Below are 1,080,527 nucleotides of genomic sequence, written 5' to 3' on the forward strand. Positions count from 1 at the left end.
AGTATATGGAAGGAAATCAAGACTCCCACAGAACCCAGGCTCTGGCAGCAGTCTTTGCAGGTTTAGAAAAAACTGTTCTTTGGTTACACAGATAGGTAGTAGAGGAAGTTGGTGTGAACAACCACCTCATTATCTCGCTAGGTTACTGAGGAGAAATCAAACAGGATTTAATCCTCAGGTGTTTGCTGACTGAATGATGTAACAACTTTTGTGCTCTTTCTGTTGCAGCAACTGCTAGGGAGGTTGCTGTACTGGTGTACACCACACAATGGACTGGTGCTCTGAGGCAATGCACGTACAACTTAGTCTTTCAGCAAAATAAACAAAATAAGTGTCATTACGTTGTAGAAATGAGTAGTTAAACACATGTTTATTGAAAAAGCCACTTTTTCCAGCCCTTCAAATGTAGCTATTGTCAATAACTGAACACAAGTACTTTTCAGAAGTAGATTTTAGTACTTCAGTCTTTAGAAATGTAATAGGTAACAGAACATTGACTCTGAATTACAAAGTATATGAATTTAATGCGGTGGAAGTTATTATTAGAGCACTGAAGGCTTCTAAATATTTCTTAAATCATAAATATATTAACTCTTCCCTTTGAATCATGTAGCATTAATTTAAAAAGAACACCAACAACAACAACAAAAAACAAACCAAAAAAACAACAGCAAAAAAAACTCAACTTGGAGCCAGACTTTTGTGCTTCAAAACTATTCAACCCAGTGTGGTAATAGCAAAAGTAGAGGCTTGTTTGTTGTTTGTGTTTGAGTCAATTGCTAAAGGGCATATATGTTTTTGCTTCCACTGCTACTAGATGCAAGGCTTCTATGTCTACGTAGACATGTAAACATTCACACAAAATATAAGGCAAAACCTAAAATCTTGTGTTGCATATCTCAGACATTAACAGATGGCAAATGGAAGCTGTAGTAGCAGGTGAAATCATAAATAATGCAGTTAAATATTTCAGGAATTAGACTTAAATGCCTTCACATAGAAGGATTAAGATAACTCAGTGCACACTGTAGCTAACATAGGGGAAGACTTATACAGAAGATTTCTTTCTGACACCTGTTCTATGATATATGATTGCTTTAAAACAGTGTGCCATGTCAGATGAAAAATATAGATTTACAGGGAACTTCTTTCATTTAAGAAAGCAAAAAAATTCTCAGTTGTGGGCTGAACATGCAGGAGTCTCCTGTGAAGATAGGAAAATATCACCAGGAGGCAATTAAAATACTGATGGGATTATTAAAGGCAATAGGAAGGATTCCTTTTGGTTCAGTGTTCCATTGAATGCCCTGGATGTGTAATCTGGGAGGTACAGCCACTTAGTAGTTCATTTCTAAGGAAAGTGAGCACTCAAAGTATGCCCCACATAATTTTGTCTTTTAAGTCTTGCCTGCTGAAGGAAGGGAAATAGTTCTCTAGTCAATGTGCGTTACCAGCAATAAATAGCTGGTGGAAATAGGATCAGAGCAGCTGCAAATATCCAAGCGTTGGATGCTGAAGACTATTCCTAGTATTTCAGTGTTTTTGTACACATGCTCCTGTTGCCATGAGGAATCACTTCAAGATGTGGTGGACTGAGGTGTTTTAAGCCTGTGTAGATCTAACAAAGATAAAGCTACATCAGACTTTCATAGAACTAGCATCCAGTATTAGGTTGCTCAGCTTGTCTGTACTCTTCTTTAAAGAGTCAGGATATGAGATAATTATGGTCTTTAATATTAGAGATGTTAATGCTCGGTAAACTTTGTGCTAGAGTGCGGAAGATATGAAATGCTTAAAATTAAGTTTACAAAACTGTATGCAAACACGCATGATTGAATTCTTACCCTTGGCTTGGCAAGGCTTGGATTGTACAGGCATAGCTATAAACAGAATTTAACTCATAGCTCCCAACAGAAATATTCAAGTGATACCACAGTAACAGAGGACTGATTTACATTTCAGATATAAACCATGATGTAACTGTCTCAGATGACTTTCATTTCTCATTCCAGAAAAGGTTTTCTGCAGTCTGAAGTACCTTTTTTGAGGATGCTTTCTTGTACAAACCGTATCAAAATTTCATGCAGAAGAAGAGAGGTGAGGTTCGTGAGCGTAAGGGAAGATGGTGTTTGTGCTGTGCTGTGGTATGTATGTATCCTTGTAATCTCAATCCCAATGGGTGGAAAGCAAAGGCCGCTCTTAACAAAGTTGCACCCATCTATGACTGCCACGCTCACCTACTTGGCAGAGCTTCCACTGTGAGCATGTCCCTGTTGCCTCTGTTTTTGTGAGCTGATGTTTCAATATTTCTGAGGGCATCACTGGACTGAAGTTTTGCATAATGTAGCAGCAGCTAGGGTATCACAGTTCTGTGAGGTCTCAGTAGTATTGGCATCTACAGCTGATGAGCTCTGCTGGTCCCTGGAAGAGCTAGAGGCCTTCACATGACCTTTGTATAAACTAGGAGATTTTGCCCAAAGAGGAAGATTTGACATGAAGCTGGCAGAACTCTTCCCCTCAACTGTCAGAACCACCGGCTGTTTATCTGCCACAGCTGGAGCATACACAGCATTTTGCTCTGAGAGATGATCTCCACATTGACTAAGATGTTCTGCTAGGACCAGAGGCTGCTGATCATCGCCTTCTTCAGAAATAACAAAAACCGGTTTGTTTTTATCTGTTTCTACCACAAGCTCTTTTGTTTTCGAACAATTGACCAAGTTGATTTTCAGTGGGTTGGAGCTCTCTAGAAGATTTTGGGGGCTTTGGCTGTTAACTGGAGATGCTCCCCCTAGATGTCTTGAGGGATCCAAGGACCTCACATGTTTGCTGTCAGGGGAACTGGCTAAAAATCCAAAATAAGGGTTCCCAAACCTAGATTTCTTCAAATTGCAGGAGCTTAACTTCCGCTGCCTTTGTGCAGACAGAGTGAGGGGGTATGAGGCGTTACTGGCAGATGAATCAGAGTAAACAGTCTCAGATGCTCCCTCTATCTCAGTAGCTGAGATCACCTTTCTGGTTGGGACACCTTGGGATCTTGCAGCTGTAGGAACACCCTGCACAAAGTAATAATAAATTAGTAGACATGCCATGAAAATCAGCTTTCTTAAGAAAGTTTGATCCCAAGAGAACTACAAGTTAAAATTCCTGGTTATGTTAGAGATGAGATGCATTCTTTAGCAAAAGCCTGTGGTGTTACCTTAAAAAGAAGAAACATCCTCTATTAGCTTTGTAATAAGCTGTTGGTTTGATGACTACAGTCAGTGAGACCTAGATATCCCTCTCATACCTACGGATTTCTCACAGTGCAATAGTAATAATTCAGTTAAATTTAAGGCATAACCAGGGGAAAAAAGGTACATGTCAGAACATTCAATGAGATAATCTAGCCTGAAGGCATTTTTAAATGTTTTTCTGGACTGGGAATCATTTCTTAAGCAGGTGCTAACTTATGGGAAATACAGCTTCTTAACACTACAGGAAAGCCTGAATACATTACAATATAGTTAAGCAAAAGAGTTTCCCATACACCAAGCAAGAAGGACTGAAATGTGGATGGTATTGCAGGTTGGAGAGGCAAAGCAGTAGTCCAAGGGGAAAATATGTCCCATCAGCAAGTAGATGGGGGTACTGGGGCACAGACCTCATCCACTATGTCCTCCCCTCCTTGCAAGACTTACACTGCTGTCAACCAGCTTTGTGAAGGGACTGTTGGTGGTCCAGCTACACCATTTTTTCTGTAGCTGTGGTATTGGGGCCAGGAAATCATGGAAAGTGCGGGCACTCCACGTGCGTTGTCTGGGACAGTGATTTTCCAACTGGGTGTTCCCCTTCTCAACAGCATCTGCTCCTGCAGCTGTGTGATTAGAAGTCAGCCAGTCTGATACAGAGGCTGGGCTTGTGACACTTCTTTTTAGGTTTTTGTCCTGAAAAGAGTAAATAAAAATCGTTTACAGCATCTTTCAGCAAAAAATACGCTGTTAATGCAAGAGACTAATTTCTTCAGTGGTTCTCAGGACAAGACACAGGAATGAAACTTCTCATTGCTCTTCCAGCATGCTACCTGAAGTTCACTGGCTTCCCTGGATGAAAGTTTTACTTTACTTCCCCTGTTTCAGGTTTAACACTGAATTGAAAAATTTCAATTACGTAAGAAATAAAGTCCTAACACTCTCACTAACCAAATACATCAAATATCTACAGATTTATTTTACTGGAGATATCTGACAGATCAGAGTGGTAAACTTCAACTGTGTAAAACATAATTATTCCACTCTGCTTGGCTCTTGGAATACTCCAGATGTGTCTGTCTGGAGAAACAAAACTTCAAGGAGGATTGGGCCCACTGAAAGAAATCCAGAAGCAAGCAACAAGAGAATCAGAAGTCTCAAAAATGCATGATTCAAGAGAGAAAACTGAAGTGGTGCTCTTTATCCTATGTTAGAGAAGAACTAAGAAAGTAAAAATAATTAAAACCAAAAAGGGAATAATCTGTTCTCAGTGTCTGTGGTGAATAGAACAAGAAGCACGAGACCCAGACTGCAGCCAAGGACATTTTCATTTCACATAAGACATGCTTTTCAGGTGGAAAAGATGCTTTAGCAGTAGAACAAGACAGCCAGACAGGAGTAAAATTGGCATCGTCAGAAGGTGAGAGCACATTAAACCATTGTCACCAGCTCTGTGTATAAGCAGAATTGATCTGACATGGGAATGAACTATGACTGACATGGGAATGAAAGACATGGGAATTCTAAAGATCTCTTTCATACTTAATTTATATGTTCTGATGTTGCATTTAAAATCACAAATTTTGTCCTTCATATTTATCTGGGTTTAGAGCCAGAAAAGTTAAAGAATCTCTGACTGTCCTATGAATCTTCTTTCATTCTTACTAATACTTCACCTGTTATTTATATAAGCCTCCTGTTCCACAACTATATACGTACGTTTAATTTTCAGCTGTGCAAATATGGTTGTCATGAGAAGAATGCAAAATCCACATTCCCAAAGTTTACATAGTCCTTAAAGAAGGTCCGAAATAAATCCCACAGTGTCCTGGATTTAACAGTCCCGAGAAACCAGAAATGTGTCATTTGTTATTTCTGAGAAACTGAATCTCTCAAGTTTCTGCAAATCAAAGGAACTTTTCAGTTAAAATATCATATTGGAAATTGATGGGCAGAGAGGCAAGAAATTAGCTACTACAACAGAAAATAAAAATCTCAGTAGGAAGCTGGGAAAGGTTTCAGGCTCTGGTTAAGTTTTTTTCAATATTAAGCTCTTAGACTAAGATTTCAATAAAATGACAATCTTCATTTATAAATTTATGAGCCAGCTGTCTTCTCCTCAGAAGCCTCTTCAGGCTGTTTTAGGATTTATTATTCTAATATTATTATAAGTACCTCCAAACTGGTGTAAAAGCTAGCCACTGGTTTTGAGATAGTTGTACTGGAAGTAACTACAAAGATGAATAATGTATTTTCTAGATTTTTTAAGATGTTTTAGCAAAAAATTTTTCTTAAACCTCCATGATAATACTTTTTACTCAAACCTTTGCATCTGAAACTTGTAATGTCTGAATAGAAGACAAGGGTCATAGTTATAAGTTAGCCAAAGGCTGAATGGTGACTTAAACCAAATGGAACTTAGAAAGCCATGACCCTTCTGCAGGACACCTCAGAAGCCATCTGAAAGACATCCTGCCTTCTCTTTCCTCACACTAGTCCATGTTTGCTCCCCCAGCTCTTGCCTCCTGACGGGGGATTGATTTCTTCAAATGTGAAGCTAAAAAGCAAAAGCCATTTTATTACTGGCTCCTGCCCAGCAGAACTGAGACTCATACTTACTGGAGGGGCACAAGGCCAAGTGGACAGCCACAATTTCTTAGTAAAAAGATCCAGATAATTTTTTTAATGAAAGCTCCTTATAGCTTGCTTTGTCTAGTCAAGCATTTTGGATGAGGTGAGTCTGATGGTGTTATTTACTGTACTGTAAAGGCTCGGGATTTCACATGTCTTTTCACATGATGATAACTTCTTAGTTCCTGCCAAGGAAGTGGGTGCACTCCAGTGGATAACTCATCCTACTTGCCTAGTGCTGGTCCACAAAAGCCATGCACCATACCCTCTGTGGGGCTCAGAGGCTAAAGTCAGGAGCTGGCTGGCCAGCTGCATTTTACACCCTAAAAATACATATTTAGAAATTAAACTGTAAACATGTTTATTTCTAACATCCAGTAACCCTGAGTAACTCGAGTGGCCTGAAGAGATCCCATTCGAGTACAGGTTTGTAATTAGCCTGCTGTGCGTAATTTCCACCTCCCCTTGCAGAGAATAGTCTTCAGCTGTGGGGAAAGGCCCCATTCTTTTAAAGAGGCCCTTTCACCCCTCCTGGCTAGTTTTTCTGCTCCTTAAGGGATTTAGTTGAGAGCATTGACTCACATGTGTGCAGTACAGACATCACTGAGAAGGAGATGCATCCTGAGTTAATCATGTGGTAAATCACTTTAATTCTTTGGGTTGCCTTCACTTAGAACTGTTTTAACATGAAGTATTTTATATATATACATATATATGTATATATCTTATCTGATAGGTTTCTTGCAGAAGAGATGAAAGAATAGAAATGTTTTTCTTTAAGTGTATTTGTTCATTCTGACTAGACTGGGGAAAAGAGGAAGGAAAAGGGGTTTCCCTCCTGTCTAGAAGCTGTATTTGTATGTGACTGCCACCAGGTGAAGCTCTCTCTACTGGAAAGAAGGACCAAGGAGTGCAGGTGTTCAAGGATGCCCAGTTTGGGCACCAAAACAGCTCCCAGCGCCTTGCTCCACAAAAGGTAGTGTATTTGGGTAAGGGAAGGCACCAGAGCTGTTTTCTCTTCTTTCCCTCTTTCTGTTAATCAGTGTGGCTGACTGGAGGAGAAGCTTGGCACATGTCTTACGCTAGCAGAGGAAAATCCTGACCAGCCTGGCCTCCTGGCTATTTTTCTAATCAAGTGGAGGGATACAGAAAGCTTTTGTTTTGTAAACTGTGGCAGAAATATTACACAGGCTGTCCTGGGGCATGTGAGTTCCTTGTGCTGGTTGTTTCTTCTCTTGTGGGGAAAAAAGATAGAGGGTATTGAAGAGGAGAGTATTGACCTGGGAAAGGCTTTAATACAGATTTGTAATGGATGGGATCTGTCAGGCACTATGCTTAAAGTTGAGGAGGTGGCAGCCACACCTGAGACTTATGAGCTATCATCTGTTTCTAATCAAATAATTGACCGGGAGTGCAGGGGAAAGAGCTAAAAAGAAGAGAACTTACTGAACTGATTCAGGTTTCTGTGTGTGTATTTGAAAGGACCCCAGTGCTTTCACTAGAAGTGCTTAATTTTTTGGAGCGTACATTGTTAACTTTCACATCAGCCTGATGAGACAGTTAAATAGCTTTCTGACAAGCTGAGGAGCTGAGTAACTTCTCTGACCACTTAGTAGCAGCGGGCAGGAGCAGGTCTGACTCTCAGGTCCTTCAGTTGCTACAAATGATTTTTTTAATGGAATATCATCTTTGCCAATTAACATATTTCTGAGGGTAATCCTTCTGGCAAGTCTGTACATTATCACCAATCATATCCAAGGCAGATTTCTGCACTTGCTCTTATCAAAGCTGGGAAGATACTGGCTCAGGAAATCACAGTCCACATCATTTGATGGCAGCTCAGCCCAAGGGTTAGGAGAACTGCCTGGTTCAGTCACTATCTTTCTTGCAAAGTGGGCAGTAAGCATAAATGGAGAGATATGACAAGTTCTGACCAAGAGGGACATCCCATGGCTTGCTAGAGATGACAAAAAGCATTCCTACCTGTATTTTGTAGGTGGTAAAGCTCAGCCCACTGGCCCCAGGTCCAGCAGAAATAATAAACACTTCATCACTCCCAGTCTCAGTGGTCACTGCGGATATGGAGGAGGGCACATCTGGGTCAGTGTCCTGAGGAGACTGTTCTGTGCTGCCTCTGCAGGAAGTGACTGAGTAAAGAAGAAAATCAATAAAGACTGCTTGTGAGAGTCCGAAACATCTGTTCCCAACTCCTCCATGACAAACCCTCCTCCTTCTCTCCCCAGACAATCTAGAACAGGCTTTGGCTGTCTGTCACACCAGCCAGAACAAAATTCAAGCCAAGCGTTTGCTCTCATGAAACTGAAAGCTTTTAAAAACAAAAGGGAAGGGAAGGGGAGGGGAGGAACACCCTTAGGTCTGCTTTCTAATAAAGACAGACCCAAACTGAAATCCCTCATACTAAACACACAAGGTTGTGCTGCAGATCAGAATTTTGCAGATTTGCTCAACTAATTTTTTATTTGTATTTACTCATCTCCGTTAATATTGGGAGCTGTGCTTTTGATAAAACCCTAGCAATGCTGCTCCTACAGGCAGCATGTGCTCTAGGGACTGCCACATAGGGGTGTGTGTGTGCATGTGTCCCCAAAGCCTGTCCATCTGGTCTAGGCCAGGAGAGCTCTGGCCACAACCTCCTTGATGACTTTTCCAAAGAAGGAAATGGGAAACTGTCATAGCTGGGAGAACAGAAATGGCTTTTTAGGAAGATCTGCTTGTGAGAGCTGTGTGTAATGGCTGATGGTTTAGTGGGAAAACAATGGTGTGTAACAACACAACATGAAGTAGCTCCCTGTTGGCCTTCACCAACCAGAAGGGGCATCGATACAATTCATGTGTTGTGACTCAAAATTGCGGCAAGTGACATCATCTGCAGCTCAGCTGAGGTTCTCTTGATCTTGAAACATAAGCATCCTGTAAAGCAGTCTCATCCATAAAGCTCTTCAGAAAAAGTTAGCTCCAGGGGTCAAAGCTGTCCAAAGCCAATGTAAGCATTTTAAAACTCATCCTTTCCAGACAATGTTAGACACAGGGCAGGTGAAACTCTTCCACAATTTATGGATCTCTCTAAGTTGTTTGTAGCAGCCTGAACCTGACACATTTGCTCTGCTAACCCAGTGTCTCTGCAATGCCATGTGCTATGACAGCTTTTGTTGGCAGTGTCCTGGAGCTGTACTTGTGTGTGCTCCTTGCCAGGGGAATTACCCTACCATCAAGGCGGGAGAGAAGCAAGGAATAGTTCCCACAACAAAGGCTTTCTACTGTGAAGTGGCTCTCCAGCTGTGCATGGGTGAGACAACAAGGAGGACTGCAAGGAAGAAACAATCTGATTAACTGGCCGGGGGCTACGGGGTGCCCTGACCTGCTCCGGCCGCTGTCCCACGCTTACCCGCCTGCTCCCGGCTGACAGAGTGGTTGTTGTTTTCATTCTCCCGACTTGGCACCACCAGCTGGAGCTCATTGATATCAACAGCGGAGTTCTGGATCCCGTTCTACAACTCAGAACATGCCCCAGTAAACATCATCAGATAAACAGTGCAACAGCCAATATGAAAGAGAGAAACAGAAATTGCTGAAGCCATTAGCACTAACCTCCTGGTCACTGCATGCGTTGGATGAGCTCCTTTTGGGGCACGTTCTCTGCCTGAAAAGGAGAGACAGCAACAGCAACAACAACCCCACAAGTGAGTTAAAAATCCACAGAAGGGAAGGTCTCAGCTGTGTTCATCCTGCGAGTGGGACCCAGCAGGTTATGAGCTCTCCTGCCTACAGGAGCATCCAGAATACTTGCCAAGACTCAGGGCAACAAGGCCTGTAGGCCAGAGGAGAAAATGATATGCTCATGTAGTGGAAAGTCAGCTAAAGAAGAGAAGGACCTGTCATCTTCTTGTCATGATCACTACAAAAGCAGGAACAGAATTCAGATCTCTGCCAAGTCCCACCAGGCTCCCACCCCTCCGGCTGTGCTTTCACGTCAGTAGACTGAAATCCTGCCTTTAGTCTGGGCAGTGACATCGTTCTCATCCTGTTAGAATATTTCATCTGCATAGTCAATATTGCATGCTGGGTTATATTTAGCAAGCAGAGAGCATCAGATGTTGTTCATTTGTGTGAACATTTTATTAAAAGACAGCGCTATGGCAGATGATTACTGGGTAAACATGCCTCTTGGCTAAAGGGAGAAAAAAGCACTATTTTTTCACATTTTTACTAAAACTGAGCTTATGAAACAACTAGTGTTATTTACTTTTGGATGAATAAGACTTAAAGATGTCACAAAGAAAGGCTGGCAGTAATGAATGTGATAATGACTGAAGGAAGTGTATTTTATCTTTGTGCACAGCAGTTCTCCACGGGACAGTGCAAAGACACATGGGAGCACTAAGGCACTGACCAGATAGGATGTGACCTGGGTTTCCCTACTATCTTTGCTGTTGGCTGGCATTTTTCCTCATCTTATTGGAGGGGTTGGTTTGTTCTAAGGCACTTATTCTGCTCCATGCAAGTTTGGGGTTTTTTTGTTAGTGATGTGTTGAAGCTAAGATTTCAAGTTTTCAGTCACCATTTCATCACTGTTTTTAAGAATGGGGGCTCAGACACCACCTGATGAGGCCCCCAGGAGCCGGCGTCTGCTCTGTCTCAGGCATGGTGGGTTTCATTCCTTCACTGTATCATTGGATCTCTTAAAAAATGCTTATTGACTGGCAAGTGAATTGAGGGAGAAAAAAAAACATGATGTCCCCTCAGCACTATTCTTACTGAATACAGAGAAGACTACAGAAAAATTGGAGAGCAAATTGGCACTTGATAATTTAATCCAGAAAAGGCCTGGACAAATAGCTGTTACTCCAGGAGTCACAATGGCATTGGCCACCACTTGGGCTTATTGGGAGAACTCAGGGCTGAAGCAGGGAATGCTCTTCCTTAATGCACTGATTCAGGAAGGGGGAACAGGGAAAGGCTTCCTAGTAGGAGTGGTGTTGTCTTATCAAGCAAGATCAAACCAAGTAGGAAGTACTGCAGAGCGGAAAATGTGTATGTAAATATTCCCCCCACACTCACACCAGAAATTCTTATTGGGCACTAGAACCATTTCAGCAGGAGTGACCTGGCAAAACCCCAAATAATGAATTAGTGTAATGGCCAAGGCATTCAGGTAGATGGTGGGAGAACTATGTGTAGTTCCAAGTTTTCTCCACATTGTGTTTATTTCTTTAATCTCTTCCCCTTCTCTTAGATCCTGCCTGACAAAACCTATGACAAAAATGTAATCAAATCTGATATATTCCTATAAAATATTCTTGTTTCAAATAACTGGCATGTTACAAGCAAATTTGTTAAAATATTCCCGCCCAGGGATTAAAGAACACAAAGGAAATGTTCTCCTCTAAGAAAACATAACTTAGCACATATTTCTTCCATGCTGAACACCAGGCAACCCAGATTTTGTAGTTATCTGGATGGTCTCACTTTTGGGTTTGTTATTCGAACTTTTAGCATGACTTAACAAACAAAATGTTCAAGTTCTCAGAAACACAAATAAAAATGTGTTCCTCAGATTCTTGTATACAGCTGCCTATTTATAAAATATTCATACTCTCTGGGACAAAGATGAAAAGATGAAGTATCCATTTTAAAAGTCTCAGTAACTGACAGCTATGATAAACTATGGATAGACAAGGCAAGTTCTGCATTAAGAAACTGAAATAACTTACATGCATTTGGCACCTTTCCTCACCATTCTTTATAAATGTTGTGTTCTGCAATATTTAGCAGGCACTGTAACTACCTTGAAATCCACACTGCAGTTTGGCAGCATGAAAGAGAGAGTAAGGTGCCCCCAGCAAAGAGGCCTTCTGTGTGAGTATGGTAGAATAAGTGGGAACAAGAGAAGGAAGAGTCCTGTTCTTCCCAAAATTTAGATTATGATTGAAAAATGATAACTGGCTGAAATGTCCCCATTTTAACATTTTCTTCCCTCATCACACTTTGGGCATTGAGCGTCTGATTTCCACTGAACAATTTGTGTTACTCTTAAAAAACAGTACACATAAAGGGTAAGAGTTTCTAGATTCGGCCAACAATTTGGGTGGAAACTTGAAATTTTTTCTTTTTCTTCTATTCAGAGCTGTTGACACAGTGCCTGGAGATATGCAGTAGTTTGCAGGACTGGCAATCTTAGTCCTGCTTTAGCTCATTCTCCAGTTAGACTACCTCTACCTTACCACCAAGGAGACCAGCAATTTAGATCAGTGCACAGCTCACGGATATAAAACAGCCAATGTGCAAATACACCAGTTTCTGTCATTTAAAAGAAGTCATAATTTTTTTATAAAGAAGATGCTTCAAAGTCTGTTGGAATCTCTGTGAAGATTGTCCTCTTCTTCCCATCAGGCAGCTCCAGCTAAGTCTAGCTGTCTTAGGTCTCTAACTAAACCAGCCTGATGTGTAGAGGAACAGAAATGGAGGACGTAGCTACAACAGTCAGGGAGTGGTTTCTGGGCTGTGCCTAACACAAGGATAGCAGAGGAAAGGTCTGGTTTCAGCCCAGAAGTGACAAGGATTCTCAAGGAGACCATTATATGACAAAGTTTCACCCCCATGTGACAGTCAGGCTGCAGGCAGTGACTGGCAGGGCAGCTTGCATGAAGAGAGGTGGCAGCACATGATGATTTGATGAAATATCTGTACACGTAGGGGGTTGTAATTGGAAACAGGTCATTGGCAGGCTATACAGATGTAAAATGCAGTTGCAGTCCATGGGTTGCAACCATCGAGCAAAAGTCTGACTGCACTGGACAGGATTAAAATTAAGGAAGGTGGACATGTCTGCTGTTCTTGGGGCTTGGGAAAGAAAATAAAAAATACCCCATTACTCGAGCCAGGCCTCATGGCCAAAAGTAATTAGAATTATTGGCCAACTAACAACTGAAGCTTTCATTCCCTCCCCAAACAGCAAACAAAAGCTGCAGTGTGGCAGAGACTTGGAGTTTCCCCAGAGAGCTTTGCCCTGGCTCAGTGTAATGAGCCCGAACAGACACTGCTGACGACTTGGTGCATTGGAGTGGCAGTAGGTGCCAAGCCCATCCCGGGCCATTTCTACTCCTGGCAAGGCAGAATCTGCTACTTTTAGCTGAGCAAGAGCAGCAGATAGCTGTATTTTTTTCCCCATTTCTAAACCCGGTACTAGAGGAACAAGTAAAGTACAAAGAGAAAATATAGTGGAAGGCATGTTTATGAGGCCAAGAGCTTGAAGGTTACTATTAGCATCCTTTGCAATGGCATGCTCCAGCCAGGACAAGTATTACCATGCCCCAGAGAGCTGGTACCATTCCTGAGCGTGATGCGTTGTTAAGGCATCTTCATTTCTCCCCTCAGCCCACCCCTTGCCACCCTGACATTTTCTGCAGTGAGGACAGGCTGTGGCTAATGAGCATTTGACACCTGAATTCAAGTGCCTATTTAGGTCAAGAAGCATAAAGTAGAGCTTGGTGGGCTCAAACTAGAAGAAGTTTAGATGTGCCTAATAGCCTCTGCAGTCTTATTCTGAGCTGCATGAAAAACCCACAGAAGGGAAGTGTAGGCGAGCTCCAACCAGCGCCAGCAGTTCTGGCCCCAGAGACCAATATCCTCGAAACAGCCCAGTAAAGAGGGAAAAAAAGACTGTTCCAGTACAATACAAGAGAGGTTACTCAGCAGAGGTCATGGCATCACTTCTACATGTGTTAGATCTCACTTAAACACTTTAAGTCTGACAAGAAATAAAGTATTGTAATCAAGGCCTCCCTGGAATAGCATGTAGGGAATATAGGCAGCTGGGATAGTAAATGGCCTTTCAAGAGGCTAAAGGACATGGGATAGTCTCTATTTATATACAGTCAATAGATAACAGGTATATCTTCATTTAAAAAAAGTGAAAGGCATAAATGACAGTGTTTAAAAGAAGTGAGTCTAATTCTGCTCCTGTGCCATAGGACCCCTGGTTGGATGTATTTGCAGTGACCAGAACATACAAATATTTGTGTGAGGGGGGAAAATGCATTCAGTTTTTTCTCTGTTGGTCAGCAAGAGCAGAATATTACTTTATTTTGTAAATTTCCACAAGAAAAAGGCCAAATTATGCATGTGAGCAGCATGGCCTGACTTTCTAAACAGGCTACACAGGGTAAACGTCAGCCAGTGAAATCTTAGATTGCCAGTGTACTTTTTGGTTTGAATAATACTCTGCTTCATGGATAGTTACAGTGAAATTAAATAGGGGTAACGGAGCAAAAACAGCCTACTCAACACGTGTATCAGCACAGACTGCTGCCATCGTGAAGGGAGCATGTTTCTGCCTCTTTTGAAGATTGGCAAGGGTATAAAAATAAAGTATTTGGTATCTGGAAGACATTTTCCACCAGACGTTTTCCTTTAGAGCTAGCAAAAAATTGTGGTCTAAATTAGTGTTCTGCGAGCTCTTTAAAAGGGAAAAAGGTCAGTTAGATGTAACACATGCAAGTTTAACTCTTACAACTATGAACAGCTCAGGCCCTGAAAGCAGGAATTTCTAGAATCAGCAAGAGAGATTATATTTAAGCTTCACCACCTTGCCCACGTTCTCTTATACTCAGTATGATATTTTGTATTTATTCAGCAAAAGCTAGAAATGCAGCCTCCAAAGGGACAAGGAAAACAAAGTTCCTCTATCAAACTAACCTCAGTGACTAGAAATGGCTGGGGAATCCTGAAAGTTTTTGGGTTGGAGGATGCACAATAGATGAGTCAGGAGATGAGGGAAGAAAGAAGACAGACGAGTTACATGCTGCCACTGGGAAATTAATGTTATTCCTAACACTCAGTCACCACAGTGGAGCCCAGCAAGGGACAGTATTTGTTTCAGTTTACCTGATGTTTCCATTGAGGTCAAAACATTTGAAAAATACTATGTTTTGACAAAAACCTAGGGAGCTTGGGCTCTGTTGAATTTGTTGGAAGGAGAAAAAAAATATTAGTGTTCCTACAAAAATGTTTCCACTAGGGAGTTAGAAAAATGCAAACATATGCTGAGGGGTGGAGAAGCTTTCTACTGATAGATATAGAGAAAATAAATAGATTAAATAAAAACAGTTGACTGGAGAGATAAGCTTTTGTCACTGACTGGTTTGAGCCATTTAACTAGTTAGCACCAGGACCTTAAAATCAGCAATCCAGCCTGACCATCAGCTCACTTGACCATGTCATTTCAGATCACATTTGGGGACAATCACAGGTACTGCAACATGGCTCTCAGCTCTTCCCTCACAGTCAAAGGGATGTGTAGGTGACTGCTTAACGCATAAGGTGTGTTGGAATTAAAATGTCTGCACAGTCTCTTGGATAAAACATGCTGCAGGCTGGAAAATATTGTTTAATCTTAATTCTAAGTGGTAATACTCTTGTTATTATTTATTTCTCTGCAGAGCATTAGTAATGGTTAGAGCCAAATTGTGGAATTACTGTGAAAAGACACAGTAGCTGTCAGTTTAGCCTGCTCAGGAGACTCAGAAAAGGATGATCTTTCTGTTCTGCATTTGTCTGTTGGCCAGTTAGTGTCCCAAAACTGAGGTTCAAAGGCACCACTGCCACTGAAATAAAATAATGCCCAAGAAAGTCCTCGCCCTTCATGTATTTCTGCAAAATAAGGAAAATAAATTGGAGGCACAGAAGCTGTAGAAGTAGGAAAGAAACTTGAGGACCCTAGGGCAGGAGTAGTGACTGGCATTGATCTCCTCTGTATCCACACACTTTACTATATTTAAAGGACAGGAAGCATTAGCAGAGCAAAGGAAACGTAACCTTGTTTTCTGGTCTTTTTCCTGTATGGTTAATATCTCAGGCTTCAAAGGCTCAGATATGCATTATCTTACCTGCAAGCTATGCAGAGGGCAGAGAGCAAAGCAAGTGCAAAGAAGACGATCCCTGTTACAATTGCCAGCATCATCACGTTTTCCTTTCTCTCCTGCGTCACAGCATCTACAGTGTTAGGTTCAGTGATGTTCTTGTATTCGAAGAGCATTGCAAAGCCTCGGCCCCGGTCTGTGGTGGTGATCAGTTCCATGATAACTTCAACCATTTCCAGAGATGAACCAAAGATCATGGTCTTGTTTAAAGGTGAATTTGGTCCACAGAAGCGAGAAGAAAATGTGATGAGATCGGAAACATATAGTACATCATGGGGACAGACATCCACTGCTGACTGCGGGCTGGAAGAGATTTCCACAGGCAATACTGTTGTGGGAAGACTCCAGCTCTCTACCATAACTTCATCTCTCTCACTAGCAGCTAGGTGGGCAAGTACAACTTTCCCTTTCGAATCTCCTCTTTCCATGCCACTGGTATTTTGCCTCCACATTGTGGCACTACCAGACACAGGGAATGGCTGTTCTGGTTGAGCCTTGGTAATCACTTTGGGTTCCTTTATCTGCTTCGATTGGTTTTCTTCAAATGCTTGTTTGGCTTCATCTTTTTTTGAGGCAGTTCCTGGAAGTTCATCCAGGTGACTAGCAAGGTCCTTTGACTGATCTCCTGTGCTCAGATTCTGAGCCACCTTCGACATCCAGGTCTGGACAGAAGGTTTTGTAGTATGGAGAACAAAGTCCAGGTTATCCTCAAGAGAAGGCATGTCCTTATTTCCTGTTTTAGTGGAGGCAGAAAGGCCATCCCAGGGGGTTGGAGTTTCACTAGAGCTCTCAAAAATGTCGAAGTCAAAAATTTCCAAGATAAGATGCGTTCTTATGGGAATGAAAAATTGCCAAACACAGTGTGTCCCTGGGTAGTAGTTGTTTGGAAAACCTGGTGATAAAATCAGGCCTCTTTCCATTGATTCCACCACTGCACCACAGGAATAATACACCTGGGAAATAAAAGAAATAAGTTTATATCTTGCCAGAGATTATATACAAGATGCAGTCTCCTAGACCTACTGAAGATCCTACTCTTCTTTCCCTTCAGGGACTGGTATAAAATGGCCTCAAGAAAAGGGAATTTGTTAATCTTGTACAAGTCTATCTTCTAAATTCCCATTTGGAGCATTAATCTAATCTGTCTAATATGGAAAGCCACTCTTAGAGTCTATGGAACTGTATACTGAATGATCAACCTTCACAGAAATATAATCCAGATGAGTAATTCACATAATCTTCACTTTCTACTACTGATCATAATAGCATCCATTGCTACTGTTGGCTAACATACAACTTTTTGACCGCACGAATGTGTTGTTCTAAACAGCTGGTTATGCGATAAAAACCTTAAGAAGCTGAAGGAAAACTCTGTCACCGCAGCATCTTGAACTCCGTGTTATTTTCAATACAAAAACATTTTTTTAATGTAAAAAAAAACCCCTTTGCATTAATGATTACCCATGATTTATCCATCCAACTCATCTTCTGTTTCAAAGACATTCAGCCTTATTTACTTCAATAAGTAGTAAAATCTAGGTGGTTTTGATTGGGTAAATTTTCTCTTCTTCAAATGCAAAGCCTCTCAAACTAGTGATAGCAGATACCAGATCTCACTAGTAAAATAGCAATCAACATGCATTTTACATAACACAGCGATAGTCCCATGTGAAATTTTCTATTTCTTCTTCCTCCATAAATAGCCTTCAGACTGCAAAGAGGAAGGAAGTCCATAAACAGTAGCACTAAGTACCATGCTGCTTCTTCTCTAAAGGTACATGAAATTGCTTTCACACATCATATTTAAAACTACCTCCTCCCAAAGACACTCTCAAAGCCCTTTTTCAAGATTCTTTCATAAATGTGGAGAGCATGGAGCCCTGTCTATGCCTTGGACAATTGCTTTTGAAAAGGGGAAAAAATAAGTCAGAAGTACTTAAATCACAAGCCCGCTCTAGGAGCATGGGTTTACAAGCATTAATTTAAAAAGAAAGGGAATGCCTTGGGTTTGGTGTTTTTGTTTTTGTTTTTTTTTTTATTGGAAATGGTTAGTTATCTTGATCTGTTATCTATTTAAACACAAAGGAAGCTTGGCAGCAGAACAAACAAAGCTTATAAAGTCCATATAAAGCCACAAAGATCAAAATACTCCAGATTTTTTTTCACTTAGTCCCTCTCCTTGGCTCATATTAAAATGGAAAGAAAAAATATGCAATGCCAAATGTTAAAGCCCTTAAATAAAAACGAAAATCCAGACCTGTTCTGCAAGGCATAACCTTTGTCTTCCAGCAGGTGCTGTTCACATTCTGAGTGATTTCAGGGTGGATGGCAGGCTACCGGTAGAAAAGGACCAAAACAGCAACGTGGGTGGAAATTGTATTCTGTATTCAACTTAAAATCCAATCTTTGACTTTTCAAAGTGTCATTTAAATCAAAGCTTATGTTAATTATAGTGGAATAAATGACAGGTTTCTCATTTAAGGCACCTGGGCTGGACTATGTCTTGAAGTCTCAAGTGGAAAAGAAACAACGCTCATGTGCCAAATACATAATATTCTCTGTCTAATGCCTTAGGAGTCCCACAGCATGTAATACCAAAACAAACTCATAGAAATTTACTGATCTTTTCTCTAGGAGGTAAAGTTTTGGAGTTCAGTCTGAATTATCTAGTTCATGGTAAAAACCCAGGTGAAAAAAACAGAACTTTATGTCAGTTTAAGAGGCTACAGATCCTAATGTTTAGATCCATTTGCTAATTCACATCAGAATTACAGATACATTTGTTGTCACTTGAATTTTACTAGCTGTCTTCCAGTGAATATGTTCCTCTTTCCTCAAGGAGAGGATTGTTCCTACAATTAGAAAAAGGAAAGAGGGTTGTTCTGTGACTTCTTTTGTATTCCTTCCCTCTGTCCTGGAATATTGGTGCAGACTTGTCTTTGTCCCATGCTAGTCTTTTGAGCTCACTTTTAAATAAAATATTTGCATAGCAAGAAACAGTAAATAATGCCTGACTTTTCAACCAAAATATGTACCCAGTTTTGGAGCCAGAATGTGCACCAGAACTGCTGCTATTGCAGGGTGGTACTCCTGGATGTGGGAGGATTACAAATTGGCTCAAACTTCCTTAAATTAGCAATGATTGAGGGTTGAGAATATTTTGAGGAGTATGTGAACTGATCTAGTTGCCTTTTTTCAGACACTGAGAAGGCGCTTGGTGAGGCGTTCACAGCCCCACCTCTACTACCAGAAGATTTTGTTAATACCCAAAAGCAGCAGCCATCAGTTCAGTGGATCTTGCAGGATTAATCACCAAAGTGCTGAATGGGTAAGTGCAACCCCCCATAAATCCCTCACCCCCACTCTCAGGATAGGCTCGCTTTCCTGCCTTCATTTTCACTTGAATCTGTCACATTTGGAGAGAAATATCTTGCACACTCTGTGTACATCCAGTGAGTCTTGGATTCAGACTCAAATACCTCTTGGTCCCCTACAAGCCATGTAGCCACCAGCTGGCTGCATTATCTAGCTGAATCCCAACAGGTACCCTGCATCCCTAAGCCTGGGCCAGGGGATTTGTGCAACATGTGCATTGCAGAAATATGGCTGAAAGGTCATGGCAGTGGGGGAATTGCTCATTTATTATGGCTTGGGAGACCAAAAAGATTCAAGACTTGCTCTGAGACCAGGAAAAAAAACAAAACACAAGGAACAGGAAATGCAAGACAGATCCAAGGCAGGGGGGTAGGATTTCTGATTAATTTATAATCCACAACTGAATGACTGACAAAACTGTTTAGTTCATTTGAATCATCCATTATGAAGGCTGTGTTTCATCAATTAGACACAGATGTTCTCTTCTGCAGCAAGTTAGAGACTCGTGGGCTTTTGACAGAGACATGCAAAAAAATTAGCACATTTTTAATCTTTGCAAATGATATATGCCCACACCAATTAGGTCAATTATGACCAGGAAGAACCATATTACCAGTCCCATTCATCTGCTTTTCAGTAATTCCCACTCTGGTTAAGAGTCCTAAATGTTTAAAACTGAACCTCCAGCCTGCTGTGGTCAGACACATACCCTACCTACCTTCTGAGTTAGGATAACTAGGGAACAGCATTTAGTAGGTTGCAGAGAAGTAACTCAAATCTAAGCTATTTCTTCTTGGCCAGAAACACAATGGTTGGGTATTTCAGAATGTGCCAAGATGTTGCATTTCCCCTTTTCACACTACACAGCCCACTCAGATGCATAAATCTACACCCATTACCAAAAAATGCTTCATTGTCACATACTTACTTACCTCCTCCTGTGATGACATTTGGACTCTCTAGAAATGACTAGTTAATATTGGCATCAGCTTTGAGCTATTTAATTAAAATACACATATGTCAGGAGTTATAAGGCCTCTGCACCAGGAAACACAGGGCTAAGAAGTACAAGGAGGACCTTGGGCTAGTCCCTTGTAGATGATTCTGGCAGTGGTGCCCCAATGGTGGGTTGAATGCTCTGCTGCCCTCTGAAGTGGAGGTTTGTGAAAAACCCATGGGCAACGAAGTTGTAGAGATCCTGGGAGTTTTTATTAAGCCTAAAGCTATTCTGGGTTGGAACAGATGTGGCCACAAGTGACAGCAAGCCACTGTTCAGAAATTTCACTCCAGACACACCACCAGCATCTGCTTCCTGAGGAGCACCACCTCTCACAGAAAGAGCAAGCCCTTGATTTGTAGGGGTGCAGCACAAAGCCAGTATGTGATTTCTTCAAACTGGACACTATATATCAAAGAGCTCTTGAGAAGCAGGTGGCACTGACAAAAAGCAGAATTGCCATGCAGGAAAGGGGTAAAATAATTGTTTTGGCCAGATGAGAGTTTATAATAAGGCCCAACCAAGTATACAAGAAAGAGTAGCTATCATCTGTGTAATATAACCCTCAACTCTGCTTCTCCACTTGCACAACACCTACAAATGTAGCCCTGGAGCCTCTACATTATTCCAGTAAGAGCCTACAGGAGGGTCTTGCAAAAATCCATGAATGGCAAGCTGTGGCAACCTCTATCTGGGCCACTAACACCCTTCAATGATGGATACCAGCCTCTGCCTGAATCACTGGAAGCAGGCAGGGATCAGTTTCTCAAGCTTCTCCCTCCTGCCTCCAAGAGAGAAATGCTTCTTGCATGAGGTGATGCTGGGTGCCCAGAGGGAGTATGGGGAGAATGCTGTGGCACGTATGTAGCTGGTAAGAGAAGGTGATATGGCCACATTGTTTACCTTGTAAGCACGTAAGCCCTGCTGAAGAGAAGTGGAAACAAAGTGATGCAAGGTCCTGACTAGGGAAATCTTCAGCCCATTTATGCTCATAGTTTTTGCTGAAACTCAAAAGGGTGAAGTAGTGATAAATTTTCTTCATTCATGTTAATGCTGGTTACAAGGAGCTGATGTTTGCAGCATCCTGGAGGACACTGTCTTGTTTTGCATCCCAAAGACTGTTTATTTTTAAAGTATATTTATTTCAAAGAAGAGGAAGGAAGACATCTTGTCTTGATGTTTGTCATTCCTCTGTGAGCACAATCTCAGATTCTCTGGCTTGGGACCTGCCCAATGTAGTTTGTTTTCTTTTATAACATACTCACCCAAGAAATAACAAGTTATCTTCGTGCATACCCAGAGTCAGAATGAAAGCATCAGCAGAGGAAACTGGAGACACACAGCTGACCTGCTAATTTTCCAGGACATCCTCATAGGCCAAACTACACACTTAATAGAGATACGGAGTTGCAGGCTTGCAAGGAAATGATGTGCAAAGATCATAACCCACTTTGACCTCATTAATTCCTTATGCACATTTCAGCTTCTGTGCATTTCTCACATGTATTTTCCATTTCAGACAAACTTAAAGATGTCACTTCCACCTCTTTTTAGAAATGACAGAGAAGGAATAATCCACTATATTTCAAACTGACTGAAAGTTTAAGAGGTGTTGCATTTATTAGTCCTTTCAGGAACAGATGTGTATTATCTCCTTATCCAAGTTAAAGGTCTTTTTCGTCTTTGCTTGAAGACTACTAGAAAGATTTATCACTAGAGTAACAAGTGAAGGTGAAGATAGAAGCTATTTGTGCAGACCTTAGGCCCTTGAGAAAAATTACTCTGAAGTCAAAATACTCAATTATGATCCTGTGCTTTTGACTGAAAAATTCTTTTATGTTTTATCCCTTCCTGTAAAATAGCCCCACTACATAAACGATCCTTTCCTGACTTTTTTTTTTTTTTTTTTAGAGTAGGAAAGAGAGAGCCCCTCCACAGGTAGATTTTTTTGTTTCATTTAAAAAACAAAATCCACTGCAGCTGCCTGGTGCCAAAACAGAACTGCAGGCAGTATATGGCAGTTATATAGTAGCCTTATCTTGCTAGCCTACAGCTGTTTCAACAGCAGCCACAGAGGTATGCGATTAGTTTCTGGACAGAGATGGATGCTGTTTTAGAATACAAGATCATTCAGTCTGGAAGACTAAATTTAGCCATCTGAGCTCACTGTAGTATCAGTGGTGTGAAAATCCAACAAGCTTTATTTAGGATCCCTCACTCCTTCAAAATTAAAAATATCTTATTTGCACACATGCACACACATGTGTGTTTCTTTCAAAGAGCTGGCAAAGCTTTGAGTCTACCTCACCAGCTCCTTCACATTTTATTCTGCCCCAGGGACCTCTTTAAAACTCTGGCTCCACCAACGTCTTTACAATTGCTCAAAACATGCAGGGTGAGGTATGGTATCTCGGTTACTTCCCAATTCTCCAAACATAGGAGGTTCATTCTAAGTTAAAGATCACTTGGACTCACAAGGACATTTGAACAGAGCCAACCAGCTGGGATGAAATATGAAGTGCTCCAAACTTTCTGCCACAGCAGAAAGCAAATGCTAAACTTAGGGTTTTAAAAAGAAAACAAGAAGGAAAAAAGGAAAGTGGTCATTCCACAATCCCAGCTTAAGGGGGAAAAATACAGACAAGTCTTTACTGGCTGATGTGGCTGGGACTAGCTGCAAAGCTACCAGAAATACATTTCTTGTGGTTCCTAGCAAAAGACTCAAGTTCTCCTTGCACAGTATTTCCAAGTTAAGGAAGTCTGAGCTTTTTGGATGCTCATCAAATACAGAATCTGAGGCAACACTGTCCCAAGAGTAAGATATAAAATTCCAGTCTGTTAGTTTAAGGAGTGACCACATTTACTTCACTAGCTGACTGATCTAGAGATCAAAGCTGGTAGGACTTTTTCCAAGTGGAGGACAAAGTTAATCAGAGGCTTTATAAAATTATCATTCTACTTAATTTTGCATTTTCAGCTCATCTTTGCATGCAAGGTTTATTTTCTTTCATTAGCATGAACTAGATACATCAGCAGCACATCTAACCTATTTTTCCACCTAGCAGTACAAGAATTCCTAGAAGTGCCTTGGAATCACCATTCCCCCTCTGTCAAATTGCCTTTGCTGTTTAAAGCATGAGGCAACAGCAAAAGGAGAGTCTCTTGTTCCGTATTAGGGCAACTCTTCAAGTATCTCTAGATGCTTGAAAGTAGCAGACCTGGCAGAAGTAGATCAGGACATGGGATTGACAGAGTATAACAAAAATTGCTGATACTTTGCTTAGTTATTAGGAGAGAGTTTTCCCTGTCTCCTTTTTCCAGTCCTTAACTGTGATTTTTTTTTTCCAGATTGATCTCCAAAACAGTTCTCAACACTTAAGAGAGTATCCTGTTTGCTAAGGTGTCTCCCTCACCCTCCCAATAACCCTGTCCCAACACAACCCCCTATACCTGCACACATACATCATATTCTCTCCTTGGTCCCTGAGTAAATTCACATAAACAAGCACTGAACAGGGTTCAGTTATGGGACTCTGAAACTGGGCCGAACATACATTTGCTTTTAATACATTTATGGTATCAGAGTAGTTGCATTCATGTTTTTAAACAAGGATCTGATATTTCTTGAAGTGAGTGCAACGTGCTGGATTTAAGCAAAACCAAAACTGCATTTTTTAACAGATGGTCTCATTTCAGTGGTGGGTAGCAGCCATCCCACCACATAAAAGTGATTATGGATGTGACATTTCCACCCTGCAAGTCCCATTGTCAGGAAAGAACCCAACTTGTCTTATAGTCCTTCTTGGTACACATCAGACAGCTTCACAGGGCCCTGTTTTCACACCTATCACCAAGTTTTCTATTATTTTTAATGGTTTACAGAACATTAGAAGAGAACAAGTATGCAGGTAAGAAGGGAAGGGGACTATGAAAGCCTGTTGCTGCAGCAGACAATGAAAATTAAAATATTGTTAGAGGAGTAGAGGAGGGAGTAGGAATGCAGCACAGCAATTAGAGCAAAGAATGCAAAACCTGAACGAGACTTCAGGACTTGGAGGCCCAAAAATGCCTCAGACTGTAGGCATGCTATTTTCTCTTATTCTTCCCATATGTGACTTTGCTGCAGCTGAGATCTGAGCTCAAGCGTCACAACAAGATTGCTTGGAAGGCACTGATTTATTTCACCAGAGAACAGACAACCTCCCCACTTCTCAGGAAAAAAAATTAGTCGGGGAGGATGGTAATGTTTGCATACCCTTGGACAAAGGCATGTAGGCTCTGTCAGGATGGAAGGAGGCTGGCAGGGCTCAGAGTACCCTCACCTGCCCTGGGTCTCTGAGGCCAGCTCCTAGCAGCTGCCTGTAGATGCAGCATTTCCTACGGCAGCTTGCCAAACTGTGAGGCAGGCCATTGCCACAACAAATCTCTGTGAATCACAGCAGCTGCAGAAGAAGTGGCAGGAGAAGGTCAGTGATCTCATTAGAACCAGGAGGCCCAGGCCCCTCAGCCACCACAAGGTCCCAGCTTCACAGCTACAGTGTATTTTGATACCTGGCCTCAAGCAGATTGCATAATTTCACCATGAGGTCACCAGCCCTCCTCCTTGATCCTCTCTGAGAACAGGAGGTGGGAAAAAGAAAAATCTCAAAAAAACAAACATGGGTATTCCAACAACCACCAGGCACAGCAACGCACTCCAGTTTCTGTGGAGAACAACAGACCTCCTCATTTAACTCCAGAGATGCAATGCCTTTTTCTCCTTACAAAAAAATGCTTGTTCCCAGAGACACAAACGGCGGCTGTTTTCCGAACAATCACCCTTGGAACAGCACAGCTTTCCTTAGCATGATCAGCGGTATATACAGTCTGGGCATACATTGTAACTTGACATTTTGTACTTGCCTTCAGAGCAACCAGAGGAAAGGCAGCCTAATGCTCTGCTGCTTTTGGGAGATTCAGGTGAGAAGCAAAACCAGTTTATCCTTATTGGGCCAGAGATACCAACCTACACCAGAGTTATGAGCAAAGGTCAGAATTTTCTGCAGTAGACCCAGATATCTTCAGTACCTGATGCAAGACTCTGCTATGTAAGGGCACTCAGCTCTAGGTGTGGGGCTTTGCTAGTTAATTTAGCTTGCCTCCCTCTGCAGACAAAAGCCAGAGTTGTTTTCTGCAGAGGGAAATTCAGATCAGGAGTTAGAGATGGTCTTAACAGCCTTCTGAAAGAATATTTCCCCCCCGCTCAGTGAAGGTGGGACTTTAGGAGCCTTACTGGCTAACTCAGCTACCTAAAGGTTCAGAGGTGAAATCTCAGGATATTGAAAAGACAAAAAAACCATTCTTTCTCTTTTTCCCCATATCATAAATAGGCAGAAGTTTTAGTTCTCTCCTTTCAGTTCTTTAATTAAGATTGAGTTGGATTCACCTATAAGACATCTCGCAAGTTACAGCTATGTAAGTTTGGCTAAGCAGAGTTCTGTCTCCTTACCCAAATCTTTCTTTGATTTAGATTTTTAAGGCTAGAAATTCTTATGATGAAAAGTTTTTCTCTGGGCTTGGCAGCAGCCTGGCAATGTATGGGTACATTTGCTACCTGACAGTTTTGCAGGTTAAAGTTACCACCACAGGAGTAACCCTGGTATTCACTGATTACTCAGTAATTGTTGTATGCCAAGATGTAGACATGCTCATGAAGTGGTTAAAATATTGGTAGGAGAGTGAAATACAGATAGAAATGCTCTGGAAGAGATCTAGGCCAAGGCATAGGACATTTCCAGTTTTTTCTTTAATTTCATTGATACATTAACATTCAGGTGCTTTTACTAGAAACTAAGTGCCAGGTTATTCTGAACTCTTCTTCATCCTTCACTGCAGCCTCACATTGCAATATTAATTTCCTTCTCATCTTGGTCTGAAAGGGACAAAAGCCAGATTGTTTTTCTATTAAATGGTTTGAAAAATCTATTAGAAGTATGCAATTCCAGTGCTTGGAAAGACCCACTTGACTAGGCAGTGTTCCCTTGGGGAACATAACTATTACACTCATAAAATAGAACTATTTTAAGCAGAAACCTGTCATTAGTATCTCATAAATTTATTGTGCTGTGTTCATGCAACAAATGCAAGTGGGACATGTCATTATGAGAGCAGTCTGAACATTGGTTTTCCCCTTTCATCCCGACATTAGCTTTTATGGCCAAGGAAGCGTACAACATATCTAAGATAACATCCACCAGGGAGTGCTAGAAGTCACATCAACAACCAGCTTTTTACTGTGGACTTTTCAGATTAATCCTTGCAGGAGGAAAAAAAATGAGCTAACTCTTGTGACTGGACACTCAATGGAAAAATAAAGATTCTCCAACAAAGATGCAAGATGCCATATCAAATAAGATCCTACATCTATACAAAGCTGCTGTCCCTGTTCTAGTTTTGGATTGGTTTTTTGGTTGGTTTGGTTTTTGTTTGTTTGTTTGTTTGTTTTTTTCCAGAAAATACCCTCATTCAAACTCAAACATACAAAAAAATGTAAAGCTTTAGAAAGAGAAACAAAGGCATCATTTAGAGTGTCTCCTCAGGCAAATAATCATGAATATGATGGGACCATCGTAAAAAAATGTAAGGCAGTGTAATGAAGAGTTCAAGATGCCATGGCCATTTTCTTCAGGGTTTTAATAGGTCAGCATAGGTCTTTTTTCTACTAGAGCAAGTTCTCATTAACAAAGTGTACACAACACACCATAGAAAAAATTAACAGTAAACGATAGGGTTGGTGGGAACTAACAGGGGTGAGGAGTGAGTTTCCAGAAGATCAATCTGGTTTTCATTTTCTATAAATTGAACAGGCCTGAGCAGCTCAAATTAAAGGGTAGAAAACATGGTTGGACTGTTTGAACTGCTTGGTAACCAGATGAAATATATACCAAAACAAAGGCTATAGCACTGCAGTAAAAGTTTCCTTGTAGAGTTCGGTATAAAATTCCATTCAGCAAGTCATGTATGTTCATAGGAATCTGTAAAACTGGTGTTCCCAAACTAACTTTATATATATATAACTTCCAAAATAGGTGGGGGAAATTTAAATAATGAAATCCATATGCAGCTTAGGTGCCCAAAAATGCTTCATTTTGTTTTGAAAGTACCAGAAGCAGGAGAAAAAGGAACTGCAAGGCAATTCCATGCTAATTTTTCTGGCCACTTCCCAGGAAATAAATTTGGATCTTTAAAAGCACACATATATGTGTAAACTGGCCTTGCAAAAAAAAAAAAAAAAAAAAAAGGAGCTCTTTTTGCTTGGATTTTACAGCTGCATGACCCTATTGTTTCATCCAGACACTTCAGACGTTTCACATGTTGGAAGTCTATTGTACAAACATATGGAGAAGGAAGCGTTCCACATGTGAAAGCCAAAACTTGCAAATATTCTGTATTGACACTAGCATGCTACAGAGTTGTCACTGCAGCTCTTTGGGAACCGGATCTAAATGTCACTAGCAGGCAAGTGGGGTTATGCAGAAGACATGGCCAGTGATTCTTAAAAATCAAACAAAGAAAAACCCTATCCCTTTCACACAATATTTTTAACCAAGCTTCTGAATGAGCCATTGCTACAGCTGAGGCTGGCCATTTAGAGGTCTGTTATGGTCTGAACGCACATCCTTAGTTTTGGATGGTATACAAACAGCAACACTTTTCCCCACCTCGTTGTTCCAGGATTAGTCTCCTCTTGTGCACTCTGCAAAGGGAAATTTCCAAGACTCCACCTTTGCCAGGATTTCAGAGAGCAGGATGCTTGTAAATTTTACTTTACTGCCTACACATAAGGAGAGACCATGAGGGCACAGCAGGGAGGGTATGGGAGAAAGCAGAAAAAAGTATCACAGATACTGTAGCCAGAGACAAAACTAAGCACTGGGTTTGTTGTCACAGGGTCCCAACCAGTGGGCAGTTTATTTTTCCAAATAAATCTGCTTTGCAGACATCCTTTCTTCTTCCCCATTCAAGTTTCACCGAGGAAACCTGGAATAAGTTACTGTTGATTTTAGAGGCAAATCAAAGTGTTCAGCCTGCTAAGCTTGCATTTAAAGTTAGTCCTGATGAGCAACTCCTTGGGGCCCTTGTATTCAAATAGTGAGGTCTCAGATTCACCTGAACTGCCCACACATGCAGATCTATAAAAGAGGCAGAAAGACAAGAGGATGGGCAGCCTGGGCTCCAAGCCTCAATCCTAACAGTAAAGGCTCCACATTTCAAGTCAAATCCAGAAAAAAAATAATCCCTTTAATAGAAACTTAAATAGTCATTCAAAACAGTGGATATTGACTAACTAATACCAGGAGAGGGCTGGATTTAGGTAGAACAAGTGGATTAGATCTCTCGTTGCTTATCCCAAATTAAGTACAGTACAGAGCAGGCACACGCCTCTTGGAAAGACTGAGCAACCAACTTTCTGGGATTTGAATCAGGTTGGACTTTTGGAGGCATTTCATCCCAGATTTCCTGTATTCAGGAAGCTGTCCTTATCAGCATCTTTGGCACCTGACCCTTGCTACAGCCCTGCTACTCCTTAACAGAATGATGAAAATCAAACACTACAGAAACAGATCAGTAAGAGGTCAGTGAACTTCCAAAAGTCTCTTCTTCAGAGCAGACAGCAGTTCTGAATGGAGGCTTGTACCAGCCCATTTTGTTTAGCTGGTTTGATGTTGCAACCTGGCTGCTAGTATAAAGAAATGAGAAGAATAAAATACTGGATGAAAATGAGATAACGCAGCAGGTTATGGCTTGCATGTGAAAAATTTGCTTTTGTTTTGCCACTTTGAACACCACCCACCCCTGCTTTATATCGAAGCATAATGGTGCTGCCTGTACTCCCCCAGGACCAAGGATTTCACATAATTTAATAGTTTCTGTAATTAGATATTTGTGAAACTCTGAAATCCTCTGATGAAAGGTGCTGCAAAAGTATTACCAACTCTTCTACCATGAAAGGACTCCACCCAAACCCAAATACAGATGTTGTCCTCAGTGTACATCATTACTAATCCAAGACAGCCATACTTGTGGCCTGATTTAAATCCTCCTGAAGTTGTAGATGACTTCTGTGAGCTCCAGTAGGGCCCCAAGAATTCTAGAAAGGAAATATAGGCAAATTAGCCTTTTCTCCTCTCAAAATTGGAACCTCCTTTTAATTGGCAGTGACCTGAGTAAGGATATTCAAAATGAAACATAAGGCCATTTACTGCTGAGATCTTGTAAGAGGAATTACAATGTTCTCACACTGAGTTCAAGAACTAAGGCTGCCAGTAGGGCTTTTTCCTACTGCTGTATAATTATTCTACATATTAATGCAAGACCCTATACTACCCTGTCCCTACTTGACCCTCCTCCTGCCATGGATTTGTACAACTGGAAGAGGATTATTTTTCTATTTAGCACTTCCCGTACTCAAGGAAGTACCTGAACACCAAGTTGAATATTTATTATTTATAGACCTGAGATATCAGTGCATAGACTGAGCTTGTAATAATAATAGTGTGTGATGGGAAGAGTTGTTATATCAGACCCGGTCTAGTTACACTACTGCTTGGGTAGCCACTCTCTGGTACCAAACATGCCATGGGTTGGTTTTTTTTCAAGAAGAAAGAGAGGCAGGAAGAAAGATACTTGAACATTTTACCACCATTCTTGGTCTCTCATGCAAAGAAGTGGATGGGGAGAATAGTAATTGTTTGTTGGTTACCACAGGAAAGTTTGTTTGCTGGGTCTTTTTAAACCAGTGCAACAGGATTGTTCGCTTCAGCCTACTTAGATAGTATAGAAACAAAAATTACTTCAGTATTTTCATCCCAAGGATGGTTGGCATCTCTAGAGGTACTGCACTCTTTTAGTTCCTTCTGCATAAAGATTACCCACATTGTTCCAGAAATCTGCCATTGGCTTACTTCTCTTACCTTGGCTGCTGCTTCCATTGCTGCTGACCTTGGCAAATGAGAGAATTATGGTTCAGCTCTACAAAGAGAGAGTCCCATGTGCTGTGCAGGACTTGAGGCCAGCCTCGTCCATCTTCTCAGCTTTCAGCTTCTTCAGTGCCTCAGTAATTAGAATTATCAGGACTAAAACACTGCGGACATTATTGCTGCTTAGTGTGAAGCTAACAAGAGAGCGCCAGATTTACAACATTCTGGCCAGACAGAGAATTAAAAAAAAAGTTACAAATCATTGCCCAGTTCCAGGGATATGTACTCCAGGATCTTATTTCACCAGAGACTCCACATGAACTTTAGCCTCTAGGAGAAATCCGCCTGCATTTTTCTAATTGAAATACCAGTCAGACCAGTGGCGGGATGCAAACTAACATGCATGAAAAATAAAGGTTCAATGACCCAAATCAATTATGTTTTAAGGGCACTGCACTGGACTCAGTAGGAAATATTTTAAACAGGAAAAAGAAATAAATAGGATCATTCATTGAACTGACCTGGAAATGAGACAGAAATTTGGTAAGTAAGAAGTTCAGTACAAGCCATTTTTATGTACCAACTGTAGTAGATTAAAAAAAAAAAAAAAAGGAACAACAAAACAAAACCAACAAACCCACAAAAAAAAAAAAATAAAAAAAAAAAAAAAAACAAGCCCAGATATTTCTTAGGCTCAAAAAAAGTTTCAGACTTCTGGGTATTAAAGTGAACAGCACAATAAAACAAAGCAATTCTCATTACTTCCTTGAGCACAGGCAGTGTAACACAGTTTACTTCCAGACATAAAAAAAAAAAAGCAGTTTATAGAAATCCTGAAACCGCACCTCTATTAAAATAGGGCAACCTGCAGGTCTTCTGTATAAAACAAAACTAATAATTTAAAGCCAAAGCAACTTCTGAAGATCAGAACCAGCTACTCTGGCTGGATTTTTAAAGCATATACACACAAACTAGGGAGAAACAGCTCTACTGCTTCAGAATATATGAATATAGCTGCTCCCCAAACTGGCCAAACATCCAAACTCTCAACACAGTAAACATCTTCCAAGGTACATTGTAAACACAACAGGATGCAGCTGTGGCAATTAATCAAGACATAGAGAAAATAGGAAAAACCTATCATTTCTCTACTTCTAAAGCACAGAGTACTTTCACAAACAGTGAAGAGATTAATAGATATTAATCTCATTGCCAACAAAGTTTTCAAATTTTTTGAAGGTGCCTTATTTGTTTTGACTGCCTTCATTCCTTGAGACAGAAAGACAGCCTGGTGTGCATATACAGTGCTTTACAGTGACGTATAAAGCCAGATCTACCTGGACCTAAAAATCCCATTAAAGTGTTACTAAAATAACCTCCACACCTGGCAGCAGCTGAGATTGGAACCAGATGTGCAGTACATCTGGTAAAGAACAGGGCTGCTGTTAGCAGACACTGAGCCATTTGAGGGACATACTTTTCCAGCCCAGCAATTGTCTGGAAAGACTTGGTAAAAGTTATACAATTTGCTTCCTCTTTTCTTAAGGCAGAGGTTGACCACTAACAAACCTATTGTGCGTCAATTTAAAACAATTGAGAATTTCCATGTCCTTCCCCCCCCCCCCCCCCCCCAATCAGAAGTGCATATTTTGCTGCTCCAGTTGCATAATTTACTGATTCAGCTGCATGCTTGGTTGATCTGGCAGGAGCCTAGTACAGTAGTTGAGATTCTGGATACACTGCCAATTGTGCAGCGTGCTTTGTTGATCAGGGCCATAGAATTTAATAGCTGAAATTTCATACACTTTACTAATCAGGCCACATTCTTTGCTAATTGAGATGCATATTTTAGAAGTCGATTTTTTTTTTTTAATCCTTAACTGATCTTGGGAAGGATCCTGCTCCCTCTGAAACCAGCGGGAATTTTGCCATAGTCCTTACTGGGAGCAAGACTAAGATTTTCACTAGAGGATATAGGACTGCTAAGATTTCTTTTCTTAAATAGAACAAGAAAGGCTTGATTTTTTTCTTTAAGCCAGCAAGTGAACAGAAGCATACCAGATGAAGGATGGCACTGGCATAGAGACCTCCTCTACAGGGATTTGATTAAACAGATAATATTTTATGGACATACAGAGACATCATTTTGACTATGTTATCTTTCATCAGGCTTACATTCTTCCTTCAGGATAAACAAGCCACTTATCTGCACATCTTGTTCCATCTGATACAGACATGCAGGAGGAAACATCATACACCTTATCTTCAAATTTTCTTTCATTTGATCTAACTCGTATTTTTATATTGCTGTAGTACTCAGTGAAGGATTCCAGAGAGAGCTCGACTTTGCCACAAAACATGTTTGAAACATCCACACTACCTCACAGCATCCCAAAGTTCCTCAACTCTGAGCAGCAGAGACCACCTCTCCGGATGAAAAGAACGATTCAGTTTCCTATACCTCATGCAGACTTTGCCCTTGCAAAGGGAGTTTCTGTTACGGTTTTATATTGTTAAGTCTAAGCCAGAAGACAATTCATTTCTCATAAACCTTTTAATAAGTTTTTTCAGCTGCTAATATGAACTACATTTGAACCACCAACTTAGAGTGGGATGTGTATTTTTTTACTAGCATAGCAACACAATCAGAATGTAGCCAACAAAGATAAAAATAATGAAGCCTACACAGCATAGTGCAGCCCTTGATGAGTGAAGAGCAAGTGCAGCTTATTCAAAAAAATAACAAAAACTGGGAGCAGGAGATATACACGCACATCTGTTTGCACACACAGATTCCACTGTCACATTTAGTAAGATAAGCAGTAGAAAATGCCTAAGTTCCATTCTGCAAAAGAAACTGTCCAGTATGTTAAGAGACTATAGACAACATGTGATCAAAAGAATAATTGACACAGCAAGAAGTCAAGTCTGGGAAAGTATGCAGGAGGCTGTTGCTTCTTCATTAAGGAGGCAGTTTCTTTCCTATAGTGCTGTTGGTCAATACTTTAGTTCAGATACTGCCTGGTGGGAAATCACACAGTCCTGATTTCAGAGAACAACAGAAGATGGTTAGGAAACATAGAAAAAGAAAAATCAAGCAAAAATATACAGCTTGCTGATGCGTTCAGTGTCCCACCATTGCTGCTCACACGCAAAGGCACACCACACAGCTAATACTTGCTCCATCTCGTGACAGTACAGGCAAAGTTAGAACAAAACTAGCACAGGAAAGATGTAATAACTTGGCCAGCAAGCAAGTTATATAGTTAATAAGAGAAGTATGCAGCTGGATGAGGGTAAGCTTGCAGGTTCCGTGATGCAATTCTGAGTTAAAAGAGAAACAAAAGACAAAACCTCACAACTGTACAATTCAATAGATTTAAGCGTGCACCTTTGTAAAGTTAATCCTTAGTACTTCTGTGCCAGAAATGTGGCTTAATTAAGAAGTTCTCACTGTAGCTATCTTCACTAGGATACCAGAGTGAGATAAAACACCTTTGTTTCAACCACAAAGTCATTGCTGTGTTCATATGTGCTGTGGCAGGGAGTTGGTGTATCAGGCAGAATTACAATGCTGTTTTCCACCAGGGAAAGCAACCCCCCAGCTTTTTCTTTATGCATATATATATATATATGTAACAAAAGACATAGGTGTATGGAATATTGTTTCCTTAAACTTTAGCGTCTCGTGTTTTATAGCTCTGAGAATCTCTACCAGAAGTGTCAAATCTTGCTCCAGTCAAGGTCAATAGGAAAAGTCCCACTCACTTCAGTGGGACCAGGACTGCTTACTCTTTCCAAAGCACAGAGCAACTGTTTGCTCTGAGGCTGCTCCTAGTTTTGGGGTACTCTGTGCTTCCTCATCTGCCTTTCCATCCCCACCCTGCTTCCCCCAGTGCTCACCCAGTGGCTCCCAGCCTTTGCCAAGATCCCTGTCCTGAGAGCTGTAGCTGTCATTTGCACTGTTTACCTGCTCTCCGTACTACAGACGAGGTGCACAAGACCGGAGAGCATGAGGACAGTAATACAGCACGAGGGGGTAGGTTTGGGCTCCTTTCGGCAGACTACCCTACTTGTTAGGGACGCCTGTCGTGGTCTAACCCCAGCCTTTGGGCAAGTGCTCTCAGGTGCTGGAAACGCTGTTCTATCGGTTTCCACGGCTCTTGCACCGGATTTCGGGGCTGGCTGTATCGAAGGGGGATCCCGAGACAGGCTCCCGCAGCATCGTGCCTCCCGGTGCCTTTCGGGCTCCGAGGCGGGCCACCGGCCAGCCCCAAAGCGGCGCACCCGGACCCCGCCGCCGGCTGGGCCGGGGCCGCGGGCAGCCCCGCTGCATCCCTCCCCCCGGGACCCGCGGCGCATCCTTCCTCCCGGGAGCGCCGCTGCACCCCTCGGCCCGGGACTGCCGGCAGCTCTGCCGCATCCCGCGTCCCGGGACTCCCGGTGCCTCCCCCTCCTCCCCACGCACGCCGAAGCCCCCGGGGCACCCCCTCCCCGCCGGGTTTGCCGGTGCCGGCGGGGGCGGGCGGGGGCCGCCCGGTGCCGCAGGGGGTTACCTTGCCTCCCGCCCCGCCGAGGCAGAACGCCGCGGCCGCCGCCAGGACGAGCCCCGCGCCGGGGAAGCTCCGGCCCATGGCGCGAAGCGCTGCGCCGTGCCGAGCCGTGCCGCGCCGAGCCGAGCGGAGCTTTGCGCTGCCGAGCCGTGCCCCGAGCGGGCGCCGCTGACAGCGACCCCCCGAGTCCGGCCTCCCCGCCCCTCGCCCCCTCCCCCGGCCGCTCCCGGCCCCTGCCCTCCCCCGGGGGGTCACCTGCGGCGCGGAGCTCGGCGGGGAGCGGGCCGGGCGCCGCGGGGGTGCCCGGCCCGAGCCCCCCCCTCCCCGCCGCAAGCAGGGGCAGAGCGGGGTGCCCCGGGTCTGTAGCCTCTCCGGGCTCGGGAACCGCCGCGGTCGGAGGCAGCTCAGCACCTCCGGGCCGCCCGCTTGAGCGGAAAAAGTTTCTCCTGCTGTGAGGTGGGGAGATGGAGGGGCTGGTGTCCTGGCACTGGCGAGGGCAGCGTACCCGGCCGGTGCTCTGGTCTCCTGCCAGAGCCTGGATCCCGGGGGGGGGGGGGGGAGGGGGGGGAGTGAATTATCAGAGAAATGGGAAACAGGAAAAGGGCTCTGGTCTTTTCTAGGAGGAAAAATCACCCCAGCTTCATCAGAGCACGAAGCAAAGGACAGGAGAGGAATATTCCCAGGCATCCTGGGGAGCCCAAAGAGAAGGAGCTGCACAAAAACTAGCAGTCAGGGTACAACAGCCATTTAACCTTTCTGGAGGCCACTGGAGGGCAGGGGACGCTCCTTGTTTCTGAGGCAGCTTTCTGGTTTTCCAGGTGAGACCCTCTCCTGTACCCCATCAAGTCACATCACACACTGCAAGGAGTGTCGGGCAGCCTCACAGTCACCAACAACCAAAAATTACTCTGTCCTTGCAGGTGGCCACAAGCATAAATTGCTAGCTGCAGTAAATTCTTCTATTCTGTAAGAAGAGTTGCAATAATCTATTTTTAAAGGAAAAGTATTTGATAAAATACTGCAGTTTTATACTTGGATCTGCTTTTTTTGTACCCCCTCACAGTAAGTAGTACAAGGAGCCCTCACAGATCCAGCTCCGTCTGGCGTGGGAGCGGGATCTGCCAAGCGACAGGTTGTTGTGGGGTTTCTTACACCTTTCCCAAAAAATTCTTGCGCTGGCCACTACTGGAAAAGGGACAATGGACTAGCCAGGCTGTTGTGCTGCGCTGGCATCCCAGTTCCTGAATTCCTCTCTCTCAAAGAGCAGAGATTAACCTGGTTTTCAGAGAACAATGTAATCAATGGAAAAAACCTGGGTTAATACCTTCAGCTGGTGTCCAAGTGTGTGCATATAATAAGCATGAAGTTGGAGAACTACTGTCAAAGAAAACCATTTTTTTTTCCATAAATGCATGAATGTACTTTGTATTTGACTTTCTATATTGTCATTTAATTGTATAAATCAGAAGTAATATCTTGAATTTACACTTTGTAATGAAAGAGGGAGAGGCTGGGCACAAGCACTAAGGCAGCAGTCTCACATTGAATCCGTGCTGATACTGAGCTTGTGTAAGCCAGGGCTATTCACCTACGCTCTGGGTTTGATGTCCTGTCTATAGAAAATAATGCTTGACTCCCAAAGGGCTGACACAGATACCCATGTAATCCTTGCAGTGCTTGTGAGATGAAGCTGTCTGTTATTCTTTATTGTACAAACTGGGGACACCTAGAAAAAGTAACAACATGATTAGCCCAAGGCTGAGAGGAAATCAGGGACAGGACTCCGACTGCTCGCTGCCCTCTTGGACCATACTGCCTCCCTGGGGAATTTGCATTTGCTAATGCAGAAATAGACCTTTGATGGAAGGGCACATAAGGAATATCTTGATAGCTTAATTGGCTTGTTTATATTTCTTGCACTGAAGGCAGAAGATGTAAATAATTCTTTGTGTGGGCAATTCTTATTTCACTGTTCTCTTTTCAGGGCAAAATCTGTGTAAATGGTGTTCGTAGGCTATGACCTTGTCACTTATTCACTGTGATTGCTCATGTTCAAATTTACATTTTGCTCCTGCTGGGTAATACTCCTCTGAGTTACCTGTCAAATTAAAAAGTATATATAAGTACATTATATCTATTCTGAATAAACACATAACCCAGGACGCTTGGCATCACTGGCAGGAGAGTTTTTTGAGAAGGAAGGGATTTTTCCAAGCAGAACACTTCTGCCTGAAGGGCAGTCTGGTCTCTGTAGCATAGCGCTGTGGTGCATTGTTTTTCTTAACACTCACAGTTAAATCTCAGGGCGATATCACCATAAATATATGTCAAGCTTTGAAAAATCCCTGAAACAAGAAATCTACCTTTTTTTTTTTTTTTTTTCTACACAAGGCTCAGTGTGACAGAAGTAGATACAGAGATTCCATCTGCTGTTTCCTTACGTTAATGCACAGTTGTTGAGGACCTAAGTCAAGGACTAGCTGGCAGAAAAGGGTATTTAAAAAGTGATTTTTTTCTTCACTGGGACAGGGCTGGATTAATAATACAAAAATATCTAAATGAAAGAGAGAGAACATGCCCGAGTCTAGCAATGCAGCTCTCTTTTTAAGGATCTTACATCCCTGTTACTTGGATTCCTTTCCAAGGGTCATCTGAGTGCAGGCACCCGTAATCCTTTCGAGGCAAAGCGGCTGCAGTGAGGGCTATGCTGCTGTTCCAAGCTGTAGACCCTGAGCATGTAGCACAGACACAAATGTATACGGATTTCTTATGTTTGCATTTACTCCATTCTTGGCCTAGCAAATTCTGTCAATACGTCTTTTTTCCCTTATCTCAGCATCCCTCTGCTAGCAGGACCTGTCCACACAACACTTCATCACTATGGCTTAGCAATGATTTAACATCTAGAATTAAGGATCAAACTTACAGCAGTCTGCTCTGAAGTATTTCCAGCTCAGATTGGTGACCTTTTCAAACTGTAGTTTTTATGAATATTATGAGTTCCCTCTGTGAGCAGGCAGTGTGACTTCATCTGGGAATGGACAACTTCCCATGCCAGGCAGCATGGAAGATGAGGTCCAAAAGTTGTCTAACTGCCCACTGAGGGTAAAAGCCATGAAGCCAGGCTTGCAAGTGGTGCACTGAGCCTGAAACAGGGCTTCTAATGCCCCTCCCAGGGACCATCTTGCTGCTGAGCTGGCTTCCCACGGTGTCTGGCCCAGCTGACCATTAGACAGCCATGCAAGGCAGCTGGGGGTAGACCAGTCATAGATTTACTGGAAGGATCAAGAAAGGACAGAAGGGTAAAAGGGACTTTGCTTCCTGCCTACTCTTTATGTCCTGTCTGACAATCTGTACAGCTCCATGTCTCACACAGTTGCCACACAGCCCACATCCGTGTTGTGCCCCATCCCCACCATGCATTGGGAAGGGGAGATGGAGGTGCAACAATGCACATCCTTGAACAGACAAGGCCAAGCCTCTTCCAACATCTTTAAGAAAGTAAATGTTCTGTTTTCTGCATTGAGAACATGCAGTTGCAATTTCCCTGTTGAAAAAGTCAAGATTTCCACGCTCTCTTAGCAAGTCCTTCTGAGGATTGGCCCATCTTACCTTCTGTACCGTGCCATTTTGAGGGCTGTTGAAATGCTGAAGCAAGCACTACATTTCAGTGAAATGGTGACATTTATGAAGTTAGTGGGTAGGACTTGTGTGTGTAATGGCAGCACTTTCTTAACCAGTAGCCCCAGGCTGCTAAAGTCATTTCCAGGGAAAAAAAAAAAAAAAAAAAGAAAAGAAAAAAGTAGAAACTTACTGCTTCCAGGCTGGCAGCAAAATCATTTATTGTGGGAAAGCTAAACTTAAAACCACCAAACCCCACTAATTTCCATCCACTCTCTCACACACACTGATACATGGAAAGAGGCCTTCCTGAATGAATTTCCTTAAATATTTAAGCAATTTTGATACCAAAACTAACATTTCTCACCCAGGGAGACTATAGTGGAATGTCCCACAGAAATTAATGCAACTCTTAGCAGTTTCTGTTTTTCAAAACAGCTGGTGTGACCAAACTGAATCCAGCTTTAAACAGGAGGAGGGCATTGGCAAGATACTTTCCGCAACAAGGCCTTAAATATTAGTATATTCTCTGTACTCAAGGGTTCTCATCTGCAAACCTTCTGGTTATACAACATGGCTTTTTATGCTTTCCCAGCCTTCACTTATGTAGAGTAGAGGTTGATTAAATCCATTCTGAGCTACGTTGTTACATCAGACATGCCACAGTTAGATCTGAGTGTCTCCCCTGTTTATAGAAATGGGACAGGAAAGTAACACTTTAAATACCTACCTATGCTAAAAAAGACAGGCTAAAAATTGCTTAGGTAGAATGCTGAATAAATGTTTCATATATATAAATAAAATTTATAAGTAAACAAAATATATAAAGAAAATATTAAGGCAATCTTTAACAAACCACATTTCTGAAGACCTGAATTATAGTTCCACAGTCTGTATTTAATACAATATTATTTTTTTGCTCAGTGGCTGTGAGGGAAGAGCTGGATGCCTGAGCCTGATTGCAGTCTGCCAGTAATAAGAGCTATTTATATGTGGTTAGTACAGGTTTCTTTTTTAATGAAGTTTTTGCAGACTGAGTGACACCAAATAATAGAAATATGTAAGCAAAAAAACATGCAATAAGCACAGAGAATTGGAACATAGTGTTGTCAATGGTTAGAGAACAAGATCTTTGCTAAGGAAATATTTAGGAAAACATGTCTGTACCCATAATAGCTGTAACTGGAAAGCAGCATGCATGGGCTTTGTGCTGTGCAGAGAGTGCCACCCTCTGCTTTTGCAGAGTATGGAGCCTTTCTCTCCCTGAATCTCCCTCTTTCACTAGTGCAATTCCCAGACACAGAGCAAGTTTCAAAAATCCTCTGGTGGATAGGTAACTCTGCAAATGGTCTGTCATTCTCTGTTAATTTTAATTGTTAGCTCAGCTCTAATTTGGCATTATATGCCTTTTTATTTTGGTCAGAGCAAAGATGAATAAATTTGCCTTCCCCTTCTAGGGGCAAGGCTCTGTGGGTTCCCAAAAAAGACAATTCCTATTAAGGTCTGAGAGAGCTTACTTGGAGGGAAGGCGGCAGGACAGCTCCTGCATGCAGCCTTGTTGAAGCATGAAAGAATGCTGCGGCTGGCTGCGGTTAAGGGACTCGTTGTTGTACCTTCTGATTTTTATATTGGAAGAATAAAAGAGTGCTCTGCAAGAAGAACTTGAATAGACTTCTGGATAAGCCATGGGCTCTTTCTCTGCTGAAGACAGGCTTCAGTTTACACAAAAAAGTCTTCTGCAAATTTACAGGAATCCCTGCACCTAAAGGTCTTGTTTGTGTTAGTGCCTGACAATTTTTCTGGCTTTTTAAACAAATACCACGACATTCCCCTGTTGTGCTAAAACCTATGTTACTGATGATAGTTATCTTTCAGAATGAAGGATTCTCTTTCTCGTTCAGGCAGCCTGTTGAAGCCTGCGGCACCTTTGTGCCACGCTTGGGCAGCAGTCTCTAAACAAGTGGTTATTCTTGTAGCTGAAGGCCTTGGTGCCATGTGGCAGACTAATAAGTAAAAAAGAGATACTTTGGAGCTTTACCCAAGTAATAAATTGTCCCAGAGTGATGAGATCAAAGTCAAGAAGCGAACATAGACAAATACTCCAACTGAACAGCTACATTAGTGACTCTACAGTTCTTAATTTGAATTCTCTGTGGGAAGTAAAAGGACAACTTTTTACATTTTGAAAAAAAAAATCAAAGCAACAGATTGAACAAAGATTAGGCAGAGTCTTCCTCACCATATTGTCTTTGACATCTTCTGTGGAAGAGTATCCAACAAAGGTCACTACTAAATCATTTGAAACACTCATTCATACATGCAAGTTCTGGGGGATTCCTCTCAAATCTCAGCAAAGGCTCATTCTGTTAATGTCCCTTTCACCCAGCTCTCCTTCACCCATACAAACCCCACATATGGTTTACAAGCTCAGTGCTGATCATGTGAAACCAGCCAAAAAGGCCAAACTTCAGTTCACATTGGTACTGAGCCATAGCCCGGGACTGCCTGCTTGTACAGGCAGCTGGCACAGGCAGCAAAACAGCAGGAGGCTGCTGTTCTCTGCATCCAGATATGGTTCTTTGACATAATTGGTGCAAATCCCTCACTGAGACTGCGTTTGTGAATTTGTGAGCAGTAAAAGGCGTTTCATTCCGTAGAGTCTCTAAGAAGATTGGGCTGAGGCACACACTAGCAGTCCTTCTTGATCAAGCTCATTTAGTCCTTATCTCTAATTATCGGGCTTGTTAGCCTCTCTCAGATCCATGCATGCCTGCATTTCCACTTGCAAACAGTCCTCTTCCTGAATTAGTTTGTAAACTTATATTCTCTTCCAAATCATGCCTCGAGGGCTACCTCTGCATAATGTGCACAAGAAAACACCCAGTCACTGTCATTAGCAATCCTTCAGGAGCTTGGTTAGCAGGTTTGCAATTTAAACAATTTAGACTCAATGATGGTTTGGGCTTAACTATCTTCCTGACTCATTAAACAGTCTCACGTCTCCCCAGAGAAACAGCTCTGTGGGTTCATGTTCATATTAAGGATAATTTGGACAGACTGGTGAAAGAAAGGAGGAATGCCTGGAAAAGCTGACTAAGTATGTTTACCTGGCAATTATATTTAGGGTGACAATATGATGTTAGAAGGTGTTTTTATTATGAACATAAAAATGTTCAGCGTTTTCTGAACAGGGAGGGAGGCGGGCAGTGATGTGACCTTTCAGAGAGGTGTCTGGTTTTCCATACCCATTTACTAAACAACACTCCAGTCCACACAGACACTCTAGCGAGGTTAGGAGTAAAATCTACCCAACCAATAAACCCTCCAGAAACCCCCAGGTAATTCTGATGTAACGAGAAAAGCTGCTATACTAATGGAAAAAACCTTGAAAAGCAAAAACCACCAACATAACTGTAGGAGGGAAGAGTTTTGTGAAATACCACCCTGATGCACCAGTTTGCAGTACCCCAGAGGATTTCTGGGATGCCCAATGCCAGAAAGGTGCTGAAAACTTTAAGGATTGATTCATGTGAAAAGGGCCATCAGGAATGCTGGATACATGACATTAACAGGACATGTTATTGAACTCCCGATTCCAGTCCAGTAAACAGTGACACTGATGCAGGAACGGGAATGATCCAGATAACGAAGGCTGCGAGGGGCGCATTGCTTTTATACAGAGATTTAATTTGAATTTATGTAAGTCGTTTGCCGGTCTCGGGGCCGTGCACCGTAAGACCCCCCCGGCTGGCCCGGCCCTGCCCCGCTGCGGGCTCCCCTCGAGGAGACAAGGCCTCGCCGCTCCTGCCGGCCCCCGCGGCAGGGCCCCGGGCTGGCGCGGAGGGCAGCCCGCTCCCGGCGGCGGGGGCCGCGGCCAGGAGAGCCGCTCCCCCTTCCCCCGCTCCCGGAAGAGTCCGGCTGGAAAAGCCGCCGCCCCTCCAGCCGGCCCGGGGGTCTCAGCCGCCCCAGGCTACGGCGGCTGCCGGCCTTGAGGCGCGAGGGCGGAGGGGGCCGCGCCGGGCCGAGCCCGGCCCTCAGCGGCGGCGGCGGCGGCGCCCGGCTGGCGGGGGAGGGCGGACGGCGTCGCACCGCTGCGCCCGCCCCTTCCCGGAGGAGGCAGCGCCACGTCTCGGGTAGGAGCCGGGCGTCGGGCGGGCGGCTCCAGGTCTGTGGGGGGCTTGCCGGGCAGGGTGGCGGCGGGGGCGGCTGAGGCGCGGCGCCCGCCGCGGGGGGATGGCTGGGGGCGGCCGGGCGCTGCTTCGAGCCGGGGGACCGCGCTCGGGGCTGCCCGCCCTCCCTGCGGCCTGCCGGGGTGCGGGGAGCCGCCCGGCTCGGCCCGGCCCGGCCCGGCTCCGCGGGCTGCGGCCCCGGGGCTCCGGCTGCCTCTGCCGGCGCCACGCAGAGGGCCCCCGGACCCTGCCCGGGACCCCGCGGCCGTGTCTCGCCGGGCGGCGCCCCCAGCCTGGGGCCGGGCTCCGTTGCCCTCCTGGTTATCAGTGTTTGAAGCAAAATCGGTTGTTTTGGTACAGCTCCTCTCCCTGTGAGGTTACTGCTGGGTTCCCGTGGCGTGCTCGCGTCTGCGTGTGTGTTTGCCTGTGCTCAACACAAAAGGCACGGGATGCTCTCAAGCCAAAATACACTTAACCTCTAATATTTGGGCGTGGGTTGTACAGGAGAAAGCCGTTTGTCGTCACTTTCTCACTAAAAGCTCTTTTACGACGAGCATAACAAACCATCTAACGTTGGCTGGATTTTGCCACGGTGTAAGCAGTATAAATTGTGCTTGCCTTTTGTCTGCAATTCTTCTTTGTGGCTTGTGATGCAGTATCTATTTGCCACACAACGGCTGTTCTTCCAGAAGTTTTATTATAAGCTATATTAGACAGAAAAGCTTTCAAAATCAGTAACAAATCACAGTGAAGGTATTAATCTCTCTGTTTGGTAGAGGTTTTTCTTTTAGAAATGCACTCCAGGTTTATGGCTCCTTCACAGCTCACCTACTAAAGGGTCACCTACATAATTGTCTAGTCCTGTGTATCCTGAGCAGTTAGCAGCTTCAGTAACATTTTGGAGATGACTGGCTGTGTTGCTGGGTGACCAGGGCAGTTTGGTAGAGTAAGTTACACAAGTACTCTGGAGATATGGAAGGAATGCTGCTCAAAATGCTTGTGTTCATGTAAAAATGCAATTAAAATATTCTTGACATTCTCCCTACAACACCCCCTTTTTTTCTAACTGGGGATTTCTTATGTTTCTTTAGTAAATAGGAACCATAACATGTTGTAATCTGCATTGAGCTGTCAGTTACTATTTGAACAAAATTTAAATACTTGAAGTGACTGTACAACAGCTTCTGTCAGATTGGCTGGGTCAGTACCCAAAGGTAAGATATGAGTGTCTGGAGAATTGTTTGCGAATTCTATAAACAGTGTCTGGAAAGCCTTCTCTTGACTCGCCACAGGAGAAGGCAGTGTTGAACTGCAGCCCAGGCCACGTTCTGACTGCCAATGTGTGCTGTAATTAGTAGTTCAGGCTCTGTACAGTGATACATACTTGTTTCTCTGCAGACAAGTGTACAGTAATGATGTAATTTAATTTAAAAAGAATTAAATCTGAATTCCATACTGCATTCTAACTAAAGTTTTTGAAACTTAAATGTGAGTAGGTTCTTGAAATGAAACATGGTATGAAAGTCCAGATTGTAATTTACAGAGCAAAATGCTACTGTGAATACTGGCTCCCTTACTAAAGCAGAGGTCAGAGAGGCATTTCCATTAAAAGGGATGGTGATCTTAAATCAGTTGTCTTGTTTAATATTATCTTATTGCATCATTATGCTGGTCCATCTGTGTTACTAAAAAAAAAAAAAAAAGGTGATTATAAAAAAAGCTGTTAAACAGATCACTTCGTAATCACGAAAGCTGGATACTTGGTTGAACTTCATTGTCTCTGTTGTTACCCCCATGTCCTGGCTCTGTGTGTGAAGTTGGGATGGTGGGTAATCTGTGAACACTACTTTCTTTTTAACTCGTGTTTTCAAAGCTCTAAGAAATGTTTGTAAATTTACCACATTTTGTTTCTAGAGGATGCAGCTTCTTGGTGATTACAACTTCAGCTGTGAGCTGTTTTCATGATCTCCTGGAATTATCAGCTGCCTGCTGCATACCAACAGCTGTAAAGCAGAGAACTGCGCTCCTATGTAACATCTTGATGCTGTTGTTGCTGATGGAGAGAAACAGGACTTGGTAGTTCACTTGTTGGAAAATTATTCAGAATAAAAAGTTTCCACGGATCTGGATTGTTTTTACCATGAACTCCTCGTCAGTCCAGCAGGGCGTTTACTTGGAGAACAGAAGCAGTAATGGGGCTCCTAGCAGCTCTGAAGATCTTTCGGATTGTAAAACCAAGTCAGATTTGCCAGTAACAACAGATGAAATTAACAGTAAGTTACTTCATATGCACCAAATAATCTCTTAGTTTTACCCAGGCTTCTCTATAACTATCTGTTTTGTTGTTCAGGTGGTGCTGAAGGACTTTATTCCTTGAGGTCAGGAATTTCTTGTACAGCAGTTTTAAGCAAGTTTGGTGAAGGCTATGGCTCTATGTATGGGAAAACCGTATTTTGTTTTAAAACTTACTCTTTCAAGACAAAACCAAACTATTAATTTAAGTACTATTGGCAGTCAGTTGAGTATGTATTATTCAGGGTGTTACTCTGTCTTCTGATAGTGTTTCCAAGAGGATATATCTGAAATTCTCTAGAAGTTCTGAGTTATTGTTATGGAGTAAGTTCATGACTGGAGTACTTTATTTTCCTAATAAATTGGTTAGACAAATACCAAAATGTATTTAAAATATCTCTCTAAACTTCCATTCATGTAAGAGAGGTGCTGGCATGTACTCTCCAAATTATCTCGAAATAACTTTTATATGTAGACAAGCTCTATAATAAAATAATCATACAGCTATTTACAAGAAAAGAGAACACTGATCTGGACAGATTATTGAATCAGACTTAACTTGAAAGGGACCTCTGTGGGTCATCTAGTCCAACCCCATGCACAGAGCAGACCTAGTTTTGAAGCTAGATCGGGTTGCTCAGGGCCTAGTCCTTTTGAATTCTGAAAATCTCCAGCAAGTGAAGTTCAACAGCCTCTCTACCCATTCCAGTATTTAACTGCTTTCATTGGGAAAATCTTCCTTGTATTGAATGGAAATCTCCATATTTCCACTACACGTATCTGAATATATGTTGGTATATAAGGATATGTTGGTAAATGGGTGGAGGGGGGGTGTATATGCTCCAGCTGCGTAGATACACAAAAGTACAGAGGTTCCTTATGTAAAATCACGTGATCATGTGATGAAGTTGTTAGCCCTTCCACCCTCCTCTCCTACCACAGATTTGTCATCTTGTCATGGGCAGGAAGGTGGAGGCCCGAGACTTTATTTGCATTTCTTACACTGCCCGTTAGCAGACTGGCGGAGTGTAGTTATATGATGATTCATTCATCTTTTATGAAGTTAGAGATCACACGTTCCTGTCTTCTCCTGTGTTGGACATAGTCCAAACAATCGAATTGTGGCTTACAAATAGGTTGTGTGTCTTTCTACTGTTTTCAATGTAATTGTATCTCCTCCCCCACTGTTCTAAAAAGACCACTGTTGAATTGACAGTACTGCTATCAAATTACTTTAGTTCAAGGCAGCGTTTAGATTCTGAATGTCTCATGACCTCAGGAAGTTGCCAGGAAACCATTCCTCCAGAATTTTGCTCCAGCATCTGTTTTGTATATGTATGCCACTCACAGTTGTGAAGATGAAAATGTAAATAAAGTATAAACCCGATGAGGTAATAGCTGCAATTTCTGAAAGATGGGCAGAAACAATATTTCTGAATATGCAAGGTATCTTCTTTTGGCTTTTTGTGGCTATCCTTAGCACTGACATCTATTTTAAATTTGGTTTTGACAATCTTTCAGTTTTAAAGTGCCTTAAACTCTGACTTTGGTTAGCCATTAAAAAGGCAGTCCTGTCCTCTTGTCTTCCTTTGCATCCTTGTTACACTCGTTCCTTCCATTGTGCCTGCAAGTGTCTTTGTGACCACATGGTGGACTAAATCAGAGAACTGATTCAGATTAAAATGGCCTGAAAATGTTCTCTACGTGACAAATAAGATACTCAAAAGTGTTTTAATTCAAATGTTAGAGAGCTGATAGGTTTTGGCAACCTGCAGCTGAAAACTTTTTATTTTTACCCACATTCAGTTTCCTTATTCAGTTTCCTCTGAGCTGGTTCACTGTACAAATATCTGTGCTGGTTTAAGAGAGGATGCGCTGCAGAGGTGCGAACAAATGATTAGAGGTGGAAATTTATCTTTTCCTCTTTAAATTACTCTGAAGTGAAATTTGACTGCACTTAAAAGGAAACCTTTTTCTTTCTTCAGTAACAATAAGGGAAAAAAATTAAGATTATCTGTAATGTTTTCCCATATGGCTTATTTAATTTCAGGGTGCACTTCAATGTTCTCCACATACATGAATGATAATAGCATTATTTTTGAATTATTTTGCTTTCAGAATTTTGTAGTGATTCATTATATGGGGAGGAAAAGTTTAATAGCGATATGTTAATAGACTGGTCGAAATCAATAATGAAAGTTTTATTGACTCACTGTAATCAGCTTCCTGGCTATAGAGTTATTTCTGCATATAAATCTTAGAAACACTTAGTTTTGGGAGGATCTGTTTCTCAGTTCTGGTTTGTTTGATTTTTTTTTTTTTTTTTTTCCTTTACCCTCACATATTTGAGCAGATTTTTAAAAAAACCAAACCACTTATTCAAGTCTGTAGCTCTGAGAAGAGGCAGAAATAGAAAGAGGAAGCTTGATTTTTCCGCTTTCAAATATTTTTGATCATAAATGTTAAATATTTTGAAATATTTTGATGAAAAAATTATGAAATCTCCCATATTATTCCAATGACATCCATTTATTCCAGTGATACTTGGTATGGGAATGAACAGAAAGAGAGTGGCTATTTCAGTACCTTGCTCATTTGAGTTCTATAATAATGCATTTAAAGTTACATACATAGTTTTGTTGCAACAGTAGTTTCATAAATGTAAGTAGTCCCCAACTGAGTGAAGTAGAAATGTGTAAGAAGTTCTGTGAAGTTTTAAACTGGTTTTGAAGATGCATTTTTCCTAATGGAGAAGGAAAATCCCATATTAGTAAGTGGGGATAAAATTGGTATTAAAATGGTTCTTGAATTGCCTTTTAATTGATATATTTATTATTTTGATACATGTGAGCTTAGCTACTGTACTTTTGATGAAGACATTCTGTTTGCAAAAATTTAAACTCCGTTTAAAATGGAGAAGCTGCTTGTCCCAGGCTGGAAGTCAGGATGGTGGAAGCTTTCTCCCCAGCGCCCAGCAGCATACCAAATAGCTGAATCATTCAGCGGTTGCTGAGCCTTATTTGCAGTCGGTTGCCACTCAGTGTGACACAGATCATGTTACTTACACTTGGTGTTTCATGCTTCTAAACCTAACAAGATTTAAAAACCTGTGTGAGGTTCTGATTTTATGATCACTTTGGAGGTCCTGCTTGAAGGCAACGTAGTAAAGCAAATGAAAGGTACTTGTTCAGATCTTTTTAAATGAAGGATCAACAGTCCTTTATAAAAGACCTCTGGGTGGTTGCTGTCATTAGCAATTTCCATATTCTTACAGTCTAAAGGCAATAATGGTAGCATTGGATTTGTGGAGAGGTGTGAAGATAAATGGGGTGGCTTAAAGTATAGCTCAGCAAAACTTTCTTTTCCAGCTACCAGTATTAAGATCAATGAAGTGCCAAATGAAGATGGAAGTCTGGAGATAAACAGCACAGTGGATGCCTGCCAGAATGGGCCAGAGTCGCTCTTCCCTGACTCTCCTGAATCTTTTGACCCCACCAGCAGTATGCAGAGTCAAGAGTCGTCCCCAGGTGTGACTGGTTTCCATGACAGCCTAAAGAAGTCTCAGGGAACTAGTGCTGAGGGCATAGTTCTTAGAAAAGAAGCTTTGCAGTCTCTCAAACTAAGTCTTCCCATGCAAGAAACTGAATTGTGTAAGCATCTGTTTACGGTGGCGCCCCTGCTTTCTCTTGCTGCATAAAGCTTTTAACTCTGAGCCTGGCTCTAGAATCCTATAACATGATTTTAAGCTTGGACTAAACTTCGTTTTTGCAGTAAACTTTTACTTTGAACTACAATTCATTTTCTTTCCGTAAATCACCCTCTGCCGCAGCTAAGGCACATGCCTTACCACTTAAAAATTGTTCTTATGCTGGAGGGGAATTTATGCTTTCTGGGGCTGAAGCTATTCTAATCTTTTTGACTATTAGGAGTAACAAGTGACATTAAAAAAGAAAAAAAAGAACAGCTGAACAAGGTGATTTTAAGCTAAGTAATGAAGGGGGGAGTGAAGGGGGAAGCATTTATGTTAAGGTGTCTGATGCTGCAGAAGTTTTCTGAAATAATGTTTTAAAAAGCCTTATTATTATTGGAAAGATTTAATGTGAGTTAACAAAACGAAAGAAAATGTGTCTAGGAAATATCTTTCTCTGACCTGTTGGGAATGCGTGGACTGAGTAGGTCTTGCTTAGTTTTATAATTTTAGTATTGTCAGAAGTGCAAGACAGGTGAGATTAAATGACAACAGTAGTTTTGTTTGTGCTGTATAATCTCTTGTCATATATATGTGGAGGATCTACATTAGGAACTACTAGCATTTGCAAACAGAGCAATGGAAATACACAGGCTTTATCAGTGCTTATATAAGGGTATATTAGAAGAGGTATTCTGACTTGCATGCCAATGGGCTTTCCTTGCGTTCCTTGCTTAAGCATGAAGCATGTTGCTGATGGTAGAAGGGGCTTTTTCCTCTTGCATCAGATTTACCAGTGTTGGTGTTTTCTCTTTGACTGTAAAGCTACCTTTCACTTACAGGCTCAGTAGAGTCTTCACTCCCATTGGAGAAAGAAGAACAAATAAGACTTCAAGCAAGAAGACGGCTAGAAGAACAGCTCAAACAGTACCGAGTGAAGAGACATCAAGAAAGAGTGAGTACCACACAACAGCTCGGGATTCAGTGTGTTCTTGAGAAGCTTGAAAATTTTATCCTTTCTGTGCTCTACATTACTGTTTTCTGTTTTAAATGATCCATGTTTTTTCAAATGTGATAAGGCTTTTTTTTTTCTTTTCTACTGGACATGCAAAATTCAGGTTTCTGTTACCTCATTGGTAATGTTCCATTTTGTTCTAGTTGAAATAGGAGGGAAAACCCAAAACCTACGATTACTTAAGCCTAAATGTTCCATTTTTCCTATATTTTTCAGTTAGTTTTTGGAGTCTACCTTGATCATTTTCTACATGCATATACATGCATGATAGGGTTGATTGCTGGTGTCATTTATCTTGTTTATGAAATGATGCATATACTTAAATATTAATGTAAGAGTAGAGCTTTACATATTGAGTTCTGCAGAAAATAAGTCTTTGATACTAGTTCAAAGGTAACATTCTGGAATTTACCATTGATTCTTTGCTTCTTTTAGTCAAATCAGTCTACATCCAAAAACCGGCCCTCCAGCACCCTAGATCCTGAGCTGATGTTAAATCCAGAAATCTTGCCAAGAGCTAGCACTGTAGCGATGACAAAAGAATACTCCTTTTTGCGGACCAGTGTCCCCAGGGGGCCAAAACTGGGTAGCTTGGGACTTCCAGCATCCTCAAAAGAAAGAAGAAGTTCAAAACCTAAGACCAGTAAGATCCGGTCCTTGGCTGACTACAGAACTGAATATTCGGGCTCTAGAAACACTACTGGGAGTTTTGTGACTACTGATTTATCTGGTGGGACTCTGAAGCAAAGCAGAAGCGGTCCAGCATCAGTTGTTTCTGAGATTAGTCTACTATCTGACACAGATGAACGAATAGAAAATTCTTCCTTGGCAGGAGATAGCATTTCAGAGATTGATGGGAGTGAAGTAGGAACGAGGCTGGATGGAAATGAGAGTGACAGCTCTACCTACAGCAGCGTGTCAGGAAAAGGGCTGTATAACAGTTTACAGAATGCAGAAGGCAAACAGAGTATTCCATATACAATAAATGGTCAGAAGGTACATCCTGATGCAATGGGGCAATTTCCTTCCATCAGTGAGGTGTTACAGGCTGCAGCAGCGGAGCATCAAGCGCAAGAGCAAGAAGTTAATGGGGAAGTACGGAGTAGGAGAGACAGTATTTCTAGCAGGTAAGAAAGATCACTGTACAGTGAGGCCATTATTAGGCATTATACTTTCTTGGAATAGGCAGCCCATTACTCTTATCTTCTACCAACTTTGGATCCAGTTTTAACTTATATTTATTGTGATCAAATCTGTTGTTGACTTACAGATTCTAAAAGAAACTGAAAGGTCACCTCACTTAAGAACCTATTTACTAAGTGTATCTTTAAAGAAAGATATTTTTGCCACTGACAGTGTGTTTTAAATGTACTGCTAGCATTTGTTTCTATCTGTACTGATTTGTGAAGCGGGCATTCATTCACTGAATCACTGGTGTGCCATTGGTCTTTAATGTCTGAAAGTGTTGACTTAACTGACTCAGTGATATTTATTATTATCCTTTTCCTGATCTATGCATGTACCTTTCAGTCCTCAGTGTTATGAAACGCCAAGAGTCTTGTCCTAGATACTCTTATCCTCTTCAGCCCTTTAGGATGAGATTTACTTAGTCACAGAAGCTTATGTGTGTATAGTAGGTATTAAACTGTGATTCAGCAAGCAGGTGGATGACTGGTGAAGCCCTTAACAATGTGGCTGTGTTTTTTATCAGTTGTCTGCAGATGCGTGTTTTATACATGCTAATTTTGAAAATACCTTTGTTTTTTTTTTCCTGTATTGGAATAAAATGTAGTGCCCCAAGATCTTAAGGTAAAATTAGTTGTCGACAATTAGTCCCGCTTAGACTTAATTCTTACAGAAACGAGAGGTCTTTTTCTCTAGACTCCTTGGCTCTACATCTGTGAAGGAGCATAAGGAATCCTTTGTACCAAATACCTGTTCTTCCTTTCTTTGCAGCAGCTGTTGGTATTTCTCAGGCACTTTCACATTAAAGCAGACAATTGCAGACAATAGTTGTGGAGGTTTTGTGCTGCTATTATGTCCAGTTGTCTGTTTATAATGGGATATGGAGGTACAGAATATAATGAAGTCAACCATTGCACTTCTGTAAAATAACAAATATATAGGTGCCCCACTAGATTCTAGTCGTTGCAAATATAGGAAACAAATTTATAAAACCTTAGCGTGCATATAATTTCTTTATGTCTTTGGATGGTAGCAAGGGTTGGTTCATTGTGTTCTGGTTCCACCATAAAGCCAGAGGAAAAATGTCCTAATTTTTAGGTCACACATGTAGTCTGAGTACCTCTTAATTTCAGTGTCACTTTTCTTCATTTAGATGAGTGTTGTATTCTAACCTTTTTACTGTGTACATGCTGTCTTTGTCTCCAGTGTTTCTATGGAAAGCTCTATCGCAGGAACTCATGACGAAATGTTGCAGGTTCTGAAGGAGAAGATGAGACTTGAAGGGCAACTAGAAGCACTCTCACTAGAAGCTAATCAGGTAGAAAATGGATTTGAATTTCTGTATTTAGCAAATTATATTAATATGTTAATTAATTTTCAAAAGCTTCCTACTCATTACTTGTGGGAATTGTGTTTTGTAAAAACATTGTTGAATAAGGTACTTTACAAGTATGCTGTGTTTGGTTGACCCTGGCTGGATGCCAGCCACCAAAGCTGCTCTATAACTCCCTTCCTGAGCTGGACAGGGGAGAGAAAATAGAACAAAAGGCTCATGGGTCGAGATAAGGACAGGGAGATCATCATCACGGAAAAAACAGACCCGACTTGGGGAAATTAGTTTATTGCAAATCAAATCAGTAGGATAATGAAAAATAAAACCAAATCTTAAAACACCTTCCCTTTACCCCTCCCTTCTTCCTGGGTTTAATGTCCCAATTTTTCTCTACCTCTTCCCCCACAGATGTGCAGGGGGATGAGGGAATGGGGGTTGCAGTCAGTTCATCACCTGCTGTTTCTACTGCTCCTTCCTCCTCAGCAGGAGGACTCCTCACACTCCTCCCCTGCTCCAGCGTGGGGTCCCTCACATGGGAGACAGTCCTCCACAAACTTCTCCAATGTGAGTCCTTCCCATGGGCTGCAGTTCTTCACGAACTGCTCCAGTGGGTCCCTTCCACAGGGTGCAGTCCTTCAGGAACAGACTGTTCCAGTGTGGGTTCCTTGCAGGGTCACAAGTCCTGCCAGCAAACCTGCTCCAGCGTGGGCTCCTCTACATGGGTCCACAGGTCCTGCCAGGAGCCTGTTCCTGCGTGGGCTTCCCACGGGGTCCCAGCCTCCTTTGGGCATCCCCCTGCCCCGTGTGGGGTCCTCCATGGGCTTCAGGTGGAGATCTGCTCTACTGTGGACCTCCGTGGGCTGTAGGGCACAGCCTGCCTCACTGTGGTATTCACCACAGGCTGCAGGAGAATCTCTTCTGCTCCACCACCTGGAGCTCCTCCTCCTCCTCCTTCACTGACCTTGGTGTCTGCAGAGTTGTTTCTCTCTCATACTCTCACTCCTCTCTCCAGCTGCAGTTGCTGCTGTGCAGATTTTTTTTCCCCTTCTCAAATACCTTATCCCAGAGGTGCTACCACCATCACTTCTGTGCTTGGCCTTGGCTAACGGTGGGTCCATCCCGGAGCTGGCTGGCATGAGCTCCATCAGACTTAGGGGAAGCTTCTAGGAACTTCTCACAGAATCCACCCCTGTAGCCCCCCTGCTACCAAAACCTTGCCAGGCAAACCCAATACAGATGCTTAAGAGGATAAATACAAGGTTAGTAAAGTCTTCAAAGGCTTTAAAAAAAAAAAGTTGTTTGATTTTTTTGTTTTGTTTTGTTTTTTTTTGTTTTGTTTTTTAAAGAAGTCAAATTAAAGGAGAGTAATGCTATATAGCTTTATTTTCTCTTTGTATTGATTGATGGTATAACACATATAATAGAAAGCATTCTTCCTTAAAGTGTGGGAGCACATGTCTTAGTAAACATGTCAGGATTTTTAATGACATATAAAGTTATACGTCTTGTCTGTGCTTCCCTCTGTATTTTTCTTTGACTATTTGAAATACCTGCTAGGTGAGATGTCACTTCAAAAAAGATTTTTTTACAAGCAAGTGGTCTTCACCTTAGCAAAGCCATTTTTCTGGGCATCTACTTCAGTCAACCATTAATGCATTTTCTCATAAGACTTCTGTATTTTGATTTTCTGGATACACTCAGGCTCTCAAAGAGAAGACTGAGCTACAAGCCCAACTTGCAGCTTTGAACATGAAGCTTCAGGCACAGGTGGAGGACAGCCAAAACAGCCAGCAGAAACAGGAATCTCTGAGCTCCGAAGTGGCCACATTAAAGCAGTCATGCTGGGATCTGGAACGAGCAATGGCTGACCTGCAAAATACCTTGGAAGCAAAGAACGCTAGTTTGGCTTCTTCGAATAATGATTTGCAGTTGGCAGAGGAGCAGTACCAAAGACTCCTGCTGAAGGTTGAAGATATGCAAAAAAATGTTCTTACCAGAGACAGCACAGGTGGGATGATGTAAATGTCAATCTTTAAAATTTGTTATTCCATAAATCATTTTATTTCAACATAATTCTGAAATCCAGGAGGAAGGAGGAATTCTAATTTGTGTTTCATTGATGTCATACTAATAAAATGGTCTGAATTTTAAGATGAATGGGGTTTTTTGTGTGTGTCACAGAAGTGTCACAATTTGCAAGCTGTCACTGCCAGCTTGGAGAGGGAAGCATAAATATTTAGTCTAGTAACCGTTTGACAGTGGACTAATGGTTTTTAGAAAATTGTGCAACTACTGGTTTGTAATGATGATTCTACATGTCAGGATACCTGCTTCCTGATTTTTAATTAGTTCATATTTTCTGCCTCTAAGGAACTATTAATGTTTATAGAAGTGATTAATTTATTTTAATACTATTCTGTTATGACCTGATACTTTGGATTTTAGCACTTCCCCTCACTTTTGCAGGAAGAGCCAATCTTTATATAATTAGGCATATATGTTTTTGTTCAAAAAGAAAGAAAAAAGCAAGCTATGAATATAGCAATAGTCCTTGAAAATGTGTGCATAAAAATAGAACAATGGAGTACGCTAGTCCATGTTCTTTATTTTTCTTATTCTAGTTCATGATCTGCGACAGCAGTTGGCTTCCTTACAGAATCAGCTTCAGAAGGTGCAGTTGGAACGGACCACACTGACCAACAAGCTAAAGGCATCTGAAACAGAAATCACATCGCTCCAAAATGTGCGGCAGTGGTACCAGCAGCAGCTTGTGCTAGCACAGGAGGCCCGTGTCAGGCTGCAGAGTGAGATGGCCAATATACAGGTATTATGATTTACTTGCATATAGGAAGACTGAGAATCTATTCTTTTTTATTGTTTATGAGCTTGGACAAGGGAGCTGGTTTCACTTGTGTGTTCTTCAGGTGGAGGGCAGGGGAGGATGGTGGTTTGGTTTTAGTCGTGAGGTATTCCTGTTAGTGCTGAGGCACAAATTTAACCAAAGCACTTGCCTTCTGGTGATGAAGATCTACAGTGCCATGAAAGTAGTGACTGAGATAAGGCACAGATAGATTCAATGTGATTTTTTTGTTTGTTTGGTTGTTTTTTTTTTCTGAAAATCTTAAATTTGTTGGCCAAATTTTGAATGTTGGTATCAATCTTTGATTTATTTATTTTCCCTTCCTTTAGGCTGGGCAAATGACTCAAGCAGGTATGTTGGAACATCTCAAACTAGAGAATGTGGCACTGTCTCAGCAGCTGACTGAAACCCAGCACAGATCCATTAAAGAAAAGGAACGTATTGCAGCACAGCTGCAAAATATTGAGGTACGGTTGTAGGTGGTCTTCATGAGTTATGTTCTGCCTAAGTTGTGTATTTAGGTTTTGTAAACTCAAGGCTGTTCTGGCAAAGTAGCATAAAATTCTTATGAATTGATTCAAATGCTGCATTATAAAAAACAGTAAATATTTTGGAGCAAATAAATTTGCATGACATTATAAACAGTAAGAGGGAGCAAGGCTGTATGTTTCCCATTCCAAGGTGATACTTGCATTTTCAGCCTTGGTGTTTGTTTTTAATTGAATTTTAAAGGTGGAGGTACATGTTTTCCTTTGCCCGTTCATGAACTTTTTCAAGAGAATACTTAATTGGAAGTTAAACTAAGTCAGTAAACTGCTTCTTAAGTGTGTGAAATTGCTCAGTACTCAGGTTTGTCCTTCCTGCCCTCCAGTAAGAAAAGATGAGTAAAACCTGAAGTGCAGTACGCTCATTTTCAAAGTACTTTGAATTCTCATTTGAAGTCACATTGAATTTCAGTGACATTCCTGCTTCTGAGTCTCAAAGGGCAGTAAAGCAGCAGGTTAATGGAAGCACCTTATCTCTGGTGTTAGTAATAGTGGTTGTATAAATGACAGGAGTTGATATTTCATGAAATAGCTACAGCATCCAAGGAATCTCTTGTTTCAGAATTTTTCCAAACAGCTTAATTTTAATAAAGATTCTTTTTCTTTACATCTTTTTTTCATCAATTTAAAAAGAACATGGTATTATTTAAGAGGAATTCAGATTGTCACAAGTAGACAAGACGTTGACTGTTATTCTAAAGTGTCTTAAGTATATGAATGGGTGACTTTGGTAAAGACATACAGGTGTGTAAGACAGACATCGGAATTTTTTTTTTTTTTTTTTTTCTTTTCTTTTTACCACCCTTCCACCTTTGTGGAAATTGTAAAAGTTGATTCCTTGCTTTTTCTGTGCAGGCTGACATGTTAGATCAAGAAGCTGCTTTCATGCAGATCCAGGAGGCTAAAACCATGGTGGAAGAAGACTTGCAGAGAAAACTAGAAGAGTTTGAGGATGAGAAAGAACAACTTCAGAAAATGGCTGATTCTGCAGCAACATTGGAGCAAGAATTGGAACAGGTAGACTGTTGTTAGGTAACTTCCCAAGGGTTTCAAGGGAAATATTTACTTGGCTGCAAAGACAATAGTAAATAGAACCTGAGCTATAAAGTTTTTTAAAACCTGAAAGATTGATGCAAAAATGAAGTTCATATCAAAGACACTCTGTCCCAGGTGAAAAGGCTCAATTTTTTTTAACCATCTCAGTAACTACTTTTTTGAAATTTCAGAATTACTGTCTTATGGATGTTGAGGTTTTTTAGTGAGTTCAGTATGTGATTATTTTGAAGAGAGACAAGAAACGCAGATCCATGTTCAAAGTTGTTAGGCAGTCAGGATATCATTGTATACACTTACAGTGTAATAAATCTTCATTTCTCTACAGAGTCTTGCGTTAACCATGTAACATTACGAAGGCAGCAAATCAAGGGCTGGAATGAGATGAAGTATGTGATAGCTCAGTGTTATAGTCCATGTAATTATATGGCATTACCATTAATAACACTGAATTTATCTGGTACGTCTACCGTGGACACATTTTTAAAATAAAAATGTAGAATACTGTAAATCTTACTTAAGAATATTTTAGGTTTGTCATTCTGGTTGTTACTTAGCCTATAAGATTGCAGATGCTGCAGAAGGCAATCAATGCAATTAATAGAGCAAATAGAATTAGTGGCCTAGGAAAGTTAAAAAGTATTTTCACCTTCTGCTATTTTTCCTACGAGCTAAATATCAGTTAAAACATTTTATTTTGATTGGAGTGCTTTTGCAAAGATATCATTCATTTTATATGAACTTAATCTTAAAATAATTCTTCTTAGGTCAAGTTGACTTTGCATCAGCGAGATCTGCAGCTTGAATCTTTACAACAAGAACACCTAGACCTAATGAAGCAATTCACTCTGACCCAAGAGACGTTGCACACCAAAGAGCAGTCTCTGGATGACCTGCAAACACAGTATGATGAACTGAAGGCCAGGTTAGAAGAGTTCCAAAGCGACTCTACTTCTAAAGATGACACAATCCAGTATTTGCAGAATGAGAAGATTGTCTTGGAAGTTGCCCTGCAAGCAGCAAAAGCAAGCAAGGAGCAACTTGACGAAGGAGCAATGCGCCTGGGAGAAGATACAGAAGTAGCATCAGAAATCTTAGAACAACTGAGGCAAGAAATGGCAATCAAGTCAAGCCAGGTAACAAATCCCTAAAAGTATCTTGTTTAAAGTAGCTGTTGCAGGCAAGTATTGCCACAGGCAGTTGATAGAGCCAGTTACATGAGAGGAGATCAGTACATGCAAGTTTGTGTATGTGTATAGTTGTGAGATCCAGCTAGTGGGAATATTCAGTTCTGTCATTTTTTACTGCTGGTAGACTGTATGGCACTTTACATCCTGTTACATCATCAGTGAGCTTACAGTTTAATATCCCTTGGTATCTATATATGTTTATGCATTTGTGTGGAATGGGATGCGAAGCTGAGGTTAATTGAGCTTGTTCTGTCTGTTTTCAAGAGCCACCATCTTTCACAAATCTAGTAGTCTTAAAACACAATAATTTTGAGTGCAGATCACGGTTTGGGAAGTAATTTTTTAGTGTGCTCCTTTCCTGTGGGTCAAACATCTTCCTTATGTAGTAATTTGGTCACCTTTAATTTGCCTTTTCTCTTGAAACAATATACCAGGGTTTGCTTTTGCATAGTGCTGTATACCTACCATACTGAACTATTTTTACTTTTTTTGTGTTTGCTTTAAATTACGGTGAGTCTTCCTTTCACACCTTAGTTTGATAGTCATGTATGCTCTGTACCTTTTAGAGCATCCAAGCTCAGCAAGAGCTTTCTTATTTGAATACTGGTAGTGATGAGTTCAAAAGAAATCTCTAAAGATTACCAGGAAGATATTAATGGGAATTGACAGCATTACAAATAGAAGTATTGAAGAACTATGGAGGTATATTTAAGATAAAGGTTGGGGTTTTTTTCCATCAAAGAGCCAGCTGGTTTCTTCATTTGATGATCATATATGCATGGAGAGGTGCCATCCAGATACAACGTATGTGCACTAACAATGCATACTAACACCTCAATGGCAGGATAAGGGAACTTCATGCATTCCTGAGGGCTGACAAGGCTATGTGACCTGTGTGAATGTGTTTCGGTATATAACGTTGTGTTATCTAACAGTGCCACTGAGTTGCCTAGTCAGAAACAGGATCCTCATTAGATTAGGCAATTGGTACAGGCATAACAGAAGATACTGTCACTGCTTGAAATAACATAGAATATGACATTTGGCATGTAAAGCAATGTGTTTGCTTTTTTTTTGCCCTCTGTCAGGTAGAAAATCTGCAACAAGAAAATGCCAGCCTTAAAAAACAGGTTCAAAAAGTGAAGGAACAGTTTCTGCAGCAGAAGGTAAGCAAGAGCAAACTGTTGCAAAGGAATAAATCCAAGGAATATACTTTTCTTTTTACAGTGAAGGCATGTACTTCTGATGGGTTTGTGAGGACACTTGAATCAATTTTCTGTATCAAAGAACTTTGTGACATAAATACACAGTTTCTGTATTTCATACAGTTGAATTTTTATCTCTAATGTAAAAGCAGATCCACCAACTAATTCATGCTTTCATTGGACCTCAGCGAGTTTGCCAGATGATCTACCATACAAAACCTTTCTCTGGTTTGTTGATACTAGGTTTGCTTTTGCTAAAGCACTCATGAAATTCTTCAAGTGTTGTAATTTTCCTGGAGCTTTGGAAAACCATAGTTGCTTTGGTAATTAGATTGAAAATAAGTGCTTTACTGCAAATTTTATTTGGAGTTTACACAGTTTTGAAATATTAATTAGAAATTGAGATGCTGTTAGTGTTGCATGTATATGTGTCTTACATATAGGGTGGTATATAAGCCCACTTGCTATGGCAAAAGTTATTAATTGTGTGCCTGGGATGATTAATTTTTTACAATTAGTTTAGTTTAAAAAGATGGGATGTAATTACTGCAGTTCCATAAAGAATGTGAAGAAGAGTATACCATACTGCTATAAACACTCTTACTCAGAGATTTTTATGAACTACTGATACATAGTCTTATTTGATATCTGAGCTTACATAAAAGTCTTTGAACCAGAGTAAATATGTTACAGAAGATGATGCTGGTTTGTATTCTTTGACACAAGCCCCATCTCCTCTCAAACTAAGATAATACCAATAAATACTTTATAGTAAATTATTCTTAAGTTCAGAAAGTTGGAGCAGAGGTGACATTGTCCTCTTGAAACTCTTTTGTCCAAGGTAATGGTGGAAGCTTATCGAAGAGATGCAAGTTCTAAGGACCAGCTGATTAGCGAACTGAAAGCTACCAAGAAGCGGCTGGACTCAGAAGTGAAAGAGTTAAAACGAGAGCTACTGAAAATTGAAGTTGAAAAACAGTCACTCGAATCTGAACATTCAAAATTACAGAAGGAAGTATCTCAGGTTCACCAGCAGATGGTGGAAATAGAAAATCATCTTCAGTCAGTGCAGAAAGAACGAGATGATATAGAAACACGCCTACAGGTATGGAAGGTGTTAAGCTTTGGACTTTGAGTGTTGCATCCAGGATATGTTACTGTTTCTATTAACTTTGGAAATAAACAGGATGACCACCTGAAAGTTAAGATTCTTGTTACATATTTAATATTGTCTATACATTTGAGCATATACCGGCCAAGATTCTGTAAATACTTGAATGCTTATTAGCATCTCCTGTACGTAAGTGGGGGAGCAGTAGAGGTGTGATGTGGCAGCTGTTTCCTTGGTCCCAGAATGAACTCCATCTGAGAACAAAGACCGACCCAGAACTCTGTTCATACATGTTATGGTGGTGGCCACAGAGGGAAGAGTTAAAGAAGAAATAAAAGGGAAAGGAGATGGAGAACCCTGGAACAGTTTATGTTTAGAGGTGGAAGTAATTTTGAAATTTCATGCTTATTCTTTTATAATCCAACATACAGCAAATGTGCTTTTGCTCTTACTGTCATGGGTGCTTTTTTTCTTCCTGTTAAGTCTTTGCAGTTCGATAAGGAACAAATGGCATCTCTTGCTGAGGCAAATCAGGCATTAAAACAACAAGTAGAACAAATGCAAGAAGAAGCAAAAAAGTAAGTGTTCTTTTAGCACAGATATAAGAACTGCAGCATTTGTTTTTCATATTCACCTTTTTAGCAATTACTCTTTTCCTATTCCCTAGTCTTTCATTTGGGAAATTTAAATAGTCAGAGAATCATAGAGGGTTATTGAGTCATATCCATGGCAAAGTGTTGGTTGCATGCTACACAGGAGTTGCAGCTTACCCTCTGATTCATTTACGCTTTTAACCAACAGTATGTGCCATACAGTGTACATATTGGAGGTAATCCTAATTACCATTTACTAAATTTTAGCCTTGACTGGCTAGAATATTGGCATTAGTGCGAAAGATTATTTCCTCCCCCCCACTGGTGATCTCAGGGTTTTATGATACCTGACATATCCACCAAGGATCACAAATTAGATTGCATTCTTACTTTAAATTCTGAGAAAGTAGTATAAATTCTCTCATATTGGAGTTTTAATAATTCTGACAAAGACCTCTTAATTACTCTAAGTATTTTCTTAGAATGTTATCAGGAGTCTTTAAGGTATTGTCTTGCAAAGGGCCAACTGTACCTTACCAACCTGATGGCTTTCTCTGTTGAGGTGGGTTACTGTGGGACAAGGGGAGAGAAATTTTTTGTTGATCCATGTGAAAAATTAATCTTTTAGCACTGTTTCCAGGCAGTTTCTGTTTTTTACCTGATGTTTCATTTTCCCTTTCACTCCAGGGCCATTACTGAGCAGAAACAGAAAATGAAGCGCCTGGGGTCAGATCTGACAAGTGCTCAGAAAGAGATGAAAGCAAAACATAAAGCCTATGAGAATGCAGTCGGCATTCTTAGTCGTCGGTTACAGGAATCTCTCACTGCAAAGGAATCTGCTGAAGCAGAGTTGAGCAAACTAAAAGCACAAATCACTGATGGTGGAAACAACCAGATTGCTCAAGTATGCAGATGGTTTTAACATTGTTAATACAAAGATAGAGCTATCTTGTTGTTCAATATAAGTCTTGAAATATTTCTTTACACTGAGGTGATGAAAATATTTGAATATAAAGCTAGATAAGAACATGGTATCAGTGTTCTGAGTACTGAGAATTTCCTTAACTACATTTAAGAGAGGTGATTTGGCAGGCTTTGGTTTGGTTGGTGCTTTTTATTTTAATTTTACTTGTATGTTTCAGATTACCAATTGTAATGCAAGCTCAGGGGGGGGATGATCAGCTTTAGTGCTAAATTTCCTGATTAATTTTTATTGTTAGCTTTTTGGTGGTGGTAGTGGTTTGTTTTTTGGGGGTGGTTTTTGTTTTTGGGTTTTTTTGAAAGGCTCAGTATCTGAAGATTTTCCAAAATTCTAACTCTTACCAGTTTTTTTTCTCATTGACAGTGAAAAGTTCTTCAGTAGCCATAACTTACTCATATATGTTATACCTGTAATAAGAAAATTAATTTAATGGGGAAAGCTCCACTTTCTTGGACCAATGGAGCAAGGTATCAAATATACTAACAGCAGTAGCTGGATGCAAGAGTGGAAAGCTCTAAGCAAGACCTTCACATTAAGCACTATCCTCACTTAGTATCTGCTAGAGAAGTAGGCATTTTAACAGAAACAAAATTACTTCTGTAAATGGGTGATACATTAATCACACTTGTGATCCCTTTGTCTTCAGGAAAGGATTCAAGCTCTGGAGACAGAATTGCAAGCTGTTAGCAGCAGTAAATTGATGCTGGAAAAAGAGTTGCAAGAAGTGATTTCACTTACCAGCCAGGAGCTTGAAGAATACAGAGAGAAAGTGCTGGAACTTGAGGATGAGGTGATACCTTGAATTTGCTTGTTAGATGGAAAGGTGACAGTAAAAAGTGCCTGAGAGGCAGGGAGAAATTCCAGTACCGTAGTTTTATGCCAACAGTGCAGGAAATCAGAATCTTACATAGGAAACATCATGTCAGTGACACTTGCTAATTTTGCTGCCCTGTGCTGGTTCTTCCTGGTTTCATGAATCATTGTCGTGTATGGGAAAAGAAGATGAGAGAGAAAAGTAGTTCCTGTATTAGATACCAGCTGTGTCTGGTCAGGAGATGGTGAGGATGCATGAATCATTATCTTTTGAAACTATCTGGAGTCACAGATGCTCAGTGATTTTTGAGGGTACGGTGGTGGTGTTCAGTTATGGAGTTGGACAAAGAAATTATATGTATCAACTACTTTTGATGGGCACCTGAACAGTAGTCCTGGATTTTGCTTTCTTAGTCTTCCAAAAGGAAAAAATACCTCCCTGAACTTATTTTGAAGTGTTCATTTAAAAAAGAAAGGAAAAAAAAATCCCACTCTGGGAAAGCAAGCTGTTTAATGAGTTTAGTTCACAACTTTTTTGTGGTAGTAATCTGGAGTTGTTTGGGTTTTGTTTGTTTGACTTCATTTTTTTCTTTGGCTTATAGCTTCAGGAATCTAGAGGCTTCAGGAGGAAGATAAAACGTTTAGAAGAAATTAATAAGAAGCTGGCCCTTGAACTGGAGCACGAACGTGGAAAACTTACAGGTCTTAGTCAGTCCAATGCTGCTTTGCGGGAGCATAACAATATCCTTGAAACAGCATTAGCAAAAAGAGAGGCGGACTTGGTACAACTGAATCTACAGGTATTTGATCTTTTGATATAATAACTTAAGAAAGGAATTAGCTCATATTTCTGATAACAGGATGTAGACATCTTCACTCATATGCTACAAAGTTGGTGCATTTTCTCCAGATCTGGGTTTCCAGTGTGTTGTGTAACAGCAGCAATATAGGAGGTTAAACTAGAGATCAGAAATGATTGTTTGCACTAAACAGGGCTGTTTCTTTTGGAAAGAAAACCAAATCACACTAAAATATTGACAATAGTGAAAGTGTGTCTCAAGTTATTTAGAACATACAAACTGTGTTACATATCAATTCATTGAGGTGAATGACTTTTATGTCACTAGTAATATATTTGTGGGGTAGAAGCAAATGGGAATACAGGCAATGAGCTACCATTTAACCAGAGCTACTCCGAAGGTTGAGGAAGGAGTTACCAGTGAACAGCAGAGAGAAGTTTTGCAATCCCTGCATTGCCTTGTGTTTTTATTTCCTATACTGGCATTTCTGTTCTTCCAATGAGCCCGTACAAACTGTCTGATTGTTTTTATGATATGATACAGGTTCAGGCAGTCCTAAAGCGGAAAGAGGAAGAGGATCAGCAAATGCAACAACTTATTCAAGCTTTACAGGCTTCCTTAGAGAAAGAAAAGTCAAAAGTTAAAGACCTTAAGAAGCAGGTAATGGCTTATCTTACAATGTAAAGTATTTGAAGAATATCTTGAAACAAAATCTATGCTTTATAACATACTGCTTCCAGCAGCATCTCTGACATGATGGCCAGTGGCTGAAAGATAAGTTGATGTCTTTTCTTTTGTGCTCTGTGTTAAGCATACTCATTGACTACCAGGAAAGTTCCATTATGACTTATAAAGCATGAGATATATCCTGAAGTGATGATACTTCATTGAAAAATACACAATGAAGAAGCAGTCTGGCACATTGGGCTTCTTCCATTATATATAGTTATTAACCACCATAAGAATAACAACACTAGTAAGTTTTTTTAGACAAAAAGAGAAGTGTTAACAGCTGCACAACTTCTTTCTTGATTTGTTTTGTACCCGTTTAGTCTCACTCCCTTTGATTCACCTACAGTGATAAAGAAAAACTTAATCCTTTTTTTTTTTTTTCCTTATAGGAAACAGCAGCTAAAGCAGATGCAGCACATAACCGCCGTCATTACAGAGCTGCTGTACTTGAACTCAGTGAAATCAAGAAAGAGCTACATGCCAAAGATCTGCTCGTCCAAGCCCTTCAGGTTGAAGTGGACAAGCTGCAGTAAGTAAATGTCCACATTCTTAGAGAATAGTAAATAAAACAAATCCTCTGAAAAAGCCATACATTAGTGAATTTTTGGGTTTGCCACTCTGGAGTGGATTTTGTTGAAATGTACCCCAGCTGAGCCTGACCATAAGATGCATGTTTGGACTCTAGGCAAATACTTGCATTTTTTTTGTCTCTTCATAATTCAGTTAGATCTGAAGTGCACTGTATTTAGACTTCCATCAGCTATTTTTACCGTTTCAACAGAGATTTCTACTATTTCATGTTACTGGTAAGGATTAACACATCACAAACATATCCTATTATTTTTCTCTCTTCCACATCCCTGAGGAACTATGTAGAGGATGAATTTGATTGTTGAATATATTCCACAATATATTTAAATTAATTTTGTTTTCTTGTACAGAACATGTTTTCTTAAATGACAAGAAATTATCAGACCTACATAAGAATGGATATAAGATTAACTCTATTCCTCATAAAACAAAAACAAAACTGCTGACAGGGTTTTGGGGTTTCTTTTTACTGCATAATCTATTGTTTGTAACTGGACTAATAGCAGTGCTCAGGGAAATTTTTTTTCCCCAATATTTAATTATATATTCATGCGTCTGTTTCATACAAAGTCTTTTTTGTGATTTAACTTTTGCTGTGAATGTGTCAAAGCTATAACTAACCAGATTCCATGCACTGTCATGTTATTTATGGTTACATAGCTAATCCAGTGGAGTTTTAAAGGATAGATTGAATAACTGCTGTGTCTGTTAATCTTGCTGTGCAGGGTAGAGGATGAAAAACATTCCCAGGAGGTATCACAGTTTCAGCAAGAACTGGCAGAAGCCAGGTCTCAGCTCCAACTTCTGCAGAAAAAGCTGGATGACAAGCTTACTGAACAGCCTGTAGTAAGCCAAGAGGTAAAAACTGCACATTTACTGTGTTTATCCTTATTTATGATGCATTGTATGACTTAATTTGTCTTTAATTCAGCATTTTTTAATGAAGTTTTGCTAGGTTTTCTTAGAACCAGGAAGGGCTCATGAAACATAATAATATATTTCAGATTTTGCAGTTGATTGTACCTATAGATAATCCTAAAGATAATTTGTTTGGGTTTTTTTCCTCCTCCTGGTAGGTGGAAGATCTCAAGTGGGAAGTAGAACGAAAAGAAAGAGAAATAGAAACACTTAAGCAGCAACTGGATATGAGTGAACAGCGCAGCCACAAGGAGTTAGAAGGGGTACAAGTTGTCTTGCAGGTATTTAATCTAGCCAGTGGAGATTCTGATGGATAACTGGTATTGCTGTAGGGGGATAATTAAAACAATATTTTAATTGTTTAAAAGCATACTTATACTGGTACTTTTTTGATACTCTCTATTAATAATATTCTATTTACAAACACCGATTCTCTATATGTTTTACTTTGACTGTTCTGTTAGCTGCTTATTTCCCTAACCATACACCATTAAAATAGGCTACTGATTTTTTTTTTTTTTTAAATCTGATTTCTGGTTTTGTGCCTGGGCAAATTGGTTTCAAATAGCAGTTATGTGTTGTTTCTTTTTTAGTTTTCCCTGGAAACTGAAAAAAAAAATTATTTGGTTGGAATCTTTATACCATTTCCCCATGCCACATTGATTCCCCTGTTTTCCCATTTAGAATATCAAGACTGAGTTGGAAATGGTGAGGGAAGACCTGTCAGTGACTCAGAAAGATAAGTTTATGCTGCAGGCTAAAGTAACTGAACTGAAGAACAGCATGAAGTCACTCCTGCAGCAGAACCAGCAACTGAAGTTGGACCTGAAGCATGGCAAGATGAAGAAGGTATTTAAATAGGAAGATGACATATAGTAGGGAACTGGAAAAAACTCCGCTATTGCTCTTTAATTTAAACTATGGGAAAATACTCTGCTGAAGAAGACCTGGTGAAAACTCTGAACTGAAATGCCTGCCTGTGATACAGACTTACTGATGTTCTGATATTGAAGTGATAAATATAGGAAGATGTGCAGGCAAATGTAACTGTACTGATCTTGACTTCCCACCTTTTACTTCAAAAATCTTTGTGTTTAGTGTATTATTGTACATTTACATTTTTACTTACAATAATAAAGCAGAAAAGGTAACAGATAATGACTCATGACCAAATATGGAGGTAATACCTTCTTATAGTTAATACCTTCTTAATGTTCATGTTTCTGTCCTCTCCATACTGTCTAGTTTTTCATCCTTACACAATTTCAAAACGTAACTATTAGTGGGTTCTTTGATTGTTCTGATTTGCTACTAATCCACAGATAATGCAGTAATAGTAGAACTGTTGCTTTTTCTGTCCCTGGAGTACTTCTCTTGCTTAGCAAGACAGAATTTTGTATGGAAGCCTCCATTTCATTCTTTTAGATATTGGTTCTGATAGCTCATCCTGCAGGTTCCAAAATTTCCAGAAGGATTTATTTGATTGTACTTAACTGATTGCATTTTTTTCCTGAATTGTTCTTAATTATACTGGAAGAATGTTACTAAAAATTATTGTGAAGATTCAAGTCATTTGCTTTAAATTCTTCCTAGTTTATTTCTTGAGTAGGTCCTTCTAGATGCTCTTTGTTTACTTATGAGCATGGCTAGCAGATGACATTAGGTTAGGAACTTTTGTTTGTGACCCGCGAGATTTAACATGGATGTGCTTCTGATTCCTGGTCTATAATGCAGATATGTACCAGTAGTGTGATGTGAGACTCTAAATGACATTGATGAAATAACTTAATTTTATTTCTGGTTCCTCTTTTTTTCCTTTATCCAGAGGAAGGAACTGAAAGGAGAGAATAACTCTTCAAATCCTGTGACTCCAGTCAAGATTCCTGATTGTCCAGTGCCTGCTGCCTTGCTGGAAGAACTGTTGAAACCATCGACAGCTGTGAGCAAGGAGCCTTTAAAAAATCTGAACAGTTGTCTTCGGCAATTAAAGTATGACTTGTTATTTTCAACCATATTAAATAATCTTAAAAATGTTCCCAGGAAACCAGCTGCCAGCCTAAGGAAAAAAAGATTTGCAAAATGAATTCTTTTCCTCTTATTTGGACTATGTTTAGGACAGTAGGATGTTCTGTCATTGTAACTGCTTGCTTACATGGTAATGAAATAGAGAAAGAAGCCTTTACAATAAACTAGACAAAATGTCCGTCCTAAATCGTACACAGCAGAACAAACCAGAAACAGCTATTTCTAGTTGTTCTTGCTGGTGGAAAAGCTGGTGTTTCTCTCTTCACAGCATCAGAAAGGCTGCTTGTGATAGGAGCCCAGGCAGTGTGTTAATAAGAAATCTCTACAGAGGAAGTTCATTCTGCCAAAAATATGTTTTCAGATATTCCCTTACAAGGTTGCAGATGGAATTCTGAGCAGGAAAGCTACAACTTCAGGAAGACAGAGAGTTTGGGTTAGTAGGAGAACTGAGCTGCTATTGCCACCTCAGTTGATATTTGCGGGGAGTGAGCCTGTACTACCAGACTACTCACTTTGCTAAGTTAGTATCTGACTAAAGTCATAATGTGTTTATCTGGTTATTTTCCTGTGCTGCTTTCCTCACCTCTACCTCCTATGTTGTCTTTTATACCTGCAAGAGTACCACACTCATCAGGTTGCAGTCACTAAGTGCTTTTACGGAGGAAACAGTGTTGCATCATCCCTGCTAATGAGTATGTGCAGCAAAGGAGCTGCTGCATTGTTGGCCCTTATTTTTTAATTAAGCATATTGTATTTGTTTTGCTCATAAATTAAAAAAAGACAATTCCTAAGCTTCCTGTAGACTTCTTTCTCTTATATACAGCTATAGCTCAGATTGTCTTGGATCTTGCATTTAGCAGTTAGCTTTCTGCTTGTTAATTTTTGCATTTTGTTCTCAATACTTTCAAAAGGCAAGAAATGGACAGCCTTCAGCGTCAGATGGAAGAACACACCATTACAGTACATGAATCAATGTCTTCGTGGACTCAGATTGAGGGGCAGCTAATGGACCTTAAATCTACCAGTCCTGCAACTGCATCAGACCAACAGGAGATTCCTACTATAGATGAAAAGAAACAGAACTGTAGTGCTAGTGACAAGGAAGCTTTGACACTATAACCTCCTTATCAGTTGTCTTTATTGCTTTACGTATGTAAACAAATCTTTATCAAAATTATTTATTTCATTTTTTAAAATGGTGTTCAGAGTTGTGCTTTTGCCTGTAGAAGCAAAGGGCATGATTTTGAGAAACTGGTGTAATATTAAATACAGAATATGCTATTTCAAAGGTTTCTTTGAAACCTTACCATAACGATTCTGTCATGTTGGGGACTGCCAGGTGGTCAATCTAGCTCATTTGGGGGTTTAGTAAGAGATTCAGATGAAGGTTTAGAACGAGGTCAAGAGGAGCCTCTGATTCCAGGTCTGTATTTGTTCAACCTGGATGAGTTTGTTAACTCACTGTTAATGACTGTTAATTATATAACATCTGGGGCTTGGTGTTTTCTTTAATTGGGAGGGAGGGGCAGTGTGGTGTTTTTCCCCATCTTGGGTTGTATCCAAGTCACAGGGAATAATAAATTCTGCTCATGTTCAGCATTAGCAGTGGTTGAGAACTGAATGTTCTGAGCATGCTCTCCTCCCTCCTGTAATCTCTTATTCTTGAAATTGAGATTACAGATATCTGTATTTAAAGAAAAAATTTTCGTTTGAAGCCATTTCTAGTTATGAAGATGACCTCTGACCTATAGCAAAAGAAACAAGATTGTAAAGACAAGCAATGCAGACCACTGTGTATCTTTGGCAGATTTGCCTGGGATGTTTTCTGAAGTTATCAGTTTTTTTCTTACAGTCGCAGGCCAGTAGGGAGCTTTGCTTCACTGCACAAACACTTCTTGCACCTTTTTAGTTCAACTTTTGAAGTAGACACCCTTGAAAAAGGTATGAGTGTAATATATATATATATAAGAAAAAAAATCATAATTTTCTGACTTTGAATATCTGTTTTAATATGCTTATATATTGTAAGTTAAGGCTGACATGAGGGTTTTTGTTACTGTCATCGTTTTAATGTTACATTTAAGTTTGCTGGTTTTTGACATACTGTACAAATGGCTTAGGGAAATTAGCCCCTAAAGCCAGAGCTTTTAGAAATGTAATTATTTTTACTTTAAAAGACAAAATTATAATGCCTATAAAGTTACTATTTTTATTAGCTTTATCTTGTTACACACGCTTCGCCTACTTTTTGCACCCTCTATTACAAGGTGTCCACTGTGAATGGAAATGTTGGTACTGTGGCAGCCCCTCTGCAGAGCACCTTGACTAGATTATTATTATTACAGCAGCCCAATTTAGATACCTTTATCTCTGGTCCTGTTGCTCCATGAGGCTTGTAGTGCAGCGATAAGCCCGCCCTCTCATTCAAAAATTCAGTGTGGAAGTACTGCTTTGCCTAACAAGCTTAGTGCTAAAGCACAGATCAAAATATATGTGACAGATTATTTGGAAGATTTAGTGGCCACTCATGTACTAGCATGTTTTTGTCTTTAAAACATAAAGAAAACAGGTCAAATACATCCACTATATTTAGGCATTTAAAAAAAAAAAAAAACAAAAAGAAAAAAAAAAACAGTCTAATAAGTACAAGTAGATTAACTGGCTGAGGAAAAAAATGAAAGTTCTTGTTCATGTATTTTTTCCAAAGAGATTGTTGCTGCTTTTGTGTGGGTTTGGTTGTTTAGGGGGGAAAATGATTGTAGCTTGCTTAGCAGTAAGGCAAAAAATAAGCAAACAAACAAAAAACCTAAACCCGCCCATATTTATCCAAAGTCTTATTTCTCATATTTACCAATTCAAGCTCTAGTCCAGTTGAATATTTTGCACTTAGAGTGTCTATACTGACTGATTTCATGCCCCTCAGCTGCTGGATTTTACCTTAGATTTTATTGGGATCAAAGTCAAGTGATGCTAAAAGTCAAGGCTTTGAAACTGGTGAAGGAAGAAATGCATTGGCATGGCATTAGGTGCCCATCATACAAAATTACCAAATAATTCAAAGAAGAGCCAAAAGCTTTACAGACTAGCTTAGACATGTTAATGCCTGCATACTGCTGCAGTCTATTTTGCGGAGTAAATGGTACTGACTATCTCGCTGCTGTCCTGTTCTTGAAGTTGCCTGTGTATATCAAACGTTCAGGATTTTAATAACACGTGTGCAGCATTAAACAGTGTTGCTGTTCATTTTAGTAAATACACTGACTACGGTTAAGAATCTGTTATGTTTTAATCTCTTAAATTTGGCAACAGTTATATGGATAAAGTCTTTATCTGGTATCAGAGAAGTCAGGATTGTTAGAAACCTTCATAGTTCTTCAGAATGTCTGCTCTCCTTTTTATATCCGTAATCATACTGCAGTCTGTTTTCAGTGCAGTGCTGCCTTTTTTCTCACTAGCTCCTTATAAAGACATCTGAGCTTATACAATCAAGTAGTCTTAGATGCATGTTTTTTCTTTTAAAGATGAGGGAGCTGTTGTGAAGTGCTCAGATAAGATTTCTGTATTGACCCACCTGTGTCTCTGAAAGTACCTGGACACAAGGTATTTTCATTTTTATATTCACCATGTGTTTTTTCTATAACTAGAAGTACCATGCCACTTACTGAAATGAAGAACAGACAGTGAGACTTGAGGGACTAAATCTGGCGAGGCCTTAAATCAATTAAGTTAACAGAAGTCACTGGGAAGCTTTCTAGAAGGAGCACACAGCATGTGATAAAATCAAGGCCTTTTCTTTGAAGCTCATCAGCTATGTTTCTTAATTATCCAGCGAAATAGTTACTGTTTTATGAAAAAGCCTCACCCTGAGGCTGAGCATGCTCGCTCTACAAAGCTTCAGGTCTCTGCTATCTAGGCAATAAAACAAACTAGTTGTAGGAATGAAAACTGCCTCCCCTCTGCCTCTCACAGCACTGCCAAACACATCAGAGGAAAACCTGAAGAATAATCCCTTAGTTTTTTTTCTTTTCCTTTTTCAAGCACTGCAATAGAATATATTTCCTTGTCTGTTCCTTCAGTGGTTGCTATGTACTAAACCAAGTCTTGTTGATGGAAAGAGAAATGTCACTGTAGTATGAGAATGTTTCTCAAGTGATGAAAGTTGGTAAATGCTGCAGCATTACTTTTTCAGATGCTGTTGGGTTTTTGAGGACTTTTAAATAATTGTGCATTTGAAAAAAAACAAACAAAATCCACAACAAAAAAACAGCAAACCCTACGGTGGAAAAAAAATGTTAGTTACTGAGTCTCTGGTGTTGCTGAATATTGCATAATGCTCCATTCTATTGTCTTCCAGATTTCTTGGAAATATCTGTGCACTGTATTGGGATCAGCTGAGCCCCTTATGCACTCAGGCAATGGGAGGATCTGATCCCATACTGTTCAGGCAATATCCTAGCTGAAATCTATGAGAATTTCATGTATGTGGAGTAATATCCAGAATGGAAGTTCTAGTGCTTATATTTTCATGGATTACTATTCCTCCTTAGGGGAGTGAACTACAGTGGCATGGGTGTTTTAATGTTAGCTATGACAACATTAAAGGTGTACTGGGGACAGATAGTATTATCAGTATAAATTTAATTTAAAGATGACAAGTTCACTACTGGTGATGCAAAACTTGTATGTTGTATTAACTTTGCCAGGAAAGTGTGAATAGTCGCATGTGTCTTGCTGTAACCAGAGCCTTTAATTATTTTCATGTGAAAGCAGTTACAGTCCAAAGTAATTACTAATGCTCATCAGCTGTCCTCTGATCTATCTTGTCTCCTACTGATGTGTAACACTTCAGTCTTGGGCAGTAGGGCAGCCTAATTTCCAATAACGATGCACAGATTTCTAGGGGAGGGGAAAGATGTTCTGGCTATTATAAATGAAACATTGTTATGTTTTCTACATGACATTTGGTAATGTCTGCTTAGGCTGTATTTGTAAAGATAGAAGTTAATTATTTCATGTTCTTGAGTGGGTAACCCAGGGGATGAAGGAGTTACACTATGTACAATTAATGTTTATGATCATACAAAGCATGTCGATTATAAAAATAATGTGCATAGGAATTCCTTTAAAAGTTTTGTGCAATAAACTATTTTTGGTAAAGGGCTCCATGTTGTTTCTACTTTTAAAGAGGAATTAATACCACCTTTTTGACTTTAGACGGTAATTATGTTTAGGATTCGGAACATGATGTATAGCCACCTTTAAGAAAAAAAACACTTTATTTTGAAAGACTACGATATTAGATATTGTTTTTTTCACTCTTCTTTTCACAGATTTAAAGTTGATTGTGCTTTTATTTCCATTATATTTTTTTTTTCAGTTTGCTGAACATGTCAGGAAAGAAACGCAATGACTGTATCTCTCTTGGCCTGAATTTGCCAACATCTAAAGTTTGAGTGTATAAAATGGAACAATGCAGAAATGTCATCCCTATTCTAAATTAGCCAAGTGCAAGGCTGAGGAAAGAAATGACTGCACCATGCTCGTAATATTAAACAGTGTGAGCTAAAGGGATGTTGTCTACTTCTTGAAGGCCTTCCATTTTGTCTCATCATTTAAACCAGTAACTGATGGTTTTGCTGATAGGACGAGTATCTGTACCCGACAAATGCTGATGATGTGACTAAGGGGAGGGCCAGGTTAGATCTGTGAGCAGACTCCTTTCGTCCCGACACAGCAGGGCCGTCCTCCGTCACGGTTCGCCATCTTAACTACCGCAGCGGTTTGAGTTTGAGCTTTCTGAAGTACCGTGCTCACAGCACCTACCCTTTTCCTGCCTTGAGACTAGAAGCTGTGAATCTCGATGAAGACTGTAAGTTGTACACAGACGTCGCTGCACGTTTTTGCGTCCCCTGGGTGCAGCCTCAGCCGCGAGGCCTGACCCCCCACCTCCCACCGCTGCTTTTTTCCGTCAGGCGGCCGCGCGGGCAGCCCCGGCGTCTCGCGGGAAGGGGGCCGGGCGGGGCGGGGCGGGAGAGGCGGAAGCCGCCGCGGCGCTGAGGTACCGTCCCCGCAGGGCGGGCGGGCCGCGGGCCGGGCATGGAGCGCTGGGTCGGGGAGGCCGGGGACTGGGGCTCCCTCGGGGGAGCCGGCTGGGGCCGTTGGCTGGGCTGGGAGCTCTTGGCCGCCTGCGCGGTCATCGGCGCCGTGGGCTGGCTGCTGCGGCTGCTGGAGAGGAGGCCGGGCGGCCGCGGGGCGCCGGCGGCGGCCATCTCCTCCTCCCCGGCGCCGCTCTCCGCGCGGAGCCGGCGCTGCAGCGGGAGCCGCCCAGGTGAGAGACTCGGGGAGTGGGGGGGGGGCGGCCACCGCCTCTCACCCTGCGGGAGGGCCGGCCGGGCAGCGGGCACCGCCCGGGAAGGCCTGCGGCCGCCCGGCCCCCCGCCCGCCTGCCCGCGCGGCCTCTGGGCTCCTGGCCCGCGAGCGGAGCTCGGCGGCGCCCCGGTCCCCCGCGTGTGCCCCCCCACCCCGGTTCTGCCCCGCGGGTGGCCGCCGCCCGCTCCGCCCTCCTCACGGGTCCCCGCTCTTGCCTTCTGCTGCCCGAACCCGCTCCCGCACCCAGCCTGCCGTCCCTTTCTGCGGCTGGCAGTACACGGTCATTTCTCCTTCCTGAGAAATCCTTTTCCCCCTCCCCTCTTCCACTCCGGGCTTACCCCTACCTCATTCCAAGTTTGTTTTGCAGTTCTTTTGCTGCCATGTAGTTTGTTAGCTAATTTGGCAACAGGCAGTATAAACTAAATACCTGATTGCACAGCCACAGTTATTTTGCCGTGTGCAAATCCTAGCAGCCAGAATATAGCCAAAGACAGGATATGTCTCTCACTTAATTTTTGCCACGAAAAAAAAAAAAGTCTGTTTTTTTGCATTGCTTATTTACTGATGCGTGTAATGAACAGCGGACTAAAATAATATTGCTGTCCTTAAAAGTCATTCATTTGTTCTGTCTTCGTACTAGTCTTCATTTTTTTGGAAATAGTTTCTGCTGTTTCATACTGATGCAGTAAGACAAGGTAAAATAGAACTCTTATTCTGGATTTTGTTTGTTTTGCAAGAAGCCTTGAACGTTTATTTGCTGTTGCTACAGTAGTTGTTCATACTTATAAAGCCATTAGAATTAACTTGCAAGACCTTGTTTGCTAAACTAGAAAAAGTAGCTGTGTTAGTGCAGGCTGTACTCTCGATCATTTGAAGTAACATAAAATGCATTTTAAGGTTCTAATAATTACCTTTTGCACCTGCACGTAGCAGATGATTGAAGGATTATCTTAAAACAGGCAGTTGCTATTTCTCAGGTTTGCAAGTCACACCTATTGTTCTGGACAGATCAAAATAGGTGATTCTGTTAACAAATAGTAAACGCTTATCCATGTTAGCTGAAAGCTTAATGTCAGAACACAAACGTATTTCATGGAAGTTCTACATTGTCAAACCTATGTTTTTCCTGTTTCTACAGCGAGTTTATTGTAGAAAACTATTTGTGGTAACAGTTGGTCTTAAACCAAAGATTAGGTTCTTCACCATTGGTCTGCTTTGTCATTTCATTCTCATTTAGTTGTGTCTGAGTTGTAATAGACACATTAAATAAATACTTACATAGATGAGGAAGAAAATTTTAGGCATTGAGTTCTATCAGAACATGAGATACGAGAGAAATCACTCCTTTGTGACATTTTGTACTTAACCACACACCAAGAAGAAAGATTTTGTGTGTGCCTGCATACTCCACGTACATGAATTGCACGTGTCAGGGTCTGCTCTTCTGCAGAATGATTGTGCTTATTCCAACCCTAAAAATAGGAGCATTTTCTGAGTTCATTCTTTAAGGCATTATAATACATTGACTCTTAAAGAATTTTCATTGAGTTGTTTCTGCAATAAATGTTCTGACCTTTGGTTTTCCATATTGTATTTTTTCAGTTATGCAATCTCAAAAAGAAAATCTTTAGAATAGCAAGTTTTGATATTCTTATAATTGACCTCAGTACCACATTTTATCCCTTGATTAAAACATAATGGCACCAGTTTTATTTTTAAAAAGTAGAGGATTAAGAATCAAAAATAAGTGAGAGGATCCTTCACATTTGTCTTTACTGTCTTGTGGGCAAGTCATGTAATTGTAACGGTGAGATTGCTTGGTGGTTTGGGAATCAGAACTAGAATACTTTGGGGAGGTAGCTCATCAGCACCAACTGTGGCTTTGCCAGTTTGTTTTGGGGCTTTTTTTAAGCTGAAATACTCATTTCCCATCATTTCAGTGAGGTTCTAGTTAATATTTGTGAAATAGTCAGGGACTGAGGTATGTTCTCTAACCACATGATATTTAAAATCAGACATCAAAAAAAAACCAAACCAAAACAAACAAATTCTTAAAGGAAATGGCCCTCCAAGCAAACAATCCTCAAACTTATGTAACTTTCAAGTTGTAATAATACTTGAAAACCTACTTAAAGTTTGGCATTAACATCTTTTCAAGTTCCAGTGAAAATTTTACTTGGCTATATTGACTGTTGCTAAAAGTTACAAAAACTTCTGCGTGCATTTGGGGTTTTTTAATACATGAAAAGTTTGGTTCTTTACCATCTTAATCCTTGAGTAATTGAAGAAGCAAAATTGTCATGGTGATTTTGTTGATGTTTTTTGTGGTGCTACTGTTGGCAATACAGGTGGAAAGTAGAAAAATAAGGGAGTTTGATTATGCTTCAAGTCTAGGATGAGGATGCAATTTTGGAATTACTTGTGAGTTTGTACACTGACAAAATGGGTAATTAGCTTGTGAGGATCCACTATTTAGAACATTGCATCCCTGCTGTATTAGGGTGCGGCCACTCACGGTTCAAGCCTCATATTGCTTTCCCAGACAAAGGTTCTTGCCTAGCAGAGTGGATGTTCTGACTAATTTTAAGGGCTGCTTGTGCACCCTGTTCATAAAGTTAGAGAGCTCATAAAGCAAGAGAGCTCATAAATTGTGGACATGTCTCATACTGCTATGTGTGTCCACAAATGCACTTTTGAGGAGACTTACCTTAAAATTACAGATGATACTGATTTCATACCTGGCATATTGCTTTGTCTCTAAGGGAGTAAGATTAGGAGTTGTTATTTCAAATATAACATGATTTTAAAAATATAAATCAATTCACGTGGAACAGCTGCAAATGTCTGTTCCGGTAGTCTTAAGTTTCACAAACTGAGGATGAAGCCTGGATTTGAAAATAAAAGTGCAAAAAATGCCATACACACCTATGCAAACCAGTATAACCCATAAAATGGCTAGGTGGCAAAGAAAGGGTCAATTTAAGGAGGTAGTGAAAGCAGCTGAAGGAATACACCACCTGATCATTTCTATCCTAAAGCTGTTCTTTCTGACTAGTGTACAGCAGGAAAAAGTCACAACCTTTGAGAAGATACATGGATGCAGTATCTGATGAAATAATTGTAAAGCTTCTTGTATTCTTAAGCTGCCCAAATCCTGTGGTTTTCACAGCAAGAAATTTGTATTGGCATCGTGTTGGTTTTAGTATCTGACCAGTGCAGAAGCTGTAAGTGTGTGGATTACATGGAGGAAAGTGATCTAGGGGACTTGCAGTGTCATATCAGAGAGAAGGATTTTCCTTTGGAAATGGAGAAATTCTTCCAGCTCACGCTCTTTGTCAAAGACGGAAATCTGAAAAGATCAGCTGTTCTTGTCTTCTGGCTGTTTGCTCTCAAAACGGGGGCTGGGAAACAACATGTGTAAATAGTTCCAGCCTTGTGTCATGGCCAGAGATAGCCTCCCCCAGTTGCTGCATCATACTTAATGCCTTATACTTTTGTCAGCTAGAAATTCTTATGGAAATAATAGAAATTAGCTTTTAGCTGTAGGTGCTGCCTAACCAGAAACTCTTACTGGGTTTTAACTAGTCATCGTGTTCTTGTATTCCATTGCATACACAGATTATGCCTTGGCAGTAAACAAATATTTCTCAGCCTGTCATAAATTTTCATTCATAAATATTGTGGATTGAATTTTCACTCCAAAAGAAATTTGAAAAGGGCAAACAAAAATAAAATGTAAAGCTGTAAATACTCTTTCAAGTAGTTGTGAGAGAAGAGGAATAAACTCTTGATATAAGTCTCATAGCTTAAAAATGTTTTAAACATTTTTAGTTGAAAAATACTTTGTCTTCTCTGGAACTGCGATAATCCCTTCAGAATTTGAATATTTGTTACGAGACACTCTTTTCCTTGGCTTTAATACAGCGTTTATGTAGCAGAAAAAAGAAGTGGTGTTCTTTTACAGTTTATCTCCTTTCTTTTTTGTCTTTCCTATAGGTGAAATAACAATGGATGCAATATTATCCCGATTGAAGCAGCTCACCCCTGATGAGCTTAGAGAAGAAATTATAAGAGCAGGATTGAAATGTGGTCCCATTACGTCAACTACAAGGTTTATTTTTGAAAAAAAATTGGCTCAGGCGCTGTTGGAGCAGCAAGGAGCACTGGAGGAAAAAGGATCTGCTCTGTCAGGGGAGGCTGCTGGAAATGTCCAGTCTAATAGCAGCCAGGCAGAAGCACAAAAGGCTTTGAAAACTGTTGCAGTGAATCACAACGGTCACGGAAGTGTTTCAGAAGAGGTAGACTTTGGGTACTGTGTAGGTCTGAACCCTCCAGAAGAAGATGTCGTGATGCACATGAACTGTTCAGCTCCAGTCTGTGGAGCAGGATGTGTTGATTCACAAATTAGTACCCAGACGCGGTCCAGAGATCCTCCACTGTTCTATGGTGTTTGTCCAGTTTATGATGACATATTGGCAAGGAATGGTAAATATTCATTTCCTTTCCTTCTGATGCTAAGCATTTTACAATTGTGTCTAAATAGGCCTTTTTCTACATAGCAGGTCATACAAACATTACTGTATTAGAACCTTAAGAATTGCTTGAAGTATTTTTTTGTTTCTGTAAATAGTATTTACTGGATCTTCAGAGGAATAGAAACACAGTTATAAGACCTCTCAGGTGTTTCCTACTGCTACTCTCATACCCATCCTGTCCCTTTAATCCCTCTCAAGAATAAAAAGTAATCCTACAAATAAACAATCAAAAAACTGTTTATACTGCCATCAGTTGAAGCTTAAATGATCTCTTCTAACAGATTTCATATTTTCCTTTCTATCTTAATGCCAAATGGTATCTAGATGCATCAGTCATTCTTTGCATTTTATTGAATACTGCAATAAGGAATTACTAAATTACCTAGTGGCAAGATTATAGTAGTGCATAAATGATTGTTTACTCTGAGACAGTAGTAAGTATTCTTTCTCATAAAAAGGATATTCACATATTTTAATTTGAACAAATTAACGTTAATGCAAAAGGAGAGGAAGGTGAAGGATTCGGTTAATATCTAAGGTTCTGTGTCACAGTCTTAAAATTGACAGTGGATTGTTTATATAGTTGATCTTTCTGAACAAGAGAACATGGAAAGTAATGCAGGATGAGTAAGCCCTGAGTTTGCTTTTCAGTCTGGATGTGAAATACTTGCTTGTTGAAGCTGGCCTGTCTGTTAAAACAGATGTTCAGGTACTGATTGGTAGGAATGACCAAACACTGTACACATATCGCCTGATGTTAGCTGGAGCATGTCAAATTCTTCTACTCCATTTCTGAGAGAGAAAATTTAAAAGGACTTTTGATTCTTATGCCATGTTTGGAAGATAAATGGTTTGAAACTAAAACTGGAAGGATAGTGTGAGAATTTTGTAACCTGTTTCTGGGAACAAATCTGAGAATATTAAAGTAACTTAACTTTGATTGTACTTTGTTGCAGAGAGAATACATGTTTATGAAGATAAAAAGGAAGCTCTCCAAGCTGTTAAGATGATTAAGGGTTCCCGTTTTAAAGCTTTTTCAAACAGAGAAGATGCTGAGAAATTTGCTAAGGGAATCTGTGATTATTTCCCATCTCCAAGCAAGTCCTCTTTATGTTTGTCTCCAGTGAAAATGGGATCATTTAACAGAGGTAAGTAAAGGTGTTCATCTGTGTACAGTAAATGCAATATACAGTTTGTTAATTTTTTATGAGAGAAGTAGCAACAACTTCATAACCAATATACTAATAACAGAAAAAATTTCAAAGGGTGAAGTATCTTAATAAATTGAACTCCCTTTAGAGTGGTGGTGTTTAAGATAAACGGTAAACAAATGTTAGATCACAGCTTCAGACCTTGCTTACCAAATAAAATTACTGTATAAATAGATAAGTCAACTAGTATTTAATTACATTTTTCTGTGGAATAAATTAGAAATGGGCAATGAAAAGCATATTTTATTTTTTTAATTCAAATCTGGTTTTACTTCTGTATAAAATGATACTGCCACTGGAGAAAGTCATCCTTAATTGATGTTTTTCCAAGAAAGGGCCACCAAAGTTTACGTACAGAAATAAAAATGAAGTAGGCTATGTTGGAATCCTGTCATTTCTTTTGTAAAGAACTATCACAGAAGTAAATTAGAGCTCCAGGAATCTGTGGAAAGACTGCTTTTTGTGTTTTAAAGCACAAAGGTTTGGCCTTCAATATATGGTTTCTATGGTCTGTGCTATGATAAAGTAAACTGGTGACTTTTAAAAGCAACTCTTGTTCTGGTTTGCATGAATGTTATACCAGAAAATGCTGCTATTCTAAAGCTGAAATGCTGATAATAGCCTGCATAGATATGGTGCTTAGTAGTCCGTAGTTATATCTGGTAGGATTTGATTTTACTCATGGATTTCAGGATTTTCAGGTTTAATAAGATGCTAATAAAATTGCACAGTATATTAAAACTGTACTTAGTTGTTAAGTATGTTTGGAAGTTCGGAAATAAACTGGTAAACTCTGATTACATTTCAGAGTTCCCAGTTGCTAGGTTAAAGGGACTCAGTAGTCACAGAACTGCAAAAGCAGAAGAAAATTCTTTCTTGTTGAATTTTGGTTTTAAGTTTGGATGGAAGCAGATTGGTAATTATGACATTTACCAGTCCCTCTTAAAGTCTGAAACAGTTTCACGAGATGATTAAGTCATAGTTCTCCCTCCCTATTACTAACTACTAGTATTTTTAAATGTCTTGTCATTGACCTCAGTTCTTTTACTCCTGTACATTAAAGATGCAAAGTCAATATGTATTTTTGCTTAAAAGCTTATTTTCATGGTCTGGTGTGAAAATAGTGGTCACTGGAAAGAATGCATCTAGAAAGATGTTACTTGTGTTTTGATAGATGGCTTATGCTCCCCTGAGAACGAAACTGCTAATAAGGAGAGAGCCAACAGTTATAAAAGTCCGCGTACTCAAGATCTTACTGCTAAACTTCGAAAAGCTGTCGAGAAAGGAGATACAGCAACATTTTCAGAACTCATTTGGAGTAACCCTCGCTATCTGATTGGATCGGGAGACAATCCAACAGTTGTACAGGTGAAAAAAAAAAAAAAAAAAAATCATCCAAGTTCTAGTTTGTTAATTTAGCTTTGACACCTGGTAAGCAGAATTGGAAGGAGTGTTGTTTCCTATTCTTCCTTCAAATTATCTTCTTTCCACCAGTGCAGTGTTTCTCAGTGTTTATTGATATTAGCTGAAAGGAAAGAGAAACGTGGCAGTCATCTGTCATGTGTAAGTCACCCATCATAACTGAGAGTTTGCTTTGCTGCAGAAGAGCTGCAGTAAAGTAAGTGAGTATGCCGTTCTTTAGGGAAAGAATAATTTTATCCAGTAATGAAAGAATAGTCTTGTCTTCATACAGTATTGATCTCCTCCAAATTATTCCAATCATTTTAAAATAAAATTATTTTAAAGAACGGGATAGTGCCTCGGCTGTACCTAGGTGTGCCTAAGCACTGCTTACCTAGGCACCACCATTAAATTTCAAAACACGCACGGCATCCAAAATCCACGCGTAAGGTACCGTTTAGTAGACACTGACAATCTTACTTTAACAAATGACTTCTTTCAGACCAGCTGTGTGAAGTTGTTGAAATTTTGTATGTAATGCATTATAGCAAACTGATTTTCCAGCTCTTTTCATACAATGAACTTCCTATCTTCTTTTAGTATGTAATATCTTAATATACCTTCTTTGCCACATTTTTGATCTTTTTGTAAAAAAAGACTATAGCTGAGTATAGGAAGAATGTTGTTAATGGTAAGAATAATGTGGGTATAAAGTTGCATAAGTCTTTTTACTATATCATACAATTTAATGCACTTTTGAATGCTTATGTACTGTTTCGTAAACGTCTTTTCCTAAAAATATTACGAAACACATAAATAAAAGACTCTTTATTTTCACTATTAAATCAATTTAGTGTATGGATGTAAGAAAGCTGTTTAGATTTCAGTTCATTCTAATGTTTGCCTTTTTTTTCAGGAAGGGTGTAGGTACAATGTCATGCATGTTGCTGCCAAGGAGAACCAACCTGGTATTTGTCAGTTATTACTGGACACTTTGGAAAATCCTGAATTTATGCGCCTTATGTATCCAGACGATAATGATACAATGTTGAAGAATCGCATCCAATATATTGTTGACCTTTACCTTAATACACCAGATAAAATGGTAAGATTTGAATGTTTGCCAGCTTATTATTATTATTATTATGGAAACAATTGGAAGGCGCTAAGGATATATAAGGGGGAATAAAAGAGAACAGAAGGGGACACTTCTAGCAGTTCATCAGTTTAGTGGGTTTTAATAATCATCATTCTACAGTATGGTGGGAAAAGATCTATTAAGAGCCCTGATAATTAGTCATGACACTTACTAACTTTTCCCATTCTCAGAATAAACTATGTGCAATTGACTTTATCATGTTTCCAAATGCATGCAAATTTTGCCTTTTTCACACTGCAGGGATTTGATACTCCATTGCATTTTGCCTGCAAGTTTGGGAATTTGGATGTTGTTAATGTGCTTACCTCACACCCAGCTATTGTAAAAAATCCAAGAAACAAATATGATCAAACTCCAGCAGAAGTAAGTCTCTCCACATCCACAACAAAACCAAAAATGTATGCCTAATAAGTATTTTTCAAGTTCAAGCATTTGCTAACTACTGTAGATAGAAGGCTAGTAAGTTACTAGTGTCATGATTAGAGTGTAAATCTTTGGTAACATCAAAAATATCTTATGTTGATTGTATCTGGGGAAAAGTTCTAGATTTTATGATTAACTGCATTTTCTTTAGAGCATCCATTTTACGGATGTGTATGTATCCTAGTGGTCTGCTCTGCTATGAATTAAAAGTACTGGATGAGCTGTGTAGGGGCCAATAATGTAACTATTCAAAAAGAACACACATTGCAGTTGATTTGAGATTGATATCTTATGCTTTACTAACAAACGACTAAAATTATATTAACAGGTAGTTTGTGAAAGAAGCAAGAATAAATCTGCAGAATTGAAAGAAAAACTAAGAGAGTACTTGAAAGGTCTGTATTCAGAGTTTTGTACAACAGCAGGCATGTATTTTGGGTCTTTGCTTCCATTCTGTTGGCTTTCTGTAGCATTCCTGTTCATAAGTGATGCTACTGTACAGTGCTGTGAAAACCAAATAGAAACTCTAAAACTGGCAAGGAACAGAAAACTTTTTGTGTTTTAAATTACATGGTCAGAACTCTTACTGTTTGGATCACAAGGTTATCCTTATAGCTCTGTTACGTAGGCATGGCCCTTATTTTATTTAGAGCCTGAAACAGAAGGTTTAATCTGAAAGCAAACAAAAGAGCTTTACAGAGCAAGAGATTTATTTGTCACGCTGGGGAGTCATGCAATTTCTTTGACATAGAACTTTTCACTGTTTCGTCACGTGGGTTTAGGCATGTGCAAAAGAAGGTTTAGAAATTTGTTGAAGATTCTTAGGGAAGGAATATATGTATCAATGCAGGTATTTTTACATTTGAGAGAGAAGGGAGCCTGTACTAAAATATAATCTGTAAGCAGGCAATAAATATTGAAACAGTGAGTTTTGAATTACAAGTAGTTTTACTAATGAAATAAAGTCAGATGGTGAAGTATGTGGGTGTATTGATATTCTAGGAAGCAGCAGCAGGCTAATGTAACATAAACTTCTTAAGAAAGCTTTGTATTATTTATTTTAGGTCGATACTATGTACCACTCTTGAGAGCAGAAGACAATTCCTCAGCTCCTGTAATTGGTGCACCGTGGTCACCCGATCAGACAGATGATAGCCCCCAAAGAAGTTTATCTAAATACGCTGGCAACCCCAAAGATCCGGTGTTGTCGATAAGAGCTTTTGCAGGCCCCATGAGCCCCTCAAAGGTAAGGAGAGAACTTCCTATGACTCTAATGCCTACTTTTTTACATTTTTTTTTTTTTTTTTTCTTTTTAAGTAAAGAACCATTAGAAGATCCACCCACAGTTCATTGTGTGTTGTAGCTCGCTCCTCTTACAGATTGTGGCTCACTCTTTATTGAAGAGATGGATCTTCCTCCATAGAGAAGAAGCACAGAAACTTGTAAATATTTTTTACTGCTGAAAACGTAGAAATGTGTGGTGTAAATAAGAGGAGTGGAAGTTCAATCAAAAGAAGTTGTTCTTTTATTTTTCCTATTGGAATCTATTTAAAGAGCACTCTTGGCAAACCTTTCATCATCTTGCAGATAATTGCTCTAACTTTCCGAGCTGAAACAAAGCCTTTCCATGTGGCTTTGAATCAGTTTTTTAAAAATCTTATCTATATCTACTTTCTAGAAATTGACACTGGATATTAGAAGCACTTTATGACTTCTGCTTGTTGAATTAACAATTTTTTTTTTTTAAATGGAAAAACCGACAACCAAGCAGTAGGTGTTGGGATAGTTTTGGAAAAAGTATTGATTGTACAGTAGAAAAGTGAAGCCTTTAGTTTTCAGAGAGAATACTTAGAAATAAGGTAAATATATTGTAAGTTTATAGGCATTTATTTTACTCATTTGTTCAGTATGAACATGCTGGAACTATGACGGCTTTAGAAATAGTAAATAAATACAGTTGACAGCTTTCTGTCATCTAGTGCTTGAATTCTTCCAGGACTAAGTTTTACCAAAATGCTTAATGCTCTTCTAAATGCTCATGTTGGTCATTTTTCTGTTCACCTGACAGAAATGTAAATTTATTTTATACTCTGAAAAATTTTACCTAGGGTGTAAACAATGCATTGTTTTGATTGCTGACAGATACTTTTAATGTCTGATTGTAATTCTTAGTTATTGTTGCTGATTTTTGTTATATAAAGGCATAAAGTTTGGGATTTTACAAAAATACATTAGTTTATTTCCTTTAGAAGTTAAAATTCAACCTTCAAAATAAACAGCAAGAATATATTCTAATAATTGTATTGAGTTTTTGGAATTACATATATATGTTTTAAAAAAATACAAAAATATCACCTGGAATAAAAATACTCTAGAAACCAGTGACCAAGATAGCATGTGTCATTAAATAAAATTGTGACATGGCAAAATGATGAAACATACCTGTTTCCTGCTGCACACAATTTTAAACCAGGCAGACTTAGTATCTATACAGTTTACTTTAAAGTGGTTATACATTATGGTCCTTATTCTTTTAATAAGCAGTTATGAGATCAAAGTAAAGTAATAAACCAGTAATACTCAGAGGAGTAACTTTAGATCCAATATAAGATTCTTCATAGCTAGACTTGAGCAACACTTGTGGCAGAACTTGCATTGATTACATGTAGAGAGCAAACAGCTAAATGTCTTCTAGACCTATAGGTAGATATTTAGCCAGCACTGAGTTAGCTTCATACTGTGGGGGGTAGGTTTTTAAAATTATTTCTGTTTTTTAAAGGCTGAAGAATTTCGCAAGCTTTGGAAGACTCCACCTCGTGAGAGAGCTGGCTTCTTTCACAATGTCAGGAAATCTGATCTAGAGAGAGGTGTTGAAAGAGTTGGAAGGTATCTGAAAGAGTATAAGTATAAAAATTTAGCAATAGACAGAGCAATTAAAAGCAAAAGACTTGTGCTGAGAGTACGGTTATTACTTACTGAACAGTTTCTTAGGGCAAAATACTGGCAGGTATGTTTAAGTTGTATATTATGATTGGATTTTTACTGTATTTTTGTGTAAACAAAATAGCGAAAAATGTGAGACCTAGCTTACTTAGCTTTGGAAATAAAGAAAAATGTTTTAACTATTATTGGTGGTATGTATAGAACGCTTTTCTCAAACGCTTACTTGCCTAATTTGTCAGATCTAAAATTACACATAGCCTGTATGCATTATTTTTCTGTAAGATTGTTAAAAAGGTAGCAGATCGAAAATATTCTAACACAAATGTTCTGCTTTATAAAATATGTGTGGTGTGATATGTGTCTTTTCTGTTAAAATACCTTGTATCAGCAACATAGGGAAAAACATATGTTGTTAAAAGCTGATGAGATTTCTTTCTTTGAAGTAACTCCCTTGCTTCCTTCTACCTTCTCCCATTCCCAAATAGAAAAAGCTGTTGAATGGTGTGTATCATTCAAATTATGCCTACATCAGTGGGGATTCATCTCTATCTGATGTCTAGACACAGTCAGCTTACAAATAGCAATCTTTATGGTGCTAACTGTAAGAATAGTAGATTAAGTTTGAAAAATATTCTAGAAAAAATTAGATTGCACTCTTTGCTAAGGATGTGTATGTTGCTTTTGCAGACTGTTGATTGTTGTGGAACTGTGTTGCCTAGTTGCACGTTTATACTCCTATTAATAGCTGATAAAATGTGTTCAGAAAGTTATTGTCAAACTAATATTTATGTCTTCACAAATGATTCGTTTTATTTTATTTATTGCAGGGAGTTAGCTCATGAACTGGGGTTCCCGTGGGTTGAATACTGGGAATTTCTGGGCTGTTTTGTTGATCTGTCTTCCCAGGAGGGGTTGCGAAAATTAGAAGAGTACCTGAGTCATTGGGAAATGAGCGAAAAGGCTCAGCAAGAAACAGGGGAAAATGAAACCTGCAATAGATATAAAACTCCACATCCTTCTGGTAAGAAAAGGGAAAATGCTACAAACAACAGGTTGTACCTAGGGACAAGAGGGAGAGAAAAAGCTTGGGGCCCAAGGGAAGTAGTGTTCACCTGTTGTGGTTGCTATTACTAATCTGTTATCCAAATTAAAACATTGAAAAAGTAGCTAACAGCACTGTGAATGTAGGAGAATTAGAACAGACCTCATTAGATGTTCGTTATCTTTCATATGAAGTACTTTATTTGATTGTAGCCCCCAAATGAAATTCCTGTAAGAAATCTTCTATCTTCAGTAAATCTCTATCTTCAGTATGTTTTTACTCATAGCATTTGGGAATTCATCTTTGGGTACAGAACTTTGTAATCCACAGATACAGAATAAATAACTTCTTCAAATAGAGGAATAATTCTTTACAGTTGAGGGTGAAATACAAACTGAACAAAACCCAGGAAAGCTTTTATACCTTATTAGACCTCTGCTTGCCATGTGCCTATGGAAGGCATACACCAGTCCCAAGTCCCTGTGCTCATTCCTCCTTCTTTCCTGTGTGATTACAGACCTGGAGGGGCTCTGGGACTGGGATAAACCCGGCCTGACATGACCCTGAAGGATAGTCCATGGTCTAGTCATAAGCCTTTGTGCTGTGGAAGAGATGAAAACTTAAACTATTCTATATTAGTAATGTTTTCCTACCCTATTCTGCTTTATCCTGACTTTATCCTTTGTTGCTGGTTAATGATTGATGTGAGGAGTGTGAGAAATACAGTTTTCAAATTACTAGGATATGAAAAATGATATGCCAAAAAAAAAGGTACAGCTGTAGTGCTGTCGTTTTGCATTTGTGGCTTTAGTTAGGTTAGTTCATGTTGTTGCATAAATAAAATTAGAGAGGACTTCAATAAATAAAATAAAGCATAAAGAGTGTGTATTTGTTCCTAGTGTATTTGATTGGCATTCTCTTGAAAGTCTTTTTATGTGTTGCTCTTATTAAAATTGTTTACAGGCAAGAGTAAAAAGTGCTGCAATTCTATTTCTGTTGGAGCATTTTTGGATGAGGATGATGATGACATGAGCTTAGAAGAAATTAAAAACAGACAAAATGCAGCACGGAATATCAGCCAACCTCTTGTGTCCAAAGAACCTAGCATTGACGCTATTGGAGATGTGGAGTGTGATATCTTGTCAATGGAACGTGCAGTAAACATTCTAGAGGCATCAGCTCACCCCAGGCACTATGAGAAGGCGGCTTCTTCCAGCAAAAATGGATTTTGTAATCCTGTGTCCAGTGAAAGGATAATTAGTGACAGAAAGCATTTGCACGATGGAGAAGAATGCCTTGTATCGCCTGTTTCCAATCTAATGTCAGAATTTGAAAGCCTGTCATTCCAAGAACAAGAGGTTGCAGGAGAATCAAATAAAATCACTGAAAAAACTGAGAAGGAGAGAATTCTGGCTGAAGGAACAAGTCAGGCGAGAATATCCAAGGACTATCTGGATAGGACCTGTTACGCAGTTTCACTGGCAAGTTCTTCTGACCCAAGCGTTACAGGTAAACCCGGAGAGATCAAGTTAAGGACAGAACACAAAATACCATCAGAAAAGGAGAGAGTGTCCAAGCAGTCTGGAACTCAGACGAAAGAGGTGCAGCAACATCCAGAATTTTTTTCCCAGAAATTTCCGTTGAAGGCTTCACCCACAAATGACAATTCTAAGACGCTATTCCTGCTTGGGTAAGAATTGTCTTTTTAGCACTTACTTGTCCTTTGGTTTATATTTGCAAAACAAAATGCTTTTTATAATATCACTGACATCAAGGTTGAGATTATGTGATACTAAGCAACACTAGATGCAGTCAGCCTTGAATGACCATCTTAAAGTGCTTCAGTGCTTGTAGAGTAGCCAGCCATACAGTTCTCTCACACCTGATTACCGAAAACAGAAGAAGATTCCAAACCAGTTTCTGTTAACTTTGCTGTTCACCATTCATCTGACAAGACTGTGACTTCGTGATGAGCCTGGCGTAGATTAACAAAGTGTTTACTACTCTTTTGGGATGTCCTCAAATTAAAATTTCAAACCTTTTATTTTAGGAGATTACTGTGTAATGCTGGACAGTCATTTATGTATGGGCCTTCTGGAAAAAGTTCATAGAGAAACTGTGTTTATAGAGGAGCATGGGCAGTTTGCTTATATGAAAAGTGAATGGTTTGGAATTGGGATGTTTTATTGCCTGAACAAATACATAGTTCTCTTTTCTTCATCTAGTTCTGTTTGTTTTTTAGGGAGCAGCCCTCGAAGCTGGATAGTGATGTCTTAGCAGCTATAGAAGCAGTAGAGATTGATCCCCAGAAATACCCGATGATTTACAAATGGAAACATGCGGTGCAGTTGTACTCTTCATCTGACAGGCAAAGGTATTTCTGCAAATTCAGTCAAATGACTTGAAATAAATTTTTAGCAGGTGAGCTGCAGAACAGCTTGAATAACTAGAATTTCAGGTCTTGTTGCTCACAAAACCCTTGTTTTAAATATTCAACTGTATTAACTATTAGTGTGTTTCTGCAGTTATTTGCCAAGCCTTTTTGGCTGGTGTCTATTAACAAGGAAAGTTTACTGGTGTTGCAGTCAAATGCCTTCCATTACCCTGCAGTTCCAAGTAACTTCTACATATCTATAGAGACAAATCAGCAGATGAAGGTCTGGAGAGCAGGAGTGTTTTCCAGTTGGCAAATGGCTCAGTTTGCTGATGTACAACTTAGTACTTGGATCCTTCATTGGTCTTAATGGTCGTTGTGATGTCAGCTGGCAATTCATCCCTCTTGTGGATGCAGTGCAAAAACATTGTATTGCTTTGAGGTACTTGGGTTGTGCAGAGTGATTTTTAAAGTGTATTTAGTATCTTCAGACATCTTTTTATTACTACTTTTATTTTTACCCTCTATTACCACAGTCCAAAGAAATTGTTAGTGTGAATGATGGGGTGCGTTCAGTTTTCAGAGAGACTGTGATATTTTGTTACACAGATAACGGAAGCAGACTGCATTTGTTGGGACACCTGAATACGTTATGTCATTTATATTTCGAATGCTGCTGCTTTTGGGGACCCAAAGCAACAGTTTTCATACAAGTGTCTTCTGGTAATTGTATTAACATGAAGATTTATTTCCATTGTGACAGACACTGATCAGGACACTGAAGAGTCCCTTGCTTAGGCAGCCTACAGCTTCTATATAGTCATGATAAAGTTCTCAGAAAAGAAGCACATGACCCAGTGCCACACAACAGATTGGGAAGGGGACAGGAACAGAAAGCCATCAAATGACCTGTACCAACTTATGTTTTTCTCTTGTTTCTTCTAACTTTCTTAAATGCGTGAAATTTCACTTATGAGAACTATTTTCACTAAGAAGTTCTCAACAGGGGCATTAAACATAAATTTTTCAAAACATGCTTTAAAGACAGAACCTTTAAAGCTGTCAGAGCTTGTGAGAATTTTAAAAATATAATCGACTGGCTTCGTTGGCTACAAAATTCAGAGTAGGAGTTTGGAAGCAGCAGCTGAGAAGTGCAGCTGTGTTAAGTTAGTAGAGATTGCAGCAGGAGGAATGTTGTGGAAAGAGTTGAAACAACATGTGGCAGGGCTGAAAGAAGTGCAGATGATAATTGGAAGGAGAGATGCTGCCCAGTGCTAAGCACTGGGAGAGAAAGCAGCTTGCTTTTGTCTCTGTATTTCAAGTAGCACACTGAAATAGGGCCATCACATACACTGGTAGGAAAAACGTGAAGCTCTCTAAGATTCTTCTGTGATTTAAAGTGGAGTAGAAACAGGGAAATATTTTCATATACCTGGTTGATATGGTGTCCTTGTACCACCTTACTTTTAAAAGTCAAATTCTCTCATCTCTTGATTTCTGTGTTTATTTTTTTGAAAGAAATACACTGTGTCAGGCTTTTCTCATTCTTACTTCACTGTCTGTAAGGTCCAAGGTGTTCTTCTAAAGTGCTAAAATTTAACGCAAGATTTTTACGTGTAATCACTGTTCTGTCACATAAGTAAAAATGATTACTGTAACTATTTGACAATGCCAAGGCTTGCTCTGTCAGCACCCTTAATTTTGCAGCGCTACCTCTGGCGAAAGCAAAGCAACAACACACTTGATCACTTTGTGTTTAGGTAGGTCGGATTTTGGCTGCAAAAATCAGACCTAACGATACAGATACCAGTAGGTCTATCAGAATAAAATTATTTTCAGAGGGTTTTAAATAAGCTGTGTGAATGCATCTTTCATTGTTGGGAGGTGGGTGGGTTGGGTTTTATTTATCAAAACCTCATCAAATATCTTTAGCTTACAGCATGTTTTATGTAGTGGCTCATACTAAGAAATTTGCCTCACATATAAAAGAAAGAACAGATGCTGGAATCAACCTTTGGTCATTCTGCCTTGCTTAAGATAAAATCTAGAGAAAAAGGAAAAGCTTTTACAGAAAAGGGTTTTTAATTTAACAAAGGAAATATTTTGCTTCCGTGGTATCCACAAAAATTATTTTTAAAAAGGAGTGGGGAAGTCACGCTCAGCAATAGCTGCGGCAGTAACCAAGATCAGGTCAGCTTTGATCTTGGTGCCCTTTCCCAGTGGGGGCAGTGGACCAGAACCGCCCAGGCACTTCCCAAGCACCCGTTTCTTTTCCTAACGGCCGTTCTGGAGCCGGTGACACCTTACTGATGGGACCACATGCCTACATGTCATACTGTGTGCTGGCGCTGATTCTGCTCAGACCTGTCACTTACCAGTTACAATTTTTCTCTGCTGGTGCATTATTTCTAAGATGTATGAGTGATACTGAGTAAAAGTAGTGCTCTCCTTATTGCAGTTTTCTTAACAAAATGCAGAATGACACTTTGTTTCTTTCAGTTGGCCAAGTCCAGGACTGAAGGCAAGATTCAAGTCCCAGACCATCGCCGCTGGCCTTCCAAATTCCAGTTCGGGAAGAAAGAGTCCCATAACAGGAAGTCCAGGAAAATACAGCAGTGCCACCTCGTTTTCTCCAGACCCTGGGAGTCCCGGGCGCTACAGTCCAGCGTGTGTCAACCACGCTCTGTTAAAACTGCGTTATTTTTCAGAGCCTCCAGCCCACTAAAATATGATTCATCTTCCTGGGACTCCAATTCTATTTTCATTGTTAGAGTGGAGGAAAAAACTACAATGTTACGTGAGTGACATGAGGTTTGTACTTGGCTATTTATTTTTCCTCAATTGAGGATAACTGTATGTTAAAAAAAAATGGAATATATGTCTTTATGCCATATACGAGATAGATTACTGGTGATATGCAAGAAGTTAGTGCCAGTCAGTGCAGTTGTCCGGTAGCTATGAATTAATTCTTGTTGCCAGTAAAGCAGTGAGCTGAACCTTTACTTAGAAACGGTGGTATTTTACTATCACCAGTTGTCATTATTGTAAGGAACCCATTAGCCCTCAACTGCATTTCGTTAGTTTGGGTAGTCTGGAGGAGGCACATCATCAGTAAACAGAAATCTTAGGAGAGGAAATTGATGGCAAGAAGCAAAATGTTCTTCGACTCGCAGGGGGAATGCTAAAAGTGAAAAGCCTAAAACAAAGGCTGGGAAGTGGCAGCTTGCCAGTGCTGAGTTTGAATATGAAACCCTGTGCATAAAGAGAAAGTGAGTTTATAGCCAGCAGTTTGGTCCAGACAGCTGAATACACACACACACGCACGCACTTTTACATATATGTGTGTAGGTATGCACGTGTTTACACAGAAAACCTTGAGTCTTTGCTTGTTCTGAGGCTGTTAAAAACACCGTGATGTACTGAGTGCTTTAGTAAAGGGGCACTATAGCAATCACCGGTATTCCTTTAAATGTTAGTTTGAAGATTAAAAGAAAAGAATATCTAAAAACTAGCTGTTTTTTTCCCCGCAGAAGCTTTTAACATTAGCAGATTTTAATAGTTATAACACAAAAGCACATCAGCAATAATTTCAGCAAATTTACCAGCAACATACCGTAATGGTCTAGTTTGTAATATATTAGAGTGGTAGCCAGTGACCCATGATGTGGCTCCTTATTTCCCAACTGCAAACAGAGAGGAATAAGGACTAAAAATATTTTTATTGAAATCTAAGCTTTTACTATGTCTCTAGTCTTGACGTGGTAATGAGTTTTTGTTACTGCAGTCAATAATTTTATTCTTTAGCCTTCTATAAGAATGACTTGTTTCGACAGTACAATGCTGAGATCAAAGAATGCTTTTCAAAACCTGACAGTTTCCCATATCGAGCTTAATGGTTGTAATGTTGGTTGAAAAAAGGCTCCCAGAAACAGTTCTCTAGTTAAAAAAAAAAAGGAAAAAAAAGAAAGAAAAACCTATCTATCATTGCAATGTAAATCTGATCAGAAAATGAAAATCTGCCGAGGCTGTGCTGGTAAAAGGGATGGCCCGGGGTTCCCCGAAGGCGCGGCCCGGGCGCGGCGCGTGCCTGGCTGAGGAACCGGGGGGCGCAGGCGGCGGCAGCGGCTGCAGGAGCCGGAGCCCCAGCCCCCCCATTGCCCCCGCTGTGCCCGCCAGGGCACGGAGCTGCACCCCCAGGCCCTGCGCCCTGCCCCAGGGTCCTCATTTGGTACAGACCTAAAAACTGCACTTAATGCTTTTGCGAGCTTAATAGTGCCTTTTGTAACATATTTTTTTAATTAAATTCTTGTTCTTTTAGAAGTTTTAAAAAAAAAAGTGGCATCCACTTACTATGGGCACATAAAATACAGTTTTTCTTCTGGGCTTTCTGAGCAGAACGTATTTTAATGTCTCTTTCTAAGTTTATTTGGTGCGATAGCTCTCTGCCGTGGGAGAGCATTCTTCCTTTAGAACTTATTCTTAAGAAAAGGCTTATTTAGCTCTTTCTTTATAACTAAGCCTATTGCCAATGAGCTGGACATTAGAAAGAGCTACTTTACACAAACGACTCATTCAGCGATGCTCAACAACTAGCTGGGGGTTGGGGGGTGTCATTCTTTAAGAAAGAAATGTTTTTTAAAAAAACCCATAACCTACTATGTTACCAAGTATATTAACTGAACTGACTTTTTCATGAAGTTTTTGATGCAGCAGTCTCTGTGGTCTCAAACAACTTTTTTAGGTCCCAAATTCCTACAGTTTTATGTTAAAGGGCTTGGGGGGGGCGGGGGTGTATGGGAGAGGGTGGTGTTTTGGGTTTTGTTTCTGGTTTGGTTTTTTTTTGGTTTGGGGTTTGTTTTTTTTGTTGTTGTTTTGTGGGTTGTTTTTTTCAGTTGTTTTTTTTTTTTTTTAATAATTTAATGTAAATTATGTCTTTGTCATGCTGGAGAAATTATTCAAGTGATGAGTAAATGCCCAATACCATATCAAAGCCAAATTCAGGGGGTAAGTTGCTGTGCATGCAGCTGTTGTTCTCCACCCTGGCCTGTCCTGGGCTGGCCCAGGGTGACATCACCCTTTTATTAAGATTTTGTTGTAAAGCCAGGAGACTGATACTAACACTCTAGTACTTTTTCCTTTTTACATTTGTTACGCTTTGCTCTCTTTTTTTAGTATTTAAATGTGTATTACTGGTATGTACATGTAGACACACCCCCACACACACCTCCTCCCCCCCCTCCCACCACCCCACCCTTGCCTTTCACCTAGTTTCGGTTCACTCAGCAAAACGGGTTTTTTTAACTGTGTTACATTATGTGCATTAGTCCAGTTGTACTGCATCTTTAGAGGTCATTTTTCTAACAATGTATTTACTTCAGCTATTAAAAAAAAAGCAATTTATGTAGCGATTTGATCGTTCATGATTGTGAAGAAAGCTCTTCCATGCTAAGCCTGTGGAGACACTTTAAATCAGATTGATATTGCTTGAAATGTGTTTTCTTGGCTAAAAGTTCACTTTTAAAGGTGCAAAAGATTAGTTGTGGGTGTTTTTTTAAATTAGCCAAGCGTCATGTAAAAAATAGTTACCCTGCTTTCTATTAAAAAATAAATGAGTAGCTAAAAGCGTCACACTGTGTTTAGTGTACGGGCACGGTGCTAAGTACCTGGATAATACTATGATGTGGCAAATCTTACTAATAAATCTAACTCGGCCTTCCTAATACAACTCCGTGCATCTTTTGCTTGTGTGTATACAATGCCCCTGGATTAGGTCACTGAAGACTTGAATAGTCTCAAAATGTTTAAGAGACAGGAAGTCAGAATACTGTAAAAATTAGGTACTTAAATTTTAAATTTCATTCTTCCCTCACGTCAACTTAAGTGCCACTGAAAATGTTAATTCCTGTACATGTGCAAAGAGGTGGGGTGTGGGCTCTGGCTGCCCACCAGGAGCCTGTTCACTGGTGGGGGGAGTAGAAAGCTATGGATGTGAGTATGTATGCACACAAATAAAACTGCACAGAATCTTCAGCTCCCTGGCTCTGGTGCTCCTGTTCCTTGTGGTGGGAAGTGACACAGCCCCGCACCTCCCAAAGCACCAAGATCCACAGGACTCTGCCTAGAGCTGTGCAGTCCCCTTGCATAGAGCAGTGCTTGCACCCGGTCCTGGGGGTGACGATAATGAACTCTGCGCTAGCTCCTCTCCCAAGTTTACATTGCAGCTACGGGAAGGGAAAAGGACAAAGGTGGTAAATGAGTTGTTACCACAGGCACGGTGGGATACAAAGGCTGCTCGGCCAGCAGAAACACACCCAAGTCACTGCACAGCACTTCAGCCACATCTACAGCTACTCAACTGAAGAGACAAGAAAGAAAGACAGACCAGTTATTTTATTCAAAACTTTTAAAAAGTTAATAGACAAAAACTGATAAATTATTCTCATTATCAATGAGAGGTAAGTCATGATGGTTTCCTCTTGCCCCCACAACTTGCACTACACAACGATCATGTTTTGTTCCCTACTAACCCCACTTTCCTTGAAAGCCTCCTGCTGTAGCAGTCCTGTATCAAAGCGGCCTTTAAACCCTGTCTCACTCGGCTGTGTGCTGTGATTATGCTGCACACAGCTCTGACAGGAGCTCAGCGTCTCATCAACATTCTCAGTGATAAGAGGACCTGTTAAACTAGTTAGTTCTGATTGCTGTCCTACAGTCTGTGCTCTATCCATCACCAAGGCAGACTCTGCATTTGGTGACATTTTTTTCATTGCAGGCATTAAGTGAGCCAACCTCCTGGAGCCGTTCAGGTGCCTAGCAAACATCCTCAGGCTGAAATGCTGCTGAGCCCTACCCTCAGAAACGAAACCCCCTTCGCAGCCACCTGCATTCTGCCCAGCAGTGTCAGGGCTGTACAGAGCAGCCACTCTCAAAGCATTCTGCCCGCCCCCCTCCCACAGACAGTTCCTCACCATTCAGGCCGCAGTGGTTTTAAGCAGCAGTTTGCTTCAATACTGCAGAACTATGCTCAACTCGGGGGTGGTACGCCTCTACTCAGAAAGCAAGGTATCAACAGGTACAAATCAATGGGAGAAAGCACTCAAAAACATAAGAGTCAGTAACTGGAAGCACTTTCAGAAGATTGCTGCTTTCCTTTCCTTCCATCTTACTGCTACAGACTCATCCCTGTGTCCGTCTACAGACCAAGTGTTAGTTAAAAGGCTTTACAAGACTGAAAAACATTGTTCAGCCTAGCTTAAAGAACTTCCTGAGGATGGAGGAACACGTAGGATACGCAGCAGTTAATTCTAGCACCACAGCTCTGAGGCAAATGGGTTTTTTACCCTCTCTGCTTTAGGCTTGCAACCTCCAGGCACAGTTTACATGAGCTTTTGGGGGACAGAGGGGAACAATGACAAAACAGAAACACACATCCTCAACAGCTTACACAAACTGAAGCCTTAATCCCGCGTCCTTTGAACAGCAGAATACCCTGTTTGTCACTTCTGCAGGAGCTGAAACAAGCTGGCTTGTCTTCAGTTTTAGCTGCAGTGTGATACAAGGCTATTCCTTCCTGTTCCCACACCACTTGCTGTCCTGCACAAGAGAAACATCCACAGGCACAAGCTTTGGTTCTAGAAATTCACGGTGGGGTGGGGGAAAGTCAGTGCTCTTACAACTGCTGAGCACACAGACATTCGATCTCTTTGTGTTCCACAGCTCAGCTTTGCATTTTGGGGAATACTTGAGGACTGGACAGCTTCAGGCTTACAGAGATTTCTTCTTTCCCAGACTGAAAGGCAGATATGAATATGTATGAAGGAGGCAAGGGGCTAAAAGACATTTCAAGACAGCGTCACACCCCAACATAACAGATAAAAATCGAACGGTACCATAGCTGAATGTACTAGTGCAAAGAGCCTAGAGGCAGCTGCTGGACAGCCATCACTTTTGCTCAGGTGCGCGTGATTTTATCTGGAGGCATGAAACCCGTGTCACCCAGTGTTCGAAGTGCCACTCTTCCATTTGGACGTATCACCAAGTGAGTTATACTGCCATTGTTAAGAGACATTCGCAGCCAGCCTTCTGGGGGGAACTGCAACGCTCTATTAAAAAACAAAACAAAAAAAAAACCAACACATTATTCATTCATAACTAGTTATATTAACATGCCCTCACAGCATCACGTTCTGTTCCAGATAAGAAAAAAAAAAAAAAAAAAAAAAAAAACAACACACAACAACATTGTTGGTCATTCTGCAGCTTGCAGGCAAAGGCTCCCACAGTCAGCCTGGGAAAAAATATTTTCTTGTGCAACTGATACGAAAATGCAACTGGTAACTGGACCGGTGCCAATAATGCACTTGCATCAGCAGAGTCCAGGAGATGGGTATGATTACTGTAGGCAGGATTACTTCACACTGACAGAAGGCAGAAGCTCTAACGTAGTCAGGTTGCTGGGAGCGCTCTGAGCAACCTCGTAACAGAGAGGACAAAAGCCAGCACAGGCTGGAGTTGGTCCCTGAGCCTCTGAGCACCCCCGGCCCCGCGCTGCTCAGGGCAGGTACGGAAGGTGGCCCAGCGCCCCAGCGGCCTCCGCAGGCCAAAGGTGTGAGTGTCCAATGGCACACTTTTCCACACTATTTTAGCCTTATCAGCACATGTAGGTATGGAGCAACAGCAGAGAAGAGGTAGCGAGACAGGATTCATTCCACTTGCCTGGATGTGCCTAGAGAAGAAATTCACCACAACTACTTTCCGTCAGCTACACTGTTCCCCAGAAGCAGCAAGAAAAAGTACCTTGTGCTTTTTGTAGAAACAGTGCCACAGTCAGTTTCCAGTTATTCTAAAATTCCTAACTGAACAGCCTCAGGACTGCAATCAGTTGTAGTAAACAGCTGAAGAAAATATGAAATTGCCTCAGACATCTTCTGTCTCAGATCCTGAGGGATATCTTGGTTTTGGCTCTTATGACAGTCTTTTAGAAAAGCTAATTAAGTAACAGCTACAGTCAAGCTAGATTCAAAGGGAATGCTATATGGATTGTGTTCAACTGTGATACCAGATAGCCTGGAAGGGAAGGCACAGAAGAGACATTAAAAAGAAGAAGGAAGAAACAGCAAAAAGTATACAAGTATTTCAGAAAAAGCCTAGGTAGCAGCAAGATGATCTCTTTTGGCACAGGAAAGAATATTCTGTTTACCTGATCAATAATTTTAAGTATAGCAATTTTGAAGAGCTCTAAAGCAGTCCACAGAGCAGACAGGCTAGCATTTAACTAGCTCAGCTAAATAAAGCTACCTGAAATTGTTGTAGGTATTGATCAGATTAAAGTTTAATCACATCTGTCTTGCTCAAGACAAATTGTCTTAGAGACAGTGCTCTGTTGATAGGGAAGAGGAATAAAACAGACACAGCTGACTAGATACAGACAGGCAAAGATCCAGAACTGTTTTCTCCTTCATGAACCACCTTGATGTTAGAGGAAGCATCCACTCTCCTCTCTAAACCAATACTGGATGTCACTGCAAGAACACACTAATACAACTTGTATTATGTTCAAAAATTTCCATTAGTAAAGAATTCCCAAAACTAAAACAATCTTTCATTATGTAAGATCAAATTCACGTCACCTCAAAAAGACGCAGCCAGTCAGATGCTCTATTTGGTGTCTTTTTCAACAGTCCACCCAGGCATTGTCTCCAGGTTTGCAGGAGGCAGAAGCTTATGTTATTAAAGAGATGTACGATATGTTTTGAGTCTCACCAATTTAGCTGTTTTCACTTTAGAATTAGAATGAAAGTGTTCTCATTTTCAAATTTGTCCTCTCAGCAAATTAACCCTGTGATGAAGTTGCAGAAGCAGCTGCTCGCAACACAGGCACTGATCTCCAACCACTTCAAACAAGCCAAATCACAACTTCTCCCAGCTCAGCAGTGCCATGTAACAACGCCACTTCAGTAAAACTATCACCTTTTAAAGAACACAGATGAACATGCAATCCAACACGTACCTGCACACAATATAGCGGATCACATTGGCATGGCAGACAAAGATCTCATAGCTGTCCTCTTCCTGCTTCACATCAGCTCTATGAATGAAGTTGCGAAAAGCAGCCTCGATTCGAGCTCCATCTTCATAATACTGCTAACGGCACAGAGTTCAGAATTAAACCCAGCTCAGAGCAGCACGTGCCCTGGCCTACGTTTGCTGATGGGCTGCGTCGTCTAAAGAGTTCTTCTTTAGAGGGATGCATACTTAAGGTTGAACAAGTATTTAAGAATTGTAAGTTAACTGTTCTATACACTTATTGGGGAAAAAATTATCCAACTATCTCAGGTCTGTGATGAAAAGCATCATCTCAGACACCGCAAGTTATCACTAGTCGGTATGAAGCATATTTAAAACAAAAACAACAAAAAAACTCCCACCCCTCCCCCCCCAAAAAACAAGAACATAAATACAGAAAAAAAAACAAAACCAAAAACAAAAAACAACCCAAAACTTTAAGAAAGAAGTTACCACAGCTTCTGGTTTCCAGTGAGAGACTGGGGGGTCTGGTTCTATAGGTGCTCCCTCTCTCAGCAGATCAGTGCTAATTTTTTTGACTCCTGAAATATTAAATACACATTCAGAAAGGAGTTGTTACTTCACATGCTACTGCAAACAGGCCCACCACAACTCTACAACTGATACATTTTTCATATTCTTTCTTTAAGGAAGTCTTCTTCCTCTCCATCCTAAAGGCCGTTTTGGTCTACACACTTCCTATCAAGGTATGTGAATGTCTCCAACACAGTTTCTCCATGAGCAAGGTGAAGCTTATTCCAACTGAAAACAGCCAGACCAGCCTGGCACAGGAAATTGAGTCAAAGTGCAGCAGACTGGGAAGAAGAAATTCATTTACAAGGATGTTAATCTAAAGCTGTATGTCAGTTAATGCTTACTGCTAATTAATGCAAGTTAATGTTAATACACTTTTTATATTTAATATTTATATTACTGTATTAATATCTTACTCTGAGGAAGGAAAGATGGCTTAGGTGGGGTTTTCCGGTTTGGTTTGGGGGGTGTTTGGGGGGATTTTTTGTGTTGTTGGTTTTGGGGTTTTTTTGAAGCAGCATATTTAAGAAAACACACATAGATTGGTTAAGAGAACTGACTTTCAGCTTGTCATACCTGATTATCTGCTAAAATACCAACAGAACTTTCTATAGTCAAATAGTTTAGAAGCTGGTATGTCTGAACAGCAGGAATGCAAACCAAAAACCACCCCAAACCAACACCACCACCCCTACCCCACCAAAAACCACCCCAAACACAACAACCCAATAACCCACATAAACAAAGCGGCCACCCACCCACGCCAAGAAATCCCGACACCTCTGTGAGTGTGCCACATCTTCCCCTGCACAAACGACAGCACAGCGCACAAGAAGAGCCTGTTAACTAACCCAAGCATCACCACAAAAACTGGAATTTATGTTCCTCTTCCCTCCTGCGCTATTGCTCCGTGAGACTAAGGACTGAGCCAATCCTGATGACCCGTAACAGCCTTTGCTTTTCAAAACAGGTAAGTGAAGAACAACCATCAGTTCTCCTGCAAAGCAGCACATACAGGCAGCAGCTTCACTCAGAGGGGCTGATCCCTCTTGTATTTTCAAAGATGAACAGGAAAAAAGCAGAATTAGGGTTGTTAGTTTCTTTATAAATATATATATTCACACAAGGCTGGAAGCTGCCTAAGTAACATCTCAACCTTACAGAGAAGCTTAGAATTCTACTGGAAGGAGTTTTACATATCAGAAGACAATGAAAAATTAAGGGAAGTCACTTACCTGGGAGATGCTTGCTTATAATTTCAGTTGTTTCAGTTGCTCTAGTCATGGAGGAGTGGATAATCTGATCAAATTTTAATCCCAAACTTGCCAGCCTGTGTCCAGTCAGTTCAGCCTGCTCTCGACCTTAAAAATTATATTCATTATATAAATTGGGGACATTCAGGTAAACAACTCACACAAACTACCAAAAAAGTTATCCAGTAGTCGTCAACGGTCTCCATCGATGTCAGGTTTTTTTCTTTCAAAAAGTAATTGGAAAACATTTTTATCAAAGTCACTACTTATTCAGATCAAGCTTATTGGCTGGACAATTTCAAGTCATATTTCCCTTGGCAGAAAAAATTAGTTATTGTGTTTTTTTTTTCATTAAAATAAAAAATTAACAAAAATGCAAACTTATTCAGAGACTTTCACTAAAGTATTCAATATCCCTGCCAGCCCCATCCCAAGGGAGCCACTTACAATAAAAGTTAGTGCTGACCCAAGCCATCTGCCATCTCTGTGTTCAGGGAGCACAGAAGGGGAGACTCTGTCAAACAGATCCACTCAGAGCTGACAGTGCATTTTTCATAAAGACAGCATCATCTCGGAAAGTTAAGAACCACAGCACTTGCTAGGGATGGCTTTATTCCATCTTTTAGGTAGGTAGGTGAAAAGACAACAGAGAGTTTAAGTAATTTACCCAAGGCACAGGATGAGACAGGATTAAGATGATACTTTCTTACCATTTTAAGATAGCACCTTACTTCTGAAATTAGCATTTCACTCCTGCTGGCACACTAGTGATTAAGACTTGGGCGGAAATAAAGGTGTTTATACTAAACATTTGGCACTAGACTTTCAAAACCTCAAGCAGTGCTTCACAGTAGTAATTCTTCTCCCCTCAAAACAGCCTTGGCAGACATATAATCAAGAAAACGTCCACTACTTTTAAAGGACACTATTGAAAAATAATACTAATTAACACCTGAGACCTAGTCACAGGATCAATGAATTAAGATTAACACAGACAGAGGTTATCTTCATTTCATGTAACTGATTAGCAGTATTCCCAGAAACAGTGCTTAGTAGCAAAAGTTAAATGTATTTAATTATAAACACTCCAACGGAAAGTGAGGGGTAATTTTTTCATATATATATATATATATATATACAAATCAGCAAATTAACTAACAGAAACACAGGCCACCTTTTAAGAGAAATCTATCCCAAAGTTAGTCATAGAGCTAAGCCTTGGCCCTGGGGAATTATGTCCGCTAGCATGAAAACTTTACCAAGCAACCTTAAGATAACTGGAAGTTTCCTTTGTGAAATTTCTTTACAACTAAGTGTGTTTTGAACTCTGTAAAGCACATTTTAATGTTTGGATTTAGAAGATCAAAAATGGAAAATACAAACTTATTTGTGACATCTTTCTGCCACAAAGGATCCAGAAAGCGGAGTAAGGTTTGGCAGCGAGACCCAGAACAGAGCTGAGTTACTGACCTGTACTCATCAGGACAGCAGCACATGAAAAAACATTTTCTCCAAATGCCAAGTATGATGCTTCTAATAATACATACCAAGTGGGGTCAGAGTTCTGTCTTTATCAGCCCGTCCATCCAAATTATACTGAGAATGACGGATAAGGAATATGTGCCTGGTGGCTTTTGCTTTGCAGTGATCTAAGCGTGAGGCAAGTTCTTCTTCCCCAGTTTCTTCATTTTTCTTTTTGAGGTTGATAAGAGCCAGTGGTTCACGTCTAAACACACACATTTAAAACACAGTTTTTACATAGCAGAGTCTAAAAGGCAGAGGAATTTCACAGAGGGGTAGTCTTGCCTTATTTCTAGATATAGCTGAAGTATTAAAATTTACTATTTAGCTATTTATATCAAAAAACGGATTCACACCATTGTGCAAAAGCTATAAATAAAAGCCTGCCTTAAAAAAAAAGTTAATGCCATAGGTTAAAAGGTGTAACTGACACAGATAAATCCGCTGTTTAGCAACAGGCACCTCTCAACTAAATCTCAGGGAAAAAAAAAAAAGCAACAAACGCAACACCAAAAGTTAAATCCCAGTGCAAACAGATGGTGTACACTAAAAGATATGGAAGGTAGAGTCTGTCTGGACAAGAAGATTATAAACCCTAGCAGAGACTTTATACTTGAACTTCTGTTGATTCAATAGTTGTTCCTGGGATTTTCACTCATTTGTAGTCACAGGTATAACGGTAAGCTTTTTGACAAGATAAAGCTAACCATGAATGACACCCAGGAAAAGAAGAAGAGGTGTTGACTGATCATAAAGGAAGGAAAAAGTTCCATATCTAAAAGGCCCTGTGATAACACCTACAAAACTTGCACTTTATCAACCACGTTTACATTAAATGACTAAACCACACCCCCCCCAACAACTCCTAGAAAGACTCCAACTTTCTGCAGTCCACGTTGAGAATTATTCTGTGCTTTAAACTAGGTCACATCAGGCCTCTCCAGTCACACTTTTTATTTTTCAGCCCAGAGTGTTTATTTATCCTTTCCTCTTTTTCATCACTCTCTCCCCTCATGCCATTTTAATCTTTCTTCCATTTTGTCACACTGCACACGAGTCTCTCCTTCAGCATACCAGCCCCTCCTCTCCTGCATATCAACCAGTTGACCTGGTTCCTCAGGACACCAGGCACAGAGGATCTTCCCCTCCCTCCCTCAGTATCACAGATTAGTGCCACTGATTTCCTGCTGCTGACAACAACTCTGAGCTATCATCAATCCTGTCCACATCTTCCACAGATGAGTCTTCTGGTCCCCCCTCTGCACTGATCCTCTACCCCATTAACACAAATCATTTTGCTATTTCTCTCCATATCTGAGCATAAATCCTTTCCTTTGATCTCATGCCTAAAGAACAGTTAATTTATTTAATTCATACCAGACCTCACTTCTTCCATTATAAAAATTAAACTTGCGTATAGATTTTTTTAAATCAAGAATATAATTTTTATTCACTTTGAGACAAAGTAATTTGGTCATAGAAAATTGCTGCTTCACATGCCTATTTCTACAGTTCACAACAAGATTGGCTTTACAAAGCCCTGCATCCATGTTGCTTTAGTATAAACGTTATTTCTATCAAAAAAATGAGGCTCGATACATTCCTTAAACTATTAAAGTTTAGCAAGGTATTAGAAATTAAACAATAGTTCAATAACAAGGCAGTCCATTGCTATTTCATAGAATATTTCTTTTGATTCACTAAAAACTGTATTGCTGAAAAGATACATTAGGAAAACAGATGTCTGAAAAATTCAAGCACATTTGTAAAGTAACACAGGGACTAATTAATCCTATGCCAGAAACACGTAACAAGAAATGCCTGAGTGAAAGTCTTGCCCTCTCCCCCCCCAGCATCTCTGAAGTTACTTGATGGTAACATGTGCTTTCAAAACATCAGATGCTTGAACAAGCCATGAGTGTATAAACAAGTTTAACAATATTTTTAGCATAAGCTAGTTTTTAAAAGTTTATAAGCAGGAAAACTTTTAATACTAAGACTTGTCAGTCTCACCTCTGTGCCCAGCAAGATCTGGGAGCAGATCCTCCTGGAAGCTATGCCGGGGCACATGGAAAATAAGGAGGTAATTGGTGACAGCCAACATGGCTTCACTAAGGGCAAGTTGTGCCTGACAAAGCTGGTGGCCCTCTTCAGTGGGGTCACAGCAATGGTGGATAAGGGCAGAGCAGCTGATGTCATCTACCTGGACCTGTGCAAAGCATTTGACACTGTCCTGCATGACATCCTTGTCTCTGAACTGGAGAGACATGGATTTGATTGATGGACCACTCGGTGGATAGGGAACTGGCTGGGTGGTCACACTCAGAGTTGCAGTCGATGGCTCAATGTCCAAGCAGAGAGCAGTGACAAGTGGCGTTCCTCAGGGGTCGGTGTTGGGACCACTGCTGTTTAACATCTTTGTTGGCATCATGGACAGTGGCATTGAGTGCACCCTCAGCAAGGGCAGTGATGACACCGAGCTGTGCGGTGTGGTGACACGCTGGAGGGCAGGGATGCCATCCCGAGGGACCTGGACAGGCTGGAGAGGTGGGGCCATGTGAACCTCATGAAGTCCAACAGGGCCAAGTGCAAGGTCCTGCACATGGGTCAGGGCAATCCCAAGCACAAATCCAGGCTGGGTGACTAGTGGATTGAGAATAGCCCTGCAGAGAAGGACCTGGGGGTATCTGTGGATGAAAAACTGTGAGCCAGCAATGTGCACTCACAGCCCAGAAAGCCACCCGTGTCCTGGGCTGCATCAAGAGAAGTGTAGCCAGCAGACCAAGGGAGGGGATTCTCCCCCTCTACTCTTGCTCTGGTGAAACCCTATCCAAAGTCCTGTGTTCAGCTCTGGGACCATCAGTGTAAAAAGGACATGGATCTGCTTGAGCAGGCCCGGAGGAGGCCACGAAGATGCTCGGGGGGGACTGGAGCACCTCCCTTGGGAGGCCAGGCTGAGAGAGTTGGGGGGGTTCAGCCTGGAGAAGAGAAGGCTCCAGGGAGACCCGAGGGCGGCCTCCCAGGGCTTAAAGGGGGGACAGGGAAGGTGGGGAGGGACTCTTGATCAGGGGGTGGGGGTAGGACGAGGGGGAACGGTTTTAAACTGGAAGAGGGGAGATTTAGATTAGACATAAGGAAGAAATTCTTCCCTGTGCGGGGGGTGAGGCGCTGGCCCAGGGTGCCCAGAGCAGCTGTGGCTGCCCCCTCCCTGGAAGGGTTCAAGGCCAGGTTGGACGGGGCTGGGAGCACCCTGGGCTGGGGGAAGGGGGCCCTGCCCATGGCAGGGGTTTGGAACTAGATGGTCTTGAAGGTCCCTTCCAACCCAAACCAGTCTGTGATTCTATGACTTTACTTAAGCAGGTTTTTTTATGCCGCTGAAACTCAGAAGCTGACAAATGCAGTTTTCTGCATTCCCTTTTTTAAAAAAATCACCCAAGATCGTAGCTGGACAGAACTTTGCTAAAAAGCAACAGCAATACCAGGGACCGTCTTTAAGCTTAATTATAAAAAAAGTATCACCTAATCTATAACAATGTCCTTCTCACTTTTCTTCCAGGTACTATTTTACCTGAATGAAACTATATCTAGTCTTATCCAAGAACTGAGCTGTACAATTCCAGTGCAAGTGGCATAGACCAATGCAACATGCGAGGTGTAGCTTCTTCAGGAAGCACAGGATCAACAGGAAGTCTGAGACCATGGTACTTGCATTCCTTTGTTTTAAACTTTAAAAGCCATCAGTTGTTAAGAATATTGTATAGTCTGGTTATTTGCTCACAACGTGACTTTATAAATCATTCCCCACACTCCCCCCCCCCCGCCCCCCAAGAGAAGTGGTAAGATTCTTTGTGTAAGTCATTTAACAGCTTTACATGTTAAGTGTTTCTGCTAATGTCATCCAAAAATCAAAATTAAAGACTTCAACCAGGTATAGCCAAAGCCATACCACACCAACTGGTAGACACCAAGTAGCAGAAAACTAAAATTGATCTGTGACAATGTAGTTACATAGTATACTTCCACTATTTGCACACTATGACAAATGGTGATATAATACACTATCCTTAACTGGTATTAAGTGTTACCTGCCATATTTGTTCAACCAATTGTGACAGCTACCTCAGTTACAGCACAATCTCTACTTCCTGAATTGGTAAAAAAAGTTACACAAGTCTGAAAGTACTTTAGAACCCCTGAAGAAAATCAACCATTGAACAGAACCAGAAAGGCCAGGATCTGCAGTTAAGCAAGCAGCTTTACTACCTCCCCCAATGGAATTGTGTAACCAGGTATAACCTCATTTAAATAAAGTTTTATTTTTATAAATTGGGTGTACATAGCCCTATTTATAGGACCATTTGATTCTGTAGCATGTCAAAAATCAAAACAGCATGCATTATACAATAAAAATCTGTTAGTGCTTAAGTTCGGATTTACTATGATTAAACTGGAGCCTGACATAAGTCTCCCTGGGGAGATAATTCTACCAGACAGAAGCTAAATGAGCCAAAGCTCACTACAGGTATTTGCACATTCTAATTAAAAAAATCAGAAAAAAAGTAGTTAATCCCTGGGTGAATGTCTTTCAACACTATGAAGAACACAACTAAGCAACATTGCCTTTACAAGGATTTAAGAACACTGACTTCCAGCTTCATGATCAACACATGGAGCAGGCCTAACACATGCCCATCACGTGTAAGCGTTCTTCGTCCACAAGGCCACCGCTACTGAACAGCAAAATCTCGGCGTAACAGAAAGCAATACTGAGGTATGGTTAATACAGCGTTAAAAAAAAAACAGGCACCTCTTCTACACAGCGCTCACACTTATCACAAACCTAAGGCTTTGCAATCTCAGTGGATGAAGGCGTTAGAATAAAGGGATCTGTGCCTCTTTACGGCAGGGAAAGTCTCTGAACTAAAATAAGACACAGGGAAGGCATCCTTTCAGTGTACCCAGGTGCTCCAGAATGTCAAGCGTTTTCAAGAATTTCAACTATATTCTGCTTCGAGCAGTTCACGATCTAAAATTTCACGTGGAAGCGAGTCCTGCGGGCTCCCGACAGGGCTCCGGGGGCCGGCGCTGCCGCCCAGGGCTCCGCACCCGCCGCCGGCCGGTCCCAGGGCTCCCGCGGCCGGGCCCGGGGCCTCCCCTGCGCCCCTTCTCGTCAGAGGGGCACTCACCCCCGAGCCCGAGCCCGCAAGCGCCGGTCTCTCCGCACCGGGTTCCGACGGGGGGGATTTACGAGCTGCTCCCGCCGCCTCCCCCGGGTCCCGCCATCTCCCTCACCGCAGACGCCGCCCGGGAGCAGGGTCCGTAGCGAGGCGAGGGTGGTCGACCCCGCTACCACCGCACCTACCTGTCCCAGTTACTGTCCCAGTAGCCGCCGGTACCGGCGGGTCTCTCGATCCAGCCGGGGGCCGGCGGGCAGGAGGCTGCGGCGGCGGCGGGCGGCGGCAGCAGCAGCAAACCCGGCGGCGCCGCAGCAGCGGGAGGAACGGCGGCGGCAGAGCCCCCCGGCCGCAGCTCGGCGTCGCCGCCGCGGGCCGGCTGCTTGCCCACGGCAACGGCGGAGAAGAGGACGGAGCCGCCGGCCAGCCCGCAGGCGGCCAGCGCCAAGGCGCGGCGGAACGACATGGCGCGGGCGGCGGGCCGCGTGCCCCCTCAGCCCCCAGCACCGCCCGCCGATCGCGCCGCCCCGCCCCGGACGGAGCGCGGCGTGGGGCAAGATTCCTCCGCGAAGCCTCGCTGGACGCCGCGGGGGGGCTCAGCCGCGGGCAGCGCCTCTGGGCCGGCCGGGCTCGGCTCCCCGCGGCCGCGGAGTCGCGGCGGAGGGCTGGGCCGCGGGCTGAGGCAGCTCGCCCTGCCCGGCCGGCCGGTCGGAAACCGGTTTCTGCACCGGTCGGGTCACTGGGAGCCTGGTAGGGGCTGGGCAGGGCGATGATCGCCAGCCCTGCCTGGATGAATTAACCACCTAGCGCGGGTGCCAGCGTGAGCGCTCGCCGGCACAAAGGAGAGGTTGCAACCGCCGTGGGTAAAGAGTGCAGCACGTTTAGTTGTAAGCCGTGAGCTGGCTTAGGTAGGAATCGATCGTACAGCCAGCATCGGAAACCGGGAATTTACAGTCAGCATCGAGTTCCCGGCGTTGGAAGGCGGGAGCCGCGCTGTGGGGGGTGCAGGTGGCCACCGGGCAGCCGGGCTGGGCCTTCCCGGCCCCGCCTGCTCCCACCCAGCCGCCTTTGCCCTCTCTTCCCTGAACGCGGCTCCTCCCGTCACCAGGAGACTTCTTTCAGAAGCAAGATCTCGGGTTAGCTCCACCAGCACTGTTGTGCAGAAGAAACTACGTGGTCAAACTGGAACGCTGAGTATCTGTAGATCAGCAATGGTATTGTCCTAATAACCTCACAACAGAAGCCTTTGGGGAAAGGGAAGCCCCCTTTTTGTCTGAGTTGACATCCAAAACTCAGCAGTGATTTCTACCTGTTAAATTCAGCAGTTTGCAAATGGCGACAGAAATGCTACTGAATGTGGGTCTTGGGATGCTGGCAGATTTTACAGATTCCATTATTCGGCCTTTGCATATTTAATTATGCATTCTTATCATTCCAGTCCACCTGTTCAAGCTTTGTCTCCATAGTCACATTCCCCATAATACAAATTGCACTACTCATGTTATTCCACTAATATGCCAGCTGGGTAGACAGTTCCCAACAGCCAGATTTCCATCGGTATGGGTTACTCCAGAGCAAGTGAAAATAGAGTCTGTTCCCTCCCAGAGATCTGTTCTGCTTCATCATGGTGCTAACAGGCTCCTCCGTTCTGCGGGACTTGCAGCACAACTACAGCTTTTGTGCCTGTCCCAAACAACGGTCTTTCTGCTCAAGAAGTTAAACCACTTACCAGCTTTCCCAGCTGAGTGTCTTTCCTCTGTCCACCACTTTGTGTCTCTGTCTCACACCTACATGGTGCAGATGGAGAAAGAGATCTGACTGTAGTACAGGTTCTTCGGCTCTTGGACGTTTTACAGATCAAGTGGCCCTCGGGTCAGAAAAGTGAAGCAGAGACCCTGATGAAAATTTGCTGCAGACCAGATGTTTTTTTCCCCTCCTTTATACTTCTTGCCTGCCTCATTCTCTATATTTAAGGCACTCAGCTTTCTATTTCTTCTTATATATCTCTAAAATTTTAATTTTATTATTTTTCTTCAGTTTATCTTGGAAGTATTAGCACTTATCGTAGATGCAGGTGTGTATCTTTACACTGTGTATGTTCTTTTTTAACAAGAGCCTAGAGTTTGTTTTCAAAACTTCACATCCAGAACCTCATAAATAGCACAGTTCTTTTTCCCCAGTTCTTGTCTCCTAGCTTCCTGAAAGTGACTTCTAAATCTTTTCACCCCATAATGCCTTTTCTCTTTTATCCCTCGTAACACTCATTCTCCATTAACTGTCCCACTTCTATACTACCTCTTCCCCTGCAGCCTGCCCTCTAACCTGCATCCCAGTTGCCACACTTGACCTCCAAGGACTCACAAAAGGAAAAAAACTGCACCACATGCGATCATCTGCTTGGGAACAGGGACAGGCTGAAGCTGGATGGGACAAATAGTGCAATTCCTGATAAATCTCTCGATTGTTTGAGCTGAATTATGAAATCACATGGTTCAATTCAAAACTTCAGTGCTATTAAAGGTGCAACAATTGCACAAATAGCCAACACTTGAGGTCAAAATCCCAGTATAGACGGAGGCAAGTTTGCCAAGTGCATGACAGTGGCACCAACTTACACCAGGGCTGAACTCAGTCTACCACCAGAAAAGTTTGAGACTGTTTTTAAGCAATAATAAAAACTGTTTCCTCAGCAAAAATGTATTTCTGAACATCTGTGCAATCTCATTGTGCTAGAAAATTAAAATGGATAATATTGATTGTTTGCCTCAGTGCTGCATTCTGGATGTCATTCTTCTGCGATAACACTTCACTATCAGAAATCTCCTGTGCATATGCTCGCATTCTGCAGTTTATTTTTGCTTGCTTTAGGTACTAATGTACTTATACACTTTATGTGCAAAAGTCTTTCAAGAGTATCTTAGGTTTTACTCAGTAAGGCCAAAAATGTTATTTCTAGTTAGATCATGTTTACCATTTTGTAAAACTTGCAATTCAATTAGATTAAAAAAAAACCCTAAGAATAATTTGTTAAAGTGTTACCGGTAGCTTGAATACACAATCCTGCATTACATTAATAACTACTTAACTTCTTGCTCTTTGTTTTTTTATATAGATACATATTGCTACTATTCTAATCCAGTTTTATTGTGTTGTATTTCATCTGTGAGAAGAAAATCCAACTAAGAGGGTAACAACCTACTGATGGTACCCACTAATGCAATTATTCTGTTAGCTAGAAGAGTAAATGCTTGTGTTATGATGCCGTAGGCTGAATACTCGGGGATGATTCCCAGGGGGGTATCCCATTTCTGTGGCTAGATGCAGAAATACCTTCAAGCAAGGTGCCCAAAGTTAGGGTGGTCTCTTAACTATGTTGTGATCAGAACAAAGCAAAACAGAAGTCAGGAAGCCAGTACAGTTGGCAGAAAAGTCAGTACAGACCTGGCCTGGCAAACGGTATTGCTTTTCCCTGGCTGGCAGAAAAACCTTGTGGCAAGGAACAGCAGCTGCCCTCAGGGTTCCTTCACTACAGGAGGAATATGAAGAACTTCTGTGCAGGATTCTGATTCCTATATGGGACCTGGATCACTACAGGGATGAGTAAGTGTTTGGATGTTTTACCATTACGTACAGGGAGAGCAAGGGCAGGTCTCTAGCCTACAACTGGCAAGCAAAATTTATGAACTTTCAGGCATGTTTTTTTAAACAAAACAACTGGAATAGTAAAAAGTAATTTGAAATTAGGAAAACGTGGTTTTGAAAAGCCATTTCCGTGATGCCAAGTGCATTTACTCACAGTGTATCACCTTCCCAATGTAAAGAAAAAAATCTGTAAATTTATTCTCAAAAGAGACAGAGAGAAAAAAAGGAAACATTATGTCATTTGATCCAAATGTATTCAGACATATATTGTGGACTTACTGCTGGCCCTCTTAAAGGAAATATTGATGTCATCCTGGCTTGCTTCAGACCCAGCAAAATTTAAATGATACAATGGTTTAAACTTTTGGGTTATAAAATGATGCTACCTAAGCTCAGTTGATACATTTTTTTTTTATATATAGAGAGCAAGAGAGAATACTGCTTTTAAGCAACTCGTATTTGTATGACTTGACTAGTTAAAAAAAAATAATATTTTAAAGCACATACTGTCTTCCTGACCATATCTGACCTCATCACTGAAGGGTAAGAACAACCACGCAAGTACTGTGTTGGTTAAATACAGCACAAAATTTAGGGAGATTTTGGCATGAAAGTGTGTGTGTGTGTGTGTGTGTGTGATGAAAGTGTGCGTGTGTGTGTGTGTGTGTGTGTGATTTTGGCATGAAAGTGTGTGTGTGTGTGTGTGTGATTTTGGCATGAAAGTGTGTGTGTGTGTGTCTGTGTCTGTGTGTGTGTGTCTGTGTGTGTGTCTGTGTATGTTAGCAGTGATTCAGATCTTGAATATTTTCTAGGTGTTGTGAATCACCCACGATAGGATCCTTCAGATCTCTTTTGACCAGAAAAAAATGAGATAAAAGCTCATTTATGATGAAAGCCTGTCCTCTGCTCCAGACACACTCTCTATAAGCACATTTAAAACCAGGCTTCGTCTTATGTATAGAAAGTCTTTATATCATGAAAGATTAATCTATTTCTTAATTTTACACTCGCAGTCACCATCTTTCTAACTGAAGTAGATTGAAATAAATTTCTTCAGTAACGCTGAGTATCACTGGTTAACAGGAATATCTCAAATACAGCTGTAAAGAACTGCTCTTCTTTCCTGTGACGGAATCTCTTTCCTTACTCCTTTAGTAAGGAGAAAATCTCTTTACTGCACTGGGAGTAAAGTCTCATTAACACTGAGAATTTTTTACAATTCTCCTTGCAAGGTCTTGTACTTCTTAAATTGTCCTTAAAGTGGTTGAGAATGCAATGAGAGCATAGCTCTAGGATAAAAGTCTCTCTTCTGCATATCGGTGTTACAAAGCTTTGCCTCTGACAGAAAGCATGAAAAGAGTTGCTACAGAGGGTAAGAATGAAAACTTTTAGAAAACTCCTTCGGGGTGGGGTGTGTTATCTGCCAGATCTTCAGTTGCTCTCAAATCACAGGGGTGTGTGCCTTGAATGCTATAGGGCATTGCAGATTTATGAAAATGGATGCCACCCCATCATGCATAGGGTATTGTGTTTTCAGATTTAGGTGTCTAACAGTTTATTATCAACAAGTCCTTCTCAGTATCTTAGCTTTCTGTCATTTAAAACCATAAGGTTTCACTCCACCGAACACGAACATTAAGAGTTACGAAACAAAAGACACACCAAAAATATATTTGAGAAAAGAAAGACCTAAAAAAAAAGTACTTTCTGAACTGGTAAACTAGTTTTATTAACACAGTCTCTAGTCCTTTCATTAAGTAAACACATCTAGTTCTGCCCCTGAAGTCATACTCATGAAACTAAGGGTTTATAACAGCAATACTAACACTACATTATCTAATGTAATGCTCTAATAAATAATGATGTATCATGCCAGAAGGGTTTAATTTGAAACAGATGGTCTAAGGAATGGAAACATAAGCAGAGTATTTTACTGTAATCACTAGCCAGGAAACAAAAGGGGATTTGATATTATTGTCTCAAGGACCACACTCCTCTCCCCTCCCCTCCCCCCATGTTTTTGTCTTAGATAACAGTAAACTTTTATTTTGCTAATGAAACACAGGTGCTGCTGATAGTTCACAACACTGAAACAGAACTCAGGCATTTTTCATAATCCTGATTAGCAAGTGAGAATTTGCTTTTGCAATAGCATTTGTTGCTTTTGCAAAGTTCAGTTGGTCTCTCTTTACATCATTTTCTTTTTTTTTTTTCTGTTTTAGAAAGGAAAATAAATCTGTAGTTATGGTTTCAACAGTGTTGGCTTCCATTGCATTGGACACTAACAGTCACTACTAAGTGCTTAATGTTTAGGCACCACAGTCTATGTCCTAAACCCAGCTCTGCTTTTAGGTATCAAACCATTAAAAGACTTGATCTGCAAAATTTACTTAGCAGGACAAAAGCACTATGCTTGCAAAATCATTTGAGGTACCATAACGTACATAATTACACAGTTTAGGAGATTTCTAGTTTTAATGAGTCATTTAATGCTTTACAAGAAACTTAAAGGCAAAATTCTAGCTCCACCAAACTGGAGACCCTTTCCTCTCTCTCTGTGAGGAGCTGCTTCAGATATTCCCTGCTTTACTTCAGAAAAATCACCCTAGGGATGATCTTGGCACAGGTTGTCTAAGCCACACTGTTTCTTTTTGGGGGGGGAAAACCAAAACAAAAAAAAAAAAAACAAAACAACATTTAAATGCAATACTTTCACATACAAGCTGCATTGAGGCTGTGTAGCCAAAGCCCTGGGGTGAAATACTTCTTGGGAAGCGATGCTATCTACAGGTCTGGAGAACCTGTGAGATAGTCAGCCACATATGTGACATTCTCTGCTGGCGACAGGGCAGAAATAGCAGCTGCAGCCCAGATTTAGCTAGAGGAGCTTTCTGAACACCACCCCCGTTTCAGAAAGACTAAGGCCCAGACCAAGCAAAGCACTTGCTTAGATTGCACCTACCTTTACAGACATGAATAATCTTCCTGAAGTCAGTGGGCCTTGTCCATATTGTGCCACTGTTTAAAAAACCCACACTTTTCAGGAGAAATAAGGAGCTTGACACTTACTTTTCTCATGTTTGGGGGGTTTTGGAGAGGTTGCATTTTTGTATTTCAAGCTTTTCTCTGCAATGCTGAAGACACTTTTTTTTCCCCACCTCTAGCAAAAAACTCAGAAACTTCAGTAAGTAAGTCTTTACTTGCGACTTAAGGAGCTTGGGGCCTTAAAAATCCCAAGCATTGTGAGATCAGTCCAAATAGCTTGAGAAGTGAGAAAAGTTAATGGGATATTCAACTGTTTAAACACAAAAGTGTGCTCAAGTGTCTTACTAGACATTAGTCACACTATCTAGTAAGCTTGGTATAAAGCCAGGAGCTAAGAATTCTTTAATATTAATTGCTATTCTTTTGACTTACTGTGTGACAAACGCTTTTGTAAGCAATGGCCTGACAGCATTGTCCTGGGTGCTCTACAGAGACTGTGTGAGCACAGGCTCCTTTCAGACCCTGTGTGGATGAATTTCACACTGCGTTCACTGGGCTTATACCTCTACGGAGAATACCAGTGGAAAGATTAATTTGTCCCTGGGACAGTATTTCTCAAGAAAAAAGGGCTGTATCGTACATCTACATGACTGATGAGACACAGAAATAGCCTTGCCTCTGCTGACAGAGATGATGAGCAGAGAATCAGACTGAGCAGTACTGTCTCCTGACAGCATGATCAAGAGCCATTGCTTCCAACTAAGAGGAGTTAGTACAGTTCCTATGTCTGTTCAGGGTTTATTTTTGCCTGAACACAAAATGCAAAGATCAGGACTGAGGAAACAGAGTCTAACCTCAGTTACAACAATCAGCACCTGGATCCTGTGGAAGTATTCCAAACTTCCATTAATATAACTGAGACCTGTCCTACAGCATAACACACACACTCCCACAGTCTGAATCTCGTAGCTGGGAGCAGCACATAATGATGTTATTTCACCTGAGACTATTTTTTTGTTTCCATCAACAAGTAGAAAATCATGGAGAGCATCTTCTCATATTACAATACTCATTACTACACATGTCGTCTTTTTGTCTCATTCCCAACACTAATAACCACAGGACCTAATTATCCCCATTTATAAATAACATTCTTCATCCTATATCTGTCCAACAACATTCTGGCAGGCATCCTCAGCAGAAGATTTGAAATTATGTCCCTGCCAAAAACTATTGCTGCTGATGAATCACAGCACACACAATTGAAAGGCTGTGGTTGCTTTTATAAATATCTGCGCTCATACATATATATGTAAAAGTATGTATATATATATGTGTGTGTGTGTGTATAGCAACTTGGAAATTGCTATACATATAGATCAGGCAAAATGGCATGGTGGCTTTTTTTGTTTTCCAAAGGATGTTACTGAGCTCATTCAATCAAATTTCTGCTAATGTACTCATATGCATGTACTCATCAATATCATAGGGAAATTTTAAGGACCCTCAGATGAAAATCGGCCTTCTGCATTGAGCTAGTCTGACCACCACGTTAGTTTAATTTATCAAAGTCACCAGTTATAGGACTCAAGTGAGTAATATATTCTTGAGCATAGAATTAGGCAGTCATAGAGCATCCAAGGAACTAGGCTTCAAAAATCAACTAATGTCAACTTGGACTAAAGAGAGCATTGCTTTCACATCCCCATGCAGGGGACTGCTACTAACAGTAGCAGAGTTAATGCTGTGCTAAAGGATACCTTTGTTGCTTTTCTCTTGGTCTAGTGATATGGTTTTCATGACATCCTGTGGGCAATTTATTGAGCTTTCTTGAAAAAGTTCTGCCTTATGTTTTCATTCTGCTTTTTGGCAATTTCATTTAATGCTCACTGTTTCTTGTACTATGGGAAACAGAGATACTCATTCCTTGTTTGCTTCCTCCATGGTATTAATTATGTAATATATCAGCTTTAAACCATTTGGGTTCAAGAGATAGTTCTTGATCGGAGATGCTCCACAGTGAAGCTCTCTGAAGACAATTGTTTTTCTGTCCTAACTGATTTGCCACTAGCACTTTATTATTACAACCTGGTGTGACTAACCAGTGACTTTGCTTCAAAAAGAAGGAATGTATGAAAATTACTTAGCTGAAATGAACTACAGGTTCATTAGCTAAAATAATTGTTGCTATTAGTAGGAACCTATGCAGAATTCTGTTTAAAATATGAGCAAAACCCACACTCAGCAGCTATTGCTGTAGCAATAGCTGAAATACACAGTATACATTTTATGCAAGTTCTTTTAATCTGTTTCAGATCTTTTGTAACATTTTATATCTGCAAAATGAAGAGTACTAAGCAATTCACTGTTGCTCCAGATTGAATTTGCTTTGTAATTAACTTAATATGTCATATAAAATACAACAGTGAACTGTAAACTGGCTTGGAAAAAGAATTACAAATGTTTTCTTCTTGCCAACTTCAACAATCTGGGGAGGGGAATTACTTTTATAATGCTTCACTCTGGATTTTTTACAGTTCATTTGACAGACACATGGCATTGAAAGACTGGTTGCTGCTTAAAATTAAAAAATAAGTTTTATACTAAAAGTGTCTGTCCAAGATAAGTGCAGAGCAGTGTGGAATTACCAAAACCTAATGGCTATCCTGTGAGGACAGAGATCCATTTGAACTTTTCCCTGCTAACCTGTTTTCAGTCCCCAGCCAAACTTGTCATAAGTCTCTGAAGATTTGTTATTACTCTGACTTATACCTCTGCCCTCGTCAAGGCCCTGCCTACATTATAACCTTCTACCTTTCTGCAAAACAGTGATGGAAATCCATCTGGAGCAGGAAGAAGAGATCTTCTATGTACTTAACATCGTGCTGCCTAACCTAGCCAATCAATCCTTCATGCTGATAGAAACTGAAGAAAATTTTTCTTGCCAGCAATAAACCCAACTGCCCTTTGCTCTCTTTTGACACCGCCTATTCCCTTTCGTGTCAGAAGATACTTGTTTTCCCTTTTCATTACCTCTGTTTTCTCTTTGTCCTGAGCTAGGGACTGTAAGAATGCCCTCTGAAGTCCCACACCTCTGCCACAAGGCATAGTGCCCATATGGTCATCATACAGCTTCTACCAAGCAATGCCCTATTGCCAACAGATTTCAGATCTGGCCCCAAGGAATGGCCACATGACCCAACACTGCAAGTCACTTAGCAATTTAAATCCAGAGGACCTCAGTTTCTGTGTCATACTGGAATAACAGCTGCCAAGCACGACATGACTTTTGCAAGGTCACAGAGTAAGTCAGTGACACAGCTGCAAACACAAACCATGTCACCGTTGCTCAGGTCTGTGCCTCACCCGCACTGGGTGGCAGGTAACACATCCTGATCGCTGAAGAGAAAGACCACAGAAGAGCTCACTTCTTAAAACTGCCCAGTGTTTGAGCTAAGAGGGAGCACAGGCACACTGTACCTAGAAAGACACTTCACAGCTCTCCACTTCAAGCAGGCAAAGCATTTCTGGGTGCAGGGGTTGTGTAATGACTCCATCCAGCAGCAGGATGCTCAGATGCCTTCTGGTGATCAATCTGTGTGGGTATATATATATTAAAAACAAGACAAAACAAAACAAGGATAGCACAACCCAAGACTCTTGTACCCAAAAAGGACTCTCTCCATCATTTGTGACACAGTATTGAAATTCAATTCTGCAGCATCCAGGGCTTTAGATATATAGGAAGAGAGTCTGTATAGATATCTCTAGAATTTGTGTACATATAATTCAAGAAAAACATTATTTTCAAAAATAAATGAAAAAACTCATAAAGAATGACATTATAAATTCTGTAAAAAATGAGGGAGAAATACAGTAAATTACTATGATATATTTTCTTATGAATGTTTTACAGGTTTTGCAAAATGTAGCTATTCTGTGCTTCAATATGAGTGGGAATAAATATATTTATTTTGCATTTACAGTTAAATAAACTCATGCAACTTCTGTTTACACATACACACACCTAATCCTCCTATCCCTTAAAGCAGGATGTGCTATCCTGTGTTCAAAATCCCAATGATTATTAATTTATAGCTCTTTCCTGCTCCTTTATTAGAAATGGAGTATTGAGTAAAAGACCATACTAGAAAAGGAATTATTTTGTGCACTAATAGACAACATTATTCTTTCTTTGATAATATTAATGTGCTATGAATACAGTATTGTAGATAGATATGTATTTCTGTACAACATTAAAACAGACACAAAAGACAGAAATTAGTAACAGTTTTCTCAGGGCACCATAGCAGCTTAGTCCTTGCTCTCAAGAAAAAAAGTAAAAGGCTGTATTTCCTTAGCAGCCCACAACATGTCAATGGCTGCAAAACTCAGCTCTCGCTGTGTTCTGCACCGCGATAGCATATTGCAGTGTCCCTCCTTTTTTGAGTTCTCTCCCAACCTACAGCTATTTCTTTTACTGCAATTCTGCTCAGTAATTTTAGTTATTATTATATATATGTACAACTATTCCAATAAGCAGGAAGAGCGGAATTGCTTAAGGCAATGAAGCATATGGTCTCTTGGAATGAGGATTGTGCTGTGTGGGTATTATGCAGAGGGTTTGGATTGTAAAGAAATATGCAGGAGGTCAAGAGAAGGATCAAGCCCAAAATGTCTTTCATGTATTTACTAAAACAGCTTTCCAAAGTCAGTGTGAAAGACCAAGACTACTGTCAGCAACACCCGTCACACAAACACCCAGAAACTTCCTCCCCAAGAACATGACCTGGAGCGATGCTTTCATCTGATGGTAAATATGCCCCGAATCTGCCCTATTGCTCCTGGATACCTATGGCATGCATTCGCTTGGCTCCAGCTGTACAGCTGATTGCAAAATGATAGGGTTTGAGCCTCTCACAACACATCTGTGAGGTCAGGAAGTCGCAACCCCATCTGACATGGAGTGAAGACACATGGAAAGATGTACGAGTCAGCAGTAATTTGTAGTGGAGCCGGGAACTCGTGCCAAAATGCCTGAAGCCCATTCCTGGGCCTTAAGTGCAGACTGAATTTCCAGGTGAACATCTAACTGGTACACCTCTTACTGCGAATCGCAGCTTAACACCGAGAAACTGCCAACAAGATAGCAGTGCAAAGCACGTGCATTTTGATATAGATGATTGTGGCCAACAACAGAGCAGTTTGTCTGCATTATGTCAGTATGTCTGAAAAATTAGTCATAACCAAGTACCATCTATTTATAACTACTTCTCTGTTTTTAAGTCTTATATTTTAGATATCTGTCAATAAGAAAATAAGGGCTGATCCCAAGGCCAGATGGATTCATAATATTCAGGTTGCAAAAATAGGATCATGCTGTTACTCACTGAATTTACTCAGACACTGCAGTTTCTACAAGGTGAGTTTTTCCTAAGAAAAAGTAGTATTGGTTTGTATTTATAAAAAACCACACACCATCTGTTCAAATGACTGTACAAGAGCAAAGCTGACAGTAAAGCTGTATTTCACTAAACCACCTGTGCCCTGGACTAAAACCAGATTATAATGCCATTTTATGAGCTTTCAACGTCATCTTTGATCCAAAAATCCCCATGTGCTCTGCACCTACATAACTGAAAGAGGTTTTCAACACATGTGCTCCATGGCAGGGAGGTGTGCTCTGCAACTGGCACACACGGGAGCCACCTACCGCCTGTCCACTGATGCAGTGAAAGCAGGAAGAAACCACTGCCCAGGAGCCACTTACCTGCACGCTGCCCGAAAGCACAAGCCAGAAAGCAGAAAAGCACCATGTTGCTGCTTCACTAGTAAACCCAAATCCCCCCTTGCTGCCTACCACTCAAAAACGCCTACATGAAGACTTTTTATCCAAGTTCTCTGTAGTAGGGACAGAAGCTCCATTAAAAATAGAGTGGGTCCAAAAATGGAATGTGTTTATGGAATTCCACCTTCCCCTTTGTCCCGTTATGGGAAAAAAGATGACAAATATTTGATTTGCTCCAAGTTAGAGGCTTGAAGAAGTCTTAATGCCAGTGAACTATAGCAGTGAGCCAATTTCTGTGGGTGCCACTCCCAATGGCATGTCGAGTATAATGAGGCCCCATTAATTTGTATGGAAGACTACTTTTTCCCTTAAAGGCATTGCCAGCTAATGAGATGTATTCTCCCCATCATTTCTTCGTTACCACTAAGTTCAGTGGGAGGGTTTCACACACACAGACAATGCTCAAATACATCCTTGAAAATCCTGTTCATACCCCATATGAAAGAAATAGATGGACAGTACAAGCCTCACATGGAGGCTAGCAGTTTAAAGGTGTGAAATAAACTTTAGGAGGTAGGATATGGCCCCCATGGTGTTTACATGGCAGATACTTCACAGTCTGCTGAAAGGAAGGGGTTTGAATGACTTATATTTGTAAAATTGTTTTAATTCAGAAAGGGGCTATTTAAAACAAACAAACAAACAAGACTTATCCATGGTACCTCTATTATTCTAAAATGCAACTGACCTCTTAGAAAATCTCATGAACTGGCAGAATCTGTTGCATAAGTTATGCTGTGCACTTCTGCCACATAGTCTGATCAAACTGGCCTATGCCCAAAAATGCAGAAATTATTTTGATTAATGAAGAGTGTATAGAGAGAAAATGAAATATTGGTAAACCTCAGCATTGCCCACAGTGCTCACATAGCCTTGTATGCTGTCCATCTCGGGCCAGACATACTATAGATCTAATACCATATGGATAAGCTATGTCAGTGCTTTATATTCCTTGCAAATAAATGGCAAAATTACTATATGAAAAATCCACACAAGGGATGCATGTGTAAAAGGTGGATAGGATGGCAACATAGCATGAAATAATTTCTAAGGGAAAGGAATCATGAATAATATTCCTTACAGTCAGGAGATGAGTCTCTTCCACAGAAGCCACTTCTCTCTCTCGAGCAAAGATCCACTGTCTGAAGCTTTGCTAAAGTCCCTCTTCCATATCTAGCTAGAGACATGAGTCATACACCCCTGTTGGAAGAAAAAAAGAAGCAACACTTGGGGGAAGGAATCAGTTTGCCTGTTTGAAAGAATTAGTGAAATACTGTCAAGGCCAGCGGGGTTGAAAGATTCTTCTTGTCATGGCCAAGAACCAGTTTTGTCATGGCACTTGTTTGAGATTTCTGATGATTCGTCTAAGATCTCAGCTTCCTCTGAAGGACAACCCGTCCCCTCCTCCTGCACCTCTCATTTATAGGTCGGAGCACTGGGGTGCTCTCAGGCATCCCTCGTGCTTTTACATATTCTCCACATTTTCCAAGCTTCCATCACTGCTTTCCCTTGCCTCTGAATCCCCCTTAAGATGGTTTTTCTACCTACCAGTCTTCCATGGCCTGGAACATAACCACTGGCAGAAATGCTGTTTCCAGTCTATTTTATTTGCTTACATTTTAGTAAGTATTTTTGGTTTTGTATTTTGCTGCTGATACAACCATTATTATTTTTTTTTTTCTATCAACACAGATCAGTTCCATTTAAAGTACATCAGATAGGGACACCTGTAACTAGTTTTACTTGAATATATGTACACAGTTATGTATACATTATATACATATAGGCATTATATATATACATATATATATACACATATATATAAGGCACTGTAAAATGTACCATCACTTCTCTAGGACTGTTTTTAATCTGTAAAAGTAGATCATCTTTCTTCATATAATCTGAAATGTCTAACCAAGACATTTTTAAAATGTTTCAGGGTTACAGAGATATCAGCTGTGAAATAAGCCTTACTTTAAAATTCAAGTTATTGTGACAAGATGAACAAAACCTATTTTGACAGTAATTCTAATCTATTTATTATGTAACTATTCCTCTCTTAAAAGACACATTCACCTGTATAAATAGTTTCTTTTGTCTCTCCTTATTATGTTCCAAAATGTGAACTGAAACTTGTCCTGCAGAATAAAAAATAACAATAATGGAGAAATTAATACACAGTTGGATAATTTATCCATTACTTAAAGAAAGGAAAGCCAAGATCGCTGTAAGCCAAGATGTCTTTAAATAAAATGTACTAAAACAGATCAGGAGCTTATATAATTCTGTTTGATGCAGCCAACATCAATGGAGCCTGGTAATTATGTTTTTGGCCATTTTATATATAAGGGAATCTCTGCCATGTGAAGACATGACAGCACACAAATATGCCTGGCATTTACAATGAATGTGCTTGAATGGGTTCTTGCTTAATGCAATTAGCCTATATATGCAAATTATGGCATCAGAAATCCTGCAGCAGCTGCTGTTAGGAGGGCTTGGCAACTGTATGTGTTACAAGCCAGTCTTACAGATCAAACAGACATATATTCAAAGACTAGAAATGGATAGATAGATGAAGATAGATTAAAAATTGCACATCTTTGGGATGTATAAGTCCCAATACCCTGGATAGAACATTTCAACAAATACCAATATAACATTTTTCCACAGTTACTCTGTAGCAATGAGTCATAATTGTGCCAGACCACAGGATCCCTATTAACCTCTCAACTTTAATAAAAAGCAGTACAGAAAACTTCATTTAGTGTTGTTTCATGGACCACTTACTGTGGCCTCATAGGCATGATCCATGTTGGCCACAACCAGGAAACGCTCTTTTAGAGACTTGGCATATTTTCTACTTTACCATAAGCACCTTGAAAGTACAACTTAACCTGCAATCACTTCTTTTAACATTTTGTCACCTGCAGATTTTGCACTGGAACTGGCCTTTCCAGTTCTACTGTTTCAGTTCACGTTTTGCACAAGTAGAAGTAAAAATGGGCAGCACACCTGAACCATCTCAGCAAATGAATGCATCTGAGGCGTAACTCATTGGGGAAAATCAGACACTTGAAAATACTGAAGTGACTCAAAGGTTTAAAAAATATATATGTATTACGAGAGCCACAAAAAAGGTTACAGACAGAGCTCCACAAAGCCTGCACGGATACATTCCAACAATTCAAGGTGGCAGAACAGGTGAAATACAGACCATAAAAACGGTTTGACATCAACTTTCCAGACTGTCAGAGACAGCAACCTTGACCCCATCTTTCCCACACCAAAAAAAAAAAAAAATTGAATATATATATCTCTATCTATATATATATCTATCTATCTATATTTCTAGTCTGGACCACAGATATAGTCCAAAGAAAACCACATTGCAATTTCCACAATAGGCTTGTAGGAGAATAGGCATCATCTGAAGAACAACCATTATAACACCCATGAGGTGATTATCTTAGGCCAAGTTGACATAACATTATGCTTCGTTAGCAATTTAGAACAGCAACACAACACAGTTCATTTGATGCACATGGCTACCAACACATAGCTCTGTGCAACCCTTAGAGCTAACTTTAACCAAACTAAGTAATTACACTTGTTTTGTTTAATTTAAAAAGAAAATGCAAATGTAAGATATTAGGGCAGTTCCTGCTATCACCTTTCTTAAAAATTCAAGACTTGAAGATTTCTTTAATGTACTTGCTTACAGACACATTTTGAGACTGCATTAATGATGTTCAGGAAAATATGCCACCCTGAGCCTTTTTCCCTTGTTCAGGTTATGTCTGTATCCAGTTTTGACATAAGGGGCCAAATGCTGGTTGTGTATCAGTGCAGTATTTGGCCCAGAGTTTCAAAGTCTTTGCTATTCAGACTTTCCTATGAGGTCAACAGATAAAGTAGTAAAAAAAGAAAATATTAAGGCTTCAAGTAAAAATATTTCCTTTCTCTCCCACCCATGTAGTAAGATACATTTAATTTCATAATACTCAACATATGATACAATTAAAGATACAGAGATCCAACTTCTCAAGGCAGATTGTACTACAATGAAAACCTAGAGGCTAAATGGGAGTGTATGAACAGGGAACAAACGGCTAATAAAATGCAAATATGCAATGAAAATTGATGCATAAAATAAACAAAAACTATTGCTGTTTTTTAAATAAGTAATACAATCCACAGCTAAAAATAAAAACATGTTGAGAAGATTTAAGACTTCTGAAACATGAAATAAACATGACAAGAATAAAGAAGCTACTTTACAAGATCCAATAATTTGTGCTAGATTTTCATGGCTGATCCCCACCTACTGTAAATTAGCATCACTTAGATGAGCTTTGATGGAGCCACACCAATTTACACCAGCTGAAGATTTGGCCTGAAGTGTCTGTAAAAACTGAGACTATCTGGGCAGAAGAACCTTACTACTAATCTGTAAACTGCTTGAAGAACTATACTTTAATATTGGCTGGATTCTGCTCCAAAATTAGACTTAATAAGTAGGTCCCCAGTCCCACAACAGGAGCTATGAAAACAGACACTTACATTTATGAGAAAAAAGCTGCAGGTTCAGTGCCTGGGATGGAAATGAGGCTGGATTTGCTGCATGCAATCTCCTGTTAACTGTTCTGCTTAGAATATTCTTTCAGAGGATTTGAATAATTTACTCCAGGCTATGTGCACTGAATTATATGCAAACCTCAAAAGGAAAAAAAAAAAATACTTTGGTACCATTGTAAACCTATTAAAAAGTCGAATGTCTCTCAACTGTGGGCAACAACTACTCACAAAATATATAATCCTTACATCTAAATCTGTAATGATACAGCACATTCATTCTTTCCTCCCTTACCCCTTGTGAACTACGTCAAAATAACCCTGGATATTAGTGCTTTATACACACAATACTGTGTTTAGTCTTACTGAGAAATTCTCTCATGAACTAATGTAGTTAACTTCAAAGGCTCTTTGGCCCTTCAAGTTCCTCAGTAGGTTTTTTGTTTATAAATGCAGGAGAAAGAACAATCAAAGTGGAGCATCACTGGGATGCAAATCTCAAATATTACATTGGTGCAAAATTTCAGCCTTGCCTGCATGAATTTCATGTACGTATTCAAAGATACATGGTAAAATGTGCCCTTGTCTAGTTCCCTAGCCCAAATTCAGTGTGTCACATACCCCTCTTTTTCAGGGCTTACATATGGCATACATGGTACTTTAAAAACAAGTAAGTCTTGTGATACTCTATGCACCAGAGTGAATTCCAGTCCTTGAGGAAGTACTGCATCTTCCTGAGGAGTTTACATCATGGTAGAGTTGCAGATTAATAACAGTTAAAGATGGAAGAAATCTATAAGGCCATCTGGTCTAGCCCCTTGCCCCTGCAGGTTCACCTCCTACAGAAATTTTTTGAATGACTTGTCCTAATATAGTTTGACAGTTCTAAATAGTTAGTCTCCAATACTCTGACTTGGAAGACTATTCCACTGCTCCTTCCCCTCCATCTTTTCTGCCTCCTTCTAAATGTAGACCATTGGTTACCAGTGACAACCCTTTGATTTACCTTTGGTTTTACATCTTTTAACTAATGTATTTGTAAAATTATGATACTCAATTTCCACTTCATTGCTTAGCCAGTGACATGTTTTTAGCCCTTTAAATTTCCTCATCAGCCAGCCTGTCCTGTCTTTTAATATATATTGCTCCTTCTGTACCTGGTCCAGTTTGCCAGCATCTTTCTGGTACCACGGTGCCTCCAACTACTCTACATGCCAGTGAGCAAATCTGCATAGAAAGACTATTGCTTCTCTGCTCTGCAGTGTCCCTAGAGCAGGCATTTAAAACATCACCAAGGCAATATAATGCATACTGATTTCTAGTTCACTCTCTCATAACTTTGGCCGATATCACAGCTTCATTGCTTTCCAGGTTTCTCCCTTCAGGCAACATAGATAGAGCATTACATAGAGAGATGATTAACTTTCTTATGTTCTCTTCAACCTTCTTCTCCAACAAATGATGTGATATACAGGGGACATAATAAGCATATATTTCAGCAGATGTCAAGATTTACCAAATCAAAACATAAATTTTAACCAGGCAAAATGGATGTCAATATTTGCCTTCTGGAATAATTAATCTCAACATACATGGAAACAAGTAGGATGTTATCAACACATTCTGAATTGCTACCAAATACCTGGAGAGCTCTCCATTATAGTAAAGGACTGAAAAGGATTCAATCCTTTAAAACAAATACCTTGAAAAATTATTAATTCACCTCTCTAGTCAAAACTATTCACCAGAATAACCAGGTGGAAAGTTGAGGTTTCGTTTGCTGACTGGCTCAGTGATAAATAATAATTTTTAGTGACTTTGGCAAGTCACTCAGGATATTCTTAATTGAAGACATGATCTGGCTAGTTAGCATTGGTCCAGATCTCAGTACTTTTGTGTTCTGAGGTGGTAAGTGAATGGGAAGGAAAACAAGATAAGGAATGGAGAAAATAAACAAAAAATTCCATTTGTCCCAAAATTAGCTTTGCCAGAGTCCTCATATTTGTGACAAAAGTAATGCACCCCTTTCTTGTTTTTTATAGTAAAGTTGTCTTTAAATCCAACAAAGTAAATGTAGTTTTCTGGAGACAGGAAAAGGCAACCTCAGAATGTTAAATAGATTTGATTGACATTATTTTAAAAAGTTGTTCCCCAGGGGGAAAAAACCCAAATGGAAAATCCTTTGTCTAACAGTATTGAAGACCAGAGGGAATGTGCTAGTAATTAGGCAGACAGAAAATTTATATCCTTTAGATGTATGCTTGGCTCAGTTACACACATTGTAAATTCAACAGATCACGATAACCTTGCTGCAGGATTACACAGATGGCACCAGGGCAAGGCAGTAAACCATGTTATTGCCTAAATCCAACAGGTAATAAGGAGGGTGCAGAGAAAGCAGCTGACAGCTGTTTAAAATATGTTCCCATCCAAACATTTCCTTTCTTATTGGCTTGATTTTGTTTCTGAGTCAGAGAAGCCTTTAAAAACCAGAGGGAGCAAGAAGTCAGAGTGGAAGATCATTACTGGTGTTGTGGTCCTTTTCCACGAGAGACGAATATGCGCGCACACACACACACACACACACGCACAATTTCACACGCAGGGAGGCGAATGGCAGACAGTGAGAAGCTGTTGCTCTCCTTTCTCCTGCTCCCATCGGAGACCAGGGAGGCTTTTAAAGACGACATAGCGTTCGTGGCCTAAGTGCCCTTGCCTTGCTTCTTCCCAGGAGGAGGAACCCAACCCACAGTGTCTGGGGGCCACAAAGCAGTTCTTGCACATCCAGATACCCAGAGTAGGAAGCCTGCTTTCCATGTCGGTAGGAAAACAGCAGTTGGGCCTCTGACTCCTGCTGGACACATTGCTGGCCAGAAGAACTGGGCAGGGTCATGGGAAAAACTGCATGATCCTGGACTGACCATACCTTTTTCACAGCACAACTGGTACACAACAGGTTTGTTGGACAGACACACGCACAATGGCTTTAGCGCTCTCTTGCATGAAAGAAATCCATTCTGTGGTTGTGGTGTTAGGTCATAGCCAGTTCCCGCCTGTCAGTTCAGGAAGAGTCTGATGGACTGTACAATTTTATTCTCTCGAGAATAAGGCTGCAGCTGGTTTTTGGCCAAAAGAGAAAGATGAAATGATGAAAACAGAACAAACCCAAAACAAGAAAAGGAGAGTGGCCAGCTGTTGCTGCTCCTTCTTTGTTGTTATTTGAGTCTTCACAGTGCTCCTAGCTTCATGGCTGGCTGAGTGGATGGCTCTTTATTGTTAATTAATTTTATTTTACACTGAAATTTCGTAGGTTGTTCCACCAACTCCAGACACCTTCTTAACGTTTGAGTGTCTAGCAGGGCTGACAGGTGTCCCCTGGGAACTTGATGTTGAACCCAACCTGGATATTCCTTTTGGCTGTCCATTTATTTTACTGTGAGGTGTCTTCAACTGCATGTCATCCCTGCATCAAAAGAAATATCAAAAGATGGAATGTTGTGACCGGTGTGATAACAGAATGGTTTCATTCAGGATAAACAATTATCCCTGTTACCCCGAGTCGCAGTGTTGCAAAATATTCAAGCGTGGGAGCAACCTGGTTGAAGCCAATATACTTCATGAAAAGCCACTGAAAAGAGAAAATTCATTTGGCCATTAGGTTAGTGGATCAGATCCCAGTAGTATTTGTTCACTTAGTTATCTGCTTAAATGTTTTGTTGAACTAAACTAATTGCATAAGCATTTGTAGGTCGCAGGAGGGTTTAACTGTCACCACTGTTGACCTTAAGCCAAACTGTGTCTTACAATCAGAAATAAAATACTCAGAAAAAACACTTCCCAGTTAAATATCCAGTTAAACAAAATTATGTTGCCCATCTCTGAAAGACACAGGTAAAGTGCAAGACTTCTTTGTGACAGAAGACACAAACTGAATCAAGTCAGGAAGCACTCTAGGATGCCTGTAATTCTGTAATTAAAAACCATACTCTGGATGGGCTCTTTTAAATAATTTCCTTTCTTACGATCTACTGCCAAGGAGCATGGACAACAGGCTTTCCTCAAAAGATCTTTTAAATCTGGGCCACTACACACTAAACCTTAATCTGCCTTGTCCCCATGACTCAAAAAGTAATTAGATAAAAGCCTACCAAAGAACTGTGTGTGTTGTGGAAGTGCCAGCACATCTGGGGTGTGCTGTATTCTCGCATCTTACTCCTACACAGTAGATGTCTGCTTGGGTTTGCCTCAGTCTGAAGTTTAAGACTGGCCCGCAAACCGAGGCAGCCTGAGCTATTTCAGACCACTATGACTTTTTCTGGAGGCCAGAAGGTTTGATGGATTAACTGTATTCAAAAGGCAATTTCATTCTTTACATGTAGCAAGTTGAAGGAGGTGATTCTCCCCCTCTGCTCCGCTCTGGGGAGACCCCCCTGCAGTGCTGGGTCCAGCTCTGGGGCCCCCAACAGCAGAAGGACACAGACCTGCTCGAGTGGGGCCAGAGGAGACCACGAAGATGCTGGGGGGGCTGGAGCAGCTCCCCTGGGAGGCCGGGCTGAGAGAGTTGGGGGGGTTCAGCCTGGAGAAGAGAAGGCTCCGGGGAGACCCGAGGGCGGCCTCCCAGGGCTTAAAGGGGGGACAGGGAAGGTGGGGAGGGACTCTTGATCAGGGGGTGGGGGTAGGACAAGGGGGAACAGTTTTAAACTGGAAGAGGGGAGATTTAGATTAGATGTAAGGAAGAAATTCTTCCCTGTGCGGGGGGTGAGGCGCTGGCCCAGGGTGCCCAGAGCAGCTGTGGCTGCCCCCTCCCTGGAAGGGTTCAAGGCCAGGTTGGACGGGGCTTGAAGCAACCTGGTCTGGGGGAAGGTGTCCCTGCCTGTGGCAGGGGGATTGGGACTAGATGGTCTTTAAGTTCCCTTCCAACACAAACCATTCTATGATTCTATGTGTCTGCAAAACAAACAAAGCTATCCTGGACTTTTACACAGCTCTTGATAGGCTCAGAATAGCTCCAAAACTAAATGCACTTTTTCTGTGGCAACCTGGTCTGACAGCTGTACCCTGGCGCTGGTGCAACAGGACCATCAGCTCACTCCAGCCCACCTTCTGCTACACGTTTAAGCTGTGTTTGCACTAGAGAATGAAATTGTGGCTATCTGAACCAGCAAAACACACATACATAAATATAAAAAAAAATATTGAGTGGTTTTGTAAAATGCTGCTGTATCCCTAAACAACTGAAATATACAGGGACCAAATTCTACATTTGCCTTACTGAAGTATTATAAAAGCCCTAATTCAGTGCTGAAATTCTCCCAAAGAACAGTCTGCCTCCTGAAACAAGGCAGAAAGGAGCTAGCAAGGAGCTAGGGGAAAGGGGAGAAGGGAAAGTAATTTGTGGTGCTACTGACAGAGAAAATGTGCTAGATTTACAAAGCACAGAGTACCTGTGGGAGGTTCATATCACTAGGTAAAAAACTTCATGTTTATAAAGCTATTTATTTATTAATCTAGGTATTTGACTTGACCTTAGGAACTTCAGTAAGAAAGATCCTCTGCAACAGTATCATATGTCTGAATTTCTTTAGCATCTGATAGGATCTGTAGCTATTTTAATAGCTAGACCACTTTTGCCAGACACTGTGTTTTTCATTACTTCAAAGAGCTGAATTGACGTGAATTTACAGGCTCTACATTTTAAACAAGCACAGTGTAAAAGCAGTGGGACTAGCAGGCTGACATCATAACCAAGAACCAGAAACTAAGAAAAGGCAAACAGCTTTTCATATATTATCATCTTTCCTACAGCAGCAGCTGACACATCCGGGTCTCAAACAGGGGGCAGAGAGGCAAAAGAAAGTTCACAGGTCTTCTTTCACTGGAACAGACTCGTTTTTTTAACACATATGAAGAGTTAAAAATGGCTGGCTACATCCTGAAAGGAAGATCTTCAACCAGTATATAAATCATCTTAACAACCAGAATTGACTAGAAAACATCGAGGGAAAAACTTGCTGGCACTAAACTTCAGGAGACCCACAATAATGGCTCTCCCACATTTCAGTAACTTTCCCCAAAATGTTGTATAGTACTGGAGTGAGAAACTTGGGACCTTAACCAGAGCACAGCATAGTGCAGTAAGTGCCAGATGCAAAGAAAAAACCTAGATATTTTTGATGAGCCCTTCAGGTCCCAACTTGGCTGAAATACTCCACCCTTGGTGGGATCATGTAGCTCTTTTCAGACTTTCCAAGCCCTACAGTCTTCAGAAGGAAGAGAAAGAAAGATAAGCGTCTGCACAAGCTGCAGCTAAAGATCTTGCTCAGATACCACTTACTCAGGCTCTCAGCACAGGAAACCCTCCCTCTCCCCATGCTTTCTCACAGAAAGGAAGGAAGCAGCAGAGCTCTAAGGCAATGCCAAGATGATCTCTGCTTTTATTACCAGTTCTGTACTACGGGACACTCAATACAGCAAAATACACAACTCTCTATGCCAAGCACAATTTCCAGGACCGGTCTCAGCCCGTTTCCCTTAGTGCAGGGTATGCTTGCACGTGCTGTGATGCCAGCTTTGTCTCTATGTCCAAGCAGCGGCTGGATCCAGCCTCCGTTTAGGCCACAAACTAAAACAGCTCCACCCATCTGTGCACAATGGGAGGGATAATCTGCCTCTTATCTTGCAAATAATTATCTAATACACCTAAAACACTAAATCACTATGACTTTTACAAGTTAAGTGATTGCCTGCAGTTCAAGTTACAGCAAATGTGCAAACATTCTGTCATGATGAGGTTGCAATGAGGGTGCCACAGAATTGGGAGAGCACCCACAAACCTCCCACTCTGCCTGGCCTACAGCAAACACTTAATCTGGGTCATGCCTTCAGCCAGGTGCTCTGCACTTGCTTGCAAACAGATTCACATTGCTAAGCAGCACCTAAAGCAGTACATACCTTTGTGCTCCCACTGATTGCACCTCTGTAATTTCCACAGTGTTTACAAATGAGACAGCCTTTGGGCCTCCATAAGAGGGTGACCTAGGCATCCCTGTGGGGGATGACGGGACCTGGTGGCCTGGGGATTTGTAGGAGCCATTGCTCACCCTGCCCTGTAGTGTTTGATGGGACTGGACATTATTATTGGCTAAATCAGCTTGCAGAGAGGTTGTGGAAGTCCTTGGTGCTCTTGTCATTGCACTTGAGAGTGAGGACACTGAGGACTGCAGTATAGGGTTCCTTGTGCTAAAACTGGTAGCAGCCATCAGATTGTCTCTAGATCCATATCTCATTGCCATGCTGCGTGGGTCTTCAGAGAGTGTGCTGACTTGCTGAAGGCTGTAAGAGCTAGGGGTGTCGTAGACACCTGAGTCTGCAAATACTGAATCAGGGTGCGAGTGGAGGAGCTTCTCCCTCTCTTCCATCTCTTTCCTCTCCTGGATCGATGCCATAATGGTTTTGGAAAGGTTATCATAGCGGACTGGGGAGGGGTCTCGCTGATGTGGAGCTGGGTCCCCCAGCACTGGGCTGAAGCTCTGCGGTGGTTGGCGTTGCAGCTCACTCCCCCGTAGGTGGCACATTTTGGCTGATAAATACGGGGAGTGGTACCCAACTGAGCTGACCGCAGAATGGGCGATGCACTTCCTCCCCGAGGGCGACATGGGGTTTAGCAAACTGTCATATGAAAGACTCCCATTTCTGTTTGACAGGGAATTGGGAGAAAAGATGCTTTTGTAAGGGGTGGAAGCCACCCCTTCGGACTTTATTGGATGAAGGGGCACTTTGTCTGTCCCTCTCCTGCCAGCAGATTTCAGGCTCAGGGATCGTGAATTGATGGCAAAAGAATCTATCTGGAGTGGGGAAGACTGATAGGTCTTATGGAGGGAGCTCTTCCGGTAGCTGGGGATGTCCAAGCTGGGTTCAGACTGGTAATCAAGGCTCCTGCCATCCTCTTCTAGCAGAGCCCCTTGACTGTGTCCCTCCTGCATGGAGATCTAAAACAGAGGTGAATATGAGAAGCAGAAGTCAATGACATGTAAGTACAGGTTTGCTCTCTATGGTGAGTGCACGGGAAGAAACAAGCTGGAGGTCTTCTCTCAGACCCTCAGCCCAACTATGACAAAGGTTCATTATAAAGAATCTCCTAACTCCTGTTCAGCATATAGGTAAGCACCTTAGAAACAAGGAGGAGTTACTTATAAGTGCTAAATAATATTGATGGTAATAGATCTGTCAATACATGGACACTGAAAACACAGAATGAGACCTTCTAAACTGAGACTCAAGTCTCAGTCGAGGTAAATCAGATTGTAATCTGATAATAATGCCCTTGGAAAAAGCACTTCCAGTTTTCTACAAATAGCTCTTGAGTTGAGAGATGTCTGGTATTGCATGCCAAGTCAGAAATATTTTAGGCTTCATTTAAACACACTGGTGACCAGCACACTGTTATCCACTTTACTCAGAGCTATGAATATTCAGTAATTCTGAACTTCTGGTCATAGGTCTTCACAATTAAGCACCTAAGCTTAATTAAGTAAGAGAGGCTCCTTCTCACCATTTAGACAACAAAATGAAGCAACTTCGTCTTTTTTATTGCCTGTGTAGGAGAGAGTGGCCACATCAGAGAAGGAAACATAGGCCATAATTTATTTATGTGCATTGAAAACAGACAGGATTTTGCTTTAGTTTACTCTATGACAGATTGCTTACAGTTCTGTTCACTTAAAATACCATTCTGTGCTGAGCAAATAATTTCTGCTGTTACTTTTAAGGAAGAGTTTGTCATAATGCACAATAAATTGGATACACTGGCTCTGCAAACAAAGTATTATTATCAGTCACATATTTAATCAGAAATGCAGTCAATGCAGTTTGTTCTGTATCTAGTTTATTTTAAAGGAAAATTATCCAAAAAACCCTAACCAGTAAAAATCTGTTCTATTCTGAGTTTTTCTTGAAGTTTTTTTCTTTGAGCTAGAAGATACGGAAATATGCAGAACAGCTCACTGTCTTCTAGAGCATGGTGCTAAATTTGGCCTTCTCTGGAAAAAGGAGACCAAGAGAAAGCCTCTAAAGGAGGAGGAAAGAACAATGATGTAGCTTATATTTGTGCTACTTTTCCCTGTGCTCTGATCTCTCTCCCCTAACAGCTTTCACTGCTCAAAAGCAGAATTATATTGACAGGCTGAAGAACTGATACAGATGAGACAACATGATATTCCTTACACCAGCTTGTCTCTTTCCCTCCATACCTTATACTTAGACGTGGTTTGGCAGACAAAAACGTGCTATCCCATCAACTTGCCAAGTGAACTAATTTTTATAATATTCCCACTTGACTACTAGAAAGCTGTGACTACTCTAAAACTGAACAAGTCCAAAAAGCTGATTGTATGCACACCAGTCAGACTATAGTAACATATTTTTAGGTTAGGATTGACACAGCAACTCTCAGAGTGAAGATGCTGTACCCTGTTATCATTTCATAGCACTGCCCAGTCTCCCAGCCTAACCAGAACCTATCCTGTATCTATACTGCATCTATGGCTACGTACTGAATGAATACAACAAGCTTGCCTTCCATGGCGCTCTGACTTTAGGCATCATGACCCAAAATACTGTTGCTAGCTGATGCCTGTAAATAGAATATTTTGAATTGGATGTCAAGCCATTTTTCATGTAATAAAGTGAAGATGATTACACTTTTTGGATGCAGTGAACACAGTGTTGTTCTTATGTTCCCTTTCACAACCCAATTTTTTCTTCATTAAGTGGACAAATTCAGATAATAACATTTACAATTATTGCAGTAAGACTAAAACCTGAACTTGGTGATAGCTAGAATTTCACCATCTATTACCATCTTTCTTTTCAAAATGAGAAGGATACTAGAAAAATTTTCTTCACCATTTAAGTAACATTCTGTCTTATTCCACTGTTGCTGCAGTCAATTATATGTCTCCACTGTGTTTTCCTTTCTTTACCTACATCATCCCCTTCTTGTTATTGCAGGGGTGACACTGGAGGACCCAATGAAATTAACTGTAAGAAAACTGCATTGTGTGTGGTATGTGTGTTTTAAAAGTATCTCCACTGGTGTGTGAAGACTTGGATACATATTGCAAATATACAAGTTAGATTGGTGATTTTCAAACTGATGTTCTCAAGTCCTGGGGGGGACAAGGAATATTTACAACAAATCCACAAATCCATGAGAAATGAGTGAGAAAAATAAGCTTATTAGCAGTGGGCTTAGTTTTGCACTCTGCTTCCAAAGGGAACAGTGTAAACTGTTTCAAAACTCCTAAGCAAAAGAGAAAGCAGTCAAATTTCCAGAGCAAGTCTCTAATTGTTTGGACCTCAGTTCTCTTGATAGGAAGAAATTATGCCAAATATTAGGAAGGTTTTTTTCCCATATAACCCAAACATGCTGAGAAGGTGCTAAGAAAGGTCAAACATGAGGAATCTTCCATTACTTTTAACTAAAATATCTCTTGGGCTGCTTTAAAAGTTCTTTCTGTTTTGCAAGCTGACATCTTAAGGAATCACTGAGCATTTGTCTGTTGGCTAAAAGATCTGATCCAGAAAAGCGCTAAGCATGCCCAGCTCCCTCTGAAGTGAATGTGAGTTGGCACCTATGGCAGGAGAAGCCAATGGGAGGTGACACTTCTCAGCATCTCAGGATCAGGCTGAGACGCTGGTAAAGCAGCAGCCCATGCCTGTCAGCAGGACAGACATGTCAAGCTCAACAGAGGACAGCTGCGAAAGCAGACATGTTTTCATAAGGAGCATGGTGAAAATATACACTATTGCACAACAGTGGCAAGTGTTGTTATTTACTTTTACACTCTGACATTCACTACAGCCCTGCAGTGAATTTATCCTCAGCTCCATGTTGCCCAGTGTTAGCTGGGAGCAGATTCTTTTCTCCCAGGCTCGCTCACCTGCTCAGCTGTAGCATGGTAGTGGACTTTGGGATTGTTGCTGAAAGCTGGTCGATACTTGTACATGGCAGGTGTAGGAGGACTGATAAGTTTGGGTGAAAGGCCACCTTCTGTAAAATAGAAGAACAAAAAAGGACTTTCTACTAAAATGTGTGGACAGAAAGCTATTATTCCTAATTCCTTGCTACCCATGGTCCTCTGCAAACAGATCTGTTCTGGAAAGAATAAAAATTGCAGTACTTTTGTGCAGAATTCCACCAAAATCAATGGGTCCCCTGTGGAAGTAACAGTACACTGCTGCCAGATCAGCAATCTAAAGAGAAGAAGAAATAATGTATAATATATTAAGTGGGGTGACATATTTTGGTGAGTAGTAATTTGAAATACCAGATATTTGGGTTGAATTCTGCTACTAGTTTTGTCAGGAAAAAAATAGATGTTTTTTAATAGTATCAAAGCTTTAATTTCACATTTTCATAAATGAAATAATTCAGTTTGTAATGCCTAAGCAATTCATGCTAATATTTCTGATTCCTCAGTTCAAAATGAAATTTTTCATTTTAAAATTGATCAAGAATTTAAGATGGGGTTTAAAAGGGTTTAAAAACTCTACAAAACTGATATGAAATATTCAACCTAGGCTTGAATGAACCAATTCAAGCTGACTTTTCTCTCTCTTTTCTGCTGTTTACTCCCCTAGCTCAGAACTCTTATAAATAGAAAAAAATCCCTTCACTCAGATCGCATTACTGTTTTGAAAGAATACCAGAAGCCTTTTAAAGAGGCTGAAATATTTTCTTACTAATAAAAAATAAAACACTGATCATGCAACTATACCTTCACTGGTCCCTAGCTGCCCTTTTAGCTCAGAGTACTTGCTTGGATCTCCTTTGGGTGGGAGAGGTGGTTGCACATCCATACTTTTATCTTCCAGACCTTCCAGGCTAATTTTAGACTGAAAACAACCAAAGAATCAATCATTACCCACAACTTGGTTAAATAACAGCATGTGTCAAGAGTGCTGGATGTACCACAGAACAAGAACTACCTATACTTATAATGACAAACATGATTTAGCATCCACTTCAGACAAAGACTGTCATGTGTAAAGTTAGCATTGTCATAACAAACCAGTGTAATTTTAAATGCACTGTCCTAGTCTACTTGGCATGCTAAATAACATTATTGTCATGCTAGTTAATATGTAGTAGAAGACAATGGTATTTTCTAGCATTTTTCAGCAACTTTCCAGGCAGCTCTCAAGAAGTAACTTTCCAAAGAGTATAACAAAGTAACTATCCACAAAAATCTTGCAAGGAGGCTTCTTTTGAATCCACTGCTTTTTATATGACTAAACAAATCCTTCTCTCCGATTCAGGCCAGGAGAAACTGAAAAAAGAAGAGGAGAGAAGAGAACTCATCTTCTGAGCCAATATTCCTTTCACTGGAACACAAGCCTTCCTGCAGTCTGGAAGCTAAAATCCTTCCTTGAAGTAGAACAAGTGACCTGGTGGTACAAGGGTTCCCACAGTGTTAAGTTTGTTAAAATTAATTTGAACACCAAGAGGAGGCACTCTTGGAACAGAAAGTAACTACCACAAAGAACAGCCACCTCTTCCAAAAGATGCCCAGAGGCATTCTTTTCTAGAGCTGCAAAAATGGATGTTACTGGACCAAGAGCTGTTGTTGCCGAACCTGGGCTATTTTGAGATGATGAAGTATACAACAAGGACTCCATCTCTATCATTTTCTCAAAAAAATGCATCATCTCAATAAGATTTTCAATTACAAACTCATTCCCAGGCTTGATAACATCCAATCCATGCTCTTCAGAAGCAGTGTTTGAAAGCTGCCTTACCTTGCTCCGGTTGAGGTTGGCTTGGATCCCGTTGTCACTGATCTTCACTGTGATCTGTCGCTCAGATAAATCAGGTCTGAGGAAAGGAGGCTTCACACTCACAGCTTGCTTTTTCTTGGGCTCAACTACGTACCTGATTAATTGTTCAACAGTCATCATTAAAATAAACAATAACCTAAGAACAAGGCATAGAGACAAGAAAATCTTCCTGCTTCCAGGGTATGATTTAAGAATGTGTCAAAATCTATGTCAGCAAACTCAATTTATTTCAATGGATGTAATAATTAAAAAGCAATACAAAGATCAATTTTTTTTTTAGTGAGCAAAAGGAGAGGATGCATTAAAAAGCCCAAGCAGCTTTGAAGCACTGATGGAGAAGAGCACAGTTCACATGAAGAAAGAGAGGCCTACCACCAATGGAAGTGATTTACTAGATCTTACCTAGTTAGCATGGAACAGCTTCCCTGCAGTGGAAGACGGTGACTGGGGGAATAAGACCCAGCACGTGGGGAGTTAACATGGAGAAGATGATATGCTGTCAGTTCTAGCTTACCACATGGTGACTTGTGTCTGTAGCATACTTAGAGTGTTCAAATAAACGGAGGTAAAAGAAACAGACAGGTCTATAGGAAACAACAAACCTAAAGGGAAATGGCTGACTTTAGATACCTGATTTCTTTCCAGTGGACTAGAATTCTGTAAGTGCCATTGGGCAGTGTCTGTACAATGCATAAATATCAATACACACACAAGCTTTCTCTGTTTTATCCAGTGAATAGGACATTCTACTAGTGATGGCTCAGTGACTTTCAATATACAGGACAATTTGAACAGGTCTTCACCAAATACAAACATTCTGCTTGCTGAAAGTCAGAATAGCCAGCACGATAATACTCACAACCCTCTCAACAGGAGTGTCTCCCAACTGCTAATATCTGACTCTTAAAGTATCTTGACCTGGTTTTCATGTTTTGGTAAGTTTTAGAAGCAGCTATTCTAGTGCCTTCACTTTAACGCATGTGACAGTCTTTTAGGACTTATATGTTGCATAGTGAAGGGGAAAAAAAAAAAGGGCAGATAATAGTGTCAGGGTCTGGAATTGCTCAACACCCTGAAAAGGCTCAAATAAGTCTTATTATAGTACAATTATTAACATGTTTGTAGGCTGGACAGCTCAGCACCTAGGATATTTATACTCCATCTGATCTATTGCATTAAAATCCTGATTTCAAAATGTGAAACGATAAATCCATTTCCCCCAAAATAGAAAGCCATAAATAAAATCCCAAGTTCCATGAGGTAGACCTCATTGAAAATCTGTTTTATGATAATGAAAGTGCCAGTGAGATTGAAAACCACAGCAGCCTTAAATTGGATTTAAGTCTTAAGGAGAAAGGCTGATTTTAGATTCCTTCCTTTTCTCCAGCAGACTGGCATACCTGGACATTGACTGTACAGTGTAAAAAGTCATGCTGGGAATATGATAACATATGGAAACTTACCTTGTTAATGAAATCCACTGGATAAACAAGTTGGTGAAGACAAGGGTATCAGCTCTTGATATAATTTGACATGCTCATTCCAATAAACATTTCTGGGATTAGGGTTATGAATTATGTGAAGAAAGCAACTGCTTGAACAGGTTATAGCCATGCAACAGTGAAGCAACTATCACAGAGCTCTGCCTTCAGGAGAGTTTTGCTTTAAGTCCCTGTTATTTCATCAGTGGTTTTTCACTTGTGAGCCCAACCAAGCACATTTCCTTCCTCTGTCCCAACAACTACTCCACCTCCCTCATTCCCAGTTGAGAGCATTTCTCTTACCTGGGAGCCAAGGGACTGCAGAGCACATGTTCCACGTTTCCGCAGCACCCTCGGGTAAAAGGATTCACTCCCCCACGGAATTTACCTGTCACCTGGAAACATATTCAGGACAGTGCTGAAACCTCTGGTTACATAAAAGTCATCATCCAACCCCAAGAAAGCCAAAACCAAGTATGCCTTGCTCTGACTCTACTGTCCTTCCCAAACAGATTGTTTTTCTTTGAATGCTGCACTTCCTCTCCCCTGCCACTCACCACCTCCATCAGCTACTTCTAGCTAGGAGGCACACCAGCTAATGATCCCTTCCCAAAAGGGCAGTGAGCTCAATGTGACTGGGTTTCAAAGTGGCCTGGTTCACCTCTCCATGATGCTCCTGCATTACATTTGTGCCTGCTGTCAGCCAGACATCCTGGTTTGGTCCCTTTTATTCCCCTGTCACTTCCATCCTCTGCCTTGGCAAGTCCCCTCCAAACAAACAGGAATGTCAGTTCAACATTTGCAATGTTGGATGAGAGCACTGTTTCTTCTCTATCAGCAACCAATCCTTAGCAGCAACCAGTATGAACCACTGCCTTATGTGGGAGGGTGCCAGAAACTCCCTGGTGATTACAATGTTTGCTTGGAAATGAGCTAATTTATTAAAAGCCAAGCCTCATTAGACTGGTGGGATCCATTCAAAGCTTCATAAGCATTATAAAGGGTTTGTACTCTACAGGAAGATACTTGAAAGTAACCATATGGGGATAAATATCAATAAAGCCAGAGAGATTAATAGTAGTTTCCATCAAAAGCATTACTGTTGCTATTTGCAAGTAATGCATTTTAATCAACTCATAGTTCTGATCTAGCAACAAGTTTACAGTGTACCAGAAATACTTTAATTATTTGCACATAAAATAACAACGATTAAATGATTTTGCAGTATATTATGCTGGCCTCTTTCATATAACATACAATTCTTTGAAAGGCCAAGAGAGCAGTGTTGGAAGTTCTAAGTGTTGGAAGAGTAACCTGATGACTAAAACATGGGCCTGGGACATTTGGCACATCTGCATTCAATCCTGGGCTTAAGCTGACTTGTGCCAGATGCTGGAAAAGCACTTCATATCTCTGTGCCTATTTTCTCAAACACAATATGAAAATAAAATTTCTCTAACTCACAGATTATATTACTAATTATCAGTTTGGTTTCTAAAGTAGTTTGAAATCCACTGATAGAAAGCAGTCTCAGAAGGAAGGATATTTATTTATTTTATTCAGCAACTAAAAATATCAGGATATGAGCAGATTTTGGGTTATGGGTTATTCTGATTCCATAAAGACTTTCAGAGTCATTCAGAAAGCTCACAAACATCTAAACTCAGCCACTATGCATGCCTAAATCAGTCTGCCTACTATGAATGTTCAAAACCTATGAACTCCAGAATGAACAAATACCAAAAATTTACAGTAAAACACCAAAAATGTCTGTACCACTGGCCTACAAAATATACTGGGATAAGCAGACAAGTGTAGCTGAGCATACTGCAACTGGAAAGCTGACAGCAGATAATTAACAATGTGAGAAAAGAGAATCAATACTGAGACTGCAGGAGAAAAGTGAATGTTTTAAAACAGTGACAAAGCCAGGAGCAGATTTCATATCCATCAATCCTGATCTGGTGCCCTAATTACTTAGACATGCTTCCTTTGAAGGGGACCTGAAGGCTGAGAACATCCATCCTTCAGTTACAGATAGGCAGCACATATGACTAAGCAGAAATTAAGACCAGATCGTAATTAATTTTCAGAAAATGGCATGGGACAATGGATTAATCTCAAGTGGTTTGGTAGTTCAGGAAACCAAACCAAGCTAGGATACATTTTCCAATAGTTATTTCAATCAAATTAAATGCATAATTCTCAACCTTCCTAAACGTTAGCGTAGCCACAAACACAAGAAGTTAAATTTTACTTTTTATAAATTTGATTTAAATTTTTCCTTCCTCCTCAGCTTAAAATTTTCATAGACAGTTTTCATCACTGCAGAAAGACAAGCCTAAGGCAGATCATGATTTGGGCTATGAGACCAAAATGTCCTGGGTTTCATGCTACTATTGTTAGCACTATCAAACCTAATACTTGGCCAAATCAATTTTAAAATGAAGAGCAGCCGATTCCAAGCAGGACAGAGAAAAGCATTGAAAGATTTACAGCTATGGTAAGCCTGCTTTGTTTAAAGACCATGTTAGGCAACAATACAGGATGACCTCAGATTCTTTGCTTATGTAAACCTCCCACACTATTCTGGATAAAAGTTTGTATTGTCTCATGTGGGACAGGAGACAATCTCATCCCACTTTACAAAGGCCTGACCTCAGACGGATGTCTTCAGCTCTTACAGTCTGCACAGCAGTCATATAAACTCCATAAGCATGAAACCATCAGCCTGCAGGACAGCCAGAACAGCACACTGCTCAGCATGAGATAGAGAGTGCCCATAGATGCCAGAGCAGCAAAAAATGCATTTTGAAAAACAAACAAACAAACAAACAAACAAAAAAAAAAACGTGAAAAAGAAGTGTGATGTGGAAAAAGAAGTGAGAAAAATCCAGATGTGTGAGGGGTGCTTCGGAGCCAGATCTGTGAAAAGGTAAAGCACTGGAATGCACACAATTAATTAGCCTTGGGAAGAAAGATGAAAATGCTGTGTGCAGCTGACTGGCATGCTGTGTGACCCAGTGACAAGCTTCCTAACTGAGCTAACCCTTACAAATGGCAGGGGCATACTATTGATCCCATGACTAGATCTCTATCACACGTATCATGCTAACGATATGCATATGCATATAGGTCTGGATCACCCAGATAGGGCTGTGGATTATACACATTTGAGTAACTGCAGGTGAACTAAAGTTTTACAGGCTTGCTTTTGGCAGAAGATGTCATGTTGACACTTGGTTTGGAGAAGCAAAACAACTTAGGTCCAATAGCCTCTCTGTGTGCGTGTGCACATACGCATGAGAACAAGAGAGAGACAAAGAGCTAGCTCAAACCTTATTACGTGCAGTGTGGGTTAGCTGAGGGAGTTCGAAATATCAGGAGACAGGGCAAAAGCATGATTTAATCTTTCCTTTCTTTCTTTCAATCTCGTAGTTTGTTCAGTCTGACTCATAAAGTTTGAACTTTTGGGCTTAATGGTACTCACCACATAAAACCTATTTCAAGGCCATGAGTAAATTTTCAATGGTAAATAAGCCTCGGATGATCCTTTGTGGTTAAAAGGGGGAAATCTTTGCTTGTAGTGCGTTCAAGAAAAAAATCTGAAAATAAAAATCTAGGCAGTCTTCCTAGATTTCACAAAAGCTTGTAAGACTGTTACTAAGATTTGGATCATTTTTTGATTTACCAAAGCTGACTTGTTGACTTTCCTTCCTAACTCAACATCTTAGCCACAAACACAGAGAAGGGATTGCTTCTTACCTGTTCATTCGTTGTGCGCCCTCGGGCCACTAGAACAATATGAAAGCCAGTGAGACCAATGACTGGAATAAAGAATAACCCAGCCACACACATGACAGCCATTCTGTATCCAGGAGTTAAAGAAACTGGGATGAATGAAGGGGGAAAGGGGCTATGAATGAGAGGCAGATGAAAAGCATATTAAAAAAAAAAATATCTTGGAAACAGGTAGGGTGTCCTTCACCTTTAATTAGGTCTAAATAAGTTTTATCGCAAAGTTAAGTCCATCTGCTCTTAGCCTGGGTCATTACCCTTGAGATGGTTAAAAAATAATGTCATTCATTCTAGTTCTAACCACCTTGTAAAGATCGCTCTGCACTAATCTATCAACAGGGGTAGCACCCCTCAGAGCCAGAGGTTTGTGTATTACACCACGATAATTGCTTCCAGGGAAAACTCTGCTTTAAAATACAGTAACAGAGTTTTAAATACAATAAATAGTACCCAGAAATTTAGAGTCACACCCAATTGGAAGTAAAATTTGGGGAGGCAGCATATCTTTCTGCTGAGTTTTCATGGCAAAGATTGTGAAAGATGCAAGGTCAGCTATAGTTTTGGGGGTAATTGACTGTTATACAGGTCAGATGGGTACAGAGGAAAAACTGCACTAAGCATTTACAGGGGAAGAGCAATGGGAGATCAGGAGAGGAGTAGATCTTCACCACTTCCAGGAACACAAATATTCAGGTTCATTCTTTCACATTTTCCTCAAGGCCACCTTGAGTCTTGAAAGACCAAAAAGGATACGTAATGGTAGTATGAGCTGCTCCCAGCCTTTCCATATGGTTTAATACGAAGATGAGCCCAAAGGTGAATACTCCAACCATATGTGTACTTAAGGACAGCAAGAAGAGAAAAAAATAGCGGTAGTTCCTCCGTCCTATGCAATTGTTGACCCATGGGCAGTGATGGTCAAAATCCTTGTAAAGAAATGGAGAGACAGGGAATATCCAAACGGTGAAAGGAAATACATTGTCTTAGATATAAATGTGAACCATCATAATGTAAAATTAGATCAGGCTAGTTCTGCACCTTTACAACATGCTACACTCTTTAGAAAGTTCTTCTTAGGAGCAAGTGGTTTCTGTATCTATTCATGGAGAGCTACTTGACTGTTTATAGGGTTTGAAGAGAGGATATAAACAAATAAAAGACAGTCTATTTATCTCACAGCAGCAGAAGCACTAATTTTTTATCGTCCTTAGCACCAAGAGTCAATTACAACTAAGTTCTCATAACCCAGAATGTTTTGAAGATGCAATACTGCTGCAGAATTCTCTGCCTCACATTTCTGTATTTACACAAAGCTGAATTAATAATGGACCTCACAAGAGATACTTTTTTACCAAGCAGGTCCTCAGAGAAAAGCAACATCTAGACAAGACACAGGCAAAGTTCTACACAAGTTTATTAACAGTTATGAACCCAAACCTACCTATTTCTCTCAGTCAAAAGTTCAAAGTCCCTCATAAAGTCAGATCCCTTTTAACAGGAGATTTAATAATGAGGGCAAGCCACAGACACCTTTCAAGTCTTCACACAGCTTGATAAGCATGTAAATCCATTGTTTCCAATAGGATTATTCTTGATATGAAGACAAGATCAGGTGCAATAAATAAACCCTTTTGGTTCTGCATTCTTCAGAACAGATATTACACACTTATTACATCAACAAATGAATCTTTTATTCTTTGTTTTGTGGTAATGCTATTTTCAAATGTTCCTCAATGATGACAAAGGGGGCTTTGTATTTGTAAGTTTTGCACAATGTATTTACCAAAAATTTACAAAATACAAGAAAATGCATTAGAACTTTCTCAAAGCACATTAGAAAATGACACGGGCAATTTAATAAAGATAATTTCGGGCTATATCTGAAACATTGACATAGCATATGTCTATCATGCAAATCTGGTTGTACGCAGCCCCAAATATCTATCCATTATGAAACTATGTAAGCACCCACTGCAAACACTTCAGTAAAGAAAACAAAAATCTGACTACTTTTGTCACAGATTCATGTTTGGGTCCCTCTGGTCACAGCAGGCTTTAGGTGTTAACTGATTTTATTTCTGCAAGCGTTGTTGGTTTTTGTTGTTTGTTCATTTTTATCAAATTATCTCAAAAGTTTTATATTTTATAATTTTTACTGCACATTCTAGAGTGAAAGTGAAAAGATGTGAATTACAACTCTGAATGGGTTGCACACAAAGGAGCCAGTAGAGTCACTCCTATCATTGTCTCCAACTTTTTCTAGAATAGACAGGTGAGTGGGAATTAAGTATCACAAGAATCAATAAAGCATGCTGTTTAAGACCATGATTTATTGATTCAGAAATCATTAATGCTTTTTACCTATATTCCTCCGCAGCAGTCATAATTTAATTATACAAGCAGAGCTTCTTACTTGCCCACAAGAATAGTAAGGAACATTCAACTGATCTAACCATCAATAAAATTTCTGGAGAGCTAGGCAGAGTCACCTTGCATTCTGCTATTTTATTTAGGCTACTTTTGGATGCTCTCCCATTTTATTTTCTGCTGCAGAACTGACTCTCATGGAGGCCTTATGGCAGCATGAAGTTGCAAGTGTTTATACCAGTGAGTTTTGAGTAATCTTTTTCTGAGAAAACTTAATTTGCTGAAAATTAATTTTCATCCTGAGCCACTAGGGAGGGCAGAATAAAGAAATTTTACGGGACAACTGAGAATTTACCATCATCTAAACAATCCTCAGGGTCTAGAATTAGTGAAAACATTTATGTTTTTAAACTAGGAATATATGACTCAGGTTTTCTACAAAAAATCCAGCTCTATTCAACAATTCACAGCAGTCTAAGGAAATCGTGTGACACAATTTATGAATAGCTGTGTCTACTCCCCTCTACTGAGGGACCTTGGCAGCTCCTTATTCTCCATCCTCTCAAATCCTACATCCTTCTAAGGCCTTCCACAACAGGATAGCCTTGTCCTATATATTGATGGTTACTAGGCACAGCACTGCTTCCAGATAGTTATAACTTAGATATATACTGCCCTGAAGAAGAAAATGACTGACACAAGATAAACCCTGCCTGTGCTGCTTTCTTTGGAACTATTTCCTTGCTTATGGCAAAGAGGATTAGGACAAAGACGGTGTATACAGCATTCCAGCTGACTCTGGTATTTTTTCTAATTAGTAATTCCTTTCATTTTAATGGCACAGATGAATATATTTTAGACATACTAAAGATTTCATTTTTCTATTGAAAAAAAAAATAGACCTTTCAGCAGAAATGTTCCTTAAGAAGTGGAATTTTTAGCTCAGCAATAAAAAATTCCCCATGGCAATACACTGCTGTGGATATAGCACTCTGTACTTACAGATCTGAGAAATGTTTATAGCCCAAAAGCACATCTTACTGTTTGGGGTGTTTTTTAGAAAAATCCTGTGTGCCTCACCAAGACTGTAGGGCTGTCCAGAAACACAAAAATCCCATAATTCAGAGTGACCAATATTAGAAACATGAATGAGTTCATGCTCTGAGCTGGGGTGTTGAAACAAACACGGGGTCCTTCCACTGACAGGAGAACCACTCACTGAATTCTGAGTTTGGTTTTCCTGAAGCTCACACACTGTTCTAGCATCTCTGCTTGTCCACTAATGTAGGCACCAGTTTGTTCCAAATTAAATGGTGAGCCCTAAACTCACACATGACAATCTACAATGGTTCACTCTGAATTTCCTGCTCACCTGAACTCTGCTTCTGCATCAACTCTTCAATTCATCCTTTTTTTACACTCGGCTTTTAGCTGATCTCTCAGCTACTTCAAGGAAGACATAGCCAGCATTATAATTTTTTATTCTAATTATCACTGGCAACAAGGCTGACATCAAACTTTATTGCATATGTAACACATACCATAACTGAGGGCTATGTTTCAATTGGTACTAATTAGTAGGAATCCATCAACAAGACTACAGCTGGGAACTTCCAAGGACTGAAATACCAGGGAAGAACCCAGCTGCATGTTTCCAGAGTATGTGCAACCCATCACTGAGGGAGATCACATAATCAACAGAACTGTTACCTCAACACAGTTGTCACAGACGCTGCAGTGAGAGCAGCGTGGAGGACGGTAGAAGTGGCAGGTGGCACACCATTTCATCCGTACTTGGATTCCTTTAATCTCCACATTCTTGTAGAGTGGAGCTCGGAAGTCATCGTCTTTATCTTCATCTTCATCTGCTGCTCAATGCAAAATTAAAAGTTAGTGGAGGTAACAGAGGGAAAAGACAACAGAGCTAATCCACTCAGTGCCTTGGATACAGGGACACTGTGTGTGCTCTTGGGCTTGTCAGAGAAATAAGAGAGTGATGGAAGTGATGGACTGTCAGAACAGGTTGTCTGGGCTGCAGAACACTTCAGTGATCAGGGCTCATTTTAACATCTCCCATATGAGTGCTGTGCAGCCTTACTGGCCCCTGGACAAAGAGAGGTGTTTGAGTCTTAGCCAGCATTTACAACCAGGATGAATAAAATGAGCTGCAAACTACAGTCAAAGAGGGGATGGAAATCACAAGCCTTTTTTGTGAAAATTTCTGCTGCATGCATTTGGGATTAATTCAATGCTAGCCTACCAGCACATAAAGTCAAATAAATTACATCAACAGATAGAAGGAGGTTGTACTAGCTCAAACCCCAGAAATCAACCCAGATGACCATGAGTGACAATTTGTTCAGCGCTCTAGTGTGAGCTCACAATCATCCCATAGACCTGTTGCCCCAGGGAGTCTGATGCCACGGTGAGATATACCATTCTGAAGCAATTTGTATGCCCCCACAAGCCCTTGAACCAGTTCTTACTTCTTTATAGTACATCCCGTGCTCACCTCTTCATACCCAGAACACTCTTGCTCTAGTAACAGTACATAACTGGGAAGATCTCACCTCTCTCAAAGGCAGCATGGTCTACTGATCTGAGCACAGGACTGGGTGTCAGGAAGTCCTGTATTCTAATTTTCTCACTCTGTGGCCTTGAGCTAGTCACTTAGCCTCTCTTTGCCATTAGTAAGATGAGGATGACAATATCGCAGTCATCTTATTAGGGACAACGCGGAGGGCAGATGGCTTATCATCTCAGCTAAGCGCTTCCCTGTTTAAGAAAAGAGGCCATTTAAAAATAAGTGCACAAAATAAAAGTCAGTCTATAATAGACAAATATATATCGGGAAGAAGAGGAAAATAATGAGAATGACGTTCATAGAAGTTCATCTTTTACTCTAGATTCCTGTCATTTTTATTTATTTCCTTTTGACAGAGAAAATCTAAGAAGTTCACATCTATTTAACACCTGGTTAAACATTATAGTGCAGCTGGCACTGCTTGACTGGCTCCAAATTAGGTGAAATTTGATAATATTGTCCCAGCGGAGCATCAATCACTGTCATTTAGTTCTATATTAAATCTTTTCTAAATATGTTATCATGATCCAATTTCCATTGACTTCAGAGGGAGTTTCTCCCTTTACTTAGATGAGTTTGGGATCTGGCTCAGCTACAGTATTTACCTTGCAAGAGTATTCTCTGGATTAACATTTCTGTGTGGAAGTAGAGTGCTGTACTGGTACAATTCTCTATAATTTTCCTTCATAACTAGTCAGTGGGACTCTTAGTGAAAGCTAGACTCTAAATCCCTTAGGCACTTCTATAAATACAATTGGTAGGTTCTTCAATACTATTATAAACTAACACATGCAGTATAATACATGTGGGCATATGAAAACAAGACACTAGAACAGTCAAACCATTTAAGCTATTGTAAAAAAAATTACTATGCAGACAAAAAGTCTGTACACTATATATACCTACTTGCATATAAACACATTAGTCTTGCAGAATTGACACACACTTGAAGAGCTTGTATAAAATAGATTCACATCAAAAATACTGAATGCCAGTTACTAGTTGGTATCTATAATTAGCTAGCAACGAACATTGCTAGTCTCAACCCAGGCTGTAAATCAGATTTGCCAGGGTAGCCCAAATTTCAGTGACTTAATACTTGCTTTCCTTCTCATTCATTTTATTGTATTACTGGCAACTCACTCACACAGAGCCAATACTGATTCATACCAGAAACATTCAGAGAGCCAACAAAATAAGAAATTAATAAAAAATGAGTAATTCAACAATATAAGAGTGAACTGGGTTTACTCCCCCCATAGCCCATGTCGTCTCTGCCAGAGAACCTGTAAACTCATATGATACAGCTAGAAATGTGATTATTTCCAGCTTTCAGTGATCTGAGCAGAACAATACATTGGCAGATGAATGTATCTTACTACACAGATTCTCCTACTCTGATCCACTGACACAGGGCAGCCAACTCTTGTGTTTTTGTAACATATCTTATGATTTTTGCTGGCTTCCTTACAGAAATCATGTGATTTCATTAGAATCTCAGCTTTTGTACTGCTTTTGTTGTTTTGGTTTTGAAGTAAATTCATAACTATCAGAAATGTGTTTAAGAAGCTTGAAAACCAAGAAGATTAAACCAAATTTCAATAACAGAAAGCAAATAGATCTACTGTATATTCATTTTAAAGCACTCCTACAATTTTTGAACTCCTTGCGCTGGCAGCTCTGCAGGCAGCGTGGGGTGGTGATAGCTTTTTTCACATGCACTTGTGATCTGAAATCAGATCTGCTCCTCTTTCCTCCCAGCACTGGTATTTATAGTCTTTTCCACCTTTTCTTTCCCTTATCATTTGCTTCCTTCATATATCTGAACTCCTACTCCATCACTTTCTTCCAGGATGACTTCCATCCCTTTTCTCATCCTTTCCCCACTCCCCTTGCTCCCAGCCCCTTCCAGATCAAGCACATGCACAGCATAGAGACATAAGGCCACAAATTAATAGAAAGAGACAGAGACAGAAGAAAGGTGAGTTGTAGAAACTCCTCTTCTTCCTGATTTGCTCCTGACTCCCTTGTGATAAGGGAGATGGGAAGGGAGAGAAGGTGATGAGAAAGTTTCAAAGTTTCTATTTGATCTCCCTGTGTGTTTCTCCTTTAAGTGCAAAGTCCAAAATAAAAAAACTGGTTTGCAAAAGGAAGCTAAAGAAGTGCAGAGGTATGAATTTACAACACACTCGGTACTGATCACTGACAGGGCACAGTGAGTGCCCAGTTGCAGGCTCCAATCTGAGGGAACTATGTTGCACAAAGGTATTAGATTCCCAGACTGAGATTTTCAAAACTGAACAACTTATTCCAGCTCTCCTCGTACCAAAAACAAAGATCATGGATGCTTTTGACAACCTCAGACCCAAAGCATGTTTAACCACTGCTATCTCTGCTGAGATGGAGGAACTAAAAAGTCCATGAAAGCTCTTTTGAAAATCTCACTAGCACCTATTTGTACCTTTAAGCACCTAAACACTGCATCACTTCATCTTGCACAAATGACTGAATCTTGCCTTTGCGTTATTTTTGCCTTTACATACAAGTATTTCCTTAACTGGAGCACTGCAACACTTAATCAGGGGTTCAAAATCTTCAGCTGAAAGGAACGGCAGACAGATGCTCATCATTAGATGCTGCTACCTGGAGAAACCTGGCACTTGCTATTCAGGGAAGCCAGCAGGACAGGTACGTTGTTCTCATCAGGTAGCAATTCAAAATAGATATTGAATTCAGTGAATAGAAGTGAGAAAGCACAGCTTGCAGAGAGCACAAATCCACTGGTTTAGCAAGACTGCCTAGAGCAGTCTCTGCTGCAAACTGCATGTGAATAATTATTGGAAGACAGATAAAATGAGGTGATAATTCTCTCATTAGGATGTGTTAAAAGAGATAGCTGCACTGTGGTTCCCATTACAAAAGCTGAGTGATCTTTATCCTATTTAATCAGCTGTGAATCAGTACTAATTTAAGCAGGCATATCTTTTTAAATGTATACATTTTTAGACAGGATAAGGCAAGCCTTAATCATTATCTTTCTTAGAGTTCAATCATTTTGCATTTGTTTTAAGGCTTTTTGGAAGGTCTGCTTTGATGAAGCTGTTTCAGAAAGCTTAGCCTCTCCCCTCCACCATGCTCTGCTACCTATTGTGAAGACAGTGACTTAAATCCAATGTGCCAGCATGACACAGGGCATGGCAATCGCAATAACATCAGTCAGGAGAGCTACTCAAGGAGAACTATTCTGTGCAACCCTGTGCCCTCAACTGCCAGTCTGAGCAAGTGCAAGGACAACAGACCCCTCCTAGCTCAGAAGAGAGATGGAGGGTATCCAGCATTTCACTACCATCCCACCTCTACTGACAGCTGAGTATAATGAATAAATAAAGTCTACAAGAAAGAATACCAGAAAAAAGGGGATTAGTCAGCAAACAGTGTATTTGGATACCTGACACCTCCTTTGGCTTGGGTTTTCAAATCCCCCCCTCAACAGTCCCATTCTCTGTTACCTCGTGGGAAAACTCCAGGGTCCATGAAAGTTGCCATGCTGAAGTTTGCCAGTACGAACAAAAACACGAGCCCATTGTACACTGGGATGGCTGGGGAGATGGCTTTTGTCAACCAGGGGCACCTGTGGAGAAGAGAAGTTATAGGTAAGGGCTCTTTTGGCTGCTAACACGTAGTTTCTTCCCATTCACCACCATCACATAGAGAAGTAGTCTTGTCCTCTCCCCACCAGCCATGCAGCCAGGCTGAATTTACAATTTAACAACAGAAATTTCCATAGAGCCAGTTTCAGTGATTTAAAGTACACTGCAGACACCCTCTGTAAAGCTGCTTTATTCCATAGCACAGAAAGCACCAATTGTTCACATGGCTCATAGGGCTTTGCAACCCTACTGCCTTATTTGCAACCTGGCACTTTGCTTCTCTGTGTAAAAGCTTCATCCCATTGTTGCATTTCTGCTTACCTTCTATATAGCCTTGTTACAGCTGGTGATACTTTCAATTTTCGCTGGTGTAAAGCAGAATAGGATTCTTAAACCACTGATCTCCACAGCAGGTACAAAGAGAAGCACTCTCACTTCTCATTACACTTCCCTGAGTGGTTTTTGACTCCAAATAATACTCAGAACCAACACTACAAATCTCACCTTGAGGGAAAGTTTAGTCAGACCAAGCATAGGCTCTGCAGGTGTCAGCAGAATATGAATGCAATGTCTAGAAGAAAGCAGATGGCTTCTGCCATGTGAACACTTTTCAGAAACACCAGAAAAGCTTGCTGTCCATCTGGCAAAGGTAACTGAGAGGAACTGAAGATAAAGAGTAAAGGAGAAAAAAGGAGGAGACTTTGGAAAAAAGATGGAGAAATGCCTGTTAGCTATATGAAAATTGTTATAGCTACAAGCTACAAAGATCACTTCCTATCAGCAGAGGAAGGCAGGACCAAGGCAGAAAACAGCCTGCCTTACCGGCAACTTAACCCAATAAAAAGTATTGTTTATACACTCAGCTATTTACAGCCTCTCTAAAGCTTCTCTCTAAACACTAAACCAAATCTACTTCTCTGTTCTGCATAAAGAGGTTTGGTGCTACAGGGTTGATGATGGGAAAAATCTGACCAATCTCATGAATCTTGCAAATATAAATAAGGAAAAATGTGGGACAAATAATCTCTTTGAAAAAAAGTAAGACACCTGACTGAGTGGCTCCTTAGATCATGCATCCACCCACATTTTCTGGATTGTATTTTGCCTGAATTACATCTATGGTTGAATCCGATTGTCTGCCAGGCTGAAGCCTGCAGAGAAAAAGAAAAAAAACAACAAAAACCCAGCCTTCTCCCAAATCTAATTCACACTGGTTTTGCTACCAATATGCTGGTTTGAACAGCTGAGAATGGTGTCACTGACCTTGAAGGGACACTGTTAAACACACTCTTGGGGCTAGCATTAGAAGGCACCACATTTTCTCCTCCCATTTCTTTGTGAGCTGGCAGGGAGAGATTGTTTTGCCCTCTCCTCTTCACAGCTTGGCTTTTAACATGGCATTGCTGCAAACCACTTTTAAAAGGACCTTTCCTTGTCTGTTCTTCAATCAGACTGGACTGGAGCAAGTAAAAAATGCGCAAATCCTACCAATGTGAACTGTAAAGCTGAGAGCAAGATATATCTATGGCCAGGGACAAACGCCCAGGCTGACTACCGGAGAAGGAAAAAATAATTCTCACTTGAGTAAGGATTGTTTGCTATAGCCTGCAGAGGGGAAGCAGAAGCATGAGGTTTCTCCTGGGACTGGTCTTAGCAGGGAAAGGCCCAGGAAATTACCACCTATTAAGAGAGGTGGAGGAGAGCCGAATTTGTCTGTGTTTCTCCTGCATTTGGGATCTCATCCATGTGGTTGTGGAGCTCAGGTAAAAGAACAGGTCTTAGAGAAGAGAAAGCTGATGGAGATGAACTAGCTCAGTCAGACCCAGCTAAAGACAGCTTGACTCCATGAGGTACCTTAAGACCCTTACATGTCCCAGGAGCTGGAATTTCAATATGTAGCAAGGTCATACTGACTTGCTGCTGTGCTCCGTTTTCCTCAAAGCAGCTGCCGATGACTGAAAACCAAGGCAAGGCAGAAGTTTCTCACTTGCCACTAAATGTGCTGCAGTGACCTTGCCAAGCAAGCTGCAGGTCTGTCACTAACAACAGTTTCTGCCAGATCCTTTGGAAGAAAGCAAAAGAAATCCTGAAATAAGCAGTTATAGAATGAATTCTACCCAGGGGAGGGTTCTTCCCTCCAAATTATAGTAAAATTAGATTCAGTAATGGGCATGACTGACTTAATTTCTTCCCGTGAAAAAACTGCCTACACAGAGAAAATTATGAAGTTACCCATTGCTTTTCAAGCATGGAGGAGAGATTTTCTTGGCAGTAAAGTCAAGTAAGTTGGCAAATCAAGGGACAGGAAACCCTTTCTTACAGATAACTAGTTATTCAGAACAAGATTATAATGAAAGAGACTGTCTCAGATGATTAATATAAGCTTTCGTTAACATTCTCATTTGTGATTTACTTTGTCATGTTCCCAACAAATACATCAAATTACTAGGAAAATCTTTAGCCATAAGCTAAACTGAACAGCTCATTTAATGGGTAAATAGTGTATCTGAAAATATTTCACAGAAGTTGGAATAAAGGACAGAGTGAGTCATTGTACATATTAGCTAGAAGGTCTGTTCACAATCCTTACATTTTTCCCTCCCAGAATCTTTATGCAGCATCACAGATTACATAAAATTAGATGGGACAAAAGGGCCCTCATTTGTAAACTAGACTGACCGACAGAAATAGATGTGGAGATCAAGTCCTGGCTCGTAACTGTAAAAATGTCTAAAAAAGAAAATTAAATTGCTACAAGGATTCTCCAAAATTATGCATCCTCCCTGTCCCTCTCCCATAATGCACAGATAATTTTAGGCAAAGTAACAGAAATTCTAATCAAAATCTGGCAGGTTGTTTTATCACTAATCCATCATGCAAAAGTCTGACTTCTGACCCTCTGCACTCTCTGCCTCAAGAAGGAAGCTGCAGAAATGTCTGAGCAGGACCTACAGTGAGTTTCTTTTTACTTTGTGCATATCCTTTCTCCAGGAGATCTGCTTCCAGCAGCAACAATGCCCATCCATGGGACAAATCTTGCTGAACTTTTCAGCTGCTTTTTCTAACAGAAGTTGTTATGAATCTAGATAAACAACACATGGATTCAAAGCTGTCTTTGGTGAACCCAAAATTTCAAGAGTCTTGTGTCTTCAACTCATCTCAGTAAAATTATATAGCATGAAGGGTAGCGCAAATTTTATAGGGTCATATAAAATAAGTAGAGCCAAGAACAGTGTATAATGGAGCACCACCACCAGGTTTTTCTGATGTGCACTGACATCGAGGAGCAAAGGCACCAAATCCTAATCCAGAGCTTTTCCTATTACAGCTCAATTATTGTCAAAGCAAGCTGCACCCTTTGTGTTTGCTGGAGCACCTGCAGAAGTCAAAGGCGATATCCTTGGAAAACCAAAAAGTTAAGTGATGGAATACAGCACCAGATGTGCTATGACTTGCTTTTTGCATAATCAGCTAGACATGCCTCACCTGGCATATCTAAAGCTCAGAACACTCTCTGTTCCCCATGGCTGTTATTCTTCACTGCACAATCAACATTTCGGTTCAAGATAGATGTGAAAATAAATGTACAATGGGTGTTCTATTGATCCCTTACTTGAACGAGGACATCCGAAGGATAATATTGCTACTGTTGTGGGTACCAGCCATGCTACATCAAGAACTACTCAGGAGAGAAACCTTCAATGGTTTTGTTTACTGTAGAAATTAAGAGCTAGCACATGCCACCGTGGCATACTAGAGATAATTATGGATCTCAAATTCTTCTGAACGAAGCACACAATTACACAGGCAGCATTTTCCTCATAATTATACTTCTCCGACTTAGAGTGATTCTGCTCATAACTCAGAAGAGAGTAATTCAGGGTGACAGATTTAATCTCATTTATCCTATTTACTCTTGAAACCCTATCCTAATAAAATGAAAAGTTAAAAAGATTAACAAATAGGATCACACAACTTGCTAGATGTCTGATAGATTTATGCATCAGCTGCCTTCCTCTGCTAAACTAAACATCAAATAATCCTTTCTGCTTTTTAGCTTGGTAGCAAGACATGTTTGTATCTTATAATTATAGTTTACCTATAATTAAGTAATTGAATAGGACACTTTTCTTGAATCCTGCTCTAAATTAAGATTTGGTGGTTTTCATTAAAATCTTATATATGCTTAAGGAGGCAGCAAGCCACAAAGGATGGAGCCTGGGATTTCAAGAACCGAGTTGTAGTCTTGGATCTGACACTAGCTTGCAGTGTGACCAAAAGCCATCTGCTTCCCTCCTCTGCCCCGGTGAGGCCTTCTGCAAATGAGACACAAACTGCTGACAGACCATGCTTCCCACTGCAGGACAGGGAAGGGATCACCTTTCATTTTGCAAATTTCAGAGCATCTCTTTTAGGGTCAGGCTGGTGGCCCTGGTGTTCTCTAACCTGGAGCCCAGCTCTGGGCACCCACCACCCTCTCCTGAACTGGGCAGGGGTGAGGCACACCACTCCTGCTGACAGGCTGCTGCGTGAGGATGTGTCTGTGATTTACCTAGGAAACAAGGCCAATGGTTCATTTTACACTTTGCTTGGAGCACAACAAGCACGTGTGTGCACAGGCTCCCTCAGGGTGCTGGGTGCCTGAAGGCCAGAGACAAGTAGCAGAACATGGAGCAGGAGGCTACAACCTTTCTAACAGGAAGACTGTGAAATTTACTGGTGTAGTACACAGAAAAAACATGGGAACCTCAAGAGTACTGACAGACACCCAAACTTTGGATACTTACCCACACCTAATAAGAAGGCCCTGAGGATTGTCTGTTTGGCTGCTCAGCTGCTCCTAATATTTGATCTGAGATTACCACACATCCTTCCCCTCAGTCTCAAACAGATGGCTGATACACAATAAAACAATTTATTTCTGCACAAATCACAAGGCATTGGTTTATAAGACAGAAAAGAAAGCATGTCTTAACTTGAATCAACTTCGTCCACCATTAGAGTGTTAAAACAGTAATATGAAGTAGCTGATTCAGTGCATGCAAGTAGAAGCAGCTCAGTGAAGTAGGGACTAATTAGATAAGAGGAGTCAACAAGGAAACATAATTTGACTAAGCACTGGTACAAATTTCACTGGAAGCATTGAAACTGTGTCCATAAGTCTATAGCAGCCTATCCTGGTTTGATTCCTCTCCAAGAGTTTTTAGCCAAACCCTGACTGTTAAGAATATGTACCAATTTGGGTACCGTAAAATCCATGTAAGCAATTTCTAATCATCACCAGATCTGACCAAAGAGTTAACATTTCTAACATTACCCTGATATCTAGCAACCCTGGGAGCTGGATCCAATGTCCTGGGCTGCCCAAAAGCTGCCCTGCTCTGAAAAGCACAACAGTCTGGATGGCTGAGCTGATACATCAGAGGAGAGACAGATACACAGAGGTAAAAGTCCTCTGAATCCAGCACTGTATCAACTAGACTATAAATGAAAGGGCTATCAACTGACTGATTCTGAACACCCACATTTTAGAAGAATTTGGAATTAGGTAAACATGGTACCTTAAAGCTCATTCCACCAACGTGTACATAGGACAGAGAAAGTGCAAAACAGCACCCTAAAGTCTGTACATCTCCCAGTCTGCACCACAGAGCAGAGAAGGGCAGAGTTCTCTTAGTCTTTAGCAGTCAAAATCTAACACATTTCTCACATATCCCAGTCTGCATGATATTTTTCCATTTATATGTTCTTTCCTACCCTGAAATCACAGAAAAGTACCTTTCTGGAATAGTAACAGAAGAAAAAAGAGAAAGCTCATTTTCCATTTTTTGTCACTACCAAAGATAGCTTGGAGATTATTGTACATCTAAAAATGTTTTCCGAGGTGCTAAGACATCTGCAGGTTTAACAAGGCATCACTGGAAACAGTCAGGAGAGAATGTATCTGAGTGTCATAACCAACATGAAACAAAGCGGCAGATATTATGAAAATAGCAGAAGGTTCAGGATAGCCACATCCTTTGCTCAGCTCTGCCACATCAGATTTTGATAAATGAACTAATTTCTGCACCATAACTTACTCACTGGCAAGACTGCAGATAATATATTGTTGCCATAGCACTACACCCTCACTGTGAGTACAGCAGTTGTACTGATAAAAAGTGATATCAAAGTAAAGGATAACAAATCCAAGTGTTACATAAAAATGGGAAAAGGAGAAGTAAATACTGGAGAATTTACTACTGAAAAACAGAAACTGATGAGAGCTGAGTGCCACATGGAAGAGCTCATGCTGGTGATAAGTGGGAGATACCAAAACATCTACTCTGGGTTTCCAGGTGCAGTTACTCATCACAAGAGGCAAAAAATCCCCCCAGCATCCCCCACCAAAACCTTCATGAATTGCATGAGCCCTCTCCTAATTGAAAAATAGCTGAACAGTAGAGGCAGAGGTTCAACTCCATCACCTGCTTAACTGTGTTTAATTATGCACAAGAAATGTGCTGGGCTGAAATTCACTCAGGTTTAACAAGAGCTGATGGGGTTTCAGTGAACCTTCCATTACACCCTGGACTCTGTCCAAAGCCTCATGGTTCATGTCTGGCAACGTACAGATCAGAGGAGCTAAATCAATTAAAAAGTCAACTTGAGATATAATGGTCCTTGGTGAAAAATCTTATCTGGGCTATATATCACCCCTCAAAGTAAAATACACTCTACCCTTTTCACAGAGCTGCTTGAAAGCTCTGGAGCATGTTCCCTTCCTCCCTCTTTAAACAATCTCCAAGTATCTAAGAAAAGACACTATTGTCATGTGAATTGACATTGGAGAAATACAGAGAAGGAATATCAATAACTAATTCTAAGTGAGACAACCACAGGGGTAAACATATCCATCATCATCCTCAAGTTCAGTAGCCACCCAGCCATCCCAGACCTACTGCACAGGCACAGATTGACCCTGCAGCCAGAGAGCAGGACATACTCTTGTGAGCTAAACACACAATGAGACTTTACATCACGTGCATGGTGAGTAGACAGGACTGGATCCTGCTGGAGTCAACACATACGCTTTGCAAAGATGCTCTGGGCATGCTCAGTAGCTGCTGGGAGCCCAGAAACCTGGTAGAACACCCATACAAGTAGAAAAGACATCAGTTACTGCTGGGAGCAACTGCATTCAGTTGCTCACAACAGCAGGCCTCGGGTGGGCAGGCATCAGGATCATTTGCAAATCCGGATGAATCCTGCAAAATCCTTCTCTACAGAGTGTTTTGAAATTTGCATCGTCCTGCAGGAAATTAAGAACCTATACAGAGCTGGTTAGCACTTCCTGAAATATAAGAAAGCCCAGGACAGAGTTTTTGTTTTGATATACTTGTAGAGGAATATTCAGTAACAGCATAGCATCACTTGAAGTGCCCAGATTTTTATTTGCACATCAAATTGAAGGCATTCATTGCACATTGATTCTAGGGTATACATAGGCTGGATTTCAGAGTCCACAATAACATTTTTATATTATGAGAAGGATAATGCTCACATCAAAGCGAGACAGTAGATTTTCACAGCACTTCAGGCATCTAATGGGCTGCAAGCAGAGTCACCCTGAGCAGCAATAAACCCTCTGATGCCTCATGGAAAGGAGTCGATTGCCAGTGCATGGGCAAATCTGAGTGGACTCTTAGTGCAGGTTACAGTGAGCGCATAGATCCAGAGACAAACCTCCTTATGGGAAGCTCCTGGGTTTGCTTTCTCAGCCCTGGACTTTGCAAAGCCTAAAAGGCCACACAAGCTGGAAGAGGCAAGGACAAGTGTAATCCAGGGCTTCTCAAACATGCACCAACCTTGATCAGTACCATGCTGAGCAGCTGGAACCGAACCCTATTTTTTCCGACAGCTAATAAGAGAGCTGAGTGTATGGGTGGTCTTTGGGTCATGACAGAAGAGGAAGGCAGTAAGAAGTCACTGAAAAATAACCACAGCAGGAGAGGCACCAGTTGCCCTGACACACTGAAAATTTTAAATCCATTTGGTTAGAAAAAGAAGGAATGACTGCCCAGCAACATTCCTTTGCAGTTCTGTCTGTATATGGTTGGCCACCAGCATCTCTGTACTGCAACAGCTGAATGGCTTCCAGCCCATTCCAAAATTCACATAAGGGAATTACCAAGCCACAGAAACCTTGCTAAATGGGAAATCAGAGAATTACCTCCAAAAGATGCTGTATGAACCAGTAACTCATAACACAGTTGAGTTCTCAATGCATGTGGCTGCACTGCCCTTAGTCTGTGTTCCTGCGTGCACCACTTCCAGCAACAATCACAGTCCAGCTACCCAGCACAGTATCCAGGGAGGTCGCAAGATACTTCAGTGTCTGAAAGGTGCACACATGCTACACAAGTTGAGTTTTTCTGCACATTTTTGAAGACGCCATGTGGAATGCAAACTTGTGCTTCTAATTTGTAAACATCAGGATTATTAAATTAATGCCACATCTACTATAGCAGTGCTAAAATGAGATGGCCCCTCATCTTGAGTCCATCAGTCCCATTTCCTTTAGTAATGAAGAACACAGTTTGTTTTATACCACTAGTGACCATCATGATCTTCCAGATCTCTCAGAAATCTGTAACCCAAGTTTTTCTTTGATAGTTACAATTGCACTTCCCAGATCCCATGCCTCTCTGATGGAAAAAATGCACAGGATAGCTCTTTCTCTCCCTGACTGAAGGCTGTTCTCCAGTGCTTACCGTATTGTCCTCACCCTTGTCAATACACACATGAATTCACCAGTAACGCAGAAAGGTGAGGTGAGCTGCTCCTACAGCGTTGCCTTTTAAAATAAATTCTAATTATCAGCAGCCTAATTCAGACACACTTGAGGTGATCCCAACTACTGGCACAGAAGGATTTGTGCAGGTTCTGCCCACTGTATTCCCCAACCACATACTGGCAAAACACATCCAGTACACATTCAGTGTTTGAATTCATGAGATAGTGGTGTAGTGGAAGCAAGGTAGCTCATAAGTATGCTGTGATGTGAGAGAAAAACAGGTAAAGAAATACTATCAGATAAGGAGGGGGGTGGTGACATCAGTGAAGAGATACAGTCTATATTACCCTTGTTGAAAAGTTAATTTGACTTTTAAGATACTCCTTTTCCACATGAGCTCAGTAGAAAGAAATTAAATTTCACAAGATACCATCCCTTTACAGCTACTGGAGAAATTACTCAACTAAAAGACAGCATCTATTAGATTAAAGTATGTGCCACTTAAATTAACAATGAGCCAATATGCATAAGAAATGTTCAATATGAGCTCTGAACTCTGTGATTATGTCTTCAGTGGATTAGCAGAGAGTGGGTAACATAATGTGCTTTCCAAGATGCAGGGGAAAAGAAGAAAAGCAGCAGACACCAGCAGAGACAGCCCAAGTGTCTGAGCTTCATCCTGGACAGCCTGGGTGTCAGGGTGCCCATCACAGGTCTGCATCAGAGAACCAGTTGCCTTGTTAAAACTGCGCTGAAAAGAGCTGCATGGGGTAGTGGATACTAGTAGGGAATATCTTATTGGAGGACCTTATCTCTATCACATGTGCCATTTCCTTCATGAACAGCCAGTGAGTTGCTAGCCTGCCCTGTCAGGGATGTTGCATGGACATGAAGGACCATCCAGCTGTAGGTGAGGTCTGATAGTGCTGCCACAATTCAGGTATCTGGGGAGGGCATACATCCTGATATCCAGCTGGCTCTGACAAATCTGCCAGACGCTTTTTGCAGTGCTGGGGCAGCTAGAGAGACTTGTGCAAAGGAGGGAAATGAAAATCCTGTGAAGCTGGTAATAGCAGTTAAATTTCTTCCATGACTTGAGAGAGTTGTTCAGGAAATTTACAACTAATTTAGACCAGAGGTTCTTGCAGACTTGTCTGGATCATGTACTGCCTTTGAAATCCGGAAACAATACCTGTCCATGACCTGAATAACACACTTCAGAGCTGCTACACAAGTTCTTTTATCTATGCAATAGCTTGCTTATGCAGGGAAAGGAAGCCAGTCCTTATCTGAACTCTCGTTTGAAGATTTCTAGACATTTATGCAGCAAAATTACTGCAGTTACTCCAAAGTTTCCCTGTATGAACCAGAAAGATTAGTGATTTCATATTTTAAAGAAGCGATGCACAATACAAAGAGATAGAGGTACCTCTATTGCAAATAGATACAGAAGATAGGGTAGAAAGAATAAACATTGTCATATATTAAGTACTGTGCAAATATATAATAATAAAATAAAAGCCTCTCTTAGAATCCCATCTTTAATTTCTCTTTGGAATATCTTCCCGAGGGGTTTTTATGGAAACCTAAACTGGGAGTGTGACATTTATATACCTTATTTTCACTATACTGAAAAAGAACATTTGCATACCTGGTATAAGGGGGCCCTAATATATTAAGATGGGGGGGGGGGGAAACAGAGGGGGTAAGAAATAAAAATTACTTTAGCTGAGATTTAAGAGAAGAAAAATTAAGGAGACCTTCATGCTTCAACCTATAAAACAAACTGCATTTGGGAAGAACATGCCCCTGTGGCCACCTGCTTAGGGACTTTTTACCCCTTCTCAAGCCACCAGCTGTTACCAGCCACCTCTCAATACAGGACATCAGAGGAGAATCATCAGTGATTCAGTCTTTTTTGGCAACACCTCTACTCATAAACTAGAAAAGACCTAACAACTATGGCCAAGGCAATAAAACAGAATAGGGCACGTTCTCCAATTCAGCACCCTGCTATCACAGACCCCATGTGTACCATCTCGCCTGGCCACGCACTGTTCTGAAACCAAGCAACACTTTATACAGCAGGTCTTTTCTCTGCAGGATGGATGCCAGCAACAGCAGGGCAGAACTGGGGTCCCCTCAAACCAGTTCACAGCCTGTTTCTGCTATAGGACTGGGACTGTTTTGGGGCACAAGGACACAGCTGAAAAATCCTCATTTCTTCCAGTAGAGGGTAGTGGGACACACAAGCCAGAAAGAAAAAGTGTAAGATTATATTGCAAGCAAGAGATGTATGCCCCTCAAAACAAAACCAAGGGTGCAATAATAATAATAAAACAAAATTACATTGCTTAGCCCAGTGGAAATGTTACAAAACTAAATGCATTAATCAAATGCAGAAATGCATTGAACTTCAGCTTGTTCTCATTATCTCCACCTTCCCCCAGTAATATCATCATCTTCATTCCCCTTTCTAGTTTTGGGAAGGGACACCCCTAGGCAGCAGCACGGTCAGAACAGCCTTTTTCTGAACATCTCTACAAGAAATCTGTCTTCTCTTTCCCTCTGTGGAGCTATTCTCCTTTCCTTGAGTCTCCCAGAGAAATCACTGAATAACTTTCAGGCTCTGTTTCCTCTTTTCTCCCTTCCATCATCCTGCTACTAAATTAAATGACTGAGCAGTGACATACACGTCCTCATGCAGCAGAGGAACACGGTGATATTGCTGCTTTCATGTGGGTCTGTGGCACCACAAAGGCATTCTCAGGTGCCTCCACGGGTCTTGCAGCCCATGGGCAGATCTGCAGATCAATGTCCCAGGCTCAGAGGCAAAGGTGACACATGCAGGAAATTCACAGCTGTTCCCATGTGCTCAACAGGTTCCAGAAAGACCCACTAAGGTAGAAGCACAGCCACAGTCTTCTCAAACTATTAAATGAGTGTGACTGCCTGGCTTAGATTAAGCATTTCCAATTTTAACAGCACAAACCAAGCCTAAATCCCGAGCCTCCTGTGCCTGCACATCAACAACTGCAACATCTCTGCTTACCATCTAACAGGATTAGGGCAGGCTTCTGGAGGCAGCTACTCCTGCAGGTAAAATCTTATTACAGGACCTATCAAAAACAAAAATGCTTTTGGGGACCAATAAAAACTTGAAACAATCCACAGTAACTGTCACATTAACAGTCATTTTTTTATTTAACTGATGAAACATAGCATCACCATCTCAGGTCTAAATGTTTCTGTCAGCTTGGACAAAACATAAAGGGAGTCTTCCAGTATTTGTTTTGGTGAACAGGTATTCAATTCAGGTTGACAGAAAACAATATTACTTTGCTTAGAAAACATCCTAAGAGACTATAGCATCTTAATTACAGAGACAGGGAAATGGGATTCAGTCTGGTATATAGATTTGTTTCTTGCCAATTCCACTCTGAAGTGCAACAAGGCGGGGATCTCACCAGCAGCCATGATGGCAGCGGAAGTGTCATTGCTTTACTTGTATATTATTTGCTCTACCCCAAAATCCATCATTTTTAAAGACAGAAGAGTAGCTTGCTCACATACCACAGTGGACATAGGGTAGCTCTTTTCCCTACTAATACCTCAATATTCACTAAAAGCCTATGAGTTTTGTGATTTTGGGGGTTTTTTGGAAGAACCACAAAGTTATCAGAAAAGGTACGGTATGCTCTGGGCCTGATGAACTAAAAATCTTCCAACTCCATTGCCATAATTCAGGAATATAAATCAGGATTACAATTAACAAAGCTTAATGTGCTCCTGAGTCAATATGGGACAATTAGCAGCTCCTGTACCAAAATAGAAGACTATGGAAATGGCATATGTGTCACCATCTGCTAACGATATGCAGTAGGCAAACCAATTCAGGGGAAAAAAAAAAGAAAAAAAAAACCAGTTTCTTGATGAAATTTATTCCCATTTCCAAGAATCAAAGTGAATATTCAGTTTAAGCATTACACTTTCCAGATTCCCAGCTGGGATCAGAATGAGAAGCGTCAAGTGTCTTATGATTTAACTGTTGAGAAATTTCCAGGCCAAACTTTCAAGCAAGAGGTTTGGCTACAGATCTGAACTGTGGGATGTTTTGTCTGTGGAGTTCTTCCATTGCTTCCAATAGCAATAGTCAGCATTAGTATGCGTACTTTTTAAATACCCATTTGCTCCTGAACTTTGTTGAAGTTCATAATTCATGTTTTTTTCCCTTGACTTATTTTAAAGAGATGGACCATCATTCTGCTTTTCAGAAAAATATGAACATTTACTTCTTGCTGAACAGTTGTCACAGTGTAATGAAAATAATTTACTGTTCAGTCTTTCTGAATGAACCCCTTATCCCTCCTGCCCTTCCTCCCTCGAATATTTCCTGAAAATCATATGCCACAAGCAAGCTAGCTTTGGCTTACACTAGAAAAAGTCTTAAACTCTGGGATACCTTACTTTCCTTTCCATTCCTCTTCAACAGCAGACAGCCTGCCACAGTGGTTAGGGGAAGTGTGGAACTGCACATCACAGGAGAACAGCCAGAGACATAAAGCTTGCAAAGTTAGAACTGTGTTTTTGTGTCCTTTGATTTGAGGGGGGAAAAATAAATAATAAAACCAAAACCAGAGTATCCCAGTCACTACAGTGCTTTTCTGAAGGTTGTTATATAAATTTGTTACATAATACAAACAGCTCAAATCTTCCTTTCTCTGTCACTCTCAAAACTTTTGATAGGAATTTTTTCTTTTTTTTTTTTTTTTTTTTTAACATGACTACTGGAAAATCTAGACACAGAGCTACAATTCATATTCTGAAGAAAACTTCGAAGGAAACTTGTAACTTCTGAAAATGTAGCACACTGTACCTGACTCCAAAGGGCAATAACACAGTAAAAATGAACCTTGTTCTGGGAAGTGAAATCCCTGAAGTACCCTTTGGTGAATATGAAAAGCAATTTATTTTTCAGAGCCAAAAAAGTCCCTTTTTCACATCTTAATTTCAGGATGCACATTTGAATCCTACAGAAGAAAATATTTTTTCACTTATTTACTGGACTAAAAAAAGGTTCTTTTTAATTTACCTGAAGAAATATAGTCAAGTAGCTAGAGTAAGTGACCCAGTTGAGAGTTATTTTTTTCACCAGTTTGCCTATATATTTCACAATTCAGCAAGTTTTCTACCCTGGGAACACCTCACCTTTAACATTAACTGCCCTTTCTCAGCAGTACTGGGAAGTTTTCCTTTTAAAAGAATACAAAGATATGTAAATAAAAATTAATTAGAAACTGCTATAGCTGGTCTCAAGAGAAGTTCACCAATTAGGGACAGACACAGACTTACTGAAAGAATGGCTAAAATCAGGGATTATCAGCAACAGACTAGTAAACCCTTAAATGAAGAGATTTACACTGCTGCAGGTCAGGCATGGAGATACAGATGTGGAGTGGGGCCCATCCTCTTCCTCGTCTTCTGTCACAGCAGCCCTCCTAAAGCTTCTTATTTGTGATATTTATACCTATTTTTCTGACATGTTTACAGGCCTGTTTCCACACACTACAGTTAGAAAAAGAGCCTTTTACACTGTCTATTCCTCAGGCATGAGCGACACACTCATTTTACCAGCTCTTCAACATTTGCTGTTCAACATTAACCACAGATATCAGCAGGGTATTTTTTTTTTTTTTTAACAGTACCAGATCAATCAAATAATTGATAAGTTAACAAATCTGTTTGCTTTTCATGGTGCTTTGCTTTCATTTTTTGTAATTAAACAAAAGACTGTTTGGATCCTGCTTTTTCTCTCAAAATGGAGCATTGCCCATACAGGCACTTTAACTCTGTATTTACTTTCTAAAGCATTATATTCTCTCTTCTCCCTCTCCATGACAGCTCAAGGAAAACCACAGTCCCTGGGACATCTGGAGGTTAAGGTTTGAATTAATCCCTTCCAGCCACGAAAAAAAGTAATCATCTTTGCCGAATTAATAAATACTTAAGCCTTGTTAGTATTTCTGAACTGCAAAACTCCATGCTTGCAAAGGCTATACTAGTCCTCCAAAAAGTTATTAAAAAGAAAAGCAAAAGCTCCATGTTAATTAACTGTGCAAGATGAGAAAATGCATCTGCCTTGTGTCTTTAGTAACTGATACACAGCAGCTCCTTTAGTATTCCTTGCTTCTGTTGAATTCACATAACCATGGCTTTAGTTTGCCACGGACTTTTTGTGAATGTTGTGGAAAAAAAGACTAAAGAAAATCCTATGGTAACGCTAAAGATACAGTGAACACAGGCAGCAAGAAAATACAAGTATCCTCATTCTGCATAGTAACAGATGCCAAGACAGCAGAACCCAGCTTTGAACTGTAAATGTTTTAAATTATTCACAATTTGTGCTAGCGAGACAAGGAAGGGGTTAAAGTGAATCCAGGACATTCTAATAGACTTAGAAAAATGAAAGAGTCTATCCAGAGAGTGTGCTACCACTGCAGCCTCTGTACCAACCCTGCGTATGGGGTGAGGGACAACTCGGCATCGGTGTAGTTAAAACATTTCAACAAAGCTGCACCCGTCTGAAAAGTCAATCTGAGTGTGCACATCTGGCAGAAAGGCTGCCCGGGCAGCAGAGGCGAGGAGCAGGCAAGGAGAAACAGATTCACTTTCTACCAGGATTTTGTTTCCTACATGTTAGACTCAACTCTGAACGCTCGCCTTCATAAACACACAGGCATTGAATTGTTCAAATTACATAATTTTGTGTTGCTCATTTACGTCAGCACAACCAGCACCAAAGAAACAAACTTCAAGTCCTCAGCTCCCTTCAAACAGGAAGAAAGCCCGTGGTGAGAGGCTAGAGAATGTGTGACTTGTTTTTCCACCACCCCACGTGCACATGTACCACACTGAGTTTGGAAAACTCCAGAGAAACTCTGCATGCAGGCTCTGAGCAGTTGTCTGGAAGAGTTAAATCTCCAGCTCCCCCTCCTCGAGTTAGGAGGGCAAATCACAGAAAGCAAGAACCTGTCTGGAACATCTCTCTTGCAAATTGTTGTAATCTCCCATCTGTCTTCAGCTTGGATGACTTTGCTGGGTCCACAGGGGACGATTTACAGCATTCGTTTTGGATTAAGGGTTCCTAAACTGTGACTCAGGAGGCAGAGTAAATGATCTGCAGCTGCCTCACAGAGCCATGTTAGATGGTGAAAGTGCCAATCCCATGTGGCTGTGCTAATGCGTCCCAAATGAGTTTGCGTCCAGTAGTTACCACCTGATCTAAAATTTTAGGAATCAATGACTGTGTCAAGTAGATTTGCAGACTGATAAAAATGTGAAAGATGTGTTGGATAACCTCTATTGAAAAGGACATGGTTTGTTCAGGCATTTTTTTTTTTTGAACTAGTAACTGAACTAGTTGGCTGAACAAACCAACATAACATTTTTTTGCATTAGTGAAATCTATTGTTTGTCATTTGCTTTTGTGTTCAAAACTACTTCTAACATCACACCTTGCTTTGTGTGCAAATAATAGTACAAACAGCACAAAAGAGTACAAACAGGCTTGACATCTAATGTAACTGCAGCGTGATTCTGCAGAAGCTAGAGAAGGCAAACAGGCAAAATAAGAACTCCATCCTCTGGATCAAAAAGATTTTCAGAAAGGACATGTTCATTTGCTCATTATTTCTTGGACAATTTCTGAATTTTGGAAATTTCTGGATTTTTCAGTAGGCACAGTCCTTTTTCTAGTAAATAGGAGAGGCATGTTGTATGTTTGTCTTCTATGATAGCATTTTCTGTATATTCAGTGAAAGGCAACCATGCAGCACCATTATAATGTGTTACTTTACTTTCCTCTTAATTTTCGGTTTCCATACTGCCACAGTTTAGTCAATCAGTTGTTGCTAAATTGTCTCCAGTGCTATATATACCTACCTGTATTATATCACTCACAAATGAAGGCTAGACTGTGACAGTCAGCTTGAAATGTTTTGCTCCTTAACCATCCACTTTCTGCAGAGTGGATACAACCTTACAGGTGGCTGCTGCTGGCCAGTTAACTGCAGTCCAGAAGAAAAATTGCATTAGCGTAGCCAAGCCCAACACCGATCTACTAGATCAGTGCAAATCTGCAATGCAGATGCAGGAGTCTATTTAACCAGTTCACTTAAGGATTTTAAGTTCAATAACTGAAGCAACTCTACCAGTTAGTTGCTCAGCACCTTCCACTCTCTGGAAGACTATGAAGATCTACCACAATTCTTGGTCACCAGGTGTTCTGCGTGTTGAAACACCGTAAAACAATGAAAGTGATCATGCGCACACTGTTCGCAGATTGCTGAGATACTCACAACACAGGAACTAAACAAATACAAAGAAACACAGTGTTGTCGGTATTATAATAACTTAGTGCAACCTCATCTCCTGCATCACAGATGTGTGAGAGGAAAATGGCTCAAGTGAAGATATGTGCTTAGCTTCCAGATACTTCCAGTTATGCTCTGTCTTAATGCGGCTGCGAACTCCGGCCCTTCAAAGCTTTTGCAACCAGTAGCTGCAACTCCACTGTGTCAGGCTCCAGGTCCATATTTACATTTAAGCCAAATCACAACATCTACAATGTGGACTTTGAAATTCATTGATAATATAAACCAGACTATTAGACCAACACTTCTACCTAAGCACAGAGGAAGAAGTTTTTCCTGTGTCTTAGTGCATTCCTTCCTTCTGGACAAAGATCTGACATGAACAGGATCGTAGTACCAATTGCAGGGAATCAAAAAAATACCTGCCAGCAGAGCTGGCACTGAGCACCAGCTGGAACCAGCCTGACCCTGGTCAAAAGGGGAGAGAGCAGCCTCAAATCTTTTGCCTTCTACAGAAGACAGCCAGAAACACTGCCACCAGCATCTTGCTGTACCAGATGGCCCCTCCTACAGAGCAGCACATGGAAAGTCAAGCAGGACTTTTACAGCTTTTCCTATAATGTCTAATTGCACCAAGACTGAACTAGTTAAATCACTCTTCCATGCCAGCTGATAAATTCTGCTCAGAAATCAAGTAAGCATTTTGAAAAAGGTTTGATTAGAGCTGCCTGGGGGCCTGGCGAGATGCAGGAAACTTACGTGACCCACTTATACTGCTGATCAGAAGCCTTTTCCCAGCAGATGGTGGGATGGTACATGAGAACAGCCAGTGAAATTTCAGGGGAGAGCACTCCACAGAAATATTCTGTAGTTCATTTTCTCCAACCTTCATTACTGTCACCATCTAGTATATCAAAAATTTGGGGGGCTTTTGTCTACCAAGAATACTAAAGCTTCCTCAGGTAATTCCTCTAACTTTTGCTTTCAACTTGTTTCCTTCATTGGAGCCTTTTTGTAACTCCAAAAGACTTTGTATACTATTAATGTGTCAGGAACACTCCCTGTGAAGAAAGAATTTGCATGCTATGCAGAAGGAATCTTTAAAAATTGTTCACCTTTGACCAGAAAGAAGCTCCTGATAGAGCATAAGCGGCAATGATAGTAATGTAGGAGTAAAGTGCTGCAGCCATGAAAGAGAAAAATTAGTTGGATTGTGAAGTAGATGCTTGGAACATATGTCAAGGCCAGATCAAAACAGCCAATTGTTGCTGTTATCTACTTAATCTTCTGCTGTGTGTGGAAAAGGGAGTTAGGAAATTCTTTTCAGCCAATCGGATTGTCTAAGCCAATGCCCAAGGCAAATAATGCTCTAAACAATAAGCCATGTTGTTTAACTCTGCAATAAATACTAAGTTTGCAGAGACAGCTGTTTGGTTGCAGTCTCCTCCTGCAATTTACAGTCAATACTTTGCATTTGTACAAATGGCATAACCATACCTAATCTCCCCACCCTCAAGTCTCAGCTCCTTGAGAGAGCTGGCATGAGGTTGGAAATGGAGGCTTAAAAGTTTAATTCTTGAAACAAAAAATTAGGCCATTTCCTTAAGAGCTGCCACATGATGCCTGTGTGAAAAAGTGACATTCAATTGGGGTACCATAGCACATGAGATTCATTTGTGGATTTTTACTTTTGAGTTACTGAAATATTTTCAGAATATTATCAATCATAGAACAGTTTCATTGCAGAAGGATTTCTAGCAGAAGAAAGAATTGACAGAAGCAGCTCCTGTAAAATGGGCATTAAGAACAACTGCAAGTCAAAGCAGCAATCTGAAACCTTTGCTTTCAAAGGAACCCAGCCTTGACAAGCTAGCACCAGCATCTGACAGTACCATGCAGTGGTCTTCAATCTTTCAGGAGCTGTATTATTCAAACAGTAGATTAACTGATTATTGTTTGCCCTACCTATTGATTGCGAAAAGCTAATAAAATGCAAATTTGGTTGAAAATGGTACACGCAAATCTGTGCCTTTTTGCTGAAGATATCAGTAAAACGAGTCAAATCCACAAAGAGAAATCTTAATTTAAAGAGATGTTACCCTGAAGGCACACTCATCTCCCTGTATATACAGTAAAGTTCGATTATTTGTTTTTGGCTGCACAGTCTATTAGGAGCATAATATTCACAGGTTACAGTACAGACTGTACCCAGACACTGCTGAAGACTCTTGAGGATAAAAAAGTTTTAAATCTAGCACCATCCCTCTGAAAAAAAAAAGTATTTTTTCCCTACATGATTCAATACAAGGCCTAACTTCTTGCAGTTGCTGTGTTCAGTTGGATGAGTACAAATCTTTAACTTGATCTGGATCTACTATCATACCCTTTTAAAAACTAACTTGCATATGGCCAGTCTAAGGCTAAAACAAATACATCCTAATGTAACCACAGACCATTAATGGATTGGCTCTACAGCTTGAAAACTCAGGTATGTGACATGCTGTTGAAACTGCAGATGCCTGAAATGTGTAAGAAAAAAAAGAATGTGAGCCCCAGCATAGCTCTTATACCCAGGTGCATCTTTCTTCCTCTTTTCTAATTCTTCACCAGGCACATGGCCCATTCATTAACAAGTGTGTTTTCCCAGTTTGGTTTCCTGGGAGTCTACTGGCTGCATATCAAGCCAAATGTTCATTTTGCTATCAACATAGCCAGGGGGCTTAGAGCTGCTAGCCAACCCTTGTTCAACTAGTGTTACTGTTTTACAACATGTCATGCTTGGTGATATTGAAAGGAGAAGCCAATAAAAGGAAAAATTAATCTTGTGATTAAACACAACACTTTGGATTGCTGGCTGCTGACACTGGCACCGTGCCACCCTCTCCTAGGACAGAACAGAACCTGTCTGCTGTCTTCACCAACAAAAGGATTTTTACAAAATAAGGGTCTCTTGCTATGAATGATCAAAATGAGCAGCTCGGGAAAGAGACCTGGACAATCACCAATACAGCTTTGTTCTATCCCAACTTAAAGCTGATATTGTCCAGTTCCAGACTGAGATGATCAAAGTCCTGCTCTTATAAAATTTCTGTATGCCATGTAAGTTATAGCTAAATTCACAACATACAGAATATATAGAAAATTTATAAGAGAATAAGAGTTTAAAATTTTGTTTTTAATATATTTGCATGTCAACCCAGAGTACAAATTGTTTTGAAATCTGAATCCTCAGGGCTTGCTAAGCACCTGCTCCCTCAAAAGCAGGCTTCTGTGCCATTGAAAGATTTGTGCTGGTACTTTGGAAAGGGATTAAATCCTTTTCAACTATGAATATTTGCACAGGATACTGTGTTAGTTATGCCAAAGTCCTCCTTGATTCTTGCACTCGAGCATAAACTGTAGTTTTTGTGATCAGTTATACAATGTTCATTTTTATTCTGGCAAATGTTAAAGTTTAAATTAAACTCTGCTTAGGTGTCCCTTAGGGAAATTTAGATATGCAAATAAACTTAGTGAAAACAAGAAAGCTTATAAGCATGGTCAAATCAGAACACACTTCTGAATGACTTCTCACCATCACTGTGTTAGAGGAACACGACAGAAACTTCATACTGTAAACAGCAGAGTCTGGCCTCTATCTTACTTGCAAATGGAATCCCCCTTCCTCCAGTCCTGCTCTCCCCCTTTCCACACATTCTGTAGCTGACCACAAAATCTCATCACTTCATACATAAAATATTTTCTTAAAGTTTAACAGCATAAGCACTGATTCCTGGTCCAAAAAGCTATCATGTATGGCAAATCACGTGAATGACCAATATAACCACCATCACCACCAAAACCATCAAGACCTTCACACAAAAACATTTTAAATATGAAGAAATCCAAACCAAAAAGATTCTAATGCCTCTAATTTCTTATTTCAATATGCTTGCATACTGGCAGCATCAAGGCCTCTCAGTGGATTGATGTGATCAATGATGCTTCTTATAAAACAATTTTCTAAATATCAGTTCTATCCAGCAGCTGTATAGGGCAGTCTCCCAACAAGTGTGATGACATAGCTGACTTCTAGTAATAAGTGGTAAAGATACCACTGCTTCCCCAAAAAAATGGCATCTTTTTGAAAACCTCTCCATTTGTATATTTATTACTTTCAGTCATTCCTAAACTGCATCAAAGGGGACACTGAGAAGTCTCACTAAAAGGGTTGTGAAGGCAAAGGTATTTTGATCCGAAGAAACCTTTGACCAAACCCTTTATGATGAATAACAGTATAACAGTTTCTGGAATCACAAATGGTTGTGGCAGACAAAAATGGTTCACATAATCTGAAACGGAGTACAGTCTGCTTGTTTCTGTGCTTCCCCTACTGAAGTAACCATAAGAAGCTGTTCTTCAGCTCACCAGGCAGGAAAAAACATGTTTTGATAGAAAAGTTGTGTTACCTAATGCTATGAATCTATAAAAGTGATGAATACCCCTAATGTTGATGCAGCTGGTGAGAAGATGCTGTCAGATCATTAAGCATAGCCAGGTGATATGTCAGTGTTCAAAGACATTGAATTTTCTATCTTCCACTTCCTCCCTCAGGTTCCTTACACATGCACATGTCCTCCAAAGGCATCTTTCATTACAGCCTGAAAATCATATTTTTCATCCTCTTCTCCCTATTCATCTTATAAATCCCCCAGGTTTCCAGGGATGATTTTCAGCTCAGTCTCTCCTTTCTCAGAGAGGCTGGGTTTGTGCACAAACATTTATTAGCAAGTCTAGGCTAACACACTGGACTGTGATTATCATATTCAGTGTTCTTAGGAAGTCCTTGCTGCTGCAGTAGCTGAATGCAGCCATACTATATGTGGGCTTTTTTTTTTTTCTCCTCTTGTGGCTATGGACAATAAATATTGCTTATTTATGCTTTTTACAGAGCAGCAGATTGGTGCTAGATTTTATCAGATTAGTTTGATTACCTCAGATTTGTTCTGTAAGATATGCTAAAATCCTCTCTCTAGTTTAAGTTCTGGGAGAAAAATTCTCAAATGTATCATAATAGAGAAACAAAACTCCTACTAAAAAAAACCACCCAGAAGTGAGAGGCACCAAGGCCATGACAAATGGAAATAGTAAAAGCACAAAGAAGCATAAGAAAAGCTCCTCCAGTAATACTCTACCATGACCAATGTGCCTGTGACTTTGGTACGTAGCACTGCAAGATCACACAGTTTTTTTACCTATGTAGGTAACTCTGCTTGGGCCAGAATGACTGTGTATATGAGCAACCTGCCACGGATGTTTTCAGCTAGAGTTCATGGTCTAATCCCACAGTTACAGGTAAGAAGGTAATTGGAGCATTCTTCATGTTGTTCACAGGATGAACGCTCTTCTGACTTAATCATAATGCTTGAACTGAAACATCTCATAGGAGACAAGTGGAACAGACACAAAGATTATAGTGTGAGAAAAGGATCTTCAAAACCACAATATAGAGAAAGCATTTTTCACACTTGTGCAACTAAGATTTCTCCTGGAAAAATCCACTCCTGCTGTAGGCTAATATTTTGCATAGAGTGAATGTACACCTAAACAAGGAGATCTCAAGTATGACACACAGAAAAGCAGATACCTTTACATTCTCAAGCAAAGCGAGCTTTTGACCTGCTAGGGGAGGGGTGGAAACACAGCAAGCTCATTTTTGTCTTAAGGGACTGCTTTCCTGTAATTTATCAGCATTAATCTTACTTTGCAAATACTCCACAACATGGACTGGCTGGGCTTCAGGACAGCTAAAAAAAATGCAAGTGAAAACTGCCTATGTTTGCTCGACATCTCATTTTCAAGCCACTTGTCATTAACAATGCAATGGCAGTTCTACTGTGGAACAAATTCTTATAAATATGGATTTACGAAACTGAAATGCCTAGGTAATAAAGACAGCCGAGAGACACAAACCCACAAATAGGATTCTATTTAAGACTGGTTGCAAAATGTAACCAGACTGACAGCATACAACTCTTCTTAACATCTTTACAAATCTCAAATATGAGAAAAACACATTTAAACAATACAGCAAAGGACAAAAGTAGCATTTGAAGACTCAAATGAATGCGAGTCACAGATATGTATATATAGTATTTTATTATTGCACTGCATTTTCAGGCTGCATAAATAATTGTACATATATTCTGTGGCTGTACTAAGCCACTGTGACAACTACGACTTTATTGTGGCAACAAAATGCCAAGAAATCCCCTGAGACTTAGCAATATTTTCTGACACCATAATCCTGCAGCTATCTCCATAAGCAATTAAACGAAAATGCTGCACTGCCTCCTGCTACATTCCAGAGAGCTGTATCAGGCAATTCAGCCTTCCTAAGAAAAACATTGAAGATGTATAACCAGTGACTGACAACTGCCAGTCAGCTCTAACGTACTCACTGCAACTTCCTGAAGTGGTTCAGATAGGTTTGCAAGAGAAATACTACACTGTATTCCCCCAAAGATGTGAAAAGTATCTTCCAAACAGGTTAATCTTCCTGAAAAGGAAATTTATGTTCTTCATGGGGGAAAAAATTGCAGTTGTGGAAGGTGTCAGACTGCTTTGCATTTTCAATGCCAACCTTTCCTGCCATCCCCACCACAGAGAGAGAAATTGGGCCATGCTGCATTGGGAATAGCAGCAGCCACCAAAAATATCCCCAAGGGGAGATACTCAGCTGAGTCTAGTCAGGTACCCAGCCTGTTGCTAGCAACTACTTGCTTGGTGGGAGGAGCAGAGAGGCTTGCAGCTGGCTAACAGATGCCAGTGCTGGCATACAGAAAGCCCAGAAAGGGAAGAGAAAGGATGTAGATGTTTCCCAGGGAGTAAAGGCAAAAAACCCCAGTTAGAACTGACTGCCTTGGATTAAGTGTGTGAAGGCATAGTAAGTGAAATTGGAGGGAGATACTGAATGTAGAAGAGACCAGCAAGGAAAAAGTAGAGGACATAAAGGAAAACAAGAATAAAGGAGGTGGCAGAAAGTGTTGCAGGAATACAGTTAGTCTGTTTTCCATGGTGCTACAGTAGTGACATACTGAAGACAGTGGGGATATTTTTTGTTCCAGCAATGGCTTCACAGGAGACAATTTTTACACCTTCATTCCTTCTAATGTAATTCCCACTCAATCAGTCCATAGTAAAAATTGCTGTCTCAGAAGGACTACTGACAGCCAACTAAGCTTGCCCTTAGAAAAAAGCAGGGTGCTGAACATGGAAAGGCTTGGAATCACACAAGACTGGTCACCAAATGCTGCCAGGAAGAAACCTAGTACATCCTCGAGCTCAAAGCTACCGAGGGCACTTCCACAGTAAACTTACCAGCATTTCAGTGGTCAAGGTCAGAATTACAGATGAGTCTCTGAATCATCAATACAGTCTTTAGCTCTTAGAGGTTATTCATACAAAAAAAGGCAATGAGTAGTTGCAAATTTTGGCTTTTCTTTTTTTTTTTTTTGGGGGGGAGGGTTTCTTGTCTAGTTTTGGCTCTTTGTCCACTATGAGCTGAGCTAAACTTAAATAGTAGATAGCTATGCTTTGTCATTCCTGAGCTGGAACACAGAGAGATGCAGCCTCTATGCAGCATCTGTGTGACAGCTTCTTCCTCAGCTTGTTCAGACAACTACAGTGTCCACCAAAGGACACATTATGCAGAAATCTGATACACAGGAATTGGTTTTAACACATTATTCAGGATTTTGCCTGTTTTCATCATGCTTTTCTATTACAAGCAAAATCACTTTTTGAAACTATTAAAGGACCTGGCATCAAATAAAGCAGAGGTTCAAATTCCTGCCTTGAGGGTCTATGCTACAGCATTTGTAGACTCAATCAAAAGGCAAAGTTTGCTGATAGACAGCCAGACTTTTAAACTTCATTTGCTCAGGCTGTAACAGAAGCATCCAGCACTAATACAATTCTAGCAAACATAGCAATCATTTGTTCTGCTTGACAAAGGTCACCAGACATCAGCTTGAATCTCCCACTGAAGTCTGTTTACTGAATTCTGCTTTCAGTAGCAGGACCAAAGACTTACTTCACAATGAGCTGGGCCTCATTTTTTATAATGAGCAGTCAGGATCATTATACCTTTCTTATACTCTGCGATTTTAAATTTGCAAGACATAATCCTGAAAACCAGGATTAAATTTAATATGCTTTGAATTCACATGATCTCATTACAGGATGAGATGATTCTAGACTGACTATGCACAACTGTATGCTAAATGTGCTCAGAGGCCCAGTATGTGACAACTGTGCACATAACAATTCTGCCTGGAAAGGAAGGTTTGTATAATTTTAGTCAAAGAACCTTTTGATTTTAGTCTTAGTCAAAATCCAAACCAAGTGGCAAATTCCGAACACTGAAGTAGCCTGCTACTCAGTGGCAACTCCCCATAAAACTATTAGATTTTATTCTGGGGCACAATAAAGTTACACAGTTTTAAAGAACCTTAAACTGGTCTCCTTATAGCAAGATATCAACTTGGTCTTACCTTGCTGTAGGATTTGCAAGGTAACAAGCTAACAGCAAGTTGATACCTTGTCTAATTCCACAAGTGCAGAGGTATGTGCCTTGTGTGTCTAATTTATACATAGACATTTCCAACTTTCAAAGGGAAAATGTGATTTAAGTACAAGATCGTCTGCCAAATTCCTCAAACAATTACAGATGTTTCTTATGTGTCTGACCTAAGAGGGCTGACTAGACTTATCCAAACCACTACAATTTCCTCTACAAGCCATTTGTCTAGAATGAAAGGACAAGAGGAGATCTAGATTTATGGATCATGACACAAACTTACAAATCTTTGATCTTAGTTTACGATTTAAAAAACATTTAAGAATGGAGTTTGTCAGCTGAAGTAGCTTTTGGTCCTTCAATCATGTGTTCCAGTTTAATGGAGCAGAAGCAGCACTTGTGTTTCCCTGCCTTAATGTACACTTACTGGCTTTGTTCAATGCCAGTATCCACAGCAAGAAAGCACGTAACCAAAACTTGCAGAATCCTGGAAATGCAGCTGCTAACTCCACAGTGGGGAACAGACCAGATGAGGTACCTTTTCCTCCCAGCTTTTTCAAGTCTGCAGAGTTCCAGGCACACCAGAAAGCACTGCTGCCAGAACACCAGCTATTGCTTCTCCATAGAGAGATTGCCTGGCATGGCATGGCAGGAATGGAACAGCTATTTACAGCCCACCTGGCCAACACACAGGGTCTGTAGTGTGTATCAGTGTCGCTTCCAATGGAGGATGGGTTTTGATTTGTCAAATAGCTTGTCTTGATAGGTGTAAAGCAACCCCAAAACTGCTCTAATGTTCAGTTTCTTATTCTGGATCAAGTCACCCCCAAACTACTGTTTCTTGACAATTCCAAGATAAAGAACCTGTCCTCAGAGTCATACAATTTGCCAAACTTTAACCATTTGGGGTGACTACTCTGCACATAAATTTTCAATCTCTGTCAGATGATTTTTTCAGTTATTTTTTTAAACAAGCAAAAGAAAAACTCTTCTTGCCCAATTAAATTCCAGTAACTTAATCACTGTGATACTAATGGTGACGATGTTTTGGGCCTAAAATTTGGCAGGGTGTTGCCACTGACATTTCTTCAAACCAAAACTTTTAATCATATATTATCCCAATTTTTTAAACAGCTTTAGCTGGTTCAAAACACCATTTTTTCAGTGAATGAGCTATTCAAGAATCCTAATCAGGGACCCATTTTACTAGGAGCTGTATAAACACAGCTGCTAGGAAGGGTCTGGTACAGATTGTAACATAATGGTTTGAATTCTGTTTGGAGAGGAACCTCACAGTGGCAACTTAAACACGCCAAACATGCTTCTGTGACCCTAAAAAGAAATGTGATGTCATTTTACTAAAAATAAAGTGAAATTTAATACTCAAATACAAAGAGCAGAAGGTGGAACCAGAGCAACTGTGATTTAAGTTATGTGTATTTGCACAGAAGAGCAACACCACGTGAGTAAGAGAGGAAGGAGAGTAGCTGAGGAGGAAAGACAGCTCTGAGGACAGAGGAGTGAAAACAACCTGAGGCAAAACCAGGGCCAAGGAGGCCACCTGAGACCTGTTCTGCCAACCAGAGCACTGCTAACCCTGGCCATAGAAGCAACTAAGGAACCACTAATCCTCAGGGGAAGTTTCCAGGATTTAGCAGTAACATTGTGAAGGGCTCTTCAAATCGTATTCTGCTTCAGTCAGGTCATTTTCCTTCAAAACTATTCACTGCTTCCAGAGTCCAGGAGAAATCCAGCGTGGAGCCAAAAACAGATGGGAAAATGTTTAACAACAAGCAAACTGCCTCAGTGCCAGAAGAAAGCCCAAAGGTAGTGATTCGGAGATAAGGCACATGCGGCTATACGTGGAAAGCACTGAGAAGACTGTTTCAGATGGTTGCTTCCACAGGCTCCTCAGGATGCTGCAGAAAAAGATCAAATACTGGTTATACACACTTTCCAGTGGTTTTAGTGAGGGGGGTGGAGAACAGGAAGGTTGGTTGGTTTATTTGCTCAGTGCTGAAATATCTCTTAATTCCAGCTACAGACAAGTTATAATCCTATCAATAATTTTATTGTGTCACAGAAACATATATTTGAGATAGTTTGGCTTTGATTGATTCAGTATATATAACAGTGGCAAGGAGTTTTCAAAAAGGGTTTGAGATTGGATTGATGGACATGTAACCATTTTGGAAGGTAAGATGAATCACTCAAACTAGTGAGGTAAAGAAAAAATAGACACTGAATTCTCCTTTGCCAAGGAAACAAAAGAATAAATTATCACATTCTACATGTACTTTAAGGTATTAAAAAAAAAATAAAAATTACCACAAAATTTTGTAAGAGAACTGCCTTCAAAGAATATTTGAATTTCAGATTGAAACGATTTTTAAGAAAAATCTGCATGGAATGGATGTGGAATTTTTTATAACTAACCATGTAGCTTACCTTCTTGCTGAATCTTGAATTCTCATTCCTAGGAGAGAAGAAGAACGCATCAGTGTTGTATTGTCAGGCTGAAGCTGAGGGATGCTGTTAAGAGAATTTATAAAAATATCTACTTACCTAACTCTGCGCCTCTCAAGTGAAGAAGGTCCCTATAATTTTGATTCATTTGATCATCTTCCAAAAAAAAAAAAAATAGAAAAAAAACAGAAAAAAGGGGGCTGCTTCTCAGATTGCAAATGGCAAATGCTGGTGTCACCCAACTTGAACAATCAGTGTTCGCTGCTGCAGCTGAAATTGGCTATGGCAAAGTAAATCACTTTGCCATAGATGACTTAAACCTATAGTCAGTCCCACCTATACTACAGAAAAATAGGGCAACATTCATTCAATTATCAGGTTAGGTTACTTGAGTTTTGAGTTTTTCTTTGGGTATTTCTGTTTGTTTCTTAAACTACCAGTTCTGAGACTGGACAATTTTGTACAGAATAAATAGTTCCTTTCAAAAATCCCATTATGGACTATAGATTTTCCCCCCAAAATTCTACTTCCACTAAAATTTGCAGTCTTCTCTTGGACTTACCCTACTGGCAAGGCAACACATCATTGCCTATTCTTTGGATCATTCTTGCCCGCTTGTTTATAAGAAGCAATCTGGCCTTTCTAATAGATTGCACCTGTGAGAGATTTGCCCAAGCAACAAAATCACTCCCTGGGAAATAGTTTTTAACCACACTCCTTAATAATGATCTCTGGGATGTACTGCCTGGACTTTAGATTTTAGCATGCTGCTGACTGACAAAATCTTTCCATGAAATGGAGCCTTTAGTCTCATTAGGAGGATCCTTCTTGCTGGGATTGATCTTGATGCTAATTTTCTTTATGCAGATAGCTAATTTGGAGAGGGAGATTAGGATAGCGGAGGAGAACACCAGAGGTCAAATCAAGGACAGGAGACAGGCCACTTGGTAGGGTAACTACAGATTGCTGTATTTTGCTGCAGTATATGATTTGTACATCATGCATTGCATTAATAAATAAGACACAAAAGCCACAAACTGTGTATGGTGTTCATTTCTTGCAACCAAAGTGGGTTACAAAGTCCAAGCCCATTAAGAAACTTGTTTGACTTATGTTTGTTCTTATACAGCCTCTCCTTGCAATTTTACTCATACACTCCAATGTTTGACTATATGGCTCACTTTTTGAGTTCAGTTTTGGAAGGTATTAACAATCCTGACAGAAGATATCTTATTTCTATCAAAACAGTTACCTAGATTCTCTGACAGGACACAGGACAAGTTCATTCCAGGCATAAACTGACTACACAAAAATTCAAGGAGTTTATTTTGCAGCTTTACTATGAAACTATGGATGGATTTCTGATGCCTTATCACATCTCTTCCACTGCTATGTGGCTGACATTACTTTGGACCTTTAAGCAAAAATTAGTAAGTATGAACCAAGAAATTATTTTTAGTGACCTTAGAGGATCTCTTATATGTCAACTAAATGTCTATAAATACTGATAAATTCTTACCATAGGTTGAACTTAATTAAGGTTTCTGTTGATGATCCAATGCCCTGGAGACTTCTTAACTTTGCACAATGTGTCTATTACAGCTACTGACATAAATTGATTTTCTTGAGCCTATAAGGAAATTCTTCTAGGATAGGTGTTGAGTTGGTCAGAAGTGTTTGTTTGCAGTTCTGGAAGCTGAGGACTTTTGCTTTCCCCAGTCCAGTAAAATACAGATCTAAGTTAAAGTTTCTGTACTTGTTGTGACCATGGATGCTTGTCATTTCTATGTAATTTTCCATGCTAGAAGGGTCTTTGCATGCATTCTCTATCTCTGCTGAGATTAAGCTGCTACCTAGCTTAACAGACAACAATACAAGCAAAATTCAAGGCAGTATCTTAGATATGATGAGACTACTTTGGTAACAGGATTTTTCAGGAGGATAATGAAGATGTTTGTTCCAGTCTCCACCAGTTAAGAGTAAGTTAATAGCTTGGGAGCTTCTCTCAGCCACTGACAGCAAACCCAAAAGTATTAGGGGTGTACGGGCCTTCACATAATGATACTAGAAGTGGAAAAGATAAGACTCTGTGGCCACAGTCAAGTACCTTCCCATTTTCATAAACTGGACAGAATCTAGCTTGATTCTTTAAAGAAGTGACCTAAGGAATTACCTAAAAGACTAAGTTATATTATCTTCTGTAATACAAGAACGACATTACAGTTGTGACGCAGACTGCATGAAGTTTTGATTTTTCATTAAATTCTTTTGTCAAATTTTAATCAAACATGGTTTAGGTTGCACTAATCTTTTTTTTTTTCATAATAGCAGAAAACAAAAATAAATGTAAATCACCTCATAGATCTTAAAATTATGTTAAACTGGAGCTTAAATACTTCTTTCTAATGTAGACTATATGACTAATCTTATATTTTGATTATTAACAGGAAAGTTATTTTTGGGGAAGTAAATGTTAATTTCCAAATTAAGGAGAAGAAAAAACTTGCTACAAACAATCTGCTCTTCTCGGTAATTAAATTTTCCCCATCAAACTAAAGAATGACTCTTGGATGAATGACACCATACATCAAGACTCCAGCAATAACCAGAGATAAACTGACCATTGTCACAACACAGAATATGGCAAGTCTCAAGACTTGTCAGATCTCAGTTCTGTAAAGTGCCTCTGCTGCCCCCATTTCCCATGAACAACTTATTCACCACCCCACTTCACAAAGAAAGAAGGGGTGCAGTGAGGATTCACTATTAAAAAAGTTATCAAGTATCAAGGTAAGAGGAACACATCTACCTTAAAATAGTTGTTGGCCAGCTCCCATAGCTGGGATTTATACTTTTATGCTGAAAGACCTTGGTTCAAACCCACAAACTCTTCTGGGGTCACTGCATAAGTGTTTTAAGTTTTCAAAGAGAAAGACAAGTAAAAGATTAGGTTCAATGGTCTGTTCTCCTTAATAAATAACAATAATAAAAATCTATGTATCATTCTCTTCTTCCTGAGTCAAAGCTTCCCAGAATCATTCCAAATTTTTCTCCCTCCAGCCTTATTCTAAAAGAAATCCCTAGTAAAGTAAAATGAGGAAACTCAGTGTTTGATTGTAAGTATTCCCTCCCACACAGCAAGTGTTTTTCCACCCTTGGAAAAACACTACTTTATTCCCCTAAATGGGGCACTGCATTAGATAACCCTCTATCTGAATAGGCAGAGGCATGAATTCCTCTTGTTTCCTGGGAGGAAGGCAGCCTCCTAGCGTGATAACAGAGCCTGACACACCAGGTGGAGAACGCTGTCTATTCACAACTAATGATTACCCCAGGTATTTAGTGACAGAAGTGCTGGAGCTGTGCAGCACTCAGCAAGGTAATTGTGCAGGCCAATACCCCGCTAAGTCTGTTCCATGCAAGCACACACAGTCGATCTCCTGGGAAACCTTTTTCTGCTTCAGTTCTGATAGCATCTGAAACTCTTAATAAAGTATTTGACCCAGCCTTAACATAATCAGATAAATCAGGTGAAAATGTAGAGAATAGTTACCAGAAAATTAATAATTTCAGTCTTCTCTCTGGCAGAAGACTAAGCAGAAACAAAAATAAGCTTTAATATGACTGAAGATGTCAGGAAAAAACATCCCCAAAGGATGAGAGAGAAAATGGAGTCATAAAGGCAAACACATGGTAGAGAATCAGAAAATCCCCCACTGGGTTCCAACTCCTAAATTAACAGTATATTCTGACGCACGCTGCAGAGAGACAGCATTGAGACAATCTGGTTGTTCCCTTTACAAGATGGAAACAATCTTTTACCCTTGCTCAACCTTTTACAGTAATCACATGAGGAATTACTTCAGTCTGTCACACAAGGAGTCAGGACAGCCACCCAGCTAGGTTGCAGATGAAATGTTTTCCCCACCACTGGTCTCCCTTTTCTCTGCCCAAAAGAGTGTCCTTAAAAGTACAGCTCACTACCGAGCTCTTCTAGGGACTGCAGTGGATTTATAAGGCATGTACTGTCATACCTCTAAAACCACCTGCAGGATTCTGTGACTTATGGGAAGAGGAGGGGAGAAAGGTTATCTTTTGACAGTTGAGAAGAAATGCAAACTTTAATTACCATATAGCTAGTGCCTTGCACATGTGAGCAGTGAAGATAAGGAAAATACCTATAGCATTTCAAATTGGGTTTTAAAGAGAAAGAGCTTAATCCATTTCTAATTAAGTCACCAGAAGTAGTGAATTGACACTCTGGCTAAATGCATGTATGCAAAAACAGCTGAGAAGCAGGGTAACTCACCTCAGCACAGGGTAGATTACTTCTGAGATCTATAACTAATCTTTGGGCAACACTAACTGTGCCAAAACTCCACGTGGCCACTTTAAACTGGAAAAGAAGCCAAAACCTGAGGACGGCTATCCAACGGGAACACAAAAGCAGATTCCAGCAGCTTTGCTTACAGGCTCTATTCACATTGCTTAACTGTACACAATGCAGCCTGGCAGCACTTGCCTGATCAAATTAACATCATGTCCCTAATGAGCCTGCCTGACAGTTCAGTATGTTGCCATTAACCAAGCAGTCGATGAGACTTCAGAGTCCTCTCCCCACTGACTGCCCAGATGACAGACTTGCCCCTCTCACTCACTGCCATTTCCTTAAGGACAGATTAGTGAGCTCTCAAAGAGGCTTGTGATTTCTTTTTCTTTTAAATGGCATTTTCTGTTTTCAGATGAACTACAGCCTTAAGCCAAGGGGCAGGGAAGGGAAAAGTTCTCAAATCCTCCTAGATTTACTAAAATTAATTCTGTCCAAAGAATTGTGCCTAATAAAAAGGTACAGAAAGGGGAATACCACAGCATTGATCTTGACTCAGACACTGCTCATCCAGCAGCTGTACAGGACTCTGTGGAGCTATATATCATCATGTCCTGATTCAGAGGTGGAACAACACTGTCACTTGGTCTGATATTGTTTGCAAGGACCTCCATCCCTCCACCCAATCTGGTTCCCATCTCCAATATCAGATACTAAAAATAAGAGCCATTTTACAAGCATTCCCAACAGAAAAGGAAGTTGATGGGTAGTTTTGGGCCCTCTTGACCATGAATTTTTTGATGGGCACATGATTCGAGATGAGCTAGGACCACAATATCAAACTTCAAATTTGAACTGTGAAGGCACTTGGACAGAGTTGCTCAGTACATTTAATTACAAAGTTTAGTGTCTTGATATACGGTGCAATGTGGGTTCAGAATTCTGTGGTTTCCTTAAATTCACTTCTTTCCTTACTGGTGTGTGTTTAAGGACTCTTACAGGCAAAATTTTCATGAAAAAGCCTAAATGATACTTCAAGATCAACTCTTCCAAATCTCCCTAAATGTGTACAGTACAAGAGCAGCATGGGAAGCTTTCTTCCATAAGTCAGGATTCAGCTCGAAAGCAGTTCAGATACAGAGTGTAACCCTAAGGTTTTTACTAGGCTTCACCCTAAAGTTGGCTCTTCCACTGAAAGACGAAGTGTTACAATATTGCACTGCAAATTCAAAAGCACAATACAGGGTATAAGATACACATTCAAAGTGCCTGCAAGAATCAGACATAAAAGATACTAAGCACATTGCTGCTTTCAAAGATATGAAAGATGATGATAATTGTTTTGTGTTAGATTAAAATCTTCCACTATCAAGTCAGCAACCGTAAGACTTGTGAATACTGTAATGACACTTTACCCAGCCTCGACACTTGGGTAGGCAATTGCCATAGTAAGGAGATGCTCAGCTATTCCAACCTTCAACCTCTTTAATCTGGATTAGTTTAGCCGCTTTCCAGCCTGTGGTTCTTTCATGATTTTTCAAGCACAGACAGGAGGAAGGTGCATGCTTTCAAGTAGGAGGGAAATTGGAATAGCTCACTGAAATACAGAGTGATCCTTGATCATCAAAATCTTTCAAAACAGGGCCTGCACATCTGCCTGAAACACAGGCTTCAATACTTCAAACCAAGTTGCCAGCTCTGTGGTCTTAGTTTTCCAAGAAACGAAGTTCACTGATAACAATTGATCTTCCAAACCACAACTGTCTGTCATTTTCAAATCCTTGTTTTGTCTCACTAAGAAAGCAAATGTTAGTTAAGGAGCCTAGAGGATATAATGTATAGATAGTTAAGTAGTCTTATGGAGCTATTTTACATTTTAAAAGGCAGTTATATTCTTATACGTTTAAATGTTATGACTTTCATTTAAAAAATGAGTCACTCAACATTTTTCTCTGTTAATGCTATCAAAACAAATTTTTAATTTTCACATTGGATATTTTTTGTTAATTTCTCTTCAGCAGCAAGTTTCAAAATTAATTTGCAGTCCAATTCTGGGTGAATAAAATTCTCAACAGAAGACATTTCCTAATTTGCCCCAACACTGACAAAACAATAACAGCAACAAAGCATGCTACTTGCTTTGTCCAAATGATCCTTCTTTTCAGCTTCTTTGCACACTTATTTAAGATGATGTAAGGAAACCTGTATAGAAAAAAAAATCTAATACACAAATCATAACTAATACCAGAAACAAGAAAATATTCCTTCAACATAGAGCTCTTAAAAAAAACCTGAAACAAACCCTTTCAGTTTCACTCATACAGGAGCTTTCTGAAAAGAAAATACTACTAAAGAATCTTGTCCTTTATAAGTTTATCTGCAATTAAAGCAGAACAATTAAAAAAAAAAAAAACACAAGCAAAACACCACAACAAAAAAAAATCTCTAAAACACTTTTGTGACCCTCTTGCACTGATGGTTCTCCACAGGTAGGACTGAAAGCTAAGGAAGTCCATGAAGGCAGAAGTATGCATTAGTTTCAACTGGTTTTGAAGTTTTAACTGCTTTTCCAGAAAACAAAAAAACATTTTGCTTAAGCCAACTAAACAATAGGTTGTTTTCACACAAGCTCAGACAACTTACAATAATGTTAATTTGAGTTTAATTTTTAAAAGTTAATTTCTCATCCCTATTGTTTGGGGAAAAAAAAAAAAGTAAAAAAAGGTAAAAGAAACCTCTAAACCATAATATTAGTAACAAAGATATTTGGATTCAGGTTCTCTGAGATTGGTAAAAGTGTATCTGAGGCAACAACCTAATCTCATTCTTGCTGGTTTAAATACATTGCTCAGTCCTGTTTTCTTCATCTTGCAGAGGAAGATGATATAGGAGGAGAGGGAGGTTTATATCCCACAGTCTGCTACTGTAGACTTTAGACCAGAAAGAAGTTCTATGGGGGAGAGAGCGAGAAGATATACCCCATTCAACACATCCCAACACCACACAAAATAAAATCTTATTTAAGTTGGAAATTCAGATAAAAAGAAGACTTATTTAGATCATCTGGTTTGTGTTCAAAGCAAAGCTAGCTTAATTCCTGTCCATTTTACTAATTATTCCAAAGTGTATGTCTGTGCTCAGTGTTAGTAATCAATGTGCAAAAAACAATACTCTCTCTGCAGTTAGAGCCAAATTTAGAGGTATGCTGTCCAGTTCATAAAGTTTAGTGTTTCTATGAATAAGCATAATTAAGCCCTGGAGAATATCCAGGCTTTAGGACATAATTCCCACACAGAGACTTTGAAGCAAGACTTTCAGCATCTTTCCTCCAGGAGACAAACAAATTCCAGTGACATGGCATCGTATTTTTCTTCCCTTTAACCTGAGACAGCTTAAAATGGAACATTGTTATTGAGCAGGAACCAGCTCTTCCTCTAGGTATTTTGTATATAATATCCTGGAATTTATCCAGATCCAACATAAGATAGCATCCAGAAATAAAACTAGGAAAAGAGAATATGAGCAGCCCCAGGCAAAAATGAATAGTACCTTATCCTTGTTTTTTAAAATTCATCCCATGTACCACCAAACTGCTGGAAAATCTCTTCCTTCCCAAGCCCCAACTTCTCCCTGTCTCATCACAGGTTGCCATTCAAGGCCCATGACTCAACACCTCAACAAGCAAAACAGTCCAGGCTGAAATTTATACCCAACAGGATGAGAGAATGTTAAGCTCATTGCAAGGGGGAAGGAAGGAAAACCCATTAGTAGTCAGAAAGGAAGCACATTTCAATAAGGCTCTTTTGTCTTTAGAAAAGGGCAAGCAAGCAGAGAAACATATTCTCCCTGCTACACTGTTGTGCTTACAGAGGCTTCTTGCTTAGAAAATCTTTAATTTCTGCAAAAACTATGTGAAAGAAGAAAAATTACTAAACTGCATAATAAAAGAAACCTCCTAAATGATAGCACAGATCTGTTCTGTAAGAGATCTAAATATTTGCACCTTTCTAGTAAATAGGAGGAGTCAAGGACTGTAGGTGCCAGATAAACAGTATGTACTGACCAATTTTTGAAGTGTAGCATTTCAGCAATGATTGAACATCAGACTGGCTCTGCATGAGTGGATGGGTGCAGACCGGGGACCCTGCTTGGCTGCTGGTGCCTCTTTTCTCTTCTGTTTCAAGAACATAAGAAACACTACCACATGGCACCTCAGAGGTTTCTCTGGCTGCCTCTGAGACCCCACCAAATTACAAGACCTCTTCATCACACAATTGTCCAGTCTGAAATGGAGAATTAGAGCAGGGAGACAAGGCAATGAAGTGCTTCTGGAAAGGACAGAAGTGTAAGATCACCAGGGCAGCATCCACAGCGTACTTCTGAAATGTAAGACTAAGGAACATAATGAGTCTTTGATACATTTTTCTTCTACTACAGCGAGCAGATCCTGGGAACAGGCAAGTGTACATCACTGGAAGCTGGGAGTAATGCCAGACAGGTTCTTCTCCAAAATGGCATCTCCATGAGCAGCCTGGTCTGTGAGACCCTCCATTCACTGGCACCGAGCAGCGGCCCTGCGCAGAACAGCAGCGCTGTGCTGACGTCCCTGCTTGCAGCAGATGCCTGGATAGTTTCTCCAGAGAAGTCACAGCACCTTCTGCAGCTGTGCCCGTCCATCTGTTTCCTGCTTTTGATGAAAACTCAGCAGCTTGGCTAGACTGGATTTGAGCCTTAACAGGGATTTTTTTTTTCCTCCAACCCTCTCCACTGGAAATCAGATGCTTAAGCACAGATATCTCTCAAGACCACAGAAGACAAAGTATTATAGGTTATCATATTAACTCCCTTCCATCTGACAACTCCAGGAATAGAAGCATTATGTACCTATCACTGCCTGTCCCCACTGAACAAAAGCCACAGTACTTTTATGCTTTCATTCACAAGATTAAGCCAAGAAGAACAAGTCCAAAGCACCACTGAGTCAGGCAGTCCTACACCACCCAAGGGCAGGCAGCACCAGCTCAAGACCAGAGCACCTTTGCGTGCACTGCAGATATGGCCTGGCCACCATTCATGCCACCACACATAATGTGCTCTTCAGAAAAGGGCCAAACAATAGAAGATTTGTGGGATAATGTAGTGGGATAGAGCTGAATACTTAACATTTTGAAAAATGCAAGGACCCGACGAGCCAAGCAGAGGCACACACTGAACAAAACCTTTTCAGAGGCAGACTGACGCCTGCCCACATGTTACCAGCCACCGGCCTCCATGACAAGTGTGAACTGAGGCTCGATTGTGTAACACAGATCAGAGGCTTTTACCAGAAGTCTGGCAAAATGAAAAGCTCTCTAAGTTTCCGGCAGTGGGGCTGTTAGTGGGAAGCACAGTTCATATGACCTCCTGCACCCTCTTCAGGAACAATGATCTTCAGGAAGAAAAGCAACAGCTTAAAAATGCAATGGAGTGTGAGGATCAACACTCCTGTGATAGCAAAACAGCTCCTAAAAACATCTGGTGTCCCTTTGCTTTTCTGGAAGAGGCTTCTTCTGTACATGTTTCAGCTCTCCACTTTAGCTGAATAGTTTTTGGCTACAGGTGATGTTAACTTATTTAGCTTTATTAAAAAAATTATTTACATTACAGTCCATTCTCCTTCAATTATGCCCAAACCCTCTTATTGCTTGAGCTCAGAAAAGCAAATTCTCTTCGCAGACCTGCTCCAAGTAGCCAGCTCTGGTGTGGGACCGCTGCCCAGGATCTGCTGATGATGAAGGAGCCACAAGCTCGTCTGAGCAGACTATTCCTCCCAACCTGGTAACCAGCACAGCTTCTCCATGGAGACATTTGGGGCTGGATCTCCTGGCTTCAACATACAAGAAGCCCAAAGCCAGCAGACCTAGCCCTGGCACCAGCCACACTGCCGGGATGCTCTCTACAACATACTCCATGATCCTTGCTTGACACTGCAAAAAACCCACCACTGCTGATTTAAGAGCACTCTGGACTGCAGATGTAGGAAGCAGGGAGAGTATTTTGGCCAAGTATCTCATCTGGCTTGTTCCAACACTCCTCTTCAGGCAACTGCAACTGGCTACAGTCAAAGACAGGATATTGGGCTAGATGGACCCAGTACAGCTGAAGTAATAGTTGCAAGAAAAGCTCTGTAAGAGGAAGTACAAATCAACACAGATTAATTTTTTTAGGTGTCATACTGGGAATAATTTGGCCTGTAGAACTTTGGCAAGAAGGGTAGAGGCTGAGCATGCTGCGACTTTCAGATCTGCACGCCTGACAGAACTACTCAGTTGAAAAGCAATTCTCATCAAGAGCCCCATGAGACTACAGGTTTCTCTCTGGTCATTCAGTATAAAATAGTCTGCTCAGAAGTAAAACTATTTTCAAGTTAAAGCAGGGGTTTTTAACTGAATATTATTTTTAAACCTAATGCTTTTTGGTTTGAAGCCGTAAGTACACAAAGTTCCATTTATATCTATACAAATTGGATTACCTCCTCACCATTCACATGTCCATCTCTTTAAAAGGTGCACTTTTCATTTATACCTTCTTAGGAAAAAAACCCAACAAAATGAACCCCAAACCTTTTAATTTTTCCAAACCCTTTCAATGACTATAACTGAAATTAACAGCAACCACTTGTGTATGACTTAATTTCATTGCTATTTGGCATATAAGCCTCCATTCTGTGATCACATTAACTTAGATGACAGCAAGAAGTAAAGAATTAAACAGAAACCTGAAGAAATATGACTAAACCTGAGGTGGGTATGGGCCATCTGATTCTGAATGGATTGGAAACTGAGCTCATGCCTGCAGCCGCTACCTGCCAACACGCCATCTGTGTGCATGCTTCCCACGCTCCCACAGCTCCTCTTCTGCCATGGGTTAACACCACATCACAGGTTGTAAAATCCAAATTAGGAAACAAGGAACAGGCCAACACACTGCTTTACAACAAATAGTCCCTTTTAACAAACATTAGCTTGGATATAGCTACATGGGCGAGTTTTAAGTTTGCGGGTTTTTTTTTAAGTAAAAGCTTGTCATCTGGATATACCCTCAGAAACAGATATGTAACACAAAAAATGTTTGGATAGTTCTCTATCCAGGTGTAATCACAAACAAGAATAGTCTATTAGTATCTCTTCTCACAATTCTTCCCCTTTGCAGTCATCTCAAAATAGCTAATCTGGAGAAATTAAAACTTTAATATCTGCTGCTATAATAAGCAAGAAGGAATCATGTCTGAAATGGAAATGTTGATATTCAAAACCATTCATGCTTTGGCCCAGATTTTGGAAATGCCAGTATAAATGCTGACCCAAATGTCCCCCTGCTGCCCGTGTTTCAGCCCTGGTACATCCACACTGAGCAGAATGGCTGTGTGCCAAATACACAAGAGAAAGTTCTCTACTAAAATTCTTCCTAGAGCTACTGTTGTTCTCCTTTACCCAGTCAGATGAAAAAATAACAACACTATTATAAAGAAAAATATTTACTTAATGCTGTAATCTTCTCAACAATGGTTGTTTTGGGAAGACAAGTAACATCAATGCATTGATCACGGCAAGCAAATGACTGTTTTCCAAAGACAGCCTTGGAAACCACACCTGCAGCTCTCAGCACACCTGCCAGCAGGCTGCAGATGCTTAGTCACCTCTTCAACAGAGCAAACAAACCAGCAGCCACGTCTATGCCTGCAAGTGATTTCATTTGCAAAGTTACAGATGTGCCTACTCAGAAGCACACTATATAGAACATTAAACCCCTTTACACCTTCTAAATAATTCCAGCTGCCAGTACAGCAGGGATGTTATTTGTTATCCCATCCTTAGGGATTACAGTTGAATTACTTTGCTGTGTATTATCCTCCACCCAAATATTCAAAAAATCACACTGACTGCTTGTCTGTGCAGGAAGTAAGAGTTTCAGCTGTATCAAAGGGGAAGAAAAGTCCAAGCTGTGTCTACAGTGAACCTCATCTAACATCCCTCCCCCCACACGGTGCTGCATGATTTCAATGTCAGCACTATTACAGTTCAGCCAGACGGACAAAGCCTACCTAAAACTGAGCACAGAGATTAGAGATGGAGTGGCTCAAAAATGAAGCAAAACCTTTATGCATTTATCGTAAAAGGACAGGCTTCACAGTCCATGAGGATATTATTTGGAAAACAATCTGCAACTGTGATGAATCTCCTTAAGCTTCTGCAAGCACAGGTCTGTACAAAATGGGATTAATTCAAAACCTTATCAGCAAAAATTCATATGGCCCAATTTATGGATCCTGCACTACAGGGTTAAAATTTAAGATATCTGGTGTACCATAAAGGAAGAAAATTGTTTTTACAACCACACAATTCTCAGAGCACAATTCTGCCCTTGAGCAAGTTTGCTATTTCATTGTTAATAATGAAACCCTGAAGGAAAACCTCAAAGGAACTAAAAGGAAGAAAAAGAAATCTCAAACTATTTTTTGTATCTATCTTTTCTGCTGTTATTCCCATTTCCCCAAAATAAATATTTATTACACACCTTAAGCAAAAGGGGATTTAATCCATCGTTCAATTTTGAGATAATATTGAGCATACTACAGATTTTAGTTCCATCCTCCCTTTCTAGCAGTACAAACTGTAGTGTTTATTTTGTTGCTGGTATAGAAAATAAAAGCTCGGGCATCTTGTGGGAATTTTTTCAAGTGCAGTGGGCCACACACCTAACTCTACAGTGATGTGACAGCAACTGCCTCTCCCATCACTCACAGGCAGATACATGAAGAAGCAGCATGCTCATGGGCCATCAATTGGATTAATTCCGCTGTGAGCAGATGGCTCTTCCTCACCCTTATAGCATGGCTACTTTGATAAAGACATCAGTAACAGATAATTCAAGTTATCAGAAGCTCCATCAGAAGCATGTAAAGGGTGCTGGCTGCATACCAGCTGGCTTCAGGAAGTGATTTTTGACATGAGTTTGCACTATTTTGATTTCAGAACAGACAGATTAAGATTAGTAAGGATGGATTCATGCAAAACTGAAACAAATCTGATTTTAAACTCCATGCAGACCTTCCCTCAGCATAACAGATTTTTCTTGTGAAATTCCAATTCAGTGATATAAATTTGAAAAGAGGCAAGCCCTTGAATATTCTGAAGCCTCTTTAGTATTAACTTCCAAGCAGAAAAAGCCAACTCATTTAATTAATTCTGCTTCTCCCAAATCCTCAAAGTGTGTGATGTTAACAGTGAGGTCCCCTTCCCAAGATACTGGGTCCTGGGAAGCTGCTGCAACAGGTGCTAAACTTGAGAATCTAAAGCAAGAGAAGAAGCTGAAATCAGCAGTAGTCCCAGTTTAATTTTTGACTAGGAGGTCAGGCCAGTTTCTCCACTTGTCAGCGAGTTCAAAGATTTAAGAAATGCATGTTAATTTTAGCTAAGGTGTGATAAGCTTTCCTGTCTGGGAACATTTATTAATACCTCTTTCCACTGAAGAAAACACAAGAAGAAACTAGACTTGTGAATCAAAGTATAAACAATGACATCAAGTACAAACACTGTCTTTACCAGAGATGCTGACCTCTGACTGGCACTTGGAAGACAGAAGCACATTACAAGAGTCACTGATGTCTTGATGGAAGCCAGCAGTCTGTGATCTATTTGAAACATTTTCCTCACACAACACACATTGTATTGTCTCCATATTTTCCAGTCTGATAACAGTTTTTAATAGCATCAACAGATACTCAGCCTGCAACGAGTTCATTTTTAAATGTAAATTTCACAGCGCAGGATAACTGGATGCAATTCTCTATGGTGACACAGAAGAAATGGCTGCTAACTTCATGCTAATACTTGAAGTAGAACAGCCTTGGCAACTGTAGCCTTGTTTGTCCAAGATCAATGCCAGACTGAAACTGAAAAATTTGCATAGGTTTCTATTAAAGGATAGGAATGCAACTACTGGCAATCTCAACAGGTTTATGATACTGATGTTCAAACAAACCTTATTTCAGATTTTGAAATCACTGGTTTGGGTGGTAGAGTTAGATGAATAGTTAAGATTTACAAGGCCTATGACTTATACTACATAACATTCTGACTAAAAAGTTGGCTCATGTGTCAATAAAGCACATGTTAAACGAATTAAGAGTTGGCCGACTGACAGATCTCCAAGTAGTTGACAGCATAAAGTCACTGGGGAATGGAATTGCTTTAGTTTGGTTTTGCATTAATCAGAGCTAGCCAAATACTCATCCAGATCCATAAAAATGCTGAAATCTAGATACAACAAATTCCTTGAAAAAAATATTCTGCTAACACATAGATTGGCAGAATGAAATGAAAAATGAAAAGGCAAAGAAGAACAAAAGTGTGCATACATTCAGTTGACATCAGTTGAAGTAGGCGAAGCCAGAGGCAGAGTCACATCTCTGATAACACAGAGCACAGGCAATAGCTACAGAATAGAGGATGAGTCTTGAAGAACTTCAGCATCCTGTCAGGTAAGTGACTCGAGTAGCTTGCTTTGTCACTGCCACAACAAAATGAATAAATGACTAACACAGCCTTCAGCTATCTGAAACAAGGGACCAGGAAGTCATCAGGTGATTCTGTGGCACCACTGCTATATTAAATTCAAAACTGGGTATCTACATTTTTATATTTGTATTGGAAAACTGAAGGTGGCAGAAAAGAAGACACCATGAAAAGAATCTGAGGGTTAAACAAAAAGTTTCTGTAAGAAAATTTACAAACTCTATCTGTTGAGAAGACACAATTATAAACACCAATAAGTAACCCCTACAGAGATCCTAAAGGACTCTCTACCTAGAAGGGAAGGCACAATGGGGCTCAATCCCAGAAGCCTTTGCACAGTTTAAGCAAGACAAAATAGGAAAAAGTTTAGTGGTGAGGCCAACCAGTTACTGGAGCAAAACTGAAGAAATGAGACAGCAAATCCTTCATTTGATGTCAAATCAAAACTATAAGCTTTTCAGAAAAAAGTACTTTAATCAACAAGATACTGAGTTCCTTGCAAGGATAAGGGTAATGCCTATGGGTTATTGATGGTGAAACAAGATGATTACCGGCTCCTTCTAGCTGTAACATTTCTGCAGTCAAGCCTCATGCTACAAATACTTTCAGGTGTACTTACGGACATGCAGACCTCTATCATTCTACTAAGGGTATGGAGATGATGAAAACATTAAATTGAGTTACCTTAAAGTTGAGAGCGGAGATTAAAAAGAAAGTCAGTCAAGAGTAAGATGATGAGATAGGCAGGAGAAACATTAAATAATTAAATTAATATTGACACTTTCTAGCCAAAATTATCACTTGGGAATCATGGAATCAATATTATAATCTCCCCTGAATATTACAGTAAAAAAAAAAGGATAAAAGCTAGATTGGTATTATGTACATATTTACATAATCTTGCAGTCATTCCCTTAAACCCTTATCACACTGAACATTTAAACATGAAGTTAAATAGCTACATGTTTTCCAAATTTTACACGCATTTGAAAAGCTTCCTGTACCATAGCCTCTTAATTATGATTTTGCTCTTTGCTCTATTCATTGTATGCCTACAAATGGGTACTAAAACAAGTAAGAATGAAACAGGAAGGTAAGCAAAATCCACACAGAAGAAAAACAGCAGAACTACCTGTATTCAGTCAAATAACACAGCAAGGCAACTTTTATGTTTAGACTACTTGGTCTCAAATTTCCGTTATGACGTTTCAATTCATAATTCAAAAGTCAATGCAAGTAGTCAGGTTTTGTTTGCGATAAGCTAATTCCTAACCTTTTCTTGGATTAGATCCAAACTCTAAAAAGGGCAGAGAGGCCACCTCCAGGAAGAGCAAAAAGACATTTATTCTATTCAGGAGCTTTCCAGACCTGTCAATATCAGAGACTATCACATATTCCTTGTGCAAGGTCCATCCAAGATGATCCCTTATGAAGTAATAGAAAAGTTTAAGGCTCAAGCCTACTAAATTGGAACCTTTACAAAGGATAAAAAAAAAAAAAAATGAAAGTTTAATTGAGAGATTATTCCACTCATATCTGCCATGAATATTCAGATACAAAACATTGTTTCCCTCCATTTCCTTGTTAAATCAAAAGTGGACTCATCATCCAGTTAAAAACAGATACAGTAAGATTATTTCAATTTTTGTAAAGTTCATGAAGCTTTAATGTCAAAAGCTGAAGTGACCCTGTATGTATGTCTGTGCAAGCATTTGTAGGATCGAGTTTTTTAAATTCACAGATGTTAAAGCCAGGAAACTTCAGGAATTCTAATTAAACAAGGAGGGAGGAGGGGCAGTGAACCAATAAAACAGCAAACTAAGAAACAATTTACTAGTGAAAACATTATTATATATAGAACTAAGCTTAACGTCTATATTTGCAATTTTAGATATTCAAAATGGTCACGTTTGCACAAGTGAAATCTAGAGCCCCCCTTAGAAACTTAGATATTAGGTAAATGCTAGATTTAATAATTTACAGTCTTAAGCTTTGTATATATCAGTCCTGATCCAGCCTTTTCCACATCCAGTTATGATTTCCAAATGAAAACCAATCTCTGGCTGAGACACAGATTGTTTTGCAAAGTTAAAGATAAGAACAAACATTTTGTTTCAAAGGTGGTGTGTTATGAACCTCTGACCATTTCTCTGCAGAGTTTCTAGTTTTCATTCAAAATACGAGTGTGATTGATTAGCCTCTCTTTTCCACAGATATTGTTTGATATGTGAACATGATAGAGAAAGAAAACATTTGCCAAAGCTGCTTGCCTGAACAAGTACAAGGGTAAATGGTGTGTAGCAAACAAGAACGATGTTTAACCATCAGTCCTTTTGTAACGGGAGGCAATGCTTTGCTTAGAAATTGCAGTCCTTCTCCTTGGCCCATGTAGGATGCATTACAGCAGTCCAGTCATGCAGGACTCCCCTTCCTCCTCTCCTCTGCTTCAAAGGCAGAGGATTTGAAAAATTCTTAAAAAAATAGCATTTGTATCACATAAGAGCAAAAGTTCAGAAGGCTCAGCCTCCTGTCTCTGACAGTGGTCAACAGCAGACGCTTAGGGGAAAAAAACGTAAGAACTACTCATTCATCATATCTTATCTATTCTAGCACTCTTGTGTCACTGATGGTAAAGCTCAGTGCAGACAGAGCTAGCAAGATCATAATATAGCACCAACAATAAAATCTTCCATTTACATTCAAAGCAAGACATCTAAACTATCAGAAATTTGAAGCAGTTTAAGACACAAGATGAAGGGCAGGTACATCTATCAACCGTGCTTTTGGTTAAATGCACTTTTCTCATAGGGCTGGATTTGATGACCCATGCAGTTCCTCCCTGCAATAATATCAAATCACACAGCACTCTGTTTTCTTTGACTTCAAGCAGTCAGATGAGCCCCAAAGAAAAACAGCCCAAGGATCATAGCTATATTTTAGAGGAAATTTGTCTCAGGTTTGAGGTAGTCTCTTCTCTCTATCATTTAGTCCCATTTGACATTCTCAAGTATTTCTTACAGCTCTTCCCATACATTGTTTTAGAAATATAAGTGTATAGTTGATATAAAAAGAGAAAATATAAGTAAAGGCCAAGCATTTAAGGGAAAAGATACTGTATGTCCTACAGTGTGCTAAGGCTGTATGAACTAGAAGAAGATACTGCTAATGAACCAATGATCAATCACACAGAGATTAGTCTATTCATGGGTGGACAGAAGCAAGCTCCCTAAAAGCTGGTGTTGAAAGAAATGTGAAACAACTACTGACTCAAAAATTATGTGTAGATGAAAAAATGAAAAGTCTTTCCATGTGCATGAGAAGAGAAAATAAGTGGGTTCTGCTAGCAACTTCATTTCATAATCACACTCTATTAGATTGCACAGTACAAAACTGAATTATTTGCTCAGGTAATAGAGAAAACAAAACAAAACCCACAAATTACTTCACAGGCACAGAAGTGAAGAAGCTTAATTTCCTATTTGCAACCTTTGTTCTCTCACCAATTTACCCCTTCCTTCCAATAACCCCACACATCTCTACAGTAATTCCAGCAGGCAGAAGATAGTATATGCTACAAGCAATCAGGAGCTCTGTGGATGCGGACTGACCCCCAGTCCACGCTGGCCAATTCACTGGTCAGCTGCTGTCAAATGATGTGCAATAGCTGAATGCTGCCTGCATGCTGCTTTCTCCTAGCAGAAACATTAAGCTGTGTCACCCTTCTATTTCAGAGAGAGCAATGCTTTTCCAGGCTTCTAGCTCTCTTTTCAAATGTGGTTAAAGCTGACCAATGAATTCAGAAGTTATTCAGCTGACAGGGCAATCGCAGAAGCCTGGCATTTCCTTAGGAAGCAGTCTAAAAAGAGTAAATAGCCTTATATAGTATTCACATTCAATCTGGACATCTTTGGTTTGAACACCGAAAATAGTAAAGACAGATAAGAAGTTGCTCAATATAAATGTATTTTTAAAAGCAACAACTAGGAGTTTAACATTTGCAGATATCTGGGAAGTTGGGAAATACTAACTTCTGAATCATTCAAGCAGCATCCTAGCACTGACCATAACATTTAGTGGTTTTTACCGTTAGACCTCTGGCAGGCTAGTCCTTGTTGTCAAATGGTATCTAACTGGACACAGCTTGCCCTAACTCAGTAAGCTATTTCAAACTCAGTCTAACATAATACCGATTTCAATCTTCTTTTAAGGTGAACTTTGGTTCAAACTCTTCTGCAGTGTCAGATGATTAGAACTTGCTCAAGAAACATTTTTCAGGTTTCTTAGGCTTACTGACATTATACATAAAGCACATGAAAAAACATAAATCAAAACTAGGCTTTCTAAAATAACACCACACAGCATGCCCAGGTATTCACATCTGTAGTTTTCAATTCTTATGAAATTATATAGTTTACTTTTCATGTTACTAATTAGGCAACTTTATCATTCTATTGCATTTTATGTAAGGGCCATTTATATAAGGTCTAATCTCCCTAAGCATCAGAAATAAAAGCTTGTTATTCTCAGGCAGGAAGGCAATAAAAAGATCATAGCAGACAAGGCAAAGCCCTCCAATGTCAATTGCTAGAGGCCACTAACCAAGTGCCTCTGCTGCTCTCCACACACCTGAAACAATGCGCAGTGTGCTCCAGGCATGGCTCTCCTCATGAAGGAAACTATGCAATGAGTTCTCAAACTGATGGCTGCTGCAGGACCTCAGTTTATCACTTCAGCAGATGCTATTTCTATTCTTTTCACTGAAATGAAAGCGATTGATGGAGTCACTGATTAAGCTTAGAAACATTTTGTACTGCACAGTTACTATCACAGGTCGCCATTCTAAGATTTATGGCACATAAGCAATAATACAGATACATTGACAAGCTATATCAAAGAAGCAAAAATCATTCTTAGTGAAGCCCATGATGAAGCAGCACCAATCATTTGTTTAGGAATGCCAATTAAAAGAAATAAAGCTTGGGTTTTTCTTGCCATGGATTAGGATATTTTAAACAATACCGAGTATTTCCACCTTTTTACTTCACAAAGATGCATGTTCAGGAAAGAAGTAACGTAGGAAGGTATCAGGCACTCAGATTCTACTTTAGCTTACAGCTCAGCAAGTTGGATATAGGTATGGAGGGAATTTTGAACCCAGATCTTTATTTGTTTAGATACCTCACTGTAATCTACATTTTGGCATTCTTAGAGAATTCTCAGAGGTCTCAAATACCCACAGACCCCAAGCACTCAATCTTGCCTTTTGCTGCCTTCTTGCCAACAGACAAAGCACACCAGATGTGACCTCCAGAGCTGCTGTTTATCATAGCAGTTTTTGCATAGTGGAAGTAAGAAGCAGGTGTAAATAGTTTCATATTTTGACTGCCATTATCAAAAGTGGAGGCACACCCTCCATCCCCTTTGAGCATCCCTAGTGACAATGACCTTGGAGGACAATGTCATTTTGCAGAGTCAACTGGGAAATAAAATAATTGCCATGTGATGAGACTTCGCATTAAGAATCTTTCCCACCTCCAAATCTACATCTCAAGCACCAACACCAAACATATTTCAGAGCACACATCAGCTGTTGTACAGAGAATTCAGGCTCAGTCTCCTAGCAGCATCACTATTAATAGAATCCGTTTAGAATAATCTTCAATTTCAACCTCACTGAACTCCACGGACTGAACTTCAAAAGCCAGTACTTTATAGTTATCTGTAACAGATATTTCCTCCTTAGTGTTCTGCGATTGGTATATTTAATGTCAGAATTAGTCCAAAGAACAACATCCTCATCAAGAAGTTGATCAGTCCAAAAGAAGGGAATAAGAACATTTTACCTTGATTACAAATTAAGTGGCCAAAAGGAGTTTGTGTTTTTGCCAATGTGCTTGTGTTATGGTAGAGATGTTCAGGGATTGTCTAGTTCTACAGATCCGTTCCTAGAATTAAAGCAACTCTCTAACGCTAGCACGATGCCTTTGAAATTAAAAATATACACATGCTGACATGTTTTCAAACTTGTCAGTTCCCATCTGGAGCAGCATTCACTCATCTCTGCCTTCAGCTTTAAAAAGAGTGCTGTTCCTGGAATCACAAATAGAGAAACACTATGTGCACAACCCTGGGCCACAGAGTCCAGGGATGGGATGCATTTGAAAAGTGCAGCAGAGACAGCAATTGCATCTGTATCACATTGAGAGGGACTAAGAGAAGTTTGACCTTCTCCTCCTCCTTTTGCCCAGGCTCCCATACAAAACTTTCTTCCAACTGCTCTCAGATGCTTCCAACTCCCAGAAGAACACATGCTCCAAAGTACGTGGGTTTTAGGTTTCTGGGAGGCAGACTACCATTGAGGGGTACTAATTGCAAACACCTAGTTTCTACTTAAGCAATTACAACAGATATACACAGCTGTTTCTTTCCCCCCTAGGTTTTAAAGAACTCAAGCCACTACAAAATCTTTGTTTCTTACAGCCTCCTAAGTGTCTTTCCCACATTCTTAACCATCTACATATTGCTCAAAATCATCTGTAACATCCCTTCATGTCAGTTCCTTTCCCTTCAGTTCTACCACACTTGAAGACCATTTATGGCAGCTAAAAATACACAAAGATCTTGCTGTTCTCTGAAGCAACCTCTGAGCTGCCTTCTACCTGTAGTCAAGCATGCAGGAGACAATAATGAATCTTGGTTTGGCAGCTTTTCTGCCTATTAAGCTATTTTTACTCCTCAAAGAAGGGGTTTCTTTCTTCCATTCCTCTTGTATCTTGAACCTTGAAATACAGGTAGCCTCTGTGTCAGTGTCACCACTACTCTGGAGCCTCTAAACTAGTGTTCTCAGGGAGAGGCATACTGCTTTCACTGCATCGCTTCTTATGCAAATGGATTTTTCATGCTATCTACAGTGCTTTGAACATCTTCAAAACCCACCTATATCACATATTATATCAATAATGACATTCTCATGTCTTTCTCTGGTGTTTTACATCCATTAGCATTGGACAATTCTTCAGGGCAAGGATTATGTATTGCTTAGCATATTTTACCTGTTGTAAAGTGCAGGATAAATAATGCCTATATTTAAAAAGGGACATTGTCAAGTTCAGGCCACCAAAAGTTTAGTCTATTTTTAAAATTTTCATGTGCTTTTGAAGTCTTTCACTGTTTTCCCTCTCAATATTCAACTGCAGCAAGCATACACTTGCACATTAAAGATCCTCTCCTGTAAACCATCCACTGGGATATCTAGCTCCTGTGATGTAGCAAGTCAAGCTCGATGAAAATCTTACATTCTTTTAGTTGGCCACTGGATCACAAATATAGAACTCTATTAGATATTTTATAGACATCCTTTAATGTAGAAGACAAGCCTTTCTATAAGTCACTATTTATGTGCATCATTAAACAAGCTCCTTAAAGACTTCTGACAGGTCCTTTTAGCTTTTTTGGTCGACTTACATAGTCAATATACGACAAATATAAGTTGTTAAATATAAGTTGATATATATAGCACCTGCATTTTAGGAGGGAAAATGTTTAGTTCTATGAGACTGAAACTGTAATTTGACACTAAAATAAAGGTATTTCTGATCACCCCTCAGCTAAAAGCCTCGACACTGAGAATTTCAGTTTAAGTGAGGACAACAAATCACTGGTAGGTTTAAGCACTATTTACTTGGCTGCCCTATGCCCTACGGAATCTCAGAAGTTGCATTCTATGAACCACTCACATGCCTGGTTGCACTGCACAGGCATAAAGGAAAGATTATAGAGCAGAAAAACACCCCATTACAATCAATTCACCATGCACTTCCTATCCATTTAAATTTGCAGGGCACCACTTGGCTCTAAAGAGGAGGTAAAATAAATCACTAGCCACCTATACAGAATCCTCCTGCTTCTGAGTTCTGTTTGAAGCCGAGGAAATCCAGAGAAGAACAGTTGTATTTAAGCTGAAGAGTGAATCTCACTCTAGATAAAACTAATCCACCCCAGCAGGTCTGACTTTTATCCATAGTTGAAAAGATACTTTGAAGAGAGAATGTTTTGTATTTCAAATGCATCTGTTTTGTGTTTCAAGTGCATCTCAATTCTTATGAAAGACCATGCAAGGCAGGATGTCTCCCAAACCTCTCTATAAGAGACTGCTTCTCTTTACAAATCAAAATGTACTGAGCCCTGGGATCTGGGTAAATCTTCTGTCCAGATAGTTTTGGGTTTTTTTGCTCATGTACTCATGTACAAAAATCACCTCCTGGAAAATCAGGGTAATGGTGCTTCCTATTTGCTATACTTTCACCAATAAGGGGTTGGGGTTTTTTTCCTGTAGCGGAGGGAAGAAGGGAAGAAAAAAGACCAAAACCAGGTGGCAAGTAGTAAGAACTGTTCTTACTACTTATCTGTGCTTAGTAACACAATTTGCAAGCATCTACTGGACCCAAGTAAATCACCTGAAGAGCTTTCAGGTGTTTGCCTCTCACATTTGCTTCAATTTACAGTATCTATCTTGGAAATTCTGCCCACCTGACTGAGCACTGCCTCCTTTTCTGGACCTTTCACTCCTGTGCTTTAGGAGGAGTAAAAGCAGAAGAATGTTTCAGAACATCAACAGTGAATTACCAGAAGCATTTCCTTCAAAAGTGACATGCTTGCTAATAGGTAAACTTATATTGAGCATAACCTGCCTTATTAATAGAACTACAAAGTTTAGCTTTCTCCTAGTAAGCAAATTAATTATTATTTTAAGAATCTTGGGTTTTAAAGGTTCACTAAATTTCCAATTTTTACCTTTACATTTAGACATTGCTGTTATGGCAAGAGACTTGGTACTGATCACCTAAGACTGAAAGTTTTATAGTTTGGAGTCATGCTTCTTGGGAATGAGGGATTAGGTCCACCATTGTCTTCATCATACTGTCCCTGAAAGGAAACAGGTGAGGTAAACTGAAGCTAGGCAGACTGAATCTGATCACAGTTTAAAGTAGATGTTCTTTAAAAACTCAAAATACTGCATTATTTTGTGATTAAGGAAATAAGGCCTGCATCTTCAAAACGTAGGCTGAGTTTTCAATAATTGAGCACTAAATTAAGGCAGTCTGTTCTATATTGGTTCAGGTATAGACTCCAAAAGTAGAATATTCAATTATGTGTACAATCGATATTTAGTGTAAAAGAAAGCCCATCGGGTTTTTTGTGGGTTTTAGAAACAGATTTACCGTTATTTAGAAATAAAGTACAGAGGAACAGATCCTCTCTGGAGAAACTGATGAATGCTCTGAGTACTCCACACAACTGAAGCACAGTGTTTGGGACGAAGTTTCAGAGTATCTGAGATGTTAAAGAGGATTTATTTAGCTCTTTTCCAGATTTCAAGTCCATTGACTAGGGAGAGAAAGTAAGAAAACAGAAGTTTTTCATTTGTCATCTTCACTCAAATGCATGTACAATATAGACTAGACTAGACTAGACTAGACTAGACTAGACTAGAATAGAATAGAATAGAATCTTGCCCAGCCATTCTGGTGAGTATCACTGGAAAATGGCCTAAAAAATCACTCTGATCTGCTTTCAAAGTTTAAATCTCTTTATTTACATATATGACTAGCTGAATAAGTGATAATTTTGAAGTTATGACTCCAAATGTATCACCTATTCAGCTCTGCAGCACCTGGATCTCTTACCTTATGGTCTATGTCTCTGCAGTCAAACAGCAAAGTCAGAAGAGCCTCTGGTCTGAACACACTGGCTGTGGCTGATAGCAATTTACTGTCTGATCAGCTTTTCCCATATCTAAACTGATAATTTCCATTTAAGGAATAGGTTTAAGTCTGTACTGTTTGAGATGGTTTGCAAAAAGACAAAATAACAGCTGAGCTCTCAGGGAAGCAGAATTACTACAGAGACTCAGAAGCCTATGTAAGATCTTATTTTGTTCAACTGCATTGTAAATCCACCCACTATCCCACAAAAATAACAGATTGCACTATTCTGTTTCTTGGATGAGATTTTCAAATGCTTTCTAGATGGCCAAAATATGCTCCAAGAGTTTTACTAGCAACTTTAACAGCAGAAAAACTGACACGCCTCTGGTAGCATTGAGACCAGTCCCAGTACAAGATGTATAATAAAGTACTCGGCTTTGCAGCCATCCAGGCAGTTAAAACTAAACATTGCCAAATAACCATCTTGAATGTGTTAGCTAAAAACCCCCTGGCCAGCAAATAATCTACATAGTAAAACTGGACGTTAGCATGAAGCTTGCAGATTTAAAAAGTATCCACGAGTATGTTTCTGTCGTGGTTTGGGCCTGGTTGGCAGCCAACCACAATGCAGCACCTCTCTCTCCCTTCCCCTCCGGCAATGAGAAGGGACAGAGAGCCAGGCTTGGGGTTCAAGATAGGACTGGGATGGGGAAAAATCCCCCTTTATGATCACGAGCAAAAGGCAGACTCGTTAGGGGAAGGAAAAAAAGAACATACATTTATTACAGACACTAACAACACATAACTGAGTAGGACAGTGAGAAGCATTACCACATCTTGAGAACACCTTCCCCCCACCCCTCCCTTCTTCCCGGGCTCAGCTCTGCTCCCGATATCTCTACCTCCTCCCCCAGTGGCGCAGGGGCAGGGAATGGGGGGTGCAGTCAGCGCTGCCACTTCCTTCATCTTCGGTGAGGGGAGTGTCCGGAACTTGTTCCTCCTGCTCCATCGTGGTCCCCCTCTCACAGGAGACAGTCCTCCACAAACTTTCTCCGACATGAGTTCCTCCCATGGGCCACAGCGTTCCCCACACTGCTCCGTCATGGGTCACTTACTTCCTCCGACTGGATTCCCTCCCATGGCTGCAGCCCTTCCCGAGCTGCTCCGGCGTGGGACTCCCCCGCATGCTGCAATCCTCCCAGCGCTGAATTACAGCAGCAGGGCTACCTTTTCCCATGAGACCCCGGCCTTCTTCGGGCACAGAACCTTGATCATCCGAGCAGGAGCCACAGGCTACAAATCAACATCTGCTCCACTGTAGATCTTCATGGGTGGCAGGGGGGGGCCGCCCTGCCGTTTCACCACAGGATACAGGGGGGTCTCTGCTCCGGCACACCTCCCCCCTCCTTTCTTCCTCCGTTCCTCCACTGACCTTGGTGTTCATGCAGCTGCAGCAACTCCTCCTCACAAGTCCCACTGCCCGTCACCACGTCCCTTCTTAAATACGTTATCACAGAGGCACAGCTGATTGGCTCAATTTCCCAAACAGAAGTGGAGCTGACTTGGAGCTGGGGGAGCTTCGAGAAGCTTCTCACAGGGGGCCGCCCCGATAGCCCCCTCCCCTGCCACCAAAAAACTCCACCACTCACTCAACCCAGGACAGTTTCAAAGTACTAAATTGCACTAAAAGCCCTCAGTTTAAGTATAGCACTCCCTGTAGATAAAAGCTCCCATTCCTCTATTACATGGTGTATTGTAAAATGAATATACAAATTCTATTGTGTTAAATCATAAAGCATACATTTGATTTCCTGAACACTAAGGTCTGAAACATTGGAAACTGGTCAGCAGTCCTAAACCAAACCCTTCCCACTAGTACACCTTCCTGTGCTCTTCTGAAGAACTTTGTCACCAAAATGAAGACACACTTTCAAAACAGCTCTTTTATAAAAATATCATCTGGAGTGCTAGCCTCCAGGATAGAGCTGTCTGCAAATACAGGAGTGTTCTCCCCTAATGTAGTCCTTCAGTACTATGCAGTGTAAACTGCAAACTTCTACAGAAATCTGTTGAAGAAATAACATTTCATGGTACCTAATCAGAACATGCATTTCCTGCTATTGAGTCAATTAAGTCATGTTTCTCCTGATCAAAAGACAGCAGCTAGTTATGATGATCTATTGGCTGAGATTTGTTTCAAGCTTTGTACACTGCAGCCTCCTCAGCCCAACACCTACCTATGTTTCATTCCACAATCAGAAGACTAACATAGCATGCAGTATCTCTGCTAGGTTAGGAAGCTAGAGTAATTTACTGCTAATGTCTATACAAACTCTCTGGGTACTCTGCAAACTGTCAGAAAAGGTATTAATTCAACTCTTGCTTCTTTGCTAACCAGAGGACAGCATGCCTGCCCTGTTACAGTGAAGAGCCTGCTTAAATCCCACTAAAATTGATGTGCCTAATGCATGTCAAAGAGTTAAGCAAACTGAAGCCAGAGTTTACAAGAAACACAGGTATTGCAGAGGCCTTCCTTTAATGCTGTTTTTTCTCAGGATGTCATCAGCCTTCCAGGGCAATCTAAAAAGCTGACTACAGAACAAGACCTCTAGAATAACTCCCACCTCTTCAGATCAAGACTTGAGCTCAAAGCCTCGACTCTATCAGGGATATACAGGAAAGAATACATGAGGTTTTTGAGCCATTTCCCACTCTATCTGCCTTTTGTCCCAACAGATCCTGAGAAGTTAAAATTTGTTCAATACTGTTTCAGATATTGCTTGAATAAAAACACTCTTGCCAAGGCAAAAAAAAATAAATCAGTTTTGTGGAAGATTTTTCTCTAGCTGTAACTTTGCCTAGTATAAACATTTTCATTGCAGTTCTACCTAAAATTACCACTCGTGAAGCAAGACCCTTTTGAGAAATGAACTGTACAAGCATATACAGTCTTGAAGTGTTTCAGGACTCACTGCAAACAATTCGAATCATAGCCAAGAGTGATCCTTTTAAAAATTCCATTGCTTACTTGTCCTGTAGCATCTCGCATGCATGGACTCTCCTTACAACCACCAGGGGAATTTTATCAGCAACAGAATACTGAATATAAGCATAAAGCTGACTACAGCCTGTGAAATAGCCTGAAAGCAACAGCAAACTATCCACTGGAAACTGTTAAGGCTAGTTAGCTAGAGAAGAGGAAGAAGAAACTGAAGCTTTTTTGTGCTGCATACAAAATGCAGTTCATCTGGGTCTACTTTGCTGCCAAGATTTTACCATGGCTGAGTTTGGGTTTTGTTTTTCTCTTCAAAAGATTAGTGTCCAAGCATATGAATACATGGTATTTGTTTTGCTGTCAAAACACAAATACCATGTGTTTCATCCAGCAACACAGTACACTCCAAAGATTAATCAGAAATGGAAGACATACTATAGGCTAAGCCATTTGTCAAGTAGGCAGCAGAGTCTGGGGCAAAATTTCTGACTTCCAGCTCAATCTCTAAAGACTAGATATTTTATACTCCACGAGAAAGGACTGATACCTTCTTTGCTCCACTGTTCTTTGAGTTCCACTCAAAGTCTCCTAATGCATGTGTTTTCTTTAAAATTTCATCCCCATCCCTAACTACTTTCTCAAAGGGAAATGTCAATGTGAAGAGGCCCTTATATTTGCTCAATTTATGGCTTTTTATTAGCTCTCCGTGCATGTGATGCCAAAGGCTGTTTTTTTGCCAAGTCTTTTCAGTCCCTGCTCAAAGCAGAAGCAGATGCTGTACATTATCAGCACTGAAATACATGTTCTGATTTAAACCACCCGATCCCATCATTTATAGGTAATTTCAATTCTTGCAGAAGCTTGAATATCACTTTCTCATGGATAGGGCAAGAATCGTTTAGGAGTTTAAACAGTCTTGTTCCCAGGCCCCCATCTCACTGTGAAATATTCCCCCCATGCCTACTAGCAGCCCCAAACCAAGCCCTCCCATTTCAGAGTAGAGCTGGGCAAATTCTTCATTGCAGCAGGAGAGGATTTCCCCTAGCAGCACAGCCCAGACCATTGTCCCTCTTCCTACGCTTCTGCTGAATGTTTGGCCAAAGCCCTGTCTTTGCATCAAGTACCGCACAACTAAATCACAAGACCACTGCACATTCTGATAGATTAGAGAGTATTAAGAGTTACCTGACAAAGAATACCACTAAGATGTGTTCCAGGTGCACTTTCCTCTACTCTTTCTTTCACATTTGCAGTACATGTTCACATCTGCTAAAATTTTTCTCCTTCAGAAGTGATTTCTCAGTCTTTGTACAGCACAGCCATGATAAACAGCATGTGTCACTCCTCAAGGACACAAGAAGAGTGAGTCCCATCCTTGTCCAAATGCTTCAAAAACCCTGTTGCCAAGTAAAGCCTGCAGCTTTAGAGCCAGCAGCATGCAGCTCCTGGATTAGCAGTTAACCAGCTCCCAGCCACTTGTAGACAGCTTTGTGCACATACATCCCTTGATCCTTTCCTCAGCCAGACAGCAAATTCATAGCACGTGCCAACTTGTGTATTATTAATTATTCCTCCATCCTCCCTACATCCTTGTCATTCCATGGTCCAATTACCTCAGCTCTTAAAGAATGAGTAATTTGCAGCATGATCCAAAATAAAAATATTAAAACCAGTTACGGGCTATGTCCAGTAACATCACGGCCCGGATAGAGCTTTCTTAGCTGAGTTTTCTATCCTGCATATTGTTCAGACATCTACATCTTTTTGTAGTCCTTTGGACCAAAGTCAAATGGTACAGTACAAAACATAAGCCCCTGAACACACCTGTAACACTCTGGCATGGCCTCACTTAAAGATTTTCTACAGGATCTGTCACAGTAGTTCCAGTTGCTGTGGCATAAATCTCAGGTACACATGCTTGATACTTAAATTCAGAAAAACAAGACCTCAGCCATCAAAATTCATCACAGATATTACTGAGAGAAAAAGAATACCATTTCATTTTCCAAATAAAACAGAATTCTGAAGTAGTTTCAATACTCTAGTCAAACACCTGAGAAGTTCAAAACACTATCTCCTGTTTGGACATGGCTTTCACTCACACATCCCTCATATGCAAATTATTTAAAAGATCATTTAGGTGCAGCAGGAGGAGGGAACAATAAACTGTGCTGGGTCAACTACAGTAATGGTGAAACAGAAATAAAGTAGAGTGAAATGCAGGTCCCTGCTTGATGGGTTTATAACCGCACGTGAGATGAGCTAAAAATTAAACTGTTGGCTCTTCTGAACAAAGTATAATTGTCTTACTTCTGTTATGGGTTTTCTGGGTGTTGGTATCTATAAATACATATATAAGTACATGTGTTTGTGGTGTGTGTGTGTATATATATATATGTATGTTAGTTCTGCATAAGCCATTGAAAACACCATAGAGAGGAGTTGATTTTCCTGCTTTCCTACCCAATCATCTTAAACACTTACTGAAGTGTCTTACAAGCCCCAGGAAACCAAAAAGCACCCAAAATTACATTTTCTTAAGTGATCTGATTCCAGAAATGTTAACACAAGAAACTGGGTCCTACTCATAGCCCATGAACCAATGAATCTAGCAATCATTTTTAAGAGGTTCAATGAACCTCAACCAATGAATCTAGCAATCATTTTTAAGTGACAAATGCCACAATGAGAAACAGGATCAGTCCTCATTTCTTAGTAATACTGAGGCTGTCTGGAATTGAGCTCTGCAGCAATGTATTTCAACTGATGTTTTATTGGCACAGCAAGCTATTTAAAGGTTTTGACAGTTACAACTTTTGCAGTAATTTTTCCCTGCAGTGTTTTCTGATATTTTCTGCATTCTTTCCCCTTCCCACCTGCCTCCTCTGAACATCCCAGCAGCTGAACAGCAAACATATCACAAAGCCACATTCATCTTAAACCTATCTAATAGACTCACGTGCAAGTTACTAAGAATGAGTGGCTCAAAGGCGGTAACCTTCAGCAATGTAAAGTACTGCTGTTTATGCAACAGTTCCCCCCTCTAAGAGCATTATATAAATACAGTGTTCACAAGCCCTATGCATTCAGTTCCTGTCAGAAGAGTGAGCCATCAGCGCCTCTTAACTCCCCAACCCAACACATCTATAAGCTAATTTTACACCCGAGACTGTTTAAATCAAGAGTTATGACACGTATGACAACACACACTAGTGTTCCAGCACCGCCTCTGATACAACTCAAACATCACAAAATTCTAATTTTCAGATGCACTTTGAAGATGAGCACTAATTCAGACTCAAACCTACTTGATTGCAAAGAAACTAACAGGAGTATGAAATTGGCTTGGTTAATCAGGCCTACACAGATAAGAAAACATTTTCCTAAAGCATGTGTCCTAAAAACATACTCCCATTTACAGGATACTTGCAAAACAATCTGATATGAAGCAAAAGGATAAATCATTCCCTTAATGTCCTAACTGGGCAGACTGTTTCATAGTTTTTTTCCAGCAAGGGAGTAAATTGCCAGTTTTGTAGATACATCTGTGCTGTTCTTTGTTAGAAATGCTCCTCCAGTATGTCAGAAAAACAGCAAGTATGTGAGAGACACAGGAGGCAGATGTTGGCAAAAACAAATTTAAGAAAAACACACAAAGAAATCCAAAACATGCAAAGTCTGGCAGATCTTATGTTATATACACCGGTACTTTGTCATGTTTGCTTAATGATGGTTGTTCAAGAAGAGAGGAAGGATAGGAGTATGAAAAACAATAGAAGCCTGGCCCACAGGGAGCAGGACTGAAGTCAAAAATAAAGGAGAAGCAAGCTACAAGAGAATCCAGATGTGGCCTTGCTAGAAAGAACTGACAGATGCTTAACTAGCACCCTTCATTATCTATTTGCTAAAAGTATGGGCCAGATCCAGAACTCTCCTAAAATGACTGGAATCACTCCAAACAAATTCAATAGGCTCTGGATCTGATCTTTAATTGGGCCAAAATCAAGCTCACCATTCATTGCTCAAAACCAAAGCTCAAGAAGAGCTTTCAAAATATGTACTTTTCTTGGTAAGGACAGACAATTTCTAATTCTCTTTGGAGTTCCTGCTGAAAAAGCAACAACCAAAGCATATTGTTGCTTGATTCACTGGTGTCCCCTAACTATAGCTTGAGAACACACAAAAACCTCTTGCGTATCTTTTATTTAAGGGTATTTACTGTACCATTGTCATTAAATTGAACCAATAAATAAGAACTTATTAATACAAATAAAATTTCTGAAAACCTAGAATTGTAAAGATCCTTTTAAATTAGTCATATATTTTGTTTATCCCAAAGAAACATTTCTCCAAGTAGTAACTTGGGACAAAAGGCTCCACTTATATATAGTGGTTTTCTTTTTATTTGTTTAGAAAGCTTTAAAACTATGGTCTGTTAGAGATCTTGAAAAAACAACCTCCCCACAATGCACCTATTCACTCAATTTACAGTGCTACTAAAGCAGGGCGTTTTTTCGCAAACACATTCTTTGTGCTCTCGTATCTAAATAATAGGGTATTACTGTAAATCATGCATGCCCTGGGAAGCAACTGTTATATTTCCAACACAAAGTGAAGTGCCAAAGACTAGACAAAATATCCTCCCAAAAATGAAAATACTGTTTAACTTCCATAAGAACACACAGTGAATTTTGCGCAATGCACTGGCTGGCACGGAGGTGTATGGTCTCAGTGATACTAACACAACATTTTTAGTATGAAAGTAAGGCTATTTCTCCCACTGGATATTAAACAGCAAAGTATTGCACCACCTCTAATCCTTCCCCTAGAGGAACATAAATAAATGTTGATGAGAAGTTTCCCTCCAGATTTTTTTTTTTTTAACTATACTTAAAAAAAAGTGCAGTTAAGCTGTCTTATTTCCACAGTTCTGCATGAAAAACAACTCTTGGTATAGGGCTCTTGTTCCCATGGAGAAAATATTCAGACTTAGCTTCAAAAAGTGGGAGAGCTGCTTACCTGCACAATTTGTGCAGCTTTTAAAACCAGTGCAAAGCTCTCCCATAGACAGATGCAAGGTGAAATAGACTGGCAACTTGATTTGTCGTCTATATGAAGCATATCCAGTAGCAGAAAGTATCTTCAAAAGGATCATCAAGCCCAAATGGGAGATTGCTGCCAAATTTTGGGGGGGACCATTTCACTAAAACCAGAATCAAACCCTTTCCAGACTTACACTGTTGAACAGCAATGCAAAATCAGACATCATTCCCTGGCCTATGATCAAGCCCTTTATTAGGGATACACTGTAAAGAAGAAAACAGCATGACATTCCTTTTTGTGACTAAGGAATTCTTTTGTTCTTCCTCTAGACAAAAGGGTTACAAAACCGGGTCCAAAGTTTGTCACGCACTTCCATAAAATTGTCCGACTGCCTCCTAACAAGGCAAATTCACAGAGAAAAGATGAGTTCTCTTTGGTCCAACAATGCTTTCAGTAACTTAAGGGGAAAAAAAGTTGCATCAGTTAACCTACAGAGCAGAAACAAGCTAGAGAAGGGGCAGGGGACTGTAGGGTCTGTAAAGCAACGCTGCCAAGTTTAGCTTTTCCTCGGTTCCAAAATATTCCAGTACTCCAGGGTTTTCACTAGAGTAACTCGTTTCAAATGAATAATAGCATTCTAGCATTTTTATGGTCACACCTGCATATGCATTTTGGAGGTCCATTTCCTGCCTTACTGTATACAAGCACAGTGAGGCTCCTAATTTTTTTATTTCTCTCCAGACAATATTTTTACACTGACGGAGAAATAAGATGTACAAAATGATTAGAGAAAGAAAAGAAACAAAAGTACTGAAAGTTATAAATTACCCTAAATGCTGGTAAATTAGGAAATGTCTACGATTTACAGTTAGGTAGCACAGACACTTAATGTGAAGGGAGCCATCTTTGCCAAGAGTTAATTTTATAACCAAACTGCCTGAAGCTTAGGCATTACAGGACCTGCAGCATTAAAATAGCAGCAGTCATCCAAAATACTATACAGCACCCAACAGATCTTATCTTCCAGATGTATGCAAGGATCTTTTGCTTAATTCCTCCAGCCACTGAAGATTCCTGAAAAGAAAACTGGCCAGGGGAAATGCTGGTTGGGATCCTCTGCTGTGCTCCACTGCAGACTCTGCCTGGCAGGCTCACACATGGAGAAAGAGCCTGCCGCCTTCTGATGGAAGTGCAGTAGAAGAGCTGAACTTCGCCTTATGGCTGGAAGAAAGAGGAGGAGATCTTGGCTTCCTTTACATTCTCTTCATAGGAAAAGGGATTTCCCACGGATAGAGACACATGAAACAGCTTGGCAGCTGGGAACAACAGACTGCAAGGAAAAGGGAGGCTTTAGAGTGGTAGAGACCACTCCCTTTATCACGATGTAGATATACTTTAAATGCAGAGAAATCAACATCATACAAATGCTACTACTTAGCCTCAAAGCAGTTCCACTGTTGCTGCCTCTATATTTTCAACCATGATTTCTTAATGCTCCTTCACTCATAACAAAAATAGCCTTTTGAATACGTCAAACGTGCATGGCAAACATATTTGGATTCTACATTTCATTTCATAAGCCAAAAATGAGGAAATGGGACTGATCTGTGACAAACAGCAAGACGGTCCGTATTAGCATGCTCTCCTTCCTGTGTAAAATTTTTTGGGAAAGGATATTATAGATGTAAGGACTTGAGAAAGGTTATTCAGCATAGTGTCAACAGAAGCAGATTTTTGACAACAGCAATAAATGAAATAAAAGATCATCAAAGCTGTCAGCCCATTCTGAAGAATAAAATTATTACAAAGATACAGAAAATTTCATAGGAAGACCAGCATCATAGCTCAGCTTTCTGTATCACTCCCTTTTCATTCCTCTTCTACAAACACAGGGCTATCATATTGATAGAATTCTACTAAGTGTGCCTCTAGCCCCAACGACCTGCTTTAAATTCAGTTAGGGTAGAGAGCTAGTAAGTTTTCTTTAGGAGGATTCAGCCTCTTGCTCCTCGGATACCCTGCACTCTTCTGGAATCTCAGTATTGGCTTATCAGCAAGATGGGATGAAGCCCAGAGTAAAAGATAAAGGAAAATATCCTTTGTGGCCACATAATTGACATGAACATCTCTCAACTTCTTGAAATTCTATGATTTGTCTCATCTTGTTTTCCTCAAGTTCACAAGTCAGCTTTAAATGGAATTTTATGTCCTTTCCTGATTATGCAGTAAATATACACCTCCATCTGGTTAGTATTAACTAATTTCCCTAGTTATAACCAAAGAAAATAATTTCAGTAATGTGGCTGCATTCACAAGAAACTAGTATGTCTTAATATAGTTCATCCCCTTGTACTGTTCTAAAAAGGTCTTTCCTCCTGACTTAATTACTTGGAAGTGACTCTAAGTCCAGCTCCCTCCAGCAAGCCTGAATTTAAAAATACTTCAGTCTGGTCATTCATTAGCTGCATTTCTGGTGCTCTGCAAGACACAACAGCTTTTTTTACAATTTCTGATTAAGTTAAAGGCTTCTTTTAACAGGAGGCAAAAAAGTTTTGTAAATCAGACTGATGTTCAAGACCCAATTACTACAGACATTCAGCAGAAATACACGTGAACTCTATTTATTCTTACCCTCCAATGTTTTTCTGTGCCATGAACAACCTCCCAGCCAAAAAGTAAAATACTTCCAAAGTTCAACAGTTCGCCCTCTGGATTGCCCACAAAGAAGTTCACACAATAAAATGAGCCTTTCTGTATGCCAGAGGAAGAAGAGAAATGTGAGCCCTCCCTTCAGTTGTTCTACACAAGATTTGATGAAAATTCAGAACCTTACAAACCAAGATAATTATTTTAAAATACTGAGGCACACTGTTACTCGGTGGAAAAAGCCATGCAATTCTTTGTATATTTGGTACAAGCTCAATGATTATTCCAGGACATGAAATTTTTACACTACACGTTCCTGGAGTGAGTTCTTTTAGAAGTAGAAAGTTACCATTTTTTCCTGTAGAAAAATTATGTTTCCTTTAGCTGAACCACTTTATGATTGCAATAAAACACTCCAGGGTGTGGTGACAAACTGTCTAATAATCACCAAACCTACAAATGAATGAAGTCAGTGTGTCCCAGCACAGATTAGGTGTGGCCAGATTGGACAACATCATCATATCCTGTTGTGAATTATTACTTAATAAAAAAAAGCATAAAAGGGGGCGGGGAGGGTTAAGCAGTGCTGAACTTTAAAACAACTCTACATGTACAGTACACAACATAGAAAGATAAGGAAGCAGACAGACGGATCCATCCGCATGTTTGCATTTGCTTGAGAGTATAAAAAGTTTTTCAAAAAATCCCTTCCTAAATGTAGAATATGCAGACTTTTTCTTCTGTTTTTCTCCTCTTGCCCTGTCAGAAGTGATTAGAATAACTCTTCTTTGATGAGATGATTCAACACTTACTGGGCTATTACATTTCAACAAACAAATTACATTAGAGGGAGGAGAACAAGCAATAAACATGAGAAACTGTTATAAAACCTCCTCAAGTCAAGACAATGCTTCACTTAGTTCAGTTTAGTATTGAAGATCATGACATTGACCAAATCTAGTTCTGCTTTTTTGCTGAAGCAAAAACAGATTTTAAGTTTGTATGAAATTTGTATCAAGACCAAGCTCCAGACGTGCAGGAGTCTAACTGAAAAATCCCATGACTATCAAAAGTGAGGCTTGGCATTTTACAGAATGTTGTGCTTCATTCTGAAAGTTTTCTTTCCAAGAAAACAAAAGCAAATGTTGAAACCTTCAAAGTTGTCCCATGGTAGAACTATCCTTCCCTGACTGTTCAGCTCGCTAGAGTTTAAGCAATCAAAATTTGAGCTCTTTACCCATGTAAATATAGAAAAAAGAAACAGGACTCTTACAAGAGCAAGCACGACTTAAAATCCATGACTGTTCTACAACATTCTTAGTCTAAATGTTCTTTTTCAATATCATAACATTTTTCATATGTTTACACTCAAATCAATGTAATAGTGTCAATTTTAAGTGTCATCTTTGAGGAGTTGCTTAGAGCAATAACTGTATTTCAAAATAAATGGTCCAAACATTGCCTTCTGTCCTCTGGGGAATTAACAAGCTTCAAGCACATGGTCTGTTGCTCATGCAACTAGGAGACATAGGGGTGACAGCTGTCATACAGACAGAAACCTACAATTCTTGTAATGCAAACCAAGAGACGTTAGGATATACAGAAGTCCAAATATCAAACAATTTAGTTTCTTGTCTTCCCAAGCTCTTTACTGCAACAGAATAAAGAAATTTTGATTTCTTTCCCAGCAGCATGTCCTTCCATTCCGCTCCTGTCCACCCTTCCCAGTGCTGCCACCAACCCCAATTTGATTCCTGCAGGAAGAAAGTACCTATCTTAGCCATTTTTAAAACTCAGAATTTCATCAAAACAAAAATTTTACCAAATTTTTAGCCCATTTAGCCTTTTCACACACACTATGTATTTTCCTCTAAAAATCTTTCTGAAGTTGTTTGTAAAACATGGGGAATTACATCTAGGGAAGAAATTCTTTATCCTTACCTCACAGCCTGAGACACATACAGTTTGGCCTTCTTGTTTTTTTTCTTTGCTAATCCTTGGTTAAAAATACCAGAGGAAAAAAAAGATCTCTTAAATCTGTGCAGTAGGACTTTTAGGACATAGTATCCCCCTTGTTTTATTGTGCCACAAAAGCATGGTGATTACTCCTTCCCCCCCTTCCATCAGGGACTGATTTATTTAGTTGATGAATAGCTTTGCATGCAGGAATTTGAAATCTCAGTTATTTCTGTCTCAAATAGCTGCTATGCTTGTAATTATTTCAAAGAATAATAATTACTTTCACCCAACCTATTTGAAGTCATTAAAAAAAAAAAATCAATTTTGAACTCAAATCCATAAACCCACAACTTAAAAAGTCATAAAGGATTGCAAAAGAGTCAAGCTTGTGAAATATTAAACATTTATGGAGAATGCAAGGAGGCCTAATGTTTTGTTCTTAAAATATAATACTTAAATTTATGATACTGCTTACTGATTAATACATCATACGATCCCCTTTTTTAGAAGTGAGAGATGGAACCATTCAACTTAGTCTTGCAGAAATGTGACCACAACAAACTGAAACCCATAATTCTATTGGTAAAAATAGTCTGTGTCCTAAGATTAATAGACTTTACTGCAATTTCTGGGGAAGCAAGCATTTTTCCTAATATTTCTGCATGCAGTAACATCTCTTACTCACTCTGAGATCAGCTGTGATGATTTCGACAACAAAGAGGAAAAATGCACCAAAACACCGCAGATTGATCCAAGCCAACCCAAATTGCTTAATAACCCTTGTGTTTTTCCACTTTATAGATACAATATTGGATTTCTTACCTTCCTCAAGCTAATAATTGGCTGAGAAAAAAACAGCCCCAAGCCCAGCTCTTGTTTTTCCAACTTGACACTGAAAGTTCATATTCATCATCATATTTTTAAAATATATTAAAGTGACAACCCTGGAATAAAGGCAAGTGCTCAGAAAATTGACCTGCTGGAATAAAACTGTCCATGAATCTTTAAAGTCACTTGCATGTAACAAGAGGTCCAAATTCAATCTCTTTATTGCCTGTATTCCCTAAAGGGCTGCTGCTACTTTCAGCATGCTCATTGAGCAGGTAGCTGTTAAGTACTTCTTTTCATTGTACCCAGTCAATGTGTGGCCTCAAGCCATATTTGCTGCATGCTATGCACATTCTGTACTCAATATAGAATTGTTCTCGTTCTGGGATGTTCTGTTATAATTAACTTCATATGAATGCTTTGCTAACATTAGCATTTATCATTATAACACCCTAGGAGTTATAATCTCTCCATCTTGGTCTGATTTTACAGTTGGGAATGCAAAATGTTGTGTGTCCCCCAGAATCTAACTTTTCAGGGACCTTGGCATTTTGCAGTCAGTGAAAGCTGCAATGCAAACATAACATGAAGCTGATAGTGCTCAGAACTAAAAGTCCCAAGTATATTACATTGCTCTTCAAAAAAACAAGACTGCAATCTGTTGATCTGAAAACACCTTACCCAGATACTTTCAGGCTCTCTGCCTACCCCTGCCCCACCTTACTCCCTGACTGCCCACTGTAGAAGCACTGAGAAAACACATGAGGAAATGTTTCTGCTCTCATTTCTGACAGCAGCGAGATCTAAAGCCTGTGTGAAGAGGCACATATGAGAAATGCCCGCCCTGCCCCATGTCTCCTCCTTGGGACAGGGCAGCTCTGCAGAGCTCCCCAGCCAGCAGACCATGCTCTGTGAGGGCAAAGCATTAAGAGACTGTAGTGGTAAGCCACTGAACAGAACCACACTGCTCTTTGTAGAGATTTAAAAACTTGGCCAAGTTAGGGAAGATCTTCATGAGGACAGAAAAAAGCCTAGCACAAAAGCCAACCTGTTGTCCCATTTCAAGTCCCTGTGGTTTACTGTCCCTGAAGTTTCCAACAAGCAAAACTGTTTTTCTTAACATCATTCTGGTTTAGCCTAAGCACACACAAAATCCCTCAGCGTGAAGCACAGCTCTTGACCCAAATGGCTAGTTTCACAGAATTCAAAACTAAGGCTTTATAATGGAAGTGTTTGGGATAATTATGATTAAGGTAGCTTGTCACTGCAACCTGTAATTTAAATGACAAAACAATAATTTCATGCACAGGGGAGGTTCAGGGTATAGTTTCACAAAAACTTTATGTCAACACCAGTGGCAACAGCAGAGAGAGCAGTCCAACCCTCTTTGCTACTGGTTACACAGCAGACTGAATCGGGGAAACACATTTGGATGAAAACCAGCATCACTTTGTCCCAGGAAGACTAGTGCCGGCACACAAAGGGCGTAAAGGGGCACAATAGGGCAGAAGGTATGGTACCTTTTTCAGAAGCAGCACAGGGTATGCCAGCTTCTGACAATCATCCTGACAATCATCAGAACATCTGACAACTGCTACAGTTTTTAGTAGTTTCAGTCCTTGCTTCTGTCTTCAACACCCCCAGGTCGGTATCCATTTTACTGCTTCAAGTGCTTTGACATGTTTTTCCTCCTATTCACATAGTATCCAAGGTGGCCAGGAAAGTTTAGAAGAATAGTCTATATTGTATTTGTTCAGTTTCCCTACTTCTGGAAGCTTTTCACATGGAAGCAAGGAAAACAAGTTTAAGGGACAGGAAAGACTGACTGGACTTGAGAAGCATCTAAAGTACTTGTTTTTAACAGGACTATATTACAACTATTTTTTTATTCCAGCAGTCCAAAGCTGGGCAGCTTTCTAGTTCTAATGCAAGCCTTGGTATCAACATAGAAAGCTCCAATTTGGACAGGTGATCTTCTCGACTTGGACAGAGCAAAATAAACAGAGACACTAAAAACAGTAAAAAGAGATGTTAAATCAGACCTTGGAGCTCTGGTCTCCCAGGCTTCTCATGAGTTATGAATGTCAGAGGGAAGGGTTCCCCGTCTGAAAGTAGCTATTTAAAAAGCAGTATGGAGAACAAACAGTGGCTTCCTACAGCTTTAGTCATCAATTTCCAGACAAGCTTGCTACTCAAATGGGGGAATGAACAGCAGAAAATTAGTGTCACTTCATGCCACTGTTGTTCTGTGGGCCCCACCCGGAGGTCTGTGTTCTGCTCCCCTGTGCCTGTGTGCCAGCCCCAGGCGTCGCAGTCTGAGGACCTGCCAGACAAAGCTGCTTTCTAGGGCACATGGGCAACTGGTGAAGTCCTACCCAAACCAGGGAGTGAGAAGCCAAGGTTTTACAAAAATTGCAAGCTCTTTATTTTAATTAAAAACGTGCAGATCAATAGTCACTCTTCTAGATGTACATGGCATTGGCTTAAATAAACCAGTTGGTTCTTTTTTTTTTTTCCACAGCAATCAGTGAAAACCATTTTCATTGATTAACTCAACAGCATCCTGGCTCTTAAGATTTTAGTATAACACTGAAGTACTGAGCAAGCATGGCAGTATACATGGGAGAAGAAAAAGCACATGTTTTCCATCTGTGAAGAGCAATTATTTAATTTAAAGTCCTATTTGCTTTCCAAACAAGGCCCTGCTGAAAATAACAATGGACCATAATACATTCTTTTTTGTTTTCGAAAGAACACTTGGCACAAGAGCTTATCATGGCCAAGTACTTACTCCCTTTCACCACAAAGCAGATACAGGAGTGGAAAAACTTCCAGCCAAGTAAATTGAATTTTTCATTAAGAACATAACTTTTTGAGGATGTGCATTTTCAAATTTTGTAACTAGAATATAAAAATCACACAGTACACATTAGTGATTGAAGAAGCTGCAAATTACAACACAGAAATTCCCAGTCCTGGTCTCCATCCATACTAGCACCCACTTAAGAAGATTCGTTGTTCACACAGAAAAATGAGACTGTTAATCACTGTAGTGCAGTTTATTATTTAAGTTTTCTTTGTTGTATTATAGATGCAAGAAAACAGGCCCGATATTTTAAAAAATTTCATTTGTTCTGTACGCATTTGCTGTTCAGTGACAGACCGGATATGCAAAAAAGCCATATTGTAACTAGATCTCTTCTTTGTATTAAACATCATGACAACTTCCATCCTTTTCATTATTTGTTCATTCAAGACTTCATAATTCTTTCAGGATGACACAAAGACACACATCAGTTCCACTAAAATTCAAAATAATCCTTTGCTCTACTTTAAATCAATAAAATTGCTTGTATAGAGAACTGAAGTCAGCAACTGATGCATGAAAGTCACTGAATTTTTTTAATGGGTTTTAAAATAGCTAATACAAGACAGGCTTTTTATATAGCTTGGCACATGTGTAAAATGTGTTTAAGCCTTAGGATCTGAATTTTGATTAGCCTCTTCTTTTGGACCTCTGACACAGCCCACCTGTCTCTGGTCACTCTGGATCATATTTCTCCCCAGAAACAAAACAGGATGCAACAGGATAGGCTCTCTCTCTTGCTGCCCAAGGACTTCAAAGAAAGGTCTCTCAGGCACCATTTTGGGGAGCAAAGTCTCCCCGAGCACCTATCTGAAATTGCCAATGCCAAATGAAGACCCCGAACAGTGACCAAAGCACTCAGATTCACCTCACCTCTCACTCCTCCTCCCCCCTACGCAGGTTTGTCCTATAAGCCATCAAAAACAACTGGTGTGAGGAATAGCACTGCTTGATAGTTCATTAAAAGAACACAGATTGAATATGCAGTGGTTCCCAGTCACTTTTTCCCCCAAAAAAGTGTTCATTAGGGCCTCACCAGCTTAAGCAAAAACCACTTAAGTGAACAGCAGGGATAGTCCAGCGCGCCCCAGAATGAGACAACAGCCTTGTGCATTGCCAGGAGGTCAGAAAAAGCCAGAAGCCTGAAGTGGAACTTGGTACACAAGGGTCATGTTTGGCTGCTTCAGGAAGCTGCCATTTCTGCTTATAACAGGCTAAGTTTAAGGTGTCTACGAGTCATCTCTATGCAATACTACCCTCCTATCCACCCTAGCAGGTGATGCAGGGTGCCCAGCCATCTGGCTGTGCCTTGGAGAAGCTGCTGCTCTCCAATTTCAGCATGTAAAAAGGGAAGTAAGGGGTATAGCAGGGATGACAAGCCTATTGCACCATACATCTAATCATTGTAAAGCCTCAACCAGACAGTGGTCTATTAAAGGCAGCCAGCAGGCACACACAAGGACATTCCTGCCCCAAAAACCAAAACTGGTTAAACAATCTTCAACCTGTTAAAGAAGAACAGGAATGTTCTTTGAAAGCAAAGGATGAGTTTGCTCCAGTAAGATTTTTGCTAACAAGTTACTGAATGAGCCAGCTAGACTCACTACATCCAATTTGGGCTTCAAATATTCAATATATTCCTGGCAACAACTCTCCTACATACTGAAAGAGCTACTACTCCAGCAGATATTAGTTCCAGTTGTAATTCGAAAAAGTAGTTCATTAAAGTGCTGTCATGGTATGATAGTAGTTTTTTCAAAAACCTGTAAATCATTTAAAATGCCTACATTCTGCTGAAATTCAGGAGGATTTAACTACCACTCATATTAGGCAGGGCTGGCCTAAACAGTGACAGAAAAGTTATTCTATACCCCAAATCAACTCTCTTCTCCAGACAGCCTTTAGAGTTCATTACTAATATTAGCTTTTTGACTAGGTGAGATTTAAAAGTGAACATAAGATAGGCACTTTTCAGAGGCACACTGGAAAACATTGCCATTCGGTTCCTTCCAACGTGCACTGAAGTAAAATTCTCTGTATCTATGCTAGCCCCACCAACGGCAAACTATCAGTTGCAATAAAACTTTTGCAGTGGGTTTTTAGATTTGGGAAAGCAAGGGAAGAGTATAACCCGATTTCAGGGAGAAAGAGCTGACAAGCCCAATGGTCTGAGCCTGGAGAGAAAAGGAGGCGTGAGTACCAACCCCTTGTGAGCCATGAGTAACTGGGGAATGGGATATTCACATGAACGAGGAGAGCACATGTGGCAAACTGGCTTTTTAAACCATTTGTGAACTGACTCAGACTTCAAGCAGCAAGTTTGACCCAAACAACTCCAGGTTTGCACTATCAAGATTATCTGTTCAATGTTTAGCATAATGTTTGTGTTTCAAAACAAACTTCTATTTTATTTTAGGCTTCAATATCTTTCTCCCTGCTGTAGAAGGTATTTCTATCAAAAAATGCAGTTTCCAAAACTGTCTTCTGGTTAAGGGAGTCATTGTGCATCAGGCAAAATGCACATCCTTTTGGAAAAGGAGAAGTGTGAAGAATAAGAGATTAAAACCACTGCATTAAAGTGGGTAGGAAGCCTGTCAGCATGCTAAAGAGCAGCTTATACCTCACTTAAATTTGCTCCAGGCATTCACAGCAGAGTTATACCTCCAGTCCAATGTAAATAACAGTATTTTCATATACTTGAGTTTCTTCCATTTAAAACATTAACCAGATTTCAAAGTGGACCTGGAATTAGTCCTTTACAGGTAGACAGCAAATTTCCCATGGTTTCCCATGAAGTCATCAAACTTAAATACAGATGACTTAATATAATTAGTGATATTCATAACACAGACCCAGGTGTTGATAAATCTACTGCAGAAGTAAATGAATGCTGCAGTAACTAGGATTACAATGTATCATATGCTGAGGAACAATTGCTGTTCAAGCTTTGCTTAGGTGGCATTAAATAGGCAGTTTCTCATGGCATTAACTGTTAGTGCAAACCAGAGTCTGACATAAATACATATTTAGAGAGCATCAGCTTCTTCTATCCAGCCATGAGGCACTGGAATCTTAGAGAGGAGCCTCAGCTCATTAGACTGTGCTATAAACATATTTCCAGCAGTCTGGACACTGTACCAAAATAAACAGAGGCATTAAAAGCAGTTCTCCTGTATTTTTAAAGGCGCCCCGGAAGGACAGTCAATTGGGTATATACCCAATGTGGTTTTTTTAATTATACAAGGAGATGATCTGAGAACTCCTCTATATTAAGATGAAACAACAGATTTCATGCGCAAATGAACAAATGCCTCCCTTGGATATGCATCCTGTGTCCTTGTGCAACATTAACCCCACCCTAGCAATCGCTGCTCACACTTTATGACTTTTCCCTTTGTATACTGCCTCTTCGTACATATATATAAAAGTCTCCTCTACGTTCTCTTTCTGAAAATTGTCTTATAATCCTGAAGAAACTCTTCTTCCAATTTCAAATTCATGTTCCCCTAGCAAGCAAACAAGGGAAATCATACCTGAGATCTGGCTGAACAGTTTTCCAGTGAAGACAGCAAACTTGGAGATCTGTCCAGATGGAACTGTTGAGTTTATGTGAAAGCTATTCCCTCAACAAGGGTTTCTTTCTCATACTCAGGCACCGTATTTCTTTTATCATCTTAAAGGTTTCAGTGCCCTCACAGAACTTGATAGAAATGAGTAATGGATTTAGAAGTTCATAATGGAAAGAATGAACAACGAACAAACATAATGAAGTCTCATTTCTTTAGGAAGCCAGGCTAAAAACAGTAAAAGTGTTCCAAAAAATCCAAATTGCTGTAACAAACTGCCTCTAGTTTCCTAAGTGTTTGTGAAGAAGCAGGTATATTTCAGCAGGTGTTTATGCACACAGGTGAATCTGGCCATATGCACTAGTCAGGCTTAGAAATGTACTAGTGAGTGAAGGCAAACCCTGCAGGGCTTAGGAGCAATAGGTAATATATACTTATTTCTACATACCTTTGACACTGAAAAACAGCTGAATAGTTATCACTAAACAGATGTTCAGAACAAGCCTGGCAACTACTTTCTCTGTCCAATGCTTGGTCTTCATACCACAGTGAGCTCATCACAAGCAAGGATCAGCTGTTCACACTGAACATTCAGCCTGTGCTTACATGCATATGATAGCTTTTACAGCCAGATTTCTCTTAATGATACCTAACCCTGCCCAGGATGTTCAGATCAGATGGCTCTGGGGAATCCCACCAGATCTCTTGGCATCAGGCAAAAACAGTGCCAAGAAGACATGCTTGTACATCTGTACAAGGAACACAGAAATCATTTACACCTACATTATTGAGATTAGCCAAAGGAGAAACAGTTAAAATATTACTGTTTGGCATTATCTCTAGATTAGGGAAAAATAAAAAGCTAGCAGACCAGGGCAAGTACTAAAAGATGGACATGTGCCACCTCCATTCTGGCAGTGCGAAACATACACTCACACCTACAGAGTTTAGTGCCTAACAGCGTCATCTCTTGATAAGTGTAGTATGAGTGTATGGGGTTTGCATGGCAAGGTTTTGGTAGTGGGGGAACTACAGGAGTGGCTTCTTTGAGAAGTTGCTAAAAGCTTCCCCTATGTCCAGCAGATCCAATGCCAGCTGACTCTAAGACAGACCTGCTGCTGGCCAAGGCTGAGCCCATCAGCGACAGTGGTAGCACCTCTATGATAACATGTTTAAGAAGGGCACAAAAAAAGCTGCACAGCAGCAATTGCAGCTGGAGAGAGGAGTAAGAATATGTGAAGGAAACAACACTGCAGCCACCAAGTTCAGTGAAGAAAGAGAGAGAGGTGCTCCAGATGCTGGAGCAGAGATTTCCCTGCAGTCCATGGCGAAGACCACGGTGAGGCAGGCTGTGCCCTACAGCCCATGGAGGTTAACAGTGGAACAGATATCCACCTGCAGTCCAGGGAAGACCCCATGCTGAAGTGGGTGGATGCTTGAAGGAGGCTGGGACCCCACAGAGAGCCCATGCAGGAACAGGCTCCTGGCAGGGCCTGTAGACCCATGGAGAGGAGCCCATGCTGGAGCAGGTTTGCTGGCAGGACCTGTGACCTCACGTGGAACCCACACCGGAACACTCTGTTCCTGAAGGACTGCAGCCCATGGGAGGGACCCACGCTGGAGCAGTTCATGATGAACTGTAACCTGTGGGAAGGACTTATGTTGGAGAAGTTTGTGGAGGACTGTCTCTCATGGAAGGAACCCCACGCTGGAGCAGGGGAAGACTGTGAGGAGTCCTCTCCCTGAGGAGGAAGGAGCAGTAGAAACAGCAGGTGATTAACTGACTGCAACCCCCATTCCCTCCCTGCAGGGAGGGGAAATAGAGAAAATTGGGAATAAAGTTAAGCCTGGGAAGAAAGGAGGGGTGGGGGGAAGGTGTTTTAAGACTTGGTTATATTTCTCATTATCTTACTCTGATTGATAATAAATTAAACTCATTTCCCAAAGTCGAGTCTGTTGTGCCTGTGACGGTAATTGGTAAGTGATCTCCCTGTCCTTATCTCAACCCATAAGCCTTTCGTTGTATTTTCTCTCCCTTGTCCAGTTGAGGAAAGAAGTGATAGAGTGGCTTTGGAGGGCACCTGGCATCCAGCCAGGGTCAGCCCACCACAATGAGCAAAGGCAAGTATGATGGAGTGCTTCAGGGTAGGAAAAGAAAAAACTGAACTAGGCTGAAGCTTTAGTATTTCTGCTCTGGAAACTCCATTTTTTCACAGAGCTTTTGACCTAGTCATTTCTACTGACATTGATAGAAGATCATTATTCCTGCTTGTCTACTCCTGTGTAATCTCCTCTCCAGTAATAGGGTACAGCTGCCAAAGTTATCCAAACATATCCCTAGAAACCTGGGGTGAATGTTTCATATTTGGTCCATCTACTATATTGATGATAGTATATGCAGTCTCCACATCTTTAAACCTTTTATTGTCTCCAGAGGAGAGGCAGATATTCTGTGAAAAGTTTGCACTAAAAATCTCAGCCCTGTAACCAAAAACCAGCATTCAACAGGCATTAAAACCAAAAGCAAACATTGAGTTTTCTACGAGGTTAGCAAGTGACAAGGCTTTTAAACAGCCAGTCAGAATTAAGGTAGTTGACTTGTCAGGTTTAGTAGTAATACCTGTAGCCAGCCCTTATGGGGGGAGCAGTTTACAGCCAGTGCAGCAGCAACCCTTCCATCAGCAAGCTTGTCTTCAGCAGCAGCTTGTAGATGTGCAAGAACTGATACGTTTGTGTTTTGCACCTGAATGAAACTCCTACCTTGGACTCTGGCAACCCCCAAACTGACAGAGACACTATTAAGGAAACCATGCAAATGGATGATATGTTTGAGTCACATATGAAGAAACCCCATTAACATGACTCACAGAATCACAATGGAAATTCTGAGGAATTTCATAAATCAGAGTGAGCCATCACTGTACTCTCACATTAGATAATTTTCCTGAAGAGTGTTTGTTAAGCGCTACTAAAACCAAAGTAGTTCATATGCAGAAAAAAAAATAACAAAATGCATATTCCTCCCAACTTGTTTGACTGACCTTGGTTGTGCAGCTGGGGATGATGAAGGTCAAAAGGGCTTTTTTTGCTGTTGTCACTATCATTGCTGTGTCACTGTCTCGTTCGCCTGTGTGTAAAGATTCACATAAACGTAGAATCGCTGGAACATCTACGTAGAAATTTTAATTTTTGAGGGCTTTGGGTTTCCATGCCAAGGTACTGGCAGTGGGACTGACTCTGTGAGGAGAGGGCGGGGCTGCCCCAAACCGGACACAGCCGGTTCCAGCCAGCTCCAACAGCCCAGCCCCTCATCGAGGCTGGTGGCACCTCTGGGAAAGCACACATAAGAAATGGCAAAAGGCTGCACCTAACAAGTAAAAAAGTGTGAGAAACAGCCCTGTGAACACCGGGGGGGAGAGACTGCCTCATAGCCTGTTGGAGGGGGCTATGCTGGAGCAGAGCTCCACAGTGGAGGCTGTGGAGGAACCCACGCTGCAGCAGGTGGGTATTTCCTGAAGGAACTGCAGCCAGTGGAGAGGAGCCCGTGTGGAACAGGTCTCCTGACAGGAACTGCAGCCCATGGAGAGCCCACACTGAAGCAAAAGTGAGAGGAAGAAGCAGCAACAGAGAGGGACTGTCACAGCCTGACAACCACCCTCCATTCCCTATCCCCTCTGTGCTGCTGCGGGTGGCAGGGAGTAGAATAGTTGGGAATAAATGAAACTGAGCTTGCAAAAACAGGGGTATGGGGGAAGGTGTTTAGTTTTTGTCTTTATTTCTCACTATGCAAATCTATGTTAATTGGCAATAAACTAAATTAATTTTCCCCAAGTTGAACCTGTTTCGTCTGTGACAGTAATTGGTAAGTGATCTCCCTGTCTATCTCAACCCACAAGGTTTTTCATCTTATTTTCTCCCCCGTCCTGTTGAGGGTGAGGAGTGCAAGAGTGGCTGGGTGGGAGTCAGGTAGTGACCAAGGTCAACCCTGTAGGGTTAGGAAAAAGGGAGAGTCTTGAAAGGGAATTTGCCCAACCTGCTCTCTGCAGAGCTATAAATGGTATGAGGACCTAACACAGAGAGACAGCTTTGTATTGATGGCTCCAGCACATGACACAATCTATCTGCACAGAATATTTACAAAATTTGAGGCCATAAGCTGGCAACTCTATAGGAAACATTACAACATGAAACATAAGCATGGGTGCAGTTAAAAATGCTGTCATCACAAGCTCTGACCTTTCAAGCTTTGGTCCTGTCATTCACTACCCTTGCAACGCAACACTGAAGGAATGGATGGAGTAGTGACAGGTCTCACACAAAGCACTGAGGAAGCAGCAGTATTTTTTTTTTTTAAATACGATGCTTAAAAACAAAAAAAACAAAATAAGACGATTTCACCAAAAAACAAACAGCCATATTTTGTTAATCATGACTGTATTTGCAGGACCTACAAAGGACTATGGACTATTGTACTTCGTTATTGTTGCAAATCACCTCTTTAAGCTAAAGATAGCACATAGAAAGAGGTTTTGCAGAAAGAGTTTTTAGAAAGGGGGAAAAAAATTCAACATGTTGGCCTTAAATTCATTAAAATGCTGCACCTGAAGGGAATTCAGGTAAAGTATAAGGATTTGAGGAGGGAAGCAAAAAGAAAAAAGGGCAAAACGCCTGAATTTGTTTTGAAGACTAATTAGAGTATTTAAAATTGTTGACCACCATAAAATGAACAAAAGTAACAGAAAAAAAATATTGACCTATTTCAGTGCCATGTTCCCATGATAATATGAATCTGCATCATATGCTGCAATAAAATGTTTAGGCTTATCATTTCTTGTCTTTTTGGCATTCTGCTGACACGCTTCTTCAAGTGTTAATTAAAAAAAGAATCAAATCAACACTACAAATTGGATAGACTTGTGCCCTACAGTCTCTTCTGACCACTAATTTGTGGAGCTGGGGCTCCGCCAACTTCCAATGAATCTGTGGAGAGTTTCCAGCAAACTGTCATCACAGCAGGATGCAGTTCTTGATAGGGTGATCATACATGGCAAGTGAAGCGATGCTGAACTGTCACTAAACAAGTCTGTTTCATTGTGCCTGCATCTTCCTTTAAGGATCATTCAAAAATGGAGATGCGCAGTTTATTTCCAGATGCACATAAAACCTCGTAGTATCCACATGGAAACATGGGTTTTGGATTTTTGTCACACTGTGGGAGAATGACAAAGAACACTGGACTAGCTGTAGCTCTAGAACACAAATAGTTTTAACATTTTTTTATATTTATAAATCAAATAGGCTGTGACAAGAGACCTGAACGTGCAGCAATTTCCCCTTAGGGATTCTGATTTTGTTTGCTTTATTCAGTTTGAAAAAAAGAATTTTAGATTTCAAATATGTGACTGCATTTTAAGTATGCCTAGTGCACATTTACTAATTATATTTTTAGAAGGCTATTTCCAAGATATAGTTAAGTAAGCACAAAAAGAAAGCTAATCTGCATGTAGAATACTACTAATAATTTGGAAATTCAGTGTAGATCTATTGACTTTTGACAGGTTTCTGCCTTCTGGATCTGCACACACAACAAGGCAACTACAGCACAGAGTGAAAATCAGCAGAGAGTTAGTCAAGGTCTCCTTTGATGTACCTTCCCTCTAACAGCCTTCAAAATATCATAGGTAAAGTCAGGGAAGTGATAGTCAAGTGTTTTTATATTCTTGGAGAAAACAAAATCCCTTCTGTGTTACTGCCATGGAAAATCAGAACATCCCTTACCATACTGCAATTTCTTCCTTAAATACAGTTCCTTATTCTAAACATTAAGATGGGGGGGAAAATGAAAGAAATCTCTGACTATTGCATGATTAATTCCAAATAGCAGTATCTTATGCTCTTCTGTCTTTCCATCCTGAACCATATCAGTTAAATGAGGGCAGACTGGTAACTTGTCTGAAGTGTCTTCTAAAAGAAATGTAGTTTGAATCACTGTTCTCTGAACTCAACAAATCAAAGAGTAAACAAGACCTTTTTAATACCATCACCCTATAGAAAAAGTAGATTTAAGAGGACTGACTTTCAGAGGTATACTCAGTATTTCTTAAAAATTAGACAGTCCAACTTGAAAACTAAGGAGTAAAGAGAAGCATCTAAAGACTAGCAGCCACTGGAAAATTTTATCAAGTGTGTTCAGAGATCTGTTGATGCCACTGAAAGTGCACAGGTATATAGCAATGTTGCAGGATATTTTCCATCCTAAATCACTTTGCCACATTAATTGTCAGACTGCAGTCTTCCTGCTAGCTCTCCCCTTCAATCAAAGTATTTGTCCCACTTTAAGGCTTTAACCAAAATGATTCAGTCATTTCCAAGAGGAAGTTGAAGAAATATTCTTTTTTCTGTTGAAAAGCTTATCACTTCTACGTTATGAAACAGGATCTTGTCCCTGGGCAGCAGGCAGTCCTCTTTCAGGAGGATATGGACCAGGACATGCAGGATGATAGAGAGGCAGCTGAAGTAATACCATCAGCCAGGAGGACCAATAGCTCGCCAAGGGATTTAAAACAAGCATGCACTCACTTGAATGTCTAGGAATAATCACTTTGCAGTGAAACTTTAATTGGCATGTCAGGAGATCAGAATCAAGTTCTAGCTTTAGATGGGCTCCATCCCATCTGTGTAATTCTTATACAGCTTCATCAAGTTATTTAAGCAGGCATGGTAAGAGGGATTGAGAAGGGAACTTAGGGGAGAAGTCTGAATTAGAGGCAGACTGTTTAATTAACTATCTCAATATAAGTATAAACTTTTTTATTAAAAAAAAAAAAAACAAAACAAAACAAACAAAACAACCCACAACACTGTACATCATTCCTTGCACCAAAGAAGAGGCCAAACTGGAACTAAAAGACAGAATGTATATTAAAACCTTAAGTTTTCTAACTGAAGAGTTGGCAGGACTTGCATGCCCAGGGGTATCAATCCCTCATCAGACATGCAGGCATCCACCCATCATGCATACATAGTATGCTGTTTTGGAGACATATCACAACATACACAATGGCAGAAGCAGCCCAACAGAAAAGTCTTTCTAGGGGAACCAAGAAGAAAACTGGCAAGAAAAAACACTTGTTCAGTGCCAAGTGGACATTACACTCAAAATAGCATTTCCTCATTTCCAAAGCAGTTGAAGCAACAAAAATAATTAACACCACTCTGAAAGATGCAAACAAAAGTATAGAGCATAGTCAAGACAAAAAAAAAAAAAGCAGGATCAAATACATCACTGCATTAAACAGGGTTCTCTTGTGTTGCAGAAGAGGGCAACGTAACTGGCAAATTGTTAGACTTCTCTTCACTGGTTGACCAAAGCCAACTCTGCTTACCTTTCCGGATCAAGTAAATTCACAAACTAATACAGAACATGTCAGTGGAAATGAAGGTAGAAATGTTGGTCAGCCTCTTTGGAGAGGATACCAAGTGTGTATAAATCACAATACAGTGACTCACTGAGAGCACTACAGTCTCCATACAGACAAATTGTTGCATCAACCTATAAATGTCACCCCAGCTCAACAGATGGGATTAGATTTTTAATTGCACCTCATAACCCTGAATCTCTTCTCTGTACTCTGGCAGTTCAGAAGAAAATAAACAGGCAGTTGATCACCCTATGTGTGTGTATTGGGCAAAAAGCCTTATCCACCTGAACAGACTGGTCTGTAGGTCACCTGTCAAGAGAGACAGAGAACAGCAAAAAAAAAAAAAAAAAAACAAAAAACCAAAACCAAACCAAAACCAACAAACCAAAAACCCAGCATAAGAGCCAGACAGCCCAGGAAGACCCAGAGTGACTGTTAAGACCACTCAGAAGTTACATAGGAAGCAAGGGATATATTGTGTAAAGGGGTTAGTGCTTAGTCCTTGAGATGGAGAGTGGCTGTAAGAAGTTGCTTATGCCACTTTAAAAACCCTGTACTACTCCATTTTCTTCTGCCGTCAAGTACCTCTGAAAGGTTAAACCACACACTCAGGTTATGCTAAAAAGTCATGGCAGTGGTCTGCTACAGCAGCTATGCAGTTTGGGGCCAACGCAAATCCTGGGGTGAGATACTACAAAGGATAAAGAGTCTGAAGGAAACGGTAGGTGAAGAAAGTGTGGGTCTGGCAACCACCTTCCTCAGGAGCACTCTAGGGCCCAAAACTCACAAATTCTCAATATTCACCCATAGAAGAATTAAAACACCCACCTAGATAGTAAATGGAGAGACGATAGCTGGCTCAGAAGTGCATTTCTATTTCATCAGGTATGAATTATAAATCAAACATAGCAGGCCAGATAAGGAATCATTAATTTTTCAGTTCTCGAACCACAAATACCATGTTTAGCTCTATCCCACTAGCCTTTGTAATAGAATGCAAGAAAAACTGTTTGGCAAAAGTAATTAGCCATTGTAGAATGGCATACAAATGAAAGTTTAAAGACTACAGTGTTACCATTAAACTTTTAAAGACAGACAAGAAAGCTTTAGTACATGTATCTCCATATTCATACAGGCATGCAGATTTAAGTGTTAAATAGTCTTGCTGCATGACATTCCCCTTGCACTTGAGGAAGGCCCAAACTGACATTAGATAGAAAAGAACCTCTAGAATAAACCGTATCTTCAGAAGCCCTCTCTGAAAGAAGGATCTCTGTTGAGTCTTGGGCTCACAGGGCATTAGCTTGGTGTTGTCACATACATGCAAAACTTCCTAAACACCAATACTGCAGTTTTACTGTGCCTCTCTGTTTCCCTCTTCAAGGAACAAGGATGGTAGCACCAACAACCTAATTCTTCAGTTACAGTGATGGAGACCAGAAGGGACAGACACTTCAACATGGAGTGGCACAGTTTTGCCCCAACTAACTACCCGTATAAGAAACCACGACAAACAAAATGTTGCACTTAATGCAGAGGGATTAAGCAACTTGCCAGAAAGAGTACAGAAAGCTTTTTGCAGGATTAAGACCTGAGCCCTAATAATAGTCCTACAACAAAATCATTTTTACATACATATACATATATATACACACCTGAGCATTTTCCCAGGTCTGTGTATTTTACAGCCTTGCTCTCTGACTAATTAACGGTGTCTCCTGGACAACTCCCAAATGGGAATCACACATAGTACTACATAAGTCAGAAAGGGTCCCATGAAGGTTTATGACTATGCTCAAAGCTTCCTAACAGAAAGGGCCCAAATATGAAACAAAAGATCACTGTGCTGTGTTCTACCTAGTCTTCTTCAGATCAAACATTAGAGAAGGAAAGCAGATGTTTCTTAATCAGTTGAAAACACTGTTTATTATCATCAGCAGGACCAAATTCAATGTCCACATGTAAGGCCTTATATCTTATTATCATTGTAATCTATCTGTCAAATGCTATTTTCTGAAAATACACAAAGATGGCACGACTAGAACCATGTCATTTCAAGGAACCAATCCTTTTATTATTATAAACAGAACTGTCTCTGCCTGTCCTCCTCCACTATCCTCCAGATACTTGAGAGCATTGCTCATACAGGCAGGCTTTATTTAAAAATTTAACTTTCAAAATGGATATATTCCATTAGATGAGTGTACATTCTCAGCAGAGCTCTGCTGAGAGGAGCTGAGATGGTCCTCGCAGTATATTTTCTGATACAGTTCTACATCTGGACATGGACTAGAAGTTTTGTTCCACAATTTTAAAACAAATGGCCACACCCAATAAATCCTGCTATTTTAATCTTGCATTGTCTTTGCACTTTGAAATTTACGTGGCAAATATTAATCCCCTTTGCTGCTGCAGATACTACAGGTTCTGTACATGAATTAGAAGTTTCCTCATCAGATTCAGTGGTTTCATATCTCCTGTTTGACTCATACTATGTATGAGAAAGCAGCCATTTTACATACCTTTTCCTGCAGAATTATCAAAACTTGGTCATTTGAAAAAAAAAAAAAAATTCTACTGCCTGTTGATGCTTTTATTGTTGTAACCTAGAGTTACTGGTCAGTCACAGGTTTGACAACATGAAGATGATCATACCGACATCCCCAAGTCCCTGTTCCACTCTTGTGCCTTGGGATGTTGGAGGAGAAGCCAAATTAACAGTGTGGTATCAGGGGGAAGTCTGGGCAATGGCTCCCAAGTCCAATGCCAGACAAACCCCATGGAGGGAGAGCGTGCCCACCTACACAACTAATGGCTCCTGCTGCTTGCAGCCAAAAAAAGACGTAATCAAATGCTGGGAGGTGGTTCAGCAAGCTGCTGACAGCACACGAGGGTTAACCACTGGTGCTCAGCGTTATTAGATCATAACACATCTGGAGAGTCTTATTGCTAGGGCAAACATTAATCTTCAGAGAAAGCTAAACATGCAAAATGAGATCTCACTCATGAGAAAAAACTGAAAGGGAGGTTATACACAATGAAAATAATCCCAAATAACTTTTGAAAACTGAACTGGCTGAAAAGGGGGAGAGGAAGTGTTTTTCTGTAAGAAAATACCTGCCTCTCCCAGCCGACTGGGATCAGAGTAGGCAGAAAAGTTTTAAGCTGAACCTTTCCATTTTGAAGCATTTCAGTGATTGACCCAAGTTTAAATTAAAATGATGCTTGTTTATAGAAATGTCCAAGCTTTCCTTATTCCCAGCACTGTACTTAAATTGTGTTAATACAGATATTATATTGGATTATTTCCCTGAAGACATGAAAGAGAGCTAATGTAAATGCCAATTTAGTTTTAAGAATCCTGGGAGAGTAAGGCATTGTCTGACTTTATTTATGAAAGCCCATATATATTTAAGCAGTTTCAAGTTTGCTTTGTTAGGCTCCAACTTAAAAAGTAGTTTGTTAATTTAAGAATATTCCATGATTAGTTTAGTCTGAGTGTGTATAGGGGTTTTCTGGAGAGCAGTCATTTCAAAGTGGCACATACAAAACTTATTTCCATGGGAATTAGTGAGTAGTCAGCCTCTATGAACGCCTCCCTTCATCAAAAAATAATGACATCATTTTATATGTGGCTTGACAACAATCTGTATTTTATGTATTCCCATCTTCATATTGCCTGCCTTGCTCCACAGAGCTTGCTGTCCTCTTGCACAAAGGACAGCATTTCCTAACTATGTGACTTCACACAATATTAAAGTACATAACAAAATGGTGCATATGTACACTGGAAACAGCTTCTTTGGTGTTTAGATCTAAAATTCAAGAGGTTGTTTTTCTGTACCTGGTGCCACTGTCCTTTGTTACTGGATGATCGCAACACACAGCAGTCGAGTGCAGATATTTCATAAGGATTTCACGTTTGAAGTCCACAAATTCTGCGTTTACACTTTCACAAACAGAAAACCATGGTAACCACTGCAATATCTAAGTATGGGTTACTGTACAGTTTATTCCATAATAGCCATCCTGAAAAAAACAGAGTCAAGTATCCACTAATGTCTGCATAATAGGTTTAGAACTCAGAATTTTAGGCACTTCGGACAGAAGAACAAACAGGGACTAATTAAATCCTCTTTTTAGATACAGATTACTGGCTGAAGATTTATGTACTGTACGCTATGCTGTGGTGTACTCATTCGAATTAATTATCGCAATCACCAAGCAAGGATCCCCAAAACCACCTCTCCTACAGTAAAATAAGATCTAGGCAGACTACAGTTTTCCAATCTATGGTATTCCTTGCAAAAGAATAATACAGAATTTCTGTTAAGGACTGCAGCATTACTGTTTCAACCCCCATGCCTCCTCCTTTCAATTTCAATAGTAGCTTCCACTGACAAATGATCAGCTAATAGTAGCTCTGTAACAGTGCAGCCAAATTGAACATTTCTCTTGGATTAGTGAGAAAGACTTCTATCTACTGGCTCAAATCAAAGGACAGTAAATCAATGTACCACTTTTGCACTGGTTACACAAGTGTAGCACTGATTCAACTTTTAAGATATTTCTCCCCACTTCAGTATGCATCTATTTCATTTTCTAAATTGGCTTATACCACCTTATTACAGTATTCCAGACATCCTCCAACGCAAGCTAAACAAAACTCACAGTTTCCCTTTGTAGGCCTTGCAAAGTTTCCTTGTAGCTTATATACTAAGAACAGAAAACCTGTCCCAGGTCATCTTTCACAGGCCCCACATAGATCCCCACACCACAGAGTCCTACAGCTGATTTCAGCTAAGAAGCACCTAGTAACAGAGTAAGTTGTTTACACAAAAATATTAAGTGTATAATTAACAGCTGTCCCAGGTAATGAACCTCAAAAATCAGACCTCCAAGGTCACCACATGTATCTGTCTCAACTGAAGTTCTATTTGTGTTTTGCACAGTAGCATCCCTTAGTTTACATTACTAACAAACCGAGTTCCCACGTCGTTTGAACAATTTTGTAGAGATTGCTTCTGTTTATAAAAAGGATACACATACTTGGACAAACATGGCACAGCCAGTATTTAAATTAGCATCTTGAAAAGGACTTTAAACAAAAATAGAAAAATTGCTTGTATATTCATGTTCAAAGGCTGAAAGGCCCACCCTGATTAATTGAGGCACTCTCTCATTCCTATTTCCATACATCCTTAATCTCCTGCTCATTAGGAAGAATAGAAAGGAGGTTGCTATTGGCATAAATCACACACCAACTACAGCTGTGAATGGCCCATGTACAGGAATAACTTCCATTGCATTAGCTCTTCTGCCTTTAAACTAGATCTTCAGTGAGCACTGAAATGCTACTGTGATGGCTGCATGCATATAGCTGTGCATCCCACAGCTAAAGATGTCTGTCTATTTACTACCATCAACAAAGATGTTTCTCCTTTTCCCTTTCCCAAACTACAGGAAGAAAAAATATTCCCATTGATAATAAACACTGAGTTTTTTTCTAAAGGAATTAATTTTAATAGCTTTCAGAAGTGTCCTGTATTGCCAACTTTGCTGATCCCCCTGGAAGCAAACATAGAATCAACTACTTAAAAGCAGTAGAACTGAGTTCTTTTCCAGCGTGTAAAAAAAAAAAAAAAAAAAAGACTTTTCACACTTCAGTTAAATGGATTTTCCTGTTGAGATTGCCTGTCTTTTTATCTTGCATGACAAGTTCGTCTAGATTCTCTTTACAAAAATTATATACCAAGATGAAATTGCCACAGTTTAAAAGGACATTTCTTTGTCATAACAAGAATAAATATTTTTCAGAAGCTGACAGACATGACAACTGAGATGACTCAGGTCAACCCAGCAAGCCTTACCTTTTCTGGATCACAAGTAGAGTGGACATGGAAAACCTGCCATTAAAAATGCATTTAAGATGGAAAATGTCAAGATACCTCAGGGGGCTAAACTGCACTACTTGAAATCAGTGTTTGTTTGAGAAGTCAGTTTTGAAATTCACCTGATTAAACTAATGCACACTTTTTTGCACACCTTTTTTCCTCTGTGTAGTATTATCTGCGTGGCTGTCAGTGAATGTATACTTTGTGAAGCTGCTCCCTACCAGTTCCAGCAATTTCTTGATTTTGGCATGTGGTAAGAGGAAAAATTTTTTTAAAATCAGAAATATGTTAATACCCCAAGTAGTGAAGGATGGTTTGGAAGGAAAGTTCAAGAAGGATGAATTTGTTCTTTTTCACAGTTAGCATTACCAATATCAAATGAACCCCTAGCATGGCTAGAAACAGACAAGGAGAATAAACTTTGTGTTGCAAAAGTTTCAGAATTACAGGAATATCTGGTATGACCGTTTAGTTAGTACGAGAAGTGGATAAGCAGAGTGGCAATGTTTCCATGTGCTTTCATACCCACCACAGTAAACCTTCAACTTCTGGCCTCATATGTCACAAGCAACTGCCACCAGAGTTACACCCCAATCCACAGGCAGCTTTCAGCAAGATTTTATGCAGAGGCCAAACCATAACAGGGATGTAAGACCATGCTCCAAGGCACAATTCATACTGTCCAGGGCATACAGAGATGAAAGATAAAACTGTAGCTCAGATTGTTTAGTTTCTTTTTTGTGTATCTTTTATCTTTATCAGCATCCAGTTCTGTTTCCTCTAGGTTGGTATAAAATGCACCTGTGTTACAGATGAAGCTCCATAACATCTGTAATATACATTTTAAACCACATTTTATCATTTGTTCTAACTGAAATCAGAACACTGAACTGGCAGAAGTAAACATCTGAACATCTGGAACTGGAGTTCACTGAAGCCCTTAAAATACTTTAGGTAAGAAAAACATCTTTGGATACAACTCAAATTCACTAAAGCAAAGATGATCTTCTATTAGCTTGACCTTTCCGAGTGACTAAATAAACCCAAGTCAAAAAGCAGATGATGCTTTCCCCTTTTTTGATCTATGAACATATACAAGTCATGGGAGGATGAGATCTAATAGATAATTAAAGAATTTTCAGTACACATGTAATTATGTTTTCATTAACAACCATCCAGAATGCTCACTATAGTTTTGAACTTTAAAATGCTATTACATATGTATTTTCGGGCTATTCTAGTGCAAAATCAGATAATTGCAGGGGGTGGTGTGAGTGTGGATGTGTGTGGTGGTAGAAGAAATGCTTATGGTTTAAGAAGCACATTTATCATAATATAAGTGTATCTGAACTCATATACGGCTAACCTGTATGTTTAAACCATTGCAGAATTGATGAGTCTTTCTAGTTCATGAAATACGGTAACATGATATACAAATGTACATGATATACAAATGTGGGGGGAATACCAAAAAAATTTTTTTTAAGCATTCATGAATGAAGCTGAGCTTTCCTTCTTGCTAATGTAAATCCACCAGCCCTGCTATTCAGTATAGTTTACCAGCCATTCTTCCTCCTTCTACCATCTGAATGGCAAGGGTAGAGGCTATTTCTCTAGTTTCTTTCCATCCCTACTGTGATTTCAACTTCAGTTGCTCTTCTACACAGATTTATCACTCCTCAGTTGTTTCCTGAAGGTTACTGATATTAAATTCCCTTGTGTCACAGGCTGCATTGAAGTGGCAATTGCATATGTCTGTAGCATATACCTATGATTACCTCCCATTATGACTTCTTAGAACAAAGTTGAAGTCTCATTTTCAGTATTGACTGAATGAATTTTCACCTGACTTGTGCTTTCAATTCACCCAGAAAATTACCCATTTTATTATCCCATTTAAGGGAATAATACACAGCAGAGTTACTACCATTTTATCAAAGAAGTAGCGGCACCTGGATCTTTGTTATGAATTATGTGTTTCTGCCATACCTCAAATATACTCAAGTGACTGCATGATACGGAAAACACAATCTGAAAATGGGTGTTTTACCAGAAGTTTCTAGTCTACAGTATTCAGTGAACAAAGAGCTTGCTTTCTCCATACTAAAATGAGCCACAGTTTTTCCCTAAAGCCTTATGCTTTTCACGTGCTGTGTAATCTATAGATACGGGCACTGCAACTACTAAACTAACTTAGAGGTTCTCAGCGCTAAAGACTACAGTAAGTAGCACAATTTAAACAGGTGAAGAGAACTATTAGCTCCAGAATAATCATAGAATCATTTAGGTTGGAAAAGGCCTTCAAGATCAAGTCCAACCATAACAGTTCATTGGGTGACATTATGCTTTACTGACAATTAAGCTGCATTCTTGACTAATACTGAAGTTACACAACCTAAAATAAGGTTGGAAGTTCTCAAAACTCAGGTTCTTTGAACAAACACATGAAGGTTTACATCACAGCAGTCAGTAGTCCAAGGCATAAGACCCCAGACTTCACTGAAACAGATGAAATTGTTGTCTCTAACAAAAAGCCTTATGAGAAATATGGCGGGGGGGTTGGGGTGGGGAAGATTTTGGTAGAAATAAAGTTCAAGTCTGCTGCAACTGAATCACTCTGTATTCTCGCAACGTTAGGAAGAATTGGTTCTTCCTTCATTATGTCATTTGATTTGTTCATATAAGTAAATTAACCTAGTCATTATATATAACATTATTGATACGTTCCTTCATAATCCTAAGAGTTAATGCTTGTTTACTCTCCTACTGTGACAAATTAGACCACCTACTCATATGCTTGTATTTATTATTAAAGAAACACACATAGAGAGCTAAATGTCTGTGATAATACAAATATTATGCAATATTTAGTTGCCTTTCCAGGCAATAATCTTGAGAGTTAAATAGTTTAGTTCCCCCTCATAAAACCAGAAGGAATACAACAGCTATACAGAGAATCCTAAATAGCTGAGGAAAAAGAATAAAGGAGAATCTATAATGGAATTTTCCCAAATTAAAGTATAAGAGTACCACTGATCAACACCACCGTGAACTAATAGCAGATACTGTGTATTTCAAACATTTTACGTGGTGCCGTTTAGCAAAGGTGTTTGGACAAAAGTTAAAAATAAAGACTACACTGCTAAAAAGCTAACCCTGGCCTTCAAGTTCAAAGAGCTTTTCATCTAGTAGACGACACTCATAACATGTGGTTTGGGCCCACAAACACATCTTGGGAGAATGCCAAGTCAAAGCCTCTGTTTTTCACACATGTTACTCAGAAATGTTTGCAGTGCCCTAAAAGGATTATTTTTTTTCTATTCAGTAAGTCGTTTAAAAAAAGTAATTATTCAATTTTTCCACATATATTAACCCCCATTATTCAGTTCCACCACACTGAAGCTGCTCAAGTCTCTGATATTCCACTAAACTGATCTGCACCCAGAATTTGATATCTAAGTCCTATCCATCATCAGCTTCATGTATTTATGCACAGATTAGTTCATTATTAGATACAGTAGCCTTAGAGCTTAATGACACAAATAAGGAATTAATAAACACACATGTAAATCTTCATCTGATAAAGTTCTATGACAAGCAAGCATGGATTGTATCACCAACATAGCTTAAAACAATTTTAGGCCAGTGCCTAAACTGCTGCATATCAGAAATCTACTTAACATCAGAAGAGCTGTGCAAATCAACACCCCTGAAAATTCAGGTCTACCTCAACCTTTAATAACATTCACAACAAAAAAAAAAATCTCCAGGACACAAAGCACTGCCTGTGGAAAAAGATAAAAAATGGAGATGCTCAGGAAATGGGAAAAAAACAACCACCATACAAATGACACTAATCTCATGCATACTACTTGCTTTGATTCCAAGACAAAGATAGATTTTACTAAAACTGCTCAGGATAAAAAGCAACAGCAATTCCATACAAATTTATCTGAGTATTTTTGAATGGACAGGACTTCAGATACTGCCTGACAACAGTTGCTCAATTATGTGTTACTTTTATTACACATAGGATTTGGCAGCAGCAGAGAACGTATGTTTGGGACAGTCCTCAAAAAATTTACTAACACTTCAAGATGCGCAGGCCAAGTTACAATATGGAGAGATCCTAAAAATACTTCATTTTGCATGTAATTATTCACTGATAACAGAGGGAGCAGAGTTAAGTTTGAGATTTGGTAATAGACTAAAAAGACAGTTGCTTCTTCTGTACAGTAACAAATTCTAAAACAAACATCTCTGTTGATGTCCTGCTACCAAAGGATGTTTCAACAACAACTGTGTTACCAGGAAAGTCTTAGATCACTAAACAATCTGTAGCTCTACACTGGAAGTATCATGTGAAAACAAACATACAGCTTCCAGAACAACCTTAGCATACATCCATTTCTCAAGATGCAGGAAGAAAAAAAAGCCAGCATTAAGACCCCTTTTTTTTTTTTTTACTATGAAACAATTTAAAAAAAACATTCACAACACCAGTGTCAGCCAAGTTCATCATAGAAGCCAACTTCTGTCTTGTGTTTGCCCACAAGCGCCGAACTATAATTAGATGCCCAAATGATGAATGATAGGCTTATACCTGTACCAGTTCCTAGGGCTTGTACCAGTTCTTGCAACACTATAATATCCTGAAAGGATTTACCAGTACTTCATATTAAATGCATTAAAAACAGGCAACAAGAAATCAAGTCACATTCAGTCAAGAGCATAACTCAGTGTCAAAACCTGTTCCGATTTAGAAAACTGTTAGACGAAACAACATTTGCATTCTATTCTGAAATCCCACATTAAGATTACTATACCAGTAACAAGCATTTTGAAACATCGAGAATCGTATCACAGCCAAACCAAAAAGGATAAAGACATAGACATATATTCCAACTGTTATATAGCCCTTCTGCTTCTAACAGCTTCACTGAGCTCACTTAAAAAAAAAAAAAAAAAACAAAAAAACAATGGCAAAACAAGGAAAACAGTTTCAAAATAAGTGAAGCAGTAAATCTTAATATCCAATAGTAATCTTGTCACCTTCTCAAAAAGCAGCTTAGTCAAAGCTCATTTCAGAGCACAGTTTTGTGGCATCTCTCTTGAAATACCAACAACGCCTCTGCAGGGAAGCTGCCGTTACCCCAGCATAGAAGGGTTAGCAATATACGTAACTCAAGTTTATATAAAGGGAGAAAAACCAGAAAGCTAAAGCACCACACCACTCACATATTAATATAACTACAGGAGACCTCCAAGCCGACCACCAGAGCTCAGTTTTGCATTTAAGGGAGAAAGGAATGAGAGAAAGAAGAAACAGGGGAGGGGGAGTTTCCTCCTTCCTCCTTCAAGCAAATCTAAATTTGCTCATTAGATCCTCTGGCTTTTAGGGACAGTTACATAAAAATATGTAGAACCCATAACGCTTAGAATAGGATTCCTTCCACTTCAAAAGGCTCTGCTGGACAAACCCTGAAACACACCAGAGATTCAGGGAAAAGGCCAGCTCTCCCTCCTGAAGCAGAAGAGACTCTGGCCAGTTGAAGCACAGGGTGGATTCACGGCTGTGGCTCTAGGGGCATTTCTCTCCCATACACCAGCCCTGCTCGCACGGTCGGGGGAGCGGCGGGCTGCGGTTCACTGGCATCTCTGATGCACCCGGCCGGCAGCTGCGGGAGTCCGGGAGCGTTGACGTGCCGTGAAATGGTGGATCTGACTGTCAGGCACATTTTACAATACGGAGAGATAATAAGCCTCTGCAAACCAAAGCTGGGAAGGGATAGCAGGAGGCAGGCAGGGAGCGGGACCAGCAGGGCAAGGCCTGGAGGAGCTGTCAAGCCCAGCCGCCTCCCCCCGCCGCGCCGGGCGGCCCCAGCCCGGGCCCCCCTCCGCCAGAGCGGTACTTACGTGAAAACAAAAAATAAAGTAGTCGAACCCACTAATAAGGCAGCTGCTGTGGAGACAGGGATGTATTTAGTAGGTTTAAACCTCTTTCCAGTGCTGCTGGGCATCCTGTAGTTTACACATCACTATGTAAATCCGAGCCGGGAGGATGCGGGGACCCTACGGCGCGGGGAGAGCGGGACCCGGACGGCGGGGAGGGACGGGGAGCAGCTGACCTCCAGCACAGGAAATCCCACCCACACCGCCCGGCCCACTCGGCTGATGTCAACCAGCCCCTTAAGGTAGCGCTGCGGGGAGAGGGGCGCGCAGGCAGCGCGGCCCCGCGGAGCCCCGCGGCGCTGCGGGCGGCCGGGCCGGAGCGGCTGCTCGGGCGGCCGGAGCGGGCCCCTCCCGCAGCAGCGCTGGCGGCTGGGTGGGTCTGTCTCTCCCTCTTACAAGAAAAAAAAAAAAAAAAAACCAAACAATTTATTGAGCTCTACAAGGCGCTCTGGGGGACACAAGAGCTATTCTAACAGCTCGCACTACAGCAGTGCTCTAGAGCCGCGTTGCAAAATCCCTCGGTCGTGCGCGCTGCTCCAGCACCCGCGGAACCCGGCGGGGCTGTGCGCCCAGGAGAGGGTCCGCTCAGGGGAAGCGTATTGCGGGACCAGGGCCTGCAGTAAATTCAGTCTAGTCAAGCTGGACGTAAATTGTGCAGTTAGCTCAGGGAAAAAGCCCTACATTTTTTTCAACTAAATCCAGTTTCATAGTATTAAGAGAACTGCTGCACTCTGCCAAATTTACTTGTAAGAATAATAATTGAGTGCAAACATAACCGAAATTACACTATATGCTGTCCTTTTTAAATCTAGCCATTACCATCAAGAGGCAGAAATGAGGTAATTTAAGGTAACATCTGAAAGTTCACCAAATCTGCTTTCTAAAGCGCAGTGTGTGAATAGCTCCTCTGTTCCCATTCAGGGGGCACCACCCAGAAGCTCTCCTTAGTCAGAAGTAAGCCCCAGACGGGAGGAAGGGTTCGAGGACACTTGGCAGTTTAGAAATCAAGAACAGGAGCTGCAGCTTGCTCCTGCCCTCCTGCTTTCTTCCTCAGCTAATCACTTATTTGCAGCTGCCAACATGTAGATAAAGTAACCACTGCATAAGACAATAAAAGCCACATTTCCAGTTTCTGTTGGGTGTTCTTAAAAGTAAGCTTGCTCAAGAAGGTATATACTGCACTTCTGTTCTGAAAAGACATTAACATTTCCCATTTTAAGACCAAATGAGCTCCACAGTCCTAGAGGTATTAAGAACAGAACAAGTGAAAGTCAACAAAAAATCAAGTAAGGGTCCTCAGCTTTGCAGGTTGCAGCAAAAAAAAAAAAAAAAAAAAAAAAAAAAAAGGTGAGCATCAGCTTTAATATAAGCAAATCCAGCAAGTTCCAGCCTGAAGGCATATGGTTATGTGAAATCTCAGCTTTTGCTAACAACTGCCCCCCTCAAAAAAAAATAAAAGTATTCTCTAGCTCTCTGAGAACAACTTTAAAAATGTCAAATTTTATCCAAAAGGGACTAAAGCCAGAATACAACTTAAAATGAAGTCTGAAAAGGAGGGGCAATACCTACTTAAGTTATTTTTGAATGCTTGGGGGACACTGAATATTTCCTATGCTTCACTACTGATGCTTATCATGCCACCTTATTGAAATAAATGATTCCTAAAATGCTTTTAACCAACCAAATGGTCAACAACTTTACACAGAACCAAACTCTGTACACTAATCTGAAAGCCTTCAGGTACATCTACACTAGCATTTTAAATTGGATCAAAAGTGTATTTTGGAAGCAAATCTCTCAGTCACTGTCACTTACCACAGTTTGATGCATATTGCTGAGTGGTTGGTCTTAAAGTCTCAGCCAGAAGATACATTTCAGAAGCACACCTAACATACTCAGGTTATGAGTTAGTTTAGCACAACTTGCATGACAAAAGCAGAGACTTGATCACTTTTATCAGATCAAACCCCTTCCTCTTCCCCACTCACACCGAATTCTTGAAGAATTTCAGTTGCAAACAGAACCCTGAATATTTTTCCACTGATATTTTTATTTTAAACTGGAAAATGTTATCATAAAAAGCATTGTAGACCATTTATGAAGTCTGGTTAACATTCGGTAATGGACAGTAAGACACTCAAATGCACTTCTAAGGGCTTGAAAAGTAGTAAGGAAGTTATCTTCCAAGTGACAGTCAGACCTTCATTTTTAGCATGGACATGCAAGTTTCCTTTCTAGGTGAGCAACAGATGCATCCTGACAAGTGTGTAGCAGGAGTAGGGACATAAGCACAAGTTTATTAAGATACATATTTGGAGGCTGGTGATTTACTTAAATTTAATTCTTCTTAAGGACAAAGCCTTTCTGGGACAGTAACATTCCTAGATACGAATACAGGAGTTATTTTTGCAGAGACTATTCCTACTCTGTTCTCTGGACCTCATTACTGACGATTGCATTTTCCTATAAGGATTCTCACCTCTCTAGAAAGTCTGCTTGTCAAAGGCAGTTTTGCAAGTGGGGAGGATTAAGTGCTCCTGCTCCTTCCATCCTTCAGAATGTACTTCCCTTTATCATTCTGACACAGTAATGCTTCTCCACAGCCTCACTGTAACAGCCCCAATTTAGAGAGCCAATTTTTCAAGCCATTCCTATTCTGAAGGGAGGTATGGGAGGTATTTGGCAACAAGCAACTGTGCTTTTTTCTTTTTTTTAATTTCTCAGTCATACAACAATTTTATAGAGAAGGACACTAAAGATAACAGTTCGAGTATGTGGTATCAGGGCACAAAGAACTGTAGCTTTCACAGCAGCAAAAGGCACATCTCCAAATCTCAACTGATCTTAAAGATCACTGTGCAAGCCCAGTCTGGGCTGCAGTCATCCTGTGGATCAAGATGCTTTTCCTGTGCAACAGTGCAGTCTTGCAGAACCAGCAATTCTAAAAGAGGGGCGAGACATTCCATGTTACAAGGCTACAGTGTTATGCTGAACTGTATTTTGAGACTTTTTTTTTCTGCTGCACGTTGTAGATTACCTATCAGAAAGCAATACATTTCTGTAATTTGGTGTCCAGTAATTCCCACAGTTAACCTCATTTCCTTCCCACTAACGTTCCAGTTCTTGAGAATGGTTTCTTTTCAAGATGCCATAAAGCACTGCTGAGAAATGCTGAATCTCACTATTAAAAGGCAAGTATATTAAAAGCCATGAGATGACTTTACCATTCAAACAGTAAGGATGTGTGAGAAGGAGCTGACTAAAGCAGGATAGGCATGTCTCAGAGTTGATCTCCTAGAACACATTTCAAGGACTGTAGTTTCTGGATTCACATTACCTTACTAGCATGCCACACGGTTTTGGCAGTGCTGATGTAAACAGCAATGGCAGCATAAGTTAGGAAAAGATTTAATGACTACCTAAAGAACTAATATAGCTACAAAGAAGAATCTAAAAATAATCTGGCAGAGTCTGGCTAGCAATTGCATGTCTTTTTGCAAGATTCTACTCTGAGGTTTTACCCCAAAAGAGAAAGGACCAACCACAGAAGCTGTGTTGGAGCCACATGCAAGGATACCATGGTCAAAGCCGGCAAGATGAAGGGAAGATCATGGCAGAGCAAGCATCAAGAAATCTTGACTGCTGTGCAATTTTCATATCAGATCATGGCACTAATGTTAGCTGGAAGTCTTAGCTACATGGTTAAGAAAGTTCTTTTGTTCTACACACTTGGAAGCACTGAAAATCCCTGGAATCTTTTATCGATCATTGGATAATTTAGCTCCTAGCTTGTATTAGCAGCTGTCATTAAACAATTACCAGAATAAATAATTCTACTTTTCTTACTGGATTTGCTTACTGAAATAAATGTATTTGCCAGCCCATGTAATACTGGTGAAATAGGTGTTTAGTAAAAGCTGCCTCTCCCCTCAAACTCGCAGTGCTCAAGACAGAAGACATCTGGATCATCACGTGCAGCACGGTGCTAGCAAAATGCCCAAGCAAGGCTAGACGGTTCTGGGTACAAGCCAGGCCTCTTAAGTTACCTACTGCAACTTTAACATGACAATTTTCATTTAGTTGTTCAAGTTTATTTCTTACTAGATATATCAAGAAATTATTGCCTAATAATGACTTTTCAGTAGCCTAAACCAGTATCCCACATAATTTTCAGATTTGTCTAATAGATACTTTCCATGGAATAGCATTTGCTTAAAATGGAACCCATGTAACATGTGTTTCCTAACTGCAGTGATGGTGCAAGTCAAGTTGCATTTATTATGAGACTTTGATTACTTTGTTTGCAGACTGATTCCTCAAATCATCCCAAGGAACTACTTACATTAGAATAATGTAGGCCTCTGAATAGTTCTGAAGATTCACCAACCATCCTGTTTAAAACCATTAATAAAGTGTAGTTCTCTGCTAGGACGGCATATCACTCTAAATGATGCTGCTGAAACTCAGAAAGGCAACAGTGGTTCATGTACCAGCAAACAAATTAAGATATTAAAACTGATAAGCACTATTTATATGAAGCAGTGTAACTTTAATTATACCTAGCAGAATAGTCTTGAGAAATACTCTCCAAAGAAGGCAAAATATTTAGTCATTTTAATGTCCAGTCAATCTTTGTTGACGTTTACATCGCTATAATTGCTTGTATGGAAAAACAGCATTAGAAAACTGTGGAGTTCTAGCTACTTGAAATGGTGACAGCCAGCACAACATGAATAGGCAAGAACTTGTGACACCATTAGCTTCTCTGTTAACTCATAAGTAAATTGCACATCTTGATAGAACAGTTAATACCTACAATACAGTGAACCAGTAAATTTGTAGTCAAGACTGGTAACAACAACAAAAAGCTAGAATTCTCCAGCTTGAAAGTTGATAATAAATTTAAGACTAAAGTTCATTAAACACTTGCAGTAGTCAGACTTCTACAAAATGTTTGCTGTATGTAACATCTAATCCAGAATTGTGCTAGCACCTTGTTTGTACTTAAAACATTTGTCATTATATTGGTTAAAAGCATAGCAGACTACACCCCACAAACCCTAACTTCACCATTCATACTTTAAAAAAGTATTTCTACAAATGTAATTTATTTGTGGATCTAACATAGGTTGCATTTTCACTAGGAGACTATAGCAAACCACACAAACAAGTCTTTCTATTATGAACAGGCCTTAAGCAAGTGGTTAATGTCTAATCAGAAAGAAGTGGACAAAGATATTCCATGCTTAAATTTGCATATTGGAAAAATACACAGGTGGTCATAAACCTGATGCATAACTGTAGATACTTATAACAATTCAACTATTAAATATAAGGGGTTTTTTGCTCCTGTGCTTGTCAACTTTTACAACTTCAAGAATTACTTATAATTGCACAAGCTGCTTACTTGAAAGGACCCTGTTTTCACATGAACTATTATCTGAGAAATCACTTACATGTACAATCCACTCTACAGCTGATTACTTCAAACTTTTCTTCATCAAGAAAAATAATTCTGATCTGTTGCAGTTAGTTTTCATTATCTCCTGACTCTGAAAATGATACATTGTAAAACATTTAGTTAAGGTTAGTGAAAGACTGGCAATTCCTCTTGCTTCTATTTTAAAGAGTAATTCTAGCTAAATATGAGGAGGACCTTTAAAGTAAATCATAAACCATCACAGAAGTAAAAATAATGAAAAAAAATTCTTTGTACACACCGCACTTCATTAAACGAGCACAAGTTTACATATAGACAAGTCACTAGCTTGCCATGGACACCTTAGAAAATACAGCTTGCTAGAAACAAGCTGGACCAGCCAGAACAGATAGGTGTTACTGGGATGAGAAGGGCATAAATGAAGACGGATACAAAGACTTAATTGGAGAGAGGTTTGGTTTGTTTTAAATAACCACACCACTGTTTAAACACTCAGCACTGAAAACTGATGGCAATCTGTACTGGAGATCAAAAAACAATAAGGCAGTTCATAATGTTATCTCCCACACAATCTCCATTTCTACACATATAGTTGCAATTCAGTATTAATAAAGTATCAAGAAGAGTTTCCTGAACTCTGAATCAGATAGTCTTGTCTTTAGAGAAGTTTCTAGTAACATAAAACTTTTTCATTAAGTTATTCAAAGGAACACATTAAGAAAAGAAGCAGCATAAGGCATAGCATTTCTGTTTTGGGAAGTCAAGAGTTCAGCATGACTCATCTTTAGCCATAAGGCACAGCATTCACCTTATGGACCTGACAAGATTCTCAAACTGGGAAATCCATACTCCTAACTGGTACAGTTGATCTGGGCTGCAGGTGCTCCTTCGGAGGCAGGGAAGTACTGTTCAGGCTGTAGAGGCTTTCTGAACCAAACACCTCCCCACACATCTACACAGAGCATCAAGTGAGAAAAGAGATGGTATACATGCACACCTCAGCCCTCCTCTGCACAGCCCTATCACAGGTCTTTCCATGATAAAGGTATATTACAAATGAATCTAGTTTTTCAGTTAAATCCTTCAAATTTTTAAATTAAACAAGTACCAAGACATTTAGTAACAAAACTGAAAGAACTATTCACTCATATTTTTGCCCTTTACATACAGGTATTTCTTGAGCATGTTGCATCAAAAATAATAAAGACTGACAATATTCTCGTGTCTGCATAGTGTTGAGAATAATTTTAATTTTCTGAGCTTTTGGTATCACAGAGAACTTCTGTTTGATACAAGCTATCTCATTACACAAGAAAAAAAAATCATCATTTACAACATTAAAATACAGCAAATTGGAGTGTTTGCAATTTGTGAATGAGACATGTAGTATCACTAATACAAGCTTATTCCTGGAGAAAAAAAACCCTACCTGTTAGTGTAGTCTTCAGAAGAATTAACACGAGATTTAGAGAGAACTATTTTGAATTAATTTTTATAATAAAAACCTTAAGTCTATTTTTTTTTTTTAAGATCTTACCTACCTGTTAAGAAGATACTATTTTGATGGTCATCAAAATTTAACTATTTCTAAGTTAAATTAATTATTCAGCTGTCATCACTCATCCATCCATTCAATTTTATGCACACACAAAACATTAGTACCAACAAAGGCTGTGTTAAGCCTAGCTATATAGCATCTTTCTGCACTTGAAGCAAGCAGAATTTGTACATTGCAGACTTTAGCACCTGACAATGCTTTACTCATTACATTGTAGTTTCCATTTTTACCAAAAATGGATTAAAACATCTCGAAGTCCTTCACTTGTACCTTCTGTGAGATTCAGCCATATTCTCAGTAACTGTTACTGAAGTTACAAGTGCTTAAAAAAAAACTTTATTCTCTATCCAGCTGCATTGACAAAACTGTACTCCCTATTATTTTAGCCTACATTTAAACATGCTAGGAGTTTCCTGGCCTCACTGAGAGTAAAAATAGCCACTATTCAACTGCAGGTGTTAAAAGAGCCTAGAATCCAATTTGTCTCTAGAATCTTCAGGCAAATTAAGGCTCAACACACCCCTATAAAGTACAGAAGATAAAGACTCAGTGAATCTCTTCTGTACTGTGTCTGAACAATTATTTAGAAAAGTTTCTGTATGATCCATTTTTACTGTAACACAACACCTTCAAACAGGGTCAGACATTTAAATCACACTGAAGTTATTGCCATTTCAGAAACAAATATAAGACAACTGACATTTCAGTAGTTGCCCACAAATTCAGGAATGAACTTCTGTATTACAAGCCCACCTTTTTGTCAAAGGACTACTAAAATTTTTAACCTAAGTTATTATTTTAAGACTCTGTATTGCCTGACAATACAGGTCAGGTTCTATCACCTCAATAACCCTCTTAACTGTGAAGATGCTGGGAAAGCAAGAATAGCTGGTGATGGGGGAGGGGACAAGACACTACACCAGCTGGAACTCTAGAATACTCAATATACAGTAAGCTACAAAAACATTTAAAGGACATCACTTGGTAATCTATGTTACATATGGTCAAGTTTATCATTAGAACGACTTACACAAAAGCAGCCTTATTTCACCGAGATCAATTTTAAAAATACTTACTGCTTTTTAATTTGTAGAACAGCACACTTATGGCTTCTAAAGTGACCAGAACATTGACTAATCATCCTCTAGTTTAGAAGACTAAGACATTCTTCAGCCAAATGCTATCCAGATAAATTATTTTACTTAGTGGTCCCTCATAACTTGGCTCTTTTGAGACTGCAGATTTGCATTAAGGATGGTTGTAATCCATTAACAGTAAACATGGATCAGTTAACCTAAACAAGAGTGGAAATGTCTTGAGATCATTTAAGCATGCATGAATAAGTAATGAGGGGAAGACAGAGTAGTAAAATTAAGCAGTCGCCAATATCTAAGACAAATTAAGTCATTCAAGTGTTTCCTCCCCTTCTCTGTACAACGTTTGACAATGAAATCAAACTCACCCATTTTGCTGCCTTCATCACTTCGCCCCTGCAGGCTAAAAATGCATTCCCAGTAAGAGTTTTTTAAATAAAAAGCAAATCCTTTAAATGAAAATTTAAATTTATTTTGAAATTTTAAAATGTAATTTCTATCAATTTAGACACTGTTTGACATCATCAGATCAGAGAATTTACAGTGACTCATGGATAAAGATTTGGCTTTTACATTCAAATATTAAGAACTTCAAAATAGCTTTGTCTTATTTCCAAACCAGAAACACTGAAGAGTATTTTATTTTGCCTTTCAACCATCTTTATTAATTAACAGACTTCTGATATTGGCTGTACTTGAAGTGGAACATGCACAACAACAGACTTTGTTTGAATCGAGTACCTTAACTGCAGTTCCAGATTTAAGACTAATTCATTGTAGCATCAAAAGGCAGTGTTAAGTAGAAAGACAAGATTATTAAAAAAAAAAGTATTTTCCTCAGTAGACTGAAGAGCCTGAACTACTTGGAAAGCCTCTATGAGGATAAAAAGGTCTTACTATTCAATGTTAACATCATACAGTCTTAAGGTTTAGCAAGTTTTGTCCAGTTTTCATAATTATTTTGGAAACAATATTACAGATTTCCATCTCTATCCCAACAATATCCTTGTATTAGTCATTAACAACAAAAATTAATCCGAGACTTAAAATTTGCATTGATTTTATTGCTTACTATATTTTATTTTCCTACTCTCTAGCACTAACTTGAAACTGGGTAAATAGAAAACATCTGCAGGGAAAAGACTTGATCAATTTGCCCATTCTGACAAGGAAAGTGCCCTTCAAGTGTGTACAACATACTTAACTGTTCCGAAGTGAATGTCAGACCGCCACTCCCCAAGAGGGACAGCCTCCCACCATGCATCTTAAAAGTTCAGAACCCTTCCACTTTGTAAAAAACAATGCAAGCTCCAAAGTCCTGAAAAAAAGCTTACAAACTTTAGAGTATAACTTTTATGATACACTGACACAAGGAATCTCATAGTAAGGTACTCAAACAACTAAGATTCCTTTGTATACACCTTAGTATTATAACATGTTGCTGCTGCCTTCAGCCAGCAAGTAGTACATCAAGGAAGATCTAGGACCACAGGAAAAACTTTGTGCTAGAGGCAAGCATTTGTAATATTAACAAATTGGGGGTGAGGGGAGAGAGTAACGGAGATTTTGTTTTGCAAGAGGAAAATACTTCTCAAGTCTAATGTAATACATTTTCTCCCCCACCTTTATTTTCACTGTCCGATGGAACATCATTAATAGTGTGCCAGGAATGCTCTATGACCTGATTCCAGAAGTCTGCTGCATTTCAAGAATCACAGGCACATTCCCTGCTCAGGAACACACAGCAGAAGTGTGAAAGGTCTGTTATATTACAGTTTTAGAAGCCACATAAAAAAATGTATATAATCTTAACCTTCCCTGCTGGTAAGTCTGTTAACCTAGTTAATCCACAGGTATGATGATATGCATCTCAACACCCAACGAAACAAGTGTGTTCATAAGCCTCTGAAGTATATAGAAAACTCAGTTCTGTCCTCTGATGCTGTTTTCAAGTTTGTTTTATTCACTCTTTTGGATGTCTATAAATAAGTGTTTCCACTATGGAAAAGAAAGTTAGCACAGTACATTTTCATGACTGGGGAATGGTTTTTCTGAAGACATCCTCAAAAGGGCAAAAGCTTAGAAAAAACAACCTGAATGTTGAATTCAGTTCCTTAAAGTCCCTTGTAAAAATTAATAAAAACCAAAAAAAAAAAAAAAAAGAAAAAAAGAAAAAAAGAAAAAAGTAAAGGAAAAACTGCAAGGCCCAAGATGATTTATTGCTTTTCTTCAGTTTTTTCCTTGGTTTCTTTCTTCTCAGATTCTTTGCTCTCTTCCTTTACAGAAAGCTCTTCTAGCTTTTCAGCAACTTTATCAGCACTATCATTTTTGTCTGTGCCTGCTAAGAGATTGATTAGAAAAGAAGTTACATACAGGCAGTAATGGATTTTCCTGTTACAGGGGAAGAAAGAGTTGAGAAGTGGAGGGTGAGGAGAGACAGCTGATATTCAGAATAAGAACAAAAGTAAAGGAGTTCTTCACTGAGCACTGAAGTGATTCATTCCATTCCTTTTCCTTTGGTAATTACCTCAGATGCCATAATTCAAGAAACGCCACTTGCATATTTTAATCACTAAATGAGAGCCTAATCATAGTGACTGAGAAACATCTAACATTTGGTCAGCTTTGCTGCTACCAGTAACAGACTCCATACAGTGTCCAGTCAAGTAAATGTCTCGAGTCCCTAGCTTTTTGCCTGTCTTAAAAAAAGACCCAAACCAAACCAAAACACAAAAGTTTCCCAGTTTGAAACAGGGGAATAGGAAGCTCTTAAGACTGAAAATTATCTTGAAGAGCACCGAGTGCAGACTACTAGTAATCTGTACTTTAGAAAGACGGAAGTGTGTATTTTACATGGCAAGATATCTTGTCACACAGGCAATTTTACAAGGCAGTGGATTAATCTATTAAACAGAGAGACCTGTGAAGAAATGCTACAACTTCAGACATGCTAACAACTATAAAAATTAAGTATTCCACTTGCATGCTTTTGTATTTGTGAAATTTGGGAAGGGGAACTGGAAGGAGGAAATATCAGTGTGGTTGCAGTGTTCACAGTTCATTTGTGTACTATAAACCAGAAATGCTTCCTTAGTAGCCTTTCCAAAAAGCAATGTCCCAACAGCAATTGTAACAGCCTTCTACAAGAAAGAAGGCAATTGTCACTCCTGTGAACTATTACTCTTGCAGACAGAAAAAGCACCTGAACTGAAGGTTGCAGTTCAGTACAGAGTGAGTCTGCTAAAACACAATGATACTCCAGGGGGCTATAACCACTGCAACAGCTAGAAGAAGTGGCATGGTACTACACTTAGACTTTTAACCTTACCTTTCTTTGCTCTCTTGTCTACTTCATTCCTGCATTCTTCAAATTTTGCCTTGAATTTCTGTGCATCTGTTTCCATAAAGACAGAATATTTTTTCATTAGTTTTGCCTCCTTGCAACATTAAATACTTCCAATCTCAAGGAAAAATTCCTGTAAGTTTTGTGTAAACAAAACTTGTAGGTACTTATGAAGTAATCTAGTAAAATCATACAAGACACTATGCAAAATTCTTGAATCACATCTTTGTGCAGAAGCAGTTTATTTTCTTTAGCAAGTCTATTAAAACAGCTTATTTTGCAAAGTATTTAAAACATAATGCCAGAAGGAGCTGTTTTGTAGTTACTACAACTCCCAGCTGTCCCTAGCCCACAGGCGTAAGTGTATGATGTCAGTAACTGCTAATATGACTGTCTGTGTGCAAGAGACAGAAGATTAGCTTTGAACTACTATGCTTGTCTGCTACACCATACACTAAAAGACCTCCACATCCTTACTATGTTAAGAACCTTAAGTTATAAAGAATGAAAGATAAAGCCTGTTACATTAGTACATCATTTAGATTCAATACCCAAAGGCCCAGACTCAAGCTATTCCTGACCACAATAGCTAAGGAAGCATAACTATCATTTGGTCTAAACTACCACTTGATTTAGCAGTCATTCCAAGCTACAATAATGACCAAGTTACAATAATGTTTCTACACAAGTAATACAAGCAACAAGATGCAACAGTGGATCAGGCAAGGTACTTTCTAACACCAGAACTATAAAGAAGGTAATTTGGTATGCCAGCTTGGTCTGACTGGCCACATGAGGTCACTGTTGCCCCATAGGAATTGAGAAGCTACTATGAAACTAGTCCAGGAAGTAGTTGTAATTGATTCCTTTTCAAGCATCTCATAAAGGAAAGATACTTGAAGGGCATACTTATGTGTGTCCACCTGTCATCTGCATCAGTACTCCAGTGGGTAAACTGGCAGAGAGGACTACTCCCTCAAAACAAAACACTCAGTAAGCTGAACAACCTCTACCAGAGACATTTTTCAAAGATACGCAAATAATTACCAAAACCCTTTAATTTAATATTTGATTAAGAAGGCAGCAAGCACTAAGCAGGTGGATCAGAAAGATTTATTTGGCTAAGCAATATGTTGTTGGAGACTTGAGGAAAAGGAAGCAAACAAGATATACTAAGTTCTTCCCAGATGTAGGCAAATTCATCTAGCTTTAAAATATACAGCCACTTTACTGGTCATCTAGCATGTAGGGAGAAGAGGTAGCTAACACACCGAATTTGTGTGGTAAATGGTAAAGCAACAAACACAACATTTTTTCTCTTTCATTTTGCTTTTTTTAAGAAAAACACCCCCACTTTCATTCAATCCTAAGGAGCTATTACTCAAAACAAAGAAGATACTACATACTTCATTAAAAAAAAAAAAAAAAAAAAATCAGATGTTCTGCTAACACAGGTGGACCAGAAATGTCAGATCAGTATTTCCTTGCTTCTAATGCTAAAATGTAATCTTAAGTACAATTGAGCACCTGAGATATACATGTAGCTTGCTTTCATTTTAATCTCTACCCCATAGTACTACTGCTTTTAGTTTTAGTCTAACTGGCATTACATTTGCATGAAATGGTTTAAGTTTAAAAAGTGCCAAAGGCAGAAAGCTCTATAAATACTACTGGAGACCTAATTATTACACTGTTGGTCAACACATATTGTTAAGTGATTAACTGACTTCTCTTAGTTAAAGCAGTAATTAGCCAACACAACCATGCAGTGGTAAGACATAGCGTATCTACATAGCGGTTTATAGCAGCATTTAAACATGTAGCATAATATAACAGTATACAACCAGTGGAAGTTCAGTGCCAGTCCACTCACTCTCTGCATTTAAAAATCGGATTGCCAGAAGTTCAGGCTTGGGGCTTTCATCTGCAAAGTCAGCATGTGTGTTCCAGACCCATGCCCTGTCACTCCCTGCGTTAGGCTTCAGCTCCATTAGGGGTGTGACTGAAAAGAAAGCATTAAAAGCATCTTACTGACAACTAACTGTGATGATTATGAAAGCACTTTATGCAGAATTACTTTTGAATAAATAGAAGGCAATGGTGCCCATACGTTTTTTTTTCCTTGCATAGTCAAATAAAATGATGCAAGCCAATTACTGTACAAAAGAATGCTAGATTCCCTATTGTTAAGAAACTGAGAGTTTGATTAAATTCTTGTTTATAACAAGACTGTGATACTGAGAAATGCAGTTGCTAAGCACAACTCTGAAGTATGGTCAAATGGTTTAGGAGGAAAAGGTGTCCAGACAGACAAACAGCATTCATTCTTCTTTTGCACGCTGAAAATACTACTACAAAAAAAATATTTTAGAAAAGCATTATTCCTACAGTTAGTCATCAAACCGGGTTAATTTATCTCCTATCACTTTAAAAGCTCTACTACAAAATATTGTAGAATTCTGCAGTGATGCAAGATGTGCACAGCAGATTTTCAATCCATTTGTTCCTTCTCAGTAAATAGAGCCCTTTCCCTCCAAAACACTATAATTACTTCACCTGACCGATTGGAGAAGTTGGAATGTTACTTCTCACAAGACTTTTTACATTACACACATGCAAAGTTTAAGTAGAGCTTTTTTAAGCCTCCGATGCCTGGGTACTTTGCTTAGTTCGCGAGAAATCTGAAGAGTCAACTCACTTCCTTGCATTTTTTAGATTTAGATATCAGTTTATATTTTGTTTCAATTAATGTTTCGCAAAAATTAAGTCTTTTTGTCTGCCTGTGAGTCAGCATAAATTCAATAAAGAAATCTATACTGAAAGCAGTTTTTTCCACGAGCAAAATCTTTGATATGAACACTGTAAGTTGATCAATTCTGTTTTGCATATATGCAACATTTTCCTAAACAAAAGGTTTATTCTTACTGGTTGGTCTGAAGAGATCTACCCAGAGAAAACAAGCGTTATTGCTTCTGACTTCAGATTTGTATTAAGCTACTTCAAACAAGTCATTTCAGGTTAATCTAAATCTAACTAAACTCCACAAAATACTATATACTCTTCATATAAAAAAAATGATGTATCACCAAAGCAAGCAACAAAGTATCAACAAATTAGTCTACTTGTTGCTAGTTATATTGATTTTCAAGTCTGTCTGGCCCTTTCATGTTTATTTTTATTCAAAAAGGATCAAAAGAACAAACCTCTCCTGCTCCAACAGCTCTCAATACACATTCTTTTTGAATGAGTTAGCTGAATATACCATGCTAATTTCAGTTTATTTCACAAGAAAAGGCAGCCACAGATTAATTTAGCACCTTGCTATCTGTTTTCTGATGGTTAAGAAATTGCTTCTACCAATTCAAACATTTAGCTCAAAGTAGTAAATTATTACATGATCACTTATTTCTCATTCTTTTATGAAAACAATACAGTGTATGTAATTTCTTACTCTAAACAGTATTAATGCCTATATCTTCTGCACTCTATTATAGAAAAGCCACACATACACACATTGGGAGTAATCACGTAATGTCTGTCTATCCCAGCTAAATTTTAAAGTGTCTTTAGAGCAGTATCAGAGTCTGAAGAAAAACAACTTTAAGACTCAGCCTTGCTGGCAATCACCAAAACCAACTACAGCTTCTTTCCATTAATAAAAATAAGCCCTCATTGGTTTTGATGCTTGTAGCCTTGTGTGCAGAGCAAGAGACATCTATACCTATAGTCTAATATAAATTTGATGCCTGCTTAAAGACATACAGCAATTCTCTAGCTGCTACTACAATGCCACTGAGCTCAATTAACAATGTACAATTCTACAAGCTTATTTTTTAAAACAAAACCAAGGAGTATAGCAATGTATAACATACTATAATGGTTTGCACAGATTTTCAGGGTTTTATCCCTCCTCATGAGGAGGCGAATTGTTCCCTTCTCCTTGTGTTTCAGGAGTTTTACATCACCAGTTCCGCGTTCTTTCCATTCTGGAAGGTCATTCTCAGACGCAAATCGGAATAGCTTTGCTCGCCTTGAAGAGAAAATTTAAGAAGTTAGCCTGCATGTAGAAACATTTATTGAAGCAGCATACTCAACTGAAGTTTTTTTTTTTTAAAAGCCACACACAGGAAAAGAAACATTCCTTTTGTAAGGTTCCCTGTTTTACTTCAGCATATATATATTCAGAAAGTGCTATGATAAATTCAAATTTAATAACAAGCTATTAGGAATTATGTAATAGCTATACTAAAATTCAACAGGTTCTAGACATACTTTTGGGGGATGATAAACACATTTGGTGTAGGCAACCTTTTAAATTAAGGTAGCTAATTAACAGGGTTTGCTATAGCTAGAGTTCTTACCTAGATGATGGACACAACCGCACATCTAACCAGCAGTATTTATTAATTCAAGAAATTGAGCAGCTTGAGGCTAAGTAAAGAATCTTATTTAATTCCAAGCCCAATATTTGATCAACTGTTAACAAAGTGCCTCACCCTTCAGAGTCACTCATTTCCTTTTAACTCCAAAAAGCTAGTAGTTGTTATTCTTACTTCAGAAATAAAGGAAGCTTAGTGCTGCACTGCAGTGCAAGATACCTGCCTCAGAACATCACTGTTTAATCTTCAAAGATGCCAATGTGACAAAAGAGAAACAGAAGTAGCTTGGGACATTAGTTAAAACTGACACAAGAGACAGCCCGAGCTCTGTTAGAAGTTTAAGATACTGCTACAGGAAAGGAAGCACCTGTTCACACTACAGGATATATATAAAAATGCACTTTTCTATAAAAGAGCAATGGATAGGGACTTGTAATAAGCTAGGTCCTTCAAGAGAAGGTGCCAGATGTTGAAGCACGCTACTGTAACATATGGTCTGATGCAGATATTCCACAAGCCTTGTTCCAAAGAAGGTTCTTTCTTCCAAGTCCAACCTGGCATTCAGTAGGTGATTCCCCAAAGTTTACCTACCAGAACAACCAGCACTCAAAAGAGGATTCTTCTCCTCCTTAACCGTTTTGTAGACATAAAAATGAACCTACAGAGCACTAGAATTTACAGTATTATTCCCTACACCAGCACTCCTCATTTAAAATAAAATAAAAAAAAAATTATTTCCATCTGATACTACACATCACATGTGCAGAGGGCTAACGGTCAAAGATCTCACTCTAACAGAGATCTCATGCTACTTGTCAGAAACTAACCATCGCTTTAATTTTCACCACAATCTGGATAAGAACTCAAATCTCTCTTCCGGATAAACAATGTCCTTCTGCAACTAAGTAAAAGCAGTAAGCCTACTTAAAGCAAACATATAATGGATCACATTAAAAACACTTCTTAAGCCTTTAGCCTACATGTTTTTTCAGGAAGGTCATACATATTAAGCAAGCTATCCTGATTTGAGAATAATCCCAATCTAAGGGCAAAATTATGTTTAAGACAACAAAAAGGTACTGCCACAAATGCCCCAATATTGTACTGCATCTGTTGCTTTTATTGTTTCAGTATATCGTACATCACCCTTTACAACTGAGGAGGCACAGCAGCAACACTATGTATGTCTCATTTCCCTGCCCCGATACTGGTTTTATACTGTGATCACACAATTTCAAACCTGTAATTATTATCCCAATTAATGCCTTCTTTTAGGCTAAACAATACTAAAGTCAGATTTGTAATATCAGCTCCCTTCTATTGTTCCAGACTTCCATTTCCTGGGGCATTATTACCAATCATCCCCCCACTCAATCTCTACCACCACAGTAAATACCAAACAATTTAGACTACCACTTCACACACAGATTCCTATCTAGCTTTTTATAAATACATTCAAGTTTAAGCCTAATACACCTTTAAATAATATAGAGAAATATATTACTTACATCTTAAAGAGTTCTTCCTCATCCTCTTCCAGAGTTTTTATCTCTTGCTCAGGAAGGGAAACTATGGGCTCAAACTGAGGATCATGGTTAGAATCATCTGCATTTTCAGTAGAGGTATCATGCTCCTCGTGTGTTTCCTGGAGAGACAAAAAAAAAAAAAGAGAAAGAACAAACACAACACTTGCTATGTACTTAAAATCTAAAGTAATCATATCTGTCTTTAAAATTAAAACATTTATGACTATTCAGTAATTAGTCTTCGTAATCACAATACCCTGAAAACAAATGGCTTTAAAGTCAATGTACAGCTAATACTAAAAAGAAAAAAAAAAACAGTAGTACTCTTATTAACTGTGCAGATGTCTGACCTTGGAGCAATTGTTGGCGCTTATGGAAAAATAAATTTCTTCAACTATTTTTCCTATATACTGTGTTTTATGCTGCTAAAGCACTACTATTTCTTAGTGGCTAATGACCTATATTAACAGGAAAAAAGAAAAAGACGTAACATCAAAGCAACCACCTAAGCCAGTTTAAGGAACACATTACATCCAGAAGTTAATTTCTCTAGTCTTATGTATTAGAATCACTCACAAGCAAATATATTTTTCAAGCACAGTTGCAATACTCCTGAAATAAGTTTTTTGCTTTAAAACTCTTCCAGCAACTTTAGGTTATGGGTAAATGGCCAAAATACTACTTCCTATTTATTTAGGCATCTGTCATTAAGCTGAAGAATTGTTTTTAGTATGTGTCCAGTAAGCGAGTGATACGCATCTCTAATACTTCATACATATGCACTAACAAGCATTGTGCAGAGAAGCCTAGAAGGGAGATTCATCTGCAAGTTTAATGAGGCCACAAACGGTTACCTCGGGTCAAGGGAACTGATTTGGGCGTTTTTGTTGTTGTTTTAATAACAGAGAAATGAAAAAACAGCCTATACATCAAAGACACTTAAATCTTATTCTCACTTTACAGATGGAAGAGTCCCCTCTTACAGGCTTTATTTACAACCTCCTTTACATATCAGGTACACACCACACATGCATAAAGCAACTAAAATGAAGTAGTCTATTTTTATTAAATACAAAAAAAAAAAAGGGAGGGCAAAGGGGAATTAGGTAAGAAATGTTGCAAAATAAATTTTGGTTATGTCAACAACATCCATCACACCAGCTATCATTAGTTTAATGTCCCCAGTCCCAGTATGTAAGAAAAAAAGCGAGAAAGACATTAATTCACATCTGTTTTCAAGAAGCAGGAAATGAAACATTGGCCAAACTTTTACATATTGTCTCCTCCAGTAGTAAGTAGCACATGCCGTATCGTAATCATAATCACTTCTCGCGCCTGACCAATTAATTACAGAAGTCATGATAAATGCATAATTAACAATAGTCAGATGTGTGAGAAACTAGATCCAGTTATCACGATAAGATCAGGCCCTGCCGCGACATCAAGCACGTCGGGGGCTGCTCCTCTCGCCAGGCCGCGGCACGAAGGTTCAGCCAGCCGGGCTGGGGGGAGGGGCGGAGCAGGGGGAGGAGGAGAAGAAAGGAGGGAAACGGGGAGAGGGACCGCTCCGGACCGCCCGCAGGGCAGACGAAGCCGCGGCGCCTACGAGAGGCTCCGGCCTGCTCACGCTGGGGAGGGGAGGCGGCCGGCGCGGGCCGGGCGGAGCGGGAGCGGACCGCCCCGGCCTCCCACGCTCAGCCCCGCCAAGGAACAGGCCTCAGGAGACACGCGTGCCCGAGCCGCCCGCGGCGGCTGAGCCCCCAGCCCGGCTCCGACGCGCGAAGCGGGCACGAGGAGGCGCAGCCGCTTCCTGCTCTCCGACAAGGCCCGGAGCTCGTCCTTCCCGGCCCCACGCCTTGCTCGCCCTCGGGCCCCCCGCCCGCCTGATCGCTGCGGCGCCGGGGGGACGCGGCCCGGCAGGCCATCACCCCCCCCGCCCCGCCGGGCCCCACCTGCTTCCGTTATTCTCCCGCCCCCATCTGCCACCCCAGCTCGCGCTGCCTCCTCTATCTCCCCGCCGCCTCTCACCTTCGTGTCCGCCATGGGGCCGGGCTCGCTACGCTCCGCTCGCCGTTACCGCCCGCCAAGCTTCCTGCGCGCGCCCCCGCCCCTCCCGCCTTTACCTCATTCCCGCAGCCCGCGCCGCGGCGGCCGCAAAGCCCGATGGGAAACACCCCCTTTCCCTCAGCCCCGCGCTCCCGCCCCGCCCAGCCCCCGCCGCAGCCGACCGGGGGCCCGGCGGGGAAAACAGCGCCCGCCGCCACCGGCCCATGTGGCCCCCGACCCCGGCCCGTCTGCTCGGCGAAGCTTTTTTTTTTCTTTTTTTTTGTGTTGCCCCGCTCCCGAGGCGCTTCCCATCAGCCCTCGCGGCATGGCCGCGGCCACCCCACGTCTCGACCCAAAATGGCGCCCACGTGCGTGACGGGGGGGGGGGGGGGGCGGCAACATTGTGGTCGCTTTTATTCTTATTTTTAAGAGGCGCGGCTGACCCCAGACGTGGGGAGCGGCTGCAGTGAGAGTCAGATATTAAAAAAAAAAAAAAAATAATTCCTCCCCACCCCGGTTGCTTTTGCAAGGGTCTGTCGGTGACGCCACAGCCCCGCCCCCAGGAGCCCGGCACGAGGAAGCTCGAGGTGTGCGCGGGGCCGGGGGGGCGCAGGAGGGGTGGGGGTTGACGTGTTGTCCAGGCTGAGGGGGGCTGGCGAGAGCATGGCGGAGGGCAGCGAGCGGGGCGGCCCCAGTCCCGCACGTCTGCTGGGGCCTGAAGATGGGGCTGAGCTGGGGAGCAAGGCCGAGGGAGGCGGGGGTGACCCCGCGGAGAGCCCCACAGCCAGCCCGGACGTGTACAGATACATTAAGGGAGACTTGTTTACCTCTGAGATCTATAAAGTAGAAATACAAAACCTTCCTAAGTACATCGGGTTCAACGATGTGAAAAAGTTCCTTGCCAAATACGGACTCAATCCTCACAAGATAAAACTTTTTGGGAGGCAGACGTTTGCATTCGTGACATTTAAGAGCGAGGAGGAGAGGGACAAGGCCATGAAAGTCCTCCATGGGGTTTTGTGGAAGAGCCGGCACCTGAGCGTTAGGCTTGCCAAGCCAAAGGCTGACCCGATTGCAAAAAAAAGGAAGAAGGAAGAGGAGATGGAGCAGGGAGAGGTGAAGCGGCCGGCTCCCTCCAAAGCCGGCGGAGAGGAGCCTCTGAGCAAGCAAATAGCAGATGTCGTGACCCCGCTGTGGAACATGCCTTACGAGGAGCAGCTGGCCAAAAAGAAGCAGGAATGTGAACAAGTGCTGCAGAAGCTGACAAAGTAATTCCTGTTTGTAAAGCTACTGTGATGTTTACAAGACTTGACCTTATGTTGGGATATAGCTTAATTTGCACAGATTCCTATCTCTAACATAGTAAGCTAGAGGTAGGTCAAAACCCAGATACCCTGACAAAGTAATAAAAGATAATCTGTGATGCTAGGACTTAAAAACTGCTCCAGCTGACAAAACTTGCTATTGCTGTTCTTGGTCAGCCTCGAAAGATTGCTGAATGAAGGGGCATTGTTTAAAGTTCTGTTGTTCCATAGACCTAAGCAGAAGAATGTTTATGCCCATAAATTTAAAAAAAAAAAATAAATAGGCAGTGTCAAATGGTGAAAGAGATCACCTGTAGAGATGATAAATAACTATTAGGATTTTCTCTTTAAAAATTACCTCAAATTTTTATGCTTGATTTTTGTACATCAGAGTATCACTTCTATCTCTTGCCTTACTTACATAGATAAAATTGGTATTCTTTTCATGCATGGGTACATTTGTAAATCTAGTATGTTCCTTTATAACTACGTTTAACTTTATTTTTTCAGGTAACAGCTCGTACAAAGTTAAGGGGGGGTTTGCCTGTTAAAAAATTCTGGAAGAAATACTCTTTATCTGATAATCTGTTACTTTTTTATGCTCCATTAAAAAAAAAAAACAAAACAGTCTTGTGCAACTGTTAACCTCAGTTTTTCTAAATGTCTACTCTACAATTTTTGTTTCTGATTTGGGCAGGGAAATAGGAAGTAACAACAGAGCTTTATTACCTTGGTTGTTCCTGCAGAAGCAGAAGTATAATAAATTGTGTTGCCCAGTAGAGGGAGTGAAAGCATCACCATTACAGGTAAAGTAATCCTAGGTAAAGTATGGAGTGGGGTTAATGAGTTTAGGGTTAAATGAATCATTTGGGTTTAAGAGAGTGTGGGCAAACTGAGTATTTGACTTCATCTTGTAATGAATGATGAATTGTACACATTGCTTTTGATGTAATATTGCTCTTTAAATAACAGGATACTGCTCTTTAAGTAATGAGACTCACTGATACTTTTTCATTATTCATCGTATCAAAATCAATGAATATCTTCCATATGAACTGAATCACCTGCATCCATTTGCAAATGTATTTAAGCATATGAGGGTTGTTTCAGGAGAAACTTGGCATGTACAAATAAGTGCTATGTAAATATCTTACATAACTTTATTTTAAATCTAGACTGAATATCGCAACAAATGTGAGTTCTTGATTGGGATTGGTGTAAATCAAGAAGACAAAACTGTGGGTTGTCGTCTTGGCAAATATAAGGGTGGTACATGTGCTGTAGTGGAGCCATTTGATACTATTCACATTCCTGCTATTGCCAAAAAAGTAGTAAAAGCTTTCCAAGACTACATAAGGTGAGCATAAGTAAAATGAGTTATCTGTAAAGGTTTTGATGTCTTACTCAAAAATCTTCATAAAATTAAATATTAAAAGCTTAGTTCTTATTCCGAGCTTTAAGACCTCAGTCTCAATTTTTAGCAATTCTTTGCTGTTTACATCTTGTGCCTAGATCACTGGGTATTTTTCCTTTGCTCTTACTCAGCTGTTCTGAGATGGAGGAACAGGTACCAGATGAACACAGCTTTATTGCAAGCAATGAGATATATAAGTCTACAATATAAAGTGTCTGTTATTTGAGAGCTTCTTCCACTAACTGTAAAGAAATACTCAGAAAAAGGCCTTTTAAAAGAGGAATTTGAATAACAAAGGTCTGTTGCTTCCTTGGGTGAGGAGAAGAATCATCCTACAATAAGGAATAAAACAAAGGCTGTAAATTTAAGCACAATACTTTTTAGAAAAAGGAGTGGTTTCTTTAAAAAGCAATTAAATCCTCAAAAATTGAAACCTCAGAAGAATCATGAAGATGGAAAGTTTGAACTTGGTATGAAGCACAGAAGCCGATGAAGGCATTACAAAAAGTTGTGTCATTCTCTGATTGTGGTGGGAATCTGCCTGTATCCTGTCTGTAATTTTGGATGGGTTAAAATGGGTAACAGGACTGGGAGAAGTAGGGACAGATTATTTTGCATTAGGAGTTATCTACTCATCAGTCTCTTTTTTCTTAATGAAGATGTGGAAGTCATTCTTTTCTTTACAAATCAATGTAGCCTCTGTTTGTGCTTAACATTTTCCATCACTTTGCATGGTGAGCTTCTTTTCTTTCAATAAAGTTGAATGTTGTGCAAAAAAATAGTTCTCTGTTAAGTAACCAAGCTTCTGAAATTTTCAGGTCAACTCCTTACTCAGTTTACAGCCCAGAAACCTATGAAGGTCACTGGAAACAGCTCACAGTCCGTACCAGCAGGAATGGCCACATCATGGCAATTGTTTATTTTAATCCTCAGGTATTTAAGTTGATCTGTGATGTTCAGCCCAGACAGCTTTAAAATTACATGAATTTGATTTTATGTATAGTGCATGCAAAAGAGAAACAGAATGATTACCTGGTGCAGTTTACCTTGCATTACTACTCTTCTATTTAGACTAATCTGATTTATGGAAATGAACAAGTATTTAATATGCTTATAGAAGGCATACGCTAAATTATATCTCTAAGTCACTGATGATTATTCTTTCTTCTTTCCAATGAAACCTTTAGAAATTAAGTAAAGAAGAGCTGGCTGATCTGAAAATATCTCTGGCAAAATACTTCACAGAAGGGATGGGAAAGAGCAGTGGCATTACATCTTTGTACTTTGTGGAGGAAGGACAAAGGTGAGGAAGTTGGCTTTGCTTTGGGGGATTTTGGCAGTGTCTGGATTTTTGGCATTTGCGACAGAAAGGTAGGTAGCACTTCCACACCATTATTTGGTCAATTTCATAAAAGTAGCAGCAGTGCTACTAATTTGTTGAACAGTTATTTACCTTCTCCAGAAGAGACTCCAGAAATTTCTCATTCTCCTGTAGTATTCACTGGATAAAGGCAGGTAGAGTTTCAGTTGGGTGAACCCACTACTAGTTTCTGGTTGTCAAACTGTAGAAGTGTTTGCTACAGTAGATGGATATTTATTACTATCAACAAGTAACTTCTGCCTCCTTTCTTCCCTATTTTATGTGATTTTTTTTTAATCTCCCCATCCTCTTCCACAGAGCACAAGGCTCATACTGTCTTCATCTGGAGATAGTGTAGCTCCTACTGTTGACACCAGTGGAACAGTTGTACACCGTGAGAAAGAAATGGCCAACAGAGTCTCTAAAAGGATATGATAAATGTTAGCCCACTATAAATTACTGCTTAGTATGTAGTACTACAATTTTTAAGATGACTACAGCTTTGGTAAAAATTGTAACAAACATGTTTGACTTCTTTTTTTCCCTTCTTTGTCTCCCGTGCCTTGATCCCCACAGGAAATCTCCCAATCTAGAGGACTTACCGTTGGAGCATGTGGCTGGTGATAAGTACATATATGAAGAACTTCTTGGCCTAAAATTTAGAATTTCTCCTCATGCATTTTTTCAAGTAAGGTTGATAGGTAGTTGCTCATTTAACTGAATTTGCATTAATGCCATTAAGTTTGGCTAATATATACCTAGAGATTTAATCCTTTTTTATATTTGGTATTATTAAATACCTTTGAATATTATGTTTGGCGGTAAAAACAGTGAATGAGTGTAAACTTGATGGGGGCATGTTGCAGACAATTTTTTTTTTTTTCTTTTTACTAGTTCAGCATCATTTGCCTCCTGTTGAATGGCAGCCTTTATGTATCCCGAATATGCAGTATATAGTTCAGTAGTTCATAGTACTAACTTTGTTTGTTTTTTCCAAAACTTGTTTCTGCCCTTCCAACATTTCAAAGCCTCAGCAGGTAGCCTATATCGTTGAAATTAAAAGTATTGAAATAGGAAGAAAGTATATGATCGCTTGGCATTGTAAATACATTGATGCAAAACTGCATTTTCTATTATTTGCCATAGATTATAGGTGACTTTTTTTTTCTCCCACGGTGTGCTTTACTTGCTCTTTAAGAAGAGAATATGCTTGCTCTAGAGGCACTGGTTTAGAAAGCTTATTATACACTACTTCCTTAACCTTAATGTGTAATTACAGCATTTACTTTAAAGGAGTATTACAAACAAGGTTAAAATAAAGCTTGTCGAGTGTATTGTCATGGTTGTAGTCTCCTGGTTTTGAATCTTCACTGCTTTCTGTTCAAGGAGAGGAAGTATTTTTAAAGTCCGGACTTTATTGCTTAGAATTTTGCTTAATTATTTTGTCTGCTGTCTCCTCTAGTTTCCACACTTGCTTTTTAGGTACTGTAGAAAATGTCATGTTTTTACTAGAATATATATGACAAAACATTACTTTGCAGAGAGAACCAATCGGGACTTTTAACAAAGGAATGGCTGTCTCTTACTGTGTGCCAGTCTAGGTCAGTTACATGTGATTTTAACTTACATGTGAAGTTGTCTGGTTTCTTAGAACCAAGAAAAAGAAAACATGCTTTCCTAAGATTCATTAATAGGCACTGACTATTTATGAAGAAGTAGACCTATTTGAAATGTAATTTCACAGGTAAACACCCAGGCTGCAGAAGTTTTGTATACCGCTATTAGGGAGTGGGCGCAACTGAGCCAGGAGAGCACCGTGCTTGACATTTGCTGCGGTACAGGAACTATTGGGATTTCCTTAGCAAAGGTGAGCGAGTGATTTTTATCTCCTGGATATAAGCTACTTTTGACAGATGTAGACTGTTAGTTCTGTTTACAATGAAAGAAAATACTTGAGGTACTTGAAATGCAACATATATCTTTTTTTTTTTTTTTTCAATTATTTTCTAATTAAACTGCTTGCAGCTGTTTCACTGAATCATTATGAAAGCTCACCCTTGTGTTGAGCAGCCTAAATTATTTTGAAAATGATTCAAGTCAAAGGAGGCAGTAGTTCTGTAGGATAGCCAAAATTTACTCAAATCTATCCACTTAACTAGTTTGGGATTTCTCAGAAAGCTTTGGATATCAATAGCCAATGTTTCTATTATAATTTTTAGAGCGGAGCTTGTTAGACCGTGTAAGGAAGTCTGGCCCCCCCGAAAATGAAAGACACCAGCGTAACTGGAGTCTGTCATGTACAGGTTGGGATAAATGGTGTTCATCCCACAACTTCAGTCTAAGAAGTCCCTATTTATTTGCACAGGTCCCTTCTCAGCCTTTTTTCTGGCTGCAAGGCAACAATTCTCTGACCAGGTACTAGTCAACATTCATGTATAGTAGTTAACTGCAGATGCTGTGAATAATGTTGAAGTTTACATTTACATACCACAGACGGATCTTTTTCCCTTGATTCTATAGAAAGTGAAGAAGGTGATTGGAATTGAGCTCTGCCAAGAAGCTGTTCAGGATGCCAAAATGAATGCCCAGATTAACGGTTAGTTAAGCGAAAATGCCAAGATCTTTGTTAAGAAGTACAGTACTTGTATAGCTAGTTTCTCTTTACGTTATCTAAACAGCTTAGAATTACATGTTGTTGATAGTTATCTTGTCCATTTTAAACATTTAATCTCTCTGGAAAACAAATACCATGTTAGTCTGTGAGATCAATTTTCCTGTTAACTAACAGCTAGCTTTTTTTTTTTCTCCAAAAAGAAAACATTTCAGTGTGAAAGTGATATGAAGCCACAATTACCCTCATAAATAAAACATTAACAGTAGCTGTTTTTTGTGGGGTTTTGCTTTAGTCCAGATAATGGAAGATGCTCAGGTTAGTACTGCTTAAATGATCTGAAGTACCAGTGATTGCTTAAATTACAGATTTCAGGGTAGACTATGCAGTTTGTAGTTTCTAAGACATCCAAATTTAATAACTGATTTGAGTATACTGAAAGATGCTTTGACTAGCTCAGTGCTCTGATAATATCTTCTCTTTTTTTTTATAGAACTGAATAATATTGAATTTCATTGTGGGAAGGCTGAAGATCTTGTTCCTTCCCTGATTAACATATTAGCTCCTCAGAACCTGATTACTATTGTAGATCCACCACGAGCAGGGCTACGTAAGTTTACCTTCCCTTAAGTTTAAAGTCTGTTCTCCTTCTTGGGGTTTGGTGGTGAACCTCAGAAAATACCAATGGAGTAAATGAAGTGGGAGGCTTCTGGTACAGCTTGAGACAACTGGGTATTGCAAGAGTTTTGTTTGTGCTGGAGTATTATCTGGAATTTTTCTGAGAGCCTGTCACTGTGCACAGAACTGGTAAATGGCTGTCTTGGTTTTGATCATCTAGATTCCAAGGTAATTCTTGCCATTAGAAGAGCTGAACATCTGAAGAAACTTATCTATGTATCCTGCAATCCCAGAGCTGCAATGAATAACTTCGTGGAGTGAGTATTTCTTTAATTAAGTTGACCAAGTAAATGTGGTAAGAAGAAAAATACGTGCTTCTTGGGGAGGGGGACCATCAGTGGACTTTTATTTTTAAGCCCTATTCATTGAGGCTCACCTTCCACCAGAAACAGCTGAGAGCTGCTACTCAGCAAGCCTGCAATTCTGTTGCCCAATATGCAAGTAATAATGGAAATATTAGGGGTGGGAAATAACCCTGTTGAGGAATTGAGGCTTGGGGAAGAAAAACCTTTGTTGGAAGAGTAGCAGTGATGAACAGTGTACTGAAATGTTGATGCAGTTCTTCCTTCCCTTCCCCTCCAGCCTTTGCCGGGCCCCGTCCAACAGAGTGAAAGGAGCCTCTTTCCGGCCGGTTAAAGCAATGGCTGTGGATCTCTTCCCTCAGACCCCGCACTGTGAGTTACTGATATTCTTTGAAAGGGTCGAATATGCAAATGGGAGCTCTGCTGAAGCCACGCCTGATGCCCCTCCGGTCACGGCAGCCCGGTACGACGCGGAGTGCTTGGCTGGCACCAACCCATCCAGCGCTGATGCCAGCCAGGGCTCTGCTGCACACGTAGGTTCTGCACTTGAAGACAGGGAATCAACTTAACTCCCAAGAGACACTTCCCAGAAACTACTTTTGCTTGTTAACTGCTTCGATAACATTGTTTCTGTAACATCTAGGTAATAAATCTCTGTACAACAGAGTAATTGCGAGGCTTCCAAGTTATTTCATCATGCTAATTTGAATTAAATTTTGTTATGTACTATTAGGCCCAAGCCTGGTTTTCTTCTCCTGCCCTCAGGGGGAAATTCAGGTGGCTGAAGTAATATAGACGGTGGTCTCACTCTTTAACCAGTTGAAACAGCTTTAAATAAGCTGTTTTCAGATACGACTAGCTGAAACCTGGGCTGATTTTTAATGCAGCACCATCCCTTCCAGTGTGAGTATAATACACCACACTGAAGTAGCAGCTCTTGGCTAACACTTCATCGACAACAGCTGAGCATAAGGAGGACCCTGCAGACTGACTGCAGTAGCCAATTCCCAGGGCAGATGATCTTGTTACAGGGACCTGTGTGTGTCAGTACTAATTTCCCCCAGCTCTGCTAGCCTGTCAAAGCAGTGCTGTGTCTTTTGAATACGCTAGTAAAGATTTAGCAATCTTAAACCTTCTATAAATGATTCACTTGCTAAATCTTCAGTAGGAAGCAACGAACTCATATTTAATAAAAATGCTGCAACTTCCACAGTTGAAATCAGTTTTATTTTTGAGACTGTAGTGTCACTGACAATACAATAAAGCCTTTCTTAGATCATTTCCTACAATGTACAAGTAAAGCCGAAATGACTTCACCCCAGGCATGCCTGCAGCAGTGAAAGCTGACAGCCACAAATTAACTGTACAAAAATGATCTGAGCTGGAACAGGAATTGACCGCTCAGGGCCATCCATCTTGGCAGGAACTAAGAAGTTTTTCACTTTTGATAAAGAGGCTCATTTTCCTCTCAAATTGTTAGCAAGTCTGCTCAGTGGATACCTTCAGTCAGGTACTTCCTATGTCACTCTCACCTCTAGAAAGTTCTAGTAGCCCCACGGAGGCTTTCTGATCCTGGGGGAGCTCTGAAAAGGCTAATCCAGCCTCATTGAAAATGTATTTATGGAACAGTGAGGTGTAATTCAGGGATTGCTGAAGAGCGAGAAAGCAATAGGAATATTACCTCAGATTATTCTGTATCTGAGGTTATAACTGAAGTACTTTTGGACACCGTTTCTTTCTGCCAAGCCTCTGCCCTAGACTGGAAGGGATTTCATCTCCACCCTCTTCCCACCTGGTGTACTGGGAGCCCTGTGCAGCAAGAGAAAAAGGCGGTTGTATTTAGTGCAAAACCTTAACATAGTAACCACAGAGCGCAGAGGGGCAGGTCGGGACTGAGCGCTGCCTCCCTGGGGGGCGCAGCCCCGCCGGGCCCGGGCCACCCCCAGGCTGGCTCACAGCTCTGCTCAGGCTCAGCATCGCACTGTGCCAGTCTGTTCCGTAGGAGGCTCAGAGGGGGTGGTACAAGGCAGAACCGTCTTAAATCTCAAGTTACTGAGCATACTTCTAACGTACATGTATTACGGACAGAACAAAAGAAATAGCTACTGTTCTAGCGGACAGACGTGCCGATACCCGCTGCTTTCCAGGCAGGCGTGTGGCAATAGGTACCAACCCCAGCAACTCTGGATTGTCATTTCCAACCGTGACATCATTTAAGTAAAAATAAAAATTCCCACTCAAGAAAAAATTTTAATGTCATTTCATTCCAAGTAATGTCTAGCCACGTAAACATTAAATTCCTTACCAAAAAAGTGATAAGCAGTTCCATAACCAATGAGCCTGTGCCGATTAAATTTCTATTTCAAAATACCTACAGGAATCAAGGAAAATTTCCTTTTTCTAAAGCTATCGTAGTACTGATCACACTGGAGCATTTTATAATATCAAACTTTATTGCTCAAAACTAATTGTCTGAAAAATACACATGTAGTACTCAAAGACCAAACACATAGGATTATATGATTGTGCAGAAAAAAAGCAAGCAGAGGCTCAGTGAAAATGAGGCTTTATAGTTGTACCAATTTAGCACTGGCATCAAGCAACTGCACCCAACACAATTCATACAGCAACCATTGTTACCTACTTGGGCAATAAGAATTAATTTTCTTTTGTTTTTTCACTTTCTTAGATACACATCAGAATACTGTAACTGATCATTTTATTTGGTTAACAACAGCATGGCTTCTTGCACTTCACATTTCTTCCCATGGAAAGTTAGGAGGCTATCACTTCCTGAATTTTACTCCAGAACCAAAGTACAGTCTAGAGAATTAATAAGATAATCATGATGCTTTTAAATACTTGGATGTTACAAATATACTTGTATAAAGCCTAACAGCATCACAGGAAAGTGGAAGTTTACATACAACAGTTAAGTTTATGCATAATAGTCTTTCCAAACTTCTGAATACCCAACTACTTCATCAGTTTTGTTTAATAAATATGTAAGAAAAAGCTGGATGGCTGGTGTTTAAATAGGTAGCATCTGACTATTCACTGGAAGTCACAGTAAGTTTTCCATCAGTACCATAAAGATTTGAATGCACACTAATTTAATCCTTAAAGTCAATATACCACACTTTTGTCGAGAAGCACATAATATGCAAAGCAAAAACTGTCTAATTCCCAAAGGATGGAACAGTTCTTAAAAATACACTCCATCCCTACAAAAATACCCATCCTCCTCTGGATATAGAAGGGATAAATAACGAATATCAGTGACAAAAGCAGCAGTTGTTTTATGCATTCATACAATCAAGATCTAAACCTTTACAGCCGATTACCTAGAAAACACACAAGAGTTACAAGACAAGTTTAGGATACATCTTGAATCACACTGTAAGTGTTCATGCAGAAGCTGAAGTTAATGCAATGATCTATCCTCTATCACAGCAGCTCGTGCTTATGTGCAAATGCAAGACTGTTACACTCCAAACAATAGTAAACATTAAAACACAAGAATACTTCACAATGACATAAACAGCAGTTAAGTTGTTTGTTCCAGCAGTTATTGCGCTATTTTCTGGACATTTCTCCAGTTAAAGGCTGCAGCAAGGTCTAATACCATCTTTTTGTGTTTGTTTTTGTTTAGAATGCATAATACACGTTCTAGGCTTTGGTTCACAATGAAATCTCTGGATATTTTAATTAAGGGCAATGGTCACCTTGTGATTCTGATAGTGGCAGACTGAGGTAATACAGCAATCCTCTTAAAAATAATGAAAACAAATTTGTAAGCGAGGCATCTATGGATATTCTGCAGGTGACCTGCAAATGCATTGACATTCTGATTTCAGAAAAATAAAAAGCTCTACAAGGGTGATTTGTCTTTTACAGTGCCATCCAAGTACAGATTTTTCTGCTGAAAACGCCTAAGCTGAAGTAAAACCTACCTAAAAGAGTAATACATTTAGGCATAGAAGATAAGCCCTGTCTTTCTGAAAACCAAAGTAAAAAAAAAAAAGAAAGAAAAACAAAGAGAGAGACAAACAGTCATCACTGCTTGTCACTACTGCACCAATATTATATACCCTTCAAAAGATGGAGATTTATTAAAGCTATACAAAAAAAAGCAGAGGCAGTGTTTTTTGTGTTTTTTTTTGTTTGTTTTTGTTTTTTTTTTTGTTGTTTTTTTAGATAGGCCACTTGTTTAAGTAATAGTTTATGTATAGTCTTCCAACTACCCGTATCCTGTTACACGGTTACAGGATTACAACTTGTGGAACTGAAAAGCTAAATATAATAATGGGTGAATTTGTATTTGCAGAGACCTCTGAGCATATCACTCAAACACAGAAACAGGTAAAACTCCAAGCCTCCTCCTGTTTAACCTCAAACATATGCAACATATTAGAAAACATTAATTTGAGATATAAATTAAAATCCATATATTTCCACAATAATGGGTGATATTAAAAGGAGGTCTTACAATACTGATGCCAATATGGTTAGAATCCAGTAGGCACTAATTTCATTATACTGCAGCACTCTGTATGTAAAACATGGTAAAAAACCCCAACCACCAAATCAAACCAAACCCCCTCGAGCCCCCAGATCCCTGTCCAGGTAAGTACCAGGAGCTGCAGCAGTTCTAGAGAACTGACCTCTCTCACTCCTACAGGAACAGGAGGGTAAAACGTAGCAATACAACTCTTGGATAAATCACTGAAGCCCTACCACCAGCTTGGTTTTTACTCTCCTCTAAGAACAAACCGAAGAACCCACAGAAACGGTTCTAAGAGAAGCTTACTGCAATCACCCAGCGAAGAACCCCGTATGAAGAACAAACCCCACAAAGCAGTGCTTTCACTACAGCCAGAAGTATTTCTTCTGTGCTTAATGTAATAAAGCCTCAGATGACATAGTGAGTACTGCCTGTTTTCTAAGATTGTATTTTATGATAGTTGCATATTTGTGATTTTCTTGTTTGTCAGTATAGCCTGTTACGGTCTCGTTCTACTCATTACTCTATGTCATATTCCAAATCTACATTCTAATTTTCCTTGCAGAAGTTACACCTTTTCTTTAAAAACTAAAAATGTAATTAAAAAAGTAAAACCAAAAACTTCTTATAAAACCTATTTTGCTGCAGTTATTTCAAATTCCTTAGGGTTGTTGGTTTTAATTTTTGTTGTTGTTTTTTTTTTTTTTAATTTTTATTTAATTATTTTCTATTATGGTGCAAGTTAATTAAGACTTAATTGATCAAGTCAGATGTATTCTGACTCCAAACAAATCAGAAATTGTTTTATTGCTGGTAGAAGGGAGTGGAAGGTCTTTAAACACATCATTGGCAAAATATTTTCAGACTGTCAACCATCATCAGCTGCATTTTGGCTCCAAGCTTTGAAAACAGCCTTACAAATTACAGTTTTTATTTTAATCAAATAAATAGGGCCATATTTTCCCCTTTCAAATGATCTGTAAACATAGGCTCTTTTCAATTAAAATAAGACCCAATAATTTTGGATACCCAGCCTGTTGCTCTTAACACTACCAGGTATACTTGTTCTTTTCAAGTAATAATAAAATCTGCATACTGTGATCTTGAATAACTAAATCTGGCAGGAGACAAAAAAAAACAAAACAAAAAGAAACAGCATTACTGGCCTAATCCTATGGCATTAGGAACATTGCTCATCACTTCCATGTATTTGTCACCAAAGTGTCTTATCAGTGCATATTATTATGTGCTGAAATGCAACAAAACTTTTCACAAAAATAGTTTTAGGCATGTTCATACAAGAAGATGTACATATATTTCTTTTATATATACATATATATGAATGTGTATATATATATATCAGCTTCAACCTGTACATATTCTGTATTTCAACCTTAAAACACATCCATTTCAAACAACATGGATGGCTTTCCAGAAAAAAGTGCTTGATTGATTATCTCGTGTGAACATGCCTGTTCTCTGTGCATTTGCCCAAGTAGAGATCTTTATGATCAATCTGTTAAACGTACATATCTCAGAGGTATTAAAAAAAAAAAAAAAGAAAAAAAAGAAAATAGGAAAAAGTAATATTGCCCTGATGATGCAAAAAGAACAATGCATAACTGAAGCAGCTTGGATTTTAAAAGTTATCTTGCATTCTGCAGCAAACAATTTTTAAGTATTTGATGAAAATCTTGTTTCTCCATTTGTGTTATTGCTCCCCACTTGTGTATTTTCTCATTACACATCAACGGTACAGAGAGGTTCACTGCCAGGTTGAGCCGATTCCACTATTGTCATCTTGGGTTTCTTCCGTGTTTCCTCCTAAAAGAACATGAAACAAATCCCACCACACAGTCATACAGAGAATATAATAATAAAACACTATTTTAAAATTTTGACCGATTTTAGCCAAAGTTGTGTCAGCCATTGTGAAAGGCTAACTTGTTCTAATGTTACAAACACATCTAAGTGAAACAGGTAAAATTAAGTTATAAGCCAGTTTAAAAGAGAGGATGAAAATCTCTCTAAAAGAAGGCCCTTCCCCCAAAATCAAGTTTTGAACAGCTCTCCTTACATGAGTTACTGTATAAAACAAGCAAAAATTCTGAGCATTGGTAAGCCTGACCCATGGCATTCTTCCCATTTCTAAATACTAAAGAGCGTATACTCACTCTTTCTTGTGCCAGTTTTTTCATTTCTTCCTGTAACTTGTTCAGGATGTGCAGATTTGGCTTGTTCTTTTTGGCATACTGCTGAAGTTCTATCACACTTTTATCAGAGGTTTCCTATTCAACAGAACCGTAAGCAACAACAGATGAGCTCTTTTGATTAAAAAAAAATTAAAACACGTGGAGCAGAAGTTTAATCTGTGATAGTTGTACTTCCCTAAGTAATAACATATACTTCCACGAGTTAAATATTAAATAGGTTACATAATTTTGACCTGGAAGATATAAGATTATTATTGTCAATGAAAGCACTCATCTTATGTTCTGGCAATAGCAAGGTATGAGATTCCATTCAGAAGAACAGAACTGCTCATCAAATGCATACTGCCTTTACCATGACAGGGAAAACACTGCTATGCCAAAATAGATAATATTAAAGCTTTGTTGTCGCAAAATTTTAAAACCCAGAAAAATACAAAAGCAAAAATATAATCACAAGGTAGGTTGCAATCAAACAAAATCATGTTCACCTGTTTAACCATCTTGCTACTCTCTCTACCATACATACGCAAAAGAGAGCCCCAATTTTTCACATGTGGATGCAGTAGCTGTAGGATTTTCTGAGAAGCTAATTGTTTCCCCACTCTTTTATTTTTGCCTGTAAAAATAATCATAAAAATGTGTCAATGGCACATTATGTAATTAGATGAACACCAATATCTAGTAGTGTTATTCAAAAGTGAGATACCAGAGAAGAGCAAAATAAGCATGTAACAAGCTAGACAGCTCAACAAACACCTACAAAAAGGACAAATGAGAACAGGAAATAAGGAAGATATTATCAGAGGTCACACTAAGAACTGTACTTACACCAGCCTCGCACTGTGTGCTTGCCACAGGTCATGACATATTCGCTCTTCTGATTTTTACCAGGAATCACTTCAAACTTTATGGATGTATCACCCATTCCATGGTTTCTTAAGCACAAACAAAATCAATATCAGTATTACACACTAAGTAAAATTACAAACAACTGAAGTAGCTGCAGTTATCTTTGACAGTCATTGCAATGGAATTACGCACATTAATAAATTTTAAGCCATTAATTAATAGAGAGTTCTTTTTTAGATCAGTAACTTGACTTGAATGGAAAAACAAATATATTTATATTTCCCACAACTAAATCCTAATGTCAAAAGACAAGAGGCATAAACAGCATCTATCAATTAAAGGAAGATACAGCATTAACTACTTCAGTCCACATGAGGTCTCTTACAGCCCCAGTAAGGGCTTGGCCAGCCCACAAATATCCAAGTTACTGACAAACACTGTGGGTACCAGCGACCACGGAAACAATGTGCCCTGATCTGAATACCTGTACACAAGAGAATTTGCTCCGTATTCTGCAGCCTTACCTTTTAAGGCACTCATGGAGAATTTGATATGGAGACAAGAGTCCAGCTTTACTGGTGAGTTCATATACCCGTGAGTCCTCAATACTGATATGGTTAAAATACTACAAAGGAATTGAAAAGCGTTATTGAGCTTTTGCACAAATAAGACCTTAATATTGTTCTTAACCCTCATTTCTCCTTTGCAACATTAAACAAATTCTGTTATTCTGTGCTTAATACTTTAAAAGGTATTTTTAAATCCATAATGGAGGTATTTACCAACATTAGTAAGACTGCCACACTGAATCATGTATTTGCAGAAAGAAATTAAAATAATTCTTTTAACTCCAATTTTACATTATACAAAATGGATATAAAAATTAGAAACATGAATTCTTCATCACCCTTTCTCCCTCAGGACAAGGTTATTTTATTTAACTAATTATGAAATTCTGCTTATCAAAAAATTGACATTTAATAAAAGAAATGTTTTGTATTTTATTTTAAAAGCAATGGCAAAAATTCTCTGCACTTTCTTAATGACCATTTCCATAGTGTAGGACATACAATACAGTTCTAAGTTAAAGTAACTGTACTAGCACCTCATTCTGTATATTACATTTTTTAAAATTAAAATGTTCCTTTCAGGCTGATCACCAATTATTTCTTTACTCCTTACTGATGGTCTGTTACATGCTGAATTGAAAGTGAATATATCACTGATGAACCAGCTACTTAATATTTCTAGTACCTGAAAATATACCACACGCTCTCCACTTAAAGAAACTTTTCCTTTGATTTTCTCAAGTGTCACTGCTTAAAGTCTGAAATTTTAGCTGTCTGATCTGGCAATAAGTAGCTTTCATAGCTAAATGAAAACGTCTCAAAAGCCTGGGCACTTTTAGTTCTTGGTCTTCGAAGACGATCACACAAAACCAGCCAGCATCTAGCTCTCAACTTTTCAAGGCACCAACCAGAGGATTCTGGAAGCCAGGACAGTACAGGCAGTCTAGTGTCCTGAAACATTTAAACAAGAGAGTAGTTCTCTGCATCACAGTAAATTTTCTGATTGGTTCCAACACAACTGATTCAACAGATCTTGCTATAAATAAAGAACTTTGCATTTCCATCTGACTGAGAAAAAAAATGTTATGAATTTTCACTAATATTTCAAGGTGTAATGCTTTTTAAATCAGACTCCAAGAATGACAAGCCAGCAAGCAAGTGTTCGGTACCTCAAGTTCTTCACTGTCTTTGGGCTTCTCCTCAGAGGTCTGTTTAACAAAGTCGGGAATAAGGATTTCCAGTGTAGCTCGAGCTGCAGAAAATTATTAAACATCTTGATTACATTTATTTTAAACAACGATTCTGAAGAAAAACAGCAGAAAAGATCACTCTAAGCAAGCCACACATCTCCCCTACAGAATAACTTCACAAATAAGATGGACTCAGTAGACATCAATAGTTTACATGTAAGTTAACATCTGAAGTTCATTGGTTTTCTATCCCAGTACGCTGTTGAACCTAGGGTTGTCAGAAAAGTCTCTGCAACAGTACTTACCACTTTTACAAAAAAGACAGGAGTGCACCTTCCTTCACAATTAACAAAATGATTCCTACTTACTATTGCAAATATGTCATCTTCAAAGCAGAAATGAAAACAGATAAACAATTCAGCAGTTGGTATTAAGAAAGAAAAAATGTTACCAGCTTTATTCTTGGCAAGTTTTTTGCTGCTGGCAGTTCCTGCCCCATAAGTTACTCCATCAATAATCACTGAGGCTCCAAAAGGTTCACTTGGGTTCTCTGGAAATGGAAGCAGAAGGAAAAATAAAGCTTTTCAGAATTCCCAATGTAAAATACTCATCACGAACATGAAATACCACCACAAGATTTGTTTTCTTCTTCATTTCCATTTCAAGAAGGATAGAAATTGTTTACTCTTCAGAAAGACTGAAGGATTACTTACTCCAGTATATGAAAAACTAAGTTTTCCATTAACAGAGACTCACCAACATGTACTTCAATCTTCCAAATGGAGAACCTCTACATTTTAAGAGATAATTTGTAAACTGCTAGAATTCAAATGTTAATTCCGAAGTTTTTGCATCACTAACAGTGTAAATATAAGAGCTGCACACTCCAACATTGAAAATTCAGTTACACTATGTAATGCATATATAGGAATAAGATAATTCTGAATAATTATAGATTCCACACTAAAATAAGATGCCTGACTTGTAATTCCTTGGATGCTATATGCAGGACTTGATCCTTTCGAGCCTGCTGCTGAAAAAGATGTGATTTTTTTCTCCTCCATAAGGTACCCTCCCAAAAAAATCTGGTAGAAGCAAAAATGCATGGAATGTATGCCATACCACTTTGTAAAGCTATCTCAAATGCAGCTAGATAGGGCAATCTGGAAGAAATTTATAGAAAAAAAATTCCAACATTAATTTGATTCCACTTATATTTGCCATATATGCAACATTTTTAGATTCTTGAGTAAGCATCAAGCGCATTCCCCCCCCAGTATTTATCCAAAATAAAATTCTTGCTGAGTGTTTGTTGTCTGAGTGCTAGTGTCACTTACACAGTCTTGGTACAGCCTAAGTCAGGAACTACCAAACTACCTCCAAAACAGCATGTGGTCGATTAAAAAACTTAACAGACTTACCACATTCAAAGAAATTGTAAACAGGGCGAACCTTTAGGACTCGTTGCATATATTCATGCAGTATGCAAACTTCGGATTTCCCATTGGGATTAATGACAAATTCTATAAAAAAAGACAGGGGGAAGGGGGAGACAGCTAAGTAGCTCTAATCTTTAAAAGACAATTTTTACTACAAATAAATAAATTACAAGCTCCAAGGGGTAAGTGCCCACTCAAATCAAAAGCAATGCTGTTGAATCAGGTGGATATTTATGACCTCAAAGTCCATTTTCTCTGAAAAAGTATTGAGAAATAAGTCAGAAATTTCTATCAACAATTGGAAGTGCACTCATTATGAGCTAAGTCAAAATACTCTGTGTTCAATGTTTGCAGTCCCCTGGCCTCTGGACCTCTACACACAGTACTTCTGGCAGCTAACATCAGTTAGAAATCCTCTAATTTGCTCTTAAACACACTGTATCGTCCCGTCTAACAGCAGGCAGGCAGACTTCAAATCCACAAGATTGATTCACCCAGGTTTTTTTTTTTCCCCCCTCATGAAATCCTGTTTAGCAAGCCACAGATCAGGTTACTGTCCCCTTACCTTGAATGTGCTCTTTTTATTTGAAATGTCTTTTTTTTTTTTTTTTTTCCTGCAACACTATTGTTAGTCAAGAGCACAAACCCTGCCTCAGCAGGCACTACAGCAATATGGGAGAGCAAGTCAAGATTTCGACAGATAAAGTGCAAGCATGTCCTTAATTTAGGTAGTTTCAATGTGGCTCTAAGCCTAGAATTTAAGATAAAGTGTAGTAACTAAAAATTCAACTGCATGTCCCTGTAATAGAGAATAGTCAATACCCAACTTGCAAGCTTTAATTATGCTGAAAAGAAGAAACCCAGAAACATGACAATGTACAAAACAAGAATAAAACCCAAACCACAGGTCTATGGACATTTTAAATATCAGGCTGCAGTTAAACATATTATTATGGCTACACAGCTAAGAGCCAATTCCCCCAGCTTCTCATCAGACATGATACGCACTCCTCACACCACAGCACACAACTGCACACACAGTTCTTTAACTGTATCTGTCAAACTGCTTTAAATTTGTATTTTTAATTTTAGGTTTTAATCTGGATCAAACTGGCATTGGTAACCAGTCTCTAATTTGGGACCAATTAGAACTGAGAAGGCGGTAGCACTGAGTGACTATGCAAGAGGGTTTTCAGTAACAACCAACAGTAACAAGTAGCTGAAAGTACTAACCAGTTACCAGGACTGCAACCTTAAACAAAAAGCCTTTCGTTCAGGAATTATTTTTAATAGGAAGTATATTTTGACAGTATTTTTCCTTTACTATGTAACATGATGGATCCAAGAACCCACAATTCTAGAATAAGAAGAAAGTGGACTTATTACAGGATTTTTCTTTTTTTCAGTCAAGCTTAGAACTGTAATTAGCCTTTGATATAGAATATTTGAACTACACGTAGACAAACTAACCTTTCTTTGTAGGTGCATCCTGCACAGATAAGGTAATGAGTTTCTGATTGGCAGGCAGAATAGGCCGCTCGGATTCTGCCTGCTTCCGCTTCATTTCACGATTGAACTGCCGTCTCTCAGCCCAGGTTCTGAATTTTTTTACAGTAACTTGTTCAAAGTCAAAACGCTTTTCAAGATAGCGTCTAAAATCTTCCAGATCTAAGAAATACAAGCAAATTACTCTCTCTACTTTACCACTGAGCAAGCATTCAGTTCACTATTTCCAGTTTTAAAAATGTTTTTTTGGTGGTTTTGTGTTTTTTTGTTTGTTTGTTTGTCTGGGGTTTTGTGTTGTGGTTTGGTTTTTTTTGTTGTTTTTTTTTTTTTTTAAACTAGGAGCAAGAGTAACACAATCAAAGTTAAGATGCTATTTTATACTAACAGAGCTAATTACAAGTTTTCCTGTTACTGGGTCAAATCGAAAACATCTGTGTAAACTGGAAAACAAAACAAAACAAGAGCATTTTATTCTGTCACTTGAAGATTTTATTAAGCCCTAACCAGCATAATACCCAATACAATTTGTAACAGAATACCAATAATTGTTCTACTTCATCACCTAATCATCTTCTCATTACCCAAAGCAAGGTACACAGCGAGTAACAGGAGTTACACTATTAGCTTCAGTTTCCTGAAGCCATAACTGACTATTACTGCCTATCTATTAAACAGTGTAACATGAAATACTATATAATGATGCTCCGTGAACACCATGAATATTTGCTGGCCTTGAAATAAGATTTTAACACATTCATTTTCACATACAGAGTACTAAAAGACTGCCCCCCTTGAAGTACAGCTGCTTCTCCTTTATAGGATATTTCTGCAGATCTAATCAGCAAAAATAGAGTAGTATCCCAAGATGTAAACAAACAAAAGCAAGCTGCTGGTATTGTTTCCTTCCACAAGGAATTCCAAATGCAAGTCACGCTTATACTTGATCACTCAGTATTTTTTTCAGTAATACAGAACAGATCCTATTTAAAGAGAGAGATAGACAGGTGAACTTCACGTAGAAAATAAGTGCTTACTGGTTTTAGTTTTCCTGATAAATATTGATGATTTTTTTTTTTTTTAATCTTTTGGCATGGTTTTTCGACTGAACAGGACATATGTAATGACAAGTTTTATGTTTGAACACTACAAAGATGAGTGGTAGCCTACATTCAATATCAGTATTCTGAGCAGCAGTAATTTACATGGGCAGTACTCTCAGGTATGTAGTTTTGGTAACGCGCACATGAGCTTTCTCTCCAAGTTCCTCTAAGTTTGGCAGTGATTTTGGCATGACTTCTTTACGCAGCTGTTTCTGTAAAAGCTATCAGACTTGCATAAATAAAACAATGAAGCACCGCACCCCTTTGCATGAGTGCAATTTTATTTGCATGAATTATTCTGCTAGACTTGTGCAAATAAGCACATTAACTGCACCATTTATCTTATGAGATCATACTGAAAATAGATATAATTCAGTCAATATAGAGACTGTATAGAAAAGACTACTTAAAGAAGTCACACAAACACACTTGACAACAGCAATTCATATGTACACGTTGACAATTGTTTCAAACTGAGAAAAAGTCTAGCGGACTACATTTCCAAAATTTTCACATTTTTGTGTGTAAAACCTTTGTACACGGACTCTCAAACCTTCAGCAAGGATCTCCACTGTATGTTTCTCTTCCTGTTAAAATAAAAATTAATTTCTAATACTGGATCTATTCCTCCAGATCTCTGCATATGAAAAACCTTGCAGAAAAACAAGTGACCACTCGATCTCAAGCAAGATATTATTCAGTTGCCAAGTCTGGAATAAAGCATATGTATCCCAAATGCCACTGCCCCGACTCCATCCAAGAAAAGATTCCACTTCCCATACATACCTACAGATTCATCTTTACATACTTCAACTTTGGCCTTAACTTGTCCTAAGGCTCCTTGTGCTGCATCTCCCCCTGAAGGGTCTTTGTCATCTAAAGGCCCAGAATCAGCAGCAGTAGAATCTGGTTCTTCTGTTTGGCAGTCTAGTTCTGAAGATTTATCTAGGTGCTTTACAGGTGATACTTCCCCATTTGGAGTTATGTCATTGTTTTGTTCCCTTTCCTCATTTTCCTTCATTTTTTTGTAATGCAAGCAGGGAATGCTACTAAGGGGAGGATCATGTTTCTGCAAATATAAAATAATACAGAAGGTTTCAGTAACTCAAGATCACCAAATGCAAAACTCAAAAAAAAAGAAAAGATATAATCAAGATGGAAGTTACTTTTATTTAGTCTAAGCTCAAGTTTCTCTTTGGTCAGCAATCTTACTCTACTCAATATCTGAGTACGTCTACTCCTACGGTATCTTGGTACTGTATGACACTGATACTAACCTGCAAAGTGCATTCCCTGTTTTAGATCCAAACTATATTCTTTTTAATTACACGCAAATACTACATGCTTTCATAAAATCCATTGAGTTGTCTTGGGGTTTAAGCCCACGACGTTAAATCAAATTTCTGAAGATTCCTTGGGTTCATGAACATCACATGCTTACTTCTGTAAACGTGGACCATAAGCCACAGCTCAGGTTAGTTTATAGCGACAACTAAATGATCTAAATATATTTCATGGTGCAATAAACCCAAAATTTTGCAGATATATGCTGGAATGATGAAGTCACCAAACAAGACTATCTCACACGCTTTAACTGCCCACACTCATTGCAAAACCAGAAAAACAAAACTCCGCAAGAAAAAAAATGTATTTTCAGAAACAGAGGAGTTTATTTTTCAAGTACCTTAATTCTAACATTGGAAAGAAGCCTGCTAAAATAGCAAAATATTCAACTGTTTGCAAGAACGTATCTGTAAGTATTTCAGTAATTGACAGCTCTCACCCTTATGCTTCCTGTTCCCAAGAAATAAGGTCTAGACCAGGTAACAACTCTAGATTCTCTGTGCAGATATACAGGAATGCCCGAATTATGGAATGTCATGATCCATCCATCCGGCAATGGTTCTGTTGGAGGGCGGCCACGACCTTTAAAGCAAAGAATGGCTTTAGACTTGGATAGACCGCTTAGAAGAATAGAAAAAGAATCAAGGTTTTTATTTTTATTGTTTTTTCTGTCTCAAGAGTTAAAATGACAGTGAAACAAGACTAAAGACGTTTTGCAGAAAGATTTTGGTTTGCTTTAATAAAAAGCCATATGCTTCTAACCCACATTAAATCCTGAAAAATTACAGATTACATTATGTGTTCAACTGAAACCCACTAATTTTTATACAGTCTGATTTGTCCATTTCACCAGTGAATTTTCTCTTCTCTTTGGTCTTCTTTATGTGTTTATATCATCACAAGCACTACTATATTTAGTGGAAAAGTTGTATTTGCTTTTGAAACAACTGAGATTTCTATTAAAAATTTTTACACTTGACTCAGCGATAAATTTGCATTGAGGCACCACTAGACCCACCAAACTAAACAGGCAACAGTGAGTTAGACTGTAAGCTAAGGTTTTCTTATTATATTTTTCAGAATGAGCACAATACAAACCAACAAGTCGTCCACAAGCCTTTATAGTTAGGCATCTTAGTCATCAAGAATATTAATTCTTCCAGAAAACAAGACTGAAATTAGAGTCCAGTAAGCCAATATGGGGAAATCACACAGCAAAAGAAACAATATTGCAGTAAAATGCTTATGCTCACACTCAATATATGGCCTCACTCCTTTCTATTCCAGAAATCAGAGGATGGTCTCACTTCTCTCTACATCAGAAATTAGAGAACAACCTCACTTTAGCAGGGAGCTTCCTGGCAATCCTGTGTCAGTATAAAATTTTGGAGGGAAAAACTGTTTGGTTTTGTATTTCAGAATATAGTGAAGATGTAACATACCCCCTCTAGAGCAGGTTCAAATTTTAATTCTGACTACTGTCAGTTACATTATTCTGATTGGCTCACATTCTCAGCTCCTCTTTATTAGTAATTTGTAACATTTGCACAATGAAACTGGATAAATGTAAACCATTGACGTTCCTAATGCATTTTTTTTAGCCCAGTATTGCATGCATAAAGACTTCACATAGAGCAATCTCAACATCAGAAGTTACATATCTGAAGTAAGAAGTCCACAATGACCACAGTCTTCAGCTGTTTTATGGTGTTTTTTTTTTTTTGGTTTTATGTGTTTGGTTTTTTTTTTTTTTATATACTCATAACTGTGACACCTTCAATATACTGAGCTTGACATGTATTGTAGAATTACTAAGGAAAAAGACTCAATTTTGATACAAAAAGCCTGGATCATCCTTATTTACCTCCCCACCAATGAGGTAACATTCTTCAAAATTTTCACAAATCCACACAACAAAACATACTCTCATTACATACAACAGATGAAGATCAAATGCACTCCCAAAAATCAACTTCGCTGTTCAGGAACGTGAAAAATCATATCCCATACTAAGAAGCCTTCAAACAATAAAATTCTAGAACATATTAACTATTGTACATGAATTGCTCTCCTAAATTTTGCTCACAGATGTAAGCCACACCAAAAAAATTACAGGTATTTAATGAGAATTAACTTACTTTTAAGTACAGTTTTAATTTTGGTCATCATTGGCTGCACACTTGTTTCTCCATCAGACTGGTGATCACTTTCACCACCGTATTTCTCATTTTCTAGTCTTCTTGTTTTGGGTGCTCGAAGGCCCTCTTCCAGCAGAGCATCCACATCATTATCAAAGTCATCCTGAAAGAGACTTCATCAGACACTATCCTTCTGGGTCTACTAACCTCCCTTTCCCCTTGCAAAGAAAAAGTGTACATTTTCTCTATGTATTTCCATACAGAGAGAAACTAGAAATTTCCAATGATTCCAGTAAAAAGACTGAAAAATAAGAAGATAAGTTTTTGTAAGTGAAAACTGGTATTTTTCATGATAAAATGAGCTGCAATTGAGCAAGAAGCCTTTTAAATGTTATTTTGAACAAGACTATAGAAGCTGCCACACAACTCAGAAGTTTGACCAATATGATTTACAGAAGTTTTCAGCAAAGTTCTGTCTCTGAAAATTCTGCATTTTTGACTCAAGTACTGCACGTTTCTAGAAGAGACTGTTCCAGTTAGTATATTTTTTTTCCAACCACTTATTCCACTCTTGCCCACTAATATCCTGCGGATTTACTTACCTCATATGAGTAATTCAAGGTTTCTTCATCCACTTTATCTCTTTGAACGATTGCTTTAGATGTGAACCCTCCTCCTTCTTCATCTATTTCCATCAAATTGTCGGTAAAATCTTCTAGTTCATCCAGAACTGCATATTCCACTCTTTTTTCCTGATCAATATCATTTTCATCATCCTTCTTGTCATCATTTTCACCCCCTACTCCTACAGCTTTACCATTACTACCACCAAAAGGACAAACATGCAAATCCCCATTGACAGTATTAATACCAAAATCTGTATCTGCCTTATAATCCTGCTCAACTCCAGTGTACAGAACTTTCCTATCTTTGCTTTTGCAGCTTTCTGTAAAGCTAACACTAATCTTTACATCTTTAAGTAACTTAAGATCTGGGGTGAACTTTCGAACTGAAGGTGCATGACGAGCAGTTCTTGGGCTTTGGTCACTATTGTTAGGGTCTATTATAAGACGACTTTTGTAGCAGGCAGATCCCTTTGTGAGAAGCTGTGTTCTGCAGATACTGTGCGTGTCCCCAGCAGGGGTATCTGACTGTCCATCACCACCAGAGCCAACGTCCATTACCTCTGCGTCACTGGACGTTTGCAGGGGAGGTGGTGGAGGCTGTTCATTAGGCGGCAAAGGTGGGGGACAAGTATGATTCTCCACATTCATTTCTCTTGCAGGTTCTTTAGGGAGGGGTGGTACATTTTCATATTTCTCCATTTTTAAAACTACTGTTTTAAAAAAAACAATGCTTTAATAAATGTTTATATCTATATTCCTAACATGCATAAGTCCATCAAGATTGGTTTATCATGTTCTATTCAATATGCAACACTGATGATTCAGTTAAGCTGACTACATTGTTCTTTTCATTAATGTAGACAGCTTTCAGAATCACTGTCTCAATTATTGGAAATCACAATGCATTCAGCTTAAATAGCTGAAGACTAAGACTGCATCTTCACTGGACAAGCAGGTCTCCCTTTCTTCTTTCAACCTACAAGAAGAAATAAAAAGATCTTTGTCACAGAAAAAAAAAAAAAAATTGAAATAGTATCCCGGGCAAAATGTCACTCCTTCCAGCATATATTTCAAGTAGAATTAAAAGTGACATTTTTACAGTGAAAAAAGCAGGGCATCTTGATACCATTTTGAATGAGGCTGAAATGAGACTGTTTTTACTGCTTGATCTGTACACCGGCACAAGAATTTGCTAACACACAGTTGCCTATATAATTTGTTAACTATCTCTGCTTGGTTAGCAGGCAGGACATTAAGCATGGCATTTGTATGGACCAGTCTAAAAACTGTGCATTTTGATGGGATTCTCCCATTATCTAAAATAACCTGGCATTTAAGCTGTACTTACCCACACAGCAGAAATGATAATTAGTTTACAATTTAAGACAATCTGCAAAACCAACAAAATTTTAACAATTACGTTCTTCTAAATTTAATTCATTAGATATTTTTGAAATCTCGCTGGAAGTTTTAACAGGAAATCTCATAATTCACTAAAAACTCACAGGAAATGATTCTCCAGATCATCAGATATTCAACATTTGATCTTATATTCTATTATGGGACTATATATTTGCTATGCCCAAGGAATTCAGGTCCACATACATGGTGTTTAAACTCAAATTAATTCTCAAAGGCATTTAGAAGCCAGTGTTATAGGTAATTTAACCTGGCAAAAATATTAAATTGCTCTAGGAAATTTTACAGGGAGTAGGGGGGGTGTTTTGGTTTTGCTTGTTTTTTACATTAGGTGGGTTCTTTCTACCATGTCTGTGATGGCTTCTTCAATTATATTTGTCATCTGTGCAGGATTATAAGCACCTGAGGAAATGAAGCATAATTTCTTACCTGCTATTTTGGTTTCTCCAAGTCCCTCCATGCCACCCCAAACTGGGCTTAAATCTTCCTACCAGCCAGAAATAAAGCAGTGTTACTCTGCCCAGGACAGCCAGCTGGCTGAATCTGCTCTACTCCCAGGTAGCAGACAAAGTCTATCCAAGTATTCGAGAAAGATCAGCTCCAAGGCCTTAGTGACGCTGTATAATGTTTGAAGGCAACAGGGCAGAATGTCTGGGTTGTCATGAGGGACTTAGAGAAGCCAAATATAATTCTCTAATGTATCTCTACGCCAGCCCAGACAGAACAAATGAACAGCAATATCCAAACAACTGGGGCAAGGCAGGAAACTGGGAATCAGGAGTTATACTGGGATCAATTAAAATTCAACAGCATACAGAAGCTACCTACCTGGAAGCTGTAAGAAAGCAAAATATACAAACAGAGCAAACTTTTATTTTAGTGATCTGGCAATAAAGTAAGTTTTTATGTGGCAGCAGAACATACAGTTCATATTTTGTGGTTTTGTTGGTTTTTTTTTGTGTGTGTTTTTTTTTTTTTTATATATACTCATAACTGTGACACCTTCAATATACTGAGCTTGACATGTATTGTAGAATTACTAAGGAAAAAGACTCAATTTTGATACAAGCTCTAAAATGATCCCATCTTCTCTGGTACAAACATATTACTTTCCAGAATGAAAACCAGCTCATTCACCAGTAAATCAAGCAGTTCTGTATATTTAATTCCACTCCATGCTACGAGATGATCATACAATCACCCGAGCAGCGATCAATTCCTTCTTCTTTCAACTGGTTCTGGAACACCTAAGGTTACAGAGAACACCTCTAGAAAGTTATTTGTCTAATAACCTTTGCCCTTCCTCATCTTCAGATTACAAAAGGAGAAGGAAAAAAAAGTGAATGACAAATTATTAAGATCTTCACAATAAATCAGTTGTGTCTTCACTGTTCATTCTGAACAAAAGAATCAAAAGTCGCAGCACAAGTTCAGTAACTCCTGGAAACTAAATGCTTAAGTAATCTAATTCTTCCACCTTAGAGTCCTTTGAAGACTCTTGAAAAGAGCAAACAAGTAATTTACACAAAAATGAAATACTGAAACAGGTGTTCTGGAGTCTGAAAGAGCACTACCTTCCCATATGACCAAGGAGCTACCTGCTCCAACTAGGAAGACTGTTTTTGACAACTCATAAAATATAATTGTGAATGCAGTTTCCACATTCCTAATACACATCCTGCTCCTATGCTAGTGTTTTAACACCACCAATGTCAAAACACAAGAAATCAGTCTTTCCTGGCCTAGCTCTGGTAGTTCACCAATAGTACACCTCTGCTCTTCGCAGAAAAGATGTCTTGTTATTCTATTCAAGCACTATTAACAATGAAATTCTTGTTGTCTTCCCCTTCTGGCTGGCCTTGAAATAATGAATAGCCTACCAAATCATTGCCAGGGATTGTCTACTACTCAGTACACATACTGTGGCCAGAAAAAGTACTAGACCAAGATGAGTTTAAACTAGTTGTTGCATATCTAGCCATAAACCTGCCACATCTCTAGGGTAAAGTAACAGAGTCTGGCAGTTCTACAGTTACAGTGGGCTACAATACCTTCCTATAAGCTACAAACAGCCAGAGAGAAGCAGAGTAACACAGAACCAATTCACATCTATCTTCTTGCCAGCTGATGTTACGATATGCCCTTTATATCAGGGACTGGAAAAAAAAAAAAAAACAACCACAACAAAACCAATAAGGATTTTCCCTTAGATATCAGGTATTGTAAAAGTAAGACAGAAAGGCTGAAACCTAAAAGGACGAGTTAGATGAGCCTGTAGGTTAAAAACAGCCAAACAGAACTTAGATCAAGGGAACCCAACCATCACATATAAAAACAGCATACTAAGTTTTGCAATATTAGAATACAACATAAGTTAGTCTGCCTATTGCCATCCTTAATTAACTTGCCCTAAAAGAACAGTCTTTATTCTCCAAGACTTCACCAAGCTCCATTAGCAGTTTCCATACGGACTTCTTAAAAAGATATGGAACACCACTGACAGCTACAACCGCCAGTACCAAACTGAAGGAACTCTGGATCCACTGCTGAAAATATGAATGCACAGTCCATGTTCTGCAGATCACCAATACATGGAAATTTCATCTTTTTAATTGCTTGTTCTTATTTTAGCAGATCATTTGAAAAAGTTTCATGTCACAAAGTAAACTCAGAGAAACAAACACATGGTAGGCATCTAAATGTAAGGTAGCAAACTGCACAGGTCCCAACAAAAGCAGTGTCTTGTCTCAGCTGTCTTATTGATGCTCTTCGGGGGCAGAAATATATAAAAAAACCCAAACCTACTTCTTTGTTTAATAAGTACCACTGCCTATTCCTACAATCAGAACAGTGCGGGAGGACGTACAGGTATGCCTTTTCAAGATAGGAAAAAACCAGAATCTTAAAATTTGTAACCAGCATCACCCAAACTCAGATGAACTCCCTTCACTGCATGTATAGCATGTCTGCAGTCTTACAAGTGTGTTCAATAAAAAAATGTATTTTCTCATGAATACCTGTAGCTGCAGTCAGGAACAAGGAACAGCATACCACAGAATCTCTTCAGAAATCACTTTTAAAAAGAAACTGGATTCCTTGTCAGAAACTGTTTACTTCACAATCAGTGGACCTCAAAAGGAAAAGTGTCTCAGAGAAAACTCTCCTTATTTGCTATCCAAATACAAAGCCCTCCTCCGGCTCCAAATGGCAACTCTGCAGAGCAGAATTTATGAGATATTGATCATGCTTAAAGATCCATGCTTTATCCCTTATCAAAGTAACTCCTTGTTCACCATCGTCTACCTTTTTATTACATCTATACCTACTGGGTTTTTTTTTTGATACATGCAGTTCTAAAAATAAGTTAATCCTTTTTATTATCAACTGCTAAAAAAAAAAAACCAAAACCACAGAGACTGATTTTATTTTCTTTAAACCTGAACAGGAAGTCTCAAAAGAAAAACATTCTGTAAGTTAGCTACTGCATACAGGAACTTGTTTCTCTCCCCATCATCAGCTTTAGAATAAAAAGATTCTGAAAGAAACAACCAGTCTGTGTAGGTCAGCAAGGCAGTTTAAGAAAATGCAGTCAGGGCCCAACCCCAACAATATCAGTGGCAAATACAGACAAGGCTACAGAACTTCTCTAGTTCCTAAGACTTCATCCCATTTCAGAATGGAGTACATAATTTTGGAAAGGCACCCTCAGAGAGGGCAAAGCAATTGCTGCTTTTATAGCTTGACCAGTTTTCTGGCAGGGTTTAGATGATTTCAATTAATTATGTAAAACAGGAAACCATTTTTAACAAAAAAAAAAAATCTGAAAATCAGAGCCTAGAAAGGCTGCTTCTTCCTTTTACATCACAGGTAACTTCTTACTTGTAAAGAAAACAACAATCATAAGGAACCAAATTCCCCTCTCATTCTCTAAAAAAGCAAAATAATCCTGATAATCAAAAGGAGCTGCCCAAAAGAACTAGTGACTGAAATCCTCATCCAGAATTAGTAAGAACCCTGAAATTTTATTACCTAAACAGAAAGGAGAAGAGGTACACTTACAAAAGAAAAACTAGAGATGCTGGAATTAGATCTTTAACTCACAATTTAAGGGAGTAAATTGAAGGGGTTCACCCAGCATGCCCTCAATCCCAGTTGATAAGGGAGTGATGCCTGGATGTTACGGAGCCCACCCCGCCAGCGGGCAAACAGGCTTTACAGACACACAAGAGGTGCAAAAGAGAGAACTCTATTTTTCCAGACAAAAAAAAAAGGTGAAGAAAGTTAAGAGAATAAGCCGTTTAGAGACTGAACGAGATAATTTAAAGGAAGATATAACTGTACTTCACCATTAGTAGCAGGAACACATGAAAAAGAATCCTGAGTTACGGACAGACACACCACCTTATATTCACCGTCCCAATGTACCAGAACTAAAAGTGAATGGGCGTCTGCACACACGTTGGGGAAAACCTGCCTTTTCTTCCTAACTTTACACAGGAGACGAGACGTGCTTTTCTGCTCTGTATAAACGGATGCATCCAGCGTAAATCCTCCCTCTCACCCTCAGGCACACCCGCGTCCCATGAGACACGATGCGGGGTAGAAACTCACGCCAGAGTTGATACTCCCCATCACCCCGCTGACGAGGAGGTGCGCGGACGGCAAAAAGACATGGCGTTTCCCTTCCTCCTACTAACCTGAAAGCAATTCTACGGCGGGAGCGAGTAGAGAGGTAGCTGCGGGGGGGGGAACAAAAAACCACCACCCTCAAAAAAAAAAAAAAAATATCTAAACAGAACAAACCAGCAGCTCAGAAGGAAGGACGCTCCAGCCCGCGGCGGGGGGAAGCGCCGCGCGGCAACACTCGCCGGGGAGGGCAGCCCCCCACCCGCTAAGGGACAGACCGTGGGCGCATTCGCCTCCGCTGCGAGGGGGAACCGAGGGGAACGGCGCCTCGCGCCTCCCGACCCGCGGCGGGGGCCGAGCCACAGCGGCGGCAAGCGGCGCGGCCCCCGCGGCCTGTGGGGACGGAGGGGTTACTGCCCGCGCAGGCCCACTCCTGCACGCCCGCCCCGCAGACCCACGGGGCCAGCACCCACCTGAGCCATCCCCGGGATCCCCGGCGCTCCTCCGCGAGTGGGGCGGGGGGAGGGGGGGGTGTGAGGGGTGGGAAGAGCTCTGCCGCTTCACGAAAACCGTCCCCCACTCCGCACCGCTGCCGCCATCTTTAAACGCCTGCTCCGAGCCGCTCCAATCCCCGCAGGCGGGACTTCGCGCTCACCAAGCCAATGGCGTTCCCAGTCTCTCCTGTCACGAATTTGAAATGTCGGTAACCACTGGTGAAGCCTCTGGCATGTTAACTCGCTCTGCCACTAGAGACGCGGAAGGCATACGCCCTCACACTACCAGGCCACTGAGAGGCAGGCAGAGGCGGGATGGAGACGGCGGGAGGGCGCGGCCGGCCATGACGGGGGGAGCTGTGTCCGGCGGCGGCGGGCTCCTTTGTCTGGTGCCCAGGGCAGACCCGGAGCCGGTGCTGCCGGCGCGCTGGCTCCAGGGGAGCCCAGCCGGGGGAGGAACCCTCGGCAGCAGGGAGCGGTGCCGAAGGAGGCGGTTAAAGGCGGCCGCTGAGCCTGAGGGAAGCGGGGCAGGGCAGCCTCGGGGCCGCTGAGGGAGCGGCAGCGCCTTCCCCCCGCGCCCGCCCGGCCTGTGGGGCTCCACCCAGGCTGCTGCCCCGCGGGGGGAGCGCAGACCCGCCTCGGCCCTGCACCCGGGCTTGGAAAAACAACAACAAAAAAAAAAAAAAACCCAAAAAACCCAGTAGAAACAAGGGTTGTAGAAAGTTAATTGCCTTTTATCAGAGCAGATGGACTGCTCAAGCCTTTCCCCCCTACACTAACTAGCTTAAAAAAAAAAAAAAGCTACTTGTCCCCAGAAACTGCTTTACATCTTCAGCACAACTACAGCATGACCCCTTCAAAACTTAAAAAGGATAAACCAAAGACTGACCATCTTTGATGCCGTATGTACCAAGCAGTTCACAGAATAAGCCTCAAATCAGATGGCAGTGTTCTGACACAATTCCTAAATAATTACAGAAAACATGTAAAATTGCTTTTAAAAGGTTAATGAACAGTTGCTGTTCTAATTTGCTCTGATACTTTATAATTCACTTCTCCCCCAAAACAGAGAACTGTAGTAGCTTTTAGCTATACACTTAAATTACAGGGATGCCTCTCTCATCCTTCACTATCATACCTATTTGAAATCAATATTACCATAGTACATATTGGCTTAATCACTGACAGTATAATAGCATTCAACTACAACTGGTTTTGTTTGCTTCCACATGCAATTTTAGAACATGAGAATCTCTCCTTGATATTTCACTCATCTCACGTCTTTGAGGTCCCCAACTACTGTTATGAGAGGTAAAAGTAGTATTTTAATAATATTTTAAAATCATATTTTGAAGACCTCTATTAGGCCTTTCATCTTTGTGTTTGACTGGACCAACATATCTAATGATATGGTGGTAATTTATATGGACATAATGTCACAGTACTGTATCAACAGATAATGATAAGGTTACTGAAATTGGTCGAATCTTGCAAGCTGTCCTCAAAAACTGAAAGCAGTTTCTAATTTTTAAATCCTCGTAACAGGCTTCTGCACTCAAGCCATTAGAGTAGTTTTTAAATATGACTGCTTTTATTAATGTTAAACCACTTTGGAACATATATTTATTAAATATCCATGGTTTGCAAAACAGCCATTTACATCATGCTTCAACATTCAAAGCTGAGGGAAAAAAAAATCTCATAATTAAGTACAGAATTTGAGTTGATGTTGTCATTTGCTGTAAAGTAGCTGTATCACATCACCTCATAAATTGCTAACATTGTGACAGAAAATCGTCCCTTTCAAAGGATATATGAAAATACAGGTATCATGACTCATTTGCATTCAATTTATGTGACTGTACAACTGAAGTATTGCACTGAGTATTGCACACTTTACAAAATAGGTTAGATTTTTTGTATGTACATGAACAGCAACATTTCAGATAAGATCAGAAGAGGCAAAACAAAGGAGTTTTGCATAGAGTTGGAAGAATTAAAATGCCTGCAGTGTTTTCGAAGTGAAAAAATAACCAGCACAGTAGTTTCTTCATTGTCCATCTGTTTCCAGAGAATCATAATACCATGACTTAAAGCAGCAATGCAACAGCTGATTTCTTGAGACACTGTCACTAAAGGCAAATATACTTCTTTTTATAAACAAAATAACGATTCAGTAGCAAAACAGTGGTTTCATCAAAACAGTATTACAATCATGGTTAAATTTTTAACCCACAAGGCTGGCCTATGGAGAATTAAATGTGATCTGCTTATGTGTGACAAGTTGCAAATTCACCTGAAAATTTTGATCACCCAGACTTCTAAGCAAAGACTTGTCAAACATACACAAAAACCTTATCTTACATCCAGACTTTTGAACCAGAAGTGTGCAGGTCCACCTGCACAGTGCAATCAGCATTTACAATACTATCACGAACCATCATTATCATCAACAAAAAATCAGTTTCTAATGACAGGAAGATTTTAATATACAGGACATAGGCTGGACAGAAACATCTGCTGTCAACACAAAATACGGAAAACAAGCCTATACGGTAAACTAGGAGCTTTATAATAAAGTTTTCAGGCTGCATTAATCAGAATGAAAAATAGGTGGAGCCAGTGTCTTTTTCATATTCTTAGTTACAATGTCAGTAACTGCAGTGCGCTGTTCCAACACTGAGAGCTACTGGAAGACAAATTTTGCTCCGCGTTACTTTTACTTCAGTATAATAAGTTGTTTTGCAACTTTTTACTGGTTTGGTACTGGTAAACTGGTATTTGCTTGCATTATATATCTTTGTGTCTCACCTTTTGCTGAAATCTGCTCTCCTCAGCCTAACCTCTGTCAGTCATCACCTGACAGCTATGGAAAGATGTCAAAAGGACCCCATGAGCAAGCTCAGATGAGTCCTCTGGTGTCAGAAGAGGTTGTTGCTACATAGATAAACAAAGTAGATACATCCTTTGGCTCAATGGTACCAGGGAGCTACTATTAATCTTGCACTTGGCATCCATGAAGATTCAAGGCAAACTAAACTGTGTTGTCTACAGAAGCACATCTAACTTCTGATTTTTCTGTTGGAGAAACCTTCAGCCAGATGGTTGCTTCCCTGAAGTTTCAGATTGCTGCTAGCATTTTGTCCAGTAAGGCAGGCCTTTTTCTAAACACAATAGTACTTAAAGTGGGATATAATAAGAGGTCAAAAAAACAGTAAAAACTCCACCCTGTTGCAGCCCACAAGTCGTCATCTGTCCCAAGTTTTCTTCCCATCTGAATTAATCTACCATTGTATTAAAATATTTTACATATGGAATGCTCTTGTGATAAATGCTTCTGGGCACAACACTGGTGGTGCTATATACTTTGAGTGACCTTGCCAAGTCACTCTATCAAATCCACTACCACTTTGGTGGAAAATTTACAAGGTGGATGCAGCTGCAGTTTAAATACAGAACGCGTGCAACAGCAAGGCTCTTTCCCTCCCACCTATCCTGGAAGATGCATACTGTTCCATGCAGTTCTACCTGGCCAGCAAAGAGCACTTAACCCCACATTCAATAATCTGCCTTTGCCCAATTTGGCTTAATTAACCTTTTCTGTGTGGTGTTTTTTTTTGTTTTGTTTTTTTTTTTTTTTTTTTTTTTAAAAGATATTCCAAATTTGGATGAAAAAAATATGCCACTTTTTAAGTAGCTAGGTGACCTTCACATTAGAAAGTGGAGTGCACAAGTCACTCCTAACACTCGCTGCAATTGCCAATTGGACCTGGGTTAGTGCTATAGCCAAGTGACTGAGGCTGCCCCCACTTGTTCTTCGTACATAGAACAAGCTTGTTTTAGGGCTGAAAATCCAGCATTCTTAAATACATTCAATTTATCTATGGAGATATTAGAAAAAAAATTAAACAACATCCATATGGGACAGAATAGCAGTCTTCACATTTTGCTTTCTATAGATCCTTTCATCCAAATAATTCAGAGCACTTTTCTAGAACAGATATTTATCTGCTATTTGCAAACTTAAGCACAAAAGAAAGCAAAATCCTCTGAGCCAGCCTTGTGACTGCTTTCATGTCACTCATCTCTACCATGTGCTATTGTTCAGTTGTTAACTAACCCCGCAAATCAATTGTAGTTACTTTTCAAGAGCTATAGTAAGTAGTACTCCACTCACAACCACTACTTTAGACATTCTGGCTTCTCCCAAACTTCTCCAGCCAGTGACTTCTGTTGAGTGGCAGTTTTTATTGTGAGTCATTATACATCATGATGTTTTAAATTCAGAGCTGTGATAAAGCATACTTTGGTGTTCCATAGGACTGCTGTGAACTACAGCTAAGAATCTGTTGCTCCAATTCCTTAGCTTGGTCTACTATATATACAGCTGGTGGCATGCAGACATGAATCAGGAGCATAATCTTTGGCTGCCAAAAATCCACGTGTAGTTGCACTTATATGAACAAAACCATAAATGTCAGTACCTTTGTTTTCCCCAACAGAGGCAAAATAAGTTACGCTTCTGAAAGCACAATTGCGCTGGTATGGCTGTTTTTTATGTAACTGCCATTCTGGGATTGCTTTGCCAGTCTAAACACATGCATATTATACCAAGAGAGTACTCAGACCTGACTGGCAGAATATATTGCTAAAGAAAACAGGAAAATTTGCAGCTGTCACATTGCAAGGATACCGCTACAACACACATCTATCACATGCTACATCTGTAAGTAAAGTATACCAACATAAGGAGATTTATACAGCGAAACAACCGGTGCTGAGTACTTAATCTCTGTGCTATGTGCATTTCAGACAGTTTTGCTTCAGGCTAAACCTATTACCTGTTGGACTAGATGTGCATTTCTGAAGCACATCTACCAGTCCGGTTCTATTTGAAAACAGTCTAGTCCATGTGATGTGAGGTCACCCTGAAACGTAAGCCAAAGCACAGTAAATAGGGGCTATCAGAAGAAATCATCTAAGGGCACTACTAAACAAAATAAGGTACCAATGTAGACCCATCTGTAATTGAAAGGACAGTTAATTCCTCTCAAAATGCCAGCTATTCAAGTGAGATATCACAAACATGAGATGGATAAAAGCATTTGCCTAAGACCTTGGCTCCATGGCTATTTCCAGTAGCTATTCAGAGCAGAGCTAGCATGGGGAGTGAAAGAGCCCTGCTTCCCATTCATCTTTTTCATGGAAGAGCACATTCTTTCAAAAAGAGGCAAAAGCCTCAATTATTGAATAGTAGTTATAATGTTGTACCACAAGAAGAGACACTACTGGCTCCACATATTCTCCAGTTTATTATTTAAACTATTTTAATTAATGTCTGAAAAGCGTTTTCCTCCACCAAACAGAAGCAATCAATGTGTTTATGCAGTCTGGTAAGTTAGTGACCAGGGCTGCCCTGTGCCTGTCAGGGCTGGCACGTCAGATGAGATTCCCATTGAAAACACTTCCCCTGTCACCAGAAGCAAGTTTGTAAAGCACCTTATTGCATTACCAGGCACTGTCATTCTCAGAGGCCACAAAAAGAACAAGCTCATAAAATAAAGTTTCATAAAACCAGCCCAGTTCCAGAACATTCTACTGAAAATATTTAAGAACATAATGATTATCAAGAATGTGCTTAAGTCTCATTAATTCAGAGCAAGTCAAATGAGGACCAAATAGGCTTCTAAGTGCTCATGTAAAGGCCAGTTTATATATTTGTTTAAATTCTTTATTATTACAAAATTGTAACTGCAGAGACCACGCACACAGTAGCATAATTTCTGTAATTTTTTTATAGATAAAAATGTATTCTGCAGAAATTTTTGTAATTCTATACTACTCGAAGTAATTTAAAGAACTTTAAATCCCATACTTACGTAACAATCATAGCTACAGTGGAAGCTTTATAATCTGTGTGCTGGTGGTTGTTCTGGTTTGGGTTTGATTTTTTTTTTTTAATTTGTTTTGTTTGTTTTAAATCAAAAGACTACCTCACTGAACGCCATTTCCAGCTCAAACTCTTCAGGGGAGAGATTAGGACTTCACATGCATTTTCAGGACATTTTAAGAAAAATCTAGGTTTGACTGTTGAGACAAATATTTAAGAATGTAAATATTACAGTTTTAATAAGTGACATGGTATTTCCAGTTGATTTTTAGTAAAGACACGAAGAAAGAAGATAAATCACAGAATGACATGGAAGTGAAATGCATGATGACAAAGGTGCCATTGTAGCAAAGAGATTCAGAATATGAAGATTATTTTGTCTTCTGTTAAACCCAACGTGTCCACTGAAGTCACTATTCTTCAGTCTTGCGGAGTCCTACTTGCTGTTTAACCTTTGTGTTATAACCACTTTTAAAAACACACCCTCTAGCAATACATTACAGAACTCTAGGTAACCTTACCTTTTTGGCATGACTGAACCTAAGTTATATTAGAACAGATATTCCATTCTGACGATTCTGATTTCTCCACCAAATTCTTTATAAATATATTTTTATTTATGACCTTCAGCACATCTTTCAATGTAACGGATTTTCTTCACTGTATTTGTTCTCAGCTAAATGAAGTATGGCCTTCTTCATTCCTCCAACATCTCATCTTTTTTTTGTTTAGATTTGGTTTTCTCCATTTATCTTTCAAGTACAAACCCACAAAAATTTAATGTTAATCAGAAAAGAAATTGCCTTTTTCACATTCATTTTGTGTATGACAAATAGATTGTAATTCTTGCCTATCCTACCTAATATACAAATTTATATTATTATTTTTCTTCCTCATCTATGATCCTAAATTCAGTCTTATGTCTTCTGTTTGAAAAGATACAAGTTTGACTACTTTAATCTGATACTGCTTTTTCAATCAGTTCCTAAATTCTTGATACAGAATGTTCCAGAGATAGTTACTTTATATATTAATCTTATGTATTCAACATTTTCTTCACTCTGTTCACCTGAACTTCTATTTCACAGCATGAGTCATACTGATGGATTATGTAATTCTCAGTTTATTCTCTTGTCTTTCCAGTTGATTACAATACAAATTCTATTTTCACCAAGTCAAGGCCATTTCCTAAATCCTCAGAAGCTATCAACAAGACTTCTCTGCAGAAAAGAAATCAGAAGAACATCAACAATGTTCTCTTACATGAAACTGAATGATACAAAACTAATTCCTAGTAGCTAATATTCCATATAATTAGGGATGCTTGCTAAGCCATCGAAGTGTATTATTTAAGTTCTTCAAGCAAAATTTGAAATGTAAGATGCTTTAATTCTTGCCTTCTGATGGCTTCGCGTTTCTTCGACTCATTTTGAAATTACTTATTTCCTTATGATATTAAGGAAACAGTGTTCCAAGTCTTATCAATATTTTGTCTTAATACCTAGTTCGGTTTATTTAATTCGTAACTATAAATACCAGTTAAACTTTGAACATACTAAGGACCTCCAAAGGCCTAACTCATTCTCTGGTCTGTTAAGAGCGTATTTGTTAAAGCTACTGGTAACAGGGTGACAAGAAAGTTACATCTCCACCACAATATCCGCGTATGGCAGAACATTAATCTAGTCTCAACTTAGTTTAACAAGAGAGTCTCAGGTCTGTCCAGGATCCAGACTTCTTCCACAGTGAACCTCGATTCTTGCCCTCCAGTAGCATTTTGTGAGGCTCTGGCTTTTCACTAAGAAGGCATTGGCTTTGCTCTTTCCTTCCTATGATCTGTACTGTACTTCTGCTTTGATCACTTCAATATTTGGGGGAAACCTGAGCCCTTCAAAGTACTTTCAGCATATATTTAACATTACACTAATTTTCAAGGTACCTGATTATTAATAACTTCTCTTGGCACAAGCATTTGATGCTTTAGTGACCTAAATTCAAGACCAGTAATTTGGACCAAATATATCTCATTGCATAAGACAAGAATTGGCAGTGTCAACTTTAGAGACTTGTGAGTTAATAAAGGTTTTCTTTTTGCAGATTTTTGGAATTTCCCTAGCTTTCATTTAGGCTGCTATCTTAACAATGACAATACCAGCTCCCTGTCTTCTCAAAGCAACAGTTTGAAAAGGTTACTGCTTGTAAAACTAAAACCAGCTCTGAGATGGCTCCACCATTTTTTTTATAGCCAAGAATATGCCTGTCCCTCTTCCTTTAAGGGCTTGCTTGGCACATTCTGGTATTAAGATTTGAAAGATCCACTCCAGTCTGCAAAGGAGAAAGTAGATTCCAAGTACCCTGACGTCACAGAAGAAAGGGGGATGCTCCAGACATTTGTTTCAGACATTCAGTGTTTGAGAACCTTTGTGTTTTCTACCTATCTTTCTGTGCTTGGTGTTTAAAAATCCAGCCAGGGCAAGTAACAAGAGCACATCTGCTTTTGGGAGGGGATGTGGCGGGCACATATTATTTGTCAGAAGTTGGAGAGTATTTCAGAGAATTAATTACTGTGACACTTTGTCTGGGAACATTCCAGTCAATACATTCTGTTTACTAACCTGAAAAACAAAGCAAAATTCCCCAAAGCTGGATTATTAGCCTTAAAGAAATATTTTGCAATTTCTTACCTGGATAAGACAAGTATAAGAATAGAAATAATAGCAATAGAATAGAATTTTTTTAAAAAAACAAACCCCACACACAACACAACAACAAAACACAAACAAAACCCCCTGAAAACTACCGCACTTTTAGAAAGGATTTAAGTACCAGAAATGGACTTAACTTAAAGCTTTCATTGCTAATATCTCATGAAAAATTGTACTTCATCTTATCACATAAAGTTACAGGCAAATTAACATAAACATGTGTGAAAGTGCACAATCTATTAATGTTGACAAAGATTGGTCACCAGATTAGCTTTATTCATATTCTAGTTTTGAACATATATGTAAACAATTATGAAACCATTTTAAGCAAAAAAACCCTCAACTGTTACAGATATTTTAAAATTTCTTCTACTACCATTTTGATAGAAAAAAGACAGGAAGCAAATCTGTTGCAAATTTATGACTTTGCAAAGATGATACACATAAGCAAACTTAGTAAAATGCCATGCAATATCTTCCTATATACACTTTTTTCCTTTATATCCTTTAAAACTGATATTTAAAATTCCCTTTTATTCTTAAAAATCCTTTAATAAAAATATAATGCTTCCTTTGCTAACTTTAGCAACAGTTTACTTTTTCCACTGGATTCACTACAACTATAATTTGCACAGAGTATGTTATGCACTTCATGAATACCTGATAATTTCTATGGACAAGCACCTTTTGCTGGTATCTGCACTGAAGTCCTGATCCTGTTTCCACTGAAACCAATGACAAAACTCTCATAAGCTTCAAAAGAAGTTTAAAAAGCTAATTTTATTAACTATTCTGGCATAAAAAAAAAAATGACAGAGATTTTGGTTCTTTACTGTTTATTTTACTTGTCAGAAAAAGCAAATCTCAGATTTAGAATTGTGATTCAAACAACATTGGTTGTTTGAATCATCTGGTTTTACATCTAAGCACTGACTTGTTTTTCTTTTACCTATACGTAAAAAGAATAAATTTTCACTATTACAGGACTACTATAAAAAACTAAGGTTTATAAATGCGTCTACCATGAAGGAGCAAGTAAGCATTTTGCTTGCCATTTATGTAATGTCTTCAGTGAGACTATCTTGTTCAAATATACACTGGCTATTTTTTTCTTAAGATATAAAAAAGTTTGCTATGCAAACTCTCAGGAAGAGCAAGCCATTGAAGTAGAGCTTTGTTTTTAAATATGCATTTGTCAAATTCAAATTTAAGACAGGTATGGCTATTTCTTTGCATCTAAAAATAACTTTTTTTCATACAAATATATGGTTTAAACAGTCATCAAAAAAAAATAAAAAAAAAAGGGCTATTTCCTATAGCTGAGAAAGACCATCTGGAAGGCTCTGAGTTTGAAACCATGTATAACCCAACAAGACTCTATTGATTGTCTTGCAGTCAGGGTGGTCAAAAAGTCATTTAAATAGCAGTGAATCAAAAACCTATGACTAGGAAATGCAAGCAGTCCTCATACCTACAAGCTATTGAAATATGCAAATACAAAGGAAATAACTGACTGAAGCTTCTTCAGTATCTCCTGGCAATTAGAAATATGGGAATGGCCTTTCACAGTACTTCACCCCAATGGCAAATATAATTTACTGCTGCCTCCATTACAGATACACACACACACACTAGTGCAAATGCTTAAACACACAAACTGGAGTACAGAAGAATAGTTGCACATATTTGTGAAGAGTATCAGAAATCTTGTTACTCTGTAATAATTAATAATCAGAAGCTTGTCAAATGAACACATTCAGCATATATAGAGAAAAAAATAGCAGTGATCCATTATTAACTTAATACTCAGCATTCGAAATAAGCCAAAACAGAACACCAACAGCAACAAAATAAGAGTTTTAAAATAGCTTGTTATTAGCTAGAATCTTCTATCACCTACTCTGGCACTGAATAACTGAAAAAAGCATGCATTTAAATAGCTTTTTAATTCACAGATGTTAGAACATACGCAGTGCATCTTAATACCCAACTTTTTCAGCAATATAAGACTGCAATAATGTCACCTTACAACAAAAAGCTATTTTTACTAAAAATCTATGAGCAGTCACTCCAGGATTTAACATATTATACCAATAAAGAAATGAAGCCAAAATTGCACATGTACAAAACAGCTGATACACGTAAACTGCATATTTAGCTTCTGCTTGCAAACAGGTACCCGCTCCTTACCTGCCTGCTGGGGAAGAAAATTACAAACCCGATATTGCTAATCAGACTATTAGGAAACAAGATGTCATAATACAAATATTTTTATTCCAGTCAAAGATAAACAAGTCTGCTCTCATGAATTTTTTTCAGTAAAACTGAACAGAGATTGAACTACATTTCCTATCTACTCTCAAATCAAGTTTTAGAAATAAGATATATTGCTGTACTATCTATAGGAAAACAGATGTAAAGAAACCCTGCTGCTCTGCCCTCCCCAGGCAGAACATTGCACTATGGCATTGCTCAAAACTTTAAATGTTTCTAAAGCATTTAATGGTACAAAGATAACACACATTCATTCAATGCACGTTGGCATCAGCTATACCATCTTAAAAGCATATGTTGAAGGGAAAGCAAAGTTTGCTAAAATCTTCTGATAGAACAATGAAAGCAGCAAATGCTTTCCCCTCCTCAGAACTGAAAACATGTTTAGAAGTCTACTTAAAACATCTTAAAAAAACCCACAAAACCACCCACAGAAAAGCAATGACTTCATCTCGGGCAAAGACGGCCTTGCTCTGGAGGCAGGGTGATATTTAAAAATTTATTTCTGATTATAAGTTGCTACTTAATGCAAAATCAGTTTTTTATTTTCGTTTTATCCAAAGCATCTGTGAGCCTTATAGGGTATGCCACCAGCTTATTGAAACTTTTGCTTTCCTTGCTATTTTTAGCTTGTGGAGTCTCGAACAAAACATTTACTAGAGCTTAATGGCTTGTTCTTTCATTGCTATTATTACAAACCATTCAAATGGAAAGTTGTTAAGTGTGCAGTTTGAATTCATAGGTGCTTGTTTTCCACTGGTTGACATCCGCATTGATCATGTTGCGCTCTGTGAAAGTAACCCGTCCTTCTGAATCAATGAGAATGACTGTGTTAGTCCTGAAACAACATAAGTAGAAGGTTAAACCTTAGGTCTATTATATACATTTGCCAGGGTCTCATCCCCAAAGGTTTTAGCTCATTTTTAACTTGAGCTACATCACCACACTATGAGGGCAGAAATTGTCCTAGCAAGTTCAAATGAGCATTTTCAATTCCTTGTTCGGTCACTCCACTGCTCTGACTCCCTGTGCACTGGCAGCAGCTGCCATACAAAGCTGCTCATTTACAGGGATTATGATAAAATGTTAAACTTTTTTTTAGTGTCAAGTGTTTCATTCAGAAGTAGCATAAAACCAAGTTTTTCTTCACTGCCTACATGTACCCTGATGGATTACTCATATCAATAGCACTCTCATTCTTTCCTCTCAAATCAATTGCCCATTAATATTTAAACACCATTAATTATTATTATAAGACACTGATACATGATCACAGAAAAACTTCTCTCTCGAGGAACATTCCAAAGAGGAAAATTGTTTTCACATAAAGCAGATTCCATTCACGCATCTATGCCATGTTGTCATGTGTAAGCTGTCATCTCTCTATGGACACTGCAGTACCCTGCCAGAGAAAGATGACTGACCAAAGTAGGAATTTTCTACCGTCCTGATGTAGTGGCCTTCCCCAAGTCATTTCACAGTTGTTTACTCATATAAAAAAGTGCTTCATTTCCTCAAAAGAATATAATGAGACTTAATTAACAATCTCTATTTACTAAGGCATTTTGCTAAGGGAAAGGTAAGTGTGAGCATACAACTATAGTAGCAGGGAAGACTTGAAATATAGTATTAATTCACCAGAAAGGGGTTAGTATTACTACCGAGTTATCCCCGTTTCCTTTGAAATAGCAAGACTGCAACCTGTGAAGCAAGGGGAGGAAGATGCTTCTTTACAATTTTAACTCTTCATTATCCCATGTTTAAAATGTTCTCTGAATACAATCTAGAGAGACAGTTTTTGCAGTGCTTTCTCTCTCAGAATTCTGACTTAAAGTACTTAGAGAAGTGAGTGGTCTCTGCTTATTGATTTACATCTCTACAGTGGAAATACTATGGCTTACTATGCCAGAGAGACCAATCTGATAAAATCACTTATAGCAGGACCTACCAGCACCAACAGGGTTCACCTATAATTTTGTCCCATCAAGGATTAAATATCCAAGATGTATTCTTCTTGCAGCTTTGGTAGAACAGTCTAAGCAGAAAGTGATAATATCTCAGTAAGAACAGCAGCATCAGTTTGGGGAAAAGTGGAAATACTTGTTCTTTCCAACAAAAGTAATAGGTTTTTAGTGTTTGAAAATGGCAGCTACATATTACAATGACATGCCTAAAGAAACCTCTAACTTAGCTATGCAGATGACACTATTCTTGCTCTTGGAAGAGAAATGTCTTCTGCAGTTCCGCAAATACAGAAGATAATTGCATTTTGCTGCTAAAAATATGATTTCAAAGCTTTTCATGGTTTGGCAAGATCAAAAATTAGAGATGGTCATACCTACTACACTGGGCAACCAGGGAAACTATATTATCTTGCCTTGGACAAACTGAAATTATGTCACACTCCCCACTGCAGATGAACCATAATATGTGCTTAAAATGCTTATCAGTAGTAAATCTAAGACACCTCAACACTGAGCAAGGAAATATTTTACCAAATTATACTTGATGAATATCTGAACAAATTTAAAGCAGTCACTATAGAATTAAAACTTATGGCAACATAATTCTGATTTGAGATATGCTTTGATCCAGTATATATCTACTTCTGACTATGATTTGCTTACCTTGTTCCATAACCTGGGCAACGAACACATACAGCTGCATACTTGTTCAATATAGGACGTATATAATCCTTCCCTTGGTCTTCAATCGCAGGGTCTGGTAATTGACTGAAAAAAATAGTAAAGTAAGAAAAAAGTATCCAATATTAATACGTTCATCCCTTGAATGCAGCTGTATTGACTGAGTGGTTGATAAATGACAATCACTTTTCAAGTAGTACAAAGAAGTGTGAATTGTGTTCAAAACTGAAGTATGACGAAAACCAAAGACAAAACAGTTTGTAAGGTCCTTCCCAAAGAGATTCTTTCAAGCTCTCAAACTTCTGTCTCACTTTAAGAAATATTTTTCATATCTTGACAAGTTTTTCACTTTCTTTGTTATTTTTCATCTGTCTTTTGTATTTTAGTTTCAATTAATACATTAAGGGTTAGTAATTTGAGGCATATCATAAACCAGCATTTTTCCAGTTAGACTGCAGTTTTTTCTGCTGAAGGAAGACCCCTCTGCTTCTTTCAGTATTTATTTGGAATATGTGGAAAATACGTAGGACAATTCTTAAAATAAAATTTGTGAAGATGTAGGAGAGGGCAAGGTGAGCTTGGACCCAAATTTCTTGACATATATTCCTTTCAAGGCTTGAAAGATATTTAGAAACATAGTTTTGTTATAAAGCATATCAGGTTTTGTTTATTGTAATTAAACAAGCATCAGCATCCCACAGAAGAGATACTAAGGTCACAAAGGTTACTGCAGCAGCCCTACATGCCCGGCTTTCCATTCACATCACCAGAACATATTCTCAAATGCTAGCCATAAGTACAGCTTTCTATTTCAATAATTAAAGATTTTATTTAAAGATTTTATTTATCAAAATTCAATTTAACTATTACTATAGTAGGTTTTTGTATTTGATTTTTAAGCTTCTTCCATCTACAATAATCTCATTTCTGCCTCCTAGCACAAACCCAGTTACGCATATGAAAAAATTCAGCAGCCTACCAGCTGTACAGGGAAGAGGGCAGAACAAATCAGACTGATCAGTTCAACCCCCTTTTCAGAGCTCATCCTGACCTGTAGAGGAGACTGAAATTTGTTATACTGTAACTGACTTTTACAACTAACTGAGTTAATTTTCTTTGTTGATGTGGTACATAAGAGAACCTGGGGGTGTTTCAGAGAGAAGCAAGAATAGGTGCAATTCTTGTGTGAATAGAGCAGCTAAGCTCTCTGACTCTTGCATGGGACATACGGCTGGAGCGTGCCACGATGTATCACAGAAGACACATAGCAGGGCCCTTCAGCCCGTGAGAACCATCAGATCCTCTCTCACACTCCACCACTGGCAATTCTTGTATACTCTGCACAACAGGCTGCTTCCCAGCTTCATGACCACAAGTAGTTTTAAGGAGACTGGAAGGAGTTGCAGCACATCCCTGAGATCACAGTCCAAGGCAGGGCTGAAGCAGAAGAGAGGGCGTAAAGGACAAAAACCTCTGTCCAGCAGTGAAGAAGGGAATTCTAAGAGTAAGCTAACCATTGTACCTACTTAATTCCTGTTCCTCACACAAAGTGATCATAAATTATCTTACTGCAGGTTACTTGAAGAAATTTCAAAGTCAGTGCATATCCATGTGCCCATCTTTATTATGAAATGATCATTTTATCTTGAAGTGTGCTTTCAAAAGATTATAGAGTTAGTTTTAAATATTGCTTTTTGTACGTAAATATTTCCATTTTACAGTCAGATGATTTCAGATGAGCTCATACTGAATAACTGAACATTAAGGGAATTTGGACTGTATTATATCTTCTACCTTTGTCTTTTTACTAGTAAAAGGTACAGTATAACAGTTTTCTGAAAAATCACCTGATGTGGTATCAGATGAAAAAAGTAATTAAGACAGCTTAGTGGACTTCCCAATTACTATTTATTGCTCAGATGTCTGAGTTGTTATGTAAACACTTACTCTGAGCCACTGAAAAATGTCAAAAACAGGAATGTTGCCATTAAAATTGACTGAGAAAATTAGAAAACTGGGTCTATATACCAGAAACAGCTTTGCTTCAACACAAAGCACCCCCATGACAGGTAAAAGTCAGGGTAAAGATGGAAGTTACCGGACAGTCAGCAATAATATGATAGACCACAGCACCACCTTTACCGTACTCCATGTCTGGACATTGAAATGGTATCAGTTTCCTTTACTTCTAAACACCGAGCTTACAGGCTCACTGTGTAGCCAGTAGTGGGTGCAGGAACCTTACTTAGTTACTCAAACTTATCTCAGGAACTTCCTTGACCAGAGGCTTACAGCTGAACTGTGCAAATACTCCCTTTATCTCCTTCTCCCATTTAGCCTAAAACAATTGAACTTTTGAGGAAGGCACCTGGTTCTACTTTGAAAACGGCTTGCTTTCCCACCCTCTGTCTACACTCTGGGTAGCCATACAGAATAGCTAGCAGCTATTAACACAAACCTGCTCATGTAAGCAAGTGCTTACTCTGTGTGCAGGTAGAAACTGAACACTGCCCTACAGTGAGTCTCCACAAACCTTACAGCAAGCAACTTGTATGTCCCTTCTCCTGCACTCATTACCCTAAGAGAAGTGTAATCTTTAAAAGAAAAGGGCGCAGAAATCAGTGTACAGTCTGTGAGTCCTAAGACTGCAGTAGTAATGTTTACTGTGTCTGCTGCTTAAAAATCAAGTGTTGAAAGTCAGTCTCTGTGGAGAGGAAGAACACTACTTTTGCCCTTCATTAACCACCTTAGTCAACTAATATATGGCTAAAGTTTTTTTTTCTGTCAAAATAGTTTCTATGTGCAATTTTAAAATTAGTCATATCGCATTTTGAGTAAACTTTGGCTATCATGTTCTTACGGCTCTTGATTATTCATCACTGTAAGAAGCTCCTGCACCAAGTCTTCTTTGGTAAGGTCTTGACTTCTCTTGACCACTTCTGTGAAAAGCTGCTTCCCATACTGAAGCTTCTTCCATGGTGTATCCAACAAAGAATTGCTCAAACCATATATTCCTATACATACATACAGGGAAAAAAAAAATCAACCCAAACAAACAAAAAACCAAAAACCAAAACCAAACAACTTATTAAGCTCTGGAACAAAGAAAAATTAACTCATGTACTACACAAAAAATAACTTCATAATTATCTTATCCCACACAGTCTGAGGGACAAAAACAAATGCTACCAGCAAATTCACCACAAATCTCTTGTGATAATTTCCTTATTCATCCTATTGCCAGCTTTCATTTTGCCTCAGAAATAAGTGGTCATTAAGCTATGTATCAAAGATGTATATCATGTGATTAAATACAACAGCCCTTCAGATTGTAACAAGTCCCCTAGGTACGTAACTCAGAATATCGTAACCATTTCTTAACAACTCTTCTGGATCACTACTTCTGACTGTTTTATGAGGGGGAAGAAACCCCAAAAAACAACACACAACTACACCCCACACACCCACTTCAGAGCATCATTGCTTTACATTTACTAAAATTAGCTGAATTTGAGATTTTCAGCACTACTATTAACACAATGTACACTGTGGTATGAAATCAGGTGAAATATTAAAGTATTTTTTTTAAATCCAGAACATAACACTAGTAGAAACATTAGGGTATTACACAACCTACACACAAAATAACTCCTAATCCTTATACTGTTGAGTTTATTTCTGTAATGTAATTTTAACCCTTCAAGCTTTACATGTCATGAAATTAATGGAATCTGTAATAAAGAGGTTATGCAATAGGTTTAAAATTTAAAAGCAGTAACAATCAACTGTTTTACAGACCGGTCCCAGTGGACCACTTCTAGCTGCATAGTATCTATATACTTACTAAATAATGTTCAAGGAGAGAATACAATTTAATTGAAAAGGGTATTCTCGTGATTTGCAGTTGCCACTAAAAGTTTCACAAATTTTAATACAATTTAAGTGATTCCCCAGCTAATCTTTATCTGCAGGTATGCTATAAAACACACACCCCATTCCTCATTAGGAGACTACACAAGGCTGTGCTTAAGCACTCCTCTGTGCTAATATCCAGTACTTTGTTTCACAGTTTTACTCTAACCCATATTTTGCTCAACTATGAAAAAGGTGTAAGAGAATTATATAATTTTCACAGTCTAGTCTTTTCCAGTTTAGATATATTATTCGTAATTTATTTTTGCCTCCTAATTTACTCTTGAAAAACACTGCAAATCAACATTTGATGACAAGGAGCTTTCTCTTTAGAAGTACCCTATATTTCTCACTGCAATCCAAACAAATACACACAATGATTACTGAACTTGTCCCTCCCTAAAGACAGACACATACAAAGCAAAGGTATTTGTTCTTCAAGCATGCAGACCAGAACTACCTTTGCTACAGTTTGCAGATGCCTAAAATGTGTGATTCAGTTCTTCACTACAAGTGGCCATTTTTTTTTTTTAATGTTTGTATTAAAACTTTTGTGCTTGCAGCTGTACAAAAATCTAACAGCTGTTTCCAAGAATTTATGATGCAATTGCTACAGTAACTATTTGTCTCCTGGCAGCAACATTTTGACCATTACCCTAAGAAGGCAAAATAAGCCACTGTCATTAACTTATCAACCAGCTACACTGCTCAGAGCCTATGTGTCCTTGTCCATTTAAATTGGGTTTTCAGTGATGAATTCTGGAGTATTATTCTATGTGGTTGGCTAGCAAAGGACTAGATTTTGCATATTTTAAACCCATCCACAAGATAGAACAGATTTAAAAAAAAAAAAAATTAAGAGCCAACTCTGTCCCTAGAGGAGCTGGGCAAGGAAAGTTAGGGTCAAGTCCAAGAACCTTTTTAAATTCCATTCCTCAGGACAGACTTCTGTCCTTCACTCAGTTATCTAAGGAACATCCCACTGATTGCAGTGGCAGTGCAGGTGGGTACACTGACATGGATAAAAGCTTTTAATGAACTATTGATTCTTTACTGAAATTTGTTAGTAAATACTTAAATGAATTTAAGGGCATTTAGTTAATTTTTTTTTTATGAATACAAAGAAGAAGTTGGTGAAGACTATGCTTAAATGGCTGAATTACTAAAGGAATACAGCTACATTCTGATTCCTTTAAAATAACAAAAAGTAATACTCACTTTTTTCTGAAGAAAACCTACCCGGATTTAAGAAAACAGGTTCTGGTTCTCCTTTGTTTCCATAGTAGCAAACTACATCTCCTTTGGTTGTACTGAAAAATATAAATAAGAATTTCTTCTTGAAAAACCATCAGCTTCTCTATTTGATTATGCTCTAATTTCATGCAATGTTCAAACACAGCAAGATGTTTCTCCTACTGTTACTACTATGATACCACAGCCCAGAGATTAATTGGTGAGTTATATTACTCTCCTCTTGAAATACTGCATTAGCTGTACCACTGTCAAATAGTAATATTACAATTCTTTAAAATAACTGTAATAAAATTGAGCAAAACCCCAAAACTGCTACATGGAAAGCAGCCAGGCTTAATGACAAAAACTTGTATGGTTTCAAACAACTGGAGACTTAATTACTTGGGGGAAAGGGGCACATTAAAACAAACAGACAGTCCTTCACAGCAAGTAAAGTTTTCCCATCATCTCTTTTGAATTGCTACTGCATTCTATGAGGCTGATTCATATGGACCATTTTGTCTGGCTGAAGTAAAATTTTAAGCCCACTTACAGCAATGTCATAGGACACAGACTCTTTTGAGTGACCCACATACATTTTCAGGCAGTTTTCAGATAATTGTAGTTACTGTTTGTAAGCTGCCTCTCTAATTGTAGGCACTGCCTTCAGCACTTGCTCTCTCTTTTGCACAGTTTAACAAGGGGGCTCTCAAGTAATGCTCAAAGACAGCTTCCAACATTGCAAATAACTTTCACTTGGCACAGATGGTATCAGCACATCCGAACAGCATAGATTTTTAAGTAGTCATACGGATATTAACAACACAAAAAAAAAAAATCAACTGATAAGAAAAAAATAAAGGAAGTCATCAATAAGCTTTGTGTGTCTTACAGGAAATGGAGGGTGGGAAATGGATTGCCATTAGATGGGTCACTATCAACATCCCTCAGTCCCATCAGCTGTCATGGAATAGCGATTCCTCATTGATACCAGTTTGTGGTGTTTAGTGGATTCTGTTGTTTGGTTTCATGGTTTGAGGGTTTTTTTTTTTTTTCCTTTTTTTTTTTTTTTAAACTTCTCCTCCATTTTGCCAGGACACAGCCATGAGATCACACAAACCTGTATTTCACTCTAGTGATTTACTTATTCACAGTGGTAGAGAGTATTACGTCAGTTACCATCAAATATACATTTTGACTGTAGATCAGCTTTTAATTTGTCCCTCTGGCACCTTAGACAGCAGATAGACTTTTTGAATTTAAAAAACCAACAAAGCAAAAACAAAAACCAACAAAATCACACACAAAATTTACAGTTAAGATTGAATCTGTTTTGAGTAGCACAAAACAAAATACAGTAGAAAAGCCATTTTCAGCTCCTCATTTTTTCCTAAGATAAAAAGACATATCCGTGCCTTGATGCAAATAATAGTATATAGAACGCAATCTCATTAATGATGTATTGGAAGTTAAATTACTCTGCCTAAGTTGACATCCACTACTCAAACCTTAATAACAAGCAAAACAGTCTTGATTGAGCTGCTTATATTCTTCTTAAAAAGCCATTCTGAAAGACATTCTACAGCATCCTTTGCAAGACAGCCAAATTAAGAGGGAAATATCTTATTAATTATCCCAGTCAAAAGAGGCAAGAGGAATACAAAAAAACCCACATCTAAAGCAAAAATAAAACTGCTTTTCCTGCTCTGTGCACTACTCTCCCTCCTCCCAAACCCATAAGACTTTTCTGATTCCTTACAGAAAGTTGTCCAAGTTTTTCAGCATAGTTAGAAGACAGTCATAGCAGTGATATTTGTGTATTGTTTTTATTCTTAAATATCATACAATAAGCTCTCAGTTACTCAATTTACAATTTATCTACTGTTAAAAGAAATGCGGCATTTTCTGATCTTTCCTCTAATGGTTTAGAAACACATTTATTTTTCTAAGCTTTGTTTTTCTTTTTAATATTAAGATTCCTGTTCAAATTTACCTCATGCTCATCTCAAGACTCCTTCCTGACCACCCTAACTCTCCACAGACAACTGCCCACATCAGAATCATGACAACTAACATGCTTCAGTTTCAGCAGGGCACTGAAGATTTTTACTAGACTCTACTAGAGTTGTCATGTGAATGTTTTATCTGTGGTTCAGTAAAAATATTCTTATCCATTGACGAAAATAATTAAAGGTAGTGAAAAGACCATTTGTTTCTTTATCCCATTTGGAGTATTTGCACTGGGAATACCTAGATAGTCTATAACAAAAGCAGCTGAGACAAAATAGAAGGAAAACACAAGATATAACCAGAATGTTATTTCCTTTGTCTCTCAAGATGCAAATTTTTGTTCCACTACCACAAATTAAATTGTGTATGTGACCCATTTATGGAATCTGTTAAAAGAGTTATATTTTCTTAATCAGAGACAAAAGAGGTTTTGAAATTATTACTTTTAAACACACTAAGGCAGAAAAATACAGCATTTTCAATTAATATGAGAAAGTGCTGCTGAAAGTACAGGTGGAAGAAAAAACAAATTCTATTAGCAACAACCTAAACTTCCCTTCTATTTCTTGAGACTCCTTCATGTATAAACATGTTCTGAATTGTAAGTTACACAGAAAAAAAGGTACAGTTTGTTCATGAGCCGGTAAAGACATCAATCAAAACAACATCTGTTTCCACTGGACACATAACATTTTTGTTGTTGAATAAGCTGAAGTATTAGAAATAAATTATTGGAAGAGTGGAAAAAATCTCTAATGAAAGTCACCTATTATGCTGGTTCAGCAAACTTTATTGCCAGTATACTTGTCTGCAGAAATATTTGTATGATAAAAACAAGCAAAAGGTTTATTTCCTGAAATTACTTTGATAGTCATGCCATATACAATGATAAGTCTTTGACTCTTTTTCCTCCTTCAGTTAAATTACCATGATATTTTGCTTTTAAGATAGCTGTATGCTATTACAAAATTTTCTAAAATTTCAAATATGAGACTCCCATATGTTCTCATCTTAACTGGATTCTGCCAGGTCTTCAAGGAGACAGGAAAAACTTTAAGTAGTTGGAGAAGGTGAGCCATACTTTATTTGGCTGTGAATACTAAGCTACATATCTGAGATGTCTGGGACCTCACAGGAGGCAAAGAAAGAATGGAGTTGAAAGGATCAACACACCTTCTATGAGGAGAGCTGGGTGTATGAGTTCAGTTTTTCAAAGACCAAAAGCTTTGAAAACAGAATGATGTTCAGCATCTTGCTCAAAGCATGTTATGACCCTTACAAAGCCCTACATAAACAAAGTCTAGACCCAGGCTGAAAACTGAATGGAAGTTATACTTCACGTACTCCAGTCCTTGTTTATTAATGTTTGGTTAGGACCAGCTGGCCATTTTAGTGATCAGGTCTTTCTCTTCTTCAGAATTCTTTATATTACTTTTATGGCTAGTTAATGAATAGCATGAAGTGATGTTAACGTGTATGATGCATGTCTATCCCAGCTGGGGTTAGACACCTTCCTACAAGCCTGGTTCTGATCAGTACAGTTAAGAGCTGGCACACAGTACTAATACTAGAAAGAACCCCTTGGCAGCTAAAAAAAGGAGAGCATTGAGCTGAGCTGTCATTAATAGACCAGTCTGACATCTTGGTCCCAGTCACATGCTAGGATACAAGTCATATACTCGTAACAGTACACTGGCACACTGCATTTTCCATGAACAGGGACATAGAAAAAGCAATGTACAAGTATTTTAGGTTACCTGAAGTTGCTGAATCGGTGTGTTTCATGAAGCAAACTCTTTATTTTGTATCTCAAAAGCAAGAAATAGTACTTTGAAAAATATCCATAAATAAAATCTAGAGGAATTAATACAATACAGACAACGACTAAGCACAGGGAGAACAAATAAACCAAAGTTAAAAAACAGGGAAAATAAAAAAAGCAGTTGGCTGCTAATAGCCTATTTTAACATTAACACTTGGATCATTAAAAAAAATAAAACTACGGTAGCAATTATAATACATAAAATGCCTGTAATATATTTAAGCAAACAAAGCAAAGTCATTAAGGTCATTACAGGTTTTTTTTCAGTTAAGTCACCAGCAATTACACAAACTATTTTATTGGTACATTAAATACTCTCTCTTCAAATTGTTGAATCTGTAACTGCTGTAGAAGGTCTATGAAGAGAAAAGATCAGAGCAATTGTTATCACCTGAGGTCTCAAAAGACAGTTTTAGATAGAAAGGTAGGCAAATGGCCCAAGCAAACCCTTGAACACAGTTGTAAGACAAGTCCTGTCATAAATGAGACTGCATGCTGAATAAGTAGACACTACTGACTTCCTTTGGCAAAGGCTTTTTATGTGAAAGAACATTATCATCTAGCATCTGTTCTGAGATTCTCATGACTGACAAATTCAGTAACAAGATCCCCTGGAGTTCAACAAAAAGATGGAGAACACATACAAACTGTAGGGTCACTAATTCAGGACTTTTGTATCTTATTATTTCTATATTCCACATTCCCCCAGATGTGTGCTTTCTATTACACTTATCTCCACTGCAACAATGCTGCTGTCTTCTGTCAAAAAAAGACTGAAGCCTTCCAAGAGACTTCTGAAATGGGGATACTTCCAAAATTTAGTTCACTGTGCCAGTCAGCTACTACTTCTTTTATCTTTTGGCTCTGCCTATTCTTTTCCTACTGTTTGTGGATACTCAGTACTGAACATCAAGGCAGATGCCAAGACGAAAAAAAAATCACTCTAAGCTTGATCACAGCAATAGCCCCTGAATCCTGGCCTGGACTCAAATTATCTTCCCTCCCAGCTTTACAAGTATAGATACCAATTTCACTGGAGAAGTAATAAAGGCATAATTAAAGTGATGACAATAGGACCCAGTAGATATTTTTTTTATGCATCAGACAGTGCTGAGAGCAGAAAGAGAGGAAACAAACTACATAGAAATGACGCTTTTACATATATCATTCTGTCAAAAAAATGTAAGCTACAATAAATTTTCTAGAAAATATTTGAGGCAGCATAAATCTCAGTAGTATAGATGCATCACAGCAACAAAGCCATGCAGAGTTTGCCACAATTGCTTCTTAATGCTGATGAAATATAAGCAATGTCCTCCTGCACCCCTGCTTTGCTTCAATTTCAAGGTGGCTTCAAATCATGTTCAATAAAAATATAGACAGAAAGCAAAAGAAAAAAATAACGAGGCAGTAAAGCTCTATAGGGTGTGGTTACCACCAGGTGATCACTCCCCTGGGCACTGAGCTCTAAATCTTCTAAAAGGGTGAATATTTTAGGACACTGGATTGTTTTCTGAGTAACTTGTGCATGGCGAAATAATTAAACTGGCAGCTTGAAATGCTTAACAGTAGTTTAAACTGAATAGTATAGTTCATAGATGCATTTTCTTTTCTTCAGTGTTCAGCAGCTAACTGGAAAACTTGTTCTGTTCTGAAGCTAAAAAACAAACAAGCAAACACCAAACCACCAACTACAAAGCCCAAGCATTTTTGTACACGTATCACCTACAATCAAATGAAACTGTGAAAAGAACAGTGCAGGGTACTCACAGCATACAGCATCTGCTTTAAAGTACTACTCTGATTTTGTTGTCAATGTCTAAATATTTCTTTGGTGTTGTCCTAATTTTTTGAGCCAGGCAGAAGCTGATATCAGAGGGAAGAGATAAAATAAAAAAGATTTTCAGAAAGATTTTTTCCTTCTCTTGACATTAGACTGTCTGTATCATCAGACTTGCAAATGACTGAGGATCTACACAGAAATATTTCAAAGGTGGTAGTACAGAACACATTAGAGAAGTACCTGGACACCTCATTTTCATAAGAAAGTCACAAGGAGCAAGACAGATGTACTCTGCAGAAGGTGGTATTAGGACAGACAATGCATGAGAAGAAATGTAAGGGAGCTTACAGAGCATTCATGACAACTTGCCCATCTACATTCTTTCCACACGAACAAGTCTGACTATCTCACTTTTCACAGGAAAAGCTCCTAAATCTAATCTCTGGAGAGCAATCAAATCCCTCACATTTTCAGTACAGTTATCAAGACAAGGCTACCAGACAGCCCATGTTTCTAATACCTGATCACACTGTTCAGATGTTATAGTCTTATGAGGCCCTGCACTGTCAACAGTTCAGTTAACTCTTCCCAAACACCTTTTCTTCAGGTTGCCTTTTTTACCTCATCAAGAATGTTGCTATGCAACTAATGAACCACAGATTTCCATATTAAAAAATAATATACAGTCTCTCTCTAAATTATACATAAATACATAAACACTATTTAGCATCTATTTTATATATTTGTGTATCTATTCCCCTCTGTCCACACATGTTCTGACCCCACTAGCTTTGGAGATCTGCAGTTTCAACTGGAACTCAGTCCTATCCATCATCATATCAAGGATAAAACCTATTAACCAAATTTCACTCTCCAGATCAGAACATGAAGAATACATTCTAGTACATAATCTCTACTTTTCAATACATTACCAAATTAGTCAATACAATTGATGGTATAGGATACTACATTTCCCCTGAAGGGACTGAAAACTACCTGTCACAGCAGAGAGCAGAAAAGGTAACATGAAAGGCCTTTTTCTGCAGCTTCCTCCATCTGACTTGTTTTGTAAGGGACAATTAATCTATTCTTCATGTAGAAAGTGATCCACTCCTATTAGACAGGGATCTTATTGCATATAAATAATATTGGCTCTAACTGACAACCTGTCAGACACTCTAAACGTGCTGGGAGAGTGACAAGAAGCTGCCACTTCAGTTGGTCCTTCAGGGCAGTCTGTATTACACACTTGGCAGTATGGAACTCAAGTGAGATGCTGCCTCAACAGCCCTAATTCAAGTTTCAGATTCCCAGGAAAGTCTGAGCAACTGTAGCAATTAGATTTGTTGGACAAACACAGGTTTACCCAAGACAGAAATGCTGTCCTGATCAACAAAAGCAGCTCACAGTTACTTCAGGTATTATCACAAAGAAAGAAGAACTCCAAATCTTAAACATACATTTACTTAAAGACCAGTCCAGCCTCTGATAACCTTGTTCCTCTCTAATGAGACCTACAGACAGTCAGAATTGGAGGAGTATCAACACTGCCTTCTTAGAAGCTAATTTTGCAGCACACAAGACTCCAAATAGACATTGTTTGCCATATGCCATACATTCAACATAAAAGTACATTTAGCATAATGGGATAAGTATTCATGACTCTCATACTCAGCAGGTACATCAAGATGATAAACTGAAAAGATTAGAAAACTGAAGGTACCAAGTATTTTTTCCAATACAGTATTCTTATTAAAAAATGAATAGTGTTTAAATTGTCATCATGAGATGCCACAGAGCAAACAGATTACACTAAAAGTGTCAAAAGCCATGCACGTTTAAACTAAGTCACACAAAGCTGTGGAAATAAATGACATTTTACAACCTGTATGGTGGTTTCCAGCTCTTCTTCTCACATCATTGCACCTGTATCATCTAGCATACTGTCATCATAATACTACTGAGAGAAGATAAAAATTTCTTTTCCTGAAACGTGTACCTGAAAACTCAAACACTGTAAATCTCTCTAAATGTGCTACTTACAGTCAGCAATAATACATGCTCAGATATACCCCCACCCCAACAGGGCTTCATTTACACTTCCAATTCATGTTTCCTCTCCATTCCACACCACTTTAACAGAGCCACTCACTATTTGTTACAGAACAGAAGAACGTGTTAAGAATAGTCTTCAACCTTTACTTTGAACAGTAACATGGCCCAACAAAATAGCATCAACTACAGTAACATTTTCTATTTACATAGAGAAGTAGATTCCATGTATATACTACACTTCTCTCAGGAGTAGTTTTAATTTCCTAAAATGACAAGTTTACATATCTTACAGAAATTGCTCTGCATCATTAGCTTGCCAAGATTTTCATTTTATGAGAGTATCCAAGGCTAAGGACATGTCAAAATGGAGATGTTTATGAACACATACAGCTTTCTGAGTGATACTTAGCAAGGAATTATGACCTGCATCACCACAGAAAGACTAATTGAGCATACAATTCCCTATCACCCTAGTATGGAAGAATAAACAAATAGAAACACATGAACAATTGCCTTAAATAATATCAATCAAATCTACTTCAGTATCATCATACTAGCAGCCAGGGCGACTATTCTAAGTCAGAAGAAAGTCACACTTAATCATTGCTTATTAGGTCACAACTTGAATACAAAGTAAAACTTCTTCTGTTATCTTCTCAGTTCAGATACCCTTCCAATTTATGAAAGCTAGCCAGGCAACAAAATGCAGCAGAGAGCAGGAGAAGTCAAATCCTCTGACCGTGGTAAAAATTAATTTAAGCAACAGAAAAATTTTGGAAAGTCTCCAGTGGGATAAAGAACTTTGTAGAGAGTAAAAAATAACACAAGAGCAGCAAACCCTGTAATTGCCTAATGTGCTTCTGGAAACATAACCTATACGCTTATTTCTAAGCGGGCACACCAAACAATTACATTCCTGGTATCTTCTCAGGTGGCATGCATCTGGCTTTCCATATCCATCCTTTTAGACTTCAATCACATATATAAGTTTCATTTCACTTTCCCATCATATCATAGCAAATTAAAAAAATGAAAACTAATAGCCTAGCAGAGCTTGAAATAAAGATCTTTCTTATAAAAGAAGCCATGAAAAGAAAAACAAAACAAGACATGACAAAACACTGGGAGGGAAGTCAGAAACTAAGTAAGAAATGACTGTTAAGTCTGAACCACCAGTTGAAGGTGGTCTAATACAAAAATTGAAAAATGTAAATGCAAGGCCAGTTAGCAACAGGGTGCTAGAAATTCTCTTCACTGAAAACAGTAAACATTACGACCTTCTGCTTTAAGTGTATGTGGTTTCCCAGAAGCATGCAGAGAAGCTGAGTGGGAAAAGGCCCTGTGCCATCAGGTTGTCTAATAAGATTAACGCTTCTGCATAAAGTATGCCAAAGCAGTAGTGTGCTCTTGGCAATTTATACCTGCTTATGGTTATGAAGTATGCATCTAACTGAGAATTGATACATAGCCTGGAGATGACTTTGTCCTGGATTTTCATTCTTCTGAATCAGGCACAATGCAAAGAAAAATCAGCACATATACTTGTGTGCACACACTTGCATGTGCAGTGGAAAGGACTATGCCAAGCACGTGGATACTGGATGATAGTCAAAGGTCCTTTCTTCAGCTACAGAACCTGAAGTAGTTAAAAAAAAAAAAAAAAAAAATCAGCACCTAACCAGTATGTTAATGTTTCCACAAAGATTAATGATACAGCCACTCTGACAGGACTAACAGCTTGAAAGTTTTCAGCTGTTCTAATCCTGCCACAGTAGGCCACCTCTCAGGGGAAAAAAAAAAAAAAAAAAAAAAAAAAAAATCTGAGAATTTACAGAGCCAGGGTTTTGTTTTCAGGGTGAAGACTGATGATGGCCTTTTAGGGAAAGAATTGCAAGGAATTTTGCAGGAAGCAATAATTAGAATACAAGATAGCCCTCCAGTGTTTGGGAGATGAAAAATTAACAAAGGAAATTATGACTAGAGTAACATCAGGATCTTGCATGCCAACCAGCAAAAAAAAAAAAAAAAAAAGAGCTCTAGCTTTAGTTTGTGACAGGCTTCTGTACTGTTACACTTCTGTGCTAAGAAGTTTATGTACATCACTGTTACTATCTTTCTCCCTTTGACATTTGAACTGTGATGCTTTGTAGACTTACTTCAAGTCAGCTGCTAATAAATTAAATCCATTGTAAAGATGTCCTTCTACTGAAACTTTCTTCAAGTAAGAGTAGCTGTCCAGATCTGTAGTCAAGAAGTTTGTTACAAGAGCACCTAAGAAAGAGAAGTACATAGAGAAACTTGTATGTGTGAACTCACTATTATGACAGGCTTGGTAAAACAAACAGTAAGACACAAGATTCCTCTTACCAACAGGGTATAACAGTGTGGAAAAAAACATCCCAAAAAATCCAACAAACCAACTAGACTTTAAAAGTCTTACAGCACTGTATCATGTTCACATTAAGAGCTTGACTTTTACTCTGAAGAACTCAGTCAAAAGCTCTTGGTCAAAACTTCTACAGAATCCATATTTACTAACTGTTCTATACTGGAAGTGCCTTTCCTCTCCTTGCACCTTGCCAAACTCCTTATTGTCTTGCTCCATTTCCCTTATACAAGACCCTAAAATAAAATATAAATGACATAGTTCATTTGTTTCTTTGTATAACATGTATTGCCACTGCAATATATTCCCAATGCAGTACCACATGACAGTTACAAACAGACCTACTTTTACTTTAAAAAAAACACCCCATAGATGTACTCTTTTGGAAGTTTTTTTTCCTATTACTTCTGCTCCTCTGATTTATCAATGGGTAGGGGGAGAAAGGACTACAATGATCTTTTAGGCTAACCTCCAGCATAATCCAAGTTGTATTGTTTCCCTGACTTAGATGTTTGCACAAGAACATACACATTTTAAAAAGTCTACTGTAACCTAAATGTAGCTCAACGCTTATCTAGCTGTTCTGACTGTTAATTAAAATTACTTTCAAGAGAAGACAGTTGGTGCTGCATTTCTTGTCTGAATGTAACTTCAGGCTGTAGGCACTACATCTTGCTTTACTTCTGCCTGCTTGATTAGAATAGTATTATCCAAGTCAAGCTTCCCACAGAGGTACTCAAACTCATCAGTTCACAAATTCCATTTGCAGCACATAACCATTTTATTTGTCCATAAAGTGGTGTTAACAAAATTAATACTGTCAGAATCATTATTTTACTGGGACACCAGGGCTTGTTTGTCCACTTTCTTCTTTTTCTATTTCCACTCCTTCATACCTCTTCCTTTTGCATTTTTATCAATCTTTGGCTGCATATAATTTGTCAGGGCTGCCATCTTGCCTTTCTTACTGATTCCCAGCCATGTCCCACCTTCTTTTCCTTCCTCCATATCCAGACCTAACGGAGTAAGTAAAAGTTAGATTATTACATTAATCTTAAAAAAATCTCAAACTTAAATTAGAATTTCTTAACGCAAATCCTGAGTCTTGATCAGGCTGGATAAAATGCAGTAGGTACAAGACTGTTTTTCTGGACAAGTGAGGCAAGCCTACCTAAATCACCTGACTCCAATTCTGCACTTTCCATTATTTTCCAAGCTACTGCAAAAATAGATGAGAGATAATGAGAAAACTAAGAGCAAAATTATAAGCTTTGCCTATATGCTAAAACACATATAAAACTTTTAAGTAGGCTCAGAACGCTTGTTAGCTCAAAAGCAGACCTTAGAAGATTAATGTTATTTGCAAGTTTAAATCACAAGTAACCAGGAAAATTTCAAGTAAGCTAGGTAACTGATAAAAATCTTGGACCCTAGTAGCAGTAATTTACATGGAAGAGGGGGACCAACAGAAGTGAAGCCCACAACCAAACCTCTTGCAAGAGGAGAGTAAAAAAAAAAACCCACTACCTATTTGTAATGAGCTCATGTTAACCAACAAGCATTTAATAGAAAAACAAGAACTAGTTCAATATAACATGCACACTGTTAGAAACCTTTTAATTCTGAATTATCATGTCAAATAACTTTCATTACAAGATCAAAAGAACAGATTTTGAGTCCTTATTCAGAAACTTCTTTCTTTCTTCAGTATCCACAATTTCAGTGTCAAGTTTAGTCATATCACATCTTTACACAACACTTTTACTACTGTTCTTTACCTTAACTGAAAGGCACACAGAAGAAAAACATACAGCTTTGTTGACCAATGCTCACTGACTAACATATAGCAATCGCTGTTTTTCAAAACTGCTCTAAGTGCAAATATTTTCACATTTTTAAGTCACAAAGAATAAATTTTATTTATTTTGGTTCAACCTGCTGCTATCATTTGAGATAACATTATTAACTCAACAGCATATATTAATGAGATGATCACAGATACACCCCCTGGGTGGTAAATATACCAGCTTTTTATGCCAGATATGGACAGAGCTGACAAGGGTATAAAAGACAAATTCAGGACCCCTCAGTTTTCAGGGTAATTTTTTGCTTGTTTTGAACTGCTAAGTAGCAGGGCAAGCAGCATTCAGAATGCCTTACACGAAACAGAAACATCAGCCAGAACTTCAGAACCAAGGGAGTTGTAGCACAGTGAGAGTAATTTATCCTCACAGGCCTCCTTGCCAATGACAATAACACACGGCATCAACAAAGAGTATTTGCAAAGTCAAAATCTTGCATTTAAACAAAACTTTGTCTTCCACAGCTTCACTTTTGTTTCCAAGAAAAGGCAGAAGTATTGATTATAGTTAGAAATGTCTACAGATAGATTCCCTACAAAGGAGAACCAGACAGCTAAGTGACTGTACTATCAGTTTAGCAAAATGTAGAGATGAAAGCTAATAAACTGATGGATCAATAAATAAAATTATTCTGTCACCTATAAATTATTAACCAGTAAGAAACGAAAAAGTTTTCACTTTCTTGAGAATTGGTTTAATCATTTCAAGTCACTACTACAGACAATCAGTCTGTAAAATAACTAATTCCACATATTTTAACTATTTCAGTGTGTCTGACAAAGCTGAAGTAATTGTGATAGACAAATTAATCTGCACTGTTCAGACTGAAATCAAAGAATATAAAACTGGGACAAAACCCACAAGATATTAGAACACAAGTAAGATAATAATAGTGCAACTCATCTTTCAAATTGATGACAAGTTTTCCCCAGAAGTACAGGGAAGCACATTTCTTATTAGAAATGCAGCATCACCACTCCAGTAACAAAAATCCAGGCCATAACTCCCTTATAAATTGTATGAAAACCACTCAAAACAACAAGACACACATACCACTAAGGATCTCATTGCTGCTGTCCCAAAAATCTGCCGATTTGGATGGTCTGTGGTAAAATTCATCTCTATTAGCTGCTAGAATAAGCCTGTAAAGCACAAGAGGAAAGAGATACTATTACTTACAAATAGGAACTTCACAGTACAGGCAGGAACAGAACCCAAATCTTGCTACAGCATTATCTCATTTAAGTATGAAACCATCCTTTATCGTCCCATCCCACCTTTATCACTGAGTGTAAAGGCTGAATGACACCTGAGAGCAGCCTTATCTCTCATGCCTTAAAGACATTCATCAAGTCTGTTTTATATGAATGAGGCAGCTATTATTTTCAAAGAATAATCCTTGTAACACAAGATACTGAATTAAGATCACATAAGCCATTTTAGGATTGCTCAGTATGTGAAGTTACAGCTTAATTAAAGAAAATTTAGAGGTAACCCACAAATTCAGCGATAACTTACAAAAAAAAAAATCTGGAACATCAGAGTATGTCTTTACTGGATCATTACTTAGGATCATGTAGTCACATTTTTTTTCAGTCTATCTTCAACACCTAAAGCTTCATTTACGTGGTTCAAAGACAGAAGTCAGATGCTTTTGTCTGTAAGTACCCAGATAAATTTGTGATAGTCTCAAAGGTCCAGCCCCACTGAAATCTGTTTGAAGAAATGACAGCGTGCTCAAGGAGGCAGAGAAGTAAAGGGAGAAGACCTGGGTTTTTCTAACAATGGAGGTATTTTGGTGGGGCTTTTCCCCCTCTGTTTCCGTTGCGTTGTGGGTTTTTTTTGCATGTGTAGTTGCTTGCATAATCTGAGTTCTACCAGAACTGTAGGACTAAATAATTGAATTGTTAATGAGAGTCAGCCCTTGCAGGAGAGAAACTACAAACAGCCCTGGAGGCTACACAATCAGGAGACAGGAAGAAGTTATGAAAAATAATACGCAATTAAAAAACACTGCCAGATGAAATCCATTGTTTACATTTAGAAATAAACACATCACTCCACAAGACCAAGTGCTGTCCTGACAAAAAGCACGTGGCAGCTTTTCACGTGTCATCTAAAATTTGATAATTTTAGAAAACATATACTTTGTACTTTGATAGTTATCTCTGATAATTATCATACATGGCTCCTGCAGACTTGGAAGACCAAGTTCAACATGATATTTAAGAAGCAGTGGACACACAAGATAGGACAGGTCTTCTTCAAAAGTTCCAGGCTTGGCAGCAATGCAGATCAATCAAACTCAATGATAGCACCAGTTCAAGCCAGTCAGGCTGTGAATGTAAAGCAGGTAAGACTTAAAGAGTCAGCACAGACAGACAGGTTCAGAAGAAATTGGAACAGTCTCAGTTCTTGGCCTTTGAAAAGCAATAACTGTTTCTGTCCACTTCTTCCAGCAGAAGTTATTAACAAAAAGCAAATTACAGATCCTACAAATATCTTCCTGAACATACGCTACAGTCATTTCATTAGCAGTGTTAGTACTGGAACACTAGAAAGAAAAGTCTAGGCTAATCTGACTGTGCACATCCATCTTCTGAAAGTGAGAAAGTTAGCATTTTCTGTTAATTCCAAAGCAGTGGAAGACAGCATCAGAAAGTAAATTTAATGAATTACTGCAACATCAAATAAATGCAGGGTATCTATAAATAAAAGCTCGAGTTAAAAGTGTTACTGGGTTTCTGTGCTGATAATCATCATTCAGACACTGCAATTCTCAAACCTGTAGATGGGCTTTTATTTGATACTGCTTTTTCATCAGTCTTTTTTTCAATCATTATTTTAGAATTAAAAAAAAAAAAAACCACACAAGTTTTTTTCACTGGTAGAACATCCTCATGTGAAGAGCAGGTAATAGATTTGGCTGATCCAAGGAAAGGGCAAAAGGACAACTGTAACCCTAGTCAAGCCATATACTGGAGACTCAGGGCAACTGATGACTGCAAACATGCTTGTGCACAAGTCCACCACACCATACCATGATCCAACTGCTAGCACTTCCAAAGTCCTGCTCATTATTACCCATAACATGACTTGCCTTTATTTCAATGGAAAGACTGTGAGTGTTCCCCATTCCCTCCAGCTATGTTGCTTAATATTTGATTTTAATTAAATGTCATCTTTCAGAATCCTGCAGATTTTCTTAGCCAGTTTCCTATAACCTCAATATCTTCTTCACTGTCAGTGCCTCCTACCAGCCACACGCCAATTACATGCACACAGCAGAAGCCAAGTTTGCTGCTGTAAACTGAAGTCAGACCATACAATTCAATTTTCAATCTCATTTTTAAAGCCACAACACACAAGAAGCAATTCAGTGAAATCTCATTACTTTACTCAGCATTGAAATGTAATGACATTTTCTGCAGGTTTCTGGACTTTCCTGCAAATTCATCTCTTCATTAACACAATGTTTTAAAATACAATCATGAGATGCCAGTTGCACCTTAGAAATATTACAGATTTATAATCAGCTCTAGAGAAAATACAAAAAGGCTAAACTTCAGTGGCATGCTCCCTGTAAGCAAGATGCTTAGTATTTTGTCCAAAGCACAATGTATGTACTTTTTTATCTTTCCAATGACAAATAGTCATAATGTTGTTCCTCTCAGACTTGTCTTATTTCTCTTCTTATAGCTGATTATAGTCTTTAACCTACAGGCTTTCAGTTGGTTTACCAAATTTGTCATCTTGCTTGAATATCCTCCATTTACAGCATGCATCCTCATTTTACAGATTTTCATTCAAATAAACATCTCTACTGTTAAAAAATAGTTTGTCTGAAGTGCATTTCTCATTTCCTGCAGCTCCAATTATATTTTGCCTTCAATAACTCTTCACATGAAACTACCGTTTGTTTATAGTATCTAAACACTAAAAATAAGTGAAGTCTTTCTGGTGTGATTGATTCCCCATCTCAAGTTTAATACACAGACTCCTAAATTTAGCACAAGGCTAGTATACAGGATCGCTGTAATAAAAACATCTTTGTCTTTTATGAAACATAATCATACTGAAAAGGAGCAATATTAAGTGACCCTCATCTTCTAATAAATTGCAAAAAGCCTATTCAACTATTTTTATAGCTGAAATAATTCAACAGTATTGGAATTTACATATTAAGATTTATTTTAATGTTAAGACAGAGAGATGTAAACATGAGAAATCATTCCATTAAAGCAATTTCCTACAATGTAATTCAGTTCCATAAAAAAAAAGACTCTGTGATTATAGCTTTCAAGCTTGAAAGGTATTTATTTGTAAGATGCACACAGTATAGTTCAGAAAGCTGTAAAGCCAGCGTGTTACCTTTGACAATAATAATGGACTACAGTAAAGCATTTGCTACACTGCACTAAACTTTACTACAAATAGGCCAGCTGAGAGAACACAGAGGAAAAAGGGTAGAATGGCAAGTTGCAAGGGTACAGGAAGATAGATTCATTAGTGTATCACTAAGGTGAACTGTAAGCTTTTTACTTAATTAGGTGCTCATGAAAATTGGCTAATGTACTGCTCTAGAAACCAAAGTCTGCCTGGATGGAAAATTCTCCTAAGTGTTATGAAGAACACATCACAGTTTGAGAAATTTTATTGGCTACAATAAAATGGCCAACGAAAGGCAATTTGTCTTTTCAAGTTTTAACGCCTATTTTAGATTCTTTTAGTTAGAAATTAAAAGTAGAAGATGATAAGATAATTGTAGATGCCTGTTCTAACATGGACAGACAAATCATTGTCTACAGCTACAGAAATCCTCTTTTGGTTAGGAAAACTGCTCCAAGAACTCACCATGAAATAAACAGAGCCATAGCACAGTGTAACACACATGAGCTGTCAGGAAGAAAGAAAAAAAAAAAAAAAAAAAAAAAATCACACTTAGCAAGAGACTAGTATAGAGAGGTCTAACTTGGTCTAATATATAAATAAATATGTGTGTATAAAAACATATAAATATATAATATATATAAATATATATATATATGTGTATATATAAGTAAAAAATATTAAGATAATTAGGAGGGCTGGATACCATTCCCAGTTGGTACTCAGACCTATGTCCTTCAGAAAGCTGAGGGAAAGGTAAAAGAAAAAAAAGAAAACCTTTATGATCAATTTAAGAAGAAAGAACTTCAACATTCTTCTGAATAAAGAAAAGCAAAAAGATTTAGTTATGGTGTGTTAAGGAGAAAAAAAAAAAAAAAAAAAGAAGAGTAAACTTATGTATCTGATGTTAAAAATCTGACACCAAGAACACTATGGTCTGGCACTTATCACCAAAACAGATGGCTCAGAGTAATTTATCTCAGAAGTATAAAGCAAGATGTTACTTAAAAGGTAGCAAGGAAGGTAAAGACAAATAAACATTCCTGAATTTGGGCCAAGCCATCTCAAAAGTGTTTTCCTATTTTGACACCGATAGAAAACTGTTTTCTGCTATAAATCAGTAATTTCAATCATGATGCAAATTTTTGTAGCAAGCAAACTACTATAAGTTTTACTTTTAAATATTGATCATGGCAGAAAGTTCACTTGGCAAGCAACTACAGTTTACATGCAAAGGATCTTCCCAAGAGGCATCAAAATTATGAATCTGTCCTTTGCTAACTAGCAACAGAAAGTCAGACCAAATAAATGGATATATTAGTTCAGCACCAGTCACATCATAAACAAAAACCCTTTTTAGGCAGATTCCAGATGCAGAAAGGAATGCACTCTATGGACAACTGATGCTTTGGTTCTCATTTCCTTTCTTTCCATAGAATGGCATCTGCTTCTTAACACAAAAGGGCAGAAAAACAAGTCGATGAAAGACACAATGATTTACAGAGCATACTCTGAAGGTTTCTGGATGAACACCAATACTTGTACCCCACAAAGTGATATGGGACCTATACAGTACATGTAAATACAGAAAGCAATAGTCTACAGTCTTTTCACTGGCCTGAAGAGCTATCTTTCTATTACATACTGAATGTACTCAAAGATACTGACACTGGATATGACCTTTTAAAATGAAGGGCTGTAATGAGAGAGAAAATTACTACAGGACATTTAATTTGGGGGAAACTTACTGCATGACATCAACATATCAAGTAAAACTTACCTAGAAGTATGGATGCTTATTTTGTCTTAAGCTTTTGGCTAAAGATTTCATACACATGACTATTAGTTCATTGCAAGCAGATTTGGGGGAGCGGGAAGGCTAGGACACTTATTCTCCAGTTTACAGCACTACTTGCTTTACATTGATACAGGAGAATGAGTTTGAAAGCAGTGAGTTTTGATTTCCAGCATTTTCTGAAGGTCTAAGTACTTAATTTTAGGGCAAACAGCAACTGAAGATTTAAAAGTACACCTTGTCCCAAAAGCAAACTGATAGGCATAAGTAACTGTGAGAATACCTTGACCTCAGCTATCCATATCTTAAAAAGCAACTGCACCTATCCACAAGGTAGTCAGTTCTGTCAAAAACACAGTGGAAGAGCAAGCAGTGGTAGCCATGCTGTAATATGGAACAGAGCAGTGAACTACACAAAGGACAAGAAGGTGCTGTCCTTGGGAGGAAACAAGACAAAGTGGCAATTCAAAGTTAACAAGAAGCTACATAGGCAGTTAAATCTCAGTATTAGTACCTTTTGGATTCATAGGGTACTGCTCTCTTGGCTTACAAGACTGGACTAGTACATATTAACAGAGGAGAAATTAATACCCAGAGTGGTTAATAACTGCAACAGTTCTGCTCTATTTTCTGCCCATTATTTTCCAGGCTGAAGTTAAATTGTTGGTTTCAAACTGAAAGTCCTAAACATATCTACCCTACTGATATAAGGGTGCAGCTACAGCTGTGATGCCCCAACAAACACAATTTCCCTTAGTTTAATGATAAAGTAGAATGCAGGACTTCCAAACTCTGGATTACAATACTTAAAGGATTTATCCTACACCACATGATAGATTACCAATAAAAGGTCCATGATTACAAAGCCCAAGTCTTCTGACATGGTCTAAAACCAAAGGGTTCTCAAAAGGTTACAGTAAATCCTCCAATGGGGAAAGTCATGAAGTTAAGCATTACAGAAAAACGTAACTGAACACGTAATACTGACTAGAGTTTGTAATCCCAACATTAGCTGCAAAAATCAATTGTATAAAAAAATTGTATAAAGAAGTCTGTTTTAACTAGAACCATCTTTACCTGTATGCATTTTTTGAAACTGGTCGGGGGTCAAATTTGAATAGAAGGATGCACATTGAAGGATTAATGCTTCTATCTTGCTTATTCCACAAAGGCTCAGTTCAAAGTCATTCTGTAATAGCCTACAAAGGAAATAAAGATTATTATACTGCAAATGATGTAGAGATAACCTTGCTTCTATCCTGAAGGTTAAAGATTGCAATGTTCGCACTAGTAACTCACAACAAAAATAAAAAAATAAAACAGGACTTCCAAACCAGATTTGTTTCTATGAATGGCTTACTACCAAAATTCTTAGGGCAGTTGTTCAAAAATTTTGCTTGTCTAATTGAAATTTTTAGGAAGGAAACAAGCATCAGGAAAATACTGACAGAGTCTACACTGCTAGCAATACATGAAAGAAAAACTATTATGTAATTTTCTGCTCATTACCAATAAAGTACCACTACTCTTTTTCCCATCTTAAGTAAAGCAAAATGCTTCTGTTAGAATAAAAGGAGAAAATAGGACTCAGACTGTTGCAGAAGCTGGAAAAAGCCTGATCAAAGACACTCCCAAACCTATAAAATCAGTATACTTAAAGCCAAACTATTGTTAAAGTCCAGGAGAAAGTATTATTGTTTAACATCAGGGAAGACATCAGATACAAACAAAAATATACTGGACCAGAGTGTACATTTTGATAGATAGATTCCAGCACTTGTGGTATGTTTAAAATTCTGGCCATGCTCAGACTGCATGACAAATCTATTTTCTATTTCAAAACCACATAACAGCTTTCAAACATTTTGTGTTGTCCCAATGAAAATTTTTCTGGTAATAAAACTGCAGCCTGATCTTTACTTTTTGTGTCTGCTAAAATAATTATCAGAATGCTACTGACTAACCATACATAATCGTGTTTAACTGTTACTGAGAGGTTTTTCCATGCAGGAGTTCTCAAGGTAGGTGAAGAGGGGAAGAGGACAGGCACAATTCAATACCACAACTCTAAGGCCATCTGAGTAACCCAGTGACTGAAGCAACTTCTGTACGAAAAGCACAATTTTGAACCATACTTTCAGATATGTAAAAAGTGTCTCTCTTGCTCTTTAATTCCCATATCATTTACCTTAAGAAGCATCAGGAAATTGATGATCTTGACTACACCTTGTATTACCAGAAATAGAGCTACAGGTGCAGCATTTATACAGATTTTTTTTAATTAACAGCTTGCCAGTAGCTGCTGGCTCCTGTTAAGTCACAGTTCAACACTAAAACTAGCCTGCTGTTGCTGTCGTGGCACAAGTTCAGTCTTGCAATCTAATATTCTGCAAAGAAATTCTTCTGTTGCAGGAAATTAAATAACTCAGAGGTACAACACTCCTGACACTTGCCAAAGCACAATAGTGCAAGGGAGTGTGTGTGTATGTCCCAAAGTATTTTAAATTCTGTTCTGTGACAAAAGGAATTTCTTGCCCAAGATGACTTCAGTTTACTAGCTAAGAGCAGCAACAGCCCAGCTATCCCAACTATTCTGTTTAACATGCTACAAAATAATGCATTGGAGAAAACCAAATTCAATCACACCATAGGCTTTCTTTGCCTCTAACAAGTCAATCCCAAAATAACTGGTTTAGAAACTAATAATAAACTGAAGATGCAGACTTGAATTTTGGGTAACTGATAAACTAGCCAGGTGTTTTAGAAGATCCACCGTCAGCTTTATTTACAAAATCTAATCAGTTTCAAGGTGGTGTTATCACCCTTCTCAGACTCCTATTGCTTAATTTTCAATAGACTGCAATCATACTGGACTTCTACAACTGAACTACCAGTTCTGGAAGACTTCAATCTTCTACATACAGATCTTGTTAGCTTTTCACAAAGCTTGGGATCTCGTGCCCCAGCTGCTTTATGTCAGTAAGCTTAAGTAACACTGACCTGCTCAAACCTTCCACTCCAACTCTTAAAAAGAAACTGAAGCAAAACAAAATTACAGTCACAGTTCAAACCAGAGCACAAATTTCCTAGAGCAATGGACATTTTGTGAACTAGAGCACAATGCCATTTCCAGATAATATATTTAAAACATAACACAAACCATGTTATGGTATTTCTGAAACCTTTTATACTTCCTTTTTTTTTTTTTACCTTAAATTTCTGATTTTGTCCAGATATCCAGGCAGTATCTACATGCCATACCCTACCCCAGTTTATTTATTCAGGATACTATTTCTTCTACCAGAAGGGATTTAAATGGCAGATCTTCCTATTCATTATTTACTCCTCTGGAACATCGTGTCATTCCTTATTCTGTACCTGCTAGCTTTCATTTAAGCTTTTCTTCTCATAGTCCAGAATTTTCTTGTCTTGCCTTATGTCCTTCTCTCACCTCCAAACCTACTCTGCCTCTAGATACTTGCATGGTTATTGGACATTTATTTTTCTGTTTGGTAATTTTTCTGTCCCCAGAAGAACATGATGGGTTTCTTCATAACTCAGGTTCTTCAGCATGCTTATTGCACAGTCAAAACAGTCATGAAAATTATTCACTTCATTCCACAAGAAATTCCAAACAGGTCCCTACCATATACTTGTCAATCCAACCAGCCTAGTGGATAAACTACAGATTGTTTAACTGTAGGAACCTGGGGTATCATCAAATCTGGCAGATGTTTCCCATTAGAAGACAGGGATGCCAAATAATCCTCTCAGGGATGCACACAATTCTCCAACAAGGTTGGGTCAAATAACAGTCACCCCTCTTTCCCAAATGACCCAAATCTCACAGTGGGTATTGTTTCTCACTTAGTGAACAGGCTGCACAGAAGTCAAACAGGTTTTTTTTTCCTTCCACTTCAATAAGTGAATCTTTTGCTGACAACAACTTAACTGAACGTAAAACGGAACAGGAGGAATATCAACGAACAACTGAGCTGCACCAGGCTCAACGCTGGGTAAGACATCCTCCTTCCTGTTCCAAGTTTTATAGATGGGAAGTTCAGTAGACAACTGCTCCCCCCCTCTCCCCAGCCCCCAATATCTCAACAGGACTTGCAGGCTGTGTTGCTAAGTCACACTGCAAAGATGCAAATAAGCTGCTGCACCAAAAAGGAAAAGCAGCGAGTTTTCTATTAACAGACATATTTAACATTAGCAGTTTGGAAAGCTAAACCTGGTAACAGCATTTTAAAGCGGCCCCTGTCACATTTTTGAACATGCAAACTCTAACATATGTTACTGAATCTGCTACCGCTAGTTGTACTTTTACCAAAAAAACTCAAATTTATCACATTAGTAATTTTAATTATGCAGATTTCAATTTTACAGTTCAAATCTTTGTTTTATCTTATATTTTCCTTTTCTTCCCAATCTGCAGCCTACATGGGGAAGTAAACTTTTTGTCTCTGAACCAGAAACCAGAGCCAAGCATTAGCCAGTGACTCATGCAACACACTGATGATGATGCCAAAAAGATCTAAATTAATACTGGAAAAGTCTCCGCAAAACAGACAGCAGCACAAGACTGATCCTAACCATGGCTCTGAGAACTCACATTGCAAAATCTTCCTTGGAAGCCCACAAAAAAAACAGACTGATGATTTTTGCTGAGATAAGGGACAATTAATTTCAAAGAGCTTTAGTTTGTCTTTAAAATGTGTACCAAAATGCTATATTAAAAAATAAATCTAGATCGAGTGATTTCTTGCCTGTTTGTTGAGCAACTTGTTATAAAGATATTGACTAACAATTCAGTTTAATAAGCAGTTCCATTGTAATTACAATTTTGCATGTCTTTCAGAAGGTAAAGGGGCTACAGCTTCTATTGTCAAGGATATATTACTGTCTGCCCATCAGAAATTAACTTATGTCCATAAAGCACATTAAGTAAAATGCATTAACAGAGTGGTTCATGGAACAAGCAATACACTAGATTAATACTGTACAGTGCTGTTCACTGGTCCCTACTTAAGACAGACAGAAATATAATAGCTTCATTTTTTCACCTTTTCCTCAGTGTGAGCATCAAAATTGACATTTATAAATATTAAGCCATGCCCGACTATTTCAGAAATAACACTCATAGCTCAGAAGAGATCCCCTTCAAATCTACAGTTGAGGTACCCATTTACAGCATCAGCATGAAAATGGTAGATAATTAGGTAATTTTTCTTTTTTTCTTGCACAAAGTGCAAAAAAGCACACTTGGTGAAAGCAGGGATATAAAAGACAATTTTAGTGGGCAACTGTCACTCACTACTGTTGCCAACTATGGCAATACGGCTCCCAGAATTCATTAGGTATCCTGACAGACAATTAAAGGGATGACTCAATAAAAAACTGTTGACAATCACTCATAAAACTACTGTTTTAATAAAGAGGTTTCAGGCTCCATTAGCTGATTTATTGAGTTCCCTTCAAATAATCAATTCAGTCCAGCTGCTTGCGCAGTTACATAAAGTCAACATAAAGTTTACACAAAAACTGCCAGTCAGAAAACAGCCACAGAGTAAGTTTTTACACTCGCTACAATTATCTAGAGGGACAAATACTTTCAACACTTCGATGCCTTTCTAGACTCCATTATTACTGGGTACCACTGCTTTAACAGAATTATCTTTTTGTCACCCCATCAACCCTGCTTGATGTTATTACACTTCTTTAAGTTACATTTGTGCTTTTAATAACACATTATTCATCTTGGGCTCCACCTGCTGGCCTTGAAACAAGCATAAGTGTTTACAGGTCCTACATAAACAGTCCAGCCTTTTCTCCTTTTTTTTTTAACCCCCTTAGACAGAAGTGTTTAAGCCAGCTAAAACAGAGGTACCCCTTAAAATGTCACATACACTATCAATGCTATTTCCCTATGTACTCATTAGTATTTCAGTACCTTCTTTGACCAAAGCTGATGTTGCATTCATAACACCTGTTGTGTTTCTATACTCAGGGCTGGATGTTAGCCTTAAAATTTCTAAAGGAAAACATACTGTAAGTCAGACAATTAACAAATATTAAGAGGAAAAAAAAAAAAACCAAACTGAAGAGATTCTGTCATAGACTCAATAAGTACATACCTATTTAATCAAAAAAATCTTTATACAGGTGTAATTCTTTCAAGCTCACATTCACATAAAAGAGGGTGCTACAACTACAGGGATGAGATAAGCATATTCCACAGAGCTGCCATTACGAAGTAGATGTGCTCAACTCAGCTTTCTCGTCATTCACTTATAGTCTCTCACAGATCAAGGGGAGGACAAGATGAAAGATTAGGTCAGCACTGGCTTCTACACTTGCAACTTGATCCTACAGCAAGTCCAAAGCTTGATCAAAAGCTGGCTTTCTATCTGCATTTCAGCAGAAAATGTGTCTTCAGAACTATCCTTATAGATGAAGGAAGTGGCTTAGTTCAAAAAAAAAAAAAAGATAAAAGAAGGAGTTCAAATCAAAAAGGCTAAGTTGTGGCATAACACATGCCTTCTGGTTTTCTTTTTTGAAGACAATACAAGACAGAATATGCACATAGTCCAACATGACATGGTCTGCAGAATGGGGGAAAGAACCCCACCCTAAGGCGGAGACAGTGAAGACTTCTTGCTCTCTGGATAATGAGCTTTTAAAAATCTAGCTTGATTTTTCCTAGTCAATAAGACAACAGTTAACAAGGATGAAATGATAGCAACAATCTCCTATTTCTGTAATATGTTTCTAGTTTGCTGTGTAACTTACGCCTAATACACACAAACCAGCTTGACAAGAATTACAAACATCCTGTAATTAAGCATTCTGCTCCAAATGGCACTGCCGATTTGGAAATGACATTAAAGTAACTGCCATTCTTATTCTGTGTTACTGTACTCTGTTAGATAGTACAGCATGTTGTTTTGCTCATTTTAACAATCTGTTAAAAGCCTGAGTGGATATTTGCCAGCATAAGGTAGCCTTTACAGGGACTATCAAGAGACCAAAACATGATAGATTGTGTATGTTCTTTTCATAGGGTTCTACCATCATTTGGTTGATTAGAAGCAATCAGTTCACAATTTGGCATAAAACCATTTTACCCTTAAGAACTCCCAGCAGCAGCCTTTGAAAAATGAAGCCATTTGTTATGTATTTTGTTTTCACAAATGAAGCATCATAAATAACATCTGTCAGTTACCACAGTGATCTCAATTGCTTCTCAGCTGATCCAAAACTGTTGTTTAGGTGCAGTCTAAGAGACAGCTAAAGATCATTAGTCACTGAGCTCCGATAGTTTTATGTACCACAACAATAACTCATGGTCAGGAAAGTCTGAAACTATTTTACTGCTTATTTTGAATTTGTCCAAAGGAAACCGAGCATTACATTCCTCAAATGACCATAAAAGAATAAAATCACATGCATTATTTTCAGTAGTGGAATGAGATTTTTAAATATATATTCACTGAACTTTAAAAACATGGAAAACATGCTTGATTCATTTTTAAAAGTAACCTACCTTTCCCCCCCTCCCCAAAAAAGTGTCTCAGTTGCATTTTTTTAAAGCATTTTACCCATTTGCTTTTGCATTTCCCTTGTGTAGCACATGCTCCTGTGTAGTAATACTACTCATTAAAGATCAAGTGGAATAGATGGATCAATAACCTGATGCCTTTCAGGTTGCTCCATATAAAGACAATTTGTAACTAAACTAGGGTTTGTAACCAAGGTGAAGAGTCAGTCTTCACTGCAAGAGACAGCAATGCAAAGGAGAACACTTAGAAAAACACAGAGAACATGTAAGGTGCATGCCATTCCCAAGTTTAATGAGCTAATTTTACTTTCAGCTCCTTGATGTCTCTCTCTGGCGTTTTACTAGATTAAATCCACTGTACAGCTCCCAAAAGAAACTAAGGCCAGTAAACATCACCCTTCACCACACCATGTTTTAAAAACATTTGCAAGGGATGGAGTAAGAAAACTTTTCCTCCAGTTTCTCAAGAGCACTAGCTTCTCCTCTGCCACAGATCTAAAAACCCAGAGTCTTTTGCTAGACCTTTTCCTCCTTTTAGGCAAAGACTGTTATTTTTAGCTTTCACATCAGTTAGGTTTTCTTCAGTGAGCAACCAGCTCCAAGTCCTTTTTTTGGGGCAAGAAAATCTATTTTCCATTTCATATTCATAGCAAGTCCGTGCAACGTGTAGTTAGAGGAAATACTTAGTGAAAGAATCATATATACCTGCTCTGCTCTTATGCTCTTCCCTCAAGATGTTCCTCTAGACCCTCCCAGAAAAAGAATACCAGTCTGTATGGACCTTTGATGTGACCCAGTATGGCTGGTCTTATATTCTTAAACTTAATTTCCTCTGACACAAGGGCTGCATTCACCCCTTGTGTTTTTATTCCCACTTCATCTACAGTAAGTCTGGGCTTACTACCTACCCTGAACACAACTTAGGAGGGGCCACGGGCATGACAGACATCCTACAAACTTGGGGGGGAAGAAAGGACCAAGAGAAAACACAAACCCACAGCAGTTAAGTAGATAAAAGAAGTCCTGCAAGTATTCCTACTTAAGAAAAAACACATTCATTTCTTTCAAGATAGCAGATACGAAATCAACACTACAACACAAAAGCAGCTTCAAAGCTTATTGCTTTGAGTTCAAATAATCCTTCTACAGGATATTAGACAAGGACAACACCGTTTTGTTAGTTCTGCTGTCAACAAAGTCACTTATTTAATTGTAAATTTAATGTGTTCTTCAAAAAACATGCCCTTAAAAGTAATTTGGCTGATCACTGTTAGCATTCAGAAGGTCCACCTGGAATTGCTCTCAGAAGAGCGACACTAATGTCTAGGTCTACCTACTTCACTGAAGGCATATTATATATCTGGTTGTTTCCACTTTTAAGAATGTAGTTGCTGTGATGGCAGCCCTCCTCTGGTAGTCTAGAACAAGTGTAAGTAGCAGACAAGAGAGGTGCATAAATGTACTGAAGCACTGCCAAACATAGAAAAATACTAGCCCACCTTTTAGACACTTCACTTAAAAATATTAACTGAGTATTAGTAATAAAAATAGATAGCAAGTTGGCTTCGGTTAGAGCTGGGATACATAAATCTCTGTATAGCCATGACCAATTGAATCAAACTGCAAACTGCTGTTAAGAACTATGGGAAGCCTGAAAAAAACTCAACCAAAAAAATGTTCTTGAATTTAACTGAAAAAAATCAGTTTCTGTTTATTTTGACTTTTGAAAACTGCATAATTACACAGCTGAGAGTGAACTAGTAATCAAATGCACCTCAGAGCATCCTGGGTCCTGTTGGCCTCATATAATCAGAAATCTCCAAAAAACCCCCCCAGTGTTTTCAACACCTACTAACTGAAACAACAGTAGGTTTCAGTGTCTTTCAATAGCTATTTCTTGACAAAGTGCCATCAAAGGCCCACCATACGTTAGAACAATTATCTAACTCTTGTATGTGACAAAAGTTGCACTAGCCACCAGCAACATAAAAATTGTCATCACACAATCAAAGAAAACACGTGTTGGTTGACACTTTAAAACACCCCAATGGCTGCTGTTGGATAAGTTCAGAACTGTTAAGTTTCTTGACCAAAAGGCGCCCGCAGGACCGGCGTTTCCCTCCGCGCCACCGCCGGCCCGCCGCTCCCTTGCAGCGCACCACCCCCCCCCCCCCTCCCGCCCCGCCACCCGGAGCCCGTCAGCTCCCAGCCAGGCTGCGCCGCGGGCCCCGGCTTCCCACTCGTGAGAGATGAAAGAACTCGAAGCTCTTCCTGAGCCTGGCCCGCCGCCCCTTCCGCCCATGCACGAAGGTGAAGGGGCGCAGCCCGCGGGACCCGCGCCGGCCCGGCTGGGCACGGCAGTAACCCCCTCACAGCTGGGAGCCGCCGCACGCCGCACTCACCCAGCGCGCGCCGAGAACCCCCACACAACCCCACCACAACGTCTTCCGGGAACGCAGCCAGTACAAAGCAACGCCCGCCCCTATTGGCTCCGGGAGCCCCGCCCCCTCGCACGCTATTGGGGGGCAGATTCCCCGCCTCTGCTTCTCAAGAACACAGGTGCCCGGTGGGTGCCGCCTTCTCCCTTTCCCGCCCCCGCCCCGCGCTGTCCCGGGCGCCATGAGGGCGGCCGTGGCCGGCCCTGTCGCCACGGCGGGAGGACGACCTGGCCTTGGGGTGTTTCGCGGGAAAACAGTACTGGGGGCTAGAGGCACGTCACCTTCAACGCAGCCCTGTATTCATCTCTGCCATAGTGGACTGGAGAGATCCTCTGGTATTGTGCAGCAAGTGCATTGCTTCTTGGCCATCTCTGCCGGTTTGCAGTGTATTTTGTTTCAAAGTATGAAGTAATAACATCAAAGGGCTCATACCTCTTGAGGACTGATACACCCAACACTGGGCTGTTGTCAGTGGTAGTGAGTTTGGATGTAGGTACTTACCCCCTTCTCAAAGGTCAATGTGTGGGGTGCACATGAACGTGATGACCTTCAGGAGAGACTCCACTTCCAGAAACGCCCCAAAGTCATTGAGTCCCGCGCTTGCAATGGTATGAATTCAGGCCAGGACAGCTTTCCTGAGGATTGAGAAAAACACAAGTGACAAAGCCAAATTTGCTTTCAGTTTTTAAGCACAGCATGATCGGAACTGATAATTAAATGTTTAGTAATTTTACTTAGATCTGCAGATTTAGGCTGGGATTGGATCTGTGCCGCCCTGCTGTTCTTTCAGGCTGAAATATTAACTTGTCTTTTTTTCAAATATAATTTCAAACTTTATTTCTTTTTTTTACAGGTGGCAACAGAGGGTTTCACTGGAGCCTGTATATCAGAAATGTTTTCTGGTGAAGCCTATAAGGGAAGACCACAAAAGCCTTGACTGCTTTTCTAGGTTCTAACACTGATAAACACAGTACACACAACATACCAAACACTAATGAAAAAAACTGCCAGGGGTATAAGAGTGTGTAACGTGGCTTGTGAGGCAAAACCTTTTCCTCCTGGATGTAGAAAACCCGAAGTCATTGTCAGCTTTCCCCCTGGTGTGGCATATGACATTGAGCAAGTTCATCTCAATACTCGCCTTCTCCATCTTCAACAAGGGGATGATAGCACTGACCTTTGCAAGGTCTTTTGAGATCTACTGCTGAAAATTGTTGGGTGAGTGTATTACCATCATTATTTGTACTACTGCTTTTGAAACACAGTAATAGATTGTAGTTATTACCTACATTTATCAACCTTGACACATATAAATCTAAAATAATATTTATGTTTTCAGGTACAGAGTTGTTATTTAAAACAGCTATCTGATTAATAAATAGACAAATTATACAAACCTCTTAATCTCCATTACATTAAAATTGGTAAAATGCATGCACATTAAATGTAATTTGTTGTTCTTTGCTGTCACTCTGTTTCTCAAAGTATAGACTCATCACTGTGACCAAAGATTATTTCACTTCTATGCTTGATACCCATTAAAAATCTTCAGCATACCTTCAGTAGGAGTTAATGTCCAGGGGAAGAAGAAAAGGAAGTCTGTAGGTGTAGAACTTCATGGTGTTAGTTTTTTCTGATTTTTAATTATTTCATTATTTCTAATACATATAAGGTTAGAATAACTTCACAGTCATTTAAAAACGTTTTTAGGAGGCTTCACAAAAAAAGCCCACTGCAAGGATTTGTGAATGCCAGATGTGGTGGCCATTCAGACTCTTCGTATTTCTTCTGTTTACTTTTTGTTCTGCCTAAAACAGCTCAGATATTGTTGTCCCTTTTAGACCCTGTCCTAGGGGATCTGTGTATGGCTGCCATTGTTTGTCAAATTCAAATAGTTTGATCCCAAGTAGGCAGTGATTCTCTATCCACTTTAAGTATCTTCAATGAAGAGAGTGGTACTGGCTGTCAGCACAGAACCTCTATTGGAGAAAGCTAAAATACAAGCAGGAGCTTAGTGAAAAGCTTGTAGAATTGTCCTGAGTTAGTGTCAAAAACTAAAAGCGAAACAGTCCTGACATTTATTTTAAAACTTTGTTCTACCCTTTAAGTGCTGGAATGTATGTTGTTTGGAATGCATAAAGCACACCTTAAATGGATTAAGTATCTTTCCCCTGACAGCTCTCAAAAAGTAGTTGCTAAAGAGGATACATCAGTGACCCAGGCAGTTTTCTAGAATCAGTTCTTGCTCTGATCCTATTTGGTATCTCTATCAACTGTCTAAATGATGTAAGATCTTTAGTAACAAAATCTGTACCTTAGTAGATGTGTGGATAATTCACATGGCTAATTAGTTACAGTCATTTGATGTGAGCAATTAAATCACCCCAGACCAATAAAATGCATTTGAATGGTAGAAAATGTGAGCAAACACATCTGGAAATAACGAATGCAGGGATGGGGGCTAGCTTGCCAAAAAAGTACTTCAGAAAATAATTTAGCTGTTACTATATGCAAATGTTTCAACACGACCTCTCAGAGTAATATTGTGGTAAACTGGACTAATGTAATCCTTTAATGTATAAAATACAGAATATATAGAGGAGACGGAAGAGCAATAGTACCTTTGTCCACAGCACTAGTAACACTGGAACACTGCACCACTTCTGGAACCCACTGTTAGGGAGGAGAGGAAAACTCTAGAAATAATACAAAGGGGGAACCTAAAAATAATGAAGGGGGTAGATAACAAGGTATAAAACGGGGGTGTAGGAAGCTCAAGCTATTCAGCTTATCAACGAGAAGGCCGAGAGGTGTGACTCCATCACAGGCACCGACCACTGCAAATGGCGAAAAGGTCAAGTTAGACAAACCCACAGGGATCACGTGCCAGCATTACCTGGCTGCGCTCCGCCTGGCGAGCCCCCTGCCACCGCACGCATTTCCGACACCGGTCGGGGCCCCGAATCTCCCAGTCTACAGCCGTGAAAAGCACCGTTGAGTTTCCGATGAACAGAACACCTCTAGCTGCACTGCAAGTCGGCGGGCGTAGTGCCGCAGGCCGGTTAGTGCGGGGTACGCGCACCCATCCCGCGGGGTGACACAGCGGCGCCGACCGCACCGTGAGGGCGGCCCGCTCCCGCGCTGCCCGCGGCGCCTCCGCCCGGACGGACAGTCCCCTCGGCCAATGCCGCGCGGATCAGCCAGCCAGTGCGGGGAGGCGGGGCGGAAATGCATCCAATGAGGCTTTGGTTGCTGGGCGCGATCGCAAAGGGATTACCCAATAGGAAAATTCGCGGGGCGGGAGGCGCGGTCCGGTTTGCGTGCCGCCCGCAGGCAGGCAGCGTGAGGTGAGGGGTGGCGGCCGGCCTCGCTGCCCGCCGGCGGCTGAGCCGATGGGGCGGCGGGCGGCCAGGCTGCCTGTGACCTTCCGCTAGCACTTCTCCCCCTCCCCCCCCGCCGCTCCTCCGTGTGAATGTTGAGGAATGATAACGCCCTGCTTGGAAAAAAAAAAAAAAAAAAGAGTTGGAAAGACGGTGCTGATACGGGCTGATTGGGAAACGGGTTCTCCTCCCCGCTGGGCCTTTCCTGAGGGACGCTCGAGCGGGGCCGGCTTCGCAGGCAGTTATTTGCCGAAGTGCGGTTTCGGAAGAGCACGCGTTTTCCAGCGTTGCCCTCGGACCTTTTTTTTTGGAGCGGCCGTGGGGGCCGTCGGGAGAACCGTGCTCCCCCAGAGGTGGCCGCGGGAACGGGGACCCGGCGGGCCTGAGGGCAGCGAGCCTGCGGGCTTTGTAGAGAGGAGAAACCCCGTGTGCTGTAGAAGCGCAGCCAAAAATCGTAGTAGAAAAGGTAAATGCAAGAAAAGGGTTAATGACTGCTTCCACCTCCCCCTCCTCCCACCCGGTTGGGTAAAGATGGTCTTGGATACCCTTTGTAAATAGGAATGTGGAGGTGGGAGGGGAAATTCAGCCCGATTTGGTCTACTATGCCGTGTCGGCGGGTAAGAAGGCGGCAGAGAGGCTGATGCAGTCCGGGGGCTCTCCCGGGAGAAGGCGCGGGGGGACGGACGCGCCTCCCGCGGGAGCCGGGCACCGGCGGGGCGGGGCGGGGCGGGCGGGAGCTGCGGGCGGGGGCTCCGGCTCCCGGGGAGCGGGGGGCGAGGGAGCAGCACAAGGGGCTTTCGCTGATGTGCTGCCCAGCGGTTGCTGAGTATTTTATTGAAGAGTTGGGATTTTTTTTCTTTCTTTTTTTTTTTTTTTTTTTTTTTTTTTTTTGGTACACCCGCCTCCTTGAAGCCAGCACAAGCAAGGAAAATAAGCTGAGGACAGAGAAATAAGAGAAGACGGAGGAGATGGTGAGCAGATCATTGGGTTGGGGGGAGTGAATGAGGTTGCCGGGCTATTTTCTGTGCGAGGTTCATGTAGGGTGTAGTTTGGGATGATTTTGCATCACGGTTGCAGACTAGTCTTCTTTGTTTGCTAAAGGTTGCTGGTTAAGGTTTCAGAGCGTTCATCAGTTTATTGTGAGATTCGGAACGAGGAGTTGGTGTATACGAATGGCTAAAATTTCATATGCGAGCCACACACACAAGCAACCCCTAAACAAACCAACCTTGTATTAATCCTGCAATATGATGGGCAGCTCTTGTCATGGAGGGAAGTCATTGCTCAGGTTATTTGTGGCATGCATAGGAGATGAGTCTTTTTGTAGCAAAGACCAATCAAAACTAACCTATTTCTTCACAAAGGTGAAATCCATTACAGACTTAAAAGCCGAAGTTAGTTGCTTTTTTTTCTTTTAATTTTACTCGCAGTATTTCTGTACATTATTAAAATCTAATGTTTGCAAAACTTGATAAACTCTTTAAAATGTTCACTTCTATCATGCAAAGACTGTCTCCTCTGTTTTTTTTTTTTTGTTTTTTTTTTTTTTTTAAAATGTAGACACTTGTTTGTGTACGTAGAAGGGGGAATTCTTGTAACATGTACTTTGCTTTTTACAGTGTACTGTTATGCCTTAGGTAGGTCACAATACAAAAATGTGATTCTTAGCATCTTAAAAAAAAAAAAACACCGTAAGCAGATTTTTTTGTATCAAGTGAAGACCTGTTTTTATACCAGTAATATCTTAAACACTAGATACAAGTTTGTTGGGAAAAAAACCCTCTGTTTTGTATTAATGGGAATGCTTTATGGTAAAAATCATGATTGTAAATGGCAGAGTATTGACATTGGCCGATTGTATCTTCCTGTGGCTGAAGTGCTGCAGTCTGTATTAAGTACATTAAATTTATGGAAGCTTAAAGGGCTAAACATATTTTGTTTACAATATTGTGCAGGACTGCATGGTGCAGTAGTAAAATCTGAAATTTTAGTGGCTTTAGGAATGTTGCAAGGCACTGCAAAAGAGAAAAAAAATGCAGCCTCACATTAAATCTGCTGTGAAAAAAAAAGATTTGTTATAATAAAGTAGTACAGGTTATATATGGTGACTAAAGTAACAGAAAGGGCTGGGTAGTTTGGAGTTTCTACAGAAAAAAATAAGTTGTGAACTATGCTGTGATCTTCATCATGCAAGGTATTTGGATGGATGGCTGTTAAATTTATTTTAAGTAACATCTCTGTAAATGCCTGTCAGAAATATTTAAATTATATGCTTCATTAGGCAGATGGGTTTATCTTCCCATTGCTTGGCTAAAGGAATGTATTAGGGCAAGGTTTAGAAGAACAATACAGTTTGGCTGCATAGTTTCACTGCATAGTTGATCCTCACATATTGTTCAGAAATGCATAGAATGTATTTTATTTGACATTGGTGATCTTTATAAAGTTGACTTTGACTTTATTTTTATGTCATAATTGCCATCAACATAAATAACTGAATTTTGATTAATATAGTCCTAGATTAGACCTACTATTTAGTTAGAATGGATGAAAAATAGTTCCCTTGTTTGATTTTCATCTATTCATTCAAAATCTCTGTGATGGATTTCAGTCTCAACAATTCTTTAATATTGGAAGAACTGGTAAGAGCTACAAATATAGAGAGATTCCCTTTGTATTGAGTTAGGACACTGTGCTAAAAACAGCAAAATTCCTGCCTTTTACTTCAGATTTTGTACAAACTGCAGTTTAGAGAGATATCTTATACTGAAGACCATCTGCATGCATATTACAGTTATATAAAACTAGGCTTCTGCATTTGATTTTATGTAATGCAACACATTATTTCTGCAGTGCTTTTGGTGGATCTTGGTTAGTGTTAGAATTGATACACTGTGAGGAAAACTTGTTAGAATTCTTGTGCTACCAGATTTATGATTTGTTGCTCTTAATATTTTATTGTGTGAGTATAAATCATTGACACAAACATTGTAAACAAATACTGTAGCAGCTAGGTGCAAGATTACATTTAGTTTATGTCTTTACAGTTTATCCAGAGTGTGACAGTATCTTGTCTGGTGTGACTGCATTCTATTCCTTATAGCCATCATAGTGATCTTCAAAGCAGAAAGGTTAGGTCAATTTTTTTACTTTATCTCCTGTCTCTACAGAAGAAGGAAGAAAAAGGCCAACACTAGGGTTACATCAATATGGATAGGGAAAGAACTTATTGGATGTGTTGTGTTCAGTTACCTTATTCAGACTTTATATGAGTTACCTGGAAATTAGCATTGAGATTTCTGTTAAGATTAAAATCCACATATTTTTAGAAAAAGTGTTCTTTCCATAGTGCAAAACATTTAGACTATACATGTAACTTGGCAAAAATATTTTCTTTAGAAAAGGGCATTAGCAGTATGGGTTTAAGCTTTAAAATAAGAACAAGGAAATCTTGACGTATTCGCTTAAATTCCAAGTAGGATGTGGTCAACCTGTGTGCTGAAGCTAGAAGGTTAGGCACCTATCTCAACATCTGAAAAAAGTAACAAACATCTGAAAAAAGTAGCAACCATCTTACATAATTAAATGTTTTTTATTTCCCTCAGTTAACTTGTGTAAAACAAAGCCAAACCCAAAAAACTGCTGAGCAAGTTTTTTGTACCTTGTCTGTCCTTTTCATTCCTACCCTTGCATTTCACAGACAATTCAAAACAAGCTGTAAAGCTACTTCTGGTTCTACATGGTGAGGCTCTAGAGATCTAGGTCTGCTGCATTAGCTTAGGTCACATTAATTTTGTATATAAGACAAATAACTAATTCTAGTGATTCTAATTCTTTTTATGTGTCTGCTTTTCTGCAATAATGTAAGAACAGGTAGCTCAATTTAGTAGTATCCAATCTTTTGAAGGGCTGGCAGTCAGCTCTCTAGCAGTCTCATTTTCAGGAAGTAGCATTTTTGGTGTGTGATGTGTAAATGGCTAATCATTTAATAGTAATTGGACAGCTTCTATTATTCATCATTAATTTATACAGACTAAATCAAGCAAAATATCATTTTAGAGTCCTGTTGAGACTCACTTCTTGCCACTGTGTTTGAGGATGGTTTGACATGTTGACCAACCAAAATACATGCCTTTCTTGGAACATGAGTTAATCATGAGAATAAAAAAAACGTTCAAGAGACCCATGACATCCTGTAGGAATGTATATATGGGTGGCATTTTTAAATATTTTAATCTTTTGTGGAGAACACTTCAATTTAGTTAATGAAGCTCATATCTAGTCACTACTCATTCTTACGAAGAACATGACTGAATATATTTTCTTACAATATTTGTCATTACTGGGAGCATACCACTATCAGAACAAATGGCCTCTTTCTGAAAATAATTAATTTTAACTAAGGCACCATTATACCCCCGAAATGATTGGTTTTATTGATTTTTTTTTTTTAAACTGATTACTTTACTGAATTCTGTTAAAGTTGATACTGTGTTTATACCCTCATATTTTGCCATGTAGTTATATTGATGTCCAATCTAGATAAAATTGATGGAAATGACTCTGGTTCCAAGTAAGAGCTGTCAAAAGTTGGTTCTAAGAGACTGGTCACAAAAAAGTCAAGATATCTGTTTAATCATATCTTTAAAAATCAAGCCCTCTGAGGAGTTACCCTAGAAAAACAAAACCAGTGGGTACTTCTGTAGATATATAAATCTGAGTTTTCTCAAGTGTAGACTTCCTGCACAAGGTAGAAAATGTTTACTAGCAGTAGTACACTGAGGAGAGAACCTGTGAGCCTGAATATGTGCAGTTCTGCATCTCTCCAGATAACTCCTTTGTGAAGGATCTCTTGATCTGATTCTGCAGGTCTTAATCCTCTGTAATCAGCTGATATTAATTACTATGAGACAAGTAGAGTGATTTTGAATATAGAGAATATTTAGAAAGAGCAAAAATGTAGTATTTAGATCACAGATTCCAGGCTGAGTAGCCCAAGGAAGTATTTTTCATCCAACACTTGTCTGCTGGTGATACTGCTGGTGGCAGTATTACAAGGTACTAAGATCCATTAGGAACACATGCGTGGAATTGTGCTTCTCTGCTTCATCCACTAGTTTATATTGCACTGGACTTTTCTGTTTCTGAATTATGTTCAGTGTGCATTGTATCTACAGATATGATAGCTTTCTTAGACAATTTAGGATCTTTGTTCCATAAGGGCCTTGACTGCATTGTCAAAATCTCCTGTGCATGCTTCAGTTGATGTTGTTTATAATTATGGTTTTCTTGCATCTCAGAGCACATGCATTTTGTTTCAGAAGCTGCAACAGGGTTTCCGTGAGCTACTGTGCAGATATATGCCAGTGTACCACTAATCTATTAGTTTATGATTTGTAGGTCAGGGAGAAATTGAGATTTTGCTGCCTAAGCAGTATCATCTCTTTGTTGCTTCAGTGCTTACATGACATCTCAAGTTGGCTGAAGATTAAAAGGACACTGTCAAGGTATCTTTCACAATTTCATTTTTATTAGTTGTTTTGTTCGCCTTATTATTGCTGTCATAAGGCATTGGAAGCTTGAAGTCTACTGCCTTGCCAACAGGCCTTTGTCCTCCAGAACTGTAAGTGTTTAGCTGCTTATGGTTTATATAAGAGTTGTGAAGCATTTACTGTCTTATGAAATACATTACTGAAGAGTTACAGCTTAAACATTGCAAGCAAGGGAGAGGGAAGAAGTGAGTTAAATCAGTTTGGGGCCAGTCTTGACACTGTGTAGTTATGGCAAACTCAAAATATTTCTTCTTTTCCGTATTTGTTTGAGAATTTAATAATTTGGGAGTATAGAATTAGGCATCAGTGTTTCCTTTGCACAGTCATCCCTGAGACTAGAATTTCCAGGGGATTGGTATCAAGACTTACACTCTTAGTAGGATATATTTTGAATTATCTAATGAAGTCATCTGTGTAAGCATTCTTACAGGTGCAGTGGTATTGATTGACTTGGAAGTGTTTAACAGTAGCTTAGTTTGGGTTACTGGACAAAAAAAAATGTCTTTACAGGATCTGGGCTTTATATCATATGTGCCTTTTTTATTTTCTAAGCTTAACTTTGTTCCCCTCTTGTGTTATCATAAAAGGGGTGATCATGGTTTTTTTTTTTATACAGAAAAATGCTACCTTAACTTGTTGCTGTAAGAAAGTGTTTTCTTAATTGATCTACATTTGTTGCAATGTAAAGTTAGTGAAACTAGAGCTACTGTTTCCAGTAATTTAGTTGCATGTTCTTCATCTGCCGTGGCAGTGTAATTTCTACCCGTGAGTTGGAAGCCTATCAGCACAATTCTTCCATGGGATCTTTTCATTACACTAAATGTTCTCTATTTAATTTGGGTTATATAGTGATAAAATTTCAAGTAACTGCCATTCAGAACAGTGACAGAAGCGATCACGCAGACTTCTACTGGATTACTCCTATGGCTAAGAAACTGTATTGCAATGTTTAACTAATCAACAGTGTCCATGTTTACTGGATTCACAGCTTGATGGGAGCTGAATGTATGTGGTGATATTGGGTAGACTGACTTTTACACGTTAAATGAAAAAAATAATAATCTTTTTGGCAGTATGCAGAGTAGCAAAGGTTGCAGAGATTCCTCAGAGGAAAGTGAATTGCAGAATAACTTCAGATATGGTTCATGAAGCACAGACTATCTTGGGGAAGGAGCATGTGAGATGTGTCACTTACGTTGGGGTAGTTACAGTAACATCGAACATGCCAACTGGATGCCAGTTCTGGCTGCAAATAAAAATCGTGGACAGAGACAGACTTCTCTGGAGATTGACTCAGTCTATGAGTTTGAATCAAGTGTTTTAAATGGTACTTTAGAGGAGCCTCTGTGCAAAGTAGCAAATATGGATAGTATATTGAGACTAGCTTCCTAAATGAAGCCTGTATGTCACGTGCTAAAAGTAAGACAGTGTGAATATTATTCTTGTTATGTATACATCAAAACTTTGAAGAACTTTAACGTGATATGTATTTTAATCACTCATTAATGGGTTGAATTTTCTTTAGACAACTGTTTATGCACCTCATCAATGAGGTTAATGGTGCAAGGTTGAAGGGAAAAAAAATAATTTCTGTCATTTTGTGCAGTTGTCAGAACTTTGAAAGAATTCTGTTGATGGCTGGTTGAGTTCCTTGTGATGTGTATTGACATAACATCACCCATAGCAGTCTAGTAGAATCCATAAGCTTGCTACTGCAAGAGTTTCTATTTTGCTGTTCCTTGGAAAGAGAGGGAAGACTTAGACAAGTGCATATGGAGAGAAAAGTGGGCATGAGCATGACTTACAGTGTTATACTGGGTCTTGTCAAAGAGAATCCCTCATTGTGTATCAATAGGAGATACACAAGAAATGCAATTAAAGTGTCTCACAGAAACAGTGTTCCTTTAAAATGATATGGAGATTTTTTTTTTTGGCAGTGCTTCTCTAGAATGTCTACAGAACAGTGTTAATTATTGGCGTAGACATTTTTAACAATATTCTGCTCATTCCTTGTATAATATAATCCTAACATTTTGTTAATCTTCTACAGTAAGTTAAAATGGCATAAAGATCAGATTGCTGGATGTAGGATGTCTTTTGTCTCTCATGACTTGATCTGTTTCTCCATTTTGATAGGCCAGTGACAATGAGTGTTCTTCTGCAATGTGTCTACTTTGAAATATTTAAAAGAAAAATGCTTATATATGCTAACATTATTTAAGTGTTTCATACAATCGTGTTAATAACATTATCTATGCTTTTCAATACTTCACAAATCTTTGGCTTATGATTAGTATTCTGCTGTTTTATATTGCTGTCAAGTTTTGATTCAGAAATGAAAAAAGTGAAATATTTTAATGTTCCTTCTACAGTTCTTAATCTGATGCAAGGAAGATTCAGTAATGTTGATCAGTAAAATGACAATAACCATCCATAAAACTTTGATTCACTTTTGCATAACAGTAGGTGTATCCTAATAATGGTCTCAAGGTATTGAAAGCAAAGTTTTATTGTATACAGTAGCTATAAATTTAAGAGTTTTCCCATATGTTTAAGACAGAACCTCTTCGGACTGAATAAATATCACATTTGACTTCATTTTATCAATGTAATCTCAACCAAATTCTCAAGCATAAATCCTAACTTAAACTGGCAGTGTTCTGCTTCTTTGCACCACAGGCTGGGTCATGCCATGCTGGTATAACTTCTCCACATGTTTTTAGACTGGTTTGTCTTTAATTCAGTGTGACAATACAAGTAATGAGTTATTGACAACAGCAAAAGTGAGACCATTATGACTGTAATCAATAACGCACCTGCATAGAATAACAACTACTACTAGGGACATATTTTGTATTGATTCAGAAATTTATGCTGCCTCCACTATACCCAGTCTGCTACTTCCATAACTTATGTAATAAAATCTCTACTTTAGAGAAGCTGTTACTAAGTTAAATACCAAGAAATTATGACATATTAAGATGTAAATTACAAATTGAGGATTTTACTACAAGCAGAAATAGCACTTGCTAAATTCCTGTGGGCTCTGATTCAGGACCAAGGCACTTCCTTACTGCAGGCTGAAAGATAATGGAAGTGAAAAACGATGTTCCCTCTTCTGAGGCAGTATTTCAGAGGTGGAGGGAAAGGTGCTGTTTTTAATGTGATATGGCAGTGGAAGTTTATTGAATTGTATAATCCATGAGTTCAAAACCTTAGTAGACTTTCTTTATCAGTAGCAGTTACCCTTATTCCAGTTCTGTCCTTTAACTGGAATGTAATTTTCCCTTAATACTGGTACATCTCCTTATGGGTCCCTTCCAACTTGAGATATTGTATGATTCTATAATCTTTCTGTGTCTCTCTATTAGAGGAACACATTCTAAAAGATTGATGCTATCCTCTGATTTTCTTTTCCAAGCCCAAAGTCAGTGAAATTGAATAGAAGGTACAGATTATGACCAAGAATTTGGGAATACGATTGTTCCTTGAAAGTAATACCTAGCTTCCTGGAGATACGTTTATTCTTTTACTTACTAACTCTCTGTTTTGTTTATCAGATGATTAGACATGAGTCCAATGGAAAAATACTATGTATTTATACTGAATAGAATAAAATATTTTGGTGGGTTTTAAGCATGATGAGAAAATATAAACAATGTATCACAAATAACGTTGGCATGTGAACTCTGTATGAAGCTGCAAATTCAGCTGCTTGTACAGATTCATGTGCACTTTACTAATTCTTGATTTGAATGCCAGACAGAAAATACAAATTTGCAAGTGTTGCATGTACTGGCCTTCTGTTTCTGATGGTGTTACTGTCATTATATCCAAATATACCTACAATTTGTCAACAGGAGTAATCTCAGAGTAGTCTAGAGAAATATGTATGTCTTAAAATTTACGGTTCTTCAGATTATTAAATAAAATCCCGGTTCTTGGTTAACTTCCAGAACTTATTTGTTGCCTGTCTTCTGTTTAGTGGCATTATACCAAAACTCTATCAGCTGTAGGAGCAGTTATGGTATAAATTATAAGTATGGCCACTATCCATCATATTTCAGAAGCTGTGGCAGTCTGGTGAAGTTCCTGCTGACTGGAAAAGGGGAAACATAACTCCCATTTTTAAAAAGGGAAGAAAGGAAGACTCGGAGAACTACAGGCCAGTCAGTCTCACCTTTGTGCCTGGAAAGATCATGGAGCGGATACTCCAGGAAACCATGCTAGGGCACATGGAAAATAAGGAGGTGGTTGGTGACAGCCAACATGGCTTCACTAAGGGCAAATTGTGCCTGATAAATCTGGTGGCCTCCTATGATGGGGTTACAGCAATGATGGATAATAGAAGAGCAACTGATGTCATCTATCTGGACTTGTGCAAACATCCTTATCTTTCAATTGGAGAGACATGGATTTGATGGATGGACCACTTGGTGGATAAGGAACTGGCTGGGTGGTCACACTCAAAGAGTTGCAGTTGATGGCTCAATGTCCAAGCAGAGAGCAGTGACAAGTGGCGTTCCTGAGGGGTCAGTGTTGGGACCACTGCTGTTTAATATCTTTGTTAGTGACGTGGACAGTGGCATTGAGTGCACCCTCAGCAATTGCAGTGATGACACCGAGCTGTGCGGTGCAGTGACACGCTGGAGGGCAGGGATGCCATCCCGAGGGACCTGGACAGGCTGGAGAGGTGGGACTGTGCAAACCTCAAGAAGTTCAACAAGGCCAAGTGCAAGGTCCTGCACATGCGTCAGGGCAATCCCAAGCACAAATCCAACTGACTGTGAGCCAGCAATGTGTGCTCACAGCCCAGAAAGCCACCCGTGTCCTGGGCTGCATCCAGAGCAGGGGGGGCAGCAGGTCGAGGGAGGGGATTCTCCCCCTCTGCTCCGCTCTGGGGAGACCCCCCTGCAGTGCTGGGTCCAGCTCTGGAGCCCCCAACATCAGAAGGACACAGACCTGCTCGAGCAGGGCCAGAGGAGGCCACCAGGATGATTTGGGGTCTGGAGCACCTCCCCTGTGAAGCCAGGCTGAGGGAGTTGGGCGTGTTCGGCCTGGAGAAGAGAAGGCTCTGGAATAGACCTTATAAGGGCCCTCCACTACTTAAAGGGGGCCTGCAGGAAAGGTGGGGAGGGACTCTTTATCAGGGAGTGAAGGGATAGGACAAGGGGTAACAGTTTTAAACTGAAAGAGGGTAGATTTAGATTAGATATAAGGAAGAAAGTCTTTACTATGAAGGTGGTGAGACACTGGCACAGGTTGCCCAGAGAAGCTGTGGCTGCCCCCTCCCTGGAAGGGTTCAAGGCCAGGTTGGACGGGGCTGGGAGCACCCTGGGCTGGGGGAAGGTGTCCCTGCCCATGGCAGGGGAATTGGAACTGGGTGGTCTTTAAGGTCCCTTCCAACACAAACCATTCTATTCTAATAGAACTGGTTTGTGCTTCAAATGTTCAACCCAGTAGCAAGAAGTTCAGCATCAGGCCTGTTTACTGAAGCCCTTCCATACCAAGCTTGGACTAAATCTAATCAAATTGAAGTAGGATGTTATATTCTTTTTGATATAATAGTATATTACATGTTGTTTTGTTGCTTAATGCTGAGATAAAACTTACAAAGTATGACAAATAAGAATCCAGACTGAATGGTGTTCCCCAAGACAATTTTATTAGTGGGTTAACTCATGAATAGTATCCTGATTCTTGAGAAAAATGTTTTGTGATGATATTTTGCCCTGTAGAAAATGAGGATATTTTATTGGAAGAATATTTGCTACATTATCTTTTTTTTACCCACGTTTCATGTTGGTACGTTCCTGTAGGTGATAAGCAGAGTTTTTAGCTTCTGTGAACTAGTGTGTTTGATGGTGGGGCTTCTGAGTCCCAACCCATGCTCATCTATTTGTTGAAGGGAATAACCACCTCATTTTATTTATGTCTCCACAAACCACTTTTCACTGCTTTGAAGCAGAGAAGCAATATGACAACTCTGAGTTTCAGGAACTTTAGTTTTTAAGGGACCAAAGAACTCATGTTAAACAGAACTGAAGCTTGTTATATTCATTCAGCTCTCCAGGAAGATGTAGTGTAACTTGTCTAGTTATATACAGCCCAGTAACAAAATTCTAGTTTTGTATTGTGAATAGTGTTTTTTAAATTGAAAATTAACATAAACTCTAAATATCATTAATTGCATAATGGTTAATCTCTTCGCAATGCGAGGCAAGTATTTGCATTTAAATGATCAGGAGATATCACAGGATTGTGTTTTCCAGGGGATTTTTCTTTCCTGACTGTTTGAACACCATCTCTTCTCAATGCAAAATTTTGATTTTCTTGAACAGTTATCATTGTAGTTTTTCTAAACCTTACTGAGGGGATGGAAGATTCACTAAGGAATTTCGTGAGCTGTTGGACCTTCTGCGAACAGGTAACAGAGGTCTGATGATGTTTGCAGCCTGGCTTGCTCAGATTTCCTTTGAAGGAAGATCAGTGGTGCTTTGAATCCTGAGTAAAAGGAATATGTGAGAACCTCTCTGTGATTTATAAATAAGTGGATACCTTGGCTGAGACTTCTAGTGATCCCATAGGAATTTAGGCCCAAATTCTTAACGGGATTTAGGCACCCAGTGCCTGTTAAATTCCATTATATTTCTTTACAATATTGTCACCGAACCAAGGGAGTTAGTTTTAGAAATCCTTCCAAAGGTTTGGATCGCAGATAAAAACTCCTCTTGACTTGTTTCTCTTAGATTTTTTGTGGCTGTTTCAGCTTTATTTTCAAATAAAGTGGGATAAATTTGGCAAGATGTATTGACAGGTGTGTTTAAAGAATTAAGTTATTGCAATTAGTTTAAAAATGGACTTGTAGATCAATTTGAGAAAAAGTGTCAATTTCTTCAGACTACCAAACTAAGAGGAGCTTTTAGCATAAAACTTGATTTTTGATGTTGAAATATAGATGTATATTTGTATACATTGGGTTTGGAAAACTTGAGATCATACACTAAAAACAAGAATTCCGTGGCCTTTTTCATCATGCTTGTTTAAAACTGCATACAGTTTTGAAGGCATTTAGTACATTCTCAAACCTGAGTAAAAGAAGTTCAGAGGTACTTACAACTGTGAAGAGTTTCAAAATACAGTTTCCATTTATACTATTGTAAACTGTGTAATTAAGGCCCATCTCCAGTTGAGATTGTATAATTCAGAGATTATTGAACATCTACACTTGCCTCAGGCTGTCTAGTGGACTATATTGTCCACAATTAAACAGATGAATGCACAAATAAGGATAGGCATCCTTCCAAACAGTTCTGGCTATATTTAGCAAATTCTTCTCATTTCTCTCTCTGTAGGAGGGTAGTGATGGTAATCTTAACGTTGGCCAATAGAACTGTGAATGTCTTAAGCCCTGTCCTACAAGATGTTTTACTTTCCCATATTATTTTGACCTTGTATTCTCTCCCTTCCTTTTGGATTAAATCTTTTTATGTCCTAAATGAGAAATTTGCTTCACATTCTCCATCCGAATAGACAAGTAAGTAGAAACCAATTCTCTGTGCCACAAAAGGAACGGAAAGAACTTGAAAGTTTCAGAAGTTAAATGTTTTAAAATTTATGAGATATAACTGAGGTAGAGGGGCAATGCAAAGAAATCTCCTTTTTATAGAAACCAAAGATACACATTCTATAATTTTTAACATCATTTTATGTATCAATATTTGAAGGAATACAGTGCCTCTTGTTAAAATGCAGTAAGCTTTCTATGTAACATGACCTTTAGAAAATACTGAATTCACAGATTGTCTATTTTCTCAATTGATATTTGCATTTTTCTTTCATAAACTTTTGTATTATCCAAATATGTATTAAAGTTGATGCTGTAGTTGGCAGGCTTCAAAGATGCAGTTTTAATTCACAGTATAACCTGCATCATTTTCCTAAATAGGTGACTAAGTTAAGAAAACAGGAATAACTATTTAATCTTATACTTGCTACATGGAGGTGTTGTGTTTCAGTAGGGAGACCTTGTAACTGTTAGATTTGGAAAGTAACTGGTGTGAATGGTTTTTTATTTTTTTCCCCTCTTTTTTTTTTTTTCAATTGGGAAAGATAAGTATTCCAAACTCCCATCCACCTGAAGACAGAACTAGACTAGACACAGGTTTTCATTAAAGTGGTTTATTTCCTTCTGTGTATTCATCAGGAAATAAGTTTAACAATAATTTATAGAGAATAATCCTTAGTTGTTGAATTTACCATATCATTCAACTATGTCAAAATAAGATGCAAAAACTTATTGTTGCAATGAATCTTAAAGAAATAAAGTACTGAGTGAAAAAGCTTCGGAACTAGAGGGACAGAAAACAAGTCAGAGCAAGTTAAACCATAGAATAAAGACCTGTCAGATCATATGGTCCATGTTTTGCAATATTTCTCCATATGGCATACAAAATCTTTGCTTCAAACTGTCCTGTTGTATAGTAATTCAAAGAGGAGACACTGTATTTCATTCCTGTTCCCCTTCTGCTAAGTTTAGAAAAAGTTATTTCACTTGCTTCTATGCTGTTTTTACTTCCATGTACCCTGTTTCTCAATTCAAGTGTTTAAGGGCAGAGATACTGCCCCTGGGACCTCAGATGGTGAGTTGTATAATACTAATTTTTGTAGTAGAACAGTTACATTAGATATATCCTGTTTCCTGCATCAACTGCACCTCCGACTCTCGTAGGTCTGGGACAGTATTCTGAGTTTAGCACTTCCTTCCCTTTCTTATACTTAAGGAAAGCACTATTTACATGTCTTTCAAATACAAAGTTGTACAGATACCATAATCTCCATCTGCATTCCTACAGCCAAGTGCTTGGCTTTGGTATTTTAGGGGAATAAAGTAATGTATAGTAGTTACATCTAAAATGACATTTTCTGAACACCAGCATGTTGCATCATTCCTTTATCATCACAAAAACCTGAGCTGAAGAGTAAGCAAATGATTTTACATTGGAACTTCCACTGAAGTTTAGCTGTGTGGGCTTTCCTTTGAGTCTGGACAGCTCTGCTGTTCTTCTACCTTTAAGCATCTTCTACATAATGTCAGCTTCCCAAGAACCGATCATTCTGACAGCTGAAATTTTTTCCATACATCAGTTTATTTATTTATTTATTTACCTAGCTCATATTGCTTTTGTTTTGCATTTCAATATCTCCTGTCTCTTTTTCTCTCTCTGAGAATTACATACTTAGTGAGGACAGTTCTACCTCCTTTCAGCCTTTGTTTTGCTGGGCTAAATAATCGAGACTCGTTCTCTGTTCATAAAATGGGCAGTCCATTCCCAGGTAGGTTCAGTAGTTCATATTTATGCTGAGTCAGTCTCTAATATGGATCTCAGGAATATCATACTGAATCCCAGATGCAGTTCTATTGTCACATACACTGGTATTGGCAATTCTCCTGCTGAAAATATTTCACTTAGATCTTAGTATTACATTGTCCTTTCTCACATACAACTCTCCCAGTTCTTATGTAGTTGACTAATACTTTTTTCCCATCTCTTCTGAAGAAATCCAGGCTAAGTCTACAGCTTCTAAGCTTACTAAAAACATCTGCATTTTACAAAAGAAATCTTTCTGATTCACAGGTGTAATCTAATATAGTGTGTTTTGTTACTTTTTCCATCAGACTTGATGAAGAGACTTATATAAAGATCCAGGTATTAGAGATTAAACAGTAACTTAGATGAATAGGGAATATCCCAACTAACACTCAAACAAATTAACTAAGCTTTATGTAAGCGTATGTGTACTGCTCTGCTCCTTTTCTCAGTATTGTGATGTTTCTCTTTTAACATAGTTGGTTTGGGAGAGGATTCTAGTAAAACGAACCATTTCCAGACCCAATGTCTAGAAAAGAGGGAGAGCTGTGAACTAAGAGACTACTCATGGAGTGTTAGAAATGCTGGCATACTAGCCAGGGAACAGAGATTGAGGCTGGTTCCTCTCTCAGGAGATGGGCATTAGTTGGACTGAGAGGACTGCAATAATTGTCAGTACACATTTAAAGCATAAATAAGACTATGTATTGGCTTTTTATCGGTTTTATCTTTTTTTGCCACGGGATTACTACCTCTGTGATAATGAATAAGTACTGCTGCATTTTGAAAGTGCTGTGTTTTACTTTATTAAACAAATTGGTTACAGATCCCTGTGATGAAAGAACTTGCAGGTGCCAAATGCAGATGTGTTTGTGGCAATAATGCAGCTGGGAAAAGGAGACGGTAGGCTAGACTTTTAGTGTATATGTGATTGTGGTTCCACCAATGATGCACGAAGCAAGGCCTCTGAGGTGCATTTTAGCCCTTGAGACACCTAAAAAGAAATAGTCTAGTCTGTAGTTTGTTGTGGAACCACAAAAGAAGGGGAAGACTAATAAGAATTACAGAATAAACACAACTATTTCTTGTGAAAAGAGGTTGAAGTCTAGGGGAAAGCAGCTGATCTCACAAAGGAAAGAGTGCTATTTTTAAATTTTATTTTTGTTTTTAAAGCAGTAAACCAACATATTTTGGTATTGTAAAAGCTTCAAAAACAGTTATATAGGTATCTCGGTTAAAGAACAGAACTATTGGTTCAGAAGTTCAAAGAAACTTTGGAGCTGAAATCTATAGGAAAAGTCCCAATCTTTGGAGAGTTTTTGACTTTGGTTAGATTCAAAAGGTTAAGTGATATAGAGATGTTGGAAGTTTTACAGTCTGCATAGTAGCTAGGAATTAAGAAAACTAGAATTTCTCGTAGTGTCTGATTTAAATGAGTTTTCTACTGTCTGTAGATCTGTTAAGTATATCTGCTTGTACCCATGAGGCTGCTATGCAGAGAATATAATCATTTTGTTTACCACTTTGAGATTGATGTGAATGGAATCAATACCAGTTACTTTGCTTTTCATTACTGAAGGCATCTGAAACGTTGACCAACTTTATCTTACTTGTGTCAAACAGGTCACAAAGCCCTTATATACGCACCATTTGACCTTCTAGGACATTCTTCAAAGAACTGGCAGGCTTAACATATCACTTTTTTCTCACTTGAAGAAATTAAATCTAATTAGGAGGATCCTACTAATACAATATAGATACAGATTACAGGTGCACACAGTATGTGGAGAGTCCAGAATGAAAATAGCTGTAGTGAAGAGGTGGAGGAGACCTGATATAGATTTATTTTAGAGTATAAGATTGATAATTTAGTGACTATAGTAGCTGCACAGATGTAAAATATTTACAGCAAGTTTGAGAATTCTAATGGAGAAAAGAAATCTCTCAAGGCATTTTCTTCTAGAGAATATAAAATGAGAAAGGAATTATGCACAAATATAACAACTACACAATTTTAGTGTTACTGATTAACTGCCCAATATAAATTTATCTCTTCTTCACCCAAGTGTAGTTCGATTGAATACACCTGAATTACTACTTACGTGTTTTAAGAGGAGAATCATGAACAGAATTGACTTCTCCTTGGACAACCTTTGACATTTCACTGCCTGTTAACATTGTCTTTCTTAGAGCAAATGTCGTTTGAGACTTTTGTAATAATGAACAAAAAAATAGGCTTATGCATTCTTGTAATTTCACATGAAATCAAGTGACTGATTTCTGATAAAATCTCAGTAGCATTGAGTTTATACAGATTTCTCCCAGTTCCACCTCAGAATAACTGCTTGGATGTATTTTTGGAGGTAAGGAATGTTAATAGTAGATTTTTTTTTTTGTGAGAAACTAATTATTTAAAATGTTTTTGATGCTATGAAATTGAAATAATCTTATTGGGTATGTACAACAAACAACAAGACAAAAACCAACTGGTTTAAAATAGGTGTAATATCTGGGAGTAAAACATGTATGCCTGTTTTGTATGTCCTTGTGTGACTAGGGAATTTAGAGCAGTCATTGGAAGATGAAGGAATCCAGCTCTCTGCATTATTGGACCCAGAGGCCAGACTGTGTCATTACTAATGCATGCAGGCATGTTCAGTAAATTACATGGTTATACATCTCATTGTCATTTTCAGAGCACATTGATTTAAGCAGCTCCCACTGATCAAGAATGCTACAGCAGGCAGCACAGCCTAATATACTGAGAGGTACAAGGTGGAAAAGTCTTATTTCAATCAAAAACTGAGAAAAAAATTTACTGTAAGGGTGAACTAAACACTGGAGCAGGTTGCCCAGAGAGGTTGTGGAGATTACATTCCTGGAGGTGTTCAAAACCTGACTGGAAAACGTCCTGAGCAACCTGCTTATAATTGACTCAAAGCTGAGCAGGGGAATAGTATCAGATGATATACAGTGGTCCCTTCTAACCTCAACCATTCTGTGATTCTGTGAAAACAAGATGGTTAATAATTGAGTGTCCTTCAAATTAATCTGTCTTGTACAAGAAGCAGCAATGTTGTAAGGATCCTGATGGTGCAAAGGGCAGAAAGACCAGAAAGGAGTTTTGGGGATACAAAGCAATCTCCCCTTATGTTTCTCACCAGTGAGTGTAACCCATCAGTGAATCTCCCAGCATGGGCAAGGGGTGTAAAGGGAGAGCTGGATGGACAGAGCTGTGGGTCAGGCTGGGATGTGGCTGCAGTTCTGAGCATACCATTAGCAGCTGCATTTATGAAATTTCATTTTGTTTAGGTTTTTAAGCCAACTTTGTTGTATCTATTTAAATTAACAATGAAGGTCAAACTTCTGTCTTTAGTAAATAAACCTTTTAAAATTATTTATTTTAAATTTAAAAGCTTCCACTGTCACTTTATACAGCTGGCTTCAAAGCATACTGAATGTAATCTTCCAATGAGTTCTGTCTTTGCCAGTAGATACAGATTTCTTCCATTACCTTGTTTGTTTCTGTTTGGTAATTTGTGAGTAATATTTGCAATTACTTTTCTACAATACCATGTTAGTAACAGCAGCAGGAAGCCATCGTTAGCTCAGCTGGAACATTCTGGACTCTAGAGTTCTTCTTATTGCATTGAGAGTAAGAAATAGCTGCCTGCTTATCTTTGTGGTATTCCGATTCCCATCTTCCTCTCATCCCCTTTTTTTGTTCAGTAGTACTTTATCGGTTAGACTTAAGACAGATGGTATGAATAGTAAATCCAAATTGAGTGTAACAGATATTGTCTGACATTGGCGTGTCTGTAACTAGGAAGATGAAAACAATGAGCAGTAAATATTTTGGACAAGCTGAAAGAAGTTGCTAAAATAATTCATAATTGTCTTGCCTGTTAGACTGGGTAAACAAAGCAAAAATGATTTCCTTTTATTTATGCACATTTTTGAAAAGCCTCAGAATTGCTGTGATGGTCTATTGAGCTGTATTTCTGCTCTGTGCTCACTGCTTTTTGTTGACATATTTAATGTTACCCATAACTCTCCTGTTGAGAATGTGGTACTGTGGCACAGTTGTGGGACTGGACACCTGTGCTTGGTTTTCACCTTTACAGCTGGTCTGCATTAAAGTACCTTGAGGACATATTTGTAATATTAAAATAAAGGTGCTTAGCCTTTGTTTAAAATCCTGCCTCTCTGGAACTAGGTTACCTAATGAGCATGTTTTACTCATCTCATGGGGACAAGGCCTGAGCTGTTGAATCTGTGGTAGCAAAATGAAACAATTTTTGAACCAAGTCATCATTTTCAGCATCAATAAAAGGTCAAGCCCTTGTCAGCCAGCGTTGGTTCAACATAAGGTTCCAAATGGAATTGCCTGCATTATCCTTAGAGCTGTTCTTTAAGAGACTTTCACCCACCCTTTACTATGTTTGGAACTGTTAATATGTTGGGTTGTTTGAATATTTTTAAGAGACTTACTAAGATAGTCCTTACTGCAGTTATTTAGAGTCTGTATTCATTAGTTCTTGGTAACTGCTCTGGCAGAAAGAAGTTTGTTCAAGCTCATGATACAGCACTAAGTCTAGTGGTCTTTTTCCATCATTTTTTCTCTCCTTAGTGTTATGTGTTAAGCCATGATACTTATTTGGCAAGTTGAAAATACAACTCTGCTTGTAGTACTTCTGTAGTTTCAATGTTGGCTTGATTTCTGAGAAATTCAGACCTCCTGAGACCTGGAGTTTGGCAGGCTAAACTTTTTAAACAAGGTTATAAGTGAAGACTGCAAATCGTGTTCTTTACTGCTTGACATACTTAATGTTTTGCTCAGCTGTACTGTATAAAGATATCCAAAATCACATTACATCCACATCCCTTGTAATTTTAAGAGCATGGTATTGTAAAAACTTAGGGATATGTTTTAATAGCAGGTTATTGTTCTCATCAAGAATTGCTCGTCTGATCTTTTTACAGTGCATGTATGATATGCTTGAATTTCTCTTACCATGAGTCAGATAGCGAATAGTGGTTAGGTTTTGATCAAGGGAAAATTACCAGAATGTGGAATGTACTTTTTGAGCTGTGTTGCTCAAAAAAGAGAGAAAGTTGTAACATACATCAATGGAGGTTATAGATAATTATAATTTCTTACTGAAATCTTCCTGGGTGCTACAGACATGTATAGGTAGCAGAGTACCCAGATTTGTATCTCAAGTGACATCCTGATTTAAAGTGAAGACATAAATTAAAACAGCTTGCCATTCAGCCTTTGATTTTCCTAATTAGTGAGATTCTTAATGGTGATTTTTTTTTTTTTTAAATAGGCCATAATTTTCTACTTTTTTTTAAAGAGTAGAAGGTTTTAAAATGGCTCATACAGAATTACCATACTTATTTTAAAAATTTGGAAGGGTCAGTTTAGGATCTTTTGCAATGTTTTAAGACTTAATCAAGCTATTAGTGGAATTTTAAAATCTGTAATATTACCCCACTGTCTGTTTAATACCATTTCTGATTGTTATCACTGTTTGCATTTCTTTTTGGTTAGGGGAAATTGTGTGTTTATTTTATCTTTTGGAAAAAAGTTTTAATAGGGCAAGCAATGGCAAAAATGAAACTTCTGAGGAAAGTTCTTGGCTGAGGTTGGATTTGTACTGATTCAACACGTTTCTTATGATTCTACCATCTCCCTCACTGCTGCTTCTGGAACAACATGACCCCTTTAATGAAATTTTATTTTGTGACAAACTGAATTTCCGTGTACGTGCTCTTCTGCTAGTATGTTTTATGATTGTGATGAGGTTTCTCCTTTGTTCTGCAGTACTTAAAAGCATTTGCTCATTAGAGTTGAAGATAAATAAAGCATCCTGTTTACTAATTAAATAAATTTTCATCAAGTGTCATCCTAAAGTCACTGGAATTGCTGTATTAAGACATAGTGTTGCCTTATAACTGGTAAATTATGAAATGAAACATGAAAACGACCATGGAAGATGAAGGCACACATGGAGAATGGGTTTTGTAAGCAGCCAAATTCTGACTGGCTTATAAGAATGGGGGGAAAAAACCTCCAGTTTTCCTTCACAAAAGCTGTCTGCAGATAGCTTTTGTTCATATTTTTTAGGTCTCCTAAAAAAAAAAAATAATCAGTTTTTCTGATACAAAAAGCTGATTTTCCAACTGAGTGCACATACATCTTTTATGAGTGAGTGTTAGTCATATTTTACTGATGTTAGTGGGTTCAGGTTGGGCCTTGTGCGTGAGCATTCTTCATTGTGGAGTGTAAAAAAACCAAACCAACGAAACGCTAGATATTTGTGATATTGACTACTTAAATCACTGCTGTTAGGAGATGCCCTACATGTCAGTGTGACTGTCCTACAAATCCCATCTAGCCATCAGTAGAAGGATCAATGGCCAGCGGTGCTTTGCATTGTAGTGGTACAGCTACACTTGGGCATATATGTATTCCTCTGTGGCTTGCCCAACATGTAGTGGTAATCAAGAGTTCTATGGTACTACCACTCAATTATCTTGCTTCCTTTTTTTTTTTTTTTGTTTAACTTTAGAAATTCTGTTGAGGAATCGGGGATCTAAAGTTTTTTAGATTTTAAGGTCATAGTAAAATTTATCCTCTTCAGTCTTGTAACCGTAATGCTGCTAACTCTTAGTATTCTACATTAGATGAAGGTACAACTTCCAGCTTGCAGTGTACATATGGAATCAGATGTTTTTCTAGTTTGGAAACAAAGACAGGTAAAACAGTTGGAAATTTGTGATTTGCGGAGATAAAATAAACGCAAGGAACAGTTGATCAGGACTTGGCAAAATGTAGTCCAAGACAGTGTTTGCATTCCTAGGGAATTAACACGTTGTATTATTAACTTGATTTGAAAAATTCTCCAGTTTCCTTGTAACATCAAGGATGTATGTTTTCTGTGGAAAATATTCTTGTATGTATGTAACAAGTGTTGGGTCACTGAAACCAAGCATATGATCTAGAAAAAATGTATTTAAGCAAAATGATAACAAAGAGAAACATTTTGGATATTTTGCATCTTGTTACTGTACGCTTAAATGATTTTTTGGACTTTGTGATCCAGAGATTTCAGTAGAAACTCGTCTGCTTACTGGAGCATTCAAACCAGGTAAGAAATTTCAACCATGAACTTTGATTTCAGGAAGCAGGAACTCTAGAAGCTGATGGAAGTCTTGACTTAGCTGTTTTGAACTAGGGGTAGCAGAGTAGTTTCGGGAAGTGCTCGGGCTGTGAAGCTGTATACAGTTGTCCCATTATTCAGGCCAACAAGCCATTAGTTGGATTCATTACAGTGTTTCTATTCAGAGTTTCATCTGTCTCTTATGTTTTTCAGGGATATCCATAACTGACTTGTGCTTTATGAACAAGGAAAGGAGCCTAACAAGTCACCTGAAAGAGGGTGGTAAGAGTTGTCAACATTTTCTTACATATATTTTTCTTTTGTATATTAAATACATGTTTACGTCTATGAAATCTAGAAGGCAAAATTGTTGCTAGTTTAATCCTTCTTGCTATTTACTGTTCCAGACAGTCTTACAATTGTCATTCTTTAGCCAACAAGAAAGTGATGAAAGACTAAATTCATTTTATGGTAATAGTCTTTAGTGGTCTTTTTCTCAAACAGTAGGACTATTGAACTGAGTATGGCTAAAATATGCAAGAGTTTGAATTAGTCTACTTGGAATAGCAAACCATCATATGAAAACAAAAATCTGTAAAATCAAAATGTAGAATAATTAACTGCGTATAATTAACTAATAATCAAGCTTCCAAAACTTTGTAAATGGACATTTTCAAAATGTTTTGTTCTGCTTTTAGATAAGAGGTGAACTGGCATCCCACTTCCTAACTGCCTGCTCTCAGCAACTGTTTTGTGTTCAGTTGTGCCATCAGACTTCATTTGAGGTTGTTCCCTGAGCTCTCTGTGCAGGAATCTGTCACATGAATGTAACACATATAAATTCAGTGGTTATCTACTTGTATGATGGGATGTATGACTCCCTGCAGTGTTTGACCCTTCTGCTAACTTACTGATTTTAAGTGAAGGACCCTTGTCAGAACAGTACAGTCAGCATGGTCAAAGACCAAGCAATTTATCAATTCATATGACTTCCAATGACTTGGGAAGTAATTATTGAGATAACTGTACTGGCAGAAGTTTTCTTACATAAAGAAAAGCCATCTACTTTGGGATAAAGGTACATAATTTTAAAAAGTTGGTCTTTTAAATGACTAAAACCAGAAGACAGCTCTACTTGCTAAATGAATAAAATTGATTGAATAATTTGAATTTTTAAAAGCCTTAATTTTCTAGTTTAACTTATTTCAGTAGACTCTGATTTTGCTTTAGGGAAAGTAGAATTCTGGATGAAAGATGAGAGTACTGTTTACACAGTATGAGCAAAACTGAAAGTTACTGTTTCTTAATATCCTAAACACTATAGAAGAGGTGGGAGATTTCTTAGATTTTTCACTGTAACAGTCATCCTGAGGTGAAACTTGTAGTATTTAGAGCAGAGGAAAATAATTGTAGGGGTGAAAAGGAGTAAGGTGACAGGAACTAGAAGGAGTTTTCTCTTACCAAACAGCCTTGCTACTTGTTCAAAATTAGGAAAAAAGTGGTAGGGAATCAAATGAGATTGTGGATACATGAGCAACCTATTATTTTTCTGCAGCATAGGTATAAAGTAAAGTAATGTACAACTTTGAAAATGTTCCTGCTTCTTCCGTGCTGAAGGAACAGTAGTAATGGTGCTATCATTACCAAAGATATTTTTTACAGAGCTCATGACTAAGACTGATTTGCTTGTTTCAGAAGTGAGGTATGCTCTGTACTCATTTTAAAGAGTATGTCACCCTTAATCAGGAGTGCCATACATTTTTAGAATGATGGTGCTTTCAATTTATTGCTCATCAGCCCTGAAGAATGCTGGTTCGTTCCTTTACAAGTGCAATTCATTGGCTGAGACTTCTCACTTAAAAAACAGTTTTAGGTTTATTTTGATTGGTTATTGGTTTGTGGCTTTTAATGATAAAATAGAATTTCATTTTTTCGCAATAGAGGTCTTGGTGGAAAATCTGAAAAGTTGGAGCCATTTGAAATTGCTCTTACTCCCACTGAGGTCAGCAGTAGAATTTCTGTGGCTTTCAGTGGGAGTAACATTATACTGTCTGAATGTGAAGACTTTTCCTCTTCTTTCAAAAAAATGTTTATAATAGTCTGCTGTAACTAGGATTACATGAAAAGTAAGTAACTATTGTACTACTTGATTACAAAAGAAAGATATTTCCTAAGTAGGAGAAAGAAGTTTTAACCATTTCTGTTATGTCATCATATTGATTTTTTTTTTTTAATATCTACAGCTCTGAAAATCATTTCACCATAAAAATTGGTTATCTATAATTATTTTGCTTGTATCATCCAATGTGTTTTATTATATTGTATGCAGGAGTAAGTCTAAACTGACAGAATGCCTTCTCATAAGGCAAGAAGAACTGCAGGATGAATGCTTATTGGAGTAACAGTAGACATGGCCTAAATTCTACAGCCACATGTATTACTGGTCATCTAAACAGAGAATCTAGATTAGCGAGAAAACGTGCTAGTTCATTAATAGATGTAAAGTTTTCAAAACTGTGTATTAATTCTCTAGTCTTAATAAAAGCTTAATATAATATTATTAATGGCATTTTCGTGGATGTCATGTAAGAAAAAGATTAATTTTTTAATCAAAGTTGAACATTTAAAAAAGTAAGATACTGTATTTGCTATGCAGTAACTTTCATTTAGAATTTAAGAATTTCCTCCCCCCCCCCTCCCCCCCCCCCCCCCAGTGTCTAGGAAGGTGATATTACAAATGAATTTGGCATAAAAGCTTCTAGGCAGTTGTTGCCCAGAAATTATTTGTGAAACATTAAAAATAAGTGCCTTTTCAGAAATTGATACTAAATAGACAGAACTGTGTTTGTGTGATTTAAATGGTCAGTTTTGATTGTAATGTGCATAAAGGAGTTGACTTGATTTGAAACATCTTCCAGGCTGCCAGATTTCACACCTGAGCCATCCAGAACATATAGTTTTTGTGATATAAACTTTTTTTTTTTCTTCTAATTCATTGCTCATAGATTAATGTCTGCTTATTTGGGGTTTCTACCATCTTTTCTGGAACAATCAAGAACGATGAATTAGTCTTGTTTAATTGATGGATTGCTCTAGATTAATCAAACTTCTACTTAATATGCTTGATATTTCTTGCAAGTAAGCTATTTTTTTAAAAAAAGTTGTCTATAGTTAAGTTTATGATACAGTTAAGTCTTGGGCATGTCAGATTCTTTGTCACATTCAGGAATTGCAAAATGTGACCCAAATACTCAAATAACCCAAGGATAACATTTCGATTTATAAACACTTGCAGCATAAACAAGTCTGAGCTAAACAATTTTAGAAAGGAATTTTAGTTCCATGTAGTATATATTATATGTAGATGTTAATTAGTGATTTTTCATGTGTAGCTCTTAGAAATTATTTTTATCTGGTTTATCTGACACCAAGTTTATTTATCTTGAAGTGGAACTTTTATTATTGTCTCTGCATGACATGGTTTACAAACTAAGTCTGATGACTTAGTCCATGTTACATGTCTGAGAATTTACCTCTATGTGATTATCTTCAGTTAATGATCATACAAGCCTTCCAGAATTGCTGATCAGTCCAAATTTTGCCTTCATTATTATCCACACAATTCTAGTGTGATTTAAAAAGGAATGTTGGATTCTTATATACAATACGCATGGATTTAATTTCATGTATTCTGATCATCTCATTTGGGATCACTTTATAATTCCTAATTAAAAATAGCCATTTGTTTGAAAGAGTGGGGAATTTGTCTTGGTGCTGTTTACGAGTTGGCATGGTTTATTGATGGTCATGTGGTCCCGGCCGCTGAAGAGCTGAACCCCTTCCATTAAGCTGCACGAGGCCTGGGTTGCAAGTCACCATGATGTTGGAAGTTGCAGCCCTACAAGCTTAGGTCTCCTCCTAAGGATGGTGACAGTAACAGGAGCAAGCCTGGTACTCTGCAGCAGTGGCACAACAGGCAGCAGGCTGTGGCGCTTTTCTCTCCTCCTGTTCACTGTTTATGCAGCTACATATGCACGAACAGAAGATGGGTTGTATTACTACGAATAAGATCTTATGATTTGATCAGGTAGGGTTTACTAAATTACAATTCACTTGAGTGAGCATCTGAACTACTGGAATACTGATAATCAGAACAGGCAGGCTTTTTTTAGTAGGGTGTAGTTAATCAGTTACTTGACATGACACATAACCTGCTTATTAGCAAAATGTCCTGCAAAAGTATTTATCTGTCTGAAGTAGAATTTCACTGAATTGCCTGGATAAGGTTGGCCTTAAAAGCGGACTTTCGCGTGGCTGAAGTCTGTATGATAGTTAAGTATGTGCTTTCTTGCTTTCTACTTCATGGCTCAGAGAAAACTCGCTTCATCTGAAATGCATTAATATTCAAAATTTGTGTGCTTTTCTGGGCACAAAAGATTGATAATCTGTAGACAGTATATGAATCTAGAAACATGCTAATGTACACCTATCAAAAGGAGCTGTATATCTTTGAACACATTAGCATTGAAAACAAACATGTAACTTCTGATTATTAAGATCTAACTGTGAACGTTTCCGTTCTGGTTAAACATACAATATAACTCCTCTGTGATATCTTTGCTGGCATATTCCCTGAAACCATACTGAATTTCGCCATGTGGATCAAATTGGGAGATTAAAAGTTTAGGATTTAATCTGTACTTCCATAGCAAGAGTCATCATAGGCCTTCTTAGTATTCATTCAGTGTTCTTGGAGACATCTCTGGCAATACTGGAATACTATTGGCACGGTCTATTAAAACTACAGTGAATAAAATTTTAAGACCCGATCTCTGGATTTACATTTCTTACAGCAATATCTAATAGAATCAAGGCATAAATGTTAGACAAATTTTCTCCTTTTATTTAGGTCCATCAAAGCCCCTTCCAAGCAGATAACGGAAACTTAGATTATGAAAAGAATTAAACAGTAAATATAAAGCATTTTCTTAGAAATACCTTACAATACCTGTTCCTTAGTATGACCCACCCTCAGAAACATATCCTCTTCAATTAACTTTAAATTGCAGAACGGATGCAGGTGCAATTGAAATGCAGCCATTTTCAACAGCTGCACCATGCTATGGTGACATTTTAATTGTTGTTTCTTTCTTCAGGTGTTAAAAGTATACTTTATAAAAGAAGACAGGCAATTTTGTCTTTTGCTACTTTCTCTACTTTTTGTAATTCCAGTATTATTCTTCCATTGTAAACTTCTACATTATGCTTTAGAAAAAGCTTTATGGTAAGCATTGATTAAACAATGCTGTTTTTTTTTTTCCTGTATGGTTTTTTTTTTATTTCCTTAAAGTTATATTATATGTTGTGTAAATCAGTGCTATTGGCTTCAACAGGGATGTGCATGGAACAAGTCGTCCAAAACTGACTTGCCAACTGTGCAGTTGAAATGTGTTGAAAATTGTCAATAACAATTTTGCTAGTCTTTTTTCCTTGTACATCTTAAATAAAGGGTCTTCCAGTCCAAAATCCGGTGACTTTGTTACATTTTGAAATAGGACTTAGAATATCTACATAGTAATGTCAAGAGCATTAAGCTAATAAAACAATCATCTTTGCCTTTCAGATTTAAAACTGAATTTTCCCTACATCTGGAGGGTTCCGCCTTAACAATTTTGGAGATGCACTGTCCCATGAGAGTTCTGGCAGGGATTGTTTCGCTGAAACAGTGCATTCAGAAACAGAAGGGAAATATGCCCTGATATGTCTCGGAAACCAAAAGCATTGCTTGTTCCTCCTCTCTTTCCTGACTGGAATTCCAGTAATTGTTGCAGCTTTCACATCGCCCACATCAGTAGAAAGGGAGACTTTGTTTCTTGCAACAGCTACCCTAACATTGCCAAGATGGATCTCAGGCATTTTTGATTGGGGATGTGAGGGGATATTTATCTCATTAAAATGATAATTAGCATATTTTTCCGTTGACACTATCTTCAGCATGTTTATTCTTCTAATTAAATTGTAGCCTATTGTATGGTAATTCTTTTGCTTTCATGAAGTGTTTTTTCTCCTTAAGATACCTGTGGAGAATGAGAATCGCTAGTTACCTCAATGAGCTGCATGACAGAAGATTGAATTCATAATGTTGTAATGGATCGTGGCACTTCTTGTTTTGAGAATTCATTCTCCTGGCACTATGTATTTATGAAAATATCTGCTGATATTTTTTCAAGTTTTACTATATACATGTATAGGATGTTATTTTGGCACAAAGATGTAACACTCTATTTGGTGATAAAGATAAAATTTTCAGCATTCCTAGAGGAAGGTTGGATTTGGTTCAGTAGTTGCATGTCACTTTCTGGATATTTATAGATACAGGGGGCAGCACAAAGGCTAGATGCTTTCCAGCATGTGTTAATGCAGTAGTATATCTTTGAAGAAGTTTTTTTATGGAGCTGAGTTTGGAAATATGTTTGAAAACAGCCTTGTCACACATGTCATCAGGGTCAGAAGGGAGAGAAAGCAGAGATTTCAACATTTCAGCTAAAGTTCTGTGAAAGGAGCGTCGAGTGTTAGTGTTTGCTATCTAGTAAACTAGTCTCTTCGTGCCTCTTGAACAGTCCTGCAGTAAAGATGACTTAGTTTTTCCTGTTCCATGAGATGTTTAGCTCATTACTGTTTGGGACTTGAACGTTGAACTTGCAGGGAATATACTTGATAAAACCCACTGGTAATGGCTTATGAATGTGAAGTGTTAAAAGTGGTATCAGATGAAAGCCTGGAGTGTACAGTGCAGAAAAATCCCCGAGTGAGGTTGAGAGCGTGGTGGCTGTACTTGGAAATATTCTACTTGTTGATGCAAAGGAGAACAGTGATTAATTCGTCCTCTCTTTACAGACAATGGAGGCTTCTTTGACATAGCTGTAGTGCTTTGGAAAGGGCTTCTTCCAACTGTAGTATTGACTTTATCATGCATTGCTACTATCGGTTCTGAAGAAATGAGAACAGTTGATTTCATGGTGTAGCAATACAGTGATATGTGGTGAATACTAGTTCATTCCTTCGAGTCCTGCCTTAGAACACCTTTTAATTTCAAATAAACGTCAACTGAAAAATACTTATTTTGCTGAGCATTGGACCTGATTAACATCATCGTAACATGTTTCTGTGTTTAGTAATTTGAGCTTATTACTTATAGTTTGGGGAAACTGCCATGTGTGTTGGTAGCACTCAGTTGTTAATCAAGAAAAAATAAATCTACATCAGTTATACTAATAATAGGGCCCCAGATCTGGAGGTATGCAGCCTTATCAAAAGCAGACTTTCTATAATAATCTTTGTGTAGCAGTGACATTGTAGGATAAATGCTGAATTGTGTTCATTTTTTACTTAAGAAAAATTCCACTGATTTACTGGCTTTATTCCAGACTTAAACCACTGTAAAAGCATTCTACTGCTGTGTAAACATTTTTTGCCAGCAGGTGGAAATGTACTTACAACTCATCCACTGACTTATTTCTGTCTTTGGCTGGCTGAGGTCTCTCTCTCAATCACTGAGGCTGAAGGTCTCTAAAAATCCTATTTAAGATCTGCGACATAATGGATGTTGCTGTGCCAAAACTTGCAAGTTCAGCTTCTTTATGGATGCCTAACTGCTCTTGGACCTCTCAGGTGTTCCATCTCTGTGCTGTAGCATTATCACTGAACCTTCTTACATAGTTGTGTATTAAAAAAAAAGCCTTAATTGTTTCAAAATAACATGAGCAATAACTTCTATAGGAAAGAAAGTGGATAGATAATAACTTTTTAAGTATTGGAGACTGATATTTTCCTGTTCAAAATACTTACCAGCAGTAATGGTCCTCAACTGCATCAAAGAAATAAAATGGGAAAGAAAATTGTGCCGTCTAGAGCCAGAGGAGTAGATGATCATGGGAAGATGATTTCTCATCTGTGTGATGTCAGTATGTTTGAACTGTATATTGAGGCAGATTAGGAAATGATTTTACTTTGTAAAGCTGAGACTCATAGCTGCATGTATTCCTTCTTGTTTCTCCCCCTGTTGTCATTGCAGTTACTCTTCTAGGACTTACCTGTGAGTGTAAAGTAGATCCTGAAGGAGGTAGTGCCAAAACATTAAACTTATAAACTGTTTCTAGGTAGTTCTGTGGTCATGTGTAACTCTCCTGCAAAGAGCATGAGGACAAAGCATATTTTCCTAAGTAAAGACAATCATGATAAAGGGAAAGAAATATGTATAGCTCTGTCTATATGGCAAAGTTACTATGAAATAAACTAGGATGTGAATTTACAGTCTTTGACTGTTCACTGGACTTTCCATTCTTCTGTGAGAGGTAAAGATAAGGATACTTTTGAAAATTGAGAAGGCCAGCTTGTGCTTTTTTGGGGGTTAAGAACGTTGTGGGGGGGGAAACAAATTCACTGCCTTCTCTATGTAGAGAAGGTCATAGGTATTTGTAGAGTGTTTTTGTGAGGGGACATAGTCCACATTTAGTGTTAGGTTGCAGCAGTAATAGCGGAAAAAGTGTATGGCTACTTTGGAGGAACAAAAAGTTGCTACTGTTTAACAAAGGATAAAATTACTTTTTGCTGTAAGTTTTCATCTCTTTCCATGCCAATACTTCCTTAATTTTCAGGGACCAAAGAGTTTGATTCCTAAGCTTTTCAATTAGTTCAAGGGAGCAGAATTACTGCTGTCTGGTTGTTAAGTTCTGTTTTATTTGGTGTATGTGATAGCAGTGGATAATATTTGACCAAAACTACTTCCTTTTCTGTGACGCTATCATGCGAGTGCATGCAGTCAAGATAGAGAAAGGAAAAAACACTTTCCAGAGTGCTGAGTGTTCTGGGAATCTTTTCATCTTAGAAACATGATGGGAAGGGTGGTGTTGCCCTCACTTGTTAGTCCTTAATCTCTCCACTGAAATTTTACTCTTTTGGCAGTGATTTAGAAGAAACAAGGAGCTTTTACAAAGACAACTACAGGCAAAGCTATCTATAATATCATTATCACAAAACTTAACTTGTTTTGATTTACGGATCTTGAATTAACTGCTTATAGTAAATGCTATAATAAGTGCTATTGTTCTTTTGCTATTATCTTCAGAAATCATTTTCAGAAAATACATGGACTAGTAGTAGTTACATGTGATCTATTTAACAGAAACTGGAGAGTCCAGACCTTCTGAAAGATAGGAGTATCAGAATAATATGCTATAATACCCACTACATGTAATTGAAAGTTGTAAACTTTGACTAAGATGTCTGTTGTATGTTTCTAACATTATTTTCTGTGGTATGCATTTCTTTTTTTGGCCTTGAAACTGTTGTATTGCAGTAAATACACCTGTGTTACAGTACTAAGCACATATAAGGATGGTCTTTGCTAATGAGTCTGTAGTTAATGTAAAGCTTCTGTAGCTTTTTTGTGGCAATCTTAGCTATTTGGAATTCAGAACTAGTCATGCCATCTTGGCACAGTAGGAGTAGGACACATTTAATTGAAGATAACTTTGTGAAAGCAATTTTTACTTGTTAAAGCTTACATAAGATCAGAATCGGATGCTAGCTTTGTATTTGAGGTTGAAGTTTTCATACTATTTCCATGACTGTATAACTTCTATATAGTGAAGAGTTGCTATTATTTACTGTGGTATGATAGAAAGTCAGGTTTTCAGTTCCATCAGAGTTGCAGGATAATCAGTTTGACAGGCACTAGATGAGATAACTTGGATCCAGATCCAGTTCTTAAGTATTGAAAGCTTGGTTCGTCCCTGAGGAAAGCAGTATTTAAGTCAAGAGTGGGAGAAGACATTTTATGTGCATTGATACTTGATTTCAGGTGAAGGCAAACTCTAGAAAGACATTTATAAGACTGTTTTTTCAAGTGTGTGGTTGGATGATAGTGGAAGCAAGGGATGCATTAGTACACGTCTGGACTTACAAAATGGCTAGAAAAGCTGTTTATTTTCAGTTTGTATTAAAGCTATGTTGAGAGGAGCTAAATAAAGAAAACAGGTTGGATTTTGAAACTGACATGCTGTATTTATGTCTTGTCTTTAATCCCAGCAGATACTAAGGTGAATTCTCAAATTTGGGAGAGCTTGCTAGTAAATGTGTCATATTAGCCAACTTTCAGGCTGACCAAATTACTGACTGTACTCAACAGAGTGTATGTTTTTTTAGGGATGGAAGAAAAGTGTTACATACGAACTAGAGATAGTGGGAAAAAAGTCTTCACTCACATGGGATTTGTCAAGCAGACACATGTGCCAAAGAACTGTTCACACATCCTAATGGCTAATTGACCACCTTACAGCTCAGTTTAAGTATGAAATGTCTTGCATTCCTTTTTTCTGCATAAGGTAAGTAGAGGAGAGGGCATTACTGAATTACCTGGTGCATTTAGTGTGTGATGTTGAGAGCTGATCACACCCTGCCGGACTTGTGAGGACAGCTCAGAGCAGAACAGTATTATCTTCTTCTTTTTTTCTTTTCTGCTTGGTAAATATTAAATAGGGAAAGGTTAAATAGTCTTTCTGAGGAAACTCATTTAAAAAGAAAGAAATAAGAATATTTTCTTTCATTTTTCTGAATAATAATGTGCACAGATCACATTTTGCATCTTGGTCCAAAATCCAAGAAATAATTTTTATTTCTGCATATAAAGTAATTCCTTGTTTTTTTTGGAGAAGACAGCACTGGAAACCTGTGCATGTGGATTGTTTACATTTTTTTAAAGGAAGTTATTTTGGTGTAATGAATTAGGAGCCTGTCTTCAGTTAGAGACATTTGATCAAATGTGAAATAAATAACCAGACTGTATTAAAGCATGTGACTAAAATTGTAAATTTTAATATGATTCATCCAACACTGTAGGTGTAAAATACAGTAGAAAAAAAATTATCTTGGGCCACTACAGTGAAGTTAATTGGAAGAAGGGCAGTGCAGGAGACAGTGGCATTTTGTATTGTCATATTGTGACCACAGGGTATTTCAGAATAGCTTGAGTTTGTTAAAAGGCAAATTTGGCTGGGAGGGATAAATGCAGGGTTGTATTTGTCAATTTATAATAGGAGTGGAATTTCATTAGCACTACTATTCATTTGTGTTGTGGGAGGATGAGTAAAATAGATTCTCATTGACTTAAAATGTCACTGTCAATTCTAGCTGCTGGAGTTCTCTGCCATTTGTTGGCTGAATATATGAAATAAAATAGGGCTATAGGTCAGCCCTGTTCTCTCTAATTAGGATCTTTGGGATTTTGTGTGGGCTTATACATTTGGGTGTCTTTGTTGTAGTTGTGTAACATTGTGCTTTTGTCTTTTCTTCTAACACCCAGGTGCTCTTTGCTTTCTGATAGTACTTCATTTTTAGTTCTGTAATGCAAACTGTCCTCTCAGTTGTATAATTTGTTGTGCCTATACTTTGTATCTTTCTCTTTCTGATCTCTTGTAAAGTCCTTGACATTTCTTCGCTTGGTCATTTACATGATTTTCTTGTCCAACTTCTGACTGTCCTTTCTTCTCTCAAACTTCTGCTTATTCTCTCCTTCTAAGAGCTGTATGACAAATCTGTGTATACATTTTTCTCTCTTCACATTAATTCCATCTTCTGCTCCATCTTTCTAAGCTTTATTCCTTGTCACAAATTTCAGTATACCCCCTATGGGGCATAGTTTGAAATCAAAGTCTGCATACTGGCAGAAAGATAAATGTGATTAGTTTTTGCTTTGGCTTAAACAGAATTACCATCTCTGACAGTTCCAAACACAGAGAATTGCAAGCCAGCTACAATATCCTAAACTTTTTGGAATGAGGTTTTTTATCTTTTTCTTCTTTTTTTTTTTTTTTAATAGAAATACTTGGTAAAGATTACTGAAAATACTGTCCTCCCTGCTTAAAGTGGCAGATTATATTGGTCTTGGAATTTTCTCCTAGTATTTATGAACAGCCTTTGAGTTATGGCTGTCATGAAGTTCTGTATTAGTGTGCAGTGAAGTGATTTTAGAAAAAAGCAAATTAAATCAGAAATACCTGTTGTTAATCTCACCTTCAGAAATACCACATTAGCTGAAAATAACCGCAGCATCTTGTGGCTTTCTGCCCCTGTAACTTGTGAAGATAAAGTATCACTCTCCTGCCATAATTTTCTGTATCTTTAAGAAGAAAATTGTATAAGGAAGGCCTTTCATTTAGAGATGATCAGTCTTCCCATCAGACTTTGTCTGTAATAACTGAATTTTTTTTCTCCTGATTGTTTTTAAACTTGTGGAATAAATGTTTAAATTCCTTCTTCCAGTAACCCCAGAGGAAATTATATTGCCTGGAAAGGATTCATTGCTCGTTCTCTGTTATTTTTGAAGTCAATATTAATCACTGATATTTACCACAAGTATTGAAGACCACAGCTTTACAGGTCTTTGGGGAAAAATGAAGTGTCCCTTAAAACACTTGGGCATTAGTTCCTACTTGATCCAGAGTTTCAGGTCTTTATAGTAGCAGTTATTAATGGTAGTGTGTTAGACAGGAGGTTTTATTTCTTTAATCCCAAACCAGCATATGTTAGACACAAACAATTAAAAATACAAGTATTGTTAATCCCTTATGACTGTTTTATTGCAGATAAAGTCTAGCACTCCCTATTTTAAATATGGCTTTAGTTGAACTACTGCTTCTCAAAATATTTCCACTTATCTCTGAAGTCATAATTATGGCATTCATCATATTTGAATATAATTGCTGTACTTTGCATTCTGTTCAAGTCATGGGATTTAAGGAAGGAATTAATCTCAGCTATTGCTTTTCTTGCCTATTGGAACCTACATTTTGGACACCATCTCCCTCGTTTTTTATCAGTTATGGTGTAGTGTTTCTAATGAGATTCTCTCATATGTATAAGGTATTTCTCTAAAAGGGAGAGAGACATTTACAAATTAATAAGTACCATGTACATGGTTATAAGGCTTACCCTTATCAGGTGCACAGAGATTTCTGGATACAGAAACTGCAACAGGTCCATCTTAATTCTATTTTGGACAAACTCTCCTAGACTATTCCACCTCTTTAAGAAATTAAATGGCATGATCTACAAAATGAGAAAAATAATACTTCTACATAACAAAGCTTAATTGATACTTGTCAAGTGTTTGAGATGCTCTGCTTTACGGAAGGTGTTGCTGGGTAGTTACAAATATTTATTCTACTGAATGCAGTATCAGTGAGTAGAACAGACCAGTAAGAAATGCATGAATCTTTAACATGTCCTAAAAGAATAAAAACTCACTAAGAGGAAATTTGAATGTTTAAAGGTTTGTGCTCCTGGTAGATGAAGACCTTATGAAGCATTTTCAAAAGCCTGCTAAGTGCAGTGAACTACAGATGCATTAGCTTGTTCACTGTGTACTGCCTATCACACTGAAATGGGGACAAAGCTTTGAAGTAGTGTAGGACTGTATAATAATATTACTCTGTGTGCCTTTTTTGAATGTGTGACCTCTTGATGGAAAAGAGCTGCACATCTGCACTCTAAAATAGATATCCTCAGTTTGGAATTGTTGAGAAAAGAGTTGCTAAGCCCAGTCCTTTACTGTCACAACCATGATGCATTATATATTTAAATGTCTCAAACTTCGTCCTAAAAAAATAATTTGTGTTTTGCTCCTCTATATTTGATTTGGAGATGCCTTCAGGATGTGGTTCCTCTGATGGCTAGAATCATCCTGACTTCCACCAAAACAAAGCGCACAAATAGCTTCTTTTCAAAGCAATAGACTACTGACTCTGAAATAAGAACATTAGTGAGAACTTTAATGGAACCTGATGATGCCTGACCTTGTTGTCCCTCCCACCCTTCTCTTTTCCTCATCTCTGTTGAAGAAGAGAAATTGAGTTTTGGCAGAACTTGCTCACAACAGCTGCCTCTCCTGCTACTTCCCCACATGACCTGCAGTGTTGAAAACACTCCTTTGATTCCATCTCTCTGCTTTACTCCGCAGTGACATTCTTGATGCACACACTGAAGAGAAGAATATGCAAATCAAAGGCAGTGCAGCAGAGGATGGGGCCTGAGGCATTTGTGGAGCATTAGCAGTTCTCCCCACCAGCTAGCCCAGGGAGGAGACAGGCTCAAGACATCCTGAGCACAAAAAACTGAGGCTCCCTTCACATTTATCTCCACTTCTCTTAATCAGTCTTTTTACTGGGGTGCTCTGAATTTTCTTAGTTCTTGGGAATTATTTCCATCTACAGCCTTGCTACTGAGCAATTGTGATAGTACCAGAGTCCAATTTAGCAGTATTTCTTCAAGAGCTTGGGTCCTTGACTGATTTGTAGAGGACAAATTAAAAGAGCAATTGCAAATGGGTTTATGTGCTATTAGAGCTCCAAACAGCCTTCCCTCTTGGCTGTGTGTCAGATTATACCTCAGGGGGGGATGGGTGGGCTGTGAACCTTCAAAAGATTTAAATACTTAAATGCAGGGTCAAGTATTAGTATCAGTGGGTGTCTTAGCAAACTGGTCTCAGGGTGCTCAGCAATAATAATTTTCTTTAATATTTTTAGGTACCACTGAAAGTGGTAATTCAGTAGGAAGTGTTTTGAGTTCTTGCATTTTTTCATCAGCTTTCCCTACAATTTACTTATATGATAATTTCACTATAGAACCTCAGTTTTGGATTAGTTTTGTAAAGCATAGTGACAGTTTGTTGTGCTGTGGGGAAAACTTCTATCTAGTATAGCAATAACTGCACAAAGAACTGGTCAGTCAGGGAATGAACCAGGCCAGGAGAGGAAGAGGTTGTTACTGTTAAGGATTGCTAAAAGGATTTTTTCAAGGTGAGGCATGAAAACATACAACTTCTTTCCCGCTGTGGACTCTTTGTTTCCACCATTATTCAGCTATTTCAGGGTATTCCATCAGTGCATTACACCAACCAAGGAAAAGGGAATTACTAGCTTGTGTAGCCCTGTAGCTCCTTGAAGCTGTGCAGCCTCTCTTCCCCTACAAATAAGTAAAGTTCACCTCTTTTGGAGCCACCATTTCCAGCTGAGTGCCGCATTTGCCATTCTCCTCAATGACAGCTCCATAGCTCTTCAAGCATTTTCTTTATTCTTCTCAGGTGTGCAGAAAGTGGTAGGCTTAAATTGACTTTGGCAAGAAGCCGTAATAGATGGATGCAAGAACGCTGTCATATACGAGTACAGAGTACTGATTTCTAGATGTGAAATCTATACCCTGATCCTTCGCATTGCTTGCTATTTCAATGGCCCTGCTTCAGTTCAATATACCACTGAAGCATATTTGCTTTGTTGTTTACAGCTGGTTCTCCAATTCCAGAATATATATCTGAGGAAAATGATAGTATAACAAAGAATCCGTATGTTGCCATGGGAATCTGTGCCTTGGACTTACCAAGTAGTAGAACTGTGGCTGATTTATGACTCAGTGGGGGGATAACTGCCTGGTCTCTTAATTTTTCTAATATTTCACATATGAAAAGAAGTTATTGCCCACTATTAACGAAGTGGGCTCATCAAAGAGAAAAGGTAATTACAAATCAATATTAACATTCTTCTTTGAAGATAGCTAGTTGTGAGAAATTGGGAGGAACAGCAGAATGGAAAAGTTTAAGAATTAAGTGCGAGTATCTCTGACCTCCTGTTTGAGCATCAAGCCTGCCTTGTATAATAAAAGCTATTTATAAATTGCTGCTCTGTTAAACACGTACAGAATTTTGCGATGCGTAAATTGAGAAACAGAGCCAGCAAAGGGACTTAGCAGAGTGATGAATGGATGACAGGGTGCAAGACTGAAACTGTGTCTTATTCATGGATTGTGAGGTCAGGAAGAACTGCTGGGAAGGGCTGGAACTTGAAGGAGAAAGATATGGGACTCAAGAGTTAAAGAATCCAGTAATTGGAGTGTTATCAAGCTCCATTGTCATACTTCTTTTTGGCAGTTACAACTCCAGGTAGTAGCCTTCTATTCTTACTTTGCCACATTTTTCATAAGTGTTTTTAATCTTTCTCCCAGCTCCAATTCCAGCACTGTTGTCAGCCACTTCCAATGTCACAGCCCTAAACCTCCCAAATCTCAGTAATTTATTCCCTCAGATTTTAAGCAACAGGTAAGAAGAGTTGTGGGTTTTTTCCCCCTTTTGTTTTGACACACCCAGTTATACTGTGGAGGGTATGTGACCAAGCAACCCAAGATTGTAATGTTGATCTGGGGCCTAGCTAGAAGTTCATGAATCTGTTCAGTTGGTTGTCACTGCTCAAAAAGCTGTTTGAGACTGATAACTCATTAAACTGCCATTTAATTCTATTGGTCATGGAGATATTCCTCAGCAGAATGCAGTTAATGCAACTTAATTCCAAACAGATGAGTCAAGTTAAGGTCACTAGGCTGCAATTATTCTGTGTAGTATTGTCACAGAATATGTTCAACATGCAGGTGCATTTTATATTCTCAAATACTACAGAATAAAACAAATCAAAACAAGGCTAGAATAGAACTGGTTTGGACCAATGAATGCTATTTGATTTCCACTTGTTTTTTATTCCTTGTTGTAAGGTCTTCATGTATTTAATTTAAAATTGGCAGATAGATTGTTTAAAGATATATGGTTGCACTTCGGAATGCATGTTTTTCTCTCTTTTATGTGTTCTCTGTGTCTTGCATCTGTAAGGTTTTTATGTGTTCTCTGTGATGTGCATCTGTAAGTGTTTCTGCCAAAAAAAATTGAAAAGGAAATTAAAGAGGCACTCAAGATAATCATTACAAAGAGAAGAATTCCGTTACCTGGTGCAAATGAGAAAATTTATCCTGATTAATTTTACAATAGCAGTGGCCTTTAGTTTTCTTCTGGTACCTTGTGGGGTATTTTCTTAAATAGGTGGTGTAAAGGACTTTTATGTTTTGGGAGACTGCAGCACTTCTTTTTCATGCAGAAATCACAGGAGCTTCACTTTTGCAAGCCCCTGTATCTTGACATACCCTTGATATTGTGACCTCATACTGCTCTAACTTGATTCAAACCCCTCCCCTTCCCCCCCAAAAAAACAAACAAACAAACAAACAAAAAACCAGCAAGCAGTTTTCAATAAAAAAGGAAGAGTAGAAAATATTTGGTTGTGATTCTTTATAAATGAAATACATATGACTGTGCCTGCAGTACTGCTTTTGGTCTAATTTGTGTGTTGCAGACTAACAGTAAGTATTTATTGGGCAGAGTTCATCCTGCTTTTGGTCACCATGTTGCTGAAGGTCTCTTGAGAGTATGAAGGCAGTGGGTTGCAAGTGGATTCGTTCTTTTCACTAACATATTTTACAGTAGTGTGAGATTTTTCAGGGAATGGCCTATTGCTACCCAAGCTTGCAGTATATATCTGATGAGCCCTTGGGTTAGGAATGGGTGAGTGGGAGAGCCTTAGATCCACAGCAGTTATTCAGTACACTGCATGCTGGTAGCAGACCACTCAGACACTCCTGTTCTCTGGAATTACTTTGCATGCTGACTAGGAAAACTAGCCATGCTGTGTAAAATGCTTTTCTCAGCCCTACCTTTGTCCTTGCAGCTATCCAGCAACATAGCATGTATCTTAGTCTTCTAATTTTAGCTACATGTTGAGCCAAAATGTTATAGACTTATTTGGTGCATCCGTCCTCACTGGTTGAATTAAGGTCCTTCACTGTACAGTGATTATTTTTATTTTTATGCTATAGTAAATGTAATTTGAGGGGGATGTTAAAGCTTGTTTGCATTGATAATACCTTATGCTTGGAATAACATTAATGTCTGTTTTGCAAGTAATTGCAAGTAGAGCTTGCACACTAAGCAAGATGCAAGGGGAGCATGATGATTGTTTTGTAAATGATTCAGGGTCTTAAGTTTTAAGTTAAGAAACCATTTGTTCTATTACAAAATTAATGTCTCTGAAAGAGAAGATCTGTCAGGTTTTTTCTCAAAAGTAGTAACTTGATACTTGTCTTCTAAACTGTCAATGATGTTTCTATTAAGGAAGCACATTTTCTCTAGATATTTATTTTATATGGATATTTTATGGATAAAGATAATATATATATATATATGTATGAAAAACTTATTATAATAGTATATATGTCAAAAATGGTTTTGCCATAACTCTAGATGGAATTTGTTAAGTTACCTGTAAGAACGAGTCTTTTGGTTTGCAAATTAAGCAAATTTTGCTTTGGCAATGTTAAGCAGTAAACATGAAATCCCATGCAATTTTTAGACACTTTTCAGAGTAGGAAATCATTTTAAGATGTAATAGGACTGTGTTTAGAATAGTTAATATCAACATCTTTTGGAAATGCTACAAAGATGTCTTTGCTTGTTTCCACATATCACGGTTGGTGCTCTAAGTAGCATATTTTCTCTTCAGTGCCTTCCTTGATGTTATTTCCTCCCTAAAAGTAGAGTACTCATGTTAAGATAAGGACACACAAGAAAGAAGTTTAGTCTAATTACTGGTGTTGGTTTATACATTAGTTGGATTGACATACTGTAGTAGTGGTGCTGCACTATGACTGACCAAAATGATGCAATGAACATACTTTATTCCTTTAGTGTCTGTTACTTTGTGCTTTCTGCATATGGAATTTTTATGAAAATTAAAGGACCTGAAGGATTGCGTGTGTGTCTTGAAACGTGAAGTGGGAAGGATAGTACACGATGCTCTGGGAAGGAAGCAAATTACATACCTGCCTGGGGAAAAAAAAAAAAAAAAGGCTCACTAACATGGTGTTCAATGTGTTTTCCTAAGAAAGCAATTACATATTTTAATCTTGAAGTCTATGAAATATATGCATTACATGTGTCACTTTTGTGTACATTGATTTGCTTTTCTCTGGAATTGGCAAATGAGACTTGCTTTGGACCAAAGCCAAATAATATATGAAGCAATTTTATGCCTTGTGAATTATTGAAGGGAATGTTTGGTATGTAAAACTTGTTTTCAGTTTGCTGTCTCCCCTCCCATTTCCCTTAATCACTTTAGGAATCTTGGTTTAAACTATCTTCCAGAGGCTCAACAATTTCTAAACGCTGGGTAACTATTGCTGTGGAATGGTAGGAATTTTAAATATGATCTCCCTTTCCCCTGATGTTTGTCCCTTTCTAGGTTGCAGTCTCCTTTTTGCTAATTCTAGATATCAAGTATGCTACATTGAAAAATATGCTTTGATCATAATGGTCAACCCTGTCACAAAAATCGCTGTCTAAACTCAGGATCAAAGGATGCTCAAGACAATCATCTGATTTTTTTTGTCTGTATCTCTGCAATAAATTTATGAAAGATATCATGATCTGTTTTCTTACTAAACTGTGTGTTTCTCTTTTGTTTGTACAGTCTGATAAGTTACGGTTAGTTGTGGGGCTTGACTGCTCGTTTTCTGCTGTAACAGCAGCATGAGGAAGACAGACAAAAATGTAAACTTTCCTTATAATCATGTTGTTGGAATATAATATACCTCAGACGAATTTGGTCAAAAGTGAGCTTTTATAATAAGTTTGCACTGAATTTTGTTGGACACAAGTCCAATGAATTACATGAGTTTATTGTGAGAAGAGGAGTGATTTCTAAGAGCACTAAATAGGCCTAGAAAACTTACCTTAGAGGCTTTTTTGGTTTTTAATGGTCTGCTGCCTCTGCTTGTATTTCTATCACTTGACTTTGCCGAGGTCTGAAATAGCATAGATTTTAAATGGGAGGAGATACGCAAAGATGTACTGAAAACATAATTTGTGAGATTCTTTGGAATTCTCTGGGATAGAAGTATGAATACTGAAAATCTGTTAGAGCATCTTAAAGGCTGCAAAAAAAAAGTAATTTTAATAGGTAGAAATTATTCATGTTAATTTTCAGTGTTACTCATAGTTAAATTTTTTTCCCCTCTTTCCAGATACATATTATGTAACAAGTAGAATGTATTGATCATGTCGTAAGAAGTGAGGGTCTAGATTTTTCTCAATTTACACAGAATGCTGCATTGAAACACAATAAATGAGATACGCACTGTTTATTTAAAAGAACTACAGATTGTATTAAAATGCTTACCATCTTGAAAATTTGTAAAGCAATTTTTACTTTTCCTCCATATGAGATGACTGGTGTAATCCCTGTTACTGGTATGCTGTAGAAAGTTTAATAATAATACAATTTTATTACTGCATAAATGTCTGTTATGGCAACATAAATCTCTCATGGTAAACTTGAGACAAAAAACATATTAATTGTGTCCTTCTATTGACTTCAGCGGAGCCATGTCCAGATTCTTTGACAAAATTAAATATGAAGAAATGTAAAGAGGCTGCTTGTCAGTTATGTCTATGTAGACAAAGCTAAAATAACTTAAAATAGGGGGGTAACTGTGCTGACACTTCCTGGAGAGAAGTGTATAGATATTCATGAATTTGACTCTTTTTTTTGTGATTACAAAGTACTCAACCACACTTGTGTAACTAGCTTTAATGTAGAAATAAAAGTATCTAGTATAATATTAACCAGAGTAATTGAAATTACTATGTTGTAGCAGGCAATCCTTGCAAGATGACCTGGAAGATAGAGGAGAACCAGCATTTGTTCTGGTAGCATAAACTCATCAAGACAGATCTGGATCTCTTCTCAGTATAGGTTACAGTCTATGTGGAATGCCACCACACATTCCTCCTGATGCAAATGGAAGCCACCAATATGAAGTTTTGGATCAGTTGATTAATTTCTGCCTGCAGTTGCTTACCCATGCTGCACTATAATAAGCTTATTTTCCATAGTGATTGTATGTAGGTGGAAACAGTGTAGAGAGAAAAAAAAAACGGGAAGGATTATAAAGAAAGCAAGAGAGGTGGTTTAAAATCCTTCATGTGGAAAGAGAGGCTTAGAGATGGCTCTTTTTCCTCACTTTTTACATGGGCACTTTTCTTAATTTTACTAGCAACTCTAATTAACTAGCTCTGTTTCAGTGACCTTCAGTAGACATGCAGGGATTTGCATGAAAGTGAGAAATGTTATTCACAAAGATTAAAATTTGGCTTTGCTTCTGCTCAGTCTGGGTATTTTGTTTTTATTGTAATGATTTAGATTCTGAGGATAATTACCACAGTATCTGATATGGACTAAAAGCTCACAGGAGAGCTATTTTTAACCATGGTACTAAAAGTTACAGTAAATTATTAATAAATTCAATATCTAATTTGGCAAAACCTGATAGTACTTGCTTTAGCTGTTCATAAGCTACATACTAGGCTGTTGAAGGAATTTCTTTAAAAATTAAGCAAAAGTAGCAATTTATAGAGGAAAACTGCTTTCTTTATTGTCCTGAACACTGCTGTCAGGGTGCAGATAATCAACCTGAGCATCATGAATAAAAACCTGAAACAAATGTGGAACAGTTTTAGTTGTAATTTCATAGTGTTATTGCTCATCAGAAATAGCCTGTTTGTTTCCATATGCTGTACTGGAAAAAAAGATCTGTATTAATCACAAATTCTTCATAATTCTTAATTGTGTTTAAGGGATATGTCATGTGCTACAGAGCTTAGATCTGATGACAGGCAGTCAGTTTTTGAATGAAATGTGGCAGGGCTGGGATGTGGGACTCATGGCACCTTAAGGGAAGGGCGTTTAAAATGCTTCTGACTCCTAGCACCAGAGACCATCAGGAAACTACAATCTATATCTTGTCTCTTGGTAATGCTGAAGCTCCTAGTTCTGAGTTTCTACTGGCATGGTTCACCTTTAAATTTAGACATGGTAACTTTCACAAAGTATAATCTGATGTCAAGATAAATAGACTGTTTGTGACCTTGGGTGACTCACTTGGTTTTATGAGGAACAGAGAGACTATTTGACTAGTAAAGTTATTACCTCAGAAAGTTAGGAGCACTTTTTTTTTTTTTTTTTTCTAACAAGTCAATTCAGGAGTATGAGGTATACGAGGATTTAGGTATTTTTACAAAGTCCAGTGGGTATTCCACTCATAAGGTATGCGGCAATCCTTTTATGAAATGTGCTTTCTTTTTCTTCCATTTAATATTTTTATTCATTTAATGACAAAAATGTATTCAAGAAGTTGTGGGGGAATTTGAAAGCTCCATGAACAATTTTAAAAAAAAGAATTCTCATGTATTCTTCTAGATTTGGTGTTTGTCAGCTGCCCTGGCAGCTCTGAGCACTGTCACCTAGCTTAGCATCTGAGTAAAAGCATAAAGTTTTCAATTACTGTTCTGATGTTCCAGTTCTGTCCTTGTTCCTCCTTCCTCCTCCATATGAGAACTGGCGCTTCCTGTTTTGTCATTTCTTACTGAGAAGTGCAGCATGTCCTGAAAACGCAAGATCTCGGCTTCTAGCTCTCTTGTTCCTATTGATGTTGACATTTCATCCACAAATGAAATACTGGGCAGGAATGATGCTTAATATGCAGGATGTTACTACTACACAACAATTGAGGAAATGTCTTTGGCAAATAGGAAGATTTCTTAAAAAATGAAATTTCATAGGTTCAGAAGCTATTTGCAAAAAACGTTGAGTGGTTTCAGCTAAGAAAAATACTGAGTTTAGATTTACAGACCAGAGAAAATGAGACATCCTTTGCTTTTTATCCAAAAGCGTACTGATTAGAATACTGTTCAGGATGTAGGAAACATGATTCAGCACTGAAACTGTAAATCATACCTCTTCCATCTTGAGCAAATGCTTATTGGAAGCTTTCCTGGCCCAGGCTCTCTCAATTTCTTCTGTTGCACTTGTTCCAAGATAATTAAAATGTCCCAACTTGCTTCAGATTTTCTGTTCGAACTAACTGAAGGCTAGATTTGAGTGGCAGGAGGCTTGAGTTCAGAAAGATGTCTTACCTGCTTGCTTCTAAGGTAAGTCTCCATTTGGTCTCTTCATTAGGGAAGGTTCACTTTGGATGCAATACTTGATCATGGAGAGTTCAGTTTTGTGATAGATGTAAGGTAACCTAATTAATATTTGTGCTGCCAAAAAGGTCTCTCCCAGTTCCTTCACTGCTACTTGTGGTTCACAGTGGGAGCACAGAAAGTGGGGTCAGGGTGGCTCCTTTCACCACCATGTAGCAGTTGCTTTGGCTTAGTAGTCTTGGAGAGTCACAGGGACAAGGGAAGGTGGAGGCACATGGAGTTTTACTATAAAAGGGAACTCCTCTTTCTCCTCTCCATTTTGAGAATCTGGCCTTCATTTCACAGCTTTTGTTACAAGACTGAAATGGAACATGTCATGTCAAAATGAAATTTTGAGAGGGTTTGAGCAAGAGAAGGAGCTATTTCAAATTCAGTTCTATCTGCCAAACCAAGAAATCAGTTATTCACACAGCCTGAGTCAGGACATAAAATGAAATAGTGTATTATCTCCAGTTAACTTTTTTATCTGTAGTTTTAAGCAGGATATTTAGGCTTAGACATTGGGGGAGGAGGGGTATGTGTGTTTGTTGGTTGTAGTGTTACTTGGTTTTGTTGTTTGTTGTGTGTTGCCGCTTTGGGTGGGGTTTTCTGCTTGTTTGTTGTTTGTGCAGTGGGATCTTTGTCCACTAGAATGTGTGGAGAGTACACTGTCTGGAGTGCATGGCTGCTATGGACTAGATGGGGAGGATGACACCTGAATTCTCAGGGCAACTTAGTTCATGTTTGTCCACTTATGATGTGAAGCTGAAACCACTTAGACTGAGTTCTGATGAGGTCCCAGTCCAAGATGCAGTGGCTGCAGAGCCGACACAAGTGAGCAGAACTTAAGCACAAATGTGCTTTCAGGTATTGATAATCTGTTACACTATATGAAAATAGGTCATTGAATAGCAAGAAATGTAAAAATGTTAAACTATATATATTTCAACAATTTAGGCTTTTTTCAGTTCTAATCTTAGGCTCTTTTGATGTAATGTTGTAAAGTTCTGAATTTTTTTTTTTCAGCTCCTATCCTTTTGTACTATCTCTGAAACTATGCGCTGTGAATGGGTGGTTAATATTAAGACAGTGTATTCTGCATGCGTTGACTTGCATCAGGCAATCTATAACCTAAAGGAATATTTGACCTAAGGGAAAAATAATGCAGCAATTATTTGGAGGCAATACACTACTCTAATGGTTCCTTTTAGGGTGTTGGTGGATGCAAATATGCTTTAGCAAATCTTTGCAGTCAGCAAGAGGGTGACAAGTGACTGTCTGTCCTCCTGAAGACCCATCAATATAGAGATGGAATCACCTTTATCGTCTTCATTCAGTTACCCCAGGCCAACATGGATCTCAAGCTCTTGCTGGGATTTAGTGCTGTAGCTTCAAGCTATTTATATTAGGATAGGAGGGAGTAAGCTATTCATAGCTGGGCACAATTGGAGGGAGATACAGAGAGGCAGAAATGGCATATGGATTAGGATCCTTTTGGTAGGCAGTGATTTTATAGCTTTTCAGCTCAGAACTCTTGTTTGTAATGAACCTTCATTCCCCTGGTGTCATTTCTGCATCTTATCTAGGATTTGTCATTCCATCATCAGTCCCTTTTCTTCCTGAATCTGTGTTCCATTTTTACTTTTCTCTAAGAGTCTTTTCCCTGTCTGTTTCACTCCAGCTTCCTCATTAGTTTCTGGCTTGATGCCTGTCCTTGTGTTCCATCCCACAACATCATTCCGGGTTTTCTGGTCTAGGGCTTAAGTTTTTGACAGCACTTCACATGCCTTGTGCTCTTATATGTGCATTATATTCCTAGTCAGAGGACATGGGGTGTTTTTTGCTGTAGTGTGTTACTTTTTTTCAGAGAAGGGAGGCTTTAGGTGACAGGAAGCCATTGTTTTAAGTTTTCCAAGATCCAAATACTCTCTGGGTGATGATGCGTTTGTGCCATCTATCAGCCATTTCTAAGTTGTAGGGAAGGAAGTGTTACGCTTTCCCATGAAGTTCCCATACTATGATAAATGAGGGAGGTAACTTAATTTTATGCTTAGGCAATGATTCACGATTGTAAATGCTTCTGTATAAAGCTCTGACTTAACATTCCATATATAAAAATACCATACCTTTACAGATGCAACTGGGAGATGTAGCCAAATAAGAGAATTAGAAAGCTTTCTGTTCTGTTTATTTTATTTTTAGGATCGACTTAAAAATTCCACTAGAAAGATCTCACTTATTCACTAAACTGAGTAGGTGCTCTGAAACAATTTCAAACCTATTTACAGAACTTAATAGAGATTATATCTGTTTATACAATTTCACAGGTTTAATGGAAAAAGTCCACAAATGTGGTCTTATTCTTTCTTAAATTCTAAATAGTTTTTCCACAAGAGATATGTTGTTTTCTTTCCCCTTGGTTTTCTCTTGCTCTTTATTTTACTAGTCATTGGAATGTGCTAACATTCCTAGCATTGAAGAGATCTAAAAATTGAATCTAAAGCACTGGAAATGGTCTTCTGTCTTCCTTGTGCTTTATCTATTTACATGAAAAAGACTGGGTTATTGACACTGTATCATATTTATTGTATGTTCCTGGATCTTGTTGCCATAGTTACATCTGGTAGTCAGAAAGAGTTTTGCTGGGTTCAAAGTTATGCTAATCGACAGTTTCTTAGGGAGAATAATCCTTGAATTTCAGGGAACAATCATTCTTTCTTGCTTTAAAACTTAAGGAAACTCTTTAGTTTTCAACCACAACAACATTCCACCCAACCTAATACAATACCAAGGCTGTGTATATTAATTTTTCTCAGAGAATGTTTTTATTCTTGAATGCTTTTTGCTGTTTGATCAATCTTATTCTTGCTTTTCTCATCTTCCCCCATCTCAGGAAACAGCCTTTTTCTGATGCTAGTATAGATTTTTCTGGAGAAGTGGCAGTACTATAATGTCTGTCTTGAGTTTCAAGATTCTGATTTTTGTGGGTAATACAACCTATTATCCAAAGATAAGCAGTGTTAAGCACATGTAAAAGCAAAATATTATTACTGATGCACCATTAGTCTTTTACATGTTCTTAAAGTAAAATGACTTACTCTTTACAAAAGAAAGAAATAAAAAACAGACAAAAAAACCCCACCAGAACTCTAATGTTTGGTCCTGGGCTTTATCTCATGTTGTTATCAGGAAAAGAGAAGCCAGAGTGGTTTAATTGAGCAGAGACTTTATACTGAAGATTCATTCTTAACAACCCTTGGTATGTGTAAATGGTACCTAACAGGTAAGCTGCATCTACAAGATTATCACAAATGCACAAGGTGGGATAAGCTATACAATTTGTTAATTTAAATTGTTTGAAGATAACAATCAAGCTGCATCTACCTGGAGGTTACAGCTTACATTAGTGTAAACTGATTTGTAGCATGGGAGAGTTTTATCTAGTTTCAAGCAAGGACAAGCTGTGTCTCCTGCAATTTTTGCCACGTTATGTGAGTAGCTAAAATCCTTTTATAGAAAAAGCTGTATTGGAGAAGACATTTAGATTTTATAATGCCAGTGTGCAACAGTACTTGGGCCTTGTACTTTCATCCTGTAACAGGCTAAGGAGATAAGGATCCGCTGCTAGCCCAGCTTCCTTGTAATGTCCACTTAATGCTACATATTCAGGGTGTTTTAAACTGAGTCTTCTGGATGATGTCCAGTGGTTACCCAATTAAAATATAGAACCTCAGGCACTTTTAAGTCACCAAAGTAATCAGAAGAACTTCTGGAACTAGATAAACTTTAATTTGTCTCTCTCAATGAAGAAAGCAATTCAGGGGGACTTACTACATCTATTGCATGAAAAACCTCTGATAAAAGTCTGATTTAAGAGCATTTAAATGCTTTCTTTGAACTGGTGATAAATAAAAACTTTGCAAATGTGGAGTTTTTACTGAGGAGCAAGCCAGAGTCTTTTGAACATGCCTTCTTAACCAGCCTGTTCAGACCGCTTAGCTTTGTGAAGGGTTAGTAGCTTGTGGTTAGAGCCTAGCATATGATTTAGCAGTGACTGAGAACAATTGTAGATTCTGGCTAAGAATCTTGTGCCCCAGAAACTGCTGAGGATGTTGGTATGAGGAGCTCCCAGAGATACAGGGAGATAGATGAGTGAGAAGGTTTGAGATTGTGTATTTAGGAAGTGGGGGCTGGGCTGGATAAATCTGGCTTGGTATCTTTGTAAATATTAGCCTGGGCCTCTGGTGCAGAGGCAGGGGGGTGGTGTCTGTCTGCATTATACTGATGTGCATTCACTTGCCATGATTGAACTGCTGTCCAGGCATTTTGAGCTTTTGAATTGTGTCCTGTGTTCAGTCCACCCTTTAACTCCTGAGTGTGTGTCCAACCCGTTCAACTTCTGTTCCAAGAGTGTGCTTGTCAGACAATTCCTGGCAGCCTTGGAGTACACCATGGAGCATCCAGACTGCCCAGGGAATTTACAAATGTTTGGGATTTTCATTTAGTTCTATGACTAGCTAGGAGTATACAATGTAATTTGCTGAAATCAGAGACATAGTCTAGTGAGTGAGAGAAATGATTTAGAGCCAGGAGGTCTGCATTCTATCCCTAGCTCTTTGCAGCATCACACATTTCGTTTATGCTGTACGAGCCTTTAATGACACATATGAAGAGAGATAGCAGTGATGGCTAAATGGCTCCTTTAGTGATGTTTAAAAGATTTTATGTATTTAAGTTTGTAGAATACTGTCAGTCCTTGTCTATGGAAGTGGTATATGGGAAATATATTTTTAATATAATTCTCTGTTGGAACTGGATACGACAACAGTGGTGTTCAGCCTATTGAGATTGACCAGGTTCAAACTGTAGTTAACATGTTCTGAGTTTGAATTAAAAATATAGTCTCTGTATTCTGTCTTAAAGCTATAGCTCCTTTTTACTATTGTTTAGCAGCAATTGTATGCCTGACTCCCCTTATCACTAGCTCTGAAAGGCTGCTTTTCAAAAGTGAGTGAATATTCTTAAATTTAGTACCTGCGTTATTAATATAAATTTGTGGGGGTTTTTTCTTGGTAATAACTTATGATATATAAATGCATATCATGTTTTTGCCTTAGGTAGTTTAAACTGATTTCTGTTAGCATATGTTTGGAAGGCCACTTTTCCCTGATCTTTCAATGTATTATGCTGTCCATTTGCTTCAAAGAGTTTGTGATTTAGACTTTTATATAATAGACAAATTGAGCTACAGGGTGGAGTTAAAATTATCTTTCAGCGTACCAATCTTCCTCTAACTTAACTTGATTTCTAATGCTACCTTTTAGAGAGAATAGGACAATCAACAGGATCCTCACATCCTAAAATGTAAGGCATTTATTTGAATAAGTACAATTTATATTTAGCCACTGAGGTATTTAGAAAAATATACCGCCTATAATCAGTGCAAATTTACAATTAACATCCAATTGCTTTATTATTTTGCTTGTTGTACTCACCACCAACTAAAACTTGTAATCAGTTCTCTATTACATGCATTCTAAATTTTCCAGATTTAATTTAGTCTTTGCTCTTTTTTCCCATGTGTAGTCTAATGCTTGGTTTTCTTTGCAAATTTACAACTCTGAAGATTTTGAGAAAGGACTCTGCTAAGAATGTCGTGTTCCTGAATGCCTGCTTCTTAGGTCTTTTACTATTGTCACATAAAACTTCAGAGAAATTTCCTTATAGTATTGTTTTAATTACGTAACAGAAGCATGGTCATATTCCTTTTTTTGAACACTATTACATACTGACTTAAAAGTCTTTTGCCAGAGAAAACTTTTTTTTTTTTAAGTAGCATTAAATTATTGATTTTCTACTACTGTGAAGCTGTCTGTAGCTAAGCAGATATTAGGATTAAATCATGTTTAAATCATAAGGCCACTGACTATGTTAAAGTTGTGAGGATAGGACTGAAACTTTCCTGAAGTTTTAAGTGTTTGAATTGGGTATTTTAAGTCAAGCACATCTTTTGTTCCCAAGTTGGGCAGCAGCCAGATTGTGCTGTATCTATTTCTACTCCTTCAGTGAATTGCAGGCATTTGCAGCCTTATTTTATGCCTCACTTGAACATGCTATATTTTTTGGGTTGTGATAAGGGAAGAAAAGAACCACCCTCTGAATGCTCGGCCATGATACAATAAGCTATAGAACATTGCTAATGGAGAATTTTTACTGACTTCAAAGAGCTGCTCAATAGCTTCCTGATTTGAATCCTCTGTATCTGGTAGCTGCTTTGAAAAGGTGGATGGTTTTATATATGTATGTGTATATATATGTATGTGTGTGTGCATATATACATATATATCATAGTGTCAACAACAGAGAGATGTAAGCTTCTGCTATCAAGACTGTCGCCATTAGTGTAACAGTACATAGAATATTGTTTGAAAACAGGTTTGACTCTTCCATACAGCAATGCTCAGCTTAATTTCTGAAATTCCGTAGTTGTGTATAAATAATTGAATCTATCAACCTGCAGTTAACATGTTGCATTTTCCCCTTCCTGCTCTATAATTTTCTTTAAGAATGCATGTACTTGTGCATTATATTTCACAGGAAAAAACAGCAAATCAAAACAATAATTTATCCTATTGAATAAAAATTGTCAACCTAATGATGTTTTAAAGATAAAGTGTTTGTGCATAACTTACCATCTAGATTTACAGTGTTCTGTTCATAGTCACCTGCTTCAAAAATTATTTTTTGTGTCTGGCTGGTCATTTTCTAACCCTGTTATGAAGGTCATACTGTCTGCTGGTAGAGAGGACCGGCTGCAGTACTTAAGTTACGGGCAAAGTTGATATTGCATGATTTTGATGCATGACGATATGATTATGCAGTAAGCTACGGTGTGATTCATGAGAACCAATTTTGTAGTGCCTGTGGTGATGTTGAAGCTGGTGCTATGATTATGGCTTTGTATTATGACATTATTTTCAAAACCAATTTGTCTTCCTTTGAAAATATTGCCAGTGTATATTCTTATCCCAGCTGATATTGAGAATCTGGCCATGCGCTTAAATTGTCATTAAAGTTTACGTTTTGGGGTCAGAGTTTTGGATTCTGAAAAGAGAAGTCATAAGATGCAAAATGATACTGCTAGCTCAAGTTGAGTACAAACTCCTTGTTGAACAAATCGCACAAGGTTTTGGTGCATGGATGTTTCATACTAGTAAGACTCCCAGAAAGTAAGTGAACTAACACCATAAAAAAAAAATCAAGAACGCACCATCATAAAATACTCTATGGTCTATTTATTTTCACAAATGTAATTTAATCTTCATTATTTATGATTCTCCTTTTATGCTGTGGTATTCCATAAAAGTAATGAGGTCTCCATAATATAAGACCTTTCTACAGTTAAGTCATTAAATCTTTGCTGAGAAGTGTGGTAAGAATGCCAGATTATTAGTAGGAATTATTATTGTTAAATTTTGTTAACTGTAGGGCTCTATCATGCATTGTTTGTCTTGATTCTGTATACCTTTTGAACCAAAGACCAGTTCCACTTCTGTTTTGTAGTTGTCTGTCACTATGTGTAGTATGAATTAAAGTACATGTCCAACTTAAGGGGAGTGGGGTGTGTGGGGCCAAAACAGCTGGACTCTTAAAACAGATGTTGCCAGAGGAGAATGACCACATTTTGTCCTGCTCTGGATGATATGCCAATCTCTTTCCTGTCTAGGAAATAGATTTATACATCCCTGGAGATATTCTAAAAATGTGTAGCTGTGGCACTTAAGGACATGGTTTAGTGGTGGACTTGGCAGTGCTAGGTTTATGGTTGGACTCGATTATCTTAAAGGTCTTTTCCAACCTGAATGATTCTATGATTCTGTCTAGTTTACATGGCTCACTGCTGCAGAGTTCTGGTGAAACCTCGTGGTACAACTCTACTGGTTCATGATGTGTCTGTTGTTATGGTTGCTCTTAACATTAATTTAGCAGTCTTCTTTTAGAAAAAAAAATGCACAAGAATTATATGCAACTTTTTTTCATCTTAGACTTACATTGAGAACAGTGAAAGCTTAAAGAATGCGTACTTGCTATAAACCTGAGAATTATATTGCTACCAGCAATACATATTATAGTCTGTGATCACATAATGCAGTGAAAGTGCCACAAAAAAAGACTACGTCTTGTTCTGTTTAGTATGTGTGACAGATACAGACATGGGGAAGAACTAGAGGTGAAATGAATGAGGGAAGTTTGGGCAATTCTTTCCCGTTCTAGAAGCTATGGCTATGCAACATACGTATAAACCCCAAACCATTTTCTTCAGCAAATCTGGTGTATAATAAATGTATGTATATTCTGGAACTTTCTTATCTGTAAATGTAATGTTTTTATGAATGTGCTTACTTGCAGTCTGCACACCCTGAAGTCAAATTCAGCAACATTATATTAATTGGTGTTTAATGACCACCTTCCATTTGGCAGACGGCAATATGTTTTAGATGAACAGCATAAAAGGATGGGCTTCTTTGTACTCTTCATTTATAATGATATTTTTGCCATGGTGACAGTGTGTGTGTACATACATACAAATATATAATATGTAAAAATAAATGTGATTGGCTCACAGTGTTTCAGGAGATTCATAAATAATTTTATGCTAAAATTTTTTTTTTCATTATTTTCTCTAGAATACATTAATCACAGATACGTGTGAGTGTGTATATATGAATGTCATAAATGAGATGATCTACACAGCAGATTTAGAAACTAATTTAAATTAAGCATAACAAAAAATAGGGAGTGAGGAAACAGAAGTATATTTTTAAAAATTAATGATAAAGTGAATATTGAAAAGCAATATGTGTTTTTTAAATAAATAGGGATTTAAGATGAAAACTGTTCAGCCAGATTTTGCAAATGTTAGGTGTGCAGTTATGTGGAAAAAATATGCAAAGTATGTCACTAATGTGATTGGTATTCAGGGATTTGTTATGTAAGAGAATTCAGGGATTTGTTATGTAATAAATGCTTTGGATGTGCTCACAATTGCAATGGGGGTAAAATATTTTTTTGTGTAGATTTTTCCCAAACAAAATTGCTAACTAGCAATGAAGCTAAATAGTATAAAACTTCTTATAAAAACTAATTTCACATATTTCAGTTTTATAATAGTAACAACAACTTTGTTTAGAAATATCCATTTATGATTTTATGGCAAATTAATTTAAAAAATACTCTGTAATTATATAATTACACATTGTGCTTAAATTGAAGGAGAAGGTTATAAGGAAAAGTTGTTCAGAAATCCACTGGAAATTATTTGCCTTTAGTTCAAGTCTGTTATCTGTTTATGATTTAATCCATTTATGACTGGAGCAGACCTAACCCAAGAATGCCTGTGTCAACCTGCATGTATGCAGACTGTCTAATTAACACTTGTATTTGTTGTCTCATGGAGCAAGTTAGGGTCTAGAGCCAGGCTTACTTTATGTATTATGTTGAAGATGTAAAGCTACAAAAAAGGTCTTGGGTTGCTCTCATCTTAACAGGGTTTAGTATTCTTAGAAAAGTTCCTGACCCAGTAAAGATGAGGGCTCAGCCTTTTTGAAAACTTCTACCCTGCGCAGAGTCCAAATTCATTATTAGTGATATGATAGAATTGCACATGTCAAACTGTTCCTCAGTTTTCGAATCACCTGTAATCCAGTGCAGATAGGCATGTGTTCTGGGTTGAGTGAGTGGTGGAGTTTTTTGGTGGCAGGGGAGGGGGCTATAGGGGTGTTCCCCTGTGAGAAGCTTCTCAAAGCTCCCCCAGCTCCAAGTCAGCTCCACCTCTGCACCAAGGCTGAGCCCATCAGCTGCGCCTCTGCCATAATGTATTCAAGAAGGGACGTGGTGACGGGCAGGGGGACTTGTGAGGAGGAGTTGCTGCAGCTGCGTGAACACCAAGGTCAGTGAAGGAACGGAGGAAGAAAGGAGGGGGGAGGTGTGCCGGAGCAGACACCCCCCTGTATCCTGTGGGGAGACGGCAGGGCGGCCCCCCCCTGCCACCCATGAAGCAGACACTGATTTATGGCCTGTGAGGGGCCTTGCATCATCAACTAAGGTGTCTATGACCAAAGGAGGCCAGGAGCCTGTGGGAAGAAGCAGCCCCCTCTGTTGTAGTTCAGTGCTGGGAGGATTGCAGCATGCGGGGGAGTCCCACGCCGGAGCAGCTCGGGAAGGGCTGCAGCTGTGGGAGGGAATCCAGTCGGAGGAAGTTAGTGACCCATGACGGAGCAGTGTGGGGAACGCTGCGGCCTGTGGGAGGAACTCACGTTGGAGAAAGTTTGTGGAGGACTGTCTCCTGTGAGAGGGGGACCACGATGGAGCAGGGGGAACAAGTTCCGGACACTCCCCTTACCGAAGGGAAGGGAAGTGGCAGCGCTGCCTGCACCCCCCATTCCCTGCCCCTGCGCCCCTGGGGGAGGAGGTAGAGATATCGGGAGCAGAGCTGAGCCCGGGAAGAAGGGAGGGGTGGGGGGAAGGTGTTCTCAAGATGTGGCAATGCTTCTCACTGTCCTACTCTGTTATGTGTTGTTAGTGTCTGTAATAAATGTATGTTCTTTTTTTCCTTCCCCTAACGAGTCTGCCTTTTGCTCGTGATCATAAAGGGGGATTTTTCCCCATCCCAGTCCTATCTTGAACCCCAAGCCTGGCTCTCTGTCCCTTCTCATTGCCGGAGGGGAAGGGAGAGAGAGCTGCTGCATTGTGGTTGGCTGCCAACCAGGCCCAAACCACGACAGCATGTTTGAGTTGTTTTCTGTGAAACTTAGTTGAAATAAAATAAATTCCATTTGGCTTTTCTGTAACTATTTAAGGCAGAGTTTTCCATAATGCAGGAATCAAAAGCATCTTACCTTGGTTCGGTGACCCACATATTAGTTTATCTGGGCAATTCTTAATTGTGTCTAGCCAGACATAAGTGAAAATTTTCTATTATTTCTTTCTCTCAAACAAATATGGGAATATTGGGACTACTTCTCTACTCCCTGGAAGTAAGTGGAAGTTGGTGTTAATGAGGGAAGTACAGTGCACAACTGTGATGGAGTCCACTGTGGTTTCCCTTAGGGTATTAATTACTTGCTAGACAGGACTTGCTCTTGCTCACGGCAAGGTGCTAGGAACAAAGCCTTAGGGTGTGTTTGCACCAGCAATTAGGCCTTCTCTCCCCTGTCAACATGAGCTAAGCCATGCAAATAATTTCACCTTGACGGCACTTCTCTACCATCCATTCTGACTGTGCTGGGAAAGTCTATGGAAGCAAGATGTTGGAAGAGCCAGCCTCTAAGGGAACGTGTCCTTCCTCTGTGCTAATTAGTAGCTGGGAGATGCGTAGGTGCCTCTGTGACGCTGTGTTTCTGCTCCTGACTTGCAGAAAGTCGAGCAGGTTATTCTCCAGGAGCAACAGAGCTGGGAAGGAGCACTGATCTGGGCCATGGTGTTGCTGGGAGGCTATGCTGGTGCCTGCCAGTCCAGAACAGTGACTGGTCAGTCTTTCTTCCTATCTTCTCTTCAGGTTTAAAGTTCAGTGATGATCTGTTGGGAGGTAGCAATTAGAGAGAAATTATTCTGTCTCCTAACTGACATGCCTGTCTGTGTCCTAACCGGGTAACAGAAGTTGGCTGGTATGCTTGCTACTCTGAGGCTAGGGCCAGTTGTGCAATGCAGAGATACCTACGTGTGCACTTAGTTGTGCTTCATTCTACTGCTATTACCCCAGCTCTAGGCTTACTGGTTTCAGTTAATGTAGTAAGGACTGGCCAGCTGTGTAAAGGAATTGCTTTATTGAATAAGCAGAAAGGATAGTGACTTGGTTGTGTGTCCTAGTCAAGGGAGTGAAATCTCTGCTGGAAGTTACAATAGCAGCATGAAGATGTTTTGCCAGAGAAGTCATCCAACCATATGCTGCAAGAAGTCTTCTGGGAACACTTTTCATGTCTTGGTAAGATCTAAGAAACAAGTTCTGCTTTCCGATTTGTGCTTGTGTAAGTATGAGAAGTTGTATCAAAAATTTCAGGTGTAATTGTGTAATTCTGTGCCAGTTTACTCAATACAGATATTGGAAGAGACCCTATCAGAGGAGGGTATATATAGGGTATAGGTAAATATTTCGGGTTTGATACTCTTGTACTTGTGTTTGAATACCCTTTTTCAGTTAAAGCATGTGTCTAACTTCAGGCATGTACTCTAGTTCTACTGACACTAGATGGGATTTGGGTACACGATTAAGTATCCCACTGAAACTGTATCAGATCACCTAATTTCTCAATCTAAAACTGCATGTTGTTGAAACTTATGCATGAATTATTACATCAGAAAATCCTTTAATATTACATGGAATAAACTTTTTTTTTCATTCAAAGTAAGAATAACGGCACCACTTCTGTTCCTTTTAGCTAGAAAAAAGACAGGATGTGAAGTATTAATTTATTTTAAATTGTGCTTTTATAGGATAAGTGATAGAAAACAAGAGTTCTGATTTTACTAAAGAACTTGACTTTTCTAGTGCATAGTGGAAAATAGCTATAAGGTAGATACTTTTTTATAATAACTGCTCAAAAGTTACCCCAACCTTTAACTTAATAAATAGAATAATCTTTCTGTTATGCATTTTCTGTATGCAATTCTACTTTTTGGAAAGAGGCCCTCAGTCACTGAACAGTGAATTATTTTAAAATAAATTGAACATGTTTTTATTTAATATACAGAACATACTCGATACAATGTATTATTTTTGGAAAATGTAACTGAACATATAAATTTCAGTTCCCTTTCCAAATAAATCAAGGAATTTAAGGGTAAATAATACTACTCTGTAAATTGTCTTTCATTGTTGTCTACTGTGGTCATAATTAGTTAGATGTTTGTTCACCAGGAAGAGAAAAGTACACAATAGTATTACTAGAATAAAAATTTTAGCATGTTTTCCATTTTGGCTTGATGGCTGACAGACAACATGAAAGTGAAGTCATTAAACAGTGCTGAGGATGAACATTGTGTACCAGTGTTGTACTGACATGCCTTCATTTTGATTTGTATAAAGGGAGCAGTTGTGAGTGTGATAAGCTCTGATCCTCTGTGTTAGAACCTGTTCACTTATCTGTGTCTTCTGATCCTACAAAAGTAAATCAGCCACTTCTAACCTGAAAACACACAGAACGATCTGATAGCAAATTTCAATATGGTACTGCTGCAAGTTGCATGGATCTGTGGGTGGTCAGTCACAGGGTAATAATAGCAGTGCTGCTTTTCTTTCCAGCAGTGCTTTAGCTTGTTGAATAAACTTAATTTACATTTCAAATCTTCTGAATTGATTATCACTTTTGATCAAAAATAAAGATTGCAAATAAGTTTAAATTCTTTTACTAGAAATGAAGTATTTAGCCTCTTTTTAAACGATGTTCTGTTTGAGTTTTTCTGATATCAGTGGAACACTGATTCTCCAGTTGCAAGTTATTATTCTGAAAGTAAACATCATTGCTCAGATGCATTGTTTTAATAGCACTAGCAAAGATCTTTTGACACCTCTCTCTCTTTCTTTGGTATTGTAATGATAAAACAGTGTACCTAGCAGGCCATATAGCGTCAAGTTACTTGGTTGCTTGAGCAGATGGACAGTTATTCTTTTGAAATAGAGAGCTGACCTTAAATACCTGGCTGCATTTGACTTAGAATAGTTGTTAAGAAGCAGGTAGACAGTACAGACAGATTGTCAGAAGTAACCAGGGTACCAGGGAGGCACATCATATCCATCTGGCAGTCAGGTTTTTTCTCTCCTTAACACTTCACAACTAGGATCCTGGAGAGGGCTGTATAAGCATAAAATCATTAGAATTCTTCAGTAATATGTGTGGATTGTAGATGTGATAAGTTTACTCTCTGTGTATTCATAAGCCAGTCTAAATCTGATTGTATCCTGGAAGAGTCCCTTAGGTGTCTTGCTGCAGCTCCATCTTTTCTGGCACACTCATTAATCTGAAGGTGAATTATCTGAGATGAAACCCAGAAACTCTAGTTGTTTTTTTCAAAAGCACTTTCCACCCCTTAGCAGACATGCTTTACAGCTAGTTGTTCATTCTTCTGTGTAACTCTGCTTGAACGTTCCCAATCTGAAGTACAGCTTTATAATCTTTTTTAAAAATAAAAGTTAAATTTGTTTTATTACAGCTGTTGGTTTCCTGCTTTAAATACTAAAAAAAGAATGAGCAAGGGGTACTTCTTTTTTTTCCTTCAGCTTAAGATACAGATGCCCAAAGCCTTTAAGCACTGATATTGAGCGTCCATCTTTTTTACTTGATTTGCATCCTTCTTGCAAGTGCTGCTAAGCATGCATTTATTGAAGAATTATAACTGTGATTATATAACTTTGAAAATACACGTCTATTTATAATATGCAACTTGGTGAGACAGCTTGTTTCCTAGCACACTGTGTATGCCTCTATTATTTTCATCTTTCCGTTTCAGTGTTTCATTATATCAGGTGTCTAAAGTAATGCTCTGTACTTACAGCGAGCACACTTCTTGCTCTTCCAGAGGATGTCATTGAATTCAAAAGAACTAGTCACAGGAGTGAGCACTGTGCTGAGCTTTTCTTTGTACCCATAAACTATGAGATCTACAGCATCGGATCAACGTCTTCTCTGTAGGACATAGCATGTTGCTTTAGCACCACATATTAAGTAATGGTACTACCTTCTGCCTGCAGAGAAGATTTTATTCAAGATACCTATGTGTTTTACTTCATCTGCTTTCAAGGCAATACCACTGGAACATAAAAGTAAGGAATCACATGAATATTAAAGTACCAGCTCTTGATATGACAGGTATGATAGCTTATGTACATAGTATGGTACTTACAGGATCTGAAAGACATTTTAGATGAAAATTATTTTTGACTTTGTCTACTGCTGACAGATTAAGGATATTTAAAATGGAGTATTTTTCAGTTCTGTGGCTCTTTTCCAGAATAGTATTAACTCTTAATTTGCCACAGCAGATTAAAATACAAAAGTTTGTTCTGATGATAAGTTTCAGTGTGAGACTTTAACACATCCCTGCTAAAACCTGTTTACATGATGTTGATGAAACAGTCCACATCTTGTCATGAATATCACAATGGTCTACATTGCCAGAGGCGAGATGCTTTAATTTCACTGGTAGGATGATAGCGCTCTGTTGGAACCCATCCATTTAAGCACAGCTGAGAGCCAGCAATTTTGTTTAACTATGTCAATTTGCAAAAAGATAGTAAGCTTTGATAAGATCGCCTCACTAAGTCAGAATTCAAAGTTACTTTCTCAAGGTTTGTTGGCTACTTCACTGTAAACTTTCAAGATTCCAGACTATATCCTGTTATTCAAAAGGGAATTTTATGTTTGTTTTCCTTTTTCTTCCTTTTCTTCAATACATGTTAGATTCTTCTCATTTACTTGATGACAGCTATGATACATTAGGTCCTTTTTGTTCTTGACTGCTGAATGTAAATCTTGCCTGATGGTTTCAAGCAAGTCATGTAGCTGTACTCAGGTAAGTGACATCAGAAGATGGCTAATAATCCTTGCACCTAGTTTAGTGCTGTATTTATTGATATGACAAAGCTGTTGACATAAAGAAACTGATATGCAAATTCAGCTGTTAAGATTTATTTGGTCAGTCATTACAGAGAAGAATTACTTTTACATAGTAGTAATGTATATTCAGTAGCTGAATTGAAAATACAAGCTCATACTTCTCTTAAGAAAGCTGTAGAGTCATAAAAATCATGTATTAATTCCTTTAAGCAACTCAAATGAGAAAGCACTGTATGCTAGATATAAACACCATTTTTGTGTGTTTCCATATTGCGAAAGGAGAGGACTTGATTAAGCCAGATCATACATAGGCTTTAAAAATCTGCAATAGAAGATTTCACACTAAATTTAGACCAAAACCAGCCCTGTTTAGTTTTACTGGACCCTTGTCTGTGAAACCATTTTAAAATTATTTCAGTAGCAGTTTAAATGAAAAGTTCTATGAAGATAAGACAGTATTCTGCAAGAGATTGGAGAATTTGCAGTTGGTCTTTTGATCTAAACTTTAATATTTCACTATTCATTTTGGTGAAAAATTGTAGTCTGATTAAACCAAAACAAATATGTTTAACAACATAAACTGATTTATTACGAAGATGCATCTGCTTCGCTAAGAGAGGGCTGTATTGAACAGCAAGAAAAGTCTATGCCAAGTCCTTGCCTACTGTGAGGATGAAAACTTTGTAGAAATTGCCAAAGGTACAAGCAATGCCTGATGTTAATTTACTGAAAATTTAATTCTACACAATGTGTCCTTAGAAGAAATACTGTTTAGACATTTGAGTAACTGCTGTGGAGCACATTTGCCTGTTAGCTTGTGGAAGAAGAAGTCTGCCTTTTTCCTCTCAGCAATGTGTTTTGAACAAAACAGTTTACACAGTTGGACTCTCAGCAGGGAGAAAGCCAGAGGACTGACATGTTATTTTAATAATGGCAAGGTCAACAGTGATATCTCTGGTGTAACACAACTGAAAGTTTAATATCATACAAATCTATTTGTAGCATGAAGCATAAAATAATCTGTCTTTGTCTATAGAATGTGTTAGTAAAGATTGCAAAATTACAGGGCCTGGTTATCTGTTAAATTTCTAAGAGGGATCATATTTAATTGATAAAGAGATTGAGTTTTGCAGAAAATAGCCATCTTGTTTAATTGTGAAGATTTCAATTAGACTAAATGCTCTATATGAAAAAAACATTAAAACATTAGCTGTCCTTGTGCTTGGTTTTCTGTGCTCTATATTCAGGTAGAATAGTCTTAAATTTTTCCTAACTTACAAAAATATATCATGTCAAATGTACCTAGGTATGGACAGCCTGTCATTCTTGTACAGCTGACATTAGTATCTTTGTGAACATATATGCTGGATCTGCAAATGAAGCTACATTTTTACTCATGTAATTGAGATTTTTGTCATAAACCTATTAACTGTAAAGGAAACAGTAAACTCAAAATATCAGATCCATGGAAACAGTACATTTACTTAAAAATTTAAACTTTCCTTCAACACTACTCTTCCAAAGACCCATTGATTTAATTTTACAGGTTCATATTTCTTTTTTAAACCCCTGTTGATTTGTACTTAGTTGGGGCCAGGCTCTCTGGGAGCTTAATCAGTCTTTCAGGAATTCCAGGTTGGTCTTGTTTTTTCTCCGAGCTGAAAGTGTGTCATGACCTCAGACTGCATTTAGACTGAATTAGGCAAACCAGAACTGATTAATGTAGCTGTGCTCTATCATTTGGCAGCTCATCTAGAATACTGTTTTTGACATATATTCCAACAGTAGCATAGAGAAGTGCTAAACAGTGAGATGCAGAGCTTACCAGAAGTGGTTTTGAGGTAGAAATCCACGTCCATTCTTCAGTATTGAAAATTCTCCGACTTTCATGAAGACAACTGTTAAGACACTTAAGTCAATCTCAGTGCTTCTTTTAGCAGATTTTTAGTGCTCTGGGTGTATATCAGATTTTCCTTGATGATGAAAGCTGGCTCAGGAAGCTAGTTCCTGGCCTTCATTCCCGTGCCACCGCGACCTTGGCTGTATCACAGGGGCTGCACTAGATTATTAGACATGTTTGTGGTTAGACAAAACAGAAAAAGACAAAAACTCATAGTTGGCACAGAAAAGCTTGTGGGGAAGTTCTACCTGGAGAGGCATCTGTAAAGGTTAGTCATCTGAGTTAAGTAGAAGGGAATGACTGTCATAGACATCCTTATCCTTCTGCTGTTAACCACTGCAGCAGTAATATTCCAGCCACACACCTTCTTCTGAGTGTTAAAATAGCAAGTACATGTTGTTTGCACTTTGTATATGATAGTTTAAACTACAGCATGATTTAGTAGCTATCGTTGGGCTTGTTAAGTATTACACAAGAGATCAATTAATTTGTTTCCTTACTCCGCACGACTGTGCAGCTATTGGGTCTGTATCTCACACAGTTCTGATGCAATGCAACTGTCTTCTGATGATTCCTTATGTGCTGATGTAGATAACCAGCTAGACCCATGTCCTGTGACATATTGGGTTTGGAGTCATGCTAAACTGTGAAGTTCTACATACACAGACCTGATCCAGTTTAGTTTCACTGGTGTTTTAGAAACAAAGGCCATAGAAGTGTTTTGATATCTTGAGTAAGATGTCAGTTTGTTGTGTTCCTATTCCTTTTTTCCATGCCTCCAGAACACCAAAAACAAAAGAACTTACTTGAAAGAGGGGTTCTGCTTAGTATAAGTTTCTGTAGAGCCTTCCTCATGGTCCATGCCTTTCCCCATGTGATAACTAATTTTAAAAATTCAGTTTCGAGTTCTGCTAATGTAACTGTCTTTATTTGCTATGTCTCATTTTCTTAGCTATTACTAGAGATCAGATATAATTTGATGCCTTAAGTGGATCTTGAACTGGAGAGAGAAAAATTGGTAGTGGTCAGTACAGTGTTTGAATTTTTCTTTTGCTTAAACTTATCCTGAAGAATACAGAAGATGAGCAACTTCTGAGTTATTAATCCTGGCTTTGTTGTTTTTCTTCTGACTTGTTTAGTTTTATTTGTTTACAATTAAGGAACCACTTTCTCCAGCTGACAAATTCAATGTGCTCCTAGAAAAAGAGTATGGTTACACCTGCTGTGTCTTCCCCCTTCCTTTTTTATAGAAACTTCTCCAGTATTGGGAGCTGAGCTTAGCAGTTTATGAAATACTGGGAACTTATAAACTACTTGATAGAATCAACTGTTTAAAAAATAATAGAATCAACTATTAGAATGAAAAGAGACTATTTCCCTTTTAAATGTTATGTATACCAAATATACCAGGGGGAAGAAAAAAAAAGGCGATTTGAGGGGTGTCAAGAATATATGTGTATATTTTTTCTCATCTGTGTATAGAGGTATTGAAATTGATCATGAGTGTGAGTTCTTGTCATTCTTTGTTTTTTGACATAAAAAAAAAAAATACCAAAGACTTTCTTGCCCAGATTCCCACTTGAGGAAGTATATCTGAGAAATATCTTTGAATAATAGTTGGAGTGATTGACGTGAAATTAGATCAATTGCAATACTGCTGACATTGATTGAGAGGTGTTAAGCAGGGGATGGAAAAAACGTATTTGATCAAAATTAATACTTTTTTCACTAATGCTCCTGAGACTTATAAATAATTTGTTTCCTATAAAGCTGCTTACAGAATAGTGAAGAGTCATATCATAGCTTGCTGAAGTCCGTAGAAATTCTGGACACAAAAGTCTTTAAAGACCTTGAAAATTTTGTAGCTGTGCATCCTTAATTCAGCTGAAACATCACTACAGTTTAAGATGTTGAAACCGTTTATTATTATGGATGCATAGCTTTGTCTTAAAAATCCCCTTTTCTCATCCCCCTGGGAAGTGGAAAGTAAACTTGTAAATGCTTTGAAATGATCTGTGTTTGTAACTGGAAACCCAAACATGGTTTTCCCATAGCACAGGTCACTGAATCCTAGTGCTTCTCTTAAAGAGATGGGAGCTTCAAAAATTGCTGAAGATATGGTTGAAAATCTAAGTGGGAAATGAAGTTGCTTCCTGTGTTTGCTCAGTGCTGATGAAATTAAATCTGTTGTATTTGACACGTAGTCGAGGACTTCCAGATACAGTGCTAATGTTTGAATTATCCAGAGCAGATTTGGTTGCAGGGTTTTTCTGCAACAGCCAAGGAGTCAGTCACATGAGACTACTTATGTAATCTTGAATAACACATACCACCTCCAACTCCTGAAAAAATAAATATATTAAAAAAAAATCTTTGTAATCATATACTACCTTTTAATCATTTGATCTCAATGTTCCTGTTGCATATAGCAGAAAGTGTATATTAATCTTGATAATAAAATTTACCCGTATTTCTTTGTGCATTATGAAAATAGGACAATTTTTGCTGATACATGAAAATGCTCAAATCCTGCAGTTACTCAGCATTACTCACTTCGAACAAATATCTAATTAAAATTGGTGTAAGTTTCTTAAAGAGGATTTTGCATCTATACTTACGAACTTCCTGACATTTGGAAATCCTAAATATGTCCACTGTTCTTACATATGAGCTTCATCTTCTTTCCCAATACCCAATGATTTGTTAGAGCATATGGGATTTTCCACATGTATGTTGATATGAGCAGTATATGTACAGCAAATAAGCAAACACTGATGTTGATGGAAATGTTGGATCTGCTATATGTGTGGTTTAAAGTGCATGGGCCCCTTCTGTTAGGCAAATCGTGGACCACACAACTCTCTGATTTTTCAATATATTTCTCTGTTAAAGACATAACAGATCGAAGGAAAAGGCCTCTTCTGAGACTACTGGATTTCTACCATAAGAGACCATGTTCCTGGCTGATGCTGGCAGACAGATCATAGCAATAATATATCCTCAGAAGATAATGGTCCATTATAAACAGTGGGTTTTCTGAACCCTTGCTGTCAGAGAGTTATTCAACATTCAGTTCAAACCTGTTTGCTTCCACTTGAATTCTACAAGGGTTGGGACTGCTTGTCTGCTAAAACCAGACTCTCAGAACTATTTTGCTAGTTCCACAACTGCAATGTCAACAATGGGATAAATTAATTTTGTAATTAAAAATCAATGGTGACTTTAAAAGGGCCTTAGCCTAACTTATGGTTAGCATTAACCACCAATTTTACTGTGGCAATACTGTCAATCTGCACTATTAAACATTTCTTTTAACAGCCAGCTCACCTAAGTGGAATATTGGATTAAACAAGTTTGGGCATAAAGAGCAGTAATTGAAAGTAATCGAACATGGTTTCCTCCTTGCTGACAAATAGATTTGCATCCCTCTCCTAGTGTTTATGTCTAATATTATAAAATGAGCTGTCCAAATGAGCAATAAACTTGCATGTGATTCTTTACATTGGATGAACCAAATGAAAGCATTTAATCAAATTCAAGATGGGATGGAAACTCTTGGACATAAGTTACAAAGAATGTATGTGGATTATATTGCAGCAGTGACTGAAGGGTCCCTTCTGTTCTAGCTATCAGGAATTATCCTTCAATACTCTGAGGTCTTATACAGAAATGTAGTGATGTATGTTGCTTTACTAAAAGGCAAACTCTACACTCTGGAATCCAAACTGTTGGGTAATTAAGCTCAAACTCCTACCGGTGGAGTGAAATGGCCTATTATAATGCTATTTACTTCCAATCTTTGCTTGACTGTTCTCTGCTCTTTGTTTCTGACGGGATGGAACAGTTTTCACTATATTATTTTGTACTTCTGTATTATAAGATTGTACCCTGAATGTCAAAGATTGAACAAGTCTAAACTCATGTAGAAGATATATTAAGAACTTCTATTAAAAAAAAAAAAAAAAAAAAACAAAACTAAATACTGCTAAACTTGTAATTCAGATCAGTAAGTTGAATTTGTGGAGTGAGCTACATTGCTTCTATTAAAAGACACGGAAATTTCAGATTTAGATTTCTGAGTGTCATGCTGTAGACGTGCTCCATGATATGCTTATTCTGGACTTTCATAATGCCAGTGTAAATTATTGCTTGACATGTGTAAATCTGTTACTTTACAGCAATGGAATAATAGTTTTGGTAGTACTTTAAAGTTGAAGAAAAAGCTGTTCAGAAAAAAATATTTACTGCCCCTCTATTTCCAGTTAGAGAATTTTTATTTTGAGCTTGAATTGATGTATGCTTTGCTATTACCTACAATCAGATTTAAAGAAGCAAACAAATGTTCTTTTTCAAATATGTTTCTATTTTGTGTTAGAGAAAATGAGGGATGTGTCACTCTGAGAACAAAGAATGAGTGCATGTGCTTACTGGAATGGATAGAGCATTCTGTGTAACCTATGCTCTCTTTTATTCTTTTTCTGAAGTTATACTCATAGTATCTATAAACATTTACAAAGGTAGATTTAGATAAGAGTTACCGTACTTACAATTCAGGAGAAAGCAATGTCGGCAGTGTCTGTATTGTACTCATCTATGAACAGAAGCAGAATAATCAGAATTAGGGAAGAGCCTGTCATGAGAAGCCATTGTTTACACTTTAAAAACTTTTTTAGAAAATAGAATGCTTCTCTTTATTTTAACTCTTCTAAAATCTGTTATTTTGCTGTTAAGTGAGGTTTTTGTTAAGCTCAAATTCTGAGTTAGCACTGTTTTTGTTACTAGTTGACTTGCTTGTAATTCCTTTTTCTTCTGTGAATAAGGCCTCAAATTAAACACTGGCTTAAAGTAGTAATACTTAATTGTTAATTGACTTGACTTAGTCCCTTGCAGTGCAAAATTAATGTCTGTGCCATCTCTTTTTTGTAGTCTTAACTGTAGCACAGCGAAGTTTTAAAAAAAAAAAAAAAATTCCAAGAAAAAAAACCGGAGCAGCATTGTTCCCAGAAAGCAGCTGGAGAAAGTCTTTCAAGAGTGGGGTTCTGAGAAGGGTACTGCTAACCAAGGCGCAGGAGGACAGAGGGGCCCCTGGGAACAGGCAGGATAGCAAAAGCTGCGCTTCAGGGGTGGCTCCTGATGATGTACCAGTAGCTGTTATTCTCCCTGTGTGTTGTACTCATTAGTTCTGAAATAACCACTCTTTATGTTGTAAAAAGTGTGGTTGATATAAGCCAGGCTGTTTGCAGCAAGGAGGCCCAGTGGTGCAGCAGAGGCCAGTTGTCGCCCATCTAATGATTTTGGCTGCGGCCGCTGTTGGTTCTATGGAGCTTCAGCTGCTGCTCTGAAACACCCCTTCGATGGAGGGCAAAGACAAACTACCTTCTGCAGAAGGGGAATGCCTGAGCAAGACAGCTTCTCCTGGACTCCAGAACACAGATCAGATCAATGGCTTGTAAGAGTTGTGGGAACTGCTGGGTTTTGGTTTTCTTGGTGTAATGCTTTATGAGGAATATATGATTACACAGTATAACAAGGATACAACCCAGAGAATATTTTTATCAGTACTGACAAGGAATACTAACTTAAAGAAACATGTGGTTTATGTAACATGATCATAGTTAATGGTTACAAACCAAATTAAGTCTAAATATTTGAGGAAATTAACCTGCAAAACTAGAAGTGAAGGAAGGAACACATACTAAATTGTTCTGATGAACAGAAATTACCTTCTGAAGTAATATGAACTTGGGATGACTTCTTACTCTTTGTGTAATGAGGGGGAAATTGTTCATTTTTGCTTTTTAACAGATGCTGCCTTTGAATTGTAACAAGAAGGGGGGAAAACAGCTAATGATTTCCAGTGAAGTCTAATTTGTTAGAAGGCACAATTAAGCTTTGAGATAAATGATTTAGCTTTTAAAACACTGAAAGTAAAGGAATTAAACTCAGTTGTCACCCACTGCCTGTAGGGTAGCTTTTTGACTTCTCTAAAAGGGAGCATTGTGCATTCAAACAAATTTCATTTTTATGGTTGTGTTCTGTCTCTGAAGCTACACATGTGCAATGACAGCTATTTTGCATCTATTTTAGGGCAGGTTATCTTATTTGATTCTTCTGAGAAGCTAAGCACGTTGCTATAGCTACTGAGCTTGTGGCTCTGGTGAGGTTTTTTCATAATTTTCTAAATGTAATTGCTAAATAAGGCTAGTATAAGGGCTGTGACATTCTGCTGTCTATTTCACTTGAAGATTTTTTTTTTCATTTAATATCTTTATTTAATTCTAAGAGTACATTGAAACATGTATACACCGTTTTTATGTAAATATGTAGAGATGACAAATGAAAGTGCAGGTTTTCTAAATCAGTATTTGCTTCAGAAAGCTCTTGTGTTCTTCTTGTTCAGCATGTGATTGGTTATGGTCTTCTGGTCTCCAGTACATAGTACTACACTGTGAGATGCTGCTGAACGTGACGGCTGTGCAGACCATATGCTGAAATTCCATTCTTGAAAATGATCTTTTCTTTCTGGTATACTTCATCTAAAACAGATGCACTAGTAAAAGAACTATTGCTAACAGTATATTGCAGATATTAGCTACAGGTTTTTAACATGTATATAGAACCATTTTAAACAAGATTTAGATTGTCCTCTGATTCATAAAGGCTGCTAACCATTCCTGAACCTGCCTACAGCACTTGAGTAATTCTTTGTTCTCCACAGTTGTGGTCCAGTTGCTGCTCTGTCTTTAGTAATATCAGGCAACATTACTGAAAGTGTAGTATTGGATTTGTCATGGGTGGGTGTGATTTTGGGTTTTTTGTTTTTTTCATTCAAAGTCCACTAGAGGTTAAAGTCCTGTATGATCCTTATGACAGGGTCGATGCCTTACAGTGTGGAGTTTTTCACTCATTCTGGAGTACAGATATGGGTGAAGTTCATCTGCAGAAGCGAAAGCCTTAGTACTAACCTATTACAATGAGGGTAGGGTAGTGGATATTATATGTTATTGACTTCTTGACAGGCAGCAGTAATATGGGGTGGGGGGAGCATGCCCTGTAAAGTAGCACCATCACTGGAAAGCCAGGATATAAAAGAATGAGCTGGATTTGCAAGGATGTTTAGGGATCAAAAGATATAGGTAAATTTTCCAGTGAGATTTTTCAAGCCAGTGTTGTAAATTAAGTCTAATGCTCATTGACTTAAAGAATGGGGGGGCAGCTCTGTATTGGGTATTCTAGTAAATGACAGAACCTGCCTATTTGTAGCTTTAGGTACTTTATTACTATTGTACATTGTGAGTGCCTGACAAATTCTTCAGTAGCAATGGTGGATTCAGTGGCTACTTGCTGAACCTGAGTGTGTGGGATGCAGTGCTTCTCAGCCACTTGGGGCAGTGTAAATTTATTCTTTACACAGGTTTTATTCAATTAAGTTTAGTGTCCTATTTAGGCTGCAATAGCTAATTCTGTTACAGAATAATTTATTCCAGAGCTCAACTTTCAGAGAATGATCTCTATACAGACATTGGGATCCTGTTGGATAATACTAGGTATTCCAAGAACAGGAGGAAACTGTACAGAAGAGATTATAAGAGAATAAAAATACTGGAGGTTGATACTCCAAACTTCTTTAAAGATTGACTTAGACAGATTCATAATAATCAAATTGGTGTTACATTTTTAGCGTCATGAATCCACTCACTGTTGTGAAGAAAAATCCCTACTTCAGAAAAATCCCTTGGTTATGAAAACCCTTCCCTCTTAGGCAGTTGTCTGTGGAGTGGATGAGGTATAGGTCTGGTGGTTTGGGACCTCTGCCTGCAAAGTGCTGAGCTGGATGCATGACTTGTAGGTTTGGTGCCCTCTGTTACTGAAATAGTAACTTCATGTTTAGGGATCTACCAATTCTGTATACAGGCATACGGATGTAACCTATTAGGACATTATCATTGGCAGACACCTCTTAGGGTGAGCAGTGATCATCCCTTTAAAGGTTTGGACTACCTGCTTATTCCATTCAATTTTTTCTTGTTGCTTTCCTGTAGTTCTGTCTTTGTTTCATAGTAGTCTTCATTTCTTCTACTCATACAATCTAAAATATATTTTCAGAAATAATAAGAAATAATTATACATATAATCTGGGAAATAAACAAATTAATGCAAGTCCTAGTGACCCAAGAAATATTTGATAAATTATAATACTGAATATATTTCTTCTGGTAAACAGTCACGTATCTGATTTCTGACTGTAGCATTTGATTTAAAATGAGTAATCATGCAAAAATTTTAAAGGTTTATATCATGTCATAATCTTGATTTCATGTAAATACCTGTTTGTAAAATCATTTAGTAAAAAATGATATCACTTAAGAATGTCTCACTGGACTGTTTACGAATATGAGAAATACGTAGTGTCTATATTGTATGTAAATATATGCATACAGATTAAATGCCGTTACACAGACAAATCCCTGTCTCAAAACCTAAAATATTTCAGTCACTACATTTTACATTTTAAAGGGATTCAAATTATATTAGTCTGATTAATTGCACCAATATCTTCAAAAATAATATGGACATTTGCATGCATGCATAATCACTTAAAGTCCTTACCCTGTAATTTACTGAGTGACTGTGATCTGTGACGTGACAATTCTTGGCTTATAAAAATCCAACCTTTAATGACTACTGTAAAAAATAATTGTAACTAGAGCTTAATCAGCTTATGAAATACAGAAATGTTTTAAACCTTACTTTTGCTTTATGGCCATCCAGGTGGTGTAGGGTTTACTGGACTGCTGCTGGTAGTAAAACTGCAGGAAAGTAATCACTTCATAGTAAGCAGAATTAGATGGGGAAACATAAATTTTTATTGGCAAAATTTGACTAGGGTACTGAGTCAATTTCTGTAATTTTTTTCTTTTCTTTTTCTTTTTTTATTTTTCTTTTTTTTTTTAAAAAAAAAAAAAAAAAGTTCCTGTAACACATAAAACATGCAGAGCAATCATTGATTTGCAGCTGAAGTGCAACCAGCTTTGGGTGAAACATAAAAGCTGTTTAACAGCAGGATTGCTCTGTGGCTTAGGGCAGGAAACAAGGTTGCTCATTCCACTTGGAACTACTGGAGGTGTAACATGCTGGTGAAGCCTGTCTTCTGATTTCTCAGTTGGCTGATCTGACTAGCAAAGAAGAAACTGCTACCAGTCCCAGCTAAAAGAATTACTTATTTAACTCAAGTGAACTGGTGTTGGTGCTTTGATGCTAAAGATTAAGGTTTGGTATCTGCTGGCAGTGATTGGCGGTTGACTACCATTGAGTATATGGCGTAGCAGCTATATAATTATCTACGTTGGGATTTGTTTGCAGCATTGGGCTTGATATGTCTTCTGTTTCAAAATCTGCTGTAGGATCAGTGACTGTCAGACAGCTAGCTTTTCAGATGAATTGCTGATTACAGTCTTATCCTTCACTTGCATTTAGAAGCTGTTTCACAGAATGAGGAGTTACTTTTCTAGTACAAGTTAAATTTGTGGCTCCTATTCACCTTATTCATACAGAGAGATAAGAATGATTTCACTCAGTTAACATACTCACTTGAATATTAAAAACTGTGCTTACCTTGCTTACCTGCTCTTTTTTTTTTCCCCAAGTGGTTGAATACTATAGTTAGAAAGCAGATAAATGGACAGTGGTATATAATGTACCTCTGTTACTGTACTAACAGAAATAAACAGCCATTTCCTCAATAAAAAAGTGCATGTTATCTTTCTAGATTCTGATCTCTTCCTCTCTGTATATTTTATGCAGAAATACATAAGTCCTAGGCTGGTTTTAAACTTAGAGTATTGAAATGAGAGACAGGCGTGAATTCTGCAAAGGATCCTCACAGAGCTAATCTGCCAGTGTCCCTGATTCTTTTACAGAGGTGGGAAATCTCTTATTCAGTTGTCTCCTTGATACTATCGGTAATGGTGCCTGAAGTATTAGTTTGCTGCGATCACTTTAACAAGACAGTGTCTACAGTCTTGCTTTTTGCAGATCACAAGTTGTTTATATTTGGGTCCTGCAGAATATAAATTAATATAAATAAGTGTAAGAATATTATCATTCACTTAAGTTATATTACCTCCCATTATTTTTAACCCTCAAACTTTTCCTCCATACCATTTTGGACATAATTTTTGAGAAGGATTCTCCATGTGTTGTCACCTTAATCCCTTGTAGAATCCCTTGAAACATGCATATTCAGAATCTCTTTGGAGGGCCAAGCCTCCACTTTGTTCTGCTTGTCAGAAGGGCTTGTGATTTTCCTGCATTTCCAGTAGAGCTTGAAATTGGTCTTATACTGATGTTCTACTGAAACAAGCATGGGACTCTAAATTAACATGGCTTTTATTTGTAGCTTGTTTTGTGCATGGTCATAATCTATAGCATTAGTAGCACACTACTTGCTGCACAGACGTCTTAAGGCAAGTCTATGTTTTTTATGGCAAAGCCAGCTGGATGGCACTGGTTCCTATCTGGAATCTTTGCAGACATGTTTAGCAGGGCAGTGAGCCTTGCTAATGCAACTTCCTGAGCGCAGCCGAACCCAGGCGGTAGCATGGATTCATAGTTATGGCTGTATGGCTTCCAGGGGGCTTGAGCATGGGCAGAGACTGCCCTCCAGAAAACAGCATTGATGCGAGTGCAGAGGGAATGCAGGGGCTTCATATATATCTCTCTGTTCTTTAAAATTTCTTCTTATTTATTTCTTAGTGGTTAATGTAGACATGGGTTTTATGAGAAGAAAATATTTGGAAGAAGGTAAAATTTGGATCTTTTGATCAGAATTTCCTGTCAGTGTCTTTTTAAAAATTGAATGAAATACAAGTCCCCCATTTTTATTGCTGGAATCTGTCTATAGCCAACTCCTTCCTTCACTCTTCCTGGTAGCACACATACAACAGCTGTCAGTCTTTGCCATCAGAAGTGCTAGATCCTACTTGTGGGTCATTGGAATATTATGCCAATGCTTTCATTTTCATTGAATGTACCCCAAAATGCAATTGAAATTCTTCATATTGGCCTCGTTCCTCAGTGTTACAATATAATGGATGAGAGAGACCTATGAATATGGCAGTTGTACGTATTAGTGCTGCGTGAATAGGATGCTTGCAGTTAGTGACTGGGCAATAAGTGTATCATACTCTGAAAGGATCATCTGCTGGAGAGTTGTAGGGGTTCCACAGTGATATTTTCTTGGATTGAAAATCTAGAACTCGGGGGAAATTCAAGTGGATGTACTGAAAAATGGAGCGGGCTTAGAAAGAATAAAATAATCCCTATGAATCTGTGGTCTTTATTTTCCACTTTTGACCATAATTCTCTTCAAGTACCTAGTGCTTCACTGCTACTGATTGCAAAGTCCTACCTGTGTGCACAGCTACCTTCACTGTGTTTCAGGTAAAATATATATTCTGAAGATCACACATGAAAATGAGTGATTTCATAGAATTAAGTGTAAGCAGAACAATGACCACTGTGTTGACTACATATTGGGTTTAATAAGTACTGTTTTATTGTGTAATTGGTATGACACCTGCTGCCAGTGAAATCTGGTACTTCTTCTGACCTTAGCAGAGTTTCAATGACCCTTATTTATATGTTTGTTTCTTTTTTTTTTTTTTTTTTTCCCTTCCTCTAACTCAAGGTCTTGTTACAGTAAAAGCAGTTGTGTGACAAAGAAAAATATAGCTATAGATGCTTCTGGGACTCACAGACCAAGCACATAATTGTTTCTATGCCTCTTTGAAATAGTTGCCTATCTCCAGCTATAATGATACACCAGAGGAACAAATCAAAACCTGGTCAGCTCAGTACCAGAGTTTTGCTCTTAATCAAAAGAATATTTTCTTGCTGCAGAGACAGTTGCTAGCTCCAAGACAAACTGGAAAGTGCTGCCTGTCCTTCAGAAGCATTTCCCTGCAGGCATGGTTTTGATGGATGTATGAAGGGAATGCCATCTACCTTAGCAATGGTAGAGGGAGGTGGGCAACACAGGGCTCCCAGTAGGATACAAAGCTGTAGGACATTTTGAAGTGTCGAGGAGAGAGAATGGAAGGGCAAAGTCAGTCTCTTCTGCTGAAAAGCAGACTGTTGAAGCAAGACGTGGATGCAATTTGTCTTGTGGTTTTGGTATCACCTCAGTACATTTTGGCTATTACTTCTCAGGATTCTTACCAGGCTATCTTCTTCCTATCCCCATCAGTCATTAGTGACTCTGATACAGCATCCTTTGTAGCCTCTGCAGGCTTAGCTGTAATTTAGAGCACTGTATCAATACACTAACTGGCTGCTTCCTCCTATTGTCCTTTATGGACTCTGTAGGTGCCCTTGCCTTTCCTCCTTCAGGAGTTTCATGATTCTACAGTCTTAAAGGCAAATGGTTGAAAGGGCTCTAACATGAATGCCTTGGCTTAGAAATGCCACACATTTTCTTGATGAATTGATCTCTTGCATAGGTTGTAGAACTGGTCTATTGGCTGGGTCTACTGACCATTTAGATCTCATGGGATGTCTGTTAGGTTTCGTTGGTTTCCTCTGGAGTAGTTTGAAAAGGAATTTCAGCTGTTTGATGTACTTTTATTTCACCTGTCCTCGACCATCTGAAGCTTGAGGTGCCTCTCAGTTGAGCACAACTACCTGAGAACATAACATTATTCATGTCTGAAAGAAAATCAGATTTTAATGGAAAATTATATAACTGGAAAAGAATAAATCAGACAAAAAGATTATGTAGCTAATGTACACTGAAGCACAAATGCTGTGAAATAACTAACATTGTTAGTACTGGTAATTGTATTGTGGTATAACACAAACACTAAGCATGCTACATGTTGCATTATCTACTGATCAGAAGGTCACAAGCTATAATTCCCCCTATTTATATAGGTCTGAAATAGACAAGTGGAAATGGAAGTGATTGTGTTTGGGAGGATTAAAGAATTGCTTGTTTGAAAGCATGAAGTCACTAGAAGGGTGATCAAAGTTTGTCAAATAGTGAAGGATTCAGGGGGATGTTCTGCAGTGAGGTACTGTTAGAGCCTTTTCCTCCATCACTTCAGTATAAGCTGTCCGCATGGAAGTAGCATGAATTGATACAGGAGCTTAATAAACAAGTATTTTACATGTGGGTACATATCTATTGCATCAAGACTTAGAGTCAAATGAAAACAAGAACGGTATGTGTTCAGCCTTCACCTTTCATGCAGTAGTCGGTGACATCAACAGCAAGAACACACATTTTTATTTTACATCAGAGTTAAGGGTAATGTTTAATTCATGTTCACATCCTTCAACCTTTAAATTTTCTTGTTTCATTACAATACTTCTTAAGCAGACTTAATAAAAAACTCAATTCCCGTGATTATCCCTTCAGAGATGTCACAGTGTATTCCAGCTGCAGAGGAAGTTCTGCATAGCATTAATTATGCACTGAAAATACAAAGAAAGCACTTGACATTTCTTCCAGATCCATATTGTGGGGTTTTTTACTGTTTTATTTTGTTTTCATTTTTGTTTTATTTTGGGTTGAGATTTTTGTTTTGGTTTGGTTTTAGGTTTTTTTGTTTGTTTATTTTTGTTTTGCTTTGTTTTGTTTTTTTCCTTCATCATCTTTATTGATTCAGAAGCTGGGGTTTGGGGTTTGAAAACTTGCTCCAGAACTTGCTTCAAGTGTATAGGATCTTCCTCACTCATAGGTAATAAGCAAAAAAATTACTATTTACTGTCCCTGAAGATTGTTTAGGGCTATATCTGAAGGACTGTAACTTAATATGACTAATGAGATCATTGGCAATTACTTCCTATGCTTCCTTTCCTGAAAACAACACAAACAGCAACATTTTGTTTGTCCACTGATTGCATTATTATTAAATAAGTAAATCACACGTGATGTTAGAACATTACCATTTCACAGTATGGTCAGAAGACTGTTTGATTTTGTAATACATTCTGGAGCAACTTGTGTTTGAGGCCTGATGCATTCACAGAGCTTTAGCATCATTCATGGCTTTTTAGCTTCTTTACTTTTAATTCTTTCAGGAAAGTAGAAACTGCCGTATTTTGAAAAATAATTTGCTGCAATAGAAATCAAAGTAAATTTGGTTTCTAACTTCTTTTTACACAGTTGAGCTAGACCTCTAGGGGTGGTGTTCTCATTTTATAAATAAGAGATCTAAGGTACAGAAACAAAAATGAAGCCATAAAGGCAGTCAGTAACAGTGCTAGTGATAAAAACTCCCATTATCTCATACGAAGTCCATCCTTCTTCTGTGATGTAGAGGAATTTAGCTGCCAGAAGCTACACTGCATTTTTTTTCTGTCTGGCCTGGAATACTTACAGAAGCAGCAGCGGAATGGAACTTTGCAATTTAGTTTCAAAGTTCATTTCCTGTGTCACAACAGATGGAACAATTATAAGTAATGAATGAATGAAGTTGATCTGCTAAGTGTTTTGTAACAAATAAAGAACAAAATGTTTCAAAGAAATAAGGGGGAGCCACCCCCAGCTCCTCCTAAAGTGCAAGCTTGCTCACACTTGCCACATTAAGTACTGTTCTGAACAAATAAACAACCCCGAAGTGAGAGCCAGAGATTAACTACATTCTCTTGTGGAGTTTCCAAAGCAGCAACATCTTTCATGGGAGGAATTTGTCTGAGAAGATGGCAACATACTCTTTGTCTCAGTGATGTAAATCCTAGCAAGTCCATAGAGAGAGGATCCTTTTTTGCCGCTATTAATGCTAGAATTATTTTGAATAGACATCTCCCATCTCCCTGTTGGTCTTGATCTCCATCCCTTGCAGCTACATGTAGTAGTAATCGTGAAGGTATTGTGGTGTGGCCAGCATGGAGCAATATTCACTCTGGAGGGAATTTCCATGTTCCATACAGAAATCTGATATAAGATGGCAGTGGAAGTCAAACTAAAATGTGGTATTTGTGCACTGTAATTGCAAAAATACTTTGGAAACACATACTCTGCTTTGAGACTTGCAAAAATATTTCATGTAAGTTAATTACATATTGGCATATCAAAGATATCAGGAAGCACTCCTCTTGCTTGATGTGTTGTATTAACTATTGGATGCTGCTGTTGCAGTAAGTTAAGTTAATTTGGAATGCTCAGCTTGGACTTTATGCAGTTTAGGCATGGAATTAACAGTGCTGGAACTGCTAGTTATCTCATTTTGCCTTACCTATCTTCTTTAAAATAAAGCTTCACGACAGCAAGCGTAGTATATTGAAAAGCAGGGGGAGCTCTTTCTGTCTTTTAAATTTAAAGGGATTGGTATTTGTGCTAGTTCTGAGAAAAAATACTCACAGCCTCTTGATAAAACTGTAATTAGTAGGAGGTACTAGCTCTTTTCCATGAAGTTATGTAGCTTTGAGTTTATCCTATGATTAGTAACTCTTGGGTTTGTAGGTGAATAGGATCGTGGAGTGATGTCAGAGTAAGCTAGTCAGCCTTTCAGAGTGCTTGTCGTGTTTCTGTGCTCTGATTGTGCTGGTTAGTAGTAAAAGGAAGTGTTGTTTGTAAGGCAGATCAACAGGGTGAAAAAGCATGTCTGATGTGGTGATGGAGACTGTATTCATGGAATGCATGCTGGAATGGGAAGGACAGAGTAAAATAAGTTATACCAGAATTTTTACACCAACATCTGTCTTCGTGTTAGTTGACACACTAAAATCTCTTAAGCCAAACCCCACTGAAGGGGTGAGGGGCTGTAATTTTCATTAACTTCAAAGGAATTGCTAATGACTGATTTCTGTCAACATTTGACCTCCTGAAAATTCAGAGGAATAAAGCCTAAAGGTTTGGGTCCTTTCTGAAAGCTTTGGAAACCAGAGTGTGTTTTGTCTTAGAATCACTGAATAATTTATGTTGGAAAGGACTTTTGGAGGTCATCTGGTCTAACCCCTGCTCAAAGCAGTGTCTTTAAACCTTTTACGACATCCTTGTAAGACTGGGCATATGTGAGTAGTTCGAAGTTTTTTTAGGTTTGACTCAGTCATAAACTGTAACCCTTATAGTTTGAGCTAAACAGTGAGGAAAAAACCCACCTTCAAATACTGAGCTCTCACGCTCTCCATGACTAACATACAGTGCTAACTTAAATATGTTTCATCTTGAAACAGAACAGTAATAGCTAGTATGATAGTTACTATGGATGTAAATTGTGATTCTTACCATTGCAGATTGACCAGGCAGGGGGCTGTAGCTTTTGGGAACAGAATTTCCAGTGGAAAGGTTTCAGATCACTCACACACAAAAAGATAAATAGCAAGTAAAACCACTGCAAGCTGGTATGCTAAAACAGTTTGGAGTTTTCCATGGCATGCTAGCTAAAAAATATTATAAATGTTGAGTAGGTCATTTTTTAACTTTTAATTTGAAAATCTTTATGTTAGGGTCATTAGAAACAACATGCAAAAGTTTGAGAAGTAGAATCACTCTAAAAAATAATATGAATAATGATAGATGGAGATGCTAGGTACATTTAAAAGAAAGAATTGAGATCAGGTGCTGTTAAAGCTGATACATGCAGAACGCATGTAGCAAGATGAGATTTGCTATTTGGAAGAATCCTGTAGATCTACTTTATGCAGAACACCTGTTCGCATTTGCAGCTGCAGCTACTGCTAAAATTAGTGGTCTCTATTTCTAATCATATTATTAATATGTTTGATGGAAGATATGAACAGTAATAATTTCTGCTGTATAGGATAAAAAGAGTTGAAGTTTACTAGCTGGGTATAAGTTTTCTGAAAGCTATAAAATTTCATGTCTAAGTGTATAGAACATTATGAGGCAACACTGGTCTTTCACTGGTGAAGATACAGTAAATCCATGGTGACCTTATAGTTATATGAAATTAAGAATGGCAAATGTTGGACAGCTGTAGCTCGATATTTGCTTGATATCAATACTATAAATAGTTTGAAGCATATCAAAGGTGGGTCCAAATTTTTTTTTATACCACTTGAGGCAGCTGGATGAACAATGGAAGAGAATTTACCTGCATTTTTTACTGGCCTTGATTGAGGATACTGTGTTAGCTAGCAAAGATATTTTCTTTATTAGACCTCTTCGTGGGTTAAACACACCTCCACTGAGTAATTCTTATCTTACCTTTTTTTCATTCATCAGGGTTTATCTAAGCCGGCTGACTGGGGATATCCCAGTTGACCGGAGGTTAGCAAATGTGTTGCCCACCTACAAGAAGGGCTGGAAGGAGGATCCAGGGATGTACAGGTCTGTCAGCTTGAATCTAGTGAAGGGTCTAGAGAACAAGTCCTGTGAGGAGCAGCTGAGGGAATTTGTGTTGTTTAGTTTGGGGAAAAGGAGGCTGAGGGGAGACTTACTGCTCTTGACCTGAAAGGAGGTTATAGTGAGGTGGGTGCCGGTCCCTTCTCCCAAGTTACAAGTGATAGGATGAGAGGAAATGGCCTCAAGTTGTCACAGGGGAGGTTTAGATTGGATATTAGGAAAAATATCTTGTCAAGCACTGGAACAGGCTGCCTAGGGAAGTTGTTGAGTCACCATCCCTGGAGGTATTTAAAAGATGTGTTGCTTGAGATACGGTTTAGTGCTGGATTTGGCAGTGTTAGGTTTATGGTTGGACTAGATGACCTTAACAGTCTTTTCAAACCTAAATGATTCTGTGATCCTATGATTCTAATGTATTTTCACATGCCAGAGTTTTTGACTGTATGGCCAAGTGAAAGCATGTAAGCAGTTGTGTGCAAGCTGCCATTCTAAATCTGGCATGCTTTTATATGTATAGAATATTTGGGTCTGTGTCTCATGTAGTTGAAACATTTTGTAGTGAAGAAAAGAATATAAATAGAACACTTAATACTGATTTCCAAGTTATCTTACTTGCAAAAGATAACTTCGTCTGTCAGCTGCATAGTCTCCCAGTTCATTCATTTAGTTACCAGAAGTAGTAGTCACCTTTCTCTTTCACCATAGTAGGGAGACTAGATTAGAAATAATATTTGGAAAAAGTAGTGATTACAAAACTGCAAAGCAGGATGTGTTCCTTCTTATAGGATGTATTCCCTCTTACAGTCTATGGCCAACCTCATACCTTGAACATACCAATTTCAGTTTTTGGAAGATGTTCTGCTCTGCATTCATAGTGCCTGAGGTGTTTAAGTTAGGCATTTGATTGCCTCTGACCTCTTATATGCAGAGAGGTAGCCACCTCTTCTAAGGTATTCATAACTTAGGCAAACATAGAAAAGAAAACTAATGGTACTTTTAGATTATCTTTACTTAGCATTACTATCACTTTGTTGTTTATAGGCACAGGTCAGATAGATAGTCCTGTATACGCTCATTCAGGTTCTCTAACGGATAGATAATGCATCTGTTTCCTCTAAATTGGCATGCTAAGATGAGAATGTGAGTAGCTAAATAACTGGAGTCAAGAATAAGTGCTTAGCCCTTGCTTGGGTAATCAATCTCACAGACTCAATAAGAGGCATGCTATGGAAATAGCAGGAAAGAGAATCTGAAAAGATGTGGGAAGATTTCTTTGGCGTAAATGTGGTTTCATGTCACTTTTTTTCCATGACTCACCATATCTAATATAAACAGTAAGAGACAGAAGAGGACTGGCTTTCGGGGGGTGGAATCAAATATGAATAAATTTAACAGGGATTTAAGCTGCAGAGAGCTCTAGTGGAACTTTTTTGGGTTATGTCTGACACTTATACTGTCATTAGTGGATGAAAAATAAATGTTTCAGCCTTTTTATACAGTAATGCTAGCAAAAAAGAAAAAAAAAAAAAGAGAGAAAAAGGGTAATTTTAAAAGAATAATTTTAACTCTCTGTCCCACTGTATATAGTTCTTCTTTTATGCTATTCCTGAGGTAAGCTAAGCACCTTTTGGAACAAATAATAAATGTAAACTGTATCCCCAGATAGAGGTAGTAACAGAAGCAGGAGGAAGAATGGAGGAGTAAGCAGTAAAATGCAGGAGTAAGCAGCTTTATTTTAAAAGTACAATCAAGTAGTTTTTACCACTGTTGCAGTGCTTTAGCTTCGCATCTTTCAAGCTGCCTACTAAAACTGAGTAATTTTGCATTGAGCACATCAACTTGCTTGTCTGGTGACTATGTTGTGACTGACAGTGCCTGGAGGTCTCAGTTGGGACTAAGACCATACTGTGCTTGGCACAAAACAAATGAGGAAAATTAAGTCAGTCCTTTCTCACTAGAGAAAAATCTAGCTGTGATGACAGTTGTGGTTAGGCCTCTGTGGATGCATATTGAACTGAAAATACTCAGCTCCTGTTATAAAGAATATGAAGTACAAAATATTCCTATTTCTGCTTTGCTGTTTCCTTTATCTGTATCAGTGTGTGATAGAAGACAGCAGAGCAATCTACTACAGAATATCCACATACAGAGCATGCTTGTTTTATTTGTCTTGCATATTGATGGTGGTTGTATTTGGAATTTTTTTTTACTTATCTGGCACATACTACAGTCAATCCTGTGAACGTGTATTTTGTAGGTTTATCTGTCCATTATGGAAGGCCAGGCCTGTCTGTGGTTTTTCTTGTTTCTCTCATATCCACAGTGTTTGGCAAAAGAGGGCTTTGCAACTGGAGCATTTTCTGACTGCAGGACTCCATCATTGCAGGCTTTTTTTTCTAAGTAATTCCTCTCTACACTCTGCTCTGAAATCCCACTGGGTGCCTGCTCAGCAGTGCTTTAACTTCTGAATATTGAAACCAGCAGGTATGGTGAGAATGGAATATTTTAAACAGCAGAAGAGTTGCTTGGTATAGAGTATAATATCTGGCTCTATATGTTGCACTGGAGAGAAAAGCTGTTTGAGAGTCACATAGGGTACAACTGTTTATAGAGAAGTGACTAGGACTTCCAGGATATGTGAAAACTCTAAAACAGGAGAGTGGTGCCAGGTGCTGGAAAAAAAAAAAAAAAGAAAACTGAAAGACATGTCTGATTGGTAACTCTGCTTTTAAGACATGGTGGATGTAATTCTAAATAAAAACATGTTGCTTGGCAAGAGTGTAAGATGAGAGACATTTATCCAAAGGTAGACATTTATGCACAAAGCATCTTATTCTACTGCCAGTCTGCTGTACAATGTGGAGATCATTATGGTAAATGCTCATCCTTGTAGATTAAGTTGTTGGCTGTGATACGCTTAGTCTTTGTTATGTTCAAAGGTTTTTGTAACCAAATGTGACTTTCAGCAAAAAAAAGAAAATGCAGTAGAAATTGCATGAGCATATCAAATAGGTTTGTATAGGTCAAGGAGGCAGAAAGAGGGGTGAATCTGGGCTAAAACATAGTAACTTCATGTCAAGTCCCTGAATTAATGCTTTACTGGCAAGGAGACATGAGTGCGTGTGTAGAGGTGTATGGGAAATGAGTGAAATAGATTGCGGTCCAAAAATTGGATTCTTGAGCAAGGTGTTTTTCTTTTTCTTGGATGGGAGAAATAGCTGAGTAGTAACTTTTCTATGAAGTCAAGAGAGGCCACCTTTGACTTAAGGTGTCTATAGGGAACAGTACAGAATGTGACAGAGAAAATAGCAGGGTAATGTTTTTTAAGGGGTCTGTTTCTTTTTCTTAGGTGAACTATTGAAATAAATAGAAATTAATAGAAATAAATAGAAAAGCACCCTGAGCATAGCCAAAAGCAAATTCAACCTGTTACTAGTAAGCCTTTCTCAGTCATCTAACAAACAGGAAAATAAATGCTAATTCTGCCAGTAATATTGTTTCCTTACTATGCTTAATATCTTTGCATATTTATTTCACTCTGCAACTTAAAGTAGCTTCCTGGTGTTTGTCTTGGTGGCCTCTTGTTGCTTTATTCTCTTCCTCTCTGTCCTCTGCCACTTTGCTTCCTCTGCTTCCTCTCCAAAGCATGTATCATGCAACATCGAGCGCATCAGCTGGGGTTTTTAATACTCCAAATGGAGGAGTTCTGTAATGGGAGTAGGGAAGCAATACTGTACTACATTTGGCCTGTATGACTAATCAGATAAAGAATTCAGGCTGCAGAATAGCAGAGCCTTCATGCTTGATTGATGATAAATGCAGCCAACTGACTTACTGCCCTCGCTGCTAGCATCCCCCACACTATCAGAGAGGATTTCCAGCATAGTACAATAGATTTGTCCTAGTAAGCATAACGCTGGGGTTTGTAGCACATGACATCAAAAACAAAAGAAAAACAGGTCACAATGTGTGATTCCTGGAATATACTTAGAAAAGCAGGAGTGGAAGAGTCTGGTACTAATGCTTGCTTGTCCCCTACCTGCATACTTCCTACCGAAAGAAGTAGATTAGTCTCTCTACTCAGCACAGCATAGAGAATGTCTCTTATTCCTAATGACCTTTACCATGGAGCTTGTTTTTCTTTGGCAAATCTCCAAGAGCATACGCAGGGCTGATTTCTTTGGCTAGTAGAAGTTACTCTCTTGAGTCAGGGCTTATGGAACTGGCATTATACATAAGTATAGAATATGTGGAGTGAAATAAAATATCTTTTATGTAACCTATAAGAAAGAAGGAAAAGATACACTTGTTTAATACCAATGCATCTTAATTTCTTTTGTTTTACAAGCTGTAAATAGCTTTCAGAAAAATCTTATTTGCTGTGGTTTTGGGGTTTTTTGTGTGTCTAGTGATTTAAACTTACTTCACTATCCACAAAGCCATGAATCATACTGTTATATTGAAGGTGCAAAGAAGAACAGGTTGAGGTGGAAGAACTTTCTGTTGCAAAGAGGAAGATAGAGGATGAAACCAAAATCTGTTCATGAATCTCAGGAGAGCGATTCCACTCTTCTGTTTTATAGGAGAGTAAGGAGCCAAGAATATGGATGTTTCTAACACATACATGTAGTAATACATTTTATGGACACTGTGAATTTAACAGGTGTCAGGTGTTAGCAGATTGATTGCATTGTGTGTCATTGCAGGAACCTAGCTGTATTTTTTTTTTCTCATTTTAAATATCATTGTGACCACTATTCTCATTATGCATACTAAAACAGAAGCAAAAGGCACCTAAAATAATATCTACAAACCAGATACTTGATTTAAATTGATGTAGATGTTGTTTGGAGCAGAATTCCACTGAGTGCATAAGCTAATATTTAAGATACTTCTGTAATGAGACTTCAGTTGCTGGATTGAGAGATGTACTTCGATTTATTATCTGTACAAAGAAAATCTTAAATTGTAAATAGCTGGTGATGCTTTCAGTGCAGAATTTGAGCTTTGTGTTTGGCTTAGTACCTGAGAAAGAAGTATTAAGCTACAGTACTGATTTTGATTTGAAGTTAAATGCTGAAAATTCATTGTGAAGTTGTTAACAGCAGGGAGCTTCTTTTGTGAAGAACTAAATTAGAAGCTTTCAAATCTTTTAGTACTGACAGACTAAACGACCTTAGCAAATGATTACGTTTTTATTCGATCACTGATTCATCAATAGTTGTCCTTTCTTTCTGGGTCCATTATTCGTAACAAAAAAAATTTCAGTATGAAAGGGAACTTTACCTTTTACAATTAGCCTTCTCCCCCTGCTTGCTTCATTTCCTGTTGCCACAATCTAAGCCACAGAAATGCAATTACAATAGTGAATGACTGGAATTTATGAGACTATTTAGTTTTGGGAAGTGAATTTGTTGTTTGTGATGTAGGGACCTGACTGTGTGGCTGAAAGCTAGATACCTGTGGCATGAATGACAGACAACCCTTCCCAAGCGACTTTACTAATGGGAAGATTGCCATTTGTGCTGCGCTGCATGTTGTCTGACAATGGTTACTCATTCCTAACAGTTTACCTTTTGATCTACATGCCACATGAACTTAACATCCAATGTATCATAAAAATGAAAATCAGGCGCTGTGTGTTAACCTGCAGCTGAATCTAACAACTGTTTTGATGCTGTCATAAAACTGCAAATTCTTGTGTAGTTTAAAATACACCAGATTGCATCTCTTAAGCTATTATGTTAATGTTCTATATTTATGTTTGTGCATTACCTAAAAGATGCGAAGTTCTCAAATGGACAATAAAGAGTCTACAATATCTACTCTGAAATGCATCTGTACCATCTATTTATAAGTGAGGTTTGAACTGATGAACTTGCCTTATGCTGTGCCTCCCAAGCAGATGCTAGAGATAGTCAGTCCAGTTATAGAGATATCATAAATCAGGTACAGGTTGACATGCTGTATATTCAGTGTTCATCTAAGTCAGTAGTACTCAATGGTGTGGCATGGGGGGAAAAGAATCCTAGATTTAATGTTCTGAATATACAACCACTATAAAGATGGACTTTTAAGCCATTTTGTCCAACAGAAGTAATTACACAATCTACTTAATACTAATTTTTTATGGTTTTCAGGCAAGGCATGTCTGATAGACAGCTCTGAATGGCAAATTACTTTACTTTAGTCTTTTGTGATTGACTTGGTCTCCTGGGTCTACAAATCAAAACAATTGATGTTTAACTTATTTAAAGTTCAGTCATGCCCAAGCTTTTGGCTCTGATGAGCATTTTAGCTGTAGAGCTCTGCACCAGAGGCAAGAAACATTTTGTCATTTTCATTTTTCCTTGAGGAAAATAAGCTGGGGAAAGGATTGCAATCCTCCAGCAATCTGGTGCAATGGATGGGTGGTACAGAACCTGAGAACAGTCTGGAACAAGAAATCTCCTCTAACCAAAATGTTACTGACTTAGTTCTGGTGCTCTATAGAAAGTAAAGGGCAAGAAGAACAACAAGAATTGTGCTGGCTGGAAAAAGCAGTAATACTTTAAAAACTCATAATAAAGCATTAGTGTATGTTAACAGTGGTGCTTGCTGTGTGTCAAGTGAAGTGTTCCAGCATCCATCAGGAACCAGTCCTTGTCCTACTGACCTCAGAGCAACATGTCCCTCTGCAGGGTGGATTAATTTCTCATTTATGTTTACTTGCTGTAATTTCATATGGGCAAATGTGCATACACAGGCGATGTCCTTGGGAAAATACAGAAAGGATGCAGGAGAGGGGAAATAAGAGGGACTATAGTACTCTTGAGATTGTGTAAGACCGATTAAGGAGGTGTCATAGGTAGAAGTCATGCCTGTTTACTGTTCCTGCACCTAAAGAAAGAAAATATAGTCTTAAAATATTGCGGAGTGGTTCAACCAGTAGAGAAATAGATACATTTTTCTGTTGTACTTACAATGTGTGTTTCATATTTTACCCATTTCCATTGTTCTTCTGCTTGTACAGATCTTTAAAAATCTTTGCTTGGATCTCTTTGCTAAAGTCTCTGCTTTAATCTTCAGAGAAATCTTAGAAACCTCTAAGCCACTCCTTCCTGGTTAGTCCAGACCCAGGTTCTGCTCATGTCTTACTTCCTGACTGAAGCAAAGGTATCAGTTCTGGGTGTTAAGACTTCATTATCAGATTAGAGGGGATTTACACCATTTTTGTCTGAGGACTTTAATTCCTGTATTTCTCCTAAGAGGTGTCTTCATATTATTGTCTCAAAGTCCAGTATTTCAAAAGCCAGCTTGATCCCTTTGGCCGTAGATGTTTCTTAGCAGTGACAGGACTTTTAATATCAGGTAGCACTTATTTACCTGTATCAATTACTCTTTTCTTAACATCTCTCTATTTCTATTCCATGAACACAACCTATTTTTAATATTTGGAATTCAAGCTAGCCTGGACTTGATGAGATATGTGAACATCAACATTTATGCATCATATGTAATTCGTTAATGATTCAAAACTTGCCTTTCCAAATAGATTTTTAATTTTTACTCAGTGTTAGCATTTCTGTAAACGTTTTATTGGAAAAATTGTTTGCTTGAATACTTAAGGAAGCCAAAATAGCATGAAAACTACTGAGAACAATTAAATCGCATAGAGAGTCCTGTAAAATATTTTGAAGCAATTACTCTACACCTGCTGTGATTATAATGTTAAAAAGCACAATACAGGTTCTGCTGACACTCTGTAAGTCCATTTCTCAAAGGAGGATAGTTTCAAAGCAGCTCAACCCAGATTTACTGGGTTGCTCAGTGGAACCTACTTCAAGGCACTAATTGATTAAACCTATGATGTTTAATATTAAACAGCATCCTTTCCGTCCTAACCTTTTGCTTTTCTGTCTGCTCATGAATAGCAGAATTTTATATATATATATAGAGAGTAGCATGAATTTTATGTAGACAGTCCTTCAGCTGGGCTAAATGGATACTGAATGAAATAACAGAAAATCTTACCTTCCTTCCTCAGTGGGCTGGGGATATGAAACCTATACTGTAATGCCCATCATTAACTAAAAATATTAAGACAAGATTTTCTATTCTGGGTTTTTCTCCTTTATCTTGGTCCTCCAATGGACATTTTGATGACGAAGACTAGCATCTCCTAGCTGACCTGTGATTTTCCCGTATGTACTTTAAGGCCAGACCTATTTGAAAAATGCCAGGTTATTTGGAGTATATGTATTCAGTATATCTTCTGCAGCATTGAGAACAGTTCATCGTACATGAATGTTTACTAGAAAAGTAATAATAAAAGTCCTCTAGTAATGTGCATTGATATTTCTAGCAGAGGGACTAGTTTTCCATCATCCAGTCAGGCACCAGCTGTCCTACACTATTGCTTGGATCTGCCAGGAGAGGGCACGTGTGAGCCAGAGCAGGCAATGTCTCCCACTGCTGTCCTGCCTGCTGCCATACACCACTGGGTAACTCCAGAGCTGGAGCAATTTCTGGTACCAGCCCAAAGAAAGGCTTGACATTTTTCCAGTTTTGAAGTTAGGTTGCTTGCTTTTAGGGGCTGACATTCCTCATGGCAATTTGCCCCAAGAATGTTAAGTGACCACTATAAAAAAAAGCCTTAAAATTAGTTGCAGGAGTTATTAATTTTGATCCTACTCCATTTTACCAGGGTTCCTGGCAGATCTAATTTCGTTTGTGTTGTGTGGGGTTAATGGCTTGACAGGTAGAGGGATATTAATAAAGAATTCTTAATTATAAGGTGTATTGAGTTGCTAAAGAGGAGATAATATCTCTTTATGACAATATTCTGCATAACACAGCTAGTATAGCAAATGAGAAGGGATAAAATAATAATTTGCACAGTCAGATGTTTTGAAGCCACAGAGGCAGTTAACAAGATTTGAACATCATTGATTCATCTGTGAGCGGAACCAGAGTACAGGCAGTGAGATCAGCAAAATAACCTGCTGGTGTGTCAATTAAATCTCTCTAGTAAACAATCCAAACAAGTGAAATTCTGTTTTAGGCAATTGCTGCCTGTTTCTATAGTGGTAGCTTATTCACTACTAGACAATTCTCATGGTTAAACAGTATTTGAGGGGTTTTGTATCTTCAAACTACTTTCTGTCAAAGAAGATTTTGCAATGACTGTTGCATTAAATTTCTGAATTATCCCAGTTTTAAAGTTAGAATAAATAGTTAGCAAGCAAAGTTTTAAATGACAGGCAAAAATAGAACATGAGTTCATAGTTTTCAAACAATTACCTGCTTGGACCACTATATCTTGGACACTGCCAAAGATGGATGTATATTACATATGTTTAAAAACACATAAATCATGATGTGATTTTTTTTTTTTAATCTCCCTTCAGTCATTTTGTTTTTAAAAATAGATACAAAGATTTTAAATTGTTATTGAATGCCCCAAAAAGTGCTAGGTGAATTTTATGGGGTTTTTTTGTTTGTTTTATTTTGGCAGCACATCTGATGCCTAGTCATGGATCAGTACTGAATGTAGGTCTTAGAGAGAGGGATTTATAACCGACTGTTAGATATTTTGAAGTTACCATGAAGACTAGGAGTTGAGATGCAAACAATCTCTCTGTGTCAGCTTAATTAAAGTTGGTTCTTCTGTATTTACAGAAGCAGAAGGACTCCCTTAGTTCAATATAAAGACAAATTACAGGGAAGCACTTTAGATTAGTTTCATCCATGGTCAAGTGTTCAGCAGTCAGGAATATGTTTAGAACTTTGTTTCTGTTGCCTTATGAAAGTCTCAGGTGATGTCTGAGATTGCAGTGCACCAATTTATTTCATGTCCTGGAGAACATCCAGAACAAATTATCAAAAGTTGGTTGTAGGCAAAACAGACAGCTTTAGAAGACCCATCTGAAGTGCAAAATACTGTAAAGACTAGGACTGTCTCAGCTTGTAAAAAATAAATAAAAAGTAGTTTCAGATTACATCACATTAAAATGTAGCACCATATGGCTTAGCTCTGTTTAGCTTACTAAAAATACAGTATTCTCCAAAATGTGCCTCAAGTTTCTCTTTGAAAACGCTGTGCTTCTCAGGTTGTCATGGGAGCTTATGGCACAATACTGAGAAGATGAAGAAAAGAGGAAGCTCTGGGCTCAACTTCGTTGTGGTGGCATTCAGGAAGGATAAATCCAAAGTAAAGTCCTTTGCCAATTTCTCCATGAGAAAACTAGTATAATGCAGTAGAGGAAATTAATACCTTCCATACTCAAGTGTTCAGAAGCATCCCCCAAATTTGTAATTCGCAATCCATTGTGGATTGTATAATTACCTGCCCTTCCTTGCTGAAGAGATCTTTTGACTGAAAGATTCCACGTTTGGGGATCTAATGGCAAACCACTGTTTTGCACCATGTGGCAACGAGTTCAGAAAACTCTTCCTATGCAGTTCTGTATATTTGGGTTGTAGAATAGATGCTTCTGCTGTAGTAGAAGATCTAGATTCATTATCCAGGATGGCTGCCTACATTCCTTCTGTGTGTAACGTTATCCTGAGAAAGTACTACTGTAAGTTTGTCTCTGTACTTTTTCCTGGCATCAGCTATTGGCTACTGAGAGTAGGAGTGTGGAGTACTGGCATAGCTGAAATATTTAAGGCCAGTCTTACACTTCAGTAGACTTGCACTGACGTTGAATTTGTTCCAGCTTCTACATATTTTTAGATATTGTAGCATGAAATTTCATACCCCCAAACTATGGCTTCAGAACAGCAGCACTTATGTGGCCAGTTTTCCCAGCTCAGGTAGGACTAATGGTGTGAGTACAGGGTGCAATTCTGCATGCATTCTTTACTCATTATTTAATAAAACATGTTAACTGTCATAGCTTTGTTCTGCAAAGTAAATTTTGACAGAGTCTATACACTTATTTATAAATTTTAAGTACAAAGGGGAATAGTTCTCTGTGTAATGAGAATCTTCGCTAGTACCCATTGTCTTGGGCAGTATGTGTATTAATAAAGAGTGGAGAAATTTAACTCCAAGGGATGCTGATGGTGAGCGATTCTGAGTAAATTGGTATAATAAACTTGAGAGGAAAACACAGCACTTAAAATGACATTTTTAGTTTTGTTCATGTGTTTCTGGATAAAGAGGATTTTTTTAATGATCTGATTTCTTTCTCAATTGGACTCAGAAGAGCAGTTTTACATAGAGAAGGAATAATGTGAAGGTTACACAATTTTACAGGAGATGTAAAAACTTAGTAGAGCTATGGTGAGTTAATGAACTTTCAGGGTTATGACTGGGTAACTTATATTACTAGGTATGATTCAAGATGAACACTGTACCAGTTTACCTCACTTGATTTAACTTCATCCTCTTTAATGAAATGGAAACATAAAATGATCAGATATTCACTTGAGGATATTTTTCTCTAAATCATGAAAAAGTATTCCTCTACCCCCTAAAATTAGTTTAATTATTTTCATTTAACTGTTACTTTTAAAAGTTCCACATTTTCAGATACAGCTTGACAGTTTTGGTTGCTTTTATTTTACTCCAACTTTCCATTTCCGTAACTGAGAGAGTGACTGTATCTGATCCTACCTTTAGTAACAGCTGTCTTGATTATGCACGTGGGTAGCAGTTTATCACTACTGTTGTCTCCATCAAACCCTTAATGTGTACATTGGACACAGACACACAAAAAAGGGTTACTTCTATTGCTACTTACTGCAAATAGTTCTATAACATGAAGTACCAGTGGTATATCAACAGAGAGGAAATACTGTGGCTGACTTAATTGTGAATAGCAACACACCAGACTGTTCTTCATACATTCGCTCTATGGTGAGTTTTATTATTGCTTCAGTTTGCTTTCAGGATGAAAATGAAACTACTTTGTCACTTTTTTTTTAAAAAAAGTGACTGAATCATACTTCAGACCAAAAGAACCTGAAGGAACACTGCCCCCACACCCTACCATTCCCAAAACGAACCCCAACAAACAACACCTCACAACCCAACCCATGCCTGTTTCTGTACTGGATAAAGTATTTGATCTAGTTATATGCTCCTGCGTTACATTGTTCCTATAAACAAAACATTCATCCTTTTCTTCTATTCCCAGTTTTCCACATTTGGCTTGGATAGTTTCTGCAGTCTAATTCTTTTATAGCCAAATAAGGTTGTCTAATTTTACAGCGAAAGAGATGATGTGATCTTTTTAATTTGTGTGATATGAAAAATAATTTGAGTTAGTATATAAATTTAAAAGAATATTATATACATTGAAGTGAAGCAGCTGAGTTTAAGGATATGTAGAAACTGCATGAAAAAATCTGTTCCTCTTCTAAAATTACATGATATTTCAGGAGTACTGTTATAATTTGAAGCATACTCACTAATGTATGTAAGCTTGTATGTTTATCTGCCATAGTTACACTAAAAATCAAGAAATTAAAATCTTCAGACTCAGTTTCATTGTTCAGCCAGTGGATGCAGCAGGCCTAGTTACTGCTTCAGTCTCTCGGCATTCACATGCATTGAAACTACAGTTAATGATGACTATAGTTACTAAATTTTCACAGAGGCTCTGAAAATTACTTCAAAGATGTTTGAACACACCAGTTTGTGTGTGCAGGAAATCATAAATGCATGTGAAAATACGTACTGTTATCTACCGGTTTGAATTTTAATGGAATTTTTTCAGTTCCCTTTTGGGCTGTGCCATTCTTAGGAGTCAGCGTAGTGATCAAAGAATAGGAAAATGGATATGAAAGTAAAAAATTATTTCTAATCCCAGGTTTTGCTGTGTATTTTACCTTGGATACATTATGGTCTGTCTCCAATAGTACTTATAGCTGATAACTTCACTTCCCTTGGAAAATACACTGAAGTCTCAAGTTGAAAAATATCTACAAATGTAAAATATTTGCATTATGATGTTAATGGTGGTATTTCATTAAGATCTTACCAATGAGTGGGATTATAAAAATTTCTTCTGCTTTTTGTATATTCAGCATACTTGTTTTTTTGACATCAGACAGTATTTTGAGTTTTCGTAGGGATTTGAAACTTTAGAGTTGAAGTAGCCTGTGAAGAGGACTGTGACAAAGAATTCAGTGAGTTAATTATCTTTCCAAATTGTCAGGTTGGAATGTAGCAAGATGTCAAATCACTTCACTTTGTCTTTTTGCTTCTGGCATGACTGAGTGATAGATTTCAGAAAGGAGATAAAGGGACTAATGTTTTTCATGCTTTCAGTTCAGTAAAGCTGGAATCTGGAGATGCTGTTTGCCACTGTATAGTCTTCTCTATAATACAGTTTTCTTTCTTCTTTTCCTTAACATTTTGGGAGAGGGGTGGATGACACCCTTTTTGACATGTATGAATAAGTGTTACTGCTCATTATTCAAATTCCTCAGTCTTTCACAAGTACAGACTTAGGTGCAGCTGAGAAACAGAGATGTAAAAAGAAATGCTAGAATTCTGTGTTTGTGGTGTCTCCATTTTATCAAGATTGCTTATAAATTAATATATTTAATTATATATACTCATTACAACAGCCAGCTCCTGAAACTGAGCTCACAGTCAAAATCAGTCTAAAAAATTTCTTTTTGCATGATTATGCCATTACAGATATTAAAGACCAAGCATCCTCCTGACATTTGTACTTTGAATTACTTTGAAAAGTGTCAATAATTGCAGCCTATTAAAGGGGTGGGCTTTCATAGCAGACTGCTGCTTTTAGAGGTCTCTTTTCCAGGGGGCAAAACATTTATTTAGGGTTTGAAGGTGGCATTGCAGCTGACAGACACATACTCTGTGCAATCCATGTGCAGCAAGGAACATGTCTGGGTTTTTTTATGTGCTGCATGGTGAATGTGTATAAATAAGGAATATGGCTTTTTTAATTTCAGTTGCTGACTAGTATGTGCTCATCAGTTTCTAAACAGCACATTCTACTTCTGTAATTTATTCACAATATTAATGAAAAAATGGATAACACAATCAAGGTATGGATAGCAAAACAGGAGACATAACCTATGTGCATAGTTTTGTAGGAAAGGGAAGAATGTCTAGAGTTCAGGGCAGTAATTTAAGAACTGAAAGACCTAGAAAAAAGAAAATAGGAAGATCTGGGAAGACATGTAAGGAAACTTAGAGGCTTCCTGTAAGTTTTCTATGTTATCTGGTTTTCAGTTTTACTTTAGATGAGCTAGTCCTAACTCCTCAACAATCAGTGAGGATTTAGGTACCTAAAGAACTTGGTGAATTTGGTTCGGAGATTCAATTTGTTTCATCTCCCACTCTGCAAAACAATGCCAGTAGCATTGCATTGCCTCAGGAGCAACACGCATCCTGTTGTGAGGTTAGCCATAATGACAGATCACAAGGCAGATTTTTGAGAAATGGTAGCCACTTAAGTGGGTTTCTTGATTTGGAAAAGCAATTCTGACCTAACTATTGTGACTACTTTGAAAATCACCTGTCAGAGATACAGAGATATCACATTAATTGCTGTTATAAGACTCACATTAGTTACTTGTCAAAGCAGTATATTGAGCATGATATGCCTTGCTTATTCCTTAAATTCTTGATTGACTCAGTTAACCTAATTAGTCATATTTGAGAGTGGACAAACGCACAGGAGTCTTACAGAATTGACATATACCCTTTAACATCCTGCTAGCTTGAATACAATCAGAATAATGCATGTTTTCTACAAAGAATTTAAGTATCAAATCCATTTAAAGTCTTGGCAGAGCTCCTTGTCCAGCAGCATGGCCATTACTGTGATTCCATTCAGCTTAATATATGCAAACCAGACAGTTTCAGTAAATTGCAGCAATAAAACTTTTGTTCTAAGAGCCAAGTTAATCATTTGACTCTTCATTGGAATGACTGTGTGTTTCCATGACAATTGAACGGGTTTATGATTGACACACATACAATTAAAATCTGCCCTTCAAAACTGTAAATCACAGAGACCTAATGTAAAGCTCAGTCATCTTTTTAAACAGTTTTTCATTAAAAGAATGTTAGACTGTGACTTTCACCAGCAAAGGTATTACAATTTGTAGGTCTCAACAGCAGTGAACACAGAAGAGTAATATTAAGATTTATTGTGGCCTTACTTTTAGATTTTGATCCTACGTAAATGTGGACTTTTATTCTCTTATTGATTTAAATCTCCATGGGTTTAGTGTTTTCTTTTAATTAACATCTACAGGGAAATTATGTAGTTCTTGGACAATCTCATTTCCTATTGCCTTCATATAGAGCTGTGTATGGTTAACAGTTGGAGAGACTACTAGGTTTTTTAATAATAAGGTTATGCATATACTAAATCTAAGAAAATATATGCTATAGTTTTACCAAAATTTAAAAAAAAAATATGGACACTTTGGTGGACAATTATATTTTATTTAATAACATAAAATTTACTTTGTTATTAAAACTCTGATACTATTAATCAAAGTAAGTTAATAGCAGGGTTTCGGTGGAGAGTATATTTGCTTCTGTGCTTTCTTTTAGTGTCTAGGTGGCCTATGCACACACAGAAAAGTCTGTCTCCCTTTCTAAGGGACTAAAGAAGTAAGACTTAGATGAGGTCTAGAGGGAATGGCAGCTTGTTTTATTTTATCGTGGAGATGTATTAGCATTATATGAGCAGGTTAATATATAGAAGCTTTCCAAATTTGTTTTTTAGTCTACTCAGGGTGATTTTATTTTTTTGACATCAAGTGAAGTATTATTTGTTCATTCATTTCAATTATTGTAGCAAGTCGCAGACTAGTATATTTTTGTGCAATTTTGCAAGGCAGATAAGGTGTTATTGTATCTGATACTCTATACATAGGATCGATTTAATTTCTGTATGTTTTGAGATCTGAGAAGCACCTACAGCCTGTGGGACTGTTGTGACTGGAAATCAAAATATCTTGCTGGTTTCCAAGGTACATGCGTGAAATGTATTTTCTTTTTCTAATAAATAACTAGTCAAGCCGAGGTTTTTTGAGAACAGGATTTTTGGCCTCATCAATCTTTTGCTGCATTTTCAATACCACAGAAACCAGAGACATTACTGAATCATTCAGGAGGAATAATACAATGAGAGAGGAGAAAACTAGCATCTGAACATTTGTGGTCTACCATAGCCTTCTAATGATGGAGTGAGACTGGAAGCTGGCTTGCAAAGTCCCACGGAAGTGTAGTAATGGTAGTATTTGCAGTTTCTTAGCTGCTTACATTAAAAGGCATGCATTCAGATTAAAAGAACAGATGTGCAACCATATTCTGTCTCTTAAATCTGAAGATTATAAATATTTAAGATGCAAATAATACTTGTGTGTTAGAGTTATTGCTCCTGTATTTTTGAGGCTTAGGCCTGTTCATCAGTTTTATCACACTTGGTGCTTGTTAAGAGGACACCGTCCAGTCTGGCAGAACTAAAATTAGTTCTGTTAGCTTTTTTACTGCTTTGTTTCCTATGTTGTCTTACTCCCCATGCTGCCTGCTCCATTCCTGTGAGCTTGAACGGTAATGAGCAGTGTGCTTCGACAAAACGGTTCTGTAAGGCACAATACCTCAATTACACCTGAGACCAGAGAGATCAAGAATGCAGCATGGCGTACCCACACTTTCAAGAGCTATGCCACTGTTAGTTTCTCTGACCTCTTTTGTTCTCAGTTTATTTCTACTTGTTTTGGGAGCAAAAGGAGAAAGGTTATGTGGTACTGAAAAAAATTACTCAACACATCATACATGAAATGTACACTGATAAATGTATACATTTTAAAAGCAATGTGGTTTCAGACTTATTTATCATACCAGGAATGTCTGTTAATCCTCCTATCAACATGAATAGCAGGAATTATAGCATGGTGCAAATCTATGTGAATTACTTACCTGTTTATTTCTCTTCTATTAATTACCTGTTCCCTTTCCTAACCAAGTGGTAGCTCTGTAGGACAGACTCTGTGTGTGCTTTCTTTGTTGTTAACCTTATTTTCCTTGTTTCCCTTCTTGAGTGTATTTTTTTTCTGCTTGTTTGTCCTCTCTCTAGCCATGGAGAAAGTTCTCTGCAGTCATTAAATCAGGTATCAAAAATATTATTTAATATTAATTAGTCCATTGCTACTTCATACCTTCTAATATTTATCTAGGCAAGTTATCACAGAAGCCACATGAAATGCATCCACTGAGAGGGATAAATATGATTCAGGCACTACTGACAGTTCTCGGGTTTGAGTTCCAAATGCACTTTGGCACCCGCTTCCATTGCCAGTTCACACTTGGCACTACTGCTTCTGTTTACAGTGGAAATGTGAGTCTTTTGAGTGCCTTTCCTTGCCAGTGTTTCTGTGTTCTTCCCCCTCACAAATTTATTTGGTGTCAGCATGTTTCATTGCTGGGCTTTCTAGTATGTGCTGTACTCTTCAATAGTACCACTGCTGTGTTTAGTTGGTTAATTTGGCCTTTCAAAGACGTCTTTGGTTTCTTGTTTGTGTCTCCACTAGTAACAAAATGCAGTATTTGGGACTCCAGGGTCAAGTTGTCACTGAACTAGATTAACCAGTTTGCTGTAATTGCCAAATTTCTAGCTATTTGAGTCTGCAGGTTTTAAAAAACAGGGAACTATTGAAATATACTCCCATTTCTTTCTTTTTTTTTTTTTTTAAACTACTGGCTTGTTGTATTGCCTCAGAATCCTAATGTCCTTTCACGTTTAGGTTTTATGTAGCATAGCCCCCTCAATATTTCTTAAAAAAGGCAGCAAGAATTTGCTTGAAATTAGCAAGATACTGGTTTTAGGAATATGGTTTAATTTAATCTCCCTTCCTTGGCCTTAAAGATACATATAAAACCATGTAGGTCTAAGAAATTGTTTCAAATTCTTTACAGTAGGATTGTAATAAATTTCCTATATCAGAAGAGCTACAGTAAAAGCTACAAAAAAGAGATGCGAGCAGTCACCATAAAAAAGGAAACAGTATGGCAAAGCAAATAATTTTGCTTTAGAAGTGTCTTGATAACAAAATTCCTACTGTTTCCACATTTTAACCCTTTTAAAAGGAGAGGCCAAACTCTTTTTTAGTGTTTAAAGACCAGATTAAACCCACCAGACTGTTACAATTCTATGATCCTTAAATTTATGAACTGAAAGCACTAGGAAACAAGCTATATTGATAAATATATGTATTCACCATGCTTCAATTAACATGTGATTATAGGTACTTACATAATCTTTTTGCGAATGTGGAAACATATTTCTGGAAGCTAATACCTGCACAGTTTCGCTGCTCTTGTTTGTCCTGGGAATTGAAAAAACTGTAGCCAAGTATTTGAATAACCTGGTGTATCCTTAAATAGCCTAAGTAATATGACTGCCCAATAGCCTGAGTGTGTTAAAATGAAGCGTACAGCTTGTAAGAGTTCTGGGACTTGGAATGCAAATACTATTCATATTTCCTTCTTCAGTAAACTGCTTCCTTCTCTGCTTTGTGTGCAAATTTCCAGCTTGCCGGGAAATCTTACTAAGCTCTGATCTGTAACTACAAATAATTGATTTCTTCTATCCTTAAATATTCTTCTTAGCCATCTCTTTTACATTCATCGAGCAACAAGTTTAGATGCTATTTATATCTTTCCCTGGCAATTATATTTTGTTTTAGAGTGCTACATTACTTCACCTTTAATTTTCACTTTGCTTTATCAAAGCGATATATATTAGTAATCTTAATCTGTGCTAATGTAACACTTCTGTGTACATGACTGAGTAGAGATCCTACTTCTTCTCTTCATGTGAACTTCTCCCTTCAGGTCATCAATAATAAATAGAACTTTAAATTATTTTTCAACAAGGACAAATGGAAACATTGTTATGCAATTAATAGAATATACATAATTTTGTGTAAGTCAAACAGACATGCTACACTCTTTCACTGTCACACAGGTTCAGATTTCACATCCTTGCAATTTCTACAAGCCAAAACCTCATTAGTAAATTCAGTGCTTCTGTGGAACATAAAATATAATTTAAAAAATGCCAGCACATCTGAAATAATCTTGACCACTTGTACGTTTTGTTTTGCTAACCATTTGTAGGTAGTTTGTTAGTTTGGGAATGCTTGTTAGGTTTAGCTGCATACACATGCATCCACTTGATCAGTCGTCTGGAAGATGTGTGCATCACTGTCCACAAGAATGCTGTGAATTCTGCAAGTTTACTATGGGACTTCCAGTTGTTGCAAGCTAGTTTTCTTGTTTATATGAAGCAGGATTTTTTTTTTTTTTAATAACTGTAAATCTTGGAGATATGACTGAGGCCTCATTCAGTTGTCTCTTTCCTATGGATGAGAGGAAGGCATCACTTGTGTGTTAAGGATTAGTTTTGAAATCAGGAGATTGGCTTCTCACTCACGGCTGTGACCTTCAGCAAACTGTCATTCTCTGTGTGACTCCTCCAATCCTGCCTGTATTTTACCTACCTTTCTTTTAACTTTGTTAGCATGTAATGGTATTCTCTCTATCTTTGGTAGAAAGTCATGCCAGTTACAGGGTTCAGGTACCATTGTAACAGCAACTGCTTTAAGTATTCTCGCTGTCAGCATAGACTAGTAAAACTGTTCAGTACAAATGCAGATTTATGAAGAAAATATAGTTCTTAAATTAAACTAGGCTACCCTATAATTTTATTCACAAAATATTGTTAGTTAAGCTCTCTTTCAGTCTGGTTTTCTTCTTTCATTTGGGCACAGGGAGCGTGCTCAGAAAGAACTGGACATTTTTCAAGTACATGTTTTCGGTAAGAAATTTCCTAGCTTGACAAAGTATCTGGTAGCTGCCTTTTGTTCAGACTTGAGACCTTGCCAGCTTAATGCCATGCCAGTAGATGTTAGCCACTGGCAGTCAGCACAGCATAATTAACATGCTAGAATGATGTCAGATCAACACAGAAACATCCGACAATATTGAGTGCAGAGTGCTTCTGGTTATTGTAATCATAATTAAACTGCTACAGCATTGTGCTGTTTTATAGCAGCTAATCTGTGTTGTATGAGTACAGTAAGATATTAATTGTAAATTGCATTTTTTTAATTAAAATTGTCAACAAATATTATCTAATTATAGTTTACTTCTAGAAATTTCAGCTTGCTTTGGGAAGTATCCTTCATCCATGATGGAGTTATTTAAAGACTCTCTTAACTTTATAGTTTGACTGAGTTTAAAACCTGGTAAAGTAGCTATGACACATTTATTAAACTTCCCCTTTTTTTTTTTTTAGGCAAGACCTTTCTCCCCTTCGTCAAAACATTTTTAAATAGGGGCCAAATGGAAGATCTTAATTTCTCAGTTCTTTTCATCTACCACTTCAATTAAATATGACAGTGAATTGAATAGGTCACCTCAAGAAATTCAAATACAGACCTTTGGCTATATTCACAGCTGGAGTCTGCTGTACTTTGTGTCTTAGTATTGAACTTGGCTTTTCACTCACAAATTAAAAAATTTGCTTCTTTCTTCTTCTCTCCCTTACTTTTGAGATTCTTCCTTTCTTATTTTCTCTCCTGGTGCTCTTTGGTGTCTTCTGTCCTTCTGTGCTGTTTGGGCTGGAAGCTGCTGGTCCCCTGCACCAGGGCAATAACCTTGAATTAGGAAATCAAGCTTGGAAGCCATTTCTCACCTTTCAGACTGCTAACTGGACTTTTGATTGGTTAGGAAGCTGCGCAATGCTGAAGTTCAAAGTATTCTATAAGAAAAGATCTCTGGCTTTTCATGATTTTTATGGCTGGGAATGGCTGCATTGACCATTTTTAAAACAACTTTAATGGTATTTCTATAACTTGGAAATGTTGAAATTAAATTTCATCTTGTAAATTCACTGTATATTATAGTTATTAATTAACAGGAATACGATTACTAGTAGTAGTAACTAGAAACTGCTGTTTTATTCAGAAAACAGCTCTTCTGCAAAGCACATTTTTCAAATCTGAAATAAATCTTACACAAATTTATTAGTTTAATGTTAAGCTTACATTTGGAGTTGAACAAGTTTCTGTATAATGTTGGGAAAAAAATACTGTAAGCTGTAAGAAAATAAATGAATCCTATACTCGGCTCTTACATAATGGTAAATTACTCTTACTGATCAACTATGTCAAAATCTGTATTAAGTGCCACATTCTTCAGCAAATGTATTTGAAAGAGGAATGATTATTCACTGCCAGTCCTTGCTCAGTAAAATCGTTGTTTTGGGAGTTGTTACTTACTGAAATTTGTATATGGTGAGTGATTCAGGTGGGTGATTCAACCTAGATTAAAAAAAATAATCTGGAATTTTATTTACAATCAGGAACCTAAAGCTTTATCTTCAGCATAACTCTGTCACCAGCACTTGAGGCTCTAGAGGGCCCTACTCACACTATAAGCATATCATGGGCTAGTATCTCTCATTCTTGACAAGCAGGAGTTGAACTGAGGTGTATGCACCTAGCAGTAATTCAGCTAAAACCACTGAATCCTGCAGTGGCCCTTCAGAGCTCTGAAATGATGATAAAGATTTGATTTTTGGGTAATCATATAGTCACACATGTACAACTTCTACAAACAGGAAACAAAAGCATATTAAGAGACTCTTTGTGTTCAGTCAGTAACTTCAGTGCTGCTGTTACCTTGGGGATTTTAAGCCACAGATACAGGCCTAACTGAAATTTCTATCCAGGTTGAACAATCATGGAAGCGATTACAGAACTGGGTCTGGCTTGCTTTATGACAGGAATTTCTCCCCTAGAGAATATAACCAGTGGCAACCAGAGTTTCCTGCAGTTGTTGTGAACTTTACTGGCACTAATGTTGTATTATCACTAAAACCAGGATTTAATTATTTTTTCTCCTTTTTTTAAAGTTTAAACTTCATTATAAGTTTTTGGAAGGTCACCTTTGCCTCCCATTTAAAATGAATAAATTTATCTCTTTTCTGTAATACATATAAGGTGACTTTGCTTACCCCATGAAAAGCTATCATGTTCAATTGGGATATCCTTAGTATACTGGAAAACAAAATTAGATAATTCATCAGCTAAATTAAATGAAACTCCATATTAGCATATAAGATAACAAAATTCCTTTTCAAAATTTGCATAGAAGGTGGTCAGATGCTGTGTTTTAATTTAATTGGGTGTGATGAATTCTTACGCACATTAGGCTGTAAAATTTTACATTACATTTTTTAAAAAAGGTGTTCAGCTACAATTTTGTTGTTATGTAAATTCTTGAAACACTGTTGTTGGCAAAGTCTTACTTATTTGATATAAATGTAATATGTAGTGCACCTGTATGATTCTGTGTATACCTGCTTGGTTTTCCATTCCTAGATGTCTATGTTTATAATGAGAAATATTAGAAAAGTAGTACTAGGAGCTGTAAGCAGGCTCTTGATAGGAAGATTATTATGCATTAACTTTAAAGAATTATGAATGTATAATTCATGGCTACTTGGTGGATTTTGCAAATCTGTATGACATGATGGAAAACAAATCTTGGAAATACTGTCATTTAGGTTTGTGGCAATCAAGAAACTGCAGTTTTAATGCAACTTTTCTGTTTGATGTCTAGGAGAAAATCCTAGTCCTGTATTAAAAACACTAAACTATCTGGGCTTCTTATAAATATTAATTTACCAATCACACAAACATCTGTGATGTTTCCTTGAAAAGAAAGGATTAGCTTTAATTTTACTTGCTTGTATCATAGCACATTGAAGTGAATGACTGTATGTTGGCTTTTGTAGTTCTATATTCCATAAATTTTCTTTTAATATGCCATGTCTTTTTCAACACACTGAGTCGAGGAAATAGATGCATCTAGTTTGCCAAAGTTAGTTCAGCCGTCATTTCCTTAATAAATAATTTACATCACTGTTACCATGTAGTGACTTGAGCAACATTTTATAGGCTGTTGTACATTTTCAGTCCTGACATTTTAAAAAGTCACAGTTCTTATCTATGACATGTCTGTGTACTGATGCATGGGCTGCTTACTGCTTTTGTAATATTTATATAAAATTTATTGGCAGTAACTGCTATTACCAGGGCATCTATTATGAAAGGTCTGTGTTTCTATCCATGTTGACTGAGCTGTTCAGAGGGGTTTTGTAACTTTCTGGGCGTTTTGCCACTGCTTCTGTCCGAACTTTGTCCACATTTCTATCATCTGGTTTAGTTAATGGTTGCTTGCATGTTGTTAACATGCTGATTTACATTATAATTAAGAATGAGTAGGAGTTTATAAGGGAACTCAAAGCTCATAAGTAACACAAAAATAATGCTGCTTTAAATAAATTTGTAAAGATAATTGAGTGTAAATATTAGAATATCAAACAGCTTCTAGACTGCCTCTTTTGATGGAAAGTCTTAATAATGAGTGTACAATGTTGGTGTTGTTCAGTGTGTTGCGTGGTAGCTGTGTTTGTATCACATCTTTAACTGGAGAGACCTCACTTCTCATGACTGTTTCATATGTTTTGATGCAAGTTGTGACCAAGTATATAACCACATACTGAGTTGTAAAATGTAGATACTTCATGTTTGCCATCTGATATCTTATATAAAAGCAGAACTATTTTGTCAGTCAGGATATCCTACATTTCTTTGTGAGATAAAATAGCAGTTTAGCAAAGAAGGATATAAAGTGAAGAAAGAAGGAGCTTAGGGAAAAAATTCCTTTTCCTCATCTCCTTGTCTCTTGGTTAAGAAAAGTAAATCACAGCAGATGCAAAATACAGCTCAAAGAATACTATTCAGCTGTGCCTGTACTTCTGGTGATTTATCTGTGTCAAAGCCGCTGCTGAGGAAAACGTACAATTGGAGCGTATGAGCTTCTTGCAATCAATATGGACAAAACGTGGACAGACAAATTTAACTTGGGACCATGTGAGCTCTTTCCCACTGGTCTCTTTTCCATTGGTGTAACTCTTGTTAACTGAAGTTGTGCTGTCTGCGATACACTGATGTAATAGAGAGAAACAAAATTCCTTAAGGCTGATTTTGAGTTGTACGTATGCAGTGAGGGGCTGTAGTTATGAATCTACAGGTAGTTTTTCTGTTGCCAAATAAATTACATCATCCAAATTCTTTATTAGTTATTTTAGTGCCAGAATGCCAGAGAGAAGCTCATTTGAGTGACAGGAGGAGCCAAAGATACAGGCTTTCCATTCATGCCCTTGGCAAGATTTTGCAATACGTGCTTATAGTAGTATCACAGCTGAATTGAAAAGTACTCTGCTTGTCTATCCACACCATTTTATTGTCTCTCTCACTTATTTTGGACTTTACTACTTGCTTCACACTTGGTGGTTTTAATTGCACCTATTTCTATGCACAGGCAAGGAATCTGCTCAGTGTCACAGAATGCATTTCATTAGTGGTTTTGTGTAATGCTATCTCCACGTCACTAATAAGCAGGCTAGCGCCGTGTGAACCAAAGGCCAAGCAAGTCCCCTGAATTCAGTGGATTTACCCATGCTTTACCTATCTGAAGATCGCCACTCACACAACAGACTGCACAGTAATAGTTTTCAAGAACTGGGTGCATGTTCGGAAGCTTTTTGAGTAAGGGACCAAGAAAGTATGATGAGTGGATTACCAGCACAGTCTAAGATTAGTGGATGATGCAAAATAAGACATTAGGAAAAACGAATGGTAGGACAGATTGCTATATTACTTTCCATCATGCTGGTTTTGTAAAAATAGTGATCTGTCACTGCTGCATACACTTGTCATGGTGCAGCAGCAAAATTTGTCCCTGAGCTTTCCTGTAATCTAATAAATCACTCACACTCTCACCACGTCAGAAAGAAGTTTTAATATCTAATTGTGTTCACTGGAGTAGGAAAACCACAAAATGGTGGTTGGGAAGCAATTGTGGAACTCGCTGAATATCAAGAAATTGTTTGCTGATAGATGCTTCGCTTTCCCATGCATTTTGCAGTGTCAGTGTCTTGATGTTCTGCTAAATTCCTTATTCTGAAAATATTTATCTTAATTAGTTATTATAGCTAGAGACTAATTGTCTAATTTATTTTTTTTAGTCATTTGTTGGCGAGCAAAAGTATGACTGCTCAGAATCTCTAACAATGTGACTGCGGTAATTAGTTACAAGTGAGAGATAACAAGCAATTTGAAAAGGCATTACAGGTTTTTCTCCACCTTTCTCATCTGAGAGCTGTAAGATACTTGATTAAAATCAGCAATAAAAGCATAGCACTGGAATGAAGCAGCATTTTTGTAATGAAGTACAGGTGTTTTATTAAATGTCATGTGGTCCAAGCTGGTGGGTTTTTTCCTCTCTCCCTCTCCCCTGCAGTACAGGCCATGTTCTCAATTGGAAAGAAACCAAGGGCTGAAAAAGAGACTTTGCAATATAGCCATAAGCCTCAGCAGGCTCCAGGCTTCCCAGTATTTTGGGCTCAAGCTTTCAGCTGGCATCAGCCAATATAAATCAACACATGGTTCCCAATGTCAGTTAGTCTGCACCCATGTGAATACGATGAGAACCCCGTGGTCTGTCCTCATGAGCTGATCCAGTTGTTTGCCATAACCCAGGCAGCACATTAGGGACTGTCACCTACAAGACTAGGTAGAACAGTGCCTGGCTTACAAGAGGAGGTAGCCCATGTGGTTTTGAGTTAGTCACAACTCATGCTGACCCATCTCTTTGTTTTAGTCACAGTGTGGATGTGTTGTATTGGCAACACGGCCTCCTCCAGACTTGTTTTGATCATCTATTCTTATCTTATTGCTAAACTTTCTGGTTGCATGAGTTACCGAATGTTTTAACAAAAAAAATCTGCTTAAAGAATAAAATGAAACTATTAGATTTGTATTGAAAAGTCAAGTAGTTTTTTCTTGATAATCAGTACGAAATTTCAGACTATACAAAGGTGATTATCACTAGAAGACCATGGGTTATAGTGTGGGTGTTTCTGAAGTACCTGATACCTCAGGATATTTTTTATATATATATATTTTTTTTTTTTTTTATGAGATCTTGTGAAGTAGGAAAATGCAGTTTATTCCCACATTATATGATAAAAAAGGTGAAATAGCTCACAGCCATACATCAAGGCTATAGTGGATCTGGGTCTTACCCAGGATGTCCCAGGTCAAGTGAAATGCCTTAGGCTGCTTGTCTGCTTGACTCTGAATCAACTTGGGGGGGTGGGGGGGAGGTGGAAAAGGTCAAAGGAAAAATCAAGCAAGGTATTCTTTCAGTAGCTTTCGGCTGCTCCAGGTGACACTAAACATAAATAATGAATTATTTCTGGCTTAAAAACTGATAATATTTGAATAAAATACATAAAAATCAGTGTACATAGAGGAGGTAGTCATATTCTTGGTATGAGACAAAAGCTAAAAGAAATTAGGCTTTATAAAGAAGCCCTCATTTTACATCAGAGATGTATAATTTTGTTTTAACATCTGTTTGGTTACAGTGAGTCTGCAGAGTTGAAGTGCTTTTCCTTATTGACCATTGATATATTTATTTGGCCTTACTGTACCTTCCAGCCAAAAGAGGAGCAGAGGGTAAGGGTCTAATGATGAAGCCATGTTGCAGGCTGGAAATGGAAGGGTGGTAGCAAAGATGATCTGCAGGAATCACCTAACTGAAATGTGCTTGGTCTCAGAGAAGACTGGGAATCCAAGACAAAGGATCCTGTTTGTATGAAAAATTTCTAGGATGAGGAATGCTGTAATTAGAATACTAACTGAAGCTCAAACAAAAAATTAGATATTGAAAAATGTTGAGTTCTTTCTGGTGAATTTCAAAGGTGAATATCTTCCTGCCCTAATTTCTCTTCTTTCCAGCTCCTAGAAGAAAAATGTCAAATGGCATGAGGTGTATTTATGTAGCCACAGCTGACATTTTTAGAGTCACTAGATGGTATTTAGACCTGTATGACTGAAAATGCTATGGTGTATGATTATGAAGGAAGCATTTTTGGCTTTTAAATCTATGAATCAATAGGGAATTAAATATATATATTGGATTAAATTCTAAATTTGGAAATGTTTGATATATATACACATATGGCTGGCACTGGGACAGAAATCAAGAGGATTGGAATAGCTGGTTAGTCAAATAATCCCTTCCTATGCAGTTTACTTTCTATACTCCAGTTCTGTGGGATTTTCTTGGGGTTTCAGGTGATGGTGGAATTGATGTCAGAAGTAACGCTCTTTTTGTACACCAGCATGACTCAGGAAGGGAAGGGGTACTGAGGGGAGATACAACTAAGAGATTTCCACTGTATTATGTAAATGTTACCAATTATGTTAAAATAATCCCCTCTTTCTACTTCCCCTAGATGGAATAAAAATGTATTTTTTTGTTATGCTTCTTTGTTTTTCTGACAGAGTTATCATCGAGCCAACGGAGAATTTCTACCTTAAAGCCACTACAAGAAAGGAACACTATAAAAGGTATTGTGTTTCTGCAGTTGCTCACCAAGTCTTTTGAGTATTTTGCTGCTTTGTCAACATGTATATTCTTAAATCATTGTCCTTTTTTTTTTTTTTTAAGTTACCTTTACATCTCTAAGAAATTGATTAGTTTGTGTGTTATCGAAGGCCTACTAAAATTTGTTTTTAAATAGTGGTAGAATGGTTGAGGAGCAGAAAGAAGGAAATACCCATGATAAATCTTAAAACTGTGGAACTAGGACAGGAACCACTGTAATTCTCTGTGAGAGTTGAGGCAGTGGCAAGGGTAAAATTCAAGTGCTAGCTGAGGAAAACAGGGATGACAATTTTCTGTTTTGTGGCTTCACACCATCTCTGATCCATGTGTCACTTCTTCTACCATGGAAATCCCCATTTAGCTTCATTCTACCCCTGACAGAGCAAGGAATGTCTCTTACTGTGACTTCTTCCTATGGACACATTTACAGCAGGTGGACTCAAAGCAATCACTTCCTATCCTGCTCTCAGCTTGTGCCTGTGTTTTCCTAAGGTGGTTCTGTGTTTGAACGAGCTAGATTAAAGGCTATGGTTATGTCTTGCACCCCACCTCTTTCTGCAGTAAGGGCCATACTTTGAAGATGTGTCTTCCTCTCTCCATTCCTTCTGTGCCAACTATGTCTTAGCCTTTCTTGAGATCAAAAGGCCAGTTCTCTGGTTGCTTAGAGGATGACCACAAACATTTTCAGCTGCTGTAAATTCATCTCAGTACTTTGGTGTGCCTGTTTTAAATCTGGGGGCTTGGTGGTGAATAATGGGATTAAATATTCAAGTACTCTGTTGTTTGTTTTTGTGAAATATTACTCCTTCCTGTGTACTGCTTTATTTTTCTCAATGTAGGTGGATTATAGTTTTAGCCAAGCATTCTTCAAAAATAATCCTCTGAATAACAAGTATCATGTTACTGATTTTTATAAAGTTTTTTTCAATTTTCATTTGATTGTTTTTAGATTAAACATTGTCCCTTATATGTCCAAACTGAATGTGTATATAGCCCATTTAGAGTTTTAAAGATGTTTGTAGGAAGGATTCTCAACAGAGTTTACATAGCATTTACTGTCTGAATACTTACCTCTGTTTCTTATATAGTCTTAATGAAATGAGTTAAAAGTCTTTATTATACCTGGAATGCTTTCCTATTTATACAGTGCAGAATTTTCATTTTGATATAATAGAGGGAATTTATTTTAAACACTTGAAGTGGGTAGACAGTTAAAGCAAAACTATTATTTTTCCCACTCAGCACAGTTAACAGCAGAGCGGTTATTAAAAAGGGATGTTTGAATAGAAAGTTGGTTCTTGGAGCAGATCTTCAGTGATCTGGAAGAAATATTTCTGCTTCCAAATAACTGTAATTAGGCACCAGCAATAAGTGCATTCCAGGAAAGAAGAAATATTGATGAGCGATATGAGCTACAAAAAGTATTTTGTCAGAGACACAAAAGTAGGATAGCCTTGGAAAGGATGAGGTCAGTGTCTAACTACAGCCATGTGGAAGAAAATGATCTATTCAAAAGACAATTGATAGTGACCCCCTAAATCCAATACTTTCTGCAATTCCAACTGATTTTCAGACCAGGGTCAACCTTAGCACAGAAGACAAAGTTTAAATGTGGTCGTTGTCCAGATGAAATGGAGGCTTATGATAAGGTTAAATTCAGAACAGGTTTCATAAGCAGGAAACGAGGGGTAGGGAAAAGGGGGAATGCCTGGGGGTTCAGGACGGGTGTTGGTGTGTTGCCAGCTCCAAGGCTGTGGTGACCTCTGCCACCCTCCCAGCGGCATACAGAGCAGGAGGGAGACACCGTATCCCTGTGCTGTGCTGCCAGCCGTAGGGATGCTGACTGATAGCAAGCTGCTTGACCATGTCTTCAGACCCACTAATGGAAAAAACCTGCACAAAACTTTCCCTAACTGATAAAAGAAACAGTCAAATTATTCTAGCTGAAGTTTTCCTAAAAGAAAAATTCAACCTGAAGGACAGATCTACCAGGGAGAACTTCAGCCCAAATGTTTAGATTTTGATAGAGCTACAACCCAATGAAAAAAAAGCTCTTATAATAAAGACATGAATCTTCGTTGTGAAAACTGCTACTTGAAATGATGTAAAAAATATAATTTTAGATAAATGTATGCATGTAACACTTTGCAGACTAAGCACAGCACTGCATTTCTGTTTCATGCAAGTGAAAAACTAAATGAGTGAAGAACGCTTGAGTCTGGACTAATCAATGGGGTTACTATGGCATCTTGATTTACTCAATGATATGAACGAGACATGTCCTGAACATTATTCTCTGAAGGCTATTTTGACTGTCAGTTTAACCACAAAGAAGCCGATGTGCTTGGCTAATAGAATAGAAAATGCTTCTGAGTGATGAAGATTTCTGCTTTGAAGATTCAGCAATGTCTTGCAACTGAAAACAGAGAAGTTAAATTGGCAATTCTTGTGATACTGTTTCTGCCCGCAAACAGGCAGCAACATTCTGGAGCAGGATCGTTTTGCACTATGTAACCAAGAGTGTTCTGTTGAGGTGTTACGTGCCAAAATCCATCACACAGAACGATGACTCTTTCTGAGACTGTCATTAAAATGTATTTGGTTTTCCTGCCTTTATATGTTTATGCATGAATTGGATGATTATTCAAGACATCAGATGAGATAAATACTTTTATTTTGATCAGATATTATTTATTAGTTCTCAAATGCATGTTTGCCTTGTAACACTAAAAAGCTGTGGTGTTAATCAGCACAAACTTGGATTGCATCCTAAACTTAGAAGGGTAAAATGAACTTGGATTGCATCTTAAATTTACAGATGCTGAAACAGTGAAGGGTCTATCACTGCCATCTTTGAATCTGCACATACAATTGCAGAAAGCAGATGTATAGTTTTGATCTAACAGAGTAGGTTTACTTAGTGCCCCAGGCTTACAAATTTAGCTTGGTGAAAAAAATACTTAATTTAGAATGAGACAGATGTTACTGGAGAGAATTAGAGCTCGTGGGCCTCATTCTGTTTCTTTCCTCTTTTTTGTACTGCTTTAATCTCCTCTTCATTGATACTATTCCTGGTTTAAAGCAATGTAAGGTCGAAATCTCATTGTTTTTAATGAGGTTGAAATATGGGAGAGTAATGCAGTAGGATTGGTTGGTAAGCAGCTAATAAAATTCATTTGATTTAGTAGCTTCAAAAATTAAACATGAATATTGACATTTTTTCTTTCCTGTTTATACTAATGTTTTTAGTTCCCTGGTGGAACAACAGAGCAGCCACAAAACCCACTAGATATGACTGTGAGAGTTAAACAAGACACATGTTTAGAAAAACAGGAGAGGGTTTTCTGATTTGTTTTTTCATCTGAAAGCAGTAGGAAAACCACAGGGAAGATACTTGCTCTGAACACTTCAGAACTGGGATTTTCTTATTTTTTTTTTTCCCCTAGCAATGCCAGTTTCTTTGTTGACATAAAATGCTGTGGGAGATATTAAGTATTTGATTCAAATGGGTTAAAAGATCTATTTCATTTTGATGCATTTATCTGCATTAATCTTAAAAGTAGTAATTGGAAATGCTGTCATAAACCCTGAGATTGGAGCCCTAGAATTAAAAAACATTCGTTATTACCCAAGAATGTAGCTATGCAGTTTTATTAGCCTTTCTTCTACTGTAATCTACGGATCTCATTTAGCTGCATGCAGCCCTTTTCTTCTGAAACATAAAAGGAAGGAAATCTCTCAATAGCCTGAAATCAAATTATCTTTCTCTGTTAATCTACATGTAAAACACCCAAGCCCACTTTTTTAAAGGAAAATAGTTTTACTGATAAGCAAAGCTAGACTGTGTGCTTTGCATACAAGAATTAAGTGGATTTTTTTTTTTTTTTTGTCTGCAGAGTACTATTTATAGCATCAATTAACTCCTCATGGTTGAGATAAGTCATTTGACACATCTGTTGCTGAGATTAAACACTGACTGTGCTCTGGGGTCACAGCTGTTTTTTTTTTCCTTTCCTCTCAAACTATGTAGTGAAATGATGATTTTCTAACTAATGGCAGTTAGTTTAAATACACTGTCTACTGACACCACTATTACACATTTGGAATATATGAAGCAGGCTGTTGGTCTACCTAGCTGCATAGCTGACCTGATCTTTGTTGCCTGCCATTTTGTTATTTATCTGTTGGAAGATAGCACAATAGTATCTTTTATGAAAGAATTATTATGGCCATCTTGCAGGATTTTCCAGCCTTACTGTAATATCTCAGTTATTCCATTTTTGCCAATGAAAAACTGGTCTGACTATGGAAATTGCTGCCTACCCACTGACTCTCTTGTTCCTGTGTTTTGTGAAATGGAGATTTAATGCTTGTAATTATATGGCTGTTCTCAGCTGTAGTTCCCCACATACAGACAGTTTCAGGCTGTATTCCTGTCAGTAGCTTTTCTCTTAAAATGGAAGCCCTTTTACCAAAACTCAAATTATCTAGAAGACAAGAAAAATTAGGAGACTTGTATATTATTTAGAGAAGTCTTTTAAGTATTCCGTGGAAGTAATTGCATAAAGTTATAAGTTTTTTCATGTGATTGGCTTATTTGTGGCTAAATTGGATTGTATACTAATGAAGCCAAGCTTTAAAATACTAGGGAAAGAACTAGGAGTGAAGTTATGAACTATGCTGGTTTTGATCTTTACCTTTTTATCTTTCTCTCTCAAATAGCCCTGTTCTAAGAATAGACGTATTGATTTTTAGTGGCTCTGCTTCCAAGGTGGCCTCTACAGTAAGGAAGTATTTCTGTTGAAAATGGGATCAGACCCAGTCCATCCATACTATCCTATGCAGGCAATAATGCCTTGATAGTTAATTTAATGCCTGATACTGTCTAGCAGTCACATAAGCAGCTTGAGGCTTTTTTTCCTAGCTGCTTGGAAGACAGTATTCTAGTGAAATAGTTATAGTGGAATTTTCTACTCAATAAAAGTTGGCACAGATTGTCCATTTCGGCTCACAGTGGAAGCACAGAAGCTAAAGCCTGTATTGATGTCAGTGAGAATCAGATCGGGGTCAGAGGAAGTGGTGGAGCTTGGTACACATACCTTCTGCTAAAAGCAACTAGGAGAATACTTGGAAACTGAATATATATGAATCAGAGAGGGACCACAAAGTGCAATCCATTTTTAAGTAGAACTCCTTAATGATTTCAGTGGGGGAGACCTTTGAAAAATCAATGACATGCAGCAGTTTTAGGATGCAATGACATGTGTTCTACGGTGTTAGTGATCAGCCTATCAACTAATCAAGCTGGTAGCACTCATGTTTGGGAAGTTCCAAGGCAGAGGAAATGGTGTCAGAGGTTTGAGAAGCAGCAGATTTACTATTCATATTCCAAAAGAGATAGCAAAGTATGATCTTGTTCATTCTAGCTTTAACTTCCAAGTTGTATTTTATTTCTACATGAAAACAAAACAGATAAAGGAAAATATAAAAGTTTCTGGGGATATGTAAACATAGGCCTGTTCATTATAATGTACAGTATTAAGCAAGTAGAATTGCTGAAATCATATTCTGATTTTTTACACAAGATTTGTGCACATCATTCATATGGTTACTTCAGACTTGGCTTCTTATATGGGGAAGGGAGGGGATGTGCTGGCTTCCAAATGCTACCCAACTAAAGTAGATAAATAGAAATTAAATTCTGCAAAACAATGATTCTCTTCTGTAGGGAATGAAATATTAATGATGTTGATATTTTAATGGTCGTGGCTGAGTTGACAGAATTAACACTTACTGTGATAGAACAATAGCAAGGGATTCTAACTGTCACATTTGAATTCATCAGACACATACTAAAGTCAGAATTCAAACATCTTTATGTACTTTTGATATTTACAAGATTTAAAAAAAAAATATTCTGCCTAGACATTAATTTGAAAATGTATGGGGAGTGTTTGCTTATACAGAGAATTTACAGTGCACAGTGTGAATTTATAGACTATCACATACCCCATTAAACCTTAGTGTGGACACTTAGTAGGTGTGAGGTAACATGATGCCACTTTGCTGTGCTGTTTTATGCTTAATTAACGGAAACACTGATCTTTGCAGGAAGTGTGGCGTAACGAATTCTCTGTGATGGAAGACCAGCTTGCTCAATGTAGACAAGTTCTTAGGTCCTAGAGAGCAAGAGCTGTGCTTCAGAAAGGTGCTGTTAAGCTGTTCTGGTCTATAAATAATAAATTCCAAGGAGAAATGGAAATTTTTTACATTGGGTAAAAGTAATCATAGGCTAAAACATTTACTTTAAAAATTTCCCTTGTAAAAGTATTTAAATTTGAAGTTTAATGCATTACTGAATTATTTATGCTATTATATGTAGGCAGTTGTTAGAAAGGTGTTCTTTATTGCTCTAATTTATTTTCCTTTCCATTTGGGAGTACAGTATAGCAATTGAAATGTATCTTATTAGGGAAATACAGCTATGGTATAATTAAAGCTATGTAGGCACACTGTATCACCAAGCCCTGAAAACACTGTATGAAATTTTGGAAGGAAAACCTGAAAAATTCCTAGTAGCAAACTGTTGAAGTGAGGAATGGTTACTGAAGGGACGCTATAAAAAGATGACTAGTATCATTTAAAGACATACCGGTTAATCCACGAGAGAGATTGTGTTAGATACAAGAAAATTCTGTATTCTTTTTTTGCTGAGAACTGTGCCTTTTGTAAGTTAGTATAATATGATTTCAGTGGTTTTAATTAAGAGGTTAATTAAAATATTAATTATCAATTAACTAGGAACCATCAATGTAAGATTGGAGATGCTATGGTGCTACATACCAGAGCCAGTTCTGTAGTGAGTGAAGTGTTGGAACTGTATTGTGCTTACAAAGATGTATGTGTGTTTGAATTCTTTTGTTGGTGTTGCCAAACCCAGACCATAGTATGATAGTCTGCAAATTTATTTGCAGAATTTATTTATTTGTATGAAATGATTCCTCCTGGATGACTGGATGAAATTTCCTACTGATGTAAAGCCTTAAATATTAGACATTGACATTTTTTCTGTGGCAATAGGACTGGTGGGCTGCAGTGTTCATTGCTATGTCCTTAAGATCCAAAGTTCTTTCTGAAGGAGTTTTCCTGTTAGCATTTCCTCTGCCCTTGTTCCTTCCCTAGTTTAAGCCTTGTTTCACAGACTGCTTCTGTCCAAAGGAACAAAAAACCCCTGACCAGCTTTTTTTTTTTTGTTTCTTTTGACACCAACACAGTATGTCTGTCTGTGCCTATGAGAGAACTATATTGAAATAGCTTTCTTTGTGAATTCCTCATTGCTATTCATTGGTGGAGTTTGTCACGTAAGGGTCAAATTAGAACTCAGTCAACCAGAGCAGCGAGAGGGGCCAGGCTCAAGATAGATTTCACCATAAGGTCTGAGAAGCAGTTTATTTGGAATTTGTTACGTGTAAAATATATATATATATATAAATATATATGTAAAATGTACTTTTATCTATATAATATATAAATAATAAATATATATCTATATATAATATAATTTTTATATTGTATATAAATATATATAATGTATTTTATATATATATATATGTATTTTATTTTCCAAAGTGTTGCTCTTTAGTCTGTAGAAACTGAATTATGCTTAATTTATTTCCTGTAGTCATTTACTTGAGAATTAGTCTTTCTATCACTCTGCCTCCTGACTTTCATCTTTGGGCGTATCTTTGCATGGTTTTGTTATATCTACTAAGTTTTGAACATGAAATTTACTTCTGTTACTTTAAGAAAAACAGGTTTTCTGGCGTGATGGTTTTATGCCCTTTGAGATTGGATCCATGCAAAGAAAGGATTGTATTTCTGGTAATTTGGCTGAAACACAAGAAATTGTGTTTATGCTGGCTTCAGGAAGGCAGACAGTACCTGGTCAAGCATAAAATCTGTTGGGGCAAAACTGCTCTTCAAAAATGTTCTAAAACATTTGAACCAGCCAAGTGAGTTTGTACTGGCTCTGCATTTCATGCCCTGTGGTTGCAGCATTTTTGATGTGGTAGTGGCTTAAAACTGAATATACTGCTTCACAGAACCATGCCTTTGCAAAATGGATTCTGTTCTGTACGTTCTCCAGCAAAAACAGGTACAAAATTTGCAGTCACTGACCCAGAGAAATTTTGGTGCTAAATGTTTTAAGACAAAACAGATCAGAGGTTTACAGAGCTACACAGTCAACCTAATATCCCAAAACCTACTTTCGCTTGGGTTTCATATAGGATTAGATTACAGACAGGTAGAACAAACAAAGTGGCTGTAAACTATTGTGCAGTGTGCATCTATTAGAAATTAATGTACCCTCACTAACAGGTGTTTATGGAATGATCTTGAGGCATTTAGGGGCTCGTACAGCAGACATGGGGCCTAAAGTTGCATGCCTAAATAATTCTAATTTCTGAGAGCATCATGTTAGGTTTCTGTGTTTTAAAACATTGGACTACAATATCTGGTTTTGTAACATTCAAAATGCTCATTCCAGTCCCTGATTTAGGACATTACCAGTAAGTCTCAGAGGAACATACAAGAATTGATCACTGATAACAAATCAGATTAACTAGTTGGTTGGTTTTTTTCTTAGTATTATCAGGACTGGCTTCTCTGAATATTGGGGTTTTTTCCTCCAAGTTACGAGGAAAACAGTATAATAAATAATTTATACAACATATTGAGGAGAACAAGGGAGATGACTGTGTACAGAAGAAGCTGTAATACCTTATTAACTAACTCTGTTTTCTCTTTCCTCTCTCTTGCAGCTGGTTCTGCTTGAGGCTGCTCTCCTGCTTACTCTGTACTTCTCTAGGCTTAGTGGGTGATGTCAGAGCAGCTCTAACACTCAGAGCCCAGTAAGCCCCTAGGTGTGTATCGCTTGCTTTTCTCTGCATGCTTTCAGATACTGCATGGGGGATAACAGTCATTTTATGCTACTCATCTCTTGTGGCACTTCAGGGTGAAAATATAATTAGCATGCATTACGCTTCAGTTATGTAGATTATTTAAGCCCCATTTTTGCTTTTATTCTAATAGTTTTCTTCCTTGTAGAAGCACATAGCTACTGTTTCCATGCATGCTCACAGGCCTCCATGTTTGCTCCTACAGCTGCTGATTTGCTGTATGTACAAGCTTCTTGTTGCTCATCATTGTACAAGCTTCTTGTTGCTCATCATTGTACCAGCTCTTGTCAATAGGACCTAGCAGACTTGAATTGGACTGGGAGAGAGCAATAGTGGGACAGCTATGCTCAGTATTCAGGCTATTGGACCGGAGAAATCTCCTATGTGCCCCAAGAGCCTCTTCCCCTCCCACTGAGAGAAGCCTCTGCAATGCTCTGTAGCTGACTGGTGGACAGTGCTCTCCTCAAACACAGCTCACTCAATACCTGATGGCCTTAGGCAGGCAGAATACTTTGAAAAGTGCAAGGGATTTGAGGTTCTCCATGACTGTTAGGATTTAGGTGCCCAAATCTCACAGAACTAGACCCCTCTTATCTCAGGGGCTCTTTAAAATCTTTTGATGGTCAGCTACATCCTATATTAGCAAAATTGTTGTGCGGAGCTAACGCACTTTTTTTGCTGAGTACAGAGTAACCCTAGGTGTGTCGATGTTTCTAAGAGCCTTCAAACCTGTGCAGGAGCTGGGGTAGTGCATAGTAGTGCATAGGATGCCCTTTTCAGCTCTTTGCACAGAGGTGATTTTCATCCCTGTTGAGCACTTAAGCTGTATTGACTTATAGGAGGCCTTTTGATGCATTAGTTCTTCATATGAACAGTCAAAAAACCCCAGATCCTTTTACTTTGCTCTAACTCTAATGCAACACTAAAATATTTAGAGTCACGTAGGCAGGAGAGATTTGCTGCTGTCAGCGTAGCCTTTGACACTCTAGGCAAGTATTTGCTGTGTTTAGAAGTGCAGCCTAAGGAATAATCTTTACCTGGCTGCTATAGGTCTAATATTTTCATTTATTTATACCCTTTTTAGTGCAGTTTAATTTATTTACAAATGGTAGGAAATTGCAAGTGGCAGCCTGAGTAACTAACTCATGAGTCAGTACTTTTATTTTTCTCCTCTAGTCTAGACTGCTGATAATGTAAATTGTTGAAACCCTGGGTAAATAATTGTGAGTGCAATCAACAGCAAGCAAGTATTTATCTGCTAATAAAACATTTGAAATGCAGAAGTCTGTCTTTGTCCAACAGTTCTTAAAAGGCAGTTATCGGTCCTACTGCTGTTTCTGCATAGCAATTAGGATTTTTATGGTCACTAATTGTACATCTGAAAATTTATACAGTTTATTTTCTGCCTGTGTTTTTCTTTGCACAGAGAAAAGAAGCACAATATTTATGGTTGTAAGGAGGTTAACATTATATTTTCTGCATGGAGATCTCTGTAGCTCTCTAGAGATTTGTACCATTTATAGAACCCAAATTTTCTAGGTTCTTTCATGTGTGGCATCAAGGGCTTATAGCTCATTAAGGATTTTCTGAATGAGATCTTTGTCACATTCTCAGAATGTGACTTGAAAGTTATATACCAGCTCAGTCATCAACTGTGACTTTTATTATTAAAGCTGTTACTGCTTCAGAATCTGTATTAGAGGAGGTGCTTCTTGATTTTTTTCATGCACTACTGGTAATGCTTTTCCTTAGAACAGAAACTTCCATTATCTATTTTAAAGGGAACCTGGTTTTTTAAATTTAGTTACTGTAGTTTACATCTTGTCATCTTCTTCCTACATCCCAATTTGATTCAGTTTTGGAAATTAGTCCATAAAAGTATCCACCCTCTTGGGCCCCCAGAAGACAACAATTAAGTCGTATTGTTGTTGTATGTGAGAAAGAGGTGGTCTAGCTGCAGAGAGTGAATTGCCTGAAAGATGGGCCCCTGCGGGGAGTCACTGGGGCAACTTGAGTTCCTGCTCTGCAGCACCTCGAAGAGCCTGTCTCCATGCTTTAATCCCTGGCCCAATTAGACCCTTTTTTTTTTCTTGGGCTTGAAGCATGCCCTCATCTGAGGTGCATTTAGATCTGTGTGTCAGGCTGTTCCTCTCCTGTAGCATAAGGGCAATGGTAATTAGTAACCAGATAGCTGTCTTTAAGAATATATAGTCAGAAATGCCCCCCACCCCAACCCCCATATAATTTTTTCCCAAAATAGGACTACTGCCTGGGTCTGTGAAGTCCCACTTCTTTCACACTCCCTTTAAGGCGTCTGTGAGCATGTCTGCACTACTGGGAGGAAAGACAACAAACAGAGCTGTCTCCATCTGTGCAAAGCAGGGAAGCACAAAAGCAGAAACATGCAATTTGGCTGCACATGAGCCAGCTTAGGTCCAGAAAATCTGGCTGTGTTTATGTGTAGCTGTGCCAGGACTAAATCATGCTGAGATGTAGCAGGTGAGTCACACAGTCCTGTCCTGTGTTATACAGACTTCCCATGAGTCACACTATTCTTTTAGATGGTTATGATTCTCCTTTGCAGAAACCAATGTATTCTCTGAAGGTTTTACAGGCTTTCAATAATCTAGCAAAACAAGGTTTGGAGTGGAAGGTCTCTGAAGTTCACAGCTTGGTCACTATTTGACTAGTTTGTGACATCTGGAAAACCCTTCAGTGGTTTTTGGTTTTCTTTCAGAATCTCAATTGAAGATAAATCAATGCATAAATGAGAAAAATCACTTCTGCTTACTGGTCTGAAAACATGAAAGCCTCAAATCATGGTTATATGTAAACATGAGACTAATACATAGCAATCCTCACACTGTTTCCAATGTGAGATCATATCACCCTGATTCCTTTCAACAATCACTCCCCTAGGAGTTAACAATGAACCACAGAGCTACTGTCAGGTTATTTCCCATGAAATCAAGGTGTATGTCATTGGATTTGGGTCTGTTACTTCTGCCCCATGTGTCTTTTGGGCCCACTGGATGATTTCAAGCACATATGACAAAAGAAGGGCGACTTTGGGCCTACTTATGAGTTTCTAACAAACTGCATGAAAACATGCAGCTTAATATCTACCTTCTTTTAGGAACACAACCGTATATGACCATGTTATCATTAGCTAGCTAAGAATCAGCACAGGAGAGAGACTTGATAAATGTAACAGTCATGAAAAACACATCAGTTGAGTGTGGATCATCGAAAGGCACTGAATAATGAAATGCAAAACTTCAGGAAACCAGGGTTTGATAGTACCAGTGTCTTGGAAATCCTTTCTGATAGATGAAATCTCTGGCAGCAGGAAGAATCACTCCTGATTTTCATATCAAGGGACAATTTCTAGGGACTTAACTCTCAGTGAAGAATATGAACTGTTCTTGAATTACAGGAGCTGAAGAAAATTCTGCCTCTGTGCTCATGCTCATCACAGGTGCTCCAAGTAGTTTAGTAGTACACAGTAGTAAACTAGTTACTTGTTTAGCTTTAGCAAAAGGGTTCTGTTGAAGCCACCATTTAAGCTGATTTTATACTCTTATGAAAACATTTTAAATTATGTTCACATTATAGATATGTGAAATCAGTGGGGAATTTTGTTTTATGCACCATACAGATGGAGATGAGGCTTTAAATGGAGTATTTCATTACCCTGCTAGAGAAGACATAAGGCAGAAGATACATCCCATCTCGCTGGTTTCTGAGTTCTTCTTTTTCCTGCATTGAGAGACAAGCAGTCCTGTGTGTTTTCATGGAAAATGTTTGATTTTGGCTTTTTCATTTGCATTATTAGCAAACAGCTGCATGAAGGACTGTTTCATTGGCTACCATGCTGAAATCATCAAGCACATCTCAACTGCAATTGCACTCTCTGCATTTAAAAATATTTTCCATATGACAGTATACTCTTACCATTTGAAAATGAAAACTATTTTCAGCTACTGTCTGCTAAATTTGGGGGTGGGGTGGGTTTCCATTCACTTGGAAAAAATGGACACAACTGGTTTTGTGTACCATGAACTTTCTGTCTTTAAAAAAGTTAAACTTCTCACTTATGCTGTTAAAGACAAAAAATCCAGGTGCCTATAGTGAGAAAGACTGTGTTCCTCATTCCTTCCAAAGCTGTATCTTTTTTTATATATTTAAGTACATTATTATTTGTACAGTGAAATTAGCTTTGCAAGAGGAATGAAAACCCTTGTCAGAGCAATTTTAGCAAGAAGATCAAAGGAATTAAATATAAATTCTCTCCAAGGTGAGCATGTGGGTTTTTTCTTTTTTGAACAGGGAAGCCATGGAATAATTATTTTTAATTTAAAATCTAATCAGTTAATGGAAAGGAAGTCTTTTCAAAGAGCACTGCAGTTTGCTTCTTAGAGTGAACAGTATTTTAGTAGGGTGACTAACAATGTGCGTTTTTATTTTTAACCTCTGACCTATGCCCTCCCCACCCCTTTACCTGACCCTTTCCATTTGCCCTGGTCAGTTAACAGGCAGGAGCATTTGAAAACAATCATGGATGACTATGATATCAGGTCTGCTGCCAGCATTTTAGCATCTGTTAAAGAGCAAGAAGCTCGTTTCGAGCGGCTTACCCGTGCACTTGAGGAAGAGCGGCGCAATGTCTCCTTGCAACTTGAGCGTGCCAATCAGCCAGCAGACCGAATGAGCATTTGCAACATTGGCAATGGTCAGCCACTGGCAACCGCCTGGCAGCAGCTTGTACTGCAGGTAACAGCCTGCTCATTTTACCTGTTGCTAGAGTTCACTTCTACCAGAATTTCCCATTCCAGAAAGTCAGGTGCATCTTGTTTGTCATCAGCATTTCATTCTGTAGCTTGTCTTCTGATACCCTGGAGTTTGTATGCTTCGATTGATTGGTAGCTCAGACTTCAGAGCCTTGGCTTAGAAGTTGCTCTTACTTCCTCTTAGCTCATGGGATACTTTTAAAAATGTCTGCATCTTTGAGTATTAAACCCTGAAGAGAGTTCTTCACACGCTCCTCTAAATCTATGCACTTGCTGTAAGTATGGTGATGTGCTGGTGATTGAAAAAGAAGGCTGAATCATGATCTCCATAGCAAACAAAATTTCCATTAGAAATAGTTGGACTTTGAATAGAGGGAACAGCATGAAAAGCAGGGATTTCCCTCCTGCAAAGTCTTATTGTTCGTGTAGGGAGGACTTCATAATTTGTTTCTCATGTTTATTGAATTGATAGACTTTATTTTAATGATGCAAACTGGCTTTGTGGTAGCCTTAGATTTCCAAATACTGTTTTGCTCAATATGTGTTCTTTGACTGTTTAAATGTGCAATGATAAACTACTTACATCTCTAAATTACTTAAATTTGCAAATCACCCTGACATGCAAGGTAAGTCATGCAGAAGCAATAGCACCATTTGTGAAGGTCTGTTTCCTGAGAAAACATTGTTCAATTGATAGAGAGACTCCAGGCTATGGGGATTCTAAAAGTTGTTTCCCAATTATACCAGACTGTTTTACAATTATACTTGCACTGAGCTGTATTCAGGCAGACTTTACATTATATCATGTTAGCATAGTTTTTCTATTAACAGCTTTTCTGCCATGTTTCTGTACGTGTAGGTGCTTGAATATGGGACTTCATGTGAAAGGAGCAGCCTGCACTGGTTAGGCTGGAAGTCTGACAGTAGCTGGTACGAGCTGTAGGTTGTTATTCTCTGATTTGCAGCTGGGCTGGGGAGAGGGGAGATGTGCTTACATGTGTTTTTATAGAAAAAGGACAAGTTCACCTTCACTTTTTCTGAACGACTCTGTGCAAAGTGCCTGATTAATAGCTCCAGAATGAAATTCCTTATCCACAAAAGTGATGAAGCATGAGTTTTCTGCAGTGTTATACCTTAAGGTCTAACCACTTCCAAGAAAACTTAAGAGTATGTTACTGGGGCCTACATGACTCTTCTGGAGATAGAGCCCCTGTAAGTGACTCGACTGAATCTGTGTACACTCAGCTCATTGCCACTGGGTGAGGGGAGCTTTAGGTCATAAAGTGTTGAGGTTTTCAGAGTAGCTTGTATATGAAATAAAATAGTTGAATTGCTAAATATGCAGAGTTAAGAATTAATGTAAGGTTATTTGTGCAAATTTTCATTAAATGTACTGAGAGCCAAATTCCCTCCTGACTTACTAGAATTAATTAAATAGTGTTTAAATGGAGGATGAAAGCTGTACATTCAGTGTTACACAGAATATATAATGATTTAATCTTTACTATTATATATTGCACTTTATCGTTAAGAGTACACAAAGCAAGAGGCACTCTATACTCAAAAGCAAGAGGCACTCTATACTCGGCTGTCAGTAAGAATTGCTCATGCACTATAGTGAAATGCAACTATCTCTGAAGCTGTATTTCAGTGAGGACTGACTGATTTCTGCTTATCGCCCTGTTCAGCCTTTTGTTGTAAGTCATACTGCAGAATAACTCAAGTAGGAGCTTTTCCATTTGGAAGTTGCATAGGTGATTATATGTAATGTAGTTATTCTAAGTAGAATTTGGGTAAAAAATGAGGGTTAAATGAGAATGCCAAATAATCTTTAATGATCTCCACAACCAGGCATCACTTTTCTATGTTGTTTGATCGTCAAAGTGGAATCTGTCAAAGGGATTTGTTAGGGACGTGTGTATAGTCAGGGTTTTGTTAACAGAATCTCTCTTAGTACTTTTTTGTAATATACGCTCCCAAACTTGTTCCCTTCTTAGGAAAGGAAATTAAGAATTTTTTTATTTTACTTTATAAAAGGAAAAATAATATATTGGCAATGTGCCAGAAGTGTAACAGTTTTCTGAAGTCCTCAAAAGACAAAATCAAGGTCTTATGCAAATATTGATTCTAATTAATTAATTCTAGATGGTTTTGCTGGCCACTTTATTTTTTTTTTAATACCAACTTTAAAATCATTTCACAACAGCAGCTCCTTGTCCTAGGCATCCCATTTCACCACTTCCTTGACATCACTTCCTAGTGAGTTCTGCCTGTTTGCTCTGCATTTAGAATACTTGAATGGAACTTGTGAAATGTTGTGCACTTGTTGGCATTTTCTGGGAGTGTATATGGCATTGTGTCTTTTGGCCCCTGACAAGAAATATTAGATCTACAAATGAAGTCAGGGATGTGCTGTAATTGCCAAAAAAACATGTGCATAGACTTCTTAATGTAAAATGAAGAACGTGTGGATTTTTTTTCTAAAAAGCATCTTAAAGTTGTTTTTAATGGGGGAAGTTGATTACTTGGTCGAGCCGAACAAATTATTAATGGTTTGCTTAGATATTAATTAAAAATAGCTGAGATTATACTTCAATGGAAATTATTCCCAGAGGGAGGGTTTCTGGGAGATACTGTCCTCACAATAAGAGGTCCCAAATGTTGCTGAAATGTCTCCCATTAATATTAGTGAGAGTCTTTTATTGAGGTAATGGCCAAAGCAGCTTTCATAGCCCACTGTAGGAGGCGGTGCCTGACAAACCTTCAGGTGTGCAGAGGTTTTGTACCCAGCTCTCCTTCCTGCAAGAGGCAATAATCAGCGACTGCCACACGGGCAGCTAGCTTTAGCAAGCATAGTTTCTGGTGAACAGGGACAAAAGTGCTGTTTGTGGTTAATGCTGTTGAACGAGTGAGTAAATGTTACTTCTGCGCTATGTAGCTTCCCCAGTCTTAAAGGCTGACTTCAGCTAGAGTCTGTTGCTGAGTCTACAGCTGGTGACATGAATAAGGGTGTTTAAACTCTGTAACTTTTGGAAGATGTGCAACGTTATACAGGCATTACTGCGAATTTTGAAGTGATCAAATAAAGTGCTCTTCCAGACTAAAAACTCTCTGGACAAAAGATCATTAGTTACTCAATGAAAACCTTTGCATTACTCTGAAAAATTTAATGTTTAATTAAATTTTAATCATAGAGTTTTATCTGGCTAATAAAAATCTCCTAGAAATCCTTCCAGTTTTTAAGGATGTTTTTGACCCTATTCCCCACTCTGGCTTTGAGTGGTGGGAGCCACATGGCTGGCCATTGCTATTTGTTTCTGAAAGTGAAAATTTGGTTGTACTAACAAGAACAGAGCTGTCTGATAATGTGTATTTGTGTTTGCTTCTTTATTTTTTGCAGTAAAGAATGTAAAAAAAATATTTTTTTGGTTGTTACAGTATCCTAAGCTTTGAGAGTCTTGGCAGTCTTTGCCTTTTCATCAGTTTACCAACGCAGACATAGTCCAATAAGCTTCTAAGTCACTGGTGAGTAGCACCTATCATGTGGCTTCTACATCTTAAAGTATCTGGTTGATAATGTTTTTTACAAGCCTGATAAATGTTAATACTCTCCATGTGTGAGGTATTTAGTTTAATCTACCTGCTTCTATTTCACTTCTTTCAAATCAGCCTTCTGCTGCTCTTCACAGTGGGAACTACAGTTAGACAGGGAGAAAATCTGAAAGTGCATCTGTAGGGTATATACTATAATGGGTTGAATGCACAAAGCTGCAATATATCACTGGATAGCTAACCATTCAGAGTATAACTTTTTAATAATAAAGAATATTTTTTTTCCTTTATTAAAACATCAGACATGTGAAACATATTAAACAGAAGGGTATATCCCGAGTTGGTTTAAATTGGCATGGCTCCATGGGTTTCAGAGAAGCTCTGTCAAGTCTGATCAGCTGGGGAGCTGAACAACAGTGTTTGCATTCAAGGATTGTTTCCCCATTGGTACACATTGACGATATCCATTCCTGTTAATGTTTCATAAACAAAATAAAGTACTGCATTCAATAAACATCTTTTGCTAGCGAATAACACTGTAACAGTACTTTGACTTCCATGATTTTGTCATGACCTATAGGGATTTGAGAGGGGTTCCCATTATAAAAAAGGTAGATATTATGCCCATTCTTCCAGGTAGGAAAGCTGTAGGAGTTGCCAAATCTTACATGGTATAAATAACAGAAACCAGCCCCTTGCATGCTGGTGCAGTTTTACTTATCAGATTAACTCTTATGCCTGTAAGAAGTAACATAAATTGATCTGAGAAGTCTTTGCATTGACAAAATCATCCAATAATTAAAAATATATTTCATTTGACTGCTATTTCCATTCTTTTTGGTTCCCTGTGGTGGGTTTGACAGAGTGTTTTTATGTTTGGTTTTTTAGATATATCATGTGCTACATTTGGCTAAGGAGGTGCTGGCATAGATGAAACCCAAAATGGAGATTTTGTGTGTACATATATCTTCGTATAATATAGATATTCCCATGTGCTTTTTACAAAGCCTGTTATTAAAAAAGCCCGTTGTCATAAATTTACTGGTGTTTTTTTTCTTAGAATTATACTTTTGTTTAAAACCTAGTGGTATTAAATTGGTAGTTTTGATGCAAGTTTTATAGAATTCTGCTGTACTTCTTACACATCAAACCGTAGCTCTCATAAGAAGGAAGCTCCGTTAAAGTCCTGATGCCACAGAATTGGTAAAGTCTGCCAAGGAGTAAATAGCGACTGAACAACAGCTAGAGGGTTTGTGGTATGCTTTCTAGAGGTTTGTCACTCAACAACATATGTCAAGAGACCTATGTGACTAGTTTAAGTGACTAGTTTCTTCGTCTAAGGGGAGTGATAAAATAGCTTATTTTGTTTTCCGAAGCAAAATACAAGTTTTGGATCCTGTTTTGACTTTAAACTTCAATTGGGCGAGCTTCACTGACAAATTTTTGACTCAGCATTAGGCTAGCAGCTTCAAATGTGTCAGTCTGTTACGCTTTTTCACACCATGTAAGAATCAGGCTTGCTGAGCCTTCTCCATGGTGAAGTGTACAAGTGTGTGGTATGGGCTGGAATTTCTAATAATCAAACCAAACTGAATCAGCGTGATGTGATACCAAAGAGTACAGCTTAGTATCTTATGTTTATGTAGCTGTTTCACCTAGTAATACAGATTATTATGCAAGCTACTCACTTGCCACTTGTAAAGCCAGCCATGCTCGTGACTGTGCAATTGCAGTAGTTAACATGGCATGAATATGGTGTTGGAGGCAGACCTGAGCTTGTTTGTACCTTTTGTAATACTGTGCACAATAATTTGATCCCTTAGATGTGACTGAGACAGACTTCTCTGAAATAGGGTTTGTGATTATGACATTTATAAAGGCTTATTACTAATTCACTGAATCCTGCTCTACAGTCATTTTGTACTAGCTTAACTATTTCACAACAGATTTCGATTTTTTTTTTCTCTGTTGTTCTTTAAACTGAAAGAATATAATTATTATGATGCCAGGTATAGTAAGTTACACTGTTACAAATATATCTTGTCAAAATCATATTAATGGATTGTTCCCCTTTATATGGAGCCATCCTGAATGCGGTAGAGTTAGAGCAATGCAAAAGCTGTTGCTACTGAACTAAAGAAATACACACAATAATAAATGGTTTAAATACAAATCAGGAAAAACCAACTTAGATTATTTAGGTGGTGAGGTTTTTGAGTCAGGTTTTTTTTTTATTGTTACTGTGATTATTAATTTGTTAAGAGGTATGGTAATAAACACAGGCTCAAAATTCTCTAACATGTTTAATTAGCATCCTACCTCTATAACTAGTAAGAGCTTTTTTCATCTGTTTCTCCAGGTCTGATATATTTTTAACCTTGTTTTTCCATAAATTGATATATAGTTTTGGTACAAACATTCCCTAACTTTCTGTTTAACCAAGATATTAACAAAACAGAGTTGAAAGTAAGGCAGAGAAGTAAGTGGCAATGAAGAAACTTAAAAGAAATCACCTGCTGGTTGTTGGGTTTTTTCTGCTAAGACCCTCACCAAAAAAGACCTACAAACTCCCTCCCAAAAAATAATACCCCAAAAGGCCATCCTGAAATGTCAGTAATCAACCAAGTTAATAAAATACATTTTTTTCTTCACTGTGCAAATATGATTATAGCTGTTCATGGAAAATCAGTTTACAGAAAAAAGCTACAGAATATTTTCATAGTTATAATTTGGATCATTTATATTTCAACTGCTGTTCCAGAGAAGTAACACCTGTTTAAAGACTAACAAACACATTTTCTTTTTTTTGTTGTTTTTTTAATTTTTTTAGGCAGGTATTTTGTAGCCATGATTAAGCACTAGTATTCTTCAGTCTTTATGTTAATCTGAGGTACCTGTGATTTCTGCCAAAAATTACATTTTGTGAATTGAGGGTTAGTTTCAAGCAAAAGGTGAACTCTAAAGCACACCAGCACACATGGCAAGAATTTCAAAAAATACAAGATTAGCTCAAATTGCTTTTCTAGAAAATACCATCAAGTTAACCTTTCTGAGTTACAGTTTGGGCAACAATAACTCTTCTGTCTGTATTTCATTACTTTTATTTAAGATTTTCTGCTCCACACTGACATAGTGCAGACCATTATAATACAGAGACTGTTTCCAGTGCTCTGATAGTAAGAGTGTGGGTTCATTAATATTGAATATATGTTTGAACATATGCAGAGAAGAAGCAAAAATGAGCTACACTGAGTCATTGACTTACCTTTTTTTCTCCATCTCATACAGAATATAGTTCCATCTTTGCCTGCAAAGTTTTATGTAATTAGTTCTAGTCTGTAGTGCCTCTTGGCTTCTTTTGTTATAGAACATATTTGTGCTCATATCAAGGGCCTGACAGCATGGAAAAGGACTTTTTTTTTTGCCTCATAGGTAAGGTCAGGTACAGACAACAATGCTGTTGGTTCACAATACAGTGTTACAGTACTCTTTCCTGTTACAATGCCAAATACCCAGAAAAAAAAACTCAGTGGTCGTTAACCCATGCACATTCTAGTTCTGCTAGTTCTGGGCAGATTGCAAAATGTTGAAAGAATTTGTAGGGATAGTTCTAATTCCTTTATAAAACCAGTTGAAACCACAGAAATGTGAGTTCTGCTTCAGGGGTGCAGTATGGTTTGGTGTCAGCGCCATATCACGCCTGTTCTCCAGCCAGCCGCTGGTGCCCCTGCTCCCAGCACCCCTCCCTCTGTAATTCAGCTCTTGTGTTCTTTTGGCCTACAGATCACTGGGCAGTTACACATGCACTAGCTATGCCATCAGCCTGATCCTGTCAATTCAGGACGTATGAGTAGTCTTACTGAATTTCTAGGAATGACCTGGGTCAGGTTTCAGCTTCTGCATATGTACAACTGTTCAAAGGTTCAGGGAGTGGAGAGGGGGGAAGGAGAAGAGAGATTTGAGAATATGATTCCTATGGGAGAATGAGTTCTTAGGTCAGAATTCAGTGAGCAGAGAGATATGCACAGTTCCTATGAATCCCAGCACAGCTAGCAACTGGACCACAAGCCATTACTCTGCTACTTTTCACGGAGATGTGTTCCCCGTGCATGTGGTATGACCCTGTCCCTGGCTTCTGCAGTGCTGGAGTTGGTAATGGTTGAGATTAGCTTGGAGGTTGGAGCTTTTGCCACCTTTTTTATGGACATTGTCCCATCTCTGTGAAAGCATCAACTCCTGGCTTACAGTGAGAGTCTAGATCTTCTGCTGATAGCTCAGCAGCAGTGGAAACTGGAAGCAAGGAACTGATGTTTCTCAGGGCCAGAGTACTGCAGATGATTTAAGACAGTGTTGCTAAGCCAGCCTGCACCTTACAGGAATTCAGCCAGAGCAGTAGCTCTCTTGGAATTACTGCAGGTGTTTCAGATAGAGACTTTCCAAAGTGACAGTACGGCGGCATGTTGCTCCACTGTGAGCTCAAGGAGCTCCTGCTGTTTGCCTTTCTGCTGAGATTACCCAAATTGCAAAAGGAATCCTAGAACTTGCTTCCTGTATTGCAGGAGGAATGAGATAGCACAAGGCTAACAAAAAAAGAGAGTTTGTGCAACAGGCATCATGGTATATATCATTTCAGAGCCTCTCAAAGATGGACTCAAGTAGTATTCCTGCAAGAATTTACATTTCCTGGTTCTTCTATTTCTTGTTATAGCTTCTCCCCTGTGAATATTCTTTAGTCTTCCTTTAAGGCCTTAGGTGGTAAAAACATGGATACAAAAGTGAATGGGAATATTAGCATCATTTTCAGCAACAATTAAGGAGATTTGACCAGCTGCACCAGAAGCTGTGCAGTGCTTTCCAGAGGGATTTATTTACTTGATAAGCAAACCACCTAAACCCCAGTTATTAGAGTTATCTGGGACTCCGATCTGCTGGCATACAGCAGAATCCACTCAAAATCTGATCCATTATCTGAGAAGTGTTTGCATAAACCTTTGTCAGCAAATCTAATTTAAAAAGTAGATCCAAAAGGAATCATTAAAAAATTAAAAAAAGGGAACCCAGCAACTGAGAAACTGACTCTCTGTTTGGTAAAGAATTAATTATTTTATTCTTTCCAACACAATGACTTTTTTTATTTTTATTTTTTCAAAATTCAATATTATACTATTTTAAGTTTTACATGTGCAGGTTGAAAACATATCTTTTAGTCAAAGATGCATGCCTCTGCAGAAATCTAGCTTTTCTCGCTATCATCAACAGTACCTCACTTTCATATGTCACACTTCATCTCTTAAGTATGTGCTCTGCAACTTTATATGGTAAATGCTAAATTCCAAAGTGCAAGCTAATGTTTGTCAGCAGGACAGCAACCGCTTTATGCTAATGATTATAACAGTGCAAAACAATGACCACATTTACCCTAAGTATCTCAGAAATATTTTTGCAGTTTCATTTGCCTTGAAAAGTCTCACCTTCTTGTGTTCTGTGTGAATTTTTATTAAATGGTGTTTTGGAAGCAACTAAAAGGTATGGATTTTCTGATTTTGCTTGCCAAGATTTGTGAAAGAATAATTTTCTACAACTGTTAACTTTTCTGGCCTGGAACTGTGCCAGGTGTAAATTAAAATTATTTAATTTGAATGTCAAATTCACAGTTTCATAATAATTTTCCATGATTTTACATTGCTTTACTAATAGAACTGTGTTTTCTTCTAGAAGTACATATAAGAGAAACACATTAAAAATAAATTCTGCTTGCTGTGTGTACCTTATTATGTAAATGGGCATCTAGGTTGTTCTTTGCATGACATCTGAGTGTTGCAAGATCAGTAAGTATAACTGCAAGTAATTATTAAAAATGTCTTAAAACAGGAACATTCAAATGTAAATATTAAACAGTAATATCAGGTTTAACAGGATTTTTTTAAAAAACAACTTTGTAGTCACTTTTCCACATTTGCTTCTTGATGACTAATATGAAAATATCTTACATTTTAAAGTTGTGATTTATTTTTCATGTCCTGGTGCTTGTTTATTTCTCAGCTCAGACAGCAGAACATGATCAACTGTACGGGCTTTTTAAGACTTTTTAATTCTCCTACAGTTTAGTTCCCAAGCATACTATTGTACTAGTTCATCTGGGATGTTCAGGAAGAAATATTCTAAATCTTCACAAAATCTTTCTGCACTGTGTCCCTCAATTTTATGAAAAGATTTTGTTACTAAGACAGGCCTTGATCCATAGGCATACAGGCGAGGCAGACTTTTATCACTACAAGGCATCACACAGGAGTCGGTCAGTCTTCGTAAGCCTCTACCCTTGCAGTTCCACATGTAGCCGAAAAAATGTTTTGCAGAAACTTTAAAACCAACAAGCAGGCAACCAGGCAATTTCCTTTTCCCCTGAGCCCTTTGAGCTTTGGACCCAAAGGGTTTAACCTGGCTTTTAAAACCAAAAATTTTCTACAATTCCATTTCAGCTGTCTTCAGCATCTATAAGCTCTTGTGAACTAATGCAGAAAGAGCCCAAAATGAATGTTGGGTTATGATGACATTGATAAATTACTAAGTCTCTTGCTACTTTAGGCCATCTTGTTAATGGTTCAAATTATGCTCTTGCTTGCTTTGTCATAAATGTGGAGTAATTCACTGAAGTCACTGGTGTGACTGAGAACAGAATGGCCAAAGATGGCCATGGGCAGCCTGAGGCTGCGCGCCAACTATAATTAAAGTCTTTGATTTAAATAAATGCCACAGTTTACTCTATATACATATATTTAAAAAAACAAACGCCAAAACTGCTTCCTTTTTTAAGCTACCAAATTACTAACCAAAGAGAGTATCTTTTAACTATAGTTGTGGTAACTGAAAAATGCTGTAGACTACTATCAAAGTTCATTTCAGGGACTTAATCTAAAATATATCTTTAGCTGCTGGCAGAGTGGCATTTTTAGAGTACTGTAGTTAAAGATTGGAAAGAACTATAGGCTCCATGTTTCTAACCCATCTCAATTAGCTCTTCTTCCTTTTTGCAGCCTTACTTTCATATGTAAGTATTTCAAATGCAAAAAAACTTGTTCTGGAATAAAATTTCATACACAGAGATCTTAATTCTCTCTTCAGAAGAAAATCCAAAACAGCTTCAGGTTTTGGTTTGAGGAGGATAATAATTACCATAAAAATCATTTGGTTGTACAGACAGCTATCAATATAGTACATAATGGCAGACCACATTTTTGCCTTCTGGATGAGAGAATGACATGTTAAGCTTGTATCTTCTGAGCTAGTGATTATAATATGCAGCTTGAAATACAGCACAAATCATCTGGAAAATCCAAAAACCAAAACAAAATCTAAGAAATGAAAAATGGTTAATACTGGGGCTTTCTTTCCTGCATTTGAGTGTCTTTGTTTTCATTTCCAATAACTACAGCATGAAATTATGGTCTCATTACCAACCTTAAATTTGATTTGTTTTCCTTGCTGTTGTCATTCTGTTGTAAATGTAATACTTTTTTTTTTCTTAAAGTGGTAGAGGTTTTTCTATTTTTATCCCAGTTGATTCTTATCTAAATGAAGCTTCTGGGAATAAACATAGGTCATTCATTCAACTACGACCTATAAGCAGTGACATGTAGCTTCCTCTGTCCTTTATTTCTCATGTAAGCAGTGCTGTCACCAGACTGTCCTTGCTCTCATCCTGTCATATGCCAACTTGGATGAAATGGAGTTGACTGATATTAAATGTAGCAAGATGGAAGCTGTGTTTGTATACAAATGAAAATCCCCTGAATTTACTGAGTGCCTAATGGTGTCCCTCTACAGAAAGGGTCTGCTTCTTCTTTGCCATATCATTCTTTAGCCTTGTGATCCTTTAGACCTCTTTGTTAATACTGGATTCTTAAATAAGGATGACAAATAAAATCATCCTCCATTTATATCCAGCTACTCCCCAACTGAAGATTGTCAAAACCATGTTGATGGAAATGTTAAAAATTTCCTGGTGGATTTGTCCTACTAGAGTCATGCAACCATTTTGGAGCAAGTATGGATGCTCTGAAAGGACTTATGTAAGTTTTCAAATATATTTTAAAATGATGGAAAAGTCAACAGGAAAAGATTTCAAAATTTATCTTGGAGATATAATGTTCTGTTTTTATTTGTCTGTGTTAAAATCATTACAGCAGGGCACACAGACATCACGGTGTACTGTTCCTTAGTTTTCTCACCTTGTTTATTTGCTGCATGAAAATCACAGAACAATAAAACATCCTTGGCATGGAAGCACCTATATGAATGTAGGCTCTCTAATGCTGAGAGTTGCCATGAGTGATCCTGGTTTTGTCTATATGGTTAGCTGGAATTCTTGATTCATCTTGTGCCTTCTTGCTCTGTTGGGTTTATGGAAGTTACATATCACTGAAGCCATATGTTATGTTTCCAGGCAGAGCTGTAAACCATTTCATTTTTACTGCCTCTGAGAGCAGATCAATCCATAGTGCAGCACTAGTGATGGAGAATTTTTTAAGGGTAATGGGAGAAAATAAAAAAGGAGAGCCTGGCCCAGATACGATACTTCATCTTCCAGAGAATTAAATCCCTTCCTATGTATAAATTTTTAATTTTCCAGAGAGAAGAATGAAGGTTTTTGCCCTTCTTTTGAATCTGGGAAAAATGTGACAGATTAAGAAATTAAGATTCATTTTAAAAAAAGGGGGGAAGGTTGCAGTGTAGTCAGCAGTCTGATACTAATGGACACTATGTGTGTTGCCAGAATTTGGAAGTTCATTATAACCTTAGGGATCTAATCCATAACTCTTATTTAGGTAATTAGTTCTTTTACTTCAGCATTGCCAAATCCCAGCATTCAGAATTATATGAGCTGGTAAAATACCTTAAGTGGCTAAGAAATAAGGGGAACTGAAATGTATTTTGTCTGTAAAAAAAAAAAAAAAAAAAAAAATCTTTGAGTCAAAACATTTTCAAAATCTACTTTACAAACAGAAGGCCTACAAGCATCTATTCTATTTTTGAAAGGAAAATCATGCTGTTAAATAACAACCTGACTCCAGAAGGTGGGACTTCAAAATTCAGCAATGCTAATTTGCATGGCTCGCACAAATACCTGTGGGTTTACAACATGAGAGACTTCTTATGTGAGTAAGAACTGGCAAGGCCATACAGGAAGGTTTTCAGTTTCGTCGTTTTGCATGCAAGAGTAGCTACTTCGGTGCCCTATGGATATAGACTTTACAGCGTTTTTTTCTTTGACAGTGTATAAAGGTCTGGCACAGATCCATGTGCATGCCTAAATTGAATGGTACTTTTCTGTGCCAGCACGGCCTCAACAAAAGTTGAGCTATTTTCGTTTGTTAACTGAAGAAAAGTTGGACAAGGAGAAGGGCGGGAGGGGGGAGAGTGCTGTACAAAAGTACAGGAGACTCATACAAAATGCATTTCTTTTGCTTTGGCCTTTAAGGATTTTATTAACAGCCGCTACCAGTTGCCTCAAAATTATTCCACTGTAGATAGAGCATATTTTTTCCCTCCAGTGAAGCAAATACTTTGCTTCAGCTAAACCTTGTGGAGCATCTGCTGTTGCCCTTGTCAACCTTTATGGCATTTATTTTTAAGCAAATTAGGATCAGAGTCGGGTAACATAGTTCGGCCCTGTTCTCTGCCCCTAAAATACAAAGCCTTAGCTCTAGTATTCAGCTGGAATGCTGACATGGGCCATAACACGAAAGCTGAAATAAGGATTAAAAAGGTCTGAAACATTCCTTCTGGTCTTAAATGGCAGTATAGGAGATGCCACCTTTTCATGTTGATCTGGTAGGATTGGTATTAATTAACATGTTAATTACAGTGACACTGGAAGCACGTTTTAGAATTTTTAGGGAACCTGAAGGTGGGATGAAAAGACACTTCTGTGCAGAGGTGCCTACTCTGATAATTAAAGAAGATTAAATTGTAATGTACCTTCCTTTCTGCTTTATAGCTGGTCTTGCTGTCTCTGACTATCCCTATTTTCCAGGGATAGTCTCTAATTTGATTCCAGTAGCTTTCCCAGTAGCTTTCAGTCCCTAATTACCATTCTTCAGCCATCAGCTGTTACAGTGGTGGATTTAGCTCTTGCTTTGGTTTGCTGCAGGAACCCAGTACGGAAGAGGAAAACCAAGCCTTACCCCTTGGCTGGTGACTTGGAGCAGTGCTGTTATTTAGCCCTGGGGGAGGACGTAGCCGGCTGCCTTTCAGACCTGGTTAACTGCTTTGGTCTGAAGGGCAAGGCTTTAGTTGCAGTGCTGGGTAAGCATGTCCTCCTGTCCCTGGCATGGGGCCATGGAGAAAATGTCTTCAGGTTTAGTTAAGGTTGGTTTACACCTACTTACCTAGGTCTGTTTTTAAGATTTGATGTCTTAATGTATTTATTAATGCATACCCTTTATGCAGTTGCTTGGAAAAGGCAGAAAGAAGGGTGAGGTCCTAGAACAAGAAGTATGGGAGGCTCTCCTTCCCAGGGATTTCATAGAGATATACAGCCTAGCTGCCTAGTCAAAGACTGAACCTTAAAAGCTGGGTACTTCCAATTTACTAGCAATAAATGGATGTGAAAACCACGCTGTATCATGCTGTGAGAAGTCCCAGTTTTTGTTGTAGAATGTGGTGGATGCAAGGTATAGCACATCTGGCATTCATTTGGGTAATGAGTCATTTATCAAGACAATCCTTTAATGAATGTGGGACAGGTGAATGGTTTTTAAAAATGAGGGCAGTTGTACTTTGAGCTCTAAACCTCACTGCATCTGTGGAGAAGGGAGGAGATTGTGAGGAAAGATCATCCTTCTCTGGTGTCGGTGCGTGAGGGATGGCGTTAATCTCGAGGCGAAGTGCAAAAAGTAAGCAAGCAGGAGCGTTTCCTTTCTTGGTACACCGCCCCGTCATTCACGGGGCACCTCCGCTTTCCGCGCAGCCGGCAGCGCGGGGCTTTCTGCCGCCGTAGCCCGCAGGTTAGCGCTTTCCGAGACGCTGACAACGGGCGTTTTGCTTAGTGACATTTTTCCTCTTTGTCTTTACCGTGCCGCGGGAGAGATGCGGGGGGGGGGGGGGGGCGGGAAGCGCGGGAGCGCCCCGGGCGCAGCCGGTCGGTGTCCCCCTCGCCCCGAGGCGGGGAGCGGCTCCTCCGCCGCAGCGGCTCCGCCCGTGGCCCCGCCGCCGGCTCCGGGCGGGAAGCGGGAGCCGCCGGGCGCTCCCCGGGCGTGGCCGAGCCCCGGCCCGCTCCGGCTGCGGCTGCCCGTCAGTTCCGCCCCCCCCCCCCCCCGTGCCCGCCTCCGGGCCGGGGCAGCGGAGGGGGGAGCCATGTGAGAGGGACGCGGCCCTGGCTGGAGGCGGCGGCGGTTTTTCCTGCCGTCGGAGCGGCGGTGGTCGGTGGTCTCTTTTCCCTGGATGGGCTCTGTCTGTCGGGAGGCTGCGGAGGGGCTCCCAAGCGGCGAGGTTGCTGGTCAGGTTACAAAGGGAGCGAGCGTCACGGAGGAAGGCGCGGGAGGCTGTCAGAGCAGCAGGCTGGGTCCAGGGAGGCTGTGCAGGAGGCTGGAGGTGTTATCTGGTAGGGACTGTGGAGCTGGCACCTGGCATAAATGCCTGCGGAACTCAAACAGGTTAGTGTTAAACTTGTGTCCTTCCCTTCGGGCTCTGGCAGCTCTGTGCGTCCCCATGTGTCGTGGTCCTGGTCGTGTGGGAAGGAGAAAGCTGTCAGGGGGTGCAAGGGATTGTTTACTTATGTTTTCATTTTTTAGCCGAGACCTAAGAGCAAAAGCTGAGCTGCTCTTTCTGACAGAGAATTCGAGAGAGATTTTGCATTTGTATCTGTGGTGCTTAACCGTTGAAACACCCTAAAAAGCAAGCTATTGTTTTCTTTGACCTTCTTCTGCTCAATAAATCTAGGGAACTCTTTGACACGAACAGCTAGAAATAGTGCTTTTAAAAAAGAAAGCTTTGTTATTGTTTGCTTTTGTTAAATGTTTGCTTTTCCCATAGAGTGATCCGTTGCCTTCTCTTTTTGTTGTTGAAGATACCAGGGAAATAACTTAAGTTTTTCACTCTAAATGTTATCTTAAACAAGAAGTCCTCTTGGCTGTCATCTTAATAACTATAGTGGACTTACAGCTATGTGTGAACAGATTTCAAATATTACTCTTTACCTTGGAGTGTCATTGGGCATTGCAGAGTAAAGCTGTTGCAGGCTAGGTTTAAATAAATTGAGGTCATGTAGACTCCTGTAATTTATAGGTGTTTACCTCATTAACCTTCTTCATCTACCTGGTAAGTCTCAGGAAACCCTGTAAATTCATGTGTCGGCAGGGTAGAGCTGTTCCTCAAACTAGGATGAGATTCTATCTTAACCCTCCTTTTTCCTCTCTAGCTTTTTAATTTGAAAGGGAGTATTTTAGGATAAGAAAATGCAATGATAATACATCACTGATAATACATCTATGAATTTGTTTAGGTTCAGTGCACTGGAATTGTCAGAGGTGCTTCAATTTGGTTTAATCATGCTGTGTTCAACTTGCCCATCTTGGTAACAGAAGGCTGAATCATTTCTCAATGCAAATAGGATGTTGATTCCCTTAAGAGGAAAGTAGCTCTTTCAGCTGGGCCCTTGAGTGATCATTTCTTTGTCTGTAGGCATTCCCTGTAGTCACTGCCCTGCCTGCTAGAGGTGACCAAATCCTGGTTTTGTTTGGTTGCCTGTTTGTCTCTCACACTACCTGTCGACTTCTTACAGAGGAAGGGATTTTATTTGTGTGTGTGGTCCTGTTCATGCTGCCTGACCTGAAGTTATTGTACCTGTCAAATTACATGCAATGGATTGTTGATTTTTAGACAGATAGCTATAGTTAGCAGTTCTTTGGGATTTTTTTTTTTCAATACATGAAATAAAAAAAAACTGGAGGTAAGGAGCAGAATGCTAACTGAAAAAAAAAATGTTTAATGTCTTTTGACTTGTGCAGTAGAGCTGTGTTCTTGTCTGCTGGGTTTTCTATTTTGATAGGAGGAAAAGCCTGAGTGAGAGTGGAAGATTACAGTTAATCACTTTAGGTCATGCATTTCAGTTAACTTGTAAATTCTTCCATATCAAAACAAAAAAATCTCATGGTTTTAATTTTCATGCTGCCTGTCATAGCTGAGGATCAGACAGAGATATGTTATTTTATCTTTTCTGATAGAGCAAGGGTTCTTGATTAATTATGAGGTCTTTTTGCAATATAACTCATCAGTCTGATACTGCAATAGTGTATTAGAATGCTTTGCTTAATGAAAGGCAGTAGTTTTAAACCATGAATTCTCAGCGAAATTTATTGTGCAGTTCCAGAGCCTCTAGAAAGTAATCTTTTAGCTTTAATGATCACAATTAAGTAAAACTAAACCAAATGGATAAATGACTTTGAGGTGAATGGCAAGTCTACACAATCCAGACAGACAAAACTGGGAGAGATACTAGAATGGACTTCTGCCACATGAACTGAAGACCTAATGTGCTTAGATAAACACAGCTATGAAATTGTAATTAAAAACAACCAAGAATAACTTGTAGCTATGTTTTTGGCTTCTACTGGGAATAGTTATTCTTGCTGAAGTTCTGAGCCACAAAAACAACACTGGGAGTGCTGGTAAAAGAATCAAATACTGAAAAACTATTCTTGTGGCCACGAGTGTGCCAGGCAGATGTCACCTTCTTGGTGTTCTCCCTTGGCCATTCCCCTTCCTGCCAGTGAGGGATGAAGACTGATGAAGTTTGTGCTGAGTATCTGCAGTCTGACGTTCTGCAGTGGCCTCAAAGTAAGTAAAGAGTTTATGAAATTCAGAAGGATCTTGAAGTCTGGAACTGTTGAAAAGTTTGCTCACTATATGACACACAGCTTTGATCTGAATCTGAAACCTTAAGTGATGGCTAGCCTCAGGGCCATGAAGTTATGAAGGGGAAAGGAGTCACTTCTGCCGAAAAAATGTTATTCCTGCTTCAGAAAATACTTTGCTACTGTTCCTAATTCAGGCACCGAACTCGGTAAGGCTGCCCTTCTTCAGCAGTTTGTCCTTGAAGCATTTCACTAGTGGATGATATTGCTGTGAGAGTATGAAATCTTAGTTCTGGCAGGATGAAAAAGTGGTTAAAGCATTAGTGGCATACCCGATATGAGTCTGTACCAGTGATGGAAATCTTATGGAAGAGGTGTTCGTAGAGGTGCAGTATGTGAAAGCATCATTATTTTCCAGTTGGGCAAGTCATACTTGAAAAAACAATTAAGAAGAGAGTCTGATTTTTCAACATGGATTTCTGTATGGATTCACCCATGCATTCTCACATGATAGGCCTGAAACAGCTCTAATGTGCTCTCCTACCTTGGAGTGAGGAGATGCAGCAGTCTACAGCATTGACTCCTCCCAGCTCCCTGAAGCAAACCCTTTGCTAGGAGCTGTGACTTCTGCAGCAGAGCTGGGCAAAGGGAATGTCTTTTGGGAGTCAGTTACTGAGATGGTGGACTACGTACTGGAGCAACTGAGTGGAGGCACATGCTCCTGTTTGCTATCCCTGCCACAGAGGCAGTAAATCCCTGCAGGAGGAGGGATATTTATGCAGTTGCTGCCTAACTCAGGTGTGGAACCTTGGAACTTGGCTGTGGGAATGTGTCTTTATTTCTTGATGTAGGGGCTTGCACAGTGGGGACCTTCACCATGACTAGGGTACTCTGGAACTGCAGCAGGACACAATGTGTAGATTGTGAGAATTTAAGTGCTCTCTTTCTGAAAATGCTCTTGCAAGAACTGTTTTTGAAAAGTGCTGTTGGGATATGAGGGTTTATAGTGTGCAATTTGTGTGTTTGCCTGTGTGTACACAGCTTTGTAACAGCAATAGACATACCAAGCAAAGCATTCCAGGGCTTACAGTTCCCGAGGCCATGTTGCTTAACCACCTGTCCCAAAGGTCGTGAGGTGAGCTGGTGTACAGGGAGAATCGGTCTGCGTTTTTTGCTTAAGTTACATTGCAGTTACTAAAAATAAGTGTGTTGAGTTGTTTTTAAGAAAAGTATGTACACTTAATGTCTTTCATTATGTAGAAATGCTTGTTATGGAAGATTAAAATGAAGAAAAAAAAATGCATGTTAAACGTTTGCATTTGGAACTGCATAGGCTGAACATATCTAACAGGGCTGTTCTCAAACATGTAATCTCAAACACTCTTCTCTGAGGAGTTCACTTATGCCACTAAGGTAAGGTTTTGATGCTGACTCCAGTAGGACTAGAGTCAGGGTCACTATTTTGAGATTAGGTATGATGTGCAAAATATCTTTGAGTGTTAAATAATAAGGGATTTCTCCGAATATGAGGATTTTTAGCATGTTCTCAGTGTGTCTTTATCTGTTCCTGCATCTGTTCCTCAGTTGCTCTAAGGTAATTTCTTCTCTAATTGCGAAATTGTGGAACTATATGAAGGGAAACTTCTAAACAGCTCGTTTCATTTGAAGTATGCCATAAAGCTATAGGGAACATACAAGATCACATTTCACTTACTGATTCTTCCCACCCCAAAACTTCTGTAATGCCTACTCTAATTTAAAGAGGTGTTACTCCCTCCTCTCACCCCCCAAGATAGCACTGTGAGACACAGAATTAATACTTCTAAGATAATGTGGGTTTAATTAAGGAAACTAAAATTTCACACACCCATTACTGCTTGTTCTCCTTTCTGGAAACATTTGTGGGTATGGTTGTGTGAGTTGAGAGCTTCAGCATCATTGAGTTAAGAAGATCCTATCCTTTTCTGCTGCTGGCTGTTGGTTTCACAACTTATGCAAGGGGTTGCCCTCTCAGTTATGCAAACACACATTTTTTCAGGACCATTCTGTGGACAAGACCAGTGAATTGGTCCAGCTTAAAAACTGAAGCAAACTCTACACGCTTTAGGAAAAGAAGAATGGCATCTTGAGCCACACTGTTTGAAGCCCTTGAAAGAGCTGTACCTTCCCCAGAAGGGTGAAATGGGAAGGAGAAGCAGCTCTGTATTACATAGGTTAGCAGGAGAAAGAAAAGGGCAAGCAATGAATGTAAGTACGTGCGTAGCATTTCATGTAACTACTCTTGCTGATGAAACGACATCAAGACAATATAGGCATTTCATATCTCAAATGAGTTGGCCTTGGAGCTCTGTGTGCGTTTTGTTTGGTCAGATCTTCCCAAGGACAGAGGGGAGCATTAAAAAGACCCTGTTTTTCCTGTTTTTGGAAACTACTGTTGTTTCGGTAGCGTCTTCTGTATGACTGATGTCCAGCAAAGCTCAGCTATGCCCAACAATGACTTTATGAAAAAATCACAGAAAACGTTAAGGATGTGTATGCGGGTTGATATGATGGGAACTTTCTTTTGTTTAACTCTGCCTTCCAAGGTGTTTTTGTTAATGGGAGTCTTCCTCACAATTTCATATTAGCCTCTGTATTTTCATAGTATTGCACAGACTTGCTTATACTAAAGGAGGCAAGGGAAGGAAAATAATATTGCAGTGGCTCTAATAGTCAGAAGGTTAGGATAGCAGAGGTGATGCTTAGTTTATGTTCAATGGTTTTGTTTCTAGTAAGAAATGGAACATAGGATTTTGCTGGTAGGTTTACTTTATTTTTGTTTTTCCTTTGAAGTATGAGGGGGACCTGATGATTCCTCCCTGTGTCACAACCATGGAATAAATAGCAGGAGGAGAGGTTTAAGAGTGAATGGAGTCCCTGAAATAAATCCTGAGACTAGAGAGAGTGTATTTCAAATTCTTGGATAAAAGGAAAACAAACTCAGGCTTTGATAGTTTTAAATTTCACAGTGTCCTTTGTGTCTCACATATCTCATTAGGTTGCATCCAGGCTTTAGGATTCTTTTTTTATTCATTTATCTGCATGCCTAAGCAGTGAATAACTGTAACTGTACCTGATGAGCACGTAGAGGCTAAAATCTCACTTTCTCTGGGGAATTTTAATCTTTTGTATCTACAAATGGGCGGGCAAGTTCTCTTCTGTTTTACTGAGGGGTGGTGATTCCAAGGACTCCGTGCTCCCTGTATACTGCCTTAGTGTGAAAATTCATTACTTTCAGTGGTGTTCTCTGCCTCTTTGAGTCAAGCCCACACCTGTTTACAGCAGGAAATTGAAATGCCTGAGTTTTTCCCTTTTGGCTAATCCCACACATTTATCCTTAGCATCACAACACTGCTCTTTGGCATTCAAAAAATAAAGTGAAAACTGTTCTAAGTAAACCTGGAGAGTTTCTGAGCTTGGGAATTTCTGCCTATGCAAGCTAAATCACTTGGCAGAGCTTTGAAGTTTTATTTTTAGTAAAACTTTCACAGCCAGACTATTGTAATGTTCAGAAAAAGAGATGTTCCTGAAAATAAACCAAAATGTGAGGGCTTATTTTTGTACTGTAGAGAATGTATTTTCATGTCTGTTTGGGTGTATATATATATGTGTGTGTATATGAAAATATATATATGGAAGATATGAGAAGATGATTTAAGTAGTATTACTCTGGATGTGTGTAGTGTAACACTGATCAAAATCATCTGGAACATTCAGAAGACTTTTCAATATACAAACTTGTAATTCATTAAGGAGCTGATAAAGGCTATGCAGCACAACTTGCTACTGGACGGTGAAGCCCTGAGATGTAAACAGTTGCAGTGTGTGATCAGGATTATTCTGCTGTTTGAATTGTAGACTCTTTAAAATTATTTTAGCAAGTTTTGCATCTGAAGCGATTTGCATCCCTCTCTTCTGATGATCTGATTCTCAGGTGAATTCAGTGTTACAGGAATAAAGGCCTGTTTGGCCTCTGGGTATAGCAGCATGTGGGCCTTCACTGGTTGGTTTTGTGATGCATTTAACAAAGACATAAACAAGTGTTTATACCAGAATGTTACACAGAGATGAAAGCTTTCCAGATTTGAATGAGATGGAGTTTAATACAGCTTACTGAAAGTATATTAAATTCCACGTAGCTGAGGAGAAAGGTTTGGTAAGGAAACCAGTATATAAAACTATGTGTTGTACTTCACACAGTACTGTGTTACAATAATGCAAACCAAGTTATTTTGTTTTGAAGGACAATATGATTTATTTGTAAAACAGATTATGCAGGTGTCTGGATTTCTCTATCTACATCTTTCTGAATCTTTGTTAATCACTGGTAAACCAGACCCCAATTCTTTAAATTGAAATGGTGGGTAGAAGCTCTTCCATGGCACCACTGTCTCATATTGGCATAAATTCTGTAGAGCAACTGCTCTGGTTCTGCATCAGGTCATGCTGATATTCTCCCAAGTATGTTGTTTACTCCCAGTCACTTCGCTGACTTCTGTTAGTGTTCTGTCCTTCTTAAACCTTCTTCTTAATGGTAGCGATGGTGACCAGAATAATTCTCCTATTGTTCATATACATTAAATTAGGAGGAATGTATTAACATTTAAACTTATGTTACTGGTCTCAGTTGCATTGGTTATCAGATCATCTGTAAAACCAGCAATATGTTTCGGGAGACCAGTGTTGCCCAGCTGGGCTGTCTTGGTGATCTCTCTGCCATTTTAAGTCTCTGATGAATCTTAGATATGGTTTTCACTAGTTTGAGCACAGCCCTTTATAGATCATTTTTTATGATGCTCTAATGAGGGAACAGTTATAAATACTCTTTTCCTGGGTTGTAAAAGATTTCAACTTAAATACCAGATGCTGTGAAAGTAAAGAGTGACTTTGTAAATCGTAGGTTTTATTCATAAAGTATATGTTGATGTGGCTTACCATTGTAAAATTTACCTCTTGATGCTTTTACAGCATCTGGCTATGAGATGTCCCCTTGATTCCCTGGATTGCTGACAGACTTTTTTTTTTTTTTAAGAGTAACTAATGATATTAAGAGTTGCCTTTAATGAAAAGGGAATGGCTGTTCTGTGCAGGTAACTTCAAAAGCTATATGGTTTCACTACTTCCCCTGAATGCTGCATGGCTTGTACATTATCATGCCTTAGTTGTTTTCTGTTGAGTTGGTAATATTTTGAAATTAGCTCGTGTGCTGCAAAAGAAATTCTTTAATTCTTTACTGTCTAGTTGCTTTTTCCCTTTTTTTTTTTTTTTTTTTTTTTTTTTTTTTTTTTTTTTTTGCTACTAGATCTTACCAAGATAGAACTGTATTTATATTTGTGGAGAAGTGGTCCTCATATATGAAAGTTATGTGATTCCTGAATGCTCATGAAAGAGGTAATGGGACTTCATGGGTGAGATAGTGCCCTCTGGGCATTCTCACCTGGTGCTTGTTTGGGTAAAGAAATTGAGCAGGTGAAAACCCCTCCTAAAGCATCGCTTTAGTGCCCTGTTCCTGATGGGTGTGGGATTGTAACCAGAATGACAATACTTTAAACATTCCCAAAACTTAAGAAATCAAGACACAAGTAATGCCTTGGTTTGCATATGCATTGAAACCTACATTGCCATGATAAGGCCCTCAGAAGCACTTTGCATAGCTTATATGCTGTTACAGATGAACCCAGTGGCTGGTTTGCAAATAGGAGGGTGAACAAAGTTCTATTTTCCTCCCCAGCAAAGGAGGCAGCAAGCTTGGACAGTAGGTGTAGATGCCAACTAACGCTGGTGGTTGGGTTAAGTTAAGCACGTGCTTTTCTGGATGATGTTTCAGTTAACCAGTTATGTGGAAAGTCTACTAGTTATGGCATTAATTCACTTCTGCAGGATGACTGTGTCCTAGCAATGAGTGTCCAAACTTGATGCTGCAGCTCCCCTCTAAATTTTTTTTTTCTTTTTTCTAACACACACACACACACCCACCCCTCCCTGCCTTTTAATAAGTTTATTATACTTTCTGGTTCTTTATTCTCCACTTTCCACAAATGGAAGGGACTATGGTATGTTTACAAGAGTTTAAAAAAATTGTATTTCACATATTCACATATGTGAATGTGAGTAAATATATGTAAATGTATGCTAGATGGAAGAGCATTTCACATTTGTCCTTAGCAATTCCATCTCATCTGGGTCATTCTTTCTCTTTCTACCATGACATGTTGTTTTATTACCTGAGGTTAGAATGCATCTTGGTCACAGTGATACATTTATCTTGTATTTTATTATGTGATCTTATCACATCCTATTTCTTTTCTCTTTCCTATTCAGCTTTTCATCTGTCAGTGACAGTCATGACACCAGCTAGTGGCATAGTAATACCAAGGCTATGTATTGGTGCATACCTTTGGCAATTTTTAAGGGTAGTGCTTTGCTTCTAAGGTACAAGATTCTTTTTAGCAGGTTATTTCTGGAGGGAAGAGCCATTTGTAATTACATCAAAGGCAGCAGCCTTCAATCATTTTAGATGTAGGAGATAGCAAAAAAGGCTTCCTTGGATAACATTCTGTAAACATGAAGCAAACAGGTGACACTACACTCTTCTCTTGGCTGCAACAGTACAAGGAGGTGCAAAGAAGTGCTAATTGATTATTTGTGTAATAGTGACAGACAGACCTTTTTATTTGCAGTTGCAGCTTCTGTATTTTAACATACAAAAACAAGTATTTTCCATCAGCTCTGAGAATGGGAAGTAAGAGGGAGAATGTTTTTTAGTTCTGTTGTTGAAAATGTTATGGCCCCTTTTTAATGTTGGATTTAAGAATGTGTTCTTTCGTACTGCTTCAAGGGCCAAATCTTCAAAGGGAAAACTGCTGCTATGTAAGCAACCAAAAATTAGGGACAGACTTTCAAACCTTTCAAGTATACACCAACTCCAGATACGATCAGAGATCAATTAGAGTGCTACATCAATCCACTAAACAATTTTGAAAATCTGGCTGCTGGTCTTGGTGTACAAATAGAAACTTAAACATCTGCCTACAAGTTGCATTAAATCTAGTGTGACACACTGTAAATCCAGTAAATTCTTATGCTTCTTGGTTTTTGAGATTCCAATCAGAATCTTCTTTATGTTTCAGTTATATGGGATCAGTTTATTTCTCTCTTTCTTTCACAAAGCTGAGACTTTAAAATTTCAGGTTAACAGTGCCAACGCAAACTTTTCAATACTCAAATAAAACACAATTTTCTTCCTTTGCTGCCTGCACCAAGAGACATAGCAAATACTGAGTAACACCCATTCCAAGCTTGGCTGGATGCCAGAGACTTTCTAGAAAAAGAGAGTAGTAAAATCAGCATCTGTAGTGTACATCAAGATAGTAAAGGCAGAGTCCTGTCCACAGCAGCTGAAGTGCTGTGTATGCTTGTATAAATATACTGCAAATGTGTGGGTGTGTTTCATGAATTGTTGTTCTTTGAATATTCCTGTCTTCAAAGAAACTTGGCCAAGGTACATTATATGGATACTGTTTTGGCAACTGGAGTCATAAAAATATTTACGAAGACTGTTGGGTTCTTCCCCCATGCTCTTATCCCTCCTTCCTGTATTTAAAATTCCTCTAAGTGTTTTGCTCTTCTAAAAAAGCCACAGTTTGCTTTTAAAGAGACAGGGAGAATTAACTTTCTCCTGGGTATAATTTACAGATAAATGTTTTTTAAAGATGCCTTTACACTTTAAGCTAATGATGGAAAGACACCACTTAAACTATGTTGTTTTTAATGTTTCCTACTGATTACAAAGACTATGTTTTGGGGTGGCTAAGAAATTGAGAAAAGGTACTTTTTCTCTGTCTTAAAATTCAACTCTGTGTTCTCCTGAGGAAAAATGTCAAGAGGGCTTTGTTTGGCACTTCATGCGGTATAGCTCCAGTAGAAATACTGTTTTGTGGCTCTGCTGTATTGTGTTTCCCATAATGGTGGTGGGAACGCAATACAAATGCTCAGAAGATTGTGTCAGCTCCTGGTTTCATCCAGAACGGACGCAGGCTATGAACTTTACTGTGGAGCATGATTGGGATCAGACTGCACACCTGGTTAGTGTGTGGGAAGTAATGTGAAGTGATGAAGGCCAACTTCTCCATTAGACAAAATAAATTAACTGTTGGCCCTGACAGCTGTTGTGGACAAATTTCTCTAAATTGTTGCACAGTCTGACTAGTTTAGTGGCACACTTCAGTCTGTTGTCACAATACCACTTTTCAATTTTTTTACCGATCCCTGAAATTCTAGATTCAATTCTGATAGCACTCATAGCAATTTACAGTTGGCTTTCTGGCAGAACTCATGTCTCGCTAGTTCTGGTAGAAGTACTGTCACAGTCTGGACTTTGGGATTTAGGCAAGTATAGGTTTCTCTAAAATGTCTCTGGAGTTAGTTGCATATTGAAGAGAAGAATGTTATGATCTGATCAATTTCATTGGAAATGAAAGAGTTAAGAATAGAAGTCTTGATTGCACAGCTGAAATCTCAATTTGAATTTGTGGTCTCTTGAGAGAAAATGCCATTCAGCACTGTTGCACAGAGTTATTTCATTCTTAATTTTAATTGACGTGTCCCAGAATGCAACCTTCTCTTGCAGATCCTTACAGTACAGAGATGTTTGTGAGTCAGTGTGCCTCTGTGTGGGTGATTTCTATGTTTTAAATTCAGGTCATCATTAGTTTCCCTTTTGATCCCAGCATCATTTCTGCCTATGTTGTTCACTCAGTAGGTTTATTAAATTTGAATTAATCTTTCCCTAAATAAGAAGTTGATCACCTCCTGGGATTTCAGCTTAATGGCCTGACCCTGATCCTTTTTTTCCCTCTTTTTCTCTTTCCCCCACCGTCCCATGGATGCCTGTTGAATAGGTAGAAGTGATGCTTTCATGGAAGTGTTAGCCCCTTGCCTTGGTGTCAGGGGTATCCTGTGCAACTTTAGTAACAGAAAAGTTACAACCAAAAACTTGTTCTGGTGTAACATCAATTTTTCATTCCTCTTCTGGGTTTAATTAAAATCCAATTACTTATAAACACAGCAATAGTGGCAGAACTGTGCAGCTCCATCCTGTAGTAGTTCTAAGGAGTAGAGATATCTGCCTAATTTTTTTTAATATTTTATATCTCTAGTATTGGTTGCATTTTCCGAATAAACTGTATGATTGTCCAGTATTGGAATTATCCCAGAACTTAATTAACTTTCTTACAGCTTTTGTCTCTGTAGCTGATGGGCATTAGTTTAAAGAAACACTTTGCAAATGACAAGGAGCCTAAATGCATACAGTAGTCACAAATACAGTGGAAAACTTGTCCTTCAGAATATCAACTTGTGTTTTAATTTGTTTTCACTCTGTAGATGAGGACAACTGCAGGCAAATCTGGAGCACTGAAAGTGTCATTGAGGTGTAGACTTTGACTACCACTCCAGTTTACAGTGGATAGGGGTTAGTGTTACAGGTCTAAATGCTTTGAAAATATATGTTTTGAGAATAGATTTTGTTTCTAGTTATATGCTTACGTTTTCTGTTATTTATCTTCTTTGTGGCTGTTTTAACTGGTACAGCATTTTCCTAGCATACAAGGTATAGTAGCTATGATTTTGGAAAGCAGAATCTTCGTTATTTATTGGATTTTTGCAAAACATCAACTCTATCACAGAAACCATGTAGTGTTTGGGTGGTGGTGATCAGACTTTTTGCACCTGCATAAGAATGTTTCAGTTTACTAAGGGTCACTCTCAGTCTTAAAGATAATAATTGAAGTCCTCTCAAGGCTTTGGCTTTTTGAGATAATACCCACTGTTCACTTTTTCCAGAAAAATTGATCAGCGGTAATGTAGGTAGACTAAGTAGGGAAAAGGGTGTGTTATGGTGCATTCTTAAGGAAGTGTTTATTTTCTCCCTCTGAGTATAAATAGCATGTGTTGTGTTTTAACATAAGAAGTGGTTTTGTATTGTTCCTACTTTATCGAAGTTGAAGTAAGTTGTTGTGTGTGTGTTACCCTGCCTTAGTAAGCCTGAGCATTGCTCCTCATGTAGAGTTTCTCACCACAAAAAAAAAAACAGTAGTCTGTTTTATGGCTGTTTTTTGATAAAATTTGAATGCTGCTAGATAAAAGAAGACAAAGTCCTTGGTTTTATCTCTGCAGCTGATGGGTCAGCTGTAATGTAGAAATGATGCAGTTCAAGACAGTGTTCCAAGTGATGGCTGGCACCGAGAGCATGGGTCATGGCCACTTTTCCTGCTTCCTACTATAAAAATGCTTGTCCCTAGACTAACCTTAATTTCATAAAATCATAGCTAGAGCCTATATCCTCCATCACATCTTCCCATGAATCTTGATGTGTCACATACCTATACCTGGAATATTTCCTGGATGCAAGCTTTCCACTGCTACCTGGTTGATAAGCAAATGAATTTTATTTCTGGTCTGCTGTATGAGGTCCTGTATAACTTGCTTTTGCCTGATTTCAGTCTTTTTTATGCAATTAAGGATCATCTCTGACCAAGTGTTTCTTAGAAATTATCACTACTGGCTTAGTTCTTTTGGAGGTTTTCTGGTCTGGGGATTGGAGCAGGAAGGGAGACTGCCTAGGCTTTCTCTGGGGGGTCATTTCATTAATAGCTCCTGTGATCTGACAAAGTGTGTGATTTAGAAGAGAAACTCAATTTAGTTCTGTTACCTGGTTGTCTTTTGGTATTCTACTTCATTTTGAACAACTTGTCTTTGTGTGATTTTTAAGCAGGTGAATTAAAAATACTGTAATTTAGTGTGTTTATACTCTTGTACAGCTGACTGAGTGCCTTAGCCTGGGTGGAGTCTTTATCAATTATTAAAGCATGGACTTGTTTGGTTTTGTCCAGCTTCAGTGCAGAACGCAGCCTGCTGAACTTGCTGATGGGAGGTAAGTATGAGAGCTTTGTTCTCAGCTGAATCATCCCTCTGTGTTTTTCCTCAAAACCCTAAAGGTTTCAGCATCTATTAGTGTGTACGTGTGTCTCTTTCTAAACTAGAATGTGTGTAATATTAGTAATACAGTTTACAGGGGCCATACCATTAAAATTTGGAATGTGTCCCTGTGAATATGGTTTGGGTTTTCTCTCTTATTCTTTCTTTCTTTCCTCCCTCCCTCCACTACAGATACCCATATGCTAAAGGTCTGGGGAAAAAAAAAATGTTGTTTATGTGCAGCCTATTGTTCAGTCAAAGTGCATATTATCAATGGTCACATGCTTTGCTTAAATATTTTATAAGATCAGTGTATAGTGTGCTAACCCTACTTTCTTTCTGTTGTCCAATTGTGCATATCCACTTATACCTAATTAGTAATCTAGGCAGGCTTGAAATATGTAAGCTTTTAGTAGATACTTGATTTCAGACATGCTTTGTTCTGAAAGTTCCCCTTTGTTGTGCTCAAATGACAAAGCTTTAGACTAGTAAGAAACTTTTTTTTCCTCCGTGTTCTGACTGTACAATGTTGAAGTAATCTTGTATGTGTGAAGAAGGCTGTCTCCTTTCCTCTCATGCCTCCCAACATGCAGGTTCATACCAGCAGGATAAAATATGAAGGCAGGTTTTAGACACTGCTTCAATGTGAGTCCTGTCGGAACTGGGTGAGGAGTGTGTCCTGTGAAAGGAAAGTCTGCACAGCAGTCAGTGTACACAAGTAATGTTTCAGGCATATGACCACAGAACTGGACTCCAACACTCAACAATTAACAAAAGAGTCTAGAAGAAGTGTAGTAAGAAACTAGGTAGGGGAACTGAGCTTTGATTGCACTTGCAGTTTGAATAGGGTAGAGTCCAGCAGTGAGCCACTGGCACCTTTGTAACACCACAGAGGTGGGTGCTCCACTGTATGGGGGAGAGGTGGCGGCTCTGGTGCTGTTCACCTCCCTGTAAAGACAGTGGTTTCTATTTCACTAAATGGTTTTAATACAACCGGTGTTCTTAGCGAAGGGGTTTTGACACGTACTGATCTTGGACAACTCTCTCGCTTTGTTCTTAGGAGTTTGGTGCACTGCCCCTTCCAGGATCAGGCCACAGAGTAAGAGTATAAAGAAATGCTAAGAAAAGAAAAGAGCTCTTGGATTGAATCTTTTCCTGGCTCTGGATGGAGAAAGGTCTGCATGCTTTCTTCTTCCTGCTCCTAGGTGCAACAGTGTGCAGTTGCAACTGCTCTTTTGGTCCTTCAGGTCTGCCACAGAGAAAGAAGTAGTTGATCTCTTTGCAGAGGGTCTGCTTTCCATTTTTCTCCTGAAGTTTCCAGTTGGGTATTACAGGAATTTGTAGGAGCTTTGTCATTAAACGTGACAGAGATAGGTCTGGACCTTCTGCAGGCTCAGTAGACGTTAAGACTCCTGAGTACAGGTCTGCAGTGGTTAAGTTGTGAGCAATGGTGATTATTCCTGATTTTTTTTCTGGCTGAGTTTCATTCTTATTTGGACAAGAACTACTACTTGTTACTATGATAGGGTCATTACTCTGAGGACAAGTGACAGCAGCTTATTGCTTGGGTTCATGCTCCAGAGTTTCACCGTCCAGAGACATTGGTTTCTGCCTTCTACCCATCCAGGGAGGTTCAGTGGAATGGATTTTTGATTCTTTGCTTAGTCAGAGTTCTTTTAGGAGCATCATTATCTCTGAAGGCAATTTAATTTACAGGAAACACATTCAGCTTCTTGCAGTGTGTGCATCAAGAAAATTTGAGTAGATAATTAATCTGAGGAACTGGAAATTAATTGGGAGGGAAATTGTTCTTTAAAGATGTACTAAATAATCACCATTTTACTATATTTAGCCGTCTACTGAAGTAATACAAGATGTAGAGAAGATAAACCTCTATAGCCTGGTACTCCTTACCTTGTAAGGACAATAGAGTACAACAGCCAAATATTTTTTCCTTTAACTCACTGGACTTTTTTAAGTGCAGAAAGCTATCTGTCAGCTATCAAGCAAGTTTGGGAGCTACTGGATGCCTGGCTTGTTGTAATATGCTTTTTGAAATTTGTTTGCCTTACAGTTTTCCAGAACTGGAAGTCATCCACATGAGTATATAAGTACTTCATAGCACTGGGGCCTGGGGACTCTGCAGTTCTTCAGGTTAAGTGACCATGTCTGAGGAGTGACCTTGGAAGGAGTGTGACCCTCAGGAGAGTTAGCTATACTTCCTGCTGAGTTGTGTTTGGAAAGCAAGTGAATGAGTAGCAGTGGCAAGATATCCTTGGGCTCTCTCTGAAGGGGAAAGTAGAATGATGAAGCATTTGAAGAAGCATTTCCTAGTTTTCTTCTGGACATTGTAGTAGATACGCAGTGGTAACCACCACTGTTTGGTGTGCTTTGAAATCACTATGGGGTACAGAAGGTGATGTCAGAGGCATACTAGGGACATGGTAATGCCATGCAGGGTATATTGAGGAAATTCCTTTTGCTTGATGTTGCATTATCTTTACACTCCAAAAGGCCTTGTAGGTGGCTTAAGTGCTACAAACTGTCAGACTAGATCCAGGCTCTGTGTTACCTTTGGGGTGTTTTGCTTTGGGGATCAATGAATTGCTATCAAAAAAAAAAAAAAGAACAGGAGGCTGTTAAAAGGAGGGTGTTGATGGCACAGCAAGTTATTTTTGCTGGTGCTGAGTTGAACTTTCAGCCATCTGGTGATAATGGTGTCTCTCTTGAATTCAGTCTTTCCTTGTTAGAGAAGTTTAATTGAAATGCGATGAATGAAGATTGTGTGCAATGTATCAGCTGCATTTTTGTGTCTGACAATAGCAAGGATCAATTTAGCGAGAAGCACACTAGAGCATACTATGGCTACTGATTTAGAGTCTAATTGAGGACCTTTTTTCTCATGAAGTGGCTGTGAATGTCAACATATAATAATACAAGGCTATGTGTCAATACCATGGAGGCAGCCTGTTAGAAATTATATGGAATTCTAGACAGCAGTGATGTAAAGGTTAAGCACAGAAGTGTGACACAGAGCAGGTATTTGTGTAATACTGCAGTTGTAAAGAACACACATGAGAACATGCTGCTTCACCCACAGATGGGACCATGTGATTAAAGGTGCCTGATTTAAGGACGTTGATTTGCAGGATGGGAACCTCAGAAACCTTTCTCTAAATCAGTTCGGTCACACAGGTAGAGTGAAGAGGGTTTATAATGATAATTGATGAAGAGCTGGATTTTAAGGATCTTTTTAAAAGAGAGTTTGTGCAGTGTATGTTTGCATGCTTTGGCTTCTTAAAGCAATCATGTTAGCAGGATCACAGTAGTCTGAATGTGTGCAGAGACAGCTTTGCTAGGCCATCTGATAAAACTGCAGAGAGTGGAGATGAGAAAGAATAGGCAGGCTTGAAGGCATCTCCACTTTTCTGGTCAACTGCTAAAGATAATTTTGAAAGATCCTTTGCTGTTTCACCCAAGGGAATGTATTCTGGAAGGACTGTCAACACTTTGTTATTGAGATAAAGGTAAGCGTGTTACAGTTCCTGGATGCTGTGCTCTGCAGTGTGGAAATAAGGGAATGTAACTTAGGGGTTATCTGAGGGAAAACCTCATTACTTCTGCTACTTGAGAAGTCTCAACTTTCAGACCATACCTGAAAGTATATAGAAAGAGCAGGGATGCTTTAAACTGTGTGGAACAGGTATTCAAGTGAATTTCTTGTTACCACTTCAGATTATGTCATAGTAACTTAATTATTTGGACAGACATGTTGTAGATTGAGTAGATACCTGGGAGACAAACTGTTCTACAATGTTCCAGTCTTAGTTTTTTATCTGTATTTGCCTGTCTGATGAGCAAAAGGGAAACTCATGGTCTTTTGTATCACAGTAAGAAAGCAGTGCTGACTGAAGGCTGTTTATTTAGCCCCAAGTAAAGATAATTACTATGCATGCATTTATAGCTGCTGTAGAGTTTAATGTGGGGGAGGCAATTCAGGAAGGCTTTGAGGTTTTTATTTTCCTATTGGCTTTATTTAGGTGGGGAGTGTCTCAAGAGGAACTGGAATGCAGATTTATAATTTCAAATACCGTAGGATATATTTTGGTGGCTAAAATGGAACGACAGAATCACCAAGTGGTTGGGATCAGAAGGGACCTCTGGAGGTCATCTGGTCCAACCTGCCTGCTCAAGCAGAGCCACCTAGAGCCCCGGACCATGTTCAGATGGCTTATGAATATCTCCAAGGATGAAGACTCTGCAACCTCTCCAGACAATCTGTGTCAATGCTCAGTCACACTCGCACTGAAAATGTGTTTGTTGATGTTCAAACAGAACCTTCTGTGTTTCAGTTTGTGCCCATTGCCTATTGTCCTGTTACTGGGCACCACTAGGAAGAGCCTGGCTCCATCATCCCTGCACCTTCCCTCAGGTGTTTATTTACATTGATAAGATCTCCTAGATCCTTTTATTCTCCAGGCTGTCTCATGTTCCACTTGGTGTTCACCAGGGCCCCCCATCCTTTTCTGCCAAGCTGCCTTCCAGCTGGGTGGCCCCCAGCATGTTTTGGTGCCTGAGGTTCTTCCTCCTCAGGTGCAGGACTTTGCATTTCCCTTTGTTGAATTTAAAGTGAAATTTTAAGTGAAAACACTTTGGTATAACTTTTATATACTCTTTTTAAACTGTAACCTTTGGTCTGAAACATTGGAAAACAATGCTGTGAGCATGCCAAAAGGTTGAAAAATTCCAGGCATAGCCTATTTAAAAAAACAAAACAAACAAACAAACAACAAAAAAAAACCCAAACAAACAAAAACAAAACAACAAAACAAAACAAAACAAAAAAACAACCGAAATCCAACTCATGTGCACACCTTAAGCTCAGATGCTGCTGTTAAAACCAATCTGCTGATTTAGAAGGTTGCATGTTTGTTTCATGTGGCTTGGAGCAAACAAACAATACTGATTTTACTGGTGTTTTGTTTGTTTACAGAACTTTTCTGTTCAAGTGACCAGCTCAAAGGAGAAAGGTTGCAAGATGTATTCACTTTAGCTTTTAGGAGATGCTATAGTTCACTGCTGCACGCTTTCAAGTAGATTGCTTATGGTTTCCATTTGAATGTTGTTTGTTCCGGGAAATCTCATGTAAATAAATTGATTGTAAAATGTGGTTAGGTTTTTGTTCCATAGTTCTCTTGATGCAGTTACAAGGCTCTTCTAGAGAAGCTGCAAGCAACCTTACTTTTAGCGCATCCAGTTTGGGAATCATGAAAAGTCCTTAATGTCTGCACTTTGTAACTTCTTCAGTTAGAGAGAAGGACCAAAATTTTGAACACCGTGTATAAAAAGAAATGGAGGTGCTTGAGGCTCAAATCAGTGAACTCAGAACCTCTCAATGAGAGATAGGTGTTTTGTGGCTGTTGGGAAGCCTTGAAGGGCTTCTTAGCAGAAAGGAATAAGCACCTCCAGGGGCTAATTCATCTTTCTCTTGTGAGGCTCTGTGCACCCTAAAGGCTTGACATTGCTAGAAGGGGCATGCCTGCCTGAGCTTCTGAGCTGCTCATCTCTTGCAAACACATGCGGGAAAATAGCCCTAGTGTTGCTTCTTTTTTTCTTCCCTGCATGGTATGAATGGGGAGAGACTATGACTAATTCAGGGGCTTGTGAAACTTCAGTAACTGCAAGTGTGTGGAAGAACAGCAAGGTAGGAGTACTAAATAAGTTGGAAAAACTGCAGGAGATATATTTGAAATATAATTTCTTGTAGGATGTTGAAATTTCTTTCTAGTCCAGCAGAATAAGAAACAGATGCTTTGAACACTTTGGACTTCCAGGGAAAAGGTGTGAAATGTAGACATCCTTCTCATATTTTACTTCCTTTCATCTAGATGGCAAATAAAACTGCATCCTTAGTAAGGTTTATGCTTCACTCTTGATCAGTAAGTTTAATCGAGTGACTTCTCTTCTACGAAGGTGGATGTCATCAGTGCCTTAAAGTCTAATGTGGAATATTATTTTTTTCCTTGAATATGAATAACCAGCATGTGCCCATGTCAGGATTCCCTCCCTCCCAGATTAAAACTGAATGTTTTACATACTCTCTTAGAGAATGATAGAAAGATTTTTAAATCTGAATGCACTTCTACCAAAGCAGACTGGAAAACAGTTGTGAGTTGTAGTTGGAAGTAAAGACAGAAAATTCAAGCTATGTGCTACTTTTATTTTTAGTGACAGTAAGAATTAAGAGATTGGTCTTGAGTTTTCAGCTCTGAAGTGGCATTACTCTGACATTCGGAGTTCTATTTAAATCCATGAGAGCAATGATTTATTGCCAAATGCTATTTGTTTTTGTTCTCGTACAATGACAGCGTATCCTCCTCATTGGATAAAACATTGCATTGCACCCATCTGGTAGGATATCTGTTAGACTTCTTGAGTGGAAAAAAGGGTGGTTGGTGTTTCAACTCAGGAGTTCCCAGGTCACATTTTTCATTGCATCTTTAATGGTTTTGGGCACCTGTCGTGTTGAGCCTGTTTTGTCCTCACCAGGCTGCTGCATGGCCCATCTCCTCAGTAGGCTTTAGTGGAATCTCACTGCAGTATAGGGCCCATTGGGCCAGCGTGGGTGCTTTAGCCATGGGATCAGTATGAGTTCAGGCTGGAAACTCTGGGTGAATGATCAATTTTTCTTTTTGTTCAGAAATATCTCAATTAAATTAACTGAAGCTGAAATTTGATCAGAATTGCTGTAAGCTTACAGAGGCAGGATGCAGTTCTCTTGTCTTTAGTACTTTTTAATTTAGAGATTACTGTGGAAGGAAATAGCAGCAGGATCTTTTCTGAAATAACTTGGTGTTGGGATAATGATAAAATACAAGAGTTCAGTAACAGCAGGAAAATGGAAGACACGGTTTCTGTTGTAGTGGGTGCACTGGCTGTGCTACCTGCATAGCTTCATATCTAGAAGTAGTTGACTTTTTTACCTTTTCCTGCCTCTTTGAAAGTTCTACTCTGTTCTCTTTCCAGAACAGACATTTTGCGTGAGCCTTATGAACCAAGTTGGAGCAATGATTTGTAGAGCACTGTAGAGAAGGCTGAGGATATATGTGTACCATTATTTTGCCAGACATGGTCTGTGTGTTGGATGCAAATTCTGTGTGTGGTTGTGACCCCCGTCTCCTGAGTTACCCTATGTCTGCATTTTTATGCTGTGGATCTTATTGAAGATGAAGCCTCAGTTAATGGTAAAGTCTGCTTTAGCAGTTCTGAGTGTGAGAGATGAAGACAGGAGGCAGTTGTATCAGAAGGACATAAATTTTCTAATCTACTTATATTCAACAAAAGATAGCTGGAGTGATAGGAGAGCCTTGAAGACAGCCTTAAAAAGCTTTTATGAGTAAGAGGGCTGAATTTGGTTGTACTGTGTCTAGAAAAACCTCACTGTTTTGATTCAGAAAGTGATACATTTAGTTACAACTACTTCAAACTTCCAGAATGGACTATTGCCACTCAGAATGTAGTGCTGGAGGGGCATTTTTGCAGAGGGAGTTGTTGAACAGTAATTGGAGGACAAACATTTGGTAGTTCAGCAGTTCGGTTGAGTACATGCCAGCTTTTAATTGTGGTATGTGGATCCCACTGATGTTTCCAGAGGCATTTGAAATGGCAGCAAACTAGTTAGCCAAGTGTAGCAGGATTATTGCTGGGGAAATGCTCCCTGTGAAATTTCCAGATTTCAAAGGAACAGAAAGGGATTTTTTTGTCTTCCTTTAAATGTGACAGATGCCAATCAAGTGGAGAAATGTTAAGACTTTTTTTGCTTTTTCTTGGAATTGATGTGAGATTTCCATTTTGATTGTTTTGAATAATTCTAACTCCACGTTTATCTGCCATGAAGAGGATATAGTGTGATGTTAATATAGCAGTGAGATACCTTAACTGTACCATGGCTTTTGGAATGTGGTCATTGGCATTGTTAACGCCCAGATTAATGTCTTTGTTTTTCTTTCTTGTACTTGGAGGGTCTACAAAGAACATTTTGAACCTCCTGTGCCATAAGGCTCCCTGGTTTTATTTATTTTTTTAGAGAAAGAATCTGAAAAAAGGATCCTAGGTTGTCTGATTTGTTCTCCCTCTCTTCACTTTCCATGTTATATGCCTTGTTTATATTAAATTGAAAAAAAATTAGTAAAGAAGTCCACACATACCTAAGGGTAGAGCTCTTGCTGCTGAGAGCCAGTACAAGCTCTGAGAGTCCATCAGGCTGAAGAAGGGTTTGGTACTGGCTCTTGTCTTGGGGAGCCCTGCTTTGGTGTGTTACGTACAGAAAAGTGTGTTACCACAGCTGTGGGGAACTAATTTATCATCCTGTGTGTTTGCTGATTACCCCTATGAGAAGAGAATATCAGGAAAAAGTTATTCCCTGAAGTTTGGGAGAAGTTAACCAAAAATTGTTCCCTTTTCGAGTGAGTGACGTGATTTTTTAAGGCTTGTATCATCTCAGATTTTGCACACAAAAGTACCAAGTCTGCCAATTTGAATCCTAGATCGCTTTCTAGAGTTCTTTGATAACAAAGTAGCGATATAGAGAGAAATGTATATTTGGATATCCTGGAATCTCTTGCAGTGTTCAGGGATCTAAACCAGAATATGTGTGCATCCTATGCACTCCCCCTTTGTGTTTTCTTTCAAGGCTCAGGTCATTTGCTTCAGTTGGAATCTCTTCAGTGAGGCATGTTACAGAGCAGAGAGGAAAAGGAGCTATAGGAGTTTCTTGTTCTCTCTTTATAATGATTAATTTCTGTTCCTTCCCCTGTAGGGAGGCAAGTGGACAGTCCTTGAGCAGGTTAAATGTCTCTGAACATTTTGACAAAGTAAATAATATCTGCCCCGTGTGGACTTAAATGAAAGCAGGCAATGTGCCAGGAAGCTTACATGACTCTAGGGCTGAAGGTTGGGCCTTTAGCTGTATATGTGTTGCCAGCAACAGTGATGCTTCCAGATGCTCATCCCTGTGTATTCACTAGGTGGCAAGAGACATGGCAAGTGAAACATATGTAGTAAACACTCCCCACAAAGTACAGATGTAAGGAGGTTTTGCACATACGTGGAACATCTGACTTGTTTCTGCTGGATAGTAAAAAAAAATACATGAGAGGAATTTGTAGATAAATGTGTGATGCTTCTGTGCAGCAAGGCCTCCTACCTACTTTCTTCAACTCCATCTCTCCCTGACACATTTGAAAAAAAAAAAAAAAACCTTTACTCATCTTCTCTCAACCATCAGGCTTCCCTTGTTCGCCTCGGAATTATTCTTTCTCTGTCTTTTGGCTGCTTCTTACTCTGCTCCTCCTCCATTTGTTCTTCCCTTAGAGTTCTGCTTCTTTGCCAGATTGCCCTTGTACAAGCTGGATCTCGGGCCTTGTTTGTGAGCATTGCTGTGTCTTTGGCCAGTCTCATCTGGTTGTCATTCCTGGCTTTCCTCATAATCCTTCCCGGGCATAAGAAGGCCCCATGATTCCTTTCTGCATTAGGGGGAGGGTATATCTTGTTTGCTGCTACTGATTACCTTGGTAATCATCAGAAAGGCCAGAGACTTAGTGGGAAGAAAGGAAAGGGGACACACTCAAAAGCTGGAAGTTAGGCTGGCTTTAAAAGAAGTTTTCACAGTCCCTCCCTGGCAGGACAGCAAGTGGTATGTGATCTTGTATGAAAATTCAAGAGCAAACCTCCTTTGTAAGCTGCTTTTTTATCACCTGAACGCTGATGAAGACTTTGGAGATTGCTGTCATGAATGGTTCCTGTATAGTGTTTTAAAGTAGCTTGTTGGAGGTGGTATCAGATTGCTGTTCTGAGTACTGCTGGTGAGGTTTTCTATTTGAAAGATCTTCCTTGAACACCATGGTACTGCTGTCCTCTTCCAATTTTTCTAGTTTATTTGATAGTATGCATACATCAGAATGCTAAAGCATGTAGCTTTGTGCAATCAGATGTAGCCATGTTAGGTCCCCTGGTAGCTTGGAGTCCTTGGTTACCTGAAAAGTACAGTTTGAAAGAGTACACAGAAGCGTGAATGCTGTAGAAATTGTAGGTACACAAGCTGACCCTACAAGCGGATCCCTGACAGTGCCTCTTTGGTTGTCAGGGAGCTTTTGCAGATGACTTGCTCTGCTCCCAGGATGATGTGAGGCACCTTCTCCCTGGAGCAGTTACTTTTCTTGTCAGGGTTTTTCATGGCTCTCAGCCTTCTTCCTCTGCTGACAGTCAGGAGAAAATGTGACCGCCTGTGTCTTGTCAAGGGAACTGGTCTGTAGAGGGGAGTATGAAGGGAGAGGTTACTCATCTTGAACAGATTCTTGGCTCTGTGCTCTTTGTCACTGAAAACCTGTTAGCAGTCCCTTATGAAAGAGGATAATTTGCTGTTGCTGCATAGTTTGATTAACACAAGACATATTTGGGGGCAATGTCTCAAGGTTATATGATGGAGTGATATTTCTGAAAGTCTGAGAAAGGTAGAGTTATTTGAATAGAAACTCTTCATAGCTCTTCTTAAGTTACATTAAACTTACTGACTGATGCATCTCAATCTTACATTACTCTTCTCTATGTTGGTGTTTCAACAAGTGAAGATTAAAAAAAAGTAGATGCAAGTTAAGGCAGCATTTGGTGTCTGAACTGCTCACTGTCAAATCTGTACCACAACCTATTAATTTTCCTGCTCAGTGGTGCCATGAGAGTGGCCACACCAAGAACAGAGTCATTACTCACCTGCAAATCTCTTCTAAAAGTTGATCTGTTAACTGTGAGGGTTGCTCTTAAAAAAAGAGGGGGAGGAGAGAGAAATGCTTACCAAATGCTCTCAGCTTGTTGCAAACAGAAGGCATTATTTACTTTATATAAGCCCCTTTTCTGTCTATTGCATAATTTCTGACATCATTTTTGCTTGCTTATTTTTTTTTTAAAAAAAAGGGGGGGGGGGGAAGGCAAAAATAACCTCAAAAGAAGGTGGCCTTAGTGAAAAATTTTCTCCCAGTGATGGTGTTCTAGATCACTGATTATTTGAAAGATGTCCCCCATATTGAATTTTAGGTCTGTATAATAAACTTAATTGAATGTTTGAAATGGATTGATTACAGTGATGTTCTCTGGGTAATGGCATGTCAGCTTAGTACATGTTCTAATGCTCTTGGCTAGGACTGAATGGAAGTTACTTGAGTGAGAATTTCCCAGTGACACTAGAGCCTGAAAACCAGCATTGTGCAATATGCGTGGTTACAATGAAGTAGCTTTACTGGAATATAACAAAAAGACTGTGTTTTTACTTTAAAAAATTAAATCTGCCTTCCTCTTTTTTTTTCTTTTTTTTGATTGTGTTACACAAGTGATTCAGGAACTTGAACTTTTTTTATATAAAGGATATTAAAGTATCCTTTTGAAATCATTGTAATGAGTAATTCTTACACTGCATTAGTAACTGTCCCAATGAGCGCACGCAAACTAAACTGAGATTTTTAAAATTCCTGCATCAGTGCGATTTCTGCAGTAACGAGAAAGTCTGGATTTGCTGAAATGGACAGACTTCATCTGTATAAAGGATAAATGGCTAGCAAAGAAAAAGCTAGCAAGAACTTTTAATACAGGAATAAAAGATGAAAATACTTCTAGAAAAAGATTTTGCCTGTTTTGTAATCAAAGCCATGTAGTATATAGCAGGAAGAAGCAATCAGGTTCCTGAGGCAATGCAACAGTTGGAATGGAGTATTTTGGTTCAAGACAAAAATTGAAAGAAGTGGGAAGTCTTCACGGCAGATAAATCCAGGGAGTATAAACTATTACTTCTCCATGTAACCTGAGTGCAAAGAGAGATAATTTGATAAGCAGTCTGTAGTACTCGGTAGGGCTAGCAGCTCTGGGCCTCTGTTAATTGTCTCAGACTCTTTGTTTTGCTAGCTTTTACCATTTTTTTACATGTTCTTGAAAAATATTTGCTTCCTTCATGGACTTTTAGATATCTTTGCCCGGCACTATAGTTATTTGCATACTTTAAATAACTCGGTTTAAGACTAAAGATGTCCCGATTCTCAGAAAGGCTGAATGAGTTTAAAAGAAAACTGGGAAGTTTTCTTGTTCATCAAGATTATCAGCTGTTTAGAAAACAAAGCATTATTTTGTGACACTATTTCCATAAGTGTCTAGATTTTTTTTTTTTTTTTTTAAAGCAACCCCACACTTGTAGTTGAGAAGGTAGCGTATGAATTTCTGGACTGAATTTTTGTCATTCTGTGAGATGGTGTGACGATGCCAATCGTTGCTCCTCTTCAGAGTAACTGCTGAGCAGAAAACCAGGCCAGAGAAGGTAAGTGACAAACATCTGCACCTAGTCTGTCTTTGAGCAGGCTCTGCTTATTGCCTTATATCTGCTGACCTTTCGGGAAGGTAGTTATGAGTATTTATATAGTTAGCTGTAGCATTTATACCTCTTTAGGATCAGTTTGAGTAGATATAAACAGCCCTTCCAGGGGCAGCAATGCTGAGAACTGGGAGAAGTCTGTAAGGATCTTTGTGTATAATAGTTTTTCACAGATGCTGAGAAGAAAACATGAAATCCTTGTAAAGGTCTGAAATGCTTGTTAGCTGTGAATGCTGCATTCTGATTTTAATCTTTATATTTGAGAATTAGCTAATATGTGGAATCGTGTAATTTACTCTGGCCAAAGTGATCTGATTTTGTCTTTATAGATTATTTGCCTGTAAATTTCTTGTAATCTTTAAAGAGGAAAAAAAAAAAACCTAAATAACTTAACTGTTATTTTGAAGTATACATAATGTAGTTTGTAAGGAACTGTTCTTTGGGAGCAGCAGTAAAATATGTCATAAGGGAGTAAATAATCAACAGGTTTGGGGGTTTCTTAGTTGTTCGGTTTCTTGTTTTAGTATAGTTAACTGTGTGTGGTTTTTGGCCTCAGTGAGTTGCTGCCAGGCCCTTCACTTTCTGAATATATTATTTTTTAATGTATGGCTTAATTTGGTTTTGTTTTACAATATTGATTGATTCCTGTGTTTTCTTGCAACCAGCTCTGATTACTGAGTAGGCACAAATGGTAGCAGGTTTCCCTGCTGTCAACTAACTGGCTTTCTTCTAGCAAGCTGCATTTTTCTGGAACAAATGCTGCCTCTCTGCTAGGTCAGGAAGACTTCTGCAAGACCTGTTCTACTACTTTATCACCAACCACTTCCACTGCTGAAATCTGGAAACTAGCCACTGATCACATAAGCGTCACACAGAGTGTTTTCATTAATTAAATACCATTATGAAGTTGAGTTGTAGAATTGGTGATCCATCAGAAATTGTGTATTCAGAGGAATGTTATTTTCATTAGCCTGATGGTTTGGTATTTGCCTCACTGAGAGACTGGCTTCATTCTTCTCCCTGTCCAGTTAGAGTCAGTCTGGTTTGGGCTTGCAAAAAAATACTTTGTTTTCTAAACATGAGGACTGTCTGAAAACAGCTTTTCACTCCACTGGACTGCAGCAGAAATTCTGACCGTTCTGTTAGGGATGGGAAACTTCCTGGGGGGAAAGCATGTGTTTATTTCCAAACACGTGGAAGCACGTACCTGGTATCCCTAAGGTTGAAGCCATGTATCCTATTTTGTTGGAGCAGCAGCAGGATTATCACCACTGTACTAGTATTAGAGAGACAAGGCTGTGTTCATTTTTCTAGCTGTACATCTCCAGTTCATCAAAGTGCCTATGTGGTACAACTTTCCTTACCAGAAGGCTTACAGAAATACTTCTTCCCTGCTTCTGAGACTTCTCGTAAATGGATGGGGGACCCCCTGTTAAGTTCTTTAACTTTTAAACATGTTTTTATTTCTCTTTGCCTTCTGTCTTCCTCGCCCAGAGGTGGCCCAAGAGTTTTAGAAACAACATAGTCAACTGGAGATCACTGAATAATTCAACTGTTGCCTGAAGTGATAGTAAAAAGAGGACGACCCATTTAATAAATCAACCAGAGCTAAAAGCTCTGTGGTTTGTAAAAGCGTTCATCTGCCCTCCCTTTGAACTACCTGAATTTCTCTTCCGAAACACTTTTTTTTTTTTTTCTGTCTCAGTTGGATTTTCCCTACTCTGGAATGGTGCCTGATCTACCTGCAGGTTACTCTTGCAAGTTGCTTCTGTTAAGCAGATCTTTTTCAGAGAATAACGGGGGTGTTGCTTCAGCAACATGGAATCTTGTGAACCATCCTCTCCATCCATACAATGTTCCTGGCTACTTGTCCTCTCTCATGGTTGCTTCCTAGTATTTCCTGCTAAGGGCTTCTAAGATACTCTATGCAAACTGCTGCTGCAGCAGCAGGAACTGCCCAGGAACTACCAGTGTTGCCTCTGGAGTTCCTTGACCATTTTTAACCCAAGAAATAAAGATATTTTGGGGGCTACTGAAGTATGAATTCTGAGCAGTGAAAAGTGACCTTTTCATATATGCTTTGCTTTTCTTTAAATAAATAAGAATTCTCTAAGTGCTCTTTATTTCTTACTTGTACATTCTGCCTCTGTTATCTAAAATGGATCTAAATGCAAAATACTGTCTTTAAGGGACATTGAGCAGACATATGATTGTCTAGAGAAGTTCATAAACCTTTTGCTAAAGACATTCTTTTGTCTATAATCTGTGTCAGACTTTTATTTAATCCCTTTGGACAGGCTCTTGCCAGTACATCAGTGTGTTGCTGTATAAATTGCTTTTTCATTGTTGCTGTAATTGTAAAGTAATCTCTCTATTATAAGTACGCAGTGATCACTGTATTATCTTTCTGCTGAGCTGCAAGATTTCTTGGTGCCTGGTGTTGTCCTGCCTATTGAAATGAGAGGTATTTGTTAAATTGGCTTTTCAGTTGTGGCTCAACTGAAAAACTGGCATTGTGATCAGTAGGAGAGTCTTGCTTACATGCCTTGAAACATCATCTCTCTTGTAGTTTATTGCCTTTATTTATTTATTAAAAATAGGCCCTACTCCTTACCTCAATCTATGTATCTAGGCTTATGCTAACCATACTAGGTTACTGAGCTTCATGTTTCAGAGGCTACTGGGGATGAATGTGTGAATGCTGCTGTGTATAAATAAATGATTGTAGGTTTAAAATCAAGATCTGAGGAGAAATGATCCATTTGCTTTTCTTATTTGTTTTGACTGGAGAGTTGAATTAGCAGCTAAAATGTGTGCTGTGGTGTGTTAAACAGCATTGAATAGGAGGCTACAAACATAATCCTCTGGGGACAGGCTGCTGAGGTTGGTACCTTTCAGCCCTGAACCCAGAGCAGGCTTTGCTGTTCTGTTGTCAATGCCAAGGTGGTGGCTTTTTCAATAAAATTTTGTATCCTTTGAAGCATCCCAAACCTCTTCCTTAATCAAGAGGTAGAGTGCAAGGTACCACTATGCTTGATCATTTTCAAGAGCTTTTGGCTATTTTTGTTTTCTGCTGTGTTTGTGGTTTTGTTTTGGGGAGTTTTTTTGTAAATAGTTGGATTGCTTTCTCTCTAGCTGTAAGGCAAAAAACTTCCCATTGCAATGTGAGGCTTCTTCCCCAGCCCCTTCTCACAGGTGTAATCAAAACTAAATTAAAAAAAAAAAAAGCCACTAGGTGTTCTAGTTTGTTTCTCTTGAAACAGTCAAATTCAGATGACTGATTCCGGATATAATCTAGAGAGACTGAACGGTGTGTCTGGATTTTCTTGTACCCTGGGATCTGCTTGTGTGTGCTGGTTGGTGTGCTGTATTGGCAACCTGGGAGTTCAGAAATGACCCAAGTCCAGAAAATAAGTTGACCTAAGTTTGAAGAGTTAAAAAAGCACAAAGAAAATGAAGCATCTTGTGTCTTTTAATGTACCTTCTGCACTTGAGCCTTCAGAGAACTAGAGTTATTGTTTTTGAAGCTTTTCTGTAGAACCATCAGAGTTAACAAGTAATTCAAGGGAATACTGAGCTTCCCTAAGAGATGCGAACAACTTATCAGTGGCAGCTAGTGGCATGGTCCCTTGCCATGCAAAACCATCATTGCAAAAGTCATGGTGAGAAAGTTGCCAGCATCACATCTGTGTGATGGGGAAGGTTTGGGAAAATGATGTGTTATTGCATAATAAATAGAAAGCCAAGGATCATGCATCCATGCTTTACAGACTCTTCTTTGCTTAAATCACCTCCTCCACTAAATTATTATCTCCCTCTTCACCCCCAGACAAAATACTGGGACTTTGTTCAAGAGGGAAGTAATAAATAAGGCAGAGTCAAACTGACATGGGAAGGACATGAAATACTTGGCTTCTTTCAGTTTGTAGTTCTGAAATGAAGCTTCCCCTGTAAGCGAAGCTTCCACCGGGCATGTTGAAGTTCAGGAGAACAGGGCAGGTGACTAACCTTCAAGTGCTCAGTCTCATGTCTACTTTTAGGAGTGGCTTTGGAGCCATTTCTTGTTTAAGAAGCTACTTTAGAGGAAAAATGGCTAATTTGGAGGTATTTAAGAGTGTATTTTTCAAAGAGAGCTCAGATTGTTTGGTTTGGTTTGGTTTTAAGAATCATTTAAAAGTAAGCCTGACAGTTTCCACAGATCAGCTTTAATTTTATGTCCCCGCTTGCCATACCAACAGCAAGATATGTTATCAAATGTATGACCAGGCCAAGTCAATAAATTCTAAATGCATCCTAAATTGTGCAAGGCAGGTAGAAAATAATTTTATGAGGTTATTGAAAGGCTCACTTGATGCATGTTCAGATGAGCAGGGGAAATTAAAATGTTTTCACCTTCCCTTACTCTTCCCTCCCCAGGATAGACTGATATGCTTTGACTTGAAATTACAAAATGTCGTTTAAAGGTCTCTGAAGTAGACAACAACAGAATTGGTCTCAACTGTCCTTTTTCAAAACAGTATTTGTAAATGCTTTTTTTTTTTTTTTTTTTTTCTATTCAGAAACTGAAAAATGTTTGCTTTTTTTTCCCCACCTTGAAACCTTACTCGACTACTTAAAGACTGTGCTTGCCCTGATGGAAAATACTTTGTGTTATTATAGGACAAAACATCCAGGGTGTATAATTTTCATATTGCATCATCTTGATGGAAACATCTTAAGGTAATTATCCTCTGTACTATTTTTGCATTACTGTATTGAGGAATATGGACCCTGTGGGGTTAAGAGCATCAAAAGATTATTATGTGTTTTAGTAAGTGGATGGCTGTTGGATGTGTTCATACAGAAGCTGGCTGAAGCACAAGTCATTCTTTGCTCATGCTTTTGGGTGCCAGCCACAGATTTGCTTGTGCATCCAAGTCACTATAGGCTGCTGTTGTGGAAGCTGGTTCCAGAAGGCTTCGCTCCGTTTTTTATCACCTCCTTATAGACCATGGTTGCCCTATTAATGCTTTCCTGTGCCTAGGAGAGATCTCTTTTTACTGTAAGGTTTATTTGTTTGCTTATTACAATCAAAATAATGCTTTTGTACTGTAAAGGATTGTATTCTTTCCAGATGTGCACCTGCTTACACTGGTGGGAGAAATACTGGGTGTGAGCAGAACCTAGGTGCTTTTGAAAAGGTTGCCCAGTAAACTATAAAGAAAAGTTTTAATCTTGAAAGATATCAAGCCAGTAAAAGTAGGGCTACCTAGTGACTTCCTTCATCTGCATCAAATTAGCATCAAATCAAATAAGTTTTTATGGGTATCATTCAACCACTACATAAATAACTTACTTGGAAAGCCACGCTTTTGACCAACAAAATGTCTTTTTGCTGTAGACAACTGGTATTGGCCTGTTAGTTTGTCAGACTGCTGTTCTGTGCTTGGCGTTGACAACACAGGGGAATACTTGGGTAGGTTTCAGTATGTAACCCGTGACATCCTTTGAAAGCGAAACATTTTGTTGCAAAGCTTGGGATATATCTTCATAGAGTAATTTGGATGGCTCAGTTGGAGAAGAGTTGCTCTGTGTTTGTGGGAGAGGGATGTGGTATTTTTAACAGAGAAGGATGGTGGTGTTGTTAGGCCAGCAGCTATTTGGCTGCCTGCCTTGCAGCCTGCCAGCAGATCCTGTTGCACAAGCCAGCCTCACCAGCGCAGCAGATGGCAAGACCTGTGCCATGGTGAGCCGTGTAGTAACACAGACTGATTGCTTATAGTGAACCACATCTATTGATTAATTAACACAGAAATCAGCAGCAAGGCTGCAAAGAAGATAAATAGTTTTCTCTGGAAGGATCACTGTGAAGTCAAGGCAGGAGAGAGCTGGTTGAGCTACAAGAACTGAAGAGACTTTGTAAGAGAAATATGTAAGCTCTTACACAACAGACAGTTGAAATTGGCTGTAAGACTAGAAAATCTACAGGGTGATGCAGTGTTTTGCAGCTGTTCACCTAAGGAGGACTCATGTTCACATGACTGGGAGAATTCTTCAAGCTTTGTACTTGTTAGGACAGTCATGCTTTTCTTCATTTCAGTGTAAAGAAATAGCAGGGCTTGAGATTTGACATATGGATGTATGTAGAGCTGGCTTTGGTTTGGAGACTAAAAGAGAACTTTTCTATTTCTCTCAGAAAAAGCTTTTTAAAAAGCACATGGATGATCTGCACCAGGAGAAAATACTTGAAAAGTTCATATTACTGTTGAGATTGAGCTGCAGGGCAAGGCTTTTCTTACTGTGTAGAAACAAGAAATGTGGGACAGGGATTGTTTCTGAAATACTTGATCTATCTTTGTAGATAGAGAATTTTCACTTGCTTGCCAACTAAAAGGTAAGAACTTTTCTAAGCTGGATTGCTGTCTCCTTTTTTTGTTTGCTTTAGCCCTAATTTGTTGTTAGCCCATATTAAAGAATCTGAGACATGATTGTGTTGATGCTTCCTTCCCAGGAGGGAAGAAGCTGCTATTGATAGAACAACTTTGAGCAAGAATTGATGTTAGGCTTTGTGGGATTGGAACTGAGACTCTACAAATAACCTGAACTTGAACACTTGCAGGTCATAAAGCTTCTTGTAAAGACAATAAACGTATCTGTTTCTATAGATGGATGTCATTGGTTAGTTGCTATACATCCCTGTTCCACAGGGTCTCCGTTATACTGCTGGTGGATTCAGGTGTCCCACTGCATCAGCCTGTTCCCTATGCCTCTCATAAAACACGCAATCCCTAGAACAGAGTGCAAAGTACACCCTGATATGCTAAGAATGGCTGTGATGAACAGTAAGTTGTAGGACTAGTAAGTGAGATGGTTTGTTTTGACCCAGTGACTTTGATTGAAAGGAGTTGGTAATAAAAAACTCAGAGGCAGAGCTCCTGTGAATTGTATTTGATGGTTGTAAAAGGTTGTTGTGAAAGGGGAGGAAGACATAGCTCGTGTTGATGTATTGGTCGAAGAGCTGGCTTTTCAGTTACTAAATGGGAGGCTGAGTGCTTCAGGCACGTACTGAAGGAGATGGATGTTGGGCATCAGATGCTAAGGTAGGATGGGCAATAAAGAAGCAGAGAGCGAATGCCATTTGAAAATACTGAAGGAGGTTAGAACCACTACAGAAATGGTAGCTGATGTTGAGAATTTAAGAAAATTGACTAGGTACTGAGGACAGCAAGTGTTTTTGGCATGAGGAATGGTTAGGAAAAGTCTAGCAAAGACATCTGAATTGTAGCTAAATGGAAGGAAAAGAAGTGTGAGGGGAAGAGGACAAGGTGAAGCACAGCTTCGGGTCCCAAGCTAGGTGGATCATACCAGTGAACTTGAGAAAACTGAAGAGTTTTTTGCTTTGGTCATTTCACTGTTTAATGCTGGTATGCTCTTATTGCCATGAGAGAGAGCTGCTGTCAAGGTTCATGGGAGTTCTTCAGTTTAAAGTCCTGTGGAGTTAATCCTTCATATTTAAGTCCAACAACATTTTGCATTTTAGCAGGAGCCTAAAGTGATACGCAACATCTGTGTAGAGCATTGCTGAAATTCCTGATAAATGAGTTCCAGAGGCAACCTTCCATTTATGGGACATTTAAAAAAATCTGCCTCACAAAAAGAATATATCAGCCGAACTGGAGTCTTGTCTGTGGATAATGGGAGAGACAGCAGTCTGTCAGGCACTGATGTGCTTGAGACTTACTTGCTGTTGCTGACAACAGTGTCTCATGAGCTCAGTATAACCAGGGGCACAAGACCATCAACAGATTATCCCCAGTTTCCTCTTCAGTGAAATAAGTGCCCTTTAAAATGAATGCTTGTTTTGAACTTCTTAGGACATAAGAAGGTGGTGATTGTGAATTGTAAAGTATTACTGGCAGGTGGTTGAATTATTTCAAGTTATACAATACAAATGAAAACAGGGCCTTTATTTGCTTGGGACATCTCCTGCAGTATTGGAGTTGCTGTCCCTACTTTGCAGCAAGGTCACTTCTGTCAATACCATCCAGATGTGTATCCTCAGGGTTTGTCTAAACACGGTTTTCACTGCGTGCTGTTAATAGCTCTTACGCTGGCTCCCAGCGGGGTCCCACCCTTGTGCTTTCACCTCTGTGTTTATCTACTTTTGCTACCCTCCCACTGCTTTCTGTTTTTTCTTCTCTTTTCTGTTGTAGTGATTTGACCATTTTGGGCAAATAAATTTTGCCTCCTTTCCTTGTATGGGAGAGAAAAATAATTTAAAAAGGGGGACTAGAAAGCCCATTGCAGAGAAACAGTGGATAGAAACAGACCTGAAAATGTCTGCCCCTGGGACTCTAGCAGCGAAGAAGCAGTGTAAATTTTGGAATAGATAAAACAGTGCAGGGTTAACTACTCTGGAAGTCATCTCATATTAAGATACTGGTGGTATTCAAAATAGATTTATTTAAATGGCGAGAAGAAGGAAGCTCAGGGCTACTTTCATGCTGCATGGTGCAACACAAATGGCAATACCTTCATAGGCACACTCAGGCGTTGCAAGAGAGGAGATTCAAATGCCTGCTCAAAGATGTCATTTGACTGCTCTGCTTTTGCTTCTGTTGATGCATAATAGGTGATTTTTACTTAAGCTCAAGAAAAAGTCATGAAAGGTTTTTTCTCTTTGCTGGTGGGTGAAGAAGGGACACTGTGGATGTGCAAATGCAAAGGGATGAAACCAAGCACATCCTCTTCAAAATGTGGAACATGATAGTGTCATTGCTCAAGGCATTTAGTACTGAAGTCAGTGTAGGAGATAACTGCTTCAAGCCAGCATGGCCATAATCCAATCAAAACTTCATTTTTTGCCTGATTGTGTTGGCCTGAGCAAGTCAAATGTTACCCAATTTTCTGACCCAGTTCTGTTTTGTGCCTCCAGGACAAACTCTGTTATATGCTTCTGTCTTTTCAAATATGTGTTTTTGAATGTATGTGTGTGAGTTCCTGAACCATTTCAGAGGTGGGGGAGAGTAGCATAACACTTGGGGAAAAAAATGATAAAAGCTTCCAGTTGAATTCCACTCCCCTCCCCCCCAGCTTTTGTTTTCTTCTGATGGCTTTATCCTAGCAGAAGTGATGTGTTTCCTTCATTTGTACTGTTGTGACATGGATTTAGCAGAGCTGTGCCTGAGACATGCCAGTATAGATGACAGCTAAATGGGGATTCCTGATGAAAGGTGTCCTGCATCACTAAGCTTTGTGTTCAGGTTGGGCTTTTCATTTTAGTGTAGCTGCTGTGGTATTGGCCTGAAATAAGGTTTGTGTGAGGTTGCTAATAGATCTTTTAAATGAGATGTTAAGAAATACACTGAGGGTAATTCCCATGAGTTTGTGAAAAATCAGTTTTCTGAAAGGTAGGTATGGTTCCTGGGACATGGAAGTGGGTCAAAACTGAAGAGCTTGACTCAAACCACCGCTGCTAACATAGCGTTCAGCCTGTGGCTGCCCATCTGCAAACTGGGAGGTGATCAAATTTTTTCTCAGTTCTGTGAAGTGGCTGAGAATCTATGGCTGAACTGTGATGAAGATGCAATTTAAAGATGCCCCTTTTCACTGTCGTTTCTTTATCCTGGTTTATAACATTCAATTGAGAAATTTCTATTCTTTCCAATATTTTGTTCGCCTGATACTTAATTGTGCATTGGCTGCGTGAGCCAGGCTTGGCTCTTGACTTAAATGAAGCCACATTCATTTAATGGAGTTATGCTGTAGATGAATTTTCCTCTCGGTGCTAAATCTGGGACACCAGTCAAGTAGGTTCTGCTGGCCTAAACATACGCTAAGTCCTTCACTGCAAGGTCAAAGGTCCGCACAGAATTGTGTGTGTGCATAAGAGCTTTTTTTTTTTTTTAATAACACAGCTGCTCTAAATAATATGCCTATACAGCAGTTGGGAGGCAAAAAATTAGACCAAGATGGTTGACTTTTGTTTAACATTTTTAATTGGCATTTGGTGTGCTGTGTAAATTCACCCTGGCTGTCCTAACAATAGTTGGCCAGATTTAGGTCTTTTCACTCTCTCACACCCAAATTGTTGTAAGAGCATATTGTTTTATATAAAGCTTGCATACATTGTACTGTGGCATTTTTGTGGCTATATTGCAATACTGTTTTTTGTCTCCTGGGTAAATCTTCATGTTAGCATCCCTGGTGCCTGCTGGAAGTAATGATCTGCATCATTTCAGGTGCTCAGTAAACAGAGTAAACCATTTGGTAGTTCATATACTATTGCTAAATGGAAAAATCAGTTTCACTGCTTTTTAATGCTTTAATTCATTATTAGCTTAAGAAGCTTTTATTTCAGAAATTGAGAGATTTATGTGTTAGTAATTGTGCTATAACTGCAGTCACAGTGGTACATATTCACCCATTCTCAGAGCACAAGTGATTCCACGGCTAAGAACTGCTATGTGAGGAAGGGCAATTAAAATGAGTTATTTAAATAAACAGTTTGTACTGGAGGCTTTGACTCCCCACACACACCCGCACTGACTGCTGTTTGGAGATGCTTGAGGAAAACACCACTCCCTTAGCAGGAACTCAGGCATGGCTGGGGCTTTGTTTTGATTCGTTCCAGTTGTGTTTTGCCACTTGAAGTTGTCATGGGTTTGTCCACAAAATAAAAGGATTGAAGTCACTTTGCCATTTTTATTTTTCTCCGAGGCTCCAGCTATTGCACTCTACCTGAAGATTAGATCGCTCCTGAGGAGTGGAAGAGAACAGTGTTTGAGCCATTAATACAACCTCTCAGGCCAGTGTGTGTGCTAACTTTAATTACCATCTCCGAGAAAGGTGAAAGTACCCCAATTTGAGGCATGCTTAATCATATATTAAAATTGACAGAGAAGGTGTAGTTATCTTCTGAGTTACATAAATGCCAAACTGAAATGAAGCATAGAAAGGTGAAATGGACTTAGTCTTTTTCTTAAGGAAATCACAAATGCCGTGCCTTTTTGAAAGGGAGTGAATGAAGGATATAGTGGAGGGCGTGTGGGAGATGCAGTTGCAATTCCTCATGCCCTCTTGAAGGAGTTTTGTACTTGTTTCCCAAGTGAGCTCTACTATATATTTATAGATTTTTCAGAGGATCAGTTGCTACAGCTGTATGCAAAATAAATAATTCAAAAGCAACAGGTGAGAAAAAAGATGATGGATTAATAATATAACAATTCATGTGTTTTCTCCCAGAGGGGGGAATGTTGTCCTTGTTCATGATGGAAGGTGACCTTTTTTTTCCTGAACTAAAATTGGAAAATCGGAGGTAACCATCCCAAAAGTCCACACAAAGGCTATCGAGGAACTGATGATAGAAGAGACAAGAAGCTTTCATAAAGCTGTGCTGTATTGAGCTGTAGAATGATTGAACAGTCACAAGGGGGTTAGAAGCCCAATAAAGCTGCTGAGTGTGGCTGGAGGGGAGAGATCCACAATGAGCAGAAGGTTAGATAGTCTGAACGGGTGTCTTCAATGTCTCTGATCTCAGTTTATGCTGAATGAGCTTATTATTTAGATGCTTATAATGAATTAGATAAACTGAAATAATTAACAAAGTAGGCACTTAAATGGTTATTGCAGGTTTTAGAGCTGACTTTATTTAGATGAATGAGGTAGTTCTTTCTACCATTAGCTGCGGCCTAGCAGAAAATATTTTTTTTTTCCCCATTTGTTTTTAATTAATAAATACCACAAACAGAAAATGTAGCGTGGCTTTCATTGGAAGGACAACACAATTGTCTGCTTCCTTTATCGGGGGAATATCAGAGTCTTAAATGATTCACGTGCAAATTCTGAAAATACTTGCTTGGTTTTCTTAAATGTCAAAAAATTCTCAGGTTCTTTGATACAGTAGTAGAAATCATCAGTCATCAACTGTTGATAAATGACTCACCATCTAATTATGTGTATAACAGTTTTGAGGTACTGTTAGAGTACACGCAGAAGTCTGAGCTGCCATTTCTTTTCCCTCAACCAGTTTTGAGGCCTGAGCTGTCAGTCAACAGAGTTGCTTCCACTAGAATACTCATGGATTCTTCTTGTAACTCCTGGTTGGTCAGCTGTAGGACTTCAAATACTTCAGACCTTGTGACTGGATCCTAAACTAGAAATCTTTCATGCTGGGACTTCTGGCAGTATTCAGATGTCTTTTCCTGACCAGTGTATGGTTGGCTTAACCAAACTTAATAGTCTCTTCGTATGTTGCGTGGCTTTTATGATTCTTACTCTGTACAGATAATTTAACAAGACTTGCAAGCTGTTTGCTTTGGTTTTCATTCTTTTACATACACCACAGGTAGCCCACTGCTTCTCCCAACATAAAAGAATAGCAGTTACTGGTAGCGTAAACCCCTGACCTCAATTCTGCAGGTTCTCTCTTTATCTGTTGCAATACAGCATTCTCTCTGTGCAAGATTTACATGTTTTGTGGGAAAATGCAAGGGGATTCAGAGGAGTGGTTCAGATTACTGCAAAAGCTGACCGAGTTTCTGATACTTTAAAGTATGTCACAGATGCCATCTTTTTCCCTCTTTCTTTCTTTAAAGAACCAAGGGAAAAAAACCGAGGAAGTTGACTCTGACTGCACAGACCAGTACTGGGAGTGGATGCTGCTCTTTGTAATCTACATGTGGTTTGGTTTCCTTTGTAAAGGTGTTACCAGAGATAAAAAAAATGCAGCTGTCACGCAAAGCCTGTCTTGGGAAACATTATTAGTATAACCCTAGCTGTGAATTGTTTTCTAGCAATGTTAAATCAGATCAATCAAAGCAATTTTATTTCCCTGTTGTCTTCTGCATGGTGTGTGTGTGTTCATTTGGCCTTTTCTTATTAAAATGGTCCAGCCATTTGGTACTTCACATTTCCTAGTCATCCAGCTGTTTTTTGCTAAGACAGTTACTTCCCACTGTTCTCAGAACATCTCAGAGATCTGGAATGATAACTGGATGGGAAAACCACTTTTTTAATTTGTCATCGTGGATTGCTCCATCAGGAAGAAAATTTCAGGCAGGAAACAAAGCATTTAAGCACACGCCATAAAACTGCTTCTTGACTCTTTTTTTTTTTTTTTTTTTTTTTTTTTTTTGTAGTTTGATATTTTGTGTGTTCTATATATCAAATTGTCAAATATTTTCCTGTATATTCTTCTGAATTCTTATTGGAAGCCTTTATACTAAGGAAAATTTGAATTTGGACAGATGTGTTAGGATAGCTGTTCTGGTCTGTATAGTCTATTCCAGTGTAAATTTTATATTATTGCAGTTGTTCTTGCATGGGTTTTATTATTATTAAAAGTAGCTTCACTCCAGAGTAATTGTTCTTTACCAGTGATTTAATTTTGTTTAAAAAGAGCATTGGTTTTCCTTCAGGACAGAGTATTTGCATCAGGAGTTAATCTGAGAAGCTGTAGCTGTATCTTTCCTACAGTCAGCCTCTAGGTAATGTACAACTACAAAAGACATCAAGAACTCATCTGACAACCTGTGCTGTGAAAGCAAAAGTTGGAGTCGGAAACTTTTTGAGAGTTTTTGGTATATTTATATCTTGCAAGAAGTCAGTAGCACATTTTGTCTGGGGAGATCTTTGCAGGAAATTCTTTTTAACTCTGTCTTGAAAAACCTGAACAATATTTGCTTTTTCAAGAATAGACAGACTGATAGGTGAGGTAAATCTAAATCAAATGGCTTGGTTCCACTGACTGCACAAACCATGGATTTATAGAAAAATTAAAATGCAGCTGTGGCTTTTTCCCTTTTCACCAGTCCCTAATTGGTTTTTTCCCTCCCTCCCTTTGTCAGATGCTTTCACGTTCTGGCAGTTGAGTTGTGTTAACTTCTTGTGGCCTGCTCAAGATAGCTGCTCTGAAATATCTTTAGAGCAAGAGTCTGAACTAGTGCTTAATGAAGTGAGCATGTGTTGCTTCTGCTGTTGGTTGCCTTTTGGGGTACATTTAGCCATTCCCCGGAGCTGCACTGCAGACATGAATGAGTATGACATCTTTCAAAGGACTGGGCAGGGAGTTGTCATGGTTTGAGCCTGGTTGGCAACCAACCACCGCAGCTCGTCACCCACCCTTCCCCCTCCTCACCTGGGAATGGGGGAGGGAATTAGAGGGGTAAAGGGAGACTTGCAGGCTGAGATAGGAATAATTTAATAATGGTAATAAAACAAGAACAATGACGATAATAGGAAAAAAAATATAAGCAGGCAATGTACAATGTAATTGCACACCACCCACTAACCCATACCCAGCCCGTTCCCGGCTAGCGATCCCAAAATACCAAGATCCGCAATCGCAATCCCAGAAGCGAGAGAGAGAACCTTCCCAACCACCCCTCCTCTGTATAGTGAGCATGAAGTTCCATGATATGGAATATTTCACTGGCCAGTTTGGGTCAGGTGCTCTGTCCGTGCTCCCTCCCTGCTCCCTGTGCCCTGGTGCACGGTCAGGACATGGGAGTCAGAGAGTCCTTGAAGTCTCAGTGGTAGCTGAAAACATCAGTGTGCTATCAGCATTCTTCCCATACCAAACCCAAAGCTAAATCCAAAACACAGCACTCTTCTATTTCTCAAAAAGGAGTATTAACTCTATTCCAGCCCAAACCAGGACAGGAGTCATGGGTGATGTAGTCTTTGACCACCAACTGAATTGTCTCTGCATGCAAAACCTTCTTCAGCATGGGCCTCATTAACTCCTTACTCCTCAGTGTCTGCTCCTGGGGGTGAAGCTGGCAGTACCAATCACATCTTCACGTCTTTTCACCTAGTCTGATTTATATAAAACCCGGTTAAAATAATTTTTGCAAATTAATCCACTGCATAATGGTTACCTCATATGTCAGAAGACAAGATTTGATCCAGCATGTACTTTGTGTACTTGAAATTGTTTCTCCTAATCCATGTTACTTGATTAAAAACTTTGACTCCCCAGCTATTGTGCTGAGACTGAAAAATATTGCAATTTTTAAATATCTCTAGCTGGATTTTACATGATGTTTCTGTTCGTTTTTCTTCAGAGAGAGCAATGAAGGAACAGAGGAAAGCCCAAAAGCTGTCTATATTTGATTTGCTTGGAAATTAATCGTTAATGTCTTCCAGGTGGACAGCCAATGTGTTCTGAAGTCTTCCATATCTGCATGTGGGGTAGTGAACCAAAATGAAGTGCAAGGAAAAGATCCCCTTGAGCCTGAATCCTTGAAAAGCAAATAGGTGCCACTAGAAACAGCATAGTCTGTACTCAAGGGGCTTACTCAGGTTGTATTGACATGATGTTGTGGGTACTGTGGTTATTGCTTCTTCAAATCCTTTGTATAGGCCTATTCTGTATCAGAGTATCTGGAAACTTGAACATTCATCATTTTTGTTGTCATGTGCTTTTTACTAGCACCTGGAAGAGAAATACCTCCTCCTAAATGAAATGTCAAAGGATTTAATCATTGGATGGGGCAGATACCCTGAATTAAAGAGGAGCGGTTCATAGCTTTAAGAGAGATTTCCCATCTCTCAGAAAGACGAAGTGCTGTACTTAGTTCCATGTGGCATGTTGCAAATCTTTCAGAAAAAACTCTCCCAGACAGGAGTCTTCGTACCTTTTTCATTTGCTGCTTTCCTAACCACTACATTGTGTGCAAATGTTTTATACAGATCACTTAAAAAGTCTTGCTTGTCATATGCCCAGTATAAAATGAAAATATGTTTGCCAGACAGGTAGCAAAGATCCTGCTGAGTCTCATTTGCAGCCTGCTTCACAGCAAATGTTACTTTCTGAAGGTAGCTTTAATTTTTGTTCTAGTTACTATGTACTTGTAAAGAAGTTATTAGCGAAGCCTCTGATTTCGGAATGTCATTTGGAGCAACCCCTTCTGTTTCTTACAAACATGACCTGGTGGCATCTTTCTCTGCAGGGAGCTAGTTTTGAACAGATTACAATTCCACCTTTGTATCCTTATAAATGTTTCTTTTGTGGTGTGCTTTAACCATTTTCTGCAGCAGAATTGTCTTGTTGAAGTTCTACAGGTAGGCTGTTCTCAGCTTCGTTTTCTTGAGGTCTTAAGTGTGGTATTATAGCTGTACCCAAGACGGTTCTGATGTTCTGGGAACAGTTTCTGTCTAAACAATGGTCAAACGACTGATCCTTGGGCCTGTTCAGCCTGCTTGTGTTGGTTTTTAGTGTTGTACTGATGGTACGGTAGTAAAACTTTGGAATGCAATATTTTAATTTAGCTGGGACTGGTTTTCTACTATAGATGTCAACTTCAGAATATTTCTGAAAGGGAGATGGGGCACCTAGCTTCATCTGCATCATGCATGCTGTTGCTGCAGTCTAAGTTGACCACTGGGTGTGGTAATTACCATTATTGGTGTTCAAGTTCCTGAATCAGGCCAAGTGGGTATTATGTACATGAGGGAATGCTGAAATTGGAGACCTGGACTAAATAAACATCAAAGGCCTTTGAATCTGCTAGAGAGCCTGCTGTAATGGGTGCTTGTCCTCCCTGAATCTGATAAAGGGTTTCACTGGGCTGTGTACCGTGTAGGTGCATCCATGGGGTTTGGGAGAGGTGACATTGCAGTGGAGGAGGAATGTCTTGGTGAGTAATTTGTCCTCATGGATGACAATGCCCAACCTGTGCTGGCACGTGTTTACAAGAGGATGGTTGTAGGACTGCTCTCCCTCCTTTGCTGCGGCAGCCTGAGCTTACACAGACACAATGGTGAAGGATGACTACTCTACCAGGAATTACCGGAGTTGTGGACCCTGCCAACTGACACTGATGTGTGATGAATAAAGTCTCTCAATGAGATTGATAACATTGGAAAAATGATGTCATTGTACAGAGTTGTGCCAGATATAGTCAGAGTCCAAAAATACCTCTCCCGCACTGATGAAAGGCCATAGGAGAGGATATGGTGTGGATGTAAGGATTGGTTTGGTAGTAGTGGCACCAGCTACTAAGGAACAGGTTGGTGTAAGGTGTATAATGGTAAGTGTGAAAGGAACACTAACAGTAGTGCAGGGAATGGGCTGGTAGATGAACTGATGGCCTCAGATCAGTATCTTTCTTCTGTTTTTCTGCAATGTGCCACACTCGTGTCTGAAGTAAGAGCATGTGTTGGCTTTTTTTATTTCTTTAAGTTTTAAATGCCTTTTCCATGGCTTCTGCATAGATGAGCATGCTTTGAATTTGGTGAAAAGAAAAACACAATTTATTTTTTGTGGATTGACTAAAGTGTCCTGATGAACTTCCCGGTTAGACATCACACCTGACACCTTTCAGTACTGTCAGTAGGGCTGTGGTCTTAGAAGCACAGCAGAGCATATGGGGAACCAATTAATTCAGTAGATATTAATTAATAAACACTTTTTCTCTGGGGAAAACCTTTTAGCACATTCGCTGTTTGGCCCAAGATTGCATGCATGCATGAATGGATAGTGAACGTGTTTTCCTGAATTGTCACTTGTTATTTCTCTTGATAGGCTGGGGACTGCCTCCTCTAGACTACTGCTGCCAGGCTTTTAGAAAAGCAGACTGCAGTTAATGCTTAAGCTGTCTCTCAGCCACCAGTGTTCTCACATATAACTGATGTCAACACATGCTGGTTTTCACCATTGCCCTGGGGACTGCTTAGCTGAGTCTGGCCAGCTCCTGGCGGTCTATGGTCTCTTTCTTTTGAGAAGCACACTTCATCGGTGGTGTGCATGTGGAATTATCAGCTGTGAATATAGCTATTTTATGTACTGAAGCATATACATACACTTGTGAAAAAGCTGCTGCATGAATACATGGTGTATTGTCAGTTCCTTTCTCTTAATATGAAACAGCTTTGTTTGCATCTGTATGTGTACTGCACTGACGAGCATTGTAGACTGAATAGTTTAAATAGACACTGCAGGGCAATTCAGCTGAATTACAAGCCTCCATTTAATTTATCTTCTTTTAGAAAAAAGTCCATTGGACTGTCATCAAGATCATAGAGCTCTCAGGGAGAATAGTAAACTAACGCTTGTATAGTATGGTGATTGACAGTGAAGATCTTAAAATCTCTCCAGCTGATCCTGACAACAAATTAGTTCTCCTGTGGAACTTTTTTAGTAGTAACAAGATATAATGACTTATAAAAGCTCTTTGCTATTGACTGTTTGAATTTCCTTGAATGCAGAAACTGCAAAATGCTGCTTAATGTTATAAGCAATAGATTTCACTGATGATTTCTTTTGCTGTGGTGTTGCTGCAGGTGTGAAGGTAATGTTCTTGAAGCAATTCACTCAGTGATTTGTTCTGAAGGTTTTTTTAACTGTGTAAAATTCCATTATACTAATTATGTGGGTTTGTATTGATATTTGCTTTACTTCCTGCTGAATATAAAGATAGAAACCTATTATTGGAATGCAAATACCCTATGATGGAAAATCACCTTCATTGCAAAATATGTCAGTGCTTCAGAATTGGCAGTGTGTTGTGATGTGACCTTACTGGTAGAGGATTGAACCAGAAATGTTTAAGTTAGTCACCCTTTATGGTTTCTGGAGTTCTTCTCATTACATGAAATACTCTCCATTAAAAAATGGTCTTATTTCTTGTGGGATGTGTGCAACTATGTGAAAAACAAAGTCTAACAAGAGTGGAGAGGCTTATCTGATCTCACTTTTTATGGCTATAAAATGCATTTATGATGACAAAGCAATTTTATCAATTGTGTCTTTTCAAAAGCAGTAAAATTTTCAGAATATTTGTAATTTCAGTATCCTATTTGAACTTCATGAAAGAAAGAGTGAAGTGCCTCTTTGGTTCTTGTGTTGTATGTATTTATATGGCTTTTGCAGTCAGCTTTTCTTTGGGGATTTTCAAAACATCCTAAGTACAGGACAACTTGACCTTCTCTTGCAGATAAAATTAATTGTAAATCTGGCTGTTTTCTTGTATTGTAAATGATTGGAAGAATGAATGGAGGCATTAGGACTGTGACACAAATACTGCATCAAGAGGTGTATTTCCCAGTAGTAGCCTTAGATTGTGCCTTCCCCAGTGTTATCTTCTGACATTGTGCCACTTTGATACAATCGTGGCTGTTCACGATGGGTCAGAGAAAATAGAGAGCTCAGAGTTTAAATGTCTCTGCTTTTTAGGAGCAGCAGGGTTAGAGGGGGTTTTACTGTAGCAGCTTGTCAAAAAGTTTGACATTTTCAAAAATTACTTAGTTGAGAATAAATAATCTTTTATTAATGTTTGAATATCTGTGGTCATGTATAAATTAGTATGATAGAACAGCTGCCACTTGACCTGTTTCCCTTTCTCGAGGAAAAACTCTCTGAATACACCTATAAATAGTGAATAGTAAGTAAATAAATAATTCGGTTATTTCAGAATAGGATTCAATGCTTTAAGCAGTGCTCTGCAGTGTTCAGTCACTTCTGGGCTGTTATGTGCTTTTTACTTTTCAATGAAAGACTCTGGTTTTCATTAGTCCAATTTATATTTAATATCTTTATTGGTATAGTCAAATTGTCACCTATCAAAATATCACCAGTCTCTTTCAGACACACATGTAACCTTTTCTACTTAGTACTTGCAGCCTGTATCTTTAGCAGGGAAAATTATTAATCTCTCATGAGTGCCACTGGAATGATACATGAAGTCAGCAGAAATCTTTCTACCCAGTGAGCTGGCGGGACATGTTTATAAGCCAGCAAACTGCAGTGCTTTGAAAAATATTATGGATCCAGAAGCACAATGAATTATGTCTACAAGGGTAACAAAGCTCAGATTAAGAATTGCTGTAATGTCTACTGCTGAGGGTATACAGAGTATGTTACTCAGTATATTTTCTGCGTTTCCAAACACATTTTGGAGGTATACTTAAGAGCCTGTTATATGTTGAGTGGCTTTTGTTAAGTGAATGATATGGTTATCCTTAGCTTTCCTTTAATTTTCTAAATGGAGCTGTACTTAGTTTAAACTTATTGGCAAAAAAAATTTTTTTTTTCTCCTCTGTGATCAGAGTTGCTGATGATTCTTTGTTCAGAAGTTGATTTAATTTCTGCATGTGTGAACTGATAAATGGTGGGAAGCTGTAAATACTGATGTGTTTGGTCACTGTTGACAGATAATGAATTAAGTGTAGAATCAGGCTAGTTTTCTGCCTATGGTGTGTGAAGTGTTCCATGGTGTTTGACATAATTTGCCATCCAACATGGATGTCTTTGTCTTCCACCCGAACAGCTAGATTGTTACATTTGCTCTTCCTGACTTGCTGTCATCCCTTGTAAGCAAGATTTATTAATTTGGCTCTGTCTTTGTGTTGTGTTGTTCTTGCACTTCCCGGGTATTTGTGACTTGGGGCAGAACTGCTCCCCAGGCCTGAACTCATGTCAGCTGGAGTGAGCCAGCCTGCTGGGAGGCTGAAAATGGTGTGGCTGGCACATGAGCTTTTGGTGTGGGAGATGGGTCATGATACATCTGGAGTTGTGTCTCCAGGAGAGTCTGAAAAAGACCCTTTATGTCCTTTCCTAAATGAGTTGCTTGCACGGCAGTATGGAACAGTTCAGGCACAATCAGTTCATCCTGAACGTATATAGAAGTATCACTAAGTCACAAGGCATTGTACTGTTGATTGTGTGAAATGAAATGCTGGGTCTGTGTTCAGGTTTCCTGTATTTTATAATCTCTTCCCTGTCAGTAAGTACCAGTACAAGAGATACATCTAATGAGAATTTAGCAACAAAAACATAGTCTAGGCAAACCACATAAAAAGCTTAAGAATGACATTGCGTTGTTTGGAAAGTCTTAAAAAAGAATCTTAATATACTGTCATGTGTGGAGAGAGCTACTATTCATCAAAAGATTTATATGGTTAACTAAAGCGGTGTTAACATGATGAAATTAAAGACTGACATATTTCTCTCATACTTCCCCCACCCCCCATCCCCCTCTTTTCCTACCATTTTTTTTTTCATGTGAAAGTCACTGCTTTGGCTTTCACATGACACTTACTCTTCCCATTTATGGATTCTGTCTTTTCTCATTTTTTCCTGTTCTCCCCCTTCTCTGCCATGCTTTATTGTTCTCCCCCCCTACCCCGGGGTATAGTCATGAATTTTGAAATGCTTTTTTCTTCTGCCCAACTTTTCCTGGTATGCTCCTGGCTCTCAGCATTGCTTTTGCATCTCCTTTCTGCCAAACTTACTCTCTTCCATGATTATGTTTTATCTGTTGATAACTATTGTACTCCCGGATTCAACAAGTTGAGCTGTGGAGTATTATGGATTTCTGTCAGACTGATCTCTAGGATGTCTTAATTTGTTAGGAATGTTGTTATGAATGATGTTAGTCCAGATCAGCAAACCTGACTCATGGGTTCAGCAGCACTTTTTTGGAGATATTTTTGTGCTGCTGGGAACTTTAGGAAGGGATTAAAAGCCACTGTTCCCCCCTTAGAAACAGGGTAAACCTAAAAGCTGAAAACCGGAGAGAATGAAGCCTCCCAGTGTGTATTTCTGAGGACATTTCCAGTGCTGTGCTCAGAGTGGGTCCTGGAGGCAGGAACAGTGTTTATGGCAGGGTGTTCATTGCTGACAGTGGGCTTGCTGCTGCTAAATTTGTACTGATTGAGTCTGCCCAACCCTTTAAAAAAAGGTGGGTGGGATGACTGCCTGCTTATTCTTTGATTCTTTATGAAGAGTTGGAAGAAAAACAACTTAATTTGAACTTTGAGAAAGACAGCTGTGTGTATAGATGATACAAGGACTGTTAATGCTTTATAGAGAACTTTATTCCTCTAATACACTTACAGGAGTTTCACTGTAAGAACCAATTTATTTCTGCCAAAATTTTAGTTGTGGAGGTGGTCTGATGGAGAGAAGGGAAGGCTGAGTGCCTGGATGCTGCATATTCTGCCAGAACAGATGAAAATGGCATATCCTGCACAATCCTAAATAACAAAAGGACTTTAACACGGGAGGCTGGTTTGCATGAAAACGAGGGTAGTCACTGCTGCCAGAGTGTATGTAGGGAATTAGGCACTTTGAAGAGTTCTGGCCAGGGTATGAGCAAGCTGGCTAGAAGTTTGCTAACACACCATATCCTATTTGCAGCCTCAGCTTGGCAGGGCTTCTCTGGAAAAATTAAAGATTCCCTTTCCTGGCATAAAACCACAACAAGGAGTGGGAGTAAAACACAGCTGTCCAATCCTTGGGTTGAAACAGCAATCTTACAGCTTGTCTTGCCAACTGTGGAGAAGTACAGCATTCGGAGCATGAATCTAGTTTTCTGACTGATGCTTGTTAATAGCAAATCCTTAATTTCATCCTGTGTGATCTTTTGTTGTTACCTGTGTGTGTTTAATTGAGAAGTGGCTCTCTGAAAAGCCCTCTGAGAACCTGTTTGAAAGTAATTTAGCTGGTGCTAGGGCTGAGTCTTGTCTTTATCATATTTGAATTCCATTCTGAAGTACCAAATAAAAGCACATCAGAAATAATTTTAAGGATACTATGTAAATATTTGGGTGGTTGGCAAATGTGATTAGATTTTACAATTCAAATGCTTTAATCCAGAATTGCTGGCTGTATACACAGTGCCAATAGGAGTGGTGACAAAGATGCATACTTTTAGCAAGTGTGTGGAACACTTAGCCAGAGCTGATGTATAATGAAAAAAAGACAAACATGTTTAACTAAGAAATTGAGAGCTGTTTTACTAGTGAAGATATTTACCTCTGGGCAAGTGACTTCCACCTTAGCTTAAGTGACTTTTCCTTGATGAGATTCATGCTCATCATGCAGTAATAGCAGTCCTTGTTAAATGGTCAGACTGTTAATGTTTAGCATTCTTACTATACACTGAATGGACCCAACGGCTTCCCATGAATTTTCTAGATGACAATGCCTAGATAAATGGTCCTCATCTCTTCTTTTTTCTTCTGTCTTTCAGTCACTGGTTCCTACTATTATGCAGCCATCTCGGTTATGCTGGCACAACAGGTTTTGGGAGCTATGCTGTAAGGCAGCAAAGGCTGGGGGATGGGACAGAGAGCCATTCCTTGGTGATGGTGGTTTCTTGTGTTGACACAGTGCTCTGGTTTGCAACTTGGCCTTATTTGAGGTAGTGCTGGCCCAGCTGAGAAGGGGGATTCACTGTTGCTCACTGTTGGGAGGAGAGGGAACTCCTTAAGCCAAAAGCATTGCTGAATAGAGAACCTTCACTATTTCCTTCCCTGGCAGACAAAAATCTCTTTATTGCATGTAAGGATAATTTGCTGAGGGAGTTCTCCACAAGCTTTAAATAATTTGTTTTTACACTGAAGAATCTTCAGAGCAGCATAGTAGTCAAGTAGGAGTAGTTGTGTGCATGCACGTGAGCACCTCTGCATTATCAGGTTTCTGATTAAATAGGAACATGTTTCTTAACAGGTCAGACCTATTTATTTTTAAGTGGTTAGCAAAATTTTAGCGTGTAAGTTTTTCTTACTTGCACTGCTTATACTTGCAGTCCTAAAACTAAAACAAAATGCGTGTGCTGTGTCAGCTCTCAGCTTCCTGACACTGGGACTAGTTAAACCTTTATCTATGAGGCTTAAGGGGTCTCTATCAACTTTCTTTTACACCTTTAAGCACTTGAACTGTAGTTGAATCACCCCTTGACCCCCTTTTTGAGGTGAATAGCTTGGACCTTAGGACTGGATGAGAGACCTTTCTGATCCTTCTCTTTAGTTGTTCGATTTCAGATGCTCTGAGCCCACTGCTGTGTATCTGCCTTCTTCCACAGCTGTGGATACAAGAACTGAACAGGTTGTCCTAGTAGTAACCATGTGGATGCCAAATAGGGATGATGAAATGTTCTTACTCAGCAATCCCCCTAATATCCAAGTGCTCTCTTTCATCTTATCTTTTTTTTTATTTTATTTTATTTTTTATTTTCTTTCTGCTGTTTACTGCTAGTTTAACACTGGCTTAGCAAGTCTGCCTGCTATCTTTCCAGTCTGTGAAGACTGTCCATGTGCAAGTAGGGGTTGTAAGCTCAGTCTTACGAAATAAACAGAATGTGTGAAGTAAACGAACTACTGGGAAAAAAAGCCATTGGTGAACTCTCTTGGGTAGTTGAAATAGCACAGCAACTGCCTCGCACTTGAGAAAATGGTCTTTCTGCTGGAATCTCTTCCATTTGCAAGATTAGATTTACAGCAGATGGAGTGGCCTCTGACTTTGTTGGCTTGTTTGTGTCTTTTGGTGTTCAAATGGACTTGTAGTCATCCAGAGACCTCCCGCATAGTTTCTTTCCTGCTGTCACATGCTTGCTCTTTGGGCTTACATAATATTAAGAGCCAGCTCTCTGTTAGAGGCTGTTCACACGTTTCCTGCTATGTTTTATTTAGACGGTGGCTTTTGGTGTGGGCCTGGGAGGGAAGAGGCGAGATGCAGAGGGAAGTAGTAGTATGTGATTTAACATGGGTAATCTTTTGGAGAGCTGTTTGGACTGCAACAGTGCTGCTGTCCTGGTGCCAAATAAACCTGCTTTGGTGCTTAATAGTGGCAGACATTGGCAAGGACATTCCTTATGAGACAGGCGATTAGATTTATTGTCAATCACTTTGTATTCTCTAGAATAAGCAATAATTTATTTAAGAATTGTCTTTCTTGGAATTCAGGCTTAAAAATTCATCAGTGGTCCATTTGTGCTGTCTCCCTCAAGATTATAAAAGCTTTTTTTTTGCTTTTTTTTTTTGCGTTGTCGCAATGTATTTTGCCAGAAAAAGTGTTTTTGTTGCATAGTTCACATCTACAGGCAAGATTGTGGGTGGGTGAGGAGATTAGTTAAATTTAACACTTATCTGATATGGCTGCTAAGACACCCAAATAATGTTCCAATCTTGGTCGTAATTCAAAGAATGCAGAGATGGTTAACATCTGCCTTGAAGTTAAAAAGCAATTCTCTATGGTAGTTTTGTAGCAGTGCAAGTAGGCATGCATGTGTTAGCTTAGAACTGACAGGCTGCGTCTGGCAGATACTGGTTTAACGCAGTAGTGATGTGTTTGCGTGGCTGGGGTAGAGTCTGGGACATACAGACTGCATAAAGAAACTTGCTGCTGTAATCTGTCAAACTGACGGTTCTTTTTTTTGTTTTAGATGAAGGACCTAGCTTGTACTTCAGACTCCTATGTGCATGTAAGTTTGTGGACTTGATATCTAGTAATACACACACCAGTTTAATTTATGACCCAAACTCGGTGGGATCAAGAAGAAACGAAAGCTCATCGCCTGTCTTACAGAAAGGAATGTACAAATGAGTCATCCCACACCACCCTTAATGCCAGCATTGTAGAGGCAGCAGGTGGAGATGAAGGAAAAAGCTCACTGGAAAATTGTAATCCATGATGTAACCTCATCCCACTAAAAATCTCCCTAATTTAGACTTGGTTAGTTCATTTGAAAGTCTCCAGAGAGGAAGCAAGTCAGATATGTTCTGGGTTTGGTCAAAGATTAGGCATGCAGATTTGCATTGTGTTTATCTTTTGGAGGTAGTTTGGCACATCACAGTGAACTTTCTGTACAAAGCTTGGTGAGAAACCGTCATTTCCTGCTCATTTAGTATGGTTTCCTAGTGGGCAAACTTTCCAGGTAAACACTAGCCATACTGTTGACAGCTAAGAGAAATAGGTCTAGCCCCAACACTGTGTGTGCTGAGTGTTCTTTTTTTTTTTTTTTGCCTTCCTCATTTTCATATTAAAAATAATGACTTACGCTTCTGTTTTACTACTTAATCTTGCTGAACCACTGGGGTAGAAAAAGGGCTTGTGACTAAGGGACTGAATGATGAATTTATGATACCCTTCTCTAGTTCTGGGTTCTACCACAAACTTCTTACATTGGGACTCTGAGGCCTGGATTCATCCCCCAGCTTTAATGCGTTTTCAAATGCTTGATGTCATTTCCCTTCAGAATTGGTGGCAAGAGCTGGATGTGTCCAAGGAGGTAATCTAGTCTGTGCAAGATTGGAACTGTTCTCTGAAGCTCCTATTCCTCTTTCTGACTGAAGAAAAAGAATTAAGTTACTGTGCATTTATGTACCTCACTAAGCTGCCTGAAGATAGCTGCTATGAATTTGAACCTATTATGTATCCATTTCCCTACCTGGAAGATGTCCTCGCTCATACCTCCTAGGAGCTGATAGGTCAGCAGACTGCTCTATCCCATTGCAGCAGTATTGGCCTTTTGCAGTACAAAAGCTACTCAGGATTGTATTGTTCTGAAAATCAATGGGCACGCGTGATTTTGCTGAGCATTACCTTTAGTGTAGTGGGACTGATTAGCACCTAAGTTTTAAGTATATATTATTACATCTGTTGACGTTGACTGAGATGTAATGTCTTGACATCTTTGGTTAATAAGCAGTCAATCTGAAAAGCAGTGCAAGGCAATACAGAGCCCTGAGAGATGTCTTACTTGTCAAGAGTGACAAATTGCCCTTTCTGATTCAAAGGACCAGCTTGCATGGCAGAGTTAAGTAGCTGCTGGAGAAAGGGGAGGAGAGCATGGGAAAAATAGCCTATTTGTTTAGGCCTTCCCCTGTATTTTTTTTTGTTTGTTGCTCTAAGTTGAAGCTCTTTGTTCTCTTTCATCTGAAACAACTTAACAGCAGGTTGAGAGGAGCAAAGCCTCTGGGATTCTGCCTCTCCCACTTCTCGTTCTTATAAACTGTTTACAGTCTCCTTCAGTTTTCTAGCTTTGTATGGAAAAGTTCAGTGGGTCAGCTTTCCCTTTAGCTTCATCCATCATTCCAGTCAATTAGAAATAGTTGAGGGCCAATTGCCCGGTCTTCCATTAACTGAGACACTTCAGATTGTTTAAAATAGCATAAAAGCCCTCTTTGTTGACCATTGGGCAAGCACTGTAGATTTCCCCATGATGGGCAGTTACCGCGTGGCTGAACAGAACCCCAGTGTGTCTTGCAGTACTTGAGGGATGAATATTACTACTACAGGCCTTGTCAGGGTTTTGATTCCTTCTCCTTCACCTCCGCCTCTTGCTTTCCCTGAAAGGTGTGATGCCTTCAGATGGTGAATTACCATGCCTGCTTGCAAAAAAAGCTGTTCTTTGTGGCTTTTCAAAACTTCTGTAGTTGAGGGGGTTTTCCAGTTTCTGAAATGTTCCTTTTTAACCTTGGTGCTTTAAAAGCTCTTGGCATTATTTGTTATTCGCTTGTCGTGTGTGTTTCTAAAGGACAAAGGAAGTGTGTAAGTGTTCAGGAAACAGTCAGTGCATTGTGGTGTGTGGCTGAGTTCATTCTGGTACCCCATGCCAGGACAGCCTGCTTTCATTGAAGGGTAACATTTTCCTTACGTTCTGATCTGACCAGCCTTAGAGTACAGCTTGTATGAGAGCTCTGATGGAGAGCTTGAAGCTTGTCATAGGTTCATGTTGTGTTTGGGTTCACATTGAAGTGATCTGCATCCATTGTATGTATACATACTTTTATATATTAACCATATTTTGTTTCTGATGACATTTAACTGGAGAAGTAGGCTTAATAAATGAAGATCAGTTTATCTGTAGCAAAGTAGATATTTATATATTCTTATCTTAAAATTGTTGTCTATCTTGCAAACTCTCCTTCCAGCATTGTATACTGCCTAGGTTTCAGTATGGGCTGGTCCATGTGTTTTTCATTGTTCCAGAGCCATTTTACCTGAATATGTCATGTGATCCCAGCTGTGCAGAAGTGCTCCCCCCGATTTTGTTGAGGCACTTGGATAGGTATGACTGAAGACCTGTTCTTGCTGCTGGAGATCTGGACTTTGCTCTGTTTTTCGAACTGGAGGAGTACAGCATGTGGCAGTCCTTGAACATAAGGCCTTCATGCTCTTCCAGAAGGTGCACTGCCTTGCAGTAGTTCAAGCAGTGCTATACGTGAGGGCTTACCTTTTTCTCTGTTCCTGAAGCATGATCTAAAATGAGTGAGATAGCCTCCTGAATACCTGCCTCTCGGATGATACGGGCTCAGTGTTGTGCATGTGCTAGTTAGCTTGAATCCCAGCTGTTGCACTACTGAGGTGCATAGGAAGCTTTCTGGACAAATCCAGGGCAGAGAGAAGAGCATGGATCTTCAGACAGTGGTGAAAGAAAGGTGGGTCTGACAAGGCAGGAGGATGTGACAGTAATCTGAGAGTCTTCAGCTGCTGGGGAGCTGGATCTTTTACTGGAGAAAGATCTGACACAAATACACCAAATTTGATAAATGCCACCGGTGGTTTTCTTCCTCTTTGATGTCCCATTGGGATACTAATCTGATGCAGATCTCAAGATAGACTTTTTTGACTGGTGTGTTCCTTCAAACTTGCCTTTTTTGTCTTCCTTTCTCCACATATATTCAGCAAATAAGAGCTTGAGGGCATGACTGAGCTGAAAGTGCAGACATAAGTTGGAAGGAGACCAGTGGGGAAGAAGGTCAGCCCAAGACTTGACTCTGACAAAACTGATGTTTGCCTGCTTTGCACTTATAAATAATCTCATGTTTTGCAAAGAGTGAAGCTTTAATAAGTAATTTAAATAAATAATAGTAGGAGGAGAGAGAGTCCACATTTAATTCAATTAACATTGTTGTCCAGTGCCATTAATTATGCCCAGACTTTTAATGTGTTCCATAGCTTTGTCTGTGCTGGGGTCAGATGAGGACAAGTATGTCCACTGGTGTAGAATCCAGCCTTTATGCTTTGTAAAAACCTTCAAATTTGATATCTGACGGTAGCCTGGAGTAAGCAGTAGTCTGAATAGCCTGCATTGCAATCTGCTGAACAAAGGGTGTCTCTGGGAGAATGGTGATTCGATGTACATGTTTTCAGTGTTTTTGAAGAGGGGCTATTTTAGTGGAAGTAATAATCTCTTTCAACTTTATATTATTTCCAGACTGTTTTAAATTGTTTCATAGGCAGAGAATAAAGAACTTTAAGACAGTAAACAAAGTAGGATGTCTGATCCTCCTGGGGGAGTTTATTCTTTTATTAAAAAAGATATAAAATAGCTACTTTGATGGAAATAGGTCTCTAGGAAATGAAATGGTGATGATTACAGAAGCTGTAGTATTCTAATGCAAAATAAGCCCTGGGAGATATGTGCCCTAAATGGTAAATCACTCTGGTTTTTAACAAAACAAGAATTGTTGTTTTACGAGTCTTGCTTATTTTACAAGGTATTTAGCTGTTTCATCTGCACTTAACTTTTACAGACTGGGGATAAATTGATTGTTGTTTTGCTTTTTAAATAGCTTGTTTTTTTTAAAGCACGCTAGAGGTGCAAGCACAGATCAACAGGATAGGATTCATTTGGTACTCAGAAAAGCAGGGAGAAAAGCCGTGACTACTGACACTGTATGCAATAACTGGCTTGGAATCTGTTCTCATAAATTGGTGGTGTTTTGTAATCTTCTTGGAAGGAGGCTAAGATTATTATTGGAATGGAACCTCATGGGTAATGCTTAGCAATTTTGAAGGGGATATCACCTTGAAATGTGTGTGTGTTTATTGTAAGGGAACTCCTGCAATTTTAGAGGGGCTGTGCGGATCCCTCTGGGCCATGAGGGCACTGACACCCCTCAGTGCCCCTGACCAGCTTCACACAGGGCTTCTGCCCAGAGACCTGGGAGCTCTGTTTGTTTAAGCTCAGCCCTGAGCCCTCAGCCCATGGTTTGGCTATGGTGAAGGACTACTGGTCTCCAGCTGAGCTGCAGCCACGCCTGTGCCTGGCCATGAACCCCATTGATCCAGACCCTGACCTCAGACCTGCCTTGTCACTGTGGACCTGCCTGGCTATCACTGGACCTGATCCTAACCCCGACCTGCAGATTTGCTTCCCAGGTTGACCTTGAGTCTCATCACCAGGTCTGCTTGGTTGGACCTGGCTGCCATCTCACGTCTGTCCTGCTTGCTTTGCTTGGGTGCTGTCGAAGTGGGCCTCAGCCGGGGAGGCCCATGCCTAGCCATCCAAAGGATTCCCCCCAGGGAGCTGCTGAAGCTTGGTGCTCCCTGTGACGTGATTTCTGTAGTTTAGCTGCTGTGCCTCAAGTGTTTCAAATGGAGGATCCCTGGAGGAGGAGGGAGTCAACCTGCAGGAACTGTCAAGGAGCCTGATGCTCTCCCATTGAAGAGGACTGGAAAGAAGCCCCCTTTAGATTTGGTCTTCCCAGATGCTTAGCTGATGACACTCATTGCTGTGGCATGGCAGATCCCTCTTGTGCTGGGAAACACCCTCTTGTTTGACAGTAGGGGAAGGACCACAGAGTCTTGGCTAGTGTGATAAGAAAGGAGGAACTGTCTGTTTGCTTTTGTTTTGAAAGCCTCACGAAGGTAAACGAATGAGTGTGTGTTATAAACTGGAATTACCTACCTTTAGCAGGCAGGGAACTACTGGTAGGATTATTTATTAGGGGTGTCATGTTCCAGCTCTATCTGGCAACTTGTGCTTTACTTCGAATAATTAGGCTTACCTGCCAGATGTTTGTAATCTGAGATGATGAGATGTATTTGGCAAAAGAAGGTCCTAAATACTGACTTAGACACTGAGCACAGAGGATGGTGGTTGAAAGGGGTAATGTGTCCCAGTTTCTGAAATTTGTGATGTCCTAAAATCCTTAATGATGGAAACTAAAAACAGATAACAAAATCTTTATATCTTTTCTACATTAATGTCAGCTTGTGACAACTCCAAGTTAGTGATGTGGAGAAAGTACTGGGTTTGGATATCAAAGAACCACCTCCTTAAGCTAATTCAGGGAGTTAACTGGATAATATGCAGTCTGGTTAGTTGTCTACGTTGGGATATTTACCTTGAACTTAGCAAGCTTTTATTTTTTCTAATGCTTAGGACAGTCACTTGCTGACAGCAGTTTTCTCTTGAAGGAATGAAGATCTGTACCATATCTCCCTGAATCTTCATTTTAGAAGCAGCCAGAGGATAAAAACTAGCACGGTGCTCATTTAAAGTCAATATGCTCTAGTTCGCAATTTGCTCGTGTTTAAGTGCCCAGCTTTAAAGGTTCCCTTTGCCCACAGGCAGTCTGAATACAAAGAGAGACTTTATTTTTTTCATAAAGAAAAAGTTTTGCAAAAGCTCAAAGAGCAAAATATTTCTTTCCACCTTCCATCTCCTCAGATTTGTTATCACAAAGCAGTTTGCCTCTGAAGAATCTAGAGGGGAATGAAGAGATGTAAATTCATGCGTTCACCTCAAGATGCAACTAGAAATGAGGATGATGGATTAGATACATGTATGTACATAACTGTGTGAGAGGAGTGAGAAGCTCCCACCTTGAAGCAGTTTCGGCATTCGATGCCTTGGAGATAACGAGGAGGTTTTACAGGGACATGGTGTAATGGAAAAAAATTTCTACAGTATAACTGGTGGCTTTGCTGTTGGCAAGGCTGGAGTTGCATGAAGGTGAATAGAAGTTCTGAGTCTTTACTGTATTGTAATATTGCATAAATTCTTCTGTTTAGAGGGAATTTTTACTGTGTGGTGAGGAAAAAGGAGTTGCAGTTAGAAAATAGTATCTTCAAGAAAAGTTAGACGGGATTAATAGATTTATTCCAGGGCCTAGTTTCCCTTCTGAAGATGTGGGCAGAAGACGCAGTGTGACATCTGAACCCTACCATAAAGGATTCTATGTGTATCATAAGTTATTGCCCATAATAAGAACTGCAGACTGGAAGGAGTTGTTTTCTTCAGGATTTCAGAAGCCTTATTCTTGATTGTAGCCTGAGTTATTCTGTGGTTTCAATAGAAATGGTGCCTGCTTGTGTCACCTCTGGTGGTCCAGCATGTGTTATCTTTGAAGGCTGTCCATGTTGGATTTTGACCGAGGTGATTGCCTGAGGCTTATTGTCATGTTCTTAGTTAATATTTGGGCTTACCTGAAAATAAAAGCGGCTGCCTTATTGAAGTTCCAGAATATCAGAATACACCTGTAAATAGAGGAAACTGGACAGGGACATCTCAGCTTGTTTCAAAGGAAACTACAGATCACACAAGGATTAAAATGACACTTTTCACTGTGGACCTTATTGAGTCTCCAGTACCCTGCTTGTGCTCAGCAGCATGAGGTCACTCATAAGAATACCGTCCTTCAGGGTTTCGAAAACATGGCACAGCAAAAGGGTCAATCCAAAGTTCATCACTGGGATAAAATGCAGTTTTTCTAAATAAAATGTTACAAAGCAAAATGTTCTAATTCCCTGGTGATGGAGCTGGTCACAGGTAGAGAATATTTAAACCTTTATGTAATTAGATTCAGCACCGGCATGGCAACAGTTTTATGCTAATCATTTTATTTTCCTGTGATGTGAAAAGGTATACTGAATTTGCCAGTGGTGTTTTCTTTAGGGAAAGTGCATTCACTTTGCGATTTAGGACTGTGTGCCATTGCTTTTCTTTTTATCCTTTTTCTAAAATATGAAAAAAAAAAAAAAAAGTGGGTGTCCGTGTGTGTATATATTCCTTAATAGAGGGTGTTCTTTGTGTGTCTGCTTGACAAGATGTGCAAACAGAAGCCCTGCTTTGGCTTTGAGGCCTGTGTAGCCCGATACCTTCAGGGCTTATAATGACATGAACAGTCTGTCATTTCTTTTTATGTAGTTGAGGATTCATAACGCTGGGGAAAAGTCTTATTTCTCAGTATGTAAGCCAGTTCTTTATTGGCCACTTGCTGTGAAACTTCTGAAATGCATTCATCTACCAAAGGGAAGCTCCTCTGATATCTGTGCTGAGACACACAATTGCATAAGAAAAAGGAAAATTCAGACGTTAGTGCTGACAAGAAGCAGAAGCATTCTCTTTGGACAGTATCCCTGCAAGAACTGGCCTTTGATCTATTTTCTTTCTGTTTATTGTTTCTTTACGTTGTCTATCTGTTATAAGTTTTAAATAAGCTTATAGCCAGTTAGATTTTACAGATTTAGCAAAGGGAAAATGTCAGAAGGGTAGCATTTCACGTAATTGATCTATTAATCTCTAGCTATCCATTTTTTTAAATTATCATTGCTTTGGACAGTTTGAGAAAGCTGTCATTTAATGACAGGTCTTGATGTTTTATAACTTTCTCTAGTCGGCAACCGAGTTTATCAAATGGAAATAAACTTTTAATGGTAAGATTCACTGCTCTGAAAGCCAGTGGTCCTGTTCACTGCAGAACTGAATGAATGTTTTTACAGACAAAAATTCCACTCCTCCTACGCTGGGCATTGAAGAGAAAGCTAAAAGCAAGTTTAAATATAAGTTAGTAGTCTGTAGTAGGTGGCCTATAAATGTTAAGTCCTTGATAGATGCTTCACATGATTTCTATTTACTGAGCTGATCCCAGTCATGCTACCATAGTTGCAGCATGCTTTTTTGTGAGACAGTAAATACTTCTTTCTCTGAATCTTTACTTTGAAGTTGTTGGGTAAAATGTGCTTTTCAGTTGAGAAATCTGAAATCAATAGAACAGTTATGCCATGATAGTAGAAGTTAAAAGTTTTTGTTTTTTTTTTTTTTACTTCTTTAGGAACAAAGCCCCAGTAACCAGACATCAATAGCAATGATGCAAGAGCCTCAAGAAATGGTGGAAGAGACAGTTACTGTGGAGGAAGACCCAGGCACTCCTACTTCCCATGTGTCTATTGTCACTTCTGAAGATGGAACCACAAGGAGAACTGAAACCAAGGTGAGAGGTGAATAACCAATGTGGAAAATGGCAAAACACCACCTAATCACAAAATAAAAATAGTAGGTAGTAGCACGAGGGATGACAATCATGCTGTTGTGATCCTCAGTGATTTTGAATATTCTGTTTGCCAGCAAAGCTGAGTTCAGGGCTTTTTCAGTTTTACCTCTATGTAGTTTGCAGTAAATTACTTTTGCAGCTGGGGAAAATGTGCTTGGGAATGTGTCTTCAAATTAGTTATGAGCTGTAATAACAATATGTGGTTATACATTGGATCTTTTAGAACAAGAAACATTTTTAATAACCCCATAGCATTTAAATTCCGCAACAATCTCGTGCATGTAATTTTACTCCTGATGCATGGGGAAAACTGGGTGTGGTCTCAAGTGACCTGTATCTCAGGTTTGGCTGCATTACAGGTATTGCATAGGTTCTAATTTTCCTAAAGTCTTTTTTGTTCCCTCGTGTAAGATAATTTTGCAGTCTCTGTTGAGCAGGTGCTGTATGTTCATGGCTGCTGTGCATGCTTTCCAGTACCCCTGGAGCCTTAATATGCCTTGTCATTTGGGTCTAGGAAGTTGAGCTGAAATCTTTGTTAGATTTTGGTCTTGTGAAAGATAAAGGCTGGTTACCTTTTTAATAACTAAACAGCACTAATTAAAAGAAAAAGACTGTCCAACTGCTTTCTGTGTTAAAAGGAGTTGATCAGAGGTCACTGCATAAATCAGTGGTTATTTTTACTGGCGTTCCAGAATTGTAGTCCTCTAAGATATCTGTCGAGGACATCGGATCCTCAGGTTGGAGTAAATGAATGTTGATTTCCTGAGGTCAGTGGGCCTGCACACACTAGTATAAACTGAGTATCTGGTTTAATATTTGTTGCAATTAGTTGGAAGATAAATATAACTGGCCTATTTTCTTATTGTTGGAAGGCGGTGGAGTTCTTAAAATAAAAATAAAATGACAAAAAAAAACCCAGCACATTTTGATTAGCTCTTCAAATAATCTAATGTATTTAGTCTGTGACTTGTTTGAAATAAATGCCATTTTCTTTCTAGTGGCAGCAACAACAACTGTTATTTACAGGAAGGAAGTGATAAAATTACAGTGATGATGGACACCATTTTATATGCTCTAATAGTAGTGCATAGTTTTAGGAGACTGTAAGTGCAGCTATGCAACGGAATAGAATGTTAGCTACGATGGTAAAAATAGAGGGGAGGCCATGCAGTGGTCCCTAGATAATGAGACCATGTGGAATGAAATAGTTTGTCTGAAATAGTCATGCCGCTGATAAAGCTGCAGGTTTGTCATAGTGTTAAAAGGTGTGATTTTCTCTGTGTGGCGTACCTGCTATTCTTCCACCTTCCCACAGAAAAGGACAGTGGCGGCTCCAAAAACAGGCATTGTATCTGCATATGGGGGGGGGGGGGGGGGAAATACCAGCAACCCTAGAGCTACTGTTCCATTTCAAAGAGCAAGTCTTTCTTCTGTTATTGTAGTTCATTCCAGGCACTGAAGTGTGTCCAGAATGGGGGGACAGTACATAGCTGTCTTGCTCTGCATTTCTGTTGTTTCAAATAATGCCACTAACTTAAACTTAAATATTGTCTAGAGGTGCGTTCTAGTATTTCAATGTTAAAAAGACCAACTCTTAAAAAAAAATTACAAAAAAAAAAAAAAACAAAACAAAAAAAAACCACAACAATGCAGTCTTTGAAAATAGTGGTTCTGAAATGTTAAAACAGAGATGGGGTTGGCTTAGCCCAAATTCTGTGAGAAGAGGGGCCATGAGTTTGCTGAGGTGGTTATGTCTCTGAAATGGTTTTGTTTTGACTTTTCCTTGCTGTGATAATACGGCATAGATTTAGCAGCTCTTACATATCAATCTGAGATCAGAAAATTTATTTAATCACATTGGTCTTCAACTTTTTTTTTTTTTGGTAGGGAATATGTAAATGAAAACTGTTGTCACTGAGGTTTAGTAGCATCAGTTAAGTGTTATGGAGTTGACTGTCATTGACTTATTATTTCTTGTAATAGGTATCATCATATTGCTTTCATAGGCCATGCTATTATATATGAAAGCCTCACAGAGAAAATTAAGTTTCCTGGTACATCTGTGCAGTGGCAAAATTCTGACCTTGCTGCTCCGATGAGTATGGTGAAGGAAAGCATTTCTCTGGGATGAGAAATAAAAACACGTCTGTTGGGCACGTGCTGTGTAATAGTAGGATCTTTGTTGAGCCCAGAAACTACTGTTCTCTATGTCTTTGCCTGCTCCCTCCCAAAGTAAAACAAAAGAAAACAAAACAAAAAAAACAACCCAATGCCCCCCACCTCATCCCCCCCAAAACCCCCTAAACAAACAAACAAAAAAACCCCACATGGGTCTGGCCTTAATTTTAGTGTGCGGGTCGTTTTATACTTGTAAAGGAGCAACATTGCCTATAGTAGGAATCCTCACATCTATTTTCAGTAATATCTAATCTGTTATTTAATAAGGGTAACGTTTAAAGTTGAGATGGTCACACTGTGTTCCTTAAATATTAGGGGGGTTAGGTTTATGCTCAGCTTTTATTTTATTTTGAGCTATCAGTTAAATCAAGATGGTTACCACAACATAGAAATAAAGGTTTTTATGCTCTACATTGCTGTATTTTCTCTAGGCTTCTTTGAGGAAGGCTTTAAAACCTATTTTTATTACCTCTGCAACCAGAAGGCTCTACTAGACAGTGCTAGTCACAATCTCCAGCATATTTGCCTTGCAAAGAAAGTGGCTGAACCAGATGCTTGCTCTGACAGAGTAAATAATACAGGTCATGGTTTTTAAGAGCCAGATAGACCAGAGATGTTTTCCAAATATATGCTTTCTTTGCTAGATAGCTTATATGGGGATTTGTCAACCTAATGCCATTTAGTATGCATTCCTGGATTCTTCAAAAGAAAATTGTAATTTATTTTTACTAAACTGTATGAATCTTTAGCTTGCTGGAGAATGATGCCTCTAAAATTCCTCCTCTAGAAATGAAGCATAGCAAAAGCTGTAAACATGAATGCTCCTGTATGCTTTTGTTCCTTTATTACCCTTTCCCCTGTTGTTTCAAAACCATAATTTATAGAGGTTTTCTTCAATAGTGTATTAAGTAAACAACCTTAATCTAGAAGCATTGACAGTTTTGCCATGCTTTTCCCCACATCTCTGAAGATAAGTGTAGCAGTGAAGCAGGAAGAAGGCGTAATACAGAATTTAATATTTGACATATTTTAAATAGAGAACATCTTCTTTTTCAAAATGAGATATCTCTGAGTAATATTCCCCAAACTGTTATTCTCTTAGTACTATACTAAGCCCCTACATACCATTCACCGCACAAAAGATGTAGCAGATAATACTTCATTTCAACTTCATAATCTCTCTGGAAGTCAAATACCTATCATGCTAAAACAGTGAAAGTCACCTTGGGGAGAGGCTACCCCTTCTTGCCTGTCGGCTGGAGCGCTGCCATGTGTTAAAGGGGACCTGTTTGTAAGTGGCTGGAGAACTCAGTAAAGCAAATTAAATGTGTGTGTGCTTGCGTTAATGTTTGCTTTTTTCTTTCTTCAGACACCTTTTATTTTTGTCGCTGAAATGCTGAAAGATTGGAGAGATTTAGGTCACTTCTATTCATTGGAAATTATGTTTTATGGTAAACTGTGAAACTAACCTGCATACAAAGTTGTTTCATTTGTACTCTATCCATTTGCCTTGTGCTTTCTAATACTCAGCAAGGCCAGATCTTTCCTAATTGTCATGAAATGCTGCTCCCATTTCTAGCACCAGTGATGGGGAAGTGCTTGTGACTGAAACTCTTCAGTTGTGGTGGTGCCAGCTACCTCAAGATGCAGTTCTTTGAAACTTTGTAGAAAATTCAAGGGAATTAAGTAATAGAGCAGGAGTGGATTTCAGCTGAGGTTGAGGGCCCTTTCAAAATGTAAAATATTAAGCTTAAAATTGAAGGGGAGAAATTTGATCTGTTGTTTTGAAAACCCACGGGGTGAGTTCTTACACAGCATTTAATAGAAAGGTAATAGCTTCAGTCTGCTTGGGCTGATTAATTTTTACAGTCTATAGTTCAAAAATGAGCCCTCAGAAATGTCAGAATGTTTTTACTCTCCTGCCTTCCTTCTCATCTGTTTTTTGTTTTATGACATAGTTTTCACAAAATTTTTAGCCCTGTCAGCTTTTATAATGTGTTTATCACTTTTTATCAAAAAAAAAAAAAAAAAAAAAGACAAAATAAACCAACCTCAGTAACAAAATGGAGAGCAAAATTGTAGGTACTGGTTAAGGTGACCGCATTTGACTATGATAGCCCACTTCAACAGAAATCTCAGTACTGTCTTTCTGCCTCTTGAGTCTCAGCACTCTGCAGTTTCAGGGATCTACTTGTACCATTTGCACGTGCATCCGGTAAGTTCAGACATTGGATATTTTCATGTCTGTTCTCCCATCCTTCAAGGCAAATAGAAGGATGAGGGACAGAAAAATACAGAAGCCACTTCAAATGTGTGAATATTTCCTTTGTGGTCTGTTGACAAATGTATTTCCAGAAATAGAATTCGTGAAAACATTATCATGGGGCCTGTAGGGGAATTATTTAACAGAATAATTGCTATCTTGGGTGGGAGAACGACGGTAGGGTCAGTATGCTTGACATGTACTTATATTCTGGGGTGGGGAGAGCAGCGATGAAAGCACTGACTTGCAGCCTTATAGGATTTTGGTTGCAGAGGGCCTGAATAAGTTGATATATTGGAACTTTTTTTACTGTGGTTGAAACAATAATATAGTTTACAGGGAATAAAAAATTGCAAATATATTTTAAGCATACACAGACAACCTCTTCATGGGGAAGTAATCTGAAGCTTTTGTCTGGTACTCTGAGATTGTAGCATTGAAACAATTGAGCACCTTTGATTTGTAATCAGGCTAAAAAACCTCTTTAAACCGGTTTTCTTTAGAGATGGAAAATAGAGGAAGTCAAATTACACTTTCTCGAAGTAACTTGTATCTCTGAATTTTTCATTAGAGCATGTCTGTAGTGAGCAGTTCATGCTAATAAATCTTTCTCAAGATTGGGTGCATCTGGAGGATCAGGTGTCTCTCTGATAAGACAGTCTGCTGGGACTCCCATTCGGAATAGTTTCATTCTCTCTGGCTAATGCATCAGTATTAGGAAAACCACAAAAATTTTGGGAGAGAAGATTACTGTGCAGTCAGTTGCTCAAAACTGCCTGTGTGTAAGAAATACAAATGAAACACTCCCTTGAGCTAGATTTCCTGAAATGAAGATGTTTGGTTGTTGGGGTGTGGTTTTTTTGCTTGGAAACCTAATAAACAGACCTTCCTCTGTGTTCTGGATAATTGCTTCCCTTTATTGTCCTGTGGGCAACAAAGTCTGTTTATCATATGATAAATCTTCTTACTCAATGCCTACCCCTGACAAATGAGGCATGAGTACAACTACTCCCTCTCTCTCAAAATATAAAAAGACTCAGTTTGATTGCTCACTGTAACACCTTTAGCATTACTGAATGCTTTTATGCTATGAGAAATGTGTACTTTCATGCTTGAGTGAAATGTTCCTTTTTATGTGTCTGACAAGGGGATTTTGCTTGTCCATGTTCTTTCCACTCATTAATAGGGGCCGCATTCAGAAAATAAGAGGTGAAGCTGTGCTAAGATCGTTAACTTGTTATGTGTGCTGGCTGGCACAGTGTCTCTTCTTGACTAGCCACAGCCATCAAAAACTTGTCTGTGCTAGTCTTGAAGACAGGAAAATAAGGCAAAATGGGAAAAAATTGCAGATTTATCTCCTGCATTCTGTATTGGTCATATTAAAAAAAAAAAAAAAAAAGAAACACCTCTGTAAATATTGTACAGAGTACCACAGCATGGTGAAAAACTCATTAAGTGTAACTGATAAGTCACAAATTGTCTAGGAATTGATTTTCAAATTGTTCTGAAATTCCGCTTTCTTTTTTTGTATACATGTACTAAATATTGGTAGACAATTGTCCTTGCTGTAGTGTTTCTGCATTGTGTTACCTCATCCCGTACAACAACAGAACTGATGCTCCAAAGGAAAATTAAGCAGTCAAAAATGAGCAAGAGTCCAGAATTGGCAGTAGGAATGCTGAGTGAAGACATACAGCAGTGATGCTTCCACTGCAAAGCCTTTGTCCAGAGAACCTGCAGATCAAAGCTTTGTTCCTTCTTTCATGCTATTACTGCAGCCAGACATGATATATTAGGTATCTTGCATTACCTGATCTTGACAAATTTATGAAAAATCGCACATGACAAACTGTGTGTGTATGTATGTCAACATATGTTTTGAAAAGCAAAACACAGAGGTAGATGTAAAATATCTGACCCTGTCGGATAGTGCTGATAGAAGGGGCTTTGTGAGATTATGCAAGTACTCTTCTTGGCATCTAGAAAGTTTCCTCTTTGTTCCTTCCTGGGCAAAAGTATCAATTTCTGAATCATCAAATTGTTGAAATGCTACCTTACTTCCTGTTATTCCCATTACGGGTTCCCAAATTGAAGAATGCAAAGGCCCAGCACTTTGCTTCCTATTTTGCCATGGCTTTGCAAAACTCATGTATTTCAGGCCTGAGAAATGTTGCTACTTCTACTCTTAAAAGATCACTTACCAATATACTACTTTCAATAAAACTATGGTTTCAGACTTCAGTAGGAGAATACTGAACTGTGGTGCCTTGTGTATATCCACTTTACAAAGAGCTACTGTAAGCTATGCCAGCTCTTTTTCTTCTCTAAATGCTGTCTGGTTTTATAAATGCCATGACAGTAGTTGTGCTGATAACCAACTAGAAAGTAGAAGGATTGTGTGCAGGTAATAATCAAAAATAGCTGTTGGATTCTGTCATGAAATAAATGTTTGGGTTCTATTTAGTTATTAAAATATGTGTCCTGGGTGGAACAACAGGCTGTAAATCAATGTCTGCTCCACCGTAGATCTTCATGGGTGGCAGGGGGGCCGCCCTGCTGTCTCACCACAGGACACAGGGGGGTCTCTGCTCCGGCACACCTCCCCCCCTCCTTTCTTCCTCCGTTCCTCCACTGACCTTGGTGTTCATGCAGCTGCAGCAACTCCTCCTCACAAGTCCCACTGCCCGTCACCACGTCCCTTCTTAAATACGTTATTGCAGAGGTGCAGCCGATTGGCTCAATTTCCCAAACAGAAGTGGAGCTGGGGGAGCTTCGAGAAGCTTCTCACAGGGGGCCGCCCCGATAGCCCCCTCCCCTGCCACCAAAAAACTCCACCACTCACTCAACCCAGGACAATATGTCCTTAAAAAAAAAAAAAAAAAGGGAAAAAAAAAATGGAGGCATGAAAGCTAGCATCTTTCCTGATATTTCCTTGCAAAGGGAATCACTTTGGGTTGAAGAGGAAAATTCTTTCAGTTCTAAGGTCATATTGATACCTGGCTATGCTTTATTCAGCATCATGATGCTGTTTATTTGTGCTGTTGGTGGAGAGCTGTTTGTGCTGCTTTCAGTCTTGCAGGATTTCATTACTTCATTAGGCTGAAGTATCATTTGCTCACAGATGTCTCTATGAAAAGAAATGCCGTTTGGGTGGATCTTTTCTATTTGGGATTTTTGTGTGAAAACATCTGTCTAGAGGACATGTCCGGAGCTGCTTCGTAATTATTTTGTTTTAGCAGCAGCTTGGCTAATCTGGTGCCAATCTAAATGTTTAAATCAGAGGCTATAGGTCAAAATATCTATTTGAATTTAAGGGCCACTGAGCAATCCAGGAATACGTTATAGTTACTGTTTCTCTTGATGTACGCATTTAATTCAGTCGCTAACATGAAGAGAAGTGTCATTTACTGATGCTTATTTAGCTCTATAATACTTCAGAAACCCAAAATATCTCTTAACAATTTTGTTTTGTGTTCCTTCCCTCCCTGTGTGTAATATTCTCTGGTGGATTGAGTCTCCCTTTCATTTTTGTGGGTGTGCTGTTTTGTTGCTCCATTGGATTTTTTTACAAAGGGCTGAAAGTCAGCATTTACTGGGGTTGGTAACATTTTTTAGGTTAAAGTATCTTCATTAGGGTTAGGGTAACCAAAGATAGATTGGCTGCTTCTGGACTTCTTACTCTCCCCAGAGTGACCAGCAAGAACTCCTTTGGAAGACAGTACAGAAGTTGATGGACCCCAGATAACAACCAAAACAGAAGGTCCTTTGCTAGTTTGTAAATAGTAGTGGCTGTTGTCTGGCACTCTTATACAGATTACCAGACCTTTCCCATGATGGCAGAACATTCTTGGAAACTCTTGATGAGTCCTTGTTCTTACCCTTTAGCAAGAAAGCCTGAATACAAGCGCCCTCTGGACATTTACCGTTTCCAGTTTTTATCAGTTGTGTGAAATAGTCTAATTCTATCTGTGTTGAAATTATCTTTTCTTCCTATAAATCACATTTAAAGATGTACTTGTGTACAGATTTTTCTTTAATGTTTTAAACAATCTTGTCCAGCCCAGTATGTTTAGGGTAGTTGCAGCTACAAAAGCTGTGTGGTGTCAGTGTTTGTTATTGCAAACTTGTTAATCACCAAAATAATGGCATGAAGACAAAGACCTGCTGAGCTTGTATGGTGATGGTCAGATGTAAGCATATCTTAAGAGAAAATAGTTGTGTTGTGTAAAACCTTGGATGACATAACTTTCCTGTTTTGAGACCACGGTTTCCTAAATATTACTGCCAAATTTGAACTCCATCAGGTTACACAATGGTACAAACTTGATCCAGATTAGGCAGGAGCATATAACTATCTTTCTGTCAAACTAGAGAATGTGACATATTTATGCTAATTGTGGGAGGACAGGCTGAGGCTCCTCAACATCATGAAGTTTGCTCTAGGAAAGATGCTTCCTGAAGACGTTTTGCACAGATTTGGTGTGATGACTTTGCACTGCTTCTACATGCTGTTTTATGGCTGCAGTGTTTTTGATTTGGTAGTAAGAGCCCTAGAGTACACTTAACTCTGGGACTGTGACCTGTCTTTTCAGCTTTTTAGAGAAATATTTTCCCACTATTAAATCCTAAACCCAGTAGGTAAACTCATGAGCACACAGCGCTTCCATTCAACAGGCATGTCACTGTAGTATGCTGTGATGCTCTCACCCCATATTACTGCTCTACCTCCCCATATGTCTCATCAAATTGTGCAGCAAGGAGAAAATTAACGTATTTATTCACTACTACTTCACAGGTTACCAAAATGGTCAAAACAGTCACCACCAGAACAGTGCGTCAGGTGCCACTTGGGCCTGATGGCCTGCCAACAATGGATGGCTCATCTCCCATGGGCAGCTACACAGATTCAATAGACAGAAGGTACATGAAGAATGGGGAGCGGTACATCACACCACAAGCATCATCCACGTTAACCAGGTCTTACAACAGCTACAACGATTCTTACCCTGAAAGCCACGAAGGCCAGTATCGCCCTTATATCAGTCATGATGGTTATGGAGATCTGTCTGATAACTATGGCAGCTTGTCTCGTGGTGTCAACTACCGCCCTCGCTATGCCTATGTGCCAGGAAACAGTTACAGGCCAGACGATGGTAGCTTTACTTTGCCAAGCAGAAGGGATAACTACGGTCCTGTTGCCCAACCTCAGGTGCCAGTGGGTAGCAATGTTGACTTGAACCGCTCCCAGCCAGAACGCTTCCAGCCAGAGCCCTATGGACTGGAAGATGATAACCGCAGCCTTGGAGTAGATGATGAAGGATATGAACTGGATCCTGATTACTCCACTGTAAACCGGAGGACATCTGCAGGTGTGCCAGAGAGAGGAAGACCTCACAAAAGAAGGTAAAAGCCATTTGTTTTTCACAATGCTAATCTGCAGCTGTTTTGCTTATTTGAATGTGTACATTTGAACTCTTAATGCTCCAGTAAGTTCCAGGTAGAACCAATCAGTGCTCAAGACCCTTTCACTATGGTTCTGGGCTGCTTAGTTTAGGTTGAATTTAGAAAGAAAGAGATAGTCTTATAGAAGGAGGGCTAAGGTACTTTTTTTCTTTTTCCTAAAAAAGGAGTTGTGACTGTGTTGTGTTTGTCCCAGAGCCATCCCACACTAGGAAGGTGAAAAGAGAGGTCTCTGATCTGTGAGACTTCTGACAGTTCTGGTTATGTGCACAATCTGCCAAACAAAAACTTATAACAGCTGGCCTGGGTTGCTGACAAGCTGATACCTGGTGGTGAAGGGATCCTTTGTTACATAAAAGCTGTCTTACAAGGTGTTCGGCAGCCTCAGCTTCTGATCCTGTGCTAACCACAGACCCTCAGGTGCATAACCAGGTTGTGCTGAACCTCCCTGAAGTACTTCAACCTTTTGTTAAACCAGATCATTACTTTTCCTGTGCCTATATGAAAGGGGGTTAAGAGCATCTGTGTTGCACTTAATGTAACTGAAGTGACCAGTCACAGATTACTTCTGGTTCAGTTCCCTTTCCAAGAGATGTTCTATTTTATGCCATGTTTTCTGATATTAGTTGTTTATGCTCGGCTTGCAGCTCTCAGCTCTTGCATCTGGAGAAAAAAAGAAACAAGCTTGGGATGAGAGACTTATTACTTGGCTAAAAAGCCATCTTCAGTGTATGAACCTGAAAAACTTGTACACTTTGTTTTCCAATCACCATATAAACTTTCATGTGTGCCTGCATGAAATCATGTTTTGATATTAATTTAGTTCTCATTATTTTCCTTTTAACTTAGTTTCCAGAGATGTAAAGAGAGTCTGGAACTCATCTGCCTCTGAGTGTAGATGGTCTTTAGACTTAATACTTCTGACTGAAGACTTCACTTCATCAGCAGTAGTTGTCAGTGGGATTTGGGTAGGCCTTTTCCCTCACTTGTCTTGGAGCAGTCATACTTGGAGATGTTACGTCATTCAGAGTTCCATTCATACTTCCATAGCTCTACCCTTCTTCACATTTCTGGTAGTTCATTTTAAAACTAAATGGAATCAAGCACCTGCAAATCATTACCTATATTAAAAAAAAAAAAAAAAAAAAAAAAAAAGAGAAAGGTATGGAGGCTATCTCCCAGAATCCCCTTTAAGTCACTTGTCACATCTTTGATCTTGCAGGCTTACCAACCAGTGAAACTACATCAACTTTTTATGGGGATAAAGGGAATATCTGCAGCCAGTGAGTGACAAAATATTGATCAATCTATCAGACTTTAATTGGTGCTCCCCTGAATCTAAGCAAGTTTACAGTTCTTGTTAAAAACAGTCATGGAGCAGTGCTTTTAAATTTTCATTAACAGCTTTCAATCTGTATGCGCAATGAATAATTAAATGTATTCTAAGAACCTACTTATTTGCATTTTTAAAGTTTTTTGGTTTTTATTTTTAAACATCCCTTTGATTTATTGTGCTTTGCGGTTTGGATAGGCCCAATTCACAATTATTGAAGTTTCTTCTGTTGTGAGGTTTTTTCCATATTTATTATGATCAAGAGTCTTTGACAAGTAATTAGCCTGACTGTGGCAGCAGACTTGAGCTGGTGAGAACATAAGAAGATTGTATGAGGGACTCTTCAGAAGTAGTTACTTTTTGACATTTCAAGAAATACTTGAACAGTTCAATAAACCTGCATTTCAGATATGCTACTGATCTGCAAGAAACTTAAACACTACAAATAGTGCTTTGTACTAGATGAGGGTAATTACTACTTGATTATTCCTCTCTAGGTTTTTTTAAAATAACTTATTCCTTGGGATAATGATTAATGGGGTAAATTGATGGCACTTTTGATTTCAGAAAGTTTATATGTGTAGAGTAGGTATAATAACTCTGCTAGAAGCTTTTCTATATCACATGGACTTTCAGCTTGGGCATCTTCGTCATGTCGCGAGCGGAATTCTTCTGTTATCTAACTCGCTGTGGAAACTTAAGTTATTCTCTCATTTTATTCCCAGTAAGGGCTGCCCTCATTTGTTTGTAGTTTAAAGGTAGAATAAGGAACCTAGCTGTCAGGTCCTAGTTTTCATGCTGTCCTTCCTGTCTAATGACTGAATGGAGGTTTTTCATCTGAATCTCTAGGAATGAGTTTCATCCCCTATGTGATAAGGAGGCAACCCAGCTGTGTCTGGAGGGGATCCTAGTGAAGGGGATTACAAGTACAGATTGTTCTTTCCATCCCTTGCCTATTCGATTTGATCACAGAGATAATCACAGAGACAAATATCTACCGCGCTTTCCGTCTGACATCACCAGCCTCATTTTAAGCTACTTACATGAAATTTTAAAATGGGGAATATTGTGCCTCCTCACAAACATTTACAAATCCAGATAAGTGCGCAAAGGCAAATGTTCCCTCTGTTGTCTCTTCAGTGCTTGTGGCTGGGTTGGTTTGGTTTTGGTTTTGTTTATGCTGAGTCCCTGCTGTAGGATATATTATTTTCTGCAAGAAGAGTACCTGGCACTGAATGTCCTTTTCCTCAGCTTGTGCTCTGGTTTGGATGCATAATAAATTGGAGTGAAAGGCATTTGGGATGATACTGATTTAATATTACTCAAATTTACTCTTGAAGGTATTCACACATCTTCAGTTGGGTTTATGCCCTTTTTTCCTTCATTTGGTAAGTCGTCTTTATTAGAAGGTGTTTTATTATAGTCTTTAAAAATATGTAGTCTTATGGTGTAGCTAGGTGTTTTAGATACAGTCCTTTTTGAAAGAGAAGCAGGAAGTACTCAATTTTTTTATTCATAAAAAACATCCCTACTATTATGTGAATGTTTTTTTAATCATTAAATTGAAGCTAGCACAAATGAGCAGGGAAAAATGGCAAGTAATAATTCATCTTATTTTTTGAAATTATCTTCTGTTCAAATTCTCATTTCTTTCCTCTGTGGTAATTTCTTTCCAAAGTGGATCACTGCAGTTTGCACTTGTACTAGCACTCATGGGACTTCTTTTTCCCTAGAAACTTTGGAGCAGCTATTGCCAGTGTTACTATTCCAGACGAGACAGGATATGAATTTTTAATGTTGACTAAATCAACAACAAAACAGCTTTCTGCTGTTAAATTTTCTGTGACAGAAGCCTGATCTAAGAGACTGAGACTATATTTGGTGGTGACTTCATGGTCCAAATTATTATTACCAGGAAACAAGACAGATTTTAGGTTAAATAACTGTAGTACTAGGTTTCTCATACTTATGTATATACAGTGCAAGAATATTGATATCACATACCCATTAGTCATATTTTACTCCTGTTCTGGGGGGATGGTGGTGGTGTTGCTGTTGTTGTTTTTAATTCTGAACTAACTTCACCCATTTCAAGTGTGGTCTCACAGCAGCTCCCATGCAGACATCCTTAAGACTATCACTGGTATCGCTCGTCTCTGGTTTAATGACCAACCATAAGTGTAATACCAGGGTGTAGACAACATGGGGATGTTGTCTAGTTTGGAGCAGGAGTGTATCGGCATGCCTGGGCAGAATGGGCTGTAGTTAAAAATGCAGTCAGAAAAGATTCGTGGGGGTTTATTTGGAGCAAAAGAGTGACATATGGCTAAGTTTTCTATGGCAGTCAGCAACTTGAGTCAACTCATCCATTAGCAGCTCTTAGGTGGTTCCAGTCAAGGGGATTGCAGTGTTCTAACCATATAGCCCATAACTCAGACTTGTCTCAGTGTAGAATCCAGTCCAGTATTGAATCCTCTTGTGCATCCTCGTCTCGGGAAATAGAGGCTTGCAAAATTAGAACCTAATTCTGCAGAGTCTTTAGATTTTCTCTTCAATGATTGGCACAAAGTTCCCTACTGAAATCCCAAGCCTTTCTGGTCTTTTATCCTAAACAGATACCAGCTGCAAACTGTGATGAATGTAACACTTGTATAAATTGCTGGGGATTAAATCTGTAAATCCTTCACCTGTTTACTCAAATGTGTCTATGTTGAAGCCACAAGGAAGATGATAAATCCACAAGCTTTCTCCCAGTTTTTATCTATGCTAGAATGTATTTTGAGACCTGAGACAGGTGATTAGTGAGACCCATGGCATCCTAAAAACTCAGCTGCCTTGCTACAAACAGATGGAAGGCAAGATGCTTGTAGTCAGCAGCTCTGGCATACTACCAAATCTCTTCAGTCCCAAGAGTAAAGAGTTCTTGGCCTCCTGAGCACAGATGACTGTATCTGCTGAAGCTCTCATTAGTCCTTCTTCCGTGTCAAGTGGCTTTCCTTTCTAACGTAGCTGCTCTGCTGGTGTGAAAGTGAAAAACTGCATTTGGCCCCCACTGGTCTGACTCAGGAAGGTAATTCTTTTACTCTCTGTATCTAAGCGTGTTGCTGATTTTACTCATTTACCTTCAGAAACTGAGTGTATTTTAACTCCCTGATAGATGCTTGCTTTTGATTTCTTCACTCTTCACCTAGTCTGAGCTTCTCTGGCCTCCATGCCCTGGGTTGTTAGAAGTCACTTACGGTTCAGAGCCTGTTTCCTTGAAGATACTTTACTTCTGCTGTGGGAATGGGGCCAGCAATGTGTGCTGTATTCACCACTTCACCACAGAGCAGTAGCTGGTGGGTTCTAAATGCTCCCCACCACCACCTGTGTGATTCGTCCTAAACTGCCCACAGCACTCAGAAATACACCCTCTTCCCTGCAGTGTGGAACACTCGGCATCTTCCCATAGCCTGTTCTACGTCAGCTCTGTGTCCTGGGGATTTCCTCAGAGAGGGATCATCAAAAGCAAGGATCTTCAAAGCCTATTGGCTGTCTTTGGTGCGTCGGAAGCTTTGTTTCGGAACAACAGAAGAAAAAACTCGTTTTTAAAAAAAACTGTGTTAGAATAAGTAGCAAATTGGAATGTGATATTCCTTCTTTTTTCTTTTTTTAATGACTGATTCTTTACTTCAGGTATTCTCGTTCATATTTAATAACTAGTGATAGACGATTTTTAAAAATACAGTTACGTTGTTACGAGAGTTACATGGTGCTCTCTCTTGTCATGACAGTGTTGCAATTTAAAGTCCTAATTCTGAAGTTTTATTTTGGGCAAAGGTAACCACAGAGCTTTGCAATTTACCAAGTCAAGCAAGCAACAGCTGTGCAGAGGGAAATTATTAAAATTAATATTCTGCTCCTTTTATGCAGTCAATAAGAATTTAACATGAGGATGAGTTTGAGAATGTTTGTTTTAATGCTGGTTGTCCCAAATTTAAATATGTAAAACCAGAATTTTGTTTGAGGAGTAGTTAAGGGGTTTTGTTACTACTTCTGCCCTGTGTATATACACAAAAGTAAATCTTTTCATTGTTGTTACTTTCTTCTTGGAATGATGGAAACAGCTTTGTTCTGTAACAGAAAATACAACAGCTGTCCAGACATTGTAAATTGCTGTGTAGAGCAAGTACTGAATTATACATACACAAATAACTACATTGATAAAAGGATTTCTTCAGATTCATTCTGAGTTTTGGATAGTGGCCCATTTTTATCCTTTCATTCAGTTTATAGTTTAGAACAGCAATTAAAGCAACCTAAAGTCGGTAGAGGTGCTTTTAACATTAAGAGCGTTAATTGTACAAGACCAAGTTCAGTCTCCACTTCCAGTTGTTCTTCTCCCCAGAGTCTAGTTTAATTAGCAGTCCCTTCAGGAGAACAGCAAGCTACATTTTCTTTCAGAGTTGTAATGGTCTATACTTCCTTCAGCATGACATCAGAAATTGTTTAGTAACATCAGTCAGTGTTTAAAATAAAAGTTTTTAAGAATCATTTTGTAACAATTAAAACTACTTGACAGAGATTGGCTACTATCTCAGTACTGTAGTTATCTGTCCAGGAAAAAGCAGTGAGGCCAAAAGCTGCTGCTGTTTTTTAAAAAAATACATATCTATATTATATATATATAATATGATTATATAATATAATATGATATATGTTTTATATGTATATATAAAAATAAGTCAGTTTATGTTAACAACTTTTAAGAGAAGTATTAGAGGGAAGGGAGGATAAAGAAGAAAAATCTTCTAGACTTGAGGTTTTAAACAGTGGAATTAGTTAAAATATTGATTCAACTCCCCATTGGGTCACCTCAGCTCTTTGTCAGCTGGGTTAGTGAGCTGGTGTGAGCCTTTGGGGCAACGCTGGAGAGAAGGTAGATTGCAATGTTGGAAGTGTTTGCAGGAGTTCATAACTGCTAGGTGCAAGTTGCCTTATTGCCCTGTGGGTTTAGTCACATATAAAATTGAAGAATATGTGACCAGTGGGTCACTGTGCAAGCTTCAGATTTCCTTTTGTACTTCGCTTGAGGATTTAAATATTATCTCACAGATGAGTGCACTGCACATGGACTGAAGCTCCCCTGCACAAACTACGCGTGTTCTGGAGGATGAAATGTGTCGCTTTGAATAAAGATGAAGTATATCAGTGAATCTCAGAAACAAACTCTGAAGTTGTAAATTCCTTTCCTTACAAGTATCTTACAGAAATGGCCTGTCCTTAGCTAGCAGCTAGTTGTAGGAAGTGATGGGGGGGGAAGGATTTTTTTTCTGAAGGTTAGAGGTTGTAGTTGCAGCAGTGGTTGTTAAAGAAAAAGAAGTATTTGTCAAATACTTTTTTTTTTTTTTTTTAATTATTATTCATTTTTTTTAAGAACATGGCCAGTAGTGTTAGAATGTTTCAACTGTCGACTGTAACTTTGCCCTTTGTGTGAGTTAGGACAGTAATATCTAAATAGGTGTGTTAGGTGGTTGTGACTGACCTTACTTCAGTTACACACAGTGAATTTTGGCACAAGATCGATGCTATTCATTCTAATGCTGTAAATGGTCTTAAGAGTGTCTAACATCCAGGTTAGTTGCTGATCTGGGGAGCAAAGTTCATAGTACTGGACTTGTTTCAGATGTCCAGTGAGTTACTCTGGTGCTAAAAGTTGGACCCAAGTCTCTTGACCATCAGCCTCTTGTCTGTATTCCAAATGATTCTGTACCAGATAGACTTCTATTACACGCTTGGATTCAGGATTTAGGTTTTCCATTATTGTTGACGTTTATGCGTATTTGATGGGTTCCTTATACATGTGTGAACATCAACATGGAAATATAGTGGAACTTCCCAGACTTGCTGAAAAGGCCCAGGCCTTGACTTGCCTTTAATTAGAGTTTTGGTTTGTTGCAGAAGTAGCAGCATTAATGAAGCTTAGTGTTTCCTACTAAATGTAATCCACCTCAATTGTAATTGTTTTGCTAAGTGACCAGAATGAAAGTAATCTGTTTGACTTGCCATTCCTGTCATTGTTTCATTGCTAGCCAAACAAATACTGTGCTGTAGTCCCTTCACTGCTGAGTACTTAGCTATAGTTAATTTTCAAGTTACTACAAATAAATTATTTGGAAGTGTAAATATGCTGCCCCTAATGATGTTTGTGATATTAAAAGGCTTGCTTATAGCTGAAATCTCCGTACTGACTCAGAGGTACAGAGTGTTTAAATGTGCTTTTTTTTTTTTTTTTTCTCCTTTCTTTTTCTTGGGACTGTTGCTTCTTACAGGGGCTACGATGACCCCATCGAGACAGAAATGGTTGAAGAAAGGATACCTTATCTTCACGGTGGCTATGCAGCACCGCTGGCACAGCCAGAGAGAGGAAGCATGGCTAGTATTGACCGTCTGGGGAAGCGCTCCCCCTCTATTGACAGCATTCGTAAAGACCCCAGGTGGAGGGACCCTGACCTCCCTGAAGTAATTGCCATGCTCAGCCACCCTATTGATCCAGTGAAGTCTAATGCCGCAGCCTACTTGCAGCACTTGTGCTATGAGAATGATAAAATCAAAAAGGATGTGAGGCACCTTAAAGGGATACCTATCTTGGTTGGCCTACTTGATCATCCAAAGCCGGAGGTCCATCGTAAAGCCTGTGGGGCTCTCAGAAACATCTCCTATGGGAAGGATAATGAAAACAAGGTGGCTATAAAGAACTGTGATGGGATCCCTGCACTGATCAGACTATTGCGAAAAACAAATGATATGGAAGTCAGAGAGCTAATTACAGGTCAGTGTCTGTAGTTTCTTTAACGAATTATTCTTTAAAGGAGTCCTTTCAGCTTCAGAAACAAGAATTTCTGGTGATTTGAGTATCAAAGGAGAATTTAGATCACTGACTGCAGCTGTTTCCTTAGTTGCACCACATTTATGGTGTGAGAAAGCTTAAGGCAAACGTGCCCTTCAGGAGGAAATCGAGATTCTCTGTGTATATAACACACTCTGGTTTTGCTGGCTGCTGAGAGATGAATGATGCTTCTTGGGTGTAGCATGCAACTGCATGTGTTTGAGTTACTGAAGCTTAAATGAGTTATAGCAACTTCATTGACAGGTAATTTGTAGTGCGCTTGCCCTCAGCATGTTATAATCATGAGGTAAAATATGCTAATCTAAAACTTTTCTTGTTAATCTCTTATTAAACAATCCTGCTGCTGTGTCCCCACTACTTCATATTGATGGAACGTTCTCCTCAGGAACACTTTCAGCCCCCAGTGCTGGGGACTCTGAGGCTGTATATAAAGTTAAACACTTCTGGGCTGGAAGACTCACATTTTAAGGAGTGTAGTCTGCTGTGGAGATGCTCTGGACATGGGGTTTCCTTGTTGCAATAATCAGCAAAGGGAGAATTACATTTTGAAGTTACTGAGTTCATGCACGCTTTCAGTCACTTATAGTTCTATTATTCAACCTGGTTTTTATTTGAACTTAGTCTTGGACATCATCCATAAAGAGTAATATAGTATCTGCCAAGTTTCAAAGTTCAGCCATTAAGTGGAAAAGGGTGGGAAAAGTATGTCAGCTCTTAAACTAAGGAGAAATATATTGTTCTTCAGTCTTCCATAACTCATGAGGAGTGAAATGGATTTCCCTTTCTCTTCTTAGAAGCAGCAGGGGATGTTTGGATGGAGACCAGGGCAGTTGCAATGAAATTCAGTGCCAGAACAGAATTTTTCAGAAAGTTTTGTGAGTATGAAAATAGGTACAGGGCTGAAACTGTTTAGCTGCCTCATCAGTGTTGGATTTTCCAGGCAGACCCTATTACAAACATGGATTAAGCCATTAGAAGTAAACATAATTCCAGAATTGCTTCCAAAAAATTATAGCAGCTCTCCAAGTTTTTACTGGTAATCATAATTCTCTGAGATGAACAGTGGCCTTGGGTGTTCCAACTGATCTTCCCCAGCCATTATAGGATATTTAGCAAACTAGGTCTAAATATACAGTGTAGAAACTAGCAGGGGTATTTTTCCAGTCCTTTTCCAGCGAGCTGGTAAAGGAGAGCTGTCTGTTTTGTCAGAGAACCTCTAAGTAGCATGTGTTGGTTGTGCTTTGATTGCTGTCTGTGCTTTGTCTTGTAACATAGAAACTCTGTAGGCAGTATTTATATTCCATTTGTTGTACTCATTTAGTATGATGACTGACTTTTTTTTTTTTTAATAAAGAATATCTGTTTATCTACTGTTCTAGTTTACTCAAAACTCATTTCTGGAGTGCTGAGGAGGAGTAAATTTATTTCTTTAGATTTGAGAAAGGAGAATCCAGTCTATAATTTACTCTGAAGGAATATCATTATAATGCTAAGTGGTAATCAGTCACTTTTGAGATGGCAAAACCAAACTGGATGTTTTTCCTTTTCATTCTAAATGGAGATTGCTTTGATTTCCAGTTGATTGATTAGTTTTACAGTTCAAATACATTGTATTTGGCAATAGCTCCTGCTAATTAAATGTAGTATTTTTATTCCACTTTGGTTTTTGCTATTTAAAGCTCTTTATTTCTCCTTAGTGAGAAACACCAGGATTACTGAGGGCATTAACCTAAACAGATGTCCAGTGACAGATGATGTGTATTTAATCTCCACCTAACCAGGAACAATTTCATTCCACTTCTAAAATGATATCTCTGGATCCGGTGTGAGACATTCAAGCATCAGCAGAGAAGAGAAGAGTATTCCAGCAATGCCACTGTGCCTGATGCTGGTGTGCTTGCAGTCAGTGTTCAAAGCCTCAGCTAATAATGTGGAATTGTCCATTCAAAAAATGAGCTCCAAAAGTCAGTGGAGAGAAACAAGAGCCAACTTGAAGTGCAAAGGGAGCATTCAGCCAGGGCTGCTACAAAAGGACTGTGTTTTGCAGCCTCAAAAATTCCGATGACAATTCTGATGTTTTCATGGTAGAAATCTTGACTTCCTCTCTAGGTACTTTTCCCTCGTTATAAACCAAAGTCTACCTTTGCCATTAAAGTTCTTCATTCTGTCAGGAGTGCAATCTCTGGGGACTTCAGCGGCAATGGAAAAAAAAAAAAAAAAAAGGACAACAGCGTACAGGGTTTGCCTGTTTATTTCTTTTAACAAACTGCAAATTTTAAGTCTGGTTATGACACATTGACTTTTCTGCAGTTTAATATTTCTTTAACTCAATACTGGCTGCTTTATGAAAGCTGATTGATAATCATCAGCTGGGCATCTCAGATGTGCATGAATGATAAAATAGTCCTGCTTTCCAAAGAAATTTAAGTCATTTAAAGAAATTTAAATAATTCCCTTGTCCGAATTCAAGAGCACTTCCAGTCTTGAAATTTTGCTTCTCTGGGTGTGGGACACAGGACAAGGAGGTACATGGGAGCATAAAATAAGACCCATTACTTGCAGCTGGAGAGGGTGCTTCCTGGCAAAAGAACATCATTCTCATCTAATTGGAGTCAGTCCTTGGCTTTAGTACAGCTTCATGACCTCCTTGTTTACTTGATCTGATGCAGCAGCCACAGCTGCCCAGGACAGTATGAATCAGGCCAGCCAGCTGGGTCTGGTGAGTGGGTTAATGGAGTGGAGAAAAAAGTCACAACAATATGTTAAAAATGCATAAGAGGTAGATATAGTGACAAGGGAGCATAAGGGAGGAATTGAATGTGCGCTGCGCAGTGCAGAAAGAGTGAGACGTGATGTGTCAGAAGTGTGTTCACTTGACTACTTTCCAGAATATATGTTTTGGAGAACGCAAGTTAGACAAACGTATTGACATGCAATTTTGGAAGCAGGCTGAGCATACTGGTACAACACTACTGCCAGATGAAGCAAGTCTGTAGCTTTTTTTCTTTCAGATAGCACTGATTTTAGCAGAATTTGAAAACCTTCTCTGGGTTAATGCCATTTCTGTTTTACCAGACGTTCTTGATTGATAGATCTGCAAATGGCACTAAAACGTGATGCCCCTTAAGGTAAAACAGGTATGTGAGGCACGTAAAAATACCTTCCAAACTCAAGATACATTCATAAAATACCACAGATCTCACTTTACTTTCTTTTTAAAGTGTGGAATTACAAAATGTCTCCCATCTACTGCACTGAGAAAAGTTTGAATTAACTGTTACAGTATCCATAACTAAATAATGAGTAGAGCTGTGATAAATATTCTACAGAATTCTTCCTTGCATCCCTTTTTAGTCTTGGAACTGTACTGCTAAACTTTCAATTGATCATTTTCTTGAGAAACGGAGAGAAATGTGGATTAAGCTGATACGGAATTAAATCTGTTCTGATAGGGAAAGCTGCAAAAGTTTTATCTTGAGTGATAAGGCTTTTTTGTGGAGGAAATGTTCCCATCAGATATGCAAGACCAAAATTCTATTATACTCTTTGAAAAGCAATCAGAAGTTGGTAGCTTTAATGAATAATTTGGTTCTTTGTGAGAACACTGGAAGTAATTTTGTTGTTTAACGACATTGCACTGATTTTAAGTTGTGCAGAACATGATTTTCCTGATGTTGTATGCTGCCAAAATGGTTTTAATTGAAAAATTATTGAGCTTCAAAATGCTCTGCACAGAAAATATTTTGATCTAATAGTATAGTAGAAACTTGAAGACTGGTCAACTTGTGCAGAATTCACATCTTCTGAGCATTTGGTAAGATTCTGTTAGCTGATCAAACATGAACTTCTCTTTGAAGTACCATGCTGTCTTGAACTTTCTGATTGCAGAAGAGGTTACTCCTTCAATTTTCTTTTAGAAGGCTTGTCAGAAGAAGGTCCCTTTTCATGGTGTTTTCTGTGACACAGTAGTTCATGTTGAGGTTCTCAGTGTGACCACTACTTAACTTGAAGAAGCAAAGCTCCAATTTTCATGACTCAGAATGATACAGAGAAGTCTTTCAGACAAATGCATACAGGACCAACGTAAATCCAGAAGTCCTCGGTGAATATAATGCAGAGTGCTTTTTTTTTTTCCCACATGGTAAATGATAAAGAATTAACCAGCTGCTTCTAATTTCTTGGTGACATTGGATTTTTGCAAGCACAGTAGGAAAAGACTTCCTTTGGCTTTCAGAAGATAATAGCATGTATGTTTTCTGCCACAATTTACTTAGAAATCTTTCCACAGCTTCAAAGAGGAAGAGCTTTAGGAGATTATGGCTGTGGCCCTAATGACTTTTAATATTACATAAATCATATAGCTACATTTACAGCTTATAGTAATTTTTAATAATTTTTAAAAATAATCACTACTTTTGAAATAAAGACTCGTAGCTATTGTCCCTGCTTAACATGTTGAAAGAATAAAGGTAATGGCTGTAGTTAGAAATATATAAACATATTACAAATAGTACTTATGAATAAAGATTGATCGTGATTGTGATCATCTGAAAAACAATCGTTCATCTTCTTCCTCTAGTCCTAAAATTCATACAATCAGTGGTCAAAAAGGCCAATACTTGTAGTGGAAGTGCATGCAAAATTTAGATAACTTCATTTTCCTTATGCTTCTGTGTTAGTGACTTGATTTCTCTTGAGTGCTATTCATTTGAATTGATTGAAGTTAGAGTTTTAAAATCACTGTTTCCAGCTTCTTAGGTCATTAGTGTGTTATGCTAATAGAGACAGGGAATGATTTTTAAAGGTGGATGTCAAATTTAGGGGGATTTAATTTTTTTTTTTTTTTAATTCATATTTTCTCTAAAATATCTAAAAGCTACAGTCTGATCTGAATTTGTTCACTTTTTTTTTTAAAGTTTCTGTGGCTGTCAGTACCAGTGTCTTTTCCATGGAATTTGTATTATCAAGTGCTGAAAGGGTGCTGGGATTTAGACCTCTTCGTTTCATAACTTTTAAGAAAATGTATTGTCAGTGTTCATTTTTTGTATCCTTTATTGTGCATTATCTTCCCAATGAAGTCAACCTTGAATTAGAATTTTTTTCTATCTTTGGAACCACAAGGTTTCCTCATCCCTGTTTATCTTGGGCTACCTTTTGTTAAGTGCTGCACATTTTCCTTTGCTGAATGATGTTTAACAGGGGGATTCTTTTGGTTTTCCTCATGGAGCTGTCAAGGAGAATATTATAAATTTAAGTGGCTTGACACTTTTGATTGATTTGAAGAGCTTGTGCTGTTTTGGTTGTTTTTTTGGTGTTTTTTTTTTTATTGTAAGACTTGGTTTTTATTTACAGTTTGTTAGTGTTTTCTATTAAACATTTGAGAGATTGTAGATGGATGAGAAGTTGAAAAGCTTGTGAACTGTTGGAGTTTTTTCCTCAAAGAGGGTGGAGGAAAGGCATTCTGTTTAACTTCAGTCCCAGTGGTCTGGTAGCCACTCTGACATCAAAAGTAAAAACGTGTTTGCTCTAAATGGTTTATTGCATAAAGTGCAGTCAGCCTCATAATAAAAATTCTGGATGAGTATGTACAAGAGATCCTTTTGTAGGGGCAGGTAATTCTCTTGATCTGGATGGGGTTACTAGCATCAGTGGAGCTGCCTCCTGTGTGGTAAATCAGTAAATTAGTGCTGTTTTCAGTGTTGCAATCCAGTTAGAATACTATTGAATCCCAGCTGCATTTAGTTTCTTCAATTAACTACTGGTGAATGAGAATATAGGAGAAGAGGGAGTTTGGAGGTAATGGTTTTATTTTACACATTGGGGTTGAAGGTATTGAAATCTAGACACAAATTTCTGAGTTTTAAAACAAGCAAAAGATTTGAGCACTGGAAAAATTTTGTATGATCTGGTAATATTAGGGCTCTTGGAAATTTTATAGGTATTTTTGGCTTTTTAATTATATGTCTGACTGATTCTTCTTAAGCAGTGAAATCTGCCTTTGTAGTTTTGCTATACAGATAATGCATTGTGTCACTCCTCCAGGAAAGGGGAAAACGCAGAATCTCATTTCAAGTGCAAAAGTATTATGTGCATTTAAGGAAGAGCTCTTAAAACTGAAGGGCTGTCAATTTTCAAAATTTAGCTCTTCCACATACAGATGATTTTAAATTTCCACAGTTTCCAGTTGCAGTATTTTGCACCTTCAAAAAAATAGAAATGCAGGGTCCTTACACATGTTATACTAGGTTCCTCAGTTGATGCCATCTTTTCCTAATAGTGTTTTTTTGACTACTACAAATACCAAACTCTCCATTTACGATCCTGTGAGGGAACCCTGACAGAATCCTCCAGAATCAGGGTATTTTGCAGCCACTGTTCTCAGTTTTGAATGTAGGTTGCTCCAGAAATTATTATCCTGTATAATTTCCTGGGATTTATCCATCTTGTTCGGTGCTAGAAGTTTGGATTTTGCATTTGAATTTGAAGTACTAAGCTAGCAATGTGTTTAGGGATTTAATTGTAATCCTTATTTTTATATCAGTGTGTCTGATACGCCTAAGGAATTGGTGTATCATAGCTGAAGAAATACTGTCATATCTAGTGAAGTATTTAAAATTAATTGAATAGCTTATATGTCAGTTTTTATAGTCATCCTATAAATATTGACTTGTGTTTTTTTCTTGTATGATGTGTATTTATGAGCTAATTTGTTGTGAGAAGTAAAGGCTTTCTCCCACAACAAAATGGGGCCAATTAGCATTTTCTGCTTGGGTTTTGTTATTTTACTGTCCATTGTTTGGTGTGCTGCAATGACAAAGGGTGATTATAATGGGTACAAAGAGAAAATTAATTCATATTTCACCTATACTGTCTTGTTTGAAAGCTAAAAAAGCAGATTATAAAAATCTCATACAGTGTGTTGTCTAAGAATGACAAGGGCAATAGGCCAAAAAAACAATATTTTTGTATGATTTTAGAAAAAGACTAGAAGAAACATTATGGTGTTCATTCTGTTGTCTGCTTCAGAGTTTCTTTATTAATTAATACGGTCTCTTAAGTTTGAACAGATGCCTGGATTTTGTAAAGATCACTAAATAAGAGACACCATACCGTTTGACTTCTGAGACTCTGCTAATCAGCAGCTTTTGAGGTTCTTATGTAAGTGCCAGTCACTACTCGAACAGAGATAAAATTCCCATCCTGACCTGGTACCTGTCATGACTCTATATGGGTGTATACTCTGGTATTAAAATAGGATGTTTGGCATTTGATGCTTCTAACTTGTAGCAGTGAAAGCCTGAGTGTGAGAGTCCCCACGAAATAGCTGCCTTTGCTTGTTTGGAGGTGAGGAAGTGGCTCTGGCAGTTCTCCAGCACGGTGGATAGTTGCACAGCTGCAGAGTCCTTCACTACTACATAGTCTCCGTTGATGTGACAGTGTGCAGCAAGTCCCTGTGTGTGTTAAACTGTGTGACAAAAGTAATAGATCCAGTCATTTTTAAAGTTTAAAAATTGTATGTTTTAAAACTTGGAGTGCTTGAAAGTGACTGCAATAAAAGGTTGCACCTTCGTTACTCTTCTGTGGTTTTCTATAGACATGTACACGAAGAGGTGAATATCTATGTTTTTCACTGTGATACGCACAGATTCACAGCTGTAGAAATATAGGTAGATGTAGGTTAATATTGTGTCCACTTAGGAAAGATTTCCTGTGTGTTCTGGGGAATCTAGTTTGTCCATTCAGTCTCTCTGAGGTTTTGCTAGTCTTTACCCTTTTCCTTGGAGATCAAAATTATGCATCTGGCTTCCTACAAGTGTTGTTACTGGTAGTTCTCAAATATTACCAGGCTGGCCCTATGCAGAAATTCTCTGAGGTGAATGTCCTGTTTTAGTTCTAGCCTTATGAGCCGTAACTCTCAAAGCACTGATACAGGTCTGCTGGGAAATTGTATTGCTTCTCTAAGACTGAATATTTTTACATTTGTAAGACTGTTCTTCTGTTACATTGTTTTGATGTTTGACTTCTGTCTACTTTGGCTTATAACAGGTAAAAATGGAGAACCAGAACTCCTCTGTCTTTCAACTTCTTCAAGGAATCATATGCTTGTGGCACCTTGTGATTTGAACACAGATACTACCTGTGACAAGAAAATGTGAAAGTAAATAATAGAGACGAGTCTTGAGTGAAATATTGTCCTGTGCAGAGGATAAGCATAAGATCAATGATCCTCCATAAATTCATCCCTGATTTTAAGACTTGTTCAATATACTTGTCTGCTGCACTGGATTAATTTTTACTTTTTGAGGCATAGCTAGACGTAAAAGTGTAACAAAATGTGTATATAGCAGAAAAATCCTATTAATCTCCAACAGCGCATCGCATTTATGTACCCTGTTGTAGGACTTGATGACTTCAATATCTATGTCTTGGTAAAAGTGTTTCCATGCTTTTGGAAGTGTTTCTGTTACAGTGACCGTGGAATTTTCCCTAAGCTGTGTGCAGGTCTAGAGTCTCATCAGGTGGTTTCGGCTTTTTGTTTAGTTTTATGATTTAACCTTCTAGTGATTCTCTGTGAATCTAGTAATTGTAGTTAATCAAAATATTTTAAATAGTTACTATTCTCTTGTTATATAATAATTGCTGTTTCTCCGGCAGGCACCCTGTGGAACTTATCTTCCTATGAGCCCCTGAAGATGGTCATCATCAACCATGGTCTGCAGACACTTACCAATGAGGTCATTATACCCCATTCAGGTTGGGAGAGTGAGCCAAATGAAGACTCTAAGCCTCGTGATGCTGAGTGGACAACTGTCTTCAAGAACACTTCTGGTTGCTTACGGTAAGGCAGAACTGTGGAGTATTAATCTGTTCACCACATCCTGTGTTCAGGATTTTGTTCAAATTATTTTGATTTGAAATAAAGTATCATATATCTTTCATTTTGGCAGAGATATCCCCATTTCAGTGTCCACAATAGCAGTGCTTGGAGATATTTGCCTGCCATGGACTCTCTTGTAGGACTTGTCAATGTAGGCCTGTCCAGCGGGGTCAGTTATTAGGGGGAGTGGGCCTGTATAAGGTGGTGTATAATACAATGGAGAGTGACTCAGGTAAGGTTAACTGCCAAGCTGAGTACCGAAAAAGCATTTTGCAATGCAAATTGTGCCACAAGTACTGAGAATGACACTTCCATTTTTCTACTGTACTGTGATCAGTGGGCTGTTTCTGCAAATTTTGAGTACCTTCTCTGCTTCCTTTGGTGCTGGTTTTATCTATTTGAAAAGTGTGTTTTCAAACAACTCCCTCCTTGGTTTAGGCCTTCTCCTATCAAAAGGCGTTTTTTTGCAGATGCTGGGGAACTGATTTCATGGAATTACACTGAGCCTGAAACATGGATCCAGTTTGTCACAAACACTTTTGTGGACACACTTCTATTTTAAGATAAAGTGACTATGGACCGATAGCAAATTAGTTAAGAACTTGGACTACTGACCATTTAGGAACCTATTTCTGATATTCCTTGCAAAGGAGCCTTTTCTGATTAAAAATTGTGTTTGCATTTCTGAGAGCACCTTGAGAGTAGGACAGCAGATGCTAGAAGCTGGGGTCAGGAGTCCTAATGCAGTCTGAAGAACCGAAGTTCCCTAACACAGTCTTTCATTTTGCCTTTCTGTGAAATAAAATAGTGGAAATGCCCTCTTAGATTCTTCAGTTTTATGAAGAAGTCAATTAGTTTGAATAAAACTAATAAAGATTCGGCATCGTACCTTCTGTTGCTCTGAAGTATACTCATGTCAGATTTCTACTGATTAATGCTTCTTCAGAAGTTGGTTCATTTCTGTTTCTTGTGGTCTCTAAATTACAGTAACTATTCCCTTGAGTAACTTCACAAATGAAGAAGGTAATGAAAACTGTTCTGAAAGGACCCATTACTGAAATTATTTGCAGTCCCACTGGAAACTAAGGTCCTTTAAGTAGGCTCTAGACATCACAGGTTTTTACTTACTAGTGTCTCATTTTTTAATGGTGTTCTGCAAGAGGAAATTAGTCATGATGGGGGATAAAAGGATTACCTGAATGAATATGAGATTCTCCAGTAAATGTAGACAATAAATTGATCATTAGTAGACTAACCTAATCTACATCATAAATTTTTATTAATATGTGGATCCACTTGAAATTCTACATTCCGTGATAGCTTTGGGGTTTTTGTTGGTTGTTTTTTTGTTGGATTTTATTTTTTATTCTATTTTTTTAATTTTAAATGTACTGTTTTTATGAAACATGCAAAAGCTTCTGCCACTTTGGAGATTGTATTCTTAAGGCTAATGAAGAGGAGTGTGGAGCATGGTAGTACCGACATACATTAGTTAGAGAATTTGAACTTGGGTAATTCAAAGTGGTCCTGATGCACTTCATCAACCACTGAATGGTGACTGCTTCTGTTGCTGAAAGGGGAAAGTGTATTTCAGTCCTTTCATCCATAGTCTCTGCTGTCATAGTCATGTGGGACTACGTGTTTCCTTGTGGAAAATTTGATGCTTCAGGAGGACATGGGGCAAGGTTATTTCATACCTGAAAGTAGTTGCTTAAGGTAATTGGAGACATGATTGCAGGTTAGCAGGGAAAGGTAATCTGAAGAGGTGGTTTGTCCATGTCTCTTGTGCCAAGCAACCACTTGCAGAGGAAGGACAAACTGTCTTACTCTCTCCTCCTTGCAGTGAGATAAAGGGCATCTGGGACAACAGACAAAGATGCAAGAGTATGTGAGATATGAGCTGTCTTTCAGCTGTCGTAATTCTTGTTACAGTGTCGATCATATTACATACCTTTTGTAGAGCACTTCCAGATCTAGGGATTAAAGAGGACATATCAAAAGTAATTATTGTTACTACTGTTGGAGATAATTTACACTGTTTGTTGAAATCCTCTGCAGCTCATACTTAAAAGTACCAGCAAGATAAGGTAGTTAACACCAGCAGAGAATAAATAGTTGCAGCCATCTGTATGACAGACATGGGTGTTTAAACAACGCCTTTGCCTACTATTGTCTTGTTGACACAGTAGCTGGTCTTAGAAATTAAATTTTCCATGAATGGAGCTTATTGCAGACTACGAACTGTTTACCAATTTCATACTTAATTTGGATGTTAGCCCTCCTAATGGTGTGCCAGCCTCCTTTGGAAGTGAGCCTCAGGTGTGTGCTGTGTTATCTTCCAAAAAAACTGAAAGAATCTTTTAACTTCTGAGATTTCAAATGTCCTTGTAGTTTAGATAGCTAAGATACCTAAGCAGAGGACAGGCATTATGCACACAGGATGGCATGCATTTCAGTATAATTTTTTCAGTTATTGAAGTTTATCAGCAGATGTGGGCGAGTTCGTTTCAAACTCAGTGATTCACAGCGTGAACTGCCAGTTAATTAATTGTGTCTGTGTCCATCCCCCCCCCCTTTTTTTTTTACACTGCTTTCTCATCTTTACTTTGTTCTTAATCTAGGTCTTTCCTTTGATAATGTGGAGCCATGGAAACACTTATTTTAAAATAATTACAACAAGTAATTAAATAAAAAATCAAACAAAAAGCACCACCTATTTATCTTTACCTCTTCTTCAAATACTGATTCATTCCATTTTCCTTTCCAGTCCTATCCTGTCAACAATACTTTTTTTCCCCTGTGTAATATCTAAGTCTCTCTCCCTTCTCACTTTGGGAGTTCAAGTGCTGGTGTATATCCAGGTCTGAGCAGGGCAGGACGAATTGTATCCTATGTAGTCAGCTTGGCCTGCATGTGCCTAAGGGTATATTAACGTCTGGTATTAGCAGCACACGTAGTGTAGTGCTGCAGGTGCTTTAGCAGAGGGTCAGTAATTGGGGCCAATATCTTAGCAGACATCTGTACCAGCACCAGAGTTGCTTTACTTGGGAATTAACTTTGCGAGATAAGAGGCATGATCCACACACTCTTTTGTACCATATCCAAAGCTAAGATAGCTTACTGGCTTTGTAAAGCCCTGATCTCTACCCACTTTCTGAAGTAACAAAAATTCATCTGTCATGCTTGATGTTGATTTTGGTCAGTATGGCCAAAGGACTTGCACTCGGGAATGGATCTGTCTGAGCTGCTATTTGAGAGAGCCCTGTGCGTGATACTGAGTAGCGCTGGACCTGGTCATTTGCAAGTTGGAAATCAGAGAAATTGTGCAAAGTTTGTTCCTGTCAAGAAAGCCATTCAAATGCTTTCTCTTTTGCCATGAGTTAAATAACTCTGGGATTACCTGTGATACTTGGTGATTCCTGTACCGAACTACCATAGCTAACTGACAGTGTATACATAGCCAGTAAGAGTCAAAGGGAAAAAATGCAATTGGTAAAGGTTTATACTGACTTCGGAGACCATTGTTTAATGGGTCCTTCTAAAGTCAAGCCCCTCTCCCATGACTGTGGCCATTGTAGGGATCTTTTGAATCCTGATATCATCTGGAACATGACAAGTGGGTTCTGTGTGCCATCCCACTCTGTATTTGACTTGCCAAAAACTTTTTTCAAACAAATGTTTTGCAAATCTTTTATTCCCCTTTGCAAAATAAAGACTTGGCAGCACAGCCAATTTGCAAACTATCATCTGATAATGAAATTTATTGCATTATTTTTCTGTAATCTTTACCAAGGAGCACTGAACTTTTCAGAAACTAGTGCAGGTGGTGATAATTTTGTCTCCATTCTCATTCTGAGATCGGGAAAAAGATCTTTCCTCTTAAATTGCTGTGTTTTGTTTCTAGGAGCAGACCAAATATGATGCATGGATCTGCAATATCAGTAATAATTTTTCTATTTAAAATGGCCATAAGCCTTGTGATAGATGCTACCTTGGGTGTAATTTTATAAAATAAAGGTTGTATTATATTGTGTTGAACCTTTTGAGAGAAATAGGTATGGTGGAAATCTTGAAAGGAGCAGTGAAAAACAAAGCAAAGATTGATTTATTGAAGTTAAGTTGATTTTTGGTTATGGAAAAATCAGACTAGGAAAGTAAGGAAGACATTTGCTGAGAGAATCATTAAATATTCACAGATGTTCCTTTGTTTCATTTGGACTACAAGCTTCATGTCTTCACATTGTATTTTATTCTTCTAGATACATGGAGAATGTCTCTTCTAGTTACTGTCATTTTTTTTTTCCCCCCCCTTTAAATCACAAAATCATACCTGGTATTTGCAATCCAGAAGCATTCATTTTTAAATTGTATTCTCCTCCAGTTTAAATAACGTAATGATTTGGTGCATCTTAACAAGGCCATTTCATGATCCTTCCTGAAACTTTGATCCAAACCCTTTAGGAGAACAGTACAAGCTGAATTGCTTGTGGGACTGACGGAGGTAAGGCTGGCTCACGGGCACCCATGCAGTGCCACAGACCTTCACTGTGTCTCCAGGTTTCTCCTAAGGTGCTTCTCTGCTTTAGAAGGGAACTGCCACATCTGTGAGTCAGAGTGTGCTGCTGCAGTCACATTGGTTTTTTGTTTTCTGGGTAGATATCCATCATCATGATTCCTAGTTCTCTAGAAGCAGCAAGGATTTTAATGGTATAAAAATGAAATTCATCCTGGGCTTAATTGCTGTTTTCTGCCTAATTACTTTTAATTCTCCCTTGAATTTTTCACTTTTAAGAGGACAGTGTAGAACTTAGTTTCTAAATTGCCAACTTTCTAGCCTGATTCCTGTGCTAAACTGACCTGCTGTCAACAAATGTTAAATGAATTAATTTGCATACCAAACAGATGCAAAGTGCTCTTTTTTCCAGGGTACCATCTGTAGTTGCAGCGTTTCTTGTCAATTCTCCAAGTACACAGAAATTCACATTCACAAATAGCCTCAGGGTTCAAAGACCAGGCCGTGGGTGTACGAACACAAACTGCACCCACTTGGCTTCCACTAAAAACATGCATTCTTCAGATCAAAATTGCACATAACAGCTTGTCCAACATCAGCTCCTGAGAAGGGACAACCTGGTGGCTAGAGCTGTAAAGAGAGACTTGAGAAGTATGGGCTTAATTGCTGTTCTGCTACTATTCTGACATAATTACAGGCAAGATTAATGGTATAAACTTTTTTGTGGTCTAGTTTTTAATAGCCTTAACTCCGTCTGGTTTTGGTGAGATTCAGGCTCCTGAGTGCCTGAATGGATCGGGACTTCAGTCACTGATTTTCACTTTGCTGTCTTTAACATGGGATTGGCACCTCTGTCTTTACCTTCCCCTGAAGTTGGTAAATACCAGTAGTTCAAGGATTTTGAAGTGGTTAATCCTAGAGACAACAACTGGGAATAAGCACCTCCTGTAGGTATAATTTAAGAGTTCGGTCACATAGAATCAAAACCTAAAAGTTACGGTAAGTGTGAGATACAGTATTTGAAGACATGAGATAAGGAATCAGTAGATTCAGAGTCAAAAACATACTCCACCAGGATGAGGAATTAGGTATAAGTATGTGAAGGCTCCTGTTAACTTTTATGTACTTCAGAGGAAGGAGGACTGCAGGAGCTTGATGGTAAATCATTAATACTTAGGATGTGCCAAATAGAGTTTTTTTTAATGAGAATGTTTTAAGCCTTTTTCTGAGGAGGACAGACAGAGAGCATTAGGGTATATGCATCTACACCTTGCCCTGCAGATGGAACTTACAGTGCTTCAGTCATTTGTAACACTGCTTAATGGTAATGGACTTATTCCTCAAGTGCTAATATCTTTATATACTTGTGAATATATGTATGCATGCAAACACCTACAGCACGCGCTGTTTGTAGCTGGAGTGTGTGTGTCTGAGGCATGTGGAGGTGAAGAAGGTTTGTTAAACAGAATCTGTGGTCTTGTTTTGTCAGAAAAATTGTCTCTCTTTGCACCCAGGCAACGACTGTATGAGTGTCTCGGTGACCTGGTGTGTCCATTTTTACTTCCCATCTCCGCATGCTGGATTAGAGGAAGGAAAGGAGGAAAGGCTATCAAAGCCAGGTGCATATGCCCTGCTTTCTTATTAATGATTAATGTATGGCTTTTCTCTGAAGAAAAGTGCTTGGGAATTAGAGCTTTTGAAGTGAATTACCTTCAAGCTCTATCCATCTTTAAATCCTGCAGGCATGATAATAGTATGTGGTGACAGTCAAGTAATATTTGTCCTACATGCACTCTTGTATACTTGAGGCAGTCTTTGTCTCCAGCTGACTGAAGGATCACTTCAGTGCAAATCTTTGACCTGGAAACACTGTCTAGAGAACAGCAGGGTACAGGAGGTGAAGCTCAGATGATGCTGCTTCAGTGCTGCTAGCCAAGCTGCCCTTGGTGTCAGGGGAACTTTGCTTATTGAAGCATGACAGGACAGAGCATATATGTAAATATGAGTTTTCAGGTGTCAGCTTTTACTTTCTCTTTTTTCATCAGCAGCAAATTAGTAATTGAGCTTCACAAGTAGTAGCACTAGTAGAGAGCCCTCCTTACAGCAACTAACTTCCCCACTCCAGAGAGGATTCTTTGACAAAATCATTTGGTTGACTTTTCCTCTTAAATCAGTGTGCTCCCCTATCATAGTTCAAGTAGTCCTTTTGTAGGTTTTTGTAGAGCAGCTGTTCAACCAAGGAGGCCTGGACAGGAATTCTTACAAAGCTTAACACTTCTCTGTCCCATCCAGAGAAGATGAAGGCAGATGCTGCCATGTTTCTGTCCACCCACCCACCACGCTTTGGAGGCTGGTTCACTTGGACTGTTTTCATACTGGGTAGAGCCTTTGGGAGATAGCTGCTCCAGAAACTGGAGCTAATGATACTGTCAGTGTTTTGTTCTGCAACAGGTACTTATGAACTGGACTTTCAGTGAAGGAATAGTTCTAGAAGGAGATAAAAACCGAGCAGAAATTTGCCTGTGAATCTTTACTTTGGAGGCAGCAAGCAGCATGGAAAAGGGGGAAGCTTATCTGCCCAACCCAGACTGGAAAAAAAACAACTCAAATTAAAAATCCACACAAGAGAGGAGTAAGCGAAGGCAGTTTCTTAATTAGCTTACTGATACTGTGCAGGATCACAGCATATGGCTGTCCTGGGGCTTATATGATGAGCAGAGCGTTTAATTCGTGCTAGTAAGGAGCTGTTAGGGTTCCTCCTGACAGTTCCTGATGTTTAGCTTGTAATATATATAAATTATGCATAGATTTTAGCAGCAGAGACATAACCTAGTTACATGCAACCTTAATGCTTTACAATCAAATCTGAAGTATAAATTTTAAGTTGTGTACTTGCTTACTGCCTTCTGCCTTTACTTAGGAATGAATCTAGGTCCCTTTTCCCTTGACTGTCAATGAAGGGAATCTACAAACATGTCTGTCACTATGGTGGGAATAAGAGCAAGACTGGAGCAAAGCTCACCGCAGTCACTGTAATGGACATAGCTTGCTTTGGATGACATGTGAGCCATGATCCTTTATTGGATAAATACTGCCTCATTTTTGTATTTTTGAGATTGTTTTCACATTGCAGCAAGCATGTGTGATAAAACAGGCAGAGCCCCTTAGCCTTTCCTCCAAGCAGACACTGGAATAATTTTGGAAGCTAAGTAGCTGCTGGGCATCGTGGAATTCTTGTGTAGTGCATTTCAGCATCGTTTTGCATTACAAGAGAGCAAGCTAAGACCCTCCAAGTAGGTCATGCAGGAGGTAACCAGTCAGCATTTTACTGAAAAGGCATTACATGATGTTTTAGATATAGAAAGCCACAAATTACAAAGGATGGAATTTAAATCTGTATGTTGTTAAACTGTACTGCTGGCTGTTAGGCCCCTGCTTTTTGCAAGGAGCTCTTATAGGCAGTGCCAATATGAATATGAGACAGGAGGCAGTGTGCTGTGTAGACCTCTTGCTCTATGCCAGTATCACTGAAGCACAGACTAAGCTTGCAGAGTCCTTCTTCAGGGGTGGCTTTTGGTATGTCCTCTTTGAAGCATGTGACCAACTAAACAAAACCAATTTCTTTCTACAAATAACTGGAAGGGTTTTACATGCAGGGTAACTGGGGCTGCTCTGCTGCTTCTTTCTTGGGTCTAGATGGCAAATGGAGGCGTAAGCGGAGCAGAAATCTGCAGTGGGATCTCCTGCTCAGATCTGATACACCTTTACTTAGTTGAACAGCTGCTCCCTACCTAATGTCACCATCAGCAGAGCTCCCCTATCTTCCTGTTCATTTCATTTGGACTTTGGCTTCTTCCTATTTTCTTGACCAAATAATCTGCTTAATTTCCAATTCAGCTGTCTGCTGCCAAATTCCTTTGTGTTGCACAGGGCTCTTTGACCATTGCCGCCTGGATCAGGCTATCTTTTTATCATAGGCAGTTTCTTTATTTTTCTCTCTTATATTCAGAACAATGAACTTAAAACCAATTAAACTTTCTGGTATTTCATGTGAGCTGAAGTATTCTATTTCTGCATGAAATGAAGGAATGATTTTAAAATGCTGTATATCCCTCCTTTGGGACATTCAGTACCTAGAAATACACTCAGAAATAGAGTACTTTACTGCAGCTATTATTTATCAATCTCCTTTCGCTGACATGCAAATAAAAATTTCTTAATAGTGAAGCAAAGTGTGGGTGTGGAAGTGTGTTCTTATAGCAAGGGTTCTGACTGTCAGAGTAGGTGGATAGAACAACTAATACATTTAAATTAGGCATGTGAGAACCTTGTAGTTTTATCAGCTGAAATATATAAAACTCTGTCTGGACAGCAAGGCCTCAATGATAGTGTTAGTCAAGATCTCGCAAGATGTATGTACAGCCTGTCAGCTCTGCCACAGCACTGACATAACTCAGCCCACTTGTGAAGTGCCATTCACTCAACCCACCAGGAAACCCCAGTTATTTGTAGTTCTCTGCTTTACAGTGATCACAGGTATCCTTATCTACTTCAGCAGTGCTGAGACAGACTATATAGGAGCCAATGTTACTTTTTAGCCTGACAATACAAAAATAGCTATTAGGATGTTGTTTACAATAGTAAAAAGTACGATTCATTTGGTCAATCTGAGACCCTGCAGTGTTCACAAAGAGGCTGTTGAAAAGAGCTCATCAGTGTCTTGGCTTCAGCTCTTGTCCATGCTTCTTCCAGAAAAAGGTGGAAATATTTCTAGGAGGATATCTTAACAATTTCCAGATCAGCTTTCTATTTATATAAAAAAAAAAAAAAAAAAAACCACAAACCAAAGGCACCAACCTGTTTTCTTCATCCCCAGCTGAGTTTCTAAACGAAGTGCTTTTTACACCTGCTGAACTGAAGTGGGCTGGTAAGTGTTCAGTAGTGCTCTGACCTCTGGCTTTCAGCTTCATCTGCAGCACTGTGGGATAACAACTGATGCCCCTTTTCCAGCCAGGTGGCAGACACAACAATGGTCTTGGAAATCATAGTTTTAATTTTCAGAGAAAAAAAATGTGTCTCCTTGCTTGTATCTTCAAGTTTCTCTTTATCACTAAAAAAACCCAAAATCCAAAACCAAAAGCTCTCCACATGTGAACTCTATATCTTTCAGACTGTTAGGGAGAGCACAGTGGAGACATTTCTACATGATTTGCGTTGAAATAGTGCAAATTAAATGCCATGCATTTAATTACTTTTAAATCTTTTCTCTTGAGGATAATTTTGGTGCATGGCACAAACAGTAGTAACAGCTCACCTATCTTAGAGGTGAGGAATACCACCAACTCTGCTCTGCAGATGTAAATGTTACATTCAGACTTGCATATTATTAAGAAGACTATTTGGTGATAATGATAACCTTATCTAAAACACGAACAGATTTCTTTGCACCTTCCCTGCCATTTTTTGAAGTCTTTAATACCAACAGACTGGATTCCTAGTCTGATGTGTTTCTATGCTGGTAGGTATTTACTTTTATTTAACATTTACTGAGTGCTCCTCTGTTTTATTTTCCCAGGGAAAGCATATATTTGAACATCCTTACAAATACTCTTTCAGTTGTCCTGTCTACAGTTTGGACTCCAAGAATTTGAGGAAGAATCCAGGTCACTTATTCTAGCTTAAGGCTGGGAACTTAAAATCTCTGGAATTATATTTGTGCTTTACTGTTTTACATAGTCAGTCATACAGTTTGTTTCCTTCCTATGTACTTTGAGTAGCATGGACAGTAATTACATGTCTTGCTCCTAGAATTGCTCTCCTGAGTGTGTTGTATATATTTATAGTAAGCAAACTGTGAATTTTTCTGTTTCCCTTTGCAGTGTGATGTGAAAAAGATACTATTGTTGATTTTTAAATACATTTTTCATTGAATGGATTCTTGGAAAAGTATTGAAAAGTGGGGGAAGATGCAGAGGACTCTTTGCGGGTAAAGAGACAAGGCAAGGGAAGTAGACTGTACTGAAACACTAGAGATGAATGGCAGGTATCACTGATTATCATTTTGTTTAAAAGCAGTTCAAGTAGTTCCTCCTCCCCATTCCCACCTATTTGAACAGGCAGTCGACTTTTATTTTCATTTGTAACAGGATTTTGCCCATCATCAGTGCCTTATAAGCCCTGCAGAGTTGCTGTTTCAAGTTGTTGAAACTTAAAAAGTATCTTTGACTTCACCTATAGAGGTTCTTGATATTAAACTGCCCCAGGAAGCAAATTACTGAGGTAACATGTTTAATTCCAAAATCTTTGGGCCATTCCAGTTGCATGGCAACCTAGCTCCTAAGCAACACAGTTAACAAGCACCTCAGCTCGGGTTTTGGCTTTGTTTTCTGTTTGGTGTCTTGTATCAAACACTCCATCCACTGATGAATTAGTTCCCTTCTGATATAAAATGCTTATCTAATGTGTAGAAAAGCTCAGTGAAAAGCAAAACACCCTACCTTATCCAACTCCGGATGCCATATGTTTCATTTCTATCTGTTGCATGAAGTTTGGAAAGTTTCTGCCCTGGGCGAGGATTTGCATTCTTTCTGTGGAGCATTGCCTTATGTAAGATGACTACAGATCCTCCATTAATGTCTGCTGGAATCCATTGCCTATTTGTTGATTTTCATCACTCTTGAAAGAAGGGTATTTAGAAACTTTGCTTTTAAAGTTTCCTTTGGAACATGATTTAGTTACTCTTTGATTCCATAACATGCAATAGATCTGCAAGATGCATCAAGAACAATTCCAGTGCAGATGTGAAAGATTCTTCTTGTCTCTGGTCAGTGGACTGTGGTACTGTTGGCTATCCCATTTCAGTTTCTGTCCTTTTTAATGACCAGTACTGGCACTAGCTCTTTTGTCCATGTAATCACCTTCATCTCCATACTACAGTCCCTCCTGAAGACCAAGATGTGGACCCAAGATCAGGACATAACCTGATGACTACCAGGTTATGTTTTTCAAGGAGGTAGATAAGTATAGAGCCTTAACACCCCAAGGCAGAATTGCAACCTAGCGTTTTCCTCAGTTGCAGGAGTTTGGAAAGTTGCTCAGGATCATGGAAACCAACCCTGGGAGCATTTCTGGGATTGCCAGATGAGAACTTACTCAAGGCATACTGTCTTCATTTTCACTGTGGCCACCTTTGCTTAGTGCTTAGGGATGTTTGGCGTACTTGTGCATATATCTAAAATGCAAATATTCCAATGGGAATTGGGAGATCTTTGCTGCCTTTTGCAGCGTTGTAGCAGCAGAAAGAGCAGATTCTGTGAAGCAGGTACTGATCTCCCTGGGCTTTGCGTTTGAGATCTGTGTTGCCTAGACTTTTTTGGAGAAGAATGTGAACTGAGCTCTCCAGTAGGTCTGGGTTATAATTACAAGGAAATGGGTTTTGTTGTTCCATGTTAGGTAAATCCCATGGGCTGCAGGAATTTCATTACCCAAGAAGAGAGGACTATCAGAATCCCAAGAGTGTTGGGTATTTATAGGGTAGAAGTTTCTCTATGAGGTGCTCATAAGGATACATTTTCTGATGTGTTAGTAACAACATTAAAACTGCAAAGTTTGATATCTGGTTAACTTATTCATAGCATTAATTAGCTATTAATTTGATCCTACAGAGTTTTCATGCTTATTTATGTGTGATGTATGTGGGAACTTTTTCTTGAGGCATTAATTTTCAGTAAATTTTTCTGTAGTTGAAGATCCGGCAGGTGATACACTCTCACTGATGCACTTTCATAATATCTTTTTCAATTATAACCTTATCAATGTCTACCTTAACCCAAATAAAGAAATATGAAAGCAGGATGCAGAATACTGTGATGCTGTTAATTACCAAAGCAGTAAAACAAATGTGCTGCAAGTGTGGTAGCACAAATGGACCATAGAAGAATCTCTTATGAACGGGCCATGGGGCAAGAAAGGTGTGAAGGACATTTTTTGGTAAAATTTGATTTATTAATTTTTTTAAGTCTGCAGGTTTTTCTTGTGTGTTTTCGCTCTCTATTTCTAAGACTTAATGAGAGAATAAGAAATATGTTACACAGCTCCAGATAAGACCATTCTTAGTGCATTTCTGTCACCCTCAAGCTTAATAAGTAATGTTCCACTTCAACAGATGTGCTTGGAGGTGAAGCTGCTATTGTTTATTGTTATAACTTCTGAAAGGTAACACAGAGAATCTGAATTTTAATTTCAGTTTCTTAAAGACTTTACATTAAAATTCACATTTGGGCTTTTGATACAAAAGGATTAGTACAACTGGAGATGGGAAAACAGTACATAGGATTCTCTCTTCCATATACCATGTGGAATCATATGTTAATATCCACTTTACCTGCCTTGTATTGGCCATTGCCAGCAGTGAAGCTGTGTGTTAGGATTCGAGGAAAGGATTTGTTTATCTGTGCATTTCATTTGTGTTCTTAATTGAAAGTTAATGTGCTGTTACAGCAACCAGCTTACAATTAAGTGTCTTCAGATTTTGAGAGGTCTCTGAGAAAATGTGAGTTTTTTCCTAGTCATCCAATTAACATACCAGCCTGCTTGGGTGAAGGGGGGGAACATGGGAGGAGACCGTGATTGATTTGTTAATTACTTGGAGATTGGCAGTCCCTCTAGTTAGTTAAAAAGAAAAATTGGCTGCATGATCCTGATAGCAGAAGGTAATAATTGTGTTCTCAGCTTTTGAGAGTTAACCTTACATTGGTTTGTGGAATTCAAAGACCTTGAAAGCTGGGAGGTTGGCTGTGGTGTTGTTGAAATTAGTGCATTGCAGTGTTTAGAAAACTTTCCATATAGGTTTTGCCAGCAAGCACTATTAAGACTCATGTTGTCACTTCATTTCCCCACCCCACCCCCCCAAAAAATGACGTAATTTAGAAAATTGACTTGAATTTTATTTGTTCATTGGGTAATGGCAGGTTTATGCTTATGCAAGGCTGGGGCTTCACTATGTAGTGTGCATGCCTGCTGGACAAGTGAGGCTAAGTTCATAGCTCCTCTCTAACAGTTTCTGTAGTCATTGATAAGTGCAACTTTAACAACTCCAAGTAGCTGTTCACTGCTCTGTCTCGCGTCCTCTACCTGTGCCATTCTCTTGTGCAATGTTTTGAGAAATTTAAAGCCAGATAAATGTACTGACTGTCATCTTTTACTTTCTAAATGCAACTGATCCAGACTTTGTGCTGAATCTGGTGTACACAGTGTGAAAGATGGGCTTTAAATACTGAAATGTGGTATTTAGATTGAGTGGCAGTAACTTCCAATCAGAAAGCATGCCTGTAGGGCTATGATCTTATTGTCATCACAGGTGTGGTGGGGTGGCTCCTGTGACTGAAATGTTGGAATGGAAGGATGCAGGCACTTTAGGAAGGACAGACAGGGGAGATGAGGGGGGAGGGTTGTCCTCTATGTCAGTGACTAGCTGGAGTGCAGGGAGCTTTGTCTGGGGATGGGTGAGGAGCAGACTGAGACCTTGCGGGTCAGGATTAAAGGGAGGGAGGGGACAGGTGACCTTATAGTAGGGGTCTTCTGCAGGCCACCCAACCAGGAAGACCAAGTGGATGAGGACCTCTGTAGACAGATGGGAGCATCCTCACATTCACAAGCCCTGGTCCTGGTCCTGGGGGACTCCAACCGCACCAATACCTGTTGAAGGGACAACACATCAGGGCATAAGTAATCCAGGAGGTGCCTGGAATGCATTGATGATAAATTCTTTCTCCAAGTGATAGAGGAGTTGGTGAAGAGAGGTGCTATGCTGGACCTTGTTCTCACCAACAAGGAGGAGCTGGTGGGGCGTGTGAAGCTCAAGGACAGCCTTGGCTGCAATGACCGTGCAACAGTGGAGTTCAAGATCCGTAAGGCAAAGAGGAGGTCCCTTCCAACCTAAACCATTCTATGGTTAAATTCATTAAATAAAATATAGCTTATCGTATACCTGTTTTTAACCTTCTCTATTTTTCAACTTCTGTGGCCATGAATACTGCTGAGCAGTCTTGTGATTTTACATGTTTTTCTTAGGATGGTAAGAGTATTTTTCAGATTAAAGTTCTGGCTTTGAAATTAAATTTTTGGTTTGCATACTATTTGCTCTGAAAAATTCTTTACAGTTTAAGGTGTATCACTGTCCATGCTTGTAACTCAGAAAAATACGTTTGTAGGCATCTCTGTGACTGCTTCCCTTTTGGTTCAGATTCAGGGAGTTGCAGATGTGCATTGTCCGTATTTTACTGAGTTTTGATAGGCTTGTCAGACTACATACTACTTTGCCTCCAAATTGTTCATCCGAGGTAACGAACTCTTAATAAATGTAGTATAAATTGATGCACCTTCAACTTTATGGTGAAGGTTAGAGGGCTAAATTTTCTTTTAAATCTCTCCTGTTAGGAATGTAAGTTCAGATGGAGCAGAAGCACGCAGAAGACTAAGGGAGTGTGATGGCTTGGTGGATGCCCTCCTTCATGCACTACAGTCTGCAGTTGGCAAGAAGGATACAGACAATAAGGTGAACTTGAGTATTAAAACTTAATAGATGCTTCCTTTAATTTAGTCTGAAGTATTGCTCTGGGATCTGACTTCTGTTTACTGGTATCAGAAGGGGATTATGCTTGCCTCAGAAAATACAGTAATTATCTTCCTCTCTGTCACATTATCTTGTGTGGCTGATGAGGTGAGCAAAGGCATGTGGTTGCGATAGTTGGAGAGAGTAGTCCTTTATTATCATCAATGACATTATTGCTATTGTTCTGCATTACTTAATTGGCATTTATAAGTGCAGTCTCCAGATGAGAATTGAGTCCCATTGTACTGTGCTTTGCACAATACCAGCAAAGGAGTCAGTTCCCATTTTAAATACTTTATTTAGCATCATGTCTAAAGACTGTAGTGTTTAGACATTAAGATATGTCTTCAGACCTGCAACATTTTCATCTATCCTGGGGTGCTTAAAAGCATATTTATATGCATAAGGAATATCATAAATTTAACCTGTTTAAACAAGAAAGAGCATGCTTTTGCTTTATAACACCAATAAGACTTGTAAAGCATCATTATTTTATTCTTTCTGAGTCCCACCATGGGATGCACTGTACAAGGGTATTATAAAATCCTGTCACTTAATCAGATAATTTTGGACGAGGATTTTGTAACCACATGGTGGTTTCCATTGCAACCTACAGAGCATTGCTTTTGTCAGAATCTGATGTGCTATGGATTTAGCTATTACTACAGGACACGTGTTCTCATTGAAATCCTCACAAGGCCTAGGTTTTGACCCAGAGAAAATTTAATAAAATGGGCCCCTTGGGAATTGTGACGGTTGGAAGAATGAGAGGCAGGCTTGTATTAAAATAAGATCCTTATATGATCATTTTCTGCTGTGTGTTTGATCTTTTGGTGAATTGTATTCTTTATGTAAGATCAGGTGGTATTTTTGATTAGAGAGTTTTCATTTTGAATGGGTATTATTTATGAATTGCTTCACTTCTGGAAGAATAAAATTGGTTTTAGAACAAGAACAAACCTTAAATTAAGGGGTCTTGACTAAATCTTCCTTTAAAGCTACATTCTTTTCATTGGGCAGGTTGACTTTTTTAAATTCACCCAAACCCTTCACTGTATAATACAATGGTTTGAAAATAAGAGGGTGCAATACTTATAATTTTTTCTGTAACAGTCTGTAGAGAATTGTGTGTGCATCATGCGGAACCTTTCCTATCATGTCCACAAAGAGGTCCCCGGAGCTGATAAGTACCAAGAACTAGATGCCAGTCAGACTACAAGCATGGGAGGTTCTCAGAAGAAGAAAAAAGATGATGCTGGTTGTTTTGGTGGGAAAAAAGCTAAAGGTATGTGTTGCAGACAGCTCAGAACTGGAAATGGATTCAGGGGTAAATTTTGCTGTGTAGGCCTAGGGCTCTTGCAAGCACATTTATCATGCTGGTTTAAAATGATGCAATTTGTAGAGGTACGTGTTTGTAGTGTCGTGGCATGTGTTCATCTCCCTTATTACATTACTACTAGATATTTGGGAATTTTTTCCATGATTGCTACAGTTTTGTTTGGCTTTAAGTAGGAGCATGGTGCATGCTGAAAGATGACACTTTTGTTGGACAAAGGGGTTCGTGCTCTGCCTCTCCTCTGCATTGCTGCATTCCTGCATCTGTCAGATCTATGCTTAGTCCACTTGCTTGGCTGTATAGCATGTGTCACGGCCTCTGGAAGCCAGGCCAGCATGCATTCATCCCTGTGCATCTTACATGCCTCCAGTCTCTCACATTTAAAAACAAACTAAAAGCCTACCCTCAAACTCACAACCAAAACATACAACCTCCTAATTTTGTCACTCCTTTAGTAACTTAAATTGCAGACATGATCTTGTAGCTTTTAATTGTCAGTCACTTTTAGACCTGTTCTCTCCTCTGGAGCATGAGTGTTGCAAATGAGTTTCATTATAAGAGAGGATTAATAGTCTCAGTAACCCCCCTTCCATCTTTCCTTTAGAAAGAGACAATCAAATTATATCCATTTTCTTTGTTGTTTTAGAGAAATTACTATTCTAGACTGAATTCAGATATAATTAACTCAGTTTTCTGTCTAGGCTCCATTCTCCTCATTCATGTGTGCTCACATCCTGGCTTACTATTTATAGCCAGGTCTCATGAAAGTTTTGGTCCTGAAGAGCCAAAATGGAATTGTTTGAACTTGATGGACTGTGTGCTGCATGTTACTCTTCCTTTGATCTGACCTGTACATGTTGTTAAAATATTACATGTTTCCATATGTGTTAGGAAAGTCATCACAGTGTGAACTTGGTTTTGCAGACTAGTCTGTCATCAACTATATTTAAACTGTGTTTGAAAATAAAACATAAAATTGATGGGAATCTTTCTGTGACTGGGGGAAAAACTAAAGAAATAATTTCACCTGCCTGGCCAGCCTGTTCTCACAGTGAATGACTAAAACTTCAGTGTGATATCCTTTGGAAACCTTGAACATGTGCTGACTCGAGCCTGTTCCCTGCCACTTGCAGTCCCTGATGTTTTGCTGCTTGAGAGCAACACAGTCAGTGAAAACATTTTTAGACATAAAAGCTATGAGTGTGCACTGTGGGAGGAGGGGAGTGTGCTGATTGAGAGCTGTCATCATCCCCTTGATGACAGTGAAAAGAGCGCTCTCAGGTGGCTGTCCTTTGTCAAGTGTCTGCCTCTTTCCTCCGGGACCAACCTATATGCTTTCTGTGTCTGTATTACCTGGTAGTTTCTGTTTATCAGCCAAAGCATCTGATTGTGTCTTTTTGGACAAATTGGTCTCAAAATCATCTGACACTGAGGATGAACCCACAGATTTCGGTGAGCAGTGCAGGCACTCAGTGACAGCTTGCGTTTGGCTCTGTGTGTTCAGCAGGAAATAACAATTTCCAAAGTGTATCTTAACTTTTTTTTTTCCTTCTTTTTTCAGTGCTCTTTTTAAAGTATGTTGTTCTTTAGAGGGACATCAACTGTTAATAATGCTGAGCTCATAGCTGGTAGTGTGTAGATCAGAAGGATAGAGGGGGACAGGCAACTGTTGGATTTAAAAGCTAAAAATTGAAATCCATTAATAAATGTGCTTTTAAAATCATAAAGAGAAGCTTCCTTTTCTCACTATTAAATGTGTGTGAATACCTGGTCTGAACCTGCTTTAATTTTCTCAGTCTAGGACTTTAAAATAGATCAATTCTCTCCTTTCACCTTGTTCACTTAATCTTGCAGTGTTTCCATGTTTATTTTATTTTATTTCATGGTCATTGATCATAGCATTTCAAACACCTCTGCAAAGGGCTAGTCATCCTTCTGTCCCCTCAATTTTGTGAGCACCTTTTCATTTAATGAAAAGATGAAGAAAAAAAAGCTGTGCAGAGAATGATTGGGTTTTTCCAGCAGGAACAAAAGGGAGAAAGTAGAATATCTTGTTTTGGTTTGATTTTTTTAATTGATGAAAGTTCTGCAGTATTCTTGTAATACTCAGGTTTTGAACCTGTTCTGTGAAATTCTGCCTCTTTGACTGTTCCTTTGTATTTTCTTCCTTCCTGTAAATTTTTGTTTTTCTTTTGCTGCTTTTCTGGTAATTAGAGGAGTGGTTCAATCAAGGTGAGTCTTTGCAATACTTTCTTTTCATCATCGCCATAATATGCTTTGTTCAGCTTCTACGTGCAAGGGTAAGAGCTGAGATCAAGGTCTTGTTCATTCACATTTTCTGCTCCCCCAGTACATCCTCCTGCTCGTTTCAGTAGGCATGGAAATCCTCTAACTGAGTGAGAATTTGCAGTTTGGTCTTCCCACACTGAGAATAGAAAATACAAGGTTTTATTCATTCCTGGTGTAGGTATAGTAAGAGAATTGATTTGCAACTGGCCTGATGACCCCATGAGAGAAGGAACACTTAAATGTGCAGGTTGCTTCCCCAACCCTGTTGTATCAAAGTCCAGCTTTGCTAGCTGGTCTGGGTAGCAGTAGTCATGAAGGCTTAGCAGCTTGGATGTGTGTTCTCAGCGATCCTTGGTATTTTGTCAGCTTGGGCACGCATGCCTGGGCTGCTATGTCTTTATTACTGGCACTCAGGCTAGCTAGATGAAGCTACCCCCAGTAAATGCCTCGGGGGATACGCACTTTAGTTTCTCATCCCTGCACAATAAGTAAAATTGCAATTGCAATATACAAGGCTGAGGCTAAAGTTTGCCTCCCTGGCTTTTTAGCTGGGAAGCAGTTAGGCTGTGAGTGCCCTGGAGTCTTCCAGTTTGTTACTGAGGCAGATTCAGGAGTGAAGGCAGGGTCATTTTTGGTTTGTGACACTTGCTTCAGATCAGTGGGTTCTGGAGGGTTGAGCCAAAGGAGAAAGGTTGGAAGGAAGAAAAGAAAAAAAAAAAAAAAAAAAACACACACACGAAAAAACAAACCATCAACAAAACCCCACAAACCTAATTGCTCCACCCAATAAATGGTGCTCAGTAGTGTTCTGCAAGACACTGATTTCAGACTGTGACTGGTGAGCCTGGGGACTATGGGCATGTTGGCAAGACAGAGCTCAGCCCTTGCTTTCTGTTGCTCTGCTGCAGTTCAGTTCAGTGGGTCTATTAACAAGTACAGTATTGACTGTTGCAGGGGTGGGAGGGTAGGGGTGTTGTTATGAAGAATCTCTTTCAATTCAACTTTTTTAACCAGAAAGAAAGGGTTTGGGAATTAATCCTTCAGCAGAAATGGTCTAGCTGTATAGCTGTTTTGATTAACCGGTAAAGCAAAACAACATCTGAGGAAGATCAACAACAACATTAGTGGTTAGTAGTGCTGGGTCACACTTCAAAGTCTGCACTGAGTTTCTGACAGATTGAAAATGCCGAAGGTCATGTTTTGGTTGTTTCTTACATAATGAAAAGTAGTGGAGGGGGAGAGGGAAAGAATTTTTATCCCACTGTTTCAGAGACTGTAAATTGCATCTTGCACAAGCAAGTCTCATGTCAGGCAGTTTTCCTAAGCCAGAGTGCTGTGCCAATTCCTACAGCCAGGTCTCATAAAACAGACTTGTCAGCAGGCATGTTCAAAGCTGTCTGTCTCTTGGCAAAGTTTGGAACTATGCTTCTGATCCAACATCATCTTTTCTCTGGCATACCTTGAGCTGGAAAACTTGGAGAGCAGGGAGATGCATCGAAGGTCAGAAATTGAAATGTACAAAACCAGGATCTTCAACTACCTTTCTACTGCTAACGTGGCCATTTCCGTGTCCCTGGGCACTAGCATTACTGACAGGCTTGGAGTGTTCAGAGCTACAGAAGTTGGCAGTGAAGCTGGTTTTCTTGTTATATCAGTCAGGCTAGGGGATGGCTGAGAGGTTTGCAGTTGGTAGGCTCTTCAACTTGCTAAATTTGGTCACCTTTTTAGAAATTCCAGTATTTGTGGGTACTGTAAATATCAAATGGGAAAAATACTAGCTGGGCTTCAGATTGAAGCCTTTGCCTTCTAGGTGGATTTCTTTTGGAATCTTCTTCCAGCTTGCTCACCTCCTCTCTATAGGAAGGCCTTGGAAAATGTAGGTGCTTCAGGTATTTCTGAACCTGGCCCATGCTCAATTTGACTAATCAAGTAATTTGTAGAGTTGAAATCCCCTTAGTCAGAGCTCTGTGTTCTGAATTGCTTCCATTTGTAAACAGCTGGCAGCTTCTGGTTTGAACAGATGTGGTTTTGCCTCCGGGGTGGCTGAGTTTCTCAGAGGGCTGAGACACAAGCTAGCAAAGGCTTCATAGAAGGTGGCCAGTATTTGCAGTCTGGCCCAGAAATTTGGAGACAGTGACTGAAGATCACAGAGCACAGGTGGAGTGTGCTGTCTTACTGAAAGATGGTTTAGTAAGTAGGCAGCTGCTTCTTCATTGCCACCTCAAAATATATAGCAGCCAACACTGCTCTCCTGGATAATCTCTTCCTTAAAAAGTGTGCACAAATACATACTGCTTACTAAACATTGCACTGGAAAGAAGGGACCTCTTAACTGTGCCATCTCAGTTCTGCAGGGTTAATAAAAGTTTCAAACGGCAACCTTTAAATTACAGAGAGAACTTGTGAAATGAGTACTTGTGCTGAATAAGGTCTGGCTCTCCAGGTGAATGTTCTGAGGTTCAAACAAGCTAATGCCAGAGACATGAAATTTGGGGTCATGATAAAAAACAGTTTGTCCTACTCGTAGATAAGATGGAGTCACATTTATTGGTCTACCTGAAGTCTATAATCTTTCCTAAACACTGACTTCCTTCAGTGCTTTTTTTTTTTTTTTTTTTTGGTCTCCCTCTGCCCTGCTTTTTCCTGTCAGCACTCTAAGGATCAACAAGGGTTTGCAGCCAGTAAACTGGGTTCAGCTGCCATTATAAAATGCAATGTCCTTTGGTGGTGCACAGCATTTTTTTCTTTCTGGTATTTGGTTTCCCAAGCAACGTGTTTCTCATTCTTTCATGGAGCAAAAACTTGATGGAGGGCTGCAAAGTGCAGCTAATTCCTGTCCCTCCCTTTAGAAAAGATACCTTTCCAAGGACTGGCATGGTACCTGGCTGCATGACATTTTTTGCAGTTAGATGGGCTTTTTCATACTTTAATTAAGCAAATTACTTCAGATTAACAGAACTTCTAGATGTGTATTTTGTTTTGCGCAGTAGTTAAAGTTGGCTGGTATTATTGCAGGGTGTTGCCATTTCAAAACAGAAGTGTGTGATATTTCCAAAGAAAAGGAGGGGATAGAATGCTACCTTGACGTTTGGGGTTTGGGTTTTTTCCTCTTGATGTTATTTCTAAATATTACTACTGGTATTTAAAAGCTTTTTTTCTTTATATAGTACTGCATATGTTTCTCCTTTTGTCAAGAGGAAAGGTAGAGTGGCCTGTTGAATCCACTGTGTAGAAACTGCACTGGCTTCATGCTATAACAGGGCAGGGATTGGCCTTTCTCATTTTGTGACCTATTCCCAGTCAAGAGTCAGACTAATCTCCACGTTACGTTTTTCAAGTACCATTTTCCTGTTTGCTTTTAAGCATCCTGACTGGTGGAGCTTTCCAGCCACCCCTGTAAACTCCTGGTAACAGCCTGGTAGAGTCCCTGTTCAGAAGCCACCTCTGGCAGCTTAAATTGTGTTGTTCTGAATTCATCCCATCACATCTACCTTCCCTGCTCTTAAGGGAGAGGGACTAAGTAACTTGATTTTCCACCTTGGAATAATTTGGGAAAGCTAAATTGTAGGCTGCTGTCCTCAGAAGCCATGCAGATTCATGCACTTCCTTCCAAATCTCTCTCCCTGCTGTCAGTACTTCTCTGATGGCAAGGTGCCTGCTTATCCCACAGCATCCATACCAGTTTACCCAAGGCAGTGTGTCTCCTTGGGGGAAGAAGACGGGATGAAAACTAATCCCTCCCTCCCCAGTTGTTTACATAACCCTGAATTTCCAGCCTAACTAAAACTAAAGTCCAGGATTTGTTCTGTTTTCTGTGAAGGATTGTATAAATTAAAGCTGATGCAATGGTTTGAAACTTTCTCTTAGTGAAAGTATGGAATTATTTCCATTAGCTTATAATAAATAGTCAAAATGGCACTTCATTGATTGAAGGGCAATTCAAGGTTGAGTTGTTGGCTGCTGTCTGTACAATATAGTAAATCTAGGCCCTCCTGCCCGATAGTCGCAATGAGAATAGAGGTTGCAAAGCAAGCCTGTTGTTTTTTTGCTCTGCTGCTCAGTTTCTGTTCCAGCTAAGCTTCAGGTCAAAATTCCTCTGTGAAAACAAGTGAATACCAGGCTGCTGAGGGAGGGGCATAGCTTTGCCAAGGGGGGAAATGGCACAATTTTCCAAGATTTTAAGCACTCTTAAGACCCACTGAAATGGTAGTGCTAAGCATGTCTGCAGATCAACTTGAGAATAGCGCAGATTTTTGTCCCTAAATTGCTCATGCTAGAACCACAGCTATGCAGCTGGATTGCAAGTCAGGTATGTACAAATACAGGTAATAGTCTGTGATTTATATTGTCAGTCTATATCTTCTCTCATCTTGTAGATGCACATGACAGTAACTTACCTGTCAGTATGCTGACAGTCTTTTCCATCTATTGTCTCATTTTTTTTGCACAGGAAAGAAGAATGGAGATTTGGACAGGAATTTTGATACACTTGATTTGCCTAAGCGGTCTGAAGCAGCAAAAGGTAATGTTAATATTTCTGCTTTTGGAAATAACAAGTAGCCTGGGAGCTGGAGGCTCTTAAAGGGTCTTGAGATGTGAGCATATCAGGCTAATCTCTTTCTTTTGTATTCAGTTAATTGAAATAATGGATGTGTCAGTGCTTATTGTTATCCAGTATTCAATACTGGGTATAACCAGCTTTGACATAAAGCTGCTGAATCGGTGGAATCTTGAAGAAGCCCATTTGATTTGGTGTTGGTGATTGTAACTCTATAGAGGGGTGAGTGCATGGTCTCTTCCTTTATTTTGGTTTGCAAATTTCCTGCACTAAACATGAATGTAAGGAGTTATGAAATGCATTGGGTGAGTGTACTTACCACTAACCTCTTCCCTACCCTGGCATCTCTGTAGTTTTTCAGTGTTCCAACAAATTAGAGAGTGATGGCAGGGAATGAATTCAGTTTTTGTTGTCTTTACCGATAGTCGGTCTTCTGAATACAGTATTCCTCCTTGTCTGTAGTGGGTAGTATTTGTAGTTTTCCAAAATCAGGAGGTTCACAGAAAAATTCTTCTGCTTTTCCCTTTTGTATTTCAGTTCTGACAGAGGTGAAATCTTTCACAAACAATCTGCATTCCCTTCCTTCGTGCGTGATACTCTTTAATTGGAGATTAGTAAATGATTTGGGATCTCGTCAGACTTCTTAAAGCATTGGATTGTGTTTTGAGACTTGCACAGGTTTTCATTTGAAGTGTGTGCTATGTCATTGCAAAGATTCAGACATTGTCATAGCAACTGCTGTGGTGCCACCCTGTCAACCTAGTCTTGCAGGAAAAGCCCTCCGATAGCACCCTCACCTTAATAATTTCTGAATACCCAGAACTACCTGAGCATTCTTCAGAAGGAAAATCTTAAACTCTTCCCACATCACTTGTACAATTTCAGAGAGTGTAAAGAGACAGTGTGTCTCAATGGAGGGATCCTGGGACTTGGAATACCTGAATTATGCTGCTTTAGTGACCTTGTTCAACCAATTCATGTTTCAATTTCCTTACTGTTAACTGAGGGCAGCAACAGAGGCCATATCTAACATCCTTAGAGATGTACTGATAATCAGTAATGGCATAATAATTACACATGTAAAGTGCTGCACCTTTACTTAAATTCATGGGCAGTGAAGCTCTGATCAATGATATGCAAACTAATCCTAATATATAGATGGATCTAATCTATTTACAGTCACCCTTTTACAGTGGGTACAGTTTCTAGGCTAATGTCTATTTTTCATTTGGTGCATTATTGCACAAGATACTAATGCACCTCTTAAAAGGTACAATGCTGTCCTATTCAGAGAGCTGCAGGAAACTTCTAAGTAACTTTGCCATCAGTTTAGGGATGGGCATTGGTTACATTGAAGAGCAAAGAGATGTCTTAAGGATGCAGCAAAAGAAAGGAATGCAAAGTATAGCAAGGGCTTCAGCACTTTCATTCCTTTCTAAATGTGATTGGAATGTAGGTGCCTCTGAAGGAAGAAGGTGGAAACCAAGGATTTATGTGAAAAAAATGGATCTTGCATAACTTTCTTTAAGATAAAAATCTTACATGTGGCTCTGTTAATGGTAACATTGTTGTGGCATATCTGATAGGAGACATATCTGCCTCTGAGCTTACACAGCTCGTTATCATATTCAGTTGCTAGAAATCATACACTCTTGAAGAGATTTTGTTTGATAATTTTGAGATACTCCCATTTAATCTAAGATGACTAGATTTTAGTCTGACTACATATGCTATTTTAGGTCAGGAGATTAATCCCACAGCACTTTGAAAGAAGGCCTTTGACTTGGAAAAAGGCATGAGAAACTGTGTGCCAAGATTAAAAAAAAAAATAAATTCAGTGACGCATTCTTGTTCACTTTTTTACTAGTAGTTTCCTGCTAAACATCTAGTTTACATGAGAGTTCCTGGATATTAAAGGTTCTAACAAGATTGCTAGGACTTTGAGTTCTTCAGTACTATAAGAAAAATAAAATTGCCGTTTTAAAACCCTTAAAAGCTCTGGTCAGATCTATGCCGTAGAGTATAATTGGCTCTGATGAGATCAGCTCCCAGCTGAAGCAGAACCTCTTTACTAAAACTGAAAAATCATGCAAGTTTTAATGATCAGAAGCACTCAAGTTTGAGTGACACAATGAAGTGCTATTTCAGAAATCAACAATTATAGATTAATCTCTTTCATGTATTATTAAAGCTATATTAAAGTGAGTTTTCAGCTGGAATCTATGTGGGCAAATGAAACGGCAGTAATAGGATTTGTTCATGCAATGCAACAAATGAATGCTGTGGTAGATAACAGATATTGGGATGCAGTGTATCACATTTCCTGTCATAGTCAACATCCATGGTGCTTATCCAGTGGATCTAAAGATGAGGTTTCAAGAACTTGACATCATGATTTCCCTATGAAATATTCTTAGGTATGATCACTGAACTGAATTGATAGTGTGCTTACAATCACTTGAAAAACCTCAAACTAGAAGTAGCGAGCTAGTTCAGACCTGTTTTCTACCATGTCTGGAAGTTTTGCTTGGTCTCCAAATTACTTTTAAGTTGCAGGAACCTCTCCCTATCCTGTAGCCAAACATCATAAAACCAGAATCTTTGTAGTTTCTAGTTGGGGGGGGGGGGGGGTGTTTGGTTTGGTGTTTGTGGGAGGCAGAGGTTTTCTCAGTCTTTGTTCAAGACACCTTAGGAACACGTTCATATCCTGAACACTCCGAAGGGTCTTGAGTTATTACCTAATTTAAATACTAGTTGTTTTTTGGTTTGTGGGTTTTTTTGTTGTTGTTGTTTTTGGGTTTGTTTGGTTGGTTTGGTTTTTCCCCCTGCCCCTGGAATTTGTTCTTCCTGAAGAGGAATGAATGAATTAAGGCAATTCTGTTTTTTTCAAAGTTATGAACTAGTCTCCTTTTCTTCTGATTGTTCTTGGTTTTTTAATGGAAATCAGATTTTGCTGCAACACAGCTTTTGAGCAGCCCTGAAACCATCTCTGAGCCTTTAATAATTTTATGTGCTAGGCATTCTGGCAGGGGAAAGCCTCCAGTTCAGGGTTGTTATCTGTGGTAAACTGGATAATGTCAGATGGGAGAACTTGCAGTGCTTTCAGAAGCTGTCTCATTTGATATTGTAAAATAAATATATATGCTCTGGCAGTGTCCAGAGTACTACTCTCTTCATGAGAAAAGGTTGTAGAAGAGAAGCTTCTTGTTTCCCCTTTGTTGAAAGGACCATTTTTTTTAATATTTTTTTTATTCTGACAGTCAAAGGGAAAGAGAGGATAAATTTTGGGGGCAAGTGCTAAGAGCTTGCCTAGAGCTGTGTGAGAACAGGACAGCACTGACGAGAAATTATGAATGCTGTAATCAGGACCTTGATAAATTTAGTACTTTCAAAAATTACTGCTTTTGTGAGGGGGGAGAAAAGAAAAAAAAGTCTTGCCGAAATCCCTTCCACAATATAAAGTAGGTCACTGGTAGTGGTGTTGGCTGTCTCCTCTGCAGCGTGTTCTCTTCTGCACTGCCACAGTGTGAATGCTGATTTCTCCTGTGTACATATTAAATATATAGCATAGTACTATTCCTTTGTTTTGTTCACTGAGTCCTTATTTCTGAGCAGGAATAGTGACAGGAGGCTCATGCATTGGGGGGAGATCAGGATTAATCATGCCTGTGCTGTGCAAAGCAGTGTCTCAGATGGCAGACTGTGCAATAAGGTTTTCTGAAAAGAATCGGCATTGATATGTGTCAGCCCTCTGAAGATGTTATAAAGGTGGTCACATTTAATCTTCCTGATGTGAGGGTGTTGGATTGTCCACCTCTGTTTGTTAGTGCTGTGGAACATGGGAAGAGAAAGTCCAGAAGACCAAGACAGCTTTTTGTATGGAATCAGCAGATTATTTCTTATTAAATCCCGACCTCTGCGATGTGACTTAAGCAAATCTCATGGCTTCTTGTTTATATGCACATACATTTAATGTCACAAAAATGGGTGCTCTGAGGTGCTTTGGGTGTTGAAGTTCAGCTGTGATTTCAGTTTCATGAGGGCGTTGAAAATTTTCAGCCATAGAGACACATGTGCAGGTACATTTCAGCCTGGTGGATGAGCTAACACATTCCCTCCTTTAAATCAGTTATTTAAATGGTTAGTAATTTATAATTTCCTTTTGGATTATTTAAGCTTACTTCCATTTTAATGGGAACATAAGTTTAGGAGGCAGTCGAGCAGAAATACTGAGCTAGTGCTAAAGCTGCTTATAGTTGAACAAATCTATTTTGTAGCACGAACCTCACAGAAAAGCTGAATTTATCTGGAAGCTCAGCTTTGTGTGTACACTTAGCCCAATCAGCAGCTTATGTAGGTAGGGAATGAGATTTTGGGTGAGCTTGTCAGCAAGTGAGTGTCTTCTTTCTCCATTATCTGAAATCCTCAGTTGCCTTCCATGTATCCTGATGCTGATGATAGATTTTCTATTCCAGAAGGTGAGTGTTTAAATTCACTTATAAATCTTTGTTTTACTGCTTCAGGAAATTAGACTTCCTGGCACTGTCAGGGTAATGACTTTAACTTAGTAGATTACAAAAATGCTGGCAATTTGTCTTCAGCTAAAGGCAGCATGTAGTGGGGGAAGAGAGAAACTTCACCAAAGCTTTACTCAGACTTTAGGTTTGTAAGTAAGTTTAGCTACTGTTCTCATTTCACTGCTGTTTTAATTTGCTTTCTTTAAATCTTTACAAGTTGACTCAAGCACTCAACAGCCCTTTCCAGCTCCCTTCAATCATTAATTTTGATTGTCGTATACTGAATAAGTGCGTAGAACTGATTGATTAATGGTACCATCCACACCCCGCCTGTGCCTGCTAGTGGAAGTTGAGGGACTGGGAAGATCTCTTCTATGAGAGCAAGTAACATGTTCTTGTATTAACATCTTTTAAGTATTACGTGCAAGTGGTTGAGAATTCCAATCAGAATTATTCAGTATCTGTTATTTCTGTTGCTTTGCTAAGCAGAGTGTTCATTTTGGTCTCATGTGTTTTTCATAATTTACAAAGCAGTGAAAATTTCTCATCTGTCTTCAATGCAGGTCAAGAGAAAATTTATTGCTTTGAATGGGAAAATTCCCACATGGAGCCTGCCCTTGCCAAACTTTCTCCCACTTGGTACCTGTAAATTCTCATTCTTTTTCTCAACATCTGCAAAGAATTCAGAGCAGGCACCTGTGGATTTTTCCTCTCTTGCATACACAGTCTTTCCATAGCTGACTGCTAATCTTTCTGGAATACTCTGCTTTTATTGTCACAATATGCAGTTTTTCTGCTGAGCCACTTGTTCAAAGCTGGGTTGAAATGTGACAGTGGGTCGCTTCCTGGCCTGCTGAGCTGTGCTCTACAGGTGGAAACTCTTACTTGTGATCTTTATGGATCTGTTAAATTTGATCATGCAGAACAGAAATTGTAAGTTTAGGGCTGAAACTGAAGGATTTGAGAGATCATATGGGGAGATGCAGCTGTAATGTGAATTTGAGGTCCAGGAGTACTATTATGTCTTTTGTTTTGTTTCTGCCCTAACATACCTTCTTCCAATGAAAGTAATGAGTCTGAAATAGCTTCTTGTTGTTCTTAACATGACAACTAGAGCAATTTGAACTAACACCAAGTGTATTATAGAACAGTGATTATTTTAATTTCAAGCGGACTGGCCTAAACTGTAAGAAATGTGGCCTATATTGACACACTGACACCCATGTTTTCACAATGTGTGCATTTCTTGCATGAGTCAGGTAGGGAGAGGGTTTAATGGTTACTCACTTAGCATTGATTTTAAATGGAGTGCAAAATTCTGTCAATACTCAACTTGATATAACTTCCTTAAAACAGAAAATCATACCAGTAGGAGTGTTGTTCTTTTTACAGAGTTTTTCTTAACAAAATTTCTCTGTAAACTCTAGATGAGTTGAGCAGTGATGGGTGGTGGTGACTCATGTACAGAGGTGAGAAGGTGTTTTTCTTTGACTTTTGTCTCAATCCTAGTCCCGGTAAATACTCCTGGGTACCTAAAAGGAAGCTGGCTGTAGGATTGTACCTGATTTGAAATGTTTTGCAGTTTTTGCTTGAGAAGTTTTATGTAGCCGAATGAGGCAGAAGTAATGAATAGAAGGATCTGCCTCGCTGTTCAGGGACAGCTGACTTTGAAACCTGTTGAATAAACACTGTTTCATTGTCATGGTGTTCTTGTCACTGGCTATTCTCAGTTCTTCCTGCTTGTTGCCAGGATTAATTGGTTCTTTATGGTAGATTGGTGTCATACCCATGCAGAGCTCCTGGACTTCATTGCTAAAGCAGTCCTACTAGGTAGTGATTCCATCTTGTCTTGTGATAAGCTCACCTTGCTGTGCAGATGTTGCATAAAATAGTTAGCACAATTCTTAAGGGTTGTTCCTTCCTTGTTGCTTTTGTACAGGTAGTAACCCTTGAACAGCTTGGCCTTTGAAGGATGTTGTCCACAGAACAACCTTTGTTTCTTTCTACATAACTCAGTGGCATAAGGTTTAAAAAAACAATACAATCCCTGCTTATTTTTAACAGGTATTGAACTAGCAGCATATTTTCCCCAGATAATGTGTTTTACCCATGGGTACCCATGGTGATTGTCTGTCATGCAATGCATTAAACAGCAGCAACTAGACAAAATGTTTTGGGCTCTTACCTTGGTACATGTTGCTGCAACAGGACTTTGGCAAACATGTAAAGGGCACAGTTACGCTTTTGTACTGCGTTATATTGCTAGAATCTGTATACAATAAAACAGAATGCTCTATTGTGTAGCAGTCAGCAAACTTTTGTAGAGGGAGGTAAGTTATATCACTGAACATCAATGAGTGTCCAAGTTGTTATTACGGTGTGCTTGTCTTGTTATATTACCATTCATTTGTAGGTGAAATGTGCTTTTATTCAAGTGCTGTATCCTTTTAGCTCTCTCTTGATGTACAGGTGACTTAAATAATGTTGGTAGTTCAGTAGTTAGGTATGGCAGTGTTTGTCAACCACTAGATACATGTTACCTACTGATGTCTGCATGCGTTGTTTTAGGATCAGTATTGTCTTAAGGTGGAAGATGCATGTCTGCCTTATCTGTAGTTTTACTGTCATCACTGGTGGATGTGATCACTTGCATTCATGTAGGCATTTAATATCATATTCATAATGGTTATTTTTGCAAGAATATTCAAATATTGGTAAGGACTGGCAGTTCAACCTTGCTTTTCTCAAGTGCATATGACTTTTCTGAATTCTACTGCTAATTCTTTTCACTTTTTAATACGATTCTATCCTACAGTATTCTACTTTGGAGACTGAGGATACAAATATTTTTCTGGGAGAAATACTAATAATATGACTGAAACCTTACACAGTGACTATGTACAGTAGTGCTGCTGAGACTCTCACAGCTCTGCTGTGTGGGGTTTAGCTATTCCACCAAACCATGTGAGAGGAATTTGAGACAGTTATAGGACCAGCTTTTAGTCTGGTGTTATCTGTCTGCTCAGGAATGTGAAGAACAGTTTTGGCTTTGCATTCTGGTAATTGCTACCATGTTTGTGAAGTTCTTGCTCTCTCGCTTCTGAGAATGCCTTGACATTGTAGCTCTGAGCCATGCTTTCCCTTGCTTTGTCCATAGGGACATCCAGACAAAGATTGTATTTACAAATGAAACAGGCTAGGTTTCTGATAAAGGTGAAATGGCATCTGTGGAACAGAAAGCTCTTGCAGCTGTAGTACGGGGCAGCACAATGTTTGTGTGACTAGAGATTTACTTTTGTGTCAGGAAGATTTGAGTTGGGAACTTGAAGAGTTCTGCTTCATGGAGGATATATAAAAAATGTAAACTGGAGAAGAAATTTCAGCCGTGGTGGTTAAATGCCACTAATGCTTCCCCACCCCCAGTATGGACACTTTGTAGTGTTAAATGTTTTTTTCAGTTTTAGGTTATGTAGCTTTGAAGTTTTCAGTTGAGGTAGCAGTGAGAAACAATTGCTGGGACAGGGAGGCAGGAGAAGCAATTGTAGTGATATGATAATTTCATTCAGCTCTATATACAGAGTTGAGAATATGAAGCTCTTTGTGAGGTCATAAGGTGCTTGTTCTTGTCCATCACTACTTGGCTCTGCTATAATTTGTTTGCTTGTAGAGCTCTTCTTTTTCCCTTTGTCTTCTACCTCTGTCTCAACAGCTAGAGGGGTCACATGCAGGATGAGTTAGGAAGACAGCTTGCTTTCTGAATTGTTTCACTCTTCCTTCTGAATGAGAAAAATCTGATTCACCTCTAATGTACTTTGTTTATCCTGGAAATCGTGAATTAACACCCACAACTATTCCTCCTCTTTATTCTTCTCTTGCGTTCTTGAATGTTCAGTCTTCCTCAGTGTGTGTTTTCCCCTCCTGGCTGTCGGAGATGAGATTCTCCCTCCCCACCTTTAGGTCCTGTCACCCGTGGCTCTTATGGGACTATAAAGTATCTCCAGTAGTCAGCTTGCAGCTCCTTCTTGCCTGAGGCTGACACCCACGAATATAGATCTATTACAATAACTAGCAGTATCTTCAAAAGACAAGAATCCCAGGTGGTAAATTCCCTTTCCAACTTGATGTGAATTTGTGGCCAAGTTATAAATGCACAGAAAATGAGACTTATGCATGTGGCTATAACATCTTAAACTAAATTAGCCTATATATACTTGCATAATAAAGTAGCCTATGAAAAACTAAACAGCAGGAACTCCACTCAAGCACGTGGTAATTACAGCTAAGGAGATGGAATGATCTGGAGCTTCAGTGAAAGACAGAGCTGGAAGTAAGAAAGTTATTTTCACATTCCAGCATTGCTACTGACTTGGTGAGTGGCCTTAGGCAAGTTAATTGCATTCAGATGCCAGGGCTATAGTGAACTTGTTCATGAAGTGTCTGCTACTTCCACTGCCTTTGCTAGGATAATTACTGGTATTTTCACTGCTGCTGTGATAACCAGTGCAGATGGAGTGTACATGATACATTTGTAAAAATGGCAAAATTCTGCCAAAGTATTGTGTATCACAACTGTTGCTAGTGCTGCACTGATAGAATAATAAAAACAAAATTTCTGTTAAAGATGGATGATAGTGGCTTGCCCTAGTGGTATATTGTGTGAATGGACTGAGGAGTTCATGTTGTAAAGAGTATTTTGGAAATATATAATGCTGTAAATTGCTTTGTATTCTTGCTATGCATATTACACTTACTGTGTATTTTGATGGAGAAGTTCGACTGTATTATTTATGATGCTCTATATAGATAGATATATACAAAAAACAACATGTAACTCGAGACCGTGGCACGTTTTACTTCCCAGCCACAGCATTTACTTTAGTTATAGCAATGTGTGCTCTCTGGCAATGCAGGATCTTAACCCTTCAACCACTGATTGAATTTTCATGTCCTTTATACTTGGCTAACGTTTCTGATGATAAAATAGTTAATGTTGGAAAGTGATAGTTGTCAGTCATATTTTTTTTCTTTTCACAGCATTTCCTGTACTGTTTGCCCAGCTAAAAATGGTTAATACTCTTCTTTCTCTACCTTTCAGTTTGTGTGTCTCATTTAGCATTTCTGTTCTACAAGCAATTCTAATTGTTACTCTAAAATAGAATGCCTGTTACTACAGAGCACAGTTCATTATACAGATCTTGCTCAAGGACTGTTTATAAAATGGGAATGTGCCATGAAAGTCTTGCAGGAATAAAACCAGGAGTTAGTAGGGAGATGCTTATCCCACATAACCATAACTGCCTCTGTCTTGGGACTTAGTCACTGCAGTGAAGAACTCACTCATTCCATCCATCCTTCTATCGCTGTTGCATTATGTCAGCTTTCTGCCATGCCACTTACTCAGTTTCAGTTAAGAAACAACAACAGTGAAAGTTAAGAGACTTTTTCCCCACTTTTAACATAACTATAAAAAATGAGATGATACTTCGCGGTGCAAATCAGGAAGTCCTGATTGCCTAGCAAATATTGTTGTGAAGCACAAGGAAGAGGAATTGAGTTTCTGTCGGAATTTAGAAATGAAATTTCATGTCAGAATCAATTATAAAAACCTTGTTGCGCAAAGTTACGGTTTTCTCTAGTGTCCATCAAAAGTACCGCAGTGAAGTTCTGCTGACGAAGCTACTTGACAAGTTAAGAGAACAGCAGAAAGTCTCAGAACAGCTGAGGCAGAAAAATGGTGTAATGTTGATTTAAATCCCTTGCCAGATTTCCAGAAATAGTGTGTTTGTAAGTGAGGGAAGTAGTTATAGCTCCAGGTGAGTGCTATGAAGGCTATGCATTTAGGAGTAATAGGAATGTGAATAGCTTTCTCCAAGTCCTGTGTGACTCAGATGCTTTCAGAACTCCGTGCGAGACAGGCATCTCTCAAGTCTTACTTAAAGCATCTGTCTGGGATACTCTGGCTGTCCTGGCTGGTATTCTTTTGGCCACAAAAAATGCAGGCTAATGCCCTGTAATTAAACATTGGAACAGATTCCTCAGAGAGGTTTTGAAGGGTTCTTGATCATTGAAGGGTTTCAAGACCTGGCTGTATGAAGGCATAAGTAACTTCATCTGAATTCTGTTGAGCCTGCTTTGAGCAGGAAGCTGGCCCACTCTCTCTTTCAACCTAGTTGTTCTGTGTGGCTCTTGTTAACTGGTTACAAAGTCAGCCAAAAAAAGTCTGTCTGCAAAAATACAGCACATTTTTTTTAGGGACAGTGTTTTTCCAGAACAACTTAATCCATGACAGCTAGCTAGGTGGCTCAGATGGGAAGAGGAATGGGAGAGCCCATTTGCCCATAGAGCCTGAGAAAGGAGTGTATATGCAAAGCGCATCTTAATTGGTGGATCTTAGGTTAATTGATTGTTTTATTTCTTATTATTCTTTTCCCCCAGGGTATGGCTTTCAAAAAAAGACAAATATATTTTTACTTATAATATATACTTTCTCTGGTGCCAGTAAACCATGGAGTCCTCACAACACTACGTTAATCAATCTTTGAGGATCTGCTTGTAACAGCTAATGACTGGGGAGAGAAAGGGGAGTAAAAAGGAAATAGTGTGATTCTGAACTAATTGCAAATTGAGGTACTAGAGATCAGGCAAGGAGGTCTTCCTTATAATGCAGCCAAGACAGGGGAGATGCACACAGTAAGGTGTCTAGTGTTTTTTCCACTTTTGTTTGAACAGTATTTATTATAGTTAATGGAGAGATTTAATCATGGAGGTAATCTAAAAATTAAAATTAACTGGAATGTCAGATAGCCTGTGCATTCTAAATTGCAGGAGTCACTGATGCTCATTAGCCAGACTGAAGCTGCAGTCATGTTCTGCAGAAAGGCAAATAAAGAGAATGGAAAAATTAAGACTTCTGTTTTCTCAGCATTAATTTCTACTGTGTTTACCTACACAGCTGCTGCAGTCCTATTATCTGACTCATTACTTTGTAAACCACTTTGAGATATCTTGAATGTGAAAGCTGCTATATAAAGCCATATTTATTTCTATAACCCTGAGTACTCTGCAAAGGCTTAAAAGCTCCTGTCTTCTCCAGTATGACAAGGGAATGATGTGACTTAATGTGCCATATACCTCTAACTGTGGCTTGAAGAAAAATGACCTTGAAGTGAGAGGCAGGCATTTTACATTGTAAAGCAGACACTTAAATTTACCTGTCAACTTGAGGCAGGGGGAATCTTACCCCTGCATGTTTTAGAAAGCAATGTCAATCCAACTGTTCATTGCTCTGAACCCACTGAGAGCTTGATTGCTGACCCAGGCATTTTCAGGTGATCAGTGAGAATGTTGATCAGTATGTGGTAGAAGGGAGAGCATTTTTATTGTAGCTTCTCAGACCATTAGTTTCAGCCCTGATTTTTCTGTGTCTTGGTTGTAGGGAAAGCTGGAAATTTTTAATAGCATGATACATTATTTGTCTATTTAGGAATAGACCATGATTCAGGCTTATCTGGAGGGATATGTGAAGAGCAATCCTTCCATCTCATGTCCAGTTCAGTCATGTTTTGCATGCCCTGCAGTCTCCTTTACTGAATATATTGTTGCTTTTGTAGGAGACATTTAGACCAACTTCATATTCTCTTCTAACAGTAGCCTCAGTAAAGTTTAAGTACCTGACACACTGTGACAGGCTACTTGAACAGGCCAAGTCTAGACAGGCAAGACAGAAATAGTGTGGGGAGGGGAAAGGGGGACATGGCCTGCTGAAGTGAGCTGTGCAGTGACATGGCATTTCAGTGGCAAAGCTGAGAAGAGAGATGAGGTTTTCTGATTCCTAAAGCAGTATCTTTCTTGCTGGCTCATGCTAACAAGCCAAGTAGCAAGCCCACTCCATTTGGAAATGTCATTTGTTCTCATCCCTCTCATACAAAGCCAAGAAGAATATTTTGCTTAATGAGTTTTGTTTTGAAATCTCTAAAATCACAACCAGCCAATCAGTAATCGTGATTGAGCGTATAATTGCATCTTGTCTTTCTGAGAGCTTAAAAATGATGAGCAAGAAAAGCGTCTCCAAAGACTCATTCAAAATGTGAGGGGACAAGAATAAGATCTAGAGAAAGGATCTGCCTTAACTGGAGTGTCCCCAGTGACCTTTTAAACATTAAGGAAATGGGAAGTCTGCATTCCTTGCAGATGCAGGTTTCCCACTCCACTTTTGGGAATAATTTGTGCATCGAGTCGTAAAACACGCTAGTGATCACTGCAGAGCACAAATGGCAACTTGCAGATGTGTAAGAGGAGAGATGAGAAATGTCAAGGATGACTGAGGTGTTAGTTGCATTGCAATGTGTTTGGGATTTCTCAAGGAATGAGAAAGCGTGGCTTTTAGGAGCATGAGAGCTAATCCCATTTACTCAATTACATGAGCACTGCTTCCAGGAGAGTACTTCCCTTCAGGTTAGTGCTAGTGTCTAAAACTTAAGACTTGGTAAAGGCATGTGTGGATCAGATTTGGGTAGTTCTGCAAGGTTTTCCTTAATAGTTAAATCCTAACAAGCAGGTCCTTTCCACCTCCTGCATACCTGCTTGCTGAAAGCAATGCTGGGACTAAACCCATTGAAATTAAACTGTATTGGCAGTTTTCTGGGTGGCTGGATCCCAGCTTCCCTGAAACGCTTAAAATTGGTGCCACTCCTCTTACTGCAGTCTGGAGGCCTGTTTCCAGCTGTGGACTTGGGTGGCCCACAAGAAGCTGTCAAGGCATTCATAATGCTACCTTGCATATATGAATGATTAGAAATCAGTATAGATTGTAACCTGATGGAAACTTCAGTACTCTTCAGGAAGTATCTCACCTTATTTACACTTACACTGACCTTTTCAGAGTTTTCTATAGGCATGAACAATCTCCACAGTAAATGTCAGCTTCTGATTAGCATCTCTTACATTGGTAGTTTTAAGCTTAATTTTTAATTACATAATATTATCATAAGAAAGCTGCATTGAAACTGGAAACTGTCCTAAACAAAGTGGCTATTGGGTTAGGGATCTTTTCATTGTTGTAACGGTGATGAATTAGTTTCAGATAAGCTGTCAGAGTTGTTTCGAGGTAGTGTCTGCTGTGACTTTGTTGTAAAATTTCTCTTATGACTTTCTGGTGGTTTGTAAGTGTGGGTCATTCCTGTAGGATGGTAAAGATGGGTCCAGGCTACAGTCAGATGCTCTGTAATGTTCCCCTGTTGCCTCTTGAAAAATGTCTCTGCTTCCTTTGCTACACTCTGGTGCCCCAGTCTCATTTATTTATTTATTTATAACATAACTTGGTGATTGTAAAATATGTGTGTGTTTGGCCAGCTAAGGCTTCAGAGAGCTACTTCTCTCCAGATCATGTTGTCATATCTCACGTTTTGATCCAAATTTAACTTTTATAGCAAGTTCTGTATTTCCAGGAAACCTATAGTTCTGTGGGCAAGCTGGTTTTGTGTCAGTTCTGCCTGTGATTATCAGATATTCAGTCAGTGCATCAAAAACCAGATAAGTTTACATTTAATAGTAACTTTCCTGTTTTTCTAAAAAGTTGCAGAGAATGATTGGTAGAAAGGGAGTACCCCTTAACTCCATGTCTTCAATATGGTAAGTCCCAGTGCATCCCAATTCAAATGAGGGACGAGCAGCAGCATCTTCTCTTACTTCTCACCATCCGTAGTCCCTCACTGGATACGATGCTTTGAGGATGGGTGGAAAGTCTCTGTTCTTGAAGGCATTAAGATTTCTAGCTAATGCTGAAATCCATGAGAATTAATTACCCAAGTACTATACGTTGAAAACCTGGGCTGCGAGGTCCATTTTTTTTTTGTTAGAGAAGTTGAAGAAAACCTTCTGTTCATGCAGCTTCCACTCTGGCCTGACATTTATTTGACACTGAAAACATCAAATTCGTTTTCTTGGATGCTTGGGAGATACTTGAATTGCCTGACAGCAGCATAGTGACTGTAATTGAGACGGATTAGAGGCACTGGGCTGCCTTTGGGTGTGTGTGGCAGCTTTCATGAAATGGAGAGGAATTGAAACACGCTTTTGACTTTGGAAGCTGTAGCAGGAATTAATTAGCAATTTCAGGACACAAACAGGATTGGAGGAAGTGTTTGGGTTGGCATATAATAAATTATTTAATAACACGAGGGAGTTTTTCCATATGGCACTGGCTTATAAAATGCTTATAAAGGCGATATCGCAGGACTCTGCTTATAATGAACCAAACAGGCTTCCATTATCTTTCCTGGTGATTAGGAGTCGCTGACCTTTCATTTCTCTAGGCTGAGACTGGAGCTGCTAGCTTCTTCTCAGGTTAGATTCTGTATAACCTTTCCCAAAAAAGGTTTCTTGTTCATACTGCAGTATTTCCTTCTTACTGGGAAGTGTTTTGAAGTGTTTGATGTTTCTGTGAGGGTAGATCCACTGGAGAATAGACAGATTTATTCTTCCTTCTTATTGAAGGAATCCAAGCTGTGGAGTTCTGCTGTCTTCACTGCCTTAAGCAGACAGGCCTCTAACAAGCAACCGTATTGATATGAATAACCAAATACCTATGTAATGGCTTATGACCATTTATGTGATTTTCTATAAAAAGCATGATGAGAAGTGGAGGTAGACTTGGTGAAGCATGAGTAATCCTGAAAGAAGCTTTCAAATTGTCTTCCAAGTGTAGTTCAGCGTGTGTGAGCTCTGAAAGATTCAGGTTTTTTTCTTGAAGTTGTTTTTCCCTTGGCACTGAAGATAAAACTCAGACAGGCTGCGAAGGGGAGAACCTGACAGATGCCAGCCCAAGTGGAAATGCTGTCTGTCGATCCTTGTCTGTGGCAGCTCGAAGCAGCGCCCATTGCTGATACATCCAAACGCTTGTCAGGAGCGTGCTGGCTTTCAAACCAGAGCAAAGTCCCTCAGCAGCAGAACAGTATTTTGAAGCACAGTCAGTGGAAACCCCCATAGTCCCATAGCTGACAGAGCAGTCCTGCCTCTGTAAAGTCCCAAGTGATGGAGGATTTGCTTTTGCCTTGCTGGTTAAGATTCAGTGCCAGCACCCATTGTGTAAAAGCAGGGAAGAGCTGATCCCACAAGGTGCTGTGGGTCCCCCCCACACCCTCGCTCAGCACAGGCCTGTTAGAGAGAAATAGCATTCGTGGACGTCTGGAGGAGTGTGGCTGCTGCATCCAGGCAAAGCAGCAGCCGCTTGCTGCAGCCACCCCCCGAACACCAGCCAGGCTGCCAGAACCGCTGGCCGCTGCCTTTCTTTGGCTGCCAGCTCTGCAATACCACCCCATGGGTGGGTAGGTGCTAAACTCTCCAGGGTGGCAGCTCATTCCCACCTGGTGCAGAATCTTACAGCTTTGCACTATAGAGCACTGTGGCCTTTCTTGCACTCCACAGCCCCTTATGAGCTTTGATTTACTGGCCTACTGTGTCCAATATAAGTCATATGGGGGGGGGGGCATGCAATGGGACCATACCTAGCCTCATGATCCAGTGCATTTCATACAGTCTCTCTTGGAGACAGGAAAGAAGATACTTAAGAGGTCCGCAGAGGTAAGAAATGAGTTTTCTGTGCTTTTTCTACCTTTTTTGCATAACTCAGTATTTAATGTCTGAGGGTGTGTGGATATTTCAACTAAATAAGGACTGCCATGTATTTTTTTTTTTATTTTGACATGCAGCTGTCTTCTATAGCGTTTCTTCCCCTTTTCTTTGTTCTCTACTTGCTGGGGCTTTCTGACAGTAAGTTTATAAAGCTGTTCAACATCTAAACAGTTCTGAATAACATCAGAATCTTTTTAATACAGTAAATTTATTTAAGTGGCATCTGGAACCAAGGACTAATGCATGATTCCTTTTGCAGTAAGCTTTTCTCTGCAGACAGGTCTCTGCTACTGAGCTGGGAGGAAGCAAAAAGCCCGTTAGCTTCTTGGAGTCAAAGCAGCTGATTGGCATCTGGAACTGCAAAGCTGAGTTTTACAGGGGCTTGAGGCCAAAAAAAGGCAATTTGGAACACATGATCCTTAGTTAAACACACACAAAAGACCAATGGAAAGAAAATGGTAGGTCCAGGCAGCCACAAGTCAAAGGAAGGAGTCCCTTAGCAGTGCTATTGATTTTCTGTGATGACACTAGTTCTGAGACATTTTTGTGTTATGAGGCTCTTGGACTTGTTGATAAGATACTAACAGCAACATATTGTATTTTATTACTGGACATAGCTGTGGTATGATTTTTTCTTTTTATGGGCTTTCCTTCAGGGAATCATTCAGTATCTCTCTCTTTAATAAAAACATTTTATACAGTAAGCTCAAATCTTCTGATGGTTGGGCTGCACAATTAGGCATTTGCACTAGTAACAGCAGTGCAAAGACTCTGTCTCGGATCCCAAGTCTGTTCAGCTGCAACACATGGCAGCTATGATCAGAAAAAACAGTAGCATGCTTTACTGAGCTATATGTGGGTTTTGTAAGGAAAATGTTTTCACCTGGTTTTGGTTTTTTAAGTTTAAGGAGAAGTCCCTGAAAACACACATGTTCTGGCATGTATACATGCCTGTACAGTTGTAAAACCACATTTGTTTATATAATGTGAAAAGTAATAATTTTCCTCAAGTTCCCAATCCTCATTAGCTTTGCCAGCTGTTGCTCTCTTTTGTCCCTTTGGGAAAGCTTAGCTAAATGGAAAAGGCTTGCATTATGCTCCAAAAAGCAGTGAATTCAAGCCCTACCAAGGCAGAGAGTAAGCAAGTTCTAGCCTAGAGATTCCTCCATTTAAAAGCTTTCTCCATTAAGAAGAGAGATCCATTGTCACATCTCCTTGTATCAAATGAGGCTTTCCAGAGTTGCAAATAGGCAGCGATCTTTGGCAGTGCTGTGGGTTTGGATTATTGTGGCATCACCATGTGTTCTTGGCTTGTGGTTGCAGCTCTGAGGACAGTAAGTTGACACCTCCTTAAGTTTCTGCATTTTCTACTGGTGCAACTGGCTCAAATACTAGAAGCCAGACACACCAGACAGGGTGGGCAATGTTCTTATTTCTAGTGTGGATTGTGCAGTCCTTGCAGTTGCTATCTGTGGCTGAATAGGATGGGTGACAAAATAGAGCTGCTTGGTATCATGCACAAGGAGACACCCCTTGGGGCATGTGAGTGGTCACCAAGCAATGTCGTCTGTCCTTTCAGAGAGGAGAAAGAAAACAAGTCAATTGTGTAATTCTGGACCCTCACAGAGACAAGAACAGATGTCAGAAGCACCCGTGGTCAGTAGTAGTAGCAGCAGCACTGAGATCTAAAAGAATAAGCATGGACATTTGCCCTTGTCCACTGCTGTTCTAATATTCCTGTTATGCAGCAGACAGCATCTGGAAATTCAGGTTTTCTCTCCCAGGGAAACACAACATAATCGATGACACTCTTGGTGCTGATTTTATGTGCATGGGCCAAATTTCTATCTGTTTAAGAAGTCCCCAGTACAATGGCATCATCACTGTGCCCAGTGTTTTTTTGGTATCAGCTCTTCGAGGCATGTGTCCTCTGGAAGCTTCCCTGGAGGCAGCAGGCAAGATTGCCCGCATCTAGGAGCGTTTGCATTGCTGCTCTCCTGGCATATTGATCCACTGTCGGTGACATCACCAGCCTGATAGACCTAATCTGTCTTTTGTCTTAAAATACTGTAGTGGTTGAGACAAGAGTAAGAGACAACCCATAAGACTACTGCAGACACAGAATTTCTCCAGGCGAGAGTGTTCACCCCTGGCTTAGTCTCAGGTGTGCCCGAGCTACCAGGAGTACAGTACCCTTGCACAGCTAGCAACATCACACTGTGAAACCCTGCAGAGCTGTCAGACCTTTGGTGCGAAGTAGTTTCCTGTTCACTTGCATATGTGAGCTGGGATTTTGAACGAAGTCCCATTTTGAGATTTTGCAGCGGCAGTGCAGGGCCTGGAGTGCATTCTGGGAGCTTGCAAACATCATGGTAAGCTGGTTATGGGAAAAGGGGAACCTGAACTTCCAAACAAGTTGTGTTTGGTGTGCAGCTCACAAAGCAGAGACTCCAGTGTATGTTCTGTGTGTGTGAAAGAGGGAGAGAATGTTATTTAATGCTTGATTTTTACATACAAATTGCATTTCAAAACAGTCTTGCTTTTGGAATAATATGATTTTCCTGTTCCCTTCAAAAGAAAATGCATTCAGTTATCACTGTGAAGTAAATAAAAATAACTTTGGATCAGAAAACCTGGCAAGGGAGCAAGTGTTAACATTTAATGTACTGTACTTAGAATCTCCAAGGTCAGATGCAAGTCTTCTGGGACCAGGGTAAAGGAAGCTATTTACATGAACCATCCGTTTTAATCATTCAGCCAAAGGGCTTGATATTAACTTTTGGGGCCAAAGCATTGTTGCTTGTAACAGTGGTGTTTCTCAAAAACAAACAAAAAGCACTGCCAAAGGTGACCTACAAATGCTTAAATGTACTGCAGTTCACCCACATGCCTCCTCTCCCTTTTAGGGGAGACCTTTAGCAACTCTCCCTTCCCTGCACCAGCCTGGCTGTCCTCCCCTTTAGTAGCAGGCCGATGGGGACAGCACATTCCCCTTTTCAACTAGTAGCTTGGGTAGTGCTCTAGTTATCTGCAGCAGCTTTCAGATCCTTATTAAGTATTGGTCCTCCAGAGCCTTTGCTACTGATGAGTGAACAGAGGAGAAAAGGTTGTTAACGGAACATCTCCAGTTGCCAAGAGACTTAGCTGCATATGCTTGAAAAAAGCCTTTGTTATTGGGCAGTGTGTCAAATGCTGTTGAGAGAAACACAGCTTGCAGATCCTTTAGAAAGGGAAAACTGTATCAGCTTTAAAATGTCTGCTCACAGAAAACAGAAGTGCTGGGACACAAGGTCAAAATGGGTTGTGTTTAATTGAGCCATCTCTTTGTTGAATTGCATATTCTTTGGATATGAAGTGGAATATAACCAACCTCTAACAAAGCACTCTCTATAAGAGAAGTTACTTTGACAGCTTGTGGAGCTTGGGAAATGTAAGGAATAATAGAAATAGCAAAAGGCAGTTTGCTTTCCCTCCCATTTCCTTTCCTTGCAGATTTTCTTTCTTCCCTGCAGTCAGTTTAACTCCTTCTGTTGTTTTTTTGCATACCTGCACACTTGGTAGTGCTGTTAACATTCCTGTTACATCCTTTGGGGTGGGGGGTTGCTTGCTTCCCTTTTAACTAGCGTACCATTAGTTTGTTCATTGTGGGAGTACATGGTAAACTGGGAAGAGTTTACGTAATTTTAGAACTTGTATGTGACTTAATAGATTACTTGAAAAGGTCACACACTATGGTGTTAATTTTCTAAATAGAAGAACTCCTCTTACACATTCCCTCAAGCCTGATTTGAGTCTCGTGTGTCCTGTATTATTCTGGTTGTTCTTTTCAATACTATTCAAAGGCTGTTCTCTCTGTCTTAAGAGCTTCTGCTCAGTGGTGGATGCTGCATTCATGATTGAATCTCTGCAGTAAGTGTAATACCTGTCGTGATTGTACTGTACCTTGAAGTGAAAGCTATAGGGACTATCCAGAACTTTCCACCTATTATTTCTTCATGCACTGCAGAAGTTTGCTATGCCTCTGTTGTATGACACTCAGTATTCTACATGTATCTGCATCGAGCTGCATTCTCGATCGATTATGCCAGGCATTTGGCTCTGTTGGAGCTGGCTGCGTTTTCGCTACTGGTAAGCCTTTCAATTAGAAGAATCTTGCAAGTTTATGTTGGCATTCAAGCTGCTTTGTGTGCAGGGTGCTGAAGCACAGCATACAGATGGAATGGAGCTGATAGGTCGTTTTTTTAAGGGTCTGATTACTGTTTTTATAAAAGTAACCAGCTGCCTCCCCCCGGCCTTCTATGGGGTTTTTCATGTAGTCTACTATAAAACCATACAGCAGGGCGAGGTGTTCTGGGATGGGGAGGGTTGAACTGCCAGACTGATTTGCTGCTTACATGCTCTGAAAACATTTCTGCAGCAAATAATTCTGAACTCTGGTTTACAACTGTTTAACTTGCAAACAATGAACTACACAGGCTGTAATTAAGTTACCAGCCTGTTGTCGTCAGAGGGCAGGAATCCAAGATCTGTGGAGCTTTTCTTTCTTGTGGAATCAAATTGTTCGTTTCTTTTACTGACATGATTCTTTGCTATTCTTTTTCCCTTTTTTTCTTTTCTTTTTTTTTTTTTTTTTTTTTTTTTTGGCTCATAGCTTCATAGTTGCTTAGGGAGCTGCTTTCTTATTCTACAAAGTCTGTTAGTATATGACCTTGCAGGGAAGTTGCAGTTTGGGCTCCTCGCACTCCATCTGCCGGTAGCTATCACATCTTGTGTTCCGAATTGGCCAGCACAGTGCACGTGGCTCAGGGTGAGCAAATTGGCCCTTGAACTTACCTATTCCTGGTCAGCACACCCTCAGTGTGGTCCTGGAGTGCATCTCTTGGTTTAGCGTCATCCTCAAAGGAGTCAAAATAGTCCTGTAACTTCTCTGTATTGGGAATCAAAGCACAGTAAGTGGGAAATTTGCTTCAAAAGTGATCCAAATAAAAACTAATGTAAACATGGCTGGGGACACTGCAAGAATGAGTAGCTATCAGAGTTCGCTTTAGTGATTTTTTTTTTTTTTTTTCCCCCCCCCGTAGGTCTAAGGGTTTTTTTCATTTTGCCTACAGTGTTGCCCATGATCTTCCAGCTTCATATGAAATTTGCCTCTCTTGAAACAGCAACTCAGAGTTTTTGTATGAATAGAAAATGAAGCAGCAGATTTTTGCTACAGCAGAACTCTCATCTGACCAGTATCCACATGTGTATAATTTCCCATGACTATAGGAGGAGAATAAATCTTGAATGGAATGGGTATGAAGGGCCATAGATTTGGCAGCCTTGCTCTGAAGAGAGTTATCTGAATTTGGGGTTAAGCTGGTGTGTATCAGAGATAGGCAGCTGGTGTGGTATTTTGTGTTATTGCCAGAATGTAGCCAAGAATAGGCACAGGATCAGCATTGCCGAGATGAAAGCAAATAAGTTTGTGGATGAGATAATCCAGGAACTGCTGCATCATTCTCAGCACAGGGACCAAGGGTTGAATGGATTAAGATGGTTAATCAGCCTCAGTTAATTCCTCAGGTGTTTTCCATTCAGGATTGAAATTGCTGTCTGTGCTGTCACTGTTCTGTGGGCAAATAAAGGATAATCCACTTGGCACCTCCTGGTAGCGTGAACTTCACACAAAACTAATCCATTTACCAATTTTGAGCAACTCTGCTGCAAAGAAGCTCATCTTCCTTCTTTTCCGAAAGATGAGACTACAGCATGTTGGTAGAGATGAGTCTAATGTGGAAGATCTTCCTTTGTATACACATTGGTGCCATTAGCTGGGGGGAATGCGTAGATGCTGTAAAATGTCTGATGCTCACAACAGCATCAGTGTCAGAGGCATTTTCCATTTCTCTAAAAGGCAAAAGCTAAAGTAGTGAACTTGTTTACTTCGCTTTCTGAAATGAATAAAAGCAATAAGCAATAAATGACTTATCCCCATGCTTTTCTAGGAGGAAATGGTGTAGATTGCAACTCGGCACAAATCCGTAACTGATGGAAGAGTCTCATTTATTACAGGAGAAATTATTTTTTTAAGGGCAGTGCTGAATCTGGCTATAATTAAGACAGCTTTTTAAAGAAGAAGAAAAACAGTGGATGTTTTTCTTGTTTGATGTATTACCTATCACTAATGACCTCTTTTCTCATTTTCATTTAAAAAATGGATATAAGCAATTAGCCATATATTGCACAAAAGCAGCATTACCTGAAAAAATAATTAAGATGATCTTGAAATTAAGGAAATCAGTTTTGAAGAGAAGCAGGTGCTTAATGGAGGTGAGACCAGCTGTGCTTCCTAGGAATGTGCTTGAAGCACTTCATGGAAAAATGTGTGAGGCCTCCATGCAACAGTGGAAGGAAATTTTTAATAATTCAGACAAATTGCATCCTATAAATAGCATAGCTGGCTTCATTAGGACAGGAGGCAGATGGAGAAAATATAAAGCTTGTTTGTTTCCTTTTAAGGGCCTATAACGCTTATGAAAAGTGTCAGCTTGCTGTCAGTGAGGGAAAAACCCTCCGGTGCATCAGTAACTTTCTCGCTATTAGGTTCTCATCTCTGCTAATGAGCAGCTATCCATGAGGGGCATTCATATTGCTTTGTTTTAGCAACTCCTGCCCACCTTTTTTCTGGTATAACCAGGCTGCCACAGCAGTCCTGCAGTGCTGGAAGCATGCAGCAGTTGAGGGGAGCAGGGGAGATGTGAGGAAGGACAGAGTTCCATGTCTGATGTGTAGCACTTGCTAACTCTGTTTAAAACAGATGCTAATAGGACAGAGACATAAATGTAGTTGGAAAGTGGGGATGTGTGAAGTGAGATGGGAATCATCCACCAAACTGGCTAAGGGGTTATGCCCCAAAGCAGAAATGTACTGGTAATTGGTAAGGGAAATGCTGTGCATTATTGAAGAGAGAAGGTGAAGACATTTTTGAGATGCTCTTACATTAGTAAGTAGGAAAAAGGAGAGGCTTTCATGCATGAAGAGAAGTAATGACAGACAGCGGATGGGAGGTGCGTGACTGGAATGCAGATCTGTCCACAGGAGGTAAGCAGAGGTGAGAGGGTTGTTCCATCTTAGTATTCATACACAGTGAGGTGCTGCAAAGAAGGAAGAGTGTCCAGCCAAAAAGGAACATACAGACTGACAGAAAGAACGCGTTGTAGAGTGCACTTAAATACCAGCAAAGGGTGAACATGTGGGGCTGTTCCCAAAGATGCTGAAATTACAACTAGGCACTTTAAAACAAAGTCATCAGAGAAGACTGGCTGAACTATTCAGCCATGGCATACTACTCAACCACAGGCAAGTCTGAGCTCAAATACAGAGCAGTAAATGTTCTGTACAAATATTATCTGTTAATGAACCTGCTTTCATGCCTTTTGCTGATCTGATTTGCATTTCAGCAAAGCTTCCTTAAAAGGTAACGGTGTCAAAATTCCAGTAAGCTATCCTAAGAGATTTTTTTGAGTATTAGTGTTCAGGAAAACAATACTGCAAGCATGTCAGGCAGTGGTGTTTTTTCTTGAGGAGTTGTTAGATTGATAATTCACCTACTGAAGTGGCAGAGGAAAGAGGTGATATGAAGGTCATATTGGAGTCAGATTATCACAAACTTATTCGAGGAATAGAGAAAAGCTATAGAACTGTTCATGCTTCATGTATTAAGTAACTACAGTTTTTCTCAGCATTCAAAATAGAGGGCGGTGATCCCAATGTAAGGAGATGACATCGGAGAAGAGGAAAGTAAGTGGTATGGATTGGCAGGGTGCCTTTGGGGATTGCCAGCTGTTGCGGCTTGCACATATCTGTAGGGTGTCGTGTAGCGAGAAAGCGGTGGCATGAAAACCAGTCACGGGCATGGAGCAGGTTATCCAGTCGTTTGAGAAGAATGCAGGCGTGCTCGGATGCGTGTGAGAAGCTGAGCAGGGAAAGTGTGAGCCAGCACGTGGGAGCTCATGGATGCTCATGAGTGGATCAGATTTTGGTATGGAACAGAGAAACCCTTGGCTTAAGTGTGTTTTCTTGCTTTCAGTATGATAAATAAGCCCTGTATATCCACGGGGTTAACATGGCCTGTGTTTATGGGTAGTGTTGTACAAGGTTTAAAGTATTGAGTTCGGAGATCTTGACTCGTGTAGCCCCACAGCGTTAACTAGTATGAAAAATATGGAAAAGCAGTTAGATTTGGAATATAGGCCTTTAATTTCAGAAAGCCTTTAGCAACAGACCTTTTTTAAAATAACAAAACGGATAGGATAGCATTGTCCAGTTTTTGTGCTTCTAGGTTTGATCCAAGATGTCTGAAATATGATAATCTGCGATATGTGCTGAAAAATACATATATGAGAGATGGGTGATTTTGAGGAGAAAGTACCAAAGAACTAATTTGTGTTTGTAGGTTTCATGTCTTGCTAGGGGGAAACTTGCTTTGAATTATGCTACATTTCTAGGACAGCATTTTGATATGTGAAAAACTTTCTTTTCATGTGTACAAATAATAAAAAAAAATCTGCTCAAAACAAGCTTCAAATTTCCTCTTTGCCCAAGCTCGTTCACACCTTTATGCTTTCTTTCATGTCATGTTTTTCCAGAAATACTTTCCTAGGTAATGCCTGCTGAACTTTACTTATTGCAAACACCCCAGGAGCCACCAATTAAGAAATATCTTGCAGCTACAGTGACTGCAGATGAATCTATGTTGACCATAGGTTGCTTTTACATTCCTACCAAAACACCTTAGGAGATTTAGTTTTTTGTTCACACAGTTTGAACAGCGCCATGATCTTTGAGATCGTGTTTGTCTGGCAAGGCCTATAACTGGATGCTTACGTACTCTTCCCTTATTGATGTAATTGCTTCAAAATATGCAACAAACTGTAATGACGGGGTTCTTGCCAAAGATCCCCTTTTTAATGTGGGCAGATGGATAAATCCTAATCCTGTGGGTGAGGAAGTCAAGACACGGATGCTACTGTCAGTTGCCATCAAAAAAGGAAATCCGTGGTAGAGCTGGGAATAGTTCTCATTCCTGTCATGCTTAAACTGAAAAGCTGATGCAGTGTCTTGGGATTTTTAGTTAACATGGGTGTCTGTCGCGGTCTCCCAGTCTGGTGTATTTCTTTACCTAGTATCTGAACCAGAGTTAGCGTTTCTCCCTGCCCTTACCTATTGGGGATCCTAGTCACTTGGACATCATCCATCTCTCTTGTCACCTAGGTGTGAGGGAGGGATGGCTGGTGTGATTGTGTAACTTGCTTTCTTTGGCCCTGTTGTTTGTGTCTGTAAAGATACTGAGATAGATTTGAAAGAAAACAGGAGTGCAAGCTGAATTTGCAACCCAGTCTAGAGATGCAAAGTAAGAATTTTTGCAGGCAAACATTGTCTCTTGTCACCTTGTTATTACATACATATACTCAGCCTGCTGGGCAGTATATAGCATAGATTTCAGAAAGAATTGTCACCCTGAAGACAAGTGAAGGGACCTTCAGCCAAGGTGAATGTCCTGTGCACGAGTTTCCATGTGCACCATTTTCAACAACTGTGGATAAAATGTCCTGGACATGGCAGCAGCCCTTCTTTCAGTGGTGTAGCTTTCTCTTGGCTGTTCTCTTACATGATTAAATAAAAGTATGTTATGTGTTTATTCATATATTGTCTTCTCTGCTTCTCTTGCTCCTGTTTTCCTCTCTCTGCACCTGCAGGATTTGAATTACTGTACCAGCCAGACGTGGTCCGGCTGTACCTCTCCATCCTCACCGAAAGTCAGAACTTCAACACTCTGGAAGCTGCAGCAGGGGCTTTGCAGAATCTCAGTGCTGGCAACTGGACGGTGAGCACAGTCTTCTCTTTAGTCTCTTTTGTTTCCTTTGTGTAAGTAAAGACCAAAGCTATGTTCCATTTTAAGTGCAGTTACTTTGTGCCTTTACATCTCCTTTAAAAATGAAGGATGTGGGAACTCCAATGAAATTATTTCCATCTTATTTACCCACTTAAGATGTTTTGCATCTTCTGGACAGATGGTGTTTATGTAGTGGAACTGTCACTGAGCTTATGACAATTTAACCATGAGCAGGCTTTTACTTAAAGCACTTAACCATTGCTTCATCCATTCAGAAAAGCCTGCTGTTAGATGATTAAGTGTCCTGAATACTTAATTCATTGGATTGTCAGATTGTTTAGGAAACTGCACTCTAAAGTGTCCTCTGATATCCTTCTCTCTGAAGCATCCCCAGCACTACTCGGGCAGTTCTCTCAAAGGTACGCCTGATCACTTCTAGAACCACATGGCAAAGTGGGACTGATCAGCAGGGTGGTGGTTCATAGCTGTCTTGAATACAGTTTATTTTAAAATCAATCATGAAAGAAGAATAAAAACACTGAAATTGGAGGTGGGGAAGATAACAGATGCCTTGGATGTTTTACTGTTCCCTCCCAGTGACCTCTTTTTTTCCCTAATCCAGAGGGATTTGTTTTCACACTGAGGTGTGTACAGAACAGATGCTGGCGGATGATGCTTCTTCCTTCTATTTCTGTCCTTTTTCCACAGCAGCTTGCTAAGCTGTAGGATAAACTTCTACATCCTTTCTTCCTTGGTTCTTGATGAACTTGAATGATGGGTTAAGTTACAGATGCATCAGTACACACAACTTAACTAATATTTGCAGGAAAATAAATTATAACACTGAGAGAAATGTCAGGGGCAAGGAAAGGGCAGGTATATGAACTCACAATGCTTTGTATTGTTTCTTTTCCCTTGTGTGTTCTGATCAGTGGTCCACATACATCCGTGCAACAGTGCGAAAGGAGAGAGGCTTACCAGTGCTTGTGGAGCTGCTCCAGTCTGACTCTGACAAGGTTGTGAGGGCTGTGTCAATTGCCCTGAGAAACCTTTCCATGGATCGTCGCAATAAAGATCTCATAGGTATCAGCTGAACTTTTTTAACCAGGCTGGCATCTTGGATACGCTTGAGAGACCTCACATTTTCTGTCACTTGTGCTGAGGATTCATTTTGTATTCTGTTTCCATCCGTGCTATCCGAGATTACTCTGCAGCCATCAAGTGGAGGGATGTCATCTCTGAATGTATTTCCAGCCCATTCAAACAAGCCGCAGTTTGAGGGAAATCTCTAACTCGGGAGTAAAAACAGATGTAGATTTTTGCAGAAGAGGGTAATGGGTAGGTGGGCAGAGGATTGGGTGGGTTAAGAGGCTTTTTGCCTCTTCCTGAGCTTTGGCTGACATGGCACTTGTGCTCCTAGTCACACATGGTGGTTACAGGGACATTGCTCCTTAGACCTGCCATTTAGAATAGACTGGGAGTCTTGCCCTTGGCATGCAGAGCTAACCTGGGGAAGCACAGGGGGCTCTAAAGTTGTCCCTTTTTTCTCACATCCTCCTTACATTATCATCCTTTTGTGTGGTAAGTACTTGTAGAAGCTGGACACCAAACAAATTGCTCTTCTTCAGGTTAGTTCTTCAGCAGCTCACTAGCTCCTATTCAAGAGGGTAAATAAGCATTCACCTGCCCATAAGCAGGAATCGAAAGATTTAGCTGTGAGTTGAGTTTTCCTCTGGATGCTTCTGTATTTAAGTGATGTATTTGTTTAAACTATAACCTTGTCAGGCCAGGAAATATTGGTCACATATTTAGGGCCATCATGGAAGTAGATAGTAACAAATAGCAAGGTGGGATTCTGCCTTAATACATCAGGTTCTTTTTTTAACAGTTCAGAGGTGTAGCTAGGCAAATGGTACAGAGAGACACCTGGGAGTGATAAACTCCGGACTCCTTGTTTTTTCTCCAGTACTATACATTGAGAAGGCTAATGGCACCCAGGAGGAAATACTCTTACCTTTGTTAGGGGAAGGTTAATAAATGCATGACTGCACACTTTGCCCCAGAAGGCCTATTACAAGGCTAAGTTGAGTAAGCCATATGTGTGTATTAGCATGAATATGTGGCATTAGCAGCAGCTACTGGATGCTTTTTGCCTCAGGCATTGCAAAGTATGATAGATGCTGGCTATAAAATTCTCAATAAAGATGGCTTTTTTTTTTCCCCCCTCAATACTTTTAGCATTCATAATGAAGGACTTTGTCTTGGGTATCAACTCTCAATCACCTTGAAATAATGAATGATAAATACACTCTTAAGTTACAGTCTTGAGGTTCAAAACACGTACATTATAAAGCTTTTCAACGTGACAAACACCCTTGAGTTTTATCACTCAGAATGGGAAGCTGAAATGATTGTTAGGGCTGACTACTGATATCTCTTCCCCTTATCTAGGTAGTTATGCCATGGGTGAGCTGGTAAGAAATTTGCCCAGCAGGCAGCAGAGATCTGCAAAGAACCTGGAAGAGGATACAGTGGTTGCAGTGTTGAATACTATCCATGAAATCATTACTGACAGCTCAGAAAATGCAAGGTCTCTGATCCAGACACAGGGCATTCAGAAGCTGGTAGCTATCAGCAAGTCAAGGTAAGTGACAGTTGAAAGCAAAATGCTTAAGAACCTGCTGGAGACATGAAAATGTCACTATAAACAGCAGCTTTTGCTTTGTGAAAGTATTCAAGCATCCTAACCTTTCAGAGCCTTTAATTTCAGAGCAGTTAATATTAAAGGTGCTGACTTTTTACTGCATATATAAGTTTACTTGATTAAAATAAAACAGAAGTTAATTGAGTAGTCACTTCAGTCATGTTAAGACATGCTCTCTCCTTGTCAGATACATTTTAGCACCATGTATGCATTTAGCAGACATCATTTGCAGTGAAACCATGATCTTTATTTTTAGCGTGGGAGGCCTTTTTCCTGTGGCAACATTCCATTCCTGGAATGCCAGTGATGAAATCTGTTTCTTTTAAGTAAAATGGTTAATGATGTGCAGTAATCCTTCTGGCTGAACGGCTGGTGGTGGTAATTTGAAGGGACAAATTTTCACTCTGTAGTTCTGTTGAAAACAGTGTTCTGACTGCTTTAGAGAAAAAAATTTTTCATATAGTTTAGCCAGTTAGACAAGAGCTTCTTTATAGGTGTGTTTTCAGCAAACTTTTGGGAGAGTAGCTGAAGACTCTGGGTTGCATTGTTATGAAATGAAAGCTAACCAAGAATCTAGTCCTGTATTATTTTACAGAAGGTGCTTGTAGTAAGGAGTGGATAAAATTTCACTTTCTGTTTAAAAATAGCTTATTTTCTGCTGACACAAATTGCTTTGTAAGGTATTCTAAACCACAAAGCAACTTCATTGAGTTGTGAGGAATATACGTAAGTTGGGGTGAACGTTTGAAAAGTGTTTTAGAACTTGGTTTGGTTTTTTTTTTTCCAAATAAATCCAGGCAGGATGGAATCTACCTATCTTTTGTTAATGACAGGTGCAAGACAAAAGAGTCACCCTGGCCTCAGTGCTTGTGCAGCAATACACATGAAAACCCAGAAATCTGCACAATTTACAACTTTTTGATTGGATTTTTTTTTTGTCATCGAATACCTATTGATATGAAGAAGTCACTGAATGATTTCACGTATATCCTGTAGCTTATAGGTTCAAAGAATGGCTGTATGGATTACTAGGTAACTCCAGGATATTACTTTGATGCAAAGAACTCAACATATGAATAGTCTTATTTATATTGCTTGATAATTAAGTTCTAATTTTATTTTGCAAATCAGCCAGTCTCCCAGAGAAACCAAAGCAGCATCTCACGTTCTTCAGATGATCTGGAGCTATAAAGAACTACGAAATGCCCTGCAGAAGGATGGGTGGAACAAATCACACTTCCAGGTAAAGATGCTGGGTCTTAGATCTAGTTAGTAGTTATGGAAATGATAGATTGTAGGCTTTGGTTCTGTTCTAGGTGACAGAACAATGTATTGTAATCTCTTCAGTCACAGCATCATGCATGTATTTGCTGGGTACATTTTTCAGTGGTCTATGAAGTGTAGCTCTTCAGGTTTTGGAAGTAATGCCACCTCGTGTAGGCCAAATGTCTGTGCTTTATTGGAGGAAGAATTACAATGTCTTCCCTCAGTTGTTTCTCATTTGAAACATTCCATCCAGCAGCGCAAGGCAGCCATCTATTCTTGACATGCCGCCGCCTCGCCTTTCCTTGTGAAAAGGTTGCGCTCATTTACAGACCAACAACGCTGCCATTTAAGTAACAGGAAAAATATTCCACCAACAAATCTATATGAAAGTAAAAGATACTCCAGTGCCATATTATCAACAGAAGGGGGGCTTAGCAGCATTCTGTAATCTCTCTCTATACTGTTCATTTGTTTATTTTTCTTGTTCAATTTCCTGAGTATCAATTTCATATTTATGTGATTTTTATCTTGTAGTCTGTTTCTGCAGCTCCAAAGGGTTCCAAAGGTACTGCTGGCAGGTCTGGCTATGATGACAGCACTTTGCCTCTGGTCGATAAAAGTCAAGGTCACTTCTGTTTTTTACTTCTATTGTGCTTTGCTTGCTTCTTTTCTGGATTTGCCACATCTGTATTATGGGAGTGTTAGGGCCAGGAGTGAGGGAGTGAAAATATCATTTATGTGGTGCTTTTTACCCCACGGTTCCTATTAGCTGGATATGGACCATATATCCTTCCCATGTGGAACGTACACTACTCATTTTGTTTTCTCAACTTGTATGCAACGTAATCAGTTAAATCTTCTTGGGAGAATTTGGAATAGATGCGAGTTGAAACTCTGAAAGAAGAGAACAGCCTTGTTTGTTATGTATTAATAAATCCAGCCTTCAGCTAGGCAGTGGGCTTGGCCTTATCTGTACTCAGTACTAGAGTCTTTTCCTTTCTAAATAAATGTGCCTGTTTTGGCAGTGCTTCTTCCTCTCCTGTACAGGTTTTTTCATTGGAGATGGTTTATCCAAACTCTAGTTAAACCTGTCTGTGCTTGTTCTTCAGGCCTGGTGCTGCTGTACCAACACTGGTGTAGCTCCAGCTTAAGTTTCATTATAATTGCTTTGTCTCTGAATCTGGTTCTAGTTTCTAACACTGGGATGTCAAAATTTCTTTTCAGAAATCTTTAGTCTCCTATGGCAGAGTTTGCCATGTTGCACTTTACCTGGTTTAACTGCAGACTACTGCAGAAAAGGCAGCCCCACACTGCCTTGCCTGTTTCCAGCTTGCCTGTCTTTGATCAAATCTGGCAGAGAATGCAGACAGGGGATGATGACTCAGGTCGGTTTGCTGATCTGACAATAAACTTCTTGTTTGTGGGTTAGCTTTCTGTTGGTTCAGCAAGCTGCTAGATTGGATTGTGTGCCATGTGAACCTGCACCCTTACCTATTTTCTTTCTCTTTTATTCTGGAGAGACCAGAGAGAAGCTTATTAACAGCAGTAGGTAGTCCAAAGCAGAATTGTGGTTTCTGTTTTCACTGCGAGAGAGGGAGATCTATATTACAGTGCCAAAGCAGAACATAGAAGGATTATGTGCGCTCTCTGGAGAGTTTAAGTCAAACTTCCCTTTCTGATTGGGTAACAGTTGAATAGTTTAGGGTTATTCACAATAGTCTCTGTGTTTGGTACTTTATTGGACCTCTCTGGCCCTGTGACTAGTTTAAAACTACCAAGTGTTGAGAAAAGCAAATGCAACTCAAGTTGTTTCAATGTTTCTGTTTTATAGATAATGAGAAGTCTGGGAGTCGTGATATGATACCTATGGATGAACTTGGCCCAGGTAAATTCAGTCATAGGTCAAACCCTCTGCCTGTTTCAGTAGAGCACACTGTCACTCACAGGAAAGTTCAGCTGTTTCTCTAGGTGATATTCTTTCAGATGGGTAAAGCTGACATTTAAAAACAGGACGTTACCTTACAAAAGATTGGTCATCGTCTTTTTTTTTCCCATCTTTTTTTTCTTTTAAATACATGTAGAGTGTACACACCAGTTTCTCCACTACTTTACACATATAGAGGAGATACATTGACCTAGCTTTCATACTAGCCTCTGGCCTCTGAGGCAGTTGCTTTCCATATTACAGATCTGGAATCTGGGGATTCAGAAGGAAAAGGAGAGTTGAAAATTTACTTCAATGTAATGCTTCTGTTTAAATCAGTTCTGCCTTTGTTTTCTGTAGGTAACACCAAAAATAAGTTAGTATGTATGATATTCCTGACTCCACCTTTCATTTACCTGCATCTGGCCAGGCCTGGCTTTTCCTATAGACTGAGGACAGCCACCTACTATCAATGAAGTGCTTTGAGATTGATAATCTCTGTAGTTCAAGACTTGAAGAGGGTTTTTTTCTTTACTGAGGTAGATAAAGGTGCTGTGTGCTCTTGGGAATTCGCTTCTTCCAGTTGATATTATTTTTATTTAAATACCTGTATTAATGCCTCCAAATCAAACAGTTTGGTACACTGCTATTTGTGATTGTAGCTGAAAAAAATAGCAAATTTGAACCAAGCTGAAAACCAAGCATGTTCAGAAGTTAAAATAACAGGTATGTATTACCTTTTGTATTCTTAGAAAAATGAGATGCCACCTGCCATGAATCAACTGCCCATATGTATTTTGCCTGAGGGAACACTGAAACATTTGTTCTTACAATGGAAGAAAATAACTTCAGAGAAGACTGCCTAGCAGGATAGCTGTGTGCTAACAGGTGCTGCAGTATGGGCAGTGCTAATTGTTTATAGTCTCAGTATTAATTGTTGCCTTATGCTTTCAGGAGTTACTGGTACAGCTCTGAGTACAAAATTAAATGCAAATTAACAGCATATGTACATCAATCAGATTCTCTGGGCTGTTCTGTTCTCTGATCTTTCTATCACTATTAGAAGATGAAAACTGTTAAGTCTTCCTGACCCCAACTCTTGAGTGCTTTTTAACTCCAGTATGACTGTAACTTTGTGCTGTTTCAGAGGTCAACTGAGAAGGGAGTAAATTGATTTATCCAGTTTACCATCCTTAATGCCAAGGAACTGGAATAACAACTTAGTACTTCACCTCTTCCGGCTCTTCCAAGTGCTGTATGTTTTTTGTCTTATGGGCATATTTACATGAGAAGCTGCTCTAGACTGTATTTTCTGATTTTAAATTCATTGTGGACTGTTGTATTCTGGAGGTTTTGTTCTTTTTCCACTCTGGAGTGAACTGGCAGTGTGCAGTCCTCTGGGTTTGTAGTTCCAGTAAGCAGGTATCCTCACATACTCCGCACCGGTCTATGTTGAGCCTCCAGAAGAGACTGACCTCACTTATGTTTGCAAAGAAAATGCATGACAGAATACCAGAGAAAGTTATTCAGCATCCCAGTTTATATTTTTATCTCTTTTTATTGCAGAAAATCCTGTGCCCTGGTTTCAGTTGTGTGATTTTCCCTTGCCTTCCTCTCTTTCTGACTTCACTTGTCCTAAGATCTTTCTACTTTATATTCACTGTCTTTTAGAGAATTCTCATCTGTCTCTAGCTTTGTTGTCCATTTCATTTCATTCAGATGCTTTCAGGTTGCATGGTTGTCTTTCTGCTGTACAGCTTTGGTACTGAACTGTAGTTGCCTAAAACATATTAAGAGTGTGCCAGTACAGAACTCTCTGAGTTTCCACACCACGTGCGTGTTAGAGGTACCCGTCCATTCAGCCGGGCCCTTCCAACCCAGATGTTTATCCTGCTCCCCTGCAGTGTCCAAGGCTGCTTGTTCCAGAACACCACTGCCTGTCTGCCGCTCATCTATTGCCTCTTTTTATCAGGATTCAGCTGTCTTGGCACCTGGGCCTTTACTGTTAACACATGTTGACTGTTTTTCAAGATTGCAAAACGGAAGTTGCTATAGGTATCTCAGCTTGTTTGCTAATGCTGTGGGAGTCATCCTTCTCTATACAGGAAATTAATTAACTATCAGTGTGGCTAGGAAGGCAGAAAGGTTCCCATCAGCTGGCAGTACTAAAGCAGTCAAGTTCCTGTTGTCTGGAGCAATGGGAGTACCTGAGTAGAGCATGGATGTCCAGGGAGATGGAATAAAACATGTTTTATGAGTTACTGTGGGATGCACTAAACAGCTCAGTGCAGAGATGGTTCAGGTCTGTCTGACCTCATCAGCTCCAGACAAGTGGCTCTGCACCGAGTAATCTGAAGATAATCAATGCTTATTGTCACTGTGCTGCTTGAGGGTGGCTGTGACCCTGAGGTGTCTGTAGAAGCAGCAGAACTGTGAACTCAAGGCTGCATGCCAAATTTGTGACTTCTCTAAAACTGATATCTGTGCCTCAGTTAACCTACAGTCAGTCAGACAAACATCTGTGAGACAACATAGTTCAGATGCCCCTGTCCTACATGCCCATCATCAGACATAACTTCTCCTTCCTCCTCCTCCTTCTTTTTGATGGGTCCAGAGGTTTGATCTTTATTAGTTGAGAGCTGTGCAAAGGCACAAATGGACTGACACTCAGCAGGCAATTGGTCCTGTAATCTGTGATAACATAAAAATGTTGCTGCAGAGTGAATGGGAGCTATGCAGTGAAGCAATACAGAAGACAACAAACAAATTTGAGAGAAGTAAACAAGCCAAGAATGGGATGTGCCCCTATTGACCAATGTAATTTTTGTCTATACATTGGATTGTATTAACTCAGAATAATGCACTTGTACCTTTGATCAGTAAGATCTGTATAGGTCTCCTTTATGCCACAGAAATAGAGTTCATTCTAACCACTTTTTAGAATTAATCTGAAACATGGGAGAAGCAATATTTTGTAATTGCTTTGGAGAGCTGTGGTCCTTGTGGTGCTGAGGTAATACTTCTCTGATGCAGCTTTCTTCAATATATTTCTCATTTTATTAGGTCAAATCATGAAATTCTTCTCTCTGCTGCTGGTTATCTTGACAGAGTCACAGCACAGTGTGTGGTTTTTAGAAACACATAAGCCATTGGTGCTGAAGTGTGCAGCATCTTTAGCATGCAGACCACTCAGCACTGGGCTGACAGTATGAATTGTAAATTATGTTGGAACTTAGATATGAAGAACAAAGTTCTTGACCATTCTTTGTTGTTAGATTACTGCCACTGTGCAAAATCTTGATTTTCCTGTTGCTGCTGTCCTGGCTAATTTTTTGTGATTGCAGTCCTTACTTCTGACCTTGCTCCCCGGGCAGTATCACAGCTGCCATGCTTCACTTAGTAGCTGTTGCTTTCTGGGGGTAGGTTAAAGGTTTCCTTTGTATGTTGGCAATTCATTCAAAAAATATTTGGGGATCACCCACGATGATGGCACTACAAAAATGCAAAGAGATCTGTTACATCATTGTGAGTATAATTAATATTAGATTGTAAAAAGCTATTACTCACTTGTGAGTTTGATTTTTAGGGGGAGGTGTGGTATTCAGCATGTTTCCGTCATTTCAATACCTGTCTATATGAACTGTTACCTCCTAAATAAATGATGAATCTTAAGATTAGGATATGACTTACTAGCAGTATTAATGCCTGTCATTTGAAAGAGAATTATTGGTCATGTGTTCCTACACATATGCTTGCTGGGCAGCTGTATGCAGCTGATAGGCTTTAGGTTTTTTCTTTTTTGTTCAAAAGGAAAAGCCAAGAATGTTAGGCATCTTCATTGTCAACAAAGAATTGTGAGTAAAGCTTTGTGTAGCAATTATTGCCATGCTTTAAGATCCATGTACTACATGTATAACTCAAAATTCTTTAGCTGTTTTAGGCAGCAGGGTTAAATAATCTGTTACTACCCATGATGTCATAAATATATGCTACTTCAGGTACTTGCAAGTCTGTGTGCACTTTGATTCATGAGATACATAGGAAGACTACAGCTTTTTTTAAAATAAAACTGGCTCTGGCCAACATAAACATCATTTAGGGTCCTGCTCTGTGACTCTGTTGGGTACAGGCCACTCGAGCTGCATGTGCTTTTGTCATGTGGGCAAACAGTGCCTCTTTATGCCACGGGAACCCCACAAAAAAAAACAAGACTTTTTCTTAATGACCTGTTGCAGGCAAGTAATAAACCCAGAGGAGCATTTTGATAGTTTACGTAAAACCTTTTTGTGGTATTCTAAGCACCTAGTTTGTCAGGACATGAAAACAGTAATGATCCCTCAATTACATGGGGGAAAACAAAAGCCCACAGTGAGTTATAAATTTGAGTGTCATTTACTCCAGGTTACAATGCTGTCAGAGCAGGTGAGGATCTATTTGTCACTAGTAATGAGGGAAACTTGATGCATTGGGAAAACAAGATTCGCACTGGCTGACAATGATTCAGAGCAAAGGTTCTGAAATAATTAGAGCCATTTCTTTATAAAACCATCTTACACTTTTGTTCCTTGTGTTCGTCACGCTTTCATATTGTTTCTTAGTTGTCAGGAGAAAAAGCACCAACAGGTGCTACTTTGTAGTGAAAAACGAGTCTAAGCACAGCAGGGTTTGCATAAAGATTTTTTTTCCAGCCTGGCAGGCCCTTTTTCTTAGTGCTCTGAAAGGGACTCTCCCAAATTATTGTCATGTCCTGCTAGTAGTCAGGCTCAGGAAGAGCAGGAACATGCTGCAGAGCACTCAGGGAATGAACACAGCCAATTAATCACGCTGCTAAGGAAGGAACACAAGATTTGGGCTGAATTTGGAGCTCATTAGCCACAGGGCACAAGATGAAAACTTGCTGCTTTTCTTGGGCACACTAAAAATTGCGGCAGGCTGGAATGAAAAGTGCTGCTTGATAATGAATGCCAGCATCTGGCAGTGATATAAAAAGAGGGCTTTTCTGTTTTGTTTAAGCTGGTAAAAATGAAAATTCAGAGCTGGAGCACATGTGAAAAGCAGGCTGCCAGCATCTTTGGGTTTCGATGGTTTATTTTCCTGTTTCTTTGCTGAAGAATTCTGCTTGCATCAGCTCTGGTTTTGCACTTATTTGTGTTTCATGCCTGATTGTGATGTTATTTCTCCTCAGATGGGTACTCCACCATCGATCACCGGGACAAGGAGCGCAAATACAAGACCAGTGATAACACGGGGGATGCCTCAGAGAAAGAGCCTTTAAAAGTGAGCTTCCTCTTACTGCTGAATGCTAATTAGTGCCTTTAAAAGAAAGGAAGCCTGGTGTCCTCAGCAAGAAATACAGGGTAGTTACTTACCAGGGGTCTGAAAAGGCCTTTGGTTTTGTTTTGGGTTTTTTTAGATAAAGGCAGCATTTCCTAACTTAGCATATGGCTAGCTAGAAATAAAAACACAATGCTGCTTTCTAGTGCAGGAGCCAATGCAGGCAATCACTGTGTATTCTTGTAAATTGATGAGGTTGTAAAAGTAGAAAGTGTTTGTTCTGTCACCCTTGTCCAGGCAGCATTCCCTAGCCCCCTTAAATGTGTAAGTGTGCTCAGGCTTTGTTCCAAGAACAGTCACTTCAGGCTGTCACACTGCTTTACTGTTTTCAGCATGAGAGGTAGATGTGAGCTTGTGTGTCTGTGTACAGCAGTGCAGGGAACAGTGTCTGTTCCCCCAGCGCTCATTCACAGTCCTGACGGTGGACTGTGGGCACGGGCCAAGGAGATGGAGAGGGAGGGAGACACATGCATAGTTATGTGTGTGCCTTCTAAAAACAAATTTAGACAACTTTTTTATTTTTTTTAATTATAAAAAGTCTTGCTTCACAAAGCTCTTTGCACCATGGGTTGTGTGCAAATGGCTTAGTAGGCTCTGGAGTTTCTGCTGCATTGCTATGCCTTTTTTTGACAGACCTTTTTAAAAGTCACTTAATGCTGTGGCCATCAGTTCCCCCTGGTTGCAAAATAAACTCGTGTTTTCCCTTGGGGAAGTAATTTTGAGGAAGAAGGGGAAGAAGAGGATTCAGTGAAACAAGAGTCAGTGGTAAACACAATAGTGTTAGTCTGCAGAAGGCTGTCCTTAGCCTTCAGCACATTGCTGATGATTTCAGAAAATCCAGGTGATTCACGTTCAGTGGAAACACTGAGCTTCAGACAATTGAAAGGAAAACCCACTATTACTGAATAAGGAACTAAAAATGTGATTTGGAGGAAAAATATTTCCATAGATCATGAATTAGGACTATGTCCTGCTGCATCAGTCTGCCTATATTAACTTGCCTGGTCATGCATTTCAGGCTGTGTCCTGCCTTTCTGTGAAGGTATACCTTGGAGAATGGCTTCAATCTAGCTGGGCTGCTTCTAAACACAGATCATTCTCTTCAGTGTGCCAGTTCTGGGTATAGCTGCACCCTGTTGCAGGCTGCCCAGTTAGACTTTTTGGTAGAGGTGCTTGTGCTCCTTCATTTGGTTTTGGAACTGATAAAGTTGGGCTGATTACTCTGCTTGTGCTGTGTGCCCTCCCTGTTCCAATGTGGCAAGAGATGGCTCCGCTCGAACCAGTGTCAACTTTCTAGTTCCCTCATCACAATTCTAATACGTTTTGCAAGGATGCAGTGGGAATGGATGCACTAAGTGACATAAGAATATTGAGCAATAGGAACTTGACAGAAAATATCTAAGGAAAATAGGATAAGGCAGGAAAATTAAAAAATACTTATTTTCGCCACTCAAAATTTATTAAAATGGTCTGATACAACCCTCAAAATCACATTAAGCAGCCCAAACTCCAGTGTATGTCTGAAGTGAAGCACAACCCAGAGTTCAGTGCTGCTTTGCTTTCATGAGAAAAAGAGAACAAACATTTCACCTTGACAGTGTGTCTCCCCAAGTCCGTGCTGCCTCTTGGTTTTAAGGACAGAGGGTAACCTGAATTCAGCCTGTTGTACACATCAAGGGTGTGCGCTGCTGTGCCCTCAGCTGGGCAGAGCTGAGTAGTTGCTACTCATCCTTCTCCCTATGCTGTGAAACAGAAATATATCTGTGGGGTCTTCTGGCTTGTGAACTGTTTGATAACTGTGTCTCTGAGGCTCAAGAGTGGCCAAGAATTGTGAATAATGATGGCAGGGAAGTGCAGCCTTCTGGCTGCTGCAGATGCTTTTGTTAGTATTGTGCCTTTGCTGATCTTGTTTCTTTGTCTACCACTAATTTTCCCTTGTGCTCCTTCAAGCTGACTTGTTTGGTGGTTTTGTTTGATTAATCCGCTCTGTTTTGCCTTTAACTCCTCACCCTGTGCTGCAGAATGACACAAATAGGAAAAACATTAACAGGAGTAACAGGGCTTCGGTGAATCTGGTGGATGCCCGTGACATTAAACCCCAGCCTGTTGACTCCTGGGTCTAATTTGCATGCATGGTAGGTCCTTTTAATGGTAATTGGTGCTAGTGATTAACTTGTCTTGTGCATGATCCATATCACTGTGGAATCTCTTCAGGGCTAACTGCTAACTGGGTCCTTTCAGACAAATGAAAACACGTTTGAAAAAAAGTGGTGTTTGTATTACTCAGTGTATCTTTAATGAAATACAATCAAACACCATTGTTTGATTAAAAAATAACCTGTCAAATAACCAGGCAGAAAATTAATTATTGTGAATGATTGGTTGTCAGCTGAAATGCAAAAGATTTCTGAGTTAGGCCATGTGAATGAATTTGAATGGTGTGTTCCTGCTTACAAGCATTTTTTTCCTCTCTATGCTCATTATAAGGATTAGCCTGAGACTTAAGTAAAGCATATCTTTGACTATTTATGGATGTCCCCTGAGGTTCCCATGAATTACACAGCCCTGCCCATCTGAAAGAAAGCTGCTAGCTGTACACAAGTTATTTTGCAAGTAGAGGTGATTTTGCTTACACAATAAACATTGACCCACAAGTCCCACTTCTCAATTCCTTTTTTTTTTTTTTTTTTTCCCCTTCCCTGTTGCTAAAGAAAGGTGCCTTTTTGTTGCTTTCTAGTTCTCTGCCTTTTCCACATGCCAAGTTCCTCCGTAATGTCACTGGCCTTTCTTCACTCCTGCCACTGCTAATCTGTCTCCTGCTGTTTAGCTAGACAGCCCTGTACCCTGGTTATACTTTCTGGCACTCCGTCAGATGTGATGCTCCATTTGGAACAGCAGGTTCTGTCCACCTGGCTATGACTAAAGGAAGATCTTAGTGACTGTTGTGAAGGCACTGGGCAAGTTTCCCATCAGAGTGGACAACAGGCTTTCAAAGCCCCAAATTCCAAAACATGGAGCATGATCCACCCCCGTTATTTTACATGGAAATCACTTGCATTAGTGAGAGAAAACTCCTGGTTTTGGGTGCTGGTGTTAGATTATTCTTTTTTTTCCCCTCCTGCTTTTAAGAGTCTTCTAGTATAAGTGCTGAGTGTTCACATACTGCTTCTGTTCCTGGGTTGGAAGCACCTGCCCAGAGCAGTCTTGCAGCTTTGCTGGGTACTCTTATGCAGCCCTGGAGCAGACCCTGGTGCCGCTGGTGTCCCACAGCTGGTCAGCATGGTGCGGTCAGCCTTGCGGGCGCAGCCAAAGGGCAGAGACCAGGCTGTGTGTGTAGTGCCTGTACGCTTCGCTCCTGCACTCTTCCCCTGAGCGGTGGAGGCTTACAGCTGGGGTACAGACTTTGAAGAATGAAGTCTGTGCTCATTTCTGCCAGTCATACCTTCAAGAAAACCATGTATTGGGGATAGGTTGGCATTTCCAGTCACTGTCCTACTGCTGGGTGATGGAGATCACCAGGCTCATGTTACTTGCTGGTATTAATCAGTTTTGACTTTATTTTGCAGGGCTAGAGTCCAACCACATTTTTTTTAATTGAGGGGGAGAAACAAACATTGAATCGACACAGAGGATCTCATCAGTCACCACTGCCATTCAGATTCGGAGAGCGCTGCATCACTGACCAGGCTGCAGATTCTAGGAGGATGTGGGGAGAAAACACAAGTGACGGCCATCGCCAACCCGAGAGCACCATGCCTTACAGCGAGACAGTTTGCTTTTTAACTCAGTTACATTCCCACCAGAAATAGCCACCACCTCCCCCTCCCTTCCACTCCTGCAAGAAGAAAGAAAGAAAACTGGAAAAGAGAATCCAAGCTTCCATCTAGGTGGCTGCGTTCTTAGGTGACTCTTACGTGTGGATGGTGCCAACTGTGAGGAGTGAAGGTCATGCAGCAGCAAAGATGACAGCTTCACGAGTGAAAGAGAAACTGCAGAATATGTGAAATAACATCGTAGGTGTAGCCATGAACATAATAGCACTTTTCTGGTTTGGGGCTTTTTTTTTTTTTTTTTTTTTTTTTTTTTTTTATGGCGGGGGGGATTTCTTTTGAACTGTGAATCTAACATTTTTAAAGGCTTTTGAAAAATGTTTAGGTTTTCTTTATTGTTTCCACAGAAAGTGCGGGAATGTTGAGTGAGTTTATTGGATTTCAATGAAGGGAGAAAATGCAGAACAAAAACTATTAAACTCTGGTCAAATGAACTGGAGAGTGGATGACAAAACTGATGCAAGCTGTATAATCTGCTTTTAGAGTAAACTATATCAATGACAGTGCTATATTATCATTATAATCTGGTGTACAATACTTCTGCCTTTTGAATTCTGTAATGGCTCTGTTTTTATTTCCACATATTGAAAAGCAGTTTACTGAAGGTTTCAGTGTCCCTGGTTCAGAAATCTATGCTGAGAAATGGAGTTGGCTGGCTTTTTGTTTTCTTGTTCTCAAAGATTGCAATAAGGAGCTTTTACATTTTAAATATACCAGTGTTGCATTGATGATTAACAATTTCTTTTGCCATAGCTGTTAACACATTGAAAGAAAATAGAAGCTTTTTCGTAGGATGTCTTATTTTGAACACACTATAAATTTTGGATGGGTCTGTCACTTAAATCTGATGGTAAATTTATCACTGTTGGATCCATGTTTGCTTTGGGCTATAGATCCTGATGAAAAATGCCACAAAGGGAACTGGTTTGGCGGTTTTTAAATCATCATCATGATTTCTGTGTTCATTTGGTTTTGTTTTGAGATTACATTTTTAATTTGGTGTGAAAATCACCCACATGCAACAGTTCTCCTCTAAGATGCCAAGGCCTGCTTTGCGTAAGGGGGAAATTTTACCTCACAAGAACATACTCTGCATGTATGGTATCTGGTAATGCCGTGAACTGAACAACTTTGGATCACTGATTTTCTCCAGGCATTGGTCAATGGAGGGCAGCAGATGAGAATAGGAAGTAAATGTCCGACTATTAGCATCAGAGGACTTTTGCAGATTTTATTTGGTTGCCACTGTTCTTTGATTGCCACATTTAGTTTTAAACAAGCTCCTGAAAACGGTGTGACTGGAAAGCACATTTTTGAATCTAGCAAACATCATTTGCGATTTTCAGTGCCTGCCATTTTCTTTGTAATTAAAAAGGGGAAAATATCCAACAACCTCACCTCCACCAAAATATTACTGTAATAGCAAACATCTAAAATTTTTGTAAAAAAAAATCTAAAAAAACTTTAAAAAAAAAAAAGGCAAGTACCAAGAGCTTTGTATCTTCTTGAGTATATTAAAAATTTGACATGAATACATATATATAAATAAATAAAAAAATCTATATATCTATATATATATATTGTTGTGCAGAGGATAGGTTAACGAAACCATTTAAATAGTTTGCAGGAGAGGGAAGCATTTGTTGATTCAGGGAAAAAGACTGATGCCAGAAGCTGTCAGTGATTTGGATGATACATGTGCTCCTTTGCACCCTCCCTTTTTGACCCTCATCTTCCACATATGTTGCAGTGGTCGCTTCTGGATCCTGGGGGAGGTGAAGCTGCTTGGAGCAAATTAAGATAGCAAAGGTTTGGTTTTTCCACCTGCATGAGAGTCCTGTGGGGCCAAAGATGCTCAGCGGATCAAGGGAAGCAGAGATACATCTGTGATTATCTGTGTCGGGGCAGTGTCTCTCTATGTGTAGACATAAAGTGTGGCAATGAAACCAGATACATAGTCTGACTGTATATTATCTCAATGGTGCTCTTTTCATACTTGTTCTGCCAATACGCGGAGACCCTTTTAACCAAGCTACACAGAAGAGTTTTGTATCACTTTTGGTCATGTACTTGGTGTATTCTTTTTGTATATGAAAGGATTTTTTTAAAAACATTCAGTAATTAGCAGTGGAACCTGCTTTGTAGCTGATTAGAGCAGTGTAAGAGAAGGGCCGTGCTGTCAGTCTGTCCCTGATCTACTTCAAACCATATATTTACCAAAGGAGTCTGAGCAAAAGTTCACTTAAAATAAAGACCTGACTGTTGAAAGGAATCTCTGCTAAAACTTTGATTTAGTTATTGTACAGATATTTCAAAGCCAGCAAGAGGTTAACAGAAAACTGCAGGAAGGGGGAAGTGAAGTGACTAGGGGCCAATTATGTCCATGACCGCCTATCCCCGATATGACATGGCTCTCAGTGGGGCACTACAGGGACACCTGAAGTCTGGACTGGAATCTTTTTTGGTCTCTGTCATTAGTAGGCTAAAAACACTGAGGAGTGTTTGAGAAGCAAATTCAGGCCCTATCCCACTTTTCCCCAAAAGTCCTTTTTGTATTTACACTGCATCCTGCAAGCCCCCCTGCCAGATTAGATGGCACTGGCTGCCCAGGGTCATTGTAGCAAACGGTTCTTTTTCCTGGGGGTGTTAGTGGCAGCCAGTGTAGTTGTGAGCTGACAATATGGTTTATTGCTGCAGAAAAGCAAAGGATGGTATATCAAGAAGTCAGATACGAAGTCCATGGGCCAAGACTTCCCCTGGGAATCACGTCTTACCCCTGCCCTTCCCATGCCTTACATTAACAATCAATTCCCAAGTATGTAGCAATAACCCATTATTTACATTACTATGTTTTTTTTTCTTCTCAACAACTGTTGTTTGGATGTTGAGGGAAAATGGACTGGGAGGTGACTTGCATGTGATATATTATCAGTCCACCAGCTGAAGTCCAAAGCAAGATACTTTGACCCAGGTCTGGTGCTTTAATGTCCTTTTTATCTCTGGCCACAAGCTCGCTGGTGGGATGTGTGCCCTTACCTCTCCCCTTGTTGGTGCAAGTGTGACTGGCTGTTCGAGCTGTTCTGGGACATGGGTAGATGAACCCGTAATTGTTAGTGTTTTGGCAGCAGGGACTGTATGTAAAGAAGGGAAAGCGGCAGTGTGTGTGACTAAAGCTGCAGTAGGGTCTAGCATCTCCTGCTGAAAGGCAGGCAGTGCTTTCTAGGGCTCAGGTGTGTGACCTCTTCTTTTCCACTGTGGAAAAACTGGAGGGAATCTGCCTGCAAAGGGCTGGGGTAGAAGAGATTTTCTACTTGCAGAAATTCTAGTGGGAGGGATGGTTGCAGAAGGAAGCAATGGTGTTGCAAGACTCCTGCTAAAGAGGAGGAAATTTGATGGCCCAGTGAGGGCTGAGGTAACAGAGGGGAGAGGGAGGCTTCCTATGGCATGTAATTACTGCAGAACTTTCTTTCCAGGCAGTTGGCTCACACATCTCCCAAGTGTCTTCACTAAGTTGTGGAGGTTTTTAAAAAAAGCATTGTGTGTCAAGACTTTCCTGGAGAAACATCAAGTTTGGTTTTTGAGTGTGTGAGCAATTGTGCTTGTGCTTACAGCTCCCAGGTCGGTTGGTCTGTCTGCAGAATCCATGAGGAGAGTGGCAAGGCAAGGCTTTAGGGCATTTTGTTTCTGTCTTGGAGTTAAGTAGCAATTTAAACGTAAGTGTAAGTTTAAAACTTGAGATGTGTTGCCAGCTTGAAATACTCCCCAGAGAACAGCTTGGGTAGTCATAGGTCCTGATTTTCAGTATCTTTGGGGTAAAACCACCTGCCTATCCTAGTTCTGCTCTTGTGCACTCAGAAATGCCCATTCTGAATGCATCTGTATCAGGAAAGCAAGTCTTGTCTCTATTGCCAAGACATCACAAAAGGGACTGGCTTGGGGACTGGGACCTGACTTGTGTTAAGTGACACATCAAGAAAGCAGGGGGTGGCATGTTTGTTACAGCAGATGAGTGAGTTCTTGCCAACTCTGAGAAGTAGTTTTCAGTGATGCTTTCTAGCATGCAAGGCTTCTGCTAGGCAAAGCAGTTTTTGCTCCTAGAGCAGTTCCATGAGATTGAAGGTGGTGAGTTACCTTCTGTTACTTGCCTTAAAATTGAGCGTGTAGGCTCAACTACCTGTGAGAGAGGCACACATGTTAAACTCTTTGAGTAAGCAAAGCTTCAGAAGCCAAACGGGCACGTTGGAGTGGTTATAGCCTCTTCTGCTGTCCAACTGCCCACTCAGTGAAAACTATAGTGTGCCAATAATTTCAGCCAGCATTTTTGTGCTGTTGGGGTGGAGTCGTGCTCTCACAGTTTTTGAAGGTGTTTTTATAGGCATAGTTTCTTGCAAAATTTGTTTTTATGCCCCTAAAATCTGGTGTTTCCTTTGACACAGAAGTTCTCTGATTTATTGGTACAATAACTAATCTAGCGCGTTTAAGGGGAAGGTATTACGAACCTTTTTTTTTCTGTCTTAAGTTTTACATCAGGGTAGGATGTTCTGAAGTCCAAGGTGAGGAGGAAGGTAGCGCAGATACTACAAGGCCTGCCAATCTGATTCGTACTGTTCAGAAATACAAAATAACTAGACTAAGAAGCTTACTGGTAATTAGTAGCTAATGTGTTTGTAACTATCATGTGCCTTAAAATTTTCATGGTAGGAGAATAAAAAAAAAATCAACAATGTGTTTTCTGTAATACTGCTCAACATTCTCTCTGTAGTTTAGACTGGTGGGATTTTGCATTGTATTTACACTGTACTATAAACTGGAACACTTAGAATGGTTTGATTTTAAAAGTATGGAGAGGAAAAAAAAGGTGGGTTATGCTTTTCATAGAACAAATGTTACCGTGACAGAATGTATTATTATTATAGGATCTTTCCATAATGCAGACAAGTAGAATGCTTGTTAGAAACCAGGTATGTAGGATAACAATTTGGTGTGTTTTCAATAAACCATGCCTGGAAAGAATATATGTGCTATTGGTTATCTTTTTGTTACGTCAGGTATCTCAAATACTCTTTGGCTTTACAATAGCAGTTTTCTGTGGCAGGGGATTACTCAACCCTAGCTCAGGACAGCACTTGCTGATAGTAAAAGGTCAATGGTAATGAGGGCAGTTGGAATATCCTTTAAACTAGTATAGCTGAAAATTTTTGATAGGTTGCCATATGCTGGAGTTGTAGCACAAAGTGCTGTGAGAACCCTGAAGCGTAGATCACGGGGTTTTTCTTCCTTTTTAATATACAAGCATATTTCTGTGGGAAAGACATTGCATCACTGTTCAAAGGCCTGCACATTTGGGACCACAAACCTAACTTGCTGATGGCTTTTCCATTTCGGAAGTTTTTAACCTTTCCCAATTTAGTCATAAAATCCATGTAACTTTACAAAGATTTCACATTTCTGAAATACATGCAAGTATTCTTATAAATATAAGCGTGTAAGAATAACAGAAAATCTTTAAGTTTGTTGTAGCGATGTATGAGGTTTGGTTGATATGAGAGATTGTTAGTTTGGAGATGTGCCAAATAATTTACATTTGTTGCTGTGTGGGGGAGAAAAATCCTGATACTGAAAAGTCAACCATCTATTTCAAGTAACAGCCAGTTACCAAAAGATCTTAATTCTATGAGAACTGCCTCTCCCTGGCACGTTCATCAGCGTTGATGAGATCAGTCGGAAGACTGATGCACCTAAACACATCATACTTACCACCCTGCCTTCATGAAGTGTGACAAAACCCGGTAAATTCTAATGTGTGTGTTCTGCAAGGTCTTACAGATAGAGTGAAGGTCAAGTTCTCTGCAAGTGAAAGGTTGATGAATCATTGCCAGTAAGAGAGTTTGCCTTATGTTAATTCCTGATTGTACCATTCACAGCACTATAAGGCTCCGTTTACTTGCGAATGCTTGCAAACAGCACTTGGAAGGTCATCTTCAGCTTGCCTTCCCTCTTTATTTCAGATGTCCTGAATGCATCCCCAGGAGTTTTGTAAAATCATCTCCGGATTCTGTTTTTGCAGCTGGAGGATTTGGTTTCACCATTGTTGTGGTAAGATATGGGCCCCTGGGCTTAGCATCTTGCTCCTGGGTATCATCAGTGTTCCGCTGCAGTGAGGAATCTGATTTTTTTTCTTTGTGGGTGCACTAATATGGCAATGAATAGAAGATGCTGTAGGTAAGGTACTGAGCTAAAACAAATATGTTATTTCTACAGCTGACCTTTTATAGCTGTCAAAGTGATTTCATTTCCAGCTTATCACAGGTTGTGCAAATGGAAGCAGCAAGTCCTGCAGGTGAAAGGTTAACCTGGTAACAACAGGCCAGAAATGCCACAGCCCTCATCTGCTTCAGGTTTCAGCAGTGTCTTGGGGGGAACATTCTGTCCTTATGGGTTTCTTCCCCAGTGTCTTACTGTGAAGGTCTCTGTGCCACTGACGCACAGCAATGGCAGGATCTGATTCTGGTACAAGCTGACAGAGGGGGTTTTCGCAATGGAAAGTTGTTTTATAATGGGACCATTAACCGAGCTGTAGAGACAGAGGCAAAGACTAAAAATGTTTTACTACATTTAATGTGCATGCACAGCAAACATAGCTAGCTGTTAGCCATCAGATACTTTATAATTGATTCCTAATGGATTGACTACTCAACCAAATAAGCGTACATCACTGCCCTGGTGGTGTCACCTTTGGTGGGAGCATTGGGATCTCAGTGGTCTCTCTTGCAGTTCTTGTAGGGGTTTCTGTATGTTCTCTTCACTGCATTTAATGTTTGACTTCTTGATCAAAATTCTTCAGTGGGCTGCTTTTCACTTCCTCATACCAGTGGGAGGAAGCACTTAACTACTGCACAAATGTATGATGACTGCTGTTTGCTCTGATGAGTACTTCCTGCTGCAAGGATTACTACATGGGTGCTGTTACACTCAACTTGGTATTAAATTAGGAAGCAAAAGGGACCGGTTCTGGGTTTTATTTCCTTGTAAGCCCTCCTTCTCTCTTGTACACTGATTTAAAGAATCAGTTCAATATTTCAAAAGACAACATCATGTCCCTTTGAGGTAACAGAGAGGCTGTGGCAGAAACCAGACCTCACTTTCATGTGTTGCCTGAATCACTAAGACAACCTAAGGAGTAGCTGTCATTTGGAGAACAGATCCCAATTACAAGTATTTGGCGGGATCAACCCTTCGCGACATGAGATGTGAGAATCTGCTGAATGCTGTGTGTTGTTCTAGGGCAGTTCTTTCTATTGGAAGCTTTCTACCAATGGTGCTCTCTGTCGGCAGTCTTTAAACACACGCTGCCAGATGCACAGTTCCATACCTGTGTTGTGCAAGAGTAGGTTGTGTCTTCTAATTGTGATAGGCTGATGTTGCAGTAGCACTCGATTGACAATGGATCTTTTAATTCAAATATATTCTAAAAACCTACTTTTTGCTTCTCCCAGAATTCAAAGCATGACTTTACTTTGAAAAATAACTCCTCTCCCTAGGAGATCTCACATTTATGTGTCAGTGACTCCAAATCATATTTGCTCAACTGACCAAAAGCCTTTTTTCTAATCGTCAGTCATGCAAACTGAGTCAGGGTTTTTCCTTTTCATCCCTTGCCACCAATAATTAAGAGCATTTCAGAAGTGTGATGAAGTGGAAACATTTTTCTTGTGTATGGAATTCTGTAAATAATGTTATGATACATACACTTTGTTTATTTTTACAATTTGCCATGTGGGCGAACCTTCTAATGAATTAAAATACATTTTTTTATACTAAAAGGTGGCTGCTATATTTGCACATACATTACACGTGTGTTATTCACTAATGCATCTTTTGAAATACCCATGCTAACTCTACAGGTTTCCTCCTTCTCTAATTTTCTTGACAGTCTCTCGGACAGTGATTTTGGCCATTAACTGGCAGTAGGAATGTATTTTCTGATCCTCTCTTGTAAAGTGCAGAACAGTCTACCTGTTTGCTCTTATGCATCCTTCAGCATCTATCTGAGACTTTGTTTATCAGTATGTGTTAAGTGCCCTGCTATGGCAGGAGTGTGTTTAGGTGCAGAGGTGTTTAAAGCTAGAAACAAAAGAGGATTCTTTGGAGTCATAGCCTTAGGTATACAGAAAAAATTCCTGGTCAGCCATATGTATCCAGATTTTCAGTGTGCTCTAGAAACTTGTGTATGCCAGTAAATGGATTTGAAGATTATTTCCTTTTGCCAGTGTTGCAAAAATTGCTTGGAATCACCTGAAGGACTTTTGCCTAGTGACTTTCAGTTGAGCCTGACTACCAAGAGGGCATGCTGCTAAGCAAGCCTGCAGAATACATCACTGATTTATTCACAGTGTGAGAGGGAAATGTTAGAATTGAGGGTCTGCTCCTATGCAGGACAGCACAGCAGAGTCACAAGAGGCTGCTTCTGCATAATCTAGTATAGTAAATCTTGGGTCTTTCTCAATGTGACAGAGTTTCAGTTGTTAAAGAAACTGATAATGTTGCCTTCTCACATTGCTGTGAAATGCACACATAACAAGCTGGCTGGGCCACCATGGTTTGCTTGATCTGTTTCTAAAGTGATGCTGTCACCTTAGCCTGTTCTAGTTTTCCTTTATACTGTCAGGCAATTGTCATTATTGATGTCCTGGAGGTGGATTTTCTGAGTCACACAGGCCAGGGTAGATACCACTTCAGTAAGGTGGGCTGTAAAAGGAAGCTAATAACAGGTCTGAAAGAATCCCTAATGGGAAAGATGAGTATGGTAATCCCTGATTTTCACTCTGATTTTTAGCTGTTGGATCTTTCTGTGCTTGTTCCAAGGCTGGAAATCCCAAGTGCAGTGCAGAATTCATGGGAAACAAAGGAAGTCATGTGTCTGCTCTATTGTTTTTAGGTTTTTATTTTATAAATGCAACCATTGCCTCATTATATAATCACAGCAGGACATGCCAGGAAATGCCAGTGGATTTTTGCATTGTTCAGGTGAGTTATACTTCAGATTTGGCTTTGTATCTTCTCAGTGACAACCCTCACTATTCACATGGTGTTAACAACACTGAAGTTAACCAGGCTGTGCGGGACCCACCTGGTAAAACCCATTCTCTCTGGTCTTTATTTTTATTTAGCATCTTAAACATGCACAGCATTCAGAGTAAGCAGCTTGCCCTGCCCCTATAAAGCGTACACTATGTATATACAATATAAAGAAGGGATAAGTAAATATGAGGGGATAAACATAATTTTCTCATGGTCTCTGATATTATGTAGTTTTGGTGGTTTTTTGTAAAGAGCTTGGTCCTTTTGTTATTGTTTGTTACTGTGTTTATTTAAATCTATTTATTACTTCAGTTTTCCTTACATCTGCATGGGCAGATTAATAATTTTATTTGTTTGTCTTCTGCAAAATTCTGGTTTATTTTCTCGTCACTGCGTGGGTTGGTCTTCTTTCAGTGCATGCCCTTTTCTCTAGCATAGAGATGATTAACTTCTGCAGTAACTATGCAAAAATGTATCTGATATCACAATAGGAGCTTTTACAGCAATAAGTGGAATGCTAGTAATTTAGCAAAATCAGGGCTCCTGAAATGGCCTTTCCTTGCCACACACATGCTTTTTTCCACTCTTGATAGTAATTAGTCAGTTTAGCTTAAGGACACAAGTTTTCAGAAGCTGCAGCAACTTTTTCCACCCCACCCTGAGCCCAAATTGTGGCTGTTCAGGTTTGAACTCAAAATAACACTGTGTTGTTTAATGATGGTCAAGGCAATATGCATCACCTTGGGTTTGCTGAATTATGTGAAACAATGGAACAGACCTTTGAGCAGTTACCCTACTTATTCCCAATCTTGGTTTCCACCTGGTCTGATCTCCACTAGTGCTTTAATTACAGACTCCATAATCAAAAAAAAAAAAAAATTAGAGCACAGACAAGTTAACCTGTGCAGTTGTGTTTACATCACTCGAAACAAAGGTTGAGTATAAATGGCTCTCTTTATCCCAAAAACACAGCCTTTTCCATAGCATCCCCCACTTCCATATATTCCAGATGAGATGGATAGTTAGTACATTGGAAATGGGGGTTGTTGCGGACATAGTTAAGGAATTCTGGAGCTCCTGGGACGATGACATTGTCAGCCAGAAAAACCGATCCCTTCCGCAGCAAGTTGCATTCCTAGAAAGAAGAGAAATTCCTTCATGGTGGCTGTTAAGGAGACATTGGCTAGATGTAGTGTGCTCTCATGTTAACCAAGTCATACTGAAGTGCCTGCATCCAAAACCCCATTGTACTACGGGTTTGGAGGGAAGAAAAGACTCGGGCGAAGCCGAATAACCTTCTGATCCTTTGTGGTCATGTTTAATATGCTGACTTTTTCTGTTAACACAATCAGTAGAACATTAGAGATGCTGATGACATGTTGCGTCATCCACGTTCTGAAATAGCAAATCCAGTGCAGTGGGGGTGTGCAGTTTGCTGCTCAGATTGTTTCCAACTATGTCTACATGATCAGTAAGATGGTTTTGTTTTGGTGCTCCTGCCTAATGTTTGAAAACTTTTTTTAATATTGCATTAAAATGTTGTGGTAGCTCCTAAGGTCACCTGAGAGACTGGCATGTACCAGTCTGCTTTGCCAGTCTCAGACAAACTCCAAAACCACTAAATGAATAAAAGAGATTTTTCTGTGCTGCTTTTCCTTTCATGTTGTACAACTTTCTGCCACGTTCTTCAGGAATTGGGCATGAAGCAGGGTTTGTGGGCAATGAAGATCACTGATGAATTTCCACAAGTCATAATTAACTTGCAATATTCATTTCAAGTGCAATGTTTATCCTCAGTAAACCTACAAACCTAGTCTTTACCGGTATTTTTGTCTAGCAGAAGTTGCTTATCTGAGCTTACCAGCAGTTTTAAAACAGTCTGTAGTTAATCAGGCTTGGTATCCTGTGCTTACAGGCAGTGGTTGTAGCCAAAACATGGGGTCAGTTTTGTGTATCCCAGTATATTAGAGAAGTCCTGCTGATGAGTGTGCTGCAGAGGCTGTTTAGCTTACTGCTCTTGCCTCTGGTGACTGAACACCAGTCAGCACAGTAGAAGCAATTTTATAGACATGGCAAATATCCTCTGGTCTGTTGTTGCACAGTTTAGAGAAGCCTACAAGTGACAACATGCTGGTTTCTTCCACTGGTCATCAGGATTTTAGATGCTTTTTGTGACAGCCTTTTCTAGAAGTGCATGAAAAGGAATGCCCTCTGGACCACTTTCAAGATACATTTAATCTGAATATTTTATATTCAGATTTCATATTCACTATTCATATTGCAATACATGCCAAAATTACACATTAGAAGGTTTGTAACATCTGAGAAAATGTGGGGATCTTCTCTTCATTTTTCTGCTCTTAATTTCAGATGGGTTTTTTTAAACAAAGCAACTTTGTCACAGTTGCATCAGACTGACCACTATAATGGAACTGAACTACCTGTTTGTTTTGGCTGTTTTGTGAAGGTTAAGCTCTGATAAGGATGTGCTAGCTCTTTCCAATGGAAAGAGCTCAGTCATCCTTACACAGTCAGTTTCAAAGAAAACATTCTCTGGGTACAAAATAACTGTAGGGGGGGAACATTTTCTTCAGCTACTGCTGTGTAAATTTAATACTGGCTGTTCGTAACCCCAAACAAATTTCCTTTTCAAACAGCTATCTGGAGGACAGGGCTGAAATTAAAAAACAGGGGAGCCTGGATGAGAAAATAAGGTTGTAGTCCTCAAGCAGAGGTCAGAAAGTAGTTAGCAGGTTCTCAATGTAAGAGGCAGCCTCAAAAGAAGTGGCTTTATTTGTGAAGAAAATAATTGAAAAATGATACTTCCATAGAAAGAGTTAGGCAGCTGTAGAAAATTTTATCAGCCTGCAGCTCCAAAGCTAGGAGAGTATCTGTATGTGCTGTTGATGGATATAGATGTTGTGAATCTCAGTTATTTAACACTTGAAAATACCCTCCTATCCAGAAGCTCTCTAGTAGTTACCTCACCTATTATTGCCTACTGCTGTTACAGCCGACTTGTTTTATAATGCTAACAGTAATGGTTAAGGTGGGTTGGGAAAAAACAAGCATAAGTTTGACACGTTCAGGGCTGGAGATAGAGTTGGTCAGCACTTCCCTAGCAAGTGCCTGACTGGGGCATTCTGCACTCCTCCAAAGGCTGCTTTTCAGCCAGGTGGTGTAAAGACTCCCATAAAGTTGATACCCAGCTGTGCTACCAAAATAGTTTTTCATCAGAAGGCTCTGCTGGCTCCACAGACCCAGGCGAAAAGAAGGGGTACTGAGGAAATTAGAGAGGTGCAGCTGGGATATGCAAGTCCTAAATCTCACCTGCTCCCAGGATTAGGATGTTTTGGGGCGAAGTGTTTCAGTTAGTGACCATGCAGACAGTCCTTCTAGGGACCATAAGACCCAGACTGTGCACTCCTCCAGCTGGGATTTCTACTGCAGACCCATTTGTTCAGGAAACAAAATGGTTTAACAGTATTTGCCAGATCCTGAGCTATGTAATGTCAGCAGTTGTCCCTGACAGGAGTTTGGCATCCTATCCCCCTTGTAGGTTGCTATATTGGCTGCCATTGTTCATTTTACAGAGGATGAGGTCCTTCATAAAGAATAGAGGCCTCACGGCTATCAAGGCATTTGCTACTTTATCTCTAAGACTGGAATTGTTCAAACTGACCTGAAGCAGGATGGTGTCTGGTGTGTATCTGTCTTTCCAGTGGTCCAAGAAGACAAAATCCAGAGTATCCACTTCATATTTTTTCTTCAGCTGGGGGATAATTTTCTCTGAAGGGCCTTCTAGGAGTTTTACCTGAAATGCAAATCCATCTGATTAATTGTGAACCATTAAGAAAAAGCAAATGCCTCTAGCTCATTTTAAATTGTGGCCAGACATCAGCAATCCTGATCACAGCTCAATATTGCCTCAGTTGAATTATTTCATAGAGTTAGATCAAGTGTACTTTTTTCATTTTGACAAATCAACTCTGTTGTTTTCCAAAGTATGGGTTTGGGTGCTTTTGGTGTTGTTTTAATAATGGCAGAAAAAGTGATCTGTTGTTTCTGTTGGATAATGTGATCCTTTACTGGAAACATGGGAATGTCCTGTTGAAAACAGTACTTTTAATTACTTTTTTAGTTATATCTCAGTTGAATCTTGTAGTCCAAGAGAAGCAAAAACTACAGAGAACAGGTTAGTTCAGAATAACGCTGGAGGCTACAGTAGGTAAAATTGATATGGCCCATAGAGGGAGGAGGCAGGACAGAGGCTATTATGTCTTCTTCACAGATTTATTGGCATAAGTACAGTTAAACTGAAAGAAGCTGCTGCACATTGATTTGTTAAGCAAGCACCATATACTGTGAGTGGAGGAAAAAAGTGGTAAGGAAATCTGTCTGGTTTATGACTCATATTTGATCAGAAGATTAAATCAGACGGGGAAAATGCAATTTTAGATGTCACTAGTACTTCAGTTTCTTCAAGGAGTTAAGAAATACATTAGAAGATCTCATGGTGGGATTTATTTACTCTAGTTTTATCATCTACGTTGGTGTTGTCTAGTCAAATAGGCATTTCTCAGGCATGAATCCCCTGACCTGCTGTAGGTGTCTGCCTTGGGCTGAGATGGATTATAGGCTGCATCTCAACAAACTGTAAGTACAGACAGTCAAGACACCCCAGATTGCTCAAAATTTAGGTATACATATTGTGACTGATTGGATTTGGGTAAGTACATCTCAGCTGAAGGCCATTGCACATAATGCAACTGTTTCTTTTGAAATTTTGTAACACATCTTGTAACAAGTTTTGTAACAAATCTTTTGTAACAAATTTTTGTAGTGAAGAGCTTTGGAGAACAGCCCTGATTGTTTTGATCACACACACAAACCTCAAACTCCACCCTGACTCTCAGCTGGGTGTGCATCATACTTGGACCCCTGACTGGTGCTGACAAAATTAGCTCACTTGCACTGTATATACAAAAGAGCAGACACCCTTGGTGCCCTGCATGGACACTGGTAGTTTTTCTGTGCTGTTAAGCCTGATGGTTAAACTCTGCATGTTCCCACTTAGGGCGCTGTACTTGGCTGACAAGTAAAAGACAAATTTAAACCTATTTTTGTTGTTTTTATGGATAAAGTCCCACTAGCAATATATTGCTTCTTCATACCAACCAGAGACAAATGGTATTCACCTTGTCTTGTACTCCAGCAAACTCAATGATCTGTTTAGCTATAGCAGCAAATTCTGGGTTGAACTCCACAGTGAGAAGATGAGCTCCTGCCTTCAGTAGCCGAGCAATCCTAACTGCTGAGTAGCCACAGTATGTTCCCAGCTCCAGTGCAACTGATGGATTGACCTCTTCCACTGTCTTGTCTAGAATTAAGCCTGAATAAAATGGAAATAGGTTAACTTTTGACAAACTGGTTCACATACAGAAGAGCAAGTTAGTGACAGAAACTTACAAAGTCCATGTACTGAATTGCTTAGGATATTAAGGGGTTGATGTCAAATAATATACTGTATCCTTTGCAAATTGGTTTATCTGTGGTCAAGTTGATCATGGATATTCTAAGTTTCAAAATGCAAACTTTGAATTAAAAAAAAAATCTTACTTTCACAATATAAATATTTCTGAGTAAGGAAGTACCTGAATGAACTAAAATATTTAAAGTGTTCCAAGGGAAAGATGCAATGTTTTTTTTTCAAGAACTTATTGCAGAAACTGGCCATATTTGTGAAATGTTTAACTCCTGAATTTTGAGTGCTCATATTTGTTGCAAATGTTACATGCAGCAGTCTGATAGAAAATTTCTTATCCTAAATACTTATTTCTAAAGGGAAAAAAAAAAAAGGGTCTGGTTATGAAGTTGCAAAATATTTGGATTCACTAGATGAATTTATGGGATGGAAAACATTAGTCAATTGTTAACAACAAAAAAATGTTTCCCAAAAGAAGTGACAGTGTATTATATTCAGTCCTTCTGAAGAAAAGGATTTATTAGTGAGAAAATTATCTCCTCTTACTTGTATGGCTAGAAACTAAATAACTAATCTGAAAAAGTATTTGAAGGGTTTTTACATCGAGCCATGGAAATTTTCAATCTACATATGCATTTCATTACATGATATCTTCCTGGGTGTCATTTGTTTATGAATAGTGTGAAGATGATGCATCTTGAGATCATGTGGTCACTCAAAAACTTAGGGACTAAAGATGCATTAACTTTAACTCTTATCTGATGAAAGGTCCTCTCGTCAGAGCAAAACTACGAGTGAAATTTTTAAGAATATAATCCCAAATGATCAAAGTTTAGACCTTCAAAAATTCCTACTCAGCCACCACCTACTGTTCTGTTGCCCTAAACATCCCAGCCTGGCATGCAAAGGAGCTAGTTCCACAAAATGTACCCATGACAGGGAAGCATTTTTATTACAATGCTTACAGTTGTATTTCATTGGCTATGTTAATCCCAGACTAAGCAAATTTCCCCTGCAATTTCCCAGCAAGAGGTACTTTTGTGTCTAATTCATAAGGGAACATGTTAATGTTTTGCCTTTACTGTTTTTTGAAAAGATTGTCACTTTCCTGCAGCTAAGAAAATAATGTTTTGTCCATGTATTTTCCTTTAGGAGGCAAGAAAAAGATTATTTACTCACTAAGTAGCAAGACTGTGTGATAGCTGCTTTTGTGTACTACAGGGGTAGGATTTCTCCCCTCAGTAGTAACATATAACTTATGCTTGCATATATAAAATTCACAGTTTAAAATACTTTTTTTTTTTTTTCCAATTTACTATCTTTCAGTTAAGGATCTGAAAGTACTTAATGAATTATGTCTTAAGGCCACAGTGTATAAGAACTGAGGTGTACCACAACCCTATAATTTTCCCGTAAATTGTCAGCCTCTGCTTACACACTTGCAATGAATGTATACAACATTCAAACCCAGATTTGGGCCTATGACTTCCTGGATTACTCACTGGATACCCCTCCTCAGAGACATCTGCACAAGCATGCATTACTGGTTACAGAACTACTCTGCTGACCACAAGGCTGTTGTGGATTTTTTTATGCAGCAGCAGCTGGAAGTTACCATGTGAATACAGTAAGATGTCCTGTACTATGCTAGTCTTGAAGGATCTTTCAAGTGCTGGTCCCTGCCACAATTACCTTTCTCATTGCCCACATTCATGGCCCACTCTTTCTGGGAGCAGTACTTATCTATAGTGTCCAGCACACTACAGGGGTCTCCTCGGACTGCATTCTGCAGCACGAAATTTAAAATCCTCTGTTCTTTGCTCTGATTCATGATAAAATTGGTTATTTTCTCCCGGATTATTTCATTCCAGAAAATGGCAGCAGTGCCGTTTTTCCTGATGAGCACCCCAAAGAGCAGCAAAATGAAAAGCAGGAAGAAGACAATGAACAAAAGGACTGAAGAGCTCTCCAGCATCTGGAAGGAAAGAGAAAAACAGCCCAGGGTTAAGGTGGCACAGGAGAGAGCAATCTTTTTTGTAAACATTAAGCTGAATAACACACAACCAACCATGCTGAACAGGAACACACAGAGTTTAATTATGATGTTGTCCAGAGTAGCTGAAAATGACACTCTGTTACTTGGTAATGGATGGTGCTCTGTGGCACTCCCTTTAGAAGCCAGTTTTCCAGGCAGTCAACAAGTAGCTTTATTTAATGCTGTGGTCCCTTCCCCCACACAGCTGCTTAGTCCTGGCTCCAAGCATGCCACTGCACAAGGGGCCTCTCAGCATCAAAGCTGTTCTAACCATTTTTCAAAGGATTTAAAATCTTAAATTAGAGCCTGCATATGATCCCACTCTCCTAAATTTTGAGCACTGGGCAACTTCTAAGCTGGCCTTGGTAAGAAAATATGGAACATCTCACCCTTTAATTTTGAGCACACTAATAGCAGAAACTGGGCACTTAGGTAAGTTTCAAATCAGTCTGCAGGTCCTAAATTACTACCCCTTTGCTAGCACCTGCCCTTCTTGCATGCTCTGCAGAGAAGCTGAGCCTGATGTTTCAGCAGGATTTGACCTCCCTCTTTCTTTTCAGAGCCTGCAGCAGTGGTACCCAGGTGGAATCATTTACAGAAGACTACACTTTTTCCTGCTTATAAAACCTTTGACATGACTCATCAATGTGATATGTTTGAGATCAAAAGATAAAATTCCTTTTATAAAGTAGGGATGTTTTCTCACTGGTTATAAAAACATAAAACTGATGCCTCGAATCAGAGAAGAGCCCAGGCTCATGAAATTGAAGAGATGTAACAGAAGGGCACACTGTAATTCTCTGATGGGCCAGCTCAAATTATCGAATGGGATTGTGCCTATTCTCCTCCTGAAATTTGGTGTCGTAGGTGCCTAAGTGTGTGCAGCATGGGTGGTGTGTGTTTCTGTTTGAGAGTTTAAGGCATCTGAACATAAAGCTCAGCAGATGAGGTACATGTCACTGTGGACAGCTCAAGCAATAAATCCCATCAAAGCCATTTACTCTGATGGATTTCAGACAAGCCGCAATACTGGAAGGTGCATTTACTTCCATGCAGGAGTCACAGCACAAAAGATCTGATAAAGAACAGGTTCTTAAAATTAAGGAATTGATTTAGCCTTTGAGAGGGTGCCAAACTAAGGGTTGTGGTTTGCCTGAGGATTCTCTGCATGTGAAGCTCCTCTCATACAACCCAAAACACAACTCATCTCTGATGGTGGAGTTTATAACACCTCCACTTTTCCATGTCTACTTCCCACAAGTGAGGGCTGACAGTTGCACACTGGGAGGAGAGCACAGGTTGGAATATGCTCCACTTAGTTCTGGGATGAATGAATGCTATGTTTGTTGGTTCTTTATGTCTAATTAGGCATTTAAACAGAGATCTGAGCGATTCAGAAACAACTGTTTAACCTTCAACAAGATGACTTGAGTTGCACTGCTTTTTGAACTGTTATTCTTAAAGAGCATGACACTCCTTTTCCTAGTGTCTGATTCTTTCTACTAAGTCTCTCCCAGCTTGCTAAAAATGGTGACTAGCTTCCGCCTGCACTTCTATTAATGTTCCACCAACCTGGAGTTCAGCATTGCTCCAACCGGAGCTACAACATCCTTAATTTTACGAACTTGCCCAAGACCAGAGGTAAAGGGGCTATGTGATTAGCCAAATATTCCACCAGATCTCTTCCTACCTCTTCTTGCTTCCCTTTTTTGTTTGTTTCCCCAAAAATTGTCTGAGGGACATCCTAAATTTCATGGGTGGTTGGACTTTCACTCTGTAGTGACACTTGGCACATACACATTACACATGGGAAAAATCTATCCAACTGCTTTAAATTTTGAATCATCATGCAGGACACATTTTGAGTTCAGATGATGACTGAGTTTCCATGGAGATACGTTCAACCTACAGTACAGCTGATGTTTGTTCACACATCCACTTATCTTAGTTGCACAGCAAGTATGATTTATTTGGAGCAGTTAAAAGTCTATTTCTCTTGCTTTTAAGTAGTCACTAATGTTAATACCTACCTTTAACGCTTTCCTTGCAAAGTCTGACCCAAGACATTTACTTTCAGGGCTTGCCAGCACCATTAGCACATGAAAATCTTACGTGGGCTTTCTGAATTTTGTTTCCTACCTAATAAGGACTTGCTTCTTTACCTCAGCAGGATCACAAAGGCCTGAATTTCATTTTATTTCTCTTTCATTCTATGTGCTAGTAGTTCTACTGATCAGGCCCAAATGTCCTGCACCTCCGAGGTGGGACCTGTCCTCCTTCTAGTTCTTCTACGTGAAGGTGTTCCACATTATCTTTCCACTGAGAACTTGAATTAGGCTATGAAAATATCATTAGTTTAACAGAAAGAGATCTCTCTAGCTTCACTTGGCTTTCATGTCTTAGTTGATGGTCATTGTTGATGGATTTGGATTACTGACATAGTTGAGATATTTGTTCTGAACTGCAATAAACGGATGGAGCCAAGAAGCCATTTACTGATGCCAGCAGGTACCTTACCCTCCTGCCTCCGGACAAGGGAAACTGCGTGAGCCCCACATACCAGTGACTCACTTGTTGGCAGTCTGACTGTATGCAGGTACCTCTAGAACTGAAGACTGTTGGCATTCAGAATTATTTCAAACTACTTCCAGACAGAGTCTTCTGGTTACGATGGCATCCTCTGAATACAACTTGTTACAGGCTGTTGCTTTGGCACTATGAGATTCTGCCAGTGTCTTAGGGGCTGCCCTTCAAAGATCTGTCAGAGAGCAAGAATGGATGATAGCTGCAGGATGAACTAGGTGGAGCATTTTTTGAGGAACAGCTTTCCTCCTTTACTGCTTAGTTTAGATATGAGACCATTTGGTGACATTTGTCAAAAAAGGGAAAGAGAGCATCTGTAGGTTAACTCAGCCCTGCTCCCTGTCCTGCAGGAATGCTGAGACTTCTGTTTTGCACAGGGAACAGAGTGTGAAGACTTCTTTTCATACCTTAACAAAAAGGACCTGCTTGACAGTAAAATCCTGTCCCTCTATTTTCACATTGCTTCCCAGGCATGGAAGGGTATACCAGCAAACCAGGTTTCCGCTGTTTTATTTTCCCACACTGCTACAGGCCTTATACACTAAAATAACAAGACATCACTTGCTCAAAAGCCCATGTATTAAAGAAGGACAGCTTCTTCATTGCCTGCAACATGGGAAATGCTATTTTTTAAAATGTCACTGTTAGCCAGAGCAGACAAAAGCACTCAGATTAGACCTGCTGACTTCCAGTAACTTCTGCTGATCTCAAACAAACCAATTTTTAACCATCATCCTTGCTTGGAGAACAGTATCCTTTTAAAGATTTTGTTGATTTAAAAGAGCACACTTTGTGTAGAGAAAAACGCCTTGTTTGATATGTACATGCCTTATCTTTTCAAAGGCATAGACTGTATTTAGGCTGCTGAGACCCACAGCAGGTACTGCAGTGTGACACCCTGCTACCAAGATGCAACTAGTTAGGCAAAATGTGTAAACCAGGATATCCTTCTGAACCACGCAGTTAGCCATAGCCTTCTATCTCTTCTAGCCCTTCCTTATGCAAAAGCATGAGCAGGCTGACAGCCCTTTAACTTGTCTGGAAGGGCAACAGCTGATAGTTCTGCTGGGCCAGCTGGGAAACAAATTTGGGATCTTCAGCTATGCAACCTTATCGCTTCAAGTTCCTCCAAGTACTGACCTGCATTTCTTTTCATGTCTCTTCGGATCTAGACTGGTGAGTGGATGTTAGCACTTGTCTGCACGTTTGGTGTAACATATTTGTCAAGAAGACAAAATATAAATTTAAGCTCAAATGTGTGTGATGTGTGGATGGTCTTAGATCTAGAACTTAAGCAAGCAATTCAGCTTGGCCATTCCTATGATCAAGTGCTCACTGGGATCCATTTCTTACAGTGCCTCAGTTAGATTTTTGCACTTCTGAGTCCCACATGTATGCTACCATACATAACAGCAGAGCCCACCTGCCTCCACAGATCCTTAGAGGTTGCTCACAGGTACCAACAACCTATATAGTACATGCTGCTTTTTTCCATTCCTATACAAATTCACTTGGTTTTGCTATATTAAGGAATGTTTTTCAACTACTGAGGTTTTTTTAATTAGTATTATTATTTCTGTATAACACTCTAGTGCCTTCATAAACTGGCAGCATGGGTTGTTCTTAGCCAGAGCTCCTTTAGGAGGCAGTTATTCTGAAAGCCATTTTCCAGAGAAGGTAACTTTAAAAAGGAGCAAAACAGGCGTATCTTGGTTTTCTTTTATTTTCTTTTTTTGTTTTTCCTTCTTTTTAAACACAGTTTCTTTTTCAAAGCTTGTTCCTCTTAATTTTTGTCATCTTAGATGTAAAAATAAACTTAGTGATAGCAGTAGACTGTAAAAGCAGCCTGCCAAGAGCAAGATGCATTGGTGATGGTCATGCACCCAGAGGGAAAAAAAAAACAACTGTACCAGAATAGGCAATTGCTTTCATATTCTTAGATGGAAAATATTTGATATGAAAATTAAGTGCATAATTCAACCAATTTAAAACTACCACTACCTAAGAGACAGTCATGTTATGACATCTTTAGAAAATGCAACTGTAATTTTAGCTTTAATGTGGATTCAGAAGATTCATTAAATATGCAATAAAACTGAACTTGCACAAAGTCAAATTTCCCATAACCACTTATTACAAGGCAGTCACTCTTAATACTTGTACTGAGGTTCCAGATACACAAGTTAGCACTGCAACCTCTTCTGTGCATTAGAAACACCATGATAAAGTGAGCCTTCACTTTGAAAGCTAAAATTTGAAGTGGAAAGCAGTAGACAAAATGAAAAATTCAGCCACAGAATAAACAGAAAACCGGAGGGATGACATTATGGAAAGGAATGAATAACACATATCACTAAATCTGTTTTTGAGAAGACAGAGTTTAAAAGAAAACATATTAAAATTTCATGCCCAAACCCGTCAAACTACTGACGAGTCTTTCTAAAGCACTGGGTTATTTTCTTATGCATCTAATCTTACTCATTTGGGAAGGTTTCATAAGACCAAATCATAACTTGATAATGCAGTTCAGCAGTTTTCCCCTGATGCAAACCATAATCAAACAATCAGCATTTGAATGGGAGCACCTATGTTTCAGCTTGCAGAGATTCAAAAAGACACTTTCAAAGAGAGAAGCAAACAGAAATTGTGGGAATCTGCTGTTCCAACCTAGCTGCCTTTGAAGATAAAATACCTAAGTTATTTCAGTGGCTATAAAAGAAACCTCAGGAGACTGGCTCAGACTTAGGGATCTATTATTATGGCAATAGTTGTTAAATTAGGGGATTCACTACCCCTTTACTATTATATAATCTCCAGTTTTTCTAAAAACATTAAAATGGCCATGTGCTGAAGCACAAACCAATACATTCCATTCTTTATTCTTGTACAGGTGACTCCAGTCATTTCACCAAAAGCTATGATAAGGATCTTTGAATAATGTTATTTATCAGTTCTTCTGGTAAATTTTTCCAAGTGCTGTTAAAAAATAATTGGTCTTAGAATTCCCTGAAGTGAAAAAAATAAGGATTAGAACAATTGGTAACATCATTTTTTAAGGTAACTCCGAGAAACCAGATTAATTCAAATTGAGATTTATCTCAGTGTCTCATAAAAACTGTATGAAATTTTCATAACACTGTTAGAGGAAGGCATATGGAGTTTTGATCTAAACTACTGATTGGTACTGTTTCAGATTCCAAAACAACCTCCCTCTGCTAAAAACTGATATTTACTGAAAAGAAAAATAAACATGTTGAAAGTAAGCACCTTTAAATGCTGTGAGTTTTAATAAGGAAATATGCCTTAGTGGATTAAAAAAGTATCAAATTTGACTATTTAACTATTGTGAGGTTTATTTAATTTTGAATAATTAAAAAGGCCTCATTTCCTACAGATGCAAAAAATAAGAGGTGACAGGTATTAAAATATTTGGGAGATTGGAAACTGTTGGCTAGAACATTTTTCTAATCAAGGTGAATCCTTATAAGCCTAATTACAGAACCTCTCGTTACAATTTTAGCTTGGATAAACTGATACTGCTTTGCTTTGTACTGAAAATGAAGTCTTAAACATAATCACAAAAAAACCTCTTCTACAAAGACAGCATGTACATTAGACTGAAATTCTCCAGGACTGGAATGAGAGTAAGTTTTGTGATCCTGAACCAGGGAACTTAGGTTTGAGTCTTATGTTGGCAATATTTTTCTGATCTGATGTTGGGTGAGCTGGCTTATCTACATCTTTGTTGCCACGAGAGTAAGTTAAAAGTTACTGCTACTTCTGTAACTTTCAAGGTGTTATAAAGCTGAATTAATCTTTGTCAAAAGAGTCTATGCTATGGATAACACCTGAAGAAAGGCAAAGTGATTTTATCTGCATTAACTAAATAGAACAATTTTAGGATACCAAGACAGCAAACACCTATGTGACATTACTATTACTATTCTTGAGTTTATGAACAACAGTGTAAATATAGAGACAAACCGTGCTTCAAACACTTTCCTCAAGTGATTTCAGCCTGCTGGAATATCAGACCTTTGAGGAAAGATGATGTTATATCCAATCTTGCTATAATTTTTAATGCATTTAATCTAACTGCCAAGTACTGGTTGGTTCTTTAAGAGTTTATTACGAGTCTCCAAGCATCCAGATAGTACTTTAGCATTTTGATGCTAAAGGATTTAGAATCTAATTTAGACTTTATTAGCTCACATAACTTTGTGAATGGGGAGTTCTTGGTATATTTATACCATTCAACCTTTTTTCACAAAAGACTCCATCAGTCTCATGGTATTGAGGATAATAGAAATGGTCTACAATAGTAGAGTGCCTGGGGACAATGGGGCCTAACTCACTGCAGAGACACTGCTGCTAAATCTGCAGAGAAGAATGTAATAAAGCAAACAATTTTCTAGAGGTTTTTTACAAACACCATACAAATTAACAGATTAAATCCTCCCATACATATACCTGTGTGAAGGAGGTAGGTGTACCCCCTATTTTTAGAAAAGGGTTAAAAAGGTTTAAGTTCAAACTCTTTAAAAGCTTCTGCTGAAATTATGCCTTTAATTATCTCATGCAGTAAAGCATGTAGAAGATTTGCATGTTAGTAAGGATATATTAGCTGTTTAAGAAGCATTGCAAAAACAATGCAGAAGAGTCAGCACATTTCTACACATATTTTAACAATGTCTGTTGCTCTGCACTGGGCCAGAGGAGATCTGTGCTGTGCCATGACTGGGACTGGAGTTCCTGACTTTGTTTTATGCTGTCTTGAGTAAGGCAATCTCTGTTTCATGGCATTTTGCTTTTCTTGATCTTTTCCCAGAGCAAGAAAGGCAGAGTATTTTGGTCAGAAAGTCTAAACTGACTCCTGCCAAACATATTGTATCCTGTTGCTGCAGGCAACACAACTCAACAGCTTCATATTTTAGAACTTTTAAAGGTCAAAAAAATATCTTTTTACCTCATGTTCTTTTGTTATTGTTTATGTATTTTCAAATGAGTGCAACACTGTGAAGAATAATCAGCATATTGCCAAATGTGAATAGCTTGTATTTCAATGGAAACTTAGTCTGGGAGTTTGACATTCAGCTTTTCCACTGACATCATGAAAACAAGCTGAACAGACTTTATATAATTTTTCACTAAGTATTTATTGCATTAAATCTAAATTTCCCTTTTTCTAGGTTTTTTCAAATTACTGCAGTTTAGCTTCACTACCATGACTACAAAAATTCAGACTTCTATAAATGTAAAGTTCTGATGACATTTTCCCCTCCCCCAGGCCTTTTGTCTTGTCTTTTTCCCTCTTTTCAGCTTGAAAGGAAATAAATACAAGTTTCTTACTGAATGAAAAGAAAAGAACAGAAGAGTTCTGTTGCCTACTAGGGAGTCCCCTCAACTAAGCTTCATAAGGGTCTTTAAATCCATTCTTCCCAGATAGGTTTCAGTTAGGATAATTGCTACCCACTTAAAACTCCCTTCACAGTAGCCATTGCCTAAGTGGTATTCGGTGCCATCAGCCAAAGGAAAAAGTTTGTATAATGCTTATGTGCCCCATAAAGAAAAGCAGGGTTTAGAATAAACTGGCCTCAGTGACAGGCCATGGATCTGTAGCGTTCTGTTCCAGACTGGCCTAGTGAACACCCTGCATGATTAAAGCCAGAGTTTGGGTTGAGAGAATTCTTCAAGGATAAGAAATGCACTTTACCTGGCCTTGAGCAAAGATAGCTTTTGAGGAATAAGATTCTTCTAGGTAGCCCTAGGAAGTGCTTGTTTCTAATAGATCTTATTCACACTGCAGAACTGTAGATGAGTTTGTGCTATTTGTATTAGTGTCTGAGGCCCGGGGGTTGGTATAGCTCTCCTGAATTGTACAAATCCCACCTAGGATGCAGTGGGCTGCTAAAGGTATAAAATGCTCTACCCTGTCAGCACAGTACAAGCTGATCTGTAAAAAGTTGTCTTATCTGAGATTTTCATGTTCCCCAGGGGGGGTAAAACAAGCTCCTATTGAATGATTTTACCCCAAATAGCAGCAGGGAGAAAGGGCTAGAAGATGAAAGTCCAAAATGGCTAGTTGTCCTCTTCATAATCAACTGTGACAAACCTATTTCACGTTCTCTCGTTATATCACGAAGATCAAGGGCTGAATTCTCAGTGTTCCAAATCCCCACTGCATGCTCCTGCCCTGCTTCCAAGGCTAGCAGTTAATCCAGTGTAAATCTGTCTGCCTCCCGGCACAATTTTCTGCTCTCCCCAAGCTGCTTTTCAGGCAAGGGGGAATGCACAAATGAAACTTGGTAGTGAGGACACCCACTGAGGGATCTGAAAGAGTAGGAAGGAACTTGCTGATGGAATGCTGGTTTATTTCTATGGAAATGAACAGCTCTAACAAGCCAGGCAAGGTGGGATCCACCACAGCACAGTAGGTAACCAAAGCACTGCATGGAAAAAGGCAGCCTGAGACAGGGCAGAGCATGAGACCTTGTTCTCAAATCCTGAGTGAATGCCCTCCCCAGAAAGGTAGTTGGACTGGGCACAGAGTGTCTCTTACTTTAGCTAGAAATTGCTTTCTGAGAAATCTCTCCTGAGAGAGTTTTAGCAAAACCGGTATGGATGGCCTCATACATTAAGGTCTGGTTTCAATGACTGCTGCCAAAATTATGTTTTTTTCAGAAAATTTCCAGTCAGTTCTAATTCTAGTGATCCTGAAGGAATGCTGAAAGACAACAATGTGGGACTGGCAGAGATAAATCTGATACCAGCTGCAAGCTGCTAAGAAATATTGCTAAACTTGAGTGACAAGTAAATTGTTTGCAGTGTTAATGTAGTTAAACTCTTTTTCCACTGATGCAAACTAAATCTGTAAATCAGGAAATTTTTCTTTTGCATTTAAGTATTGCAGTGCTGTGCAAATGCATGAGATTCTGAACCTGAGGGCTTTGTTAGAGGAGCCCATGGCTGAATAAGCGGAAAAAAAAGTAAGCTTAAGTGCAGAGATGAAGTAAAGGTTGTTTATGAAGATCACCAGTAAGACGTGTGGTTGACAGTATTGGTAAATATGAGCTTGTTTTTAAAGGACAGAAGGTAAAGAATGTCCATAAAGGCCATCAGAAAAATACTCTGTTAGCAGCAACAGGACTAGCAGACAAAAGTACTAGCTTTTTGTCTGTTCTTCACAGGCATTTTGCTGTAGCAGAACTCCCTCTTGAGAATGAAAACCCCCATAAAATACAGCTGCAGGCAACACATTTGTAAAAGCAGCTATTCAGTTAAATATGACTGAACTGAAGCTTGACTTGCATTCAGTTTCTTGAATACCAATGAGTACCAAATTCCAGCATACTTATAGCCATAAATTACATTTTCAATTTAGTCAGGGTTATCTCATCTCACTTCTTTCAACTGTCAAGGTTTACAATACAGTACAAATGCATTACACACAAATATGTCCTACTCTTTCTCTGTGAAAGCTGTTGCTGCCCACGGACTGGCTTCCTAACAATGAGTACCAGTCAGAATGTGGAAAACACTGCTTCTTTCATATTCACCACTGTTTAAAATAGTGACATTATCTAAGATAGCAAATCATGTCAAGTCTGAGAAATAAGAAAATATAAATATGTACCTTTCTCAGTACAGCAGAAGCTGTTCCCTCCGATCTTTTCCTGTGCTGCTCTGATGTGGATTTTATAGAATAAGAGTCCAAGAGCCTGCAGTATTCAGTCACTTTCGATCACATCACAGGAATAGCTTATCAGCTCTGTTATACAGACTCTAAAAGGAGCGGTGTCCTTTTCCCCAACTCCTCCTATCACAGATTTCTGCACTCCTTAAAGGTGCTCAGTGCTCTAATAACCTTAAAGAAAGCTATTCATCCGTCCCCTAATGACAGTGTTCTTGTTACTTAGTTACAGCACAGCGAATGCTGACAAAGTCAGGTATGAGCTAAATCTGTGCTCAGTGTAAATGCAGTGTTCAATCAAACAACTCCAGGAATTAATTTGGCCCAAGGGATTTAGTTCTTTTTTCAGCTCAGAAATGGCATGCTACAGCCAGTGCAGAAGTCGTAGAAACAAGACCGAGGCATACTGGTTAAATATAGAGTGCTGCTGGAGGGAGGGGAGGCACGTACAGCAAATCGCTTAACAACTACAGAAAGAGGTGAAATCAATACATTATAAATAGTACACTTGAATTTCTATAGCTTCTAGTTGGAAAAATATTCTTCTACAAACAGGCCTAAGATAAAAGAAGCAGCTTATTCTAATAAATCTTGTTCTTGGCTTGACTGTCTATATTGTTTCCTCAGAGGTAGAAACAATATAATCAAGCTGCTATTAAACTGCACCATAAAATAAATTAATAAGAAAAAACAAAACCCAAACACGATGTAGTAGCAGTTCTCAGCTATATTCTCACTACAAAACTCAGATCTAGTCATCGAGCATTTGAAGCTCTAGCCTAGAAACTTTTTAAAGATTCAAGTAAAGGGTTTGTATCAAATGTGGCAGACACAAGAGCTGAAGAACTGAAAACAGGCTTTGTCACATGAGGGGGGAGGTCCTTAAAAGAATTAGGGACTACCTGAGAGCATGACAAGAGGAGAATAAAAAATTTGAAATGCATGAATTAAATAAAGAATTGTGGAAAAAAAAAAAAAGGTAGGTGAAGATCAAAGTGTTTTTAGTTACTGTAAATAAAACTTAACTAAGATCCTGCAATATAGCACAGTGCCCAATGTCAATACAGAATAACTCTGAAGTATCCCTTCCATGTATAACAGAGATTTAGCCCAACAAATATTTTCTTATAATCCAGACATCAAGCAGAACAAAGAATGAAATAAGCAATACTGCACTCCAGCTTCACTGAGAGCAATTTCCTGTCTGGTCAAAAGCTGGTTTAGAAGCCGTGACAGGTTGTGTCTGCACGATCCCTGATGCCATCCACAGTTAAAATTAAATGAGAATTTCTTTTGCTGCTGGGCTGTGGAGAAAAGAACTTAAAACAGTAAAACTTATTCTATGCACTGACCTGGTTCTGTAAGCATTCAGCTACTCTTTGGAGATGTCCTTGCAGTTAGCTATAGCTAGTTGTAAACTGGTGGGTGGTATCAGCCCAGCTTCTGTTTAGCAGCATAAATTAGTGCCAAGACTTACCAGATTGTGCAGCATCCCATGACAACACTACTAAAGGACTTCTTACTTTGAGCTGAATCATATTCTTCAGGCTAGAAGCATGGGAGGAGCAAACTTGCTTCTGCCTGCCCACAACTGTTTACTTGTATGATAAAGACTATGCCTGCAAAGTAACCCTTTCTGTTGTCTAGCTATTTCATCACATAATTTAAAATGGAGAATGGCAATAACTGCAAACTAGATAAAGCCAGAGGTTCAGTTAGTTAAACCACCCAAACTGTGTGATAATGTCCATAAGTTGCTTCCAAGTTAATAGAAAGTTGAAAGCTTGTAATACACTATTATGGGATATTTTTCTTCTCCAAGTTTCTTTGGCAGGCTGTTAGACATTGGCTTATGCCTTTCTTTAATTTACCTTTTTGCCCAAGACAGGGCCTATATAGGTATGGATATTTTTGTAAGTTTTTACTAACATAATAACAATGCTACAAACTCAACAGTGCATACATTTATATGCTATTCACATGAATTTTCTAGGTAGCAAAAATTTACCCTGATATTAATACATCCCGGTTAGAGAACTGTGGAGAGCTATAAATGTATTGGTGTAGTAGAATTTTTATGTAGACACAAGACCTTAAAAGATGGATTTGGTATTGTAGAATGTCCAGATACTGCATTCACAGGGCACATCTATGGGAGGATGTACACTCGGGATGTCTTAGCTTGGGAGCAACATCACGTGAGTGGCAACAGGTCAGAATAACTGGCTAGTTCAGACTGACTCGCTTTGACAGTTGACAGAGTTAAGCTCAGATCTATCTGCACAAACTTGAGTAGAATTCCTCACGTACAGAGCTCCCAGTCTCAACATGGCAGTGCTATCCCCACTTGCTGTATATAGCATGGAGCTAAAGCCTTCCCACTAAATCCATGCCTGTCATAACAACAAATGGCATTCCCTTCTTCTAATAATCCTGGCCAAAGGCTAGTTTTTAAAAGCCTAAACAAAGGGAGACAGGAATGCTAGCACATTATCATAAATCCCACAGATCATGTGAAACACTGAGTGGAAGAAAATTCCTTTGAGTTTGCATTTTCAGAATGGCATGAGGGATTTTCTTTTATGTGAATTTGCTGTTTTCCACAGTCAAAGTAGTTTCTCTTGCTGAGAAACGTGCAAAAGAGAAATTTTGAGAAAGGAAGCACCACTCATGTATGCATCAGGAAACTGCCTGGAGATATCTAAAATAGGAAACAGCTAAAAGAGACAAAAGATGTACAGCAAAAGTTCTACTCTAAATGTTAACAGATACTACAAGCAGCAGACTATTTTGTGTTTACTATGCATCTTAAAAGGTTATCATGTAGACTGAAAATAACCTTTCTGCTTTCAAAGACTTTATAACTCCTTATGAAAACTTTGAGGCTCAGATAAGCCTGTCATATTTCTGTCTTTTCTCCACTCACTTTTTTGGTAATATATGTTGAAGCATTTGAATTAAGTTAAGAACTTGTGTTACTTGAAGCTTCATCTGTTTCTGCTGGCTTTTTCCCTAACTTGCAATCAATTAGTTGTTTAGGATAAACTATGAATACAAGATTCTATGTTAAGGAAGGAAGGAATAAAATGGCATAGACTAAAATCTGAATAATGACAAATCCTAATCTCAGAGAAATTTCGGAGGTGGGAGGGGAAGGCAAACAAGACGGAAATAGCAACAAAACTGAAATGTTAAACCATTTTTGATGGTTTATGAACAAATGTTTCCAAAAGATGAAACATTGTTAACTGAAGGATGTATTCTTTGTAACAAGACGTCATTTTGGGGCACTTAGCAAATATTAGACTGGTTGGTTTTCTTTTAGAAATGGAATTTAAATTATGACCTCATTTCGAGTAATTCTATGATGTGTGTACTTTTCTTAGCTTTCTCAATGTAGTTGTTTTAGATACATTTACAGACCTCACATAAAAAATTATTAGCTAATGGGATATATTTCTCCCAGTTTAACAAAATGTTGTAAAGTCTGTAGAATTCACATAGAAATCTGATCATCATCTTGATCTCATAAACCAAAATTAGTAATTTTCTTCCCTTATCAGTTTGACTTTTAACTCTCCTGAAGATTGATTTGTCAAAGCTATTAAAAGCAGATATCAAAAAATGCAGAAAAATACAGCAGTTTGATTGTAAGCAAACAACCACAGATTCCTTCATGCCAATGTAAAGCAGTACTCAACAAAAAAAGTAGTATTAGAAAATTCTTACATGACAGTTAAGAAGCCTCAAATAAAAGTGGTAAAAATACTTCTGTGGTTTACCCTGGATCTGTGCCTTCAAACAAGGATCCTCACTTGTCAGAGCAACCCCCACATTAGAATTCTATCCATATATGTAGTAATTTGAATCATAAGAGCATTTTACCATCCTCTGAAAAAAGACTGGTAACGACCCCTCCCCTGCTACCATTTATTCTGTCCTGTTTGTAGCTCTGGGATATAGTTCTCTCAGTCACCAGGGACTATGTCAGTACTTCCACTTTTGCATTCACCGTTTGACATGCCTGTCTTCCACATGCTTTTATTTTCCCTCCTCCTTGATGCTAAGGACACCATGCCACACACTAGCAGAGAAACGAGAAGAAAAAAAAAAAATCCAAAAAAAACCCCCAACTACAATCAATCACAAGAGAGACGGTAAGAAATCAAAAAGTCCTACCTCATGTAGAGACCTCTTAGTTCAACCAGTGATCCAGCACAGTTCACTGACACTCTTATAAATTATTAATTAGGTCATGCCACAAAATGCAACCATTGATGTAATCCATTTCCCACCCCCCCACTAAAAAAGAAACAATATTAGGACTTCCAAAAATGGTATCAACTATCTGCCTGAAACCTCTCTTCTTTCCCCCACTCTTACAGGTCACTAATCTGGCAACATAAGACATAAAGCAAAATCATGCCGGAAAAACAGGGAAGACAAGGTGTGTTTGAAAAGTCAAAATTTCTAAAATGTTAAGTATAAAAAGTATTGGTCCTGGTTGTCTTCATGAGGAAGAATTTAAGTAAGCCATCGATAAATCTAACAAAAAGGGGAAAAAAGTACAGAATTCCAAGCTGTCCTTACAATACATTCAAAAGAAGAAAGTCCGATCACTAACAGTATCAATTCATGCCTTGCAAAACCTGTATTTTGTTGAATGGATTTATACACATTTCTGAAACATATTACAGTGGTGTATCCTTTGCCCTCTTAATAGCCCACCGTTTATAGTACACCGAATAAACACCTCTCCCTGGAAATCGACCAGACCACATCTAATGTATAAAGTTAACTTATGACTTTAAATATGACTAGCCACAACTGGCAAAATTCTGTGGAAATATGATTTTAAGTCTGATAGCTATCTTGTAAAAAGTTCTTTTTAATCCCAAGTTTTGAAAAAATATGCTTTCTTTGCAGAAACACAATGCTTCATGTAAATGATTCCTGATACTAGAATGTATTTGACACTAATGGAATTAATTCTTGCTTTCTTAAAAGAAACTGATATATATTATATATATATATATACAAAAAAAACGTGTATCTCAATAATTACTCTGATCAGCTTAATGCTAACCACAAAAGAATTAAGAGACTAGAAGCTATAGGAGATGAGCCAAAGACACATTAGAAACCCTGTCTGATAACCAAAATCTGTCTCTGTTCCCTGAGAAAGATTTTTGAAGTGCAGTGCAGACATACCTGCTCAGTGCTGACTGCAGCAAATATCAGTGGCTACTCCTCTTATTGATATTGTCACCATGGGCAAAACCTACTCCTCATTGTTGATGTTTGCCTCTAGTGGTCTCAATGACTAAGTTCGTGACAACGTGCAAGAACAAGTAGAGTAGCATTACAGACTTTGTATTTTCTTCTGAAGATGGTGGTCCTGATGGGAAAGCCCTGGCCTGTGTAACAGCACAGTGTTTTCTCATTAGCTGTGAGATACACCCAGGGGGCTGGTGACACCCCAGCTTCACACTGTCTGCCAGTGGCACAGTAGCAGCTGTGGATAGTTCTGGTTCCCAGATGCCTTCAGAAGGATGCCAAGGGAGACCAACTGATTCGCTTTCAAGAGAGAAAAAAGGGTGTGTGATGACGTGTTTAGGAACACACAAATGTCTAAAAGAAGCCAAAATCTCACCACTGCTGTGTAGGCTGTGGTTCACTTAGACTCTGAGCTCTAAAATAATGAAAGCAATCAGTAATGCTAGTGTACAGTGTGGCTGTTACAATTAGCACTTGGCCAAGATCTTACCCTTAAAAGAGTTTAGGAGCATTACCCCAAATTCATCAACAATTCTTTCCTAAACTGCCACTGTAGGTGCTGCTTAAAGGTACTGCTTTCTATCAACAGCTTTGCTATATTTAAGGCCTTTCCTTATTAGTAAAATACCATAATGCTGCAGGCACATTTCTTCACATAAACTTCTTTTGTGTTTGGGGAAATTTAATTTTACCCTTGATCCTACGTGGATCCTACATGTCTGAACTTCATGCTGTGTAAAGAGCATATGCTCAACACTGTCTGATTCAATTCAGGATAGTGGCTAAATTGAACAACTAAAACAACTTTGCATGCGTGTACCTGCAAAGCATAAAAGATTAGTATCTGAATATGCTTGAGGTTTCTTTAATTCAAAAGCCTCTCAGTTCTACTGCTGCTGCAGTGGGTAAGAGTGTTTCTAGAGATTTATTGATTAGTGCTGTTGGAGGCAACAGAGGGGAGTTTTGCCTTTTTTTTTTTTTTTTTTTCTTTTAACAACAATGATACTGGACAAATTGTCAATCTATTTCCTGAAGTGATAGTAATTTTCTAGTATTTTCAAACATTAATGGAGTGAGAAAAAAAAATATTCAGACCTACACTGGTGGTGATGTTAGTTCTACAAAACTTGCTTTTGAGTATTTTAATTTCCTGCCATTTCTCCTCAACCGTGTACTGGATGATTGATGGTTTCTGAAACAAAATGGTTGGATGCTGCCCCCTTGTGAGGCAGGCCCTTGCTCCGGAGCCAGCTGAACCATGACTGCCTAAAACTTCTGTTGCCAGCTTCCTCTCCCCAGGAAAAAGCAATTGATTCTTTGTCCCAAACTCTGACTTGGCTATGGTGGTATTTATCACATACGATTCACTATATACAGCAGCAGGGGGGGGTCACTAGTGTGCTTCGGTAAAGGACAACAGCCAGCACTTCCAAATGAGAAAGACCTTGTTCCCTGTGGTATTGTTTTAATCAATGCCTACTTTGAGGCCTTTTACCTTAGGCTGCCAAAATACATTACAAGCATTAATAACTCTCACAACTCCCATTGCCCTAGTTTAATCAATAGCTGGCATGTGGCACAGGGACAGGAGATGCTGCCAAAGGCTGTGAATCATCTGAGGTGCTCCGACAGGTCATCTGCACCATCACTGTTAAACCAAGCTGTTTGCGCTGGTCTGGTTCACTGACCTGTGTAGCACCGGCTCCACCATTTTGGTTGAGGAAGTCGTCTTCTCTCAGAGAAGAGTTCCTAGTGTCTCTCTCAACACTGATGTACCTTAGCCACAGGAATCCGAAGCAACATCACGTGTTGCCTGTAATACCTCGTGGAAGTGAGAGGCCTTATTCAAACCATCTTCTCTGAGGTTTTTAACTTCCAGCCCATGCGCTGCATCTGAGGAAGGGGCTGCGACATCCCACCTCTCACCGTGTCCATTACAAAGGGATGTGCGGTTTCAGAGCGGGAAAAAACAGGGCTCTCAATATCGGTGAAGGTTCTGGGCTGTTTTCATGCTTCTCTTCTTTCCCGAAAGGCTTCCCTGAACCTCTTTTGCAGCAGGATCTTGGGAGAAAGCCAGTCAAGCAACGCGGGGGGGGGTGGGGGTGGTATTCCCTCCCAAACGTTTGATTTTAGCTCAAACTCGCTTCCCTAACGCCAGAGCCTGTGCCTGCCATATCAAAAGGCTCCAGAAGCCGGAGCTCCGGGCGCAGGGTGGACATTGTGTTCGCACCCGCGACACGGCGATACTCGACCCCTTCACCCCCCCGCCATCCTGCGGCCCTCACCAACCCGTCATCGCCGCCCTCTACTCAGGCGCTGGTCGGCCACCTCGCGGGGGTCCTGGTTCGGCGCGGAGGCCCTTTGCCGTACAGCATGGCGGCGCTGTGGCGGAGGCGGGAGTGTCTCCGGCGAGTGTCGGGGCTGTGCTGTACGGTGCGAGCCCTCTCAGGTACGGGGTGTCCGCTGGGCTCGGGACTGGCAGAGGCCGTATCTCCGCCTTTCCTCGCGGGAAGCGAGCTGCCCTCTCCCCATGACGCCAAAAGCGGCTGGGGAGGGTCCCCCGAGCCCTTCCCACCACCCGCACGGCGGGGAGAGGGCCGCGGACGCCTCACTTTAGCGGCCGCTGTGGGGACCGCAGACCGCTGCCCTCCCCCCGCCCCGCGGCGCCACTCTCCTCCCTCAGCGGCTGAGGCGGGGAGAGCTGCAGGCTGGCTCCATCCGTAACGGCTTTCGGCGCTACCCCTGCCCGGTGCCTCTCTCGGAGCCCGTCCCTCGGCCCCCGCGTTGCAAACGGAATCCTGGGCCGCAGGTGGCTGTGAGTGAGGCGAGGCCTCCTGCGCTCCTGCGATGGGGCTTTCTGGAGCGGCACCGGCACAGCCCGAGGGGCAGCCAAACCTTTCCTCTAGGCTTAACTCCCACGACCGGCGGCGGGTCTCAGCCTTACCCAGCCCAACTGCCCAACCTGAACGGCCAAGAAAAATCCCCCAGCCCTGTGGTTGCACAGCTATTGTTAGATGCTGTGGGCCTCCCCTGTCCTCCCTGAGCTGCTAACAGCTCTGAAAGAAGGGGCTGTCCTGATGCTTGTGCAAAGGAAAGAGGCACTGCTCACCTATGGGCTTCTGCCACTTCAGAACTGCTCTGGGAGACTGGGCTGATCTGTGAGGAGGGTGAGGTGGCAGAGGGGGGCCAGCTTCCCTCTGACCAGGACAGCACACCCCTGCAAGGCTTACTTACATTGTAGCTGAAGCTTTGCAAGTCTGACAAGGTGACCCTAATGAAAAAAATCACTGTGTAGAACTTGCTGCTGTAATGCACAGACAAAAGACCCATGCTGGATCCCGGTTGCAACTGTATAATCATGTAGAAAATGCTTCTTGGGACATTGTGTAAAAATCTAATCTATTTCCTCAATTCTTTTGGATTACTGTATTTTCTATATTTCATTCTCAAAACCAGACCAGATAGGTTGCCAATTTTTGAGGAATGTTTTGGGACTTCGAAAAAACACAGTGCTCTAGCAAAGTAAAAAAATCCAAATCAGCAATAACCAATTGTAAAAAGTAGTGTACATTTTGATGTTTACCTTATTACGTACCTCTCCCATCTTCCTTGATTGTTTCTTTTCTTTCTTTTTTCACATCCTCTTCACAGGAAAAAACGAGTATGATCTTCTGGTAATTGGTGGAGGATCTGGGGGCCTTGCTTGTGCAAAAGAAGGTTTGTATGTATAAACTTAAATGGTGTTTATGGAAACTAAGAGAAGTGTTACTGATAATACTAAAGCTTTTTAAGATACATAGTATACTTCAGCCCCTGCACATTAATCATTAACTCAACTCCATACAGTTAATCTGCAAATTAATTCACACCCTTAGGTGGGGTGGACTTGTTCAGCTTTCCTGTTAACCTTTTAAAAAATACTTATTTTGTCATGGGAAAGTCTAATAAGCTTTTATTTCACTGTCATTATGAAATATTCTGAGTGCCTTCATAGATACTGTATTTTATTGTTTTTTATTTAGACTGTTTCCAAGAAGTGTTTAACTGCGGTAGAGAACCTTGCCCTTTTGTAACTCAATGTAATGTGCTCAACAACCCACATGGTTCTTAAACATCTCATTTGGGTTCAAATTACGTTTTTAGGATTGGTGGAAACTGGAGGCTCTAATCTGAGTTGTTAAGTGGTTTCTGGAGATCTGCTGACTACTGGGTCCCTAGTCTAGCACCTTGAGTTAGACAATAAAAACCACCAGCTGTCATCTCCTGTACTCTTTATCTGTATCTGTGCTACTAAAAGTGTTTAGGTTTGTGCATTTCTTATTTCTCTAAATAACTTGTCTTGCTTTTTTTTAAAAAAAGCTGCTCAGTTTGGAAGGAAAGTAGCTGTTCTGGATTATGTGGAACCTTCTCCACAAGGTACGGAAGAGAAATACTAGGATAATATTTGGACATGTGTATGGAACGGTTGCCTCGGTGAGCAGATTGCTCCAGGCAGAAAAGTGGCCAAAGTCACACTGTCTGTTCTGCTTGTAGTAAAAGTCCTTAAGCCCAGTTTTCTGTACTGCTCGTTCCCTCCAATCATGTCCCAGCTCTGCCTGCTTCCCCTGCACATTAAGGTTGTTAGCAGTGTTTGATGCTACCATTTGTAGTAGACTTTGGACTTAAATATGTAAGAATATTGTCTCTGTGAAAATGTCATTTACAGTTTCTAAAAATTGTGAAGCACATCATGCTGAGGCTCTGCCTGTACAATATGTAAAATAAGATCTGCAAATGCAAGTAAGCAAATGTGGATGTGTAGTGACTGGATCTTCATATAAACATGTTGAGATGGTTTGAATTTTAGAAGAAAAATATATAGGAAAGGTTTTTATCAAAACAAACAAACATAAGCAGAGTTAGAAACTGATCTGTAGGAGACAGTAAACTGTGTGTTGTTTCAGAATTTTTTAACTAATTGCATGAACAATCTAATTCTCTAAGTAACAACCTGGTGCATTTACTTTTTTTTTTTTTTTTTTCCCAAGGAACCAAATGGGGACTTGGTGGGACTTGTGTGAATGTTGGCTGTATTCCTAAAAAGCTTATGCATCAAGCAGCCCTCTTAGGGAGTGCCCTTAAAGATGCCCAACGCTATGGCTGGAATATAGCCCAACCTGTTCATCATACCTGGTAAAGATTTAAAGATTATTGCCCATATCTGCTCCTATGTGCTGCAAATACAAAACAGCTTTTCCCAGTTGGTGTTTATTTAAGAACAGTTAGGGAAGTCAATTTTGCATGAAGCTTTTTAGACTGCTCCCTGTTTAAAACATGAAACTATTTACTGGTTTATCAGGGCAGATTCTATGTTGATTTGGACTTGATAACTGACTTTTTTAACAAAAAGTACTGTAGAACGTTCCTAATTTCTAGCAATTACCTGTATCTTTGTGTTGCATAATCTGAATTTGTAATGTGATAACTTCGCGTTCGGTTTCTTGTTTTGTGATAGGTCTGTGATGTCACAAGCTGTTCAGAATTATGTGAAATCCTTGAACTGGGGACACAGAGTGCAACTACAAGACAAGTAAATAAGACTCTGAAGTTCATCTTTCTTCCCATAGTCAAAGAGCTCTTTGCCTTGTAGAATTGCTGAATTGCCTTTGGAGTTTCTCGTTAGAGCTAAAACTTTGAGTTTACAAGTCCTTTCTGTATAGAGGAGTTAACTGTGACACAAGAATTAAGTGACTTAAATCGTGTGACAGAGCTGCAAACAGTCCTATGACATGAAATGCTTTCTTCTTTTTACTTTTCTATGCCTGTTTGCTATCCTTTTTAGCACTTCAGATATGGAAAGGGTAGCTGATTGTATTTCATTCCTGTTCTTCACTAAGTGTGCATTTATGTTTCTGTTTTCTTCTAAACAGGAAGGTGAAATATTTCAACATGAAAGGGAGTTTTTCTGACCCGTATACAATCCGTGGTTTAACAAAAGCAGGTAAAGAGGTGAGCTGCTGTGCTGATTTCTGTAGTATCATTCACTTCAAACATTTCACATCTTCATGTGTTGATTTTCAGGTCGACTGGGAGCTAGATTGTAGTTTTGCAAATTTCTTTAGGTATTCAGTATTGTTTTGGTGAGGGAGATTTGCATTTTCCACCTAGAGAAGATGTTTATGAATTTGACTGTTGCCTACTGAGTTCATAGCCCCTAATCTGCTAGATGCCATGACTTTTTTTCTGCAGATGAAAATGCTGAGACAAAAGATGGCAATTTTTTTGGTCAGAGTCACACTGCTTTGATAGATATTTACAGAGACGTAAAGAGGACCAACATCTCCTTACTGCTCTGGGCATTAGATCAGTCTGAGATGTTTTCCTCCTTCAGACGAACTGTAAGGGTGATTAGCTTTCTAATACAAACTTGTGTGTGGGAGGCAATTATACTGAACGCACAGCTTCAAGCAACTGGGTCATGTAACGGAATGGTGGCCATTTTTGTGTATTTAATGAGACACTGAACATGCATTTTTAACACCTTTTTGAGGGTAATTATATACTATTACTGATTAATATCAGCTTGAGAGAGCAAAAGTTTTTGGGCGTAGATGCCTAGCGTTTTCTATAAACATATCACTTTTGAGGTAGCTTAACTCCAGGCCTTAGAGTCAAAATTCACTTGCTGTGATCTCTGTGTATTTTGTCCTAAGCAAAAATTGATTTTAAAAAGCTGCCTTTTGTGCACAACTGTTGCTTCCAAGTAGTCATCGGAATCTTGTCCAGTATGGGAACGATTGTAAGCTTAACATTAAAACAAAAACTGATAGAGAATGTGTAGGAGAAACTCCTGAATGTATTAGTTTATCTACATCCTTTTTTTAATGCATTGCTGATTATTATGACATATCAGTAGTAGATGGTAGTGCCAGCTTTCTCATTTATCACTCATTTGTACATAGATACAATCTAAAGACAGATAAAAGGATTTAAAATGCTTGATTTTGATTTTGTATTTTTGTTTTTAGACTATTGTTACTGCAGAAAATATTGTTATTGCTACTGGAGGAAGACCAAAATACCCTATGCACGTAAGTTACCCTTGCCATCCAACAACTCCAATGGCTTTACTGATTTTGTTGCAGTTAATAATGAATGTTTGGAGAATAGACAATGTAAATATAAAGTAACACAAGAGAGATCTTTGCATCCAATTTAGTATGTAGATGTAGATGTTGCTTAGAGCTTTAAGATAATTCAGGTTGGAAGGGATCTCTAGAGGTCATCTAGTTCAACCTTCTGCTCAAGGAGGTTGGGGTCAGCTATTGAGTCAGCTGTGAGGTCAGATCATGTTGCTCAGGGCTTTTTGCTGTCAGGTTTTTCAAATCTCCAAAGATGAAGACTGGATAACATATCTGGGCCACCCCAGATACATTGCCCTTGATCTCCTGGCTATACCTCAGCCATTACAGCCCAAGTAATGATTAGCTTTTTTGCTGCCAGGACTTGCATTGTAGATTTAAGATCTTACCTGTGTGATCGTAGGTTGCAGGTGCACTGGACTATGGAATTACAAGTGACGATCTATTCTGGTTAAAAGAATCTCCTGGAAAAACGTAAGTTACCTTACTGTGGCTTTAATAGATGCTGACATTTGTACTTTTTCTTTATGGCAAGGTGAAAAATGTTCAAAACTGCCTTTTATACAGCAGTTTTTCTGTCCTCCTCTTTTCCTTATGAGAATTTATTTTGCTATGTGTCAACATCACACTGCCAACCTTCATTAGTAACTAATAGATTTCCCCTCCTCCCTGTCTTATGAAATTCACTTCTCACTTCTAAAATTGAATTAAATATGAATTTTCACCATCTAAGGTAAGGTGACTTGTTTGCTGTAGCAATTATGCATGGAAGTCACAAGAGGGCAGCATAAACTTAAACAAAAGTTGTACTGTCCCTATTTGATACCAGCGTATGTGAAATAGCTCTTCAGCTAGGCAAGAAACTCCAACGTAATTTGATGTTCTCTTAAGTGATGTCAGTTTTGATAACAAAAGAAAATTGAATTAATTTTACCTTTTCTTATGCTATGGGAGCTATTATTTAACTGAAATACTAAAAAATTTGCTTTAATGAAAATACTAAAATGCCATAGCAGATAGCAGAGAGATTCTGAGTCCACATTGCACTAGAGTAATTTCCTGATGCAAATAGTTGTCATAGGAAATGCACATTTGCTAGCATGAAAATCAGATAATACTATTTTTCTTTTCACTATTGAGCAATTTTAGAAAAAGCAAAGAATATTTAAGAAAAAAATAGGCTTGAAACTATGGTGTTTTGAAAGAAAACAAGGCTGCCATTCATGGCTGTGACTTTCTAATACAAAATTGCACTGTGTTAAGCTAAACATCAAATAGATAAACAGGGCTCCTTGGTACAGTTTAAAAAGGAAAGTAAATTAGCTGTTGTTTGTAGTATATCAGTCACCTCATGAATTTTGAGAGCATGATTTATGTGAGGAAATTGTTTTTTTTAAAAAAAAAAACAACCAACACCAAAACCCCCCACAAAATCTAAACATAAGGTTTATCCCTGTAAGATGTTTCTGTTAAAATGTGGCTTTTGTCCAGTTGCTGCTAATGCAAGTTGTAACAGTGTAATGTGGGAGTCTAGTGTTTATATGTTGCATTCCTGAGATTTAGTCAAAATAAGCCTGCAGGGGCTACAGTAGCATTTCTGTGCTTTATCAGGCTGTGTCTTAGCAAATGAAGGAGGGGGTTGTTAAAGGTTTGTTTCTGTCAGATTTGTTTCTATTATAAATATTGCCAAGATTCAGTTTAACACCTTTTGTTTTCAGTCTGAGCTGTGTTGTACTCATTCTTTCTTTTCTCCCTCTCCAAATGTACATATCTCACCTACAAATTACATGCCTGGGGGGTTATAGAACTGTCAGTCCTGCAGTTATTCATATTAACAACAACAACAACAACAAAAAGGCGCAAACCATTAACCAACTTAAAAGTCCTTTAGATATACAAACATTGTGAATAAATTCTTGCTCCTGAGATGGAAGTTTTTGGCAGAGTGAATTAGAAAAGATACCTTAAAATATGTTCAGAATGAGTGAGAGAGTGAGCAGGTGTGAACAAGGTTAGGTTCTGCTTTCTTAACTTTTCTGTTAGACACTGACAGTGCCCAGGAACACTCTACTCTGTAGAATATATTGTGAATAATGTGGTGCTGATACTGTGAATGAGTGCCAGCTGGCATCTATTTTTCATCTAATGAAAAAGAAGAGCAAACATATGCCTAAATTACAGATATTCTCATTCTGATACTTGTGAGTCTCCAGTAGATATTTCTTTATGGGCAATGTGTGGCTTTTTGTAGCACTTCCCAGGAGCTACATGGTACAAGAGAGGGCGGTCATCCATTCACAGACAAATCAGATGCCCTAGGGCTAGAAGAATTTATTTCCCACTATGTTAAATTGTTTGCCAAACATAAAACCCAGACTAGCAGATTTTAATCTCTTTAGCTCAACCTGTTCTCTGTACACCTTCAGAAGTTGTATGTTTTTATTATAGGATAGATAGATGTTATCTAGGGTCTTTGGTGAGAAAATGTGTGTTATGCTGACTCTGTAATCCCTGGGGTTTACAGAGCAGCAGCCCCCATGTCTGCACTTTTCAAAAGTTTAAAAGGATCTCTGTTAGAACTAGGAGATGGTGCAGATTGGTAAGGTACAGGCCACAAGCCAGTGTTTCACCTACTATTTTTGATCTCTTAGCATAGGATAGACTGTGTATGAAGAGCTTTCCAAGTATCAGACTTGTTTCTCTCTTGCAGTATTGTGGAAGAATAACTTTCATAGGGATATGTGGTTAGTCAGTGGCAGGGCTAAAAAGAGAAACCAAATTTGCTGTCTGTAGAGCTCCATCATGCCTCTAACATTTGGTTTTAGTTGCCATATGTGTTCACATATAAAACATTTTAATTTTCTAAGGTTCTTGATGTCCTTCTATGAAACATATTTCTGTCTTTGTAAGCGTGTATACCAGTAGTTTGCCTGGTAACAGGGTGGAGGGAGGATCCTTGCTTTGTAAATTTTAGTTAAAACTGATGAATAATACCTCCTAATAAAGAGGCTGCAATGCATGTACTACTTTGTGTTAGCCTTCAGTTTGTGTTTCTCCATGGATTTAACGGTTTATGTTAATTTGGTGAAGCATCATACTAGCATATGCTACTTTGTCCAAGAATCAGTCAAAATGTAGAATACAAAAGAGTGTGGGAAGTGTAGGCCATAGGTTGATATTTCAACTGTGTTCCTTCCTGTGATCTGACTACTTTGAATTTTCACCTGTTTGAAGCATGTTCTATCAAGATAGTTTTGCTTTGTTGCTTAGAGTTTTTGAATTCATGGAGGCACACCTGCTGAAGGAAAAGGTCATTACTTAATGGATTATTTCTACGCAACTGTTCTCTCTGCTGGCATTGTCATTTGTGTTGCTAAAATTTACCATCCTCAAAACAGTCAAACAAGGTTGGATATGGGTAGAAGAATATGATAAGTTTCTGTGACTTATGCTTCTGCTTCCTTGCTTATCCTCCTAACTTTAAATAACATATTTAAACTATGTGATTATGTGAGTTTGTATTTTGAATTTTTAAAGTAGATTTCTAAATTCAAGTAAACTTCTAAAATTCCTAGCTTTCCAAAATGGAATTAGCAAACTATGTCTTTCATACCCCAAAATCCAGTTCTTTTTTTAACTTTTGAACATGACAGTATGAGAGACACCTGCTTTTTTTTAAAAAATGCCCAAAATAAAGAGAAAAATTGTGCCAAATATTCAGGTAGGTTCCAAGTGTTGTGTTTTTGTGTTGCTGTTTTTTGATTAAAAGTTCTTAATAAAGCATGGGAATTAAAGTTCTTTATAAAGCATGTACTTCCATAGAGGAAAATCATAGTCAGAAAGAGCCTAACATTCTACACCGTTCTCTCAGTAACTAGAAATTTTGATCCCCAGTGGTGTTTTGTTTCCTAATTCAAAAACTTAACAAAAGACTTTGTTGTAAGTGGAAATATTATGTAGAATACATCTCCAGACTGTGAGATTTTAACAAGTCTGCATAACACATGAGTAGCAAAGGAATACGAGTGCAGCCTGTCCAGCAGCTGTGCGTCAGTGACTGGCAGGTTGAACCCACTTTTACCTCCAGAACAGTGACTGAGCATTCTGACTTTTGTGTACCCAGCAGACATGGGGAACCAAGGATGTGGTTGGAAGAGAGAGGACTGCTCCAATGTATAGGGCATCTGGGAACAGGCATGGAAACTGCTGTGCTAGAGAGCTGACAGCTCATAAATTAAAGGTGTTAGATGGACGTTTTAATTATATTCTTGGTTGAAAAGGGGTGAAATATGGGGAGAGGTGGGAGCTGGAGTTATATTTAAGATCTAAAGTCAATGTAATTTGTAAATACTAGTTTGGGTAAATCTATTAAATGGATTTTTTATAACTGCATACTCAGATTTTTTGAAGGCAGGAAGGACAAGTACTTGGCATTTGGAAAAATAAGATGATTAAAAAGCAGATGGTTATAGCTTAAAATTAAATTTAGCAATGAATAAAATCTTATATTGGGAACTGTAATCTACTTGATAGAAAGATGATGCATTTCAAATGTGCTTAACTTTTGTGTTAAGTTTTTTAAAAAATAATTTTAAATATATATAGAAATTAAGGTACCTCTAGAAATTTTGTGATATACTAGAGTTCTGACAAGACTGCTGCTTGTCCTTATGTTTATATGTTGCCTACTGTCTCAGAGGCAATGGTGCTGAGACACCCTGTAAAGTACCAGTAGACGCTGGGTGAGAACCTGTCAGAGTCCACTCCAGATGTTTCCAACGGAAGTATATCATAGAACACAATTGACATATTTGTGATGACTCTTAATCTTGCTACTTTTCATGGCTTTCTTCACTTTGTTTTTCAGAGTATGTATTTAAATGTCTCTTTACAATATAAGAACAATTCTTTATGTCTTATAAGTCTGTTCTTCTTTTTTCTGTTAAGATAAACCCACATGTTGTAGTGTACATACTTATTTTTTTTTTTTTTATTGTGCAGAAATATGCACAAGCTCATTCCACTGGTTTATTCTTTTTTTCTTTTTTGTGTAACAGGTTGGTTGTTGGAGCCAGCTGTATCCTTTCAAAAAGCTGTGATGATTTATGATTATAAATAAAGCATAGCTATCTTTCCTATGAAAGCTCAATTTTTGGAATTCCTTTGCTCATGCCCTGTAGTTGAGTTGGTAATAAAATAGTAATAGTTTTCTATGCAGTACCATCATGAGAATTAAGGTCAGCTGAGGATAAATTCTCAGGATCTTAAAACCAATGTTATCTATGAGGAAAATATTCTAAACCTTTGGAGTTTTATTCTATGCACCCAAAACAAGCTAAAGATGTTGTCTGCAAGGAGAATTTGATATTTCTAGGTGAAAAGCCCACTTGTATACTATCCTTTTATATTGCATTTATATGAAATTGTTGTTTATATTTCCTTAACTGATGCTTCACCAGATGTGTCACTTGAGTGTGCTGGCTTTCTAACAGGCATTGGGTTGGATACTACAGTCATGATGAGAAGCATCCCACTTCGTGGGTTTGATCAGGTGAGTACAGAATATCTTACATCTCCTTATATATTAAATATATTTGATAAGTATATTTGATTATTTTTGTTTCCTAAGAAAATTGTCATAGGCTTCTCCAATTTCTATATGAATATTAGCTCTTGTTTTGTTATCATATCTCTTGATACAGTACTCAGAAAAGTAAGTCTTTGGTTTTCTTCATACTTGATTGAAAACCAGATTGGAAAGGTTAGGAAGTAGGGGAGGGATTTATGCCACTGCTTAAAACATGAGACTCTTTAAAGTAATCCTGAATTTCTAGGAGATACAGATAATGATTTTTAAAGTAAATTATTCAACTTAACATGAAGTAGTTCAATGTGGAGTTCATTATGATGAATATAAATAAATCACTAAGCTGGAAGTTTGTAATGACAATAGGAAGTGCAAATCTTGACCTTACCACTTTCAAAACAGTGGTGGTTATAACTAGGTAAAAAAAAAATATATAGTGACTTCAGTGGAATTATCGACCCTAAACTGGAGAAAATTAAAAGCAAAAACTTTCAGGCAGGGAAATTTAAAGAGAAAAAATGTGTTTCAAAATTGGGATTTTGAGTTTTATTTAAAAGTATAAGTGGTCATAATTGTGCTGACAAAACAGAAAATGGCTTTGGCTAGAAAGCCATTCTTGTATAAAGAGAGTAAAAGCAATTAGAAATAACAATGATAAAAGTCAACAAGAGAAAAAGGTTTTATGTAGGATTTTTGTAAAAAGTATAACTGCTTAAAGAAGAAATAGAAGGTAATATAGTAGGCTTAGGTTAAAGACAAGTTACTGGATCCAGTAAAGGTGTTGCTTGGATGTGAGTTTGTAGCCTCTGTTCTATGGGTCCTTTTGGTCCCTAAATCTGTAGGGAGACTCTAATAAAGGTGATTGTGAATCTTCTGTCCCTGAAGATTTGATGCTAACACTACTTTGAAGGAAAATATTCTGTAGTATTTTTAAAACAGTGAGAGACTTCTGAGTTTTCATGCACATGTGCAGTGAACTTTTTCTTTGAAGTTTGTAACAAATCTTTTCTTAGGCGAATAACTTTAGAAAATGTCAGCCTTGAGAATGAGACTGTCATGTTAATCACTTGAAAATAGTGTTTTCGGAATGGGAATGAAAGAACATTAACTTAATTATTCCTGGTATCATAAATTAGGATTTTTTTTAATGCTTAATTGTAACAGTGAAAAACATTTACAGGCCAAAGTTGATGAAAGAGTGATAGAACTGTGGGTGTTGTTTTGTTTTTTTTTTTTTTTTTTAAGAACTTCTTTGCACACACAGTGTGTAGGAAAATTATTTTCATGTGTAACAGCACAGTTTTTGAGGAGGTAGTATTGCTGTTAGAAGCAGCAGTGACGAGTACCACTGCAGGTAGTGACAGCTACTGGTTGCATGCCAGCCACTCCCACTTTGAAGTGGCTTCCTTAAAACTAGTGGTATGTGTACCAGAATTTGCAGAACACTGTATAAGAATGTGTCTTGAGATTTGCACTCATCATTGAAGAAATCTAGACCTGTAACAGCATGAGATCTGAAAAGGGAATAGTGTTAAGAGTGTGTGTGGCAGTTTATAAAGCAGTTACAGTAGGGCTTTCCCTGAGAACTTGATACTTTGTAGACAGGAGAAGCACAATGGACATTTCAAAGTTAAGAAAGTACTAATAGAGATAAAATAATTATGTTCCGTCTGTAGCCACGCTGAGTTTGATGGAAACTGGTTAGTGAGCTATCGTGTTTCTGAAGAGATATAACCCGGCTGTTGCCTTCATATTCATTAATATCAGCTTCAAAACCAAAGTTTTGTAAGCTGAGAACTTGCATGTATTTTTTCTGTGTGAGTGGTTTTGTGATAATATCCTTTAAGTAATGAACATAGTCTTTGACAAAGTGCAACCTGAATTACTGCAGTCAAGAGCAATGACATCTTTGGATAAACCTGTCAATGTGACACTTTACTACTTGACTGTGGTGTGGCACTAATTCAAAGAGGCTCTGAGGAGAAGAGCATTATTTCCTTTTTGTAGTAGAACTTTCCAGGAAACCTTAGTGATTCATAGTCATTGCAGAGAAATGACAGACGGCATGGCAAAGGGAAATACTTTTATTCTTTAGCTTTATGAAGGTATTTAATTCTCATCAAGCTGCCAGAAAATGGTAATTATGGTAATGTTAAATTGAATATGCTCTAGATGCTATTTTTGTATAAGCAACAAATGATTTAAAAGCAATCATTTTATTCATATACTATTTTACTTTTTTGAAAGTAATTTGAATATTCAGATGTAGATGCCTCTTGGAATGGAGTTGCAGGTTATATTGGCTCAATAAATGATCATGTGTTGACAATGCATAGTAACAAAGTGACAAAGAATGTTTGAAATGTATAGTGTATTTACTGTATTTTCATGAAATCAGCTGAAGGAGAGTTTTACGTTAGAAAGGTCATATATCTAGGAATCAACAATTTTTTTTCCCCTACTCAACAGCAAATGGCATCGTTAGTAACAGAGCACATGGAATCTTATGGCACAAAATTTTTAAAGAGATGTTTCCCAACCAAAGTTGAAAAATTGGAGAGCAACAGATTGCAAGTTACCTGGAAAAATACTGACCTGGGCACAGAAGAAACCGATTCCTTTGACACAGTGATGTGGGCAGTAGGTAAATTTGATAATGTTAACAATTATTTGCAGTGCTTTCCATTATGAAGTCCCCCATCATGTTGTATAGGGCCAAACCCTCCTCCCTTTTTTTATATTAAATATTTAGTGACCTACACACTGATAGTTTTTTAATTCTTTTCTTGCATGCATTACTTGATCATCTGCAGTCTAAAAACACATGAAAGTTACAGTGAATGGAAGAAATCCATGGTAACTACTTTTGCATGAGCTGCAATAAATGGGAGACCATTTAGTCTTCCTTACATTTACTAGAGGGTGAGAGCATGAATTCCAGCAACCTCTGTGGTACGTTATGTCCCCTAAGTCCATACTCTTGACTTATTCATGAAGCTATTCACTAAAAGTTCCTATTTATCCTGTTCAAGAGGTGACCATTTCTTCTAGAAATTTTTCTAAACCATGCTGAAATAGTCCCTAAAAATCTGAGCTCATAGCAGGGAACCTTGGAACTTTAGAGTTTTTTGAAATCTGGTTAGGAATTTTCACGTATCTCGGACCCCTCAGAAGTGACATATGATGTCAGTGTAAATCAGTTTAAAAGAATGTTGTGACAAATGGCTATGGGCATAATCACCAGAGATGGGAATTAAATCTGCTTTTTGCCTCCTTTGAGTCAAATGCTACTTCTTGTAAGGATTAACACACTAAATGATATATGGTACAAGGTTCCAGCCCACCGGAACAAAAGTACTCTTTCAGCATTGCCCCCCAAGCTGCTCATTTGTTGCTGTTGTGAGTGGGCCCTCAGTTCCTATATTGGTTCAGATGAACTGCAAACCCACCAGAATAGGAGACCTCTTGTCTTCTGTGCTTATAAAGCTTTGTGACTATCTTTAATTCTGGATAAATAATGGATGGCTAAAGGTAGTAGTGATGTTTGGCAAGCGGATATCTGGTGAACAAGTAAATAGGCTTGATCTTACTGCACAAAAAAATCTGTTTTGATGCAGAACAATCCATTTTACTAGCAGCTTTAGTAATTCCTTTAACTGCTTCATCTTTATGCCCTTCTTTTTATCTGACACTACTGTTTTAGAGTAGCGGGAAAGTATTACTCTTTCATTTGTTGATAACAGATAAAGTTAAATTCTTATGGTCACAGAATAGATCCATTACAGGAAACAAGAACAGATTGTTTACAGCATTTTATATTTTGCCCAGTGGACTAAATCTGTCGACCTGTTGTTCCTTTCCCTTGGTTAAGTTGGCTTTGTATCTTCCTAATACCCCAAACAGAGACCAGGTTGTGTGTTGTGACAAACATTTTCTTTCACTTACTCTTAGAAGTGCAATGGGCTTCTATAAACTGTAAAAACAGCCTATAATAATGGATTATGTTCACCAAAACCATTCAAAGACACTAGTGTTTGCCAAGAGTAAAAAATACCTGAAGATGTGACAATCCTGAAACTGTAGAATAATATTTATGAGGTGAGATGAAAATATTTCCAAGAAGTGGGTTTCTAAATGCCATATTTGATTTTTCTCTAGCTTTATGGTAAAAGTACACTGAGTTGGAGTCACAACTGTGAAATGTCAAGTCAGTTTGTTTACTTTTGTCAAACATGGAAAAAAGAACGATTAAATTGAAATAATAATAAAAAAAAATCTCAGTTTAGTGTTAATTATAATGGAATAAGTTTGCACAATATACTATTGCAGCTCAGTTATAATGTGACTCCACTTGCTATTTTGATATAGAGGAGCTACATGTAATATCATTTTTGTCATAGATTTGAGTTACAATCCATATCTAGAAACTGCAAAATGAATAGTTTGAGGACTTAGGGGTTTTGGGTTGACTTTTTTTCTTAGTGTTCAAACTGGTGCTCCACCCTTAATGATTAACCAGTTTTAACTGTTAATGTGTTTAATTGATGTGCAGTCCATATGATTCATTGTTTTGCTCTGTATCAACACACCCACACCAGGTGTCTCAGATAATAGGCTGGGAAACTTGGTAGTGTTAAGGATTTCCTGTCTGCAGATGTGCCAGTTACAATACTGATTGAAGAAAGTCAGCTTGTAGAGTTAGTTAAAAAGCAGCCACTATTGTTAACTAATTGTAGCCTGAATTATAGTAGATATTTCCTTAATTTTTCTAAATGCATTGTGAAATTTTAGTAGGATTTTATAAATAATGGTAAAAATATTTATTGACAGTGGGACATAGTTTGAGTTTGGTAAGCTATTATCTCTTAATGTAGGCCATTTGAAAAAAAACGTACGTTGTGTTTCAAGTAATAGTTTTGTTTATCTTTTGGAATGTGTAATTTTCTACTTGTATGAATAAGCCAATAAAAGCAGGCACAATGCTCTCTTTGCTTTTCTAGCAGCTTTTTTGAACCAATGAAAATATTTGAAGCAAAAAAAAAAAATATCATTTTGATACTTTTTAATGTAATTTAAAGCTTTCAACCCAAAGCTTTTGTAGGTAATTGTTATGGGCCTGTGTTACCTTGCTGAGTGACCATAATATTATATTCCAGATCAGTGAAACAGCTCTTTCTTAACCTTTATTTGATTCTACCTGTCTAGTCCTGTAATGTCCTTCTGTCTTTTACTAGTGCTCTGTCTTCTGCTTTTGTGAGAATTCTCCTGAAATGATAAACTTTTGAGATTTTTTTTCTGTTCAGCATGGAACGAATAAACTTTAAATATTATATAGTATTCCCCCTGCCCTTAAGGACACAAAAAAATGTATATGTTAGCTTTATAGCTCAGGTATATAAGGCACCTATGGTAAGTGTGTGCATGTACAGATTGCACAGGATCTTCATCCAAAGAAAAGGGTAGCAACTGACACCTTTATAAACAAGTACAACTGCTGAGCTGCAGGACAAAGTTGCCAGGTAATCAGGCTTTGTAAAGTAGGTTTGTTTCAGCTATTGGAGGATTGAAACCTGTGGATTGAATGCTGCAGTTGCAACACGGCTAATAAATAAAAGGAATTGGTGTGTAGTATTTCCAATTAAATTCGCAGTAAATGGCAAGAGATCACTGCTGTAACTGGAATTTGATTATTCACAAAGTTCTGAGAAAAGATACTGAGTTACTACATATCTAATGAGGTCTTACTCTATAGAGGAACAACCCTGAATTGATGATTAAACTAAGCAAGTGTTTACAAAATATCCTAGAATTATTCTGACAGAGAAAGTGAGGTAGTGTGCTAGTAAATTGTTAACAGAAAGAGTGATGACCAGCAACAGGTCTTAAATTTAGCTTTGCAAAAAGAGTTTTCTCTCTGATGAGATAAATGGAACAACCATTCTCAGGTTTCTTTGCATTCATAAGCTTAGATGAAAGCCAATGTGTCTTTGAAATAATATCATCTTTGCTATAAAAAGGAATTATAACTTTAGCTTAATGTAAATCTGAACAGGTATCAGTTTTTACACATCGTGCTATCAAGCATATTGTCCTTTGTGTCAGACTGGATACTTGGCAGATTTATTTTGTATTGTAGTAAAATAAAATCCTCACGGTTCAATACCAAGAAAGGATTATGTATATAACTTTTTTGTTTAAATATATACGTAGTAGTTTTCTTCAAGTCTTACAACCAAATCAGTTTGGATTAACTAAGAAAACAGAAATTTTGTTTGGAGATTTTCTTTGAGAAGTCCCATATGGTTAAATTTTGCTGTGATCTCCTGTGAGTATCTCTGGCAGCCCCTACAGAAAAGGGGATAGGCTTTAGATTCATCTTTGCAAACAAAACCTTGTCATCCAGTTTTTAACCTTTGTACTGTTGAGTGAAAAATAATGCACCTTGGTTGATCTTAGACAACTCTTAATGCTAAAGTGATGTGGTTTGCTGAGACTCTGGGACTGTTCTGAACTTCCTGTGTCTTGTTCTTATTAATTTTCATTAATTAGTATCTTGGTAAGATGTGGTTTCTACAGTCCTAATGAAAATTGTCATTCCCATTACGTCAGCCAGTGCTTTTAGGTTCTCCCCCAATATCTAGTTCTGATGACATTGTCAGACTTTATTCAACAGGGCTGTTTTTAACGTGCTAGTAATTTGTTTGCATTGAAAGAGGCCTGGATGGTACTTTTTTCTTCTTTTGTTTAACCCACCCATAATCTTTGAGTGTAACTCTTATTTTATGCTACTTATTTTGCCAGCTTGTAACTACAAAAATCACTTCATGTTGAGGAAAAGTTGGATGCTAAACTATGCCTGTAATCTGCATGTGAGAGAACATTTTGAGGGTCAGAACTATTTCAGCACTAAAGTGCTATTTAAGTTAATAGATGATGACTAGCCTTTCCCTGAATGGTGGTATAAATAGATTTAAAAATTGTGGAAAATGTTCCAAAGTAATATCATGAAACCAGTATAATTACGGTGACATCTTCTACAGAATACAGGTTCTGTTCACCCATAAGTGTCTAGGAGATTGAAGCCAATGACCTCACTTGGGAATGGTTGTTGAGTACGGGTTTTTGAGACTGTAGAGCCATCCTTTAAGTGTGTACAAAGCCTTTGGTTAAAGCAAGCTTAGTGTAGGAGTATAAATGTAAAGGTAAAGTGTAGCTTTCCTCAGAAAATGTTTCCAGCCCACTTTACCTTGTACAGGACCTTGAGAACAAAACAAATAGAATTGTTAGAAGGCTGTCCCATGCTGTAAGGTTTTCATTTGGTCTCACATCATTTGAAGTTGCTTTTTGTTGTTGTTTGGGTAGGACCAAAGTGATGTGTCTCCAGATGCAAGTAACTTCAGGTGTACTGTGGATGGTGATGACCAGGTGTTTACTGATTGCCCCATGGCTGCCACAAACTTTCTGCTGAGATTATTCCTCTATGTAATAAGTATTACTAGTCAACGTTACAGGAGACAGCACATCTTAGCAGACTTGGCAGAGAACTAGTTACTGCCTTGGAACTAACTACGGGTCAGATTTCTTTTAAATTGTGGCAGACATGCTGAAAGTTTATCAGTAATGAATGAAACATTCAGAAACATCCTTGTAAAATTGGTGTATGGTGCTATCAATGTGGCAAGGGTTCTGAATTTTTTTTTTTACCTTAGTTAATCTTACTGTAGTCAGTATTTTCTTGTAATCTGAATGTTAGTTATGATGAGTTGGTCTTTATTAGTTATTATCAGCTGGCTATGTTTTAGTGAACAACTTGTGGGTTTTGAGGAGAGCTTTGAAGGAGGAAAGAGTAGTGGTGTTTAATTTGGGGAGTGTGTCACACACAGAACAAGGTGAGAGAGACTATCAAGACTGGGAACACAGATGAGATTTTCATTAAGGTCAAGCAGAGGTCAGACTGGGTAAAGTTATAAAGTGATGTGTCAAAATGCCCATGTATAGGGAAGAAGTGGAAAAGACTATTGGGCTTTTAAGTTCTATGTCAGAAGAACTATCCTGTCACACTACAGTATCTTCACAGTGGCCATCTGCAATATCATGTCTGGTAATAAAATGCTGGGTTGGCTCTAGTTTGGATTTTTCAAATGCTGGGGGGCAAACAGACATTCCAGCTTCTGTGATTAAGAAACTGCAGAAGACCCATTATAAAATTCTGCTGTCAGCTGCACCTTTATCACCCTGGGAAATCTTAATTGTATGCAAGAGTATGCTATCACTTACTGCTGCCTCTTACTTGACTGTGCCTATTTCCATGGTTTCTTCTCAGTTTAGCTGCTTCAGTCTCTACTGTTGAAGGTCCTGCACCTGAAAGTCACAGCAGCCTGATATTGCCTTCACCTTATTCTGTGTGCAAGTGTGATTACTAGAGCCTCTCAGCAGATGATGGGACAGAAATGCCACATCACAATATAACCTCTTGTCACTCTCTGTAACTAAGCTGGCTGGCAGCCTCCTTAGGAAGCAATGTTGTTACATTTTACAAAAACCTGTTTTTTCTTTTAAAGTTAAAAGTGAATGGGGGCGGGCCCTGAAAGCGGGGATCTGTGTGGTTTTCACAGCTATGTGGCTATTGTATGGGTCTATTAATGATGAGATTGTGATGTGGTATTAAAAGTACAGGTAATCTTTTTAAAGGTCAGATTTGAATTGGCACCTTTCTTCTAGATGTCTGGCATAATATCTTCCTGTCTTGAATAAAAGCTAAATTTAGTCTTGTGTCTTACACAATCATATACTCCTTGTTCTGTGGTGGTTTCAGGGCAGTGAACATCAAAATAAAAGCACATGTGCTGGCTTTAGAGGAAGCAGGGGGGCATCTCTGTTTTGCATGCCTCATAGGATTTGATACAGTTTTGTATTGCACTCTGGATCATAGAAATAAGCTGTAAACTCATGCTTTCTTGAAGCTGTAAATCTAAAAAACTTAGGAGTTACGGGTATGAAACAAATGTCCTTCTGATCCAATACTAGTGGGAAGTGGTGAGAACTGATTCTATAATACAAATAAGTGAATGTTGGGAAATATCTGAATTTCCCATATTTGACATTAAAAGGTGCCAAGACACAAAAGATAATCATGAGCCTAAGATACTGAATTTGAGGTGAAGCAAGATCAGTAAGTGTAGTTCTGGCTTACAGAGGTGAGCCAGCATGAGGCTAAAGGCCAGTAAAGCTTCAGTTCAGTTTTTTAATGTTTTGGTTTTGCTTTCAGAAATAATATTTAGGCAGCAAAGTTGAGAGAGAAATTTCACTATGAGTAGCAAGACATTTTTTGCAACTCTTAGCTATTAATACCAAGCTGTACACATGTTAAAATAGACTGGAATTGAAAGGTTAAGTGTTATCCTGCAGATTTGATAAACTCAGCTGTTGTTGTCACAGGTCTTTAAATGACTCTATTGACAGTTTTTCTTTTTTTCCTCTTTCAGTGCCTGCCATTGCGTGCTAAGCTTTCTCTTGGCTCTGCCTGGCAGGAAAAAGGGGAAACTAGAAAACCCCATTAGTTGTCCATTTGCAGAATATCCAGGCTTTACTCTCAATACACAAAGAAATACAACGGTAGGAAGTTGTTTCACATCCGAGCCAAGATAAGGTCCTGGAGGTTTATTATTTTTGTTGCCTGATAGCATCAGGACTGGGGAGCAGGGGGCAGAGAAGGAACAGCAGATCAACATCCCATGGGGACAACAGAAGGGAAGACAGACAGATAGCCAAGTGCCGACAGCTTCAGTCAGTACTCCCAGAGGAAGTGTTGGTTTCACCAGATGAAATTAATACACAGAAGTCTTTACAGAGGCATTCAGATGTGACATTGTTTGGGGGGCCTGGCTATATGGCAGATGTATAAAGCAGTGAATCATATGTTTACATATAATTAGGTCTGTATTGACAAGCCAGGTTTTCCTTTTGTTTAATAATTTCCTACATTAACATCAAAGAGCTTGTTTTCATAATGAAAACACATTTCCCTTTTTGTTTTGCTTTGCTGTAGCTCTGTATTAACATCAAACACAAAATCATGACTCATGTAAAGGAGATCTATATATGTAGATATAGATATATCTATATTAATTTTTAGCCTCTAAAAGCAGATGCAATGTTATAAAATTTTCTTCGTTTGGATATATTCAGGTAATCTTTTCTATGTGATCCTGTGTGTCCCTACAAATTTGGGGAGTACCTGATGATTTCTTTCTGCTTATTAACCTTCAAATACATTTGAAAAATTGGATAGGATTTAAGATTCCAATTTCTGGGTCAGGAATTGCTTTGTTAGATACTCTATAGAAAGCTCAGTGTAATGTTATCAAGACTTCAGTGGTCTAAGTGGTAACTGCAGAAAACACTAAAAAATTATTATTTCTTTTCTAAGGTAATTTAAAATCTTTGGAGGACGAAGCTGTAATAAAAGCTAGGCTTGGTAGAATTTGCCTCATTTGTTTTAAAATCCATTTAAAATAGTGTTTCTAAGCTCTGCAGAAATAGCTCAAATACACAGTTTGAGCTAAATAACTCAGCATTGAGGAATTAAGGACTTGAGAGCACAGTTGGTAAACTTTTTCATCCAAGCTGAGGGAACTAAAACAGCTTTAAGAAAAGTGTGTCAGATAACAAGGAAAGAGGCCTTCAGGAATGTTTAACATTGAACAGCATTATTAATAATTTTTATCCACAACTGTGCACAACAGGCTGTTTGTTAGTATTGAGCGCCATTTGGTTAATGTTTATTGGAAATTTTCAGTGTAGAAGTTTCTTAGTTGTTATATGCATATTCATGCTATATCAGGAAATTTAATTTAGAATGTTCAATAAATATTGAACCATGTGTTTTTTGCAATGGATGTTGTCCTGCACATTAAAGAATAACTTCCTCTGAAATAGTCTGAGCAAAGGCAATAGTAATAGAGCTCCTTTCATGAAGAAATTAGTATCTATACTTTCCACCCTTACAGCTTTTTCAGTATGAGATAAGTTTTGTCATGTTTCTACTTGGACTATCAAATAGAACAAAACTCTTGGAAACCACAGTGGAGGATTCCAGCTTTTTAGATTAACACTGCTGAAGTTTTCCAATAGTTTTCATTTTAATTTCTTTTTTCTCCTTAAGGCCGAGCCCCTGACACTGAAACTCTCAATTTGGAGACAGTTGGAGTGAAAACTAATTCTGAAACTGGAAAGATCATTGTTGATGCCAGAGAAGCTACTTCTGTTCCTCACATTTATGCAATTGGAGACATAACAGAGGTACTGAGTCTACATAAACTATCTTACAATAACAGGAAGCCAACTTTGTTCCTGACTAATAACTAGTCCCCAGATGTCGTTATGCTCTAGCATATATCTTGGTGTTTTGCTCTTTTTCATTTTGCAGAGCTATAATATTTATGACAGCCACCTAGGTCAGAGATTTCCTTCACATGGATCTTGTGAAGTATCTCAGCATTAGAGATTATTACTGATGTTTATCAGGGAATGCATCATTGGTCATAATAATGTCTTTATCACTTCAATTATCTTTCTAATAACGTTTTTATCACTTCAGACATATGACTTCATACTGCCTGTGAATGCTGAGTGAAAGCAGTTCCTACCTTTGGGAGTTGAATACACTTATTGTGAATGACTATGACAAGTTTTCTAACTCCATTTTTAGTATATTAGGGTTTAATTGAGACTAGTCACAGGACAGCATTTCTGTTCTCTGACACAAAATGCTTCTGACAAAAGTATCTTCCTCTAGAATAAAAAAAGGTAACTGCTGCAAATAATAAATGCATTTGACTTCTGATCGTGATTTGTGAATGATTATGCCAAGTAGGTGTGAGGTTTGGGTTTTTTGGTTTGGGTGTTTTTATTTGTTTGTTTGTTTTGGGGTTTTTTTGAAGGAGGGGACTTTATAACTTAAGCAAAATAGTTTACTTCTAGATGCAAAACGAGAACTCTGTGGCCTTAATCTAGTGCTATTTATAATCTACAGTTATTTATGACAAGAATGTTTTATCTTGATCAAAGTATACTCAAATACTTTCAATCCCTCAATTTTCAGTTTACTGAAGAACTCTATAGTATCTACTGAAAGTTGGGCATCTTCAAATATGTTGTCTTCATAAAATAGAATGTTTGTCTGGATTCTGAACTATACAGTTACAGGAGGATGTTTTAATAAGCTGCCTGCTGTTCCTGAAAAACTTGGGCAATATGTAGAATGTAGAGGCTGGGCAATGCAAGATGCAGAATTGTCTCACCTGTTGTTGAATTTATTGGAAATGAGCACATACCTTCCTATCAAAATTGTTTTTGATATAGTGAAGGGATCTTTTTTAAAAATCTGGTAAATCTAAATACTGTAGCAACATCCAAACACCATATATACTATAATTTGAGATACTTTTAAAAGATTTCTCATTCTGCCATCTTTCAAAGGTGTCTCAAATTTATAAACCCTACAGGTGCTTTGAGTTTTTTTTGAAGAGATGCAACAGGTTACAGAATGTCTTGGGAATAGCCCTGAAAATTTCTGACTGCACTCTGGAACTGCCAGAGACACTTAAATCTCATAAATCTGCTGACCATTCCTGACCTCTTCCCCTCTATGTAGACATGTGTTTCTTCCTGTCTGTCTCCATCTTCATGCGAATGACTTGCCATTTCCTTTTAAACTGTGTTAAAACTCTTTCCTGCTCAGCTATTTCTCCTTTTTTTTTTTTTTTCCTCCTTGCTCTCCACAGCTTCTCCATCCTATCCAGTCACCCAGAGCTTTGGGTTTATGTACAGTTCCTCTCCTTTCTTCTCACTTCACATACAGGTTCCTTCTGTACTTGTCACTTCTTGCTCTGGGATATTTCCTGAAGTCTTATGTCTGCTCACAATGACCTCCTACAGCTGCTTGTCCCTGATACATGCCTTGATCAGGCCTGCCTCCTACTTTCCAAACTCTTCTTTATCATTTCATCCAAGAAGCAGTTGTTAAGAGGCAATGCTGACCGGGCCTTAGATTCTATTGCTCATTTTACTGCCAATATTCAGTGTTACTTTGGGCAAGTAATTTCCTTTTGGGTGCTTTTTGTCTTCTGTCCTTTGAGGATTTAGTTAAGTAATAAATATAAAGTTAGAGGCAGGATGCTCTCCTCTTTCCTACTCTGGATCTAAAAAATCAGGTCTTAATTTATTTGTCATTTTCATTTTGTTGTGAAAACTTGGATATCCTTTTCCTGCTTTTGTTATTATTAGTGCAGATTTTTGAACCTGAGTTGTTCAATAGGCACTTCTAAATGTAAGTGTTAAAAACAGCAATGCAGTTTTATACTGTGTCCAGTGTACAATTGGGGAAAACCAGAAAAGTTAAATCCGTGCTCTGTAGAAATATTCTCTTAATCTTTTATTTGCATATAGGCTTAATATAGGGAATTAAAGAAATCATAGTATTGTATTCATGCATTTATAGAGTTTAAAGATAGAAGGAATTATTGCCTTTATCTGATTCCAGTACAATGTAATTCTACTTGCTAAGCAATGAAGTTTATTTAATATGAATATTTAAATTAATTTTGCCTTTTTTTTAAAAAGCAGAATTAATTTAGATAATAAATTTCATTGGCATGGGAACCAGAATTTAAAGTAAGTTCTGTGTTGGTGCACATCTCAAAGAATATGCACAGAAGAATCAAGTGCATCCTGATAAGAACCACAAAGCTCTAGAGCATGGTGTGTGATACTTCCTGGGTGAGACCTACCAAAAGAGCACAGGAAGGGGAATCTTGTTTCCTGTGAATGAGCATCAATGATCCCTAATATTGCTTATAAGAATAAGATCTTTTCTTCTGTAGTGTTCCTGCTCGGAATTTCTCTTTGTTCTTCATTCTCCCTGTCATAGTCTCTTTGCTACCATAAGATGCTATTGCTCATACCTTTGCAAGCAGTTCTCAAGCCCTTCTCCTCCCTCCTTTACCACGCCACACCGAATAGATACTAAATAGATACCAAACAGCAAGAACTACTTTTCTTGTTTTAATTCAGTGCCCTGGCTGGAAGGGGAGTGAGAAAGGAGAAAGGCGAGTTTCCTGATATGCTCAGAATGGCTGTTTTCATTTGGGAGTCATACCCAGCTGGCACAAATGGGAAACTATGTGTGCATGGGTGTCTTGTTGCACCCTTGTATGGCAAATGGAATCCTAATGTTATTCAAGCTGTTCATTTGGAGAAAAGGGGAAAAAAAACATTCTAGAAGTCAGTTAGTCAGTCTACCCTCAAAAAAAATTTTTCAAGCTTTTGCAAAATGTTATTTTCAACTGACAGGTGAAATTGCATTTAGACATTTTCATCTTCTGTAATCAGGATGGGGAAGATCAAACTGGAATTTTAGTTTGAATATTTTCAGTGCCGATATAAACTCTCTATATTAAAATTCTTCCTCCAGTAGTATTCTTGTTGAAAAGCATGACACACACTATAAAGAAGTTCTCTCAGAAGAAGGTTTATCATATGGTCATGCTGCTATACATCTGTCATATTTCAAAGGGTGTTACAACAAAGATGTGTAGAGAAGGTGGAATGTACAGTATGTTGCTTTGAATAGAAATAAGACCAAAAAGAGTTGTGTTAGAACAAATACACATTACTTCAAAGCTTTTTAAACTCTCTTAGGAGCCATCTCGTTTAAATGTATAATACATTGGAGGATTCTTGTGAACAATTCATATCCATAATAATCAGCAGAGTAGTTCTACACATGACTGCAAAGTGAATGTTCATTTCAAATATTTACCAAGGAAGGTCTTTAAGTCATTGTTTATGAGAAATTGGTCTTTATCTGCATGGATGTTTTAGTAATTAGTTGGGTTTTATGGAATGCGTGGCAATGCTTTCACAATTTTATCTCTCGTTCCAATCTTCTATTCAGTTCTGGAATGCCAAAACAACATCTGTATTTCCTGCTACAGAAATGATTGGCAGCCATGTTTCAGACAAATGTGTATAAGAAAAAACAAATGGCAAATTTCATCTGGTAAATGACATTTACAGACTTGAAAGTCAAAATGCTGTATTTGAAAAACCATGACTTGATGGATCTTGGGGGTAAAAAAGGGATAGACTTGCAGTTTTGTAATTTGTCGTGAGCTGTGGGGAAAAATAGGTTAGTCTTCATTAACAATGAGAATTGTAGTTTCTGTTATCAGGTTAGACATAATGTTGTTTCAGTTTGTTTTTTTGCAATGGAAATTTAACTTAAGTGGTTATTAGTACAGGTAAAAGCATAAGTGCATATTAATATACAGATATGTGATACAGTATGTGTATTGAAGTAAATGGTAGCTAATACCATGTACAGAATCTATCTAGCAACATAGTGAAAAGATAACCAGGGAAAGAGGAACGGATTCCAGTACATGCTGAAAAACTTCAGGATAATGAAAAAACAGTTTGAAAAACTTGAATGTGTGTGATGGGGAATCCTTATTTTATTTTCTGCTGAAGACTGTTTTAGAGGGCTTATTGGATGACTACCTCCAAGCGGGGCTTTGCGGGAGTGTGAGAAGTGTTATATCTAGATTGCACCATAGGACCTGTATGAATCAAAACTTCACGCGTTTTATAAAGCATTCCATGTTGTCCCACAAAGGTGTTTTTTAGTTACGGCTTTCTTAGGTCTCCACATAGTTCTTTCTAGATTTGTGACCTTTTTCCTGATCTCAGACAAGCACCTTGATGATGTGTCTTGGATGAACTCTCAAGTAATGCTTTTTACTGGATTTATGAAATTTGTTAGATCTTATTAACATAAATGGACTTCAAAAAATAAGTGCCTTACTTCAGTTTGCAAAAACTTCCATCTTCCTTAAAGCTAGCACTAGAGTTCTGATGTTCCCGTGGTATTGTGCTACCAGTACTCAAAATTAGGGTTCTGGCACACTGCATAGTCCTGTTTGGATATAAAAAGTAGCCAGGACTCATGGCTTGAACTGGATCATGTCCTGGTCATATTCTGCTATCATTACATTTCTCACTTGCAGGAAGTTAGTATTTGTCAACAGCAATTCTTTTCAAGCCCCTCTCTAGTACCAGAGCCTAAGACTAGGACCAACTCAACCTGTAGGTTGCAGTGCTAGCAAAATAGTGTTCAACTTCTCTAATCCAGAACCAACATAGGAAGTCAGTAATAGTTTCTACAAATAGCTAAGTTTTGTGCCTGTGTTCTGTAAAAATGTGACAGACAACTTGTCTTAAAAAGATCTGATGTTATAAATACACTGTTGCTTTACACTAGGCTTTTCCCGCTTTAAAAAGACCATCTGAAAAATTTCTTGATGACTTATTGTGGAAAGAAAGGGGGAAGTGAATGGTTACCATGTGAATATCCTGTGCTTTTGAGGAGGTGTTGTGATAAGATATAAGGTTTTGATACATTCATGGCATTTGTTCCCCCCCATTAAGACAGATATTAAAGTCAGAGACTTAAAAGCATGTTTGGACAGAAATTATTACTGCCTTCTCTATTTGGAGCCTTGGTTACTAGGCTGGAATTCCAAAGATTTGGCCTTCCTCTGACCATTGTCCCAGGAGAAATCCTTGGATGCTACTTCTCTCTTAGTTAGAACAAATCTTTGTGCTTTCTTCTTAGGGCCGTCCTGAACTAACACCCACCGCAATAGCTGCAGGAAAACTGCTGGCTCAGCGTCTTTTTGGCCAGTCTTCAGAGCTGATGGACTATGACAATGTGAGTTGTTATTTCTTTTTTTCAATAATAAACCCCAAATCTTATGCCTTTTTTTTTTTTTTTTTTTTCTCTCATGAATTTTTAAATAAATTGCATTTTGTCATCTGGAATCTAGCTTTGACAGTAGTCAAGTTATGGGTACAAGTTACTCCTGGGAAGATTCTGATTGGATGCAAGAGGAAAGTTTTTCACAGTGAGAGCAATCAGCCATTGGAATAATTCCCCAGGGAAGTGGAGAATTCCCCAACATTGGACACTTAAGATTCAGCTGGACAGGGTGCTGGGCCATCTTGTCTAGACTGTGCTTTTGCCAACAAAGGGTGGACCAGGTGATCCTTGAGGTCCCTTCCAACCTGACATTCTGTGATTTTAGATGTGTGTGACAAAGCTACACTTCTCGGTCATGCAAAAGTCTTCTGTGTATCTGTCCACACAGCTACTTCATATGGTTCAACAGTAACACTTCTTGTTTCCTTGCAAGCAGGTACCTACTACAGTTTTCACTCCCTTGGAATATGGTTGTGTTGGACTGTCAGAAGAAGTGGCTGTGCGATGTTATGGATCAGATAATATTGAGGTATGAAAACATTTTTAAATTTATAGTTGGTGTCAGAGTTACACTATGAAAAGATAGAGGTATCACTGTTCTATCAGGCAAAATTTTTGGTCCCCAAAATACTATGTATGCAGTTAGGGAGTTGGTGTCTTCAGAAAAGCTCAGGACTTTAAAAGTATTGCAGCAGGTCACCACGGAAACTGTTACCTAATGGGCTTAAAATTATTGATAGGGTGTGACAGCTTTAAACTAGCTGCCTTTTTAGTAAGTTATATTGTGCAGCATCAGTAAGTAATGGTTATGTTCTTTTTAATTTTTAGAATTGCTGATCAGATTCTTTAGTCTAAATTTTTGGGATGTCCCCAGAAATATTCACACAAGCTGCTAAGTGTCATTGTGGCTGAAATGCCTTGATATAGTATACCTGAGGATTGCATATTGAGGAAGAAATCTGTTATGGTATATATTCGCACCCAGTCCTCTGATATGAGGAATGAGATTAAGCTACTTACGATGAAGAAATTTACAATCACTATATAATAAGACAAAATTCAAACAAGTTACCCTTGAAAAGATATGTTGTGTTATCTTTATGTATCAGAAAGACTGTCATCATATGACTCAGTAAGCTATGGAAATACAAAATGCAGTACTTCATGTCCAGTCAGTTATTAGTTTTGTCTTTTATGATTCAGAAATACAATTTATACTTCAATAATCTGTCCCAGAACTCTTATCTGGGTTTCTGGATGCTAGTGCCATCTAAAATGATACAAATTATGTAAAACAATTATTCTCATCTGATTAAGGCAGACAACTGATGTGTGTGTGTCATAAGATGCTGATGTCATGTATGTGTTGGAGAGCAAGTCCAGCTGATGGTTTAGCTTGGAGCCCCAGGCAAAATCATTAAGGAAAAAATAAGCATTTACTATTCAGAATGCAAAAATTACAGTTTGGGTTGTATTGTGGTATACATTATTATAGATATGGAAAGCTTCTTGGATTTCATTATTTTCAGTAAACAAGGTATTAAACTTCTGGGAGAAGCTTAAGGCAACGAAACTAACATTTTTAATTTGGGGCACTGATTTGAGTAACACGATTATTTGTGATTTTTTTTTTCAGTTTTGTTTTTAATTTAATTGTTCTCTAAGAAAGGTTTATGTTAAACTCTTACTGTGCTTTCCATATTTTTCCTTAAAATAATTAACAGGTTATAAATATTTTTTTTCTACAACTTTATAAATATGTAGTAATAGTAGTCATAATACTAAATAGCAGTTTTTGACATAATAGTACTCTCTAACACAAAATGTTATTGTTTCCCCTACCAGGTATACCATGCGTATTATAAACCTTTAGAGTTTACAGTGGCTGAAAGAGATTCAACTCAATGCTATATGAAAGTGAGTGTTTTGAGCTTTTAACTTGCTTTTAACTTAAAACAAGAGATATGGTACAGCCAGCATTAAGGAGGACTGTTTGGCAAAAAACCCTCTCAAGATAGATCAGATATTTTCTTGGTGACAGCCTGTTTCTCTAGTGTAACTTCAAATGTTTAATATTCATTACGTATCCCATTACATCTTGAAATTGCTTTACAGGTATTAACATTTTTCAGAGCTGACATTCTACGGATTGGTACTGTCTTTGAACTGCTCTTAAGGTCCTAAGAAATATTTCAAATTCTATAGAGATGAATCTCTGCTTCCACCAGAAAGTTGTTAACTAGTTACATGTAATATTTGAGTTGCCATCTCTTGGGGGAAGTATGCTACCTTCAAAAAATTTAAGCATAAGGCTTACAAAACTAGAGTAACTGTTTAGTCTTACTCATTAAAACAAAAACCTCCTGGTTTAGACCAAAGTGTTGGACTCAAAATGTATCTTCTCCTAGAGCAATCCAGTTGCTTCAGTGTTGAAAAGGTTTTTGATGCACTTGCCCACAGCAGAGAATCTCAGATAAGATGAAATACAGTGTTGGTATAATGTATCATGCATTTCTTTCTCTTTATTTTCTCCTCAGTATCAGGGAACAATCTTTTTAGAATAATTGTAGTAACTTCTGTAGGTCCATCACAAATTATTATGTTGTTATTATTGTGTTATGTAAAGAATATCCATTGTCAGTAGTTGCAATCAGCTTTTCAAACTATCTTTTGTTCCATCTGATTTATGTAATTGCCTTAGTAGCTTTCCTTAACTGTCCCAAGTATCAGTGCAACTAAGGTGGTGCTACTTCTTTTTAGCTATTCCCTTAAAATTATGTCAATGAAAGTGAGTATTTGAGGATGAAGTAGTAATAGCATAATAGTTATTGGATTACATTGAATATAGTCAATATCATGTGGTCCTGCACATGGGCTGGGCAATCCCAAGCACAAATAGAGGCTGGGCAGCGAATGGATTAGGAGCGGCCCTGAGGAGTACGACTTGGGTGTGTTGGTTGACAAGAAGCTCAACATGACCCAGCAATGTGTGCTCACAGTCCAGAAAGCCAACTGTGTCCTGGGCTACATCAAGAGCAGTGTGGCCAGCAGGTTGAGGGAGGGGATTCTCCTTCTCTACTCTGTTCTTGTGAGACCCCCCCCCTGCAGTGCTTTGTCCAGCTCTGGGGCCTCCAACATCAGAACACAGATCTGCTCGAGCGAGTCCAGAGGAGGCCACAAAGCTGATCAGGGGCTGGAGCACCTCACCTACGAGGACAGGCTGAGAGAGTTGGGGTTGTTCAGCCTGGAGAAGAGAAGGCTCTGGGGAGATCTTATAGCAGCCTGCTGATGCTTAAAGGGGGCTACAGGAAAGGTGGAGAGGGCCTTTTTACAAGGGCATGTAGTGATAGGACATGGGGTAATGGCTTTAAACTGAAAGAGGATAGATTTAGATTAGATGAAAGGAAGAAATCCTTTCCTATGAGGGTGGTGAGGTGCTGGCAGAGGTTGCCCAGAGAACTGTGGCTGCCCCCTCCCTGGAAGGGTTCAAGGCCAGCTTGGACGGGGCTGGGAGCACCCTGGGCTGGGGGAAGGTGTCCCTGCCCATGGCAGAGGGGTTGGAACTAGAGGATCTTTAAGGTCGCTTCCAACCCAAACTGTTCTATGATAGTCCTTACTAAACTTCCAAAACACATGAACAAACACTAAACTTGAGAGTTTCAAACTCTATTGCAAGAGGGTTTTTTCTTTAAAACTTTATTTAAATATTTAAATATTAAATATTTAAAGTACCGCATCAGGATTGCTGCTGTTCCTGGGATTCCTAATGAGAGAATCCAAACCTTTAGAGTAGTGATGATTTAATGCTTGATGGGAAGACACAGAGAGAGGCTGACTTTCTTTTCATAATTATAAAGATGGTGTCCTTAAAGGAACTAAGAATTTGTCATTAAATTCTCTAATAAAAGTTAAGTGTACAGTGACTCTGGCCGTCCCACATACTTATTAACTCATCTTCATCTTTGGCTGCTTCCAAAGCTTGACTCCTTTTTAGGTTATGTGGCTGATGTGGTAAATTTATCTCACTGAATATGCTGCTGTAAGTGTTTACTGACTGAATCACAAAGGCACAAAATAACCTATAATTTCTAGTGGTCATCTTTGGAAATATAGCTGATTAGCTGCTGTGGGAAGAACTGCACGACCTTGGAGAATTGCTAAGGTATAGCAAATAACACTGGTCTCGTTACTAGACTACAGAAAGTATTATGAAGATTTCATACAAACAACGAAATGTTCCATTTACCACCAATTATCATAGTTAGTGGCTCCCTGAAGTCCGAGACAAATGCACTAATAAAGCTTTGATTCAGTGCTTAAGGACAAGCATAAGACCGATTGAAGTCAGTAAGACTTAAGCATGTGCGTAAGTTCTTGGCACACTAGGAGTAACCAGCTGAACTAGGATTTCAGGGCACTTCAGTTTCATTTAATTCAACTTCATGCCTTATCTTTAAATGTTCTAAGAAAAGATCTCTATGTAATGTATTGTTTTCAGGTGGTGTGCTTACGAGAGAGAGAGCAACGAATACTTGGCCTTCATTTCATTGGACCAAACGCAGGCGAAGTTATTCAAGGATTTGCTCTTGGAATCAAGTAAGTACAAAAGAATGTCTCTAGCTTCTAAAGCCTGCTTTTTTACGTTATTGTAAGATTATAAAAGATAGCTGCCTAGTTTTGGCAACACTATAAAGAATCCAAGCTTTTTGTTACTTTTATGTAGTATTGCACATATTTTCACTAAAAATACCACAGTTCTTCATTAAGATGTACTGGATTTAGTTACTGGAATACTGGATATAGTTAAGGAACAACTGAGGAAAATACAACGTTGGCTTGGTATGGTTAAAGCAGAAAATAAAATTGTACATTAACTTACTACCATTAGTTTTCTCATTGTAGCTTATTTTGCATTCTGTGCACAGGATAGAAAATCATCACATAGTTTTACAAGTCATTGCTTCAAAAGGATATTTATGCTCTTCAAAAAAACCTTTCTTTACACCTGCCAAGCATTTCCTTTCCTAACCTCATCTTTAAATGTGCACAGCCATTGCTCCTCAAAAGCTCAGCAAGGACTTGCATTAATTTTTATATGTCTGCGGTATAAATTAACCATAATATGATAAGATAAGAAAGAAACCTCTGTAGGATGATGGGAGATGGGAGGTACTTTTGTCTGGAGCTATCTGATAATTGCACTAGCAATCTTACCCAAGTAAGTGAACCTTTGTGATCTGATCTTTAAGATTTTGCTCAATATACAACTCCTCCCTTTGAAGGAGTAGGGAATGATTCTGGGTCTTCTCTGGTTAAATGGAGAATTCCTGCTATGCCTCTTGTGTGGTACAATTATTTCTTGCTTGCTTTTTCACTTCCCTTCTTATTGCTGATTCGCATCTTCAGAAATGTTGATTTGTATACTTACATTACTAAATTATAGTTTATAACTCCTCTTTGAAGAAAGTAGGCTGGGACACAAGAAATCACCCCCAATCGTGGTGTTAGTTCATTTTCCTAAATGTCATCACCATTTTACTGCAGTTTTAGTCTTACAGTTGTGAGTGACTAGCATAAATGAAAAGCAGAAAGGATTAAGAAGGCAGGACCGCAAGTATCATGCAAGGAATATCTTGGAAATCACTGATTGCAGTGTACCCTCAGTACACATTTTCAACATGTGTTTGTAGTCCATTAATTGCCAGTGGTATAGCTTTTAGAACTACATTTTTTAAGATGTCATTGTTTTGAAGTTTTATCCAAAATAACCAGTGAAAAAGAAGCACATGAAACTGGAGTGCTTTTCTGCCTTGCCTGAGGGAAATTAAAACTTCAGCCACAGTAAGAGGTTTTCTGCAGGTCAGATTCTTGTATTGGTTTCTATTGTATTTCACAAATCCAGAGCTTTCAGTGTGGAACACCCTCTGTAAGAGCTGCTGTTCTCCATTGTCAAAGACTGGGTCTTACTTCAGCCTCTCCAAAGGATGATTTTCCATCTTTCCTCCCCACTTAGCACTCCAGTAACATCTGTGCTCAGCAGCAATTTTTTTCTTGTTGATGGTTTTTTTGTTGTAGGTGGGGATACCAGAAGACATCTATGTCTCTTTTCCCTGTGTTTTGTAGAGGGAAGTAACATTATTCCATAGAGAGCTTGAAACAATTCTTAAGTTTAGGGCCATTTCAGCTATTCCTACAGCATGACCTGCCAGGAATAGCAGCTCAAAGAAAAGACATCATGTCTAAGAATCTTATTGGATAAGTAAAGAAATTAAGCAAATGGGATTTTACCTCAAGGGGATTTTGTTGTTTGTTTTGTTTTGTTTTTTCAAAAGAGATATTTCTCCTGCTTATAACATTGATGATTTCGGTGTAAGTACCAGACTTTCTCTAAGATCATGGAAGAATATTCTGGTATTACTTCCTTCAGCAGATTCCTTCCAGCAGTTCTAAATAAGATTTTCTTCTTCTGTATGTGTGTATTTTTCTGTCTGAAGTCAGAGTTAGTGAAACACACATGTATGTACAAGAAAAGCTGAAGGCTGCAGTTCTGTCATATGTTTTTGCCATAGGTTCAGTTGTGACTTGGGGTAGATTGCTTAATTATCTCTGTCTCAACTCTTATGACAGTTCTTCCTTAACAGTGTTGTGAAGCAGGGCATTTAAATGTTGTTGTGTAAGTGCCTGAAAAATAATAGACAGCATTGTTTGAAGAACAAATGCAACTCTTCTACATGATAATATGGACAAGAGCAGAGTTACTTTGATGTTTTAGGACATTCTAGCTGCTACTGGTGAATAGTGTTTGACTCTGTGGGTCTTTTTTTTTCTTTTTTGGTAGATGTGGTGCTACATATACTCAACTAATGAAGACAACTGGCATTCACCCTACCTGTGCTGAAGAAATTACCAAGTTGCACATTACAAAGCGTTCTGGCTTAGATGCAACAGTCACAGGCTGCTGAGGTTAAATACCATCCCTGGAAAGTAGGAAAAAAAGCACAAAATGTTTGTAAAGAAAAGGGGCACTTAGAGTTGAAACAGTTTTAATGGTTCGAGTTCCAAGAATCTTTCTCATTCTCCCAGTAGACAGCTTTTTCTCACAGCCAGATGAAGTAATTGTCCTTGCACCATCACAGTTCTAAAACCAGTGCAGTTCTGCTGTAAGAAATCTCTCTCTTTCAAAGTGCCTGTAACTCTGCTGTGAGCTAGGGAATAATCACAGTTTTATATATGTAAATATAACTGAAGCCAGTGACATCTGAGGCCATCTACAAATTAAACAGTTTTCATTTGAGTTTCTCTGTTGGCATGACTGACTGTCAACCAAAGTGTCTCACATAATGTTCATACAGATGCTAGGAATTGGACAGGGCCTCCCTTAGATTTTTGGTGATGATACTTTCTCGTAAGTACTTAGATAGCTCATTACCAATACTAATTTTGAACACTGAGACTCCATACTCACTAGTAGAAACAAGTTCCCAGAGTGTTTAACAATGGGTAAGCAGTTATCTTCAGGTTTCTTCTTTAGTAGTATGTACATGAGTTTAATAGCAAATCACTTATCACTGAAGCTGTGTTGCTACTGGATGAACCCAATGAATCGGTGGCAGCCTGGTCATAACCTTATGGTGGTGGCTGAGAATGAATGAGCTCAGAGGTGCTAAAGAAAGAGTTGGATTTTATGGTGACTTCTCTGCCTGTTCTTGGAATTTCTAATTCAGTTCGGTTCAAATTAAATTGACACATCTCACATATTACTGCTCGAACACCATATGTTAAGTAATGCTGACAAGTAGAATCAAAACCACTAATAAACCAACTCATGCAGCATTTTCTAGTTTATACAATTTGGAAATCTGGCTGACACAGAGATATATTTTGTTGGTTTGTTTTTAAGATTTTCTCAGTGATGAGCTGGATACTATATCTGGATTGATTTAGGTCTGGCTTTAATAAAACATGTTACTGAAGGGAACTGTATTAAACAGTGATCTAGAAAAGAAATAGTCCTGCTCAGAACAAAGATACAAAATAATTATCTGCAATTTTTTCAGTATTGGACAGAGTAAGAAAGGATTCATCTGTTGCAAATTTCTGCTTATTTTCCTGCTATCCAGAAGGGGGAGATGCTGGCTAATTTGTGGCAATAAAGAAACAGAAATCTTACAGTGAAGTTCTTTTACAGAACCCTGTTAAATAGGTAGCTTGACAAAGTCAAACACAAAACAAACTACACTGTATTTCAATTAAAGTTGCAGTTGCCAGCATTTTGATATGCATAGTTTCTTGCACCTTTTACAGTAGAACAGTGAGTGTAGGAAAATAAGAGATCAGCTTGAGGTGAAACAAAATGTATCCTCTGCAGTTAATTTATATCAGTGTGGAATTTCATATTTTCATAGCTGTCCTTCTGCTTGTTGCACAGTTTGGAAGAATAGTCTGATGATCAGGTATATTTTTGCTATTTTTAATTTGATTGCTATTTCACTACTGCAACATGCAACACAGACAAATGGTTGGTTTATTTCAAGTGTGAAATCTACTTTACCATGAGAATTGTAACTGTCAGAGAAACTATTAGACAAAAAGTGATCAGAACTTCCTTATAAAATATAATGCAATAGCATTTATCACACTCTCATTGATACTAGAATACTCCATTTTCAAAGATTTGTTCTGACTTTAACAACAGCAAAAGAAATCTTAAATGCTTTATTTACAAAGTTCCCTGATTTTTGATGCATATTTCTGGTCTGTAAAAGAGGAAGGAATGATACAGTTTGACTACAGGTGGCATTCTCTATCAGATCTGGTGATAGATCTGATGCCATTTTTCATCTGTGAAGTCATCCATAAGCTTGTAGTTGAAAATAAATACTTTGAGTGGAAGTGTTGTTGAAACACTGCCTGAATATTGCAACTGCCTTTAGAAGAAATGATGAAAACTTCATATCTGTATATAAATGTGTGCATATTTGCACATTCAGAAGTTCCTGTTTCCTTTAATAAAGGTCTTATGAGTATGATACAGTCAAAAACCCTACTAGATTTTCCCAGCTGTTTACAAAAAAAAAAAAGTTCATAGTAAATTAGGGGTTTTTTACTTAATATTTCAAAGCAGAGATACTGAGCATCTTAGTCTACAGAGACTTTGTTGTGAGAAATATCCCACCTCTGACTAAACTGTAATGTGTATGCAAGATATTTTTTTTTCTAGTGATTACCCATTACAGTTCCTTTTATACCCATAAATGAAAATGTTGGTGTTTAGACATATGCAAGTTGTTTCTCTGTCCTACCAATGCATCCAGCAGACTGAGTTGTCTGCCCCTACATACAAATCAATAGAAAGATGACTTAATTTCATTCATTATAAAGTTAAAAATAATTATTTGGGATAACAAGTAAAGAGATCTCAAGGAAACATGTCCTCAGTGTATATGGGGTGTGAAACCAAGGCATGTCATCATTCTCAGAAGTAATAGAACTCTCTTGGTTTTAGAATTGCTGAGTGGACTGCATGAAAACTGATCCTGTATCTTGAACAACAGCCTAGTTCTGTTCCTCATTTAGTGGAAAATGTTGTTGCTCCCCTGAAGTAAAACTAAACATACATTCACACCTACATAACCCTAATGTCAGAATCAACAGCAAGACAGAATAATGACAACTACTGTGATTGTGCTTTTTTTCCTGAAGGATTTGCCAGGGATGATCCTTAAGAATTGTTTTTAAAAGCCTGACTAATGTTAATTGAAATGATTGCTGTACACTGTGAATTACTGGTTATATGTGAAAATGTAACAACAACAAAAAAAAAAAATTAGTCAGGCTTCTTCTCAGGATGCCAGCTGATGAGGGCTTGTTTGTCAAACCATACCATGGTGCAAAAAAGTCTGAGCATTGCTGGGTCCCTCATATGTATGATCCCAATATTTATTGTGTTGTGAATTAATAAATTAATAAATTTTTTTTCCTAGTAAATGTTTGATTGTATTTATTTAATTCTGTACATATGATTCTACTTACAAAAGATTTATTTTTGATCTTAATGCGGTTTCTCTTGGTTTAGGTATGTGTTAAGGAAATTAAGAAGTAGAAAGACTCAGACCTTTTAATAAGAAAATACTGATACTTCTCTGTCTCTGATGTGTAAACTGAATAGCCATGGAGATTATTCCAGGCTGGATGACCTTCTTATTTTAAAATAATTAAATTAAGAGAACTTCAAGGCTTGGTAAGTATAGTTTCAAATGCTCTCCCATTTATTTCCAGCTAATGAGGTCTAACAGGTATTTTCACTGTCCGTGTGTGTTGACATGCTTCTTGAAGACTCGTCAAGAGTAAACTCCCTTGAAATACAATGCAGTCAGAATATTATACAGGGCTAAACTAGTCTACATTAGCTATTCATTTTGGGTTTTAAACTAGAACATGAGTAGCAAAAATGCTTTGCATTAGCAAAGACAGTTAGTAGCTATGAGGACCACTAGTTAAAAATCAGGAAATGACTAGCACTGATATTACCTCGGTATATGCCCTGGATTTGATGCTGAGAAGGAATATTAACTTTATTGTATTTAAAGGTATTTTTGCTGCTGCATTTTTAATATATTTTAATTTCCTGGAGTAGAATATTGCAGGTTCTAACTAATTAGGATAACTAGAAACAGTGGCTAAAAAAAGGGAATAAGGTAAGCATAATTCTTGATTTTTTTTTTCTCCTTATTTTCATATACCACTTAATCCTGAAGCAAACAAGAATAACAGACAATCATGTGACAATAATCTTTATAAATTAGGAACTGCATATACTGCATTATTTATATTGTACCTAATGATAGCTTGTTCTCAATGCTAAGGTATTGTGTACAATTATGTTTTGCCTTTTCTCATTTATGCATGAACTGTATTTTGTTATACCTACCGGAAGATGTTTCTACAGCATAGATTCTTCCAGATCAGGAGCTGGAAAAGATATTTCAGTACAGTAGATACACTTTTTTTGCTATCACAATTATTCTGATAAAAACATATATGCCATAGTGCAATGCATTTCTAACCAAGAGTTGCACATTATACAGACTTTTGAGTTTGAAGGCTTCTCTTCATATGCTTATGCCTATTCAACAAAGTAGGCAATTCTGTGCCTATGTAAATTGCCATTTGTCTAAATCCCAGAGAAAGCAAGGTACTCAAAGTTAATGTTAGCCATTAATTTCAGTGGGATGAAAATATGTGTCTTAAATGCTTTGTTAAAGGGGAATCAATATAAGCATATGCCAAAATGTCTTTCATTATTACAGTTGGGGAACAGACTGCAATTATGATTCAAAACATAAAAGGTACAATAGACATCTATGATTAGGCAATGAAATATGCCTTTAATAAGCATAGTGCAGACAGTTTGTTTTGCAATAAGTAAACTTGTATAAAATTCATTGACTTTTTCATTCTTTCAGATCTGTGTGCTCTGTTTTAAGAGAGGTTTTTTAGTTTTATGCACAAAGTTTTCCTGATGTTCTTCCAACAGAAAGGCTGGGTTTGTATGCATTTATTCTAGTGCCAAACTTGAATTTTAATGGGAAAAGAGGAAACAGCAGAGCAGATCCCTTTTTTTTTTTTTTTTTTTCCAGGGCAGCATGCAACAGATATGGTGTAATTACTCTAACTTATTTTTTAAAAATAGAGTATTTCTGTCCACTACATGTCAAAGAGCTAATTATGTTTCCATTGTGGCACTCCAAGTCAATATTGTCAGCTCTTCTTATTTCTAATCCTCTACACTGGGTTTTGATGGGCCAGGTGAAATATCCCCTTCAGCACCTTACTGCAATTCTTGTCAATCATCTTGCCATGAAAAACATGCGTATTACAAAGGCTTTGGCAACACTGCATCTGATTTCAGTCTTTAATCTTACATGCACCTTAAGAAAACACCGTTCCAACTTCTGACGTTCTCTTTGGTATCCTATCTGCTGTGGGAAACAAAAGAAAATATTCCAGTCTTTAATGGATATAATGGAACTCTTTGGCCATCACAGTATAAGGCTTAGTACTAAACCACTGATCTAGGAAGAAAACAATTAGGATGGTAAATGGTGAACTGGTGCAGAAATTAAGCAGAATATGTGAAGAAGTAAGAAAATGCATATTTATTTATTCTTCATGTAATTGTGAAGTACCTTGTTTCAAGCACTGTTGAAGTTAGGAGAGTGTCTTTTTTTTGTAACCCCTAGACTTTTTTTGCAAGGAGTGCTGTTCACTGAAGTCCATTTCTAAGCATGGTACTGTGTGTGCCATTTTTTTGTTGTTGTTGTTCTTTATAGACAAGATCTAGCACATCTAAAATCTTCTGGTCCTACAATGGAAAATTAACATCATCACTAAGAAGCTGGAATATAAACTAATAAGGCAGGTTTCCAGAATCTGATTGCATCAGTCAGGAAGATATAGTATGAAAAGAAAAGTGGATATTCCCTGGGGGGTAGTGTGAAATGGAGACCAGTCTTGTTTGAACAAGGTGCTCTGCATTGTTAGCTAGGTAGAGGTATTGGGAGTTGCAGCCTGTCAGAACCAGCATCTCCAAGGAGGTGGTGGTCAAATTTTTCCAGGTAAGAGTCTCAGCAGTTTGTAGTAGAGTATGTCCAATATACTAATAAAATAATTTAAGGAAACTCTTTATACTCCATGAAAGATGAACTGTAAAGATACTCACCCTTTCTGCACCTCCTCCTGTTTTCCTTCAGATGATAAGAAGACCAGAAAGACTGTTGGGTTTTTCTGTCCTTCTTCCCTTTACTTTAAAGCAACCTGGGAATCAGGCTTGTTCTTCCTTGTTTAGGCATAAAACCAAACAGCAAGATATCCCTCTTCTTAAATCTTTCATGAGGAAACTTCTTTCTCCCAAGGATGCATGAGGTGGTAATGTAGCTCAAACAAACTTAAAACAAAAAGACTATAGATACCTGTTCAGTCTTTGTCTATTAGAATATCATGTAACTCCAGTAAGATAAAATACCAAGGGAAAGAAAACAGTGAAGAAAGACTGCTTTTAGGCTTTAGACAAAAATCAAGAAAATAAATAAATGTTCCTTTTTTTTCAGGCTCCCTGTGAGACAAGGTCCAAATATATTATTTCATGGTATACTCATCACAAAACAGACAAAATTGAAAGCTCATTTTATTTTTATCTCTCACTAATGCGTGAATGACTGTAATGCAGTCAACCAGTATTCTATTCACACTGTGTCAGAGCAGCAGGTTATGTAGCAGCTTTTCACTTTATGCAGGAGGCTAGAGCTGTTATACATGACACTTTATTTTTTAACAGAATTAGTGATGCACAGCAGTCTTTATTTAAACACCTTTGTTCAATTGGGACAAAGGATTGGGTTTTGGCATTTTTTTTTAATCTTGATAATCTTTTTTGTCTCTCAAAGGATCAAGAGGAAGTGCATTAATTTTTAACTTCACACAAAGGCAAGTTGTACAAACACAGCTGAAAACATCAGGAAACCCAGGCATTTTCCTTAGAGAAATAAAGTCAACTAATGTTCTGCTGGCAATAGACTCCTGAATAGTTGGGAAGATGATGTTAGACACAGTAGTTTAGGCAGCAGGGTGTTCACAGTCTGATAGCACTGTACAGTTTGGCTCGCTTAGATGAATGATTCCCATAATGTAGAAAGCAGCGATTATTAACCATAAAACAGGAAGCAATTTAAAGAGTACAGGCTGCTTTGGAGACTAAAGAAATGGGTCTCATTGTCAAAGTGTTTATTTTCTTTCTTTTTTCTTTTTTTTGTTCATTTAATTTACACCACACTGGGATCTAATTAAATCATGAGAGCACTTTTGATTTTTGCCTCTTTAATTTTCATTGAGTTTATTTATTAGGCATATTTCAAACAGAGGAAAAATAAGGAGGATTCTCTTGACACTTAAGACTTTGCTTGCATTGATTTCTGGCCTTGTTCATTCTACATATACCCAGGATGCCTTGAAGTTTCAGGTCAGAACTTTGGTTCTTGTCCTTAATTAGGGATTTAATTGTATTATTCCTTACTCCTTGAATTTTTCTTTTTCTGTTTTTTTGTGAGATGCTTATTCTATTTTACTTAGCTACTTTTAGCACTATTTAAGTGTTAATAAGTGAATTCCCTTTGGATGGGATAAGAGTCCACTGTATTTATAAGAGAGCTTTACAGGATTTTCTGCTTGTGCCTTCCTTTAACACCCTTTTACTTTCCAAATCTGGAAATACCATAGCACCAGAGGAGGCAGTTCTAAGGACATCCTGTCCTTAGCTGTGGTATAGTCCCTGTTGAAGAATAAGAGACCAGCCATTTGTGAATGTTTACAGTTGGACCTTTTGAAGGGCATCATCTTTTCTTAATGACAACATGCATCAAATTCACAAGTGGTGACAACAGCACCTCAGGGTTTTAGTGACAGTGGCAAAGTGGAACATCTGATGAAATCTGCTTGTGAAATGCAAAGCTACCTTCTCTGTCACTGTGGTTACTGAGAGCTCTAAGGTCTTGCATTTTTTTTTATCAAGCAGCAAATTCTCAAAGTCCAGAAAGCTACCCTGGAGTAATGAAATTGTCCCTGTGTTGGGCTTAAACATCCTTGTGAGGTCACCTCATTGTCTTACACTCTAATTCTGGAAGTCCTAATATTTCTCAAGTTCAGAACTTGAGTGAACATTTGCTTTAAGCTATTGAGTTGATGCCTAAGAACAGCAGAGGGAGGTGATCACTTGGATCTACATTATTGATTGAAGCACTCTTCCTCACTGTACTTCAGTGAAGTGTAGCCAAGAACAACAAGATAAGAATTAATGTAAGTGACAAGGGAGTTTCTCAGACTGTGCCGCTGCGTATTATCCTGGCTGAAGAGAAAAAGAAGCTGATACTTGAGTCTTTTGAGTTGCAAAGGGTCTGGTCAGTCCTTGAAGGGGAAGCACATGAATGGCCCAGTTGTCATCGCATTTTATTTTTCCTCCAACTTTGACTAATGGTGCATTTCCTCTGGCCTCCCACGGGCCATCCGTGGCTGACTTGCTTTGTCACTCTTCACATCTAGTCACTGCCTTTACTGTCCATGCTGTTCCCATGGCAGGAACCCGGTGTCCTCTAAAAAAACGCCCAGGCACAAACCATCTGTCATTCTTCCCACTCCTCTTTCAAGCAACCAGTTCCCATATTGTGTGGCCTTGCACGCCAAAAGCAGTCTGCCTCCCCCCTGCATGCCTGGAGTACATGCCAACTCACTGGGCTTGATAAGGGACCTCCCAACATTCTGCCTGTAAAAATACTAATGGGCATCTCCCTGTTGATAATCAGCTCTGCCTTTTTATTGTGTTCATAGGGGGGAATAAGTTGTCCAGATCAACAAGGAATTGTCCCTTTTGCCACTTTGCTGACAAAGTTATTAGGGTCAAATTAGGTGTGAACTTTGAAATTAATCATTGCAACCACAAATAATTTGTAGTGTGCTATGGACAAAGGGGGAAAAAAAAAAGATGGAGAATAGAATGAGAAATTATTGTAGGGCACGAAGAATCAAAGTGGTTGGGAAGGAGGTAGGAGAGAATGGCTGGCAGTGCATTACAGGATGTTGACCTAGGTCTGTAGGCTGTATTGGATTTGTTTTCCTGCACCTGCAGACTGTGAAATCACAGTAGTAGTCCGTTATTGTCATTTGAGAGTCCTAATTAATCCATACCCAAGGTGTCTTCTATCTTAGAAGATACCTCTCCAGAAACAGGGGGTTTATGCATATGCTAGTTGATGATATTCTTTGCACATCTCTAGATGTGGCCCCACCAGAAGCATGCTCGTGGGGCTTATAATAGGTGCTTCAGGAAAATCTGCAGCTATGGCCATTGATTCAGACCAAGATGTGTCTAAACGGCATCTGTCAAGTGGGCAACACTGATGGTATAGTTAGATATACTGTCATCTATAAAAACTATTTTTAAAATAATCATACAAACACCTATTTTTGTACGTTTAGTAAAAAAATGGAAGCAATTTTGTTTCTTTTTTCAAGTACTGGTTTGTGTCATAATCTGAATTGCTAATCTGAATTACATGGATCTAGTCAGTCTCTGCTGGAAATAAAGTCCAACAGATTTAAATTATAGCTGGAATTTCTAAGCTAAAAATCCAGTCCATCCTTCTGAGGCAGTGCTTAATACACATATGACTTATGTCTAGGAATTATGTCCTATGAATTGTGCCTTTTCCTACAGCATATTTTAGACTCACTGCTTAGGGACACAGCTACTTGGGTCAATTGTCGCCAGGGCTGGGGCTGCACTTACAGCAAGCAGTATTTAAGAGAGTTGATTAGAAGAAAGCAATGTAGATAAACTTTCAGTTTATGTATATAAACAGTGTAACTGGCATGACCATGTTTTTCTGGAACCAATAACCATGTTTGGGAGAAGGAAGATGCAACTCAGAGGTCAAACCTATGAAAGAAGAGTCTGATACACCAAGAGCTCTGTATGAATTTGGTTCTAACTTCAAAATCTGGGGACCCGCGAAGGGAAGATAGTGCAACACCCACTGAAAAGCTTCCATTTTGTTTTCTGAGGTGAGAAGCCTGAATTTTGTGCATAAAATACAAAGTTGAAGGTGTGCTGGATTTGCCTGGAAATGCTGCAGAGCTATTCTCATTTCCTGTAACTATTGCAGGGTTGGCCTTCTTCCATGGCTAAGCCTCAGTTCTTAGCTAGCCAGAATGAAGTGGCGGGGGAAATTCACTCTCTCTTTCATCTTGTAGTGTATCTAGGAAGGCAAGAACCAAGACTTTGAACCATTAATTTCTACGTCTGTGGCTTGATTTGCTGCAGTAGAAATTGTATTTTAAGGGTTTTGTCTTCTCTTACCAAAGCTAATTGTTAATTGTATCTTATTTTCTCTAGCCACTGCCACAAGGAATGACTGCCTTCTGTGCTGATGACAGATCTGCCCCTCTGTTATCAGACACTGCTCTTTTGCCATCTCAGTTTCATAACAGTTGCCTCTGCCTGGGAGCCAGTGGAGCAGCCGAGTTGGGCAAAGCAGTTCTCTGAGGAGGAGAATGATGGATGATGGAGTGATTCCCTTCGACATGGCTGAGGCACTGAGGTTGTGTTAATTTTTTATTCTCTGCCCCCCCGTATTCCCCTTTTTCCTGCTCTGAATTCTTAAAATGAATCATGGCACTGCTGTATTAACACACACAGATGATGCTATATTAAGTTGAAAAAGCATTTTATGGCACTGCTATGCATCACTTTTGTCAAAATCGTCAGGAAAGAGATAATTGCTACAGGTGGCAGAGGCTGCTGGATGACCATCAGAGGGTACATAGGAAATAAATTTGACTGCCTCTGCCAAATTTCTAGTGTTTATGCCAGCAATACCACTTCCTTTTCTCTCACCACTGTCATATATGTCATTTTGCTACAGCTTGCATACTGGCCTCCCTCCTGCGCTCAAGGAAGAAGCAGATCTGGCACTCATACTGTGCTGAGGTTCTGCTCAGCCCTAGGGGATGGGTTTGCAGTGATGCAGTTATACTGGCACAAAACTAGAGATGTTGTACCAGCACAAAGCAAATTTTGTCTGTAAGCAGCTTGCTCTGAATAGTGTCTGCAAACAGTACTGATGTCCACATGGAGACGGGTTCTCAGGACTGGCTCTCAGCTGTATTGAGAATCAGCTTTGTATTCACACACTTCCCTGAAATATTCTCTAATAGTTGATTTGAACAGTCTTTAGCAGAGATCATATTTCTAGTTTGGGATTCCCTTTATACATCTTTCATTAATACAGGGATTCTCCGCAATCAGAGACCAGCACCGCAGAACAGCTGGATCCATTTTGGCTTGACAAGGGGCATGGGCATTTTTTTATATATATTTATGGCTCTTATGAACATTTAGAATTCTTTGTATAAATATTAAAAATAATCAAAGGTTCTGGAAAGAATTCATACTGCATTGCCATCATCTGCAGGAGTTCTTCCATCTTCCTCTAGAATATGTATTACTAGCTGACACTGTGAACTAACTGGTCCAGTCTGGGAATTTCTAGCTACAGCTAGAGGAAGAGGGAGGCTGCAAAGGGAATTGGTATCTCTTGATCATCAGAGAGAGCAAATATAATACAGGCGGCAGCCTGACTGCCCCTGGAGCAAGTCAGAAGCAAGAAGCTTGCAAGCAGGCACCTCAGATAGCTCCCCAGAGTTTTGCTCTGCCTGCTGCACCCGCTGTGGTTACTTGGTAGGTTACTTGCCCTGCTTGTCTTGAGGTAGCTAGAGTTGAAGCATATGTTTTCCATTTAGAGCTTGGAGGATGCCCAGGTCCGACTTGGCATGCTGTCTGCACTGGGCATCAGCAGTACAGATGTGGAAACCACAAACCCGATTAATATGAGCCTAGAGTAAAAACTCAAATAAGCTTATAAATAAAACCAGACTTGCAGATTATTTGTTTCCATATTAGTCTATAATAGACCCTACTCAATATGTTTGTTTTATTTGGTTTGGTGACCGACATAGGTATTTATATTTCTAATAAAAATTTAAATCAGAATACAACAGACGAAGTAAGCTTAAATTATTTGTGCAGAAGATGATTGCAACTGTCTGAAGCATGTAATTCTTTACATGAAATGTTAGTCTGCTTTGAACAGAGATGTGACAAACTTCTCAGTATTTAATTTACCATTCCATCATAGTTCCAAATCCTACATTTATATTTTAAAATGGGTTCCTAAATGCACTCTAATCCTCAACAAACAATCCAGAGGCGTTGGATGGCTTGGTGGGTCTAATTCTTGGTGTAAGCACCATCTGTGTGATCTTGGGTGAGTCACTAAATGATCCCCATGTCTCAGCTTAAAGTGGTGACTGTCTTTTTTCCCCTTCCAGTCTCCTGCTAAGATCTGGGCATGTTTGAGGACCTCCAGTGCTCCTTTCCAATGCAACTTCAGCTGCTCCAGCTCAGGTAATGATACCATACAGAGAAGAGAGTTCTAAAGAACCGGTAAGATTTTTCAGCAGTGCTGACAGATGTTTTACTCAGTGGAGAAGATCTCTTCCTGGGAACTGCTGGCTCTTTATCAAGGTGAGCTTGTCTTGATTCACTTCCATATAAGCACAGCTATGCCAGAAAAATCTATGGTTTGGCAACAGTAGGGCATCTAGTTTATTTTGCCTGTACTATGACAGTTAGGATGGGACACCTGCACAAAGCCAGACAAGTCTTTGAAGTGAGACTTGTTGTACCAAGGCCTTGTACACATCTGTGGTAAGTAGTATCTACAAGTGATTAGGTCTACCAAGCTTTCAGACCATACCAAGGTGTTGTAACTGGAATTGTGCTTCTCTCCCCTAGACTCCTAAATAGACAATAGAGGGAAATAAGCACTTCCACATTCTGGTTTGGATCTCACATAGGTTACCAAGAGAGCATGCAGTTCTTACATCCCAGTGGGATGAACCTGAGCTGAGCCTTGGATAGGTATTTGCAATTACTTTTTTGTGCTGGTGGGACAGTCTAAGACTAAGAATAAACAAACAGCACTCTCTTCCCATCTTCCTCTTGCAAAAACATGAGGGAAAAAACTCTTGCACCCTTTGTTAGGATGTCAATGCCAGAGGAAAGACACTAGCAGTTATTCCATTCAAATGTCCAGTTTTTCTTTCCAGTTGTTTCTTTCGGTTCCTTTTTTATTTTTTTCTCAGCTTCAGCTGGTTGAGCAATGGCCTGTTCTTATGAAACAAGTTTTCAGCTTCACAATAGACCTGACTTCTCATTGTTTGAAAGGCAAGAGGGTGACTTAAAGTAAACTCTCTCGTGCTAGGTGGTGTTTTTCCACATGGAAATGTTGGAGGGCCACTCTGTGCTGTCAGCCCAGAAAGGCCAGAAGATGCCTTTAGACTCCCCAGGTGCCTCTGTGTTTGTTTTCTAATGTTATTGCACATACAATATCATTAATATTATGTCCAAAGCTTGTCTCTTTAAACAGAGTCAACACATCTAACCTATTAGTCAACCATAGGGAAAAAGGAAAGGATTAAGTCAACACTGTAAGGAATTAACCCTTTCCATTGCCCAGAGAAGAGATTAAAGATGATATGACCTCCTTAAATTTCAAAAGGGACTTGATTGTTTTCTCTCACAAAGTAGTGGAGAGGAATTATTATTCCTCCCACTTTGGCACTCAGATGTAAAATGCAACAGTCTGTGTTCTATAGGAATCAGAAAAGACTAGTAACTTACAAGGTATCATTCTCTTTCCCATGGTACATGCCATTGAAGGGCAGGAAATTTCCCTCCCACCCACCTTTTTCTTTTTTTGACTCTCCATTTCCCTGTGGGCTGCCTCAGGTAGTGGGCTAGGCTTGGCATGTAGACACAATTAGAAATATAGGCGAGACTGCACGGAGCAAAGTGTCCAAGTGCTGAGTGAGTGCCCAATGGGCCGTAGCAAAATGCACAACCAAGTCAAAGAAAAATGGAAAATATTTCATAAAATTCATCTTTGCATCCCTTTTTCCTCTCTTGATATATGGCCCCTTATTCACAGCTGCCTAGGCCCCGGCCCGCATGTAAATATGTCAGTGCACCAATGAGACGGAACATGGTCGCAGAAATGCCGGCGGCTGTTCCCAGATAAAACGCTGAGCTGGAGCCGAGGCGTTTATTGTAAATAAAGATCAAGGCAAAGCAGCAACATTTCTGTTCGACTCAAGCCTGCCAAGGTTGCTGGTCCAGCTTCTTTCATGACTACCATATGTCCACATGGATTTCCCCTTCCAGAAAGTGACATGTTACTCTTCTGACAGCTCTGTAGCCATTGCAAATTCCTCGATACTTTCCATGTGTTGCTTTACAATAACCTGGAAACACTGGTGGCAGATGGGGCAGTGGGTGCATGTCTGGGCATGGAGGGGAGAGGTTCAGTTCTAATACTGCTGTACCTTAACGCTAACTTTGCAGGGCCCCAGAACACATTAATGCTTTTTTTGGTTCTGCTCAGTAGAGGGCACTGGATCCTATAAATAGGAATTGATATACTGAATCACAAAGGGCCTGATAGCTTTAGCAGATGGACTAATCTTTTTTCCTCTGGATACTGGTGGTGTGGAAGGGAAGTCTGCGGTTCTGTCTGCTGCATGCTGATTGACCAAGAGATGACCATGGCATGTGCTAGCAGGTGATAAACTCGTGTCTTTTACATATATTTTATATTTTAATTAAAGTGGTAGCTACAAAAATCGGTCATCTGAAAATCAGGATGTCTAAAGTACTAGCCATCTGGCATCCTTCTGAACAGTAACACCAGCCAGCTGGCACAAGAGGGGGGAGGTACAAGCATCTACAAACTAGAGCCTGAACAGCCAGGCTGAGGTGGAAACTGGTTGAATTGTGCAAGCTTGTTCCTGCAGTCCACAGGGGAACTATAGGAATGGTATGAGGGGAGTTGGCTGAATCTGGTAGTTTAGCCTTCTTTGTAGCCTTTGATCCACAGTTCCCACAGTTTCACTACAAAGTTATCATTTTTTCCAGTGAGTTTGTCTTGTTCTCAACAATACCCACAAACAACGCACTGTCAATCTGCTCCACTCTCCCTCTTCTGTCACTGAGTTGCCTTTGCTCTGTTCTGGGGTTTGCGTTTTCCTCACTCATGGCTTAGATGAGCTGTAAGCTAAAAGGACTAACAAAAACCAGTAGGAATATAGGTTTTTTCAGATGATTTTTTTTAATTTTAGATGGATCTTGTGCATGTATGTTGTAATATAATTCTTTTAATAATAGAAGTTTTAATGCTAATAAAGAACATATATTAAAAAAACTTCCTAAGCCTTCATCTGGCACTAGTCTAGTATGTTGAAGATTTGGCACAATTTACTCATATAATTCAAGAATAAGAACTGAAATTATTCATTCTCCATAGTGACAGATACTGACCTAATTTACTGAGCTGACCTCAGATGCTTCACTTCAGATGACAGCTCCAAATGCAAGAAAATTGAATACTACCACAATATATGCTTTAGCTCTGATGAAGAAAACTGCAAGGCAATGGTGTTTCCCAAAAAGCAGCTATAGTTATTGGGGGTTTTATACTTCTATAGCAACATATCTCACCACACCCTAGCAATTGCCAGACCCAAACTGGAGGTTAAATGTGCTGGAAAATGTGGCAGTAGCTTCCAGCATTGGCTGATTCCTGAGCTTAGTGGGTCTCAGGCATGCCTGCCTTGCATAGCAGTAAGTCTCCAACCTGGGAGAGAGGAGCAGCTTTTCTTTCACACACCCTCTCTCTCGCAAGTCTGAGCTCCTGCCTTTGCCTTGGCAATGCAATGTATGGTTCAAGAGCTGCCCATGTACCACAGGTGGCTGGCCCTTGGCCTGTAGTGTTGTGCTGCTGTTCCCATTTAAATCAGATAGAAGGCATGATTGCTAAGGGTTGTGGGTTTGGTTTTTCTTTTTTTTTTTTTTTCTTATTAAATAGGTCAGCAGGCCCTAACAGTTGGCAGCCATCTCCAATCCAGGAGCTGTGTGATGAAAGGTCATATTATGGCAGGCTCCAGTGTATCTTTTTATCTGTCCTACTTGGTACAGCATGTTCCAGGTGGAGACTGGCAGGATGCTAGTGCTAAACCCTGCCCTACTCCTGTTCCCTAGTGACAACAGCACTATCCTGGCTCCTCGTCCCGTGTTCAGATCCCAGCTCCCTTTGACTACCCTGGAAACTACTGCTCCCATCACAGTTCTTTGATACATGGAGACTTCCTGACTTGGGCACGTTATTCTGGGAAGGGAGATTAATCCCTTTTAACTCCTTTGCAAACAGATGTGCTCTTGAAGTGGTTCCTATTGTCTATATTAGGCTACACTTGGTCTGCATTTTGTAACCAACTTCACCTTCCACTGCAGAAGCCTAATACTGTACCTTCCTTTCTAGTACAGTAAATCATTATTCCTTAACACTGCTCAGTAGAGAAGTAGGTATATAATAAACTTGGCCATAAGTTGGTTCAGTAGCAATTTCTCATAGCAGTTTTAAAGTGTGATTTAAATTTTTTTTTTAACAGTTCCTTAACAGGTTAATGGGATACATGGACCAGAGACTTCTGCTTTATCCCCTGGAGCCCTGACAATTTGAGGTATTGTCTGGCTCAGCTCCTAGATGTGTGAGGAAGGAATAACTTGCACTTCTCCCCAGTGATTTCCTGATGCTCACTGGTGGAAAACAGACATGATTCCATCCAGAAGGTACTGCCGAGTGCTCCCAGGTGTCTGATGTGCCAAGCAAGCTTGGTAGCATCAACTCCTATAAGATTTCCCTCTACTAAGGAGAGGTGGTATCAGCCCCAGCTAACTCTGAGGCCTGACATCAAACTGTGTAGACTTTTGTTAGAAGCCGACTGAAAACGTGGTGTTGTTATTATCTGACACTGGCTGAAACAAAAGCCAAATGTTGATGAATGTCTGATCCTAAAAGTAAACAGTTTGATTTTTTTTTTTCTTTGCAAGTCAGAGGCCCTCTAGGGTTTTATCTGATTTTGGCAATCTCCTGCACATTTTGGGGCCTGGAGCATGGTTTTAATTGTTACATCACAAAAGTTGCCAAATAACGTTGAATGCTCCTTAAAAACTCTCTCAATTTTATGGAACTTCTCAACGGCTTGACTAATACAATAATTACTGGAACTCAGCTATGTTGCCTAGTGGCAAATGGAATTTTTTCATAATGATGCTGTCTGTCGTTAATAGCAGGATTTGTTCTTTCTCTCAGCGGGAGAGAGGCCAGAAAGCCATGGTATCTGTCTTTTTTAATGACAGCCAACAGCAAACGGATAAAATAATCAATTATATCTACAGATAGGTAGATAAAGTATAATTTATCTTGTCAAAAACAAAAATGTTTTTAATTGGGCTGTTAATCATTTTGTAATTTTAACTAAAGAGATGGGGGCTCTACTTTGTGCTCAGACATCACTAATATTTCATACCACATTAGCTGATCTTATTATAGCTTTAATAATAGTGTTTACTACTAACTGCCAAAATATAAAATACGATTTTTGCTCTCATTAGCCAAAGCCTTTGCAGCTATAAAGGGATGCACTTCTCTTTTATTTTTCTCCTTCTAGAAAGATCCAGGGGAAAAAAAAAAAAAAGTGTTCAGCTAACTAATCAGCTGTAACAGTTTCTAGAATATGCTGATCTATTTGATTATAAGTACCCATACTAGTTAACAACAAACATGTTACTGAAATGATTTTTTTTTTTTACAGCAAAGCATATAAGCAGATTAGTATAACACAAGAAAAATTGGAAGCTGGGAGTTTTGATTTCTAGCCACACTTGCACTGTCTTGTGGGAAATTGGGCAGATTATTTAATCCCTCCTAATTTGTTCTCCCTGTCCATAACACAGGTATTAGATAGCTGCCTCATCAGGTAGCTGTAGAGTATGTAAGTGTTGTAAGATTCCTGAAAATCTGTAATAAAGATGGCAAATATCTGCAATAGCAGCCCCTCTGACAGCTAGCTCTTTGAGGAAGGAAATAGGAAGTTTACGGCTAGACTTAAATCATCCTCATATTATAACTGAAAATGTCTTCACAATGCTGCCTGATTTCAGGACCAGTGAGGGATCATCTAGCAAAAAAAATCTCACAGCACTGGGGTATTTTGGTTGTCTACTCTTCTGTGATTATTCCTACTGATGTCATGAGCAGATGCTGTGTAGGACCAGATCTCTATTTTACCTATAAATTCTACATTTAAAAAATGCCAGCATGCTAGGAAAAGAAATGTTGTGACTCTTAAGCACCCCTTCGCCTCAAATAGTCTGGAATTACTTCAGAAGTGTTTTGCAGAGTTAAATTAATCTCCATTCATTTCTATTTGGTTTCCTTCTGAAAAGCTCTACCTGCCTTAAATCAAGAGACAGACTCTAGAGTACCTGTTTGGGAGCAGAACATGCACGTAATGTTGTTTGGCAAGGGCAGATTTCACTTTCAGTGTTACAGTGGGTGTTTCTGGCTATGGGTTTAATTTTATGTCCATAGCATCCCCCAGTGATGCATGTAAGAGATAGGGGCAGAACTGCCCCTCCTGTAACTGGATCTTCCCTGAGAGTGGGGGAAATTTAGTGAATTGAGTGGATCTTTTACAGGTCTAATGGCAGGAATGAGGCTGTATTCATACTGGGAAACAGGGAGGAGAGGCTCTGAGGCTGGCTTGCCCAAGCATAAATAAATTGGAGGTCCACGAACATTCAAAAAATTCCCAGAGAGTCACATTGCACAACTTAATGGGCCTGGTGCCTTCACCTGTGCCAATTTTATGTGACTCTTAACTCTGGTGTTAAAAAAAAAACGAGACTTGCTCTAATGACATCAACAGCCTGTGGTGAAGAAAATATGCTGCTACTTTGATACAGATCCCCTTTTAAGGAGGACACAGTAGACAGCCAGGGCTCTTTTTCCCATCTGTTAGGTAAATGTTACGATTCCCTGCTCAGAAGCGTGCTCTCAGCAACACTCCTCCACTTTCAGTGTTACAGTAGATGATTTTTTAATAAGAATATGGTTATCTGCTGCCCCTGGTTTTGCTACCTTGATTTTACTCTCCTCCATTACATGAAAGGTTGGAAAAGGGGGACATGAGTTGGCTGGGGGAGGGGAGCAAACAACATGGGGAGGGTGTTAAATGAACCAGCTGTTATGTGTGAAGTATCTGCTTTCTAATTGCTTCTGTTGGAATTCAAGGGAAAAAGGCACTGGCTACACTTAATTAATAAGGCAGGACTCACATAAACTCCAGCTGTGAGCACAGGACTGGTCTTTAAAGGATAAGCTCAGAAGGTGGGGCAGAGAGTTTGATTTCTTTGCACTAAATCCCATCACATGCTGCTGGTAGTGTGTGTGTCCACTTAAGCCTTTTGGTTGGTCTGTCTGAACCAGACATGAGGTATCTGTTGCTGCCCACGTGCCCCACCCCAAGAAAAATGATCTGTCCTCAGAAATCAAAGGTGTGAGGCTGTGTTTCAAGCTACGGTGAAACTGGTGTGTTTTCACTCAAGTTTGGAATGCCTAAAAAGTGGGGATGTTTGGATCCAAGGTTTTTGTTCAGACTTAACAAAAGCATGGGCTTTTGCAGCTGGACCCAGATATAGGTTTGCCCTTTGGTCTTCTTTTCTGACTAGTTCTAGGGGGTTTGGATTTGGCAACCTGTCAGCATCTCTCTCACCTGGGCTCTGCCTCAGGAGCTTTGCTGCAAGTGTAGCACTGGTGGGGTGGTTGTGCTGCTGATGCCTCCAGACCATGTCCAAAGGCCATTTTCCAATGATCGCTTTGAGAAGAACAACACCCAGTTAATTTTTATTTTTTTTTTTTTGACAAGGGCTCAAAAAGATCATCAGGAATTTCCCTAAATTATAAACAGTGTCCCTAAAACACACTTGAAAATGCAAATGTCACAGTGTTTCCCCATTTGATCCTGCTCCAGGTCTCACTGCTGTAGGATGCCCCACACCACCAGTGCAAGGTCTTCCCAGTCAAAGCACAGCAGTACTGGGGTCTGTGCTGAGACCAAAGTTGTTTTCCACTTTCCATGGGATGGCATCTCTGGATTTCAAAGCTTTTTGTTTAAGTGTGTTACTCTAGGAAACAGGAGAATCGGAAAAAAAAGGTGGAGGGGATGTTCCCATGTAGTTAAGGGCCTGTTTTTCCTCACTGGCTGTGGAGGGAAATGAGCTTCCTGCTTAAGGTGAGGTGTCATTTGCTGGATGGAAACCTTTGTGTCCCAGCTGGCTGGCTCTTTCTGGTGCCACTGCTCAGGTCAGGTCTCTTCCAGTGTGATCACTTTTGCCCCCAGGCCCTCTCCTTTCCTGGCACTGTGCTTCTGCCTTGCATCAATCCTGGTGCTCCTCAGATGAGTGCTAGGGTCAGCCCAAGGGAGGGGACGTGCCCATGTAGCTGCAAATGAGCTGGGAAAAGAGGAGTGCTCATTTTGGTGCAGAGAGTCCAGCTGTCCGTTCTCACCGCACCCTTGCTCCCCAGGCTGGAGCTGAGCAAGTCTCTGCTTGACGTTGTCATGCCCCTTTTCCCCCCTCTCTGCCTGGGATCACCCATCACCTTCCATGAGCTCTGAAAATGCAAGAACCCTTCAGATTTCTGGTCAGAGCCCTTTGTTGTTTTGAAAGGTAAAATAATCCAAGGCTCAAGCATCTAGAAGGATTTTGTTGCTCCACTGCTCCTGATTTCAGTGACAGCTAGTCCTGGTGTGGGACTAAACACACAGATACATTGATAGCCCCAGTCCCTTGAGGTAGCTGCATGGAGGTGGACTTCCCACCCAGAGAGAAAAACAATTCTCGGGTGTTACAGCATGTTTCCAAGCAAGCAAGGTGGGGCCTCACCTTTCAAAGCTCTATAAACAGCAGCTCTTTGTCTCCTCCATTTCTCTTCACCCTGAACTTGTTGCCGTTTTCAAAGGTTGGTTGCAAAGTGCTGATTCACAGCCACCAGCCTTTTTGTTTTATCTGAGGAGATTATGGCTGAGCATGTTGCGGTTTTGTAGTGAAAAGACTCCAGTGGAAATAGCAGCATATTTGACATGAGACTGTTATTTATGCTTAAATAACCATCTCATTTAAGCATGAGGAGTCTTTTTTTTTTTTTTTTTCTTTTCAAGTTTAGATCAATCATGTATGAAGACAAACTCCCACTCAGCCTCCTTTGGCCCTTAATACTTTCATTTAATTATTTTTCTGCTCATTATTTTATGATTTTGTCCTTGACTGGAACATTTCTCTCTTGTTCTTCCTTACATGCACCATCAAAGAGGGAAAGAACTTACATTTAAAGCTCAAGCTTAGTGTAGCTCTTAAGCCATAAATAATGTTTTATACAGATTCTAAGATTATTAAATCCTTCTAGTTAGCCTCCCTCATACTTTTACAGCTCATCTGATTAGAGGAGACATATTATTTTGAAACTTGTCTTAACTATTTCTGTTTTGCTTTTGTAAGCAGACATGAGAAGACAGGATCTGGCTGTATGCATTGCTGATCAGAAGAGTTGCCATAGGAATGCAAAAAAGCTTGACTGCAAGAGAACTGATTTTTGGCATGGGAAAAAGCTCTAGAGAAGCCCTGTAATTCTGATGTAGTTAACTTTCTAAATACAGGCAAGTATACAACAGAAATTGAAATCTGTCTATCTGGGGAGAGAAATGTATTCAGAACACACTTTTCTGGAGAGGACTGACAAGCATAGAATCAGTAATGTTTTTTAAAAATCATTTAAAAAAATACTTTGGTATGAGGAGATAGTTATTCTCAGGTAGTAACTGATTTTGGACAGCTGTAGGAACTAACCCATTGGGCCCTGTGCATCGCCCCCCCCCCCCCAACTACGTATCTGTCACCTTTTGATACCTGGGCCAGGATCCCCAGAGCCAGGCACATGAAGCTCAGCCTCTCCCTACAAATGCAGCCAAACCAGCTGCTGCAGGTTGCAGAGATACTGAGACTATAGCCCTGCTCAGCTCACAGTACCTTAGGGGTATGGCCAGTTAGTCAGGCTTTGCCAGTATTACAAACTATGGAGTTGAGCACATAGAAGAAAAATAACCCTATTACAGACAAAGCTAGTGAGAAGTGCTGAAAAGCCTCACAGTAGACAGCCTACACAATGAAACTATCTCCTCCAATCAGTCCATGGTCATCAAAGAGGCAAATGTCTCTGCCACCTGGGCCAGACAGGGTGGTGTTTTAATAATAGGCATAAATCTATTGTGCTTTTCTCCTCGTGACCTTGCATAGTCTGTCAGGACAATGCATACCTCAGAGAAGGAGTAGAATTTATGTGTACAATAAAACAATAGAGCTTCAGTGATATCAGCTGTTTGACAAACTTTAATATACATTTGCTATAAAATAGGCAGTGATTACCAGAATGTGATACCCAAATAAAATTCATGATCCATTTGCACGACAGATCTTCAATTTACTCACATTCATGTGAAAGAGACACATAAAAATTATATCCGTGCTTAAAATCACTTAGCAGCAGTCTGAAAGACCCCACAGTTGCAAGTGATACTGAAGTACTTAGCTAATACTCATGTTTCGATGGCTTTGCCTTCATGATTCTTCCAGTGGTTCCTTTATGTTTTCTGGTATTTTGCCAAACACCTGTGAATCAGTGCACAACAAATATTCCTGCCATTTAATTTAGCCTTGCACAAAAAAAGCTATATTAGGCCTGATGCAGACCTAATCCCAAACCTCTAAAGAGGTTTAAGGCACTCTGGTTTCACCTAATCCCGAAATCTAAACCAGAATCATTGAAAACCTCCATAACACCACAGGAATGGGCAAATAAAGGGTTTCCACTATGAAATTATTAAAAGGACACAGTGTATCTTTTGGATTTGAGACCTAAAGCTTTACCTAAGGAGCTTGGACTGTCCACAATAAAAGTGTTTATTTTGAAGATAGGAGGTTGAAAGGTTTATTTGACTAGAGGGCTGATTTCACCTCTCTCACCCAAAAAAAGAAGAGGGGTGATCCCCTAAAAGAGTCAAAATGGGAAAAGGGATGAACAAGTAACAAGGCTGGGGCAGCCCAGCAAAGCAGCTAAAGTAAATGAAGTGCAGGTTTCTGTTTAAAGCATCTGTCATGGCCCCCTGTGAGAATGAGCAAGAGCACAGCCCCTGGTGCACAACTGGGCTGTTGGTTCCCAAAATTCCTTGCAGCAAACTTGTAAGGAAAAAGTTATTTGTGATACAATGAATACATTGCTGCTGCTCAAAATGGAGAATCTGCTCTTTTGAGATTGCTTATTGATGGGAGATAACATGTAAAAATGCACACTGTAATGGAACTTTCAATTACATCCAACTGTATAATTTTGATCTTGCATTAATGCATGTTAAATTAATTGGATTCTGTCATTCCTGAATTCTGGTAACCACCTTATCTTGCCATATAACTCATTATCTTTGTGTTGTGAAAGGGGTATTTCATTTTCAAGGCGACTGTAGGGAATATTAACTGTACCATATTCTAATAAACATTTAGCTCCTAACAAATTAAAGACCTGAAAGTATACTGCACATGTGGTTTCATTATGCATAGCATTTTATAGCAATGATCTGCTCTAAATATCTTAATTCAAATCATTTCAGCAAAACATGTAGGGAAATGGTGGACAATATTTGTGCATTATACAATACTGAAGGTATTTATCTGTGCTTAGGACATTACTAATAATGAGAGGCACAGCCTCCTCAGTGTACTGCATTTTCATAACCATTGAGTGCTGCTTAAGAGACCTTTAGAACAAGGATTTAAGAATAGGTGTTCCTACTGATGAGAGGTTTGATGTCATTTGAGTAGAAAAGCAAGCTCCAGATTTACCATCATGAACTCTCATAAAAATCTCCATGCCTTTACATCAGAAGTGGAACAGAATAGCATTTATTTAAGAGCACTTTGGTACTCCAGCTGTAATTTACCTTTGAAAGACTGGCTCTCTAGACAAAAATAGCAGGAAAACTGAAAAGCATTTGTTCTACGAAGTGCCAGTCTTTCTACCTGGAATTACAGCAGTATAGCCTTCTGAGAAACTATGTAAATGACAAAGCTTTTATCGCCTAGCCAGGTGACACAAACAAGTGATTGTTTATTTGCTTTCCTTGAGCAAATCTTGGTGTAGCTGGAAAGCAACAGGGGGCTCTTAAGGTAGAAGACTGTGCCTTTCTGTGGTGCTGTCCTGTGTACATGTACACTGAGCTTGCCATCACCCGTCTGAGGAGAGTGTATGGCTATGTTAGCAGGGTATAATGCCAATTTCACATAGCAGTTTTGTTCCAGTAGCAACAATACATGCTGTGTTAACTGTTGCCTGATGTAGTCCAATTATGACACCTAACCATAAACTTCCATTTGGAACCACTCCCTAAAGAAGCTCTCTTGCAGGACAGCATCTGGAAAACTAAGTGTGACTATGTCGCACAGAGACTCGGGTCTGTTTATCCCCAAACAAATCCAGATCGACGGCGGTTGCCGGAAGAGGCAGATGAATTCGGCAACATGATAACCCCGCGCTCAGCAGAGCTCCTGCAAATGAACGCTGCACAAGCAGAGCAGAGGAGGCCCTGAGACACTGCCTGCCGTGCCCCACCGGTCACGGTTCGGATGGGGCGCCCCGCAAGTCGCTCACGGCCTCGTTGCGCGCCCGACTGCAGCGCCAGCCTGAGGGCAGCGCCCAGCCGCGGCTCCCGGCGGGTTCGAGCACTCCTCCTCCGCTCCGCTCCGCCAGGCCCGGCGCTCCCCGCGTCCTGCTGCCCGGGCCCGGCCCTACGGAGCAATGACACGTTTCACCGCCCGGGTTACGGAGCGGGTGGGGGCGAGAGCGGCCGGGCGTGAAGCCCCGCGCTGCCTCCCTCACCGTCCGGGCCGCACCCCACCGTGCGGAACTGGGGCCCGCCGGGCGCCGACAGCGCATGCGCGCCCACCTGCTTTCTCCCCTCTCCCTCCTCCCCCCCCCCTCCCCGGCTCCGTGACGTCAGGAGCGGTCCGCAGGCACCCAGCTCGGTGCTCCTCTGCGCCCGCCTGGTTCGCGGGAAGCAGCCTTAGGTACAGCGGAGGATCGCCGAATCATCGCTGCCTTCTCCCACACCCTCCGCCCTCGGCGGAGCAGCGCTCGGTGAGAGCGGGAGGGGGTCGGGGGGGGGGCCGCCCTGCACCGCCGCGGGAGACTCCCGGCCCGGCCGCTAGAGACGCGCTGGGAAGACGCGCCCGTCACCGGCGCCGCGAGGGGGGAGTGGGGGCTGTGCGCCTGCGCGGGGGCGTCGCCACGGCAACGGCGGGGCGGCGCTGCGCCTCGGGCAGCCGCGTGCCTGCCGCGCGCAGGTGGGACCGTTACCCGCCACCCGCCTCGCGCCTCCTCACACGGGCGGCAGCGGCCGGCGTCGCCCCGGGCGGGCTCGTCCAGGGCCCCCGAGCCCGTTACTGACACTGGGAGCGGCGCACGGAGCTTGTCCCGGCCCGGGGAGCGAGCAGGGGTGGGAAGACACCCAGGACGGGACGAGCGCTCGAGGGAGCTGTAGCGTCTGTGGCTGACGTGAGGCCTCTGCTAGAGAAAAGTAATATTTTGATCAGAGTCCGCATCTGCCTCATTGTGGTGAGGCTCTTTGCAAGGTCTCTATGGCAGCTGTAGTGCTAATGCCTTGTGCTTTGAGTTCAGAATACATCCGATCAAATATTTAATATCAGTGAGCCATAAATACCAAACCTAGTTGTAATGGAGCTTGCAGTTCTAATGTATTGAATTTTACAACTCTTCCATAATAATCCCAGTGCTTTGCTTTTACGACCAACAGAAGTGAGTGTTTTTAAGGTATTTAAAAGTGAGCAATGGTGGACGAGCTTACATGAACACTGCTTGAGCAGATCAAGGTGAGGCAGGGAACTGCATCTGCTGAATATTGAACCTGCTTCTGCCCGTGGAACGCACAGACCCGGGTGGGTTGGGACCTACTCTGTGTCTTCCCCCCACCATCTGCAAAATGGTAACAGCAGTCCTCAGGAAGACTTGTTGATGAGTAACCTTTTAAGCTTTTTAATACCCCTCAGTTGAAGGCATTTACAAAAGTAAAACACAGTACTGTTAGCAATGTATACAATATAGTACTATGAAAAAATAACTTTGTATTTATCAACTGGATAAAGCTCTGATCAACCTGGGCTGGTCTCATAGCTGAGCCTGCTTTGAGCTGGAGATCAGTCTGCAGACCTCCTGAAGGTTCCTTTCATCCAGAGTGTTTGTGTGGCTGTATAATTAATGCACCATAATTTCATAATGAAAACTTATATTCAGATACAGCCTACAGAAGTCCATAAAACTAGCCTCATTGCAACAGATTGACTCGAATCCCTAGGTGTTTACTTTGATTGGTATCAGAAAATGAAGGGAATCTTGCCTTAATTTTTCACGGATTGATTCATTGAAGGGGAAAGGAAGAGATCAGTGCTGCTCGTTTGCCTTCGCACAGTCCATAACCTGGGTGTGCGGCTCCTCAGGGATGGAGCGGCAGCACGGGCGCTTTCGGTTTTCGGGTGACGGGGGTTTAATTGCTTTTGCTCCCTCTACTGGCAGCCTGACTCGGCAGCAAAGCGTTGCACGGTTAGCAAGTATGTGAGACGTAGTCTATGTTACAGATACTCTCAGCATGGGCGCTTTGTTTGCTATGTAGCATTTCATGGGCCTAGCTGGTATTCTGGATGTAATCCTGCAGTGTTTGGATGATGTCTGCATACTGATATCTGACATTTGGATTCTTTTATTGTATATTTTTCTTCTCAGTAGTACTGGTTGTTTGAAATTAAGAAAATAACTTGTACGGCTCCTTTATATGCCACTTTACAGTAGAAAATAATCTACTGTCCAGATTCAGTAGCTTAATTTTGAAATGAACGAGGTAAAAACCAGGCATGGTGTGTGCTCTGGAAAAAACAGAGGACACAAGAGATGGAAATCTGTGTGTAACTTTTACTCTTTCTCTGAGAATCGTTTTGAAGAGCACTTCTCCATGCTTTTTAGCAGTCTCCTTGTGACCTGTCATTCTTTCAAAGCTCCTTCCACCAACCCCCAATTTTAGTAGCATTTTTGTGAGACTTTTAGAAGCGACTCTGTGACTGGGAAGTGTTTCATTAATAATTTGTCCTGTCTGAATAAATTACATGGAGCATAAAGGACATTTTATTTATTTTGAATTAAATTACTACATTTTAAAGAAATTACTGGAGTAACTTCTTGTTTTTAAATGATTCCTATTAGCATTTTTATTGATTTACAGGTAGACTATTTTTTTCTTGTTAAAATATCCTGTGATCAGAAAATCCAACTGTTTGTTCTGGCTTGGCTGCATCATTATCAGTTATAAAGATTCTGCAAATGGAAATTATGTTGATGCATCTACTGGAATAGATGCTAGTTTCTAATATCAGGTAGTCTGGTTTTGGTTAATTGGTGTAGAGACTTACTTTTAAGCATTAGAATGACAGTGTTAGAATCATAATGTATTAGGGAGCAGATCTGTTGGTTAAGTTCTGATCTTGTTGACCATTTTAGAGTACTGTGTCTTTTTGCAAAGAAATGCTAAGCTACTGACCCGTGTATGTTCTTACATTCTAAAAAGACAATTTTTTTGTCTCTCTATCATGTAGTACATTAGGCTATATTACGTTTTGTGATTGCATACCTTTTATTTTTAATTTGAGTACTATTTATCTTCAAGCTCAGCCATAAAAATGTACTGTTTCATTGGAACTGTAAGAACTATAAACCAGCCAGTGCTAATTAGCTTATATGGGAGATTTAATGCTGAAGATTCTGGTTTTCCAAAATTATATTGTATGAAGCACTATCTTCACTAGGAGAATAGCTACTACGACTACTATTCTGTAATAAATTATTTTGTTGTAGCTACATTGGATTATAGATGTATGTCAGTGACATTTCTGGAATTGTGAAGACAAACTTAGTAATGATTAAAAAAAAGGTTGAACTTTCCTTTTTGGACACCTTTTCTGAGTTGTAATGCTGATGCATTACTTTTGTAAAAACTTGAAACCTCAGCACAGTATTACGTGTTTGTGTGTATGTCTTTATACAGGAAAAAAAGGTAAGTTTAGTAGCAGTAATAGTGTTTTGATCCCCAAAATATCTGTGTGGATAGATTTATGCTTTCTTTGTAAGACTGGTGTTTGACTGCACTAGAATATACTTGGTAGTACAAATGAAGGATTTCAAATTAGTAATAGCTTGAAAACTACTTTAGCTACAGTTTGTTTTGCTGCTTTTTTTTTTCCAAACTATTGGTCTCTGTGGAGCAGTAAAAGTGATCACAAAGCAACGAGAAAGAAATAAATCTACAAAAAAACCTGCACAATTTTTGCCCAAGCAAGCCAGCTTCCTTTTGAGCTCAGTGCTGGCACAGTTGTACGATAAAAAGTGGATTTTTTTGCTGTTCATAGGCAATGCAGATAACTTCACAACTGTAATGAATTCATTTCCTATGGTACATTTTAATTGTATGCAGCTAATGATGGCATAGCTCATCATTTCAAAAATTGTTTCAGTGGCATTCATGATGGTGTAAATGCTCATATGTTACAAGATTATTTGAAGGAACTGGAACTTTGAGACATGTCAGGTCTGTCATGTTGAGAAGAGTAACTCATTAAACAATAGGTGCTAGTTATCAGGAGTAAATTGTAGAGCACGTTTAGGGTACAAATATCAGAGTCAACAGATTTACCTAAAAAAAGAGGTATTACTTGATGTAATTTTAAAAGGCATATGTTAGCCTTGAAAGTTTTCAGACCACTAAACTAGAGAATCCAGGCTACGTCATGATTCAGAAGCATTTAAAATATGAATCAGTCTCTTCTGCATCTCAGAAGTGAAAGTTATAGGGGAAACCACCTTTTCTATAAATGGATTTACCAGCACAGGTCTTTAGAATTGTAATATCATGCTGTAAGCGAAATAGGAGTCTTAGGAGCAAAAAAACTTTTAGTCAGCAAATTTTCTCTTTCATGATTTATTTTTAAAGGTCAAAAGGTGACCGTTATAGTAAAAAAATAGTAATTTGTACAGGAAAACCTTCCCAGATGAGATGCAACCCTGTCCTAAACCTCTGAGTTTGCAGCCTAAGTTTTCCAGAGCTGCTGGGCGTAAGGTAAAGCTGAGCAAAGACTATTTGAAAAGAAACGTAGACTAATGCTTAGATATATATGTATTTTTTAATTATTCCATAGTTTTTCAGTAGATGATAAATTTCTTTGATTTGGAGGAGGAAAAGATTCTGCTTTAAAACATACCAGATAGGAATCTTAGGACAGACTTTTTGCACTCAGACAGCTGGAGCAGCTCTAGATTCCCTGCTGAAATAAAAATGCTACAGTTCAAGATTTAGAAAGGTAAAAAGTGTGACCAGAGCATTAAATAGAAGGGCCATATGATACCAAAATTAAGCTCTGTGTTTATTATAAAGAAAATCCTAGTTGTAGAAGGGAAAAAAATGAACTTGTTCCACCACTTTCTTTTTTCCTCAGGAGAAAACACAGAATATATCCTAGGTAATAAATCTGTTTTATGGCTCACATGAGAAAGGGTGGAGAAACTCCCATTATTTTCTTCCCAGAAATTGTAATACACATGAGCTAACATGGGAGACACTGGGGTTTTCATCCAACAAATGCACAGCTGGCTTCTGCTTTTATTATTTTTCTAAGCCTAATAATTTTTCATTTGATTAGCTGGTGGCTGACAAAACTATCACTTGCTCAGTGTTTTGTATATTTAGTAGAGTAGGTGTGATGCGAAAAAGATATTGTAATATGTACCCAGAAGCATAGCTGAACTTGTTCCGTTGGTGAGAAACTTCTACTTGCCTCTCCTTAAAATGCAAGTTTCTATCATCAGGATTTGAGTTTAGATATCAAGAAAGTAACTTCCTGAGAACTAGAAACAGAATTGTGTAAGCATTTGAGGATTATTTTTTTTTTTAATTCACATGTAGAATTGCATGAAGCTATATGCATATAAATAAATTGTCAGGAATCAGTTGGCTGTTTACAGTGCTTTTTTTTTCCATGAGAAAGTGGTGAGACTATTTGAGGGGAAAAAAAGTCCTAGTTTTAGTGTTAGGATGTGGGAGAGGTAGAGCTGCAAACAAGGTATATCAAGGATTTGAAGTATGCAGGGTGAGCTGTGAAGAAGACCCATGGACACAATGTGAAAAAAAAAAACAAAAACAAAAAACACAACAACCCACAAGCCCACCCAAAATGATGAGACAAAGTGATAAAGCGGGCACAGACATAAATATGGAAGAATAGGAGCCATCTGAGAATGAGGTTGTTTAGAGCCATGTCTGTGCAGACCTCTGTAAAGCTGTGGACTCTCATTTTGAAATCATAAGGGAGAGTGGCCTGTCACAAAATTTGTGTCTTCTGCAGAATAAAGAAAACCTATTCAAGAACTCAGTATTCTGGTCTGTTTTGCATTGACCATTAATACCAGGGACAAAGCAGACTGCTTTCTTCTGTATTGACTTTCCTGGTGTTTAAAGTGCTAAGCTATACCAAAGCTTGCTATCTTTGTTGGCCTGGGCAAAGCAATGCTAACACCTTTGCTAAGTAAGCAGCAGAGAAAGAAGAATGCAATTTTATCCCAGATTGGTAGGTCTGTGTTGTCTGAGTGTTTAGTGTGTTTCTAATTGTTATTTTCAAAAATTATAAATAATTTGATGTGTTCTAGGAGCAGAGAAGAATGCAGGCTGTCTGCTTCCACTTGAATACTGTGTGATGTCTTCTCTGATTTTAATTTGTAGTCATTTACAAGTGGTAGGTGTTCAAAACTGTGTAAGACATTTTTAAGTGAAATGACCCTGAAGCTACAGGTTCATTACAAAGCTAAACCTCTACCTAATATGAGGTCAGTTTTATGTCCTTTTATACTGTGGCTGGCTGGGGAAGGAATCATTTTGTAAAGAACAGTAGAATCTATTTACTGTGTATCTATGTTCTGACCTAGCTCCATTGCACTCACTAAATAATTGTTGACAAGTTCAAGCTCTGTAACTAGGTGGTTATGCCTTTGCTAAATGCCATGAGCGAATATATTTTCATGGATATGGAAAATTACCTTAGTGGAAAAATATGAGACTACTGAAGTGGCGATAGATCATCATAGGAATTCTCTTTTGGTTGTATCTCTCTTACAAACTTAATGTCTGCTAGGAATCAGAATACTTGGTGTATGGGACTGTTGCTTGGGACATGGAGGTGTATGGGTCTGTTGCTTGGGACATGGAGGTGCCTGAGCCTGTATCAGTGATGGCTGGTACCCACTGGGTGTTGCCCAGGGCAAAGACCCATGTAGCAGTCTCTTCAGAGGAGATATAATCAGTGCAGCCTGTCTCCTTTTTCCTCAATCTGCCTTGTTAAAATTTGCATTTCTGGCCTGCCAGTACTTAGCTATTTGTTCTAATAAATATTCTCTTCTGTGATGGGCCTGTTTGACTTTCTGAAGCTGTACTTGCACCTGTGTTAGACCCTTTGATTCTTTTGTCCTCTGACATATGAGATGATGCCATGTTGGTTCCCAGATGAGCAAACATGTTACTGTGTGACTGGAGGGGACGTGTTCCTGATGTGCAGCTAGTGATACTGCTGGTCAGTAGAGGCCGTTGCAGCAGAAGTGGTTTGTCATGGTGGCACATGCTTTTCCTGCAGCGCAGCACCGTGACCTTTCTTTTGCACTCTGATTCCATGTTCCAGGTGCAGAGGGCTTTCTACTCAACTTGCAGGACACTGCAAACAGGGAGAGAGCCCATAGTGCTGTGCCACATAAACAGACGATACACCATCTTTACTGCAAAAAGGTCTCTAGCCTGTTGCTGTTACACAGCATTTATGCTCTTTGCATGAGATTTGCCAGATCTGCTGTTGGTAATAGTTTGACCTCATCGAACAAGGCTCTCAAATTTGAGAGTAATTGGGAACATGTGAAATATTCAGGACTTTTTTAATTGTTACTTTTTTTTTTTTTTTCCTAGTTGTGTGTTTAGGCCTCCCACCTTTCACATCAACAATTGAGGGTGTTGGTTACTTCCTTCTGTGTTTGTGTAAGAAAAGCTTTTTATAGTCCATTTTTCCAGTTGGCGTATGTACTTCCTCCATTGCAGTCTAACACATCATTCTTCCCACTCCCAACCACTGAAGGTAATGGAAGACCTTTGGGTTTTTTTATTTATAATAAAAATGGAGCTGTGGGGTTTGGAATGGTCATTATTCCTGCTTTGCAATCTGTTCTTCGACAAGTTGTGTTTTGTTCTTGGTAAAGGAGGCACATGTAAGGAAGCAAAGAATAATCAGCTGTATTTAGTTTACAGGACGTTTGGTTTTAATTGGACATTTCCAGGTCAGTTTTTGTTTAGCTGCAAATCTACCTAGAAAAACAAAAATCTGTCAGAAACTTTTTGGAAGTGGGCTGCATTCTATTTTTTAACAAAAAAAATTCTTAATGTAATGTCTGATGTGAAGAATTTTTTAGTGTCATCCATCCCAGTTTCTGGAAGGATCACAGCTGAAGTAAGGACAGTCTAGGAGCTCCACATCCACCCATTATTTTGCCCTGTATGAATGAGTCTGGCACACTGGCAGCACTTGAACCTTGCAGATTTGGAGTTGCACTGGAGGTCTTTCCTTTAAGCAGCACCAGTTGCACCAAGAAGGAATGAAGGTGGCATGGCCACTTCTCCTTCATTGGCTGACAGAGGTATCTCTGTGCAGGACAGCATGCACTGCATCCTGCTTAAGGATAGTACAACATCTGATTTACTACCGCTTCACTCCTGCTTGCTGGATGTTTTTATCACCATTTGTCCAACACTGTTATTTAGCCACAAAATATAATTAGTAATATTTAATATTGCCGTCTTTTTTTTTCCTCTATGACAGATAGCTTATTGAGAATATCTACTGGGAATGTTTTTATTTCCTATGTTTTGGATGATATTTCTCAATAAAGGTTATGTTTCAGAACTAATTTTCCAATTAAAATTATTTTTTTAATATAATCTTGCAAGGTTTTGCAACACTAATGAACATAGCCCAGGTCCTTCAGTGGAGAGGCATGTGCAGACATGGCCACTCTGGAACTATCTCACTGCTTCAGATCTTTAATATTTTTAGTCTCTATATAAGTCTTTGTTTTTCCCCAAGTGACTAGTTTTAAGGTGACATGGTAACTCTAGCCCAGTCAAGACAGGAATTCACTCTTCTCTTTTCCCATATGCTAGCTCGACTGTAAGCTTGCAGCAAAAAAGATCTGAGGGAAACGGAGCTTAATTGCGACACTGAGCCTGAGAATACTCACACTTTAAATCTCATGTCTTGCCATGGGACATCTGAGGTCCTCACAGATCATTTTATACCTCCTTTTGTATTCTGTGATTATTCTGTGAAAATATAATTTCAAAGGAACTTACTTATTTTATTGCTCCACTGCTAAATAATTGAAAAAAAAAAGAAACCTTGGCATTTAATTACAGTGGTTTTATATCATAAATATTGTATAGTGCCTGACGATGTAATTGGCTATTTTTATAATAACACCCTATTTTTTTAAAATAAGGGGAAAATCTCTGAAATTCATACCTTTGTGCTTTTATGCCCATTAAATGTGATTATCATTGTCTAGTGACGATGTATGTTCTTCCTAACTAGGATTCTCTTTCATGCTGATACTATTCCTGTCCCCTAGTAGCACCTCAGGGCAGGAGTGGGAAGTAAATGTGTCCCATATGGCTACTTTAGACAACAGTTTTGGGTATGGGAAGGTGGGAAAGGAGAGACAGTGGGGTGGAGAGATAATGGGGTCTTCATGCCTGATGCTTCCCTCACTGTCATATGAGTAGGGCAAGCAGGGCCATGGCTTATTTTACTATCAAGCTAGTTAGGAGTAACGTGGGAGTACATTGCATTCAGGACGGGGTGAAATTATTTGTTCTCCTGTGCAAGAGGAAGGGAGCCAGGGAGGAACTGTGACTCTGAGTCACCCTTTCTTCCTGGAGCACCTCCTGGGGTGGTGCCGCTACATGCAGCCCAATACAAGACTGAGCCTGAAGGCTTGAACTAGCTGATTGCAAATACTTTACAGAAGTCTTATTTTCTGGTAATTACTTTAATATGATTCAGTGTTTTCTCTTTTGTCTGATCTTGTTGATGATCCTTCATGCCTGATCCTTCCTCTGCTATTGTGGGAGCCAGGCAAGCATTCCCATACCATCTGTATCATTTCTGCCATGTTTCACCTCTTGGTTTCAGTGGCTGCAAGTAGGTGCATTTAGAAGCATTGATGCTGTTTAATACAGCAGATCAATAATGTGTCCTTGCAGGAAAATGGCTGATCAGCAGAATTGGGGTCCGGGTACTGTTTGCCAGTTCACATTCCTAGTGATTCCTGAAATTAGAGCTCCTGTTGAAACCTGGAACTTTGCTTCAGAGGCAAGTGTTGTGTATGAACTGAGTCCAAAGCACCCAGTGTTCAACAGATATATGAAGAATGGCTAGGATTTAGGTTCCAGTGGGTCACCAACAGTATTTACTAGAGAATAATAATAACGGTGAACAGACTCATTCCATTCCCAGATCTCTAGGGTTTTAAAAATCCAGCAGAACCAGCAAAATACCTAAAGCCCAGACACTGAAATCCAGCCAAGTTTTGTAAAGATTACAATGGTAGCTTCAATTAAATATAAATTGTGCACTTTAAATGTACAATTTATTTAAAAAGAGTTATTTTGCCAAACCATAAATGTACCAATAACTAAACCAAGAAATAACAGATTAAGAAATCTAAGTTTATAAGATTTAGAAAAAACCTTTCAGATATTATTAATGCTTTTGTTTAACCATGTGATTCATATTTAATCCTAGTTAGACCTAATTCATACATGCATATCTTTATAGCAGGCTGTACACTTCTCATAAGCAATTGACTGGTCTGTGTTATCACATTTTTTCAACGAGTAGAGGGGGAGAGGTGTAGGGTACAACTCACTTGCATAATCTTTTGCATGTAGTAGAAAAAAATCTGTCTCACATTAAACCTACAAGAAATACATGGGTGCTCATAATTCATATTATCCCATAAAATTTAGAAGAGCATCCAGAGACTGCAAATGAAGGTAATTTATGTATAAAACCTCATCCATGAAGAATTTATTGCCATAGTAGGTATAATATACTTTGGCACAGACTTCTTCCCTGAAACTAGCACTTGCAGACTTGAAAAAGGAACATGCCAAAGACATGGCAGGTTAAACTATAGTCTGGTTTTATACAAAACACATTATTATGAAGACTTTTGTGTTTGAAGCCAGTTGCTAAGTTAATGTTCCATGGCTGTTGCAGATGTGTGTGAACATCTTCACTGTGTAAGTAGTCTCTTTAAAATCAATATTAGTTTAGTGGTGCTACCTTTGTGTAATTATTAATATATGTTAGTATTCTGGACCTTAGTTGGAACTGAGGAAACTGCAGAAGTACACTTATATAAAACATTCTAATATTTAGCATCTAAAGATTAATATCTGCTTTGCAGAGGTAGTTTGCTAGCAGTGTCATGAAATCCAGATCTCATTGCCTCCTGCAAGGACCACACTGGGAACATGGGATCTCATCTTCCTCTCTGCACTTGGGCAAAACTGCCAGATAAAGGCGATGGGATCCATCCATCTCATTGCTATTTTGAGACTGAGGCATTTCTGAGTGCCCACAAGGTGATGTGGCTCCTGTGTCCCATTCGATTCTTGCTGGTAGACTTGGGCATGTGATGGCAGAAGCGAGGCCAAGGCAGGGCTGTGGCTACATTGCAGTGATGTTGTGCACAGTCTTGGGGAGATTTCAGTGCTGTCTCCTCAGTGCTTGGGTGGCTCATGCAGCTAGAACAAAGATATATTTCCTTTTGTTCCTCCTGCTGGGATCTGATTTCTTTTTTCATTTGAGATTACATTGTACACATATGCTTTTATGAAAGTTAATTACATGAAATGAAAATCAAGGGAAAAAAGCAACCTGTTCCCACTCCAATGTTTCTGTGTAGTTACAAAGTAACCTTAAAATAGGGACAGATCTGGTTTACTGTAAAATGATAGTGTAAATGCACATAGCTGGGAATAGCTGCTAGCATAATGTACTAGAGGGATTTTGGTCCAAATCAGCAAAAGAAGCTACAGGGTTTATTGCTGTAAAAATGGACCAAAGTTCTTGCACTGATGTAGAGCAGATAGGACCTTTAAAATTCTTCTCTGTAAGGTACATGGTATAGGGAAGCAGTCTGCTAGGCTTGGATGGACAGAGAACATTATCAGTTCCTCTGGGATTTTAAGTAGGAATTCCAGGAAGTCTAGGTGTTTCAGGAAGTACTATTAAAATATTATGCTATTTCTTCCGGATGTAGATCCTTGGACAGTACACTTACACTTAGCTTTTTCTCTGTTGGCTTGTACTGCAGCAGAGATCCTAAACTATTGACAGTAAAGATAACTTCCTTTGCCAGGTGTATTAGCTAGAATTAAATCTGTTGCAGAAAGAAGTAACTTCTCTCTTGAAAGTGACATGTGATTTCTGAGGTTAGTGAAGATTTATCTTGTCAAGGATGTAATTTTGCTACTAAGGAAAACCTCATTGGGCTCATATCTGAAGTACTGTGTTCAGTTCTCTGCTTTTCCAGATGGATGTAGTGGAGTCAGAGATGGTGCAGAAAATGGCAACTGAAATGGTTGGGGGAAATGGAACAACTGCCATAGGAGGAGAGATTGAACAGACTGGTACTCTTTAGTTTAGAGAAAGACAGATATTTATCGCTGAGATTTATAAAATCATGAAGGTGATGAAAAAGCTGAATGTGAAACTGTTGCCCTCTGAATCCTGGAATGCGAGAACTAGAGGGCACTCAGTGAAACTAGTAGGAGATCAGGTTTAAAATAAATAAAAGAAAATACTCCTTCATTTTGTGAAACTTCAGGTAGTGAATTTTTTGCCACAGGAGATAGTGAAGGCAATGGTATCTGCAGGTTCAAAAGGGATTAGACAATTTCATAGACAGCAGGACTACAAAGGGACAGTGAAATTACATGCCCTGTAGCATCATTAATACAGCAATTGTGCATGGAGGAGCATGAAGGGGAATGGACTGCAAAAGCAGTCAGGCTTCTGTCTTCTTCCTAAATAGCATCTCTAAATAGCATGCCACCGTTGGAAACAGGATACTAGGCTAGATGGACCAGTCGTCTGTCCCTGCAGGGCACTGTTTTCTGCAGTACTAGAGCCATATGATGTTTTCCTTTGAAAAGTTGTTATAATTAGAACCGAATTCTCATAAGGATAATCAAGGAAAAATTGGTAGCAAGTGTGTTAATGCTGCATTGTTGATACCTGAAATATCGATGTATTTTAAAGTCTGATCCATTGATAGTCAAATGCCTGCCTGTTACTGTGCACTTTACTAGCATGGCATTTATTTGGAAAATGTACAACTTGGAAAATGAATTTTAAGTTTGTGTGTTTATTTTTCTTGGCAGTGAGTTTTAGTTATCTCTGAAGTGAAAAGCCATCCAGGTGCAGTGAAGCTGTATGGTGCCATGAGTACTCTAGCAGGAAGGTATGCAGGACAAGTATGCAGGAAGCTGAATCAGAGCAGTTTCTTCATGCTCCAGTACTGTGTGCTACTGAGATGTCTTTGTGCTAGTTCCAAGTAGGCCAAGTGGAGAGAATGAGACAGAAAAGGGACTTTGAACTAACCATATCCACAGGTTAGGGGCCCAGAACTTTGGACGTGGCCCCTGTTCCAGGCACTGGGCTTTAGTGACGCCACAGAGCTGCAGTGACATCCCTGCAGGTTTGGGCATCCTTCCCATGGACTCTGCTCAGTGCCTGCCCAACTCCTGACCACTCAGTCAAACCTTAAATATTTAGGCTACTGCTTCTTACATAGCACCTAGTTCTTTTATTATTTACATTTAAAAAAATTTACTTAGATACGGTTTGTTATTAACATCTGTAGCATTTAGAGGAGACCTGCAAAGAGGGGGAAAAAAAAATCACTAATTCATTTTAATATAGGACACAGCAAAGTTCTTTAAAATGTTTGGGTTTTTTTGTTTGTTTTGTTTTGTTTTTGTTTTGGGTTTTTTTTTTTGTAAAAAAAAAAAATATATTTTGCAAGCTTTATTTTTTGAAACATTAAGTTTATCAACAAAAATTCCATGTTTTAATGAGAAGCAGTGGGCTTTGTTCACATGGAGACTTTTGACTATTTCTGTAGCTCCTCTGCTCTGGGCACAAGCTTTTAGTAGAGAAACTTACACAAGCCGTAAACTGTATCATTGCGGCTCAGGTCGGCTCATTGTGTCTGAAGAAACAGGTAGTGCTCTGCTATTGATGAGAAATCCAGTGTAAACAAATCCTCACTAGAGGTCTCAGATGTACTATTGGGAAACATGTTTGGCTTTTAATCAAAAGAAGTGGAGTGTTTGGTTCTTAAGAATATCTTCTTTTCTCTTTTTTTTCAGTTAAATAAATGTTAACACAAATGAAGAGCTTAAAACTGTCTGGCTAAACCCTCAGCTAATTGAGCTTTGGTTTTGTGAGAGTTTCGATGTCATCGTCTTTTTTGTTTTCCAGTTTTCCAGGGAAGTTACTTCAGCTATAGGGCAAAAATAAACAAAAGAAACCTTTTAAATCTTCTTCACACTTAAATACATTCATGCATATTTTTAGTTACTATTTACTTCTTGCAAGTTTATCTTGGTCTGAAAAAAAGTTTCAGATGTATTATTTCCTTAACAAAGTTTTGACCTTCATCTTTTTAGACACAGTTTCGCTATTTTTCCTATCAGCATTTAGTTCAAAGGAGCACTTCTAAACACGCAGGCAAAAAACAGTTCTATTGTATAAAATAGATATGTGTGGTTTATATCATGGGAGTTTAGAGAACAATGCAAAGGTCAATTGTGTTGCTTGCTCTCCTGTCACATGATGTGGGTGTGTATATGAATGCATCCCTGGAATTCCACTGTGGGATCTGCATCTTTGAAGCTGATGCTAAAATTACTGCCGAGGCTCTTCCAAAGGCGGATACTGATAGAAGATTCAATGAAATCGAAGGTCGCCAGTCTGGTAGGCGTTGAAAGATACCTGGCTATGATACTATTTCTGATTTAATAATGCGAATGGGAGGCTAGCCCTTTGTAATAATTAGGACTAATTACTGAAGAGGTGTTGACAGATAGGCTAAGAGGAAACAAACTGCCTTTATCCAGTGGCTTAGAGTCAGATTACTAGTCTTGTGTTATCTGTTTCTCAGAAAGTAGAAGCTTCAATCATTCACTAAGTCTTCAAAGGGGAAAGGGATCCTAACAATATACAGGATTTGGGATGAGGCTATGAAATACGTCTTTGATTCAAAATGGCTAAATTAATCTCCTTTCCGTGAATTATCATACTTTTAAAGTTTGAGTTACAGATGGAGAATCTGATTGTAGTACTGAAAAATATGTGAAATCAATATTGATGATGGTCCTGTTGTTATTCATTGTCACTGTTCTTGCTCATGGGTTAGTCTAAACTCAGTTCCTTGCTGGTAATTATATTAATATGAAATATTTGATTCCCTCTTATGCCATGCTTGCTATCCACCTGAAATGGAGACAAGGGAAAATATTTAGTAATGTCATATTTGGTGTTTGTTTTATGGTGATGTTGTATCTGCTCAAAAAGCAGAAAATACATCTTCCAAGCTTAATTACAGTTATTTACTTTTTTTTCTTTTTTGGAGACAAGAGCATTCATATCTTAGGAAGAAAACAAATTACAGTATAATTGCATTTACTGAGAAATTACTCGTTGATGTAGGATTTCATTTGAAAGTATTTCTTCTCTCCATTTGGATGTAGCGTCCACCCAGTATATCTGCATGAAGTAAGTAGATATGATTGTCCGATATAGAGTTAGCAAAGACATTCAGGGGTTAATGCTTTGTCAGTAGAATGAGCACTCAGTGTGACTTACTTTAGGCAAATGATTTAAAAGTCTAGCAACCCTCCATCTTCTCGAATGACTGCTTTTAAGTGCATTTCTTCCCACTCTCCACCATACATAGGTCCTGTTTTTCTGAGGAGCATGAGATAAATATGGTTGCATTCAATAGCATTTATAAGAAGAGGTAGCTTTCAATTATTTATTTACTTTTAACAGAAGAGGCCTTTTAATTAGTGTTTAAATATTTATAACAGTTTTATTGTGCTGTAAAATCGGTTATACTTTGATCTAGATTTTCTGGTTTGAGATAATAGGGTTGGTAAAAGTTTTCCTAATGAATTTGGTCAGAACATGACATAATCTGATTATCTGATGAAAGATTGACACTTCAGTTCCTGCCAGCATAAAAGTGCGGTACAATAGGGGGCTGTTCAGTATACATTCAAAGGCTGGGAGTTCAAGTTCAGGTACTGCGGTATTGTTCAAAGTTTCAAATTAAGGCGGTGAAACAGTTTTGCATTTTTCACTCCATTTTTGGTCAGGGGTATTTTATCGTGGATGAGAGGAGTGAAGCTTGAAGTTACATGTGTAAACTATGTAACTCTATTCTGTAACTTTGGTTTTATTTCTCTCCATTTGCTAAATAGTAGATCTTGTCTCTCCTTAAAACAGAAACTAACTGGTTAGAACATAACAGACATTGGAAACAGTCAGTACTAGAAACTGGGAGTTAAACATCATCAGTCTTCAACCACTATTAAATGCAGGACCAGCTTTTTATTAATATCCCTCACATTTTAATAATTTAACTGTTTAACATATGATTACTTTTATCTCAGAGCCCTGGAAATGAGCGTATTTAACTAGTGCATCCTGTGTTCTTATGCAAAATTAGTATAGACTTCTGTGATGAAATTGGCATGAAAGAACAATTGTGGGTTTGTATCTAAAGTGTAAACTTAGCCTAAACTGTTAAAATAAACTCTTTTTTTTTTTTTTTTAATTTGATATTCAGGTAATATTTGCCTTGTAAATGTCATTCCTGTTTGCACTGGAATTATAGTGATCCTTATTAGATTTCTTGGACTAATTTGCTCTCCAGTAACTTGGTTTATCCAAATCTTGTGCCACATTAGGTGGGAATGCTAATAGACAAATGCCACATACTATTAGTAATTAAGCTTGAATTTTGGGGGATATTTCACAGCACAAAAATATTTTATAATCTGTAACTGTGGCTCATATATTTAAAAGTGCTGTACATAACACTAAGTCTTCCCTTTTTTTAAATAATGAATGGGTTCTTGGAGAAAGTAAAATGTATGTACCAAATGGTATGGTCTTTACTGAAATGCAGTTGCTTCTGACCTTGGTGGTTCACTTGAATAAGGATTTAAAGCTTTAGCTTAATGAATTGATGCAGATTAAAATACTGACTTCATTGCTTTATTTCTTAAAATATTATATGTCATGTGAATTTCACTGGCCGTGGGAAGGGACTCTGTGCGTGGAGTCAGTGAGTGGAGTTTTAACCCTAGTTCTAGGGGCCGTGCCACCTTGGGAGGTCATTTCCTGTCCCTGCCTCAGTTTCTCCATCTACAAAGAATGATCCATAATAATGCTGGTCCCAGAGACGTGCTGTAGTTTACACAGAAGCAGAAACCTTCCAAAGAGAAAATACTTTGACATACGGGTGTCATGAATGAATCCTGCAAACCCATCCTCTTTTGAGCAGTCTCACCAATATCATGTAGCAGTTTGGACAGGTATAGATCAGATCCAAAATGTGGAATTTGAAACATGAGCTGGACACAAATAGGAATTGCCCTCGGCTATTTACTATTCCTTCTATGTTTATGTCAGTTTATCCCATTTGCTATTTACAATTTCAAAGTATATTTTTTAACTGTTATGAAACAAATGTGGAGAATATAAACATGGGGGCTGGAAAACAGGTACAATATTCTGATACAAATGTATCTCCCACTATGGCAATGCTGGTAAAGTACTTTGCCTGCTCAGTTAAGTGCAGAATTATTTTTTTTTTCTTTTAACAAATATGCATTTTGTGAACATATTTAATACTTGTCTTTTTAATTCTATGAGATGCAAATTGCGTGATTAAAGTAAAGGGAAATAATTTGGAAAGCACAGTCAGAGCTCAACTTGCAGTGCATTTTAATTTAATTGCCTACCTCTGCAAGGCGTCTCAGATTGGTAAGGCATATACAATGGGGGGTTATTTCATAAGCAGAAGAAAGCATAAAGCCAGGAATACAAGCAGAAGTTTTAAAAGTATACGAAAAGTAGATTGCTTCATTGTGTCTTCATAAGAGTCACTACACAGTATCTCCTCCCACCAAATGTGCAAGAACAGTGTATTTCAGGAATATTCATATTCAAAGAAACTTGAGGACTTCTGACTGTAAATGACGGTCATTTTTACTTCAAGTATGGCCAAAGCAAAATAAAATACAACATTCTGTGTGTGATAAAATACTTATATATATTTATTTTATCAGTTTAATCCTAATATAGTATTTATAGAGTAAGAAGAGAATTTAAATACTTTTGTTTTAGTTGAATCTGAGGTAACTTGATGCAGAATTAAAACATAGTGTCTTGTAAAACTTACTGAGATACCAAAATGAACGTAATTTTAAGATAAGTATACAAATGGAATTTGGTCTCTTTCTCCCTCTTGTTGACTCTATCAGGCCAGATCCTGAGCAGAGCTCAATGTCAATGGAAACAACTCAGTTTCTAGCAGCTCTGGACATGGTCCTGTACATCAGGAATCAATTGATAAGTCATTGTGTGATCTATTTCAGAATTTCCTATAGGTTATATTTTTATTATGTAATATCATGTTACCTTTACTGTTCCTTAATACTAAATACTCTTAAGTTATATTTCACACTTTGAAGAGAAGAGTATAGAAGACAAAGTGCCATCCAATTTGTACTGTGTTTCATGTTCCTATGCCCTGTGGGAGGAAAAGAAAAGTAATAGAACAGACAAATAAATAAACGTGGTGTTGAAATTGGCATGACAGTTTCTGCTCTTGCACAACAGAACTGCAATCAATTTATTGTCTTCATTGGTCAAATGCCAGAATAACAGCATAATATTATATAAGAGTAGATTAATTAAAGTGTAATTAGAATGGAATAAATTAAATAATCATAAAAGTTTGTCATGGGAAAAATATGTGCTTAGAATTAATTAGTTTTCAAATAAAGTGATATTTTAATTGCTCAGAGTTACAGAATCCTTAATTGCAGACATATAATTCTGGCCCAAGAGCTTCAGTTGCTGTAACAACTTGATATATTTCTTCTCTGTCAATTCTTTTTAATAGTTTGTTACTAAACAACATTATTGCAGGAAATGTCTGCTAAAATGTCTGAAAGATGTTTAATTAAGCCCGTGCTATCTGAGGACATTATTAGCTCTTGGCACCAAAAGATTTGTAGCTGATGCTGCACTATGCAGCACCCCTAATTAAGGAGGATGGGCAGACAGAGCCCCGTGGCTGACAGGTTGCTATGCATGGCTGAACTAGGGGCTACTCAAAACAATCTTTTGATGGTCCTTGGCTTATTAATTTTCTGCTAGATTACAATGATATATCAAGTGTACAAACTTAAATTCATTTTGGGTCTGATGGTATGGTATAGCGAGACAGTTGTAGAAATGCTTCTTTTCACTTATATTGTGCATTTTCTTATTCTTCAAGTTTTCAAAGCGATTAGGCATTTGGTCTTTTTGGTGTTTGTTTTTTTTTTTGTGTTTTTTTTTTGTTTGGTTGGTTGGATTTTTTTTGCATTAATTTTATGGAGAGTGTGTTGCAGAGCTAAACTACTGTGGACTTTTATGCGGGCTTTCTTCGAACAAGGCTCTATGTAGTTATATCGCTGCAATTTACTAAGCAATTAATGGTTTCAGAAAGTAAAACAGATGGGTGTCTTTTCCCTCATCTGCAAAATGAGCCTGTTCATGAAACTCTAGAATTTCATCTCTTTCAGCTGTATTTCATGCTGTATTTTAGACTCCCCTATTAAAAGCTAGTGTAATGGCATGTAAAGCAGGGGTTCTCATGTTTTCAGACCCCATATTTTGGCATAAACATATCCATGATATTTGGCTGTCTCTGAAATGTTTACTTCAGTAAGATTTGCAATGCCCAAAATGTTTAACTGTGTTAAAAAAGGTCAACCAGCTGATAGCTGAAGGCGAATATGTCAGAATGAAAGACTGAAAAAAAATTATCAGTCCGACACAGTGGGAGTATTAGAATGATTAATGTTTATGTTAATTTATGGCTTTTACATATTGATTAATAGCTTTTTGTTTCAGTGACCAAAATGTGTAAGTGGCAATGAGATCCATATGCTAACTCAGTGTCTCTCAAATAATTACAGTCATTCCTAGTTTTGTTCCCATGCTGAATCTGTGTTTTCATATAGAAAATAATTACTTTAGTGACTTTTTTAAAAATTGCAGATGGAAGTATTTGAAGGTGAACCTCAAGACACAAGCCTGGGTTGCAGTATTCCTGAAGGTTACACGGTGACATATATATACATTTTTCTTGCAAACTTCATTACTTAAAATTGTAATATATTGTGGTTTAGCCTCATTCAGTTAGGGGATGCTTAGAGACAAAAAAAAAGGTGCTAACAATGTGAGGAGCCATTATCTGACTGGAAATCACTAAAAATGTGTTGCATTGCATGATGGTTATTAGTCATTTTCTTCTCTGCTCCCATAAGATTTCTAGGCATATCACCAATTGCTGATAAGTAATTTTGTTTGCTATCTGTCCATTGACTGTTACAGTTAAAATGTGGAAACTTCCATCATTCATTGCCTAAATGTCAGGAGAGAAGGTAATTTTGGGGAGCTCCTGAGAGAGGATGAACTCCTAACTTCCCTTGAAGTCAATGGGAAATGGAGGTTCTCAGTACTTCTCAAAATGAGACTTTTGAAGTGTTTTTCTCAGCAGGCAGTCATTGTTAGTAATTATAAGTGATTTGGTGACTATTTAGAATGAAAGCTCTGACAGTATTTAGTCTTCCCAGCCTATAAAAGGAAGGACTCTTGTCAGTTGTAATGCTGGCTGTGTGGCAACAGGTTTGTGATACCAGTTAATAAAGGATTGTATAGCTAGGTCATACAAATCATTGCATTCTCTTGGACATTCATGTGTCTCTAACTAGCAAGTTTTTCAAATAAGACAATTCTATCTAGAAATCTAGCTACACTATCTAGATACTGTATTTTCCAGTGCAAACACAAGCACACTAATGAATGCTCCCAGTCCACCATTGTGATTTTTTTTTTTAAATTATATTTTTAGGTTTTGAAGTCACATATGAAATACAAGTATACACCCCTGGGCTTAATGTGTACTTAGGTGGGTATTAATATGAAAAATAACCAATTTAAGAGAAATCATTTAGTTATCCTTACTCCTGAAAATTAAGAGTGCTTTATTAGTACATTTTAGTGGTCGAATCAAAAATTTCTACTAATTCTAGTTTCTGCTTGAAATCAATTTATTGATTTAAAAATCTCTACTGATCTCTAATTTCCACTTGAAATAATTTTTTTTTAAACCAGCTTTAAAGAAATCCTAGAGGTATAATACAGTTTATATCTTAATTTAGCACCAAAGATAGCAAAGGGGGCTTTAAACTGAAAGCTGTGCTGTTAGTTGACTGATGAATGAATTTTCATATATTCTGGGTCTCTGACCTTTGTGTAGCACTCGCACAACTCTTGATCTGTGCAGGCAGTTGCTATACAAGCTTCTACTGATTTTATTTTTACTAGAGCATGTTTCTGTCTTTGCACACAACAGACATATTATATGTTTTGGGAGACTGGGGTAAGGATGCGAAAAGCAGGCTCCCTGGCTTTTAATTTCAGATTTTAACCTAAATGGATGTTTCATTCTTCCTTAAGTGTTTTGTGTGTGTTAGCTTGTTACAGGGCACAAAAAGGTATTTCTTTGTACCTCAGGTGCAAAGAGATTTCTTCAGAAGACTGTCTCGCAACATCCTTTTCTATTGCTGACTTCCCCATTTCAGAGTGTTCTGTCATTTTTTTGATTTGTACATGCAAAATGAAAAGCTGGGCTTAAAAATTTGTCACAACATGTCTGAAGAATTGTTTACCAAACCATATACCTGCTTTCAGACCTTTTGTAGTCAATAATTTACTAAAATTCACTTTCGCAGTCAGGTGAGGCGAACTCTAACTCATTCAACTTGTGCAGATTTGTCTGGCATCTCTTTTAATTGTGTATGGAAATGCTCCTCATTAAATGGGTTCTTGTAGTCCTAAACTCTTATTCTCCACTTCCTAGAAGTGTCATATAACCAGGCAACATTTTGCACCAACTCAGGATATCTAAGATGTTTGCAAGTCCCACTGTGTTCTGGCATAATTCAGTGAGGTGAATCGGGTGATGTTGGGACCCTCCTTATCTATCTTTGCTACTCAAGTAACACACACCAGCCAAGTGATAGTCAGCTGCACAAGGAAGGCCACAGTACTCACAGGCAGCTGTGTGATAAGGGTATTTCTTCGGGAGAGGATAGTTCATAGTTTCACCACTATGAAACCCAGTTGTCTGCAGTGGGTTACAGGCTAGAAACATGGGAATATGTGTTTGGAAAGCTCATACTGCAATGGGTGCCTGCTGTATTTTAATGCTGGAGATTGTAAATGTAATGGATTAAACAAAACTGTTTGCATTGCACGGTTAATTTGAGGGAGTCTTTAATTTCCAGTGACTTCCTCTGCAGTTACAGCTAGCAGCCAACTTCAAAAACACACTCATGCACTAGAGCTATGCTATACAACATGGCAGGGTGTCACAAAACATTTGAGTGAGTGTAGGTAGGCACGGAAGTGCAGGCTAAAAAAGGGCTTTTGTATGAATGAAAAAGAAACAGTCTGGAAAGGGGGAAGAACAATTTATTCACATCTTTCTCAACTCATTCTTTGCTCTGATTTTTCCTTTGGGAGGGTGGCACCTGGTAGACTAGGAATTTTCAAAAAATAACAGGGATTTCATATATCTGTTTGTGAGCACACCTGGATGTGTTGAATATTTTGCAGTAGTAATTATGTCTGCACACCTGCTAGTTTCAGTCCCAAATCAGTTTGCAGACGTGCCTAGAGAGATTTATTTCTCCTATACCTGAAAAAGCTCTTTTACCACTGAGTTTTTACTGCTCTAAACAAGCCTAAAAAAAAAAAAAAAAAAAGAGGATTTTTTTCTTGTCTTTGCTTGAGCCATTGGTATCTCAGACTGAACTGTGGAGTTTGTAGGGGGAGGAGGGTATTTGGATGATATTTTAATAGCAATTTGTTTTTGCTTAAATGTGTGATAGAAATACAAGTGACAGGAGTGGGAACAGGAGAGTTGTTGAATTCTGCTGGAATTTTTCCTGTGGGAATCTGTTAATGTTTTTAATTCTCTCAGAGATTTTTCTAAGGTAATCCTTTTGACATTTACATATTTTAAATGACTCTCATTAAATAAAAGCTTAACTTTTTTATATCAAATGCTGAAGTGATGATACTGGAATACCTCTGCATAGAAATTCAAATGGTTTGAAGATTATTCTAATTGTAACCTAAGCAAAGTAAGTTTTGTGAGGGATATTAATAGTGAATTGTTCTTTAAAATAATGTAATTTTGAAGGAAAAATCAATTGTTCTTGCATTTAGTAGAAGCATTTTTTTTAGACAAGGCCTTTTTTAGTACCTAATGTGGGGTGCACATAGCTGTTTGTTAATTGAAACACTAATTTGAACAGCTGGGCTTTCCACTCCTCGCTTGCATAGCAAATATAATCTATGCAGGAGCCTAAGGGTTTGCAGTGCACCTTGTGAAAAATACTTCTAGTTGTCTGTATCATATCGGGGTGTAGGTCAGCCCCTGAAGGAGGATGCTGTTACCAGCACAGGGAAGGCTGGAAGAAATAAAAAGTGGAACATCTTTTAAAAAATAAGAGCATGATGACGAGGTGTTGCATCTCTTACTGGTGATACCCTCTTGCAAACAAACAATGCCTTGAGAAAAATACATATCCTTTAACTTCCTTTCACGGGAGGCAGGAGTCATAGTATGAGGGTATCTCAGGGACAAACATGTAGTCTAGCTCTGAGATGCTTTTAAATGAACTTTATTCTGTAGGTTGCACTCTGCTTGTTCAAGTCCTTGAGCCAGATTTTGCTCTCAGACCGGCCTAAGTACTAGGTAAATTTATTTAATTAAATTTGCTGCAGATATCCCCAGTTAACAAGAACAGATTGGTCTCCCTGAGGGCTAGATGGAGTTAACAAGAAAATAAATGTTGTGCTAATTAGAGAACTCATTTTCAGACACCTGGGGTAAAACTTTAAAAAGTCCTAGAGATTTAGGATTGAAAATTCATTTCAAAATGAATCTTAGGCTTCTAAATCACTTGGGCATTTTTGAAAAATTTACCCATGGGCTTTAAGCATTGCAGAGTCATCATATTTAGCATGTTTGTAGCTGTCTGCTTAGCAAAGCATGGTTATAACTGTTATCTATTATTATCAGTATATCACAATGTTTTGCATTATTCCTGTAAGTAAACTACAGATACTGAGCTACCTGGTGAGTTGAAGATAGGCTAAATGTCATTTTTTTGAGGATGATTATGTGTCAACAGGAACAGATGGATGCTTTCTTAGAGTTTTTAAGGCACTGGTGCACCAAATTTCTATCAATTTGCGAGCTCATGGGACTTTCTGTTGATTTAGGTAGCTAAGAACTTTTATTTAAATCTTGGTCTTGAGTGACTTGTCCAAGCTTATGTATGAAAAAGACAGCACAGTTACAGTTTTATAGTTCAGCACTTGCTGGAAGAAAAATGAGATGCTTAATACTGTCACAATGCTATTTATCTGCTGAGTTTTGATAGGAAATAATGAGGAGTCATAAGCCAAATAAAAAATGACATAGGTTTAATATTAAGCCAAATTTCCAGATTCACATATCAGATTAGCAAAAAAAGCAAGCGAAGAACCAGACTCCAAGGAGCAAAATGCCACTTCATTTGCTTACAGCTTGAAAGCATGTTTTCAGTTCTTGTGTTTTTTTCCTGTAGCCAGTCTGAGGATTTTTCTGAAATACTGTCCTTGTAAAGACATGCATTAGTAGCGTCTGTTTCATGCCAGGTAAAACCCTTCCCACAGCCACGCACACACTTGCTGTCTGTCAGCAAAAACTTCTGTGTCAGTAATTAGAAAAACGCTATTAAAAACCTGCCTTGTAATCCCAGATAGCCTCTGGGTTGACTCAGTTCTGTTTTGTCTTCCTTGCTCAGTGCAGTAACCCAGGACTGTTTCACCATGAAGAGGGACCCTGCTCCTCTGACAAGCTGCCTAGTAACTATATTATTTATGTGGTTCTACAAAGTGTCATTTTGAGGGCAACAGCATACAGATGGAGTGTCCTAAAGAGGTGACCTTTGGTGACAAAATCCTTAACCTAACAGGTTTATAATATGGGTGAAGCACGTTACAGATGGACACTTGGGAGCTGGATCTCACCATGGGGTACCTTACCTGTACTTCGTGTCATCATCTGAAAATTTACTCCAGCCTGTCATGAGTCTAGATCATCAGACAACATCATAAAACACATGAGTCAGGGCACTCAAACATTGAGGTTATCCACTGAGCTCATTATTTTCATACCTAATTAGACAGTGCTATTGAGGGAGAACTGCACATTATGCTGAAGAATCCTGTTTCATCACTAGTCCTAAAAGATAATTGTGTTTAATTAGGACCTACAGATACCATGGTGATTACTGATCTATAAACACTCAAAGTAGACCTGTGAATAAGGTGCAATAGCAAGTGCACCCATTAAACACTATTCAAAAGCTGATACTGAGGTGAGATGACAAAGGTTGAGCTGTTTTTATTTAAAATGTAACTTGTAGCTCTAGCGCTCTGTTGTGATTCTCTGCAATTCCTCTGCTGTGAACCAGAAGGCAGAAAAACACCCGCTGATCTTCCCTTTCTGAATTTAGAAAATTTTTTTGTTTAATACAGTGCAATATATGCATGAATGGGAAAGAGGGCTGAGAGTTGACATCTGTAGCAGCAAAAGCTGTCTTTTTCTGTTTGAGATCAGGTCAGAAATGAAGAAGCAGAAATACAAGCGTGGCTAGTAATATCACAGATAAAGCAGTGAACATACTTCTTGTAATGCATGTTATAATGCATGATCCAATTAATTGCATATGGTATTTATAGTCAAAGAAGCTGCTGGTTACCTTGTCCCAGCACAGGTCTGAAGGGTCATTTGCAGCAAGTCAGAATACAGAAAAGTCATCCTCGTCCTTTGGTGCTTGTGCACAACTGCCTGCAAATGTGTTACTGTGAATGGAAATACTTGGTGAAGGTGCCAGGTCAGTAAGAGTGTGCCTAATCAGGTCACACAAACTATGTCTGTGAGCTTATAATAAATTGTCCTTCACATTTCCATGTCAGACTGGACAACATGCTTCCCTATATACTCATCCTGTTCTTTGCTGACTCAGACCACATTTGAACTGATGACATAAAGCTGAATGCATTCATTTCTCTTTATTGATCCTTTGGGGAATACAAACCCCTTGGAATAGAATGTTTAATACAGTAGTCACTAAGTTAGTGTGAAATACTGCATTTCTTTTCTGAAGTAACCAAAAAGTCAAGCACTTGGAAGTAATGGGATTCTTGTGTAAAAATTATCATAACTTAATCTCATTGGAAATTCTTTGTGGTTGATATGTTCCCTGCAATACTTTTCTGTAAATGATTGTGAGTGGAAAGCACAAAAGTAGTACTTTTATGGGTCGGAAGGGGAAAGACTTGCCAAGAGGCTAAGTGGAATGATAAATTGCTTGCCCACTGAAATTATGGGTATCCAGTTTCTTGCATTTTGTAGCTCTTCCTTTCTGCAGCAGGGAGAACAGCTGAACAATTTTGTATTTACAAGTGCACAAGAGGTGCATACACATGACCAGCTCAACACTTCCCTTAAAAAGCAAAAAGCAGATTTGACAGCTGCTTGGTCAGTCGATGGTAAGAGGAAATAGTTTACACTGCAAGTGGCAAATATAAATAACATCCAATAATGACAATCTAAAGAGGAAGTAACTAGGAAAAGCAAATGTCCTGATCAGAATATATTTCAAGTTGTAATTTCACTTTAGGCTGCCTTACCCTCTGTGATATCTGCATCTTCTCCTTACTCCCTCAGTTCATTACTCGGATGGCTCTGCCCCCTCCAGATCCACAGTTTGTTCTCAGAGGCACCAGTGCTGCAGTCCACACTCTGCATTTTTCCTGTGAAGGCCAAGAACATGATGTCCCCATTCTTTTCTCTGGGTGAGTAACCCGGGATTTCTGGTTGAGTTGAGCATCATATGGACATTTCCTTTTAAAGTGTATTATTTAGATAAATTGTATCTGAAGAAAACAACAAAATGCATGTTTGATGAATGATGAGTGTGTTGTCTTCGTACATACAGTTTCATTAAAAAAAAAAAATAAAACAAACAAAAAAACCTGGAAACTATCAGACTGTCTTATCAGATCATCTGCAGTGGTCACTCTAAAAGCATCTCTTCTTTCTGTCAGGTCTGAGAATGGATTTATCCATGTCTGGAACCTGAAAACACACAGAGTGGACACAGCACTGGATGGCCATGGAAGAAAATCTGTCTACTGCGTCAAGACAATGGGTGGTAAAGACAGGCTTCTCAGGTTAGCAAAGCAGGCAAAAACCAGTGAAATTCTTCTAATTTCTGTGATGATTGAAGAAGATTTAAAAAAAAAAAATAGATTAAAAAAAAAGCAATCCCTTATTTCTGGAGTCACTGAAAGTCTCTCCAGCACATATGGAAATGTACAGAAGTACAGAAATACAGAAAAACTGTAGAAAAAGTGTAAAAAAATATATGATTAATTTCTTTATGATATATATGTGACAACATTACAACTTGGGGTCCATAGTCTCTTTATTACTGCACTGAGATCAGGTGAGGTCTTTGGGTAAATACACTTGAATTTGAAGTTGACAAATGCTACACAACTGGTTCTCAGGGAAGATCAAAATTGATATACAGTTTATAAGTAGAGGGGAGAAAGAGAAGAAGTAAGGAAGGAAGCTGAAAAATCAGAGATGGGGAATTGAAGACTGAAAATGAGCAAGAATGCTGAGTTGCACACCTTTGCTTTGTTGCAAAATATCTCTTCTCGTTTAGCAAGGGAAGATTGGGAAGATTTGTGTACTTTGGATTAGACAGGTGATCTAGAGTAGATGCCAAAGTGTCTGTATGACTAGGAGTTGTTCTGACATGTTTATCTAGAGAAGACATCTCTTATAATATACAGTGGAACTCATTAGCATTTATATTTGTTATCTGCTTAAGTACAATTATCAACACTCTCCCCCATAAAAGGATATTGGATGAGTATTGTTTGCATAATTATAGTTTTTCCATAGCTCTATTTTTGCTGTATATTTATAGCAGTGTGATTTTAGGACAGCAGTTACCTGTATTTTTTGTTTCTCTGTTCTAAAGCTAAATCACAATTTCTTGCAGTACCACATTGTTTGTATGCCCAGTGCTATAAATGTTTTGACAGTTTGTCACTCAGCTGAACAGCAGACAAGAGTTTCTCTATTGATGTTGAAGTCCCAACATTCTGTAGATTTGCATCTACCTCTCTTTTGGTTTCATATTTCCATCAGGTGGTACTGCTAATTAAAATAAGGATAAGGGATTTTTGGTCACTCCTTGTCCCAGGTGATAACATAAGGATACATCCCAGTGCTACTGTAGTTTGTGGACTGGAAGCTTCTCCACAGTGGTACTTTGTTCCAGAGCCAGTGGGATCATGTACATGTGTAGTGGTTAACGCTGTGCCCTTTGTCTGGCCTCCTTGGTCTTACTGTCTGGGATCAACACACAGACTGTTGTGTGGGATGGAGAGGTGTGCAGAGGAGCCTCTGCATGAGCTGCACTAGTACATCAGTGATGCAGCTGCTGGTTCTCTGATTTTGGATGTTTTAACCACAGCGTTTCATTGTTCAATTCCTGCTACTCACTGCACTGCCAGTCCCTCTCCTGTTGTGTCTCCACACTTACACAGTCTTAACAGTCTTCTGTGCCCTCCCTGTGGCTGTGGGAAGTTGACCACTGAATAACTGTAGCTTTTTATTGGTCTTTGATGTGACCTTTGTTGTCTTGCTATTTGTCTTTCAGCTGTCAACACGCCTAACATTTCCATTTCATTGCTAGGCTGAAAGAGTGTTAAATGTGTTACTCTCTGGACACTCTTGTTTCCTTTTAAATTGCCATCTAATCAATCGTAAAATGTAAGTTTTTATTATGAATATGTTCAATTATGAGACTCCATAAATATATACGCACATATAAATAGCATAACTGTGATCAAGCAAGGAAACATGGCTGGCTGTGACTGCAGTGTATCTGACTGACTCGGGTCCTCCCGGTAACTGTTGAACCTACTGGCCAGTTTTGCAGTCAGCACGAGGGCGCTGGTCTCGGGGATGCTGAGCTCCCACACATTTCATGAAAGACCCAGTTAATACCCCCCCAGAAGCTGTACTAAGCTCACGCCTTTACTGCATGTTGAAGACCCAACTTTGAGGTACTAACCTGCAGGAAGCCAGGCTTTCTCAGACCTGCTGCTCACGGATAACTTGCTTTATTGTAACAGTCAGGGTCGTGACCAGAGGATCTGCTTGTGGGATTTAGCAGAGGGACGAACTTCGGTGACGGATTCTGTCTTCACAGAGAATGTGGGATTCTGCAGATGCTCGCTGTTAAAGGTGGCACAGGGACGCTGGCTAATGGCCATGGCAGCCAAATCCCTGGAGGAGGTAGGAAACATCTCTTTTTCTGGTGCTTGGGTGATTGCTTTTGGTTTTGAAATGAGATAGTTCAGAAAGGGAAGCATCATTGCTCTCAAATTCTCTGCTCAAGAAAGGGCAGCATGAGGAACCTTTGGGGGTTCTAATCACTGATTTTACCTGCCAGAAAGATGACTGAATTATATAACTCATGCTCTAATAACAAGGATACCACCCCAAGATTCGTCTGACACTTAAGTATTTGCAGCTGCTGCTGGTCTTTCATGTGCAGGAGTTTTGAAAACTCTTCTGGTGCTGCTGAATGCTGTTAATGGGGAACAAGAGTCCTTCTGGGGAACTAATGGTCAGAAAGTCTGTCATCAGATGGAGGTACTCATCTTCCATCGTGTTTGGTGAGAGAAGGGGAGGTGCAGGTGATTTGTAATGCGATATGTGGTCTTTCACCCCAGGCTAATTCTTTAACTGGTACTTTGGCTGGAAATAGTTGAATTACTATTAGCGGCCAGAGGTTTGCTCAGTGTGAGATAATTGTAGGGTCCGTTTCAGTTCCCACTGGATAAGTCCACATCTAATACCCATTATCACAGCAATCACTGACTGACAGCTGTGTTGGCAATTTCCACTTCTGCTTTGTAGAAATCATATTTTTGTTTTCTTTGAAGGATTGTTTGAGGACATCACACAAAAATCAATTATTTCAAATACCTGACATCAAAATACCAAAAATATGAAAAAAAGGAAAAAGTGGCTTAAATATGAAAAGAAATATTGTAGCTAATTGCAAATTGCTCATGAACATAAAAGGTCATATGCTTTTCTGGCCTATAGGATGTGTATCTTGAAACTGAAAATTGCATTTTTATATACGAAGTAATAAGTGGGAATGGTGCCTGTATTGCAAGAAAATGTGAACTTTTTATTATTATGAAGTTAAGCACATATTTAAGTACTTTGTTGGCTCATAGCCAGAATGTTCAGCCTTTTACAGAACTGAGTAAGCCTGTAGACACAACCACTGTACCAGTAAATACAACCATTCTACGTCCCATACATTGTTCTGATCAAAGAAGGAACTCCCTCCATTTTAGAGCAGTGCTCAATAGTATTTAAGTTAAACAAAATTGTCAAGTACGTTCTTGTGTCAGCTGGAGATGAGTTTTTGTGTCAGTGTGTACACGCACACATTCTGGTAGTGAAGAATTAAATAATCACCTGATCCAGAGAGGAAACATTTACCCCAATGTCTCTTAAAGCTCATCTTTGTTTTATTTTCATTTGTTTGCTTGGACCTTGCAAACTGGTAATGATTTGCTGTCTCCTGAGGTAAAAGAGTTCCACTCTGTGTATGAACCTTTACATTAGGACTGTGTCAGGTTTCAATAAATTCACATAAGCTCCCATAATATATAGTGCTTCCAAATAGGCAGCACTGTGTGAGACACAGTACATTTGCAGCTTATGATTAAAATTAAGACTTAATAAGTGTTTATGCTTGGCTGGTGCCCAAAAAAAGAGTAATTTTGTCTTAAAGCAGGTTCAGTCCATAAATAATGAGATCTGAACAGGCATTTATTTGTTCATGATTGCATTTAAATCACCAATTATGAGTTACATGCACTTTTCTTGCCAATTTGCCAGAAACATGTTAAAAGCTTTATTAATGTGAAAAAGAAAAAGGGTGTGTTTCCTTGTGGCCAGTTTTAGCCACCCAGGAACACTATTAACCTCAGGCAAAGGCAAATCTTTCTCCTATTAAGCAAAACCAATATAAACACAGAACTTCAAGTTTTAGGTTACAGTTGTCAAAATACATGAAATAGTATTTATTTCTAAGGCTCAGTTGCCTCTAATGCAGACGGTCTCTGGAACTGTCAGTCTAGTGCAGGCAGCTCATGCCTGCCCGCTTTCTGCGAAAAGCTTTTCTCATCTTTGTGGGGTTTTTTGTCCTTCACAAGCCCAACTGTAGCCCTTGTACCAGTTAGTCCATTTTTAATCAAGGTAAAGCAAAGGAGGCTTGGTTGTTTTGTTTGCTTTGTTTCTTTTAACCTGCAGAAGTGCATTTATCACAGCACACTTAGGCTTACTTATTACGTAAAAGTTGCAGTTTCAGTCTTGTCTAGGAGGCAATGTCCTCTGGAGAGCCAGTGATGAAAGATTCGAGATGAGAGCAGGTCATCTTCGTATTTACAGCCCATTTCCTGCAATACCCAACTCAGTCATTATGTTGATAGCAAGAAAGTTGCCAAGAGAAAAGCATCTTTTGTTAAGAGTGTAGCTCCAAAGAACAAGAATTCCCAAATGATCAAACTTTGGCCTGTTCATAGCTTTGGTCTACATACTGGATGGCTCTCTGCTGTAGTCTCCATTCCTCAAATCTGGAGAATAGTTTCCTGCTTCGTTGCTAAGTGGCTTTAGAAAGCATTCTGCATATTGTGTTTAGTACATTGTCAACCTGCAGTCCTAGAGTGCAGCTGGCTTTTGGCAGGCTAGCTGACAACCTCTAGAAATAGGAAGATGTCCTGGCAAGCTTTGAACTAAAGGTATGGGATTGGAAAGCCATCGCAGCTGCCGTGGTCTTGACTGATGGTTCCCAGAGGAGCCATATTTGTGTAATACCTCATCTCGGATACTTAAGGAAATTCGCATGCCTGGGGCTGTCCAGCAGCACTGCTGGGCTTTTCCACTTTCTGAAATAGTCTAGAATGGCGGGTGATGCTGGATTTATCAAATGTTTGAAGTCCCTTCATTTTATGAAATAATGCAACCATTGTTTATTTAATTAAAATAAAAGATCACTTTAGTGATTAAGTATGCATTTGGGAAACAGTGATGTTCCTGGCAGCAAGTTTTTGATACCTAAGAACTACTCTTTCTCCATAGTTCCAGGCTTGAGAATCAGCCCAGAGTGAGGCACTTCCGTGTCAATCAAGAGACTCAAAACCTTCCAGTGCCAAATTGCAAAGGCAGACTCCCCTGATCTTGTCTGCCATCATCCTGAGGTGGAAATGAGCTACTTCCTTGGCAGAGGAAAGACTTGCCCAATGCTTAAAAAAAAAAAAAAAAAAAAAAAAAAAAAATCAGATCCATAATTCATTACCATCAGTACAAGCAACAGTGGAAGCTGCTCTGTAGACAGAGAGCAGGTGTTTAACACAATATTGTCTGACCCTGCCTCAAACAGGGTCACACAATACCTGTATGTGTTAAAAATACCAATATGCCATCATTGCACCAGCCTGAGTTAGCAGATAATTCTGGGTTTACATTTTGTTAGTGCAGTCAGCCAGTACATAAAAAACCCACCTTAGATATATATATTGCCTATATTTCCATGCAAGCTCTGTGTCACCATGACAGAACAAAGGAGACTATGCAAGTGTCCACAAGTGAATATAACCAAAAAACTAGCAACATAAATGGAAAAAAGGAAAAGGGAGAGGTAGCAGGGAAGTGTTTTCAGATTAAGTAGTCGGCAATATTATCTGGTGTATGCACAATATCATCTACTGTATGGAAAGAAGACTGTAATACAGATTAAATAGAAGAGTGGAAGAAGAGTATGTGATCATTCTAGCAGTTTTTTCTGCTCTTTCCTAAAACAATGCATTTATTTAGATAGCTGTAGATTCCCCTACAGCTCCAACTTAACATACATTCCTCAGTTTCCTCCAGACAGTTTTTACTGGAAGAGCTTATACTAGCTTTAATCACCTTAAAAAAGTTGTGTTTTTAAGAGCAGCATTTTGACCTGGAGCCTCACCAAGTACTCTTGTTTTCCTGATGTCAGGTTCAGGTTTTGGAGCTGCCATCCAAGACATCAGTCTGTACCTTGAAGCCAGAGGTGGGTGCCAAGCTGGGCATGCCCATGTGTCTGAAGTTATGGCAGGTAAGGCAAGAGTGCCTGCTAATTGTGAAATGTTTTCCCTCTGATTCATTTTATATGAAGCACATGAATCTTTCTTCACTTGGATTTTGATTTATTATCAAACCAATCAAGTAATTATACTATTAAAGGGGGGAAAGATTTGTGAACATCCTTAATGTAACTTTCAAGCTTTCCAAGCTTTAATGGAAGATTTGCAAATACTCAGGGAAAGCTTTGTATCCTTAGGATAGATACGTTTTTTACATCAATCAAGAGGAAAATGAGTGACTTACCAAAGCCAGTTGTTTGATATGGTTTCTCACTGCATTATGAATGATGAGAAATGATTCGGTTTCTTAAAATCACCGATTTTAATGGCAGGTTACATTCACTTCAGTGCCCTCAGGACAAGGAAGCACTCTATGAACATTTCTATTCCAGACATACAATAGGAACAAAATATTTATGGTGGTATTGACTTTGGACAAAAAGGTAAATAAAAGCAGTTAATGAAAAAAGCCCACCTTTGTAGGATATTCAGCAAATAACGGTTATGGAGTGCCATCAGTGGAAAAGTAATACAAAAAGGTGGCCATGGAAGGAGGAAAGGGTTTAGGTGATTGGCTCTAAATCTCCAGAGAATTCGTGGCAAAGCTGATTTCCAGTTTAACACCCTGACCACATGACGGTTACGGGTCTGCAGTACCATCCAAGCTGATTTCAAGTATGTTATTCCTGGAGGTTCATCTGAACATTTGTACTGGTTTCAGTTGAAAAAATTATCTATCAGTTGTGAATTTGAGGCCTTCGTGTCTTCACTCAAAGTCCTGAACTGACTGAAGTTTAGAGAATTTCAGTTGCTGACTTCAGACAAAAGTAGAAGAGGCTGATGCTGTTCAAGTCCCATGCTGTAATTAAAAAACAGAAAAAAAAAAAATTAAAAGGAAAATTAGACTGATCAGGCTTTTATTAAACAGAAAGTTTCTCCTAAAAATGCAATCAGTGTTCAGTACTCAATGAAATGAATGGGGCTTTCTGTCTCCTGGACATTTTTTAATAAGATGAAGATAACTGAGGAAATGTTCAGTGTTGAAAATTTTGTTGCCTGTATAAAAAGTCCTCTGTCTTGCCATATTTTCTACATGCATTAATATTGCTATTCCTCTAGGAAGCAGAGCAGGTGCAGAGTCTTAATTTTATGTAGGTTTTAATTTTGTTGCCAGTGGGGATAAAGCAGAGGACTGGGAACTGGGAGAGGTAAATTATTCCATGCAAATTCTGACTTTGGGAAGTCACCACAACTTCCTAGACTGCAACAGGCAAAGATAGATAATCCCTTAAGGTCTCACAGCTGTATTTGCTCTTCTACAAATGTATGCAACTTGGTTTAAAAGCATGGGGGAGGAGGATACTCTTAAGGGCAAATAATTATATGTGGTGTACCAGAGTGATGCTCTGCATTCTGTTTTGTGGTTTCACTGGAAGTGGCTCACTGAGTAACCTGGTAACCATAAAAGCAGAACAGGAGCTAACCCAGCTGCACCCCTTCCTGAACAGAGGCTGTCCAGGATTTCTTTGTACATTACTGCATTGGGCAATATAGACATACCCAGGAGATGAGCACTCACCAACCCAGCGCTTTTGGGAAATGTGTTGCCTAAGAGACTATTTGATGTTGCTTATGGCACAGTAAATTAACAAGTTGAAACAGAAGCTGACATGGAGAGAGCGACATAATGGTCTGAAGGAAGTCTGCTTAGGGTTGTTGTCCAACAAGAGTTTAGGGGCTGCAGCCATGTATCGTCCTATTTTTCTGCATGCCAATAAAAGGTCCACCTACCAGAGAAACAACGCGCCTTACCAGCAGCAGCATGAATTAGAAACTTTACTGTAGTGTAGAAGGAAAGTAAGGCTTAGGTTAGGCTTCTAGATTAAGCTTCACTGGCTTCTCCTAAGCAGTTAAAAAGCTTTCAGCTGTTTTATTTTGTTGTTTTGAAGTTTTTTTCCCCCCCCTCATTTTACTAGGTCTGTCCGTAAATGTATTAGTTCATTCAGTGGGTTTTTTCATTGTGAAGGTTCAGATTCTTAAATACATTGTCCCTTCAGATTCACACCTTCCTGCTATTAGTAATTGGGTGGAGTAGGATTTGCAGGAGTAAGGATAGTCTTCCCTTAAATTTTTTGTACTCCTTGGGGAAGGCATCACGTTGCGTAATGGTGCAAACAAAATAATTCAACAGGAATAATACATGTAGAAACTGGAAACACAGAGTTATTACTTTATATAAACTATAGCAATTATTCCTGTTGAGTTGACAGTGGATCACCTTTTCTTCCTTCCTTGACGGTTATCCAAATGCAACAAAATGTTCTGCCTAGGAAGAACAATGATTTATAATTTCATTTTTTCCATTGAAACAGAACATGAATGGTGAAGACTTTTCACCAGAATTGTCTGTTATTAGGAACTGAAATAAATAGGCCGTTGTGAACCCCTGCTTGGTGAGTCCAGGCATCAGACTGAGAGCTCCCCTGATCTTTCAATAGCTTTTATTGTTTAAGTTCAAGTATATGTACTGATTGAAATATTACACTTAATATGGTTAGGGAAAGTCAGGAAGAAGTAGTGTGGGAGACCTTAATTTCATAGAAAACAATACTTTGTTTTTTAAATAGACCAATCTCAGATCTCACTTGCAAATTACTGGTTTTCAAACCTAAGATACCCACAGCACACCACAAAAAAAAAAAAAAAAAAAAAAAAAAAAAAAAAAAAAGCTTTTGCTTGGTATTTCCCATAATGGTGGGCACTCACCTGTCTCTCTTACCTTAATGTGGATTATGAGCACTGATGAAAATCTGGTCATCCTGTTTTGAGTAAGGCAGAGGAGCTGACCCCGCCCACCCAAAACTTGTTTCATTGCCTAAGGAAAGCTATCCCTTACCTTCCATGGAGCCTCAGGGCTCTGGAGGGGTCATGTGCTCAAAGAAGAGCAGTACAAATAATTGTGGGGGTGTTTTATGCCCAGACTGGGGGCTTTTTTAAAACTTAACTGAAGTACCTATGAAATACTTTGTTTTGCTTTGAAGGTTTTACCCTTTATTAAATATAAATAAAATCTGGAATGTTCATTTAATTCAGATTTTTTTTTAACTTTTCCCTGGTATTAAAAAACAGGTACTCTTCACCCAAAACACCTGATGAATTAACATTAGTTCACATATATTGACATATAAAACATCAGAGCAACGTATATTGTTTTAGCAAATCAAAAATTTGAGGGAAAATTGTGCACAGTTCTGAGCATTATGAGAGATGTTCTTTGTGGGCCCTTCTAGCCAGAGCATACTCTCTGCCTTTTCAAAAGAAAAGGGATCTTAAAGCAAGGAATGAGACTCCTGTGGGATCCCAGGTGTGGACAGACCTGTTCAGAAAGCTGGTGTAAGTGATTTCCCCTTGGTTTCCTTCTTTTAAGCGGCTATTTTCTTCCCTGCTCAGTGAGATCCATTCCTCATTTAAACACTTCTTTAGGCTGAGTAAATCTGAGAAAGAACATGAGGCTTTTACACAGCAGTCTTATTACCTAGACCACCCATCTCTTGTTAGTTTAACTCCCGCTGGAGCAAATAATAACCAGTGGGAGAATAGTCTGGACCATTAATAGAGGCGGTGAGCCTTTGGCCACTGCAGGCTTGTATCATGACATTGACAGCCAGCAAGTTTGAAGAACTTCATTCAATAATGTGATACCGGTAAAAAATAATTCTTTATAGATGTCCTTTACCTTTATTTTGTATTGAGTATCAAGTAAACAAATCCTGTAGGATCAGACGGTGTTTGGAAAGAGCTGAATAACCTACTGGATGTGTTTCTTAGTTGTGCCTGCATGAGATGGTCATAATCCTAATGTCTATTTTGGTGTTTCTTCTCCTGTTAAAGAAATAACTGCTATTAACAGTTGCCTGGTTTTTAGTTGCTTTTCATTAGGGATTTGCATCTTCACTCACATAACCAGTTACTGCTTATGGAGTCATTAGTCTTTTGGCTGGAGCAATGATGAATATTTTCCTTAAGTGTGACATGTAATCCAGTAATGTTCCCTTCTTTGAGTTATTTCAGAGGCTTAAATAAATTAGGTGTCTGCCCAGGGTGCCATGCCCTTTGGCCCATGACATCATTAATCAAAATAGCCTTCAATTGGTTACAGTGGGACTCGAGCGCCTGTTAACCCCTTGGTGACTCACCCAGAGATTCCTGACCAGAGGCTCAGTGTTTACCTTTAAGCACTGTGGTGCACTTGGGTAAACGATCCCTATGTGTAACCCTACACTTGGCAATGTGAAACTGGAATCTTTAAGCATGGCACTTCTTTCAATGTCCATATGGGTTTGTATAGCTTGATAGTAACTCATTGCTCTAAGAAATTTTTTTTAAGGAGCGCTAACAAAGTTCAGGCCGTGAAGTAAAGCTTCTGAAAGGGTCAGGCAGCCTTTTTTCGGGTGTTGTAGAAGCCAATAGTTTGTATTTTCAGAGAGAAATTTTCTATATGTGTGTATATATATGTGTATGTTAGGTATATATTACATGTACTAAAGAGAATTTTATATGTAGATATAAAAACCGTAAATGCATGTCAGCAGTTACCTAGTAACGCTTTTTGTGAGTGGATGGACTATCAAGATTTGACATTCAGACTTCCAAACTTTTCACTTCTATACCAGTCAGCATTTTAATTTATTTTCTTGGTGCTTGGACTGCAACCTACCTGGGGATGATAATTTTCCTAACAGACTCTGTACTTCTCAAACAATTTTACTTTTCCCTTGATCAGCTCAGCTGTGGTTCACAACCTTCGCTTCTGGCTGGCTATGAAGATGGATCAGTGGTCCTTTGGAATTTGTCAATGGGAAAAGCGTTGAGCCAACTTCTTTGCCACCAGGAGCCAGTGATGAGCCTTGACTTTGACTCGGAGAAGGCCAAGGGGATCTCGGCCTCGTCTGAAAAGGTGCTTAGCATCTGGAGCCTCAATGAGCAACAGAACCTCCAGGTCAGGATCATTGGCCCTCTAATGTCATTTATCCCACTTTGCACTAACAGTTTGATAGACTAAAAAAATATTTAGTCATGAAGAGGAGTTGTTGCAGATCTCTAGCTAATTAATCACAGACTGGTTAGAATGTCTGTGCTATGTGACTAGACTTAGCAAAAGATGGTGAGGATTTAAAAAAAAAAAAAGAAAAAGAAAACCTCTCTCACATGTTTCTGGTTTTACCAAAGTTGCAACAGGCACACAAGCCCAGCATTACTCAAGCCATTGCCTCTGTATCTTCATTTATCACGTCAGTAGTATCCAGCTCTCAGAATGTCCTAAACATTATAAATGAGTTATAAAAATGAGAAACAAAGGATTGCTTTTCCAAAGGTTCTGCTTGAATGGATAGAGCTTTCTTTCCACTGTGGGAAAGACAGAAATATTCCATTAAATACTTCATGAATAAAAGGAGTAAGAGTAGCCCAGCTAGCAGCCCTGCTAGGACATGAGGTTTAAGCAACCAGCTTCCTTTGGCACCTTTAGAGCCCTAGCCGGAGACAGGGAAAATAAGTTAATTGGATATATCAGTTTGTGTCTGAGCTATGCATACCTGGAATGGCTGGTTTAGGAGGTCTCATAATCACCAGTTCAGGCTATGTGAATGGCAATAAATATTGCAAAACCTAAACAACTTTAGCAAGTGTTCCAACAGTGCCAAGGGGTTAAGTAGGTTTTAACTAGGTGTGGAAATAAAGTACATAAATAAGGCTCATGAAAAAATTAAAATGGCCCATGCATAGCCTCTCCACTTCTGAGTGCTTTAACTTTTTTAAAAGTGGTAGTTGTCCCCTGAACACACAATGAACGAGGACCTGAACCAGCCCTTGTGTGCCCCCATATCAACCTTGAGAAGCGAGCTGGTGGATACACCAATCCATATAAGAACAATAATTTCTCTTCTAGCTTGCAGCTTTTATGGAGATTTTTAGGTAGTGTGGCAAGTTAATGCTGTTTTCTGACAGGAAGAAAAGCAAGTGCTTGGACATCCAATGGTGAATTGTCACCTGGGGGACACTGCAAATGTGTATAAGATGTTAGGCATCACCACAGAACTAGCACTTATGGCATGTTAGAGCACTAAGACTCCAGTGCATGTAGTGAAAATGCATCCAACTGAGATGAAGTTTGGAGGACATGGTGCTCACTGAGAATGTCTGAACTTTAATAAGCAATAAGACACGAAGTAAAAGAGGCACTCTAGGCTCTGAATAAGTAGCAAAGGCATTCTAAGCAAATGTGATAAAGAAGAGTGTTAATAAGTCTGGTACACAGTTGTCACAGTTTGGGGTTTTTTTGTCATGTTTGCCCTTTCTCTGCCCTGGCCTTTCTGTCACTGTTGGAACACATCTGCACCTGGTGTCCTTAGCTTGGAGAAGCAGAAGGAAGGTGAGCAGGTAAGTCCCAGTAAGAAACTTGGTATTAAGACTAGTTTTCTAAAGCCAAGGTGTCAGAAATCTTACATCATGACAGGCTTCTTAAAGCTTCAAATATTCTGGTATTGGAGAGGAAGCTGTTCCTTCATATTAATTATAGCATGGCTTTTTCCTAAATTCAAAGAAAATATTGTTCTCCGCAGCCCATTTCAGTTATGAGTTAGCTGTAACGCAGGGCTACAGGTATGACTCATGGGAAAAATAAACAGCTGATCACCCAAAATACTCCAGGTATTGTTTTCCACCGGGTATTCACATTCCCAGGAGATGTAGGATTAGTTCCATCTTCAGCACATCACACTGCAAGATAGTAGCTTTTCACGGAAGAAATTAAATGCCAAGTATTATAAGTAATGTTTCTGTGCTTCATTCATAGTGTGAATGCCCTAAAAAAATGCATCTTTCATATGAGCACTAGAGATTGTCAAGGACCTAGATTAAGGTTTTTTTCCCACTATTGCATTAATAATATAAACCAGATGGGGATTTTTTTTTCCTGACATTCCAGGTATCTGAGGTAATGGTAGACGTTGGAAAGCCACTCAGTGGCACATTATTTTTATTCTAAAAGGTTTTAATAAGTAAACGTGGTGCATAGCTATCTGCTGTTGGAGAAATAATGACTCAATGATGGTACTTCAGCTCTGTTTTAAGTGGCAGTGATCCAGTGTGTCAATGAATAGATGATGAAGGTAACTTCATAGTTTATTGCTATGAGGAAAGTTTGGTGTATTGTCTTCTACAAGAAAGTTGCTGAAATCATCACTGTCAGCAAATGACTGGATTGGTTCTGAGCCTTCTGATTTGGACAAGATAGTGTAATTATGTGATGATGTTTGTGGTAGAATGTAGAAGGTAAACAGCTTCTGCAGGTGAATAAACAAAGCAGAACTAAGAAATCTGATAATCATGGAAGATCCTTTATATATGACAAAAAACCCTAAAACTATAAGCTGTAATGTAAGTAAGAGCACAAGTTTTGCTGGTTAGGTTGCTGTGGATTTTCCCTCAAATGCTGAAGCTAAGGCTGCTGCTGTCTTGGTTATTTTTCTAATAAGAAGAGGGCTTAAAGAGATGATTTGGATGTGGGAGAGTAAGATTTAAAAAAAAAAAAAAATCATAGATAGCATGTGTTAGGGAAGGAGAGGTAGTATTTGTCGACCTCAGCATGTCAAAACTTCTTAATGCATCTACTAGTAGATGCAACTGTCCCTGGCTATGACTGGCTGAAAGCAACTCACCTGTTTTTACCTCTTTGTTTTCTTAATTACAAGCTGGTTTTCTGGTTAGGAAATTATGTTGGTATGCATTTGACTATAGTAGTTGCCCAAAAGTGACTAGATGGTACAAATCCTGGCAGCAGGATTTCACCTGGCTGCATATACCTTGTTTTGTTTTTCTCTCTCACCTCTTGTATTTGCAGATCATGCACAAATGCCCACTGTTCACTCATGTTCCATAGCCAAAAGGCATCACCATTACAGGCTTCATTTTCAAGTTGTAGCTTGCTGATGACATGCAATTTCTCCCAGTCGGCCTGATTTTGCTGTATGGATCTTGCCCACATAATTGACAGTAATGATGGGAAGCACCACACCCAGGATTGGTTATAGCCATTAGCTAATAATCTCAGTTACAGAGTTAGGCCCATCTTACATTTGCCAGGCTGATGATGTAAGTAATAAATCCTTCCCTTGCCAGTATGCATATGCCAACAAAAATCCCACTGAAGCCATGCTAAGTTAGTGTAACTGGGGAGTTTGGAAGAACATCTATACTGGCAAAAAGCACAGGTTTTACAATAGCAGCCCCACAAAAAGGCCCACATAGAGCCTCCTACTGTCCATCAGGCTTGAGCAAAATTTGCTGTCCTCTGTTCTAAGTAGACACAGTTGTCAGGCCCTGATTAAAAGAGAAATATACGAAACATGCAAGAAGCACATCAAGTTTTATCTAGCCTTTTTTCTCGTTGAACATCTCTTGCTGTTTGAGTAAGCAGCTGGGCAGTTGTTATATAGTTGAAAAATAATTGCTTATGGCTTTGTGCCTGTAAGATTCTAAGATGTGTTCAACTGCATCTGAAACCAACTTTGACTAGCATTTTTGGAGCTTTAATTTTCTACATCCAGTATTATAGTTAAAATTATCTGCAATGAACAAATTCATTATAATTGTGTACTAACTGTGCATCATGGAATGTCCTTTGAGGAGAAAAGCTATTCGGATGTAATATACTTGTCAATCCCTTCCTACACCAGAAAAACAGCAAACAACATACAGTGTATTAAAAAAATGCACTGAATTACAGTTTTTATGAAATTTTCATAAGCTGTGGTACAAGATAGCTACAGATTCAGCCTTAGGTAGATGGTGACATTAATGCATCATTTCCAGTTGTGCTTATAAACAGCAGTTTAAGGTCAGCATGCACTCAAAAGGTGTTTTCCACATTGTGACAAAAACTAGGCTATTTCAACAGACACCCATGCGCGCGCACGCACACAGACACGCACACTGGTGCATATACTGGATGTGTTTCAGAGGCAGACTGCTGATTAATACAAGTTACCTGAGGTGAGAACAGCAACAATGTATTAATTTGAGCTTTTCCTCTGTGCTTCAGGGGAAACTCATCTCAGTGAAGTGAAAACTTTTCTTTCCAAGGTCTAAGTTCGGTGCAGACCCAGTGCCTCCTAAAGGAAGCTAAACGCCTTCCAATTTAATAGTGCCCCTAAGAAACTTGTGCCCAAGTAGTCTCCAAACAGTAACAAAAGGCTTCCAAGATTGAAATCAATAACTTGGTCATAATCCCCTTCTTGGAATTTGGTGTAAATAAAAGTCTCTTGAGATGGAATACTAGAAATACAGATTTCCTGACACTGTAACCTAATTCCTGGAAGCATTCCTTTCTCAAGACTGTGGTAAATGCTACCACAGCTTATTGGGGTTTTTGTGAGGGGCCACAGCAGTAGAAATAAGTAGCAGGTAGTTTAAACATCAGCTCAGAATCTCAGCATGGGAATATTGCAGAAGCAGGGAAAATATATGGCCATAGCTCTGAACATTGCAGCTCATGCAAGAATAGCTGGAAGAAAAGAGTAAAGCTGTATTCTCAAAACCTTGACTGAGAGCTTCACTTGTGACAGAACAGAAATAGCTTTAAATGCAATATAAACTAAAAACATACAAAGGCTGCTTTTACGTTTAGAGAATGGTGCTGGAGATAGATAGGCTCAAGTTAGGGTCTTTTCCATCTCCGTCTATAAGTGTTCTCACTAAGGCATCATCCACCTCCATACTACCTGTGTGATACCAGTATATATGGGTGGGTACTATACCTTCTAAAATCCCCAAAGGTTCCTTTTTCTTCTGTTTTAAGCCATTAAACTCATCTACAACTTTCTTACACAGGTTTACAAAACACACACACTTGTCAATGCTGGCATATCTGATATCACCATCCGTCCAGACAAGAAGATTTTAGCAACAGCAGGGTGGGATCATCGCATCAGGATCTTTGGCTGGAAAAAACTGAAGCCCTTAGCAGTGCTGGACTACCACACAGCAACCGTCCATTGTGTGTCCTTCTCAGATCACAAAAATTCCAGTGAGAGACTGCTGGCAGCTGGCTCAAAAGATCACCGCATCAGTATCTGGTCAATATATACTCAGACATGACATGTTCTGCACTGTCATGGACTAGGAAAACGGGATTGGCGAAGCAATTCTTTACACTGTAATTCAAACCTGGATCTGGGGAAGTAGGAGAATGTATTTCCAAGCTGAAGTGAGAGTCCAAGATTAATTCTTATGCTGCTTGTTCAAGCTGCGAGTTTTGTTTTTCTGAGAGGGAAGTGGATTTTTAAAATTCATAACAAGCAGAGCAAGGGCAGTCACAAACGAAGACACAGAACAAGTCATTCTGGGTTCTGCTACAGGTTTTGCAATAGCTTTTCTTTGGCAGGTTGCTTAAATAACTTGTGCCACTATCTTTTTTTGTGAAAAGGACTGGAATCGCTCAGATTGCAGTGGGGGCAGAATATGTCTGGTTTTAAGTCATTTATGTATGCAGTAATCTGAATCAGTGTAAAATACCACTCTTTCTTGAAAAGTAATACCCATTAAACCACCTCCAGTGGTTTCTCATTGTCAGTTACTTTTTCTTCCCTGTAACTGAAAGGCTATCGGAACAACCTTGATTTGTTCACAGTTCTGTCAGTGTCTAACTTAAACCAACAGCCAGGAATGTGACTAGGGACGGCCTTTGGCATTTATGAATTTCATTATGTCTCCTGTCACCTCAAGCCTTACAATTAATCACAAGAAAGAAAGGGAAAAAAAGTCTTCCCTGCACTGCACTGCAAAGCTATGTAAAGCCTTTTACAGAGCCAGTGCTAAATCCTTTCCATAGACTGACGAGCTGAAGGATTTAAACTCACCAATCCAATTAGCGCTTTTCTCCTTGGAGAGTTAGGGGTAGGTTTCAGTGTGGCACGTCTGGGATTCAGCTACACAAGTCCCATTAACATTTAGGGGAATTGCATGGATAAATCCTTATCCGCACAATGCGAATGGCTCCATTAACTTGTGTCTACAGTTATGGAAGCTGAAATTCATTCATGAAGGTTTTTGTGTTTGAATCATGAAGTAGCGTTTGCATTCTTTTAAAGCATATTAGACATTCAACAGTCTGTTCATAGACACCTTACTGTTGTATTCAGTCACAAAATTGCAGTTACAACTGTCCCACTGAAACAATTAGCAAGGGCCAGTTTGTTCAAAGGGAGGTGGCCTGAAAACTAGAACTCAGCTCTACAAACTGGTCTGTGACCAGGCTGTGCACTGTTGATACTTTATTTGAAATATTTGTTTCTACCTCTGTACAGAGCTGGACATCAAAGCAAAAGTCACCAGAAGTGTAGTAAACAGCAACATCAAAAAACTAGAAATTATTTCAGGGAAAGCACAGGAGCAAATTAAGGTTTGGGTCTGCTATCCAGCTGTGCTTTACAGGCAGAAAATACTGTTGGACTAAAAGTCTTAAGCACCAAGCTTGATGGTCGTTTTGTTATAACACACAAACAGGATACTGTTGCCAGACTTTTATAAAAAACTTGGCCTTACACATTTTGGAGTGTGATGACACTTTAAATAATGAATTTCTTTGATTATTTCTTTACTATTTGGTAGCTGCATGGAGGATCACATAGCAACTGAAAGCTAAAGCCTAATTTTGAGTGATGCTGAGTCAATGGGAGGTGCTGGTGTTCATTACGTCTCGAGTTGCGCAGACGGTAAAAGTGCTCCATCTCCACCCATCATCCACCTCCCACACTGAGGAGGAGCTACCAACACCATACAAGAGGCTCCAGCCAGCAGCCTGATGAAATGAGGCAGGGTCCCTCTCCACAGACCTGCTGCTGGAAGAAACCTTTTCTTTTTTTCTTTTTCTCCTTTCTTAAAGTAGGTCAGAATTGACATAGATAAACAAACAAACAAATAAATAAATACAGGAAACATTGCCGTGTGTGGTCCAGGGACCTGTGATAGGGAATTTGCAAAGAGATTTCCTTTTGCCTGCCCTGTCTCACACTACACCACACATGAAGCCTGTCAGGCAGCCTTGAGATTGGTGTCTTCTGTTTGAGTGGTGCTCTTGAAACAGAACTTAGTGAAATCCTGCTGTACGGGAACAATTTCACAATCATGTCATTTTTAAAAGGACATAATGCTGTGGATGCATGCTTAGGCTTTAGTTTCCACTTAGGTTATAAATAAATAAGTTAAATATTAAATTGAATAAGTCTCCATCTGTTCAGGAGAGTACCCTGCTCTGCACTGTAACCTATAGTCACTGCACCTTTTTAATCAACAACCTTGAAGGGAGAGCCGATGCCTGAAAAAGCACTGTCAAGACGGTGATTGGGCACTGTCCTGTAAGGTGAAAAAAAACAGCTCTGCATCACCTCAAGCATGGATGTAGGTGTCTTGTGTCAAAAATCAGCAGTTTATCCCCCGTTCAACACCAAGGTACAGAGTTAGAGGCACGGCTGCTACCATCATTTTGCATGGATCAAGGCCAGGGATACCTTCTTGGGACTCCTAGAACAACAGGCATGGGAATGCTCAGTGCTGGAGTCCAGCCTGCATTTTGAACTATCTGAAAAACTTAGCTTCTCATAAAAATTTAAGTTTCCACAGCTTATCACTCCAAAACAAAACAAAACCAGAACAGCCCCGACCATCAAGACACATAGTCTGTCTCTGCATCGTGAACCCACACTCAGTTTCTTCTCTCAACTGTGCATCCCCGCTATTAAAAGTTGCTTTTCCCCCTTCCTTCCCACAGACTTGAGCTGTTCTGCAGCAGCCCTGGGGGTGGGGAGTGGCCTGGAGGCTGCAAGCATGCCTCTTGTCTATGGCAGCAAACAGCAGCCTACCTGTTGGGCAATTTCCACATAATTAAGCTGTAGGTTTAATGCTCATCCAGCAGAAAAGGAAAGGAAACCCAGGGCTCACACATCTTGGGCAAATGGTTATGGTAGGAAATGAGAAGGGCCAAGCTTGGTCCCAGTAAAGAAGTCCTCCTCCCTCCTCTAATCCTTTTGACAGGAAAAGACAACTGTGCCACCAGAGATTATTCTAAGTGGTAAGAAGCCAGATTCAAGGCTGGAGCAGCGATTTAAGATGCAAAGCTCTCCATCATTTCAGGGCAGCTCCATGCTCAGCACACTGCTTGTTCTGGATGGTGGTTACGGGCACCTCCTGCTCCAGGGCCGCTGTGAGGCTCCGAGGCATTGCTGCAGCCTGGCTGGTGGCTGGGCTCACAGCCACCCCCACCCCATTCTAGACCTCCGGTCCCAAAGCAGTACACAAAATGTATCATTAATGAAGGCCTGAGCACCTTACATCCACCATAGGAAATAAATATGCAAATACTGTGATATTGGCACAGTGGCAGCCCCCTAAAAAAAAAAAAAGGGTTAATACCCCATGTCTTAAGAGTGCTATTAGATCAGAACCTGAAAGTTAGTAACTCTTGAGTATATTCTTTTCGCTGGAAAATGCCATGTACTGTCAACATCAGTGGCTAAAATAATCATGGAGACTCACAAGGGATATTTAGATTTACTAATAGGTCTTTTGAAAGATATGTTAAGGATTACTATGTGCATTCACATCTTAACCTACCACTCTTTTATGGGGTTTAAATATTTATGTTTGTCTGACTAGGTAGATTTAAAAATAAACTCAGTCATGCAAGCACAGATCGAAGATGAGGGCATGAACTGCATCTGTAATCTTACTAGCAGGCAGACACAGAGGTAAAGAGTTTCATCAACTTCAAGAGGAAGGACACATGTTGTAGATCTGCTTGCAAGAACAGACCCATCCTATCCTTATTTACTTCCCATTACCAAAGAACTATCCATGTGATACTGCTGCACATTACAACAATTAATTCACTAACACTTGACGTCACTACTGATTTTATTTGAATACCCCATAAAGGGATTTTTTTTTTTTTTTTGCATTATAGTTTCCTTGAAATGAGCAACCAGACTACATTAGTTTGATTTAGAGTTGAGCCTAGATGCCATAGTATGAATGTGAATTACAGTCTTCTAAAAGTTTATTTTCTTAAGGAACTAACCCGGACTTTCCCAAAGTAGAATGATTTCCAACAAGAAGGACAGGCTATATTGCTATAGACTGCAAAATACAATTGTCTGATTGCATCCAGGATTTTTTTTTTTTCTGCTGGGAAAAAAAAAAAAAAAAAAAAAGCAAGCTCTTTACAATAGTAACATGAGCATGGTTATCACTCAAGATTTCATCTGACTTGCTAGCAGGAAGGTTGTGAGTGAAGAGCCACCTTAAGCTGCTGAAGTTAGCTCTGGAATCTCACCTGTCAGAAAGGAACAGGGCTAGCCTGTACCTGGCCTAAAGGATTCAGGAGTGAAGGTGATGACAGCTGAATGATTACAAAAGGCTTCCTCCCAAGAATCACCGTCTTTGGCACTGTGAGAGGGAAGAAAGCAACCGGCATTCATAAACTAATAGAAATAAATCCCAAACACTAGCATTTGTGCAGCAATTACATGGAATATTTATCACCACTGGAATGAATGGTGATCTCTGACCCTCTAACATTTTTTGCAAATAATCTATTAGTTCCAACCCCTTTCTCTTATCACTACATAAGCCATAAAGCATTGCAGTCCTAGGTGCAGATGAGCAAGGAAAGAGGAGATTTGTGTTTGTATTTGTAGTAATGTGTGAAAAAGGAAGTAGGCTGAAGGCCTACAATGAGACAGCTGTTAAATTTAGCCCTATACAATGCAATTGCTTTAGTAGGCCAATAAATTACTCTCTGCAGCTTGACTTGGATTGTTGCAAAGATCTGAGTTGTAAAGAGCAGATTTTTATAGTTAAGTAAATACTGGCTTCTGGACTGCTTTGGTTTTTAGTACCTTCAAGATGCATCTGCAAAGCCAGCTTACAAATTAATAAATCTTTCCTTTAATTCAATCTGCCAAGAACAAAGATAGAACACTGACTACTGCAGGAGCCATGTTAGTGATGTAAACCAAAGGACTGGGGATTAAACAAGGATTACTGAGCGCTAAATCAATGTGTTTCCTTTTCTGGCTTTGTGTCTGCGGTGTGAAAGTATGGATCATTACATAAAACAGGGCACATGACTGCCTGGATTAATACTAGACAATGTTACAGAAATGCTGAGACACAAAGTTTGATGTTTAAGCACAACCAGTGTGCTACCAAGAAAGTGATGGTGATGACTAAGGAGGAAGGCATGGTTTTTCTGGTGCTTGTAGTATTCGGAAATTCCAGCCTGGGTCACCCTACTAGAGTAATTTTTCCAAGTAAACCTGCCTGTGTTTAATCCATGCCCTACTTTTCTAGGGCATGCTGGAGACTTCTTTTATACTGTGAAGAAAACTATCAAGAATTAAGATCATTCCATTTTTTTTGCAATTCATTTAAAGATCTCACAGTATGAAATTAAATGCAAAAACCCATGTCTGCACTATCAGATACAGCAAATAGAAATGTAACTTTCTTAATAGACTTAAATTGAAGCATACCACTTGCCAACATCATCAAAGCAAGCATGGAGCAAGTAACTGTACTCTGGATACCAAATTCTTTGTCCCCTGACCTTACCACATACTCTCATCCCTTTTGGTCAAGACAAGACCAGCAGCCAGAGTTTGGGCTGGTTGATCACATAGCCCTTCTTGTGTACGGTTTTATTTACCACCACCTCTTATCAAATACCACAAAATAACAGGTCTGCTTGGGTTGAGCCATCTGCTCCCCTATGCATTTTTAAAGCTATCATCAGCTGCACTTACTCAGCCTATTAAGAATTTTGTTCCTGAGTAGTGACACCTCCCCCAAATACATTTAGTAGCGATACACACCCCCAAATACATTTCATGCTTATGTCTGAGGAGGTATATTTTGTTTTAGCCATTAGTGGTTTATCCCCCTTCAATACAATCCATCGCAAAAACTTTGACACTAATCTATTATTAAACCACGTAGTTGGGACCATAGCAACATCATCTCTCAGCTGTGAATGTTTTGCTCATCTGATTAATGGTATGAAATATATCGGTATGTTTTATCAGCGTTACTGTGTACTGCCTTATTCTTACTTATCTCAGAGGAATTTCATTTGCAGTTTGGTATTATAAGAGGAGGGGAAAGGGGGTTGAAGGGGCAAATCAAAACAAAGCAGCAGCTTGCCCTGGTAAAGTAGGTGATAAAAAATTCTGGAAAGCATGAAGGACCTTGAAGCAAACCACCTCCAGCAAGGCACCAGATTCTTTGTGGGAAAAGGATGAGGATGACACCGATGAAAAGTACCTAGAGTAAGCATACAGCAATAGGTCTGTCTTTGTAAACTTGTACACCAGCTCGTTTCAGTTTCTCAATTATTTTCTTTTATCTCCCTAACATCCTTATTTAAAGGTGTTGGAACACTAGGAGATCCTGTAAACCTCAATCTACACCACTAAATAAGCCTGTGCTCACCCAGAGGAGCATATATTTATTTCTCTACTGTGAACAGTCACAATGCCAAAAGTTACAGTGCCACTGGAGATAGCAGCAGGAGAGACTGAGGTCTTGAAGCACCCACATGTGCTGCAGAAGAACCATCCCAGAGCAGTACTGACTATCTCCTTACAGCTGAGTGAGATGGCAGTGAAAAAATATTAATTATAACAACTGTCTATGAAAAGGTGAAGTTCTAACAACAATAATAATTTTTTTAAAAAGCTGTTACATTAGACTGAGATTACAGTTGGATGCCATTTCCTCCTAGTTTTTATTCACAGTATACATAAATTAGGGTAGCAAAAAACTATAGAAATCCTTTGGCACTATCTGGACAACAATGAACTGTCTTTCCTACCAGCTGCAGGGTTAATTGATCCTGATTACGTCCAGATCAGGGAATCTAGGAAGGCTGTTAAAATGCTGAGCCATTATTCTGCTCCATAGCTCTAGCATCTCACGCTTGCAAAGGTACGTTTTTCAGGCACCCATGGCATTGCTTGTATAAGCATGTTCTGACATAGGTAGGAGGAAGGTTGGTGCATTGGACCTACATAATAACTTTAAACATGGCAGAGAACATGGACATGGCATTTGTCTTGATGGTAATTAAAAAAATTGCTGATATGAAATCTCAGTGATTCATGGATACGTTGTGTTCACAGAAAAGCATCTAGGATACTTTTAACATAATACTTATGGGAAGTATTGTCTTTTCAGATTTTTTTGCCTCAGATATTTTGATGGCATGCAGACTTGGCATCATGCTAAATAGAGACATTGAGCCTTTATAGTTTTATCTCTTGAGTCCATCTGGTTTGAAGTAGTTGACAACAAGCAGGAAAGGGAATAGAATGAAAGACTCACTTCATGTTTGCTGAAATAAAAGAAATGTGTAAGGGAGTGCTCAAATAAAATCAGCCTGGGAGGAAGGCCACTGGACTCCCCTCTCACACCCCTCCTCTGCCCTTTTAAGATGATTGGAACAGGACGGCTTTGCCTGCAAACCCTCCACTCTCAACGCTAGCTCTGACTGTGCTGCTGTCAGGCAAGCTGGAGCACCGAGGGAGAAGCGGAACTGTCTGCCCTCCCGGAATGAAGGACAATGGGAGCCCTAAGCAAGCAGAGTGAAAAAGCAAACACAAAAGCAGAGCCCTTGTCCATCAGTCAAGCTAAAACCATCGAAAAACTAATAGTGCAAACACCTCACACGAAGGTGCTTCAGTAAGTTTTACATGTTGTTTATTCTGGTTTTAACTTCCTTTTGCAATTTACAGATACAGCCCAAGGACTTCAGTCTGAGCACCTGGGCGCTCGTGCAATTGCCCACATTACAGGCAGGTACAGAACACAGCAATGGCCCTAGCAGTGTCCTGCCCTGCCCACTGAAACACCCCGTGGGTTAGTTACCAGAACTTCAGTGAGAAGTATTTGGTTGCAGGAAAACATACCCTTTCCTTCACTGCCTACCAATGACCACTACAAGCTGTTCATACAGGAGCCACAAAACTCTGTAACTAGAACTCAGGCTAGAGCAGACGCTAAAGGGCACTTGTTTTCTCAATGAGGCACACTGTATGAAATGTTCATCCTCTCACAGAGGTGATGAGAGGCTAGCCTTTATCAGCTACAAAATCACTCCAGGAGCATAAGGTGGAAGTTGCTATACAAGTTTGCATCATTTTACACCATGTAGCAGCTAGCATTGAAAAATGCGTATGCTCTCTTTCCCTTTATGCTGTTTCATCTCTTTATAGAATTAGGTCCTAAATATGATTTTTCTGGCTTTTGTTCTTAATCACTTTGTTACTAGTTCTAATTTATAATTTTAACCTAAATAGAAGTGAGTGATTTATTGTAATTATTTTGTATAGGCTGCTCTTCATAAACTTTTTTTTTAAATCTGGAAAAACATTTAATTTCCCATATGGAAAGAACACATTTATCATACTTTACTCGGATATACTTGGCCAACTATTGCACATATATGCAAAACATATGTGACATATTCAAGGCTGAATTTCATAAAACAGAAATGCTATGAAATGTGATATAATAAATATATTATACAGACATATGTGGCCAATTTATAAAGCTATGATATCTTTGGTAAATTTATAATAGGTCATTTCTATTAATGGGGGGGGAATGAGTGCATTTTTCTAGCATATGTAACACATACAGTACCTTACATAGTCTTCCTGAAGGGAGGCGGACCTCTGAAAAGCAGATTTGTACATGTACATATACAGTGTATATGGGACATGTCTATATTTTTCAAAATTAACATATAACTCCAAAACTAGCTCTTGCTTTTTGCATTGATACAACATGCAGTACAACATACTGGGGGGAAAAAAAAAAAAGGTATTAAATACTATTCTTGGAAATTACCAAACCTTTGATGCAGTAACTAGATTCCCACAGTCAGTGGGTGTCTCATTTTAATAGAGAGCACATTTTATAAGCACACACTGTGCTCGTGCTAATGGCTAGCAACTGAAATATTTGGGTACGACTGCTTTCCTCTAGTTGTGTCAAACACTCATGTAAATTAAATATCTTACTAATCAATTGAATTAGAAAAATCAAGGGGAAAAAATCGATACGTTTAGAAAAAAGTTGCATACATGCACACATACAAGCTGCTACACTAGTAAACTGGATTCTTCATAATACCAGTTTATAGCAATGGCTGAATTATTGCTGGCTGATTATCCTCAAATTGTAAGCACAGATTGCTGTTCTTCCTTATTGATGCCTGTGTACTTCAAAGATCAAATCCTTGCTTTACAAAACAAATCTATATTTTTCTCTCAGATTGCCTATTTACAAGCTCTGGCAAGAGCTCTCTCAGGGCTCCCTTTCTGTGTGCGTGCAGCCTGGCCCGTGCGATGCCCAGCTCTCCCCTCCGGAGGGAGCCTGCTCTTCAGGGCCGGCGAGGCGCGTGTGCCGCGGGCTCGCCCCCGGGACCGCTCTGCAGCGGGGGCACACGCCCCGCGGGATCGCGATACAGCGGGGGCACACGCCCGCCACTGCACCCAGTGCCAGCAGTAACGCGTTTGTTTTCAACCCATCACGAAACCGAACCGCACATACTCTTTCCCCCACCCGCCACCCCAGCCCTGTTCAACCCGCTCACAGCAACTTTTTGAACTCCTTGGAGGAGATGCTAAAACTCGCTTCGCAAGTAGCGCTGCGCTGGCTCTCCAGCACTCCTCCCGGCAGCAGGGCTCAGCTTCCACCCCCCAAACCTAACCTGTTCCCCACGGCTATAGGGATCCCTTTACCCAGGCAGACCGTTGCACAGCACGAGTGAACCTGCTTTTCTTATTCGTTTCAGACCAGACCAAGGTGCGACCGCACCTTGGCCGGGGATCCCGGCATCACAGGCTGAAATCCGCTTGCTGGAGAGAATGAGGTCTGTTTGGCAGGGGAGGACAGAGCCCCGGCTGAGGCGACCCTCAGCCACGCAGCCCCACTAGCCACGGCTCCTTGCAGGGATGCACCAGGAAGCCCCTAGCTCATGGGAGACCCACACTGTCCCCCAGTGGTCCGGCGGCTGCAAAATGCCTTTTTATGCTTACTGCATTCCTTGGGCCGTTCCCCACACTGCAAGCCACTGTTACACCGGCTGTAGCATGAAGGAAGCCAAAGGACTTGCTCCCCTGGCACTGGCTGTGCGTATGCACACTTGAGATTGACTGAAGTGATGCCAACGCCCCCGGATGCTCAGAGGCACCTACTGGGGACCACCTTCACAGTTCCACCCAAAGCAGTTCAAGGGTGTCCCTGAACAGGAGGAAAGATTACAAAGAACATCTGTAACGCGTGTAAATGGTGTGCATGAACACTGCAAGCACACAGAAATCTCATCCTACACTGAATTTAGTCATATCCATTAGCGAGGAAAAAATAAAACCAACAATAACAAAAAAAAATCCTGAAAACCTGAGCTATCCCTAGCATTTGTGATAAGTGATCAAGTAAACACCTGTGGGTGCCTAACCCTGTATTTAAACACTGAGGTAAGTGATGCAGTTTTCAGACCTTTGGAGCAATCAGTAAATTCAGCCTGTACCTCTGAAAAATGGAGCCACATGGCTAATTTATTCTCTAGACCCGTTTGGAAGAGACAAAGGGTGCTTGTAACCTCTGTGCTTGGGCCTGTTTTATCATCAGCTTTTAAATACACAGTGTTACATGTGACTTGAGGTGACTATAAGTGGAAGTATTGTCTGGAAATGCTGCAGCCTTCTTTCCAAGTATGTGCCATGGACCTTTGTGACAGCATGTACTGAGTGAAGTTTAAACATACATGTAATCAAATCATACAAAGTCACTTGTCAAATGAAACTGCAAAACATATAGATAAGGCATGGCCTATACATGATATATCTTGACTAAGTGGCTGACAGGTAACATAAAATTAAAGTGTTACAGATTTTCTGTGATTTTCAAAAGGCTTCTACTAGTCACTATGCAGAGTTCTGGGGTTTTTTGTTTGTTTGAAGTGGATTTCTTGTTGTGATAGAAAAATAACCCTGCTTGCTTTCCATATCTGAAACATCCCCATCCAGTGAGATGGACATATGCAAGGAGGAAACACCAGTCAAAGCCCCAAAGCAGCTTGGTTTCACGACCAAAACACGACATGAAACGGACTGCTAACATGCTTAATACTAACATATATAAGCACCTTGCATGTTGATGGCCTAAAAGCAAGGTTGGAAATACCATTTTCATAGTTAAAACTGTAGTCTTGATACAGCTGCATGATCTCTCCTTCCCATTCAGACACAGGACTTCTGTAGTGGTTCTTCTAGCACAGATAGACTAGTGATCCTGAGGGCCTGCTGCCCGCAGCCATAGGTTTAAGCTCTGTGATTTTCTCTTCTTCTGATGGAGATAAATTAAAATTCCTACAGTCAAGGCAAGGACCTCAAGCCACTTTCTGTAAGAGCACAGTTTAGTCCTGGCATCTTTCTTGTGTCATGCAGTCCTCTCGGCTCTTGTGCAATAAAGTACGTTTGAAAAGGTGTGTGGCCAGTCTGCAGAGAGCCAGCGCACGTCTTGCTGCACTCTAGGTATGTTCAGAAAACCAGGTGCTTACCAACACAAACAGAAGTGTACAGTATCCATTTCAACCTGGGATCCCAACCCTGAAAGGGACAGATCACTACAACCATGGGCAGCTCCGGCAACCAGGTTGAGAAGGGAGGGAGCAATCACCTATGGGGATTCCCTATTTGCACAGACTAAACAACTCCAGTTTAGCATCCCTCCTTATTTAAATTACCTCATTTTGTAGGGGAGGTTTAGACTTCAGAGCAGACAAACTGACAAATACACACAAATAATCAATCAAGAAATGAAAGAAAGAAAGAAGAGGAAAAGCATTTATAAATGTCACTGTCCAATGTCTTTTCAATTTAAATGAAATAAGATTATCTACATATATCTACAAATATCTACATATATCTACACTGTTTGCAGATATGATTCTTTGGTTGTCTTCACTTTTTTCCTACAATGCAACTTATCAAGTGAAAAAAAAAAAAAGTGTGTAATCTTTGAAAGAAATAATAAATATAACAACTTCATTAAACGTTTGACCAAAGCTTTGGCACTAATCAGTTTACAGATAACAAATCATACTGAAAAATCTGAAATAATAGCGGCAAAGCAACAAGGCACATCCAGGAGCCGTTTCCCACTGACTAATAATAAGCACAAGGCTATTTTACATCAACCTTGCTGAGAACATTAGTTATGGTTTACTCAGACACTAAGAATCTCACAATTCACTGCAAATGTCAAATAAAATACATATTTCTTTCACAAGTCTTTTTCATGGATCCAGATATATTTTTTTTATAACAGACAAAAAAAATACATAAAATATTCATGTTAGCCTGTATCCCTTCTTACACCCTTCCATAAAGTTTTGGAAGCCCAAAGCCCACTGCCAGAGATGAAATAAACATTGCTGCTAACACTGCCACCTGCACAAGGGAAAGATTATGTTTTAAAAGTTTTGTAGGGAAAATGTACAAACATGGATGAATAGAGGACTTCAGAAACAAAAAACCCTCTTTCCATAGAGTCACTTGGAAGAATCAGAAAAGTGTTCATAATACTGTATACCAACTGAGGAGCTGTTCAATACCTTCTCTGAACACAAAGGGACTGCTATTCAGTGAGCATCTGACAAAACACACAAGCCAACTATTCAAAACACATCACTAGAGAAATTGTGATGAACGGGCCCATCTTTTCAACAATAAGGAAAGTGTAGTCTTTCTACTACTTTCTAAGATATTACGGCAAAATATATTAAAGGGAAAAAAAAAAAAAAAAAAAAGACAACAACTACTTACCAGCTTTAAGAGGGAAGATGCAGCAAGCAGGTAGGTGTAGAATAGGTACTTTGGGATTACTGCGGTTTGGGTCAGCCAAATATAAGGGGTGAGGCATTCTGGGGAAAAAACCCTGAAGTCCCTCTATAAGGCACTTCTCAATGGGAGAGCATCAAGAGCTCAGGAAAGGATGTAGGAAGGCAGTACTGTGAGGCTGCCTGGGAAGCAGCCAGTTTACAAACTATTGCTGAGAATACACAGTTTAAACTCTGCAGGTATTCCCCCCACCCCTAAACTGGTTTTCAAACCTTAGCTTCCACTGTTGTGAAAACAAGAAGCTGGACATAGCTGTGCTCTTGGCCATAGGCTCTTCTCAACAGCTCAGAAAATGCTGTTGTGGTTAAGTTGCCCCGGTGAACCCCAAAACTCAGGAGCAGGGCAGGACTGGAGGAGAAGTGGACAATTTGTTCTGACCGTGAAGATTCAAAGTGTTCCCTTAAGCTAAACTCTGCCTCCTCTAACAGCCTCCTCGAAGAATCACCTGAGCCAACTGTGAACGAGGCCAAGCGTCCCCGAGGTAAAAAAAGACTTCCACGTGTGCAGAATTACGCTCCATCCCTAGGGCCCGCTGCTACCGGGGCTGGTGTCCGCCGGTGCTGAGGGCCAGCCCCACAGCCCTCCCTGCTTCATGCTAACGTTACACGTCCCGCTGAGCTGGGAAACACCCGTGCACCGGCCGAACTGGTGGCAACACCAGAACTCCATCAGAAAACCCGGCGGGAGAGAGAGAAGGGGGCAAGTCACCTCACCGCTGCGGCTTCCCCGTCCTCCCACCGCTTCCCGGCGGCCCTACGGTCCTCAGCGCCCGGCGCAACGGTGGGGCACCCGCAAGATCGGAGTCGCGGAGGTGGGGAGAAGGGAAATAACGACATATGGCTTCATTTATCAAAGTGCAGCTGCGGGTCACACCGCGATGGGCAGCACCCGCCAGCCCCTCGCCGCACGCCCTCACGGCCCGCCGGCGCGTGGGGAGTGGACGAAGGGGGCCCCGGCTTCCTGCGATTGGGCTCTCCAATTGTCGATCAGGTCAAGCTGGCCTACCAGCGCACTCTTAAGGCGGGAAGAGAGGGAAAGGCGGGAAAGGGGTGGAGGGCGGTAACGTCGCGGCACGCGCGGCTGCCGCCCAGTCTCTCGCGCCGTCGGCGGCTCCGCGAGGGCGTGCGCGGCGCCGTTATCTGGGCCCGTAGTCGTAGTTGGCGGGCGCGCCGGCCGACGAGTACATGTTGGCGGCCGCCGCTGCCGCCGCCGCGTTCATGTGGTGGTGGTGGTGGTGGTGGTGGTGGTGGTAGCTGTGCCCGCGGATGCTGGGGAGGGGGTAGGGGGCGGGCCGGCTCTTCGCGCCCAGGTAGTGGTCGTAGGCGGCGGCCGCCGCCGGCGGGTACTTGTAGGGGTGGTGGTGGAGCGGCTCCGAGGCTGCGGGCTCCAGGCGCAGTTCGTGGTGGGGCGGGCTGGGCCGGCCGCCGCCCGCGCCGCCCAACGGCACCAGGCCGCCGCCGCCACCCGGCAGCGCGGGGCTCAGCACCCGGGACATGAGCTGCTGGTGCGCGGCCTCGGCGTGCAGCGGCGTCCCGCCGGCCGCCTCCCGCTCGTACTCCCGCCGGCTCTCGGCAGCATCTGCGGGGGCACACTGCGTCAGCGCCGGCGGCGGGCCAGGCTTTAAACCACGCGTTTAAATAAATAAATAAATAAATAAAGGAATGAAAAAAGCGGTGCGCACAGAGAAGAGCGAGGCTTGCAAGTGAAGAGTGCGGCAGAGTACAACAGGAACCGCGGCTTGTGGGACAGGGCCCTCCGACTGTGATAAATGGAGCTGGATTGACTGACAAGCTGGTACACGCCTGAAATTTTTGCAATTGTGTAACACTAAACAAATACAGACTTCCCTTTATTTTGCAGGCCCGGAGTGTGCTGGAAGAAAGGCTCTCGGTTGCCTTTGCAGTTATTTGCGTAATGGAAAAGGAGTCAATGGGCAGAGGTGCTGTTCGACCTGACTGCAGCTCCTGAATGGGAGCGGGCCGGCCCGCAGCGCGCAGCCGAGGCGCGTTAAAAGGGCAATGCGAGGGGGAGCCAGCAGCCCTCTCTGCAAAGCTGAGCTTGCTGCCGAGAAGCCGAAAACGGGACACTAAAGGAAAAGGGTGGCGTTTTTAAAGCAGCAAAGTTGCCTAAGCACAACAACAGTGAGTGGTTTAGACTTACAAAGAATGAATTAGGCTACAAAGGTGGCTATTTTTGTTTAAAAAATAGGTGATAGCGCAAAGATTGTTAGCAATGGAGCTGTACCCGCTGCAGGCGGCTGTGCACCAGCACGGCGTGCAAGGCTGGCCCCAAGCATGCATGTGCAGAGGCTGGCCATGCAGGCCAGCAGGTCCAGGCTGACAGGCTGGCCCAGCCGTTGGGGGCTCTCACCTTTCTCTGTTCCATTCTGGTGGGCTGGGGAAGAAACTGGATTCCGGGATCTGGCAAAAGCACTCATGAGAGGAAGTGCCCCTGGCCTGTGATTCCTGGGCCTGGAAGAAGACAGGGAGAAGTGATACAGTGCTGATGGTCCAACAGAATCAACACTTAAAGAATTTGCTGCTGGCAAACGGGCCCTGACCCGGTGTTCCCTGAACTCCATGCAAGCCTTGTGCAGATATAAGCTGGGCAGGTGCATGCTAAACTGGGGGTGAGAGCGAGGTGTAGTCGTAGTCAATAAAGACACAGCCTTACCAGTCCTCTGGGTCACAGTCTCGGAATCCCTTGGCGAAAGGGTTGCTGGCAATCTTCAGCTGCGTGATCTGTAAAGACAAGGGGGAAATGTCTCAGAGCAGCATACGTGGGGCTCCCTGGTGGGCCAGTCCCGTGTCTGACTCCCCTGTCCCTCAACAGGGGTTGGGAGTCCGCGGTGCCTGGTGTAACAGAGAAGGCCCAGGTGGCCACAAAGTGCAGACGTGCTTTCCCTCTGTTAGAAAATGTGGGCTGGTACACTATCTAATATGAGCTCAAGGCAAAGGGGGAGGCAGCCTGAGTCGACTGCAAAAGCTGTGTAAATGCACTTGCAAGAAAATGCCACATTATATGGGTCACCACCAGAGCAGCTAAGACAAATCACTGGATAAATCATACTTATGTATTTATTTAATTCGCCGGGGAGAAGGCAGGACATTTTCTATATTTAAGCAAATCCACGGATAAAGTATGTGATTGTGAGTTTCCGGAATGGGTTGAAAAACAAACTTTAAGCCCCTCAGTGACAGTTCCAGCCTTAGAGGTCAAACTGATAGAAAGCAGGAGAGAAAGAGCAGCTGTCCGGAGCCATCAGGCAAATGCCAGCCGGGGAGGGACTCCGGAGCCCCTTAAAGGCACAGCCTTGCTCCGGCCCTGCCGCTGCTCCGTGGAGGGCTGCTGGCCCCACCGCAGCATCCCGGGGGGATCCTGGGTCTATTTGCTCAGAGTCACCGTAGGGGTGGCACTGCCACCAGCTGCTGGGGACAGTCCCAGGACCCAGCCCTAGCGAGGGCTGTGGCATCAGCAGCCAGCAAGGCAGTTTGGAGCAGCGCTGAAAAGCCCCGGCTGTGAAATCGTATTTACACTGGCGGCTGGGGTTCTTGCTCTTTACATTACACAGATGTGATTTAAAGAAGCAATTGGATTAAATGCTACCCCGAAATCCACATCAGATTAGGGGGGATGGGTTGTTTTGTTTCGTTTTGTTTCGTTTTGTTTCGTTTTGTTTCGTTTTTTTAACATATAACAGTATTCTGGGGAGGAACAGACCGCTGTGAGCTTAGAGAAGTAAAAATGCAGATTTATCCAAACAAATTGTGAGTGATATGTCGCAGAGGGAAGCCTGTAGTTTCCCAACGAGCCCCGGTCTCGGGTTTACATAGGTAATGAGGTCCCCTCGGGCGGGGGGAAGCTGGCGATGAGGCTGGAGCTCTCGGAGCTTCCTCGATGTGCAGCGAGGCAGCTCCACGCAGCTCCCTGGCTATCGGGTTCCTTGCACTGCCCCGGAATGGGTTTAGCAGATGGGGAGGAGGAGGCGGGAACACCCCCAGACACCTCCACCACTGCCGGACACCCGGGGCCCGGGAGCCAGCGCCGGGTGCACCTGCGCCCGTGGTGCCTGCCGGGGGGTACCCCAACCCCCACTTTTCGTTGCCCCGAGCCCTGCTGCTGCCTCACCCGGTGGTTCTGGTAGGCGGTCACGGCCGTGAAGCGCGTCTCCTCAAAGACAAAGGTTTTGAAGTTCTCCTCTGCGTATTTCTCACTGTCTTTCCGGGGGTCCACGTAGACCACGTGAAAACGTGGCTGGTATCTGTGCATGGAGTTCAAAATGATCTGAATGATAAAATGAGCAAGGAGACAATAACTGATCCAGGCGGAGCATCGAGAGAGGAGAGCGCAGCCCCCGGCCCTGCCGGCTCCCCTGGCCGGGGGCAGCCGCGGTGCTGGGGCAGGACGGGGACGCAGGGCCCTTGGGGAGGGGCGCGGGCAGAGGCACCCCACGGGAATCACAGCGCAGGGAGTTCCCCCCCTGGTGCAGCCCTGTGTTTGACACCTTCCCCTGGAATCACTTACATGCCCGTTGTCATCCAGCAAATTGTTGGTCAGTTTGAGCTTATCGAAGGAAACGATCTGCTTCATCCACTGCGCCCCTTTCGCCGGGGAGTCCGGGTGGTAGTGCACCCTCCCGGGGGTGGCGGGGTCGGCCTTGCCAGCCACCAGCCAGGAGGAACTGTGGAAGGCATACCTGTCGGGAGGGGAAGGCACCCTCAGCTGCGGCCCTGGGGGTCCCCACCACCACCCCCTGCAGCAGCGCCCCGCGGGGCTGCAGCACCCCACGGGCCCGCAGGATCTGGCCCGGGAGGGTCCCCCCGGAACGGCGAGGGGGAAGCGCCGCCCCCCCCCATCACTCTCGCTTCCTACGGCAACGAGAGGAATGAGCTCTTCTCAACAGCCAGGCTCGTTGCAGGAGGGAAAGAGTGTTTTATCAGGTTGCCGATGGAACTGGCATGAGAGAAATCTGCAGGGCGGGGGAAATTTATAGCTACCTGCACAGGTTTGAGAGAGAAGCCACAAAAGTTCTCCCTCTAAAAAAACAGGGCAAAACGGAGCCCTCTATGCAATAATGTTCTGGCTTTAAGTGAAGAGTGGAAAGTTATGTGTAGATTAATAGCAAGTCCACAGTTTAGCAGCCTTGTTTCATTCTTTCAAAGTACATATTCAACAGTAACATTTAAAACAGAGAAACCAATCTTCTATACACGTGTTTACTTTAAAAGCCAGTGTTTGCACAAGGGGAATTAGACACCATTGGACTCGAGCAGAAACATTACTTTTTAAAGATATACTCAATTGGATGTTATATATCCCACTTCCCTTGACAAGCAAACATTTCTAGGACGCCCTGAGAATTTGGATATCTGTCTAAATATTTATATATCGGACCATGCGATTCCTACACGGGCTGCCTGCTCGGCGTCCTGATCTGAAGCTAAATACATAATGCGCCTTTCACTGTCTTTAATTTAAAGGGTTCCCCACCAGACCGCATCGCTGCCTTGTGAGTCGCCAGTTTCCAAGGCCTTCCTATGCTGCTGCTGGAAACAAGGGCAGGGTTTTGTGGATCGGATGATTGGTGCCTTTCCACAGCACAAAACCTGCTCTCTTCACCCAAGCGCCCAGCGGGCTGACGGGCACACTGCAGCCCCAGGACAGCCACAGGGACGGCACCACCGGGCCACCTGCCCTGGCCAAGAGGCTACAGCACTTGAGGAGCACCAGAGGGATTTTTGTAAGTGGGTAACAGGCATTTGCTGGGTGGAGACGTGGAGCAATGGAACAGGGAGGGTTTTTGTGGGCAGCACAAGGCGGCTCCTGCCCTGCTGCCCCGCGGAAACCTGGCGCTTCTGCCCGCCTGTGAGCTGCTGCCAGCGTTGTGTGAAAGCCCCAAACTCGTTGCAACGGTGTGAAACAGACCCCAGGGCGGCCGCACCCCTCATCTCCCCCTCGTCTCCCACCAACAAGTCTGGGGCCCAGGGGCACATCCCTGAGCCCTGGGAGAGCAGCGACCCACTAACCCCTCCAGCACCGAGCACCGCAGGGCGGACAAGGTGTAACTTGCCGGTATCGCTTGTCGTCCACGGGGACGAAATCCATGAGGAGCATGTAGTCAGCCATAGGGTCCATCCCGAATATCTTCACTTGGAAGGTGGGGAACATGCGCCTGGCACAGAGAGGAGAGAGAGAGAAGAGCTGAATTGAGGCACAGCAGGGAGCTCCAAGGGGCCGGCGCGGTGGTTACCCGCCCCCGTCCCCAGCCCGGAGGTGCTCAGGGCCGGGTGCGGGACCCCTGCAACCTTCCCAGCCCAGTCCCTCCAGCTGCACTGGCGTACGGCCGGTTGCGGTGTCAGGTCCCCTCACAGGAACCACCGGCTGGAACGGGAAGAAAAGGCAGATGTGGCTGGGCAGCGTGGGGAGGAGGGCTGCCGTGTCCTCCGGTCCCCGGCAGCATCCGGAACGACGGCCCGGGGCAGCGCTGGGCAGCCCTGCCTCTCTGTCGGCTCCGGGACTGTTTGCGCCAGCCAAAGAAATGCCCCACCACGGTGGGACGCAGAGGCTAGGGCGGGGGAGCGAGGGAAACAAGAGCCACTGACACCTTTGCCATGGGGAGACACAAGTGAAAATAATTTCCTCTCCACAGTTTCCCCATCCTTTCAGCTTCCCTGATCTGAGGCAGATGCACGGAATTAACCCCTATCTGCACCCACACCTGAGCCGGGAGCAGAGTCCCGGGAGGCTCGGGCAGCCCGGGGGGGGCATGTCTAGAACCTCCTGAGGGGCAATGTGAGGGGACTGAGCTCCCACTTGTGCAGATTCTGCCTCCCTAAACCTGTGTCCGTTTTAAAGCAGCGGTTAGCAGCAATGTGGTCCCTGGGGCCAGCGGGAGATCTCCCGCAGCCCGGAGGGGCAAACACACCCCCGCGGCGAGCAGGGACTAGAGGGCAACGGGAATCTCCCGGGGATTCCCCTCCCAGCTGGAGTTCGTTCCCAGAGCCCGGTCGGGCTCTCGGTCCCCTCACCTTTGAAGGGAGAAAGGAGATCGGGAAGGAGCCCGGGGCTTCCGGGCGGGACAGGTCGGTCCCCGGGGCTGTCCCCACTGTTCTGCCCCGGGGACCCCAGGCTAAGCAGGCGGCTTGGGTCCCACTCTCAGGGAGAGCACAATTCCTTTGAGGGGCTGCGGGGCAAATGTGATCGAGGGTTGGCCAAGGGAAAGGGCCGGGGCGTCCCCCCTCCTTCCCTCTGTACACACCAGGGTCAGGGTCCAGCCTGCGGCTCCCTGGCGGGACGCGCCGAAGATGTGCCCTCGCATCGGGGCTCGTTATGGCTTCGGTTTTGTTTGATTTTTTATTTATTTCCTCAAGTAGGAAAGCTCGAGTAGGAATGAGAGCGGGCGGCATTCCGGGAAGCCGTTGAAAAACTAAACTACTAACACCCCCTTAAAAAAACAGCCCGATCAAACCGGGACATCGAGAGCCCCCCCTGGCTCATTCTCGGGGCGCATGGCCGGACCTGCTGTCCGTCTTCTCGGGGCTTTTTTGGTTGTGTGTCACTTCTTCGCTGCCGAGAAAAGGCTGCCTGTCAGGGAGATTGGGGCAGCGGGGTTCTGGTCCCGCAGCTCCTTCCAGTCCGGGGCCCGGCACTGCCAGGCAGCATCAGGCTTGGGCGGCTGCGCCTCCCTCTCTGTAACGCTTTAGCAAACTTTGGAGGACATTTCCAATCCCTCTCTCTGTTATTATTATTTTTAAAGGTGTAAAAGCCCCCATTAGCTCCAGTTCCGGTGTTTCTTCTTTTAAAACTCAGTTTTAAAACAAACAACTCGAAATGATAAGACCCACCTAGACAAACAGCAGGGCCAGCCCAGAGGCGCTGGGAGAGAACAGGCTTCGCAGAGCCTTCCCTAAGACTTTTCCTGCTGGTTTTACCCCATTTTCTCCTGTTTTTACTCGCCTGTCTGGAGATTTGTCGGTGTCATAAAATAAACGAAAAGGAGGGGCAAAAAGCCCCTGATTCAATTCGAGTTGGTTCATTTTCGAGCCCTTTTGGAGTGGGGTATTTACAATCCTTTCGCTGTCCCGGGAGAGCGAAGAGCGCCAGAGCGAAGAGCTCCTGTTTGCAGAGAGCCTCCGCCTGGAGCCTGAACGGCCTTTTCCGCTAAGGAAAGCACCGCCGAGCCCGGCGCCGGGCTCCGGGGCCGCGGCCGGAGACAGCGGGCTGCGCGACCCGGCGCCGGGGCAGGGACCGTCTGCGGGAAATCACTCCCGGGCTCCCGCAACTCAGCGCCGGCCCCTCCGCCTGTCGCTTTTCCACCGAGCACCGCGGTGATTTTTTTTTATATTAGCAAATTGCTAATTTAAAAAAAAAAAAAAAAAAGGGGGGGGGCAACTAGATGAAATTTTTTTTTTTTTTTTTTTTCATCTTCGGGATCCTCAAAACCTCTGCAGGGAGAGCGGGAGCGCACGGCCGCGGTCACCGCTTTTGCTGGGCCCTTTCGGAGCGGATCCCGAGCAACCGCGCTGCGCCCCTTTCCCCCCGGCGACGGGGGCTGCGGCAATCTCGGGGCTCCAGCTGCCGCCGCTGCAGCCATCCCCGGAGCTAACTGAGAGCGAGCACCAGGGGATTCGTTAATTTGTTTGGTTTGCTTTTCTCTTCCCGCCGCCGAATCGCCTTAAATCAAGGGAAGAGACCAGAGCCCGAGCAACGCTCCTGCCTCCCGCCCCACAGCCGAAGGCAGCTCTCGCCCGGAGCCTGCGCGGGGAAATCCCGGCAGCTCTGCCCGAGCCGCCGCGGCCACGCCGCTTCCCGGAGATCGCATTTAAGTGTACTAATTAACAACCGTAACTGGGACTCCTTTTCCTCCCACACGCTTTCCTCGTTTCTAACGCGGTGGCATCAGCCGCTTCCTTTGTTCCCCGGCCGGGAATGGGGTCCCTGTCCCCGCCCGCCGAGCCGAGCCGCCGGCGGAACCGCGCCGTGGCGGCCGTAGCAAGGCCGAGGGAGAGCCGGGCTCGTAACGCAATAGTTGGAAAATGCAACGCTCCTAGAGGACGTCTCAAGGTGCAGAATTGGGGTCTGTTTGCGTCCCCACCGGAAGGAAAATACCTGCCCGTGCTAAAAATTTATTTAGTTACAGGTATTGCACGGGTTGGTTTGTCAGCTTTTTCTTCCCGCCCTGTGCCGTTGCTGTCCGCCCCGTGAGCAGTGTCCTCCGCAAACACGGATTTAAGTCCCCGTGCGGGGTAACCGAAAGCCGACGGCGCCCGGCGGAGCACAGCGGGAGGGAAACCCGGCGACGGAGCGCACGGTGCGGCTGCCCCGGGCCTGGCCGGGCCGCCCTGCCCGCCGCCCCCAGCCCGCAGCAGTCGCGCGTTGTGCCCCGCAGCACCCGAGGCCTTCGGGCATTAAGAGCTCGCAGATTCCACTCGGGGAGAAGCGCTAGGATCAAATGACGGCAACCGCCGGGCCTGGCCGCCCCGCAGCTCGCCCTTGGCCAGACTCGATTTTCCCCCCAAAGCGCGAATTTAATCGCTTCCAGCCGGGCCCATGGCCGGGCACTCCCGCCCCGGCTAGCCTGGGTGCCCTCGGCCCGGGGCGGGGGAACGGCTGGAGAGCTGGGGCCGCTCGGGGACTGACCTGCCGGCCTTGGTGACGATCATCTCGGTGCCCAGCTGGTTGAACTCGTCCCACAGAGCCTTCATCTCCAGCTGGACGCTCACGTTGGCCACCTTCGGGTTCTTCTTCACCGGCGCCTTGGCCGCGGCGGCCGCCCCCGCCGAGCAGCCCGAGACGGCGGCCGGCCCCGAGGCGGCTCCCCCGGCGCCCTCGGGCGGCTCCGGGCCTGGGGGCGGCGGGTTGGCCCCAGCCGCCGCCCCGCCGAAGGGATAGCCGTGCTGGGGCTGGGGCGGCGGGTGCGGGTGCTGCTGAGCCGTGCAGGGCTCGTAGTGCGGCGGCTCATGCTGTCCGTACGGGTCCCCCGGGGAGGGGGAGAGGTGGTACCCCCCGGAGGCGTTCAGGCTGCTCAGGCTGTTGGCCGTGAAAGCTGCAACATCGCAAAAATGGGACAGCTGGGTGAGCCAGGGGCTGGAGATAGCTGAAATCATTCCAAAAACAGGCGGTCAGGGCTCCGCTCCGGCTCCCGCTTTCCCCGCAGCTCCGCGCCGCTCCGCGCGGCCCCCGCCTCCGCGCCGCGCCGCGCCGGCTCCGCGGGGTGCCCTCCGCCTCCTCTCCTTGCCCCGCGCCCAGCCCAGCGGGGCGCCTCCCCCTTTCCGCTTTCCTTGGCCCCAGCCCCGCTCCCCCCGGGGCAGGCGGGGAGCTCGCTGCTCCCGCTGCCTGCCTGCCTAGGCTCTCTTTTTTTTTTTTTTTTTTTTTTAACTTTTTTTCCTTATTTTTTTTTTTTTCTCCTTTGCAAACCCGAGAGATCTGCCAAGAACCGCGGCGGTGCAGAGTCCGTGCTATCTCTGCAGAAGGCCTCCGTCACTGCACACGATTTAGAACAAAGCAAACTCTCCCTAAACCCCCCAAAACGAAAAAAAAAATATAAGGGGGGGAACTCAAAGAAAGAAACCGGTTCTTATTTCCGTGTAGCTACGGTGCTGCAGGTAACATCCCCCGCTCTGGGGCCGCGGGGCCGTGGCTGACAGGGGAAGACGGATCTGGTTTGGTAATCCCCCCCTTCTTTTCATGCCCGATCGAGAGAGGGGGAACAGATGGGGACCAGAGCAAAGCTCCGGGCCCACGCCGAAGAGAGCCGGGACACGCAGCTCTCGGCGGCCGGCCCGAGCGGGCCCTGCGGCGCATGACAGGCCGCCCCGGGGAACGAACGGCTCCTTTGGATCCCCTCTGATGCTGAAAGGCTCCTCGAGGTCCTGAGGGTCTCTTGAGTTATTTCTGCCGCCGCCCCCCAGGACGGACAGTGGCTGCAGAGCCGGCGGGAGCCCACCGCGGCCCGCCGCTGCCCTGGGCACAGCCGGCGCTGTCAGAGGATGCTCCAGCACCTCCGAGGAGCCGCGGGTCCAAGCGGCGGAGCCGTCGGAAGTCGCCACCGGGACACGGGCAGAGACTTATTCTCCAAGGGAAGACTGCGAGGTCCCTGGCGTGCCGGGGGGGGCACGGCAAAGCTCCCTCCGACCGGCCCCGCGGGCAGGCCGTGCTCCGTGCGCTCCCCCCGGCCCTGCCGCCGGTACGGGACGCGTGAAAACACTCCCGAGACGCGGTGACCGGGGGGGTCTCGTCCCCACAGCCCTGCGGGGCCGAGCGCGGCGCTCACCTTCCATGTCCCTGGTGACGGTGCTGAAGTGCATCTTCTGCGGGCGGCAGCCGGGGCGGGCGGGCGCGCTGCGGCCGCCGCGGGGCTCCTCCAGCGCTCCCTTCCCTGCTTGCTCGGCGGCGGCGGCGACTGAAATCAGAGAGGCGATACTGAAAGCATTTGCCTTGGGAGACAGAGGGCTGTTTTCGTCCATAGAGGAGACACCAATGCAGGAGCAGCAGCCGCGGCAGCCTCCCACCACGAGCCCCCCCTCCCACCCCCTCACTCCCCTCCTTTCTACGGCACCATCCAGGGAGGTGCGAGCGAGACCCCCCTCCTTCCAGACGGGGGGGAGGGAGGTAGGGGGGGGGAGGAAAGGTTAAAAAAAAAAAACAAAACTAAACCAACAGAAAACAACCCAAACCCTCTGTGTATCCCGTCCCCCCCCCCGGGAAGGGCGTTGGGGAGCAATAAACTTCCCCGGGGCCCTTTTCAGTCAGCGCCGAGCACCGCAACGGCCGGATCGAGCCCTATTAGCGAGAGGGGACGGGGACGGGGGAAATAAATAACCCCACGAAGTTCTTCCCCGAGGTCTCAATTTCTCTCCCCCCAACTTCGTTCCCTGCGATTTATTAATTTATTTTCTCTCTTCCCTTCCCCCCAACCACCACCTCCTGCTTCTGCCCCCCCGTTCCCTCCTTTTCTTCTGCACGTAGGGAAAGTGGCTCCCTTATAGGCGCTTTCCCCCATTCAGTGGCTGGGAGGCGTCACATGGAAGCCGGGGGTGTTTGCCTGCAGAAGCGGCGGCGGCGGCGGCGAAAGCGAAGTGAAACTCCTGCCGAGACGGTGTCAAAGGGCTGGGGAGGCCCTTCCCCGCCTCCCGGGCACGGCGAGCGGCCGGCAGGGAGGGATGGGATGTGTGCTGCGGGGCGGGCGGAGGGGCCGGCGGTGTCAATCACGGCGCCGGGAGCCGGCGGACGGGAAGGGCAGAGCCGAGCCCAGCCGAGCCAAGCCCGGCGTCACGCTGCGGATGTCCGGCACCGAGCAGGGGCATTGCTCCCTTCCTCCAGTCCCCATCCACCGCGGGGCTGCGGGCTGCCTTGGCCCGGCCCCGGGGGCTCGGCGGCCGCGGGGACTCGCAGCTCGAACCGCCGCAGCAGGCGGGGGCCGGGCACGTCGGGGTGCGCTGTGGGCACAGGTACCGCTGGCCACCTCGCCGGAGCGGTTTGGAACACCTCCCCTACACCCTCCCCAGCCCCGGGCCACCAAACCCCCAAAGCATCCCCTGCAACCGGCGGAGCGGCAGGCGAGCCCAGCCCGGCGTGAGAGCCCACTCTGCCGGCAGCACCTGCACGGCCCGCCCGGGCCGGGGGCCGCTCTCCGCCGGCCGCCGGGGAGAGCCGCCCCGGTTCCCCGCTCTCTGCCTCGGCGAGGGTGAGGCGCTACTCACCGCCCGGCACCGGACCCTCGGAGCACCGCGGCGTCTCCCGGCCCCTTCCTCCGCATCGGCTCGGGGCGAGGCGGCGCGCCCGCCCCGCCGGGCCCGGCCCGGCCCCGGTCCCAGCCCCGGTGCCGGTCCCTCCGGGTGGGTGGCTGCACCGACGTCCCGGGGGAAATGTCCTGACGGGCGGGCGGAGCCGTGGGGCGCGCCGGTGGCTACCGCCGCGATGGGGGTTGCATAACCCGAGCTGATGCGCGGAGAGCCGGAGTGAGCAAGCGGGTTATATATAGCTGCCCTGTCTGTAGCCTGCGGGGCTTGATTCTTCTGTTGAAATATTATCTTTGGATGTGGTAAAAATATTTGCAGAGAAAAATCTAGACTACTCTTACATATTTGAGCATATGTTGCTGTAGCTAACGGCATAAGGGCAGAGCGTGACACGATCGGTGTTTTGTTTCTTTGCTGGTGCTAGCAGCGCGATTCCCGGCTGGGGCAGTTTCTACCCCGAGCTCAGGGACACGTCACAGAGAAGAGTGTCCCGGTGCTGACCCACGCTGCTTACCCGACAGCAATATAAAGAGGAGGGGAAGGGATTTCGTTAGGGCATCTCGGGGCAATATCGCCGGACTGCCGGGGGAAAGCGAGGAGCCGCGGGTGAGAGCTGCTCAAGGGCTGATGCAAGAGGGATGCAGGGGGCCAGCCCGTTCCCCGAGGTGTGCCCGGCTCTGGGCAGCCTCTGTCCCAGGAGGAAAGAAAATATTCCCTCCCAGGAAATTAAAAGAAGCCTCGAATCCAGCGCCCCAGCAGTGTCGGGGAGCTCGGGGTTGCTGCCCGTGCCTTGCTTGCCCTCACCGTTTCCCAGGTTTATCCCTTTCTCCTTCCCTGCTCCTTTGATAAAGCCCCAGCTGGAAGCGGCGCCACGTCGGGGGCAGCCCGGGAGCGTCCAGGCCCCGTGGTCTGTCCGCCCGCCCGGCGGGGTCGGGGCTGAGCGGTCTCTGCCGGGGCTACAGGACCCGCCGGGAATCGTTGCCCGCCGGCCCCCGGGCGGCAGCGGAGCGGCTCTCCGCCGTGCGGCGGGGCTGCAGCCCCAAGCCCCCAAATCTCTGAGGCGAGACCCCACTGCTCTGCTCCCACAACCCGTGCCCGGCCTCGCAGGCCACGCGGGGCTCCCACATGCGTGAGCGGCGCTGGGCGGAGCTGAGGTGACGAGGGTGAAACCAGCCCCGGCTCCCCCGCGATGGAGGAACTCCGCAGCGGCCGAGCAAACCCGAGGGAGCTGGTGGCACGGCTCTGTGCTGCAAACGGGGTCGCCCCCTCTCTTGCACCCCCAAAAGGGCCTAAACACAGAGGCCACGTTTGCCAGGCGTCTCGCCCAGCCTCGCGGGCTCTTGTTCCGTTCCCCGGCCGCTCCGCATCGAGGCACAGCGCATCCAGCCTCGACGGGGGGTTGCTAACCCCGCCGTTAGCGAGACTGCTCTGCCCCCGGCTCGGCAGTCGTCCCGGACCGGGGGGGAGGGGAATGGACCGAGCCCGGAGGCTATCGGAAGGGCATTAGGGAGAGGGCGAGGAGAGGTTTCTCTTCTCCCCCAGATCACACCTCGTCCGAGCAGGTGAAAGGGAAGGTCGGGGTTGTCCCGCTGCCTCTCCACCGGGAATGGGTCCACGCTGCAGAATTGCCGAGAGCTCGACGAGGAAGAAGGGCAGGAACCTGCCCCTCACTCGGACACAGATCTGCTTTGCCCCGAAACGCTCGGGCCCCAGCGGTGCAAAAGCCCGTGGCGGCATCAAGGAAAGCAACGCGTTTTAACGATTCCCGCGTTCCCCCGACGGCAGCCCCCAGCTTCGGCGCAGTCCTGGGATCCCGAGCATCGCCGCCTCCGCGTTGCTTTACCACCTTCCCCGGCCACCGCGAGGTTGCTCCCCACAGCAGGTATCCGCTGCCGCCCCCTCCCCCGTTTGGGCCCCACACACCGCAATCCCCCAGACCTTTCGGGCGAGGCGGGGGCAGACACCGCGGGCTGCTGCCTTCGTCCTCCCTCGCAGGGTTCTCCCTGCCAGCACCGCTCTCCAGGGGCCGGTCCGGGTGCCCTCGGGCTCGGACACCCCCGCTCCGCTCCAGCGCCGGGGCCGTGCTCACACCGGACCCACGGCCCTTTTGCTGCAGAGGTGCCAGGGACCCCAGGCCGGGTACCCCCGTGCACCCTGATCCCAGGCTGTGCTGCAGGTGCGCCCCGACCCCGACGGGCTTTCCCCTCGCTCCAGGGGACCGGCTGGGACACAGAGCCCCACAGCCCGCCGCCTTCTCTCCGTCCGCCCTTTGGACTCACCTCTCCGCCCGCATCTCTCCTCTCGTCCCTCCCGCGATCCCTCCTTTCTGCCCGCTCCCCCGGCCCTTGCCCGGCCCCGCTGTCCCTCCCGCCCCCCAACCCCTGCGCCCCGACGGGCCCCCGGCGAGCCCAGGCTGCGGGAGGGGGGTGGGGTGGGGTGGGGGGGGGACGCAGACTCCGCAGGGGAGCTGGGGGCGGCCCCGCACGGCCCGGCTCGGGCTTGGCACGGTAGCCCCGGCTCCCCGCTGAGCCCTGAGACAGCAAAAAACTAGCAGGAGGACAGCGGCAGCGAGCCGGGGCTGGGGTCACGAAGTCACCGCACTCCACGCACACGTCCGCACACGCTTATTTCTCCATACGCTTCCCAGATGAACAGCCCCGCGGCTGGACGCCCCGTCCTGGCTCCACGGCCGGGTCCGGGGAGGGTGAACCCCGCGGCGCCCGCGCTTCCCCGCCCGCCGCCGCAGCACCGCCCGTGCGCTGCGAGCGCTGGAAAAGAGCGGTATGGGGAAGGCGGGCGAGGCCGGCAGCGATGCTGCTGGCGAAGCAGTAATAATTCATAGAGATTCAGCTAACGGGACCCGCGGACAGTTACGGATTCGTTGTAAGGGGGGAGATAAAGAAGAGACCGTGGAGATCTCTGCAGGTGAAAAAAGCCTGCAGTTCCCGCGGGTCCCGGCAAAAACGAGGGTTTTCTGGCGTTTAATTTGAGAACGTTATCGATGAGTACTGTTATTATAATTACAGTAATTCTCGTTATCACTCCGACTATGGCGACTATTAGCGTTATTTTGCAACTGACGTTTGAAGTATAGGAACCGAAATTAACGAATCTAACAAATACACAAATCAAAAGTGTTAACAAAGTTTCACCAAGAAAGAAGGACAGAAAGAAAGTAGGGCAAGACCGACAGAAAAAAGAAGAACGAAAGAAAGAAGAAAAGAAAGAAACAGACGTAAAACCAGAGAAAGAAAGAAATTAATAAAAGAAGGACAATAGAAGAAAGATTAGCAAAAATTAAAAGAATGAGAAATAACAGGATGGAAAGAGAAAAGAAAGAGGGAAAAAAAGGAAAGAAAGAAAGAAAGAAAGAAAGAAAGAAAGAAAGAAAGAAAGAAAGAAAGAAAGAAAGAAAGAAAGAAAGAAAGAAAGAAGAAAGAAAGAAAAGAAAGAAAGAAAGAAAAGAAAGAAAGAAAGAAAGAAGAAAGAAAAAGAAAGAAAGAAAGAAAAAAGAAAGAAAGAAGAAAGAAGAAGAAAGAAAAGAAAAGAAGAAAACAAAAGAAAGAAAGAAAGAAAAAGAAAGAAAGAAAGAAGAAGAAAGAAAGAAGAAGAAAGAAAGAAAGAAAAGAAAGAAGAAAGAAAGAAAGAAAGAAAGAAAAAGAAAGAAAGAAAAGAAAGAAAGAAAGAAAGAAAGAAAGAAGAAAGAAAGAAGAAAGAAAGAAAGAAAGGAAAGAAAAGAAAGAAAGAAAGGAAAGAAAGAAAGAAAGAAAGAAAGAAAGAAGAAAAGAAAGAAAGAAAGAAGAAAGAAAGAAAGAAAAGAAAGAAAGAAAGAAAAGAAAAGAAAAGAAAAGAAAGAAAGAAAGAAAGAAAGAAAGAAAGAAAGAAAGAAAGAAAGAAAGAAAGAAAAGAAAGAAAGAAAGAAAGAAAGAAAAGAAAGAAAGAAAGAAAGAAAGAAAGAAAGAAAGAAAGAAAGAAAGAAAGAGAAGAAAGAAAGAAAAGAAAAGAAAGAAAGAAAGAAAGAAAGAAAGAAAGAAAGAAGAAGAAAGAAAGAAAGAAAGAAAGAAAGAAAGAAAAGAAAGAAAGAAAGAAAGAAAGAAAGAAAGAAAGAAAGAAAGAAAGAAAGAAAGAGAAAAGGTGAAAGAAAAAAATGAGAAAAGAAAAAAATGAGAAAGAAAAAAATGAGAAAGAAAAGGAAAAAATAAAAATGAAAAAGAAAAAGAAAAAAAAGAGGGACAGAAAAAAGACATCAGAAAGACGGCTAGAGTGGTAAGGACAGACGAACGGCAAACAAGGCAAAGCGAGCCGGCGCGAGGGCGGCCGCGCTCTGCCGGAGCCTCTTTGCCCACCCGCCTTCCCGCACCCGGGGCGGTGTGGGCTGGGGGTGCCGGTCTCACTGCTCGGTGCCAGTCCCGTCCCTGCGCGGGGCCCCGCGGGGTCCCCCGGCGCTCGTCGGGTCTCAGTCCCCCGGTTCCGGCTCGCTGGTGTCTCCGGGGCGTCCCGACCCCGCTCGCCCCCGTTGTGCGGCCTCCAGAGCCCCCGCGGCCGCCCCGAGCAGTTTCCCTCCGGCCGCCGGGACGGCACTGCCCCGGCCCGGCCCCGCCGCTCCCCGGTGCTGAGCGGGGATGGGAACCGGCCCGGCCGGGCCGGCGGCAGCGCGGCAGGTGCGCGGCCCCGCGAAGAGCGGCTAGTCCCCCTGCGGCGGCGGCGGCGACGGGATAGAGACCGGGACCGGGCACCTGAGGCCGCGCCGGGAGCGGCTCCCGCCCGCGTTGCCGCGATCTGCGGCTCCGCAGGGCAGCCCCGCTGTGATCTGCTCGTGGGTGCGTTTGGGACTGGGGATCTGGGGAAGGAGGGAATGAAAGGAGAGGGAGGAAGGGGAGGAAGAGAGGAGAAGAGAAGAAAGAGAAGAGAAGAGAAAAGAGAAAGAGAAAGAAGAGAAAGAAGAGAAGAGAAGAAGAAAGAGAAAGAAGAGAAAGAAGAGAAGAGAAAGAGAAGAGAGAAGAAGAGAAGAGAAGAGAAGAGAAAGAGAGAAGAGAAGAGAGAGAGAAGAGAGAGAAAGAGAAGAGAAGAGAAGAGAAGAGAAGAGAAAGAAAGAAAGAAAGAAAGAAAGAAAGAAAGAAGAAAGAAAGAAAGAAAGAAAGAAAAAAGAAAGAAAGAAAGAAAGAAAGAAAGAAGAAAGAAAGAAAGAAAGAAAGAAAGAAGAAAGAAAGAAAGAAAGAAAGAAAGAAAGAAAGAAAGAAAGAAAGAAAAAAGAAAGAAAGAAAAAGAAAGAAAGAGAAATAAAAGAAAAAAGAAAACAAATTAAAGAAAAAGAACAGAGATAAACACCCTGAGGAAGAAAGCATTCAATCATAAATAATTGTTCTAAATAGCACAATCTTCATGAACAACCGTTGTTTTCTTGCTAATAGGCTGTAACATGCCTGGAAATCTGGGGCTTGTGAGGCTCTGTGGGCTGCCTGACCCTGCAGACGGGCACAGTGGGGAGCCCGCGGCTGTACGTGGGCTCTGTGGGGCCCAGGGGAGCGGGGCTGGGCTCCTGCACCCCCCTGCATTCCCTGCACCCCCACCAGCTCCTGTTTGCCAGCCTTGGCTCCACGTTTTGCCATGGGGATTTCGGGCTGGTTTTATGGGGCCACTCGCCTGCAAGTCCCAATGTAGAGATCACGCATGGGGAAATTCTCGGAAATAAAACTGTCAGCCACTCTCCCCCAGCACACAGCCGGTGGGGTTTCTCCCTTTCCCCCTCTTTTTTCCTTCTTGTTTTTCTTTTCTTTTTTCCCCTGTAACAACTGCTTGTGCTTCTCCAGTGCTCTCCTCCAGTGCAGCTGCACTGTTTGGTCCACAGTTTGGGGCTGTGAAGTTTTTGGAACCCCGCCCAGTCCTGGAGCACAGAGCCCCCTTGTGAGCTCCAGTTTGGCCTGGGCAAGGGGACCTGGCATTTGGGGTCATTGCCTGGGGCTCCCCCAGGAGCCCACCCCAGCTCATCTGGATTTGAGTGCACTAGGAGCTGTCTCTAAAACCAGACACTGTCTGCTCTGTATGGGGTGCTGTTCTGCTGCCTGGGGCTGACACACACACTGGGTACTCGATATGCATGAACAAATTTGTGCCTGTTGCCTCTGGCTTGGCCCCTGTCTCACTTGCACCCCAGCTCTGGTGTGGAGGGGGAAGCTCTTGCTTGTCTGCCTGTGCTTCTTGAGTGAGCAGGGGCTGGAGCTACAGGGAAACGAGGTGCTTTTAGTTTGAAAGAAGGATCCCCCCACCCAGTACTGAGGTGCCAAAAATGGCTCAGTTGAAGCGTATTTCCTTATTGCAGCGCAAGTTTGGAAGTTTGGGGAAGAGCTGTGAGGAGCCCCACAGAGTGCGGGAGGACACTGCCGCTACGCTGCATCCAAAGGGAAAGCAGCTGCCTCGCTGCTTCTTGCTTCTGTGGAACAAGAATCATTTTCAAGCCATCCACTTGCAACCGAGTCACTAGAGGGAAGGGAGGCATTTCTCCATGACTCGGTTGTGGTTGTTGCACCGAAGGTTTATATTCACTCAGTCCCGCAGCAGCATCCTGTGCAGACATTTATTTTGGCTAAAGGCAGCCCGGTTCTCGTTTGGATGCAGTCACTGAGGCCTGACCCACACAGGCGCTGTGTGCTGGTGGAGCTGCTGTGGCCATGCAGGTTGGCTGTGGGGGGGCTTGCTTCCACGCAGGGGGGTCCAGATGGTGCACCCTACACGGGCTGCAGTTAGACAGGCACAGTCCTCGCATGGAGGGGCATTACAGAGCTCAGTCACTGTCAGGAGAGGAGATGTCCCCCAAAGCTCCCTGCCTGAAGTTACTGTAGACTGTCCTGTAAGGATTTTTAACTTGCAAGGACTTTTTCCCTTTTCTGTTAGCTAGTAAAATACCTCTGACATTCCTTGTTGTTCCACCTTGTCCCCTGTCACAGCAAAGAACAGATCAACATCACTTGTTCTGGAGCTCATATGTTTTCATGAGGTTTTGATGTGGCAGATGATGTTATATATTAATCAGTAACATAACACAGTATGTTAGCACAAACAAATTAACACAAACAATAAACCACAGGGCTCTGCATGTTAATGGCAGGCTGCACAATTTACAAGGCTCCCACTGAGATAAATCCTCTCCCTGCATTGCCGGGTATTTCATTGGACACGTTGCAAACTTAACCCAAGCACCATAAGGAACTGATGCTTCAGCTGACGTCATCTGCTTCTTCAAATGCAATCCAGCATAAAAACTAACTCCATCACGGAGATTTTTCTTCTTGCATCAGTGCTGGAGCTGTACCCTCTGGAACGCATCCAGCTGGGAGGCAGCAGGCTCTGCACTGTCACTGAGGGCAGCTCACACATGTTAAAGTCATATGGGAGAGTGCAGTCTCTGAGAGCAGGTCCCTTCCTGGAGCCTGTGCTTGTATGCAAAAAAGCAGTGTTGCTTCTGCCAGCCTGATCCACTCTTTTTATCTTCTCCATTCTCCTCCTCCTTCTCCCTTTCCCTTTACCCACTTGTGGATGTGCCAGTTCTCAGGGGATTTTGTGACCTGTAGGTTGTTCTCAGATCCATTAGCTATTTCCTCATGACCTGGAGGACACCTCACCCCTTTTTGGAGTGTTATGGTGGGGCAGGTGAGGCAGGAGTGGTGCTCCCTTCTGCCTGCCTGCAGACCCACATCAACATTACTGACAGCACATCCTTCTCCCCAGGCACAAGGAATTTGAAAATTTCAGGCCATTGCTCTTGGATTCTGCTTCCACCATCCCATCAACCTAGGCAGATATCTTGCTGCAGGTGCTGGGGACAGGCAGATTGTCTCTGCTGGAGCTCAGGGCTGGAGCAGGCAGCCACCGCTGTCAGGGCCTTCCAGGCACAGGGACCAGCCGGCCAGGTGGCCAACTCTGCCCTCAGACATGACGTGCCCTGCACCCTGTGTGCTCCTGCCTGCAGAGTCCTGGCCGGAGACCTGGCACCCCTTAGCAGGCATCTCATGGAAAGGAAGGGGCAGGGACTTCACCAAATGCTGTGAAGCCCTTACAATAGGCTTTGTAATACCTGCACAAGCCCTGCTAAGGGCAATAGTGTGTTACTAAATTAATTAAGCATAATGAAGCAGAGCAGAGTGAATCAAGGCTCAGTGCTCCCATTCTTGCCTCTGCGATACCTCCAACAACTTCAACACAGGGTACCCAGGGTTGCTTGGCACATTTAAATCCCTTTTCTAGTTGCATCTCAATGTCCTTCTGGGCAGGCAACAGTGATGATGTTTAGTCACCTTGTAAAAGCTGTTTGGCATTGAAAGGGATCCAGGATAATCTTGGCTTAGGTTTTTATAATTTATTTGTTGTATTTTTAGGTTCTGTTGCATAAAATAAGACTGCACCTTTTCTAGCTCTTCTCTGACGACATTGTAGTTAGCTCTTGTTCTTCCTACTCATTAATTCAATTTCATCATTTTTAGTTGAAATGCCAGCCTGGAACTGTTCAGGAATCCACATTCCCATGGAATTTTTGTCTCTTGTGATTCTCTCAAAGAATATTTTTAATTGAAAATGAGTTTTGAATCTAACCTGTTCTCATACATATGGCTGATGCACGAGGAACATCCTTCTTGTCCTGCTGGGCTCAGAGACAGGGTTTGGAAATGAGATGTGAAGGCGCTCAGTCAGACTCCCCAGAGATGAGAATAAGCACAGCTGTTTCCTTCCTTGTGGCTTTTTCTGGAGAAAACCTGGCCTTGGCGAAGCCAGTAGTGGGACCCCTGTCATGTCAGGAAGGCACAAATATAAGGGGACCCATAGCACACTCGGGGCCTGAACTGTGCTGGCCACTGGCTCTGTGGGGGCCCCAGCTGCTGCTGGCCCAGGAGATGAGGGCTCTCTGCCTCTGCCATGCAGGGCTCACTGTGGTCTGTGAGTGCTTCCCATAGGCCATGGCCTGGGAAACACCGCCATCCCCGCAAATAGAATGAACTGGCTGGCACTGAGGGGTGGTTTGGTTTCAGGAACTGCTGATGCTCACGCCTTCCTCTGCAGAATTAGCACAAGGACAGATTAAAGAAAGCCAATTTCCTTTCTCATCAAATCAATTCCTTCTGGGGCAAACAAAGCCACGAGCGCAGCGCTCTTGTCCTCCCGTGATCTTGTGGTTTGCTCCGGCTGGAAGAGGCAGCTTTGGAAAACCCGAGCCCATTTCCTGCTCTGCGTGCTGGAGTGTATATCCTTGCCTCAGCTCTGGAAATGCTTTGATGGGTATTATTAGGCCCGGAAAGCATTTGGAGCTCCTTTCTTCCGTACGAGCTGACCAAACTGCTATGGGATGAAAGAGGGGCAAATTGGAAGGGTCTGTGGATGCTGTGAGCAGGCTGCCTTGCTTAGGGAGCTCAAGTTGTGCTGCTGCCTGCGATAGGGACCAGAGCAAAACAGCTGTGGGATCAGTGTTGCTGCCAGTCCACAAGGAGGGGGCACATCAATTTCATACACTCTTGCCAAGAGTCAAAGCTGTGGTGGAGCACCAAACTGATGCCAGTAAAGTCTGACCCCGCCTGACTGGATCCAGCCCCATGCAAGGCATCTTGGCCACTTCTTAAATCCATATACCAGGTCCAGCACATCCCATTCCCTTCTACAACCCACCCTCATCAAATCCTAGGATCAAGGGGAACCAGCCTTTTGCCCCTCTCACATCAGCCATTGTCACACTGGGTCTGCACGCCCCCATCCTTGCTTGGCCTTCCAGCCATCAGGAGCAGGAGTTTCTCACTGCTTTGAAGGGGAAAGTGGCTGAAAAGCAAAGCCAAGCAAAACCTTTGCTTTGTGAGGGACTGGAGCCCTGATCGGTGTTTTGCTGCTAACACAGTGAAGAAATGACAGTGCGGAAATCTTGGGGAGCGAACAGCACTTGTGGTTATTGGTGAAATCCCATATTAGTAGAAAGGTCTGGTAAATGGAAGCAGGAGTCGCTCTGACTACAGCATCTGTTGGATGTGGAGAGTGGTTATGACTCTCTCCAAACAATGCACATGTACTGGGAAAATGACTGCTACAATAACAGGAATAAATCTTAATAGAGACTTGGGTGATAACAGACACCATAGGGGAGTTATCAAAATGAAAAACATATGGCAGTGTCTCTGCCAGACCTGCATGGAAACCTCTTGGAAGGACTATCAGACCCTGTACCTGAAAATGAAAAAAGAACAGGGGAGACAGTGACAGGGGAAGGGGGCTGAGGGAACAAGATAAATCCCATCATTGTGCCCTGCTGAGAAGCTAGAGCAACGGGGGTTTGGTGTCAGCGTCCTGCTGCCCGTCTCCCTTCTGCACAAGTCTGGGTCTAAAAACAGCCTGGTTCAACTGACTCTTCCCCACTTCTCTCAGCTTTGGCAAAGCAAGAGACTGCAAGTCAGGCTGGACAGGGGCCATTTTTGATTGTGTTTGAACAAGATCTTGACCTGGATTGCTTATTAGTATGAGATCCCATTTTCTCTGCCTTTTGGCAGCAAGCAGGGGCAAGGCTGGCAGAGTAAGAATAGTGGAGGTGCAGACTCAGGGCCCAGGGAAGTTCAGGCACAGCCCTGGGCTGCGAGGGCAGGATGGATTTGTTTTCCTGCAGTTATAGGAGCTAAAGCTGAGCCCAGACTTCATGGTATGGCAAAGAACAAGCAAACGGGAAGCTTGGCTGGAACTGACAGTTTCTTGGCAGGAAGCAGTGAAAGACAGGACAGAGCGATGTTAAATGAAATCGCACCTTATCCCAAGCACTTAAATGTCTTCAGCAGAGGAGAAACCACAGATTATCCAGAGTGTAGAAACCCAGATTTGCTTTGCTCTCCTTGAGAGCAGCCTGGCAGGTGATGGATAAACACAAGCGCAGCAGATACAGAGCAGGTTGGCATGAGATGAGAGTATCGTTTGTCCTTGCATTTGCAGGAAGGGAACAGGAGACATGAAGAGCACCCTCATGCTCCCCAGGGGCAAGGGGAGGCATCCAGCCTCTGCTGATCAGACCCTAGACTTTGGGGTCAGGAGTGGGATATGTCTATCGGTTACCTGGGAGGATCCTCACCACCACAGGGACTGGCCATTGCTCCTTGATTCTGTTCAAAGGCTGATCCCACACCAAAACCTGACTGCACAGACCCCTGCAGCCATGTGATACTGGGGGAGAGCCCAGGGGCAGAGGGACAGTCTTGAGCAGGGACTGTCACCTCCTCCTTCACTCTTGGTTGTGACTGTGCAGGCTACCATCATCCAATCCAGGGCCAACTTGACAAATGGGGATTAAATAGTGGAAAATTCAAAAGACAGCTGAGGAAGGGGCCTATATTAGTCAAGACACTCCGCACGCTAGCGTTAGATGACCAGAGACACCAGCAATAAATAGAGATGTTGTTACGGCAATGGAAACAAGTCTGGAGGGAGGGAAGACCACAGAGCAGACCCTAAGTGCTTAATGCCTCTAAGTTGTCAGGGATTTTGCCCCTGGCTGTCATTATTTTAATTGCATCCTAAATCTGCAGCCTCTGATCAGAGCAGGTGTCTGAGGACACAGGATGGATTGACTCTGGTGCCTGCCACAGCCAAGACTGTTCTGAAGAGAGAGTCGGACATGATCTTGGCTACACGAATCATCCACATTGATATAATCCAGAGTTAATAACCCAGACTGACTAGTTTGCTTACAGTCAAAAATCACCTCTGTCCAGGGGATCAGAAAGAAGGAGCCTGAAGGTTTGAGCTGGTCCATTCCAGCAGCAGAGGGGCAGATCCTGCTCTTGCTTCCCCAAGATGGGACTCACTAATGCCCATGGCTGAGATAGTCACTGGGATGAGACTCTGTCTCATGGACAGGCAGGGACCGTCTGACCCCAGACGGATTGCAGATGCCTGGTTTTGGCTCAAGTTAATGTACATCAGGCAAAACATTTCAGAGATCAAACAGCATCTTTATGCCAGCCCCGACCAGAAGGTTTGCTTTATTGTGTGCTTAGTCACAATAAACTAGCCAATGAAGTAGTAATAAACGGTCACCAAAAGTTATTTCAGAGTCAATAAAACAAAAATGGAGTTTAACAAGGAGAAATGAATTGTTAACACTCCTCCTCTTCCCTGTTCTATAAAACACGTCAGGTTTTACAGGTGACTGGTGAATTCAGAGATCCACTGGTCATGCAGGACAGGCAACATGACCATCACTGCCTTTTGCTATGAATGATGTGACAACCCCAAAACCCCATCATCAGCACAGTCCCAATTCCCACTTCTGCTGCTGGCTGAGCACCCCTCCACAAGGCTGTGGGCTCCCCACAGCTGTGGGATGTGCCCACACCCAGTGTTTCCCTTCTGCTGGTGACAGGAGTCCTGAGGTGATGCAGCCTTTCCCTGCAGCAGTCACAGCACTGTCAGGAGCCAGACAGTAAAACCGTGGGGCGCTGAGCTGAGCTCTCGTGTTGAGCAAACAAGCCTTTCTAAAGGTTTAGAGGACCACCTTGATGCACAGAATGACCCCCCATGTTTAAACCAAACAATCTTGACCTCTCTATGAGTTTTAACCACATAAAAGCTCACCTCTTGGACTCTCCATTAGGTTTTATGATGTGCTTCCATATTTAAATGGACATGACTCACACCAGGGTTTCTGCTGTGTATGTGAAAGAAAGAAAAGATGAATGCCAGATGTTACGTATGAGTTATTTCAGGGAAAAAAAAAAAAAAAAAAAAAGAGAGAAAAGGAAATTAAATGTCGGGCTGGGCTTTCACAGCTCTTCCCTGCTCAGGTGAGCATCAGGCTGGTATTTGAATTTGCTTTAAAAATGCAGCCTCCTCAGCCCAGCTGCACTCCTGGCTGCCCTGCAAGCACACAGTCCCCCTAGCTCGCCCTCCTCACAACGGGGGCTTCAATTTTATGTCAAAAGTCCTCTAGCCAAACCTGGCAGCTGTCAGCACCTCCCTGTTTATTTGTGGAGCAAGAGGGGGCAGGAGGGGGAGGGGGGAGGGGGTGGAGAACAACCCCGCTTTGGGGTGACACATTCCCTCACCCAGAAAACCCTGGGTAAGGCAGGCAGGATGGCTGTGTGACGCAGAGGAGCTGCACAGGCAGCGCAGGGTGGATTCAAGGGTGCAGGCTCCAACCACTGCAACTGGAAAAACACCTGACAAGCTGCCAGCCATCCCCACTGGCTGGTGGCTGCTTTCATCCGGGCTTCGGTGGTGTGGAGAGGTAGGAAGGGCTCAGCAGCAGACCACCTTGCAGCCTTAATCCTGCCTGTTCTGTTACTCCCTGAAAGGACCATCTGTGCCAGCACAGACCCCTGGATGTCAATGCCCCCCCCACTCCACTCTCCATGTCTCATCTGGCACATAACTCGCATTCCCACCTCAAGGGGATGATGGCAGAGCCTCCAGCCAGGCAAGCATGAAACCTCCAGGCTCATGCCCATGGGTTAGTCCTTCCCTGCACTTGGTGCCGTACACACAGAACACAAAGCATGGCCATGCCCATGCTGAAAGTCATGGTCACCAGATCCTGTTCTCAGAGCCAACATGAGAGCACAGGGGCTACAGAAACCCTCAGCACGACCCATTGTGAAAGAAGGACCACTCCATCCATTACATCTTTTCAGCACAGGTGGATACAACCTTAAAAACCTAACCAGCTATGCATGCTCAGCTCTTCTCTGGAGTCCTCTCCTGGGAGGGCCCAGTGCTCCACGTGGCCTCTCCTCCCTGCAGCTGGTCAGGGGACCAGCACATCGACATGAAAGGGGTCCTGCTGCTCCCAACCGGGGCGAGCTGTCCCACTACAGACAGATGAGGCTGAAACTCCACACTAAGCATGTGTAAGGACATTAAGCTGTTGGAACTAAAGGATAATTTGAAAAGTATTTTTCTTAATACTGGCATTAGGTTTCCCCAGCTTTGCAGTTGGTAAGGAGAAAAAGAATGTCCTTACTAAGGGAAAGCAAGTGAAAGCTGAACCAGGGAGGAATTAGAGGGTGGTGGATGCTCGGAGCTGGGTCTCCTTCTTGGCTCAGGGGTCTGATCACGCTCGGGGCAAGAAGAAGGCCTTTTCCCAGCCCAGACCCTGCTGAAACACCCCAGAGGTCACTGGCTTTCCCTTGCTAGCAAACTGCAACATGGCGAGAGGGAACCAACATGGCCACACACACTCTCTCATGAGCAAGAGCATCTGTGCTGCATCCTGCCTGCACCGAGGGTAGGGCTGCACTCCCATTGGGGTCCTGGAAACATTCACATTAAACAAAACCTCTGTTTTTCCAGAAGTGATGAACTGAAAGATTTTCATCTTCATATCACATAGAAAGTCCCCTTGGGTACCTGGTGAGCTCTGCAACTTCTTTATATGGCTGCTGAGTGACCCGTCATGAATAGAAAGCACAAAACTCTGTAACTTTTATTTTCCTTCATATATTTAGACTTCTTTCCTTAGCTGGGTAAATCAGTGCAGGGCCAGTGAGATCAGTAGTTCTGCAGTTACAGCAGCTACAAGTGGTATCTGGTGAGTTATGTTAGTTCTCAGCACTATCCTGTTCTCCAATCCTCTAGCGATGGCAGCCCTTCCTGATGCTCTGGGGCTGCTCAGTCACAGTTTTATGGTGCAGCCTCTCTGCTGCCTCTCTGCATTCCTACCTCTGCCCCTGCAAAAATCCCAGGGCTGTGGGCTCTGCGTTTGTCTCTGCTTCCACTCCCTGTCTCTGCCACCACAGGCCAGGGCAGTGGGCGGGATGCGGGGCCTGACACTGCACCCCAAACTCCTGAGTGCAGGAAGCTGATAAATCAGTGGGTCGGGGAGCACGGAGAGGCATGGTGCCGGTCGCGGGGCATCAGAAGAGACCACGTCTCTCATAGAGGAATTCCTGTGCCCTTGCAAAATGCCCGTGTGAATGGAGGCAGGAAAATTAGCTGCAATATGGCTTTTTGTGATCGCAGAGAAATTGTGAAAGGAAGGAAAATAAAAAAAGGTTCCGTTTTCCTCTTACTCCCCTTCCCCACGATGCTGGAAAGGCTCAGGAAGTGCCCAGCCAGCAGGAACAATGTGAAAAAAGCCCAGTACCATTTTCCCTGGTGAACCTGGCAGGATCCCAAGCAGGGACCGTAACACCCAGCAGGAGCGGGGCTCCCTCATACCCCTTGTGGGGAAATAAGGACTGGGCTCCATCATTTCATTTCCTCCTCTTCCTCTGCTGAGCCCTGCTGCCACGTCCCCAGCATGACGAGGAGGGATGTCTCACCCTGCCTGGGCACACTGGAGGCAGGGGGTTGCCAAGGAGGTCCGCATCTCCAGCCTGATTGGGGAGTGGTGGCTTGTGGAAGGACACATGCTAGGTCACTCCATCAGCCTCTTTAGCTTCCTGTCTCAACCCCAAAATACTTTTTGGTTGATCATCAAGGCTGCCCCAAAGTTGTCTCATCCTGAAACACTCATGCTGATTACAGAGGTTGTTGCTGTGACAATGTGCAGAGCATGTCCCCAGGAGCATTCAACAAATTTTGAAAGAGCTGAAACTGCATGAGTGTCTGGGCAGAACCCAATTTACCACAAGCCACGTTCTTTCCCTGCCTGTCCTGCCCATCTGGCACAGCTGGGGCAAGAGGAAAGGCAGGACCTGATTCTTGAGGTCGCAGCACTAGTGCATCCCTCACAGTGAGCAGACATCTGCACATAGGCTAGGCCCTGCCACATCCCCATATTGGGTGTGGGGTGGGCCCAGGATGATGAGGTGCATCTGTGTTCCCAGTGAGTGCATTGACAGGAGCAGGCACCATGGCCTGGCCTCCTCCAGGGCCTCATACATCCCATAGGCTTGTGTGTAAATGCTATGCTTCCCCAAATAGATGCTTTTCTGGGAACATCCCATGGCCCTATGGGAGCTTGGCTGGTTGGCATTGGATGACCAAAGCTGTTGCATGCTCCCATTGTTCCCCAAGGCAGTTATTAACAGAGCACTGTAATAATAGGAGATATTTATAAAACACCTCCATGCCTGGTAATCCAGAGCAATCTGCAAACCTATGTAGGTCTGTCTGTCAGCCCCAAACTGCTCTGGTGATTGCCCCAAAGGGAAAATGAACCCTATACTCTATTGAGTGGTATAAGAAATATTCAGGTTGGAGGGGCTGCTGCAGAGGTCCAGTGCAAGATTTGAGCACCAGCACTGTGGTCCTGCAAGGGCGCAGGGACAGGGACACCCCAGCCCTGGCCACCTCCCTGCCAGCAGAGCGGAACAGAAGAGCGGGGGTCATAAATGCTCTTCCCCTGGACCTAGCTGCATCCTGGTGCTTGGGGGAAAGAAAGATGACACTAAAGAAATCAAATCTGGCATGGTCTATGGGATCCCAACCATGCCCAGGCTCCCCAGGACTGCCCACAGGGCCAGGGTGCAGCTGGCGAGGGAGGCTGCACTGGTGCCACCTAGAAGGACCCATTTGCTGCCCTGCTGTGACATCTGGGCTGCAGGGATCAGGATCAAGCTCTAGGGACAGGTTGAGGATCTGTAATTAAGTAGTGGAGTTTCACACTTGCAGCAAGCTATGCAAATCTCTCAGGCTCTGTACAGAAAATGCACCAGAAATGCACACCCTTCCTTAGCTTTATAGATGGAAAAAGTAAATTGAGGTGCAGGATTAGAGCAAAGTCAGACCCTCTGGGCTTTATGGACTGCGGCCAGACGCAGTGCCTGGGAGCTGCCAGGTAGGTGTCCAGGCACCAGCCACAGTCAGGATGGGGACTGGACAGAGAGGTGAACAGATAGCCTTGCTGTCGGGTTCTTCTACTAGGATCATAAAAGCCAAACAAATCCAGTCCTTCCCCAGCCTTGCTTGAGGAATTAGAGAAATGAGGCCATTTATGTCTTCACACGGGCGACTGAGCCTGGCAATGACCTTTGGTCACTTCGGAGCGGGGCTGGATTTGAAATGTGAACCAGAGACCAGGAGGTGAAAACCTCCATATCCCATTACAAATCCCCAGGGATGCCCAAGGCTTGTCAAGTCACAGTGCTTTGCTGCTTATTTATTACTATTTGTCTACGATTGTAGCCATTGCCAGGGCTCGCGTTACTGCTCAGGCAGTGGTCAGCTGCCAAGTGGCCTCTGGGGCCAGCCCATCTCCCAGTGAGGCTGGAGGCTGGCATGGCCACAGTGTCACTTCTTGCTGCTGGGAAAATACATTGATCCTTCCTGGCAGCAAGCAGGACCATCACAGTGGGTGACATGGTCCCCAGGATGGTGACAGCCATGAGGAGATGAATTCACCCTTTAAGATAATGAAGTGTACAGCCCTACACAGTAAGGGGTCCACATAAAATATCCCTGAGCCATATTATAGTAAAATTAATTCTATATATTGTATATGCAATATTGTATACTGGCTTATTCATAACCAGACAGTACTTGCCATTAGATTATTAATGCTCTAAGATAGGAAAATCCTCTGTCTAGCTTGAGTTTGTCCTCTGAAATAACTGCAGAAGACCTGCATTTATTCAGCAAGTGGTTAGACCGACTTAAGTTTTCTTTTATCCAAAGAGATCTGTGACCTGTCAGGTAACTGCACCTTCATGAGAAAAGCAAGTCAGGGATAGTGTGCATTTCTTACAAAAAAAAAAAAAAAAAAAATCATATCTTTCTATAAAAAGAAAATTTTCCTTCATCCCTTTTAAGCCTGCTTCACCCCACTCCTCCTCACTAATCATCTTATTTCTACTTTTGTGGTCTAAGAGGTATCGGATCATTTTGCAGAATGGGGGCTAAGGCAAGCCCCTGGGTGGTCAGAGGCAGTCTCCTCAGAGTGACTTTGCTGGATCTGCTCTCCAGAGAGAGGGGCAGGTTCCCATAGCTGAACAATGGGGTTTGCAAGAAGATGTTTTATAGAAGAAGTTTTAGCACCCCTGTGTGGCATCACTCTGCTATGTGAGAGCTGAGCAGCACACGGAAAATCTGCCTGAAGCTTTGGGGAGTCCGCAGCAGCCTGTGTCTGCTGATGGAAACAGTCTGACAAGAGGCCCAGCCCAGGCCATTTCCCCATTAAGAGTTCAGCCTCTGAGGGAAGTTGCAAACCCACCTCATGGCAGTGACAGACACTGCAGGGCTCTCTGAGGTAGAGTTTCTTAGAGGTACAGTAAGGTCTCTTGAAACAAGGGAGAAACAGTGTGTAGAAAGCATGCAGTGATGAACTCACATAGATCTATGTCTCTGGATGTGACATTAAATGCTTTACAGCAGAAGTGATGATAATTAAATTGCTTATGATGTGGCACAGCTGATGGAGGTTGCTGAAGCTGTCAAGAGTCAGTAAGGCTGCATTGATTTCCTTGCAGACACAGGGGCTCTGTTTATTATACATGATGGATTACTTCCCAACAGGACCATGGTGATTTAGGAGGTGGAGCCCCATTTTCAAAGGTGAGAATGTATGTTTGATAAGCACCCACAGGTTTGCCATCTGAAGGTATCCAGACACTGGTCAGTGATGGAGAGAGAGAACAAAGACCAGTAAAGATGAATAAATCAGAGCAATACTGTCCTGACCTCTTGTCTGGTTTATTAGTTTCGCTAGGCACTATTTGCATTAAATAGGAACCCTTATACATTTCTGCAGATGTGATGCAGGCTGCCAAAATGCTTGCACTTACTTGAAAATACCATCCCGAATCTCACTGACGTGGTGGGATTTATGCTGTTAAGTCAGTTCTGGAAACACCAGCCAAGAAGTGTGCATTTCTTCAGGGTCCAGCTGAAGTGCACTATCTCCAGGTGCAGGTAGAAGTGTGAAAAGCAGCTCCAGCAGCTCAGCTGTTAGGAGGTAAGTCGTGTGTTGATGATTCCAGATCCCATGTCTATTCTCAGCCTTTTGTTACTGGGAAGCCTCTTTCTCCTCAGGGCTGTCCTGGTTGGTGCTGCAGCACATCTTGTTAACAGTCTCTTAACCTCTGAGCAGCTCTCCAAGTCCCTGCTGCTGGCAGAAAGAACCTATGGGGGGGTGAAACAGGGTGGACTGCCTGCTGCTCAACAGACCAAATATATTTTGAGGGCTGTTCATCAATAATAAAACTACAGAAAGAGAAATATATGACTGTAAGAAAGTGCAGCACAGGTCTAGTGCTGAATAATGGAAGTTCCCAAGAATGGGGCTTGATGGTGGCTCTTCATGCTTGAAGTTAATCCAATAAAGTGAATTGTCCAGTGCAACCTTTCCAGTACAGCAGTCAATATATGGAATAGGATTAACTTTGGGCTCAGAGTGAGTAAACACAGTCTTTGTATCCAATGCTGAATTATTCTGCCTCAGTGCACTATTGGAGTCTGAATTTCTTATTTTCCATTTGCTTTCTTTAGCAGAAGCATATTGTGGCCAACCTGAAATGACAACCTTAGCAAACACACAACAGAAACTTTTAGGTTTCACTGAAACACAAGTTAGTTGAGTATAAATTATGATTATGCTGTTTATGATCCTAAAACTTAGATTGGCTTCTAGTTAAAATTACATATCTGTTCCAAGTGTTTGTTTTCGTTACTTGTGTCAGGAATGGAGTCCAAAATACCTAGGACTATATAACAGCTTTGGGAATATCACATTTTCAGCCCAGTGGCTGAGTTGTGCTGTAGTGATTTTAGACTTCTTGAAAACATGGACAAAGAATAAATTGGCTAAGTAGAAAAAAATTAAATGTAAAATCTCCTTGAAACAATCAAAGTATGCAGCCATTACAAAATAATCTGCAGGAACTCTGCTTTTCTTGGTGGTGTTGTGCTGAGAGCACTTCCATTTCAGTGCCAGGTTTTAGCAATTTCCACCTCATTTCATGCTCTGACAAACCTGCAAGAGTTTCATCTGGTCCGAGGTGAAGCTCTGTGCTGTGCCAGAAGAGGCAAGCAGCTCTGAAGGCGAGTGGAGGCAGGAAAACATGCTCAGCTTTTAGTGCAGTGCTCTCTCTTGCTGTGTGCAGAGGGAGATCTTGGCACAGGACAGCTTTTCTGTACGGTTACTCCATGCCCAAAGGCTTGTACAAACCTCCCCTTTGGCCTGAGTCAGCTTTGGGCTCCTTTACTGAAAATCTTCTTCTTCCTTGCAAAATCTTTTGTGCAAGGCCCATGGTTGCCATAAAGCATCTCTGGGTCCCCGCAGCAGCCTGCCTTGCCCTATTTGTGGAGTGAGTGGGGCTTTAGCAGGTGGCCAGACTGATGCTATGAAGTCAAAGTGTCAAATTCCTGGGGGAACTGCCTGCCCTGGAGAGGGAGGCAGGCTGGGCTGGGTGCTGCTGCTGCTGAGAGCAGGTTTTTGGCTTAGCAAGTTCATCAGGCATCTAGCAGGTATTCACAGTGTCTGTGGGGGGCTGATCCAGACAAATTTGACCTCCAGCATGTGGAGAGCATCAGGGAAGGGCCTTGATTTTACTGCCATATCCAGGAGGAAAAGCTTAGTGGTTTTGGGAGTCAGACCCTGCCTTGCCCCCAGAGCAATGCAATATGCTCTGGCAGGGAGGGCATGGCAAATTGCTGCTCAGCCAATCCCAGCTTTACTTAGAGACTTTTTAATCAAGGGAAATCCAGGGGACAAATGTCCAAGCAAAAGCAATGGTATCTGTGACTGGAGAGAAGAAGACTTTGTGGGAGTAATTTGGGGCCCAAACTGATGGGCCTTGTTCTGGTTTTGCAGGGGGTGGCACTGCCCCAGGACAGGTCCCACCACAGCCCCCACAGTGCTTCTCCAAGTGCCTCCCAGCAAATTATGGGAGAATAGGTATAACATGGGGCAATGATAGATTTTCAGTATATTTCTGAAAGTCTTGGTTTAACTTCTTCTGCCTTGAATTATCAGGGCATCTTTGGACACGGGACTTTTCATCTCAAGTGCTTGTGCTGCCTCCAACAGGCAGGCAAGATGTCCTGGTGAGGGAGAGCTGACATGGAGCATGACGGGTGCTTACTGCAAACAGAGACATCAGATGCCATCTCAAGGCCAAATTTAAGTGTCGGTAATTACATTTCCCCATTTAAACTGCCGGCCAGTCTCAGCTGGATAAAATGTTCCCTTCCTAGCTGGAAGTGTTGCTGTGTCCTGGGAAACAGCTGCTGTGACAAAGTCAGGGGGCAGCTGCCATGCGGAGAGGACTGACGTGTTCATGGCACAGGGCCACCGGAGCCCAGGTACCCAGTGTCAGGCAGCAGCGCTGCCGAGGGTCCACCTGCGCTCTGGGAGCCCCAGGAGCCTTTCTGGGCTTTGGTATAGCTTGAACCAGTGCCTGGCTGAGGAGGGAGAAGTGGAGTAGAGAAAGACTTAAAGCCAAGTGCAAATGAGATTTGTGAGGCCGGGTTAAGGGGCCGTCATTGCCCTAAGCACTGCCTGCAGCGGAACGCTTGGTTTGGGACAGGGACAGAGGCCTCTGCCCATCTGGGTGCCCATGATCCTTGCAGAGCACACTGGCTCAACTACATGATTTTGATACAGTTAAATTTGCAAATGAAACCAAGTCCAAAGACATCTGAGTCAAAGACAAGCTGAGTCAATGGCCCAGCTTAGTGAAAGCTGGTGAAATACAGACTTTGTCCTTTTCCTTCCCTGCAGCCCTGGTGAAGTGCATGGTCTCTCAAGTAGGTCTTTATAAACGATCAAAGCATCTGTGTGGCTTTTCAGGGGGTTGAGCTTCCACTCACAACCCAAGGTCCAGTTTAATAATGTAGCTTGTTAAATAAACAAGTGGCTACACAGAGCCCCAGCACTGTGACGATGGAGAAGATCCGGTGTTCTCTTCCCACTCCAGCGCCAGCTGTTGATGGACATCTGTCTGTAAAACATTGGGCCTTTTATTGTTTTTAATGCAAGAAATGCCTTTTCCTGGAGACCACCACTGAGTACTGCTTTGGTAGAAAGGCTCCTTCACAATCCAAACAGAGAGCAAGTGAGCATAGAGGATCCATTACCCAAAAACTCAACAAAATCTTCCTCACCCATGAAAAGTGTATGCACAGAGGAGGACGATCTTGAGGACGGGGCTTGGAGGAGGGGGGAGCTGTTCCTGGAGGGCGGTGTTCTGGGACCCACCAGAGGAAAATACTTCAATTTTTCTATCCAATAACTCTACTGCCTGGCTAACAAAAATAATCCCTTATTAAAGATAACAGGAATCTGGCTTGTATAATGCATTCACAGAGATTGATGTACTTCCAGATTTCAGAGCTTCTATACCTTCAGAGAGACTAAAAGTCACAATATTGGCATGATGGCGGGGACAAGCTCTTTTGCAGACACAGTTTGGGTTCATGTTTTTGCATGTGCATTTGAATTGCAGGCTTAAATCTGATCTCAGTCACCAAAATAGAGTTATCAAGGTCTTAACCTGCCTGAAGGGATAGCCCATTCAGACTTGCATGTGCCAAGGAGTCAAGGGGGGGGATGTGTGTTTGTAACAACCTCTTTTTACCAAAAGCATGGAACCACATTATCTTAATTATCATCCTATTGTTAGACCAGAGATTTGTTTTACTAAGAAAATATGGAAAATGCGAATGCCAGTAATATGTTCCTCTAACTGATCCAAATTCCACATTCTCTTACACTCTCAGATACCTTCACCAGCAGCATTATTTTGTCTAGTGTACGAAAAGCACAGCAGGCTTTTAGAGCAAGAAAGCTTGGCAGAGCTACTGCTACCATCCCTGAGGGGGGCTGCCCCAGAATCTCTCGCTGTGGGACAGAGGCAGCCAGAGGGTTACAAAAGCACTGTGTTGCCACAGGTCACCTAGAGTCACCTCAACACTGGCACACGTCCCCCGCATCTGTTTTGTGTGGGAAGAGTTGATTTCAGCCTGACAGGTAAAATCAGACATTCTTACAGATCGGTCCTGGAGGAGATATCGGTGTGAGATAGATGCTAATTGCTAATGAGAAATGGTCCATCGGAACTGGCAATGGCCCCAGCTCTGAGGTGGTTAATAACCCTAGTGCTTTTTTGGCAGTAAAGCAAAAATCTGTTTTTGTGCAATGGTCAGCAGAGGAGAACTCAACCGGAGCAACCTGGGGTATGCAGGGGGCTCCCAGGGAGAAGGTTAATCCAGGGGTTGTTTTACTGCCTCAAAGGATTTGTGATCCATTTTTGTGCCTGGAAAAGGTTTACTTCAATATAGGAAAGTTCCACCCATCTCAGAATAGCTTTGGTTTTCCAAAAACAATTTGTTGTCATCGAAGATGATTTCACCCTTTGCCTCTTCACGGGTGAAATTGCAGCTGAGTGACATTCTCACGTTATGCAGGGACAAATGAAACACAAATTCCTCTGAGTGAGGAGCACTAAATTGCAGGGTCACCTTGTCAGTGTGGTGAGGAGATCCCCATTTGGCTCCCACTGAGGCAGGTTTGAGAGGGGCCTCGACCCATGCAGCTCCTTCCTGGGACTCATCTCTCCCACCCTGAGCTCCCTGTGCAATGGCAGGACCATGAAAGCGCAGAGCCCGGATATCCATCTCCTGGCTCCTTTCATTCCTGTTTTTCACAGATGAAAAGCACGATTTCCTTCTGGTAACACCCAGGAGCTGGCACGTTTCAGCCTGGAGTAATTTTTTTTTTTTTTTCCTCCAAAGAGCTGTGTTAAAAATAACCCCTGGAAAAAAAATTAAGCACTTAAACACTTGAAGGCCTGACACAACCTTCACACATAGAAGCACTAGGAACGACAATACCATAATAAAGATCTAAGGTATCACCAAGAAAAATAGGAAGCAACCAAAGAAAAAAAAGGTCACCGCAAGCTTGCTGTAAACACCCTTGCTTTGCACGTATCTCAGCTTCGCCAATTTGATTGCTAGCAGGCGAGAGTGTGACGCTGCATTTTCGGTGCTATAGGTATTTATTTTACACTCTGGCTCCGAGTCTGAGCCTCCGAATGTAAAAACAATCAGAAGGCTGAAGTGTAAATTCTCCCTGCTGATTTATTTACTGTTGTGTTTTTATAGCACCACATGGCTCTAAGTTTGCACTGGGCCCATTCAACCAAAACCCATGTCATACACTTCCAGAGAAATGAATGACTTTATAAATTCTCTACAATAATAATCCCACATACAGGAATGCATGCAGAGAACACCCAGACGGGGCTGGAATGTTTTAAGAATATAATATTGTGCTTTTTTGGTCAGGGAAACACATTTCTCTCAGGGATATGTGGTGTGGCCCAGGCTCCAGCCCTGTCTGCCTACCACCTGTAATGAGCCCTTTGGGAGATTTCAGTTCAGGCCACCCAAACTGTGAGCTGGGCAAAGAGACATCAGTACTACGAAGTTAACAGCCTTAATGAAGCCCGGCCCAGAGGAGACTCAAAACATCCACAGTGGGGAAAAAAAAAAAGGAAAGAAAGAAAAGAAAAGGCTTTGATAGGAAAAACATCTGATCCGTGTTCTCTAATCTTTGCTTTGTTAGTTAAAGCATCTTTAAAGGGCTTAATACCCCTGGAACAGGGACCTCTTTCTCTCCCTTCAGAAACACCAATTAGAAAAGCAGGAAACTGCTTCCAGAAAGGGGTACTCTTTAAAAGAAAATTTAACTTTAGCTTGAGGGATCTGATTGCCTCTTTTTCACAAGCTATTTTTTCCTCCCTGTTGTGTGGCTGAGCAATGGTTTTCTCCAGAGCAAGAAAGCAGCTCCTCATGCCGATCCTGCTGATGGAAAGTGAACATAGTGGGGTAAGGAGAGGGGAGATTCATGGGATAAAGGGATGAGAAGACAAGAGGGTTTCTCTTTTAAATACAGTGAGAATTATACCCTTATGCTGTGGCAATCTGAGGAGCAAGTGTGACACACGTGGGGAGGAGGGAAGCAGCGGGGTGGGTCCCAGCACCCATGCCAACCCTGTGCCCAGCACCCCAGCCACCAGCTGAGAGCAGGGTCGGTGCATGGCCCCTCCAGACCCAGCAGTGGAGGCAGTGAGGGCTTAGTTGGGTAGAGGTAGTGCTGATGGTCCCAGATTACATTGCCTTTGCACCCCTCTATCCTCCACAAGGAGAGAAAACCTGTCTTTTCCCTTCTCTGGGGGTCTTGGTGTTGGGAGCATAGGGACAGCAGCTTGACAGGGCCAGCACGGGCACAATCAGTGGCTGCACAGCACAGTTAATGGCCAAGGGGCTGCACCTTGTTGCAGCACAGCATGGCCAGCCAAATTTTGCTGCCAGCAGAACTGGTCGCAGGAGTCCTGGTGGCAGCCTGGGGGCTGTGAGCCATGCTCACCCCTGCCCCAGGGTTTGGCAGTGGAGCAGAGATGCCATTGCAGCCCTCGAGGTCTTGGCCAAGCAGCAATCACCTGGACAGTGATGGCTGCTGCCGCCATGGGAGTCCCCACAGTCGGGCTGGATCTCCGATGGCTGTCCTCCCTGATGGCGACCCTTCCTCAAGGCTGTCCTCCATGCCAGGCCATATTGCAGCCAGTCACAGCCGTTACAAATGATAAACCCTCTCATCCCCACAGCCCCTGTTAACCCACAGCCTAGAAGGGAAACATCTGAACAAGCTCCTGGCTCTGTTCATGAAATTCCTGGACATAGTCCATGCTAAGATCTTTCTCTCTCTAGCAGAGTATTTTCCTTTGGACCTCAGGGATGTTACAACAGCTGTTTGTAAACAGTTTGCATCCAAAGTTAGCAGAGGGGTGAGCAGGGGATTCACATATCAACTTTGTCCTCTTGAACATCTAAAAAATGTTTCAGCTACATTGGCCCTGCTATTGCAGATTTAAGAAGTCAGCCAGAAAGGCCAATAGCCATCAGGCAGCCACCCATGCCTGCCTTTGCCTGCTGACACACAACCAGGGCTGGAGCAGATCTGCGGGATGCAGCCCTGCAAGGTGCCTGCCTGCTGGAGGCACATGCTGCCTCTGCTCAGGTTGAAATTCATCTTGGAGCCTGTGATCAGGTAGAGACCAGCAGCGAGAGGTTTTCTGGGGAAGGAAGAAGGCAGAGGCTAATAGGAGGGGTTGGAGACAGAAGCTGCAGGGCGGGTAAGTGCTGAGGAGGCTGAGTGACAAGCACTTTGGAAAACCTGGTGTCCCTCTGCAAAAGGCTTGATGGCTGTGGGGTTTCATAAAGCTGGGCTTGAACTCACGCCCTGACTCCCCTCCTCATGCCTGTGAGCTCCTCGCAGTATTCAGCCTCAAAACCAAGATACAGACCCCGAGTCCTTTCCTGTCCTCCTTTCCACCACGAGTCCCTGCTCAGAGACAGATGAGTGTTGTGTTGAAAAGAGAAAACTTGCAAAAAATGCACATAAACATCCTGTACCATAATGGGGGGATCTTGTAATTGCTGTGTAAATTGCTAAAATCTTGTAATTGATGCGTAAAGGATTTCTGGATTTTAGAAAGGTTTTTGCTTTCCTATACAGCCTGAAATGGTCTGGCCCCTGTGAGAGCTCAGTCCCCCTGCATGAAACTGTTGCAACAGTGGACCCTGGAGACACATGAACTGGTGTAAAATGGGAGCTCTGCATGTCTTATGGCCCTGACACAGGACCTCAAATCTAGGATAACCAGAGATTGTCACCCTTGGGAAGACTTGCAGGGGCCACAGCACTGGGCACAACATGGCTGGGGGACATCTGCAGGACATCTGTATTGGCAAAGTTTTTTCTATCTCTTTTTCTTCTTGGGGTGCACCTGAGATTGTGTTACCTGTTATAATTTCTGGGAACAAGTGTATTTTAAGAGACAGCTTTAAAACTGTGTCCAGCAACAGGCTCCCATTTGTACTCTGACCAGAGTGCATTGAGTAAATGAAACATCAGCTTTTTCCAGGGGCAGTGTTTGCTCCCTCAGGCTTTTCCCTCTGGAGATGCCTCGGCTGCCTGACTTCTCCTGCTGTCGAAGGCAGCACAATGCCTCCACACTCCTCCTTGCCAGCCCTGACTAACTGGCACTGTGTGCTGGCACAGCCCAGCCATCCTGACAGGTCCTCAAATGATTTTATGGACATGATGGATTGGAACAGGCCATCAGCAGAACCCAGAATTTTTCTTTCCATCCCTTGCTGGCAGTCTTTCAGCTGATGTTGGGAGGACCTTATTTGCTTTTCTTCAACTAATGCTTTCCCTTGGTGTTAAAAATATCAGCAACGGTGATGACATTGGTAACAAGTCCAGAGTATTTTTTCCAGCTCCAATGAAAAGGTGAGTTATGATTCATTGTGCTCAGCCTGACATCAAATAACTCGGGGTGTAGATGTGTGTAAGGTGTGAAAGTGTTTTGCGTACATCAGCTGGGGCTGCTGCTTGTTTTCTGATGCTATTAAAGGCAGCCCAAACTGAAACACAGAAAGATGAAGTACATGATCTCTGCAGACCTCTGGCATACAATCAGCACAGGAACTACCTGAGATGGGTCAAGGGGTTTTGCAGGTTACTGGCCTGGTGACTGGCCTGGTGACAGGTTAGTGCCAGGCATTTGTTGTGGAGGGTCACTGCAGTTTTCTCCCGCTTGCCAGACGTTTAGCTAAGGATCGAGCCACATGGTCCTGGGTACAGCCCTGGTGCAGCCCTGGATGCTGAGACTAGGTTAGGGTGTAAGCATGTGTAGAGAGGCTTGTGGATGTCATACCCTGAAGCAAACTAACTAAAATGTACATTGCAAACAATTGCTCAATAAGAGAAGGGAAACTAAGGTGGAACTAGCTCTTGGGCTTTCCCACAGCACAAGGCAGAGGCAGAGAATTATTTTTACTTGCTGCTGACCATGTCAACCTCCTGCTTTCTCCTCTCCGAGCAGAGACTCCACTCGGTACCAGATGCACTCCCTCCACTGCTTGCTGCCACTCAGATGCTGCCTTATTTTTGCTGCCTGACCCGTCAGACTGAAACAATACAGGACATGTTTTACAAGGTAATTCTGCAGTGGGGAGGGAGAATTTGTAATTTTATGGATCTTGTAAACTGAACTTGTAAAGTCCTTTAAAGCCCATAGCTTGAGCATTTCATCTTACTGATGCTTAGGGATAAAGGCCAGCAAGGGCAGAGGTGAAAGGGGCCAGATTCATTGCTGAGATGACTACAGGCATGGCAGCTTACAGAGGGAATAAGTTTGTTTTGTTTTAACCATTAGCTTTACAAAATTAGCCTAGCTTGTCTTTTTTGCAGCTCTTGAGAGTCTCTCAGAACTAGTTATATCCTTACGTGGATATGTGAGCATACAAGACTCCAAGTTAGCGCAGCTGAGAAACTGGAAGGACCCGAATGAAGTGCTTTTGGTTTGCATTTCACCAAATATGGCAGCATTTGTCAAGACAACTTACACCTCTGGGAAGTTTTGTTTACATGCCTCAAGGGCTGGCGTGAACACCCCTGGACTGTGACACTGCAGAAGTGTAAGGTACCTGCTGAAGCAGCCCCTGAGAAAGAATAAATAGCCATCTATTGCAAAGCACCAACCATGAACATAATTGAAGGCAAAGGATAATAACAGTGAGTATTACAGTGGGGCTTCTAATAAAGCCTGCTCTGTGTCCTGAGCCAAGTGCTTTACCTGCCACTGTGGGCTCTGCAAGGTAATTATTTCACAGGCAGCCGGGATGATGATGGAGATATTCATTAAACACAAACCTGACACTTTGCTCTCTAAACCCAAATAATCCAACCAGGCTGTCTCTGAATAGGGCACCCTCCCCTCAGCACGTTTTTAATGGGGGGTTTCAAAATAAAACCGACAGTCAAGTACCAGAGCCCAGACCCAACGGGGGGGATCCCGGCTCGCTTCTGAGGGCTGAGGGCAGGTGCTCAGGCCAGAGCCAGCTGTGCACACACAGACCCTAAGCAGAGAGTATTAGGCTGTGACAGCTGCAGCTGGCTCTGAAATAAGCACTGAGCATGAAGAGATTATGATAGATTTTGCTTGTATTAAGAAACTGATTTTACATCATATATGAGGCAAAAAATGTTTGTCTCTCAAAGGGATGGAAATCCTTTTGCAGGGCCAGAGCCGCCAGTGAAGCCAAGCTCAGGGCTACTGGTGGGGGTCAGGCTAATGGGGCATCTTCTCTGCACAGTGGCTGGTATGCAGTGTATGGCACAGAAAATAATCTGTGACCAAGAACCAAGATGCCTTGGTCCAGCTGTTTTGTCCATAGCGGCAAAAGTAGGGGACAAGATAGGAAGGAAGGACTCATCTCTTCTCTCCTCATCATCACCAGCAAGCGCCATAATTCCCATCAGGCACGATCACGTTATGTTTGATGCTTTTCTAGGACAGTGCTCTAATGATAAGTCTGTGGGTTGCTGGGAGGACCTGCCTGACTGTACCAAGGGTCTCTGTTTTAAGCAGGTTTGGAAAGAAATGCCCTTGGAGCAGAAGGGAGGCCAAAGTGATGGGATCTCCAGTGCAACCCAGCCCAGGGCCCTTTCTGTCACTCTTCCACAAGCAGGGAGATTTGGTCTGTATCAGCAATTCCTTGTGCCATACAGACATAAGTGTTATTTCATAAAGAAATCAATCTTACAGTACTGAATAATATTAATGGCATAACTAGTACCACATCATTAGTTCTCTGGTACCTGTCCCTTGGGAGAACAGTGTTTAAGAGAATAACAAAATCCAACTTTTAAAAAATACTCTCTTTTTTACTAGTATATCTGCAACTATTAAAATGTCAGAGTTCCTAGTAAAGGGCTTCTGTTACTGGTAACAGGCTGCACAGCTGGTTGTGAATTTTTATGAGTATATTGAAATATGTGATTTGGGATCAAATGGGATATACAGTCATTTCTGAAGCAGGTCATTTTTGTGTGACTGAAATTGTGCCTAATTCCCCTTCAGTTAATACCACAAAACAACATCCATATAAAAATTGAAGAAAAGTATTATCATATGATTAAAGTGCCAGATTGTAACTTCAGACTTTTAAAAACCTTTGCTTTTATATGTCTTAACAAAAGGAAGTTCTAGGTTTGGTCTCCATAAAGTCCCTGCAAAAATGCTGTCAATGACTGCTACCTTTACCTGAAATTAGATTTTTTTTTTAATAACTCTGCTGGGAACTGGCAACAAGCATGTCTTGGGCAGTCACCAGCTCCTGGGACAAATTTAGCAACAGTTCTCTAAGCAGGCTAAGGCACTCCAGGAGCAGGGGAAGAGCTCATCATAGGCACTGGGGAAAGGAAACTGTGGGGCCTCAGTGGAGCAAGTAGGCAGGTTTATCTAAGGGTGGATGGTACACCAGCAGCAAGTCACAGAATTGGAATGTGGTGATAGAAAATGGTGACTTAAACACATGATTCAGAGGAACATGTGAAGTAGAGATGTCCTGATGGGTCATAAGATATTTATCTGAATCCTTAGAAAGCTTTAAGAGGGTTTGTCTTTCTAGATGATCCATCAATCAACCCTGATGCAAGAGCAAGGATTCTGCCATGGGCAGCTGGCTCCACTGCAGCCCTTCAACTGCTCCACACGTTCTTGCCCTGCCCAGGTCTCCTGCTGCTTTTACACAGCTGAGAGTGGCTGAAGAGAATGAAGCTGCAATTCCTTGCTGTCAAACTACTGGAAAAAAACCAAGTAGGGTAATAGGACTGGAAAATAAGAGCTTGTAAATTCCCTGCTGGATATGGGCAAGTATTTGAAGCCTTGCCTGTCACCTGGATGATGCAGCTTAGTCCATCTCTGGCCAGGTCTGTGTCAACAATCTTGCCACTTGCTCCTAGAATAATGTGGATGTGAAGGACCAGCTTTCTCTGTGGCCAGCTTCATTGCTCAAAGACAAAAAAAATGTTGCCTTTGCCCATGATCAGCAAGAGGGATTCCTTTCTGCAAGTCTTACACAGGACACAGCAATCCCCAAAATATTAAGAAGTCCTTCAGATAACTCATGTCGAAAACCTGCAGTTTAGACAAAGATAACCTCTGGGTCAGGAATTTAGAGTGATCTGAGCCACAGATTTCTAAGCAATAGGGTGTTTCTGGTGTGAGCTTGTCCTGCGCTTTCCTAGGCGTTGGCCACTTTTGGAGGCAAGAGATGGGCTTTGATGGAGCTGTGGTTGGATGCCGTGCTGTCTCCCTGCACCTTGCCAAGACCCTGACTAGCAAGTGCAGTGGGTGAGAACCAGAGTCTCCAGGCCCCTTTGCAGGACAAATACTCCCAAAGATGGATGTTTTTACTTGCTCTTGACTTTCTTTCAAAGCCAGTGAAAGGCTTGTTGTTCCTAAGGCACTTCCAACCCCTCTGGGATGGTTTCTCACTTCCCACATGAACCAGGTGTCAGCTTTGGTGCCTGGGGAAATCTGCATGGGGAAGCAGGATGCATCACAGCTTCATGCTATCCTCACGGCACTATTTAGTCACTGGGGTTATGGGAAATAGCCTGAGCTATCCAGGAACTGACAGTGGGACCCCATCCTGTTATCATGCTCTATGATGGCCCATCAGGAAATGACATAAATACCCTTGTTACTCTCTATTTTATTTTTCACCATTGTGAAGCATCTTTTTTGTTTTGTTTCTGCTGGTGGCAGGTGACCAATCGCAGTGTCCTGGCTCCCCACATCCTGCTGGGCAAGGTCTGCCTCCATCCCTCTGAGAATCAGGCAAAGGATGTGCTTGTTTGCCAGTGTTTTTTCTTGCTGTCCCAGTGATGTTGCCTGGGTCAGGAAATAAACCTATATGGATAGTGGCAGGAGGACAGGCTTTTATTAAGCTGCCTGTATTGAATGTCCACAGCAAGATGGGCACCATGCATCAGCTGGGACAAGCACTGTGAGAATATGAATTCACACAAGTCTGGATGTTGTGATCCAGAGAGATTCCAGGTCGCTGACTCCTAGTACCTGACCTCTTCCCTCTTGGAAACTTGCATCTGTCTGGAGTGACCCTCACTGCAACATATTTAATTTAACTTTTGCATTTTGCATCCTGCCTATCCTGAGAGGGAAAGCTCCCTTTCTTTCTCTCTTGAAAATATATTAAATCTTATTGCAAGTTAATTGCCCTCTGAGAGTTATACACCAAACTGCTAGCCAGGGGAGAACCAGCCTGCCCAGTGAATACAGGAAGGACATCCACCAGCTTGGTGCCATAGTCTTTTCCTGTTGTGGTCACAAGCTCTTTGAGGACAGCAATAAGGATACCATGGGTCCAGATAACATCTTGCACTGAGCAGTCACGAGTCTGAGACCTAGGAGAGAGGAACCCTCATGCTCTTGTCTGCTTGTCCTGCTCTGAACAGCCCAATGCACAAAGAGTGAGGCAGAACTATCACAGGGTGATTTTCTCATTTACAACAGGACTGTGGTAGAGTATTTCTAGCTTAGTTAACAGCTGTTTTGTTAATTCATAATTTCTCCCATAATCTGTATACTTTTGTCCCAGCTATGGCATGGTCTATGATACATGATGGAGAGTTTTGCCACTAATCATATGCAAGTGAAAGTATAAACAGGGTTTTATTAGTTTTCAGAGTGCCAGGTCACATAAATTAACCAGAGCACATGTTTAACGTGTCCTGAACACTGTCTCCTACTTTTTCTGGTAAGACAACATGTCGTAGAGGAACTTGCTTTACCTGCACTGGCAGCAGGACCACAGATTCTCTCATGCTATCCTTGGGGTGACTTTTTGCTTACACTGTCACACTGGCATTTGGCTGAGCAGTAAGACAGGCACCCTGAATGCGGAGATGTACAGGTGCTGTAGGACAGGACCAAGGCACCCGGAAGCGCACTGCTGAATGGCTGTCCATGCTGGGACATGCACTGGTGGGCCCAGGGCCCCATCACTGCTGGGACCCCAGAGGAATGTGTTTGAGGTCCATGGCAAGGGGCAGAAAGGCTTCAGATGTCTGGGTGATATTTGCGTGCCACTTTAGCAAGCACCTTGCGTGTTACTATTGGTAGCCAGGCCCTGTTTGTTGCAGGGCTCCTCTTCCTCTTAGCTCTCACCAGCCTCTGCATGGATGAGCCACTCCTCCCCATGCAGCCAGCTGGGACGTGAGCTCAGACACCCAGGGCTGCAGGAACAAGAGGGTGATGGCAAAGCTCAGTAGAAACAACATGCATGACCTCAGCAGCAAGTTCCAATAATGGGAACAATCAATCTTACAAACCCCAGCCCTAAGGGGAAGCTAGGAACTGCTGAGGTTCAGCACCCTCTTCTTCTCAGTTGGGGACTGTGTGGTGACACGTGATGAGGTTGGCATGGGTAATATGTCCTGATGTCATCCCAGGGATCACGTGTCATCTTTAGTTATTCTTCTCCTATACAAGTAAGAGGGGAGGCATATGGGAATGGTGTCCAGCTATTGTGTTTCTTAAGCACTGACTTTCTTAAAACTTCAAGAAACAAAGATTTCCTCCATTTTAATTGCAATAGCATTGCTGGGACTGTATTGGCACTAGATGCTATGTTTGTTTTTAGGGTAGCCTGCCTATCCCTGAGAAAAGTTTTTTTTACTGTTACTAGAGATTATAGATTGGGGAAACTAAGGCAAAGTAAGATGATAAAGTGGGTGTGCTGCCAGTGTGTGCAGAACCAGGAGCCCAGCTTGTATCTCTTGAGTCAGACTTGAGGGACATAACTGTGAGACCAAGGAAAACTTTCTGAAATAATTTCACTGTAATCCAGCACGCTCCTGCATCTGAAACTCTGCTCTTTAGGTCAAAGCTGTGCTATGAAAAAAATAGTGACTCAGCCCTTTACAGGTTCCACTGCATTTGTGTTTCCTATGGCACATGGTGAGTATCCCTCCAGGGGCTTGGGTTTTTTTGAAAGGAAAGGGTGAAGCCAATTCGTTAGCTGACCCCAGCATCCCTGATTTGCATAGGATGCCTCTGCTCTGTAACTCTAGAATAATGGTGGTGATTATAAACACATGACAGAGAGGGGTGAGGGTGGTGAAAACCATTGTAATCACACATGGGGCAATGTGCTGATGGACAGGCTGTGATTGCAGGATCCTGGGCTCTGGGCAGCCTGCTGAGCTCCCACACACTGCAGGAAATCCCCCCAAAGTGTCTCAGCAGCTTTCCACGCAGGAATTCAGCTGCCCCCATGAGGGTCCTCCCAGCATGGAGCCTTTGCTATTGGGAAATAGGGAAAATGTAATATTGCCTATATGAAATGTTGTCATCCAACTCCCAGATCAGATCCTGTGATCCTGCACGTGCAGTCTAGACAGCCTGTGTCTCAGTCCTGCGGCTCAGAGCCCCTGGCTCAGCAAAGCCCAGGCAGCTGGAGCACACAAACTGGCTGGATAATTTTTGTGTACTCCTGGCCCTCAAAGGATGCAGAGACTGCTCAGGTTCTGACACAGACAGGAGCCATCTTTGGGCTGATCTAACCTGTGCTGGCTGCCAAGCCCCTGAGTGTGATCTAGTATCATAGGTGGGCCCGTGATCTCTCCTGACCTTAAATATCCTCTCTTGATCTTATTTGGATATCCACATTTTGCACAAAGCACCCCCCATTCTTCATAGTGCCATCAGAAGAACCTGAGCATGAGAACCAGATGTGATACCTGCTCTCCTGTCACCCATTCACTCATACACAGACTATTAATCTGTGCAGAGATGTGTTATAAATGGTTTGATATGTATGTAAATCCCAGCGCTAGAGTGTTGTTCTTGGCAGCCTCTTCCACAAGCTGATGTGTAAAACTTTTTTCTTTGAAGTCTGCAAACAATTTGCTGGATCTCAGCACCTTCCATATGAACTCATGGGGACTCAGTAGGAGAGAGATGGACAACACCAGACTAACCTGCCTCTTGTTTTGGGGAGCTGTCAGATCTTTCTCCTCCCTTATGCCAGATGAATGGATTTTTCTGGCTTGCCCTGGTTGCCCCAGTGTTCCCAAAACAGCTGCAGGTAAGACTCCAGTGATTTCATTCTCTTGCTCTTTTGAGGAGTTTTCACCATGATTTTTCTATTATTTGCTCATTTTGTTTTGCATTTGTCTTCTGGTTGCACTTGCACAGACAAGCAAAGTGAGAGAAGGGGTATATAGCTCTGATGGAAGAGAGTATGGTCTTAAGCTCCGGAGTCCTCAGTACATTTGGATTTTCCTCTGCTTTTCCCTTTTAACTGAAAGCTTGCAAACACAGAAATAATTTACACTTAGGTTACTAATGCTCAAAGCATTAGTGAGGAAAAAAACCCCCAAATCTGGATATTTCCACTAAGTCAGCACTTATTTAGACAGTATGAATTAGACCATTTATTGTCTAATTGAGTATTTTATTTCTGATGTAGACTAGGACCTGTACATCAAAGGAGAAACAAGAATCCTTTTCTGGGATTAAAAAATAAAGAACTGAATAGTTCATGTAGAAAGGAAGATGTTTTTCCTAACACTGGTAATTAGCAGTTAACTTTTATGCTTTGAGGCATAAGTGTTTCAAGCATCATCCATCTACCTTGTCTACTTATCTCTGCCCTAACTCAACAAACGTAACTATCCTTCTCATACATTAAAATGTCCGTGATCTTGATATAAAATGACCATTTGTTATCCTATGGCACTCCGGTCTCAGGTGATTCTTTCAGGAATTACTTCCATGATCTAATTGCCACAATAGAAAAAGATTTCTTCTTATCATATTCTCCTTCCTTTTGACAATGGACATAACTAACCCCTCACATCCTTAAAAGGTCTCACATAGACTCTTTGGTAACTCCCATTGGTTTGGGAATTGTTCTTGCAACTTCCTAGCTACTGACTCAGGGTTGCTGGATATTTTTCTGGTGCAGAAAAGAGGATGGGAGCAGGTGCTCCTTACTGCAAGTAGAAATGTTTGAAGAGCCATTTGAATAGTTGGCATATGCTCCAGTGCTTAAAACACACTCTTATTTCCAGCCTAGACCCTATCTTTCTCAAAAACATTCCCTGATTTGTGACCCATTTGTGCCTGGGTTTTTGTTGACTGAGTGTACATGTCCTGAGGTGACATCACTGACTATGTGAGGTTTTGCTCCTTACATTGCAAGGGCCTTTAAATTTCCAGAGTGAGAGATCCCATTAGCATGGGTTGCTGATCAGGCTTGTTTTCACATTCAGAGGAGATGGGATGCTGCAGACTGGATATTGCTGGAGTCTCATGCCTGACTCTACTCTGGAAGATGCTTGGGTTGAGATCATGCTGGGGAACTTGAATTGTTGCTAAATTGGTGTGACAGACAATCATCTCATTTGTCTTTCTTCCACCCAGCTGTTTTATGGGATCTGTCATGTGTTTGTCCTACTAGGCCTATCTCTGGCTCACACACCAATACTCTGAGCACCCTGGCCCCATCCCACATACATCCCTCCATGTTGGAGGCTCATATTTTCATTTTCACAGAATGCTGTGTCTACTGGGACTTTTCTAAAGTTTTCAGTCCATTAAGACTGATTTAAGCTAGAGAACACCTTAAGCGTCTCTCAGGACTTCATTTCTGTCTGTCATGGTCTTAATGGTCTGGGCATGGGGTGACTCATGGTCAGCTCTCCTAGTGATCCTCCTGGCTGCCACTGTACCATTTTATCTCTGGAGGGGAGCTTGCAGCAGTAATTTCTGTTAACTTCTTTGTAACTTCCATAAATCATCCAGGAGGCATAGTCAGCAAAGAACAGTCTTTCACTGTTTGCACCAGGCTTTAGATGACCTGCACACTCCACAGTTGCAGAAAAACCAGGGCCGACACAGACGTGTCTATATTCAAAAATTTTTGTTGAATCCCACCCATTCAGTACTGCGTCAATCCACCCAAATTCCCTGTGAAGCTCACACAAGAAACACTGGTATGTCTAATGACTTCGTGTCAAAACTGTCCCCAAACCTGTAAACCCTGTGAAGACACTGGCTCCCTCTAGGAAGTATGTTCATACATGAAACTGTGACACACTGAAAAAGAGATTACTGGACAAAGAGCTCTGTTAGCTTCTTGCTCTTCAGTGGTTATGGATTATGTGTTTAGCAGATTTCTACTCTATTGTCCTATAATTTCCCTCAGTAGGAAGGCTTATTTTAACCAAATGGACCACATTTTTACTTGTTTTTCTAAGAGCAAACCATCTATGCACTAGGGAAGTTTTGATGGTCTACGAAGGAGCACTTATAGGTGCAAAGTATCAACATTCCTGTAAAATTAAATTAATTACCTGTTGGGAACAAGGATTCCTTTTTCACTCGTTTGACTAAAATTCCCAGGTCTGCCCTCCAGTTCCGTTTCAAACTGGGAACTCGATCAGATTAATCAAGGTTAAAGGCATTTCCGCTTGCTATTCAAAACACTGCAGCTCCCCTTTGTCTGTATCATGGTGCTGTTCAATCACTCACTGCCACGGAGGAATGGGTTTGGCTGGGGGACGGGGACAATGCGTGTGCTTCCTTTGACTCAGATCTACCTTCCTTCCCCCTGGAATCACTGTGGCACCTTCCATTGCTCAGAGCCCAGAAGTAAAACCTCCTTCACAGAGATGCAACAAGATGGTCAGAGCTGGCAAATGTACTTGCCAAGGTGAAGAAATCTGGATTATAATTTCACTAGCTCATCCTTCCTAAGAGGTCTGTATCTTATTTTTGCCCTTCTTCTCTGAGAAGCATGACTTTCCTACCCTTCCTTTATATTTCAGGTGTCATCAGCTATAGTAGATGGGCTGCCATCACAATCTTTCCTTTTGTTTGAACAGAGCGCTTAGCCTATCCTGGCAGACAGCTCCACTTTGGCAGGAATATGCTTAAAATTCAGCATAAATTGTACTGGATATCATGATGTGGAAGGAAGGACAACATGCAAAAGAGATATGGAGCTCTGCAGGAAACTGTAAATCCAAGAAGCCACCTTAGTTTAGAGCTGGGGAAAACTTTTTTTTGCAAAAGTCAACTAGCTCCTCAGAAAATATACTCTCCCACTTCTGATAGCAATATAGACTTAACAGCCAACTGCCCAGTTGTCATTTGTACTTCTGAAAGCCATTTTAAAGTCAGAGGAATTTCAGAAGCAGCTAATCAGTCAATTAATCGCTTAACCATAAATATGGTGGAATCTCTAGCAAAGCATTCCCAGTTGTTCAAGTAGTTCAAGGATCTGGAGAGCAAAAGCCTGGCCAGTTTAGCTTATGCAACCCACCACATAGCAGCTGTCTGATCACAGCCTTCATGAGCATCTCCAGAAAACATGCATGTGAGAACATTAACTGCAAAGATGAGCTGGCCAAAGGGATGTACTGTGTTGCTAGGATAACACGCTCTTCTATACTGCAGCCTCAGTCACTGGAGCAAACCCTCTGTGGTCTTTGCAGCAATTGCAAGTTATAGCCATTAGAAACAGACAGAAGCACTTAGAGCTAGAAGTTATGTATTTTTACATTTTTACAGTTGGCTCTGGGGTCTTTATGTAGTTGATTCGAGAGATGGAGAAGACTCCCTCTGTGTGTCCCCAAGTCACCCAGTACAGAACCTTTCCTTACAGTCTTATGTGCAACTGGCGCTGGCAGAGTTTTAAATGTCTTGGACAAGGGGTTTCTGTCACTTCTCTTGGAAGATGATTAGAACCCATCAGTTGGATGTCCTTTAGCTTTAGCTTATTATTTATCTTGAGCATACTCATGGTGTTAGTATAAGTCCACAGCCAGGTGTATACATAGATCTGAGCTGGCCCAGCAGGAATTATCTGCTGAGATGGTCTGACTGGGGTGTGAACAGTGTGTGTTAGCATGTTGGTTTGCAGGAACTCGGCACCTTTAAGACAATTCTGTGGCTGTGTTCATGCAGGAGGAGGAGTTTCCCCTTTTCTTTTTGTCCATGTGACACACACCGAAGGATCCCTGAAATATTAAAATAAACAGAAATCTTGACTTGCAGAACCTGTCTGCTAAGCCCGGAATCACATTTCTTGCTGCAGTTTCAAACTGTCATCCAGAGACTGGTAAAACATTGACAAAAACCCCTTTGCCCCAGAGCTTTCAACAAAAACAACAGCCCAGTACTTGCACCCATCCCTGAAAGAGCAAATATATTAAAGTCTGTTCCCACTTCATTCTCCTTGCTTTTACCCCTACAAAAGGAGGAGCTCTGAGCATATTCTCCTTTGTAATTTCAATTCATTTTCCATTCTTTCTATTATCGCTGATTTAAGGATTAGAAGACCTCAACCTGCCAGATGTGGGGAAGCAAGCTTAATGGATATAGTAAAAGAAATGTGATCTAAAGGCTCATTTCTTGCTCTCATCACTCCCTGCTTTCAATGAGGAATGTATAATCTCTTGTTCAACAGAGCACTGTTAGCTTGTAAAGTGGGACTGATCTGAGGCTAGTTTACTACTACAAGGTGTAGTAGAGTAAAGCATAGGGTGCCCATGAGATAGAGACCTCTAACCAGGCTACAGAGGGATCAGAGCAGATATTACGTATATGATGGCGATGTAAGCTCTCTTCCTCAACAACCTGCTGGACTCGATAGCTACCACATACACACACACACAAGGACAGGGCAGGCTTAGTTTGTGACTCACCCACGAGGTCTGTGGCACAGCCAGGAACTGAACCCAGGTCTGAAGGATGACTGTTTATGTTCCGCACAGTAGGCATACCTGTTTCTTCACCATTCTAAAAAAATGCCTGTTGCCATCTCTATTGTGAAAAGAGAGGGACTTCCCTAAATGACTTTGTTTGAAAAAATTCTGAGTAAGCAGAAATCATGAAGAATATTCATGGCTAGGGTGTGAGCTTCATAATAACTGAACATTTTTTTTATCCCCAAACACTTCTTGGTACTTAATAGATACTCAGAAGGATGCTGGAAATGTCTTATTTGACTGAGACTCTTGTGAGTTTATGTGGGGTTTTTGGATGATGATGTTTTATGGAATATATCCCACAGCCTTCTCTCCTCGTGTATGGAGAGAAGGTTCAGCTTATATGCCAGCCACAGGAGCCATCAACTCTTACACTGAAAAAAGATTGAGTCATTTCCAAAGGAGCTTGCTGTTCTCTTCTATACTTTGCCCTTCAGCAATCTTAAGTAGTGGGATTTGAGAAGATATTTGATATGAAAAAGCAATTTAATTCTATATCCAAGCAAGCCAACTAACACTAACCCACCCTTAGGACCAACAAGTTTCAAAGTACATGCTGGCAGAGTATCCCAGATTAGATGTCCAGTGTTTCTAGCAATCCACAGTCAGCAGCTAGTTTTGAAGCGTGAGTTTGTTTGGTGAAGAAATACCAGTCATACACGGACAGATTGGCTCTATTCTCCTCTAATTTTCTTTCAGCTGTTTGAACACACAGTTCTTGCTCATCTCAGAGGAAGGTCAGCAGGGGTAGAGATCATCCTTCTCTTGCCTACCCACCCAGCAGGATCCAGCTGGGGCTGTTGGATCCCTTTGCTGAGTAGAAGGAACATTCTAAGATCTCTCCAAATTGTCAGCCTAGACAAACTTTGAGAGACAAATTGGAAAGTTGGATACACCCAGATGAGACATCCAGTCCTTTTGGTGAAAGACAGAAAGATTTCAGACAAGAGATAAAGCCTTTCTAAAGCATCAGAGAGGGAGGGGTCAGCTGGCTGGGCTGCTGTGCTCTAGGTGATGGGAGAAAAAAACATCCAAAAAAACATCCCAAGGAGATAGGTGGTTCAGACTCTGATAACTCCCTGCTGGGTGAGTACCTCAGCACCTAGAAGTGTTTCCATTTTCTCCTGTGCTCCTTTCCTTCTCCTTCTTTCTCTTTCTTCATCCTCATTTTTCCTTTTTCACAGGTGTGTTGCTAGCCAGGTTTTCCTATAACTTGGCTGGCTGTGCTTTGTATTCTGTTGAGCTCATTGAAAAAAATGTCTCCTTCTGCTTGACGAAGGAACCTAGAGAGCCTGTGGATACCTGGGGCTTCTGATGTGGTTGAAAGACTTTGACCCTGCTGAAATCCCAGGATTTCACTGATAACCCCCAGCTGTTCATTGTTTCCTTTATGCTCAGTTCGCTTGAAAAGCAGAGTCCAGGGCTACAACTATCAACAGTTAATATCTCACATTGCAGTAAAATCACAACTCTGCTCTAGGTCTTCTGATGTACAGAGATTCAGTGTCTACAGAGAAGGTTGGATGGTTGACGCCTTCCTGGGGACTTGTTCTCTGGGACTTCTGCTTGCACCTGCACAATACTGTGCCGTGCACAGCAGATGCTGAGACCAAGCATAAGAGCTTTAATACCAATGAGTCCAGTGGATGACATCAGGAACTAATCTGGTTTTGGCAATAGATATAAACCAAACCAGAAGTCATCTTAAAGTCAAGAGGCAAGAGTGAGAACAATTGGTTTTGTCACATGGAGGAGAAGTATTTACATTGGTCAAGTCAGGCCAAGCAGTTTCTACCTCAGTGATAAAAGCTGCAAAAGATGAGAACTGGGCTGGATTTCACCAGTAGAGCTATGGTAATCTCACGAATGGGAAACCTTACGCCTTGGGGATGTTCACATTCAGTTTAAGAGAGAGGACTGCCCATACAAACCTCAAAAACTGCAGAGGCCAGAAAAGTACAGACAACACTTCAACAACTCACACAGGAGGTGATAGAGAGATGGTGGAACAGAGGAGGGCATAAAATTGTAAGCTTTTATTAGGTGCCGATGATAACAAACGCGCTAGGTAATTCCTGTGTGTTTGGCATCCCAGAAAAACTGACTCCAGAGCAGCACCTAGGGAAATGAGCCCTCCAAACTGTAAAGCTCAAGAGCTTTGCTGAGAATGTAGTCAGTTCCTTCTTTATCAAATGCTGCAGGAGATCAAGTGAGAGAATTTGTTTCACCTGAATCAGAAAATCATTACTAAGTCATTGCCTGCGCTCATCTATATACACACTGAGAGTATGTCTGGCTTGTTGGGCTCCCTAAATGCTGGCTGAGTCGTTTGCAGCTCTTCAGCCATAACTGTTGGGAGCAAGGTATGAGATGCAATCACCAGCTGACAACTTCCAGGGAAGCTTAGGAAGCTTCCTTCAGCCTGTTCCCTCTCACACTGACTCCCATGACCTCTCCACATATGTGAAAATGGCACCTGAGAGGCCTGTGTGCAGAGCTGGTAATTTGTCCTCACCCGGTCTATCCCCCACCGGTATGCAGAAACATGCTTGGTGTGAGAAATGTATCCTTGGCACAAAGCCAGGGCCCAAACAGACAAAGAAATAATGTTTACCCCCAGGGCCTTTCTGACAAACAATAAAAAAGCAATAGAGTCAAGATAGATTACGCGTCAGCTAAAATATTACCTCTTCCTGCCAATTCTTATAAAAAGAGGCAAAGCTGCTCTTCACGCTGAACTAAAACTTCTGTTAAAATACTCAAGGAAAACAATCATTTAGACAGCATCTTTCTTTCTAGCCAATGACATTAATATTCTTGTTAAATCTTTATTGTGACAGTCTGCTTTACGGGATGTAGCAGACAGTTTGCTTTGCTTGAATACAGAGTCACACAAAGGACTAGAGGACTTACAGCCTGAGATGAACACTCTGGTGATAGCATCTTTGCAAGCAGAGGAATGGCCTAAATTCACCTCTAGTAGGTACAGAAAGCAGCTTTAGGTTTGTTGTTGGCTTCTTTCTGCCCTGTGCATAATCCACTCTCAAAGGCATCAAGGAAACCATTGTCACTTGGGCATCAGAGTGTATGATAAGTGGGAACCCCAGGCTGCCTTCACCTGAGCCAGCAAACAGCATGCCAACTGCTAACTGGATGCCTGTGCTCACCTGAATGGGTCCTAACCACAAGGAGATGAATAGGCACCATATGAATATTTTATTCAATAAACTTGGCTCTGCTGTTGTGTGGCGGGAGTGGCATGTGATTTATTACTTACAAGAATTTGGACAGCCCCTGGCTTAACGTGAAAACACTAGCAAGTGTCAGGAAATTCATGAACTTTACACACATGATTATCGATGACTTTTATTAGCAAACAATTCTGGATATCCTCCCTTTTGAAACAATGCCACCAGCCAAGCAGAGCAAAACACCTCTGTGAGCCTAAGGTGGCAAATCACACGCTATCATCTGCAAATAACCCATAGTCAGAGATTTGTCTGGGTAACATCAGCAAGAAGCAAAGGTTCTGCTTTGGAACAGATTGAGAAAAGAGCTTACACTTCTGCAAAGCCTGTGTGGGTTTTCAACAAGCACCACCTGTAGCAGTGTTCCACACAAATGCAAAGCTTCATCGAGCCATAACTCTCTCCATTCACTTTAATGAGCATCTCCCAGAGTCTCTGTGAATGTCTGTGCCATGGCCTGAGCTGACAAAGGAGAATCATACCTTTTTCAGTGAAAAATATGATCAGACAGGTGAGATAAGCTTGAGATAGCTGTCTTGGCTTGGCAGACCTAAAACTTCCTGTTACAGAAAACTACTCTCTGCAGTCAGCAGAACCCAATTTTGAATACTGAGCTTCCATGTTGGTTACTGGATGAAAAGAAATGTTTCTGTGAATCAGCCAGATCCTACTTACAGCCCTCCATACTTGTCTAAACCCACAGATCTGGCAGTGAGACAAAATGTTTACTGACAAGTATCTGTACTTGAAATGAAGAGTTCAAAGTGGCATATATAAAGTAAGTATTTACTATATAAAGTAATATATATTTCAATAAAGACAACTGAAGCATGGAGTCCTGGCTCTCCCAAAGCCCATGGATAGCATTTGCACAGTGGAGATCAGATAATACAACATCATGCTGTGCACAGACACTGGATATTAAGTTCTTCAGAAAGGGCCAACTGTTCTGCATGAGAGTTCAACACTTGCTGGTGTCCAGATTTGGAGTTAAGAGATCATTCAAATCTTAATTAAGTACTTAAACATATACTTAATCAAAGCTATTCAAGGACAAACTGCAATGTAAACTAAGCCCCTCCAGTTTAATGGTGCTTAAGAGTGCAGTTAACTGGGGCTATTACCCTCGGTAAGAAGGAAACTAAAAGCTGCCTTTCAAAGTAAGAGTAGCAATGGAAAACTAAGAAACATATGCAGAAGTAATGAACCCCATTATAGCCAAGTATGACCAGTCCCTCAGTCAAGAAGTACTCATAAATACCTATTTCTGTTCTGAGTTTGAAACGGAAGAAAAGTGGCATATTTATATCTTTCAGTGACAATGACATCCTCTCTGGTCCAGCAGAAACCAGGGAGAACTTTCAACAGGATGCAGTCAAGTGCTTTAAGATTAGCAGAAGTGGGAGCTGTATGACCTGCTACTGTTGGTTTTAAGGAAATTTTGGAACATGAGGGAAATTCCATGCGACTGAAAGGAATTGAAAATTGTGCCAACATTTGTACAGGGGTAGACAGAAAACCCCAGGTGGTATTAAATCAGTTAATCTGATATTGATTCTGGGTTCAGTTGTGGAAAGACTGATACTGAATACAATCATTGAAGAATTTAAAGGTAGCATATTTCATGTCAGCATAGTTTTGTGGAAAACAGGTGTTGCCATACTAATGTTATATTGTTTTTTGATGGAATTACAAGCTTCATTAATAAAAATGCTTGTGTTGATATAATACAGAGAGTTTCCTGTAAGGCATAAGGTTTGTCTGCAAGACATTCTGATAGAAATAGTAAGCCCTCTACAAAGCAGTATAGCATTTCTTAAGTTGATTACAATTAGGGAACTGATAGAACACAGATGCAAATGAGGAACTGCAGTGAAATGGGACTGTTTCTGGTGGTGTCTTATCAATTACTTCTCTTGACCAAATACTAGCCAATTTCTTTCTTAAGGATATTGAACCAAATGCAAATTTAAGTAAGGTTAACACCTAGAACCGGCTCAACAAGAGAATGTGGTAGTTGGTAACAAGGATGAAGAGAAGCTCCATAGACTGCTGTGGAGCTCTAGCTCATTTGATCAACATGTACTTGAATTTGACCAAATGAAAAAACAATCAGAGTGAAAACTGGAGGTCCCATTTCTAAGATGTGAAGCCCTAAAAACCTTAGAAGGGACCTAGGAAGCACAAAAACATCAGTACAAAACTATGACTATGAGCATTTGAACTCAAAAAGAAGAGACTATCAGGGGAGATGAAAGTGATATTATCTTTGCCTGAGGAATTAGTGAGACCACTGCAAGAATATTCCGTCCTGTTTTTGGACGGACCCTTCAAAAGGATGTGGAAAAAATTGGGATGCACTCAAAAATGTATATCTAAATGAGACCAGGTTTGGAAACTACGCCAGATAATAAAAGGCTTATGGAACGTAATCTATGTAGTTCATTGAGGAAAAGCTGAGAACAGACTTTGAGGAAAGCTGCAATGTTTTCCGTGTTCATTTTCACTTGGAGTGAAACCAAATTTTAAAACCTGACATCTTTCATGAAATGGATCTCCCACTCTTTGAGCTGTTCTCATCACAGTGATCCTAAACTCTAACGAATCCTATGCCAAGGGTAACATGAAGCTGAATTTTAACTGGAGATTGATTACATTTCTTTGTAGGCAAATCATTTGCTGGTGTGTGCAGCTACAGAATTACACACCCTGATGTCATGACCAATTTCTCCTTGCACCCAAAGAGGCCATGTGGCTGACAAGTGGTTAGAGAAAGTGAGGACTAAACTGTGAGCAACCTAGGGTCTAATCCCACCTAAGCCCCTGCCCAACATTTTGAACCTGAGCAAGTCATTTAACCCCCTCAGCCTCCAGTACAGCTGTAGTACTGTGCAAAAATAAAGATTTTGCTGAAAACCAGATGTTGTATCTCAGATGAGCTTTAAATTTCTAAAAAGTAACTCAATGAGAAGACCTGCTGGGGAATGCAGGCAAGTAGATGGACAAGGACTGTTGCAAATATTGTAAATTCACATTATTCACATGGATTCTTAGGGATAAGGGGGGAGAACCTTTTCCCAGATCATCAGTTTTTCCCAGTAGCATCCCCAGCATCAAAATCACAGTGATAGCACATACAGTGCTGCCAGCAGCCAGATTTGAATTTTGTGGATTGACAGCCTGGGCAGTCCCACTGCCCCAAGTAGGGATGGTGGCTAGTAGGTGCTTTCTTGCTAGCATCTGGTTTGGAGCAGACCAGTGAGCCCTGCCACCAGAAAGCCCTCTGTTTTAGTTCATATTTATTCATATGCTTGCTTTTCTTGTTTGGTGAATGTTGCATGTCAATATTTAGTCATTGCTGTAGAAACAGCAACACACATGCAAAGGGAAAGGAAAAAAAAAAAATAAGAGGAGGGAAAGAATAAACCCCAGTATTTTAAGGCACAACCAGTTTGGCTGTGTTTGCCCATTTGACTCAGGAATGTGAGTTCGTTTTGCCCATGTGCCTGCAAAGGGAAACAGGAATTGAAAAGGGAAGTGGTACCAAACTGTTTACTTGAAACTGTGGGCAAGAGTAGGAGACAGAAGGTCTGGGAATCCCATCAGGCATCCTCTGCGCATGTTACAGCTCCCAGGAAGAGCTGCCTGGGGCCAATGCTGCAAAAGAGCTGCTGTGTTTTCAACCTACTCCCTTTCTCTCCAGGGCTTACAGGGTAGCTTGACCTCCTCTCGGAGGAGTTCCCTTCCTGATGTGAGGGCCTTGGGCAGGCTGTATCAGAGCTGAGGGTGGGCAGCAAGGACCAGAGACACGTGCAGGAATCTGAGGCTCACTGAGTTGGACATGGAAGGATATAGCACCTTTCACTCATACATATAGCTTCTCTCCACAGCTTCTCTGCTTTCAGGTGGGTGTTATCTGCAGGGGTGAACTGATGTAATGCAAAGGCTTCCTAGATTAGATGCTAGAGGCCAATACAGAGGAGCTGTTACCTTTAACAGCTTATGTGTCTGCCCTGCCCTGCTTCAGTGCACATGATGTCTGTGGGCTGTGCATCTCCCGAGTGTGTTTCTGATCAAAGCTATGTAACTCTGAGTGGTGCTGGAGGGATGCAATGGATCTCTGGGGCTCCTGGCCTTCCTGTTCATATGCAACTTCCATTGGAAAAGAAGCGACAACAAAAAGATAATACTCAAAAGACTTTTGCTCAAAAGACCTGTGAAACACTGTTTACAAATGAAGTTTCAGTAAGTAACACAAAAAATCACCCAGCATTTTTTAAACTTAATTTAAATTGCCACTGCTAATATGTACCTGCTGCATAATAAAGCCTAAATGACATTGGGAAAATAGTGGATTTCAATTACAAGAAAGGACATAGGAAAACTCCATAGGTTTTATATTTGAGTTATATTCAATTGGAAAAAAAAAAAAAAACAAACCATGCTGATTGTGATCTCCAAGGACTATTATTTGTTTCATACGTACCAACGAATTAGGGGAAGTCTCCCTTGTTCCTGTTGTTGAAAGTGGAAGAGGGATAGGTAGCTGTGATTTGGAGGAAGAGCCATCAATACAGTGAAGAGTAGTTGTTATCTGTTGCATTTGGCAATGGGTATATCCTGAATAAAGATACAGGGATGTGCATGCAGAGACCTGAGGAAAAGTCTCACCTGAAAGAAAGGTCAGCTTGTGCCGCCAGTTAGGGCTGCAGGGTTTGTTCTGCTAGGGCTCTAGTCTTGCAGTAGGTATGACATTACCTTTTGTCAAAAAATGCCGAGTCTCAGTGAAACCCTGGAGAAAGGGGAGACTGCAACACTCCCTCAGGCTTTGGCAATAGTTATAGAAAATATGTCTGTGTGTTTAGATCCTTGATTGCAAAAGAAAAATGGCATGAAGTTGGCACATAAAAGGAATTTTATACCTGTCAGTTTTTACACAGGTCTGTAAATGGCCGAAACTTTCAACTTCTGCCAGAAAAGCATCAGGATTCCCAGGTATAAAGCCAGAGAAATGATGTATCTAGACCAAATACAATAATTTGGTTTTTATTTTAGTACAGTCATCTGGATATAAAAGCTGAATAAGTTTGCAGAGACTTAATATAATCTAAAATGGAAATAATTCTTGGTATGGAGAGTCACATCTTACATTTCTGCACTCAGATCAGCCTGCAGTGCGTAAGCACTAACATAAGCCTCTTTAGGAGATGTATCTGAAAGCTACATCAACTTATAATCACTGATGTTTGGGAAATGTCTAATTTGACATCTCAGGAGTTAGAATGTTGGAACTGGAGACCGAGCATCATTAAGCACAAAGCAAAGGTGACCTGTACTTTTGTCCTCCCCATGCAAGTGCTCTCCAGATTTATATGATGGTATTTGTGCATTTGCTGCCTTCTCATGTGGGCAGGGTCAAGCTTCCCTGTTTGGGCTACGTGTGGCATGCAAACCCCAATCACCATCAAAGCTGGCCTGTTGGCTCCAGCCCAGCAGTGCATGGGGCTTTTGATGCAAGGTCCTGGAGTGGCCCAGTGCCAAGGAGCAAGACACAAAACTGTTTTGCAGCAGACGTGTGGGGAGGATGCCCTTTACATGGGCCTCATTGTGAATCTCATTCTAGTAACACAGGGTTGACCCAAATCTTCAAGTCCTTCCAAAATTCAACAATTAAAGATAATTAAATACAATCTTTACATAGGTGCCAAGCCGCTTACAGGTCTTTCTAGAATTCAAACTAGTGCTGCTGGGTCCCAGATCTAAGGAGATGTGTGGGTAGCCTCCAGACAGGTATCTAGGGTTGCCTTGTCACCTTGTCTGTTCTTCCCTGTGGCACTCCAATTTCCCTTAAGAAACTGTAAAAAGCAGCTTTTTGGTTTCTGTGCCGTGTTCCCATCTAGACCAACGACATCCTTTCTTAGAGAGGGTGGTAACTTGTGCCAGGTCTGCACTGAGAATGTTGAGTACATGCAGTCCCTTTTGAATCACAGGAAGTATGTAGGCTTTGGAGATTATCAGCCCATTATTAACATTTCAGAAAAATATAAAGTGGTTTCCGCTTTATCTGTTTACTCTGTGACTGATAAAATATTAACATTTTTCAAACTCCACTGAATAATCCCTGGTCCCCATATTCCCAGACAATATGGTGTGTGGCTTAAACAGATCACCCAAAATGAAGCTGTTTCTCTTGGCTACTGTCATACAGGAAGCTGGTGAGAAAAAGGTTGTTTACACAGGATTTAAGCATTTGAAAAAAAAAAAAATTATGAAAACGTGATGCTGAGGAAAACATCAGGCAAGTAGTAAAAGTGCTTTGCATGTGCGCAGCTGTTTCCTGGACATTTCTTTCTATTGCAGAGGCACTTGGTTTACAGGAAATTCCAGTTCACATACAATGCCAGTCTCCCCAGAAAATGGGCTCTGGGCTCAGCTGTATTGATCTGCTTTGTGCAACTGGTGGTGCCGGTGATTTCACCACCTGCACACCCACAGGCAGCAGGGACTCTTTTGGTTTGATCCTAAATGGTTTGCAGGAAATAGTAGTATATTCACCTCCATCTGTTTTATAGCAAGACTGTTGTTTCTCATGGTTAGTTTTAGACCTGTCTTTAGATCTTAGATTAGATATTGGTCCAGATATAATTTAGCACCTAAGCTCTCCGGGCAAGTGGCTGGCTCTGGCCTTGTGCTGTGTATGCCAAAGGAGCTTTTTGGTGGGTGCTCCAGTAGAGAGAAGCAGAACTGCAAATCCACAAACTAACACATTGGCACAGGCTGAAGGTCTCACATCAGCCTTCTCTGTGCATCCAGAACTTGTACCAAGTTTAGGGGTCCTGGGAAATTAATGGTTTCTACCAGCTAAACTTTCTGGTCTGATTTTTCAAGTTTTGAACAGTGACAACAGGAGATGGGTACAGAATCCAGCAAGCCCAGATAAACTTTACATGTTTAGTATCTTCTGTTGGATAGAAACACTAACATGCTCCAAGCACTGGTATGGCTCATCACATGGCAGATCCAGCCATGTTCAGTTCTCATCCGGAGGTGCTGGGAGCAAGACAAGTGCGAGCAGGGTTAGCTGGAGTTCCCATTCTGCTGAGTTGGCAGAAAGCCTTGTAGCAGCAGATGCAGGGGACCTGAGATGATAAATGGACTTTGGAAAGCAACCCAAACATGTACATACAAATTAGTATTTAACATACAGTTGCTATTTGCAAATTATCCCCTTGTGATTTAGCTCTTGAATGAAAGCGACTGTGTTAGCTGAACAAACAGTAGCAGAGGGAGCTGCAAAAATGCACTTATACTCCCACTCACAGTCATACCCTGGCGAGTCCATATGCCAACCCTGTACACGTGTTCACATGAGGCACACAAACCCCTTCCTAAGCATGCTGCATGAGCCACCTAGCCGTGGTCTCTTCTCCCAGTCTACCAGGCACTGTAAGCCATGTGAGCCACCCTCACAAGACACCAGCCACTGAGTCAGGGCCCCAGACTGTGAGGAAGGGGCTAATGGCAAGTTGAACTGTCAGCACGCAGGTCACTGGTGAAAGGGAGACCAGCAGCTGGGCGTTCTGCCAGGTGCTTTGACGGAAGACAAGCTCGGTCACTAGCCGAGGTTTTTAATGGGAAGTGATGTCATGGCAACACATGAATCATAAATAATTTGACACCAAAAGGAACAAGCCACAGTGGCCCAACACCTGAACATCTACCTTGACATACAGAATGACGCAGTGGGCTTGATGCAGCAGTCCAAGCTCTGATGGGTGTTGTGAATCCTCCAAAATCCCAGAACTCCTTCAAACCGCAACAATTAAAACCAGACCCTCCCAGCCTGGCCTGAGAGACCCTGTGCTGAGAGCTTGCACTGCCCCTGGGCCTCTGGGAGGGACCAGGGTAGAGGTGAGGAAATCAAGGCCGGGCAGAATAGTGAGCATCCTCCATGAGCATTTGTGGTGCAGCCAACTAGTTAGCCTGCAGGGTGGTGGGACTGCATGTCCCAGCTAAGGAGCCTACTTGCATTCAGCAAATACGAAGAGCTGGTGAATAGCTGCCTTCTGCCATTGCTCTTGGTACCACGTGCTTAGGGCTGAGCAGGGCAGGCAGACCACACAGCTGAGTGCCCAGATGAGTGCTGCCTCAACTGCGCTCTACAGGGACCTACCAGGAGTGGCACAACTGTCCATCCTCCCCCTGACCCCATGGGCAGGGCTGGAGTTTTGAGGTACCAAAAAGGTGGTGTTGCTCAGTGGCCCACATTTTGCAGGTCAGGTCTTTCCCAGCCAAAAAAAGAGGAAAAGGATTACATTTCAAAATAGTTTCTCTTCCCTTTGGAGGGAGAAGTCAGAGGTAGAGCCAAGCAGCTGCTACTATGCATGATTTAAGGAGATAAGAAGCAGCAGCAAGAGGGAAAGACTGGGATTTATTGTATCAACCCTAAAAATAGCTGTTTAGAGAAATCCTAAGCCTGGCAAAGCCTCACTGGGGGTTGCCTCATTCACAACAGCTCATCTCAGCAGATGGCATCTAGGTGGAGAAGATTTGGCTTTGAAGAATTTGTCTCCACCATCATCACTTTAACTTAAGGTACCATTTACACTTGAGGTCAAAGTGGCTCAGCCCCTTGTGTGGATGTCCCTGGGAGACAGGTCACACTGAAATGTGCTGAAACAGAGCTGTCGACACAGCAGATCACACTAGTTTATAAAAAGAAAGTTCAACTGAAGACTGAAGCCAATATAATTTCCTCTTTGAGCATCTCTGAGCAGGGAAGTGACTTGCCCAAGCAGGTTGGTGGCAGACGTCAGCATGGAGAGGGGGTCTCCAAGCTGCATTTACAGCCAAACCCAAATTACATGCCCAAGTTGGCAACCAGGCCTGGAAAGATTGTCTGCATGTTGAGTCTAGTCCTTTGCAATTGCAGACAACCGTGTCATATAAAACCATTTAACTTTGCTAACTATGCTGCTCATCCCTTCAAACCTACCAGGAGTGTTTTTAGACCTTCTCTTGTCTGCTGGAGTCTTTGCTTTTCTTGCCAAAATGAAAGTCCCTAGGGCAGCGGGACCAACAAATACACATTCCACACCCAATCAGGAAAACCTGTCTCCTCTAAGAAAAGAAATATAAAGACAAACCCTAGTGAGAGTGAGATCAATACATATCAGTAAGTTGTCAGCTCTTCTGCTGGAGATGAACTTTCTACTTGCATTTGCACTGAATGTCACCCACATGCATAAAAAGACACTGGGGTTGTTGCACAGCTATGTATTATGTATTCTGTACTATGAGGAAATGTGGCTTTATGAAGTATTTGGTTTATAAGTTGTTAGGAAGTTGATTTGCTGCCCAAGAAAAAATACTTTTCTGTTTACTTTAAAATCTTTGATATTTAAAAAAATACCAATTTCTTTTCAGTGATGGGAGAGGGGCAGATACTTTTTAAGGGAAATTTTGATGGTAAAGAGAAAAAGGTCTATTTTCCACTAAAGGAACATGAAGGTAAAATGTTTGATCCATTCTGTGTTTGGCTGTTTCTCCCTCTCCACTCACTCATGATGCTGAACATCATGTAATCCCAGTCTCTGCCCTGAACTAGCCTGGCTCTGAAGCTGTGTCCTGCCCAGCTCAGTCAGAACCTGTGAGAGTGTGCCAGGCATCACTGCATGCCTCGTCCTCCTTGCCGGCCGCAGCAGAGGCATGTTCATAATGCTGGTTTTGCTCAGACTGTCCACATGCTGTTTCTAATAAAACCTGATTTTGTTCCTTTTGACGTAGACGACAGGAACTGGTCCTGGTTTAAGTCACTCTGCTGGAGAGCGCACACTACACCCAGCCTATGATAACACTGTGGAACTGGAGAGAGGGACTCAGGAAGCAATAAATCAACTGTTCTGAGTTATGACATTAGTGACAAAGGAATGGTTACTCCTCCAGCAAGCCATGCTGAAGGTACTCGGTCTTTGGAGGCACTGTAGGGGATGGGCTGGCAGGCCCCGCAGTGGGGCAAAGGGTGCTGATTTGTCCTATATGCACTCTAGAAACAACCAGTGCTGCTGTGGGAGGTTTACATACACACCTAATAAATAGCATCAATAACACCAAAAAATTCAATACTTTGGTAAGACTTTGAAGTCCCACTGAAAATCTGTATGTTACTGCACTAGGATTATACAGCATCCTAATAGGAACTAGTTCACCCCTAAACAGGGAAGATGGATAAAGAGTAAGGGATGCAGACAGGGCAGAGAGCAGTGGAAAGATGTTCCAGGTCACACAGCAGCTTGTTGGTTCAGCAGTCCTTGTTCAGCATGTTACTCACTGCTCCTCACTAACCCTTCTATCATTGTTCATACTGTGAAAGTGTCTGGTTTTGAAGCCTCTTAAATATTATTTGGCCATTAAGACCCATGAAGGAGCAGAGACAGAAAGAATGAGACACAGGGAAGCCACAACCAGTGTCTTGAAAAGCTACGGCTGGTAGAAACAGTTCCTCTTGCAAATGTGTTCCCAGAGGAGCTGCAAGGCTGGTGTTTGGCTGGGCAACATTATCTGAGCTCTGAGAACACTTTGAGCAACCACATCTAACAAGCATAATTTTTCAATACAGCCCCACAGTACTTCCAAGAGCAAGCGCTGTGACAGCAGCAACTTGTCACCCGTTGACTGACTAGGGAAAGGAACTAGGAGTCCAGGTTGCCAGACATATTTTCTACTTGATAAATTTACCCCAATCAAGTAATGATGTGCTCATGCAGTACTATGTGGCATCAGAGACTCATCCGCACAAGGGGTCTGTAACCAGAATGAGGAATCCATCTGCATGGAAAAACTGCATCAGGGAGAGAAGGCAGACAAGCTGGTTTGCCTGCACACAGATACAGTGGCTGTGTGACTTCTAGGAACAAAGCATGTAGAGATCAGGGTGATTTCCTCTGTGCTGCCCTTACTGGAAAGCTGAAGGGTCTGTGCCAATGTAACACCAGTGCTGAACCTGCACACCCTGGGCCAGGCTGTACAGAGCATGGCTCCCTCCAGGGGCAAAGGCTGGGGTAATACTCCATTTTTCTTGCTTGTCTAGTTTGTCTATGGACTCCAAAGCAAATAACTAAGCATGCATCTTGAACTCAGTTTGTAAAAATGTCATGTCTCCCTATTTACAAGAGATTTCTGTGTGATATTTGATCAGACAGACAGTAAAGTCACACTAGTGAAGTAAAAAAGAAAGGAGAAGGAAGTCACACAAAGTGGTGAAGATTAAGGTCCTACTCAGCACAGGAGAATAGAGGCTGTCATGCCACCTCCCTCCCTCTCTCCCGTGCGTCAAGTTATTTGTGACCATTTTAACAAAAAGAGCCTCCCAGGGAAACCTGGTCTCAGCCCACAGTGTGAATGTGATCTCTTGGTCATATAGGTTCCTCTTGTGGAGCCAGGAGGACAGGATGTGTCTTGTCCACCCTAGAAGAGGAGGGGAAATCTATGCACAGCACACCAGAGCTCCTAGGCTTCGGAGTGAGGCAGATAGTGCTCATCTCCTGGGAAAGGTGGCAGCTTCTGCACCTGCAAGGGAGAGCAGACCAAAAGCTGGCAAGGCTCTGAAGAACACTATGGCAGTATCAGGAATGCTTTTTATTCCTGCTGCTCCTGTGACAGAGACTCTTCTGCCACTGAGAAGTGAGCTGTGGATTCCCTCCCTCTGCTCCTGTCTGCTTCACAGACAGCAGATGATAAATTGAATACATTTGACACCACAGAGAAAATTCAGAGGTGATATAACACCCAGTGTGCATTAAATGTTGGGTGCATGTTGGTCATAAAACAGGTGTAAGTGGCAAAGTGCTATGATTTGACATGTGGCAGATATGCACTGTGTAACTGACCCCAGCTGGCATTCTGCGGGAGCCCTGGGAGGGTGCAGAGATGGATGCAGGTGGAGGTGAAAGGCTGCAGGGTAACACCACCACTCCTCTTTAGTGATCTTCCTGTAGTACATGGCATCTGCATGGGTGTAGGAGAGTTTCACACACCCACTGAATGCCAAGCCCCAGCGAGATACCCTCACAGCAGCTGTTTCCTGACTAACTTATCCCAGGGTGTAACTGATACTGCAGCTTTGCCTTCTACACAAAGGGACAAGGGTCAAGATGTTGGGAGACTGAGGGAATCAGCCCTGTAACCTGGAATATCACCATGTTTCCCAGGTAGGTTTGCTCTGAGATCCATATATGAAAAGCCAGACCCTTGCCTGTCTTTTTTCACAGACTCCAATGTGTAGCAGGCTACTGGGCAGATCCTAAAGGGCCTATTCTCCTTCTCCCAGGACAAAAGGAAAGTCACTGACCTGAATTCAGTATGAAGATGACACAGATGTATATGAAAGCTGAGCAGGAGACTTTGCTCATTTACAGCACTTTGAATCCTGTGCAGCAGTGCCCATGGCACTGAGAGTGGGCAAAAACTAAGCATAGGTCTCAAATCTGATGCATTTAGGTTGGGCAAAATCATCACAAGGCACACGGCACCTCTTATAGGCATAGAGTAGGCCCTGCTTGAGCACAGCAAGGCTGCTGTGCTTCAATCATCCTCCTTTGACCAGAGCACCAAATTCCCCATACTCCTTTTGTCCCAGCTCTGTATATGAGGTTTGAACTGCTCAAGCCTACACAAACAGCTCCCTTTGAAATGAACCTCACCTTCCATCTCCACCTGCACAGGAGATTGATCCTATTAGGGTATCAGTAACTATCTGTGATGTTATGTGTTACACACAAAAAGTTGTTCCATCAATTCAGGATCATGTTTATAAATAATTTTAAAAGCAAGCACATGGGCAGGCAGAGAAGTAGAAGAGGCATCTCTATCCCTCAAGAATTGCTGGCTTCTATCCATGGGATTTTCACAGAACACTTTTATCTCATTAAAATTCTGTTTTTTCATGAGCCATGAAATGATTTTCCATGCATGGAAAGAGTTCGTAGTGCTCTCAGCTCTGAGCAAAGGAACCCACTAAGGATAGTTGGAAGAAGTTGATGTTACACCTGGCCCCATACAGAAAAAAGGGAGTGAGAACAAAGCCATCAACTCTGTGGTAGCCTCAAGGGAGATGTTAGGAACACCAGCATCATCAGCAGGATCTGGGGTCACCTGGCAGGCACCACTTATGGCTCCCAGATCTGGCTGACAATGAGTCCGAGGAGCAGCAGCAGCTTGTTTTCCACAACAGGAGCCCCTCACTTGCCTTGCACTTTACCAGATTTTTGGGTGAGCTCCCTGAGGAGGGAGGCCAGCCACACTGCTCAGCAGGGTGAGAACCTGTCTCCTCTTTGGGGTGCACCGAGCATCTGGCTCTGAGTCTCCTGCATGTCCCCTCGGGCTGCGGGCTGGCAGTGTTGGACACAACCTGGGGCAGAAGGAGCTGCCTCAGACTCAAAGCTTCTCTCTATCCCTTCCAGCTGTCTCCTCTGCAGAGCCAAAGGCCCCTTTACAGTACCCTGGAGCTGCAAAACTCTTGGGGAAGAGCCAGGGTCTGCTCTTCAGCTGCTGGGGCTCCAGGACTCTTCAGCCATCTGGAAAAAGGAATCTAAATACTGCTCACGTGGAGAAGGCACAGTCAGGAGGAGTACCTCTTCCCTAACCCCTACTCAAAACTAGAATGCCGATACTTGCTCCCCTGCACTGCCTGCCAGCCCCATGCAGGCTGCAGGCCACAGGACCTGTCAGTCCTCCTCCAGTTCCTTGTCAGCAGGTTGGTCCATCACTCAGCCTTCAGCACCCTGCCACCTTCTTCAAGCTGCATGTTTTCACTCCCTCAAAACTGCTCTCAGCAAAATATTTGAACAGCTCCTTCTCAAAACACCAGGAGATTGATATGAGGCACATGCAGCACTGTGGAGACATCTCTTCTATCACAAGGAGATGAGGACAGTACAGTGAGTCCCACACTCCTAGTAGGTGCTTCTATTTTTCCAGGTATCTATGGTCAGGGCATATCTCCCAGCTGCCACTCAGGAAATCTTAACATTGCATAAATACATCAGCTGGATTGGACCTGTCTCCCATTCTGTGAGCTTGACACTCTGTCCTTGCAGGTTATGACAGCGTCAGTCCCCAGTAGGTGATGGAAGGGCTCTTTCTGCCCAGCTGCTCCGTGCAATCCCCACTGCAGCCCATGCAGCACACTGTGCACTGTACACACACGTCTGTCTGTGGCCGCTCTGTCTCCCTTCCAGCTCTTTGCTCTCTCCTGTCTTTTCCTTTCTGAGGGTGTTGATGTTGGATCATGAAACACTTCTGATCACCTTGTAATAAACGAAGCACAGTATTTTAGCTCCAAGAAACTTTGGAGAGACTCACGCGAGGCTAGAATTTGGCTTTCATTCTGAAAGACAGGCTGTAAGAAAAAATCCTTTGAGATCACTTTACTATTACCTGGGTTACTTCTTCTCACCCTTTGGCAGGAGGCTACAGCGCCAGAAAGTGTCAATTTATTCTTGCTATTGGGCCAAGAACATCCCTGGTACAAATTTATTGCTCTTAATAGGGCTGGGCCTTTAATTCCTGGTGCATACTTGTGAAGAATTTTGGCTTGTCACTGAGGAGTAGGAATTATTTTCTTCTCTACAGGTAGAGGCAGGTCCTCCTTTGGCTGAGGGCTCTACACATCCCAAGAGGATCATTACAGCAGTGCCCCATAAAGGGGATTTGAAAATCCCATAAGCACCTGCCTGTGCTGAAACCCAGAAGCAGAATAGTTGCTGTTTAGCACATGGGATTTTTTTACTTATTCCTTCCCCCTTTTTTATTGCTGTGCTACTAGTTGAAGTGCTACTGTGGGATCAATCTGCTCCCAGTTCTCTGGGGAGTAAGACAATGAAGTAAAGAGCTCCTATAATGAAGACAGGGCACTTTCACCATTAAAATCAGTAACAGCTGAAGCTAGGACTAAGGTTTCACAGCAGATTTTATGACTTCTTCCCATTTGTAAAGGGATCTGGTTTAAATGCTCGTCAGGCTCAGCTGGCTGGGGTTTCTGCCATGCTTCTCTGCACACAGTGCTGATGTTCTCACTGCTGCAAAAGCTGCTGCTGGTGGCTCCCAGTCACTGATCTGGGAAGTGGCCACCAGTAATGGCAGCTGATTAAATGTTATTTCCTGAGAGAGGCTTTCTGGCAACTGGAAAGAATCTGCCTCCTACATTCCAGCTAACTCAGTGTCTGTAGGACAAATCTGTGCTGAATACAGATCTTTTCAGATCACAAAAATACCTGCCTCACATGTAGCAAAAATCAGTCTGAATGAAAGCAAAGAGCAGAGATGAGCACACTGCCAGCATGTGCCAAAAATTCTGCCAGTTTGTTGGTGTCTCACCTGCCACCCACTGCAGTGTCCCCAGCAGTGCAGTCTGGGAGAGATGAAGAGATGTCCCCAAGCAAATGCCCTTCTGCAACCCAGAAGGCAGGCAGGCCGGCCAGGCCAGCAGTTCTGCTCATGCCTCCAAGATAAAACCTCAAAGGCTGAACTCCAGTCTCCCTGAGATCACAAACAGTCACTATTGAGGGATACACCTCCCCCAGATACACTTGGCTACAGCTTCTCCTTTACAGGCACGACCAGCATGGAGACTATGTGGCTTCAAGCAGCAGCAAGGGGCTGTTATTGCAGTCCCTTTCTGTAAGGGTCCCTCTGCATCCAGCTTGGCAGCAGAAGCAGTTGTACACCACACCTAAACCTGATCCCAGTTTGCAGTATTCCCCTTTTAACATTTTTCCCAATAACACCAGTAACTTCCTCCTTCCCTGGGGGTTGTTACCTTGTGAAACCACCATGATCAGCACACAATGGCTTGCAAAGTCAAGTGAAAGAGATTTTGTTTCAGTTGTTCACATTACTGAAATGTGGACAAGAGATACAGATAATCAGACATCGCTTTTCTTCTGCAAGGAACAAAAACCAGTCTCTCCGATCAAAAATCCTCTTTGGATTTCAGCTGATGGGTGCTCCAGCTTCATCAGATCTACAAAGGAGGATTCGTGATGGTTGGAAAAGCCCAAGTAAGAACACACAGGAGAATGAAAAATGATGAAAATTCAAATGTCTGCCTTTACCTCCCTTTCAAACTCATCTGAACTCAGTCATTATGTAACACTTGTGGGTAGGTGTAATAAAAAGGGTCTCCATTCTTACAAAAGGAAATGATGCTTACAAGAGGTCCTATTGTCCCAGGACAGGGGCTTGGCAGATCTGTCCCTTTCTCTACAAAACCATTTCTGCTTTCTATGCCTTTGTGTGTCTCATGATGCTTTGTGTATATCTGAGAGTTTGCACAGACATGCAATAAACCACTCACCTGAGGCCTTCATTTCATGGATACTATGTGAACTGGTCTCCAGATAGATAAGGTTGCAGAGGTCAAACAGCTAGTTATGGTACATAAAGTTTATATCCACTGTGCCTAGGTGAAGCTTTTCACTTATGTGCCTCTTTTTCTCTTTATGAAGAAGAGAAAGTTGACTGATGTCACATCCCAGATTTACAATACGATCCTAGTTTAATGTTAATACCCTACAAAATCCTTCCTACTTAACAGGCAAACACCTGAACTTCATTTCTGCAGCAGTGAGAGATGCTACTCAGCATGCTAGGGAGATTTGGTGCCTATGTCTCAACAATCTGTTTAGCCTAACAGACTGACACTTCCCTAACTGCTTTCCTTATATACTGATTTCAAGTTAGGGTTTTCTTAAACACAGATTCTCTAATTGATAATATTCATTATATTATGGACTTTGAACATCTGATCAAAATGATTATTAGCTGGCATTAGAACATGATTATACTTTCTAGTTCATCAGATGCAAAATTCTAAAAACATGTGAACAACGCAAAGATAACAGAGCTTCCACAACTTCTGTGAGAGCAGGGACTTGGGGTAACAGACTTAATCACTGACCTGCAAGGGGAAAAAAAGGCAGTACTCGGCTGTTGTACAGCGCCTGTCAGCCACATGCACAGTCTCCCAGGCTGACCACAGCACTATGCTCATGGAGAACACGGAGAAAGCTGCAGTTGTTACAGTGTATTTGTGTGAGAGTTAGAAGACAAAACCACAAATCTGAGGCAAGTCTGGTTCCTTAATTCTGCTCCTCATTGAATAATTTGCTACTGAGTTTTTTTGTTGTTGCTATGGAATATCAGAACTAGATCACAATTTTCTTCCCCATATTTACTCTGAAAATTCCTTACTACATTTTTTGTCTTATTTTATCCTTAATGGAATGAACCTGTATAACTGTAACTTGGAAAGACATGAATGTTCCTTACAAAGTGAACTGCATTTCAAAGCTGATCTTGTCTTTGTACATTTGGAATAACTAATACATCACTCTCAAAATCTAAGGTCAGGTATTCCAGGATTTTCTGTTGCAAGGTGTAGTCCTGCAGAATACAAGGCGCGTTAGGTTCATCTCACGGATTGGTACAAAGCTGGACAACAGAACAGAAGTAACTCAAACAACTTCCATCCTAGTTGTTCCTCTGTTTGTCTGTTCTCAACAGAGGACTGAATATACCATCATGGCCTTCATTAGTTGAGGGAACACATAGATCTCCTGAGCATCCTTCAGCACTGAACTCCCTCTTTAAGCTAGCAGAACTCTGAACCTTTGCCTTAAAGGAACTGACTGAGCACAAGAATAAATATATGATGCTTCATCTACAGCCTCAATTAGAGAGAAGGGATAAAGATCAGATCTGGGTTGAGATAAAGGTGATAAACCTGGTAGCTGACAACAGAAAAGGGTAGCAGGGCTGCCATACATTCTAACTTCTGCAATCTTAGTTCTGTAAAAGTTTCTAACATACTAAAGATTGCAGTCAAATCCACCCATGCTCTGAGTTCCAAACAACATGAAGTAAACTGTGCTGTTAACCTAGAAAAGGCCAGGCAGTTCTCTCCTTCCCTTTTTTATTTCTAAGCACATTTCTGTTTTTCAACAGAACACGAACAAAATGAACAGGGCAACACACTTCATCCTGGGGTATTTGTAGCTCAAACAGAAGTGAGGGGTAATAGAAATCTACAGTCTTCCCGTGACTTCTAACACAGTTTGAAGACCCAGGAGACACAGAGAAAAGGGATGGGTCAGATAAGTTCGGCATTTATTTTAATTATCTCCAGCTCTATATTGCTCTGTATTAATAATAATTTACCTCTATCCAAGTGATTACTGTTAGAGAATTTTAGCATATCTCAGCACTGTCATGTTAGTTGGTACCTCTTGTTTGCTAAAAATATAGCACAGTTATTTTCTTTTTCTTTTCTCTCTTTTCTTTAAATGGTTCTGAGGTATTTAGGCAAGGATCTAAACTCAAACTTTGGAAGAAGAGATAGATTATGTGAAATGTAGCATGTTGGAAAACCTGTGGTAGTTAAGTGGTTGCCTTGGAGACACATGCTCAGAAGATAAAGGAGCTTAAACTTAGAAAGTTCATGAAAGCAGTATAATGAATTGCTTTCATCTGAGTCTTTTGCCTGTGTGTGTACATGTGTCCTTTTCTGTTGGAGCTGGAGGAACTGTTCCAAGATGTGACCTCCACTCTGACATGAGACAAATTTTTCATTTCTTTCAAAGAGCAAAAGAAACTATTTTTCTTAAAAATGGACAACAGAACCTGTAACAGTGTCAGTACAGATTGGCCACCTAGCTGGGTCAGCTCACTGGGGAAAACAGCTTTGAACTTTTCCCACACAGCAAACTACTGATGGAACAATCCACAAGAGATTTGGAGAAAGGGTGACATAAAAATTCTGAAAATCTGAGCTGCCTATGCCTGCAAAGTTGGGCCAGAAATCCCTTTGGAAACAGATTCTGCCAGGAGTCTTCTATGTTTTCATGCTGGTCCTCTGTCCAGAACAGAGACACCATGAAAGAACCTCTTGAGACTTCTGCTTCAAGTCCTACCACAGTGAACAAGAGTTGGAAGAAGATTGGAAGTAAACTTTTTTTTTTCTCAAACTCGAAGGCAGGTTTGGTTCCTTTTCCTTTGGTTTGGGGCAGCAGGGAGGCTGACACAAATACACAGTCCATCATGGTTGTTCCTGCAGAAGCAATTGGATGTGTCTTTGCCAAGGGAGAATATTAGCAACATGACTGTTATTGTTATGTCCCTTGTAGCTCAAGTGAAAAGGAAAAGCTATGGCTTTTCTAAAAGAAATTATTTAACAGTGTCATTGATGTACAGATGGTTCTCTATCAAAATACAAGGTCATAGCTCCTTGTGACAAAGCCATAGAGACACATGTTATAAAGTCAGTAGGCAATGACATGAGTATGGGAGAGAAATAAAAAATGAGTGTATCCCTTATTTTCTATGGCATCATACTGCATAATTTCTTTCTTCACTTTTCACTATGTTGACCTGTTGGTCAGGAACAAGAACAAAATCACTCCTACCAGACAAAAAGAAGCAGCTGAAGGCCTGGGAGGCTTCACTCTGGGCTGGGCCTGGATGGCTCTGCCAGACATAAAGAGCAGCAGCAATGAAAAACAAATTGAGACATCCCTATGGTATGCCTTCTTTCCACTGCCAGCTTTAAAAATGACACTGATGTAATTATGTGAGCAGTCATGGCTGTGGGGTGTAAGGCTCAACTGATGTTGTGAGTGAGTTGAATTTCTTTGATGCAAAATGCTCTGATTATTATTATGGCTGGGAAAAGTGTGTTTAAGAAATTGGGTTTGGAGGAGAACCACATTTGTCTAGCAAGTAGGCTGTGAATCTTATAGAATAGATATGATTTGTGAGATTTCGCTGCCTCAGGCCAGTAGGTGCTTCTGAGAGGATCCCAAAGGTGAAGAGGAATGAAAAGGAGACAGGTCTCAGAGGCCTGACAATCTTATATTTAACTTCTAGTGAGTTGAACAAGGCTAGGTGCAGTGGAGATCCAGAATCTGCCCCAAGAAATTGAGTTCTGCAAGTAATTTCCTTCCTTGCATCAAATGTATATACCAAGAATGTCACTTTCTTCCTCCTGTGACCTAGTTTTCTACCAGATTTCATAAAGAAGGTCTTTGGAAGCATCTACACTTGATGGTTGATTACTCATTTCATTTCATAAAGTTAAGAATACTTCATAAAGTAGAGAAAATACCATTATCAGATACTCTGTGGTGGCCCTGATGGAGCTACACAGTCCCAGGCAGCTAGTGCCATCATTTCTTCCTCCACCATGCCAGAAAATGCTGTCTCTCTAGTCCCAGCTGGGTACATTCCATGAGGAACAATTCTTCCAGGGCCTCGCTAGTTTGGTGCCTTGTTCCTATTTGCCATCTTGTCCATATTTGCTCTAACACAGAAAGTGAGGAACTTTTAAATGACTCATGAGATAGTCAAATCTAGTCTGAGGAGCAACCTTGACTGAATCTGGACTGTCCTACTGACTGTATTCAGCCGTCTCCTCCATGAAAAGTGGTTTTATTGATAATGATCCCTCTGTGCTCTGCAACAGGCATATCTCAGAGCACTGGCTATGCACTGGACCATGGCATGCTGATGTCTGTAAATAGATGTGAGGAAGCAAAGAATTACAAGGCAGGAAACGGCCACTTGGCCCAATGAGCCTGGCCCTTTAAGTTTATCTCAAACGTACCTCCTTGCTTTGTCTTTGCATCTGCAAATCTCCTTTCTCTTCATAAAAATGTCTATCTGTCTTTTAAACCCATTCAAAGTATTTGCTTAAGTGACCTAACTTGGCAGCAACTCTATAGCGTTTGGGCAGGCCTGAGTGACATAATGTTGCTAGAATCCCCTGTTTATTTTTCATGTTGCCTGCAATACTGCTGTGCTGGGATGGGCTGTAGCAGATAAACAAGTCCTGTTCAGCCCACAGGAACCATCCATGGAAAACCCAGAAGTGTCAGTGCTGACTCAGCATCCAAAACACTTCCCATGAAATAACGCTGGAGTCAGCCTCTCTGGAGCTTGGGTAATGGTGCTTGTGGAAGAGGCAGCTCTGGGCGGACTTCTGAATTGGCTTTAGCCTGTTTTCAAGGACAGATGAGGAGAGTTTCTGCCACTCTCCCATCTTAACTTCTTTACTAAGCATATTGAGGAATCTCTAGGTCTCATTTGGCAGGTAGCTAATCTTAACTGAGTTAAATAGTAAAGATTCTGTGATAATTAGATGACTTTTGTGCTCCTCATAACTTTTATGAGGATAGACATCTACTTGATTGTTCCAACCTCAAATTAGCTCTGCTATGTGGGTCATTTACCACTGTTCCTCCCTCCCTGGTGAAACACCAGCTTCACCCATCTACTCAAACCTAGTGTAACTCTGCCTCCCACTGGAGTTTACCATAGATAATTTCTTTACCTTTATCTATTCCTGAATTGCTCATATTGATGATCCTGAACACACACTACCCTAAGAGGGTCAGGTTTTGATGATGCAGCTGATGCAGTGTATTATACCTACCAATCCCACCCAGTGCTTTTCACCCATTTTTTCTTGGAAGCCCCTCCAGTTCTCTCTGTGGGATTGTACACCGAAGAGCACAGTGAACTGAAGCCAGTGAGCTTGTCATCAGATTTTCCTAGTTACCTTTCCTAGCTACCTGGGGAAGACCTCAAGCTGAAAATCATAACTGGGGAGGAAACTTTATCAGAGGATGTAGAACCCCATTCATATGCACCATTACATGTATACTAGTGCTTATACATAATGCCTGAAGCCTTGAAGTCACTAAAATAAATACTACAACAGCTAGCATTTTGTGGTTTGTGGCAATTCATATTCTTGAACACACTGTGAACAGCCAGCACTATTCTCCTCTACTAGCTGTCTGAGTGTTTGTCAGCTGAACTGCAGCTGGGGGGAGGCAGGAATAAAAACCTCCAACCATAACCTTTCCACATAGACCATATTCTTAGGTTACAAGATAATCCTACATGTTCTTATAAATGTGGCCTCACTAAGGCAAAGTGATCATTGATATGAAAACTTATCTGGAATATTAGGATCTCTTCAGTTCTGGTTATTTTCAAGATTCTGTAAATGGTTAGCACATGGAAAAACCCCTTTGCTCTTGATATAAATCCCATTCTCATAAACATTTGAAAATGCTATTATTCCAGTTTTGCAAATAAGAACAGACTTTTAAAGCATGTAGAAACAGAATCAGTTTTTTAATGAGCCTTTCTGCCCCCCTCTTATTACTTTTTGTAGCATTTTAAATGACAGGGTTCTTGATATAGCTCTTCTACAATCACTAAAAGACTATTGCTATTTGATTTTTTTTTGTTACAGTTATTTTGTGTGTTACTGTTGTATTTTATGTTTAATGTTGCTATCCATTTACCAGCATTTGCCAATTAGTTTTTTCATGTTGTTCTTGGGTGCACCCATGTTTTATGAGAGAGGAGATCAGATCCTGCTCTCCCTGCAAAGCTTAGTTTTAGCTCATTTTATTCAATCTATAAAAAAACTTACTTTCCATTTTCCCATCTGACTCCATTGGGTAAGCCCCCTGTGTGTACTAGGTTGTGTGAGCTTCTTCATCACCAGTCTGTGTACAGAATATTCCATATTCAGAGATATGTATACAATGCTGCAAAACACATTTCCCTGTTGAAGAGTAAATCCCAATTTGTGAAAGTCTGGATGAGTTTTTGCCATAGCTTCAAGCCATTTCCCAGAAACTGCCTTTCATTTCACCCTGCATTTGGATTCCACATTCACTTTGCCCAGCCTCTTCCTCAGCCTGGCAAACAGCTAAAATTCACTCAACACTTTGATATCAACTAATGCTATATCAAAGAAACTCTAAGCCTCATTTAACTGTGCATAGGGGGATACGAAGGCCCTCAAGGAGACTAATAATACATAGCTTCTAGTCCTAAGAGCCCCTCTCTACACTGCCACAAGCCTGAGCATCCACAGCCTCACCCGCCCCAGACATCTTTCCCACAGTTAGAGAGCTGCAGCTGGTGCCACCCTTTATACACAGCTCAGCCATCCCAGGATGCGTTGCTGTTCCCCTGTGTGCAGCTGTAGCTGCTAAGCCAACAGGCACCCAACCGAAGCTCATATACTCATTTGGCTCATTAGACTCAGACAGCTGTAGATTACACAGAGAACAACAACAGAGACAAACCTACTAGAGAAAACTGAAGAGAAGGCCCCAAGGATGGCTGTGTTGTAGTATTCTCCTATTTCCACACCACCATTTTTGGTTTGCTCCTCTGTGTCCAAGTATTTCTAAGCAGAAATCTGATCTACACAGTTGGGTTCAAAACAGGCCAAGTTCCTGCTATAGCACCGCATGTGTTTGGTATCCAGATCTGCATGGGAAGGAAGCTGCCTTCCACAACAAGGGATCTGAATACCTCTAGTGGATTTAAACTTCTTGGCCTTTGTCATGGAGACCTGACTGTGGCTTCACATACTGCACAACCCAACTGCAATGGGCTAAAAGCAAGGGGGAGACTGGGAGAAGGGAATAACCTTCACAGAAGAGTTGGAAAATAAGAGAGGCAGTCTGTGCCTGGTTGGTACATGTTTTTTTCCATCGGTGATGGCAGATAAATCACTGACCTCCCTCATGTCCCCACAGCAGGTGTGTATTAGAGCAGCTGCATTTTGGGCTCTGTTGCTCCGTAATGGCACATGTACTTTCTACCTACCCCCAGTCACAGCTGCTGTGGAATAAATCTCTTAACTCACTGGAAGGTGGATTCCCCCATCATGTCATGGGGAGAGGTATTTTCACAGGGAGAGGAATGAGAGGATGGGAGGAAATGGGGCTTTGCAGCAAGAAATGTGCAGAACAGTATTCAAAGCCACAGTCCTGTCTTGCCATCCAGATGTTTCTAGAGACACCAAATCGGTGCATACCAAACTCATGGCTTCTCATTCCCACCAGACAGGCACTGCATGAGGAAAGGATATTTGCACTGTTTAACCTCATTTATGCCTTAGCAACCCAAAGCTCCCTGTATTTTCCCATCTTGGGGGCTTATGTGTGGATCCTCATTCAGTGACATTCTCCCACCATGAATGATTAAGGAATCTGAATCTTTAAAAATTGCCAGATCCCATTTCTATTCCGAAATACAGCCCTATATAGAGAGATAAGCGTGGGAGGCCAAGAGATTTTAGTTAATGATCCCTTTTTATGGGGCCAAGAAGCAGTGCTATGAAAAGGAGGTCTGGGGCCACTTCTACCCTCTGTGCCTGTGCTTTGCAGAGATTTATGAAAATATTTTTCATGTTTTACCTAGCTGTCCTGTTTTCACTAGGAAAGCAAGCTAGGCTTGCCCTGGGATGTATAGCACAGCCATGTGTCAGGTCTTGGAAGGTATGTCCAACACTGGCCAGTGCTAACAGGAAGAGGGGATTAACATCTTAATCCCTGGGTGTAGCTGTGCCAGCAGTGACATCCTAGCAAAGACACGGCAGTGGGCAACTACCTCAAGGTGGAATCAAATACAAGGCTAGTTTGAACAGGCTCCTCCTGAGAGAGATGCACCTTGTCTTCCTATTTTGGGAATGAATGGGATTTTTTCCTCTCATTCATTAGTAATATACTTTTATCCTAATGAGGGCAAAGTGTGGACAGTTAACTGTTTAGCAAGGTCAGTGCTGTGCAGGACTTTCCTTACCTAATAGAGCTCTTGAGAACAGGTTTATTTGAGTGGCTAACTTCACCTACATGCAATATTTTCCATCCTGGACAGGGCTGAATGTACCTATTTAAATTTATGCTTAGGACCAACTCAATGTTCAGTGCACTATAAATAAGGTAGATGAGTTTCACTGTCTCATCATCTGTGTTTTCCTGTGGGAGGAGGTAGGATTACAAACCATGGAGCAGGAGAAAACAGCCACGGAACATGGAATGTCCTTAGCAGTGCTGCTTGACCTTAGAGCCTGCAGGCTGAGGGAAAAGGGAGCGTAACCAGCAGAGCCAGCAGCTGGAATTCAACTGCCCCAGCAGGAACTGGAAACAAATGAACAGACTAACTGAAATATACCTTCCCCCGATCTCTCTGAATCAACACCATATTATTTACAGTAGTGTATAATAATATAGAATCAAGATTTGCATGGGACAATTTCTATTCCACAGCACAAGATAACTTTCCAATAACTTTTTTTTTAGAGATGTGAAAACATTTACTTTAATGATAATGAAAATAAAGTCAGTAAAATCCCTTTGTCCTGTCGTTTCGATCAGATAAACCATATCTACCAACTGTTAGAAGGAGGATTAACTTGGGTTGACATTTTTTTTAATGTACTATGAGAAAAGCCCTGGGGCCAAAACATTCACAGGCCAGGTTTTAGTGTATGTTGATCTAATAGTTTCTCTGAAGAAAATGTCTTTAGACCTGGCAGGTGTGTATTGGTTTTCATTACTTCAAGTGTCTACTAGCAAAGTTTTAATTAACAGGGTTGTACACAAAATATTTCCAGTGTTGTAAGAGTGAGGAACTCAGGAGCAGGACTCCTGGGTTTTCTTTCCAGCTACTGAACAGGTCATGGTAGACAGGACTGTAGCAGTCTTGCTTGACTATGCCATGGCCCTCAAGTTGGTGGGGAAAGATCTCCTCTGATACCCAAGTGCTTCTCTGATGTATTATTTGCAAGACCCCAGTCCTGCTCTAGCAGGTACTACAGAAACTGTCTCTGCTATGGACTAAAGGGAAATACAGGTGCAAGGAGATGGACAGACTTGGCTGAAGTCACACAGTAGGTCTGGGACAGTCCCTCATGTGCCCCAACACCTACTCACATGACCCAACCATCCTCAACTGGCCATCCCAGTTCTCTTGGGAAGATGCTCACTTCTGAGGTCTGTAGAGAACAAGGAACAAGCTTAGTAAGCTGCTTGCCTACTGCAAACATAACAAGAGAAAACACAGCATTTGCTTTGCCTCTTATCAGAGGCGTTAGACCACAAGAGATAAGGTTATTAGCAAAAACATAACGCTGGTGCTCCAGTCAGATAGCATAGGAGATAGACCACTTATCTTATCAGCTCTTTTATGAAGGCTCCCTCACTGTTACTATAATTTTCTGATAATATTATATACAGAATTGATAGCATTTTATTTTTCCTGGACAGGTTCTTTTCACTTGCCCTTTTCTTAACAGGCCGTTTTTTTCCTCTTCAATTAAGTGGATTTCCCCTCTGAAGTCCTCAGTTTGGCTGCTCCACTTTTCTTTCCTTTCGATACACTTCATCCCAGTTTTTGGTTGTTTTGATTGCATTTTTTTTACAGTCCTTTGCCTTCTGTTGTCTCTCTTTCAACATAGATGCTGGTCTACAGGGTAGGTTTTCAACAGTGACAGCAGCAAATGGCACAATTTGCACTCCATCCAAAACTCCATTCTTTATCTGATAAGCATTTATTTAACATGGATCATACAGTCCTTTTGTGTACTTGGGAAAGAGCAACTTCATGATTTAGCTTCCGTGCATTTCCACTGGATGATTCCCCCAGGAGAAGAGGGTGTGCTCTCATTCTGCGGGTATATGGATAGACAGAGCTCTCTTGTAATTTCTGTGTGCAGTGAGAGAAGAGTTGGTAGAGAACTGGACCTGGAGTCCAGGACTGTGCAAACCCAGCCACAAGACAGCCTGACTATGATGTCTTCCGAGTCCAGAGACCCACATGCCTTGTGCATGTAGAATAGTCCCCCAAAATCTTTCTCATCAGTATCCCTGTTCTTGAATACCCTCATTTTTTCTTCTGTGAATAACCCCAGTCCCAGCTCAGACCTGTGCTGCTTGCTCCCTGTGGCACTGAAATATTATTCCTCCACACAAGGTGCTCTATTTAAGCCAGACCCCCCCATCACACTGCACTTCGTCCCTCTGCAGTACTCTGAATGTTAATTGAAAGTTTTATTTTATTAAATTACATAAAATTAAAAGAATCAGCGAGTATCAGAGAGCTCTCTGGTGACCTGCTTGCAAAGGCAAGCTCCTCAAATGGTCCCTGCTTTAGGCTAATTTTTTTTTTCACATTAGTGTTCATGACTCTGAGAATGTAAAAGCACCTTCATGTAAACAAAAATTAGGCCCTAAATTATGAAGTGCTGATCCTGTACCACTAAAATTAGTGAGAGATTAGTCACTAGTTTCAAAGGGCATAAGGTCAGGCTCTACCAGAAAAACACCGTCACCCTCGATTTATTGTGCAGGTTTTCCTGGGACAGCCTTTGAGATGCAGCGAAGATCTCAATATGGCCAAATTAAACGGTATGTAGAAAACTCCCCTTTAGAACCATCTGTATTCTCCTTATTGTGCCATGCACGTCAAGCTGAAAATTTGGGTCATTACCATGCAGATTATAACTAATTTCATACACATGATTTTGAAAGAGATCACTTTACAGGGCCTTTGCACAGGAATTACTTGCAATCCTCCTTGAGGGGTGATCTCAAAAGTTTTTTCTCAGTATGATAGATTGATTTTTCTTTTGGCTATTTGGGATGATTAAAGCAGAGATCTTGACAGGTCCTCCTACGAAGGGTCAAGTCCTGCTCCTGGAAAGATGGGAGTTGGCATCTGGTAGTCTGAAACTGGGACAGGCATTTTAAAATCCAAACACTTGGCCATGGCATTAATTCAAAATGTCTGGATGGGACTGTGTTTGTCTGCCCGTGTGGTTCTCATATGCACTGTTTCCAGGAGTTGTCCTTCCTAGAATAACATAAATCTCTGAGTGATGCTGTTTGGCTGCCCCCAGAGTACCTCAGCCTGAGTAGGACATGTTGTCTTAAATAATTTTTAATTCCTTCCCTTCTGTGGTATATAATGCCTTGTGTATGCTGCTCTGGCAGACTGGCCTCTGGATTTATGCCTGGTGAGAGGCTGCATTACTGTGCCCATTAGGGAACTAACAGCTTGGTAGATTGTTGTATTTTCCTGAATTTTCATCAGTATACGTTTTAATGATTTTTTTTCTGTGATATCCAGATACATCATAGAGTATGTGTGAGTCCTTTACTTGTGGAAAACTGAGCATTAAATGAAAAATGCAGAGCAAGATTTTTTTTCTGATCAACTGAGTATCTCACTTATAAATGAAGAAAGGGACAGGCTTTCCACAGGAGCAGAGCTGGGCTATTCTGTTGCAAAGGCTGGCATTGCCTAAGCACTGTGCTCTGCAATCCAGCCTGCTTCCTTCTTCATTCCAGAAAAACTATGCAGCCCTATACTGGCTTGGTTTGTGATGCTGTAATACGGGATCTTTTTGGCTGTGTTTCATATGAAGGTCCCATTTATAAATTACTTCTAAAGAGAGTCTAAATGCTTAAACTCATGCATTTTATACATATAAATAGGGTATATTATCAATGGCTATGACCACATGAGAGGAAGATGTCACAGAATGTTTTGGAGGACCTCTTGAATGCTATAACAATCACTAACGATCAACTGCCCTATCTGTCATTTAGTAACAACCTACATTTTATGTATAAGTGGAAAATACAAAACACAACCAGATTTTCTTTTTGGTGATAATATTGTACTCTGAGGAATCCTCTATTCTAACTTGCTGGATCCCGTCAAAGACCCCAAGACACACAAGTAGGAATAGTAGCTCTGACCTGTTTCTCTTTCACAGACCAAATCATAACCATGAAGCAAATGAACTCCAACACACCAAGCAGTTTGGGGGCCTTTTTCAGCTATTGCCACATGTCCAGGTGACCTGGAACATATAGTTCAAAATTGACTTACTAACATTTACAGACAGGTCTGAAACATTCATACATTTCCTGGTTTGAAAGTGTAAGAAGAACGTGAAAGGGATATCTGAAGTGAAATGCATGTCCTTTAGCTGTTAAACAAGGTCAAAAGTATTTATTTACCTGATAGTGATGTAACACCACAATTTCTTAATACAAACTGAACTCCAAATCTCTTTCCACTAAACAAAACAGTGGGAGAGGGAAGCAGAGTGGCACTACTTGGCAGAGGAAGAACCTAGCAGTAATGGGTGCTCGAGTATCAGCCAGGCCAGTTGCCTTCTCTACAGGGCAAAGAAGCTGCAAGTCTTGGTGTGAAAACCCACCCACACAAACCCTGTGGGTCTGTGGTATTTCAGTCTCCAGTGAAAGCAGAATTGCTTTGACTCAGCTGCAGAAGCACTTAGGAGTTGTGTGGGAGTCCCCCAGAACATGTAACAAATCACAGAATAACAAAGGGAATTAAAAGGTGGTAATATGATACATGATTTAAGAACGTGGATTAAATATTGAATTAAGCTCAACTCCCCATGCAGTTTACAGCCAGTCCCATCTTTGATATAAAATGGCACTGGGGGCCAAATTCCACTCCTGCGTTAATGGAAATGACGAGGAATTGCAACAGAGTTATGTCAGAACAAGCCTGGGATGGTGAGAGGAGCCTGAAGCCAGGGCATCAATGTGGTCAGAGCATGCCCAGGAGGGAATGGGGTGAACTGGTCTCCTGACACAGTTGTCAGTGTGGGCAGACAGGCCCTAATTGGTCTGATCTGATTACTTTTTCCAAAAGCTTTGAACTTTGCACAGGATGCCTTGGGCCTGCAGGAGCCGCTGCTCTGGTGTGGAATTAGCACAATGGCTGGGATGATCCGGATTCCACACCCAGTCCCCCCCCTGCCCCCACCCCAATTGAATTTTATTATCTAACGGGCAATAGCTCTGTGATGAATGACTGACAGGTGTGATCAGCTGATGGAAATAGCTGGGGATGGTACACATACAATGCAACTTTACCAGACCATAATATATTCTGCAGTGGGCAAAGGATAAATCTTGTAAAACATTTATTTTAAGTCTTAAAATATCAAATTCCTCATAACTATGGGCTTCCTAAAACTGGCCCTGGTAATTACAAGTGTTGAGCCATGAATAATTTTATGCTAGAAGGTGCATTAATTTTAAACTCCTCCCGCCTCCTCCAGACATTGTGAAAGCACATTGCCAGTGAGGACAAGTTTATGATCTTATCCAGGACAACTGGTGCAATAATATGAAATGAAAACCAAGACAAAAATGTCATTGTCTGCACACTCTGTACAAAGGGATCCTGCAGAAAGCTCCCTTTGCAGCCTGACACCAGGAGGAACGCTCCAAAGGTGTGAGCAAGATTTATGGAGCCTTTCCAAGACCCTGCCAGATCCAGCCGTCGGCAGACTGGTGTCTAGAGACTGACTGTTTCAAGGAACAGGGAGGAGTTTTGACATCATTGTCTGTATGATAGTTTGTATTTAAAATCTTCAACCACACTTTCGCAAAAGTCCAGAGACATGCTTCCAGGTTGATCCAGACATAGCATGCTTGGTCCCAAAAGAATTACCCTGCCGTCCGGGGTACTTAGGTTTACAATCTCAATGTCATTAAGTTCAAGGCAGTGGCATAAGGATCTATTTGGCAAGCTCCCACTGCTTAACATCTACATGTTTCTGTCTGTTCACATTTATGGCAGCAACCCCATAGTTTCACAGCTCACTCAGAAGTTACACCTCAGTCGGAGAGGAAACAGGCAAGTCTGGCTGGAGGAAAGATCAGAGATTTCTATCTTGGGCAGGGCAGCCCACAGCATATTTACCATTCAGGCTGTGTCAGAGGCTGCACTGTCAACACTGTTCTCAAGAAGGATGTATAATACAGATGTTAAACACCAATTATCCCGCTAAAGATCAGGTAAAGTTAAATAATAGCAAGGGTGTGATGTTTAACATTGAACAAATTAGGGATGATATCCTCTCTAACATTTCCAGGTGCCCCTGTGATAGCTCTCCCTCACCTTGTACTACAACAGCCTGTGCTGTTACAGCAATGCCGAGTTGCGAAGTAAAAAATGGTCTTGATGTAGCATTTAGAAGCTTTGGGGTTTGCTTCATAACCTCAGTGCTCACATGCTGACAGTGTCATTCTCAGTTTCTTCTCAGCCCCTTTGGACTGAGATAAACACCTTGAGCTAAATATATAGGCAGTCCTGGTTTATATCAAGACATGACAATTCAGAAGTCATTAAAGTTGTTGGGCTACACAAGGTAGAGTTTAGTTTCCATGTCTCATCTATGACCCTGAAAAATAAAATCTTTGGGCACATTTATGACTGTGCCGTATTTGTCCTTTATAACAGTATAATAGCACTGAAGTCAGCTGTAAGTTATTTTATTGGATTTTTTCATGTTTCCTTTTTACCCTGTAAGAAAAATGTATTAGTATGCCACTATTACTAGGATGAAATTTTGCCCTGGAAATCAAAGCACAACAAAAACTCTTTATCAGTTTCCCTGTTCTCTTCAGAAAGCTGTGGTAGCAGATGCTTTAAACTCTCTCGTGGGTGAAGGGGAAAGGTTGGATTACTGAAAAAACAAGGCAGGCTTCAGAGTGTGGAGGAGGCATTAGGAACTGCTTAGGATCTCAAACCTGCAACACCTTGAACCCATCACCAGCCAGAACCGTGATGGATGGGAGAGGATAAAGGGCAGTCTAGCTGACCCATGATGCCTTCCAGTGCCCTCCAAGAAACAAGAAGAAAAGAGATTCTTATCACTCTCTGAAAGAACAGAGGGGAAAATTATCATTAAAATGCCTTCCTAATAAAACTAACAAACAGGGGCTTTTTTTTCCTTTCAAACTCTATTCTCTTATCCCTTCCCTACAAGTTTCAAGATGGCCACGACTGGAAGAATTTTAGTCTCTGGGTGAACCTTTCCTAAGTAGAGGTCACATCCTTCTGCCTAGTCTTCAGTTTTGTTAGACAGTCGTCTTTGAAAAACTCAAGAAAATAAATAACTTTGGATAGATCTTTATAGTCCTTAGTGCATAGGATCATTATGTAGAATTATGCTAATACACAGAAATAAATTTTCCATATTTGTGAATCTGAATTCACATCCAACATCACCTGCCAGAGTATCACTGATGAAACATAAATGAGTCATTTTATTTCTCTGTTTGCTTTAGGTCTGGGAATTTTGCTGTCTCCTTGGTAAAGTGCTCTGGGATGATGTCAAGTAGTAGAGAAGTTCGGTGTGTTATGGAAACCAAGGCAATTACAGACCTTGTAGCAAAGAATTTACAGTATAGAGATGACCACTGAAAGTTAATTTCCTATGATTGTTTTCCCTCATAGAAATTTGCAGCCTGTCACTCACAGCCCACTGAAACCCATCTGTCTTCCCCGCCAGCAACTCTTCCATGACCAGTTTTCCCTTTGTCTGTACCCAGCATCATCCTGTACTTCTGAACCCAACTGTCTCCTCGTGCTCCAAATGTCTCCTGGGCTCTCTCCTGCTCATAGCTCTCAGGGGAACAGAGAGTCTCTGTCTCTCTTCTCTGTTCCCAGAGCCCATCCTTCTTAACCTCTCTATCCCTCTGCTTCCAGGGCACTGTACTTCTTAATTTCCATAGGCAACCTTTGAACTGAGTACAAATAAATTCAAAAGCCAAAGAGCAGGAATTTCTATGGACATGTGAGTGTGTTATAAGCTGGTATCTGTGTTTCCTTAACATCTAGTGCTCTATAATCCAAAGCCTTATGAAGCTTTCTGGCTCAAATTCTACTTGTGCAACAAGTTGCTCATTAGGCAGACACCACAACTCCATGAAAAACAAGTTCTAGGAACTGAACCCCAAACCCAAGGAATTCACCATCCAGCTGTCTTATTATTTGGTCATATATTAGACGCTCCAAAACATTTGTGGTTTTGGTCCTTTGAAACCAACTGTTCACCTCAATATTGGTTTTAGGTTGTTCACATCATGCTAATCCCCATGGACCTTTGGAATTTGTTCCACAAGTCAACGACTACATCCAAGGTATCTGGGTGGGAGAAGCCAGGACAGATATGTTAATTCATAACAATGGAAATCCTCACTGTTCCACAGCTGAGCTACCATTTATGAAGGTATCCTCAAACTCCTAATACCAGAAACAGAGCCTCTTCCTTAGCCACCCGCACTATCATGCTGCTCAGGCTCTCTCTTGAGATATACTCAGGAGTACTGCTTGAAACAGATCTTACCTTGGTGGGAAATCAGAGCTCAACCTCCTAGAACCCTCACCTGATTCTATAGGAAAAAAAGGAACAAAACCACCTTTGCTATACACACTCATATCTAGTAACCAGGTGAGACCTGCTCTCTGCTTCTAACTCAGAACTGACAGGCAACTCTGATCCAGCAAACTCTCACTCCTTCTAATTGAAAAGCTCTTCCCCCTCATCGTGTTAATCCTTCTCATTCCCTTTCACACTCTTCAAACCAAGGTTCAAGGTTTACTTTCAAAGCAAAATACCAGTTTTGCTACACAACTGCTCCATGAGAGCACAGTCCTGTGCCCCCAGCAGCATAGCCATGTTTGTGTCTCTCCCGGCCAGCCAAAGACATTTGCAGACCTCATGGGAATCTTTAGGAGTCAGATCTCCCCAGAAGTGGCATGATGCTTCAAATGTGCTTTTGCATCATATCTTCCTGTGGTCTTAGGGGCTGTTAGGACAAGGCTGCAAAGCTGAGTGGGTCTCAGATCACTCTCTTCAGTTCCCAGCTACAGGATACCTTACAGGGTTTGAAGCCCTGGATAACTGGAATGAAGAAATGGCATGTGGAAATTTAGCTGCTACAGCCCAGTAACCTATCCACATGCTCTGCAGTGGATGCCAGGGGGCTAAAATGTCCCTTTCCCTGTTCCCTGAAAGCTTAATATATGATGTGGAGCAGGGAGGGCTTTAAAACTTTTTTTTTTTTTTTAATTAATATTAGGGTTCTGGGTATTTTGGGGAGTCACATATATCCCTGATTCTTTTCTGAATCCTTTGGCACCAGTATTGTCTCAAGGCCAGTAACTGCTAAACAGCTGGTGCTGAAACAGTGTCAGGCAGTGGGGATGTTAACACAGACACTGTGGTCTTTCTATTGGCTATGAAGCTGGAAATGTTTCCCAAAAGCTGCTGTGATGTGGTGTCCCAGACTTTGTCTACCCTGAGACAACTCACTAGCACCAAAGAACTAGTTTTGGATGTGAAAAAAAATTCAGGTCACATAGATAGGTCGGCAAAAGACTTCATTTAAATGTAGCTAAACCATCAGAAAAAGACTCTTTCACCTCTGTGCTGTCCATCATTCAGCACCTCAGTCTAGGCATGACAGCCCCTCTGCCTGGGAGAGCTGCTGCAGTGAGCCAGGGCAGAGGGGCTAACATCAGACACTATAAAAATGTGCGATTTCCTGAGTGCCATCAAACAACTCAGGCATTTAAAACAGCCTTACTGCTGAGTGCCCAATTTAGTGAACCACCCCAGATCACTTCTAAGTCTTGGCTCTTCTCCTCCTGAGCCTGCCAAGTTCTCATGATCACCAAACGCAGGGTAGTTTGTAACCTTTCTCCATTAAGGGTTTATTCCTAATCCTGTTGGTTCCTATCTCACAATGACATAGCTTGGATCCCCCAAACATTCCACTAATTCTTCCCTTTTGAGCCGGCAGACACGGCGCTTCCTTGGCAAGCAGGCGTCTCGCATTCCTGGACTCAATTCCCAAGCTATCTTGCCCACTCCTCAGGAATGGCTCCCTGCAGGGACTTATTTCCTTAAGGATGAGATGTTTTCATACCCTGGCAAGTTTCCCACTTCCTATCATCACACGTATCCTGTGCAAAGAGGTAGCAGAGAAGCGCAGGTTTCTTCTCAGTTGTTTTGAGTGCCCAGACACCTCAGGATGACAAGCAGGTGCTTGCAGAGTGTGCGGTCGCTTGCTTTGACCTGGGACACCGCTGAAGGGTCACTAGAGGCCTTGGGGCAAACTCTGCCTGAGGCATGACAAAATACAGGGAAGAGCCTTTCAGAAGTGACACATTAAACTCAATGGACTCCTGAGAGGTGCTTCCAGATTTATGGCAGAGTCCAGATTCTCACCAGTTATCAGCACTGAGAAAGCCGGTGCTGAGGTGGCCTCACACACATGAGCTCTGCTGCTGCACAAGGATATCACAGTTTCTAAGCATCTTTCCAGATCAAGCTAAGGTAAGTGTCTGAACATTAAGTTTTTTTCCAGTAACAGTTACCAAGGTATAACTGGTCTGAATTCACCACCTTCTGTGTTGCGTTGCCTTCTGCCTTGGTGTCCAGAGCAACAGCAGTTTGCATCTCATCATCTCCCTAGTTTTGCTTGGATCCCACAGTGGGAGACAGTGTGGGGCCTCCAGTGCAGACTGACTGCCTCTCCCCTACTGCCCAGCATCACCCACACAGCCCCTGTCCTCACCCCGGAGAGCTCAGACCTGTGAAATTCCCTCATGTTGTGGCTCTAGCCACCATTCTCTCTATGAGCCAGAGACAGCCTGCAAAGAACACAAGTTTTTTGAGGCATTTTTACCAATGCAAGATGCACAAGGGTGGAGACAAGCTAAACACAAAATGCTGGACTGGTTATTACAGGTCATCAGCCAACAGGCTGCATAATTTAATTTCTGTCTCCAGATGCTGCTAGCTACTAGTTTTCTTATTTGCTTTCCATTGCTGGGCTCCCAGGGGTGCTGCCAGCACTGAAATATATTTCTGTATGAATTCCAGTTTATTTAGGAAGAAAACTCACTTCCCATTGCTGAGAGGCCTGCTGTTAAGAGGGAACGTGGGCTCTGCTTAACTCCTATTCTACCAACCTAAATGTACAGGAAATATTTCAGATGACACCACCTTGAACCACCTGCTTGACACGAAGTGACTGTGTGTCTAACCCTGCAAAGCCACAGGAACAGCCCAGCAGGCTCCTGCCCGGCTCCCGCTCCGTCCCCACTGTTCACCAGGCACAGCAGGCAGGGACACCCAGTGGGCAAAGCACGCCGGGACACCCAGTGGGCAAAGCACGCGGGGACACCCAGTGGGCAAAGCACGCAGCACAGCACGGCGTGCCGCGCCGCCAGCGCGGGCCCCAGCTGCCCCCCGTGTCCGCGGCCCCACCGTGGGCACACCTAGCCCAGGGAAGGGCATGCTGCTGGGCTCACCAGGCACACGGGCTCACATCTGCCTACGCCCTTCCGAGTGCTCGGAGGCCAGGAGGGCTGTTTTTGCAGAGCTGCTGCCAATAACAGGGTTTTTCCCATTTTCACTGAAAAATCTCCATTGCAGATCTAGTTTCAGGTCCCTTGCCATCTTGTACTGGTTCAAACACAACCTTTAATTACTTCTGTCAGAATTTTAAAGCAATTACATAGGAAGATAATGTAAAAAGCATTACAATTTTCACAGTATCTCTGCTGAGGAAGAACTTGGCAGCTGTGACTACACAGTGTGCCAGATTTCCTCTCCCTGTCCAGCCCCACTGGCCCCAAGAGTCACTGTCCAAGCAGAAATGCAACCCATCATCTTAAAGTTCAAAAGGCCAAAGCCGTTAATGGGTGTGATGCAGTGGGTGAGTGTGTGCACTGCCTGCAGGAGCACCTAAAGCCCAGCAGCAGCACAGCAAGCTGGGCAGAAGGCCAAAGGCAGGAAGATGCTCAAGTCTGCTGGCCAAAGCAGATGCTGTAGAGTTGGTATTCAAGAAGCTGTCATTGCTGTCAGAGCCCAAAACACAGATGACCCTGGGACAGACTTCTGTTCTACGCAGGCAGGGTATAAAAGATGTTATCCTTAATGCTTGAGAAAAGAGATGATGTAGGACACTGCATCAGAGCTAAGAAGTTCTATGAAGAAGAGGTCATGCAGTTTTGCACTTCTACAGTATCTGGCCAGAATCCCCTTGGACATGCAATTTCTTTCACAAAAGGGGCGAGGTGATCATCCACTGCGCAGCTGGGGAGAGTGTGTGCTTGCTGCTGATGCTGGCTGTATGTATGCCTCTGCAGTGGAGCAGCCAGGGTCCTCCTGAAAATGAGACAATGGGAGATGAGACTTGTGATGCTGAGGAACTGTTGGGAGTTGCTCTACCCAGGCACTTCAGTTTCCTCGACTTGAAAACAAGGTAGTAATATGTGACCTGCAAGGGTGTCATTAGCATTGAGAGATCTTTGAGGTCCCTGGAAGAGAAGTGCTGGAGAAATGCAACTTATTAAAAATGCAGTTTTCTCCTTGCCAGTTCTATTCTGCTTCAAGGAAAGGGGCTTTTGCAATGACAGCTTGGATGATCTGGTTTTGACAAGTCAGAGAATGCAGATTTTGATGGAAGATTTAAGTGAAACATGACTAAGACTAAGATGGAGTACAGTACTTCTGCCTTTCGTGCCAAAGTGCTTCACCTCCCCTTGAAACGACCAAGCCAGGATGCACTGAAGTGACAAGAAACCCATGCTGGATTTCAGCAAGGCACCAGCAAGTACAGGAGAGCATGGGGAATATGTTTGCTCAGATAAATTCTGCAGTTTATTCTCCCACTTGGCTTCTTGGTGGACCAGCCTGGAACTGAGCCAGCCATGTCCTGGCTGATGATCTCAGCTCTTGTAACTTGCTGCAGTTTTCAGGTAGTGGACTTATTACAAGGCAGATTCTCACACCTACTTGTCACCTTCTAAATTTTTTTTTTTTTCCTGCTAAAAGTTCTGCTGTTTTTATTTTAATTTTACACTGAGTGAGGGATTTTCCTCCAAGTTTGACTCACCGTCACATACCTCTGTGGGAACTGCACAAGGCCACCCAGGGCCAGCTGAAGGACCATCCTTCCCTGCTCCATGTTGGTCTTTGTCACAGCCAAGAGCCTGGCTTACAATACACCATTTAAAATAAAAAATTGTGCCAAATAATTCTGGGGCTTGAAGCAAAGCCAAGATCTTGGGTGAATCCAGGTAAATAGCAACAATCTGGTTTTGAAGGGGACAAGGTTTTTGCCTTGAAAAATCTTTTTCTTGGAAACTTATCTCAGTTGCCAGTCCAGGGACCAAAATCTGCACCTAAAGACAAGACCCAGCAATGGAAATGTGTGCTTACTGACTGTCCCAGAGGACTGTGGGCAAAACTGCATGCTTAGATTTTCCCTGCAGTGCCCTGGAGAATGCAGCCCAGTGTGGAAGCTTGGATGGGCTCTGCCTTGTGGACCAGAGGAAAGGAACTGGGAGGAGAGGCTGAATGCATTGCACCCATCCTGATGTACTCTAAAAAGCTATGCTGGATGCACCAGTCGGTCGCAGGGCTCTGCTGGCAAGTGCTGGCATGCACTTCAGCCTGCTCATGCACATGGGCAAAAACATTCAGAAAGGTTCTCCTGATTTTATAGCATCAGCTGACACTGAGGGCCACAACCTGCTCTAGTGGAGTCAGGGCAGAAGAGAAAGGAGATTTTGCCAATGTGTTAACTTTTAATTAAATCTTAATGCCTTAATTAAAGCAAGGAGGGCTTAATTAAGGACTTAGCTAAAATTTAATACTTTAATGAGTCTAAAGACTTTAATTTATCACTGGGCTGAAAATGAAAAAAAAAACTTGAGGGCTCACTCCGAGACACACAAACACACACCAGCCAATTATGAAAGAATCCTGGGGTGTCAGGTTTTTCAATCAGAGCACACTGTGCACAGGGGGAGAATCTGCGGCTGTTCACATTCCCATATTACCTGCCTAAAGCGTTAGCATAGCTTGAGATCATCGCATTAAAATGTACATGGTACCCTCACCTCTTTCCAAGTAAATTTTTCTGACTTGATGAAGCCCTATTTCTGTGCTGTTCAAGTCACACTGCAGCATCGCCTGGTGCACTTCCAAACACCCAGGCTCTGAGCCTGCAGGTTGCTGGTTTGGGGCAGTGTGTGACTGAAGATGCCCCATCACTGGCACATGGCCCACAGCTCTCAGAGGACCAGCCAGCCCTGCCCAGCATTATTGCAGCAACGGGAATGCTGCAAGGCATTTGGCTGGCTTTTAAAGGCAAAGGTTTCATGGAGATCAGAGCACAACACCTCCCATTTTCTTCAGATGGGATGTTTATCAACTTCTTGGTATTTTCTGTAGCTGGGAAATATGAACCCAAGCCACTGAATCTCACTTTCAACTTTTCAAGTGTGGTAGCATTACATAGCAATGTTTGTGCCACAAATAAGTGAGCTTTGAGGTGCTCCTGACTACAGCTTCTGAAAGAGTCCCCACATGCACTGATCTTTCAGAGGAATAACTTCCAATCATTTGGTTTTTCAAAGCTCATAATCCACACCATCAGTTAATGTAGATACCTAAAAAGGAATCAGGACTATTGACAAGCACAAGAAAATCTACCCTTTTACACTTCCTTACATTGTGGTTTTGCCCTGTAGTGTTTTCTGCAATTGATCTTTAAAATCTTCTGAAAGGTCAATAGGTATTATTGAAATTTTACCAGCAGAGAAGTTGAGGTATGGATGGGGCAGTAAATGACTAATCCAAGATCAGACAGTGACCTCACAGATATTTTGAAGACCCTTCCCCACCAGGCAGTGTGCAGCTGCACTCCTTTGAAGGGGATTGGAGCTTAAAAAGAGTCTTAGGTTCAGAAAATGCAGCCCCTCTCCTGGGTGTAATGTGATACTATATGGGGCTTGGCATTTTGGTCAGACTGTCATTTCTTCAAACAGAAATCTGCCCAGCCTATGGAGAAAGGACACATATGTTTCCTATAACAAGACTGTACATTATTTTTTATATACATAGGAAGACTATAATATCTGAGAAGACTCATTACTTGCTATCCATTCATATCTGAAATTCTCTATGGAGTCACATAGGCCTAATATGTTAACTACATCAGACACATGGAGGGCCAAAGCTTCATCTTTGTCCAAGAAGCACAGAGTGCAGCACAGCGTGGCAGGACCGGTGGGTCAGGATGCTGAGTACAGTCTCTGTTTCTCTGCCTGCCTTCATCAGGAGCAGAGCAGTCCCCCAGAAACCTCAGCAATGCTTTCAGCAGTTATTCACTGCCAGAAGTGAGAGCAAAGCTGGGAGCAGTGAGGCAGGGCATGAGGCTTCAGGTAGCCTGGACACATCCCCTGTACTGGTTTGCTATAGGGACACCAATGCCCAGGAACCTTCAGGAGTCCTGGGTGACTTTTCTGCTCCACAGACATGCATACCTGTGTGCAAAGCAGAGACAGCATTTGGAGGGTGAAAACATCAAACCATGTTAGCAATTTCGCCCCTAAATCAAGAAGCTGTGGTGGGTTCTGCCTGCCAGCACCCTCATCAGGATGCCAGAACTGCTCTCCTAGCACACCTCGCTTGCTGAGTCTGTGTGCTCAGCCTGTGGAGGCAGCCTGAGAGTGAGGGGCTAGGGACTTGCCCCATGTGCTAGCAGTAATTATTCCACTTTGATTCTTGCTCATCTCTGGCCCATGAAATCAAGGCCAAACTTTCGAGCATGTGTGGGGGGTGAGGAGATGGAAGCTGGGCCCAAACCGCCTTAACTGGTTCCACAGAGCTGCTGTTTTCCGCAGCAAGCAAGCCAGAACAATGTCATCTCAATACCCCGCGCTAATCTGGGGGAAACTGAGCGTGACTGGCTTCACGCATGACAGCCTGGAAGCCAAGCATGGGAGGTCAGCACCAGCCTCTCTCCAAGCTCCCTCACAGCCGGCTGGGAAAGATGAGGCACACGGACAGCCGTGCCCCAACCCAGTGCCCTGTCACTCTCAGCATCCACTGTCACCGGTCTTATCCATCGCGCTGAGACACCACTTCCCATGCTGACAGCCCAGCCGAGTTTCCAGGGTCTCATCTACCCACCAAGAGAGGCTGGTGCACGTTTTAGGCGTGCTGTCATTAACAAATGAGGCACAGCGCTTGATTAATTCCACAGGTTTCTTCCATTAGGAGCCACTACATCATTGCTACACGAGAGCCTTCCTCCCCTCAGCGCTGACCTTCCTCCCACAGCTCACCCATTTCCCTCAGCTGTGGAAGTTATTACAGACTGGTTATTTGAAAGACCTGGAAACCGGGGCAGCCGCTGCTTCCTTTCATCTCCAGCTCTGCTGCTCCTCACTCCTTGGCAGTTTGGAAGGATGGTGGAAGTAATTAATGGCTGGGGAGGGGAGGAGGAGGTGCTCCTAAGAGGGGAGTCAAAAATTCCTCTTGACAATGACCACATGTCTGAGACTCAGCTACTAGTTCACCTGACAGCAATAAGGGTCTAATAGTCATTAGTCACCACCTCAGACACGCTCCATGCACTTCTCCATGCTCTTTTTTTTTTTTTTCCTTGATGAAGGCCAAAAATAAAACAGCATCAGCCCCCCTGATGTTTTCAACCACCTTTTGTCATCTTGCAGGGAAAAGACTGGGGAACTGATGGCTCAGAGAGCTTTGTCAGTATCCCTGACCAAAGGCAGCTAAGGATCTTAAGAGAAGTAGAGCAGATAAAAGGAGATTTAAAAACCCCAACTAAAATGCCCCAGGAAATGAGATAGCTGGGAATGGACAGAGAAGACCCATAGGGAATTCAGGCTGATCAATATGGAAAACTTGTGTTACCTGACTCCTTGTGGCCTGCAGCTCCCAGTTTACTCTTTCTGTAAGAGACCCTCTGCCTCTCTTCCTCAGCAGCCTCTCCCATACCTTCCTACCTTTTAATTTTAATTTCTCTCTGCACCTGATACTGGGTTATCTAAGGGCTTACTATCAAAGAAGTTTCTTCCCTGGGTTCACACTACAGGCATGAAAATACAGTGATCATACCATGGCCCAAGACCAAGTGGGGAGCTTGGCTCTGCAGCATCATGTTCAGGGTGGTGGGGAGCAAGGGTTAGACCCCAGCCCCTGGCTCCCAGCCCTGTGCCTGCCCTGGGTGCGACACTGAGACCAGCAAGCCTGCATGCTGCTCTCCCTGCTGACTTTCCTACCCGCTCACACATGATAATATCTGAGGTTTTGGCTCAGAGTCACCTGTAATTAGAACAAAACTGGCAACTTTCTGAGGCTAAACTCCAAATAAAATTGGTTGTGAATGAAAAAATAAAAGAGAATGAGTGCTATAAAGTGGAAATGATATATCTGAGAGCTGATCAGGATCTAGAAGAGCAGTGCGGGAATGCTAATGCTCCTCTGTGGAGGATTTGAATATTACATTTTGGAATGAGTGCAAAACCAAAACATTCTGAAACACAGACAGGAAGGGAATGCAGCTCTGGATCTTGGCAGCCAGTCAGCTTGCCAAACTGTCCTGCAGCCACAAGTCATGGAGAAGCCCTAGGGCACTGTGCCTGTCCCAGACCTACTGACTGCCAGGCCAGCGGCTAAGGTACAAACCTGGCATCTGAGCCCTGCCTACGCGTCGGCCTCATATCGTCACCCAAGTGTGCTGTCGAGGAGCAAGTGGGCTCACTGGCAGGGCTCTGCAGAGATCCCTGCCTGGGACCTTCCAGCCTCCTTTGTCATGGGACTACTTCCCTATGTCAGCTGGATTTTGGACTCTCAAAAGCCTTCTGGAGAAGAGGCTGCAGCTTTGCTTTTTGGAGAACTTTTCAGTTTTTCTGTTTTATAACCCAGCACCCTGGATCACCTATCCCTCCGTACCTCTGCCAGACAAATTAATTCTGCCGTCCCCATTTTTCAACAGGAAAACAGGGGCATAACAAATCACAGCAGACAGCCCATGGCCAGACAAAAGATCTGACCTATTGAATCCAGGTCATGCAGTTCCTCAACGAGGGTCTTAATTGCTGGATCATCTATTCCTTCATACACAGCTGTCCAGGAAAGGAGTTTTCTCCCAGAAAAGAGGGTGAAAGACTCACTGGTCTCAGCCGTACTTAATGAGTGTCTTTGCCAAGGTTTTCTGCCCCATTTAAGAGGGCCCAGGTGTGCTTTGTAAAATATCAGATGGAGATCTCTGAGATAAAGTCATTTTGGTTTGTACTGCTCAGTACAGTACGTGATTTGGCTGCAGAGGAAAAGCACTGCTTATTTGCAAAAGAGTTCTCCTATCTGTCTGACATAAACATCAGTCATTATAAGTAATTGTTGTATTACTGAGAGAAGAGCAGATCCTTTCACCGGCGGAGCAGCCATACTGTTTTTGAGGAAAACTGCACTCTCCAAGGAAAGCCATGACAGGCTTGATTGGCGCCTGGCTGCCATGCGGAAGTTAAACCAGATGAACTGTGTCAGCCCAGTGGAAGGCAAATGCATGGTAGCTGCTCCAAAAGCCTCTCTTCCCCTAGATTTGTCACTGACTTCATTGTTATCTGCAAGGGGGCAGAATGTAATCAGAAACACATTTTTGAGTGAAGGACTGACCTCTGCAGAATCACCAGGAATTTCTGAGGCTGTACAGCTGTGCAAGTGCCTTCCCATCTCTGTGAGGCAGAGCCATGCCTGCTTTCATTTCAGTGCTCTGAGCTCTCATGTGATGCTGAGTAGCATTTCTTTCCACTTTAAATCCATGCACTGTGTTTGAAGTACAGCTGTGGAACACTGAGATGTTTCAGAAGATGGCAATTTTATAGAGTCAGAGAGAATCAGGGACTCCAATCTGAACCCTTCCTTACCTCAGAATTTCACCTAGGTATTTCTACAGAGTGCTTCAATACAGTATATTTGGCCACTCACTGCTTGTGTTCTAGAAAAGAACCTCCTCTTGATTTGAAGAGGCAAGAAACACAAAAACATACATATAACTTTGTTCTGATGGTTAATTATTCTTACTAGTGAAAAGAAAAAATACGTGCCTAATTTTATATTTATTTGGCTTCAGCTTTCACCTGTTAATTCCTGTTCTGCCTTTCCTAGATTAAACAGATTAAACAGCCTTTAGTACCTGGTATTTTCCTTCTGAAAAGGTGCTCATCTACTGTAACCAAGTCACCTCTCAGACTTTGTTTTGGTAAACCAGATGCCTGAGCTTCTTAAATATTTCACACTGTTCAGCTTGGAAAATTTTTTGTAATCTTCCTTCTACCCTGCCCTTCCCCCACCTCCATTTTTAAAAACATGGAGCTAACCCCAAATATGAGCCAACTAGCATGTCCTAACATCACTCCCACCAGGGCAACACAGTGCCCTCATCCCCTCCTTACTGTTCTATGCTGATCCTTTTTCAGAGTCCAAGGGGAAACCTAAGACCACCCCAGGACAGAGTTCCCACTCCAAAACTATTCTTGTGAAGGCAAAAACTTGCTTTGGGATCAGGTATGCAAGAGCTCTGGAGACTCTGGCCTTGGTCTCCAATGGGAGCAATAGAGGAAATTCTATAGAAGCTATTAACAGCCTCAAAATGTAATTCATTTCCTGCAGAGTATTTTATTAATATCCCTTGAAAGCCACACTCTCAGAAATGTGCAGTACCCTCAGGTGTTCAGCATTGTGAACCTCTGAAAACCTGGACCCAGGGCTCAGACTGGAGGGTGCTGACACCTTCATGTCTCATTGAGGCACTGGGTGCTGTGGTGCTCAGCACCTCTGAGGCTGTGGTCCTTAGCTGTCAGTCAGAGTGAAAATCCCTCCTGAAGCTAGACACACAACAAGCTGTGCCTGGAGGCGGCATTTGCGTGCAGAGATGAGGTGTTCAGCACGCCTGCTCCTGCCAGCAAGCTGATTGCACTTCTAACGTTTCTGGGCAATGCACACTCTCCATGAAGCTCCTGTTGGCTCCCTGGGAGAGAAATATCTTGCAGCATCCCTAAATCCAATAGCTTCAGGCTTTGAGATGGAAACCCTGTGAAGGATTTGCTGGCATACCAATGACAGGAGCTTACTATGGCAATTGCTGATAAATCTTTACAAAATATGAGCTATGCTTTCTTTGCTTTCTTTCAGCTTTGTTTTAAAGTCTACATATAGAAATCAAGTGCAATAATTCTTTATAGTAAAACTCTAAGAATAATAACCAGAAATGGAATAAAACATTTAGTCAGTGCTTTGTTTCCTTATTTTGTTGTAATTTACTTGATTTTTCCCTAAGATCACTCACATGCTGATTTCAGTTTAGGAGAAAAGATGGATCGGTAGTTCTAATTAATATGTTCATTTTCCACTGATTTGAGGTCACTGTGGTATCAGGGAGCAGGTGAGCTGAACGTATGTTTTTTCTTCTCATTTTGCAAGTAAGGGCAGGCCTCACAGTTCTCTCGCATACATAAATCCCATAACTGCCTATGCACCTCATACACAGGGTTAAAACCTTTCCAAAGTGAGAAGTTGTAGCCACAATGCTGTGGGTTGGAAAGCTGAGTCTTCACCTGGCATTGGCACAACTTATTCACGAGTTCCTGCTCTTGACACGTGGCACTGCACTCTGATAAAATGCCAGTGGAATATTTTCAAAAGTACTCCCTAAAATTAAAATTTCTATTTTAATAACCAAAATAAGAAACAGCTCTTCCAAAACACTTGGCACCTAGCAGTATCCCTTTGAAAATCTCCATAGTCATTTCTGTGCTTTTTTTTATAATGTCTGGCAACTTTCTGTGATGCCCAACTGCTGGATAACCACCCTTGTGACTTTTTTTGCAGCTATCACAATATTTGCTCATTTCTATCTCAAGGCTCAGTTGCTGGATCGAAGACCCTGAACGGCAGAGCACCTTGCTGCTCTTCATGGTTACTGGAAAACACCTAAAAATGCAAACCAAATGTATCCTAAAGGCTCAGATGCCAAAAGGAAGATTATATTTTTAAACTCTTGATTTTTTGGCCTGTTGTATACATTTTGATCACTGGGGATTTTGCAATTATGCAAATGGCTGAAGAGCCCTCTGAAACTGCAGCTGAGCTGGAGTAGAGACTGATGACTGTAATAAAACCCTGTGATGACTTCAGAGTGCCATTTCAGGCAAACACCCTTTTCCAAGATAAAGAGCAATACACTATTGCAATAAACTGGGTTCTTTTCATTCTTTCGCCTTTCCAATGTTTGGCACAAGTCCAAATCCTCTCTGTTCTCCACCCACCCATCAGACATATTCTGCTAAATATCCTGTCCTCTTGTCGTTTTGGCAAAAAATAAACTATGCACGAGAAAGAATTATGCCTGTGAGGCTCTCATAAAAAAATTCCTGTGAACGATAAATCAAAACAAAATAATAATTATCACCAGCCACAGGACCACATTTATGTTTCTCATATTTTCCTCTTACTTTTCATAGATTATCAAGTCTACACAAGAGCGAGAACCAGATTTTCCTAAAGATATTGATACGCCAGTAATCTGCAACTCTGAAACCGAAGCTCACCTTGTCTACAAGACACATCTCTGCTATTTACAGAGAGGGCTAAAATTTTCTCTTAGAATTAGAAATGATACATTTCTGTCCTGGAAAGAAGATGCCTGTTTTTTTCCTATGGCTACATAAATCTTCCACAGTCTCTGTGCTACCTTCTGATTTACATTTAATAAATAATGAGTACTTATAAAGTGATTTTAATTCTGAGAATCTCAAAGGCATTTACATACATACACACGGACTTTGTAGATGGGGAAACTGAGGCACAAGGGACTTGCCCAACTACCCAGTATGGCTGGGCAGAGGCAGCAGCCTCCCAGCCGCCTGGTCTCACCCAGCAGGTGTATGGCCCTCTGCTGAGCAGTGCTGGCACCGCAAATCCAGATCAGGCACAGGGATATTTTTCCCTGGGACCACTGAGCACAGGGAGTATCCACCCCTGCAAGAGCAGTGCCCAGCACAGGGGGAGCACAAGTGGGTCTGAGACAGGAGTTTCCTGCTCCTGCAGAGAAGGTTGGGCTGTATGAAGAGGGAAAGGGCCAGTGAGACCACCTTTCCTCCTCTCTTGCCAGGCGCTGCCCAGTTGTCAGATGCTGGACTCCAGTGTCATGTGGACCAACTGGACGGAGTGGAGAGGTTTAGAAGGAAATGTTCACTAAAGAAATGTTGAAGGAATTAGCATGGTTCAGTTTAGAAAAGATAAGGAAAAGCAATACTCTACTGTTTTTCCCAGCTTTGCAAAGTAATAATGGCTCACAGTAGCTGAAACAATTTGGAGCTGTGGCAATCAGCACGCAGAGCTAAGGTGTAACCTTACCTTTCTTTCCCCGGCGGCCTTGGAGCTTGAACAGAGCCAAATCCTCCAAAAAGCCCAAAAGCAGATGGAATTAATGTATGAACCCCCACCAAAATAAACGTGTATGGGACTTTTCCTAACACCTCACAGGCTTTGCGTCAGCACCTATCAGCTTATTCCTGCTCCAACAGGCAATAGGGGTTGTGCCTCGGTGTGCTCTTACAACAGCAATTAGGCTCATTAGAGAGCAATTAATACTTTTACTTATCAGCCAAATTCAGAATATTTTTAAAATTAGTTTGAAAATACATTCCTCCATAGGAACAAATACCATAATCCTACACTTTTGCTGGATTGCAGCATTTCTGGAACTTTAGTGCACCTTTTACTATGTTAAAAAAAAAAAAAAAAAAAAAAAAAAAAAGAAACACTTGTAATTGCTAATAAAATCCCCTGAAAAGGGGCATAGAAATAATAATTTTTTGATGAGCTCTTACTGTTAAATTAAGTAGGAAATTATGGCAATGCTTTTATGCTAATATCTCAATTTTTGTGTCAATACGTTAGCTATGCTAGCGTCAAACAAAACCCTGATTACAAACTGAAGTAACATGAAAAAGGTGCAAGCCCCACCAGATGCACCATGGCGTGAGCAACTGCTGCAAGCAGTGTGTAAGGATGAACCTCACTCCCCACACAAGCCAAGTAATTAATATGTAGAAATACAGTTAACAAAAGATAATTCAAGGCAGATAATTCAGGAGATTTATGGAGAGAAACAGCACACATCTAAACTGTGGCTGGGATCCTCTGGTGTGTTTGCCCTGTGAAATGGAGCATGATGCTGGAGACCACAGAAACACAAGCTGTAATCTCAGGTTCGGCACAGACCAGCACCTCCAATGCTGTTTGGGTGAGCTAAGCACTGCATACAAGCTAGCAAACCCTGAGATTTATGATGCTGATGCTACCAGATTACATCCAAATCCAAGCTGGTTTACATCTAACCACTTTAGGTATCCCTGCAGTATGCTCTGCTGCTCATCTGGTCTGCACCTTTCACAGTTTGGTCCCTCTGGCAGACCATAAAATCTTATTTATGCTCAGTGTCTATTGAAGAGAAGTACTGAGGAGAAAACCAAGCCCTGCGGAAGCACCCATGGAGGATGTCTAACCATGTAACACGGTGAATTGCAACAAGAGAGAGCTAAAGAAGGTAACGTGCTACTCAGCTCTGTGATGGTCTGAAGGTTTTAGTGTCTACTAGATTTTTGATGATGCAATGATTGGGAGGAAGTGATCAAAGGGGTGACTTGTTAGCAATGGACTTTCTATCCATGAATAGCTGCTTCTTACAGAAGTCTGTTCTGAGTAAGCCCAGGATACTCATGCCTTGTCTCCTTCTGACCATGTACCTGGCTTTGCAAAGGTCTCTGGAGAGCTTGTTCTCTGCCTTCCTGTTCACTCTGCTGGCAGTAACTCATCCCCAATCAGCTGATGTGGAAGAAACTTCATAAATGAAATTTCAATACACTCTGACTCCATAAATTTTCCACAGAAGTTGGCACTAAATACTGATTGTATGAGTTGACCCAAAGACTTCAAAGATAGGAAAAACAAACAATGAAATGGAAAAAACTTTCCTGGTTGCTCATAGATTTAGAAACAAATGAGCTGAAGATTTGGAAGTCTCTTTTCCGTAACAGCTTTGTAGACCAGCATGGCTGAGAAAAAGGGTGTCTGCACAAATGTACATTGCTAACATGGGGCCCACCAATGGTCCATATAGCTATTTCATGGGATATCCTAAGCCTCTTCTTCCCCATTAAGGTTTTTGTATTTAAAATGGGAAGATGATGCTGCTACAACAAAAGCAGGATTGTGTGTGTGAAAAAAAAAAAAAAAAGCTATAATATTCTTCCTTCTAAGAAGACTGGGAATACAATGCATTATAGGACAAAACCAGGAGTAATAAATAGTCTAGTCTGTAAAAATGAACACCCTGCAAGTTGTAGAGAACTCTGCTGCAGAAGAGGCAGTGGTACACTGAATTGAGATCCAAATGTTATCACTGTAGATAATCTGGTACCACTTTGGCAATGCAGGGTGTTTCTGCAAGACAGAATGAATGGGGTGTGCTGGGTCAAAATACATTTGGTGGGTCACAGAATTTAAGGCCAGGCTGATATCTTACGTTGTTTGGGCCAAAGAGCTCATCCTGTGAGTTCTCCACCCAGTTACCCATGGCAGGGCATTAGGGGGAAGACTGTGAAGCCTATTAGTTTTATTTTCATAACTACAGTCTCTCAAATATAAAAGACAGACAAGCACATCACAGGCCTGGCAACATGAGCCACAATCTTGAAATGTGACTGCATGGTAATGTCAAGGGCAAATTTCTAAAGACTCCCCACCCTTCCCTGAGAAATGCAAAGACATGGGCTATTAAATAATCTCTTCATTTTACTAATTTAGTTGCTGTTTGTACAGCACTTTGAAGGTGCACAGTGCCACAGCACAGAAATGCTAAGTACTATGTTATTTAGCTGCAAAGCCTGTGATAATCCCTCATTATGAAATAATAATTAATCATCATCATTTTTTTCAAGAGCTCCTCGCCACCACCCCCACACAAGCCCTACAGGCACTGACCAAACTCTCTCCTGCAGCACGTCTGGACAGGACAGGTTGGCTATGGATGCAAAGTTCAGGTATGAACTTTCCCAAAGTTCAGGGCTGTGCCTACCTGCGCGTCTCACCCAGCCCGGCGGAGGGACAATGCTACCTAATCTCTAGCGGAGGATCAAAGCTGCAGATCCACCCAGCCCAACTGTTCCCATCAACCTCACTAGTCCAGAGAGGGAAATTGAGACATTCAGAGGGTAACTGAGGACTTCAGGAGGTTGTGTCTAAAGGAGCTCTCTCTTTCCATGAGGACAGAGTTCCTGACTCAGTCATCTCTGTTGTATGTTTTAAGATGGTGCGGATCTTCTGGGCCTACCTCCCTAGAGGCAAGGACTGTTCTGATCTTAGTGACTGCCCAGAGCAAGGTGGAGGGCACTAGAAAGCTGTTTGATTTCAGAGCTATCTTTATTAAAATCAATTTGACATTTATAATATCACAAAATAGCACAATATATTCATGGCTGCTGCAGGCAGAAAAGAGATCAGAGCCTGGACACATGAGAAGCCAGAGGGGATGTGCTACAACAACACTGGGACACCAAACTGGTCCTCAGCCACTTCTACCAACTGTATAGCCCCAGTGCACTTACAGCCTGGATGAGCAACCGTGAAATGAAGAGGCAATAGACAGGCCTTAGTCATCAAAGAGAAAGATGCTGGTGCCACCTCCTGCCTAAGATACTGAGCTCTTCCCAGCAGTTAGGCGTGCAGACAGTAAATGCCTAACATGAGTGTAAGACCTCCTTCCCTCCCCATCCCACCTCTTAAAAGACCCATTATTCTTACCAGACATGGGGATGTCATATCTCTTGTGGGAGCTGCTCTGCTTTGTACAATATATTGTTTCAGAGCAGATGTAGGCATAGATGTTCATGTCCCATCTGAGTGGAGATGTGTATTCCTATGTGTGTTTGAAGATTTGGGCCTAAGTGTCCTAAATTATATTTAACTTGCACAACCCCTACAGCATTACAGACATCCTTACAGCCAGCAGGTCTCCTACAAACCCTGGTCACACTGGAAAACCACCTCTCAGACTTCTCCCAAAGCTTTCTACCAAAAAGATGTCTGCAGCCGCTCCTATCTACTTTAAAGCTTTAATAAGACTAAAGTGAAAAATATTGTGAGATGGTTCATATTCCCTCATGCTGTCTGGGGAGAATACAGAACTAATCTCCTGGATACCAAAACAAGGACAACCTGTGGGTAAGCAAAGCTATTTCTGTGTGCCAAAAAAAGTGGGCAGTTTCCTGTACTTCCTCACAAGTAAGCAGCACTCACCAAAGCTGCTAGTTTAGCAATTTGTCATTAAATTGACCAGTAAAAAGGAATGGTTGTGGGTGGGGATAGCTGCTATGAAGGGTCATTTAGACACAACGCTACTGGTAATCCTTTTGTATGAGAAGAGCATGGGAGAGTCCGAAACCTTGGTCTGCTCTAGGGTGCAGTAGCTTAGAGGTGGAGTTCCACTGATTTTGGCTCTTCACCTGCCATAGCTACAGAGTCTCACTGTGCCACTGCTAGGGTTCAAGTATGTTTTAAGAATTCATTTTCTTAGTTAAGCTTTTCTTTTATAACTGTGATTCCAACTTTGTAATCAAGCAGCTGAACTCTTTTTGATGCAAATTAAATATATTCTAATTTTAGCCTAGCTCAATCTTTAATGTGGAACCAATCCCCTTTCCTGGAGGCAGCATAGCTAAATAAATCAGAATTGCTGACATGCCCCATTAAGCTTCTGCAGCTGAGCTAGGAATGGCGTGAGCACTGGTATCAGGCAATGTCAGGTAAAGGGAGACTCACTTAGCAGATGTCATACAACGCTCTCTGGCATGGAGCAGACAACAGCATGGCCACAGACTGCTCTAGCAGTGTACCCCTTACTGGCACTTCTGTTTCTACGAAGCATTACAATGAGTTCTTCATGATATTGTGAGTGAAAATAATGCTAACAAAAGGCTGTGCAGGATGCATTAAATAGCCTGAAACCACTTCAAAGGCAGAATACAGAAAGAATTTTTACAAGGAAAGGATTTGGGGAGGTTTTGGAAGTATCATGAACAGATGTATTCTTGTGCTTTTGGTTCAATAAACTTTTCACTATTATTTTTCAATAGCCTGGAAGAAAATATACCAGCATTAGAAAAAAATTCCAGAAAATATCGACAGCAAGTTGGATTAGCTTTTCACTCTTGCAGGAGACGGCATCCTGAAATTCAGGATATTTAAGCTCCAAGTAGATCAATTAATATGAGAAATAAGACATTCATTTCCAAATGTGAGTAGCATTCACAACTGGAACAGAGGTGGTTTCTCCATCACTCACATTGTTAAAATGTAGAAGTAGAGATCTTTCTGCACTAGAGCAGGGGAGTTGTTAAATGTCCAGAGATATTGTTGGATTTCTTGCCAGAGATGAAGACTTTTAGTCTGCAGTTACAAAGCAGATCACTTCTGCCCCTAAACTCTCTCTAATTAAATTAGAGCAGGGCCAAAGCTTCTTCAGAGTTACACTGGATTTAATCCAGAGCAAATCCATGACCCTGTTCAATATGCTTTAGGTTTACACCTGCATAAGGAAGAATATACTTTTGAGCCCTCATATTTAGATTTTTACTTTCTCATAGGAAAATAAACAATACCAAAACCAGTCAGCTTTCTTTTCAGGGAGCTGATGACTATTAGTAAAATACTTTTCAGATTATCTCTGCTATGCATCCAGCTCACAAACTAGGACTCTTGCTCTGTCTTTCTCTTTGCTCTTCAACAGGTTTCCATTCAAATCAGGTTGTTTGCCTCTTGGCCGTAGATATTTCTGCAAAGAACAACTTTCAGGTAGGCTGACATTTCCAAAATGCTTGGAGGGACGTGTCTGACCATGCTGTTCTGTAGCCATGACACAGTATCAGGTACTGACCCAGAGGGAAGGTTTTTCTGTTGAAAAAGGATTTAGAAACAGATCCTTTTACTTATGTCACAGCTTCTTGACAGTAAAAGATGAAGGAGTGGGATATAGAGGAGCACTGGGGAAGAATGGCTTCAACGCAGAGCTTTCCTCCAGCCAAGACTGGCAGTAGGTTCACTAAAGAAAAGCAAATAGCAGTTTCCAAAGCACAGTCCTGTTTTCATCTTACAGTGGCTGCAAACCTGGCTCCAGCTGGGAAGACAGGAGGAGAACAATGAGGACCTGGACTGTATCCCTGACTGAGCAGCTGTGTGATCCAAATCAGGTCATGACAAACGTCTCAGCCTCAGTTTCCCCATCTCTGAAAAAGGTGTGGTGATAATTTGGCATGTCTATTAAGATAGATTTGCAATGGACAGATTTGCAATTATATTAAAAATATCATCAGAGAGAGCTGAGATGCTCCCTCCCTTCCCCTTACACCAGAAAGGTTTGACAGCCCAAAGGGCAAGAGACAAGATTGCACAAATCAACTGCAGGAGCAGAACCATGACTCACCCATTGGGACCTGATTTTGGTTTCACTTATATGGGTACAAAACCCATGTGGTAATGGAATCACATTGTTTTAAGGAAGAACTGAAGCACAATTTTTCTTTTTCATAGTTTAGTGGTACTTAGAAATATTTTAGAGATTTCTTTCTTTGTTACAACATTTTATTTTGAAAGATTATGGTCACATTATGCCGAGATCATTAATGAACTTCAGTGCTTCATATGACATAATGAAATATAATGAAATAATAATCATAGCATTTTGCCCTTGCATAGCCATTGAGTGAACAGGCGCTCTCCAAAGCTCTCTGGTGATTACACCATTTCATTGGCATGTACCCTTTTAAAAAACACTTGAGAAAATAAAATAAAAATTGTGTTGCAAGCTTCTTCCCATCAGAAACCACGCGGATCTTAAACTGCAGAAAGAAAAAAAGCCTTCCCTAGTGCCTGACAGCAAGTTGTATTCTTTGCTGAATGGGAGGTCAAGAGGTGACCTTGCCCCTGCCTGACTTCCTGATCCTCCCTGGCTGCCAGTGCTGTGCCTGGGAGCCCTGGGCTGCTCCGGGTTTCCTCGCAGCGCAACTGCTCAAGCACAGCCGGCACCAAAATGGCCTGACAAGGCTGGAGGGAAAAGGAAGCTGCTCCTATTCCCACAGCATGTTGTTTGTTTTTAATAGTAAATGGCAACTACATCACTGCATCCCACAGGTCCCAGGAAGGAGAGACGTGGGCTGGCGAGCTGCGCAGGTGTCACCACAGCTGTGGATCTGCAGTGGTTCAGACAACGCTGCAATGGGCAGCGGGTGCTTGGGCAGAATGGGACCTCAGCCCTCTGGTCTTACCCCAAGAGTGTTTTGCTCAGTACCTGTTTTTTTAATTTATTTTCCTTTGTTTCATTCCCTTTTAAAAAAGAGATGACACATGGTATGAGGTACATCAAGGCTTATTAAATAATTAAGTGAAAGTTACTGGAGATTCTTGGATAAAATGTGTGAAGAATGATCATTACAAAAATAAAAATATTTTAATAAGTCATAAAAGATAGAATGTACCAGTGGATCTACATGAAAAATTTGAAAATGAGAACTCATCAAAGCAGATGTATTTGTAGAAACAATCCAAATGGGAAAACCATTGAAAAGGCCTCAAAAAAAGTCCAATTTAATGCCCAGTTCAGGAAAGCTTCCTTACCCAATAAATAAGCCTAGATACTTGTATAAGAAAAGCTAAGCATGCACTTAGGTGATCTCCTGACTCAGGCGTCAGATTTACATTTCATTCATTCATAGTAAAAAAGTATTTTCAGTCACATTTCACTGCAGGGTTAGAGACAGAGAGCACGTTTGCTCATAGGATTGTAGCCATCTTGGGTTTTCATTTGGACCTGACCAGAGAACTACTGACAGATGGGATACTGCAAGGCCTTCGGGAATAGGAGCTCTGTAGAAGAAAGTACAGTACCAAAGCACATCGTTTGCATGATGCACAAATCCATCCTCTTTTTTCTAGTTGCAAGCATGTCACAGAGTGGAGGCAGCAGCCTGTCAATGCACTGTCACTGTTTGCATTACAATGAACCTCATGGACATCTCAGTCCTTCAGCAAGAGAGTTGTAGCAATTCAGGAAGAGTCAAACTCCATCACAAATGTTATTCTCTGAGCAACCAGGAGCACAGACAGTTCCTTTTGCTTCTGAGGAAACGTTTGTGAGGGCATGCAAAGGAGATATGCAGGAAGCTCAGCACCAGATCTAACTTGCCTTTCTCATGTTAATCATCTGTCTGTCATAGCACAACAGGTAATTCTCATTGTACAGTCAGGCACTTGGAAGACAAAAGCATCAAGCCTTATGTGAGGCTTAAAATGACTGGCAAATGCAGAAAATTATCCTACCTGAGACAATTATGTGCTAGTCTGTGAGTTAGCTTGGGGTTCCCCTTTTGAGAACCCGGCCTTCAGAAGCATTGCAGACATGCAGCATTTCTTTTGCAAAAACAAATATATTTTGCTAAATAAACTTGTACTGTCCTGGTTGTATCATGAATTCTTTGAGCCTAAAATTCTTTAATGCTCTTTGTCTTAGCAGGAGCTGGTGTTTTTTTGTATTAGGCTGTAGGAATACTGCTGTCTCACCTGACACACATCTTGTGAGAATAAATGTTCTTCCTTCAGAGGAGTTTTGCCCCAGAGGTTTCCAGCACAGGGAGCAGTATGGAAGGCTGCAGTCTCCTCAGTTTTTCCAAATCATCACTTGCTTCCAGAAGAAAGGAAGAAAGTGTGAATACCATAACTAAAACTCCTAGCTTCTTGCAAGACTGCCTGCCCCTGCTCTTCTCTGCAAAACTTCATTTGCCCCAGGTCTGCCAAAGCTTTAGCTGATGCCACACAGTAACAAGACATGCACAGGTGCACTGGCAAGAAAAATCTATTTTATGGCCACATCCACATGGGGACTGACTGGCATTAGATAGGTTATACCCACATCCCACGGCAGATTATTATACACCCAGGTTATTATACACCCACTCATGGTTACTGCTGTGTGTGTGATTCTGCTCTATATAGCTATTGTAACTTTAGGATTTAAATTGTCAAGCAAAGAGCCTGCTCTCTATTTTCTTTGCTCTTGTTCTGTGTCTGCTTTACATACTGATGGAGGATTACCCTGGTTTTACCTGCTTGTCAGGCAGCTATTCCACTAAGTATGAACTGTATTGTTCTAAATCTCTCACATTTCTTGACTAAAATTCAGTTTACTTTTTTTGTCACAAGAACCATATGTCTGATTGTCCTGGGCTCACTCTCTTTCTCTGCTTTCCTTGTCTTTTCAAAATGAAAAGCTTACAGAAAAGCTTTAACTGAGCTAATGGAAGGGAAGATTGTTATTTTTAAGGCAGATATGTGTCTAAGAGCATTTTGGCACAGTAAGAGGAAAAAAGAAATAGCCAAAGCAAAAAGGATTCAAAGAAAGTCAGTTTCTTCTGTCTTTATTCTGCATGCTATACAGCAGTTGGTGTTTCACAATGGCATGGAACACAATGACTGCATATAATCTCTTCTTTCTCTGTGCATCTATTACACACACACCCCCCTCACACTTGATAGCTCTTTAGATCCCCTTCACTAGTGTACACCCTCTTCTATCCCAGGATAGTCCCTATGTGCCCCAGATTTTGGTGAATATGGATGAGACCCAAAGAGCAGTCAAGACATTTCTGGATCATGTTCCATACAAAAGGAATGGTTTGTTAATGGGAAATGCGGGCAAGGGGAGAAAATCTGGGGCCAATGTCTTTTCCAGGGTTGAAGCAGCAGTAGGTGGGCTGCAAAGCAGGGGGCAGACGTGGGGAGGAAAGGTGCCTGGCTAGGGCTCAGCAACATTAACGGGCTGGAGAGTGGCGCTCATCCAGCCTGCTCCGGTCCTTTGCAGCTGCCACTGCCAGCTTAGGGTTTCTGTGCTAAAGCACTCAGCTCAGGGGGAAGGGGAAAGGGTAGCGTGGAGGCAACTGCCAGGGCAAAGGGGAGATGAATATTTCATTTGTTCCGGGGCCTGAAATAGCTCTTAGCAGCCCTGAGTAAAAGAGTCACGTTGCAAGGCAGGGGGGGAGGTGGGTGCCAATTTGTCAGCAAAGCCGCTTCAGAGTTACGCCAAAGATTTATGAGTGTCTGGATGGTCCTTCCAGCAACCAAATACTGCTCAGGGTAGGTGAGCCTCATGCTCTGGAAGGATAACAGAGCTCAGACGCATTCACTCAGTCTGGCCTGGCCAGAGAGCTCTGTTATCCGCGCGTTTTCAAGGCAGCAGCTAAGGCCCTGGAGCTGAAAGCTGCCCTGGAGAATCACATCTTCCTGGATGTCTAGTTGTGGTTGGTCACAAAGTGCCTTTTAAAATGTCAGCCAGAGGGTTAAGGGACAGACCACAGTCTGATAACAGACCCAGGGCAGAGGCAAGACAAGAATCTGTCCTGTGGACTTTACAGATACAACACACTGGGCTCACACAGAGACACAGCTGTGCGAGGCTATCGTCCATATTTCTGATTCACACTGGTATTTTAGTATAAAACATAATGTTTGTTTAATCAGTTTTGATGTGTGTCCTAGTGGAAGGAACAAGGCACCAATCCACAGGACAGAAGTCCTACATTTTGGTCCTGAACCCTTGTTATTTCCAAATCAGAAAAACAAAAATGAAACCAACAAACCAGCACAGTGTTATTTGGCCTCCTTATAAATCCCAACAGCGACCAGTTCCCCAGCTCAACCTTCGCAGTCACACACTTGGCTCCCCTGTCCCACCCAGTGTGCCCAGCTCCTCACTGTCCCAGGTGGAGTCCAGCCTTGACAGTCTACCTGGAACTTTGGGCAGCAGCACAAGAGTTTGGTTGTGCTCCTGCAGAGGTTGGAACTGGCTTGGATTATACAAACAGCTCTGAAATCGGTGTGCGGGAGATGTGTTATCACTCAGGGGTACACTGTACATGCTCACTTCTCTCTGATCTGCAGAACTCAGAACAACTGTCATGTGCTGCCTGTGAAGTTCGTTGAGTGCATTTAACAATCTTAGCTAAAACCAGATTAGTTTTAAGACATTTTAAACTGATTACACTGGGCTGTGTGATATGGTTATACCTTCAGGTAGAGATGAGACCTTAAATGATTATTTTGTCTCTTGACTCAGAGCCCTCCAGGAGACAACAGCTAAGTTCCCAAGCTGTGATGGCCAAACTCCTCTGGGAACCTATAAAGCACTGATGTGAAATTGCTTTACACACTACTCAGGGCTGGAGGACTGTGCTGACCACTTGGGTTCAGCCTACACTCCAGGCCTATATACACCATCCAGGACACCTAGAGCAGATGACAGGGAGGAGGCTGATGCCACAGGAAAGTGCTTTGCTCCCCTGGCCAGGCAGCTTCCTTCAGAGACCAGGGCTGTGGAGTGGGAACAATGCAGAATCTGACACTGGGATGCCTGGTGGCACCACTGCATTTCAGCAACTGTATGGTGCTCTGGGAAACTACCTGGCTCTGATGTGGGGCTTTTGGGATGCCAGGGAAGTTGGTATCAGGCAGTCACATGAGCAGGACAGAGTCAAGTACCTAAACCCAGCAGCTCTGATGTGCAGAGAGGCACATTACATGGGCTGATTCTATGATATTCGTCTCTGGTTCAATGTAGGAGCTGGCATGTGCAGTGTTTATAAACATATATAACTTTCTCAGTTAATCTAAAGTGAGGAACAAGACTGTGAAGTGAGCCTGAAGGGTTTTTAATGACAGTAGACATGTAAGACTATGCAAAGGGCAGGGTAAGAATTCCTTGCTTGATAAACCCTGATTGGCACCACAACACAACCTTGTAGGTGACACCTTGCAGTCATGGGAACACAAGGCTCTGGTGGCTGAGGGACCATTCTTCTACATTACTAAAAGAGCTTTCGGAAAGTGTTGTGTTAGGCCATTCTATCCCTATATCTCTACAGTGCCAGCATCCTTTTATCAAACATTTCTAACCCTCTTAATTTTGTATTGTTTCTTGTACTCGGAGAGCATGGAAAAGCCAACTCAAGCTTATAAAGATGTAAAAAATCTTGCTCTTGTGGGGAAAACTACACAATAAAAATTAAACCTCACCTGTGAGTCAGGTTCCTGAATTCTTTTGTCTTTAGCAGTGCATCTTTATAAGTGGGAAAGCACTAAGCATGAAACTTAGTAACCTGTAAGTTAAGACTCTACAGCATTCAGCTTAGTTTTAATAAAATATGTATTGTATATTAACAAATGACAAATTGATTGTTGAAAACACGTTTCCAGGTTTACTGAACAGGCCACTGATAGGTGCACATGTATGAGAGTTATTAAATATTAAATTATTAAATAATTCCCATAATCATTCAAATCTTTTAATCTAAATACTGTGTAAATAGTCTAAATGGAATGTATTTAATCTTCTTGTTATTAAACACAAATCAGAGACATGTCTGTGAATCTTAATACTGATGGTTCCCTAAAGCTCAGGTTGGAGCAGGAGCTCTTCTGTATGAGGGAGGGTGTGGATGACTCTCTTTGCATGGGAGGAGACTAATGGCAGACAGCTGAAGAGGCATAGAACAGCCAGGCCATGTGTGGAAAAAAACTATTATATTACTGGCATTAAATGGTTCACAAAAGGAATAAGCATCTGAGATTACTTGCTCAGATGCTACAACGGAGAGTACAGCCAGCTCCAGTCACCATTGTAATGGGAACCCTTAATGACATTTCAGTTAAAGTTCAGAGTAAGTGAAATGCTGTTTCCCAAGTGATGGTCTGACAGGTCTCTAGAATTTCACCAATACCTCCATTTGTTGCATGTCAGCTATATTCCCCTTGCCCTTTGCTGGATGTGACCCCACTGGCTCATCATGAGACTGACCCAACTAGCTCTCCTCCCAGGGCAAGAGCTGGCCATTTGTTTTAGCAGCAGGAGGATGAAAATTCCACCACCTTCGTGAGCTGTGATGCTCCCAGGGTTTGGGCTATGCAGCAACACCCCCCCTAGAAAACTATTAATTTCACATGACCCCTTTCATCAGGGAATCTTGGAGCACTTACAAACAACAAGCATCCTCTGGGAAGAAGTAGACGGAAACGTTTCATGGGCAGCTAAAGAATAGAGGAAACTGTAGGTTGGGAATAGTCAGGCCCTTCCATTTCCTGAGAGTCACCAGTCACGCAGGGAGCTTATGAAAAGACAGATACAAAACTGCCACAGAGCAGTCATCTGGGCACTTTGTGGAGGTGAGGGTAGCAGAGGCTCAAGTCCCTGATGGAGAACAGAGATTTGAATCTGTTCCTCCCATCTCTATACAAGGCCTGTAACTGCTTAGCTGTTCAGTATAGCTCAGACCTGCTTGTCTTGGCTGGAAACTCTACTCTGAACCTGGGCATCCTTCTGTTTCAGGAAAAAAAATAGATACTGTTCTTTAAAAAATCTCATCTTTGTTTAATATTCCTGATCAAATCTATCTAGGAACCAAACCTTCCAGGTCTTCCTGCTGCTAAAGCAATTATCACTGGAATAAACCCGGAACATGCTTTGAAAACAATAACTTATTTTTCAAGATAAATTCTCCTGTTGGAGTTCAAATTCAAGGTGGCATTCAGACTTCAGGCTGGATTTCCCAGTTGCAGCTTGAGCTACGTGGGATTAATTGAGCTGAAGTCAGCCAGAGGAAAGGCAGAAAACACTGCCTGGGAGCAGGGTATCCCTCCATCTTGGGGAAAAGACACATGCAAAGATCCTTTCAGGAATATTTCAGGAATTAGAAGCAGACACAAATATTTTTATGACACCATTTAGAAGAGTTTTTAAACCTCCTGCTCCCTCCTGTAAAATAACACACTTTTGAAACACTGAAGCTCTTTTTCTTAGCTCAGTTGCTACAGCTAGAAGAGGCAGGAGGTGATGGACTATGTCCTTGGACACATGTCAGCACATCATGTAGAGAGAAGGTGACATGCAGCAGGAAAACACTCCAGAAGAGTCTCTGTTCTGGGATACCTTCTTTTAACTCACACCTGAAGATTTTCCCCTTCCCCATGCTGGATACTAAGCTGGGAGAGTGTATCTTTCCCCTGACAGCACCTTTCTCTTCAACACCACCTGGTGCTGAAGCAGAGGGTCAAAGCATGCTCATCCAGCAAAATAAAACAATGTAAACAGCATCCCACTCCCAGCTGAAACCCCAAAGTCATTATCTTTTAGGAGCAGCCCTCAGGCTGCAAAGAGGAGGGGGTGAGGGACCCACAACCCTGAACAGCTCCCACTGCAAATTTACTGGCCTCCTGTCTCGTTTTAACAGAGTGAAGTTGGGGGAGAGAAATACCACACATAAATTCGCACCATCAGTCATACAGGAGGATAGAAAAAAAACGCAGTCGTCTCCAAGATTTACGAGCCCCCCTGAGCTACAGCACAGAAAAAACAAAGACACACACACATACACACAAGTAGTGAAGGGAAACGTGATCTCACTTGCAGCTTTATTCCTTTATCATGTTCCCTGACAGCAATCTGGACCTGGGCTGTACAAAAAGGAAGCATACAGAAGGTGTGGCTGCGAACAGCAGAGCAACGGCCCCTTATTAGTTGTGTGCATGTTACACTTGCTTGGTACTTTTCCTTCTAGATGATCTCAAAGCACCACAGAAATTCTCCAGTCCCCCTCTGACCTCAGTTAAACCAGAGTAAACTGAGTCCTGATATCCCAGTCAGCGGAGCTGCTGCAAACTCACCTGGCATAAGCTGGGACCAAGGTGTGTCCCACCATTGCTCACACTTTCCCTATTCCCTAGGATGTGCCCATATGGACACGTGATATCTGCACTTTTTATTTAATTTGAAGTTCTTCCAGAATTTTTAGAAAAGCTATGCTTTAACAAGGAAGAGATCTGTGGACCCAGATCCTCAAATGTGTCTTCCTATTTTGCACAACTTGGTACCTGTAGAAATTAGAACCCTTTAAACATTCTCAGTTTGGCCATTCAAAAATGGAGGCACTAAACAACATCATTTTTCAGAAAAAAAACCTTGGTTGTGGAATCTACTGTCTCTCACAGAGACAGTAAATGGTACATTGGTAAATGATACACTTAAAACAATCTAAATCAAGTGAACATGACAAGAGCTTATCATCAATGATCAATCACACTGCTTGTTGCTACATTCCACCCATCTCCTTACAATATTATATCATCCATGCAGGCTGCACAGTGACAGGAACATTCCCCTCTTACATGTGTGTACAACACCTAATGCACACCTCCAGACCCAGTCCTGGGGTCTGACCACTGGAGAACGCTGCTTCTGCTCAGCTTCTTGTAGAAGTTAAGGAAAGGAACTTCTTCATGCAAATTAGTAAGTTCAACTCCCATGGCCTGGTCATTGTCCCTGAAGTCTCTAAAGCCTTAGTGAACACCATGTCCCTGAAGTTAGGGATACTTTGTCTTCAGCAAAAAGACAAATGAAAGAAGTGTGGCCAAACACCCAACAAAGTCTGTAGCAGATCTTGGAAACAGCAGAACCTGGATCTCCTAAGCATCAACTGAAGGCTCTGTTAAATGTCCCTTTACAGTGTTAGTTTACTAAATATTAATTTAAATGTTAACTGAAGTCCTTCCACCACTTTTGCACTTCTCTCCTGCTGCTCTCTGACCAGATTCAAAACTACAAATTTTAAACTTCTAAACATCAGGAATGCTCAAAATAAACTCAGAATCAGACCTCAGTAACCTGTTTTAAGATCTTCCTCTTGTAAGTTTACCTTTAGCAAATTCCATTTGAAGAATGGATGGATAAAGTTCACCTAAGCATATAAGCAGAGGTATAGTGCAAAGAAGCAGCCCAAAAGCACTGTAAGTTTTCACACCACTGGGCCCGACTCCAGTGCAGAACCAGCATCTGGTTTACACCTATTTCCCCATTAGTTGACATAAGCAGTTTAATCCACAACCTGTCCTACTACAAAGACTTAACATCCAGTGATTCCTTCTCTTTTCAATCACATCATATGACTATGCCCAACAAATGCATTTTTACAGCTCACTCCCTCTCGGATCACTGGGTATTTGAGGGATTATTTGGGTATATTCCAGTTCAGATGCTTCTTCTGAAGTCACTCTGTGACTTTCACTTTAGTAGCTCTGCTATAGCCTGAGATAATCTGTAGTGTCTGTAGACACCAATGCTTAATCCTTCAGAACACCTGTAGCAGGGGAATGGCACACACAGGTGAGAGCAGCACCTAGGCCAGTGGGAGACCTGGGACCCATATCCCAGTTATGCCATTGTCTGACAGCCACTGGACAGCAAAGTTTTTAAAAATAATATGACTTGGGAGCATGAACTGTCTTTGTAAAAGTCACTGATGAATTTTGGACTCAGTGACTTGCCCCGAAGCCTTGGCTCCTAAAAGCCATATTAGGGCAGATGGGTGCAGACTGGCCCCAGGAGTTAGAGTTTCAGCAGAAATGGAATTGGTTCTTAATGACCAGTGCTAAAGCCCAGCAACTAGAATGATCCTTTTTCTATACTGCCAAATGTATGTTAAACTTAAGCTCCATCTTTATGATATAAAACCTTTGGTGCATGAGGCATTTGGGATTCATTGCTGCATGGGTGAGGCTAAGGGGCAGGAGGCCATGTTTTGACAGAGCCAGAGACGTGTAGCTCAGCTTCCTTTGAGAAATGAATCTGTGTATGTGTGTGTGAGATCTGTGCACCAGCCCATGGGATGGTTTGGTTTGCTCTATAACAGATACTGCCTTCAAATAGGATTTCTTCAGGGGGACGAGGCAGGCTGGAGGAGGACTAACATAGTGCCCCAATGGCTGTGGGATGATGTATTTGTGCCTTACCATCACACCTGTTGTTATGGAGCTCAAATGTGCTTTGGAAAAAAAAGTCCAAATTCACTCCAAATACATCTCATACAATCCAAATCCTCCACTCTCCTACCTCCCAGAGCTTTTGTGCTGCACTTTCAGTGCAATTACATGCTAAATATCTGTCTGTCAATATGCTGGATCCCCTCAATTTGTATGACATGCTTTAACGCAGGCCTAGCCAAGCCTAATGGAATGACAGCTATGCCCTCCAACCATAGACTGAGTGCTGCTGGGAGAGTTTGCCTGGCTCTGTGAGGAGCACAGGAGGGGGAGGACAGAGGAAAAACAAATGCCACATAGAGGAAAAACAAATGCCAGTTAGCTGCCACACTTGGAGCCCTGGCTCAAAGAAGAGAGATTGCCGCCTTCTTGGTTGTTGGCTCTTGATGAAAAATCAGAGAGGGAATGCCATGTTGTGCATGTTACCTTGCCCCAGACAGACACACAGCCTCTGTCGGGGGTGGTTTGCCAACAGGTGTAAACCTGGTTATCTTGTACTGAATTTTACTGGGCAATGCTGGTTTACAGCACCTGAGGATTAGATCCCTCAGTCTTTGCACTGATTCTGTAACATGGGTGTTTTAGTCATGCACACCAGGGAAGAGTCAAACTGAAAAAAAAAGTTTTCTTTTGAAAGAAATCCTTAAACCCCCAAGCTAATCTTCTATAATATCAATGAATCTCTCCAAGCTTGTTTTTGTCTTCATGTCCGCAACAGCTGGGAAGGTCCTTAGAAATTACAAAATCCATCATCCTCTGGTAGGAAACAAGAAAAAAGGGCCAGAGAAAACTGCTTAACAACCAGAGAAAATTCTATTTGTTCAAAACCTGGTACAAGTGGAGGGGGAAGATAAAATGTATCCCAACTGCACATTGTCAGGAGGAGAACGAAAACAGACTAGAGGGACATGTCACTAAAAATAATGATTTTTCAGCCAGCAGCTAGACAGCCGTCTAATCCCATATGAATAGAGACATCACTTGAATAGCACCCGTCAATGTGACTACTGATGCTGATTCCAGCTGGACAGATCTCATACAGCCCAATAAACATACCTCAATCCTATGCTTTGGTTGAACCTTTTTACTCGTTTTCTTTTTAACTGCTTTCTTTCCTCCACTATTGTTGTCTCTACTATAACCTAAGATTTTTTTTTTTTAAGTTATAATAAAAAAGTTAAATGATATCCATGTATTATTAACTCTGACATTTCAAAGGACTGCACAGACATTTGGTTGCAAAGGTGTTTGTAGCTGGGCTGTGAGACTGCTCCTTTATGTGATGTTTCACAACTTCCATGGTGCAACATTTATTTTTTACTGATACAGATTGTTCATAATTTCCTTCTTACCATCAGAAGTATTTAATAAACACCTCTGTATATCAAATACCAATTATTTCGCCTGGAATAACAGCTCTGGACAGAGATGCAGCTACTCTGAATTTCCCACTCAGTAGGGAAAGTTTGTTTGTGTTAAATCAATGCAAGAATTTCCTAACTTACATTTAAGGAAGATAAAACAACAAATCAAATTAATGCAAGATCATTTGTGCCTCCTTGTAGGAGCTGTCAGCTGGAGCTCCCAGCCTTCCTCCTAGTTTTCCCTCTCCTTGCAGGATCCATTGGGCCTTCATGGACTAAAGGCTATTGAATGGCTGCAGCCCAGCTATATTACAGACACAATAGCTCTGGGGTTCCTGCTCTGCGGCGGTTCTACAAGCAAGACAAACACTGTGTGTTGGTGGTGCTAGAGCAAGACTGTGTGGGCAGCAACAAGAAATGTACAGCTGGACTTGCACTGTATATATTCCTCCCTGTATGCCAGGCCTGGCCAGTCTTGTAAGGGGAGCTCCTCATTTCAAGACTCTCTTCATCCAGGCCCAATGTCCTGTCACATAGCTGATATGCTTTGTTGCATGTTTTAGCAATGATTGAAACATGAGTGTGCAATTCAGCATCCCAGACAAAGTATGGCAGGACTGAATCTGTGAAACATTAGCTCAGTCTCCTGCTCTCATAATTATTTTTATAGCCTTGAAAGAGAATGATCCTGCTAGCTAACCACCACAGGGCATCAAGGATGCTTTACTTTCTGACTTACGTGATTATTTTCTTGCCTTTCATTAGTATTTAACTATGTCTATAAAGAAGTATAAACCAAAACCATCTACTTTGCTTTATGATGACGAGAACCACAGAAGACCAGCTCTAGGAAACAGCAGCACTTGAAAAGTACCATCACTGCACTGCATTCCCTCTCCAAAGCTGTTTGCCAAATCCTTTTTGTAATTCATTATTCCTCCTATATGTGAACTTTTGTTGCCATGTAAATTCTGAAACTACAAATCACCTGAGAGAAAGAATGAAGGTTATGCATGAGGACTTAAACCTTGTGTTCAATGCATTTTGACATTTGAACAATCTTTGATCTAGTCTAAAATGGTAGGAAACTAAGACAATCCAGGCTAAAATGCCCCAAAATTAATGCACTCAAAAAATCAAATTCAAACTGATTCAAAATTGCTGAGCAGACTGCTTTTTATAGAGGTTTGAAATGAAATTCTAATTCCAGGTTTTCCCTGGAGCATCCCAAATCTGGACCCATGGTACCATTCTGCATTTTAAGCACATCTACTAAAATATAGAGAACACCTTTGCTCTTTATGAGTTCAAACACACTCTAGACTAAATGAGTCAGAATTAGTACCTGAAGTAATGTCAGCAGAGCCAGATGTTTAGCTTGTATAAATGTTAGTACAAAACAGTTCCGTTCAGATTTTCCAAATGATCAGAAGCAAAATATCAAAAAATATTTTCAAACACATCAAAGTCAGAAGTCCTTGGTGAGGTCTTTGTGGAAAGATTTTTGTTTTAAAGTCAGCTTTATGGTTTTTATTTTGTTCATTCTTTTTGTTTGTTTTTTGGTGGTTTGGTTTTGTTTTGTTTTGTTTTGTTTTTTCCAGGACAGAATAATGATGCAGATATGATGAAAATTAAGACAGTAAAGGAGCCTACAAAATCCTCTGGCTACACAGCAACAGAGGGGAGGTCTCCAGAGAAGGAAATTTCATCTGGCTGCTTTGCTGACAAGAGAAGGCTCAGCGTGATAAAAGAGATCCTGCCACTTGCTCTGAGAAACCCTAGCAAAACTCTGCACTGATACATCTCTGCTGACACCTGCTCCAGCTGGTCCTTTGCAATTTGACAGGGCTGGAGGGCTGATGGCTAAAGAGGAGATGGGCCAGGTCCTGAGAACAAGCGTAACATTTCATGTGTCTGACCTGGCTCTTTTCTGTTGCAAAGGCCAAAAATGAAAAAACCCCAAGTATTTGGGTGACTATTCTCTCATGCTGCCAAGGCAGAATATGCCTCTGATACATCTTCTAGCATATCACTTGAGCTAGTTTCTGCTTTCCCCATTTCCAGTGCCATGCACTTTGCTTTTTTGAACATGTCCTCCTATGCAGGCTAAAATTTCCGCCTTGAGAGTTCCCCCATGTATCCTCCTGTGTGGTAATATGCAACCTATTCTCCTCTGCTGCTTCTCTCCTACTGTCAGTTAATTTCTCAGTACAGTATTGCTAGACATCCTTTTCTGCTTTTTTAACAGTTTATCTTATAAATCATTAATTTCAGCTCCCTCTTCCTTACACTCCTTGAACTTGTATCTGTGCAGGAGAGCACTGCATTGTTTATCCCTCTCTAGTCCTCTGGGGACTTTGCTGAAATCTTCACCATGACAGCATGAAAATATTAACTGTCACTGGCTCTAGTACACAACCAAAAAGCCTTGAAGAGTGCAGGAGACCTGATGCAGCATTCCGGGTGCGTAGCACATCTTCCCCAATATACATGAAACATTCACTTGCAAATACTGACAACCCTCAAACTTCTGATAATCTATGTGCCACACGATACAGAACATACACACATGCTGTAGCATGACAACATCAACTGATGTATCTATTAGTAAATCTTAGAGATGGGTTTTCTATCACAAGGCTGGCTTTATAGCACTCTGTCCAGGGCTTTTCTGTGAATATTATTGTTTGAGGCTATGATGTATCTCAGTTATTGACTGGGAGGAGGACATTATAACGGTCTGAACTTCATTGGAGGGTTAATTTCTCACTTTCTTCTATGGCACCGCTTTTCTTTCTGGAGTGAAGGAGTGTTTAGTCTATTTAGCCTTTGTAATTCATGAAACTATAAATAAACAGGCACTGTCTGTGTTGTTCTTTCCTCCCCTTATAAATACGTCACCCTGATATGTGTTATCTGCTGCAAACACCAGCCAATTTGCTCTTTCCTTTAGAGATAAGACGAAGCATCTTTTTTTCAGTGAAGATGAATAGCCAAGCCAGACTACTTTACCTGGAGTCAGGTTGCAGGTGCCTACCTGCCACACATCTCTAGCCCACTTCCCTCTGCTGCTGTGGTTAACCTTTCTGCTGAACTGCTTCCAGGTACTTCAAAGCAAGCTGTGGGGTGAGGCTGAATGCAGTATTACCACTCACTGAAAGAATAAGATTTGTGCAGCAGTAGTTCCTTTGTGCCTCTCTTCTTGAAGGAGGAGTCTGTGTTGGTCCTCAAAGCTGATGCATGGGCACAGTTTTATTCACCAGCAGTGGTGTGACATTTCCCCACGTTATAACTCAGTTCTCATAAAGTGGTGCTATTATAGCAAGAAAATATGTTGCCTTCATTTCAGTCCATCAGTGTTTACAGTCCATCCTGTAATCACTGAACTTTAGTTCCCTCTGGTAAAAAAAGCAGTAAGAACAAAAATCAGGAAGGATTACACACCAGCTAAAGACCAGTTTAGACACCCACTCCAATGGTACTTCTTAAACATTGTGCCAGATGGAAGACTTTCAACTAAGAAAAACTTGGAAAACTCCCATCTCTTTTGGCCAAATGACTGTGAGCAACTGTAAATTCCATCCCACCAACACAAAAGGCAGTAAGAGGCAGTTAATAAATTACATTCTGCTGCTGCCATCAGGCATGAGTTACCAACTTGTGATTTTGTAGAGATTATGCCAAAGCCATAGGCAACATCAGTCCATCCTGAGCTATCAAAATCTCCAAAGCTTTATATTTGTCTGCTTTCTTCTCTCTTCCTCACCTTGCAGCAGGCTTTGTCTTTTGCTTCAGATAGTGCTAACAACACACAGAACAGTTTTTTTAATGCCCTATGCATTGGGTTATCACAAGATAGTGTAATTCCTAGTGGGACGGGTAGGCTATAATGCATTTCCCCTTTTAAGGAAGTGTAGACCAGAGCAACACCAGCCACAGTCCAAAATAAAGAGCTCCACTTTGCACACAGCAGAGGTTTGCGAGCTATACATCATAAGACATGTGAGTTCGTATGATTGCAAGATGGATTTTCACCTATTTTGCAAAGTGAATCAAAAAAGCTAGCAGAAGTTTTTAACACTTTAGTAAAGTTTGGCCAAATCCCAAACCTTCTCTTTTTTTAGTATATGATGACTACCCACTTGATTAAAGACCTAGTCCTCAGTGTAGAAATTTGTGCAACTGTTCTACTCCAACTTGCTTTCAAAGGCAAATATAGTTTATGCAAATGTTCATCAACTCATGAAATGATTTTACTTTAATGCAATTAAAAAATCTTCTTCCAATGCTTCCCGGTTGCCTGCCCCCATATGATTTGCCTCTGCACTTTCCCTTTCTGGCTTTTCTACACACACCATGGGTCTTGTCTGGATCTCTCTCAACAGATCCAGCTTCCAGTGGAAGGTGGAGATCCCTGCTTCCACAGAAACGAGTGTCCATGCTCTCCCTGAATCTGGTAGGCCAAGATTTCACATGGTTTCTCCATCTTGGAGACTACAGTCTTCTCTGCCCTGTGGTGATGCACTCCTATGTGTCCATATAGGTCTGTAAGGGAAGGATTTTCTTTTTGATCACTTCAGCAGAGTTCTAAATCCTGGCACAGTGCATTGCATGATAAATAGGCTGTGCACTGAGAGGGTCTGTGGAGTCCATGAAAGGAGAAATGAACCCTCTCTCCCCAGACAGTGAAACATCTGCTGGGCTTATCATTCGGTTACCACTGGGGAGGGTCCAGAACCCTCCACCTCCATCTTGCGACTGCTGTCCCTTCTCGAAGGGAGATGTTGCACTGCCTCATAGGAGCAGGTAGCTGTAACAAAAATCAGAGGTCCCATCACCCCTTTGCCCCCAGATACCTCTCCTTTCTGCAGTGCAGTGTATACAGTTAAAACTCTGCATAGCTTGTTACATCCTCCCCATCAGGGCTACGTCTGCTTGCAACTCCATCAGGCAGAGGCCCTGGTTAACACATTAAGCTTTCTTGCTGTCCCTGGTGTTACCATTTTGTACTCCTGGAGTCCTTGAGCTGATGATAGTGGTGGTGGGGCCCAACAGCATTATCAAACACAGAACAACCCCATAAACACAGACCAGTTCTGTGAGATCCACAGGGAACTTGGGGAAAATGCAAATCCCAAGGATTTACGAGGCACAGCCTGTCCATATTCCCTCTTTAAGGTGGCATAGAGCACTCCTATACTGAATTTTCTTCCCGACAGAGGGAGGGAGCTGGTGTCAAGTGAGGATTTCAGGGTCTGGCTCATCAAATTCCAGCAAAATGACCACCCTCGTAACCCAAAACAGCTGCTGTGTTTATAGTAAACATAAATGATAACTGGGTGGCCTTTGAAGCCACCATGTCCATTGCTGGTAATTATGGACAAGTGGATACAGCAGTGATGATCCAGAGCATTTGTTTAATGTTCAAACATAATTATGGCCATTATCAAATTTCTGCCCCTTCAGCAAAAAGGGGGGATGGGGTCAATTGTCCAATCCCATAGGCAGAAAAAGCAAAGGAGGGGTTTCTTCCCTGTGTAACTCACACTGGATAAAATTCCTGAGTACCACCTGGTGCAGCAGAATCCTTTGCTCCAACAGAGGCAGGTGATGATGGAAGGCCCCTTGGGCACACCAGCCAAATGGATTCAACACCAGAGCCTCCCACAGAGCTGTCGCAGCCCCTGTCCCTTGGGTCTGGGAGACGAGGTAGTTCAAACGCCAAATACATGTCTTGGAATGTCACTTCTTGAGTGAGGGGAGAGGGCAGTGGCGACATTACTAATTTCAAGGAGGTACCACTCGTGTGCATCAGGAAGCCTTACCCCCCACAGTGCTATCCCCATCCCAACCCATGCTGGCTAGTTTATGAAGGATGCTCTCTCTTCTCCCAGACACTCCAGCTTTATGGCAGAAGGAAATACCTAGTTTGCAAAGGGTTATTCCAAACACTAGACCTGATGAAAAGGTAACTACACAAAGCCTTTATAGTGGGAATCTGAAATGAACCATAGGGAGAATTATCAAACAAAATCCAACCAAGTATGTCAGTGAGAAAAGCTGGAGGGATGGGGGATGAATTTTACCTTTTCAAAGTTGGCAACCTAATTCTAGGATCCATGTAGCATGTTTATTCCCTAAATAAAACCATATGATTATAGAGCATCTAAAAATTGTCCAGATGCTGGCAGAAGCTGCAAATGCACAGACTCTGTCAAAATTGCACAATAGCTACATGGTTGTCTTACTCTACATGCTGGCATCAGAGAGGACTGAAGATTGGAAAGAAAAGTGGAGCAAGACCCCAAAGTATGTTGTCTAGCCTGGAAGACTTGGAACATCCTTGACTGGATACACAGCTGCCCTGCACAGACAGAGCTTGTTGCTGAGAAGTCTCACCATAGCTGTGAGACCATGTTACATAACGCAGACTTATGGGGCATATTGTCATCGATTTACTCACTTGCAAGAGTCCCTGGCACAGACTTACACCCTGAACAGCACTCCTTGCTGTTGTTGTTCCTTGCATCTGAGGGGATGCAACTCCAGTGGGTCAGAGGGGCTGGAGGGATGGGGTAGTTGCTCTCTTGGGAGCTGGTCCCTGAGGTCAGGGCTGGGGCACAGTGTCGGAGCAGCACCGGGATGTGCTTACAGCTCTCTGTCCAGAGGATAAACAGAGGGCTGAAGTCTCTGGGGTTGTTAATCTGTCACCTTTCCCCAGCACTGAATTAATTTTTTAATGTGTTTTTAAAAGAAAAATAAATAAAATGAGAAAATAGGAGAGATGATAAATGGGTCCTCTTTTATTCCCTTCATCATTGGGCAATACCACCCAGGTATCTGGCAGGGACAAAATATAAAAAGGTTTCCCTGTTTTGCCAGCCCCAAACTCCATTTGGGTTGACAGAAGCCCTAAAAATCTCTCTGTACCCCAGATTTACTCTCTTCTTCCTGCAGCTACAGGGACTGCAATGAAGTGGCCCTGCTGGGCTTTCATGAAATTCTAGATTGTGTGAACATTGCTGCTCAAGTAGAAAGCTGATTTAACACCATGCTAAGATGTTCCAAAAAGCTCCTAAGTTTCCATTGTGCTACCTTGATTTTCCTACTAAGAAGCTGGAAGAAAGCATCACATAACCTGAATCTATCCTGCACAAAGTTTGCAGCTGTTAAAACAGCAAACTATTTCCCAGAGGGTGTCTGTATTTGATGTAGAGCAGAATGTGTGAGGCTGTATGCTGCAATGGGCAGTGCATCAGCCTGGGACCCCCAATACCCAGAGGCTAGCCCAACTGACCTGCTGCATGACCTTGACCATGTTACTTCACCTCTTTGTGCCTTTGCTCCATTTGCACTATTTTATTTGGCCTCCCGTGTCAGCTCTTTGTGCTGGGTACGTCTGCTAGAGCCTAATACAGATGACACAGACAGGGGCTGATACCTCTTATCATAATATTAACATTTACTAGACAGTTTTTGCACAAGTCTTCACAATGGAGTGAGGGATTGTCTTTCCACAGTGGACAGTGAGACCTGGTAAGAGCAAGTACAGACACTTATCTATCACCCATGAACACAGACTGCATGACATGCAAATCCTGCCAACCGTTGTCATCTTATCTCTAAAAATCACTGCTTCCACCTCAGGGAAGGCCTTCTCCTGGAGCTCAGTACCTTTGCAGCCAGGTGCTGTTGGCCTCTTAGACAAGAAGTGCTTTAGGAAGTGTACTGACACAGGGAAAACTTCCAGAGTTTCTCTCATTCTATTTCGTTTCCTAAAAATTGTGAGTGAAGTAAAGCAAGAAATTGGCATCATGTGGCAGAAGAGGAATATGCTCCAGGGAATACTAGAGTGCACAGAGTCCTGGTGACACCAGTGGTCTTTGGAGCACAGGCCACCTCAGCTGGATTGTCTACTTGCTTCCTAACACAGCTGCCTTTAACCAGGCTGGAGTAAAAAATATACACCACTTCAACCCCTACAAAGAGTACCTCTATAAGTGCACCATCTCTCCAACTAACATAGCCAAGTGTTTACTTGAGGTTTAAGCCAATTACTGCTGAAGACGCAACAACAAGAGCTGGTTCAGTGTGAGACATGCAAATGCATGCTGGAGCACGGGGTTCTCGTGATGGCTTGAAGGCTGTCACTGATGTGGTGCTCCTCTAAACACAGCTGTAATTGTCTCTAGCCCAATATTTACCTTCCTGAAGAGAGCAGTGGCCAGCCACCCAACAGCACCTGGCTGCTGTACAAAGCCCTGGTCAAGCTGCTTCCTCTGTTTTGTTGTGAAACAGGAAGGGGGGCAGCTAATAATTTTCTCTCGAGCGGTATCACACAAGTAATCAAACAATTGTTGAAAGCTGGGAAGGGAGGTGTTGGGGCAGGATGGGGGAAAAGGACCGTGTGTTAACCTGGATGATAAGCTTTGTCCAGCCACAGCTCAGCCTGCCTTGCAGGTGGAGTGATGGGTGTGTGGGGTTTGTTCTTAGCAGTTCACCTGCTGCTGGCTTTCAGCACTTTTTATTCAGTTATTTTGTTTATCTTGGAGACCTATTGTCATCACCTCAGTGCCACCAAGGCAGGCTTCAGGTGTGGAGCGGTCCACGGGCCACTCAATGTAGAGCCACTGCAGTGCTCAACAGCCAGCTGAGAAGGGGGTCCCTATTCCTCGCTGTTTATGAAAATTGCTTCCTTTGCTGATAGTGATTAAACCAGGCAAACAAACACCGCTCAAGCTATTGAGCTTGTCTTTCTCCTTGGGACTTGAATTGCGTAGTGCATTCAAAGCAGTATAAATAGACCTAATTTCCAGTAATGAAGCTGCAGTAGACACGAGCAAGTCTGAGTGCCACTTGATGACAGGTCCTGTTGTGGGATTATTGAATGAATGGAGGTGCTAAGCGCAGCCATTGTTTTCAAGCCTAAATGTAAAAAAGACTGTTTCACATCCTCTGAGCTCCCATTTTTGGATATAAAAATCCTGCTCAGTTGAGCCAGATACATTTTCGTGGGATTTTTGGACCAACATCCTAACTACATACACAACACAGAGGCCTGATGCACAGGGGAAGGCATCATGCCTAAGTCCATTTTGTAAATTTTCTGCAGAATGGGGGTATGTGGATGTGTCAGATTTTTACAGTAGTGCCCAGGAAGGTGAAAACAAAACATACAAGGGACTGTCTACCACTCGCTTATGTGTCCTTGAGAAGGCTTTAACTAAAATACAAAACATTGTCTTTTGATGTGAATACATCATCTGCTCCCCTGGTATTTACTTCCAGTACACTGGCAGAGCACAGCCACAGCCCCCTTTTGTTTATTCTACTAGACAAAATAAGCCAAATTTTGTATATAAGACAAAGAGTACATTTTCCTGATCATTTTAGAAGGCCTTCTTTGTATCTCCTTCAGTCTGAATCTACCTCTTCTGGATGTGGGTCAACCAATACTGAACACAGTATTAAAGATGTTTATTTCCCAGGTTTACTAGACAGCATTGACACTTCCACAGATCTACTGGGAATTGCTTCCCAGATGCACCCAGGAATAACAGCTGCCCATCCCACGGTGACATTGCCCTGGTGGTTTTCACACCATGAGTGCCTCAGACTGCTCCCACAGCTCTGCTCAGGAGACCATTGCACGGACAGGGTAAGTCATACCAGGAGAGATCATCTCATAATCAACAGAGACAGCTGTGCGACACAGCTTCCAGCACTCCAGCCCTAACCAATATCCTTAACAGTACCTCCTTCACCATTCAAACTCTTCTCCCTTCTGCCTTAAGCACTTTCCCCTTTCTGCTCATGGATGCAGCACAAGCACGGCTAGCTCTCAGGCCCCTGGTTCAGATGCACAACCACAGCTGCTCAGCCATGCTGCTCAGCGATAGCAGTGTGCAGCTGGCAACCTCCAGAGTCAGCCTCTGAGAGCCCTGCCATGGATTTTAGTGGGATTTACTGCTCTGAAATGCAGAAAATTTCATTGCCTTTAGGATTAGTTCCTTCATTTGCACATACAGCAGTGCATGCTGTCTGGGTCTGCTTCCCTGCACATAGTGCTCAGTCCTTCAGTTAACTCCACCAGAACTTCTGCCTGTAGGACACCCACAATTTTAATTCCTTCTATCAGCAGACACTGCAGTTGGGCAGTTTCCAAGCACTACTGGAGCAAAGACCATCATCAATTTTATTGCAGCCAACCTAACTTGGGTTAATTTGTACTGATTATGAATGATCACAGGTCTTCTGTTACAGACCATTGTTACTTCAGTGCAGGAATATTTTTTGGTGCTCTTTGAACTAAAAAGTAATATTTTCATTAGAAATGCTCTAGGTTTCCATTATAAATGGTAAATAACAAGTCTGAAGCAAGGTAGGCTGAGGAAAGACTGCCTGGGCATGAACAATACAGCCCTCAGATTCCACTGTGGCCACCAGAGCCTCCTCAGGAAACACAGCTGCATTGCAGGGTATCGTCCTGCAAGAATAACAGATAAACACACACAGTTCACAAGCCACTGGGCACTATATTTCTTCTGATGAGAACCACCCATTAGTCTTCCATCCTCCTCTCTGTGTCACATTAGTGAGAGGTTTCACAAAGCAAGTCAGGGGACAGGTTTATTTACTCCCAACTGCACTGCAAGGCACCTAGGTTCATTGGTATTGGTTACCAATGACCTCAGGTCTTCCATTATGGGCTAATGTCTGCAGCCCTATGACCTCCGGAAGTGCTTAAGGAAGAGCTGCAGTAAATCAGAGCAGCACTTAGTTGTGAAGGAAGAAAGTCCCTCCTTATCAATCTGCCAGCAGGAGAGGAAGGTCTCTGGCTGGGCTGCTGAAGGGTAACATGCTCTCGGCTGCTTGGAAAACTGCAGACAGAAGTGGCCTTTGTGTCTGCACTTTGCCACCAAGGGCTGTTAGAGTGAAGCCAGAGGGCAGTAAGCCTGGATGCATTTCTCTTTCAGTCTAGGCTGGCAGTGGAAATCACAACTGCTCACTTCATGAGGTGGGTCCTGTGCGCACAGGCTGACTTTTGTAGTCAACCAGTGGAAACACAGACTACATCAAATACAGCTCATCTGATACTAGCACGTGTTCTTCTGCTTTTGATTTAAATTTCACTGGTGCCAACCACACTGCACCAGCATGAAGAGAGTTGCAGAAGCTGCTGAACTTGCAGCATGGATGGTGAGGTCTGAGAACTTGTTCAGGCTGCTGTTACAAGCAGTTTTCAGGATGCCATCTGAGGCATAGTCTTTGTGGTGGTGAGAACGGCTCCAACACGATGACTATCCAAGATAGAAAGTCCCTTTGGAGAATCAAGGAGTGTAGAACTGACAATCTGCATGTCTCATAAGCCAGGTTGGGTCAGCTGTTAGCCCACTCTGGAGGTGCCTATGCAGGCCGCTCCTTGGCACAAACTCTTTTACTGCCTTCATCTCAAGGATGTCTGGTGTCACACACCAACTCTATTGTAAAGTGAAGACTGTATTTCAGGATCTTGCAATAAGGTCTATAATCAATCCTTACCACTCAGCTTCTTACCAGAGTATACGAACAGTCTGTGCAGTCTGAGCAAATTAGTCATCATGGAGTCAGCCTGAGGATGCTATTAAACACCTTGTGCGCCAGAGCATGTGGGATTATAAGAGGAAGCAATAACATAACCACAAAACACCACACTTGCAAATCCTCTTAACCACAAGCTTTTTCCCCGTGAGGGTGGAAACAAGAAAATTTGCCACATCCTCTGTGCTGACAAGTGGAGCCCCAGAAGAGAGCACAGAGCAGGGAGAGCATGTTACCAATCAGAGATCCCATCTCTGCAGGTCCTGCAATCAGCAGGGGATTTCAAAACCAGTAAAAATCAGCTCTTGGGGAGGCCCAAAGAGCATTGGGATGAGACCAGGTACTTCCCTGCTCTGGACAGGCAAAGAAGGGGAAAGGATGAAGATCTGCCAATGTGAACTTGATATGCACAACTCATCCCTTACAATCAGGGAAAGATGACCCCGAAGAACAAGAAAGCAAAGGTGGCAATATTCTTTCCTTCCCCATTTATCTTCTACACAGTTCCAATCTTCATCTCTTTCTCAGAGAACCTGGTTCAGTCAGGTCATGGAAATTCCCTATCCTGAAGATAATCTTACACCTCATACAGAGGAGAAAAAAAAAAAAAAAATTCTGCTGTCCTAGAAGCAAATGAAAAAGCAGCTGATCAGGCTGCTCAGCTCTGGAGATCCAACATCCCATCTATATCCTTCATCCCAGGAGCAAGACCACCACCCAACATAAAAAGCAAGGGAAGAAAAGGGAACACAAGGATTTTTAATGTAACCACATGCATCATGTACCTAGAAAGTATTATGCTTTATCATATTATATACATGGCACACATAGATCACTTTGTATGTGGTTTTTTACTACTGCCTGCCTCCAGAACAAACAGTACAATTTTACTCTCCCATAACTGTTTATTGGCTCCTTTTACACATTCCAGTACAGCAGCATCACAGATTCACTACAGAAAGGACTTACTCGATCAGCTGATCTAGTTCACTGCCAGACTAACGTTATTCTCTATTGTATGAGGACTACCTCTTTGGGGAAAGAAGGGGTGTAACACCCAGCAAAAGGAGAGGCCCTGTGCTTCAGGATATAGGAAATACTACCAGAAATAATACTTTATTCTAACAGAGATTAAGTCCAAGCGATACAAGAACCAGGGCCAAGGGTGCAGAATCACCTCCTGATGACAACTCGCTAGGTCACTCAGAGAGGTTTTTTGTGGCTTATATGCTTTGAGGGTTTTGTATTCTATTGCAAAAAGTAGTTTACAGTTAGGAGGTTTTCGTTCAGCTACAGTTAGAGACAAGCCCAGACCAAAACCTTATAATTACAGAATCCCAAATCTTGGAAATGTCACATATGTATTCACACTTTGCAGTTCAGACCCAAATTTGCACTACATAAGGATCAGTAATTATTTTTTTAACATGCAAATATTAAGTTCAACCAACTACACAAACAGCGACTGCAGAAAGAGCAGCATGTTTCTATATGTGCAATGCAGAAAAGATTTTTCTAAAAGAATCAGCAGCATCCATTGTGAGCTTGGGAGCCTGGATTTCCAAATCAGCCTGAATACAGCAAATGTGACACCTCATTTCTCCACATCTCTGTTTAACTGCTTGTTTGTTGTTTGTTTGGTGTTACAGAAGCACTGAGCCACAAGATCCAGTCCTGACAATTATGTCACTTTTCACTTGACAGCTGTCCCTCTTCCACCTAATGATAACGACTTTGAAATTCATTTGGCATTTCAGTTTCCTTCCTGCTTCTCTCAACAACTACATAAATGATGTCAACACATACAGAACAATAGTGTATCGTGAACTGATAAGCACAAAGTGCACAAGAGCCTGTGTCCACAGGGCTATTCCCCAAAAGAGACATGCATGCATTTAAAAATGTATAGAATCAATAATTCTTGCGGAAACAAGAGCGCCAGAATTTACTGCTCTGTTCTTTTGTGCTGTAGGTCCCTGATGTTTCTGGGATCAATGGTTAGAAATGATGCAGATGGATCTTGCAAAATAGAAAGCTAAGCTAGGTAGAGAGAAAACTGAGCTGTCCCACAGCTGTGTCTCAGTCGTCACAGTCACCAGGGGTTTTACCTTCTGCTATGCCTAAAGGAAGGAGCAGGACCACAGCCCAGCTCACTATGCTGAATACACATACCCATTATGTGACATTTACACTCCAAGCCAGAATTTTGTATGCGCATACACTATCAAATCTCTGTGTAATGATAGCTTATCTCAGTTCTATAAGACTCTCCCTACAAATCTATCATAGGATAAATCACAGCAAAATATCATGTTCTTAAGAGGTTTCTTGTTTTTCAGTTGCTTTATCTTCCTCAGTGCAAAAGCGGATTCCAACACTTCTCTAACAAAACAGCTGAATAGCAAAATAAAGCACAAATACAAACCCAGTGTTATATTTTGTAGTGGAGACATTTAATGCCAGTTTATGACATTATATAATTTATGACAGCTCAAAATCTTGGTACTGCCCATTAAGACACTATCTGAAATAAAATAAAAATTGCAACAAGTCTGTACCCTAAGCAAAGCAACACCAAGGCAATAAATGCACGGCACGCTGTCTTTGGCAGCAGACATATCTTTGCCTTTTGCTGCTTCCATCTGTTCCTGGAGTGCTATTATAGAAGCACTGTTTTAAAATCAGGATCATTCAATGAGCAGGTTTATAGTACAAACAGTTTGGGAGAGGAGAGCATGGGGAAATATGTGCACTGCCTAACACCAAGCCACTGTGCCAGTGCCTAGGCAAGGGAACCCAGACAACATCACCCTGGGGAAACCCTATTGGACACAGCACGTGGAAAAACCACTCTTCAGTCCTCCTCCATAAGCAGTGCTTAAAGTCTCTCCCCCTGCTTTTTAAATCTTTTTTTAAACAAGCAGTTTTCTTTCATGAGCATACCCATCCGTCAGCTGTTTAACAGCAAAATGTGAACAGTTAGTGTGTGCACTTCAGACACCAGGGGCATGTCAGCTCGTGCTAGAATTTTAAAAGTCTCTAAAATAGGAGTAAATGCAATTCAAGTGTGGAAAGTAGCTTTTCTATAAATATGCAGAAGTTGAATTTGAGAGCTTTGAAAAATTGATAGTGCCAGTGAAATTATGCTACTTTGAAGACAACCAGACTTTGCTTCCTCCCATATTAAATCATTTTAAAACCTGTTTGCTGACTGGTTTTACAGTTACTGTAAAGTGAGAAAACTTCGAAATTCACACTTCCCCTAGTATTTTTTGCCACAGAGAATCTTACTGCAAGTAGTCTGGTTTGTAATGGAAAACAGATGAAAGTAGAAATTAAATCAAAACCTTGCCACATATCTAAGGTGTTTTCATGCCATGCATCTCAAGAAGTTTTCCCAAAAACAACAGCATTAAATTAAAAGCTCAAATATTTCTACCAGACCCAACAAATGCAGATTAAGCTTAAATTTAAACGGGAAGTGAAAAGATTTTTCCTTCTCCTCACCTGCCAAGTCTTCAAAGTTCAGGGCTCTGTGTTTCTCTTTCAACACTTAGCAGCAGAAACACCTAGGGTTGAGTGGAGAGATTTCCTCCTCACACTGGCATTATTCATTATTTCTGAAGTGTTGACAAATGTCTTCAACACTATACAACGCATACAAACAGAGAGTCCCTGCCCCAACGAATTTACAGTCTGAGGCTGTTATCTTTGTTCTGCTTTGGTATATCACCACAAATTTCAACAGGGCACCAGATGAGCACAATTCAGCTTCCACCAGCAGTTTTCCACTGTTTTTAATCGGAGTTGGACCAGCCCCAGTCAGACTAAGTTATAGAATTAGCTGTTGCAGGAAAAAGCAGAGTTCTTGGCATGCCTGCGAACAGCAAAACCTGATTCTCAACAGTTTTGTTTCAAATTAAGTGTATATTTGAATGTTTTTACACATAATACATTTTGAGAAGTTAAGGAGCTCCCTTTTACTGTATCTTTCAACTACAGCGGTGCTACAGATCAACCAGCAGTAGGCAATTTCTGAACCAAGGCAGACTGGCAGCTATAGTAACAGCTCCAGCTGGTGGAAGTTGGTGAAAGTTTTGTTTTGTTTTCTGGAATTTTGTGCTAAGCTTTCTGCCAGGACATTTCACACACTGGAAGTGCGTATTTTCTCTGGCATTTTGAGAGCTGCCAAGTGTTCATGAAAATAGCTTAAGAAATTTATTCCAAATTTAAATTGCCACAATTTCTGCATATCTAAAATTCTGCAGTGAGTTGCTATCCATGCCTTTTCTTCAGCTGTATCTTGTGAAAGAGAGAGCACAGTCGCACAGTCCTGTGCACTAACACACACAAAAGGCACATACTCCTACTAACATCCAAAAGGTCATACGAGGATAGTACCAACTGGAGATATTGCCCTTCTGGTTTATGCTCTAGCTGGGACATGGGTCTTTGTCAAAATTTCTCTGTGAGCCAGACTTGATTTTAAATCTGGTAATCATTAATTATTACAGTTCAAGCAGCATTTGGATTCACAAGTGAAACACATTCCAACTAAAAGTAGAATGAACATTACTGCTATTACTGGGAAAAGAAGCACCTTGAAACCTCAACGTGTCCTAGTTACCACTGATTCATACCATGCCAAAGCCCAGCATCAGCACATCCAAATGCCACAGCCCACAACAGACTGACCTCACCACTCCATAAACCAAACCAAGTTCAGACAAAGACAGTGTAAAATGACTGAGAAAACTGGCCAGTTTACAGAGCATCTTTGAAGTCACATGCCATCAGTGTCCCCACCCAAAGCCCTCTCCAGCCTACCTGGTGCCGTCTTCAGGTAGAGAAGGATCCAAAAGGGCTTTCTTGCTTATTGCATTCTGCTGACCTGCTCTCTCTTCCAGACAGGACATGGCCATTAACTGCTGTTAACATCCAGGCAAGATGTTAGGTGCTCCTCTCTCCTCCTGTCCTCCAGCTTAGAAGTGTTTCTTGCAGTTATCTCTGGTTACAAGTGTTATTTTCCCAATTTGCTCAGAGATGTCCTCCCCCTCCGAGATGAGAAGTCCAAGTGGGTTCCATCCTCTTCCTCAACCACTTGGCTCAGTCGCTGAGCCACTCTGGAAAGCAAAAATCAATATCATGAGACTTCTGTGCAACAGAACAGCTAATGAATTTCCAATAAAACGTGAAAGTACACTGCAAAAGTTTGCTATGGCAATTTTTTAATCTTCTATTACACTGATATTTTCAAATGTTCCAACAAACTTATGCAGAAATAGCTTTCATTAGAAAGTACCCAGTCTACTTACCTGGAAACACTGCTTGGGTATTTGACAGGGTAGCTACTTGTCTATAGTGTGTCAAAATAGTTACTTAATTTCCCAAACAAAGTTTTTTAGCGTTTATTAAAGTTCTAGTTTGTACTTAACTTCCTTGTTTTGAAAAGCAGAACCTCAGTTGCTTTTTCTTCTGTAGCATCACCTCACTGATTCCACACTCAATGCAGAGCTGGCAGGACTGGGTACAATGCTCAGATGTGTTCAATATGTAATTCAAGATAATTTCTTTCCATCCTGAAATTGTTTTCTGTGGAACCACTCGGGGTACAAGCCTAGAATCGGATTGGTTATTTGGGCAAGAAAGGGGGGGGGTTTGCCACATCTTTCAGATAGGAATGGAGTGTTCCAAGAAGTGTTAAATTTAGGTTATTGTGAAAATGGGATCCACTGTGAAGGCATATGCAAGCTTAGTTTCTGAATGCTTGTAAAATTTTGAATACTCAGGCTCAAAGCACAAGTCCAAGTTCTATACTGAAGCTACCTTCAGCTTCAAGGAAATAAGGACTCCTGGAGAACCAAAGACTAACTAATTTCCTTGATAAACCCTGAAAAGTCTTTTCCCCAAAGACAGTTACATGGTCTACACTTCCATCATGTAGAAATAACCTCCTATTACTCCCTGCCTCCTTCTACCTCCCACTCACCCATTTCCCATAAAGGTTGTTTCCAGACACAATTGATTTGAAAACTCTGATTATTCTGTTAAAATTGCTGACTTTGGACTTGGGACCCCAAGCCAGCTCGGGACAATCCCCTCAGGTCCTTTCTCCGTCTAATTTATAGCAATTTTTGTTGAGACAAGGAGTTACAGTCTGTAAAAGGCTTGCTGTTGGCCTCTCATAAAACCCCAGCACCCTGTCAGAGAAGGGATGGAGCCTGGGAAGAAAGATTCAGCAGTGATCAGCTGGTTTCCAGATGGGTGGCCTTCTACACACTGTCCAATCCCATGGGTCCAATAAACCAGCCCTGATTTTGCACTTTAAAAAAACAAAGATACAAACTCTGCTCTACTCTCAGTTAGGGTTTTATAAACACGCTCCCAGTCTCTGTGTCAAATTTATTAAGAAGAAATTCATTCTGCCGTCTCAAATATTCTTTCTCTTTGCATGCACACGGCAGCCCCTTTTGCTCCAGTTTCTGACTTTTACATGGGATGTAGAGACTTGCATCATGATTTACACCCTTCTGGGTTGTTTTCCCATCAGAAATAAAGAAGGGGACAAACAAGGCAGAAAGTTGAGGGATTGGCCTCCAAGGTATAAAACCACCCACATGAGGCAATGTTTGTTCTCAGTCTGGCATAAATTCTCCTCTTGGTCTGTCCTGTCCATCTTAACAAACCAAAAGAGCACATGATTAAAGATGTAAAAGGTTGGGCAGCAATGCTGGTAGTCAGAAAATGGCATACTTCTGACTAGGCGAGAATGCTGCCTCTGAAACAGCACTGCCACAGAATGAAAGTGCTATTGCTCAGAGGACCTGGCTGTGCCTCAGCACAGAAAGCAAGCTTACCCTGCACCTACAGACCTTGATTTTGGTTCCCGTCTAAGGAGGGAAATCACTATCAGCCTCTAGACAACTATTTATTCAGCTAATATGTCTATCTGTCTATATTAATTGTGACGTGCATAATTCTCACTGTATTTAGACCAAATTCCCCTTTTACTTTCACCTCATTACTCTTACTGACATCACTGAATTCAGCAGTGCAAAGATTTCATGCCTGGTATTACCCTGAAAGGAACAAGTGATGGCTGTTCTGGCTCCTGTGCTGGGCAGATATCTTGGAGCCAGTATTCAGGCTTTGGACTTTCCTTACAAAGCTGTGACTTTGAAGCCAGTTTTGTTCTTCTCTAAACTCAATCTGCAGTACTTCTACATAGGAATCATTAGGACTGCTCTCTCAACTGCCCTATCAAGATAATGACCCTGATTATAACATGTTTAGAGACTTTTCAAAAGTGCAAAACCAGAAAGCGTAATTGTAGGGGGAGACTGTCTTCACAAAGAGTGGGTAAATATCATATTTAGTCAAGATGTAGAACTAAATTTTTGGGTATCATAAATGTCTGCTCACTAAAACACATAGTTATGGGTGATTCTGGAATTTGAGAACTTAGGCTTAGTCTTTGTACTGAGAAAATCAGTGGAAACTATGCTAAGGAACAGACTTAATTTCATGGGTAAATATGTGATAATGGTACCACTGATCCCATAGAGCTCTATGAAGAACTCACTGTATGTATGAGTAAGGATGATCTAGCTGATATTGTTTAAATGTGGTGTTTTTTAAAAAGAAAAACTTTCAAGAAGGTCCCTTAACAAAGATTCCTAATGTTGTCATGGTATGAGAAGAAACAACCTCTTGTAGATTAGTAACTGGTTAAAAGAAAGGGAACTCTCTTCTTACAGCAGAATAGAGTTGCTAAAACACTATTCCAAAGGTCTGTCCTGGCATCTCCTGTGCAACTCATCCATAACAATGTGGAAAAGGGGTGATTAGGAAAATTACATTTGCAATTGTTTCCCAAATCATTCAAGATTGTCAAATCTGAAACTGAGGGTGATGAGGTGTAGCCAGATCTCAACAAACTGACTGACAGGGTATGGAAGCACCAGATTGAATTACATTTCAATAACTACAAAGTAATGCACATGTGGAGAAACCCAAACTCCATAAACCCTTTGACATGTCTGGGTTAGGTATTACCACTGACAAAAAGAGATTTAGAAAACCCTGGGGATAGCACACTGAAGACTTCAGTTCAGTACTTGTCCTTGGCCATAAAAAACCCTATAATGTTAGAAGTTGTTAGGAAATGAACAGAGAACAAATTAGAAAATTTCCTTATGCCTGGATGTGAGCCTTGACCACTGCCTGTTGTGCTGTTCATTACCTTGAAAAGGATACAAGAGACCCAGGAAACATACATCAAATAGCAATCAGGATGAACAGAAAATAGCTTCCAAGTAAGGTGAGACTAAAGAGATAGAACTTTTCAGCTGGAAAGGAGACAAGTACAGGGAGCTATAGTAGAGGCCTGTAATGAATTGGCAAATGTGATTCAGTAGTTGACCAGGCAAAGCTGGGGGAGCATATTTAAGCTTAAATTAAACATGTGTTTAAGCATGGGGCTCAGGCAAAGCTCAAGCTCTGCCTGTTGTCTCAATTCTCATTTCCCACTTTCACCTTCTGGGTTTTACTCAGCTCAGAAAATAACAACACAGGAGCCCCCTTTCATGCACTGGTTCTTGTGTGATAGCACGATGCAGTAATATCTTATTGACTAATACTGCCTGTGAACATTCCTACACACATAAATACTTTCACTGAAAAATATGCGAAGGCATAGATGCCAATAAGCTGTTAGATCCTTTGTGGTACAAAGTGACTGTTGGCCTAAAATATTTGGAAAGCTTTTTTCAATTTCCAAATCCATATGCACAAATGGAAAAAAAGTATTTCCCCGCATATAACACACTATGGCAAGGCAATTTACAAACCAGAGGCACATTTTTGTGAACAATCCCAGGTGTAACATTTTACATGTAACATGTTCAGATTTTGATGCATTTCGCTAGTGTTAACTGTTTGCAGCATCCAAAGCATCTCAAAACTGCAATTCTTATTTGAGGAAGAAAATCCTTTGCAAAAGAGTGAGACCTTTGCTCTTGTGAAGACAGAACAAGGTCTTTGGGAGGAAACCTGAAATGCATTCACTCCTGGGAGACAGATTACAACCAACTGACAATGGGGATTTCTGGGTCAAAGTCAAATCATCACCCAGGTTATTAGCTTTGTCTCTATAATGCAAGGCTTCTCTGTAGCAGCCACATGTCACATCTTCAGCAGGACACAATTCATAGCTCCTCATAATTTCTCTGATATATCTATTACAAAAAAAAAATCCAGATTTGCTTGGCCCCCCTGAAGGCTATGACCAGTTTCCCATGGACTTCAACATTGCCAGGATTTCATTCTCAGTTATGACCAGACCTATAAATAAATGCAGTGTGTACCACAAACAATTACAGCATTTTCCATCAACACAAAATTCATCAACCTCAGAAGCACTGACAATCTTTGTTAGAACAATTAATTTTCACTGGGAGCCTGCAGGAACCTCAGGGTGTAGGATCAGGGTTATTACTACTTTTTTAGAGGTATAAAATTCCCTCATTAGGTGAACTGAAAACTGGGGCTTCTTTGCAAAGGATTAATGCTTCATATCCACTATTAATAAACTTTCACTGCCACAAAATGCTATTATTGATCTTTCCCGTGTAGCTCTGCCATCTGCAGTATTTGGCACAAATTTTAAAGTACAGTAGACTCGAGTTTTCCAGGGAGCAGCCGTCATTCCTGTGTTCCCTCTGAAGTGACTACTGGAAGCCAAAAGCATTTAAGCAAAGCTAGATAAAATCAGCAGCGCCCAATGTGGGTTCTTTCTGGTTTCCTGCAAGTAAACAGACATGTTTACAAGGGGCTGTACATTCACATCAATCATAAGGTGACTTTGTTTACTGTAGAAGAATTTCCTGCAGGCTTTTGCTGTCCTGGTTTCTTTCTCTTTGTATTTACTCTTGTTCAAATGCAATTTAAAAAAAGCCATAGGTACTCCAGCTCGATTCAAAATGTGACACACTGAAATCTGAAACAAGCTATAATTCATGCCTAGATTTAGTTGTTCTTTTTCTTGTTTGTTTGTTTAAGCTAACACACACCTCTACATTAAAAAGCCACTTTTCTCTACCCATTCAATTCATCTCCACCTGGCAAGAAAGCACCTTTGATTTGTCTCCCCATAAAGAACTGCTTTTCTCATCAAGCCCACAAAATAGCAGAAGCCTACCTGACATAGGGTTCAGGCTTTTACTTCAGGCACCTGAGACAGATCCCTCTGAGGAATTAAAGTAAAAATGTTATTGAATGCAACTGAAAGACTGTCATTAATATCAGCTGAACAGCTGGGATTAAGGAGTTCTGCTGCCATGAATCAGAATGAACCATTTCTTCACCCTTTGATTGAAATAAATTTTACTTCAGTGGGGATTTAATTTGAAGAACTGCTGCAGAATTTGGCTGCAAAATACAGAATTTGGCCAGGGAACTGTGTCTCCATAGCAAGTTCTTAATTTTGTATGAAAGTCCCAGGACCTCTGAAGACAGAACATCTGTACTGGAGCTTTTTATCTGTACTCACCCAGAAATTAATACAGCCAAACTCTGAATAGAAGGAGCTGCATGGTCACTTCTGCATGACACAAAGCTAATGTGCTGCAGTGCGTCCCAGGACAGAAGGGAAGCTGCAGTCCTCTTGTCTTCACTTTTCCTCTCTGATCTCTCCCTAAAACCCCAGCTGTGCCCACAGAAGCAGGCCTGCTACTCCTGGTACATGGAGAGGAGTGAGGCACACAGCATCAAGAAGCTACACAGTCCTTGTCTTCAGTGAGCTTAAGCCAAAACACAACACACAGTGCTGTAGCAGGCTGGCAGCCACCTGTAATTGCTCAGCTGTCTCTCTGGGCTGATAACAATACATGTTCTGAGATACAAATTCATGAAGCAAAACCTCAGTCATACTTAAGATACTGGGTACAGATAAGAAAAAGCTGCAACACTGAGGCACACATCTCACCTACCATGGTGGCATAGATCTTACAGTTGCTTCATCAGATCCTTAAATTATGTGCTCACTCCAGCCTTCATTGCCTGAGCTGTTTGCTCACCATTCTGCTGCATGATGTGACCATGCATTAGGTCACTCTGGCTTATTATCCCTGAGTGCAAGCGAGCATTAACAGGTCAAACAGAGGAAGTGCCAGGAAAAGGCAATCCTTTAACACACAGCCTTTTGGAGGCAAAGCACATATAACCCACAAAAGCTACAAAAGATGGATCAAGAATGGGAAGTTGAGAAACAGAGATTTGCCAAGAAGAAAGTAGATCACTCTTCCCAAGTGGCAGAAAAGAAGAGTACCACCCGCCATTTGCCCTTCCAGATAAGAGAGGCTCAGCTGCAGAAACAGGATCAGGGCCCACATGAATATAAGACTTCAGAAATTTCTTTCCAGTAGTTTCCAAGACACAAGCCATGATTCGGTATAAAAATCAGCCTAGTACAGTCTCTCTTTGTTAGTTTCTGTTAGCAAGAATGTCAGCTAATCAATACATTTTTATTGCCAGATACCTACAGGGCTAGAAGAGACACTATTTCTGACATTATTTTTAGTGTTCTTCTTACAACTCAAATTTCTGGAAGCAGTTTTCCTTCACCTTGTGTGGCATCTTTATTCATCTTCACTGATGCTTATCTACCTCCATGAATCTGCAAATGTCCATCCAGAGATCTGCGTTTCTCTGGACAGTCTACCAAGCTCATGCAGCTAACCTCCTGCCATCACTTCATCCTGCCAGACTGTCACCTGCAGCTGGGTGCAGATTCAGCACTTCATGGTGGCAAGGACCCCCGTAGTTGACTTGTACTGTCCCCATAGAGCAGTTTCCCTGCTGTAGGCAGTGAGAGGGAACAGCTGGGACTTGGCAATACACAACAAACAAATCTTCCCAATCCTGTAATCCAATTTACAAAGCAGCATCTCGTACCACATTTGTGCATCACAGGTGAATAGAGCCATAAGACATATCTGTTAGCAGCCCTTGCTGCAACCATAGACTTCTACAGAGCTATTTGGCACACTGGAGAATACATGTTAGCAAGCCTGGAACTGCCTCCTGGAAACTTCCCAGCCTCTCTTCTCCCTTCCCAGGTATCTGTGTGTTTTTTTCTCCCGTACACTGGCAGAGCCCTAGGTTCCTCAGTGCTTTGTGCTTTTAAGGAATCCTAGCTGCAGACATACACAGGGCAGAGATTAACTGGCAAGTGGTGCTAAACCCCAAGTGCTTTTCTGTACCACAGGTGCTGCTTTCCACAAGGATGTGTAGCATGGAAAACAACTGAACCAACTGGAGAGCCCTGTAATCTCCTCCTGCCCCTGACTTCTTGGCTTTTGGCAAGTCACTCATCTCTCAGGATCCTGTCCTACACTTCAGCAGTTGAACTGTCTGTCTGAAAGAGCATGGTTTAGGCACAAGCTCCTGTCTTATGTCTCAGCTCTGCTTTTCAGATTTTCTTTGAGATTATGGCCAAGTCACAGTCTTTTTGAACCTGTATCCCAACCTGGACATAGCAACTCTACATCCTGAATAGAAAAGCATGCAGTGTCATGATACCACAGTGCGAGCAGGAAGAAACAGCCCCAAAATTTTTTCAAAGATGCCCATACCCAGCATACATGCTACAGAGAGCAAGGTCTGTCTCTTCCCATATGATAATACAACCAAGCACTACCATACTGTGTTACTTTGCATTAATGCACTGCACTCAATAAATAATATATTGGTGTATAGACTAGGGTGAATCCAAGCTTGCAAAACATACCCAGCAGAATAAGTACCAAGTATAGGGAATACTATCTCCAGGTTATTATCTAAAGGGAATAAAATTAAGGTCAAATTCATCTACTCTCATTTCCAATCAACTGAATAAGACAATATCAATTAAAGGAGGGGATATACAGCCAACAGTACCATGCACTCTTTGGGAAATACATCAATATCAACAGTATCTTGGAATAACATATTTAAGAGAATTAATTTAATTCTGAATACTGTCTTGCCTCAGGACCAGTTTCTATTTGTCCCAAGACATGTTGAAACAATAAAGAACGTTTTCTCACCAAGCCCCTGCAAAAAATTTTCTCTTAAGGCTTTAAAAAATTGGCAAAAAGCCTTCTGCAACAAAAATGGAAATCCTCCTTGTTGCATAATCATTATACTGCCTCAAAAAGTTCATACAGATATTGGAAACTTAGAAAAACTTACATGTTTAAAATGAGATCCTTTTCTGGTAAAGGCAAGCGACCACTCTCCTTATTGCTTTAGAAAGGGACAACACTGAACCGAACTTCTCAGAGTAATGAGCAAACAGACGATTTCTGTAAGTATGTAGACACTATACACTGATGAATCATGTGCTGTACTTGACAGGTAGGTTGTGATATGTTTGTTTAGCTGCAGGACAATGAGGTTCTGGGGTTTCTATGTACTAATACAACCCAAAGGATCATCAGGTATTTTGAAAGTTTAGAAATAACCAGGACATCACAATAAACACACAAGTGTTTGGCATTTGCCTTGCATTAACCAACCTAACAGGTCATGTAAGTATACCTGAATGTACATAAAACTCAGGTGAGCTGATCAAAACTGGGGAGGCTGGTCAAAATGAGGAGCTACTTCAAATCATGTCTGGCTGCAACTTTAAATTCTTTGAAGAAAAATGGCTGAAGTATAAGAAAATAGGCTTACTTCTTCTGTGAACCTCTTTAGAGCAGTCTCTGCCACACAGAAGATCCTGAGGGAGAAGAAATGTGTCCCTAGGATCTCATATGCCCTGGTATTCTCGATGGAAACACTAGGTGGTAGCCTGACATTCATCAGATTTCAGAAGGAAAAATGTGAGTTCCAGCAAGTTCTATTTAAATTATTATTTTGCTGTGGAGAAGACCTTAATGACTGTTTAGCAATATACAGGGGCACTATGGAATAGCACAGGATAAAAGGACTTGCAGTGGATCTCTTTGGTAGTGTCCCCCACAGCTAGCTCAGAGCCAATGGGCAGTGGCAGGAGGAGGAAGGTGAATTTCACTGTATCAAACAAAGATCCTGAAGTTATTAACATCCTGAGACATCACTGGTACAGAGTGGGCTCACTGCAGGAAAAGAAAAAGAAGCAGAGTGAAATGACTCCTCTTGCATCGTGTACTCATGACCTACACATAGAACACAGCAAAAGCACATGCATGGTTTACAGCCTCCAGAAGGCACCATGCACACAAAGAGAAGACAATTAATCTATCCTGTAGATGTGTACAGTGTGCACTAGGGAAGAAAAATGTTTGAAAACAAAGTAATGCAGTTTCTGGGGAATGATTTCCTTGTCTTTGCACTCCATGTGAGGATAATCAAAGTCTCCTCCTCCCTTTACTAATAAGTAACCTAGTGAGCTTCAGATACTTATTTCATCAGAAAAAGCACAACCTGGGCCAGGAAGATAAATGAGCTACAACTGGAAGTGTTTTTCATATTTAAAGCATAGTGGGCAGCAGTAGACACCTAAGTGCTTGGTCTTTCTCATCCCTGTAAGAAAAGAGTTTCCATAACTTTTTAATAAAAGCAGAAGAATCCTCAGCTTTTTGGTCTCCTTGACATTGTTCACAGTGAATATTTGCGTATAAAATCCTGCATACCTGAAATTTCCTTACCCAGGCTGTGTGCACGCTCACATCTGACAGCAGTTCTGTTGTATTTGCTGCCATAGAGACTGCTTGGCAAGCAGGAAAGACAGCAGCAAACTCAGCTATCATTCTGTTAAAAGGAAATATAATCAATTCACACGTTTTTATTTAAGCTAATGTAAAATTATTCAAGTGTTCTTCCCTTCCCAATCTTGCTACTGATTAAAGGTTATGACAAGCTTCACAGACTTCCCATCCCTCCCCATCTAGTAAAACGACTTGTCTAATGCACTGGTGTGTGTGGTACAACCATTTGTGCCGTCCTTTGGCATCAATTCATAAAAGGGTTTCAGCATATGATTAAGGCCCTCTGAGGACAATACCAAAGCTAAGCACATGCCCAAGCACACTGATGAGCTGACTGTACCAGTGAATCAAGTTTTTTAGCTGTCAGGCTTTGAATGAGGATCTTGACCTCCTGCATCAATAGGCAAAGTCTTCTGCCTTGGAGTTTGATGACTGCTGCAGCTTTTATCTACTGGTAACTCCTAGAGTTGGTGCAGTCCTGTCTCAAGGCACAGGCAGCAAAACAGAAAGCAGGCAGTAGGGCAGAGCAGTGCTGATGAGCATAGAAGAGTAGTATGAGCACCTAGGGACAAAACTCATAAAATTTCAAGATGAAATGTAGGTAGCAAGAGATATCACAGCTAACAGGAAATGTTTTAAAGGCTCCTAAGTATCAAGCGAGTAAGGAAAGAAAGTGCTGGTGGCCTGCTCTCCTGGGAGCAGGGCTGCAATCCCTCAGCTCAGAAGCAAGACTGGAAATGGAGCAGGAAATCTTCAATCCATGGCTCTTCTAACCCTCACATCCAGGTTGTCCTGCTGCCATGTAGGCAAGCTGATGTGGCACAAAGGTGCAGTGGAGTGCAATTCGAAGGCAGTGTTGGACTCCTGTGGAGGAGTGATTACCCCAGCACAGAAGAGGGTCACTCATGCTCTGTGCTGCCAACCACTCCTGGGATCCCCCCCTGAGCTCTGCTTGCCCTGTGGGACTAAGTGAGTCTAGGATTTGAACTGATGTCTGGGCACCACATGGACTTCTCTGTGTTTCTGGGTGGCATCCTCTAGGGAGAACATGCACCTGCAAACACAGTCCCCCAAGTGGTAAACAGAACAGGAAAGTGGATCTCCACTAGGAAGCAAAAAACCTCCTGATGTTAAACTGTGACTGAAGAGAGATTATCTTCATGCAAAACCATGTGCCACCCAAAACCAACCCAACTGTCCTTCATTTTGATCTTTACCAGGAATTATTAGCACCCCTACAGGAGAAAATCTACCTCCTGTATTCTGTTTCCAGCTGGCTCCAATTCACTCATTTTCTGAATGTCCCACTGGATTCTTCTAACATTTTATAAAGTGGCAGCTTAAATTTCTGTAATCCATGGCCCCAACTATGGCTATTAGAATACAGTATGAAAAACAATATTGGGGGATTGGGGAGCCAAACTTTGAAAAAGAAGCCTCTAAATATGACTGTAGCTTCAGAAATGAGAGTTTGCAAGTGTCCAGAGAACAGGCTGCTCTCATGTAAACCAGGTCACTGAGACACTGAATCTCCTGATCTGATCATATCTGTTGAAGTTTGAAAGCAGTAGGGAAAAGGGGAACATATAGAGCTATGCAAAGCCTCCATTTGCAACAATGCCAGTGTACATTTCCCTTGAATATGTCTCAAGAGAGAGAAAATCTAATGGAATGCTCTCCTGTGTCTGCTCTGCTCAGGAAATGGTAAAAAGTGGCACAATTTCTCTCTATAAATCCAGGCTAACAAGGCTTTTGCCCCAAGAAAATTGAGGATTCCCTGCTCTGTAACTGCTTGTTTCTAATAGTAGTTGGTCAGCTAAAAGATGGGGAGCAGATGCAAGAACCATTTGATGAAATCTGGTACCCTTTTTTATGTTGAGGGTGGCCAAGATGGCCAGCTGGGTGGTGTCCTCTCCCTTCCCTAAGAATTTTGACAAACAGGTTTTTAAACATCTCTAGGTTAATAAATTAACAAACCTTGTCTCAATTCATAATCTCTCCAAATTGGATGGGAGAGAGAAGAGGAGAGAAGTTTAAGTCTGGATGAAGATCCAAGTATTACATACTGAGTGTGATACAACAGAACTGAGTGAAGAACTAGATAAAACTAATGAACTAACAATTACTAATGAATCTGTCATACCCTGAGCAACAACATATTATCTGCCAACAACATCAGTCTTAAATGCCATATATACAAACCCCTCCAGTGTGTTAGATTTGATTTCTTCACTTACCATCATGTTCAAATACAGTTGTCCCTGAGACTATCTTGTCCCAAAGGAAACAACAGTTTAAAAGTGCAAGTCATGAATATCTTAATGGATATAATGATTCTCAGCAACATTTGGCATTACAGTCAAGGTCATTTTTTCACTAGCTAGTAAGGGATCCTTAGTGACTTGTAAGTGAAAGTCTGTTACAAAACCTGTAGGTCCTAAATGAGCTAACAGCACATACCGTCTCCAACCTTTTAGGGTAAGTGTGAAGATGCCTCTTAGATCAGACCCTCAAGATAGCCTGGGGATACTGATGCATTCAGGTTTGAAATTCATGCCAAAACAACCTCAAATAAAAATGCTGTGAAAAAATACAGTCTCAGGGTGTCTAGTTGGGAAACAAAAGTGCCAAAATCATTTGAGTTATTTTTCTGGGAACACAGCTTCTAGAAATCACAGGCTCATTTAAGGGCTACATGTGGGACTCTTAACAGAAACACTCTTAATTATCAAACAGTAGAGAACTGGCAAATGCTTCATGTAAGAGGAACCTGAGAGCATATCTCCAACTTTTTTTTTTGTTGGGAGTAACATGATACAGTGGTCTTAAGGGACACATTTCCCATAAGTATCCTGGATTGCACCTTCGTACTCTAGTGCATGGTTATTGCATGAGCAGTATTGTACGCACAGCTATACCCATCTGGGTGCAAAATCTGCAGTTGCTATATTTGGAGGCAGAGTAGAAAGTCAGTTGGCATCTCCCCTCCTTCCCCCCACAAGATGCCCCTTTATAGCCCAGCAGTCACCAAGTACTAGACCATACCTTTAACCAGTCACTCATCTTGACTCAAGTGTTTGTAAGGATTCCCATTAGTCCATTTTCCTGTGTTTCACATCTCCAGCATTTGAGCTCCCATTAAACTGAACCAAGGAGACCTTCAAACATTACAGATCATCTCAGGATACTTTATTTTTAGAAATCAGCCTCCGGCTACAACAGTTCTTGAGATTCTTAGCTCCTTTCAGACCAAAGTGTATAAAGTAGCCGCCACAAATCACTTCAATTACAAATTCATATTACATAGTCCCCAAAAACCGCAGAAGAAAATGAGGCTTCCATTGAGCCAAAAAAAAGTCAGAAATTGGAAAACATGGCCAACCACACGTAAAATCCAATGAAAGAGTTGCTCTGGTCAGTGGAAAGGCGTTTTTATAAATAATTAGATCACCCCTCTATACATTTTATAAGTAGTTGCTTGCCTTTATTTCACAAAATGGTTTTCTCGCACACTGGTTAAAGGTTATCCTACTCTGGTCTAACATGAGCTGGCAAAAGATAAACATGAGCTGCCTACAAGATAAATCTAGAGGCGAACACACTCTATAGTAATATCCTCCATTGCATCTGTTCACTTCATATGAACAACTGCTGCAATCCAGTATTTCTGTTCCAACATATTTATGCATTTCATATATCAGTGGTAAGCAATTAGGCAAAGCAGTCCCAACACTGCAAAGAGCTCACCAGCTGAACCGTGCGTGTATGTGGGACGATCAGCTGCCAGTCTGAATCCGCATGGATTTTGTTACCTGTTGCCCCTGTGCAACACAGTAATCAATATTAGGGGATTACACTCTAAGAACATGAGTGGGGTTCAGTTTTCTCTAAGTGACCCAAGCACATGCTCAACGTGTTTGTGTGAGGAGATCAAGTGAAAGATCCATTAGACAATAAAGTAGCACAAGCCTACGTTCCTGTGGGCTGAAATCAAGGGCACATTTTCAAGCTCTGAGTAGGCTAAAGAAACCTGATGCCATCTGAAACAGCCCTCAGTCAGTATGTGCTGGCTGGATAGAAAATTCTCATTATCTTCTTATCCTGCTTTGTACCTTGCTGGGTTTTTGCAGTGTCTTGATAATAAAACAGCTAAGTACCATGCCAGAAAGAGAAACTGAATTGCCACACAATGTTTTCTTTATGAAGTGCTTCATGTATTTGCCTCCAATAGCTTTTTCATAGAAGCTAAGGATATTCATGGGGAAAGGCACAGCGAAATCAAGCTGTGTCTGGAAAAGTTGATATGCTCCTTACTTGTTGTAACCTGAAGCTGTTGCCTTCTTTTTTCCTCCCATTTTTTTTTTTTTTTTTTTTTTTAATTACTGGTACATATTTGAGACCTGAGCCAAAATTATATTAGAAGGAATCTTGCTGTGGCTTTGCTGATTCTTTGAATAGGTCCTTTGACAGCAATAAACACTCATGCTGATAGCAGAGTATAAGGCAATTTCAATTCAGGCCATAAAGCAGCAAAACCAGATGAGTGCTAGAAAAAAATACTTAATGTAAGTGCATGTGGTGATCTACTACTGCACTGTAACACTAGATGCTCTGGTAACTCCTGGTCAAGGAGGTTAGAGTGCTTTAAAAACTCATGAGCTAAACACTGCAGCACCCCATGGAAGCAGGGAAGTATCCTTCACTCCACTCTGCAGTCTAGTGGAGAGCTGATGCCTGCTGCCACCCCTGTGGGGCTGCGGACTCATCCCAGCAGGACCACAGGATGCTCATCCAGGGAGCCATTGACAGTACTGGGACTGAACCCACAACTTTCAGCTTTTTCCCTAACCAGGAACACCATCCTTCCTCCAAGATGAAGGAAGAAAATAGACAAAGATATGGTGATAGGCTAATCTGAGGACAAATGTTGTGCTAGATTTCCACATTAGACAGTAGTGATAAAGACTTAATTTCTACATTGAAGGCACAAGATTAATAATGCATTTTATTTTAATAAATATTTAAAGCATAGTCACATAGAGTCAAACTCAAGCACTCAATTTTATGATTTAGTACCCAAACCCAGGAGATTAGTATTAAGGTATCATAACTAGGTGGGTTGTTGTTTTCTTTTAAATTTGCCTCCTAATTTCTGAGCTGTGAGTCCTGTTTTCCAGGTTATTTTTTTTTCGTATGATAAGGAGGGTTAGAAACTGCCTTGATTTTTGAAAGCTGAGATTCTCCCTTAATTACATGCATGGCTTTAGGAAATACACCAAATATCACGTAACTTGGCATTCTTGGCGTATTTCATGTTCAAAGCACTTTGCAAACCTCAGTTAATGAATCCTGAAAGCACTGGTGTATTTGGAGGCAGTCAAAAATTATTACTCTGAGCAGGACTTGGGACCCTGACAATGCTCACTGAAGGATCAGGCCCTAAGCAAGCTGTCTCTGGGTCATTGGAGGACTCATAACTGGGATTACAGATTTGGATTCCTTCTGTCCTGAAAGCACACTTCTATTATTAAAGATATTAGCACTCGAAGCCTCATCCATTATAGAGCATCTGTTTACACAGACCAGGTAATTTTTACTTATTTATGTTACTGACCTACTCTTCTAGCCAGCCCTGCTGTAATAAAGCAGCATAAAACATCAGTAAAAACAATGCACAAAGAAGGTTTTTAAATTGAAATGCCACACACTTCTGTAAGGTCTGGGAAGCAGCAAAGCACAAAATGGCAGCTCATATTTCCACACCTGCCTTTCTTCCCCATCTACCCGCCCAAAATTTTAACAGGAGTGTTTATTTGGATAAAGAAAAATTAAAAGCTAATGGATAAGAGATGCACACTGGGGATTCAGAGGGCCCTGGTCTAGGGACAGGGAAGGTCTCATTACACCTGGAGAGCCCTTTTTCCTTTCACTGCTAAATCCCACTCTTGGGTGTCCCTTCTGGAAGGCTTTCTGAGGTTGGCAGTGTTTGCACTGCTTTGAAATGCAAGTCTCCCCCGCTTTGTTTGTTTTTGAAATGGTTTGAAAGGGAGGAGCAGACGTCCTTGGCTACTAAAGCTGAGCTTTCCCAAAACACAAGCTGCTGCTCTTTGTTTGCTTCTCGTTAATTAGCTGTATGTCTAATTAGTGACAGGTTCCCTTTGGCTTTCCTGAAACCAAAGCCGCTCCATGTCAGGAGAGGTCCGTCAGGGGACTTGTCAGTGCCCGAATGGTTTCCAGCTGCTCTGTGGCCCTCCACACAAGCACACATACACACAGACTGACACTACCTACTTCATCCGACTGACTGGTGATAGCCCTGCCAATGGAGATTCGAGTTACTTTATCTGCACTGAACCCCTGATTTCAGCCAGGTCCAATCTGTAATATCCTAATTCACATCACATCCTGATTCACCATAGACACAGCTTCACAGCAGGGCAAAAAACAGGGTCTCGCCTTCTAACACTCTGCTCTAATACACTTTCTCTTGCCAGTGTTTTGCTCTGACACTTTGGTCCAGATTCACCTCTCAGTTACTGTAGTCCAGTAACACTAATTTCACCCAAGGGTGAAAACTACTTTTCAGCTGCACAGAGCATCACTCAGCTCTCAGGACACTCACCATGGGATACTGTTATTGCAGTTTGTTTATTTAAACTGATGTGAGCTTGGCCTGTTACCAGCTTTAAATTCACTTTTTTGGGGATTCACTGAAAAATCCCTTCAGCTGCACATACTGGTGTGAGAAAGAGGAAGGACACAGACTTGCACCATCCCAGGGGACCACTGAGACTGTTCCTCCCCCACGCACACGCTTCCTGCTCTTCTCTGCTCACTTCCCCCCTACGGGTTTCCATCAGCAGGTCCCTAAAGAGAGAGGAGTTTATTTAATTCCCTACTGATGTCAGATCCTGTTGGTGCCAGAGTGATTGATGGGCAAGCCCCATGACTGACAGGAAGATGCGCTTTCAATTAGCTGTGTGGGCTGTTTCCCTCTCTCTGCCCTTGCTCTCCACAGTCCCTCTGGGGCAGTGCCCTCGTTGCAGGGTTTCTCTTTGTATCAGCGTTCTGTATTCCCTACCCTCTCTTATAGCAGCAGCACCATTTTAAACAAACGTGGCTTATTTTAAACTGGGCAAAGATAAACATGTAACTCTTTGTCTTGGGCATAAAACAACCCCAAAACCTATCAACCCTGGGCCACCAGAGAAGACATTTCTCTTAAGAAAGCCACAGGGTTCACAGCATTTGGTTCAAAACCTCTCTGAAACCCACAGTCTGTGGTACCTGGCAGATCACAGCTCCAAGAAGTCACAGAACCAAGAGAAAAAGCATAATCCTTACATGGTTTGAACTCCTATTTTGCAATAACCACTCTAAGACTGGACTACACACACAAACTGGGGTTACTCCTAAGAAACACTAGCAGGTATGAAGATGAGAATTTACCCTTTCTGATTTCTTGTTTCTGCAGAACATGTAATATCTTAGCTCTTGCTCTCATTCCCGTGTAACACGTCCAACCCCTGGCACAGCCACTTGTGCAAACAGAGTGGCATGAGAACATCAAAAGAGCATTTTCACTACCACCCCTTGGCATTAACTTGAGCCCACCATATTAAAACACCTAAACCAAAAAGCTTTTGCAACTGTAATAAAATCAAGAAAACCTTCATAATTTTAAATGATGATGGTTAAACAAAATCATCCTTTGACTTTTCTAGAAGGTCTTGTGTTAAACTGTGATTAAAAAAAATTTACTCACATGATCCTGATGTAGAGCATTAAACCATGTATTAGTGAATCCATGAAGTTTCTTCCACAGCAAGCATCCAAAGGGCAATCTGCTTTGACAACATCGTGTCCTGGAAAGTATTTACCTTGTAAAATGGCACTTTCTATAGCAGAATCCAACTCTCACTTAGGAGTGAAACACAATTTTCACAAAAGTAATATACTAGTGTTTCTTTCCAGGCTGCACTAGAAGTCATACAGTTTCCTGGAAATATTTTCATGCACCAAGATTTTCCATGAAGAAGAAATGGTACAATCTAAACATTGACTCCAGCCCAGAAGACTGAAACCACTTTCCTGTGTCAGAGTTTTAGCAATAGCCAGATGTGGATGAACAGCAGGTGCCAACAGAAAACATCAGCTCTGAGCTCACATGCTCTTCACCAGCCAAATCCAAAGCATGAAGCTAGGTTATTATTTAACTTTCCACAGTACAGGCGATCTAGTCAGTGACAACTGTGTGGAGATGAAAGAAATCAGGGCAGTAATGAAGAACTATACTATTCTGGGACAATTGACTCCAGAAACAAAACCATCAAGCTAAGAGTTGAAGATCTGTATAGACAGACTTTGCTGGTGATGTACCGAAGACATGAATATGTAGGACCTCCTCTCCTGATCAAAGAAATCTGTTTTGAGGAACTTATATGAAATTAAATCATGGCCAGAAAAACTTAACCTTAACTTAAATCACCTGTGATTGTTTCTCTGTGCCCCATCCCTCCATCTGCAAACACATTCCTGGTTTGATCCACATCCAGTAGATCTATATAGACCACATTACAAAGCTCACTACTCCCAACCCACTGGCTCTATATATTTCCAGAAGCACTGTTGTCTTCTGGAGTTTGCAGAAGCATCTCTAATTCAGTTCTGGAAAAGCACATTTAGAGATGCCCAGCATTTTTATATAATCAACAAATTTGAGATAAACACCTCTGTACTGGGTGGTACAAAGATTCCTTACTTACACAAATTAAATAGCATGCCAGTATCAATAGCAGTTAAATACAGTTAAAAATTCATCCGTCATTTCCAACACCAAGCCAAATCTTCCTTGTTTTAGTCAGCCAACATAACTCAAAGTCAGTTACATTATGCTTGTACTGTTTGAGGAAGAACACTCCAGAAGACTGGAAAGAAATAACCTCTAATAGAGATCCTTTCCCACATTTCCATGTGGAAAAAGAAACCTCCAGGGAAAAGCTCTATTGTAGCCTCCCAGCCTCTGTTGCTGTTTTAGTTCAAGCTAGAAAATGACACAGTACATAGAAATGAATGAAAAAGAAATCAAGCACCTGACAGATTTGATTTGGGATTTAGGTGACATGTATGAGCAGATGCGTGAGACTCCTGTATGACTCATTGCTCATCCTTGATCAACTACAATTAGGAAAGCAACAGACAGAATAAAATGGGACAGAAAACCACGAAGGAACAAAAGCTGAGACATCAGTCAGCCTGACCCTAACCTCAGTTACAGCACGTGAACCTGGAATAAGTCTGCTAAAATCAGTGCCATTCTTCCAGACTTACATACATGAAACAGAAATTAGAAGGTAGTTCTGACAGTAAATCAGAAGGCGTGCAATATCATCACTAGTTTCACTGCAGCTGGTGTACTGAAACACATGCCTCTCTGACAGGGAGATGCTATAAACAACTGAGTCCTGACAGTCAGAATTGGTTTGTACTCCAAAGGTTGGACTGCTTCATTTGGATCATACACTGAGGGATGGCAAAGTTGCCTACACACCACCTGCTGAGCAGGCTGAAATTAAAAGGGAATCAGGCTTCACTCTCCACTGTTCATCTGTTGGGAAAATAATTTGCAGAAAAAAATAAAATTTATTTCTTTCCAGCTTTCTATCAACTTCCCCTGCAATTACACATGTTTTAAATCTAGTGCAAAGGAGGGAGCAGGGAAAAGGGAAGTAGGGTTGTCTCTGCAGAAGCAGCTTAATTATGTGTAATATGGGGCCAGGACCTACATTAAAGAGGCCATACAACAAGGAGTTCAGCAGGCCATGAGGGAAGTAAGAGTTTGAAATGTAACAAAAACAAGGGAAAAAGAATGTCTTTTAGATACAACATGCTTTTAAAGCCAGGGCAAGAAGGCTATAAGGAATTCCATTAGGGCCACTCAGTGCAGCATGTCTGACTTCAAAGTTGCCCTTGTAGCACTGCATGTGTTTTTTCATGTGTCTGTAGAAAAGAGCAGTAAATAGCTCTAGCAGAGCTGTAATGGTTAGATTTTGGATGGAGTTTGAAAAAGCCCAGTGAAGTATAAATAGGAAGAGCTCGTACATCTAACTCTTAAATTGCCTGTCTCTTGATGCAGTGGAATTTCACACAGGGAAATGCAGAAGGAACTGCACCAGATCTGATCCAGAGATCTGTTCCCTGTAAAATATCTCCAGACCACCTGAAGCATAGGAAAGGCAGAAGGATCTGATCCAGCCACTGACCCTGTCAACACTGGCTTCAGCCACCAGCAGCAGAGAGGAGCAGGGCACAGTTGTGTCTGTGTGTACGAGCCCTGTGGGCAGGCGATGGGATTCAGAGAATACTTTTGTGAGAACAGACCCTGAAGCCATTCCCCCATATTGTCTGGCCATAGTGAGCAACCGAAGGGAAGATCCAGCTAGGAGAGGTTTCTATCCAAATGGCAGAGAAATCTGCCCCAGAGCAGGATGTCACTTTTTCCTCACCTGGAAGTAGCAGAGCAAGTGCATTCCAAGGACTCTCCCCAGGTTACTGGTGCCCTCTGCCGACCAGCGGGAGAAGGATTAGCCTGATAGGAGCAGCAAGGGGGCAGAAAGACCCCAGGCATCTGCCAGCCTGTGTCAGAATGCCTCAAACACAACGTACAGACCATCCCTTGGCATAGAAAACTCCTTCCCTTTCCCCAGTCTGACAGGGTTCCCCATGCAGCCACATATCTGCAAAGGGACGATGTTGTTGCTGTAAAATCATGCACATGGAATGACTGCAAGTGCCATTCTGAACCTCAGCATCTGTAACTCCCAGTCCCTCTCCAGTCAACAAGGGCAGGGCTAAACTGAAGGTATTTAAAAAATCACCAGCATCTGTGTGTTTGTCTTCAATGAACAGCCCCTTCAGCACATACTAAAGTGTATCAGCCCCTATATTCCTGCACTACAATGGGGCAGGGGAAGAGCAGTGCAGCCCAGGAGCATTCTATTTGTTCAGAGTGAAAGAAGGGATTATCTGACTGGGGCTAAACAAGTGCCCTGAAAGTTCAAGCAATGTCCAGAGATGGATGAAAACAAACTATACTGCGGCCACTCAGATGGCATAAGATAAAGGGGCTGATGGCTTAAAGAAAAAGGCTCATTGCACAGGAGAAATGAAGGGTAAATTGCTGTCTTTATTTCCTGTTCACATCAGCTGGTGATGAATTAGGAACACGGATCCCTGCTGAAGAGCTGCCATGAGCTGACCGACAGCCTGAGAATTTGGGAAGTTCAGCTCTTCAGGAGCCCATTGGGCTGCCTTGTCCTGCAGCATCCTGCTGCAGCTGCCTGTGGGCTCGGGTTTTCACTGCAGGTTGGGTGAAGAAGCAGGAGCTGCCTGGGGACGGCTGCTATGATTGGCAGGACAACTTCCCCCACAAAGCAGATGAAGGGGATGAGGAGAAAGAGGGGCTCTTTGCTAAAGGTATGCCAGCCTTTGAACTCTGGGCCTTTTCTCTGGGGTAGGGGAAGGGCCAGTGCAATATGCCAAGATCAATACACTCTGCTTGCTCTGGCCTGGCTGATCTCAACATTTCACCAGTCAGACAAAATCTAAGTTATGAAATTGGTTCCCATTTCCAGCAAGGCCTCTTTCTAAAAGGGCTCCTCCAAAAAGCAGTGTAAAGTAGTTTAAAACAAACAACAAACAAACAAATAAACAAGGCACAACTTTATCACATGATTGTAGTGCAAATACAACTAGGGCCCAAAGGACATGGGGCACTTGCAAGACATGCCTTCCTTCAGTACAAGGCTTCCTAAAGCAAAGTTGATTTCATCTACAGTGCTCAGTACCAAGCTTGTATGAGACAAAGAAAGTAATCTCTAGACTATAACTCTAAGGCCCAGAAATGAGATCACACATCCTACAGACGGAAAATCTTACTGAGATTATACTCAGATTTTAAGAAGGGTTCATGCGTCCAAAGCTTTTCTGTTTTTCCTAGCTGTATCAGTTTATCTGAAAAAGGATATTGCCTCTCCCCAGAAACCCATCTTTCCTTGCCAAGCTTTAGGATGGCATTATGTGGAAGGATAGAGGAGGGCTACGTGATCCCTTTTAGTAATGTTGGGATGCAAGGACATGAGGATATTCATCATTCAACAAGCTCATCTTTTGATTTCCATACCTGCAGCACATGACTGCTCTGTCCGATTCAGTTGGAATTTATTGAACCACCCATCCAGGCAGTGGCTTGGCGCTAGCAATGAAGACATGGTGCCTGCTCAACGCAAGCCTGGGAAGGGAAGGAAGCCTTGCAGTTCATCTGACAGTATCTTTACTCCCTTTGCCCTTCCTGACACAAACCAGGCTAAAAAAGCCTTCCCAGAGCAAGGAAGGGTCTCTTGGTGAAGGGCACTGTGGCTGAACAGTACTATTTATGGTACATGCATGCTATAAATAGCTGAAAGGAAAGAGACTGGCATATGTGCTTGTGGCAGAGCCAGTCTAGCAAGAAAAGTTGCTGTAGCTTTGCCCCTGGACTATCAGGGGTTTTTACAGGATAGAAACATTGCTCTCTTAGCACAGATTCAGTGGGAACAGCACACGGATTTCATGCCCCACCAGCTCAGAAGAACAAGCAGAGATGCTAGCATCCCTTCAGCTCCAGCTTGTCCCCATAACCAATAGCTTAGGAGCAACCAGAGCATGCTCAGAGCACCTGCAGTAGGAGGTTGTGCAAAACCCCACAGCCACAACACTGTTTCCCACAGAGAAGAGGGTGAACCAGCCCCTCTGGATAGATGTGGGACACTCCATCTTAGAACAGGCTTAGCCCTTGGCCACCCACAGAGATATTATTCCCTCCTCGTTTGTTAGGGTGGCACTGGACTGAAGAAGCCCTTTCCCAGACCTTTCCTGGAGCCAGCTGACCCAGGTAAGTGCCCTGCTTCCTCGCCTGCCTCAGCACACACATTCTGCGTGTAAATGCACATCATTTGCTGCATCCCACACTTTAGGTTCTGAAGAAGAGATCTGGCCTTGGTATCTGCTCTGCAGGCCCAGGAGGTGTGCACTGAAAAGCAACTGCTTTCAGGCTGTGGGAACAACCCTACCAGGTCTCCATTAGAGAAGGCGATGACAGTCGCACTTATACAGGTGACTAGGTTTCACCCATAAGAGACAGACAGGAGGATGCTTTTATGAAGGGCACACCAAGAAAAAGCACCTTCTCTTGGTTAACCTCTGCCCCCCTGGTCCTTGCCACCCACAGTGAGCTAAGGATGTTCCCTTAGCCAGAAGAACCAGTTCTAGTGGCATGAGCTTGGCTTGCTGTCACAGAGCAAGGGCCAGAGCTTGCAACAAATTGTGCTTTATAAAAGCACTTTCTTGTGTGTTTTCCCTTTGGTGGCACTACAGCACCTCCCCTTCCCAGGTGCCCTCTCCTGGACTAGACCCCAATTAACTCACAGCCTTAGGCTATAAATCAAGTCAATAAAAGGGGCTGTAAAATAAACACGAGCTGGTCTTCCCCTTTCCATTCAAATGTACTGAAGTGGCAAAGCCTTTTTCCAAGCAGAGCTTAGACACTCTGTGCTTCACTGGCCTCACAAGAGGGAATCCAATGTGCTCAGATATTAATACAGGTGACCTGGTCACTGGGAAGCAGGTAGCACTAAGAAGTGCCCCATGGCTTAGAGGTCAGCCTCAGGTCACTTCTCCAGAGTTTCCATGCAGTAGATAGGTCTAATTTACAGCTCACAAGAGCTGGAAAATAATATTTTAGAAATAGGATGTTAAATAAGCAATGTTGCTGTTTTTTATTATAAGGCCTGGCCTACCAGAACATAAAGGCATGTATTCCATCCAGCAAACCTACCTGACACCTCAAGTAAGGAAGAAAAGTAGATCTTCAGCCTCTGAGCCAAATTCTGCTCCAAGGGATGCCCATGGGGTCAGCAAAGTTGGGTCCATGACATTTGTCAGCACAAAGGACTAAATTCTGCTGTCAAAGCATCAGCCATGAGAACTGTGACCTTTTCTAAAAATTTGCAGAGGAAGAGAACAGGGGGTCTATAAATGACTTATTTGTAGTGCTCCAGTGTTTAAAGCTTCCAGCTGAAATCTGGGCCACAGCATGCCAAGTGCTGTAAGCCAAAGTGAGAGAAAAACCCTCCTCTAAAGTAGTGAAATCCATGTAGGCAAGAAGGGGAAAGAAAAAGCAAGAAGCGGAGAGCTTTAGCCCAGCTCTGATTCACCCACAGCCCTGTGTTCTCTCGCTGGGCGATGGAGCAGGAGAACCCCTCCAAAGACTGTCAGGAACAGTCTTTCAAAGTAAGATGACCCAATTTATGGAAAGTTCTGCCTTCACCTCCTGCAGAGTTCAACCAATTCTCCGTGCTGCCCAGCAGCCTCACTCACCTGGTCTACAGAAAAAACTCCAGCTTTACTACCCCAAATCACTTCCAGTTCCCTCCATGCTCCAGAGTCCACATGAAACTTTTTCATAGCCTTCAGAGCCATATGGAACCTTAAAATATAGTATCTACCTTCCTGGGTCAGTAACACCAAATCATCAGTAACTCCTCAAATCTTTGTACTACCACACCCTCCGGGAATCTTCCATCTCCCTTGTAGCTCCCTTCCAGCCCCAGGGAGTATCTAACTCATAAGCAGACTGTTTGCTAGGAGCTAAATCCTCAGCATTTTATCATGAAGGAGTGGATGAGGCAACTGCAGCCCATTTTCATTCACAGAGGGTCCAACGCCTGTTTAGAACTGAGCTGCTCCTTGCACTAGGGAATGAGTAAGCACACATGCACACATCTGTAGTGGAATAATAAGGGTTAAAATCCTTGGGTCTGTCATTTTGTGGTCCCTCCTTCTGTGCTGATTGTAGGTTTGCAAGTAAGTGCTCATTCAGAGAAGCAGGTGAGACATCTTTAGAGTCATGAGATGGATCAGAAGATATAGAAAAAAAAAGAGTTCAAGAGAGGAAGAAAAAAGCTGAAGGGAACTGAAATCTTCCTTCAAGTCTTTGTCCCTCCTCCTTAAATGGGGAGCTACGACAATGCTCCCGTAGTTTGTCCAGTTAATTATAGAACAATACAAGGAGGAGGGCTGTGATGGATTGGTGATTTACAAGATAGGGATGTAAGACTCAGAGAATAGTAATTACACTAGTGCTTCCACACTGCCTATACAACTGACTGTTTGGCTAACAAAAAGAATCCCTCAGTATCTGCCTTCCCCTCACAGATAAGAGCCAAATGCCACACAGGACCAGGTAAACAGCACAGTTCGGCTTCACTCAATCTTGAGAGGATGCCAGTTGTCCTTCCCCCCACCCGGGTCCTGGAGAGGCACCTAGGGAGAAGACCAGCACTGGCAACTGCTCACCTTCCCTTTAGGGAATGGATGCCCAGGGCAGAGATAAGAATCACTGAAACAAGGCCACAGGCAGGGGGACAATGGTGAGGCTTGGGCCACAAAGCCATCCATCACATGGGAAACAAAGCTGTTGTCAGCAGGGACAGCCTCATCCTCCAGGCATGTCAGTTGTCAAGTGAGTTGGATGACAGGCCCTCAAGGACTGACAAGGCCTCCAGGGAGATGCCAAGAGGAAAAGAAAGGCCATACAGCGACTGTCTCAGTTCCACACTGGTGCCAGGAAAGGCCATGCTGCTTCACAGATTCCTTCCAGGTGAAGAAGGCATAAATCTCTTGATACCAGGGTTGATTTTTCTTTGTTGAAAAATTTCTCCAGTAGCTGAGGATGCAGGACTTTTCCTTGGCACAAGGGAGTATTACAACTGCACAAATTAAATCCACTTACATATTCTGACCAAAAAATCCAGGCTCAAAATATTCAGGGAAATTTTTTTCATCTTTTCTCAATGGTGTGAGCCTTTCCCTAGTTAGAGTGTTGTAACACTGAGCACACATACAAGAATCCCTACCTTCCTTACAGCCCAGCCTGTATCTTCCAACAATGTGACCGGCAGCTAAGTGATACAGGCTTTGCTCCAGCTACTCCATTACAAAATGCAGGGACATAACAGGGCACTGACTGCTCAACAGAACGGGTGCAAGGGAAGGAAGCCATAAGGTGGCACACATCAGTCTTCACTCTCCCTCACATTTTATGCACATCTCACACCATTACTTAAGGCTTGCCTCAGGAATAGCTTTTTTGATGAGCCCCCTCAGTGGATACTTTTATTTCAGACTAACATAGTAGCTCATTTTGACTTCCCGACCCACTTGAGGCTAATTGCCCTGTGTAGACAAGCCCTCGCATGAGTATCTTCTTATATATGTAGTTCCACCAAAACATCCACCTTGAGGGAACAAGCAAATTTCGAGCAGGTCTGGCTTCCATATGAAAGTAATACTAGAAGAGCCTTTCTGAGTTCAGTACTGGCCAGAAAACAGGAATGAAACACATGTTTCTGATCATTTCGGAAGCTCCAAAAGAAGTTTGATTCAGAGAATGGGCAAGAGTTCGAAGGGGAAGAGCGGAAACACATGTCCTGTTTGAAGTGTAAGGTCTCATTTTTTTATTAAGCCATCTTAGCCATTCTTAACACATGCACGTGAAGTGTCAGCCCAGGGCAATGTTCATGATGCAGATATTAGAAGTTAAGACATCCCAGAGCTTGGAAACTGCTGAATCCAGCAACATGGTCTGAGCTCACTATAAAGAAAGGTTAAAGTAGGGATGAGAGTCTGAACTCAGACTCACAAATACCAAGGTTTACAGTGGGGTACATCTTGAATTACAAGCTGCTCTGTCTCCTTCCTTTCTTCTCATTGTAGCTCCTGGGACTTTCTTTCTCTGTGTCATGTTTGGTGACTTTTTGCTTATTTTTCTGCAGTCGGGAGAGATGCCACAAACCTGGAGCTGGGCCCTTCCACCCATTAATCAAAAGCTACAAGTGCTCTGCAGGGAGACAAAACCTCTCTGATATTTCTGGAGCACGGCATGGAGGGCGGGGGGGCTGGGCCAAGGAACCCTAGTTAGATTAACATTTTATTCAGAGACCTATTAATCAAAGTCAGAAGTGGCGTGAAGCAGCACCAAGGGAAAAAAATAGCTGGACAATCAAGGCCCTTTCAAAAAAAAAACCAAAACAACCCACCAACAACAACAAAAAAAACCCCTCTCAGCTTGTCCTGATTTACTGCAACTCACTCACAGTACTAGATGGGAGAGGGGGGATTTGCAGCCTCTATCCAAACAGGAGTGGACCATACAGGTAAATTCTGGCTTTTTTCACATTAAGCAAACAACTTTCTGTATCCTGCCCTCAGCACCAGTCAAAAAGGTCCCTATCTTTCTTTCTCCAGAGCATAACATGCTTTCATGCAAGCTTATACTTTTTAATTATTATTTTTGGAAGACAGCACAATTAGACTTCTTTCTCTTACAAGGAAAGACAGGCTCAGTTAACGGGAACAGGTCTGGCCAGCGTTCTGCTTGATTAGGGCCTTTTGGAAGGGAGCATTTTGCCCCACAGAGGAGGAGATAAATGGCCTTATACAGCATGATACAAATGGGAGTCAGGCACGTATGTGTTGGGAGACTGAACAACCCAGCGTTTTTTCCCCCCAGCACAAGCACTAACCCATCATGAGACGAAGCACGGTGATGCAGGTTGTACGAGCCTGAAAACACACAGATGCACGAGGCACAGTGCAAAAGGGGTATTTTGTTTTAAGATAAAGATCAGCCAGGGAAAAATTCAATGCTCGTCTCTATGGTTTGCCCCAAAAGCTCAGCCACTGGAGCCCTGCATATTTCAGTGAGAGTCCAGTTGATCCGTGACCTCTGTCAACGCAGACTCCTTGGAGAATGTTATCTCAAGGACCCCTGAAACCTCAAGGCACAGAAGAGAATTGGGTCTCATGGCCCAAAAGGGTAATGGCATTAAGAACAGTATTCTTCAGGGTTTTGACCAGTTGTATCACATAAATTAAACAGAGTCCAGAGGGAAATCTTGTGCTTTCCTCTGAAAGTGGGGCAAGCATGCTGAAAGAGAAAGAACAAGGACTAAGCTGGAGAGCAACATTATGACCAGTCATGCCAAGTAGTTCCCAGGAAACTATGGCATCTGCCTTACACAAAGACATCTCTGCTGCAAGGAAGGAGAGACTTGGCCCTTTCTCAGAGGAGATAGGGAAAACTGCATGTATGCATCCTCCACCCAGAAAGAGCCAAGGCATCTCCAGCAGCTTTGGTTTGGTTTTCTCCCATGGTGAGTTCCTGGCAGACATTGACAGCAGGGAGACTTGGGGAACTGGATCCCTTCTCTCTTCCCCAGGCTTCTGCCCCCTCCAATCCCAAAACACAAATATATGGAGGAAGGAACATATTTTTCCTGTACAGATACATGAGACGCCAGGCAAAGAGAGGCTTGTGGAATGCACAGTCCAATGGATCTAGTTTCCCAGAAAGACTGGCCTGGCCCTAGCAGAAGGTTAATTAACTCTGGCAGCTTAGGGCTGGAAAATGTCCACTTCATGCACTGAAGTGCCTGTCCACGGGTGAAGAGGGGGCCAGGCAAACCATAGGGGCAAAGGTCCATCTGCAGACTTGTATGAAAAGCTTGGCTGGGCTTGTGTCTGGGTCCTGCGGGAGGAACACAAGAAAGGTTTAGCCAATTGCTATAGCCAGAGAAGGGTCTTGTGGGTGCAAGGGGAGAACAATAAAACCACAAAAGAGCTAGAAAAACACAGCAATGCCAGGCGTAGGTGGAGATGCATTATCTTATGGGGCAGGCATGCACTCTGTCCTCCCTTCTCTGAGCATCACAAGTGCCTTTGTATCCCAGCCTCCAGGAAAAACAGCTGAGGGCTTGAAGGGGCTTGAAGACCCTTCGTGGGTGTTGTGGTTCACAAGTAGGGGAGTAGAGTACATCACTGCAGCATAGCAGAGAGAAATAAAGTTACTCCAAAGCCACGCAGACTTGACGAAAGCAGGATTTGGCTTCTCTTGCACACTGAAAGAGGACACTGTCCCATATCTCTGTGTACACTTGAGTGAAGTGTGTTTGGGACTGGAGACCTCTGTTTCCACTGATAGTTCTGCACCTTACCAGACTGCAGGATACATTTCATGCTTAATAAGATCAAAATTAGAGAGATCTCTTCCCAGTTCAGCAGCTCCCAACTGCACCACACATCAAAAAATGCCCTTGTTCCCTGTCATTCGTGTAACACCCAGGATTTTAATATTTTGAGAAGACTCATGGCAGCATTTTATGAGACTTCTGAGAGGTGGCAGCAGCTGCCCATCTAAGCATAGGACCTGGAGACAGACAGTGTCCCCAAGACCCTGGTGTCAGCCTGTAACATCAGTTCTTCCAGCCTCAGACTCACTGAAACCTAGAGGGAATTTGACAATTAACTTAACCACGAAGAACAAGAGAACACAGTCCCTCTTCTGCAGTGCGCAAATTATTGAGAAGAAAGCAATGAAAAGCTACATGCAGGACGCCACCTTGGGCTGTGCATCCTTCCCTCCCACTTCCCAGGAAGCTGATGCCAGTTTTGCTGCTGACGTGCTCTGTGAGAGCAGGCACGTCCCAAAACTTTCCCTGCTTTGGTTTCTTTGTCTTTGCAATAGGTGTAGCAACTGGCATCCAATTTGGCAAAGCCCTCTGAGATCTGTTGATGAGCAGTATCTATGAGACAGATATTTTTATTTTACTAAGTATGTTTTCCACACCTCCTAGGTTCACCACAAGGTAGGTAAAAGGATGAACAGTGCCTGGAGTTAATTTTTAAAGTGTCCCACCATCCAAAAGGTAACAGACCAAATTCTCTGTGCTGCATTAGGATGGAATAAACAGCTGGGGATCTTATAAATTTGCTCGGGGAAGCCTCTGTGTAGGAATAGTAGGCCGAGACATTAACACAGAACTTCTGTGATTCCTTGGCTTGCTACTCAACATAAGTATCATAGCCTTTACTTTCTTTAGGTTTAGTATTTCCCTCAAATATTTAAGTAAGGTTCAAACTGAATTGTTTGCAAAGAATAGGGAAGGAAAAGAGAAGGAATAAAGGCCAGGAGACACTGAACAAGCCAAGGAAAACATTTTGAGAACACCATGCCACTTAGTGCAGTCAAATGTATTTCAAAAACAAATAAATAGTTTTTCAGAAGTTATTGCATAGACAGGCTGTAGGCAGGAGGTATATCCTTGCCCCTGCTTTGAACCACGGATACATCCTCTCCTTTTGCCCAGCATTTTTCACTCACGAATCTCAAAGCACTTACAGATGTTCAAACTTAGCATACTTCCGAGATTAACTTTCTAGATTAAGTTTCTTGATAACTCTACTCAATAAACTTCAGCTTTTTCATTCTGCTCAAAGTCCCTACAAAAGCTGCTTTGCTGTGAAGCTACAGAGTGCCTTACGGCAGCCTACAAGTTCTACTGCTTTTCTCTCTATCACAATCTTAAGTGCAGCAGCTCCAATATATGTTATGTTTTATTTTACGTACAGGTTGGCCTACACTGACTTGGGTGCAGAGACTCCTGCAGAAGAGCCTCCCTTTCCTGCTATGCTGGACTCTGAACCAGGGAAGGATTAGCCAGCAAGGTAGGAGGGCAGGGCAGGAGGAGCAGAAAGCCAGCGCCAAGACAGGCAAGGAAATCCTGGCATTCCTCTCTGAGCCTGTAACCAGATCCTCCCTCCTATGTTATTCTTGCCACTCATTCTCCATCTGTAGGAATTACTGAGCATACAACTAGGCCAGCTCAGTAGGCAACAACTGCTTCAGCATTTGTAAATACTCAGTAATCAGCCCAAATCAAGCTCCTTGTTGCCAGGAAACTGCCCATCAGGTTTAGCCCTTTTTTACTGCTCACTCCTGATTGTTTTCCTGGTCCTGTGTACAGACTTCATCCTGAGGGCTGTTTGCTGTCAGCTTGTTTTAAGCATCAATAGCAACGGCACTAAACTCTGCAGTGAGGTTCTTCCTCCCTAACTGAGCAATGAAGCCTCTTCCAGGCAGCTCACAATAGGAAATGAACAGCCAGCAGTGAATCTTCCCACAAGCCTGCCAGGGACCTCTTAATCTTTTCAGCTTTCAGCTCAGACCTTCCTTGCTCAGGGAAGCCAAGGGGAAAGTCCTCTGAAGATAGGTTAGTGTTGGCCACCCTGGGCAGCTAGTGAGGATGCCCCAGCCACAATGCCCTCCAGCAACCTTGGTGAGGTCCCTGTGGCATCGGTCCAACCCTGCAACTGCCAGGTGGGGAACAGCCCATCTCATTCAATATGGGGAACACTGGTGAATCCACTCATGGCCCAAGGATTCAGAAGTGCTCCAGAGAAGGGTACAAGATAGGACCCCATACTGCAGTAAATTCTCTCTTCTAATGGGTAGTCATTAAAACCATGGCACAGTTTACACAAGGCTCATGCTGGTTCTAACAGCAGGAAGGAGAGCAGTTCCACACAACTACTCAACTTTACATGCTTCTTGTCCTGGGCACAGATGTCCATCTCCATACCAGCCTACTTCAGCACTGAGTTACCTTGCGCCCTGCTGGTGCCAATGCAGAGGGATGCAGGAACCTGGCAGGGTGCGGCTGTTAACTGTGCATCACCTGAGCTCAGCATCGCATCACATCCCACCCACTTCCCCCACCAGTCACCACAGCACAGCCCAAGGAGATGTCACCCGAAGATCTCTGGGGCTGCAGCCTGCCTGCAGTGGGCAGGGAGCCCAAGGCCCTTGATCTCACTAATGCCAGGCCATCCCTGTGCTGGATCAGCTGTTGGGATCCTCTCCTGCTCCCTTCCTTTCATGCAAGAGGCTGCCTCCTGCCCTGCCCTTCTACCCCAGCAAAAGCTCTTGTTTGATATGCACTCCAGCTGCCTCCCAACAGAGGAGATGTTCCCTCTCTGACTGACATTTCCTTTGAAATAAGAGAAACACAGCAGGCGCTGGACTCCTAGTGTGTCAACATGAGCAGCTCAGCACCTCCAGGGGTCCTGGGAGTCCTTCCAAGACCTGCTGGATTGCTGTAGTTAATAAACTTTCAGCCTCTGCTCAGCTGAAGTCTTCTGCTTTCCAGGGGAGAAACCCCAAATGCTCTAAGTCCTGCACTGCCTCCATCAGATGGATCCAGTTGCACAGCAAAGCAAAAATAAAGTTGTAACTTGGGCAGGATCCAGCACCTTGCAGGAAGATTTATGCCACAGAGGCTTGGTTTGAGGTGGAACCATGATCCACCTCTCCTTAATAGTGACAGCCCATTAGGACATGAAGTCACTGGTAGTGCTACTAACAAAGACCATTTACCTCATCCTCCTCTTTCTGTTCCTCTGCTGTCTCATCACATGAAATGAAAGACACTTCACCAGACAGACCCTCTTTACTGTGCAAGACACAAAGCTGGTGGAAACCATTCAGTGAATTATTATTTTAATATGAAACCCTCAACTTGTCAAGATCAAGGAAGAGTTGGTATAAGTATATATTTTTTAAACATAGATTAAAAAAATATATTTAAAAATCAGTGGACTTGTTTAGATGTCTGGTTTCCACTTCACAAATACTGAAGCTCCAATTTTTGGATTAGAGTAATTTTTCATTTGGAAATTCAAGTGGGTTGCTAGTAAGCAGGCAGGTGAGCATGGAGATGAATGCACCAGTTGTATGGCCTGGGTTTCAGCTGAATCATTTCCAAGATAGACTCTTTTTACCCCTATCTAAGATGGGATACATGAGAAATAATTTCCCATCCCACATGGATTTCACAATTCCCCATCCCTGGGAACGCAGAGTTCCTAGCACATGGGGCCCTGCAGACATCTACAGATAAAGGCAAGGTAGGAATGCTAGAAACTCACAGACAAATGGGGATTGAAATTACATGCTAGTTTTCCCACAGTTTATTAACTACTGGAACAAGTTTAGGGGATACAGTGCCCAATTTTCATCTCGATTTCTTCTCATTTTGACAGGACTCAGATGCTTTTGGTGGTTTTAGAAATACTTGCCTTACTGTATATAACTTATGTTACACTACCAAGACATGCATAATCAAGTGTCCTTGTCCCACAGCCATGCCTTCCTGCACTGGATCTCATTAAATAAGGGATTCATTTTGGCAGTTTGTATGGATGGCCTAGAACACACTCCAAAGGCTCCTTTAGTGAACCCTGGCTTTATTGAAGTCAACAGCAGAACAGAGCAGTGCTAAGATGTCACTCCCTGTTTCCACTGCCTTCAAGCTACACACGTTTTCAGCAGTTGCATCTCCACATAATTTCCCCCCCCCACATGTCTAGAACAGAAAGTAGGGTACTGGTTTATTGCAACACACAGCGACTTACCCAACGCATGACTTCTCCCAGAATTTTAACACAACCACATAGTTCAAACCACACTGCACTTAATGCAGAGCCTTCTCTCAGATCCACACATGAAAATGTATCTCGTGATACATTTTCAAATTACAGACAATGCAATTCCCTCATCTTATGAAAGCACATCTCTCTTCCTCCTCTCCATGTGCCTCACTCACTCAACACAGAAATAGAATACATTATAGTCCCCTTTTTTTGCTCAGATCAAGAACCAGCAATGGACAGATACAAACCACTCTACCTGAAGCACTGTAGGAAACTGCAGAGGAATTTGCACACTGAAATTCAGGCCAAGCACTTGAAGGAAGTTTCCTTTTATTTAGGGGTAAGCAGCACAGAAATTACAATGTTGCTTCTTGCACTTTAGCAAGTCTCAGGCAAGGAAGAAAAGCAGAAAACGGCTCATGAAAATTACATTCTTGATGGATAGTGGCAGAGGGGACGAGAGGAGAGGAAGTGATCAAGAACACCAGTGTCTTGCTCTTAAAGCCTTTTGCACTGGATCATCAAAATAATCAGTCTGATGGTTTTGGTGCAGCTCGGCCAGCAAAAGACCAAACATGAGAAAGTAACAAGCTATATTTTATGTCCTACTTGAGAAATGCTGACAGCACTGGGAAGGGTGGGGAAGAGCAGGTACCGACAGAATAGGCATCAGCTCACAGCAGAGCTGATGATGAGTCAAAAAGGATGACGCCAGCTTTGGTTTGAAGTGAACAGCCAGCCCAGGGTGGAGGCTTTGGACTGGACCAGAGAGAAGCATTACAAAGCAGAAAAACATGTACAGCTGCACAGAGAAACCGCCCTCCACTTCATTGGTTTTAATGTGTACAACCACGCAGCAGCACATGAGGATTTATGGAAACTAAATAGGAAGCCCAAGTCCCATTGACTGTCATTTTGTCTCATGTACCCACAGAACAAAGATTTCATGCTTTACCTCCCTTCTCTCTCCCTGCAGGAATCCAGGCAGCTCATCTAATATGAAGATTCACCTGAGAAAGGTACAAAACAGCCTGGGGAAAAGCCTTCATTTCACCAGCAGGTTCATTCACAGAGATCACGACACAGCACATAAGGGGGCCATTGTTTCTGGAATAAAATCTCCATTTGAGCTCTCTTCTTTGGCCATGATCAATGGGAAGGAATTAAAGTCTCATCCTGGGAAAAAAATTAGCTTGCTAACACTGTGTTGAAAGATCAGGTAATGGAGATGTAGGGCAAGTGTGGGCGCCCACATCATCTCTTGGTAAGCTTGAGAATGCCGAAGGTAAAAGTCCCTGGTGGAAAAAGCTTCCCAAACACAGGCATAGCCCTTATCGTCTCATGAAAGACAATGAAGCTAAGGGCTATGATTCGTAACAAGAGATGTCTGTGTTTCACAGTACTTCAATCCAGACTTCAACTCCCCACAGCGCCTCTCAGTGCAGGGGCATTTGAATTCCCTGGGTGTTCACATGTTTGCCTGTTCAGCCTCTGCCTTTTCTGTCCCATGGATGCACAGAACCAACCCCAATAACTTTGAGCTGTTCTGCATCTCCATCCTACCTAGCTGTGGGCTATTCTCAGAGCACCTACCTCCCACCCATCCTCCAGGCACCTTCCTATCTCCAACAGGCATGCCAGTAGAAACCCACTGCTCTCACCTCTATGTGATGATGGGCAAAGTTTTTCCCCCCACCTGCCAAGGGGTGGATTTCATCCCTCCAAAGATCATCAGACTAAACACCCCACAGAGAACCAACACTATTTCCATCATGGCCATAGCAACATGATGCTCACTCTCCTCTCCTCTTGGTTTCACTCTGATGTTTTGGAATGCCAACCAGAAAAGGACTGTTTAAACTAGTAGTTACAGATTCAGAAAGCAATGTCTGTTGCTTGAGCCACTAAGTTTGGAGCATCATTGTCAGCGTCTGGGCAAACACATTACACTTGCCTTCACCCTCTCCCAGGCCCGCATCTCACGTTGATTTTACTAGTATAAGTGAACAGGAGATCAAAAGCTAATTGCTGCCCTCTTCCGAGCAAACCCAAATTACACATCAGTATGGGTAACGGCTCTGGAGATGGTCTCATTCAATGCTCAGAGCTCTGTTTCCATGCAAAATTAATGACATTGATTTAGCATCAAGCAGCTGTGACGGGGCAGGTTCAAAGCGATCATCAGCTATTACAGACAGTGCTACACAACCTAAACCATTAGGCATCCATAGAGGGCATTCCTGGCATTTTGGTTTCATAAGTCTCAGGTTAATCCTCCTATGTGGAAATAGAAAGAAATACCTCCCAGCATATTCTGTTCTCAATAATACCAAACATTTCAGAGCAGAATCAGACCGTGAGACATGTAAAGAAATAGGAAAATTATTACTTGTTAGTTTAAGAGGATGATTTGGGTTTTTTTTTTTAATAAAACCACTTAAATCTTTTATGTCCTGCAGCAGTGCTCTATCCTGTCCTTCCAGGGAATATATACCTTTATCTAGACATACAGTACAAACACACATACTATATTCAGAACAAATCTTAAAACTGCAACCTGCTGCTTCAAGACATTTATCCAAGATAACTAATCATTTGCGGAAACCTACTAAATTGGACCATGTGGTCTCCATTAAAGCCCTCTAAAAATCAGGTTTATGAGCCTGAGGGAGCCTCAGTTTTCATACACAAATATACAAAAAAAAAAAAAAAAAAAAGACATTTCTAAAACAGTTCTTCTCCTATGTACCCTAGGACAGACAAGATGTCCCATGATGTGGAATCAACACTGCTTTTCTTGACATTCTCTCTGGGATATCCTGCATACTTCAATCCTGAAGGGAAATGAAGGGTTTGAAGAAGACCAGGTAGCCTCATCTTAATGACTATGAAAAATGTCTTTTTCAATTTATAAGCAATGCAACAAATCCCAGATCAGACTGCCACCAAGGCATCTACTGAATGTTCTCACTTGGGCAGATGCACAACATACAGCTGTGACTATGTGAGACTGGGATATGCCATGCTTCTCCGGGATTTTCCTCCATACAATCTCCAGGCACTGCTTAATCTCCAGCTGTTGCACAGAATTGGTCTGTCTCAGTGACCAAGCCCTACAGTGGATGATAACAAGTTGTTCCTTATGTGTACAAATGTGATATTTTCATCCCACATACAGGGTGCAGAAACTATGAAAGTCTATTTAAAACAACAGGGTTAGGTTCCAAGGCATCTAATGAACCCAGACAACCTGTAAACAAGCACTGGCAGTAACCTTGAAGCAAAGCATAACCATCATCACCATAAGGTACAGGGACTGAAAAACTGGTTCTCTGTGGGATTTGGGGCTAAAATCCTCTAGGCTCCAAAATCAGCTTGCTTTGCTTTCAAGACTTCCTTTACTCTGCAAAGGATGCAAAAGTCACCATGCAGACACCTGAAAAACAGAGCATTTGAAAGAAGGAAGAACCTATGTGTCATCCCCAATGTTATCTACCAACCATTTGGTCCTTCACTTAGGAGGAAGTGCTGACCTGCTTTTTAGACACCTCAGGTTTGGAGCTCTGCATCATGGAGGCTGCAAACACACTTATGGTTTTGTTTCCCGGGGTTTTTTATCCCAATATCTTTCAGGGAAAGGAGCTGCTTGGAAGCACCCTGAACCTTTGGCAATACAGCAGCCCATCCAGCAGGCCTGGCAGCCCAATCCTGCATGCCCAGGTGTTGGATCAGCCTTGATACTAGTAAGTAATTTGCAAAGCATCTTAACAGCTTGCATTTATCTTTGCCATAGTTCACCACTGCTTCCCCTCTGAAGCCACTGTGCAGCCTTGGACAGTCGCTCCCTTCAGAAAGAAAGCCAGTTCTCCCTTCAGTGGCAGTACAGTGGAACCTCCACAGGCCAGCAGAGCAAGAAAGCATCTGTGACGTGCAGCTTTCTGAGCCAGGCTCTAGATTTATGGATTAGACATGCTGCCATGGCACACAAATCACTCTGCGCTCAGTGCAATTCATTATCACATTGCTATGGCTGGTCACATACTTCACAGGTGCAAATGATGCCAAAAAGGCTTTTTACCTTTCATGTGCCAAGACTTAATGATGCAGAGTCAGGACCCCTCCTGCCTCCCCAGGGAAGGGAAATCAAAGTCAGCAGTTGTTCTGTCTTTGCAGGCACACCGAGTCCTGAAGGTTTTCCAGCAACCTACAGCAGTGCTGACAGGCAGGCAGCTAAGCAGTCACAGAGCTGGTATCATGCCTGCTCCCAGTCCAGCCTGTCCCAGAAACTAAGCCTGTGCCTGTAGCACTGTCAGTACCTGCCCACATGCACTAGCAACATCCTCTAACCCAGGTAAATTCAGCTAAAAATCTGCAGACAAAATCAGGGATTAATTCTTCCACACTAGCACACTTTGTAATAGTATTAGGAAAGCAAAGGACCTTTTACACCCCTTGTGTGTATCAGTAAGGGAAAAGGACTTCAACAACAGGCATAAATAGCTAAAATAACAGTGTAATTGACCTAAAATAAGAAGGAAGGAGTGAAAGGAAGACAGTGGGTTGTGCTACTTCCTTACACACCTGCATCTTGATTCTGGGAAAAGGACACTGGGGAAGAACAAGCAGGAAGCAAGCATTCTATTCCTACAGAAAGTTTGTTCCTCGGGGGGGGAAAAAATATAATACAACAATACTTAAATATCAGAGATTTGAGAGTGTCAGAGGGTCTCCTAGACCACCAGTTTGGGCATCTCCACAAAGAAGGATCCTCGGTGGAGCTGTGCCTTCCCTTGGCGGCCATGGTCACTGATGACATTGCAGGGGATATCACAGACCCCAGCAAGAAGTGCATTGTCTACAAAGCTCAACAAGGTCCAATCCCCAGAAGAAAAAAACAAATCTGACCTGGAACCCCATTTCCACATCCAGTCAGGCTAACGCCACAGTGGGTTACTGTTGGAGGAACATGGGGCAGAGAGAGAAAAAGGAGAACAGAGATCCCGCAAGGCAGGGTCGTTTATCACTTACCTCACATCAGGCTGGCTCAGGTGTATGCAGCCTGGTGAACGTTCTTCTCAGCCTTCAACACCATCCACCCTACTGCACGGTGAGGGGGACTCATTGCACACAGGACCCCACCTTCCCATCTCAGCCTCCGTCTGCACAGACTCCACCCCAGCAGAAGCAGCTTATTCCGCTGCAAAAGTTCACACTTTTTGCACTAGCACAGATCCCTGAGATGATAGGAAGAGACCTGATGCAGAGAGGCCCCAGGAACCCTCCTTTTCTCCTCAGGCAGCCCCCCTGAGCACCCAGCCCAGCTCCTTCCCTCACAGCTTCCCCTCAGGAGCCTCGTGCCTGCTGGTGTGGGCAGGTGCGGGGTGAGGGCGGTCAGGGCCAATCAGGACCGTTAGGGGGCGTTCGGCGACCGTTGGCGGGGGCGCGAGGCACCGCCGCTCCCTGGCCGTCCAGTCGCCCGGCGAGGGGTCCTTCTCGCGGATGAGCTCCGTGTTGATGTGATCTGAGGGCCTCGGGAGAGAACTGGGACCCCCTTGAACTGGGGTTGGGGACTGAGGGCACAGGGGCCACCGCCCTACAAGTGTGTTTGCACCAAGAAACACCCATCCCTTTTCAGCCCACATCATAAAAAAATGCGCAGCAACTTAGTGGAACTACAAGACACTCCACACTCAGACTGGCCCACTGGGGAAGGCAGTAGCTGTTAAAAGTTAACCCTATGGTGCACTTCTGGTAACATCTCCACCTGCCTTCGGTATTTGTTTTGCTTGGCACAACTTTTAAGTGCAAGGGAGTGTGAGAAACTGCCAGGGAGCACAAGAGAGTGCAAGATACCTAGTGTGGGATGGAAAAATAAGCCATTTACATCATCATGCATCATTGTTTTATTTCAATTTTGCTTTGTTCCAAAAATAATTAAGGGACATAATAACCAGCAGTAGGAACATTAGTGGGTTTTGCAGTTTGAGGCTCCAAAGAAGACCAGATCTCTTGTGCCATGTACCACAGAAATAGTCAGAAAGAGCCTCTGGTCTCGATAACTCTTGGCTTCAGGATTAATTTCTCATAAATGTTCAGGGCCGCAGTCTGACTCAGTACATGCTGAAGTCAGTATTAAAACTGTAAGTAGGTTAAAAGAAATGAAGATAAAGTAAAGCGGGTAGGCTTCTAAACATTCCCTCCCACCTGCCCCCTCCCCCACACACACCCCAAAGAACATTGGAAAAGATTCATCAGGCAAGAAGAAACATCCTTCCCCTTTTACTGATGGGAAACTGAGGCAGGAGAAGACTGAGTGACTTGTCCGAAGTTACTAAGGCTATCTATCATAGCACCAAGGAAACTGTATTTCTCCACTGTCCTAGTTCAGTACCTTAAATGTTCACTATCCACCTCTGTCTCCACCTGACCCAATGCAACCAGAAGCATTGTGGAAGGTATGGCTGAAATACTCTAGCATAGAAGGGATTGAGCACCGTAGCACCTATGAGCTTATGAACAGTTTGAGTCAGTTCTGGTTGCTGCAGTTTATGATTTCCCTAGTCTAACAAAGCAGAATGACTTCCAGCTCAGCAAAGCAATCAAGATCATGCTAAAGAGTTTAAAGCATTAAAAAACACAAAATCAGGTCTTTGGAAATACAGCAAGTGTCTGATCAGTTCAAGTCCTGCTTTGGACTATGGTCACAATCAGATGCTGCACTGAATTGTCCCCTCTGGATATCACAAACCACATGACCTGGCATAGCATCACCCAAGGGGGGGTAGGGTTTTCGGTCTTGTGATGTTAATCACTGTTGTAGGGGCTTCTTGAAGAAGGTACCCAGGTATCTACATGCTGGTGTAGATCTCGGGTGGTGCTCTGGGCTTCAGCTGTCATTCTCCGAAATTTCTGCAGGTAGACAATGATGAAGATAACCAAGATACCCTGGAGGAAAAGGAGGATGAAGAGACAGAGCTGAGAGACAAGAGCTAGGCTGCAGTACCAGTACTGGCATGTGGAGTTGATCTCGTCTTCTGTCAGATAGGCAATGATTCGGTCCTGCAGGTGAGCTGGGGAGGTGCATCTCACGTCCCTGTATAAGGTCCGGTTCTGCTGCCACTGGAGCCAGGAGCGCAAGTAGAGGATGTCACAGTTGCATTCCCAAGGGTTGCCCTGCAGGTAGACTACCTGGAGGCTGTTTAGGTTGTCAAAGAGCCCACTGGGAATAGAGGTGAGCCTGTTGTAACCAAGGTGGATAATTTCAGCTGAAGGACGGAAAGCAGCTGGTAGTTTTTCTACAGTTAGGCCTTTTGATGTGCAGTCAATAATGTTGCTGGCACACTTGCATGGCACAGGGCATGTGGGTATCACAAGTGGAAGGAAGCCAAGGAGGGACAAGAAAAGAATTTCACTGTTCATCTTCACCTGCAAACACTCCCCTGGTGAGACTGGATGAGGTAGAGACCAGGCAAGTAGACACCACGCACTCTAGGACCAACACCACAGCCCTGGTCTTTCGCTGGTTTGTTCTGAGGATGTGTTACTGAAATTGAGTGAATTTAGAGTCTTTCACAGGAGATGTGTCCTCTGTTTGAGTGAGTGGTGGGGTTTGTCTGGGATTTGAAGCCGGAAACTCTGAAAAGAACAGAGTTAAAAGAGATGCTGTGAAAATTCTTGGTCATTATGGGAGAGGGAATGTTTGTAGTCTTCCAACCCTGGATTTGAGGTGGAATATGAACAGATGGCTCCCGGGAAGCTTAGCTGCAGCCATCAAATTCATTTTCACCAGTCCTCAGAAGCATACAAGAGCTGCTTGTATTTTCAGCATTACTGGAGGCACTTTACTAGGGTAGCCAAGAAAATTTATGTCAATGAATCAAAAATTAGTATATGAAACTGCTCATGACTTATCATAGTTCTGAATTACATCTGTAACCAAAGCTTTGTTCATGCAAACTGCAAGAGGAGATTCAGAAATAAATTTACTGTTATAAGTAAAAAATAGCCTTTCCAGTTTTGAAAAGAGGTGGTAAACAGTCCTTGGCCAGCAGAGAGGGTGCTGACCACCGAGGGTGAAGGTCAGTGGAGTTTCTCATCCTAGACATTGCTCCCGCAGGTGAATAATCTCCTTCTGGAGCTGTGACCGTGCTGGGAGACATGGGTCAATGAGCTGTCTTTGTATTGCAGTCTCATGCCACCACTGAACACATGAGCTGCTCTAACATCTTCAGGAGCACATACCTGTAACAAGGCAGTGCTTTTCTGTGCAATCTGTCAACCAAATGAAAAGATTTAAAACAAAACAAAACAAAACAGAAAATAGCTTTGTTGACTTACCAAAGTAGTTCAATTGTTGCTTTCTTGCTGGCTTTACAACACAAGAGGAAGACTTTAAGGCAGACCAGCCAGTGCAAGAGTGTTTGCAGCTGCATAGCTGAGCTCTCAGATAATCCCCTTGCAGCTGTCTGGCAAGATAAGGGTCAGGCTCATCCTAGGGACACCTCCCACACAAAGTCTTCCTGCAAGTTTGCTGCATGTCACGGGAAGCTGAGGCTTTATTGAGCAAGTCTTCCAAGAAATGGGAGTCGTCATCGCGCACAAGAACACGATTCTGGGCCCACATGCTCAGTCCAACAGAAACATCACAAAGCCTCAATTGCAAGGTAGTAACTCAAAACACATCTCAACATGGAAGGTGATGTTACCGGTTTGTACCATGCTCCCTGAGCACTGTGGCCTTTGGTTTCCAGTCTCATCAGGAAGACTATATTTGACAGAGTGGTAAGACCTAGCACTTTGCAATGTGCTGACCCCAAGGTTTCCCTTGAAGTAGTGACACAAATCTACTTCTAATTAGTGGTGGAAGATCTGCTGGAAGAAGTGGACTTCCAGTGACCACGCTGGTGTCAATAGTTGAGCCAAGAAGAAAGATACTCCAGGCACTTGCATCCTCTCATGGCTGTTTTAGGGCTAAAATATAACTCTTGGCATTTTACTATCTACATCAAAATACACTAGTTAGATTCACAGGAAGGATAACAGACTGGGAAAGACAGTGCTCCAAGGGACTACACTTTTGATAGCCAAGTGAGTTGGCAGCTCTCAGTGAGTGCAGCTTGCAGTTACTGAGAAAGACTAACCACATCCTTTTTTCATAATTTGCATTACAGAAATACTTGAACAGGAAAGTCCAAGGGTCAAAACTATATTTAGGTAGAAACTTGTCTTCTCAAGGCCATTGCACCTTCACAGACATTTTTTTGCCACCAGCCTGACACTAGGCATTGGCTATGCTCCTTAGGATAAGCCACCAGAATTACATTGCAAAACTGTTGCCCCATTAGGCCCATCTCTTCATTACCTTGTACTGTGCAAATTGTACAGAGCAGAAATGATGAATGCCCTGAATATGCTGATGTTAAGAGAATTTAGGATGTGAACAACAGTAGAATTTGGTCCTAACCAAGGGAAAATTTCTGATGCTCTAAACAATTAAGCTTTACATTTCTAAAAAGTTGGAGCAGATCATTCCAGTTGTTTCACTGCGGCAGGCAAGACAGAGTGGGAAAGAGATCTTAGGCTGACAAACGAGCCCAGTTTTTAATGCAGGACATACCTTCCACTTAGGAGCATCTTGACTCATCTCATGCATTTTGTGCTACGTTTATTCACAGGCAGGTTTTCAGGACAGGTGTGGCATGGAGCTGATCTACAGCCAGACCCGTTCTGGCTCTGCATGCAGCACAGACTCAGCAATGCACCTTTGGCTAATTACAAAATGGATTTCCTGGGACTGAAACCTGCCCAGCTGCCCATTGCCAATTTAGACACCTCTCCTAATGGAAGCTTAAAGATAGAAGAACCTCAAGATCACCTTGTCTAGCTCCTGACATAAACAGGCCAGAAATCCCATGCAGGAAGCCCTGCCTGGAGCCTGCTCTGTCAGAATTAGACAAAAGGAGAAAACAGTGTCAGTTTTGATCTCTCCTGCCCATAATGTATCACCAATGCTGCTCAAGGGGACTAAAAATTAAACAGAAAGAGGTTGCTTTTTTGAATGTATTTATTCCACTGATCAATTCAGGTAGTAAACATTAATAATAATAATAATAATAATAATAACAACAACAATAATCATTTAATAAAATGGATATGTTTTAAAAGGTTTCATTTTTCTTTGTTCACAATGACAAAATGTTCAAACAGAAATTTACAAAAAAATATATATTATAATAACCCAACAGATGGACAGGAAACAAAGAGCCTAGGAATGGAGCAGGGGGTAAGGAAGTTGCATGGCAGGAGCAAGCCAGTGTTAAAGCACAGCAGAGGTGGTGAGGAGGAGCAGGGAATGCCATCGCAGAGCATGAGGAGTGGGACCCCCTCCTTCTCTGGGGGGATGCAGGTGGTGTGGCAGCAAGGACTGCACAGACAGGACCAGCACAGCCACGGCACACAAGTTCATGCCACAGCTCCATCCCCAGTCGGGCACAAGGTCCAAGATGTTGTACTGACAGCCCCAGCTGCAGCCTGGGATAGCTCTGCAGAGCAGGACACCATCCCTGCAGCGACTCACTCAGCAGGGCAAAGCTTGACAGAGGCGTGAGAATGTGCCTGGGGGCACAGGGGCGGCATGAGGCTGTGGAGGGTTGCGTGAGGGGAGGTGTTAAATTACTTTTCTATCCACACTTCTCACTGCCAGAGCCAAATGGCCAAGCTACATTTGTTCAGGAGTCTCTTCTCCACTTACTGTACAGCTCAATGCAGCAGTACAAAATACTCCTTTAATAAACAGATGCCACCTTCCAGGCCAGAGTCTAAATCCCTAGTGTCCCTCAAAGTCAGTCTCTAATCCCTTTCCAGGCAGCCCCCAAGCTCTGGTGCTCTGGGCAGGGAACCTCCTACACAGGGATGTGACTGCAGCAGCACCACTGCCCCCCTGTAGGAGCCACCTCTCTGGTGCCTCACTCGTGCGTGGCTTTTTTGCAGTGCAACTTCAACCATCTTTGCCAGCCGGTAGCCAAAGGCTTCAGCTCTTTGTAGTTGACGGGCTTGTGACTATTGACTTGATGTAGGAGCCATGTGCACTGAGCTGATGGAGACTTACTCACCCTGAAGGACAGGGGCCAATTCACCATCAGCAATCCTGCCTGTCTGTGACCAGCATACCCTGTGCTCTCACCAGCACACAGCACTTCCACACACATCCCAGGATAGAAGCTGTCAGCTCCTTTATGTCCATGCTAAAGGGTAAAGGTCTCCTTTATCTTCTCCAGTTGGACAGGACTCATTTCCAACAAAACATCCTCCTCACACGCAAGACTAGTGTAAGAAAAGAGGGACAGGTGTTTCTCTGCAAGGTGTTTCCCATTATGCTAGTACAGATAAAATGGAGAACTCGGCAGTCCTCCTGCTTTGGACAGCAGCAAACCAGCTCCAGAAAACCTGAAGGAAGCTCCTGTTTCAGGCTACTCCACTGCTCAAGTAAGCACATCACAGAAATAAAGGTTTTATTTCCTCCTTAAGCACCTTGGTCCTGCATGTTAATGAAAACAAGATGAACCCTTGCCCTCTCCTAGGCTGGCTCTGCCACTGTCACTTACAAACCCAATATAGGGTAAAATGAAAGAAAAAACCCCAACATTGTTAGACACTGCTCTTGCCCAGCTTGCACATTTCTGTCAAGGGGCTTCCACCCTCACTTTGTCTTTCCATACTGTGTCAGGGTCTCTTCCCTGCCCCTACAGCACATGTTCTGGCTAAGCAGAGGCTCTGTACAGTGAGTAACTGGAACCAGCCAACCTACTTACCACCTGGACAAGCCCTGATCAGGACTCTAAAGCCCCCAGGGGAATCAGACAAACACAGTGCCTAATAAGAGAATTTAGAGCCTGGCTATTCCTGGCCAACACTATGCTTCCTACCCAAGGAGATCTACTAGGGAGAGCCAGAGATGGAGGAGCAGATACAAAAGGGGAAAGGGGACAGAGGAATTGGGGTGGGAGCCAGAGGAGCAGAAGGGCCCAGCCCATGGCAGCACTCCCTGAAGTTGGAGGGAAGAGCTAACCATCTCTTCCCTCCAACAGCGCCGATTCCCTGTGAGCATGGCAGTGTTGCTGGTGAGGCCTGTCCTGTCAGGCGCATCACACTCCGGGGCTCTGCTCTGGATGTACTAAACTTAAAAATACTGCAGGAAGCAAGAACAGGACAGAAGTTGCTGCCCAAAGAGTGCTCTTATCTCTGCCCAGCAGATCTACCAGCCTTCCCAGCAGGAAGAGCCACAGACCAGGGAGGGAGGGAAGGGCTGAGTCCCAGGGGAAGGGCAGGGGAGCAAGTGACAAATTCTGCTGGGCTGGGCTCAGCCCCATGCAGTGACACTTCTGCACCTGCCACGCTGACCCAAGCCCTGCCTGGACAGACAGCCTGCAGATCTCTGGTACAAGCCTACAGAAACTGTCCCTTTCCCCAGGAGAAACTCAGACCCAGCAATGTACTTGTGGGACCAGGAAGCCTGGGAGTAGGGCACAGCTCTGCATTTGGGGTTGAGTTTCAGCCCTAGTTTCTACCCCGTCAGAGCAGACCCACCAGCAGACACTGGCTGCAAAGCAGACACTCTGGCTGCCATGGAGCTTTTCGGAGCAGACAGTGGAGACACGCTGCAGCTGGATGACCAGAGCTAAACCATGAGATACCCTCACCCAGCTACTGCAGGGCCCTGGGGTTCCTCTGCCAACAATTCTAGCCTGCCATGGGAGGAAACCATGGCTGGGAAGGTGGTCACTCCCATCATCTCCTCCTTGCAGGAAATAGTCAACAACTCATCCTCTCTGCCAGAAAGACATAACTGAGAGCATTAGATGTTTTCTTCTAACTGACCTCAACAGACTCAGTCCCTTGCTGCTCAGTGCAAAGATCCTGGAGTTTCTTGATAGGAAAACCAAAACCAACCAACTAAAAAACCCAGAAAAGCCCAGGCATGAAACCAGGCAACGATCAGGTCCCCTGAGAAGGTCAGTGCACAGAAAAACTCCCAGCCCTATCTCTCTGGGCCAGAGCTGGCCCCAGGCTGAGGAGCCAGAGTAGTGCAGGTCAAACTCACAGGAGGGTACGGCTGCCTTTACAATGCTTGTGCTGCCCCCAGACAAGGGGAATGAGGAGGGGGACACAGCACCTCAGTTGGGAGTAAACATTTACGTGCATTGACACAGACAGTCTTCAAGTTTGTACACCAGAGAAACCAGGACTCTAAATACCAGAGCATTCCCAAACAAGAGATTAGTACATGAGAAAGGGAGATCTTTTTCTTTTCTTTTTTAGGATGCCTTAGGGACTTCCCAGGCTATTTTCTTTAGAAAAAAAGAAAAAAAAAAAAAAAAAAAGGAAAAAAGAAAAGAAAGAATAATCATTAAAAAAGAAATACACATCAGTAAACTGTTAAGTGAACAGCTTCCTCCACAATCCAGCTGACCACAAAGCCAGCACTGCTGCTAATAAATTAGAGGGTGTGGGTCCAGCTCTTGCCCACAAGTCCCTATGCAATGGGAAACCTTTTCTAAATGTCCACAGCTCTTGCCAGGCCTCAGATGGTCACTGGAGAATTCCCTCTGCCCTCCGAGTACCTGACTCTCACTGATCCTGCATCTGCTGCTGCATCTTCTGCAGCATCTCTTGCATCCGCCGTAACTGCATGAGACAGAGAAGACAGAGTCAAAAAGGGATCTGTTATGGTCAGGAACTGGTGATCTGCACTGGAGGCAGTTCCTTGGAGCTCACAAAGGGATTCCTCAGAGACTATTAACTCCTGCCTGGGCACAGAGGCATCTATATCTGGGGTGGAATGGAGCCACGTTTCCCTGACAGAGGAAGCCACAGCTTTCACACCCTGTCTTCCACACCAGGAGTCCACGATGGTGGGAGGCAGGAGTGGGAAGCCCCAGGACAGCCTTTATGGGGCAATCCTGGAAAACCTCTTCAGATTTCAGCTCCCACACCAAGGAGGCCCAAGCAGAAATGGGTCTCACCTCCTCATCCTTCATTTTGATCAGCTTCTCTGTCTCAGTGTCTGGTGTTGGGAGAGGCAGGATAGGAATCGGGCTTTCTATCCTGTTGTCCTGAGTCAGCTTGCTAGGGAGATGGAGAAAAGGGAGAAACACAGTCAGTCATGGTTCACGTTGGCTGGCTTTGGTGTCACCATGCGATGGCTGTCACCCACGAGGACAGATCTGACAGCAACACAGCAGCACACAGCCAGCCAGGTGGAGAGGCTATGGGGCAATCTAGCCCAGAGGCGTGGGATGCACTCAGATGCAGAATGAGACCAAAGTCAATAAAGTTTTCAAAATAGAAGCTTGTGGGTAGCTAACAGAGAAAATTCAAACCAGGGCTACACTGAGAGCAAACACAGAAAGTCCTGATGTTTCTGACCACCTTTTGTAACTGCATTGGCAAGCACAGCAGAGACATTTACAATTTATCTGGTCTCCTTTGGCTCATCTGTGCATGTGCCTACATGTACTCTGCATCAATACAAACAGTCAACATCCCTAAGGTACCACATGCTCACCATGGTCCTTTTTTTTTTTCCAGAAAAATAAAACCAGGAGAGCAGTTTAATCACTGCAAGTCTGATAACAAAGTCTGTCATATTCATGAGGTGGGAGACATAAGACACAACAGGCATGGCACAGCAGCACTGTGATGAGGGCTGGGGGTGCACATGAGTGCAGGCAAAGGACAGAGGAAGGAGGTGACTTTCTTCCAAAACTCAGAGCAGCCCTCAGTAGGTAAGGAGGGGGTGGTAGTGGACAAAGATGGGCTGAAACTGGGAATTCAAGATGCCACTTGCAGGCGTTCACCACTTGGTGTCACCGTTGGCTCACTATTGAGTCAATTCCAGCCCTGGAACTTGGGACCTCCTCCCAGAACTTCTCTCTAGAGAAGGACCCTTATCCCACTGCTAGAAATGGCCACGCTCTGGTTTTGCAAGACTTGTTCACTAGCAAGGAACTAGCCATGGCTTGAGAAATGGTACCAAACTTTAGCTTTTCTTAAGCTGAGCAACTGCTTTTTCATCATGCTTTTCTTTCAATAGATACATAGCCTACCTAAATAGCAGCTGTGACACTTCTCACAGATATCTAGCATTTAACACAGTTATTTTGGGACTCCATATTCTCACTGTTGAAAAAGACAGGCTCATCTGCTATGCAAAAGTACCGAGATACACTGTGTGCGAACAGAATGTGCCAACCTGCACGTTTGCACACATGCAGGACTGTTCCTTAGTGAAGTGCAGCCATTTCTGCTCTGCAACGTGGCAGCACGGAGCTACCCCGCCAGTTCAGGCAGGAAGTGAAGGGGATGGTTTACAACAGATGAACCAAAACCTACTGAAACCTAAAATCTGTCACCACTGTTTTAGTAATGGAAGGGAGAAGGAAAAAAGGAGGTTTCAAATGAGAAGCCCATGAGTGTTCTCTCTTTTATTTTCTGATCATTGTGACTAAAACCACTGAGAATCAAATGGGAAGACAATGTAGAGAAATCTTTGGAGATATGTTAAGAGTCTTGCTAATTGCCTGGATTCCGTTGTCTAAGAAACAGCAGCATCCCAAGGGTCCTGCTGTCATTTGGACAGAACTATAGACTGCAGAATGCCTTTCTCTTTGGAAAAGCACACAGCTATCACCCACCAGAGAGATGGTTTATTCCTTGTTTCATTAGGCTGGATCTATTTCACCCAGTGCTAAGAACAGATCCTCAAAACAATCTCCAGGCCTGTATCCCAAGATCTACATGGGAAAACCTCAGACAGGAATATGGATTCTCAGGAGCATCCCCACCATGGGCTCAGGCTGTAGGAGGCATGCTTGGATTTGCTATTTTACTTCCCCAGGCTGCAGCCCAGTACGTTCTCAGCAGACCCATACTGTCCTGACTGACGAGCCAGCCTGAGAGCAACCCCAGCTCCGCAGAGAGTGAGACACCCCTGCCACCTCTGGTTGAAGCAGTGGGGACCCACCTAGTCATTTGCTGGATGCACTGAGCTCTGTAGTTCTCATAGTGGACATCGCAAGTGACATCCTTCAGGTCGTGCATGTGTGTCCGGATCAGCATGTTCCGCAGCTTCACAAAGTCGCAGTGTGCCTGGTTTTCCACTGTGGAAGCAACAACAGGAGAGTGCTTGGATGTCACACCTCACCAGCCCTCTTCAGGGTGCCCCTTCCCACTTCCTGGCACTCAGGCTGAACTAAAACTCCCCCCAGGGATCCTGCCACTGCCTGGGGCTCTCCCCTTGGCCCTGGAGCAGGCCTTGACGATGCTCTGTGCTTCTCAGCACTGAGGCCAGGCTGCTGAAGTCACTGTGTTCCCAGGACTTCTTCTGGGTAAGAGGATTAACGAAGCACATACAGCAGAGTCCTGAAAGAGGATGCCGTTCTGGTTCCAGATACATGGGATGTCATTGTTATAACCACAGCTCAGTGCAACCAGTGCTGGAGGCAAACTGCTCGTTTCCTCAGAATTTAGGACTGATCAAAAAGTCCCTGTAGGCATAATCAGCCCCTGAGAGGCAAATCCATGAGCAGGCGATGGTCTGGAGAGCTCAAAGAGCTGCTGTTACCACAGGGAACCAGGCTCCAGGCAGCACTGCGAGACTCTGCAGGGAAGCGTTGTGCTCAGTAGTTGTTTGCCTGCTGTGGTGATCTCCATTTACCTCTCCGCAGGTCTGGCAGAAGCTGGCTGTGTCAGGCCCAGGGTTTCACAAAGATGATCCCACTGCCAAATGCCAGCACCCTGTCTGGCACAGCCCACTCCGGAGCCAGTAGAACAGAGCTAGTAGCTGGGCAGCCCAAACAGCAGGCACCAGCCCGTGAGTGCACACACAAACTTTTGGGATCTAAAGCTATGAGACCTTAAAGCTGTACACCAGCATGGGGGAGTCAGCAACAGCAGCAAAAGCCATTCCAGGGTTATTCTGCCTACGTGCTTTATGAAATTTCTCCCTTTAGAGAGGAGGAAAGTTAAGAGACAAACACATTGTGCATCAGCATAGCTTCCAGCCCAGTAACTCCAGCACATACAGGAGCGGCAGCAGAGGGAGGGAGTGCAGGAGGGTTTATGATTCAGCTGAGGGCAGTGGCTTCTACCCAGAAACTAACCTGGCAATTCCCAGTCTCCTCCTTAATAGGAAGCCATAATCAGTCCCGGTGCCTCTGTCTCTATCCTACCTTGCCCCTGCCATGTGCCAAAGGTGGCACAGTCAGTCATGGCTGTGCAGAGGTGAGCTCTCCCTCTTGTCCCTCATGCAAGTGCCTGCCTGTCCTTCCCCCATGCCTGCCTGCCGCTCGTGCACAGTGCCGGCTCCCAGGCACCACGCTTACCTTCCACAATGCCCCAGGGGTAGAGCCGTCCACGGACTCGTTGGCCTTTCGCTTCCACCACAGTGTTACTGCCAATGACGGCAAAGGGAGCACTCTCCTGGAATGAGAGGCATCACTGAGCCCAGCTCATCCTACCTCCTCCAAGGGCCAAGCTCAGGTGGAGCAGAACAGGAGGAGGAAGGCGCTGGTAGGAAAGGCACAGGGACATCCATACATGCCACAGCACAGGACAGCACAACCTAGTTGCAGAGAAAAGCCTAAGGCACTGGGATCTGCAGGCAGCCTAATTCCCAGCCTGACCTTCTCAGCTGGCCTGAAGGAAGCTGTGTCTCTGCAGATGCCTGCATCCCTTCTTTGAGAGGAAGCTCTACAAGGAAGCCAGAGCAGAGAGGTTGGGACACCAAGCAAGTGAGACAATGGAGGCCAAGAGCTTGTCCAGGCAGGGATGTGCAGGCTGTGCTCCTTTCTGCTCAGAAGGAAGTCAAAACCCATTGCACATCTCTGACAGGAGAAACAAGGCCATACTGCATGCACGTACAGGGCTGGCTCAGCTAGGGAGAGGGTCAGGCCGGGGCTACTGGGGCCTCCAGACAGGCCTGAATGATCATATTGTCTCCCCCCACGCAACTGGTGTGTCACAGTGGTGCCTCACTGCTCACAAACCGCTCCTCCTTGCTGATGGCATCACTCAGAAACAGGTGTTTAAAAATGTTGTACAACCCAGCCTTTATCTTAAACATACAGGCCCGGGTAGACCAAGGAAAGACTGACACTGCCTGGTGGGAAAGTAGAAGTACCACGTCTTCATGCCACACGACTTCATGGCACCAGCAAGGACATCAGCACCTTCTCCAGGCCATCTACCATGTAAGCCAACATAGGCTGTCCCCGGGGTATCGGTAGCAGAGGCCTTTTGCACACACAGGGCAGCTCTGGCTCCTTCTCATACCCATGAGCCTGACTTCCCAGTCCCCTGCTGAGCAGGTTCCTTACCTTCAGCTCTCTGTCTTGCTGCTTGAACTCCTCATCTTCATCAGAATCACACTCAGGAAACTGGTACACTTTAATGCCAAATTTGTCAATCTCTTCCCGGATCTGTTTCCATGCAAGACAAAAACAAAAGGATGCAACACTGAACAATACAGAAACGCTGGGTTTATTCCTCGTTCGTGCTAGCATGGGTTTGTTATAGCCTACAGGTGGCAAAAGGGTTTGATGTTTCTTCTACAGCTGGCCTCTCTGCAGACACCACTTCCCTTCTCACAGCAGAGCATTGCTGCAATTAGATTTGCAGGTACTCTGTGTGTATATATATACACACACACACACTACATACATACATACATATATATCTCCCCCCTTCTCAGCCCACCCCTGCCACCACATCAGGTATACCACCATAAAAAAAGAGCATCTCACCCTCTCTTTTAGTTTCCGGATCTCAGAGGGGATCAGGCAGTCGGCTTTGGCAATCAGGGGCACAATGTTGACCTTCTCATGAAGAGCCTTCATGAACTCAACATCCACAGGCCTCAGCCTGCAGCAGGGACAAGGAGGGACATGGTTAGTAAGGAGGGGGAGCTCCCCCTCCAGCATGAAGGGGAAAGGACAACATTGTCACAAGAGCCTGCGACAGCACTAGGACAGCCTGTATCTTCAGGAAAGCTGTCTCAGGTTTTAGCTGCTGAATGTCTCACAGAGACACAGGCTGGGTATTTGCTCCCTTGCAAGCCAAATACTGCCCGGGTCACAGCCCAGGGCCTCTTTCCAGCTGCCCTCTACTACAAGCAGCCAACACAGTCCCTCCAGCTGCTCCACACTAGGCTGGCACATGAGTCAGCAAGGGGCAGAGTCTGAAGGCAGCTTAAAACTCTCGTTCCTACTCATCAGTCAGGCTTAGCTAGATGAGAAGATACAAGTTTGTGTGGCATTATTTCTCCTGATTTCCAAAAGAGGCTGTAAAGCCTGAAGGAGATCCACTCTGCCTGACCTCAGGCAGTCTGTCATGTAAGCGACAGGGAGAGAGGTGGTATGATGCTGAGCCAAGGGAGAGCATCCAGATGGTTCTTACTTGTGCCAACAGCCCTGCCAATGTACAATGTACAAGCTGCTCTAGGGCAATTGTGGGGCACAAGGATCTTCCCTTGGGACTGAGTCACACCCCAGCCCTGGAGTGGGGGCTCTCACCCATGCCCAAAGGGCGAGATGAAGTAGAGGCAGCAATGCACGCGGTTGTCCTGGATGTTCTTCCGATTCAAGCCGCTCTCATCACGGAAATACTGTTCAAACTGCTGGTCGATGTAGTCAGTGATGGGCTTCCAGCTGGGAAGGGCAATTCAATCAAAACAAAATAATGTGTTTAACAGGACAGCGTCTCCTAGGGACTATGAGGCAGCAGCATCCCCTTCCCACTGCCAGACCCCTGTCCTGTGAAGCACCCACAGAAAACAGGAATGGCCAAGGACTAGAAGGAAGGCAGCAGTGGCCTGCTCACCACTCAGTGTTGTTAACAGCATCTCCAAAGCCTGGTGTGTCCACTATGGTCAGCTTCAGCTTGACACCCTTCTCCTCAATGTCCACCGTGTGCTTGACAATCTCCACTGTTTGGTTGATTCTCTCTTTAAAGAGGAATTTGTGAGTTAAAGCCAGGCAGTAACACTGGGGATCCCCGCTCACATCCACGACAAGCCAGCTCCCTCCTTATCACTGAGCACAGGGAGTAACATGGGTTTCAAAAAACCCTGATCTTCTTCTAAGGAGCCTCAAGGGAGTGGTACTGTGGGAGAACAGCAGCAGGCAGACAGACTGAGAAGATACACAAACCTCTGAAGCACTTGTAACCCAGCTGTTCTGAACATTTCGTCCGGTCACTTGGGAAGGGGAATCCCTACCACACTCCAGTACCCAAGAATAAAAGACAAATCCCAACATTTCAACCCAAAGGGCTAGTGCTGTTCTGTAGCCTTGTCCTCCCATTGTAGGACAGATGAGCCCTACAGCCAAACCCTTTTTGCTCAAATATTAGTGCCTTTGTAGCCAGCAAAGGAGAGCAGAGCAACAACAGGGCTGGGATCCAGCCAAGCCTGTAGCTGCTGCTGAAGCAAGGAACCAAAGTACTAGTCCTTAGGACAATTTAGATCTGAAGAACAGTTCACCACAAGAACGGTTCACCCCGCTCTGTCCCCAACTTACCCTCTGCGTTGAGGAGCTTTCTGTCTTTGTAGAGGTCTGTCAGGAACAGGCTATTCACCAGCGTGGATTTGCCCAGACCCGACTCTCCTAATTGACAGAGTGCAAAGGGGAGGAGGGAAAAGCGGGTAACATGACCCAATTGACTTACAAACAAAACTCTGAACAGGGTTTTGAATCCTGAGGCAGAGGAAGCGAGAGAGGCAAGCTGTCAGAAGCTGTTTATTGGCATTACATTTTTTCCAGCAGTGGGAGGACTTTTGCTTCAAGATGTCTCAATCCTTGTACAAATGTGATCTTCCCGGCTCATTCATCCTCCCTCTCTTTCCTTTCCCTTAGTCCCTGGCTGGCCCTGACCTCACCACCCAGAACAGCCACTCTGCTGGAGAAGCTTGCTCGAGTGGGCTGTGAGAAGTCAAGAGGGGCCTGTTCCTCCTGGGGGAACTATCTGACTGCAACACAGGCTGGGGAGCAAAGCACGTTCTGAGACAAGGACCAGAACAGAGTGAGGGGAGGATCCAGGTGCTAAGGGAGTACCTAAGGGAAGTTAGGGGAGCTGGTCCCCTCCACACACCCACCATGTGGCCCAGCCACCTCCATCCAGGGGCAGTCTCACCTGCGACCATCAGGGTGAAGTCGAAACCCTTCTTCACAGATTTCCGGTGGACCTGGTTTGGCAGAGTGGCAAAGCCCACGTACTGCTTCTCATGGTCCTGCAGGGCAGAGGTGGATGGGAGCAAGTCAGGGTGTGCCACCCTTCCTGCTCGAGCCTCATGCAGCGCCAGGGAGATGGACTCCAAAAGCCCCTGAGGCAGCGCCAAGGGTTGGAAGAGAGATCGGTCCTGCCCTGGCAGCAGGGCAGGGCAGGGCACACACCTCCTCTAGGCTCAGGGACTTCTGCCCTTCCCGCAGGTGGGCACAGAGGGCCACCTCCTCCCAGCCACAGCCCTGCTCGGCTGCTCTCACCAGCCAACACGGCAGTTGATGGGAGCCTCCCAGCATGGAGAGCTCAAGGGAAAAGGCACATCCCGCCATTCCCACCAGACAGCACATCTGGAGCTGCTACCGACACACAACCTTCCTAACTCCTTCCTTCTCCTACACAGTCACAGGCTCCCTTCACAGCAGGGTCACCAAATGTCACCGCTCCCCAGGTCTTTTAGTCATTTCTACATCTCTCCCTCCAGAGACGCATGCAGTACATGACAAAGAGCTCTCTGTAATTAGCACCCCAGGGCTTCTGGTGTCCGGAGCAGTGTCTAGAGGAAGGCGCGGTGGCTTGGCTTCTGTGAGAGGGGGATTTCTTGCTGTGTCACAGCCACTCCTGGTTGAGTAAGAGGAAATCCTAAATAATCTCTAGTGTTATTTCTGAAGAGACAAGTTCAAGGGGCGTGGGAAGATGCAGAAGTATTGATAACACAGGGGAGATGCTGTTGGTGAAGGTATTATATATATTATTACTGGAGTGTTACCTACTGCCTAACCACCCCCCAGACGCAGCCCCCCGTCACTGAGTGCTCTCATACAGCAGAAAAGCTGCAGCCACCCCACAAGCGTGGCACCGGCTCTCTACAAGCACACTAAGAGCACACAAGGAGTGACATGACCAATGGTGTGTTTGACAAGCACAAGGCACACATCCTGCAGCCTGTGCTGCGTCCCAGGGGCACACACCCTGCTCGAGCAAGGTACGTCCCAAAAGGCAAAGATGGCTCATCTAGGGGATTCACAGACCTGCACCAGGTACTGCCCTCAGGCTGGGCTCAGCACGGCCTCTCGTGCTCACAGCTCAGGTGGCTGCGGGTAACTGTGGGTGACACAGCCCTGCTGCTCCAGCCAGCCAGCCTCCACCTGAGCACCCCTGGACTTTCACAGCCTGCACCCCATGGCAGTGTGTTCCCTTCCCCAGGTCCCATGGAGGGGGTGTGTGTGTGTGCATGGACCCTGGCAAACGCCTCCCTTCTTACATACTTTCCAAGCTAGACACAGGGGAAGCAGCCATTCACAAATGCCTGAGCTAGAGACATCAGAGAGTCCACTTTTCAACATCACTTAAAATAAACATACCCCTGGGATTTACACCACAGGCAAATACATGGAGCCAGGAGTTCTGCAAAACAAGCCCCAGCTCCTACCCTACCACGGATGACTTCAGGCATATGGCTGTCCTCACTCTGCAGCTCTCTGGCACTGGTTCTCCAAGCACAGCAGGGAAGACCTCTGTTCCTGTTTAACTATCTCCATTGCTGGAGCACACACGCAAAGATACACAAATTACAATTTAGTGTGTTGAGCTCAGGGCAATGCTGACTTGAACCTATTTCCATACTGCAAGTGGGCAATGCAGCTCCCGAGCAACCCTCTGCAGCCTCTGGCTGCATGCCCACACATGTGAGCATCCTCAGCCAGGAAAACTGCAAAGTCCCAGGGGGGACATACAGTAGGGAGGACACAAAGTCTCCTCCTCCCAATCTATGGCTGCTCTGGAACTGCCCACTCAGATGGGACAAACATGGCTGATAGCTATTGTGGACCAAGGACTCCGTTCTTTAGCATGGTCACTGCCTTCTAGAAATTTGGGGTTGATTTGGGTCTCAGACTTGGTCGCTTTAGCCCTGACAGACAGAGTCACCATTGGCTTTGGTCTCCCTCACCTCACCTCCTTGCTAACGTGGCTGAAGCAATGCTGTTTCACCACCCAGTCCAGAAAGGCAAGAAAGAGCAGAGAAAATTAAATCAGAGAAGTGGAGAGAATTAGAGATCTGCCCACTGGCAGATCTAATAGCTGAGCTAAAAAGCAGTGGCATCCCAAAGCAGCAGTGCAGCAAGCAGTGATGAGACGCCAGCATGAAAAGTGATGGCAGCTCTGATGAGCTGCACGTGGCAAAGCAATACTTGCCTGGGGGACACTGTGAACTGCCACATAAAAGACTCAGTAAAGGGTAAACACGAGGTGTGCAAAGCAAAGTGAGAAATGCGATAATGGCAAGATCAAGAAAAAAAAAGGCCGCTTCCAGCCCGTGTCGCTCAGTGCCAGGACTGCCTCCCAGCTTCTTTGCTTCCCAGTGAAACACATCCATGAACACAATCAAAGTGCACGTGTAACAGCCCGTGCAAGGACCAGTGTTGCTCAGCAAGTAACACAAACACGCAACATCCTTCCCCCTGCACTTCTCATACAGCCAAGCTTTGGGTTGGAGCAGGAAGAAGCCTGCCCCAATCTTTACCAGACTTTGGAAAGACAACGATCACCTGCTCTCTCCAGTGACTTGGCATGTAAAATAGTACTAGTAACATGCTAATAAAACAATAGCTGAGGCTTGGGGTGTGTTTCTCTTATTTTCTTTGTTTTTTAACCTAGATGACTAAGGGCTGACAATGGAGACAACTGGGGAGCTGAGCTCTGGTGCAACTCCGCTTACTTCAGCCAAGTGTAACAGACTTAACCTGATCTCTCATTTCTGTTCAGCCCAACCAAGAAAGTGTGGATTTGCTGCACCTCTAGTTACCTCCCCATAGCTCAGTGGAATCACATCATTTGAAATGAGCACATCTCGGCTGACGCAGGACACTGCTCTTTACCCAGGACTCAAGGGATCATTTCCCTCACTGTAAGGAAGGTCAGTGCTGAAGGCCATACCAAGAGAAGAGCTTCCCCTGCAGTGGGAGGCAACCAGAGTCACAAGGGGAGAAGCCCTGTCCCCAGCCATGGACACACTGCAGAGCCCTATTGGGATCCAGTGCCCAGCAAGTCTGCCAAGGGTGAAGGCAAGAGATGGAGGGGAAACTGTGGGGAGGGATACTCTTCTTCTAACAGCCTTCTCCCAGGAACAACAGTGTGGTCCTCACACCATGGCCAGCCTAGACCCACGGTTCCTCATCCTGGCTTTCAGACACCCAATGTGAACTCCCATCCCAGCCATGTTCAGGCACTGTGAAAGGCATGTGTCACCATCTCTGCTAGTGTGCCAACATCAGCATTGCACTTAAGGAGCCCAAGTAGCCTCCTGAGCCTGGTCTGCCTTGCTCAAAGCCCTACACCACTCACTGTCCTTGTTAGGACCCAACATGGATGTTACCTGTAGAGCAACTGTGGAGAGCACTGAAGGGGGCAAGCGGCTTTCTGGGCTGTGAAAAGCTAAAATCCATTATTTAGATGAGAGACTTGTGCTGAGGGAGTTCCTGGAGGCATCACAGCCCCCTCCACATGCTCCTGACCCCTGCGAGCCAGCTCCCATCAAGCTGACAGAAGCCGGGACAGCCGGCTGCTTCACCGCGCCCCCCTCGCCAGCCCCAGCTGTCAGAAAGGGCCCCAGCAGCACTTTGGCATGAGGAGCCCCTCTCCCCACTGCCTCCTCCACGTGCTGCCTTTGTTCCCGCTGGCATCCCGCTCCCACACGCCTGGGAACATGCTCCACACACCGCAGCAGAGACCACCAGGAGATGTGGCCAACCTTTGGGGCCCTGCTACAAACCAAAGCACCCCAGGCCAAGCAAGACACGCCTGTACTTTCCCTCAGCACACGCTCGCTGGTTCACCGGACATCACAACACACTGTCTCCTCACATCCTCCACTACCTGGCCAAGGCAGCCAAGGCTCCCTGGCAGGCAGTGCTCTCCGTGAGAGTTCAAGCCAAGGAACAAAGCACTGGCGGGTTCAAGTCCTGTTCCTGTTGGGGTTAGAAACATTCAGGATCTGTTGCATAGAGAAGTCATCCCTGGTACAGAAGTGTCTGCAGGGATGCCTGTAGCTCCAAGGCAGGGTGCACAGCACGGCTTCCATTGCTCCTGTCCTTCTCGATTCCCTCCTCACCTCTCCGGTGGATATGCTGTTTAAATCAATCCAGATCTTGCATGAATTCACCATTCAGCCTGGGGATAAATGGGGTTTTGCTGGGTATATTCAAAAGGGCTAAAATTAAACACCATGGGACCACAGAAAATTTGAATAGCCCTTAACCCAGGTCTGGAGCAAACCCCAGAAATGATGGAGATCCTGGTGCCCCTGCCTCCACTTCTATGGAGGGGGCCTCTTGGTGTTACAGCCTGCAGCGCAAGCCATCAGCTCCCTCCTGGGTGGCCCTTCCTCCAGCCGTTCCCCTCCGGCCTGGCACAGCCGCCACACCAACATCTGCATGAACCAGCACAGCACCAGAGAGGAGGCAGACCCTTCACTTCCTTTCATTGCCAGAAAGCTGCATAAATTCATAACGCAAACAGCCTCTGGGACATCTTCCGAGTACATCTGCTGCCCTGGGCCCGGGGCTGAGTGTGGCAGTATCAACAAAACCACACGCCCACCAGCATTTGCTGCAGCAGAAGGAAAAACAGCTAGCAAAGCACAGCATTAATATGGTAACACAAACCAGACTGAGTTTGGGCACACACAGAGCACTAACTCCTGCCCAGAGCACACACACACCATTCAGACAGGGAATCACTGCATCAAATAACCACACAAAAATGTCGTGCATCTCCCAGCTGTCCAACACCCGCCTCGGCCCTTCCCGCGGAGCTGCTCCCCTCCTTTCTGTCCCCGCCATCTCTCCCTTACCAGTGTTTTTCCACTCCTCTGCTCCTCAGAGGTCTCATCTTGAGCTGCACACATCTTCTCAGGCACCATCCTCCCCCCTCCTGTCCCTGCTGCTCCCTGGCTCACACAGTGCTATAAATACATCCCCATACCTTCAGCTTGGCTGGGTGGTTTCGCTGTGCCTGTGTCCGGGGAGAAAGCAGCCGCTCCACTAACCGCTCCTGAATAATGATCGAATCCATAACCACGGCCGGCAGGACAGACAGCCACCGCAGGCCAAGAGAAAAAAAACCCAACCCATGTGTTCCCTCCCAGCCTTTGCTAAATCCATGCAGCAGCCCCCCCGCCTACGCATGCACACACACGCAGGGCTGGCTCAGCTCAGCGCGGTGGCCTGGCGAGGCAAGGCGAGGAGGAGAGGCGAGGAGAAGTGAGGAGAGGCGAGCGGGCTCCCATGGCAGCTGCCCAGGATTTCCTGCCTCCGCCTGTACTGCGGGAGGAGCCTGCCAGCAAGGACAGGACAAAAGCCACCGGGGCCGCAGGCCAGAGGCAATGTCTCTCGCTCTGCCAGTGTCCTGCAGAGAGTTTGTGCACATACCGGATGCTGTCCCAGCCATGAGTCTGACTCCTTTTGTCAGATGGGCTTATTCAGCTGGAGGATTTCTTAGATATCCTGACTGACACAGCCAAGACAAAGGTTTGCAGCAAGGAAACCTCCTCAGCAAAAATGTGCTGCTTCTGGCTGTGCACGTGAAGGTCTAAAGGGTCCAGAAAGCCCCCAAAAGGCAGGGTCCAAACTTAACCCCGAGATCCTAGGCCTGATTGACATGGATCTGCCTCCACACGGTGCAGGTCCATCTGTTGTCTAGTCCAGGCTCTATTGCAGCCTCATCTCTGAATTCAGTTGGAATAGCAGCTGATGTATTCTGGACCTTGTAGCAACCATTTAAGCTTTGAAGACATTTCAAAATAAAGAAGTATCTGTGTATTTGTAAAGCATAAGAACCTAGCCCAGCAACAGCCTAACACGCAGAGAAAAGTCATTTAAACCTCAAGTTTGGGTTCTGAGCCTACGTACAAAACCTGCTTCCCAGCTCTTCTATGCAGCCACAGAAACTGAACAGGAATTTATCTGAAGCAGACAAAAGCTGGTCATTTCATATAATCACATGATTCCAGAAACTGGGGGGTTAATATCACAGCATGTATAATAAAGTTACACAAGATGGCAACACTGGTGGTGCTGGAGGAACCTGCTCCTTGCCACAGGGGTTCCTGAGCAGCCTTATGAATTGGGAAGAACACAGACTGCGTCCATGCTCCTGCCTTGCTCCCAGCCAGAGCTCCTGTCGCTTCTCTGGGAACCTCTGGTGTCCAGCAGTGGCTCCGCAGAGGACCTGACCAGCCCGGCCTGTGCTGGTCACCTTTAGGCCACAACCCAGGGCCACCACCATACACCACAAGTGCGGGTGACACCAGGTTCTGCTATAAGGAACCAAGTTACTGCAAGGTCTCCAGTGGCCTGAAGTCTGGGGACAGCTGTGAGAATGGAAAGGTCTTAGGAACGTACCACATGCTGAAAAAAAAAGGAAAGTAGAAGGAAAAAGAACAGTGTTTCACCTATGCTGCCATCCTGCAAGCTGAGGGAAGGTGACCTCAGAAGTTGCAGGCATGAAGTCCTAAAGGCTAAGAAATATAAATGGAAGAGAACTGGGAAACACCCCCAGAGTGGGAAAACTCCCACCACGTAGCAGTTGTCATATTGCACGCATGAAGCTCTTTCCCAAACCACCCTGCTCTGCCAGCGGCATCCTTAAATTACATCCACTGGGTTTTGTTCCCAATTGTTTCTACATGTAACAGTCAAGTGGGAGGCCTGGACTGAGGTCCATGTGTGGCAGGAATTGTCACCTCTCAGAACATGAACCTGTTCGGTGGCTCTGCCCCTGCTTTGCAGCATTGCCTCATTCCTCAGGGAGCCAATAACCCTACAACATCCTCCCAGTCCAGGGGTAGGTCAGGCCATGTTCATGAAATTGCTTTTTTTCCTCCTAGATTCACAATACCTAATCCTTGCTTTCCTGACCAGAGAACTCCACCACCAGGGTCTGCAGCTTGTACTTGACTGAGAAGCAATGAAGGTACCACACTGCCTGAACTGGGCAGCAAGAGCAACAGCTTGTGGCACATCAAAGATGCATTCAAACTTGTTTGAAATAACACAGAGGTTTCACCAGTCCTTCCACACCATAAGCCATAATAGCTGCAAGCAAACCCCCTCCAACCCCCACAAATTCTCACGGCTTGGTAAACCCTTGTCTGAGGACCACAGGCCACATGGCCACCGACCACAGGCATCTTCCCAGGGTGCATGGAGACATGTTGTGTCCCCATGAGACCAGTGCACCAGATCAGAGCATTCTTCTGAGCTGGGATCACAGATTAAATCAACAAGGATTTGGTTGCAACAAAACCACAGTGTTGTTCATGGCCCCAGGAGCCATGCTGACAGTGCAGAGAGGAACAAGTAGCTAGTCTCCTGAGTGCCTTGAGCTCTCACACATCACACATGCTCTCAGGACTGGCAGCCAGGGAGGAATTCCAGGCAGAAGGCCATGCCAGGGAATGCAGAGAGCAGATTAGGAAAAGAAACCTGGAAGGGTAGGTCTTGGCTACAGAGAGTAACTTAATGGTGAGCAGCCGATGCTATGGCTTTCAACACATTGAAGGAGGGTCGACTGTTCCCAGATTGAGCCTCCTCTGTCTTTCCTAGAGATGCTCATCTTGGCTTCTCTCCTATCCAGTCACCAAATCAGAAATGAGGGGCCAAGGAGAGGACACGTTTGTGTCCCTCAGATGTGCCACATGACACACCCAGAGCTGTTGGGTCAGGTTGGTCTGTGTGCAAACTTCCCAAAGACAGCCAAGCCAATCTTATTTTGCTCTTCTACTTTCTGATTGCGCCCCTCTTTCCACACAGACCCTGGAAATGCCCAGTGCAAGCCCTGGCCTGCTCCTCCAACAAGAAATCTGACATATGACATCCTTAAGAAAGGGAAAATAGCACACAGGACATCTCATGCAGTGTGTTGCAGAGCTCAGCAGGGAAACGCACATCTTTGCCCTTTCAAGATCTAGAGCAAAACCAAAGTGTTTTCTTCCACTGGCCTGTGGGCCACATGCACCTCTAACCTCCTCTCCAGGCAGGTGCTAGCAGCAGCAGCTCCGGACTGAAGCTGGCAGGAGAATCCAGGTTTCTGACTGTCAGAGCCAAGCTCTGCCCAGCCCCAACCTGCCAAGCACTCAGCAAGGGAAATGCAGGCTTGGGGTGCACCAAGCCCACCCCAGCTCATGGACCAGCTCTTTGTCAAACTGTGACAGTAAAAGAGAAAGACAAAAAAATAATCGATGAGCCCTGTCTGGCGCAGCCTGGCTCCTTCATGTTGCTGCTATGTTGAGCACTTGCTCACTACTAACAGGGCCAGGGCAGAGCCAAACCACATGCCCACCCTTCTGCAACATCTCTCCTTTGGTTCGTTGAAGCCAGCTTGGGGCAAGCACAGCCTTAAGGGCTGCTCTGAGCAGGGGACGCAACACATGTGGGTAGGAGCTGTGGCTGTGCACTAGCAGCAATGGAGTCTTACGTTTCCCTTTGCTAAAGGGGATTTCTAGCCCACAGTGCTGAAGATGGGCTCTAAGAAAAAGAAGGAAAATAAATTATCTAATGTTTTTATATGTAAACTCACAGAAGGCAAAATTCACCCGTGGGCAGCTGGCTGGAGTGCAGAAACGCTCCCTGAGAGCGGCACATCAGCCTTATGAGGGCAGGTGGGGGTGAGCCCCAGCACTGTGCTCCACACTGCCGGCCCAGGGAACAAAGAACTAGGAGTTGTGCTTTACCAACAATGCTAATTGAAGGCAGACACAGGGCTGTGCTATCACACAGTCATCAGAGCTGGAACTGATACACCCATTTAAGAAAAACACCCAACGCTCAGGAGCTGGCAGCAGCAACAGGCAGAGATTAACCACACTGAGCTCAGCATGGTGGGTAGAGGCAGCTGCAAACGCAACAAGCAAGGAGGAAAAATGACATGAGGGTGAGCAAGGAAAGATCAGCACAGATCAGAGATGGGGATGAGGGCAGGGAGAGGAAATTCTGCTCTCAGCTAAACTTACACCGTCCTGGCCAGGCGCTAGCCACAACAACCACAGCCCTGCACACCTTCCTCCCAGCAGCCCCCAGCTCCCATCAAAGGGGGGCTTTCACCTCAGCAGCCTCCATGCTCAGCCTTTTGCACGCTCTTAGCTGAGAAGCTCAGACCTCCTGGGCTGCCCGGAGGGATGCAGACCAGGGGGTCACCACACTGATGCAGCTTTGACATATGTTAGATAGGGGCATGGATATATCTTTTGGCCTCAGCAATACACTGTCAATGCTGACGGTGATGTGATCCCACTGCAAGTCCAAGCCACTTTGCTCCTCTGCTCTGCTGCTATGAGCAGCAAAGATAATACAAATGGGAGCTCGATCCAGAGGTCCAGGTGTGAAGAGCTTTCCCCCCACATCAACCAGAGCATCCAGGGAAAGGGGAGTGAGGGGAAGCAGCACAGTGCAGGGAGACAGAGCCTCAGCCAGCTGAGAGGAGATGTTCCCCACCCACAGGGGAGCTGGTTTCTGGCAGAGATGCTATTGGCCTAAGGACTGCAGTGCTCAGGCTCCATCGTCGGTGAACATCCAGGAGCATGTCGTGGAAGGAAAATCTTCAGCCTGATCCAGACAGACACTCTTGAGCAGCACAGAGCTGGGCAATAGGGTCATATTAGGGATGCACCCAGCCAGCCTGGCCTGTGCAGAGGACTGGTGAAACTCTGCATACCCATGGCTTGGCAGGGTCAGCACAGTCACGTCGTAACAGCATTTATGTTTTTTTCTCTGAAGCAGACAAAGCTATTTTCAGAATTCCCTACAGAAGGGAAATTTGGTTTCTGTCTGTCTTCTACCAGGACAAGAAGGGCAGGTCCAAGGGAGCCATTTGCTCAAGTTGAACAGGAGCAGCAGCAAGCAGTAAACCCATTCCCAGCTTGGACTAAAACAACAGAGGCTGAGGAGCTGCAGGTGCCTTCCCTGCGGGTGCACAGCTGGGAACCTCCACAGCTCAGTTCCCACCTTCTCCTCCTGCTGCCTCCTCTCCCACTACATGGAAAGTCAGTGCTGACTTCAGACAGATGAATCTCATGGGTATCGCAAGGTCTGGACTCTGCTGCTCCATCACCAGCAGAGCTGCACACTCACCCTGAGATTCCTGCTGACCCGACCCAAGAGAAAATGCGTTGCTGATCTAAACTCTGATGATTAATTTAACCTTGAACTTGTAAGCAAGACTCTATGTAAGTGGTTACTGGGAGCACCAAAGCCCTGACACTTCAGCCAGACTTCATCTTTTGATGCTCCGGGAAAAGCAAGATACTAGACCAGAAATGCAGAAATCCCAAAGCAGAGGATTAATCTCCTGTACGTACAGTCCCACAAGCACAATCAACACAGCAACCAGATCTCCTGTCTTTTCTTTTACCTACCCCACAAGCCAAGCTTTAATTTCCACTCAAGGATCACTGCTTCCTTGTCACATAATCCCTCCAGCAATCTATCAAATTCCATTGTAAAGGTATTTGTGCTCCCTGCTTCCTCTTGAAGTACCTCATGCTTCCCAAGAGGCACTAGTGACTCACACGATGCCTCCACTTCCAGCTCTAAAAAAGGACTGACGACCATAAACTGCCTCCTGCTTGTTTATACACGACTCCAGTTCACAGCTCTTGTCACACCCAGCTCCTCTGCTTATCATTTAGGATAATCTGCAAAATGTAACACACAGGGCAGATGTGGAGCTGGCTGGAACTCTTCCAACACAGCGCTGGGTTGCTCTCCTCTCTGCAGAAGCACGGGAGGAGCCACTTCACCCAGACCATCCCTGCTGCGGTACCGACACGCTCCATACGAGGGAGATGCTGGCCCACAGAAGAGCGGGTCCTGCGTGGGGATGGGGCTGTGCTCGGTGCTGGAACAGGGAGCTCCCACAGCGGCTTGCCCTGAGCAGGGCCAGACAGAAATCAATTTGCAGATCAAACCTGCAGCCCTCGTTGCTTCCACCTCACGCAGTGTCACAGGCATTGGCACCTCCAATTGCGAACACATTCAAAACCTCAGCGAAGGACAGGGCCTTCCAAATACAGGCTGTTCAGATGGGAGGAGAAACCAGGCGGTGCAGGAAGCTCTGCAGCAGTCTCTCAGCACTAGTGCTGCTTCATCTTTCGCTGCTTCATCCTCCAGCTCTGCAGTACAAATCAGGCTTAAATAGATTCCCTGCCTCTCATCTCAAAGGCATCTCAAAGCTGGGAAAACCAGAGAGAGGCAGGGCAGAGCCCTGCCAGCCCCAGGAAGCCAGGAACAGAAGAGCTTGGGAGACAAATAGGTACACACTGCTCTGTGGCATAAAAGCTGTCTGGGCCGAGAGCTGTTTGGTGGAAGAGGGTGGAAAATAATGGTGACTTATCCTCTGAAATGGAAGGGCACTGCTTCTCCAGCTCTCAGGTTCTCCATCCAAATGACAAGAGCATCAGCAGTTTTGGAAGCTCTTCATGAACATTAACATACGTGAACAGAAAAAGGTTGGGGACAGGATCCTACAGAAGGTCCACTTTAAAGTTATAGGTAGTGGTCCTAATCCTGCGATCCTTACTCACCGAGTAGTCCCTTTGAAATAGAGACGACTGCTCACGTGAGTAAGGGATGCAGGATCAGGCCTGTCTACCAAAGAAGCTGAATCCTGAACTGGAGAGGACATCACGGCCTCTGAGCATTGCGAGTCACTGACACCTGGTCCAGCGGGGGCCAGTCCAAGGGCATCGCCAGGGAAGACAGTCCAGGCTGGGGCACCACACCTGCAAACAGCACACCGACCATGGACAGCAAAGCAGTGGACAAATAATGCGGGAAAAGGGATGCTCCATCCAAGCAGGGATGCTCCTGGTTCATCCCCAGTGTGCCTGTCTCACAGATACTCCCAGCTCTGCAAGGAGGTCTTTCTTAAGCCTGCTGTCCTTCCAGAGGCTCCTAAAAACAATATTGGGAGAACGAAAGCCAACTGTCTTGGGACAGCTCCCAACCTCTGTCTGGGTCTCCCAGCTACAATTAACATAACTTTAGGAGTAGCTGATGCCCACAAGAGAGGAGAATAAGCCCACTCTTAGCTCATCAGATCGTTTTTAATTCCATTAGTTAGGGGAAAAAGGCAGCTCTCTACAGCAACCTTCAGTCTTGAGAGGCACCCAAGGAGAGGAAAGCCAGCCTCACCCTGTGTGAGGAATAACCCCCAAAAGCTCTGCAGACTGTACCCTTCAAGGCCATACAGACTGCTGCTTTTCATGACAAGGAGGTAGAGGCACCTAATCTTTTCCTAGGCGATCTCCTGCAGGTTTCCCTCCAGTGCCCAGACCCCCAGGCTCCAGTCTCCCACCCTCCCTCCCTGCTGTGAGCTGTCCCCGCACAGCCACACTGCAGTAACACGAAGCACAGTCCTTGTGCATGCTCACGGAAGTGGCAGAGGCATGCAGGGACCTCCACCTTCTTTCCCTCACCCTTGGGCTTGCACCATTAGCCCACTTGACCAAGATGAGCCTGCTGAGAGGGTGCCAGGCATTTACCCTCCTTCCTTTGCACCTGGACAGCTCTGCCCACCCTCCACTGAGACACAACACAGCTGTACCTGCCTGCATGTGCTGTCCCTTAGAGCCTAGCATGGGGCAGTGTCCCCAGCAAATGCAGCTATGTGGCTTCCAGTCTGAGCCGGCTGCCTGTGATGTGCACTCAACCATCTGCCATCCCAGAAGGGACCCCCAGGAGCCCATTTCCCAGCCCCACCATATGACCAGCCTGTGCAAACCTCACTGCCCACATCAGTCTGTCCAGGGCTGGGCCCTGCGTCAGGACTAGCGTCTGTCTTTGCAGATGGATAATTAGATTCCCTTTCCATTTCCTTTTTCCTCCTGATGGTTTCTCTGGCTGGCAGTTCCCCCGCAGCCCTGCACAATCCAGCAGCATTAGTCAGAGGGAAATTCTGCTCCGTTCCTCCCCTGGATGTTGCTCTTGGATGTTCACAGAAGAGTGAACTGCACAACAATTTGAGGATTTCGTTGCAGCAACGTTTGTCCTTTTCAGTCTGGCAAATGCCGCTTTCCCTCCCACACCTGCACCCTGCCCTTTCTCCCCAGGTGATACTGAAAATGCATGTCATTAAAATGAGTGTGATGCTGTTGGCAATTGGAAGCAATTAGTTAATCAGCAGGAATAAGCAATCAGCTGCAGTGGGGTTGCAGCACACCTCAATTTATGAGCAGTGGTGCCAAACACTCCTTTTGGGAAGGGCCTAAAAAACCTGATTATCAGCAATGGTGTGAGATGCTTTCAGAAAAAGATCATAACTCTCTTGCCGAAAACCTGAGGAAGAGTTGAAACAACAGTGAAACTGGGGTAAATCAACACAGAGCTGTCTCTCAGATCTCCCAGAGAAGAGGAATGTGTGCTCAGATGCAGTATCCACAGAGATCCTCACTGAGCATACAAGATGTCTGTCCTTCTCCCCTGCCACTAAGCAGTGGTTTTCTGGGAAGCAGTACTTGTACCTGAAGCCCTGATGTTTACAAAAGCATCCCCAGGACCTGCAGAGATGCACATATACATCATTTCCACCTGACAGAGGACAGCAGAGTACGAGTTACCCTGCTGGGATTTCTGGCTCGCCCACAGTGCCCTCCTTGCAGGAGATGTACAGACTGAGGTTTTCAGAAAAGATCTGTCAATTCTGACCTTTTGTACCTTGTAACATACTGTTCTCCACAGGTGATGTCCTGAGCCCATGCAGAGCACTGCAGGTCTCACAGCACTGCAATTCAAACCACCATGACTTCCAGCAGCTCCACATCACTGTCTGGGCTGGGTAGTTTCTACTCTCCACCTGGCTGCAAAAGCCAAAATGTTGCCTGCCCCACGGAGGGGGCTTTGAAAAGACTTCTGGAAGATTTCAGGAGCTTGCTGCTGACTCTCACCCCCCAGATCTGTGCCAGCCCATTGCTGGCTGCCCACCAAGCACTGGATGGAGTGTTACTCAGCTTTGCCACTGGCAGGCTTGCAGGTCACGAGGCCTGAGACACTGCAGCCATTGAGCAGTTGGTGCCTCTTCCACCATTGGCAGCCTGTCTGGGCTTCCCAGGGCCTGGCACTCTATGCACACCAGTGACTGTGACCTGGATCAGGGCTGCTGCTGCACGCTGGCAGCAGAGTGTTCCTGAAGGGCATCACAGTCCCAGCTGACTCAGAGAGGTCCCTGGCACAGCTATGGGACTGGCCAGGCAGATACGAAGCCTGGCACTTTGCTGCATGAAAGAAGGTAAGGGCTGCAAGGCAGCAAACGGCTGTGCTTGTCCCACACTTCAAAGATTGTCAAAATTTTTTATAGCCCGAAGCTCGTGCAGCTCAGGCCAATAGAAAGAGGCTGGGGACCACGACTGGTCCCCAGTCCCCTGTGGTTATGTGGCCATCCAGCGTTCACACCGGCTCCTTGTACCCTGCCAGCATACACACCAAGGCCAAGGCTGGGGAGGATACTGTCAGAATAATGAAAAAGGGAAAAAAGAGATGCTCTCCAACACCTTTTTCTTCCCTTCTCCCCATCTACTTGCTCCAGTGAACACCAAGCCTGGTTACACCTCTGCTGTACAACTCACCTCTTCTCCATGCCCTGCAGCATGCCTGGAGATTCACATTTAGTTAAATGATGTGATGATGGGAGAAAACTTCAAGTCACTGACTATCTAAATCAAATTATGCTGTTAAAGGGAATTTAAATGAAGTTTCTTCCAAGCTTAAGAGCAATAGTAACTGCCAAGTGTTGCTTCTCCTTATCAGAGATGCTGACCAGTAGGGAAAAAATTAGAATAGTTAGTCTGAGTTCGTAGTGAAACAGAGTAAAAGACTGTCTTGGATGGAGAAGTATCTGGCTCAGAAACTTAGCAGAGATTGTGGTGGATACCAGAGTGCCACCCATGCCCTTCCATAATGCGGGTATGATATGCAAGGTCTGAAACTCACAGTAAGGCTGACCATACAGAATATTTACCAAGACTTATGGACACTGATAGGTCCCAATGGCTCTGTGGTACCCAGATGAACACCCTCTCTGAGGCTGCTACAGGAAACACCACAGCTCACCAGTCTGGGAGGTTAGCCCAGCAACTGCAGTGCTCTTGCAACAGAGAGGCAGTAACAAGTGCCCCAGCCCAGAGCCATGAGCCAGCATGCCCAGTCAGCGCAGCAGCCTCCGTCCGCTTCGGTCCAGCCCCAAACTTTATTAGCAGTTTTGCAGCAGTGAGAGATTCATGCTAACTACTGAGACAACGCCATCTGTTCCCACTTACGTGCCAGCTTGCAGGAGTGGCTACAAAGCAAAGGACTGGAGAGACTTTGCTCTCCTGAGCACACAGGGACTGAACAGCCAGGTGGTTGGGACAGACATAGTCTGAATTCGCCCTCCCCAGAGCAACCTAGTAGCTCCCTTCTGTGCAAAGTACACACCTGGGGAGCACAGCAGCCTTCCCACTTTGGTTTTGCTATCAAGCTCCATCATACACCCACCCACAGGCCACTTCCCTATGGGCACAGAGAACTTGCTCCCAGCAGACAGCACAACTGCACTGACTTACTGCTCTGCATGACACCACAGCAGAGGAGGGGTTGGTGAAGCTGTTCCCGTATCTCTTGGTCTGCCCTCTACAAAGCCAAAAGGAATCTGCTGTAAGCCAGTACCCCAAAATTAACAGCTACCAGGCCCTTTCTTTCTATATCAGGGTTCTGCAGAGATCACACTGTATAGAGAAATCTTTACCTAGGCACCTTTTTCATGTATTCGTTTTAATGTACATGCTGCCTGGGGCAACCATGTACCCATCTGTCCCAAAAAGGGGCAAGATGTGCCAGCAGTGCCTGTGCAGTCCTAGCCAGCACAAAAGCACAGAGCAGACAGGGGAGATAAATGGCAGCATGTAGCATTGGAGTGTCTAGGTGGCTTCTGAAAACAGTAACAGGAGGAGTAAAAGGATAAAAATGGGGGACACCCTGTGTGGGGAGGGCTAAGGAAGTATTGGCCCTGTCTGGCAGCTGAACCACGGGGAGGACTCTGCTGCCTCGTTTTACTGGTCACACCTGCCTCAGGATGGAAAACAGTTCTCTTGCTCAACAGGAGGTTTCATTCTTTGAAACAGATTGCTTAATTCTTGGCAATTTGAGTTCGGCAACTACCCTTTTCCTGCGGTTACTGCTTCCTCTCTGAGCACACACAGTGTTTTTCAGACTCAGAAGAAACATTATGCTCCTCTCAGCCTTCCCCCACCCCCCCCTGGAATTCTCCTCAGCAATTCCTCCCTTTGGAAGATCTGGTGCCTGTGGTGGATTCGCAACTACGACAGAGCAGCAGAACATGCACCAAGTTCTGCTTTCCTTCCCAACAAAATCCTCATAGTCCTGCTTGGAGACAGCTGAACTGAGTTTTCCTGGAGCACAGTGCTCTTAGGTGAGAAAGGATGAAATACCAAGACATATCATGAATAAAATGCAGCAGCAGTAGCACTAACCAGCTGGACAAAACTGTCACAAAATCAAAAGCCTAGAGCACCCTACACAGCTTCACAGAGGGGATCCTTCCCAACATGATCTTGTCTTACTGCCCCAATCCCATCACCAGCTTCTCAGCCCACTTGTGGTTTCGCACACCCCACCACCAACCACGCTGCTCTGGAGAGGGCAGCTCCTGCAGGCACAGTCACGCTCAGCTCCGCACCAGTGTGGCACCGATTCTGCAACCACAGATGGGAGAGCGGCCAGACCTCAAGTCCATTCTCAATAGTTGGAAAAGACAGCTCTCTCTAAAGTGCATCCTCCTGTAATGAGTGTATCTAGTGGAACAGCCCAGGCATAGGAGCCTCCCTCACCACTTCTCCAACCTGACTTCGCTTTGCTGTCACATATTGTCAAGCAGTCCCACTCAGCCCTGCTCTGCTGAACTCTTCCCAAGAGATACCTCTCCTCAGAGCCTCAGACATAGTGACATTGCCATCCCTGGTCCAGCACAGCCCTGTCTCAGTCGCCCTGAGGCCACTCTTGGGGACTTTATGCATTGCAGGGAACACACACAGTCTGTACACACACAGCTTCAGGCCACACACACGGCACAGAGCAGCCAAGCTGCTGAAACACCGGGACTTGAGAGGCCAGGAGAGTCCTTCCTCCTGCAGCTACTCAGCCCACTGGACAAAGCTGTGCTCGAGCAAGCAGGAACTGCTGGAAAGACCTCCCACAGCGAAGGAAGAACCAGCGACCCTGCCACCAGGCTGCTGGTAAGCCCTGAACCGGGGCAGGTCCTAAGCAGCACAGCAGGGCTGGGCTCAGGGCCCCACATTAGCATCCCGGCTCCAGAGCTGACAAACCTCCCGCTGAAGGCAGCGCCCGGTACAAAAGCTCATTTGTTCACTACACACGAGCCCATTCCAGGCTGCCGCCCAGACACATCTTCTTTATTGTGCCCTCCTGACTCTGGCAACAGGCAGGGCTCGGGGCTCAATGGCCCCTTTCTGGGATGCTGCTGGGGATCACACACAGGAGGCTGCAGATGGCAAGGGACTGCCAAGGTTCTGAGCCCTGCCAAGCAGTAAGCACTGGCACCGCGCGTCCTTCACCACTGACAGCAGCACAACCCTTCCGTGGGGCTCCACTGACCCAAATCCCTTCTCACAGACATGGCAGAGCTCCTCTGTCACCCAGCTGGCCACAGTCACCTGCCACTGTGCTCCAGTGCCATGGGCATAGCCAGGGGATGCTGACCAGAGGGGACAATTTTGTGCAAAATCCGTGCTTGTCCATGCACTTTCAGATTGTTCCATCACATACAGGCATGGGGACAACTCTGAGGCAGGAAGGAGGAAAACGGGACTGTAAACTCTTGTCCTCACAGTAACACAGTCATGATGGGTTCTGTTTCCAGTCCCTGCTCCCAGTGCAACAGGGAAGAGGCACTGGAAGGCTGTGGGAAGTCTCTTGCTAGATCCCACAAATGGTTAAACTCTGCCTATTAGCAGTGGTGGGAGCGGATTTATCTCCAAGCAAGAGTCTAGATACCACCTGGGATGAGGCCAAGAGAAAAGCAAATTCCTCCAGTGAACTTATCCCCCTCCAATACTGCCTACCCAGCTACAGGGAGTTTCCTCTGCAGCCACAGAGCCACAGGGACATGAGAAAAGACTGCTTTTATTTTCCCACCCATAGCCTGCCACAGCCCAGCATCTCTTCAGCTTGAGCTCTAGCCAGAAGACAACTAGGCTCAAGGGGAAGTGTCTGGACTCTCCCACATGGCTGTGAGATGGCACTTGGAAGCTTTCCTTACTGGAGCACATGGTCGTTTACTAAAGTCCAGAGCTACGCCTGGCAGACCAGCTCCAGCAGCCAGGGTACAGCTGGGCTTGCTGGACATCAGCAGAGTCCAAGGACTCCAGGCTCCAACTGTGCAAGAGAAAATCTTGGCCATCTCAGATTAGCAGACATCAAGGCAGGAGGAAGAAGGAAAGGGCCCTTTCCCATGTCAGGAAGGAGAATTCTCTGGTAGTTTCTACAAGCAGCGTGTACCTGTGGTCTTCCAAACTCCCTGCCACTGCCTGGGACCTGGATGACACCCCAGTCGGCTCCTAGCCCACACTACTCCAGATCCTCAGCACTCCCACCGATACGTCTGCTCCTAGAAAGCAAAGCCACTGATCCACAGGGCCCTCAGATACGAAGATCCCAGCAGGGACTCTTCCATCCACACACATACCTTCAGCACCTTCCTGCACCAACATGCTCAACATCCTCAGGACAGGCCTGAACTTTTCATCAGGAAACTGCTCCAATATGTGCCATTTCCATACATGCCTCTTGCCTATATGTATTTTTTGGACTCTGCTGTCTTCTTCTCCTTTCTACTTCTCCCTTACTCCAGCATGTAGAAACATCAGAACCAAAAGATAAGAAACACCACAGCCATCCCCACTTGCACAGTCATACTGCCTGGCAGCAGGGCCCTGCCCCTCAGTCATGGGGCTGGGGACCACTGTGCTACAGCCCAGCACCCAACACCCCTTTCCTCAAGCAGACACACAGGGCTGGTTCCCAACACTGGTACTGCTCCTCCATGGGGCCATTCCCTCCACCAGCACAAAAGGGGCCACATCATCCCCCCCTGCCCCCTTACTGCAGCAGTCACAACCATTAGAGAGAGCATCACAACAGCTCAGACATCTCCACACAGCCTTAAGTCCTGATAACTAGAGCAAGATGCCAGGACCTTGCAGGGCTGGAGCTGCATCTTACCAATACCCACACGCAGGAGGCTGGCAGGCTGCAGAAGGCCTTGGGGCAAGATCCTACCCTGTACATGCCAAGAGCACTGCACTGAGTAGGAAGCACAAGGCTCTCCCCAAAGCCTCAGCCCCTTGCCTGCGTCTTTCAAAGACCAGCATAGGCTGTGACTGTGGCTCCAAATGCTGCTCCACCTCAGAGCTGGAGACGGATGAGGTCACCAGTCTGAAATCACTTCCGTTCTCAAGCTGCTCTCAAGACTGTGCCATGGATTAAAAAGAGCGGGATGGGTGGGAAGGGAAACCCAAATCAAGGGAGCATGTTCCCCATTAAGAACTCAACACTTCATTAATCTCTGCCTGCCAGTTTACTGCCATCCAAACCCTCTACCCTCCCTCCTTTCCCTACAAGAACAAACCCAGCCCAAACTGCTTTGAGTTAATAGCAGGGTATGGCACAAGCTGCAGGGGTCTACACTTGACCCCCAGCTCCCCAAATCCAACCCAAGCAGAGCAGTGGCGAGAAATCGCAGTTTGGTGGTGTCAGACTAGCTCAGCCACACCACTCCACCTTGAGCCCAGCTCCAACTGCCGGCCTTCAGATGCCTCCACTGCAGCAGCCCAACTCTTTCTCCCCACACACATGTTGGAAATGGTTTATACTGGCAACTGATCCCATCCAAGCAGCACTGAGCACCAACACCAAAACCCTGTGGCCTCTCCAGCGCAGCCCCATTCTCCACTGTCCAGGTGGCCACAATGGCCAAGGCGGCAGCAAGATTCTCCCACCCGGATCAGGCAGTACTTAACCCAACACCTGAGGAACCAGGCTGAGCGAGGAGGATGGAAATTCAGGTCACCAGCACAGGGGAGTCCTAAGGAAAAGAGCCTTGCAATGGTCACAGTTGGCCAGGAGAAACCAGACTGACAGTTTAGTGGCATAATTTTAAAAACACATTGACCGCAGATGAATCAGTGTCTCATTCTTGGAAGCACTAAGCTGACCACATTATCCAACAGTGCCTCAAGCAGTAACGGCCAAGACACATCACTGTCACACAGTTCCCTCCTACACAGTAATTTTTTTTTCCCCCCTCATTCCAGATTTTGCTCTACACAGGAAGGCACTGAGGTTTTGCGGGTCTCTTGCAGAACTCCCAGTCTCACGGCAGTGACAGCCATTGGATGGGGCTGTTTTGTCAACAAATACAGCTGCTGGGATCCATACACTGTTTGGACCTGATCCAACTGCAGCCCATGCACATTGCTTTGGCCTCACGTGTGCCACAGGAGCAACTGGCTAAAGCAATGCTGGGCATGGTACCTTCTCAGTACCGTGGGGTAACGGGAGCTATTGCGAATGCAATGGATAGAGAAGCAAGGGGCAGAGTATGCTTGAGTGCACAGCTATGGATCACATGCTGCGTATTTCTAGAACTTCCTTCAAGCAGATGGAAGACTAGAACTCAGGACCATGTACTCTGCCAATCCTGAGCTAGTTTCTCTGGATCACACGACACCCCTGAGGCTGAACAGCAGGAGAAGTACAGCATAACTGCTTCTCATAGAGAGCACTTTGCTCCCCAGACTCTTCCCAGAGGCCAGCCCTGGATACCAACCAGTCAAAAACATAATGAAACCAAGAGCTTTCTTCCTTGTGGGCTTCAGCCCTTCAAGAAGCAGTGGGCACCAGAGAAAGGCACATCTCTTTAAATCCTGGCACCAGGCACAGACCTAGGCTGTACAGGTGGTTCCTCTTCAGCACAGACTAGGAATAAATACGCTGCGGGAAAGACACCTTTCAGGAGAGGAAGCAGCAGGCTGTTCCCACCTGGCTGCATTCCCACCAGCTTCTTTCTGCCAGTTCTGGCTTCACACCTGTAACTTGGTAAGATGGCAGCAGAAGTCATCACCATAGTGAGGAGCCGGCAGGGAAGCAATGTTCAACAGACAGGTTGCCTTGCCAGGGAGATGAGGAGCCACAGATCTCCTCCAAGGCAGTGCCTGCTTGCTCCTGACATGAGAGCTCCAACAGCAATGAGCTGAGCAGGGCGCGCTCCACGCCTCACCACCCTAAGAAGCACGTCTGAAGTTGAACATGTGGGCTAAGGGAACTCCTGAGGCTCAAACACCTCTGGAAAGCCTCAGTTGTGGCATGATTGACTCACAGAGGAACGGAGCCACTCTTTCATCAAAGTAGCTGCTGCATATCCCTAAAAATCATGGCCTCCAGACAGAAGTGCCTCTAGAAAGAGGTGCTGTGTCCTGGGCTTCAGTTCTGCCACCTCTGAAACAGCAGTGGGGAGAGCATCACTATGAACACCCACACCTGCAGGCAGCGATGCCTGCTGAGCCCTCGAGGATCCTGGGCTGGGAGGCATTCAGGAAGGGTTGTGCTTCTCACCCTGCACCCAGACATCCTGGAGAGCTCTGAGCCACATTCTCTGTCCCAGAAAAACCCCACATCATCATGGTTTGTAGGAGACTCCTGATTGCTATAAGCTTCACACTTTTCCAGTACTCGACTGCTCCTTGTGTGCAGGAATGGTCATTTTGTCCATAAACAACTGTACGTAAAAATAATCCTGCATGTGAGAATAGATATGCTCTAAAGCTCCCAGAGTTTTCTTGTACGTTGTTAGTTTTCTGGTTTGTTGGGTTGTTTTTACTTTTAAATTGCACAATATACAGGTAAAAGACATTCAGACTGAAAGCAAAGGCTTCACTCGGAGCACTGTAGTGAGAATCACACTGTACTGTATTTGAGGAACTCACAGGTAAGATACAGGTAAACATACAAAACTACACACTATATTTTCCAAAACTATAGCATGGAAAGATCCACAGAGGGACTGGTGAATAATCTGGACAGCAAGATCTCAGCATATGGAGGAGATGCTGTGAAATCATTAGTATATTAAAAGCAACAGAAAGTAACCTAATTCAAGAAAAAACTACCTTCCCAGGCAAACCAGACTTTCTCTATGCAAAGAAATTCCACAGACATAAGGACATCACCAGTGCCCTGGCAGAGTTAGAGATTATGAAGGTTGTATTTTCCTTTTCCAGTAACTGTTCCCCTGGGAGCAGATCCTATTTTACTGTTTATCCAAGAGCCTTACAGTTGGATTTTAAAGTGAAAGCACCCACTCCCAAACTGCATGGAGCCCAGTCAATACAGATGTTCTTGCAATAGCAAACAGCCCCTTTGCTGCACTTCTCTCAAACTCTTTACCCCACCACCCTCACTGTCACTGGTGGATCCAGAAAGAGCAGGGCACAGGAGCAGTTCAACCAGACAAGAATGGCCTCAATTATCAATGCTGCAAATGGTAAGAGAAGATCTGCAATAGCAAAGCCTGAAGGAGTTTTTCATGCTGTAACGAGTCTAGGTGAAGCGAAGACAAGCACATGGGATGCAGAAGCATCAGGGCAAAGCACTGCCTAGCTCTTCAGCCCCAGATTTGGCATCCAGAGTGGACTGCAATCAGCTACACACTCCCAGAGAGCACATCCCCATGTGCAGGATGCTGAACCAGAGCATGAAGGAATCCCAGTCCCAAAGGGCTTGCAGTCAGAAGCATACAAGAAAACTAACAGGCACACAGATCAGTCAAAATGCAACACAGCTAGTGTGATAAACAGTGACTACCCACTAACTAGCTGCTGCCAAGTATGTACAGGAGGGGTTTAAGGAAGAATTCAGAGGAGGATCAAGAGGACAATTTTCAAAAGAAACAAGGTAGGATGAGATGTTAAGAACACTAATCCACAGTGGAGCATCTCTGCCAAAGTTCCTAAAAAAGCAGCAGCACTGTAAAAGTTTCAGTTGTAATACAGAAACCAAAATGTTAGATGGGTCAATCACTCCTGAGCACAGCCATGATCCTTTCAAAGCCATTTTCACAGAGCTATGACTCTTAATTGATTTTTTTGAAACAAAGATGAAAGGGCCATTCAGAGCCGCCTAGAATCTACCTCCTGCAGTATTCTTCCAGTTATTTCCCTTGCTGACCCTTTTCCTGGACCTAATCTGTGGACCACAGCACATGAAAGGCAATTCTTAGCCTGGCACCAGGTGTATAAATTCCTCTGCAGCAGCCTGCTCATGGGAGACGACAAGAGCTCTGGCTACACAGCAATTTATATCAGCTAGAGTGATGGCGGGGGGAAAACGCTGGCAGGCTACTCACCAAAGCCAAATTTATAAAAATATAGAAGGTGCCTAGCTCCTCTCAGTTTCAAAGGACTTGGGCACTTTCATCCATATTTAAAGAAAGCTGGCCCTTGCTTTGTATTATTGCAAACTGCCTACAAAACTTGCATTTAAAATAACTGTATTGTACAATGGCCTTTGTGGAAAAGCTGTTTCATCCTGTTGTCTTTCATCTCCACACCACCAACCCAGGCCAGAGGAACGCGTTTAATCCAGAATATGACGGCAATCTCAGAGGCACTGCAAGCAGGATTGAGTAATTTGGGGTAGGGACAGCCCACAGTTCTGGGCTGCACAATGTGAAACTGCAGGGCTGTGGCCAAATACCATTACCAAAAAAAACACCTAATAACCCTGCCATCGTGCCACGACACCCCATTGAGCTTTGCACTAGGAACAAGAACATCAGAGCTGCTGTTAAGATCTTCCAAAGAAGGTATGAGGGCTTAGAACCAAACTCTGCCATCTGGGCAAATTTCACCAGTGAGAATTCAGCATAAAATACTTCAGCCAGATCAGGCAACCCAGTTTCACCAGGACAGACCTAGAATACTGGTATTGTCCTGACAGAGTCTCAGGGATGGTATTTTCTACCAGATTTGAGATGCATTTTTCCATTCTTGTAATCAAAAATCACAGCCTTAGGAACAAACCTTAGCATCCAACTGGATTGCAGAAGACAAGAGAACGGAGCCCTAAGTCTTGCGGAGGGTCATTAAAGGACATGCATTCTAAATCATATTGCCCCACTCCTCCTAAAATCCCTTCCACCTTAAGATAACAGTTTCTCCCCTGAAAAAATGAGTGAGAAAGCAAGCACATAAGGTTAGTGTGTCAATATGAATAAGTAATGTCACTGCATTAGGGACACAGCCCCAATCACACTGAAAAAAGTGGGTACTTGATAACATCTGTTCTTTGCCAATAACATTGCTGTGACACTGGTCCTGCTGCTATTTCAGTCTTGATTTCCACTGACTGGATAAACTTTATAGTGGAAATCAATATAATCTCTACTTGCCCTGGAGCAAAACTGTGAACAGTGACTTATCAATACAGTCCTGATTTGAAGGAAAAGGTAATTGTAAACTCCTCGCTCTTGTGGATTTTTTTAGTGGTACTGCTGATTTCATGGATTTCTTTCTGGGCTCCACCTGAAAATAACAAGAATGGGAAAATGCATGAAATATAAGATGGGAGACCTTAACACAGCAGGCACTGGAAGAGTCGAGTTCATGAAAATGTCACCTTTGAAATGATTATTATGAATTTCTGGAAATCAGAGCAATGAAACTGGACTAAAGAAGACAAGACAAAGTCATTTGACTGTAAATGCTGTGGTTGTTGGACACACAAGGTGCAGCAAATACCCAATGTCAGAAAGAACTTGGAAGCAATGGAGTGGAAAAAAAATGCATTTGCTAGACTGTGTTTTCCTACAAGGCAACCTGAAGGAAATGGAAACAGCCACATAGATAAGACGGAAGAGCAAAGCAGGACAAGGAACGCTCAGCTCAGTCAGTAGGTTAACGGAGAGCCAGCACCCCCATGCAATGTCAGCTCAAGTGACACCCACAGCAGGCCAAGAGTAACTTGTCACTCACAGCCCCTTAATGAGAATGGGGTGCAAAATCAGATTAGATACCCATTAATAGCTCTTGGGGCTTGCAGCACAGCATGAAGTCAAACCTTTATATTTTTTAAGAATCCAAGGATAACCATCTCCAAGCAAACCCCAGAAACAATGTCACATGCAGAACAGGGAGGGATTTTCTTGTGCTCCCAGCCTGGGCTCCGACTTGCCAGGCCAAACAATGATCTCTTGGGATTCACTTTCTGGGATTTATTCTCTAGTCATGGTTTGCTGTGGGATCTCACCCCACTGCCCCTCGTGGGCCTGTCAGAAACATGCCATCCCCTCACAGACATGCTAAATGTCACACCGTACTGGCCAGATTGAGCAGACTCCGAGTTCCCAGCCCAAACAGAAACCTACTTACCTCAGAGATGTGGTTCTGCCCCTGACATGGCTGTCCCTGCGGCTCCTAGTAGCCTCACGTGCCTTCAGACTACACAAAGCCAAGTTCTTTCCCTTCTTATCTCCAGCATCAAGGGGGTAAGAAGGAAATGAAAAATCTGTAACAAGAGGATTTCTAACCTCCAGTGCCAAGGGACAAGGCAAGGATGGAAGAGGCCTGGTTTTATGTGCACAAAGGGAACAAGCTCCCTCACCTGCACATCTCTTGAACAGACTATTCCCACTGTACCTGATCAAATCAACAGTGTCAGGACAAATTCATGGCAGAGCTTTAAGAAATCAGTTTTTCTTTCCAAGCTCATTTTTAAACCTTTGCCTTACAAATACGAAGCAAGACCAAGCTTTCCTCTGCTGGAGAAAACACATGCTGGCCTATTACTGCAGGATACCAGCCAACAGGTAGGCAGAGTCCTAATTATTTTTTTTTTTTTTAAATAAAAAAGAAAAATAGTTATTTGTCATAAAGGAAAACCCCTAAACCCCTAAGGGACAAGTTCTAGGTGTCCAATACACACAGATTCACTGGAACCTCAGTACTCAGGCATATGCAGGGTGTCTGAGAAGGCAAGAGCAGGGGTCTTATCCAGTCATCTTCTGGTCATCCACTGTCATTAATGTCATGATAGATGGGATCTGAGTCCTCCAGAATACCCATGTCTGTGCTGTGAGCTCTGCCTTGCAGGGACACACTTGTGCCAAACATGACCAAGTGCAAGATGCAGCACAGGAACAGCACATATGAAAAAGCATCCACACACTTTCCAAAGAAACATAAGATGGTTCATTAAGCTTTCAGACTAATAAGCCTCATGATATCCTTCATTAGCAATCCCACACACACACCGTGCTGCTGCTACATGCAGGCCAGCTCCAATAACACCATCAGTTGTTTACCAAGAGAACAATTCTGCTATTGACCGACACCTGCCCATGACAGCACGACCACGGGAGGAGCAGGGAGATGTTCAGATGACATTGGCCATTCAAACTAGGCAGCAAAACGCCTGGCACTGGCCGGAACCCCCAAACAGCTGCTGAGGACCAGCCCTACCACCTCAAACAGAAAGGCTTTCACTGACATTAGTAAGAGCTGCTGAAAAGAATGCCATCACACAGCTATGAGATGGCATGCAGCCTTTCTGTTCAAGGACCAGCAGGCTGAACAGAGCAGGCACTGAGGAAGATAAACGCTGGTTTATTTAAACTGCTGTGAAGTCAAATGCTGTGAACGCAGTGTAAGCCAAGCGTGGTGGGGCAGGGCAGATGAGGCTTATCCAAGTGACAAGAGGACACACTCCTGCTGCACAGTGATGGTTAGGAGGATCCCAAGCAGATCAATGCGACGGTACTAGAGTACACACAGAAAACATGCCTCTAGCTTGCTCACCTCTGTGGGCCTGCTCTGAGCTGAGAGGTGAGAGGTGTCAGCCCCAGGGCTGCCGGCAGACTAGGGCAGATCCAGAGTGCTCGGCTGCTCAGTGGACCTGGAGTCCTTCCCAAGCACATGCCTGGATTAACTGCCTAGTAAAAGCACCAAGTCCTGTTAAATAACTGTCCTCTCTGATATCCACTTCCCTCATAAATATACATTCTGTCAAGGCCTCCTTTCAAGGGGATGAGAGCTCTTTAAAATAAGCAGATGAACAGCAAAGGTATTAATCTCAGGAGTGAGACACGAGAAGTTTCCCTTCTGTGTGCTCCAGCTAGGGGTTCCAGAGAACTGCTCCGGCTGTGTCACAGAAATCATCTACGCCGAGTCGGAACTCCCAGCAGCCGCTGGGAGACAAGAGATCATCTCAGACAGCATCTCTCTTGCTGTCCTGATGACACACTCTTGCTCATCTCAGCACTGTGCAATCACAGGAGCAAGGCTTTGCTGCAGGCCAGCTGCATCACTTGAAGTTTAACTCCCGCTGCCTTGATTCAGCCCACTGCTTATAGAAAAGGGCAAATACCCACTCCTGAAGGCTGTGATGCTTCTTCCATTAATGTCTAATCCCAGCTGGCAGCAGCTCCTCTGAACAGCAGGAACCTCTGAGAATCTAAAGGATCCTAAAAGTCATAAACCTCCCTGACATTTTTTATGGCAGGCCTTGGGCAGAGGGAAATTACTGTTGGTCCAGATGGGCATTTCCAGTACTGCTTATCTACCTTTCCAGGACTTCACATCACTTAATACCCAATGCAGAGACTCAGGAGAGCTTTAAACTAAAAGGAAAGCACAGTCAAGGGGACCATGAATGTAGGGCAGGCAGAGAGCAGATGCCTTTATGACTCACATTTCACCTGAATATATAATTAATGTAGTATGTAATTTATTTGAAAATAAAAGTGGATGTAAGACTGCAGGATCTAAAGAGATTTCATGTGTGTACATATCACAGCAAGAATGAGCTCAGTGCAACAGGCAGGATTAGAATAGTTCCCACACTGAGGAAATAGCCAGGAGACTTTACAAAAGGCTGAAAGCAAAGTGACTTGCCTGGGAAGTGATCTTAAAAATAACTGCAATACAAACTAAAGCAGCAAAAGGCCTGGCCTGTGCTCTCATGTGTGTTAACACAACTCCAAGCACCAGGGGTCTGCAATGAAAAATGAAACATAGTCACTGGAGCCCAGATCACATCTGTACCGCCATGGGCTCTGCCTCACAGAAAGCAGAAGGAAGACGTTAAGCCCTTAGAGCCTCTTTTCCCACAAGTTAACCGAGTGGATCTTTTTTTTCCTCTCCCTTGCTTCTGCATGGAGAATGTCCAGAGGTCAGTGGGACGGGCTCGCTCCCCATGGCCAGTCTCCAGGAGTTAGCACTCAAAATCCTGTGGTTTATTTGCTCAGCCTGCGCTCCCAGCTCCCTGCTCCCCCTGCCAGGAGTCATTCTGGGAGAACAGCAGCAGCTGCCCCGGGTGGGGTCAGGCAGAGACAGGCCATCCCAGCTCCATACACACACCCTGGACACACTTGATAACAAGCTTCAAAACAAACACGGCACTCCCAAAGTTCCCAGGAAGAGCAAAGAGCTGAGCTGAGCAAAGCTGGCAAGTGAAGGACATCAGCTCTCCTGCTCCCTGGCTCTGCGCAGTACAGCCACCAGAATGGCACCCAGGGACAGGTCAGCCACCGCGCTGCTCCTCTTGCCCCATCAGCTAACTTAAGGGTGAGCACCTCGGTCCTGGCACTGGCTCTTACTGCTGTCAGCTAGTGCCACCGTGCAGGAAAACAGCCCAAATTTAAGAGGCAAGTGAAAAACTGAAGGTAACTTCCGTTAAGGGCTTCCCACTTCTGACTGAATAACAACTACACTGGCTCACACCCCCCAGAGTCCCGAGCTAGCATGAACCACAGTTGGAGATCCTCCAGCACACTGCACTTCTGAGCATTAGCCCTGAGCTGCCCCCACTGCCATGGCATGGCCCCAGCCTGGTGCAATCTGAAGGCTGCACAGATGTATCCAGAGAGGTTTCTACCATCCTGAGCACCCCTGCACTGTGCTGTCCTGCACAGCATATCTACATCCCTCTTCTAGAGCTGAATGTCAGCTTCAACTTTTCTTTTTTGTATTTTTTTAATATGTTTTTTTTTTCTTTTCCCCCAACTTCAGGAGTGGACAGTTGTACTAAAGCCAAAAACTAAACAATTTTCCTTCCCCTCTTGGCATTACACCCTTGCAGATGCTTGTACAGGGTTTTACTTCCTCTTCAGTTCTTGGCCAACACTTTACCAAGCTTTGCTCATCAGCACGCCAGTCCCTGCAGCCCTCCAGTCCGCTCTTCTCCCAGTCACCTCCAGCACGTGGCCGCTGTGACGCTGCTGGGGGTACCAGCCACATGTGTGGAGGCTGGGAGTGACAGACTGGGGGAAGGCACAGCAGTCTAGAGCTGAATGTTAGTAGGCCATAATAGATTTCAATTAATGCACTGAAACACAAAAGAGGAGGAATTAAGAATATTAACCCATTCAGCCCTCAAAACAGAAAGGACCCTTACTTGAGTCGGAAATGACAGACGATCTCTTCCACTTCCTGTAGCCCAGCCCCTGCGGGAAGCATTGCACGTACAACCCCTTCCTCTCAGCACACTTGGTGCCACCTTTCACTGTTCCTTTTAAACAGTGTTTATGGGATATCAAGTCACGGATGAACAGCAGCACAGATACTGATGAGGAGCACATGTTCTGGGATCTGATCCCAGCTTTTCTGATGCACCACACACAAATCCAGCTCCTGAACACCCTTGTGGGAACGTGATGGCTGCAAACATCTTCACAGCTCCAGGGACAATTCTCTGGGAGAAAAGGAATGTGTAACAGCAGACAATTTTTCTGCACTTTGAGGCTGACCACACTGCAGACATACATGCGTGCACACACACACACAGACAAAATCCAGTCCATGTGGGAATCCTTCCAGTGTGCTATGAAACAACTTGCATAGGCTTCACAAGAATCTGAGGTCACACAATGTATACGAGAGATGCCACATGTTTCTTTCATGAGGATTATTCTGTGTGGTTTCACTGTCTTAGGGAAATCTCTGTCTTGGGCAAGAAGGGGACAAAGTCTTAGTGCTGGTCGAGCAAGAAAGCTCTACAGGTAAACAAAGAAGGTGCCCTCCAGTTCATGCTGTGCTATCCAGGAAAAAAAGTAACACAGAAGCCACTTGAACTGGAGGAGAAACAACAGGAGGGGAACCCTCCTGGCTTAGCCAAGAGGTATCTCAGCAAGAAGTGCCTGAAGTATTAAAGATGGAGCAGAGCTCTGCAGGCTTGCATTCAGCACATATGAGCAGTAGCTGCAGCATGGTTATAGGAGCCACCGCTCTGGGCAGTGGGGTGTCCCAACACTGCCAGGGAAACCCCTTGGACTGAACATTTAAAACTAATTTGGCAAAACTCTAAAGATGCACAGCAGGGACCCAACCCGGCCTGGCACAGCCAGCAACCAGCTGGCTGAAGGTGGAATCTCCCCTGGATTTCCAAGATGTCCATTTTATTGGGTATTTAATGAACAGCAACTTAGAATGCAACTGAGAGTGGACAATATGTGTTCTAGCTGACACAGAACTCCACCAGCTGTTTCTCTCTCTAGACTTGCCTTTCCTCAACTTCTGCAGGGAACTGTCATAACCCCCTTACATTTATTGCTAAACAATCAAGTGAAGAATGGCATCAGTGTGAAGCCAGTATCATTTCTGAGAGCATTAAGTGATTGTAAGAGACTCCTTGACTTTGGAGGCTAAAAGTATCCAGGGACTGGGTTTCTCCTTCATTCAGATGGCAGCAGTGTTTTCACCTCTATGGTTGTGAACTGCCTTTTGTAATGCCCCAGCAGGCTGCAACCCAGCAGCTGAGCAAGTGTCACAAGCATCTCTTGGGGTTAAATGAAGGTTGCTTTTACTTTGTTAGCATCAGCAAGGATCAGGCGACATCATCTATTGCGCTTACACATTTGGCTAATGTGCCCAAAACAGCCCTGCACAATTCACACAAGAGCAGCAGAATTTTGGACTCACAGGGAAGTAGCTGGGGAGTTAGTGGAAATTAGAGGGACAAAAATCCCTGTGCAGAAAATGCTTACTTCTCCTTTTCATAAACTGCAGATTGCTACTTACACTGAGAGTGCTGAACCTCAGCTGGAGCATAAATAATTGAAGAGAGACATCAGCAGCAGCAGGAGGCAGGTTCTGCGCCCAGCTCTCCAGCAGTTCTGTTTCACCATGCAGTCCATGTGCTGACCTCTTTTTAAAGCCCTTTTCCAAGAAGCCAAGCAGACAAAGAAGGAAGGGGGGAAAGTCAGAGTGCCTGGGACGGACTTCCCTCCGCAGCCCAGAATAGCCCATCTGTGTGACACAAGGGCCTCCTGCAGTAGGACTGTTCAGACAGATGCCCGGCAGAAGGGCAGGCAGGGCTGAACCTCTTGACCTGCTGCAGTCTCACCCAGCTCCTGACACACTGTTTGAGCACTGAGCCTTTGCTCAGTTTAGAGAGCAAAGGATCAACCTTGTCTTTTGAAATGGGCCAAAAAAAATTAACAAACCACACAAGGGTTTTTACAGAGAAGTAAAAGCTTCCCCTCCTATGCTATGTCTGGCCAAGATACACTGGGACATCAGAAAAACAAGCAGAGATGTGCTACTTTAAGAGTGTTTCCACTATTTACCTCCAGATTCTGTGACTAATTTGTTATTCCCTTTCTGGCAGGCGCCTCTTGGTAGCCAGGATGCAAGAGCAGGGTTGGAAAACACAGAAGTTGGAAGACACATTAGCATGGGGACTCAAAAAGAAACAGCCTCACCCGGGGCAATCTATGACACAGTAAGAGACTATCCAGCTGTGTTGAAATATCCCACTCGCCAGCTGCGGACATAATTTTGCTTTGAGCAAAAAACCCCTCACCACAACCAGCCCGTCTGAACTGATACAAAGCACGACAGATAGCACAGGAACACAGATCCTTATGACCACTCCCAATGACTCAAAGAATCACAACTATAAATAATTGGTTTAACTCTGAGAAAGAGTCAGTGGGACTCTCTTTGCCTTCCAGGTTTCATGCTTTTCTGCACAACCAAGAAGAACTTTCCTCTAGTCACAAGATTACAAAAACTCTTATGGTAAGGAAAACACTCAGTTGAAAGATGGTAATGCCCCAAACATAAAATGCAGGTACAAATTCTCCAAGCTGCTCAAGCACAGACTTTGAGGAAATTCTGTAAAGATCAAGATGTGCTTCTGGTCTTCGTTGTACAATTGCCATACAAGGGAACCTACCACTCACATGATACTTTTCATCACATATTTCACAATACTCAGCTAATCGATTTTTCACCACATAGCTACCTACACAGAAACTGAGGGTCACATTAAGGTCATCCACAACCATCTTAAGACACAGGAATCACCACTCCTCCCTCCTCTTAATCTGCTCTTTGACATCAGCAGTGGCCTGCACTGGAGTTGTCCTCAGTGTGTCAAGGGCGGTATCTACAACTATCTTGGGTAGCCTTGCACTGCGCAGAGCATAGCTTTGTCAGGGGATACACTTTCTTATAAGCCCATCTGGTCTTATCTCTCCATAATCACAGCAGAGGAAAGGAGAGGGCAGTTCAGCACACATTAACAGAGAACTAGGGGTTTCCATCAGCCAATCTCCTCTGGTGGGCAAGGCTGGGGTTGAAGGTTGACCTTAAAATGATGCTCTATGTTGGCATGGTTGCTACTTTAGATAAAAGACATCTCTGCTGTTCCAGGAATGATGGAAATATCTGCTTCTTTCTTTTTTTCTAAGAAAAAAGCAAAGGAGTTTGAGTATAAATTTTTAAGATATAAACCCCAGATTTTCAAAAACTGAAACATAAAGGCAATGAATTCAAGAGTCCTCAATGACTGATGCTGAAGCCATCCCTCCAGTCAAACTACCCCTTGCACATCACCTTCTCTATACACAGCATCTCCCCCCATATATATTTTTACTGACAAGCAGACCACTTCAAAATATGCTGAAGTACAAAAAAGGGACCAACCTGAATGCAAAAGGCACAGCCCTGTAATTTCAAACCCACTGAAAGAACTGGATCCACCAGGTAGTCTCCACTCCCACACCCAAACAAGTCTGCAAATTGATGGGGCGGGGAGAGACCAACTTGGGAAGGAGAGGTTCCCATCCTCATGATTTGAAAAGAAACAATGACTTCAAAGAACATTTGAGACACAGTCTGAGTGAGCAGGAGCCAGATTCAGAAACATGGCAAGGTAACACCCCAAACAAACACATGCCAACAACACGAACTAGGAGGCATGTTCCGCAGGAGTGTGCCAGGAGACTCCAGTTTAACTAGGTATTCGGGAGGTTTCACCTGTACTCCTCCCACAGCAACACCTCAGGCTTTGGCAGAGTGTCCATTCACTGCACTTGCCCTGTTCGGTTCTCACGTCAATACTCTTTCAACAAATTGCTAGGTTTCCCTTACACGGGGCCTACTCTTCTGCACATGAGACATTCGTCACTGCTTCATTTCCCTACCCAGCTTCACCACGAGAATCCCTTTTAGCACTCCAGCGGTATACAAATTGCTAGGAGAGAAACCATCCCTCTTTCAGAGGTGCTGAACTGAGGTATAATGAGACCGAGGAGCTTGGTTTCACCAAGCAACCTGCTGCAGAGGTTCAGACCAGGAACTGGTTCCTCATGATCCAGGGTCTTAAACCACAACCCTTCCCCTTGGAAAGCTGGACGCTCTGTACACGAAGACCAGTGTCAAACCTCCACTAGCTTCGATGGCATGTGAGTTCACTGCCAAATACACCAATGAAGAGGTCATTCCTTTGAAATCAGAGAGGTGGAGAATCTACCGTTATTCTTCCTTCATAAATGGTAGAAATTACAAGTCCAACCTGCAAATCAGTCCCCTGGACCCAGACAATGAATCAGACCTGACTATACTGTGAGTAAATATGAAGACACATTTGACACCACACTGTTACATTTCTTGGACTCAGTAAGTCAACAATACTATCAAGATTTTACTGAAGACTACCCTACTTATATGTAACCTATTGTACTGCCTTCTCGGAAGCTCACTTTGTTTCCCAACTATTTATAAAAAAAACAGCTTTTATAATACATTTTGAAAAATGGGTTTAGACAAGAATCACAGCTTTAGTAAACCTTTTAAATTGTTGCCCACTGCCAGATGCAAGTGGACTGGAACAAAGCAGCAGAGGAAGAAAATTCTTGCTCTCAAAGGATGCTAAATAAAGATCATTTGTGTTTTCATATGTTCATTTTAACAGATTGCTTTGTATTCACAGCTTGGTTTCCCTCCACCATGCACAAGTAACATGGCTGGCACAAATTCATAATGAACTGTGCTTTGTCACGCAAGACCCACTCTATGCTCTCAGCGTAAGTTATGCAGATACACACCCCCCCAATGCATGTGAGGAAAGAACTGCTTTGCCCATCACAACACTACACTCTCCTGCAGACACAAAGTCTTTAGGGTACAGGCTCTAGCCCACTTCTGCATATGCAGTGTGACAAGGGCCTTCAGGAAATATAATATCTACAACAGACTACTCTGGTCTCTACCTCTCTTCTTCCCCTGGGGAATGAGCAGAAATGAGCCTTACACATAACCTGCTTTGCTTTTGATTTAAAAACAAATGAACTAAAGAACAGAACGTTTGGATGGGGGGGGAGGGGTCATAAAGTTCCTATCCAGTTTACAGCTTACACCAAATTTTCTACAATTGAGAACATGTTCTGAAATTGTTTTGCTCCAGAAATAAACTAAGAATTAACAGTGATACCAGCAAATAACTACAAAATACTAGCAAAACTCTAAGTAGCTTGGGAAAAACACCCCCGACAAAACCGCATTATGCTGTTACCCCTAGATTTGTTTCTCTCATCATTACAATCATCAGCTCACAAAAATGCACAAGTACCTTTTCACAGTGCCCAAATCTGCTTTATATAGATAAACTCCACCTCCTGCAGCGGCCAGGTGAATGCCCAAGCTGCTACAACACTAGTTTGCTTTTGTGTGGTCCAGAAAGGCTGCGCAGTACCACTGCCTTGGTAGGTTTGCCGTGATATGGAATTAGAGCCTCAGAGAAAGACCGAAGGACTCAAAGGCAACTGCAAGCCCGGTGGGGAATGGGTGGACTTCTTCCTGCTGCAGGGACCCACTGCACTGCCCTGCTGTGCATCGTCTCCATCGTCTCCATCCCCACCTTTGTGAGACAGAAAAGCTCTTCTGTGTACAGCTGGTATTGGCTACATCTTGATGATGGGTGCTAAGGAACACAGGGGACTGCTGATAACCCCTTACCATAGACATTCAAGCTCAGAGGAAGATTCATCTTCCTGTCAAACACCTTAAGTCCCTCCAAATACCGAACAGCAAACAAAAAAAACCCTGTCAATGTCATCTGATTGCATCACCTCCCTCTCTCTCCAGGACTCAAAGCCATGTCTCCAAATAGCTGTTTGCTTTGCAAAACAAAACAGATGTTCCCTAACGCCCAAACCCTGGCCGCCTGCGAGGTGGTGATCTGCTACGCCAACAAGGAGTGGCAAGCGGCAGGACTGGGGCTGTGCCTGCGCATCTGTGCTGCGGCGGGAAGAGCGCGATGGGGAGACGTGCTCCCAATACCCAAATGCCTCCACCAGCCCCTGCGCTGCCCGTCTCCATCCGGCCCTACTCGACACACCCAAAGGCACCGAATAAAAAAAATGAGAGAAACGAAACCCAACCCAAACCGCTGGGAGACAAAGCAGGGAGAACACCTATTTCCCGGATAAATCCAGCTAAAAGAGGGCCAGCACGCCAAGCCGCAGGTAGCAGGACACCACCCCACTGCCGCAGCAAGGCGGGGGAGCAGGGCCGGGGCCGCAGCCGGCCCCACGGAGCCTCGCTGCCCCGGATCCGGGCGGGATGGCGGGGGAGCCCACCTACCTGCTTCTCCTCTGCGGGGCGGATCGGCGAGGGCGGGATGCCCGCGGCGGGAGCCGGCAGCGGGGAGAGAAAAGAAGAGAGAAGTGAGGCGTGAGGGATGCGCCTGGCCGCGGGGCGGAGCGGCCGCGCGTCCCCGCCGCCTCACCTGGGTTGCCCAGCTTGCTCTTGTACCGCATGCCGGTGCTCATGGTGCCGCCGGCCGCCCTGCCTTCCCGGGAGCCGCGGGTGCGAGCGAGGGGGAGTGTGCGTGGGAGGGAGCGCGAGTGTGTGTGCGCGGCCCCAGCGCCGCCGCGGAGGGGCGGGGGCGGCCGATGGCGGGAGCCCGCCCCGGCCACGCCCCGGGACAGCGGGGAGGGGGGACGGGGGGACGGGGACGCGACCCCCACCCCAGCGCATCGCACTCACGGGGAGAAGCCCCCCCGCAAGGTCCCCGCACCGTGCCCGGGTACAGGCGCCGCAGGAAGCACGCCCTACTCTCGAACAGCAACCCAAGCGCCAGGTGGAGGAAGAATAGACCGTGTAAAAAATAAAACAAACAAAAAAACCCCACAAACCAAGCACAAATGGAATAAATAGGAAATGCATTTCTAGATTTAGCACCTTAAAATACAGTGGGAAGGCCTGAATCATACTGCAAGCGTACTGTGTGAAGTGGGAACGTGTGCTCTGTTCCCATTAAAACATTTTAAAGAGGTGATAGGGAAAGTGATTTTAGGTAAAAGCTGTCAGTATAACTTTAATAAAAGGCAGGAGAGAACTCAAAAGAATTTTAAACACTTCAAAAGCAGTAGCAGCACATGATTTAAGTACTACTCCTAGGAACCTCAACTTGACAGTAAAGGAGCAAGGGTGGAGGGGACTTGAAGCCCCAGGACACCCAGATCCTTCCCCGACTTCCACAGCTGCAGCAAAGGGCCATGTCTTCCCCCTTTCAAGGACAAGTAAATAATCCCACTTGGAACTCTTCTGAATACAGGACAGGAGAAGCTTGGCATGGCGATGGCTGCACAAGGACACACACCAGGCTTGGAATAAAACTGACACTGATGCCACAGTGCTAACTTTTTAAATTCTTGTAGTCATCACAGCATTTATCTCGCCCTTTTTTTCACCCTCTCAATCAAAACATCCCTCGTATCAAAACAAGATGACATTTCTGAGACCAGAGATTAGCAATCCCAGGCATATATGTTTTAAAACCCCATTAGCTCATCCTGAGTTCACTGTTAGTCATTGATTCAAAGCATTAGAAGAAACGAAACCAGGTAATTGTCAGTGTATTTGCTTGCTTTTAAATGCTAGAGTACCACAGACCATTAGAGCCTCTACACCACAACTCAAGGCACCAATGAGCCAATCAGACTTTCACGAGTTGTTTTATCATCTGCCACAGTGTTTTAAATCTAATGAAGACCCCAAGGACCACTGTCAAACACTCCTTGATCCTGCTGCACAGTCATTAAAATAGCTACATGTGGGCACTTGGTCAAAGGTCAGCCTGGAGAAGGCCACCGGAGTGGAATTCAGAGAAATGGACTTGCCTTCCACGGTGCTGGCACTGCCAACACCAACAGGAGTAGAAACACAAAGTCAGAAATTGGCTTTTGCCAGGGTCCTCTACCCAGAGATCTTCACAGTAGAAAACTATATGTTCGACCATTAAGCTGTGAAGTATTTTAACAAAACCAAATGTAACTGAAGATTAACATCAGACAACATCAAAGAAGTGGTAGAAAGCATAAAAATTAAGCCTGCGTTCAATGGAAAATACTCTCATACGGTATGAGAAGTACTGCACACCCTCTTGGACAATTATTAAAATAGATCACAGGTTTTGAGCCAAAATGCTCCAGCTGGAATCCACAAACCCAAAGAAAGTGCAGACAATCAATCGATAATCAGTATCTGCTAGTGAGAATCTGTTCACTAAAGCTTCCCACACAAGAGTTGTGACAGTAACTTTAGGTGCCTTGATTTGAAAAGAGGGGAGGAAAAAAAAGCTCTGTTTTTAATAAAATTAAAGACTAGGTGCTTTTGAAAGCCTGCTTCCCCATTGTCCTCGTTTGCTTTGAAAGATGAACCTCTCATGATACCATTGTTCAGAGAGCTAATCCAGTATGTTGCTAATGTACGTAACTCAAGTCTTGGTTTCTCAGGAGGGGTGTGGCTGTCCTGACTTTCACAAGCACAAGTGGACAGCACATCATCATAAGAAGGTTGCAAAATATGATACAAAATTCTGGAAGAAAAACTAATAGAAAGGTGCACATAATGGCACACAATTCATGAGAAAATGCTGTTAAATCTGTCACCTTGGCCCTCTTGACAAGACATGCCTACAATTCAAATCTTCATAAAGCCTGAAGAGTATGAACACAAACCTGTCACTCCATTTCTTCCTTCAACTTCATTACAGCAGCCACTGAGATGATAATGAAATGTCCATTTTATGCAGTTCAACTCCAAACACAAGTCAAATATGCAGCCCTGTGATCCAAAACGTTTGTTAATCCTATCCTGATTAAACACTCAATGCTAGACAACAAAATTAAGGCTAATCATTACATGAAAGAAACCACAATTTAGTACAGAAGACGAAGTGTCTCAATCACATATTCACAAAATAATTTACACTTATGCATATATAATACACACAACACTACAAAAGCATGCAGAATAGAGTTATACACTCAGTAATGATGTAAAGAAAACACCAACATTAATGAATTTATAGACTAAAGTGTGTGATCAGATTTTCCATGGTGTTTACTCACCTAAAAGATGTCAGTAGGTGCCTAATGAACTACTTTTTTTTTTTTCCAAAAAAATTAGGATGCAAAGTCTTGCTACCTAACTTTCAGTTCAACACTTTTAAAGTTGTTTTGAAATGAAATCAAAGCAGTTTGTATGTAGATAAACTCTAGAAAATGCCTTCGTTCCCAGGACAAATATCACCATTCCTTTGAACATGCACTGTGCACAACTCCATTACAACATGTCATAGATTAGCTTGAAAAAGACAAAATCAAAAAAAAAAAAAAAAACCAAAACAAAAGCCACCTCAAAATTCAACATTTTCCACATTCATACAATTTATTACAAATCTTCAATGAAAATTAGTGTTATGGTATATAAAAAATTCAGTACATGCCATTGCTCAGCTGACAGATAAAAATGCCTGTGACAAATTCTTGCAATCAATACTTGAGACAAATCTTCAGAGGCATCCACAGAAGTTGTTGGCATGCATTGTGTTTATGGGATGTTAAGGCACAATGATTTAGAAAAATCAGCTTCTCTACATCACTGGTGAGACAGTGTTTCGTACATTTTCTCATACATCACACAAATCTCAGTTACCAGAGATTAAGCTTCAAAAGTAACCAACGCACAGAGAAAGTTACGAAAAACTGATCCAATACACAATGGCTTAAAATGGCAAGTGGAAGTTATGATACTGTGCAAACACACATATGTTTACTGTAAACAGGCCAAAGTCTTCTAGTATTAATAACAAAATTCTTCAGAATAACCTACCAGATACACGATTAACTCCTTAAACCCATCACAATGACTATTCCAAACAGTGTACTCTATCAGTTTCTGTATAAAAAGGTATAGGAAGGATAATAAAACCACATTTATAGGTATGAAGACAGTGTTACCAAAAGAGTCAAAAAAAAAGATACAATATAACTTGATTAACATTGAATATATAAAACAAGCCAGTTTACACCATGATCTTCAGACTCTGTGTTTGTTTTAACGCAGCTCTTGATCTGCGGCATCCAGCTTTTGCATTCGAATGTTACCATTGGGTCAAAGAAAACAGAGCACCCATCCACTTAGAGAACTGTATCCTGCTGCAAACAAAAGTGGAAAATAAAGAGCATTAGAAAGGACAAACTCTCTGCACTGCCAAAGTGCTTGGGACAGTCTGAGCTCCCCTGAGCAAAGCAGCATAAGGCAGGGAACAGGGCATTTCAGTTACTGCATCACGGGGACCGGCAGCAGAACTAGATCAGCTGAGTCAGATGCAGCTTTGCCCCAAGTATTTATCACAAATATCTAATACAAGCACATATATGAGAATTTATTTTTAGTTACATACTTTAAGCACTCATACCCCACCCCATCTGCAAGAATACAAGAACTGCATTACAGCTCATCTCAACAGTAATGCACACAAGAAACCAACCTCAGCCTGTTACGTGAAGCATTACTTCTGCTAAGGAAAACAAAAACCACTTATCTGAACAGGGCTAAAAGCAAGCAGCAAGTTTGATGTCATGCGCAAAACACTCTTACGACACTGCTTAGGTAAAACAGGAAAGCAAATTAATTTTTCCAAGCATTCATATGGCTGAAAGAAGGAATACTGGTCTGTAACTGCAAAAATAACTACCAGTTTTGGAGGTCTCTATGGCTACGTGCCAATTGAAAAGGCTGCTACAAAGAAAGCAGAATTCTACTGTGCCTGAAAATTGCACCCTGCTTAAGCAGCTGTGTCATACTTGGAACTCGGGAGACACCTCAGATTCTCCAGTCCCCAAAATACTGATTCCCCAAAGGAAAAAAAAAAAAAAACAAAACAACAAAACCTTAACCTAAACATTCATCTGGATGGAAAAAAGAATTATCTTGGAAAACACTGTTGTGTTAACTCACTTGTAAATACAGTGCAACACTTATCCAGACTACACTTGCTGACTACAGTTAGAACAAGGAGGAAGGAAAGTTGACAACAAAGTCCTTTGCTCTTTGCCATTCTCACAGTGGAGATTCTGTTCAATACACAATTACTTAATGTTTTAAGGAGGCCATCACTTCCTATAACAACCAGAACAAGCAAGCCAGCATTAAGGCTTTAAAGCCAGAGTCCACACATAGCTAACCAAATTCAATATTCAAAATCAAAATTAACCTCTTGCATTACACTGCTACTTGAAGTATGAAAGAGAAACTAAATTTCTGCCATTGCCTAACTAATCTATTACAGAAGATACCTCAAGAGGAAACTGTAACTGATGTCTTAGACTCACAGAAGATTGCAATTTCCAATAAACATGAAGGCTCAGGTTGTAAGCACAGCTGTGCACTGAGGTTACCAGCACTAGCAACATGATATCCACATTTTATACACATATAGAACATACTTGGTCAAGGTATGTTTGTGCATTTTCAGCATGGATTCATTTCACTGTTCTTTCTTCCTAGTCTCCCTACGAGACAATATTTTATGGTAAGTTAGGTTGATATGGTTCTTTAAAAATTTCATCTTCAGTTTTAGTAGACTAACCTTACATTCCCCCATAGTCCTTTCACCAACACATAGCTTTAATAAATGTCTCCATTTGCAACGTGAATTCATACCATCATCCAAGAAAGACGATGCATTTCTCCAATAAGCCATTAAAACAAAACTTTCTCAAGAAGTAGCTCAACTAGCACTACACATGCCTGCATCCTGATGCACGTGGTCAGACAGCTCAGAATCCTATACTTGTAAAGGTTTCAAAAGCCTTGGGAAGGAATGGGTTCACCTCCCCCTCAGCTGCTACCAAGACCACTATGATGCAGGGCAACTTGACATCTCTCCATGTATACTTCTGAATTCCCAATAAGAGAAATTTGCTTTATAAGCAGTTACATTTTCTCACTGACCTAAATTCTTTTTCTTCAGATAACATCCATTTAATGTTGTAGTTACAGCCCTCTGAGTGTCCAATCATTAGCAAGAACTTTCAGAAATGGCATCTTTCAAAAAGGAATAAAAGTACTGGATGACAACAATGTCCTGTTGTTATCTAGTTTTGACTCATTTTGTCCCTCACACCCTTAATATTTTGGGGTTTTGATATTTCAGCCATACTCTGTTGACTTGGCTGCTTCAAGTCAGTTCTCTTTTCTCTTGATAGTCTGTAGCAACACTTTATACTTCTCCATAGCAAATTTCATCAGCGAAGTAAGTATTAAATTACAAAACTGGCTTCTGAACTGCTTTGTAATGTTTATCAGTTCATTTAATATGCTAACAGGGTTAATATCCACTGAGTTACATTTACACACCAGGCTCCAAGCTCCAGAACTGTAAGAAAGGTTCCTCTGAAAAAGTTAATTTAGCAACAAGTGGCCTGAAGCATTTTCAGGTCCCCTGTGACACTATGTTGTGCTTTGCCATGGACCTTGTACATCTGTGTACTCCAGTCCTCAGGCCTGCTAATGCCCAAGAACATCACAAGTGCAACCTTTTTCCTATTCGTAAGACTTGCACAACTTATTTTCTGTACAGACAGAGATGATGTGGAACAGCCAAGTTCACAATCCAAATACAACGTTATCTTTTAGGATGTTTTACTTCAAATCCAGGAACATGACTGTTTCACCAACTGAGAGCAGTATGGACTAACAGGGACATGATGTAAGATATTTTTAGATGAATGAACTCAAATGAAAGCGTTATTGTCCCGTACATCAATGAAAAGCCATAACATGACTCTCATCTGAAGTCTGTCTACGTCTCTGCACATTTTACATGAGGGCTGGTGGGCACCAGCTACAAGATGACTCTTGAGGACCCTGCTAAGATCTTTTTATACAAGCTAACTTCAAGGTCCTATGGAGTCACACAAGTTCAGCACTTCAGTTGTACAACAGCAGAGGAAAAAATGACAATTTTTATCAGAATTCTACTCTCTAAAGGAAGTGAAAGCTTGTGCTAGCCCATCAACGCAGGGTGTGCTAAACAGCTCCACAGTTAGAAGAGCTGGAGAACGATGGTGCTCTTCTAATCTAGTTTCTAGCCAGAGAAACACCGCCTGGCAGTGCCAGGCAGTTGTTCCAAATACTACAAATTTGCCCAAGCTTCACATTCTGTAGGCTCTCAATTTCAGCTGCCAAAAACTACAACATGATCTTTACTTCCTCAAATGACATTTCTCATCAGATCAATTCAGCATTCAGCAGCATCGTTTCAGAAGGCTGGTTGCCATGACAATGCTTTGTGTTTTTCTGTTAAATGATGTCAATTCACTGGTAGAAAGAACTAGCTATTTGGTGCCTTTTGTACTGTTCTTATCAAGAATCAGAACAGTGTTAGTGAGCTCAGAAGGCTTTAAAATACTGGTGGAAATCATGAGCTATACTAAAAGAATTTTCAACATCCTACAGATATTTTAAGTGCAAGATGCTTGGGCTTTTTCTGAACACATTTCCCTAACCATAACTACATTTCCAGCTGGCTATATTTGTTTTCCACAGCCTCATTTCTGTTACTGGTTTGTCCCAGTATGATCTTGAAGCTGAGTGGAAGACAGACAATCCAGATTTAGAAGAATAACAAGAGGAAAACAGATTGCAAAGAGATACCCTTTCAGAAACAGAGACAAGAAGGGAAGGAACACCCATCAATAACCATTTAATTTGAAAAAATAACTCCAGCTTTTTGTAATAATTGCTCATCTGAGATGGGTAAGTTCAGAAACTTGTAAATACGCTGTTGGAATTACTGCAAGCTTATTTCAAAAGGGTTTCGTATTAGAGTATCCAAATAAAACTAAATCCATTTCAGTTTTTGGTAACTTATTCCATCCCTCCATCTCCTTCCTTTCCAATCCTTTACTTGAACTGTCAAATATAGACAGCAATAAGCCTCTACACTTTACAACAGTGTCTTGCATTTTAACAGCAAAAAAATCTGAAAAATCAAGCTTGTCTTGAAGTCTTTACCGTGCATCACATGGACCCGTAAGATTAGTATATCAAAAGTTAGGGTAAAAAAATTTTTTATGCTTATTCTAAGAGTATTCTGGTGTCTAGTTTTGCTCTCACTGCCTGCTACAAATACCTCCGCATGCACTGTTTGTACACAGAAGCTATGAAATGTTCAGAGGAAACAGACGAAAATGTAGATCAACATACCTTTGTTAGGGTTGCTCTCAAAAACTCTTAATCACCACCATCTCATACAGTAAGTCTGTGTTCACAAGTATTTTGTCAAAAACTGCAGTTGGCACACTGGTCACTACTGTTTGCAAAATCATCTTCCTTTCCTACCTCTCACCCCATCTCTACCAGTGCTGCTCTTCTTTCCCCTTTGGGTTTCTACTTCTCCACAGCAAGAAATCTGTCCACCCTCTTTGGAAATGTTGAACATATTCCCTGCATATAAACTTTGCCTTTGTCATTCCACTTATGCTTCTCTTATTCTAGCCTTGAAAGTAAAAGGAAACTGTTTGAAGTAAATTCTCCCTTTGCTCTTTCCATAAAACCTTTAAAGATGCCCCTATTCAAAAGGGATCAGGCAGACCAGACCTTCCAGTCATCCCATCTGTGTAGCACTTTATGATAATACAGAATTGTCAGTCTTTTTGGCAAGGATTTGAGTTTAGCACTTCTTAATCATTATGCAATGCCAGACTCTTTCCAGAAAACCCCAAAGGATCCAGCAGTCTTCTCCCCACCCTGTAATACTTCTGAAACCAGAAGCGGGTATTTCACATATTTGGATATTACCACATTTCATTATCTTACTGTTTACTCTCCAGCTTTTATCTATGAAGGTATTTATACCATACTTCTCTTTTCCCAAAATATCTGAAAACATCTTTATATCTGTGATTTATGAAAGGGAAAAAATTTTAGGGAACTTTTGAACAAAATTAATAAATACATATTTATCCAAAATAAAGAGTAAAACCCATTATTTTTTTACATACATTATCTATAAAGTTACATATTTTTCTCAGCACAAACATAAATACGGGTGCAAAAGAGTAACTGGAAGAGGGACTGTGCTTTCAATAGTAGAACTGATCCTTTACAACTCTTGCAAAACCAGAACCTGAGAGATGCTCAAGATAAGCTTCGATAGAACAAAAAGATTGATATCAAGTATATTTAAATGTGTTGGCAGCTTGATTCTGTTAACTACTGTGTTAATTACAAGTTTCCTGGTTTCTCTTGAGATACTGAGTTCAATAAAATACAGCAAATAAATCTGATGGGAATGCTGGAGGTTGAAATCATCATTCCTCCTAAACTGCAAAGTCAGTTACCATGCATGAGAGAAACTTCCTTAAGGCTAAGTTTGAGGTGAAGATTCAATTCAACATGCTGACAGAATCACACAGCAACACTTGTTCAGCAGGACTGCCATTTCAGTTCTAACTGTGCACATTAGCCAATAAATTATGCTAAAGGTCTATCTATCAATATCTCAAGGGTAATAAAAAAGAAGTTCAAAAGTCTTTCTTGAAAGCAATCTGTCAAACAGTATGATTTCCATAGCAGTTCCAGAAATGTAGCTTAGGAGATTCCAAAGAAACAGCAGGATCTCCACATATGAAGATCTCATTCAAATCCTTCTCAAATTTGTCCACATTCAATATTTCAGACCAACTAACTTTAAGATTTAGTTCAAACTAAATTATAAGATCATGTAGATACTTAGTAAATCTTCAGATCTCTCCTCCTTATTACATTTAGTGGTCCAAAATGTAGTCCAAATTATCAGTGTAAAGTCTCTACAAAGTAACATTTCACTTGGAGGCACATGAGCACCTCAGAACTGTTTACTTCTGTATCCATAGCTGCAAATTCAACCTGGGACAAATCACGCTCCAATTTATTTTTATACATACCATATCCACTATTGCCAGAAGCTATGAAACACAGGGATTTGGTGCCATTACTAGTTAACTATCAGTGGGAATACTGCATCCTATTAGCCCTCAGATACTGATCTCACAGTAAATCCACTTATCTAGGAACTGAAGACAGACCTCTGAATATATTTGTACCACTTGCCATCCTGTGCTATGCAAGCAACAACTATGGACAAGCCTATTTGATTTAGGGTGGTTTTTTTCTTACCAAGTATCAGTTTAAAGGATATCATGTGATCAAATGTGATTTTTAAGTCACACAAAGAATGGACCATCTTCGCAAAAAGCAGTAATAATAACTTAAACTACATACGGTCTCCTACATCAAACAACCATTTTCGTAAGTGGTCAGAGATTGGCCATATGATAAAAAAAAAATCACCATGAAAACTTGGGACCTTCAGTTCAGGATAAAATATTTAACAGGCTGTATAATTACCCACTCCTGTCTGAGGAAGTGAGAGCTTTATGTTGGACACTACTACCTCATACACTGCATGGTCAGCCACAAAATTACCCTTAGTGTTTAGATTTCCAGCTCTGGGAAAAATATATCTTAGTATGGAAGTTAGAAGACATGATGTGAAGACTCCTCTGTCTGCAAAACTTGGAGTCAAAAAACTGTAACAGTAAAAGAAACTGAGTTTGAATTACTTTTTTTCTCTTAACTACTTCACTCAGATCACAGTGCACATACCAGTAAAATCATCAAATTCTGCTTAAATAGGAACACAGTGAATAACTTTATTCCTTCGGAGATGTTTTTATTCTTCTGGGGTTTGGTTTTGTTTTTTTTTTTTTTTGGTTTTTTTTTTTGTTTGGTTGGTTTTTGGGGGTTTGTTTTGTTTGTTGTTTAAAATATAAACAGGAAGACTGAAGGTTCAAGTAAAGGCAACAAAAAGATCTCCTTATTTTAGGCTTGGAATGTTGGCAGCTGCCACAAGGTCATAAGGGATAATATAATCCATTTTATTCAAGCTTTACATTCCAGAAGACTAGAAATCACAACTGGAGTATTAAACTGAAGTATTAAGCAACAAGAATCCTCATATCCTCCTATTTTTTATTCTTGCATTCATTATACCAGAAAAGCTGCATTCTGAAGAAAGCATGAATATTTGCTACAAGAGTTTTTTTTCTCCACTCACTCTGATACCACCTCATATATCATATATAATGTCCAGGGAGTCTGTATTCAGTACACATAACCAGTTTGTCTAAAATTTCTTTTAGTTCTTTGAAAAAACGGCTGTAAATTCAGCAGCCTCCATAGCCCAAAATACCTTACCTTCTGTTTATACATACTCAAATTAATTTTCTGAGCAGCTTGTGCTAACAGAAACAAAGCCAGATGATCCAAAAATAAGGCACTGAAGATAAGCATTTCCAGGTCTTAAACACAGCTGGAAAGGTAACATTTGCTTAGATTTTTTTTCTAGCCTACCCAGATTATCACTCAATTTTTTCTGCAACTACTGTAAAAGCAAGTCCAAAGTGCAAATTTAATAATAATAATTGTGAAAATCTTATGTAAGAAGAGTAAACAAGTCAGAAAATTAATACCTGATGCATCCAGATGTTAAGCATCTTAATCATCACCAGGCTTCATCCTCATTTGGGCTTGCATCTGTGCAATCATCTCCTGCATGCGGCGCAGCTGTAAAAAAGACACCCACACATTTAAAACGATTTCATGAGGAGTCAAAAAAGTAGGAAACTGTAAATCTTTTTATTCCATGGTAGAACACCTATTGGCCTCTTTATAAATTGGAAACATTCTAATAATTCATATAATGAAATATTGGTTTTCCCATCTCACATTCTTTAGTGCATTACATCTAACTTTCACAAAAGATTTGTAAGAATACTTGTAATGAAAATTAAAATTAAGCAATAAAATCAAAATCTCTTGAAGCTAGCTATGTTTGCAGATCTATGAATCAACATTTAATCTACAATAAAGAAAACATGCCCCTTAGGTTTGAGTGACCTGAAGTAGCTTTGTTCTGATACAAGTGCCCAAAGCATAATATCATGTATGAATACTCATCCTGTGGCTAACCAGAGAACTCTGTAAATTTTTAGCAACAGTAACAGCCAAACACGCAGACAGAATTTTAAAAACTACTTCAAAAGAAAAAACAGAAATATATTTACAAAATTTGGAAAGACAGACTAAACATATTAAGCACCAACATTTTTACATCTAAACAATGGCTTTTCCTGGAAATTGCTGTTTTCTTAAAGCATTTTCTTGCAACACTTATAAGCTAATTTCCATCTCACAAAAGGCCAGTTATATATAACTCATTTCTTTCTCCCCCAGAAAAATAGCATTAATTTAATTAAATGTTCATAAGCAAGAATAAGAAGCACTAATACATATTATCAAAATGTATATGCAAATACTTCTAGTTTGGTTTATAAATGACTAGGTATTTCCTTCCAGATGCAGGTGGGGAAGCTCCACATACACAATTTCAAGTGCCTTATCTTACCAACTGGAAAAGAAATAGGCTGCAATTTCCATGTGCACTACATAAAATATGAGCCCATGTCCAACTGGAAATCATATAATAAACTGAGAATTTGTACAGAAAGTTTGCATTATTTGAAGAATGATTATGTGGCTTTTAGTATATTCAGCTTTTTTTCCCCTTTAGAGAAAAGTAGTTAGGGAATTACTTTGATTTATGTGGGGTAGGGGGGGAAACACTTCAACTAAAAAACACTGTTTAAAACAATTATAATGTATTTTCATCCAGTCAACCACAATAGCTATTGTGACACTAGTTACTCCATCAGATTCAATACAAAAGAATCTGTGAAATGCTTGACTACATGTACGTAGTGCACTGTTAGGGTTTGGGGTTTTTTTGGTTTGTTTTTTAACAGAAGGAAGCATCACAGAACAGGAGCAAATTAATTGCAGGTGCCTATATCACCTTTTCTTGCCTGGCCTCACATACAGATATGTTAAAGTGTAAGAAATTAAAGAGTAATTATGAATAACTGGAGAGTAAAAAAACATGAGATTGCAGCATAGCCAGAGGTAACAGCTTGCCTAAAACTAGGTGTCTTGTATATCGGTACTTATGTTCTTGCTGCAGCAGCACAGGCTTCAGCAGAGACTAATTTAAGTTCCTGTGACTGCAGCACAGATGCATTCTGACAAAAGGAGATTCACACAGGAACAGCATGAAATACAGCTAAGTCTGTAATGATTATTATATACTCATCTACATCTTTCTGCTAAACACTTGAAACAAAAAGCTTCTGATCAAAAAGATGGCATAATACTGCAGGAAGGAGTTAAAATTAGCAGAAAGTCTCAGAAATGAGTGCTGCATTGATTCCATGGTGCAAGAAAAGAGAAAAGTTTCAAAGATTAACTTGGAAAAATATAAGACACCTGGTCTTTTGAACTGCCTCTCTGCAGATTTACCATCAGAATAAAACTACCTTTTTGAAAGCTCGCCTACTTGAGCTTTCCCAAGAGCACTCCAAGCTGAGCCATGAAACATTCCCAAAATAGAAGCCATTCAGTAATCACAGGGAAAGATACTGCTGCACATGTATTATGGTGATTGCTCAGATGCAGAATTCTGCTAATAGCCAACATCATATTTTAAGTCTTAAATACAGCATTGAATCTTGCATTTTCTTAACCTTAATTGATAAAAATATGTCCACACCATGGAAGATATTAGATGATGTATATGACTCAAATATAAGGAAGGACAAAAGCACTAGGAGAAGACCTACTCTGATCTAACATTAAGATTGTAAGATTTTCCTTTTCCATTTTCATATGGTGTTTTTGAGATCTAATGGTGAAGTGTTAATATCCATTACCTAAATAATGGCAGGTTTCCAAAGCTATTTTAGCATAAATCAATAAAGAAAAAAAAAAAAAAAACAAAACACACACCACCAAACTTTGAGGCACAAAGTCTATTAAAAAAAAACCTAAGCACACTGCTGTCTCCTATGGCCATAAGTTCATAAGTTATCACTGAAGTTTCCTTCTCATAAGGAAAGTTGGCCAGAAAAAAAAAAAAGAAAATGAAAAGGTACTCAAGCACACCTATCTTTTCCATTGAATCAACATTTTGGTTTAGTTTCTGCTGAGCATTTGATAAGCAAACAATCCAGAATGGTTGCTTTTTGCTGTAAGACTGTGGCTTCAAACTCACAAGTATCAGTTTCATAACAGTATTCTTAGCAGACAACCTATGAGTAATGAAAGATACTATACACTGAGGCCTGGCTGCGTAACTACAGGGCTAAAGTCAGCAGTAATGACTGAACTTGGGGGGGAATGCACACAAATGTCTTGGAAATGAAATGGTTTGTACAGTAGGAATCGTGTCAGCTGGAGTGTAAAATACAAAATGAAATTAAACAAAAGTAGTATCAAACTGCATTGTACTTAAAGGAGTAACCGTATCAGTCTCTTCCACAATTCCTCTTCCAAGTAGAGGACAAGATGTAAGAACCATTCCTACACATTACAATACAAGCTAAAAACAACTCATGTGTTTTCACCTTACTAGACCTACTGCATAGACAGAAACAATCTTTGCTCTTAATAAAGGTGAATATAAAACATGACACAAAAGACTGAAATTGATGTCACATCAACATCTGTGTTCCCTTCACCGTTGAGGATTGCAAGCATCAAGGGCATAAAATGACTTTGATCTTACTCAGCAGCAAACCTTCTTACTTGCAAGAGCAGCATTAATATATTCTGCAGGGAACTTGCATTCATCCCCTGAAGAAAGGATACTACAACATGATAGCATAAGGTCGATGCACATGATGAAGAAGCAGCTAGGAAACAAAGGTTAGAACGCTGCTAAAACAAATAATTCCTGTGAATTCCCAGATAAAAGTCAAAGAGCAAACTTAACCTTGGTATAAACTTCACCTAGTTTACTTATGTCAGGACTAAAATTTAGTTCAAACTATCATGTAACTACTGGGTAGTGACTACACATAACTACTTTAGCAACACAAAGGAAACACACATTTAAAATGCAAGTTAAAGTTACAGAGTTAAAAGTGAACCATATGGCTTCTTAACAGCTTCCATGCCATTAACAGAAACCACAGATACAGAGCTCTGCTTTACCTACAAGATTTCATCTGTAGTATGTTTTGCTCAGAATACCGACAAGTACCACTCCTGCCTGAACAAGGTGAGTGTTTTTTCAGTGACAACCCTACAGATACCACAGGAAAAAAAAATGGTCAAGAACAAACAGTATCTACTTCCCACTGACACACTTCCCCTCCTCACACCAAGTATGATTATTTCTGCCCATGCTCTCACGTAAGAAAATTCATAAAGGAAGAGATTGTAAGAATAAGGCAAGATGGAAAACTGTAGACAGTGTATTTTCTAGTACACCAGGAGGTTCCCATGGCAGTTGCTGTTGGTTAAAAATACTTCCAATACCAAAGAGTACAACTAATCTTGTTAACTGAAGACAAGAAAAATACCCCTGACAAAGTTACTATATTGGAAAAGGGGCTACCATTGAGAAGTCTTTCACAGTACACTGACATTAATAAATAGCAGAAGTCACTATGGCCACTGCCATGGCACTATATGGGCAGCAAGCATTGTTATTAAAGAATAATTAAATTTAATTAATTAAAGAATAATTCAAAAGGACAAAAAAAAACAAAAAAAAAAAAAAAACAAAAACAAAAAACCACAACAAAACAAACCACCAATTGCTAAAAAGAAAGTTGTTCTCCATTCCAGCTCCTAAAGGATTCCCATTGCTAATTGCTTACTAAGGGTTTTCTTCTCGTGACGTTCTCTCCCAGGACTGAGACTACATCACTTCACAGAGAAAAGCTGAAGCATTCACTGTAAAAAAAGCATTACTCTCTCCCCCTGTCCTAGGCAATAACATTCCACAATGCAAATTACACCTTAAAGCTGCTTCTATTTCCCTCAGGTCTGCAGGCCTTCACGGGCAGTCACACTGTCTCTCCACATAAAAGTCTGTACCTTCTCTTTCAAGAAAACTCTTACACAAATACCTGCAATACCAGGCAGTTACCTGTACACATAAGCATCCATCACATCCTCACCTACCCACAGGGTTGCTGCTAGACCCTGGCCCGGCAGCCCCACCACTGTAGGCTGTCCCCCCGCTGGCTCCCATACTAAACCAGGATTCTTTATCTCATCTGATAAAGGGTTAAATACATTCAGAAAGTTGAAGAACACAGAGAAAACAATTTCAACCCTGCAATTAATTCTACTATATTCAGCCTACTGCTAACCAACTCCACTGAAGACAGTGGACCAAAGGAATTTGCCCAAAGCCTCAGGGTAACTCACTGGAGGAAAAAAAAAAAAAAAAAAAGAAAAAAAAAAATCAGAGGATGTTTGCTCCTTGATGTTTTCACGTAATCATGGTCTTAACATTTTTCTGGAAGTATTGCCTCTCAAAACTTTGAAAGGTTTTTATTATGAGATATTTTCACAGTGGGAAGAGTATGGCACAACACTACAAACTCTCATCAGTTTGTGCCCACAACATCAAAATAATCTGAACTGAAGCATATTTACAGTAAGGATACCTTTATTTTCACTTCCCAGATCAGAAACACAGGTCATCACTTGCAAATGAGCAAAAAGCACAATGAGATTGAGCAATAAATCTAAAATGACAGATTAGCAATTCCAAATTGCTGAACTGGGGACCACATCCTTTGGCGTAATAAAAGATCATTTAGCAAAAGTGATGCCTTGATAAAGATGATTCTGGCACTTGCCCAGGCATTCATTCCTTCCAAGGTTATATAAACCTCACAAAACTGTAAATAGAACTTCAAGCACCGTTACTGATGGGAATGCAAAACAGGGGGCGAAATGGATATTTGTTTTCTCTTCGAAGGCCATGGAATGCAAGCCCATTTCCTCTGTGCCTCTTTCCTCCCCAGATTTTTCTCAGTCTGAACCTCAGGGATGATACAGAGATGAAGGGACTTCATACCATCTTATCTACAGAAGATTCAGAAAAGCCTCTTGATCTCTTTGGCACAATAGAACCCAGAAGTTAAAAATCTATTTGTTTTTTCAAGTTCTAACCTAATCCTCTGCAACATCAGCAGCAGTTATTCAGAGATGATTAGTCCCAGAAGAAACTTTCAGAGTCTGCCCTCCAAGAAATTCAAGACTTCATGCCTTTAGCCATATTATATATATTAAAACCCCCCACGTTATATACATATATATACACACACTATATACACATTCACACAGAGTGATCAGAATAGACCAGTATACAATAATGTGCCCGCCATATCAACAGTTTCCAGGGGAAATGTTTATAGGAAATTTTTTTCAGACAAAGCCTTAAGACAAATAGTTCTACAAGGATACCCAAGTTTCTACTTAACTACTAGACATGTACAATGTATATAGTTCAAATAACAGGAGAAATAGTTATGACAAACTCTAAGCCTACTGCCTGAATCTTAGAAGCATTAAGAAAAAAGTGATAAAAAAAACGCCACAAAACATGTTCAAAAAATGCTCTTGACATTCCTGTCTATCAGCTGACAGTCCACTGTTGTTTTGCACACACATCAGTAAATGGGAAGCAGTTAATTTGAATACAGACTTTTCATTCTCGTAACTGCATGGCCATCAAGTGGTCTTATGTTGCTGAAATGATATATAGTGATAAAGTGATAAAGATGCACCTCATTTAATCTCCAGTAATTCATGCTATTAACTACTAGCTATGGTGATAATGATCTGCTTTTGTATCTCATTTTAGGAAAATCTTTGGCTATTTATGTCGACATAGCTATTGGCTAACACTGGCAACCAGGGTTAGCTATTTTTAAATATGGGTGTTATAAAGGAAAAAGGAAATGCACAGACTGAATTAACTACATCTCAAAAATGTCCATGAATGGGAGTCTGAATCTTTCACCTCAGAAACACACAGAACTGCTTGTAGTTTTTTATTTCTCACTCCAAATCACTGCATACATGCACTGATCTTTTCAATCATGTCTTCCTACATCTATGGATTTGGATCCAAGCTGAACTGGATAAAAGAAGGATAAACAGAAAAAACCCCTATCTTCCAATTGGCAGCAAGTCTTAAGTTTTCACAATGCAAGCAGTCATAAGGATTGGCAATGTACTACTAGAATTTAAATACTAGGCTAAAAATCTCTGAATCTTTAGAACTTTAGCACAAAAACGTTGAGAGGCCTAGTAGTAACTTGAAACCAGAATAAGAACCCACAGATTGAAAACACCAAATCCATAAATTGACTGATAGAACAGAAATACTGTGAATTTTGCTGCAAGTCAATATTAAGATGAAAAAACGTACACATTAATTATATCATGGGAGTTTTAAGACTCAACCACCTTTTTCTATTCCATAGCCACAAGACGTAGGAAGAAATGCACTGGTAACATGCTTGCAATAAGCCATGCACATCTGAAATGACATCAGACTATCAGTTTACCCCAACATACTATGTTTAAAGCAGCATATGTAGCTGACAAGCATAAATTGATTTCAATGCTTAAAAACCAGCAACCATCCTTATGGAAAATTAGCATACAAACGGGAAGCGAGAAATACCCTGCCTACAACCAAGAGTCCACATGCTACCTGCCATTCACAGCATGTAAGTGACTATAAACAAAACACTTTGTATGAGCAACTTGTATATTCAGATTAGGTCTGTCAATTTTCACAACTCCAATCTTACACTCGTAGGCAGTGCTTGACGTAGAATACTCAAAATGGAACATAGCATGTTATATTAAAGAACAACATTTTTAGAAGCTCCCTCTTACCTCAGCCTCTTTCTGCTGGAGGATTCTATCCTTGTCTACCACTTCTTCTTCAACAGGCCTATTGAACAAAAAAACCCACATTGATGGTATAAGACACAGAAATAAATATCTCCAAGAACAGATTCAAAGCTCATATTTCAGCTAATATAACAACAGCAAAAAAGCCTACATGCACAGCAGAAATTAGGACATTCTTAAACCCATGCTTTTCTTTTGTAAAACGCCATCTTTACCTCATAGATTCCTGTTACTAACTTTCCCTTTCTTAAAATTTAATTTCTTCACTGCTATGGGGATTTTTTGCCATTTACTGTAATTAAAAGATTTCCTCCACTATCTACTTGGTACAAAAATCAACCATTAAAAAGCTGTGTAGGCTATTTCCTTTCTTCCTGAAGATCAAAATGCTTGGCTGAATACTTAAAGAACAAGTAAAGTGGGGACAAGAATAAGTTGCTATCAAAAAAGATGCAGCAGAGTAGGTGTAGATTTTTTGCACTAGGTTGCCAAGAACAGAATCTTCACCAAGAAAGAAAAAACACACGCAAAACATGCACGTGCACACACACCACAAAACCCACACACATTATCAAAAAAAGATTGTCTGGTTTAAACTTCTCTCTCCAGCTATACATGAAGGAGCAAGAGAACAGCCACCACAGCAGCCCTGCAATAACTAGAGAAGCAACATCCCACCTAATCAGATAGGCTGAGGCCTATTTAAATGTGCCTGCTAGATTTTATTTTTTCCAAGTAGACATCATTAAATAAAAATTTATCTTCCTCTCAGCACACAACTTATTTATGCACATTCCAATTAAAAGCATAGAGAAAAGGGAATGGATACAAAACCAAGAACAGCAGTTTGTAAGCACAGCACTTCACTAGTTATTATTCCTCTTCAAGAAGAGCATTTCACACAAATTTCAGTAACTCCATAGATTGAAATCTCATCAGAAATAATTAGTTACAGGTGGGATTAGGAGGAAAAGCAAGTCCAGTGTCACAATGGGAAAAAAAGACTCACAAGCAGCAGAGCCCAAAGGCACACACATACTTACTTGCCAGTTCGTTTTAGCCTCTCCGAGCGGAAGTTCTCGTAGTGCAAGTCTTGCGTCACCTCCTGCAGGTCCTGCATGTGTGTTCTAGAACATGCAAAGGGATATTGAACACTTTGTCCTTCTTACCAAAGGAAAGAAAAACATCATTTTATCTTTTATTTTTTGCTTTATATAATGGATGTATTTACTGGGAAAATAATCCTTACAGGCCAAGCCTGCCATAAAAGCTAGCCAGAACTCTGCTTTCGTGTTTACTGGTCTTTAATTCATACTGAAGTGCCCTCTCACCAAAATTCTTCAAAAACCCAAAGTATGCTGTCCTCCTCTTGTTCACAAACTACTTTACAGGAATTGTTTATACCAGTCTTTGCACTGTTAAGAACCTTGAAGACAGTTATTCAGAAAGATACTTTAACTCCTAAAGTATTTTTTGAATTCTAAGTGCTATTAAGTACAATTTGTAACTGAGAACTAGGTGGAGCTCCTTGGCTCACCTAACAGCTGACATTGCCTAACATTTTCCAATTGTCAAAAAAAAAAAAAAGTAAAAAATGCTTGCTACCGACTACCAGCAGAGGGCAATCCCTGCCCAGTAGACACCGAAATCAAATGCACAACAGAATTCAATTTCCAACAATAGCAAGATATTATTAAAAAAAAAAAAAATTCCCTTAAAACCATCTACACAGGCAGATTACCTTTATCAGCTAAAATCATAAAGCAGCAGGTTATTATATTCAACATACAATTTCCTATACTGCCAAAAAACCTGAGCTTTGCCCTTAGAACACTCTTCACAGTTTAATCAATCCGTTTGAGTAGGATTTTAAAAGCCCCTCTGCCCCACTCACTGTACTGTAAGAAAGCTTCCATTTATATATAAAGCTATCAAATCAGGTCACATAAGGCATAAGAACTGTCATATATACCTGGCAGTGTAAAATACAAAAAATATTTTCTGATGTCAGAGATCAGAGGATTTCAGCAACAAAACAAGCCGCAGGGTGCTAAAAAGTCACTATTACAGTACCACCAGAGGCAGTTTTGAGTTAAGGAGTTCGTGTTCTTGTAACTCTCTAGTCACTGTATCAGTTATGGCACCACAGGAGATGGGATAATTTTACCATTACTCACACCAGCATTGTGCGCAGTTTAAGGAAATCATTGTGCTCTGGATTTTCAACTTCAACAACTCCCCAGGGATACAGACGGCCTCTGATTTTTTTCCCTTTCACCTCAATAAGTTGATTGGATCCAATAACAGCAAAGGGAATGCTAGCCTAGTTGAGACAGAGCGAAAGTTACTATTTTGATTTTTGAGCAGTTCCTCTTTTTTTGTGTTTTGTTTTTCTTTTAAAGAAAGCACAAAGACTTTTAAGTAACAGACATGAGAGGAAGAAAAGAAATGCTAACAAACGTACTCTACTAAAATCCTTACACATCAGAAAAGCAACAAATCCTATTCTAGACAATGCAAAATCATTATGAACACCTGTAGTTTTCTTAGGATCAGTTTGTCTTAAGAGGCAGAAAAGGAAATGATGCTTTGCTTTAGGAACACTTGACTGTTGTTGAAGTACAGTTTGGGTATAATGTGTCATCTGACATAACATCATGCATGGAAAACAGCCAACAGAAACATACTTCAAATACACATTCAAATAGCTAGAGAGCACACTTCAGACACATTCTTTGAGCACCTTTGCAAGTATCACAGCACAAAAAGGAAATTACTTCAGTAAAACCTTTATCATCTGCTCTAGCGATAGCTTAGTTGTTAATTAGTATAGTAACCATAACACGTGTTCATCCTCTCTCTCTGCTTGCATGTTAAAAGGTTTGAGTCAGAAAACAGACTGAAAATCACAGTTCTTAGTGAAGAGTTGCTTACATTTAAAAGAGAAAAGGAAGTCATAACACACTACACTTGGAATTCTGATGAAGCAGACTGGAATAAAAATGATTATAATTCAGAGTGAACATCCAAAGAAAACTTGTATTTTCAATATATTATAAAGGGATAAAGTACCTTTAAGCATGCTATAGGATTGAAGAAATACTGCAGCAAATAATAAATCAGGAGTGAAACTTGCCTTTAAAACTCTGGTTTGTTCTTTAAATTCCTCATCTTCATCAGAATCTGCATCAGGTAGCTGATAAATCCTAATGCCATGTTCAGAAATCTCATCCAGAACCTTAAGTTTACAGAAAAAGAAGAAAAATAAATTCTTACTTCATTGTAGAGGTACTCAGTTAAAAATATATACAATTGATTTACTAGTCTCATCTAGAAAACTCAGGATGTTTTTCTGCTTTAAGTAGTTGACAATGCTTAGAAAAAAGCATTAGCAGAAACTGCCATTTCTTATGCTTTGAGTTTATGTACTACCAAATTAGTTTATGTCCAACAAGACTTATATTATATGGCATAATTTAATTCTACCTATGAAGAAAAAAACCCCAGCATTTTCCATTTTTTCTTCATTCAATAGAGACTTGAACCTCAAATCCATAAATATCCTGGAAAGAACAGCACAAGGTATAAAAGCATTCAGCAAGCAACCTACATGTTTTGAGATGTAAGAAAGGAATACTAAGTGGGAAATCAGTCACATCCTTAAATTGAAGGAAGGAAGGCTAGACTAGACCTGACTAGATTTTAAAGATTTTATTTTACTATTGCAAAAGAAGTATCTTAAAAACATTGCTGAGATTTGCTAACTACAGAGGTTCTTTTCTAAGAGCTACTAACAGGCATTTTAAAAAGCCAAAGCATTTGCTGAGATTACCTCTGAATTAAACTGCTGTAATCTATCTATAATACAATCTGCAAAATCAGAAATGGCTGAACACGAACAGCAGCTCACCTGCCTGGCCAAAGAGAAACAGCCTCACTGACTAAGTGCATTTTGTAACATCTCTGCATATGACCTTAACAAGAGTATTTTTGCAGAGTGATACAGAAATAAAGACTTAAAATAAACACATCAAGGTGCAATCAAGGCCTTCAGCCAACCATCTATAGCTATACTTGGGGAATAAACATCAGAATTAGAACATTATTTGCCATGAATGTTAGCTGCATATGTAATAAAATATTTGTAATACAATATACTCTTGCACAACTTTTTGAAAACTAATATGCATGTCATTGTCCAAAGTGCCAAATAACACAGGCTTAAAAATTTTTTAAAAGGCACAGAAGATAAAAGCATTTTTAGAAAACATAGCAAGTAAATTATTAAAAAAAAGCCTCATAAGATTTCCTTGGAGCATAATGCAGAAGCAGACAAAACCAAAGTGAAGTTAATATGAAAAAATAAGTAGAAGCAATGAATTTGCAGGAGGTATTCATTAATTACATCATCAAAACCATGCAGCTCATGTCAAAGTATATTTTCATGTATTTGATATGTACAAAAACTTAAAAAGACAGGGCCTTTTGCCTCTTGAATCAAAAAGACAAAAGCTTATTATCCACTTAAACTGGAGAAAGTTATTCAAAATCCACTAAAAGAAAAACCATCCATAAACAGTTTTCTTCCTTGTCACTAATGTCTGAGATAGTCTATTTTTTATGTTAATCTGTATTCCTGTATACATTATTTTCCTAATGAAATCACTGTAGGGGTAAGCAGCTAGCATAATTCCAGACCTTTGGCAGTTTCAAAAGGTGGCACAACTCAATCCTTTCTTCAGAACTGAAGAGAATACTTCTACTGCCATACTATTAAAAATATTTAAGTCAGAATCCCATCAAATGCACCAACAAGATTTTCTTTCATTAAAGAAAGTATGGTGGTATGAGGAGGGAATGAAGAATGCTGAGATTCCACAATAACTCTCTTCAAAGAGATCCTGGATGTCTCAGCAGAAAAAGGTTAACTGTGCAAACCTCCTCTTGTTAAGATTCCTTAACAAGTTGCAACTGTAACCCCACAACCACCACCTGAGCCAAGCAGCAGCACTACTGCATTAATGAACTACAATAGACAAAGTTTGGGCAAAACTGGGGACAGGGGGTGTGTGGGGGGGATGGGTATGTGAGATAATGATAAAAGCATTCAGAAAAGCTTATGTATGGACTTGTGTTGTCATTACTACACAAATAACTGGACATTAACCTGATAATACAACCAGATTCAAATAGACAAGACATCTTAATGAGCCTTCTCATAGTGTTGTTGGGTTCCTTGATCCTCTGTCTTGATGGCAACCAATAGCAATGGTACAAATAAAACTTGTCCAACCAGAGCTTGGATTATTAAACAGCTGTTTAAAATAAAACAATTCTTCAGACCATTAGAAGAAGAATGAGTATGTATGAACCACAGCTATTTCATGACAATGTTTTCCTGCCAGGTATACAAACATCCCGCACTCACACACGTGCACACACTGAATAAATTATTATGAGCCCCCACCTACACAGAGAGCAATATTTTTAAATTAAAAAAGAGATTTGGAAATAAGTGTTGCCAATAAGCAACGAACAGTTACATTCACAGAATTACACCTAAACCAATGCATGTTGTTACTGTTTTGCAAAATGGAAGATAACTAAACTGTCACCAAATGACAGTAAAAGATGCACAGATGGGATAGGTGGGGCAGTCCTGCACTGCGATGCCTTTAAGTAGCTGCATAAAACAAGAAAGTACATTTAACCTGGCTGAGATCTCAAAGATAAAATGCAAGTGAAACAATAACGGGAAAGCCAACAACAAGGGGTGCTAGAATAATATATTACAGCTGTTAAACCTAGTGCTTTCCTGAGAGGAAAAAGAATTGCAATAAAAACAAACTGTATTTTATGGTCCTAACAATGAAACAGCATTTTGCTTCGTTAAATCTGAATTTTATTTGCCTCAGAGGATTCTGTGTTCCTAAAGATTAGCCTTCCCATGGGAAATAAAAAAAAAAAAAGTCAAAATATTAGTTCCCCTCTCATGAAGTCATTCTTTTGAGCAGGTTTCCTTAGCAGCCTTACATGGCACAGCTTGTGAAACTACCTTGCGTTTCTTCCCACTCAAAAGTTTTAAAAAATTACTTTGAATTCCAGAAAGACCAAACAGGAATTACTCCAAGCTGGGTTTCCTTTTCAAGTACCACAAACTGATCTTGCTGCTTAGTCCAAAGCGGCAAAACAAAAACATTTTACTTTAGATTGATGGCCAAATGGCAGAAACATCTGAAAAAAATAAGACTTCAAGCTGCGTCAGCAAAGCAGGATTTTGATTCTTATTCTTGATTAGAGATTCTGTTAGCCAAGATGCTTTGACTTAGAACAATATACAGTAGCTAGACCTTCAAAGCTTTGGAACCACATTATACATTTGACTTAGTATAAACTCAGTTTGTAGAGTGACCTTTGCCAGCAGTACAAAAATAATTAAGACTTGTTTACCTGTTTCCTAACCACTTCTTCAGACTACAACATAAATGCCATTCATCTCATTATATTTAGCCAATGCATAAATATGATGTCCATATAGGTAAGTCAAGCATGTTCTAAAGACTAATTAGTTAGAAGTAACTTTGCTTAAACTACAAAAAACTAGTCACAGACTAGCACTGAATATGGTCAACAGAGGTTGCCTTTAAATTAATCTGTTCATCACAGGATATGTAAACTGGAATTCATCTCCATTTTCCACAATAAACATACATCATAAACCCTTAATCTAACATCACTTACAGAATTGTACTGAAAAATAAGAAATTTAAATTCACATTTGGGAAACATGTTTGCTTGCACTACTGCCATGTTTCAGCTAAAATCTGGCGTTAACAATACAGAGAAGCAAATGTCAAACAATACGTGCACTTTGCTATGCTTGACCCTAAGAGAGGCCACCAAGCAGCAGATAAAAGGAGCACAGAAAAAATCCCAAAACAATTACAGCAAGTACTGAAACCTGCTAAGTGTATGTTCCTCTTCATTTCACATAAGAACTGCTTTTGTGAAAGATGACTATAGCTAGAACCTATTTTATATTAGTTTATGTATTTGAACTGACAAAGCAGAACGTTCAGATTCTCAGTGAAATGGTTTGGGTTGTAAGGGACATTTAAAGGTCATCTAATCCAACCTGCCTGACACAGGCAGGGACCCCTTCCCCCAGCCCAGGGTGCTCCCAGCCCCGTCCAACCTGGCCTTGAACCCTTCCAGGGAGGGGGCAGCCACAGCTGCTCTGGGCACCCTGGGCCAGCGCCTCACCCCCCGCACAGGGAAGAATTTCTGCCTTACATCTAATCTAAATTTATCCTCTTTCTGTTTAAAACTGTTGCCCCTCATCTTATCCCTGCACTCCCTGAGAGAGTCCCTCCCCAGCTTTCCTGTAGACCCCCTTAAGTACTAGAAGGTCACTATAAGGTCTTCCCAGAGCCTTCTCTTCTCCAGGCTGAACATCCCCAAGTCTCTCAGCCTGGCCTCATAGAGGAGGTGCTCCAGCCCCCTGGGCATCTTTGTGGCCTCCTCTGGACTTGCTCAAGCAGGTCCGTGTCCTTCTGATGTTGGGGGCCCCAGAGCTGGACACAGCACTGCAGGGGGGGGTCTCATGAGAGCAGAGCAGAGAATCTCCTCCCTTGACCTGCTGCCTACCCTGCTCTTGATGCAGCCCAGGACACAGGTGGCTTTCTGAGCTGTGAGTGCACATTGCTGGCTCACAGTCAGTTTTTCATCCACTGATACTCCCAAGACCTTCTCCGCAGGGCTGCTCTCCGTCCACTCCTTTCCCAGCCTGGATTTGTGCTTGGGATTCCCTTGACCCATGTGCAGGACCTTGCACTTGGCCCTGTTGGACTTCATGAGGTTTGCTCAGGCCTACTTCTCCAGCCTGTCCAGGTTCCTCTGAATGGCATCCCTGCCCTCCAGCATGTCACCACATTGCACAGCTCGGTGTCATCACTGCCCTTGCTGAGGGTGCACTCAATGCCACTGTCCATGATGCCGACAAAGATGTTAAACAGCAGTGGTCCCAACACCAACCCCTGAGGAACGCCACTTGTCACTGCTCTCTGCTTGGACATCGAGTCATTGACTGCAACTCTTTGAGTGCGAACAACCAGTCAATTCCTCTTCAACCGAGTGGTCCATCCATCAAATTCATGTCTCTAATTTAGAGACAAGGATGTCATGCAGGACAGTGTCAAATGCTTTGCACAGGTCCAGGTAGATGACATCAGCTGCTCTTCCCTTATCCATCAGCGCTGTAGCCCCGCTGTAGAATGCTACCAAATTCATCAAGCACAATTTGCCCTTAGTGAAGCCATGTTGGCTGTCAGCAATGACCTCTATTTTCCATGTGTCCCAGCACAGCTTCCAGGAGGACCTGCTCCATGATCTTGGCGGGCACAGCAGTGAGACCAACTGGCCTGTAGCTCTCCGAGTCTTCCTTTTTTCATGTCTTTAAAACAGAGGCTATTTTTCCCCTTTTCTAGTCAGTGGGAACTTCACTGGACTGCCACAACTTCTCAAATATGATGGATTGTGACTTAGCCACTTCATCCATCAGTTCCCTCAGGACCTGTGGATGCATCTCCATGGACTTGTGCACCTTCAGGTTCCTTAGATGGTCCTGAACCTGATCTTCTCCTACAGTGGTCAGTTACTCATTCTCCCAATCCCTGCCTTCTGCTTCAAATGCCTGCTTCAACTCTTTCAACATCATTCTGCAACAAAATGCTCAACCAAAAAATAAGTACCTAGGAAAACTGAAACTGAAGTACACTGCTGAAAGATCAAATACAGTTTCTTTATAAAGTAGCAGCTCCACAAACAACATTATTATCAGATAAAAATATTTCACCAAGGCAGTACAGACACAGAAAAAGAGAATCAATAAAGCCAGCATAAGCAGCCACATCTCTGCTTGTTATTTCCCTATGAGTTCTTCCTATTTGCCAAAAGTACCTGCCATCTCCTCGTAGCATTTGTGGAGGAACAAAATGAAAGCTCAAGAGCCTGGACAGCATTTCTGCCAGCAAGACACAGCAGATCCTTTTTAACGCTATGAATGACCTTTTTTTTTAACTTCCCCCTTTCACCTAGTTCATCATAAAGCTGGTCATTCTTGTATAAATCATTCCCCCTCCCTTCAGGGAATGTTTATCTACACTGCAGACCCGGTTCATACAGTCACAGTTGTCCTCCACTTTAAACATACTCAGATGCAGAGGATTTATTCCATTTCTCGGGCAAGTTGTCTTACATCACTGAGCTTCATACAAACACAACATCAATGCCAGCAGTATCTCACCTTGACAAACTGTAGTTGCTTACATACCAACACCATGGGTCACACCTTTTGACTGGGGCACTGGTCCACCCAAAAATACCCCAAACAAATCCTCTGAGTCTAGGTTGAGTTCAGCTCATCTGCTGTTTTGTAAGCATGATTTTAACTACACTATCTTCCCAGTTAAATAAAATTATGCTCCCTCTTCAAGAAAACAGAATACCTTCCTCACACAAAAGCCCTTGGAATGAAGATCCAATAACGATTCTAAAGGACTCCTGGAAGCCAGAAGAGCACAATCAAAACATCTGTCATGCCGTCCATGAAATTTAAAAAGTGGTAGTATAAAATGATATTAAAATATAATCTAGAAGATTAAGATATAACTTTAGCATAACAAAAAGTTTGCATACTCTGGTGTAAAGTATAGACTGGATTTTAGAAGTACTAATTATCTCTATACCACTAAAGGCATAAATTACTGAACTTGTAAAAATTCACAGGCTTTGTAGGGTTAAAATCTGTTAGACCTTACAAATGAATATACTGGTTTTGAGTCAATAGAACCTGGAAAAAGCTTATGATCTCTATCAATTTTACAGAGCCACCTCTCAGTACAATACAACCTCACCACCTACCCATTCCTTTCTTTAACAAGGTGCATGAAGTCATTCTGAATCAAAAGAGGATAAGCCAGGAAAGATTAAATACTTACATTCATTGGCCAGATTATTCTATGATGAGACTAAGTGGAAGTTAGATTTAAGGTGAAAGACTCATACAACCACAAATACGTACTTTATTCCTGTAGAACTCACTACAATGGCATATTTGGTAGAGGCTGGCCTGCCTTGGAAAGGTTTGGCAATAAAAGAAAAAAAAAAAAAAATCAAGACAGCAAGTAAATCTTCCAATGCAAAAAGATGTATTTTAGTACCACTGTCTGGAAAAATTTTCTCCAATGCAATCCTAAGTATGCCCTGGTATTTAACGGGAACAGATAACCTAGTAGGAAAAACGTTTACAAGACAACATAAATTTTTCCATAACAACAGAACTGCAAAAAGCATCCTGCTAACACACTAGCCCAACTGTCCTGCCTCTGTATTAGGGTTTTAGTTTGTATCACAACTGTATTTATTACAAAAGTTTCTAATCGCCTTGACTTAGCCACATTTTGCTGCAAACCACACAGCACAGTTAGGGTATGCAAACCAAGTTTCTTTTGGATGAAACTAAAGATACACTCTCAGAACATATCTAATGCACTCCCACCACTAACGGGCATTTAGCCCATTGGACTACATAAGACCTAGTCTGAGACATCTACACCACATGCATTTCAAGATAATTCAAGCCCTCATTACATACAGTTTTCCTCAAAACCTGCTCTATTGGGATGCACCACTTGCTGAGATAAATGAAGCCAAGAACAGACAGATTCTCAGCAAGTGTAACTGGTAAAGCGCATCAGACTTCAGTGAAGATTTCCCACCCCACACTTCCTGAAGATTAGGTCCTTGGCCAATATCACTCACCCCTCTTCAGTTTGAATTTACTTTATATTTGGCTTTAACATTGTATGGGTTGCATTGTTCTCATGATCAAGTGTTAGACCTACTCTTCTCTTCAGTCTTTCTCTCTCCTTCAGCGTCAGTGTGTCAGCCTTGGCAATCACAGGGACGATGTTGACTTTTCCATGAAGAGCCTTCATGAATTCTACATCTAATGGTTTCAGCCTGCCAACAAATAGAAAAGATGGGGAAAAAAAAATTGGTTTTGTTTGCTTTGTTAACAGACCAAATATATTAAAAGTTATTTATTTCAAGTATCTATATAAATAGTATTTCCAGACTAAATATAGTCAGAGCACTTGCTTATCAGCTTGGTTGGGTAAAGGTTGAACTGCAATTTAAATTGTCGCTGTAAGGTAAATTGGATATTATAAGCTCTTATATTTCTGGGTAATAAACAACGTAATATTGACTGCTTCAAAACAATATTAAATGCCAAAAAAGGGACAAAGAAAAGAGCATCAATCCCCAAGGACCATTTTAATTGCATTTTCTAACTGGCAGTGTAGGAAGCAACTCAATTAACATTAAAGTTAAGTTTCCAGATCAAGTAATGAACAGACTTACAAACAAGATATAATGCCCTAAAATATTAGAGCTCAAGAGCTTTTTCTTACCCATGCCCAAAGGGAGAGATGAAGTAAAAACAGCAATGGACTCTGTTGTCTATAATGTGGCGTCTGTTTAGACCGCTCTCATCATGAAGGTATCGTTCAAACTGGTTGTCAATGTACTGGATAATTGTTTTGAAGCTGGGAGGCATGGGAGGTGTGCGAGAAGAAAGAGAGGCATTTTAGATCAGCTTTAAAATAATAAAAAAAGAACTATGAAGAGATAAGAACAAGAGAAGAATCACACTCTTATTGAGAACATTTCTGATACAAAAATTCAACTTCCTAGCATTGTGCCTACTACTTAGGAAACGTATTTTGATAATGCAGAAAGATTTTTTCATAGCAACAACCAAGTATCTATTTATGCCTAGAGCTACTTTCAAGTGCTACTCTGTACACTGGATAAAAAGTTCAAGTGCAAGCTCATAAAAAATGCACTCAGTGCTGAGACAACACAGACAGGAACAGAAGATTGAGGATTTTTCTGCTTTTTTGCTGGGGGTAGGGGGTGAGGATTTGTTTTTAAACCAGCTGACAAATGACATATCCCGGATATCCTCTTGATTTACAATCCTGACCCTAGAGCTGCGTTTCTATAGTTACCTATGAGAATTCTAATATTCTAGTCTGTTTGAATTAAGTACAAATACATTTGCAAGTCATGCACTAAAGCATCACATGATTTATTAAGCTATTTTTGTTACCTTACAGAATCCTTTTCTGCTGGCAAAGAAAAATAATTCTTACTTAGTTCAAGGCAATTTAAATTATGCCCTACAAAAAAAGTGAAGTAACACAAAATTTGATCACAAATTAATCAGACACAAAGAGCAGTGACTAGAGAGAGAAAAGAAAACACAGTGCATTACTAATAAAATTGTTTTAAGATATTCCACAGCATGTAGACACCTGCAAACAACATTAATATAAAAGGACACTTTATATTAAGTACTGCAGAGGAAGGGAAATTAACACACTGATGAAGATAAGATTAGACAGATGATTGTGTGTCATGAACTTATCTTAAACTACTTGGCAAAAAACTGAGCAGAATGCTTAACTTGAAAACCAGTACTTCTGTGGTTGACAAAGTGAAAATTTGACTAGAGAAATTTAAAAAGGAAACAGACATGAACACATAAAAAGAATTTGTAATCTGGAAAAAATAAACACAAAGAACTATGGCAAATACTGTGACAGGTAGCAAATTTCAACCCTGGGCTGCATGGCTGTAATGAAGATAATGAAAGAAAGTAACAAGAATGATGGAAGATATCCTGGAGAGGAATTTGATTTGTCAAAGTTGAATAAGCTTTTGGATCTAGGAGGAATAAATCCATAGTAGAATATATATACACGTTTAGAACAGTACAAACCTTGCAAAGATATAAGTCATACTGCAGAAGACAACATGGCAAAACATGGAATTTATTGGCTTTTGACCTTAGTGCTGCTCAAGTCTTTAAGAACTACCATCTTAATACCTAAACACATTGAAAAAAGACAATATGGTTTATGTTCCTGTTGACCTGAGATATTGGTGAAAGGTAACAAGACAGAAGACGTATGAATATTAGGACAGAAACCAAGCACAAACAATGGGAAAGCAACTATCACACATTTCCCTGGCAATGCAATTAGTTTACGTGCAGTTTTCTAGCTCTAACAGCTATAATTTTCCCTATAAATATGGCGTTAGTGTCCTGTACCTCCTGACTTCCGGGAAACACCTGGCTTATACCACTGTGCTATCATTACTTAGGAGATAGCACATCCTGTATTCTAACAGAAAACAACACAACCGTTGCACTTAAACCCACTGGGGGAAAATGAACAGTATTACCAAGCTGCCAAAAACCACAAAATACAACTTAACGTAAACCAGTAAAAAAAGAAAGTTAGCAGCAGCCAGAAAGCAGTTACCAAATAATGACCTGAAACACTGCAACCAAGATAAAACAAGGCACATGATCGGCAATATCTAACAAGTTAACCTGCAGACTGTTTTTGTTATCCATCCTTTTGCTGACAGATTTGATCCCAAATCTACGCATGAAGCCATTTCTTTTCCTCCCCTCCTTAGATCCTTTCTCTTCTGTCTAATAAAAGACGCGATCTTAAGGACATACTTCTCTCACAATCCCAATGTCCTTAAGCATGGAAGAGCCATTCTATGCTTCCAACCTCCCACCATAAAGAATTCTGCAATTCTCCAAACACATGCCAAGCACATTCCTAGGTGTAGTTTGATTCTAGAACACAGATCTCCAGCTAGCACTAAAGCTTCACACAGAATCTAAAAAAGTCATCACTATTGTTAACTGCGATTAGCATCCACATTTTCTTACAGGCCATTTAAGTACAACAGCATTTGGAAAACAAAAAATAATCTACTTTATAGATTTAGTACAACACATTCTCTAACAACTCATTTCCCAAACTAACACTTATTCTTGCAATTCAGGAGTCCCACTAGACAAACTCCTGAGAACAATTAATCCTTACTAGCACTTCTTCTGTGATAGAACACACATAAAATTCACACCAGCTCCCATCCTTGAAATTCAAACTCTAAAAGTAAGTCCTTTCATCAATGCGAAGACAGAAACCAAAAGCCATTAGAAAATCTACTCAGGAGGAAGGTATCTGAAACGGGATCAACGATCACTGCCTCCTAGAGACATTGTGCCAGGCTGATTTACCTCTGTTCAACAATTACCTGTTTTTCAGGGTGATGACTTTTACTAAGGTTGTCTGCACAAATGGCAGCTTTCCCTAAAAGTGCTTTATAAAACTTGTGGATCAAGATCAGCACCATCTACTGGTTAACCATAATTGCAATAAATGCTCCTGAACACAAACCTAAGTTCAACAACACAAACTTGCTGCTTCCTCTGTACTAACAAGGAAGGAAGTTGGTTGCAGTGGGTTAGTCTTGACTACAGTTTGAAACAGAGTCTATCCATCCAAGTCCCTATTACATCCTGTAGTGACAGACTTAATCAAAATGACACTCACCATGGCTGAAAGACTTTTATATGACATAAGAAAATGGGACTAGAGAAAGACAAAATTAGCTGCATCTTTTTATTTTGTAGTATGTAAGTACTATTTGTTCCTGTAATGTATTTTGATGATGAAGATTTGTCACAGAAAACTAAGTAAAAACCGGTATATTGTTCTACTGGGTCTGAATCATCAAATTACTCTATTTAGCAAGACTCCAAAAAGAAAGGGGAAAAATTAGAACACGTAGGTCTCTAAGAAACATCTTAGCAGAATAAACAAAGGGCATTAGAACACAATCAACAGGAAGAGCTCTGTGTGACACAATACATGGGCTGTCGAGCTCTCAGCTCCAACGGAAGGAAGCTCTAGTCAACAGTGTACTAAATAAGCAAGACCATGTTGCAGTCCAGAGAGATGTCTTAGTGTTATTCTAAAAGTTCAATTATTTTTAACTTAAAGTAGGAAAAGTGGGAGGAAAATAAAAAACCCACTACAGCTTTACTTTCAAATTTTCGTTTAATATATTATAAAACTTCACTGCCTTCACTTTTGCTGTGTTTTTACAGTACACCATAGAAAGAAAAATCATGCCTGATAACAATGTTATTCAGAATGCTCCAGATAACCCAGCATTCTGCCAAGAAAATATTACAAAACATTCTGTTAGCATTATAAATGTTTATCATATCAGCTATTTGCCTCCTTCCTGATCTTCAATTTATATTGAAGAACTCAAATCAACCAGTATCAGGTTTATGGTCCGTTTCCCTACACAGTGACACTTTGTTTGCCTTAGGATTACCACCACCACCACAAAAAAGTGTCAACAAAAAATAATAGCCAATAAAAATAAATAGTTAGCACTTCTTAAAAGACTACCACATTAAAATTCAAGTCTAGCTTCTAGTTGAACTGGAATAATTCACACAAGCTACTGAGCACATTAATATATCTCATCTGTATTTGAAAAAAGTTATAACAAGAACAGTTTTCCTCAGTTAAAGTGCATGATAATGATGATTTGGAAATTATATTTATGAAAAAACTTATTAATTGTAATTTTGTTACAAACTGCCCAGTTCTTTCATAGCTATTTTACCATTTTCTTTCTTCATGATCTTTATGCTAAAGCAATTATGTATGTTGTCCAGCGTATCTGCAGATGTTGATTTCAGTTGTTTAGGATTATTAGTGATATTTAGACCAGAGAGCACTAAGCAGTAACTTCATCATAAAAAAATGCAGTTCTATCCAAATTGCTAGTAGTACATATTAAGGAGGGTAAATGAAAGGTACTGTCTTAAAAAAAAAAATGGAAACTGGATGGGCCAGAGATACAAAAGACAATCAAAAAAATTCCCTCTGCCAGAATTCTGCCCTATCAAAGCAGTTATGGAGACAAAAAGTTGATTGCACCTGTCAGAGAACCTTACTGGAAGAAAGGCCACTAATTTTGATGGAGAATCACAGCCTAGAGAACAATAACCAAACCTTTTAAAAACATAAATAAGTGGTTAAAAAATGAAAAAGAAAGTTGTACAAAGTAATACAGTTTTTCTAGAGATGTGTATTTAAGGCAACAAAAATTATAAGAGAAACTTAATTTGAAAGCTCACACAAACTAAATGATCACGTAATTGAGGATATGAAGATGAGCACTGAGAATGCAGAAGCGCTTAGAAAATTGTGCTACAACCGCAAGACCTCAGGAAAAAAACCTCTACCATGAATACACCTCATTAGTGTTTAGAATAATGAACCTCTTGCTTCCTTTTAGTACAAAGTTATCCAAAGATCACCAGCTGCATACTGAAGTTCAGAGAGAGAGACACACTAGAGCAGTGTTCACATAAGATACAAAATATCAAGCAAAGCAGTATTTACACACATACCAGTCCTGGCTGTTAATGGCATCTCCATATCCTGGTGTGTCAACTACTGTTAAACGCAGTTTCACCCCTCGCTCCTCTATCTCTACCGTAGAAGCTTCAATTTGAACTGTTCTCTCTATTTTCTCTAAAATAAAGGAATATTTTGATTGTTACTAAGCCTATAAATTGCTATGGAAACCCCTGCAGGAGAGAGCAACAGAAGAGGAAATGCAATCTGAAATGTATTGTAACCTACATGACATAAAATATTTGAAGAAAACAAGCTAGCTAGTAAAAATTTAACATATCTTGGTAAATAAACAAGAAACAGTGAACTAAAAAAAGTTGATTTACTAATGACAATATGCAAAAATAAAATTTATATACTTGGAAGCATGCTAGATTCTTTGTCAAAAAGTATTTACTAACCAGGATTTAAGATATTACAGGCAAAAAAATTAGAGGAAATGGTGATTAGAGCAAACCCACATTGAGGTATATAGACACCTAAAAGGCTTAGGAGGTTGATTTTTTTTAATAGCAACTGATGAAGAAACAACAAAAGCCAAGTCTTTGAAAGGACATATAAATGAGAAAATGACAGCTAAAAAAAAAATATCATTTAAAAGATAAAAATACAACTAGACAGCATGAAGAAAGGGTCTCATGAGGAAGTTATCAGAATGAAACAGTGTTAACTGAAAGAACATGAAATTTCATATGTTATGTGCTGGAGAAACTGCAAAACCACATTTACCTGCAGCTCCAGGAATATAACGTTCTGGATAAAGATCAGTCAGGAACAGACTGTTAATTAAAGTGGATTTTCCCAAGCCAGACTCACCTGCAAGCAAAATAATTCAGGTTAATAAGCATATACACCTTTTACTCCAGGCTTTTTAAAGCACATCCTCTTTCCCCAAACCCACATTATGGAGAAAAAGTAGTTTGTTCATCAAGATCCACCCTAGCTTAAGATAAAAACACGAAAGGTTCCTCTAAGCACTTTAAAAACACAAGAAAAACAAGCCCCTAGTGTTTTTACAAATGTTATATGAAAATGCTATGTTTACTCTAATAGATTTCATAATAAAACCTGAAAGGTCATACAGCATTTTTTGACTATAGATCTAGAGATAGTTAGGTTACTTCAGGGAAATAAAAGCACTTTTTTCATTTAAACTTACAAACTCAGGAGCTGTAACTTTCCTGTTGAAAATTTCTGAGAGCTTTAAGGTTTTCCTAAGCTAGAAATTGTATCTGGAACACTGTTATGAGGGAGTATGAACAAAGCAATCCCAAACTAACAGTTGAGCTTTGCATCCTTACAGTTAGGATACACACATCCTACAAAACATGAAACAGAAAATCATAAGAAAATTATTCAAAATTCACCAAAGAAGTTCCGCAATTCTAAAACTTCAGGTCATACAAATTTTGTCCGATATAAAGGTAATAAAGTTAAACCTGTAAATGCGATTACTAAATCTGATTTTTAAAAACTTTTTTTCCTAACCCAAGGAATCAAAGAAGAGTCAGCATGTAGGACAACTGGCTGTGTTATTTCAGATGCTACTAACCTAATCCAAGAGATGGAGCAGTTATCTGTATTTATCATCACAAACTACACGAAATAAAAAACTCTACACTTAACACAAATTATCTATTTGTTTTACAGACATTGCTGGACACTGTCACTAAACAATCCCAATGGGTACTGTAGAGCACAGAGAATAAGAAGGTAGTATTATGCATATCTTCTCATTTTCATTTTTCAGTAACATGTCGTTCCAAGCTAACTACTACAAAAAGGTAATAGTACTGTGGACTCCTTTTGCACTTGTATAACATTAAGCTGATCCAGTGAAAGTGTAATTCAACATGTCACTTAAAACAGCTTTGTGCCTAAAGGGCTTTCCATCCAAGACAGGCGCACGTTCACAGAACAGGCAAATTAAAAATTTAGTTATACCACCAGAGTGAATCAGTATAAAACAGCAGAAAACACAAGAATAGCATCACCATTTCAAGAGTAAGATATTCACCATGTGCATTCATGCCTTCAGCTAGGGAAATAGGAGTAAAAAAAAGATTAAACAACTATCCCTACCATCTGATGATGAGTCAGGAATACAAGAATGTCCTGTTGGCTCAAAGTCATCATCTTTAATCACTACAAACACTCCCTCCTACCAAACATGACAAAATAGTAAGAGATTTAATTAGGTTCAAAGCTTTTTCTTCCGTATAGCAGTCAATTGCTAAGTAAGAAGACATATATGTCTATGTGAAAGAAATGTTTTCGTTGTTGTTTAACAGTCAAAAATATTTAAACAAGTCACTTACCAACCACCATCAGTGTGAATTCAAAGCCCTTCTTCACAGATTTCCTGTGAACCTGGTTGGGGAGATTAGCGAATCCCACATAGCCTGCTGAGTCGGAAAACTGAAGGAAAACAAAAGTGGAATAGAAATGAGATCCCCTTCCCCCTAAGAAGTTGAAACAGAGTTCAGTTGATTCTATACAATAAAGTGCAGAGGTATATAAAGCACATGGAAAAACAGAGAATGAAACAATTCTTTGCTGCTATATCAGGTCAGACCTTGAAACAGACCCATTTATGAAGCATTACATAGAAATCTGATAAGTACCTTAAGCTACATAAAAACAAAAGTCTCTTGAATAAAAAAAAAATCTGCAAGCTTGCAAGAACACGCTATTATTAATCTTAAATAGTAAACATAGATAAAAATCCCCAAGATTTTAAGATAGAGTTCAAAGACATCTGTTTAGATTTGGTATCTGCTGCTACTCTCTTCTACAAAAATAAATAATCCATACATTCATATGTAGGAAAAAACAAGAACATTGTATAGTAATGCAGAGATTACCAAGATACAATTACACAGAGATCTATTTTCTGCTTGTTAAACTGTTCACCTATCTTTATGATGTTTAACTTCTAACACAAAAGCAGGAAAAAGAAATGTGCCTGAAAAACTTATCAGAGAGATCTGGGCTATAAAAAGGGCAGGCTGCTTCACCATCTGTTATCAATTGACTGCAAACCTAATAAGAGCCTTAACAAGAACTACAGCCACTTGATTTAGGGACCTATGAGCTAGCTGGAACCAAATGTTTTCTGCACAGATGAGTCTACAATGAGAACAGTTTTTATACAATGCCATACTTCCAGTGGGGCAGGGGGGATACAGGGAAAATCACTTCAAAGGCAATTAGTTATTTGCTAACAATCCTTTTAAAACTCACCCAGATAGGCAAAAACATTAGAAACGAAGGTTTGTCAAATTAAATTTCCTTACCTAAATGTACCATTCTAAATGTGTAAGCAAACACTGAATGTCTGGCAAACATCTGAAAGCCTTTTACTAGAATCATATGCAAGAACTGTTTCTACTAAACAGTTCCTTCTACAGAATGCATATGAAGCAATAAGGTATCGTTTATTCACTGTTTTTCTACCTCAGTAAAACCACAAGTATTTTCAGAAAGTGAAGAGATTCCAAACAAAATTTTGGCCATGCTGCCATCTCTTTACCTTTACTTTTTCACCTGATTGAGACATGTTTCACCACTCCAAGTTTCAGACACTGGAAAATAAAATCCATAGTGCATGTTAGCCGACTTGAAGATTACATTCATCTTCATTTTGAACTGATCAGTTGCATATAATAATCACATGTTATTGTAGTAGAATGTCACATACTTAAAGATTACAATACAGCCATTATCAGAACAGCTGCTTCTGTGAAGCTATTCACAGGGAAGAAACTACACAGGATTAAATGAAGTATGCTGGTTTTGATAAATACTTAAAAGTTTTAAAATAGAAAGATTCCTTTACAACTCATAATGCTAAAATTCAGTATCCATGAAGATCTTTCATCCATCTTGTCTTTAAAGAAGGAAAAATATCTACTGAATGCTAATGGTGAGTATGCATGGTACTCCTGATAAAATTTTTCTGTTCTTTAATTTTGTAATTGGCTAATAAAACCTGAAATTCATATTCGCTGTTCCAAATCACCTACACAGAAGAGCATGAGATCCTTCTCCCTTCCATTTTCATCCTTTCCACTTAAGAATTGTATGTTTCTTAAAAAAATGGTTTACACACAGGTGAACGTAATCTAACTGTTGTCCAAAAAATTGTATTTGAGAATTACGACCACACATGAAAATTATCCTGAGAACAGGGCACCAACGAGATTTCCAGGTAAACATAACATCATTTTCAGCCACTTTAAAGTACTAGCACTGAATGTGAACACTACACCAAACATTGCAAAACCTTGGCACTTGGCTAACCCATGAAAATTTGCCCTGTTCTGAAGGATGACCAAAAAGATTTGTTCTTTAGTTTCAGACACCTGGAACAGCTGGATTTTGGCAAGCCCTTATCTTTTTACTCAAGGATGTTAGTTGTGCTATAGATTAGTTATCACAGCAATAGCAAGGCCCCTTTATTTCCAGCAGCCAAAGAGCACTGACAGGAAACGCAGAAGTGGCAGGAGCACTTCACAGCTTGGTTTGTTGACAATGCAGCTCTTGGCCTGGGAAAGCAGGGAAGTGACCTATGCAGGCACCTGTGTGTTCAGACAGAAACGCTTTCCTGTTGGGTAGCAGGAGTCATTCGAGCAGGATACAGTCCAGTTCCTGACACTGGCAGTTTGACAGTCAGATCCTAGCAGAGACATACTAAGTTTGGGACTAAAGAGAAAGTCGAAGGTAGCATAATTGTAATGTTTTAAAGAAAACATGTCTTCAGCTCACATAGCATTTCATCTGCTCTGAAGCAGGCATTTCAAATCCTGGCAGCTGTGCAGACACCAGCCACCCTGTAAGCAAGGAAAGTTTCCCCTTTTTCCTCCAATTACTTTTCCCCCCCATCCCCAGTTCATTTGCTTGCTCATGAAACCCCAATACATCCATTGCCTGGAAAACAGGGAGGTCCTGTTCCTAATCATTCTCTGACAGCCTCTAATTGTGCATTCCTCAAAATAGCCTGGGAAACATCCCTTAAGAATGATTTTGAAACATAGAGCTTATTTTAATTTGACCAATATTCAGGGGCTCATTCCAGCCTCCAGCCAACCAGCGTTACAGATCCTTAAAAACAGTCACAGCCTCACTGAGAGATACAACTCATTGCTCTGTTCACATCTTGTTTCTATGTTTGGAAACCTCTGTTGTCACCTTGTCTATAAAATCAGTAACATAACTCAAGAGTTTAGAAAAGTTCATAAATAGTCACTGTCTTAGTGCTAATGTAGATAGACCTTCTGGTCCATTTCTCACAGTAATGCCAGATGAAAAGCCACCCAGAGCAGCTGCCTATAGTTAAAGGTGAGAAGGAGTACAATTCAGATTTAAATACGTATGGAGAATTCTGTAGTTATTTATGCTTTAAACTGACGGTATAGTCACATCCATTGTAGCATTACTCAAACTACTTGATTAAAAAGCAAGAGAGTCAAAATTGTTGTCAACTGATTATGATACATCTGGCTTCAAAATTAAACTGTCATCTCACAAAAAGCTAAAATACAATAAATTGTTCCACAAATATAACTTACAAAGCCTGTTTCCTACTGAGCAAACCACATTCATCTTGTGTCTTACTCTGACCAAAAAGTTGCTGTAGCCTAAGCTGCAGGACAGCTGCTCTGATTATAGCATGACTGCAGCACATGCTTATTTTCCACTGGATTGTGTTAGAAGAGAAATATTCTAACTAAAAGTAAGCTAAACAACAACAACAAAACTTGCTGTTCCACAACACCTAAGTAAGGCACTGAAGTTCAAATGAATCCTCAGTTACTCAGCCTCAACACATTTTGCAATTCATAACACTGCCCTCATGAGGTTTCACAGAAAATTATTCAACCAACCAGCTACCTCAGATGATGGTGAGCCATCTTCCTGAAGCTTTACCATATAATTATAAATCAAAGCCTTGGAAGTAGCAAAATGCTGCATGTTACCTCTTCTTACAACATCAAAAAACCACAGCGCTTACAAGTGGTAATTTGACAATGGACCAGACTACACTATGCATCAACGGCTGCTGAAATCCTGAAGTCTGTCTGCATACAACGGAGTCAGACATTAAAATAATGTAAAGTTGAGCATCTGACAACACTCTGGATAGTCCTACATATGGAAATGGTAATGTTTAATTTTTCATCAATTTTCCATAATAAAATTAGAAAGCCACAACAACTAAAGCAAAACAGAGCAAGCCATAGATGCTCTGTTTTCTTTAGATTTTCAAAGGACTATTTCAATCATTACAAGATAAGCAAAACAGCCCATGCAAAATATTTCAAACAGAAAGAAATAGGTAAGATACAATTGCATTAACTTGCATAAAGCAGTGAAACTTTATTTGTAAATAACTGTAGGCTCCATTTAGCAGGTCTAGCAGAAGAACGGACACTATGCTACAGTATGGGAATGTCAAATCAGTTTTTGAACAGTAGATAACGTAACAAAGTTTCATTTCAGATCCCAACAAAATCCTATCCTAAACAATGTGCTATTCAGCAATCAAAGGGAGCAAATTACCACTAATATCAGTTACAGTTGCTGCCTCCACAAATACAGAGACCTGGAACACGCCATCCTACCATCTTCTGCTAAAACCAGTATTCCAGTGAGAGAGAAAGAGAAGGGAAGGAAAATGGGTCATTTCCTTTGTTCCTGTCGGGATGCAAGAAGTAAACTGTTAGGAACAGGCAGACTGGGAGCTTCTTAATAGGAACTAACACAAAGAAACCACTATTAAAAAAAAAAAAAAAAAAAAAAAAAAAAAAGAGTATAAAGAGTGTTTCCATATAAGGACATTAAACATTTTAAAATAATCACTTTAGAGCAACCTTAAAAACCATAGCTACAAGCAGAATAGCCCTCCTGATTTATCAAAGGAGGCCTCTTTCCATCTGAGATTATAACTCTGATAAATACTTTTTTAAAAGTATTTAATAACCTAATAAGGAACCACAGAAAGCAGTAAAGACTTAAGTAGGTTTCCAAGTGCTGGAAATGTTCTCAACAATATTAACATTTCAAAGTCACATTTTCAGACTTCACACAGAGAAACACCAAGAATATGTCAGTAAAATACCAGTAATTGTAGTTTCTCATAAAAAGACTACAAAAACCCACAAAGAAACATCAGAGTCAAGTACTGAAGCACCTAAATAATTTTTTTAAAATTTATAACTTTTCCAAGCATCTTGCATACAGAGAAACAAGGAAGTTATGCAAGAACTTAAAATTTCCTCACTGTATTCCAAACTGGATATAGGGGTATTAAAGTACAAAGCAGTTAACTTTTTTTTTGGTAGCTTACACAATCAAAGTCGCATGAACCACTCAATGCTATCAAACAACAAGGGGTCCAGCAGAGCCTGTTCTCTGCATCATGCTTTGTTTGCAGCACGTCCTCATCACTGTGACTGCAACCTCCCTCCCAGAAGCTCTCAGGGAAAAGCGTCACTCCCTCTATGTCAACAATCCCAGATGATTCCATTTTCCTCATGAGAAACAGGTGTTGCCAATTGAAGGAATCCTCTTTTACACATTAACAATTGAATACATTTCAGCATTATTCATACTCAGGAAAATGACTGTATCACTTTCAGCAAAAACAGAATTTAACAGTAAATACAACAACCCAGCTATGGCACTTGCAGGTAGGCCAAGCTAAGTGTATGCCACTGCTTTGCCTTTCAATTAGTATTCAGTGTTCCTCAGTTCTACAGACTTCATTCTAGTAATGTATTTGAAACAATGGCCCACCATAGGGAGTATTACTGGGAATGCATTACTGTTCATAAAAACTTGTAACATTTCTGTGACTTAACAGCACACATATGCACATCAAAAGAAGGCAAGGACTAAACAAGTACAAGAGAAGAACCATATATGAGCACTGTTCTTAAACAGAAAAGGTCTAGAAAAAGCAATGCGTGCATCTAGAGCTCTAATCCTAAATATTTTATTTAAAGTTCCATTTCAATGTTAACATATTAGTCTGGACAACTTCCTACCGTTATTTCAATGAATACAGTCACTTAAAAAGCACAAAGTAGTCAATGATACCGTTCAAATTAATTATCAGTTTTAGTGATTATGTGCTTCCTACACAAGCAGCTTTTGATAATATTTTCTCAGAGTTACTGTATCTGAGAAAAATACTGTAAAACAGATCTGTTAATGTGAAAAGCAGGGGCTTTTTTTTAAATTAAAAAGCTAAACATATTAGCCATGGTCACTCATCAGGAAATAGGCAGCTCTGCCTCACATCCACAAAGCTTAACTATAACTGTATACTGGCAATGCACAGCAAACAGTGGCAAGTTAGTATTTGAAATCACTTCCAAATCATGCTCAAGTCCCATGATACCATGCAGTCTCTAACCTGCATGTGACCGATAATTTAAGACCTTAAAAAAAAAAAAAAAAAAAAAAGGAAGAAAGCAAACGGTAAAGCACTTGTTCTATCTGTGGCGGGATCCGCATGTCCCTGCAGCATCCCCCAGCTCCCGGCGGCTGCTCCGCTTGGTGTTGCAATTTAAAAAACATCTGAGGAATGCCCAGCGGGGACACAACTTCCCGGCCCGTCCTCGCCCCACTTCTCCAGCGACATTATGCCTGGCGGACCCCAGCAGCGCAGAGGCTCTGCCCACATGCCAAAAGTAACGCGTGCTTTGCTTAATGGATGGAAAGACAGACAAAACAGAAATATGCTTCTTGGTATTCAAAACTGTAAGCCTAAAGATTGGCTGCCAGGTCGCACATACAAACTGCCTCTGCACTGTGTTCGGGGGGATTCCTCGGGACTTGGCTGAACCCGGTTCTGGCAACTGGAAGGCTGGAAAATGCCCCGACTGCGGGGTTTCGTGGGTTCTACCCCGACACACTTCTTCCCTCCTCACACAGCAGCTTCAGAAGCCTCTCCCCGGGCAGAGGACGGCGCCGGGCCCAGGGCGCAGAGCACCCGCCGCTGCGGGGGAGCCGCAGGGACCGGGACGGGGCCGCCGGCGGCTGCAGGCCGGGCAAGGCCCGACGGCGGGGCGCGGCCCCCGGCCAGGCGGAGCGGTGTGCGGGGTGGAGGCGCCCACTCGCCGGCCGGAGAACGCGGCCCAGCGCCCCCCCCCCCCGGCGCTTACCTGAGCCCGGCGCCGTTACCGCCGCTGCCCGGTTGCCAGGCCGCGATCTGCCACCTCCACCCGGGGAGTCCTCCCGCATCCCACATGCCACCGCGGCCGAGCGCCTACCTACCCCGCGACTCTATGGCCTAGACCGCTTCCCAGGATAGCGACGAGGCGCGGCCCTGGGGCTAGGCAGAGCAGGGATAGAGCGCCTCCCCCCCCCCCCGCCCCGCCCGCTGGCCTGAGTGGCAGCGGGGAGAGCCGGCCCGCGCCGCGCGGGCGGGCGGCGGGGCGTTGTGATGGCGACTCCCTCCCCCCTCAGGGGCCGCTGTCCCTGTCGTGATGGCGGGACACGGTGTGGGAGCCGTGACCCCACACGCGTGAGTCCGGCACTGAGCCGCCGGAAGCGGCTCAGCGGCGGGTGCTTTTCTGCGGGGCCACCCCGTGCCGGGCGACCGCCTCCCCACGCGGCGGTCTCGCGTCCCGCTCCGCCGTTTCCTAAAACGCTTCCCACTCGCCCGCTCCTCGTTCCCACCGCGCCGCAGCCCGCCGATGTCCCCGGGGGTGCTGCACCCAGCAGCCGGGAGGGTCATCTCCCGCTTCGGCCCCGAGTGCCCGCCACCAGAGTGGAGCATCACCTGAGCCGGCTGACTCCCCAAAATAAAAAAAAAAAATAAAAAAAAAAAAAAAAAAAAAAAAGGCTCATCTGACAGAGCCACCCCTCACGGAGGTCACTGAACTCCGGCTACGCGACATGGTAGCCAGTACTACAGAGGTAACGACTCTGCAGTGGTACAAGTCTGTCCTACTAGCCCAACTTCGCAGCCTGCCAGCAGCACACTTGCACAAAGTCTCGATCTGGGGCTACACACACGAGTTAACCTTCAAGAATGAAACACAGTCAGAGCTCATTCTGCTTAAAATATCCACTTCTTAAATTGTCTGATTCCTATTTCCCACCCAAGCACCGCTGAGCTTGGAGATTGCCTCCATGTACAGCAGGCTGTAGTGATACCCATCACGGTGGAAAATCTTCCGGTGTGGTAGGTGTGATAGCCAGGGGGATGTCTAGCTCAAATGTTGTGCTCTTTGACTGTAATGCAGTATGTAATATAAGACTGTTTGGTTTTCAGATGCTCGTCCACATGTGCAGCAAACTTCTCTCCCAAGCACTGTGCAAAACCCCCAACGTACTCGTTTTACCTACACTACTACTATCTCCTCTTTCATCACAGCATTTCCTCTGGTTAAGTGAGAGCTGTTCTGCTTTGGTTGATATCATCGCTGAAGGGGTGAGTGAAATTCTTGCCAGCAAATTCTTTGAGGTATCAGGGACTCCAGCAGACATAAACCTGAAGTGTAAATGATACCTGCAGTCAGATTACAGAACCAGATCGCTTTCTCACACTGAAGCACCGTTACATAGCTCAAACAGTACAGCAATGACAAGATCAAAATGGAGTATCAGCAAAAGTTCAGGGAAGGTTTTTTTCCAACCTTCCAGCTGCAAGAACTGGGCTCAGCAAAGTCCCAAGGAATCCCCCCGAACACTGTGCAGAGAGCAGTTTGTATGTGCAACCTGGCAGCAAATCTTTAGGCTTACAGTTTTGAATACCAAGAAGCACATTTCTGTTTTGTCTATATTTCCATCCATTAAGCAAACAACACTGCAGCTCACAACAGGAAGATGTGGAAGTGAAACAAATGCTGCTGAAGGCAGACTGGCATTATTTGCTAATTCACATTGTGCTCACATTATCAACTGAGCATTGATGTGATCTGAGTAAGAAAAAGATAAAAGCCAATGAAAGAGCAACCAAGTTCCATTTCCTAGGACAAAGTGTAATGTTATAACACAAAGTACTGTTGTTATATACTACCTTCTTAGAGGACTTAAAAGATGACATTTCAGTCTTTGTCAGAAATTAAGGTTTTATTTTAAATTATTCCATGGATATCCATATAGGTGTTTTGCACTATCACCAAAGGAACAACTATGGCAATTTTTCTTTCTTTCTTTCACTGAATTAGAACAGTGTGATGAGCACAATATTTTACATATATAAGCTATTAACTATTTAGCATTTGAAGAAATTATAAGAGATTAGCATGAGCAATGCCAAGCTACAGACTGGCATCAGCAGAGAGTCTAGTGGAAGTTATTGCTTTCCCATGATTGTCACTCCTTTCCTTTGGCAGGATTCAGTGCAACATTCTCTAGAAATCTCAAATGCCTCATTATTGAGGCATACCAACAATTTTCCCAAGTCATGGCTGATTCATATGGCTGACCAACTCACACAACATGTTCAGGGAAGTCACGATCCTCCCAGAACAGTCCCATTATGCCAGAAAGTAACATAAGGAAGGACACTTCGGGTAAGAGCAAAGGACAATTCTAGCCAGTGCCCTACCTCTGCAGTGCCCAGTAGCAGATGCTTCAGAAAAGATAAAAGTAGCACCGTGCCTGTGTATCCTCCCAGCTTCCGGCACTCTGGAGCTCAGCAGCTTCCTGAGCCAGAAGGCTTATCCTGATAGTTTTCTCTTCCAATGATTTTTATTGTTGCTTTTTGAACCCATCTCAACTTTTGGCATTAAGAGCATCCTGTGACAATGAGTTTTACAGTGTTTCATGCACTTGGTGAAAATGGACTTTTGTTACTTTTGAAACCTATTATGAGACTTGTTACGAAACCACAGTATACAGGATCACCGAGCAGCAGAACTGGAATGATTTGGTGCATGTTAACTGAGAAATGCTGCATTGCAGAAACCTACAGAGAATGCATGACCTCAAAAGACGTACTGCATTGTTGTTATTTCTCACACTGGTATTAGCAGAGGTGCAAACAGAAGAAATCATCGTACTGAAGAACACTGTTCCTCCTAAACGGTTAAATAGTCTAGAAATGTTAATGCAGTGAACAGCAGTCTGACTGTGAATCACTCATTCCCATAACTATTATTTCTGAAATAATTTTGGTTTATTCTTCCCTTGGAAACTCAAATACCTTTTATGAAAGTTCCTGATACATATAGGTTTACATTATCAAAAGTACAATTAGAGTCCTTCCTTGAATTCAAGCGCTAACTTTGTGTGGAGTCACGTCTTAGCAAGTTAGAAATACCTCATCCATTCAGCAAAAGGTGTTATGTATCTTTTGTTCTGCTCCTGAACAGAGAAAATGGTATGATACAGATTATAATAAAATAAATACTGCCATATAACTGAAAAGTAAATTGAGTTTTGATGAGTAAAACAACACCATTTTCCTTGGCATTATTTCTATATATTTATTTATTTATATTTATATATATAAATACTTTTAATTTCCCTAAGATTTAAGTTTGTGTTTGATTCAGAAAATTTGTGCATGCTTTGCTACATTACAGTACATGGCTCCAGGACCAAATATTTTAGAAATAAATATGTAAGAGCTGCACACTGTGGGTGACACCCTCTTTTAAAGGATTAACAGAGAAAAAAGTACTTTGAACTTAACTAGCGTGAATGTCGGATATCATGATTTAGATATTCCCTGGGCTAATTTTTAGTATTTGGGTGTGGTGACAGACAGAAATTTAAGGGCGAACTTCGCATTCTCTGTTAGTATTTGGTAAACTGGTGATTTGATCAAAATACCATTCTGTGTAGTGCTTTATCTCACTAATGGGGTGAACCAGTCTAACTTCTCAAATTTTCTGTGTTTTTGCAGACATGCTGCATCAGGAATTGGAAATGTCAGGTCCACTGAAAGCTGGTCTCACTGCTGAGCCCTCTTAAAGTTTGCAGCTCAGAGCTGGAGCTCTGGTAGTGTACAAACAGGAAGCCGGTATCTGTAGATGCACTAGGATTTATTGGCACAAGCTACTTTACAAGTTATTTAGTAATCCATAAGAAAATCTGCAACAGATAAGTATTTTCTCTTGCTGCAAATAAAAAACCAAACCAAATCAAAATGCATTTTTAGTGATGCCCTACAGGAAACAAAGATTATGTTTGAATTACAGCAGTCTCGGAAGAATAGAAGTGTCTCTTTTGCATTTGCAAGTATGCACAAGCCTGCCTTTTCAAGATGCTAATTATGGCAACAAAGAAGCTATTAGAAGAACCTACAAATTTTCTTTGGAATAAGATACATTTTGCATCTTTTCACCAATAACAGCCATCCTTTCCTCTTACTGGAAACCAATTTCACTTTTAAGAAGGGAATCGAGATTGACAATACAGATGCATGCTATTCCCAAAAATGGGGCTTGTCTCAGACATACCTTGTTAAGAATAGGGACAGCACTGCTGAGAATTAATGGCTTTTGTAATCAGAGGTGTCCCAAACCTCTCACATGTTCTCAGGAATGCAAATTTCCTGGGACAATAGATAAATGTAATATACATCCCACCACTAGACCTGAACAACTTTCAGTAACTTCATGGTCATGTCTTTACTAATTACTTTCAACATCTGCAATGTATATTTAAAACAATGGCATTTGTCCTTGCTTACGCTGTTCTTTACAAAATGACATCTGATGTGATTTCCCAACAATTGCATGGGAAAGAGATCTACCAGAATCCTGGTACGCTACAATCTGTGGAAGGAGGCTAACTTTGGAAGAGGACAAAATTAAACTACAGTTCTCCTGATAGGAAACATGACATAGAATGGACCCCTAGGCATGAAACAATGTATATTTCCTATAGCTTTCTACCCCCACCTGTCCAAGCGTTAACACATTCTCAAGAGCTGTCCATAGCATTAAAGAGAAGTATTTGAAGTGGCATGGCTTAAGCATATATTCAGTGTGATTTCTTGGCAAGTGGGATGATCAGGATGTTTAGGTGCTCCTCTACAGATGGGACATTCTAAGCTTTGGAAAAGGGCCATCATTCACCATATTAACTGCCCTGAAATGCCGTTAACACACAGTTAGGGCTGTCCAGTGACACCTCCGTATCATCTTGAAAGCCAAATTCAGAAAACAAGGTGCTGAAGAGCTAGGTGCACAGCAGCTCACCAGTGTAGCCCAGCTGGTCCTGACAGTGCTGACTGAAAATGTTCCTGTCAGGGGTGTGCTTTAGTAAGACATAGAGACATGATGATCAATGCCAACCAGGGGGAAGTTACAAACACTGATCCAAAGATGTGTGTGTAGAGGAATTGGTGCAGGCAGGTGTGGAACTCAGTTCCAATGGTGGTTTAACACAATTTCCTCATTGTGTGAGGAAAGCGCTCATAAGACTGTCTCAGTACTCCCACTATGTGCAGCCCAGCCAGAACCCCCTGCTCCTGCCTCCCTGGCAGTGCCAGTGGGCAGTTCACCAAAAAAAAACCAGGCAGAGGGTGTGTGTAAAGTGCAGAGACTGATACAGGGCTAGGGCAACTTTGTGTGGAAAGGGATATACAGCAACAAATATATAAAGGCTGAAAGCAGATCTGTAACCTCTTTCACTGTTTTTCCAACTACATATATCTGTTTCCTTCCTTTTACACAAGTTCTGTCACATGACCACTGAGGGGGAGAGTAGCATGGGCACCCACTTCTCAATTCTGAAGGGCAGCAGCAACACTTGTACTAAAAAAGGTGTTGGATCCTACATCATTAGCACCAGTCATAGAGCATTACTGGTCCCTCTTGCAAAATTCTGGTGTGGCTTTTAAAACACTGCTTCTCTTTGTTCAAAAGATGAACTAAGAGAGGAAGTGACATTTTCATGTTAAACACTTCAGGTTGTTTCCAAAATAAATCATCTTGCGATAAACCCTATGGTGAAATTGCGCACTTTCATTTTGTAATAACCAGCTCATTTGACAAGGACTCATTGCTACGTGCCAGTCTTCTGATGTGTCACACTGGTTGAAGACGTGTTGGCACTGCTGACATGCAGGAACTTCATGGAGGCCTATCTCACTGTGGAAGACAGTATGTGCACTCAAACTCCTACTAAATCTCTTCTCTTGGGAAATCCAGTTGCATTTTAAAGGATAATTCAGAAAGGAGTAATCTTCACTGACAAAACTCAAACTTTCTAAATAAAGAACAGCCCCTGCCTAACAACCCTGTATTTGGAAATCTCCTTGCCTTTATTTCAGCACTAATTAGAAGACAAAATATGGCACAAAATCTATCTCTAGTAGGATTCCTGATTCTTCACCTTTGCTTATGTCTGATCCAAAAGTTACAGTAAGCTGTCTTGAGATCAGTGGGGTTTTAATTCATCTTTTCACTCATACTCTGTCTTATTCACAAACAATACAAGCTTTGTGCATAAGCTTGATACCAAATGTAATTTTCTTCTCTGTCTTCCAGATGTTTAACATTTTAGGGATGAGAAGGAGCAGAAGCACATAGGTAAGGGACACTCCACAAGTCATAAACCAAGTGTGCTCTGCAGACTACATTTCAGGTCCCAAAAGGCAAATCTATCTAAATGTTGCTGGTGGGATGCTTCAGGGCTGAGCAAAGCCCTTGCAAAGCTGCAGGGCTGAGCACAGTTCTCCTGTGCTGTGATACAGGGCTCATACACCAGGACAAGTGGTGCTGTTAAGAGGCTGGACCCCCCTTAGCAGCCCTCCCAGTAACTCTGCGCCTGGTATTTGTCCTGATTATGTCAGGAAAACAGTGAAAACACAATCACCTCTAATCCCAAAGCCCCTCTTGCTATAGTATAGCTTCTGTGCAATTGTTCTCAGCTTGAATACTACTTCCGCCCATTTTCACAGGCTGCAAAGCCCCCTATGTACCCCCCCTAGAATAATTTAATAAATACATTGCTGGAGCAATAATAGATGTAATGACATTAATGGTCATTTGTTAATGAGTTACTTTGCAGTAAGAACATCATATCTTTCAATTTAAAGAAATCCAGACTTTACCAGCAAGGATTTAATTTATAAGTAGTGTTTCCTTTACTTAACATCCCAAGTAAAACATCATGCTGATTTGTGTTTCCTTTTAAGAAATTAGAACCTTTTCATTTCTGGGAGTTTAAATTAATTCCCAGTGTTGTGACATTAACACCATCAGAAGTCACAGTGTGCTGAAGCTGATGGGGTCCTCGGGCCCCCCCAGCAGCTGCGTCAGTCAAGTTACCAGTAAGTCAAGTAAGCAGACCAGTGAGGACCTTGCAGGGTGAGCTCATTAAGGGTAGTCTGTGCAACAGACTCACTTTCAGGATCAGGGAACAGAGTAATTAGGAGTTGAGGTTGTTGCCAGTAGCCAGGATAAAAGTATCTGGGGTAAGGAAAAGAAACAAACAGATGAAGGTGAAATACCAAGAATGGAAATGCCTCCAAGTAGAAACATTTGTTTACCCTGTAAATACTAAACAGGTATTTCCCCAGAGAAAGAATTGCCTGGGATTAAGTGATTTGTAGGAATCAGTTGCTCAGTAACAGGTAGCAAGGGAAGGTGGGGTGAAGGCTGCAGAGGTAAAACAAGCCATGTGCTGCTTTTACTTCACAGCCCAAAGCCCCGGGCAGCTGCACAGGCCCCACGAGTGCCTCCCAGCCTGCACTGGAGCACACACAGGCCATTTATCAGAGGAAATTCAGAGTTCCGTGCTCCCAGGCAAGTGGCAAGGGTGGGGCTTTCCTGTGCTTATGGGCTAAGATAACTGGCATTTCTCCCCCCTTTTTTAATTGTTCTTCTGTGCTGCTTTCTATATAATCATTATTATCATCATAAATACAGATGTTATTTAGTTTCAGCCTGTGTTCCGGGTTTCTTCCTGTTCACCTCTAAGATATCTCTGTCTCTGTAGCTGGTTCTTTTGCACATTCTCCTCTCCCTGACACCAGGGACTTCTCTGAGTGATTGTAAGCAGCCTCAGTTTGACAGTCTGCACAGCCCCAGTCACACATTCCTCCTGGACTCGCACACTGGAATGTACAGTTTTAAGTAATTGAAGTAAACCGTATGTATTTCATAGACAGCCGGATGAGGAGATAACTCCTCTTAAGCTCCATTTACCAGGCAGCCTCTGTTTGGAAGACATTTTCCATGCTGGAAATGTTTACAGCTCCTCAGGCAGAGATAATCAAATGAGAGGCTACAGTCATCATGTGTCAGTGTGTCCACATCATCATGGTCCACAAACTGCGCATGTTCTTCTGTTTCTTTTTTAGGGTGTCTTGTGGCTAAAGTTTGTCTTCCTGTTGGAAAAATAATAGAAGTGAAAGGCTACATGCAGTGTGCTGTGACCTTGTTGCCATCCTCCTGTTACCAGCACTAAGGTCCTCTGCAGAAGAGTCATCAGTGCTGCTGTCAGGATGTAAGCAGGACGTTGCTCAGTGTTAACCCATCAGTCATGTCCTCAGCTGCTGATACATGTGATTCCTTTAATTTTTGCCTATCGTTTCTTCTGCTGCTTCTGCTTCACACATGGACTTTTCCATTCATACTGCATTCACATCTAAATATTTTCATCACAAATCTCTGCATGCCATAATGCCTGCTGTAAATCACTGTACAACAGAGAAAACTGCTTATATAGGGGCAGGAAATATGTTATTTTCAACTCCATGATCCCCTCTGCACTGGAAGGATACTTTGGGCTAACTGAAATCAAATCTAGCCAAACCAGTTCAAAAGTCAGAGTGAACATAGCTTTCAATTTTGTCTAAAACATTTAAACTTAAGATAAACTAAATCAAAGCAAGCCTTTCTCAGGGCACCCGGTGGAGAGCCACTGGACAGCAACTCCCCATGAGCGCTGTGAGGCAGCTGGTGAGGTCTGTTCTCCTGCTGCAGCCATAACAGCAGCATTGGCACCACAAATGCGGGCTGTATCTGCCAGCCCGGGGGAGGACTGTGAGCTGCTGCTGACCTGAGGGGGTTGAACCAAGGTTTCTTTGCAAGAACAATCCAAGATACCAGTGGTCCATGGAGAGACTGTAGCAATTACAACATCCGCATAGCCTGATGACAAAACCTCTTGCAAATACACTTTTTGATATGGGCACGTAACTCATTGACACACCATAAAGATTTGAGATGTGCTCGAGTAATTAAAGCAGTAAAGTGAAGTTTGAAATCTTTGCCGCAATATATTTAAATAGAATGCCTTGCTCTTGGCTCCAGTATGAAAACAGAGTTTCATGCCTGGTATAAGATAAGAGTGATTATTCTTCCCAGACTGAATTAAGAATCTCTTTACTGGCCCTGACAGATGATGTGCGGATCTCATATTCAAAGCTCCTCCATTTCCAGGGTGGTTCCTAAGGTGTGTTTGGTGGTGCTGGCTTACACTTTTGCCTGTCACAGTGTGCAAGAGATAGATGTGCAAGTCAGTCAGTGTGCTCAGTTTTTTGGGAAATGATCAATTAGGCTCTGATAATCAGGATGTCCATACTGCAGGATGTCCATATTGCTGGGTGCCTGCACTGGCAAGCCCTCTCCGGAGGTCTGGCTGTGGACTTTATCAGTAAATAGGAAATATACAGATAAGGAGCACTAAAAGGAAGAGGTTCGAGCAGCTGAAGTCCGGGAGGAGATTCCTCCAACCCCATGCTTAACTGGGAGCGGGCAGCGTCCCTGCGAGCTCCCCCCGGAGCAGCGTGCAGGGGCGAGGAGAGGGATGGGTCCCCGGCTCCGGCGAGAGCCCCCCGGCAGCCGTGAGCAGCAGCGGGAGCTCCCCGGCCCCGGCCCCGGCCCCGGCCCCGGCCCCGGCCCCGGCCCCGGCCCCGGCCCCGGCCCCGGCCCCGGCCCCGCGCGTCCCCCCGGCCGCGGGAAAGGGCCGGGCCAGGCGGGGGGCGGGCGGGGGCGGACGCCCTGCGGCTCCTCATATAGCGGTGCCCGGCGGCCGCGCCGCTTAGAGCCGGCTCGGCAGCGGTCTGGGCAGGGTGGTACGGGCTTGCCGCGCCGTTTTCCGGAGGTTTCGGTGCGGGGCGGGCAGCGCCGGCGGCAGCATGACTTCAGCGGCGCTGGAGATTTTAGGGCTGGGGCTGGGCATCCTGGGCTGGGTGGGAGTGATCCTGGCTTGCGGGCTGCCCATGTGGCAGGTGTCGGCCTTCATCGACGTGAACATCGTGGTGGCGCAGACCATCTGGGAAGGGCTGTGGATGAACTGCGTGGTGCAGAGCACGGGGCAGATGCAGTGCAAGGTGTACGACTCCATCCTGGCGCTGCCGCCCGAGGTGCAGGCGGGCCGGGCGCTCACCGTCGTCGTGGCTCTGCTGGGGCTGGTGGCGCTGATGGTGACCGTGGTGGGCGCCCAGTGCACCAATTGCATCCGGCCTGGCAAGATGAAATCCCGCATTGTGATCGCCGGCGGGGCTATCTACATCCTCTGCGGGGTCCTGGTCCTCGTCCCACTCTGCTGGTTCGCCAACATCGTCATCAGCGACTTCTACGACCCCACCGTGCCACCGTCCCAGAAGCGGGAGATGGGGGCCGCGCTCTACATCGGCTGGGCGGCCACGGCCCTGCTGCTCTTCGGGGGCTGCCTCATCTGCTGCTGCTCCTGCTCCCAGCACGACGAGACCTCCTTCCCCGTCAAGTACTCGGCACCGCGGCGGCCCACCTCCAACGGCGAGTACGACAAGAAGAACTACGTCTGAGCGGGGCTGCCCCGCTCCCCCCGGCCCACAGGGGACACGGACAGAGGGCTGCGAGCCGGCCGGCACCGGGCACGGCGCCGGGACCGGCTGCGGTGAGCTCCAGCGCTCCCCTGCCTAGAGGCTCTTCTTAACGGGGACCCCCGTGAAGCGGCAGCCCTAGGCAGGGCAGCGCCCCCGCCAGCCCGGCTCCCCGGCGGGTCTGGCCGCTCCGCTGCGCCGCCGGGCACCCGGTACTGACCGTCCGCGGGCCCGGGGCGAGCGGAGCACCCCCCGCCGAACCCGCGTCCTCCCGGCCCGGGGGAACCGAGGAGCCGGGGCGAGACGCGGCAGCGTCTGCCGGGACGCCCCGGCCGGGCTCCCGCCGCGGCTCCCGGCCCCTCCCCGGCCCGCCCGTGAGTACTTCACCCCCCGCTCTCGCTGCCGGTGCCGCTCGGGGCACCGCCTGGCCGGGAGCACCGGGCCGCCGGGCGTGCACTGTCGCCGAGGAGAAGCCTCCCTTCTTCATTTTCTCCCCCGAAAACCTGCATCTGGCTGTTCCTGCTGGGGCTTTCACTAGTTAGGGGGATTTTGTTCTATTTGGGCAACTAAACTAGGGCTTTTGTCTAAAGCATGACACTAACCTTGGTCCTTAATCCCGCTGGCAAGTAACTGTTTGGAGAAAGGTGATTTATTTAGTTGTTGCAGTCTCTCGGAGGAGTGCATTGCTGGGTGTGTCTTTGAGACCTTTGAAAGAGATGTCAGGTAGTTGATGTCGTTTAGTGAAGCACAAGCCAGATTACACTAGGTTGCCCCTCGAGGTTTTTCATCCCTTCTCCTTCATCAGCTTCTGTTCTGTTTACTTGAATATGAACTCATTGCCAGAAGTATTGGAGGACTAGACTCAGATCTAGGAGATCTTTGTGTGTCCTGACTCCAGTGGGGCATCCCTCTGCATCCTCTCATCTGCACTACAGGAGACTGGAACCAAAAATTGTCCCAGATGTTAATGGTTGGGGGTATGGGTGGTTTTCATGACCTTCTTGCCAAGCCGCACTTGCTGCCAATTTTGATTTGTGTGTTCAGCTGGACATACACTTGGTTGGCTCCCCATCATAATTTTGTTAACGCGTGCTTTCCTCATTTACCAAATCAGGCAAAGCAATTGCTAGAAGAATTTTACCAAATATCTTGACTGAGACTTTATGCAGGCTCATCAAAAGATGTGAAGTCATGGCTCTTGCAGCTCTCAGCTCCTCCATATTGCCCTGGTAACACTGCAGACTGGAAGGAAGATGCTCTGGGCAACGTAACTCTCATTTTCTGAGCTCAACACCTGTTAAACTTTGCCACAGCCTGGAGTATTAGCATAAACCTTTCCATTTTACACTGCAGAGACAAACTTTTTTTAAAGGAGAGGTTAAGGGGTGGTGTGATAATCTTCCATGCAAACTACTTGTACTTTTAAATCAACACAGAATTCTGCCACAGACCCTGGCAGCATCTGTATCACCATAAGGAGATTTCTGCCAAGAATCTGTGAGGCGATGCGCTGTTTATATTCCTTGGAGCACAATGCTACAACCTCGTGGGTCCCTCACAACCATGGAGCGATACAGTGTACACCTAACCTGAGCGTTAACTCTTACAACTTTCTGATAATGCCAAGACTTACGGACTAACCATAGCCATGGGTTTGTGACAGATTTACATTGACTCTGTTCTTACCTTGCTTAGCAAACTTAAAACCCCAGTGGTATCAATATGTATGCAGACCTGAATGACAGACTAAAGCCTTGCCCCTACAAATTTTCATGTTGACTATTGAACACACAATTTACCCTTTTAAAGATAACTGCTTTCATTTTAAAACACATAAATAGCAGGGTCTGAGCCCATCAGAGAATACAAAAGCAGAGCACTATGTCTAGAACTAGTTTTGCTCTATAAAGAGGTGCAGTTCTTATACCATCTGCATTTAAATAAAAGCTATAATATTGTTGTTATGATGTGATACGTAGTTTTGGTACAAGAAGGAAATATTCTGTATTTCATCATTGCAACTTTTTTTAAACCGTGTAACCTTGTAAAATGTAAATGTATTTAAAAGCATATATTTTACAAGAAATCTACCAAAATTGGCTTGTTACGTGGTTTGGTGCCTTTATTTGTTTTATGGTTACTTTATTTTAAATTATAACATCCAACTGTATTTGTCAGCCAGCCCATAGACACACCACGCCCTCACTCAACTCTCTTGCATCTAGCAAACCAGTCAACTGGTATCAGCCCAAATTCTGGACCTCAATCTCTTGTCTCAAATTAAAGAACTGAAAAACAACCCTCACTGACAAACACAACCGCATGCATCTGTATTGTAGACTCTTTAGAAATGTTGCAGGATTTGGGCTCTGTCCAAAAGATGAAGTCTTTCTGGGCAGTGCATCACTAGCGTTTAAAATCAAGTCAAAAGTGGTGCCTTGGGGAGAAGGAGGGAAACCCACACCCTAGAAGGGAATGGTTTTTTAACAAGCCAAACTTCTTGACATGTAGCTTTGCGTTACGGCAGGGCTCAATTCTCTTATAACCAAAATTTGAAACAATTACACATGACCTCTTCAAAGAAGCCAGCACTAACTGTGAATGTACTAGTAAACACAGCATCATACCAAAAACACGCTACTGCTGATGTAACCATGTTTTGCTGAGGTCAGTGGGGCAGTGCCCAACAATACTAGCAGGAAGTGGGGCCCATTTTTAAAAAATATTTTTATATTTAATCTCATCCTTCACTATACTTAGTTGTTGCTGCGCTTTAAAAAAATAACCTAAGAGAACGCTGTTACCGACGGCACTGGCTTCAGGGTAGAAGTCTAAGTTGGGTTTTGCTGTTTTGTTTTACAAGAACAAAGACCTAGTCCTGAACCTTAAGACTTGGAAGCGCTCAGGTTCAGGCCCGAACCTCATCCCAATGAAAAAAGAAATCTATAGCACTTGTTTACTATTTTTATTTTGTATTTATGATTTCACATAAAAATAAAAACATCTAAACCAATCCCTGAATAGGGTCACTGTTTTTTGTGAAAGGCACTGGCTGGTTTGGGCTCAGGAAGATGGGGTGTGATAACCGTGCCCAAAAGGCAACCTTCACCTGGGCTACCTTGGGAAGAAGGAAGGACTCCTTCCTTGCTGAGACTCCTTCCTTGCAGAGCAGTCAGCATCTCTGCTCTCCACCGAAGCCTCAGACAAAAGAGCAAGTAGCAGCAGTTGGTCTTGTGATGTGAGCACATTAGGAAATGGAGTGTGAGTCCCAACTATTTTGAGAACAGCTCTAAGCATGAAGCTTTTTAAGCTTTCAATTCCTACATGTTTAAAGTAGAACTAAAAAAATCCCGCTGCAGCTTGGATCAGCCCCAACCTGACCTGATACCCTAATTCTTCCTGCCACCCATTTTTTTTTTTTTTAAAAGTGCATTCAAGCTGGGAAAAACATTTTCACAAACGCATCAGAACAGAATCTGTGAGAAAATGGCTGTTAAAGGAAACTGTAGAGGCTAATTGCTAGCAGGGATATTTGCCTAAATTATATGACTGCCAGGGAGGTCTTCCAATTTGTTTGCAGATTTTTTTTTTTTTTTTTTTTGCAAGATCTTCAAGCTTTTTTAACAAACTGTTGCTTTAAAAATGAAGAAAAAACATCTTCAAAGACTTCGTTTTGCAGCATTCTTGCCAGCTCGGTTGAGATTAACAAAAGCTCCTTGCCACCCTCCCATTGCTATGCACATGCTGAGTTGGAAAAAGGGTGTCTGCTGGCTTGGCCTTTGTCCTGCTAAACGAACCATTTCATAGTTATGAATTTGAAAGTAACCTGCAGTTCATACCCTGCAAATCTGGTTAGATCCTGTCTGTGCAAAGAAGGGAAATGCACCAGGCAGAGGGAAAAGGAAGCTCAATCAGTCATGTTTGCTGCAGGATGTTTAAGGAAATAGTTCCTTTTCCTGCACAATGGTGTTTGTTGGGCATCTGCTCTTTGGAACATACTGAAACATTTTACTATTGGAGTAAGAAACCAGTACAACTCCAGATTTTGATTTATAAGTCTATTCCCTGATCAAATACTATGCAAGGAATTTATTATTTTTTCTTGGGCATCTTTCAAACCACAAATGCAGGTAAACAGTCTCTTAAACCTACTGTCCTCAAAGTGAGACTGACCTGTACATCTGTAATGCTAAATGAGAATCCCGTCAGAAGCCACATGACACATAGAAGTGCCCTATTCATGCATATATTTAGCAATATATTAATGCAGTATTCAGCATCAGATGATACAATGCATCTTTTTTTGTTGTTTTGTATGCTAAAGAAGAAAATCATTAATTAAATACACGTGTTTGAAGATTTGCTTTTGTAAGTCTGTTTGATTAGACACAGCAAATATTTTTGCTGTATTAATTGGAAGATACCAGGTAAATTGTCTTTTCAGGTCAAATATTGCATTTGTTTTAACTGTAGATTGATTGTGATAGGATAAATCATTCCAAAAGCAGAGCTACAAGGGAGACTCATATTTATATTTTGAAAGCAACCAAGTTCTGTCTTTTTTATTTTGATCAGACCTTTGTGCGTGTCTCTGTGTGTGTGTGTGACTGCTCCAGACTGTTCCTTGCTGATTCTCTGCAGGAACAGGTTCTCTGTCTAGAAAACCCCTTCTTCTTCCTACCACAACCTTCAGTTGTAAGAAAAAGGACAATTTCAACCACTGCGTCATTGATAAAACCTCCCATGGCAACAGTGAAGGCTTTACAGTTGCTTGGATACACAAGCCTTGCTTCACTTTTTCTTAAACACAGATTGAGACATTCTGCCATGAATCAATTTAACAGTGTCCTTTGTCTGTGGCATTTTGAGATTTTGTTTACAACACTGAGCTTCCCTCTCCTTCCAAAGCTTACCATGTAGCTTCAAACCAAAATCTGGCAAGGAAAGGTAGTGTGAGTAGTAGGACTTAACATGAAAGCACATGTGTTATGTCGAAGGCATCTGTCCAAGGCTCATGCCAATCTTTTAATCATGCTTGATTCCAGCTGCACCCTGGCCAGTCTTACATTGCCCTGAGGTATAGCTTTGCCTCACTGAAACTGGCACCTACTATTTGAGTTGCTGATCACCCCAAGATACACAGGACCCAGAAGGTATGCCAAGTCTATCCCACAGAAACTGCAAAGGAATTGCCACAACTGATTATACATGTTACGGTCTTGATTACTTCAATGCACAGTCACAAGCATCCTCTCTGCCTCTTATTCATACACGCACACACAGGGAGAATACAGTATTGCACATCCATATTTTGACAGGCACTTGAACGGGGTAAATCCTATAGTCACTCCCACTAGTAGCACTTCAGTAAACTCAAGATAATGGCGGAGCACATCACACGAACTTTACCATTACACTATGAAAATACTCATTAATAAGAGTCTGTTTTAAAAGTTACCTAGGAAAATGAATGTATCAATCAGCTTGGATGTTAAGCAGCCTGAATATAATTAACTGATGCATTTACTGAACTGGCTTTAGCTTTTTGTTTTAAGAGCAATGGAATCATACAGCATGGGCAACTGTACATACAGCACTGATATTCTTAAAGCAGAAGAGTGAGACTTGAAACTACTATCTAGTTGCCTTGTTTTCAATCTACAAAAGCAAGAAAAAGAAAAACACACCTCACTCCATGACCAACAGAGTTGTCAACAAGGCACACCAGTCTCATCATGTTAATATAGGAGAGCAAATTAAGAGAAGACCTCCAATACCTAGTACAGAGCAGTGCAAAAGGACTTTGACCAACTAGAAAACCAGGCAGAAAATAAAATAAGCTGCATCTTGTACTCTGATCCTCCTCAGAGCATCCTGAATGGCAAAGGCCATTCACATTGACTAAATCCTGGTCAGCTGCTGGCAGAGTATTCATAGCAGGTACAAGATGCTTCTGAAGACCAACTGAGGTGTTATTCACACAAGTTACTATTTTTTGGGGAAAAAAATATGCTTAGTTTAGACAGGCTGAAGTGCCTCAGTGCTACTAGGTCCAGGAATAGCGGTGGATCCATTCCTTACTACACCTCAGCTCCCAGCTGAGGGAGGTTCCCTTCCGGTGGATCCTCCAAGCTGCACCAGCCAGGCTGAGTTTGCATAACACAGGAAGGTGCTCTGGTGTACACAAACATAACAGATGAGATGAAGCCAGTTCATGTTTATTTACAGTAGAGAACAAAAGTAAATGTTTAAAATAGCTGATTTTTACAGGTAAACAACAGATAACCCTCTCAAAAGTGACTCTGATCCAATGAGCAAGCTGTGAACTTTGTGCCAGTTGTAACACTGCCATGCATCACTCATTGCTGGCTAAGTCCTGCAAGGAGGTAAGTTACATGTGTGCAAATTCTAAGTCTTAGCACCTTATAGCACCAGCTGTGTTGGCTATGAAATTTTTTTTTTTAAAATGAGAGGATTTAATGTGTTAAACAAATGCACCAAAAGCGAGGAGATGCACAAAACCAGATCCTACAACAACATTTTTTAATCGGATAGCAAAAATAGTTTGCAATATTAAATGCATTTTGGATTTCAGCTGCGTTTATGTTCCTAAAGTTTCAACCAACTAGGTTAGCTGACAGAGGTCTGAGAGACATTCATCTTGATCTCATACCAGGTACTACGGCAATTAATCTAACTACACGTGAGTACCTATGGGCTTTATTCCTGCTCTCAAACACATTCTCACCTTAATCAATTCCCCCTGTTACACTCATACATAACTCATTAGTATTAACAGTATTTGTAATCAGAACACTTCCACAGGAAGTTAAACCTTAAGAGAATTTAGGCTCGGACACAAAAGAGATCACTCAGGAAAGAAAAACAGGCACTCTTGACAAGGGCATATGTGAAATCCCAAAATGGTATGATTCAGTTTCAGTATCGCTTCACATATTTGAAGGATTGCAGAAAAATACAACAATCAATTCTTATCAGCTCTAACAAGTGCCTAGCACGGCAAAATTCTTGCGCTATGTATATTTTTAGATTACTCTTCCAGTTACAATGTTCTGTCCTTACTGTATATCTTTTGTTAGAATTAGGATATCTGCTGCAGCAGCCTGGATAACCTTTAGCCTGAGCTACAGAACCTTTAACAGTTTCCAATTATAACAGCAATCTTTCATTCTATAATACAAATAAACCCAAGTGTTATCTCAACACAGAAGACTCACATGAATACCCAATGACTGCAGAATGCTTTAACCTTTTTTTTTTTCTCTATAATTTCCTGCTATTATTTCATTGGAGGTGAATGCCAAGATCCAAGCAACATAATACATTTCACTGTTTACATCTACTTTATTTTTGTTATACTGTTGACATGCAAGACTGAAGTTTTCAAAATTTAACATCTACTCTGAATTCCATTATGTTCTTAGACTCTGAAATTATTTTTTAACCCTCCCATTTTCTCCTGATTTTGTCTTACCCAACTGAGAATGTCTATCTGCCCCACTGCCTGCCAATTTTGGAAGTGTCTTAATTCCCATAGCTTGTGCCATGGAAGAGGAGTTTCTATTGTTCAAAAAGGTATCAGACACATCAATAAGAGTACCCTTTCAGATATACAGAAATAGTTTCCCCATAAACATAATTTTCGTCTACTGTAACAACGCACCATGTTAGAGAAAAGAGTTAGTTCCACTGGGTGGTACAGCAAGAAACTAAACAAAGGCATTGTTAAAACAGTTGTTCTGCAACAACAGATACTGGATTTTCCCAGAAGCCAATGTCTTACTAAGAATGTAGGGGTAAAATGCTGGTGTTTGGATAATATGGAAAAGAGACTTCTTGTCTACTTGGGGTTATTAATGACCGCAACTATTCAAGACATCCATATCATCATTATAGTGTCCCTCCTAAAAGGAAAGCTATTACCCATGGCATCCTGCCCACATTCCTCTAGAGCTGATTACATTCTTTATAACCTGCACTTTCAGTTCAGTACAGCAATCTTGACTTCATACCTGGATGGCTCTATGGGCTCATTTCATGCTCTGAAGCAGTTACTGCCATCTGTCCCGAAGGCTCATCATCAGTGGTGGGAAGAACAATCCCTTTGTCTCCTGCCTCTCTCACAAGTTTGTAGATTTTACTTGCTTGCTGTCTGCAAAATATATTCATAGCCTTGCAGAAATGGCCTTTTGGTAGATTGCAATACTAGTATTGAGCTCCACTGGTGTGTAGAAAACAAGTCCACATCGAAGGCAGGGTGGGAGGGGGCAGTGAAGTTTAAAACAAAGTTTTTTCCCCTTAACAGAGTTACTGAAGTCAGACATATCACAATACAGAATTGACAATTTAAGTTTTAGTATCTGTTGCTACACAGGAATTTCTACTATGAAGAAAAAGGCAAACGGCAATCCTTCTCCTGAACCAAAACATTTTAGACCTGTCCTGACCTGATACTGCATTTTGTCCATCTTATAAGGAAAGGATGAAGGTGAGCATATCAGATACACATGCAGGCCAGGCACCTCAGCAACCCTGGAAGAATCTGGAACCACAAGAATGAACAAAGCTACAGAGAAGGCTTCATACAGAACGGAAGCACAATCATCTCAGAAAAGAGAACAGCAAGTGAAGAACACAAAGGATGAAACCCAGTGGAACAGGTATTTTGGAGATCAGTCATGGATCAGCCATGTGGTTCAGTCCCCTCCCTTGCACTGGCACACATGGTGTGAGGAGTGGACTGGTTATGGAGACCGAGCTAGAGAAGAGCAAAACCAGCAGAAAAATAAGCAGTGGTTTTCTTTGTCTAGCAGCCATCTCCTTACACCACACAGTTACATGGGCAGGCAGGACACAGGAGCATTTCAGCTGCTGTGAAACTTCACTTTTTAACCTTGCAAGTGAATTTGAATTAAGCAGAAGGGTCTTAACTCAGATGAATAAAAAGGAAAGACCTAATGAAAGCACTTTATAATGAGCAAAGGTGGCTGCATAAGATACCACCTTGCTGTAGGCACCAAACTGAGTAAAACTTTCCTCTGAGGTGTCAGTGAAAATACAGACACCGTACACTGACAAATGGTTACCACAAATGAGTCTGGAAACGGAAATTAAGATAGCCAGGGCAGAAGCAAGTGGTCAATTAACTTAAAATGTAAATATAGAACTAAAATTAATTTGTTTCAGAAAGCCTAGAATTTCTCAAGGTGAAGATAAAATAGGAAGGTGGTTTTTTTAACAAACAGTCTAGAAAATAGCATACATAACACCTGTATATGTAAGGTGGTGAGTGTCTGGGACAGCTAGAGGGCTCTAAGACTTTATCTCAGCAATATACAAGTTTTTTGTTCTAAAAACAAAAGGATAGAATTAATGTGAGTGATTGGGCACTGGATAAAAAACAGCACAAGTTACTAAATATAGATTGCATCTGATGAGACATGATGCTGCTTACCTAATAACTAATGGATATGTCACAGTAATGTCCTTTCGGGGGTTCCCTGTCCATTTGAATCAGAGACACTCTATAATATCCACCCGGCTGAAGGGAGAAGGTGAGGCAAGGAAGAAATAAAAACAGTTTGATGTTTAATGAAATAAAAGACCACAAAAATGTGCTGAATAACACAAAAGTGAGGGGTCATCACATTTTTTTCCTAAGGGCTGTAATCAGGGAGGAGGAGGAGTAGTGATTCTTAAGTAATTTCTGTCAAGTCAATGCAGTACTCTTGGAGCCATGTACAGTATTGCTATCTTTGAAAGGTTGAGACAAGATACCCTTTCTAAAAAGGAAATATTTATTGGTTCTTTGAAGATAGTGGAACAGATGAGTAAGCAGATACATACATATGTGGAGACTAGTCAGAATGGGACATTAGCCAAGAACACAAACAATATCTACATTTACTGGCAAAAAGCCTCCATGAAGAAGCATAGAATTGAGAGTTTGTAAGATAATATGAGAAAAAAAAAAAACAAAACACCACAAGTTACAAAGGCAAACAATGTCAGCATCAGCTTTTAACCATTCCAAAAAGAAGCATCTCTTCCAAAAAGATCTTGTTGGCTCCTATCATCCATTTGTGCAGAGAAGAGGATTTTCAGACTGGGCAGATGGCCCCTGTGCAGCTGTGCTACATTTCATTCCCCCTTTTGTTTCAGAGACAGTTCAGTGGGACACACTCCCATATCCTATTCCCTTTCCTTCGTTATTCACAGCAGAACCTTTCACTTAGCATTTCTAATAGCGCCATGTAGTGCTGTCATTTCAGGAAATGCCTGGCTGTATTCACTGCTAAATCAAGCAGAAGTCGTGCTGGCAATTCAAGGAACACCTCATCAGAGGAAAAAGCCCAATTGCTGCTGAGCTATTGTTTTCCATTTCACTTCACACACTCAAAAGAGCTCCCATGACCACCCAGTGGGTGCCCTGAAATACAGATTCCAAGACACCTTCCTGAGCTAGAAAGGCAAACCGGATTTACTGCTCACCCTCTATTGTTACTCAGTCCCTCTTTTCCTGTTAGTTCTTTATTTTCTATTTTTGTACTTCACCCTGTCATTTTCAGTCCTTTTCAGGTTCTCTTTTCAGTTTTGCATGCAACAGTTGGAAAGCCTCCCTTCAACAGAGTACGCTACACTCAGAGAGTTTGCTGAGGGGATATTCTACAATAGGAACCAGCAAGACTGAGTCAGAATTCAGTAGCTTTAGCAAGGAAAAAGTCTCTCATAGAGGATATGTTCATTAAGTTATTGTTCCAACTACTCTGTCCTTAATACTGATAACAGCTAATCTACTTACACGGCTACATTGCAAGCGGAACCAGCTGAAACAACAATACTCTTCCCCTTCTTCATGTTCATGAGGCAGCACACACTGGATTTGCAAAGCAGGTAACCGTATACCAACATCCATGCATGAGCAAATGCTGTTTTTGTGGATGTGAACAAACTACAGCCAAATAACAGGATAAAGAAACCTCAACACTGGAGGGAGATTCAGACCTGTAGTAGGAAGAATGGGAGGCAGTTTAGCTTAACAGTAGAGACAGATGGTATGTAGGTAGAAAAATCTCACAAGGAGAGAGAATAGGCAGGCAGACAGGCAAACTGCAGGATGGTTTGGCTTTTCTCTTCCTCAGACTATTTTAGGGGGACAGTATTTCCCTCTCTAGAAGAGATATGTCTGGGAAATTGGGATAAAAGTGCTTTATAACATGTACATACAGGTTTTTAAATGATTATGATTAATTTTTCCAAACGCAACTTTTACACAGTCCAGAAATGGTGCTGTTCTGATAGCATATACTCACAGAGCGCCATTAACCCTAAAGGGTAATGGATTTTACTGACAACAAGTATAAATAAAGAACCACCTACTGGATTGTATTTTTAAATGTAGAAAAATCTTTTCAGCCATCAAGGTTTTGGCAAATGAGGAAGTGAAGCTGGAAATGACAGATACTGCCTTTAAAGTCTTAAACTTCCTAAGCAAGATACCACTATCAGTATTAAGCACTGAACTGGTCTAATACTAGATAGTTACCTGAATCATCCATTATAGATAAAATTAAACTTGGATATTGATTTAACCTAGTAAGAAATGAACATCTAATTGAAGCAGTCAAACATGGACAGTGTAAATGCACAAAACCTCCAGATTTGTTTCGGAGGGATTATCTGAGACAGTGGAGTATGGCACATACCAAATTGCACACTGTAAAACACCACAGTTCTCACCTAAAGTATCAAATTGCAGAATTATATTACAGCACAAGTTTTGCAACTGTTAACGTTGAGCTCTTTTTACCATTAATTTATGAAATTTTTTAAGTGCATCATGAGACTACACGGCAACAGTTTTTCAAATCTAAGATCATGTAAACAAAAGCTCCCAAGATGTAGTCTGCCCCACAAAGAGTGATTAGCTAGAAGTAGCCAAATGCTCTTTTGAGTTACTCTGAACTGGACAGTTACCACTAGAAAAAAAACAGAAGAAAACTGTTTGGAGAGCATCTTTTTTTTTTTTTTTTTTTTTTTTTTTATTGTCTTACAGCTTCCCTATAATGTAAGAAGACCACTTCCAGTTAAATAAGACTTTCCTGAAGGCAACACAGCAGCCTCAGATAAAAATTTATAATGCTCAATCTTTTTAAAGATGATTGTCACCCTGTACAATAAAGGAAATTTTGATCGGTGCATGTGTCTGAGAAGAGGAACATGGCAGGGGTCCTAGAAGGCCATCTCAGACCTCAGAGTATACTCAACCCCAGTGCATGCTGCTGTTCACAGAATCTTCTTTGTGAGCATAAATGACACATCCTTGCGCTGATCACGAATAACATACTTTTAAAAGGAAGATTCTTTACCATCTCTCTAGAGCTTTGTCCTGCAAGCTACCCTAGCTGTAATCCTGTGACCTCTTCACAGGTGACCTATTTCTGATAACTCTAACAGCAGATACAAAACGACAGTATCTTAAAAGCACCACTGGTTTCTTACCATCATCCTTTAAAGCAGAATAACTTAAAATATCCATAAAGTAGGAAAACATTATAAGATAAATTGATACCTCCCAATATTAAAAATACTCAGTGCTGATTGGACCAATATAGGCAGTATTTTAAAAATACAGACCAGGTCTCAGAGAAATTACTAGAGCAAGATCTTCATTTCTTTAAATGTAAAGTCCTGTTTATTCCCCACTCTCCTGAAATGCTTTATTAGAAGAGCCTCATTCACCTAAAAGGAGATTTTCCCAAGCCACAGAAGGGAGTTGTTCCCCTCTCTCTACCTCCATTTATTTTAGCCTGTATCAATTTGAAAATTAACTTATTTGGAGCCAAATATTTAAGAACACAACAATGCCTCAAAAAGAGCTACGACTTCAAATATTCAGGCAGATTGCTAACAGCAAACAGTTGCCATTAAGACAGCAAAAGAACCTGAGGTGTATTCTACAGTCCTGTTATCTGAGTCCTGAATTACTATGCTGACCACAACAGTGTTTAAGGAAAATACCATTTTACATGCCCATTCCTTATAGGCTACTGATCCAGCCAGACTTTCAGATCAGACAGGAGATAATTATTAATGGCATACTTATTTCAGGAGCCCTTTAGTGACTTCTTTGAGCAAATAAAAACATACCACAAGCTGAATGTCCCTGTGAATTCTTTCCAATTCAATGGCAGGTGCCTCTGATTTTCCACTGACATGCTGCAAATGAATGATTAAATGAAAGTAAATTCCACTGAGCTAAACAGTGGAAAGAGACACCAACACCACAGGGACTGAAAAAACAGACAAGCTGTATCAATGAGAAGAGGTGACTCTAAGTGCTTCATCCAGTTAAAAAGACAGCACCTCTTTTTGTAAGGGAATGTTACCTTTTTGCAAGGGCCAGGAAGGTATCACCTGGATTAAAACTGATTTTGAAAAGAAAACAAAGGACTTAAAATACCACAGTACTTATTTAACACAGGTAACCTAGCTAACATTGAGGAATATCAAGAGAAGTAATCTACAGTTCCTAAACAAGTGTAAAAGACTTCAGACAGGGATGTTGTTGAACTGGGGAATACAAAACCCCCCATATCTCTGAATAAAATAAACCCAGATCCAGCACTGGAAGGAACTGTGTTGTGATATGGATTGTGTATACATTTTACCTTAGTTTAGTTCATGAGGTGTGATTAGGCTTACCCACAAATTCCTACATGGAAGCTCTCTACAGAGAGCTTGATTTGAATTCTGATTTAAAGACGTCTTGTGAACCATCAGCTCATTGAGAGCAGCATGCAGCAGCAACTCTGCTAAATGCTTGTTTGTGATACCAAATTACTAGACAACTTTTTGTCTTAATCTCTTATTATTGAGATCTTAATATATTGCCAAAATATGTGACTCTAACAAGTAGCAAGTCAAACTACCAAGTGCCAGTGTAGCTACCCAGCAGACAACTGCCTTGAGGGAGCAGAGGAAATAAAAATTATTCTATCACACAACAGCAATGACTGGGAAACCTATATTCTTTGCTCTCTGTCAGACCCAGGACTGCCATGAAGTTGTGTGTAACTGAAGATCTCTTGCCTACTCTGAATGTTTGACTGTTGTCTTGCTTCTCTAATTCTGCTACCTTCTGAATGACAAAAATCAAAACTCAGATACTTGAAGAGAATGCGAGTCCAGTCTCAAATAAAAGCTCACATCATTTTCTTTCCCTAGTGAATGCTTTGTAATATTTCCTGCTAAGAAAGTGTTTATAACCCAAATGCTTGTGCATAAAGGTGGCACTGTACTTTCGAGCTCCACCCTGGGCAGCATTTTTTCCTTAGTCCTTGGATCTGATCCAAAGGGAACTTTCAGTACCACCTTGAAGCCAACAATGGTACACGAGAGCCAAGAAGGACTTCAATTTTTCCATTTAAAGAAACAAACATTTCACTGCTTTCTTTCTTTCTGACAAGCCAGACTTACTCACAAAGTAACGTCCAGAGAAAAGAATGTTTTCAAGAATATTCCTTCTGTGGTAGAATGAAAACCATCATGACTAACAGATGTACACATAAAATCAACAATCAAATTATTTTATTGTTTATGGTCCTGAGAACAGTCCTGAGTGTTTTATGTTTTGTCTCTTCCTCAGTTGTGATACTCTATTGATTACTCCCCTTTTAATAAATAGTTCTGTACTACTCCCATCTTTGCAAGTTAGCATACCCTGAGTGGCCAATTCAACTCAACAAAGCCATCTTCAAAGTCCTCTACAAAATAGACTGATTTTACAACTTTCCTTTTTCAGAACTTAAAACTGGGGTACTCCAGACTAGTGATTAGAGCTATCTCTCCTAGAAAGAAGTAACATTTTATTTATCTTGTATTTATGGACAACTGAGGACAGGAAATGCTGTCCTGAAAATGAAGTGGAAACAGTAAAACTGAAGCATGAAAGATGTCTTGAAACACCTCAGAGTTAGTCTTCCGTTTGTAGTCTAAGATATTGAGATCACAGATTCTAAACATGGCAATTCTAAGATACCTCATCCCCCCATTTAATTACTTCTTTCCATAGGAAACCTCATGACTGTAGAAAAAAAATATATACCTTTGCAATAACATTTTTGCTAGGAAAATTTCAGAAAACAAGATGAAACCTTACTGTTTATTACTACCTTTTGCTTTCAGAACAAATGACAGAATGTAATGTACAAACTCAAGCTTTCCAGCATTTATGTTAGGCTTCCCAGGACCTCTCTACCTGTAGTTCTAGTCCCATTGAATTCCACTCATCAGGAAAGCAGTAGCCTACATTCTCTCTAGAGTACACTGGATTTTACTAAACACACAACAGCTCTCCCACAAGCCATTCAGAATTTTAAGACTGCAGTGGCTCTCCCAGACCCTGTCAGGTTTGAAAGAGATGATTGCTATCTGCTAACATAAACTCAAATTGATGATAAAGCAGATAAAAAAAATCAGACTCTGAAATCTCTCTGATTTACTGCTTCTGCCATAAAAGCAGTAGGCTCTAAGAGCGTAGTCAGGGTGAGTAGTGGGAATAAATAGCAGATACTGAAGCTAAATTTGATAAGGTTCATGAAATAGAGCCCATATCACTGTCGTATCAACCATATCTTTGTCTAAGTACCAAAGCATAAGAGACAGTCTGACGATAGGCATACATACTCCTCCAGATCAGGGCAAAAAAACGTAATATCTCCAAATATTCAACCCAGAAATATTTTCTGTCCTTTATATAACAGGTTTTATAAGAGCAAGTAAAAATTGTGAATATTTGCAAAAGAATTTTCTTAGAGCTCGCAGTAGAGACTTTAACTTCCATTAACAAGAGCAGAGAAAATATAAACAATAATCTTAAAAAAAAAAATCCTTTTAAAACTTGTAAGGAGATTTTAATTTTTATTTTACTGTTAAGCTCTTTCACTGTTTTTGCCATCTTACGTCACCAAATGATCAGAATTTACTCTTGACATGAACTTATGCATCATTCAGTGATTGGAGTGTCTTTTTTTTTTTTTCCTGTATTTTTCCTTATTACCAGTTTTTCAGTGCAGCAGACTCATCGTGCTCTTGCTTTGACTTTGAAAATAACCACCATTAAACAGATTACTTTCTGCATTGATGAGTGTAAAGTGATGCACGTGGCAAAAAACCCAATAGTTTGGACCATTAACAGTCACGAGTGAGATACTGGTGTTATACCAGCTACATCTATTAAATCTGATTGGTGCACAATAGCTGTCAAAAAGGCAAAGTGAGTATTAAGAATTATTAGACAGAGGGACAGAAAACAGTCACTACTCTTATACTGTTGTAGACACGTGTGTGTGTTGCACCCAAACCTTTAATACTGTGTGCAGTTTTTGTTCTCCCCTATCTGAAAATGATTTAGAGAAGAGCAAGAACAGTAATCAAGATACAGAATAGCTCCTGTAAAAGAAAAAATTAGATGGTGATTTTTCAGACTGGCAGAGATGACTGTGGGGAATATAAAAAAGTTTTTAAAAATGATGAGTACACAGAAGGTTAGGGACTACAGAGCATCAAATAAGCTAGCAATTGGCAAATTAAAAAAATACTAAAAATTTGTAGTTTTTCATACAGTATTCAAGCTAGGTTGCAGATCTACTCACTACAGAATACTGCATAGGCTAGAATTTTACAAGTATTCAGGGGGAATTTATCCAGGTTCACAGATAAATACTGACAGTTATCAAATACACAAAAAACACACCTGGATCAGGATGCCCTTGAGTGCAAGAACTGGGAGAGTACTTGTGTTTGTATCTGGAAGGAAGCATCATATGCAATTGCTTTGTTTCTATACTTTTCCCTAACACCTGCTTTTGACATTACAGAGGTCAAGATACTAATTAAATGGCCTGGTGTTCTCCTCCCAGGGCTATTAATACCATGTTTAAAGTAGCATAGACCCAGTAGCTCATTCATACAAGCAAGCTGTAGTACTTTACTTTTATTTTTTTTCTTAAAAGAGTAAGAGAAATAAGAATTAATTCTTAACTACTATGCAGCCTTGATGTTGGTAAGTACAAGTCTATTAAGTCACTACAGTATTTCTGAGGAAAAGGATTCACTTTAATTCCAATCAAATGAGTTCCTTACTGTGCAATTTCAATCATGTCTAAATTTATGACCCCAGAAAGAAAATGCCCATGAACCACTGTGCAGGAATTGTATAATTTAGTCAGCTTGTTCAGCTACTTCAGTACTTCGGTATTTAAGGATTTTCATTATTTTATTTTCTTAAAAAAACTAAAACATTTTAAAGGATTTGTTTCATACTTTTATTGTTCTCTAAAACAGATTAGCAGCAGCAGAAATAATTTAAAGAACTGATTATGAGGCTACTATTACAGCAAGCAAACACGGTGGAAGAAAAAGAGTTACTGCAGCTCAAATATAATCCTTAGGGAATGTTTGTATTTGTATTCAGACATGCCTAGGTGGAATGTCACCATACATCTAAGAGGGTAAGCCGATTTCTTAGTGCTCTAACTATGTATTTAAAAATTACTTGTTAGAGCCACATTTTCTTTTTGGGCAAATAAATCAAAAGCATAATAATCTCTTCATGAAGAGATGTCAAAAGTTCTTGGCATGGAGTCTCTGTCCAACACTTAACTGTAAGAAGTGACCATTCTAACCAACCTACACAACCGAGTTTCAATGAGCCATTCAAATCACCAATTTACTGCTGCTAAACTGAGCTACTTCTATGTCTACACACTGGGGATGCCACAATTTTGGATCTTCTCATACAGTGATTCTCCAAGTAATATTGACATACTAAACTACAAACTCTGTATCAC

The 1,080,527-nt window shown here is 40.8% G+C and overlaps 18 protein-coding genes and 1 non-coding gene across 59 annotated transcripts; 7 read left to right on the forward strand and 12 right to left on the reverse strand.

Annotated features, from left to right (window-relative positions):
* Positions 1-342: 342 nt before the first annotated feature.
* LOC104363839 lies at positions 343-34,863 on the reverse strand. 5 transcript variants are annotated; one of them, XM_033008128.2, is made up of 8 exons: positions 30,125-30,738; positions 29,232-29,301; positions 15,767-16,752; positions 9,471-9,522; positions 9,268-9,370; positions 7,845-8,008; positions 3,681-3,926; positions 343-3,056 (listed from the first exon to the last, which is right to left on the reverse strand). In XM_033008128.2, the coding sequence occupies exons 3-8, from the start codon at positions 16,717-16,719 to the stop codon at positions 2,319-2,321; spliced, it is 2,256 nt and encodes a 751-aa protein (XP_032864019.1). In that variant the 5' UTR covers positions 16,720-16,752; positions 29,232-29,301; positions 30,125-30,738; the 3' UTR covers positions 343-2,318. The 5 variants fall into 5 exon arrangements, with proteins under 5 accessions (XP_032864019.1, XP_042661080.1, XP_009968662.2 ...); XM_042805146.1 differs by lacking the exons at positions 29,232-29,301; positions 30,125-30,738 and adding an exon at positions 34,687-34,863; XM_009970360.3 differs by lacking the exon at positions 29,232-29,301.
* A 7,449-nt stretch (positions 34,864-42,312) lies between these two features.
* GOLGA3 (golgin A3) lies at positions 42,313-71,670 on the forward strand. 4 transcript variants are annotated; one of them, XM_042805387.1, is made up of 25 exons: positions 42,438-42,469; positions 43,565-43,687; positions 44,388-44,746; positions 48,134-48,415; positions 49,296-49,408; positions 49,904-50,595; positions 51,860-51,971; positions 53,688-53,994; positions 54,608-54,810; positions 55,176-55,313; positions 56,247-56,408; positions 57,212-57,580; positions 58,723-58,800; positions 59,681-59,944; positions 60,434-60,528; positions 61,231-61,447; positions 62,172-62,315; positions 62,941-63,138; positions 63,682-63,798; positions 64,260-64,399; positions 65,187-65,319; positions 65,538-65,660; positions 66,064-66,228; positions 67,205-67,368; positions 68,316-71,670. In XM_042805387.1, the coding sequence occupies exons 3-25, from the start codon at positions 44,614-44,616 to the stop codon at positions 68,521-68,523; spliced, it is 4,557 nt and encodes a 1,518-aa protein (XP_042661321.1). In that variant the 5' UTR covers positions 42,438-42,469; positions 43,565-43,687; positions 44,388-44,613; the 3' UTR covers positions 68,524-71,670. The 4 variants fall into 4 exon arrangements, with proteins under 4 accessions (XP_042661322.1, XP_042661320.1, XP_042661323.1 ...); XM_042805388.1 differs by lacking the exons at positions 42,438-42,469; positions 43,565-43,687 and adding an exon at positions 42,313-42,437; XM_042805386.1 differs by lacking the exon at positions 43,565-43,687 and having other exon boundaries at positions 42,392-42,469.
* Positions 71,671-73,468: 1,798 nt separating this feature from the next.
* On the forward strand, positions 73,469-94,586 carry ANKLE2 (ankyrin repeat and LEM domain containing 2). The gene is made up of 13 exons (XM_042805140.1): positions 73,469-73,732; positions 77,770-78,258; positions 79,265-79,456; positions 80,694-80,887; positions 81,837-82,025; positions 82,320-82,442; positions 82,831-82,897; positions 83,567-83,748; positions 85,282-85,388; positions 86,273-86,466; positions 87,451-88,177; positions 88,730-88,861; positions 91,361-94,586. Exons 1-13 carry the CDS (start codon positions 73,501-73,503, stop codon positions 91,584-91,586), a joined length of 3,054 nt encoding a protein of 1,017 aa, XP_042661074.1. The 5' UTR covers positions 73,469-73,500; the 3' UTR covers positions 91,587-94,586.
* PGAM5 (PGAM family member 5, mitochondrial serine/threonine protein phosphatase) lies at positions 93,757-107,956 on the reverse strand. 2 transcript variants are annotated; one of them, XM_042805141.1, is made up of 6 exons: positions 107,597-107,956; positions 102,261-102,439; positions 100,696-100,821; positions 99,380-99,468; positions 98,871-99,001; positions 93,757-96,963 (listed from the first exon to the last, which is right to left on the reverse strand). In XM_042805141.1, the coding sequence occupies exons 1-6, from the start codon at positions 107,872-107,874 to the stop codon at positions 96,813-96,815; spliced, it is 954 nt and encodes a 317-aa protein (XP_042661075.1). In that variant the 5' UTR covers positions 107,875-107,956; the 3' UTR covers positions 93,757-96,812. The 2 variants fall into 2 exon arrangements, with proteins under 2 accessions (XP_042661075.1, XP_032863961.2); XM_033008070.2 differs by having other exon boundaries at positions 98,871-99,004; positions 107,597-107,955.
* A 13,941-nt stretch (positions 107,957-121,897) lies between these two features.
* Positions 121,898-243,250, reverse strand: ZDHHC8 (zinc finger DHHC-type palmitoyltransferase 8). 2 transcript variants are annotated; one of them, XM_033008251.2, is made up of 12 exons: positions 179,449-179,593; positions 179,332-179,359; positions 151,035-151,156; positions 146,652-146,809; positions 143,328-143,500; positions 142,542-142,644; positions 139,080-139,171; positions 137,257-137,389; positions 136,236-136,353; positions 135,399-135,508; positions 131,410-132,446; positions 121,898-127,921 (listed from the first exon to the last, which is right to left on the reverse strand). In XM_033008251.2, exons 1-12 carry the CDS (start codon positions 179,495-179,497, stop codon positions 127,750-127,752), a joined length of 2,295 nt encoding a protein of 764 aa, XP_032864142.2. In that variant the 5' UTR covers positions 179,498-179,593; the 3' UTR covers positions 121,898-127,749. The 2 variants fall into 2 exon arrangements, with proteins under 2 accessions (XP_032864142.2, XP_032864141.2); XM_033008250.2 differs by lacking the exons at positions 179,332-179,359; positions 179,449-179,593 and adding an exon at positions 243,074-243,250.
* Positions 243,251-253,141: 9,891 nt separating this feature from the next.
* Positions 253,142-262,606, reverse strand: RANBP1 (RAN binding protein 1). Its single transcript, XM_033008162.2, has 6 exons — positions 262,478-262,606; positions 260,432-260,568; positions 258,417-258,574; positions 256,418-256,546; positions 254,530-254,595; positions 253,142-253,542 (listed from the first exon to the last, which is right to left on the reverse strand). The coding sequence occupies exons 1-6, from the start codon at positions 262,490-262,492 to the stop codon at positions 253,418-253,420; spliced, it is 630 nt and encodes a 209-aa protein (XP_032864053.2). The 5' UTR covers positions 262,493-262,606; the 3' UTR covers positions 253,142-253,417.
* Positions 254,310-254,442, reverse strand: LOC116965390. The gene has a single exon (XR_004409333.1). It is a non-coding gene; the product is annotated as a small nucleolar RNA SNORA77 (small nucleolar RNA).
* Positions 262,607-263,124: 518 nt separating the features above from the next.
* TRMT2A (tRNA methyltransferase 2 homolog A) lies at positions 263,125-270,830 on the forward strand. Its single transcript, XM_009975798.3, has 11 exons — positions 263,125-263,763; positions 264,497-264,605; positions 264,975-265,156; positions 266,032-266,146; positions 266,401-266,516; positions 267,150-267,261; positions 268,318-268,440; positions 269,094-269,169; positions 269,678-269,794; positions 270,023-270,119; positions 270,445-270,830. Exons 1-11 carry the CDS (start codon positions 263,159-263,161, stop codon positions 270,731-270,733), a joined length of 1,941 nt encoding a protein of 646 aa, XP_009974100.2. The 5' UTR covers positions 263,125-263,158; the 3' UTR covers positions 270,734-270,830.
* A 1,768-nt stretch (positions 270,831-272,598) lies between these two features.
* Positions 272,599-294,328, reverse strand: DGCR8 (DGCR8 microprocessor complex subunit). Its single transcript, XM_042805163.1, has 14 exons — positions 294,161-294,328; positions 287,619-288,618; positions 287,017-287,179; positions 285,318-285,460; positions 284,321-284,603; positions 282,399-282,596; positions 280,911-281,012; positions 279,941-280,039; positions 279,469-279,551; positions 278,255-278,355; positions 277,710-277,816; positions 277,370-277,497; positions 276,843-276,956; positions 272,599-276,492 (listed from the first exon to the last, which is right to left on the reverse strand). Exons 2-14 carry the CDS (start codon positions 288,339-288,341, stop codon positions 276,409-276,411), a joined length of 2,328 nt encoding a protein of 775 aa, XP_042661097.1. The 5' UTR covers positions 288,342-288,618; positions 294,161-294,328; the 3' UTR covers positions 272,599-276,408.
* Positions 294,329-297,784: 3,456 nt separating this feature from the next.
* Positions 297,785-344,096, reverse strand: TANGO2 (transport and golgi organization 2 homolog). Of its 5 annotated transcripts, none has more exons than XM_033008296.2 (10): positions 343,838-344,096; positions 341,443-341,576; positions 332,020-332,141; positions 325,812-325,900; positions 323,793-323,912; positions 322,667-322,781; positions 312,847-312,917; positions 310,556-310,709; positions 307,678-307,782; positions 297,785-305,888 (listed from the first exon to the last, which is right to left on the reverse strand). In XM_033008296.2, exons 3-10 carry the CDS (start codon positions 332,073-332,075, stop codon positions 305,768-305,770), a joined length of 831 nt encoding a protein of 276 aa, XP_032864187.1. In that variant the 5' UTR covers positions 332,076-332,141; positions 341,443-341,576; positions 343,838-344,096; the 3' UTR covers positions 297,785-305,767. The 5 variants fall into 5 exon arrangements, with proteins under 5 accessions (XP_032864187.1, XP_032864184.1, XP_032864188.1 ...); XM_033008293.2 differs by having other exon boundaries at positions 312,826-312,917; XM_033008297.2 differs by lacking the exon at positions 323,793-323,912 and having other exon boundaries at positions 312,826-312,917.
* A 188-nt stretch (positions 344,097-344,284) lies between these two features.
* On the forward strand, positions 344,285-636,456 carry ARVCF (ARVCF delta catenin family member). Of its 13 annotated transcripts, XR_006166734.1 has the most exons (25): positions 344,285-344,787; positions 345,234-345,292; positions 366,627-366,695; positions 451,598-451,663; positions 460,523-460,624; positions 465,189-465,433; positions 531,429-531,467; positions 539,833-539,991; positions 549,288-549,895; positions 557,597-558,096; positions 566,830-567,013; positions 582,003-582,120; positions 583,291-583,462; positions 585,728-585,745; positions 590,253-590,324; positions 616,249-616,376; positions 617,318-617,468; positions 618,837-619,029; positions 620,221-620,332; positions 620,890-620,980; positions 622,187-622,240; positions 627,465-627,556; positions 629,635-629,748; positions 631,180-631,626; positions 633,194-636,456. XR_006166734.1 is itself a non-coding variant. In XM_042805460.1 (24 exons), exons 6-23 carry the CDS (start codon positions 465,218-465,220, stop codon positions 629,734-629,736), a joined length of 3,009 nt encoding a protein of 1,002 aa, XP_042661394.1. In that variant the 5' UTR covers positions 344,285-344,787; positions 345,234-345,292; positions 366,627-366,695; positions 451,598-451,663; positions 460,523-460,624; positions 465,189-465,217; the 3' UTR covers positions 629,737-629,748; positions 631,180-636,456. The 13 variants fall into 13 exon arrangements, 12 of the variants coding, with proteins under 12 accessions (XP_042661394.1, XP_042661395.1, XP_042661402.1 ...); XM_042805460.1 differs by having other exon boundaries at positions 631,180-636,456; XM_042805461.1 differs by having other exon boundaries at positions 465,196-465,433; positions 631,180-636,456.
* A 3,915-nt stretch (positions 636,457-640,371) lies between these two features.
* On the reverse strand, positions 640,372-665,997 carry COMT (catechol-O-methyltransferase). Of its 5 annotated transcripts, none has more exons than XM_033008234.2 (5): positions 665,884-665,997; positions 647,702-647,984; positions 645,723-645,916; positions 644,207-644,338; positions 640,372-641,659 (listed from the first exon to the last, which is right to left on the reverse strand). In XM_033008234.2, exons 2-5 carry the CDS (start codon positions 647,982-647,984, stop codon positions 641,480-641,482), a joined length of 789 nt encoding a protein of 262 aa, XP_032864125.1. In that variant the 5' UTR covers positions 665,884-665,997; the 3' UTR covers positions 640,372-641,479. The 5 variants fall into 5 exon arrangements, with proteins under 5 accessions (XP_032864125.1, XP_032864126.1, XP_032864122.1 ...); XM_033008235.2 differs by lacking the exon at positions 665,884-665,997 and adding an exon at positions 665,283-665,841; XM_033008231.2 differs by lacking the exon at positions 665,884-665,997 and adding an exon at positions 659,795-659,867.
* On the forward strand, positions 665,949-703,108 carry TXNRD2 (thioredoxin reductase 2). The gene is made up of 17 exons (XM_033008230.2): positions 665,949-666,043; positions 667,246-667,311; positions 667,954-668,010; positions 668,622-668,766; positions 669,089-669,163; positions 669,504-669,582; positions 670,602-670,664; positions 671,119-671,189; positions 675,773-675,792; positions 676,175-676,266; positions 678,772-678,946; positions 687,467-687,603; positions 692,978-693,073; positions 693,558-693,650; positions 694,967-695,038; positions 697,620-697,717; positions 699,960-703,108. The coding sequence occupies exons 1-17, from the start codon at positions 665,968-665,970 to the stop codon at positions 700,081-700,083; spliced, it is 1,539 nt and encodes a 512-aa protein (XP_032864121.1). The 5' UTR covers positions 665,949-665,967; the 3' UTR covers positions 700,084-703,108.
* Positions 703,109-724,733: 21,625 nt separating this feature from the next.
* On the forward strand, positions 724,734-775,551 carry GNB1L (G protein subunit beta 1 like). 4 transcript variants are annotated; one of them, XM_033008152.2, is made up of 9 exons: positions 724,734-724,869; positions 744,288-744,353; positions 745,144-745,200; positions 751,087-751,214; positions 751,467-751,592; positions 753,576-753,738; positions 757,517-757,615; positions 762,427-762,642; positions 767,532-775,551. In XM_033008152.2, exons 4-9 carry the CDS (start codon positions 751,099-751,101, stop codon positions 767,796-767,798), a joined length of 987 nt encoding a protein of 328 aa, XP_032864043.1. In that variant the 5' UTR covers positions 724,734-724,869; positions 744,288-744,353; positions 745,144-745,200; positions 751,087-751,098; the 3' UTR covers positions 767,799-775,551. The 4 variants fall into 4 exon arrangements, with proteins under 4 accessions (XP_032864043.1, XP_032864042.1, XP_032864041.1 ...); XM_033008151.2 differs by having other exon boundaries at positions 744,288-744,345; XM_033008150.2 differs by lacking the exons at positions 744,288-744,353; positions 745,144-745,200.
* TBX1 (T-box transcription factor 1) lies at positions 757,644-793,106 on the reverse strand. 4 transcript variants are annotated; one of them, XM_042805199.1, is made up of 9 exons: positions 792,587-793,106; positions 791,937-792,065; positions 790,304-790,760; positions 786,735-786,836; positions 785,189-785,360; positions 784,793-784,948; positions 783,338-783,405; positions 783,035-783,135; positions 757,644-758,502 (listed from the first exon to the last, which is right to left on the reverse strand). In XM_042805199.1, exons 1-9 carry the CDS (start codon positions 792,663-792,665, stop codon positions 758,438-758,440), a joined length of 1,329 nt encoding a protein of 442 aa, XP_042661133.1. In that variant the 5' UTR covers positions 792,666-793,106; the 3' UTR covers positions 757,644-758,437. The 4 variants fall into 4 exon arrangements, with proteins under 4 accessions (XP_042661133.1, XP_042661132.1, XP_042661130.1 ...); XM_042805198.1 differs by lacking the exon at positions 757,644-758,502 and adding an exon at positions 779,951-782,242 and having other exon boundaries at positions 790,304-790,709; positions 792,587-793,105; XM_042805196.1 differs by lacking the exon at positions 757,644-758,502 and adding an exon at positions 779,951-782,242 and having other exon boundaries at positions 792,587-793,105.
* A 163,529-nt stretch (positions 793,107-956,635) lies between these two features.
* On the reverse strand, positions 956,636-960,801 carry GP1BB (glycoprotein Ib platelet subunit beta). The gene is made up of 2 exons (XM_042805438.1): positions 959,088-960,801; positions 956,636-958,385 (listed from the first exon to the last, which is right to left on the reverse strand). Exon 2 carries the CDS (start codon positions 958,167-958,169, stop codon positions 957,555-957,557), a length of 615 nt encoding a protein of 204 aa, XP_042661372.1. The 5' UTR covers positions 958,170-958,385; positions 959,088-960,801; the 3' UTR covers positions 956,636-957,554.
* Positions 960,802-960,884: 83 nt separating this feature from the next.
* Positions 960,885-1,016,084, reverse strand: SEPTIN5 (septin 5). 3 transcript variants are annotated; one of them, XM_033008142.2, is made up of 12 exons: positions 1,008,152-1,008,298; positions 1,008,007-1,008,017; positions 971,937-972,033; positions 971,324-971,410; positions 970,626-970,749; positions 970,319-970,453; positions 969,551-969,668; positions 969,125-969,226; positions 968,132-968,228; positions 966,772-966,907; positions 964,772-964,874; positions 960,885-964,433 (listed from the first exon to the last, which is right to left on the reverse strand). In XM_033008142.2, exons 1-12 carry the CDS (start codon positions 1,008,192-1,008,194, stop codon positions 964,377-964,379), a joined length of 1,110 nt encoding a protein of 369 aa, XP_032864033.1. In that variant the 5' UTR covers positions 1,008,195-1,008,298; the 3' UTR covers positions 960,885-964,376. The 3 variants fall into 3 exon arrangements, with proteins under 3 accessions (XP_032864033.1, XP_032864034.1, XP_009974099.1); XM_033008143.2 differs by lacking the exons at positions 1,008,007-1,008,017; positions 1,008,152-1,008,298 and adding an exon at positions 1,016,062-1,016,084; XM_009975797.3 differs by lacking the exons at positions 1,008,007-1,008,017; positions 1,008,152-1,008,298 and adding an exon at positions 977,007-977,326.
* LOC104369039 (septin-2) lies at positions 1,011,081-1,052,454 on the reverse strand. Of its 4 annotated transcripts, none has more exons than XM_033008146.2 (13): positions 1,052,208-1,052,454; positions 1,046,458-1,046,509; positions 1,045,244-1,045,343; positions 1,043,655-1,043,741; positions 1,042,919-1,043,042; positions 1,038,021-1,038,155; positions 1,037,451-1,037,568; positions 1,029,683-1,029,784; positions 1,028,724-1,028,869; positions 1,027,590-1,027,673; positions 1,026,529-1,026,586; positions 1,019,235-1,019,328; positions 1,011,081-1,011,869 (listed from the first exon to the last, which is right to left on the reverse strand). In XM_033008146.2, the coding sequence occupies exons 2-12, from the start codon at positions 1,046,482-1,046,484 to the stop codon at positions 1,019,260-1,019,262; spliced, it is 1,050 nt and encodes a 349-aa protein (XP_032864037.1). In that variant the 5' UTR covers positions 1,046,485-1,046,509; positions 1,052,208-1,052,454; the 3' UTR covers positions 1,011,081-1,011,869; positions 1,019,235-1,019,259. The 4 variants fall into 4 exon arrangements, with proteins under 4 accessions (XP_032864037.1, XP_042661371.1, XP_042661370.1 ...); XM_042805437.1 differs by having other exon boundaries at positions 1,011,081-1,011,866; positions 1,052,096-1,052,209; XM_042805436.1 differs by having other exon boundaries at positions 1,052,096-1,052,209.
* A 9,442-nt stretch (positions 1,052,455-1,061,896) lies between these two features.
* CLDN5 (claudin 5) lies at positions 1,061,897-1,065,658 on the forward strand. Its single transcript, XM_042805618.1, has one exon. It carries the CDS (start codon positions 1,061,986-1,061,988, stop codon positions 1,062,634-1,062,636), a length of 651 nt encoding a protein of 216 aa, XP_042661552.1. The 5' UTR covers positions 1,061,897-1,061,985; the 3' UTR covers positions 1,062,637-1,065,658.
* Positions 1,065,659-1,080,527: the final 14,869 nt, after the last annotated feature.

Source organism: Tyto alba, unplaced genomic scaffold (genome assembly GCF_018691265.1).
Source record: "Tyto alba isolate M040663 unplaced genomic scaffold, T.alba_DEE_v4.0 Super-Scaffold_44, whole genome shotgun sequence".
Taxonomy (NCBI): Eukaryota; Metazoa; Chordata; class Aves; order Strigiformes; family Tytonidae; genus Tyto; species Tyto alba.

What these genes read in the sequence shown, in the direction of transcription:
- GNB1L (XM_033008152.2), top strand. Translation starts at nt 751,099, where the DNA reads ATGGCTCTGCCCCCTCCAGATCCACAGTTTGTTCTCAGAGGCACCAGT. An exon ending in GGTAAAGACAGGCTTCTCAG is followed by an intron (nt 751,593 to 753,575) that starts GTTAGCAAAGCA and finishes TTATTGTAACAG; the next exon opens with TCAGGGTCGTGACCAGAGGA. An exon ending in ATGAGCAACAGAACCTCCAG is followed by an intron (nt 762,643 to 767,531) that starts GTCAGGATCATT and finishes TTTCTTACACAG; the next exon opens with GTTTACAAAACACACACACT.
- ANKLE2 (XM_042805140.1), top strand. Translation starts at nt 73,501, where the DNA reads ATGGAGCGCTGGGTCGGGGAGGCCGGGGACTGGGGCTCCCTCGGGGGA. An exon ending in TGACATATTGGCAAGGAATG is followed by an intron (nt 78,259 to 79,264) that starts GTAAATATTCAT and finishes ACTTTGTTGCAG; the next exon opens with AGAGAATACATGTTTATGAA. An exon ending in GGTGTTGAAAGAGTTGGAAG is followed by an intron (nt 85,389 to 86,272) that starts GTATCTGAAAGA and finishes TATTTATTGCAG; the next exon opens with GGAGTTAGCTCATGAACTGG.
- TRMT2A (XM_009975798.3), top strand. Translation starts at nt 263,159, where the DNA reads ATGGCGGAGGGCAGCGAGCGGGGCGGCCCCAGTCCCGCACGTCTGCTG. An exon ending in TTGGGATTTCCTTAGCAAAG is followed by an intron (nt 268,441 to 269,093) that starts GTGAGCGAGTGA and finishes TTGATTCTATAG; the next exon opens with AAAGTGAAGAAGGTGATTGG. An exon ending in AATGAATGCCCAGATTAACG is followed by an intron (nt 269,170 to 269,677) that starts GTTAGTTAAGCG and finishes TTTTTTTTATAG; the next exon opens with AACTGAATAATATTGAATTT.
- GP1BB (XM_042805438.1), bottom strand. Translation starts at nt 958,169, where the DNA reads ATGAACAGTGAAATTCTTTTCTTGTCCCTCCTTGGCTTCCTTCCACTT.
- TANGO2 (XM_033008293.2), bottom strand. Translation starts at nt 332,075, where the DNA reads ATGTGCATCCTTCTATTCAAATTTGACCCCCGACCAGTTTCAAAAAAT. An exon ending in CAGCAATGAGATCCTTAGTG is followed by an intron (nt 323,913 to 325,811) that starts GTATGTGTGTCT and finishes TTACTCCGTTAG; the next exon opens with GTCTGGATATGGAGGAAGGA. An exon ending in TGCCCAGGTTATGGAACAAG is followed by an intron (nt 305,889 to 307,677) that starts GTAAGCAAATCA and finishes ATGTTGTTTCAG; the next exon opens with GACTAACACAGTCATTCTCA.
- LOC104369039 (XM_033008146.2), bottom strand. Translation starts at nt 1,046,484, where the DNA reads ATGTCTCAATCAGGTGAAAAAGTAAAG. An exon ending in ATTCACACTGATGGTGGTTG is followed by an intron (nt 1,043,742 to 1,045,243) that starts GTAAGTGACTTG and finishes TTTTGCTTGCAG; the next exon opens with GTGAGTCTGGCTTGGGAAAA. An exon ending in AACAAACCAGAGTTTTAAAG is followed by an intron (nt 1,028,870 to 1,029,682) that starts GCAAGTTTCACT and finishes TGTCTCAACTAG; the next exon opens with GCTAGCATTCCCTTTGCTGT.
- PGAM5 (XM_033008070.2), bottom strand. Translation starts at nt 107,874, where the DNA reads ATGTCGTTCCGCCGCGCCTTGGCGCTGGCCGCCTGCGGGCTGGCCGGC. An exon ending in CAGAACTCTGACCCCACTTG is followed by an intron (nt 100,822 to 102,260) that starts GTATGTATTATT and finishes ATAATTTTTAAG; the next exon opens with GTCGAGAGCAGGCTGAACTG. An exon ending in TATAAGCAAGCATCTCCCAG is followed by an intron (nt 99,469 to 100,695) that starts GTAAGTGACTTC and finishes TTAATATTTCAG; the next exon opens with GAGTCAAAAAAATTAGCACT.
- TXNRD2 (XM_033008230.2), top strand. Translation starts at nt 665,968, where the DNA reads ATGGCGGCGCTGTGGCGGAGGCGGGAGTGTCTCCGGCGAGTGTCGGGG. An exon ending in GACCAAAATACCCTATGCAC is followed by an intron (nt 670,665 to 671,118) that starts GTAAGTTACCCT and finishes GTGTGATCGTAG; the next exon opens with GTTGCAGGTGCACTGGACTA. An exon ending in CACTTCGTGGGTTTGATCAG is followed by an intron (nt 676,267 to 678,771) that starts GTGAGTACAGAA and finishes CCTACTCAACAG; the next exon opens with CAAATGGCATCGTTAGTAAC.
- ZDHHC8 (XM_033008250.2), bottom strand. Translation starts at nt 243,177, where the DNA reads ATGCCCAGCAGCACTGGAAAGAGGTTTAAACCTACTAAATACATCCCT. An exon ending in ACTTTATTTTTTGTTTTCAC is followed by an intron (nt 151,157 to 243,073) that starts GTAAGTACCGCT and finishes TCTTCTCCACAG; the next exon opens with GTGCCCCTGGTTGACAAAAG. An exon ending in TCTGTGACAACTGTGTTGAG is followed by an intron (nt 143,501 to 146,651) that starts GTAACAGTTCTG and finishes TTTCTTTACAAG; the next exon opens with GATTTTGACCATCACTGCCC.
- LOC104363839 (XM_042805146.1), bottom strand. Translation starts at nt 34,764, where the DNA reads ATGGGCCGGAGCTTCCCCGGCGCGGGGCTCGTCCTGGCGGCGGCCGCG. An exon ending in TCGGCGGGGCGGGAGGCAAG is followed by an intron (nt 16,753 to 34,686) that starts GTAACCCCCTGC and finishes TTTATTTCCCAG; the next exon opens with GTGTATTATTCCTGTGGTGC. An exon ending in CAAAGCTGGTTGACAGCAGT is followed by an intron (nt 3,057 to 3,680) that starts GTAAGTCTTGCA and finishes TACTTTGTGCAG; the next exon opens with GGTGTTCCTACAGCTGCAAG.
- CLDN5 (XM_042805618.1), top strand. Translation starts at nt 1,061,986, where the DNA reads ATGACTTCAGCGGCGCTGGAGATTTTAGGGCTGGGGCTGGGCATCCTG.
- ARVCF (XM_042805460.1), top strand. Translation starts at nt 465,218, where the DNA reads ATGGATGACTATGATATCAGGTCTGCTGCCAGCATTTTAGCATCTGTT. An exon ending in AGAAGGATACAGACAATAAG is followed by an intron (nt 582,121 to 583,290) that starts GTGAACTTGAGT and finishes TTTCTGTAACAG; the next exon opens with TCTGTAGAGAATTGTGTGTG. An exon ending in TCAGTGCTGGCAACTGGACG is followed by an intron (nt 616,377 to 617,317) that starts GTGAGCACAGTC and finishes TGTTCTGATCAG; the next exon opens with TGGTCCACATACATCCGTGC.
- SEPTIN5 (XM_009975797.3), bottom strand. Translation starts at nt 977,096, where the DNA reads ATGGATTCGATCATTATTCAGGAGCGGTTAGTGGAGCGGCTGCTTTCT. An exon ending in CTTCACCCTGATGGTCGCAG is followed by an intron (nt 971,411 to 971,936) that starts GTGAGACTGCCC and finishes TCTGTCAATTAG; the next exon opens with GAGAGTCGGGTCTGGGCAAA. An exon ending in TCAAAATGAAGGATGAGGAG is followed by an intron (nt 964,434 to 964,771) that starts GTGAGACCCATT and finishes TGTCTCATGCAG; the next exon opens with TTACGGCGGATGCAAGAGAT.
- GOLGA3 (XM_042805388.1), top strand. Translation starts at nt 44,614, where the DNA reads ATGAACTCCTCGTCAGTCCAGCAGGGCGTTTACTTGGAGAACAGAAGC. An exon ending in AGCATGGCAAGATGAAGAAG is followed by an intron (nt 66,229 to 67,204) that starts GTATTTAAATAG and finishes TCCTTTATCCAG; the next exon opens with AGGAAGGAACTGAAAGGAGA. An exon ending in AGTTGTCTTCGGCAATTAAA is followed by an intron (nt 67,369 to 68,315) that starts GTATGACTTGTT and finishes TACTTTCAAAAG; the next exon opens with GCAAGAAATGGACAGCCTTC.
- DGCR8 (XM_042805163.1), bottom strand. Translation starts at nt 288,341, where the DNA reads ATGGAGAAATATGAAAATGTACCACCCCTCCCTAAAGAACCTGCAAGA. An exon ending in CTCCATGAGTGCCTTAAAAG is followed by an intron (nt 277,817 to 278,254) that starts GTAAGGCTGCAG and finishes TTTGTGCTTAAG; the next exon opens with AAACCATGGAATGGGTGATA. An exon ending in GTAGCAAGATGGTTAAACAG is followed by an intron (nt 276,957 to 277,369) that starts GTGAACATGATT and finishes TCTGTTGAATAG; the next exon opens with GAAACCTCTGATAAAAGTGT.
- RANBP1 (XM_033008162.2), bottom strand. An exon ending in AATCTGTGCAAACCATTATA is followed by an intron (nt 256,547 to 258,416) that starts GTATGTTATACA and finishes CTTTCTTTTCAG; the next exon opens with TCACACCCCTAATGGAGCTG. An exon ending in CCGATTTTTAAATGCAGAGA is followed by an intron (nt 254,596 to 256,417) that starts GTGAGTGGACTG and finishes TTATGGAAACAG; the next exon opens with ATGCACAGAAATTCAAGGCA.
- COMT (XM_033008231.2), bottom strand. An exon ending in TTGCTGGAGTACAAGACAAG is followed by an intron (nt 644,339 to 645,722) that starts GTGAATACCATT and finishes TTTGCATTTCAG; the next exon opens with GTAAAACTCCTAGAAGGCCC. An exon ending in CAGACACCATCCTGCTTCAG is followed by an intron (nt 641,660 to 644,206) that starts GTCAGTTTGAAC and finishes TCTTCTTTCTAG; the next exon opens with GAATGCAACTTGCTGCGGAA.
- TBX1 (XM_042805196.1), bottom strand. Translation starts at nt 792,665, where the DNA reads ATGGGGGAAAGCGCCTATAAGGGAGCCACTTTCCCTACGTGCAGAAGA. An exon ending in ATCGTCACCAAGGCCGGCAG is followed by an intron (nt 786,837 to 790,303) that starts GTCAGTCCCCGA and finishes TCTCTGTGCCAG; the next exon opens with GCGCATGTTCCCCACCTTCC. An exon ending in TGCTGGATGACAACGGGCAT is followed by an intron (nt 784,949 to 785,188) that starts GTAAGTGATTCC and finishes TTTATCATTCAG; the next exon opens with ATCATTTTGAACTCCATGCA.